At 41.8% G+C, this 1,089,426-nt stretch overlaps 5 protein-coding genes, 2 non-coding genes and 3 pseudogenes across 10 annotated transcripts; 6 read left to right on the top strand and 4 right to left on the bottom strand.

The window, feature by feature from the left end:
• Positions 1–27,403: 27,403 nt before the first annotated feature.
• Positions 27,404–78,320, top strand: KATNBL1 (katanin regulatory subunit B1 like 1). 4 transcript variants are annotated; one of them, XM_066277230.1, is made up of 11 exons: positions 27,404–27,544; positions 40,509–40,673; positions 62,756–62,886; positions 64,596–64,636; positions 68,372–68,651; positions 73,371–73,489; positions 74,395–74,445; positions 74,532–74,621; positions 74,960–75,049; positions 75,858–75,937; positions 77,657–78,320. In XM_066277230.1, the coding sequence occupies exons 3-11, from the start codon at positions 62,770–62,772 to the stop codon at positions 77,704–77,706; spliced, it is 918 nt and encodes a 305-aa protein (XP_066133327.1). In that variant the 5' UTR covers positions 27,404–27,544; positions 40,509–40,673; positions 62,756–62,769; the 3' UTR covers positions 77,707–78,320. The 4 variants fall into 4 exon arrangements, with proteins under 4 accessions (XP_066133327.1, XP_066133326.1, XP_066133329.1 ...); XM_066277229.1 differs by lacking the exon at positions 40,509–40,673; XM_066277232.1 differs by lacking the exon at positions 40,509–40,673 and having other exon boundaries at positions 75,858–75,951.
• On the top strand, positions 54,947–55,127 carry LOC136336823 (U2 spliceosomal RNA; annotated as a pseudogene).
• A 50,911-nt stretch (positions 78,321–129,231) lies between the features above and the next one.
• EMC7 (ER membrane protein complex subunit 7) lies at positions 129,232–141,246 on the top strand. The gene is made up of 5 exons (XM_066277227.1): positions 129,232–129,529; positions 133,400–133,519; positions 136,537–136,675; positions 137,973–138,053; positions 141,037–141,246. Exons 1-5 carry the CDS (start codon positions 129,297–129,299, stop codon positions 141,187–141,189), a joined length of 726 nt encoding a protein of 241 aa, XP_066133324.1. The 5' UTR covers positions 129,232–129,296; the 3' UTR covers positions 141,190–141,246.
• Positions 141,247–163,923: 22,677 nt separating this feature from the next.
• On the bottom strand, positions 163,924–165,522 carry CHRM5 (cholinergic receptor muscarinic 5). The gene has a single exon (XM_066276168.1). It carries the CDS (start codon positions 165,520–165,522, stop codon positions 163,924–163,926), a length of 1,599 nt encoding a protein of 532 aa, XP_066132265.1.
• A 10,382-nt stretch (positions 165,523–175,904) lies between these two features.
• Positions 175,905–388,449, top strand: AVEN (apoptosis and caspase activation inhibitor). Its single transcript, XM_066274187.1, has 6 exons — positions 175,905–176,287; positions 234,754–234,931; positions 379,463–379,533; positions 383,544–383,639; positions 386,811–387,174; positions 387,947–388,449. The coding sequence occupies exons 1-6, from the start codon at positions 176,045–176,047 to the stop codon at positions 388,060–388,062; spliced, it is 1,068 nt and encodes a 355-aa protein (XP_066130284.1). The 5' UTR covers positions 175,905–176,044; the 3' UTR covers positions 388,063–388,449.
• LOC136336937 (U6 spliceosomal RNA) lies at positions 236,956–237,062 on the top strand. Its single transcript, XR_010731671.1, has one exon. It is a non-coding gene; the product is annotated as a U6 spliceosomal RNA (small nuclear RNA).
• On the bottom strand, positions 340,747–340,822 carry TRNAT-UGU (transfer RNA threonine (anticodon UGU)). Its single transcript has one exon. It is a non-coding gene; the product is annotated as a tRNA-Thr (tRNA).
• LOC136333920 (thiosulfate sulfurtransferase pseudogene) lies at positions 348,189–348,751 on the top strand (annotated as a pseudogene).
• A 126-nt stretch (positions 388,450–388,575) lies between the features above and the next one.
• On the bottom strand, positions 388,576–1,014,612 carry RYR3 (ryanodine receptor 3). The gene is made up of 103 exons (XM_066277226.1): positions 1,014,488–1,014,612; positions 815,574–815,693; positions 783,137–783,244; positions 742,442–742,516; positions 739,730–739,808; positions 732,891–733,003; positions 731,328–731,427; positions 728,209–728,302; positions 716,763–716,837; positions 714,305–714,461; positions 708,360–708,533; positions 700,480–700,601; positions 678,793–678,961; positions 677,269–677,404; positions 675,085–675,180; positions 673,440–673,558; positions 667,359–667,492; positions 663,973–664,214; positions 653,612–653,804; positions 642,111–642,327; positions 631,274–631,378; positions 629,911–630,014; positions 628,645–628,728; positions 626,882–627,041; positions 625,125–625,272; positions 624,056–624,261; positions 623,300–623,474; positions 614,924–615,132; positions 612,845–613,020; positions 611,650–611,686; positions 609,986–610,149; positions 607,760–607,925; positions 600,551–600,637; positions 600,008–600,234; positions 597,779–598,574; positions 595,538–595,738; positions 591,862–591,964; positions 590,921–591,058; positions 572,700–572,973; positions 571,011–571,125; positions 569,354–569,483; positions 568,062–568,165; positions 563,322–563,457; positions 542,235–542,415; positions 540,261–540,372; positions 537,043–537,163; positions 517,938–518,107; positions 515,417–515,637; positions 511,844–511,934; positions 509,763–509,903; positions 508,047–508,210; positions 505,775–505,853; positions 500,662–500,751; positions 499,568–499,714; positions 499,324–499,386; positions 498,145–498,220; positions 497,908–498,031; positions 494,548–494,663; positions 493,859–493,926; positions 492,796–492,917; positions 489,429–489,478; positions 488,966–489,026; positions 486,338–486,576; positions 484,748–484,829; positions 464,721–464,851; positions 457,537–457,857; positions 454,774–455,014; positions 447,585–447,672; positions 447,390–447,482; positions 440,154–440,324; positions 439,787–439,846; positions 436,981–437,112; positions 436,412–436,524; positions 433,510–433,606; positions 431,762–431,868; positions 431,292–431,343; positions 430,294–430,350; positions 429,272–429,371; positions 429,039–429,118; positions 426,804–426,880; positions 423,817–423,890; positions 423,543–423,560; positions 423,043–423,123; positions 422,494–422,582; positions 420,850–420,978; positions 418,704–418,808; positions 416,924–417,005; positions 414,937–416,270; positions 413,035–413,093; positions 412,182–412,350; positions 410,917–411,003; positions 408,841–409,041; positions 405,802–405,932; positions 402,515–402,557; positions 401,912–402,039; positions 401,431–401,491; positions 400,996–401,142; positions 397,997–398,131; positions 396,068–396,224; positions 394,624–394,688; positions 393,743–393,843; positions 390,509–390,560; positions 388,576–389,569 (listed from the first exon to the last, which is right to left on the bottom strand). Exons 1-103 carry the CDS (start codon positions 1,014,536–1,014,538, stop codon positions 389,474–389,476), a joined length of 14,601 nt encoding a protein of 4,866 aa, XP_066133323.1. The 5' UTR covers positions 1,014,539–1,014,612; the 3' UTR covers positions 388,576–389,473.
• Positions 618,663–620,835, bottom strand: LOC136333919 (large ribosomal subunit protein eL34 pseudogene; annotated as a pseudogene).
• Positions 1,014,613–1,089,426: the final 74,814 nt, after the last annotated feature.

Raw genomic sequence — 1,089,426 nt, 5'->3', positions numbered from 1 at the left:
GTCACTACTAAAAAAAATGTTGCTGCAAACATCCCTGGTAGCTTGTCAACAGCACAGTTCTCTAGAAGATTTATGCAATTTGGATTGCTGACCACAGAGGTTATACAGTTACAACATCGATAAGTTCAAACAGGCCCTCCAAAATGTGCTCATTTACATTTTTTAGGTTTTGTGGACTAAATTATTTCTTGTAGGAAGTCAAATAGCATCTCCCAAAAATTCATATCTGCTCAGAACCATGAGACCTTATTTGGAAATAGGATCTTTGCAGATGTAATTAGTTAAGATGAAGTGGATCCTAAATCCAATGACTGGTATCCCTTAAGAAGAAGAAGGGGGCCCTGGCCAGTTGGCTCAGTTGTAGAGCGTCGGCCTGGCGTGCAGAAGTCCTGGGTTCGATTCCCGGCCAGGGCACACAGGAGAAACGCCCATCTGCTTCTCCACCCCTCCCCCTCTCCTTCTTCTCTGTCTCTCTCTTCCCCTCCCGCAGCCGAGGCTCCATTGGAGCAAAAGATGGCCCGGGCGCTGGGGATGGCTCCTTGGCCTCTGTCCCAGGCACTAGAGTGGCTCTGGTCTCAACAGAGCGACACCCCCTGGTGGGTGTGCCGGGTGGATCCCGGTCGGGCGCATGCGGGAGTCTGACTGCCTCCCCGTTTCCAGCTTAAGAAAAATACAAAAAAAAAAAAAAGAAGAAGAAGAAGAAGAAGAAAGGATTTGTACACCACAGGGAAGAAGTCCATTTGACAATAAGAGTCAGAGGGATGCAACTATAGGTCAGTGGTGCCAGAGCCACCAGAAGGGAGGAAATGGTAAGGAAGGACTCGTCCCTAGAGCCTACAGAGAGAGTATGGCCCCACCAACATCGTGTAGTAAGAGAGACTATATTCCGTTGTTTTGAGCCACCCAGTTTCAGGTGCAGTACTTCGGTACAGCATCCCTAGTAAAATAATAGAAGTTGGCTCAGCGGTAGAGTGTCGGCCTGGCGTGCGGGGTCCCGGGTTCGATTCCTGGCCAGGGCACATAAGGAGAAGCACCCATTTGCTTCTCCACCCCCCCCCCCTTCCTCTCTGTCGCTCTCTTCCCCTCCCGCAGCCGAGGCTCCATTGGAGCAAAGATGGCCCGGGCGCTGGGGATGGCTCCTTGGCCTCTGCCCCAGGCGCGCAAGAGTGGCTCTGGTCGCAGCAGAGCATCGCCCCTGGTGGGCGTGCCGGGTGGATCCCGGCCGGGCGCATGCGGGAGCCTGTCTGACTGTCTCTCCCCGTTTCCAGCTTCAGAAAAATACAAATAATAATAATAATAATAATAATACAAGTTGCTTAAAGAGGTTCCATACAAATGAATTAAGCTAACCAGGGTTAGCTAAAATGGGAAATAAGTAATAAAAGCTGCCAGATCAAACCCTAAACTTTCAGAAATTTGCACAAGAAGGTTTATTTTCTAACTGCTATGATTGGTTCCTTTAGTAAAGTGATTTTTTGTGTAAAGTGATTTGTTTGTGTTTGTGTGACACAGACAGACAAAGAGAGGGACAGATAGGGACAGACAGGAAGGGAGAGAGATGAGAAGCATCAGTTCTTCATTGCATCACCTTAGTTGTTCATTGATTGATTTTTCATATGTGCCTTGACCAAGGGCTACAGCAGACCGAGTGACCCCTTACTCGAGCCAGTGACCTTGGGCTCAAGCTGGTGAGCCTTGCTCAAACCAGATGAGCTCGCGCTCAAGCTGGTGACCTGGGGGGTCTCGAACCTGGGTCCACCGCATCCCAGTCCAATGCTCTAGCCACTGCACCACCTCCTGATCAGGCTAATAAAGTGATTGTTTAAAAATTAGTTTAATTACAAAACAAGGACATGAATTGTATAAAATGGAAGATATAAGTAAAAAATATAACAAATCCTGCCATGCAAAAAATTCCATAGACTTTTTTTGTGTGTGTATTTTTCCGAAGCCAGAAATGGGGAGGCAGTCAGACTGACTCCCACATGCGCCCGACCGGGATACCCAGCATGCCCACCAAGGGGCGATGCTCTGCCCATCTGGGGCGTCGCTCTGTTACGACCAGAGCCACTCTAGCACCTGAGGCAGAGGCCACAGAGCCATCCTCAGCCCCCGGGCCAACCCTGCTCCAGTGGAGCCTCGGCTGTGGGAGGGGAAGAGAGAGACAGAGAGGAAGGAGAGGGGGAGGGGTGGAGAAGCAGATGGGCGCTTCTCCTGTGTGCCCTGGCCAGGAATCAAACCAGACTTGCACGCCAGGCCGACGCTTTACCACTGAGCCAACCGGCCAGGGCCTCCATAGACATTTTGGTTTCAATTCTTGCAGATGTTTTAGACTTATTTAGCATACTGGGCTTTTTGTTTTTTGTTGTTGTTTTCTTATTAATTTTAATGGGGTGACATTGATAAATCAGGGTACATATGTTCAGAGAAAACAGCTCTAGGTTATTTTGACATTAGATTATGCTGCATTCCCATCACCCAAAGTCCAATTGTCTTTCGTCACCTTCTAATTGGTTTTCTTTGTGTCCCTCCCTCCCCCATCCCCCTCCCTCTCCTCTCCCCCACCCTGTAACCCCCACACTCTCGTCCATGTCTCTGAGTCTCATTTTTTTTTTTTTTGTATTTTTCTGAAGCTGGAAACGGGGAGAGACAGTCAGACAGACTCCCGCATGCACCCGACCGGGATCCACCCAGCACGCCCACCAGGGGCTACGCTCTGCCCACCAGGGGGCGATGCTCTGCCCCTCCGGGGTGTCGCTCTGCCACGACCAGAGCCACTCTAGCGCCTGGGGCAGAGGCCAAGGAGCCATCCCCAGCGCCCGGGCCATCTTTGCTCCAATGGAGCCTTGGCTGCGGGAGGGGAAGAGAGACAGAGAGGAAGGGGGGGGTGGAGAAGCAAATGGGTGCTTCTCCTATGTGCCCTGGCCGGGAATCGAACCCGGGTCCCCCGCACGCCAGGCCGACGCTCTACTGCTGAGCCAACCGGCCAGGGCCTCTGAGTCTCATTTTTATGTCCCATCTATGTATGGAATCATATAGTTCTTAGTTTTTTCTGATTTACTTCTTTCGCTTAGTATAATGTTATCAAGGTTCATCCAATCCATGTTGTTGTAAATGATCCGATGTCATCATTTCTTATGGCTGAGTAGTATTCCGTAGTATATATGTACCAAAGCTTTTTAATCCACTCGTCCTCTGACGGACACTTGGGCTGTTTCCAGATCTTCGCTATTGTGAACAATGCTGCCATAAACATGACGGTGCATTTCTTCTTTTCATACAGTGCTATGGTGTTCTTGGGATATATTCCTAACAGTGGGATAGTTGGGTCAAAAGGCAGTTCGATTTTTAATTTTTTGAGGAATCTCCATACTGTTATCCACAGTGCCTGCACCAGTCTGCATTCCCACCAGCAGTGCAGGAGGGTTCCCTTTTGTCCACATCCTTGCCAGAACTTACTCTGTGTTGTTTTGTTGATGAGCGTCATTCTGACTGGTGTGAGATGATATCTCATTGTGGTTATAATTTGCATTTCTCTAATGATTAGTGATGTTGAGCATTTTTTCATCTGCCTATTGGCCATCTGTATGTCCTCTTTGGAGAAGTGTCTATTCATTTCTTTTGCCCATTTTTGGATTGGATTGTTTGTCTTCCTGGTATTGTTTTACAAGTTCTTTATAAATTTTGGTTATTAACCCCTTATCAGATGTATTGTCGAATATGTTCTCCCATTGTGTAGTTTGTCTTTTTATTCTGTTCTTATTGTCTTTAGCTGTGCAGAAGCTTTTTAGTTTGATATAGTCCCATTTGCTTATCCTGTCTTTTATTTCACTTGCCTGTGGAGACAAATTGGCAAATATATTGCTGTGAGAAATGTCAGAGAGCTTACTGCCTGTTTTCTTGTAAGATGCTTATGGTTTCATGGCTTATATTTAAGTCTTTTATCCATTTGAGTTTATTTTTGTGAATGCTGTAAGTTGGTGGTCTAGTTTCATTTTTTTGCAGGTAGCTTTCCAATTTTCCCAACACCATTTGTTGAAGAGGCTGTCTTTACTCCAAAGTATGCTCTTACCTCCTTTGTCAAATATCAGTTGTCCATAAAGGTGTGGGTTTATTTCTGGGTTCTCTGTCCTATTCCATTAATCTATATGCCTGTTCTTATGCCAGTACCAGGCTGTTTTGAGTACAATGGCCTTATAGTATAACTTGATATCCAGAAGTGTGATACCTCCCACGTTATTCTTCCTTTTCAAGATGCTGAAGCTATTCATATTCTCTTTTGGTTCCATATAAATTTTTGGAATATGTGTTCTATATCTTTGAAGTAAGTCATTGATATTTTAATCAGTATTGCATTGAATTTATAAATTGCTTTGGGTAATATAGACATTTTAATGATGTTTATTCTTCCTAACCATGAGCACGGTATAGGCTTCCACTTGTTTGTATCTTCCCTGATTTCTTTTATCAATGTTTTATAATTTTCCGAGTACAAGTCTTTAATCTCCCTGGTTAAATTTATTCCTAGGTACTTTATTTTTTTGGTTGCAATGGTAAAGGGGACTGATTCTTTAATTTCTCTTTCTGACAGTTCATTGTTAGTGTATAAAAATGCCTCTGATTTCTGAGTATTAATTTTATATCCTGCCACCTTGCTGAATTCATTTCTCAGGTCTAGTAGTTTTTTTACTGCGACTTTAGGGTTGTCTATATACACTATCATATCATCTGCAAATAATGATAGTTTTACTTCTTCTTTTCCAATTTGGATGCCTTTTATTTCTTTTTCTTGTCTGATTGCTGTGGCTAGGACTTCCAGGACTATGCTGAATAAGAGTGGTGAAAGGGGGCACCCCTGCCTTGTTCCTGATCTTAAGGGGATTGCTTTTAATTTTTGCCCATTGAGTATGATGTTGGCTGTGGGTTTGTCATAGATGGCCTTTATCATGTTATGGTATGTTCCCTGTATTCCCACTTTGCTGAAAGTTTTGATCATAAATGGGTGCTGGATTTTATCAAATGCTTTTTCTGCATCTATTGAAATTATCATGTGGTTTTTCTCCTTCCTTTTGTTTATGTGATGAATCACATTGATTAATTTGTGAATATTATACCAGCCTTGCCTCCCAAGAATAAATCCCACTTGATTGTGGTGTATGATTTTTTTCATATATTGCTGGATCCGGTTTGCTAATATTTTGTTGAGGATTTTAGCATATAAATTCATCAGGGATATTGGTGTATAATTTTCTTTCTTTGTGTTGCCTTTGCCTGGTTTTGGAATCAGAGTTATGCTCGCCTCATAAAAGGAGCTTGGAAGTCTTCCTTCCTCTTGAATTTTTTGAAATAGCTTGAGAAGGATAGGAATTAGTTCTTCTTTGAATATTTGGTAGAACTAACTTGTGAAGCCATCAGGCCCAGGACTTTTCTTTTTTGGGAGCTTTTTGATAACTGTTTCAATCTCATTTGTTGTAACTGGTCTGTTTAGGTTTTCTGATTCTTCCAGATTAATTTTTGGAAGATTATATGTTTCAAGGAATTTGTCCATTTCATCTAGGTTGTCTAGTTTTTGTTGTTGTTGTATTTTTAATTTTTTTTTATTTTTTATTTTTTTCTGAAGCTGGAAATGGGGAGAGACAGTCAGACAGACTCCCGCATGCGCCTGACCAGGATCCACCCGGCACGCCCACCAGGGGCGACGCTCTGCCCACCAGGGGGTGATACTCTGCCCCTCCAGGGCGTCACTCTGCCGTGACCAGAGCCACTCCAGCGCCTGGAGCAGAGGCCAAGGAGCCATCCCCAGCGCCTGGGCCATCTTTGCTCCAGTGGAGCCTCAGCTGCGGGAGAGGAAGAGAGAGACAGAGAGGAAGGAGAGGGGGAGGGGTGGAGAAGCAGATGGGCGCTTCTCCTGTGTGCCCTGGCCGGGAATCGAATCCAGGACTTCTGCACACCAGGCTGACGCTCTACCACTGAGCCAACCGGCCAGGGCCTAGGTTGTCTAGTTTTTTTGGCGTACAGTTCTTCATACTATTTTCTTACATATTTTGTATTTCTGTTGTGTCAGTTGTTATTCTCCACTCTTGTTTCTAATTTTATTTATTTGAGTCCTCTCTCTTTTTTTCTTGGTGAGTCTGGTTAAAGGTTCATCTATCTTGTTTACCTTTTCAAAGAACCAGTTCCTGGTTTCATTGATCCTCTGTATTGTTTCTTTAGCCTCTATGTCATTTATTTCTGCTCTGATCTTTATAATTTCCTTTCTTCTACTAGCTCTGAGCTTTACTTGCTGTTCTTTTTCAGTTCTTTTAGATGTAGGGTCAAGTTGTTTATTTGAGCTTTTTCTAGCTTCTTGAGGTATGCCTGTAATGCTATAAACTTCTCTCTCAAGACTGCTTTTGCTGTGTCCCATAAATTTTGAGTTGATGTATGCTCATTATCATTCATTTCTAGGAATTTTTTAATTTCTTCTTTGATCACATTGTTTACCCATTCATTATTTAATAACGTGCTATTTAGTTTCCAAGTGTTTGAGTATTTTTCAGCTTTTCTATAGTGGTTGATTTCTAGTTGAATGCCATTGTGATCAGAGAAAGTGCTCGATATGATTTTAATCTTCTTAAATTTGTTGAAACCGCTTTTGTGCCCTAACATGTGGTCTATTCTAGAGAATGTACCATGAGCACTTGAAAAGAATGTATATTCTGCTGCTTTCGGGTGAAAGGTTCTGAAGGTATCTATTAAATCGAGTTGATCTAGTATGTCCTTTAAGTCTGCTGTTTCTTTGTTAATTTTCTTTCTTGAGGATCTATCTAGTGATGTTAGTGAGGTATTGAAATCCCCTACTATTATAGTATTGCTGTTGATCTCGCCCTTTAAATCCATCAAAGTCTGCTTTATATATTTAGGTGCTCCTATATTAGGTGTGTAGATATTTATAATGGTTATATGTTCCTGTTGGATTGCTCCCTTTATTATTATGTAGTGACGTTCTTTATCTCTTACTATAGTCTTTGTTTTAAAGTCCATTTTGTCTGATATAAGTATTACTATCCCAGCTTTTTTTTTCATTTCCGTTTGCGTGAAATATTTTTTCCATCCATTTATCTTCAGTCTATGTGCATCTTTTCTTTTAAGGTGTATCTCTTATAGACAGCATATGTACGGGTCCTCTTTTCTTTTTTTTTTTTTTTTTTTTTTTTTTTACAGAGGCAGAGATAGACAGGGACAGACAGACAGGAACAGAGAGAGATGAGAAGCATCAATCATCAGTTTCTCGTTGCGCGTTGCGACTTCTTAGTTGTTCATTGATTGCTTTCTCACATGTGCCTTGACCGTGGGCCTTCAGCAGACCGAGTAACCCCTTGCTGGAGCCAGCGACCTTGGGTCCAAGCTGGCGAGCTCTTTGCTCAAGCCAGATGAGCCCGCGCGCGACCTCGGAGTCTCGAACCTGGGTACTTCCGCATCCCAGTCCGACGCTCTATCCACTGCGCCACCGCCTGGTCAGGCCGGGTCCTCTTTTCTTATCCATGCAGCTACCCTATGTCTTTTGATCGGATCATTTAATCCATTTACATTTAAGGTTATTATTGATATGTAATTGTTCTTTAAAATTGTATTCCTCTTTTGCTATATTCTTTTTCTCCTTTGATCTGTATACAACAGGCCCCTTAGCATTTCTTGCAGCCTTGGTTTGGTTGTAGTGAATTCCTTGAGGTCTTTTTTTTTTTTTTTTTTTTTTTTTTGTCTGGAAAGCTTTTTATTTCTCCTTCAATTTTAAACGATAGCCTTGCTGCATAAAATAGTCTTGGTTGTAGGCTTTTGTTCTGCATTACTTTGAATATTTCTTGCCATTCCTTTTTAGCCTCAAGTGTTTCTGTTGAGAAGTCAGAAGTCATCTTTATGGGGGCTCCTTTGTAGGTGATAGTCTTGTTTTCTCTAGCAGCTTTTAATATTTTCTCTTTATCACTTAGCTTTGGTATTTTAATTATGATGTGTCTTCGTGTTGATTTCTTTGGGTTTCTCTTTAATGGAATTCTCTGTGCTTCCTGAACTTGTGAGATGTTTTCCTGCCTTAATTGAGGGAAGTTTTCAGCTATGATATGCTTGAACAATTCTCTATCCCCTGTTCTTTCTCTTCTTCTTCAGGAACCCCTATGATGCGGATGTTATTTCTCTTCATGTCGTCACAGAGCTCTCTTAGAGTTTCCTCAGACTTTTTGAGTCTCTTTTCTTTTTCTGCTCTGCTTCTGTGCCTTTATTTATCATGTCCTCTAACTCGCTGATTTGATTCTCAGTTTCATCCATCCTGCTTTTAATTCCTTCCATTATGTTCTTCATTTCTGATATTATATTCGTCATTTCTGACTGATTCTTTTTTATTATTTCAATGTCCTTTTTTATATCTGCTATCTCTTTATTTAAATGTTCATAATGACCATCTATTGTTGTTCTAATATCTTTGAGCATCCTAACAATTGTTATTTTAAACTCTGCATCTGGTAGTTTGGTTATTTCTGATTCATTCAGGTTCTTTTCTGGGGATTTCTCTTGACTCATTTGTGTTGCATTTCTCTGCCTTCTCGTCTTCTCTGTGTAAAAGAAGGTCTTGGCCACTGAAGTCCACTGGGTGTGTCCTCTGTTCCCTAGGTGTGGTCTGTCTGCACCACCCTCTCTGCTGTTGCTGCCTAGGGCATTTAGGTGTGGGCACTGCCAGTGCCTTCCCACTGGGGCTGTTTCTGTGGTTTCCATCTTCCCTTCACGGGGTGGCTGTGATCACGTGCTTGGGTGTACAAGCCTTGGCAGCCTTGGCCTTCGTCTCGCCCCCATGGATGGCGTTATGCTCGGCCCTGAGGGCATTGGCAAGCACCTTTGTTCAGTTGCGGGTCTGATTCTGGGCTTTCACCCTGCCCCTGCAGGAGGAGCCCACTCGTGGGAAGGCTGTAAGCCTTGGCTCCATAGGCCAGGCTGGACTGCGTGCCCATGCTTAGTAGCAGGACTCCGCTTGTTCTGGGCTTTTGGCTCCACCTCTGCGGGAGGAGCCAGCTCCCAAGTCAGGCCACAAGCCTTGGTCAGCATACTGTTTTATAACACAGTATTTCATGGCAAATCCAATTTTGTTCGTTTTTTTTTTTTAGTTGTTGTTTGTTTGTTTTTAATCTCACTTACAACTTTGCCAGATATTCACGCTCTGCTGCTTTTAGCCAGCCAACTCCCGCCCTCTTCCCCACCCAACCTGCAGCTGGAGCCACGCCCCTTTCCCCAAGACCCGGACTAGTCCCACTACCCTTTTTATTATAGATAAGAGTAACTGTTTAGAATATTTGTGCTGTCCCTTTTTTTTTTCTTTTTTATAGAGACAGAAAGAGAGGGATAGACATGGACAGACATACAGGAACAGAGAAAGATGAGAAGCATTAATCATTAGTTTTTCGTTGCACATTGCGACACCTTAGTTGTTCATTGATTGCTTTCTCATATGTGCCTTGACCGCGGGCCTTCAGCAGACCGAGTAACCCCTTGCTGGAGCCAGCGACCTTGGGTTCAAACTGGTGAGCTTTGCTCAAACCAAGTGAGCCCGTGCTCAAGCTGGCGACCTCGGGGTCTCCAACCTGGGTCCTCTGCATCCCAGTCCAACGCTCTGTCCACTGCGCCGCCTGGTCAGGCTGTGCTGTCCCTTTTAAAAGGTTCAGAGTTCAGGTAAGTTTGAGTAGCGCTAAATAAATCTTTCTTTTAGGCATTCATAATAATGCCAGTATTTTAAAGGCTCTTGTAAAATGCTACAGTAAAGAAATATTTGTTAATCCAATAGTTACCAAACTTTGGCCAAAGAAGCCTTTTTTTTTCCCTTTCCTTTTTATTCAACCTATCGACATCTTGCAGAACTGGTGTTCTGAAAAACACAGTTAATTTGGGGAAGAACTCAAGCCAGTTTAGGTTCAGACTCAATTTTGTTATTGCAAGAGGCGTTTTGCCTTGAAGTGGATCTAGTTGGTAATCTTCTAACTGCTCCCATCACTTGAGGCTGGGGACCTGCTGTGTACCTTTAAGTCCTCTTTCCAAGGACATTATCCTCTCTTACTAATTGTTGTCCTGCCCATTTCATTTCCTTCTTGTCTGACCCCTGCCAGTGGATTCCTCTTCACTAACTATTTTTTAAGAGGCCCCATTTGTATTGAACCCCCTAAACAACTGCATCATTAGACTTATTTTGTGTATGGTCATACCTTTAATATACCCTGTACTGATTTACAGGCCATCAGTGTCTCACTGTATCCATCTCCCCACCATTGGCCCCCCTCCAAGAGCTAGTTCTGAATTTTCCAGGTGAGGATAATTTTTTCCAAGGCAACAGCCAATCATATTGTGTTCTCTCTTGGGAAGGGAGGGAGAGCACTAAACAGGTAAGGTGACAATCGTCTTCCTTTAGGGAGGACAGTTCTTTTAAGTTCCATCCTCCCTTGAAAAATGTCCTCCTACATGTCCTCCTTTTTGATATTGGAAGACTAATCTGTAAATATCTGTATTCGATCAGTGCAGAGTCGATTAATTGAGTGTGATGTGATGTATTTGTATCTAAATGAGCACTTTTTATTACAATTATTAAAAATTAATAGGCATGTAAGCATAATTATAATATAAAATATTACAAATGTTTTTATTATGCATTTATCATATTATAATATTGTTGCAATAAATAAAATGTTTCTTTTACCTATGATATTGTTTTCTTCTATTTATTTTTGTCCTCCTTTGCATTGTAAAAATGTTGGTCACCTTATAAACATGTAAAGTTAGGGTTGGGGGATGTTTTGCAGAGAGAGACACAATCACTGTGCTAGATACTAGTGCAGTGTTTTACGTAGGTTATCTTATTTTCCAACATCCTGCAAGAGAAGAGATTATTAGCCCCATTGTGCAATTAAGAAAAAATGGTGCAGCCTGACCGGGCGGTGGCACAGTGGATAGAGCGTCGGACTGGGATGCAGAGGACTCAGGTTCGAGACCCCGAGGTCACCAGCGTGAGCGTGGGCTCATCTGGTTTGAGCAAAAGCTCACCAGCTTGGAGCTAAGGTCGCTGACTCGAGCAAGGGGTTACTCGGTCTGCTGAAGGCCCGCAGTCAGGGCACATGAAAAAGCAATCAATGAACAACTAAGGTGTCGCACGCGCAATGAAAAACTAACGATTAATGCTTCTCATCTCTCCATTCCTGTCTGTCTGTCCCTGTCTATCCCTCTCTCTGACTCTGTTAAAAAAAATTTTTTTTAATAATAATTAAAAGAAAAAATGGTGCAGAAAGGGCCCAAAGACAGTGACCTAGGCTAGTGTTCTTTCTACTCTAATATGCTTCCCTGTACCATCTTCCACTTGATGAGTACACCCTAATTACAGGTAATCTTAGGGGTGGCGAGAAATGTTCTCTGGGATTCATATTTGAAGATCTATAAATACCAAATATTGCCACCTGCTCAGCTATTGAGATCTAACAGTAGCATCAGAAACAAATTGTCTTAACAGATGGATCCCCTACCACCCCAGACTCCCTACCATTCCTACTTTCCACCCCCAATACCCCCCAAGCAAAACTGCTGCTTCTATTGAAAATGATAGTTGGCATGGAATCTGTCCATGATATAGTATTTGTGAAACAAATAAAACTGTTACATGATAACACGTACACTGTGAGCCCTTTTTATTTATATGTATGTATGTGTATATATACATATACATATATATATACATTTACAAATGCATAGACATATCCACTTGTGAAGAATTATCTCTGGTGCAATGTGAGGGACAGTTGGGAAGAAACTAATTACAAGGATGACTTTACCTTGCATTTACATATGTTTCTGTATCGCTTCATTTTTGTTTTATAACCAGCATATATATATTTATAATTTAAAAAAATATTTATATATTAGATGGAAAAAAAACTGCCTCTGCTGCCAAGGACGGCATCAGTATTGTGGTGTTGTTTTAAAAAATACATCATGAGCCTGACCAGGTGGTGGCGCAGTGGATAGAGCGTCGGACTGGGATGCGGAAGACCCAGGTTCGAGACCCCGAGCTCACCAGCTTGAACGCGGCTGCTGAAGGCCCGTGGTCAAGGCACATATGTGAAAGCAATCAATGAACAACTAAAGTGTTGCAACGCGCAATGAAAAACTAATGATTGATGCTTCTCATCTCTCTCTGTTCCTGTCTGTCTGTCCCTGTCTATCCCTCTCTCTGACTCACTCTCTGTCTCTGTAAAAAAAAAAAAAAAAAAAAAAAAAAAATACATCATGAATCTTGGCTGACCAGTGGTGGTGCAGTGGATAGAGCATTGACCAGGGACACTGAGTTTCCAAGTTAAAAACCCTGAGGTCTCCAGCTCACGTGGCTTGCGTGCAGGCTCATCAGATTGAGCACAGGATCCCTAGCTTGAGTATGGAATCGTTGACAAGATTCTATAATCACTGGATTGAGGCCAAAGGTTGCTGGCTTCAAGCCCAAGGTTGCTGGCTTGAGCAAAGGGTCACTGGCTGTGCCAGAGCTCCCTGATCAAGGCAGTATGAGAAGCAATCAATGAGCAACTGAAGCTCTGGCCAGTTGGCTCAGTGGATAGTGTGGGCCTGGTGTACAGACATCCCAAGTTCAATTCCCACTTAAGGCACACAGGTAAAGAGACCATCTGCTTCTCTCCCCCTTCCTATTCCCCTTTCCTCTTCCGCTCCTGCAGCCAGTGGCTCAATTCATTCAAGCTTCAGCCACCAGGCACTGATGATTACTTGTTGGTCCAAGCATCAGCCTCAGGCATTAAAAATAGCTCTGTTGATTATCAGTGTCAGACAGGGATTGTTGGGTGGATCTTGGGGCACATTCCAGAGCCTGTTTCACTATCTCCCCTCTTCTGACTTAATAAAAAAGAACAACTAAAGTAACACAACTAAGAGTTGATGCTTCTTATCTCTCTCCCTTCCTGTCTTTTTCTCACTAAAAATTAATTAATTAATTAATTAATTGTGATGCTTGTAAACTAGCAGTGAGATTTGCTTATTGCCTTATCTGTAATACTCTCTACTGTCATTACTTCCTTTCACAGTCAGCACAGGAAGGTAGGGAAGGGAGGAGCAGAAAAAAGGCATTAAGTTTTCACTTTGCAAACTCAATTGCCTGGAATTTTCCTGAGGCTCTGATGCTGAGCAATGGATATAGTTACTTATGAATGAATGAGCTATTGCTCTTTTCAGAGAGGAGGAGCAGGAAGCATCAACTCCCATATGTGCCTTGACCAGGTAAGCCCAGAGCTTTGAACCAGCGACCTCAGCCTTCCAGGTCTACTCCCTACCCACTGCGCCACCACAGATCAGGCTCTAATGATTTTTTTTACTTCCTAAATGCCTTTACTTGATCCTTTCAGATCTTTAAAACCTGTCAGGTGACTACATTCCTCTTCAATCTTCACTGCTACTACTCCAGAGCTCTTTTCATTCCAGTAAAATCAGGATCGACAGTGGACTGGAACTAACTTTGCACTTCTCCCACTGTCTATACCAGGGGCCCCCAAACTACGGCCCACGGGCCGCATGCGGCCCCCCAAGGCCACTTATCTGGCCCCCGCTGCACTTCTGGAAGGGGCACCTCTTTCATTGGTGGTCAGTGAGAGGAGCATAGTTCCCATTGAAATACTGGTCAGTTTGTTGATTTAAATTTACTTGTTCTTTATTTTAAATATTGTATTTGTTCCCGTTTTGTTTTTTTACTTTAAAATAAGATATGTGCAGTGTACATAGGGATTTGTTCATAGTCTTTTTTATAGTCTGGCCCTCCAATGGTCTGAGGGACAGTGAACTGGCCCCCTGTATAAAAAGTTTGGGGACCCCTGGTACACCTTGCCTATCAAATCTTGTCTAGCTTGACAGGTCATGCTCAAACCTTCCTCCACGATCCCTCCCCTGACTCGTCAAAATGTATGTATAACTTTGCATAAGGGTTCTTTTCTGATGTGGGTGTTTATTGTTAGAGTTACTTTATACACCATCCCTGAATGATGTCCATAATCCTACGAGACGGGGTGTGGGACTAACTCAACTGCCCTTTGGTCAGATGGAAGGAATGTTTAAGGTAGTGAGAAGGAAGGAATGAGGGACTGGCCCCAGGGGTAAGCTCCCTCAGAGACTGTCCACTCTGAGGACTAGCAGTGAACACCTTTCTGTCCACAAGGACTGGTGCAGGGATAATAAAAATATGTTTCGGATGCACTTTTTCATCTATCAAAAAATAAATAACTTGACTGAGCTCCAAGGAAAAAAAAATTCAACTTGCTTGACTGAAAAGTGTCAATAAAGAAAATAGACCTGGCCTGACTTGTGGTGGCGCAGTGGATAAAGTGTCGACCTGGAAATGCTGAGGTCGCCGGTTCGAAACCCTGGGCTTGCCTGGTCAAGGCACATATGGGAGTTGATGCTTCCTGCTCCTCCCCCCTTCTCTCTCTTTCTCTCTCTCTCCCTCTCTCTCTCTCTCTCTCTCTCTCTATATATATATATATATATATATATATATATCCTCTCTAAAATGAATAAAAAGAAAAAAAGAAAAAAGAAAATAGACCTGGCCCTGGCCAGGTTGCTCAGTTGGTTAGAGCATTGTCCCAACACAACAAGTTTGCAGGTTTTTTGTTTTTGTTTTAAGTGAGAGGAGGGGAGATAAAGAGACAGACTTCCACATGCACCTTGACCTGGACTCACCCAGCAACCACTGTCTGGGGCTGACACTCGAAACAACCAAGCCACTGGCTGTGAGACGAGAAGAAATAAGAAAGAGTGAGAGGGAGGGGAAGACAAGCAGATGGTCTCTTCTCCTGTGTGCCCTGACCGGGGATCAAACCTGGGATGTCCGCATGACAGGCTGACACTCTATCCACTGAGCCAACCAGCCAGGGTCAAGATTGTGGGTTTGATACCCGATCAGGGCACATACAGGGAGCAACCAATGAATGCATAAATAAGTGGAACAACAAAGCTATGTTTCTCTCTCTCTCCCTGCCCCTTCTTCTTTCTCTAAAATCAATACATTTTTTAAAAAAGAAAATTGACCTCCATTTTGATCACTAAAATGGTATATATTTCAAAAGAATCACTATAAAGCCATTTTTAATTTTTTCACCTTAAATTATGTGGACACTTGGCAATCACCTGAGCTCTATGGGCCATGGCTGCTCACCCATTGGTGTAAAACTCAAACCCTAGAGGTGAACCTGCCTGAGACACTGTGCCCAAAGAAGCTCTAGGAATGAGAACATCAGGATTCTCCTCTGACCTTCAGACCACCAGAGGTCTTATTTTAGTGGAGATACTTCTGTGTTAACACAGACTTCCTGAGTCTCAGGACTCCGTTATTTGTCTTACCTCATCATCTAGCATCCCTTGAGGGTAAGTACTGTCTTACACTTTTTTTTCTTACACTGTCTTACCTTCTTCTGATGAGGATCCAGTATAATGCCTTTTGCATAGTGGACCATCAAGAAATTCCTGTTTATGATGGTGGTGATGAAGAAATAGCTTAAGAGAAAGTGACTTCACCCATGTGTATTGAATTTTACTTTCTTTAAAACAGCATAGCTACTTAGTGGAAGTCATACTCAGAAATGTCCTAAGTTGCACACATCTAGAGCCTAGGGTTCCTGCTTCCTTCACTCACCCTGCTGGACTTTCAACAGTCCCACCTGTTAACAGGTGTGGTCCCACACATAAGCATGTGTCCGCTTGTGCTTGGTATAATCCGAGAGTCTCTCAAAATCATTGCTTATGCAAAACATATCCTAAAAATATTTCTTCCACATACCTAAAGTACTGCCTGAAATTTTCACCATTACTTATTTTTTTACAGTAAGAACCCTCTTTCTTTTATGTGTGTGTGTGTGTGTGTGTGTGTGTGTGTGTGACAGAGACAGAGAGAGGGACAGATAGGAACAGACAGGAAGAGAGAGATGAGAGAACCACCTTAGTTGTTCATCAATTGCTTTCCCATATGTGCCTTAACTGATACAGCAGAGTGAGTGACACCCCCCCCCCCCACTCAAGCCAGTGACCTTTGGGCTCAAGCCAGAGACCATGGGCTCATGTCTGTGATCCCATGCTCAAGTCAGTAACCTCAGGGTTTCAAACCTGGGTCCTCTGCATCCCAGTCCAATGCTCTATCCACTGTGCCTTTGCCTGGTCAGACAGAACCCTGTTTCTAGGGAGGAAAAATATACTGTTATTTTTACCTCATGATATCTTAGCTCTGATTAGTTTATCTGCCTGGCCACCGATTGCTCTGAACTCTCATAGCATTTTTTTTTTTTTTTTTTTTTTCCGAAGCTGGAAACGGGGAGGCAGTCAGACAGACTCCCGCATGCGCCCCACCGGGATCCACCTGGCATGCCCACCAGGGGGTGATGCTCTGCCCCTCTGGGGCATCGCTCTGCCTTGTCCAGAGCCATTCTATCGCCTGAGGCAGAGGCCAAGGAGCCATCCCCAGCGCCGGGCCATCTCCGCTCCAATGGAGCCTCGCTGCAGGAGGGGATGAGAGAGTCAGAGAGGAAGGAGAGGAGGAGGGGTGGAGAAGCAAATGGGCGCCTCTCCTGTGTGCCCTGGCTGGGAATCGAACCCGGGACTCCCACACGCGGGGCCGACGCTCTACCGCTGAGCCAACCGGCCAGGGGCTCTCATAGCATTTAGAATATACCCATTTATCACTTCACTCACCACAGTGTATTGCAGGGGTCCCCAAACTTTTTACACAGGGGGCCAATTCACTGTCCCTCAGACCGTTGGAGGGCTGGACTATAAAAAAAACTATGAACTAATCCCTATGCACACTGCACATATCTTATTTTAAAGTAAAAAAAAAACACAAAACGGGAACAAATACAATATTTAAAATAAAGAACAAGTAAATTTAAATCAACAAACTGACCAGTATTTCAATGGGAACTATGCTCCTCTCACTGACCACCAATGAAAGCGGTGCCCATTCCGGAAGTGCAGCGGGGCCGGATAAATGGCCTCAGGGGGCCGCATGCAGCCTGCGGGCCGTAGTTTGGGGACCCCTGGTGTATTGGAATGATCTCTTTCCTGGTTTGCCCAAGCCACAGTGAGCTCCTCCAGGCTATCTCAAGCTGGTACAATGTCAGCCTGGCACATAGTAAATGTTCAGAAATATTGTACCAAACTTAACCGACCCATTTCTTAGGCAACCCTTACAGACTTCTGTAAGGAGTGCCTTAAAAAGGTGAATCAAAGGATGTAGTCTTGTAATGAGGGAAGTTTCCACCAAATACAATACTTGATTAGCTTCTGTGAGGGGTTAGAGTACCACCAAAGACAAACTTGCTCCTGTCACATTTTGGTTAAATTTGACCAGTGGCTTACTTTTAAGGATGGGTAGACTCTGCCTCCATTGAGATAAAGAGAATTATCCTCAGGAATTAAAAGCATGTCAGGGGCAAACCCAAATTAAACCTCATACTGAGTGAACCCCATTCCAAAGTGACTGAGCCTGCTTCCTAGGGACAGGATCTGTATCACATATATTTCTTGTGTTCTTACAAGTCTGACACAGAGTCTGGCACATATTTGAACTAAATAATTATAGCTAACAATTATATAGTCTTTATCATGTACCAGATATATTTCTCTAAGCATTTTATGTGTATTAACTCATTTAATCCTCACAATGATAAGGCAGCTATTACTATCAGTCCCATTTTACAGATGGAAAAACCAGGCCCTAGCCAGCTGGCTCAGCAGTAGAGCATCGGCCTGGTGTGTGGAAGTCCCGGGTTCGATTCCCAGCCAGGGCACACAGGAGAAGCACCCATCTGCTTCTCCCCCCCTCCCCCCCTCCTTCCTCTCTGTCTCTCTTTCTCTCCCACAGCCAAGGCTCCATTGGAGCAAAGTTGGCCTGGGTGCTGAGGATGGCTCCATGGCCTCTGCTTCAGGCACTAGAATGGCTCGGATTGCAGCAGAGCAACGCCCCAGAGGGGTTGAGCATCATCCCCTGGTGGGCATGCTGGGTGTATCCCGGTCAGGCACATGCGGAAGTCTGTCTGTCTGCCCCCCTCCCCGCCCCCTGCTTCTCACTTCAGAAAAATACAAAAAAGAAAAAAAGAAAAGAAAAACCAAACCACAAAGCCATTTATATGATTTATCCAAGGTCACATAGCTCCAGAGTCCATGGTTTTAAATACTTTGCCAAAGTGCATTTATATATATCAAGAAAGACAGAGAGCAGAGACAGAGACAGACAGGGACAGACAAGAAGGCAGAGAGACGAGAAGAATCTTTCTTTGTTGCAACATCTTGGTTGTTCATTGATTGCTTTCTTTTTTTTTTTTTTTTAATTTTTTTATTTATTCATTTTTTTAGAGAGGAGAGGGAGAGACAGAGAGAGAGAAGGGGGGAGGAGCTGGAAGCATCAACTCCCATATGTGCCTTGACCAGGCAAGCCCAGGGTTTCAAACCGGCGACCTCAGCATTTCCAGGTCGATGCTTTATCCACTGCGCCACCACAGGTCAGGCCTGATTGCTTTCTTATATGTGCCTTGACCAGGGGATTTCAGACAAGACAGTGACTCCGTGCTCAAGCCAGGAAAGTTGGGCTCAAGCCAGCAACCATGGGGTCATGTATATGGTCCCACACTCAAGCTGGTGACCCTGTACTCAAGCTGGTGAGCCCATACACAAGCCAGCGACCTCGGGGTTTTAAATCTGGGTCCTCTGCATCCCAGGCCAATGCTCTATCCACTGAGCCACTGAATGATCAGGCCAGGCCATTTTTTATTTTTCAATTATACCCGACATACATTATTACATTAATTTCAGGTGTACACTCCAGTAACTAGACATTGCATAGCTTACTAAGTAATCATCCTAATAAATCTCACACCCACCTGACACCATACATAGTTATTAGAATATTATTGACTATATACCTATGCTGTACTTTACATCCCCAGGACTATTCTGTAAAAACCAAGTTGGACTTCTTTTTTTGTGTTGTGTTTTTTTTTTTGTGTGTGTGTGTGTGTGGGGGGATTTGTTTCATTATTTTTTACAGAGGGAGAGTCAGAGAGAGGGATAAACAGAAGACAGGATCAGAAAGAGATGAGAAGCATCAATCATTAGTTTTTTGTTGCAACACCTTAGTTGTTCATTGATTGCTTTCTCATATGTGCCTTGACCATGGACCTTCAGCAGACCGAGTAACCCCTTGCTCGAGCCAGTGACCTTTGGTCCAAGCTGGTGAGCTTTGCTCAAAACATATGAGCCCGTGCCTGACCTGTGGTGGCGCAGTGGATAAAGCGTTGACCTGGAAATGCTGAGATCACCAGTTCGAAACCCTGGGCTTGCCTGGTCAAGGCACATATGGGAGTTCATGCTTCCAGCTCCTCCCCCCCTTCTCTCTCTGTGTCTCTCCTTTCTCTTTCTCCCTGTCTCTCCCTTTCCTCTCTAAAAAATGAATAAATAAATAAAAAAATTAAAAAATAAAAAAAACATATGAACCTGCGCTCAAGCTGGTAACCTCAGTGTCTCGAACCTGGGTCCTCCGCATCCCAGTCCAATGCTCTATCCACTGCACCACTGCTTGGTCAGGCCAAGTTGGACTTCTTAATCCCTTCACCTTTTCACTCATCCTCCCAACCCCCCCTCCCATCTGGCAATCATCAAAATGTTCTCTGTATCTGTGAGTGTTCCTGTTCTGCTTGTTCATTTATTTTGTTTTTTTAGATTCATAGTTGATACATATGTATTTATTGCCATTTTATTGTTTATATTTTTTATCTTTTTTTTTCCCTCTTAAAGAAAACTCTTTAACATTTCATATAATACTGGTCCAGTAGTGAAGAACTTAGCTTTCTGGAAATCTCTTTATCTGTTCTTTAATTCTAAATAATAGCTTTGCTAAGTAGAATAATCTTGGTTATAGGTCCTTGCTTTTCATCACTTTGAATATTTCTTGCTAATCCCTTCTGGCTTGCAAAATTTCTGTTGAGAAATCAGCTGCAAGTCTTATGGGAGCTCCTTGTAGGTAACTGACTGCTTTTCTCTTGCTGCTTTTTAGATTCTCTCTTTCTTTTTTTTTTTTTTAATTTAATGAGAGGAGGGGTGGCAGAGACAAACTCCCACATGCTCCCCGACCAGGATCCACCCGGCAAATCCATTGGGAGCAACGCTCTGCCCATTTGGGGCCCTTGCTTCTTTGCAACTAAGGTTAGCACCTTAGGTGGAGGCCATGGAGCCATCCTCGGTACCAGGGGCCAACTCGCTCCAATCAAGCCATGGCTGCGGAAAAGGAGGAGAAGAGACAGAGAGAAGCAAGAGAGGGTGGGGTGGAGAAGCAGATGGGTACTTCTCCTATGTGTCCTGGCCAGGAATTGAACCCGGGACATCCACATGCCGGGCCCGTGCTCTACCACTGAGCCGAGGGCCTCCAGGGCCTCTCTCTTTGTCTTTTTTTTTTTTTTTTTGAGAGGGGGGGGGAAGAGAGATGAAAAGCATCAACTCATAGTTGCTTCACTTTAGTTGTCTATTGACTGTTTCTCATAGGTTCCTTGACATGAGGTGGGGGGAGGTCAAGCAAGCCAGTGGCCTCTTGCTCAAGCCAGCAACCTTAGGCTCAAGCCAACAACCTTGGGATCATGTCAAAGGTTTCATAATCAAGCCAGTGACCCCACACTCATGCTAGCAAGCCCACACTCAAGCTAATGAGCCTGCACTGAAGCTGGCAACCTTGGAGTTTCAAACCAGGGCCCTTAGTGTCCATGTCCTGGGCCAACACTCAATTTATTACACCACCACCAATCAGGCGTTTTGTGTTTAACCTTTGGCATTAATTTTTTTTTTTTTTTTTTTTTTTTGTATTTTTCTGAAGCTGGAGACGGGAAGAGACCCGGCACGCCCACCAGAGGGCGATGCTCTGCCCACTAGGGGGCGATGCTCTGCCCCTCCGGGGCCTCGCTCTGTTGCGACTAGAGCTACTCTAGCGCCTGGGGCAGAGGCCAAGGAGCCATCCCCAGCGCCCGGGCCATCTTTGCTCCAATGGAGCCTCACTGTGGGAGGAGAAGAGAGAGACAGAGAGAAAGGAGAGGGGGAGGGGTGGAGAGGCAAATGGGCGCCTCTCCTGTGTGCCCTGGCTGGGAATCGAACCCAGGACTTCTGCACGCCAGGCTGACGCTCTACCACTGAGCCAACCGGCCAGGGCCTTAATTTTTTTTTTAATTTGATCTATTTTTATTTTATTTTTATTATTTATTTATTTTTATTCATTTTTTAGAGAGGAGAGAGAGAGAGACAGGGGGAAGGAGCTGGAAGCATCAACTCCCATATATGCCTTGACCAGGCAAGCACAGGGTTTCGAACCGGCGACCTCAGCATTTCCAGGTTGACGCTTTATCCACTATGCCACCACAGGTCAGGCTATTTTTATTTTATTTTAAAATTCTTTATTTTTTATTTTTCTTTTAGAGAGAGAGAAATATCAATTTGTTGTTCCACTTATTTATGAATTAATTAGTTGATTCTGGAATGTGCCCTGACTAGGGATCAAATCTGTAACCTTGGCATATTGGGATAATGCTCTAACTAACAGAGCTACCCAGCCTGGACTTTAACCAATGGCAGTTCAATTTTTTTTTTAATTTTTATTTATTTTATTTATTTATTTATTTTTTTACAGAGACAGAGAGAGAGTCAGAGAGAGGGATAGACAGGGACAGACAGATAGGAACGGAGAGAGATGAGAAGCATCAATCATTAGTTTTTCATTGCGCATTGCAACACCTTAGTTGTTCATTGATTGCTCTCTCATATGTGCCTTGACCGCGGGCCTTCAGCAGACCGAGTAACCCCTTGCTGGAGCCAGCGACCTTGGGTTCAAACTGGTGGGCTTTTCCTCAAACCAGATGAGCCTGCACTCAAGCTGGTGACCTCGGAGTCTCGAACCCAGGTCTTCTGCATCCCAGTCTGATGCTCTATCCACTGCGCCACTGCCTGGTCAGGCTGGCAGTTCAATTTTAATGTGTCTTGGTGTGAGATTTCTGTTTGGGACTCTCTGTGCTTCCTTCACTGTATTTCTATTTCCTTTACCAGGTTAGGGAAGTTTTCTGTCATTATTTTTTCTAATAGGTTTTCAATTACTCACTTTCTCTTCTCTTTCCAGCATCCCCAGAATGCAAATGTTGGTATGCTTGAAGTTGTCCCAGAAACTTCTTATACAGTCCTCATTTGGGGGAATTTTTTTTCTTTTTGCTGTTCTGATTGGGTGTTTTGTGGGTTTTTTTGCTTCCTTATATTCCAAATCACTGATTTGATTCTTTTTTTATTTTTTTTTAATTTTATTTATTCATTTTAGAAAGGAGAGAGAGAGAGGGGGAGAGAGAGAGAGAAGAGAGAGACAGAGAGAGAGAAGGGGGGAGGAGCAGGAACCATCAACTCCCACATGTGCCTTGACCAGGCAAGCCCAGGGCCTCGAACCAGCGACCTCAGAATTTCCAGGTCGATGCTCCATCCACTGTGCCACCACAGGTCAGGCTGATTTGATTCTTGGCTTCATATACTCTACTGTTGATTTTCTGTAAATTATTTTTCATTTCAATTAGTGAAATTCATTTCTGTCTGGTCCCTTTTTATGCTGCTGATGTTCTCACTAAGTCCATCAAACATCCTTATAACCAGCGTCTTGAACGCCGCAGCTAGTACTTGTCTCCTTTTCTTTTTTAGTTCCTTTTCTGGAGTTTTTTTCTGTTCTTTCATTCGGGACATGTTTCTTGGGCTCTTCATTTTTGCAGCCTCCCTGTGTTAGTTTCTATGTATTAGGTGGAGCTGCCACATCTCCCAGGCTTGGTAGAGTGGCCTAATGTCGTAGGTGTTCTGTAAGGTCCAGTGACATGGCCTCCTCTATCAGCAAACTGGGCACTCAAGGAGCAGCCCTGTGTGGGCTGTGTACACCTGCCTCTTATAGTTAAGCCTCGATTACTGTTGGCACATAATGGGTGGGGGGATTTACCCCTAGGCTGATAACCTGCAAGGACTATCTGCAACTATTGACCACTGACCACCAACTATGGACCCGTGACCACCATGAAAGATCAGCTGCACAAGGGCCCACCCCACAGAGCCTGACTTACTTAAGCAGGTCTCTGGTGACTGACTGCTCAGTCTGCCCCTTGAGTGTGTTGCTTGTGTTGGAATGGTGATGCTTCGTGGTCTGAAGCAGTCCAATGGGTGAGCTGGCTCTAAGGCCCCCAGGGTGGTACAGGACTAGGTCAGCCACTGACTCTGTTCTGCTCAGGGCCATCTAGCAGGAGCTACAAAGCAATATGCAGCAGATGACTGTGACTTGTGCTGGGTTTGAAGGTGCCCTAGGGAGGCCAAGCTGTGAAACAAGGTTGGTTGCTGCTAGGGCTGGGCCTGGGGCCACTTAGGGAGAGGTATGGGTCACAATGGGGCCAGAAGTTGCTTGTTTGAGAGATTTTAGGAAAATCTGAACCTGAGCCAAAACAATCCATTTGTCTGGAAAAGCCACAGGAAACAGCTTGGGTGGATCTGAAAATTGGGTGGGGTGGGGCCTCAGGGAATCACTAGGGTGGGGCAACTAGAGTGAGCCAAGTTGATGAAGCCTCAGATATGGCACTGCTTGCCTGCTTTATGGGGGGAGGGCTCACCAAAGGAACAATGGCCTCTGCCAGCACTTCTCTTTGGGGAGTATTACCTGAATGGGATACCTGGCCCTTAAAGGATCTGCCTAGGGCTGGCCAATGGGTTCTTGATTTTGTGCAGGAAAGATTTCACAACATGAGTCCAGGTGATTTTAAGAGTATGTTTATTAAGCTGGGAATAGTAAAACAAGAAAGGGTTTAGGATAGAAGAAGCAACAAGAGAGCCTAGATGGGGCTGTGTAAAGCCAGGAGCCAGAGCCAGGGCCACCACCATCACAGCAGTCTTCTGGCCCATGCAGGTTCGCATTGGATTCGGACAGTCGGTAAAGAAACAACGGAGCCACAAACTGGTGGGCCATCGTCTTTAATCCTAGCTTGCACCCGGCGGGCAAGTAAAAACATACACTGGGCTCCAAAAGCCACTCACATTCAGTGCTCACAAAGCCACTGACTTATCCGAGTTTCCTAGAATCAAAGGTTTCTAGCTCACCAGCCTTATTCTCCTTAGTTCCCCATCTCCTTCCTTATCCCAGATACAAACTCTACACAAACTGGCATCTCACTCAGCACTCCGCCATCTTGGCTGCTTCTCCTGGCCACATGGCCTCTTTCTGCTCTCCTTTCTGCTCTCTCCTTTAATGATAATCTCAGGAACCAAGAGCCAAGCTCTTGTTTTGCCCCCATTTTATAGTGTAGCTTCACAACCTCTAATCCAATATACAAAGTAGGGAAGTCTCTAATACAAAGTCACTTCTCTGAGGCATGATTGGATTGTACTACCCCACATCAAAAAGGAAAGGCTTAATCCCAAAACCAAGCCCCAGGCTACAAGGATTCTCAACACACATTAATATCACCTGGGCCACGGCCTCACGTGGGCAGCGCTATTTTTAACAAAGTGAGCATAATATATTTTATCCGCCCAACAATCCACCCCTATGCTCACTTTACTACCCACAATTTACATCACCAGCATTCCTGTGCAAGGATATTAGAACATTACACAGATTACAACAGCACAAATCATACAGTTTCAACAATTACAAAGGTACATTTCACCAGTCTCTCAGCACTTAGCCCAAAGCACAAAATGTCCTCGGCCTTCCTTCTAGCCATCAGAAAAGTTTCCCGGGGTGGGGGAGTGCTTTCAGCAAAGCCACCCCCCACCCCCATCAGGGTATTTCACATTGTCCAAAATCTGTAATCCGTAAGTCCATCCAACAATGACAATGCCCACTCCGGTAGTAGTCCAGGAAATCAGTCCACGCATATGGGGCATCAGCCACCCTCCTCATCCCTGCCGTCCTGGCAGGTCTTACACTGTCCCAAAGAGGAGCACGTGGCAATGGCAGTCAGCATTTCCATCTTGGCTCTGGAGAGCATGATAGCGTCCATCCTATGTCCCCAAAATCGCAGACCTACCATTCTGGCTTTACAGGCTGCTTTGTTTTGGCTCACTGAGAAGTCAGAGAAAAGGGGGCCTGGTGACAGGTTCAGGGTTTAGCCCGGGACAAGCTACTGCTGCCATTGCTCCCCTGGTTGCAAGTCTTGTTGGGTTCCTTAGTGTTTCGGAGATGCATGCCTGAAGGCAAAGAAGAGGGGAAAGGGAAAGGCAGGGAATGCTCCTGGAAGGGAGAGTGCTTGCTGAGAGAGCACTCACTGGGTTTTTTTGTTTTGAGGGTTTCTAAAGGCTGGAGTTTAAGGATTGTCTTGTGGGAGGAACTCAGTAGAATATTCACCAGTGTAAAGCCATCTTGGCTGCTTCTCCTCTCCTCCAAGTGCCTTTCTCTGCTCTCCTCCAGCATGGGCTCCTCTGCCCCATTTTATAGTGTAGAAATCAAAACCTTTAATCCAATATACAAATAAGGAAGTCTCTGATACAAAGCCACTTATCTGAGACATAATGGGATTCCTCATGAGAGTGCACCACCCATATCATGTAATCAGTCAAGGGTGTGGGGAAAAGCTTAGTCTTAAAACTAAGCCTCAGGCTATAACGACCCCACCTGCTTACAGCCTGTCCCCCACACCCAATACAAACTATAAGCGAGCAAACATATATATCATATTTACAAACTTATTTGACCAACAACCAGTTTTCCAGGTGTGCCCTTTCAGGGTTCTGGTCTCTATTGTTTGATCAGCACCAGGGCAGCTGGTTCTGGCATTGCACATCTTTTGTTTTTTGTTTTTAATTTTTTAATTATTTTTATTTATTTACTTTTTTAGATTTTATTTATTCATTTTTATTAGAGAGAGAGAGAACAGGGGGAGGAGCAGGAAGCATCAACTCCCATATGTGCCTTGACCAGGCAAGCCCAGGGTTTTGAACCGGCGACTTAGCATTCCAGGTCGACGCTTTATCCACTGCGCCACCACAGGTCAGGCTGCACATCTGTTTTTGCTACTTTTCTGGGCCTGAATCTAAACTACAACTGAGGTCTGGATGTTATCTCTAGGGAGATGACCTTCTGTGTCTGGTTGTAAATTGCTCCACCCATTTGTTCAGCTAACTCTCTGTTTCCCCGTTCTATTTGCTGGAATTTTCCTAGCTTCTTATTATCCTGGCTTAGAAAAAAGCCATCCCCTCAGTTCTTGCTCTGATGCTGGACAATTCAGTTCCTTCCTATATGCCTGTGGTACCTTTCAAGCTGCTGTCCCAGCGCTGTAGCTCAGAGGAAGTGAGTGCAAGTAAATCCATGTGCATGGGCCCTTTAAGAGGAACGGCCTGGGACTCCAACAGCCCTCCATCTCACTCAGCCTCAATCCCCACTGGTTTTTACAGCCAGAAGTTATGGGGACTTCTCTTCCTGGGCTAGAGGGGCCTGGCGTGTAGGCTCCATGGGGCGGGGGGCGGGGGGTTTCTGCATGGAGAGATTCCCCCCATTTTTATCCACCACAGGTGACTGTAGGAACAACCCATTCCAAGTATTCACCCTGCCTATCAGTCTTGATGTGGCTTCTTCCTTAATTTCCTAGTTGTACGACTTTCATTCAGCCAGATTTCAGGCAGTCCTGAAATAATGGTTGTTCTATAGTTTAATTGTAATTTTGATGTGCTTAGTAGATTTTTTACTTTTTTTATTTTTATTTTTTTAGGTAAGAGGAAGGGAAGTAGTGAGGCAGACTCCTACATGCACCCTAACTGGGTTCCACCTGGCAACCAAATCTGGGGCCAATGCTCTAGTACCAAGCTATGTTTAGTGCCTGAGTATGATGTGCTCCAAAGGAGTTATCCTCAGGGCCTGGGGCCACACTTGAACCAATTGAGCCACTGGCTGCAGGAGGGGAAGAGGGAGAAAGGGGGGAGGAGAGAGAAGCAGATGGTCACTTTTCCTGTATGGCCTGAGAGAACGTCCAAACCCAGGAGGTGCATATGCCAGGTGAGGCTCTATCCACTGAGCCACTGTCATGACACGGTCAGTGAATTTAAATGGGAGTGAAGAAATCTCTCCCTGTGCCATATTTTCATAGCAGATTGTAGAAGCTCCTGGTGCAACAGTTAACGTACACTAAATTGTAATTAGCACAGATCATTCTTTGACTTTTATCACCCTTAGTTCCTAAAGCAGTTTGCCCAGTAGTAGCAAGACTATTGTGAGTACCTTTGGCCACAAGGGGGCATTGTGGCCATACGCCCTCTTCCCCCTTCCTCCTGGCGCGGCCTGAGAGGGGCGGGGCCAACGTTGGGCGGAGCTTGCGAGGAGCCCAGCGGGGAGCAATCCCGGCGGGCCGCGCGCGGCCGCGTTTGAATGGCCCTAAGAGGGGTTCGGCTGGGAGCCGCGGGACTCGCTAGCCTTCCGGGCGCTGTTTGTCAGCGCTAGGGCTGGGCAGAGGCACCGCGGTACCATGAGGCGCCGGTAAGTGACGGCCGGGCCTGTGCGAGCCCCGCGCCCGCAGCTGCCCTGCCGGGGCAGGGTTTCTGGGCCTGGCCTCGCCCTGGGCCCACCTGCAGGCCCCGTGGGGGCCTCGGCCGGCCGGCCGGCCGGCGGCGGGGTGCTCGGGGCGGGGCGGGACGGCGAGGCCTCGGTCTCGGGGGTGAAGCCCCGGCCCGGCCGCGACGCGAGGGTGCAGGCTGCCGGCGCGAGGGGTCCGGGCCGGGAGAGGCGTGGACGGAACCCGCTGTCACTTCTCGGGTGGAGCCGACATCTGCACCCCCGGGAGGGGAGGGAGGACGGCGCGTGCGGCGACCTGTTTGAGGACAGGTTTTCCGGAGAGCCGCCGGGGCCCCGCCGTGGTCTTTCCTCATTTTCTGACGGCTTCTTGGTTTCCTAACAGATAAGCTTTTGTGTAGCAGGACAAAAACTTGACATAATTGCAGAAGAATTGCTGATTATAGCGTTTAAAATCTTCTTGTGTTTTCTGAAAATTTGTTTAGTAACTACGTCTCTCGACGTTTACTGCGTTCTTAAATTGGCTTCAATATGGAGATAACAAAGAGTTGGTTTGTTTTCTCGAGGCTTGTAAAGTTCCTTGGAATCGAAGTTGTCTATGTCAGTCTCTTTGCAGATTTTAAAAAGAGAAAAACTGTGACGGAAATTCTGTAATAATCACCAGTTTAGCATCAAAAAACATTCTGAGAAGCTAGTCCACATAATAGCTTAAACTTGTAAATAGTTTATCTTGCTGTTTTGTAAAACCAGCTCCAGACTTGAATCAGAACTTTATATATTGTGGCTTTTTCTTGGCTAATAACTAACATCGTAATAATAACGATGGCTACTATTTATTTTATGGTTCATATAGCAAGCACTGTTTCGAGAGCTTAGCTTTGGGACAGATACTCTTATCCCCATTTGACAAGAAGGAAACTGGACACAGAGAAGTTAAGTAACATGTACAAAGTTTCACAGCTAATAATAGTTGGGACTCAAGCAAGCTGGCGTCAAGGTTGTGACTGTCTATGCTACTCTGTTGCCTTCTTTGTATGTGGCTTTTTTTTTTCAGTTCAAGTACTTTCATTTTATTTACTCCTCTGAGTTGAGATATATATCTGTGTAAGGTGTGTTTGTGTACGCATATATTCACACACTATAAAATTGAGTTGCCTGCTCTTGTTGACCATACTGAAGTATTGTGCACTGAGTAAAAAATCCATTGGTATTTTAAGATAAATGAAGTTCATAAAGTTCATGTTTGTGTTGTAGTTTATAGTTTGAATTCCTTTGTATTATTTCCTGAAAGTGTAGAGAACAGTTCAAAACCTACATGTTCCTGAAAAATATACCATTATATGTTAATGTTTTTATTCTGAAAACTTATTGAGTAGTTACTGTAAGCTTGGAGTGATTATATATACTTATCAGCTCTCTAACAAGAAATATGGTTCAAAAGAAAAATCATTTAATAAGAAAACAACAGTTGACACTGTTAGTAGCAGAACATTAAGTTCATTGATCAGTTATCAACCTTTTGGTTGCCTCTGTGCTGGCACAGTGTTAGCTTAGTGGTTGTCCAACAGAAATGTGCTGGAGCAACAAGCCTGAGGGAGGTTAGTCTAGTTTGGGGCATGAGGTTAACAAACAAACGAACGAACGAATATGTATATATGTGTACATGATACTCTGTATTAGTATAGTGAGGGTATGCTGAACTGACCTGAGCAAATCAGTAAAGCTTCTGCAAAGAGGCCTGACCTGTGGTGGCACAGTGGATAAAGCATCGACCTGGAAATGCTGAGGTCGCCGGTTCAAAACCCTGGGCTTGCCTGGTCAAGGCACATATGGGAGTTGATGCTTCCAGCTCCTCCCCCCTGTCTCTCTCTCCTCTCGCTCTCTGTTCCTCTCTCTCTCCTCTCCAAAATGAATAAATAAAGTAAAATAAAAAAAATTTAAAAAAAAAGCTTCTGCAAAAAACTGACAAAGGATAGATATAGTCCATTGAATAGAAGGTGGAATTTTAGTGAGGAAACTGTTGGAATTGAGAATGAAAGTTATTTTTCTAGAGAACAGTAAATAAGCCTATTTGGAAAGTTCCTATTGAGAAAAATAAGATGTGGCAAGACCATGAGGAATGTTGTATGAGGCATATGTCAAAGAAGTTTAGACTTGATATATACACATATGAACAGAGAGAGATATAATTTGGGAAGTTTTAAAACTTAATTGGATGGTTCTCAATGGGGGCAATTTTGCCGCTCCTCCCGGAGACATTTGGCAACATCACAAGAGGCGGAGATGGGAAGTGCTGCTGGCCCACTGGATAGAGGCCAGGAATGCTACTAAACATCCTACGATAGAACAGCCCCTCCAAAAGAATTATCCCAACCGTCAGTGGTCCTGAAATTGAGAAACACTGTTTTAAGTGTATTGTTTATATGGCCAGCTCTGCTTCCATGTGCTATAAATAAATAAGTGAATGATGAATTGTAAGAGCATGAGTACAAGAAATATTAAAGTTGGGGAGAAGCTGGCTTAGAGACCCCAAGGAGAAAGCTGTTGTTAGAATCCCAGGGAAGGGAGAGACCGGAGGAGATAGGATGAGAGTAATGAGAATGGACAAGTAATAGTAAAATGAAATAATTATTTAAATACCGTTTTTTTCTAAGTTTAAAAGTAATGCATGTTTATTGTAGGAAATGTAGAGAAAGTGTGTGTGTGTATGGGGGGGAATCAGTTATAACCCCACCCCAAACAGAAGGAACAACTGTTAATGTTTTTGTGTAGAGTGGTTCCTTTCAGATCTTTTTTTATACTGATAACTACTTTCCCTATTATAAAACTAGGATTATATATTTTTCTCCCTATGACAGTTGGGTGTTCTTTGTTTTTTTTTTCACTCAGTATATCGTGAGTACTTCTTATTTTTAATTCTTTGAAAAGTGTTCTTAGGCCCTGTCTGGTTGGCTCAGTGGTCGAGGCTCAGCCCAGCGTGTGGATGTCCCAAATTCTATTTCCAGTCAGGGCACACAGGAGAAACAACCATCTGTTTCTCTACGCTTCCCCTCTCACCTCTCTCTCTCTTTCTCCCCTCCCTCTCTCTCTCCCCCTTTTCCCACAGTGATGGCTCAATTGGAACGAATTGGTCCCAGGTGCTAAGGATGGCTCCATTGCCTCTGCCTCAAGCACTAAGAATAGCTTGGTTGCTGAGTAACAGAGCAACACCCCATATAGGCAGAGCATTGCTGGGTGGAACCCAGTTAGGGCTCATGTGGGAGTCCATCTCTGCCTCCTCTCCTTTCATGTAATAAAAAGAAAAAAAAGGAAAATGTTCTTTTTAATGGTCAGTCTTTGTTTTTTTGTATTCTTTTTTTTGGTTTTTTTTTTTTAACAGAGACAGAGAGAGAGTCAGAGAGAGGGATAGACAGGGACAGACAGACAGGAATGAAGAGATGAGGAGCATCAATCATTAGTTTTTCATTGCGCATTACAACACCTTAGTTATTCATTGATTGCTTTCTTATATGCGCCTTGACCGCGGGCCTTCAGAAGACTGAGTAACCCCTTGCTCAAGCCAGCGACCTTGGGTCCAAGCTGGTGAGCTTTTGCTCAAACCAGGTGAGCCCGCGCTCAAGCTGGCGACCTCAGGGTCTCAAACCTGGGTCCTTGGCATCCCAGTCCGATGCTCTATCCACTGCGCCACCACCTGGTCAGGCTGTATTCTTTTAAAATTGGAAATTTTGCTTTGTATTCACAGGAGAGATTTTGAAGAAAGAAATATTAGAATATGATGACTGATTAAAAGGAGGATAAAAATCTACGGTATCTCCAAGTTTGTTTTTTTTTTTCTTTTTTCTTTGTATTTTTCTGAAGCTGGAAATGGGGAGGCAGTCAGACAGACTCCCACATGCGCCCGACTGGGACCCACCTGGTACTCCCACCAGGGGGCAATGCTCTGCCCATCCAGGGCCTCGCTCTGTTGCGACCAGAGCCATTCTAGCACCTGAGGCAGAGGCCACAGAGCCATCCCCAGCGCCTGGGCCATCTTTGCTCCAATGGAGCCTTGGCTGCGGGAGAGGAAGAGAGAGACAGAGAGGAAGGAGAGGGGGAACGGTGGAAAAGCAGATGTGCACTTCTCCTGTGTGCCCTGGCCGGGAATCGAACCTGGTACTCCTGCACGCCAGGCCGACGCTCTACCACTGAGCTAACCAGCCAGGGCTATCTCCAAGTTTTTTAATCTGGGAAGCTAAAAGAATGGTGGAGCTACCGTAATAAACTGGGATTCTCATAATGCTTTTAATTTTTTTTTTTTTTGTATTTTTCTGAAGTTGGAAACAGGGAGGCAGTCAGACAGACTCCCGCATGCGCCCCACCGGGATCCACCCGGCATGCCCACCAGGGGGCGATGCTCTGCCCATCTGGAATGTCGCTCTGTTGTGACCAGAGCCATTCTAGCGCCTGAGGCAGAGGCCACAGAGCCATCCTCAGCGCCCAGGCCAACTTTGCTCCAATGGAGCCTTGGCTGCGGGAGGGGAAGAGAGAGACAGAGAGGAAGGAGAGGGGGAGGGGTGGAGAAGCAGATGTGCACTTCTCCTGTGTGCCCTAGCTGGGAATCGAACCCGGGACTCTTGCATGCCAGGCCGACACTCTACCACTGAGCCAACCGGCCAGGGCAATGCTTTTCATTTTAGATATGTAAACTGCCATAATGAGGCACATAATGAGATTTTTTTTTCTTTTTCCTTTTTTATTTTTTTAATTAATTTTAATGGGGTGATATAATGAGATTTTAATGAGGACCCTTGATGCTTGTCACCTCACATTCTTTCTAAAACTCCTATAACTTTCTTTTTATTTTTTGTACTAAGGTTATTCTTCAGTTCTTTCTAACAAGTCCTCCCCTCTCCCCTTCTTTTTTTCTTTTTTAATTTTTTTTCTTTCCCCTGCCCCTTTTTTACTTATTTATCTATTTTTTATTCTCTCCCTCTCCCCTTCTTGGAAAGGTTTTAGAAATGTATTTGGGCCTGACTGGTGGTGGCACAGTGGATAGAGCATTGGCTGGAATGCTGAGGACCCAGGTTCGAAACCCTGAGGTCACCGGCATTAGCACGGGCTCACCAGCATCAGTGTGGGTGTCACTTGCTTGAGCGGAATCATAGACCTGATCCCATGGTCACTGGCTTGGACTCAAAGGTCGGTGGCTTGAGCAAGGGATCACTGGCTTGGCTGGAGTCCCCCAGCCACGGCATGTATGATGGGATGCAACTATGAGTTGATGCTTCTCATCTCTCTCCCTTCCTGTCTGTGTGTCTGAATCTCTCAAAAAAAAATACATTTTATATTAGAATCCTAAATATGGCTCAGGTTTGTTGGTCTTAAATTTTACTTTGAGAGATTAAAGGCCCTGGCCATTTATTTCAGTGATAGAACGTGGGCCCGGCATGTGGATGTCCTTGGGTTCCATTTCTGGTCAGGGCACACAGGAATAGTACACATCTGCTTCTTTACCCCAACCCCTCTCTCTTTACACACTCACATCTGCTTCTGCACCCCTCCCCCTCTTGCTTCTCTCTCTCTCTCTCTCTCTCTCTCTCTCTCTCTCATATCGCCTCCTGCAGCCATGGCTTGATTGGAGTGAGTTGGCCCTGGGCGCTGACGATGGCTCCATGGCCTAGGCCTCAGGTGCTAAGAAGAGCTTGGTTGCTGAGCAGCAGAGCAATGCCCCAGATGTGCAGAGCATCACCCCCTAGTGGGCTTGCCAGGTGGATATCCCAGTCCAGCTCATGCTGGAGTCTGTCCCTGCCTCCCCTCCTCTCACTGAATTAAAAAAAAACAAAAACAAAAAACGGAGAGAAAGAGATTAAAGGACTAGTTTGACATTAAAAAAATTTTGATTTGAGAGAAACATCAATTTATTGTTTTATTTATTTATGCATTTATTGGTTTATTCTTATATATGCCCTGGTGGGGAATCAGATCTGCAACCTTGGCATATTGGGATGATTGCTCCAATTTAGCTAACCGGCCAAGGCTAGCCTGGGATTTTTAAATACATTGATTGATGCAGTTTATAAACGAGAGATGAGTATAACTCTTAGCATCTTTAAAAATGCTTGCTCTTGGCCTGCCCAGGAGGTGGCGCAGTGGATAGAGCGTTGAACTCGGACATGGAGGACCCAGGTTTACAACCCTGGGGTTGCCAGTTTGAGCGCGGGCTCATCTGGTTTGAGCAAGGCTCATCAGTTTGAGCCCAAGGTTGCTGGCCTGAGCAAGGGGTCACTTGGTCTGCTGTAGCCCCCCGTCAAGACACATATGAGAAAGCAGTCAATGAGCAACTGAGGTGCCACAACTGAAGCTTCTCATCTCTCTCCCTTCCTGCCTGTCTGTTCCTATCTGTCTCTCTCTCTGTCTCTGTCACAAAAAAGAAAAATGCTTGCCTTTGGCCCTGGCTGATTGGTTCAGTGGATAGAGTGTCCACCTGGTGTATGGATGTCCTAGGTTTGATTCCCCCATCAGGGCACACAGGAGAAGTGAACATCTGCTTCTCTCTCCCTTCTTTCCCTCTTCCTCTCCCTCGGCCAGTGATTTGATTGGTTGGAGCATCAGCATGGCAATGAGAATAGCTTGGTTGGTCCAAGCACCTTGGTCTCAGGTGCTAAAAATAGCTTGGTTGATTTGAGCATCAGCCCCCTGGAGGGGGTTACCATGTGAATACTGATTGAGGCACATTTGGGAGCCAGCTTGCCCAGTGATGAGGTGCCTCATAAGATCTCATCAGCTAGTATTATGTTGCTGCTTAATCAATTGTTATACTTGTTAATCTATAATATATCAGATAATTTGGTGCTTTCTGGAAAATCTATTTAGAAAAATAAATTAAAAAAAAAAAAACCCTAAACCTAGTACAAATGATACTTTTACTGGAAGCATATACTTTTCAAGTTGGATAGGATATAATTTTATGTTGTTGGATTCAAATGCTGTGTTTCTACTTCATGCTCATCTCCAACTATCTTCTAATAGCTATTATTACCCATTAACTTTGGGAAAGTTGTATATATTCTTCTTTGTTCTTGGGACACAAGAGAAGAAATAGGAAAGAAGGTAGATATAATATTAAGGGTTCTATTTTTAATATATTAAGTTCAAGAATAAATGATTGTTAGACACTCATGTGGAGCTGACTTGTGGGCATTTGGAGAAATAAGTCCAGAGTTTAGGGGAAACATTGAGATGAACTTTAATTTTTTTTAATAAATATGTTAAATATGGTCACAGTTAAATCTTGGACCTGGGAGTCATTCTACCTCCTTCAAGTAGAGTGTGACTCCTCTGCTGGAGATGAGGGTACTCCCTAAGAGAAGGGAGCATTTGCAATTGCAGTATGTATTCTGATTTCAGCCCAGGAGTTATGGTGATAACAAACCGCTGTAACTGATGGGGATGTGTGGTAATCCTTAATTTAAGCATTGGAGTATAAGAAAGATTAGAACCATTATTATAAAAGAACTGTCTGTCATCTTTTGTTGATTTTTTTAATTCTCAAAGAGCAATCTATCCTTATTTCAAGGTCCTAGGGTATACTTCACATATTGATCAGGTACAGCAAAAATTAGGCATAAGTGTTAATAGATTGGTAATAGATTAGTCACAAATCATGAAGAGTGTTAAAATTAGTTTATATTAAGTTGTCTTTTTGAGAGTTGTATATCTTATTGGTATATCCTTTCATATATAGAGAGTCTGTCTATCTGGAAAGCATCAGAAATACTTTTAGTAGCTAAACAAGGGGTAAAAAGGATTCTTTTTTTAAATTTTATTTATATTTATTTATAGAGTGAGTCAGAGAGAGGGATAGACAGACAAGAAGGGAGAGAGATGAGAAGCATCAATCATTAGTTTTTCATTGCGTGTTGCAACACCTTAGTTGTTCATTGATTGCTTTCTCATATATGCCTTGACCGCGGGCCTTCAGCAGACCAAGTAACCCCTTGCTCGAGCCAGCGACCTTGGGTTCAAGCTGGTGGGCTTTTGCTCAAACCAGATGAGCCCGCGCTCAAGCTGGTGACCTCAGGGTCTCGAACCTGGGTCCTCTGCATCCCAGTCCGACGCTCTATCCACTGCGACACTGCCTGGTCAGGCTTAAAAAGGATTCTTTAGGTGACATTGTGTGTGTGTGTGTGTGTGTGTATTTCATTTTATGAGTTTAAGAAGACAATTAGGAAGGACTAAAGTATTTTTCCTCCCTGTGACTATTTCCAGAAAAATATTGGAATGTTCTAACAGGGAAAGTAAAGAGATATTCACTAAAACATGCTAATAAGATACTCATCTACTTAAGTGACTTAAGAAACTCTGAGTTTTGTAAAGATTCAAATGTCTATATAGTCATTTAAGAGATGTACAGTATGCTATTCATACATTTTAATTTCCTTAAAACATAATACTTACATTTAAATAACAAAATTTTAAGTGTCCACAAAGGAAATAGCTCCCTCTGACCTCACACATAGTCACACATAGCGTCTCTAGAAGTTAGTTGTCTCCATTTTCTTGTGTATCCTTCCAAAGATATTCAGTGAATATATAAGCAATCACTCATGTACACATTTTGTTTTTACCTAAGTGATATCATTCTGTTCTGCACCTGCCTCTCCACCCTGCCCTTGCATTTCCAGTGTAAGGCATAAAGTCACTGAAAAAATTAAAACTATTGGTCCAAAACTACTGATAAAGGTGATGATAAACAATCACCTAGCTCTCAAAAGTTAGCTAACTTCATTTACCATTATTTATTCCAATACCTAATGTAAAGGTGAACCTAGATATTAAAACTGAAGAGGACCACCTGACTAGGTTGTGGCGCAGTGGATAGAGTGTCGGACTGGGACGTGGAGGCCTCAGGTTTGAAACCCGAGGTCGCCAGTTTGAGCGCAGGCTCTCTGTTTTGAGCAAGGCTCACTGTCTTGGGCCCAAGGTCGCTGGCTTGAGCAAGGGGTCACTTGGTCTGCTGTAGTCCTCCCTCCCCCCGTCAAGGCACATATGAGAAAGCAATCAATGAACAACTAAGGTGCTGCAATGAAGAATTGATGCTTCTCATTTCTCTCTATCCTGTCTGTCTGTCCCTATCTGTCCCTCTCTGTCTCTGTCACAAAAAAAAACAAAATACAACTGAGGAGGACCTAGTTATTAAAACTGAGGAGGAGGAGGAGGTGGGAATGGTAATTCCCCATTAGCATCAGTTTTGTAATTTTTATTTTCAGTGAGAGAAGGGGAGGCAAAGACAGACTTCGCATGCATGTTGATTGTCATCCACCTGGTGAGCCCACTACAGGGTGATGTTCTGCCTATCTGGGGTGTTGCTTTATTGCTCAGCAACCAAGCTCTTCTTAGCACTTGAAGCAGGAGGCCATGGAGCCATCCTCAGCACCGGAGCCATCTCACTCCAATTGAGCCATGGCTGCAGGAGGAGAAGAGAGAGAGAGAGAGAGAGAGAGAGAAGCGAGAAGGGGAGGGATAACAGATGTGTTCTTCTCCTGTGTGCCCTGACCAGGACATCCACATGCTATTCTGACGCTTTACCACTGAGCCAACTGTCTAGGGCCCAATTTTGTAATTTTTATTTCAGGGTGATTTACCATAAAAAAGTTGGAATTGACTTTGGTCCCAACTGATTATAATGATGTGTCATCATGTTATACCCACTGAATCTCCAGAAATCTGTCTTTTCATGCTTGACCTGCCTTCCTGAATTTGACATCATTTCTTAGACCACCCTTCCATGGGAAACTGAATTAAGAGAAGGTGGTATAATAATCAATCAATAAAAATATTTTTAGGTTTTATTTCAAGTACTAGGGGTTTTGAATTGTTTTGAACATGGAATCAGATTAAGGGGAGTTTTATGATTTGAATATTTAATGATTATCAGGCTCTGATAACTTGGTAAATTCATTTCCTCAATAGGCATAAACCTAACAAGTGTACGAGACATTCCAGGTGACTTGTGGGGCACCCTCTCCCTGGACAGTGCATGAATAAGCACTGCCTGTATTTATTTTTGTGCTTCTTTTTCTTTTAAGTGTTCACCTCTTTCCCCAAGTACATGCCCTTCTGATGCATTCTTTCAAAATGTTAACTTTCAATCAGAATCTAGAAGGGATTAAAAGGCTCCAGACAAAAGTAAACAAGTCAACTTAGGAATGTATCATTACTCTAGCAGTGTGATAGTGTCTCATATAGTTTATAAAAAGCACAGTTAACATTCACTTTGTCACTTTTAGAGTACAAGTATTTGCTGTCTTTGTAACCCCGCTCCAAATCCCTTGCCCAAATATACTTAGAAAGAAAGTCACAGTTTAGAAATCATGTAATCTTTTGAATCTGGCTTCACATTAAAGGTATTTGAGGTTGGTTTTTGGGAGGAAGGTTTGGTTGGTGTATTTATTTATTTATTTAGGAGGGGAGATAGTGAGACAGATTCCCACATGTGCCCCAACCAGGATTCACCTGGCAACCCCCATCTGGGGCTGATGCTTGAATCAGCTGAGCTATTTTTAACACCTGAGGCCAGTGCACCTCGGACCAACCAAGCCATCCTCAGCACCTAGGGCCATAGTTGAACCAATCAAGCTCTGGCTGCAAGAGGGGAAGAGGGAGAGAAGGGGGGGTGAGAAGCAGATGATTGCTTCTCCTATGTGTCCTGACTGGAACCAAATCCGGAACATCCGTACACCAGCAGATACTCTATCCACTGAGCCACCGGCAAGGGCCTGTTTTATGTATTTTTTAAAAATTTAGTGATTGATTTTAAAGATAGAGGAGGGGGGGTGGGAGAGAGAGAGAGACAGAAACACCTGTCTGATCTGTTCCTGTATATGCCCTGATCAGGGATCATACTGGCAGCCTTTGCTTATCCAGACAACGCTCCAACCAAATGAGCTATCCTCAGCACCAGGGGCTACACTTGAACCAGTTGAGCCACTCTCTGTGGGAGGGAAGAGGTTAATAAGGGGGAGAGGGAAGGGGAGAGAAGCAGATGGTCACTTCTCTTGTGTGCCCTGACTAGGAATCGAACTTGGGACATCCATATGGCAGGTGGACGCTCTTTCCACTGAACCACCAGCCAGGGCCAAAAAGACAATATGTAGGAAAATATCATATTAATGACAAAACATAGGCTATAAAACTAAACTGCATGAAAGGAAAAGCAGCAGGATATTATTGGTGGTTGAATTACTGGTGATTTTTTATTTTATTTATTTTTGAAGTAAGCGATAACTTGTAAGAAATGCAAAATTTGGTGTGAAGTGAATGTAAAGGTTCTTGGCTCTTCCCTAGCTTAGCAGTTTACCTCTGGAAGCATTCAGTGTTTTTAGGGATATTCTAATGTGAGAGAGATAATTTTTATCTATATTTATTTCTGATTTTTTTTTTTTTTTTACAGAGACAGAGTCAGAGAGAGGGACAGACAGACAGGAACAGAGAGATGAGAAGCATCAATCATCAGTTTTTCGTTGCGACACCTTAGTTGTTCATTGATTGCTTTCTCATATGTGCCTTGACCATGGGCCTTCAGCAGACCAAGTAACCCCTTGCTCGAGCCAGCGACCTTGGGTCCAAGCTGGTGAGCTTTGCTCAAACCAGATGAGTCTGTGCTCAAGCTGGCGACCTTGGGGTCTTGAACCTGGGTCCTTCGCATCCCAGTCTGACGCTCTATCTACTGTGCCACCGATTTCTCTTTTTTTTTTAATGCAACACACTCCCTGCTGCTGTCAAATCCAGGAGTATGGAGTGAGAGGAAGACAGAGGACGTAGTCTTCCGGCACACATCTGTTTTTCTCTCTCTTTTCCCACCTCTGCTAGTGGGACAAAGTTGACTACATCTGTAGTCATTAAAGGGAATAGAACCTCTAGCCCAAAGAGCAAGGACATGCCATAGTAACTATCATTGTAGAACATTGCCATATACAGTATAGAGCTCATAATTAAGCTTTGCTCATTAAAGTGGTCTAATAATCTATTTCCTTTAACTTTTAATTGTATAGAAAAACAGAGAGGATGGTATAATGAACATCCCAATTATCGAGCTTCAATAGTTACCAACATTTCTTGTTTCATTGATACTTCAGATAAATATTGCAAATCCTTAAACATTATCTCTTTTCATCTGTATGATGCATATATTTCTGAAAGACTCTTTTTTAAGAAAAGGACATTAACATCATTATTCACTAGGAAAATGAAAATTAAAACCAAAGAGATTTAAAAAAATAAAGCTCACAGAGATGTACTAGATACAATGTATCCACTACTGACTAAATTTATTTGTTTGTTTGTTTATTTATTTATTTATTTAGGGACAGGAAGGAAGGAAGAAGGATGAGAAGCATCAATTCATAGTTGCATCTCTTTATTTGTTCATTGATTTCTTCTCATATGTTCCTTGACAGGGCGGTGGGGGGAGGTATTAAGCCGAGCCAGTGACCCCTTCCTCGAACCAGCAGCCTTGGGCTTCAAGCCAGTGACCTTTGGGCTCAAGCCAGCAACCATGACATCATGTCCAAGAGCCCATGCTCAAGCCAGCAACATCGGGATTTGGAAGTTGGGTCCTCAGTGTCCCAGGTCAACACTCTATGCACTGCACCACCACTGGTCAGGGTAGTGAGACTAAAATTAAAATATCAGTAGCATCTCATGATAACGAGACTGGAGCAATTGGACTTTCATATGTTGCTGATGAAATGTTAAATGATACAATCACTTTGGAAAACAGCTTAAGTTATACATTTAATATCGGTGAACTCTATTATTTATACCTTAATAAAACTGATTAAAAAAAGAAAAAGATATTACCACAATACCATTCAACTAGAAATCATTAACAATAACTAATAGTTTAATTCTTTTTTTTTTTAGATTTTTAAATTTCTTTATTCATTTTTAGAGAGAGAGGAGGAAGTAAGAGAAAGAGAGAGTGAGAGAGAGATAAAGAAGGGGGGAGGAGCAGGAAACATCAACTCCCATATGTGCCTTGACCAGGCAAGCCCGGGATTTTGAACTGGCAACCTCAGCATTTCAGCTCTACGCTTTATCCACTGCACCACCACAGGTCAGTCCACTAACAGTAATTCTTTATGCTCATACACTGTTGATGAGAATGCAAAATGATATAACTTTTAAATTTATTATTTATTTTATTTTATTTATTTATTTTTAGAGAGGAGAGAGAGACAGAGAGGGAGAGAGAGGAGAGACAGAGAGAGAGAAGGGGGGAGGAGCAGGAAGCATCAACTCCCATATGTGCCTTGACCAGGCAAGCCCAGGGTTTCGAACTGGCGACCTCAGCATTTCCAGGTTGAAGCTTTATCCACTGCGCCACCACAGGTCAGGCGCAAAATGATATAACTTTTAAAAGTTAAGTCAATTTTCTTTTTTTTTTTTTTTTTTTTTTCTTTTTTTTTAAATTTATTATAGAGAAGGGGGGGAGGAGCAGGAAGCATCAACTCCCATATGTGCCTTGACCAGGCAAGCCCAGGGTTTTGAACCGGCAACCTCAGTATTTCCAGGTTGACGCTTTATCCACTGCGCCACCACAGGTCAGGCACATAAGTCAATTTTCTTAAAAATTAAACATATACCTACTGTATGGCCCAGCCATTCCACTCCTAGATAGTTGCCAAAGGAAATCGGCTCAGTAATACTAAGATTTGTACATGACTATTCACAGCAGTTTTATTGTCAATAGTCCAAACTGGAAACAACCCAAATGTCCATCAGCAGGTGAATGGATAAACAAATTGTGGTATATCCACACAATAGGATACTGTTCTACAGTAGAAAGGAGTGGACTACTGATACATGTAACAGCATGGATGATTCTCAAACTAATTATGTTGTGTGAAAGAAACTATTACTCTCTCCCTCACCAAAGAGTATATATTACATAATCCTGTTCATATAAAATTCTAGAAAATGCAAACTGTTCTGTAGTGACAGAAAGTAGATCAAATGGTTAGGGAAGGATTGCCTAGTAGCACAGGAAATTTTTGGAGATGACAGATGGGTTCACTATGTTGTTTATGGTAATTGTTTAATGGTTGTATATGAATGGATATATACATATATACTTTATGTACAGTTTAAATATATACAGTTCTTTGGTACCTTGAGATATGAATTTAATTCTTTCTGTAACCAAGCTCATAAGTCAGTCAACTCATATCAAACTGCTGATACTGAACCCGTGCGCCCATGTGCCAACTAGCGGCAGCTTCCCAAATCATGACTCGTATCTCAGAATTTCGCTCGGATCTTGAACAAAAATACGGACCAAGTCGCAGCTCGTATCTTAAAAAAAATTCGTATGTTGGTCTGTTTGAATCTCAAAGTACCACTGTATACTTTAAATATATACACTTTCTTATATGTAATTTTACTCGAGTCATAAATAGCTCCCTAATCACATATCAAGCCAATATTCAAATTTTCCTGATTCTTAGGTTTTTTGTTTGTTTGTTTGTTTTGACAGAGACAGAGATAGAGAGAGGGACAGAGAGACAGGAGGGAGATGAGAAACATCAGTTCTTCATTGCGGTCTCTTAGTTGTTCATTGAGTGCTTGTTCATTGATTGCTTTCTCATATGTGCCTTGATGAGGGGCTAAAGCAGAGCAAGTGACCCCTTGCTCAAGCCAGTGACCCTGCGCTCAAGCTGGTGACCCCTTGCTCAAGCCAGCGACCCTGTGCTCAGGAGCCCATGTTCAAGCTGGCCACATCGGGGCCTCGAACCTGGATCCTCCGTGTCTCAGTCCGACGCTCTATCCACTGAGCCACTGCCTAGTCAGGCTGATTCTTACTTTTTTTTTTTCATTTTTTCATTTTTCTGAAGCTGGAAACGGGGAGAGACAGTCAGACAGACTCCCGCATGCGCCCGACCGGGATCCACCCGGCACGCCCACCAGGGGCAACGCTCTGCCCACCAGGGGGCGATGCTCTGCCCATCCTGGGCGTCGCCATATTGCGACCAGAGCCACTCTAGCGCCTGAGGCAGAGGCCACAGAGCCATCCCCAGCGCCCAGGCCATCTCTGCTCCAATGGAGCCTTGGCTGCGGGAGGGGAAGAGAGAGACAGAGAGGAAAGCACGGCGGAGGGGTGGAGAAGCAAATGGGCGCTTCTCCTGTGTGCCCTGGCCGGGAATCGAACCCGGGTCCTCCGCACGCTAGGCCGACGCTCTACCGCTGAGCCAACCGGCCAGGGCCTGATTCTTACTTTTTTTAGCACGTTTTTTAAAAAAGTAGGATCTAAGTAATTTCTACATATTATATTCAGTTGATACTGTCTTTTTTGATATATAAGTTCCTCATCTTATTTTTTTCTTGCAAAATATTTGTTGAGGAAACTGAGTTTTGTGTCCCAAAGAATTTCTATTTTTCTGGATGTATCCCCATGGTACTGCTTATGAGGTTCCTCTCTGTGTTCTGTATTTTTTTTAAACTGTTAGTTGAGGCTTGATTATGTTCAGGTTATATTTTTTCACAAGAATATTTAATAATAGTGTTGTGTAGTATATTTTATGTGTCACATCAGGAGGCATACAACATCTGGCTTTCTCCTTTTTTGTGGTGCTAAAATGGATTAGCATCCATTAATCTATGATGAAATCTCCCATCTGCTTTTACATCTCTTTTTGCTTTCTATTCATGCTCAAATTGAATAATCATTTCTGGAGAACTGAAAATATGGAATAAGGCTCTAGATTCTGATTTTTTTAGTACATAAGAGTTCAACCGTGGTTGTTTAATTAGAGAACTTTGCTTTATCTCAATTGTATAATTTGCTGTTTTTCTTCAGGACTCAAATCTGGTATTACCTGAGATATTTTTCTGAATGTTTTGGTGCTTCTCAAATTAGATGCTTGCTGCTACCTTTTTAGCAACCTATACTATCTATTCCTCTTTTACAGAACTTTATTTATTGGCTTTTATATTTATTGACTTTTTTTTTTTTCCTGAAGTTGGAAACGGGGAGGCAGTCAGACAGACTCCCGCATATGCCCGACCAGGATCCACCTGGCATGCCCACCAGGGTGCAATGTTCTGCCCATCTGGGGTGTTGCTCTGTTGCAACCAGAGCCATTCTAGCGCCTGAGGCAGAGGCCATGGAGCCATCCTCAGTGCATCCTCAGCACCCGGGCCAACTCTGCTCCAATGGAGCCTTGGCTGCGGGAGGGGAAGAGAGAGACAGAGGGGGAGCGGTGGAGAAGCAGATGGGCGCTTCTCCTATGTGCCCTGGCCGGGAATCAAACCTGGGACTCCTGCACGCCAGGCCAACACTCTACCACTGAGCCAACCAACCGGCCATGGCCTTTATTGACTTTCTTGTCATTCTTCCCCACTTGGCCATGAACTTCTTTTTTTTTTTTTTTTTTTTTTTTGTATTTTTCTGAAGCTGGAAACAGGGAGAGACAGTCAGACAGATTCCCGCATGCGCCCGACCGGGATCCACCCGGCACGCCCACCAGGGAGCGATGCTTTGCCCACCAGGGGCGATGCTCTGCCCCTCTGGGGCGTCGCTCTGTTGCGACCAGAGCCACTCCAGCGCCTGGGGCAGAGGCCAAGGAGCCATCCCCAGCGCCCGGGCCATCTTTGCTCCAATGGAACCTCGCTGCAGGAGGGGAAGAGAGAGACAGAGAGGAAGGAGAGGGGGAGGGGTGGAGAAGCAGATGGGCACTTCTCCTGTGTGCCCTGGCCGGGAATCGAACCCGGGACTCCTGCACACCAGGCCGATGCTCTACAACTGAGCCAACCGGCCAGGGCCGAACTTCTTTTTTTTTTAAAGATTTTATTTATTGATTTTAGAGAGAAGGGGGAGGTAACAGGAAGCATCAACTCATAGTAGTTGCTTCTCATATGTGCCTTGACTGGGTAAGCCTGGGGTTTTTGGTTTTTTTTTTGTTTTTGTTTTATTTTACAGGGACAGAGAGAGAGAATCAGACAGGAACAGAAAGAGATGAGAAGCATCAGTCATCAGTTCTTTGTTGCAACACCCCAGTTGTTCATTGATTGCTTTCTCATATGTACCTCAACCGTGGGCGTTCAGGAGACCAAGTAACCCCTTGCTCGAGCCAGTGACCTTGGGTCCAAGCTGGTGAGCTTTTTGCTCAAGCCAGATGAGCCCGCGCTCAAGCTGGCGACCTCAGGGTCTCAAACCCGGATCCTCCACATCCCAGTTCGATGCTCTGTCCACTGTGCCACTGCCTGGTCAGGCAGCCTGGGGTTTTGAACTAACAACTTCAGCATTCCAGGTCCATGCTCTATGCACTGTGCCATCACAGGTCAGGCAAAAAAAAAAATTTTTTTTTTTTGAGAGAGAGAAAAAGAAGGAGGAGAGAAATGAGAAGCATCAACTCATAGTTGCATCAGTTCAGTTGTTCACTGATCGCTTCTTATAGGTGCCATGATGGGAAGGGGCTCCAACTGAGCCAGTGACCTCTTGCTTAAGCCAGTGACCTTTGGGCTTTAAGCCAGCAACCTTGGGATCAAGCTAGAGACCCCCACGCTTTCGAGCCACACTGAAGCTGGTGACCTCGGGGTTTCGAACCAGGGACCTCAGCATTTCAGGTTGACACTCAATCCACTGTGCCACCACCAGTCAGGGTGCCATGAGCTTCTTGAAAAATAAGGCATATACTTCTTTTTTCATTTACTTTTTATTAAATTTATTGGCGTAACATTGGTTAATAACATTATATAAATTTCAGGTGTACAATTTTATAATTCAACATCTATATATTCTATTGTGTGCTCAGTAGCTAGAGCCTAATTTTCCATCACCAAATATTTGACCCCCTTTACCCCCTTCATCCTTTCCCCACCCCTTTCTCCTCTGACAACCACCAATCGGTTGTCTGTGTTTTTTTAGTTTGTTTTAAGACATGTACTTATTCATTTCTTGCCACGTGATACGTGCTCAGTAGATGCATGTTGAATATATGTGCTTTCTTTAATAATTTATAAAATGAATCAAAATACTGGAGCTTTCATTGCAATGATATTCATTTACTCACTAGAAGATAAACAGTATGTATCTGTTATATATATTATGTATATATATTTAAATTAACTAAGAGTTGTTGAGTGGCCTTTTAGCTTGTGTGTATAAAGTTATGAAATCAGTCCCTGCCCATGAGAAGTTTTCATTTAGTTGGCAAGAGGAAACACAACCTGGATCAGTTTATGCCAAATGTCTTACATGTAGGCCCTCAATTATTTATTAATTGTTAGGTTCTAAGTTAAGTATTATTAACTAAGTGCCATAGAATGGTGGCGAAGGAAAAGATCAGTGAAGTTAGGAATCAAGAAATGCTTCAGAGCCTGACCAGGCTGTGGCGCAATGGATAGAGTGTCAGACTGGGATGTGGAGGACCCATGTATGAGACCCCGAGGTCGCCAGCTTGAGTGCAGGCTCATCTGGTTTGAGCAGAGCTCACCAGCTTGGACCCAAGGTCACTGGCTTAAGCAAGGAGTTACTCGGTCTGCTGTAGCTCCACGGTCAAGGCACATAAGAGAAAGCAATCAATGAACAACTAAGATGTCGCAATGAAAAACTAATGATTGATGCTTCTCATCTCTCTTCGTTCTTGTCTGTTTGTCCCTGTCTATCCCTCTCTCTGACTCTCTCTCTCATTGTTAAAAAAAGGGGAAATGCTTCAGAGAGGAAGATTTTAACCCAGTTATTATATTCACAGGTGTGATGAACTAGAAAGGAGGGAATGGGACTTTGCAGGGAGAAGAAGCATTAAGCCACCAGCCAGGGCCTGCATCTTTCAAATTTTATGCATATCTGACAGAATAAAAAAAATCTAGAATGGTGGCTAAGTTTGGGACTTAGCATTTAGTTATGCAGTCTTCTCAGAGCCTTTTTATTTATTTTTTGAGAGAGAGAGAAAGGAAGAGAGATGAGAAGCATCAGTTCTTCATTATAGCACCTTAGTTGTTCATTAATTGCTTTCTCATATGTGCCTTGATGGGGGGGAGGGGCTCCAGCCAAGTCAGTGACCCTTTGCTCAAGCTAGTGACCTTGGACTCAAGTCAGCGACCTTGGGCTTCAAGCTAACGACCTTTGGGCTCAAGCCAGCGACCATGGGGTTTATGATCTCACACTCAAGCCAGCGACACCATGCTTAAGCTGGATGAGTCCGTGCTCAAGCCAGTAACCTTGGACTTTTGAATCTGGATCCTCTGCATTCCATGCTGATGCTCTATCCATTGTGTCACTGCCTGGTGAGGCCTTGGAGCCTTTTTAATGTATTGAATTAATTTTCAAGAAGTAATTTCACACACAACATATTCAAACATATTTGAACAGAGTAAAACATTCATTATAATCTATGTGTATACTCTAAACATGATTTGGGAAATTCATTAGGAAACTATGGGAGATTTGAGGATTTTGCTATGAACACTATAGGCAGTGGTTGTAAAGGATGATTTATAGGGACCAGGAACAGAATGGTGGCAGGAAAAATCAGATAATTGTTATAGTAATTTAGGCTTGAAGCGATGGGGCTAGAGATCTGACAGTGGAAAATGGAGAGTCAGAATGGAACCATGAAATATTCTGAAAGAAGATTCAAGAAGACTTAGTGATTGGTTGGAAGGAAGGAGAGAGGAATCAAATTAATTCCCTCATGTTTCTAGTCTGAGAGAAATTTGATGCCAGTCATTTAAAATGTGGTAGATAGGAAGGACAGCTAGTTGATTTAACATTTTGGAAAAAATTGAAGAGGTTTCTTTTAGATGTGTTGACTTGGACTTAGTGATGGCAGATTAGGAAGTTAAATACACAGAAGTCAGAGGAGAGAATAGGTCTAGAGAAATAGCTGAAGGCATGAAAGAATATTTTTCCAATTTAAGTTAGAGAGAAAAAGAGTCATTCAAGGTAAAGGAACCAAAACAGATTAAGGAAACAAGGAGAGCCAATGAACAAGGAGAGTCTAGATAGTGCTGTGTCATGTGAACAGAAATATTAGGGTAGGAGGGAAGGCCACTGAAGTGATAAAAATGCTAAATAGTGATGAAGAATGAGTAATCTTTAGAGTTGGCTTGGCCGACCTTGATGAGCATAATTAGTGCTATGAAGGCTCCCTTATAGCTTCAGGTGACCTTGAAGATGCAATTCTTTTAGAAGAGAGGGCAAAATAAAAGCAAGGTTGTAAAGGGTTAAAGATAAAATGGAAAGTAAAAAGCACTCATTGTAGAAATTTGGCAGGAAAAAGAAGTAGAGAAAGAGTATAGGACTTGATAGGGGAAACCTGAGCCTCTTTGAAAGCAGAAGGGGAGGAATCAGTTCAAAGGGAGAAATCGAAGATATAAAAGTGTATATGGGATCTAAGTCCCAGATGCAATGAGAAAGTAAGAACTGAGAAAATTAGATAGAATTGCCCTAATTTTGGAAAAGTTAGAATAGATTTTTTTCCTATGAAATGTTACCTCTGTGTATCAGCATTTACATCTTTTCCACTTTTTGGTTGTAAGGGAGCTATATAATCAAGCTGCTTTTTATAAGACAGTAACTTCATTATGCTAAAATATTTCTCTTTTAAAAATTATTTATTGATTTTAGTGAGAGAAAAAGGGAGAGAGAGAGAGAGTTAGGAACTTTGATCTGTTCCTGTAGGTGCTCTGGCCGTGGATAGAACCAGCAACCTCTGAGCTTCAGGATGATGCTCTAACCTACCGAACTATCCAGCCAGGGCTAAAATATTTAAGATATGAAAATAATTCATGTTTATTATAGAAAATAAACATGTGAATGAAGGGGGAAATCACCTCTAACTCCACCAGCAATAAACAACTTCTGTTAATGTTTTGATAGAGCCCTTTTGAATGGGTTGATTTTATATATATGTATATTTTAAAAAACCAGGATTTACTACATACCAATTTTCTTTCTAGCTTTTTAAAATACCATTATTTTCAAACCTTCTTCACTTCACACAAAAGAATTTTTTTTTGAAAGGGGAAGAGAGATAAACATCAACTTGTAGTTGCAGCACTGTAGTTGTTCATTGACTGCATCTCATACATGCCTTGACTGGGAGGCTTCAGCCAACTGAATGACCCCTTGCTCAAGCCAGCAACCTTGTGCTTCAAACTAGTGACCTTTGAGCTGAAGCAGGCAACCTGCGCTCAAAATGGTGATCCTGCACTCAAGCCGGTGACCTTGGGGTTTCAAACCTGGGACTTCAACATCCCAGGTCAGTGTACTATCCACTGCACCACCACTAGTTAGGCCCCTTTCATTTTTTGTGTGTGGCAGCTGCCTCATAGAGAAACCAATGATTTGTCTTTAAACCCTATAAATTCCCAGAGGGACCTTAGAAGAGAAAAGAGGTTACCCTTATAGGGTGAGTGAAGTATTGGAGATAGGGTTCCTATAGTTTATGTTCATTTATCTTTCCTTTGTCATCTCTTTAAGAAATTAGTACTCTCTAGCCCTGGCCAGATAGCTTGGTTGGTTAGAACATCATCACAAAATGCAGAGGTTGCCAGTTTGATCCCCTGTCAGGACACATACAGGAACAGGTCAGTGTTCCTGTCTCTCTCTCACTAAAATTAATAAATAAAAACTTTAATAAGAAAAATAGTACTCTCATCTTATTTGGGTATTCCAAATTGAAAATGTTGCCTATACTCTAGTAGGAAATGACTTGGATTCAATTAACAACAACAGAAAGATGTGGTAGAATGACATGGATTCATTCCATGCCTTATACTATACCATTAACTAGCTACCTGTCTTTAAGTAATTTACTTGATCTCTCTAGGTTAGAAAAAATTAGGCTGGCCTAACCTGTGATGGTGCAGTGGATGAGGTATGAAACCTGGAATGCTGAGATCACGGTTCAAAGCCCCAGGCTTGCCTGGTCAGTGCACATATGAGAAGCAACTGCGAGTTGATGCTTCCTGCTTCTCCCCCTGCCTTTCTCTTTCCTCTCTCTAAAAATCAATAAATAAAATATTTTTAAAAATTAGGCTGAAGCTTTACATTCTAAAAACTTTTTATGTGTTTTATTATCATATGATTGTAGTTATAAATTTTCAATCTCAAGATTTTTTTTTTTTACAGGGACAGAGAGAGAGTCAGAGAGAGGGATAGATAGGGACAGACAGACAGGAATGGAGAGAAATGAGAAGCAACAATCATCAGTTTTTCCTTGTGACACCTTAGTTGTTCATCAATTGCTTTCTCATATGTGCCTTGACTGTGGGGTTACAACAGACCAAGTAACCTCTTGCTCGAGCCAGCGACCTTGGATCCAAACTGGTGAGCTTTTGCTCAAGCCAGATGAGCCCGCTCTCAAGCTCGTGACCTCAGGGTCTCGAACCTGGGTCCTCTGCATCCCAGTCCGATGCTCTATCCACTGTGCCACCACCTAGTCATGCCAATTGCAAGACTCTTGACAAGGGCCCTGGCCCGTTAGTTCAGTGCTAGTGTCGGCCCAGTGTGTGGAAGTCCCGGGTTCGATACCTGGTCAGGGCACACAGGAGAAGAGCCTATCTGCTTTTCCACCCCTCCCCCTTTTGCTTCTCTCTCTCTCTCTTTCTCTGTCTCTGTCTCTCTCTTTTCCTCCCCTCCTGCAGCCATGGCTCCAGGCACTGAGGGTGGCTCCATGGCCTCTGCCTCAGGCACTAAAGAATGGCTCCAATTCCAACAGAGCAAGGGCCCCAGATGGGCAGAGCAACACCTGCTAGTGGGCTTGCTGGGTGGATCCCGGTCGGGGCGCATGTGGGAGTCTGTATCTGCTTCTCCTCCTCTCGCTAAAATAAATAGATAAATAACTCTTGGCAAGAATACCATAAATGCCCTTTGTACTAGTGAGAGTAACTCTAGTGGTGGTGATTGGAAGAGAATCACTGACACCAGCAATATTAATTATTACAATTCTTTGTACACAGTCATACTTTGTTTTTTTAAGAAGAGGAATGGAATTATCAAGTGCAATAGCAGAGCTAAATAAAATATAAGTAATTGGTATACAGGACTATTGTATGTTAATATAACAAGAAAGCTTAGTTTGATCTTGAGCTGTAGCTTAAGTTATTGTAGACAAAAGTCCAGACATGTTTCATTCCTGTATGATGAGCTTTTCTCATTGGAAGTAGGCAGGGAGTATCTGAACACTTAGAGCTATTTAATCTCTTGATTTGGCAGCCATTGTAGTAAATTATATGAATAGATTCCTTTTCATCTTTCTGGTAGGAGATAATTACTCTATCAAGGGAATTCATCTCTCCAGTTCCTTCTACATGCCATTGTTTTTCTACCTTCTCAAGAAAATACCCATAGCAATTACGATGTAGCCTTTATTTAAGAAAATACACACTATATCCAGTGTTCAGAATAGTTATAAGTAAAGTTAGTATTTTGGTCTCAATCTCTTCTAGCCCTTGCTTTATCTCTCAAGGCCTTAATTTCATTATTTTTTTTATTTAAAGATTATTTCTATATTCTGTAATTAATATCTTCAACCACTCTTGATTCCATTTCTGATTATTCTCATTTTGTATATTATCAAATGGCACTTTGGAAATATCTAGGAGCTTCAACAACTACTTTTAGTCTATTTATTTATTGTGACAGAGACAGAGAGGGGGACAGATAGGGACAGACAGGCAGAAAGAGAGAGATGAGAAGCATCAATTTTTCGTTGTGGCACCTTAGTTTTTCATTGATTGCTTTCTCATATGTGCCTTTACTAGGGAGCTACAGCAGACCAAGTGACCTTTTGCTCGAGCCAGCGACATTGGGCTCAAGCTGGTGAGCTTTGCTCAAACCAGATGAGCCTGCACTCAAGCTGGTGACCTTGGGGTTTTGAACCTGGGTCCTCCACATTCCAATCCGACGCTCTATATACTGTGCCACCGCCTAGTCAGGCACTTTTAATTATTTGAGTAGCACTGTTAAATGCTCTTGGGAAAAAGGATATCCTATGTATATTATTGCTCAGGAAAGGTACTACTAAATATATAAGGCAGAAAGCAAACTGGAATTTGTAGTGTAAAAATCCTTTTTAAAGAGGCTTTATCACTACAGTTTTAATAATTCCCTTTACCTTTTTAAGCTCTATTGAAATACAATTTGCATACCACAAAATATGCAGTTTACTGATTATAATTATATACAGAATTGTGCAGTCATCAACCCAATCAAATTTTAGGACATTATCATCACCCCCCCAAAGAAACCTTGTACCCATTTGTAGTTATTCCTACTTCCACTCCAGTCCTAGTCAACTCTTTACTCTACTTTCGGTATAGATTTTACTATTATGAGTATTTACTTTTATGGGTATATAAATGGAATCATATAATATATGATCTGTTACTCTTAGCATGATATTCATACATATTGTAGCATATATCAGTACTTCCATGTCTTTTTGTTGCTGAATAATATTCCAAATGGATATACCTCATATTGTTTATCCATTTACCAGCTGATAAATATTTGGGTCTGTCACAGTTTTGGCTATTCTGAATAATGTTGTTATAAACATTTGCATACAAGTCTTCTGTGGACATAAACTTCATTTCATATCTTTATTATATGCAGCTTAAGTGTCTGTTGCCGATAGCTTATTGGTTGCTTGCGTAACTGTATTAGCCAATGGGGTGAAGTTGCCACAGCTGAACGCAAATTGAGTGGGTCAGGGGGAAGGTGAACATTTGTTTGCATTGGCAATCATCTGCTTTTGAAACAATTTAAGGCTGAACGCAAATTGAGCGTGTCAGGGGGAAGGTGAACATTTGTTTGCATTGGCAATCATCTGTTTTACATAAAAACTACGTCTTAACGTAATTTCTTTTAAGAATGCCTCCTAGAAAATACAGCACTGAAGAGGAGAGAAAAGGAGCTAAAGCTGCACAAAAACGGCTTTCTCGACAAAAAGAAACCACTGAGCAGAGAAAGACAAGGCTTGCTTCAGTCGCAGAGCAAATGTGTCTTTCTCGGCAAAATGAGACTGATGAGCATAGAGAAACAAGGCTTGCCTCAGATGCAAGACAAAAAAGCCTGTCTCGACAAAATGAGTCCCTTGAACAAAGGCGGGAGAGAAATACAAAAAAAACAACAGAGTAATGCTGACCGAAACACAAAAAGGATTAAAACAGTTTCAAACGGAGAAACTTTAATTTTTGAGCATTCCTCTGGTGACATGAATATTAAATGTGAACACTGTCAGTCCTTAAACTTCAAGTTAGAAACTAATCAATTTGACCGTGGCAAGGAAGGATTTTCTCAATGTTGCAAGTACGGAAACATTGTAGTTCCACTAATTGAGAATTGAGATCTTTGACATGTGAATTAACATTTTATTATTTAAATCACCTTTATTTATTGAGCTAGCAGTGGCTCTTAAGAAATGTACCACCAGTGGTTTCCTTCATTGCACTCTACTTTAAGCAATTAAACAAGTAGAAGGGGGAAACCCCGTGGGGCACTAAGCAAAGGGGCGTCCTCGCCACCTGCCCTGGGTAATTCAGTTTGAATTAGCAGACACCTTTGCACAAATCATTTTAATTACAATTTATAATATCTAGAACAGCGGTCATTTCGTATGACCGCCGGGCTTTCTAGTGAATAAATATGTAGGAGTAGAATTGCTTGATGATATGGTAAATCTGTATTTAACATTTTAAGGAACTGGCAAACTGTTTTCCAAAGCTGCTGTACCATTTTATATTCCCACAGTAACATGTGAGGGTTCTGGTTTCTCCATATCTTTCCCAATACTTCTTATTGTCTGGTTGTTTCTATTACAGCCATTCTGGTGGTTGAAAGTAGTATCTCATTATGGTTTTGACTTGCATTTTTCTAATGATATAAAGTCCTTCACTCTTAAAAAAATACAACATTGTATGTTCTTTTGGAGGGACAGGGAGAGAAGCATCAATTTATAGTTGGTTCACTTTAGTTGTGCATTAATTGCTTTTGATAATTTTCCTTGTCTGGTGGGGATCAGACCTCAGGCTCAAGCTGAACCAGTGTCCTCTTGCTCAAGCCAGTGACCTTTGGGCTCAAGCCAGCAACCCTGGGCTTTTAAGCCAGCAATTTTTGAGCTCAAGCTACAACCTTTGGGATTGTGTTGATAATCCCGTGCTCAAGACAGCGACCGCATTCTCAAGCTGGCCGGCTAAAGTTGACAATGTCAGTGTTCCAGGTTGACACTCTATCCATTCTGCCACCACAGATCAGGCAACATTGTATGTTGTTTAGAAAATTGTTCTAGCCTATAAAGAAATGAATATTTTTTCATATAAAAGAAGACAGACTACCAATAAATGTTATCTTCTAAAGGAAAAATAATCAAATTTTATAGACTTTTAAAAAATACATACACATGTGTGTGTGTGTGTGTGTGTGTGTAATAATCAGGGTTAATTTATGGATAAAAGGATTCTGATGGTCTGTACTAGAAAAGGTTAAACTAAAGACAGAAGGTGAAAGCTGTTTCAAATATCATTTTATATAGTATAGAATGGAAGTTTTACTAATTAATTCAACGTGTACATATAGAGCAGTTTGTATGTTCCAGGTGATATTGTAGACCCAAGGAATATAAGAGTAAACAAGCAAGCAATGTCCTACCTTTTACGGAGTTTATATTTTAGTAGAAAAGACATGATTAAACAGACAAGTATATGTGCGTGTGTGTGTGTGTGTGTGTATAAATATATCTATATATAGCAGTGACAAGTCTTATGAAGAAAACTAGGATAAGGTAGGATAAGGAGATAGGGAAGTGAAGGTAGGTGTTATTTTAGAGTTTGGGTCAGAGAAAGCCACTCTGAGGAAGTGGTATTTGACCAAGAACTTAAAAATGTTATAAGGAAGCAAACCATAAGATTATATGAGGGGAAAGTATTCCTCAGGGAAAGAGTATATACAGCCTTGAGATAAGAAATTTTATCATACATCCTCCACTGATCAGCAAATTTTGGCCTAAATAAACATAAAACATCTTTAGTACATTAGAACAAGAGTTACTTCTTAGCCTGACCAGGCGGTGGCACAGCGGATAGAGCATAGGCCTGGGACACTGAGGTCCCAGATTTGGTATCCTGAGGTTGCCAGCTTGAGCACAGGCTCACCAGCTTGAATGTGGGATTGCTAGCTTGAGCATGGGATCATAGACATGACCCCATGGTCACTGGCTTGAGCCCAAAAGTTACTGTTTGGAGCCCAAGGTCACTAGATTGAACAGGGGTCATGGCTCGGCTGTACCCCCCTTGTCAAGGGACATATGAGAAAGGAATCAATAAACAGCTAAAGTACCGCAACTATGAGTTGATGCTTCTCATCTCTCTCCCTCTCTGTCTGTCCCTGCTTCTCGGCCTTTTGGCTAAGATCAAGTGTAGTATCTATCTGTCCCTGTCTGTCTCTCTCAAAACAAACAAAAAACTTATTAAAATCTGTATGTTTTAGAAATGAGAATTAAAGTTTCTGCAACAGAAATGATAAATGAGATACTGGATATAATGCATCTGTAGTTTCATGTTAAATGATAAAATGGTGGCAGCTATTATTTTATTGGAAATTATTGTTATTGTGACACCACCCATCTTAAACTTTCAATATTAATTTTCCAATTAGTATTTTTTTTTTTCAATTTGAGAGTATATTTATTAAAGCTGGGGACAGTGAAACAAGGTAGGGCCTAAAATAGAAGAAGCAACAGTATGGAGACCAGGCAGGGCTGCTTTAGTTCTTCAGAAACCTTATAGGGAAGAAATGGGCCCACACTGGGAAGTCAGAGAAAAGGGGACCTTGGAGACGGGGATAGGGGCTTAGCCCTGGACATGCTGCTGCTGCCCATTGCTCCCCTAGTTGCAAGTTTCCTGGCGACCCTTAGACTCTAGGACCATGATGGGGAACCTTTTTATAAAAACCGCCCACTTTTGCAGTGCTTGGTCAACCTGGTCCCTCCCGCCCACTAGTGGGCGTTCCAGCTTTCACGGTGGGCCAATCGCAGCGCCATTTGGTTGCTCCGCTACCGCCCACCATGAAAGCTGGAACGCCCACTAGTGGGCGGGAGGGACCAGGTTGACCAAGCACTGCAAAAGTGGGCGGTTTTTATAAAAGGTTCCCCATCCGGCTTTAGGAGATATGGGCCTATGGGGGAAAATAGGGGAGAGGGTTAGGGGTAGAAAAAGGCAAGGGCTTGCTCCTGGGAGGAAAGGCACACCTCCACCTAGTATTCTTTTTTTAAATTATTTTATTTTATTTATTTATTCATTTTAGAGGAGGGGGGGGGGAGGAGCAGGAAGCATCAACTCCCATATGTGCCTTGACCAGGCAAGCCCAGGGTTGTTTTTTTTTCCAAACCCGCGACCTCAGCATTTCCAGGTCGACACTTTATTCACTGCGCCACTACAGGTCAGGCCCCACCTAGTATTCTTAAGTAATCTTTTGGGTTTTTTGTATGTTTTAATATTTGTAAAATCTTAAATCGGATACTAGTGCTTTAGGAATGTCATAATCTTAGGGAAATAGGACCATTACCTCACGTTCAAATTATTATGCCTTTGATTATCATTCTGCTATACGTATTTACTTTAAAAATTTGAATGACATTAGAGACCTTTTCTCTAATTGCGTTTATTTCTCAAGGCTGTTTTGTGATACAGGCAATTTCGCATTGATGAGTTGTATCCAAAACGTGGACTTTTAATAGATTGGTGTTCTGTTTTTTTAAGGTTTTATTTATTCATTCATTTCTGAAAGAGGCAAAACAGAAAGGTGGGGGGTGGGGGAGAGGAGCAAAAAGCATCAACTCATAGCTGCTTTCCATATGTGCCTTGACCAGGCAAGCCCAGGGTTTCAAACCAGCCACCTCAGCATTCCAGGTCAGTGCTCTATCCACTGTGCCACTACAGGTCAGACTAATAGATTGTTTAATAATCAGCATACATCTTTTGACAGAAACAAGGGTCTACTCTAATAGTAATTAATTTCCAGGAGTCATTTGTGTTTCACGGATGCAATTTGTGCTTATCTCTTGAGGGTATTTTTGAAAGTCAAGTTTAATTCACCCTTTAATTGCATAGTTTTGACAGGTAACCACCACTTTTATCAAGGTATAAAACAGTTCTTTGTGGACTTTGACCACCACTGATGTCAATATTTTTAGGTAGGTGTGTGTGTGTGTGTGTGTGTGTGTGTGTGTTTCCCTCTGGGATTGATCTTCTGCACTCTTTCCTGAAGTGTATAAGCCTGACTGCAACGACTATGGGGCAAGTGGTAGAAAAAAGGTTAGAGGTGTCAACATTTAATATATAAACTTTCACTTGATTCCAACCCCACCCCTTCCCTTTTAGAATATGTTCCTTTTACCCTCATTTGTGACTGACGTTTCTCATCCCAAAGACTCTGTTTAAAATTTTTCATACAATAAAATTTGTTTGACCAGGCAGTGGCGCAGTGGATATAGCGTCGGACTGGGATGCAGAGGACCCAGGTTCGAAACCCCGAGGTCACCAGCTTGAGCGTGGGCTCATCTGGTTTGAGCAAAAAGTTCACCAGCTTGGACCCAAGCTCGCTGGCTCGAGCAAGGTGTTACTCGGTCTGCTGAAGGCCCGCGGTCAAGGCACATATGAGAAAGCAATCAATGAACACCTAAGGTCTCGCAATGAAAATGCTTCTCATCTCTCTCCGTTCCTGTGTCTGTCCCTGTCTGTCCCTCTCTCTGACTCACTCTCTGTCTCAAAAAAATAAAATAAAATAAAATAATAAAATAAAAAAATAAAACTTTTTTTCCCCCCCTGGAATAGGGAAGGGGATGTAGGGATCTGTATCTTGAATGGATATTTAATAATTCTACTTGTTCTTAAGCCCACCTTTATCCACACTTCTTGAGGTCCTAACTATTGCTAATTCCTGAATCTTTAGGGGATTCTGCTTTTTACCTTTCCTCACTGTTGATTTAGGATTTGACTTTCTCAGATTAGGCAAGCCTTTTATCACTTCTGCTCTGCCGTTTCCAAGATGTTGTTGCCATCACCTCCTCTTCTTTGTCCTTATGGAGTTTATGTTTTTAAAAACTCTTTATGCCACCAAAAGCTATTTGAAACAAAACAATAAAGTCACAGGATACAAAATCAATATAAAACATGTATTGATTTCCTATATGCCAACAATGAAACTTCAGAAAATGAACTAAAAAAAAATTCTTGTTATAATTGCAACAACAAAAAACAAAATACATAGGAATAAATAAAGAATGTGAAGGACCTATAAACTGAAAACAACAAAGCATTATTGAAAGAAATTGAAAAAAACACAATGAAATGGAAAAATATTTCATGTTCATGGATTGAAAGAATCAACATAGTAAAAATGGCCATATTACCCAAAGCAATATACAACTTTAATGCAAGCCCCATCAAAATCCCAAAATCATTTTTTGAAGAATAGAACAAAATATCACCGGGTTTGCCTGACCAGGTGGTGGTGCAGTAGATAGATCATTGGCCTGAGATGCTGAGGTCCCAGGTTTGAAACCCCAAGATCGCAGGCTTAAGCACGGGCTCATCTGGCTTGAGCACAGGCTCACCAGCTTGAGCGTGGGCTCAACAGCTTGAATGCAGTGTTGCTGGCTTAAGCATAGAATCATGGATATGACCCGATGGTCGTTGGCATGAGCCCAAAGGTCACTGGCTTGAGCCCAAGGTCACTAGCTTGAGCAAGGGGTCACTGGCTCTGTTGGAGCCCCCCAGTCAAGGCACATATGAGAAAGCAATCAATGAACAACTAATTGCTGCAACTGTGAGTTGATGCTTATCTCCCTTCCTATCTGTCCCTGTCTCTGACTCTGTCTCTGTCAAAAAAAAAAAAAAATTACTAGGTTTGTATGGAACCGTAAAAAAACCATGGATAGCCAAAGCAATCCTCAGGAAAAAGACTGAAGCTGGAAGTATCACAATACCTAACTTCAAATTATTCTACAGAGCCAGGATAATCAAAACAGCATGGTTGGTGGAAGAACAGACATACAGACCAATGGAACAAAATCAAAACCCCAGAAATAAAACCACATATATATGGACAAATAGTTTTGACGAAGGAGCTAAAACCACACAATGGAGAAAAGAAAGCATCTTCAATAAATGGTGCTTGGAAAATTGGAAAGCCATGTGCCAAAGAATGAACTTTGACTAGTTTGTTCTCCTCGCAAAATTAATTCAAAATGGATCAAAGATCTAAATATAAGCTCTGAAACAGTAAACTACAGTACATAGAAGAAAACATAGGTACTAAGCTCATGGACCTTGGCCATAGAGAACAATTTATAAATTTGAACCCAAAGGCAAGGCAAGTAAAGGAAAAACTAAATGAATGGGACTATATCAAACTAAAATGTTTCTATACAGCAAAAGAAACCAACAAGAAAACAAAAAGCCAGCCAACCAAATGGGAGATATTTGCAAACAACCACTCCCAGAAGAGGTTAATATCCAAAATATATAAAGACTCACAAAGCTCAAAAACAAACAGTCTAATTAAAAAATAGGGAGAGGACCTAAACAGACACTTCTCCCAAAAAGACTTACAAATGGCCAACAGATATCTGAAAAAATGCTCATTTTCACTGGCTATTAGAGAAATACAAATCAAAACTGCAGTGAGATACCACTTCACACCTGTTAGACTGGCTGTTATCAACAAGACAGGTAATAACAAGTGTTGGAGAGGCTGTGGAGAATAAGGAACCCTCATTCACTGCTGGTGGGATTATAAACTGAAACAGCCATTATGGAATAAAGTTTGATGGTTCCTCAAAAACTAGGACTGGAACTACCATATGACCCAGCCATCCCTGTACAGGGTATCTACCCAAGAAACTCAAAAAACATTCGTATATAAAGACATATCATAGTGCCATTTATGACAACATGGATGGACCTTGAGAACATTATACTGAGTGAAATAAGTAAATCAGAAAAAGTTAAGAATTAATATGATTTCATACATAGGTGGGTTATAAAACTGAGACTCATGGACATAGGTAAAAGTGAAGTGGTTACCTGGGGGAGTTTTTCAGGAAGGGTGTGGGGCAGGGGGTAAAGAGGGGTAAGTATATGGTAACGGAGAGTGATTTGACTTTGGGTGATGGGTACACCACACAATCATCAGTTCAAATGCTATAGAGATGTTTACCTGAAATCTATGTACTCTTATTGATCAATGTCATCCCATTACATTTTCTAAATTAAAAAAATATATTTGGCATAATAAAATTTACAATTAGAAAAATGTAAATAAAGCCTGACCCGGTGGTGGTGCAATGGATAGAGCATTGGACTGGGATGCAGAGGATACAGGTTCGAAACCCTGAGGTCATCAGCTTGAGTGTGGGCTCATCTAGCTTGAGCATGGGGTCACTGACTTGAGCCTGGGATCATAGACATGACCCTGTGGTTGCTAGCTTGAGCCCAAAGGTCGCTGGCTTGAAATCCAAGGTCTCTGGCTTGAGCCCAAGGTTGCTGGCTTGAGCCCAAAGGTCGCTGGCTTGAAATCCAAGGTCTCTGGCTTGAGCCCAAGGTTGCTGGCTTGAGCAAGGGGTCACTTGGTCTTCTGTAGCCCCCCAGTCAAGGCACATATGATAAAGCATTCAAAGAATAACTAAGGTGCCGCAACGAAAAATTGATGCTTCTAATCTCTCTCACTTCCTGTTTGTGTGTCCCTATCTGTCCCTCTCTCTCTCAAAAAAAATGTAAATTAAAAAACCAAAACTTTTTACTGTCATTGTAGCAGGGTCTTAAGGAAGGGTAGAATTGCATGTGTTTAGTCTGCTATCTTTAAATGTCTTTCTTCCTTTAAAAAAATAAACAAAACTTACCTGGTAGACAAGACCCTTTGTGATCTAGCTTCTGCCTTTGTCTCCAGCCCCATTGCTCACTCTGCTGCAACTCACCCCTGGCCTAAGCTCCAGTCACATGCATCTGTTTAAGATTATGCCAAACAAACCATGTTGCATGTTCATGCCTTTCAGTTCTGTACATGCTGTTTGTCCTGTAAGACTCTCCTGTAAGATTCTCTCAGTGAAGCTTTGCTCACTCATGGGTGCCCCTCTGTCAGTGCTTATTGTATTACTGCAATTGTTTATTTACTTTTTTTAAAGAAATTGAATTTAATGGGGTTGACATTGATCAATAAGAGTACATAGGTTTCAGGTAAACATCTCTATAGCATTTGAACTGTTGATTGTGTTGTTTGCCCATCACCCAAAGTCAAATCATTTACCATCACCTTATATTTGTCCCTCTTTACTCCCCTCCCACTGGCAAACACTTTTATCTATGTCCATGAGTCTCAGTTTTATATCCCATCTATGTGTGAAATCATATAGTTCTTAGCTTTTTCTGATTTACTTTTTTCACTCAATATAATATTCTCAAGGTCCATATGTGTTGTAAGCAGCAATATGTCATTCTTATGGCTGAGTATTATTTTCTTTTACTTTTTAAAAATTTTATTGAACTTATTGGGGCAACATTGGTTAATACAATTGTATAGGTTTCCGGTGTACAGTTCTATAATACATCATCTATATCTTGCATTGTGTGTTCACCATGCCAAGTCAAGTCTTCTTTCATCGCCATTTATCCCTGCATTATACTCTTTTACCTTCCCTTTGATAATCACCAACTGTTGTCTGTGTCTATGAGAGTTGTGTTTATTGTTGTTTGCTTAATCCTTTCACCTTTTTCACCCAGAGCCCCAATCCCCATCCCCTCTGAAGTCTCATTCAAGAGGTTTCTTAACCTGGTGATAAGGTGGAAGAGCTGATCAGATATAATTGGAGGAATAGGAGAGTGTGGATTACTTTTTGAAAGGTAGAGGAAAGCTTTGGAGAGCCACCTGCAAAAATAAAAGAAAAATATAAGGATTTGGCATAAAACAAGTCAGATATATATACAGTAGTTTGATTTTGGTTCCTCTGGCTGCATGTGGTGGTATATGTGATTTGGTTCAAAAATTTTAGTCTTCTGTATAGTTGGATGCCATAAATATCACCAATATACACATAGACCTGATTTCATGACCTGTACATTTATTTTTTTATTTAAAAAATTTTTTTATTGATTTTTATTTTTTTGTGACAGGGACAGAGAGAGAGAGTCAGAGAGAGGGACAGGCAGGGACAGGCAGACAGGAAGGAGAGAGATGAGAAGCATCAGTACTTCATTGCGGCATTTTGCTTTCTCAATTGTGCCTTGACCTGGGAGCTACAGCGGAACGAGTGACCCTTCACTCAAGCCAGAGACCTTGGGCTCAAGCCAGTGACCATGGGCTCATGTCTATGATTTCACGCTCAAGCCAACAACCCTGTGCTCAAGCTGGTGAGCCCACTCTCAACCCAATGAGCCCATGCTCAAGCCAGTGACAGGGGTTTCAAACGTGGGTCCTCTGCATCCCAGTCTGACACTTTATCCATTGTGCCACCACCTGATTAGGCATTATTTTTAATTTTTTAGGTTTTGTTTTAGATTTTATTTATTTATTTTTAGAGAGAGAGCAAAGAGAGGAGAAGCAGGAAGCATCAACTTCCATATGTACCTTGACTGGGCAAGACTGGAATTTTGAACCGGTGACCTCAGCATTCCAGGTCAACACTTTATCCACTGCATCACCACTGGTCTTATTGATTGATTTTAAAGAGAGAGAGAGAAACATCAGTTTGTTATTCCATTTATGCATTCATTGGTCAATTCTTTTATGTACTGGGACTCAAACCTGCAATCTTGGCTTTTAGGGATGATGCTCGAACATCATCAGAGCTACCTAGCCAATGACCAGTAAATTTAAATTTAACATATGGCTAGTAATATAGAAAATGGGGAGACTGATATTTTGCATTGGCCCAGAATATATGCCATATTATTGTTACTGGTTGCAACTAAAAGGAATGAGAACAGAAAGATCCTTAATTTCTTGAAATGCCCTGCCTGTGTTTCCTCTGTGTTTAAGGATTTTAAAAATGTTTAGATTAGGACAATGGTCTCTGCTTTACTCATTAAGCCTCTTTTACATAGCTCAGAACTGTTGTTGTATTTTTATATGTGTATTAAGGAATGATCAGCTCTTTGCCTTTTGTATTTTGCATTTATTATTTTTATTTTATTGTCTAGGTACTTCAAAGATTATGGCATCTGAAACACACAATGTTAAAAAACGGAATTTTTGTAATAATATTGAGGATCATTCCATTGATCTTCCTAGAAAAAGGATCTCTAATTTCACTAATAAGAACATGAAGGAGGTAAGTCCGTGGTTTCTAAGCAATAGGTAATACAGTATCTTAGTCTAAGAATTCCATAACAGAATACCATAGACTGGATGGCTTTAAATAACAAAATTAGCCCTGGCCGGTTGGCTCAGTGGTGGAGCATCGGCCTGGTGTGCAGAAGTCCTGGGTTCGATTCCCGGCCAGGGCACACAGGAGAAGCGCCCATCTGCTTCTCCATCCCTCCCCCTCTCCTTCCTCTCTGTCTCTCTCTTCCTCTCCCGCAGCCAAGGCTCCATTGGAGCAAAGATGGCCCGGCGATGGCCCGGGCGCTGGGGATGGCTCCTTGGCCTCTGCCCCAGGCGCTAGAGTGGCTCTGGTCGCAACAGAGTGACGCCCCAGAGGGGCAGAGCATCACCCCCTGGTGGGCAGAGCGTCGCCCCCTGGTGGGCGTGCGGGGTGGATCCCGGTGGGGCGCATGCGGGAGTCTGACTGCCTCTCCCCGTTTCCGGCTTCAGAAAAATACAGAAAAAAGAAAAAAAACAACAAAATTAGCAGATTTGGTATCTGGTGAAGGCCCACTTTTTGGTTCATAGATGGTTGTCCTCTTGCTGTGTCTTCACATAATGGAAGGGGTGAGAGAGCTCTCTGGGGTCTCTTTTGTAAGAGTACCCATCTTATTCATGAAGGTTCTACCCTAATGACTCAGTCACTTCCCAAAAGTTCTACTTCCTAATATCATCACTTTAGGAGGGAGGATTTCAACATACAAATTTTGGAGAGACATAGTCTTTCATTCTATCACAGATAATTTAAACTGTTAGATCTATGGACAGTTCTGGATAAATTATTTAAACAACAACAGATACTAATTCTGCTTAACTCGCCAGAATTAAGTAGAATTAATGAAATATTGAAAACTGTTTGTATTCTGAAAGCTTTAAAAATATTTTAGCCAGCCTGACCGAGCGGTGGCGCAGTGGATAGAGCGTCGGACTGGGATGTGGAAGACCCAGGTTCGAGACCCCGAGGTCGCCAGCTTGAGCGAGGGCTTATCTGGTTTGAGCAAAAGCTCACCAGCTTGGACCTAAGGTCGCTGGCTCGAGCACGGGGTTACTTGGTCTGCTGAAGACCCGCGGTCAAGGCATATATGAGAAGGCAATCAATGAACAACTAAGGTGTTGCAATGAGCAACAAAAAACTAATGATTGATGCTTCTCATCTCTCCGTTCCTGTCAGTCTGTCCCTGTCTATCCCTCTTTCTGACTCTGTCTCTGTAAAAAAAAAAAAAAATATATATATATATATATATATTTATAAATATATATAAAATATATATATATATATATACTGGCTAAATATATATATATTTAGCCAGTATACTGTTTTGATAGGATGTAAGTTTAATATTTTAGTTTAATAATAAAGAAGAATCTTAAAGGTAATTTTTGTTTACCATTGCAAGGCATATCAACACTGATATAATTTCTTTTAAACCATTTTAAAATTCAACTTATTAAGCACCCTGTAAATATAATATGAGTAGTGGCATGGAAAATAAGGAGATGGACATATCAAAAACATTTATATACAATGTTGTTGTAACTATTGATTGAGATAAACATTAGAACAAAAAATCTTTGTTTTACTGTTGAATTTCAGATTTGTTGATATCAATCACACAGTTTACATAGCTTTGTTAAAAAAACTTAAATATGCTGCAACTATCTGTTTTAATTTTTCAGGTTAAGAAATCTCCAAAACAGTTGGCTACTTACATACATAGGTAAGAGCATCTTTCAAGTTTGTGGGAAACAGCAGATATTGAAAGCTGGGTAAGAGTAAAATAGGGAAAAAATAAGTATTCTCTTTCATTATAATAATGATTAACTTATTGTAAAACAGTTCCTTTGTGCTACGCCCTGTGCTAAACTCATCAATATTACCTCCAATCCTTAACAACAGTCCTACTGGATAGGTGGTATTACCTCCAACAGCTGTTGAGGAAAACTAAAGATCAGAGAAGTTAAATGACTTTTTCAGGGTTATACACCCAGAAAGTGATAAAAAGGGCATTCATTCTCAGATCTGCCGAACTTTCTACTAAAGCACTGGTTTTCAAAGTGTGATTTGAGGACCCTGGGAGTCCCTGTAGCCCTTCAGGGAGTTTTTGAGGTCACTATCTATATTCATAGCAATACTGAGACATTATTCAACCTTTTTAAGTTTTATTCTCTTACAAGTGTATAGTAGATTTTTTCAGAGGCTACAATTGGTATCACAATAGGTTGAATGGAAAAGCAGATAATGAGACTCCAGTTGTCTTCTCTTAAACCAAATAATAGAGATTTTGCAAAGATGTGAACCTATGCTATTATTTTCACTATGTGTATATATAGGATTTTTGGGGTAAAATAGTGTGTCAATCTGTAAAGAGTTTATTATTTTTAAATGAATTAACAAATTTTATCAGTTTCTAATACAGTAAATATCAATAAATATTGCCCACATAAAAGAATTCTTTTGAGACCTCAAGAATTTTTAAGTTTTTAAATTAAGTGGATTGGGGTAACATCGGTTAATAAAATTATGTAAGTTTATATAAGTTTCAAGTGTACAACTCTATATAAGTTTCAAGTGTACAACTCTATAATACATCTTCTGTATATTTCTTTATGTGCTCACTACCCGAAATCTAGTCTTCTTCCAACACCATGTAGCTGATTCCCTTTACCCTTTACTACCTTCCCACCCCCCTTTTCCTCTGGTGACCCCCATACTATTATCTGTGCTATAAATTTTTTTTTTTCTGAAGCTGGAAACGGGGAGAGACAGTCAGACAGACTCTCACATGCGCCCGACCGGGATCCACCCGGCACGCCCACCAGGGGCGATGCTCTGCCCACCAGGGGGCGATGCTCTGCCCCTCCGGGGCGTCGCTCTGCCTCGACCAGAGCCACTCTAGTGCCTGGGGCAGAGGCCAAGGAGCCATCCCCAGCGCCCGGGCCATCTTTGCTCCAGTGGAGCCTTGGCTGTGGGAGGGGAAGAGAGAGACAGAGAGGAAGGAGGGGGGGGTGGAGAAGCAAATGGGTGCTTCTCCCCTGGCCGGGAATTGAACCCAGGTCCCCCCTGCACACCAGACCGACGCTCTACCGCTGAGCCAACCGGCCAGGCCTGTGCTATAAATTTTGTTTGTCTTGTTTGTTCATTTGTTGCTTTCAGTTTTACATTCCACATATGAATGAAATCATATGGTTCTTGGCTTTCTCCATCTGACTTATTTTGCATATCATGATATTCTCAGGGTTTATCCATGTTGTCAAAATGGCAATATTTTATCTTTTTCATGGCTGAGTAGAAGTATTCCATTGTATGTATGTACATCTTCTTTATCCAGTCCTCTATCAAAGGACACTTTGGTTGTTTCCATGTCTTGGCTACTGTGAATAATGCTGTAATGAACATGGGGGTACATACATGTTTATGAATAACCAGAAATTTCAGGTAGATACCCAGAAGAGGGGTTGCTGGGTTATATGCTGGGTCATGGTAACTCTATTCTTAATTTTGGGGGGAACCTCCATATTGTTTTCTATAGTGGCTATACCAGTTTATGTTTCCACCAGCAGTGGATGAGGGTTCCTTTTTCTCTACAGCCTCTCTAACATTTGTTATTACTTGTCTTAATTATGTCCATGCTAAGAAGTGCAAGGTGGTAGCACATTGTAGTTTTGATTTGTACTTTCCTAATAGCTAGTGAAATTGAGTACCTTTTCATATATCCATTGGCCATTTGTATGTCTTCTTGGGAGAAGTGTCTGTTCAGGAGACCTCAAGAATTTTTAAGAGTGCAAAGCTTCCTAAGGCCAAAACATTTAAGAACTACTATACTGAACAATGAGATGTGCTCTATTGTGGTTTCTTATTCAAATAAAATTAAATGTACTTCAACTTAATCAAAATAAACTTTAAAATGTTCAAAGATGTATAATTATTTGTCACTTGATTGGGAAAAGTATAGGTAACTAGAAATTGTTGTAATTATCTTATTCCCAGAATGGCCTGTAATAATTATTTTAATAGCATCTGGTTATTATGCCTCTTTTCATTTTTGCTTGCTATAAAGTATCATTCTTGTCATTGCTTTCTTTTTTTTTTTTTGTTTGCATTTTCTTTTGCATTTTTCTGAAGCTGGAAACAGGGAGAGACAGTCAGACAGACTCCCGCATGCGCCCGACCGGGATCCACCCGGCACGCCCACCATGGGGCGATGCTCTGCCCCTCCGGGGCGTCGCCATGTTGCGACCAGAGCCACTCTAGCGCCTGAGGCAGAGGCCACAGAGCCATCCCCAGCGCCCGGGCCATTTTTGCTACAATGGAGCCTTGGCTGCGGGAAGGGAAGAGAGAGACAGAGAGGAAGGCGCGGCGGAGGGGTGGAGAAGCAAATGGGCGCTTCTCCTGTGTGCCCTGGCCAGGAATCGAACCCGGGTCCTCCGCACGCTAGGCCGACGCTCTACCGCTGAGCCAACCGGCCAGGGCCGTCATTGCTTTCTTATGGTTTGTAATTTACCTTTTTAAAAATCTAAAATTTAAGATTTATTATTATTATTATTATTTTAATGAGAGAGAGAGAAAGACAAACAGGGACAGACAGGAAGGGAGAGAGATGGGAAGCATCACCTCATAGTTGCAGCACCTTAGTGATTCATTGATAGCTTCTCATAGGTGCCATGATGGGGGGGGCTCCAGCTGAGCCAGTGACCCCTTGCTCAAGCCAGTGACCTTGGGCTCAAGCCAGTGACCTTGGGCTTCAAGCCAGTGACCTTTAGGTTCAAGCTAGCAACCATGGGATCATGTCTGTGAGCCTGCGCTCAAGCCTGATAAGGCCACACTCAAGCTGGTGACCTCGGGGTTTTGAATGTGGGTCCTCAGCATCCCAGGCCAACACTCTGTCCACTACGCCACTGCCTGGTCAGGCTAAAATTCAAGATTTTAATGTCTGACCTGTGGTGGCTCAGTGGATAGAGCATTGACTTGGAATGCTAAGGTTGCAGGTTTGAGACCCCGGGCTTGCCTGGTCAAGGCACATGTGAGAAGCAACTATGATGTAAAACTTCCCAATCTGCCCCACCCACTGCCTTTCTCTCTCTGTCTAAAAAGCAATAAATAAAATCTTATTTATTTATTTATTCATTTTTAGAGAGGAGAGAGAGATAGAGAGAGGGAGGGGGAGGAGAGAGGAGAGAGAGAAACAGAGAGAAGGGGGGAGGAGCTGGAAGCATCAACTCCCATATGTGCCTTGACCAGACAAGCTCAGGGTTTCGAACCGGCGACCTCAGCATTTCCAGGTCGACGCTTTATCCACTGTGCCACCACAGGTCAGGCTAAATAAAATCTTTTAAAAAATGATTTTAAAATTTTTGTTTACTTTTTACTTTACAGATTTTGATTACAAAATGTGACCAATTAACTGTTTAACAACTTTTCAAGGTTTTTGTGTGGTTCTTTTTTATCTTTACAGAACAGTTGGACAAACTGTGAAAAGCTCAGATAAACTACGTAAGGTGATCTACCACAGAAAGAAAGTTCATCATCCTTTTCCAAATCCTTGTTATAAGAAGAAACAGTCCCCTAGGAGTGGGGGCTGTGACATGGCAAATAAAGAAAACGAACTGGCTTGTGCGGGCCACTTGCCTGAAAAATTACACCGTGAGTGTCGAACATATTTGCTCAACTCCAGTGATTCTGGTTCTTCACAGACAGAAAGCCCATCATCAAAGTACAGTGGGTTTTTCTCTGAGGTAAGTAAGTTTCTAAACTTTATTTTTGTTATACTGTTGAGTTATTTTTCTTTGACATATCCTGCGAGTTATTTTTCTTTGACATATCCTGCTAGAAGAATAAGTTGCCACCCCTTGAATTCAGATTTATTTGAATGATTATAACTCCCTGACCCAGTTTTCCTGATAAACCAAATTTGAATCAATAGTTTATTCCATTTCTCCAAGTTAGTGATAAATGGTTTGAAATTACTATTTTTATTTTATTTTATTTTATTTATTTATTTATTACAGAGACAGAGAGTGAGTCAGAGAAAGGGATAGACAGGGACAGACAGACAGGAACGGAGAGAGATGAGAAGCATCAATCATTAGTTTTTCATTGCGTGTTGGAACACCTTAGTTGTTCATTGATTGCTTTCTCATATGTGTCTTGACCACGGGTCTTCAGCAGACCGAGTAACCCCTTGTTGGACCCAGCGACTTTGGTTTCAAGCTGGTAGGCTTTTGCTCAAACCAGATGATCCCGCGCTCAAGCTGGTGACCTCGGGGTCTCGAACCTGGCTCCTCTGCATCCCAGTCTGACGCTCTATCCACTGCGCCACCGCCTGGTCAGGTTGGTTTGAAATTATTGACAAGCTGCTATAAACATCCAGAATGACAAGTTGGCCAATAAAGATTTAAAAGAAGGGATAAGAAATCTTGCCTAAGAAGTAGACCACCAAAGCTAGTTATCAAAGCACATTTTACTGGGCTTTCAAAATTACCTAGTAGAAACTTTGCTTTTCCAAACCTACTAAGATTTGCTTCTCTTCTGGTTTAGGCAAAATTAGTTATTTGACTAGGCTTAAGGGAATTTAAGAGGGATGATAAAACCATTCTAAAACTGGATTATTATAATGGTTGTACAATGCTATAAATTGGTTTAAAATAATTAGATTACATGCCCCTGGCTGGGTAACAGTTGGATAGAGTGTTGTCCCCATACGCCAATATTTCAGGTTCAATCCCTGGTCAGGCCTTGACCAAGTGGTAGCGCAGTGAATAGAACATAGTTCTGGGATGCTGAGCACCCAGGTTCGAAACCCCAAGGTGACTGGCTTGAGCACGGGCTCGCCAGCTTGAATGTGGGATCATAGGTATGATCGCATAGTTGTTGGCTTGAGCCCAAAGGTCCCTGGCTTTAGCCCAAGGTTGCTGGCTTAAGCAAGGGGTCACTGGCTTGGCTAGAGGACCCCTCGCCCTGGTAAAGACATATGAGAAAGCAATCAATGAACAACTAAGGTGCTGCAACTATGAGTTCGATGCTTCTCATCTCTCTCCTTTCCTATCTTTCTCCCTCTTCCTGTCTTTCTCTCTCCTTCCCCCTTTTTCCACTGCCCCCTCACTAAAAAAATAAAAATAAAATCCCTGGTCAGGGCACCTGCAAGAATCAAGCAAGGAATGCACAAATAAGTGGAACAACAAATCAGTGTTTTCTTCTTTCTCCCTCCCTCTCCCTCCCTCTCTCTCCTTCTCCCTCCCCTTTCCTCCCTCTTCCTTCCTCTTCCCTCTCCTTTCCTCCCTTTTCCCCTTTCATCTCTCTAAAAATAAAAAAAAATTTTAAATAATTGAATTACATACTTTCAATGGATGAGTTTTTATGGTGTGTCAATTGTACCTCAAAAAAAGTAATTTTTTAAATAAAAATGGTCATGTGAAAGAATGGTTTGATAAAATTTGTCACCATGGATTTATAATAATTATATGTTCGTTGTATTTTTTTTTTAAATTTTTCCATTGATTTGAGGAGTGGGGGAAGAAGCATCAACTTGTTGTTCCACTTAGTTGTGTACTCACTGGTTCCTTCTCATATGTGCCCTGACCAGGGATCAAATCCACAACTTTGGCATTCTAGGACAATACTGGATCCACTGAGACCCTGCCAAGGCTGTATATGTATATTATAGAAAAATAAACCCAAAGGAAAAAATTATCCATAATCTCAACATTTAGAAATAAGTATTACTTTTTATTTTTCATTTTAGTGAGAGGAGGCAGGTAGAAACAGACTCCTGCATACACTCCAACCGGGATCCACCCAGCAAGCCCACTAGGGGGTGATGCTCTGCCCATCTACAGCATTGCTCCATTGCAACCAGAGTCATTTTAGCGCTTGAGATGGATGCCATGGACCCATCCTCAGTGTCTGGGGCCAACTCGCTCTAATCGAGTCCTGGCTGCAGAGGGGCAGGAGAAAGAGAGAGAGAGAAGCCCGGTGTGTGGAAGTCCCAGGTTCAATTTCTGGCCAGGGCACACAGGATAAGTGCCCAACTGCTTTTCCACCCTTCCCCCTCTCCGTTATCTCTCTCTTCCCCTCCCACAGCCAAGGCTCCATTGGAGCAAAGTAAGCCCAGGCACTGAGGACGGCTCCATGGCCTCTGCCTCAGGTACTAGAATGGCTCCAGTTGCATCGGGGCAACAGCCCAGATGGGCAGACCATCACCCCCTGGTGGGCATGCCGGGTGGATTCCGGCTGACCACATGCGGGAGTCTATCTGCCTCCCCAGATCTCACTTCAGAAAAATACACACACACAAAATTTGTTTTCTCTGTCATGTAAGCAGAAAAAGTTTTTAAATTAATATGGTCATAAGTGTGTATAGGTGAGTGAGCATCATATTTAGGATAATAATTACAGTGAATAAGGTGAAAGAAAAGTAGAAAATACAATGTTATTAACTAAAACCAAAATGAAGTGATGCAAAAGAGATTATTTTTGCTAGTGAAAATATTTTCTTAATTGGATCCTGGAGCAATAGAAAGTTAGCAATACTAGGAGAAGTGATAGAAGTGTGTATACTGTGTGTGAGAAAAGAGTAAGGATGGAGAATTTGGTTTAATACTGAATTATCATGGGCCCTGGAGAACAGGATGGTAACTGAACCTTAATGTTAAAGAGAGTCACTGTCAAACTCATTCATTCACAAGTAGTTACTGAGGGTTCCCTACTGTGTAATACATTCTGCGGGATCTGAGGAAATAGACAGATGGGTAGAAAACAGACATTTGCATGTAGTAATAGAAGTGATGAGTCCAACACTAACCAGATAATCATAGAAACTACATACAGTACTTGAAGGGAAGGAACATGTAACTCTATAACCCAGAAATCTGGCCTTGATTAGAACCTAGGTTGGTTCTTAAGTTGAACTGAGGGAATAAACATTGAATGCAAATGCCTTTAAAAACAAGTTTTATTGTGCATTTGAATTAGTACCACAGTGCAAGACAGTTTTTCAAGGCCTTCTTTTTACTTTGTGCTCTGATTTTGATTACTTTTCACAAACCTTTCTTAGCCTCACATTTAATAGATTTGATTGCTCTTTTGTTGTTTCAAACCTTTTTCATGCTCTAAAAACCTAAATCTAAAAGTGATACAAATTATTTTGTCAAATTCAAGTGTGCATAACCTTTGATCTAGCTGTTCCAGTTCTAAAATTAGTCCTTTTTGTACAAAAGAATCTGTACAAGTGCCCATATTTACATATATAAGAATGTTCATTGATGCATAGCTTTAATAGGGAAAAGACATAATCAACTTAAACATAAAGACTATAGAGATGATCTCATTGTTTTTTAAAAAACTAGGTTGATCTATGTTTTAACATTGAAAAATATTCATAATATATGTGAAAAATCAAGGTTTTCAAAAATGTATATATTATGCTATTTTATTTTACAAGTACCTAATTTGTGTTGAATATGGTTTGGAAAGATAGTAGTCTGTTAACTGGGATTACTTCTGAGCAGTGATATTAGATATTTTTGTGGATAGGTTAAAGTAGTTATTTTAAATTTTATGAAGTTTTGTATTTAAACTTTTTTTTACAGCAGAAATATATTACTTTTTATATAGAAAACATGAATAAATGAATCAACTTAAATACTTATCACAGACTGAATTTTTATAGTTCTCATGTTGTAATTCAGTAGATGATGGCTAGTTTATATATTTATCTTTTCCTTTAATCCATATTATAAATTGAATCCTAGGTTTATAGATATGCTAAACATAATTTATTTTACAAATTATTGATATTTAAAAGAAAAATGGTAGCAAATAAGAAAAATGTATTGGTAAAAAATAAATAGGTCTTGCCTGACCTGTGGTGGCGCAGTGGGATAAAGCGTCAACCTGGAACACTGAGGTCGCCAGTTCGAAACCTTGGGCTTGCCTGGTCAAGGCACATATGGGAGTTGATGCTTCCTGCTCCTCCCCCTTTCTCTCTCTGTCTCTCTCTCTCTCTCACTCCTCTCTCTCTAAAAAATCAATAAATAAAATATTTTTTAAAAAATAGGTCTTATATTTATTCAGATCATTTATTTGCTATGTTCAACTGCAATATTTTTGTGGGGGGAGTCAAAGGAGTCACCTTTTTTTTTCTTCTTTCTTTTTCTTTATTAATTTTTATCAATTTGGGGGTATGACATCGGTTAATAAAATTATAAGTTTTAAGTAAACAATTCTATAATACATCATCTGTATATTATATTGTTCACCACCCAAAGTCAAATCTCCTTCTTTCAACATTTATTCCCCCTTCATCCTATTCTGTCTTCCCCTAACCTCTTCCCCTTTTGTAATCACCACCTTTGTATAATTTTAAAATATGTCTACCAGAGTAATTTGATTGAAAAAAATGTTTTCATTATCATATCTCAGTGTGCTTTTTAAGAAATTAGATTATTGCCTTTCAGGTTTCTCAGGACCATGAAACAATGGCACAAGTTTTGTTCAGCAGGAATTTGAGATTGAATGTAGCTTTAACTTTCTGGAAAAAAAGAAGTATAAGTGAACTTGTAGCTTATTTGGTGAGGTAAGTGTGATCTTTTATGCTTTTTGTTCAATAAAAGTCATTTCCAGTGACTATCTAGAAGTGCCTCTTCTTTTTGTCCTGGCTAAAAATTTAAACTTCTATGTTTAGTTCCAACAGATACAATATGGCTTAAATTACATTCATCACCAATCTAAAGGTAACCAAAATACAGAAAACTATCTGTTTTATTAAACTGAACAAAGCTATTACTTTCCCTAAGATTTTTTTTTAGGATATTATTTATTGATTTTAGAGAGAGAGGAGAGAGAAAGAGAGAGAGAGAGAGAGAGAGAGAGAGAGAGAGAAAGGCAGGGGGAGGAGCAGGAAGCATCAACTCATAGTTGCTTCTTATATGTGCCTTGACCTTGCAAGCCCAGGCTTTTGAACCAGCAACCTCAGCATTCCATCCAGGTCGACGCTTTACCACTGTGCCACCACAGGCTAGGCACCTTCTCTAAAATTCTTACCCATAAAACTAAGAGATACTATTATAGGAAAATTAAACTTTTAAGAATCTCTTTTGAATGAAAATTTTAAATATTACCTTCTCAAATATTACCTTAGTGAAGCCTTCCTTGACCACTTTATTTAAAAATATACATTTCTTTACTCCCTATCTTTTCTGTTTTATTTTTCTCCATATCACTTACACTGTCTATATAGTCTGTATATTTTACTTGTTTATATATTTATTGTCTGCCTCTACCTTCTCCTCTCCACTCCACCCCCCATACCTACTAGCCAGCCTTATCTCTTTGTTTACTGCTGTACCCCCAGCACCTGGCTAATCATAGACACTCAAATTATTTGTTGAATGAATTTCTCAGAAGCGTGTAAAGGTCATTATATGAGAACAATTGAGAAACTCACCTGTCTCAGCAGTGCTATTCTTTTTGTACCCACAGGATAGAAGACCTTGGAGTGGTGGTAGATTGCCTTCCTGTACTTACCAATAGGTAAAAAGAATATTTTTCAGAAAATAAATTAGTTTTTAAAAAGGACAAATTATGACCTATTTTTATAACTTAGTATTTTATTTTAGTTTACAGGAGGAAAAACAATACATCTCACTCGGCTGCTGTGTAGACTTGTTGCCTCTAGTAAAGTCACTACTTAAAAGCAAATTTGAAGAGTAAGTGTTACTCTGAATCGCAATTCATTTTTCTTTTTCAACATCCTTAATTTTGTGTACTTTGCATTAGGAGTAGATTGAGCTTTATGAGACATTTGTGGTTTCTCTTCTCAAGTTGCTTATAGTCTAATTAGGAAAAGAATATGAAGTGACTAAAGAACAATTACAAAAGCATCTATAAACAAGTTGTACAGTTTGTGAAAGCAGTGAAATAAATTTTTAAAAGGGGGAAAGATCAGTGTCCATATATGCATTTTTTGGAGCAGGTAGAGTGTCATTTTTTTGTAAAAGCTTTTTGGATGAAAACACTTGAATTTTATACCAAAATGTCATTTCAGATATATAATAGTTGGTTTAAACTGGCTTCAAGCAGTCATAAAAAGGTGGTGGTCTGAACTATCATCCAAAACAGAGATTATAAATGATGGGTGAGTATGCCTTTGAAGATAACTTCATGCTTCAAAAAATATTTTCCAGAAAAGTAGCTTAAACTAGGTGATAATTTTATTCCATGATAATCAGTATATAATATTTCTTCTCTTCATTTTCAGAGAAATATTAAATTGGGACAGTGTTCATATATAAAAATTACACATAGAAGTTGAATTCCAGAAACCAGTATCCCCCTGTGTCTCTTCCTCTAGCAGAAACCTACTCTTCATGTTAGAAGGAAAAAGCACACAGTGGCTTAACCCTCGTTCTAATGAATAAAGGAGACAAAAAGAGGTGGCCTCTGGTGGAATAAGTAATGAGGCACAGGAATGGAGGCATCCTGTAGGATCCTTTGGCTTCCTAGACATTAACCTCAGAATCCACTGTGGATGATTGCAGTTCTAAAAACTATATTACAGTCATCATAATTTGAGTATTGCCTTGATGTGAAAATATGTAGATATTTTACCAAATAAGCCAGATTATTATGAAGCTACATAAAATATCTCCCAAAAGTCTCCTTAAAGTTTATAGTTTTCTTTTTGGACTCTCAAAATGTTCCACTTCATACCCAAGAGCAAGTTGTCTAAATACTTTAAATGCCTCCTTTTCTTATGTGCGTTAACAACTAAGTAACCTTTTATTTCTGTGATTGGCATGTACTATTGTAAAGAGTTGCTTGACTTCAAATAGTATAATTTTCTCTGACAAATACTTGAAAATTTTAAAACTATTTTCATTTAATGTATTTAATACCAAAGTTTATATCATATTTGCATTCTCATTTTTCTTTTTTCCTTCTAGAAATATTCAGATTTTAAAACAACAATTAAGTGGACTATGGGAACAAGAAAACCATCTTACTTTGGTTCCAGGATATACTGGTAATATAGCTAAGGTAATCTATATGTAAGCTTAAAAGTGGAAGGTTAAAATCCATATTTAAGCTTAATTAAAATTTAGAAATAATATGTTAGTTTTATGCATTTATAAATGACCTCTTTCAAATCTTTAGGCAAAGTAATTCAGTGCTATTCAGTAAGGCCTAAAGTCAATTTCATATTTGCAAACGCTTTGGGGCTTCTGGATATGAATGTGACTTCAGCAGAGAGCACAAGAATTGGCCATTGCATATGCTCCAGATATAGCCACAGGAATAGTGTGCTAGAGGTTGTTTAATGATCTAGTTTCAATCAAAGAAAAATATTTGAAAGTTAAAAATCCAGGTAAGGAGGACATCCAAAGTTGGGATAAGGAAATCATGAAATGATTTAGGGGCATTATATTTTATGTGACTTTTGCTAATATGCTCTTTGGGAAAGTAAAACTGTTTAAATCACAGTATGAGTTTGATATTGATCTTTATTGATTTGCTTGTCTCTTAAAGGAAAAGGTACATTGAATTTTAATATTTAAACCAGAAAACATTTGTATATAAAATACATATAATTGCAGGAAAAAATTATTGCTAAATGTTTCCACCCTTTTACTGAGCATATTGCTAATCATAAATGGACCAGAAACATAAAAGTGTGTTTTAATTTTAAAAATTATATTCTAAATAATAGGATTTATGTTACATACTTACTTGTAAAAATCTTCTTGGATACTTTTCAAGAAAAGAAACAAAATGATATATTAAGCATACGTATTACCACTGTGTATAATTTTACTTTGTAGAATTCTTAATGATGATAATCTAATAAACAAATCAATTTCCCAGAAGTTTTTTCTGTTGTTCTTTTGATAATGGCGGGAAAATGAAGTGTAAAAGTTGAAAGACAATGGAATAATTGAAGAGCATACATGATACAGCATGTTGTTCTGGAGTGATCTTATATTCTTGGTAATAAATCTGAAAATTATTTTTTCCTTAGAAATTTGCTTTTGAGTGTAATTTTTTATAACGAGAGAAGCTTTATTGTGAACAAAAGATTAAGATAAAGACAATTTGGAGTGATTAAAAGTTCTGTGAAAGCTCCTTAAACTATGATAAGGTCTTTTATAGTATTAAACCCTCAATTATAATCTTGATGGTGGAAATCAGAAAGATAGGCTATCATCCAACTGAAGGAATTGCTGTGAATGACCTAATGATCTTGCCTAGCTATAAAGGCAAGATTGCTTGATCACTGGAACCAAACCATTTACTCAGCACTTAGCAAACATTTATTGAGCCCATGCTGTGTGGTGGGCCCGGTGCTAAACAAATGCAGATTAAAAAGTTGAGTAAGGCCTGACCTGTGGTGGCGCAGTGGATAAAGCCTCGATCTGGAACGCTGAGGTCGCCGGTTCAAAACCCTGCACTTGCCTGGTCAAGGCACATATGGGAGTTGATGCTTCCTGCTCCTCCCCCCTTCTCTCTCTCTCCCACTCTCTCTCTCTCTCTCTCTCTCTCTCTCTCTCTCCCCCCCCCTTTCTAACATGAATAAATAAAAAGAAAAAAATTAAAAAAAAAAAAGTTGAGTAAGACACATCTTTTACCCTCAAAAGTACAAAGGCCAACTAAGGTGAATCAAGTGACAAAAAGGGAAAGAAAAGGGGTTATGTTTATGGATATTTACTACACTAGCTAATGAAATGTTTTTGTTTTATTCTTTAAGGATGTAGATGCTTATTTATTACAGTTGAATTGAAATACTTCATCTACTAAAAAGCATTTGTTATTCAAAGTATCCCTGGACTATGATTTCCGGAAAAGTCTCATCGAAGAACTGGAATGTGGAAGAAATCAAACCCTTTTTTTAAAAGCCGCATGATGAAACCACTAATGAAACTCTAACAATCTACTTCACATTGAAGTGGAAAAATATCTGAAAGGAGCAGCTTCAACTTCAATGAGGTGAAAGTGCACTATGAAGATTGCTCACCTTTGCTGCATTTGGGATTTATATGATTATGTGGTAACACTGTTTAAGAACTACTGGAACTTAATGCAATCCTGAATAAGAATATACTTTATACTATGTGAACAAATAAACAGAACTTATTCCTAGGAACCACAAAGACCAATCATCATTACTTTTGTTAAGATTGTGTTTTATAAGAAAACATTCAAATGTGTGCAGCTATTTTCATATATTGAAAAGACTTTGAAAGTTTAACACATTGTAGCAAATAATCAATACTAAAAGTTTTTTGTTCACACTGAGATACTGTGTATACAAAATGCCTTAATTATTAATAAACCAATGTATATGATACCAATATATGTTTAAAAAAAATTAAAACCAGCCATGCTTCTGGCATGAAAATCATGGAATTAAATCAGGTGTTTCCATTCGTGTAGAATGTTAAAACTTATTCCACACTATCTTTAAAACTTGAGAATATTTTTAATATCTTTTTTTTTTTTTTGCCAGAATCATGTCATGTATGTGTGTGTTATCCCTATATAAAGGAAAAAAAAATGGATATGTATTGTATGAGTGCTTAGCTGCAAATGTTCATAGAGTTGGCTAATTTATATTCACTTTCTATTGTATAGATTTCTGATATTTTCAGTTCTGTGTCATTTAAGCTCCTTTCATTTGAGTAAATTCACAAAATATTCCTTTTTTTTGCTTTTTTAAAAATCTGGTTTTATAAGAATTCTAATTCTTTTTCACTACATTATGATTTAAAGAATTACACACAATGCTTTAGAAATGTTTACAGTTAGTGCTGACCTTGTATTTTAAATTCCAACACTTTATATTACTACCTCCTCCAGTGGTTGGTATGAAATGCCAGCAGACTATGTGAGGCGTTTATTATTAAAATACCATTTTTGGTGTCAATGAACCCACTTGTGGAATGTCTTCACAGCTGTATACCTTAGCCTGTCTTGAAAATGATTGGGATTTAAGTACCACAATTGATTTGTACATTGTCTCATCTTTAATGGGCCCGAGAGGCATATGAGCAAAGATTTTTTTTAGTATCAAAGTTCTATGCAGTAATCCTTCAAGCACTTGAATGTAAGTCTTTAACATTTACCCAATCAGCAACTACTGATGTGGATACTAAACAAGCATTCTCTTGCTTTAAAAATATTTTTTTTTTCATTTTTTTTTTTTCTTTTTTTTTCTGAAGCTGGAAACGGGGAGAGACAGTCAGACAGACTCCCGCATGCGCCCGACCGGGATCCACCCGGCACGCCCACCAGGTGCGACGCTCTGCCCACCAGGGGGCGATGCTCTGCCCCTCCGGGGCATTGCTCTGCTGCGACCAGAGCCACTCTAGCGCCTGGGGCAGAGGCCAAGAAGCCATCCCCAGCGTCCGGGCCATCTTTGCTCCAATGGAGCCTTGGCTGCAGAAGGGGAAGAGAGAGACAGAGAGGAAGGAGGGGGGGCGGGGATGGAGAAGCAAATGGGCGCTTCTCTTATGTGCCCTGGCCGGGAATCGAACCCGGGTCCCCCACACGCCAGGCCGATGCTCTACCGCTGAGCCAACCGGCCAGGGCCTTTAAAAATATTAAAAATGTTATCTTTTACTGAGTTCTCCTTTTGTGTAGCTATATTCATATAGCTATGTATTCTTCATAGTGAACATCAATTGTAGCAATTGGCTCTTTTCTTAAATCTTTCATTTAATTTCAGATTACCACACTTCTGTGATTTGAGAGTTGAGTTACTTAAGAAGTTGTTTTTCAGGAGGTGGGAATTTGAATCGGAAACCTGCGTCATCTCTGTGAAACCTTAAGATGATGAAATATAACCTTTCTTTGTCCCTATTCCTTCAGTTATCACTTTTATCTAACAGTTTGAACCAGTTAACTCAGAGCATGGTGCTAGTGAGGCTAAGGACAGGAGCTTGATCCTTTTATAACTTTATTAACTTTACACACATACACAGAACTATTCATGGCTACACATTGCACCTTTTCTTAGGTATCCATTTCACAAATTCAGCTTTTGGTCACAAGGAAAATGGTGTGTATAGCTTAGCATAAACTGTTCACCTCGAATAGATAACTAAAATAATTGGTATATCTAATGCTATAGACTTACTCTAATATTTAAAATAATATAATATTTAAAAATAGTATATCTAAAATATTGTGTCGCTATAATTTCCTCTGGGTAAGAACACTAAACAGTATCTTCTAAAAATTAAACTTTAATAAATCAAACTTCAATAAAAATTAACTACAAATACAAATGAAACATAGTAAGAAAATGTACTATCCTGTAAACAGCGAGTTCTTGGCCTAACTTTGGGTTTGTTGAAGGAGAGTAGATACTCCGTTTTATGTACTTGGAGTTATATGAAGCAACATCTTTAGCTCACAAAGATTATTTAGTAGCACACACTCCTAATTTCTGTTCTTGGCCTTTGTAGTTTGCCTTAGTACCTGTCTCTCTCAGTGACTGAGTTATGATTAGTATTGGGTGATTTTAAGACTTGGATAAGATAAATTATTGAACAGTTCTGTTGCTATTAAGCTCTTAGCATGCTATTTAATCAGAACAGTGTTGATCTCCAGAAAGAGCCAAAGAAAGTGTTTACAAAGTATTTTGGCTGCTGTATTGACCTAGATTAGGACAATTGCTGTCTGTCATTGCTCATTTGTTGTGCTGCTAAGCAGTATCCAGAACTGAGGGCCTACCTACCCAAGGTCTCTATGCCTTACTACCTCTTCTCCCTTCTTAGATTTTCTGTTCTGAACTTTGCAAGTCTAAGGATGGGTAGGTTATTGAGGTCAGAGGGTTATAATCAAGTAATTTGTTTCTACTAGGAATAAAATAAGTGGATTTTGTAATAAGTGATCATGATCAGAATAAGGGTTAAAAATTAGGAAACGAGCATTATTAGATGGTTTTTAAAGTTAATCTGTTGGCAGTAATTTCAAAGGTAATTGACACAGATTTTTTAAATGAGTCCTAAGATGTGAGAATTTGGATATAAATATCTATATCCACTTTGGGGAATCATTAATGTTAGCGCTGAATTAAAGGCTATTGAGAAATTAAATCCTTATCTATCCTCTAAACATACTAGGTACATGTCATATCCTAACCTTAAAAATTGTTATGTGAGCTCAAGGCTATATTTCTGGCCTTTCAAATAGTAATTTTCCCAGGCTTAGAACATGTCTATGTTTGGCAAGTTATTAATATAATTAACAGTAATGGGTCATTTGAATAATTATTAGCTATTAAATACTGATGATAGAAATCATATTTAAATGTTTAGTTACTTAAATGAGTCAAGGAACCTGAAAAAATTTAAGTTAATATTTTGTTAGTCACTTCCCTTTATCAAAGAACAAGATAGTAATGTCAGTTGTCTTTGTTGATTTCAAGGAAAAAAAATAAATAGAATCACAAGCAGCTAACTCACTGGAGTGACCCATTTGGATGCACTACTTCTCTTTCAGTACAAAGTTTTATTTTCTGGATTATTTCAGATGGAAAAAGTATTACTGGACATTTGTTGGTAGGTATTTATTTCTTTGTGACTTTTTTCCTTTTAATTTCCAGTTCTTCTAGCTGTGAAAATGGTCCTAAAACTTTGTGACACACTCTTCCACCTCAATTTTTATTCTGTAACTGGAGTATAGAATAAATTGTTCCTCCCTAAACACTGTATGCTTCTAATTTGTAGTATAGCTTGATTGAGTCAATGATAACACCAACTATAACAATAAAAATAAATACTGAATATCATATACCCAGTATACTGAGTACATTTTCCAATGCTGTACTTAAAATAATATTTCAAAAAATAATAATACTATTTCAAATATTGTAGTCATTATAATTTTCTTTGGGTCAGATTATTGGCTTAATACTATCTGCTAAAATCAATCTTCAGTAAAAATTAAGCACAAAACATAGTACAGTTGACCCTTGACAGTGCAGGGGTTGGGGGTCCTGGCTCCCCAAGCCCCTGCAGTCAAAATTCACATAAAACTAATGACAACCCCAGAACTTAACTAATAGCCTACTGTTGATTGAAAGCTTTACCAATAACAAAACAGTTGGTTAACATATTTTGTATGTAATATGTATTATATACTGGGTTCTTACAATAAAGTAAACTAGAGAAAGGAAAATGTTAAAATCTTAAGAAAATAAAATGCATTTACAGTACGTATTGAAAAAAGTCTGCATTTTAGTGAACCTGCACAGTTCAAACCCATGGTGTTCTGGGGTCAACTGTAGATACTACGGTATTTTCTTTTATAGACTGTAATTAATCGTATAACAAAGAAATGACAGTTACTGTGTACCAGCAGTTCTGTGAATGGACAGCCCCACAGCTGCCAGTGTTTTCCACAGCAGAGTTTATCATATAGAAGTTTCTGATACACAAACTATCATCTTCCGAACTATGAAGTTTTCAGGAGGGAAATGCCAGGAATCTGAATAAGGATTTAGCCTCTAAATACACTTGAACTGTGTTGATTCTTATGCTTTACAATATTCTGTCTGTTTATTCAGGTTTAAACCAGGATTTTTTTTTTTAATGTCCTGGACCCGGGCAAGTCTGTTGTGACTCTGGATTGTGTTCTCAGCTTCTGTTGTGAAGCTGAGAAGAGTTGATTCAAAGTATTTTGTAGGGTAAGAAGGAGTTGCCTTGGATGTTCTGGATTATACTGATTTGCCAGAATTACCTGCTGCTGCCTACTGCCTTTTTTTTTTTTTAAGATTTTTATGTATTGATTTTGCAGAGAGAGGAGGTTGGGGGAATGAGAAGTATCAACTCATAGTTGCTTCACTTTAGTTTTTCATTGGTTGCTTGTCGTATGTGCCTTGACTGGGCAAGCCCAGGGTTTCAAACTAGTGACCTCAGCATTCCTGGTTGATGCTTTATCTACTGCATCACCACAGGCCAGTCCAGAATTACTTGCTTCTAGAATTGCATTGCATCTATCAACCAAACTTTTAACATGGAGTCTGGACTAGAATTAGACATCACCTTCCAGAAGTCAGGAGCTGAGTTAGCATCCATTTTCTTTTCTACTTCCATTAAAAAAAAAAAAAAAAAAAAAAAAGGTGAAAGAAAACACTTCATGAGTCCTTTGTATAAAATTAGTTGAACAGGTAAATGAGGACCTACTCACCTGTGAATTTGCCCCATGATATACTAACCAGTTCCTCTCTGTACAACTGCAGCTTAGCCTCAACAACCCCAGGAGAAATGAAGGTTGATACCTTTCTTTTAGGTAGGTTCTAAAGCTTAAAAGGCTTAGAAGAGGCTTATCTTTTCCCCTTAGCCATCCAGGATCCTTTCCAGCTACTTAGAATAGAATCTAAAGTCTGTAATCTTCATAGAGCATCAGTGTGGTTAACTCTTTAACGGACCAGCACATAATTTCTGGCACACTGGCAATTGAAAGACACTGGAATAGATGATGAAATCATTAAAGGAGAAAAAGAAGCAAGAAGCATCACCTTATAGTAGTTGCTTCTATGTGCCTTGACCGGGCAAGCCCAGGATTTTGAACCAACAACTTTAGCTTTCCAGGTTAACGCTTTATCTACAGAGCCACTACAGGTCAGGCTTTTTTTTTTTTTTTTTTTTTTTTTTTTTGGTGTGAGAGAGATACAAGAAGGAAGAGAGATGAGAAGCATCAACTCATAGCTGTTCATTGATTGCTTCTCATATGTGCCTTGACCAGGGGGCTCTAGCCAAGCCAGTGACTCTGCTCAAGCCAGTGACCTTGGGCTTCAAGCCAGCGACCTTGGGGTCATATCAATGATCCCAAGCTCAAGCCAGCAACCCCTCACTCAAATTGGTGAACCTGTGCTCAAGCTGGTGACATCAGGGCTTTGGACCCAGGTCAACACTATACTGTGCCACCACCAGTCGGGCAAGTAGACATGGATTTTTTTAAAGGTTGAGGAAACATTGAACATTTACCCTTCTCAAATGCAAATTTTGCCCTAAACCTCTTAGCTCATAAATTATATATGTAATTGCCTACTGCCAACATCTATTGAGATATTTTGTAGACATCCTAAATTCAATATATCTACAATTGACCTCATTCTCCTCCATTTCCCTCCACAAAGCCAACCCAAACCCTCCCCGCCACCCCTACACACAGACAAAAAAATATGTTCTTGCTGGATCCTGAGTTTCAATTTCTACTGCACAGCCTTACTATCAGCAAATTTCAAGCCACAAACATATGAATAATCTCCGAATCAGTTAAATCCTGTTGGTAAACACCCCCGCTAAAATTTATCTTTCTACATCTTTCCATGTTTTCTGCCATCGTCTTATTCTACATTATTACAGCAACCTCCTAACTCTCACATTGGTCCTTCATTCATACAACCTAGTCTCCATACATGCTGCCCCGCAATAGTTGTAAAGCACAAAACTTACTGTGTAGCTCCTTAAAGCCTCTTAAGAGAGAGTCTAAATAGTGTGGTTTACAATCTATCCACACAACACCTACCCTTCCAGTGCTCCAGCTAGAATGAACTTGTTTCAGTTTCCAGAAAGCATTACAGTTTTTCTGCAAATGCTTCCTTTGCCTGAACACTCTTGACCCTCAAGTTCACACAAGTTACTGCTTAACCTTCAGGCCTCAGTGTAAATACAGTTCCTCTGGGAAGCCCTTTCTGAAGCCTCTTCAGCTATTAAAGGTCTCTGGCCACAACTCTCCTCTCTCAACCTTGTTCTCTTAATATTAGCTATCTGTTTTGTAATGCTTACTATCTATCTTCCCAGCTAGATTGATAGTTTCATAGATTAGAGGCTACTCATGTCACAGCCCCATTACCCAGCACAGAGCTTGACAATTAGTAGGCATTTAATTCTTATGAATAAATGCAAAGGTATGTGGAATTGAGCGTATCCCTTTAGTGTTTGTTTCTCTTGTGCTTTTATCTTAAAATTATTAAAAATCATGTGAAATAGCATAAGTTCTTTTTTAAGTTACAAAAGTAGTTCATACCTACTTATGAAAGTAGAATAATGAAGTAAATTAAATACCCATAATTGCATCCACCTAGCAGAACCATTATGTCTCTCCTAGATTTTCTCCTATGTGTATGCATTTTGTAATACAAATGGATTCACAGTCTACATATTGATATTTAGTGCATTGTTTCCTACTTTACATACATTGGAAAAGCTTGAAGATAACTGAACAGTTTTTTGCCTATTAAAACTATATGTTCTTAGCAGTACTGTTGATCTCTTTGGGGATATTGGAAGAGGCCAAAAAAATATATTCTGTGAAAATTACTTTTGAAGCATTCTTAGTATAGGATTTTGTTTTCTTTGACCATTGCTAATCATTACCTTTTTTTTTTAATGTTAGAAGGAGAGCTTATAAGGAAAAACTATAACTTCTATATTTTGAAAGAAAAAACATGTAGATTTTTAAAAATCATCTTTAGTTTTTGGGAACAAAATTTCATCTTTTATACTGTGGTGTATTTCCTCTATCAAATATAACTTTCTAAGCAGTTGTCAGCCCTTATGTATGAAGCTGATATAATAACATTAAGCAATACATCAATATTGAGTCACACTAGAGCTAAGATACGATTTTTAAGATTCAGCTCTAGCCAAATAAATCATTGCCTAATAACCTGACTCTTTCTTAGAACATTTTCTACAAAGAATCTATTTATTGAGGTGCTTCTAAATGAATAATTTTCTCTTCTACCTAAATAATTGTTTTTTAGTTTCTATATTCTTCATTAGGAAGTACTCTACTTTCTGTCCTGGAGGAAATTTAATGCTAGAAATGGAGAAATAGTAATAGAGGTAGGTAAAGCTAATAATTTATATGCACACATATTCATATATATATAAATATGAATGTTATCCTATTCCTAGGATCAGCCTACTATCCTATGCAGAAAGAGAGGAACCCTGGATGGGTTGCTCAGTGGATAAAGCTTCCACCTGGCACACCGAGGTTGTGGGTTCCACCCTTGGTCAGAACATGTAGGAGAAGCAGTCAATGAGTACACAACTAAATGAACAACTAAGTGAAACAATAAATTAATGCTTCTCTCCCTCTCCCTCTCTGTCTCTTTTTCTCTCAGGTCAATGGAAAAATTTTTAAAAATTTTAAATAAAAAAAGATTAGCCCTGGCTGGGTAGCTCAGTTGGTTAGAGTGTAGTCCTGACACCACAAGGTTGCAAGTCAATCCCTGGTCAGGGCATGTACAAGAACCAATCAATGACGGCATGAATGAGTGGAGCAACAGATCAATGTTGCTCTCTCCATCTCTCTTCTTCTCTCTCTAAAAATCAATAAATTTTGCCTTACCAGGCGGTGGCGCAGTGGATAGAGCATCGGACTGGGATGCGGAAGACCCAGGTTCGAGACCTCAAGGTCGCCCGCTTGAGCACGGGCTCATCTGGTTTGAGCAAAAGCTCACCAGCGTGGACCCAAGGTCGCTGGCTCGAGCAAGGAGTTACTTTGTCTGCTGAAGGCTCACGGTCAGGGCACATATGAGAAAGCAATCAATGAACAACTAAGGTGTTGCAACGAAAAACTGATGATTGATGCTTCTCATCTCTCCATTCCTGTCTGTCCCTTTCTTTGTCTCTGTAAAAAAAAAAAAAAAAAAAAATTCTTAAAGACCAGTAATTTTTTTTTATTTAACAGCCTTTTTTTTTTCTTTTTCTCTTTCTTTTTTTTTTAACAGAGACAGAGAGAGAGTCAGAGAGAGGGATGGACAGGGACAGACAGACAGGAATGCAGAGATGAGAAGCATCAATCATTAGTTTTTCGTTGCGCATTGCGACACCTTAGTTGTTCATTGATTGCTTTCTCAAATGTGCCTTGACCACGGGCCTTCAGCAGACCGAGTAACCCCTTGCCCAAGCCAGTGACCTTGGGTTCAAGCTGGTGAGCTTGTGCTCAAACCAGATGAGCCCATGCTCAAGCTGGCGACCTCGGGGTCTCGAACCTGGGTCCTTGGCATCCCAGTCCGACTCTCTATCCACTGCGCCACCGCCTGGTCAGGCAAGATAAATAAATTTTTTAAAAAGATTATTATATTTTTCTACAGAGTAAAGGGAGGATTATTTTTCTTACAATTGAGGTCACTGACTATTATCGAATGATCATTTTCCTGCAGTGTATTAGTGTTTTTGTAACTACTAACTACACAGAATTCCCCAGTCTTTAACTCTAAGATCACACTTTATGTTCATTTGCTTTCACAAAGTACCATATAAATATTTGTTTTAAAGAATAGTAATTAAACTTTGCACATAAATTTTTGGTGATTTAGTCTGGTGTAGTTTTTGTTTTCTTTGATTCACACTTATTCAATCAATTAACAGCAAAACAGATCAACAGAAAATTTTTAGTACCCTTCTAATTAATTATTTTAAATATTCAACTATTACATAAAAGATGACCAGTGATTGAAACAAAATAAATCTGTTAGGGTTTTAAGAATGATAGTATTGTCTGACCAGGAGGTGGCATAGTGCAGTGGTCCCCAACTTTTTGGGCCACAGACCGGTTTAATGTCAGAAAATATTTTCACAGACTGGCCTTTAGGGTGGGACGGATAAATGTATCACATGACTGAGACAAGCGTCAAAAGTGAGTCTTAGATGGATGTAACAGAGGGAATCTGGTCTTTTTTTTTTTTTTTTTGTATTTTTCTGAAGCTGGAAACGGGGAGAGACAGACAGACTCCTGCATGCGCCAACCGGGATCCACCCGGCACGCCCACCAGGGGCGATGCTCTGCCCACCAGGGGGCGATGCTCTGCCCCTCCGGGGCGTTGGGAGCCACTCTAGCGCCTGGGGCAGAGGCCAAGGAGCCATTCCCAGCGCCCGGGCCATCTTTGCTCCAATGGAGCCTTGGCTGCGGGAGGGGAAGAGAGAGACAGAGAGGAAGGAGGGGGGTGGGGGTGGAGAAGCAAAGGGCGCTTCTCCTATGTGCCCTGGCCGGGAATCAAACCCGGGTCCCCCGCACGCCAGGCCGACGCTCTACCTCTGAGCCAACCGGCCAGAGCTCTGGTCATTTTTTAAAAATAAAGCATCGTTCAGACTTAAATATAAATAAAACAGAAATGATGTAAGTTATTTATTCTTTCTCTGCAGAATGGTACCGGTCTGCGGCCCAGGGATTGGGGACCACTGGCCTAGTGGATAGAGAGTTGGACTGGCGAGCAGAGGACCCAGGTTTGAAATCCCACGGTTGCTGGCTTGAGCGTGTGGGCTTATCCAGCTTGAGTGCAGGGTCACTGGCTTGAGCATGGGGTCAATGACCTGACCCCATGGTCGCTGGCTCGAGCTCAAAGGTCTCTGGCTTGAAGCCCAAGGTCACTGGCTTGAGCAAGGGGTCACTCGCTCTGCTATAGCCCTCCCGGCCAAGAACCATGTAAGAAAGCAATCAGTGAACAACTAAGATTCCGCAACGAAGAACTGATGCTTCTCATCTCTCTCCCTTCCTGTCTGTCTGTCCCTATTTGTCCCTCTCTCTGTCTCTCTCTCTCTCTGTCCAAAAAAAAAAGAATAATAGTAATGATTCAGGGCCATTTATTGTTGCCTTAGTCTAATTAATCAATTATTTCTGATTTGGCCTGTGCCACCAGGAAGGTGGTCCTGAGAGATTTCTTTTTGGGGTGATGAAATATTTTGGAAAATTTAGTGGTAACGATTGTACAATTTTGTTATACTAAAAGGCACTGAAGTGGATACTTTATTTTACTTTTGTGAGAGAGACAGGGAAAACACAAGAAGGTAGAGAGATGAGAAGCATCAACTGGTGGTGCGGCGCCTTAGTTGTTCATTGATTGCTTTCTCATATGTGCCTTAATTGGAGGAGGGAAGAGTGGGAGAGACTCCATCTGAGTCAGTGACCTTGGGGTTCAAGCCAGTGACCATGGGATCCTATCTATGATCCCATGCTCAAGCTGGTGACCCTGTGCTCAAACTGGCGAGCCTGCGCTCAGGCTGGCAACCTTGGGGTTTTGAACCTGGGTCCTCAGTATCCCAGGTTGACGCTCTTTCCACTGTGCCACTGCCTGGTCAGGCTGAAGTACACACTTTAAAAGCCACTGCGTTGTATGCAAAAATTCAGATACTGAATTTTATGCTATGTGAATGATATAGCAAATAAACAAATAGTTGAAGACTTCAAAAAATATCATGTCTGCCTTGTCAGAATTTATATAGTTAGATTAATATATGTAATATCTTCATTTGACAAATCTTCAAAATATGAAATAGCTGAAGTTTGCTTTAAAATTTCTGGTGATAACTAGAAATTTTACTTTGGTGCATTATTTATATTAGTTATTTTCTTAATTAAATATTGACATAAATTTGGAATTAAATAATGATAGCTAAAATGATTATATTAATTAACATGTGCTTTGTGTAATCTTCAAGAGAGTAGCTAATGTTTTAAGATTAGTATTACACCATGTATCTTCTTAAGTTTTTCTTGGACAAATGATATAATTTTGTAATTAGAACTAAATGAAAATAACCTGGCTTTTTTTTGTTATCTTTATTAGGTTAGTGGGACCTAATGATTCTTTGAAAATATGGGGTGACTGATATGGGGGGACTCAGTGTAAATTTTGTGTTTAAATAAAATTAATATTTAAAAAATGTTAATTCAGCTGTTGGCTAGTGTGATATTTGAGGAACTGCATTATATCTTTGAAATCAAATACTTTAATTAGAAGGTATTTATAAAATGTACACAGCTTTCATGAAGTGCTTGTAGCAGCTGGCACACCCCCATTTGTCATATCACATGTGGTGTGAGTTTCATGTCTGCTACTTTTATCTCTTGATCCATCTTTTCTTTCAAGAAAAAAGCAACAGCTGACTATATAGAAGAAAAAGCTTCCTCCAGTACATTCTAGTAATCTCTATTAGCAGTAATCCGAGTACACTGTAACACTGACTGTTTAGAAATATACATATACATATACAATCACTATAAGGCAAATTCTTTTTTTAAGTGAGAGGAGGGGAGAGAGTGAAACAGACTCCCCTCATGCACCCTGACTGGGGTCCACCCAGCAATGCCTGTCTGGGGCCAAAGGTGGAATCAACTGAGCTATTTTTTTAGTGCCTGAGGCTGACATGCTGGGGCCAACTGAGCTATCATCTCACTGCTCTGGCTGACACTGGAACCAATGAGCCACTGGCTGTGGTAGGGGAAGAGGGAAAGAAAGGGAAGAGAAGCAGATGGTTGCTTTTCCTATATGCCCTGACCAGGAAATAAACTCGAGATGACCATACAACAGTCCAACACTCTGTCCACCAAGCCAACTGGCCAGGGCCAATAAGACAAATGTTTAAAGATACCAAGGAAATGTATTTGCTTCAACATTCAACAATTAAGTTGTTAACAAGTGTTTATATAAAGAAAGCTTCAGGCCTGACCTGTGGTGGCACAGTGGATAAAGCGTCAACTTGGAAACACTGAGGTTGCTGGTTCAAAACCCTGGGCTTGCCTGGTCAAGGCACATATGGGAGTTGATGCTTCCTGCTCCTCCCCCCTTCTCTCTCTCTCTCTCTCTCTCTCTCACCTCTCTCACTCACTCTCTCTCCCCTCTCTATAATGAATAATTAAAAAAAAAACCAAGAAAAAGAAAGCTTCAAAATTAATGTTGAATGTATGAGATCTTTTTCTTTTTCAAATTTAACAGAAATTTATTTTCTCCTGTTAGTCCAAGTATACAGCACTCTAAAAGTCATATATCAAGAAAGTTTCCCAAAACATTTATTGGAATATTAAGAATGTGGTTTTACATCCCAATGACTGCTAACAGGTATGATTGAGGCTATGTCTAAAGTTCTCTATTTAAGTATGTCATTGTTTCTCAGTAATAAGATGAGAAATGAGAGTCTCAGCAGTGAGACAACAGATTACTTGCTATATGCTTATTGATGTTAAGCACAAAGGGAGAAGCAGTCTCTGTCCTCAAAGAGTTGTTTTTTTCTTAAATTTATTTTTCATTACAGTTGACATACAATGTTAGTTTCAGATGTACAACATAGTGATTAGGCATTTAAATACCTTATGAAATAATCATCCCATAAGTCTAATATCAATCTGACACCAAATATAGATATTACCATGTTATTGATTGTATTCCCTATGCTGTACTTTACATCCCTGTGACTATTTTAATAACCAGCAATTTGTACCTTCCACCTTTTTCACCCATCTCTTCAACTCCCCTTCCACTCACAACCACCAATTTGTTCTGTGTATCTATGAGCTTATATTTTAGTTATTTTGTTTTTTAGATTCCATATATAAGTATAATTATATATTTGTCTTTCTCTGACTTATTTCACTTAGCATAATATCCTCCAGGATAATATCTATCCATGTTTTCAAAACAGTAAGATTTCATTCTTTTTTATGGCTGATTAACACTATATTGTACATATGTACTACTTTTTCTGTATCCATTTGTTTATCAATGGACACTTAGGTTGATATCTTGGCTATTATAAATAACGCTGTAATGAACATAGGGGAGCATATATCTTTTTGAATTAATGTTTGGGATTTCTTCCAGTAAATATCTAGAAGTGGAACTGCTTGGTCATATGATAGTTCTATTCTAATTTTTTTTGAGAAACCTTCATTCTGTTTTACATAGTGGCTACAAACAATTTACTCAATACTGAATGTACTGAGATTCTAAAACCATACTATGGAAAAGATTTTGAAATCTTTAATTTTTATATATGCTTTTAGGAAGGCCCAGAACTTAGCAGTTTTAAACTTAAATGTGTAAGTAGCATACTGAACATTTTAAAATTCTTTTTTTTATGTTGTGCATGTTACTTTTTACTAGATGATTGGCTGCAGAAGAGTAAAGCTATTTTCCCTGGTGTTTATAGGTCCCTAAGACTTTTCATAACCAAAACTCAAGTAATAATTAAGTTCAATAGAGAGTTTTGTATACCATGGTCATCTCTGTTTATTTCTAGATGAGATATGATATTCATATTTATAGGTTAGTTCATTATTCACACTTAGGTCTTTTGAAAATAGTGGCATCAAATGGATTAAGCTACAACTTTCAAGGATATTTTGTCCTGAGTTCTTTCCATCCTTCCCTGCAATTTATGACTGGTAAATGGGTAGCTGCTTGGAAGTTATCCTTATTAGGATTTGACCCAGAAGAATTCTGATTATACCATTTGCAGATTATCTTAAATGTATCTCAATTTTTAATAGCTTTATTGAAGTATAATTAAAATAAAAAAACTGCACCTATTTAATACATACAATCTGATGGGTTTGAACATGTACACAGGTGTGTATACTGTGATACCATCATCATAATCAAAATAATAAACATATCCCTCACTTGCAAAGTTTCCTTGTGTCCTTGTGTGTGTGTGGTAAGAACACTTATCAAGAAATCTACCCTCTTATGAAAATTTTAAGTGCAAAAAAGCTTTATCCATAATAGACAAGATAAGGAAACGACCCACATGTTCTTCAACAGACAAATGGATAATGAAAATGTGTTATATACATACAATGGAATATTATTCAGCTTTAAAAAAAGAAGCAAGTCCTACCATTTGTGACATGGATGTACATGGAAGACATTATTCCAAATGAAATAAGTTCGTTGCAGAAGGACAAACAGAATTCCACTTATGTGAGGTGTCTAAAATAACCAAACTTACAGAGCAGGAAATAGTCAAGGGAGGAGGGGAAAACTGAAGAGCGGTTCAGTGGGCATAAAGTTACAGTTATATAATGTGAATAGTCCTAGAGATCTGCTGCATAATACAGTGCCTAGAATTAGCAATAATGACTATCTTGTTCAGGCATTAATACCTTCAGAAGCTGAAGTTAATGTTCCATCAAATAAACTAATATAATTCAGACTTTTTGCTTAAAAAAATGTTGTTTTTTTATTTTTATTTTTATTTTTTTATATTTCTGAAGCTGGAAACAGGGAGAGACAGTCAGACAGACTCCAGCATGCGCCCTACCGGGATTCACCCGGCACGCCTACCATGGGGCAATGCTCTGCCCACCAGGGGGCGATGCTCTGCCCATCCTGGGCGTCGCCATGTTGCGACCAGAGCCACTCTAGCGCCTGGGGCGGAGGCCACAGAGCCATCCCCAGCGCCCGGGCCATCTTTGCTCCAATGGAGCCTTGGCTGCGGGAGGGGAAGAGAGAGACAGAGAGGGAAAGCGCGGCAGAGGGGTGGAGAAGCAAATGGGCGCTTCTCCTGTGTGCCCTGGCCGGGAATCGAACCCGGGTCCTCCGCACGCTAGGCCGACGCTCTACCGCTGAGCCAACCGGCCAGGGCAAAATGTTGTTTTTTTAAACCTTTCCTTATGATACCTTGCATTTAAAAAAATTTTTTCTACATGCCATGTACATTCTTATTTGTATTTACTTTAGATTATAAATCTGCTAGAATACACATGACCTCAGTGCTTGTGTGGCACCAGGGGAGGTCAATGGAGGCCTGATTCCCCTCCTCTGCCCCATCCTGGGGTCCATGTTCTCATCGCCACACAAGATGAGAACAAACAGAAAGATTGAGAGCGAGACAGCAAGATTTAGCAAAGCACAGTAGATGTAGTAAAGTGAAAGTCAGTACTCAATTGAGGGAGGGCGACCTCAGAGAATGAGATGCCCCAGATGGGGTCTGGGTGGAAGGTTTTTATTAAATGTAGGAAGGAGGGAGGTAGGGTGGTCATCCACTTCTGACGCTGGTGGGGTGACTGCTCACAAGACGTCCTTGTCCCTTTTCTCCAGATAGAGATTTCTTTTTTGGTCCTCCCAGAACTGTCATTGCGATTTGGGAGGTGGAGTGGTCCTTAAGCCACAATGCAAATTTATTATAAAGAAATAATGACCCTGTTGATCACTTTTAGGTCAGTATGGCTGTCATATCTGGTGGAGACCAGTTTTGTTTGTCTCAACTACGTGAAATTGTGGAAAAGGAAAAGGGTAGGGGCAGGTGGTCAGTAAAAGTCACATCCACAGTGTTCCAGGACAGAAAAGGGAAGGGCAGGGCTTGAGGAAATTGTTGCCTGTTCTAACTTTCCTGCCTCACCTCTGTCCTGCATCATACCGCTAATGACTGCTTGGGAAATTCTAAGTACTGTATCTGTTGCAGGAAAGTGACCCAACGGAGGATACACACTCAGATAACTTTATAAGAGGAAAAGAGAATTTATTTAAAAACCAGCAGAGCCCTGGCCGGTTGGCTCAGTGGTAGAGCGTCGGCCTGGCGTGCAAGGGGTCCCGGGTTCGATTTCCGGCCAGGGCACACAAGAGAAGCACCCATCTGCTTCTCCACCCCTCCCCCTCTCCTTCCTCTCTGTCTCTCTCTTCCCCTCCCACAGCCAAGGCTCCATTGGAGCAAAGATGGCCCGGGCGCTGGGGATGGCTCCTTGGCCTCTGCCCCAGGCGCTAGAGTGGCTCTGGTCGCAACAGAGCGACGCCCTGGAGGGGCAGAGCATCGCCCCCTGGTGGGCAGAGCGTCGCCCCCTGGTGGGTGTGCCGGGTGGATCCCGGTGGGGCGCATGCGGGAGTCTGTCTGACTGTCTCCCTCCATTTCCAGCTTCAGAAAAATACAAAAAAAAAACAAAAAAAAACCCAGCAGAGCACACAGAGCTAGTAGCTCCAAAGACACATGCTCCCTGAAATTAGAGTTCTTACGTCTTATATACCCTTTATAGAACACAGGTTCACATACACGGGGCTCATGATCCCTCTGTCTAGAGCAGGGGTAGTCAACCTTTTTATACCTACCGCCCACTTTTTTATCTCTGTTAGTAGTAAAATTTTCTAAACGCCCACCGGTTCCACAGTAATGGTGATTTATAAAGTAGGGAAGTAACTTTACTTTATAAAATTTATAAAGCAGAGTTACAGCAAGTTAAAGCATATAATAATTAAAAGTACTTTTTTTTTTTTAGTACTTTTCTGAAGCTGGAAACTGAGAGAGACAGTCAGACAGACTCCCGCATGCGCCTGACCGGGATCTACCCAGCATGCTCACCAGGGGCGACGCTCTGCCCACCAGGGGGCGATGCTCTGCCCCTCCGGGGCATCGCTCTGTTGCAACCAGAGCCACTCTAGCGCCTGGGGCAGAGGCCAAGGAGCCATCCCCAGCGCCCAGGCCATCTTTGCTCCAATGGAGCCTTGGCTGTGGGAGGGGAAGAGAGAGACAGAGAGGAAGGAGGGGGTGGGGGTAGAGAAGCAAATGGGCGCTTCTCCTATGTGCCCTGGTCGGGAATCGAATTCGGGTCTCCCGCACGCCAGGCCGACGCTCTACCACTGAGCCAACCGGCCAGGGCCTTTTCCCAGTACTTTATGTCGGATTTTTGCTAAGTTTGGCAGAATAAATCTTTATAAAACAACTTACTATAGTTAAATCTATCTTTTTATTTATACTTTGGTTGCTCCACTACCGCCCACCATGAAAGCTGGAACGCCCACTAGTGGGCGGTAGGGACCAGGTTGACTACCACTGCTCTAGAGGTAAATATACACATCAATCACACAACTTCAGGATGGAGGGGTTTAAATGATGTCAGAGAATAAGCATTGGAAATCGCCCATTAAGGTCTCAAAAACTGAAAAGAAAAGGGGAGAGGTGTAAGGTATTTTTCCCCACCGAGTAGGAAGGAAGAGGCCAGAGCCACAAAGTGTGGAATAGCAAACGGCTTTATTGAGTACAGAGCACGCATCCCACCCAGCAAGGTTCCCTGACCCTGAAGAAAGATGGAGGCCAGAGAAGTTGCAAAGATTAAACCGCATGGGAGATATTTAAAGGGTCCTTCTAGGAAAGTGGAGCTAACATGACGTGGTGAAATCCCACTGGCTGGCAGACGATCTCTTTTTTCCAAACAGTTCCTGTGAAGCTTCCTTTTGGCGCGCTTGGTTGTGGGTGGTCCTAGCCAAAGTTCACGGGTCTAAGTTCCCCACGTGACCATCCCCCATTATCCACCGACCTTACATTCTGACCTTTTGTGTTAAATGTGTTAAATAGAAAAAGGGGCGCCATTTATTCATCTGGCTACTTCCTGCTGAATAGGGGCGTCGTGGGGAGGGGGAGATTGGAAGGCGGTGGCTTTGAGGGGTGTCAGGAGGAACATCTGTGTGGCTGTGATTGGAGAAACTTCGCGGATGTGGTCCTGTAAGGATTTAAAAAAAAGAGGAGTAATAGGGGAATTTGCAGGATCCAGCCTTTTGGTGAACTGGAGATGGATGGAGTCCAGTGGTTCCGACTGCCAGTGGTCCTGTAAGGAGGCAAGCTTGAGGCAAAACTGCATGTCAGGAGTGGTGTAAAAGGGGGAAAGGAAGAGGGTCCCATCCATTCCCATAACCGAGACCTGTGAGGGAACTAGAGTTCCAGAGTGTGATGGCAAAACAGAGAAGGCAACCCCCGTGTCCACAGAAATGAGATGGACTTACCCACTTGTTGCAGCATACGCTGGGTTCTCTGAGTCCAGGCCGTGTCCTAGGAGTTCAAGCAATGCACCCACCTGGCTGGATTGGCCTCCCATTCGGGCAGCTTGTCCTCCATGTAGAGGCGCTGAGGAAAAACCTGTTGCCCAAAGGGGCAATCACTCAGCCAGTGACCGGGCTGCTTGGAGTCAGGGCAGGGCTCAGTGGGCAGCCGCCGGCAGGGGCCCTGCTGGGACCAATGATCCTGCTTGCCACACTTAAAGCAAGCTGCTGGTGGCTCTGCTGGTCTCAGGGTTGCCACAAGAGTTTGGGTTTGGAGCGTTACCTTCTGCTGCATGTGGGCCTGGCAAACAGCCTTGGCCTGTTTCTACTAGTTGGGACTGTTAAAAACTTTAAATGCTGTGTTCACAGGTTCCAGATAGGGGTTTGGGGGATTGGGAATAAGAGGAGGGGGGCTCATGGGGAGCCCGGCACCCAGATCCCACAGGAAATGCTGGAGCCAAAGGTAGGACAGGGCCAGAACTTCCTGCAAGAAAATTGGGGTTGGACGTCCTGAAAACCAATGTAAGAGCCAATGCCAGGCTGAGCAAGGCCTGACGGAGGAGGGACTTAAGAACACAGTGAAGGGAGGGGCCCCTGGCCAGCAGGGGAGGAGAAAGAGATGGTAGTGGTGGACAGGAAACAGGTTTTTTGCAAAAGGAGGGGAGGGGGCTCTCAGAGGGAAGAGAACCAAGCACAAAAGAGGTCCACAGAGGAACTAGAGAAAAGTCCCGAGAGAGGGGTGCCCCCGGGGGTCAGACAGGAGGGAGAGAGAGTTGGGAGTCCGCAGAGAAGGAAAGATCAGGAGTGGAGGTTTTAGGTGAGGTTTCTCTGGCCAGAAAAAGACCTGTGCGGTGTGGAACAGGCGGCACAGAGATTAAGGACAGGTGCGCGAATAATTAGAAACCGTGTATGTAAGAGATCACCAGTCAGTACCCAGCTTTTTTGACAATAGTTAAATTGGTGAGGGTGTTAACACCAAAAGTCCCTTTAGGAGGCTAATTGAGTGGGTTCTGTGGCCTGGCCACAGCGGAGAAGAAGAACGAACAGTTTCTTCTTCTTTAGGGAGGGAGATTCCTGTGCCCCAACAGCCGCCCTCAGTCCTCGAAGTGGTCAGATTTGAGTATTAGCGTCCTAAAAACTCAAGATCTGGCCACGGATGGAAAAGGTAAAGTGAATGTGCTCCAGAGGTCTCCGAAGCACATGCTCACTCGACGAAAAAAACTTCCCTGACGTAGCTACAGTTTCGGACAGGGAGTCTCGGAAAGAACTGAGAGGAGCCTGACCTGTGGTGGTGCAGTGGATAAAGCGTCGACCTGGAAATGCTGAGGTCACCGGTTCGAAACCCAGGGCTTGCCTGGTCAAGGCACATATGGGAGTTGATGCTTCCTGCTCCTCCCGCCTGTCTCTCTCTCTCTCTCTCTGTCTCTCTCTCTCCCTCTCTCTCTCCTCTCTTAAAAATAAAATAAAATAAATAGATAAATAAATAAATAAATAAAGAACTGAGAGGAAGGCTGGAGGCAGGGGACTTACCACACCGTGCACCGAAGTGGGTGGAAGGTCGGAGATCCTGGTTCTTTCTCGGAGGGGAGGGGAAAGGAGCGGTCCTTGCAGACTTCTAACTCCTCCCGGGTTTCGGCACCAAAATGTAAGGTATTTTTCCCCACCGAGAAGGAAGGAAGAGGCCAGAGCCACAAAGTGTGGAATAGCAAACGGCTTTATTGAGTACAGAGCACACATCCTGCCTGGCAAGGTTCCCTGGCCCCGAAGAAAGATGGAGGCCAGAGAAGTTGCAAAGATTAAACTGTGTGGGAAATATTTAAAGGGTCCCTCTAGGGAAGCTAACATGACGTGGTGAAATCCCACTGGCTGGCAGATGATCTCTTTTTTCCAAACGGTTCCTGTGAAGCCTCTTTTTGGTGCGTTTGGTTGTGGGTGGTCCTAGCCAAAGTTCGCAGGTCTGAGTTCCCCACGTGACCATCCCCCATTATCCACCGACCTTACAAGAGGAACATCTATTTAGATCTCCCTTCCCCCCCCTGCATTCCTCATTGCTTCTCTTCCTCCTCAGTGAATAGGGGGGGGGGGTATGATTTCTCCTTCCTTCTTTCTTTCAAACTTTCTAGGACGAAAACCTTTAGCTAATTCCATTAGCAAAATAATAACCTTCCCAAGCAAAAAGGCAATCTGTAACCTCACTGTCTGTTTTTGGCTGGTGTTGTCTAGCCCTCATTGTAAATCACACACAAGTATAAAAATCATATTTACAAAATTATTTGGCCAACATTTTACCCCTTCTGCTTGCTTTCCTATCTACACCACAGGCATTCCAATGCAGGGAATGAAGTACATTACAGTAACAAGTCATACAATTACAAAGGTGTCCTTTACAAAATCTCTCTGAATGCTTGGCCTAAAACAAAATGTCCTTGAAGCTTCTTGGTTCAAGGGTGTGTATGTGTGTGGGGGTCCTTCCTTATATCCATTTTTCACCTTTGCTTTTATGAATTGTTACAGCAGCATTCTTTCTAAATTGCTACTTTTGGCTCTTTGTAAAAAAAAGTCACATTTTTGCCTGACGCATGGTGGTACAGTGGATAGAGTATTAATTAACCTGGAACACTGAGGCTGCCAGTTCGAAACCCCGGGCTTGCCCAGTCAAGGCACATTCGGGAAGCAACAACAAGTTGATGCTTTCCACTCCTCCGCCACTTCTCTCTCTCTCTCCTCTCTTCTCTCTAAAATGAATTAAAAAAAATTTTTTAAGAAGTCATGTTTTAATTATCAATGATAAACAAAAGCAAAGCTATAGACCTCCTTTGGATTTGTGATGCCATCATCTTTTATAGGAAAAATATATATATTATATAAAATCATAGCCTTTAAATATACCTATCCCACACCTTCTCCCTGAGATAGCATTTTAGCTGAAGTATCATTGCCCCGGAGGAGTTGGCATTATACAGTGGTTATGCAATGGCTGCAGATTGCATTCTTAAAGCAGAAGAGAAAGCCATATGCCAAATACACTCCCTTTGTAGAGGTGTGGTTAGCCTAGAATAAAGAAGTTCTGTGAGCTATCTCAAATGAAATTGCTGAGTTTTCCATTGCAAAGTTGTTTAAATTCTGGACAAACTGAGTTTTCCCTTTTCAGGATTCAGAAGGAAGCTATTCTTTAGCACAGGCAGAGTCACAAGGTGAATGCCAGGAAAGAGCACTGGATTGCACTCAGGGGACCCTGAATCTTAAGTACTTCAGAAAATTGAGGCTCAGAGAGATTATCAAGTGAAGTAGATGTTATTTACATGGATTAGGAGCAATGAGTCTAACTTCAGCTCAATACCCCCAAATAGTAATTAACGCTGGTTTTTGATAAATCCTCTGTATACTCTACAACAGTAGTTCTCAGTTTTTTTACACTTGGGCCCAGTGAAAATAGGAGAATTATTTCAGGCATGAAGGCAGAAATCACCTTAAGCATGAGCAAATTCCACTAAGATCATTGGGTCTGTAAATCTTTATACAACATTGGGGTGGTTAACTCTTTTGCAGAACTGCACAAAATTTCTGGTGGACTGGTCTGGCAATTGAAAAACACTGCTCTATAACTTCTGCTTTGACACCACAGAGGAAGAGTATAATTTTTTTTTTAAATCATCCCTGGTGCCCTGGCTGGACACCACAAACAGAATGTCATCCCAGAGTACCTGAGGTCTCCAGTTCTATTACAGGGCTGCTGGTTTGAGCCCGGGGTCACTGATCCTGAGGTCACCGGCTGGATCCTGAGGTCCCTGTGCCAGTTTGAGCCCGGGTCAGGATACATATGAGAACTAATCAGTGGCCCAACTAAGTGGAACAATGAATTGATGCTTCTTTCTTATACACACATTCTCTCAAAAAAAAATCAGCCCTGGAGCTGATAGGTTTTTTGTTTTGTTTTGTTTTTAGTTTTTTAGCAGAGAGAGAGAGAGGGAGAGAGAAAGGGAGAGAGATGAGAAGCCTCTACTTATAAATGTGTCACTTTAGTTGTTTATTCATTGCTTCTCATACATGCCTTGATGGGGGTGCGGGGTGTGCTCCAGCTGTACCATTGACCCCTTGTTTAAACCAGCGACCTTGGCTGTCAAGTCTGTGACCTTTGGGCTCAAGCCAGTTACTATGGGATCATGTTGATGATCCCAAGCTCAAGCCAGAGACCCTGTGATCAAGCTGATGAGCCCTCACTCAAGCCAGCAACCTCGGGGTTTCGAACGTGGGACCTCAACATCCCAGGCTGACTCTATCCACTGTACCACCACTGGTCAGATGAGCTGATAGCTTTAAAAAAATTTTTTTTTATTGATTGATTTTAGAGAGACAGAGAGAGGAAGAGAGAGAGAGAGAGAGAGAGAGAGAAGCATTCATTGTTGTTCCACTTAGTTGTGTGTTCATTGGTTGTTTCCTCGATGCGCCCTGTGGGATGGAATCCACAACCCCACCACCTTGGTGGTTCTGATGATACGCTAACCAACTGGGCTAACTGGCCAGGGTCTGAAGAAGAGTATCTGGATAAAACAATGCCTACTTTGAGTTGAAAAGACAGATTTAGACAATATTTTATATCAACTGAAATCTTTTTTATATGAGAGAGAAAACCATTGATTTATTCCACTTATTCATTGGTTGTTTCTTATATGTGCTCTACCAGGGATTGAACCCTCAACCTTGCTTATTGGGATGACATTCTAACCAACTGAGCAGTCAGACTAGGAACTTTTTTTTTTTTGTATTTTTCTGAAGCTGGAAACGAGGAGAGACAGTCAGACAGACTCCCGCATGAGCCCGACCGGGATCCACCCGGCACGCCCACCAGGGGCGACGCTCTGCCCACCACGGGGCAATGCTCTGCCCCTCCGGGGCGTCGCTCTGCCGCTACCAGAGCCACTCTAGTGCCTGGGGCAGAGGCCAAGGAGCCATCCCCAGCGCCCGGGCCATCCTTGCTCCAATGGAGCCTTGGCTGCGGGAGGGGAAGAGAGAGATAGAGAGGAAGGAGCAGGGGTGGAGAGGCAAATGGGCGCTTCTCCTATGTGTCCTGGCCGGGAATCGAACCCTGGTCCCCCACACACCAGGCCGACGCTCTACCGCTGAGCCAACCCGCCAGGGCCCAGGCTAGGAATTTTTATGTATTTCTGAAGCTTGGGCCAGGAGCTGAGCTAAATCCCTAATGCTTAATAAACTTAGTTCCTTCACTATAGCATGACCTGCCCTTTTTTTTTTTTTTTTTTTTTTGTATGCTTTAGATATTAGAATCTCAATAAGTGTACAATAGCTAGTTGATTATAAGCTTTGAGTATCTGCATTTATAGAAACATTGCAACAGCATTTGGAAGAGCACTCAGTAAATGCATTCATTACCTTCTGACAGGATTGGCTGACTCACTTGATGCCATTTGTGATCCTTTAGCACTGTTAGGGAACTTAAACGTTATTTCTGTGAAGCACCACAAAGCTGTAATTGTGTCTCACCAGTACATTTTTCATGCCTACATTCAAATCTTGATTTCCACTCATGCCCAAGTCAGATTTCTGAGAATCAGGTCATTCCTGCGCCTGCTCCTCATCTTTTTATTCCTCCCAAGAGTTGTTAGTGTTTGATTGCAGTTTTACATTGCTAATCATTTTTCTAATCATTTGACTTCTTGTTGATATTGTGCATGTGTTATTGCAGGTCAAAGATAATGCTAAGGAATGCAGATACTCCCCTCCCTTTTAGAAGCCAGAAGCCCTTGCTGTAATTGCCCTCAGAAGAAAAGGTTTCTGGAAATGATAATAGCTAACACTGACTGCTGTGTGTCAGGCAGTATTCTGAGCACTTGACATGTATTCACTCATTTTTGTCCTCACAAAAAAACCATGTGGTACTACTATACTTGTCCTTATGAAGAAATGGGCGTACAGAGAATTTAACTGCCTTGCCCAAGGCGACTCAGCTCATAAGTGGCATAGCAGGCGACCTCACTCTAGAGTCTGTGCTTTTAACCCTTAAACTATATTCCTCCCCCAGAATAGTAAGAGAAAGGCAGTGGGAGAAGGGATGGAGTTGGAGCAATTTTAGCAAAATTTGACCTTAGAAATGGCATTTAATTAAATAGGTATCACTATCATCCTTGACGGTTATGTGAATTTTGAAATTCTTCAAAGAATGTTTTATTTTTTCAGGATATGTGTCTAATATTTTCTTTTGTATTACATAATAAAAATTATGTGGATGTCTTAATCTGTTTCTATGAAATTTCAATTGTTTTTTTGTAAGATTTCCTTTCTTTTAATTTTTAATTTTTTAAATTTTTTATTTTTCTGATTAATTCACACCAGATTTATTGATTTTGGTGATAGAGAGGAAGTGGAACAGAGAGAGAAAAAGAGAGAAAGAGAGAGAAAGAGTCAGGAACAATGAGCTGTTCCTGTGTGTGCCCTGACTGGGAATCAAACCTGCAACTTTGATGCGTGTCCAACACTCTTCACAGAGTTAACCAGCCAGGGCGGGTCCTTCCTTTTTATATATAAAATTTATTTATTTATTTATTTATTTATTTATTTATTTATTTATTTATTTATAGAGAGAGAAGAGAGTGAGAGAGGAATAGGGGGAGAGGAGCAGGAGGCATCAACTCCCATATGCCTTGACCAGGCAAGCCCTGGGGTTTCAAACTGGCGACCTCAGTATTCCAGGTTGGCGCTTTATCTACTGCACCACCACAGACCAGGCTCAATTGTCCTTGATAGCAATCATTTCTCTATAAGATTTTAAATATATTACATATTTATACCTGTTATATATATACTTTTAACAATGCAGCTTTGCTACTGCAGCTCCATATCGAAGTCATTCCCATAGTGCTTGCCTTCCCAGTTATAGGTGGAACAAGAAAATAAAAAGTTTCATTTAAAAGGAATTTTGCAAAAAAAAAATAAAAAAATAAAATAAATAAAAGGAATTTTGCTAAATATAGCAAAAATTCAAAGGTGTTTCTGCTTATATTTTTCCTGAACTGTGGAGATTTTAGTAAATATCAAAGCCTCTTCTGCATCAAAATTGGCAAGATCAGGGTTAATATGGGGCTAAATGGTTATCTACCAATACCCTAATGAAGATAAGCAAAACTAAGAAAATTGATGTTAAAATAAGTCTAATAAGGCCCTTAACTGTGCCTTAAGTTAAAGCAGGGAAAACAAACTATTATGCTGCTGTTATACTAAAGCAGTTTTTTTACTACAGTTTAATCTGTCTCATTGTACATTATTTGTATATGTGAAAGGCATTTATTATTTAAATATAACCATAGGGCAGAAAATCTGTAAGAAAAGTAATATAGAAAGCCCTTTCCTCATTCATTATATTTGTAACTAAAACACCCTATAGTGAGAGTCACAAAATGAAAATAAGACTTCTAATCTGAAGGTAAAGTTAAAGAATGATACTGGCTTCCTTAATTCCTTACATTAGGAGGTTTGCATTCTGCCTACCTCTTCCCCTCTCTCCACAGTGTCCTTAAAATAAAAGGAGGCTAATATTCTTGGGAAATCTATTGCCAAGGATACAGGTTTCATGAGTGAGAGTCAGTTTCACAAAAGGCTACCTCCTTTGATCATGGGAAACTTCAGGATGAGGAATAAATGTTTATGTTTTCTGCCTCTTGCCTCAAAAGCAAGTTTGGAGACTAAATTCTTTTTCTTTCTTTCTTTCTTTCTTTTTTTTTTTTTTTTTTTTTTTTTGAGACTACATTCTTAGTTAAACCAACCCTTTTCAAGCTTCAATTTTTTGCCCTCTCCTCTTCTCTTTGGACACTGTTTACTGGTGTGCTAGGTGTGGGATTACAAAGATCAGTCAGACTTTGCTTTTCCCTCAGTTTCCAACTTTGGCATAGTGTAGTGGAAGGAAATACAGGACTTACTGGGCTCACAGAGGAAGAACATCGAAACAGACTGTGAGAAAGGAGACCACAAAGAAAAGATTCATGAGAGTATCCCAAGTTGAAGGCAGGTGAGTAGAATTTAGTTAGTTGAGAAATGACAGTCCAGGCCAACTAACCAGTGTATCTGAAGGCATTGTGGATGAAGCAACAGCTAGACTGTGGAAGGTGACAGGGGATTTATATGAGGGACCAGATAATAAGATTTTGTGAGCTTTGAGAATAACATTCCAAGTCCTTAAATTTAAGTTAATATTTGGCAATTTGAATCAAGTAAATTTGCATGCAAGTATATGTTTTAGACAACTTATTCTTCCAGTAGTGTGGAAAAGGAATTGCAGGGAGCTCAGTGAAAGGAAGATGCTCTGTTAGAAGGCTATGGGGTGACCCCGGCCAGTAGTGGAGTGGCCTTGATGTAAAGCAGAGGCAATGGAATAAAGAATAGGATGAGAAAGAGGTTAAAGTGGGCATTGTAGGAATAAGTGAAGTTGCTGTTCCAGTTGTCCATTACCCTAAAATTTATAGGGATATCAGCAAGATTGCAAAACACAAGATCAACATAGAAAAATCTATTCTATTTCTATATGGTAGCAATGAGAAAATTGAACATGAAATTTTATTTATTTTAAATAATTAAAAATAATTTTTAGATTTTATTTATTCATTTTTATTATAGAGAGAGGAGAGAAAGGAAAGAGATAGAGAGAACAGAGCGAGGAGCAGAAAGCATCAACTCCCATATGTGCCTTAACCAGGCAAACCCAGGGTTTCAAACTGGTGACCTCAGCATTCCAGGTCAATGCTTCATTCACTGCACCACCACAGGTCAGGCGAAAACGAAATTTTAAAAGCCTCCATTTACAATAGTACCAAAAAAAAATAAAGTACTTAGAAATAAATTTAACAAAAGGAGTTTTATATTCTGAAGACTACCAAACACTGTTGAAAGAAATTAAAGAAGACCTAGATAAAAGAAAAGCCATCCCATGTTAATGGTTTGGAACACAATGTTAAGGCAGAAGTACTTCTGAAATTGATCTACACAGTCAATACAATCACTACCAAAATCTCAGCTGACTTTACAGAAATTGATAATCTGATCCTAAAATTAATATGGAAATGCAAAGGAATTAGAAAAGCCAAAAAATCTTGAGAAAGAAGAGCAAAATTGGAGGACTCACACTTCATGATTTCAAAACTTACTATAAAGCTACAGTAATCAAGACCAGTGAATAGATGTATATAGATCAATGGAATGAAATTGAGATTCAAAGGGGAAACCCCTTAGATTTATGGTCAAAACAAAGGGGAAGAGTTTAATCTTTTCAAGAAAGGATGCTTACCTACATGCAAAAAAAGTGAATTTGTACTGCTCACACCACCCACAAAAATTAACTTAAAATGAATCAAAGACCTAAAGATAAGAGCAAAAACTATGAAACTTTTAGAAGAAAACATAGGTATAAATCATTGGCCTTGGATTCATTGATATTTTCTTACATATGACACAAAAATGTGGTGGAATAACCCATTGCATGGCCTTGGATGGGAACACACCCAACAAGAAAAGAATGTTTTGCTAAGAGAATTGTTTTGTGACTTGAAGGCAGGTCACTGACACAGGTTTATGTGACTGAAGGCGGTTGCTGGGCTTTTTTCTCAGTAAAACATTCTCATAAGATTTCTGTTCCTTTCAAGGTTATCCCTTGAGATAAAGAGAGGAATGTTGTGGGAACCATAGAAGCAATAGCAATTAATGCCTTTTGATATTATGTTGTTATTAAACTATCATGCAGATGTATTCCATGTATCTTTAAGTAAAAATTATGTTTGATGCTATGCCAATTTCTCAGTAAACAAGCTCTTTGAAATCTTGTGAATAAAAATAGGACACAGCGTGAACTCGGCGCCATTTGCCTGAGCCAGCAGTGGTTCTTTGCTAGTCCATGATGATTCCATCTGCTGATCTCTCTCTCTGCGCCCCCGACTCACAACAACAGAAGAAACACAAATAACAAAAGAAAAATACCAGACAAATTGAACCTTATCAAAATAAAAAATTTGTGCTTCATGGGACACCATCAAAAAAGTGAAAAAGCCTGACCAGGCAGTGGCACAGTGGATAGAGTGTTGGTCTGGGATGCCGAGGACCCAGATTCAAGATCCTGAGGTCCCCAGCTTGAGCACAGGCTCATCTGGTTTAAGCAAAAGCTCACCAGCTTGGACCCAAGGTCACTGGATTGAGCAAGGGGTTACTCGGTCTGCTGAAGGCCCGTGGTCAAGGCACATATGAGAAAGCAATCAATGAACAACTAAGGCATTGCAATGCACAACAAAAAACTAATGATTGATGCTTCTCATCTCGCCATTCCTATCTGTCTGTCTCTGTCTATCTCTCTCTCTGACTGTCTCTGTAAAAAAAAGAAAAGAAAAGAAAAAACCCACTGAATGGAGAAAAATTTTTGTAAATGTATTTCTGATAAGAGTCATGTCTAGAATATGTTTATTTATTTATTTATTTATTTATTTATTACAGAAACAGAATGAGTCAAAGAGAGGGATAGACAGGGACAGACAGACAGGAACTGAGAGATGAGAAGCATCAATCATTAGTTTTTCATTGCGCGTTGCAACACCTTAGTTGTTCATTGATTGCTTTCTCATATGTGCCTTGACCGCGAGCCTTCAGCAGACCAAGTAATCCCTTGCTGGAGCCAGCAACCCTGGGTTCAAGCTGGTGAGCTTTTGCTCAAACCAGTTGAGCCTGCGCTCAAGCTGGCGAGCTCGGGGTCTCGAACCTGGGTCCTTTGCATCCCAGTCCGACGCTCTGCGCCACCGCCTGGTCAGGCTCATTTTAAAAATATGTTTTTAAAAAAACATTACAACTCAATAATATAATATGGGCAAAGAATGTAAATAGATATACTTGACTGGTGGTGACACAGTGGGACACTGAGTTCCCAGGTTCGAAACCCCAAGGTCGCCAGCTTGATCTTGGGATCATAAGCATGATCTCATGGTTGCTGGCTTGAGCAAGGAGTCACTGACTTAACTGGAGCCCTCAGGTCAAGACATGTATAAAAAGCAATCAATGAACAACTAAAGTGACTCAACTACAAGTTGATGCTTCTCATTTTTCTGCCTTCATGATCTCTATCTCTTGCTATATTAAAAAAAATGAATCTAAATAAATAGTTCTCTTGCCTGACCAGGCGGTGGCGCAGTGGACAGAACGTCAGACTGGGATGTGGAGGACCCAGGTTCGAGACCCTGAAGTCACCAGCTTGAGTACAGGCTCATCTGGTTTGAGCAAAGCTCACCAGCTTGAGCCCAAGGTTGCTGGCTTAAGCAAGGGGTTACTCGGTCTTCTGTAGGCCCACGTTCAAGGCACATATAAGAAAGCAATCAATGAACAACTAAGGTGTCGCAACGAGAAACTGATGATTGATGCTTCTCATCTCTCTCCATTCCTGTCTGTCTGTCCCTATCTGTCCCTCTCTCTGACTCTCTCTCTGTCCTGTAAAGAAAAAAATAAAATAAATAGATAGTTCTCCAAAGAAGATATACATGACAAAAAAGCACATGAAAAATTACTCAACATTATTCATTATCAGGAAAATGCAAATCAAATTCACAATTAAATACTACTTCAAAATCACCAGATGGCTACAATAAAAAAGGCAGATAATAACAAGTATTGACAAAAATGTAGAGAAACTAGAACCCTCATACATTGTTAGTGGAAATGTAAAATGGTGCAACCACTTTGAAACATAGTGTGGTCATTCCTCAGTTAAACAGAGTTACCATATTGATCTTGAATTCTGCTCCTAGGTATATACCCAAGAGAAATGAAAACATGTCCTCAAAAAAAAAAAGACTGTCTAGAGCAGCATAATTTATAAGAGTAAAAAGTGCCTTATGGACTGAATGTTTGTGTCCTCCCCTCCAATTCATATGTTGATCCTAACCCCCAAAAATGATATTAGGAATTGGAGGCCTTCACAAGTTGATTAGATTATAAGGGTGAAGCCATCATGAATGGGATTAGTGGCCTTATACAAGAGATCCTAGAGAGCTTTTTTGCGCTTTCTGTCATGTGAGGACGTAGCAGAAGACAGTTGTCTATGACCCAGAAAGCAAGCGCTCACCAAATATGTAATCTGCCAGGGTCTTGATTTTGAACATCACAGGCTCCAAAATGGTGAGATACAAAATTTTTTAATTGACTTGAGAGAGAGAGAAACATCAGTTTGTTGTTCCTTTTACTTATGCATTCATTGGTTCATTCTTGTATGTGCCCTGATGGGGGACTGAACCTACAACCTTAGTATATCAGGACAATGCTCTAACCAACTGAAATACCCAAGGGCCAGGTGTTTGTTATTTAAACCACCCTCTGCGGTAATTTTGTTATAGTAGTCTGAATGGCATAAGACAAAGGGTAAACAACCCAAATAACCTATCAACTGATAAATCGATAAGTAATGGTATCATAAATGCAGTATATTCATACAATGGAACTTTATTTGATAACAAAAAAGAATAAAGTATTGATATATGCTACAACATAAGTGGACCTTGAAAACATTGTAAGTGAATGAAGCCAATCACAATGACCACATAGTACAATCCTGTTTATATGAAATGTCAAGAACAGGAAAATCAACAGAGACAGAAAATATACTATTGCTTGCCTAGGGTGGTGGGGATAGGTGGGAAGATTGGGAAAAGGCAATTAAGGAGAATAAAAGGGATAATCTAAATTTGGTTATGGTGATGGACACACAACTCTATAAATATACTAAAAGCTATTGAATTTTACACTAACTGGATAAATTATAGCTCAATGAAGCTGTTTTCTGGCCAGATAGCTCGGCTGGTTAGAGCATCACTTCGAAGCACAGAGGTTGCTGGTTCAATCCCCAGTGAGGGCACATACAGGAGCAGACCAATGTTCCTGTCTCTCTCTCTCTCCCTTCCTCTATCTAAAATAAAAAATTTTTTTTAACTGAGTAGAGTGAAAATTATTAAATTTTGGAGTCAGGAATTTGGGCAGGGCAAAGCAGGAACAGTTCATATCTACTCTACCGTGACTGGATTCTAAGCTGGAGTGACTGGACTGGCTAGAGTTGTTTGGTATGGCTCAACTCTGGTCATAGGCATTGGTATGCTGGAACCAGCTCATACCAACTTCTGGGAAAGCCACCTGGACACATCCCAGCTCCGCCTTCAGTGGCATGACCTGATAGCTATAATTGGTCAGGCTGGAAGCATTTACACCATGTAAATTGGAAAATGCTACAAATCAAGATTTCCTGATTTGGGTGTTAGAGCAAGGTACAAAGAAACACAATGAGCCTTGGTTGATGGCTCAGTGGATAGAGCATTGGCCCCGTGTATGGACACCCGGGTTCAATTCCTGGTTAGGGCACACAGGAGAAGCAACCATCTGCTCCTCCTCTCCCACTTCCTCTCTCTTCTCTCTTGCAGGCAGTGGCTCAACTGGTTTGAGTGTGGCCCTGGGTGCTGAGTATAGCTCCACTGGAGCACATCAACCCCAGGCACTAAAAATAGCTCAGTACTTGAGCATCATCCACAGATGGGGTTGCTGGGTGGATTTCTGTCAGGAGGCATGCAGGCATCTTCCTCACTATTTTCCCTCCTCTCACCTAAAAAAAGAAAAGAAAGAAAGAAAAAAAGAAAGAAAAAAGAAAGGGAGAGAGAGAGAGACAAAGAAAGAAAGAGAGAGAGAGAGAAAGAAAGAAAGAAAGAAAGGAAGGAAGGAAGGAAGGAAGAAAGAAAGAAAGAAAAGAAAAGGAAAGAAAATACTAAGGAACAATGATTTTAGAAGCCTCTCTAAAAAAGCTTGTAGTTGTTTTATGCTTGGTAGTTTTTGTTTGTTTTCAAATGAGATTTTAAGGAATAAGTTGTTAATGTGAATGAGATGTTAATAAGATGGCAGAATGAAAATTAAGCCTAAAACATTCTCATACTAAATCAGGCAGCCCTTTACCAGCCTGTGTGCTAGGTTTTCCATGTGACTCTCACCATATGACCTGCTCTTTCAGGAAAACAAGACAGTAACATAGGTTGGGAGTACCACACAGCTCACTTTGAAAAGCCCAGGAATCTGTCATTTACCTTTCAAGGACAGCACTTATAATTTCAAATATCAAGGTTTTGCAATGGGAGGGGCACATGAAATCAGCACAGTTATGATCCCTTTGACTTTTGTCCATGTTGAGGATGAAATCTTTTGGGTTGATCTTTACAGAAGTTCCTACTACACTTTTCTCCTCTGTTTGATCTTTACAGAAGTTCCTACTATGCTTTTCCCCTCTGTTTCAACACAGAAGTTTGGGAGAATATAAACTGTGAGTTAAATTTTCAAGTATGTTTTTAGTCAACAGATTGTTATGCATGTAAACACAGAGATTTAAAACCATACCTTCATTAGAAAAAGACCCTGCAATATGTTCCCGCTGTGTGGAAGGCGTGATGGGCTTTGTAAGGAGTTACCCACATGAAAATAAGAACTGAAATAAGTGGCATAAAGCCTGTGGAGGGAGGAGTGTGGCTGTGTATGTTGTTTTTATTTATGTTTTTCTTTTTGATGGGTAGTTGATGGGTGTAGGCCGATTATTTTAGTCTAAAGGAATCTGGGAAAGAAATTCTCAACTCAAAGAGCAACTTCAGGTAGTGTATATATATATAGATCAGCGATTTTCAGCCTTTTTCATTTCATGGCACACATAAACTAATTGCTAAAATTCTGTGGCACACCAAAAAATATATTTTTTCAATCTGATGATAAAAATAGGTATAATTTTGATCTATTCATACCAGGTGGCTGTTGTGTAAGCTGCTGTTGTGATTTTTTTTTATTTGATAGTCTAAGGGAAAAGGGGTCAGTACCTGCAACTAAATAGTCAGGTATTGCATGTTTTAAAAATTCTTGTGGCACACCAGCTGAAAATCACTGGTATAAATCAAATACCAAATTTCTTCAGACAAACACTTTATAAGCTTACTGTAGGTAGAATTTCCTTATCTTTGTCTTCTAACTGGAATAGTTTTATTACTGATGTAGACCAGATTGCTGTGTTCTTCCTGTTTTACAGTTGTTTGGGGTTAGATAGGTTTTAGAAAGATAAGGGGTGAGCCTGACCTGTGGTGGTGCAGTAGATAGAGTGTTGACCTGGGATGCTGAGGTCCCAGGTTGGAACCCTGAGATTGTCGGCTTGAACGTGGGCCCACTAGCTTGAGCACAGGGTTGCCGTCTTGAGCATGGGAACATTGACATGATCCTATGGTCGCTGGCTTGAGCCCAAACATCGCTGGTTTGAGCACGGGGTCACTGGCTCAGCCTGAAACCCCTGCTCCTGTCAAGACACGTATGAGGAGCAATCAATGAACAACTTAAGTACTGCAACTCTGAGTTGATGCTTCTCATCTCTCTCCTTCTCTCTCTCTCTCTCTCTCTCTCTCTCTCTCTCTCTCAATTAAAAAAGAAAGATAAGGACTGAAAGTACCTATACCAATAATAGAAACAGAAAAGCCCTCTTCAGTCTGGCTCAGAATTTGTTAGATTTAATCACTTCAACTCAGTGCTGCTAGTGTCCTGATTATACCTTCCTTGCACCTTAATATGGTTTTAATAAATTTAGAAAATACTATAGGCTACTATTTTGGATGCTAAAAATTTCTGAACCTATTTGGCAGGTTGTCTGAAGCAGGAGTTTAACAGAATTATTAAGTTCACTCCCTTATTTTTTGCAACAGATAGCTAGAGGGAGCTTTCCAATTTACAAGAAAATCAAGTCATTTCTTGATTTAAAATACTTCAGTTAGTGGTGTATTGCCTCAGGATAAAAGCATGTTGGCCTAATAGGCCAGTAATGTTCTTGGCTTTACTTTCCTCTCCAGCCTTATCTCTCTCTCTCTCTCTCTCTCTCTCTCTCTCTCTCTCTCGCACACACACACACGCACACACACACGCACCACTGGGTGCCAGTGTACTCTTCAGCCAGTTTGTCTGACACACCCTGCAATTTCAATTCCAAACTTTCAAAACATGCTGTTCCTTCTGCCAGGAACAGTCCTCCCCTCTCACCATTCTCCTCACCTCCTGCTTAAATAACTCTTTCTCAGATCTTTGAGTCTTAGCTTATTCTTCATTTCTAATTTTTGTTTCTGTGAGCCGCCTTTGTGCTCTGAGGGTGCTGTGCACTCCCCCATCACGGTACCCAGGTATAGTCAGCCACACTGCATTTTACCTGTTGGTCAGTGCTTCTTAGGTAAGATCAGTCTGCTTAACTCACCATTGTATCCCTAACTCCTAGCACTGTGCATCCTAAATAAGAAATGTTCAACACAAATTTGTTGAATAAGTGAGTAAACAAAGGAACAAAAGACTACTGAGTGCTTTTACTCAACTAGAATATTCAGATAAGACTCAGGTGCCTGTACTTATCAGTCTCTCATTCTTCTTGGCTGTAGCCACCAACTGGCACCTGTTTTTCTATGAAGGAAGATTCATTCAGTAATAGAGCTCCTGTAACTGGACCCTGCCATACTGTCGATGAGCCATCTGCAAACACTCTGTTACTGCCTTTGGGATTTGCTGCCTTACACATGGATCATTAATTGTAATACTGCATATTTTATTGCAGAATGAATGTAATACATAGACAATCATTGTTACAATAAGACACCGAGCACAGTACCCTCAACAGTTTCATTGTTTGATAGGTGTGTGCTGATAATTATGATAAAAGACAGGGGATCTCCAGCAGCCCATCAGGATCTTTGCTAGTAGATAGATGTGCTGTAAAGGCCAATGCCCCACCATATTGGTTTCTTTCCTCTGACCTGTTCCCAGAGAGGGGTGTGAATAGGGGACTCAGTAACTCTACAGTCAGCACTATCCAGCTCTGTTCAGAGACTTCACTGTCAGTGTCTGAGCCTTCTGCCAGACCTCACCTGTGACCCCCAACCAATGCAAAATCACCGAGTTTGGAAAATGAAAAGTTGTTCTCTTAGAAAAAGAGTAAGGACTTTTGAGAACAGAGCTGGGTAAGTCTGGGATAGGAGAATTCAACTGCTCTATTGGGAATAAAGTTGCTGAAGATTCTTTATCTAAAAACTGTTCACATTCATCTTAATTCAATGGGTCAGAGCAATCTGGCTAAAAGAACAATGGTTATCCTGAGCTGTGGTGGTGCAGTGGTAAAGCATCGATTGACCTGGGGTGCTGAGGTTGCCGGTTTGAAACCCCGGGCTTGCCTGGTCAAGGCACATACAAGAAGCAGCGACTTGATGATCCCCCGCTTCTCTCTCTCCTCTCTCTAAAATCAATAAATAAAATCTTAAAAAACAAAACAAAACAATGATTAATGCTGTTTGCAGATTATTGCTACTACTCTTCTGTCTGTTATCAGGACATATACCTCTCGTCACTATAAGACTCATTTATCGCCTGACCTGTGGTGGTGCAGTGGATAAAGCGTCAACCTGGAAACACTGAGGTTGCCGGTTCGAAACCCTGGGCTTGTCTGGTCAAGGCACATATGGGAGTTGATGCTTCCTGCTCCTCCCCCTTCTCTCTCTCTCTCTCTCTCTCTCTCTCCTCTCTATAATGAATAAATAAAATCTAAAAAAAAAAAAATTAAAAAAAAAAGACTCATTTATCTTTTGTCTTAGAAAAGCATGCTGGTTTTGAGGGAGGAGTTTCATTAGGGATATCAAATTAGTCTCCTAAGCCCTGGCCAGATAGCTTGGTTGGTTAGAGAATCATCCTGAAATGCAAAGGTTGAGGTTTGAGCCCCGCCACGGCACATACAAGAACAGATTGATGTTCCTGTATCTCTCCTTCTCTCATCCTTCCTCTCTCTAAAATCAATAAAATAAACATTTAAAAAATTAGTCTCCCAAATCTTGGATTTCCATAGATGTTTCTGTTGTGTGGCCTTGAATATGACACATGTCCATTTCAGGCCATTTATTTGTTTCTATAAAGTGATCGCACTGTGTAATTATAGGAAAGTTGATTTATTTCTAAGTGATAGAAACAAATGAAGCGTGGAAAGGAATAGATTAAATTACTTTCTTTAAAATAAATAAAACATTTTATTGTAGTGTGTATAATAAAAACACATGTATATTTCACCCTCTCCTGGAAAAAATATATGGTCACAAAAAGCTCATTAAATTGATCCTATTTCATTTTTGGATTTTTTTTTTATTGATTTTAGAGAGGAGGGAGAACGAGAGAGAGAAAGAGAGAGAGAGAGAGAGAGAGAGAGAGAGAGCAAAAACAGCAGGGGGAGGAGCAGGAAGCATCAGCTCCCATATGTGCCTTGACCAGGCAAGCCCGGGGTTTCAAGCTGGTGACCTTAGTGTTCTAAGTCAATGCTTTATCCACTGCGCCACCACAGGCCAGGCCAAATTGATGCTATTTCTAATTCTGTATTAATCATAACAAGCTCACACTGAAATAACCTAGTAGTTAATCACCATAATGATAATACTTCCACTTATTGAGTGCTTTTCACATGCTTGAAGCTGTGCTACATGCCCCATTACATGATCTCATTTAATCTTCCTAGCAACCTTGGGAGGTAAGTACTCTAATTCCTGTTTTTCCATGTGAGGAAACTGAGTGTTGGGAAAACATCTGTGTTAGGCTTGCTCGCTTGTACTTTGCCTGATTAGTGCATGAGCACATGGCAGCACCATGTGTGTATAGTCTGTGTAAGGCTACAAGTGCTTGCCCTGAGGGTGGATGGTGGATTGTAGATTGCCTGCCCGCCACTGTGAGGGGCTATTTTTTGCTGTTCATTTGCCTAAGAAGTTGTTTTTTTCTGCCTGTTTGCTTGTCCACCATTGAGAGACTGTATTAAATGGGAATGGCCCAACGCTTTTTGCTTCCGCAGTTTCTCTACCATCTGCCCGAATCCAGTGTGAACCTGCCTGGCCTCCGCCACCGGCCTTACACTGAGGCTCAGCAGACTGAAGTCACTCAGCCAAGGTCTCACTGTTAGTAGTGGAGTAGTGGACACAGCCAAGATTCAAACTGGTTGTATCTAAAGCCTGTGTGTATATTCTTAACCCCTACCCTGTTGGAGCAGGAGAGAAATTAGTATCCTGGTACATGAGTCTAATAATTTCTGCTTCTGGAAATTTGCTAATAATAGCCACACTGGAAGCATTCTGCTTAAAAATAAAGCTCAGCATTTATATTAATTATACTTGGTTTTCTAAGAGCTTTACTAGGCTATTATGTAAAAACTCTTTCTCCTGTGATAGGTCAGCCGCTCTCAGACTTGGTGCATCAGAATCACCTGGGGAGCATGTAAACACGGGAGTGTCTAGGGCCCGTCCCAGACCCACTGAGTCAGAATTGCTGTGGGTGGGGACCAGGCATCTGGTGTTTAATAAGCTTCCACGTGATTCTGACACACATAGAAGATTGAGGATCACTGAGGTCTGTGAACAGTAGGAGGGGTTTTTGGTTTGTTTTTTGTTTTTTTTAAGGAATGATAATTCTCGGGTTTGTAGGTTTACTTAGGACCTCACAGGAAATTTGAGAGTAACTAAGTTACAACGCGTAGATTCCAAACCATCATCCTATCTCAATTTGCAATTATTATTAATTGGCAACATCTGTGGTATGGCTTAATGTCAAAGAACTGATTATCTCATTTTTATTTTTTTCCTGTTGAAAGATTGTTTATTAATGATAACAGCTAGCACACTGTTTGTATACATGTTGAATCTTTTTCACATGGCATGTGAGAAATGATGGTTGTATTTCTGGTAATCACTATAAGATCTCAAGAAGTTTAAACAGCAACTGTTCAGACTCCAAACAAAGAATCATAAAATCCCAAGATTAAAGTCATCACGCCCAGCCATATGTTACTTGAACTCTCCTTTATGGCATCTCTGCCAAGTGGCTAAGTGGCCTATTTCTGCTAGATAGCTGGCACTTCCTGGCAACAGTCTAGTCTGTCTGACTTAGAAAATTCTCCCTTATAATAAGCTTAAATCAATTTCTCTAGCACTTCCATACACTTCCTGGTTCTAATCCCTCAACAGAACTTCTTACTCAAATCAACCACAACCTTTGCTTAAGAAAGTAACTCCTCAGTTGCTGTTCTCTGACAGTTCACAGGATGCCCCAGTATTTGATGTAAGCTGTGTGTGCTCCATGGCCTGTCATTTGTCAGGATATTTTCTTTTGTAAGTGAGAGGAGGAAGAGGAGAGAGAGAGAGATACTCCTGCATGCGCCTGACTGGGATTGACCTGGCAATCCCCTGTCTGGGGCTGATGTTCAAATCAGCTGAGCTCTCCTCAGCACTTGAGGCTGATGCTTGAACCAACAAAGCTATCCTCAGCACTGGGGCTGACGAACCAATCGAGCCACTGGCTGTCGGAGGAGAAGGGAGAGAAAAGGGGGGAGAGGGAAGGGAAGAGAAGCAGACGGTCACTTCTCATGTGTGCCCTGACTGGGGATCAAACCTGGAACGTCCAGGGCTGGGATATTTTCTGTATAGGTGAACTTAGAATTATATGACTTAGACTAAATTCATTATGCATTGGTTTTTAAAAACTAAATTTTAGTAATTCTATATAGAGAAGTTTATTTAGGGTGTTTAAATATAGAGAGAGGTACAAATAACAAAAAAAAATGAATGTGATCTTACATTTTGTCAAAGCATTCTAAATGTTCCATTTTACATTCATTTTATTAGAATAATGTTTAATATAGCAACCAGATTAAGAGTTTTCTCTTTAAAGACTTTATTTTATTGATTTTAGAGAGGAGTGGGGGAGAGAGAGAATGAGGGGGTGAGGAGCAGGAAGCACCAACTCGCAGCAGATGCTTCTCCTATGTGTCTTGACCAGGCAAGCCCAGGGTTTTGAATCTATGACCTCAGCATCCCAGGTCAATGCTTTATCCACTGCGCCATATTAATAGTTTTTCTTTCTTTCTTTCTTTTTTTTGTATTTTTCTTAAGTTGGAAACGAGGAGGCAGTCAGACTCCCACATGCGCCCGACCGGGATCCACCTGGGATCCACCCGGCATGCCCACCAGGGGGCGATGCTCTGCCCATCTGGGATGTCCTCTGCCGCAATCAGAGCCATTCTAGCACCTGAGGCAGAGGCCACAGAGCCATCCTCAGCGCCTGGGCAAACTTTGCTCCAATGGAGCCTCGGCTGTGGGAGGCGAAGAGAGAGACAGAGAGGAAAGAGAGGGGGGAGGGGTGGAGAAGCAGATGGGTGCTTCTCCTGTGTGCCCTGGGAGGGAATCGAACCCGGGACTCCTGCAAGCCAGGCTGATGCTCTACCACTGAGCCAACCAGCCAGGGCCCATATTAATAGTTTTAAACATTGTCTACTTGCTCTGTGAGTTGTTCAGAATCTTCTAAAACTCTGGTGGTTGTCAATAGGCCTCTTCTAAATGAGAATTATAATGTACCTCAGCTTCCTGGGATTCATTTGCTTTTTTGAGGACCAAAAGAAACAGAACATTTGTGTTCTCACTGCCAAAGAACTTCTGGTTCTAATACTCTCCTTTTGGCATATACATTTCCTTTTCACCATGATTTCTCACAAAGCAGAACTTGATCTGGAGCCCAAGAGAAAAACAGCAAATGATTCACTAACTAGTGGTCCAGTTGCCACCAATGTTACCTTTCAATGATCTGGATACAATGAAAGTCAAATGCAGGCAGAAGCTAAGATAACAAGTTCAGGCTATTGTTGAGAAGAGATAGTTCTTTCCTGGCTGTAGCTACTTTTGGATACAAAGTTCAAATTTTAGAAGATAAGCCAGACAAATATTAGTTATTACTATGACCATTCAAAGAGGCTGGCCAAGGGGGAAAGAAAGTTGAAGACACTAATTTCAGATGAAATGACACTCAATACTAGCATAAAAGAGAATTTGCAGTTCAATTATAATTTATGGCAAAGGTCAGCTATGTATCCAACAGACAATCCTACTCTGATATAATTTCCCTGGGGCCAGAATGAAGGACAAGCATTCTCCTCTGTCTCCCCTGACGCTTCTAGACTTTTGCCCTTCTATCGGGATCATATTTTCTGAATTTAGTGTGGGTTTTTTTGTCACTCTTAGTCTATTCAAGATATTCTGCCACCACCTCTTTAGCATCAGGTTCTACCTACACTCACTAATGATATCTCCAACATAAGCTGATTCTTCAGAGGTAAAACAAAGAACAAATTAACTCCCCATGTATGTCACTTGTATTTTATAAAAGAAGAATATGAATGTACAGACATATTCTGACAACTGAAAAACACTGTGGGAAATTATATATCTACTTTAGTTTGAAGGGACTGAATGACATTTGATCTATAATAGGACATGTCTTAAAATCTGGTTTTTGTAAAATTATAGGCACAAGTATATTGATTTGTATCACTAAACTTTCTAGGGTTAACTCCCACGTAAATTAACAGTAAAGTGCATTAACAGTGATTCATAATTAAGAATAGAAAGAGCAGCAACTGCAAATTATGACCAACTCACAACACTGCTGATACAGTGTTGCAGACAGCATCCTGTCTGAAAATTGTAGGAATTCTAACTATCTGCCTCCGCTCAGTAGCTGTGGGAGCTCAGCAGCTTGCCAAGCTGTATGGCTGCCAGGCCTCCTCGAGGAGTTCTTACTTAGAGTCTTCAGTCAACCAAGGCCAACTTATGTATTAGGCATAGTAGGGACAGTGCCCAGGGCCCAGGACACTTTTAGGAGCCCACAAAGACATCTTAATTTATTTTAAAATAAATAAATAAATAAATTAAATAATGTATGTACAATCATGATCTGCCTGGGTTATATTTGTTTTTATACCAATGCAGTTATAAAATAGAATTAAAAGTCAAAGCCTGACCAGGTGGTGGCGCAGTGAATAGAGCATCGGACTGGGATGCGGACGACCCAGGTTCGAGACCCCAAGGTCGCCAGCTTGAGCGTGGCTCATCTGGTTTGAGCAAAAGCTCACCAGCTTGGACCCAAGGTCGCTGGTTCGAGCAAGGGGTTACTCAGTCTGCTGTAGCCCCACGGTCAAGGCACATATGAGAAAGCAATCAATGAACAACTAAGGTGTTGCAATGTGCAACGAAAAACTAATAATTGATGCTTCTGATCTCTCTCCGTTCCTGTCTGCCTGTCCCTATATGACTCTCTCTCTCTGTCTCGGTAAAAAAAAAAAAAGGCAAAAGTGCCTAGGGCATCCTAAAATTATGTAAGGCCCTGTGGTAAACTCTAATACTTTGCTAATGTAGCTCATAAATACCAATTTTTTTTTTGTATTTTTGTATTTTTCTGAAGCTGGAAACGAGGAGACATTCAGACAGACTCCCACATGCGCCCGACTGGTATCCACCCGGCACGCCCACCAGGGGGCAACACTCTGCCCACCAGGGGGTGATGCTCTGCCCATCCTGGGCGTCGCCATGTTGCGACCAGAGCCACTCCAGCGCCTGAGGCAGAGGCCACAGAGCCATGCCCAGCGCCCGGGCCATCTTTGCTCCAATGGAGCCTTGGCTGTGGAAGAGGAAGAGAGAGACAGAGAGGAAGGAGAGGGGGAGGGGTGGAGAAGCAGATGGGCGCTTCTCCTGTGTGTCCTGGCCGGGAATTGAACCTGGTACTTCTGCACGCCAGGCCAACGCTCTACCACTGAGCCAACCGGCCAGGGCTAAATACCAAATTTTAATGGTTCTTAATATTTTACAAAGTGTAGCATTTAGTGTTATGCAAAATTCTATGGAACTGCTTGCTTGTGATCATAAGAACTAAAGAAAAAACTTTCATTTTAGTATCTGGACTGGAGGGTCCTCATAGTCCCCCCATGAACAGGGGGCCATACTTTGATGATCACAGCTCTCCCCTATACATTCCTACTCGAAGTGTAGTCCATGGCTAGCAGCGTAAATGAATTTGTTAGAAATGCAGAACCTGGCCCTAGCCAGTTGGCTCAGTAGTAGAGCATCAAACCGGTGTGTGGATGTCCTAGGTTTGATTCCTGGTCAGGAGAAGCGACCATCTACTTCTCCACTTCTCTCCTTTCCCCTTCTCTTTTTCTCTTTCTCTTCCCCTTCCACAGCTGTGGCTTGGTTGGTTCCTGCTCATCAGCCCAGATACTGAGGATAGCTTCGTGGAGTCTCCACCACAGGCACTAAAAATAGCTTGGTTTCAAGCATAGCTCCAGATGGGCAGAGCATCGGCCACAGACAGGGATTGCTGGTGAATCCCAGTTAGGGTGCATGCAGGAGTCTCTCTATCTCCAACTCTGCTTACTTGGAAAAGAAGAAGAAGAAGAAGAAAAGCAAAACCTTAGGCTCTACCCAGAACTTCCTAATCAGAATGTACATTTTTATAAAACCCTCAAATGATATGTATGCATTAGAAAATTGAGAAGCACTATCAGTTCTAGAAGAACCTATACAGGTACCTACAAAGTAGTACAAATCACACAAGAAACAGAGGAATCTTCCAACAAATGTGGAAAATGTGCTCATAAAAAGATAGTAAGATGGCCCTGGCCGGCTGGCTCAGGGGTAGAGTGTCGGCCGGGTGTTTGGAAGTCCTGGGTTCAATTCCTGGCCAGGGCACACAGGAGAAGTGCCCATCTGCTTCTCCACCCTTCCCCCTCTCCTTTCTCTCTGTCTCTCCCTTCCCGCAGCCAAGGCTCCACTAGAGCAAAGTTGGCCCGGGCATTGAGGATGGCTCCATGGCCTCTGCCTCAGGCACTAGAATGGCTTCTGTTGCAGCAGAGCAATGCCCCAGATGGGCCGAGTATCGCCCCCTGGTGGGCATGCCGGGTGGATCCTGGTCAGGCACATGCAGGAGTTTGTCTGACTGCCTCCCCACTTCTAACTTCAAAAAAATACAAAAAGAAAAAAAAAGATAGTAAGAGAACTATTAATCTCTTAAAAGAAGATACAGTATAGGGTAAAGCTCCATGACATTGGGTTGGTAATGATTTCTTGGACATGACATCAAAAATAAAATTTGATATATTGAATCATATTAAAATATAAAAACTTTTGTCATCAAAGACACTATCAACAGAGTAAAAGGCAAGGCAGGCAATGGGAGAAAATATTTGGAAGTAATACATGTGATAAGGAGTTAATATTCAGAATATATAAAGAACTCCTATAACTAAATAACAGCCTTAAAATAACTCTAAAAAAATGAGCAAAGGACTTGAATAGACTTTTTTTTCCAAATAAAGTGTGCAAATTGCTAATAAGCACATGAGAAAATATTGAACATCACTAGTTGTCTTTGTCCCTTTGTGCTGCTATAACAAAATAATGCAGGTTGGGAAGCTTATAAACTGTGAGAAATTTATTTCTCGCAGTTCTGGAGACTGGCAAGTCCAAGATCAAGGCACTGGTATGATTTTGTTATGATGCAGCCTGCTTTCTGGTTCACAGATAGCCATCTTCTTTTTGAGTCCTCATCTGATAGAAGGGGCCAGAGATCTCTGTGGAGTCTCTTTTGCAAAAGCACAAATTCCATTCATGATGGTTTTACCTTCATGAACTAATCACCTCTCAAAGGGTCATCTTATACTACCATCATCAGGATTTCAACATAGGAATTTTTAGGGGACACAAACATTCAGACGATAGCACTAATCCTTAGGGAAATACAAGTCAAAACCACGATAAGATCTTGCTTCTCACCCATTAGTATGGCTATTATAAAAACAGACAGATAAACAGAAAATAGCAAGTGTTGTGTGTTGCTAGTGGAAATATCAAATGGTGCTGTTGGCCCTGGCTGGTTGCTCAGTGGTAGAGTGTCGGCCTGGCGTGCGGGAGTCCCGGGTTCAATTCCCGGCAAGAGCACACAGGAGAAGCACCCATCTGCTTCTCCACCCCTCCCCCTCTCCTTCCTCTCTGTCTCTCTCTTCCCCTCCCGCAGCCAAGGCTCCATTGGAGCAAAGTTGGCCCGGGCGCTAAGGATGGCTCCATAGCCTCTACTTCAGGTGCTAGAATGGCTCTGGCTGCGGCAGAACAATGCCCCAGATGGGCATAGCATCGCCCCCTGGTGGGCATGCCGGGTGGATCCCAGTTGGGCACATGTGGGAGTCTGTCTGACTGCCTCCCTGTTTCCAACTTCAGAAAAATACAAAAATAAATAAAATGGTACTGCTGCTGTGGTAAACAGTATGCTGATTGCTCAAAGAATTAAACATAGAATTACCATCTGATCCAGCTATCCCACTTTTGGGTATATTCTCAAAAGAAGTGAAAGTAGAGATTTGAGCAGATATTTGTACGCCCATGTTTACAATAGCCAAAAGGTGGAAGCAACCCAAATGTTCACCTACTAATAAATGGATAAAAAAAGTGGTATATACATACAGTGAAATATTATTCAGTTTTAAAAAGAAAGAAATTTTGACACATGCTACTACAACAGGGATGAACTTTGAGGACATTATACTAAGTGAAATAAATCAGTTTAAAAAGACATATTGTATGATTCCATCTTTATGAACTATCTAGAGTTGTCAAATTAATAGGATCTGAAGGTAGGAATGGTGGTTCCCAGGGGCTGGAGGCAAGGGAACACGGGGAGTGGTTTAATGGGTATAAAGTTTCAGTTTTGCAAGATGAAAATTTCTGGAGACTGGTTGCACAGCAATGTGAATATACTTAACACTACTTAATTATACTCCTACAAATGGTTAAGAGAATCAATTTTATGTGTATTTACCACAAGTTTTATAAGAGGACAGTAAGACTCAAATCGAGGCATGAAGAAGATCCTGCCTTTAGATTTATTTTGTACAAACATAAAGAGAACTAGTACTTTAATAAAGGACAGTGTGAGAGGCAGTTGACCCAGGGATGGCACAAGGAGGGCTTGGAGATGCCTTGTGTGAAGCTGGAATTCAACTATTATTGCACTTCTCAGGTTCTGTGATTGGTTTTAGAGCCAATCCTTTAGCCTCAGTCCCTGTGGTGCATGGAACATTCCTATACTGTCCTCATAGGTCACAGAGAAGCTGGGTCCAAAGAAGAACCCAGAGTACATTGTAGTTAGTTGTTACATAACTGTTTCATTCTAACACTTTGGCTTCTTATTCACTATTGTTTGAATACAATAACAATACTTATATTTTACTGTTTACAAAGCACTTTTGCTATAATATCCTGGGGATGTTTAGAATTCTGTCTCTTATCAAAGATGATTGTTTTCTCATGTTTATAAGTTGTTCAGCATATCTTCACACTTCCCAAATTTATCTTACTTAGGTTTTTCAAGAATTTGGTGGAAGGGAAGAGAATCTCAGAGTAAATTGAAGAAAGTAAAATTTTTTCACTGTAATTCATTTTTTCAGGATATTAAGGCAAATTGCATGCCTGTTTCTTTCAAAAATTGAAGCATTTTAATAGAAAAAAGCTTACACTAATTTATACCACAATTTATACCACATTTAACCTTTTGTCTTCCTCTATGTATTTTTTTAAATTTAGAAATTAAATTTATTGGGATAACATTAGTCAATAAGAGTACATAGGTTTCAGGTAAACATCTCTATAGCATTTGAACAGTTGATTGTGTTGTTTGCCCATCATCCAAAGTCAAATCATTTTCCGTTGCTATATATTTGTCCCTCTTTACTCCCCTCCCTGTTAACCACTTCACTTTTATCTATGTCCCTGAGTCTCAGTTTTATATCCCACCTATGTGTGAAATCACATAGTTCTTAGCTTTTTCTGATTTACTTATTTCACTCAATATAATGTTCTCAAGGTCCATCTATGTTGTCATAAATGGCAATAGGTCATCATTTCTTATGGCTGAGTAGTGTTCCATTGTATATGTGTACCACATCTTCTTTAATCCTCTATCAAGAGACACTTAGGTTGTTTCCATGTCTTGGCCACTGTGAATAATGCTATGATGAACATGGGGGTGCATGTGTCTCTGAATACCAACATTTTTTGTTTTTGTTGTTGTTTGTTTGTTTGTTTTACAGAGACAGAGAGAGAGTCAGAGAGAGGGACAGATAGGGACAGACAGACAGGAACGGAGAGAGATGAGAAGCATCAATCATTAATTTTTCATTGCAACACCTTAGTTGTTCATTTATTGCTTTCTCATATGTGCCTTGACCGTGGGGCTACAGCAGACTGAGTAACCCCTTGCTCGAGCCAGCGACCTTGGGTCCAAGCTGGTGAGCTTTGCTCAAACAAGATGAGCCTGAGCTCAAGCTGGCAACCTTGGGATCTCGAACCTGGGTCTTCTGCATCCCAGTTCGACACTCTATCCACTGCGCCACCACCTGGTCAGGCTCTGAATACCAATGTTTTTAAGTTTTTTGGATAGATACCCAGTAGAGGGATTGCTGGAACATATGATAGTTCTATTCTAAATATTTTGAGGAGCTGCCATACTGTCTTCCATGTGGCTGTACCAGTTTACATTCCCACCAGCAGTGGATGAGGGTTCTTTTTTCTCCACAGCCTCTTCAACACTTATTACCTGTCTTGTTGATATCAGCCAATCTAATAGGTGTGAGGTGGTGTCTCATTGTAGTTTTGATTTGCATTTCTCTAATAGCTTGCAAAGATGAGCATCTTTTCATATATCTATTTGTTGTTTGTATGTCTTCGTGAGAGAAGTGTCTATTCAGGTCCTCTCCCCATTTTTTAATTGGATTGTTTGCTTATTTGTTGTTGAGCTTTGTGAGTTCTTTATATATTTTAGATATTAACCCCTTATCAGAGCTGTTGTTTGTGAATATCAATCCCCATTTGATTGGCTGTTTGGTTTGTTTTGTTGTGCAGAAGCTTTTTAGTTTAATATAGTCCCATTCATTTATTTTTGTTTTTACTTATCTTTCCTTTGGGGTCAAATTCATAAAATGTTTATAGCCAAGGTCTATACGTTTAGCACCTATGTTTTTTTCTATGTAACTTATTGTTTCAAATCTTATATTTAGGTCTTTGATCCATTTTGAATTAATTTTTGTGTATAAAATTAGATGCCACTTGTAGCGTCTTTGAGAAAGGAAGATGACAGCATATTTCAGGAGACTTCCACAGGGAACTTTGGAAAGCCAAACCAGGGATCCTAGTGGGTGAAAGAAGAATTTTAAATATTAAGGGAATTGTCTCCAGTTTACTTGAATGAAAAAGAGTAGCTAATCTACTTGAAGTAAATGAGGTTCAAAAACTTAAAGGGAAAAAAATCACAAGTAAAAAGCAGGATGTTTGAGGAGTAGCACCACTGAGGTTTCCCAAGCACTGTGCTAGCACTTTAGACATACCTCATTTTATTGTGCTCCATAGATGTTGCTTTTTTTAAAATTTTTTTTTTTTTTAACAGAGACAGAGTCAGAGAGAGGGATAGACAGGGACAGACAGACAATAACGGAGAGAAGCATCAATTATTAGTTTTACGTTGTGCATTGCGACACCTTAGTTGTTTTCTTTCTCATATGTGCCTTGACCGTGGGCCTTTAGCAGACCGAGTAACCCCTTGCTCGAGTCAGCAACCTTGGGTCCAAGTTGGTGAGCTTTTGCTCAAACCAGATGAGCCCACGTTCAAGCTTGCAACCTCAGGGTCTCGAACCTGGGTCCTCGGCATCCCAGTCTGACGTTCTATCCACTGCACCACCGCCTGGTCAGGCAGATGATGAATTTTTTTTTTTTTTTTGTATTTTTCTGAAGCTGGAAACGGGGAGAGACAGTCAGACAGACTCCCGCATGCGCCCAACCGGGATTCACCCGGCACGCCCACCAGGGGCGATGCTCTGCCCCTCCAGGGCGTCTCTCTGTTGGGACCAGAGCCACTCCAGCGCCTGGGGCAGAGGCCAAGGAGCCATCCCCAGCGCCAGGACCATCTTGGCTCCAATGGAGCCTCGGCTGTGGGAGGGGAAGAGAGAGACAGAGAGGAAGGAGAGGGGGAGGGGTGGAGAAGCAGATGGGCGCGTCTTCTGTGTGCCCTGGCCGGGAATCGAACTCGGGACTTCTGCACGCCAGGCCAACGCTCTACCACTGAGCCAACCGGCCAGGGCCAGATGTTGCATTTTTAATAAAGATTACAACTCATTTTATCCTGATACTAGTTTTATTTTGGTAATCTGAAACTGAACCTGTTATATTTCCAAGTTATAGCTGTACTCTATTTAAGAAAAAAGCTCATTGATTTAATATAAGAGAAGTAACTAAGGGTATGATCCTCATTACTTTGTAGTCACACCTTATAACCAACTATCTCTTCTGTGATAGCCAATGTATGAAGAATGGCTTGAAAAGTACCATGACACAGAGATGCTGAGAAGCAGAATACAGAGAGGGGGAAAAGAGCAAAACCATAATCAAAGATGCCACTGTAAGTGATCAGCAAAACTCTAAATAAGGATGGCAAGTTGTTTTTGTTGTTATTGGTTTTAGCAAGAGGGAGAACGAGAGAGGGACAGACAGGAAGGGAGAGAGAAGAATCAACTCCTAATTGTGGCACCTTAGTTCATTGATTGCTTTCTCATATGTGCCTTGACCTGGAGGCTCCAGCTGAATTAGTGACCCCCTTGCTCAAGCCAGTGACCTTGGGCTCAAGCCAGTGACCTTTGGGTTCAAGCCAGCAACCATGGGGTCGTGTCTATGATCCCATGCTCAAGCCAAATGCATCTGCACTCAAGCCTGTGACCTCGGGGTTCGAACCTGGGTCCTCAGTGTCCCAGGCCAATGCTCTATCCACTGCACCACCGAGGCAATTGTTTTTTGACTGATTTAAGTTTTAAGAGTTCAAAGTAAATTCTATTATATATTTTAAAATCAATTTTAGTTTCTCCCTTTATTTTTAAAATAGCTTTATATTTTTATATACTTGTATATTTTATATACTTATAAAAACATTGCAAAAAATTTCAAAAATCATAAAAAAATAAGTATTACCTGCAAAACCCGAGTAAACCTCTGTTGGGATAATACAATGTTTATAAAAATTTCTTGTGTTGTTTTTTGTGTTGTCGCTGTTCCTATCCTTGTTCACCCCCTTGTGGCCATGATACAAAGAAGCCAAGACCCAGGCAGCAAAAAAGGAAGAGAAAAGCAAAGGGCCTGGATAATAAATTGGTCACCCCTCACATTATGGTATTTTCCATAATTAAGATAATAGGTCTGCTTGAAATCTATATGGGTCAAGGTCTTGACAGGAAACAGATGGGAGGCTTAAAGGAGTGATTGTAAATTATCCCTTCATTAAATTGTTTTAGAAGTATGGACAGTGGTAAGGGAAACAGAGAGGGAAGTCCTACTAATACTTCCTATTGGCTGAACCCAACTGGAAGCACCCAGAGGGCAAAGGAACCAGTTTTTACAATTCTTCAAAGTCCAATCTTCCAGGGCACAGAGCAGTGAAGCGTAGAAAGTGGATCTGGCAGGGCAAACAGAGCAAGTCCAATACAAAATCTTTCTAACATATTTCATGACAATTATAATTTCTTTTATAAGGCATGAAACAAAGGGCTATATTTTAGAACACCTCTTCTATAATTTGGCACTGAATATCTATGCAATTCCTGTGATCTACCTGAAAAACAACAACAACAGAGATAACAAAACTTCCCACTACCTGCAAACATTGCTTAGGCTTCTCTTCTCCATCTAATGACTGTGGAGGTATAAGTCTGGCTTTTGAGGGGTTCAAAACATTGGATACTTTGGCATTAGAGTGACAATGAGGTAGGGGAAAAAAGAAAGGAAGAAATGGGGATACAGAGAGTTCAGTTGCTGTTTGCGCTTTCCTGTTGTTATACTAATTATTATATTCTCAACCATTTTATTTCCATCCTCTAGCTGATTAATTACAAAGCACCTAGTTGTGAGGTCCTCTTTCACCTGCTGCCCTACCTACATAAACATTAAACTTCTCAGCTCCTACTCGGGCTATTGAGAACCAGCGGTGATTAACAGTCAGCTAAGACAACAACAAAGCAGAGGCACCGAGAATACGGGAAAAAAAATCTGAAAATTTTGGGATGAAGCTATTTTTATTTCAGCATGTTTGTAAATTTTGTATCATTTTAGAAAGGTGAAATTTTATTTCATACTTTAGCACCGTTTTGAGGAAGTCGTGGGGAGGGCTGTAGCACATGATAATCTTTTTTACAGCAGAGCTGCTCTTTCCATAGATCAAATGTGAAGAAATGGCTATCCTCAAAAGACAGGGAATGTACCCCTAAAAGGCAGTTGCTGATGGCCAGGAGGATGAAGTACCTGACCCCTCCCCTCCACCCGGCTGGGGCTCAGAATACTTGGTTCTGGTATCTCTCTCTCGCTTCTATTTTTGTTAGCGTCCCGGGAGAGGCTAACTCTAAGAGTGTACAGGGGAAAATAACTATTTTCTCTGTAGAGACATTATCTCCTTAGAACACCCAAACGGGGGCCTTTTCATCTCATACGTCTTGGGGAATCTCCAGACGTTCTTCTAAACGTTTTCTTCTGGATCTCTGTCTCCCAAGCCTTAGCCTCACTTGTAGACAGGACTGCAGATCCTCCTCCCTCTGTCTTACTATTTTTCACTCCGGTGAGGTCCTCGACCTCGGTGGTTACTACAGCAACATACAACGCTTTCATTTTGTGGGCGGCCCTTTCCACTGGACGTGATTCTCAGACCGCCTTCCAGGTCCACAGCACTGGATACAGCCGCCTGGTTTCCACCTCGCAAATCGATTGGCCAAAGATTGTTTTTCTCCCAATGCTCGCGCCAGAACCCGGCGCGCAGTGATGACATCACTAGAGGCGACGGCGGCGCAGCAGCCGCCTGGGAGGCGGGGAGGGCTTCCGGGCTGCCGGTCCGACCCCTCGGAGTTGCTGTCATGGCGGCCGCTCTGTGGGGCATCTGCTCCGTCCTTCTGCTGCTGCTAGCAAGGAAAGCCCAGGGCTCGGAGGTCCCCGGGGCTTCTGCCGAAGGGTCGGGAGGGGTAGGGGCCGGCCTAGGAGATCGCTTCAAGATTGAGGGCCGTGCGGTTGTTCCCGGAGTGAAGCCTCAAGACTGGATCTCCGCGGCCCGAGTGCTGGTAGACGGAGAAGAGCACGTCGGCTTCCTGAAGTGAGCAGCCTGAGGGCCGCGGGGGAACGGCTAGGATGGAAGGCGGAGGGAGAGTGCCCCCAGCAGAGCCAAGTGACAAGACCTGACGGCGTCGCTGTGGGAGCGTGAGGGCGGGCGCCGCCAGCCGTCTGTGCCGAACGGGCGGGCGGGCGCTTTCCGCTTCCCAGGCCCAAACCTCGGAAATGAGGGCGGCCGGTGCTCGCCCCAAGGGCGGGGCAGTGCGTCAGGTCTCCTCACCTCCATTTTGATGTACGGGGACCACCACTCCGGGGCCCTGCGGACGGATGGATCCCGTACTTGTCCCTTGCCGAATTCTTTCCTTTGCATCTCATCTGGTTTCCCTGGAATCTGGCCGTTTTAAGCATTCATTTCCGTCTTTGTGTAACTTGATGTTGTGTGGAAAGATGCTGAAGGAGTGGGAATTAGGAAAACCCAAAGAGTTTCTAGTGACGACATAGACTGGGAGGCTTATGATGCTGCTAAAATGAATAGGCCCTGAAGTCCCTGATCAACGCACTTTATTTTTCTTTATTATTATTATTTTTGTACTTTTCTGAAGCTGGAAACGGGGAGAGACAGACAGACTCCCGCACGCGCCAGACCAGGATCCTCCCGGCACGCCCACCAGGGGCGACGCTCTGCCCCTTTACGGGCGTCGCTCTATTGCGACCAGAGCCAGTCTAGCGCCTGGGGCAGAGGCCAAGGAGCCATCCCCAGCGCCCGGGCCATCTTTGCTCCAATGGAGCCTCGGCTGCGGGAGGGGAAGAGAGAGACAGAGAGGAAGGAGGGGGTGGGGGTGGAGAAGCAAATGGGCGCTTCCCCTATGTGCCCTGGCTGGGAATCGAACTCGGGTCCCCCGCACGCCAGGCCCATGCTCCACCGCTGAGCCAACCGGCCAGGGCCGCACTTTATTTTTCTACACTTGACTTTATCAAGGGATTTGCAACATCACACTTAGTATTTATGTGAGATGAAGGTTTTGGTGCATTGCTTGCAAGCTTCTGTCTTCTCTAGCTATTAGTAGAAATGAGATTTCAATTTATATTAAAAGACGTGGTGAATTAGTATTCTCGTTTTGTGGCTGACTGCTTTTCGAATGAATGTACAAGTGGGATGTTTTGAATCTTTCAACCCCCGCTTGAAAAGTGAAACTGAACTGAAAAAATATTTTGGAAGGGAAGAGTTTCTCTGGTGGATTAATACACCCGCAAGCGGTATCTGAAAACAAGACCACTTATATGTGGACATCTAATTCTAAATTTGGTTTGCAACTATTCAGAGCCTCCAGATGTATTTGAATGAGAATTTCAACCTCAGATTAATAAATAACGACAAAAAGCTTACAACCATTATTTTAATGCTATTTGTCATTAAAGACCTGGTATTAGGGCATTCTTTAGGTTTACCCCAATTAATGATGTTTTAACGATAAAGCTTTCATTAAGCTTTGCCAGATTAGCCTTATTTCACCATTTGGCCTCTCTTTTCTGCTGTATACATTTCTGCCCCAGCCGCGTAGCTCGGTTATTAAAACATCGTCCTGATAACCAAGGTTGCAGGTTCAGTCCCTCCCTGGTTAGGGCACATGTAAGAATCAACTAAGGAGTGCATCATAAATAAGTGGAACAACAAATCAGTGTTCCTCCCTCCCTCCCTCCCTCCCTCTGTCTTTCTCTCCCTGTCCCCCTTCTCTCTCTCCCTAAAATAAAAATATTAAAAAGCATTTATTTTTATTTTTAAAAATATCTAAGTAATAGTGTATTGAATAAAATATAAGTAATTAAAGTAGACATAACACCCCTTAACATTTTATTGTATCTTTTCCAGCTTTTTGGAATCATATGACCTATATTTTTAATAGTAAAGTATTATACACTTTGTAACCTGCTTTTTTTCCTTTTGGCTTACTATTTTGTGAGCAGCTCCTGATACCATTTGATTAAGGATTAATATAAGGAGTTTATCCTGGCAAAATTGTTGGAAGAGGGATAGATAATTTGCCTTTTACCCATTATATATAACTAGCATGCATTTTTTTTTTTTTTTTTTTACACAGGGACAGAGAGAGAGAGTCAGAGGGACAGACAGACAGGAACAGAGAGAGATGAGAAGCATCAATCATCAGTTTTTCGTTGCGACCCCTTAGTTGTTCATTGATTGCTTTCTCATATGTGCCTTGACCGTGGGCCTTCAGCAGATCGAGTAACCCCTTGCTCGAGCCAGCAGCCTTGGGTCCAAGCTGGTGAGCTTTTTGCTTAAGCCAGATGATCCCGCTCTCAAGCTGGCGACCTCGGGGACGCGAACCTGGGTCCTTCACATCCCAGTCCGACGCTCTATCCACTGCGCCACCGCCTGGTCAGGCTTAGCATGCAATTTTGGTTTCAATTTATGCTTATTGGTAGTTGCTTGGGACTTGGTTAATAGAGATGAAGGGAGTTTGGGCTGAGGCCCATGCTACTTGTTTTTATCACTATATATATGAACCATAATTTAAGCATTTGTCTGCTTTTGGACATTTAGGTAGTTTTCAAGTTTTGACATACGTAAATTATGTACTGCACTTTTTTTTTTTGTGTGTATTTTTCTGAAGCTGGAGACGGGGAGAGACAGTCAGACTCCCGCATGCGCCCCACCGGGATCCACCCCGCTCGCCCACCAGGGGGCGACGCTCTGCCCATCCAGGGCAGCGCTATGTTGCGACCAGAGCCACTCTAGCGCCTGAGGCAGAGGCCAAGGAGCCATCCCCAGCGCCCGGGCCATCTTTGCTCCAATGGAGGGGAAGAGAGAGACAGAGAGGAAGGAGAGGGGGAGGGGTGGAGAAGCAGATGGGCACTTCTCCTGTGTGCCCTGGTGGGGAATCGAACCGGACTTCTGCATGCCAGGTTGACGCTCTACCACTGAGCCAACCAGCCAGGGCCTGTACTGTACTTTTATGAATTTTTTTATTAAGGAGAATTACAGGCATAAACTAAAATAAACAGACTAGCTTAATCCTTAGGTAGCCATCACAATCTGTTTTACTTCATGTCTCTACACCTCAATTATTTTTCTAAACTATTTAAATACGATCCTGAAGATGATATGGTTTTATTCATAAAAACATACAATACCATTATTGATTCAACAAAATTAATAATACTGTAATGTAACATCTAGTAATTACCAGTTCATTTTATGTTCCTCACTTATCTTAAAAATAGTTTTTGCAAACTATTCTTTCAAACCATGATCCATTAAGGCCTATATATTGTAGAGTACAGTTTTAAAGAAGCCAAGTTTTAAAATTTTATTATAAAATTTGTGTTATCTTTGTGTGTGTGTGTGTGTGTGAGAGAGAGACAGACAGACAGACAGGAAGGGGGAGAGATGAGAAGCATCAACTTGAAGTTGTGGCACCTTAGTTGTTCATTGATTACTTCTCATGCGAGCATTGACTTGGGAGCTCCAGTGGCACCAGTGACCCCTTGCTCAAGCCAGCGACCATGGGATCATGTTGATGATGATCCCATGCTCAAGCTGGTGAGCCTGCGCTCAAGCCAGATGAGCCCGTGCTCAAGCCAGTGACCTCAGCGTCTCAAACCTGGGTCCCAGGTCGACGCTCTGTTCACTGTGCTGCCACCAGTCAGGCAAGAAGTACTTTCTGTGTCCAGGTTCCCTGCTACTGTGGAATGTCTGGAGTATTTTCAGAACCCATTCAATATAATTATGGAAGCTGAAATATGGGACAACTCTTCCTAGTTTTTTATTTTTTTCCCCTAATTGCTATGAATGTCATTCTTGGAGGAGTTGATTTGGAGGTGAACAGATGATCTAAAACATAAGAATAAGCTATTGGTCAGAAGTGACTAAATATGACTTTCATTTTTCCAGGACAGATGGGAGTTTTGTGGTTCATGATATACCCTCTGGATCTTATGTAGTGGAAGTTATATCTCCTGCTTACCGGTTTGATCCCATCCGAGTGGATATTACTTCAAAAGGAAAAATGAGGTGGGAGCAACTCATATAATTTTTACTGAAGTTTGTGCTATCAAATACCTTGTTATATATTACTTTTAGAATTTATAGTTAAGATTGAAAATTTTCTTATTTGAACTACAGGTATTTCTTAAAACATTTAAAATGTCCTTATATTTTAATCTGAGGACTGATAATATTGTAAAGTTGAACTTCCTCTGCTCTGGCTTAAAATTTATTTTAAAGCTCCTAATACGATAATATAGAGAAGAGGTAAGATTACTTAATATACAATCAAAAGCACTATGAAAGTTATTGAAATTAATTAAAGTTGGAAATAATTTAACTTTTCTAAGTTGGAAATGTTATTCACCTGTTTTCATCAGGATATTTTGATAATACCTCTTAGTACCTATTTGATAGTATGTTGATCTAGAAATTTCTATAGTTCTTCCTTTTTGGAATATTTAATGTGCAATGGAAATTTAGTATTTTTGGGGAAAATAATAAATTACATTGTAGAGTTTATCTCAAAGTGAAGATGGTGATAAGAAAAAGGAAATCTCAGCAAATCACAGAATTAGAGCCTGGCAGACTAGGAAGACATTGTAGAATTTCCAAGTAGATGGACATGTGATTTGAATCTGAGGTGAAAGATTTTTTGACTAATCCAGGCTGTGAGTATGGAATACCACAAACACATTTCAGTTGGAATCAGTTTTGTAGATGTCCACAGTGTTCAGTTTCAACCTTCTTTTAAAACTCTCAATTTATGTATTTGTTTATTTTATTATTGTCTGCTGCCAGTAGTATTCTTTTAGGTCTAATCTCACCAGGAAATATTGATATATGAAGCAGTTTTGTATATTTATGTTTGTCTAGCTTTATTGAGGTATAATTAACAAGTATGAAATAGTTTTTAAAAGTAATGTCTCTTCTTTGTTTGAACTACCACAAAATTACCCCATGTTGCTGTAATAAAGCACTAGTCATACAATGGCAAAATAACTTTGGGGCTAGAGGAGTTGTGTTTGAATTCTGACATTTTCAGTGTGTGCCAAGCCTATTCAGGTTGGTTTGTAGATACCCCAAATTAAGCTGGCATAACAAGAGATATGTTCACTTAGTACCATAATACTTACAGTTTAGTGTTTACTCCTAAAAGGTTTTTTTTTTAATATGGGAAGTTCTTAAAGTGTATTATGTAAATATGCTATAATTCAAATAAAGTAACACATAGAGCTGTCTTATCCTTTATATCAGCTGCATATTAGTCCAGTGATGGATTTGCCATCATTTTTATAACCAGCTCCTACTGATGGACATGTTAGATTTTCTTTTTCCTCTGTTAACATGTATAGTGAATAGAGGCAGTATTCTGTAGTAATTTAGTTCTTAATGTTGTCATGAAACCAATACCATGATGTTACTAAAAATATATTCCTTAGAAAAAAATTACTTTCCCTTCTTTTTGAAATTTCATTCTTGTCTTATTCTACTTTGTCCAAATTCTTTTTTTTTTTTTTTTAGCAAGAGAGAGAAACAGACAGATAGGAAGGGAGAGAGAAGAGAAGTATTAAATCATAGTTGCGGCTCTTTAGTTGTTCTTTGATTGCTTCTCATACCTGCCTTAATGGGCGACTCCAGCAGAGCCAGAGACCCTTTGCTCAAGCCAGTGACCTTGGGCTCAAGCCAGCAACCATGGGGTTATGTCTGTGATCCTACACTCAAGCTGGTGAACCTGTACTCAAGCCAGATTACTCCACACTCAAGCTGATGACCTTAGGGTTTCAAACCTGGGACCTTAGCATCCCAGGTCAACGCTCTATCCACTGAAACACCACCTGGTCAGGCATGTCCAAATTCCAATCATATATCTTACTATTGACTCTTTAAAGCAAGAGTGAAGCTTGAATTGAAACTAATACTTCACAAATATGTTTATAAGTAATCTTTGATGAAATAAATGGATTGCTTCAAAGTGCATGAACTTCATGAGGTATCAACTTTCTTATGTCTTTTTAGAGCCATATGGATTCTATTTTTAATGTACTGGTAAAATTCTAGTATGTAAATTTAACCTTAGAGGACTTATCATGACTTTTTAAAATCCTTTTTTTAATAAATTATTTTTATTTATTGATTGAGAGAGAGCAAGAGAGAAGGGAGAGAGAGAGGAAGGAGAAAAAAGAGAGAGAGATTGATTGAATGGTTGTTTCACCGAGTCATGCATTCATTGGTTGTTTGTTGTATACGTACTGACCATAAATTGAACCGTGGCGTATTGGGAGGACATGCTAACCAAACAAGCTACCCGGCCAAGGCCTTATCATGACTTTCTATACATTTTGAATTTCAAACTTAGAGTTGGGGTGGGGGCTTATGTAGATTAATATATACATTATATACAGGTTAAAATATTTTAAATTATAAACACAATACTGGAGGGAATGAAAGTTGTTAAAAGGGGATACTTGCCTATTAAAAACTAATTTATTTTATTTTTACTCTGTTTGAATTTTGAATTTGCAAATAGAGGTATTTTTAGTCTAAGCAAATAGAAGTATTTTTCTAAAGAAAAAGTTTCATTTGCTTTTTTAGCTTGGTAAAAAAGCTTTAGTATTTAAGGACTGGTTGCAGCAGTGGGATTCATATTCTCAGATCCATTCCTGATGATTGGATGCCTGAAGCATAGGTAAAAACAACAACAACAAAGACTGTTATCATTTTAATAACGGGGTGGGACCGAGTAGAGAACAAAGTGGAATTCACATAAGAGCCTGATATTCTTGACAAATGTTTTATAAGCATGCTTGGTAAGTTAGTTTCAAATGTATGTGGGACTTTCATTTCTGAGGTTTTGGCAGAATGTAAAACCTTAGAAATGCTGGATAAAATATGTATGGTTATTTCTTTTAAATGTGTAGCTTGATTCTAAGTCTTATGTTTTCTCTCTCTATTTTACTAAATATTTTAGACATACGGGTAAAGCTACTTTAGCAATGTTTTTAGTAGAACTACTGATGCTTTTTTTTATGTTGCTTTATCAGAGCAAGATATGTAAATTATATCAAAACATCAGAAGTGGTCAGACTGCCCTATCCTCTCCAAATGAAATCTTCAGGTCCACCTTCTTACTTTATTAAAAGAGAATCATGGGGTTGGACAGACTTTCTGATGAACCCAATGGTATGTATCAGGCTACAATAAAGTATCTTTACTAATCTCTAATTTTCTTCTACTCAGTTGAAAACTTTTAACCCTGGTGAGATAGAAAGTTGAAGTCAGATTGTTGGGTGAAAGGATAATTGTGAATGATTTGTGGATTTCAGGAAAATAGTGGCCTAGGAATATGTAATGAAAAGAATACAGTGAGAATTGCTTGGTAGATTTGGCGTTGAAATGTGTGACAAAAATTGGATAAATATTTAGTTATTTCTGATCAAATGTTTTAAAATTCAGATGGAGTAAGAATATGTGGTAGGTCACGTTGAGCTGTTTCCTCTTTTGTACTACTGAATGTTAGTCTGTTGGTGGGCGTGCCATCATTTATTAACCAGCTCTTTATTAATGGCAAAAGTAAGGTTTTTTCCCTCCTTTTCTTTGGCATGAGTAGTGAGCAGAGACCTTATTCTGTAGTAATGTGATGCTTTCCACTAATTAAAAAAACACTGATAGAACACATTGTTTAGAAACAAATGGACTTTTTTTTTGCTGCTTTTGAAAGTTCAATTATTATGTTAGAATTGTCTTAAATTTTGAGCATATTCCTTGCTGATAGCTCTTTGGATCACAAATAGGAATGTTTGGGGCTGTGCATCCTAGAGAGGAATAAGTTAGTACCTAGAATCTTTTATCAGTGATAAAGAAGCAGAAGGGTAGAGTGAATGGGAGAAATCAGCAACGAGACTTCAAAACTTACTGAGAAATATCTTCTATGTTCTCATTTCTGAAATTCTATGGAAGCATAGTCAATTCTGTAAGCTACTAGGTCATCTTTTGAATTTACCTGCTGAAATACATAGTTGCCGAGTATTATATTGCAGGCTCTAGAGGATGTACCTTTATGAAAGGTATAATGTACTGTTTTCTCCAAGAACGCAGTCATCTGGAAAGAGCAGTCCAGCTGGCTATCAGGATCACTGATTCCAATGCCAGACTGCAGGTTGAAGAGAGTGAATAGATGTTTGCACACTATTCATGTTAAATAGAAGTGTAAACTGCAAAATAGTGAGTGGCAAAAATATAAAGTGAGGTGTCTATAAAGTCCAAACAGACACAGACAAGGGTTTTATATTCTACAAGTCAGACATTAAGGAGCACCTTGCTATCAACAGGGCTGGTTCAATAGAATTGAGGTGGTTGCTGCTAGTTTTACTCTATTTACAACATTTAAATCCTTAATTTTATCATTGGTTGTTAGGTGCAGATTTTGTTCTACGGTTAAGTGGAAAGAAACATTTTCTAAAATTCTTTTATCCCACAGGTAATGATGATGGTTCTTCCATTGTTGATATTTGTACTTCTTCCCAAAGTGGTCAACACAAGTGATCCTGACATGAGACGGGTAAGATGATTGCCCAGCTGTGGGTTTTTGAATCATGTTCTGATGCTGGTCTATTTATTGTGCATGGATGGCTTGGGTCTTTCAGCTTTATCCTAATTCTCAAGCCAAATTCATCTAGAGGTTGTATTATGTTCCTGGCATTTAGTCTTTTCCATTGGACCAGATAAACTCAGTTCTGCCTGCTAAAAGGCTGGATCTCTTCATGTAGCTAAAATCTTCTTAGTACTAGGCTCTTTGTGCCTCACTTATTAAATAGTTGAAATGCATAATAATGGTACATCTAACCCAAATATTTTGCAAAATATTAGCTTCCTATAATCTATTTTCACTTTTCAGAACTCTTCAGAGTACATATTTAGTTTATGTGTTCAGACACAGGAAAGACATTTGAATTAGACCTAGAGAGAAAAATACAGTAGTGGCTTTCAGACTTTGTACCACAAAACTGTACTGGCTTGGCAAGGGGGAGAGGAGTTGCCAAGTAGGATGCTTCAAATTTAGTGCCACTGTGTCTCTTAAGTATTGACTTCCATATAAAATCTTCAGTGTTTTAAAAACCATTGTCCATTCTTCCATGCAAAACCATCAATAAGTACCTTCTTAGTTCCAAGTTTTTCCATTATAATTAATGTACTGATGTGTTGACATCTTAGACATTGCTGAAAAACATTTACTAATCAATTTCTAGGTTCTGGGTATGGAGGAATATGCCAATGAATTATTATATCCCTGTTGTCAGCAAGCTCATACTCTCAGGAGTGTGTGTGTATGTGTGCGTGTGCGCACATGTTTTAAATAGGAAAATAAGATAAAATAAAATAATGTTTGCAGAGCTAGTAGAAGATTAAGTTCTATAGAAGATGACACATTTTATTTTAAGCTGGAATGGCAGAAAAAGCTTTATGGAAAAAAAGCTTTATGATGTTTCATATTTTATTGCTAAATTTTCGCATGTCTGCTTCAGTGTTGGCCAGAAAGTATATATTCTATGCAATTCTTTTTGTGTGTGTGTGTGTGACAGACAGAGAGAGGAACAGATAGGGCAGACAGATAGGAAGGGAGAGAGATGAGAAGCATCAACTCTTTTTTGTGGCACCTTAGTTGTTTATCGATTGCTTTCTCATATGTGCCCTGACCAGGAGTCTATAGCAGAGCTAGTGACCCCTCGCTCAAGCCAGCGACCTTGGGTTCAAGCTAGTGAGCCTTGCTCAAACCAGATGAGCACATGCTCAAGCCGGCGACCTCAGAGTTTCGAACCTGTGTCCTCCACATCCCAGTCCGATGCTCTATCCACTGTGCCACCGCCTGGTCAGGCTTCTATTCAGTTCTTATATCTATTAAGCCAATTAACTCTCTGTGGCATCAACAAAAGGCAGTATCAGAAGTCATATCAAATTAAAAGTTCATTACTTGCCAAGCGCTTCACATATGGTAAGCAGTACAAGAAGTTATTCATTCAAGAGCTTCAGAACTGAACAGGTTAAAAAAGAGTTGATATATTTTTTCAGGGACTTAAGACCTATTACCATATACATTTAATTCTTTTAAAAATTTTTTTAGTTGACCTGCAACACTGAGGTTGCCAGTTTGAAAGTCTGGGCTTGCTTGGTCAAGGCACATACAGGAAGCAGCCACTACAAGTTGATGCTTCCCACTTCTCCACCCTTTCTTTCCCTCCCTCCTTCCTTCCTTCCCTCCCTCTCTCCCTCCCTCCCTCCCTCCCTCCCTCCCTCCCTCCCTCCCTCCCTCCCTCTCTCCCTCTCCCTCTTCCCTTCCTCCCTCCCTCCTCCAGCTCTCCTTCTCTCCCCTCCCTCTTTCTCCCTCCCTATCTCTCTCCCTCTCCCCCTCTCAAATCAATAAATAAAATCACAAGAAAAAGTTACAAGAAAAAAATTTTTATTTGTTAATTTTAGAGAGAGAGAGGAAGGGGGAGAGAGAAACATTGATTTGTTCTATTTGTTTATGCATTCATTCGTTGATTCTTGCATGTGCCCTAACTGGGTGGTCAAACCCACAACCTTGGTTTATCGGGATAGTGCTCTAAAGAACTGAGCTACCTGGCCAGGGTGTAATTCTTGATTATTAGGGCATGTTAACATATTTGATTTATATTTATAATGTTTCTTTTCCTTATTTGTAAAAGTACTTTCTCCTTGAAAACCCATGTATAAATTCTACCTTTGGGGAGAAAGCCCAAGCTAATACCCAAATAGTCTTCAATTTTTAGTGATAAATAATCTAGTGTTTGATATTTTTTTCATGTCTGAACTAATACAATTTTAAATTGACTTTTGGAATGTCACATAAAATTCAAATGCCACAGATATTGCATTAATATTATTGAAAATGGAGCAGTGCTTAATGGATTCTTTGCCCTATAAAGTGGAGAACAAAATAAAAGTACCAGATCTTACTCTGTCCTGCCAGTAAGTTGTTTGTAACATTTGTGTTGCTGGCTTTGGATGCTGTAATTGAAGTCTCCAAAACTATGCAGCACAGATTTATTACTAAGGGCCTTAGGAATCACATATTAGAAATACTGCTGTTATCTTCCAAATTACTTTGATACCTTGATAATTAAAGATTGATATTGTGGTTATATGCATTAAAGAAAGCATGAGTTTAAAAAACACTCGTCAGAACAATAAGAAAGCATTTTAATCCGAAAACAAAATGAGATGGCAGGAAAATGATCACATATGTCCATTATCAAAGGAAATGCCTTTTATAAAAACATAAGATCAGTCAAACCCTAGGCAAGCATTTATTGGGCATTTACCACGGATCAAAATGCTTAATTATATAAAGGAGGTAAGATACATGGCTTCTGAAGTGGTATTGGGTATGAATTTGCATCACTGCTTAGAACCAGTGCCTTTCACTTGTTCCACTTCTCTCCTTCTTCCTTAATGGAAATATTAGTCATTCAGTGGCCTGAAAGATCTTTGTGCCTTTCATGTCATTATGCTTTGTCTTTCTGCAGGAGATGGAACAGTCAATGAATATGCTGAATTCCAACCATGAATTGCCTGATGTTTCTGAGTTTATGACAAGACTCTTCTCTTCAAAATCATCTGGCAAGTCTAGCAGCAGCAGCAGTAAAACAGGCAAAAGTGGGGCCGGTAAAAGGAGGTAGTTGGGTGGTCCAGAGCTGGCATTTGCACAAACATGGCGACACCGGGTGGCATTCAAGTCTTGAGGAAAAATTGTGTGAAGCAACTACTGTAAACTTGAGTCATCCTTAAAGTTGATCTCTTGTAACTGTTGTATGTGATAACTCTTCAGTACATGCTTTGAACTCGGTACACAAGAAAACCCAGCTTTCATCCTTTGTGTGAGGTCAATATTGATGTCACTGAATTAATAATTACAGTGTACTATAGTAAATGACATGAATAAATTATATGAAGTACTATACATTATGTATATTAAAATGTCTTAACCCAGAGATAAAGTTTCTTGTCATTTTTTTCCACTTAATGTTTCTATTATTCCTGAAAGTTTTCTTCTATCTTTCATTATCTGAGGCTTGAAAATGATCCTTCCTGTTTAAAAAGAAGTGGTTGATATTTTTAGAGCCACATGAACCATGATTTTGCATATAGCCAGGTCATTCAAAATTCTCAGGCCTGCTCTGCCATTTAACAAACCGTGATGACTGAGGTAGAACCACATGTTCCTGATATACTTTCAGTTTTTATTAGAGTTAGTTTCAGAGTATAAATATATGAATTAGAATTGATGGTATCAGTTTTTAAATTCTCATTACCATCTATGGTATTCATTTTTTTTTTTTTTTTTTTTCTTTCCATTTTCCTGAAGCTGGAAACAGGGAGAGACAGTCAGACAGACTCCCGCATGCGCCCGACCGGGATCCACCCGGCACGCCCACCAGGGGCCACGCTCTGCCCACCAGGGGGCGATGCTCTGCCCATCCTGGGCGTCGCCATATTGCGACCAGAGCCACTCTAGCGCCTGAGGCAGAGGCCACAGAGCCATCCCCAGCGCCCGGGCCATCTTTGCTCCAATGGAGCCTTGGCTGCGGGAGGGGAAGAGAGAGACAGAGAGGAAAGCGCGGCGGAGGGGTGGAGAAGCAAATGGGCGCTTCTCCTGTGTGCCCTGGCTGGGAATCGAACCCGGGTCCTCCGCACACTAGGCCGACGCTCTACCGCTGAGCCAACCGGCCAGGGCTATGGTATTCATTATTGAGTATCAGTTATGTGCTGTTATTCAAGGTAGGATACTGAGCTAGATAATGTCCAATGCCTGTCCTCAGTGTAGCTTACCATAAAGAAAGGGGATGAATGGCCAGGGGAAGGAAGTGAAGCAGTAGGAAAGCCTTCTACACTCTGAGGATAGAAAATCAACCTTAGAACTTCATGAAATATTGGAGGTGTAGCACACAGATAGCATTTCAGTCCCCTCATTTCTCCCATTTTTGACTCAGAGTTGTTGGAATATAAATTACTACTTTCCAATAGGGGTGTCTCAAAAACTTACTTAAATAAGTTACAGAAAATTTCATTTTCTTATGGGTTGTTTTAATAATAGAGGAACTTTGGGGCTATCGTATTGCTTTTAGTAGAGGTATCCTATCCTTTCCTATGTTGAAGAACTCCACTATTGCTTTTCTTCAGATTATTAAATCAGGAGAAAACAGCAAAAAAGATTGGTTCTAAATTCTTACTGTCTCTTCCGTAATAGGTACCATTGTTAATTTTTAAGTGAGGTATGTGCCTGACCAGGTGGTGGTGCAGTGGACAGAGCAACGGACTGGGATGTGGAAGACCCATGTTCGAAACCTTGAGGTCGCCAGCTTGAGTGCGGGCTCATGTGGTTTGAGCAAAGCTCACCAGCTTGAGCCCAAGGTTGCTGGCTTGAGCAAGGGGTCACTCTGTCTGCTATTGCCCCCCAGTCAAGGCACATATGAAAAAGCAGTCATTGAACAACTAAGATGCTGCAATGAAGAATTGATGCTTCTCATCTCTCTCCCTTCCTGTCTGTATGTCCCTATCACAAAAAAAAAAAAAAAAATTAAATGAGGTACGTAAGTTCTCTTTTAAATAAGTTCCAATGCAGGACATTTGTATTATGTGGAGGAGGAACTATATCTCTATTATAACAGTAAAGATACCAACTGGTTATGTTATGAATGATTAAGGTGGGTGAAGTGGTTGATATGAGAACTAGGTCTTTTATTTATGGTTTTTTTTATTATTAAGTGACAGGAGGGGAGGCAGACAGACAAACTTTGCATGTGCCCTGACCAGGATCCACCCTGGTAAGCCACCTATGAGGTGATACTCTGCCTACCTGGGGCCGTTGCCTGGCAACCGAGCTATTTTTAGAGCCTGTGGTAGAGGCTTCAGGGAGTCATCCTTAGTGCCAGGGGCCACTGGAACCAATCAAGCCATGGCTTCAGGAGGGATGAGAGAGGAAGAAGGGGGATGGTGTTGAAGCAGATGGTCACTTCTGTGTCCCCTGACTGGGAATCGAATCTGATACATTTACATGCTGGGCTGATGCTCTACCACTGAGCCAGCTGTCTGGGACTGAGAACTAGGTCTTTTAAAGTAGAGCAATTTATTAAAAGTAAAATTAGAACACTAATTAGCTGAAAGTACTAATTTAAAAGAAATGGAATATAGTAAAAATCAGTTGTATGACTTGACGTATTGAAGTTGATGACTTCTTCAGAAGTCATCTTGAAAAACTTCAAAATCTAGATTGTCAAAATTTGTATATGAAATGCCTAATGACAAAGAAATTAGCATTTCCAAGGAAATTACCATGTTAAGTGTTAGGTAAGAACCTATGTATGGTTATTTTCATAGATTCTAACACCATCTGAATATTACATACACATCTCTGAATATTTGAATATTATATATACACACATACATACATAAACATATATGTCATTGAGGAATGTTATTTCATCAAATTCATATGAAAATCTCATTTTTGTAGAGAAACCATCAAATGCTTAGTGTGCTTACAGGTACAGAAATGCTTATATAGTATTGGAAAATTGGAGTTTAGTACAAAGAGCTCCTGTTTACCTGCTAACTTGCTTTGTGACTTTGGGCAAGTCACTTTCCCTCTTTGGACCATGTCTTGTTCATTATACAATATTTCCAGTATTCAATATTGAACCTGTAGACACACAATAAATATTTGTTCTTGAATAAACAAATGGGCCTCAAATTTCCTCATCTATAAATTGAGGATTTGGATTGGACTGTAAATTCCTTGTCAGATCTAAAATTTCACTATACTTTTAACCCAGTCCTATTATTACCTACCCTTAAGATGCATATGATCAGTGGTCAGTGCCAACTTTCTCTCTTTTTACTTCCTTGGGTTCTTGCTGCTGTCCCCCATTTGGAGACAGTATTATTTTGCTCTTCTTTAGGGCCTTTCTTAGATTCAGTTTACATGTAGTATCTCCTTGAAATGTCAGCTTTGTGTTTTAAAATATTTTATCTGCTAAATTAAACCAGAGTAGTGACTTTTGTACAAAACAAATCTTTGTTGCTCCTTCTTGCTAGGAAATCCTGATTCCCAGGATGCATTGTTAGCCCTCAAGTTTTTAAGTCATTTCTTAGAAGTCAAAACCTTAGGACTCACTGCAAATCTGGTTAAATTTGAGATTCAGGATTTTATATAACTTTCCTAGAGCAGTAAGTATCTTCTTTCCAATTATGTTTCCTCTCCCAGGAGGAAAGGAGCAACTTTTTGGTCGTGGAAGAGTTTCAAGGTCCAATGAGGAGTGTCAATAATGATAATGAAAGCTTTTTCATTTAAGTAGTTACTCAGACTTTCAATAAGTTTGTGGGTTTTTTAGTGCTCAACCAAGTAAAAAATGATTACAAATGTTTTCATTAAACATCTATTCATTTGTTTGTTTTTATTCAGTGAGAGGAGGAAGGCAGAGACAGACTCCCACAGGCACCCTGACTGGGATCCACCCAGCAAACCTTCTAGGGGGCGATGATCTGCCCATCTGGGATGTTGCTCCGTTACTCAGCAGTCGAGCTCTTAGCACCTGAGGCAGAGGCCATAGAGCCATCCTCAGAGCCAGGGCCAACTTGCTCCAATGGAGCAATGGCTGCAGGAGAGAAAGAGAGAGAGAGAAGCAAGAGGGGGAGGGATAGAGAAGTCCATGGGTGCTTCTCCTGTGTGTATTGGTCAGGAATCGAATCCAGGACATCCACACACTGGGCCAATGCTCTATCACTGAGCCAACCAGCCAGGGCCAGACATCTTTTAAAAAATTAAGTATTTCCATTTTTGTTTATTGTCTTCTAGGTCATGCATATATATATATGCATATATATATATTTTTAAAGGTGAATCAAAGGATGTAGTCTTTTTTAAAATTTTTTTATTTATTCATTTTAAAGAGGAGAGGGAGAGAGGAGAGACAGAGAGAGAGAAGGGGGGGAGGAGCAGGAAGCATCAACTCGCATATATGCCTTGACCAGGCAAGCCCAGGGTTTCAAACTGGCGACCTCAGCACTTCCAGGTTGACGCTTTATCCCACTGTGCCACCACAGGTCAGGCATAGATATATTTTTATGTGTTTACAATCATGTATGAATGATTTTGTATTTAAACCCAACAAAAATTCTGCTAAGCACTAATCTTAGGGAACACAGTAGATGCCAGTGCCTGAGTCCTTTAGTTCAGTTCAAGGACTATGTTGAGAATGGACCTAGTTGTACTATGTCCTTCTTTTAGTACTCTTAAGTATGATTATTGTCATCATTTTTTTAATTTATAAAGGCTAGGAGAATATGCAATTGGTAAAAGTGTTTGTGTTATTCAGAGGAGGTTGAAGGTAGGTTTTACAAATTTTAGATGTTGCTTATAAACTTTAAGCATCATCTTAATATTCTTGAAAAAAAGTATTGAAAGAGCTACTTGAGAAAAAATTCCCCCCAAAATAGCACCAAATATTAGTGTATCTTTTTTCCCCCTACAGTAACACAACCAACTTTATTATGGGAGCATAGGGGAGCTGAAGCCTTTTGTTTCTTTAAGATTTTATTTATTAATTTTTTTTAGATTTTATTCATTTGAGAGAGAGGAGAGAGAGAGAGAGAAGGGGGGAGGAGCAGGAAGCATCAACTCCCATACGTACCCTGACTAGGCAGGCCAAGGGTTTCAAACTGGCGACCTCAGTGTTTCAGGTTGACATTTGATCCACTATATCACCATAGGTCAAGCTATTTATTGATTTTAGAGAGAGGAGAGAGAGAAAGAAAAGCAGGGAGGAGCAGGAAGCATCCACTCATGATTGCTTTTTTTTTTTTTTTTGTATTTTTCTGAAGCTGGAAATGGGGAGAGACAGTCAGACAGACTCCCGCATGCGCCCGACCGGGATCCACCCGGCACGCCCACCAGGGGCCGATGCTCTGCCCCTCCGGGGCGTCACTCTGTTGTGACCAAGAGCCACTGTAGCGCCTGGGGCAGAGGCCAAGGAGCCATCCCCAGCGCCTGGGCCATCTTTGCTCCAATGGAGTCTCGTTGCGGAAGGGGAAGAGAGAGACAGAGAGGAAGGAGAGGGGGAGGTGTGGAGAAGCAGATGGGCGCTTCTCCTGTGTGCCCTGGCCGGGAATCGAACCCGGGACCCCTGCATGCCAGGCCCACACTCTACCACTGGCCTTTTTTATTATTTTATTTATTCATTTTAGAGAGGAGAGCCAGAGAGGAGAGAGAGACAGAGAGAGAGAAGGGGGGAAGGAGCTGGAAGCATCAACTTGACCAGGCAAGCCCAGGGTTTCGAACCGGCAACCTCAGCATTTCCAGGTCGACACTTTATCCACTGCGCCACCGCAGGTCAGGCTCATGATTGCTTCTTATATGTGCCTTGACTGGGCAACCCTGGAGTTTCGAACCAGTGACCTCAGCATTCCAGGTACATGCTTTATTCACTATGCCACCATGGGTCAGGTAAACTGAAGCTTTTCTCAATGGCTGTGGTTGTAAGATTGAGCCAGGCAGGCAGGCAAACCTTTTGAAGAGGGAGGGATAAATTAAGAAGGTCAAGCAGTAAACAAGAGGAATGGTAGAGCCTGGCCTGTGGTGGTGCAGTGGATAGAGAGTTGACTTGGAATGTTGAGGTTGCTGGTTCTAAACTCTGGGCTTGCTGGTGAAGACACATGGCAACAAGCAAGCAATGAACAACTAAATTGAAGCAACTATGAGTTGATACTTTTTGCTTCTTCCCCTTTCTCCTCTCTCTGTAAAATACGTAAAATCTTAGGAAAGATCTATTTTAAAAAGGTAAATGGCCTGACCAGGCGGTGGCGCAGTGGATAGAGCGTCAGACTGGGATGCGGAAGACCCAGGTTCGAGACGCCAAGGTCGCCAGCTTGAGCACGGGCTCATCTGGTTTGAGCAAAAGCTCACCAGCTTGAGCCCAAGGTCACTGGCTCAAGCAAGGGGTTACTCGGTGTGCTGAAGGCCTGCGGTCAAGGCACATATGAGAAAGCAATCAATGAATAACTAAGGTGTCGCAACAAAAAACTAATGATTGATGCTTCTCATCTCTCTCCGTTCCTATCTGTCTGTCCCTGTCTATCCGTCTTTCTCTCTCTGTCTCTGAAAAAAGAAAAAAAGATTAATGGATAGAGCTATAAAAATTAGCTGTGCAGAACATTTCCAACAGGAAACTTTTTGATGGTATTTAATTTCACTAAAATTTAGTAACTAATAATTACTGAAGATTCATGTCTATATCTTTAGGTAATTTTGAGATCAATTTTCCATAAGTATAAGTCATTTGTTCATTTGTTCTCACTTCCTGTGAGCTCTTATGACATATATTTGGATATTTTATAAACATTTTAAAAAATATTTGTTGATCTTAGAGAAGAAGAGAAAAAGAAACATTGATTTATTGTTCCACTTATTTAGGCATTTATTGGTTGATTATTTTTTTTTTTAGATTTTATTTATTGATTTTAGAGAGAGGAGAGAAAGAAGGTGGGAGGAGGAGCAGGAAGCATCAACTCATAGTAATTGCTTTTCATATGTGCCTTGACTGGGTAAGCCCGGGGTTTTGAATCAGTGACCTTAGCATTCCAGGTAGACACTTTATCCACTGTGCCACCACAGATCAGGCTCATTGGTTGATTTTTTATATGTCCTGATCTGGGATCAAACCTGCAACTTTGGCGTATGAGGACGATACTCTAACCAACTAAGTTACCTATCTGGGCCTACTTGGATATTTTAAAACATTTCTAGGCCCTGATTGCATGGCTCAGTGAATAAAGCATCAGATCCAGTGCACCAGAGATAGTGGGTTCAACCAACAACACCCCCCCACACATTAGGGCACTACCAGAAGCAATCAATGAGTACACAACTAAATGGAACAATTAAGTGTAACAACGGCTTGATGCTTCTCTCTCTCTTTCTCTCCTTCCCAGCCCCTCAAATGAATGGGAATTTTTTTTCTAAGTAACTAGTAAAAAAAAAAAGAAAACATTTAGAATTAAATGATCATGGCTAGTTGGCTCAGTGGTAGAGTGTCAGCCTGGCATGTGGATGTCCCAGGTTCAATTCCTGGTCAGTACATAAAGGAGAAGCGACCATCTGCTTCTTCACCCCCTCTACCCTCCCCCCCCCTTTTCTCTCTCTTTCTTCTCTTCCCACAACCATGGCTGGATTGGTTTGAGCGCATTGACCCCGGGCACTGAAGATGGCTCCATGGCCTCGCCTCAGGGGCTAAAATAACTCAGTTGCTGAGCAGTGGAGCAATGGAGCAATGGCCCCAGATGGGCAGAACATCAGCAACCCCTTGGTGGATCTCAGGGTGCATGCGGGAGTCTGTCTTTCTGCCTCCTTGCCTCTCACTTAATAAAAGTAAATAATGATAGATAGATGATAGGTAAAAGAAAGAAAAAGAGAGAAAGAAAGAAAAAGAAAGGAAGAAAGAGAAAGAAAGGAAAAAAAAGAAGGAAAGAAAAAGATCATGAAAATTTGGCATGAAGATTAAGAAATGGAATCATTCTAGAAGTGCTATGAGATGGTTTATAAGGTGCAGTGAGAAGATGTGTAAGGAAAGCTTCCGTGCTATACCTGCTGTCATGGAATCTTGTCCATTACACCGGAAAGAAAGAAAAGTGCCATTTTGCACTTGTCTCTCCACGGGGCTGGATGGACCAAGGGTGGGACTTGAGCCAGGCAGTTGGGTGGTACTGGATCAGAGAAGGCAGTTTGTTGATGCTGAGTTGCAGGTAAGCAGAATCAACAGTGGAATCTACTGTCTAAAGAATCTGGCCAGCACAAAACTATGGAGATATTAGTATCAGTGGTTTCTGGGCAGAGGAGAGAGATGAAAAAGCAGCGCACAGAAGATGTTTATGGAAGTAAAATTTTCTTGATGTAATTATAATGATAGACATATGTCATTATATATTTGTCCAAACCCATAGAATGAATAACATCAAGAGTGAAAGTAACTAAGGGACTTGGTATGATTATGATGTGTCAGTGTAGGATCATAGTTGGTAAAAAAACACACCAATGTGCCACTCTGCTGAATGATGCTGATAATGAAGCAGGATACGCATATGTTGGGGCAGGGAGTATGTGGGAAATTTCTGTACCTTTTTCTTAATTGTATTGTAAATCTAAAACTTTATTTTAAAAAATAATTATAATAAGCTGCTTTGGTTATTTGGGAAAAAGAAAAACAATACTCTGGCCAGCAAAGAGAGTATAGCAAATGCCCAGGTGGGAGACCATGGTGACTCCGGAGAGGGACAAAGAGAGAAGTTGTCAGATAACACCCAGTTCCATGCAGGCTCAGCTGCTCTTCTTACAGTGGGTTCTGTGAAAGCCCCTTGAATCCCTTTCCCCACCAGCTCCCCCCAACCCCTCACTATCATCTATCCTAACCAGATGAGTACTATGTCCAGTTTTAGTCTCTCTAAGAGGATACACAAGTGATTCTATTGACTTCATGACTATATTAATTAGATATAATTTAGGAAGGATTAAGGGATCTGAGTTTTGCAGTTTGATAAGAAGAATGCTGAGGGAATTTTTAGGTACTTGGTAATCCCTTTAAAGCAAATTCTGATCGGCTGTGTACCAATGAAGTCTGAGAAAGGACATGGACTTAAACTGCAGCAGAAGGAATTGCAGTTGACTAAACACAGGCTTGGACTGTGCGGGTACACTTATACACAGATTCTGAACTGTGCACACACAGTTCAAACTTGTATTCAAGGGTCATTAATGATTGGGAATCTGTGTATGCAGAGGGCTGGCTACAGTTATATGGATCTTTGTGGGGCGGTCAGCGCCCCTAATCCCTAAATTCAGGGGTCAACTGTAGTTCACTATGAAGGAGTTCTTGGCATAGTAAATAAAATTGTGAAAGGCTATTATGAGATGTACTTTTCTTGGAGTTCTTAAAGAATTGAGCAAAAAGTTACCTCTTAGGATGGTTTATACAGTATGTGAACCTACCTGATGTTTTCTCAAATTTCCTCCTATGTGGAAAAGTAAATTATTTTATTCCCAGAGTGTGAAGAATGGTAGGGTGAATAAAATATCAGTGGAGAATGAAATGAGGCATAACAACAAAATTGGACTGTGGGGAAGGGGAGAGGAACATTTAAACTCTGACAGTAAAAGATTTCCTTTAACGTCCATCTGTTGATTGTCATCCAGTTTACCCCTTGTGACTGCTTCTTCCCTGAGGAGCTGGTGCAGCCCAAAGGAGTATTCTACCAGCAGCCATATTTGTTTGGCCCTGCTTTTATAGGCATGGCTGATTGTTCCAGGAGGGGCATCTAACCCAGGCTATGCTAAAGACTGTTTCTGGGGAATTTAAAATGAAAACTGAGGGACTAGAGTAGATTGCAACACGTACATTTACAAGATATTCTTGGCTATATATTTCGTCATGTAAACTTTAATGAGAAAACCGCTTCCAGAGAGAAAATACAGAATGAAGCAGCTGCACAGAGAGGAGCTGAAATGAAAGATGATTTTTGAGAACTCTACCTGTGTTCAAATCCTTTCCTGGGGCGGCTGCGTTCTTGCCCTTGGGTTCCATGGAGCATTGCTACATCCTGTAGCATGGTGTTGATGTGTTTTACCTAAGCTATAGCTCCAGTAGGTTTCTGTCACTTGATCCAAGTGTCCTAAGTTTACACTTTTCTAGAATTAACCAAAATGGTCTCCACAGTTCTGAAAGCCTTCCCCGTTTCCTTAGTCAAACAGAACTGGATCTGTCGCCTCCATATCCATCTTGAATGAATGGGTCAGAAAGGACTTTCTAGCTTAAGGGAGAGATTGGGTGACCACATGTTCTGGCTCCATCATTAATTGTGTGACCTTGGGAACCCTTTCTGAGCCTCATTTCCATCATGTATGAAACGGGGGAAATATCTGCTTCATGAGTAGAACTGTTCAGAACATTTTACATGTTATCTCACATAATAGTCACACTAACCCTATGCATTTAAGTCCTCAACAAAAGTTTGTAATTATTCATTTTCTTTGTGAATGAGGAAATGGGTTAAAATTTTCTCAAGTTCGCATGGTAAACTAGAACAAATCCTGTTCACTACTTCCTACAGTGCTTCTCTCACACTACAGAAACAACATTCATACACCCACAATCAACACATGGCCAAACATCTGCTACAACCTGTTCACCCTTTGCCAATCTCTACTGACATGACCTAGGCACTTTCCTCTCTCTCCTTCCAAGGTCTCCTCAGAGGGAAGCGGTGGCGTCAAGAGAAACTGACTTCCAAAAGAAAGCAATTTTAGTCCCAGTTGGTGGTGCCTGGGGCTTCAGACATTAAACAGCTTCCTAAAAGGCAAATCTGAGGGGCTCATTCCCCTCTTAAAAACCTCTATAAACTCTCTGTAGACTTCAAGATAAACTCCTTGACCACAGTCCCTCCAGACTCACTTTCTTCCCCATATGCATATTGAATTTTTCTCATTTCCTCATTTTAAGTTCTATATGCGCACTCACCTTGGGCCCTGTTGATTATTTCTTCCTCTCAACTCTCTACTCTGTTTTCCCACTATCCTTTTTCCTGTCTACCTCTTACATCTTATTCAGGTCTTGGTATAAAAATCACCTATGACAAAAGTTTTCTAAGTGCCCCCTAGGCTTGGATAAGAGACTCTTCTTTGTGCCCCTTTATGCCTGTACTTGTTACCATTATAGCACTTCATTTTATTGGATCACCTGTTTACTTCTCTGACCTCCCTCTCTGGATACTAAGCTCCCTGGACTGTACGGCATTAGTAATACACGGGACTTGTCCTCAAGAAAGGGTATAAGGAGTATCAATTTCTCCTGTAAAACAATTCTGGAATGTCTGCCTCATATGGCTTCATAATGTATGTTGTTGGGATCCCAAATCAAATTATTTGACAAAGATAGAGATCAGAAACTTAGGGTGAATTAAGCTTCTACTTCTTAGGGAACCAGAAAGATACTAGCCATGCCAGGAGGAAAAAAAGGAACCCCACAAAACCACAAAACTCAGGAATCTTGCCTTGCATCCACCTCAGGTATGTACATAGTTATTTAGTAAAGAGTATATTGTAAAATACACTATTTTATGTGCCAAGGGCTATTAAGTGGAATAACTCAATGATGAGCAAAATAGCATGAACTCTGGCCTTGGAGCTTAGAGCAGGGGTCCCCAAACTACGGCCCGCAGGCCGCATGCGGCCCCCTGAGGCCATTTATCCGGCCCCTGCCGCACTTCCAGAAGGGGCACCTCTTTCATTGGTGGTCAGTGAGAGGAGCAGTTCCCATTGAAATACTGGTCAGTTTGTTAATTTAAATTTACTTGTTCTTTATTTTAAATATTGTATTTGTTCCCGTTTTGTTTTTTTACTTTAAAATAAGATATGTGCAATGTGCATAGGGATTTGTTCATAGTTTTTTTTTATAGTCCGTCCCTCCAACGGTCTGAGGGACAGTGAACTGGCCCCCTGTGTAAAAAGTTTGGGGACCCCTGGCTTAGAGTTTAGTGGGAGAAATAGACCAAACTCATACAGATGTGTAATGAAAACTTGGACAGCTGCCTTGAGGGAATGTCAGTGTTATAAAAGCTCATAACATGGGAAGCTGATGAGAGGGCAAAGGACAGTATAGGCCAGGAATTGGGAACTTATGGCTCGTGAGCCAGATGTAGCTCTTTTGATGGCTGCATCTGGCTCGCAGACAAATCTTTAATAAAAAAATAATGTTAAAAACATAAAACATTCTCATGTATTACAATCCATTCATTTCCTACCACTCATGTTCATGGTTGCGGGTGGCTGGAGCCAATCACAGCGGTCCTCTGGGACAACACCAAATTTTTATTGGATAATGTATAACGTACATGAGTCATTGTATGGCTCTCATGGAATTACATTTTAAAATATGTGACGTTCATGGCTTTCTCAGCCAAAAAGGTTCCTGACACCTGGTATAGGCCTACTTCCCTAAGCAGTGACCTGTGAGGTAAGATGGAGGAGAAAGCAGTTCTGAAAGCAGAGAGCAGCTGGAGCACTCCATAAGAGGAGAGGTCCTGGAGAGGTAGGCAGAGGCTGCCCTCGATGCATAGCAGGCCTGAGTTCACCTTATCCTCCCGAGAACACACCTTGCTTCTCCCAGGACGGACCATAAAGGAAAGCATTGTGGATGGAGTTCCGTGGTCACCTGGCAGTGACTACTGCTATCAGTCTCTAAGCAAACTGTTATGTGAAAGTCATTGCCTAGAATCTTTAGTAGAAAACCCAGGGTCCCAGTTTGAGAAACTTTGAGATCATATATTAACTGGAAGTAAAGCAAGCCTTGCCTTGCTCCCTACTCACGTCTGGTCCAACCTCAGATCTTTAAGTGATGTATCCCGGCAGTGGTCTGTGGCATACAGATGGCTTCTTTTCTCCTTCATCCTTCTTGAAGCCGAAGGGGATCGGTTAGGGAAGAGGTTCCTGCTTTTCATCAAGGCCTCTCAGCGGGCTCTTAGCTCCTGGGAGGCTCTCAGTCCTCTGACTCTGAACTAGCTGTTGAACTTGAGGCTCCTTTCTGTCTTCACTGCTTCAAGTTGTATGTATGTAAATATGTGTGTGATTATATGTTTTTGATTTTCAAAGTGTTCTTGCAGGATCCTCCTGACAACTCCTCTAATTTCTGCATTCCTACCTGACCTCTGCCTTTGAGAAGGGTTTGGATTATGGCATAGGAAGGTTAGGCTATATCCAGACAGGGCAAGACTCCTTTTCTGAAAGGCACAGCATCTTGGCATGTGGCCCAGGGACTTGGAACCAATGGGGTGGGGGGAAGACCAGAAGACTGTACTCCTAAGAGCTTCTAAATGAATGAGATGTTGGATGGAATCCACATTCATTTTGTTACTCCTCACTCACCCTCTCTTCAATCATGTAAGGCTTCTATCTTTGCAGCTCAGACTTTGGTGCTAGTTTACCCTGTGTGCCAAAGAGCATGGTGAGGAGAGGCCTGGAGAAGGGAAACGTTTGTGCTTGGGGCGGAGGGGAGCCTCCAGCCATCACTGCAGTGATTCTCTGTGTGTAGTTCTGTCCCTCATTCTGTTAGTCTCTATTTCTGAAAGGCAGGGACAGTGCCTTATTTTATTTTGCATATCTAAGATTCCCACATAGATCAATAATTATTTGCTGAACAAGTGAGTAACCAAACAAAGGAGTAACCAGTTTGACTGGATGGTGGTTTCTTGGATCTAAGAAGACAGTGAGGGAAAGAGGGTGCAAAGGTTTGGGTCATCTGGAGAAGGCTCCAGTGACTGGTAGAGGGAAGAAAAAACGTCCAATTAAAAGTGAAACAGGCCTGATTGGCAGTGGTGCAGTGGATAGAACGTCGAACTGGGATGCGGAGGACCCAGGTTCGAGACCCCAAGGTTGCCAGTTTGAGCACAGGCTCATCTGGTTTGAGCAAAGTTTACCAGCTTGGACCCAAGGTTGCTGACTTGAGCAAGGGGTTACTTGATCTGCTGAAAGCCCGTGGTCAAGGCACATATGAGAAAGCAGTCAATGAACAACTAAGATGTCGCAACGAAAAACTGATGATTGATGCTTCTTATCTCTCTTTGTTCCCGCCTGTCTGTCTCTATCTGTTCCTATCTTTCACTCTCTGTCTCTGTAAAAAAAAAAAAGGGGGGGGGGACAGGCTGACTGGTGGTAGCGCAGTAGATAGAACACTGACTTGGGACTCTGAGGCCCCGGGTTCAAAACCCGGAGGTCACCAGCTTGAGTGCGGATCATCAACATGATCCCAATGTCACCATCTTGAGCCCAAAAAGACATTGGCTTGAAGCCTAAGGTCACTGGCTTGAACAAGGGGTCACTGGCTCGGCTGGAGCCCCCTCTCCCAACCCCATCAAGGCACACATGAGAAGCAGTCAATGAATAACTAAAGTGCTACAACTATGAGTTGATGATTCTCATTTCTTTCCCTTCCCACCCCCCTCTAAAAAAAAATGAAACAAGTGTACTGATTTTGAATAGAACCTATTCATTGTAGAGATAAAGACCCAAGTGCTTTCATTAACATGTGTTTTTCTAAGAGAGAGACAGGAAGGGAGAGAGTGGGAGGAGAGAGATGAGAGACATCAATTCGTAGTTGCTTCACTTTAGGTGTTCATTGATTGCTTCTTTCATTAACACTTTTAAGAACTTGGTCAGGATCAAGTTAATTGATCCATTCATCCTGTTTATGGATAGTGACAGGTCTAAGGTCTTTATTTTATTCTGTTCTGAGATTTAAACCCTCAGGACTCCTAAAAGGTGATGCGGGAATTTTGGTAGGAAACTCCCCTGAAGAATTTCCGAGTTGCACTCTCTGAGAGTCAGAGAGTTTTAGCTCAAGCTAGGCTCCATATGTGTGGGACTAAAGCCTCCAGGAGTGCTCCTCAAAAACGCAGAAGGAGCTTTAAAAATCTGACTGGTGGTGGCACAGCAGTTAGAGCATCAACCTAGGATGCCGAGGTCCCAGGTTTGAAAGCCTGAGGTCACCGGCTTCACCATAGGCTCACCAGCTTGACATGGTCTCTGGCTTGAGCGAAGGGTCACTGGCTCAGCTGGAGCCCCCTGGTCAAGGCATGTATGAGACACAATCAATGAACAACTAAAGTAAAGCAACCATGAGTTGATGCTTCTTTTTTTTTTTTTTTCTTTTTTTTTCTTTCGTATTTTTCTGAAGCTGGAAATGGGGAGAGACAGTCAGACAGACTCCCGCATGCGCCCGACAGGATCCACCCGGCACGCCCACCAGGGGGCGATGCTCTGCCCCTCCGGGGCGTCGCTCTGTCGTGACCAGAGCCACTCTAGTGCCTGGGGCAGAGGCCAAGGAGCCATCCCCAGCGCCCGGGGCCATCTTTGCTCCAATGGAGCCTTGGCTGCGGGAGGGGAAGAGAGAGACAGAGAGGAAGGCGTGGCGGAGGGGTGGAGAAGCAAATGGGCGCTTCTCCTGTGTGCCCTGGCCGGGAATTGAACCCGGGACTTCTGCACACCAGGCCGACGCTCTACCACTGAGCCAACCGGCCAGGACCGAGTTGATGCTTCTTATCTCTCTCTCTTCTCTCTCTCTCTCTCTCAAAAACAATGACAAAAAATCTAGTTCTATTCCTTTAGTTTCCCATATTTTCTCAGGCCAGGAGGGAAGAGGCAAACATGAGCTTGAGAAGCACTAGATGACTGCTCCATGAGAGTCAAGGCTGCCTTGTTCTGCCATGTCTCTGTGATGGAGCTGATGCTACATAGCTTCTTAGTAGTGGCTCCGAATTCTTTCCCATTTGATACTGTTGGTCTACAGTTTGTTCATCTGTGAAATAGTGTTTTTCTTGCTAGGTTATTGTAGGGGATTGAATTGTATCCCCCAAAATATGTTAGACTGTGCTCCTAAGCACCTCAGAATGTGATCTTATTTGGAAATGGGATGTTTATGGAGGTAATAAAGTTAAAATGAGATCATTAGGGTAACCTAATCCAATAAGCCTGATGTCCTTTAAAAGGGGGAAATTTAGACAGAGACAGACATGCACAGGGGTAAGATAACAAGAGACACAGAGACGATGGCTATCTGCAAACCAACAAACGCCTGTGGCTACCAGGAGCCAGGAGAGAGGCCTGGAACAAGATGCCTTCTTAGTGCCTTCAGAGGAAGCATGGCCCTGCGGACACTTGGATATTGGACTTCTGGCCTCCAGAACTGTGAGATAATAAATTTCTGTTTTTCTAACCCGTCCACTTTGTGATACTGTATTATAGCAGCCCTAGGAAACAAATACAATTACTTTAAAAATCAGACCTTATAATTCTTTTTAAAAAATCCCTCTAGGTAACAATCGGTTCTTTTCAAGTTCAGAATTGAAGAAAGCAGTAATTTCTGTCAACTGAATGGTTATATTTGTATTGTGGTTATGTAAAATAATCTTCTTGTTCTTAAGAAATACCCACTGCAGTATTTAGAGGTCAGTCGACACAATGCCTGCAAATTACTCCAAACAGTTGAGAAAAAATATGTGTGGATACACACACACACACACACAGTGTACAAATGTAGCAAAATGTTAATAATTGGGGAATGTGGGTGAAGGAGATAGGAGTTCTTTGTACCATTCTTGCAGCTTTTCTCTAAATTTAAAATTATTTTTTAAAAAATTGATAGATAAAATGGCTGCCATCCCAAGAACAGGGCAGGCCCAAAGAAAGAGGAAGGGTTCAAAACATCCCCCCACTGTGAGGTTGTAGTTAATTTGCTTGCTATTTTCTCTCTTAATGGCTTCCTGGCCTTCACTTTGAAATATAGCAAAAAGTTTACCTTCTCAGGAATGTCAGGGAAAGCTTACATTGGGAACGTACCTGACCATTAGGGGAGTTTAAATCACAATAGTTGTTTGTGAGAAAGCTTAGCCACAGGCCCAGAGACATCAGGACCTGGTGTTCCCGAGAGGCACCGGCCCTCTCGCTGTCCTGAAGATTTACCAAGGACACCAGATAGGACCACGCTGATTAGGCCTGTGCTACATCAGAAAAAAAAACTTACAAAGGAGGTGTTTCTGCAGCTGAATCCTCCTCCTCCTACTCACGGTCAAGTCAGTGATCAAGGCAACAAACCCAGATGTGCTCATCTGAACGTGTCCAGGCGCACCCAACCCCATGCCAGCAAATGCCCGCAGCAACCCCTCTATCTAATGCTCTCCCACCGCTTAGGGCTGACACCCTTTGCTTGTCTCAGCCCACCTGCAGCCAGGCTTTTTATTTTTTTATTAAAAAAAAACTTTTTTGGCCCTAGCCGGTTGGCTCAGCGGTAGAGTGTCGGCCTGGCGTGCGGGGGACCCGGGTTCGATTCCTGGCCAGGGCACATAGGAGAAGCGCCCATTTGCTTCTCCACCCCCCCCCCCCCCACTCCTTCCTCTCTGTCTCTCTCTTCCCCTCCCGCAGCCAAGGCTCCATTGGAGCAAAGATGGCCCGGGCACTGAGGATGGCTCCTTGGCCTCTGCCCCAGGCGCTAGAGTGGCTCTGGTCGCGGCAGAGCGACACCCTGGAGGGGCAGAGCATCGCCCCCTGGTGGGCAGAGCGTCGCCCCTGGTGGGCGTGCCGGGTGGATCCCGGTCGGGCGCATGCGGGAGTCTGTCTGACTGTCTCTCCCCATTTCCAGCTTCAGAAAAAATACAAAAAAAAAATATTTTTATTTATTTATTCATTTTAGAGAGGAGAGGGAGAGACAGAGAGAGAGAGAGAGAGAGAGACAGAGAGAGAGAGAGGAGAGACAGAGAGAGAGAAGGGGGAGGAGCAGGAAGCATCAACCCCCATATGTGCCTTGACCAGGCAAGCCCAGGGTTTCGAACTGGCGACCTCACCATTTCCAGGTCGACACTTTATCCACTGTGCCACCACAGGTCAGGCAAAATTCTTTTGTTTTTAAATTTCCTTCTAGTTCCTTACTTGATACTTAAAAAACGTATTTCCTTTACCAGTTCCATTCTCAGTGTGAGGTCTTTATTGGTTAAAGTTTGTGTAATTTCAAACTGTACTAGTTAAATGGCAAAGAGGAGATGTAAGTTAGTATCACTTACAGTGGGGATGAAAGGACTAGGGCTCCAGCCTTTTGAGCAAAGAGGCAATGCTGCTGTTTTGTTGTAGGGTCTGTACCAGCTAAAGGACTGTGGTTTGAAGTCCACCCTACCTCCTTTGTCCTGGAGGGAAAGGAAAGCATTTTAGTCACAGGGATCTTGTCATCATTATTTCATCTTAATTTGGTCATTGGTGTAAGGTATTTTTCCTGCCGAGGAAGAAAGGAGGGCGTAGCCACAAAGTGTGGAATAGCAAAAGCTTTATTTAGTAGAGTGCATCCCGGACAAGGTTCTCTGGTCCGCAAAACGGGGCAGAGAAGTCGTGCTGCCTCCCGTTTTGGGGTAATTTATAGCATTGGTAGGGGGGTCGGGTTGATATGACGTGGTGGAATTTTATTGGCTGACAGACAGTCGTTCTTTTTCAAAGGACTCCTGGGAAGTTTCTTTTGGTGCGCATGGGTGTGGGCGGTTCCAGCCAAAGTTCCTGGGCCTGGTTCCTCATGTGGCCTTCCCCCATTGCCAACTGAATTCACAATTGGTAACTGAGAGGAAAGGGGGAAATCACAAAGTAGTGAGAGGGATGTTGTTGGGAAAATAAGTTTGTAAAATATGTGTTGAGTTTGCTCACTTTTATTGTTAAAAATGGTGCTGGGCACCCATATGTGTGCTTGCCCTCTGAGCACGGAAGTTGATTGAGGATTGCATTCTTGTTTGGGAAGGGCCATTGTTACACTAATGTGTGCTGGAGGAGGGATCTTTGTGGGCCCAGGTAGTTTTTTAGAGGGGTAAGAAGGAGGAGAAGAAGCCAAGATGGAAGTGAAGGAGAGAGAAGCCAGTTTTGCAGAGTAAGAAGCCGTGTTGGCCGATGGGGAACCAGAGGTGACTGAGACTCGTGGGGCCTTTGATTATAGGAAAAACTGGATGAGTCAGTGGCTTTGGGAGCTCTGAATGGAAAGGGAAGTGTTTTCCCACTGTGTTTATTTACTCGCCGGCCGGTTGTGAGGCTAGAATAAAGGAACGGCCCACCATATTTTGTTTCTGCTGTTTCCTTACCATCTGCCTGAATCTGATGTGAATCTGCATGTGAATGGCAAGGGCAGCAGTGACTACTGGCTGTACAGATGTATATCTCTATATTGTGTGTCAACCCCTCTGTTCTTAAAAGGCCAGGCTATGCAAATGTCTGTGGGATCTCTAATTATAGATCTCTAATATAACCTGAGATCATCTTCTCATTTAAATGCTTTGCATTGGACTACTGTGTGGTTAAACTTCTCTAATTTCTGGAATAATATAAAAAAGCACCCAATCTCCACATCCTTTGTTGTCATTCCAGTATTTAGAGTAGACAACTGGATGTTTCAATCCAGAGATTAGATACAGATTTCATAACTACAAAGAGCCAAACATCAGCATCTCCATCAAAGCACATTCACCAAAGGATCAAAACAGAGGCTGGGAATATTGACAAAATACTTCAACCAAAAATTGTACTGAAAAGAGATTCTTCAATAAGGCATCAAATTCACAGCCAAGGGGAAACACAATGTTAGGTACATAGCAGCATCCAATAGGTAACTACTCAAACAAAGTTGTACAGAGCTTGGGAGACTGGGAGCATCCAAGGTCTAAGATCTGAAGTTAGCCCATGCTCCACCCACCTGCCGGGTCCTTGCAGTTTACAATTGGATTGGTTTATTCTGAGGACCCCACCATAGGCCCTATGTTAGTCTCCCTAATAGTTTGGGCTTTTATTTTCTTTTCTCTTTCTTTTTTTGGGGTGGTGGTGGTGGTGTATGTCAAAGGGCATAGGTAGTCTGCAACACTGGCTGATTTTGAAAGCCAATGATAAGGAAGCATAGGCCTCTCAATTAATTTTGAACACATATGAACAAAAAGGCTAAGCAACTATGGAGTGTGAAAACTGTACCTTTGTCCTGGCCAGTTTGCTCAGTGGAGAGAGCGTCGGCACAGTGTGCGGACGTCCTGGGTTCAATTCCTGGTCAGGGCACACAGGAGAAGCAACCATCATCTTTTATCCCCCTTCCTCTCCCCTTCTCTCTCTCCTCCCCTCTCGCAGCCAGTGGCTTGACTTATTCAAGCTTCAGCCCCGGGTGGATCCAGGTCGGGGTGCACACGGGAGTCTGTCTCACTATCTCCCCACCTCTCACTTAAAAATAATATATATACCTTCAACAACCTCCTCAAGTTCTGTGTTCTTTTGGTTTAATTCGCTTGTTTTTCTTCTCTCTCTGAGAACAATGTGTGCCCAGGGTGGGCTCAAAGTGCTATTATTCTCTTGGAGGGATTATAATTTTTCTCAGGAACCAAAGCTTTAACCAAAAAACCCAACTGTTTATCTAGACCTGGTGGAGCAGGTTTTTTCATGAAGTCACACCCTGTCAGCACTGTATAGGCCTGAGAGCCTCTGTCCTGGAGACCTGATCCAATGAACTAATCTCTCCCAAATTCTTGGCAGGTGACAACCTGCCCTTCACAAAGGCTCAGCAGCTACAGGGCTTCCAGGCTGTTACCTCTCCACATGAAGTCCCTGCTGAGCTGGGAGAGCAGCCTGGGTTTCTACTGCCCTGAAGTCTTCTCTGGACTCTGTGTAAGAAAAGGTGATTGGCTCTTCAGTGGTAGAGTGAAGCTCTCCTATACTCAAGTACATGCCTAATTCCCAGGTCGATTGAACCAGCTATTTTTACATCTCCTTAGCAAATGAGGCTGAGAAAGAACTGGTCTTGTTCAGTGAATGACATCTGGAGATTTTTAAACACACTACAGATATAATCAACAGGCTGGATAAGGAGTGTCTGTCTGGCAGCAATACTTCATCTTTAAATTCCTCCTTGAGTCGCACACTACCGCTGTCCCTGGGGCTCTGTGAACTTCTATGCATTATTTATTTTTTTTTTGTATTTTTCTGAAGTTGGAAACGGGGAGGCAGTCAGACAGACTCCCGCATGCGCCTGACCGGGATCCACCTGGCACGCCCACCAGGGGGCGATGCTCTGCCCATCTGGGTCGTTGCTCTGTCGCAACCAGAGCCATTCCAGCGCCTGAGGCAGAGGCCACAGAGCCATCCTCAGTGCTGGGGCCAACTTTGCTCCAATGGAGCCTTGGCTGCGGGAGGGGAAGAGAGAGAGAAGAAGGAGAGGGGGAGGGGTGGAGAAGCAGATGGGCGCTTCTCCTGTGTGCCCTGGCCGGAAATTGAACCCGACGCTCTACCACTGAGCCAACCAGCCAGGGCCTTCTATGCACTATTTTTCAGCTTCTTGCATGTTGGTTAATTTTCAGAATTATCCAAGAAACATCCAGATTCAGTTTGTTTATGTACACAGATATTTCAATTAAATCTGGTCTTTAATAATCCTGATACAGGTACTCTAATGTGTGTTATGTTGATATACCTGTTTTATTTTTATACATTACTGTGGCCTACATTTTGGTTTTAAAGACAAGGCTTTCGTTTTTAATCACCATAGAGAGCTTCACTGAACCTCCACTGTACTTTCCTGGACTTCTCATCCTTGACCATGAATTTGGAGAGGAACAAGTAAGTAATTTCTGAGCCATGATCAAAGGACCTATTAGAAATAACAAAGCCTTTCCCCTGCTGTTTCTCCACTTTTGGCTGGAGGCTCTTCAGTGACCTGCTTGTGCCTCGATGTGAACTGGGGTCTGGATGAGGGAAATTGGGGGCCTGCTAAAGAGCCCTGGAAGAAGTTCAAAACCATGGGGTGAAACCAAATTTGTTTTCCACATTTTGGCTCAGGTTTGTTTTGTGAAGGGAATAGAATGTAAGATCTCTGAAAGCAGTTTAAGAGAACCCTGATGAAAAAGCCTGGAGAAGGTCTTTACTCAGGGAAGGGCTGTGTTACAACTAGTCTTCCTAAAAACAGAGCATGAATAAATGGGTTTAAGTAGACACAAAATAGAATGCACAATATTTGTTTAGAAAAAAGAAAAACATTTCCACTGGTAAAACTTAAAACAACTGACTGCGGAGACATGATCATCTTTAATAGCAGAACCAAGGCCCCTCTCTAGGACTAGGCGTGGTCGGGTTTCAGTGTCCTTCCAGACGCAGGGTGCTGAAAGGAAGGGTGGGGACCAGCATGGTTTCAATGGGTACTGGCATTCAGCATCAACTGGAAAAGGGAAGAGCAAGAGTTTCATTCAGGTGTAGGGACAGGAACACATACCACAGTGCAGAACACATAATAGCTGTGTAATAAATACTTTGTAAATAAATACTGATCAGTTTATAAAGAAAGTCTCAGAAGCCACTGAATAACACTCTTGTTAACAAGTAACACTGACTGACACTCTCCTGGTTCAGCTGGTCAGAAGACAACTTCATAGACAAATACATATTGCACAAAAGTCTGTGACAGGGTTCCACAGGGAGAGGTTTCCAACTGCTCCCTGCTGGTTCCCATAGAAGGTTAGACAAAAGTTCCCTCAGTCGTTGTTCGTTGTGACCCAGCATGCCTCCCCTTCTGTGAAGAGCCATAAGTCTGTCTATTTACTACAACGACCAACTCCAGTGGCATCAGGTAACCTTAGGTACAGACAAGAATAATTCAGTGTGGCAGCAACTGTGGCAGGTAGGGCTCCTTCCTTTTGGCAACAGATATCAGGCCTTTACAAAGTCCTCAGAGACTCAAAATGAGATGTCTTTTTTTTTTTTTTTTTTTAAACAAGCCTACCCATCCTCAGAGGAAGTGAATGGTGGTCATTCTTTTAGGGGAGTTTCTAAGTTTTCAGGGGAGCTTGCTGTTCCCCTGCCAGAACAACTTCTCTTCCACTTTTTTCTTTTTCCATCGGCAGAGGAGCAGCATCTTGAAGGTCTTCCTGAAGGTTCTGTTGCAGAGGGCATAGCAAATGGGGTTGACGGTGCTGTTGACGTAGCACAACCAGTAGCCCAAGTGCCACAGGGTGACTGGGACACACTTGTCACAGAAGGTGGAAACCAGGACCATGATGTTGTAAGGGGTCCACGTGATGATGAAGGCCAGGAGAATGGCACTCAGGGTCTGGGCTGCTTTCCTCTCTTTGACAAGGACCATTCTCTTCCGTTTGGTCATCTGATGGCTGAGGCTGGGATCCAGGCCTTTCGTTGCACGGTCCTTGGACACTGGGGAGGAGCATGGCAAGACTTCCACCTTGCGACAGCCATTGTTGGTCTCCTGGGTCCCATCAGCTTTCACCACCAATCGGAACTTATAGGCCACACATTTCTGACTCTTAGGTCTTTGAGCAGCTGTTGGAGACTGGAAGTATTTGGGGGCATTATAGTCATTTTTTTCTGTTTGACTTTTCACCGAAGTGTCCTTGGTCTCTTCAGTACTGAATTCTCCCTTTGGGTCTTCCTTGGCCTGACTCTTGTAGACCACCTGGAAGATAGGGCCAGTGGTGGGCTTGGCCTCATCCTCTGAGGAGGGGTAGCTGCTACACGTAGTGAGCTGCTCAGCTTTGTCCCACTCGGTGCTGGGGCCAGGGGCTTGGGAGGGCTTCCCAGTGGTGGAGGCGCTTCTGCGGGAGGATGACCAGGAGGTTTGGCTCCTTCCCCTCTGGGCCAGTGTGGGCCGAGGGCAGCTAATGCAGGACAAAAGCAGAGCCTTGTGAGCGGGCTTTCTCTTCCCAGTTCCGGCCACAGAGTCGGCGCCCTGGAGGTCAGCAAGGTCCTTGGTCCGCTTCTCTGTCTCCCGGTAGATTCGGCAGTAGAGGATTGTCATGACAGAAACTGGGATGTAGAAGGCAGCAATGGCAGTGCCAAAAGTGATGGTGGGTTCAGAGAGGAACTGGATCTGGCATTCATCCGGAGGTACCGTTCGCTCCCCAACCAAGTACTGCCAGCAGAGGATCGCTGGGGCCCAGAGGATGAAGGAGATCAGCCAGGCCAAGCCAATCATGATGCCAGCCCTCTTTGGGGTACGCTTGGCTCGATATGTCAGGGGTCTTGTGATAGAAAAGTAACGGTCAAAACTGATCACCAGGAGGTTCATGACAGAGGCGTTGCTGGCCACATAGTCCAGCGCAAGCCAAAGGTCACAAGCCAGACTCCCGAGCGCCCAGCGTCCCATGAGGATGTAGGTGGTGTAGAGGTTCATGGAGAAGACCCCGATGATGAGATCCGCACAGGCTAGGCTGAGCAGGTAATAGTTGTTAACTGTCTTCAGCTGACTATTGACTTTGAAGGAGATCATGACTAAGACATTGCCCACGATGGTGATCAGGCTTACTACAGCAGTCACAGCTGCAATGGTGATGACTTCCCACAACCCGTGGCGTTCCAAAGGCTGGTGATTTACTGGGGTGCCATTGACGGTAGTTGCATTGTGGTAAGATTCCGCTTCCATCCTGGTGCAAGAATCTGCATTAGGAGTAAGTCAGATTCTATACTGTTCTCTTTATCGTCTAACACCTCGTCTGGGACAGCATCTGGAAGAGAGGGAAATACATCACCTTCACTTGCCAATGTGAATTACCTCTGCATTTATTCTTTATTATTTCTAGCAAAATATTAAGTGTGGTTCCCTACACATTTGGGGCAAGATGCTGAAATCTCCAAAGTGTCGATAACATTTTTATTTTATAAGGGCATTGCCTCTGCTTTTCATGATTAATGCCTGAACTCCTTTCTTGTATATGAGGCTGCTGCCCTCTTGTGGTTCCTAAAGGTAGTTTTTTAAAAAGGTCTGGGAACATACTTCAAAGATACAGAAAACCAATGACTTACTTCAAAGATATAGGACACATATTCCAAAAATTTATATGGAACCAAAAGAACACGAATAGCCTCAAAACAACCTGGTACTGGCATAAGAACAGGCATATAGATCAATGGAACAGAACAGAGAACTCAGAAATAAACCCACAGCTCTATGGACAACTGATATTTGACAAAAGAGGTAAAGGCATACAGTGGAGTAAAGACAGCCTCTTTAACAAATGGTGTTGGGAAAATTGGACAGCTACCTGCAAAAAAATGAAACTAGACCACCAGCATACACCATTCACAAAAGTAAACTAAAAATGGATAAAAGACTTAAATGTATCTTTGAAGTATGTTGCCAGACCTTATTTTAAAACCATAATGAGATATCACCTCACACCAGTCAGAATGGCACTCATCAACAAAACACAGAATAAGTGCTGGCGAGGATGTGAAGAAATGGGAACCCTCCTGCACTGCTGGTGGGAATGCAGAATGCTGCAGCCACTGTGGAAAACAGTATGGAGATTCCTCAAAAAATTAAAATCGAACTGCCTTTTGACCCAGCTATCCTACTTTTAGAAATATACCCCAAGAACACCATAGCACTGTTTCAAAAGGAGAAATGCACCTCCATGTTTATAACAGCATTGTTCACAATGGCGAAGATCTGGAAACAGCCCAAGTGTCCGTCAGTGGATGAATGGATTAAAAAGCTTTGGTACATATATACTATGGAATACTACTCAGCCATAAGAAATGATGACATCGGATCATTTACAACAACATGGATGGACTTTGATAACATTATACTGAGCGAAATAAGTAAATCAGAAAAAACCTAAGAACTATATGATTCCATACATAGGTGGGACACAAAAATGAGACTCAGAGACATGGACAAGAGTGTGGGGGTTACGGGGTGGGGGGGAGAAGAGGGAGGGGGTTGGGGGAGGGGAGGGGCACAAAGGAAACCAGTTAGAAGGTGATGGAAGACCATTGAACTTTGGGTGATAGGAATGCAGCATAATCAAATGTCAGAATAACCTAGAGATGTTTTCTCTGAACATATTTATCAATGTCACCCCATTAAAATTAATAAAAGAAAAGAGTAAAAAAAATTAAAAACGTCTGGGAAGATGAGAGCAAAGGCAAAGGAAAGAAGGGTTGGATTGTTGCGGAGTGGTGGCGTTGCTGCTGTAGACTGCAATGTTCTTAAGGGCAGTTTTTATTTTTTATTTTTATTTTCCAAGGTTTTATTTATTGACTTTACAGGAGAGGGGAGTAGTTGCTTCTCATATGCGCCTCGACTGCGGTTTTGAACCAGTGACCTCAGCACTCCAGACACTTCTTTAAACCCTTGGTAATAAGTAGCCTGTTGTGAACTGGAGAAAAAGACAAGTTATAGCAACTCTATAGTCCAGTTATTAATATTATCGAGTTTATGCATAAATTCAGTTATTAAATATTATTGAGGCACTGTTGTGAGCCAAGACTGTATTATAAAACTTCACCCTGATTCAATGCACAAACTGCCAGTGGGTTCCTGGTTTTTGTTGAGAGGCTTTGAAATTTACCTCAGCTGCTGAAGATGATGAGCCTCCCTTGGACTACTTATAATGTCATAGAAATATTTTAAAATATCTTTTTTTAAAATTTATGTTTTAAAATATTTAAATTTTTTTCAAATATAGTTGACAAGACAGTATTATATTAGTTTCAGATTACAACAGAGACATTTATAAAACTTACTAAGTAATCACCGATAAATCCAGTACTCATATAACACCGTACATAGTTATTACAATATTATTGACTGTATTCCCTATGCTATACTTCATTTTATTTTTTATATTCATAGGCTTTTTTTTTAAACTTTTTTTTTAAGATTTCTTTTTTTAATTTTAATTTTTTAAATTTATTTTAGAGAGGAGAGAGAAAGGGAGAGAGAGAGACAGAGAGGGAGAGAGAGAGGAGAGAGAGACAGAGAGAGAAGGTAGGGAAGAGCTGGAAGCATCAACTCCCATATGTGCCTTGACCAGGCAAGCCCAGGGTTTTGAACCAGCGACCTCAGCATTTCCAGGTCGACGCTTTATCCACTGCGCTACCACAGGTCAGGCTTTTTTTTTTTTTTGTATTTTTCCAAAGCTGGAAACGGGGAGAGACAGTCAGACAGACTCCCGCATGTGCTGGACCGGGATCCACCCAGCACGCCCACCAGGGGCGACGCTCTGCCCACCAGGGGGCGATGCTCTGCCACGACCAGAGCCACTCTAGCGCCTGGGGCAGAGGCCAAGGAGCCATCCCCAGCGCCCAGGCCATCTTTGCTCCAATGGAGCCTTGGCTGCGGGAGGGGAAGAGAGAGACAGAGAGGAAGGAGAGGGGGAGGGGTGGAGAAGCAGATGGGCGCTTCTCCTGTGTGCCCTGGCCGGGAATCGAACCCAGGACTTCTGCACGCCAGGCCGACGCTCTACCACTGAGCCAACTGGCCAGGGCCTATATTCATAGGCTTTTAAAAACATTTTTATTGAATTCACAGAGGTGACATTGGTTAATAAAATTATACAGGTTTCAGGTGTACAATTCTATAATACATCATCATCTGTATATTGTATCGTGTGTTGCCACCCAAATATCTTTTTTTATTTCATTATAATGTAATATGCTCCTTGTAAAAGTTGAAGCAATGTCAAAATTTATAACTTAGAAAATGGAAGTCCTCTAGTTCCATCTAGCAGAGGTAATCAATGCTAACATAAGAGTGGAGTTTATATTTTGACAGCTTTTCCCTATGGATATACTAATCAATATTTAAATACAGTTATTTTTATTTAATTTATTTTTTAGTACGAGACAGAGAGGGACAGACAGACAGGAAGGAAGAGAGATGAGAGGCATCAACTCATAGTTGCGGCACCTTAGTTGTTCATTGATTGCTTTCTCATACGTGCTCTGGCTTAGGGGGCTCTGGCTGAGCCCAGCGACCTTGGGTTCAAGCCAGTGACTTTGTGCTCAAGCCAGCGACCTTGGGGTTTCAATCCTGGGTCCTTAGCATCTAAGGCCGGTGCTCTGTCCACTATGCCACTGCCTGGTCAGGCTAAATACAGTTATTTTAAAATAGGTGAATTTTTAATGTCCACCCTCTGAATTTGTTTTTTTACTTAACAAATAATTACGGACTTCTTCTGTATCAGAACATCTTTTGGATCAAAACTACTTTCTTTTTTGGGGGCATTTTAATGACTGCCCATTATTTCACTTAATGGGTATACTATAATTTATTTAATCTATTCCCTCCCCATTGACAAAGTCCAACTTTTAAAAATAAAAGTAAAATTTTATTTTCTAGTTTAAAAACTTATGCACATGATAAAACGTTTCAGTAAGTACAAAAGGGAAAATGGTAAAAGATACCCCTTTTGCAGAGGTAACCAGTTACCATTTCTTGTCTTTCTTTCCAGAGATAATATGTGCACATAACATAGATTTGATAATATCTGAAAATATCATTACAAAATTCCAGGCACCATGACATGATGACAGATAGTGAAGAGAGAAGACTCTTTAATGACCCTCAAAGCATGCTACGTGGCAATCCCTGCTCTGCCTACTGGCCAGTTTTTTTGCTCGTTTTTTTTGTTTTTTGTTTTTTTTACAGAGACAGAGAGTCAGAGAGAGGGATAGACAGGGACAGACAGACAAGAACAGAGAAAGATGAGAAGCATGAATCATCAGTTTTTCCTTGCGACACCTTAGTTGTTCATTGATTGCTTTCTCATATGTGCCTTGACCGCGGGCCTTCAGCAGACCGAGGAACCCCTTGCTTGAACCAGTGACCTTGGGTCCAAGCTGGTGAGCTTTTTGCTCAAGCCAGATGAGCCCGCGCTCAAGCTGGCAACCTTGGGGTCTCGAACCTGGGTCCTTCCGCATCCCAGTCCAACACTCTATCCACTGTGCCATCGCCTGGTCAGGCCTACTGGCCAGTTTTTGTTTTTTTTTTTCATTTTTCTGAAGCTGGAAACAGGGAGAGACAGTCAGACAGACTCCCGCATGCGCCCGACCGGGATCCACCTGGCACGCTCTGCCCACCAGGGGGCGATGCTCTGCCCATCCTGGGCGTTGCCATGTTGCGACCAGAGCCACTCTAGCGCCTGAGGCAGAGGCCACAGAGCCATCCCCAGCGCCCGGGCCATCTTTGCTCCAATGGAGCCTTGGCTGCGGGAGGGGAAGAGAGAGACAGAGAGGAAAGCGCGGCGGAGGGGTGGAGAAGCAAATGGGCGCTTCTCCTGTGTGCCCTGTCCGGGAATTGAACCCGGGTCCTCTGCATGCTAGGCCGATGCTCTACCGCTGAGCCAACCGGCCAGGGCCTACTGGCCAGTTTTGACACTTCTTTGATAATAGTAATTGATGTAAGGATGCCAAATTTGTAAAATGCTGTTAATTTTTTTTGTTTAATATTTTATTTTTAAAAATTTTATCTGCAGCCCTGGCCGGTTGGCTCAGCGGTAGAGCGTTGGCCTAGCGTGCAGAGAACCCGGGTTCGATTCCCTGCCAGGGCACACAGGAGAAGCGCCCATTTGCTTCTCCACCCTTCCGCCGCGCCTTCCTCTCTGTCTCTCTCTTCCCCTCCCGCAGCCAAGGCTGCATTGGAGCAAAGATGGCCCCGGCGCTGGGGATGGCTCTGTGGCCTCTGCCTCAGGCGCTAGAGTGGCTCTGGTCGCAACATGGAGACGCCCAGGATGGGCAGAGCATCGCCCCCTGGTGGGCATGCCAGGTGGATCCCGGTCGGGCGCATGCGGGAGTCTATCTCTCTCTGTTTCCAGCTTCAGAAAAATGCAAAAAAAAAAAAAAAAAATTATCTGCAAAGTTAAATTTAATGGGGTGACACTGATCAATAAGAGCGCTTAGATTTCAGGTAAATATTTCTATAGCATGTGAAGTATTGATTGGGGGTTGAGGGGAGAGGAGTAAAGAGGGACAGATATATGGTGATGAAAAATGATTTGACTTTGGGTGATGAACACACAATACAACTAACAGTTGTTTTATATTTTAAACTGTATTTTTAGATTTTTTATAATCTCAAATTCAACCATTGTGACCTGACAGGCGGTTCACTTGCCTTCATGTTTACCAGGTTATATAGGCTGACGATTCTGGCCTGATCAAATAGCTTCTGCCAAAGTTCCTCCCTGAAACCTGTGAGCACCCCTCCATAGTGGATGCAGCCATTCAAAAACATGTAGTGAATAAAAAGACATCTTTTTGAGAAACCATAACAGGGTTTTCTAGTTTGCATTATTCATATTTTAAGTATCAGAAATCAACTAAGCTGTAGGAAATCTGCCTGGCTACAAAGAGAAGAATCAGGAAGATGCATTTGTTCCATGAAAATTATATTTGCAAGAGGGCAGTGCTTTTTTTTTTTTTTTTAATAAAAAGCTCTATCTTAACGTCTACTTTCATTAAATAGTGAGAGCTTATAAGATCTGTGGCCTTGGACTCGGATTATGTTTTCTTGTGATGTTTGAAGGCTCAAAAAATACCTTGAGACAGTGGTTCTCAAACTTGAGCAGCATCAGAATTGCCTGATGGAGGGCCTGCTAAACCACTGATTGCTGGGCCTCATCCCCAGAGTTTCTGAGTCTGGGGTGAGGCCTGAGAATTTGCATTTCTACAAGTTCCCAGGTGCCTTCTTCTTTTTTTTCTTTTTTTTTGTATTTCTCTGAAGCTGGAAACGGGGAGGCAGTCAGACAGACTCCCGCATGCGCCCATCCGGGATCCACATGGCATGCCCACCAGGGGGCGATGCTCTGCCCATCGGGGCGTCGCTCTGTCGCAACCAGAGCTACTCTAGTGCCTGGGACAGAGGCCAAGGAGCCATCCCCAGCGCCCGGGCCATCTTTTGCTCCAATGGAGCCTCGGCTGCAGGAGGGGAAGAGAGAGACAGAGAGGAAGGAGGGGGGGAGGGGTGGAGAAGCAGATGGGCGCCTCTCCTGTGTGCCCTGGCCAGGAATCGAACCCGGGACTTCTGCACGCCAGGCCGACGCTCTACCTCTGAGCCAACCGGCCAGGGCCGGTGCCTTATTTTTTTAAAAAATTAACTAGGTCATATATATTTTAAAATTCAAAAAGTATATAATTTATTTTCTTAAGGAGCTACCTATGTAATTCAGCACTTCGTTTTGCTATCTTGTGAATAGTACCTGAGGGAAAACTGAAAATTTTATTCATGCAATGGTATATGTTTAAAATCAAGATGATCAAATCCTCATTTCCTTTATTATTATTATTATTATTATTTTTTTTTTTTTTTGTATTTTTCTGAAGCTGGAAACAGGGAGAGACAGTCAGACTCCGGCATGCGCCGAACCAGGATCCACCCGGCACGCCCACCAGGGGCGACGCTCTGCCCACCAAGGGGCGATGCTCTGCCCCTCCGGGGCGTCGCTCTGCCGCGACCAGAGCCTCTCCAGCGCCTGGGGCAGAGGCCAAGGAGCCATCCCTAGCGCCCGGGCATCCCTGCTCCAATGGAGCCCCGGCTGCGGGAGGGGAAGAGAGAGACAGAGAGGAAGGAGGGGGGGTGGTGGAGAAGAAATGGGTGCTTCCCCTATGTGCCCTGGCCAGGAATCGAACCCGGGTCCCCCGCACGCCAGGCTGACGCTCTACCGCTGAGCCAACTGGCCAGGGCCTTCCTTTATTATTTACCAACTCAAAATGTCTCTGATTTCTTGCAATGCAGGAGCTACTTGTACGGCATTTTCATTCTTGGTGACAGACATCTTTTCCATGTAGATCAGAATCAAATGAGGAAAGCAAACTCAACATTCTGGTTTAAAAGAACTTTTGCTAGTGGTGTCCTCCAATTAGGCAGTGTTAGCAGGGGACCACAGAATCCTCCTTAACCTGAACACCACTGGTGGAACTGAAAATAAAGAAAAACAAAGAAACCCCCAAACCTTGAATTAATAGGTGGGGGAGGGGAGAACAATTTAGTCCTTGGACTTCTAATGGCATCTGTGGTACAGATTTAAGGACACAGATTCTGAAACAGTGTCTGGGGATGAATCCCAGTTCTGTCACTTATTAGCTTGGGCTGATATTTAACTCCACTGTGACTGTTTTCTTATTTGTAAAATAGGAATAACAATAGGATTTACCTTATAGGAATGTTATAAAGATTAAGTGAGTGAGTATGAATAAAGTGTTTAGAATAGTTCCTGGCACAAAGTAGATGTTAATGGTAGCTCTCACTATCCACAAACAAGGCTATCTGTAAAACAAGCATAATGCCTTTCAAAAGTGTTACTGAGTCTCTAATCAACTTCTAAGTGAAAGTATCAAACAGAGTGAATGTAGCCTAATGGAGTTGGCTTAATCTGAAACCCACGGATTGTTTTAACCTCATAATTTTGGAGGCTTCTTGAGAGTTACAAAATTAAATCCACTTGTGTTAGTGGCTCTCATCCACTGATTTTGCTGCTCATGGGACATTTGGCGATGTCTGGAGCCACTTTTGTCTCAACTGGGGGAGGGAGAGCTGCTGGTGGGTAGCAACTACAGTAGTTCTCTTTATCTGCGGTTTTGCTTTCTATGATTTCAGTTAACCACCATCAACTGCAGTCCAAAATATTAAATAGAAAATTCCACAAATAAACAATTTCTAGTTTTAAATTTGACACCATTCTGAATAGCATGATGAAATCACTCATCATCTAGCTCTTTACCACTCAGGACAGGAATCATCTTTGTTCAGGTATCTTCACTATATAAACTGTCAGCCCCTAGCCATTTAGTAGCTGTCTGAGTTATCAGATTGACTGCTGTGGTATTGCAGTGCTGTGTTCAAGTAACCGTTTATTTACTTCAGAATAGCCCCAAAGCACAATAGTGATGCTGGAAATTTGGATATGCCAAAGAAGTTGTTAAGTGCTTTCTTTATTTCAAAAGGTGAATACAATGCAGTAAGGTATTTTGAGAGACACATTCACATAACTTTTATTACAGCATATGGTCATAATTATTGTCTAATTTATAAACTATGATAGGTATGTATGTACAGGAAAAAAACAGTAAGTTCAGGGTTTAGTACTATCTGCAGTTTCAGGCATTCACTGGGGGTCTGGAGCATCCTCCTGCGGATAAGGGGGGACCACTGAGTGGTAGAGGCTGGAATCCTTTTAAACATTAATACAAAGGACACACTAACACCACACAAAATTACCTAGCTCTAGATGTGCCAAAGTTGAGAAACCTTTGATTTGTGCTAATGTCTGGCACGAGATGAATGTGTGTTCAACTTGGTAAGAACCCAAATCAGTGGCGTGCTGGGAAATCTAACAATCTGTTTCTACCCTCAGCCCCAACAAAGCCTTGCTCTGGAGGAATCAGCAATTTCTGTGGTGTAACAGTTCTGAGGCCCATTTCAAGTTACCAACTCTATGTCACTGCCTATAAAATTAGGAAGAGACAATGTACCAAACTGCTACCATTCCTGGACAGTTAGTAATGGAATGATTGGAACCCAGGGCAGTATGGCTTAAAAGTCTTGATTCTTAATCACTATACTCTCAAAAAAATTATTCTGTGGAGGAGAATTAGAATTCTAGGCAGAGCCATTTGGAAACCATTGGGATAATCTAGCCCACAAGTAGTTAGGGCCTGAATTAAATTGAGAGCCAAGGAAGTAGATAATGAGACAGGAGATGGAATAGTTAACAGGACTTTGTGTCCAATTCTAAGTGGGAAGGTCAGGGGGATGAGAAGGTAAGGGCCAGAAAAGACTAAGAAGAAAACACTCGTTTTCAATGCTGATTGGATAATAGGCGTCTTAAGCCCTGTCTTTGTTGTTTTCATGTGGTTTCTTTAATATGAAGTTAAAAAGGGCTCCCATGTATCAATAACCAATTGCTCTTTCCCCTTGGTTAAAAAGTCTTATTCATAAATTAGACTACTACTTAGGCATTAAAAAAGCATTAAATCATAAAACATGGATGTCTCAAAAACTTTCTACTGAATAAGTGAAACACACAGAATAGACTGCAGTGAGTAGAACCACTACCTAGCTGTGTTACACAAGGTGAGTTAAATTCTCTAGCGTGACTTCCTCATCTGCAAAATAAGGATAACAGGACTGTTAGGAGAATTTAATGCTCATGTGCTCAGTAAGAGTGAGCTGAAGTAGTCACTTCTACCAAAATTCTCTTCATGACCCCAGAGCCCTTTCTATCCATCTACCAGTTCTGGACCGTTCTCTCTACTCCCAGTTGTTGCTGCAGTCCACACCCACCTTCACCTGAGACCCACCCGGCCTTTGCCTCCATACCTCCTCTTGAACTCGAGTTCTGCATAATTTAAGAAATAATATTCATTCTTGATAATTAAAAATAACTTGCCGTCTCACCACAGTTAACCAATTAATATTTTGGCTTATGTTTTTTTAGACATTTTACACAAACACTGTGGGGCAGGTAGCTGTGTTAGGCTTGTTCTGCAAGCACTTTGCTTGATTAGTATGAGCACATGGCAGAGGCACCTGTGCACAGCTAGCCTATGTGAGGCTGTGCTTCTCCCAGATCGCTCTTCCACTCCGGGGAGGTGCGATTTTCCTCGCTCCCTTGCCCTTACTGAGAATAGCAGATTTTCCCTTATGTTGTTTATTTGCTTGCCTGTCTCTGTGAGCCTCCAATAAACGGTATGGCCTGACCCTTCGCAGCTCTGCAGTTTCTCTACCGTCTGCTCAAATCCACTGTGAACCTGCCTGGCCCCAGCCACCAGCATTACACACACCCATATTTGTATTTTCAATTATTATTATTATTATTATTATTATTATTAAACAAAAATGAGTTTATATTACAGAAACCGTTTATAACCTGTCCTTTTGCTTTCCACGATCCCTCCCTCAGACCCACCCTGGTACCCAACTGCCGGCTGCCACCAGTCGGGCCTTCATCGGGCCCTCGCCTTCCCTGGCCGCCCAGCCCCACCTGCCAGCACGGGGCCGCCCCTCCCCCGCGGCGGCTTCCACCCCCGGCCCCGCACCCCGCGCTCGCAGCCACCGGGCCGTCGCTCGCGGCTCCGCCGTGCGGCCCGCTTCCGGTGGGACAAGGGCCTCTGGGCGGCGGCCCGGCTCCCGCTCGCTCAACACCGCCGGCAGCGGCCAGATGCAGGCGGACCGGGGAGCTCGGGGCGGCCACGGACGCCGGTCCGGCCGTGACCGGCCCAGCGGGGATCGCGACCGCGAGAGGGCCGGAGCCGCAGCGGCGCTGGCGAGAAGCGGCAGCGGGGACGGAAGCGGCCGCCGGGGCCGCGGCCGGGGTTTCCGCGGCGGCCGCGGCCGAGGAGGAGGCGCCCCGCGGGGCGGCCGCCGGGAGCCGGGAGGCCGGGGCGCCGGAACCAGGGCGCCGGTAAGAGGCTATGGCTGGTGGGTCGGGAACGCGCGAAACCCCAGCGGGTGGGGTCCGAGCCGCGAGTCGCGCGCGGGCGGTGGCGGTGGCGGCAGCGGCGCCTGCGCGGGGCGGACGGCGGGCGCGCGGGGCGTGCCCGTGGCGGGTCCGGCGTGCTCCGCTCGCCTTCGCGGGGCCGCTGGAGCCGGCGCTCGGGCCGCGGGCTTCCCCGAGCCCAGGGTTCCCGTCCGTGGTGGTTAAGAACCCCAGGCGCGGAAGCTGTGTCAGGGCTGCGAGCGGAGCGGGCCCGCCGAGTTCGGGTGGAGTGTCAGTATCATTAACCTTCGTGGGGTGAGGGGCAAGCTACGGCTTGTCCTCCTGGAACTAAGACGTGGGCAGCCTTACAGACAGAACGGGAGACATTCCTGTTCTTAGGAGAGAAGGCCCCCCCCACCCCCCCTTCACACACACACACGGTCTCTTGTGTTCGCTGTGCAATGCCTGGCACACAGTTGGCGGATAATAAATATTTATTGAATGAAAGAAAGTCCCAGATGGATTGCGCTCATGGTTTTTAGGGGTGGGATCAGATGCATGGTTATTTTTTGTTTGTTTGTTTTTTTTAACTTAACAGAGATCTCAAGGGAGAGAGACATAGAGAAAGAAAGAAACAGAGACTGTTGTTCCCCCTATTTATGCATTAATTGGTTGGTTCTTGAATGTGGCCTGACAGGGATCAAACTCCCAATCGTGGTATATCAGACCTCGCTCTAACCAACCAACTACCCAGCCAAGGCGTACAGTTCTTTCTTAAAAAGTAGTATATGCTTCACTGGTAGCACAGGGGATAGAGCATGGACCTGAGACACTGAGGTCCTGGGTTTGAAACCCCGAGGTTGCCAGCTTGAGCGTGGGCTCATCGACTTGAGTCAGGGTTCACCAGCTTGAGAGTGGGGTTGCAGGCCTGAGTATGGGATCCTGGACATGATCCCATGGTCGCTGGCTTGAGCCCAGCGTCACTGGCTTGATCAAGGGGTCACTGGCTCAGTGTGAGAAGCAATCAGTGAACTAAAGTGCCACAACTCTGAGTTGATTCTCCTCATCTCTCTTCCTGTCTCTCTTTATAAAAAAAAAGTGTAGTGCTTCTCTTTTATTATGCACATGTAGGATTTGGGTCACTGGCCTTCATCCTTTTGAATTTTTTTTTTTTTTTGTATTTTTCTGAAGCTGGAAACGGGGAGAGACAGACAGACTCCCGCATGCGCCCAACCGGATCCACCCGGCACGCCCACCAGGGGGCGACGCTCTGCCCCTCCTGGGCGTCGCTCTGCCGCGAGCAACCAGAGCCACTGTAGCGCCTGGGGCAGAGGCCAAGGAACCATCCCCAGCGCCCGGGCCATCCTTGCTCCAATGGAGCCTCGGCTGCGGGAGGGGAAGAGAGAGACAGAGAGGAAGGAGGGGTTGGGGGTGGAGAAGCAAATGGGCGCCTCTCCCATGTGCCCCGGCCGGGAATAGAACCCGGGTCCCCCACACGCCAGGCCGACGCTCTACCGCTGAGCCAACCAGCCAAGGCCTGAATTTTAATAGCAATAGGATTGATTGGTCTTTGTCACACATTCCTAAGGCAATGTCTTAGAGACAGCAGCAGGGAGTGATAATGGGCAAAGTCTTGCTCCACTAATATATGTTTCAACTAAAGGAGCCACACAGTACTGTCTTTTTATGAGCTGTTCTGTTATTTTAACATTTACAGTATAAAACTGTCTTTATGTTTTAAATTCTCATGTGCATAGGTTAAAACATTTTAATTCTTTTTTTTTTTTTGATGGAGGTAAAATTTCCTATAACTGAAATATTTGCAATATCTTATGGGCACAGTAGGTAAAATATCCCTGAAGATGGTAGTTATATACAGAAATACAGAATTGGAAAAAAAATTACAAAACCTAAGATTTTAAGTGTAACAAACTTAGCTTTGTTAGGATCAAGGTAGGAAATAAGTAAAATTTAAGTGAGGTATGAAGAAATTCTTATGGTCAGCTTATCAGGAAATGAAGGTTGTTTTATAACATTACATATATATATCTATATATCTTTATATATGTATTACAACTTTATTTTTAAAGCAAAATTAACATCTTTAATTTTATAGGTTAACTTACTTGTGTAAGCTGACATAGCTAGTAGCAGAGCTGGGATTTATACCAGCTCTTGTTTACATCCTTCACTCCACAATGTTTTATCTCTTAAGTTTTTGTGAACCAGTCACCGCTTTACTGACAACAGAGCAGACACTCCTTGGCTACAGGGATCTTGTTTTTTTTTTTTGTATTTTTCTGAAGTTGGAAATGAGGAGGCAGTCAGACAGACTCCCACATGCGCCCAACCGGGATCCACCCGGCATGCCCACCAGGGGGCGATGCTCTGCCCATCTGGGGCGTTGCTCTATTGCAACCAGGGCCATTCTAGCGCCTGAGGCAGAGGCCATAGAGCCATCCTCAGTGCCTAGGCCAACCTTTGCTCCAATGGAGCCTTGGCTGCAGGAGGGGAAGAGAGAGACAGAGAGGAAGGAGAGGGGGAGGGGTGGAGAAGCAGATGGGCGCTTCTCCGGTGTGCCCTGGCGGGGAATCGAACCCGGGACTTCTGCACGCCAGGCCGACGCTCTACCACTGAGCCAACCGGCCAGGGCGGGATCTTGTTTTAATAGTAATTGTAGTAATGGTACTTTTTCGTACTTACTAAAGTGGCACACAGGCCTTTATAACAAGTGTCTTTAACTTATTAAAATGAGTGAATGAAAGTGTTTCTGTTTTGTTCATCTCTGTTGAACTAAATTGAGTAAAATGATGGTCTGTCATTTAGAGGATGAGTATTTTTTTGATTTAGACTAATATCATAACCCATTCTATTAAAATTTTAGTCTTTTATCTCTTTTGGAATGTCTTTACAACTCCATCTTATATTTTCTTTTAGGATTTTCTCATTTTGCAGATTGATTCCCTGTGGCAGTGTGTGTGAATGCATGGACAGTGCCTGGGGCACAAACTAGAGCTGCAGCCACGACCCCTTCCACCACTGTTACCAGTGCCATCATATTTTCAGGCAAAGCTGGATGATGAAACGTGGGAAAGATTATTCCTTCATTTGTTTTGGGTTGGTGACCTCTGAGATCCCTTTCACTTTCAGATTCTGAAGTACTGTTCATATTTAGGCTTGCTAATAATAGCATTATTGGTGCCTAAAGAATAAATGGGATAAGATTGATTGCTTGGCCTGATACCTCCTACTTCTCATATCCCATGGTGCATTTGTGCCCCATATGAAGATTAATTGAAATGATCAGAAAGAAAAAAATTAGTAATAGAGTTTTAACCTAACTTTGGAATTTAATTCTGTTTGCTTACAGCCTCTGCTTTCTATACTTCAAAATTAATATGATATTTCAAAATTAATATGAAACGATAACATGTCCCCTAATTTTTGTGAGCAGGTATACTTTAGACCATTTGGTACCGGTCCACAGAGAAAGAATAAATAACTTACATTATTTCCATTTTATTTATATTTAAGTCTGAATGATGTTTTATTTTTAAAAAATGACCAGATTTCCTCTGTTACATCCGTCTAAGACTCACTCTTGACGCTTGTCTCGGTCACGTGATACATTTATCCATCCCACCCTAAAGGCCGATCTGTGAAAATATTTTCTGACATTATACCAGTCTGTGGCCCAAAAAAGGTTGGAGACCACCACTTTAGACCATAACATTTATGTGGCTTATAAATGGAAAATAACAAAATAAGACTAGATAAAATTCTAGATACACAATATTCCAAGGTAATTTAGCTGAGTACATAGCATCTGTGAGTGTCTTGCTCTCTTTTTTTTCTTCCTTTCTTTTCCAAATGAGAGGAGGGGAGATAGAGAGACAGACTCTTGCACGCGCCCTGACCGGGATCCACCTGATGACTCCTGTCTGGGGCGGATGCTCTGCCCTTTTGGGGCCATGCTCCATTTAGCACGGGAGGTGGAGGCTCCATGGAGCCATCCTCAGTGCCCGGGGCTATTTGCACCAATTGAGCCAGGGCTGCAGGAGGAGGAGGAGAGAGGTGGAGGGTGGCGGTGAGGGGAGCAGCAGATGGTCACTTTCCAGTGTACCCTGACCGGGATCGAACTTGGGACATCCACATGTTGGGCCTACGCTCTACCACTGAGCCAACTGGCCAGGGCAGATCTCTTGCTTTTAAATCAATCCTTCTGTAGATTGTATGAACCCCAATCCTACAGTGTGGGTCAGCATATCATAAGGCTAGTTGCTTTTATTGAATACCCACTAGAAGCATGATGCACCTAATGCAATCAGGGACTTAAAAATCTCAAATATTGGTTTTTTGGGTTTTTTTGTGGCAGAGACAGAGAGAGTCAGAGAGAGGGACAGCTAGGGACAGACAGACAGTAAGGGAGAGAGATGAGAAACATCAATTCTTTGTTGCGGTTCCTTAGTTGTCCATTGATTGATTTCTCATATGTGCCTTGACCGCGGGCCTTCAGCAGACTGAGTGACCCCTTGCTTGAGCCAGCGACCTTGGGTCCAAGCTGGTGAGCTTTGCTCAAACCCAATGAGTCCGCGCTCAAGCTGGCAACCTCGGGGTCTCGAACCTGGGTCCTCCACGTCCCAGTCCGACATTATCCACTGCACCACTGCCTGGTCAGGCTAGGGTTTCTTAGAATTATATTCATCTCTTTTTTTTTGGGGTGGGGGTGTGTGTGCTAGAGAGACAGGGAGAGAGATGAGAAGCATCAACTTATAGTGCATCACTTTAGTTGTTCATTGACTGCTTCTCATATGTGCCTTGAGCAGGGGGCTCCAGCCAATCCAGTGACCCTTTGCTCAATCCAGCAACCGTAGGATCATGTTGATGATCCTGCACTCAATCTGGCGACCATGGGGTTCATGTCTATGATCCCACATTCTAGTCAGCAACCCCATGCTCAAGCTGGTGACCCTGCATTCAAGCTGGTGAGCCTGTGCTCAAGCCAAACGAGCCTGCGCCCAAGCCGGAGACCTCGGGGTTTTGAACCTGGGTCCTCAGCATCCCAGGTCAGTGCTCTGTCCTCTGTGTTGCCAACAGTGAGTCATATTCATCTTTTGATGAGCTACTAACAAAGAGAAAGTCAAGGCCTGCTGGCTTTCCTTGGAACTTTCCCCCTTTTTTTCCTCCTTGTAATGATAGTAACACATTTACTGAGCACTTGGTATGAGATAAGAAAACAGGCACAGTTAAGTAACTCACAGTTAGGAGAGGTTAAATAATTTATCCTTTATCATTCAGCCAGCAAATTGCAAAGCCTGGACTCAACCCAGGCATTTTGGCTCCAGGACCTGTTCTTTCAACTACTACCCTAAACTGCCTCTGGGTGACTTTGGGATTTGAAAGGGGATATGTGGAGGACTATTGAATGATGCTTTTCACATACCTGTTTTTTCCTGATGTTTCCATATTGTTATAAGGCTTTAAGGTAACCCTGATACCATGTTCATTTATTGTGGATGTCAGCAGATCTTTGCTTTCTTGTTCCATATTTATATGGTAACTACTTTTAATTGAGTCTTAATAATTTATGTCTAATAAAAGATAAGGTTGCTATTTACAACTGCATTAAAGAGAGTAGAACTTGGAGAAATTTTTTTCCTTACCAAACTTTTGCTTTGCAAACAATAATATATCAATCCTTTGCCTGAGGATTTGACATTTTCATTGCTGCCGTTTCACTCAGTAAAATGGAAATTCTCTGATCTTGATGTTCAAATTTACTGTGAACCTAGAAGAAGAGAGATGTCAAATCCAAATTGCTGGCAGGTCTTTAAGGGACTTGCCCTTCATTATTGCTGAAAGGAGTCACCCTTATCGTGTTAGAACTTAAGAGCCTATTAAAGCTCAAACTAAGTGACAGCCTCTAGACTATTATTTTCCTTTTTTTTTTTTTTAAAAAAAGAAAGACTGAAGCATTTTTGGTTAGAAGCTGAATGTGCTTAAGTGTCCCAAAAGAAAATTGCTTTAAGATTAGCTCTTCACGAGTTGGCCCCAGGTGTTGAGGATGGCTTGGGCACTAAGAAGAACTTGGTTGCTGAGCAATGCAGCAACACCTCAGATGGGCAGAGCATCGCCCCCAGTGGGCTTGCTGTGTGGATCCTGGTGAAGGCGGATATGGGAGTCTGTCTCTGCCTCCCTCCTCTCACTGTATTTAAAAAAAAGAAAAGATTATCTCTTCAAATCCAGAGTTGATGCTTTCCCCTGCTGTTGCAAACCACTGCTCACACACTATCTTTTCTAATGTATACTGTTTTGAGGTTTGCTTTTCTTACCATTATTTCATTTAGATATTTTCTTTCTTTTTTTTTGTATTTTTCTGAAGTGAGATTCTGGGAGGGAGACGGACAGACTCCCGCATGTGCCGGACTGGGATCCACCTGGCAAGCCCACAAGGGGGCAATGCTCTGCCCATCTGGGCCGTTGCTCCAGTGCAACCGGAGCCATTCTAGCACCTGAAGCAGAGGTCATGCAGCCGTCCTTAGCGTCCAGGCCAACTTTGCTCCAGTGGAGCCTTGGCTGCAGGAGGGGAGGAGAGAGACAGAGAAAGGAGAGAGGGAAGGGTTAAGAAACAGATTGGTGCTTCTCCTGTGTGCCCTGGCTGGGAATTGAACCCAGGACTTCCACACGCCAGGCCAGTGCTCTACCACTGAGCTGACTGGCCAGGGACTTGGCCATATTCCCATTATTAATACAGTTAACTGATTCTTAAAACATTGTGCCTGTAGTCTGCCTGAAATATGTATATTATTTTAGCAAGAGAGAGAGAGAAACAGGAAAGGAGAGAGATGACAAGCATCAACTTGTAGTTGTGTCACTTAGTTGTTCATTGATTGCTTCTCATACTTGCTTGACCAGGGAGCTTAAGCTGAGTCAGTGACCCCTGCTCAAACCAATGACCTGGGGCTTCAAGCCAGTGACCTTTGGGCTCAAGCCAGTGACCATGAGATCATGTCTTTTCTTTCTTTTTTTTTCAAGTGAGAGGAAGGGAGATAGTGAGACAGACTCCCATCTGCACCCCAACCAGGATCTCTACCCAGCAGCCCCTGTCTGGGGCTGATGGTCAAATCAACCAAGCTATCCTCAGCACCTAAGGCCAATGCTCAGACCCCAGAGCTATCCTCAGCCCCAGGGCTGACACTCAAACTAATCGAGCCACTGGCTGCGGGAGGGCAAGAAGGAGAAAAGGAGAGAAGGAAGGGGAGAGAAGCAGATGGTCGCTTTTCTTATGTGCCCTGACCAGGAATCGTACCCAGAAACTCCATATGCCAGGCCCACGCTCTGTCTGCTGAGTCAACCAGCCAGGGCCTGAGATAATTTCCATGATCCCACGCTCAAGCTGGTGAGCCCGTGCTCATGCTGGCGACCTTGGAGTTTCAAACCTGGGACCTCTGCATCCCAGGTTCTGCTCTATCCACTGTGCCACTACTGGTCAGGCTGCCTGAAATATTTTTTTTTTTTTTTTTTTAAATTTTTTTTATTTATTCACTTTAGAGGAGAGAGAGAAAGAGAGAGAGAGAGAGAGAAGGGGGGAGGAGCAGGAAGCATCAACTCCCATATGTGCCGTGACCAGGCAAGCCCAGGGTTTCGAACCGGCGACCTCAGCATTTCCAGGTCGACACTTTATCCACTGCACCACCACAGGTCAGGCGCCTGAAATATTTTTTAAAAAATATTTTTTATTTGTTGGTTTCAGAGAGAGAGGAAGGGAAAGAGACAGAAACATTGATCTGTTTCTGTATGTGCCTTTACCCAGGATTTAACCAGCAACCTTTGGGTATCAGGACAATGCTTTAACCAACCAAACTATCCATCCAGGCAGGGCCTGACTGAAATATTTTTGATAAATTATGTATGATATTTTACTTTAACATTTATAGCTTACATTTTAAATCAATGGCTTGGAGAGTTTCAGCATATAAAATTTCCAGTGTATTATCCATATTGACATATTGACTAGAACCATCACATCGTTGTTATACCTGGATAGGTTCTAAATATTCTAGTATTTGATATTTGACCATCATCCATTTAAGAATCACATTAAACTCTTTAGCAGTGAGAGGTTTACATTATTCCTTTTTCTTTTTCACTTGTGTTTTAATTCTACGTCTTTTATAGAACTTAATGTAATATACAGGTGGGGCAAAAGTCGGTTTATAGTTGTGAATACACAAAACAGGGTATTGTTATCTTACATATGAACAACTGTAAACGTACTTTTGCCCCACCTTGTATTTTCAAACTTGAAAATATTTTAGTGATCACCTTTTCTGCTTCGGTAGAAGGTGGTGGTTGGAGTGTCATTATATGTGTCATGCAATTCTTTGACTATCTTTATAATTATATGCCAAAATCATTCTGTAAAAAATTTTAGTGATCTGTCAGCTGACAACTGGATTAGGCCCTCCTTCAATTTTGTTGAAAGAAAGGAATTGGAAATGACCTGATTTGCAAAAGGACTTGTCACATGACCTTTAGGTCTTTAGAATTATACGTTTTCAACATCGGTTTAAAATTACCCCTTTGCTTGAGGACTCAGGGAATGCACCGTAATCAGAGGGAGAAAGACTGAGAAGGGGTTGTCCCGTCCTCAAGTGCATTCTAAGATAAACCAAACTGCTCCTAGGAAAGAGTGTGGACATGGAGTATCTGAAACTTGATTTCCTTAAAAACATGCTTGCTCACACAACTCTTGGAAAATCTTTATGAACCCCCAGGTTTATGCATATTCCATTTTGAGGACTGTTGACTTCACATTACTTGCTTCTTTTTTTTCTTTACACAACATAGTTTATTGCATATGTTCACCCAGAGGTGTGTTTTTGTTTTTGTGGGGTTCTTTTTTCTTTTCTTTTCTTTTCTTTTCTTTTCTTTTCTTTTCTTTTCTTTTCTTTTCTTTTCTTTTCTTTTCTTTTTCTCTTTTCTTTTCTTTTCTTTTCTTTTCTTTACTTTTCCCCTCCCTCCCTCCCTCCCTCCCTCCCTCCCTCCCTTCCTTCCTTCCTTCCTTTCGTCCCTTCCTCCCTCTTTCCCTCCTTCTTTTCTTCCAATTATTTGTCTTTCTTCACAATGTTACCATCATTGCTAGGATGGGAAACAGCAAGCTCTTAATTTGAGACCACCAGGCTGTCTTCCTTGGGGAACTACCAGGGGTCTCCAAACTTTTTACACAGGGGGCCAGTTCACTGTCCCTCAGACCATTGGAGGGCTGCCAAATACAGTGGTCCTCTCACTGACCACCAGTGAAAGAGGTGCCCCTTCCAGAAGTGCAGTGGGGGCTGGATAAATGGCCTCAGGGGGCCGCATTGCGGCCCGCGGGCTGTAGTTTGGGGACGCCTTAATAAATCTTATTAAGCCATTGCTGCTTTTATCTGTGATTATTTTCCACCACACAGGGCAATTGGCCTCTAGTCCTGGTAGGTCATTTGATACTAACCATACCACTGCATGTCTTTCTAGCCTTTCTTACAAATTAAGTGGTTGTAAAGATGTTTTCTATTCAGATGTTTTCTATTCAGAAATATCAAAGGGAAAAATAAAGTTCATATTGACACATAGTTTTATTCGGTAGAAGCTACTGATTGACATGTGGGGCATTAGATTCATTCCTTTTGAAATTTCATTTCCTTTTGTTAGAGTACATTTGCATGGTGTGTGTGTGTGTGTGTGTGTGTGTGTGTGTGTGTGTGTGTAGGTACCAAGAGTAAATGCTTTATACTTTTTTTCTTTTGGATGGAAATAATACTTTTATTGGTCTGAAAAATTTCTATAAAGGTGTCATGGGGCAGTGGATAGATAAAAATGTTACAGATATTTCACTTTTGAGTGGATTTTGTTAGAGGATGTTGAAAAAAATTCAAATTGATATGTGTAATTTTATCCTGATGTTGCTAGGATGCTGTTTTTAGAATTTGACCAACCTGATGTCAGTCAGTCTTAAATTGATTGAAAAACAATTTTTGTTTGTTTTTTTTTAGGTGAGAGGGGATGAGATAGTGAGGCAGACTCCTGCATGTGCCTCAACTGAGATCCACCTGGCAACCCCATCTTGGGCCGATGCTTCAGTATTGAGCTGTTTTTAGCACCTGATGCTGATTTGCTCAGACCAACTGAGCTATCCTCAGAGCGCAGGGAACCAATTGAGCCACTGGCTGAGGGAAGGAAGAGGGCGATAAGGAGGAGAGGGAGGGAGAGAGAAGCAGATGGTCACTTGTCCTGGGTGCCCTGACTGGGAATCCAACCTGGGACGTCTGTACGCCAGGCTGACTCTACCCACAGAGCCACCAACCAGGGCCAAAGATAATTTTTGTAAAGAACAATGCTCCCGGGGTGTTCCTTTCATCTATTGGTGTGTGCACACAGCAGGAAAATTAAAAACTGCGTAGGAGATTGATAGAATTCCATGTTGTACACGCTTAGTCCTGCATTGGTGTCCTTTTCCTACTGAGTACGGATATAAATATATCTGACCCATATTTTTTAAAAAATTGAATTTATTGAGGATCTCTATTTCTTTAGCACCAAGTCAAAGTTATGTTGTGGGATAGTAAACACATTTTTATATAATTAACCTAAACAAAGCATAATTAGGATGACAGGACTACCAAAAGTTCATATGTATTCTTGGATTATCAGTGTCGTGATTCCTCTACTTTTGTATTTACCTGTGAGAAGTTACTAATGCTGAGAGATTTTTGTTAACGAGTGTGTATTATGTGAAATACACTAGTCACCATAGTTAGGTTTCTATCATCTCTGGTATAAAAGGAATAATAACAGCTATGTTTGGGAAAAATAAAAAATATTACTAGTATTCCTTCTCAAAGTCCAATGCAGTGTGAATTTCATTTAAAGAGAGGATTTGGAATCTATAGTTCTATTTATTGTGGACACATGCCAGTTGTTGGAATGATATTGAGGAGAAGGATACCTCATGTTTTCCTTTCACTACAAAGCAGATAATAAGATAACATGTCTTTGTTTAATATTTGAGCTTATTAAAGCCTAGTCTTATATTATTGAAGAAGGCTTAATCCCTGTTGCAGATACACAAAGTGAACTTCCAAAGAAGTTATGAGTTTTCTGGAAGCAAAGTTTGGTGAAAAATGAGTATGTTTCTAAAGACAAAGCTTGGCTTTCCGTTTTTCCTTGCTGTTCTTCGCCTAGCTCCCAGGTTATGCTATGGTTTGCTGCTGCTTTTTCATGTCAGCATGATTGTGTAGAACACTTCCTTTTAAGTTTTAAAAAGAATTTTTCTCTTTTTCACAGCCAAGAGAATCATTGAATTAAGAGGTGACCAGAAAATATTTTATGAAGAGCACATATTTTACGTACATTGGAAGGAGATTTTAAGCAGACAAGTTGATTTGTTTTTCATTTTTACAACGTGGAAGTAGACTGAAAGTAGATAGTGTTTAGATGGAGTTGGGGAGTGGGGCTCATCTGTGTTCCACTTGGCTTCCTGGAGGGCAGCGGGGAGGGGAAGTGCTGTTGAAGTCTGAGGATGAGTGCTCTGGTGGGCGGCACTGTGCTGGTCCCATGCAGAAGGGGATCTTTAAAAGCTTAGGTATTAGAGTTGGCAAGGTAGTAGATCATGTAGGTTTACAGACAAATGAACAACTAGAGTATAACTTCTCAAACCTACTGAGTATTCTTTTTTGCCTGTCTTTCTCCATTTTTTTCCCTTTCATCTAACCCCCTGCCCTGTGTTTTAAAAAATCTTCCTTTCAAGGGGAGATACCATATGATGGTCAATAATGTATATTTTTGAGTCTAACTTCTAACCCCTAAAATGACCACTTTAGTTTGGACAGGCCAACTACCTGTGCCTTCTCCTTTCCACCTACACAGTACTATTTTAAAAAAATAAAAATTTAATAAATCTTTAAGAGGAAATGGTAGATATGATGTCTTTTTTTTTTTTTTTTTTGTATTTTTCTGAAGCTGGAAACGGGGAGAGACAGTCAGACAGACTTCCGCATGCGCGGGACTGGGATCCACCCCGGCACGCCCACCAGGGGGCGACGCTCTGCCCCTCCGGGTCGTTGCTCTGCCACGACCAGAGCCACTCTAGCGCCTGGGGCAGAGGCCAAGTAGCCATCCCCAGCGCCCGGGCCATCTTTGCTCCAATGGAGCCTTGGCTGCAGGAGGGGAAGAGAGAGACAGAGAAAAAGGAGAGGGGGAGGGGTGGAGAAGCAAATGGGTGTTTCTCCTGTGTGCCCTGGCCGGGAATTGAACCCGGGACTTCAGCATGCCAGGCCGATGCTCTACCACTGAGCCAACCGGCCAGGGCCAATATGATGTCTTTTTACCCTTAAATATATATATATTTTTGTATTTTTTTTCTGAAGCTGGAAACGGGGAGAGACAGACTCCTGCATGCGCCCGACCAGGATCCACCCGGCACGCCCACTAGGGGCGACTCTCTGCCCACCAGGGGGCGATGCTCTGCCCACCAGAGGGCGATGCTCTGCTGCGACCAGAGCCACTCCAGCACCTGGGGCAGAGGCCAAGGAGCCATCCGCAGTGCCGGGCCATCCTTGCTCCAATGGAGCCTCGGCTGCGGGAGGGGAAGAGAGAGACAGAGAGGAAGGAGGGGGGGGGTGTGGAGAAGCAAATGGACGCCTCTCCTATGTGCCCTGGCCGGGAATTAAACCCGGGTCCCCCGCACACCAGGCCGATGCTCTACCGCTGAGCCAACCGGCCAGGGCCTTACCCCTAAATATTTAAATGTGTAATTTACAAAATCAAGGAAATCTCTTACATAACCATAGCACAGTGGCCAAAATCAGGAAATCAATATTGACATAATACTGTTGTCTGATCTTACTGAGATTTTTGTCCACTGACCCAGAAACATCTTTTATTAGGCGTTCACTCCTGAGGCAATGACATATAGATGTCATCAGAAATTCATTATGGCAGCTAGTTACCATGGCATCCTAACTACTGTGTTTCTGTTACTGCGGCTGAGTTCTCAAATTCCTGTTTCCTACTTGTTTCACCCGCCAGCCTCTAGACTTCTCATCAGTTTTACGAGCTACCTGACATTTTAAAAGTAAATTCCTTTTCAGCTGAATTAGCAATAATTCCATAGTTTGCAATCTGAACTCTACTGTTATATTTTTTTATACTTTCCTTTTTTCAAAATCTTATTTTCACATGCTGAGCTCACATGCTACCTTCCTCTGTGAAGCTTCTGGTTTTTCTCAGCAATGATGTACTTTATACATATAGCACTCATTTTTATTCCTTTTTGTTACACAGTGGGTCTCTGTGTTATAAACTTCTGACATGCGTACAACTCACATTTATGAGCGGAGCACCATAAGGGTTATTGGTAATCAACTGCAGTTAGACATCAGTGGAAATGGTATCATAGAGTTACTCGACTCCCATAGCAAAGAACTAACCAATGAAAACCTTATGGAACTAGAGCAGCAGATGATAACATTTAGGGAAGACAACAGGGACCTAGAAAGTCCAGAACTGAAAAAGTTTTCTACAAAAGAGTTAGCAGATGCTTTCGTCTCATTGAAGCAGGAATGGTAAAGATCCTGATACAGAGAGGTTCACACAAGTTTACCGTATGGCCTAACTGGTGGTGGCTCAGTGGATAGAGCATCAACCCCGATGTTGAAATCCTAAGGTTGCTGGCTTGAGTGTGGGATCATTGACATGATCCAAAGGTCACTGGCTTAAGCCCAAAGGTCGCTGGCTTGAGCCTGAAGTCACTGGCTTGAACAGGGGGTCACTGGCATGGCTAACACCCCCACCTCACTGCTGTCAAGGCACGTATGAGAAGCAGTCAATGAACAACTAAAGTGAAGCGACTGTGGAGTTGATGCTTCTCTTTTCTCTCCTCCCTCCCTGCCTTCCTGTTTCTCTCTCTCAAATCAATAATAATAAAAAAAGGTTTACGTTACCGAAGGCTTGAGATGCTACAGGACCATTTATGGTGAGAAAAAGAAAAGCTCTGTACAAGCCTCCCTGGATGCCGACTTCAAGAAATTAACCCCAGCAGCAGAATCCAACCCTGACTCTCTAACCCCAGTCCCATCCTTTCCAACAAGTCCATCATCTTCTGCATCATCCAAGATTGTTTAAGGTTGTGTTTGAAAATGTTTAAGTATTTATATGTATAGAAAGGTACAAATAAATACCACGTTAAGACAAACATTTGTCTAAGTTGCATTTAGTAGGTAAATGTACCTGTTCCAACTTATATATACACATTTAATTTAAGAACAAACCTGTAGAACCTATCTTGTTTGTAACCTGAGGACTGCCTGTAGTTGATTATTTACTTCACGTATGTCTATTGAATTAATTGTAAGCTACTTGAAGGCCTGTATATGATACAGCACTGTGATTTTTGAGGAGATTTAATAAATGTTTGTTGACTGAGTGATGGCGTGTAGAAGGTATTGAGAAGGTGGATGAGGCAAGCTAGAGAGTGTGTTTTTAGGCAGTGTCATTGTGGAAGTTCAGGTCAGGACAGCCCTTTGTGTTCCATTTGCCTCTGTATTAGTTGAAGCTCCCTTCTTTTGGTGGTTGTAAGTTCAATAACTAAAAAGTTGTCACTCTCCCAAGGGCCAGATTTATACAAGAGCTTTAATTCACATTGGTTTTATATTGTCCTAGTTCTAAGTCTATTAAAGTTTCTACCTTAATGCAAATAACAGATTTTTTTAAACTGTGAGATTGAAATAGGAATTATAGTATTCAGAGGTCTTATATCTACAGAATCCCTTTACACTATTTTATTCTCTTTATCATTTTAAACTCATTTGTTTCATATATTATTCAAGCTGTTATCTTGTCTTACTTTGGATCCTTTGCCATTTTTTACTTTTGAAAATTTTTTGGTCAGTTATTAAAATTTTTATTTTATTTATTTATTTATTTTTGTATTTTTCTGAAGTTGGAAACGGGGAGGCAGTCAGACAGACTCCCGCATGCAACCGCCCGGGATCCACCTGGCATGCCCACCAGGGGGCGATGCTCTGCCCATCTGGGGTGTTGCTCTGTTGTGACCAGAGCCATTCTAGCACCTGAGGCAGAGGCCACAGAGCCATCCCCAGTGCCCGGGCCAACTTTGCTCCAGTGGAGCTTTGGCTGTGGGAGGGGAAGAGAGAGATAGAGAGGAAGGAGAGGGGGAGGGGTGGAGAAGCAGAGGGACGCTTCTCCTGTGTGCCCTGGCCGGGAATCGAACCCGGGACTCCTGCACACCAGGCCGACGCTCTACCACTGAGCCAACCGGCCAGGGCCTTAAAAAAATTTTTTTTTAAAGTTGATTATATAATTCTGTATTTTTATTATGATATTTGAAATGTTAGATTTGATAGGTAATTTTAGTGTTTATTTTTGCTTTCTTTTCTTAACTATTTCTCAAATTATTATTGATGAATTGGAAAGAGTAGATTTTTGTTAAATTTAAACTAGAATTTATTTATAAAAATAAATGTGTTTGCTGTGTTTGTTCTATATATAGGATAATAGGATTGGAGAATTAGAAAAAATCTAGCAAGAAAAATGAAAGAACATCAGCTTTTTAGTAGTACTCCTTTATGTTGTAAAATTAGGTCAAGACTAACTTAGGACAGAGCATTTCATGTGCCTAATTTTTTTCCTCATGCATATATATATATTTCTTTTCTGAGAGAGAGAAAGAAAGGAAGGGAGGACTTGAGGGAGGAGAGAGTGAGAAACGTCAACTCGTAGTTGTGTTACTTTTAGTTGTTCATTTATTGCTTCTCATATGTGCCTTTACTGGAAGACTGTAGCGGAGCCAGTGACCCCTTGGTCAAGCCAGTGACCTTGGGCTTCAAGCCAGTGACCCTACTATCAAGCCACTCAAGCCAACGAGCCCATGCTCAAGCTGGTGACCTTGAGGTTTCGAACAGGGGACCCAGGTTGATGTTGTATCCACTGTACCATCACTTGGTCAGGCTCTCATGCATAATTTTTTAATTGTTATACACATCATTTTAGGTAAAAGATGTTACTAGCATCATAGGAATACCTTTAAAACCATGGGGAACAATCCTTGGCCTGGTAGCTCAGTTGGTTAGAGCATTGTCCTGACATGCGGGCTCAAACCCTGGTCAGGGCACATACAAGAATCAACCAATGAATGCATAAATAAGTGAAACAACAAATCAGCGTTTCCTTTTTATTCCTCTCTCTTTTTCCCTTCCTTTCTCTCTCTAACAATTAATAAAAACAAATTAAAAATATATCATGGGAACATAGACAAGTATCTAGTAGTTAGAAACATTTAAATTTTTATCATAATGGTAAAATTCGAGGGTAACAGCAAAAATAATATCAGGGCCCTTCATTTTGATGATGGCTGATGTTATTCAGTTTGTAGCAACCAGTACTCTCCTTTCTGGAATGTTTTGTGCCTCAATTTAAAAATTATTAATTTTACTTCTTTTGATAAATGGAAAGTGTAGGTTCTTTATTGCTTCAAAGATATGGTGGAGGCCTGACCTGTGGTGGCGCAGTGGATAAAGCATCGATCTGGAACGCTAAGGTCGCCAGTTCGAAACCCTGGGCTTGCCTGGTCAAGGCACATATGGGAGTTGATGCTTCCAGCTCCTCCCCCCTTCTCTCTCTCTGTCTCTCTCTCTCCCTCTCTCTCCTCTCTAAAAATGAATAAATAAAATAAAATAAAAAGATACGGTGGGAACACAAATTAGGTTGCTTACAAAATTAAAAAATCCATGTTAATTTTCTTGGTGCTAAGTTTCCTAATGAAACCACTGTATTTCCTCATGTATAAGAGGCACCTTAATTTTGGGGCCCGAAATTTGAAAAAAAATGTATTACATAAAGTTATTGAACTCAATTTTTTGTTGTTGTTGTTGTTTTTAACAAAAACAAAAAAAGAGTCAGAGAGAGGGATAGACAGGGACAGACAGACAGAAATGGAGAGATGAGAAGCATCAATCATTAGTTTTTCGTTGCGCGTTGCAACACCTTAGTTGTTCATTGATTGCTTTCTCATATATGCCTTGACTGCGGGCCTTTAGCAGACCGAGTAATCCCTTGCTCGAGTCAGTGACCTTGGGCTCAAGCCGGTGAGCTTTTGCTCAACCCAGATGAGCCCGTGCACAAGCTGGCGACATCGGGGACTTGAACTTGGGTCCTTCTGCATCCCAGTTCGACGCTCTATCCACTGCGCCACCGCGTGGTCAGGCTGAGCTCAAGTTTTATTCATCATAAAATTCATACAACTCCACATCACTGTCAAAACTCCCATCCAGTAGCTTGTCCTCATCTGTGTCTGATGAGGAATAATTTTCTTCAACAATGAGTGCAAAAACAAGTGTAAAAAAGCAGGAAATGCAAGTAAAAAAATCTACAATCACTGTATAAGACACACCCAGTTTTTAGACCCCAAATTTTTCAAAAAATGTGCATCTTATACATGGGGAAATATGGTATATATATATAGAAAAAAGCCTTTAAACCTATGCTCCTCCCCCCTCCCCCCCAAGGGCCGATCAGGTGCTTTCTCCCTTCCAGGCATACTAGGAACACACCTGTGCCTTTCCCTCCTCCCCTCCTCCGCCCCAGTCAAGCTACCTTTACCCCTCTCTCTCCTAAGCTCCAAGGGCCCCCTTTTTGCCTCTGTAACTTGTTTCCTAAAACCCATTTCTTCCACCTCTGTGATTTTCTGAATTTTCTAAATTTAGATTTCTAAATTTTTTCTTATAAAAGAAAAAAGTGTTGGTATTCAGTATTGGCTGACCTTAGTGATACTCTTTTCTTTGTGGGAGTTGGTAAAACCAATAAATGAGGCAATTTGACATCAAAATTTAGCCTGTGGCCCAGCAATTCTATACTTAGCAGTTTATCTTACTGAACAAGTTAGCAGATATGAGTAGATGGTTGGTCCTAGACTATTGTTCCTAACTCTGTTAAGAAGGGAGCAAAATAGAGACACACTCATAGCTAGAGAGCAGGCTAACAGCTATGGGTGGGGGCTGGAAGGGTGGAGCAAAAAAGAAAAAAGAGAAAGAGAAAAACCTCATGGACCCAGGCAACAGTGTGGTGATTGTGAGGGGAGTCAGGTGGGGGGAGGTAGAGGAGAGTATGGGGGAATAGATGGTGATGGACAGAGACTTGGAGTGGTAAAAACAATACAGTGTACAGATGACATGTTGTGGAATTATGTACCTGAAGCCCCCCAAAATTCAATAAAGAGGAAATAAATGGACTTTTAAAATAAATGATGGTTGTCTATTTGGAGGGTACCATGCAGCTCTTAAGGAATGGGGTCAATATGCAAAATGTCCAATATCGAGGGAAACACTTCAGAAAAGTCAGTACAGTATCATTCCATTTGTGTGAAAAGAAGATATTCATCTATATGTATAGAATATTTCTGGAAGGCTATATAGGAAACATGTAGTGGTTAACTTTGGAGATAGGATGAGGAAATTTTTTATATTTTCTGTATTATTTCAAAAAAAATTTTTTTTTGAAAAAAAAATGTCTCTCTCTCTGACAACGACAGAGAGAGAGAGACAGAGAGAGGGACAGATAGTGACAGACAGACAGGAAAGAGAGAGATGAGAAGCATCAATTCTTCTTTGCGGCTCCTTAGTCTTCATTGAGATTGCTCTCATAATGTGCCTTGACTGAGGGACTGCAGCAGAGCAAGTGACCCCTTGCTCAAGCCAGCAACCTTGGGCTCATGCCAGCGGCGTTTGGGCTCAAGCCAGCGACCATGGGGTCATGTCTATGATCTCATGCTCAAGCCAGTAACCCCGTGCTCAAGCTGGTGAGCCCACGCTCATCCCGGATGCTTGCACTCAAACTGGTGACCTTGGGGTTTCAAACCTGGGTCCTTCGTGTCCCAGTCCCATGCTCTATCCACTGTGCCACCGCCTTATCAGGCACTATTTCAACTTTTATTTTGTTACCATGAGCATGCATTACTCATGTTGAGGAAATAAACAATAAAAATTAAAAGAACTAAAACTGCTTCTTCAGGGTAGGACCTGAAAGAAATCCTCACATTTAAATGATTATCAGATTCTCCCTATGAAAGAGGTAGGCAGTATGAAATGTAGTTTTACAGATGAAGAAATAGTAATTGGGTGGATTTAGGCTTTTTAAAGGGTGCAACCAAGTAGTGGGTGATGGGTTTGTTATTTGAACTCAAAGTTTCTGATTTTGAGGATAGACAGAGAGACAGACTCCCACTTGTGCCCTGACTGGCATCCACCCGGCAACCCCTGTCTGGGGTCAGTGCTTGAATCAACTGAGCTATCCTCAGCACCTGAGGCTGATGCTTAGACCAACCAAACTATCCTTAGTGTCCAGGGCTGAAGCTCGAACCAATGAAGCCAGTGGCTGTGAGACGGGAAGAGAGAGAAGGGGAAGAGGGAGGGGGAGAGAAGCAGACAGCTCCTTCAGCAGTGTGCCCTGATGGAGGATCAAACCCGAGAGGTCCATACACTAGGCTGATGCTCTGTTCACTGAGCCAGCTGGCCAGTGCCAGTTTCTGACTTCCAGGATGAGATTTAATTTTTGTTTGTTTGTTTATGAATGAGCAAAACAACTAATTCTGAATTGTTTACCTCCTAGAATAATTATGTACCTTTTATGTTTTCCTATTGCGTATCTTTTTTTCTTTCTAATATGGCAAATGCTTAGGCTGTATTGAATGGTAGTTTATCCTTTAGAGCTGTTGACTTCAACTTTTCTAGTTTATTTAATATGTATCTTATAACTCTGAGATAGCAACAGATGAAGTAGTAAAATATAGAGATGGGAACTTCAAGTTTCTACCAAATGACTTAGGAATGGAGGCTTCTACGCAGGAAACTGAAGTCTAGGATACAGTCACCACACTGTTCCTCCAGCTGTAAAAGTCATATCCCACCCCCCAAATTCTAGTTCCGCAAACAGAAGCTCTGAGTGGGCTGCTGTGATAGGTGACATGGAAAGAACGGGGAAATTTTGGTGTTCCATTTGCCTTCCTTTCTCAATTTCTCTTTTCCCCCCTAAATTTGGGACATTTATAACAAACAAGTATTAATTCATTCTCATTCTATCATTTATAAAACATTTAAATGTGAAAAGCCTTAAAGAGACCTCTCAGTTTTACAATGCTATCATTATAGTTTATAATTCATAATTCATTAACTCACCTTTGTAAATTAAAGAAATTACATGTTGGCTTGAGATATGCTCTCTAAGTACACATTCTGAAAGTGTAAATTGCTTAAAATGACTGCAATGGTGATGCTTCACTCCCCCCTTTTAAAATTTATTGGAGTGAGATTGAATAAAAGTATATAGTTTTAAGAATACAATATGTCATCTGTATATTACGTGTGCTTACCACCCAAACTCAAATCTTCTTCTGTCACCATATATTTGGTCTCTTTTAGCCTTTACTGTCTGCCTACCTCCCCACACCAGCTTCCCTCAGGTGACTACCACGCTGTTGTCTGTGTCCATGAATTTTTGTTTGTTTTCTTGTTTGTTCATTTGTTGCTTTCAGTTTTATATCCCACATATGAACCAGGTGTGTTAACTCCAAAGTTCTTGTTCAGCTCCAAAACCACAATAAAAAGAACATTTCAGGCCACTCCCAGTAACCATCTGTTGCACAGAAGTGTCTCACAGCTGAGGTGAAACCAGCCCCAGAGCACAGTTTTAGCAGTGAACAGCAGGGGGGGTAAGAGGTCCAACATTTTCCCTGATGGAAATAACATTCATTTTGCACTTGAGTCATCGACGGAACAACCAGGAAATGAATGCAAAGCTGAGTATGTTCAAACCTTAGCCCAGTAGGTCAAAACAACAGCAACAGTATCTTGAGAGTGGTTATAATTCTTTACTCCTTAATTTTGACCGCTTCCTAGACTGTTGATATTATTTCAAACCAGATTGGAAAATCTGAGAAACAAGGTACACTCATTCTCTTTTGTGTTTCTCTACCCCTTATGTTTTTAGAACAGTACAGTCTTACTCATTGGGAAAAAAAGAGTAGGAATCAGAGAACCAAGTTACAGAAGAAAATCATCTTTTGTTGATCGGGGATGTGTGGGCGTTATCTCTGACTGATCATCACATGTCATGTGTGTCATGGCCAAAAGTCATTTGGGCAAGGATGATTAGTAATGTGTGGGTTAAATATGCCACTTAATATTTTATCCTTGCCTGACCTGTGGTGGGGCATTGGATGGGGCGTCAGCCTGGGGTGCTGAGGTCTCTAGTTTGAAGCCCCGGGCTTGCCCGGTCAAGGCACAGAAGGGAAGTGGCTATGAGTTGATGCTTCCCAATCCTGCCCCACCTTTCTCTCTGTCTCTTTCATCTCTATCAAATCAGTAGATGAAATCTTTTTTTTTTTTTTTTGTATTTTTCTTAAGTTGGAAAGGGGGAGGCAATCAGACAGACTCTCGCATGCGCCCAACCGGGACCCACCCGGCATGCCCACCAGGGGGCGATGCTCTGCCCATCTGGGGTATCGCTCTGCCGCAATCAGAGCCATTCTAGCACCTGAGGCAGAGGCCACAGAGCCATCCTCAGCACCCTGGCAAACTTTGCTCCAATGGAGCCTCAGCTGAGGGAGGGGAAGAGAAAGACAGAGAGAAAGGAGAGGGGGAGGGGTAGAGAAGCAGATGGGCGCTTCTCCTGTGTGCCCTGGCTGGGAATCGAACCCGGGACTCCTGCACGCCAAGCTGACGCTCTACCACTGAGCCAACCGGCCAGGACCAGTAGATGAAATCTTAAAAAATTATTTTTATCCTTAACATAGGTATTATTAGATGAAAATGTGGCTCAGAGCACACCTGAATCTAACACTTAATTTTTGTAATCTATGAGGATGATTTAATTGATTGTAAATGATAATGATGGCTTTCTAAAACTGAATAGTCTCTTAAAGGTTTTTTACATTTAAATATTTTATAAGTGAGAAAGAGAGAATGAGAATGAATTAATTCTTGTTTGCTATAGGTGCCCCAGATTTAGAGACCGACATGTATAAACTCTACATCTGGTATGTATGATCATATTTGTGAAATTTTAATATAGTTTCGTTTGTTAGTGAGCATTAGTGGCTTAGAGTCAAGGGAGAAGTTACATCTACAGAATAAATTTTGTGGAATAAATCGCAAACTTTGGGAGCTGTTCTTTTCTTTTGGGTTATTAGCCTCTCCTGATATATTTACTTTTGTGTCCACTACTTTTTTCTGGATTGTAGAAACTGAGTTTACAGTTGCAGTTTACATATACAGTGACTTTTTGATACCAAAGCCATCTGGACCTCCCCACTTCCAAAGCTGGTATATCTTGAAGTCCACATATACTGTATTTTAAAAGAACAATTTAAAGAGGCACCTTTCTTTTTTATTGCAGGAGTCGACTGTATATGTTGTATAAACACATACAATTAGCTCGTGTCCTTGTCCATAATTTCACATATACATTAACGTATTAATGAATATATAAGTTGTATGTTAATATTCTACTTGGAAGCTTTTTATATTCCCAGTTGTTTCCTTTTGTTTATGGTAATTTTATGACTTGATAATTTTCCAGGCAAAATAGTGTCTCTTTTTTTCTTTTCTTACATAAATAGTGATTATTAATGATGTTATGAACTGAATATTAGTGTCCTCAGATTCACATGCTGAAGTCCTAAACCCCAGGTGACTGTATTTGGAGATAGGGCCTTAAAGAGGTAATTAAGGTTAAATAAGGTCATAAGGGTGGGGCCTAGCCTGATAAAGCTGGTGCCCTTATGAGAAGAGGAGGAGGGATCAGAGTGCTCTATGTCCTTGACGTTGTGAGGATACAGTGAGAAGGCAGCTGTCTACGAGCCAGGAAGTGGTTATCACTTGACACCAAATCTCCTGGCACCTTGATTTTGGGCTTTGCTGGCTCCAGAACTGTGAGAAATTTATATTGTTTTAGCCACTCAGTTGTGCTCTTTTGTTGTGGCCATTCGAGGTTACTAATACAGATGGCTCACGTTCTAACCAAAAACAAATAGGTATTTCTTTTTAACAGTGGTTTCATGTTAAGACTTTAGATGAAGTAGATTAAGAGACTGAAGGGAATTTTAATTCTAAGGACACCTGACTGTTATGTCACTGAAATGAATAGCCCAGCCTGCTTTTTGCTGTAGCTTGCATATATCAGTTTTGTATTTTTTTGGTATTTTTCTGAAGTGAGAAGCGGGGAAGCAGATAGACAGACTCCTGCATGCGCCCGACCGGGATCCACCAGCAAGCCCACTAGGGGGCAGTGCTCTGCCCATTTGAGGTGTTGTTCCATTGCAACTGGAGCCATTCTAGCACCTGAGACAGAGGCCATGGTGCCATCCTCAGTGCCTGGGGCCAACTTTGCTCCAGTGGAGCCTTGGCTGCAGGAGGGAAGAAAGAGATAGAGAGGAAGGAGAGGGGGAAGGGTGGAGAAGGAGATGGGTGCTTCTCCTGTGTGCCCTGGCCAGGAATTGAACCTGGAACTTCCACACACTGGACTAATGCTCTATCATTGAGTCAGCTGGCCATATATCAGTTCTTTTAGCTCTTGGTTTTTAATTCTCTTCTTATTTGTGATTGTTGACTTCACACATTTGAATAACATTATTTTCCTTTTTTTTTCCTGTATTTTTCCAAAGTTAGAAGTGGGGAGGCAGTCAGACAGACTCCCATATTCACCTGGCATGCCCACCAGGGGGCGACGCTCTGCCCATCTGGGGCATTGCTCTGCTGCAGGCAGAGCCACTCTAGTGCCTGAGGCAGAGTCCATGGACCTATCCTCAGCACCCGGGCCAACTTTGCTCCAATGGAGCCTTGGCTGTGGGAGGGGAAGAAAGAAATAGAGAGGAAGGAGGGGGGAGGGGTGGAGAAGCAGATGGGTGCTTCTCCTGTGTGCCCTGGCCAGGAATCCAACCTGGGACTTCCACATGCTGGGCCGATGCTCTACTGCTGAGCCAACTGGCCAGGGCCAACATTCTTTTCCTTTTTTTTTGAATGACATGTGATTAAAATGCTACCTTATACTGGGTTAACAGGGCTCTTCTGCTTAAAGCAGGAGAGCTCTTTCTCTAGGCAGTGTATCTGTGTTTTGCTGCTGTAACAAATTGTCACAAACTTAGTGGCTTAAAACAACACAAATTTATATTTTATAGCTTTGAAGTCTTTTAAAAATTGATTTTAGAGAGAAAGAGAAACATTGGTTTGCCGTTTCACTTATCCATGTATTCATTGGTTGATTCTTTTTTTTTACAGGGACAAAGAAAGAGTCAGGGAGAGGGCTAGATAGGGACAGACAGACAGGAACAGAGAGAGATGAGAAGCATCAATCATCAGTTTTTCGTTGTGACACCTTAGTTGTTCATTGATTGCTTTCTCATATGTGCCTTGACCGTGGGGCTACAGCAGACTGAGTAACCCTTTGCTCGAGCCAGCACCTTGGGTCTAAGCTGGTAAGCTTTGCTCAAACCAGATGAGCCTGCACTCAAGCTGGCGACCTCGGGGTCTTGAACATGGGTCCTCCAGATCCCAGTCTGACGCTCTGTCCACTGTGCCACTGCCTGGTCAGGCTCATTGGTTGATTCTTAAATGTGCCATGACCGGGAATCAAACCTACAACCTTGGCATATTGGGATAATGCTCTAACCAACTGAGTTACTTGGCCTGGGCTAGCTTTGGAGTTTTAGGGTGGTTCTCATTGGGTTAAAATCAAGATGTTGGCAGGACTTGGCTCCAGAAAGGCTCCAGGGACAATGCGTTTCCTGGCCTTCCTTTGTCTTCAAACACGGCAACGTAATGTTTCTGACTTGACTCCTGTGGCAACATCTCTCCCCTTTGCACTTCTTGCTTTTCTGCCTCTCTCTTCCACTTGTAAGGATTCTTGTAATTACATTGGGCCCACTTGGATAATCCAGGATACACTCCCTATTGTAAGGTCAGCTGATTCTCTGCAGCCTTCATTCTTTTCTGCTTTGTAACCAAACTGATAGCCAGGTTCAGGGATTAGGACATGGACATCTTTGGGATGGGCTGTCAATCTGCCCATCACAGGCAGAAAGTGACATAGTTAATAAGGTAGAAGAAAACTTTGCTTTAAAAAGTCCTGGAGCCTGACCAGGCAGTGGTGCAGTGGATAGAGCATTGGATTGGGATGCAGAGGACCCAGGTTCGAGACCCCAAGGTTGCCAGCTTGAGTGCAGGCTCATCTGGTTTGAGCAAAGCTCACCAGCTTAGACCCAAGGTCGCTGGCTCGAGCAAAGGGTTACTCAGTCTGCTGTAGCCCCATGGTCAAGACACATATGAGAAAGTAGTCAATGAATAACTAAGGCATCGCAATGTGCAATGAAAAACTGATGATTGGTGCTTCTCATCTCTCTCTGTTCCTGTCTGTCTGTCCCTATCTATCCCTCTCTCTGATCCTCTCTCTGTCTCTGTAAAGAACATTAGAAAAAAAAAAAAAGGAAAGTCCTGGAGTTCTTGTCTTTCAGCTTATTTTTTTCTGGTGGAATCATGCTCTGTGAGTGTTTCTCAGCCGTTTTAAACCCATGCCCTCTGTGGAAAAATGAAAATCTTGTCTATGTTATATAATAAACATAATTAGATTTCTTTTCCTTCAAAATATTCACCTCCCCACCCTGCAAAGTCTAAGCTAAATATGATCTGTCACTATTGGGAAAACAGCTGTGTTAGGCTTGCTCACTTGCACTTTGCATGATTAGTGCGTGAGCACCTGTCAGAGCCACACGTGTGTAGCCTACATAAGGATATGGGAACTTTCCCTCAGTGGGGATTGCCTGCCTCTGCAAGGGGCTGTTTTGCTGTTGGTTCACCTGCTGCAGTGAGAAGCAGTTTTCCCTTGCCTGTTTGCTTGTCCATTGTTGGGAGAGTCTAATAAACGGGAGTGGTCCAACGCTTTGCAGCTGCACAGTTTCTCTGCCGTCTACCTCAATCCAATGTGAATCTGCCTGGCCTCAGCCTCTAGCATTACAGTTACATGTCTACTTAGCCTACGTCTGGGCCATTGTTTCAGACTTCTGGATTATTTTAGGCTCTGGGATATAGAGTTCATACTTTTGTTTGGTTTCACTGTAAAAATCTGTGCACTGTTTGCTTTATTCATATCACCAGTTTCCCCAGAATACTAATTATTTGGTATCACTATTGTGAACTTATTTAAACATGCCTAACAAATATTTCATAAACTTGTCCATACACTTAAGAGGTAGGTATTGGCCCTGGCTGGTGGCTCAGTGGATAGAACGTCAGTCTAGCATATGGACATCCCGGGTTTAGTTCTTGGTCAGGGCCCACAGGAGAAGAGATCATCTGCTTCTCTCCCCCTTCAACTCCCTGTTCTCTCTCTTCCTCTCCTGCAGCTAGTGGCTCAGTTGGTTTTAGCATGGCCCTGGCTGCTGGGGATAGCTCAGTTGGTCTCAGCACGTCAGCCACAGGCACTAAATATAACTTGGTACTAGAGCATCCGCTCCAGATGGAGTTGCCCGGTGGATCTGGGTCAGGGAGCATGAGGGAGTCTGCCTCACTATGTCCCCTCCCTCTCCCCCAGAAAAAAGAAAGAAAGAAAGAGAGAGAGAGGGAGGGAGGGAAGGAAGGAAGGAAGGAAGGAAGGAAGGAAGGAAGGAAGGAAGGAAAGAAGGAAAGAAAGAAAGAAAGAAAGAAAGAAAAGAGGTAGGTATTGCTGCCTTAGTAGATTAGAAGTTAATTGTCAGTTGCGTTGTATTAGCTGAAACAATGCACAGCAATAGGATTAGGTGATTGCTTTTGTTGGTACGTGGTCTTAGAATGGGTATGCTGCATATGTAATTTAAAAAATATTTTTTAAGTTTTTAGAACAGTTTTAGATTTGCCGAGAAACTGAGAGAATGGTACGGAGCATTCTCATATTTCCTGTACCCAGTTTCTTCTATTATTAATATTTTATATTAGGGAACATGTGTTACAATTAATGAACCATATTGATCCATTGTTATTAACTATCCTGTTCCATGGTTATTGTTGTCCGATGTTTCTTTCATGATTAGACTGAGGTTATGGGTTTTGGGAGGTAAAATACCACCATTACATCATATCAAGAGTATGTACTATCAACGGGATTTGTTACTGTTGATGCTGACCTTGATCACCTGGCTGAGGTAGTTCGTCAGGTTTCTTCACTATAAAGTGACTCCCACCTCCCTTCCATACTGTACTCTGCACAGCCGTCTCCTTGCGGGTGGAATATCTATGTAAAATATTTGGAATTCTTCTGTATGGGAGAAGAATTTATCTACCCCATTTACTTATTTACTTAATCCTTTATGCTAGAATGGACTCGTGGATAATTATTTTGTACTGTGGGCTATAATCCAATACTACTTCTTCAAGTTTGTTGTTCAAATTGTTCTAGCTTTGGCCTTTGGGAGCTTTTTTAATTGTCTCCTGTGCTCCTTTGACATACCCTAATCTGTGTGTGTGGTGAGAGTAGGGAGAGACAGAGAGACACTGACTGACTTTCTACTGTCCGGACCACTAGATACTAGATGCTCCAGGCGCATCTCCCCCAATCCTAGAATCAGCCATTTTTCTAACGATACAGGGCTATATTTTATACTGGGTCCTTGTTTTGATGAACTGCATCAAAGAAGCAATTTTATAAGTTCATTTTTTCTGCCACTGCAAACACTGAAAATATGATTGACCTGCTGCTAACATATAGTAACATGCTGGGGAAGAGAGAGGGAGAGAGAGAGGACCCAATCCTCATTTTAAAGCTGAGTGATAAATAATTGAAACCAAAACAAAATAACAACAAAAAACCCCAAGTGAGTCTATCAAGTGTGGCTTAGTCAGAGAAGAATTATTTTGAGTGATTCTAAAATATTTTGACTGTGTATTCCTCATTGGATATATCCTGAGAACATAAGTACTTAAGAGAAATTTTAAATTGTATTAGTATTCTTATTGTTAGTAGTGATATTAATATAATTATGTTAACATTTCTATATATACACTGCTCACAAAAATTAGGGGCTATTTTATCGCTTCCTATTCATTTTGAAATGTCCCCTAATCTTTGTGAGCATTGTATATTGCAGGGTACAGAAAATAAGTAGTTATATTAATGTTGTCAGCAACTCAGAGTTTTCAGAGTAAAGAGATACTAGTATAAAAATTGAAGCAATTAAGTAAAAACCCGGTAATCTAATTTGAATCGAAACATCTGTATGGATTTAGATTTATCTTTTCAAGTATCTATTTTCCACTAAGAAGGCATAGAAGCAAGATTATCCAGTCACAGTGAACACTCAGCACACGGATTAGTTTCTAAAGACTATTTCCCACTCAAAGGAACCAGGCATGTTAGAGAAAAGGCTGTTTCTAGGCATAAGGCAGAAAGCAAGAATGCTGCTAAAGGTTACTGGAGCTCCCACTAGATGGGACTATTTGAGCATCAATGAGAATAATAAATACAATGGATTGAAATACATCAGATACGAGTTTTGAATGATACTACCCCCCCCCCCCCCCCGTTGGTTACCTTTAGAGGCTTCTTGGGTAACAATGTTTGATTCTTCTTTTTTTTTTATTTTTTAATTAATTGAGAGGATGAAAGGCAGAGAGAGTCAGAGAGACAGACTCCTGCATGCGCCCGACCGGGATCCACCCGGCACGCCCACCAGGGGCGATGCTCTACCCACCAGGGGGTGATGCTCTGCCCCTCCGGGGCGTTGCTCTGCTGCGACCAGAGCCACTCTAGCTCCTGGGGCAGAGGCCAAGGAGCCATCTCCAGCGCCCGGGGCATCTTTACTCCAATGGAGCCTTGGCTGCGGGAGGGGAAGAGAGAGACAGAGAGGAAGGAGGGAGGGTGGAGAAGCAAATGGGCGCTTCTCCTATGTGCCCTGGCCGGGAATCGAACCCAGGTCCCCCTCATGCCAGGCCAACGCTCTACCACTGAGCCAACCGGCCAGGGCTAAAAACATTTTTGTTATATTTTTTGCATTATGCTTTTTAGAATTTGCAAAAAAGGGGTTAAAAAATTAAAAAAATGACAAAAAAGTTATCTTTTTATATATATAGATACATTCTTAGTAAGATATAGTAAATTCGGCAGGTCCTGGTGTGGATATGTTGTTTTTTCATTCTTGTGTTTATGAGAAACATGAGCCTGTGTCCTAGTGATTTCTTCAGTGTTTGGGCATATATTTGAAAGGCAAACTCTCATTTCCTCATCAATACATTGAAGAATTCCTCTCTTTTTACTCTTAATTGTGCTGAGTGCAGAAAACCCCCACCATACATATCATCTTAACTTTACACCCAACAAAGGATAGAAGAAACTTGCCTCCAGTCTTTCTGGGGAACATGGGGGGTAGTGTAAACAATCTAGCACCACAGCTTAACAGCCTTTTGCAACCTAGTCAGGCAAGTGAGGTGGGGATTGGGCAAACTGTCAGTTTACAGCCAATTCCCCACACCTCTGTCCCCCAAAAATCTAAACTCCAAGAACCCTGTTGGTTTTTTGGTTCCAAAAAGGCACATATTTCTCTGGAATACCATACGGCACACCTGGAAATCTTTAAGGGTGCACACTTTGAGAACCACTGAATTAAGGGAAAGGATTTAGCAATTATCCTTTCCTGAATGAACTGTACTTCAGAATAATCAAGTAGTTGAAGGTTAAAAAAAAAAGACAGATTGTACCTAGTAAATGCAGAAGAAATGATAGAGTTAGAAAACTGCCATTTTCAGCTCCTAATAAACTAAATGATCTGGAATCACCAACAAATGCAAGACTGGACTGTAATCAAGCCACTGGATCCAATGATTGGTATGTGGGAATAGTGGGATAGAAGAACATGCTAGTAAGAAGCAAGAGGTCAGATTCAGAATATGGGAAAATTCTGTAGGACAAATGTAGATGAAAGGAAACTTAGATATACTAACCATGTGCGACATGTTGGCCTTGTTTGGATCCTGGTTCTTGCAAATCAAATGTAAAAGGAAAGATTTGAGATATTTGGAAGATATTTGAACACGGAGTAAGTATTAGATAATATTAGGGGATTATTCTTTTGTTAAAAGTGATAAAGGCGGCCCTGGTCGGTTGGCTCAGTGGTAGAGCGTCGGCCTGGCGTGCAGAAGTCCCGGGTTGGATTCCCGGCCAGGGCACACAGGAGAAGCGCCCATCTGCTTCTCCACCTCCCCCCTCTCCTTCCTCTCTGTCTCTCTCTTCCTCTCCTGCAGTGGAGGCTCCACTGGAGCAAAGATGGCCCGGGCGCTGGGGATGGCTCCTCGGCCTCTGCTCCAGGCGCTAGAGTGGCTCCGGTCGCAACAGAGCGACGCCCCAGATGGGCAGAGCATCGCCCCCTGGTGGGCGTGCCAGGTGGATCCCAGTCGGGTGCATGCGGGAGTCTGTCTGACTGTCTCTCCCCATTTCCGGCTTCAGAAAAATACAGAAAAAAAAAAGTGATAAAGGCATTATGTTTATATTTAAAGAATTTTTTAATATAATAATGAAATATCATGGGTGGAATGATAGATGTGTGAGATTTTAAAAAATACATTGCAAAGTGTATGTGTCTGTTTGAGGAAAGTAAGGGGTGATAGATTAAAAACAAGACTGGCAAATCATTCATCATCGGTGAATCTGGGTTACCTGGGGATTTAGTGTACGGTGTTTGAAAATTTTATAATAAATACAAGTTAAAAAATGTTAAAAAGCTAAATGTAGTCTTTCAGTTTTTTTTTTCTAATAGAAAAGGAATAATTTGGCATTTGAGATGATTATGTATGAAATATATAATGTTCTTTTGGGGATGATGGTGCTTCATTCATCTTTAAATTTGTGATTCGACTCTTGTTTTGACTTCTTGATCTATTAAGTTTGACTTCTTGATCTCTGAGTTTGAAGTGGATTTGAACATTAGATTTGGCTCTGAATTTGAAAGTAATGTTTTGGGTTGTGATGGAGAGTGAGAAAGATGGTGAGACTAAACCTTGCAGTTTTATTTCGCTATAGTTCTGTTTTCCATCATTTATGAAACAGTCCAAATTCTTTACCATGTCCTATGAGGCCCTTTGTAATCTGATGGTTGCTTGCCTCTTTTTTTGTTGTTGTTGTATTTTTCTGAAGCTGGAAACGGGGAGGTAGTCAGATAGACTCCCGCATGCGCCCAACCAGATCCACCTGGCACGCCCACCAGGGGGCGATGCCCTGCCCATCTAGGGTATTGCTCTGTTGCAACCAAAGCCATTCTAGCGCCTGAGGCAGAGGCCATAGAGCCACCCCCAGCGCCCGGGCCAACTTTGCTCCAATGGAGCCTTGGCTGCAGGAGGGGAAGGGAGAGACAGAGAGGAAGGAGAGGGGGAGGGGTGGAGAAGCAGATGGGTGCTTCTCCTGTGTGCCCTGGCCAGGAATCGAATCCGGGACTCCTACAAGCCAGGCTGACTCTACCACCGAGCCAACCAGCCAGAGCGGTTGCTTGCCTCTTAATGCTCATTACTTTGCTCTTTCCTCTGAGTTCGGTGCAGTGTAGCTATACTGTTTGCTTTATTTCTAATTCTTGAATGTGGCAGGATTGTTCTCTCCTGAGGGCTTGTGCATGTGCTACCTGGAACATTCTGCTTTCTACTCCCAGAAACTTGCATAGCTTGGGCTTGCTCCCTTAACCTGTCTGGTTCTTTCCTTTGTGTGTGTGTGTGTGTGTGTGTGTGTGTGTGTGTGTGTGTGTGTGTATGTGAGAAAGAAAGACAGGAACTAAGAGAATGAGAAGCATCAACTCATAATTGCAGTACCTTCATTATTCATTGATTGCCTTCTTATATGTGCCTTGACCAGGGGGCTCCAGTTGAACCAGTGACTTCTTGCTCAAACCTCAAGCCGGTGAGCTCAGGGTGTCTAGCGTGGGCCCTCTGTGTCCTAGGTTGACACTCCATCCACTATGCCACCATCTGGTCAGGCTGTCTGGTTCTCTCCTTAAATGTTATCTTTGAAGGGTTTTCCCTGACTGTTCTATATAAAACATTGTCCTCATTATTCTTCAACCCCTTCCCCTACTCTGTTTTCATAGTATTCACCACTACCTGAAATCACTGTGTTTTATATATTCATACAAACATTATATATCATATTTATTTATTCACTTGCTTGTTGTTTGACTCTTCCAGGGGTATGTAAGCTCCGTGAGAGCAGGGCTGTCCATTGCTGTATCCCACCCACATCACACAGTGCCCCAGGGAATATAGGCCCTCAGTAGCTATTTATAAGATTGAGTAATGGATTCTGTGTTTAAGTCTGGTGTCACTTCCAGGATTCTGGAAACATTCATATTCATTTTCTGTTAGCTTTTTCTATTACAGCTAAAACAGTGAAGGGATGCTAGGTGTAGCTGTATGTCTGGAACTAAACCCACTCCAACGGCTCCTCACTGGATACAGCTCTCTATTTTGTCATCAAGGAAAAGAGCCAGAATGGGTTTAAATGCCTCTGCTAAAGAAAGAGGCATCTTTTAGAATTTCTAATATGGTTTCTTTTTTTTTCCTTTTTATGCCTTTAACAGCCTGGACATGTGTAGTAGATCAGTTTCTTAGCCTCTGTCGCCAAACCTGTTGAGGAGCTGTTTACAATGAATAGTTCGCCTCCCTCCTGGCCTCCTAAGCCTGGTGTGCTTAGGAGGGGAGACACAAGATGGAGACTTGCAGCGGTCGCATAGTTTTGTTTTCCTTTCCTGCTTCGTTTTTTAAGGGTATGAAGTAAGTAGTGACACCTAAGAGGAGGGTAAAACTGTGCACTGAATGTCATGGTTGATAAGAATCAGTGATGGGGTTTTCTCTACCCTGGCAATTATCATCGGGTGGAAGGTGAGATGGGGTCCGCTGTGCAGAAGCCTTCCTGATTGAAGTGGTCAAGAGAGATAGACGCTGCATGTGACAGTGAAATGACAGGCAGGACATGGCCAAGAGGAAGGTAGCCCATTATGGACTATTTCTCCTGTTGATTGCAACTGAAAACTATGGACAGATTGATTTCATGAGGACTCAGAAAAGTAAAGAAAAGCTGGCAAATCAAGAAGAAAGTGAAAACTCAGAGCAGTGACCTGTATGGGGGACCAGTGGGGTGAGTTTCTCCTTGCTTTTGTTTTCCCTCTGGCCTGGAGCCAAGGGCAGGCCTCAGAGTTGCAGCCTTGGTGCAGAGGTAGCTGAAACCCCAGAGAAATCCCATATTTCTGGCCAGGAAACCAGGACAATGCATGCTGGAAAGGATGGGTGTACAATGCCGGTGGTCGAGGCCAGGCAGCTCCACATCAGATTTGGGCAGACGGTAGAGGAACTGCAGAGATGGAAACGGTGGGCCAGTCCCGTTTATGAGAGTCTCCCAATGGCGAAAGACGAGCAAGCAGGCATGGGAAACTGCTTCTGATGGTCACAGGCCAACGAACAGCAGACTGGCCCCTCATGGTGGCGGGCAAGGGAGCCGCAATCCTCCCTGAGGGCAAGCACCTGTAGCCTTACACAGACTATACACACGGGGCGCTGCCACATGCTCACACACTAATCATGCAAGGTGCAAGCGAGCAAGCCTAACACAGCTGTTTTCCCAACAGAGGGTGTCCTTTTTTTATATTTTGAATCACAGCAGGTGAAGGGGAACCTCCGTGGAGAGCCAGAGTAGCTGGCCATGTCAGCAGTGACACAGCTGTAGGGATCTTGTCCCTCAGGCCAGGGGAACTGGGAAAAAGGGGCCCCTGTCGTCCGAACAGTTGACGGCTCCTTTTTATTTCTCGTACTTCTCCCTCTCTGCTTTGCCCGTGATGGGCAACACGGGCAGCCGGAACCCCAAAAGGAACCCTGCCTTTGGGCACGTGGATTGGGAGAGTCCCAGAGAGGAAAGAGCTTAAGGGGATGCCCTCACTTTGTCTGAGTCTTACCCTGAGCTGAGTGTGGGGGACACAGGCTTGAGAGCTGAGGTGACATTGGAGCCATTGCCCACAGGCGATGAAGCAGAACTTGCTGTCTGAGCCTACCCAGATTGATTGCCTGAGAAAGTGGAACAAATAAATTGAAATCATAATATCCACCACAGGATTTTAACAGAGTTAAAACAACTTTTTTTTTTAACAGTCTGAGCAACTTCATATTCAGAATTTTATTTTCACAATATATCAGAAAAATGTGACATTCTTGAAGCAAAAGGCAATCAACAGATCGATGCCAGCCCCAGGATGACCCAAATATTGGAATTATCAGACAGACATTAAAGCAGTTTTTATAACTGCTCCATGAGTAAAACTGTCTTGAAAGGAACGGAAGGCTAGCTTTTCTTTTAGACAAAAACATAGAAGAAAATGTCTGTGACTGTGGGTTTAGCGAAAATGTCTTAGCTATAGAACTAAAAGCATGATCCAAAAGGAAAAAAATAGATGAATTGGACTTCATGAAAATAAAAACTTTTCCTCTGGTGTAATGCCAGTGGCTGAGGCCAGCCAGGTTCACATTGGATTTGGGCAGACGGTAGAGGAACTGTGGAGCCAGAAAGTGTTGGGTCACTCCCGTTTAATAGAGTCTTGCAATGGTGGATGAGCAAACAGGCAGGGGAAACAACTTCTCATGGCAGCGGCAAACAAATAGCAAAACAGCCCCTCACAGTGGTGGTAAGCAATCTGCAATCTGCAGTCTGCCCTGAGTCAAGGCACCTGTTGCTTTACATCGGCTATGCACATGTGGCTCTGCCAATGCTCATGTGTTAATCGTGTAAAGGGAACACGCCTAACACTGCTGTTTTCCCTACTTCTGGGAAAGACACTGTTGATCAAATAAGAGGAGAAGCCACACTGAGGGTATGTGGAAGATTTCTGGATCTTCCACTCAATTTTGCTGTGAACCTAAAACTGCTCTAAAGAATAAATCTATTAAAAATAAAAAGACAAACCACAGACTGGGAGAACATATTTTCTAATCACATATCCAAAACAGATTTGTATTCCAAAAACATATAGAATTCTCAGAACTCAATAATAAGGAACTAAACAATGGACAGATGAAAAAATGTTCAACATCACTAATCATTAGAGAAATGCAAATTAAAACCACAATGAAATACCACCTCACACCAGTCAGAATGGCGCTCATCAACAAAACAACACAGAGTAAGTGCTGGCGAGGATGTGGAGAAAAGGGAACCCTCCTGCACTACTGGTGGGAATACAGAATGCTGCAGCCACTGTGGAAAACAGTATGGAGATTCCTCAAAAAATTAAAAATCAAACTGCCTTCTGATCCAAGCATCCCACTTTTAGGAATATATCCCAAGAACACCATATCACTGATTCAAAAAAAGAAATGCACCCCCATGTTTATGGCAGCATTGTTGACAATAGCGAAGATCTGGAAACAGTCCAAGTGTCCGTCAGTGGACGAGTGGATTAAAAAGCAATGGTACATAAATACCATGGAATACTATGGGACCATGAAAAAGAAGGAAATCCAACCTCTTGCAACAACATGGATGGACGTGGAAACTATTGCATTAGGTGAAATAAGCCAGGCAGAGTAAGAAAAATATCATATGACCTCACTCATTTGAGGAATCCAAGGAACAATGTGAACTGAGGAATGGAATTAAACCTGAAGGGAAGGGGGAAGGGAGCTGTTGGGAGGGGAAAGGGAGATGTTGAGGGGAATATGGGGAGGGGGGTTGCAATTGGGGAGACACTGGAATCTATGTAAATACAATAAATTAAATTAAAAAATAAAACTGGGGAAAAGTTTTAAAGAGACAGTTCAACCAAGAAGATATAACTGATGGTGAATAGCCTAAGATACTGAGCATTTGTAATTAAGGAAATTCAAATTAAAACCACAATAGAAAACCACTGTATGTCTATTAGAATGGCTTAAAAAATCTGATAATACCAAATCTCGGCAGTTTCTTATCAAGTTAAACATGCACTCAGCATGTGGCTCAGGAGTTTTGTTCTTAGGTATGTATTTACCCAAAAGAAATGAAAACTTAAGTGTATGAATGCTGATAGTGGCTTTTTTTTCTTTCATATTTACTAAAAGCCATGAACAACCCAAAGATCCTTTAACTGGTGAATGGATACAAAAACTTAGGTACATCTATACCAGATATTTTCAACCGGTGTGCCTGTGGCACACTGATCGTGCCACAGAATTTTAAAAATGTGCAATACTTGATTATTTAGTCAGGAGCACTGACCTTTTTTCCCCTTAGATTGTCCAAAAAAAAAAAAAAAGAGAGAAGACAACAGCCAACATGACAATAGCTGCCTGGTGTGAATGAATCAAAATAACTTTTTTTTGGTCAGATTGGCAAAAAATAGATTTTTTGGTGTACTGCAGAATTTTACTGATGAGTTTATGTGTGCTATGAGATTAAAAAAAAGTTGAGGCCCTGGCCGGTTGGCTCAGCGGTAGAGCGTTGGCCTGGTGTGCGGGGGACCTGGGTTTGATTCCCGGCTAGGGCACATAGGAGAAGCGCCCATTTGCTTCTCCACCCCCACCCCCTCCTTCCTCTCTGTCTCTCTCTTCCCCTCCCGCAGCGGAAGCTCCATTGGAGCAGGGATGGCCTGGGCGCTGGGGATGGCTCCTTAGCCTCTGCCCCAGGTGCTAGAGTGGCTCTGGTCGCAGCAGAGCAATGCCCCGGAGGGGCAGAGCATCGCCCCCTGGTGGGAAGAGCCTCGTCCCTGGTGGGTGTGCCGGGTGGATCCCGGTAGGGCGCATGCAGGAGTCTGTCTGACTGTCTCTCCCTGTTTCCAGCTTCAGAAAAATACAAAAAAAAAAAAAAAAAAAAAAAAAGTTGAAAATCGGCCCTGGCCGATTGGCTCAGCGGTGGAGCGTCGGCCTGGTGTGCGGGGGACCTGGGTTCAATTCCCAGCCAGGGCACATAGGAGAAGCGCCCATTTGCTTCTCCACCCCCACCCCCTCCTTCCTCTCTGTCTCTCTCTTCCCCTCTCGCAGCCGAGGCTCCATTGGAGCAGGGATGGCCCAGGTGCTGGGGATGGCTCCTTGGCCTCTGCCCCAGGCGCTGGAGTGGCTCTGGTCGCTGCAGAGCGTCGCCCCTTGGTGGGCAGAGCGTCTCCCTTGGTGGGCGTGCTGGGTGGGTCCCAGTCGGGCGCATGCGGGAGTCTGTCTGACTGTCTCTCCCCGTTTCCAGCTTCAGAAAAAGAAAAAAAAATATTAAAAAAAAAAAAAGTTGAAAATTGCTTCTCTTTACCATGGACTGCAACTTCACAATAAAAAGGTGTGATCCACTGTTATTTACAACACCTTGGATGGATCTACTGTGAATGTACCAGGTGAAGTGAAAGAAGTCTAGGAGGGGTGGATAGTTTTCAGGTGATGAGACTGTTCTGTATTGTTTTTTTTTTAAAGCAAGAGTGAGAAAGAGAGAGAGAGATAGGGATGGACAGGAAGGGAGAGAGATGACAAGCATCAACTCAGAGTTGCCGTGCCTAAGTTGTTTATTGACTGCTTTCTCATTTGTGCCTTGACTAGGGAACTCCAGCTGAGCTAGTGACCCCTTGCTCAAGCCAGAGACCTTGGGCTTCAAACCAGCGACCTCTGGGCTCAAGCCAGCGGCTATGGGGTCATGTCTATGATCCCACACTCAAGCATGACTCTGTGCTCAAGCTGGTGAGCCCATGCTCAAGTTGGCAACCTTGGGGTTTTGAACCTGGGTCCTCCGACCTTGGGGTTTTGAACCTGGGTCCTCCGCATCCCAGGCTGATGCTCTATCCACTGCGCCACCACCTGGTTAGGCAGGACTGTTCTGTAATCTTTTTTTTTTTTTACTCTTTTTTTTTTTTTTAACAGAGACAGAGTCAGAGAGAGGGATAGACAGGGACAGACAGACAGGAATGGAGAGATGAGAAGCATTAATCATTAGTTTTTCGTTGCACATTGCGACACCTTAGTTGTTCATTGATTGCTTTCTCATATGTGCCTTGACCGTGGGCCTTCAGCAGACTGCGTAACCCCTTGCTCGAGCCAGCAACCTTGGGTTGAAGCTGGTGAGCTTTTGCTCAAACCAAATGAACTTCGCTCAAGCTGGCGACCTTGAGGTCTCAAACCTGGGTCCTCTGCATCCCAGTCCGACGCTCTATCCACTGCGCCACTGCCTGGTCAGGCTGTTCTGTAATCTTGAATGTGGTGGTGGTGGTTACATGACTCCATTTGTCTAAACTCCTAAAACTTTGTATTTTACTATATGTTATGTGGAAAAAGAAAATAATCATTGAGCAGCCATCTAGTTATGCTTTTTTATCAGATCCTACAAGGGTAATAAGTATTCTGGACTGAGAGGACTATATGAAATACTTTGGCAGTTAGGGAGTGGGTCATCAGCCCTCTTCAGAGGGGAAAGAGAAGAGCCTGTCCGTTTGGCAGACTTGTAAGTCTGTGGTTTCTTTTTTAAAGGGACTTACGTGTTTTAGCTCACAATATCTTCCCCCTGGATCAGGGCTCTGTTCTTGTAGAGTCTCACTCTTACTGCTTTTGAGTGGCTTCAGGGCCATTGGATATAAGAGGAGGAGTTTCCTTGTTTCTTTTTAACTTAGAATGTACTGAATTGCTGTAGAGAAATCCTGAAGACTGGTTTTAGGGATTATGTCAAAGGAAGCAAGGTTTATCTTGCTGGATTGTGACATTTTCTTTAGGATACAGTCTCTGTTTCCTAGGGCCCTCTTCCTGTCGCTTTTATTCTCCAGGGCTGTCTGAGACATCCCATTCAGAATTATTTTGATATATACCACCCTGGGCATTTTCTTCTCTCCTTGTCAAAACTGTGATAATGACAGTGTGTTCCTCTCAGGAAAGGGCTTTACATTTCACATTACTTTCACTAGTCAGTGTTATCTCTAGAAATCCCAGTGGGGGCACTGTTTGGGGGCAGATGAGCCTTTTTGTGCTAAGCATATTAAAGGAAGATACAGTATTTTCATTCTGCCAAAGCTAGAGTTCATGTGCTAACAGGCTTTAGCTTTCCAAGTTTAATCCTCTTGAGAGTTTCGATTATGATTTTAAATTCACAGGCCTTATTGGAGAAAAGCAATACTGGGTTTAATTTGTGCTTCTGCAAAAGAGTATTTGGACACTGTTGGTGGGATCTATAGAAGGTGGAATAAAGTGTTTTGAATTTCTGTTAAGTAGAGAGAGCCTCGCACTTCTAGAAAAGATAAGGTGCTCATAATGTTAGTATTGCCATCTCCCAGGGAATTTGACCAACATGCAGTTATTTAGGCTTGCTGTGCCTGGCTCAGCCTCAGGCCTCAGTTGTGTGCTCTGCATAATCCTGACCCTGGGATTTGCATTTTGTTCTTGTGGATTGGAAGCTTTCAGAAAATCCACCTTTCTCTAATGCAAGGTAAAAAGCCCTCTGCTTTCTCTTATGAGTCTTTGCTGCCCTTTCTTTTAATTAAACTTTTTTTCTTCCCAGTGTTGGAAAAGCTTCCTAAAGGTCACACTTGAAAAGGGCTGTTGAAGGGGCTGTTGAACACTTTAATGCAGGTTAAAGTGTTCTGTCCTTTTATGAGGGAAATTCTCTCTTGTGGCTGTCTGCCTCTGAAAAGTGTATTTTCTTTTTCTTATTTCTCAATTCTGATTAAAATAGTGTGGCTTGGAAGGAAGGCGGCATTTTTGCTACTGTGTAGCCATGATATTGAGCTGATGGCTAAGGAACAAGAGAGTGTGATTCAGCCAGAAATGAAGAGCGTGCCAGCCCAGCCTCTCCCATGTCATACACTGTGCGGCAAAAGTGGGCTTCAGGTTTCATGATGCACTTGTCTTCATTTCTAAATACGAGTTTTTCAGTAGTTATTTGTTTTCTGTGGACTTTCAGGGAGCTGGCTGACAAGAGTGCTCACATTTCTTTCTCTTCCTGTTAATGGTGTTTGGGTAAGCGCTCTTGAAGAGGAAAGATTTTAACACAGAGAACATGCAGCCAGCCCACAAAAGAAATGTTATACGTTTTACATAATTCTGTTCATCAGGGAAGAACTGGAAGGGAGGATACATTCAAAGAGGAGCTTCCAACACTACAAAGCTAGAGAAGGTGGAAGCATACATCACATTATTTCATGGATGTCAGACAAAATATGTGAACAAAGAAAGACTTTTCAGATGATTGATCTAGTGAGTCACTCCTCATCCTTTGGTCAGCGTGTGCCTATGGGCTGCCCCACCTGAGGGAAGTGCTTAAAAGCAAGAGAATTCTGGCCCATTTGTTCTTTAATGCAAAATGGCAAGTTAAGTAGCTATTACTGGCTAGGGCGTGAGTAGGGTGCTTGTGTAAAGACAGAACAACGAAAGAGTTATGTGGAGATATTATCTTGTTTCATCTGAAATTTGGCCTTATTAAACTCGCAGCTTTTTGCCAGGAGAGAAAGACTGTAATGCAGTCGAGGCACTTGAATGATGTAATGTGTGGAGCTTTCATGCGGGCGCACGGATTTCTAGGTGCACAGCTGTGACTTCCTCTAGCCACCCATGAAAGTGCAGTGAGACATGCTGTCCATCTGACCCCACTGCGAGGTGGGAGAGAAGTGTGTTCCATCCGGTGGTGGCATTAGTCCTTAATTAACAAGAATGGATTAAGGTTGTACCTGTTTGGTAGTTTCCTTTTTTCACCTTGTACCAGTTTGTCACTGTATGACATCATCTTCTGTTTTAGTTTGCTCTGAGGTACTTCTGGCAGTTTTTAAATTTTTTTGCAAAAGTGCTCTTGTTTTAATTTCAATTTTCAATTTTTCTTTATTGTCATCAATTATGTGTGTCCCTCTTACCCAATTTCTGATCATATTTAATTCTTCTGTTAGTGACTTCTTGCTCTTAAGTCATTTCTCCATATGGTGAATCTTGCTGTTTTCAATGATTTTTATGAATAGGCTGCCATGGATAAGTTTTTGGGTCAGATTTGTTCTCTTTTTAAAAAGTTTTTTTTAAAAATTTATTCATCTTAGAGAGGCAGGTGGACAGACAGAGAGAGAGAGAGAAGTGCTAGGGCAGGAGCAGGAAGCATCAACTCCCATATGAGCCTTGACCAGGCAAGTCCATGGTTTCGAACCGGCGACCCCAGTGTGCCAGGTTGATGCTTTATCCACTGCGCCACCACAAGTCAGGCAGGTTTGTCCTCTTGTGTAAGTTTTTGGAGTGGGTACATGGCTTACTACAACCACATTTCACCTGTGTATATGGCGTTGATTACGTGTAAGGTAGATATGCCTATCTTGCAGGGCTTCCTCGAAGTTAAATACGATAATTGAACAAGAATAAGTTTTGAGAGATTGCAAGATAGTGTCATTGATGCAGAGACGGTAGTGGACACATCAGAAGATGATTTGTTTTTGTTCGTTTGTTTTTTAGTTGTATAAGAGTTTATTTGAACCAAAGTAACAATTGGCAGGAAGCAAAATCTCAAAGAATTGAGAAAATGCTCTGGAGAATGGCTGTTTTTAAGCCCAGAAGACGGTTCTTGAATCATCATTTTGGCTTGCTACATCTCTTCTGTCCCTTCACAGGGCAGTCTCATTATATTTCTCTACTGGTAGTCAGAAGTTTTGAGTAGAACTTTCTCAAAGAGACTTAAAACAGAAAATGATATGTTTTACTAAGATTTTGTTCAGTGAAGAGACTTATTTGCAAAAAACACTGAATTGCATTTTAGGCAGATTTTCATTCTTCCTCTGCTGTAAAGACCTTGGCCAAGTACTTTTCTGAACCTCATTTCATCTCTAAAGCCTTGGGGTTTAAACCAGATGATCTATAAGGATGCTTGGAGAGAGAGAGGGTACTGTTTCAAGCTAGTTTCCAGTTTGCCTTCTTGGATTAATATTATGGAGCAGATTTGTAAAAGTATTGGTAAAATCTCTTTTAAAAGTAGAAAAGGATGTTATCTATCAGTAAAACCTTTATTTTGAGGCATGGAAAAGAATAGATGACTTTATTAAAAACTAGAATTTATCAAACCTGTTGATTGCATTGGATAAAGTACAATAGCCTACAAAAGAACTGTACTGTGTATGACATTGTAATTCCTCTAAGTGTTGCTAGAATAAACAGTTGCCAGGCAACAGATTTCAATCCTTTTGGGCCCTCTGAATAAGGCTTACTAAACTCACCTTGTCATTGCATCTTATTAGAATTGTTAGTTACATGGCAAAAGAGACATTGCATAAAAAATCTTAAGTGATAAACATTTTAAAATAGCTGATGATAAGGAATGTCCTTACTGTTTAACATTATTGAAACAACGACAAGCTCTCACACTATTTAAAATGGCACCTAGAGGTGGTTGCTTTGCTTTCTCACTTTGTATGGAGAGTTGAGCACTCTGTTCTAGGCTTTCTGATAATTGAGTGGGTGAATCTGGGGTGGATGGGTGGGTGGGCTTATGGCAGGTGAAAAGACACTTGGATGATGATTTAGAAGGTAGTGGTTTAGATCTCGGATGTAAATAAGAAACAGATCTGCTGTCTTTGTCCAAATACCTAGGCTGTTGTAAAATGGAGCAGCTCACCAGAGTAGGGAGTGCTCTGTGTATTTCAAGCATTTCTTCATTCTTCTGTGCAATCACACAGACACATTTGGGTTTAGCTAACAGTGGGGCTCAAAGCTTTGCAGAAAAGTTAGTTGGCTGCATCAAAAATTCCTGTTAGAAAGGTTTCATGAAAGATTCAGGTTATATTTTGCAGGTCAGGAGATAGATATTGCTGCTGAGATACTTTGGGTCAAAGTGTAGTATGGAAGAAAAGGGGTCACTTGTGAGTGCGAAGAGAATGCCACATGCAAAGAATGAATAACAGGAAGGAGACAAGTGACCTTATGAGATAGATAAATAATCAATTGAGTCTATCACAGTGTCTGTCTTTATTATAAGGAGTTTTTTACAGAAGTTTAAAAAGTCTTTTGTGTTGATCTGATAGTATTGTGAACTTTATTCTGATAAGGAAATAGAAAATTTCCTCTAGTTTTGCACCCAACTGTGACTGTCAGATCTGGGGTGTATTGTTAGAAGGAAAGATAAGGAGCCTCTGAGGATCTGAAAGTGAGAGGAGAGTTGTAGGTCCTACATTCTTGATTCTGATAATTACTCTTTTCATGCCTCTGATTTCTTTTAAACAAAGTATTTATTACCCATGAGAAAGAAAGAGAACTTGGAGAAAGAAATAGATGGGGTGAAGAACCCCATGAGTGGAGTCATTGAACAACTGTATTGTTCTCAGATTCTTTCTGTTTCACTTTCTTTTCATGTTATTGATGTCTCTGAGCAAGACTGAAGCTGGACAGTTGTGGGTTTTTTTTTTTTTTTTTTTAATCATTTCCCCCTAAAGGCTGAGGGTGGAATTTCTAGTTACATACTTAGAACGGTGAAATTGTATTCTTCTTCTTTTTTTAAAAAAATTCAGTGAGAGGAGGGAGGCAGAAACAGACTCCCGCATGCGCCCCAATCAGGATCCACCCGGCAGGCCCACAAGGGGGCAATGTTCTGCCCATCTGGGGTGTTGCTCTGTTGCTCATCAGTGAGCTCTTTTTAGTGCCTGAGGCAGAGACCATGGAGCCACCCTCAGTGCCTGAAGCCAACTCACTCCAATCGAGCCATGACTGTGGGAAGGGAAAAGAGAAAGAGAGAGAGAGAGAGAGAGAAGCAAGAGGGGCAGGGGTGGAGAAGCAGATGGTCGCTTCTCCTGTGTGCCCCAACCAGGAATAGAACCTGGGATTTCCACATGCCAGGCTGATGATCTACCAATGAGCCAACTGGCTAGGGCCTGAAATAGTATTCTAATAAAACATTTTTGGATGCTTTATGGAATTTATTATAAAAATGCTCCTATTCTGAAGCTGGGGGCATTACAATACCTGACTTCAAACTATATTATAGGGCCACGACAATCAAAACAGCATGGTATTGGCAGAAAAATAGACACTCAGACCAATGGAACAGAATAGAAAACCCAGAAATAAAACCACATATATATAGTCAAATAATTTTTGATAAAGGGGCCAACAACACACAATGGAGAAAAGAAAGCCTCTTCAATAAATGGTGCTGGGAAAACTGGAAAGCCACATGCAAAAGAATGAAATTGGACTACAGTTTGTCCCCCTGTACTAAAATTAACTCAAAATGGATCAAAGATCTAAACATAAGACCTGAAACAATAAAGTACATAGAAGAAGACATAGGTACTAAACTCATGGACCTGGGTTTTAAAGAGCATTTTATGAATTTGACTCCACAGGCAAGAGAAGTGAAGGCAAAAATTAATGAATGGGACTACATCAGACTAAGAAGTTTTTGCTCAGCAAGAGAAACTGATAACAAAATAAACAGACAGCCAACTAAATGGGAAATGATATTTTCAAACAACAGCTTAGATAAGGGCCTAATATCCCAAATATACAAAGAACTCATAAAACTCAACAACAAACAAACAAACAATCCAATAAAAAAATGGGAAGAGGACATGAACAGACACTTCTCCCAGGAGGAAGTACAAATGGCCAACAGATATATGAAAAGATGCTCATCTTCTTTAGTTATTAGAGAAATGCAAATCAAAACTGCAATGAGATACTACCTCACACCGGTTCGATTAGCTATTATTAATAAGACAGGTAATAACAAATGTTGGAGAGGCTATGGAGAAAAAGGAACCCTCATACACTGTTGGTGGGAATGTAAAGTAGTACAACCATTATGGAAGAAAGTATGGTGGTTCCTCAAAAAACTGAAAATAGAACTACCTTATGACCCAGCAATCCCTCTACTGGGTATATACCCCCAAAACTCAGAAACATTGATATGTAAAGACACATGCAGCCCCATGTTCATTGCAGCATTGTTCACAGTGGCCAGGACATGGAAACAACCAAAAAGCCCGTCAATAGACGACTGGATAAAGAAGATGTGGCACATATACACTATGGAATACTACTCAGCCATAAGAAATGATGACATCGGATCATTTACAGCAAAATGGTGGGATCTTGATAACATTATATGAAGTGAAATAAGTAAATCAGAAAAAACCAGGAACTGCATCTTTATTATATGCGGCTTAAGTGTCTGTTTGTCACTGATAGCTTATTGGTTGCTTGCGTAACTGTACTAGCCAATGGGGTGAAGTTGCCACGGCTGAACACAAATTGAGCGGGTCAGGGGGAAGGTGAACATTTGTTTGCATTGGCAATCATCTGTTTTACATAAAAACTACGTCTTAACATAATTTCTTTTAAGAATGCCTCCTAGAAAATACAGCACTGAAGAGGAGAGAAAAGGAGCTAAAGCTGCACAAAAACGGTTTTTCTTGACAAAAAGAAACCACTGAGCAGAGAAGGACAAGGCTTGCTTCAGTCGCAGAGCAAATGCGTCTTTCTCGGCAAAATGAGACTGATGAGCATAGAGAAACAAGGCTTGCCTCAGATGCAAGACAAAAAAGCCTGTCTCGACAAAATGAGCCCCTTGAACAAAGGCAGCAGAGAAATGCAAAAAAACGACAGAGTAATGCTGACCGAAACGCAAAAAGGATTAAAACAGTTTCAAACGAAGAAACTTTAATTTTTGAGCATTCCTCTGGTGACATGAATATTAAATGTGAACACTGTCAGTCCTTAAACTTCAAGTTAGAAACTAATCGATTTGACCGTGGCAAGAAAGGATTTTCTCAATGTTGCAAGTACGGAAACATTGTAAAAAATGATGGAAAGATCTACACAAGAAATGTTGTGTACAAGAGATCTTTGACATGTGAATTAACATTTTATTATTTAAATCACCTTTATTTATTGAGCTAGTGGTGGCTCTTAAGAAATGTACCGCCAGTGGTTTCATTCATTGCACTCTACTTTAAGCAATTAAGCAAGTAGAAGGGGGAAACCCTGTGGGGCACTAAGCAAAGGGGTGTCCTCGCCGCCTGCCCTGGGTAATTCAGTTTGAATTAGCAAACACCTTTGCACAAATCATTTTAATTACAATTTATAATATCTAGAACAGCGGTCATTTCGTATGACCGCTGGACTTTCTAGTTATTCCATACGTAGATGGGACATAAAAGTGAAACTAAGAGTGTGGTGGTTACGGGGGGGGGGGGGGGGAGGGGGGGAGAGGGAGAGGGAAAGGGGGAGGGGGAAGGGCACAAAGAAAACTAGATAGAAGGTGACAGAGGACAATCTGACTTTGGGTGATGGGTATGCAACATAATTGAACGACAAGATAACCTGGACTTGTTATCTTTGAATATATGTATCCTGATTTATTGATGTCGCCCCATTAAAAAAATAAAATTATAAAAAAAGCTCCTATTCTTATAATATCTTTGTCCTTATAACAACATAGTATGGGCTTTGACTATGATCCTTTGTTCCTGATTTTCATGTGAAGTCAATTATCCCAAACTTTTAACAGAGGGACACTCTTAAGGATAGCTTGTCAGATTTCATGGCTCTGGAGCACCCTCTGCTGTTATGTGGACCGTCTCAAATTTGGTATGTCCCTGTCTCCCTCCAACCTGCCGCTGTTCCTGGCCCTTATTTTCCTTTTTGCCCCTGTTCTACTCAATTTGGATTATATCCCCAGCAGTTTCTCTTTAGAGTGAAGTTTCATCCTGCAAAGCTCTGTGCAGTTACTTTTGGGACTTTATAGGGCCCAGACTTACCAGCTCCTTCAGTCTTTTCTGCGAAATTGTAATCACCAGCTATCAGACAGCCCAAGATCCAACATTTTTAGCTGCTGTTCTCAATAGGCCTTCCAGATTAGATAGTTTCCAGTGAGCACTTGTTTATTTTGGGATGCTCAGGTCTCTTAGGGGCCACAAGTGCTTCCTTCTACTTCCTCTTGAGGTGCTGGTACCATGCAGACCTTGTGACTTTGGTGATTTGTTCCTACCTGCTCATATTTGGGGCATGGTGGAGATACCTTGCCACCCAGGTTTTGCGGATGTTTTCCATGTACTTTGGATTGTGCTACTTACTCGCCCTGCGTGACGTTTGGGGAGGGGCAGGGTTTGGCAAGACTAGAATACTGTGCCACTGTCACACCATCTTCCCAGGACCCTCCCACCTGTTCTTCTTCTTTCTAACTTTCCCATTATTGACCTCCTTTGGTTTTATTTTGAAAGCTGTTATCTCTTGGTTAGAAGCACATTCTTTGCTATTGTCTCTGAGCCTGGGAACCACCTTGCAGCAGGAGGTAGTGACAGTTTCCTTCATGAGACTAATCTCAGGCCATGTGACCATGGCTGGAGCTGAATTGTATTGTTCCCTCATCCTGAGATGCCTTTCTTCACCTTCTCCCTGGCTCTCAAGGCTGGTCCTGAAGGCTGCCTACATCCTTGCTCCTCCATTGCTGGTGCTTTTTCTGTGCACCCATAATATCTTAGAAATGTTTTATCATAGCACCCATCACACTGCTTGAAGTGTATGTTTACTTTTCTGCTTCCCTTACAGGACTGTGGGTGCTGAAGGCCAGGGACCTTGTCTTATTTGGTTTTGTACCCTCACTGCCTGACCTGTTGCCTGGCTTGTTGAAGGAACATTGACAATTGTGTAGTCAAGGAACACAAGCAGTTTTCTTCTGGTGTATTGTAAGATCGACAGGAGGAAAGATAAGCACCACTTAGAATGTATTAAGAAAGTAATGTGTCTTGAGAAGGAACTCTGAAGGTGACAGTGTTCTCAAAATTTGTGGCAGGGAGGAGGTGGCCTTGACCAAGTCGCATCTACCGAGTCAATTTTGATGATAACCACTAGAAAAGGTCATGGGGTATTTAAGAGATTTAGAACAAACAAGATAATAATTAAGGAATTGGAAGTTTGTGCTTGTGAAGGAAGCGATATGGTCAGTTTGGGTAGAGGGCACAATCACAGGTGCAGGTGTAAGGTAGATCGACCTGATGTGATTTCTACATAATTTTGCTTGAGGGCTGAGGGCTGGGCCAGGGCTAACCAGGTTCCTTCTACTTCCATAATTCTTTACTAGTTAACTAAGTTCTCTTCCTCTGGCAACTGAAGGGTTTGGGGAGAGTCTTAAAGTTGGCCAGATAAATAACTAGTCTGTGATTTTTCTGGAAAATGGAAGGTGATGACATTCAAACTTCAGTAACCAATGAAGCCAGTCCTTCTTGTGCTGGTGGATTAGAGAGGTGAATGTTGAACCGAGACAGAATTAAAAGAAAATGTGGCCCTTTCCAGCATTAAGCCCATGCAGTACAATCCTGGGAAGGTGGGACAGGGGAGATGCACCTGAAGTCCCACATGCCCTCTAAGGAAGAAGAGTGAGCTGTCAGTGGCTCTGGTTAGGGAGAACGTTTTGTCCACTAAGCTTACCAGGGAATGCTCCGAGTCCTACATGTGGCCTTCCTATAAAGGCTGATTGTTTTTGTGTATATAAAACCCTTCAATTAAATTATTTAACAGAGGAAAGTTTTTACTTGAATTCCTCTTAGTTGCATCTCTAGTTGTTGTATATGTCTCTGTTCAAAAGCTCAACAAAGCAAAACGCTGTGTTTTCTCTTAGGTCATAAGCATACCAAAAAGCAAATTGTCTTAATTATGGTTGCTTTTTTTCTACAAAAATTGTTGACATTACTCTAATTTTTAGAATTTTACCTGGGAGTTGGGACTCACGAGGTTGATTAATTTGGTAGTTTTTAAAACCCGTTTTAGCCTGAATTCTCACATGAAGTTCAAGGTGTAAAGCAGATATAATAAACTTGTTTCTATTGCCACTCTCCCCCTCCTTCCCACAAGAACTCCATGTAAAAGGATTTCCACAAAGTCAGTTTAAAATCTCCAATTACTCCAATTACTGCAGTTTAATTTCCCCAGCTACCTTTAAATCATGGAAGCATAAAACTCTGAAGGTCTTTACTGTAAGTGTAGCCCTTATGTGGGCTGCCAGCAAATGTTAATTACCTTTCTAGGCCACCGAATTTTAGCCAACTCTCTGCAACAGAATTACCCACCTGAGAAAGATGTAAAGACTTAGAGAAGAAAGATAATAGGGATTCGGGATGAGTGAGGAGGCCTCTGAGGGTTGTCACTGGACAGCTGCCTGGAGGATTGGGACACCATTTTCTCTGTTCTCAGATCCCTTTGCCTCCTCTTCTCTCCCAAATGCTGATCACAAGGGCGGACAAGAAAAGAAGCTGTTCCCAGTCAAATTTGAATATAGTCTGCATCGCTTTCCCCCCTATTCTTAATGGCCACAGTATTTTGGAACTCAAACACTATTGTACATTGTTCAAGTCTCAGTAGATAACTTGGATATATGTCATACATTGCACTTACTATTTGTTCAAGTATGATCATTCTCTAATGTGTATTTTATTTAAACACAATGACAAATGGAAACACCTTTCTTTTTTTTTTTTAATAAATTTTTATTAATGGTAATGGGATGACAATAAATCAGGGTACATATATTCAAAGAAAACATGTCTAGGTTATTTTGTCATTAAATTATGTTGCATACCCCTCGCCCAAAGTCAGATTGTCCTCCGCCACCCTCTATCTAGTTCTCTGTGCCCCTCCCCCTCCCCCTAACTCTCTCCCTCCCTCCCTCCCATGTCCTCCCTCCCCCACCCCTGGTAACCACCACACTCTTGTCCATGTCTCTTAGTTTCGGGAAACACCTTTCTTAATATACCTGTATACTATGTATAGGTATATATTTATACATATATGTGTGTGTGTACATGTATGATATATATGGTATATACTATATATAAATTTATTGAAATTTATCTCCTTGAAATAATATAGGGTGGGGCAAAAGTAGGTTTACAGTTGTCAGTGAAACACAGAATTCTTATATTATTATTAATTATTATATTATTTTCCATATGAACAACTATAAACCTACTTTTGCCACACCCTGTATATAAAGCTATTTTTACTAGATTTCTCTAATACCAAAAAGCTATCATTGAACTCTTTAATTATAATGATTTATGAATATTTCTATTGCTAAAAAGATAATTTTTTAATATTGAAGCAACAGTTACTGCTGTGGTCCAAATGATTATGTGAGATAAAAATGGTTTATAAATGTAAAAGTAATTAGACAATGATATATTTTAAAGCTTGATAACATTTAAAAATTTTAAAATAGGGTGAATTAATATAATTTTCCCAATGTACACATTGTAACATTTTTGGTTCAATATATTTGACATTAACTGAAGTTGGTTTCCAATGGCTTTCTGTTGGAGGGTTTCCTTAGATGTGTTCTCTCCCATATCTTTCTATATTACTTGTTCCCTTCTATGGTTTAATTACATTTTGTGAGGAACAAAGAAAGTTATTAAAAAAATGTGTTGACTGTTTTCTACCTTCTTATTAGGTTCAAAGCAGAAAAGCCTTGTCTACACCCCTTTACTCAAAAGGAACATAGAACCTTCAAAAGCTAGATTCCTGAGTACAAAAGGCTTTATATAGGATCTGCTGTCTCCTTGTTAAGTATATATTATTAGTAGCTTCTAAAATTGAAGGTTTATTGGCTTATATGAGGGCTCTTGATGATAAATATCATCTTTTAAATATTCCCTTGGTAGACTGTTGCCTTTTTGAAAGAAAAGAGGATATTTTAAAAAGAATGTTGCTTGGCCTGACCAGGTGGTGGCGCAGTGGATAGAGCGTTGGACTGGGATGCGGAGGACCCAGGTTCAAGATCCTGAGATCGCCAGCTTGAGCGTGGAATCATCTGGTTTTAGCAAAGCTCACCAGCTTGGACCCAAGGTTGCTGGCTTGAGCAAGGGGTTACTCGGTCTGCTGAAGGCCCACGGTCAAGGCACATATGAGAAAGCAATCAATGAACAACTAAGGTACCAGATGAGGAATTGATGCTTTTCATTTCTCTCTGTTTCTGTCTGTCTTTATCTCTCTCTCTCTCTCTGACTCTCTCTCTCTGTCTCTGTAAAAAAAAAACAACAAATAAAAAAAAGAATGTTGCCCAAACATACTGTTCATAGGCTGGCCAGTTAGATAGATTAAGCAGACTGTAAATTAATGGGAATTATTGTTGTCCCTTAAATAGGACCACAGCCTCAGTGAATACATCTTTTTATTAGTTCTGTTTTGCATATGGCACCTTTTGTCTAGTTGTCCTATTCGTTATTGAAAGTGTGATGTCAAAGCTTCCAACTATTGTGGTTGTATTATTTCTCCCTTCAATTCTGTCAGTTTTTGCTTCATATGTTGTGGGGTTTTATTGTTAGAAGCATATGTTTATATGTTTATAGTTATATCTTTCTGAAATACTGACCCATTTATCCTTGTATAATATATTTCTTTGTATCTTGTAAAAATTTTGCCTTAAAGTCTATTATTTCTGATATTTGTATAGTCACTACAGTTCTCTTTTGCATACTATTGGCAAGAAATTTTTTTCATCTATACTTTATTATAACGATATTTCTGTCTTTGAATTTAATGTGTCTCCTATAGATAGCATAAGTTGGATTTTAAAAAACTTATTCTGTCAGTACCTGCCTTTTGATTGAATTATTCACATTTAATGCTATTGATGTAGTTGAATATTTCCATTTTGCCTTGTATTCCCTCCCTCCCTCCCTCCCTCCCTCCCTCCCTCCCTCCCTCCCTCCCTCCCTCCCTCCCTCCCTCCCTCCCTCGCTTCCTCCTTCCCTCCCTCCCTCGCTTCCTCCTTCCCTCCCTCCCTCCCTCCTTCCTTTCCTTTCTTCCTTTCTTTCTTAGATTTTATTTACTGATTTTTAAACAGAAAAGAGAGACACAAAAAAAGAGGGGTGGGAAGAGCGGGAAGCATCAACTCACAGTAGTGGCTTCCGCAAGTGCCTTGATTGGGCAAGCCCGGGGCTTCAAACAAGCGACCTCAGCATTCCTGGTCAAAGCTTTACTCACTGTGCCACCACAGGTCAGGCTGCCTTGTGTTTTCCATATGTCTTATGTATATTTTGTTTCTTTATTTCTCCTTTACTGCTTTCTTTTGCATGAAGTGAATATTTTTAATGTAACATTTTTATTTATTTTTTTAACTTTTTAGTTATTTCTTTAGTGGTTGTTCTATATAAATGTATGAAATGTACTATATGCATTTTAACTTATCAAAATCTGCTTTAGATTCATACTAATTTAATTCCAATGAGATATAGAATCATTACTTTTTTTTTTTTTTTAGAATTATTATTTTTATATATATTCCTTTCCCCCCTTTTATGGTATTGTTATATACATTACATCTATATATTATAAAACCAACAATACATTGTTATAATTCTTTTTTGTTTTGTTTTGTTTTTGTATTTTTCTGAAGTGAGAAGCAGGGAGGCAGAAAGACTCCCACATTTGTCCGACCAGGATCTACCTGGCATGCCTACCAGGGGGAGATGCTTTGCCCATCTGGGGCATTGCTATGTTGCAACCAGAGTCATTCTAGTGCCTGAGACGGAGGCCACAGAGCCATCCTCAGCACCCGGGCCAACTTTTGCTCCAGTGGAGCCTTGGCTGTGGGAGGGGAAGAGAGAGACAGAGAGGAAGGAGAGGGGAAAGGTTAGAGAAGCAGATGGGTGCTTCTCCTGTGTGCCCTGGCCGGGAATTGAACCCAGGACTTCCAAACACTGGGCCGATGCTGTACCGCTGAGCTAGCTGGCTAGGGCCATTGTTATAATTCTTACCTTACGTAATTTTATATCTTTTAAAGACTATGAGAGAAGAAGAGTAAACATATACTTACAGCTTTTGTTATATTAGCCTTCTTATTTCCTATTTCTAGTTTTGTTCATTTGTTTCTGTGTATTTGAGTTCCCATATAACGTCATTTCCTTAGTCAAATACATTTCGCTTCCACCCACCTACCCTGAGCTGGTATTGGTAAATGTATGGTTTGGCTTATTAACATGTAGAAATATAATATGCATACATTGTTGTATAAAATTTCTTTTAAATTTAGTTAGGGGAGGAGAGGAGAGACCATTATCAGTTATAGATTTGCAAATAGATTTTTTCATTTTTTAGGTTGCCTTTTTATTTTGTTGATAGTTTCACTTGCGCAGCAGCTTTTTAGTTTGATGTAGTCCCATTTGTTTGTACTGCTCACAAAAATTAGGGGATATTTCAAAATGAATATGAAGCGATAAAATATCCCCTAATTTTTATGAGCAGTAGTATATTTTTGCTTTTGTCACCTTTGCTTTTGGTGTCAAATCCAAAACACCATTGCCAATACCAATGTCAAGGAGTTTACAAGCTTTTTTTCTTCCAGGAGTTTTGTGGTTTCAGGTTTTATTTTCAAGTCTTTAATCCATTTTGAGTTGATTTTTGTGTATGGTATGTTGTCCAGTTTTTCTGGCACCATTTACTGAAAGACTATCCTTTCCTCATTATATATTCTTGGTTCCTTTGCCATAAATTGGCCATATATGTATGTGCTTATTTCTGGGCTCTTTATTCTGTTTCATTGATTTATGTGTCTGCTTTTATGTCAATACCATACTGTTTTGATTACTATAGCTTTGTAATATAGTTTGATGTTTTTCTTTCTCAAGATTGCTTTCTCTGTTTGAGATCGTTTGTGATACCATACAGATTTTAAAATTGATTTGTTCTATTTCTGTGAAAAATGCCTTTGGAATTTTGATGGGGATTGCATTGAATCTGTAGGTTGCTTTGGGTAATATGGACATTTTAATAATATTCTATCATTTTATGAGCACAGAATATTTATCCATTAGTGTCTTCTTTAATTTCACCAATATCTTAGAGTTTTTAGTGTATACCAGTCAAATTTTGGAACAATGATGTTAATAGAATAATGGTGTCTGTATATTTAGTTTTCACATTGTTTTCATCAGTATTTTCTTATTTGTTTTGTTCTTTTTCTCCATCTTGGCACTTTGCATATTTTATTTTGTCTTAGATCTTTGCAAAAGGAACCAAACGTAAAATCTTTAGGGTTTTTAAAGATATACCTTTCTTTGAGTTATATCAAGTGTCTTCTAAACTTTATTATTTCTTATCACCCTCTTGTGATGGAAGCTAATGATAACTGTCCTTGCTTCTGCAGTTGGTGTGGGTAATGAGATCCTTGGTCAGTGATTTTTCTAAGTTGGGGATTAGTGAGTCATTCAGGTGTGTGAAGCCCAGCCTATTATAAACACTTTGTAAATGTTAAATGATGATGATGGCAGGGCCATTAATTCTGTCCAGGTCTCCTGCCTCTCATGTCAGTGCTTATTTCATTGAGTTAACAGTTCCTCAGGTGTTTCAGATCATAGCCCTTTTTCACATCAAGCTAATTAGTTTGCCCAGGTTTACATTTTTGCCATGTATTACAGCTATGTTCAGAAGTTTTGTACTAACAGGGGAAGTCTCTCTGAACTCTTGATTACCCAGTTGGCCAACAAAAGAATATTGAATTTTCCCAGATTAAACCTTTCTAGTATTTTCAGTTCTAGTTCTAGCCCCCAGTCTCATTAGTTGCAAAGCTATTATCTTTATAATGTTCCTGGCATTTGTTATTGATATAGCAGGTCTCATTCAGTCTCGTGTGTTTTATCTGCTAGCCTCGTTTCCTTCTGAGAAACTTCTCATAGTGGCAGGAAACCTCTAGGGTTCCGACAGTCTTTGCAATACCTAGATGATAATTCAGATTGCCCTTTTTGCTTTTGTGCTGTCAAGGAGGCTTATGATGATATTTGAGAACTGAAAGTGATCTTGAAAGGTCAATTACTCCAGTGTTTCATGAAAACCTATGAAATTTGATTCAGGTGAGGATTACTGACTAGTGTTAAATCTGTTAGGTGAATGGTTGTTGGGGAACTAGAAATTTGTAGTGGACCAAAATAATGCCACACGAAGGAATTCCTGGATGCAAGGAGGAAAACATATTGTGTGGGTCAGTCTTCATCTCCCAAACCCTTTGGTTAATCTTAGGCTCAGCCTTTTTTCATCTGCCATTTAATAGGATGTAACATAAAATTCAGAGCACCATCTATGATGCATTTTAGCCAAAAATATTTAACTTGACTCCACTGAGCATTTAGATTTTTTAAAATCTGAGGTTTCCTATAAACTAATCTATAAATAAGCAGTACAAGCAAGGAAGCAGACAGAAGATGAGTCCTTCAGCACTCTACCTGTACTGGTCTCTTCACTAAATCAAGGTCATAAAAATAGAGATTGTGTTATATTCAAAGAGATTTAAGGCACTGGCCGGTTAGGTTGGCTGGTAGGAGTGTCATCCCGATATACCAAGGTTGTAGGTTCTATCCCCGGTCTAGGCCCATACAAGAATCAACCAGAGCAACAACAAATTGACTTTTTCTCTCTCTCTCCCTTCCTCTCTTTCTAAAATCAATAAAAAAAATAAAAATTAAAAATCAAAGATATTTAAGGGATAAATACGATACAATGCTTGGTCTTGAATGGGATGCTGGCTTAGAAAACCAGCTGTAAAGGAAATTTTGGGTGTCAGGGAAATATGGAAATAGTCTGGATGTCATATGAAATATAATTTACTGGAATGGAGAGATGGATAATATTTATGAGAAAAATCTGGTTATCAAAAAAAGTATATATAAATATATAGACCAAAAAATAAAATCTGGAAAGATATGCAATAAGTTAGCAGTTTACTATCAGGTGATGAGAAGATGGGATTGTTATGTATTATTATTATTATTATTTATTATTATTTTTTACAGAGACAAAGAGTCAGAGAGAAGGATAGATAGGGACAGACAGACAGGAACAGAGAGAGATGAGAAGCATCAATCATCAGTTTTTCATTGCAACATCTTAGTTGTTCATTGATTGCTTTCTCATATGAGCCTTGACCGCGGACCTTCAGCAGACCGAGTAACTCCTTGCTCAAGCCAAGGACCTTGGGTCCAAGCTGGTGAGCTTTGCTCAAGCCAGATGAGCCCACACTCAAGCTGGAGACCCGGGGGTCTCGAACCTGGGTCCTCGGCATCCCAGTCTGACGCTCTATTCACTGCGCCACCGCCTGGTCAGGCTATGTATTATTTTTTGCTTGTTCTCCCTCCTAATTTTTTGCAATGCACATGTCCTGTTTCTGTGTTAATACAAACTTATTTTAAAAATAAGTCTATACTAACCCATCACGTACATAGGGTTGTTTTAGTATATTTCACAAGTATTTTTCTTTTCTTTTTTTTTTTAAAGGTTTTTTTTTTTTTAAATTGACTTTAGAGAAATGAGAGAGAGAGAGAGAGCGAGAGAGAGAGAGAGAGAGAGAGAGAGAAAGGCAGGGGGGTGGGTGGGAAAGGAGCGGGAAGCATCAATTCATAGTAGCTGCTTCTCATATGTGCCTTACGAGGCAAGCCTAGGGTTTTGAACTGGCGACCTCAGCATTCCAGGTAGACACTTTATCCACAGTGCCACCACAGGTTAGACCATAAGTTTTTTTCTTGACAAGGATTTTATAATTTTTAGGATACTGTTTTGAACCATCTTTAGATTCTACATGTATCTCTTGTTTTTCAAATTTAATTATTATGGAAAATTTAAACACATACAAAAGTAGAGAAAATAATACAATGAATTTTCATGTGCCTATCATCCAGCTTCAGCAATTATCAATTATGCCTAGTTTATTTCATTTCTACCCACCATTCCTCTTCACCCATTATTTTGAAGCAAATCCATATCATACCTTTTCATTCATAAATGGTTTGCTATTTATATCTGAAAGATAAAAATATAAAAAATAAACACAATACTGGTATGATCCCAAACAATAAATAAATAAAATAATACACAATATAATCTATTATGCAGTCATTGCTTACCTTTCTCCAATTGTCTCATAAGTGATTTTCTTTTAATATTGTTCGAATTAGAATATAAATCAGTTCTCAGCATAGCATCTGGTTATGTCTGTTAAGCCCTTTTAATCTATAAGTTTCTTCCTTCTCTTCCACTTTTTTTTCCCTTGCTATTTATTTGTTGAAGAAACGAGGCTGTTTATTTTCTGTCATTTCTCACTGCATTTTCCTGCATGCTCTCCCAACCTTTTAATGCCTAAGACAGGAAACTGTTCTCTAGAATGCTTCTGAGCAGGGTTCTTATTTAATGCTTACATTGTAACATAGGGGTTCCCAAACTACGGCGCATGCGGGCCGCATGCGGCCCCCTGAGGCCATTTATCTGGCCCCCGCCGCACTTCCGGAAGGGGCACCTCTTTCATTGGTGGGCAGTGAGAGGAGCATAGTTCCCATTGAAATACTGGTCAGTTTGTTGATTTAAATTTACTTGTTCTTTATTTTAAATATTGTATTTGTTCCCGTTTTGTTTTTTTACTTTAAAATAAGATATGTGCAGTGTATATAGGGATTTGTTCATAGTTTTTTTTTTATAGTCCGGCCCTCCAATGGTCTGAGGGACAGTGAACTGGCCCCCTGTGTAAAAAGTTTGGGGACCCCTGCTGTAACATATGTATGGAGTGTTTGTAAAATCTGTAAATTGAAAGGGTTTATTTTTATCCTAAAGTCATTGTATACTTGAAACCTATATGATCTTATTAACTAATACTGCTCACAAAAATTAGGGGATATTTCAAAATGAATATGAAGTGATAAAATATCCCCTAATTTTTGTGAGCAGTATAATGTCACTCCAATACATTTAATGAAAATAATAAAAAAAGAAATTTATAGCCTTGATTATTTCAATAGGAGGAAACAACTGTTACAATAGGATACACTGGAGTCGACTTTAGAGATATCAGTAGCACAAATTTTTAAGTAGGGACCGGCCAGATTTCCTTTTCAAAAAGCTCAATGAAGGCCCTGGCCGGTCGGCTTAGTGGTAGAGCGTCGGCCTGGTGTGCAGGAGTCCCAGGTTCGATTCCTAGCCGGGGCACACAGGAGAAGCGCCCATCTGCTTCTCCACCTCTCCCCCTTTCTTTCCTCTCTGTCTCTCTCTTCCCCTCCCACAGCCAAAGCTCCATTAGAGCACAGTTGGCCCAGGCGCTGAGGATGGCTCTGTGGCCTCTGCCCCAGGCACTAGAATGGCTCTGGATGCAACAGAGCAACACCCCAGATGGGCAGAGCATTGCCCCTTGGTGGGCGTGCCGGGTGGATCCCGGTCGGTCACATGCGGGAGTCTGTCTGCCTCCCCATTTCCAACCTTCAGAAAAATACAAAAAAAAAAAAAAAAAAAAAGCTCAATGGAAAATTTTCCCTGAAAGTACACTCTGGTGTAATAGGGTTATCTTGAAATAGTGTTTAATATCCTCAGAGAGCTTGGTCTATAAATGTGCTCTCTAATGTGATAACTGTGTAATATTTATTTATTTATTTGGTTTTATTTTACTGTTAGGGCAACTAAGGTCAAGATTTGCTTTGTTTATTGATTTGTCTCTAATGATTGCAGGTTGAAGATGACAGTGATGCAGAGACCTATGGAGAAGAGAATGATGAACAGGGAAATTATTCTAAAAGAAAGATAGTCTCTAACTGGGATCGATATCAAGATACTGAAAAGGAGGTCGATAATGAAAGTGGAGAATCACAGAGGGGGACAGATTTCAGTGTCCTTCTCAGCTCGGCAGGTAGGAGTTCCAATTGCTTGCGTATTGGTTAGTGCTATTAAAGTTGCATAAGCATTTTTGTTCCTTTTTAAATTGTGTCTTAATAACTAGCAATTCATTGTTTGCCCTTTGGATTTTAAATCCAAGTAAAGGGCAGTGTGTATAATGGTTTGCAAGAAAAAACATGGTGTTTCTTTATGGAAGTCTGGGTTTTCACATGCAGATGTAAATGACTTCAGTTGTGGTTGAAATGGATAAAAGTCTTTATAGAAATGAAAAATGCTGAATGAACTATGCCCCTCTCCAGTGGGCAGTATGAAAAATAGCAGTTTTTGTTGTTGTTGTTGTTGTTTTGTTTTTGTTTTTTAATTTCAGAGGCACGGATACTTCTGTTTATATAAAGCTTTATAGAGTTTCTAGAATTGTGCTGTTAGTGGACATGCACATATTAGAGACATATGCGCCTGAATACTAAAACTTTTCTTTTGTGTTTTGGGCACAAAAGTGCCCTTTCAATAAGGTGAAACCACATGTGTGCTGGGACCAGCTGTGTTTCTGAGATTGACTGCACCTCGAGCCACGTGCAGCAATGTGAAACTGGAGAGTAGTTACAGGAAATAATGGAGCGAGGCTGGTTCTATAGGTGGCTACTCCCTAGTGTGTGTAACATAAGAATTTGAAGGATGAATGGAGGGCAGACCAGTAGTTTTCAGAGGTTAGGGCTGGAAGGGAGGCTGGGAGGTGGATATGGATAGAAAAAGGTAACAGGATGGATCCTTGTGGCACTGGAACTGATCATTATCTTGACTGTGGTGGTGGGTCCACAGACCTATACAAGTGATAAAATTGTGACATACACACACACATACAAACACAAGTAAGTACAAAGAAGCCTGGGCAGGGCTGAGTAAGACTGGATCCTGTCATTGTCAGTATGTCCATAACCTATAGTTGTGATTGTATACTATCATACAAAATGTTATCGTTGGGGGAAATTGGGCCAAGCATATGAAATTTCTCTGTATTATTTCTTACAACTGTATATGAACCTGCAATTACCTCAGTAAAGAAAAATGATTGCCAACCCTGGCTGGTAGCTCAGTGGATAGAGCATTGGCCCAGGGTATGGATGTCCCAGGTTCGATTCCCGGTCAGTGCACACAGGAGAAGCAACCATCTGTTTCCCCCCCCTTCTCCCCCTTCTCTCCCTTTACCATTCCTGCAGCCTGTGGCTCAGTTGGTTCAAGTGTGGCCCTGGGCACTGAGGATGCCTCAGTTGGCCTGAGTGAGTCAGCCTCATGCACCAAAAATAGCTTGGTACTCAAGTGTCAGCCCCAAATGGGGTTGCTGGATGGATCCTGGTCGAGGCACATGTGGCAGTCTGCCTGTCTCCCCTCTCCTCCCCTAAAAAAAATTGCCAGGTTAAAAAAATTTAAAGGATTAAGATGTGGGAAGCAGTGAAATAAAATGAAAATATTTTTTTCACTTTGATTTGAATTTCCTTTGACTCAAACTTTTATGTTGCTTTTGAGTTCTACCATTTTTTTTCTATCTCCCTTTATTTTGGAGTGCCTATATTAGACTAAGAGTCATAAAGTGATGAATTCTCTCCCAGTTTAATAGTTGGGAAGAGATAGGTAAATGGAGTCAATATTAGAATGTGAGTCAGAAGAGCAAATTCAGTCTGGTGTCATTATTTTTATGGGACACACAGTGTAATCACCTTAAGTAGAGGTTTGTTGATGGCATCCAACTCACTGACTGTTCAGAGACTGGTGACTCATCTTTTTACCCATCAGATGAGTATTTTTCTCTTATTACTTGCATTTTGGCCAATTATGGGTTTAAAAGCACTTTTATTCAAGGTTGGAGAAATATAAAATGTGGGCTGGTTAGCTTCAATTTTTTATCAGGTGTTCTGCTAAAAAATTTACGGGGAAAATTGAAGTAGTGCAATAAAATTAATGTGGACTACTTGTGGATTTAATTGAATCAGTTGTGCAGTCAGTTACTACGACAGTATCTGGCAATAAAAGATATGCATAGTGCTCGCTTTGGCAGCACATATACTAAAATTGGAACAATACAGAGAGGTTTAGCATGGCCCCTGTGCGAGGATGACATGCAAATTTGTGAAGTGTTCCATGTTTTTGAAGGTCAACTGTAATTGAAAAAGAAAAGATACTGCATAAATGTTTGAAGGTGATTCAGATTTCCTCTCTAACCCAGCAGTTATGCACATTAGTTTTTGATTTTGGTATTTATTTTAGCATTTATTTATAACTTTAAACTTAGCATAGTTTGGGGCTCATAGGTTGGTTTTCTTTTTCTTTTTGTAGTTTGTTTGCTTATTGATTTCTTTTCTTTCTTTTTTATTTAGTGAGAGGAAGAGAGGCAGGGACAGACTCCCACATGCACCCTGAATGGGATCCACCCAGCAAGCCCACTAGGGAGCATGCTCTGCCCATCTGGGGTGTTGCTCCATTGCTCCTCAACCGAGCTCTTCTTAGCACCTGAGGCAGAGGCCATGGAGCCATCCTTGGCACTCAGGGTCGACTCGCTTCAATTGAGTCATGGCTGCAGGAAGGGGAAAAAGAGAGAGAGAGATAGAGAGAGAGAATGAAAGAGAGAGAGAGAGGGGTGGAGAAGCAGATGGGTGCTTCCCCTGTGTGCCCTGACTGGGAATTGAACCTGGGAGATCCACACACTGGGCTGATGCTCTACCACTAAGCCAACTGGCCAGGGCTGCTTACTGATTTCTTAAGTGGCTTGTTTATCTGTGATTGGTTTCTTGGGAGATCACAATTGTCACATCTTTGGATAGTGCTTACATTTCTTCTCTCTCTGCTACTGACTTATTATTTTCTTTTCACATAGCATAAGCCTGAGAAGAGCTGCCGTGCTTTCTTCATACATGTTAGAGTGGGGCTATATCGGTTTACTTTTGAGAGGTGGAGTTCATTCTGTGGTCATAAAATATTAAGACTATCCTCTAGGTAGGCTGACCTTGGGATGATTCTAATTTTAGTATGCTGCCTTTTGTAAATAAATATACAACCCAGGAAAAAATATCGCTAGTTTGTTAGATGTACACATCCCAAACTTTCTAGATATTGCCAGATTGCTCTCCAAAGTAAAGATGAAATAGAATTTAGAGTTTAAAAAGAAAAAGTCAAATTGTGATGACTAAATACTTGACCTTTGGATTGAAACTTTGTTGCAGAGCTATTTATATTATACTGGGCTGTTCTTGTGTTATTGACTCTTCTATCAATTTTCTTTGAAGAGTGGCATCATTTTTATTAACTGAATGGGTTAATGAGGGTATATTTGTGCAATGGTAAAACATCAATAACTGCCCTGGCCGGTTGGCTCAGTGGTAGAGCGTCGGCCTAGCGTGCGGAGGACCCGGGTTCGATTCCCGGCCAGGGCACATAGGAGAAGCGCCCATTTGCTTCTCCACCCCTCCGCCGCGCTTTCCTCTCTGTCTCTCTCTTCCCCTCCCGCAGCCGAGGCTCCATTGGAGCAAAGATGGCCCGGGCGCTGGGGATGGCTCTGTGGCCTCTGCCTCAGGCACTAGAGTGGCTCTGGTCGCAATATGGCGACGCCCCGGAGGGGCAGAGCATCGCCCCCTGGTGGGCAGAGCATCGCCCCTGGTGGGCGTGCCGGGTGGATCCCGGTCGGGCGCATGCGGGAGTCTGACTGTCTCTCCCTGTTTCCAGCTTCAGAAAAATTAAAAAAAAACAAAAAACAAAAAAACAAAAAAACATCAATAACTGATTTGAATTTCTTCCTCATTAATTAGTTACAAAATACTTATTTTATCTCTTAGCATTTGTGGCTACCAAGTAAGAAGCTGTATGTACAGCATTTAAAACATTTTTAAAAATTAATTTACTGGTGTGACATTGGTTAATCAAATTATATAGGTTTCAGCGGTACAGTTCTATAACACATCATCTGTATATTGTATGTTCACCACCCCAAGTCAAGTCTCCTTCAATCACTATTATCCCTCCTATATACATGAGGTTGGCCAAAGTAAGTTTATAGTTATTTGTATGGAAAAATAATCATAATATAAGAAGCAACTATAAAACTACTTTTGCCCACCCCTCTACACATATACATGTATGTATATGTGTGCATGTATACATATGTATGATTACGCATTCCAAATGACTTATATCACATGTCTAAAATCCACCAATTGATTGAAAATCTTTAATGTTGTGCTTCTTTATGCAAGAGACAGTCATGCTATCCTATGGGATCAGGAAGTGCAGTCTTCTAAAAGTTACCCCAGTAGGAGTTGATAGATGAGGGGGAGGTAGGTTTCAGTGAGCCAGCAGCCATCCCAGCACATACCAACTATTTGGCTGATCTCCCTCAGAAGTTGGGATGACTCTGGTATAGCCATTATTGTCCCAGGGGAGTTGTCCAACAGGGGCTGCTCCAGAGAGAGAATGTGGTTAATGCATTTTTAGATTCCTAAGGGGAAAAGCATCATGACATTTTGATGTGTGGAGAACCATTTTATCCCTTACTGCTATTCTCAGCAGCCTCATAATCTAAATGTATTTTTGTTAAGATATTTCAGTTTAGTAAGGATTTCTAGCACTTAAAAAATTGTAAAAGCTTAAAAATATATGATCAAGACTTGGTAGTGGTGATTTAATAGCAGTCAAATTCAATTTGACTACTGTACTGAGATTTGACCTCTTACCCATATGTTATTGCTTTGTTTCAGAACAGATCTTAGTAATGAGCTATTGTCAGAAATAGTTTCATTTATTTTCTTCTCCTTCCCCTTCTCCTTCCCCTGCCCCTCCCCCGCCTCTCTCCTCCTCCTCCTCCTCCTCCTCCTCCTTCTTTTTTTTTTTTTTTTTTTTTTCCAGAGGACAGCTTTTCTAATTCTTGAAGTATTAAAGTAGGGTTTGGGCTTGGGAGAGGGAGTGGTCTTATAGGAATTTGCAGCGGAGGAGGCAACATTGTTGAGATATGTATTTGGCCAACTTCTTTTTTTTATTTTAATTTTTTTAATTTTTATTTTTTACAGAGACAGAGAGAGAGTCAGAGAGAGGGATAGACAGGGACAGACAGACAGGAACGAAGAGAGACGAGAAGCATCAATCATCAGTTTTTCATTGCGACACCTTAGTTGTTCATTGATTGCTTTCTCATACATGCTTGACTGTGGGGCTACAGCAGACCAAGTAACCCCTTGCTCAAGCCAGTGACCTTGGGTGCAAGCTGGTGAGCCTCACTCGAACCAGATGAGCCCACGCTCAAGCTGGTGACCTCGGGGTCTCGAACCTGGGTCCTCCGCATCCCAGTCCGATGCTCCATCCACTGCGCCACCGCCTGGTCAGGCTCGGCCAACTTCTATATTAGGCTGAATAACAATAACTACCTTAATTTGGGGTGGAGGGTGTAGATGAGATATAGGCATAAATACGTGTGTTAAAATAGTTCTTATTTATAGAACACCTGGCTGTACAATATTTTATTTAATCAAGATAACCCTTCAAAGTCAGTATTGGACCGTTTATAGATGAAGCAAATTAAGCTCAAGGAAGTTATTAATAGATGACTTACCTGCTGTCATATAACTAGTATGTAATGGAATTGTAGTATGAGTTCCTATCTGTCTAATTCCAAAACCTATTACTGTTCTTTATACTGAACTGTTGCCTTTTGCAGAATGCTTACAATTGGCTGTGCAGTGATAGGCTCTTTGAGTATATTCTATAGAAAATAAGTCATTAAATAGTTTGGAATAGTTATGTCTCACCCGCCCCCTGTCTTGTAGTAGAAACAAAACAAAACAAAAAATTATCTTTGTTAAATAGTTTGGTGCCTTTTTATCTGGCCATGACAATGGGAATATTACTCTCCTTACTTGCTACTTGTTTCATTTATACTGAAAAATATGGAAAACAAAATATGGATTTATTTCAACTCCCTGACTTGTATTATTATGACAGTGCCTCAGGAGTTCTAATATGGAAATGCATTTTTCACTGCTGATAATTATTAACTTGAGCAAAAAGATAATTATGTGTTAAACTGTGTGTGCTGTGTATGTGCAAATGAAATTCATCAGCTTCATATTAGGAAAATTGACAAGGCATCCCTATTGTTAATATTTTCTTATTACTTTTAAGATGTCTTATTTAGATAATCTACTTCCCGTAATTTTGGGAGAAAAATAAAAAATGATTTCTGCCAGGGCTTGGAAAAAATTGTAATTGTAATACAGTGGTCCCTTGTCTATCGCAGAGGTTAGGTTCCGGAACCCCCCATGATAGGGGAAAATTCACCAAGTAGTGACCTTATATTTATTTTATTATTTATACATAGTTTAAGGCTTTAAACCCTCCCCACACTCTTATAAACCTTTCCCACACTGTTATTAACCTTTCCCACACTCTTATGAACACTTCCTAAGCTCTTAAACACTTTTCTATACTCTTAAACGTATGTAATTTTAACAACATATGAAATTCTATATGGATACTCACCAGTGAATATACTACAACTTGAATGATGGTGTTTTAATTAATATTTTTAATATTATTTTCAATTTTTTAGGCTAGAAAATGCTTACTTTACTGCAACAATAATTAAAATAATAAATATATAAAAATACCTATATACTGCAAAATCCCATGATATAGTGAAAAATCTGCGATACAAAATTAGATATATACAATTTAAAAGTCTGCGATACAGTGAATCTGCGAAAAGTGAACCATGATATGGAAGGGATGACTGTATTCATATATAAATTCAGGGTTTTGTTTTTGTTTTTGAGAGAGACAGTGGAAAGGAGACAGAGGAGAAGCATCAATTTATAGTGTGTCACTTTAGTTGTTCATTGATTGCTTCTCATACATGCCTTGACTCAAGCTGAGTCAGTGACCCCTTGCTCAAGCCAGTGACCTTGGGTTCAAGCCTGAGACCTTGGGATCATGCTGATGATCTTGTGCTCAAGTTGGCAACCCCACGGTCAAGCCAGATGAGCCTATGCTCAAGCTGGCAACCTTGGGGTTTCAAACCTGGGACTTCAGAGTCCCAGGGCAGTGCTCTATCCACTGCACTACCATTGGTCAGATCATAAATTCAGTTTAATCTCAGTACACCATTGGGTATTTTTGCAACTTGATGATCCCCATTTTAAAGTGAGAGAGTACTTATTTGCAAAGTGTTTCTGAATCCCAGGTTAATCTTTTTAGTTTTGATTGGAGGCTTGAATGAAGCTAGTTTTTAGTGTAGGCTAGTTTTAACTATATAAGAGCTGTATATGGATTTTTCCCTTATATTTTGACATCAGAACGGTATTGCAAGTTAATAATGCTGTGATTTGCCTAAGATGTAAACTGGGTTTCAGAATTAGCTAAGGTACTTGCCTATACCTATACTTAGAGCAGAAAGTAATTGGGGCTCTCTCTGTTTTAAGCTGATAATGACAAATGGACCACGTCGTGGGCCAAGTTTTATCTTTAGACCTCTGCCTCTTTTTTCTCTGTGGCACTCCCTTTTCCTTCCCATTTAGGTATTTGACTACCTGTTTTAGTGCCCAAGGCTTTTATACACTCATTTATGTTTTGCCTGCTCTCCGGCTGTCTTCAAGGAAGCCCATATTTGTACGTTTAATATTCATGCTTACTGCTCATACTGTGGTCAGCAGGCCACAGCTGGAAAAATTGGAGGGAGTGTTGCTTGAGAGGCAGTCCATTTGGAGTGTTCATGTGCAGGACTATACTAGGTAGGAACCATTACATAAGTAAAGAAACAGGTAGAGTGAAATCATTTTAGAGCAGGCTGCTTAGTGAGGTCCTTAGTGAGGTCTTGTCAAGTTAAGACCTTCCCAGTGCACTGGTATTTGAATATTTGAGAGGTATGCTGAGAGATACTATTAAATCTGGTCTGTGTGGGAGTATGCATGTCCGTCAGCTGTATGGTATAATTTCTAAATAAAAATTTGCTGCTTCTGATGGAACTTTAAAATCATGTATCTTCAGCACTACATACTTGAGTTTCTTATACCTAGTCACCACTGTGCCTGGTCGCTAGGAGCTGTACTAGTTTTACAATGGGATCATTTAATAAAACAACACCAATTCAACCAGAATATTTTAAGTCTTCTCCTTGTTATCCTTATCCTTTTTTCTTTCAAACTCAAAATCATAGTGAAAAAGTGAGCTTCTTCTTGTTTTGAAACCCAGAGAACAGAGATTAAGAAATATCATTGCATAATGCATAACTAGACCAAGTTAGTGATCACCTGGATCAGTGGTAGTCAACCTGGCCCCTACTGCCCAGTAGTGGGCGTTCTAGCTTTCATGGTGGGCGGTAGGGGAGCAACCAAAGTATAAATAAAAAGATAGATTTAACTATAGTAAGTTGTTTTATAATGATTTATTCTGCCAAACTTAGCGAAAATCTGACATAAAGTACTTGGTAAGTAATTATTATTATATGCTTTAACTTGCTGTAACTCTGCTTTATAAATTTTATAAAGTAAAGTTACTTCCCTACTTTATAAATCACCATTACTGTGGAACCGGTGGGTGGTTAGAAAATTTTACTACCAACAGAGATATAGAAGTGGGCGGTAGGTATAAAAAGGTTGACTACCCCTGACCTAGATGGTTTCTTTGAATACAAGTCTTAAATCTCTTGCATTGCTCCTGCTCTTCTACAATAATAACCAGCAGTTGACTTAAGAAAAATATAGAGCCACATATAAATTGCTTTTTTCTTGACCACTTGAGGTCTCTGTTGCTTCTCTGAAGTGCCCTTTAAGATTCCCAACAGTGCCAAAGTCACTACTCTTAGCTCAGTGAAGTTGGTATATTTTGAATTTTTGGTGTCTTTTTCTTTATTCTTCAAGGAGCATCATAGAATGTACACCCTGAAACAAAACAATCTCAGATATCATTTGGTTCCCATCTTTCACTTTTTAGATGAGGAAACTAAGACTCATATAGTTGGCTGTATAGATATTTGTTGGAGATGAATTGCTCAGATAATTATCTTTTCTGTAGGTCTATATACAGTGTGGTTTCTAATCATAGCAGTAGACACTCTACTGGATTCTAGTTTTTGTTTTGGAGAGGAATTTTAGTTGATTCCTTTGGAGTAAACTATTATCAGATTGGTATATATGTAGAAAGGAAGTAGAGTTCAGTTTTTTTTCCCCAGAGTTAAAAATTAGAAATATTCTTAAGTGTGTAGACTTTCCTAAACAGATTCACATAGGGTGAGAAAGAAACCTGGAGTATTATGTAAGCCTAAAGGTCCTGTCTATTGTCTACTTTTGATCTGTCTTATTCTAGTATATGTGCTGCCGAAGCGAGCACGATCTGTCTTATTCTGATAACCCCTACTCCCTGTTCTCCCCTGGAATGGACACATATGTATCTCTTTCCTTTGTTCATTTTCCATGTTTGTTTTTGTTAGACTTGGGATTCAAGTTATTATTCATGTTTGTAAGTTATATCCTTCTAATATTTCTTGGATATGGGAACCCCAGAAGGGAAAAAACTGAGACTAATTTCCTTATTTATCAGGCTCTTTAGGGACCAATTTAATTTTTATTTGGTATTTTTGTTTCCAATTTTTTGATTTTTTTTCTTTAATCCCTTGAGAGAACTCCTCTGTCCACATGGATATACAATAGTTTAGTACCCCAGGTAGTCTGGTATCACATGTTCAGAGGGTGCTTGGGAAATAATAATACAAAAGTACCACTTGGCAATGGAATACTATGGGGACATGAAAAAGAAGGAAATCTTACCTTTTGCGACAACATGGATGGACATGGAAACTATTATGTTAAGTGAAATAAGCCAGGCAGAAAAAAAATATGATATGACCTCACTCATTTGAGGAATCCAATGAACAATGTGAACTGAGTAAGGGAATTGAGACAGAGGAGAGATCAAAGGGACCAGAGGAAAAGAGGACAGAGGGAAGGGGGATGATAGGATGGGATAAAGCTGAAGGGAAGGGGGGAGGGCATAATGGGGAGGGGGTCAAGGAAGATGTTGAGGGGAATAGGGGGCGGGGGGATGCATTCGGGGCAATACTATACTAGAATCTATGTAAACACAATAAATTAAAATCAATAAAAAAATATATTAAAGCAAAAAAAAAAAAGTACCACTTGGTTCAGAATGCACTGGTTCTCTGCCTAGAGAGGGCTTTTCTTCTCTCATTTTGATCCCCCCATTTTTCTGGACCAATTAATTTGTAGTTTTATACTGGAGCAGTGAATTTTGAATTAGTCTTTCCAAAATAAGCCTGGCTGCTTTAACAGGGGGGATTAATTTACCCGAAGATTATATTTTTGGAAGATCCTATTTTAGAGTATAATAGAGAAACTGGGATTCTCTCTTTGTAGAAATAGAGTTTCAAGGTTCAAAATTTTACAGACATAACTATAGGGATATAATGAAAAGGAAAATATGCATGGACCACCTTTTCTTTCAAAATGTCCTTGAGAGAGAGAGACCGTGTGAATTGTGCATGGTGAATCCACTGGGTTGGGATACAATAGCCTGACTCTTAAGTATGCTTATTATAGCCTCTTAACGAGAGAGAATATGAATGTATGACATTATTGTGATATGCAGTATTCTATGTGCTTGTGAATAAAGGCAAGGGGAGGAGGCTTGTTTGACTCTGTCCTACCTTCAGCATTTGTTGAAACGTTGATCAGGTGATCTTTTCTTGGTGGCAGTATATGAGAAACAATATCTTTCAAGGCGAGAGTATTGGAGCTCACTCTCAATTGTGATCCTGAAGGCAAGCTTTCCTGTCTCAATGTAAGAAGTCCAGCCTGTGTTAATTGCTGTAGTTTTTGTTTATATTTTGTTTTTTCAAGGGAATGGGTGGGTCTTCTGAACTGTTATTAGAGTGAGGAGATGCACATTACTTTCTTTTTTTTAAAATTCAGTGCAAGGAGGGGAGGCAGAGATAGACTCCCACAAGCACTCTGACAAGGACCCACCCCACAAGCCCACTAGGGGGTGATGCTCTGCCTATCTGGGGTGTATCTCTGTTGCTCAGCAACTGAGCTCTTTTTAGTGCTTGAGGTGGAGGCCATGGAGCCATCCTCAGTGCCTGGGGCCAACTTGCTCCAATTGAGCCATGGCTGCAGGAGGGGAAGAAAGAGAGAGAGAGAGAGAGAGAGAGAGAGAGAGAGAGAATTGCAAGTAGGAAGGGTGGAGAAGCAGATGGGTGCTGTGTGCCGTGACCAGGAATTGAACCCTGGACATACACACACTGGGCCAATGCTCTAACATTGAGCCAACCAGCCAGGGCCTGAGATGCACATTTCAACCTTCTTTGGTACTGACTTGAACCAGGAACACATCTTTTCTTTTTTTAAACAGGATATTAACCTTGCTACATTAGTTAGTGCTTTTGTGACCACAAGTTTAGGTATCTCTTTTCTACATAAGAAATCACTGTTGAGAGTCGGTTTCCTACCCAAGGGACCTTGTAATATTGATTATTTTCCTTCTATCCAGGATGTTACTACACCACAGGAAGCTGACACAGAGGGAAGATAAAATATACTAGCCTGTGGTTCTATTGTCTAGGATATTTGTTTCGTAAGTTCAGTTTCCTATCTCAGGATAGGAAAAGTACAATAAATATATATATTTTTAAACTTTGTCTCTTATCTTGGTATTTACATTTATTTAAAGTATTTGTAATAAAGACAGTTGTGTATTATGGTTACAGAAAAGATCCTTCTCCTGATACTTTAAAACCTTAATAAAGATGTATAAATTATAATTAGCTCCTAAGACACTTATCTCAAGTACTGCCCACTGGAGTTTTTCTTCCCAGACCTATTTATGGAGGGACCATGAAAAATATCCGATACAAAAAATGGCAAAATTGGTATTTGTTAAAGCTGGATGGTAAGTACATGGGTGTTGGTCATGTTTGAAATAATTTATAATAAAATACTTACAAACCAATAGAATCTCAAGAATATATTTCAAAATATTTTAAAGCACTTAAGGGGGAAAAGGGCCTTGCTCAATTGGGAAATTGGGCTCAAAATAGGAATCATTTGAGATTTTGGAATAATAGTTATGAGACTTCTTTAGTATGCACGAAACAGTACTGGAGATGATCAATGAATGGAAATGAATAATTTATTATATAATTATAATAAAGTATTACATAATAAATTATGACATTTTTGACATGTTATCATGTCATATAAATTGTGACATGATATTTTCTTTTGAAAAAAAATGTTGCTTTTCTTCAATATATCCTGCTACATATAAAATTTAGTTATATATGGTTTGTAGTTTAAATACTTACCTCTGTCTCACTCTCAACATCAAATAAATTACAGAGCCCACAAACCTGGAATCAGCTAAAAGCAACTAAAATGTTTGGCCCAATCTTATAGATGAAAAAATATTATAAAGGGGACTTTGTGGTATTTCTAACAATTGAGTTCTGTTGACTTCTTAGACTGAATTCTGACTCCTAGTATGACAAATTTTCACTGTTTTATTCCCATGTCTTACTTTTTGACTGCAAATGATGTAATTTTCTCAGATTTCTTAAATTTTTAGTTACTTTTGGATATTCTAACCCAAATTATAGGTGTTTAGTCTTTGCTTACAAACTTGTAATTTATTCAAGTTGTAGGACTTGGTTGCTTGATCATTGTTGAGAAACAGAATAGCTGAGGAGTTTTCTGCATCTCTAAGCACACTGTTTTGCAACCTGGGCCCACAAGGGCTAGTAAAAACAAGTGCTTCATGTAACTCATCCTAGGAATTTTAAAGTATTGCTTATGTCTATATGGAATCAAATGCAGCTGTCAAAATGCAGAACACCTGTGTGGATCCTCTAGCTGGCAGAACAATTACAATGAATATACCTTAGGAGCCAGTTCAAGAAGTGTCCAGAGGGGAGAGCAAGGAGAGATGGGGTGAGTAAGGGGCCTTCTAGCTAGCAGGGCTATAGGCTTTCCATTTCAACCCAACCATGTTTGATTTACTTTTATGTGCTTTATATATCTTGATGTTTGATCTAAGATCTTGTTTAAAAGAATGTAATACTGCTAACAATGATGGGATATCAAAGGTCCAAATATCTTGAGTTGTGCATACCAGTATCAAACCCCAGGTTTCTGTGGGGACTTAATGCATTGATCCGCATGCCTGAGCATCTCTAGAGATTGTAGTCGGCTCATCCCAAAACATATGTTGATGAATTCTAGGATGACTGCTGGCCTACTTCGATGCTTTTCTTACTTTAATTTCTGAGAGGATGAGGTATGGCGTAAGCTTTACTTTGAAAGAGTTTACCATTGTTGGCATAGATTTAATGAATAAATCTGATTAAGTGGCTCTGACACTCAGAAGATTTGACTTGATACTTGTATAGATTCATTCTTCACTCAGAGGGAGAGAATATAGAATAATTGTAAGATTTTTAAAGTCTGTCACTTTCCCACTCTTATCTTTGAGGAGAAGCTGATTGTAATATTACTTCAGTTTCTCCTGCAAAATTCTTTTTCAAATTCTACTGTAGTCACTTTTTAATAGCAGGACCAATTTAGATCTTTTTGGACCATTGATGAAGTTCTAGATCACAATGTTATGGCAAATGGTGATTTTCATATGTCAAATATAGCAAATAAGGGATAAAATTTGCATCTAAATTTGTACATTTCATATCATATAACGTACTTAACAGATCTGATGTCTTTTTTTTTTTTTTTACTGAGACAGAGAGAGGGACAGAAAGATAGGAATGAAGAGCAATGAGAAGCATCAATCATCAGTTTTTTGTTGTGACATCTTAATTGTTCATTGATTGCTTTCTCATATGTGCCTTGACCGCAGGCCTTCAGCAGACCGAGTGACCCCTTGCTCAAGCCAGTGACCTTGGGTCCAAGCTGGTGAGCTTTGCTCAAACTAGATGAGCCCACGCTCAAGCTGGCGACCTCAGGGTCTTGAACCTGGGTCCTTCCGCATCCCAGTCCGACACTCTATCCACTGTGCCACCGCCTGGTCAGGCCAGATCTGATGTCTTGATAGCCATTATTCCAGTATGACTACCCCAGAAAGTTCCCTACTTTGGAACTTTTCTACACTTGTCCTGTTTGCTCATAACTAGTGAATTGAAGCTGAGGTATATTTTAGGATCACTATTCTGCTTGTTTGATGAGACTGCACTTGAGAATGTATAGGGCATATTTTCACATTTATTTAACACATCTAACAACTAGTTCTGTGCTTACATTGGGAACAGACAAATCAATGAGATGTAGTTCTCATTCTTGAGGCCCTCACCCATGAGGATGCAGAGTTTGGTAGGCAAGATAAGTGCGTGAATAGGTTTCCAATGTAATGTAACAAGGTGTCATAAAAGAGTTGTGACTGAAGTGCTATGGAAGTTCCTAGGCATGAGAAACTCTTCTGTAGGTATGACTTACTGCAGGTTACCCAGAAATTCCTGCATGCAGAGGACTGTGACCTTGCAATACCTATGAAGGAAGACATGTAGCTGATGAAGGATTAAATAGAGTAGCACCATGTTATGTACTAAGCCCGATAGGTTTAGATGACTCACTCCCTAGCACGTTTAGATTATTACACCAAGAAAATTCTGTAACCATTAAAGATATTAGGTTAACTGGACTGGAAACTGTCTTTGACTTCTGCTACCCAAAAAAGCACATTATACATTCATATGATGATAGTAAACAGAAAGGCCACATATAGGCCATGTATACTGATGACAAAGTATGACTTCAAACTATGGGTCTATAAAAGTGGTAGTGTTTTCTGGTTGATCTGCATTCTTGAGTTATTTCACTAATACCTCCAATACCATGTGAAAAATGAAGTTTGGCAGGATCTTCAAACAACTGTTAAAGAATAAACTAGTAGCAATTAATGAGTACATAGGACTGGAAAAATGCTTTAAGAATTTTTGCCTTTCTCATATGCCATTGTTTCAAGCAAACTGTGTAACTATAGATAACAAGGTTTCAGTGTGGTTTGTAGCTATTCATGGAGTTATTATCCTTTAACACATCACCTATAATAGGCTCTGAGTCTAGCAGGTCTAAGACACAAATGACTGATGTTTTGAATCAAGGCTGTTGCCACTAATCAAAGGATAAACTGCACCTGTGCTCCGTGTGGAATGATTGGTGGCTCTGCTTTGTCCTTTGCAGCTAGAGCTGCATAAAAGATGCTAAAAAGGGGAGAGGTGGCATACGTGCGTGCATGTTTATAAGAAGAGCTCTTGTTCTGTCTCCTTTGTTAAGCTCTCAATAGAGTCTCAAAAAAAATTATTATTATTATTATTTATTTAATTTATTGATTTTAGCAAAAGAGAGATAGGAACATCAACCTGTTCCTGTATGTGCCCTGACCAGGGATCGAACTGGCAACCTCCGTGCTTTAGAATGACACTCTAACCAACAGAGCTATCTGGCCAGGGCAATATTACTATTTTTTTTTGCCAATTTTTGTTGAAGACTTTTGTAAAACACAATAGTTTTGCTTATAAAAGAGATGTCTCCTCTTTTATGAATTCATATTTCCTTAAGAGCCTGTTCCCTAGCTTCCTCCCTGCCCCCATTTTATAATAATAATTTATGTGCCACATACTAATTAATCTTTATCATAGGATTATTTTATAAGCTATCTTTAGGAGTCTCTTTCTCATTCAGAGAGATTCTTTCCCATTTCGAGTGTGTTGATAATGTTCTCAATTTCCTGAGTAGCATCAGCATTACTGTGTGAACCAAGGTGAAATTCTGCACCGATTCTTTCCTTCTCTAGGTTCCTTTTCCATTATTGTCTGGTTGCTTGCTGGCATTTTCCTTCTATTTTATCATCATCTGTGAATTTTATTAATGTGATATTTACTGCCACTTTTAACTTATTAACGGAGAAAACTGAAATGGTACTTTTATCTTTAATAGTTGATGCTGTAAAAGTATCAACTGCAGTGAAAGCATCTTTCATTCGGTTGCTGTCATGCGTCTCTTTAGTGCATTTGTAATGTGACTTGAAATGATAGTGCTCACATCTCATTTGCAGCTAGTTCACACTGACAGGATATAATCATCTGTTGATATCACAGCCACTTCTCTAGCTATGGATTGTGATGTCACAAACCAGAGATTATTCTCTCTCAGCAGGGAGAAGCTGGAGAAGAGAGGAATCTCCATAATGAACCATTGTCATTATTCAAATCTGGTCAATTCATGAAGAAAAGTAACCTCGATAAAGAACAAATATACCAGCTAGTTGAAATATATTGTTGGATTAAGCTTGAAAAACCTTTCCATTGTACTGAAATAGAAGAAAGTCTTTCAAATAGTTTAAGGAAAATTTGAAAGCTACAATAATGCAGATAGTAGTAAATTTTTATTTATTGGATTTAAAAGTATTATGTAATGCCAATCCCTTTAAATTAAATGTTAACACTTAAAAGTGAATTTTAGGTATATTTCTAATTTTATATACAAAACTATGTTGCTTGCTATTTCAGACAAAGATGACATGAATCTAAAAAAAGTCAACAAAGACACTTAATGGAGTACTTTATTTTAACCCTGAATACCTACTTTTATTTTCTTATGGTTTAAATAAAAAGTTTATAGCTTTTGGGTGATTTAAAGTGTACAGAATCTAAGGATATCGTAATATCATTGCAAGGATGGGGTAACCAAAATATTTGTTCCATTTCTATGAATAATCTAATGATATACAATCCTATTACTTTTATAATACAATACTTTTATACAACATATTCATAAAATACTTTAAATTATAGAAGCAAGTAGGCAGTCATTGACTACTTCCCAAGAACATTCAAAAAATTTATAATTGTTAAATCTATCAACACAAGAGAAAAACTCTTATAAATCAACTAAGTACTAGTACTAGTATAAAATTTCTTATCCATTTGTACCCATAAGATGTTAAGAAATTTTCACATTTTTAGCACATCATTGATAAAAGTTAGCTAATTGTTAAAATTAGCTAGTATTTTTTATTTTTCACTTTTTTACTAAAATGAAGAGGAAAATGTAGATTATTCCACATAACTTAGTGTTTTAAAGCTATTTTTAAACTTAAGTAACTATTATGCAGGATGGATTATTATAGAGAAAAACCCTGATTTAGATAGGAAAGAAATGAAGACTCATGGGACTGATGCTGACCAGAACTAAAGGGGAGGAGAAGAGTGTTGGTTTGCCCATCCGTTATCATTAGAGATAAGTCATAGAAGCAAAGTCCTCAAACTGGTGGGACATGAGTGTCTGTGTATATTACAATGAATAAATAAAATCCAGAAGACTTCAGATATGTAATTCTATACCCCCTTCCATTCATTGGAAACAAATTGAGCATAATGTTTTTAACCTCATATTTTTGCCAAAGTTAAATTCTTCAATTATGATTTTGAAGTATTGATTAATATTTTTCAATAACAAAATATATACATACTTCCAGAGCATATCAGTTTACATAATATAATAAGGAGGAAAAGGTGAAAAGAATCCTGAAAGGTTCAGGTAAATCTTAATGTAGGTAAAAAAAAAAAAAAAGAAAGAAAGAAAGAAAAAAGCTATACTTTACTTTTAGTTAGGACTGGTAATACAAAGTAACTATTTTGAATTTCTTAATAAAATTTTTCTCTGCAACAGATTGGTGCATTACACTATCACTGCTTGTATTTAAGTTACTGCCTTCCTTTGGTACTGGAAAATGATGGTTGAATTTCTGTAATGAATTCAGATGCAAAAGACATGATATTCAAGGTTATTTATAGATTGTTTTGAAAAGGGTGATGGGATCATGTAATTCTCTCTTAACATTTGAAGAAAGGAAAGAATTCAGTGAAATGGAAGAGAATCATTTCAAATTTTACTTTTTTTTTTTTTTTTTTGACAAGTACTGAATAATTACTTCTGATAAATTTCCTTGTATTTTCAGGTCGCTGTAGTCAGGTGTCATTTGCTTCTGTTTCCCTTACCTCCTGTCTTCGAAAATAACAGAAATATATTATTTGTTGTAGGGCTTCTTTATGAAAAGATTAAGTAGCATTGAACTTTTTCTATTGAAATCATGAAAACTAATATGGTTGAATGTTGGCTAAAAATCTATGTAGGGAATTAAAATTCTGCCAGTCCTGTGTGTGTGTGTGTGTCTAGAAGTCTCTTTATGGGGTGATTTCTAGGAAATTTCTAAAGGGCCCTATATCCTTTGATATTCTTTGATGGCTTCAATAGTTCTTTGCATTTTACAGTTTGGACCATTGATCTGAGTTAAAGCTGTTAAAATACCAGACATATTTTTGTTCTATTGTTAAATCCAAAAAATGTCCTTATTTAGTCTCAGTACCTTCAAGGTAAATTAATGCCATTTTACTTAAGGGTTATACCTAGTTTACTAGAGATTGTTTTTCTTTAGTGTGAATGAGAGTGACATCACAGCCTGCTTTTATTTTTGTCATGATAAAAATCAATCATTGAGCCTTTTTTTTTTTTTTGCATTAATAGAAATAATAAAAACCACATGATTTTTTTTTCTTGTTTTACCAAGTGCCCTGGGGAACAAATTTCATTAGGAGATGTTCCGTTAATAGCATCTGTGAATGGCTCTTGTGCCCCATTCAGGGCTCTCCTCGTGCATTTTTTTCAAAGCTATTAAATAATACAAAATTGGGATTTTATAAATGAAGACAAAGATGGGACAAATCTAGTGAAAATTGAATGGGATTATTGAGGTGCTTTATTATCTACTTATGAATAATCAGTTTATGTAGCATATATAAAAACAAGGCTTTACCTCAGAAGCCTTGAGTCTGCACAAAGCTGAAGGGAGGATTGCATCAAATTTAAATCTCCTGGCTCATTCACAGCATCAGCAGGTTTAGTTTCATAGTCAAGCTATAAATTAATGTTATAAAATTAAATCTTACCTGGTCGTGGTTCATTGGAAGCTCAGTAATTTGAACTCTGGCTGGAAATAGTAAGCATTGATACCTGCAATGCCTTCTTTCCTTTTCTTGTTTTCCCTTGCCACTCTGTTTGATTTCTTGCTGTGTCTCTGTATCTGTGCTCCTGGCAATCCTGTATCATTAGTTAGGGCAGTATGCAACAGATGAAGATTTCATTTGGATAGGTTTACAGACATAGAAGGTGAATTTTGCCTCTATCTGATAACAGCAGTTGATCTGATCATGGACAACTTGAGTGTTCAGAATTTATTAAAAATTCATTTGAGTGTTTCAGCGATGAGAAATCCCGGCTCTTCCTATAGATGGTTTGCTTTCCGGAAAAGTTCTGTCCATATTTCAGAATTACATACAGTCCTGAGTCAAGTTGCTTAAGAAATTATCTGGGCTGGAAGCATGAATATTATCTCTCTTATGTCTTGTTTTTCCCTTTACCAACTTTCAGTCTGTTAAGCTTCTTTTCTGCAGAGGATGAAGGGATTTCTTCTTCTCTCCTCTGAGTGCTTCTATAACACAGTTCTGGCACAGTGTTTTTGAATAGAGAGGGAGAAATCCAAAAGGAAGTATGGCTTTATCATATCTTCGGACAGTGAGCACGCTTGGAATGAATGAAGAGCTGACATGAGCTATTCAAAGCAGAGGCACACTGATGGGATGACGCTTTCATACATAATAAACCCATTAATTACTTCTGATGGACAGCGGTGTGCTCTGAAAGGAAACAAGGAAGGCGCAGATGATCACATTTGGTTTGATAGGTGCTCTCTGAGCAGCTTTGTCATTGAGAAGTGAATCCAGGAAGAGCTGCAGCTTTGGAATGTGATCAGGTGGAATGGGCTGGAGTTGTTTTGGCAGACAGTTAAGTGACGTATCTTGGGAGGAAAAAGAGAGCTGAGCACAGAGGTAGCTGGAATAAGTTTCCAAAATGCTCTCAAAAATGTTCATTTCCCCCATGTTAGTCATTTTGGCCGGAAGAAAGGACTCTGTATTAACCTTTGCATTATTTGCAGAGATTTTGCTGAGCTCTTTTCTCTTTATACAGTTTTCCCTAAAGAAGGAAAATATTTTTTAAACAGTCTTTGAGATAAGAAAAGTCTATTGTGAATTTTAAAAGATTTGTAACAGAGAAAAGGCTGCTTTTTGTGAAAGGGACACCTATTTATACATATTTTTTAGGTGTATGCATTTTAGTATAAAATTTTAGTAGGGTCTTCATTTTTAAATTTTCTTAAATTATGTGTGGGCTTCTGAATAGTTGTATAAAAAGATAGATCTAAATGGGTCAACTTCATAATCTGTGTACTTCAGTTTTTAAATATGAAAAGATGTTTTTTCTACTTGTTCATAGAGTCCTTTAGGAGTGTTTCTGGACAATAGAATGCTTATGATTTTTTTTAAATTATGAGAAATAGCAAACATATATAAAACTATTAAAATATAGTATATGAACTTCTATAAACCCATTACACAGATGTAATAATTACCAAGATTTTGCCACATTTAGCTTCATTTAGTTGTTTTCTTAGCTGAAATATTTTAAAGCAAATCTCATTTCACCCTCTCATTCTTTAGTAATGTATATTTTTAAAGTGTGGACACTTTCCCACATGACCACTGTATTATTAACCACACCTAATATAACAATTAATAGTGGGGTTAATTGTTAATAATTCTTTGGGTTGGTATAATCTCACATCTCTCATGATCTAGAAACTCTCTCTTTATATAGTTTCTTTTCTTATTAGAATCTAGGGCCCTGGCCGGTTGGCTCAGTGGTAGAGCGTCGGCCTGGCGTGCAGAAGTCCTGGGTTCGATTCCCGGCCAGGGCACACAGGAGAAGCGCCCATTTGCTTCTCCACCCCTCCCCCTCTCCTTCCTCTCTGTCTCTCTCTTCCCTCCCACAACCGAGGCTCCATTGGAGCAAAGATGGCCTGGGCGCTGGGGATGGCTCCTTGGCTTCTGCCCCAGGCGCTGGAGTGGCTCTGGGCGACAGAGTGACGCCTGGGGGAGAGGGGAGAGGGGAGAGAGGGGGAGGGGGAGGGGGGAGAGAGGGGGAGGGGGAAGGGGGGAGAGAGGGGGAGGGGGGAGAGAGGGGGAGGGGGGAGAGAGGGGGAGGGGGGAGAGAAGGGGAGGGGGGAGGGCAGAGCATCGCCCCCTGGTGGGCAGAGCGTCACCCCCTGGTGGGGGTGCCGGCTGGATCCCGGTCGGGCGCATGCGGGAGTCTGTCTGACTGTCTCTCCCTGTTTCCAGCTTCAGAAAAATACAAAAAAAAAAAAAAAAAAAAGAATCTAGGCAGAGTCCACACTTTATAATTAGTTATTAGGCCTTAGAATTTTAAATATTAACTTAGATGACCACCTATGAGAAGTAAAATTCAGTTTTAGCCTACCTGTGGTGGCGCAGTGGATAAAGCATCGACCTGGAATGCTGAGGTCGCCAGTTCAAATACCCGGGCTTGCCCGGTCAAGGCACATATGGGAGTTGATGCTTCCTGCTCCTCCCCCTACTTCTCTTACTCATTTTCTCTCTTTTGCTCCTCTCTCAAAATGAATAAATAAATAAAGTTAATAAAAAAAATTAAAAAATTCAGTTTTATAGTGGTCTTCTATGCACACTTATAATATGAATATCTATATAAGAGAACATATCGCTAGCATATTTTCTTGACATTATTTTTTTAAAGATTCATCGTTTTTTGTAAGTTTTTCATGACTTCTTCAGGAGTATGTGGTTTACGATTTTGCCCCAAGCTATTGAGGCTCCTTTTGGCCTGGACACACTTGATCATATCATTCCAGGGCCAATTCTACTCTATTGCTTGAAAAGACCATCTTGCTCACCAAAAACAATAGAGTATCGCTGTAATGAATACTCAAGGTTTAAGCCAATGATTATGAAGCCATTTCCAACATTTGCATGCAACCTAGAGTTCTGTGACTATCTAAGAAGAGAGAAGTAAAAATCAAATGGGGCCATTGTGTTCATGAGGACCAATGGCTGTAATATATAATTATATAATATAAATTTCTTATATATTTATATATATTTCCAATAATATCAGGTTTCTTTCCCCTATGAAATTTCTATTTTCCTTTTAAATTGGAACTCCCAGCTCCTTTCTGAAACAGCAAAGCATTTGGCTCTCTACTTAACTCTTCCAGGAATACATTAACATTAATTAGGTCCTGAAATAATTTGTGTACTGCTCTCTCCCCTGTTGAAATTCATTCTCATGCATATTCTATCTCCCCCACCCCTCCATCTTCCAAGTTGGCTAGATGAATGAGAATGCAAAGGTGAAATACGGGGAGCCCTTGAAGGGGCACGGTGGAAATTATAACTAGGCTCAAAGCACGACGGAGGACCACACTCCCCTTTCTACGGAGGGGTATAGAATCCTGCTCTCCCAAGGGGGTTATGTGGTTCCTGTCATATGTCATCTTATGGCATGATTGATAGCTTTGGATAGCACTTTTTTATGTTCTCACATTATGCCCTGTCCCTTAAATCTTGCTGAATAAGAAGTATAGGATTGTGTTTATTACCTATGTGTGTGCTTTTCTGAGAACTCACTAAATAGCTACTCTGGCCATTGTATACATATATGCTGAATAGAAAAAGGTGAGCTGAAATGCTACTTTTTCCAAGTTTTCTTGGTAATTTTTCTTCTTTGTAATTAAGTGGGTACTTTGCAAGTGTGCAGGTTCTCCCCGAGACCATTGTATGCTAGTGAGAGTGGTTATAGAGGGAACTAGGACAGTAGATTGTGAGAATATTTTGGGTGCAGGTCCCCACTCAATTTCAAGTCATCATCGCCCAGTGCACTAGCTGTAAACTGAATAACAGAAAAACATTGACCGAAGCAGTGACTGCAGAGCTCCAAACCAAAAATAGGTGACCTCTGCCATCATGAAAATCACTTTATCCCAAGGTTTTGTTCTTGGTATTTCTGATATTGATCTTGTTTATAGAAAACTGCATTTATTTCTATTTTCTATAGGATGGACTTTATGCTTTGAAGGAAGGAACGGTGTCTGTGAGTAATACTCTTCAGCGGTCTAGCAGATCTAGTAGCTAGTCGGGTGGCTGGCTTGTCCTCCCCACTCCACACCCCCATGTGAGGAGGAGCAAAGGTCTCAGGAAAATGGGCTTTATGTTCTCTTGGATGCATGTTAATAAAGCATAATCTTCTTGTGCTCAGATGTTTCAACTCCCATTCTTATGTTTAATCTACACTTTCCTGTTCACACCATAAAGTTGACCAAACACCTTTAGAAGTTTCATAGGCATCATAGATTTTTAGAGAACTTTATTGTAACTTAAACGATTTTTCCCCCACAAAGTTCTTTTTTGTAAGAATATTTGGTCCATACCTAGAAGTACGCTCACAGCTGTTTTTGAGTCTGCAAAATTATTACTACTTTTATAAAGAAAATAAAAAAAATATTGTCCTCTTTATGTTTTTCAGTTCTCAGATGAATAGGATTTGTGGTCAAAGATTGCTTTTGTGGCAACTACTATTTTTTAGGGCATTTAAAATATTCATAATCTCAAGTACGATTATTTTTCAGTTAATATGCCAAGAAAAATGTTGCATTTTAAGCAAGTATTTTTTTTTATTTTTTTATTTTTTTTATTTATTTATTTTTTTCCGAAGCTAGAAACAGGGAGGCAGGCAGACAGACAGACTCCCGCATGCGCCCGACCGGGATCCACCCAGCATGCCCACCAGGGGGCGATGCTCTGCCCACCTTGGGGCGTCGCTCTGTTGCAACCAGAGACATTCTAGTGCCTGAGGTAGAGGCCATGGAGCCATCCTCAGCGCCTGGGCAAACTTTGCTCCAGTGGAGCCTTGGCTGCGGGAGGGGAAGAGAGAGACAGAGAGGAAGGAGAGGGGGAGGGGTGGAGAAGCAGATGGGCGCTTCTCCTGTGTGCCTTGGCCGGGAATCGAACCCGGGACTCCTGTACACCAGGCCGACACTCCACCACTGAGCCAACTGGCCAGGGCCATTAAGCAAGTATTGTAGAATCGTAAAAGCTCTTTCTAAAATAAATATGTTTGATGGACTAGAATAGGGGTCGGGAACCTTTTTGGCTGAGAGAGCCATGAACACCACATATTTTAAAACGTAATTCCGTGAGAGCCATACAATATGTTTAACACTAAATACAAGTAAATGTGTGCATTTTATGTAAGATCAACACTTTTAAAGTACAATAAGTCTCTGAATTCTTTTTAATAATGTTGTTATGCTGTTGCTAACCAATGATGAATAAAGTACTTCTTACCATTAATGTGACTTCTGGTACTGCATGGTTTTGCTGATGGCTTTGTAGTCTGGTTGATACATGGTGAGGTTAAGCTTCATGCAGGCGTTGAGACTTCCATCCATTAAACATGATCGTAGGTTGGTCTTAACGTTCTTTAGATGTGAGAAAGACTGCTCACATGCATATGTACAGCCAAACATTGTCAGTACAGCAACACTCACACGCTGCAGTGTGTGGTATGTGTCGGGAAGCGCGTTCCAAGTTTTGACAATCAGCTGGTCCGTGGGTTGAAGTTTTTTCTTTTCTCCCTACTTGTGTTTGCTCGCCAACTCTGCTTGTTGTCGTACAAGTCTTTCCAAATCTTCATTCAGTGACTTGAACTTATTCACCCACATGTCTGAGGCCTTCAGATTAGCAGCTTGTAGCTCAAAATCTCTGACAGAACACCGAGGATGTAACTCAGGTTGGCGCTGTCCACTGCACACTCATGTGGATGGGTGATGAACTTAAAAAGACGAGTGCGCTCACGAAATTCTCCAAAGTGCACTTTGAATGACTGCAGGAAATTAGATGTGAAGCCTGCTAGTTGCTGGAGATCAAGATGTTGAGCAGGGTCACTTGCTGTGCATGCATCTTTAAACTGTCCCAGTTTTTCAAAGTGTAGTAAATGACCTTTTTCAATGTTGGTGATGAAGAGTTCCAGCTTGTTTTCAAATGCAAACACTGCTTGTTGAAGGGATAAGACTGTATTTCCAACACTTTGCATTTTCACATTGAGCTGGTTCAGATGTTCAGTCATGTCCACGAGATAGTAGAACTTCAGGAGCCACTCAGTGTTAGCTAACTCAGGATGCTCGACGTTTTTCATTTCAAGAAAAGTCCGGATTTCGTTCAGAGAAGCCACTAAACGGCTGAGCACCTTCCCTCCTGACAACCAACGCACATTGCTGTGCAGAAGCAGACCAGGATAATTATTACCAACTTCATCTTCAGTGTTTTAACCTGGCGATCATTTAAAGCTCGGGCAACAATAAAGTTGACCACCCGAATGACCAGTGACATCACCTCACCAAGCTGCTCACCACACATCTGAACACAAAGCGCCTCCTGATGTAGGATGCAGTGAAAACATAGGATGGGTCTTTTTCCTTTTTTTTTTTTTTGCATTTTTCTGAAGCTGGAAACAGGGAGAGACAGTCAGACAGACTCCCGCATGCGCCCGACCGGGATCCACCCGGCACGCCCACCAGGGGGCGATGCTCTGCCCATCCTGGGCGTCGCCATGTTGCGACCAGAGCCACTCTAGCGCCTGAGGCAGAGGCCAAGGAGCCATCCCCAGCGCCCGGGCCATCTTTGCTCCAATGGAGCCTTGGCTGCGGGAGGGGAAGAGAGAGACAGAGAGGAAGGCGTGGCGGAGGGGTGGAGAAGCAAATGGGCGCTTCTCCTATGTGCCCTGGCCGGGAATCGAACCCGTGTCCTCCGCACGCTAGGCCGACGCTCTACCGCTGAGCCAACCGGCCAGGGCTCTTTTTTCATATTCACGAAGAAGTGCTATGAATCCTCTGTTTTTCCCCACCATGCACAGAGCACCATCAGTACACATCGAAATAAGTTTAACCATTGGTAGATTTTTTTCTTTAGCGAACTCAGTGAAAGACTTGAATAAATCTTCCCCTCCTGTTGTCTCTTTCATAGGCAAAACAGCAAGGCTTTCCTCACGTAGTGTGTCACCCACAGCATACCTTGCAATCACACTGAACTGGGATAAATAGCTTACGTCTATTGACTCATCCAAAGTGAGAGAAAAGAATGGTGCTGCATTTATGTCCTTCACTTGTGTTGCCTCAATTTGATTTACCATCATGATGGTACGATTGTGAACAGTTCTTGCCAACATAGGCATGTCTTTTATTCATTTGATTATCTTGTCTTTATCCGAAAAGTCGTCAAAAAGCTCATTGGCAACATCAAGCATGAATGTTTTGGCATAATCCCCATCTGTGAATGGCTTTCCGTTTCTCACAATTGCTAAAGCACTAGCAAAGCTAGCCGAATTTCAGTCACCTTGTTGACAGCAATTCCAAACACGGAGTTGCTGCTGACTAGCTTGCACTCTGAACAGTTCTTGACATGCTTTTTTTCTGCTGTCCCCACTGGATATTTCGATGCAAATGTAGTATGGCGTGTGTCGAAGTGCTGCTTTATATTTGACCGTTTCATCGATGCAATATTCTCATTGCATATTAGACACACTGCAGAACCTGCTCTCTCCACAAAGGTGAATTCCTCTGTCCATTCCTGCTGAAAAGTACAATACTCCTCATCTTTTTTTCTTTTAGCCATCTTCTTCATCAAAAGGGTTTCTGCAATTAGCTAGCTGACTACTTGATTAAAAGGAGGGAAGTTTACTTCCTGGCCTCACAACGACCCGTGTACGTTTGGCATTACCCAATAAAAATTTGGTGTTGTCCGGAGGACAGCTGTGATTGGCTCCAACCACCCGCAACCATAAACATGAGTGGTAGGAAATGAATGGATTGTAATACATGAGAATGTTTTATATTTTTAACGTTATTATTTTTTATTAAAGATTTGTCTGCGAGCCAGATGCAGCCATCAAAAGAGCCACATCTGGCTCGCGAGCCATAGCTTCCCGACCCCTGGACTAGAACATGTGATGTCTTGATTTGAATTAATAAAGCTGTTATACCAACAAATTAAGCCTTTGGAATTAAGTTGTAAAAGTAAATAAATTGAATTGCATGAAAAAAATATACTTGTTTGTTGCTCTTGTTAAAGATGTCAAATCTTTGTTGGTTTATATGGGTCATTCTAGATCGTTTGAGCTCATTAATTGTAATAATTGATAAACATTTGATTCCTTACTAGGTAGATGACACTACTTTAGGTTCTTTGAATGTATTATGCACCTACTTGTCATAGCTTTGAGGCAGAGACTGTTATTTCCATTTTCTTTTAAAAAATTTAATTTTCAATTCCAGTTCACATTCAGTATTATTTTTTGTTAGTCTCAGCTGTACAGCATAGTATTAGACAATCATATACTTTACTAAGATTCTCCCCAATATTTCCAGTATCCACCTGACACTGTACACAGTCACTTCTATTTTTTAAAGGAGGAAACTGAGATACAGGGAGGTGAAATAACTGGCTCAAGCTGATGCAGCTAATTAGACCTTAAACTGTGTTACGAATCCAGTAGGATTCCCTTCTGAGGAAAAGATCAGGGAGCTGTGCCTGTTAAGGGTGAGACTCTGAGGATAGTTTTAGGAGTAGTACACTCTACCACGACTAGCTCTGCAGTTCCTGTGAGATCACATATGAGTCTCATAGTTGACTACCTTAGAGAATAAGACAGGGAATTTAATATAGAAGGGCTGTTTCCTTCCCAGCTTCCATGCCTAGAATTTATAAAGGGGTGCTTTTCTTTTCTGTCCACACTTGTTTACTTTCTTCTTTTATAGCCTCTCAAATAGCAATATATTTTAGAATACTAGTCATTTATGTTTAAAGACATTTAAACTTAGCGTGGTGCTATGAGAGAATTACGAACTAGATTTATCGCACGTTATAATAACATGAATTATTAAGAAACAAGTGCTTTCTTCATGTGTCTCGCATTCAGATAAACTAATTGTGTTTTTATCTTCTTTGGACTAGTCTTATTTTTCGTATTTTAACTTCCTTGGTTTATTTTTCTATGACAGCACTCACTTTAGTCACCTCAGGGCCTTAACCTGTGTGCTGGTGTTTGGCCCTTTCCAACCTGTCCTCCTCCAGATTTTGACTTCTCTCAGTGGGGCGCAGACACCACTAGAGGTCTCCAACCCACACGGTAGAAAGCTCTGATATTACAGGCACACCCTACTCAGTGGAATAGATATGTGCCCTGGGAGATTGGTTATTAATATTTCTCATTAAATATTTATTAAGCGCTCCTTATGTTCCAGGTTCTAGATGATGCTATGTTCTGGGGGATAAAAAAAGAAAAAGAAAAAGAAAGATAAGTTCCCTGCCTCCAAGAGCACTATAGTCTAGTGAGGACACTAAAGTGTGAGCAAATTATCACAAAGCCGTTTGGCAGGCACGGCCCCCTCACATACTTTCAGATCCCAATTACTAGGGTCCTTGAGACTTCCAGGTTTATCAGCGCTTCACTCATACCCTTGAACTTTTATGTAGCTCTTCATTGATAGTGAGGTCACTTCTGCTTTTTGGTGAGCGTGATTCTGCATCTTCAGGCCTGCTCTCAGGGGCAAGTAGGATTACTCCGCTAGGCTCTGATTCCTGCTTTCCGATGCCCTTCTCAGCAGCTCTAGGGGCCTGGTGTGTAGGGAAGCAGGGCTCAGCTTCTCCCAGTCCCGGGGAACAAGGCAAGCCCCTCCGTTTGAGACCTTTCATCCCATTTTGCTTTATGTTAGAGACTTCTTTCTTAGAAAGGATCTGTGTCTCATTTGCAGTTCTCGTATGTTAGGGTATTTACGTAGGGAAGCGCCTCATAGTAACATGCTTGTGGACTTGTTCTGAATGATCCTGGCACCTAGAGGGCAAGTGCTCAGTGAGCAGGTGTCATTATTCTGGACCTTAGCTTAATCTTAGTGCTGGAAGGGACTTTACAGATAATTTAGTCTACTTTACACAATAGGTTTTAGTGTTCTTTTCTCTGTTCATACAGGTTGTATAACTATAGTTGTTATCTCTAGTGTGAGGAAGGCCAAAATTTTGACTCAGTCATTATCCACTTAATAATTACATAATTTCATAAGAATTTTTATGTGGATACATATTTTGAAGTAAATGGCAATTTTAAAAGAAGTTAAGGGTGAAAATGGGAAAACATTAAATAAATCATTTCAACATAAACAGTGATGATATTGAAAGCCAGGCAATTTGTTAGTCTTTTATCTGTAACAAAAATTCTAATGAGAATTCTGAAAATAACAGGGTGCCGACGTTCTGGATAGTAGCTCTGTTTTTAAAAGTATACAATTCTTCACTACTTAGGTGAACAATTGCTGAAGAAATGGTATCTCGGTTTTGGAAATAAATAACTATATGGACGAATACAAACTATTGGGTTATATTTTAGATCGAAAATATTTGGACAAAGTTTATACCTTAAAGTTGTCAAAAAATAATTAACAGAGTCACTTTAAAATGGAACTTTGAAAGTGCATGTCTTATGCCTTAAATCTTTGGAATGTTAAAACAAGGCAAAATATCATTCGGACTGGGACTAAAGCAACATTCTGTGACCCAAGGAAGTGTTTGCAAAGATAACAAGAAAGCATTTGTGACTACTGGACTGAAAATTAAAGACATTGTTTAGAATTAACATCACTGTTATGTACCTTCAGCAATAGAAATGCCTTCCTTCTATAGATGTAAATGTTCTTCCCTTTCTCATAAATATACCATTGCCTTCACTATTGGGGCTTCTGCCTGAATCAGTGCGTCTAGACTAGCTATTCTTATTGATCTCAAGTAAACACTTGTTGCCTCTCACTTTGAAAGTCCTTTTAATTTTTAGGTAAGCAAAGTCTACTGAACCAACCTTAATAAATAGCTAAATATATAAATAATCTTGGGGACCTTTCAGTGAAGAGGCAATTGTCTGAGCCAGCAAGAGAACTATAAGAATAGACATTGGCTCTTGGAATTAGAGTTTTGGGGATCATCTAGAAAGAGACAGTTTTCATTTAACATTTTTATAAATTATTTTAAAGGCAGAGATAAGAGGAAAGCCCTAAGATTAGGTAGTAATAGATTAAGCCTTTAGAAATAAATCCTAGGGTAGAGCTCTATGAGTGAGAAATGGTAGATGCATTTAGTGTGGCATAAACAAGTGAAAAAAGCCTTGGCAACAGTGTGATGATATGCAGTAAAATGAGGGGGAAGCTATAGGAAAGTTTTTAGCAGGGGTATGCCTTAAGCATCAGTTTCTGTTTTTAAAAGCTCTCTCTGAGTTCTGTGTGGCAGGGTAAGAAATTAAGAAAGTGGTAGACCAGTAAGGAGATTATTGTGATGATTTAAGTAAAATATTGATGGTTCCTATCTTAGTCCACAGGCTGGGTGACTTAACCAACAGGCATTTGTTTCTCACACTCCTGGTGCCTGGCAAGTCTGAGTTCAGGGCACCAGTGTGGTTGGGTTCTGGTGAGGACCCTCTTCCTGCCTTCAGATGACTCCTTCTTGCTATGTCCTCACATAGCAGAGAGAGGACGCTCCAGTGTCTCTTCCTCTACTTAAGGATCCACTCTCATGACCTCTCTGAACCTAATTATCTGCTTCCCAAAGGCCCCCCTTCCTAAGAGCATCACATTGGAGGTTCGCGATGCAACATATGGATTTGGGGAGCACACATTTAGTCCATAACAGTTCCTTAGACTAAAATAATAACAGAAATGGAAAGAAATAGACAGATTAAAGGAATATTTTGGAGGTATAAAAAAGAGAACTTGCTGATGAATTAGGTGTCTGGGTATGATGAAGAGTTAAGTGTTAGTCTGGGGTAACTGGATGGAGATGCCATTGGCTGAAATTGGCAAAGCTGAATGAGGAGCAGCTTCAGGAAGGGGAAGATCAATAGACTTTTGAGTAAGGTGGGCTGTGGATCTGGTAATTTTTACCATCTCAAGTACTTGAGGCGTGTGAGAGAATACTGCACAGTCATTGCACTGAGAATGAGTACACTCCTGTGTGCTATCCTTGGAAACACGTCTTTTTCTGTGTTTTAAATGATGTTTTATAAGTTCCCTTTGTTTTTTCTTGTCTCTGCTATGTACATGCGATACATATTCATTATAACTTCTCTCCTTGGAGGTATTCCAGAGAGGTAGGAAGGCAATTGATAAATCAGTCTTCCATATTGGGTGTGGCTTGAAAAACCACTTAGGGATAAATATGGTGTACCCATGCCCCCTGTGCCCCAACCTGGTTGAGATAAATTTCTTTAAAATTTTCTATGAATGCTTTTTGACATATCCAAATTCTTTAATGTTATTTTAATTTCTTGGTCACACTGGCTATAGGCTGGAAGGGCTTTCTTCTCAGGTGGTCCAGACACCTCATTTTCTAGGTGAAAATAGTGAGCATCTGAATGGTTTACATTTATCCAAGGATGCAGCTTTTGCAACAGGTTGACAAGTCGATATGTTAGAACAGTAGAAATCCAAGGATTGGAACCCCGCCTATAGTTCTTTCCATAAGACAAACTATTTACTTCTTTTTTTTCTAATATTAAGAAATTCTTATGGATAAGAAAAATAAAATTTTTACAAGAAATGTGATAAGTTAAAAATCGTTATAGTCCGTAGGGAGAGTTCATATGTATAAGTTGATAGGATTGATCTGGTAATCCTCAGTTGAACAGTTTAGCACCTAAAGTATTTGCATTGTTCTAGGCATGGATGTATAAAGGCGACTATGGAGAAACTCTGACCCAGGCAGCTAAGATAGAGAGAGGGAGACAAGCAAAGAAATGAGCAGTGGTGTCCTTAGAGTGACAGTTACTAAAGTAGTTATAGGGTAGGAGATAAAACAAGGCTTGCAGGCAGGTGGAAATAGAGTTTTGCCTGGAGAGACAAGGGAGCTAAGAGGAGGTTTGTTAAGCCGAGTTAGCTAGGTGCTTTTTGTTTTCCTTCAGTAGAATTTTTAGAAACCCATTCGATTTTTTTTTATCTCAAAACACTAACAAGAGGCTTGTTGTGTGCTAAGTGAAGAATGTGGTTTGAGATTATGTATAAAACATGTTAAATATTTCTAATGGGAGTGACAACAACACTGCCACACATACAGATTCTCTCTTCCTGCTTTTAACCATGAATTCTTGTTGCCATAACAACCTGATTATGGTAGTGCATTTGCAACTATGGTTGAGGTTGTGTCAACAGTTCCATTAGGAGCTGCAATTTTCAGGATTTTAAATTCAGTGTCATATTCGTTTATCCATTGATTTTATTTTCCAGTGTTGTTGAATACCCAAAAGTCATTCTCTTTTCCCCTCCTGTTGAAGAAGTTTATATGATATATTCAGTGTCTAGGAGTCTGCTTTTGTTTGTGAATATCTTATTGCTAAAATAAACTTACATATCTGGTCAAGTTTTCTCTTTTATAATGAGAAGACTGAGGCCCTGAAGGGTTAAATGACTTACCTGAGGGCAGATAATTCAGAGTAATGTAGTAATTAGGCACTATCACACTGGTTGTGTTCTTCAGCATCTTATACTTAGTGAACCCTTTGACCTTTGATTAAATCTCATGAAGACATGACTTTAATTTATTTAAATATGCATCTCTTTGTATATTTGATGTCTGTCCTTTCTCATCTAATAGCATTCTTTTATCACAGGCTGGCTTGTAGCAATTTGTTTATACCTGTCCTATCTCCACTAACTTGAGCATCTCAAAGGCAAGATGCCATGCTTTCCCCATTTCTCCACCATTTGCTGGAGAAGAGCAGCTCAGCCTCTTCTTCCTTCTGGCTGTGACTACACTTTATCTGCCTTCTGATCTTTGTAGTTGCCTATTTTTAATTCTTAGACCTAATGACCTGTTCCTGGTGTGTTGTGGTTTGGCTTTTCCATGAGAGGAGGTGGTGGGGAAAGAGGAAGTAAGCAGGAAGGAGTGGGTCCTGGGCAGAGGGGGAAGCACATGGGGAAGTCGGGGAACTCAACAGAGCTGGGTGCTTTGAGGGCTGTCGCTTGCACTATAGTTCAGGGAGTGGTGAGAGACAGGTTAGAGATGTAAGGGGCCTGAAATAGACTTGTACTAAGGAAATTGAATTTTAGCTAGTAGGTAATAGGAACTTATTGAAATGTCATAATTAGGGGAGTGATATGAGATTAGCTAAAACTAGTAGAATTGAAGACTGAAATGTGCATAAAAAGAAGTGAGGCATAGGTTATTATATATTCTTTGAAGCAGAACAATGTAAACACACAGAAGGAGTAATTAATTCTGCCTGGGGTATACTAATGGAGAACTGCTATAAAAGAGGTGATGTTTCAGCTGGATTTTAATGGATAGCTGGGATTCCACTAAGCAGGCAAGTTAGAGAGGTGGCATATGTGACATGAGAAGCAGCTTGGACGAAGGATTGCAGGCAAGAACAAGCTGGGCATACTGGGAAAATCTGGACTACACCTGTATTGGTGCAGTGTAAGGTCTGATGGGGCCAGTGGCTTGAGATGAGGCTGGACATGTTGGGTTGTGACCAGGTCACCAAAGGTTTTTGGTGCCTCGCCAAAAAGTGTGGACTTTATGCTCTAGATACATAGAAAGGAGCCATGGTCTTGAAAAACACAGCACGAAAACATTGAGTTGACATAGGAAAAGAACTCTGGCAATTTAGAGACTGCTTCAGATGAGGAGAAAGGTGGAGGTACGCTAGACCACGGCAAAAGTGAAGGTGTCCATTGAAATAGGGTGCTGGGATTAGAAATGGAGGGTAAGAACTGACAAGCAGAGACATTTCCGAGATAAATTTGCCAGATGTGGTGATTGATAGCAGAGAGCAAAGGAGGGGAAGGCTTGTAAGAGGGAGTTTTTTTCATTCATGCTTCTAGGTGGATTATTCTGCCATTTATCAAGGTAAGAAAAACAAGAGGAGAAGATAAACTTGGATTAAAGATAATATTTAAAGAATTATATTTGGCCCTGGCTGGTGGCTCAGTGGATTGAGTGTCAGCCCGGTGTATGGACATCCTGGGTTTGATTCTCAGCTAGGGCAGACAGGAGAAACGACCATCTGCTTCTCCCCCCATCCCTTTCCCTCTACTCTCTCTCTTCCCCTCCCACAGCCAGTGGCTTGGTTGGTTTAAGCATGGTCCCTGACCCTGAGGATAGCTCTGTTGGAGGGCATCAGCCTCAGGTGCTAAAGATAGCTTGATACTTGAGCAGTGGCCCAAGATGTGGTTGCTGGGTGGATCCTGGTTGGGGCACATGCCAGAGTCTGCCTCACTATCTCCCCTCCTCTCACCCAAAATAATAATAATAATAATTATATCCAAATTTTAAAAAATTTCAGTATGATTTACTTATAAAGTGCTCAGATCCTGAGCAAACATTTTAATAAGCTTTGACAATTGTATACACCTGTTTAACCACCTCTAAAACAAGATGTAGAATAGGGGTTCTCAATTTCTAACACTAAAGATACACCTGGATGGCTTGTTAAAGCACACAGACAATTGTTTCCACCCCCAGGGTTTCAGATTCAGTAGGTCTGGGGTGGGGATTTGAGAGTTTACATTTCTAACAATTCCTCGGTGCTACTGGTTCAGGGACAGCACTTTGAAAATCCCTGAATGTTACCATCGCTTCAGAAAGGCTTTTCGCCTCTCTTTACCCTTCTCAGGGAACCGTGGTTTGATTTCTGTCATCATGATTAGTTTGCCTGTTCTTGGCTGGCATACGAATGAAATTGCACATTATGTATTCTTGTATGTCTGGCTTTTTCCACATGATATAATGTTTTTGAGATTCATCCCTGTTGTTCCATGTAGTTTATTCCTGTTTATTGCTGAAGAGTATTCTATCATATGAATATAGCAGCCATTTGTGTTAGTTTCAATTTTGGGCTATTATGACTAAAACTATGAACATTTATGTACAAGTCTCTTTGTGACCATATATTTATTTTTTATCTTGGGTAAGTATCTAGGAGTAGAAATACTGGGTCATAGAGTTAGTTGATTTATGTTCCATTTTCTAAGAAATTGCCAAATCATTTTCTATAGTGTATATAAATATAACTAATTGAATTATGATTAAATGTTTATTGACTCTAGTGAGGTTGGTAGATATTGACTAGGCCAGTGGTTTTCAACTTTTTTACATTTGGAGACCAGTGACCTAGCTGGCTTGTCTAAGGCCGGGCTGGTTCACATGGGATTCAGGCAGATGGTAGAAGAACTGCAGAGCCAGAAAGTGTTCAGCCAATCCTGTTTACTTGATTCTCGTCATGGTGGGTGAGCAAACAGGCAGAGGAAAACTGCTCCTCATGGTGGCAGGCAAACAATCAGGAAAAAGGCCCCTCACAGGGGCGGACAATCGATCCACACCAAAGAACAGCACTTGTAGCCTTACATAACTATATACATGTAGCTTTGCCATGTGCTCACGCATTAATTATGCCAAGTGCAAGCAAGCCGGCCTAACACAGCTGTTTCCCCAACACTCTACGCCTTTAGGGTTGCTCACCTTACAATCTATGCAACAGCTATCTTCTGCGATGGTCCCTGTGTGAGGATTGAGGTACATTACACATACAGAAACAGTACAGACTACAGCAACCAAATTATAAAGGCACAAGCTATACCAAATATGACAATAATTATAAAGATGCCCTTCACAATGATATACATCTTCCTGAGCACTTTTCCCAGGGAGTTAACTGGAGGTCCACCTCTAGCCCTTTACCCCATGGCAGGTGGGGCACCCTATATCACCCAGGGCTATGTCCAGTGAAGAAAGTGCCCTTGGTGCATCTCTGCAACTGAATGGGAGCAGCTGTCTGGTGACGGAGGGCCTCCACAGGTGCTGCGATTGTGAGGATCTCTGGTAGTACTGTCCACAAGCTGCATGAGCATTCAGCAAGCAGTCCCTGTTTCAGGGGTCCATTATGCCACTCAGTGTTCAGTTCACAATAGACAGCCCTGCTGTCTGTGCAAACCATCCAAGGTGAAGGTCTGAAGGTCCATTACAGGCAACTAGCCATATAGCTCTTTATTTTATTTTTTTATTTTAGTGTAGTGAGAGGCAGGGAGGCACTTGCCAAGCCCCCTACTGGGCGATGCTCTGCCCATCTGGGGCTGTTGTTCAGTTGCTTGGCAACCGAGCCATTTTAGTGTCTGAGGTGAGGCCATGGAACCATCCTCAACCATTTGAGCCATGGCTGCAGAAGGGGAAAAGAGAGAAAGAGAAAGAGAGAGAGAGAGAGAGAGAAGGAAGAGGGGGAAGCATGGAGAAGCAGATGGTCACTTCTCCTGTGTGCCCTGACAGGGAATTGAACCTCGGACTTCCACACAGGTTCCACAATCTGGTGCTCTACCACTGAGCCAACTGGCCAGGGCCCATTTAGCTCTTTAATAACAGACCTCAGCACCTTTCCATAAGGGCTCTGTCCATTGCCACAAGCTCCATCCAGAACCCTAAGCAAGTTCACAAGGCCTGGTGTGGTCAAACACATTCAAGGTTTATGCTGCCTTAACAGTTCTCTTACTTGCTGCAAAGGCACCTATTATCTTCTAAGGCCAACACCTGCTGTGCATTAGAAGGGGACCTGTGGATTCCCAGTTCCACATGGGGCCTCTGGTCCCTGCCCATTCCTGTTAGATAGGTCCTTTGGTTTTCCCACTATTCAAATGGAACAATGGATCTTGGGGATCCTCCTCTCCCTCAGCTGTCTCCAATGAGTAATCTTGCAACTGTGCAACCAGAACACCAGCCATTTTCTTGGCAGCTGCTGGGGCCGCCCACTTTCCCTGCTTTTCCAGTGACTGGAACCTTTATTTTGGTTTAAGCTTCTGCAAAAGCTCTAATAGGACTCCATTAGACCTGCCATCCAAGTTCACTCTATCTGCCCTGGCCTCAATCAAATCTACCCACATCTGTGTTTGGTAACCTTTACAGGCCCGTTTCTTTTGTTAGTCAGGGAGGCAACATGGGCAGCAGCCCACACAGCTTTATGGTACGTGTTGCCTCCACCTCTCCCAAATCTGCCACCATCTGTGTAACAGTGTTGATGGGCTTCCCCACATAGGGGCTCAAGATAACCACTCATGACCCAAAAACGGCTGGCAGGGCACGACAGAGAATGAGGTCCCTCATCCCTGCCATAAATAATTCCTCATCTGGCCCACGGGACCTCAGGTTGAAAGCAACATTCCTCATACCTGGTTCCAGAGGATCTTCTTCTGCAGCTCAGTATACGACTGCCACTGGCAAGTCTCTAGCATTCTGTCAGACCATATGAATGGCAGCCATCACCCATTCCAATATGGTTTCCTGGGTCGTCATGGGAGTTCTGAAGATACTGCCTCAAAGAGGAGTCTGTGGTATTGACAGCTAATCTCTCCATCTCTGTTCAAGAGAGCATGATGCCATCCACGCCCTATGTCCCATAACCACAGCAACCAGGCTACCAGGGGCTTGGTGGGTTTCTGCCTGAATTTTGGCCCTAACTCCACCAACTCTGTCTGGGTATAGGGCCAGACCACAGAGTGTTCCACTACTTGTAGAGAGGGTTGTGCCTGCCCTGAAGCACTTTTGGCTGCTGGGTTTTCACCTTCTGAGTGACCACTGGCCAGGCTCTGAGTTTTCTGACAGCAGTTTCAGCCCAAATCTCCTCCTCCTTCTTCAGAGACTGCTTCAGCTCTTACAGCTGCTGGCTCTCAGCCTGAGGTGAAACTGGAGCTCTTGAACCTGCAGCTGTTTTTCTAACACTGCCACTGCCAGCATTTTGTTTCTAGTGCAAACTAGATCTCTTGATCTTCCAGCTCCTTCTCCAGCTCCTTCCAGTGTCAGTGCTTAGCCTGCAGTGCATCCTGGAGCTTTAGGCCTTGCGCAGCCTCTTGCAGAGAGCTTTCAGTTTCTTGTCGCAGGGGTGTAAAAAAAACACCCAGCCTATGGCTGCCAATAGGGTAGCCACAGGGACCCACATGCTTGAGGATGGCCACCCCTCTATTCTACCCTTCAAGCATATTGGTGGTTCTGAATCAAATCCTGCTCACTATGCCAGATGTAATGCCAATGGCTGAAGCCAGGCAGGTTCACAATGGATTCAGGCAGATGGTAGAGGAACTGCAGAGCTGGAAAGCATTGGACCATTCCCGTTTATTAGAATCTCACAACGGTGGGGAACAAACAGGTGGGGGAAGTCTCTCCTTGCAGTGGCAGGCAGGCAATCAGGAAGATAGCTCCTCGCAGTGGCAGGCAAGAAATATACCAAACAGCCCCTCGCAGTGGCCAGCACGTGATCCACACCAAAGAAAAGCACCTGTAGCCTTACACAGGCAATTCACATGTGGTTCTGTCATGTGCTCATGCACTAAACATGCAAAATGTAAGTGAATAAGCCTAACAAAGCTGTTTTCCTAACATGGCTGGAAATGGAAACACACAACGAATAAAGTTTTATTTATTTATTTTTTTACAGAGACAGAGAGAGAGTCAGAGAGAGGGATAGATAGGGACAGACAGACAGGAATGGAGAGATGAGAAGCATCAATCATCAATTTTTCATTGTGGCACTTTAGTTGTTCATTGATTGCTTTCTCATATGTGCCTTGACCATGGGGCTACAGCAGACCAAGTAACCCCTTGCTTGAGCCAGCGACTTTGGGTCCAAGCTGGTGAGCTTTGCTCAAACCAGATGAGCCTGCACTTAAGCTGGTGAACTTGGGGTCTCGAACCGAGGTCCTCCACATCCCAGTTCGACGCTCTATCCACTCACTGCACCACTGCCTGGTCAGGCTAAAGTTTTATTTTATCACTCATAACAGGGCAACATGGTACAAGCTGGTGCTTGATTTAACTCCACATGTATGATGGATTGAATACTACATAGGTTTGTCTGAATGCTTTTTTTCTATTGGGCATGATTTGTAAACGCTCTGCATGGTACAAATGGTTGTTTGAATGAGTCTACAAGTTCCAAACATATCTCAGACAACCTCAGTATTATTTTTATCAGTGATACAGGCTGATCAGTGGCAAGCACCCTGAACAGAATTCAACTAAGTTCATTGGGTCTATGATCTTTATATAACATCAGGGTGATTAACTCTTTTGTGGGCCAGCATGAAATTTCTGGTGGATTGGCAGTTGAAAACACTGGACTAGAGTGAAGGACTTTTGTCAAAGAAGAAAGGGCTGGTGGACAAGGAGGTTTGGCAGAGGTGAGGCTGGGTAGTGCTGCTGAAGTGTGTTTGGGTTGAAGGAATAGCAGGAATGGAGAAATGGAGGCTGCAAGGTATGGTCAGCAACTGGGACCAGGGCAGGAAAGTTAGGGGCAAGCATGGTGACACTAACAAGGAGCAACAGCAGCAAGCTAGTGTGGTGAGAAGACAGGGAAACCAGACACATCAAAAGCAATAACTAGAAGTGTTCATTACTGTAGAGACAAACAGCCCTGTAGGTATCAGTAGCCCACAAGTGTCACTTTATAATGATTGATCACCACAAAGGCTATATTATGCCCAGCATTTTCCACTTACGAAAGCACTAAAGTAGACTTTTTAAATTAAATTAAACACACTCAATAAATGATAATTTAAAGATAGATTTTTTTTCAATGATCTTAAATTTAACCCTAGGGAAAACTTTGTATTTGAAGATGATGAATAAATGGAGTACATCTCAACTGTCTGAGTTACTTATTGCTGTTCTTTTTTTGTGTGTGACAGAGACAGAGAGAGGGACAGATAGGGACAGACAGGCAGGAAGAGAGATGAGAAACATCAATTCTTCATTGCAGCATCTTAGTTGTTCATTGATTACTTTCTCACATGTGCCTTGATGGGGGGCTACAGCAGACCGAGTGACCCCTTGCTCAAGCCAGTGACGTTGGGCCCAAGCTAGTGAGCCTTGCTTAAACAAGATGAGCCCATGCTCAAGCCAGCGACCTTGGGGTTTTGAACCTGGGTCCTTCATGCCTCAGTCTGATGCTCTATCTACTGTGCCACTGCCTGGTCAGGCCTTATTGTAATTTTTAGCTTCTCTTACAGTGACTTATATTACATCACTGAATGTTTAGGACAATAGTGGCCACCCTTATATCTCTGTCTTTGTTTGTCAAAGAATAGGTGACATAATTTACAGATTGGGAGAGAGATGAACTACAATGTTTGGTTTTGAAAAAGCAAGTAATATGTGTAATTTAACAGAATGGTGCTTTTATTTTTAATTCCCACTCTCTCCCCTATATTTCTTATTCTCCCTTTACTACTTCTGCTTCATTGCTCATTTTACTCTCAGAATTCTAAAATTTATAAAGCTCTTTTAAATGAGATTAGTATCACTTTCCTTGGCTAATTTAGTATTGGAAGCAAAAGGTTAGATCAGATGTCTTGGGCTATAATGTTATCACTCTTTGCGGGACTCCATGGTTTTAAGCCTTGTACACTGTGGATTATGCCTTCAGATTTTTTAAGTATTAGGGGCAAATAAGGTACCAAATATTTAATGAGATTCTTGTCTACTTATATTTCTAACAAAGAATGTAATTATATGCTCAAACCAAAAAGCTAAATTTACAACCTAGTTGCTATTTAGACTTTAAAAACAAATTTGATCTTATTCCCAAGTATATTCAATAGTTCCTTTGAGTTACTAAGGCAAAAGCCTAAGCAAAAAGATAAATCTAATAGAGTACTTTGAATGCTGGTTGGCATAGACCCCCTTCCCCCCCACTTCTCGCCCCATGGATAATCTGATAGGCAAGGCTAAAAAAAAAAAAAAAAAAAGACTGTGCTGTTAAATATAGTACAGTACTTAGTATCTTCTATGGCACCTGAAAAGTAAGGGTATTATTTTGTATTGGATTCTTGGAAGTCACTGGTTTGAGATGTCTTGTATTTTTTCCAGTGTAAAGCTGTAGGAAAGATAACTATCTGATAATTTTCAGTGGTCCTTTCAGAGACTTTTCTAGGTAGAAAATGTAATGACAATGTATGTTGACACTGGTAACTCAGGTTTTATTCACCTTAATTAAGAGTTGAGTTTGTGAGACGAGAAGTAGATGGAAATATCTTGTTTACTAATACTGTGATAAATGTGTATTTTTTTTTCTTTTTTTTTTACAGAGACAGAGTCAGAGAGAGGGATAGATAGGAACAGACAGACAGACAGACAGGAATGGAGAGATGAGAAACATCAATCATCAGTTCTTAGCCGCGACACCTTAGTTGTTCATTGATTGCTTTCTCATATGTACCTTGACCCTTGGGCCACAGCTGACTGAGTAACCCCTTGCTCGAGCCAGCGACCTTGGGCTCAAGCTGGTGAGCTTTTTTGCTCAAACCAGATGAGCGCGTGCTCAAGCTGATGACCTCAGGGTCTCAAACCTGGGTCCTCCGCATCCCAGTCCGACGCTCTATCCACTGTGCCACCGCCTGGTCGGGCTAAACGTGTATTCTTGAAGTGTTTTGTTTTGTTTCTTCTTTAGGTCCTGTGGACAAGGGTCAGGCCAAACTTGGTGTTCCCCTGTATATGTAGCTGTCTTCTTAAAGTGCTCTTAGGCACTCAAATATAGTTATTGGCTGATTGACAAATTTTTGTCCATATTGTTTTCCTCAGTTGGACAGTTTCATTTTCACATTCTGTTCAACCATCTCAGAAAATTAGTTGAAACTGAATTGGCATCCAAAAACCAAATGCATATTTAATCTCTATTTTTCCACTTATGCTGTTTGAGGAGCCATTTTTTTAAGTTAATACTGTTTCATCATTAATACAATTTTGTATCTTTAAAAAGATTCATTGTAATTTTTTGCCATTGCGGGTATTGATGTCTGATGTGGAAAGAGAAAATATCCTGAAATTGCAGTAAATGAGATTTAATTTCTTCTTTCCCTCTAACCCAGTGGTCCCCAACCTTTTTTGGGCCACAGACCAGTTTAATGTCAGAAATATTTTCACAGACCGGCGTTTAGGGTGGGACGGATAAATGTATCACGTGACCGAGACAAGCGTCAAGAGTGAGTCTTAGACGGATGTAACAGAGGGAATCTGGTCATTTTTAAAAAATAAAACATCGTTCAGACTTAAACATAAATAAAACGAAAATAATGTAAGTTATTTATTCTTTTTCTGTGGACCAGTAACAAATGGCCCATGGACCGGTACTGGTCCGCTGCCTGGGGGTTGGGGACCACTGCTCTAACCAACAAATACGACAGGAATCTATGTATACACTCACGCAAGGCGGGATAACTTAAGGAGTTGTCTTCTAATAATTCAGGGAGTCGGTTGTAAGGTATGTTGCTAACCTCTTAGTGCTTTGCCTCCTCCAACTTCCTCCATCTGTACTCCTGAAACTCAGAGTGAATAATTTTCTCTTTTGATGTAGAAAACAGAACTGACTTATTTTTCTAATTGAAGATGGTATTAACCCCCTCCTGCTCTTGTCTGTGAGCGGCTGTTATCTATAGAGCCATCTTGATAACAGATTCTCACTTCTAAAGCTAGGCGAGACAGGCAGAATTTGGTTCTAAAACACATCTTTTGTTAGTGCAGCAGCATAAACCCTGAGTTATCTAGAGATCTTGCAATTGAAACTGAATGGATTTTTGAGCTCTAAGCTGTATTTAGATGGTGAATTGTGTGTGGTAGGTAGTTAGAAAATTAATGTTTGGTATTGGTCTTACCCAGCTTTATAGATGGAGTTGAGAGAGATTTTTCTGAAGAATAGAAGCATCCTTCTCAGTTAAGATACATTTATGTTTTGAAGTCTATGAAATTTTCCTCTTGTGCTATCATGGTTTTTCCTAAACAATTTCTTCTTAACCATAAAGGATGAGATTGAAATGAAAGAAAAAGGGGTATTAATCTGTAAATCAAAGTCTGAAAGGGAGTAGGAGAGGATATATAAATGATTAATACTATAGGTCATTTTTGGTTTGTTTGTATCTCTACTCTTTATTCTCCTGGAACCCTAAAGAGCAATTTTATGCTCACCATAAACTGGAGATATGATAGACATAAAAGCAGTAGCATCATTCTTGACAAGGGTTCATTGTTACATCCCGTACAAACTAGAAGAATTTGGAAAGAGGAGATTAGAAAATGTACATAGTGGTTATAGAGAAAATGTGCTTAAGGAGATGGATGGAGAGCTTTTATTTGAGAATCTGTCTCAGATAGATTGGGAAGGAAATTTGTGTCATATATATCTGGAGCTGTTTGGGCAAAATGTCTTCTGCCTTCAAGGAAACAGGAAGAGTGTAGGCTCAAGAATAGTGAGATGAGAGACCCCACACAGTGGAAAAGGGGAATTAATGCAGGAGTGTGAAGGCTTGTTTAGTCTTTATTTAATTTTTGGCTCAGTGAATAATGGCAATAAGTGTTAAATTGATGTGGTCAAAGTCATAATGATTAAGAAACTGTTTTAGGAATACTGTGAAGCACAGGGAGCCTAGGAGACCAGACAGTGTTTGCCTTCTTCCCACGTGGAGCTCTCCATAAAGCTTTGGTGCTGAATGCCGCCCGAGACTTCTCAAGCCACCTCCTCCCTCCTCACTCACAAATCCACCCTTCTTGTAATGATAGTTTCCTGAACATACTATGTGCTGTACGTTTTACTGTTGTTCTATCTGATTTTCATCCCTAATCCACTTTTCCCTTTTCTTTAAAAACTCTCCCCGATCCTCATTTCTGCCCTGAAACTTTCCGTGGAGCCCTAGTTCAGCCAACCCTTCCTCCCTGTGTCCTGTCTCTACCATGGCTCATGTTCTCACAGTGGTGCAGTGACTGGTTTGGGTGTCTGTCTCCCTCTCCACTTTTGAGCTCTTTGAAGGCAGCACCTAGCCGGATACTTGGCATATAGTAGGACGTCAATAAATGTTTCTTGAAATGAGTTGTCATATTTAAACAACCTTCAGAAACCATGCTTTATTTTCGATGTGTTCTCCGGCTCTCGAGCTCCAGGAGTACAGTGATGGCTTTGTTCTTTCTTACATTTTTAGTACCTCGAGTTATTTATTGAAAGATGCTAAGAGTGTTACTTAAAAGTATTGTTACTCTCTTTATTGTTATGCCTCATGCATCTTTAAAATATTGATGTTCCTTAGACATTTAGGAATTTAAAATTTACTTTTTATATATACAAATAAGTTATTAGTTTAGTGATGCTTGATTCTATTTATTTATTTATTTCAATTTATTGTGTTTACATAGATTCAAGTGTCCCGCTGAGTATATTCCCCCCACCCCCGTGTTCCCCTCAACCTCACCTTTGCCCCCCTTCCCCCTCACCCTCTCCCTTTCCCTCCAGGATTTGCTTTCCTGCTCTCTATAACACTATGTTATGTATATATAATTTCACCAATCTCTTTCCCTTCTCTGATCCCATTCTCTCATCCCCTTTTTCTCTGGTCCCCTTGACTCACCTCTGTCTCTATTCTGCTCCTCAGTTCACATTGTTCATTGGATTCCTCAAATGAGTGAGGTCATATGATATTTTTCTTTTTCTGCCTGGCTTATTTCACTTAGCATAATAGTTTCCAGGTCCATCCATGTTGTTGCTAAAGGTAAGATTTCCTTCTTTTTCATGGCCACATAGTATTCCATTGTATATAAATTATAGCTTTTTAATCCACTCGTTCACTGATGGACAATTAGGCTGTTTACAGATCTTGGTTATTGTAAATAATGCTGCAATAAACATAGGGGTGCATTTCTTCTTTTGAATCAGTGATTTGGTGTTCTTAGGAGATATTCCTAAAAGTGGGATGGCTGAGTCAAAAGGCAGTTCCATTTTTAATATTTTGATGAATCTCCATACTGTTTTCCACAGTGGCTGCACCAGTCTGCATTCCCACCAGTAGTGCAGGAGGGTTCCCTTTTCTCCACATCCTTGCCAGCACTTACTAGGTGTTGTTTTGTTAATGAGCGCCATTCTGACTGGTGTGGAGTGGTATCTCATTGTGGTTTTAATTTGCATTTCTCTAATGATTAGTGATGTTGAACATTTTTTCATCTGCCTATTGGCCATCTGTATGTCCTCTTTGGAGAAGTGTCTATTCATTTCTTCTGTCCATTTTTTGATTGGATTGTTTATCTTCCTGATGTTGAGTTTTACAAGTTCTTTATAAATTTTGGTTATTAACCCCTTATCAGATGTATTGTCGAATAGGTTTTCACATTGTATGGTTTTTCTTTTTATTCTGTTCATATTGTCTTTAGCTGTGCAAAAGCTTTTTAGTTTGATATAGTCCCATTAGTTCATTCTGTCCTTTATTTCAGTTGCCCATGGAGATAAATCAACAAATACATTGCTAAGAGATATGTCAGAGAGCTTGCTGCCTATGTTTTCTTCTAAGATGCTTATGGTTTCCCGACTTACATTTAAGTCTTTTATTTATTTTGAGTTTACTTTTGTAAATGGTGTAAGTTAGTGGTCTAGTTTCATTTTTTTTTGCAGGTAGCTGTCCAGTTTTCCCAATACCATTTGTTAAAGAGACTGTCTTTACTCCATTGTATGCTTTTACCTCCTTTGTCAAATATTAACACTCCATAAAGGTGTGGGTTTATTTATGGGTTCTCTGTTCTATTCCATTGATCTATATGCCTGTTTTTATGCCAGTACCAAGCTGTTTTGAGTACAATGGCCTTGTAGTATAACTTGATATCAGGAAGTGTGATAGCACCCACTTTATTCTTCTTTTTCAAGATTGCTGAGGCTATTCGTGTTTATTTTGGTACCATATAAATTTTTGGAATACGTGTAAGGTATTTTTCCCTGCCGAGAAGGAAGGAAGAGGGCTCAGAGCCACAAAGTGTGGAATAATAAACGGCTTTATTGAGTACAGTGCATCCCGCCCGGCAAGGTTCCCTGGCCCCGAGGTAAGATGGAGGCCAGGGAAGTTGCACGAATTAAACTGCGTGGGAGATATTTAAAGGGGTCCCTCTAGGGAAGTCGAGCTAACATGACGTGGTGAAATCCCACTGGCTGGTAGACAGTCGCTTTTTTCCAAACGGTTCCTGTGAAGCCTCTTTTGGCACGCTTGGTTGTGGGCGGTCCTAGCCAAAGTTCACGGGTCTGAGTTCCCCACATGACCATCCCCCATTATCCACCGACCTTACATTCTGACCTTTTGTGTTAAATAGAAAAGGGGCGCCGTTTATGCATCTGGCTACTTCCTGCTGATTAGGGTCATCGTAGGGAGGGGGAGATCAGAAGGTGGTGGCTTTCAGGGGCTTCAGGAGGAACATTTGTGTGGCCGTGAGTTGAGAAACTTTGCGGATACGGTCCTGTAGGGATTTTTTTTAAAAAAGGAGTAATAGGGGGATTTGTAGGGTCCAGCCTTTTGGTGAGCTGGAGATGGATGGTGTCCAGTGGTTCTGACTGCCAGTGGTCCTGTAAGGAGGCAAGCTTGAGGCAGAACTGCATGTCAGAATTGGCGTAAAAAAGGGAAAGGAAGAGGGTCCCATCCATTCCCATAACCGAGACCTGTGAGGGAACTAGAGTTCCAGAGTGTGATGGCAAAACAGAGAAGGCAGCCCCTGTGTCCACAAGAAATGAGATGGACTTACCCACTCGTTGCAGCATACCCTGGGTTCTCCGAGTCCAGGCCGTGTCCTAGGAGTTTGAGTGATGCACCCACCTGGCTGGATTGGCCTTCCATTTGGGCGGCTTGTCCTCCACGTAGAAGCTCCGAGGAAAAACCTGTTGCCCAAAGGGGTAATCGCTCCGCCAGTGACTGGGCTGCTTGCAATCAGGGCAGGGTTCAGTGGGCAGCCTCCGGCAGGGGCCCTGCCAGGACCAGTGGTCCTGCTTGCCACACTTAAAGTAAGCTGCTGGTGGCTCTGCTGGTCTCAGGGTTGCCACAAGAGCCGGGGTTTGGTGCGTTACCTTCTGCTGCATGCAGGCCTGGCGAACAACCTTGGCCTGTTTCTACTAGTTGGGACCATTAAAAACTTTAAATGCTGTGTTCACAGGTTCCGGATAGGGGTTTGGGGGATTGGGAGTAAGAGGAGGGGGGCTCGTGCGGAGCCCGGCACCCAGATCCCGCAGGAAACACTGGAGCCAAAGGCAGGACAGGGCCAGAACTTCCTGCAAGGAAATTGGGTTGGACGTCCTGAAAACCGGTGTAAGAGCCAATGCCAGGCTGAGAATGGCCTGACGGAGGAGGTACTTAATAACACAGTGAAGGGAGGGGCCCCTAGCCAGCAAGGGAGAAGAAAGAGAGATGGTAGTGGTGGATAAGAAACAGGTTTTTGAGAAGGGAAGGGAGGGGGCTCTCAGAAGGAAGAGACCCAAGCACAAAAGAGGTCCACAGAGGGACCAGAGAAAAGTCCCGAGAGAGGAGTGCCCCTGGGGGTCAGACAAGAGGGAGAGAGAGTTGGGAGTCCATGGAGAAGGAAAGATCAGGAGTGGAGGTTTTAGGTGAGGTTTCTCTGGCCAGAAAAAGACCTGCACAGTGGAACAGGCGGCACAGAGATTAAGGATGGGTGCGCAAATAATTAGAAGCCATGAATGTAAGAGATCTCCAATCAGTTCCCAGCTTTTTTGGCGATAGTTAAATTGGTGAGGGTGTTAACACTGAAAGTCCCTTCAGGAGGCTAATTCAGTGGGTTCTGTGGCCTGGCCACAGCGGAGAAGAAGGACAGTTTCTTCTTCTTTTAAGGAGGGAGATTCCTGTGCCCCCACAGCCACCCTCAGTCCTCGGAGTGGTCAGATTTGAGTATTAGCGTCCTAAAAACTCAATGTCCGGCCACGGACAGAAAAGGTAAAAGTGGATGTGCTTGGGGAGGTCTCCACAGCACACGCACTTGGACAGAAAAGAGTTCTCTGACGTAGCTATGGTTTCGGACAGGGAGTCTCAGAGGAAAGAACTGAGAGGAAGGCTGGAGGCAGGGGACTTACCGCATCGTGTGCCGAAGTGGATGGAAGGTCAGAGATCCTGGTTCTTTCTCAGAGGGGATGAGGAAGAGGAGTGGTCCTTGCAGACTTCAACTCCTTCCCGGGTTTCAGCACCAAAATGTAAGGTATTTTTCCCCGCCAAGAAGGAAGGAAGGGCTGGAGCCGCAAAGTGTGGAATAGTAAAAGGCTTTATTGCGTACAGAGCGCGCATCCAGCCCAGCAAAGTTCCCTGGCCCCGAGGTAAGATGAAGGCCAGGGAAGTTGCAAGGATTAAACCGCGTGGGAGATATTTAAAGGGGTCCCTCTAGGGAAGTCGAGCTAACATGACGTGGTGAAATCCCACTGGCTGGTAGACGGTCGCTTTTTTCCAAACGGTTCCTGTGAAGCCTCTTTTGGCACGCTTGGTTGTAGGCAGTCCTAGCCAAAGTTCGCGGGTCTGAGTTCCCCACGTGACCATCCCCCATTATCCACCGACCTTACAATATGTGTTCTATATCTTTGAAGTATGTCCTTGGTATTTTAATAGCAATTGCATTGAATTTATAAATTGCTTTGGGTAATATAGACATTTTAATGATGTTTATTCTTCCTATCCATGAACACAGTATCCTTCCACTGTTTTGTATCTTCCTTGATTTCATTTATTAATGTTTTATAATTTTCTGAGTACAAGTCTTTAACCTCCTTGGTTAAATTTACTTCTAGGTATTTTGTTGTTGTTGTTGCAGTAGTGAAGGGGATTGTTTTCTTAATTTCTCTTTTAGACAGTTCATTGTTGCTGTATAAAAATGCCTCTGATTTCTGAATATTAATTTTATGTCCTGCCACCTTGCTGAATTTATTTATCAGATCCAGTAGTTTTTAGATTGAGACTTTAGGGTTTTCTATGTACAGTATCCTATCATCAGCAAATAATGGTAGTTTTATTTCTTCTATTCCAGTTTGGATGCCTTTTATTTCTTCTTCTTGTCTGATTGCTGTGGCTAGGACTTCCAGAACTATGTTGCACAAGAGTGGTGTAATGGGGCACCCCTGCCTTGTTCCTGATCTTAAGGGGATTTCTTTTAATTTTTACCCATTGAGTATGATGTTGGCTGTGGGTTTGTCATAGATGGCCTTTATCATGTTTAGGTATGTTCCCTGTATTCCCACTTTGCTGAGAGTTTTGATCATAAATGGGTGTTGGATTTTATCAGATGCTTTTTCTGCATCTACTGATATTATCATGTAATTTTTCTCCTTTCTTTTGTTTATATGATTAATCACATTGATTGATTTGCAAATATTTTACCAGCCTTGCCTCCCCAGAATAAATCCCACTTGATCATGATGTATGATTTATTTCATATATTGCTGGATCCAGTTTGCTAATATTTTGTTGAGAATTTTAGCATCTATATTCATCAGGTATATTTGCATATAGTTTTCTTTCTTTGTATTATCTTTGCCTCCTTTTGGAATCAGAATTATGCTTGTCTCATAAAAGGCATTTGGAAGTCTTCCCTCCTTTTGATTTTTTTGAAATAGCTTGAGGAGGATGGGAGTTAGTTCTTTTTTGAATATTTGGTAGAACTCGCCTGTGAAGCCATCTGGTTCAGGGTTTTTGTTTGTTGGGAGTGTTTTGGTAACTGTTTCAATCTCATTTGTTGTAATCGGTCTGTTTAGGTTTTTTGTTTCTTCCAGATTGATTTTTTTTAATTTTTTTAATTTAATTTTTTATTTTTGTATTTTTCTGAAGCTGGAAACGGGGAGAGACAGTCAGACAGACTCCCGCATGCGCCCGACCGGGATCCACCTGGCACGCCCACCAGGGGTGACGCTCTGCCCATCTGGGGCCAATGCTCTGCCCCTCAGGGGCATTGCTCTGCCACGACTAGAGCCACTCTAGTGCCTGGGGCAGAGGCCAAGGAGCCATCCCCAGTGCCCGGGCCATCTCTGCTCCAATGGAGCCTCGGCTGCAGGAGGGGATGAGAGAGACAGAGAGGAAGGAGGGGGGTGGAGAAGCAAATGGGCGCCTCTCCTATGTGCCCTGGCTGGGAATCGAACCCAGGTCCCCCGCACGCCAGGCCGACGCTCTACCGCTGAGCCAACCGGCCAGGGCCCAGATTGATTTTTGAAAGATCATATGTTTCAAGAAATTTGTCCATTTTACCTAGGTTGTCTAATTTTTTGGCATACAGTTCTTCATAGTATTTTCTTACAGTTCTTTGATTTTCTGCTGTGTCAGTTGTAACTTCACTCTCATTTCTAATTTTATTTATTTGAGTCCTCTCTCTTTTATTCTTGGTGAGTCTGATTAAAGGTTCTTGAATCTTGTTTACCTTTTCAAAGAACCAGCTCTTGGTTTCATAGATGTTCTGTATTTTTTTTTAGCCTTTATGTCATTTATTTCCACTTTGATCTTTATTATTTTCTTCCTTCTACTTCCTCTTGGCTTTACTTGCTTTTCTTTTTCTAGTTCTTTTAGATGCAGGGTTAAGTTGTTTATTTGAGCTTTTTCTTGCTTCTTAAGGTATGCCTGTAATGCTATGAACTTCCCTCTCAGGACTGCTTTTGCTGTGTTCCATAAATTTTGAGTTGTTGTATGTTCATTTTCATTTGTTTCAAGGAAATTGTTGATTTCTTCCTTGATCTCATTGTTAACCCATTTGTTATGTAATAACATGCTATTTAGTTTCCAAGTGTTTTTCAGTTTTTCTATTGTAGGTGATTTCTAGTTTCATGCTATTGTGATCAGAGAAGATACTTGATATGATTTCAATGTTCTAAAATTTATTGAGACTCATTTTGTGTCCTAACGTGGTTTTGTGTCCTAGAGAATGTACCATGAGCACTTGAAAAAATGTGTATTCTGCTGCTTTAGGGTGAAAGGTTCTGAAGATATCTATTAAATCGAGTTGATCTAGTATGTCCTTTAAGGCTGCTGTTTCTTTGTTAATTTTATTTCTTGAGGATCTATCCATTGATGTTAGGGGGTTATTGAAATCCCCTACGATTACAGTATTGCTGTTGATGTCAACCTTTATCTCCATCAAAATCTGCTTTATATATATAGGTGCTCCTATATTAGGCGCATATATATTTATAATGGTTATATCTTCCTATTGTATTACTCCCTTTATTATTATGTAGTGACCTTTTTTATTCCTTACTATAGCTTTTGTTTTAAAGTCTATTTTGTTAGATATAAGTATTGCTACCCCAGCTTTGTTTTCATTTCCATTTGCATAAATTTTTTTTCCATCCCTTTATTTTCAGTCTCTGTGTATCTTTTGTTTTGAGGTGGGTCTATTGTAGACAGCATATGTATGGGTCCTGTTTTCCTATTTATGCAGCTACCCTATGTCTTTTGATAGGAACATTTAATACATTTATATTAAAGGTTATTATTGATATGCAGTTGTTTATTGCCATTGTATTCTTTAAATCTACATTCCTCCTTTACTAGATTTTCCCCCTTTGTTTTGTTTACAACAGGCCCCTTAACATTTCTTGAAGCATTGGTTTGGTTGTAATGAATTCCTTGAGTTTTTTTTTTTTTTTTTTTGTCTGGGAAGCTTTTTATTTCTCCTTCAATTTTAAATGATAGCTTCACTGTATAAAGAAGTCTTGGTTGTAGGCTCTTGTTTTTCATTACTTTGAATATTTCTTGCCATTCCCTTCTGGCCTCAAGTGTTTCTGTTGAAAAGTCGGATGTCACCCTTATGGGGGCTCCTTTGTAGATGGATGATTGACTGCTTTTCTCTTGTAGCTTTTAGTATTCTTTATGTCTTAGCTTTGGTATTTTAATTATGATGTGTCTTGGTGTAGGTCTCTTTGGGTTCATCTTAAATGGGATTCTCTGTGCTTCTTGCACTTGTTTGACTTTTTTCTTCATCAATTTAGGGAAGTTTTCAGCTATAATTTCTTCCGTCAGGTTCTCTATCCCTTGTTCTTTCTCTTCTTCTTCAGGAACCCCTATGATATGGATGTTGTTTTTCTTCATGTTGTCATAGAGCTCTCTTAGAGTTTCCTCAGACTTTTTGATCCACTTTTCTTTTTGCTGTTCTGCTTCCGTGCTTTCGCTTGTCTCATCCTCTAAATTGCTGACTCGATCCTCTGCTTCATCCAGCCTGCTTTTAATTTCTTCTAGTGTAGTCTTCATTTCTGATATTGTGTTTATCATTTCTGTCTGATTCTTTTTGATTTCAGTGTTCTTTTTGATGCTTGTTTTTTTTTGTTTAGTTTCTCATTATGTCCATCTATTGTTGCTATAAGATTCTTGAGTATCCTAACAATCTTTATTCTAAACTCTGTATTTGGTATCTTGGCTATTTCCATCTCATTCAGTTCTTTTTCTGGGGATTTCTCTTGTTGATTCATTTGAATTGCATTTCTCTGTCTTCCCATTTTATCTCTGTATAGACTGCTCTTTAAGATGTGTTGTTTGTCTAGCTAGCTGATAATAGGGTTGGTGTTGTCTGCCTCCAGCTTTTAGTTGTATTGTTTCTAGATCTTTTTGGGTTGGCCTCAACTACTATTTGTAATGCACTGTGGGCTACTTTTCTGCTGCTACTGCTCTTTCTGCTATTTGTGTCAGCATTTTCTGTGTCTTAGCTGCGTCAAGTGTGAAGAGCCTTTTCTTACGATACACCTCTAACTAGGGTTGTTAGGTCCTAAGCTGATGCTCACCATATCTGGCTGCTGAATGTACCAGCCCTGGACCTCCCTGGCTGGAACCTGGCACAGACTAGTGGGGGTCACTGCTTATGACTGGCCCTTAGCAACCTTCTTGGAGCTACAGCTAATCCAGAATTTGTGGTTGCCTCTGCTGGGCCCTGATGCCATTGTAAATATCAGCTGCACTCCTAGGCTGGCTTTTATCTACTCTTGGTCAGTGTGTGTGGCCTCTTTGTTCCTGAGGTGTGTTCCTTCCGCCGGCCCCTCACTGCCACAGCCTCCTCAGGCACTCAGGCACCAACATTGCAGGGTTCGTGGGCTCACAGGCTGCAGCTGCAGTTGCCCTGTGGGGCTGCCCAGTAGGCATGGGGGACTCCTTGCCTCGCTGGGCTCCCACCCCCATGGGAGTGCAGGCTGGCTCTCTGGGCTCTGCCCTGCAGGCTCACTGGGTGCCTCTCTAGGCTCCACCCTCCTGGGAGTGCACGGGACACCTCGCCCCGCTGGGCTCCGCCCCCTGTCACCACTCAGGCTGAGCATCACTGCCGCTGCTGCAGCCAGGCCCTTGCACCCTTATGAGGGTACTCAGCAGTTTTGGGGGGTGGTGTATGCCAGACCTCAGCACTCAAAACCTGTATCCCTGATGTGCCCCCTGCTTCTAAGTGCACTGACTAGAGCAGGAGAGCCTCTGGTGGACAGGGTAATTGCTTCCCTTTGCTGGTTTGGTTCTCACGGAAAAAATAGCTGGTTTAGGTTTGGGGAGTGACACAGTACAGGGTCTGGGTGGCTGTCCCCCACAGTCTCTCCCTGTGCCTCTGAGACTACACTCTCCTCTGGTAACTCCAGTCCTCTTGGTGCTCGCCGCTCCAGGAGCTCCAGGTAAGTGGCTGTGAACGAGGTTATCTGCGCGGTCCCTTTAAGGTGGAGCCTGGGTCTGAGAGTTCTGTCTCTCTCTTGCAAACAGTAACCTGGCTCTTCTTTCAGCTAAATACTGTCCATACGCCTCCTCTAGTCTTTGGGGCTCCAGGCTGGGATTCTGGTTTGGTCCTGAGGCCGAGGACCCACAACTCTCCAGGAAACTGACCCCACCATGAGAGACCTTCCAGACCACCTCTTGCTCCTGGGAGGGGGCAGCCCCTTCTACGTCTCCGCCCTTCCTACCAGTCTCAGTGTGGCTTCTTCAGTGATGCTTGGTTATAGATTCCTCTTAATTTAGTCCAAAGTTGGTTTTTCAAGATGATTGTTCCTAAGTTAAGGTGTAATCTACTTTGGTTCTGGGAGGTGGGAGTTGTAATGTCCACCTACTCCATCGCTGTTTTCCCAGCAGTGCTTGATTCTTTATATCAGTTTGTATAGCAACTGAGCTGATATAACCAATTAAGAGACAGTGTGTGATATTTTTATAAGTATATTGAATTTTTTAAATGTTTACCCTAATTTTTATTTATTGATGTTAGAGAGAGAGGAAGGAAAAGAGAGAGAGAGACTGAAACACAATTTGTTCCCATATATGCCCTGACTGGGGGATTGAACCTGCAACCTTTGCAAATCAAGACATTGCTCTAAACAACTGAGCTATACAGCCAGGGCTTTCTTTTTATTTTTTAAAAATATTATATTTATTGATTTTAGAGATAGGAGGGGGGGAGAGAGAGAGAGAGATAAAGAGAGAAAAGCACATCAGTTTGTTGTTCCACTTATCCATGTATTCATTGGTTGATTCTTATATGTGTCTTGACTGGGGATCAAACCTGGAACTTTGGGGTTATTGGGACAATGCTCTAAGCCAGTACATGCATCTTTTTAGAAGTAGCATGTGGTCTGTTGTTAATATCTGATTATATACAGGGGGTCCTTGGGTTATGACACAGTTCCATTCCTATTACAGTAAAGTAACCCAAACTTTGGTGTAAAACACACCCTAGTCTAAGTCACTTACCTATCCTAACACACTTGTAAAATCATAATCTGGAACATAAAAACACAACTTTAAGTCACAGAAAAAGGAAAAGGACATAAATGTACTGTACTGTACACTGTACTGTGTATTCTTCCACTGCTTGCAACCAAACTAGTTCACCCATGTAGTCTGTAAGTATGATGCTAACGTGTAAGCCAGAACACTCACGTCTCAATTTTTAAAAGTTTTTATGGGGCCCTGGCTGGTTGGCTCAGTGGTAGAGCGTCGGCCCGGCATGCAGAAGTCCCGGGTTCGATTCCTGGCCAGGGAACACAGGAGAAGCACCCATCTGCTTCTCTACCCCCCCTCCTTCCTCTCTGTCTCTCTCTTCCCCTCCCGCAGTGAGGCTCCATTGGAGCAAAGATGGCCCGGGTGCCGGGGATGGCTCCTTGGCCTCTGCCCCAGGCGCTAGAGTGGCTCTGGTCGCAACAGAGCTACACCCCGGAGGGGCAGAGCATTGCCCCCTGGTGGGCAGAGCGTCGCCCCCTGGTGGGCGTGCCGGGTGGATCCCGGTCGGGCGCATGCGGGAGTATGTCTGAGTGTCTATCCCCGTTTCCAGCTTCAGAAAAATACAAAAAAAAAAAAGTTTTTATGGGAGTGAGAGTCGTAAACTTGGAACATTGTTTGTCAAGAATGTCATAACCCAAGGACCCCTGTATGTACTTGAGTATGTCTACATGTATAGTTTCAAAATATTTTCTTGTCATTCTTAGAAATGAAAATCCTTTGAAATGGTTGGAATTGTTCTTGTATTTTCTACCTAGTAGAAACTCATTATTGCAATATTTTCCATCTATGCAGACTTAATATAGCTATTATTGTTCCAAATGATTGTTTCCAAGGGAGTCTACTAAGCGATTATACTATACTTCATCATTAAATTGCTTTTTAAATTTAGTAGTCCCCAAGTGCATCTATTTATTATAGACATTTTTGTTTTTCTTATCTTTTTCTCTCACCCTCTCATGATGTTTTTCAATTTTCCCATTCTGTTACTTTGGGTACAGTGCTCAGTTTTCAAGAGCTTGGAGCACCCAGCTGTTCGGCTTTTTTCTTCCTCACACCAGGAGCAATCATTGTTTTTTGCCCATATCAGTCTCCAAGTGATGCATATGTGTCTGGCCACAAGTATTTTCTGTGGTGGTTTCTTGGAGTCATGTGGGAAAACAGGCTGGATCTTGAGTTTGTCACCTGTAACAGAATCTCCCCAATTTCTGTGAAGGCCCTCCCCCAGCTATGCCTGATGCCCCAGAGGTCAGAGCTCTTAAGCTCTATGGCTCTGACCTCATCTGCACATTAGAACAACCTGAAGAGATTTTGAAACCACAACCAACCTCCTCCCCTCCTCCCCTCTCCCCTTTTTCCCTTCTTCATCTCCTCCTCCCCATACCAATTAAAATGCAGATCAGAAACTCTGGGGTGGGACTCATATAAGTCTTGGAATGTTCTCCGTGGGATTCCAGGGTGCATCAAGGGAGGACCCTTCTGTCGTCTGCCCCTGCACCTTCACCTACCCCAGCATGTCAGCTGCTGTGATGCTGCCCACAGAGTTTGCTTCCACTTCAAGGTTTTGCACTCACCCTCTCTGTCTGGAGTGTTCTTTCTCTGGATACCTGCATGGTTCACTTCTTCCCTTCAGATTCCTGCTCTGTAGCAAAATCGTACCAGATGCCCAGTCCCCACCCTGCTTCTCCTTGCTCCATAGTCACATCACTTCTGTCACAGGTTCACCTGCTTATTTCTCCCTAGTAAGATGGAAGCTCCAGGGGGGACAGGGCTGCAGCTTTGCTCACTCAGAGATTTGGGGGCATCTAGACTGAGCCTGGCACAGAATAGCTGCTCGCTATCAGCTGCCTGAATTTCTCCGGAGAAGTGCTTCAGCTGGTGTTGGAGGGAGGGTCAGTTACGTGATTGTGTTGTGTTGGGCAGGAGATTGGGGAGTCTAACTGCTCTAAGATTTCTCAGCCATCCTTTTGCTTTGCAGCTGTCCCTGCATCCACACATTCAGATACCTGTGCCTCCCTTGTGTGCTTACCTCCTGAGGTTCACATGACGAGGCTGCCAGGTCAGTTACCTCTCATTTTTGGCTGCCATCTCTTCTCTTTGTTCTGGATTTAGGCTTAAAAAATGTCTTCAACAGTTACTTGAGAGTTCAGGAGGGAGTGGAGGTGATGTTTGTATTCTGTCCACTCTGTCTGATCAGAAGTTGGGTCCTTTATTAATTCCTAGTTCATTCACTTGCAGGTTAATTTCTTCCATGAATTTATTGAATATCAACTCTGTGCCAGGCACTGTGACTAAAATATACAGTTCCTGTTCTCACTGAGGTGTGTCCTAGGGTTAGTAAGTGGTGAATCTGAAATGAAAAGGATCAGGAGTTCTTTTTACTATTCTTGCAACATTTCTGTAAGTTTAAAATGATTTAAATTAAACTTTTTTTTTGAACTGTGTGTTGCAGGGACTAAATGGTAGAGAGCTTCCTGTGGCATGCCAGAGACCCTGACGGCTTTGTGAATCATCGGAGGTGGGAGTGCCATGACATGTTTTGAAATTTAGAAAGATCAGTAACTCTGGGTATAAACTAGGGCGGGTTTGAGGCAGGGAGAGCAGGTAGGAAGCTTCCGCAGTAATCCAGAAATGATGTAAGTCTAAGATGAGACACTGAGGATGGACAAACACAGCTTTTCCCATAATGTCCGTCTTCTTGGATTCCCTTGGAGGTAAAGCCGTTTCTGTGGTAATGTAAACCACCGATATTCCATTAGTAAGTAAAGCGAGTGTGTTCTTGTAGACTGAGTGTCTCTGGTGGTTGTACCCAGAGATGCAGTAGTAGGATTTATGACAAATTGACACTGCAGTACACAAGAAGACCTACTGGAAAGTAACAGGGGTGATGACTGTTCAGAGGATATCTCCATGTGCTGTCATTACGAGACATGGCCCGGAACTGAGTTCAGTTGGTCTGATAGATAAAATGTTGGCATTTGTACTAATACAGTTGTTTAAAGTTATCTCAGCCAAGTATTTCCTATCATATTGGATTGCATATTTCTGTATCATTGGACAGCCTTTGCTCGCTCTTGTTGCTATGGAGAGTCTGTCTCTGCTGTGCTAGGCTAATAAGTGCCTTAAGGATATATATCTGCTTTGGTGGAAGAGCCTTCCTGTCATTTTTACTTCAGTGCTTCTCTTTTAACAAAAGAATTTTCGATTGACTTTTAAAATTTATAGTGACTTCCGTCCCATATGTGGGTATTGATCTTTGTGCTTACTGTTATGGGAACTTCGTCTAGAAAAACTACACACCACAGAAATCCCACTTTCCCCACATAGTGTAGCAAGTAATTGAGAATAACTAGAGATTTGGTTAACTCGTTGCACAGGTAATAGGTCCCCAGCACTGAGTAAGGCATGATGGGTTTCTCTGATCTGCTCAGAGGCAGGGTTCATGGCCTAATTAATCTTTATATTTCCTTGCAGTTACCACAGTGCAGTTGCTTAGTAACTGTTGAACTGAGCAGAGGATGTGAGAGCAGTAGAAGGTTGTAGAGTGAGCCACATTCAGGGCTGCATGGGACTTTCAGGAAACTTTATTCAGCAGGTGTTTGTTGTGTTGTTGAGTATATCCAGTAACATCAATTTTACTTAAAGATTTGTGAAAAATAAAGTGATTAAAAACATTTTAAAAATTGTGATAAAAAAAAACACAGCCCTGGCCAGTTGGCTCAGTGGTAGAGCATTGGCCTAGTATGTGGATGTCCTGGGTTCAATTTCCTGTCAGGGCACACAGAAGAAGCGCCCATCTGTTTCTCCATCCCTTCCCTCTTCCTTCTTTCTCTCTCTCTCTTCCCCTCTTGAAGCTATGGCTCAAATGGGGTGATTTGACCCCAGGCGCTAAGAATGGCTCCAAGGCCTCTGCCTCAGGCGCTAAGAAGAGCTCAGTTGCTGAGCAACGGAACAACACCCCCCAGTGGCACTTGCCTGGTGGATCCCTGTCAGGGTGCATGTGGGAGTCTGTCTCTCTATCTCCCTCTCCTCCTCTCACTAAAACAAACAAAAAACCCTCCACAACATAAAATTTACCATCTTAATCATTTTCAGTGTCTAGTTTAGCAGTGTTAAGTATAATCACATTGTTGTGAAACATCTCTAGAACTTTTCTGTTTTGTAGATCTGAAACTTTATACTTGTGAAACAACTATTCCCATTTTTCCTCTTCCTCCAGCCCCTGGTAACCACCATTCTGTTTTCTAGTTCTATGAATTTGACTGCTTTGATACCTCATATAACTGGAATCATGCAGTGTCTGTGTTTTTGTAACTGGCTTATTTTGCTTGGCATAATGTCCTTAGAGGTTCATCCATGTTGTAGCGTGTGACAGGATTTCCTTCCGTATCAAGGCTGAATTATATTTCATTGTATGTATAGATCATATTTTATTTATCTATTCATCTGTCCATAGACATTTGGTTTGTTTCCACCCGTGGCTTTTGTGAACGGTGCCACCGTGAACATGGGGCTGTTAATATCTTTTGGAGTCCTTGATTTCAGTTCTTTTGGACATATACCCAGAAGTGAGATTCCTGGATGATATGGTAGTTCTATTTTTACTTATTTGAGGAACCTTTATGCTGTATTCTATAGTGATCACATCATTTTACAGTCCTACCAACAGTGCACAGGGTTCCAATTTCTCTGAGGAGATTTATATTTTTATGTTAAAACAAATGTATACTATGATGTTGAAACCTACATTTCCAATTAATTTTAAAGGTTAAACAGAAGACTTCAAATAGATTTTTTAAAAAAATTTTATTTATTGACTTTAGTGAGAGAGGAAGGGAGAGAGAGAGAAAGAGAAAGAGAGGAACATTGATCTGTGCCTGTATGTGCCCTGGCTGGGGATTGAACTGGAACCTCTGTGCTTCAGGATGATGCTACAACCAACCGAACTATCCGGCCACAGCTGATTTTGATTTTATGAAAAATACTCTAACAAATGGAGTACTTTGGTGGAAACATTTGAGAAGCCCTGAATTATAAAAGAAATCCTCAGGATAATCTAGTTGAGAAGAATTTATGCACATACCTGAAGATAAAGAACATCTTTCTAAAGCAGTATGTTACAAAGTACAACTTTATCTTTTTTACAACTTCCATCTTTAAACACTTAGTACTTCAAGCATCCAGTAGGGAAGTAAAGACTTCATGAAAGTGATACATTTTCAGTGGGAGCTTGAAGGATAATGGCAAAGGGAATTGACAACAGGGAGGATATGCATTAATGTAAAGAAAAACCTTGATCTTGAAATTTTACAACCATAGAATTTGACATTTAGAGGGAATAGGCAGTGCTTTTTCTTCTCTGTATTTAGTAATAGCTGTAACTGGATATAGTAACTGAGTTTATGTAATGAGGACTGATTCAGTATTTTTATTGTGATTTTCATCAAGATCTGATAGTAAGTCTTCGAGTGCCATAATGATTTGTGTCACAGAATTCCTAGAGTGGATTTAAAGACGTGACAAACACCATTTTGCTAGCTAATCGATTAGGACCAAGTGTTTTTGAGGTTGGTGATTCAGGGTAGGCCGTTCCTTTATTTTCTTCCGCTTTGACATGACTCTAAGAAAGAAAGAACACTTACTATCAAGAGAGCAAATGCTGAGAAACTGAAGTGTTTAGAGACCTAATAGAGTGTTCTACTCTTTGCAAGTATTGCCCCGTTATGAGCGACTCGAAGTCAATTCTAATTCGTGTTTATATTTCAATATGAATGCTGAGTATCAGCGTGCCGTTCCATAAAGTCTTATGTTGTTTTTGTTTTTAAATAAGTTTTCTCCTTTCATAAAAAGTGTCTTAAGACATCCATTTTCAGTTTTTAGATTTCTTTTCTGCTGGTGATTTGTTATTTCACTTTGGCTGTATTTTAATTATCTTTTGCTTGAGAGTTCTGTTTTGTTTTTTTAATATAAACTGTGTAGTTACTGAAACCCAAACTAAAACAACCAGGTGAGAACAGATACCAAGGTTTTATTGCCTATGTTATCTTCTAGGATATTTTTTTATGGTTTTAAGTTCTACATTTAAGTCTTTAATCCATTTTCAGTTTATTGTTGTGTCGGGTGTAACAGGGTGGTTTAGTTTCAGGTTTTGGGTTTTTTTTTGCATGTAACTATCTAATTTTCCCAATACCTTTTATTGAATAGACTCTCTTTACCCCATTGCATGTTCTTGCCTCCTTTTAAAAATATTAATTGACTATAGAGGTGTGGGTTTATTTCTGGGCTCTCTCTTCTGTTCCATTAATCTATATATCTGTTTTTATTGATCTATCATGCTGTTTTGATTATTATAGCTTTGTAGTATAGTTTGATATCAGATAGCATGACTCTTCCAACTTTCTTCTTTATCAAGATGGTTGTGACTATTTGGGGCCTTCTGTGGTTCCATATAAATTTTTAGAATATTTGTTTTAGTTCTGTGAAATACACCATTGGTATCTTCATAGGAATTGTATTGAATCTATGCATTGCTTTGGGTAGTTTGGACATTTTAGTGATGTTAATAATTCCCCTCTGTGCCCAACTGGTGGTAACGCAGGGATAGAGCATCGACCTGGGATGCTGAAGTTCCAGGTTTGAAACCCTGAGGTCACTAACTTGAGCACAGGTTCACCAGCTTGAATGTGGGGTTGCCGGCTTGAGAGGGTGATCACAGACATGATCCCATGGTCGCTGGCTTGAACCCAAAGGTGGCTGGCTTGAAGCCCAAGGTCACTGGCTTGAGCCAAAGGTTGCCTGCTTGAGCAAAGGGTCACTGGCTTGGCTGGAGTCCCCTGCTCAAGGCATGTATGAGCCCCTGCTCAAGGCATGTATGAGAAACAAATCAATGAACAACTAAAGTGACACAACTACAAGTTGATGCTTTTCATCTTTCTCCCCTCCTCATCTTTCTCTCAAAGAAAAAATAAATAAATAAATAAATAAATAAATAATTTCTATCCATGTACACAGTATATGCTTCCTCTTATTTGTAAATTCTTCAGTTTCTTTCTTTAGTGTCTTACCATATTCTGAGCACAGGTCTTCTACATCCTTGGATAAATGTATTTCTAGGTGTGTGTGCATGTTTTCATGCAATCGTAAATGGGATTATTTCCTTGGTTTCCCTTTTTGGTGGTTTATTATTGGTGTATAAGAACTGAACTGATTTCTGGATATTTATTTTGTATCCAGCTACTTTGCTGAGTTCATTTATCAGTTCTAGTAGTATTTTGGTGGAATCTTTAGTATCATGTCATATGTAAATAGTGACAGTTTTATTTCTTTCTATCCTTTTTGGATGCCTTTTATTTCTTCTTCTTGTCTAATTGCCATGGCTAAGATTTCTAGTAATGTGTTGAATAAGAATGGTGAAAGCAGACATCCTTTTCTTGTTTCTAAACTTAAGAGGAACACTTTTAGTTTTGCCCATTGAATATGATGTTGGTGAGGTTTTTTCATAAATGGTCTTTGTTATGTTCAGGTATGTTTTCTCTATTCTCATTTTACTGATAGTTTTAATCATAAATGAGTGCTGGATTTTATCAAATGCTTTTTTGCAGCTATTGATGTCAGCATGTGGTTTTTATCCTTTATTCTGTTTATTTAGTGTATCACATTTATTGATTTGCAGATATTGTACCAACTTAGCATTCCCAGAATAAATTTCTTTTGATTATGGTGTACTGTTTTCTTAATGTATTGCTGGATCAGTTTGCTAATAATTTGTTGAGGATTTTAGCATCTATATTCATCATATTGGCCTATAATTTTATTTCTTTGTAGTGTCTTTATGGTTTTGGAACTAGGATAATGCTGGCCTCATAAAATAAGCTTGGGATTCTTCCTTGCTCTTGAATTCTTTTTGGAATGGTTTGAGAAGGATAGGTAATAGTTCTTCTTTGTATGTTTGGTAGAATTCACCTGGGAAGCCATCTGGTCCAGGACTTTTGTTTTTGTGAGTTTTTAAAAAAATTTTTTTATAATTGCTTCAGTTTACTAGTTGTAATCTGTCTATTTAGATTTGCTGATTCTTCCTGGTTCAGTTTTGGAAGATTGCATCCATGTTGTCCAGATTGTCAAATTTGTTTGTAATATTTTCTTACAATCCTTTGTATTTCTTTTAAGTCAGTTGATACTTCTCCTCTTTCATTCTGATTTTATTTATGTGGGTTCTCTCTATTTTTGTCTTGATGGTTCTGGTTAAATGTTTGTCAATCTTGTTTATCTTTTCAAAGAACCAGCTCTTGGTTTCATTGACCTTTTCTATTGTTTTTTAGACTTACCTTCATTTTTTGCTGCTCTGATTTTTATTATTTTCTTTTTTCTACTCACCATGGGCTTTATTTGTTGTTCTTTTTTAAGTTTCTTTAAGTTTAAAGTTAGATTATTTATTTGAGATTTTTCTTGTTTCTTGAGGTAGGCTTGTAATGCTATGAATTTTTCTCTTAGGACTGCTTTCGTATGTCCCACAGATTTTGGGTTGTGTTCTCATTTTTATTTGTTTTAAAGTGTCTCTTGATTTCTTCCTTGATCTTGCTTTTAACACATTTATTGTTTACTGGCAAATTATTTAGCCTTCATGTCTTTGTGTGTTTTTCAGTTATTTTTTCTTGTGACTGACTTCTAGTTTCATACCATATGGGTCAGAGAAGATGGTTGATATGATTTCAATCTTCTTAAATTTATTGGGACTTGTTTTGTATCTTAACAAGTAGTCTATTCTAGAAAATGTTCCATGGGCACTGGAAAAGAATGTATATTCTGCTGCTTTAGGGTGAAATGCTCTGAAGATATCAATTAAATCCATTATCTAGTGTGTTATCTAAGGCCACTGTTTCCTTCTTGATTTTCTGACTGGAAGATCTATCCACTGATGCCAGTGGATATTAAAATCCCCTACTCTGGCTGTATTACTGTCAGTCTGTCCCTTTATGTTCATCAGGACTTGCTTTATATATTTAGGTGCTCTTGTATTGGGTGCATAAATGTTTACAAGCATTATATCCTTTTGTTGTATTGCTCCTTTGTCATTTTTAATTTTTTTTTTTTTATTTTTTTTTTTATTTATTCATTTTTAGAGAGAGAGAGAGACAGAGGAAGGAGAGAGAGACGGGGGGGGGGGTGCGGGGGGAGGAGCTGGAAGCATCAACTCCCATATGTGCCTTGACCAGGTAAGCCCAGGGTTTCGAACTGGTGACCTCAGCATTTCCAGGTCGACGCTTTATCCACTGCGCCACCACAGGTCAGGCGCTCCTTTGTCATTATGTAGTGTCCTTCTTGTCTCCTACTGTAGCCTTTGTATTAAATCTATTTTGTGTGTTATAAATATTGCCACCCCAGCTTCTTTTTCTCATATCTATCTGCCTGGTAACAAACTCCTTTAGCTTTTTCTTGTTTGGGAAACTCTTTATTTCTTTTTCTATTTTAAATGATAGCCTTGCTGGGTAAAGTAGTCTTGGTTGTAGGTCCTTGCTTTTCATCACTTTGATATTTTATGCCAGTCCCTTCTGGCCTTAAATATTTCTGTTGAGAAATCAGCTGATAGTCTTATAAGAGCTATCTTTTAGGTAACTGTCTTTTACTTATGGCTTTCAAGTTTTTCTGTGTTTAACCTTTGCCATATTAATTAATTAATGTGTGTTGGTGTGGGTGGAGCTCTTTGGGTCCATCTTGTTTGGAACTCTCTGTGCTTCTGGAGTTGAATGTCTTTTTCTTTTACCAGTTTTTGCTCATTATTTCCTCAGCTAGGTTCTCTTTCCCTTTTTCTCTTCTCCTTCTGGTACCCCTATGATGGAGATGTTGTTATGTTTCAGATTGTCCCAAAGGTTTCTTAAAAGTATCTTTGTTTTTCAAAATTCCTTTTTTTTTTTCTTTTTGCCTCTCTGATTGGGTGTTTTTTTTCCTACCTTATCTTCCAAATCACTGATTTGATCCTTTGCTTCATCCAACCTACTGTTTATTCCTTCTAGTGTATCCTTCATTTCAGATATTGTACTCTTCACTTTTTACTGGTCTTTTCTTACGGTTTCTATGTCCTTTTTCCTGCTATTGAGCATCCTTATAACCATTACTTTTAACTCTATATCTGATAAGTTGCTTGCCTCCATTTCATTTAGCTCCTTTTTTTGGAGATTTATCCTGTTCTTTGACTCGAGGCCTGTTTCTTTGCCTCCCCATTGTGACTGTCTCTTTGTATTTGTTTATCTGTGTTAGGTAGATCTGCTAGGTCTCCCAGTCTTGGCAGGGTGGTCTTATGTAGTAGGTGTCCTGTGGGATAAAGTGGTGCACCTGATATGTGTGTTCCAGGAATGTTATTTGTGTGCATATATGAGCCCTCCTGTTGTAATTGAGTCTTGTTATTGACCTGTTCATTGTGGGTTTGATCCTTAGGCTGGGTAACTGAATCTAGAACTTGACCCCAGGATAAAGGCTGCTATGTAGGTTCTAACACACTAACTGGAATTTGCCTTAGTAGTGTCTGCTGCCTACAAGATTGCCCCTTGGATATGCCACTTATGAAGCTAATTGGATCCTGCTCTGATGTTGTCTGAAGCTGGTCACTGGGTGTGTTATTTCTGAGGGTTCTTGGAAGGGACTCTGGTGCAGGTCAATATCAGATGTGGTCTGTGAATGGCACTGGGCAGCCTATTTGGAACTACAGAGTGGTCCACAGTTTGTGCCTGCCTCTGCTTGGCCTAGGTGTGCCAAGCTGTACACTAAGGCCAGCTTCCACCAGCACCGAGTCTGGGGGCAGGTCAGCAAAAGGCCCAAGGCACCCTGAGATCTACCTCTGCCTGCCTCTTCTTGCCTGTGCCTACCAGCCAATTGTTAGGCTCAATCACAGAAAGAGCCTTGGGTGGAACTCGAGTTGCATGAAGAAGGTTCTTAGTGAGTCACCAGGTAGGGGTGAGTGGTGTTCACCAGATTGATGCAAGTTCATTCTTGGTGCCAGTGCTTGGTCTGAGGCCACTCAGCAAAAGCCCCAGGGTATACCAAGTCTAGCCACCTCCTACGGGGTGCTAGCACACCTTTATGTTGAGGTGGTGTCTCAGGAAATCATTGAGGTGAGTCCAGCAAAGTTTATCAGGCCCAAACAGATAAAAATTTTGCTGTGTGAAGGGAGGGCTCTGTACCAATGGGGTGTGCAAATGAAAAATGGTATCTATCCTAGAGCCACCAACTCAGTCTGTTCCAGATTTTTCTGAGAACCAGAGCTCAGTAGGGCAGGGCTGCCAAGAGTAGGGAAGGTAGGGCTAATGACTCTTGCATGAAGAGGAGGTACCAGTCAGGCTTGGGGGAAGGAGGGAAGAGTGGCCCTTTCCCCAGAGTCACACAACTCAGTCACTGACACCCACTGAGTCTGCCTGGACCTCTACACATTTGCCTAGATAGCTGACTCCTCAGCAGGCTGTAAGCTCTACAATGTGGGACAAGAGGGAAACCAGACAGTGGGACTATTGCATTCTCCTAGGCTGATGCCGTAAGGAGGGGAGTACTCCACCCAAGAAAGATGATGTCTGCTGTGTGGGAGAGAGACTTGGCACAGGGACCCTGGCAGCTGTCTTTTCAGCTTTCTCCCCAGAGCCACAAACTCCAGTATCTCCTCATGCAGCTCTGGTTTGCTCTGCCTTCCCTCTGCTGGAGCCCAGGGTGAGTGTCTATGAATGAGATCTTGTGTGTTGGCCTTTTAATAGGACACCTGTGTCTTTAGCAGAATCTGGCTTCTTCCTGGCAGATGGTATCCCCACTGATTTTCACAGCCAGATGTTATGTGGGTGCCTCTTTCTGCTCTGGTGCTCTGGGCCTTACGGTGATTCTTTGCAGTTGAGATATGCCTCTGGGATCTACCCATGAGAACAGAGCTAGCCCTTTTCACATTCCACCCTTTCTACCAGTCTCAATGTGGCTTCTTTTGTGAGTCCTTGGTTATAAGACTTCTTCTGTTCAGCTAGTCTCTGGTTGGTTTTCAGGTTGATTGTTCTATATTTTAGTTGTAATTCCAGTTTGGTCCTGGGAGAGGTTAAGTGTAGCCATCTACATTGCTGCCATCTTGAATCTTGCAGAAATTTATTTCTCATAGTTCTGGAGACTGAGAAGTCTAAGATAAAGGTGCTTGCTACATGGTTGTTCTAGGGACAACCCTCTTCCAAGTTGTAGGCCCCTGATACCTCATTATATCCTCATGGGTTGGAAAGAGAATACTAGAGCCCATGCTCTTTGATTTACTTTCTTTCTGAAAGACTGTGTAATCGGAATCCGATGTAATGTTAAACAAAAGAATCTTCGAAGCCAAAAGCTGACCTAAGAGAAAGGGTTTATTGAGACATTTGCTAGCCAGAAAAAGTACCAGGTCCTGGAACACACACTTGAGAACCGCCAGCAGTCTGGTTAGATGGAGAAGAAGATGCCCATTGTCCTGGAGCTTCCATAGCTCTTTTACACAGTGAATTTTGGGAAAAATGAGTAAGTTGTTTTGAAAGAATTTACATAGTCTGTAGATAAGGGGGGGCAGGCAAAGGTGAATAAGGTGCAGCTACAGTATAAGTGCAGAGTCTGTAAGGAAGGAGTATTTACTTCTTGATTGATTGTTGGCAGTAGTCCAGAAAACTCACCTATAAGGAAGATGCAGTGGCATTTGGTAGTGGGATATTTTATTTTAGATAGTGGCCTGGAACTTGATGCCAATTTTCAACCTACTTTGGAAATGTGAATAGTCTTGTTAGTTTTAGCCCAAAGCCATTAACTGATCAACTTCAGTTGTCTCTCCCACTCTCTACTCAGCTGTAATTTAATTTAGGACATCTCAAAATTTTTCCTTTGTCAATGAAAACATTATATTCAGATTGTTTCTGTGGTGTATTGGTTTCACAGTGCAAAGAGTTAAATATATCCCTCATTTACCAGTTAGTCATCCTCTTTAGCATGGACATTAATATGCTGCTGAGAATCTGCTTAACAAAGAGGTTGCAGTGAGGGGAACCAGTTGCTCCCAATGGTTGGTTATCTAAGGTTATTTTGAGATCTATACAAAAAAATAAAACACAAAAAATCTGAGAATAGATAATGTGATTCTCCTTCCTCCACCCCCTGCAAATTGTTTACTATTCTTTGGGTTTGTAAAAGAATTGCTTGAAATCTAGCTTCTAAAAGATCTTTTTAGTTATATGATTCTAATTTCATTAGATGTTTTTGCTAAGTGGTAAATTGAACCTCAGCAATGTGAAAAGGAGAATTTCTTTAGCAATAGAAGTTATTTTTATAAACCTTTTTTTTTTTTTTTTTTTTTTTGCCATTGTGGGCTTGTTCCCTCTTTTGTTGATGTTGATTTAAAATTTTAAATATACTTGCTAAGTGAAATCTTAGCTGGTTGATCTGTCTTATTAACTGTGATCTAAATCTTCATTGCAATATTAACTGAATTGGTGATTTTTTAAGAAAGTTTTTTGTTTTGTTTTGTTTTTTCTTTCTGAAGCTGGAAACGGGGAGAGACAGTCAGACAGACTCCCGCATGCGCCCGACTGGGATCCACCTGGCACGCCCACCAGGGGCGATGCTCTGCCCACCAGAGGGCGATGCTCTTCCCCTCCGGGGCGTCGCTCTGCCATGACCAGAGCCACTCTAGGGCCTGGGGCAGAGGCCAAGGAGCCATCCCCAGCGCCCGGGCCATCTTTGCTCCAATGGAGCCTTGGCTGCGGGAGGGGAAGAGAGAGACAGAGAGGAAGGAGGGGGCGGGGGTGGAGAAGCAAATGGGTGCTTCTCCTATGTGCCCTGGCCGGGAATCGAACCCGGGTCCCCCACATGCCAGGCCAATGCTCTACCGCTGAGCCAACCGGCCAGGGCCTGAATTGGTGATTTTAAAAAAAATTCAAATAATACTTTGAATGAGGCTTCACTATTTTCTCTTTAAAACACTTTTAGAACCTTTTCTGACCATTTGAGGGAGTTTAAAGTTAAGAGTTACATTTAGAATTATGTATAGTCATGAAAAGTATGTTGGCCATACACACTTAACAGAATCACATATTTATATATTATTATTGTATTTGGTCCATTTTATGATTAATTTTCTTTAGAAAAGAGAAATTATCTCTCATAAGTATCAGCATGTTTGGATCTTTGAGGTTATTTTGAAGGCAGAGCCATTAGAATGTCTTCTAGAACCGTTTAGAATGAAGATTTCCCCTTAGATGCTTTGACTTGACATATTTTGTTGCAGTGATCTTCCTTCTGATTCCTGACTTCTAGCTTTCTAAAGTTTCTCACTGAGTCCTTCATGCAGCCAGTGTTACTGTGCGACACAGTCATGTTAGAAAGGGACTGAGCCCTGGCCGGTTGGCTCAGCGGTAGAGCGTTGGCCTAGCGTGCGGAGAACCCGGGTTTGATTCCTGGCCAGGGCACACAGGAGAAGCGCCCATTTGCTTCTCCACCCCTCCGCCGCACTTTCCTCTCTGTCTCTCTCTTCCCCTCCCGCAGCCAAGGCTCCATTGGAGCAAAGATGGCCCGGGCGCTGGGGATGGCTCTGTGGCCTCTGCCTCAGGCGCTAGAGTGGCTCTGGTCGCAACATGGCGACCCCCCGGATGGGCAGAGCATCGCCCCCTGGTGGGCGTGCCGGGTGGATCCCGGTCGGGCGCATGCGGGAGTCTGACTGTCTCTCCCTGTTTCCAGCTTCAGAAAAATGAAAAAAGAAAAAAAAAAAAAGAAAGGGACTGAATCACAGGCAGCCTCTCATCAGTATTGTAAAGATAACCGGGAAATGGGGTGAAGCAGTAGGGGAAATTTGTCATTTTAGCAGATTGAACCTTCCAGTTGAAAATAATTCACTTTTATTTTGTATTTTGTATTTGCCAGGTTTATAGCCATTTGATAAAGATATAGACAGAATGTTCTTTTGTATTATAGTGATGGCTGGCTTCTGTTGTAGCTCTCCGTCATCTATTGATTATTGAAATACTGAAGGCTTTTGTTATTGGCCACTGTGTACTTGTCCTGTGTTCTGGCTTGGGGTTTCTCTGCATCGCCATGTGAAGGTGGACAGATTACTCAGGTCTAACCCCAGAGCTTCACAACTTTGTTCCTGTTTCTAAAAGACTGTTGTGCTCCAGCAGGGTGTAGAACAGAGAGAGAAACGGGTTCTCTTTGCAGTATGCTCCACTCCTCTCCAAAGACACAGAGTGATTTACAATAAGAAATATATATTTGGTCTTTGTCCCCATTTCTGGCACAAAGCTCCTAAACCCCTTGGAATTTCCTAAGTGATAAGAGCAATAAGGAGTCTTTTGTTATGTTAATAGAGTGGCTTTTGGATGGCATTTAAGGATGGGGTCTGGTTGCCAGGAGAATCAGCCATGTGATTATAGGGCTGGAACTTTGTCTCACCCCTGTGGGTTGAGGAGAGGGGTAGAGGTTGAATCATTTGCCAGTGGCCAATGATTTGACCAGTCATGCCTATATAATGAGGCTCAATATAAACCCAAAAGGATGGGGTTCAAAGCTCCTGACTTGGTGAACACGTGGTGATTCAGGGAGAGAGACATGCTCAGAGAGCATGAAAGCTTTGATCTTTTCCCCGTGCCATGTTCTCTAGACATCTCTTTCATCTGGCAGTTCCTGGTTATATCCTTTGTAATAATCTAGTGTGTAATCTTGTTTCCTGAGCTCTGTGAGCTACTCCAGCGAGTTAATTAAACCCAAGGAGGGGTCGTGGGAACCTCTGATTTATAGTCAGTCGGCCAGAAGCACAGGACTTGTGATTGGCATCTGAAGTGGAGAACAGTCTTGTGGGACTGAGCCCTTACTCTGTGGACTGAGCCCTTACTCTGTGGAGCCTGAGTTGTCTCTAGGTACATAGTGTCACAGGTGAGATGAATTGTACGACACCCAGCGGGTGTCTGAGAAGTGCTTGGTGGTGTGGAAGAAACCCCGCACATGGGAATCCGTGTCAGAACAAAGTTGTGACCTTGGTGATTCTGGAGTGCCCGGCTATGAGAAGAAACACGATTCTTCCAGGTCTCCCTCATCTCAGGCACTCATTCATCAGGTTATGTCCTGTGAAGGGAATGTCTGAGGCAGTGGCTTTCAAAATGTTTGAACAGGATCCAAGTAAGCAATACAGCTCATATTACTATCCTTTCCACACATATACCAGACATAAGAGTCATGAAATCTCACGTTTACTATATACAATGTCTTTAATAGATTCTGTTGTTGATTTCATTTTGAAACTGCTGATGCCCATTAAGTTGATTTTAAAATCACTGATGTGTGAAGACCTGCAATTTAAAAATAATTCTTACGTCAGGATACCTTTCTCATTTTTCTTTATAATTGCATTTTATTCCTGTTATTGTTTAATTTCCTCAAGGACGTAATGTTCCAAAAATGTGTACATTGTAATGTCAATGTACATACAGTTTTCCAGGGAACAATGTTTGTCTTGGGTGTATACACATGTAACTGATTACATGTTACTGAACTGAAGGGATTCAGTTGTCTGCGTGCATCAAAGCTCAATCAAACACAAACATAGTTTGCATCAAAGAAAGCAAAGGTTCATGTAAGGAAAAAGCACCAAGCCTGGAGTCAGAGGTCAGGTGATGCTCCAAGAAGACCTGGCTCCATGATGGCTTCTAGGGGATAGGTTAGACAGAGGAAAAAATCATTAATCATGATGACTAAGGGAGTTAGGGTGATGGTCTCTACTGATTGGTTAGAGTCAGGCAGGGTAGGGAGTAGTTTATCACTGCCTGATGTTAGCCATAGCGTTGCTCTGTCTGGTTTTGCAAAGATGTGGTTAGTGAGGTCATTCTGCTTTTTTGGGTCTGGGGCTGAGACACACTGAGGCCTAGATTTTAACTTTAGTTTGACCATAAACTCCATGGTCAACAGATGGAAGGTTTTGTTCCTAAGACTTTTTTTTTTTTAATAAAATGGATATTTTACTTTATTTTAACAAAATCAGGTTTATTGACTGTAATGCAGGAGGAGGTCCAGACCTAGAAAATTGGTCTGGTGTTGCGGCAGGAGCCCGAAGAAACCACAAGGAGGACCAGGTGGAGCAGACATAGTCTTTATTACTTAAATACTGGGGCAGCACCTACGGCAGCAGGTTGGTGAAAGCTCCGCCCCCTGTTGAGGGGGCCAGAGTTTATACAGCTAAACCCTAGGCAATTGCTCAAGCACACTCTTTGTCTATGAGCAAGCAAGCAGGTGAGCAGGCAGGTAGTGGGTAGGCGAGAAGTCTACGCACCGTTCTGTGCTGTTTCTCCTTAACAACATCTTGTAACTCGGTTCCATTTTTCTAAGTAAAACCTTAGTTACAGTTCTACCCTCAATTTCATAGCCCGTGATCAGGACCCATGACCATGGTACCAGGGACTGGGGAGGGGGAAGGGCCGTGTCCAGCATTGACTTTACATTGACTCATGGAAATGAGGAGATTGTCCCCAGTGGAATCTTGAAGTGTCTCAACAAACAAAGGAAAATATAGACTTATTGTAGTATTTGAGAGAAATGTACAGTTTGTTTTCTTTTTTTCATAAGATTTATTTTTATTTTTTAATTGAATTTATTGGAGTGATATTGCTTAATTAAATTATACAGGTTTCAGGTGTACAATTCTATAACACATCATCTGTGCATTGTAGTGTGTGCTCACCACCCAAGTCAAGTCTCCTTCCGTCACCATTTATCTCCCCATAACCCTCCTCCACCTCCCCCACCTCCTTTCCCTCTGGTGTAACCAAACTGTGTCTGTGTCTGAGTTTTTTACTCTGTGCTTTGCTCCTAAGACTGTTTGATTCTGACCAGAACCAAATTGTCCCAAGGGAATGATTAGGGAATGACATGCAAGAAAGGAGGGAAGTGGGTGAATCAGGGTGAATCACTAGTTTGAATCAGAAGTAAAGAAAGGAGAAAAGATCTTATTAAAAAATGTGAGTATCCACTGGTGGAAATGGAGACATCAAACTATTTTGTTAATTTTGAAATAATGGTTACAAACTTGCCAAATTGAGTATATGTTATTGAGTAGTGCATGTTACAAAAAGGACCAGGTTCTCAGAACTTGTTTTTATTCTTCAGATGTAGCTTGTTTGTAACATCTGATATGCATCTTGACCTAATAAAATGTACTTAACAACCAACTTGATGATTTTCTAATTTTTACATGCTGAGAGCCTGTTCAAACTAACTTTTAGGATGCTGGGTAGTACTTCTCAAGGTAATTTACTTCCCTAGAGATAACACCCTGCTGTTTCAGAGTCAGTCCTCTGCTTGTCAGTGTGAAGACTCTGGATGTTCTGTTTTTTCCACCATCTCTGTCATCTGTCACAGTGATTATTTGGACTATGATGAGCTATTTTCTCTTGAAAATTAGCTATACTTCTAGCTGTGAGAAAGAGATCTTTGTAAACAATTGGGTCTTGTAATTTTGCCTACTACATGAATTCTAATGACCAAGCTCTTTAGTCTGAGAAAAAAAAAGATGAAATAAAATATTTAAAATTAAGTACTCAGTTTTGCTATAATAGTGTTTTAATGGATTTAGTGAAAATATCCAGTTTCCTTCTGGCAAAAAAAAAGAAAAGAAAAAAAAAGGTCCCTTAATTTGATGGTTATGTGCTGATGAAATAACTTAAAAATAAACCTATACAAAAGAGCCTATAAATGATATTTCAGTTTTTCAAAGCTGCCTGGTTTTTAAGTGAAGAGGGATAATGGTTTCTGATTCAGACTATAGATAATACGTACTGACTGTTTACACCATACCTGTCATTGGTACTCATTCCCAAAGAAAAGCACCCACAGGAAACTGTACGTTGCTTTTTTTCTAAGGAGTAGGCAGTGCATGCAAGTAAAATATAGGGTCTAGCCAGAGAAGGAAGGGGGTGTTTAAAAATCATGAAATCATGCTTATCGTGCTTATCATGTCATCAGCTCCCAGTATTTCTTAAATTATAACATTACTTTTCGTTTAGAATTTCATTTTTAATGTGATCATATTAATTTTGGATTCACAGTGACTATTCTTATAGCATTTTAAATTTAGCAAGGAAATATTTACAGGATGTTTCACATGAAAGGAAGAGGGAATATTTTGCTCAAAGTCGGTGAGAAAAGAGTTATGGATTATAATTTATGCCGATTTTATTCATGCTAACATTCTTTTGTAGAAAGTCTCCTTATCTCTAGGACCTGACTTTTACTTGGCTTATAAACTGAACTTGAAATTAGTATTTAGTTAATAAACTGTCTATAGGTATTACTAAAGTGGTTCTTTTTTGCAGATGGATCAAAAATAGTGCTAGTGTCATGCTTTACTTCCTTGTCTTGAGTGGCTGGGTGTCAAGATGCTAGCCTGATCAGATCTTCATTCCCCAGTAAAACACCCTCAACTCAGATACATAGTTCTACTCACTCCAGAAAGATGAGGAAACCACACACACAGGGACGGAGAAAGAAGATTATTTGTAAAATGTTGGAAGGTATTTGTTAATTTTTTCTATTGTCTTGGGGACTTAATATTTTTTATATCAAGATAGTTTTCTAATCTGTTCCTCAAGATGCTGGAGCATCTATAGGACTTCTTTGGTAGGTCTCAGACAGATAGTTACATTTGTAGCACTTAGGAAGAAAGGACTAGATTTTTTATTTTAGCAGCAGTTATGCCAGTCATAACTGAATGTACCTATTGTCCTCAGTCTGTAATCATATACTTTTAATTCAACTCCCTAGTAGTTTAATGCCTTAACTTGTTCTGTGTAAATTTCCCTTCGGTATGTGAAGATTAAACTTGATGTATCTACTTCACTCTGTATTTAGGGACACTGTGTTGCTAATCTTTAGCAGTGAGATAAATGACATTTGTTAGGGGGTGTTTTGATCTATCTTTGAAAAGGGTAGCAGAAAGTAATTAGTCACATTAGTGCCTTTTTATTTTTTCTATTTTGTGTGCAAATTTAGGTTCTTGCTGAAACAGATTCTAATTTTGAAATGGTGGAAGAGAATTCTTGCTTCAGTTTCATTGCTTGTTTAAATAATTAATAACCCGATAAGTCCTTGAAGCACTTGTAAATTTAGCAGCCTTGAAAACTAGCCTTCCTTCCTGTGGTACCTCACGCTTTTCTCTTTTTGCCTCTGACCCAGGATTGGCCCCAGTCCTGTCTGTTGAAAGCCAGTCTACAGCTGTGAGGTGTGGGCCACTCGCTTGAAATCACTCAAATTATCAAGTCAGGACATTGGCAGTATGACTGGGGTTAACATTTCTGAGCCTCAGTGATTAACAGTTCAGATAAAGAGCTGGGTGGAAATAAAATGTGCGTGGGAAGCAGACTGTGTCAAAGCACAATTAAGACTCAGGTGCTAAGGCGATAAAACGTACACTTTATGTGCTCAAGCTAATTGATTATTCTGGCTCAGGCGCTGCATTCTCCAGTTCTCTGGCTCAGCCCCGCTCCTGCTCCCCCCAATCAGTTGCTTCTTGGCCCAGCTTCAAACTCCTGTACTGTTTATTAGTCCTCAAAATGTGTTCTTCAGCCTCAACTTGCTGGCCTCAGTGCTGCCTACCCCAGACTCTTTCAGGGCACCTGCCCTGCCAACTCCACAGCCCTGTCTTGCTGGTGTCTTTCTGTTGTCAAATTTAGAAACATCTCTCTTAAGTTAGAACTGTAAGAGGTCAGAGCTTAAAGATGAGAACAGAATGGTCAATTCAATAATGTTTGAATTGACAACACTCAGTAACCAGTTTCTCATCTTTGTTGTAGTAGCTTATTGTGAAGTTTACAGAGCGGTTTTAATAGTGGTACTGCTGCGTAACTGAACAGCGAGAACTTCCATTCTTTACTAAGTGTGGATGAGAACTGAGTCTGCCTACTGGATCCTGGGCAGTCAGATGTGAAACATTTCCATCATTGCAGAAAGTTGTACTGCACAGCACTGCTCTTGAGGCTTGTGTTAGATCTCATGGCCTCTAACCTTGCCCAGTAGTCTAAGCAGAGCTGGCTATCCAGTCTGAACTCTCACACTTGTGGCACATTCCTCTCAAAATTGGGGATATACTTTCATGGTCACTATAAAACCTTTCTGCATTTTCACTGGGCTATTTTCCTCCACCTGGTAGCACCTTCTGCTTCATCCTTCTTTCCACTTGTCTAAATCCTACATTATTTTAATTTATTTATGCTCAGTATATGCTGCTTTATTATATTGAGCAGGTTTTTATTTACTTTTCAAGTTTACATTCGATATTATTTTGTATTAGTTTCAGGTGTTGAGCAGATTTTTGTTACTTATTTGGAGGACGGGGCCAGACTGTACCCCTGGTCCTCTGGATGCAGAGATGGAGATACTCTACATTTCAATCTACAGATTATCCTCTGAGGGCCGAATATGGCCAACTGCCTGCTCTTATAAATAAACTTTTATTGGGAACATAGCCACATCCATTTATTTACTTGTTGCCTATGAGTGCTTTTGTACTATCACAGTGAGTTGAGTAGTTGCAGCAGTGACTATGTGATCCGCATAGCCTAATAGATTTACTGTTTGGTCTTTTACCAAATAAGTTTCCCAACCTGCTCTACATTTATAACATTGCAGGTTCTCACAATTGCACATCTTAGAATTTGGAAGTCACAGAATAAATCAATTAGTATACCTAGATGAAGTGACTCTGATTAGTGATCATTAATGCATTTGCCTGATTATTATATTGTAAGGTTACATATAATTATCATTAACATTTTGCAAGTTAAACACATGTTTCAGTGTAGAATAAATTCCCAAGTACTCCTTCAATTGCTAAAACAATGTTTGACTAAATCTTACCTTACTGATTTTTTCTATGCCTAATAAGATTGTTTCATTGAAATGAAACAAAGAACAGTAATTACCAAGTTCATTCCCATTATTTTTATCTTATCCCTTTCTAATGTAGTTTGCCTTAACCTTGTAAAAACTTTCTAATTATAAAATGCAATTTACATTCTTAGAATATGTGTTCTTAGGTTAACTCAGAAAGCATTAGGTTTATATTAAATTAATATTTATTAAAATATATATGATACTAGAATACCTACACAGCAGATATAAATTCAACATTAATTTTTGTTTTTAACAAAACTTTGAGCTTTGTTTACAGAACTGAAAAAAGGAGAGAGACATTAAAATATCAGAAGTAAAGCTGAAAATGCAATTCATGAAATAAGCTGTTCAGAAGAGAGGGTCTTCACAAGAATCAGATCTTACCTACATCAGGCTTTATTAATAATTTAATAATAAATTACTAATAATTGGTTATATAATTTTATATGAAAATTTTTAACGGGTTATATTCCATAAATTTAAAGATTTCAGCTTTGTTAACCATAAGTAATCCTAGGCAGATTAGGTACATCCTTTTTTATTGTTTGTTTGTTTTTTATTTCTTAAAGGTAGAGATATAGAAAGAGGAAAGGAGAGAGATGAGAAGCATCAACTCATAGTTGCGGCACCTTAGTTGTTCATTGATTGCTTCTCATACGTGGCTTCACTAGGGGGTTCCAGCTGAGCCAGTGAGCCCTTACTCAAGTCAGCGACCTAAGGTTCAAGCTAGAGACCTTTGAGCTCAAGCCAGTGACTATGGGAGCATATCAGTGATCCTGTGCTCAAGCCAGTGACCCCATGCTCAACCTGGTGAGCATGCTTAAGCTGGTGATCTGGGGGTTTTGAACCTGGGACCTCAGCATCCCAGATCAATGCTCTATCCACTGTGCCACCACTGGTCAGGCAGATTAGGTACATCCTGCTAAAATAATTTCATAGATAAGGATTCCTTCTCATTGTTGTTGAGATACAAAAAGTAAAAGCCAACACTTTTCTTCAAATGTCCTAAAATAAAAGTCAGTCTGAAAGAGGATGAGTTTGTTGGTTGAGGCTAGTTATGCCTTCAAGAGGTGTTGACTGTATTTGAAGATAAGTTTGATGACATAGAAATTCATACATCCTAAATATGAGACATAATCAGGACACACTGATTCCCAAAGCCAAGTTTTCTGTAATGGAGATTCTGTGTAGCTAGGAAAAATTTTCCTTCATTAACCTGTTCTAGACCAGAAGGCTTAAAAAGGTAGCAACAAGAGATAGTGCTAATGCTAGCATAGTTCTTGAATTAATCACTAGCAACTTCAAAGGTAGTATAAATACAAAGTAAGATGCTCTAAACTTTTTTTTTAAAGACCTGGTATAGAGAGTGATAAATAGTGGAAGGAACTAGACATTTGGATAATGGAATCCATGTTCACTTAGATAAGGAAAACTGGTAAGGAGTGGGGACTATCTCAGAGCTCATAGTTATCATTTGGTAAGTTTTATTTAAATTCAATTTTTCAATTACAGTTTGCATTCAATATTATTTTGTATTGGTTTCAAGTGTACAGCATAGAGCTTAGACAATCATATGATGCTTACAAAGTGTTTCCCTCAATATTTCCAGTACCCACCTGGCACCATATAGTTATTACCATACTATTGACTATATTCCCTATGTTGTGCTTTATATCCTGGTGATTGTTTTGTAACTGTCGGGAGCCGATCAACAACTGCTGGCTGACAAGGTCACAGCAGAAGAAGACCCACAACTGCTGGCTGACAAGGTCACAGCAGAAGAAGACCAAAAACTGCTGATTGACAAAGTCACAGCAGAGAAGAACAATGGCTGCTGGGTGACAAAGTCACTGCAGTGAAGACCAATGGCTGCGGGGTGACAAAGTCACCACAAAGGATAGGCACAACGATACTCCCCCCTTTGACTTTTTGAATTAATCTGGCCTTATATCCCCCCTTTTCTGGGTGTGTGCTATTATTTGTGGCACAGGGATAATAGTACCGTGCTTTCCCTGTAGATTCGTAGTGATTTCTTTGGAAATGAGACAGAGGGTGTGAGTTCCACAGAAAAGCCTGTAAGCCCCTTGAACTGGGCTCATAGACATAAGAGGCTGGCTATGATATCCCTCGTAAAGGGTTAAGTTTGTAGGAGAATTCCTTCTTAATCATGTTAAAAAGAATAAATTGTGACTTAGGAGGCAGTGGCTGTGCACAAAGCACCCTTCGGCCTTCACGTAACATTTTTTCCTCCCTAGCCTTTTCATGTGATAAGTAGAGAAACATTCCTTTCTTCCTGTTTATTTGATCTGCAAATAGTGGTATATTCTGAGAAGAATAGAGTCAGAACTTAACTAGTGTTTAAATAAAATGTAGGAAGTAATAACAGTTAATATCTTGTGTTGCTGCTGGGCTATCTTGCAAGTGCACTCTGCATATCTTTGGGTGAAAGCTATTCTTAATGTTATGTTAATTTCTTTAGAGGCAAGCCTTTCAGAATCTTGTAGGACACTGCATAAACTCAAGGCCATTTACCTGAGCAAGTGGTCGTCCATTGTTAGTCGTCTGCTAAATCTCTCTCTGCCCCTTAACTCACAACAGACTAATACTTTAAAAGCTTTTACTGATGTTGTTATTCAAGTTATTTTGAATGATTTGCTACCTGACTTGTGACTCATAGATGTAAATTAACTGTTATCTGGAAACATGCAAACATAGTGAAACAAAAGCAATAATTAACACCATGTGATTGTAACTCGGTGTGTGTATAAAAAGGGAGCTATACTAGCATTGAGCAGAGATGCCTGGCAGTAAATGCTAACCGGAGAATAAAGAGAAAGAAAAGAATTCGGCTCTCTCACTCCATTTTCGCCGACCGGCTCCTCCTGTGGGACCCCTGGATCCCCCCCCCCCCCCCGGGGCTGGACCCCAGCATGTAACTACCAATTTATACTTCTTAATCCCTTCACCATTTCCCCCCCAGTCTCTCTCTCCTCTGTTTGTTTATTTTGTTCTTTAGGTTTCACATATAAGTGAAATTACTGGTATTTGTCTTCCTGTGACTTATTTCACTTAGCATAATATTAGGTCCATTCATGCTGTTACAAATGGTAAGATTTTGTTCTTTTTTGTGGTCAAGTAATATTCCATTGTGTCTATGTACTACCACTTTTTTATTCACTCATCTGTTGATGGGCACTTGAGTTGCCTCCATAGCTTGGCTATTGTAAATAACACTGCAGTGAACACTGGGGTACATACATTGTTTCAAATTAGAGTTTTGGGTTTCTTTGGACTTAGACCCAGAAGAGGTTTTGCTGGGTCATAAAGCAGTTCCAGTTTTAATTTTTTGAGGTAACTTTATACTGCTTTACACAGTGGCTACACGAATCTGCATTCCCACCAACAGTGCACAAGGGTTTCCTTTTCTTCACATCCTTACCAACACTTGTTTATTGAGTTATTGGTGATAACCATTGTGATAGGTGTGAGGTGATATCTCATTATGGTTTTAATTTGTATTTCTTTTATGATTACTGACATTGAGCATCTTTTCATGTGTCTCTTGACCATCTGTATGCCCTTGTTAGATAAGTGTCTATTCAGGTTTTCTGCCTATTTTTTAATTGAATTATTTAAAAGAAAATTTTCGGTGTTAAATTGCATTAGTTCTTTATAAAGTTTGGGTATTGCTCCTTATCAGATATATTATTGGTGAATATCCTCCCCTTTCAGTAGGTTGTCTTTCTGTTTTCCTTTGCTGTGCAAACAGTTTTTAATTTGATGTAGTTCCCTTTGTTTATTTTATTTTTTATTTTTATGTTTATTTTATTTTAATTTTATATTATATTTTATTTATTTTTAAGTGAGAGAAGGGGGGGGATAGTAAGACAGACTCCTGTATGTGCCCCGACTGGGATGCACCCAGCAACCCCCATCTGAGGCCAGTGCTTGAATCAACCAAGCTATCCTCACGCCCATGGCCAATATGCAAACCAGTTGAGCCACTGGCCATGCAAGGGGAAGAGAGAGAGAAGGGGGGAGGGAGGGGAAGAAAAGCAGATGGTCACTTCTTATATGTGCTCTGACCAGGGATCGAATCCAGGAAATCCACACACTGGGCTGATGCTCTGTCCACTGAGCTAACTAACCAGGGCCATTTGTTTATTTTTTTTTATTCTGTTTCCCTTGTCTGAGGAGATATATCAGAAAAAATATTACGAAGAGAGTTGTTTGGAATTTTACTACCTATGGTTTCTTCTAGGAGTTTTATGGTTTTGAGTCTTGCATTTAAATTTTTAATTCATTTTTATTGTTGTACATGGTGTAAGAAGGTGGTCATTTTTATTCTTGTATATGGTATTAGAAGGTGGTCTAGTTTTATGTTTTGCATATATCTGTATTGATTTTTTTTTGGTGTGTGTGTGTGTGTGTGTGTGTGTGTGTGTGTGTGTGACAGAGACAGAGAGAGGCACAGATAGGGACAGACAGGAAGGGAGAAATGAGCAGCATCAATTCTTCATTGTGGCTCTTTGTTGCACTCCTTAGTTGTTCATTGATTGCTTTCTCATTTGTGCTTTGACCGGGGGCTACAGCAGAGCAAGTGACCCCTTGCTCAAGCCAGCAACCTTGGGCTCACACCAGCAACTTTGGGCTTCAAGCCAGCAACCTTTGGGCTCAAGCCAGTGACCATGGAGTCATGTCTATGATCCCATGCTCAAGCCAGTGACCCTGCAATCAAGCTGGATGAGCTTGCGCTCAAGCTGGCGGCCTCGGGGTTTCAAACCTGGGTCCTCTGCATCCTAGTCCGATGCTCTTTCCACTGTGCCCCTGCCTGGTTGGGCTGTTCTATTTTCTTAACACCATTTTTTGACTAGACTGTCTTTATCTCAGTGTATTTTCTTGTCTATTTTATCAAATATTAATTGACCATATAGGTGTGAATTTATTTCTATTTTCTCTATTTTGTTTCATTGATCTATATATTTGTTTTTATGCTACTACCATATTGTGCTGATTACTACAGCCCTGTAGTATAATTTGATATGAGATAGTGTGATTCCTCCAACTTTGTTCTTCTTTATCAACATTGCTGTGGCTATTTGGGGTCTTTTATGGTTCCATATCCATTTTTGAATTATTTGTTCTAGTTCTGAGAAATACATTATTGCTATTTTGATATGAATTGCTTTTAATCTATAGATTGCTTTGGGTAATATGGACATTTTAATGATGTTAATTGTTTCTATCCATGAGCATGGTATATACTTCCATTTATTTGTATCTTCTTCAATTTCTTAAGTGTCTTACAATTTCCTGAGTACAGATCTCTCTTTTTGAGAATGTGAGAGAGAGAGGAAGGGAGAGAGATGAGAAGCATCAACTAATAGTTGCTTTACTTTTGTTTCTTTTTTCTTTTTTTTGACAGAGACAGAGAGAGTCAGAGAGAGGGACAGATAGGGACAGACAGGAAGGGAGAGAGATGAGGAGCATCAATTCTTCATTGTGGCACCTTAGTTGTTCATTGGTTGCTTTCTCATATGTGCCTTGACCAGGGGCTACAGCAGAGTGAGTGACCCCTTGCTCAAACCAGTGACTTTGGGTTCAACCCAGTGATTTTGGGATCATATTGATCCCATGCTCAAGCTGGTGACCTCAGGATTTTGAACCTGGGACCTCAGTGTCCCAGGTTGACATTGTATCCACTGTGCCACCACCAGTCAGGATGAGTACAGATATTTTAACTCTTGTTAAATTTATTCACAGGTATTTTATCTTTTTGATACAGTTGTACTTTGTACATGTTAAGTTATTATCAGTAATAATAACTATAAATGCAGAACATGGTAAAGAGAGTGAGAGGATAGCTTTTATTAGACCAATTAATTCAGTGAGATTCTCTGATTAGTCTTTTAAGAGTCAAATTTAAAAACTATGTCTGTTAGGTGGCTGTTAACTAGTAGGATTGCGTATTTCTATATACTTATCAAAGAAGTACAGATTAAAATGGTTAAAACTAAATTTCCTTTTCCCATCAATTCAATAAATGTAAACTAGAAATAATGTTCGATACTGAAAAAGGTATAGTGTGAGAGGCTCTGTGATTATGTAGTTAATGCAGTGTAAAACTGACAGAACATTTAGGGAACACATTATAGCAATATTTTTCCAGATATATAAAGTTTTTTCTCCCTTCTAATAACTTTAAGATCCTGAATCTCTTATAAGGAAATTGAAGAGCAGATAAAGCTTTATGCATAAAAAGTTAATTCAATCATTATTTTCAATGAAAAATTGGAAACCATCTAATTTGGTTATTTAGGAACCAAACCTATATTGGAACGGTTAAGTTTTGTGATAACACTAACGAAATATTATACACCCATTATGTTGGGATCGTAGGAGAATCTGTGGTAATTTTGGACACATTTGTGATTCAGTATTGATTTTAAATGATGTATTTAAAATGTGTACAATTTGGGTAAATTGCAAACACAGGACATGACTGGATGAAAATAAAATGAGAGGCTAGCTCAGTATGGTAAAATAACAGATAATTTTAGGTTTTGGCAAGTCTTTTATGGACATTTTTTAAAACAAATTTTTTTAGTTTTATAATTAGAAAAAAATGTCATTAAAAAATGAACAACTGTTCTCCCTGTAATCTGTGCACCTCAGCACAGGACTTTCTAATTGCCTGATGGCAGTGAACGCTAACAAAGGCGATGATTTGCCCGAACGGAATCCAGCCTGGCCTGAAATAGATGTTCTGTGCATGTTCCTTGATTTGAAATTAATCTCTAGGGAGGTTAGATTTAATTATTTTGCTCTTTCTGTCAGTAACCTAAAGAGAATAAGAATCTTAATGTAAGGTAAACAAGTCACTTTTTTAAACACTAAAGTTCATTGGGAAGAATTATTTTCACAGTAAATGGACAAAACTAGACTTTGTAGAAAAGCATTAAAAATTATCAAATGCAAAGACATATTTAGCAATTGAAAATTTAAACATGGATAGGTATATTTAGAAAATTAATCAAACACTTATCTTTTATGTACTTGCCACTAGGCTGGAGGTTTAGAGATGAGTCTTAACATGAACCTAACATGTGGCCTTGGTCCTCAAGGTCAGTCTAGTGAGCCACATGGACATGCACACCAGTGAGTCATTAGAAAGCCAGGTGGTAAGTCCAGTAGCAGAGCAGTGACCAGGCTGTGTGGTTCCAGCAGAGGGCCACTAATTCAGGGTGGCTGGACAAACGGAACTCTTCCTGGAAGGGTATGATGAAGGGAGATGATGGTGAATTTTAACATGTATAGGATTGAGGCAGATGAAGAAGAATAGGGACAGTTATTCCAGACAGAAAGAACAACAAGAGCCAGGTGTGGAGAAGAGACATCCCAGTAAATTGGAGGGGGCGGGGGCGTGTCTGTTATTGAGTGCAAAGTGGCAGGTAGGCAGTGGGAGGGGTCAGGCTGATGTGGTAGGCAGCGAGCAGATAACTATGCCTTCTGTGCTACCCTCAAGATCTTAGGCTTTATTTTCTATGTAGTGTCCTGTCAGCGGTTTTAAGCAAAGAGTAACAATGAGATTTGCAAATTAGGAAGATCTGCTGGAATGAATGTATGGCATGTGGCTTAGAAGCACATGTCTAAAGGCAGGAAGAGCAAGCAATTAATGGCCATTGCAGGAGGGACCTAAAACATGTAGGAAACAGGACAGGGAGGGGGATAAATATCATAGTAGGATTGACAACAAGGAAGGAAAGATCAAGTATATATGTTTTAATACCACTTTGTTAAAAAATTTTTTTTTGCATTTTTATGCATACACACAGAGAAAATAATAACTGTAAGAACCTTATTAACATCACTAATGTTAATTTTCTTTGGGTAGTAGGAATTCAGGAACAAATGTCTTTTTTGTGTGTGTTTTTCAAGTATTTGCTTTGCGTATGGATTACTTTTAGCATCAGAAAAGGAGCATGGCCTTTTAGAAATAGTGGGAGAAAGATAAAAGAGAGTACTGGGGTTAAGACATAAATCAGATTTAGGCCTGAGACTGCTCAAAGAAGGAATACCATGAAGTATTGACAAAAAAATAATAATAGGGCCAAGTGAAGTAGCCAGGCACAAGAGACAAATGCTGTGTGATCCCAACTGGATGAGGTTTCTAGAGTAATCCGACTCCAGAAACAGAGTAGAATGGTGGTTGCCTGGGGGGCATATGGGAGTTCAGTGGGGGTGGGGAAACGGGAAGTGTGAATGATATGGTTTCAGTTTTGCAAGATAGAAAAATTCTGGAGAGTGGTTGGATAACAACGTGAATACGCTTAACACTACTGAACTAACTGTACATTTGAAAATGGTTAAGATGGTAAATTTTATGTTGTGTATATTTTACAGTTTAAGATGCTGTAGGACAAATCCACGTCATGATTGTCTCTTAAGTATCTTGTTGCACATAGAAGCAGAAATATCATGGGTCCAGGGTTAGGGTTTTGCTGGGCTTGTGTGGAAAGTAGTGAGAGATGCTGATTAGTGAGAGGAAACTGGTCATTTAGTTCTGCGGTAGAGAAGGTGCAAGGGAGGAATAAGAGGTCACGGAATTCTCTTAAAGAGCAAGTACACTGGAAGGATGCCGAAGAGGCAAGAGGTTGTAATAAGAGACTAGGAAATGAAAGTTGAACTGTATTCTGTGGACGTGACACTGACCTACATTCATTATAAATCCATGTACTGTTAGATGGGAAGCTCCTTAGAGCAGGGGTCCCCACACTTTTTACACAGAGGGCCAGTTCACTGTCCCTCAGACTGTTGGAGGGCCAGACTATTAAAAAAAACTATGAACAAATCCCTATGCACACTGCACATATCTTATTTTAAAGTAAAAAAAAACAAAATGGGAACAAACACAATATTTAAAATAAAGAACAAGTAAATTTAAATCAACAAACTGACCAGTATTTCAATGGGAACTATGCTCCTCTCACTGACCACCAATGAAAATAGTGCTCCTTCCAGAAGAGCGGCGGGGCCGGATAAATGGCCTCAGGGGGCCACATGTGGCCTGCGGGCTGTAGTTTGGGGACCCCTGCCTTAGAGGTTGCTTGGAATTATTTTTTGTACTGTGTAATAGTTAAGGGAATGAGACTAAATACATACATATACTCAATAAAATTCTTTATCAGTTGAAGAAAGCGTGTATTTTGAGTCTCGCATATTTGGAAGTAGCATTGCACACGCTGAAAATGCCTTTTGCTTGCCTGTCTTTTCCTTCTGTGATCTTACTCGGAGCCACATACAGGATTTTAAGGTGTCACCGCATAGGTCTCAGCATTCCTATGGTCCATTCCCATACCCTTCTTGTTTTCTGTCTAAGTGGGATTGATATTTCACTGGGATTTGAGAAAAATATTATAAATGTTGACTCCACTCAGTAGAATCTGATTTAACTGCTTTTCCTGTTTGAGAAATACCAACTTTGTCTTTCTAAGGTTAGAATTACCTTACTATATTTCTTTTTGCTATATAATATTGCTATTACCTAATGTTTTTAGACATTATTGAAGTTTGCAGTAGAGTCTGAAATTTATTTTCCTAAGAAACTTGACGTCAGTCAGATACTAATATGGATCTTTTTCTTAAAAACACAAACAAAAAGCAGACACGAGCTATTTTATGTGTTTGATGATGAGAAATCAACAGCACTGACCTTCATTAAAAAGGTAGATTAACTTTTTCCACACTGAGTTAACTTTTATTCATTTGAAGCCATATAATTTATAAGAAAAAGTTTAATTTTAACAAAGATGCTGTAATTTAAAATACTGAAAAAAGGCCTTTAAAGCACTGAGAAAAAGAAATAAATGAATAAAATACTGATGAGATAGAACATGCTTCATTAAATTTTATAAAATGCTGTGTTCTTTTTTGACACAAATTATAGCAATCTTCAACTTGAATTGTCTAAATTATTTAATAACTAAGATTTATAAAATGGTTGCTAGGTTTATATCATCAGTTTGATATTAAAAGTACATACTAGGACCTAAAAGAACTTAAATGATGCAGTCATTTAAAAGAAGCTTGAAGCAGTTTTTAAAAGTTGATTAATATTTTCCAGGCCTGTTAATAGTATTTACTTTGCTTTTCTTAGACACATTTAAGAACCTGCTTTTATATCAGAAAGCTTACAAGGAAATACCTTATATCTGTTTTTGTTGCATGATTTTATTGTAAAATAAGACGAGGTACAGAGAACCACATAAAACAAATCTATAACGTAACCAAGGCAATACCTCTGCAGTCACCACCTGGGTCAGGAAGTGTAGCCTCACACGGCAGGGCCGCCCCTGTGCTCCAGCCATTCACAGGCAGGCCGTTCCCCCTTTTCATAACCACTGTCCCAAGTCTGTAGTAATCACTTCCTGTGTTTTAAAAAAATAGTTTAATCACCCAAATGTAGCACTAGACACTCTAGTTTAGCCCGTTAAAAAAAAGTTGATGTGTTTTTAAAATTCCCTTTAATTGATAGCAGTACTCTTCTGAGCCATACCATGTAATTTTTAATTTTCTAGTAGCTATATTTTAAAAAGTAGAATGAAACAAGTACAGTTAATATTACTATATTTTATTTAAATAGATCCAAAATATTATCATTTTACCATATAATCAATATAAAATTATTGGTGTATTTTGCATTCTTTTTTGGGGGAGAGTACTAAACATTTGAAATCTGGTGTGTATTTGATACTTACAGCACATCTCAGATTATCCCAGACATGGCCTGTTGGAAGCTCCTTTAGCTATCTGTTCTTCTATATTTGTGACATACCTCATCACTTGTTGGGTACTTTCTTACTTTTTGGCATTTAAGATGTTCCAAACTCACCTCGAACCTGCTCTGTCCTGTTCTGGAACTGGCTGTTTCTCTCAGATGCCCTGGTTTCTTAGTTCTAATGGTTTTAAAGACCAAGATTTGAGCACTAGGTATATGCAGTGTCCCTGGGGTGTCTTTGCTAAGTGATCAGAGCCAGAGAATAGATGTATGTGTGTGCATATGCATATACTGACACATACATACGCATGAGCATACACACATATGCACGTGTGTATCTCTACACGCACATTTTCTTGTGTAATCATGAGTTCACACCAGTACTTCCAATTTCAGTCTATATCCGTGGGTTCTTTCTTGTTCTCTTCTCTTCCATATTTGTATGGTCCTTCTTTCAGAAGGAGAACTGTAACATTTATTTGCACAGGCCTGTAATTCAGCTGGTATAGTTTTCAAACTGCTTCTCACATTCACCACTATAAAAAACAAACCTACTAGAAAGAGTTCAGGATTTATTGGCTGTTTGCTCCTGTAATTCAGAGTGTACAGTCAAATACGGTGTTGGTACATTTCTTGAATTAGTTCTTTCTCCCTCCCTTCTCCTTCAGTGTGGTTATGGTGTTCCCTTGAAACACAAAGGAGTATGTCTGTTTCAGTTTTGGGTGTTTCCTTCTCTACCCACTGTTACTGATTTAATTATCTATCTATCTATCATCTATCTATCTATCTATCTATCTATCTATCTATCTATCGATCTATCTATCATCATTGTTATTTTCAAAGTTAAAAGCATACAAGGCACACCCAGAGAAGTATCATACTCCCTCATATATCTTTCCTACTGCACTTGTAGGCAATTTTCATCACTGCTTTCTGGCTTATCCTTCTTATGTTTCATTTTGTAAGAATAGGCATGTACATGCTTTCTTGTTTCCACCTTCTTTCTCACATACCGTGTCCAGAATACGCAAATCTATAGAGACTGACAATAAGTATATGGTTGTGTGGTTGCCTAGCGTTAGGGAGGCTGGGGCTGATGAGGAACTAACTAGTGGATAGGGTTTCTCTCTAGGATGAAATGTTCTAAAATAGTGGTAATGGTTGTGTGACTAAAGGTACTGACAACCATTGCATTTTGCACTTTAAATGATGAGTTGTTTGGTATGTGAATTGCATCTCCATAAGATTTTTTTTTTAATCTTTTTTTTTTTTTTTTGTATTTTTCTGAAGCTGGAAACAGGGAGAGACAGTCAGACAGACTCCCGCATGTGCCCGACCGGGATCCACCCAGCACACCCACCAGGGGCAACGCTCTGCCCACCAGGGGGCAATGCTCTGCCCTTCCGGGGCGTCGCTCTGCTGCGACCAGAGCCACTCTAGCGTCTGGGGCAGAGGCCAAGGAGCCATCCCCAGCGCCCAGGCCATCTTTGCTCCAATGGAGCCTTGGCTGCGGGAGGGGAAGAGAGAGACAGAGAGGAAGGAGGGGTGGGGGTGGAGAAGCAAATGGGCGCTTCTCCTATGTGCCCTGGCCGGGAATCGAACCCGGGTTCCCCACACTCCAGGCTGATGCTCTACTGCTGAGCCAACCGGCCAGGGCTTCCATAAGATTTTTTTAAAAAGTAGCATATTTTATGTACTTTGCTTATTTTACACTCAACTAACCATATCTCCTGGAAATCACTTCCTATCACTTCATGAAGATCTTTTCTCTTTTTAATAGCTAACTTAGTACTTTGTTATTTTGTTTGGATATAAAATAGTTCATTCAGCTGGTCTCCTATTCATGGACATTTAGGTGGCTTTCAGTCATTTTCAATTATAAATGGTACTATAATGAATGACCGTGTGCACCTGTACTCTCCCACCGTTGGAAGGTTATTTTCAGAGTACATCCCGAGAAGTGGGATTGCTGGGTCAAAGGGGAAACCCATATATAGTTACTAAATAATGCCACTATTTCTCCATAGAGGTTGTCTTATTTTGCATTTCCAGCAATGAATGTCTGTCTCCCCATAACCTTGCCAACAGAGTATTTATCAAACTTTTCAATTTTTGCCAGTATGATGGCTGGAAAATAGTATTTTATTATGGCTTAAATTTGCATTTCTCTTATTATGTGTCAAATTAAATATCTTAATATTTTAAAGGCCATGTTTGTATCTTCTGTGAATTGTCTTTTCATGTTTTTTTGCCTATTTTTTCTGTAGGATTTCTGTTCTTGTCCTTCTGCCATTTAAAAAAAGCTCTTTGCACCTGACCAGGTGGTGGCATCGGACTGGGATGTCGAGGACCCAGGTTCAAGACCCCGAGGTCGCCAGCTTGAGCGCGGGCTTATCTGGTTTGAGCAGAGTTCACCAGCTTGGTTCCAAGGTCGCTGGCTCAAGCAAGGGGTTACTCCATCTGCTGTAGTCCCATGGTCAAGGCACATATGAGAAAGCAATCAATGAACAACTAAGGTGTCGCAATGAAAAACTAATGATTGATACTTCTTACCTCTCTCCGTTCCTGTCTGTCTGTCCCTACCTATCCCTCTCTCTGACTCTCTCTCTGTCTCTGAAAAAAATATAAAAAATGAAATAAAATAAAAAAAGCTCTTTGCATATTAGAGATATTTACCCTTATTCTCTGTAGTATGTTGCAAATATTTTCTCACAGCTTGTCTTTTGACTTTGCTTATGCAAAAGTTTTTATTTTTAGCCAAATTATTTTTTTTCACATCAGATTTTATTTTCTTACAAAAATTTAAAAAAGATTTTATTTATTGATTTTGCTGAGAAAGGAGAGAGGAGGTAGGTAATGAGAAGTATAAACTCATAGTTGCTTCACTTTACTTGTTCATTGCTTGCTTGTTCTTTGTGCCTTGAATGAGCAAACCCCAGGGTTGCAAATCAGCGACCTCAGAATTTCAGGTTGACGCTTTACCCACTGTGCCACCACAGGCCACATCTAGATTTTAAATTATAGCCAGAAAGCTTTTCCTTATAATCATGTTAAAGAGGAATTCACCTATATCTTTTCCTAGTGCTTGTTGAGTTTCGTATATTACATTTAGCTCTCTGATGCATTTGAAGTTTATTCTTCTGTACAGTTAGAAGAATGAGTCTAATATCATATTTTCCCAAATAGCTATGCAGTTGTACCAATCCTATTTATTAAAAAGGCCGTCTTTGTTTCAGTGGTTTGAGATGTGTCTCTAGCATATGATAGATATGGATCTATTTCTGGGCTTTCTATTCCACTGGCATCTCTGTGTGCATGTGTTACACACTGTTTTAATCAGAGGGCCTTTTTATATATACATCTAAATTTTTTTTTTCTTTAGTGAGCAAGAGAGAGACAGACAGACAGGAAGGGAGAAAGACGAGAAGCATCAGCTCATATTCGTGTCACTGGTTGTTCATTGATTGCTTCTTATATGTGCCTTTGAGCCAGTAACCTTGGGCTCCAGCCACTGACCTTTGGGCTCAAGCCAGTGACCATGGGGTCATGCTGATGATGCCAAGCTCAAGCTGGCAACCTCATGCTCAAGCTAGTGAGCCTGCCCTCAAGCCAGATGAGCCTGCACTCAAGCTGGTGACCTCGGGGTTTCGAACCTGGGGTATCAGCGTCCCAGGTCATGCTCTATCTGCTGCATCACCACCTGTCAGGCTTAATATTTCATATAATTCTTTGTTTCAGTGTGTTTCTAGCTGTTTTTGTGTGTTTATTTTTACATTTGAACTTTATAAAGAATGACTGTAACACTGCTTTAAGAGACCTTATTGCTATCTTGGGGGAATTCATTAAATTTTACATTAACTTAGGGAAGACTCACATTTCCTTCCTACTCCTCAAATGTAAGTAAAGCTCCATTCATCTCCTCCCCAGTCTTTGTGCGATTGTGTACTTTCACGTATACTGTGACCCCACCTTACAATGTTGTTATTTTTGCTTTAAACACCAGTTGTCTTTTCAGGAAACTAAGAAGAAAAATAGTCTTTAATATTTACTCACATATTTACCACTTCCAGCGCTCTTCATTGATTTCTGTAGATCTGAGTTTCTGTCTGGCACCCTTGGACGTTAAGATGTCCTTACCAGGAGCAAGGGTTACCTTTTTCATTTGTTCAAGTCTACGTTGTTGTTCTAAAGGTGGTGGGAGAGAACAGAGGCAGGGTCACAGAGGACAGATGGACAGCGGTCAGAGGGAAGTGGGAAGAGTGGGAGGGATCTAAGAAGGTGAAGGGATAAGCCAAAATCATATAAACACAACACATAGACACAGACCACAGGGAGCAATTCCCAGAGGGAAAGGGGGGAGGAGTAGAGGCAGGAGAGGGGGCAAAGATTGGAATTGGGGGTGGAAAGAGACTTTGCATGGGCATGGGGCATGGTGTGAGGTGTGGAGGGTGTTATAGTGAGTGGGACACTTGAAACCATGTCAACACCATAAGTTAAAAACATTTAAAAAATGGGGTAGAAGAGTATATTCTGGCCTTGTTTCTGATTTTATGGGAAAAGCATTCAAAATACTAAGACTAATTATATCCTTGATCATTTTGGTATGCCTCAGTGGGCTGATTTCCAGTTTTACAGGAGATGTATAAACTGATGATGTAAGTAAGCTGTATGTGAGACAGTTACACTGTGTTGCATCCCACATCTGCTGTGTGTCCCACTCAGTGTATGCTGCTCACCCACTGTGACGCTTAGGAAGTACTACAGGGTAATTTTTCTTCTTTTTTTTTATTTTTTTACTGCAAGGTAATTTTAATATTAGGTGAAGCAAAACATAATTAGGAATTTAAATTGGCACAAGTCCTCTGACGTTCTGTAGTGTGCTGTGCAGTCCTAAATTGGTGATGTTTTGGTTTTCTTCGTTGTCTTCATTAACAGAACACTGGTAGTGTTGCTGGCTGTTTGAGAATCAGTGTTACTGGGGACTTGTATGCATGTTTCTACTCTCTTTAAAAACAAATCAGTTTAAAAGTTTCACATTTGGCTTCAGCTTTGTTTAAAACTAGCCGTGGTTCCTGTGTTTGTTAAAGCCTCTTTATAGCTTCTTTCTGTTATGTCTTTTACATGATAACCTTTAAACAATATGTCCCAGTCTATATGTATTTGATTAATTTTCACTAATGAATTTTATAAAGTTCTTGTCAGATACAGAATTTACTTTCTCCCCTGGAGAGACTCAGTTTCCCCCTTTTGCCATCAATGGGAGTGTAGTGCACATGAGTGTCGTATGTCACCAGTCTGGTTGTAATGATTGATTTGTTCAATTTTTCAGTGAAAGACAAGCTTATCCCTTAATAGAGACCACGAGAGAGCTAAGATTAGAACAGCTAAGCATTTCAAATGGGCAGAACATCAACTAAGGTGCCCTTTTTGAGAGGGATTAGGTTACACATCGATAGAGATCTGTACTGGGTGATGTTTTATATTATAGTTTTGCCCTTATACCAAGAATTGTCCTTAAAGCTATAGATAATAAGTTTGTGAGTAATCTCATTTTGATGCTAATATTTAAATATTTTACATTTTTCCATGTTTTTTTCCTTTTTAAAAAAATTTTTTTGTATTTTTCCAAAGCTAGAAGGGGGGAGGCAGACTCCTGCATGTGCCCGACCAGGAGCTGCTCGGCATGCCCACCAGGGGGCGATGCTCGGCCCTTCTGGGGCATTGCTCCCTCACAATTGGAGCCATTCCAGTGCCTGAGGTGGGGACCATGAAGCCACCCCCAGTGCTCGGGCCAACCTTGCTCCAGTGGAGCCTTGGCTGCGAGAGGGGAAGAGAGAGACAGAGAGAAAAGAGGGGAGGAAGGGTGGAGAAGCAGATGGGCTCTTCTCCTGTGTGCCCTGGCTGGGAATCAAACCTGGGACTTCCACAAGCCGGGCCAATGCTCTACCACTGAGCCAACCATACAAGGCCTTTCATGTTTTTTAATAAAAACTTCTCATAAACCTGATTTTAATAATTTTTGTTTCATAAATGATACTTTTTAATATTAAGCAAAAACTACCAAATGATGTAGGGATGCCTCCCAGCTATGATGTTATCTTTTTACGTGGTGAGCAGGGAGACAGGGAGAGCATGTAGGAAGCACTGATATTTATTATGCCTCTTCTAAAACACATGTGTGTGTTTTTTTTACTTAAAGTTTGCTTTTTTTTAACTGAGAGGAGGGGAAATAGTGAGACAGATTCCTGCATGTGACCTGACCAGGATCTATCTGGCAACCCCTGTCTAGGACCAATGCTTAAATCAACTGAGCTATTTTTAGTGCCTGAGGCTGATACTGGGACCAACTGAGCTATCCTTAGCGCCTGGGGACAGTGCTCAAATCAATTGAGCCACTGGCTGCAGGACAGGAAGAGGGAGAGAAAGGGGAGAGGAAGAGGGAGAGAAGCAGATGGTTGCTTCTTCTGTGTGTCCTGACTAGGGATCAAACCTGGGACATCTATATGCTGGGCTGATGCTCTATCCACTGAGCCAACCAGCCAGGGACCTTTCACGTAAACTTAATAATAGCTCTGTGAAGTAGATAATGTTAAATCTTATTTTATATATGGGAAAGTTAAGAGAGATTAAATAACTTTACTAAGGTCACAGCTAATGAATTGTGGAGCTGAGCTTTAAACATCTGTCTCTTTGATTTCTTTTGCCTCATGCCTATTCCAAAAACTCACACATAGTTTACATAATGGAGAAAGTCTATAGGTGAAACAAATCTTTCTTGAAGGCTAAAATTTCTTCCCTTTACCCTCATCAAATTTAGTTATTGAAAGGTCCAATGTAAAAATAGTGAACTGACTTGTATTTCACTCTCTCTCTCTCTGAAAGTTCTGTGTACATTGAGCTAACATCTCTCTCTAGATGTATAACTGAGAAGAAACAAAGGAACCGTGTAAGTCACTAGCTAGTTGTCAGCTTGTAGATTATGAGTAGTTTGCTAAGATATAATAATTCTTAATTGTTATTCCAATGGTGTGTGTAATTTCTAACAAATTAGATTTCCATCTTTTCATATTGCCAATTAGATGAACACTGAGTGACTTGTCACTGTTTACATAATGTATGCTTTCATTTTCAGAGCTCTGTATTATTAACCATGGTGTTTAGCTCTCTAACTGTCTCAGTTTATGGCGCAGAGATTCTTATTTCAAAACTCTTGCCCTGGATTGCCTTAGATTTCAAATGTAATTTATGCTCCTAACAAAAAGTTATTCTCCCATTTGGTCTTGCTCTACTGAATAAAATGTATATATACATCTTTTCCCAGATATTGCATTATTTCATTTTCTTTTTTAAAATTTTAGTAAGAGGAGGGGAGGCAGAGAGATAGACACCCACATGCACCCCTACTGGGATCCACCCAGCCAATCCACTAGGGGGCAATGTGCTACCCACCATTGCTCTATTGCTCAACAATGGAGCCATTTTTTAGCACCTGAAGCAGAGGCCACAGAGCCATTCTCAGCTTCTGGGGCCAACTTGTTTCAATCAAGCCATGGCTGTGGGAGGAGAAAGAGAGAGAAAGAGAGAGGGAGAGGGAGAAGGGGGAGGGGTAAAGCAGATGGTCGCTTCTCCTATGTGCCCTGACCGGGAATCAAACCTGGGACGTCCACACACAAGGGCGATGCTCTACCACTGAGCCCAACTGGCCAGCACTAACATTTCATTATTTCTAAAAGTCACCTTGAATGAAAGGCTCTGTAAACTATTTTATCATTTAAATATATCTCATCAAAATGAAAAAGAGATACATTGAGGCACAGGTGGAAGTGGCCAGGGGTGCTGTTGACTCTGTCCTGCTTGTGGCATGAGGAGGCTGTTCTCTTTGTTGCTCAGCAGGCGTTCAGCTCTGGCTGCCCTCATGGTGACATCCGGTCGGTAGAACAAGTTTTAATCATGTAGTTTGCTTGACCAATGTGGCATTGGCACAAAGTGATTTTTGTACTGGGTGTGATAAGAAAAGGTGGAGGTACTGGAGTGTGTCCCGAAAAGAATAAGGAACATTTATTTAATATCTATAAATATTTTTGAGAAAAGATTTTAATTAGTTGTGTTCTGTGCATTTTAGTTTTTTGGAACTGTTCTCATTGTTTTAGCTTCTCCCTTCAATGTTTCATGACTTCAATGAATTAAATCCCTTCAATGATTCATTGACTTAAAGTTGCTCTTCTTTCAAAGAGATCAAAGTATTTTAATGGGGAATATCTATGATCTTGATATCTGCCCAGAATGGGGCAAATGAGAGTGGAAGTGAGTCAGCAGTGGCAGTGGAACTGGTTTGTCTCTGCCTCTTGGTTAGAGCTGCTCTTTCTGTCGGCTAGACTTTGGAAGACTCCGACTCCTTTTCAGGTGTGTCCCTGCAGGAGTAAAGACCTTCGTCCAGCTGCATAATGTTCCAGTTATTCCAGCCTCACCAGCATGTCCCATCAGACAGATCTGCTGGCACTGTGAGCAGGGCTTCCTTGGGTGAGTTAGGCATTGTATGCTCTACAGCCTCTCTTCCTGTCACTCTTTAGGTCCTAGAGCAGAATTCCACTTGTGCTCTGTGCGAGAGGAAGCCTGTGCCCAACATCACTTTAGCCCTGGGCTAATTGAATGTATGGGATGCTGGTAGAGCTATCATCAGGTCCCAGTGACTTCCACCCACGTTTTGCCTCTGTGGCCAGTGTTCTGATAGCACCAGGAACAATGCCTGGCAGGTATTGGTGCTGTAGTGAATGTGTTGGCTTTGTATTCTTTTCATTTCTCTGTTGTTCTTTCTTGCTGGTGATTTCTAAGTAGATGGCAGAGTTCACGGCCACCACACAACTGCCTACCCTGTCTGTTTTTAACACTCCCTCCAGCTCCCCGCAGACAGATCTCAGGGAAAGGAAAGGAATGTGTGCCTTCCTCAGATACCAAGGGACCCTTCAGAGAGACTCATTCTACCAGGCAGAACCTTGCTCACTGAGCCAGTGTATTTAATGCTTTAAAAAAGGTCCTAGGTAAATGCAAAGTTGTGATGTTTATAATTTTATATACCTGGTGGATTTAGTAATTTTAGTCATTCCAAAATTATTTTGATTTTAAACATTTGAAAAATTAAATACAAAGATGATTTTCCACTGGTGGGGTGGAAATACAGTTTTCACTTTTAGCATCTAAGCAAAATTCTTTTACTTCTAAAACTAAATTGCTAATTCCAAGGAACAGTGTGCTGACAGTGCCTACAATTAAGATCTCACCTTTGTACATGACAATTTTGTATCTTACAGCAAGCATTATTGTTAACAGGAAGAAAAGAGTCCTGCTTTCTTTTTCAAACCTTGAACTAGTAACATATCAGTATTTATCCACATTACCGTTAGAGCATCAATATAGTATAAATCACTTACTAATCACAAATGGTCAAATAGTATATTCACGTGAGAGCTCTCCCCCCTGCACATTTGTCTTATTCTCTGAGTCGCCAGCCTTTTACCTGGCGTTCTTTCTCCCTCCAAGGTAGCAGGCATAACATGTCATCTTTGTTCCTGGTTATGGAAGGACAGGTGTTTCTGCAAATGCTTTCCTGAGATACCTGGGTTTCTGCAAAATGGCACACGAAAATAACAGGGCTTAAGGGACAAATAGGGGTCAGAGCTGGCCACTCAGAACCTCTGTAACTTTGTAACCAGATCACTAACAAACTCAAGCACCAAAACAAAACTAGTACTGAGGGAGATAATTTGAAGGACAATGTAGGCAGGTAGCTCAGAGCAGTAGAAGGCTGCTAGGGGATATGAAAAATGTATAAAAACACTTGACTTTCTGAAGCGCTCTGCAAGAATTATGTGAGGGAAACTGGTCATGCTTCCAGTCTCCAGTTTTGTCACTGAAGACCCACCTGACCGCTGTCATCTTCCATGGTTTCTCCTTTCCCCCATAGCAGTTGCTTGCTTGAACCAAGACTCAGATCTTCTGTAGTTTTATCCATTAATTGGATTATATGTCTTTTAAAAACATTAATTTGTATATAACAGCCAGAAGGTGAAAAGAGCAATGCTCACTCAATGGACAAGTGGATAAATAACACGTAGCATAGACATACAATGAAATATTATTCCACCTTAAAAAGGAAGCACATTTTGATACATACCATAGCCTGGATGAACCTTGAGGACACTGCTAAAGGAAATAAGCCAGTCACAAGAAAGCACATGTACTGTATGATTCCATGTATGTCGGGTGCCTGGGGTAGTCAGATTCCGAGAGACAAGAATTAGAATGGGGGTTGCCAGGGACAGGGGGAACCGGGAATGGGGGGGTTAGTTTAATGGTTCAGAGTTTCAGTGTGGGAAGATGAAAAAGTTCTGGAGATGCATGGTGGTGGTGGTTGTGTAACAATGTGAATGTACTTAATACTATTGAACTGTATACTTAAAATGGTAAATTTTGTTCTATGTATTTTATTTACCACAAATACTTATTAAAATCAACTTGTAAATTGTATGTTGTAGTAGATGTACACTTTCTTCTCTTATCTTTTGGTTGCAAGTATTTTTTTTACCTACATTTGTCTTTTGACATCATAGTTTTTGGCTATACAGACACTTTGTAGGGGAGCCCAAAAGTGAGAAATTTGGCTTCATTAATAGTGCCTTTTTAGTTGTAATGAGTAGGAGATACGTAAGGGTTAGGAAATAGTTAATCTGCTCTCTATTCTGTCTTCATGGTTCCCTGGCCTTTCCCTACATTTATTTTTAATGTAGGGAATGTAGGGAAAAGTTTACCTTTGCAGGAATGTAGGGGAAAGCTTACATTGGGGAGGGACCTGACAATTAGGGGAGTTTAACCCACAATGGTTGTTTGTAAAAGCCTAGCCACAGGATTTACTGTGAAAAGGTAAGGCCTATAAATTAATTAGAAACTTAGTTCACCAATCTTAAATTTTACTTTGTATCCTAACAAAATAGGGAGTCTTTTCAGATAATTCCCAGAGGCAGATGGTCCGAGAGGCGCCAGGGGCCGGCTATTTCTGGGAAACACTTGCCCCCATGTCTTGAAGCTTTACCAAGGACGCCAGATGGACCATGCTGATTAGGCCTGTGCTACATCAGAAGAAATTGCAGAGGAGACCTTTCTGCAGCTGAACTTCCACCTCCTGCACATTGTTACATGACTAACTGCACGAACTTTTTCCTTTTTTTTCTTTTGCCCCTGAACTCTATAAAAACTGCCAGCACCAGGAGAGAGTTAAGGTAGCTTTGTGGACAGAATTGCCCTGCCTTCTCATGCTACCAGTATTTTTGATTAAAGATACTCTTATACCACTCCAGTTCATCTTTGATTGGCTAAATACAACAGGCTGCCCCATACCTGGCTCATTCTGGTAACAAACAGCTTTATAGTTCATGGACTTATATGCATTTTGTATTGTGTTTATAAAGGTTTTCCTTACCCTCAAGGTTATAAAATATAAGATTTACCCCTGTTTTCTTCTAGCACTTTCATCTTTTTTTATGTTTATGTCTTTGTTCCAATCGAGTTCATTTGGGTGTTGGCAATTTGTGGCTTAGGACAGTGCAGCAGGGATATTTCTAGTGCTTGATTACTTTCAGGGTTATTAGGACCTCAGGGAAACAGCCTTCACTCTGTTTGACTCTGTGAGCTGCTGAATTTTAACGTGTGTGTGGTTGTGGGGATAGGGAGGTGAGGGGATGAAATCCGCATGGCCATATGAAGTCTGTACCTCCAGAGCAACCGTTTGCTAAGTTATGAGGACTCTTGTGACCTGCGAGCCTAAACAGGACCACATTGCCTTCCTTCTTGGTGAGCTGACTTAGCAACATTTTTTTTTTTTTTAATGTGTGAAAAACATGGAACCAGAGGGTTGACAATGTCCCTAAGAAACAACGTCTCATTTGAAAAGTGTAATCCACTTTGGAAGCAAAATAGCTGAATTGGTACCTCAGGCTTTTCTCTGAGATAACCCTTAGAATTCCCACAGCATGTCATGAAAGCTGCCCTCACGTGGCTCCCTTGAGACACAGTAGCCTCTGGGTATGGAGGAAGGTGACAGCCTCCAGTGCCCTCATCTGAGGTCTAGGTGTCTGCGAGAACTGGAGATGGGCGCGCAGGGGCACATTCTGGTGTGTCAGCAATATTATAACACTAGACCAGTGGTGGTCCAGGTGCCAAGTTGGGGAGACATTCCAAGTCCATAATCACTTTTCCTTTGATTCATGGTGTGATGGATAAAGCTGTGGACCCTTGGGCCATCATGTAGAAGAACCTGGTCCTTATTCCTGCTCTACCACTAACTTGTTGTTTGACATTGGAAAGTCAGTTACCCCATCTGGGCCCCATATTTTAAATCTGTAAAATGAGACAGTTGAATCCGATAATCTTGAAGCCCCTACCATATCTCTAATATTCTGTGTAATGTGTTGGCACAGAGGCCTTCCACCCCCTTTGGTGCACGTTCCACGCCCTGTCGGTGTGTTTCTTCCCCGGCCTTGCTCAGCCACCATCCGCCCACACAGGGAAACAGATGCACACACGCACTTGACTTCAGTTCTGATCACAAAGGCAAGGGAACTTGGACCTGTTCTTAGGTAGCTGAGTGGCTTTACGCTTGACCTTATTTATTTTATTTTTGTTAGACAGTTACACTAATAAAATCAGATTTAACAACAATATAAATCTATGCCTTCATGGATATGTGGACAGTAATTTATGTATAACAGGTACTTAGAAAATCTAGAAGTATAAGGAAGACAGTGTACTAGAAAAACAGGGCAGAGAGCATGCTGACTAGCATACTACAGAGAAGGGCTGTTGTTCCCTGGAGTCAGTGCATGTGGTTGGGTTGGTGCAGGAATGAATTTTACTTTCCTTTACCCTAGTTGGAAGAATTCCTGGAAGAGAGTAGTTTGGATGTGACATTGAAGGGATAGGCAGATTATGAGGTTAGGACTATGAAAGTTTATTTAGCATCTAATACATGTCAAGTACTGGGCTAGATGCTTTATATACCTATTGTCTCTCATCCTAGAAATAGCCCTATGGAATGAATGTTGTTATCTTCATTTTTTGCCAATGAGGAGATTGAGGCCCAGAGAGTTTAAGTTCCAAGTTTTCACAGCAAGTAAGCTATTTTTGAAAAGCAGTTCTTTCTGACCTTGAAGCCCATGTTCTTGTTATATAAACCATGCAGCTGTTTTTCATTCTTTTAGTGTCAGTGAAGATCTATACAATGCAAAGTGTTAATATTACTTATATATTTTTTCTGATTATTTCTCCTTACATAGGATCCCATCTTTGCTTTGGGAAAACATAGGTAATGAGATTATGTAAAATTAAGCTTGACCAGGTGGTGGCGCAGTGGATAGAGCATTGGACTGGGATGTGGAGGACCCAGGTTTGAAACCTCGAGGTTGCCAGCTTGAGCGCGCGCTCATCTGGTTTGAGCAAGGCTCACCAGCTTGAGCCCATGGTCACTGGCTTGAGCAAAGGGTCACTGATTCTGCTGTAACACCCCCCCCCCCCCCAGTCAAGGCACATATGAGAAAGCAATTAATGAACAACTAAGGTGCTGCAACAAAGAATGATGTTTCTCATCTCTCTCCCTTCCTGTCTGTCTGTCCCTATCTGTCCCTGTCACAAAAACAAATAAAAAATATGTAAAATTAAGTAAACCATGATATGGTATCAGTTAGGGTCTTAATTGTCAGCAACAGAAACTGACCTAAGCTAATTTGAGAAAATAAATTTATTAAAAATGTACTGTACAACTCACAGCCTCCCTGGAAGGGGCTGGGAAGCAGGTTCAGAAGGTAGAGGGCCAGGAACAGAGCCCCAAATTCTGTTGCAGAGCTGATCAAGAGACGGCTCACAGCTGCTGCTGCTGCGCGCAGGTGCATTGCCGCTGTGCGTCCACCCCAGTATCGTCCACATTGGACACCGCTCTGTCCTTGTAGAAACTGGTTATAGTTGCCACCACCCAACACTAATAATGGATCAGCATGACCTCTTTTTGTGTGTGTATATGAAAAGATTTTAAAAGTTATTTTTATTAAATTTATTGGGGTGTTGGGTAAACAAATGCTTTTTTAAGTTTGCTTGCTTGTATTGGGGCAGCGTCTTGTGTGTACAGTCTGTGGAAGGCTGCGGGTGCTTGCCCTCAAGGCAGCAGATTGTAAGTTGTGGATTGCCTTCCTGCTTGGGAGAGGTGATTATTTGCTATTGTTTGCTGGAGAAGTGGTTTCCCCCAAGCCTGTTTTGACTGGAGAGAGAGAGAGAGAGAGAGAGAATCCAGAGTGCGGAGGGGGAGTCTGGAGGGTGAGTCTGGAGAATGAGTCTGGGTTATGGAATCAAACGGGTTGGGACTTGGGATTTGATTTCTGCCCAGCCTGTTTGGCTGGGGAGTTCTGAGACTGGTGGGGCCCTGAGACGGGAGAAAGGGAAGCGGTCTTTCGTGCCTATTCGTTCGTCCGCCCTTACGAGATTAATAAATGGCCCATCATTTTCTGACTCCAGTATTCCTTTACCGTCTGCCCAAATCTAATGGGACCTGCATGGCCATAGTGGTGGCCGCTGGCTTTATATGGGGTAACAATGGTTAATAACATTCTATAAATTTCAGTTGTACAGCATTATAATGCAACATCAGTATACTCAATTGTGTGCTTACCACCCAGTCTTGTTTCCTTCCTTTGCTATGCTCCCTTACTTATCATTAGTTTTTAAAATTTTTTTATTTATTGATTTTAGCAAGAGAGAAAGGAGAGAGAGAAAAAGAGAGGGAGAGAACATAGATTTGTTCCTGTATGTGCCCTGAGCAGGGATCGAACCAGCAACCACTGTGCTTCAGGACAATGCTCTACCAAGCTGTCCGGCCAGGGCACTTGTTATTAATTTTTTTATTTAAATACTAGGGGTGAGTATTTATGATCAACATGGCCTTGTTCATGTGCCTGTGTCCTAGAGCAAAAGAAGTAGAAAGGGAGAGTCTTGCATTTTCTGCTTTGATAATCCGGGAAGGACTCTGTTTCATAAGGAAGGGGATTCAGAATGATAAATGACTCTACTAGGTGACAGTTGCTTTAGCAATTCTGCGAAGTTGATGGGGACACGTTAATCATCAAACTATAGGAGAGACTGCTAAAGATAAACACATACGATTAAGGCAGAAATTAATTATTTTACTTGAAGTATAAAAGCAAGCACAGTCTGGGTTCAAAGAGTGTAAAGCAATATTAACTGATGAATGAATAAATAAAATTTTATATTCATCCAATGGAATATTCAGCAATAAATATGAGAAATACTAATACATATTATAACTTGGATGAACCTTGAAAACATTATGCCAAGTGAAAGAAGCCAGTTACTAAAGGCCACATATTGTTTGATTTTATTTATATGAAACCCCTAGGCTAGACAAATGCCTGGAGACAAATCAGTGGTTGTCAGGGCTTAGGGGGTCAGGAGGAAATGGGGAGTGACTGCTTCACTGCTGATGGGTTCAGGTTTCCTTCTGAGCTAATGAAACGTTCCAAAATTGATTAATGTGTGAACATACAGACAATTATTCAGAAAAATCAATTTACAATTTTTCGACTTTATAATGATGTAAAAGTGATAAGCATAATAAATTATTTATTATAAAATAGGCTTTGTGTTAGATGATTTTGCCCAACTGTAGGCTACTGTACGTGTTCTAAGTACATTTAAGGTAGGGTAGGTGTTGAGCAAATGAGTTTGTAAAATTTGTATTATTTGAGTTTGCTCACTTTTAGTGTTAAAAAATGGCACTGGGCAGCGCCAGGTATGTGATCTGTGAAATTGCAAATTACCTTTCTGCTTGGGCAGAGCCATTGTCTTGCTAATGTTTGCTGGAGGAGAGGTTTTCAAGCCAGAAAGTATTGAAAAGAGAAGGGAGAAAGCCATGTTTTTGCAGAATTTGTGCAGAGAGCAGGGAGAAGATATGCAGATGGGGAACAGAGATGAGGGGCTTTGCGAGCTCCAGCTCCACTGAGACTGGTGAGGCCTTTGATTCTAGGAGAAACCGGAGAAGGTTCTCCTGGTTGTGGAACCGGAGAATGTGTCAGTGGCTTTGGGAGCCCTTTGTGTTTGCTCGTTGGCCGGTTGAGTCTTGAATAAATGAATGGCCACCATTTTGGGGCTCTACTGTTTCTTCACTGTCTGCCTGAATCCAAGGGGAACCTGCATGTGGATGATGGCTACTACTGGCCATACAGTAGGCTAAACTGTGATGTTTGATCAAAGTTAGGTGTATTAAATGCACTTCTGACTTGTGATATTTTCAACTTATTGTGGTGTATCAGGAAGTAACCCTATCATAAGCTGAGGAACATTTATGCTAAAAATGATTGAAATGTACAGTTTAAGTGGGTGGATTATATGGTATATGAATTATAGTTCAGTAAATCTGTTATTAAGAAAAATGTGAAGTAGGAAAATTTAGGAAACAAGGTTCTTAATTGGGGACAGGAAAGGCACCAAAAATCCCTTATAGGATTTATATTTGCTTTTTATGCAGAGTTAGAGGGACAGCACTGCGACTCGTTCATGTCATCACGTCTTCCTTCTTTTCAGCCCTGACCAGGCAGTCTGTGTGGGAAGGGAGGAGAGTTCTCTCATGGTTACTGCTGAGGGGAAACAATGAGCTAGTCATTAATAGTTGACTGGTATTGCCGTGTATGGAATTGAACAGTTAGGAGTTAGATGATTTGATTTAAGCTTGTAATGTATAGCTGAATGTCAAGTTTCAGACCTTAAGGAAATTATATAGTAGTTGAAGAAAAATGTGACACCAAAATGATATTTTAATCGACTTACTGGCTCTGCAATCAGATACTTTGTGTTGAAATTTTTAAAAAACTATTTTTCTGAAATTCTGCCCACTTTTCCACACTGGATTTGTTAACTCAGACAATTGAGAACATTAGACACAATGTACCTTTGAGGGAGAGATGACCTTCTAGATCATAAAAGGTTTCAAGGACTCATTTCCATAGAGCAATTACAATTGCATAGCCCTAGAAAAGGCTTAGAGAAGAGAAAGAGGGGTGGGTGGGGGAAGAAGGTTCTTCAATACAGGCATAGGTGCTGGGAGAACACGTGATAATTGTGGCCTTGGCATTCTCACTGTGAATTTCAGCAGAATTGCGGGCAGTTAGAGTCTCTATTCTGTGTACTTGTTTGTTTAAAAAAAACCCAGTAACTCTAGTTTGAGGATTCTCAGCTTTATAACCTACAATTATAAGTTGGATTGCACTCTGGGAACACTGTTCTAGAGAGAGAGGCATTACTTAAGAAAATAGTTTCTCTACAAGTTAGAAATCTTACTACATTTTGTGTTCTACCTTGTGGTTTAACAATAGAAAAGTCTTTTACTGAAGCAAATAAATATAAACACTTAAATTACTGTTGAATTTTCAAGAGAGAACTATTTCAGCAGATGAGTAACATAGATTCCACCACATAGTAGCAAAGTGTTGGGGGTCCTCCATCTGTTTCTAGTTCTGATACTACATGTTAGCTGGATCAGTAGGGAAATTACAACCTGGTGATGTGAACAGTCCAAAGAAGTACATTTGAAAAGTCCCCTGTCATATTATGTGAACCTCTTCACTGTGTTTTCTGGTAGGGGTGAGACAAGATCACTTTTTACTGCTGTTACCCACTCAGTGGCCTCAAAACATCTACTGACTGAAGTATAGGCCTTTTTTTTTCTTTTCTTTTTTTTTACAGAGACAGAGAGAGTTAGAGAGAGGGATAGACAGGAACAGACAGACAAGAATGGAGAGATGAGAAGCATCAATCATCAGTTTTTCGTTGTGACACCTTAGTTGTTCATTGATTGCCTTCTCATACGTGCCTTGACCGCAGGCCTTCAGCAGACCGAGTAACCCCTTGCTCAAGCCAGTGACCCTGGGCTCAAGCTTTTGCTCAAACCAGATGAGCCCTCGCTCAAGCTGGCGACCTCGGGGACTTGAACCTGGATTCTCTGTATCCCAGTCTGATGCTCTATCCACTGCGCCACCACTCGGTCAGGCTATAGGCTTCTTTATTTAGGCATTTTAGCCACTTGCTACCTGGACCTGTTTCCCACCTACCTTTCTGATATATAGTACTTAGAGCTAATGCTTTCATCAAATTGGACTCTCCTCTTATTATTCTTGCCTGCCTCTGTCTTCTAACATTACAGCATTTCTTTTTTTTAAATTTTATTTATTTATTTATTTATTTATTTGTTTGTTTATTTATTTATTTTTTGTATTTTTCCGAGGCTGGAAACAGGGAGAGACAGTCAGACAGACTCCCCCACGTGCCCGACCGGGATCCACCCGGCACGCCCACCAGGGGCGAAGCTCTGCCCACCAGGGGGCGATGCTCTGCCCCTCCAGGGCTCCGCTCCACCGCGACCAGAGCCACTCTAGCGCCCGGGGCAGAGGCCAAGGAGCCATCCCAGCGCCCGGGCCATCCCTACTCCAATGGAGCCTCGGCTGCGGGAGGGGAAGAGAGAGACGGAGAGGAAGGAGGGGGGGGTGGAGAAGCAAATGGGCGCTTCTCTTATGTGCCCTGGCCGGGAATCGAACCCGGGTCTCCCGCACACAGGGCCGACGCTCCACCACTGAGCCAACCGGCCAGGGCTGCAAGCATTTCTTTCTGTGACTTAGAATACCCTACTCTTCCCCTTTATATCTTCTGGCCCAAATCATACTCCTCTCTCCATGAGCATATCAGATACTAGTTTTTAAATACCATGAAGCTCTTTCTTAGTCCCCCTAGAACTTCTGAACCATAGCACTCTACTTCTTTTAGTGTTGTCATATTTTTGCCTTGTTTCATTGCTCTTTCTGTGTGTTATGGATTGAATTAAGTCACTTCAAAAGATATGTTTAAGCCCTAACCCCTAGTACTTGTGAATATGACTTTACTTGGAAACAAGGTCTTTACCAGTATAATCCAGTTAAAATGAAATCATGCTAGATTATGGTGGGGCCCTAATCTGATGACTGATGTCCTTAAAAAAAGAGGGAAAGTTGGACACAGAGACACAGGAGAGTAAGACCTGGGGGAAGAAGGCTATGTGATGCTATGTTGATGCTGTGTGACCACAGAGGTGGAGAGGGGGCAATGCACAGGCACCAAGGATTGCCAGCAGCACCAGAGGCTGGATGAGGCAGGAGAGTCCGCTCCTGCAGCCTCCTGAGAGCACATGGCCCTGTCTACACCTTAATGTCAAACTTTCAGCCTCCAGGACTGTCAGAGAGTACATTTCTGTTGTAGGCTCCTCCCAGTTTGTGCTACTTGAAGACAACACTGGAAAACCAACATAGTGTGTTTATCTAATCTTTACTGCTGCTCTGCCCCCATTATGCTGTGAATTGATTTAGTTTGGGCTGTAAGTTACTCATCATTATCTTCTCAGCATTGACAGATTCATTCAACTAGTTTTGAAAATAAATTCATGTCTTTGAAGTGCTGTATTTTTCGCTCCATAAGATGCACTTCCCCCCCCCCCCCCAAAAAAAAAGTGGAAGGGAAAGTGCCCATGCATCTTATGGAGTGAAAAATGCAGTATTTTATTAAATATTTTAACATACTATTTGGTTCAGAATATTTTTTTCTTATTTTTCTCCTTAAAACCCTAGGTGTGTCTTATGGAGCGAAAAATACAGTATGTTTTATGTGTAGTAAAATTACCCTTTTTAGGCATACAGTTTTTATAAATGTACAGGGTCCATGGCCACCACCACAGTATCAAGAGAGCACATTTCCATCAACCTAAAAATTTCCTTGTGTCCCATTGCAAGCTGCTCTCTACTCCTAACCCCTGGCAACCACCAATCTGGGGTTTGTCATTGTAGTATGTAACTTTTTCTGTTTGGCTTCTCTCACATTGCATCATGCATTGCTCATCTATTTTGTTGCATGTACCACTATGTTCCTTTTGCTCATTCATCTAATTTTCATTGAGTGTTGTTATGTGCTAGCTGTTGTGCTAATGCTCTGCAGATACAGTAATGAGTATTGTGGGTACCATACTTACCCTCTTGAGACTTATGAATCAGACAGGTACAAAACAAAAGAATAAATAATATCATAAGTACCCTAATGGCAAAAGTGCAGTGTATTATGGGAGCATAGTGCAGGAATATTTGACTTAGATTTGAAGGATCATGGAAGGCTTCCCAGAGGAACTGATGTTGAACTTGGGACCTAAGGATGAGTGATTAAACTCCAAGCCAACGATGGGAGGAATGAATGCAGGCTTGTAGCAGTGCATGAGAGTTGATTGCTAAACATTCAGGAACTTTGCAAGCTGATTGTTAAACCACTGCTACTTTCCTGCATACCATACTGGGTGGACAAGCAGGGGAGATAGTTAACAATGAAAGCAAGAAAGAACATGGTGTTTTTGAAGAACTAAAACAAATTCTGTAGAGTTGAAGCATAGACTCTTGAGGGGAGAATTGAGGGTCAGAGAATCAGCTGGGGGCCAGATTGCATAGGGGATGCAAGCCGTGTAATACACCATAATGTCCTTTTCTGCTAATTTTAATATCTGTCAGTTCTGATTTGTTTTAATTGATTGACTATTCTCCTCACTAGGGAGAATCATTCTCCTGATTTTTTTGCATGCCAGGGAATTTCTGATTACATGTCAGAAATTGTGAATTTTACCTTCTTGGGAATTTTATAATATTGTATTCCTATAAATCTTAGGTAGTTTTATTCTGGGATGCAGTTAAGTTTTACTAGAAAGCAGTTTGATCCTTTTGGGTTTTTTTTTATTTATTCATTTTTAGAGAGGACAGAGAGAGAGAGAGAGAGAGACAGGGAGGGAGAGAGAGGAGAGAGGAGGAGCTGGAAACATCAACTCCCATATGTGCCTTGACCAGGCAAGCCCAGGGTTTCGAACCGGCGACCTCAGCATTTCCAGGTCGATGCCTTATCCACTGCACCACCACAGGTCAGGCTCCTTTTGGGTTTTGCTTTTAAGATTTCCTTGGGCCCTAGTCTGGTGGCTCAATAGATAGAGCATCTTCCCAGTGTGCTGAGATTGTGGGTTTAATCCCTGGTCAAGGCACATAAAGAAGCAATCAGACCTGACCTGTGGTTGGAGTAGTGGATAAAGCATCGACCTGGAATGCTGAGGTCACCGGTTCAAAGCCCAGGGCTTGCCTGGTCAAGGCACCTATGAAAGTTGATGCTTCCTGCTCCTCCTCCCTTCTCTCTCTTTCTCTCTCACTCTTGTTCTGTCTCTCCTTTCTCTCTAAAAATGAATAAATAAAATCTAAAATAAAATTGAAAAGAGTGGGGAAAAAAAGAAGCAATCAGTGAGTGCACAACTAAGTGGAACAAGTTGACCCTTCTCTTTCTCTCTCTCTCAAATCAATGGAAGAAGAAGAAGAAAAAAAAGATTCCTTAGGTGGGACCAGAGCAATATTTAGCATCAAATTAATTACACCTACTACTGCAAGACCCTTTTGAAAAAGCACTGGTCGGTGCCATTCACCAGAAATTTTAGGCCGGGTGCGCACTGGTCCGTGAACCAGCAGTTGAAAACCACTGCTACCTGATGTCCCATGAATTATGAGGTTTTCTAGTCTGACTGGTGCTTCTAGTTTTACAAGCACTATTTCTGGCCCTGCTTTGAATATCTGGTACTGTACTGGATCCTGTCATTCTTTTGGGCTCTTTTCTATAACTGCCTTGGGCAGTTCCTCTTTATGTAATGATCAGAGTCTACTGAATACATGAGGGTGACCCTCTTTGGGTCTCCAGAGTTCTCTCTCTCTGAAACTCCACTTTTCTGGAATTCTCTCCTGAAGACTCTATTTACTGTGAGTCCTCGGATTCTTAGCTCCATCTCCTTCTCATTGGGAGTCTGCTGGACTATGCCTAGGCTCCCCCAGATTTTTCTATTTCAAGTGGGAGGAGAAGTTGGGATTCTGGCACTCCATTTTAGCTGGAAATAGATGTTCGACTTGATCCAAAGTCAGTGCAGGGCAATTGAAGAGAGGTTTAAACAGCAGAGTGATGGGGATCAGATTTGCACTTTTAAAAGATCACTTTTGGGATCTTTTAATAGTTTCCCACTTTGGGAAAAAGGTGGTTTAATTTAAATGTCTTTTTAAAAATTAAACTGCTGCAGTTATTCAGTTAAAAGAGAGGGTGCCCCACACCAGGGAATCATCAATATCATTTGGCAATACTATATCCGCATAAGAAATATCCGTAAGGTGGAAAATAGGAACCAAAAGAGACCAACAATGGAAAATCAGTAGGTTAAGTTTCAAAGATAGCAAATCTATTACAACCCAGGTGTTTTTTTTTTTGTTTTTTTTTTAAATAATGGTATAAATTCAGAGAGGGTGCCTGCCAGAGGTGGGACCCAGAGACTTGAGTACAGGAGTGAAAGAGCTGTGGCACTGAACCCTTGGAAATGTTAATGAAGAAAAAACATGCTTGCTTTATTTTTCAGACCTTGCTATGCTATAGAATTGGGGCACCCAAAATGTGGCCTGAAGTTTTGTTCCCACATACCACCTTTTAATTACACGGATTGGACATAACAATTAGTATCTAAGGAAATATCAGTTAGAAAAATATTATTTGGAAAAATGGGGAGAATTGTAAGCAATTAAATATAAATTAAAGCATCATTATGCTATTTTATTTTAAGATTTTTATTTATTGATTTGAGAGAGAGAGAGAGAGAGAGAGAGAGAGAGAGAGAGAGAGAGAAATGCAGGGAGGAGCCAGAAGCATCAACTCGTAGTTGTTGCTGCTCTGCTGCTCAGTTGTGTCTGGACTGGGCAAGCCTGGGGTTTTGAACCAGTGACCTGAGCATTCTAGGTCAATGCTTTATCCACTGCACCACCACAGGTCAGGCCTCATTATACTACTTTAATAAGCAAGAAATCTTATAGTTAAATACTTAATAAATATTTACTAAATCTACTTAATAAGAAGCCTTATACTTATTAAATTGTGAACTTAAGTACAAAATTATTGAGGGGGCTTTTGGTGAAAAGGTGAATTAATTTAAATGTATTTTTTTAATTCAGTAGACATATAAGTAGTAGAATATATATTTCAAGAGAGCAGAGACATTGTTTAATCTTCTGTATCACCAGCTTCTAGCCTGACACATTGTTGACACTTAGTAAATATAGTGTGTCTGTAAAGTCATGGTGCACTTTTGACTGGTCACAGGAAAGCAACAAAAGACGATAGAAATGTGAAATCTGCACTAAATAAAAGAAACCCTCCCAGTTTCTGTAGGATGATGTGGCAGCATGTGCGCATGCGCAGATGATGACCGTAACACTGTGTATACAGCGGAGCAGCCCACGACCATGCCAGTCGAGATGTGGACGGTACAGAGGAAAGTTCAGTGTGTTCTGTGGCTCACTAAATTCGAATCCGTGACCAAAGTGCAACGTGAATATCAGCGCGTTTATAACGAAGTGCCACCACAGAGGGATAACATTACTCGGGATAAGCAGTTGAAGGAAACCGGCAGTTTGGTGGAGAAACCCTGTTCTGGTAGGCCATCAGTCAGCAACAAGTCTGTAGCGGCTATACGGGATAGCTACCTAAGGAGCCCTAAAAAATCTGTGCATGAGCCCACATTGAACTGCACTGAATAGGTATGAAACTAGGAGAGTTTTCCTTTTATTTGGTGCAGATTTCACATTTCTATCGTCTTTTTCGCTTTCCTGTGACTGGTCAAAAGTGCACCGTGACTTTACGGATACACCGTTATTTGTGTAAAAGTGAGTGAACACATTGCAAGTGACCTTGCAAATTGGATTCAGTAGGTCAATAGAGCAACATACACAAAAAGTACCAACAAAGTATATTTTCTCCTTGGGCCCAATAATTCCAGTTTCCAAAATATAAAGTGGCAACAACCTTAATATTATATTGAAGTGTAAACCTTGAAGAATCAACTATAAGGAAGGAATATACATTTGACAGATTTTTAAAAAGTGTTTATTTATTTTTAATTGAACTTATTGGGGTGACATTTGTTAATAAAATTACACAGGTTTCAGGTGCACCATTCCATAACACATTGTCTGTGCACTGCACTGCATGTTCACCACCTCAAGCCAAGTCTGTCCGTCACCGTCCCCCCTTCCCTGCCCCAGCTCCTCCGTCTTCCTTTCCCACCTATAATTACCATGCTGTTGTCCTTTTGTGAGCTTTTTATTCTTTGTCTAACTCCTTTACCTTTTTCATATCAGTAGATGAATGGATAAAAAAGCTGTGATATGGTTATACAATAGAATATAACTCAGCCATAAAAAAGAAAAGAGAAAGAAATTTTATCTTTTGCAACAGCATGGATGGACCCGGAGAGTATTATGCTAAGTGAAATAAGTCAGGCAGAGAAAGACAAGTACTGTATGATTTCACTTATGTGTGGAATCTAATGAACAAAATAAACTAACAAATAAAGTAGAAACAGACTCATAGATTCTGGGTGAAACAGATTAAAATAATGTTTTTTCCTAAAGGGAAAAAAATCCCCATCATCCAACCATGTGTGTTTTTTACTTTTAGTTAGATGTTTGATGTTAGCTGCCTGTGGAAGGGAAGTCATGCAGTTGTTTGCCTGCAGTTTTTCTTGAGTGGAAGCTCCTCTCAGCAAAGAGCAGTGAGATCCCGAGAAACACCTGCCAGTGCCTTGATGTTCCGCAGTCACGCTCTAGAGAGTGGGCACTTTCTGGAGAGCTGACAGGATTCAGCAGTTTCCTCCCAGTTCTCCATTTTTTTTTTAGGAGCTGGTGAAGAGCTATGTCAAATTCTCCTATTCTTTTGTGTTTGAGAAACCCTGAGAAGGAACTTGGTATCATTGATGGAACACTGTGATCATACTGTCTTCCAATTTCTTAAATTTATTGCACCTTTGGTGTGAGCCACAGGTAGCTGATCAGAGGTGCTGCACAAGCAAAGAAAGGACCCCATGGTGTGCATGCCCCATCCTGCTGTTCCCGTCGTCAGCTCCAAGACATTTCCTGGCATTTTCATTTTCCTTTAGTAGTGACCACGGTTGTTTTTTTTAAGTAGTGAGACAGACTTCCTCATGCAACCAATCAAGCCACTGGCTGCGGGAGGGGAAGAGGGAGAGAAGGGGGAGAGAAAAGGGAAGAGAAGCAGATGGTCACTTCTCCTGTGTTCCCTGACCAGGGATCTAACCTGAGACGTCCATACACCAGGCCAACATTCTATCCACTGAGCCAACTGGCCAGGGCTGTGACCAGAGTTTTAATTCAGGAAAGATGACATGCCGAAAGAACAAAAACATATTCTGCAGAATTTATATTGGGTCATAGTAAAAATTTTAGGGCATTTTCCCTTTTTATTGTTATTTCAACTCTATTAAGACATAATCAACAAATATAATTGTTTGTATTTAAAGTGTACAAAATAATAATTTGGTGTACATATAATTGTGGAATGACCACCAAGATCAAGATAATGAACTCATTCATTATCTTACATAGGTAACTTTTTATTTTTTGGTGATGAGAATGCTTAAGATCCACTTTTGGTGACTTTCAAGCATACAGTATAACACAGTATTAATTAACTATAGTTACCATGCTGTACATTAGATTCTCTGAACTTATTCTTTTTGTAACTGAAAGTTTGTATCCTCCAACCCACATCTCTCCATTTCCCCAGCCCCTGGAAGCCACCATTCTACTCTCTGCTATGTGTTTCCTATTTTTGATTCCACATATACTGAGATAATGCAGTGTTTGTATTTCTCTGTCTGGTTTATTTCACTCAGCATAATGCCCTCCAGTTTCAAATGACAGGATTTCCTTCTTTGATATTCCATTTATGTGTTAAATATACATAGATACAGGGGATTGGCAAAGTAGGTTTCTAGTTATAATAAAAGTAAATAATACAGTAATTAATAAATATTAAAAGAATAAACTGTTTTTCAAAGTCACAATTGTAAACGTGCTTTTGCCAGCCCCTGTATATGTTCAATGTGTTTGGCCAATGCTTGGTGTTGGTGCTCAGTGGTGGCTTCTGGAACTGGCTGAAGGAGGGCTACCCCGTGACATCTGAGCCCTCACACTCAGAGCTGACAGTCTTCAAAGCTGCACTTGACTGCTCTTGCTCAAGACTTATGAGCAGGTGCTGGAGAACCTTGAATCTAAGTGGTTCCACCTGGTGGATTCATGGTCCCAAGGACAGTACCTGGGCACTGACCTGGAGCCAGCTGCTATAGGACTGGTTCATGCCACATCTGAGGTGCGGTCAACATGCTGTTCATGGACTTCCTGACTGAGGATGGCTTCGAGAAGAGCACAGAGATGCTCCAGGCTGTGTTCAAGGCCAAGAAGGTGGACCTTGCAAAGCCCTTCATTTGCTACATGCTGGAAGGGTGTTACTGCTTCCCACATTGCCCTGGCCACCTAGCTCTGAGGCAAGTCCAATGTGGCAATCTACAACGGTTCCTGGTTTGAGTGGTTACACCCCCCTACCCCCACCCCACATACCCGTATGTCCCAGTGGAAGGACAGGAGGCCTGAGCAGTAAACTCCTCTATTCACCGTAACTCAGGCAGTTTAGTGAGTGACATGACCTGCAGCTGATCATACTTCTTTAGCCAAGGGCATCGACAATTATAGCACATCTTCTTTATCCTCTTAAGGACATTCATGTTGTTTTCTCTACCTTGGCTATTGTGAATAAAATTGCATTGTATCATGGGTTGCTGATATCTCTTTGAGATTCTTTTATTTCTTTTGGATATATACTCAGAAGTGAAATTGCTGGGCCATATGGTCATTCTATTAAGTTTTTGAGGAAACACCATACTGTTTTCCATAATGGCTGCACCAATTTACCATCCCACTAACAGTGAATAAGGATTGCCTTCTTTCCACAGCCTCTCCAGCATATTTATCTCTTGCCTTTTTCATAATAGCCATCTAACTGGTGTGAGGTGATTTTATGGTGGTTTTGATTTGCCATTTCCCTGACGATTGGCTATGTTGAGCACTTTTTCATGTACCTGTTGGCCATTTGTATGTCTTCTTTGAAAAAATGTCTGTTCAGGTCTGTTGCCCATTTTTAGTTGAACTATTTGCTTTTTACTATTGAGGTTTATGTGTTCATTATATCTTTTGAATATTAACCCCTTATCAGATATGGTTTACAAAATTTTTCTTCACTTCATAGGTTGTTTCTTTTCAATTATTGATGTTTTCCTTTGCTCTGCAGAAACTCTTTAGTTTAATGTAATCCTACTTATTTATTTTACCTTTTATTGCCTATACTTTTGGTGTTTTATACCAGAAATTATTGCCAAGACCAATGACAAGGAGCTTTTTTCGTATGTTTCCTTCTATGAGTTTTATGATTTCTGGTGTTACTTTAAATCTTTAATTCATTTCAATTTAATTTTTATGAGTGGTATAAGATTGGGGTGCAGTTTCATTTTTTGCACGTAGTTATCTAGTTTTACGACATCATTTATTGAAAAGACTGTCTTTTGCCCATTGTAGGTTTTTGGTGCTCCTGTCAAAACTTAGTTGGCTGAAGGACCTTTTCTCTTTTCAGTGATAATGTTCATAGCTCATTGGCTCATAAATTTTTGCCATTCACTTTTCTTGAATAGATGGGATTGTTAGACTATTTTAATTTTGAGATCCATCATAGTTTCTTTTTATCTTTCTTAGTTTTGAGGGCAATTGAAGATCTTTGTATTATCTCCTTTCCACATCTCCTTTTTTGTTGTTGTTTTTTTTGTATTTTTCTGAAGTGAGAAGCGGGGAGGCAGAGAGATAGACTCCCACATGCGCCTGACCGGTATCTATCCGGCAAGCCCACCAGGGGGCGATGTTCTGCCCATCTGGGCCGCCAGAGCCATTCTTGTGCCTGAGGTGAGGCCATGGAGCCATCCTCAGCACCCAGGCCAACTTTGCTCCAGTGGAGCCTTGGCTGCAGGAGAGGAAGAGAGAGATAAAGAAGAAGGAGAAGGGGAGGGGTGGAGAAGCAGATGGGTGCTTCTTCTGTGTATCCTGACCAGGAATTGAACCTGGGACTTTCACATCCTGGCCAGTGCTCTACCACTGAGCCAACCAGCCAGGGCAACCCCACATCTTCTTAATTGAGGTCCTTGACTTACCACAAAGGTCTGATTGCAAATATAATTCTGTATTTTATGTTTCTGCCGCATGCTTTTTGGCAGGCTTCATGAAAATGACGTTAATATTTTTCTTTATCTCATATCACCTTTATGTCACATGGATCACTTATATTCATTTGCTGATTTGTTCTTTGATTTATACATTACTCATTTGCTTACTTGTTCTTGCATGCATAGGTTTATGTATTATTTATGCAGTAATTTACTAACACATTTACTAATTGCTGACATTGGTCCAGAAACTACACTAGGCCCCAGGAGTATGTGGTAATGAAAAGAATGGGCTCTGACAGTTTAACCTTTTGAGTAGTATGAACGTTCATGTACGTCCTCACTCAAAGGGTTAACAAAAAACTCACTACTCAAAGGGTTAAAAAACCTTGAGATGATTGCTTCAGTGAAGGTGTATGTAAAATATAGAAATGATTGTGGCTCTGTGTGAAGCAGGGTGGCATGGACCCATACAAAGAGCAGATTACTGAGTACCTCAGTTACTGAGTCAAACCACTGAACAATAATTTGCATTACCCTTTTCTCTCAGGGAAATAGAAAAAACTCACAGCACCAAGGAACAAAAGGGTAGGCACTTATCAGTGGTCCATCAACCCAGCGTAAGATCAGGGTGGCATACAGTGCAGGAAACTGGGGCTGATACTCTGTGGCTAATGGTGTATTTATTTAGTTAGTTATTATTTTCTTTTTATTAATTTTAATGGGGTGACATTGATAAATCAGGGTACATATGTTCAGAGAAAACATCTCCAGGTTATTTTGACATTTAATTATGTTGCATACCCCTCACCCAAAGTCAAATTGTCTTCCGTCACCTTCTATTTGCTTTTCTTTGTGCCCCTCCCCTCCCAGTTTTCTTTTTCTTAAGTGAGAAGCAGGAAGGCAGAGAGACAGACTCCTGCATGTGCCCCAACTGTAAGCCAGCTGGCAAGCCCTCTGCTGGGTGATACTCTGACCATCTGGGGCTCTTGCTCTGTTGCTTGGTAACTGAGCTATTTTAGCACCTGAGGCATAGGCCATGGAGCCATCATCAGCGCTCAGGGCCAACTTCCTCCAACTGAGCCATGGCTGTGGGAAGAGAAGAGAGAGAGAGAGAAAGAAAGAGAAGGGAGAGGGGAAGGAATGGAGAAGCAAATGGTCGCTTCTCCTGTGTGCCCTAACTGGGAGTCCAATCTAGGATATCCATATGCCGGGCCGATGCTCTACCACTGAACCAACTAACCAGGCCAAGAAATGGGTTTTGTGAAGTTGGTATTGCAGAGCACTGGGTTTGTAGCCACCCTGCTGTGCCCCCACTCAATTGAAGGAGAGCATATTTGTACATCGTTTTCTCAGTCAGGCTTTGTGACACCTCCTGCTCCCCTTCCCACTCAAATTATATGCCAGATTTTCTACACATGTATGCAGGCAAAAGGGACCATAGCTACTTTTTAAGTCTTAAAGGACATGGACTTGAAGGTTAAAACCAATGTTTGCACATTTGTTACTTAAATATTTCACAGGAGGGCAAAACAGAAATTTTTAAAGTTCATATCACTCTGCATATCATTTGCCCATTTAAACTAAAGTTCAGTAGAATAATATTTTAGTATTTTTCAAAAATAAAAATGAAGAAAATCTAATGGGATGAAAAGGCATGTTGGATGCTGATGTCCCCCCCCCCCCAATGTGGATACATACTTCATACCCACAGGGTGAGGAAGGGGCAGAGAAACAGATCACTTAAGGTTTATATTGGTATGTAAGAGGGTGACTCCAAGGGACAACGTGAACTCCTTATGGAGACCGATATTATTTGAGCCCTTAGATGAGCTTATAGTATGTGCAAAAACAAATGATGAAACCAAAACAGACTTCACTAGCCAGTGATGAAGAGGAAAATAATAGTGGGAAATCTGTTGGATATTAACAGACATGATCTTGGTATTGGTTGGAAAGGTATCATTCTACTGACATAGTGGAGGGCTATCATTATTTGGAAAGTGATGTCTTTAAGTTTCTGAATTTAATCCATTTATCATTTGAAGTATTCATAGTGCATCAGTCAAAAGATGCCCATTTTATAGTTTAGTGAATAGATACTTGATGCTTTAGAAATCTGGAAAATGTTCAAAATGCAAAATACAGTAATATGTTCTGAAAGGTATATTTTCAAGTATATATAAATTGAAGAATAATGTCCTTTTTGAATCTAGGAATATGTTTTAGTTGCATTACCAAAACAAGAAGAAAAGTAGTAATTCAAAAGCATTTTTCCATAGGTAATATATAAAACTCCCCAAGATTAAAGCTATTTGATAAGAACTCCAACTTGGTTTATGAAGTACCTTTACATGTGTTTTTAGGTCCTCCTACAATCCTGTGAAGGAAGATAATGACCCGAAGCTTTAGCTCCTCTGGACTCTGCTTCTCCTCACATATGCTAAGCATTATCTCAAGGCTTAGAAATGGGCATGACCCCTTCCTTGCTTCCTTCAGATCTCTGCAGACTGTTGCCCGTCAGCTGGCCTTCAGTGCCCACACTATAATGCAGTGCCAGTCCTCCCTCTCTTCCCCGGTCCCCGCTGTTTTTACCATGCTGTGTTTTTCTGCAGTGTTTGCCACCAATTGACACATACTACATTTGTCCTACTTAGATAGAATGTAAGCTCCAAGAGGGCACGGGCTTTCTTTTACTCATCCCTGTCTCACCAGCGTCTGGGACAGTGTATATACGGGCTCAGTAAATGTCAAGCAACGAATGAGTTTTACAGATAAATGAGTTTTACAGATGAAAAAATCTAAGACGGAATGATAACTTAGTTCTCCCAACTCTAAACACACCTTTCTATTTATGCTTTGTTTTTAGTCTTCATGGTTATTCAGGAAAGAGTTGCCATAGCAACCCTGAGACTGCTTATCCATAGCAAGTCCTGCTTGCTGAGTTGGCCCTTGGCTGGTGTCTGGGAACTTGGAGTTTGGGAGAGCTTGTACCCTTCCCAGAGCTGAGAAGAGTGGTTTACTCTACCTACATCGTTTGTACAAACAATATAAGGGAGTTCTCGGGTTATGACACAATTCTGTTCCTACAACAATGACGTAACCCTAATTTTGGTGTAAGTCGAAACACACCCTAGCCTAAGTCACTTACTTATACTACCATACTTGTGAAATAATAATCTAGAACATAAAAACACAGTTAAGGCAAAATGGCATAGGTAAGTGTACTGAGGGACGCCAACTCCCTCACTCATATGCTGTTACTGCGTATTCTTCAGCTGCACGCACAAACTAATTTGCCCATATAGTCCTTAAGTATGACACTAATGGCATAAGCCAGAACACTCATGTCTCAGTTGTTTTAAGTTTTTATGGGAGTGAGCATCATAACTTGAAATGTCGTTTGTAGAGACTGTCATAACCTGAGGACCCCCTGTAGTTTATGCTGGACTCCTGTTTTTCTTCTGGGTATCTGGACTTAGGAGACAGGCTAGGGAGAGAGTGCCTATGTGATCAGCCTCCAGTAAGAACCGTGGGTACCAAGTCTCTCATGGGCCTTGCTGGTAGATGACATTTTTCATGTATTGTCATATCTCCATTGCTGGAGGAATTAAGTACATCAAGTGTGACTCCACTGGGAGGGGATTCTTAGGAGCCTGTGACTCTGAACTTCGCCCCATGCACCTTTTCCCTTTCCTGATTTTGTTTTGTGTTATGTAATAAATCAGAGCTCCATATGTTGAGTCTGATGAGCCCTCCGAGCAAATCACTGCACCTTGGGGTGGTCCTAGGAACCCTGACATAATGCTGTTCCTTAGCTTGCTCTTCGAGTTGTCACTGCATCACAAATACTCTCTTGATTATGAAGACATATCTCATTCTTTTTAATAGCTTTGTAGTGTTCTGTTTTAGGAATATACTGTTGTTATTTAACTGCTCTCTTATTAATGAATATTTAGACTATTTCCAGTGTTTCATTTTTATAATCAATGCTTGCATACACAGAGTTCTAAATGTAGATTTGCTTTGGCCAATTTGAGAGCTATTGCCCAATTATATTTCAAAAATGTCTGTGCCGCTATGCTATTCACTTGAAACTAATACAAAATAATACTGAACATAAATTGTAATTGAAAAAATTAAAAAATTAAGAAAGGCTCTTTCAATGTATGTTTTCACTAACAATATATTAATGCTCCATCTCTCTATATTATTACTAACCCTGGATTTATCTTTCTTTAAAATTTTTGTGTCTTATGGACCATAAGTTAAAAAGTGGAGTGATCTTTTACAATTGTTTAAATTTGAGTTTTCTGACACCTAGCAATTTGAACCTATTTTTCTATGTTAGCTTACTTCGTCTATTCTTATCTTTTGTCTTCAATTCTATTCTGTTGAGTGTCTTCTCTGGGTTTTTTGTTAGGTATGTTTGGTGTATTAAGGATATTAGCCCTATGTTTTTTTTATGTTGCTTTTAAAAAATCCAAGCCAGTTTTTTTTCTAACATTTGAAGTGTCTTTTTTCTTCTTCCTTTTTTTTTAAGTGAGAGGAGGGGAGATAATGAGACAGACTCCCGTATGTGTCCTAACCAGTATCTACCCAGCAACCCCTGTCTGGGGCCGATGCTTGAATCAACCAAGCTATTTTTAGCATCTAAGGCTAACACTTGGACCAACTGAACTATCCTCAGTACCCAGGACTGTTGCTCAAACCAGTGGAGCCACTGGCTGCAGGAAGGGAAGAGGGAGAGAAGGGGGAAGGGGTTGAGAGAGAAGCAGATGGTTGCTTCTTCTGTGTGCCTTGAGAATCGAACCTGGGACCTCCATATGCTGGGCCAATGCTCCATCCTCTGAGCCAGCCAGAGCCTGTAGTGTCTTTTGATTAACAAAAGTTTTCAATTAAAAAAATTAATTTAAATGGGGTGACATTGATAAATCAGGGTACATATGTTCAGAGAAAACATCTCTAGGTTATTTTGACATTTGATTATGCTGCATTCCCATCACCCAAAGTCCATTTGTCTTCCTCACCTTCTAACTGGTTTTCTTTATGCCCCTCCCCTCCCCCAACCCCCTTCCTCTCCTCCCCCCACCCTGTAACCCCCACACTCTTGTCCATGTCTCTGAGTCTCATTTTTATGTCCCACCTATGTATGGAATCATATAGTTCTTAGTTTTTTCTGATTTACTTATTTCGCTCAGTATAATGTTATCAAAGTCCATCCATGTTGTTGTAAATGATCCGATGTCATCATTTCTTATGGCTGAGTAGTATTCCGTAGTATTATATGTACCAAAGCTTTTTAATTCACTCGTCCACTGACGGACACTTGGGCTGTTTCCGATCTTCGCTATTGTCAACAATGCTGCGATAAACATGGGGGTGCATTTTTTTTCAAACAGTGCTGTGGTGTTCTTGGGGTATATTCCTAAAAGTGGGATAGCTGGGTCAAAAGGCAGTTCGATTTTTAATTTCTTGAGGAATCTCCATACTGTTTTCCACAGTGGCTGCACCAGTCTGCATTCCCACCAGCAGTGCAGGAGGATTCCCTTTTCTCCACATCCTTGCCAGCACTTATTCTGTGTTGTTTTGTTGATGAGCACTATTCTGACTGGTGTGAGGTGATATCTCATTATGGTTTTAGTTTGCATTTCTCTAATGATTAGTGATGCTGAACATTTTTTCATATGCCTATTGGCCATCTGTACGTCCTCTTTGGAGAAGTGTTTATTCATTTCTTTTTTTTTTTTTTTTTTTTTTTGTATTTTTCTGAAGCTGGAAACGAGGAGAGACAGTCAGACAGACTCCTGCATGCGCCCGACCGGGATCCACCCAGCACACCCACCAGGGGCAATGCCCTGCCCACCAGGGGGCGATGCTCTGCCCCTCCGGGGCGTCGCCCCACCACAACCAGAGCCACTCCAGAGCCTGGGGCAGAGGCCAAGGAGCCATCCTCAGCGCCCGGGCCATCCTTGCTCCAATGGAGCCTCGGCTATGGGAGGGGAAGAGAGAGACAGAGAGGAAGGAGGGGGGATGTGGAGAAGCAAATGGGCGCTTCTCCTATGTGCCCTGGCCGGGAATCGAACCTGGGTCCCCCGCATGCCAGGCCGACGCTCCACCGCTGAGCCAACTGGCTAGGGCCTATTCATTTCTTTTGCCCATTTTTTGATTGGATTGTTTGTCATCCTGGTATTAAGTTTTGCAAGTTCTTTATAAATTTTGGTTATTAACCCCTTATCAGACGTATTGTCAAATATATTCTCCCATTGTGTAGTTTGTCTTTTTATTCTGTTCTTATTGTCTTTAGCTGTGCAAAAGCTTTTTAGTTTGATATAGTCCCATTTGTTTATCCTGTCTTTTATTTCACTTGCCTATGGAGATAAATCAGCAAATATATTGCTGCGAGAGATGTCAGAGAGCTTACTGCCTATGTTTTCTTCTAAGATGCTTATGGTTTCACGGCTTACATTTAAGTCTTTTACTCATTTTGAGTTTATTTTTGTGCATGGTGTAAGTTGGTGGTCTAGTTTCACTTTTTTGCAGGTAGCTGTCCAATTTTCCCAACACCATTTGTTAAAGAGGCTGTCTTTACTCCAATGTATGCTCTTATCTTCTTTGTCAAATATCAGTTGTCCATAAAAGTGTGGGTTTATTTCTGGCTTCTCAGTTCTGTTCCATTGATCTATATGCCTGTTCTTATGCCAGTACCAGGTTGTTTTGAGTACAGTGGCCTTATAGTATAACTTGATATCTGGAAGTGTGAAACCTTCCACTTTATTCTTCCTTTTCAAGATTGCTGAGGCTATTTGTGTTCTCTTTTGGTTCCATATAAATTTTTGGAATATGTGTTCTATATCTTTGAAGTAAATCATTGGTATTTTAATTGGCATAGCATTGAATTTATAAATTGCTTTGGGTAATATAGACTTTTAAATGATGTTTATTCATCCTAACCATGAGCACAGTATATGCTTCCACTTGTTTGTATCTTCCCTGATTTCTTTTATCAATGTTTTATAATTTTCTGAGTACAAGTCTTTAATCTCCCTGGTTAAATTTATTCCTAGGTACTTTATTTTTTTGGTTGCAATAGAGAAGGGTATTGCTTCCTTAATTTCTCTTTCTGACAGTTCATTGTTAGTGTATAAAAATGCCTCTGATTTCTGAGTATTAATTTTATATCCTGCCACCTTGCTGAATTCATTTATCAGGTCCAATAGTTTTTGACTGAGACTTTAGGGTTTTGTATAAACACTATCATATCATCTGCAAATAATGATAGTTTTACTTCTTCTTTTCCAATTTGGATGCCTTTTATTTCTTTTTCTTGTCTGATTGCTGTGGCTAGGACTTCCAGAATTATGTTGAATAAGAATGGTGAAAGGAGGCGCCCCTGCCTTGTTCCTGTTCTTAAGGGAATTGCTTTTAATTTTTGCCCATTGAGTATGATGTTGGCTGTGGGTTTGTCATAGATGGCCTTTATCATGTTGAGGTATGTTCCCTGTATTCCCACTTTGCTGAGAGTTTTGATCATGAACAGGTGCTGGATTATATCAAATGCTTTTTCTGCACCTATTGAAATTATCATGTGGTTTTTCTCCTTCCTTTTGGTTATGTGATGAATCACATTGATTGATTTGTGAATATTGTACCAGTCTTGCCTCCCCAGAATAGATCCCACTTGATCATGGTGTATGATTTTTTTCATATATTGCTGGATCCGGTTTGTTAATATTTTTTTGAGGATATTAGCATCTAAATTCATCAGGGATATTGGCCTATAATTTTCTTTCTTTGTGTTGTCTTTGCCTGGTTTTGGAATCTGAATTATACTTGCCCCATAAAAGGAGCTTGGAAGTCACCCTTCCTCTTGAATTTTTTGAAATAGCTTGAGAAAGATAGGAGTTAGTTCTTTTTTGAATATATGTTGATTTATGAAAATAAATATCCCTAAAACTAAAATCTCCCATTTTGCTCCAGTGACTCACGTCACTCCTTTCCTCTCATTTCCCGCTTTCTTGGAGAATTAGGTCTGAGGATCTGATTTGGTATCCTTCAGGCTGATGTCATGTTTCCCTTGGCAAGCCTGATTATATTTGAGAAAGCTCAGCTTGTCACCTTTCAAAATACCCTTGAGTACTCAGTGATATAGTATAGTATCATTGACTCTGTCAGGTAAACCTTTGTTGATTCTTTAAAACATTATCAATATTGATCTTAAAGTCTAATATGTATACTTTGTAAATTTCCTTTTACATTCAGCTGCTGTATCCCTTGTCAGCAGTGTTAACATTATTTGACATCAGATCTGAAACTCATGATTCAGGAAAGACCTTTACCTGGTCCTAATAACAGTGTCCATGAAAGATCTCTGTAAGGCTGAAAGTTCACTCTGCTCCCTGTGGCTTCTTGCCTGGGACCGCATTGCACGAGCATTTGAGAGTGAGCTCTGGGCTTTGATTAATAGTCTTGAGTCACAGCAAACATGTCATCGTGGATCTTGCTTGTATAAGATCATGTGGTGTTTCGTGACACATAGTTCACAGTCTTTGATGAGTAGAGTGACTCTGAGAACTTCAGAAAGTCTAAATATGAAATGTCTCCCTTGCCACTGATGGCCCTCTGCATAATGCTGATCTCTGACATTTTACTTTGGTGTCCATTTTATGACTTCTTTTTCTTTACATGGATGGCTAGTATATATTTTGTTGAGGTTTATGAGTATTCATTGCTTAAGTGCAGCACTCTGAAGCCAGTCTTCTGTGGTCTTCATGCTATTAACTGACTACAGGCCCAGCAACCAACCCAAGAAAAGGGAAAAGTTAACCATGTTAATTATACAAGCTTTCAAAAAATGAAAAGTTAGAAATAATAAAATATCTGTACACCACATATTCAGTCTTTCTCTAGAGACAGTAAGTTACTCTAAGTACTGGACGTCTCTAAATAGAATTAACTGTTTTTGAATGTCACAAGTGTTAAAAAATTAAAGACTGTACCTCCATTTGGCAGGAGGGCGGACCTTTCCAGAAAGGAAACCAAAAGGAAGCAATGCCAGAATTTATTATTTTTGAACAGATTTGAATGTATATTGGGTTTAGAAACACTGGCATTTCAAATAGCTATTTTTCCTTTATTCTCCACCAGGAAAGAGAAAACCACAGCATCTTCTTCTTAAAAGAAGTGATAAAAATTGAAATTTTATTTTGTAACAAAATACCACTATACAATTCCATGATAATTCTGACTTAAAAGCAATTTTAGCAATATCTCATCTTCACCATGACAACTATAGATAACTAAGTCTGATGCGCACACAAAGGGATGCTGTGTACAGTTCCCTGGAGATAAGTACGAGGAGCAGGAGGGAGTTCAGGTTCCCCTCTCCGTGCTGGAAGGCCTGGATTAGAGCGAGGAGACCGTCACACACCAGACCCAGCAGGAGAAATGAACGGACCCCACTGTAGATGTTGGGTTGTATGTGTCTTGGGACGGGGACCCGCGTGAGGCGGGGCGTGCTCCCTTTCTTTCCTTCAGCATATGAACTCTGCAGGGAGAACAGCCATCCATTCCGTAAGCCCCACACAGCAGCCAGCACAGAGCATGGGCTGAAGAACATTAGACAGATGTCTTATAATTCCTCCTTGAGGAATCTCACTTTAACCCTTGGAGTAGTATGAACGTTCATGTATGTCCTCATGCCTCTTGACCATCCAGAGTACAATCGTACAAAAATTTTCATTTAAAAAATATATAAGCCGCCTGACCTGTGGTGGCGCAGTGGATAAAGCGTCAACCTGGAAATGCTGAGGTCGCCGGTTCGAAACCCTGGGCTTGCCTGGTCAAGGCACATATGGGAGTTGATGCTTCCAGCTCCTCCCCCCGTTTCTCTCTCTCCTCTCTAAAAATGAATAAAGAAAAAAAAAATTCTCTTAAAAAATATATAAGCCAACATTTAAAAAAAAGGCAAATGTATGTTCTTCTTGTTTCCAAAAATTGGTTATCAAACAAACATGATTTTATGTTAATAAAACAGTAACTGGAACTAATTTAATTTTTTGAGAACCTCTCCCCCAAAAAACAACTCACTCCGGAGGGTCAGTGAGCATGAAAAAACCCCCTCACTACTCAAAGGGTTAAGTCTGCACCATTTTTTGAAATTCCCCCAAACAGGATTCTTCTGGATTTACCCTGAATATGTATCTGCTTCTCGTTGTATCCATTTCTGAATCACCAAGATGGGAAAGAGGCTTGGAAAGTGGCTCTCATCTTTTCCACTTGCCTTTTCCTTGGGAAGCAAAGTGGGTTCAGGCCCGGATTTCACATGATGTCCTTACTGATGACCATACAGGTCGTGCATTATTATCACTCACTTCACTTTTTAAAACTCTTTCCTATATTACACTTTAAGCTTATTTTAATTTTACTACTAAATGATATTACTGATGAGCAACTGTAGGATCTACTTACTTCCTAAAAATTTCAGGCAAACAGTGGGTCTGGGATTCTTTCCTCCTGTCCAGATAACTCTCTAAACCAACATTATACCGTTATCTCAAATTAGATTCTGTTCTTATAAATTTTCATTAATTTTCTCTGATTCAAAAAGCATTTGTCCGAAAAATTGTATTTCAATCTGATCAAACCTCTAGTTCTAACTACCAGTTTATAGGAAACATAGGGGGAGAAAGAACAGATTAGACAACAATACAGGTCAGCAAGACCCAGAAAGTGAGAAACCTGATAGGCTGAGTGATCTGATTTCCTCAACAAATAAACCACGAATACTAAAGAGCTTTAGGGACACATCAGCCAAATGCACTGTTGCAAATTTATTTAGGTCTGATTTGAATATACCAACTTTAAAAAACCATCCTTTTCCCCAAGCGAAACCCAGAGCATTATATGGAGCTTTAAAAATATTATTTGCGTATTTGATACTTTAATTTTTTATTTTAATTACTGCCATTTTTACATATAGTATTACTGTTAAGTATTAAAAAGAGACCCGTACTTTAGAGCAGTGGTCCCCAACCTTTTTTAGGCCACGGATCGGTTTAATGTCAGAAAATATTTTCACAGATCAGCCTTTAGCGTGGGACGGATAAATGTATCACGTGACTGAGACAAGCATCAAGAGTGAGTCTTAGATGGATGTAACAGAGGGAATCTGGTCATTTTTTAAAAATAAAACATTGTTCAGACAAATATAAATAAAACAGAAATAATGTAAGTTATTTATTCTTTCTCTGCGGACTGGTACCAAATGGCCTACAGACCAGTACCGGTCCGCGGCCCGGGTGTTGGGGACCACTGCTTTAGAGGTATATACCAAAATTTAAAATAGATATATATATATATATATATATATATATATATATTACTTGGTTAATACTCAGAAGTCCCTAGATGGGTCTAAGTGTATAGAGGTGAGTGATTGAAAAAAAAACTTCTGAGTTCTGCCCAATAGCATCTCCTGGAAACACAGTAAACATGAAACTGAACAAAGCTCTTTAATTGTATCAAAAATGATGGCTAAAACTTGTCAAATGAAATTTGGTAACCAGATTCCACGGCACCTTGCCTAGCCAAAGTTTCTCATATAGTGGCAAAAGATTTAGAAGGAAATTCTTCCTTTTAAGTAGCAAAAGCAAACAGCAGTTTTTACCCTCATCCTACTCCTAAAACATGAGAGATACACAGATGATTTAGAGATACTGCTATGATAATTGACTTGCACAGATTCTATTTGGAGCTTTGAAATCTTGAAAAAATGTGCTTTTGACGATACCCATGGAAAGCAACATGTTTCTTTTGAGAATACAGTAAAACACAAACATGCTCATCCAAGCAGAAATACTTGGGAGTGAGCATCCAAACAACAGATGTTTCTTTATAGATGATCCTCTTTATAGATAATATAAAGGGTTTATTCTGAAAAGTTTTAAGTAAAGCTTTTGGAAACAATCATATTTTAAATATGTCACAAAATCTCAATATCTAAATGAATCAGCCCTGGCCGGTTTGCTCAGCGGTAGAGCATCGGCCTAGCGTGTGGAGGACCTGGGTTCGATTCCCGGCCAGGGCACACAGGAGAAGCGCCCATTTGCTTCTCCACCCCTCCGCCGTGCTTTCCTCTCTGTCTCTCTCTTCCCCTCCCGCAGCCAAGGCTCCATTGGAGCAAAGATGGCCTGGGCGCTGGGGATGGCTCTGTGGCCTCTGCCTCAGGCACTAGAGTGGCTCTGGTCGCAACATAGTGATGCCCAGGATGGGCAGAGCGTTGCCCCTGGTGGGCATGCCGGTGGATCCCGGTCGGCTGCATGCGAGAGTCTGTCTGACTGTCTCTCCCTGTTTCCAGCTTCAGAAAAATGAAAAAAAAAATAAAAAAAATAAATAAAAAAAATAAATGAATCAGCTCATGAGTCCTTTGGTAAAAGCATTAAATTATAAGTTTATCAAGTTACTGTCTTATAATTTTGTGTTTCTGTATTTCAGATTTTCCTAAAACTCACTACTCTTTGTCTTTTAGATTTGGAATGGAAACTTTGGTTAAAAGAAAGCCAAGCATACTCTAAGGCAGCTTTAAATAATGAAAATCAACTCCCTTACTACAGAATTCTCAAACAGATCTACCAAATACAAGGCAACTTGTAACTTTCCAATGAAAGCAGGATGGATCATTCACATGACCAGTGCCAGGACCCAAAAAGTGCCCCTCAAAATGTGTTGAGTTATAACAAGTACTTAGGCTTCTGAGTGTGCTGCTTGTGTTTCTGCTTCGTCGTGCTTAAGCATTGAACGCTGATAAACTATCATCAAAATACATACTAGCCCACCTATGTGAAGAAGAAAATAGCCATGAAATGGAGATCAAAATAAAATGGCAGATCTGGGAAGGCTGCAAGATAAATGTGGTCAAAACATAGGTTGAGGGATTGGAGTAGGAAAGGTGCTGTTCAAAATAGCTCTCCGGTCTTAAGCTAAAGTCTAGGTGGGGTTCCGTAGCCACATCCAGACACCGATGCTTAAATCTGTGGGCAATTCGGAGTAGCAACACAGAACCAGGAGACTGAATGTAACCTCTATGCTAATTTTGAAGTAGGCGACAGGAAATGATCATGTTAGGAGGTGAGGTGTGTATTTCTCCCAATTTCATCTTGTCTTTCACTACATTTCCTCTCCTTTCCATACTGGCTATTTGAAGATATGTTGCATTTCAGATTAGTGATTCTGGATATCAATTAGGGAAGTGGCATGGTCTTAGGCAGAGACTTTTCTATGCCCAAACTTTTCACAGAGGTCTCATGAGATTTTTCCCTGAGGTAATTACCTGTCAGGATAGCTTTCCAAACTCCTTAGCTTCTTGTGATTCCAGGGTCTCAAGAATGGCTTGGGTAAATGGCATATAGCCACAGTAATGTTTTTTTAAAAGACCCAGGACCATTATGCAGACAGAGAACTTTTGAATCTTCCTTCCTCTTGGTTTTTGGAGGTGACAATTTGACAGCCACAGCCCAGTTCATGTTCACTTTTTTTTTTGTATTTTTCCGAAGCCAGAAACAGGGAGGCAGTCAGACAGACTCCCACATGTGCCCGACCGGGATCCACCCAGCACGCCCACCAGGGGCGATGCTCTACCCATCTTGGGGCATCGCTCTGTTGCGACCAGAGCCACTCTAGCGCCTGAGGCAGAGGCCACAGAGCCATCCCCAGCGCCCGGGCCATCTTTGCTCTAATGGAGCCTTGGCTGCGGGAGGGGAAGAGAGAGACAGAGAAGAAGGAGAGGGGGAAGGGTGGAGAAGCAGATGGGCGCTTCTCCTGTGTGCCCTGGCCGGGAATCGAACCTGGGACTCCTGCACGCCAGGCTGACATTCTACCACTGAGCCAACTGGCCAGGGCCCACTTTTTTTTTTTTTTACTGTTTTATGTTCTTTTGTTTAATCTTTAAACAAATTAAAGATAATCATCACTTAGTGTGTATTTGGGGTACTCATGCAACATGTGTTTAACAGATTAAGAAATTGCCCTGAGTTTCACTAAGCCTGGTTATTATTGTGGAATATGGTGTTAATTAATGAGACTTGCTAACTGAATGCAGATTGCTGATTGATGTAATGAATATGACCCAGCCTTCTCATTAATCACATCTTACCCCTTCACCCCTCACTATGCTCGAGCCATACTGGCCTTTCTGCTCTGTGAATGGCCAAACTCTCTTCTCTATCTTGAGGCCTCTGCTCATATGGTTTCTGTGGAGATATGTTGCCCTACCAGACTTACTCCAGGAGGACTCAAAAGATAGAATTAAGAGAGTTTTACAAAGAAAATTGGGGTTCTGGAATAAGAAGAAGTTAATCAAAACTAGCTTCTATTCATTATATGTTGCTTGCATGAGTTGACCTCAGTAAAAGTACAGTGTGTCCGTAAAGTCATGGTGCACTTTTGACCGGTCACAGGAAAGCAACAAAAGACAATAGAAATGTGAAATCTGCACCAAATAAAAGGAAAACCCTCCCAGTTTCTGTAGGATGATGTGGCAGCATGTGCGCATGCACAAATGATGACGTAATACCGTGTATACAGTGGAGCAGCCCACGGCCATGCCAGTCGAGATGTGGACGGTACAGAGGAAAGTTCAATGTGTTCTGTGGCTTGCTAAATTCGAATCTGTGACCAAAGTGCAACGTGAATATCGACGCGTTTATAACGAAGTGCCACCACAGAGGGATAACATTTCTCGGTGGGATAAGCAGTTGAAGGAAACCGGCAGTTTGGTGGAGAAACCCACTCTGGTAGGCAATCAGTCAGTGATGAGTCTGTAGAGGCTATACGGGATAGCTACCTAAGGAGCCCTAAAAAATCTGTGCATGAGCCCACATTGAACTGCACTGAATAGGTATGAAACTGGGAGAGTTTTCCTTTTATTTGGTGCAGATTTCACATTTCTGTAGTCTTTTGTTACTTTCCTATGACCGGTCAAAAGTGCACCATGACTTTATGGACACACTGTATATAGACTCACGGTTTTCTCTCTTCAGCTTGGATATTACTAGTGCTTGCTGGAGCTGCTCAGCTGGAGACTTTATGAAGAATATTAGGGAAATCCTTATTTTGTTTTGATAAAGAGGTTTTATAGAATCTTAGGAATTAGTATAGAAGCTGAAAGAAGGGCTGTTTGAAGCTAAAGGTGTGGATATGAATTTACATTTTATGCTAAGATGATGTGAATTTATATTAGAGAGGTGATTTCAGTGAACAGAGCTAAGGTATAGTAAGAAAATACTTAGACAAATTAAAGATAAGACAGTAGGTAAGACTTCTTAACTCCTTAATTTATGAGAATCTGGCATACATTTAGCCAGTAACAACAAATTGAAAGTATTCTCATATTCCTGATAAAAAGGGGTTCAGACATTTTCTCTAGCAAGCACCACAGTATTGTCCACATTGGAGGGCATGCCTCAAGCCATGCTTTTTTCATCATAGAATTACATACAGAATTTGAGGATTTTAACTATTTAACCTTAACCTTGATGGAGAAATTTTAATTGATAGAAGAAAAATTGGACAGGTTAAGGTAGAAAATACCATGTTTGAGAGACATAAGTAGTAATAGAGATAGATTGACTTTCAAAAAAAATTTTAGTTTAGGAAAGAAAATGAAATAATGAAGAGAAACAGAAGACAGGCTAGAAAATTCAGGCGAGGTTGGACTCTGCTGTGTGATCAAGATAATTGAGTTTCACAGTGATCTTTGAAAAGACAATGTTAGTGTACTGGTGGGACTGTGCTTTTTCTGTCTGACTGCACTGAAATGTGTGTGTGTGTGTGTGTGTGTGTGTGTGTGTGTGTGAGAAAGAGAGAGAGAGAGAGAGAGAGAGAGAGAGAGAGTGTCTGAGCATCATCCTACAGATGTCAGGCTATTTTTCAGATAATGGTTGTTTGGCATTGACCTAACTCTTCTTTCTCATCTCGCTCTGGAAGTGACTTGTAAATCACTGCAAGATTGCCACGGGATTAGAGGGCAGTCTACTGCAGGTATTAGACCTGAAACCTTTGAGTATGTGTATGATGGTTTTCACCAACTGAGATAACCAACAAAGTCAACATTTTTGGTGTCAGATAGGTTAATAAGCTATTAGGTGGACTGAATCTTTTAAAAAGAAATGAATACCATGAGCATCTTATTACGTGTGCATGTATATGTAAAACAAGAAAGGGATAGAGTACAACCCTCCTAAAGCTTTGCAGAAGGAATTCAGTTTTTTCTTTTTAATTTCATAGTTTTCTGTTTCTTATTGTCTCCCTTGTCTTGTTCAACTCTGGATCTGAGAGCAAAGAGAACAAGGAGTGTCTTTTCTCTACTTACATTATTAGCACCCAATAGTGTTTGGTACATAATTTTACTGAAAAATGTATGAAAGAATGAAAAAATAATGAAATAAATGAGTTGTTATTCCGGTAGTCGTTATCATTTAACTTCAAATTATGCCCGTTTTTTCTGAGAAAGGTCATCAACAATATTTATTTTGGTAAAAAAAAGAAAAAAGACTTGCATTATGCTGGAAACTAGACTTTTATCCCACACTCACTTCTTATCAGATTTGGAAAAAAATGTTGAAATTTATGTATTCCCTAAAATGAGTTTTAATTATAATTCAAAAAGTTTGAATGTTGCAAGTATAATATTTCACTGAAATAGAGACAACTCATACTCCAGCGAGCGGTCACTACACTCAAAGTGAACCCTTAGTAACTAACTCCCACTTGAGTAGGACCTTCTGATAATTTGTCACAGAAAGTAGTTGCTTCCCCAACCCATATTTATTCTCTTTTTCTCCTCAAACCTCTGATTCTTATCTGGGCACACAGCCACCTGAGAAGAAATTAATTACAGTATCTTGCATTCCTGTGGCTTGATATAATGATATGAGACAGCTCTGGCCAAGAGAGAAGTGAGTGGAAACGTCGATGGTAGTGTCTGGGAAGACGTAGCGGGCAGGTGCGTGCCTTCTGCCCCCTTTTCTTTGCCTCTTTCTCCATCTTGCTGTCATGTTGGATCATGACGTTATAGGAATGGCAGAGCACTTACCTGGAAGGAGCCTGGGCCTCCAGACCAGCCTTTGACACTGAAGTCTTGACTTTTTTAGTTAATAGAGATACACCCTTTCTCTTGTTTAAGCCATATTTTTCAGGTCTTTGTTTCATGTAACCAGACCTAATTCTAACGCTCCATTTTACTTTAGACCATTTCTAAATCTTATAACTTTATTGCCCATGCAAGGACTGATCTTTATTTTCTCTTATTTATTCATCTGTGTCTAATCATTTACTCACATCGTGGAGTCCTATGCCAGGGTTGGATGTTGGCCTTGTTTCTGGAAATAATTGATCTGAGTAATTGCATTAGGTTGTCTACAGTGGTACAGGGTTAACAATATTCACTGACTGTTTTGAGGAAAACAGCCAGATTCTAAATTCTAGAATGTCAGCATCATCCTTCTATCATAAAGCTTAGAATCCTTTCATGGTACCTGAGTATATTTGGCTTTTCCTTCTACATAATCCTTGCAGATGGGGAAACAACATTTTAGAGACATTGGGAAGATAGGCACATCTATTATGTAGTCCTCAATGTGGATATTTGATGCTCAGGGGCTTTGGGGGCCCCACACCTGGTGAGAAAGCTAATTATAAGTCACTGCTGAGCAAGAGGAGAGATTTTTCTTACTTCTCTTGTTCTTTTGGCTGAATCTTTAAAAAAACTTTTTTAAAATTTTATTTAGAAAATTAAATTTAACCGGGTGACATTGATCAAGACTACATAGGTTTCAGGTAAACATTTCTATAGCATTTGAACTGTTGGTTATGTTGTATTACCATCACTCAGAGTCAGATCATTTTCTGTCACCTTATATTTGTCCTTGTTTACATCCTTCCCATCACCCCATCCCTAACCCCCTCCTCTACATCCCCCTGCCCCCTGGTTATCACTTCACTTTTATCTCTGTCCATGAGTCTCAGTTTTATATCTCACACAGTTCTTAGCTTTTTTCTGATTTACTTATTTCACTTTGTATAATGTTCTCAAGGTCCAGCCATGTTGTCATAAATGGCAATAGGTCATCATTTCTTATGGCTGAGTAGTATTCCATTGTATATATGTACCACATCTTTTTTATCCAATCCTCTATCTAGGGACACGGGTTGTTTCTATGTCTTGGCCACTGTGAACAATGCTTCGATGAACATGGGGCTGCATGTGTCTTTACATATCAATGTTTTTAAGTTTGGGGGGGTAGATACCCAGTAGAGGGATTGCGGGGTCATATGATAGTTCTATTCTTAATATTTTGAGGAACCACCATACTTTCTTCCATAATGGTTGTACTACTTTGCATTCCCACCAACAGTGAATGCACAGCCTCTCCAACACTTGTTATTACCTGTCTTGTTGATAATAGCCAAACTAACAGGTGTGAGGTGGTATCTCATTGTAGTTTTGATTTGCATTTCTCTAATAGCTAATGAAGATGAGCATCTTTTCATATATCTGTTGGTCATTTGTATGTCCTTTTGGGAGAAGTGTTTGTTCAGGTCCTGTTTGCTTGTTTGTTGCTGAGCTTCGTCAGTTCTTTATATATTTTGGATATTAACCCCTTATTGGAGCTGTTGTTTGCAAATATCATCTCCCATTTAGTTGGTTGCCTATTTCTTTTGTCAGTTTGTTTTGCTGTGCAGAAGCTTTTTAGTTTTATATAGTCTCATTCATTTATTTTTCCTTTACTTCCCTTGCCTTTGGGGTCAAATTCATAAATTGTTCTCTACGGCCAAGGTCCATGAATTTAGTACTTATGTTTTCTTCTATGTAGTTTACTGTTTCAGAGCTTATATTTAGGTCTTTGATCCATTTTGAATTAATTTTTGTGTAGTGGGACAAACTGTAATCAAGTTTCATTCTTTTGCACGTGGCTTTCCAGTTTTCCCAGCACCATTTATTCAAGAGACTTTCTTTTCCCTATTGTATGTTCTTTAACTCCTTTGTTGAAGATGATTTGTCTATATACATATATATTTCTGAGCTCTCAATTCTGTTCCATTGGTCTGTATGTCTGTTTTTCTGCCAATACCATGCTGTTTTGATTATCATGGCTCTACTGTATAATTTGAAGTCAGTCAGTGTGATACTTCTAGCTTCATTCTTTTTCCTCAGGATTGCTTTGGCTATTAGGGGTTTCTTATGGTTCCATACAAATCTGGTGATTTTTTGTTCTATTTTTTTTTAAATGACATTGGGATTTTGATGGGGATTGCATTAAATTTGTATATTGCTTTGAGTAATACGGCCATTGTAACTATGTTGATTCTTTCAATCTATGAACGTGGAATATTTTTCCATTTCATTGCATCTTTTTCAATTTCTTTTTTTTTTTTTTCAGGGATTCTTATTTCTTCTTTATATTTTACTTTCCACATTTTCTTCAATAGGCTTGTTTTTTTGTTTGTTTTTTTATACATAAATTTTTATTAATTTTAATGTAGTGACATCAATAAATCAGGGTACATATATTCAAAGAAAACATGTCCAGGTTATCTTGTTATGCAATTATGTTGCATACCCACCACCCAAAGTCAGATTGTCCTCCATCACCTTCTATCTAGTTTTCTTAAATTCCTTTCAATAATGTTTTGTAGTTCTCAGTATATAGGCCCCTCACATTCTTTGTTAAGTTTATTCCTAGGTATTTTATTCCTTTTGTTGCAATTGTAAAAGGAGTTGTTTTTCTTTAGTTTTTCTGAAGTTTCATCGTTGGCATATAGAAAAACAATAGACTTGTGTGTATTGACTTTGTATCCTGTGACTTTACTGTATTGGTTTATTGTTTCAAATAGTTTTTTGGTGCAGTCTTTGGAATTTTCTACAATATATACAGGATCATGTGATCTGAAAAAAGTGATATCTTTATTTCTTCTTTTCTGGTATGGATCCCTTTTGTTTCTTTCTCTTACGTGATCACTCTGGCTAAAACTTACAGAACTATGTTGAATAAGAGTGGAGGAAGTGGGCAGCCTTGTCTTGTTGCTGATTTTAGAAGAAAAATCTTCATTTTTTCACCATGTATTATGATATTAGCTGATGGTATGTCATATATTGCCTTTATTATGTTGAGGTACTTTACTTCTATTCTGATTTTGAGTGTTTTAAACATAAAAGGATGTTGTATCTTATTGAATGCCTTTTCTGCATCTATTGATAAAATCATATGATTTTTGTTCTTTGTTTTGTGGATGGGTGTGTTATGTTGACTGATTTCCATATGTTGAACCATCGTAGTGCTCCTGGTATGAATCCCACTTGGTTGTGATGTATTATGTTTTTGATGTGTTGTTGAATTCAACTTGCTAATATATTGTTTAGGATTTTTGCATCTGTATTCATTAGAGATATTGGTCTATAGTTTTCTTTTTTGTGTTGTCCTTGTCAGGTTTTGTTATGAAGGTTATGCTGGCCTTATAAAATGTGTTAGGGAAGGCCCTGGCTGGTTAGCTCAGTAGTAGAGCATTGGTCCAGTACGTGGAAGGCCCGGATTCAATTCCTGGCCAGGATACACAGGAGAAGCACCTGTCTGCTTCTCCACCCTTCCCCTTCTCCTTTCTCTTTATCTCTCTCTTCCCTTTCCACAGCCAGGGCTCCATTGGAACAAAGTTGGCCTGAGCACTGAGGATGGCTCCATGGTCTCCACCTTACATGCTAGAATGGCCCCAGTTGCAACAGAGGAATGGCCCAGGTAGACAGAGAATTGCCCCTTAGTGGGCATGCCAGGTGGATCCTGGTCAGGTGCATGCAGGAGTCTGTCTCTCTGCCTCCCTGCACTTCTGAAAAATACAAAAAAAAATGTATTAGGGAATACTGCTTCTTATATTTTTTGGAAAACTTTGAAAAGGATAGGTACCAAATTGTCTTTGAATATTTGGTAGAAATCCCTAATGTAGCCATCTGCTCCTGGACTTCTGTTTCTTGGAAGGTTTTTACTTTTTTACTAGTTGTCTTTATTCACTATCCGTTTATAGGTCTATTTAGATTTTCCACTTCTTCATGACTCAGTCTAGGAAGATTGTATAGTTCTAGGAATTTATCCATTTCTTCTATGTTGTTGAATTTGGTGGCATATAATTTCCATAATATTCTACAATAGTCTTTTGTATATCTATGATGTCTGTGGTAATTTCTCCTCTTTCATTTCAGATTTGGTTAATATGAGTCCTTCCTCTTTTTTTCCTTAATGAGTCTAGCCAGTGGTTTATTGATTTTATTTTATTTTTTTCAAAGAACCAGCACTTTGTTATATTAATTTATTCTATAGTTTTTTTGTTCTCTATTTTATTTAGTTCTGCTCCAATTTTTACTATTTCTTTTCATCTGCTAACTTTGGGTTGCTTTTGTTCTTCTTGTTCTAGTTCCTTAAGATGTGATGTTAGGTTGTTTACCTGGGATCCCTCATTTCTTGATATAAACCTGTAATGATATAAACTTCCCTCTTATCACTGCTTTTGCTGCATCCCAGAAATTTTGATATGTCGTGTTGTCATTTTCATTTGTCTGTATATATCTTTTGATCTCTGCTTTTATTACTTCTTTGACCCAGTCATTTTGTAGAAGTATGTCTTTTTTCTTTTTTTTAAGAGACAGAGACAGAGTCAGAGAGAGGGATAGATAGGGACAGACAGACAGGAACGGAGAAAGATGAGAAGCATCAATCATCAATTTTTCATTGCGACACCTTTATTGATTGCTTTCTCATATGTGCCTTGACTGTGGGTCTACAGCAGACCAAGTAACCCCTTGCTCAAGCCAGCAACCTTGGGTCCAAGCTGGTGAGCTTTGCTCAAACCAGATGAGCCCATGCTCAAGCTGGCGACCTCGGGGTCTCAAACCTGGGTTCTCCGCATCCCAGTCTGATGATCTATCCACTGCACCACTGCCTGGTCATGCGAAGTATGTTGTTTAATTTACACATTTTTTGTAGGTTTCTTTACTTTTTTTTGCAGTTGAATTCTAATTTCAAAGCCTTATGATCAGAAAATATGCTTGGTATAATTTTAATCTTCCTAAATTTGTTGATGTTAGTTTTGTGGCCCAACATATGGTCTATTCTTGAGAATATTACTTGCACACCAGAGAAGAATATATAATCTGATGTCCTGGGATGAAATGTCCTATAAATGCCTATTATATCCATTTGGTCCAGTATGTTGTTTAAGGCCGATATTTCTTTATTGATTTTCTGTTTGGATGATCTATCTCGGGTCGAGAACCTATGGCTCGCGAGCCAGATGTGGTTTTTTTTTTTTTTTTTTTTTGTATTTTTTTGTATTTTTCTGAAGCTGGAAACAGGGAGAGACAGTCAGACAGACTCCCGCATGCGCCCGACCGGGATCCACCCGGCACACCCACCAGGGGCGATGCTCTGCCCACCAGGGGGCGATGCTCTTCCCCTCCGGGGTGTCGCTCTGCCGAGACCAGAGCCACTCTAGCACCTGGGGCAGAGGCCAAGGAGCCATCCCCAGCGCCCAGGCCATCCTTGCTCCAATGGAGCCTTGGCTGTGGGAGGGGAAGAGAGAGACAGAGAGGAAGGAGGGGGTGGGGTGAAGAAGCAAATGGGCGCTTCTCCTATGTGCCCTGGCCGGGAATCGAACCTGGGTCCCCCGCATGCCAGGCTGACGCTCTACCACTGAGCCAACCAGCCAGGGCCAGATGTGGCTCTTTTGATGGCTGCATCTGGATCGCAGACAAATCTTTAATAAAAAAATAATAATGTTAAAAATATAAAACATTCTCATGTATTACAATCCATTTATTTTCTACCGCTCATGTTCATGGTTGCAGGTAGCGGAAGCCAATCACAGCTGTCTTCTGGGAAAACACCAAGTTTTTATTGGATAATGCATAATGTACACGGGTCGTTGTATAGCTCTCACAGAATTACATTTTAAAATATGTGGCATTCATGGCTCTCTCAGCCAAAAATGTTCCCAACCCCTGATCTATCTACAGCTGTCAATGGTGTGTTGAGAAATCCAAGTATGATTTTATTTTTGTCTGTGTCTATTTTTAGATGTGTTGGATATATTTTATATTTTGGTGCTCCCTGGTTAGTACATATATATTAAAAAATGATACATCTTTTGGTACAATGTCCCCTTTATCATTCTAAAATGTCTATCTTTGTCTCTGGTTACCTTTGTTGTCTTGAAGTGAATGTTGTCAAGTACAAGTACGGCTATACCTGCTTTCCTTTGGATATTATTTGAAGAATCATTTTCCAACCTTTCTCTTTCAGTCTACTTTTGTCCTTGCAGCTTAGATGTGTCTCTTGAAGGCAGCATATGGTTGAGTTTTGCTTTTTGATCCAATCAGCTGCTCTGTGCTTCTTTATTGGTGAGTTCAGTCTGTTAACATTTAGGGTAATTATTGACACTTGAGAATTTCCTATAACCATTTTATATTTTGTTTTCTGGTAGCTCTGTGTCTTGTTTGGTTCTTTTCTTTTGTGTTTCTGTTAGTTCTTTTTGTTGTATTGTATTCCATGCTTCTTTCTCCTGTTTTGTCTTTTTTTAAGATGTGTATTTCAGTGGCTTTTTTCATGGGTGGTTACCATTAGGTTATAAGAGAAAAATTGTCATTTGTACGAACATCCTTTGTCTTATGAGTGCTTCTGGACTCTGTCCTCCTTTGCTACTGCAGATCTTTATCTTCTCCCCTTTTATGTTGTCACAGATTATCCTTGTTTTTATTGTGACCTTGTTGGAGCTTTTACTTGTAGTTTTGAATTGTTTTGTTCTTTGTGTCTTGTTGGATAACCCCTTTGAGTATTTCCTGCAGTGGGAGTTTTCTGGTGATAAATTTCCTCAGTTTTTGTATATCTGCAAAAGTTTTTATTTCTCCTTCATGTTTGAAGGATAACTTTGATGAATATAGTATTCTTGGCTGGTAATTTCTCTCTTTCAGTACTTTGAATGTTTGGGTTCACTCTCTTCTGACTTGTAGAGTTTCTGTTGGGAAGTCTGATGATAATCTAACGGGCTTTCCTTTATATGTTATGTTCTTCTTTTCCCTAGCTGCCTTGAGGATCCTTTCTTTGTTATTGATTTTTGACAATTTTATTGTAATGTGCTTTGGAGTAGGTCTGTTTGGGTTGCGGTAACTTGGTATTCAGTTTGCTTCTTGGATTTGAGCTTCTTTCCATAAGTTTGGGAAATTCTCATCAATTATTTGTTTGAACAGGCTCTTTATTCCCTTCTCCCTCTCTTCTTCTGATATGCCCATTATTCTTATACTGCTCTTTCTGATGGAGTCAAAGAACTTTTGTAGAACTCTCTCAATTTTTTTTTAAAAATTCATGAGTTTCTCTCTTCCTTCTGTAGCACTTCTAGTTGCCTATCTTCAATGTCACTGCTTGTTTTTTTTTTATCTGGCTTGTTCTATTAACTAAACTTGCTATCTCAGCTTTAAATTCATGTACTGAGTTCTTCATCTCTGTTTTTAAAGTTTCAGTCTCCTTGGTGAGGTATTCATTTTGTTCATTAATTTGTTTTCTAAGCTTATTAAGTTGTTTATTGGTGTTTTCTTGCACCTTGCTGAGTATTTTGAGAACTTCAATTTTGAATTCTCTATCCCTTAATGCCAAGGTTTTCATGTGATTGAGTTTTTTTCCTGGAGATTTTTCATTTTCTTTTTGAACTACATCTCTGTCTTGTGTCCCTGAGATTTAATTTTTTCTTCCTTGATGGCATTTGAAAGTGGTATTGTTAAGAACCCCAACAACAACAACAACAAAAAAACCTGGAAAAATTTAAATGAAAAAATCCATAAAAAAATAAAAATTTAAAAAATGATGACAAAGACAACAACCAAGAAAAGATTGAAAACAAACAAAAATATAAAAACAAAACACCCACAAAAAGTAATAATAAAAAATATAAAAATTAAAGAAAATGAAATTCAATAGAGAAAAAAGAATAAAAAGGAAAAAAGGGAAAAGAATGGAAGAAAAAACAGAAAAATAAATTTTGGTTTTGAGAAGTTTCTTCCAGTAGGTGTTGCTCTATTACACGTTTTAGCTCTTTGAATTCCTGGGCTGTCCTGTGCTGAGATATTTCTGTCACAATGATGTATGCAGGGCATAGCCATCCTGGTGGGTGGGGTGTATTGTGAGTGTTTTACAGCTTCAGCTTTACAACTCTAGCAACAGTGATTTCAGGTCTTTGGGTGTTCCTCTTCACATCTCAACAAACCTGGGGACCAGAAGCAGAGCACCTCCATTCTTCAGAGGAGAGAGTAGCTCTGGAGAGCTAGCTGTGGGGTCTGTGCCACTCTCTGTACTACGAGGTGAGGGAAGTAGGATCTGGAAGGCTGGGGGCCGCACTTCCTTTGTCTCTGCTGAGTGTGGGCTGCAGGCAGACCATGGGAACACTGCCATGACCCTGCACTCTGGCTGCTTTGATTTATTTCCCCCTCTGCACCTCTGTGCCTCTGTCTCACTGCTCCTCCTGGTAGGAGACCCAGTCACTCTGGGTTTCCCTCTCTGTACCCCTCAGACAAAATCCAGAGAGCCTGAGATTTCCTCCTCCCCACAGTCCAGCAGAGAAAAGAAAAACCAAGTCACTCCAGGTTTGTCTCCTCTCCAGAGCCCACTGTGATTGCATTTTGTCTTCTGCCCCCCTTTTCAACCCATCCCAACTTTAGTCCATTTGGTACATGGATTTTTCAGGCATGCATGCAAGCCCAGCTGGGGTTCCTTCACTGCATTATAGTTATTCAATTTATTGAAATTTCAAGCAGAGAGATCAGGAGTATTTCTCATGCTACCATTAGTCTGATGTCATCTCTCTGACTTTTTTATTAATCACTATTGTGGCTTGTATAGTCTTCCTCATAAAGACAAAGTGTTATCAGTTGCTTTATTGTAGGGTAAATATTGGAGTGCTTGATGTCTGCATCTGCAAAGCCTTATCCATGGGAGCTAGAAGTTGGAGGTGGCAAGGATTTTTTATGTCCTATAGGCTGAACTGTGACCATGTCTGAATTGATCTGTGTCATCCTGTGGATTTAGGGTCCACCTTGATCTTACAGCTGTGCCATCTTTCATAGATAAGACTAGAAAAATGCAGAGAGAAGAAAGGGTATGTTTTATTTTCTATTATTGCAATGAAAATAGGGGTGCATATGTCTTTTCAAATTAGTGTTTTGGGTTTCTTTGGACATATACCCAGGAGTGGAATTGTTGAGACATAAGGGAGTTCCATTTTTAATTTTTTGAGGAACCTCCATACTGTTTTAAATAGTAGCTACAGTCTGCATTCCCACCAACACTACATGAGGGTTGTCTTTTCTCCACATCCTTGCCAACACTTGTTTCTTGATGATAGCCATTCTGACAGGTGTGAGGTGATATATCATTATGGTTTTAATTTGCATTATTTTGATGCTTAGTGACAGTATCTTTTCATATATCTACTGACCATCTATATGTTTTCTTTGGGGAAGTGTCTATTCAGAACCTTGCCCATTTTAAATTGGATTGTCTGTTTTATTTGCTGTTGAGTAGTTTCTATTCTTTATAAATTTTTTTTATTAACTCCTTATCAAATGTACCATTGGTGAGTGTCTTCTCCCACTCAGTAGGTGGTATTTTCCTTTTGTTGATGGTTTCCTTCGCTGTGAAAAATCTTTTTAATTTGATATAGTCCAATTTGTCTATTTTTTTTATTTCCCTTGCCTGATATATTAGAAGGAAATATTGCTATGAGAAATGTCAGAGGTTTTACTGCCTGTTTCTTCCAGGAGTTTTATGGTTTTGAGTCTTACATTTAAGTCTATATTTTGAGTTTATTCTAGTATATAGTGTAAGAAGGTGATTTAGTTTCTTTTTTTGTTGTTGTTTTTGCATGTATCTGTCCAATTTTCCCAGCATCATTTATTGAATTGGCTGTCTTTACCTCATTTTATGGTATTAATTGACCATACAGGCATGGGTTTATTTCTGGGCTCCCTGTTTTGTTTCATTGATCTATATGTCTATTTTTATGCCAGTACTATGCTGTTTTGATTACTCTAGTCTTATAGTATAGTTTGATATAAAGTAGTAAGATTTATTTTTTATTTTTTATTTTTAATTTTTTATTAGTGAGAGGAGAGGCAGAGACAGACCCCACATGCGCCCTGACTGGGATCCACCTGGCAAGCCCATGAGGGGGAAATGCTCTGCCCATCTGGGACCCTTGCTCTGTTACAACTGGAGCCATTTTTTTAGTGCCTGAGGCAGAGGCCATGGAGCCATCCTAAGTGCCCAGAGTCAACTCGTGCCAATCGAGCCATGGCTGCAGGAGGGCAGGAGAAGAAAGAGAGAGAGAAGGGGGAGTGGAGAAACAGATGGGCACTTCTCCTGTGTGCCCTGATCAGGAATCGAACCTGGGACATCCACATGCTGGGCCTATGCTCTACCATTTATCATTTGTTTCACATATGTATGTTAGTCACATCTCTTATTCTCACTCCTTTTCTTGATTTTTTAAAAATTAGTTGGTTTTATTTTGATTGATCTGCAATAGCTCTTTGAATGTAGGAGATGTTAACTTTTTGCCAGTATGTGCTACAAATGTTCATCACTCGTGAAAGTGGTTTGTATGACTGTCAATTTTAAATTTATTGATTTTTTGTAGTACTTTTAAAAAATTAACATTGCATGGACACTTATAAAGAAAGCACACACATATACTCACAATACATACATGTACACATGTACAAAAACCAATAAATTATATTTCAGATTCTTTATATCAGAATTTTTGAGAGATCAGATTGATTTGCCAGTGACTAAGAGTAGTGATTTTGTCCTTTTTTATGATAGTGTTGTTCTTGGTCCTTTTTGCTTTGAACTTGATCTTGTCAAATATTAATGTTGTGATCCATGTGTTTTGGAATTGGTGGGGTTGTTGTAGGTTTTATCTTTAAATTTATCCTTGTCTCTTTAATTTTGAGTTCTTCACTGCCCCCCTGACCCGCTTCCCTGTAAATGTAGAAGTCAAGATCGAATATATGGTTAAATCACCTGAGAGGTATCATAGGAGGAGGAAGTGGGCTGTACCTGAATTATTGAAGTATAAATAGAATATAAATGGGTAGAAGTAGGTGGGTCTTCCAGACAAGAGGAAACAATTTAAAAAGAAATGAGGACAGTATAAAATATGAGGTATGTTTGCAATGTGAAAAAAGGCTGACTCTGGAGTAGAAATCTGAAGAAATAGGAAGTAAATGTGGGTTAATGAGGTAGGACCACATTTTGAAGGATCCTGAAAGCTAGAGAGAAATAATTCTTTATTTTTAAAATGAGCTCTTTTTAATGCAATCAGATAAGTGCACATTTACCAAAAAAAAAAAGCATATATCAAAACTGACTGTACAGAATCATCTTTCATGCTTGTTTATGTTGATCTTAACATGCTCATTTTCCTTTATTCCAAGAGCTCAGACCAGTGTGCCATGACTCACATTAAGTAATCTGTAACATATGCTTTGAGTTTTATCTTGCATTTGACATTCTAAGCAGATGATTTTTGGAGTGATGGTTGAGGTTCATATCCTCACCTGAAAGAGATATTTTAAGTCTGTCATAATGTGGATCAGTCTAGCCTCTTTCTTCAGTTCTCGTTTCCTTCCTTTTCTGCTGTACCCATTCCCAAAATCATAAATATGTTTCTTTGTATACCTTAGCAAATGAGATGAAAATATGCTAAATATGGGTAGATGGCCATGTCTGCTGGCCTGAATTGCTTAGTTGTCTCTCAAGGAGTGTGCAGGATGGTGGCTTACTGAGAGTTGAATGGAACAATCATTTCAGTTGCCAACAATATAATTCAGGTGCCCACCCTGCACAGATCACTGTGTAATGATGTGGAAGCCAGGACCTTTTATTGAAGGATATCACTGAATTCAGGATGGTTAGCTCTTTAGAAATGGCACTTTTATTCTGAAAGGGGAGTTTAGAGAACTGAGTATTTTCCTATGGCTTTTGCATAAAGTTGTATGTTTTTTCTATTTCCAGGGGACTCCTTCTCACAGTTCCGGTTTGCTGAAGAGAAAGAGTGGGATACTGATGCTTCATGTCCAAAGCAGGTAAGAAGGCTTGTCCTGAATGTGGGTAGGTTGGTTCTTCTCAAGGCTGAAGACTAACACCTCTGATATTGTTGAGATAGTCTTTACATAGAAAATAGTTTAGTAATTCATGTACAGTTTAACCTCAGTTGCCTAAATATTGCTCATAAAATTTTCAGGGAGCTTAAATTTTGCACATCCTTGAATCTAGAGTTCACTTCCCACTTGCCCATCTGTGTGGCCAGGCTGTGAGTTAGAAAGGTTAGAGTCAGGATTTTGAGTGGATTCCTTTGCCATGTGGGCTTCCTTCTTTTCCATTTCTGTGAAAATCCCTCTAGGGTTGACAGTTTTTTTCTGCCACATTGTTTTTTGGTGTTGAGAAAAATCCTTTACTTGATAGCTTTTTATTATTATTATTATTTTCTTCTTTTCCAAGTGAGAGGAGGGGAGATAAAGAGACAGACTACTGCATGCACCCTGACCAGGATCCGCCTGGCAACCGCCATCTGGGGTTGATACTCTGCCCATCTCAGGCCATGCTCACAACTGAGCTATTCTTAGTGCTTGAGGAGGAGGCCTCACGGAGCCATCCTCAGTGCCTGGGGCTGTTGCACTTGAACCAATCAAACCATGGCTGTGGGAGGGGAAGAGAGAGAAAGAAAGAGAGAAGGGGGAAGGGTGGAGAAGCAGGTGGTCACTTCTGTGTGCCCTGACCGGGAATCAAACCCAACCCGGGACATCCACATGCTGGGCCGATGCTCTACCACTGAACCAATCCGCCAGGGCCTCTTTATAGCTTTTTTTAAAAATTGAATTTATTGGGGTGACATTGGTTAATAAAATTACACAGGTTTCAGGTGTACCATTCCATAACACATCATCTGTACACTGCACCACACATTCACAATCCCAAGTCATTTTTATCCGAGTCAAGGGGAATAAACCTATAAAATAAGAACAGATATCGAGATGTCTTTCAGTGAATATATAAAGCTGAAATCTTTTATTTGCTTTATGTCCCTGCCATCCCCAGTGCAACCAGTGGCACAAGACAATAAAGAGAAAGAGGAAAAAGTAGGAGTTTGATATGGGGACATGTTAGGGCCTCAAAGGACATCCTTATAGGAGAGGGCCCAGCACCATCATGCTGACTTGCCTTCGTTTCTTTGTGGTCCACGTACAGGATAACAGAGATATCACCCAGCAGCTAGGCTCTGTGCTTTAGTCAAGTTGGCTCATGTTACTATGAGAGTTGTCCTTTACGTCCACGAATGGGGTTGTCACATCTTTCCTTTGGACAGTGTGGGGACATGTGTGCAGGGAACGGGTGGGAGGAGAGCTTCTTTAGGTGAAAAAATAGACTTTTTAAATCACCTTTCTTTTTCATCCCATTTTTAATTTTTGTTGACATAGTGACATTTATTCAGCAGAGCTTCCTTGAGCAGCCGATGAGTACAGGGTGAGATGCAGTTGTTCCCAAATGCCTGGCTTCTAAAGGTGTAGACTTCCAGAGACCAGTTCTGAATGAGGCCTGAGAAGCTGTATCTTGAACAAGCCTACCAGCTTTTTAAAAAGTGTTGCCTGATTCGGGCACTTCTGTGAAGTATACTATAGTCCCTGGGTCCCAGATGAATACAGCCAGTACCACAGCTCCGGAGGAGGCGAATGATCTGAGCAAAGGCTATGACGACTGCTCAGAACGGGAGGAGAACAGAACTAAAGGAAAGCAGTTTTAGACTTTTTTAAGCTGCAAGGTGTAGTTTCTCGCAGCTTCTGTCTCACTAAATAGTGTATCTTTACACAGACTCTGAGACTCAGAGCCTAATAAGGTTCCTAGACAGAGAAGAACCTTCAGGGTTACAGATTCTCAGCACCCAGACAGACTTGCGCACACTGCAGAGAGGTGGGGTGGGGGCTTTGTTCCAGCGGTCAAGGCTGGTGCCCTCCGCCGGTCTCAGAGTGTACAGCGGGGAAGGCGTCGGGGGTCCCGACATTGCACAGCAGCCGTGTCCTCCAGCTGTGAGTGACCGTCACAGCTGGCCAAGTGGATATGGGGACTAGTGTCTCCCAGGCAAAAATAATCTATCAATTATTTAAAAATATGTAGCAAACAGCTAATTCATACTTATTTTTCCAATTAAATCTATTTTTAAATTTATGCTTTACTATTAGAAACAATTCATTTCAGCTCACGTTATATCTAAGGCCTTCAGCTTTACCCCTGTAGGGGGCAAATTGGTGATGAAAAAGGAAAAGTCTTACAAAATGGCATTTTATGGCAGGTTCTAGGCTCTGGGACTCCTGCAAAGTGATGAGGAGCAAGCACCATGCTTGCTCAAAGTATCTTGATGGCATCATGGGGGTGGTACAGTGTCAGCTGGGCCTTTGATGATGGGTGGGAATTAGAAATGTGAGGGGAGGAGACATTCCAGTAGCAAATAGCCTGATGTCCATCATTCAGAATGTGGCTCACAGGCACAGCCTTGCCATTCCCCATATGTCTGTGTCGGGCTCACAACCTTTCATTGTTTATGATGTACCTTGTAGCCATGTTGCACATGAGGGCAGAGGAAATTGGATATTTTCAGACAGCCCCCAGCTCTTCTCAACAGTTTTCTTAGAGAACCAAGAGAGCAACAGGTCGCAGAAGGAAAGTTCTTGCTCTTACAGGCTGAACGAAAGCAGTCTACGTGTGGGGCTTTGCAGACACTGTGGCCGTGGGAAGGGTGAGATTTCCAGTTTTTAATTTGGCCAGTTACCCATGTGTTAAGCATTCAGGATCACACTTACTAGTGGGTTGAGAGAGTTTCTCCAAACTTGAAAACAAAGACTTGGCCACAGCACTTAAAGTGCTGAGTGTAGGACTAAGGAAGGGTCTGGACATCGACTGAATTTCTCACTTTAGGGCTTTCTTACCCTCTTTCTGGTTCCCAAAATACTTCTTTTTAAAAGATGTGAATGTAAGTTCCTCTTTTCCAGGACAAGGGGCAGCAGTTGGTGCTGCCAATTTGCTTACCTAAGAGCTAGCTAGCCACCTTCGGAAAATTTCAGCAGGGTGGTTGAAAAGTCACATTGTTCCACTCAATCTCCATGTGCTGCTGTTGGGGGATTAGGGGTTAAGGGGGTCTGGATTTAGTTTTGGGGCTCTTCTTGAGCACACCAGGAATGACTGGCTCTCTGTCCTCAGTCATAAACTCATTTCCCCAAGACATTCCTATAGTGGAATTGAGATGTAACTGGATGAACCAGGATTTCCTCCTAACTTGAAGTGAATGATTATAGAATAAGACAGGGTTCAGGCTGGGCCTCTGGCTGTCCTTGGTAAATGAGGTAGCCAGTGATGTTACCTCTAATGTGAGGTCACTGTACCACCTTTTAGTTTGTTCCTCCTCTTGTATGGCCAGGGCACTGAGCAGCAGCTGTTATGTGATAACCTGGAATGTTTTCTCAAATACTGTCAATTTGGGAGGTCCTATAAATGGGAAAGAAGTCCCATTTATAGTGTTGGCCTTACACAGCGTGCTGCCTGCTAGCGGGTAAGTTTCCACCTGCTTTCTCATTAGCAGGTGTCTCACGGCTCCTTCGGCTGTGCCTCTCAACCCCATCGCACTGTCTAGACAGCTCTTCCCTCCCCTCCCAAAGGTCCGCCGGCTGAATTTGAGGAAGGTGATTTCATTGAATGCTTACTTTTCTTTCAGTTTCCTAGTACGTGCAAGAGCATCCAGTTTCCAGGTTACCGTGCGTTCTTGACAGTGGGTAATCACACCCCTGCTGCTGCTCTGACAGCGTGAGCTGTGGCTCAAGAAGCTGGTTTTTGGTTTTCCTCATCGTATTGTGGAGACAATAGACATAACCATATTGAGTGTGATTTATGATCAGACGTACTCCCAGCTGAAAGTAACTGCAGGGGGTGGGAGATTTATTTAGTTAACTTCATCTTCATCTCTTTTATTTCTAAAAGGTCACATGTACTCATCCTCAGAAATACAGATATGTATATGTATGTATATATGTTATTTATTTATTTATAGAATTCAGCATTTTATGTGGACTGTGAATCACTGGTTCAAGCCCTTCAAGAACTGCCTCTCTCACTCCGACTCAATGTTGCTGCTGAATTGGTCCAGGTAAAAACCCCAATGGCCTGTTCAAGCGGGTATGGATTGGGGCAGGAGAAGAAAAATGAGATGTCTCAGACTCAACTTTTTTCATAAAGCATTTTGTAAAGTTTTAAGGGAGAATGAATTTTTTTTTTTTTTACATTTGTAGTTGAAACATTTCAAAATGTAATGGAGTTGAATGAAATGTACTAGTATAAAGTCTGGCTGGTATTTTCTTAAAATATTTATGTTGGGTACTAAGGATAGTCAGTGGTTGATTAGACAGACATGGTTCCTGCCCTCTGGAGCTTAATCTATTGGGAAAAATGGGTGTTAGTCAAATTATCACACAAATGTACAAATTGTGGTAACTGCTATGAAGGAAAAACACCGTGTGTGATGAGATCATATAATAATGATCTACTTTGGTGTGATTAGGAATGGATTTTCTGAAGAAGTGACGGGTAAGCTGAGATCCAAAGTAGAACACTTGAGTTGGAATTTAGAGAAGAGTGACCCAATCAGATCTGCATTAACAACACTGTTACTAATGGCAGCAGCAAGAGCATGCTGGCTGTGGATGGAGTGAGTGCATTGTGGGGTTAGGGCAGGTGTGTTTATCCGCTAAACTGCACTTACAAGAAGAGAGACGAGGGGAAGCAAAGAGGGGGCTATCGCATGGGTCCAAGTGAGTAATACTGTAGCCTGGACTAGGTGATGATGGTAGAGATGGCGAAGAATTGGACTTTTCTAAGAGGTACTTAAAAAAATTTAAGAGGACTTGGTGACATGGAGAGAGAGCAGGCAAAGAAATATTCTAGGTTTTTAGCTTGTGCAACTCACTGGTACGTGCCTCTGACATATCAAAGTGAAAATGTTAGTCAAGCAGATACAGAAATGTATCTACCATTCAGAATTAAGGGCCAGGAATAGAAGTTTGGGAAATGTCCATGTAAGATGGCACTTGTGAGGAAAAGGTCGAAGACTGTACTATATAAAGAACTTCAAAATTTAATTGTGGCTAGACTGAATTTAAGTGAAACCCTGGACAGTACTAATTTTCAGTAGAATCCCAGCAGCGAAAACCATCAACTTTGCCCTGCAATTGAATGCGATGTCGTTTCTGTTGCACTTACTAGTCTCAGATTTAGGGCAGCGAGTAGAATTCGGGGCTGGAGGATGCTTAGGGGATGGGCAGAGAAGGAGGACGCTTAAGGGAAGGCAGAGAAGGAGGACGCTTAGGGGATGGGCAGAGGAGGAGGACGCTTAAGGGAAGGCAGAGGAGGAGGACGCTTAGGGGAAGGCAGAGGAGGAGGACGCTTAGGGGAAGGCAGAGGAGGAGGACGCTTAGGGGAAGGCAGAGGAGGAGGACGCTTAGGGGAAGGGCAGAGGAGGAGGACGCTTAGGGGAAGGCAGAGGAGGAGGATGCTCAGGGGAAGGCAGAGGAGGAGGACGCTCAGGGGAAGGCAGAGGAGGAGGACGCTCAGGGGAAGGCAGAGGAGGAGGACGCTCAGGGGAAGGCAGAGGAGGAGGACGCTCAGGGGAAGGGCAGAGGAGGAGGACGCTCAGGGGAGGGCAGAGGAGGAGGACGCTCAGGGGAAGGCAGAGGAGGAGGACGCTCAGGGGAAGGCAGAGGAGGAGGACGCTCAGGGGAAGGCAGAGGAGGAGGACGCTCAGGGGAAGGGCAGAGGAGGAGGACGCTCAGGGGAAGGGCAGAGGAGGAGGACGCTCAGGGGAAGGCAGAGGAGGAGGATGCTTAGGGGACCGGCAGAGAAGGAGAGAGGGTGGCGTTTGCTCCTGATGGGGAATCACCCTGAGACATCTGGGTTTGTCTCAGTGACTGGGAAGAGTGCTACTTTTCTTGCTGCGTGTCCGGAGGCTTGGGGTTCTGACGTTTGGTTTGGTCCCACACAATGAGGAATGGTTGACAGACACATGGGAGCCACTGAGATGAAGGTGATGGGGGACCAGGACTCAGGAGAGAGAGGAAATGTTGTGAGCATTTGAGGAAGGGTATGGAATAACTGCAGTAACATTGAAAACCTGGCTAAATTGTTTTAAAATCCCCCTCCTGTCCTCTGTGCCATGATGGACAGCAGTTATTCGCAACTATGTTTGCACATGAGAACCCCCCAGGGAGGTAAATAAAACGATGCCAGACACCCAGTTCCAGACACTTGGAAACTGAATGATTTAGGATTAGAATACAGGGCCTCATCCCGGTTTCGCACCGCACACTGACAGCGACGGAGGAGCAGCTGAGTTTGTGTGTGTAGTCATACTGTCTTACACGCCCTGAAGGGTTATTAGCAAATTGGATCTGCTCCGGATGCTTAACTGTACAAATAGAGGACGGTGCTGCCAGCAGCTGAACTCATGCTCAGCCTGTCCACGCTGAGGCCATGCTGGTCACCCCAGGACTCCTTCCAGAACAGTGGGTCTCAGCCTCAGCTCTGCATCACCATCACCTGGGGCGTTTTTACCTTTTAGTAAATTATAACAGATACAGAAAAGCCCGTGCATGGATAGTATTTACAAGCATGGGCCTAGCATCCAAATAAGAATCAGAACATTGCCAGCACTCCGGAAGCCACTCCCCCCCCCCCCCCCCCCGAGTCACTATTTCCCTAAAACCACTGTCCGGACTTCTAATACTAAAAATCAGTTTGCCTACTTTTAGCTTTTTACAAATGCAATATAAATAGTATGTTTTCTTTCATGTCTGGCATTTTTTACTCAATACTGAAAGTCAGTCAGTCTTTTCTTTTTGATGAATTTGCCCCTAACCTTTATATTAGTGCTTTTAAGAACAGGGGACAGATCTGATCTGGTAATTCTCAGTCCTTTCACAGAAGTCTAAATCTCATCACAGGTTTAAGTATACACTGTAGTAGACCTGTGGTACCGTTCTTTCTCAGGCCTGAGAGAAGCACGGCCCTTTGGCTGTCAACTCTGAGTTAGTGCAGAGCTGAGTGGGCGGAGCGGCAGGGGCAGCGCTCTGAGTTCCAGTGAGGTCTCCCACGTCCACCCCACACAGTGAGGAAAGGTGCTGTGGCAGGCCCGAACCCGGGGCCCCTTTATAATCTTCCTGTCTGAATTGTTTCCTACTCCGCAGAGTTTGATGCCTTGCTTAGCTTTTGTTTCTGCTTACGCAAATGTGGCAGGACCCACATCTTCAACTCACTTATTCTCTTTCAGACCGCCCTTCCTTTAGAGCTTCCTCAAGTGAAACCAAAGAGAAATGGCGAAGGCACGGGATTAGGCATGCAGTTAAGAGGGCCACCAGGGCCTGGAGGAAAGGGATCCACGTCTGAGCTGCAGTCTGCGGCTGTGGGCTGCCCCCTGTACCTGGGTAGAGGTGGCCCAGGACTGGCCCCTTCAAAGGGTCCCCAGAAACCCGCTTCCCCATTGCAGTCAGCAGCAGACCATCTGGAAGAAGAATTAGATCTGCTGCTTAATTTAGATGCGCCTGTAAAAGCGGGAGATGACATCTCACCAGGCCAGACTCCGCGGGACCTGGAATCAGAGAAGGACCGGGAGGTGGTGGCCCAAGAAGAAAAAGGTATGGTTTTCATATTATTCCCTATCTATCTTCTTGATGCTGGTGTTTTTGTGAGAACAGCCTCACCCGCGTCACATCCACACACATCTCCACTGGTGTCTGACATCGACCTGGCCTTGTCCACTGACACCTATTTCTGTGCTCACAGCTGCGCTGCCTGAGCTGACCTTCCTGACAGCATTCCTCTCAGTCTCACAGGCTTCCAGAGCTGCTACCTGCCTGATCGTGACACGCAACCTGAGGCTGCAAATTGAACTTGTGCTTTAAAAAGGCATTAAGATAGATACTCCTAGCCCTCAGCCTTGCAGCCCCAGACCTTTTAATTGACTGTCTCAGCAGGCCAGTTAGCCAGCTCTGCCTGCGTCTCGCTTGCTATTCTGAGCTCAGTTTTCACAAAGGAAGAAGACCTCATCTGTGCGTGTTCTGCGCGATGGCAGCCTGCCTTACATGGAGAGGATGAGTCGGCTGCCCAGCCTTCTACTGCATTTGAGAACCTTTAATGACTTTCCAGGGTTGCTACAATAGTAAAAAGAGAATTGAGCTGTTGGTCCTTTTAAAAAACAAGTGAACTGTGAAATTTAACTTGAGAATAAATAGAGGAGCAAATCTCTACCCTATTTATTAATTTGTTCAGATATTATTATATCTTCTTAGGAAAGAGGAACAATATTAGAACATTTCCCCTTGCTGTAAGCAAAATAACCGCAGGGAAGCTCTCAGCCTCGATCTTGGGACTAATGTGACGTTGTTAACGTGGCTTTTGTTTCCCTAGTTCTCGCAAAACCATCTGTGACGGAAGAAAAGACCGTGCAATCTGAGCAACCAAGCACATCAAAAAATGTTACCGAGGAAGAGCTTGAAGACTGGTTGGACAGCATGATTTCCTAATAAAAGAAGAAAAAGAAGCAGAAAAAGAGAAAGAATATGAAAAAAAGTGCCTGAGGCCAATTCTGGTTGCCTTGTAAGGAAGGGCAGCCCAAGGCCATCCTGGAAGAACCGCTGACTTCTGAGCATGCCCCAAGCCAGGCTTCCCCTTCACTGCTGAGAGCACCTACCTCTGTGTGACAACACCCAAAAGCACCCATTTCAGAGGCCCCTTGCGTCTTTCTCTGGCTTAGTGCCCTAAGAGACTCGATAAGGGCCGGGGACATTCTGGTGCTTGCTTCCTGCTTCCAGCCCCTTCCCTCCCAGTTGACAGCAAAGCGAGCGCTGCTGCTGGAAGAACAGAGCGAGCAAAAGGCACGCATTTGGCCAAAATAAACCAATGCTGGTCCACGGAGTCTTTTTCTTCTTTGTGTGGGGTGTTAGACCTTTGTCTTGCGCCCCGTTTCCCCGCGGTGACAGGGTGGTTGAGGAACGAATCGCCCAGGAGTGGTGCATTACAAGAGGCCAACCACGGACTGGCAGGTATTACTTTATTGCACTGGGACTTCCTCTTAGTGAGGGAGATCCTCCTAAACAGAGCAGCTCCACTACTTACAGGGACCAGAAAGCATTACTCAATTTGACATAAGATTGAGATTTTTCTGAGTTTTCAGTACAGTACTTTTCTTCTAATAACAGCTATTGATAAGCTGTTACTGAAAAAAAAAGATCGTATGAATAACCTTCCAGTGCATTTTCTTAAAGACAGAAGATCAACACAACTATTTAATGGAACTGTTCAACTGGAACATAAACATAAAAAACTTGCATAGCTACATCTAGAGAGGTTTTTAAGGCACTTAATCGATATATCAGTGTTGACAAAGTGTTGGCTGGTTGCTTTGTTTTCTATTTCTTTTAACTGCTTAAAGCTTTTCAAGCTGATTCTGGGTACATTCACTAGCAAGTACCATGGGAAAAATTAGACTGCAGTTAAAATGATTGTTTTAGAGTTCAGACCATGAGTCACCAGTGGGTACTGCCATGTGGCATTTCTTGTATTATGCATTCAAGACCTCATATTTTCAGTCCTTTCTCAAGGATGCCATCCCAACAAACAAGTTATATTAGAACTGAGAAACTTGAAGGTATTCAACTAGCGTCCTTGATTTAACAGTTTGGAAGGTCATCTCCCACAGGGTATGTCCATTAGGCACAGAAAGCCAAATTAATTCCAAAATACCACACAGATTTTTTTTTTTTGGTGGCTTCTTTCTGGGTTTGTTTTTATACAGATTTTTAACAAACGCTTTCTTGTTGTAAGGGAGACATTTAGAAAATGTCACCTTCAAAAATGTTGCAGAAGTGTAAAAGAAAGATTTTAATTTCGCTTTAAGTTGACAGTCCAGAAGCACGGAGTCACTTTCATTCAGACCTATCCAAGCTGATCTTCATACTGTTTCCGAAAGCAGTCCCCAGCTGGGAAGAAATCCCAGCACCTTTCCTGGTACATCTTCCAGACATAAGATTCCTGAAATAACGAGAGAAAAGGCACTTCTTTTTAAACCGCAGTAAACTACAGCTCTGTTTTTGTTCTGTGTGTTTTCCCTGTGGGAATACTGATGTGATTTACATGAGGCTCAGAAGGCACGTTCATTCTTGTTCTAGTCTCAGCCATTTTCAGAGCAAGAAGTTTCTTCCCACTGCCTCTGCCCCCCCCCCCCCCAACACTGAAACCAACTCAGTGATCTCCACTAAAAGCACTTAAAGAGGTAGCAACGGGCTGACTCCATGTCATTTGTGATTGGCAGAAGACTGCGCAATGAGGGAACAGGGAGGGCAGGGCTACCTTAGGCCAGGGGCCTGGAGTGCTGAAGCAAGATCCGAAAACCGACCGCCTCTCTCTCAAAATGTTTGAGCTGTGAAGCACTCCTACAAATCAGTGGTGGTTAAATATGTGACAACCTGCTCTTTCCTCCCGTGTTCTTCTGTCTTTACATTTCTTGTTCATACTAAGACATACCTTCATTCATACTCTCACCCCTCGGCATCCCTGTGTCACTCACACATAAGGTTATCTTTCTCATGACGCCTCTCACAGCATTTTACTCTGATTCTCCTGGTCATTGCCATCCACTCAGCTCTGTTTTTTTTTTCCTCTATAATGCTCCCCCAGCCTCCAGCTATTTTACTCTGAAGCAGTAACCACAAAGGTTTAGAGATATGTCAGGGTTTGTTGGGAAGGATAACCAGGAGGTCTTATGGAATGGATTGGAGTTGCCTTAGGATTTCGGCTTCTGAAGTCACACAGGGATCGGGGAATCGTTCAGAAAGCAGTAGGAAAAGGCATGGAAGAGACTGATGGGGTCATCTGCCCTTTCAAACAGCCGTGCTCCACTGATTCTTGAGACATAGGAAAAGGAAGCTCTAACATGGGGGTATGGTTCCTAATCAGACTTTTTCTTCTCACCTGACCTGTGTGCTCTGTTTCATCTTTGTTAATCAGATACATTAGGAAGAACCTGGAACAAGGAAGAAAGGTAACATAAATAAGAAAAAGACAGTATTAGATACTTCAGTTAGGAAATTAATTTCATTTCATCAAAGGAACCAGAAAGGGGGTTCAAATGTGTTATTTAGTATCATGTGGTCTCCCGGCCTTTCCAAATTGGGGAAATGTGGCATGATGACACACCATCATTTTCTAATACACATTAATCTCAAAATTAGCCTTTCATTAGGAGCGATCCCCTTTTACCATCCTCAAACCTTGAACTAAGCTCAGTTGTGAAGAAGCATTTTTGCTACCATTTTATTGTTTAAAAATAATCTTTGAAACAATAAAATGGTAACCCAAACTCTTCCTGTATAATTGTCTGTAGGCCAATTTATCATCTTATAAAAATGTAGAATTGAAATTATATGTGTGTCTTAAGGATATGGAGTTTTTGGAAAGTATTTAAATCGCTCTGATTCTTCCAGAAGTGCAGTTTTGTTTTTATTGTAGGCAACTGAGAAATGCCAGTGTGGTGTCACTTGCTCCAGCTGTGATGGGTCTGAGTGATTGTCTGGAACACCCAGGATTCCGGGAGGCTGAGCTCTCCGCTCACTTGCCTGACCAGAGAGACAGCTCCCAGGGAGCCGTCTCATGCCCTTCAGGAAAAGGACTGTGAGGCTGTTGGGAAGAAAGAGCAAGTAGAATTAATACTCTTCTGAGGGTGGGGATATCCTGAGCCCCAAATTTTGAATTCTCTGGGGTATCCTTAGGTTTATAGCTTCAGATTGTGGCCCATAATACAAACTATAAATATATGTTTCCTTCCCCCCTTTTCCAAGGCATGGCCAATATCTTACCTTGTTTGAGAATAGGCATGTAGGACATTATTCCTTTCCTAGCATATTTATTTGAGAGAGCACTGTTAGTATGGGGGGAATTTCAAACATGAATAAGATGGGTTCTTTCCCCTCAAGCTCGCTGGTAGAGGGGCACAGAGATAAACAAACAAGACTATTATTATATAGAAGGCTAGAGGAATACGTAGAAGGGGGTCCCATTCCAGATAACCTTTTCACTGTTCTCTATTCACTGGTCCTGACAAATGACCATGTGCTCACCTTTTAGAGGACATCCACTTTGATTACCTCCACCATTAATGCAAACTCTCTTAATGAGAATGAACAGTGATGACTACTCAAGCTTGAGGAAGAGTAGGTCAAAATTATTATTTTAAGCGTTATTTATTTATATTTTTCTGAAGTGAGAATTGGGAAGGCAGAGAGACTCTCACATGCACCCAACTGGGATCCACCCAGCATGCCCACTAGGGGGCGATGCTCTGTTGCAACCAGAGCCATTCTAGTGCCTCAGGTGGAGGCCATGGAGCCGTCCTCCGCGCTTGGGGCAACTTTGCTCCAATGGAGCCTTGGCTGCAGGAGGGGAAAAGAGAGATAGAGAGAAAGGAGAGGGGGAAGGGTGGAGAAGCAGATGGGCGCTTCTCCTGTATGCCCTGACTAGCAATCGAACCCAGGACTTCCACACACTTGGCCGATGCTCTGCCACTGAGCCCAGCCAGCCAGAGCTTGCCAAAGTTATTTATTTATTTATTTATTTATTTTATTTTTCTGAAGTTGGAAACGGGGAGGCAGTCAGACTCCTGCATGCTCCCGACCGGGATCCACCCGGCATGCCCACCAGGGGGCAATGCTCTGCCCATCTGGGGCATTGCTCTGTTGCAACCAGAGCCATTCCAGCGCCTGAGGCAGAGGCCACAGAGCCATCCTCAGCGCCCGGACCAACTTTGCTCCAATGGAGCCCCAGCTGCGGGAGGGGAAGAGAGAGACAGAGAGGAAGGAGAGGGGGACGGGTGGAGAAGCAGATGGGCGCTTCTCCTGTGTGCCCTAGCCGGGAATCGAACCCGGGAGTCCTGCACGCCAGGCTGACGCTCTACCACTGAGCCAACCGGCCAGGGCCCAAAGTTTTTTTTTTAAACACTTTTGTTTTTGTCTTAAGAAATTCTTAAACTAGCAAGATATAGGTTTTGCTCCTTCTCTTTAACAATAACACCTTTCCCAAACATTGTTTGTTCCATCTTAAAAAAATATTGAGATTTTCTAAATACAATGTAGACATGGAAGGGAAGGGCTAAACCAAGGAGCAGAGATGAGCAGTTTTGGGTTTTTTTTCCTAACAAGTGATCACTTAGAGCAGTGATTTTCAACCTTTTTTTTTCATAGTACAAACACACACTAATTACTAAGGTCAGTGCCCCTGACTAAATACAACCATTTTCATCTCATGGCACAAATAAATTAGTTACTAAGGAAGAAGAGGTCAGGGCCCCTTTTTCTTTAGTAATTAGTTTATGACTGCATGAGAAACAAAGGTTGAAAATCACTGACTTAAAGAATCTGAATTGTCAGGTATCTATATTCTCTATAAATTCTGTAAATTACAAGTTTCATAGGCACATAATAGGCTCTGAATTAACTTGTTCTTGAGTGAATGCTTTACCTTAGAGTAAAATATGTATTTTTGCCTACTGGGCGCCAGGCCTTCGGTGCTAGGATAGAACAGTGTGAAAACTCATCCCTAAGCCTCCCACGCTCATGGAGTCTGTACTACTAGGAGAGAACGGACCCTGGGAAGCCTGAAAATTCACCACGGAATCTAGCAACATGTGGGGTCACTGGCACCTTGACAAGAATAGAGGTGAGGTGGTGGGAGGAAGGCTTGCTGGAGAGGGCACACAGGAGAGTGGGACAGGAAAACTGGAGACGGTGAGCACGGGTGCTTTCTAAGCTTTGTGGGGGCGCCGGGGGAAGGAAGAAGCAGTGTAACAGCTGTAAGTAAACGTGGGGCCACAGACTTCTGATTTGTTTTGGATTTTAAAAAGTATCAGGAAATTCCAGTAAAGAAAGAAAAATGGAGCTATGTGACCTTAGGACAGAATGGCCTCCGATCCCAGGGCGAGGGACTGAGCTTTGCTCAGAGAGGAACAGCCCACAACACACATCTGTGAATACGTGGGAGGGGCAGGGTGTGTGGACAAAGATACGGACTCATGGAGACGCCTGGAAGTTCTTTCCTAACTGACTCTAGTTTTCAGAGACATAGGAGAAAACAGCATCAGCAGAGACTGACTTAGATGACTTCATTGTTGACTTTGCCCCTGCCCCTCACCTCCACAGACCAGAGAGTACTCACAAGTAGTTGGCTAAGTTGTGCTCTTGTAATGTATGTGTTTCGAAACCATGAGGGGTCGTGTCAAAGTAGTCATTGCCAATCCCACAGATGAAACATTTAGTCTAGGAAAAGAACAGAAGCAGTACAGGCATTAGTGGGCACGGCCTTACAGGCAGGTGGGAGAAGGGTGATGATATCTGCTTGAATTCAGAGACACTGGAAAATGTCTCTCTCTCAAATGCTTCTTCAAGCTTAGTCATCTACTCCATAGTACCACACCTCCAGCGCCTGTTCGAGCATGGGACATGGTGGAGGCAGGAGGGGTATGGAATAATGCAGAACACAGGGTGGGGTACTAAATGCCCAGAGCTGGTAGAAGGCACCGAGAAGAGATAGGAATGAGAAACAAGTTTTTTTGGGTTTTTTTTGTTTTTGTTTTTTTTTTGAGAGAGAGAGAGAGTCAGAGAGAGGGACAGATAGGGACACACAGACAGGAAGGGAGAGAGATAAGCATGAATTCTTCGTTGTGGCACCTTAGTTTTTCATTGACTGCTTTCTCATATGTGCCTGGACTGGGAGGCTACAGCAGACTGAGCGATCCCTTGCTCAAGCCAGCGATCATGGGGTCATGTCTATGATCCCAGGCTCAAGCCATTGACCCTGCGTTCAAGGTGATGAGCCCACGCTCAAGCCAGTGACCTTGGGGTTTTGAACCTGGGTCCTCCGTGTCCCAGTCTGATGCTCTGTCCACTGCACCACCTCCTGGTCAGGCAGAAACAAGTTCTATTGGTAATTTGGCCTAGGGCTGGTCCAAAGTAATAGCAGAACCTATTGTTTAAAATAGGTTCATTGGCTGTCAGATACAAAAATAGGGTTGGAATGAGTAGTAAGAAGCACCTTACCTCCATATCTTCTCGTACTTGTTCCTGCTGGTCTCTTAGCTCCCCAAAAGCATCAATAATAAGACCTGGAAGTTTAAATATAAAGACAGATAAAGTGTTTTAAATAATCTGTTTGGTGGTTCAGGGTAAAGGAATGATAGAAGAAATGGCAGAGGCTACTCTGTTTCATAAAAACATCAATCATCAAGCGAACTATTCAGTGAAAACAAAACTAAAAAAAAAACACTTGTGTTTTCAAATGCTGCATACTGGCTAACCAGTTCTCATTGTTCCTCTTCACCTTTCTGCATTATGTTCTAACTACTAGCTCCTGGCAACTGCCCCTCTCCTAGTGTCCCGCCCCCTTCTATTTTGTCAGCCATTCATTATCTGTCTTCCTGTTGGGCTGTCCCTCTGCTAGCCCCTTAAGCACTGATGCGTCTCAGAGTTCTTCCTCAGTTTCTTTACTTTTCTTTCTGGGAAATCTCTACACCAACATCTTTAACTACTACCACAATGGGTCTCATTTCTATTTATTTTCTTTTGTATTTGTTTCTATTTATTTTACATGTATTTATTATTTCATTCCTGACTTGTTCCTCGAAAGACCTATACATTTAACTGCCTATTAGCCCTCAACACTTGCACGTATATATTACATGTGCCATTCAGTCGTTTTCAACCATTGGTCCACCAGAAATTTTGTGCCAGTCTTCAAAAGTTAATCATCCTGATACTGTATAATGATTACAGATTATACAGTCTTATAGACATAAAATTTATGATGGACTGGACTGGTCCATCAACTGGTGGTTGAAAACCACTGCCCATGACTCAACTAAATTCATCACATTCCTCTAATTCCTGACAAGCTATTGAATAAATATCAGTACCCCTCTTCCAAACACAAGAGAAAACCTGTCATATGCTCATAGCTCCTCTCTGTGCTCCTTCCCCGCCTCATTGCCTGGGAGGAAAATGAGGAGGATGGGAGTCAGGAGGCTGTAGGCCAGGACTAGACAAAGGAGATGTCCAGGAAGCAGAACAGACAGGTAGCGGTCAGTTCAAAGTGGGAGTGGTGGAAGGGGACTATAAGTCTATAAGGACTCTCATTTCTTATAGAGGCAGACCTCAGAGATATTGTGGGTTTGGTTCCAGACCCCCACAGTACAGTGAGTCTCAATACAGCGCGTCATGATCCCTTTGCTGGTAGAAGGTCTTGACTTCAATTTGGAAAAAATGCAACATTTTTGAAGCACAATAAAATGAGTGAGCTGTCCCAGTGCCTGGATGAATCTTTGGCTTTATATATAGGCAAGGCCTCATATATGGTAAATGCTCAATAACTGTTGAACTAACAAATGAATGAATGCATAAACCTCTTCATATAAAACAGTTAGGCTGTAGATGTAGGAAGAGAACTAGATCAAGCCCTGTTCATACTCAACATAACTGGCAACCATACCTTGAATGATGGCCAGCAAGATGACAATGACAAAGAAGAAAAAGGTGATGTCAAAGACAATGCGGTACATTTCGTAAGGATCGCCGGCAGGGTCTTCGATTTCATCACCGATGCCGCCTCCAGCTCTCACGCCCACATACATGTGGAACAGGTAACACTAGACCAGAAAAATAACGTCAGTTCAGGTAAACGTTGCAGAATTTTGTTTTTAGCAAGATGGTCAGATCATTCATTTAATTAGATCAAAGTATGGCAGCCCTGACCAGGGGAAGGGCTTCAATGACGTCAGTGCTCCTGTTGCTAGCAGCCCTCCACTACACCCTCTGGTCAGTTTGTTAAGGAGAGAAAGACTGTTGTTAAATGTATGTATGTATGTTTGTATTTTCAGTGAGAGTAGGGGAAATAGACTAAACCCTCTGGTCAGTTTGGTGTCCACCAGGAGGGAAAGACTGATGTTACATTTGGGCTTTATTTATTTATTTATTTTTAAAGTGAGGTAGGGGAAATAGACTCCCGCATGCACCGCAACTGGGATCCACCTGGCAACCCCATCTGGGACTATGCTCACAACCGAGCTGTTTTTTAGAACCTGAGTTGGAGGCTCCACAGAGCCATCCTCAGTGCTCAGGGCCAATGTGCTCAAATTAATGAGCCATGGCAGTGGGAGGAGGAGAGAGAGAGAGAAAAGGGGGGGAGGGAGAGGAGAAGCAGATGGTCACCTCTCCTGTGTGCTCTGACCAGGAATCGAACCCAGGACTTCCACTATACACTGGGTTGACACTCTATTGCTGAGCAAACTGGCCAGGGCCTACATTTAGCTTTTAAACGATAATTTTTACTCATTTTTTTTTTAAGTTTTGAACTTTTTGATACATACAAGAAAATCCATTTAAGGTATATTTAAATTAAAAGACCTTCCAACCTTGATGAGTATGGCACATGCCAGATGTTAGTTTTTACTCGTTTAATCTTAAAAGGGTCAGGCCAGGCTGCAGCCTCTGGGGAGGGGCCTCTCCTACTTCTCCTGCATTCTCCTTACACCTGGCAGGTCAGGAATTCCTGCAGCATCTCGGAGACTAGACTTTGTTTCCTTGCATGCCACATGTGTGGCTCAGTACAGACGTCTGGGCACTGGCTCACGGAGCAGCACCCTCCATCTCTCCTCCTGCCTGGATGGGTTAGGCCCAGAGGGAAAAGCAGTCTTACACCTGGTAAATCAAAAACCAGGGGCAGCATGGAGATGGTGCTGGTCCCACTGGTGCTCTGTCAACTGTAGTGTTGCTGTCACATGAGGGTGCTGCCCCAAGAAAGCACTGGAGAGTTTTAGCCAAGAAGTCTTACCCATTTTCTAGAGAAATGATCACAGGCTGGGACAGTCCACTGTCACGCATCTTTGACTCGCGTTCTTTCCCTGACATCTGGTCACCATAGACTACAGGGTTGCCCCTGCAGCTGTGCTCGCTCACCCTAAGCTGTGTCCTTCTCTCCTGCTGGGCCACCCGATCTGATCCTACTGCTGTTACATTGTCCAGACTATGGTGGCTGAAAACCCCTGCTGGCTGGCTGAAGTAAACTGAGAACCGGATTCACAGGACTCTGCGCCAACTCTCAAAGAATCAAAAGCCTGCCTTCCATGAATTTAGGTACAGGTTTATTCACACTTAGAAGTTTTCACATCTTTTCCACAAACAAGTATAGATGAACAATGAATGACCAGTGGCCTACGTTGTGGCCGCTTCTCTTTCCACATAGCCTTAGGTGAGTGCTCATGACACCCTCTGCCCTGACTAGTGTCTCCCTAGGACACTTCCCCTTTGAACGAGACAACTAGACTCTCCTCTGTTCTGCTTTTAGTTCCCCAAACCACCTACATCCCTTCTTTCCCAACAAAGACGGGTCACCAGGTGGCCAGCCTGAGAGGGCTCTTACCGTCATCATGTCATCACACTTCATATCGGGCTCGTCGTCATCCTCGCTCTTGTTGTAGAACTTGCGGAAGAAGTTGAAAGCCACCACGGTGTAGAGATAAACCACCACGGCCAGGAGACCGACCGTCAACACCAGCTGGGAGGGGAGAGAGAGAAGAGGTGGGTCTCAACCAGCTGGGAGTGGAGAGAGAGAGAAGAGGTGGGTCTCAACCAGCTGGGAGGAGAGAGAGAGAGAAGAGGTAGGTCTCAACCAGCTGGGAGGGGAGAGAGAGAGAAGAAGGTGGGTCTCAACCAGCTGGGAGGGGGGAGAGAGAGAGAAGAAGGTGGGTCTCAACCAGCTGGGAGGGGAGAGAGAGAGAAGAGGTGGGTCTCAATCAGCTGGGAGGGGAGAGAGAGAGAAGAAGGTGGGTCTCCTCCACCTTGAAATGTTCACGGGTGATTCCAAGGAAGCCAGGGAGATAAGGCTGAGCTGGGGAGGAAGGGGAAAGAGGAGATCGTAGATAGAAATGGGCTATTGGGAGACAAGACTAATGATGGCGTATCATGGACTATATTGTGTCCCCGCGCCCAATTCCTATGTTGAAGCCTTTACCTCCAGTACCTCAGAATGTGACTTTGGAGACAGGGCCTTTAAAGAAGTAATTACATTAAAATGAGGCTGTTAGAGCAGGCCCTACTCCAACCTAACTAGTTCTCCTATAAGAGGAGAGTCAGACACAGAGAGAGCAGAGAGCTGCAGGTGCAGAGGGAATGATCAAGTGGCAAAGCAACCAGCGGCAGCCAGGGGAGAGTCACAGAGAGGCCTCGGAGAAAGCCGGCCTACCCACCCCTTGAGCTTGGACTTCCAGCCTCCAGAACTGAGAGGGAATGTCTACTGTTTAAGCCACCCAGTCTGTATTTCCTTATGGCTGGAGCAGACTAATCCCTGGGTATCGAACTGGGCTTGTGTAAATTACAAAGGATTTCAGGATTGAATAGTGAAGGTGCCAGGTACCTCAACTTTCATGATGTAGCTTCTATTCTAACGCCACTTCTAAAGAAACCAAAGGTTCTTTGGATTGGTAGGTGTCCCTACATTGCACTATGTCACACATAACCATGAACTGGAAAATTGTCACAGCACTGAAGTTACTCTAAGAATTACTTATGATGGTTGAGTAAAGTGACATTTCTCAGAACCAAGGTATCTGCCCAGGACCTCTGCAGGGGTCACAGGGCATGTTCATTTCCTGGCTTTAGGTGGGACCATAGATAAGGAGCACACAGGACCTGCCCTTCTGGCCTGTATGAGGGGCAGGTGCTGAGCAGGACCTATGAAGATCAATAAGATAAAACCTGTGCCCTCCAGGAACCACACAGAGGGGTGGATCTGGGGCTCAGATAAGTAGCACAAGGCACATACTCAGCGACTTGAACGATGAATGGTAACTTACCTAACCTCAGATAGCAGAGCTCACAGAACCAACTGGTGTTCAAAACACCAGGAAGAACCGGGGCTTCGCATCAAAGGGGAAATAAGCCTGTCCTGACGCCTAGCGGCTGTGTGGTCTTGGTGAGACACAGCCTCTCTGAGTCCCAGCTCTTTTCTTTCAAGTGGGCATAATATCTACCATATAAAAGTAGCTGTGAACCTGTCACAGTACCTGGCACATGGCACAGGCTGGACACATTTTAAAAAAATCTTGCCACTGTTTATTCAGCAAGGCCATATAAAAAATTCATTGTTTAAACTTTCCATTTAAGTTACAGTCTTAATGCAGTTGAGTTAAATCAATAAAAACTGAAGTTTCACTATCTGAGTAAAGGGGAAGAAAATAATTCTAAAAGAACACACAGAATTGCCATTTGACAGATCACACTGGGAAGCATTGCCCTTTATAGGATAAACTTTCCCTAGATGTGCCTGTAAAAATACACAGTGCCCCTTCTCCCAGGCGCCTATAAGGAAGCATTTAACCAGAAGCCAGCATCTACATCACAAGTTCTGTTAGCACCTCCCCAAACTTGAGCTTCTTTATGTGGCAGGAAATTTCTCTCTCCAGCTTTCCTTTGTGCTTTTCTCCACCAACCCAAACAAGAAACATTGACCATTGCTACCACCAGAAGCCTGGAAGAAATACCTAATGACCTAATACAGCCTAACACCTGATGATCTAGCACTTCCATTTTAGAACAAAAATCAACCTGATTTATTTTCTGGTTGAGATCTTTATGTATTTTTTAAGGTACACAACCAGTCGTCCATGTTGTTACAAATGGCAGGATTTCCTTTTTTATGGCTAAACGATATTTCATTATGTGTGTGTGTGTGTGTGTGTGTGTGTGTGTGTGTGTGTATAAATACCCTGCTCACAAAAATTAGGGGGTCAGGGAACGTGCAGACACTCCAGTACTTTCAACCTTTTGTATAGTGCATTTCACCAATGAAATAAAAGTTGGTTTTGCATCTCATTTGTATAATTTAACTTTCTTTGACTTGTCATTTGCTTTTCTGATGTTCTTGTTTAATTAAAAAAATCAAATGTTTCTTTTTTATAATAATAAATACTTCTTTTTTTATCGCTTTATATTCATTTTGAAGTATCCCCTAATTTTTGTGAGCAGTATATCTATTTTCTTTATATGTTTTTCCACTGATGGACACTTAGGCTGTTTCCATATTTTGGCTTTTGTGAATAATGCTGCAAAGAACATGGGGGTGTGGATTTCTCTTCAAGATCCTGATTTCATTTCCTTTGCACATATACCCAGAAGTGTGTTGCTAGACCCTATGACAGATCTATATTTAATTTTGTGAGGAACTTCCATATAATTATTTTTAATTGGCTACAATTTTACAAAAACAATCTCTGTTAAAAGTGTTTTGGCAAGACAGGGGTATTATGCATGGACACATACCTGCCCACCGTGCACTCGCTGTACTACCTGTTTTGGTTCTTTGATTTCCTGTATCTGGTGCATGCTGTTCTGTATCAGTGTGATTCAGTGTGAACCCAATACCTGTTTGCCGTTATGAGTTACAGATGATAGGATGGTCCGCAGGGTCTTGAAGCCCATGGCAATGTCCAGCAGGTGAGCGGCGAAGAAGAAGTTGTTGTAGTGGCCCAGGACTGACATGGTTGTGTACCAGGCAAGGTAGAGAAAGGACTGTGGAAATGGAAGAAAGCAATTTTCAGGCATCCATGCCTCCTGAAATGCTCACTGAACCATTTTTTCTCATCTTTGGGGCAGAGTGAGGCTAGAGGGTGTTCAGATGCTGAGGCGCTGTGAACTAGCCTAAGATTTGCCAAGTGGAACCCCACATGTCTTACACTGTTGCACAAGAGAGGTGTGTCCCTGAGCCTTTCTGGGCATGCTCCCTAACCTCTCTCTGTGACATCTAATGACATCCCTGACCCAGGGCATAGAAATCTTGTTTCCAGATGCCATACTTACGTTGTCAGTAAAAACAACTCCCAGCTTCCAGATGTGGTACTTCATGTCAATGGAACTTAGCCTAAAGGAGGACAAATAAATTAAAAACATACAAATGTCAGGCTTTAGTTAAGTGTTTAATAAAGGCAAAAATTAAGTTCTTTTCCCCTCTAAGGTTTAATAATCTAAATACGGCTCTGAGCGGCATCAAACTGGAGGTGGTCCCCGTGAGACCGAGACTGGTAGAATCACCCAGCCTGGAATTTTAATTAGTCTTTCTCTTTCAGCTCTATCAGGCCTAGAAGCTGATAGGTCTCCCATTTTTCAAAGCGGTACTCTCCCAGTATGTTAGAGTCTAGAGGGGAATCCTAAGCCAGACCAGAGCCTGAGAGAACAAAGATCTGATTGAGATTTTTCCTTTCAGCGCCTGAGAAGGGCTGGAGAAATAAATCAAAGGGTCTACTTTAGCCAGACTGTGGATTTTAACCCCTAAACTCTGTACCATGACAACAGAGAGGCGGCCTCTGCTTTGGTCTCTTCTACTGGGCTAAAGTCAAGGGCGTTTTTGTCCAAACCCAGGAGTTCAGCAATGCGTTCCGCTCCATAGAGATCCCCATACTTGTTTATCACCTAAAGCAAAAAGGATGACAGGGTGAGGTCGGGCCACATGTCACATGTTTCTTCTAGCCCAGTGTCTTTTGGGCCACATGTCACATGTTTTCTCTAGCCCAATGTCTTCTGAGGTCTACTATACTCTGAGGTCTTCCAAGGGGTTGATAAAGACATGATTCAAAATGCAAGAGGAAAATAAGGAGAAAAAAATAACCCCCAGAGAAAACAGAAATGAAAAAGGCAATATCTTTTTGGAGGGGAGAAATATGCTCCTATGCAGGACACAATAACCGTGTTAAGCTGTTTAAGGCAGATGAGTATAGGCGTGAAGCCAAACACCAACATGTGTTCTCTTAAACCCCTCTGTGACTTACTCTTCTGAGAAACCATCATAAAAGTAACGTCAAATGTATTCATATTTGTAAACAGAGAGCTTAAAACCTATTACATTTCCTTGGTGGTTGTAGAACTCACCCCCACTGACAAGGCATACCTTTCTCTTTACAAACTTGTCCCAGTAGTTATTAGGAAAAGATCTGAAAAAAGAAAATGAAAAAGAGGGTTTCTTAACATCAAGGCAAAGCACATCAAGAAACTGCAGTTTGAGTGTCTGGACGTGTGATCCCTGTGGTTTTTGTCCTGTTCATTGAAGAGTCAGGACTTGATTGAAGTTCAGAGTCACCACGGGACTGATTTATGGTCTCACTACTTTGTACTGACTTCTGAAACATTTAGAAAGACACTGCATTTTCTATTTAAAGTTACAGTTAAGAGCCAGGGATTGTGATGACAAGATAAGACAGAAAGAGATATATGTTTATGGATCCCAGTGTTAGGTAGAAACAGAACCTTGCAGGAAACACATGCATTTAACCTTCATCCATTGAGTGCCTAGTTTATGTCAGTAGCTGGGGCATCAGTGGGGCAACGTGTAGACAAGGTCCCTAAATACATAAAGTTTCCAGTTTGGGAATCCCCTTTATTTAATTTCTACAGGGTTTTGCTAAACCAGAGTGCTCTTCTACTCTCTTCTCTGTTCTCACATAGCTCCTGTGGGGTCTGATTTCCTCGGGGAGTTAGATCCCTCTTTCCTGTAGAGGTGGTTTCCTAAAGCATCCCATCCCTAACCCCCCAGAGGGATCTTCTTTCTTCTGCCAGGTAGTAGAGGTGGTTTCCTAAAGCATCCCATCCCTAACCCCCCAGAGGGATCTTCTTTCTTCTGCCTGGTAGCATTTACTAGTTCCACTGCAAGTAGTTTTCTATTGTTAAAGTCAAGAAAGAATTGTCATTTTCAGATATGTTGGCAAAAACAATTTAAAGTATTCTGTTCCTCTGCAGAATGATTGATCCTTCCAGGGAGGGTTCCTTGTGAGGCTAGATTGCAGCCGAGGAACTGCTGGCCCTCGGCATATGCATTCTTACTTCTGTTTTCTCTTACTTGAGTCATTTTTGTTGGATTTGGAACTCATAGTCTCCTATTTTAGAAATCACCCAAGTTGGTGGGGAGGAAGTGAGGGCCTCCCCCTATTCATGGACCCCTCAGAAGAATAACCCTGAGCAAATACCACTTTCCCCATATATGGTGGCAATCTTTAAAAATATTTTTTTAATAATCAAAGCAGTTCCTTTGTCTTAAGCATCCAAATGACAAACATTAAGAACAAATACTGGGTGTATAGTATAAACTAGAATAAACTACTCATTGGGGTGATGGAAATAATTATGTTGACTTTCTTCTTTGTGCATTTTTCTGCTACTTGATTTTTATGTGTTGCATTTAGAATCTAAAATAAACAAAACAAAGGAAAATCAAAACCAAGCCAGCCTTCCTCTGTCCACACTGTTACCTCCTTTCTCTTAAATCCTTTATAAAAGTGGTCCAAGGCAACTCAGCCTTGGTCACATTTTGTTATAAGTGGAAAATTCCACAAATGGTGACTGGCCAATAACTGAAGGCTTTGGCTAAGACCCTTCCACAGATAATCTTATTTGGTCTGAGTATTTTTGTCCCCTGACTACATCTGTAAGCTCCTTGAAGGTAGAAAACATATTTTTACTTGGTAATATTCCTTACAATGTGGGGTAGACAAAAGGAACTTCAGAAGGGAAGTGCATAAATAAATGATATAGCTGTATATGAATGGTCAAGAAAAATAGTATAAGATTCTCAATCTCTTTAGAAATCAGGGAAATCCACCATGAGATTCTATTGCTCACCTATCAGGTTAGCAAAACTATCCGAGGATAAACAGTGCTGACAAGGGGAGAGAGGAGCAGGAACTCTCGTGCAGTGCTGGTTGGAAAGTAATTGGGACAGACATTTGCATGTCCTAGTATTCAGCAAATTTTTCTCCTGGTCTCTACACTGGAGAAACTGACTTGTTCACGAGTCATAAAAATGTTCACTATAGCACTGTTTGTAATAGCCAGAAACTGAGAACACTTGAAATGTTCATTGTCAGGAAAATGGATAAAGATGCAATAATATACTCATATGTGTGTTCTGAAAATGACAAAACTGTGGCTACACACATCAGCATAGGTGAGTTCTCAAATAGCCCTGAACGAATCATTCAAATGGCAGTATGAGACATAGAATATGATTTCATTTATATACAGTTCAAAAATAGTAAAAATGAAACACTATCTAGGGACATACTCCTATGTGGAAAAATTATAAAGCAAAAAATGAATGTCACTGACGTCAGGAGAGTAGAGAGCTGGGGTTGGGGAGAGGACCAAGAAGGACCATAACATCTGGGGCCTGGAAGCTTTCTGCAGTGTTCCATCTTTTAACCTTTGTAGTTCAATTTATTATTATGCTTTAAAACATACATATACATTTAATATCTTCTATCTGTATATTTAACAAGATAAAAATATTAAAAAAGAAAGTGCTCCATGATATATAGTTAACTGACAAGAAGAGATTATAAAGTACTACATGTACTAGGATATGATTATTGTGAGATAATTGAAGGCTAATTGACTGAAAAAAAATTTTTTTTTTAAATTTTAAACATCTATTTATTTATGCATTTTCCTACTTATGGACATTTAAGCTACTCCAAAAACAGTTTTAGCAGATATTCTTGTTGGGCATTTTAGTGTTCTTGTCTCATTATCTCCTTAGGAAACTGTCTTGAAACTGAACTGCCTTTACTGGCCATATCATCTTGTGCCACAGACACAAGCACTACTGATGATCACAGAGAGCTTACCCAAGAATTAAATTATTTAATGGCATCCAAAATTTCTGTACCATAATGAAGTGTCAGAAACAAAGCTTGATCCCTCCTCTTTATTTGAAGAAACTGGTAGGGACTGGCTTTAGATTTGCATGCTAACCCCCCCCCCCCCCCCAAGAGAAGAGTCTTCCCTTTCTAGGGAAGACTTACAAAAGCTCAGTGGTACCTTTGTAGAACTGCCTCTCTCGGTTTGTCTGTCTTCAGATAAGGAGCAAGTTTCTTCTTCTAGAGGGTAACGGCTGTTGCTTTTAGATGTGCATAATTTAATTGTCACAGCTCAGAGTTTCTACACAGTCACCTTTGTTTGCCTATCTAGCCCCATTTCTTTACTTTTCTTTCAGAACGTTCTCTCACAACTCTCACTTTCATGACTGTGAACACACCAGCATGAGAGCATTACCTTCATGCATGCTGATGCACTGCGCCAAGCAGCACTCCCAGACTATAGGAGGTGGTATTCTCATCCCTCTATTACCAAAGAGGAAACCAAGGCTAAGAAGGCTTGGGGACGGGGGGGGGGGGGGATACTTACGGTGTGTTGATTACCAAACGGTCCCATTGTCCCTTGATGTCATCCTCGGATGGCTGTTCCGTGATATACAGGCCATCAAACTCCAGCTTCCTGGCAATTTCTTTTTCTCTTTTGAAGACCACCAAAGGGACCTAGGAGTGGGAAGACACTGTCTATTCAGAAAAGGCTTTCTAATTAAAGCACCTTCTCCCAAGCATCTCTTACAAACTGGCTTTTCACCTTCAGCGCAGCAATCTCTGTTTAGTGGGACATTTAGGGTACCTACTTGTGCTTCCCAAGTCAAACCTCTTATCACTCCTTCAGCTAATACATCTTCCTTTCCAAAAGCTGCTCTGACTTGGGCCACCCTTCAAGGTTTGAGTTAAACAGCTGATTTTACTGGAAACTGGACTCCTTGACCCACCCTAGTTAGAAGGCCACATGTCGATGAGTCCCTGGACTGAATGAGTTAGGTCTCTTAAGTCTCCTAGGCTGGAGTTGAACTAAGAAAGGATGATAAACTATCCTGGAATTGATTGGTCAGCCACAGGGATACTATGGAATGTTCCAACCCCGTTCAGTGGCTGGGGTCATATTCTTCTCATGGCTCCGAATTTTGGTTAATGCAAAAGGGTTTGATAGATAGAATGAGTGGACACACTGGGCTCTGTATGTCATCTTTCTGTATTGAGGTTTTCTTCCTGAGATTTCTTCTCAGAAGAGTTCCTGCCAGGTGGGAGCAGGCTTATTTGTTCTCAGCTATCGTTCTCCATTCTCTTATAGTTCTAAGTCTGATATTAGACCAGATATGGTGGCATGGCTATAATGACCCACCACCAGCGAGGTACCCACCACCAAGAAGGATGGGGAAGTAAGCCACTTGCCCCAACCCTCACTAGACACATGCACCCTTCAAATAAGGGACAGAGTTAGTGAGATTAGAGGATGCTACTGAAATTCCAGAAGATATCAGAATAGCCAGAGCACCTCTCGCCTGAAAAACTTAATTCAGACAGAACCAAGATTTCTCATTCAGCCAGAAGCCACTGGTTACTTAGCAACATCCTTGAGACCTTGGTCTCCAGTTTCTACCAATAACTCTTTTCTCAAAGCTGATGATATCTATATGCCTCACATTGCCCTTTCATTTCCAAGACAAAAAGACAAAATTCAGATCATTATTTGTAAAGAAACACTTCTTGCTCTTTTTTTCTTTAAAACAATGGAACGACACTGAGGAAATAAAAGACTAATGATAGCAATATGGCAAAGGCTAAGAATAGGCCTTGTACACTGTGGGGAATCAGTTATGGCTGTCAGGTAATGGATGATATGGGAGGGGAAACAAAGGCAGAGCTACGCTGACTAATTTCTGCTGTGTTTTAAAGTGACTCTGAGTAACAATAATAATATCACGTTTCAGAGCTATACTGATCTCTGGACTCAGTCTCCCAGGAGTCTGTGCAGCACCGCAGGTAGGACCTGCACATAGTATTCCTTACGCAGTGTTTCTGCTTTGCTTCCTCTCCATCAGCACTGTATCTGCAGCGAGTCCAACAAGATGAGCTCTGGGATGGTGACCTAGGGAATAGCAGCTAACACTCTGGTTTTACTGTGTCCAATGTTCTGAGTACTTTTACAGATATTAATTCATTTACTCCTCCAAGCAACTTTTAGGAGTTGGTGGCATTGTTATCATCCTTGTTTTTACAGATGAGGAAACAGAGGAATGGCAAGGTTAAGTGGCAGAGCCATGAGCCCAACCTAGGCAGCCCAGCTACACACTCTGTGTGCTTTTATGGTTACAATGGTGTCCTCAGGGTGGTTTAGGGTACATGTGCTCTCCAGCAGGGTAACTGAACCTCCTACATGATACCATAGTCACTGGGAAAGTAAGGGCCACAGGGATAGAAATATATTTCCTGGATTCTTCCCCGGAGATGCTGGGGAAGGCTTGGTAAAGAGCCAAGGAGATATTCTACTAAAGAGAAGAAAAGATGTAATGAGAAAAGAAAAGAATGTAGTATAGTAGAAAAAGGACTGGACTTAGCACACAAAAAACAGAATAACCGAAGACTGACGTAACTGTAATAGAGTCTGAAGACAGCCCCAGAGAATTAGGTCTCTTCATATTCATGCCCTTGCATGGCCCTCCTCATGCCCTGTGCAACAATGAATCCAGCCCAGCCCTGGGAATTGCTTTAGCCAACAGAAAGCAGCAGAAATGTGGCAGTCCTGGGCCTTAAGAAGGGCCAGTAGCTTTCACTTGTGTGCTCTCTTTGGAAACTTCAAGGCCCCATATGCAAGAAGTCCAGCTCCCTGGCCAGCGGGAGAATGTGAAGAGGCCACATGGAAAGGGTAAGGCCCAGCAACCCCAGCAGAGCCCAGCCTGCCAGCTGGTCCCTCTCCACTGTGCCAGGCGTGAGCAACTGCCTTCCTGGACAGTCTGGCCCAGCTGACCTGGATGACTGTGGATGCAGCCGCCTCCACACGGAGCAGAGGAACTGCTTGAAGGTGCCAGCCAGTCCCCAGAGTCCGAGAGATAAGATGTTGTCATTTCAGCCACCAAGTTTCGGGGTGATTTGTTAGGCAGCAATAAAGAGTAACTCATGGATAAGTTTTCTTCTGATATCATGAATAATTAAAACCTAATATTTTTTTAAAGGTGAAAAGCATTTTTTATAAAAACTTCAACACAAACTCAAAAATGAGAATGAATGGTCATGTGCTAGCTCCATGTGCGACGTAGCCTAAAGGCTGTAATTTTATGAAATTCAACAAGTGGTACCTGACATGGGACTCACAGGGCAAGACTTCTCAAACTGGAGTGTGGATACAGATCACCTGGGCATCATGTTAAATCATAGACTCTGATTTAAAAGGCCTGGGACGGGCCCAAGATTGTATGGGTCTAACCAGCTCCGAGGTGATACCCGGGCTGCTGCTCCACAAACCTTAGTCTATTCGCAAAGTCTTAGAGAACAAAGGGCCGGCTGGGTTCAAAAACGATGCTTCCTCCCCCAAGCAGTCAGGGTACACTCAGAACCCACAGCAACTCACCTTCAGGCAGTAATAGCCCACCACACAGACTAAGGAGATGATGGTGTGGATTATGGCCAGGGCCCGCAGGGTCGGGGCCATGTACCCAGTGCTCTCCTGCAGGACAAAGAATACCATGGCTTCTTCCTCCTCCTCGTCATTAAAGGAGTGCCACAAGTTCGCCACATCCTCTGTCTCCTCTTCTAAAGGTTCTTCAGTGACCTGGCCCAAGACACACACTCTTATAAACATCAGAAAGAGCCTCTGCTGGTAGGCTCTCCCCACAGACTTTATGATGCAAGCAGGTGCTCTGCGAACAGTGGTGGCTCAGCGTTACTTGCTGATTGCGAAGATTTTGGGTAACTTACTCCTAGAAATCCCCAGTATCTCTAATAATTGTGAACACTTTAAAGAGACAACCCATATCTTTTGCGAAAAAGCAAAAATATTTAAAAATTAGGGAAGTTTTACTATCTATCCTTTAATCCCTGTGCCTCAGGAAGAAACCTCTGAAATGCTGTGGCCTGAGAGGAGGGAGAGACACAAGCACGCCACACACGGCACTCTCCATTCCTTCTCAGATGCCAGGGACACTCAGGGCTCCGTCTGCCAGTCTGACACGACGGCTCCCAAAGCCCCCTCGCAGGCTCTCACCGGGCAGCTCCGACCGCCTGCTGGCTCCTTCCACCTGGCTGCTGTCTGCAGTCACTTCCATCTCAATATATTTAAAACCAACTTTTGCCACACCCCTCTGTAAACTTCCGTTTTTTTTTTCTACAGGCACTAGAAAGCCATTCATTCATGGAGTGGAAGGTTGCTATGAATAAAAGCATGTTTTATAAAAATTAGATTGGTCATTTTAAATTGAAAGGGAGACAGGCAACATAGAATAGCCAATTGAGGACTATGTCAAGAATCCAGGACCCAGCATGCATGCATGCATGCATTCATTCATTCATTCCATGAACATTCATTATGTGCCAACAGCATAAAAGGCCTACTTACTGCCTGACCAGGCAGTGGTGCAGTGGATAGAGCATCGGACTGGGATGCAGAGGACCCAGGTTTGAAACCCCAAGGTCACCAGCTTGAGCGTGGGCTCATCTGCTTTGAGCAAGGCTCACTAGCTTGAGCCCAAGGTCATTGGCTTGAGCAAGGGGTCACTCGCTTTGCTGTAACCCCCCAGACAAGGCGCGCACGCGCACACACACACACACACACACACGCACACACACACACACACACAAAATAAAATACCGGCCCTGGCCGGTTGGCTCAGCGGTAGAGTGTCGGCCTGGCGTGCAGGGGACCCGGGTTCGATTCCCAGCCAGGGCACATAGGAGAAGTGCCCATTTGCTTCTCCACCCCCCCTCCTTCCTCTCTGTCTCTCTCTTCCCCTCCCGCAGCCAAGGCTCCATTGGAGCAAAGATGGCCCGGGCGCTGGGGATGGCTCCTTGGCCTCTGCCCCAGGCGCTAGAGTGGCTCTGGTCGTGGCAGAGTGACGCCCCAGAGGGGCAGAGCATCGCCCCCTGGTGGGCAGAGCATCGCCCCTGGTGGGCGTGCCGGGTGGATCCCGGTCGGGCGCATGCGGGAGTCTGTCTGACTGTCTTTCCCCGTTTCCAGCTTCAGAATTAAAAAAAAAAAACCCACTTACTAATGTTCAAAATCTTCATTTCTTTTGATTAGTCCCCTTTTCCTATATCCAGAAACCAACTACTATTAATTCTTCCTTCATAATGGCTCTAACATATGGCCCAACTCTAATGGCTCTCTGTTATGTTATTCCCCAAGGAAAGAACTGTATTACTCATTTTGAAATGCCTCATAGCTCCTAACATAGGGTTAAGGACATAGTAGACACTCGACAAATATTTGAGGAATGTATTAAGTAATGAGCAGAACCACCCTGAACTACTGAAATAGTGCCCTAATTGGCTTCCCTTGCAAGCTGTCTCTTTATTCTTCCCATTGCTAAAGATAGTATTCTTTTTAGAAGCCAATGTCTTAGAAATTTCATTAGATATTAGAATTATCTTTAATTTCTATTTTTTTTTAAAAAAATAAAGTATATTTAGCAAATAACCTTTGAAGTATCACCTTATAAAAGAGCAGGATAAAGTTGATAGCGAAGGCTACAAACAGAGCAAGGAACCTCAGGTTGTAGAAATTCCTGGCCAGGTAATGCTGAAAAGAAAAGGAGAGGCAGAAGTCACAGAGTGAGCTTGGGAGGGAAAGAGAACGTCCTTCTTTCACAGAAAACGTCTCTTCTGGTTAGGAGTTTACACAGGACTAGTCCTACTCTTTGATAAGCAGTTTTCTAGGACAATTCTGGCCTTTTTAGGACTTACTTGGGGGAGAAATAAAAAATGGGGATTTATAAAAAACTGCTTAGAATAATGCTCAAAAAGAAACTTGATCCAGCTTATCCCTCAAAAAACAAATGCCAAACCTGCCACAAGCAGACTCAAATGCTGCTATAAAGGTGCATGCCTGCGTGTGTGTGTGTGTGTGTGTGTGCATGCGTGTGCATGTGTGGGTATATTGAGCACTTGATGCAGAACAGTACTCTATTTGGACACTGAGTGACCTAAGCTCACAAAAGACCTCTCTCTGCAGCTCCCACCCTGCATGCAGCCAGACTGCGGCCCCGGGTCCTTGTCCCTTTGTAAGTCACAGCCACAGAGCCCCTGCCTGTCCCCCTCAGGGGTCACCATTCCCATTCTCACTGCCATCTTCCTGGAAACATTGGCACTTGAGTTCTAGCCTGGTAGCTGCATGGGAAAGCTCACAATCTCTCTCACTAGTGGTGCTGGGGAAGGTGCTGTCCTGGCCATCCACTACTGTGCCTCAGGGGGCGATTCATCCGAGAAAGAGTATCACAAGCTGTGCTGAGGGCTGCCTGCTTGTGCAATAACAACAGCCTTTGAGGACCCAGGTGTATAGTCTTTCTGCATCCCAAACGATCCAACTACTTCTGAACTCTGGACGAGGAGCAGCTAAGTCCCCACATAACACATATATGGAACCAGCTAGGAGGAGGAGTTCCCTCCCTCTCTGAGAGACACAGGTCAGAGAGGGTGCCCGCTGCTGGGCAGAGGAGCTGGGACACTGGCTTTATTCCAGGTTATCCTCTGTTTCTTTTTAACCAACACAAAAGAAGTAGGCAGATAAATGAGAAGAGGAAGAGGAATGAGAGAGCGAGGAAGAGGAATGAGAGAGCGAGGAAGAGGAATGAGAGCGAGGAAGAGGAAGGAGAGAGCGAAGAAGCATCACTAACCAGAGTGAAACTCTGTGGCTGCTTCCCTGAGGTCTGCCTGAGCCAGCACCTGCACCAGGACTGAGGCCAGGGCGGGAGTGCTTACCAGTAACTTGGTCTGATAGATTTCCAGCCCTTTAAAGAAATTAGCCATGAAGGCTTCAGGCTTCTCCATTTTCTGGCCACGCCGCCGCTTCTTCTTTTTTGTTGCTTCTGCCCAGAGGGCCTTGGCTTGCTCTTCTCTGGCTAGATCCTCCTTCTCCCCATCTTCCACGCTGCAGGAACAAGAAACCCACTCAGCCCAGAGGACGGAGGGAGGCCTGGCCCAGACAGGGAGACTGAATTAAGGAGAAATCTTGTCATTATTTCTCGGGGCTGGGAACCTCAGGTCTCTATCATCCCACAGGGCCTGGATGTCACTTTGCTCTTATTGAAGGTATCTGCTTTGATGAGCCATGGTCAGAGATGTACAATAGTATAAATAAGCATGCGGTCATCTTCTGAAATTTGGCTTAACAACTTTTTCCCTTCAAAAAGTCCTTTATTTTTTAAGATTTCATTTGAATTAGCAATAGTACTATTCTCCAAGTTTGTGGTAGGAATTAATAAGATATTGTGTAAAAGACCTTAGCGCAGGGCCTGGAATGTAATAGGCATTGAATATATTCGGTATCATCATCATCGACCTTATATAAAGTTACAACTTGTCGGTGTTTGATAATTTGTTGGCCAGATGGTGAAATTTGGATCTATTAGTGAAATTATATAGTTAATAAGATTAATAAAATGTATTTATTTGTATAGCTGAAGTAAAAGAAAATGTATGCAGAGCTTGCAAAATATCTATTTCTGAATGACTAGATATCAAGTTTTCTATTTACCATAGCAGTAGAATAGTAGATGCTGTCAAGAACTACGTACTACAGGATTTTGAGTACTCGAAGCCACCAAGAACTTACTCTGCCTTCTCAGGTTCTATTTTTCCTTCTGATTCACGTGCTGCTTTCATCTCTGCTGCCTAGACAAAAATAACAATCAGTCAAGCTGTTCCCAAGACAATACGTTCATGGTGATGAGCCACACGCATCGCCGGCCATTTTCATCTCCTTGATCAGAAGTCTCCAGTGGCTTTCTCTTTTCACATTTCTGCCTTTCTCTGGATTACGAATGTAAATGTCCTGCTGTATATCATCCTGGAGGGATCTCATGACAAAGATTTCAAACCTGAAAATTCCACTGCCCTGTTATTATTCCACTTGCGCTAGGACACTGTCAGAGTCCCACGGCAGCGGTCCTACTGCCCCGCGGCGTCAGGGCAAGACGGGACACAGATCCTGTCAGGTCCAATCCAGAACCTGCTTCTATCAGACAGGATACTTGCCTTGTCTTCAATCCTCTGACCATCACCCTAGTCCCTCTGATTGATCGCTGCGCTTAGAAGAAAATTAAAGCTCCTTACCGAGGCCTACAAGCCAACATGATCAGGGCCTTATCTTGCACCACTTGATTTGTTACTTCCTACACCTAAACACCCACACCTCATTTCCTTTCCTGGGACATCCCTCTCTGCAGAGAGACCTTTACATGAGCCATACATAGCCTCTGCCCGGAGTATGACTGCATTACAAGTACCTTATATCCTTTAGGACCTGGTTCATAGGATGCTTTTCAGAAGCCTCCTGGACCATCCTATTTATAGTAGGACTCACATTCACTCTGTAACACATAACTGTGCTCATTTATTTTAACATGTGTTACAAATAATATTTATCTTATTTATTTGTTGGCTTATTCCATTAGAAGGTGAACTCTATTAAAACAAAAATGTTATCTTTCCTGCCTAGCATGTAGCAGGTCTTGAATGAATCCCTTTCATGTATTAAATTCTGTTGATGCCCCAGGGTTACATCAGGGAGCAAAACAGAGTAAACAGCATTATAAGAATGCACAATTCTGATGCTTTCTTCCCTGACTCTCCAAGCCAGGTAAGTCTCTCCTATACATTTCCTTCGCACCTGGCATTCTTCCTTCCTGACATTCTTCACATCTATACTGACTTGCCCAATATCTCTCTTATCCACTAAATTATAGGGACAGTGTGTTTCTCATTCACCACTGTATTCTCAGAGACAAAACCAGTGACAAGCACATATTAACTAGTTAATAAATATTAATGTAATGAAAGAATACAAGTTGTCTTTTGGGGCTGATCTCTTCACACTTCTCTCCATCCTCTGTTTAGCACTCGAATGATGCTGTGAGTTGGGTGCTGCAACAGAGGGAAGCACCCAAGACCAAGGGTTGACCGAAGGCCAACATCCGTGACCTGGGGGCTCTGAATTACTGTTATCTCATTTTCTTAAATTAGTTGGCTGACTCAAAGTCTAACTTCCCCAAGAATGAAAATGTCCCAATCATGGTAAAACTCACTGGCATGCTGTGCTAAATATGATATCAGCTGGACCTTCAGGGACACTGCAGAATTATTGTCTTTTAAGAAAATCTCCTCTTAATGCCACACCTGGTTTTCTGTGCTTTCTGCTCACTGAATGGACCTGTCCCATGAGGACTAACCTTCTAATAAAAGCATGGGAACAAGGAAAGTGTGACAGATTATCATGTTTGAACTCCACGATGTAACTGGAAAACCACTTAGCAATTAGACACTGAGAGAACCATTTGAGCCTTGCTCTCCCCAGGCATGGCAGAGCTCGAATGATTAGACTGGGGCAACCATGGCAGAGCCGGTGCCTAATAGATTGTTGGCTCCTAGGGAAGTGCTGTCTGTACTGATTGCAAAATACAGTGGCAGGCCTTTTTTGGGGGCATAAAGAAAGGTGATGAAACCAAATTATGCTTACCTGTGCTTTCCTTTTCTTCCGTACAGTACTCTCTAGCGTAGGGCGTTCATCCTTGCCAATGATCTCAGAGAGGTCACCCAAACCCACTTCAGGCCCATGCTTTAAGCCACCTTCTTTTTTTGAGTGGAATCCAAAAAGATCTGACAAAATATCTGCGTCTCCCTTCTCACCCTTTATGAAGTGTACTAGTTCCGTGGTGACCCCCGGCTCAGTCACTTCTGTCCTCTCGGCCTCCATAGCATCATCATGGATACCAAATTGTGTCGGGTCAGGCATGTCCCCCAGGATCTTGGTCACCCTGATGTTCTTTGCCCCTTCTACCAGGCCCCCTCCAAACACTGTGTTCCAGAGGATCTGAAAGATTCCTCCCAAGATGGTGAAGAACAATTGGAACAGCCCCACGAACAACGTCCAGAAGAAAGAGAAGACCACCTTGACCAGCTCCTTCACAGACATCTTCTTCACCTTCCTGTACTGCTTCCTGAGGTTCTTCAGGGTTGCCCGCCTTAGAAAGTTGGCAACATTTCTCTTCATTGAGGCACAGGCCACAGCAAATGCAGAGGCAGACTCAAAAGACTTGTCATCCTCCTCTTCACCCTCAATTTCTAACTTGTAAGAGGAATCTTCTTCTTCTTCCTCCTCCTCGTCTTCTGGCCTGTCAGCTGAATCAGATTCAGAGATCTGAGATGCTAACTGCATTTCAAAGATGGTATCCTCACAGAAGTTCACAAACAGCTCCATCTTTTCCTGCTCTCCACCCTCGTTGACAACATCAAAGATGAACTGTCGCTTAGATTCTTTCACTTGAGGCTTTTCCCATTGAGTTCGACTGGACTCACTGATCTCAAAATAAACACGCTCAATTTTCTTGGCTCCGCCCATAATCTCAATACGTCCTAGGTATGGCTCGAAGTAATTGAGCACACTTTCTGCTGGGTCCAACAGACACTTGAGGCGAGAATCATTTGGCATGTGCTCTGAGAGATTTGTTAATAACACTGCCACATTAAACCCGATGTCCTTGGCCGGCTCATGGAACCGGTCTACAAAATCAATGTAATTAAACATGTCATTCTCATCAGCTTCTGCACATGAAAGGAGAAAGTCAATCTCTGACTGTGTGTACTGTTTTTGCCCTTCCATGGCCTTCTGGAATTCTTTTTTGGAGATAATCCCTTTACCATCTGGGTCATATTCTTTGAAGGCGTCTGAGCTGGTTAAGTCTTTAAGTTTCAAGAACATGTCAAAGAATTTCAAGATCATTTCTACATTGGTAGATGACTCTACCAGTGTGTCAACCATCTGCTTGCCAATAGTTCCATTTACCACATTCCCTGTGAGGCAGGTTCAAAAAGACATACACATATATCAATAAATCCAAGCCATTGTGTAACTGGTCAGGTAACTAGTTTTAGAAGACTTATGTGCCAAATCAGTCAGCTCTTTTCTGACTGTGATGATCTGGGAATGGGCAGGAGGGAGCAGCAAGCCATAAAGACTACACCACTAGGAGCCAAGGGGGATAGAAACAGAGGGCAGAAGGAGACGGCTATCCCAGTGCCTTTTATCTGGCCTGGGGCCTGGGAATTGGTTTTGTTATCAGATTATTGGGGACACATAGGAATAAGTGGTGCCCCTCTTATCCCCTTAGACCTAGGAGGGTGACCAACTAGATGGCTGGCATACACACCGGCAGCCAGATGTACTGAAAGCAGTGGGGAAAGGGAGAGGATAGGGAAGAGCAAAGCTTAGAGGTTTTCCCCAGTTCATTCTGGCTTTCCTACTGACATAAAGTGAGTTGGTTTCAGGCTTTGTCCTTCAGACCACGTGCCCCTCACTCATTTTTCTTGTTGCTGAAAGTTTGGCTTTCTAACCAATGTCATACGGCATGGATGACCTGCCAGAAGGCTACTCTGCACGATTAGTAAGGTTAGTGCTCGGACCAATTACAGTTGTGTGAATGCCTAGTTATACCAAACAGCCCAACCTTCCAGGAGGGACAGAAGCATCACCACCATGTCCTGAAGGAGATCCAAGAGTTCCTTCAGCAGCTCGATCTGACTGGAATCCTAGAACAGAAACAGGAGATACCCCTGAGCTATCTGATCCCTTGGCAAAGGACAGGGCAGTGAGCAAGAAGAGCCTGCTCAGGAAATGTGAGGTGAAGGCTGCGTCAGTCTCGGGAATGAGCTCCCTTTCATTTGAATGCGGACGTCTTACCATCCACTGCTTGTATCATCAGGAAGCTTGCTATAGCAGGGCTCGGCCAATAGCATTCTTTCAGTTTTCCTTTCATTAGCATACTGTGGCAGAGAGACTACTTGTTGTCCAAAGCTACTGAACAACCCAATCCACTAGAGAGCTGTTAGGTATCTCTCATAGTTTATGTTGTTGTTTTTTATACTGAGCTCTTTTTTTATAGTGAGCTCTTTGGGAATGCTACTGCAATCCAGTTAAGGTATTGAGATTAAAATGACTAAATGGGTTCTCCTGATTCTAGTTGGTGGTGATCTGGGTGCCATTGGTCCCTTAAAATGTTATATACTTGAGGCTATACCTCTGGATGGTTTTGATGCTAGTCTGTTTGGTTTTCATTTTAGCATTTCCGACAGGGCACTACCAAGTTAGCACTGTGCTTTGTACCCTATGTCACAGAAGGAAAACAATCCTTGGAAGATCTAAAGTGAGCAAGCTGAGGTGGAGATTAAACAATGCATCTGGGCTACACTTCTCTTACGGACTCTCTCTGTAAAGACAGTCTTTTGTTTGTCTAGTTCTTTAAATTTCACAGGGACCTCACCCACCTTTGGTGTGTGTCATAGCTTTATGCAAGATAGACGTGCAGGATATCAGAGCTGGAGGAGACCTCCGAGACCCTCTATCCTAACTCCTGATATTATACAGATGATGAAGAAAACACTGGAACAGGAAGTGACTTCCTGAAAGTCACTTGTGAGGAGGTGGCAGGACCAGGCACTTGTCTATGGAGCCTCTGCACTGTGCTGCCCCAGCTGAATTGACACAGGAGTCACTGGCTGACATATTACTGCCAAATTAGCAGCCCTCCCAAGAACTCTCCCCTCCCATAAGGCCAGAGTCAAAAGGGGAAAAAATGAAAGGGTTAAATAGCACATTCCAGAAGAGAGGAGGCAGATGTGACAGCCTTGAACATTTTAGGAACACATTATTTAAATTAATGCTGTAAATGTTATTCTAATCAGCCTAAAACATCCTGAACTTCTCCCTCATATGTTGCCATGGAGAGAGATGATCAACTACTACGTATACTACATTTATTTGTTCATAATAAATGCTCTGAGCGAGTCCGACTCATCTTGCCAGAGAGATGGGGAGTGAGAAGGAAAGGCAGAGATGGGAGGGAGGGAAGCAAAGGTGAGAGCGAAGGGGAATGTGGGGTAAAGGACATGCAGACCTCTGACGGCTCAGACGGGGCTGGTGGATGCTATAAAACCGACAGAGCAGTGACAAGAAAGCAAAAGGGATGAGCACTATAGAAAGCAAATGTTGAGGCAACTATGGAAAGGGTAGGTCGGTGGGACTCAAGGAAGGAAGCTGCATCCATGCAAAAGCCTGTCTGGGGCATTCATTCCTGTCTCCCATTTAGACCTGTGGTTATAAAAATGAGACCATCTGCATGACTTTTCCAGCCATGTGATCAAGCAGTCACATCCACAATGGCAATACCAAGGGGTGGGGGCTGACTTAGCATTTCACACTGACAGCTCACTGGGGACAGGCCACAGTACCTGGGAGAGTTTCATCTGCATGTTAGCAAATACGTGGAGGAAGCCGACCACCGCGTCCCACAGCCTGCTGTGAGCCAGGCTCTGCTGGTTCCCGACGCAAGGGCCCTGGGGAGAGGAGGACACCCCGTTTCACTCACACATCACCAGCTGCTCTGACACTTGCCCCAGGAGGGCATGTGACACCAGCTTACAGGAACAGATAGCTCCTTCCCAGGCCCTGGGGAGAGGAGGACACCCCGTTTCACTCACACACCACCAGCTGCTCTGACACTTGCCCCAGGAGGGCACGTGACACCAGCTTACAGGAACAGATAGCTCCTTCCCAAAGTCATACATTTTGTGCTCAATATGTCCTCAAGATAACACCCCCCTGCTCATCATAGGGGCCTATGTGTAGCAAAAGCCATGAGGAATTTCATAGTCCAGCAATTTCCAGAGATTTTCTTTTAGCCTTAGAAGATGTTCTTCAAATAAAACCTTACATTGAAGAACATTATTTAAGAGTTAAATATTCTGATTGGAATAGGAATGAAGGGCTCTCCCACCCCCACCCACTTTCATCTACACTGAGTTTATGAGGGATTCTGAGGAGCCCAGTGGGAAAGTCAGGCCAGAGTGCACCTATTATCTGGCAAAGCTACACTGAGAGTACTATGACCTCATGGCTATCTATGCAAGTGAATAAAAACAAAAACTCCTGAATAATATTGCCAGTATGCAATTACTTCTAGGATTTTCTTATCATTAACCTGAACTTCAGGTATATCTCCATCTCTAGGGATCTTTCTGGAAGCCAAACACAAAGGAATGGCAACTACCAGTTCGCATTTTCCATGTTAATAACCTTACCTATTTTTGTAGATCATTATTGAACCAGCATTTCTTATCCTAACCTCTTCCTTATTGTTTATTTTTTTTCTCCCCTTTAATCAATTCCCAAATCACTCTTCAGTAAGAAATTTCCACAAAGAGCACTGACACTGTCTCATGTTTCAGAAGAGTCCTGGCAGGATTTCTGGGGAAGAGGTGAGCAGGAGAAACGTTGGTGGCTTCGCTAAATCACGTAAGCTTGTTTGAAAATCACCATTGATGTACAGTTGGTGTCTGACCCCTAGAAGCCTCTAGATTCTGTAGAAAGAAACTTACAAAGCTCCCCTTTACTTTTGGGTAAAGGAACTCTGCACAGGGAACTCTGAAGTTCAGGATGGGTTCTGCAGAGAGCAGACCAGACGCTTGTCGAAGCTGCGTGGTGATCTTCACAGGTGTTGAACATTCTGTGACACCCACGAGCCACCTGCTCCCAGGTTTCTCTCTCCATGTTCTTACAATCCTTGGTGACAAAAATCAATCTCTCCCTGACAGTCTTAGCTTTGTGTTCACCTTAGTAAACCAATATGATCCAAGTGTGTCAGCTGGCTTATATCATGGGTCGTTAAAAAAAAATTATGTTACATCACTGAGGACTGTGATATGGCTACTAATTTTATAGCAAATTATGCCCAAGTATGTCCTCTACTCCTTTTCATAGTAGCTAACCCTCTGTAGGCAATGAACAGAGAATGCTGAGAACAGAAAAAGAATGCTGGAAGATCTAGAACGTTCAACTTAAAGTCCATCTGTAGACTTAACTGCCACTGCAGATAGCCAGTGTGCTTCTGAAGTTACCTCTTCCGTAGAGTTAATTTCTGACAAATTCATAGGATATCGTGAATTCTGTTTTTAATCTCAAGACTCAAGGTATCATGATTTATGCCTTTATTCCTTCATTCTAGCAACCCTTTCTCTACTTCACTGTCCACACCTACTGAACACCTATGATGTGCTAGAAATTGCGCTAGAAATGAAGAATTTTAAATATAATAAGGTTTTTGTCTTCAAAAACTGTTCAGTCTAGGATAGAAAGCAAAATGTAACTAGATAAATGTGAGTGTGACAAAGCTATAAACAAGTCACAGTGGGAGCCCATAAACCATAGCTTCTCGCAGAGTGTCGGGAATATTTGTTCCTGTTTACAGATAAGAAGCATTAGAAGCAACAGCACTAGATGTACAGTTCATAGGTGCGTCCAAATATTCTGTAGGGAATACAGAAGACGGGGGTGTTAAAAATGTTCTTTGTTTTTGAGTATGCATTCTGTAGCACATACCTGGATGTATTCTGTAAGAGAATTGAAAATCTGCTTGGTGACGACCAGAGCTTTGGAAAAATTGTGCTGTCCAGATTCATCAATTATATCCTTTCCTGAATAATACCAGTAGAAATCACTGATTGATTCCTAAGAATAAACAAGTAGCATTTAGTATTTCTCAGGTTTTGTCGGTGAGAATATAAGAGAGTCCTACATTGCTATGGCCTCTTCGTTATGACAGGAGCCTGGGGCTCTGTGAAGAAGCACAGAGACTGCTGACCCCTTGCATCTCTAAAGGACAGATATCCCTCTGCAGGAAAGAACAGATAGGAGAGAAGACAGCTGGACCTGGGTGACTATGATATAAGACAATTTATTTTCAAGGAAAAATGTACACTAAAGATAATAATGATTATCATCCAAATAATCACAATAATAGCAACAGCATGATAGCTGACACTGTGTCAGGCATTGTTCTGAGCTTGTTACAGATAGTAGACCTCTCAGTCTTTACTATCACCCTATTTTACAGATGAGAAAACTGGAACACAGGAGGTTAAATAGATTGCTCCAGGTGAAAAATTGTAAAGCGACAGAAGTGGTGGATGAAGAATCAACAAAAAGAATAAAGAGTCTTTTTTAATGTTTGTGTAGGTTTTGTTGACATTATTTGGATTTTCCTTCAAACAACTAAACCAAGCGACTTCATAACAGTAAGAACTTGTAGATTCATTTTTTGCCACCACTTTCTGTAACTTTTTCCTACTGAAAAATTCGTCCTCATTCATAGGTTGTTTTCCAGCTCTGGGGCATTGTGGCTAGGTTTTTACTGGCAAAACTAAATAAACCAACATTTCATAATAGATGATATGGTTTTAAACTATTTCCCCTGGTCAGTCTTCAAACATTCAGATACACATTTTAGACACAGCAAGTCCTTGAATAATGTTGATTTGTTCAAACCATTTAGTTATAATATTGATGAAATGCTATAGGCCTTTAACTCTTTCTTTCTTTCTTTTTTTTTTAGTGAGAGAGAAACACAGACAGACGAATAGAAAGAGAGATGAGAAGCATCAACTCGTAGTGTGGCACTTGAGTTGTTCATTGATTGCTTCTCATGTGTGCCTTGACTAGGGTGGGGGGGGGCTGAAGTCGAACCAGTGACCCCCCTGCTCAGCCCAGTCTCCTTGGGCTCAAGCCAGTGACCTCTGGGCTTCAAGCCAGTGACCTTTGGGCTCAAGCCAGCAACCATGGATCATATCGATGATCCCATGCTCTGTCAGCAACCCTGTGCTCATGCTTGTGAGCCTTCACTCATGCCAGTGACCTCAGGGTTTTGAACCTGGGACCCTGGCATTCCAGGTTGATGATTTATTTATCCACTGCGCCACCACTGGTCAGGCTGGACCTTAACTCATGTTCATATAAGCCTATGGCAAAATTGGTTTAATTATATGTCATTTCACTGAAAGTCACAGGACCTATTAATGACGTTGAGGATTAACTATATTTGACTTCCCGTAAGTGTGTGGATACAGATTATAACACCTTCCTTACTAGGGTTTGACTATTTCTTGGGCCTCCCTGACCCTGTGTAACTAGCTGTCTTTAGCTTTTGGAAGTACATCTGAGACATGCCACCGTCCAAGGCCCACTCACCTGAAGGCGCAGAAGGTAGTCCACAGTGCTGATGATGATGTTCACAGTGGTTGTGTTGCCCATTTGAGTCCGCAGAAAGTTCTGAAAGTCTGACAACACCAGGACTGGGTCAGAGCCCATCCCTGTCATGCCTGGGGAGCTGATCATGCTTTCTTGGCTAAGCTCAGAAGAGGCACACTGTGAGAAAAACCTTACAAGGGCACCCCTTTTGGCTTTTGGTGGATTTCACAGAACAGAGCTCTGACCTGAGCTCCCCCCTCCATGCTGGTGACACCAGAAACGGAACCTAATGAGCCTGAGGGACTTGACAGAATGGGCTGGGTGTTCAGTTTCACCATCTGAAGGTTCTGGAATCTGTTTGACCTGGGTGGCACTCAATAACTTCAGCCATGATTTCAAGGTCGTTTCACATAGGGTTTCTTATTTAGGAATGAATTAACTGTTGTCTTTAAGTAGCAACTGGTTGTATTGAATGTGGCTTCCTGAACTGAATCATAATTTTGCACCTAAATGTTGTTGTGCCTTGACAAATCAGTCTGTTCCACTTACCACTGTTATGTCCCTCACAAAGTAACTGTAGGAATCTAAAGAGATCTCGTGTGAACTCGTCATTCTGGAGTACTTTTTCACCTGGGAAACAGAGAATACTAATGAACCTTTGTTCACTTCTCAACACAGAATACCTTCCAATGCAAATGACTGCAAAAATGCTACAGGAGCTGTGTCACAATGGTTTGGGAAGGGAACTTCGGATGGATGCTGACCAACCTGATTAACCCAGGACTGAGGCTGCACACATAATGGCCACAAAGTTAAAATATTCAACCCCAGGATGCATTTGTAAGGAAGGCAACCAGACTGGTGGCAGTAATGATTCACAGAACATAACCCATGCTTTCTGGATAGAAGACTCTTCTTTAAGCATCAAACTGCTGAGTTAAACTTAACATGCAACCACCAAGCCTAAAATGTGTCAGAGCTGAGGCAATTAAATCAGATCCCCTAGGACTTACACACAGTAGGAACTCAGGCCAGAACCTCAGACTTACCACGCTCACGGACAATGACTGGTGATAAGAGAAAAACAGAATACAAAGTAAGAAAACTCTAAGCACCATGATAAACTGTCTTTAGCTAAGACTGGCTCTATGAATAATCCAGCCTGGCTGATGGCTTTATTAAAGTTACTGATGGACATATTTTTGTTGAAATAGAGCAAGTCCTTGCAAATTAAGAAGCAGTAAATAGGGGCTCTGACCAGAAATAATTACGATTTTTTTTTTGTCAGGAAGAGAGTGGCCTTCATATTCATTAGTTACTTACGTGTTCCTTCCTCAGTAACCATGCCCAGGCCTTCAGCTTTATTCTGCCTCTCAAATGCATTCAAATCAAGGACGCTTGTAACAGACAAAAGAAAACACGGTTCAGGGCTATGCAAACTGGGAAAATGGATTTCTACCGTCAATGCACCTATTAACTAAAAATATCCTGGCCTTGTATTATCATAAATGCACTAAGGCATCACAGTGTGTTCGTGAGTCTAACAGGCTTTGTGCCAAGCCGTGCTGCCCAAGGATGCCTGGAGCTCCCAGGCCTTGTCACATCCACAGAGAAGGTCAGAAACACTTATGATGACTATCATTGTTTGTCCAGTTTGAGTCTTCTCTTATGGATGAAGATTTAGAAAGGCTTTGCAAATAAAGAAGGAATAATTTGATTCTGAGCTTTTTCAATAGAAAGCTTACTTTGAACTGTGCTAATTAATGTTCACCTCCCACATTTCCCTACTTTCTCCGAGAATCACAAGGGATTCCATTTTCAGTGCTTTGAATGAATATGGATGAAGAGAGCTACAAATCTCCAGATTTCAAAGGGCCACAGCCTTTTAGGATTCTGGTATCATTCAGGAGTCAAACAGTAGGTGCGATTAAGCTTTCTAGAGGCAATGGTGCCTGCCCTAGATGTTTCTGAACCTTTCACAAGTCGGCCTTCATTTCTGTCTCCACTTTCCCTAACCTTCCCAGTCACAGCCACCATCAAATGCTGCAATTCAGGGACTTCTAGTAGGACTACAAAGCTTAATAATGAGGACACTGTATGCTCATGTTATTTCCAGCTGGAGCTCATCTGTTTCTCTAACGGACTTCAGTTCCTTCCCCAATTGAAAGGTTTCATAGAACATAAGGCCTCACAAGAAGATAGTTCATCAGAAACTTCATGCTGAATCTGTTAAGATTCTGTAAAATCCCGCTTTCCTTTTACCACTGGGCAAAGGAAATGGCCATCAGCCCAGAAAGACATGAAGGGGAAATCCAGTATTTCTTTCCCTCTTTTAGGGAGTTACAGACATTCTGCAATCTAGATGAATTTAAACGAGAAAATGGTGAAAATTCCTGTTGCCTTCTTGTTGGTTCATCCCAAATCCTGCTGTGAAAGGGATCTGTTCAGTAAGTAACACAAAGCTATCCTTTCATTCTGGTTTTGCTGTCAAGGGAGGACAATAAGGAACAGGACATAGCTACTTTGACGTAGCAGTTCTGATTCAGGGGACAGTTTATGCAACAGGCATTTCTGACCCGTCTCCATCATGAAACACCCACTTCAAATGTTTCAATTTTCCTGAGGCTTAAATGTTTTTACAAATACACATTTTTATAATCAGCATAAGACTACTAAAATCTTAAAACTTCTGTTAGAACTCAGGTGGCCTATAAGGGTATGCCACTTGTTCCTCTAAGCCATCATTACAGAAGAGTTTAGTAATATTAAGTATTACTGACCACCAAGAGAACTCTTAGAAATTTAATTGAGAATTTCATGAGCAACATGGAATGTAACTGCCTTGATTTTTGCCATCTGAGTTCACATATATAGTTGTACCTTCAGTGAGTCAGGTTTGGTAATAATGTAATTTCTTTTTCTAAGTGAGGTAATAAACAAATTGGCCATCAGTTGGGGAGAAATGAGGGAAGAACAAGGGATTGAACTGCAGCTCAAATATGCTCCCTCCAGCCCCAGGGCACAGTACTTAGCCAATCAAAGTTAGTAAAATTAAGAAGTCCACCAAAAGAAAGAATGTCCTTCAAATTTTCAAATGGAAAAAGCAACAACTAATGTTCCATTTTAAACAATATTAATTGGAGGCAAATGAGCTAGATAATTATAACTTGGAATTCTTTTAGAATGAGACGCAACTGTTCAAAATATTCACAAAAATTCACAAATATGACACTTTTCATAGATTTCTGGCTCATTTCTTTTTTTTCTTCTTTTTCTTTTTGTATTTTTCTGAAGTTGGAAACGGGGAGGCAGTCAGATAGACTCCCACATGCGCCCAACCGGGATCCACCCGGCATGTCCACCAGGGGGCAATGCTCTGCCTATCTGGGGCATTGCTCCGTTGTGGCCAGAGTCATTCTAGCACCTGAGGCAGAGGCCATCGTGCCATCCTCAGTGCCTGGGACATCTTTGCTCCAATGGAGCCTTGGCTGCGGGAGGGGAAGAGAGAGACAGAGAGGAAGGAGAGGGGGAGGGGTGGAGAAGCAGATGGGCACTTCTCCTGTGTGCCCTGGCCGGGAATCGAACCTGGGACTCCTGCACACCAGGCCAATGCTCTACCACTGAGCCAACCGGCCAGGGCCTCTGGCTCATTTCTGAAATGAGCAAGTATGGTAATCTGACTTCTGGTTACAAATTATTCATTTGTCAGAGTGTACAGTCATGAGGGAAAGCTTACACAATTTGGAAATATAAATGGAAAGTTTAAGCCTTTGTGTTTTAGGTTATGTCAAATTGTCCCCATGTTTGGATGTACCTCTGTCAAAATATGGACTCAACAACTATCTCTTCAGGCTTATAGACCAGTTAAGGCTAAAGAGTAACAAAGTGCCTAACGAAAACAGCCTTGAGTCATAGTGAGGTATTCTCTTCTGTTCCATTCTTTCTGGTTTGACTCTTGTGAGCATATATGTTTAGGAAAAATACTCAGTTCTGAGGATAACAACATAACAAAAAAGGAGGTGAGGGTGATTTAAAAGCCAAACAGCTGTGTGTGTGTGTGTGTGTGTGTGTGTGTGTGTGTGTGTCTAATGGAGATTACATTTTCCTCTCTGAATACTATTTGAATATTGTCCTGAAAGCTGGAGGAACAGTACCCAACCATCCTCTTCATTTTCTGAAGTAGGTAACTCCTTTCTCAATAATACCGTGATAAGCCAGTATATTTCACAGCCCTCCCTGTATCGTTTCCCTTTCCCTTGAATAGTGAAGAGTTTTAAAAAAAATGCTGTGGGTGGTTTTCCCACATTTACCTGCAAGACTGCATAAGACCAGAAAGGCTTTGAAAGAATCCAGCATCCTTTTTCTCCTTTAGGTAATCTAACATTTTCTGCAAGGGAGACACATTTGAAAAGGAAAAACAATGGAAACTGTGTCACAAAAACAGAACCTTCTAATTTTAATGGAGAAGTGGCAGAGTCCTAGCCAAGCAGGCACACTGAGTCTGACCCAGCATGGCGGGGTGTAACCCTGGGTCGGAATCAGAACCACCTGTGGACTTAAACCAGCCATGTATCTGAGCATCACCCTTCGTGCATGGCCTGAATCATTTAAGGTAGACATTTTATTTTATAAAGGTCCACCAGTATTTCTGCAGGATAGTAGATCTTTCACATTCACAGATTTACTGTTTGTAGTGTCTTCTATTTTCTTCTATTTGGGAACAGGCACCAAGACCATGATTTAGTACTGTTTACAATTACTGAGGTCTAATCTGAATAGATCATGCCATGAGTGTGACACACTGAAGCAAGGAGCTTAACTAGTAATAAGCCTCCTCTTTTTTTAATATGGGGGGGGAGGAAAGGGAAAAAAGAGAGAGAAAAGAAAGAAGCATCAACTTTTTGTTCCACATAGCTGTGCATCCATTAATTGCTTCTCATATGTACCTTGACTGGAGATCGAACCAATGACCTCGGGATCAAGCCAATGACCCCTGGCTCAAGCTGGCAGCCTTGGGTCTCAAACTGACCACTTTGGCACTCCAGGTCGACTCCATCCACAGTACCATCACCAGCCAGGCCGTTATGAGCCTCTTTGAGAGTTCAGTGTCTGTTTCACAGTAAAACTTTGTTTCCTCTGTTCTGTTTCTGGGAAGGCAGAAACTTTGTCTAACATAATAAAAATTTTGTTTCTTTGTTTTAAAAAAACAGCCTTTCAAGAAAATCAACTGTCGAGGCCTGACCAGAGGTGGAGTAGTGCATAGAGAATCGACCTGGGACACTAAGGACCCAGATTCAAAATCCCGAGGTTGCCGGCTTGAGTGCAGGCTCATCCGGCTTGAGCATGGGCTCACCAGCTTGGGCGCGGGATCATCAACATGATTCCATGGTCACTGGCTTGCGTCCAAGGTCACTGGCTTGGCTGGAGCCTCCTGTGTCAAGGCACGTGTGAGAGAGCCATCAATGAACTAAAGTGCTGCAACTACAAGTTGATGCTTCTCGTTTCTCTCCCTTCCTGTCGCTCTCTCAAGAACAATAAAAAATAAAAAAATAAAATCAACTGATGAGTAGTGATGGAAGAGAACAGAAGTGAGGGCATCTTAGAAATGGTAGTTCTTAATGAGAACTCTGGGAAGAATAAAGGCTGGGAAAAATGATATTTACTAATGGTAGTTATAAGTTTGGAGATTCTCAAAAGCGCTGGGATATAAGCCTCACAAATGCCAGGAGTATCTGACATGCTAGTTTACTCTGCACACAGATGCTTTCAGCCAGAGCCTAGAGTGCGCAGGAGACACGGGCATTTCTGTCTTCTGCAGCCAGTTCCAGTTCAGATGATCGAGTGAATTCCATGTGCCAGGCACTCTGGGCTACGCCTCTGTGCTCTCACGTAAGGCATGGCGGCAGGAGTTATGTGCGTTACTGTCACACCCTCCATCCCTAGAACAGAGCCCGGCTTCAGGGCATCGTCAGCAATCACTAAATAGTTGTTGAATGAATGAATGAACAAATGAATGAGCAAACACAGGTATGTGGGATTATGAACCCCACTTAACTGATCAGGTACCTTGATAACAATGAGGCAGCAAATTAAATGAAAAGGCTGACGTACAAATTTAAGGAGTCTAAAATCATTGGGTCTATAATCTTCATACAACATCAGCATGGTTAACTCTTTTGCAGAGTGGCACAAAATTTCTGGTAGACCCGTCTGCAGACTGGTATTCGGAAAACACTGCTCTAGAGCATAATTGTGAAAAAAAAAAAAAGAGAAGCCACCTAATGATGAAGAAACAAAGTGTTTTTCTCTTTGAACCCCCAGTAAACCCTCTTGATGAAGTACATGTTTGTCTGCCAACACCCAGCCTGGTTTTATCTGTGTCCCCAGCTACTCTGATATAATTGGCCATCAAGGACAAACACCAGCTGAGGTGATTCTGGAGGGCCCCCTCTGCAGCAGAGTCAATGCCTCTTCCCCGAAGTGTGACAGCTGCCACATGGGCTTGCCACAGGAAGGCCACATGGCCTCTGGAGAGTCCGCCTTACCTGCTGCACACCTGCGTTGCCTCCGTTCAGAATGGCGATCCCCAGCTTCAGAGTCTCGACTACCATGGGGCTCATCTCACCTGCCGTGGTGAAGATTCGATTGAATCACCAAGGAAACAGAGGGCAAATCACACCTACTGGGCTCTATCAGGACTCCATAGTAATGACTTCACTTCACAGTGTGACTTCTCTGCAGTAGTGAGAGGGGCCCAGCCAGAAACCATGGAAACCACCTTTGCTGGCGCTTATCATCTGCAGGACCATCTCCGCGGCTCCGCGCTCATGCAGCCGCGCTTGTTGATAGAGGGTTTTCTGCTTTTCCATTTCTTTTTCCTGGGGGAAAATCACAGGGAAAAGATTTTTCCTCCTCCACAACCCCCCGAAGAATTCACTGTGGTGAGGTTTAGTGGAGAGAGAGAATCTTTATTTGCCTAAAGCAGACAACACACAAAGCAGACCTCTGAAGTTCATTTTCAGACACTGCTCAGCTTTCTAAAACTGTCCTCCCACAAGTCACTCCTATTTTAATGACTAATTTTGCACTTTTTGTATGAGAGGCAACACAGTCCAGTCCTCTTTTATACTATAACTATAGGAAGTGACCCCAGCTTAAAATGGGTTTGTGTTCAGTGTTCTGTCATACAAGTAGCCCTGCTGAGTGGTCAACTGGAATGTATCTGTGAGACCATAGAAAACTGATCTCGACTGTTGAGACCACAGTTAACAGAGACTCTACCAGACATGGGACACTAGAATGTCAAGGCTTTCCAGAACTGTAATTACATTCACTTATTTTTTACTGTTGTGTACTTTATCTATAAAAGTATACAAGTCACCTAACTTAGGGTTCTGCACTCTCTCTAAATAACAATCGCTATTATTACGTTTACAGATTAGGAGGGCAAATGTCACCCTAGTGTCTTCATTGCTTTGAAGTTTCATTTTTGGATGTTTGAATTTGTCCTTCTATGGCCTCTGTTACTACCATACTTAGGTAGAAGTATAAACTCCCAGAAGAACAAACCTAGTGGGTGGTTTGCTGACTGCCTGCTGTCTGCTACCTTTCAGGAGGCAGACAAACAGACAGACAGCAGAACCACAGCTAATGAGTGTGCTTTATCCAGCTAGACCTGTGTGTTTGCTACCAGATGCATGTGGTGGGAGAGCCACGTGGCTAGTGCCAGCACCCACCTCCGGAGACCCCACTGGTTGGTTTTGGAGGGTGGCCCTGGCTTCCACCTTAGTGAAAACTTACTTCAAATGTTTTTTCCTTGTCTTCCTCCTCATCTTCGTCCTCCCCATTCTGACAGCTCTGGAGGGGAGACAGAAATCCAATGAAAGGTGTACCTCACAAACAAGGCCGTGTCCTGCTGTGCAGCAGAGGGCAGGATGTAATTCACAAGCACCTCAGGACCTCAGCACTTGGTAAAACCAAGAACATTTTGACCACTGCATGGCAACATTTGACTCTAAATGCTATCTTTGCAATTACCAAGAGGTTCAGAAATGAGAAATGGGAATACCAAGATCACACAATTAATGAAGACCTATCTGATTTATACATAGACCGAAACTCCTACTTGGAAAAGTTGTAGTGTAAACAGGGAGACGGGTATGGGAGCTGCCCCTTTCTGAATAAGAACCAGGGGCTTGGCAAAAAGATCAGAGACACCCAGGACGTAAATCTTACACTGTCCCTTCCCATTGTGACCCTTTAGTGTGTCTGGTAAAGGTGCTCTGTACCCCAACATCCCCCTTTCTGCCTGACATGGGGTTTCCCGTTTGAGAAGTTCCCTTAACCGCGCAGCATTCCAGAGGTTACTACACTTCTATGTGACATAGAAATAGCATCTCTGACCACGCTGCCTCCTTTAGATCACTAGGATTTCCCTCTGGTTTCTAAGCCTGTTTCCAAATGTACTGAACTTACTTTGCCTGCAGATGTGTTTGAATGGTTGGACGAGTTCTGAACATTGAGTGAAAACGCAGTCTGTGTGTCTAAGCGCTACTGAGCTGGCTGAGAACTGCCACGTGAACTTTGCCACGAATACCCACTGTTTCTGCAAAGCTTCAGTGTTGTAGGAAGCTGGCAGAGTGGCTTACTAATGTTGCCTGTAGGGCACATGATTGTGCAATGTCTGGAGCTCAGGTCATGTCTGAGTCCCAGGCCTGTTGCCCAACATGACAGTTTCTGTGTGCCTCAGGAGGTCTAAGGGAAGACAGAATGACAAAGTGCAGAACACCCAGGTGTACCTTGGCCATCATGCTGGAATAGGAGGTGTACAATGGGTCATCTTCCAGTTTGCTGGAAAGAATAAAGGAAATATTTAGCAGGTGACCTTCAAGGCCCAGAAGAAAAGACTAAGAACTACATAAATCTTAAATGATATGTACTAGTGAAATCATTAGAAAACCACTCTGCCCCACCCTATTCTGAGAAACCACTCTGAAAATCTGAGTCAGCTATGGCTTGACATGGAATTCAGGGATGCAAGTTACTGTTTCAGGCTGCTTAATCTACAGACGTGTCTGGCATTATGGCCAGAGGGCTGTGGCTTGTGGGTTTTCCAAGATGTCTCTTGACGGCCAACATGAGGACAGCAATGAGGGCTGCTCAAATCTGGCCCCCCCTCTGCAGGCACTGCCATCAGTGAGAGGAAGGTCTGGGGGTGACACGACCATGCCCGGTGCCCGAAGAAGCAGGACGCTCTGAGGGTGCTGACCTCCTCTCCGTGAGAGCATTGCGGCTAAAATGGAGAATGATCTGATGAAGCGGGTCTGGTTGCCTCTCCGTCTCCTCCTCCTCCTCCTCTTCCACCTTGGGAGACTTCTACACAAACCAAAGCACACAGGTTTTAGGCATGGATGTCAGCACGTGTCACACAGCGGCATGCGGACAGGGGGAAGGCGAAGCGCAAGGCACAGAGGGCATCAGACTGAAAGCACAAAGAGGAATCACTACGTCACATATTTATTCCAGGACAGAAGCCCAGCCCTAAGGATGCAAGGTTGGGCATATCAATGTATATATTTTTCAGCCAACCAAGGGAACATTCCAATTTTGGGTTAAAACAAAATGAAAAGAAAAGCCAAAGCCTGACCACAGGGGAGGAGCTCCAGAGCCCAGTCAGCGGGAGTCTCATGCAAGCTCTGGGCACCTGCGGCGAGGAGGGAGCGCCCGGACAGCCTCGCGAGAGGCCGGCTCTCCGCCCACACCTGAAACCTCTCTGGGAGAACTGGACGGGGACAGGGATGGGGCAGGAGTCATGGAGCACTGGCGCCACGTGGGGGCGGGGCTGATGCTGTTCTAGACTCAACCGGGCTAAATGTTTTGTTTTTTTTTCTAACCTCACTCCTGATTCTAAAAATCTTGTTGGTCCTGAGGGATGCCATCCTGGAGCTGCATGCCTTACAGCTTCTCCTCTTATCGAGTCATTTCTCTACTACCCGTGACAGCAGACAGGGATATACCAGCTGAGGCTGGAGGTAAAAGTGTTTTCTAGCAGAGCCAGCGGGGTGGACCGCAGTCATAAATTGGTGAGAACTTCATGGGTTGTGTGAATAGTTCAGAAAGAAGTGGATGGCTGAAATGATGCTCATTGGCAGCTTCACACTAATCAAGAGACTGAGGAAACCAAGGAATTTTCTGGCTGACAGGCACACATGAAACAGTGAGGGCCATAAAGGCGTCAAGGCAAGTAGAAACAAAGCAGGGGAGAAAGGGTTAAAGGTGTGTGTGGGGGGGGGGCAGAGGAGAAGAAAAACAGAGGGAGCGAGGGAAAGATAAAAAGAGAAGGGACTGTGACAAACACTAATGCAGAGAGTAAGGGATAAAGGAAAAAGATAAATGAGAGAAATAAGAAAAGCAAAAAAAAAAAAAAAAAAAAAAAAATCGACCATGGTCTGGCCCAAGTATAAGAGCGTTTATTTTCTTCCTGAAATTCTGTGGTTTGCTATAACCAGCTCTCTCCCCTTGCGTGTAATTGTAAGTAGTTTTACATCATGAAGTCTGTGAGAGATGGGGCATGACAAGTTTTCTTAGGGCCAAATACAGAAAGGTGAAATGCAGGAAGGGGATTTAGAAGTGCCTTTCCCAAAGCTGAGCTACTGATCAGAAATGCAGGACTTGGTGAAGGCAGGGTGGCCTCCTGCAACCACTGGTGCTCAAAACTTCACTTAGTGTAAATTCACGGCATGGCACGGCTGTATATCCAAGACATATTAGTGGTTAATAGTGATGATGAGGATGGTAACAGTTACCATCACCCCCAAGTGAAATTCATCGTCTGGCTCTAACGACCATTAATTAACACTGTCCTTTACATTCACCCCTTGATAATTTACACAGTTAGTCCTTTCAAACTGACACACTCAATTTTTGTGACTTGTTAACTGTTATAATGCACACACATGAATAAAGAAATCAAACTCATTCACATTCATATCTGCTCCCAGTTGAGTCAGTACTTACAGCCAAATCCTGTACTAGTCTCTCTTCAAAGGAATACTCCTCTGTTTCTATCCAAAATCTCTGATAGCCATGGAGGAAGAGGTTAATAGAGCGGTGCCTGAGCAGAAGGGGTGAGAGTGAGGTCAAGAGGAATCCATGGGACACCTGATTTTAGTTTGGGTGGTTAACAGTTAGTAAGCAGAATAGACTTTTGTACAATTCTTATCTTCTGATTGGTCAGGGTAGCCAGTCGCACACCATAAGCATTTATTTCAAAGAAAGCAGAACCCTCTAACATTGTACTTCCTGAATGGGACACCTTCTGAATGAACTAACAATGGTGGGTGGAAGACCTGGAGGTAACCTTATCTATCCTTCACTGGTCTCACAAGGTCTTTATCATGTTTCCCCCAGAATGAGAAATAATTCATTAGGGCAAGGAACAGTCCAGAAGTATTTGTTTAAAACGGCAATTTGGCTATTCCTTTTGGCCAATCACCTCTCCAGGGAATCCAACCTCAGTCATGCTGAGTGGGTTAGTATCAGATGTACTGAAAACAGCAAAGCATGGCTTCTTGACACGGCCTCCGAGGGACTACCACTCCAGATGTTACTGTGGAAGTCAAGGCTTGGGCGAGCTGTGCTCCTCAGTGTAACTCCTGTGCACCGCAGGGGTCCTGGCTATGGCCCTGGTGTCTGCAAACACTGCGGCTGACACAGCCACTCACTCCCTAGAAGCCAGGATTGACTTCTGGGAATATCAGCCACTGAACAGCAGTTAATTGGTTACCAAATATGAGGACAGTGGTGAGGAGGGAAGGAGAAAAAAGAAAGATGAAGGTAAGGACCAGAGTCATTAAGACCTGGTCATGGTTTCTGGTAGAACACAGCCCTTACTAGCTTTCTTTCAAATCTGACCAATCAGAGTTATTTAAAAAATTGCACAAATTTGTTTTTATGGTAATGTTAAGTCATGGTCAAGAAAGGAGGAGTGTGCAGAGAATGAGCAGGTCCCTCCACCAGTTACATTACCATTAAAACGGGTATAAGCCTGTCATACTGAGTTTTTTCATTAACCTTTTCCAGCCAAACCCGTTGAAAGGTGCTCAGGAAGAAATTGTTAATTTTGTGTCTGGAGAAAAGCATACAGGTTTTCTTTTAAAAACTAACATCAGAGAAACAGTTTCCACATAACAAAATCAATTATTTTAGCCCTTTAGTTTGGAAGAGTCCATGCAGTTTACATCATCACAAGAAGGAGAAGAGGCGTGTTCTCCACCATCAGATCCTGAGGTAGTTTTTGTTGTTGGTTATGAAACCTCCTTACAGTCCTGCACGCTAGGGGGAAATCCAGGGCAACCCCCAAAACAGCTGGATTGGGGTGGGGATGGCCACCTCTCATCAAGGACAGGTGAGTTCCCACACTTACTATCACCCACACAGGGTGGAGTTGCTGAAGGATCAACCAAACTAAGAAAGGGTGGTACTAACATTTTCAGTGGATTTAGAAAAAGAAAATGCTTGTTTCTGAGAGATGAAACTTTTGCCTAGCTGGTCCTGGAGACACGTGCTCAGAGCTGAGCCATTCTGGAGGCCAATTAGCACAATAGCACAATACCAGGCACGGATCTCTACCAGAGGGCAGTGTGGATGTTTTCTGGTATCTCACCACTTTGGAAGGCAGACAAAAGCCCAGTGCATTTTTGCTTTTTTTTTTTTTTTACTGGGCTGTGAATTTCACTTCGTTTGTTTGTTTTTGGCCAGGACTTCAGCAGCTCCATGCCCATGACAGCTTGACTTAACTTTTCAGCTTCTTATTAATGAATCCTACTCAATTCTATGGTGCCTGACCTCCTTCCAAAGGCACTGGTCTGTTTTCTCAAGGGACCTGGAGAAGCAGGTGTGTGTCTCAGAGGTCATGTTTCTCCACTGTGTTCAAAGATCCTATTTAGGAAAGCTTATTCGGCCTGCTGGCTCAGGACAGGGTTACAATCTGGAAAAATGATGGCCAAGACGTACAATTTGATGAAAGCAAAATGTCAAGGACAGGAATAGTCCTTTAGCTGATAATCTCAAAAATTAAAATCTACATTTATTTGCATGGAATTCAGAAAGTATTTGTCTAAGTCAACTTATTTTTCCTGACTAGGTGAGGATGTACCTCTTGACTTGAAAGTTGATGAAGCAGAGACTGATAATCAATTACTAGCTTTGCTGATCAATCATAGACCTGACCTCACCAGTTCTGAAATCAGTCTTAGGATGGACCATTGCCACATCAATGACAGTGAGTCTCCATGGTCAGTGCTGGCCAAATCTGTATTGATACCCAGCTCATGTGTTCACACACGTTTCAGAAAAGCCTTCACATGTGTTTGACTTCAGAGTACGGACTAAACATCCAGATAAAGGCATCGTTTCCATGACTAGCCGCTTGGCACAGTGCCCTTCATCTTGAAGGCAAATGCACTGTGCCAAGGATTCTCACATTATATTCGGAGACAGCATAGTAATTTTGGTGTCATCCAAGTGCCTGGGCAGAGAAAAAGTGATCTGTTGATGGAATTTAGAGTAAACTGGTTGAGAATACAGTTCCTTTTTCCAAGAGTGCCTTTGCATCCTCACAAAAAATCCCACGTAGGTAAAACTAGAAAGTTTCCATATGCTGACATGGCTGACTTCACAGTGCAAAACACTGAGCCAAGGCAGGCACGGGGTCCTAGGGAATCGCATCTGATTTCAGTGTGTATGCTTACCTTGATTGCCTTAGTGAGCCATTATACCCCATGGCTCCATGGCTGATGGACTACAAGTTCTACCCGTTGGATCATGAGTGTCGGGGCCAGAAGAGAGCACAGCTGCAGGAAGATACCTTGATCCCCATCCCCTGCTCATATCCAGAAGAGAATGACAGAATACTTGCCTGGGCAGGTTGTAGAGAGGGGCCATCCTGAAACAAGCCACCACTGCCCGTTTCCGCTGCTTGGACAACAGTTTGTGCCAGACTGCCTTCTTGGACCTCAAAGGTTGCTCCACCTGAGAAGAAAAAGCATGTGGGTAGGTGAGCATAGGCTGAGAGGGGGCAGAGGGTGGTCGCCTGCAGCCTAGACTTCGCAACCCTGCAAAAATTTTGATTTCTCAACTGCAGTCAGCAAAAAGTACCCATGTGGAGGTCTTAAGTTTGATTTCTTCTCCTAGTTGTGTTTGGCTGTTTATTCCTTAACAGAAGCATTAAAAATGGGAAAGGAACTTCAAAAGGTCATTTGAGCTAGTGGCAAAAAATTTTTAATACACTGAGAGGGGAAAGAATTGAGGAGTCTTGCTACCATGAAGCTCCAAGACGACACCTGGGTGTGAGCTGGGATGATCCTTGCTTCTTGTTTTCTGTCTGTCTTGAAAGGTCACTCTGAACTAAGAGCTGACAGTAGACAGGAGCTTTGTATTCTCCAAGGAAGTCTAGCTTCCTCAGTACTCAGGGCAGATGCTCCTTACCTGTTCCAGGTGGAAGACAGCTGCTGAAATTCTCTGGACACGCTCCACTGTCTTTTCTGGATTGAAAGGTTCTTCACTCTTCAAAACGTCCTTGTACAGGTTCAGTTGCCACTTTACGGCTGGGTCAGCGGACTGAAAATTGAAGCACATATATGAGATAAGCAATCTTCAATACCTCCTGTATAGAAACAGCTTTTAAGTCCTAGCGTGATTCCATAGTCATCAAGCCTCTGTTCTTTCTATTGTTGCCTCTTATTTTTTAAATGAAAATTTATTTTAAAAATTTTATTGGTTTATTAGAGAGAAGAGAGAGAGAGAAAGGGGGTGGGAGAGGAGCAGGAAGCATCAACTCATAGTAGTTGTTTCTCATATGTGCCTTAGCCAAGGGAAACCCAGGGTTTCGAACCGGTGACTTCAGCATTCCAAGTCATTGCTTTATCCACTGTGCCACTACAGGCCAGGCACCTATCTCTTATTTTGCCTATTATCTTCTTCTGGAATACTGTAGATGCTATGAAGGAACTTCTCATTCCAGCCCGTATGTCTCTTAACTCTTAGGTCATATTTTCTATCCTTTTCTTTCTCTGTGCTATATTCTAATTCCTTAAAGCAGTGGTTCTCAAAGTGTGCGCCAAGGTGCACTGGTGTGCCCTAGAAGATTTCCAGGTGTGCCCTATGGTATTCTAGAGAAATATGTGCCTGTTGGGGACCAAAATACCAACAGGGTTTTTGGAACTTAGATTTTTGGGGGACAGAGGTGAGGGGAATTGGCTATAAACTGACAGTCTGCCCAACCCCCCCACCTCACTTGTCTGATTAGGTTGCCAAAGGCCATTAAGCTGTGGTGCTGGATTGTTTACACTACCCCCCATGTTCCCCGGAAAGACTGGAGGCAAGTTTCTTCTATCCTTTGTTGGGTGTAAAGTTAAGATGATATGTATGGTGGGGGTTTTCTGCACTCAACACAATTAAGAATAAAGAGAGAGGAATTCTTGAATGTATTGACAAGGAAATGAAAGTTTGCCTTTCAAATATATGCCCAAACATTGAAGAAATCGCTAGGACACATCAGGCTCATGTTTCTCATAAACACAAGAATGAAAAAACTTAACACATTTGTACTGGGACCTGCCGAATTTACTAAATCTTACTTAGAATGTACCTATATATATTAAAAGATAACTTTTTTGTAACTCAAAAAATGTAACAAAAATGTTTTTAATGTCAGAATAAATTTAATTTTGTTGTATTTCATTTAATTACCATAAAAGCATGCTTGGACTTTATATTTTTTCTTTAATATTTGACTTAATTATTATAACATATATCTCAGAAATTTGTATATAGCGCGCCTAAAATTATTTGTAGGATTTTAAATGAGCCCCAACTTCAAAAAGTTTGAGAACTACTGCCTTAAAGCAATTTTCCAATTCATAAAGTCTCATTTCAGCTGTGTATAGCCTAATTTTTTAAACATAAATTGGAGTTTTAGCCCTGGCCGGACAGCTCGGCTGGTTGGAGCATCATCCGAAGCACAGAGGTTGCCAGTTCGATCCCCAGTCAGGGCACAGACAGGAACAGCTTGATGTTCCTCTCTCTCTCTCTCTCTCTCTCTCTCTCTCAAGTTGTATCTTTAATGACTACTTTTCATTTTTATTATCACTATGAGGTGTTTTTCAATAACATCTTCCCTCTTTTTAACAAAAATAATGTCTAAGTCTTGATTTATGGATTCTACTGCTACCTTTATCTCTTGAAATATTTTAACCATACTTATTTTAAATTCTCCTTTCTGCAGTTTCTTTGGCTTGGATTCTTCCCTTTGTTATATTTCTGGCTCTCAATTAGTGGTGGATTTCCTTTCACACTTTGTACTTTTTAAATATGAGCTAGTCTTCAGCAGGAGTTCTATGTCCTGGCAGCTCAGCCTGGTGGGCCTTCTAGGGGGTGGAGCTCTCCAAGTGGTTTCACTGTGGTCTTTGCAGGAGATTAATGTGTTTCACTGTTTCAAGGATAATTTTCTTGCTCTGAATTTATGCACAATGGGAATAATTAGGTCCCCTAACTGTCTTCCTTTAAGGTTATGAGAAACCCTAGCCCCTAAAATTCATATCTGGTACAGAGAATGCTACAAATTTTCCCAACTGCATCAACTTTTCCTCAATACTGTGATTTAGTGTCTTTTAAAAAATTTTTTTCTGGCACTTGGGATTTCTTTTTACTGCCTTTTTAAAAAATACATTCCCCACTCCATCATTTCTGTATGTTTGAGGTGAAAAGAAGAGGCTAATTATGTCAGCCTAGTGCTCCGTCTTAGGAAATAATGAGTCTGCGGGAGGAGCTGTTCAGATTCTCAGGCCTGAAAACATATCAAATAGCCTTTAAAATCAGAATTTGCCCTTTTTTTATTATATCATCTCAGATACAAAATTATTTTGTTTTCAAATCTCTAGAGCAGAAGGTGTCAAGACTCCCCCTCAGTGTCCTGTTTCTCTGTTTAGCCAGCATCACAGTCAGTGAATTCTGAGGCCTCGTGTCAGGTCACACAGGGGGGAGGGGGGAGACATGCGTTACTGGATGCCTCTCTGCATCCAATTTGTAACAGCAAAGGAAAGAAGAAAAACCAAGAGAAAACAAACAAAACAAAAAAACAAAAAAACAAAAATTAAGGGCAGAGAGCTAGTCCTACCAATTTAACACAAGTACTCTGAGACTGTTTTGAGAAAAACAAGTAAATTAAGCGGGAGGGTGGCACCCTGCGGCCAGAAGGGGGCGCACGTGAGTTCTTGTCTCCCTGAGGCGTCACCTTTTCCTGCAAGTGCAAGTTATTCCGCAGGTGCTCCTTCACCTCTTCATCTGTGTCCCTCTGTGGAAAGAGACGTTGCATTTTATTCCTAGAGCTCACTATGGAAATGTAAAGTGGGGTGCAGAGACATACAGAAAGCCAAGGGAGGGTTTTGCTGGGATCATTTTTACCGAAACAAAAAGAGAAGACACAGTAAGTATAGAAGCTTGTTCCAAAGGGAACATGCTGCCTCCCAAACCACCTTCAAAGAGGAGGGTGTGCTGCCTCTGTGCACCTCGGTTCCTGTTCATCTGTTCCTACGCTCCACCCCCGGGAAGACTGCGCACCACCTGTCCGCACGCTCAGCCCCAGCACACAGGCGACTCACACAGCCATAGCGGGACTTTGCGAGGGAGATCAGCTCCTGATCGCCGGGGGTGCACATGTTCAAACCAATAGGCAGCATCTTCTTGAGCGCAGCCACGATGAGGGAGGTCTGGACGGAATACAGGTCTCCCCTCCGCTTTGCCTTCTTTCGCTCCTGGTCCTGTCCTCCAGACTAGGAGATGAGGTTGACAGAGACAGAGGGCTCAGTGACTCTGAAAGGAAACGCCTCACCTTGAAGGCAGCCCGCCTCCATGTGGCCCCTCAGAACAGGTCGGGCTTTAACACAATTCAAAGGACAGTAAAAGGATTGTGTGTTAAATAAAGCCAACCAGGTGGCCATGAAGATCCCCGAGCCCTCACCTAGGGCGCATGCTCACAGAACCATGTGACCAGACACACACCACAGACACCGCGGTCTTTGCTCACTCACTTCCAGACCGAACGAACAAGTAAACTGGTGTTTTTCAAAAATAATTTGAGCACTGGCAAAAATGACACCAGGAAGTAACTGCGAACTGCGAACGCTGATGCTGGGGCGACCACAGAACGACCTGTTCCTGGGGCTGAGGGCGGTGTTTTGGAGCAGGGCATAGCACTCCCAGCTTCTACCTTGAAGACACTGCAAATTCCCACAGGAAGAGGCAAATCCCCACGGAGGGCTGCTCTGGGATCGGGCTGGGGAGAAGTCAGGAGGAACCAGACTCCCCAAATCGGCCCCACTTTGCCCCACACTTTGTCATCCCGGACAGGGAGCGGTCGCCCAATAAAGCAGCAGGTGTTAAGGAAGCGTCCAGTGCACTGGGCTGAGGCAACCAGTCAGGAACCCTCAGCGTCTACAGTACGTGGTGGTGGTGGGGGGGGGGGGTGTGTGTTCAAGGAGACAGGCATTGCAGTGACTGAGTTCTCATGTCAGACTCGGGAAAGCTTCCCATGTGGTGCCTGACTTGTAGGACTCTGCATCAGCTCGATGGGTACCTGCTGGGAACGTGGGGGTGGGGGCTGGGGAGCCGGAGGCAGAAAGGGAAACCGGGACCCTGAGGGAGAGTGGACTGGTGCTCACCAAAGCTTCACTCCATGAAGTGTTTGCAGCAAAGAGGTGGCAGCCTGGCCACTGACAGTGAGCCACAGGGCTCTGGGCGCAGGGCGGAGGCCCGCTGCCTCCCCTGGAGCTGGCGTCTGAGACCTGGGACCCTGGGACGCAGTCAGAAATCACTTTATAAAGGACTGCCTTTCCAAGAGAAGAGGAGGGTCAGAATGAACACTGCCTGGGGATGATCTCTTTAAATGACTTCCCGAAGTGTGAAAGGGTTCGTCATTATCATACACGCTCTTACAATGGGTATGACCCAGCTGTGCTGGCTGTCCCTTCTGGTGGTTATGTCACAGAAAACTCAGCAAAGCCCCTACCCAGCAACACCCACTCTGGCCCAACACTGACAGAGAACTGCACTGGCTGCAGGGCCACCTGGTGCTCGGACAGCAGTGGGGGGGGGGGGGCAGTGAGAAATAGGAGCGGGAGGAAGCAATGAGGCTGAGAGTCAGCGGCTTCTTGTGTTCCAGAACACAGCCAAGAGCTGGGTCACACAAAGACCACAGGAGTTCTGTCATTTCCTGAGTGCTCGCAAGGTCCCCTCCATGTCCTCCCTCAGGGGTGGCATGCTAAAGGTTAAGGCTAACGTAATACTCATCGATAGCCTAAATTACCCTTAAAAATGCTTCGTGAGGAATACAATCCTGTTTTATGTATATAAACTATGAGACTCTGTACATCATAATAATGTAAAACCCAACTAGCAACATGCTGTTTACAATCCACTAAATAGGCAAAATGTACATGGACTTGATACACAAGTTAAATAATTTCTTGCTCACTCTCTATTTTATGTTGCCAAACCCAGTAGTTTATGATCAAATGCTGCAGATATGATGTGACTCCAATGGGCCTGCTACTTAAATAAACATTTCTAATCCTTCCAACAATGCTGAGATAGAAAGAAGTCAGTTTTATCAACGAGAACATGATACTCAGAAAAGCTAAGTGATTTTTCCAAGGTCACAAAACAAGGAAGCATGTGAGTCAATGTCTAGACCCTAGGCTTATCTGTCCGTGGCTCCATTTTTCTTTCCTACCTGAGTACGACATGTGACCAGGTTCCTGCACACCCCCTTGCTCTGCCACATACCTTAGGGCACAGTGCTTGGGACAGTGGCAGCAGATACACGTTAACGGAGAGATGGAGAAATAATTTCCAAGTAATAACCTGTATGGGTCCCTGGAAAATTGTCTCCAGGTTTATTTCACCATACGCACATTTCATGCAAAAACTCAGGGTTATCTGCGAATTTCAACTCCTGGAGTGTAAAACTCTCTTTGAATCATGGGAACCTTGCACAAGAGGCAGAAATGTACAGTATGAAGGGCTGGGACCACCGACAGCAAATAGGATTCTGACCCTGCATGGCACAGCAGAGGGGAGTCTCCCAGGTTCCCAGGCCCTGCCAGGGTCCCTATCCCTGTCAGTGTGCTGGCTTCAGTGTGGGCAGTTGGGGAAGGGAGCAGAGACAGCAGGGAGACCTCGGTTAGGGCGAGGCTTGGCTGGCTTCCCCGGCTTCCCCATTCCAAGGGTGGGTGGGCCTACATTCACTCTTTGACAGGCAGTTGTCTTCCCTGGAGCAGGCCTGGGTGACCTCCTGGTGAGAAAATCCATCTGTACCACCCCCATGGTAATCACAGTGCAGAGGGTGGCCAAAGCCTGGCACCTCTAATACTAGAACAGAACAGACACGTCATGCATTTGACCTGTACCTTTACTTGCATGGCCTGTGTGGAAAGACAAAAGAAAAGAAACAAGGAGAAGAGTCAGTCAGTCAAAGCAGGGGACAAGCATAAGGTACCACATGTTAGTCATAGCTTCTCAGCCCCCGTTCTTCAGCCAACACAAAAGAAACTCAACCGTCTGGAAGCCAGTTGCACATGGCATGTAGAGTGAATGGGACATTAGGATGGAGTTAATTTGGTCGTAAGGATTTATACCCAGACCAAGCAATGCACCCCTGGGTCAAGGTTGCCTCAGAAACCAGCCTTCCAAAGTGTGTGACACTCAGTCCCAGGTGGTCTTCAGATGAACTCTTTAGATCTAAAGTCTTTCCCCTCCCCCCTCCCTCCTTTCACCTGGGCAGGCTGCAGACAATCTGTCCTTTAACCAAAGGCCCCAATTGTCTTTCTTCTTTCCACCCGCCACATTATCACCTCTAGCAGATCTGTGGTTACAAAAATATGTAAATGTCTAATTATTATATTGTATACCTGAAACATATAACATCGCACATCAACTACAAATAAAAAATAAATTTAAAAAAGCAAAAGAAGAAAAAGAGAGGGCAGACCTGAGTTAAGTAGTGATAGGTGTGCTTCTGCTAAAACATTTGCTAAAAATAAAAAAGGACTCTAGGAACATCTCAGGTGGTTCAGGGTCACCCCCAGCCTGAGGACGGAGCTCCCTCCTTCTTATGTGACTCTCTCTATACCTCAGGTCAAAGGCTCCTCTGCCCTACAGGCTCTAATTTTGTTATTCTCTTCACATATTGAGATTAGTTAACTCAATCTATTTTGCTAATACTGAAAATACATATTTTTTAAGTTGACTAAAACTTTTTATTTTTTGAACAAACATTTACAAATTCCTGTACCTTCAAAATTGTTTCATTTCCCCCAGTCATTTAAGATCAAACATGGTTTTACATGTTAATTTAAGGAAAAAAAAAACATTGACTTTTAAAGGATGAAGGATGTAAAGAGGGAAAAAGGGTACAGAGAGGGAGAAAAGGAAGGGAGAGAGTGAGAAAGAGAAGGGAGAGAGGGAGAGAAGAGGGAGAGATGAATAGAGGGAGAAAGAGAAAGAGGGAGAAGACAGAGAGGTAGAGAGGGGAGGGAGAGAGAGAGAGAAAAGGGAGGGAGAGAGATTGAGAGAGAATATTCAAGCTACAGAAGTACAAAAGCAAAAGAATGAAAATAAAAATGAAAAAAGGGGGATTGGAGGGAAGGAGAGAGAGAGAGATTGAGACACACACAGAGATTGAGACTGAAACAGAGAGAGAGAGAGAGAGAGAGAGAGAGAAGTGAGCAGTAGGGAATATTAGAGTAAGAACTCGTACATAATTCTGAATACCCTTAAAAAACTAGAAGACATCTTCCAAACCCTTCCCTGTCCTTCCTCAGAGTACTGAAAATCACTCATGGGTGGACCGGCTGTAATCAAGGGCACTCCAGTATTTCCCATATCACAACTCTTTCATAGTTTATACTCTTGGTCAATGAACTGGTATTTCTGGGGCTAAATGTGTTCTAACTTACCATTGCCCTCCGAGGAAGCTGCTGCCATTTTCCAGAAAACAAAACAAGTTTAAAAACAAAACAAAAAATACTTGCTCAGCTTAGTTATGTTTAGCATAACATATATTTGCAACCCCGTGTTATAGAAACAAAACATACAATGAACTCTCCAAAAACAAAAAAAAATCTGCTTTAGCCTCCAGAAAAATCCCTGAACTGACCTTCAGTGAGCCAAGTATGACTAGGGGGGCACACTGTGTATTTTTCTCTGCTTCCTTTCCATTTGCCACGGCAAGTGCAGTGCGTGTGGACGTGCAGACTCCCACACACACATCTCTGCAGCACCTGCTGTACGCACCGTGGCCAATTTCATTTACACAGCCCAGAACTCAATTAAGAATAGAGATAAAAGTAAGCACAGGTGGCAAGTGACCATTCAGATCAGGTAGTAGGGAGACCTCTAATTTCAAGGAGGAAAAAGCAATGAAAAGTCAATCAATAACAAGAAAGAATATCCCCTCCATGCTTCTCAATATATAATTCCACATCCAAAAATATAGCAGAAATGGCTTTGAGTTGCTGTTTTGGAGGCATGGTATTTCTCTGTCTGAGATAATGCACTGAAGTTATGAAATATTTTCTCCTAGTGATGCAATTTGAAACTGACTTTTGAACAGAACATCCTAGCAGAGCTGGGGGGAGTCACGTAGTAAGCTCACCCCCCACCGTTTGGTAGACCGGGGCACAGAGGAGGTGACTGAATGATGCAAGGCCATACCTCTAGTCAACAGTTGGGCCAAGGGTAGGACTTAGCTTCCTTTCAGTCTCTAGTTCCGATTTACTATTACATTTTGTGTCTCAACCGATCCAACAGAAATAATATGGATATTTGTGATCCCAAAAAGCATTAAAAATATTATTTAACATTTAGGGAGTATCCTCACATCCATTACACTATAACTTTGACCTTATCCCATGTGGCTCAGAAAAAACTGGCATACAATGTCAATGGAAGTGAAAGTGTTTTCCCTGTGAAATAACCTCATCAACAGGGGAGAAGCAATATTCTGACTATGACCAGTCTCTGACAAGACAAATACACCCTTTCCCTCAGTGATGTGAATGAACAAGATTTCAAGTTAGTTTGTTAGTTTTAAAATGTCTTTCTTTGTCAGTTCATCTCTTTCTAAGTATGAACTCAAAGACCCTGACTGTCTACTCATCACCAGAGGGTTGAAGTGTCTTTGTCATTTCTGCTCCTCTGGGATCCAAATCCTTGTATCAGAGTCATTTCTACTGCTTTGCTGCCATTGCTGACAATGACAACAAAGTCTAGCTGGTTCAGTCCTGAGCCAATAGATCTAGGCCAAGTTGACGGTTGCATGGAATCTACTCAGGGTTTATTTAGGAGGGCAAGGTCAAAGGAGAGCTTGTGATGGCTGAAGGTCCTTTCAGAGGGAACTTAAGATAAATGTCCAGGAATCAGGAGTCTAAAATATCCTACCTTGTATGTCTGCCATGAGCAGATGTGTGCCAAAAGCTGAACGCAAAATGAATTTTGGAAAATTAAATAAAAGTTCTGTAAACCTCAAAAGGATGCACTGTGAGGAAAGTTCCTTTGCAACTAAGATTCCTTTTGAATATATACTCCTGGTAGCTCCACTTTATATGTGCACAATTTTACTTATCAAACTTTATAGAGATTCTGAATATCAGATTCTAAACTTCAAAAGTCAGTTTTAGGGAGCTGGGAGAAATGTTAGAGTCAACATAGCTGAAGGCTGAAAGGGCTGGAAAGTGGGAGTGATGGAACTGGCCAGAGCTAGCCACATGTGGTGCGGATTTGAGTGCTGATTCTGGTGTCACTGCAGCCCCTGTCTGCAGCTCTACATACACAGGTCTTCCACCCAAAATATTTACTTGGAAAGATGTCTCAAGAGCTTCACTACAAACTCATGCTTGTCATCTTTCCAGAACTGATTTTCACTTTTGAGGGGTCCCCATGCACACCCCACCTTCATGTTCCTCAAAGGCAGCATTGTACCAGCAGTGAGAGAGACACGTATCTCAGGTATCACGTGTCACTCACACTTGGCATATACAGTCAACCCTCATTGAGGCACACCTCTCAAGGGAAGAGAGTCCAGGGTAAGCCATAACAGCACATCACATTTTAAGGGAGCCTTGCTTTTGTCTGCAGACCTGATGGAGTGTGTCAGAATTCTCTCCAATCAAAATAGCAAAGCCTCTCTGTGCAGGGCTGACCTAGCGGAGGTAGGAAGCCAGTTCCCCCTCCTGTATTCCTGCTGCAGTTCTCCCTACAGGTGACTGGTTTGTTTTTCAGACAGATGTCTGTTATGCCCTCGTTAAACCTTTCCTGCAGGGAGATGGACAAATATCTGGGTATCTGAATACAACTTACAGGGAAAATAAACAAAAGGCATCAAGAGGTCAGCACATCTAAAATAAAGCAGCTCTTGGATGTTCCAGATAGGAGGAAAACAAGTGTAGTGTAAGAATATGTGCTAATGAGATCTGCAAACGGCAATTTCCTCATCAGAAGGTGACTCCAGGCACCTGTATTTTTGCAGCTTCACTATGTAGGAAGTAGTTCTATTTTAAAAATCCTGATAGGCTTGCTTTAGAGACCTCTCAAATACCTTATTAGGATAACTTAGGCAAGTCTTGAAACAAACTTTTTGACATACAAGCAGCTATTTCTCCACAAAATGTGATAACCATGCTTATTTGAGAGCAATTTCTTTCAGTTCATTCCCAAAGAGACAACAGTGGAGACGGTTGGTTTGACCTAACTGCAGCACGGAGCTAATCCCCTTATGTAGCAAAGATACAGAGTTTAGGTCAAGGTTGAAGAGTCTTTGGAATTGATTTCTCAGGACTTACTTTTGACATCTTGCTTTTGCTGTCCCCAGTTAAAAATGCCAAATTATTAATTTCATTCTGAATCACAAAATTCTGCTCTTCCCTCTTGAAGTTCTATGTGGAGAGGAAATAAGAAAGCCAACATTACAAGCCAATTCTCCGAGGTCTGTACCTTTCCCGGCCGTCTCTAAATCCAGGGCCCGCGTGCATCCTTACATGAGATTTGCACCACAGGATGAAGACCTCTGCCACCATGCGGAAGAGCTGGTCAGAATCGGCATCGGGGCTCTTGAGCCAGTTAGATCTGAGTTGAAAAGTAAGTGAATACACATATGAAATTCAGTCCTGATCAAAACGGTCACACTTACTGGACACTGAATGCACACATTTATCCAGATAAAACTGCATCCCATAAAAAGGTATCATCATCAGAGACTAAAGAGCAATACACTCCTTCCATGCTTAGATATAGGCATGAATTGTTGCAGATATTTTTGAAGGACCTACAATAATTATTTCCATTTTACCAGAGAAGTCAAGGATTATCTTAGCAAACAGATGTCAGAAATCAACATTTCAAAACTGTCAAAGATAGGCTTTTTTTCCTCTTCTAAACTGATGAAGTGATTAAGATTCCACTCTAACTTTTGAGACAAACGTTCTTTAATACACAAGGCAGGCAAAAGTAAGAAAGTCTTGGTCACTATGACACCTAATCTTGTCATTGACACTTGTTGCCTAGCCTCTGAAATGTTGAGAATTCTTCAAACAGTTCAGGCCTCATCCCTTTTCCTTTCAAAGCCAGTTTAAAGAAAACTGTAAGAGAGTATGTTTTTCACTGTTGATTGAAGTGCATAGACAGAGACCAAACATCTCAGGCCCTCTGAAATGGTTTGGAAAGTCCTTATAAAGTGGCATTATTTATTTCTTTAAAAAAGAAAACAGAATTGGTTAAGAAGTTTCACAGTGGCAGCAAGAAGACTAAATTTCAGTAGGATTCAGTCAATTTCTAAAAGTTCTCTTGCCCCTAAGTATCTTTCACATTTGAGTTAAATTATATCTTTTTTGAAAAGGCTGGGTGAGTTTGCATTTTCAAATATCTGTATAGAGTGACGTAGAAGTTAAACTGTCTATTACCTTTCTTAAGTTAAAAAAGCATTGGCTTTCATGGATGGCCTGAAAAACCCAATGTTCCTAGGAGCACGGAGGGTGATAAGTATCAAAAGTCAGTTCCATAAGCCTGAGGGCATCAGGCTGAACTGCCCTGAGCAGCCTTAGCTCCTGCCCATCCACAGTGAGCTCACACCAGGCGGGCTAAGGGGGAAAGGGGAAGACTCACGGGGCCAAGACCACTTTCGGATCCTTCTCTCATCTCCTGAATCCCTTACTGCCTTGAGTTCCAGCCTCATGAATGTTCTTACTTCATCTTTCCTGTTTTCTTTTTCAGCTAGTCTCTCCTTTATGTGGCAGAGACTACAGGTTGTTTACTCATTCTCTCATCTCCCTTAGGAACAAAACCCCATTTATGCATCCTGCTGAAGATCACACTACCCAGCTTCCTGTGAGGGATCGCCACGTAGCTGGGTTCTCGTCAACGCGATGAAGGTGGAAGTTGTTGTGTGGGCTTTCTGGAAAAGCTTTCTAAACAGGAATCACATAGCTAAAGGTGCTTATTTGCCTTCCTGCTTCCTATTTGGAATGATAATCTGATGGTTCTAACTGTCGTTTTGCACCATAAAGTAATTTTAAAGATGGAAGCCAATGTTAAGGATGGAAAGACCAAGGAGGGAGGGTCACTAATGAGAAGGGACCACACTAATCCTGGATTGAATATCTTTGGATTTCTTTTATGTGTGATATTTGACTTCTAATTTGTTTAAGCCACTGTAATAAAGTATCCATTACTGGAAGCCATCCAAGCTTGAGGCTTGAGATTGGTAATGCCTTTTGATTTCTTTCATATTGATTTTTCAGGAGCACTTTTTCAGGGTCAAGTGTCAAGTTTTATCAGAACTGGCAGCTGTTCATTCTTTAGTGTTTTGGTTTAAATGAGCTTTATGGGTTTGCATTATGCCCGGAGTGGGAAGAGGCAAAGAGTCATAGCCTATCCTCCAAGGAAAAGTACAGCCTCAGGGAGTGTGAGGAGCAGGAGCAGGAGCACTGCGAACAGAACAGCGTTGGTAAGCATTCCTCCTAGGAGAAAGAGGAGGATTTTGATCCCTTTCCTTCATATAGGAAAGCAGTTTCAGCTGAATGAATTTTGTTTTCATCACTCTTCTTCTTAGAGGCAAATCTTTATTTCCAGTGAAGTCCCTTGGTCAGGTTCAGTGTGGTAGGTGTGCATGAAGACCAACTCATTAAATGCTTTTCCCCAGGTACACAAAATCTCTGTGCCTCTCTCAAGCCAGATGAAGATGGAATTTTCAGGAGACTGGAAGATCCTGACCTCACCTCTCCTATTTGCCAGTAGCCTTTCTACCCCACCATGATGTACAGACTTGTCTTTTCTTGCTCTCAGTCTTCCATAGAATTCATGATCTCACTTAATATTCAGACACATGAGCCTTTGGGAGGCACTTAACTGACTCCTCAGTCTCTTATCAGCAGCACTGCATGCTGCCAAAGTGCAGCTGGAAAACGCAGGCTGTTGTTGGGAGGAAGGCTGGGCATAGAGGTAATGATCAGTGGGGGTGATGGTTGAAGCAACCCACGTGGAGAAATTACTGAGCATATTAATGGAGGGAAAAAGCACAATAATAAAATCTTGGATGATGGCAAGAGTAAGGAGAGTTGACTTCTACTGATAAAAAAGATAAGCTGTCAGGTTTTGAAGGACACTATGCTTCTAAGTTCATGGTCAGGTTGTCTGACTTCGAGGTACCGCTTCTCTCAGCCTTGTTCCTAAGCCTCTGGTAGAAGACACAGCCTGCGGCAGTCACTGCACAAAACGCCCTTCCACAGGTTGAGAGATGGGTTTTCTCCAAAATCACACTTTTTAAAGTTGTTTATTTCCATGTTCTGATTGTTTCTGGTTTTGAGGCTGAGAAGCCATTGCCTCTTGTAGAAAGATGTTCTTGAACCTATGCTGACTTACTATCAGCTGGATGAGGACATGGAGAGCTGATTTGCCCTGCTCAGACCACACTACACACACTTGGAATTCCTGTTCATTCTAGGTCAGCTTCAGGCTGAACACGGAATAATGGAAGCATCTCTCCAGGGAGTGTTCCAGATGGTGAAGAAACTTCAAATGCTGCCATGACAGGGCTGACGGAAGTACAAAGGTTCACCATAATGAGAAAAAATAGGGAGGAGGACAGGAGATGGCACCCTTCAATATTAAAAGAGCTGCCCCAAGGGAGATTGGCATAGTTTTGTGTAACTCTAAAGAGTAAAGTCAAAACCAATGGATGGTAGGAGTTACCATTGAGCTCAAAAAGGTTTAAACTCTCTGTGGCTAGAAGGGGAGCTGCACACAAGGCAAAGCTGCACCTGCTGTTTATACCCATGGTGGATAATCAGAGGAAGGAAATGCACTGCTAGGAAAAAGGAAGGGGGTATTTATTCCTCCCATCAGAGGAAAGATGAAGTGACCTCAAATATTCCTGCCAACTCCACAATCTCATCAATACAAGCCAGCTAATTCTTTTGGGTGAAGAAAGAACTTAAAGAAGGTAAGGCACACACAGAGGAAGGAAGCACTTCTGAGCAAGGCTCCGATGGCCATACTGCTCCCTGGGGTTAAAGAAGAATGAGTTGAAAGGTGAGAGTGAATGAACTAACGATGATCTCAAAGACTGACAGTGCCATTTTTAGCACTGTCAAACACTGTGAGGTGGAACACACTCTATCTTGAGTCTTGATCGTCAATAGTGACAAATGACATTAAAGAGCTATTCTCGGAGCAACCTTATTCTACTTTCATTTTTGTTTTCACCTCGAACTCTGACAAATTTCTTCTCTAAACTGTTAACATAATTATGTTAATCAGAAATGACTAAAATGATGACTCTCAAAGCAGGATTTCTTTTGAGAAAGTGAGTCATATTCCCCATAGATAGGTAAGGGATTAATCCCCGCCCCCATGTGCGTGTGCGTGCGTGTGTGTAAGGTGTTTATTTCGAAATGCTAAATTTAAGTAATCTTAAGTGAATTATTTTAAATAGTAAGTACAATTTACCTTATAAAATAAATGCTAAAATGTGCATATTCAGACCTATTTCCTGCCCATGACAGATGGCATACCATTAAAAATGTTAACAATGTTCCCTCAAATATTCCTGGGTGCATTCAATATCTACAGTGAGGTATTTTAAGGTCAAGCTTTCCCAAATTTATATTTTAGGTCTGCATGCTCTAAGAGGGTGTGATATAATAAAAAAAATCTATTGTATTTGGTCTTTGCCTTCCAGGGACCAATAATCCTTTACTCCCTCCCTGTTCACAGTCATTGATCTCCTAGGTCCTCCTTTCCCTCGCCATTCAGCTTAAATTCCGTAGTCAATCTTTATATTACCCTCTGACATACACCCTCAACTCCCTCACTCCATTTTTCTTGGTCAGACTCACTGTGCAAAACCCCAACCCTGGTTAAATACGTCTTTCTTCCCCTTCTGGGCCTAAGCCTGGCGGGAGGACCGGTTGGGGAAAAAGACAACCTGCGGATGGGGTTCACCTCAGGACCATGGTCACAGAGCTCAGCGGGGCCCTGAGTGCTGCCTGGCAACCACACTGCACTTTCCTGCCCATCTACTCTCCCACTGCTTCCTGACCACCACCCTGTGTCTTCTTACTCCTCAGATCTCCAAGTACCTTCTCGCCATGCTCACTCTCAACTGATGATCTTGTTTCCTACTTTACTAAGAATGGAAGCAATCAGAAAAGGACTCCTAAATACTCTGTCTACCCCATATATATGAATATAGGTGTATACTATGTTGCATATATTATGTGTGTGTGTGTGTGTGTGTGTGTGTCTGCCAGCGTCAGCGTACACTCTCTGCCCTCTTGCCTGCTGTTGTGAGTGAACTATCTGAGGCTGATCCTCTGCCTGTTCAAGGACATTACTTTAGAAATCCTCTCTTTTACCTTGATCAATTTCCTGTTCTACTGGATTATTCCTATTAACAAAGAAACAAGCTGACAAGTCTCCCATCTTAAAAGCTCTTCTTTTGACCCTCCTTGCTCCATCTGCCATCCCATTTCTCCGTTCCACCTTATACTAACACTCCTTGAGCAAGATGTCTGTACTGCTGTCTCCAAGTCCTTTTCTTCCATTCTCTTCTAGCCCACTACAAAGTGGCTCTCATCTCCATTGCTCCCCTGAAACTGCTCTGGTCATGATCACCAGTAAACATCATTCACCATTCTTTCCTACTGGAATTACTTTATGAAGTTGGCACCCAGGACACAACATTCCATCGGCTTCTTCCTGTCTTGTTGATTGCTGCCACTCAGTCTGTCACTGGTACCTCCTCCTCTGTTTGACCTCTTAATGTTGGAGAACACAAGGGCTGAGTCCTTGGAACTCCTTTCTCCCCCTCACTGCTTTTTCATTCAGTCTCATAGTTCTTAAAGACTACAGGTCAATGTGTTGATGACTCCTAAATTCCTATACCTACATCAGACCTCTCTCCTGAACCCTGCACTTATATTCAATTGCTCACTCAACATTTTCATTTATTTTATTTTGTTTATTTTTAAGTGAGAGGAGACTCCTGCATGCACTCTGATCAGGACCACTCAGCACCCCCTGTCTGGGGCTGATGCTCGAATCAACTGAGCTATTTTTAGCATCTGAGGCTATTATTGGACCAACTGAGCCAGTGGCTGCAGGAGGGGAAGAGAGAGAGAAGGGCAAGAGGGGGGAGAGAGAAGTAGAAGATTGCTTCTCTTGTGTACCCTGACTGGAAATCGAACCCAGGATGTCCATACATTGGGCCAATGCTCTATCCACTGAGCCAACCGACCAGGGCTACATTTTAATTTCTATATTGATTAGGCTACTCAAATTTAACATGTCCAAAAGTGATATCCTGATGTTCCCTTAAAAATCTTCTGTATTCACAATGTCCCCCAACTCAGTTGATGAAAACCTCATCCTTCCATTTGCCAGAATCATCTTTCACTTGACTCTCCTCTCTCCTCTCATTCGCAGGCTGGAAGTCCCAAGGGCTCAAAATAGACTCAGAATCTGACAGCTTCTGTCAACCTTCATTATTACCATGCTGAGCCCAGCCAACACCAACTTTTTCTTTTTAATTGTGGTAAAATACATGTAACATAAAATTGGCCATTACTGACATTTAGTCCATTCACAATGTTGGGCAACTACTTCTAAAACACTTTCAGGACTCTAAAAGGAACCCCCAGTCCCATTAAGTGCCCCCCTTTCAACGTCCCCCCCAACCCCAGGCCTTGGCGACCTCTAGTAGGCTTTGTCTCATGGATCGCCATCAGCTCTTGACTGGATCATTGTGAGCCTCCCGCTGGTCTCAGCACTGCCTTATTTGCCTCCATCCCTTGCCACAGTGCTCCATGAGCAAATCAGATCACATGGCAAATTAGCTCAAAACCTGCACCAACATCTCACCTCGCTCAGAGTAAAAGCCAGAGTCTCATAGTAGCCTTCTAGGCCCTGACTCATCTGGCCTTCGACATGTACGCTCTCCACACCCTTCGCTCTCTCCCGGCTGCACTTGTGATGCCCTGAACATCCCAAACGCACTCCTCCCCAGGGCGGCCCCAGATGTTCCCTCCTCCTGAGCAGCCTTCCCCAGCCCTGCAGGCATCCTGACTTTGCCTCCTTTGGTCTTTGCTCAAATGTTGCTTTCTCAGTAGTGGTCTGTTTACAACTGCAACTCCACCCTTCCCTGGCACTCTTCATTCCCCTTCCCCTGCTTTGCACAATTTACTTTTTATAAGTAAAGTGTAAAATTAAATATTTAAGTATATAGGTAAGTACTATATATATAATTAAATAACTGTTTTGTTTACTGTCTGCACACCCCACCCCCTGGCCAGAACGAAGGTGCCAGACACCGTGGCTGGTTTCGCTCGTCCTGTGCTCTGATGGCCAGCACCGTCCTGTGCTCTGATGGCCAGCACCGTCAGTAACACCTGTGGAAGGACTGTGTGACGGAACGGCAGGAGGGCGGAAATGGGTCGCCACTGCCCTTATATGACCAATCCCTTTCACCTGCTGTACTTGAGGATGCCAGGAGTGCCCGGGCCACTGTGTATACACAGTCACTGGTCCAGGAAAGCACTGCCCGCAGGTCCCACATTAGGGAATCCTGGGGGAGGGCGGGGGGGGGGGGGCGCTGTGACCTCCCTCTCTTACTTGAAACACGCTCAACACCATCTTCCCTTCCTATAGACATGCTGGCCTGGGCCTCCGCCATACCTGTTGTTGTCCACGTAGCGGATCAGCATGGGGTAGAAGGCGTAGAGGTCCCTGCAGAGGACTGCAAACTCGTCCAGGATGAGGAGCTCCGCCTCCTGGGTGTCCCCTTTGCCGTCGGCCTTCAGCTGCTCCTCCTCCTGCACCGTCTTCACCGCCTTTTTCTTTAGCTTCTCCAGAGTGGGGATGAAGTGGCTTCTTAGCAGGTCAGGCCTGGCTTTGCTGATGATCGGCTGGGCATACACTGTGTTTGCAAACAAAGGGCCTCCCCCTCATTTCACGTATTGTGACAATTGATCAAAGGAAAGAAGTGATTCTGACAGGTGAGGCTGTAAAACTCTGTCAGCTGGGGATGGCACCTGTCCCTGGTTCCCTTCCTTATCTCCCACGTGGCACTTCCTTCTCATGAAGAGGAAGTCAGGGGAGGGGGTGGAGCTGTAGGAGAAGGTCCTGTTCCTGCAGGTCATGGGGAGCCCCCGCCATCCCTGAACTCCTCCTGCGTGCATGGTGTTTGCCGCACTTCCTAATTTTTCGTAATGATGACCTTGTGTCATTTTGCAGAATGTTCATGTTGGTTTTGCTCACTAGCTAGATTATAAACTCCTTGAAGTAAGCCCTTTGTTTATAATAGCCAGCACTGCGCCAAGCCAATAGTAGGCACTGAATACTATGCTTTCTGGTCATTTTACAGAAAAATCTGTTGTTAAAAATACATGATGAACCCAACCACCGTTCTCAGACCTCAACACTTTAGGACTATCATCCTAATGCCTGGAGGCTCCTTTGGGCCCCGAGGAAGGAAGACAGGCTGTTATCAGTTATCACAAACAGAGAGGAGGGGGTGGGCACTGAAAGTCAAAGAGCAGAAATAAGTAATCAGTGGGATTTGGGACTACAATTCTGACCCTCTAAAAGAGAAAAATAAAATCTTTATCTCACCATATTTCTTAAATAATATCCTATTGGTTCAATTTATAATAAAGATCAGAATCAGAGTGATTTTTTTTTAAAGTAAAATAAAATAATAAGAGTCATGAATCACCAACAACATTCACGGTATATTTCAAAGTTTCTTTAGCTTAAGGCCTTTTAACTGAAAAACAGCCTACTTTTACCTGACCTGTGGTGGCACAGTGGATAAAGTATTGACCTGGAATGCTGAGGTCGCTAGTTTGAAACCTGGGCTTTCTCAGTCAAGGCACATATGACAAGCAATCAGTGAACAACTAACGTGAAGCAACTAGGAGTTGATACTCCTCATTCTGCTCCACCTCCTCCCTCTGTAAAAATGATAATAATTTAAAAAACCCAGTCTACTTTCCAACACTTAAAAGAAATCTCATTTTGCTTTATTTTTTAATTTCATAAAGAAGACTCTTTTAGAAAGAGAAGGTGATGGGAGCTCTCGGCTAAGAGACTAGGTCAAAACTTAGTGCCATGACGACTTGACCTTCACACCCCACCCTCACCAAGGTGCACCTCTGCTTTGGACTCGTAATCAGATTTGCTATTCAGATGTGGGTAATTTGGGGTTGTTATTAAAATTAATTTTGTTTAGGTACCAGGAATTAAGTGGCCTGTCTATAGAATTAAGTCACTTGTGGAATAAAAGGCCAAGCTCCGTCCCCATCAGGGCCACTCTTGCTGAAACATTTTTCCTTTCTTCTCTTCTAGGGAGCCAAAGGATCCAATGCTTCCTTCCCTCCTTTCCTTAATCTAGATGGACAGACTAGAGCTCTCAACAAATGGCCTTAGGGTTAACAACATTCTTGGGCTAATGGGTCAGAAAGGAACACCAGCTTTACTTATTCCTGTTCACAGAAACCCGTCTCTACCATCTCGCGGCCATTGGCACCCAAATATTTATCATTTTGATCTCGGCTTGTTTCTGGGAAGAGGAGGTAGGGACTTTCCTTCCTTGGTCTTGCAGAGGAATGTCCACTATTTTGTCCAGGAGGAGAAATACTTAGGGTTGGGCTCATACACCCTGGGACTCAGCCACCGCATGTCATGGTCCAGGAGATGAGATGGGTGAAGCTGTTATGGTGGCGTCCTCTATCGAAACTGTAGGTGCATCAAATGCAATGACTGCGCCTCAGATTCTTTATGTCTCCTCAGACTCTATTTTGACTCAGAGGACACTAAATATTCATGGCTTCTTGACTGTGGAAAGTATGTTTTTTATTCTCCAAGTCTTTCATTTTTTTTGCAGTTGCTCCAGGAACAGAAAAATCAGCTAATAGCATTTACCAAGAGCCTCCTGCATGTAAGGAGTTCCAGAGGAACACAAAACAACCTCCCCCCAAAAACTACCCCAAACAAAGTGATACTACTACGAACCTAAATCAGAGAGTGTCTAAGAAAGTATAACATAAAATACAAATGGAACTTACAGTGCAGCCCAGATGGGGGTGAGTTTTATGCTCGTGGAGAACACAGAAGATCACTTACCAAGAAAATATGGACAATTATTACAGTACGAGCAAATGGGATTCTTATATACCAAAAGCAAATAAAACAATAGTCATCCAAGTCAGGTAGAGTTTATCAAGAAGAGCATTCTGGAGGTTTGAGGGGGCCTGTATTAGTTGGTGAGTGGGACAGGAGCATTTGCTCCAAGAAACTCTACAGGGCAATAGTTCAATTCTTTTTACTGGTAAGTAACTAAGAGGAGTAGGGAGAATAGTTTCAAGATAGATGGAGAGATGAAAAGAGAATCTAGGCACCTTGGTCCCTGAGCCCGGGGTTGGGAGAAAGTGTTGGTACCTGCAATGCGCTTCATCCAGGAGGCCTCGTCGATGCCCAAGTTGTTGTTGATGATTTTCAGAATGTTTCCCAGGATGACACTGAGGTGTTCTGAGGTGACTTTGGTGCACCAGGGCCCTGTGCTGGGGGGCAGGTGCTCAGGCCCCTGCTCCCACCAGTAGGACAGGTAGTTGCAGAGCATGGGCAAGATCACCTCGATGACGTGGGGCATCTCCGTGTACCGGGCGCCTGACTCGGCGAGGTTGTTGATTTCTTTCATTAGGCCTTCCAGCTGGGGGATGTCAGGGCACATTTCTTCCACTGTGTCTGGCATCCCAAGAACTGACCGAGAGGGTACAGGAAGAACAAAGGGACAGTAATTCAAAAGCACAATGGTACAACCTTCTCTCCCTCTGTTCCACCCTTCCTTCAGTCTGTAGACGTGAGTGCCCACCCCAGAGCCTCGCATGAGCACTGGATGTGAAGGAACTTCTGTCCCTGCTGTCTGCAGCTCCCAGGGACTGGGGCATCCTCCCACATGCCACACTCAGGTAGAAACACTTAAATATAAAGGAGCAGAACAGGGACCTGACTGAGGCCAATTCATAAGACCAGTCTGTGACAAAGCCAGTCTCAGGGCTTTTCCCTTTTGTGCTCAGGCGTGCACTGCAGGAAAGGCGGCCCTAGTTAAGGACAAGCAGCTAACAAGTGTTTCATTGCCAGTTTGTGGTCCAACCACCTGGACCATATCTATATTGTGTAGAAAGGGGAAAGCAAACCTGATCACATATTCTTTCAGCTGAACCAGAGACAACAGTACATTTCATCCAGTTGTGTTTTATTTTTATGGGGGGGGGGCATTGCACACGTTGATTTCTGCATTTACAACAGAAGTTAGTGATGACCTGAGGTGACTTGTGCCAAGACTTCTTGTCAATCACTTTAGCTTTTTTGTTGCTGCAGAGTTGTGTGCAAGGAATAGTGAGTGAGCTCTGTCTTTCCCACACACTAAATGACTGAGGTCACTGAACAAGGACAGACAGGATGAAGTGGCAACAGAGTTCAACATTCAACATTAAAGACTGTCAGATACAAGAAGAGCAAACAGAAGCAGCCAGGGGCTAGCAGTCCTGTTCTCCTGTGGCAAAGCGATGGGCCCGAACGGGCTCCTTGCAGCGAAGCAGGTCCCATGAGGTCCTGACAAGCTTGCCCTGGCGATGACTTTCTGTTGTTATCACTATGGCCTTTTGGCGAGTTGAAGGCTAAAGACCTCTCTTCCTTGGAAGTCAAGAGTGGACCAATGTCCTTTAAAATCCAGACCCCTCAAAAGAATTCAAAGCATGAAAGCCAAAGAACACTGGACTCCCATGACTCACAGTGGAAGAGAATTACACGGGTCAGACATGGTCCACTGCCAATGCCAGTCATTTGTACAGAACAAGACTAGCCCATACCTTTTAGCAGAGCAACAAAAATCAGAAGTGACATCAACATAGTGGTCTGGGGAGACCCTCACAAACAAAATAATTTCATACAACGTATTAGAATAAACAAGTAAAGTCAGAGAAGTCAAACTTTCTACCTTTGAGCTCAGCATGCAGAACAATGCTAACCACCACAGATGCAACTAGAGTTTATAACTGTTTGCTGTAAAATTATAAATGAGAAGGCCTGTGTGTGTGTGTGTGTAAATGGTGCAGAGACAATACATCATTGTGAACACTTTTTCTACCTAAGAAAAACACAGTTGTTTGAGGTCTCTGCACTGGAGTCATTATAATAACCTTTAAAACTGGGGAACAAAATTTTTGTTGCATCTACAAAAACACTTGTTCTTACCTAATTCGAGTGTGCTGATCTCAAATCTGACATTAGTTTTTCCTCTGTAAACTACAGTGTTTTTGCAATTCAAGATTTTAGGTTTTCATCTTATTGTAAAATTTTCAACATTTAGTTTAAAATAATGAAGTAGAATGTCTTCTTGGGAATTATCTTTGTGAAAATATAATAATTTATATAATTCAGTAAATACACTAATACACTAAAATATAATTGCAACAGAATTTGTCTACAATTTCAAAATAGAACATATTAAAACACTTAATCATAAAATTTGCACAAAACTTATTTAAATTCTATTCAGGCAAAAATTTGCGTTTGTAGCTTTTGTGTTTGTGTACTTGTTGAGGACAATCTCATTTGATGCTCAAGCAGTAGTCTGCTCATCACTAACAGCTCCAAGATTTTCGGGAAACTTATCAAGGTGACTGTTCAGGAAGTGAATCTTAACGCTCATGTTACATCCAATGTCGCGGAAAGCCAAAAGCATCCTTTGAACCAGAAATTCATAGTTTTCTGCTTTTTTGTTGCCAAGGAAGTTCTTTGTAACTGCCACAAAAGACTGCCATGCTGCTTTCTCCTCCTTATTAATCTTCCTGGCAAATTCTTTGTCATGTATGATGGTTCGAGTTTGAGGTCCATTGAATACACCTGCTTTTATCTTCTTGAAAGACAAGGCAGGAAAAGCAGAAACAATATGTTGAAAGCATTCACTTTCTCTATTCAAAGCCTGAAAAAACTGCTTCATTAAGCCAAGTTTGATGTGAAGTGGGGGAAAAATGATCCTGTCTTGATTAACTACAGGTTCACTCACAATATTTTGCATCCCTACTTCCAGAGCTTCATGTTTCAGCCACTCCTTCTGTGTCCAGTGTTTCTCCTGAGCCAGGCTGTCCCACAAACACAGAAAGTAAGGATACTTCGTGAAACTTCTCTGTTGTTCTAGCAGGAAATTTACCATTTTAAGATCCACACAAATGATCTAGTTATGCTCCTCATACTTCAGAAAGTTGAGGACAATTTTTATGTCATTCTTACTAAGTCATTCAATTTGGGTTGGCTAAACTGCTGAGGGGTTAATGACTGCTTGGCATCAGAAGAAGACCCTTCAGATTCTACAACCATTTCCTCATGCATCTTATCAAAATACATTTGATCACCATGTTCACTTTCTTCATTCTTAGAAGAAATAAAACCATTGAAAACTGGAACTGGGAGTGTCTCAGAGTGTGGGATAGGTCGTATTGCTGAAGGAATATTAGAATATATGATCATATGCCATTTTTTCTTGCCGATGCCCTTTGTACAGATCAGACAGAAATAACAGTCACTGCTGTGGTCCTTAGGTTCACGCCAAACCATGGGAATACCAAAAGGCATTCCTTTGCATTTTCCTTTCGTCCAGTCATGAAGCATTTCCTCACAACTATGACACACAATATGAGGAGCCCAATTCTTGTCTTGATTGCCAAAGGGAACTTGAAAATAGGCAATTTATGCACGTCTCAAATGATGGAATATTGCTCCTTTGATGTTGAAGTGTGTAACAGCCACATATATAACAGAAGGTGTCAGGACTATTCTTACATTTATGCCTACTCGAAGAAGCCATGATTCAATCTTAGCACAAAATAAGAGGTTGTTTTTTTCAGATAATAATTTTTTACATTTAAAAACAACTACAATTATGTAAAAGTGATGTTTGTAAAACATTAATTGCCTTGTGATTATGTTCAATCCAAGAGTTGTTGACCTTTAACTCCAATTTTAATTGCCATTAACTATAACAAAAAGAAATTAAAATTGCATAAAAACTAGAGCATGCACCAAAAAACAGATTTCAGATTTGGAATCAGCGATGCAGAAATACAGTGTGTTCATAAAGTCATGGTGCACTTTTGGCCGGTCACAGGAAAGCAACAAAAAGGCTACAGAAATGTGAAATCTGCATCAAATAAAAGGAAAACTCTCCCAGTTTCATACCTATTCAGTGCAGTTCGATGTGGGCTCACGCACGGATTTTTTAGGGCTCCTTAGGTAGCTATCCCATCTAGCCTCTACAGACTCGTCACTGACTGATGGCCTACCAGAGCGGGTTTCTCCACCAAACTGCCAGTTTCCTTCAACTGCTTATCCCACCGAGGAATGTTATTCCTATGTGGTGGTGCTTTGTTATAAACGTGCAGATATTCACGTTGCACTTTGGTCTGGTCACGGATTCGAATTTAGTGAGCCACAGAACACACTGAACTTTCCTCTGTACCGTCCACATCTCGACTGGCATGGCCGTGGGCTGCTCCACTGTATACATAGTGTACGTCATCATCTGCACATGCGCACATGTTGCCACATCATCCTACAGAAACTGGGAGGGTTTTCCTTTTATTTGGTGCAGATTTCACATTCCTATCGTCTTTTGTTGTTTTCCTGTGACCGGTCAAAAGTACACCATGACTTTATGGACACACTGTATATAGAAACAGTTCGAAAACCTCATGTAACAGAAAATGAAAAAAAAATTGTTTCCCGGTGTTATTTATATGCAATTGGTCCTTGAGTAGAGGAAACATTTGTGATTCACATGGTGTTTTGTACTTCAAATACCAGAAAATAAAATGAGTGCTGCTGAGTTATAACAGCTCAAGCCGGGGCTTATCAGAATCAGACACTGACTGTTGGGGAGAAGCGTTGGAATGCACTGCCCTTTCATCTTCCAGGCAGCAATTTTCAACCTTTTTCATCTCATGGGACACAAACTAATAACTAAAATTCTGCAGCATACCAAAAACTGTATTTTTGCTGGTGTGACAGAAAAAAAAAAGATAGGTATAATTTTGATTCATTCACACCAGATAGCTATAGTGTTGGCTGCTGCCATTTTTTTATTTGACAATCTATAGGAAAATAGGTCAATGCCCCTGACTAGTCAGGTATGGCACATTTTAAAAGTTCTTGTGACATACCGGTTTGAAATCACTGTTTTAGATCAATGGGTCTCGAAGTAAATACCTCCCACCACCACCAGCTGAGTAGTGACAGGACCTCTGAATCAAGACCTACTGAATTAGGAACTCTCAGGGTAGGACTCAGCAGTCTTAATTCTGACGAGTTTTCTGGGTGATTCTGGTGTAGTTGGATTCTTTTTTTTTTTCTTTTCTTTTTTTCTTTATTTTTTTCTGAAGCTGGAAACAGGGAGAGACAGTCAGACAGCCATCCCCAGCGCCCGGGCCATCTTTGCTCCAATGGAGCCTTGGCTGCAGGAGGGGAAGAAAGAGACAGAGAGGAAAGCGCGGCGGAGGGGTGGAGAAGCAAATGGGCGCTTCTCCTGTGTGCCCTGGCCAGGAATCGAACCCGGGTCTTCCGCACGCTAGGCCGATGCTCTACCGCTGAGCCAACCGGCCAGGGCTGGTGTAGTTGGAATGTGAGAACCACTGAGCTAAATTCTAACGTTGTGTTTTCTTCACTGAGCAGCTTTTCCCTCAAGGATAGGGCACCAGGCACCAGAGAGCGCCACCTCTCTGCAGTAGTGGCAGAGCTCACATGGGGAACTGACGTCTTTTTCCGGTTGATCATCCCATTTAAGGCATACAAAGTAAACTGGCTGGTGACTAGGATATTTTGGCCAATCTAATATTCTGATTAATAGACCACTGCCACATAGAACCAAAGATTTTATTTAGTTTTGAATAACTGGCATGTAACAGTATTAATCATATCTTAGTAATTTTTGGATGAGTCAGAAAATGTACCAGGATTGTACAGAAGAGTTACTAATGTGAGTAACTGCTGGAAAAACACTGTCAATTAGTAGAGATGTCCAACTGACTGAAGTCTTGAAAAATCGGTTCATGTTGTATTTCTAAACCAAACACACACATCATGTGTCACTCCATACATTCCTGCCTCTTCTTGATGCCCTCGGGCCATCCACTTAGAGTCTTTAAAGCCATCATTCATCTCTGGCACCAGGCAAATCTGGTTACCCCAGAATACACATTCATGTCCACTCTACTCTTCAAGAGCCATACATATGATCAGCATTCACTCTTTGATTAACTGGATGATGAAAAACATGGGCTCATGTACTGAGTCTCACAGTATTTTACTGATGGATGAAGAACTGTGTTGTCTGTAATCACAACCTTGTTTCTTTTCTTCCTTGTAGAGCATAAAATGATGAGTACTTATTTTTTATTTATGAACACATGTTTATTAAATCTAAGATATTAAAATAAGAAGGAACATTTTTCTTTTTCTTTTTTTTTAAGTGAGAATTGGGGAGATAATGAGACAGACTTCCACATGCGGCCTGACCAGGATCCATCTGACCAGGATCCTGTCTGGGCTGAGCTGAAATCAACTGAACTATTTTTAGCACCTGAGGCTGATGCTGGGACCAATGAACCATCCTCAGTGCCTGGGGCTGATGCTTGAACCAAGCAAGCCCGGTGGGCCAATCGCAGCGCCGTTTGGTTGCTTCACTACCGCCCACCAAGCTGGAACGCCCACTAGTGGGCGGGAGGGACCAGGTTGACCAGCACTGCAAAAGTGGGTGGTTTTTATAAAAAGGTTCGCCATCACGGATATATGTGATTCAAATAGTTTTATTTTTCTCCTGTTAATCTGCTTTTTCTACACGGAGGTTTTAGCCAAGAATAATAAAGGGCAGAGGGAAGATTATATTTCCTCCCCATCACAGGGCTAAAGCAGCCACAGACAACATGTAAACCAGTGGGTCTGACCGTGTTCCAGTAAAACATTTACAGACACAGGCAGTGGGCCAGATTCGGCTCATAGTTTGCTGACTGCTATCCTAGAACTCAGTGCATCAATGCTCTGATCAAATTTTGTTTTGTGTACAATTCCAATTCCCTCTGGTGCTCTCCTACGCCTTCTTTCCCATGCAGATGGAGAACATGTGGTCATCATCCTTGTAAGCACAGCCTGTCCTTGGACTTGAAGAGCATAATTAGGTTATTAGGGCAGATGTACCCCTTCTGTTGAAACTCTGGAGAGAAACTGTGAACCAGTCATCACATCTCCAAGAGCAGGAGGAGAAGTAAGACCCAGGGTAAGCAAGAGAACCTGAGGTTTGGGGATGGAAGGGATTTAGAAATCAACTACGCTGTCTCCTCATTTTATGGAGGAAGAAACCAAAGTCTAATGATAACAAAGGACTTGCCCATGCCCATTTTTCCAGTAAGATGGACACAGGCAGGCAACACACTCCCACCTCTGACCGCGGGCCCCCCAGACCACGAAAACCAGCAGTGCTGCAGGATGCTGCTCCCTGCCCATGCAGCCTTCCTGCCCGGCTGCCCGCCTCTCAGCACTGGGGTCGAGGCCCTCTGTGGGAAGATACTTACTAGCTCTCTCCCTGGGGGTTTTGGTGTTGAAGACCGAGAGCGGATTGTAGCGGTTAAGGGTGGGCTCCAGGAATGCCACTGGGATGGCAGCTGCCAGTGAAGCCAGACATTCTCCAAGGGCGGGGCGTTGTCTGGAAACAAAGAAGTCCATTTAGAAGTGCTGCCAATCACAGGCTGGCCCCTGCGTTGGTGGGCCAGGCTGCTTCCCCATAGATCACTCCACGGGGTATCCCGGAGCCCTGAGCTCAGCAAGGTTGCACATACTTCTTTCTCTGCCATCTTTTTCTGGACACTAATCAATGGTTTACAATGGTCTCACTACTAGGAACCTAGCTATGAACTGGTTAGGTGATATAATCACTATCTAGCTTTGTTCTTATCTCCCAGCATGTCTAAGAGCAAGTTTTGCCGGCATCTACATTGAGGCTGATTTTCCTTGTTCTCAAAATGTTTTGAAATCCTCTGTATCTATTGCTTCTTTAAAGATTATTCATTTAAGAAAGGCGAGGTTGAGGAAGAGAAAAGAGAGAGAGAAAGAGAGAGAGAGAGAGAGGGATAAGGGGGAGGAGGAGCAGGAAGTATCAACTCCCATATGTGCCTTGACTAGGCAAGCCTGGGATTTTGAACCAGCGACCTCAGCATTTCCAGGTCGATACTTGATCCACTGCACCACCACAGGTCTGGCTGTATCTATTCCTTACTATGGACAGAGCTTGTGTACATCAGTGTGAACAGTAGTAATAGGCCCAAAGCACTAATTAGACAGAAAATAAAATGCCTGCCTTGTAATGGAAATAATAGGTACTACAACATGTTGCTTGATATAGAGGAAAGATGCCTGACACCTATCACTTCTAACTTCTCCTTTCACAAACGTTTGAGTGTCCATCATGTATTAAGCTCCTGTTTTTCTGAAACAAGCAAGCAAACAAAAATAAAGTGCTTTGGATTCCTAGTTCAAGTTTCAAGTTCTCCAACTGAGAGTGCTTGCTTGTGGGACAACCAAGTCTGCAAGTGTAACTGATGGGAACCAGCCACTGGCTAGTCAAAGGAGAGCTGGTCCTGAAATGGTGCCTCTCCCTCGCAGACCTGGCTTAGCCTTGGAATTGTACTGTCTAACCCAGCAGGTCTTTCTGCGAGTGAGACAATACAGTGACAGTGCTGATTTTGAGGGCTGCTGTCTGTTGCTTTCCAATGAATGAGAGACCAGAGGCATCTGATTTTCACCCAAAAGTATCATCTCTTTCTGTTCATTGGCATTCAATCATGGACAGACCACACACCTGTCCTATGAGTTACACATGCGAAGTCAGTTCCCATATAAGGGGGAAAGTTTCTTCAAATAAACCAATACTGTGAGTCCTATGTTAGACCACGATACCAAGATAATTAGTGAGATAGTAGGGAATAGTCTATAATTAAGAGCTGGAAGGTCTTAAGCAAGCAAGCCCATCCTGTTTGCTTTGCTCTGTGACTGGTCAACTCAAATTGAGCACTGACGTTGTGTACATGAGGCCCACTTGCAAAATCGTGAGGGCGTCAGGCTGCATCTTTGGGGACGTTACAGAACCACCATGGAGAACACTGTCAGCAACAGAGGGCACACCTGTGGCCAAGAGCAAATGCTGATCTATTACTGCAATCCTGTGGGAACAGAAAGGCGTCCGGCCCTCACATTCCCTTCAGCTCCCACCAAACCCTGCACCCAAGCCCCTCACCTGCCCTTTACTCTGACAACAGCCAACACATCTGGCAGCACCAAGAAGCCAGAATGTCAAAACTGTAGATCAGGGGTCCCCAATCTACGTCCCGCGGGCCACATGCGGCCCCCTGAGGCCATTTATCCGGCCCCCGCCACACTTCCAGAAGGGACACCTCTTTCATTGGTGGTCAGTGAGAGGAGCATCCTGTGCTCCTGGAGTACTGTATGTGGCGGCGGCGCTCACGTACAGTACTACTTCCGGTGACGCGGGACACACAGATCACGGCTCCAGAAGCATGTCATATCACTTGTTACGGCTAGCAGTGACAAATATGGAACCAGACATTGACCATCTCATTAGCCAAAAGCAGGCCCATAGTTCCCATTGAAATACTGGTCAGTTTGTTGATTTAAATTTACTTGTTTTTTATTTTAAATATTGTATTTGTTCCCATTTTGGTTTTTTTACTTTAAAATAAGATATGTGCAGTGTGCATCGGGATTTGTTCATAGTTTTTTTTATAGTCCGGCCCTCCAATGGTCTGAGGGACAGTGAACTGGCCCCCTGTGTAAAAAGTTGGGGGACCCCTGCTGTAGATGCTCTGGACGTAGATAACAAGCATTTACTATGTGGTGGGGTGAGAAGGAGAGCCAATTCTCCCTGTGCAGTAAGCTAGACAGTTTTAGCCTTAGTTTTCTGGTGGTGAAAGTTCTTTCTCACTGAATGAAAAGGAAGGACAGAATGAACCCTGAAGCAATGTGATAAAACAGCATATCTCCATGGTTTGAGTTATCTGCACTCTGAAATTATTAAATGAAAAATTCTGGAAATAATTCACAGAACTGAAATTGCATGCTGTTCTGAGTGGCATGATGAAATCTTGTACCATCCTGCTCCATCCCTCCCGGGACATGAACTGTCCCTTTGCCCAGCACCTCCACGCTGCAGACACTCTGCCTGTTAGTCACGCAGTGGTCATCTGGCTTATCAGATGGACTATCACAGTATGCAGGACTTGTGCTCAAGTAACTCTTATTTATCTTAATGATGCCACTTTCACATAACTCTTATTACAGTATATGGTTATAATTGTTTTATTTTATTATTAGTTGTTCTTAATCTCTTATTGTGCTTAATTTACAAATTAAAATTTATCATAGGTATGTATGTATAGGAAAACACGTAGTATAGATAGGATTTTGTACTGTCCACGGTTGAGGCATATACTGGGGTCTGGGAATGTATCCCTGAGGAAAATTAGGGACTGCTGTGTACAGAACTGCTCTGCTTGAGATGCTAGAGAAATCTGCTGGGCTTAAGAGAGGATGGGGGAAGAGGATGGGGGAAGAGATGGCGGAAGAGAATGGGGAAAGAGATGGCGGAAGAGAATGGGGAAAGAGATGGCGGAAGAGGATGGGGAAAGAGATGGCGGAAGAGGATGGGGGAGGGGATGGGGGAGAGGATGGGGGAGAGGATGGGGGAGATGATGGGGAAGAGATGGCGGAAGAGGATGGGGAGGGGGTGGGGGAGAGGATGGGAGAGAGGATGGGGGAGAGGATGGGGGAGAGGATGGGAGAGAGGATGGGAGAGAGGATGGGGGAGAGGATGGGGCAAAGAGGGGAGAGAGGATCGGGTGGGGGATCAAATGGGAGAGAGGATGAGTGGAGAGAATGGGGTCAGAGGATGGGAGAGTATGGGGGAAAGAAGGGGGAAAAGAGGGGGGAGGAGAGGGGGAGAGCAGGAGGAGAGGAAGGGAGAGAGGAGGAAGAAGAGCAGAGGGGGGAGAGGAAGAGGAGGTAGGAGAGAATGAGGAGAGAGGATAGGGGGAGAGGACAGGGGTGGGAGAGGATGGGGGGAGAGGATGGACGAGGCATAAAGCTGTGTATTCCTTGGAACCACTTCTCCACTACAATTTTCAGTCAAGTTACTAAACTTATAAAAAAGTGATCTTTTAATTACCTTAGAGGACAATTAATATATTTGGATTTATTCTTTATCTTTTATCTTCTTAGGCTTGGCTCTTTGGGGCCTAGCTGACAGCTTATTTGGCCCTGAAGTATTTGAGCAGATAATTTATATAAAATCAGCCTCCAGCAAGCAAAAATGTCCTCAGTTAGGCAATTCACTTCTTAGTTTTTTTTTAAATAAATTTTTATTAATGTTAATGGGATGACATTAATAAATCAGGGTACATATATTCAAAGAAAACATGTCTAGGTTATCTTGTCATTAAATTATGTTGCATACCCCTCACCCATAGTCAGATTGTCCTCCGTCACCCTCTATCTAGTTCTCTGTGCCCCTCCCCCTCCCCCTAACTCTCTCCCTCCCTCCCTCCTATATCCTCCCTCCCCCCACCCCTGGTAACCACCACACTCTTGTCCATGTCTCTTAGTCTCGTTTTTATGTTCCACCAATGTATGGAATCATGTAGTTCTTGTTTTTTTCTGAGTTACTTATTTCACTCCGTATAATGTTATCAAGATCCCACCATTTTGCTGTAAATGATCTGATGTTATCATTTCTTATGGCTGAGTAGTATTCCATAGTGTATATGTGCCACATCTTCTTTATCCAGTCTTCTATTGAAGGGCTTTTTGGTTGTTTCCATGTCTTGGCCACTGTGAACAGTGCTGCAATGAACATGGGGCTGCATGTGACTTTACGTATCAATGTTTCTGAGGTTTTGGGGTATATACCCAGTAGAGGGATTGCTGGGTCATAAGGTAGTTCTATTTGCAGTTTTTTGAGGAACCACCATACTTTCCTCCATAATGGTTGTACTACTTTACAGTCCCACCAACAGTGGATGAGAGTTCCCTTTTCTCCGCAGCCTCTCCAACATTTTCTATTACCCGTCTTGTTAATAATAGCTAATCTAACAGGGGTGAGGTGGTATCTCATTGTAGTTTTGATTTGCATTTCTCTAATAACCAATGAAGCTGAGCATCTTTTCATATATCTGTTGGCCATTTGTATTTCTTCCTGGGAGAAGTGTCTGTTCATGTCCTCTTCCCATTTTTTTATTGGATTGTTTGTTTGTTGTTGAGTTTTATGAGTTCTTTGTAAATTTTGGATATTAGGCCCTTATCTGAGCTGTTGTTTGAAAATATCATTTCCCATTTAGTTGGCTGTCTGTTTAATTTGATATCAGTTTCTCTTGCTGAGCAAAAACTTTTTATTCTAATGTAGTCCCATTCATTTATCTTTGCCTTCACTTCTCTTGCCATTGGAGTCAAGTTCATAAAATGTTCTTTAAAACCCAGGTCCATGATTTTAGTACCTATGTCTTCTTCTATGTACTTTATTGTTTCAGGTCTTATATTTAGGTCTTTGATCCATTTTGAATTAATTTTAGTGCACGGGGACAGGCTGTAGTCGAGTTTCATTCTTTTGCATGTGGCTTTCCAGTTTTCCCAACACCATTTGTTGAAGAGGCTTTCTTTTCTCCATTGTGTGTTGTTGGCCCCTTTATCAAAGATTATTTGACCATATATATGTGGTTTTATTTCTGGGCTTTCTATTCTGTTCCATTGGTCTGAGTGTCTATTTTTCTGCCAATACCATGCTGTTTTGATTATCGTGGCTGTATAATATAGTTTAAAGTAAGGTATTGTAATGCCCCCAGCTTCATTCTTTTTCCTTAGGATTGCTTTGGCTATTTGGGGTTTTTTATAGTTCCATATAAATCTGATGATTTTTTGTTCCATTTCTTCAAAAAATGTCATAGGAATTTTGATGGGAATTGCATTAAATTTATATATTGCTTTGGGTAATATGGCCATTTTAATTATATTTATTCTTCCTATCCAAGAACAAGGAATATTTTTCCATCTCATTGTGTCTTTTTCTATTTCTCTTAATAATGCCTTGTAGTTTTCGTTATATAGTTCCTTTACATTCTTTGTTATGTTTATTCCTAGGTATTTTATTTTTTTTGTTGCAATCGTGAAGGGAATTATTTTTTTGAGTTCGTTTTCTAATATTTCATTGTTGGCATATAGAAAGGCTATGGACTTTTGTATGTTAATTTTGTATCCTGCGACCTTACTGTATTGGTTTATTGTTTCTAATAATCTTTTTGTGGAGTCCTTCGGGTTTTCCATGTATAGGATCATATCATCAGCAAAAAGTGATACCTTTACTTCTTCTTTTCCGATATGGATGCCTTTTATTTCTTTGTCTTGTCTGATTGCTCTGGCCAGAACTTCTAGCACCACATTAAATAAGAGTGGACAACCCTGTCTTGTTCCTGATTTAAGGTGGAAAGTCCTCAGTTTTATGCCATTTAATATGATGTTGGCTGATGGTTTATCATATATGGCCTTTATCATGTTGAGATATTTTCCTTCTATACCCATTTTGTTGAGAGTCTTAAACATAAAATTGTGTTGTATTTTATCAAAAGCCTTTTCTGCATCTATTGATAAGATCATGTGGTTTTTGTTCTTTGTTTTGTTGATATGGTGTATTACGTTAACCGTTTTACGTATGTTGAACCATCCTTGAGATTCTGGGATGAATCCCACTTGATCATGATGTATTATTTTTTTAATATGTTGTTGTATTCGGTTTGCCAGTATTTTGTTTAGTATTTTAGCATCTGTATTCATTAGAGATATTGGTCTGTAGTTTTCTTTCTTTGTGCCATCCTTGCCAGGTTTTGGTATAAGGGTTATGTTGGCCTCATAAAATGTGTTTGGAAGTATTGCTTCTTCTTCAATTTTTTGGAAGACTTTGAGTAGAATAGGAACCAAGTCTTCTTTGAATGTTTGATAGAATTCATTAGTATAACCGTCTGGGCCTGGGCTTTTATTTTTGGGGAGCTTTTTAATAGTTTTTTCTATTTCCTCCCTGCTGATTGGTCTGTTTAGGCTTTCTGCTTCTTTATGATTCAGTCTAGGAAGGTTGTATTGTTCTAGGAATTTATCCATTTCTTCTAGATTGTTGTATTTGGTGGCATATAATTTTTCATAGTATACTACAATAATTCTTTGTATATCTATGATGTCTGTGGTGATCTCTCCTCTTTCATTTTGGATTTTATTTATTTGAGTCCTGTGTCTTTTTTCCTTGGTGAGTCTTGCCAAGGGTTTGTCAATTTTGTAGATCTTTTCAAAGAACCAGCTCTTTGTTTTATTGATTTTTTCTATAGTTTTTCTGTTCTCTATTTCATTTATTTCTGCTCTGATTTTTATTATCTCCTTTCTTCGGCTGGTTTTGGGTTGTCTTTGTTCTTCTTTTTCTAGTTCCTTAAGGTGTGAGGTTAAGTGGTTTACTTCGGCTCTCTCTTGTTTGTTCATATAGGCCTGAAGTGATATGAACTTTCCTCTTATTACTGCTTTTGCTGCATCCCAGAGATTCTGTTTTGTCGTATTTTCATTTTCATTTGTCTGTATATATCTTTTGATCTCTGCGCTTATTTCTTCTTTGACCCATTCATTTTTTAGAAGTGTGTTGTTTAGTTTCCACATTTTTGTGGGTTTTTCCTCCTCTTTTTTGCAGTTGAATTCTAGTTTCAAGGCTTTATGATCAGAGAATATGCTTGGTACAATTTCAATTATTCTAAATTTGCTGATATTGTCTTTGTGGCCCAACATATGGTCAATTCTTGAGAATGTTCCATGTACACTAGAGAAAAATGTATATGTCGCTTTGGGATGAAGTGTCCTGTAGATGTCTATCATATCCAGGTGTTCTAGTATTTCGTTTAAGGCCACTATATCTTTATTGATTCTCTGTTTGGATGACCGATCTAGAGCCGTCAGCGGTGTATTGAGGTCTCCAAGTATGATTGTATTTTTGTTAGTTTTTGTTTTAAGGTCAATAAGTAGCTGTCTTATATATTTTGGTGCTCCTTGGTTTGGTGCATATATATTAAGGATTGTTATGTCTTCTTGATTCAACTTCCCCTTAATCATTATGAAATGACCATTTTTGTCTCTGAGTACTTTTTCTGTCTTGTAGTCAGCATTATTAGATATGAGTATTGCTACGCCTGCTTTTTTTTGGGTGTTGTTTGCTTGGAGTATTGTTTTCCAGCCTTTCACTTTGAATTTGTTTTTATCCTTGTTGCTTAGATGTGTTTCTTGTAGGCAGCATATAGTTGGATTTTCTTTTTTAATCCATTCTGCTACTCTGTGTCTTTTTATTGGTAAGTTTAATCCATTTACATTTAGTGTAATTATTGACACTTGTGGGTTCCCTATTGCCATTTTATAAATTGCTTTCTGTTAGTTTTGTATCTAGTTTGATTCTTCTCTTTTGTTTTTCTATCATTTGTTTTTGTTTGTTTGTTTGTATTCCATTCTTCTTTCCTCTGTTGCTACCTTTTTTAAGTCAAGTGTTTTTGTGGTGGTTTTTTCAAGGGTGGTTACCATTAAGTAATGAAAAGGGTACCTACCATATTCATTGTAGTACCCTATCTTATGAGTATTTCTGCACTTCATCGTCCTTTGCTACTGTTAATCTCCGTCCTCTCCCCCCTTTTTTTCTTTTGTTGTCACAGTTTAAGTTTGGTTTTATTGTGTTCTTGGTGGAGCTGTTACTTGTGGTTTTGTTTCCTTTTGTTCTTTGAATCTGGTTGGAAAACCCCCTTTAGTATTTCCTGGAGTGGGGGCTTTCTGCTGATAAATTCTCTCATCTTTTCTGTATTTGTGAATGTTTTTATATCTCCTTCGTACTTGAAGGATAGCTTTGATGGGTATAGTATTCTTGGCTGAAAGTTCCTCTCTTTCAGGGCTTTAAATATTGGGGTCCACTCTCTTCTAGCTTGTAGAGTTTCTGCTGAGAAATCTGATGATAATCTAATAGGCCTTCCTTTATATGTTGTACACTTCTTTTCCCTGGCTGCCTTGAGAACTTTTTCTTTGTCATTGGTTTGTGTCATCTTCATTATGATGTGCCTTGGAGTGGGTTTGTTGGGGTTAAGAAAACTCGGTGTTCTGTTTGCTTCTTGAATTTGAGGCTTTAGTTCTTTCCACAGGCTTGGGAAGTTCTCGTCTATTATTTGTTTGAGTATATTCTCCATTCCATTTTCTTTCTCTTCTCCCTCTGATATACCTATTATTCTTATGTTATTCTTTCTGATGGAGTCAGACAATTCCTGTAGGGCTTTCTCGTTTTTTATTATTTTTGAGTCTCTTTCTTCTTCTCTCTGTTGTGCCTCAAGTTGCTTGTCTTCTATTTCACTAATCCTATCTTCTATCTGGGCTGTTCTGTTAGCTCAGCTTGTTACCTTGTTTTTCAGCTCGTGAATTGAGTTTTTCATTTCTGTTTGATTTGTTTTTATAGTTTCAATTTCCTTGGTAATATATTCTTTGTGTTCGTTGAGTTGTTTTCTGATCTCCCTAAATTGCCTTTCTGTGTTTTCTTGTATATCTCTGAGTATTTTTAAGATTTCTATTTTAAATTCTCTGTCATTTAGCTCCAAGGCTTCCAATATGTTAAATCTTTTCTCCATAGACTTTTCCACATCTATTTGTGTTACCTCTCTATCTTTTGTATCCATAATATTCGATTTCCTCTTTCTTATTGGCATCTGAGGGTGGTCTTGTTGATAGCACTAATTAGAATTAATAAAGAGTAAAAAAAAAAAAAAAAAAAAGGTAAAACACCCCACAAAAAAAAACAGTAATAATTTATTATTTCCTCCTTTTTTCTTTCTTCTCTTCCCCTCCTCTCCCCTCCTCAGGGAAATATCGTGATGACCTGTAAATTATATTATGCCAAATGGAACAAAAACTGCCTATAACGGAGGGCCTGATTTGGGGTGAAGAGTTCAAGGGGCAAGAAAAGGGAGTAGGGACCTACTAAATGCAAAAAAAAAAAAAAGGAGAAAATCTTAGACAAGCATAAGATAATTTGCTTGTAAGTGATGGTCAACTAAGAGATATATTGAGAGGGATAAGAGGGAACCAGAAAAAAGGGGGGAAAAAAGAATAATAAAGAAGAAAAAAAAATAAGTAAAGATCTGTTGTAATAAGTGGAGCGAAGACTAAATACAATGGAGACCTTGGGTTTGGAGGAATGCTAGTGAGTTAAAAAGCAACGTAAAAAGTACCCAAAATGACACAAAAATAAACAAACAAACAAAAAACAACCCAAAAACAAAAGAGAAAAAAAAAACCCAAAAAACTTGAGTCCCAAATTAAATAATTTGTTTGTGATTGAGGATTAAATGAGAGTAAAAGTAAAAGGAGAAAAGAGAAATGAATAGAAAGGAAAAAATAGGAAAAAGAGGAAAACGAAGGAAGAAAAAAAGGAAGAGAAAAAAACAAAATAAAGCAAAACAAAAAAAACAAAAGGGGAGAGAGTGAGAGTTAAGTGTTTTGGAGTGTAACCTTAAAGGGGAGTGAAGATGAAGAAAAGAAATAAAATGTAACACTCATGGGTAGTGTAGTTCAAGAAAAGGGAAGCATAAGATGGGCAGAGAATAAACAGACTGAGGTGGAGGAAATAGAAATAATAATAATAAAGGCAATAAGGTAGAAGAAACAAACAACAACAATGAAAAATTAGTGGAACAAGTTATAAAGTCTGTGGGTTTTCTTGATTTTGAGAGGTTAACTTCTTCCTTTTTCTTTTCTCTCCCTCTTCCTGGTCGGTGACTCTGTACCCCAGGCTCTGTCCCTGTGTCACACTTAGGTAGGGATTTGCAGTTGATGGGATTCTATGGCAATGTCACATAATTGGCTTTAGTCTTGCTGGTAGTCAAGGCTTGTTGGCGTTTGCAGGGTCCAACAATGAGAGAGTTTGCTTTCCTGGAGTCTCTCTCCTAGTCTCCCCTTCCTGAATTAGCAGCCTGGTGATCCAGCTATAAGGCTGCTACTGCTTCTGCCTGGGGAGTAAGAGGCTCAAAGAGCTAGGAAGTCCCCACTCTATCCTCACTCAGCGCAAGGCTTTGGGAAAGGCTCTGGCAGTCAGAGCCTCCAGCATAATCAGGCGGGGCTGGGAGTCAATTGTTGTCAAGGTGACTGTTCAGCGCCTAGCATTCAGTTGGACCACTCAACCCAGGCTTTCCACACTTTGTAGCCTGTTTTGGCTGGGAAGAAGAGGCACTAGTCGCTGCTTGTGACTAGTGTAGTATAGATCTTATCTGTCAAGTCCCTCTTGTTAGCGTTTATTCCTGAATATGGAGGCTCTGTCAATCAGAAGTTGCCCCCCGCCCCTTTAGCGAGAGGCACTAAAAAATATCACGCCTCTTGTCTTGGATCGCTGCACTGAGAGATATCTTATCAATTAGAGCCCTGTGGGTGTGCAGATTTCGTGGGTTAAGCTAATTTCAGTGATTGGATCCGCAGCTGTGTTCCAGAAAGTATTTCAGGCTGCCTGCGCGCCCCTCCCCCAACGCTTGATTGTTAGCTTGAATGGCTGGGTGAGGTGCCCCACCCACGCATAGAATCTCCCAAGTAGGAAGACCGCCCTGGCGCCTCTCCCGCTCGCCCCGCTGCTGGCGGCTGGGGCTCACCAGGCGCGTGGGATAATGGGGCACCCTGGGTGTGCGGCCCAGTGGGGCGCTCTGGGCTCATGGGACACCTAGGGCACGCACGCGGATGGGGTGCTCCGGGCACCGGTGGCTGGGGACTCTCATTCGCAGTGCGCGGGCCGCTGGGGACCCTGGCAGTGCTTGCTCTGCGACCGGACTGCGTGTGCCAGCGGCTGCTCGCCGTTCCGAGTGTGGGCTGACTCACCACAGGCGCACTCCCTCCGCGGCTTGAATGAACGTCCCTGCGGTAGTTAGCTTCCTCCACACCCTCGTCTCTCAGATTCAAGTGATAACAGTCCTTTCGCTTTCAGTTTGTGTGGAATCCGGAATGCTCCGAGGATAAATTTTTCTGTTTCTAGTTGATAAATTTATTGAGATTTTGGGGAGATCTGTCGGACGCGCTGCTCATGGCGCCATTTCCGTGACGTCACCCCAATTCACTTCTTAGTTAATGTCACAAACAACTTTGTCCTTCCATTGAAGATCTGACGGCTCCCCTCCCCCTCCCACTTTTCCCTCACATCCCAGTCCCAGTATGCCCAAGGGGCAGGGTGGCATCCTTTGGACAAAACTATTCCTGTGGGCCTTGTGCCTTCCTTCTGCCGGCTCCACCGGAGGCTGTGTCAGGGGCAGAAGGGGAGAGTGGCCTGCGGAGAGGGCCAACTCCAGGGCTGCTCTCCGGGAGCTCTGGCCACGGCTGCTTTGCTCTGAGCAGGCCGCAGGCCTGCTTCCCCACAGTGCATTCCTTCCACCACCTTTTCTTCTCAGTTATCTCCCTTCTTTGCTAAGCTTGAGAGGGTGGAAAAGTGCAAGGAGAGGCATCACGTTAACCTCAGACCCTCAGTGACAGCAGAGGTGAGGGCCTGTCTCCATCTAACACAAGGATCTACAAGAGGCTGCTGTTGGTCAAATAAGTTCATAAAAATTATATATATGTTTGCTCGCTTATAGTTTGCATTGGATGTGGGGGACAGGCTATAAGCAGTCAGGGTCCTTATAGCCTAAGGCTTAGTTTTAAGACTAAGTTTTTCCCCACACCCTTGACTGTTGCATGGTGTGGTGGTGCACTCTCATGAGGAATCCCATTATGCCTCAGAAAGTGACTTTGTATCAGAGACTTCCTTGTTTGTATATTGGATTAAAGGTTTTGGTTTCTACACTATAAAATGGGGCAGAGGAGCCCATGCAGGAGGACAGCAGAGAAAGGCCACGTGGAGAAGAAGAGAAGCAGCCAAGATAGTGGAGTGCTGAAGGAGAAGTCAGTTTGTGCAGAGTTTGTGCAGAGAAAGGGAGATGGGGAACAGAGGTGAATAAGGCTGGTGAGGTAGAAACCTTTGATTCTAGGAAACTTGGATAAGTCAGTGGCTTTGGGAGCCCTGAATAGAAAGGGAAGTGTTTTCCCACTATGTGTATTTCTTGCCCACCGGGTGCAAGCTAGGATTAAAGTGAATGGCCCACCAGTTCTTGGATCCATTGTTTGATTACCGTCTGTCTGAATCAAATGCGAACCTACATGGGCCAGGTGGCTGTGGTGGTGGCCGTGGCTACTGGCTTTACAGCTGCTTATTTTATTTTATTTTTTTCAGGCAATAGTCTCACCATTTTTACCAACCACAGTGGCCAATGTGGAGAAATACTGTATTTCCTTTCCTCAGTCTTGCCTTTTGAGGACGAGTAGGATATAAAGAACTAAATTGTGATGGGGAAAGAAATGTCATAGGGAGATCACTGAAGAAAAAAAAAGTCCTGGAGGAAAATCAGGGATGATAAAGAATATCAAATCTGAGAGCAAATTTCAGTTGGCCCAGGGAGGTGAACTTTGGAAACAGCTATTCTTGTGTTGTCTTAGTGCTAAATTGACCCATTATTCCTCTTTCTTTCACCAAAATTAAAGTCACTGTGAACATAAAAGGGGCCACATGCTGAATGTTGGTCACATAAATTTGTAAAATATGATCTTTTATGTTTGCTCACTTATAGTTTGCATTAGGGGCTAGGTAGGGTCTATGAAATTGCAAATTACCTTCCTGCTTGGGCAGGGCCACTGTTTTGCTAATGTCTGCTGGAGGAGATGTTTTCACAGCAGAAAGTTTTGAAGAGAAGGAGTAGAGGCAGGAAGAAGCCATGGTTGCAGAGTGAGAACAGAGAGAGAGAGAAGGTGTGCAGATGGGGAACCAGAGCTGAGGGGCTTTGCAAGCTCCGCTGAGACTGGTGAGGCCTTTGATTTTAGGAAAAACCAGAGAAGGTTCTCCTGGTTGTGGAACCGGGTAATGTGTCAGTAGCTTTGGGAACCCTGTGTGTTTGCTCGCTGGCTAGAGCGAGACTTTAATACAGGAATGGCCCACCATTTTTGGCTCCACTGTTTACTGTCTGCCTGAATCTAATGTGAATCTGCATGTGCGTGGCCCCTGCGGCCGCAACTGCTGGCCGTACACTGAACCTGACACGCTCAGGGAAAGCCTCCATGGTGACCTCACAGACTCGGACCTAAAGTGAACACACAGGTTGGTCTGAAATGGAAACTTTCTAACTAAAAGCAGTTTGTGGTGGGTCATCATGTCCTAGAGAGTTATTCTTTATGTGAATTAGGTCAAGGCTTGCTTTGAAGACTGTTGCCTTTTGCCTCTACAATAATGTACCTGATAACATGACTGAAATGTAGGGGTGATCTTTTTCTGCCCCCTCAGGGCAGGCGTTCTACCAGCGGAGCAACAAACCTCTTCACTGTTATTATTATCATGTTAATCAACTTACCTATCTTGTGCCCACCTGTGTAAGAGAAGTTTCAGCATATACACTTTTACTTTTTACCCTTTCCCAGAGATCTCCTCCCTTTGTCTTCTCCTGCTTCCCTAATCTATCACCAATTTCACATAACCCCCTTCCATCTTCCCCTTTGATTCTGATGTATAAAATAAGTTGTGAAACTGCCATTTTCCAGAGCATTTTCTCAATTCATTGAGACTTTGTTTCCTGGCAATTGTCAACAGATTCACTCAAATAAACTAATAAAAATTCTTATAGGTTTGGAAGGTTTTTTTTATGTTGACATCATGTAAAGCCAGTAGCCACGGCCACCACCACAGCCCCCTGGCCCATGCAGGTTCGCATTTGATTCGGACAGATGGTAATCAAACAATGGATCCAAGAACTGGTGGGCTATTAGCTTTAATTCTAGCTTGTACCTGGTGGGCAAGAAATACACACAGTGGGAAAACACTTCCCTTTCCATTTAGGGCTCCCAAAGCCACTGACTCATCCGAGTTTCCTAGAATCAAAGTTTCTACCTCACCAGCCTTATTCACCTCTGTTCCTCATCTCCTTCTCTCTGCACAAACTGGCTTCTCCTTCTGCATTCTGCCATCTTGGCTGCTTCTCCTCTCCTCCACGTGGCCTTTCTCTGCTCGCCTCTCCCTGCTCTCCTAGAACGTAATTACTCCTCCCCCGAACAATGTGATCTCTCTTCCTTTTAAAACAGTGGTAGGCAACCTGGTCCCTACCGCCCACTAGTGGGTGTTCCAGCTTTCATGGTGGGTGGTAGCGGAGCAACCAAAGTATAAATAAAAAGATAGATTTAACTATAGTAAGTTATTTTATAACGATTTATTCTGCCAAACTTAGCGAAAATCTGACATAAAGTACTTGGTAAGTAATTATTATTATATGCTTTAACTTGCTGTAACTCTGCCTCATAAACTTTATAAAGTAAAGTTACTTCCCTACTTTATAAATCACCATTACTGTGGAACCGGTGGGTGGTTAGAAAATTTTACTACTAACAGAGATACAAAAGTGGGCAGTAGGTATAAAAAGGTTGACTACCCCTGTTTTAAAACCTTTTGGCGTGAAAGCCCTACCTCAACACACATTAATATAATCACGCCCATCTCAAGCAAGAAGGGCAGCTAATATTATCACCTGGGCCACAGGCTTCCACGTGGGCAGCACCATCTTTAACAAAGTGAGCATAAAATATTTTATCTGCCTAACACATCACAATCTCATAAAAGTGGATTCCTAGAAAGTCCCATACAAAGGTAATCCTTGGGACAAAAGCCAGTTTTCAAGTGCTGCACTGACTCGAAGGACACACATGTCCCTGCCCTCCCTGATATTAATTACTAAGAGACCTGAGTCTCTACATGCTGACAACAGGACATTTTCCAATCTGGAGCACACAGTGCTGCGAATTAACCCCTGCGCCAAGTTAGATCAACAACAATTTTCCTGGCTTCTCCAGTAAAGTTCTATGCAAATAAAGCTCAGAAGTCTGCCAATTAATGCTCCTGGCTGTGAAATACCAGGGTGAAGGACCCTGGCCTGTAGGCCCCAGAAGACTGAGCTGGGCCAAGGCCTGCTGCTAGAATGCTTCTCTGGTCATTAGTGTGCCCCAGGGGGCAGTGTGGGTGTGGACCAATCTGAGCAAGGGCTACACAAACAGCTCCATAGCAACCGAAGGATTTCCTTGAAGAGTTCATCACTAGCTATGGAAACTTTTTTTCTCCGATTGTCAGTTCTTATTGTCTACTACGGTATTTTTCATGGATAGTACTTGGTCAGTGCTGACAGACTAAAGAGAGCTCAATTTGTGTTTCAGTTTTTGTTACTTCCTAAGTCAATCTCTTAATTTTATTTCCATAGATCGGTATCTTGTTTCTCAAATGTCTATTGCCAGGGACACAGGAAGAGACAAAGTCATCTTAGCAATAATAATTATGCCTTGCACATATCTGGGGATTTGCAATTTTGAAAGTTCCTTCACAGATACTCCAGAGGATGCTAAGGAGGGAAAGCAACATGTGGCGGCAGGGCAGAAAGTGGGTGTGAAGCCAGTGGCCACGGCCACCATCACAGCCGCCTGGCCTATGCCAGTTCGCATTGGATACGGACAGACGGTAATGAAACAATGGAGCCAAGAACTGGTGGGCCATCACCTTTAATCCTAGCTTGTACCGGTGGGCAAGTAAAAACACACACTGGGTTCCAAAACCCACTCATTCAATGCTCACAAAGCTACTAACTTATCCGAGTTTCCTAGAATCAAAGGTTTCTAGCTTACCAGCCTTATTCACCTCTGTTCCCCATCTCCTTCTCTCTGTGCAAACTCTGCACAAACTGGCTTCTCCTTTAGCATTCCACCATCTTGGCTGCTTCCCCTGGCCTCTTCCACGTGACCTTTCTCTGCTCTCCTTTCTCTGCTCTCTCCTTTAATGCTAATCTCAGGAACTGAGAGAGCAAGCTCCTGGTCTGCCCCACTTTATAGTGTAGAAACCAAAACCTTTTATCCAATATACAAACAAGGAAGTCTCTGATACAAAGTCACTTATCTGAGGCATAATGGGATTCCTCATGAGAGTTGCACTACTCCACATCAAAAAGGGTGGGAAAGGCTTAGTCCCAAAACCAAGCCCCAGGCTACAAGGATCCTGCCTGCCCACAGCCCGCCCCAAACACACATTAATATAATCACGCCCATCCCAAGCAAGAAGCGCAACCAATACCATCACCTGGGCGACGGCTTCCATGTGGGCAGCATCATCTTTAACAAGGTGAGCACAATATATTTTATCTGCCCAACAGTGGGGGTTGGGGTGGGGTGGGGTATGGCACAGGGTACTAGGAAGCAGTCTCAGAAGGTCAGGGAGAGCGTGCAATATTTGATCGGAAACACTTGGTCAAAAGGGGGCAGGGAGAGAAGGGGGAAAGAGATCTCTAAAGTACATCTTAATCTCACAATACAAAAGAAAACAAACAAAAGCCATTAATAGTGGCAGCATCACAACTCTAGGATTTGAAATCATTAACTAACAGATGGACAACAGAAGCAGCCTAGATCTAGGGGCTTCTTCCAGCTTGACTTGTACCAACACGGGAGTGTAAGACACAGGCACTGCTATTCACAATGCAGTGGAGAGCAGACAGTAATAAAACCGGGATGAATATATGAATAAAGTATTAAAAGTCAGATGAAGAGCAATCTTTTTCGGGTCTGACAGTTCAGAGTTGACCTTTCTTTGACCTTTGTTTCCTAAGAGAATAATGCATAAGCTTTTCAAAAAAAATATACAAAGAAACATACACACATAGAAAATATGAGAATAAGCCCTGGTCAGTTTGCTCAGTGGATAGAATGTTGGCCCAGTGTGCAGACGTCCCAGGTTGGATTCCCAGTCAGGGCACACATGAGCAGCAACCATCTGCTTCTGTCTCCCTCCATCTCCCCCTTCCTCTCTCCTCCCTTCTCAGCCAGTGGCTCAATTGGTTCAAGCATTGGCCCCGGGCATTGGGAAAGCTCAGCTGATTTTAGCATTGACACCAGATGGGGGTTGCTGGGTGGATCCTGGTTGGGGTCCATGTGGGAGTCTGTTTTCCTATCTCCCTTCCTCTGACTTAAAAATAAAATAAAATATGAGAATAAGACATTGAAAAAATATTCACAAATGCTTATTGGAAGAAATGAATGAAAGACACTTTCCCTGAGTGACATTTTTAAACAATTCCCATCAAATGAAAAATTTTATTTATTTATTTGCTTATTTATTTATTTTTTTCTTCTTTTCCAAGTGAGAGGAGGGAAGAGAGAGACAGACTCCCGCATGTGCCCTGATTAGGATCCACTCGGCAACACCCATCTGGGGCCGATGCTCTGCCTATCTGGGGCCCATGCTTGCAACCAACCTATTTTTAGCACCTAAGGCAGAGGCTCCACAGGGCCATTCTCAGTGTCCAGGGCCAAATCATGCTCGAATCAATTAAGCCATGGCTCAGGAGAGGAGGAGAGAGAGAGAGAGCGAGAGAGAAGGGGGAAGAGGAGGGGTAGAGAAGCAGATGGGTGCTTCTTCTGTGTGCCTTGACTGGGAATTGAACCCAGGACATCCACGCTGGTCCAATGCTCTACCGTTGAGCCAACTGGCCAGGACTCAAAAGGAAAATTTTAAATGAATTCCTTTCTTGATTTCGGTATAAAATGTGGTTAAAACTTTTGTTTGCCCAGATCCTAATCTGAAATGACAAAAGTATCCCTATTTTATGTAAAACAATAATAAATACTGTGCAGCTATAAGGAATTAAAATCATAATCAAAATAAAGGAGTCATTAGTTTCTTAAACTCTAGAAGTTAGATGGAAGCTGTGATTATGAAGACACAGACATTTGGTTGCTAGTACTTGATTTCAAGTCCTTTAGTTCTTGAAGGAACTAGTCTTTTTTTGCATTTTTGAGAAGTTGCAATTAGAATTTATATTTTGTATGTTTTCATGTGAAATAAGGATTTAGCCTTGTTTTGTTTGAAAAAGGCATAAACTGAGGAGACACATAGAGCACAGATACCAAGGGATGTTTAGATTAAGTAATTTTAAGCACAGATTGAATTACTTTCAGTTTCCTCATTTGAAAAAGCAAAAAAAAAAAAAAAAAAAAAAAGAAGTCTCCCAGGGATAAGACCAAGTCCAGAGCTTGGTTAATTCTATGTTTATACTTCTGATCTTCTCTTTATACTTAAACAGAATAATACAACACATGGCATTTGATGGTGAAAAGCAGGGTCACAAAGGCATCCATGGCTCCAGGCAGATTAGAGAGCAAAGCTAAAACCCAAGCACCTCAGTAAATCAGTTTGTTCAGATTCAAGAATATTGAATAGCATTTCTGCTACCAAAGTGTGGCCTCGTTTAAAACTATATCTAATCTGACAGCCAAGAATGGTCACAGTCCAGGATTGTATCACAGAAAAACTCATTAAACACTAAAGCAACTGCCTCACGTCCCTTGAGCTTCTCAGCAAGCTTTAACCACAGGAACCCTGGAAGCTATTTGGAAGCTGTGACTATGAAGAAACAGGCACTTCTTAGACATTTTTTTGTGACTAGCAAATAATTTTTTAGCTTGGCTATATTGCTCCTCCAGCCACATACATTTACCAGCTATCTCCATGGAAGTCACAAATCTTAATAACATCATTACATTTTTTTTTCCCAAGTGAGAGGAGGAGAGATAGTAAGACAGACTCTTTTTTTTTTTTTTCATTTTTCCGAAGCTGGAAATGGGGAGGCAGTCAGACAGACTCCCGCATGCACCCGACCGGGATCCACCTGGCATGCCCACCAGGGGGCGATGCTCTGCCCATCTGGGGCATTGCTCTGCTGAATCCAGAGCCATTCTAGCACCTGAGGCAGAGGCCACAGAGCATCCTCAGTGCCCGGGCCATCTTTGCTCCAATGGAGCCTCGGCTGCGGGAGGGGAAAAGAGAGACAGAGAGGAAGGAGAGGGGGAAGGGTGGAGAAGCAGATGGGGCCTCTCCTGTGTGCCCTGGCTGGGAATCGAACCCGGGACTCCCGCATGCCAGGCCGACACTCTACCGCTGAGCCAACCAGCCAGGGTAAGACAGACTCTTGCATGCACCCTGACCAGGATCCACCCAGCAACCCCCATCTGGGGCCAATGCTCAGACCAACCGAGCTATCCTCAGCACCTGGGGTTGAAGCTCAGATCAATTGAGCCACTGGCTGTGGGAAGGGAAGAGAGAGAGAAAGAGGAGAGGGAGAGGAAGAGAAAGAGGAGAGCGATGGGGAGAGAAGCAGATGGTCACTTCTCATGTGTGCCCTGACTGGGAATTGAATCGAGGACATCTGCATGCCGGGCTGATGCTCCATCCACTGAGCCATCAGCCAGGGCCTATACTTCTTAATATTGCTGTAAACATGTCATAACCTAGGCTCAAAGTCACCATCCCATGTCAGGGGATGCATTTTGATTTTGCTGGATTGGCAAGATAGTATTATTAAGTAACATTTTTTTCTGAGCCTGAATGTGTTAGCCTCTTCTGTTCACTAATTACCTTTCAACATAGATGTTCTTTCCGGTCCCAAGGGAGTAGAGGCTGCACAGTATGTGGTAACATGAAATCTGCACATCACCCACTGAAAACAACAAAACAAGAGCTGTCATTACTGTGCGTCAATCACAGCTCTCCACCTCCTGCACACAGACAGGGTCTACCAACAGAAAAAATGTGTTGGCATTGCGCAAGAGCCAAAGAGACATTCCTCTCCCTCTCCTCCTTCTCCCCACCCATCTCACATAGACCACTGCTACCCAGGCGCTAGCTGCTGAACTGGGAGAGAAAACATTGACAGAAAAACAACCTCCAGGGAGCCACCCCAGTTTTTTCGTGGGGCTTATGTAGGGGGAATCACAAAGAAGCATTTGACCAATGAATCGTTCCAAATGGGATTGTTTTTCTCACTAGAGGGAGAACTGTAGTCAAATATTATACAGATGAACATTTTCTCGCATTGAAAGGAAGAATGTAAGAAATCTGAAGTTTGAATGAGCCTTTTGTTCATTTCCTAGGAAGATATGTACACTGTCCCTACCTCTTTAGAGATAGAGAAAAATTCCTCATGTTCACCTGTCCCAAGTTCTCCGAGGAAAGCTTTTCAAAAAGCAATTCAATCAGATTGTGAATTTTGCCATGTTTCCTAAGGGAAAGGCATGTTCCATGTAGAAACTCAAAAAGTTTATGTGCAGGCTGCGTGTCACTGTTAATGTCTAGAACTCATAGCAATGCTGGGACTAATTTACCCCAATGAGAGCTAATTTAAATTTTTATTTTTTAAGAAGGAGGTGTGATATTTCCATGATATAAAATAATGAGTTTAGATGTTCTCCCCACTGTTCCCCCAACCCCATGGAAATAACTGATTTCCTGTTGTTCAGGGATATGGAGGATATAGCCTTAGCTATTGACAACCAGTTAAATTAAGTTAAATCATGTGCCAACATTTAAAGCAGCTGTTTTCAACCTGTGGGTCGCGACCCCGACAGGCTTTAGGCGACCCCTGTGTTTTGGTCGTTCGACCCCTGCTGGGGTCGCGACCCACAGGTTGAGAACCGCTGATTTAAAGTGTGAAACTAAAACTTGGTGGCAGAATATCTGCATGAGGGGTCTGTATGTGGTACCAAATGCAAACTGAAATAAAACCAACTGCCTATGGTCTTCTGAAGGCTCAATAAGGAAATATTAGTGGCTTTCCTTTGCTCCTGGTAGTCAATGAATAAAATAGGGATCTTAACAAGAAAATCAGCATTTGAAAAACCCTGGGAGCAATCCTATACCTCCTGCTGGATTACTCAAATAATCTGTTCAAATTAAATAGGAACACAAAGGCTGGGATCTAAACGAGAGGGTGGACAATTCTGGTCCTGAATAATAGTGAAAAAAGATGAAATATTATTTACTCAAACATAGGGATTTCTTCCCTTCCAAGAATCTACTACTTGATTGTTAAATCTAAGAAGAAAAAAAGTGCAGAATGATTCTCTCTCTCCTCCTTCCTCAAGGTCAGCCTCAGCGACTGGACTGATCCACACACGTGCTGCCTGTGGCCATGTGCATGTACATCCACACACTCAGCAGTCGACTCACAGAGTAAATCCACTCCGAACTGGTGCTGTGCGACATGCTCAAAGATGGATGTCAGGATGGGAAGCAGGGCCACAGTGGTGTAGTTGATATTCTGAGAGACGCCTTTAATCTGCGTTCTGGAATGGGTAAACTTCCCGTGCTTCAGGTTTTCCGAAGTCTTCTCTAAGTCTTCCGCAGCGTTTTCAAAGAATGCTCGCAACCCCGCCTTCACCAGCTCTGAGCCCGACTTCATGACAGTCCTGCAAGCAAACAACGTTCAACACCAGAAACGTAATCCGGACCTTTGGCCAACCCCCTTCTTCTTGGGGACTTGCAGTGCAAGCGGGGCAGACATCTGACACTCCAGGCACCTACCAAGGGGAGAAATGAAGAGGGGTGTATGGTGTCCAGGAGAAACCTGGACCTCACAGTCCCCAAGGGGACTGAAGACTGGATGGTGTGCTCAGTTTGAGGGAATTTGCATTCAACTCCTCAGGGAACATAGAGGATGATTTAGAATGAAACTGACACTGCCACCTGCTGTTCAGGTCGCAGCTGGCTACATACTTCTGCAGGTATCTGATTAAAAGGAGGGTGAGGGGAGTTTTTCTTGCAGCTCACCATGTGATAAGCAACTTTTATAAAGCCTAGTGAGAAATATTAGCTCTCCCACGATGCAGGACCTCTTAGAGAGAACAAAGGAACTTACATTTCTATTGGCCTGCAGGGATGTCCTCACTTGGAGAAGGAAAAGGGGAAGGGAAAAGGACAGTCACCCCCTTATAAAACAGACAGCTTGGTCAGCTCACTGACAAAACCATGCAGGCATGAAGATTAGTTATGGATATCTGAGGCTTGCCCTCAAAGCTATTTTATAAAACTTAGAATTGAAACAAAGCCTACAAGTCATCTATATTTTCTGTATTTCTACATCATATTCACAGGAGTATACGGGCTTGCTACAAGGTTAGTTGCTATTTTAACTATAGCATTTTCATGATCACCCAACCAACCAGAAAAATGAAAATTAGGGAGTCAAGCCAGCGAGGGTTTCTCCTGTCCTGTAAGTATTCCTGAGCCATCATCTGTCATCGTCCTCACTTTCTAGTTACGGGTTTTCTCAGGTAGGATGACCAAACACATGGACTTACATGTTTTAAAAAAGGATGGACTTTCTCTCAAGGCATTCCACGTTTCTGGGAGAAAAGTTCCCTTGTCTCAATTTCCAGGAATTTCAGGCCCCTGAGAGGCTTTGTTCTGATCCTGCAAACTTTGAGCTGTGCTAATATTTCTACAATGTGTTTATTTCTCTTGAAAATCTGAAAATCCTCTTTAATTACCCTTAATTTTTTTTCTTTGGGGGGGGGCTGTAAACGTTGTTTGTAGTGGATTTTCATCTTCTGGCCAATCTTTTAGGTTGGTGCCTCTCTTCTGCATTTGGGATGCATGTCCTCCTCTTAACTGTGACATGAGCCCTACATATGTGTGCTAAAGAGAGCTGTCAGTTCCTTTCACTGCCTCTCTCCCTCCCTCTCTCTCTCTCTCTTTTAAATCTCATCAAAGATATAATATTTAGCTTGAGAAGGTGGTGGTGCAGTGGATAGAGCATGGACCTGGGACACTAAGGACCCAGATTCAAAACCCCGAGGTTACTGGCTTGAGCACAGGCTCATCTGGCTTGAGCGTGGGTTTCCAACTGGAACATAGGATTATTGACATGACCCCATGGTTGTTGGCTTAAGCCCAAAGGTCGCTGGCTTGAAGCCCAAGGTCACTAACTTCAGCCCAAAGGTGGCTGGCTTGAAGCCCAAGGTCGCTGGCTTGAGCCCAAGGTCACTGGCTTGAGCAAGGGGATCACTGGCTTGGCCGAAGCCCCCTGGTCAAGGCACATATGAAAAGCAATCAATAAACAACTAAAGTGACATAATTACAAGTTGATGCCTCTCATCTGTCTCCCTTCCTGTCTGTCTATCTCTGTCTCTCTTGCTAAAAAAAAAAAAAAAAAAAAGATAAAATATTTATATTATCAGAATATAGCAATGTGTAGAGGGTATTATATAGAGTGGGACACTTGAAACCATGTCAACACACAATAAATATAAAAAGTATTTATATTACCAGAATATATATCTATTTTAAATCTTCCTTTCCCCTTCATCCATCTTTCCTACCAGATCCTCAGGCCCTGGGCTCCAACCCTGCCTCTGACCCTTTGGTCACCACATTTCCCCGCATTTCCTTCCTGGGCCGTTCTGACTCTGGCTCCCCGCCCCCAGGATGCTCAGGCCCTGCCCCGTCAGGCAGCTCTCGCTTCATTTGTGGAGAACTAGGCACACAGTGGTGCTCTGCCACATCATATATTTTATCTTCTGAAAGATGAACTTCTCAGTAAGAGAAGACAAAAAGGCTCAAGTGCTCAGTGGTCAGTGTTCAGCACACACCAGGTGGTGGCTCATTGTCACATGAACTGAGAGACAAAGAGTGTTAACGCCAGGGCGGGAGCCATCTTTCCCTGCCTCCCCTCTCCCTGCAGCAACTGCAGAGAAGGTGCACAGCTTCTCATCAGGACAAGCCATGTGAGAAGATAGGGCTAGAGAGGGCTAGAGAGGGTGTCTTGAGAAACTACTGGGTAGAACTGGGCAGACTTACCTTGTGTCAAGTGTCTGAGCTAAGATGTGAAGACAGCTCACCATTGTGGTAGAATCACTCCCTAGAATCAAAAAAATATCCAGTGACTCCTCAAACCACTCAGTCCATTTCTCAAACATAATCTTCACAATACACACAAAGCACAGCCCAGCATAATTAACCACTGGCACCAAGTGCTGGGCCTGTGTTCAGGGACAATGCGTTCATCTGTGGCCCCGACATCTGCTTTATGATGTATGATGGAGGCAGAGCTGAAAACATTCATTGGTGTGGAGAATCTGAGCTGTTAAGGGGATAGGGAGGTCATTTATCATACTTCAGACCAATTTTCTATGGCCAATTAAGATGACACCCTAGTCCTCAGGCTCAGGATGTCTGCGGAAGCCACAAATAGAGGCAAAATGCGAGTTCAGGGTAACTAGAGGGAGAGGCGCGGCCTTCAGCAATCCCTCTTTTCACTCACCAAAGAGGGAAATCCTGTGCCGAACAAGAGCAGCGAGTTTGCAGAACAGGCTGAAGCAGAGAAGAGTGTGAGTCAGAGAGGCACAGAGATTCAAGGATTAATCTGTCCCTCCCCTGGCGCCCATGCTGTAAAACAGAGCACTAGAAGGTTGCTCTAGGAAGATACACTGAGTTCTTCTCAGACAGTCCTCTGGACCACACTGGGAAGACATGTGGTTCTCGCAGGCTGGTCAGAGAATCATGAAAGGTACCTTGCTGCTGCTCCAACCTTACAGAAAACAATCCTGCAACAGTTAAGAGTATTTTGCAGCGAGCCGGTTCTTGTAAATGACCCCTTGCTGTATTCAGATGTTCATTCGTATTGACATTCAGGAATAAAAGAGAATTCTGGAAGGGAACATTTTTTTTTTTCTATTGTTACAGCAGCACTTACTGGGGTATGAGACCTTCACTGGGAGACGGGCAAAGCAGACGGGGTTGGGGAGAAAGTTAATGGCTCAGGTTTGGACAATTCTGTGTTGAGCCAAAAAGTACCACATTGCTTTTCTTCGTCATCTCCCATTCATCGATGGGGTTGCTGTCCCGGCTGTGTCCTCGGAGTCCAGGAAAGCCTGTGTGCTATGCTCTTGTGCCTTCTGCCCCTACTCCATGCTTTCTGCCCATATTTTCTGCTGTGGAACCTCTTGGAAGTCCAGCTGTGCCTTACTATTGAACTTTCCGAGGTGCCTAACAGAGGGCCTTATGTAATTAGAAAAGAGCCCATAAATGTTTCTGAACATGCTACTGATGGACCCTGTCTAGGCACGAGGCCATCACAGGACCTTTGTTATCCACGCTCTTGGGAGGGCAGTCCAGAACTCAGACATTACTCGCCCCTAGCACAACTAGACAAGAAGCAGGTGACCCCTTCAGAAAGTAGTGCTTGCTAGTGGACAGGAAGAGGGAAGATTGAATAAAAACACTTGGTTCAGGCCCTGGGACTCCAAGGTCCTTCAGCTGAGCTGAAGTCCTTCCCACTCTCTCACTCATAGCTTGTCATGGGTTATACGACTACACTGGGCAGGACTCTTTCAGAGGACAGCTAAAATGGAGCAAAAAATACATCCCAAGTGTTGGTGGGGATGGAAATTTGCTCGCCTTTCAGTGGTTTTCAGTGAATACCCTGGGCCCTTCCGGGCTGTCTCCCAGAGCTCACAGCCACAGCCCCTCCTGGCCTTTCATCTGTTTTTGCAGTGGAAATATGTTAGAACCCCTGGCCTAGAGCTTAAGAACTCAGAAGAAGTCAATAGAAATTTGGTGGCCAGCAAGTATAAATGAAATATGGACTGCGGCTATTTTCTCTCTATTTTTTTTTTTTTTTTTTTTTGGAGCTATGTATCTGGCGGGAGTTTAGAGCCTAGAGGACTGCGGGTTCTGCGGCTCTGCTCTGACGGCTGGGCTGTCGGGCAGCCACTTAATGGCTCAGTGTGTTGGTTTTCTCATCTGTAAGTACAGAGTAATCATACCACCCTCAGATTTGAGAACGAAGGGCTGATAAACTCACTTGTTTCTGGTGGCATAAACGTATGCTCTGTATAAATACAAAATAACATTTCTCCAACTAAAGCAGATGGTTCCGTTGTTTGATCTTAATACTGAAACATGGCCCCTCTTGCTGTCAGATGTGCTTTCTCAGGCATGCCAAAGCCAGGCCCTGAAATTTCTACAGATTCCTTCGTGTCCTTAGGGGTCCCATGATTTCCATATAAGCACTGTCCTCAGCCTAGAGTCCAAGGGGTAGAGTCCCTGAGGAATCTGAAGGTGATAAATTAAAGAGAGCTCAGGAGAAAAGGTCTGGGAAGCACTGCTGACGAGCACCCATGCAGACCAGGTGGGGCGGGTGAAGGATACACACAATAGGTGCCGGGGTGTGAACATATTCAGGGCAGACACGCTGTGTCCCTGGCGGCAGCGGCATACGGATGGGTCTGAAAGCTATTTGCAAGGCTGAACAGCTCCAGGTTGTGTTCCAGCCATGACAAATGGCGCCTTGCTGAACAAATGTTACATTTCCATGAATTAATAATAAAAAAATATATAAAAAGCCAGACACACCTGCCCTCTGTTGGATTATCTGAATACATATCTCACTTTGCCCCTCAATTCCCTAACTTTGTACAAAATACACTGGCGCATCCTGAAAACATATAGGAAATCATTGGCCAGTAACTGATTCCAAGTGTGCCTCATTTTGATAGCATAAGTTCCTCCTTTCTTAACAAATGAGATTAAGAAATTAGAGTGAGGGAGAATGGTACTCGGTCTGGATAGAGAGGACTAGGCTTTCATTCTTGCCCTAACTTACTCTCTGGGTCACTTTAGGCACATTGGTCAACTTGACCAAACCTCAGTTTCCTCACCCACAAAGTGGAGATCATAATACACAGTCTTCTTAGAATTTAATACATTGTAATAATGACACACGAGTAGGCGATACCTCTTATGTATAAAAAATTAAGCTCACTGCTTAGCCATGTTGTGTTTAATAAATGCTAGCTAAATCCTAATACTGAATATCTTCTCAAAGATGGTGATACCTAATAGCTGGGCCCTCTTTAAGTATTATGTACACTGTTCACCATCAATGGATACCAGGGAAAGAGTGGGTGATCTGCTTTCATTACAGTCCGTCAGTCATTGCCATTTAGAACTCTAGCCCCTGCCTTGTCATTCATAAATCACAGAGAGGCCTAAGGCAGGGTGGAATCCACTTCTTAGCCTGCTCACGGAGCATCCTGTTGCTCTGACCTCTGTGGAGTAGTCCGCTTGCTATGCCCAGTGAAATGTGAAGGTGGGAGGCGGGGGGCGGGGGCAGGGGCTGGGCTTTTGACAAAAGGGTTTTCTCTACTAGGAATTTAACTTGACTTATCTTGCTCTAGATTTCAAATCTCAGATCATCCACACCAGAACTCGTAAGATCTGATTATGGTTTTAAATTTTAATCTTAAAAAGCCCAATAAGAATGGGATTGAAAAGTGTTAATCTGTTTCTTCTCGATGTTGCATGTTTGGTTTTTCTAAGCTTCAAAAATTAACCTTAACCTTTTTCTAAATGTTATTTCAGGATAGAAGTTGATCTGATATATAAAATTTTCCCCAACCCTACTGAACCCCCAAGCAATGCAGTTTTTCTGGCTGCCAAGATAATAAGACATAGATAAGTAGGAATAAAATTACTTTCAAAACCAAGGTGATAGCCCAAACCTCTAAGCTACCAATCATCAGGATATATAATTCATTTCTTCAAAAGACTCATCCAGTCTCCAGGAATGTGGAATTTTATAGAAGTCACGTTAGCACCCAGACTTTTTCTTTCTTTTGTAGACTCACCTGGCCACCATTTCCTTCTCCTTATGGGAGGCGTAGCCACTGCTGCTCAGGGGCTTCAGAGGGGACGACAGGAAGTAGAGGCGGTGATTGGTGAAGTACTGGTCAACCAGTGGGAGGAGAACCTAGGAGACCCAGCAGAAAGTAACTGCAAGGAAGCCAGCGAAAGCTCTCCCTTTGGTTCCTTTGGAAAAGTTCGTTTTCAGTGAGCAAAAAATATCTGCACTTCGGTCGTGGAATTTCTAGGAAACTACCCAGTGACTTTCAGTTTCTAACACATTTTCCTCTCTGTGCCTGAAACCAGAGGTCTTGGGGATATGTGAAAAGATAGGGCCACCAACTAACGGCCCCAAGAAATATGAGTACGGACCTGAGTTAACATATTCGGGAGAGTCCTGGGGGATACCTCCCTGAGATGTGACTTCTTGGGCCTGGCATCCAAGGGGCACATCTGAGGCCTAGTCCAGCAACACCAGCCTTGCACGCTCTGTCACTGTGGCTCAGAGCGTGGCCACCCTGAGGCCACCATGCAGTTAGTCCTCTGAGTAGGACTGTATGGCAGAGGCTGCTCAGTGGCTCCAGATTCATTTTCCCCTTCTCTCTCTTAGCAACTAGAAACCCCTGTGTTTTAGCTGGGCACAAGGTCACCAAACTAGAGATTGCATTATCCAGTGTCCCTTGTAGCTAGATGAGGCTAACGTGTCTAAGTTCTGGCCACTGGGATAGAACTTAAGAAAAGTAGCAGCTTGCCCTCCTCCCCTCTGCTCTCCCCCTTCCCCACAGATGCGGTGCCGGTGAGCCCGTGTGGACCACACTGATCAGACCTTAGGAGATGGTGGAGCACCAGGGAACCTGGGACTCTCGTGACAGCATGGGGCAGAGGAGGCCACCTGCTTCCCTGAATTACCCGCCTGTCTCGGGAACACTCCACAGAAGAGAAACACATGCCTGTCTCACTGAAGCCACTGAAGTTTTGGATATCTTTGTTAAGTCAGCCTAACTTGTACCCTAAACTGTACAGATCCTAAGAAGAAAGTAACCTAGTGAAGTACAGAGAGTCACTTACTTTGGCAAAGAATTTGATCTCCTGGTCATGGGGGGACTTCTCAGTTTTCCCACTGCTGACAAGGGCTTCTACAAAGACACAAGTAAACAAGTAACACCAAGTTGTCCAGAAGTAAAAACAAAACCCAAACAGTCACAGCATTTGAGAAACAGAGTAGCTCTTCTAAGGGCCATGAAAAGGACATTTAATTTTACAAAGTATCTTATATTTCACAAAGCACTTTACAGCTTGGCTGGTTTGTTATTTCTTGTGTCAATTCTAAGCTGTATCACTGCCACTGCCCTTTTCTCCAATTTATTTTTTTAATTAAAGTTTTTTTCTTTCCTTTCCTTCACTTATTGATGAGAAAGGAGCTTCAGAGAGGGTAAGTCATACATCCACGGTCTCAAGGCAATATACGGGGAAAGGTAAAATAGGACAAGTTATACAAAAAATGACAAATGGTTCAATCAAACCCAGTAGAGTAACCAAGAATGAAACTGATATTTTTAAAGTAGGGGTTGGCGGGGTGGGGGTGGGGGGCGGATAACTTCCACTGTTCCCTTCCCAGAACCGTGTGCCTAAATGAATCACGAACAGCCACAGTATGAAGGCCTCATTCCTTGATAATAAAAAAAAATCAAACTCTTTGACATGATGAGATATTATGAGAAGCATACATGTTTGTGATACTTTGCAATGATACTTACCCAAATGGGCTATAAACTCTTGAGCAGAATCAACATATTTCAGGATCTTCTTCAGAAATTTATAGGCAAACCTCTTTTCCATGGAGGAGGCATCCAAGTCCATGTCCTTCATGCCTCTAGGTTGGAGACAGGCAAACCCCAGGAAGCAACAGAGACAGCTCCGTGACTTTGCTGTATCAGCAATCCTACCTGTACTGACTTTATTTTCCGAATGTTAACTGTTGTTCTGGCTCAGCAACCCAACTCTTTTTAGTGCTTTTCCTCCGCACTTGGAACCTGCCTCTCTGAGCATGCAACTACAACCTGTACTGCAATAAAGTCTGAAAAGATTTTTCAGAAAGATCTTTTTCATTTAGTCAACAAATACTGAGCTAGGGATTAATTAAAGAAGCAAGCAAGAGTCTCTGTCCTCATGGCACTTACATGCTAGGTTTAGACAGACACAAACAATATATAACAAGATATGAATTATATGGTATGCTAAAAAAATTAATAAATTTGTGAAAAAAAATTAAAGCAGGATGGAGAGGCCCAAGAGTGTCTGAGATGGGAGAGAAAAGATCATAGTGTTAAACAGAACAATCAATCAGTGCTGCTGTCATTGGGAGGAGGATATCAGAGTAAAGGTTTGAGGGAAGGGAGAGAATGAACTATGAACATCTAGGGAAAGAGTTTTCAGGCATAGTGAAGAGGTTGTCAAGGAGATGCAAAGGTCCTGTGGCAGAAGCATGCATGCTGAGTAGAAGGAGCATGGTAGAGGCCAGTGTGGATGGCAAGGAAGTGAGCAGGCAATCAGGAGGGTTTAGGGTGGGTAGTGGAATAAATCACTGGGGCCCTGTGTGCCATCCTTTGAATGACATAATATGACTTACACTGTAACAGAATTACTCTAGTTGCTAGGTCTAAAGTTGGCTGTGGGGACAAAGTTGAAACAAGGAGCCCAGGTAGGAGGCTCTCTCAGCCATCATGGTGACAGCTTGGAGGTGGTGAGAAGTGATCAGATTCTAGGTATCTTAAAGGTAGAACCATCAGAGTTTCCTGAAGGATTGGATGTGGGTTGGGAGAAAAAGAGAAAAGAAAGGTTTTTGGCTTGAGCACCAGGAAGAATGGGCTGTCACTGAGTGATGGGGATGCTGAGGATAGAGCAGGTCTGAGGTGTGGGCAGCAGGAAATGAGGAGTTCTCCTTGGTGATGGGTCTTGCTTCCCCATCTGTACACCTAAGTGCCTGCCACAGGCTCTGGCGCATGGCAAATGGCCACTTGGACATGTTGGCTAAATTCAAGGATCTTCCTCCTTTTCTCTCTTATTTCCTTGATTTTCTTTTAAGTTACAGCAAAGAGGAACTTTTCATTTCCTTGAGCAAGTCACAGTATGCATTCATCCTGGTGTTAAGAACAGGATTAAAATGATGATGGAAGTCTTTCTCAAAAGCTTTCCAGGATGCTTTCTCCCACTGCCTGACCTTTCCCGCTCGACAATATGGCAAAAACACTTTTGGTATTTTTTTATTTGAGATGCAATAGAAATATTTGTATAGATTTTTATTTGCGTTTCTGCTATTCAGTGGCAAAAATTCTGTAGGAAACTAAAAGAAACAGCAGCTGGTTCAGCAAACATTTCTTTTAGGAGGAATGGCTATTTCACAACAGGAGCACCAGCTTATTTTTCATTCTACAAAGGACTCAGCATGCACGACCTTGTGTGGCACAGCCCACCGCCAGCATTTGACCAGCAAGAAAACTTTTAAGACTTAAGTAGCCAAGATCGTTCTTAGAGAAAACATTCACTTAGAGAATTCTGGCAAATGGAAGTTTGAGATAAAACATCTTAGGAACTCGTGACTCATTCAATGTCCCCAGTGGAGCTACATCTCCATGAGAATAAGTTCCTTTGTTCAGAGACTGTTTATGTCAGTTATGCTGATTATTGCTATAATGTGACATAATTAAATATCATATAAACAACAAAATGAAAGTGTCAAGAGAACTATTGATTCTATGAGAACCAAGGCGTGTATTTTGCAAAGACCTGCCATTGCAAATTTCCAAATATGTAGTTTTTAAAGTAGGCACGGGCGAGAAAACTATAAAAAATACAGGGCAAGAAATTGAACAAAAAAACATGTTGAAGAATACTACACTTACATTGTTTTGTATGTGACTTCTCCTGCTTTCTTAAAAAAGCCATAATTGGCCCTGGCCAGTTGACTCAGAGCATTGGCCCAGTGTGTGAAATCCCAGGTTCGATTCCTGGTCAGGGCACACAGGAGAAGCACCCATCTCCTTCTCTACCCCTCCCTCTCTTGCTTCTCTCTCTCTCTCTCTCTCTCTCTCTCTCCTCCCCACCCACTCCTGCAGCCATGGCTCAATTGGAGTGAGTTGGCCCCAGGCATTGAGGATGGTTCCATGGCCTCTGCCTCAAACACTAGGAAGAGGTCGGTTGCTGAGCAACGGAGCAATGCCCCAGAAGGGCAGACCATTGCCCCCTAGTGGACGTGCCCAGTGGATCCCTGTTGGGGCACATATGGGAGTCTGTTTCTGCCTCCCTTCTTCTCACTGAATAAATATAAATAAATAAATAAATAGATAGATAAATAAATAAATAAATAAAAAAGGCCACAGCTGCAAAGCTCCGAGGATGCATTATGGATGTGGTCTATAACTCCAATCGATGGACACCATACAAAGAAAGGTCTTGGCCTACAGCACAAGATTTGTGAATGAATACAGATTACATGTTTTAAGTTAAAATGAAATGTTCAAGATATGTATGTATAATATGTCATGACTACTTGTTGTAACTGATTTTTTTGCTTTTATTAACATTTTTTTCTATTACAGTTTACATTTAATATTACTTTGTATTAGTTTCTGGTGTACAACACAGTGGTTAGACAGTCATATATTTTATAACGTGCTCTTCACAATTATTCCCAGTACACACCTGGCCCCATACATAGTTATTACAGTATTATTGGCTACAGTTCCAGTGCTGTACTTTACATCCTCATGGCTGTAACCACCGATGTGTACTTCTTACTCTCTTCCCTTCTCACCCAGGCTCACAATCCCCCCCTCTGACTGCCGCTAGTCTGCTCTCTTCAGCTATGAGCCCGTTTCTGTTGTGTTTGTTCATTTCTATTGTGCTATGACCAGTTTTAAAAATTAATATTGACTGGTCCGGTTTATGTCAGGAAAGAGGGTTTTATCTGGCAAAATAAAAATGTTCTTATTTCGAAAGACTCACCTGCTATCCTTGCTCTGATCTGTTTTGTAGGCAGGTGATTAAATACCGGACAGGGAGAGCCCGCACCCAGGAGCCTGCCCAGCCACAGGAACGTCACCGGGAAGATGCCTTACCTGGAAACCACGATGCCATTCACTTGGAGGAATTTAAACAGGTCCTGAGCCTTCTCTCGGTCCCTAAACTTTTCCTTGGCAGTCAAGGTGTCATATGGTACCAAAAGAGGGTGACTGCCACCTCCTGGGGGCAATAAAGTGAGAGAGGACAACATCTTTGGGTCTTTCTTTGCACTTCCGGGAGAAAAACACCTGCCCCCAGTCCCCCCTGCTGGGGACACTGTGAGCCAGGCTTACCTTTGCTCTCCAGCTCCAGCTTCTTCTTCTTGGCCCAGATGTTGTGGTAGTTCTCTGCTATGACCTCCACCATCCCCTGTGTCCCACCGGGGAGAGGGCCGTCAGAGAGGAAATGAGAAAAGTGGGCTCCTGTCCACCAGGCAATTGCAGGTAGCCTGGGCGACGGAGCGCCACCAGATGCTAATGGCAGGCTGCTGAGCGTCTTCCAGCATTAATTAGTCTGTGCTTACACACCTCGTCAGTTTCACACCTGCCCTACACACAGAAAACCATTCCGGGTTCTGCCCTGTCCTTGTCACTTGTTATCCTGGTAGTTTGATGCATTTCAGAGAAACATATACATTCCCAGTGGGAAGTGCCTTCTGGGGACACTTCCTTGGTCACAGGACCTTAGTATCGTACCCCTGGCCTGAGGTTAGGAAGTGGGAAGTGGGGACAAAGGAAAAATCTAGAATCCCTGAAAGCCATTAGCTTACCAAACTAAAGTCGTGTCTTGGGGAATACTACTGCAAATAAGATTTCTCAGATAGAACTTATCTTTATAAGATTCATAAAACAGTGACCTGGGATGGTGTACTTTGAAAAGAAACTTTCTCTACAGTCTACAGGGTTGGTCTGGTGGACTCTGCAAGGGGTAACTGCCCCGGGCCGGGCTGGTCATGACCACCCGTGAGTGCAGGAGGGGAGGAACGGGAGGTTCTTGATGTCATCTCCTGGTTGTATGTCCCTGAATCCTACAAGGACTGCTTGTCTGTATCACTGGGGAACGGAGTGACTCTGCTATAGGATATGAAAGTATCCCTATGGTGGGGGGACCTACCAGGACCAGGGAGGCACCCCTCTTCCAGAGGTCTTTTCACAGATCTGCTCTTAGCTGCTCTTAGTTCTGTTTTGGGTTTTGATACAGCAATCTGGCTGTTCTTCCTTTTATTGGCTGATTACTTGTTACGATGTCCCTGTCAGAAGTACAAAGCCTTCCCTTCTTAGGGGCTTCCTTAATTCTGCTAGGACCTTCCCTGGGGCCCCTGCCCACTACTGCCCTTTTCAGTTTTTATATTTCTAGGCACTCTTTCCCTTTTTCTTACTCTTATTCTAAAAAACTCTCTGGAGGGTGATATATTCTGCACTTGAGGGGTTTTAGAAAGCAAGCCATACTGTTCTGAAAGTGTCCGTACTGACCTGGAGCTCTCTGGAGAGCGCCACGTTGGAGAGGTCCAGGGGGGCGGGGCTGTAGCTGTTGCCCTAGGAAAGCAAAGACCGGAGAACTGGGGTTGCCATTATTTTCCTTCTTCTGGCCGCATCCTGACATCAGCTACCAAGATGTATCCCAAGTGATCCCCAGGTCCTGGTTTCCGAAACCCCCGAGAGCACCTTCCCAGGTTCCCCAAGCCTCCCACTGGCCGCGCGTGGGCCTCCATCGTACCTGGCTGGCCTGGGATGTGCTTCGAAGCTTCTCGTTTTCCCGCTGTTGAACCAGGGTGTCTCCTTCTTTGGCTCTCTCCACCGTCCAGCCCACAGCCAGCATGGTTTTCAGGGACTCTCTGGCTGGCCAGCGATAAATTTCCTTTTCCTGGGAAGAAAGTGTGAGCAGAGGAGCTTTGCAGAGCATGCCCCAGCCCTCAGACTGGCCTGTCTCCCTGCAGAAGTTGGAGCCCACTACGGATGGGGTGCTTATTGGTTCCTGCTTCCTCTACTAGGTCAGAACCCCCTCTGCAGCATCCTACTTGAAACATACAACCAGTCTTTCTGATGCTGTTAAATAGAAGCCCCCACAGTCTCCCGCCTCCAGAGGAGTGAACCAGACATTACCCCCAGTGTGTGGATAAAGAGGAGCAAGAACAGATAGTGACTTCTCTTTTTCTAGTAGCTATTTAAAAGGGGACTCACCAAAATGCTCTCCTTTGAGCTTGGGAAAGAGAACATCTTAGACTTAGAATTCTCTTTAGAGCTATGCACAATTTTATGGATGGTCAATACGCACATCAAGACACACATGTCACCCTTTACACGTGACACGAGGCCTAAAGCTTACAAAGCATTCTTACTGATCGCAAGATAGGGACTCAGAGTGGGGCTGAACCCCATTCCTTAATTAGGAAAACCCAAGAGCCCTGTCCATATTTCCTTGGGGACTCTCTTCTCTTCCCTTTATTTTCCACGATTGGGACTCATTTCTCTTTGAATTTTCTCCAGCAATTGACTCTACTCCCCACCTCAACAATCTAACAAAAGCCCTTCCTAGTCCACTTGCTAGTGAACTACAAATGCACTTGGGCCCAGCCTCTGAGTGCTGACCTGTGCTTCTTAATCTAAAGGGCTTTTAGAGTCCAAGAATGGACCGTGAGGCTGGGCTCTTGGAAATGTCCCATCCTGGGGCTGGTGCCCCACGGTGAGCTCCTGGGGAGTCTACTGAGTTCTTAAAAATCTCTAAGGACCTGGAGGGTGAATGTGCGCTGAACTCCTCTGACAATCTGATATAATTCACAAGGTAGGACAACCAGCAGGGCTGCTCCTTACCTTCTCCGTTAATGTCTTGAAAGGCCTTATCAATGGGTGGGTCTTCACATTTTCGTCCAAGGAAATCCCATATTTCCATCCATTCTGACTCTGTAGAAATGGTCTCAGTTAAAATATCCCTGGCACCCAAAGAGCCCGCTATGTGACCCAGATCCCAGCTTCTGTTTTCACTGAACAAATGGAATAATGGGATGTGACGGAGCTTGGAAACCCCCCTTCAACGTGTCTAACAGACCATTAAGGCTGCCAGGCGCTCTGCCCCTGAATTGTGAACTCTGCTCCTTCATTTCTTCTTGTTTTAGTTGCTGTCCCCTCCATTTACTCACTTGTACATCAGGCTCACTATGGACTGAAGGACGTTTCAAAAGACCTGAGAACAAGGCCTCTCGGTCAGCGTGTCATGTTCCCAGGCAAGGACAGAAGTCAAGGCTAAAGGCACGGGAGGACGGGACCCTGAGCACTGCACTCCTTGCCCATCAACCCCACAGCACAGCTGTAGCAATGCAGATGTCGTAGAGTCACAGGAGTTGAAGAATTTCAGGAGTCACTCAGCAAACATTGCTTGAATGTCTACTACCGCCCTAGGCATTGTGGATAGAGACATAATTAAGAGTCCCTGGTTTCTATAACCTCAGTTTTTTTATTTTATTTTATTTTTTTCTGAAGCTGGAAACGGGGAGAGACAGTCCGACAGACTCCCGCATGCGCCCGACCGGGATCCACCCAGCACGCCCACCAGGGGCGATGCTCTGCCCACCAGGGGGCGATGCTCTGCCCCTCCGGGGCCGTCGCTCTGCCGCGACCAGAGCCACTCTAGCGCCTGGGGCAGAGGCCAAGGAGCCATCCCCAGTGCCTGGGCCATCTTTGCTCCAATGGAGCCTTGGCTGCGGGAGGGGAAGAGAGAGACAGAGAGGAAGGAGGGGGGTGGGGGTGGAGAAGCAAATGGGCGCTTCTCCTGTGTGCCCTGGCCAGGAATCGAACCCGGGTCCCCCGCACGCCAGGCCGACGCTCTACCGCTGAGCCAACCGGCCAGGGCTCTATAACCTCAGTTTAAAGACCCCTGGCTTTGTCTCAGTCTCTGTCACTGCCCACTTGTTGATGTGTATGTTTGTCAAGTTTTTGTCCCATCTCATGAGACACACTCTCCCAGAGTGATCTAATCTAAGCCCACAGTCCAGAAGAGGACCAATCTCAAATCAGTGTGTCTAGCCCCGCTCTCTCTCCTAGTTCCCTAAACCTCTTTAAGTTCCACTTGGCTGTTTCCACAGGTACCTCTTAGCACGTCTGACACAGAATGTGGAATTTACCTCTCTATGCGGCTCCTCCTCTTGGGCTCCCCCTACCTCAATGAACAGCACCAGTTTATCACACTTACTTTCTGAGCCAGAAACGTGGGAATCTTCCTTGACAATCCCTTCTCCTCTGTACCTTCTCACTTGGGGGCCGCCTCCCACTTCCCTGCCAGTTCAGGCACCACCAGCTCTCACCAGGATTATTGTAACAGCTTCCTATTCAGTCTCCTCCTGCCTCCATTCTCGCTACCTCTCTCTGACCCCTGATTCTATACCACTGCCCCATGATATTGATAAAATCACCCTGATTGGGGCATGCTATTGCTTTAAAATCTGACACCCAGCTGCCATCACAGTAAAATGCAAATTCTCGGTGGCCTCTTAAGCTGTACTGAAGACCTCGCTGACCTCTCTGGACTCATCTCACCACTCCACCCAGCCCTACTCCCCAGTGCCCCCAAACTGAACTCTGCTCCCTAACACCATCCACTCTGCCTTGTGTCTCTGGATCTGCACCTGCTGCTACCATGGCTTACATCAGTGGTCCCCAACCTGTTTTGGGCCACGGACCGGTTTAATGTCAGAAAATATTTTCACGGACAGGCCTTTAGGGTGGGACGGATAAATGTATCACGTGACCAAGACAAGCATCAAGAGTGAGTCTTAGACGGATGTAACAGAGGGAATCTGGTCATTTTTAAAAAATAAAACATTGTTCAGACTTGAATATAAATAAAATGGAAATAATGTAAGTTATTTATTCTTTCTCTGCGGACCAGTACCAAATGGCCCATGGACCAGTACTGGTCCATGGCCTGGGGGTTGGGGACCACTGGCTTACATTACACTTGCTTCCCTATGCCTGAACAACTATCATCCTTTACCATGAACTGTAGATGTCACCAGCTCAAAGAAGTGTCCTCAGACTCCCACTATTAGATTAGGAACTCCTATGCGCTCAAACCCTGTGCTGATGCCCATCACAGCAATGAACAGCCTGTATCACTATGGCTGGTTTATTCTGTTTCTACCACAAGATGGTAGGGTTCTTTTGTTTTAAATTATTATTTCTTGAATTTTTCAATTACAGTTTCCTTTCTTTTTTGTGTGTGTGACAGAGACAGAGAGAGTCAGAGAGAGAAACAGATAAGGACAGACAGACAGGAAGGGAGAGAGATGAGAAGCATCAATTATTAGTTTTTTGTTGCGACACCTTAGTTGTTCATTGATTGCTTTCTCATATGTGCCTTGACCGGGGGCTACAGCAGAGTGAGTGACCCCTTGCTTGAGCCAGCAACCTTGGGCTCAAGCTGGTGAGCTTTGGTCAAACCAGATGAGCCCACACTCAAGCTGGTGACCTCAGGGTCTCGAACCTGGGTCCTCTGCATCCCAGTCTGATGCTCTATCCACTGCGCCACCGCCTAGTAAGGCACAGTTTACATTCAATATTATTTTGTATTAGTTTTGGGTATACAGCATAGTGGTTAGACAGTCATATATTTTACAAAGTGTTCCCTCTGATATTTCCAGTACCCAGCTGGCCTCATACATAGATATTGTAGTATTATTGACACTATTTCCTTTGCTGTACTTTACATCCCTGTTACTATTTTGTGAATACCAATTTGTACTACTTAATCCCTTCACCTCTTTCATGTAGTCCCTTAACACCCCTCCTCTCACCTCCCAGCAATCACCAGTCTGGTCTCTGTAAGACTGCAGGGTTCTTGAGGACGGGGAAAATATCCTTTTTCTTGTTAGTTAATTGATGCCCACCTGGCAACGGTGAGCAAACATGTTTTCTTGAAAACATGACTCTTACAGTCTAGTGGAAGTGAGAGAAAGATCAAATATCACCCAGTAAATGTCTGGTTGGTAACTGGTATAATGTATAACTGTTGTAAACATCACTATGTGACACTGCTATAAAAATACTATGATGGAAAAGAGCAAGGTGCTAAGAGGGCCTGTATCTGAGAAACCCGGCAAAGGGGCATCCCAGGAATTCACACTTGGGCGATATTTGAAGGATGAGTTAATGAATGGTGTGTGCACATGTGTGAGTGCCAACAGACACCTGGCTCAGACAGAGGAGGGTTTCAGGCACACGTAGAGTGCGTGCGTGTGCGTGTGCGTGTGCGTGTGTGTGTGTGTGTGTGTGTGAGAGAGAGAGAGAGAGAGAGAGAGAGAGAGAGAGAGATGGGGTGGAGGGAGTGAAAAGAAGGGGATATGGCTGGAGGGCAGAGAGTGAGGAGAGAGATGAGGCTACAGATGGCAGTGGAAGCCAGATTAGGCAGTGTGTGTGTATCAGGCTATATTAAAGATTTTGACCTTTATATTAAACATAGATAGAAGATACTACAGAGTTTTAATAAGGAGAAGGGGCTATAATAGAGAACAGTAGAATATGACCAAATCTGCACACTGAAGCTACGAGGTGCCTGCGGCGTGAAGAACAGACTGGAGGGAATGGCTGCGGCAGACCAGTGAGGAGGTTATCACGACCATCCGGGCAGCAGGTGACGGCAGCTTGGACTAAAGTCATGGGGTGGGCTTAGAGAGAACGATGGAATTCAAGAGAGACTGAGGAGGTAAAATCCACCTGGCTTAGTGATGGACTAGACATTGCTATGGATTAATGGGGTGTTACTTTTCCCTGTTTCAGAGACTGGCCATATGGCATATGTAACAGGTGCTGAGAAACTACAGATGCTCTTGAGCAAGGGTCAGCCAGCTACAGCGCTTGGGCCAAATCTGGCCAACCATCTGTTTTATACATACAGTTTTATTGAACATAGGCATGCAGTTTTGTTTATGCATTGTCTGTGGCTGCTTTTGTTTTATAACGGCAGAGGGGAGTAGTTGCAATGGAGACTGTCTGGCCCCAGAGCCTAACATATCTACGATTTGCGATTTGGTTCTTTACAGAACAGTTCTGTCAACCCCTGCTCTCAAATTGTGAGGTATTAGCCTGTTCCACAGTGACAGTGATTGCTGTGATCATTGGTTCACAATAGGGACCAGGAAAGACTAAGAGCTGAGCACAGACCAATGCAGAGGCTGAGCCGGGGAGCCAGGCATCCCCTCTCCAGGGCGCTCTGCATGGAGGTGGGTTCTGCGGCCTCGCTGTGCACCTGGCTCGCTGTCCCTGCTGCAGCTGCAGCTGAGCGACGTCCCGATCCTTCGCTGGGTGCCCGTGGAAGTCCTGGCTGTCTTTGGCACATTCCTCCCCCTCTGCCTGCCAGCGTGAAAGGGCCGACAGAGCAATTAAACTTATTAAGCAGGCTGACCTCGTGTGGTGAGGAATTTTAAACAGCAGATGGACAGGCTTATTAATAAGGGAGTGTCTGGGACTTATATCGCTGCCTTAGGAAGATGTGTGTCTGCCTTCCCTAGAATAAGTCTAAGTTCACGGCAAAATGCAAGAGTAAGTCTTTCAACTTCATTTCCCCTTTTCCAAAAAGAAAAAAAGAAGAGAAAATGTAATAGAAGCTTTCATCCTGCTTTAAGCATTTATGTCAAACACACGCAAGCAAGTACTTGGTGCGAACTCCAGGAAATGCAATGTTGAGAAAGAAGTGAACACTCACAGAATCAATCATTTTTTTTTGAGAAATACAAAAAGCAGCCCCTCCAGCTGCTGCCATCTATTTCTTCAACCTCCACCAACCCTGGGAATTTTCTGGTCAGAAACAATGAATGCTCTCGGCACGACCAGTCTGTCACTTAGACAAATCAGGCAGATTTCCAGAATTGGATCTTTTAATGTTCTTGGACGGCTCTTTTCCCCTGACAATTGTCAGATGGAGGATAATCCTTACCTTGTCACAGGCCCATTTATCATGTGAATGCTCAGCATATTTGGTGACAATATACTCCAATTTTTCAGGTAAGGAGAAACTGAAATGAGAAGAAAAACAAAGCAAAACAAATTACAACCTCCTCAAGCTCCTTAGCCAGATGTGCTGAAAAGATGGCCAGAACCAACAATCAGCCACCAAGTTGATTGATCTGATCAATCAGCTAACCCAATGCTGAAGCTGGACACCAGACACAGGGAACTTCCTGAGCTGAAGGCGTGACATTTACCTTTGGGTCACAGACACACCCAGGTCTAATCAGAAGACCTCTCAGCAGGAGGCTCTGCTGTATAGGTGACCTCCCTCCAGCTACTGTGGGCTCTCTTGGGTACTGAAGAACCACTCTGACCCCTGGGCCAGACCTGTCTAGGTTACACAGTGAGAATCCCTTCATCCAAATACACTGACCGGTCATCTCGTGGCTGCAATCTGGGAATGGCAGGAATGGTAGAGGACCACGTGTTTAAAAAATAGTGGTTGGCCTGACCTGTGGTGGCGCAGTGGATAAAGTGTCGACCTGGAAATGCTGAGGTCGCCAGTTCGAAACCCTGGGCTTGCCTGGTCAAGGCACATATGGGAGTTGATGCTTCCAGCTCCCCCCCCCCCTCTCTATCTCTGTCTCTCCTCTCTGTCTCTCCCTCTCCTCTCTAAAATGAATAAAAAAAAAATAGTGGTTGTCCACCTTTTGGGTTCAGTAACTCATATTTAAATACTAGAATTTTGGCAGTATAGTGCACACCTGTTGTTCCTGTTAGTGTAGCAGCTTTTGTCCCTTCTGTTGGTTGTAGCACCTCCCTCTTCCTTGAAGGAATATTGCATTGCACACAGTCTTATGTGAACCATCTGAGAATGGGCTTCTGAGCAGACCATTCAGACTCATTTTTCTGGGAATTTGACACTTGACTCAGGTGAGATGAGGGCAGCAAACTCTTCAAGGCGATTCAGTCAATAGGGACACCTGAAGATCGTCCATTTGTCCTAGTTTCTGTCCTGAGTTAGTCAGCCTTCCAATAAGTTTTGATAATGATCCCTTCTCCTTACAATAAGGCCCTGCTCAGGTTAACCAGTTAGTCTCCATTACTCATATCACTTAACCATACTGGTGTCAAGGTACATGGGAAGAAATCAGAACTCTCAAATTAATATGGAATCACTCACCATCAGCATACACTTGCTAGAGTATAGCATTGCCTCATTATTTCACCATTTGTCATCTTTCAGCACACCAATATTTTCATAAGGTGAAGGTGTCCAAAGTCAACCCCTGCCTTCTCTTTGGCACTGCCTTGATGTTTTACTGTGACCTTTACCTCCTTATAGCAGGCTCAATTTTCTTTCCCACCCTATTCAGCTCAAGGCTCTGAGTGATGGGCTGTGTACTTATTTTCACAAAGATGAATTTTATACGTTATCAAAGCTGACAGCCCCAGTGAAGGACTCAGACTACAGCTTATATTGAGAACTATTGCCACAAACAAGTCCGAGAGGTTCATGTAGGGGCTTACTTTCCCTGCTCATTCCAAAGCCATTTTGAAGCACTTTGTTTAAAATGCACCTGGAAATGCCTGACGACACACAGTCATCACTGGGGCAGAATCACTACCAACCAAAAAGGAGCCTGCGTTTCATCCATGGCCCAATCATTGCCAGTGAGAGATGCTGGAGAACCAGAGGCAGAATTCTAGGCTATTCTAAAGCCTCAGCTGCCCCTGGTCTGGCAAGGAGCAGTCCAGTCCCTCAAGTCAGGACCCTGCGCTGTTCTGCCATCACACCCTGAGGCCTGGTCGGGCCTCAGCCGAGTGTTATTTATGGAGTTGTTTTGAAATACGATGCTATTAGAACTTACAGGCCTAATTCACAAAGAGTAAAAATTTTGTCAAAAAACTCATTAATAGATTAATTGCCTCATTTGTCAGGGTGGTTCTTGCAATGCCTCTGATGACATTCATTTATGGAGAGCATCCACCTCTTATAATAAATAAACCAACTCCACCCTCTAAAACAAAAGCCCTGAATATGTGAACACAGCATGTAATCAGATATGGATGGATTAACCCTTCAGGAATTGAGGACAAACTCTAGTACCTGATGTGACTTGCAGGGTCAAGAGAGAGGATGGACAGTGTTGGCAGGAGGGAGGAAGAGACTCTTACATTTCTTACTACCTTCTGAGAGAGAAACACTGGCCACTGGGCAATGTAGGAAACCCGCTCAGAGATGAGTCAGGACTCACTTCATGGTGTTGATAGGCTTGGGATCAAAGTTGCCGTCTGCATCCACTGAGATCTGTTTCTCCAATGTGGTTGAGATTCTGGTATCTAAATAATCTGGTGGCAAGGCGCCTGCGATAGCACTGAGACATGGCAGGGCCATTCGGAAAAGATCTGGGTCATATTTCTGTGAGGAAAACCAAAGACCACGTTAGGACAGAAACCGGAACCATGACCACCCGGCAGAAGCATCCACCGATGAGCCAAGAAAAACACAATGCATTCATTTGTGCAGGTTAACCAATGAAGGGGCCATGTGAGCATTCTGACATGTTCTGGTGGGAACTGGGGGATCCCTGGAGGATGATGTGACAGTCTGTAAAGTCCTCAAGTCACCATCTGCTGTAAATTTAAAAATATTACATCAAGGTTGAAATCAGTATCTTCTAAATAGTTAATTTCAGTAATGTCTAATGGTTAAAGTGGTTCCTGCTAGGCCAGAAATGTCTATCAACTTGCTTGCCATACAGCAGGGGCCAGGAAGCTTTTTGGCCGAGAGAGCCACGAACGCCACATATTTTAAAATGTAATTCTGTGAGAGTCATACAACGACCCATGTATGTTACGCATTATCCAATAAAAATTTGGTGTTGTCCCAGAGGACAGCTGTGATTGGCTCCAGCCTCTCACAACCATGAACATGAGCGGTAGGAAATGAATGGATTGTAATACATGAGAATGTTTTATATTTTTAAACGTTACTATTATTTTTATTAAAGATTTGTCTGCGAGCCAGATGCAGCCATCAAAAGAGCCACATCTGGCTTGCGAGCCATAGATTCCCGACCCCTGCCATAGAGGTTTATAGAAACTGACACAACCTATAACCGGAGAGGGCAGAAGAAACCACGACAGGCTCCTTGGTAGCTGATATGGGTCATACGCTGATAGCATGAACAGACTGCTCAGTAGTATGTCCATGCTTTCTCGAGCCCCGCCAGGAAAGAATTTCAGTCAAATAACATGAAGTTAGGGCCAGCTGTTGATCTGCTCATACAGACCAAAGAAACCCATGATTAAAGGCAATTTAAGTGCCGGTGAATGAGCTCTACATGTGTTCCGGGCTTCTACAAGGAAACCAGACCTACTCATTTTGTACATTTAAAGCTGATGACCTCAAAAAATCTAAATAAACTGGGTCAGGGGAAGCAGAGGCCAGTCTGAGAGTTGGAGCTGCATTTCAGTCAGACGGTATGGACAGGCTGTGGGTCACAGGCCCTTGGCTCCCCTCAACCTCTTCCTCAAACAAGTAGTTGGGAAAAGCCTCTCCTGGAAGTCCCCTGGAAATCTTGCCTCAGAGCAGAAGTCACGACTTCTCTAGGCTTGAACCTGGTGAAGACTAGCTAACGGGCCACACAACGTCAGGGGGGAGGAACGGCGGGGGGTGTCAGCAAGCCTGAAACCAGGGAATGCTTCTGCAATTCACGTTGGCAGTTGCTCCCCGTTTTGGATTTGTGTGTCTGGCAAGTTACTGGATCACTCTGAGACATATCCCCAGTGAAGCGGGGGTTCGAGCGGGTCCTGTTTCAGGGAGTTGGGGTAAGGATGAAGGAAAGACGCTTGTGAAGTACTTGGCGCAGTTCCGAGCAGGCAGCCAAGGCTGAGCAGAGAGCTGCCGTTACTCTCAGTTGCTCGGGCCACCGAGGGCCCCCCTTCTCGTTGGAGGAGCACTGCCATACCTTATGGGAGAGGGAGTCGAAGATCCCCCAGAAGAGTTTCTCCGTCAGGTGCAGCTCTTCCTCCACAGCGAGGCCGCAGCTCCCCCACCCTGAAGGCAGACAGTAGTACTTCCAGCACTGCTCATAGTGACTCGTCAGAAGCTGGGGGATCAGGACAGGTTGGCACCAGTGGGGAGGCGGACAGAAGATCCACAGGCATTGGCAGCACGCGGGGAAGAAGAAAACAGCGAGCAGCCATCAGGATAGTGAAACTGACATTTCAAAACAGCGGGGTTATCTAGAGAGAGGCCCTCGACCACCCTGGGAATGGTCTGCTCTCCTGCCTAATGAACTGCAGCCTGAACTGCATCGGCCTAATTAATCTGTGTGCCTCCTGGGCCCCAGCAGTTCCTAACACATGGATAACGATTTCTACTCCAAATGAGAGAATGCCACTGTGCATTGTTCCAGCCAGTCAGGGGGAGGACAAATTCCTTCTGAGGCCTTTGCTTATGCATCTGTAAGCTGCTGGGTAATGCTGATACGGGGAGGGGGCGGTGGGGAGCACGTGGTGGGTCTGAAGCCCTCTGATGGCCCAGTTTTGTCGCCGTAGTTCCGCATACGGCCAGCAGAGGGGAGACGTGCTCCGTCCATGTTAGCATCTCAGCAGGAGGGATCCACATCCTCCAAGAGAGCAGTGAGGTTGGAGGTCTGGATGAAGAAGGTGAAGGGATTAAAAAAAAAACAACCTCGTAGACACAGACAACAGTATGGTGCCTGCCGGAGGGAAAGGACCGTGAGGGAGATCAAAGAGGGTAGAGGGGGACAGATGGTGATGAAGGAGACCTGAACTGGGGTGGCGAACACACAGTATAGTATGCAGGTGATGTGTTATAGAATTGTATAATCTTATTAACCAATGTCGCCGTGATAAATAATAATAATAAAAAAGAAACAGGAAAAAGAAAGAAGGAAAGAAAAATCTCTGCCCTAGAGGTGAAGGTGAGCTCACTGAGTGCTCTGGGAGCCAGAGCCCAGCTGACAACAGGCCTGCTGAGGAAGTGTCCAGCTGAGCTGTGAGAGCCAGGGTTTCCAGCCAGGGTATCTTTGAGATTAGAACTGGGGCCGTGGGCAGTTAGGGTTAGAGGCGAATGAGCCCTTGGAGGGCGGTGCCATCTCAGACCACATGCCAACGGCTCTCTGCTGGCCGTGGAGAGAGAGGACTGATCTAAAGGACTGAACTGGGAATTCTATTTAACCCCAGTAAAATATATCCTGAAATCATTGCTTGGACTATTTCTGGGAAGATGCTGTTAAAATCACTAGGCAGAGTTTTTGGCCATGGTTGACACTTCTGAATATGCTAATACTGCAGGTGCCACAAAGGTAAGAGACAAAAGAAACTGACCTCTTGTGTGGGGCTAACCTGTTTCTCCCCACCAGGCTCAGATGTGCACAACGCTCGTGATAAAGTGTCATTATGAGAAAGTCAGGTATGAGGAAACAAAAGAAACAGCGGTGGAGGCTCTGTGGCCTTTTTCATTAGTAAAGAAAAAGAAGTAAAAAAAAAAAAAAAAAAAAAAAAAAAAAGGAAATGTTACAAAAAAAAAAGAAAGAGCCCAAAACTGTACGGAAGAGAAAAGGGACATTTTCGTTTCTGTACTTAAATGCACAACCACAGGCCTTCTAAGGTTTTTGAGATGGAAAACATTCTGAAAACCTAATTGGGGCAGGACAGCACAAAACCAAGCCCCCTCACTACCCCCTGCTGAGTCACAAGAGCTGATGGAAAGCCAGCGCAGAAGACTGGAGCAGCTCATAGAGCTGGAGGACTGGAGCAGCTCATGGAGCTGGAGGACTGGAGCAGCTCATGGAGCTGGAGGACTGGAGTAGCTCATGGAGCTGGAGGGTCTGCTCTCTTCCACCCAGACACGCTCAAGGAGGGGTTGATTTTGTGGGTTGCATCTTGTTAACGCCCAACTTAAAGGACAGCTAAGTAAATCTAACATATATTTTGCTTCCCAAATAGTAAAGACATTGTGTCTCACGAGCCAAGTTTCCTGTGCTGTGGACTGTATTTCTGTATCCAGAGAGAGGTTTACCTTCAGGGGCATTTTGCAGTATTCATTCAGCTGGGGCACATCGAAAACGAGGCGTCGCAGGAGCTGCTGTAACATGGAAGGTCTCAGGTGACTGCCGCGCAGAACCAGAAACACAGAAGGAGAGCATGGAAATAAGAAAGAAAGAATAAAAGGAACACTCAGCAATAACCACATGTTAGAACCCAGCCTCAAAACAATTAGCTCCTAAAACACAAGATCTTGGGTAAAGCATGGTTAATGATAAAAACACTTTAAAAACAGAGTAGAGTTGAAAATACAGAATGAGGGATGTGTGGCTAGTAAACTGAGGTAAGTAAGGTTCAATTCCAAACACTATTTGACAAGGTGCTGTAGGGTCTATGTACATTCAAAGGATAGCCATTGATTAAGTGAGAAGAACGAAACAGAAAGACAGGCAAGTGCTTCTATTCTAAGGACCGCGAGTCCCCTTGAACTCTGCAAAGGGAGAAGCCAGAGCCGACCCGCGCACGCAGGTGGCATCTGAGGCCACCTGCTGGTATGATTGGAAGGGAACTTTAAGGCCCCCTGCATTACTATCTGATCCTTGAAATTCTCATTACCGGAATTATTTCTTTGGGTTAAGGCTCCATTCTCAAAAACACTCCTTTAAAAGGCAAATGCACTAATTAGAGAATGATTTATTCAACTATGCAAGAGTTCATGGCCTTGGTACTGGGTGCAGGTAAATTTTGTGATAAAGGAGAGATAAGGAATACTGATTTAGCCTTTATTATTAGATTGCCAAACTTTTAAATATTTTTTTGATTAGAGATTATTTTTTAGTTATATATAGCTGACATGCAATATTATAGTAATTTCAGGTGTGTAACATAGTGATTAGACATTTACATCACTTAAAAAGTGATCCCCTACGTCTAGTGCCCACCTGGCACCCTAATATTGCTGATTGTATCCTCTACGTCGCACTTTACATCCCTGAGACTCTTCTGTAATTCCTGACTTGTACTTCTTACTCCCCTCACTTTTCTACCGGGCCTCCCACCCCCAATTCCTCTCCCCTCTGGCGGCCACCAGTCTGTTCTCTGTATGAGTCTGTTTCTGTTTCCTTTGTTTGTTTATTTCATTTCTTTAGATTTCACGTATAAGTAAAATCCTATGGTATCTGTCTTTCTTTAATTTTACTCAGCAGAATAATGCCCTTGAGGTCCCTCCACATTGTCGCAAGTTAGAGTGCCAAACTGTTAAAAAATCTCCTGGAATCTCAGGAATCTCTCCAGAGGAAAGGACAGGCGCGCAATACACACAGTCTGGTCAGGGTCAGTTGGGCCCCTGGACCCATGGACTCCTCCCGCAGATGCCTGCAGAACCTGGGAGGCGAAGTTAATCACACTGGGTGTTGGAATGCTGAGAAAGAGACCCTTGCAGGCGTCTACAACAAGGACAGACTTTTTTGTAATAAAAAGTCCTGGAGTGAAAAGGGTCAGTCAAAAAATATGGCAAATAAATGGCTTTGCTGCTGACTCCAGGAACCATAATGCAAAATTTCTCAACTTTTCACATTATTTTTTAGCTTATTGGTAATATCCCCCATGAAATAAATCTCCAACTCGATTAATTTCTGACCTATTAAAAATAGATAATGACGTAGCTCGTCAAATACCAGTTCGTCCGCTGTACCTAGAGCTCTACGGCTGAGAGGAGGGCGTGGAAGCTCCTCCAAGTGCAGCAATAGGGCTGTTAGCTACATTTTTAGTTTGATGCAAAGTTCTAATTTCCCCAAGGTCTAATTCTTGAAAAGTATTTTCAGCTAATGTCAGTCTCACCAACATGACTGTGATACCAGGAAATAGCTTATCTGGGAGACACAGCTCCTTGACTGGTCTGGTTCCTAACACACCTGCTGAGCTCAGAGATAGCAAAAGACAGCGCAGGATCTGCAGCTGCTACTGACGCAGTTCCCGGCCAATCAGAGCATCAATGCTGATAGGATTTCTCTGTGTGCCAACTCATTACTTATTCCCTTGCCCCCACTGAGAAGAAAAGTAGAGACTCATCTACACAAGTAATGGGGCCATATTTCTTCCTTCGGAGGTGGGGAGTGGACACTCCAGGACCCTGTCGATTCCCAGAGGCCTGTAAGTGCATCCACCCACGTTTCTCTCTTTCAAGACCAAACATTAAAAAAAAGATTTAAAAAAATTTATTGATTTTAGACAGAGGAGAGGGATGGGGGGGGGTGGGGAGGAGGAAGAAGGAAAGGGGGGGGGGAGAGAGAGAAAGAGAGAGAGAGAGAGAGAGAGAGAGAGAGAGAGAGGGGATGGGTGATTGGGGAGGAGTGGGAAGCATAAATTCATAGTTGCTTCTCTCATGTGCCTGGACCGGGCAAGCTCGGGGCTTCTTCAAACTGGTGACCTCAGCATTCCAGGTCAGTGCTTTATCCACTGTGCTACCACAGGTCAGACCAAAACATTTCTGATAAATTTAAAATTTCTGCAAGTTATAATAATATTGGAATGAATGAAATAGTGTCAGAGTATAGCTCTGGTTTTGCTGGAGGTGCTCAGAGAGATATAATGTAATTTTAATAAACACTTTAAATGTAAGGATCATTATTATATTTGAAATATAAGCGTGAGATTGCCTCTTAGTGTGATGTTCTTAAAGGACCAATCAACTTTTTTTTCTAGGTAGCCCTAGCCCCTCGATACAGAGTCACCTTTCCTGTGACTAGGAAACAGCTGATTCAATAAGAATCAAGATCGTCCCAGCTGGTCTGGTGGTGCTGTCTCCAGGTTCTCAGCCTGGGCTGCATTATGGAATCACCTAGAGGCCTTAAAACCCGGAGGTCTGGGTCTCATCCTGAAAGGTTGGGTTTCCGGGGCAGAAGTGTGAGCCGGGCACTGGGGTATTAACCTAGTATTTCCCCAGGTGATTCTAACATGCAGTTGAGGTGGAAAAACTGGCTTAACGCAGGAGAGCCTGGTCCTGGACCAGCTGCTGAGATCTGCCGTTGGCAAAGCCCTCTTTCTTGGACCCTACCAGACCAGACATAGATTCCTGGCCACCAAAGGCTCTTGGGGTAACTTCACCCTCTGCCTTGGTGGCCCTGAGGCCTATGTGCAGTGGTGAAAACTACTGCCTCTACTTCCTCACTGGGACTGCAGCTTCCTTCTTCCCTTTGCCCCCAGTCTCTGAGGTCTACAGGTGGGTGGCTTCAGTTCACACCCTTAGAGTCTGGCCTCTTTGTAAAGGTTCACTCCCATAGAGGGAAAAAGCCTGCTTCTGGCCCTGAGTTAGGAACTAAACATTAGCTCTCAATCTGAATACTTCAGGCCTGGAAGATGGTCTCACCTCCTGGTCTACCAACTGTAAGGGCTGGAGCTGGACTGTGCCCCACCCCAGGGATCAGAAGGAGCCTGGGGGGGGGGCAGCACATCCTCAGAGGAGATGTTCGAGGGGAGGGCTGGTGTGTGGCTAAGGCCTGGAAGCTTCCTCAGGCGGGATTCACCAGTGTTTAGATGAATCACACAACTAAATGCAGCTGCCACGGATGTAGACACAGAGCTGAAAAACACGGGAGGGGGTACTTACTTGCAAATGGCAAGCAAACATTCTTCTATGGTGTCCCTCTGCGCTTTGGTGAGGGAGCGTCCCTTGGAAAGCCTGTATATGGTCTGTAGTGTGGAATCGATCAAAGAGGGGTAGTGTTCTGTTCCAGCAAAGAGAGGGGCGCATCTTGTGAGGAGCGGGAGCATGGCAGAACATGTGTACCGATTCAGCGCCAGTGCAGCCTCCGTGGTGCTCAGGGAAACCTGCGAGCGGTGGACATTGGGACACTGGTTAGTCTCCCCGGGAAGGAGAGCAAGGCTCACCCCGTGTACTGAGCGCGCGCAGCCTCCGTGGTGCTCAGGGAAACCTGCGAGCGAGGGGGGTGGTGGTGGGCATGGGACACTGGGAAGGAGAGCAAGGCTCACCCCGTGTACTGAGCGCCCATTTAGCAGTGTAGGGATGCTCACACGTACCCATGTTTCACCCGGACAAAGAAAAAAATCCTGTTAAAAGAAAAAATAAATAGAAGAAAAGCAAAGGCTGGCTGCCCCTAACATTCCAAATGATCCGCAAACACCTGTTCCCCTCAAAAAATTCTGAACTATTAAAATCAGGCAACAGCCAGACTAAGCCAACATCCTTGATGCTTGTAAAGTTTAACTACGTTATTATTCTCATTTTAGCTCTTCTTTCCTGTCACCTTAGGTTGTCCTAAGACTTACAGGTTGTCCTCTTGTTATTGTGAGATTAGTGAATGCGTAAAGGCCAAGTTCTCAAACTCACTGGTTTTGCAGAGAAAGTGGAGGAGCTCTGATGCTCATCTCTTAATGTGTGAGCATCATGGACAGTCCACCGTCCGACAGAAGGCACGAGGGCAGACCTCACTCTGCAGGGGAACGCGTGTCCAAGGAAGGGAAATGCAGGACCCTCTCTACAGCTGCTGTACTTCTCACTCACCATGTCCTCTCTGGTTCATTTAGATGGATTCAATGGAGGCCCACTTAGTGTCACAAAATTTAGCCCAAGCATATTTAACTATCTTCTAAGAAAACTAAAAAACTTTTAAAGAAACCTTGAGAGACACAGACATGAAATATTATCATTATTTTCTGTGATCATTGCAGTAATTATGTGTCTTCTAGAAGCTTCAGTAATCATACTGAAAGACATAGCTAATCTCTCATACTTATCACTTTAACACAGTAATTAAAATATGGAAGGTCAGTGCTTTTATTACAGTAGCTTAAAAATTTTCAGAAGATAATGCATAAAATGTGTGCTGAGGAACTGAATGTAAAACTTCTTTTGTAGATGGTGCTTAGACAAGCATGTGATTTGGACACTCAATGCTAGAATAGCATTTACTATTTAATTGATCTATAAAAAAATTGAATGCTTTGATCAGGAACCTTATGGATATTCCACAAGTTGAAAAAACTATATTTTAAACCAAGGAGTTTATAGAAAAGCTGAAAATAAAAGACGCTGTGGGAGCACTGTTTTAATTATTTAAAAGGATCACATGCCCCGAACTCCTTCATGGATATACCATTTCTTAATTCCAAGCCAGAGGCAGAGCTGGAGCTGTCATTCAGATTGGGGATTGTACTGCTTTCCGTTTCCTGATAACCCCATCCATGTCTCAGTAACCCATTCAAACGCAGTCCATTCCAGTTAAGGTATTGGCTGTCTGACATCCATCACAGACTTTAGGCTGCTATCTCTGTTGGACAACAGGTGGAGCCATTGAGAAACCTGATGTCTGATTAGAACAACATATTTCTGACACTTTAAAAACAACCCTAAACTGGCAAAATGTTCTTAAGCTGATTTAATTTCTCTTTTCTCCTCAGACCCTGCGGTGTCTCTGCTTTGTTCTGACTTGGGGCATCAGGGGTCCAAGATCTGATTGTTAAAATTACAGGAATTTTGTGAGCCAGTTGTTAGACATGCTCTTTAACTCCTGGGGCCTCCTGTCTTGATGCCCCTTGATATTGGGTGACTATGCCTTACACTTGACTTGCAAACTTAGATTCACCTGTGGCCCCTTGCCCTAACTCTGTAGCTTCAGACTATCCTGCCTGATGGTCAGGGCATTAAACTTAGGGAGTGAGAGGGGAGAGCATTTCTAGCCTCTAATGCTGCCAGCCAGCCTTTTTCATAAGCAATAGAGCCATACTTCTCACAGGAGGGTGATTTTGTCCTGTAGGACGCATTTGGTGGAATCTAGAACTAGTTTGGGGTGGCAGTGGGTAGAAGCCAGGATGCTGCTAAACATCCTACAATTCATAGGATGCCCCCCTTCCCAAAACAAACAGTGCTCATGTTGAGAGACTTTGGAATAGAGGGAACTAGATTGACTATTTGAGGTCAAATTTACATACATCTAAATCTCTGGGCCAATAAATAAAGATCTTCCATTTCTTGGTGCCACTGTTTTCCTATCCCTCAAAGCAAGCTGCTAGCATATATTGGTGAGTAGATTTTAAAAATCCACTTCTGTATCCAATGTTACTAATTTACAATGATGGGGAAAACATTTTTTCTTATTTTAGTCACTTACTGTATCTAGAGAGGCAGAGGCTCTTAAGTCAGGTAAAAATCCAACTTCCAGCAAGTGAAGCAGAAAAGTTTGATCCTTAATACCATAAACACGGTCCAAGAACAGCACCATGGGCGCTTTGTGGTCAGGGCAGAAGTTGGCTGCCATGTCCGGCTCGCTGACAGACCCATCTGAAAGACACACAGAGAATGCCATTTCCCCTTTTCTATCTCCTCAGCCTTCAAGGCAACACAGAGTTTGTCTGTCTATGGCTTGTCCTCCTAACAAGTGACAGAAATATTGGAAACAATGTAATATTGTGCTGAATCCAGTTTATGCTGGCTTGGAAGATCTGATAAAATTACAGGAATTTTGTGAGCCAGTTGTTAGACATGCTCATTATTAAGAAATAAAATTTACAATAAATTATATTTGAAAAGGTAACAATACTAAAAACTCATTACTTCCTAATTCTTCTCTTCAGGTTATTTCCATCTATTGTATTTGTATGTTGGAAATACAATATAATGGTGTGCTAGTCGCCAACTCCGTGCTCAGTGACATGTTGGTAGCTTGAAACAGACTGTGGTGAGTGTATTTACACCACAGAAATGGGCAAGTGCCAGGAATCAAGACTTGATCTACTGCTTTGTTGATTGAAGACAGAGGAAAGGGCCCTGGCTGGGTAGCTCAGTTTGTAACAACAGTACCCTGATGCACCAAGGCTGTGGGTTCAGGCTTTGGCCAGGGCACATACAACGAGTGCATGAAGGGGTGGAACAACAAATCGATGTTTCTCTCTCTCTTCCTTCCTTGCTCTTTCTAAATATCAATAAGTAAAAATTAAAGAAAAATAAACGGAGGGAGAAAATATAAGGCACAATATGTGTGTCATGTCTATAGCTATTCCATCGTTAATAGCACAAAACTGAAGAAATCTTTCTGTATTTTAAAACTATTAACTGATTTAGATAAAAGTTAGATCAGATCATCCAAGAATTTTAACTTTATCCTAATGAAGAGGTTCAAAGATGAAGTGGGGAATACCATAAAGAAAATAATAATTGCTTGACTTAGAGAATAAAGACAGGATTTTGAAAGAGGATAAAAAGGAAAAATAGTCTTCCTCTTACTATTTTCTTAACATAAAAAACTAGGAAAGACAACCCCTAAATGATCAATCCATAATCAAAGAATATTTAAATACTGTACTTCATAAGGCACCTTGAGAGCACAAAGATTTAGCGCTACCCAGCCAAGAAACTTATTTAGCCCAGTGAGCATTGTAGGGTACTGGGAGACTCAAGAGGGAAAGGACTTTACCGACTGGAAGGTGCCTGCCTCTCCTCTCCTGAGCACTAAGGGAAGTAGATCTGAGCAGCCGAGGCTGAATTAACCTGGTGTGCTGAAGAACTTTATTTTTATGGTGTATCAGTAAGTGTTGGAAAACACTGAGTTCAACACTTATATATTCCTTCCTACCTTCCTTCCTTCCTGTCTTTCCTCCCTCCCTCCTCCCTCCCCCTTCCTCCCTTCCTTCCTTCCTTCCTTCCTTCCTTCCTTCCTTCCTTCCTTCCTTCCTTCCGTCTTCCTTCCTTCTAGGTGAGAGGAGGGGAGATAGTGAGGCAGACTCCCACATGTGCCCCGACCAGGATCCACTTGGCAACCCCATCTAGGGCTGATGCTCAAGTACCAAGCTATTTTTAGCATCTGAGGCTAGTGAACTCCAATGGAGCTATCCTCAGCCCTGGGGCCATGCTCAAACCAATATAACCACTGGCTGTGAGAGGGAAAAAGGGAGAGAAGGGAGGGAGAGAAGGATGGAGAGGAGGGGGGAGAGAAGGGGGGAGAGAAGGATGGAGAGGAGGGAGGAGAGAAGGGGGGAGAGAAGGATGGAGAGGAGGGGGGAAAGAAGGGGGGAGAGAAGGGGGGAGAGAAGGGGGAGAATAAAGGAGAGAAGCAGATGGTCACTTCTGTGTGCCCTGACAAGGAATTGAACCTAGGACAGTCATACGCTTGGTTGATGCTCTAGCCACTGAGCCACTGGCCAGGGACAATACTTATTTTCTTTATTATTCATATTCTCTGAGGAAAGTTTTATAGAAATGTGATATTTTCGAGAGTGATATTACCATGATCAAGGAGTAGGACAGCCCAGTTTCTGTACCTCACAAATATCAACAATTAAACAGCTAGCCAAGAATAGAGATAGTATTTGGTGAGCTCAGGAGTTCACTTAAGAAACGTCAGCAACACAGTGGAACAAAACACCTGAGAAGAACCCTACAAAAAGAGAAGGAAGACAGCTTTATCTTGCCTGCATCATCCATGCCCCAGGCCAGCACTGCTCAGTGTCAGGAGGGCACTGCTCAGCTATAAAGAGTTCCCCTGCTGGAAAAGGGACAGCAGGTGAGCGGTCAGCTCCTCCAGCCTTTGGGGCATTACATCACGGACCCACTCTGCTTTCATCCCATGAGATGCCGGCAAAGCTGAGATGTCTAGAGATGACTGAGAATAAGAAAGAAGGGAAGGGGCTACCTGGATCAACTATACAGTCAATCCAGGTTCCTGGTGACCTGCTCTGCAGAGAACCTCAGCAGCTCTTGCCACCGAAGACACCAACACTAGCAGAGCCACTGCAAAACCCTGGCAGATTTCACAGATTTTTCATGTTCGCAGATGTCCAGATGCCTGAGAATTCTTCACTCCCATCTCCTCACTGCTGTAACCCAGCATCTGCACTGGAAGCCTCTGCAGCAGTGTAAGTTCAGGATGCAGTGGATACCCATCACTAGGTGTACACTCAGGAACAGCATCCCATTGCAGGCTTTCATTGCCATGCTTGTGGATTGAGATCCTGCAGCCATGGGAGTGAATACTGACAGCCAGGGCCCCAACAGCTGCTTGTGGGCCCCGCTCTGGCCCTGTTTCCTATCAGTGGCCTGCACTGCTGGACTCACCTGTAGCTAGCACCTTTAATGGTGAACTTGTACTCCACTGGCCAGCCTTGTCATTGGCCTCCACTGCTGTGCATCTGTGTCAAGACTTTGAAGCCACAGGAATGGATGCTGACAGTCAGGGACCCCAGAGTTGCTAGGCACCTATAGGTGGCACTTGTTCTTGCTGCTGGCCTTGGCCATTGTCACTATGTGTGTATATGCAACTGGCCTGTGCCACTACACAGGCACCTGTAGCTTGTCTCTGCAGCTGATTCTATGCCTACCTGGCTCTGACCACCACCACTGCCTGCTCTAGTTCCTAGTTGCTAGACCTGGAAGTCCAGTAAGTTCTGATAGACACTGAGGATCCTGGAAGCTCTTGGCAAGGACCACACAGTTGTCAATGTTGTGGACCCCAGTAGCCCTGAGCTGACATCACCCCTCCCCGCAGGACCAAAGATGCTATACACTTCTGCCCTTGGCACCTTGCTTCACTAGACCTGGGGTAACAGCATATTCCAATATGTGTTACTCACAGGTGAAGGTCTTTCCTTACCAAAGTCAGTCCATAATGTCTGGAGGAGACTATTGCTTCTCCAATTGTGCAGATACCTATGCAAGGCTATACTTATTTTAAAAAATAAGAAAACATGACACCACAAGGGGGGCACAGTAAACTTCTAGGAACTAACACTAAAGAAATAAAGATACATGAATTGCCTGACAATTCCAAATAATTATTTTTAAAACACTCAAAGAGCTACAAGAGAATACAGAAAAGCAATTTAATGAAATCAGAAAAACAAAGTAAGTTCAACAAGAGATAGAAAATATAAAAATGTAAAAACAAACAAATTTTGGAGAGTTTTTATCATGTACAAGCAACTCTACAGTACAAGCAGCTGTCGGGGCCCTGGCTGTCAGGATTCACTCCCACGGCTGCAGGATCTCAATCCACAAGCCTGGCAAGAAAAGCCTCAATGGAAGTCTGTTCCCGAGTGTACAAAGAAAATAATGGCTGACTGGAACAATCCAGTGGAACATGTGAACAGAACACTGGAATCAGCAGAAAAATCAGCAAAGTCAAAGAAAGATCATTTGAAATTATCCAGTAAGAGGAACAACAATCACAACAACAACAACAAAAAAAAAAAATAAAAAGGAATGAAGAAAGACTAGTGGATTAATGGGACACCATCAAGAGAAACAATCTATACATCATTGGAGTCCCAGAGGGAAAACACATAGAAAGCTTAAAAAAATAACCACTGAGAACTACTCAACCCTGTAGAGATATATGGACATCCAGATTCATGAAGGTAATAGGTTACCTCCAAATTTTAATCCCAAATGATCTTCTCCAAGGTACACTGTAATAAAACTGTCTAAAATCAAAGACAAAAAAATAATTTTAAAATGAGCAAGAGAAAAATAATTTCTCATACAAGGGATCCCCCTATAAGATTCTCAACAGATTTTTCAGCACAAACATGCAGGCCAGGAGGAGTGGGATGATACAATCAAAGTGATGAAAGGAAAAAATTGCCAACCAAGAATACTTGCACCAACAGAGTTGTCTTTCAGACATCAAGGCAAGACAAATATTTTTCCAAACATACAAAAGCTAAGGGAAATCATCATCACTAGACCTCCCTTACAAGAAATGCTGAAAGATGTTCTTTATGCTGAAATGAAAGGATGCTAATTAATAACAAAAACATATGAAAATATACAATAAACTACTGGTAAAGTTAAATGTATAGTCAGGTAAAAAATACTATAAAGAAGGAAGTAAAGACCAGAACAGAAAAAAATAAAATATAGAATATAAAAACAATAAAAATGATCAACAAAAGTAATTACTGATATTTTTGAAAAGATAAACAAAACTGACAGGCCTTAACTAGACTTACTAAAAGAGAGACAACTCAATAAGTAAAATTATAAACGAAAAAAGAGACATTGAACTGATAGCACACAAATACAAAGGATCATAAGAGACTACCTGAACAATTGTTTGCTAACAAATTGGACAACCTAGAAGAAATTGATAAATTCCTAGAAACATACAGCTTACTGAAAATGAATTATGAATAAATAGAAAATCTGAATAGACCAATAATAAGTCAGTCAGGAGATTAAATCAGTAATGAAAAACCTCCAAAAACAAAAAGGCTAGAACCAGACAACTTCATGAGTAAATTCCAACAAATATTTAAAGAATTCATATCAATCTTTCCCAAAGTCTTTCAAAAAATTGAAGAGAAGGGAACACTTCCAATCTCATTTATGAGGCCAACATTACCCTGATACCAGAGCCAGGAAAAGACACTACACAAAAAGAAAACTACAGGCCAACATTCCTGATGAATATACAGTTGATTCTGAATAATGCAGGGAGTAGAAATGTTGATAACTCCAGGCAGTTGAAAATTCACATGTAACTTTTGATTTTCTCAAACCTTAACTAAAGTTGTTTCTCGGTATTTGCAGGAAATTGGTTCCAAGATCCCCCATGGATATAAGGGACGTGAGTATACCAAAATCTGCATAATCTCAAGTCCCTTATATACAGTGCTGTATAACAATGCATACACCATCCATGGATTTCCAATTGTGGATTAAAAAATAGTCTTTGATCTCTGGTTGGTTGAATCTGTGGAGGTGAAACCTATGGATACAGAGAATTAACTACATATTTATTGAAAAAATCCATGTATAACTAGATCTGGGCAGTTCAAATTTGTCTTATTCAAGGGTCAACTGTATATATAAAACTTAACAAAATCCTAGCATACTAAATTCAACAGCACATTAAAAGGATGCTGCATCATGTTCAAGTGGAAATCATCTCTGGGATGTGAAGATGTTTTAATATACACAGTTTAATAAATGTGATATATCAGTTAATAGAAAAAAAAGAGAAAAATCATGATAATTTAAATAGTTACGAAAAAAGCATTGACAAAATTCAACATCTTTTCATGATAAAAACTCTAAACAAATTGCATATAGAAGAAACATACTTCAACACAATACAGGCCATATAGAAAAAACCATAATTAATATTCTCAATGTTGAAAGACTGAAAGCTTCCCTCTAAGATCAGGGTCAAGACAAGGGTGCACACTATTACCATTCTTATTCTACAACAGTACTGGAAATTCTAGTCAGAGGAATTAGGTAAGAAAGAAAAATAAAAGGCACCCAAGTTAAAAGTAAAATGTAAAATTTTCTGTTTGATGATGCCATGATCTTGTATATAGAAAATCCTAAAGTCTCCACCAGAAATTGTTAGAAAAAATAAGCAAATTCAGTCAAGTCTCAGGATCCAAAACCAACATACAAAAATCAGTTGTGTTTCTATACTCTAACATTAAACTATTTGAAAAAGAAAGAAAATCATATTTACAAAAGCATCAAAACCAATAAAATACTTAGAAATAAATTTAACTAAAGAAGTGAAATATTTATGCATCAAAAACTATAAGAAGTTGGTAAAAAAGTTTAAAAAGACATAAATAAGTGGAAAGAAATCCTGGCTCTGGGATCCAAAATGGCAGCAGAGTAGGTGGATGTTACACTCACCTCTCCCTAACACCAAAAGGGAATTACAACTAAATTTAAGAACACTCATATTGAATAACCAATTCAAGACTAACTGAAGAGGAGTCTTATAACCTAGGATTCACAGAAGCCACATTGAGGCTGGTAGAAAGGACAGAGACGTGGAAAGGGCTGGCCCCACTCCTACAAGTGGGGGCTGAGGTTCTGGAGGGAATCTCAGATGCAGGGGAATTCCCCCCAGAAGGTGGGGCCTAAACCCCAAACTGGGATGTTGATTGATCTGTAGATCAATGGAAAAGATTTCAGAGCCCAGAAGTAAATCCATATAGGTACACACACAAGAAATATTTGACAAGGGAGCCAAAAATACTCAATGGAGAAAGGATAGTCTCTTCAATAAATATTGTTGGAAAAACTGATATTCACATACAAAAGAATAAAATTAACACCTATCTTACACTATTCGCAAAAATTAACTCAAAATGTATTAAGAATACTTAAGACCTTAAACATAAAACTTCTAAAAGAAACCTTAGGCTTATGCTTCTTAACATAAATCTTGGCTATGGTTCTTTGGCTATAACACCAAAAGTATGAGCAATAAAAGCAAAAATTGACAGGTGGACTCCATCAAAATAAAAAAAGTCTTCTGCATAGCAAAAGGAACAATGAACAAAATGAAAAGGGAACCTATGTAATAGGAGAAAATATTTGCAGATCACATACCACATATCTGACAAGGAGCAAATATACAAAAAATATAAGGAACTCATACAACACAAAAGCATAAAAGCAAATAATCTAATTTAAAAATGGGCAAAAGACCTGAATGGACAATTTTCCAAGAAGACACAAAAATTACCCACAGGTACACAAAAAGGTATTTGACACTACTAATTGTCAGGGAAATGCACATCATATGGTATCACCTCATGTTGTGGACCGTTAATGGCAAAAAGCCATTATAGATTGGAGGCTTAGCAAAAGGCTAAGTTCTCCCCCGTCCATCTTCATATTTGGCTTTGATGCTGAGTGTTTGCACCCACTCCACTTCCTTCCTTGGGTTGCAGAAAGCAATATACATGCCCTTCCTCTGACTCTTCGTTTCAGATGTTTGTAAATTTCACTAATGTATCCTGTTTTTGCCTTGGGAGAGTTCCTGTCTTAGCCTTTGATGTGCAACTTTGTATCAGGGTTCTTGATTTGCATAGGTCTATATAATAAAGCAAACTGGGGCTGTGAGGCACTCAGATACTGCCAGGCAGTTTGAAGAGTCCTCCCGGTCCCATCGGTTTTGTTTTGACAAGTGTGTTTCCTCAATTCTGCACTGTTATTTGGAGCCGCACTGGTCTGCGGCAACCTCATACTTATTATAATGGCTAACAAGAGATAACAAATGCTGGAGAGGATGTGGAGAAAAGGGTACCCTTGTGCATTGTTGGTAGAAATGTAAACTAAGAAAAACAGTATGGAGATTACTCTAAATATTAAAAATAGGACTTCTATCTGATCCCACTTATGGGTATATATTAAAGGAAATAAAATTATTATCTTGAAAAGATATCTGTACCCTTATATTCACTGTGACATTATTTATCATAGCCAAGACATGGAAACAGTCCAAGTACTCATTAATGAATGACTAAATATAAGGTGATAGATACACAATGGAATATTGAGTCATAAAAAAGAAAATCCTGGCAGCAAGATGACGATGGAGTAGGCAGATGTACCAACTTCCAACTCCCAGAACCAAAGTGGATTACAACTTAATTTTAAAAAAATCATCTGGAAAGACAAAGTATGGATTAAACTAAGAGGACTCTTTAACCAAGGAACACTGAAGAAGCCACACTGAGACTGGTAGGAAAAGTGGAAATGCAGAGAGGGCTGCCCAGCTCCCAGGAGCAAGAGCAGCCTGGAGGGAAGTGAGTTTAGTGGAGAGGGGTGGGTCCTGGACCCCAGGAAAGAAGCCCCATCCTGCAGCCCCACAGCCTAGAAGAGGCGTATGGAGAGTATTTAGCTGCGAAATAAGCCAGAATACTATTTGTCAGAAAGAGACAGATTTCTCAGACCCAGGATTTGTCTTAAAGGATCCATGTAGAAAACTTCTTTCACAACCACTCATCCGGGGCTCCAGGGAACAGGAAGAGGTGAGACAACTGGAGTAGCAGGAAGAGAGTATAATCTAGGAGGCACAGGGAGAAACGCTTTGAGGAACAGCCACTCTAATCCCTGGGCTGAGTCACTCCCCAAATCTAAAGTGAATATTTTTCCTGGAACCAGCAATATCAGCAAAGGGAAGCAGGTCATCAGCCAAACAGAAGCTGTCCTACTGCAGTCAGAGCAAAGAATTGCTTAGAAGCAGGGAGCTATCATAGATATTGAGTGCTGAGGTCTGAGCTGAATCCCCACCCCCACACTGCTGAGTGCTTGCCAGAGGGTGGGCAGTGGTATGGGGAAGCATGGTCCTGTAGGCAGGGGCAGAAGCCAGGGCCAGCCCTGACTGAGGCCTGGTGCGAGCGCAGTCCCACCCAGCGGGGGTGGAGGCCAAGAGCAGCTGCAGGGGCAGAAGGGGCACACAAAAGTGGTTCAACCTCTGGCTGTGGGCCGGGCATGCAAGAGTGGTGATGCCTCCTGTCCCACCTGCAGGAGCAAGGCGAAAGCCAAGGAACCAGCTGAGACTTGTGGCTAGGCGCAGGAGCACAGCCCCACCCATGGGGTTGAAGTTTGTGGCCCCAGTACATGAGCACAGTCCCACCCGCAGGGGTGGGGTGAAGGCCAGCCAAGGCATGGAGCCCAGATGCAGGAGCGCAGCCCCACCCATGAGGGCAGTGTAGAGGCAGGGGCCAGGCCAGGGTTTGAAGCCCAAACCCCTGAACACAGTCCCACCAGCAGGGGCAGGGCAAAGGCAGGGGTGACCAAGGCTTGCAGCCTAGGCACATAAGCGCAGTCCTGCCCTCAGTTGTGGTGCAGAGGTTGAGTGAGCCAAGGCTTGCAGCCCAGGCATGCAAACACAATCCTGCCCACAGAGGCGAGGTAAAAGCCACAGCGACCACTGCAGCGGGCTGGCACAGGCAACACCCGTGCCCGGATGCCCGAGGCCGTGGCAGAGGCAGTGGCAGGCCTGCAGACAGACCACACCTAGGGAACACAGAGGCCACACCAATCGAACTCCTGTGGCCACACCGTATTATACACAGACAAAATGGGAAGGCAAAGAAATGCAACCCAAATGAACCAACAAGAGAAATCCCCAGAAAATAATCTGAATGAGATGAAAATAACCAAATTACCAGATGCAGTTTAAAATAATGATTGTTAGAATGCTCAAAGATTTTAGAGCAACAATGGATGGACACAACAAACAACTAAATAAAGAGATAGCAAGTATAAGAAAGGATATTGAAATTGAAATAATAAAAAAGAATTAGTTAGAAATGACAAATACAATATCAGAAATGAAGACCACACTGGAAGGAATTAAAAGCAGGATGGATGAACCTGAAGATTGAATCAGAGAGCTAGAGGACAAGATAAATGAAAGCATGGAAGCAGAGCAGCAAAAAGAAAAGAGGCTCAAAAAGTCTGAGGAAACTCTAAGAGAGCTCTCTGCCAACATGAAGAGAAATAATATCCGCATCATAGGGGTTCCTAAAGGAGAAGAGAAAGAACAAGGGATAGAGACCTTGTTCAATGAAATCATAGCTGAAAACTTCCCTAACTTGATGAAGGAAAGTCAAACAAGTTCAAGAAGCACAGAGAGTTCCATTAAGGATGAATCCAAAAAAGCCAACACCAAGACACATCATAATTAAAATACAAAAATTAAGAGATAAAGAAAGAATACTAAAAGCTGTAAGAGAAAAGCAGTCTATTACCTACAGAGGAGCCACCATAAGGATGATATCTGACTTCACTTGAGGCCAGAAGGGAATGGCAAGAAATATTCAAAGTGACGCAGAACAAGAGCCTACAACCAAGACTTCTCTCTCCAGCAAGGCTATCATTTAAAATTGAAAGAGAAATAAAAAACTTCCCAGACAAAAAAGAAACTCAGGAATTCATTACAACCAAACCAATGCTACAAGAAATGTTAAGGGGCCTGCTGTAAACAGAACAAAGGGGGGGGGGATATAGTAAAAGAGAAATGTAGATTTAAAGAATAAAATGTCAATAAACACCTACATATCGATAATAACCTTAAATGTAAAAAGATTAAATGCTCCAATCAAAAGACAAAGAGTAGCTGCATGGATAAGAAAACAGGACCTGTACATATGCTGTCTACAAGAGACACATCTCAAAACAAAAGATACACATAGACTGAAAGTAAAGGGATGGAAAAAATATTTCATGCAAATGGGAATGAAAAAAAAGCTAGGGTAGCAATACTCATATCAGACAAAATAGACTTTTTTTTTCCTTTTTGTATTTTTCTGAAGCTGGAAACGGGGAGACAGACTCCTGCATGCGCCCGACTGGGATCCACCCGGCATGCCCACCAGGAGGCAATGCTCTGCCCATCTGGGGCGTCACTCTGCTGCTACCAAAGCCATTCTAGCGCCTGAAGCAGAGGCCACAGAGCCATCCTCAGCACCCAGGCCAACTTTGCTCCAATGGAGCCCCAGCTGCGGGAGGGGAAGAAAGAAACAAAGAGGAAGGAGAGGGGGAGGGGTGGAGAAGCAGATGGGCGCCTCTCCTGTGTGCCCTGGCCAGGAATCAAACCCGGGACTCCCGCACGCCAGGCCGACGTTCCACCACCGAGCCAACTGGCCAGGGCCCAAAATAGACTTTAAAACAAAGGCTATAGTAACGGATAAAGAAGGTCACTATATAATGATAAAGGGAGCAAACCAACAGGAAGATATAACCATTATAAATACCTATGCACCTAATATAGAAGCACCTAAATATATAAAGCAGATTTTGATGGGCATAAAGGGTGAGATCAACAGCAGTACTATAAAAGTAGGGGATTTCAATACCCCACTAACATCACTGGATAGATCCTCAAGAAAGAAAATTAACAAAGAAACTGCAGACTTAAAGGACATACTAGATCAACTGAATTTAATAGATATCATTAGAACCTTTCACCCTAAAGCAGCAGAATATACATTCTTTTCAAGTGCTCATGGTACATTCTCTAGAATAGACCACATGCTATGACACAAAATGAGTCTCAACAAATTTAAGAAGACTGAAATCATATCAAGTATCTTCTCGGATCACAGTGGCATGAAACTAGAAATCAACTACAATAGAAAAACTGAAAAACAATCAAACACCTGGCAACTAAATAGCATATTATTAAATAACAAATGGGTTAACAATGAGATCAAGGAAGAAATAAAAAATTTCCTTGAAACAAATGAAAATGAACATACAACAGCTCAAAATTTATGGGACACAGCAAAAGCAGTCCTGAGAGGGAAGTTCATAGCACTACAGGCATATCTTCAGAAGCTAGAAAAAGCTCAAACAAACAAGTTAACCCTGCATCTAAAAGAACTAGAAAAAGAACAGCAAGTAAAACCCAGAGGAAGTAGAAGGAAGGAAATAATAAAGACCAGAGCGAAAATCAATGACATAGAGGCTAAAAGACAATACAGAGGATCAATGAAACCAAAAGCTGGTTCCTTGAAAAGGTAAACAAGATAGATGAACCTTTAATCAGACTCACGAAAAAAAAAAGAGAGAGGACTCAAATCAATAAAATTAGAAATGAGAGAGAAGTAAGAACTGACACAGCAGAAATACAAAATATTGTATGAACAGCAAATATTTACTTATGGTGTTTCCACTATAAAGACTGCTGTCTTAGGGACAAATGCTGATGAACCATTTCAGCACTTCCTCCTTCTTCAAAGACTTATATGTCAACATAGAGCTCCATGTTTCATAGGACATACTCAAGCTCACTCCATGCTCCCTGGAGCTTTAACACAAGGGAATGCCCCCCCTTTTTTTTGGTTGTATTTTTTCTTTTATTTATTTATTTTTTATATTTTTCTGAGGATGGAAATGGGGAGGCAGTCAGACAGACTCCCGCATGCGCCTGACCAGGATCCACCTGGCATGCCTACCAGGGGGGAATGCTCTGCCCATCTGGGGTGTTGCTCTGTTACAACCAGACCAATTCTAGCGACTGGGGCAGAGGCCATGGGGCCATCCTTAGTGCCCGGGGTGGCTTTGTTCTGGTGGGGCCTTGGCTGCGGGAGGGGAAGTGAGAGACGGAGAGGAGGGAGAGGGGGAGGGGTGGAGAAGTAGATGGGCACTTCTCCTGTGTGCTCTGGCCAGGAATCAAACCCGGGAATCCTGCACACCAGGCCAATGACTCCTACAGGTCTACCATATCATGCTTTTTACTGAAAAAAAAAATTTTTTTTTAAATTTTTACATTTCTTTTGAAGGATGATGAACAGGAGACACCAAATCTTTTTTGCCTGCAAACTACTACCTTCTTTATTAGAACCAGCTAATAACATTGTTTTGTCTTTTTCCAAATAGCTCCAGATATATGGAAAAGATTTATATAGGTGGATGGGGATCCTCAAACCCCTCAGCGAGATCTTCTGAGCATGGCTTTTAAGATACCTAGAGGCAGAAAAAGCCCAATAGAGATCAGGGGAACTACCAGCTTTTAGGATATGCCCTTAAAGGCTCCAATGCCCCAAAGGGGTCTCCTAGGATGCCATCTGGGTCCTGCTTCAATAGTGGAAAGGAAGGTCATTGAGCTAAAGCCTGCCAGGCTTACATGCCTCTGCTATGAGGAAACAGGGACACTGGAAGGTAGGCTTCCCCCTCACTTTGCTAAGGGAGGGTTCAGTCTCTTCCAGCCCTGCTCCAGCCACCTATGACCTAACCTTGCCAGAAAGCTGGGGTTTGCCACTGAAGGCTGAAGGTGCCCAGGGCCATTGGCCCCATCTATGACACTGTGGACGAGCCTAGGGTATTTCTTCCAAGAAGCAGGTAAACTGATCTCATTTGCACAAGGGCCACTTAACTATGTTTTGCCTGAATAGTCAGGTTTTTTACTTTTCCCTCAAAGATCTCTGTTGTGGGTGTTGATAGTCCTATTTTCTGCTGCTTTGCTTCATATATAGTGTTTCCTTTATTCCTCCTACCTCAATGTCCCACTCATATTTCAGGCTGAGACCTACTCCTAATTTAGAGCTCTCTTTCCCCCCTTTGCCAACTTGTTTTATGAATTTACCTTTGCCACCCAACTTAGTGTATCCCAAGGTTCTCTTTACCATGCCACAGTCGCAGAGCTCCAGGGAAAAGCAACCTGGTCTCATCTCTCCAGGCAGAGAAGAACAGAAGCTCCATATCTACACATACTGCAAATGGCTTTTCCAGTCTACCTGAATCATTACCAGCTAGAAGCAGTGGTCATTGGGACTTGGACATGAGCTGCAAAGTATAGAATGGTGACAACAATTCCAGTGCCATGTGGACTTTTCCTGTGTGGACTTTTCCTGGACTCCTGCTCCCTGTGACAGCTCCTAACAGACTGAACTGTGGTTGGGTTGCATTTCTCAGGAATTTGGCATGGTGATGGGGCCAATTTGGGCTTGGTGAACATGTTAAGGACACTACTCTTTTATGGATTCTTGCTGTATTGGCCAAGAGTTTGCTTAAAGGCTTTTAGTCACTGTAAAAAAAATAGAAGACTGGATAAAGAAGATGGGGCACATATACACCATAGTATACTATTCAGCTAGAAGAAATGATGACATCGGATCACTTACAGCAGAATGGTGGAACCTTGATAACATTATGCGGAGTGAAATAAGCGAATCAGAAAAAAACAAGAACTGCAGGATTCCATACATTGGTGGGACATAAAAGCGAGACTAAGAGACATGGACAGGAGTGTGGTTGTTACGGGGGGTGGGGGGAGGGAAGGGGGAAGAGGGGGAAGGGGAGGGGGAGGGGTACAAAGAAAACTGGATAGAGGGTGACAGAGAACGATCTCTCTTTGGGTGATGGGTATGCAACAGAACTAAATGACAAGATAACCTGGAAATGTTTTCTTTGAATATATGTACCCTGATTTATTGATGTTACCCCATTAAAATAAAAATTTATTTATAAAAAAATACTATGAAGAACTTTATGCTATAAAATTAGACAATCTAGGTGAAATGGACAAATTCCTTGAAACATATAATCTTTCAAAAATCAATATAGAAGAATGAGAAAACCTAAACAGATCGATGTCATCAAATGAAATTGAAACAGTTATCAAAAAACTCCCAACAAACAAAAGTCCTGGGCCAGATGGTTTCACAGGCAAATTTTACCAAATATTCAAAGAAGAACTAGCTTCTATCCTTCTCAAGCTATTTCAAAAAATTCAAGAGGAGGAAAGACTTCCAAACTCCTTTTATGAGGTGAGCATAATACTGATTCCAAAACCAGGTAAGGACACTGCAAAGAAAGAAAACTATAGACCAATATCCATGATGAACTTAGATGCTAAAATTCTCAACAAAATATTAGCAAACCAGAACCAGCAATACATGAAAAAAATCATATGTCATGATCAGGTGGATTTATTCTAGGGAGACAAGCCTGGTACAATATCCGCAAATCAATCAATGTGATTCAGCACATAAAAAAAGAAAGGATAAAAATCACACCATAATATCAATAGATGCAGAAAAAGCATTTGATAAGATCCAGCACTCATTTATGATCAAAACTTTCAGCTAAGTGGTGATACAGGGAACATACCTCAACATGATAAAGGCCATCTATGACAAACCCATAGCTTACATCATACTCAATGGGCAAAAATTAAGAGAAATCCCCTTAAGATCAGGAACAAGGCAGGGATACCCCCTTTCACCACTCTTATTCAACATAGTTCTGGATGTTCTGTCCACAGCAATCAGACAAGAAGAAGAAATAAAAGGCATCCAAACTGGAAAAGAAGAAGTAAAACTATCATTATTTGCTGATGATATGATACTGTACATAGAAAACCCCAAAGTCTCAGTCAAAAAACTACTGGACCTAATAAATGAATTCAGCAAAATGGCAGGATATAAAATCAATATTCAGAAATTAGAGACATTTTTATATATCAACAATGAACTGTCTGAAAGAGAAATTAAGAAAGCAATCCACTTCACTATCGCAACAACAACAAAAAAATTAAGTACCTAGGAGCAAATTTAACCAAAGAGGTTAAAGATTTATACTCAGAAAATTATATAATATTGATAAAGGAAATCAAGGAAGATATAAACAAGTGGAAGCATATACTGTGTTCACAGATAGGAAGAATAAACATCATTAAAATGTCTATATTCCCCAAAGCAATCTATAAATTCAATGCAGTTCCTATTAAAATACCAATGACATACTTCAAAGATATAAAACAAATATTCCAAAAATTTATATGGAACCAAAAAAGAACACAAATAATCTCAGCAATCCTGAAAAATAAGAATAAAATGGGAAGTATCTCACTTCCTATATCAAGTTATACTACAAGGCCATTGTACTCAAAACAGCTTGGTACTGGCATAAGAACAGGCATACAGATCAATGGAACAGAATAGAAAACCCAGAAATAAACCCACAGCTTTATGGACAACTGATATTTGACAAAGGAGGTAAGAGCATACAATGGAGTAAAGACAGTCTCTTTAAAAAATGGTATTGGGAAAATTACCCAGGCAATTACAAAAAAATGAACTGGATCACCAACTTACACCATTCACAAAAGTAAACTCAAAAGGGATAAAAGAGTCTGACCTGTGGTGGTGCAGTGGATAAAGCGTACGCTGAGGTCGCCGGTTCAAAACCCTGGGCTTGCCTGGTCAAGGTACATATGGGAGTTGATGCTTCCAGCTCTTCCCCCTTCTCTCTCTCTCTCTCTCTGTCTCTCTCTTCTCTCTCTCCCTCTCTGTCTCTCTCTCTCTCTCTAAAAATGAATAAATAAAATTTTAAAAAAGGGGATAAAAGACTTAAATGTAAGTCGTGAAACCATAAACATCTTGGAAGAAAACATAGGCAGTAAACTCTCTGATATCTTTCATAGCAATATTTTTGCTGATTTGTCTCCATGATCAAGTGAAATAAAGAACGGAATGAACAAATGGGACACTATGAAACTAAAAAGCTTTTGCACAGCTAAAGACACCATGAACAAAATAAAAAGACAAGTCACACAACAGGAGAATATATTCGCCAATACATCTGATAAGGGGTTAATAACCAAAATTTATAAAGAACTTATAAAACTCAACACCAGGAAGATAAACAATCCAATCAAAAAATGGGCAAAAGAAATGAATATATACTTCTCCAGAAAGAACATACAGATGGCCAATAGGCATATGAAAAAATGTTCAACATCACTAATCATTAGAGAAATGCAAATTAAAACCACAATGAGATACCACCTCACAGCTGTCAGAATGGTGCTCATTAACAAAACAACACATAATAAGTGCTGGAGAGGATGTAGAGAAAAGAGAACCCTCCTGCACTGCTGGTGGGAATGCAGACTGGAGCAGCCACTGTGGAAAACAGTATGGAGATTCCTCAAAAAATTAAAAATGGAACTGCCCTTTGACCCAGCTATCCCACTTTTAGGAATATATCCTAAGAACACCAAATCACTGATTCAAAAGAAGAAATGCACCGCATGTTTATGGCAGCATTGTTTACAATAGCCAAGATCTGGAAACAGCCCAAGTGTCCATCAGTGGATGAGTGGATTAAAAAGCGGTGGTACATAGACACAATGGAATACTATGCAGCCGTGAGGAAGAAGGAAATTTTACCTTTCGCAACAACATGGATGGACATGGAAACTATCATGCTAAGTGAAATAAGCTAGGCAGAGAAAGAAAAATATCATATGACCTCACTCATTTGAGGAATCCAATGAACAATGTGAACTGAGCAAGAGAACAGAGGCAGAGGTGGGATCAAAGGGACCAGAGGGAAAGTAGAAGAGAAGATGGGATCAGAGAAGGGAAAGAGATGAATGAAATTATATAAACATAACACAGCATTATAGAGAACAGGACAGCAAATCTGGAGGGAAGGGTGGAAGGCATTGGGGAGAGGGGGTATAGGGGCGGCCGAGGGGAATAAGGGGTGGGTGGAGATATATTTGGTGGGACATTTGAATCTATGTAAACACAAATTAAAATCATAAAAAAAAATCTTAAAAAAAAATTCCAGTCAGGGCACATATGAGAAGATATGAGAAGCAACCAACGAGTGTACAACTAAGTGGAATTATGAGTTGATGCTTCTCTTTCTGTGTGTGTCTCTCTTCTTTCCTCTCTCTCTAAAATCAATGGAAAACTAAATAATAATAATAATAATAATAATAATAATAAAATAAATGCCTTAAAAAGAAAAAAGAAAAGAAAATCTTGCCCTTTGCACAGTATGGATGAACTTTGAGGGCGCTATGCTAAAATGACACAGTCAGACAGAGAAAGACGAGTACTGTGTGATCTCATTTATATGAGAACACTAAAAACATTGAATTTAAAGAAACAGAGAATAGGTTGAAAGTTACCAGGGATTGGGGGAGGAGAGGGAAATGGGGAGATGTTGGTCAAAGAGCTAAAAACTTTCAGTGACAAGATGAGTAAGTTCTGGGATTTAGTGGATAGTGTGGTGACTATAGTTAATGCTGTATTGTATACCTGAAGTTGCTGTGAGAGTAGAACTGAAATGTTCTCACCATAAGAACAATAACAAATGGTAATTATGTGCAGTGAAGGATATGTTAACTAACCTTATTGTGTTAAACATTTTGCAATATTTAAGTGTATCAAATCATCACACTGTATACCTTAAACTTACATGATGTTACATGTCAATTATATCTCAATAAAGCTGGAAAAAATGCATTATATTCCATAGCATCTCCCAAACGTACTTGACTCCAAACCCCTTGTACACCAATTAATATCTTCTACAAAAACGTCCCACAGGATACCAGTTTAGAAACCACTGTAACAGTAAGAGTCATGCTATTCTTTTCAGTTCCTGCATCTGCCTGGTTGGAACTGCCTACATAGCTATGGAATGAGACAGAGAAACGATGCTTCTGGGAGAGTGGCAGTTTTGCAAAGTTAACATTGATTGTTGCCACATGAAATAAGGAACAATGGGGAAAATCTGTTTATGACCCATGGCCGGGAGGTACCTATGGCATGAGGTACCTAGGACTGTGGCAGAGGGAGCCTGTATTAGGTCCTATTGTTGCCAAGGTGGCTGCCCAGTCTGGGGGACACAGAGGCAAACAAAAAAGACCATGACGAGAACTTCCATTGGTCCCAATCTGTCAGCTGCCCTCCAGAGGATTCGAGTGTTTGGAGGACTGTGAGGTCTGGACTGTCCATGTCTGTGGGACATAGGGCACAGGAGTTCTGACATTAGGGAGAAAAGGAGAGAGGAGCCCGCTGGAGCCAGGAGAGAACTCTTCACCAGAAAAAGAGCAAGACCTTCCCTGGTGCTGCCCGCCCTGCAAGTAGGAGCTTGGGAGGACCGCGCTGGCAGACATAGTCCTGACCCTGAGAGAGCGGCCCCCGGAGGGGACTGCAGCACTCAGCCTTAGCTGCTTCTCTTACCTTTGTTCAGGGAGGGCAGTTTCAAGGGGATGCTGATGATCCCGACCAAGTCCTCGGTGGGGACAAGGGAGCGCAGGATTGATCTGATCCGGATGGCTTCCCCTTTTCCTGTCTGGATAAGCTGCAATGCAGGGTTGGAGAATAAGATAAAGGAAGTTCCCACACCCCTGTTCCACCCCACCTCTAAACCTCTGGCAATGAAATGATTCTCTTTAAAAGCTGGGAACACTTTTAAATTTCCATAATTTTGTAACAGACACGTATGACCAATATAGAAGTATTGGTGGGAACACTTATTAAAGTATATGAATGTCTAACTGGGAAAGAAAGGAGCTTTCTCTTGATTCTCTAGAAGAGGTGCTCCTGAGGAAATAACTGACCAAGGATTTCTTTGCTATGATTACAATGGTCATGCAATTATGGTATCAAGTCTCAGCAGTCAATGTGGGGCCGGTTGGTGATTCTTGGTGTGACCGCAGTACAGGAAGCTGTCAGTGGCCATGACAGAAGTGTTGGCAATGTGGCTATAATCCCAGACTCTAGAATGCTGCTAAATGTAGAAAGACTTATGAATTGAAGTTTCCTAAAAGGTTGATTAATTCTGGGATTGGAAGTAGTCAAGAGGGATGTAGAGAATGTTCCAGAGGAATTGAGGGTCTCAGTGGAGTTATTCCAGATGGATGATAGGATGCATATGACCATGAATGGGCCAACCAGCCAGGTGTACAGCCTCCTGTATGTGAGGGCAAAAATCATGCTCAGGGCATAGCACCTCTGCAGAGAACTCAACTGTCATGAGCTCAGGATCCAACTGACCCAAGGTCAGCTGCATGGCATGCTGGGATATGATGCTTGGAAGCCTCAGGGAAAGAACTGATCTGATCAAGATTCTTCCAGGCCTGTGCACTCACCCTAGCTGCCACCTCTCATTCCTGCGGGTAGAGGGACAGCTGTCAGTGATGATGGCATCTCCCCTCACACCACCACTCACAGAGCAGGGGCCCAGGTGAGGGAATCTGAGATGGCTGGGTACGTGTGTAAAGTGTTAGACAAAAGGAGCAGTAAGGAGGAAAAACTCCTTCCCAGATGGGGTTCTGATGGCTTAGCCATCCATGCTGCTGTCTTCCTGAGAATTAGCAAACTGTGTAACTTGTTTTCTGTGACAGCAGGTGAGCAGAGGGACTGACCTCTCCACCCCAAAGACTGTAAAACACCATAATAGTTCCCAGGTTCCCTTTTAAGTTTCCTTTATTTGATTAAGTCACAGAAATAAAAAGACAAACCCATGTGGGTAAAGATGGACTATCATAGTAGGAACTAGAATTCTAAGGATTCTGATCAGCCTCCCTTATCAAGATTTAGATTTTCTTCTAACCAGAGTACTTCTGATCAAGACTCTTCCATGTTGAAACAGTTTTTCCCTAACACTTGTTGATAGATTTGCAAACAGGCTAGACTGTGTATTAGGCAAGACCCATGACATACTGGAAGAAAAGTAAGGATGGCTGCTTTAATGCAGTCTCCTAAGCTACAGGCCACAACCAATTAGTGGATTGTAAAATCAAGTTAGTGGGCTCTGACCAGGATTAAAGAGCATGAAATAGATTACTATAGATAGGAAAAATTAGACTGCAATATCTGTGGTAAGAATAAATTTTGTTTCTGAAATAGATGTATAGTAGGTGACAGGGTAAATTGTATTTCTCACTCTGGTCAAGACAAATTGTTTTGGGCAAATACGTTTGAAAGCCACTGTTTTAATAGGTTATGGTTTTCTTTAGCATTGAAAAACATAACACATCCACTCTTAATTTGGCAGTGACCAAATATGCAATCTCATCAATACCAGATCCAACTGCTTAGATCAACCTAATCTGCATTGCAAGTGCTTTTGGGAAATGCTCTGTCCTAATCCCAATACACTGAGCACTGCAGAGAGGCAGGCAGGCACCAGAGCCCTGCATGAGCAAATCTAGCAATTCTTCAAAGGGTTACCGAGTTACTCTTCTAATTTAAAAGGCTATCTTTTTTGTTGTCCTGTAAAAAGCAGTTATTTCCTCTCTCACTTATGATGTGAGACCATTTATTTCACTTTCTCTCAGCCCCCAACAGATGTAAGAAAGAGAAAAGGAAAAAATGCAACTTTTAAGATCACACCTGGAAAGTCTGAGAAGACATCCCATAAAAATAGAACGATCCTTTTAGGCATGTCTGTAAAGCGTACCCTGAGAAATAACCAGGGCCCGTGGGGAGAGCCTCCTTTCCTGGTGACTCTCACCACAGGCAACAAGAACAAAGGGTTTTCCATGTGGAGCAGCCTGATGGCCACACTTGAGAATCAAGTTGGAAAACAGAAACAGACTCATAGACACAGAGATCAGACAGGCGGTACCAGAGGGGAGAGGCTGGGGGGACTGGGGGTGTAGGGATTGAGAAATATAAATTGGTTATCACAAAAACAGTCACAGGGAAGTAAAGTATAACATAGGAAATATAGTCAGTAATATTGCAATAACTATGTCCAGTGCCAGACAGGTACTAGAAGCATTGGTGGGAACACTTATTAAAGTATATGATTATCTAACCACTATGCTGTATACCTGAAAATATTAATAATATAAAATAATATTGAATATAAAATGCAATTAAAAATAAAAAAGAAAATCACAGAAAAAGAGGCACATAGTACAAAATTTGGGGGAGCTTTTGAAACTGGATATGTGGATGATATGCCCAACTAGTGCCACAGAGAAATCACACAACACAGGGATTTTCCCAGGAGTCATTCCTTAGTCCTACTTTGAGCACAACATGAGAAGGCAGGGTTCTTCGGAAAAGATAATAATGTAGGGAAAATAGGAGGCAAAAGGAAAAGAGGAAGACCACATATGAGATGGATTGACTCCACAAAAGAAACCATATGCATGAGTCTACAGGAGCTAAGCAGGGCTGTTGAGAACAGGGCATTGTGGACAGAACTCATTCATATTGTCATTAAGAGTCAGAGCCGACTCATCAACGCGTAAAGTACACACATTCCTTAGAAAGCTGCAGACCCAAGTATCAGAGATGGAAACTACTGTTCATGTTAGCTAAAAGGAACTGAGAGAAAGGCATGTCTGCAAATGCCAGAGGCAGAAAAAGAAATTACATTCAGGAAATCTACAGTGCTTTGGGGTCAAACCCCTAAGTTGCTCTCTGAAAACTCGATTACTTACGTGCATTTCAGGAGCACAGCGGCCCAGTAGATCTATAAGAGCTGAGTAAAATGACATAATTGCATTGCCCATGTGCACAATCTCTTCTTCCTCTTCATTGTCCTCTGTGCCACTGAGAAAGAACCAACACAAGGAGGTGTGAGGAAGCCTGGAAGGTATGGCTGTGCTGTTAGACACCAGCTGCTTGATACGGAGACACTCATCCTGGGCATCATGCATCCTCTCTTGGACACCTTTGCCCTCTCCAAACTCAACCAGGTAGTCTTAGTCAAGTTCACGGGACCCATATACTTGTCCATGACATTTCTAGGGTCCCATGAACTTTAAGGCATGTTTATTGACATGAGCTGATCACACAGACCATACACTTTCCTGGAGAGGCACCAAAATACTCATAGGTCCTCCCAATCATTAATTCCCCTTTCCTTCCTGAATATACAAGGAAAGTACATCGGACAAGGAGTGAGGCAGGCTAAGTCTATGTTCTGGCTCCATTGCTAACAAGCTATATAACTCTGGACCTCAGTTTTTTCTGTTACATGAGGACGTTGGGACAGCTTGTTATAGATTTTTTCTAGCTTTACTAGGTCACCTGCCAGAACAAATGACAAAAAACCCCCAACAATATACATACAACTCCCCCCGCAAAAGAACCCCAACCAGCTGGAGAGTTATCTCTGCTGAGTTCCATCCCTTGTCTAGATTCTGGTGTCTAATCTAGAGGCTGTGATTAAAGAAAAGGAAATGGTCATAAGACATAATAAAAGGAAAGTCATAAGGCAGTCCACCAGTGCACCGTTTCCTCAATCTTTAAATACCAACATTAGTGATGTTGTGATTTTTTACCTTCTGCAGTTCTCTTTTTTATTTATTTATTTTTTTTATTTTTCTGAAGTTGGAAACGGGGAGGCAGTCAGACAGACTCCTGCATGTGCCCAACCGGGATCCACCCGGCATGCCCACCAGGGGGCGAGGCTCTGCCCATCTGGGGCGTTGCTCTGCCGCAACCAGAGCCATTCTAGCGCCTGAGGCAGAGGCCACAGAGCCATCCTCAGTGCCTGGGCCAACTTTGCTCCAATGGAGCCTTAGCTGCGGGAGGGGAAGAGAGAGACAGAGAGGAAGGAGAGGGGGAGGGGTGGAGAAGCAGATGGGCACTTCCCCTGTGTGCCCTGGCTGGGAATCGAACCCGGGACTCCTGCACGCCAGGCCGACGCTCTACCACTGAGCTAACCGGCCAGGGCTACCACAGTTCTCTTTTTTTAAAGAATCAAATCACAATACTTTCAGAACAGGAAGTATTGAAAGTGAGGTATGAGATGAGACACCAAGGTTTAAAATACTGAAGGGAACAGTCTGGAGTTAGACAACGACTGTGACCTTGCTGGTCCAGGCTTCCTCTGTATCTCTGTATAGCTTCCTCCTGTGCTGATGAAGTAGGGAGGAGTGGTGTTGGCTAAAAGAGCTCGCCAGACTTCTCGGCTTGCTGTTTGGTCTGAGTGGAGCCAGAAAAACGGAAGTGGGTGAAGGTACTGATCCCTGGGCTCACTGGGAGGGTGAAGACGACAACATTCTTGACAAAGTGATTTAAAGAGTTTTCACCACAATTGCAAAGAATCTGTGTTTTCTCTACTGGGGGGAAGTCAGTGACATGACTTTAATAATTCATGTATTGACAGTACAGTGGTACCTTCATATATGAACAGACCAACATACGAGTTTTTTAAGATACGAGCTGCTACTCAGTCTGTATTTTTGTTCAAGATCCCAGTGAAATTCTGAGATACGAGCCATGATTCGGGGAAGCTGCCACTAGTTGGCGCATTGGCGCACGGGTTCAGTATCGGCAGTTTGATATATGAGTTGACTGACTTATGAGCTCGTTTATAGAACAAATTAAATTTGTATCTCAAGGTACCACTGTATTTGGGAACTTATCAACTATATCTGTGCCAGAAGGCCATTTCATTGACTTACACTTCTCTCTTGTATCCCTGAGAGGGGAGGTCGAGGGCTGGGTTCTCAGAGATCTTAATGGCGCCTTGCATGGCAGCCAGCAGACCGTTTCCTCCTTCACCCCGCAGGGCGGGGCCAAAGCACTCTGGGCGTCGGATGAGCAGCTTGACCACGACGCTAGCATTTTCTTCCACACTTTCACCTAGAGACAAAGGGCATTACTTCCTCCTTACTGAAAAGGACAACACCAGAATTTATTTCTAATTGATGAGGTTAACAGAGCAATATTTGACTGATTAGGAGGTAATACTGATGGAAAGAAAGGGGAGCTTTGGTAAATTAGGTCAGAATCTGTTTATTTGAAGCATTATGATTAACCTCTATAGAATAGAATCCTACCTTTAAGTTCAGGATTTTATGCCAGACTATTTCACTATCTTTAGGTCCTCAGAGGGCAAGAAATATACTACAGAGTTTGCCATTGATTACTGATGTATTACAGGTGACTTTGAGAATAAAAGAACTTCATATATATTTTTAAATTTTTATTAATTTTAATTTATTGTGTTAACATGGATTCAAGTGTCCCACTCAATATAACTACCTCACCCCCCACCCGTGTCCCCCATTACTTGCCTCTGCCCCCCTCCCCCATCTCCTGACCCCCTCCCTCTGGGATTTCCTGTCCTGTTATCTGTATCTATGTGTTATGTATATATAGTTTCACTAATCCCTTCACCTTCTCTGATCCCATTCCCTTATACCCCTTCCCTCTGATTGCTGTCCCTCTGGTCCCTGTGACCCTGCTTCTTCCTCTATTCCATTCCTCAGTTTACTTTGTTCATTAGATTTCACATATAAGTGAGATCCTTTGATATTTGTCTTTTTCTGCCTGGCTTATTTCACTTAGCATAATAATCTCTAGGTCCATCCATGCCATTGCAAAAGGTAAGATTTTCTTCTTTTTCATGGCCACATAGTATTTCACTGTGTATATGTATCATAGATTTTTAATCCACTCATTGATTGATGGACACTTGGGCTGTTTTCAGATCTTGGCTATTGTAAACAATGCTGCAATAAACATGGGGGGTGCATATCTCCTTTGAATCAGTGACTTAGTATTCTTTGGATATATTCCTAAAAGTGGGATAGCTGGGTCAAAAGGCAGTTTGATTTTTAATTTTTTGAGGAAACCCCATACTGTTCTCCAAAGTGGCTACACAAGTCTGCATTCCCATCAAAGCGCAAGAGGGTTCCCTTTTCTCTACACCCTCGCCAGCACTTATTGTGCATTGATTTGTTAATGAGTGTCATTCTGACAGGTGTGAGGTGGTATTTCACTGTGGTTTTAATTTGCATTTCTCTGATGATCAGTGACGTTGAACATTTTTTCATATGCCTATTGACCATTTGTATGTTCTCTTTGGAGAAGTGTCTATTCAGTTTCATTGCCCATTTTTAAATTAGATTGTTTACCTTCCTGGTGTTGAGTTTTAGAAGTTCTTATAAATTTTGGTTATTAACCTCTTATCAGACGTATTGGCAGATATGTTCTCCCATTGTGTGGGTTGTCTTTTTATTTTGTTCATGGTGTCTTTTGCTGTGCAAAAGATTTTAGTTTGATATAGTCCCATTTGTTTATTTTGTCCTTCATTTCACTTGCCCATGGAGATAAATCAGCAAAAATATTGTTACGAGAGATATTGAAGAGTTTACTGCTTATGTTTTCTTCCAAGATGTTTATGGTTTTGTGACTTACATTTAAGTCTTTTATCTATTTTGAGTCATTTTTATGAATGGTGTAAGTTGGAGGTCTAGTTTTATGTTTTTGCATGTATCTGTCCAATTTTCCCAACACCATTTATTAAAGGGACTGTTTTTACTGCACTGTATGCTCTTACCTCCTTTGTAAAATATCAATTGACCATAAAGGCGTAGGTTTATTTCTGGGTTCTCTATTCTGTTCCATTGATCTGTAGGCCTGCTTTTATGCTAGTACTAAGCTGCTTTGATAACTATGGCCTTGTAGAATAACTTGATATCAGTAAGTGTGATACCTCTCACTTTAATTTTTATTTTCAAGATTGCTGAGGCTATTCGTGTTATTTTTTGGTTTCATATAAATTTTTGGAATATTTGTTCTATATCTTTGAAGTATACCATTGGTATTTTAATAGGAATTGCATTGAATTTATTGATTGCTTTGGGTAGTATAAACATTTTAACGATGTTTATTCTTCCTATTCATGAACATGGTATATATTTCCATTTGTTTGTATCTTCCTTGATTTCTTTTGTCAATGTCTTATAATTTTCCAAGTACAAGTCTTTAACCTCCTTGGTTAAATTTACTCCTAGGTACTTAATTTTTTTTTGTTTTTGCAATAGTGAAGGGGATTTTTTCCTTAATTTCTTGTTCAGTTTGTTGTTGGTGTATAAAAATGACTCTGATTTCTGAATATTAATTTTATATCCTGCCACCATGCCAAATTAATTTATCAGGTCTAGTAGTTTTTTGACTGAGACTTTAGGGTTTTTTATGTACAGTATCATGTCATCAGCAAATAATAATAGTTTTACTTTTTCTTTTCCAATTTGGATGCCTTTTATTTCTTCTTCTTGTCCGATTGCTGTGGCTAGGACTTCCAGAACTATGTTGCATAAGAGTGGTGAAATGGGCACCCCTGCCTTCTTTCTAATCTTAAGGATTGCCTTTCATTTTTTCCCATTCAGCATGATATTGGCTGTGGGTTTGTCATAGATTGTTTTTACTATGTTGAGGTATATTCCCTGTATTCCCACTTTGCTGAGAGTTTTGATCATAAATGGGTGCTGGATTTTATCAAATGCTTTTTCTGCATCTATTGATATTATCATGTGATTTTTACCCTTTCTTTTTTTTATGTGATGAATCACATTTATTGATTTGCGAATATTGTGCCAGCCTTGCCTCTCCAGAATAAATTCCATTTGATTATGATGTATGTTTTTTTTTATATATTGCTGGATCCAGTTTGCTAATATTTTATTGAAAATTTAAGCATCTGTGTTCTTTAGCGATATTGGTCTATATTTTTCTTTCTTTGCAGTGTCTTTACCTGGTTTTGGAATGAAGATAATGCTTGCCTCAGAGAAAGAGTTTGGAAGTCTTTTCTCCTCTTGAATTTTTTGAAATAGCTTGAAAAGGATATATGTTAGTTCTTCTTTGAATATTTGGAAAAATTTGCCTGTGAAGCCATCAGTTCATGACTTTTGTTTGCTGGGAGTTTTTTTGGTAACTGTTTCAATTTCATTTGTTGTAATCGGTCTGTTTAGGTTTTCTGATTCTTCCAGATTGAGTTTTGGAAGATTATATGTTTTAAGGAATTGATCAATTTCAAACAGGTTGTCCAATTTTTTGGCATATAGATCTTTATAATATTTTCTTACAGTCCTTTGTATTTCTGCAGTGTCAGTTGTTACATCTCTACTTTTCACTCCTAATTTTATTTGAGTCCTCTCTCTTTCTTGATGAGTCTGGCTAAACATTCATCAATCTTGTTTACCTTTTCAAAGAACCAAATCTTGGTTTCACTGATCTTTTGTATTGCTTCTTTAACCTCTAAGTCATTTATTTCTGCTCTAATCTTTATTATTTCCTTCCTCTACTTCCTCTGGGCTTTGTTGTTGTTTTTCTAGTTATTTTAGATGCAAGGTTAAGTTGTTTATTTGGGCTTTTTCTTACTTCTTAATGTATGCCTGTAATGCTATGAAATTCCCTCTTAGGACTGCTTTTTCTGTGTCCCATAAATTATGAGTTGTTGTATGTTCATTTTCATTTGTTTCAAGGAAAAAATTTTTTTTTGTATTTTTCTGAAGTTAGAGAGGCAGTCAGACAGACTCCCACATGCGCCCAACTGGGATTCACACAGCATGTCCACCAGGAGCCAATGCTCTGCCCATCTAGGGCATTATTCTGTTGCAGCTGGAGCCATTTTAGTGCCTGAGGCAGAGGCCATGAAGCCATCCTCAGAGCCAGGGCCAACTTTGCTCCAGTGGAGCCTTGGCTGCGAGAGGGGAAGAGATAGATAGAGAGGAAGGAGAGGAAGAAGGGTGGAGCAGATGGGCACTTCTCCTGTGTGCCCTGACTGAAAATTGAACCTGGGACTTCCACCTGCCAGGCTGATGCTCTACTGCTGAGCCTACTGGCCAGGGCCTCAAGGAAATTTATTTCTTCCTTATCTCATTGTTAGCCCATTTGTTATTTAATAGCATGCTATTTATGCTCCAAATGTTTGAATGTTTTTCAGTTTTACTATTCTAGTTGATTTCTAGTTTCATGCCATTGTGATCAGAGACAATGCTTGATATGATCTGCATCTTCTTAAATTTATTAAGATTTGTTTTGTGTCCTAACATATGGTCTATCCAAGAGAATGTACCATGAGCACTTGAAAAGAGTGTATATTCTGCTGCTTTGGGGTGAAATGATCTGAAGATATCAATTAAATCCAGGTGATCTACTGTGTCATTTAAGGCTGCTGTTTCTTTGTTAATTTTCTGTCTGGAGGATCTATCCATTGATGTTAGTGGAGTATTAAAATTCCCTACTATTATTGTATTCCTGTTGATTTCGCCCTTTATGTCCATCAAAATCTGCTATATATATTTAAGTGCTTCTATATTAGGTGCATAGATATAATATTTACAATGGTTATATCCTCCTGTTGGATTGCTCCGTTTTTCATTATGTAGTGACCTTCTTTATCCCTTAGCCTTTGTTTTAAAGGCTATTTTGTCATATATAAGTATTGCTACCTCAGCTTTTTTTTTCTGTTTCTATTTGCATGAAATACCTTTATCCCTGACCAGGCGGTGGCACAATGGATAGAGCGTTGGACTGGGATGTGGAGGACCCAGGTTCGAGACCTCGAGGTCACCAGTTTGAGCGCGGGCTCATCTGGCTTGAGCAAAAAAAGCTCACCAGCTTGGACCCAAGGTCACTGGCTTGAGCAAGGGGTTACTCGGTCTGCTGAAGGCCCATGGTCAAGGCACATATGAGAAAGCAATCAATGAACAACTAAGGTGTTGCAACAAAAAACTGATGATTGATGCTTCTCATCCCTCTCCATTCCTGCCTGTCTGTCCCTGTCTATCCCTCTCTGTCCCTGTAAAAAAAAACAACACAAAAAAACCCTTTTTCCATGCTTTACTTTCAGTCAATGTGTATCTTTTGTTCTGAGGTGGGTCTCTTGTAGACAGCATATGTATGGGTCCTGTTTTCTTATCAGCACAGCTATCCTATGTCTTTTGATTAGAGCATTTAATCCATTTATATTTAAGGTTATTATTGATAGGTAGTTGTTTACTGCCATTTTATTCTTTAAATCTACCACCTACTTTTCCTTGATTTCCTTTTCTCCTCTGTGATTTTTACAGCAGGCTCCTTAATATTTCTTGAAGTACTGGTTTGGTTGTAATGAATTCCTTGAGTTTTATTTTTTTTTGTCTGGGAAGCTTTTTATTTCTCCTTCAACTTTACAACAGACTTGCTTGATAAAGTAGTCTTGGTTGCAGGTTCTTGTTTTGCATCACTTTAAATATTTCTTGCTAATCCCTTCTGGCCTCAAGTGTTTCTGTTGAGAAGTCAGATGTCATCTTTATGGGGGCTCCTCTGTAGGTAATTAAGTGCTTTTCTCTTGCAGCTTTTAGTATTCTTTGTCTCTTAACTTTGGCAATTTAGTTATGATGTGTCTTGGTGTAGGCCTCTTTGGGTTTCTCTTTAATGGGACTCTCTGTGCTTCTTAAACTTCTGTGACTTTTTCCTTTATCAATTTAGGGAAGTTTTCAGCTATGATTTCTCCAATCAGGTTCTCTATCCCTTGTTATTCTCTTCTCCTTCAGGAACCCCTACAATGTGGATGTTGTTTCTCTTCATATTGTCACAGAGGTCTTTTAGAGTTTCCTCAGTCTTTTTACACCTCTTTTTGTTTTGCTGCTCTGCTTCTGCGCTTTTGTTTATCAGGCCTTCTAAATTCCTGATTCAATCCTCTGCTTCATCCAGCCAGCTGTTGATTCCTTTTAGTGCAGTCTTCATTTTTGATATTGTATTTGTCATTTCTGACTGGTTCTTTTTTTGTGATTTCAATGTCCTTTTTGATGCTTGCTATCTCCTTATTTAGGCTCTCATTATGACATATCCATTGTTGCTCTAAGATCTTTGAGCATCCTAGAAATCATTATTTTAAATTCTGCATCTGACACTTTGGTTACTTCCATTTTATTTAGTTTTTTTCCTTGGGATTTCTTTTGTTGATTCATTTGGATCGCATTTCTTTGTCTGCCTATTTTGTGTATTAGGTTGTGCTGTCTGACTTTGAAATATTTGTGGTGTCTTTATGAGGAAGATGGGCTCAGTGGTACTGCCCTCCAGGCCACCTGTTTTCCTTGCTCTAGGTATGTTTCTTGCGGGTACTATTTTTCCCTCCTGTTGTGTGTGAGTATTGAATGCAGTTGGTCTTTTTGTGGATATGGTTATCCCTTCAGGTTGGCTGGTTTTAAGGATCAACCTGCAATGTCTGTCCTGTTGGGCGTATTTATTCTCCACAGTGTATGGTGCTTGCTAGAATCCTCCTTTGGGAGTGCTGTTTGTGTAGCTAGCTGAGTCTAGGGTTTGTGCTCTCTGCCACCCACTACCAGTTGTGTTGGCTCTAGATCTTCTTGGGTTAGTGTCAGCTATTGTTTTTAACCTGCTGTGGGCTACTTGTTTGCAGCTACTGCTCTTTTTGCTGTTTCTGTCTGTGACTTCTGTGCCTGGGTAGTGTGGGAGGGGCCAACCTGTATATAAGGATCAGCTTCCTCCTGCTTAGAGATGACAGCAGCTCTGTAAAAGCCCCAAGCTCCATAAGATTTGCCTCCACTTTTCAGCTTCTCCACCTCCTCTTAAAGCTGCCTGGCCTTCTCACAGAGTCTTCCTTAGAAACTGTAGTGTGACCTCAGATTGGCCTCACCCAACCTACTTCTATACAGGTTGCAAGCTTGTTGGGTCAGGGCAGCTGAGATTGGAAATAAAATGTTAGTGGTGCCTCCTACTTCAGGGGTCTCTTGGTCAGGAGCTCAGTATGGAGAATGTGGCCCCTACTCCAGAGCCTAATCCCTCAGCTACTGCTGGATACTCAAATTTTATTTCTCCCCAACAAGTTGAGCAGCAGGTTCAGATCAAGTGTGGCCAACAGTCCCCTCTGCAGAAGTTCTTACAGCAGGTGAGACCCCAGTCTCAGGGAGGAAGACTGAGAGAGTCCTCTTCTGGGGCTGACTGTGCCCCCCAAGAAAGTGGCTAAGCCCCTTGACCAGATAGAACAATAGGCTCACAGGTACCCATACTTTGTCCATGCTACAAGCCTCTCTCCCTTTCCACTGTGAAACCTAGCCCAGCATGGCAAGATATCCAGTACCCAGGCTGGCTGACTGTGAATCTCCACTCTATCCAATGCATATAAGCCACTGTGCCAGTGCTGACCACAGAGAGTAGAACTTGCCTCAGCTGGGCCAGGTGTGAAGTGACCTTCATTAGGATACACTCTAGCAAGGGTTGTTAGGTCCTGAACCAATGATCTCTGCAGCTGGACACTGGAGCCTTGGGCCTCCCTGCAGGAACCTAGAATAGATTAGTGGGAGGCACTGCCCGTGACTAGCCCTCAGTAACCTTCTTGGAGTTACAAGCTATCCAGAGTTTGTGGCTGCCTCTGCTGGGCCTGGGTGCACATGGAAATACCAAACTGCACACCTAGGCTGGCTTTTACCCACTCTGGGCCTGGAGGAAGGTCCACTTAAAAGGCCAATGTTCCCTGAGTCCTATCTCCTGCAGCCTCTGTCTGCTAGGTGCTTATTTGGCTCAGCCACTGGAAAAAAACCTCTGGTAGAGTCTAGAACCTGTGGCAATTCAGGTATTAGGAAGGTGATGGGTGTGGCTGCTTGGCCCCAGGTATCAGTCTGTCCAGGCCTTTTCACAGACCTCAGATGTGGCCCCAGGAGTCTGGTGAGTATGGCCTATGAGACCTAGAAGTGTGGTCTGCCTGCTGTCCAGACAATTTCTACTGAGTCTCCTGTGGGGCAGAAGCACCAGTCTTAGACTTGGGAGCATGTGAGGGGAAGCTCTGGCCTTAATCCCAGAAAACTGAGTCACTGACATGTCCCCTGCTTCCTGGCTTCTCAGAATGACCCAGTCTCCATGGGGTGGGTCTGGAGAGATTCCTGAGGGTGAGGCAGTTGCTTTTCCTCAGGCTGATGCTGCTCAGAGGGGACTGCTCCACCCAAGAAAGAGGGAGACTGTGGTATTAGAGAATGACTCAGCACAGGTGTTCTGGTGACTGTCCCCCACAGTGTCTCTCCCTGGGTTTCCAACTTAACACTCTCCTTATGCAACTCTATTCCTCTCAGCTCTGCCCTGCTGGAGCCCTGGGTAAGTGACTGTGAATGATATTTTCTGCACTGGCCCTTTTAGACAGAGCCTGTGTCTCTGAGAGCTCCGTCTCTTTCTCACAGACAGAAACCCTGGCTCTTTTCACCACCAAATACTGTCTGGGCGCCTCTTCTAGGCTCTGGGGCTCTATCTAGGCCCTGCTGGGGCTGAGGAACCTCCCCTCTCAGGGTGACCCTCCCCACAGGGAGAGTCCCTCAGCCTGGCTAGCTCCTGGGAGCAAGGCAGCCCTTTCTGTGACTCTGCCCTACTTACCAGTCTTGATGTTGCTTCTGTGATCCTTGGTTATAAACTTGTGGGGCAGCTGTGTTAGGCTTGCTCACGGGTTTACCAGTTGTAAGCCTTTTACTTGATTACTGTGTGAGCACGTGGCAGAGGCACCTGTGTATAGCCTATATAAGGCTATGGGTGCTTCCCCTGGGCAGCGATTCTCCCAGGTTCCTCTCCCACCACTGTGAGGTGTGATTTTTCTTGATCCCTTGCCCTTACTGTGAGTAACAGATTTTCCTTTGTTTGTTAGCTCTTTCTCTTTTGTTGTTTATTTGCTTGTCTATTTTTATGAACCTCCAATAAACTGGTATGGCTCAACACTTTCCGGCTCCGCAGTTTCTTGACCGTCTGCTCAAATCCAATGTGAACCTGCCTGGCCTCGGCCACCAGCCTTGCAAGACTCCTCTTCATCTAGTCCAAAATTGCTTTTTCAAGATGATTTTTCTTAAGCTATAATCCAGTTTGGTCCTGGGAGGTGGCAGTTGGAATGTCCGCCTACTCTGTCGCCATCTTGGATTCTCTCCATATATTTGTTAACTCCATGAAAGGAACTTAAAATGTATTTCCTTCCTTCTTTGGAAGGAGGTATAATGGTAACTCAAGCTGACGTGCCTCAATCAACCTGTAGTGAAATGATACCAGTCTAATATCTACCCCAGAACAACCAGGTTTGTGTGGATGGACCTCAGAGAATTCTTGGAATTGGTCCTCTATGATAAAAATCTTAGTAACACTGTTGAGATACTCATGCCTCTCCTAGTTTTAGAGTGAGTCTATTAGTCTAACCCATATGTAGAGATTTCTCCCATCATGTCCAGAGGTTCAGAGGGGTGTGCTTGCTGTCCAATTGCTTGAAATTAACTTGTGCTCATCTCCCACACAAACTCATATTTGACAACATTTGATGGGACTCACAGCCCTAGAAAGCCTATGCTATGACCCAGCCGCAGTATTTCCTGGCCCAGAGGTTGGCCTGCTGACTCCCTCCCTCCCTCCCTCCCTCCCTCCCTCCCTCCCTCCCTCCCTCCCTCCCTCCCTCCCTTCTTTCCTTTTTTTTTTTTTAGTCACTTAATCTTTTGCATTTCAGTAAAATTCAAGACTGTAAATATATATATATACCTTTTATACAGTGTGCCTGTAAAGTCATGGTGCACTTTTGACCGGTCACAGGAAAGCAACAAAAGATGATAGAAATGTGAAATCTGCACCAAATAAAAGGAAAACTCTCCCAGTTTCATACCTATTCAGTGCAGTTCAATGTGGGCTCACGCACAGATTTTTTAGGGCTCCTTAGGTAGCTATCCCATATAGCCTCTACAGACTCATCACTGACTGATGGCCTATCAGAGCGGGTTTCTCCACCAAACTACCGGTTTCCTTCAACTGCTTATCCCACCGAGTAATGTTATTCCTATGTGGTGGCACTTCGTTATAAACGTGCCGATATTCACGTTGCACTTTGGTCACGGATTCGAATTTAGTGAGCCACAAAACACACTGAACTTTCCTCTGTACCGTCCACATCTCGACTGGCATGGCCGTGGACTGCTCCGCTGTATACATGGTGTGACATCATCATCTGTGCATGTGCACATGCTTCCACATCATCCTACAGAAACTGGGAGAGTTTTCCTTTTATTTGGTGCAGATTTCACATTTCTATCATCTTTTGTTGCTTTCCTGTGACTGGTCAAAAGTGCATCATGACTTTACGGATACACTGTGTTTTAGAACTGTGTGACTTGATTAAGAAAATTTTTATTAAACTGAATTTAAACAGCCCATTGGTATGCATTCACTGCTTTATAGTTCCATCTTTTAATAAGAGGCTGAAATTTTTGAAAAGAAGTTTTTCTTCAAATTTGATCTAATGTATGACAGTGAAAAAAATTGTTTTTATTAAACTAGAATGCACCTGAGGAAAGTTCTCAGGAAATGCTAAAAGGGTAAAATGATCACAATAAGGGTATGGTAAAAAGAACCCCTAAGAGAGACTGAGTGATGTGCAATTTGTAGAGAAGCTCAGGCAAAGCGATGATACTAAGTCCAAAGGCCACACTTTCTTACTGGTTGAAACTGTACCCGACAGAGTTCAATCACAGGAGGGATACTTAAAAGAAAGGCACTAGGAAATTCAACATATTTGAGAGGAAATATTCTTAATCATAGATAAACTTATAGTTCCACTACTTTCAAATGTTTTTGGCCCCCAAAACTTACCATGGAGCACATATATCTACCCTGCCAGTTGTCATTTTTTCATTTTAAGAATAATGAAGCTAAAATGGAAATTTTCAGTGTCAAAATGAAAAGGAAAATCCTCCCGTTAATCATCTTATTTAAATATTGTACTCTGATTCTTTTAGTTGTTAGGATGGAAACCCTTGTGGGTCAGCTGGAGTCTTTACCGGAGTGTTGAATTCAACTTAGCTCTTCCCACAGTCACCAGCATCATGGAGTTTGATGGGGCATGAACCACAATGTGGAACAGAATGTGAAAAGCCAGACTATGGGTTCTATACTGAATTTGCTATTGAAATTTATTTGCCACATTAGCCTTATTTTATCTGAATCTCAGGTTCAGATCTAAGCTAATTAGGTTGGCTCTACCAACTGACCTAGGAAGCCACTCCTTGATTACTGATTTGTGGGGGGATGCAGAGGGCACCCTGCAAGGGGAAGGAACTAAAGTGTAACCAATGCTGCTAATTAGAGAGGGGACCATGGAAAAGAATTTCCAAAGGATTCCTAAGGTACAGAGAATGGCATGATTAAGAGAGAGAGAGAGAGAAAGAGAGCATTCTCTTCTTAATTATCTGTAGCTCAGCTCTGTAGCTCAGTGGGCTGGGCTGCCAACCCAACCCACTGGAGGAAGCTGAATATTGACCCTGAGTGCCCTTTTTAAAGGAGAGAGAAATCTGAGGCAAATTAGTTTTGCCCAAGGGCTTACAACAATGCATTTGCTTGAGTTCCAAAATGAACAGAGCTTCATAACAGTGTGAATGTTCAGAGTGACTTTCTTCAAAGGCTGTCTTCACATTACTGTCTTTTTTTCCACATTCCTGAGAAGTTGGATTGAAATGGAATCATTGCTCATTTTACCCTGAAGCGATCACTGTCACCAAAGGGATGATGAGTAGGGATGCAATGATTTTACCTTCAGTCCAATGCCTTTCTTTATTTTTTAAAATTGAATATATTGGGGTGACACTGGTTTGCTAAACCATACAGGTTTCAAATGCATAACTTAACAAAACATCACCTGCTTTTATTCTCTATATTCTCACTATGATCCCTGTTTTAAGGTCCTTTTCCTGAAAAACTTATTTTTCTTCTTACTCTCTTGACATAAACCCTTGAACTGGGTAACTCCATTCCATCCTTCAGAACAAGCTAAACTTGGAAGCCTTAGAGGACATGGTCCTCTCAAACATCCTATCCTCTTCCTAGAAGCACTGAACACAAAGATAATTAATTAATTGTATCTGTTTATATCAGGTTTTATTGTTAGACTGCATATTTAATAAGAACAGGGCATTTTGTCTGAATTATCTAACTCTATGTTCAAGTATCTTGTTAATTAATATCTGGCATTTAACAGGTATTAAAAATATTTTTAAATTAAATGAATAGACTCCATTGAGACTCAAGATAGAGGTTTAAAATGATGGAGTGGAAAGCTAAGGGTGACTATGCATCATTGCATTACCAGACCAATTATTAGCCTCTGTTTACAAGAGCCTGATTTCTTAGATTTCAGTTAGTTTTAAGGAAGTGAACATATCCTCAATCAAGACCTAGTGCAGCCTGACCGGGCAGTGATGCAGTGGATAGAGTGTCGGACTGAGATGCGGAGGACCCAGGTTCGAGACCCTAAGGTCGCCAGCTTGAACGCGGCTCATCTAGTTTGGGCAAAGCTCACCAGATTGGACCCAAGGTTGCTGGCTCGAGCAAGGGGTTACATACGGTCAAGGCACATATGAAAAAGCAATCAATGAACAATTAAGGTGTCGCAACAAAACACTGATGATTGATGCTTCTCATCTCTCTTTGTTCCTGTCTGTCTGTCCCTATCTATCCCTCTCTCTGTCTCTGTAAAAAAAATCAGAAACAAAACAAACAAACAAAAAAAACCCCAGTGCAATAAGGGAGAGCACTGGGGCCCAGCATGCATGAGTCTAGAGATACTTTCATTTTGTTAATTTAGAGAATCAGAGGGCAGAGGTGATGGCCAGGGTTCAATAACTTCTTTGCTAATTATGTGACAACTTTAATACAGAAACTTGTATAGGTAAGTTATAGAAGTGGTTAAGACATAAAAGCACCTCCTTACTGCCTGGGAAGGGAGCTGAAGATGTGTTGATAAATTACTGAGACAGAACAGAGAAAACCAAGGGTTGTTTGCATATTCGGTCATTAATACAACCACTCCTTGAGTGTATACTACATGCCAGTCACTGATGGAAGAACAGTGGGCGAGTAGTGAAGAAAACAGGGAAGCTGAATGGTAGAATGAGACGAGTAGAACAGGGCCACCCCAGCAGAGCCACAGGCCTGCAGCAGAGCTTCCAAGCCAACTTGCTGATAGGTGAGCATAAAATACATGCTTAACCTATTAGTGCAATTATGAAGTTATTTGTTATGCACCAGAGGCTGACTGATACAGGGGTGAGAGTAGAAGTGGGGAAACCACTTCCTATGCCACTATAGTGGTCCAGGTAACAGATAATGATAGCTTAGAGGAGGATGTGGCCAGTAGAGATCGAGAAAAGTCAGTGGGTTTCAGATAGTTTTTAGACATTGACTCAACAGAATTTTAGATGAGTTGAATGTGGGGAAAAGGGAAAAGGCTGAATTAAGGATGCCACCTAAGATTTCATTTGAATATCTGTAAAGTTAGTTGTGCTAGTAAAAAAGATAAGATATCTATGAGAAGAACAGGTGTGGGTAGATATAGGCAGTCTCTGGGTTATGAACAATATAAGTTCTGTAGGTTTTTAAGTTGAATTTGTATGTAAGTTGGAACAGGTACATTTATCTATTAAATATAACTTAGATATTTGTCTTAACATAGTGTTTATTTTTACCTTTCTGTACATATAAATACTTAAACATTTTCAAACACAACCTTAAACAGTCTTGGATGATGCAGAAGATGATGGACTTGTTGGAGAGGATGGGACTGGGGTTAGAGAGTCAGGGTTGGATTCTGCTACTGGAGTTTCTTGAAGGTTTGTACAGAGCTTTTCTTTTTCTCATCATAAATGGCCCTGTAGCATCTCAGGATTTCGGTAACTGTACAGTAAACTTTGGCGAGCCTCTTTGTATCAGGGTCTTGCTCCTCTATCTTTGCAATTCCTGCTTCAACAAGATGAAAAGTATCAGCTAACTTATTTGTAGAATACTTTTTCAGTTTTGGAGTGTTCAGGTCCCTGTTTTCTTTCCTAAATGCTACCATCTGCTGTTCTAGTTCCATGAAGTCTTCATTGGTTAGTCCTTTGCCATGGGAGTTGAGGGATTCTATGATACCATTCTCACTGATGTCCAACTGCAGTTGATTACCAATAGCTCTTATGGTGTTCCCTTCATAAGTACAAGTTGTACGTAAGTCAGATGTTTGTAACTTGGGGACATACTGTAATTATAAATTCAGCCATAAGATGTACAAAATTTGAGATGCTTGTTCAACTGCCAAGTGGAAATATCAAGCAGGCCACTGGATACATAAGTCCAGAGCACAGGAAAGAGGAAAAGCATTAAAATGTACATTTAGGGGGTGATCCATATGTATGTAAAATTTGAAGCCAAGGGACGAAATAAAAATCTTGCAGGATGGGCTAGCACAGTAACCCAAGAATTTTGGACACCAGTATTTAATCCCAGAATCATGCCACAATTCTGCCCAGGTGTCTAGAATTTTGGGTCCCTATGGATTTCTCATGAAATATGTGAAGTAAAACTTGGGTGATATTGAAGCCTGGAATTGGAACTGTTAGAAGAAATCTATCTGTTAAATATGGGCTTTCTCATTGAGTTGATTAAATCAGTTGTGATGAGCACCTAGTTCACAATACTGCCATTTTGTGCAAATGGTGTTGATGAAGCAGTTTTTTCCCTAAATTGCTATTTCAGCTAAAACCCACAATTTTATTTAGCTATCAGACTTCATTTACCATTCTTTTCAATCAGATGACTGATAAACAATTCACATACATGTGGGTTTTGGACGTCTGAGCTCACTGCCAGGCTACTCAGCCAGCACTGCGCTGGGATCTGACAGGGAGCTGGGGGAAGAGCTGCTGAACAATCCACTGAGCATGAAAAGACTGGGTCGAGCATCCTTTCCCCCACGTGCAGATGTCCTAGTTTTGGTGCTTTGGGCATTGGTTTGCCATTGGCTTCATTGAGTAATTTGTTTTCTATTACTTGTGTTGTTTTGACTTTATTTCTGGGCTTTGATGTTGTTTCACTTTGAGATTTTACAGGTGGAGTCACAATTCCTTGTCTTTGTCTCTACTAGGCTTTTCCTGATCCCACTGACTGATTTCCGTCATGTTCTCGGGCACAGAGATTCAAGAGGTCCAGTGGGAGAATGAAGAGGTGGGGAAGAAGAGCTTGCATATGCCTTATAATTGGTGAGAAGGTGTAACACAGATGTTAAGTACTCAACCCCCTACTGGCCATATCTCAAATATATCTCACATTCTATCTTCTCCTCTTACCACCATAGCCTGAAGTGTTTCCTGAGTACATAATTCATAATTGTTTTAAACTGTTGTTTAAATCTTTTACCATTGGTTCATTGCTTTGAAAGTGCTCTTTCCAATTGTATTGTAAATTTGAGAACAAGAACAGCATCTCATATTTTAATCCTAACTACCCTCAGTCTTCAGTACCAATCATACTGAAGAATGGTTATTATATCCTTTCTGACTCTAAAAACATGAATAATGAACAGAAATGGTTTAAGCATCTATACCAACTATGCCTGCCCTTCAGAGCTAATGTGGTACTTTGTACTCTTGATCTTAAAATAATTTTTTCAGCTTTATTGAGATATAGTTGACATATCCTAAAAGATTTATGTCTCCCAGCTTAAAGGCCCATCAGTAGGCTCTCCCAACACTAAAATTATGTCCATTTCTTTTTTCAAGATTTTATTCCATATTTTCCTTCTTACCCAGGCATTCCTAGATTCACTCTTCCAGATTCCAATAAGAAGCACAATTAGTTTTTAGCAAGAGAGAGAGAGAGAGATAGAGGGAGAGAGAGAGAGAGAGAGAGAGAGAGAGGAGAGAGAGACAGATACAGGAAGTGAGAGAGATGAGAAGCATCAACTCATAGTTGTAGCACTTTAGTTGTTCATTGATTGCTTTCTCATGTGTGCCTTGACATGAAGGGCTCAAGCTGAGCTAGTGACCATTTGCACAAGCCAGTGACCTTGGGTTCAAGCCAGCAACCTTGAGCTTCAATCCAGCAACCTTGGGCTTCAAACCAGTGACCTTTGGGCTCAAGCCAGTGATCACGGGATCATGTTGATGATCCTATGTTCAAGCAGTGACCCTGTGCTCAAGCTGGTGAGCCTTAACTTAAGCCAGATGAACCTACACTCAAGTTGGTGACCTTGGGGTTTTGAACCTAGGACCTCAGCATCCTAGGTCGATACTCTATCCACTGTGCCACCATTGGTCAAGAACGATCATTTTTGGCATGCCAACAGTCACATATTGGTCACTATGGAGGTAGGTGTGGTTGAGAACAGAAGTTTTAGTAATAATTCCATATATGTTTCTGCTAATTCAACTCATGTTTGCTCTGTTTCCTGCTTTAATTTGTAACTGACATCAGGATAGAACCTCAAGAGCATGTCCCTTGTGACTTCTCACATTCTCACAGATTCTCTGTAATCTTCGTGCATCATATGACGAATGCACAAGTTATGGCCACCGATGATAAATCGGCCTTGAGAAATTCAGCAAAGCTAGTAGAAGCTATGGTTTTCACAACCAGCTTTGTAGCCTGGGGAAGATAACCCTGAAACACTCCAAGGACCCGGTGGAAACACAGACCAACTTTCCCCTACTTCTTATAGACTGGTAAGAAATCTTCAACTTCTTGGAATCTATATTAGGAAGGGATTAAACATTCAGGCATATCTGTGTCTAGACTAATTATAGAATCTGCAACTGCCAAGTAAATAGAAGCTTCTGAACTTTATTCTTTCAGAGTTAAACATACCCAAAACAAGCTAATAAAACTAAAATGGAGAAAAATTATCTACTTTAAGATGTTCATTTAAAGACCAATATTATTTAGGATTTAATACAAACAAGAAAGACTAATAAAATAATGTTAGAAACAAACCTCCAATTCTGTTATTTTGATATAGCAAGACCTTTTATTTATTTTTCTTATTATTTATTTATTTATTTTTAAGATTTAAATTAAATTTAACAGGGTGACATTGATCAACAAGAGCACATAGGTTTCAGGTAAACATCTCTATAGCACTTGAACTGCTGATTATGTTGCGTACCCATCACCCGAAGTCAAATCACTCTCTGTCACCACATACTTGTCCCTCTTTACTCACCCTCCCCCCCAAAGCACCAAGTAAGAGCTTTTATTTAGCTTTTTAAAATGTGGTTAAAATTCATTAACACCAAAGAGTAATGTAAGAGTGTCACAATTTTTGACAAGCTCAAAGGAGAAAATGCTGTTTCTCTTGGGAGACAATGCTCCCAAGACAGTACTGCTTAATGATTTGACCAATATCTGGCCCCTGAAACCAATCTTCTCAGTTCAAATCCTGGCTTTACATGCCACAAGCTGTGTGATTCTGAGCAAGGTATATTTCTCCATAAAATAAGGAAGATGAGTGTACCTACATATTTCATTGGACTTTTGTATTATGTAAGTCAATGCAATTAAAAGTATTTCAAAGATTGCCTAGCATGTGGTTAATCCACAGTAAGTGTAAGCTGTTATCAACAGTACCACCATCCCCACAATCAACGCTATCATCACTCACCATCACCTACCATGGTCACCTTGACAACTCACTCTATCTACCACCCAACCATCATATCCCACCATCACTCACTATGACCACCCCCACCATCATTTATCACTGCCTGCAACCCACTATCATCACACCATCACTAACCACTGCCCGACTCAGTTAACCCTAATACATGCTATGACCACTCCTTAATCATCATATTGCTCCATCGATATCATCACTAACCACCACCCAGTATTACCACCCCCACTAGCACTCACCATTGTCCACCTATCATCACCTGCCATTACCCAACATCGCCATCCACTAACCCACCCCTACTCCTATCAACATCAGCCACCATGACCATCCCCATCATCTACCATAATCAACCATAACATCTTTATTTTTCACTGCTGAGTGGAGGCAGCCAAAGTGGCTAGGAAACCCTTTCAGTCACCTCTTAGACGTAAAGGCTTATAAAGGCTTTGGGAACTCAAGAGATTTATTTATTAGAGCCTTTCCATTTCAAATGCCCTAATACTTTTGTAAGAATTACAAAGAACAATGACAACTAACGCAACTGCAGGCTGCATTTCTGGCACTGTGCTCATTTCAGTTTACCATGATTGTTACATTTAAGCCTCATAACTCTGAGAGATATATACTGTTATTATCTCTATTTTATATAGTGTATAAAACAACTGGGGCTAGGAGAATTTTCATAACTTGCCTAAATTCATGAAGCTAACAAGCAGTAGAGCGTATCTGAACCCGAGATACTCCATTCTCCAGCCCGAGCTCTTCCACATCACTCTGTTGTGCCAGATCCACTCTTTCTCTTGTGTCAGCAAGATCCTAACATTTTTTCCCTCAGACTCTCCATCTTTCTTTTTCATGCTCTTCTCTGTGACAGTCCACTCTACTTCAACTACAGGTAATCTGCATGTTTATTGTCCCAAACTGTTGACCGATTGATCCTTATCCTATAATCCCAATGAAGGGCATCTCCATTTGGGGTCACACACTGCAAAATTGATATGACCTGAACCAAACCAAATTCATTAGTGTCCATTTAAAACAATTTTCTCGTTCTCATGCCCTTATTTCCTTCTCCCGACTCTTCAATTGCTAAGCTTCAATGTGATTTGTGTTTCTTTGTCTCAACATACCCTAGCCCAGACACCATAATCATCACTACCTCCCAGTTCTATGAATTCTGTCACTGTAATTGCTTTCAAATGCATTGTCCACATTCTGTTTCTACCACCACCACCACCACCAGAATTTTGTAATTCGGAAATTTGTAATCCTAACTTTGGCACAGAAGTTCCCAGAGGTTACCATCAGTCTCCCTTGTTAAAAAGATCTCCCAGTTGAATCAAGATTAAATAATCCAGGTTGGCATTTAGGTTTTCCCCATTATAGCTGCCTACCTATGTTTCACTAGAGTCATCCATGTATTTAACTATTCGCCAATAGATCACTGTCCTTTCTGAGAACAGCTTTAGCCTTCTGGCCACTGGTCATGCTGTTTCCCCACTGATCACCATTTCTACATCTTTGTGTCTGGAAATTTAATCCTTAAAGCTCATCTCTAACATCACCTCCTTCATGAGGCATTTTCTGATTTTCTCAACAGGATGTGAGTTACCCCTTATGAAGCCCTCCAGCACTCTGTCTCTGCCTTACCCCACTTATTAGAGTGACCTCTGTCCATGTATATTCCCTTTACCAGATTGTAAATTCTCTGAAAGCAGAAGCTAACATCTTTTGTCCAAACCAAATGTGGTCTTTATATTACAGAGACACAATAAACCTGATATCAAAGTGCGTGTATCTTTCTACTGATTGGTCAACTTGCTACAGCTAGTTGCATTATGAAATGGCACTAGAGATACTATGTTAAAAGGGCATAAAACAAGGTATTAGAAAAGGGGACAGACTAAACATTTTGGTCTAGAGTTTAATTCAGTGTGTTCATATGTAGCTAGTAGAAACAATCTAGATAGGAGCATAACAGTGGGTTCCTTTACCTTCTTAACCCATGCAGACAGCCTACTAAATGACTCCATAAAGCATTTGATCTTGACTGCAAAGGCAACCAAGATGAATAAATTGGTCCTGTCTATTTACATAATTGGGTGAGCTTTATGAATCCTCAAAATCCACTTAAAAATTCTCTTTATTACTACAGTAACTCTGCATTAATTCTGGGCATGTGATCACTTGGATAGGAAGTAGAACAGACTATTAGAGGCTACCCTGACACTGTATCAAAGAAAATGGAGTTTAGCAATGCTGGTGATGAACAGATAGGGACAGTGAAGAATACACAGAGAGAGGCAAAAGACAGGTGATTGAAAACCCAGCTGGATGAGATCCAGGGAGACAAAATACAGTCAGCTCAAAGTCTGTGACCCAAGCAGGGAAAGGGAAAACCCAGAAAAATGGAAATCATTCAAATATGAAGAGGAGAGTATATTACAGTGTAGGAAGATAAGCACATAGAATGAGAGTGAAGAGAGACAACAAGAAAAGCACATGAGAATATAATGACCATATCGTATCGGTACACTTTGAGGTAAATTCTCATACTTAGAATAACTGTCATGGTTGCTTATTAGCTGCAATTCCTTTTTTAAATTAGTTAATCAGCCCAGCTGCATTGGTTAGCCTGGAACACCAAACTGGGAGCAGTAAGAACAATTATAACTATAATGTAAATAACAAGTGAATTCGTATTGTAACAGAATCTTGGGAGACAAGATACATTTTCAAGAAAGCAGTCTACTTATTTTATGCACTATTCAACACATTATACTAGGCAACTACGGAATTTTTGTAGACTTGGAATTCAATGTAATAGGGAGGTGACTTACATTAAGAAGAATAATATTTAGGGTGCTATAGCAATTTGTTTCTCAAAGTTTAGTTATATTTTATAGCTATTCAGTTATTATTGAATAACTATATAAGCTATTTTTATTAATTCATTATCCATCCATCCATTCATCCAATAGTCTAATAATCTGGAGGCATCTCTGTATCTAACTCTGTGAACTAGGTAAGATGAAGACACTAATAAGCCCCCTCTTTTACTGATAGGATGAGAAGTACAGATTGCTGAGAAGCCCAAGCCCACCCAGTGAGTTTCTTGCTGTATCTGGCACTAGAACTCAGTACTCTGTCCATTGGACACTCTCTCGATCCTTGTGTGGCCTGACTCTCCTTGAGATTTTTCTACTAGCTGCCCCCTACTTGTAGAATTGATCATATCTGTGGATAGGGAACAATACAAAAGGTCTTCTTTTCCCTGTACATAGCCACAACTGTGCCCTCTTAGGTCAGAAGGCGTAGAACACTTGGGACTCACTGTTCACGAAGACAGCAAACCTCAGGAAGGACAGGTAACGTTCCCCTTCAATGGGGTTCCAGCCAACGTCAGGGTAGCCTTTGGCCAGAAGCATGGGGCAGCTCTGTAGGCCACAGCCTGCCAAGTAAGTCACCACCTGCCAAGAACAGTACAAAAGTAAGTGCCCAAGGCTTTTTATGAGGTAGCTGAAAAGACTGAGAAATTCTGAAACCTGAAGGGATTTTATTTCTCTAAAAGCTAGAGAAAGCCTAAACTTTTTATTTATTTATTTATATAATTAAATTTAACAGGGTGACATTGGTCAACCAGAGTATACAGATTTAGAGAAAACATCTCTACATCATTTAGACAGTCAATTATGCTGTATATCTATCACCCAAAGTCAAATAATCCTTTGTCATCCTATATTTTGTTTCTCTTTAAGCCCATCCCCCTCTCTCCACCCCTTCCTCTCCTTCCTTCTCCTCTCCCTGGTCACCACTGCACTTTTATCTATGTCCATGAGTCTCAATTTTGTGTCCCACCTATGTATGGAATCATATAGTTCTTAGCTTTCTCTGATTTACTTATTTCACTTAGTATATAATGTTATCAGGTTCCATCCATGTTGTCATAAATGATCCTATGTCATCATTTCTTATGGCTGAGTAGTATTCCATAGTATATATGTACCACATCTTCTTTATCCAATCATCTGTTGAAGGGCATTTTGGCTGTTTCCATGTCTTGGCCACTGTGAACAAGGCTGTGATGAACATGGGGGTGCATTTGTCTTTACGTACCCATGTTTTCAAGTTTTGGGGGTATATACCCAGTAGAGGGATTGCTGGGTCATATGGTAGTTATATTCTTAATTTTCTGAGGAACTACCATACTTTCTTCCATAATGGTTGTACTACTTTACATTACCACCAATGGTGAATGAGGGTTCCTTTTTCTCCACAGCCTCTCCAACACTTGTTATTACCTGTCTTGTTGATAATAGCTAATCTAACAGGTGTAAGGTGGTATCTCATTATTTTGATTTGCATTTCTCTAATAGCTAGTGGAGATGAACATTTTTTTCATATATCTGTTGGCCATATGTATTTCTTCTTGGGAGAAGTGTCTGTTCATGTCCTCTTCCCATTTTTTTATTGGATTGTTTGTTTGTTACTAAGTTTTGTGAGTTCTTTATATATTTTGGATATTAGCTCCTCCTTATCTGAACTGTTGTTTGAAAATATCATCTCCCATTTAGTTGGCTATTTGTTTTGTTGTCAGTTTCTCTTGCTGAGCAAAAGCTTCTTAGTCTGATGTGGTCCCATTCATTTATCTTTGCCTTCACTACCCTTGCCTTTGGGGTCAAATTCATAAAATGTTCTCTACTGCCAAAGTCCATGATTTCAGTACCTATGTTTTCTAATATGTAATTTGTTGTTTCAGATCTTATATTTATAGGTCTTTGATCCACTTTGAATTAATTTTTGTGCAAGGAGACAAAACTGTAGTCAAGTTTTATTCTTTTGCATGTGGCAAAGAAAGCCTAAATTTTTTATAGCAAGTAATTTAGTAAATTTGAAGCCAAGACCTCCAATTCATGTTTGTTTCCAAGTAATCAACCAGACTAATAATCACTGTTATGTACGAATATGCCACATGCTATCAATTCTCTGGTTTTCCCAGTTCTGGCAAGAGGGAGCTGCCATTTTAAAATGGGCCCACCTGGGGTACATTTGTGGAGACTGGCCATGAACATTTGGCCATGGTATTAAAGACCAAATATCCAGTCACTTGTTGACTATCAGCAGGCCCTTGACCAATCAGGGGTCCCTCCTGAAGTTCTACATCAACAACTGTTGTCCAAAGGGAAAAGCCAAGATGTTAAGGTTGTGGTGGCTAGTGAAGAGGCCACAGCCAGTTATGGGCTAGAATTGATAGTGTTCTCTTTGCTTCCAGGTTCCCACACACTGATCACAAGATCTCAGCTCTGCCATCATGGCGAATATTACTGCCTACTTTTCAAAGTTGTCAGGCAAAAGCCTGGCAAATAGACATTTGCTTGAAATGCAGTTGTTACTCTAATTCAGCTCTGGATAGTTTATGTACCAGGGAGGAGAGGGGAACCCACTGTGCTGCCAAGCCCTCAGTCAGGAAGGATGTCTTTCTCATTTTTTATTAATCCCCAGAATCTGGCACATTTTAGGTGCTCGATAAATATTTTTCAATTGAATCATGTGTTTGCTGATGTCAAATTCTTGAAGCCATTTTGTAGGAATAATGAATCTAAGTCAAAACTCAGTAAGAAACTATCATCACACTTCTTCTTCAACAAGTAAGGTTACTATTCTGATTGGAGCTGAGATTTGATCTGGTCTTTAAAATGTCAGGAAAAACATCAGTAAAGGCAGGAATTAGGCAGAGTTTTCAGGATTACAGGTACTGGACATTTTGCTGGCTGCTGAAATAAGTGCCTGTGTGCTGCTGCTGTTGTTGCTGCTGTTGTTGTTATTCAGTCTTAAGGAACCAAATTTCTGTTGTGGATCGATAGAAGGAACGGCAGTATTTATTGGTCCTTTCTCCTTCTCTCCCAGGAACCAAGCTTGGGAATTTCCTGACATGGGTTTAAACAAAGTCTGTGCACTTGAAAGGGGGCAGCAAACCTCATCACTCCCTTTACAGATTTTCCTAAGTCCCTGTTTCTCCTCTCTCCCAGACTCCTGGCCTCTACTCATCATATTTTGCATCTCCCAAGGGATACTTGGGGTCTTTGTTGAGCAGTATCATTTAAAAAGATGAACTGTGGCTGAGCACAGTGTACTGAGCACTAAATTTGTGACTCTGTCTGGTTATAAGGGAATCATTTGCTACATTTTTATACAGGCATCAGTTGTCATCTCACCACCTAAAACAGTTAATTATTGCTATTTAAATGTATGAATGACAGAGTTGACTGAAGTCTGTCCCACTAGCCACAGAGACCATGGATATACATGGCATACTGGCACCACTATTGAGTATGTATGTGTATGGGGTTGGAGGTATCTTATTTCTGTTCTAATCATTTCTTCTTATTGAAACCAGGTCATGGCCCTGGCCGGTTGGCTCAGTGGTAGAGTGTCGGCCTGGCATGTGGATGTCCTGGGTTTGATTCCTAGTTAGAGCACACAGGAGAAGTGAACATCTTCTTCTCAATCCCTCCCCCTTCTTTCTCTCTCTCTCTCGCTTCCCCTCCTGCAGCCATGGCTCGACTGGAACGAGCTGACCCTGAGTGCTGAGGATGGCTCCATGGCCTCTGCCTCAGGCACTAAAAAATGGCTCAGTTGCTGGGCAATGGAGCAAAGCCCTGGACGGACAGAGCATCACCCATAGTGGGTTTGCCAGGTAGATCCCGGTCGGGGCACATGTGGAAGTCTGTCTCTCTGCCTTCCCTCCTCTCACTAAAAAAACCCAAAACAATGCCAGTTGACTTTTCTAAAATGCAGATTGCATTGTATTGCTCCTCTGCTTAAAGGTTTCCATCCCTTGTGGTTTTGCAGTGAGGTCCTATAGTTTAACAAGTGAGAGCACGGCTTCTGGGATTGGACACTTTAAAAAAATATTTTATTGATTTTAGTGAGTGAGGAAGGAAGAAAGGGAGAAAGACAGGGAACATTGATTTCTTCCTGTCTGTGCCCTGACTGAGGATCAAACTGGCAACCTCTGTGCTTCAGGATGATATTCTAATCAACCGAGCTATTCAGCCAGGGCAGGGCTGGCACTTCTGGATCCTGGCTGTGATCCTTACAAACCCCATGACATTGAAGACATTATCTAATCTTCCTATGCCTCAGTTTCCTCTCCCACAGATGAGGGCAATAATAAAAAGGCGTGTGCTGAGGGTCCCGTGAGGTAATTCAGAGTGGGGTCTGGCACTTAGTGATTCTGTAGGGTATGTACTTCTGTTATTAATAGTAATGAGCATACAACCCAACTCCTCACTAGCCCTCCTCACCCCCACACTCCCCAGCATTATAATTCTCAGACACATCACACTGCTCTCTGAACCTCATACATTCCTGGCACGCTCTTCCCAACAATGTGGCTGATCAGCTTCTACGCACCTCTCCGTTCATCACTTTCCGAGTCACCAGGGCATGGTGCTCCCATGCTGTGAGCTCCCAAACTCACTACACAGTGGGTGACCTCTGACTTGTTCCCTTCCCCCTCACTACAGTGCTCTCCCCCACACTCAGAAAGGGCACTGATGCTTGTGTAAGCCATCCAGTCAAGGAAGGAGTCCCCAGGTGGGATGGGGAGCCATCAGATGAGTCAGCCCTGGTTCCCACCACCACAGGGCACAGCTGTACAGTCTCATGTGGGCAGTTCTGTTTGTCTTGTTTGTACATGGGTGGGCACTCTTTTTTTTTTTAAATATAGATTATACAGGTTCCTGTCATGTTTCTTTCCTTAGTATGTAACTATAAATTTGGCGACCCTGAACGTGATTAGGAACTACAGGTGTGAGGCAGTGTTTCACACGGACCAGTGAGGCTGGATGCCTGAACAGCCATGTCTGTGAAGTTGGCTATCTCTGCCCGTGGGAGGTGCTCTGGTCCTAATTATCATGCGGCTGCCAGTTACTCACATTTCTACCCCATTTTCATTGTCTGTGAAAGAGGTTCTGATGGGAGCCCACTGAGCCTGTGGTCTGCACTTGCTTGGCTGGGCTGTTCTACAGGCAGGAAAGAGCAAGCACATTGCCTCCCCAGGCCCAGTTACCTTCTCGAGGTCTGGTTCTTCTAGACCCAGTGCTAACTCGTTGTTGTCCATCACGGAGGATGCCGCCACATCTAGTGGAGTGGATCCCCTCATTGATGGGGAGGCTGAGGAAGGAGGAAAAGAGGAGGGAGAAAGGGACCAAGAAAGCGCCCCTCGCCGAGCTGAGATTGCAGTGCACACAGCTGGCCAGTAGATGGCAGCAAACACAGCAAACCTGGTTCACGTTCCTGTTGTCTGAGGGGACTGCCTGCCCAATTTCAGAACAGCTCTATTTACAATAGCACCCACCCATGACCCCCACTTCCAACCCCCCTCCCAATCATTAGTGCTTGTGAATATGGAAATACGGATTAAGTTAGAAAATCAGTTCATGGGATTAGCTGGGACCATGTATTTTCAAGTGCTTTTCTGACGTGAAACTGTCTGAGGGCCCCCATTGGATGATTACTCCAAAGACTCAGATGTCACTTGAACAAATAAGCTCAAATGACTTGACATTTCTGGGGCTACCAGCCAGAATTTAAAAATATCCTCAAACAGCATCGGCTCATACAGTTACCAGGTGCCAATGTTGCCCTCGGTTTTCCTCCGGTCCTTAGGGTAGGATTAAGAAAACCTTCAGGTGGCACTTGACGAAAAGACTGGGAGCCTGAAGTTGCGCTCCATTTATAGAAAACCTGGGATTTCAGATTCTCCGTGCACGGATGTGTGTATCTGCTCCTTCTGCAGCTTCATTTGGTTTGCATTCAGAACAGTGGGTAAGGCGTGGATGTCGGGCTTTCTAGCGGTGGTGATGGATTTAGTTTATCCACACTGCTCGTGGCCAGCCCACCGAGCAGCCACGGGAGGCACTGGCGGGCTGGCCGACAGGACAGGCATGCAGCCTGCAGCCGGCCTGCTGAGGACGGACTGGCTCCGTGACCTTGGTCTCATTAGCACTGCTCCATGGTCAGCTGAGTGGGCAGGGAGGAGCTGTGTCCCCAGACTATATTTGCAATTTCAGGCAGAATTTTATAAACCTGGTCCCAAGAGAGATGAGGTAAAACTGTGTGCCTATGCCAACACGAATCTGTCACCAGAGCTCACTGGTAGCAACATCCCTACTTAGGTTGGAGAACAGAGATGTGTCATTATTTCACTTGTTTCTAGACCAGGCAGGGGTCCTTTTTGTATTTAAAAGAAAAAAATCCCATAGAATGCATGCGGCTTCTTTCTTTTACCTCCCGAGTGAGTGGTCAGCAGGGGGAGTGTCCCTGCCGAGGCCAGACGCGCAAGTTATAGACACGACCTACCTAGGCCAACACTGCTGTTCTCCAGCAGGTAGCTCAGATGCTCAAACATGGCCTTCTGATTTTGCCGGCTAATTCGACAGAAATAGCAAAGGAAGCGGCAACAGCTAGCAACCATCTTTGGAAAAGCAATCTGTAGGGAGAAGCGGGAAGTGTCAAGGAAAAGAACATACACGAGGTTCCTGGAAAGTCTGACTTCAAAAAGTCTTAGGCTGAAGTCTTGCAAGCTGTGAACAGTTTGGGAAAATAAATTCTCTCCTGACTTCTGGTTTGTTCCAAGACTTATTCGTAAGAGAGATAGAGAGTATACATTTAATAAGAGGCTTCCCAAAACACAGAGCTAGTTATCGTTCCTGAAATACCTTTCTTTCAAAAGAAGTAGACATCAAACTAGAATCCCAGCCATCCCAGATGTCACGTGAACTTGCACGACCATACACCAGACTAGTGTTTCTAACTAGGAAGGGGGTGGACAGAACTCTGATGGGAAACTTCAGAAGGAAGATGGGGGACCATAGACAAAGGAGGCCCAGCACTGGATCAAACCTGAGTCTTCTGGGTGAAGCTGGCCCCTCCAGTTGTGGAAGTCTCCAGAGCATCATCCTCTCAGACTGTGAGCCCACCCCAGTTACTTCTGTTCTCCCCTATGGGCTCCTGTGGCATTTGTAATCTGATTCACACAATTTAGCCCTGAGATGCCATCTCCTATTATTGTTGACTGTGTCTGGCCTCTCTGCTGGTCAAAGTTAGTACCATCTTCAGGGCCCGGCCGTGCCTTATGTTTGACCCAATAATGCTCAGTAAACGGTGCCAGGGTTAACCTTGCTCAGGAGACTAGGAAGCCCTTGACTTCCCCCATTACAATCACAGAGGGTGCTTGAAGAGGTAAGCTTCTGAAACCTTGCAGTCTGCCTGCTTGTTGAGGCCTCCAGATATTTATCAGGGGCCTTCTGGAGACAGTCCACTTTTCCAAGAGCTCAGATGGAAGCAGGTGAGGAGGAGGAGAGCTTGGTGCCATTTCTCCCTCTGCATGCCCCCCCCCAATGGTGGCAAAACTGCTTTCCTAGGACCCTGGCACTCTAAAATTTCCAGCCTATGAAAACAGACCCCATCTACTGCCTTCAGAAGCTATCTGACTCTGAGGAGGACCCAGACAAGCTGGGCCTTATCACCTCCTTTCTCCTGGCCAGCAGGAGCTCCCCCTGACAGCAAACACCTTAAGGGGGCTGACCAGGACGTCAGTGGGATCTGGGCTCACAGAGGAAACCCATACATTCCTGAGGGAACACTGCCAGGCTTGTTGAGAGCTAGTTCTCCTTTAAAACAGCCTTCTCCCGACAGCACAGAACACACAGGCTCCTAAGGAGTTCCATCTGGGAAGGAGCGGGGTGCTGCGTAAGGTGAACGTGGCAGCTGAACAGCCCAGCAGAACGAGCGAGGAAAGCCCCCGAGCTCCCAGAGCTGCAGCCTCGACACTGGCTGGAGGCTTTTCAGCAGCACCAGCCCACCTGCTGGCTCCTTCCCGGCATTGTGCGCACCCCTCCCAGTCCCTGAGGAGAGTGACTGAAGCCATGGACACCTGCCCTGTGGCTGCCAACAAGTCACTTCCTGTGTTCCTGTCCAGGGTCAAGTTCCAGCTAAGTTCACCCTGCAGCGTTACCTGTGATTTCTCTGCCCCCAACACATTCACCATCACCTCCATCACCGTCTCGTGCATGCCGAGGACTCGCATGAGGTTGGGGTGCTGGTAAAACACCTTGTTGTTCATTATGTCTCTAGGGTAAGGATCGGAGAGAGGCGTCAGCTCATGCTCACGTCAACGCCATGGAGACTCAGGCACAAGAACACACAAATGCACACATGCACTGAGGATGAAATAGTGTAAGTGTGACAGGCTGAAAAAATAATACGGCACTAGGTCAGTGGGAACATACATGGAGTGCGTTTTTAGCTGATAGAAGCATTCTGTGCTCTTTTATTTCTACTAAGTACTTGCTTTCTCTCTTTGAAATGCTTCCTTTTAAGGACATGTTAAACACTTGCCCTTGGTCTCTGTAACTAATAGTTTGAAGGCAACCCAAATCAGCCAATTTCTCTTCTTCCAGGTGCTCAGGCTCTTCTATTATTTTTTCTCTTCTTGTCCTTATATCTCTGTCTTTATGTACTTCAGCTTTCTTAATGATAAGACTGTACCCTTTCCTGAAGACAACTGCATATTAGGTAATAATGAGGACAGAGGTATCCAAAACCTAATGAAATGATCAACAATAAAAGGTAAAAGGAATTTAGTCTGACCAGGTGGTGGTGCGGTGGAAAAGGTAAAAGGAATTTATGTTTTAAGTCATTTGATACAGAGATTCCCAAAATAGGGTTGCGGACAGATCTGATGACAGGAGCAGCCCATTACTGGGCTGTGCGATGCCTGGCAGAGTGGCTACCCCCCCCCCCCCCAGTGTTGCAGCTGCTAAGAGGAGACACCACCAGGTTTCATTGCACTCTGTTTACTGCAAGAGCTGTGGGACAGCTGAAAACCACCTAATTTGGTAGTTTTTTATCTCTTCCCATAAAAGCCTCTTCATTTCTACTGTAAGATTCTTTATTGGAAATGAATTAGAAAAATGTGTGCCCTCCCCCTGGCATCCTCAAAGTGCCTGCTCTGTGCCTTGGCGGTAGATGCTCCTGCACACCCAACAGTGGGAAGGCCGCCGTCCCAGGTCTTGACTTCAATCCAGGGAAACAGTGGGCTGGGCAGTGAACTGTTTTGGGCCTTGCCTTTCTCATCTGCAAAATGGAAGTGCTACAGTACCCAACTAAATGAAAGCCTTTGATGTATAAAATGCTATCTTTATGACAATGTGGCTTCTAAGAAAGAGACACAGCTATGATTATGGCAAAAGGTGTCTCAGAACTGATAAAATGACACTCGAGGGTCGTCCTGGGAAAAGAAAGGGAGCCAGGTGGTCATTTTTCAGAGGGAAGTCTCAGAAGTTTCCCAGAAAAAAGCAGATGTGTTCAAAATGTGTCTTTCTTATTGGGTTTAAAGACACTACCCCTTCCTCTAAATTTTTTCATTGCTTCCCTGAGGTTATCTTCATTAGATTCACGCTAAATAACTGTTTTTCTCCAAGACTTTTCCTCACTTTCTCTGGCAATGTCCCTTCACGCTGACTACCAGGCAGTCTGGTCTCTCAGGCTACCAGAGTGACTGACGTGTCACAAAGAGCGCCTGCAGGAGGGGCGCAGAGAGCCTGTACACGGTCGGATTCCGGGGTATCCACCCAGCAAGGGAAACCCGTTTTCCCACATGCCACTCTCCCGACAGACCTGCACTTCACTGTAAATGACCTACCCCAGCCCATTGATCATGAGCAGCTCCTCTTCCTTGCCCATCCTGACACTGAGGAGGCAGCGGATCTGGCCCAGGGCCGCCAGCAGGTTGATGGTGTCATTCACGGAGGCCTGGCTGATGGTATAGGTCTTGCGCAGGGCCTGCAGCAACTCCCCAATGCTGTCATACTGCCTCCGGAGGAGGTTGAACATCATCCGGACTAGGTCTGCATCTTGGATCTGGTCCTCCTGTGCCCAGCGGATCATCGTCTGTGAGATGAGTTCCTTCAGTGTTGCTAGAACAGCAATAGAAGGACCAGTATTGTGGGTGTTCCAGCTCAGGAAGAGCTGTGTACCTCAGCCACTTCATTTAATCACAGCATCAGCAGCTGGTCTAGACTATAAAGTTCTTTTTTTAGAAGAAAATCAGAGGTATCACATTTCCTGACTTCAGATTATTCTACCAAGCAATGATAATCAAAACAACATGGTATTGGCAGAAAAACAGACACACAGACCAATGGAACAGAATTGACAGCCCACAAGTAAACCCACGTGTATAAGGGCAAATCATTTTCAACAAAAGAACCAAAAAAAAAAAAAATACAATGGAGAAAAGAAAGCCTCTTCAATGAATGATGCTGGGAAAATAGGAAAGCTGCATGCAAAAGAATAAAACTAGACTACGGTTTGTCCTCCTGTACAAAACTTAATTCAAAATTAATCAAATACATAAAAATAAGACCTTAAACAATAAATTAGGCCCTGGCTGACTGGCTCAGTGGTAGCACATCAGCCTGGCATGTGGATGCCCCAGGTTTGAGTCCCGGTCAAGGCACACAGGAGAAGCGACCATCTGCTTCTCCATCCCACCCCCTCTCGCTCTCTCTCTCTCTTCCCCTCCTGAAGTCATGGCTCAATTGGAGCAAGTTGGCCCCAGGTGCTGAGGATGGTTCCATGGCCTCTGCCTCAGGTGCTAAGAAGAGCTCAGTTGCTGAGCAACAGAGCAATGCCCCAGATGGGCACAGCATCACCCCTAGTGGGCTTGGTGGGTGGATTCCAGTTGGGACACATGTAGCCGTCTGTCCCTGCCTCCCCTCTTCTCACTGAAAAAAATCCAAATCCAATAATTTACATAGAAGAAAACATAGGTACTAAACTCATGGACCTTGGTCTTAGAGAAGTTTTATGATTTTGACTCCAAAGTCAAGGCAAGTAAAGGCAAAACAAAAAACAAAAAAACCCTCCAAAACGAATGGGACTATATCAAACTAAAGAGCTTCTGCACAGTAAAAGAAACTGCCCACAAAATAAAAAGGCAACCAACCCAATGAGAGAGTATATTTGCAAACAGCTCTGACAAGGGGTTAATATTTGAAATACAAAGATTTACACAACCCAATATTAAACAGATAATCTAATTAAAAATGGGCAATGGACCTGAATAGACACTTCTCCCAAGAAGGACAGGGGGGGGGGAGGGGGTAGTAAAAGGTAACGGGGGTTAAATATATTTGGACGGAAGAAGATTGGTCTTCAGGTCGTGGACACACAATGCAATACACAGATCATGTATCATAGAACTGTACACTTAAAACCTATATAATTCTATTAACCAATGTCATCCCAAAAAATTTAATTAAAAATATTTTTAAGGATGGGTATGGAATGCAGAGAAGTAGAATTTGGCACACATGGGAACCGTACTATGAGAAAAGAATATCTCAGTTTTGAATCGAGGATGCTAAAAAGTCTATTTTGATTAAGTGATATTTGAACAGAATCTGGAAAGAAGAGACTAAATAAGACACTGCTCTTGCCTTCGGGGTGCTCACAATCCAGGGATTTATATTTTCATTTTGATTTTATAAACAATCAAATTTTAGCTTTATTTTATACTGCTGTGTAATAAATACTAAAATGGAGATATGTGCAAATGCCACAGACAGAGTGGGAAGTGGTCAGTTCTGTGTGGGTTAAGGCATGAGAAGCAACTGTTGCTGCCTCTTCACAGAAAAGCACTATCAAGCACTGGAATTTCTCTACCATGGGCACTATCTCCAAGTATTTAAAAGATACCACCTATCATGAACTGCAGTGCTATTGATTCAAGAATTGTAAAAGATATTTTTACATTGTAAAAGATGATATAAACATACAAATACTTTAGGAAACGGAGGGAGGTGGATTACAAATCCTCTACAGGTCTAAAGGCTTTGCAGTTGGATACGCTAATGTCATGTCCTGAACTCTGATGCCTGGATCTCGGCAGGAGTCAGCTGACACCGCATCATGGACTCCTTTCACAAGCACCAAGAGAGAAACATCAGTGTGACTTTGAATTTGGAATTTCTCAGGGCTCATACCGGTGCACAGAAATATCACTGGGTGTATAAGTAAAGGAAAAATTGCTGAAGTGGGACTTGAATCAACTGTGGGACCTTCAGAGCTTGGACTAAATGGTGCTGACAAGGGTTGATCGGCATTGGTGTGAGAGGACTGGAAGGGCAAGAGAGTCCTGAGCAGGAGCACAGAGCAGAAGGGGGCCCGTCTGGGATGGCACTGTTCACCCCTCCCCATGCCACGCACGTGTGTAGAAGGTGGCACAACACAGTTGAGAAATGCTGCTTTTAAACCATGGCTGCATCCACGTCTGGCTCTGCCCGTCACATTCCTGCAAGGTGTGGATGGCATCAACCTCCTTAATTCAGGCCTGGCAATAACGGCAGAGCTCAGGGGACAGTGAAGGTCACACAGTCCATCAGAGCCAGGACTGGGAATGAACTCAGAGGGCAGCGTCAGTAGCCTGTGCCGTCTCTGGTGGTCTAGTTTTCTACTTCCATGTACGATATATGGCAGATGTCTGTTCTACAACCAGTCTTCCAGTCTTGGCTCATCATCAGGTTATAAAAATAGAGCCCCAGAAGAGATCTAGATAAGAAGGATTAATTTAACTTACTACTGTGTCTATCAACCCTGTTGGTATTTTAGGTTCAGATGCGAGACAAGCTGAAAACATAAAAAAGGATACTGAAGTCAGAGAGAAGCACAGCTGATAGATGTTCCAAAGAGATCTCACTAGGCAGGATTGCTGACTAATAGCTGTAAGGTTAAATAATATCTGAACCCTTTGGGGGGAAGTTATTTATGGGCTAAAGTGGGCTCTTCTTAGGAACTTGATTTTCCTCAGTAGCCAAATGCAGAAGTTCCTATATCTCCTATTTCTCGTTCCTATTCACGATAAGGAACAAAAGCAAGGAAAAACATAAATGCTCTTGGACCCAACAGAAGTTTTTCTAGTCCTGTAAATACAGTTCCCTCTTTTAGCCTATATTTTGGGCTGAAAGAATTACAGTTGTCACCACTAACGAGCACATTGTCTGCAGAGATCATACACACCATCACAGTCCCTGCCACACCAAAAAAGAAACAACTGGAATTGTTAATCAGCTCAAGGTCCCTTCTCTTCTCAACCGGGCACTTTACAGAGTATATATAAGGAAGCCAATTAAATATTAACTGTTGCTTAACTTGGCTTTCAGAATAGCTCGGGATTTGGGTGAGCTCTCAGCCTCACAATGATTTAAAAATTCTAATCAACGTAATAGTCCAGAAAACGAGACATTTACAGCAAAACATCTTATTTGAGAGCAAATGGGAAAGGACACAGCCCTAGCCTGGAAGGATGGAGCAGCACTTGCCCACAGGCCCTTTGCCCAGACTGGCCTTCAAGGTGAGAACGAGACAATGAGTACAGAAGTATGACTGGGACCAAGCTACAGCTCGGTTAAAAACAGAACAGAAAACGGGACACTCCTTGTTGTGCTATTGATGGACAGATGTAATTCAGGAGAAGGCATGATATTTAAGGCCACTGTTGTTGATCAGGCTTTCCAGATGCGAGGCAGAGGTCCAGAAAGTGAGAGGAAGAATAAGAAAGAAAGAAATGAGAGAACTGTAGGGAGAAGCAAATAGTCTCAAAGCCCCAAGAAGCCGTATATTTTGTGGCCTGACACACGCTAGAGACCGAGCACCCACCCAGCAAACCGAGGCTGAATCGATACATTTCTAATGGTCTAAACAGTTCTGAGACTGAGCTACTGGAGCTCTACACCCCTGGCAGCCATGCTACTGAAAGCTCCTCAGATTTTAATCAGCTCCCATGAACCAGCAGCAGTGCAGCAGAAACCTACCAGGGTCAAGAGATTAGAAAGAACACATGTTCTAGAACACAGTAGGCTCTCTGTGTCTCTGTACATTTGAGTATTAAAATAATTCATGCATATAACCATGTCTGGGCTTTATAAAGGTTTACTATTATATTATCTATAGAGTAGTTATAAAAAGAGTGGTCCCCTGGGGTAGCCAAGATACTTTTGGCAGCTTGCAAAGCCAAATGTACGTTCATAATTATGAAGACATTCTTTGCCTTTTCATTGTGTGGATAGTTGCTCTACTGGTGCCAAAGTGGTGGTGGGTAAAACTGCTGGTGCCTTAGTGTGAATCTAGTCGGGAGCACTGAACTCTATTATTTACTGCTCTACGCCCAGGAAAATGCCCTGTCTCACATAAGGATGTTCTCAATGAAATATAAACACGATTAATTTTATTAATAATAAACTTTTCAGTATCTCTTAATACCCCGTGTGGCAAAATGGGAAGTACGTATGCCTAAAGCACAGTCACAGGCCAGTGGTTTTCTTGAGGAAAAGCCCTGTGTGATTGAGCTGTGAGCTAAACTAGCTGCTTGCTTCATGAAATAATATTTTTAGTTAAAAGGACCACAGACAAACTCTGGTTAATCAGACTTTGGTAACTGACAGTAATTTTCTTTTTTTTTTTTTTTTTAAAGGTTTTATTTATCCATTTTTATTAGAGAGAGAGAGATTGGAAAGAGACAGAGAGAACAGGGGGAGGAGCAGGAAGCATCAACTCCCATATGTGCCTTGACCAGGCAAGCCCAGGGTTTTGAACCAGCAACCTCAGCATTCCAGGTTGAGGCTTTATCCACTGCGCCACCACAGGTCAGGCAATTTTCTTAAAAATAAAAGAAGCCGAATCAGAAAAACAGGAACTGCAGGATTCCATACATTAGTGGGACATAAAAGCGAGACTGAGAGGCATGAACAGGAGTGTGGTGGCTATGGGGGGTGGGGGGAGGGAAGGAGGGAGAGGGGGAGGGGAGGGGGAGGGATACAGAGAGAACTGGATGGAGGGTGGCAGAGGACGATCTCTCTTTGGGTGATGGGTATGCAACAGAACTAAATGACAAGATAACCTGGAAATGTTTTCTTTGAATGTATGTACCCTGATTTATTGATGTCACCCCATTAAAATAAAAATTTATTTATATATATATATATAAAAAAAAATAAATAAAAGAAGCCTATCACTTCTAGGAAAACCATGGATGGTATCTGTTGCCCTCATATAATTTGAGCTTTCAAGTGAAAACTAGACTTTCGGAAAAAGTTTATTTGCCACTGTGAATTGGATAGCTTCCCAATACTTGAAGACTTTTCTTATTAAATTGTTATTAACTAATGTGATCTTGAAACATTTTATAATTAATATGGCAGCATTTGGGAGCTCTGCATAACTTGGTGAACCAATAATTTCTCAATGATGACTGTGTTACAGAAACATTCATGGGTAAAACATCCATTCAAATGCATTTTTTATGTCACAAAATACAAAAATTTACTTTTGAGAAACTACTACTTGTTTTTATTTTTAAATTGGAGAAAATCAAAGTTTAATACTTGTGCATGGAGACTTCACATAGGCATGATAATTCCATGAAAATTCAAAAGATAGTGAAGCAATATTAGATATACAAGACATTTTTGGAGGAAGGGAAAGAACGAATGTACTTGTTGAGTTTTTATGCAGTATTAAAGGAGAATTTCCACAATTATCTCAATAAAGTTATTAAAATACTACTCTATGTATCTCTTTGAGTCCAATTTTCTTCCTCTTCATTAACCAGGTATAAGAATCCAGCTATCTTCTTTTCTATTAAGTCAGACATATGAGATTTATAAAAATGCAAAAACAGTACTGCTCTTTATATCCCTTTCTTATATTAAAATTTTAGTTGTTTTTTTTAAAATGAAAGTATGTTAATTATGTAAGATGTAATTGGTTTTTATTATTTTTAAATAAACCTACAATTGCTTAAAAATTTCTCAGTTTTAAATTCAAATCAGTAACATTGATAGGTATAATCCACATAAACCACAGCTTTTTGAGGTCTTTGAAAATTTTTAAGTGTGTAAAGGGGTTTTGAGACCAAAAAGTTTGGGAGCCACTGGTCTATATACAGGGGCTATGCTGAGGTGATGACCATGACTGACAGCAAAGCGTGCCTTCAGCTGAGATGAAACCCTGTGCCTTAGACTGTGCGATTCCAGTCAAGAAGCTGAGACCTGAGCCTGGAAAGCAGAAGCTTAGGAAGCTTCCTATGTTTGCTTCGGGAGGGGAGGGTGACTGTGAGTAGAATGAGACATTGCACATGGAAAATAAAGAGAGGAGTAAAGAATCATTATTATTATTTGTTTTGTATTTTTCTGAAGTTGGAAACAGGGAGGGAGTCAGATAGACTCCCGTATGCGCCCAACCAGGATCCAACCGACACGTTCACCAGGGGGCGATGCTCTGCCCATCTGGGGCATCGCTCTGTTGCCATTCCAGCGCCTGAGGCAGAGGCCACAGAGCCATCCTCAGCGCCCGGGCCAACTTTGCTCCAATGGAGCCCCGGCTGCGGGAGGGGAAGAGAGAGACAGAGAGGAAGGAGAGGGGGAGGGGTGGAGAAGCAGATGGACGTTTCTCCTGTGTGCCCTGGCCGGGAATCAAATCAGGGACTCCTGCACACCAGGCTGACACTCTACCACTGAGCTAACCGGCCAGGGCCAAGAATCATTATTTTGAAAACTGAATCCTGGCAGTCAGCAAGGGCCCCAGTCATTATTCATTCATCACTAAGGGGCTCTCCACCAGCCAGAAGGGCCCTAAATGCTTCCCTCTTCTATTTGGGTTAAAGATTAGTCCTCTTCAGAGCAAGGGGCCAGCCTGTTGTCTCCTACCCAGAGACTGTGTGGCCCTCGTGAGCCTGCTCTGTGGCCAGTGCCACGGGCCTCACAGGGGACAGGCATGCTGCAGGTGGAGAGGGCGCTTCCTTCCTTGCCACAGATGTTAGCTGACCCTTCAGGAATGCCTTGACTCTCACTCATACTGGAAACCAGGGTTGTCAGTTACAGAAGGCTTTGCTCTGCAGCCAGTGTATCTAAGCTTCAGGATAGATCTCAGTCACAGGTTTCTGCCTGTCCTCCTCTGAGTAGCTGAGCTTCCTCCAGTTGTGCCCTTTCTAAATTAACTTATGAATCAAAGGGCATTTTCAGTTAAGTGCCCTAGTTAAGTACCCTATCTGAAACTATATCAAGACACAGTTATTACCCACAGCAGCCTATGTGGGGGCAGGAAGTACATACACATGGAACATTTAGTGAGAAATAACGTGTAAAAACATGGGTAAAACTGTGTTTTCTTAGGAAATAAGATAATGCATTAGAAGGTACAACACCTATAGTAATAATTACATTTAAAAGAAATAAGAAAAATGATAAGACCTTCCTCTCTTATTACTTTCCTAATAGGTCCTTTATCTAAAGCTCTTTATATTTCTAGAATAGGCCCACATTACATGGAGATTAAAGAAACAGGAAAGAAAAAGCTCTACCATGAAGCTGAGGAGCCTTTCAAGGGATAAATGAAATGATTACATGGAAAAGACCCTTTTTTTGCTATGATAAATTTGGAATACCATTTTCCTTTATTTATTTATTTATTTATTTATGTATCTATCTATTTATTTATTTATTATTTTTCTGAAGTTAGAAGCGGTGGTGGGCAGACAGACTCCCCCATGCGCCCAACCAGGATCCACCTGGCATGCCCACCAGAAGGTGATGCTCTGCACATCTAAGGTGTTGCTCCATTGTGGCTGGAGCCATTCTAGCTCCTGAGGTGGAGGCCATGGAGCCGTCCTCAGTATCCGGGGCAACTTTGCTCCAATGGAGCCTTGGCTGTGGGAGGGGAAGAGGGAGACAGAGAGGAAGGAGAGGGGGAAGGGTGGAGAAGCAGATTGGCGCTTCTCCTGTGTGTTTGGCCAGGAATTGAACCCAGGACTCCTGCACGCCAGGCTGACACTCTACCACTGAGCCAACTGGCCAGGGCCCCATTTTCCTTTTAGAGATGGCTCATACAATTAGTCCCTTTAGTGAATACTTTATTTTCTTTCTCTGGTATCAGTAGGGAAATACTACAAATTTCGGCAGGAATATCAACAGCAAAGGTAGTCAATTCTGGAGATAAATTTGAACCTCTTTCTTAATCAAAGAGAGACAGATAATATAGTATTAAGAACAGTTACAAATAAAAAATGATTTCATTTCTGTTGCTTTTCTACAATAAGTTCTTTGGTAACGCTGCCCTTTAATGACTTAAAACCCATTTTAGTATTCATAGGAAACACAGCTTGTGAAAGAGGACAGACTCCAGGAGAAAGGTAAGGGTGAGGCAGACAGCTTAAAGCTACTGTTTGCTATAAGGTATGGCTCATATTTCTCTCTCTCACACATATACATGCACATGCACACACATGCCTAAATACTCCTCCTAGAACCTCTACCTCCCATAATGAAGTTGCTTCCACATTTGTTGCAACTGCACGATTTTTACCCACTGATTTACATATGTCAAGAAGGCCTTGCCAAGTGCACTAGTTGGTTTAGCTCATGGGATTTTAAAAAAGCTATTGCATTCTTTTCAAAAAAGACAAAGGAAGAAAGAAATATGTGCAACCACACGCTTGTTTTCTGCTGAGACGTAAAATAAATCCTGCGGAACAGAATGCCTCAGGGCAGCTAGTTATGTGCATGTGGTTTCTCTGACAGTTATAAATGGTGTCATTTATGAAATTATTATTAACATTCTAGCTCGCTCCACTTTTGCAATTAGTGTAATTAGGGAGAGTCACATTTAGGCAATTATATAAAATATATGATCTAGAAACTGCACTTAGAGTCATTGCTCAGTCTAACGCGGAACGGAAGTATTTCTAAGGCATTGTATTGTTTAGGAAGACCTGATGCCTGAAAGATACTTTGGAAGAAAAATAGCTGCTTCACTATATGATTTCTGGGTTAGTCAGCTATGCCACACAAGAAGAAAAGCTTCGAGAGTCTCTAAATTAGAGTTAGCCTTAGCACATCGGTTTCAGAGCCCAGGTGTTACAGTTATTTACTTTCTCTCACTTGCCATTTTGTAACCTGTTATAGGACCTCAGAACCCCAACCTCACCAGTCTGTGAACCTTGTAAGAAATTTCTGTAGTGTCACCCACAATAGTTGGTAAGCTCTTTTTTCAATGGTCCATGATCAGCTTTGCAATGCCGACGACACTAAGAGAAAGGTCATTTATTCTCGTGGTGTAGGTTTACATTTTTAGGCTGCAGCAGTCTGGAAAAAACCTTTTTTTTCATCTCTAAATTTAGTTCAGAGTCCACGTGGCTATCATGCAATGAAGTGTATGCTTATTATCAAAGAGCAGATCTTGGCCTCTGGCAAAGCAAATTCCTATAGCTTACAGATTTCAAACCTATGCGGGTGTTACATTTCCATGAGTGCACTCTTCTATCCGGGTCAGTTTGGAAGGAAAAGACTTCTGGTTACATTGAGGAGAGGGAGCGAATAAAAATGCACTATACTGGTAGTTTAAACTTGGAAAACAATTCATAATGCTCACACATTGGAAAAGAAAAATAACTATGTGCACTTTAATTATGTACATTGACTGTTAAATTCCAGGTATTTAAAAAGTCAGCTTGTGCTATGCTGTAACTGCTGGCAGCATTAACAGGTGGGAAAAGAATTTTTAAGTGAAAAGAACAAGTGTATTTTGACCTCTGCTTTCTTCCTGCCTGTGGTATGCTGAATAATGTCCCCAACCCCCAAAGGTGTTTACCTCCTAATTCTAGGAACCTGTGAATACCAGGAAAACTTATATAGCAAAAGGCATGCGGCATAAGTAATCAAGTTAAGAATCTTTAGTTGGGGAGATTACTCTGGATTATCTGGGTGCACTGCACTAAATGTACTGTATTTTTTGGTTCATAAGATGCACTTTTCCCCAAAAAAAGTGGAGGGGAAAATGCCTGTGTGTCTTATGGAGCAAAAAATATGGTATTTTATTAAATATTCTAACATACCATTTGGTTCAGAATATTTTTTTCTTATTTTCCTCCTTAAAACCCTAGGCGTGTTTTATGGTCAGGTGTGTCTTATGGAGCGAAAAATACGGTAATCACAAGGGGCCTTTTAAGAGGGAGGCAGGAGAGTAAGGGTCAGAGAAGGACATGTGATGACGGAAGCAGAGGTTGGACTGATACCACTGCAGCATGAGCTGCTCGTCAGAGAAATCCAGGAGACCTTGAACAGCCAGGAAAGGCAAGAAACGGATTCTTGAGCCTCAAGAAACAGATTCTTCAGCCTCCAAAAGGAATGCAATGCTGCTGACCAGTTTTAGACGTGTGATCTCCAGAAGTTAGAGGTAATAAGTTTGCATGGTTTTAAAGCCACTAGGTTTGTGGTAATTTGTTACAGCAGCAACAGGAAAGTAAGACACTCCCACTGATGGAAAATGCTGGGTGGAGGATATTTGAGTCCTTTCCCAAAGCTGTGAGTCAGACTGGAGGGTCTCTGTGAACAAGCAAGCTGCTATAAAGGTACCCACAGAAGCTGGCAGAGACCAGGCTTGGCTTTCGTGACAGAGTGCCGACACAATGGAGGTCTGCCTGGGTCTGGCCAGAGCCTCTGTCAAACCAGGACAACATTAAACATAGAAAGCACCTACTGCAAAACTGCTGTGGCCAAAGAGAAGATGTACTTAGGGCACAGATGGCATATGCCCTAGTTTCCTGGACACATTTTGGCCTCTTCTGTCCTGAACATCAAGGGCTAGAACTGCCAACATCTCAACACTAAGCGTGGAGTACATGAAAGATGCTAACAATGATAACCACTCTGACATCATGAATATTTCTGACCACATATCCAGCATTTATTTGTCCCTTCTTCCTTCTTAACAGAACCCAGATTTTGTAGACATATGCGCCTCTCTACCTCAGAGCCCATGTCCCTCAAAGCTGATGCAACTCCATGCCAGAGGTGGGCTCTATTGAGTTCATTTACCATTTTATTCTCTAGTCACACTCACTGGTTCATAGGTGGACCTGTGGCCAAATTCTCCAATCAGTGGTGATCTCAGGATCCTTGTTTCATGAATTCCAGGGCAGGAGAAACTTTCTTGCTTGTCCCTCAGACACTGTTGTGATTAGATATGAGGTCCAAATCTGCAGCCACCATCTCGCACAGAGAGCTGGCGAGCGGGGACTAACTCAGCCTGGGGGCTGGCCCGATCTTGAAACTCCCAGGTATGCCTTGAACTTACCGGCTACTCTCCCTGAATTGGGTGTTTTCTCCCCCCCCCCCCAGAAAGCATCTGATATGATACATGTGCAGATGAAGTTCTTATGACCTATAACTTTGAAGATTCACTTCAGAATTTGAGAGGCATACAAACGTCTAAGTACTAGGACATTAAACTGAGCACTATTTCATAGAATCCTTGTCACATGTCGCGGTTAGAAAATGGTAGAGCTAGCATTCACACCTTGGCTGCTGGAATCTAAAGCAGCGCAGAGCTGCTTACTTTCAACAGCTTCATAAAATTCAGAAAAAATTAGTAATGCTTTAAATTTGTGTTATACTATCTAGATGCTCTCTGATAATAAACTGCGAAATGGATTCAGAAATAAATACTAAAAATCATAAAGCTTTAGCTGTTTTTCTAATTGACTCTGAGCTGAGCAGATCCCTTACTTTCCCAGAGCTGCAATTTTTTCACTAATAAAATGAAGTTAGCAATATAAAATTCATGTTGGAGAAAGTGAATGCAAGTGTGGGTGGTGACGAGGGGGCTGGGTACTTCGTTCCAGCTCTGGCTGTGTGACCATGGCCGAGTTGTTTTACTTCTCCACATCTATCTACTTCTAGGAAGCTGAGTCACTGGGTTAATATTCTAGAAATCTTTGGCTCTCTGACCCACTGAACTCTTGAAAGGGTTGGACTCATTTAATAAAATATCAAATGAATGCCTAAAGCTTCATTGGGTTACATTGATGAGCTCCAAGAATTTTACCACTACATTTTAATGCCAACCAGCAATATCCTGGCATTACCTAGTTTGCTTTTACTAATAGTAAAACCTGAGATTGAGAAAGATCTTACAATGTCAGGGGTTACTGACCACAGTAAGTGGCCATTATCAAAGCATCACTGCATACCACTAATCACTTACGTGGAGGAGATGAGCGGTGACAAGCTGATGGCCTTTCTGATTACTGTCCTGATTAATGTCTGAGGAAGAACCCTTTCCCTGTCAGGGGTCAGATGGCACAACAGCCTGCTGACTTAGTTGGGAAGATTTACTGGGGAAAGTCTTATGGCCTCTGCACTCTGTGACCCAGAGCTTCCCCTGGGCTGAAGGATTGGTCTGCATTAAATAAAGTGGCCAAACACCTACTACTTATTAGCATAGAAGGTCAGGGTAAATTAAATCCACTGACTCCAAGGGGACTTGGAAAATTCATCATGTGAATTTCTTGTTGCTTGCCCGGGGCCTCTCTGGCCCAGGCGGTGCAGCAGGTACCATTTTGTCTCCTTCCACTAGAACAAGGGTGCTGCTGGAACCCCTGAGGACAAGCGCACATGTCTGAGAACCTGAAAGAAAAGGCCCACAAAGCCTACACAGAGCGCTGTTCCCGGGTGACCAGAAAGAACTGCTCCACTTACTACATGTCACTAGAGCCCAAGGATCAGGCACTGGCTGTTAGCTCCCCAGGGGCACGCGATGGCTCAGGGCCCGCCCCAGACTCTGCAGCAAGTACCTCGACCTCTAAGGAAGTGCCCGGCCCTCGCTCATCCCAGTTCTGTATGCAAGTTTTCAATGTGTACACTTGTCTCCTTCTCTACTGGCTTCACTGGCTGGGAAATAGGGGTAAAAGTTCAAGCTGCTGTCTAGAACGTTCTATTTCTAATTACAGTAATAGCCGCCGATGTTTACCACGAGCTTCCTATGCCTCAGACCCCGTGCTAATCACTGCACCCGAGTGATCGTTTAACCCTACCAACCGCTACGTAAGAATAGAAAAAGACGCAACAGAAACAGTTTCCTCAACAATGGTAGTTGTTATTAGACTAATCCTCACTACGTTTTTTTAGTTGGGCAAAGGAACACTTGAACTTGATAAACAAACCGAGGCTCCTGCAGACAGGTGGTCTGCTGAGGCTGCGCGGGGTGAGGGCTGGAGCGGGAGTGCTGCCTCGACCCACAGCTGCGTGGACCCCCCACGTCGCCCAGGCGGCCGGGCCTGGCTGCCTTGACCTTGGCTCTCAGGGCTGGCTGTCTGTAGACAGTTGGATATTTCTCCTGAATTTGTTTCTAACTTTCCCTGCCTCAGTGGTTTTCCACCTTGGCCAGAGTGGTTTTCTACCTGGGACGATGGAGACAAGCACGAAAGCAAAAGGACTGTTTCTCCAGCCACTGGACACCCTCCCCCCCCCCCCCCCCCCCAGCAGCCCTGCAGACAGCTACCTCTGTCGCTCCCTGGGGTCTCATCCATCATGTGGAGATAATTAGCCTGTTGTTTCTGAAATCAGTCAACCAGCCCCATAATCACTTTCTCAAAAACGTTCAGGCAGTTAAATGACCCGAGGTGACAACGGGGAAAGAGCAGAGAGAGAACAGATGACGTTGCCAGCGTGCCAGGGAGGGTGTCCCTGACATGAAGACGGGGGCCGGACTCGGGGCAGAGAACACACAACGCAGTATACGGACGGTGTACTGTAGACGTGCACACCTGACATCTGTGTAATTTTATCAACCAATGTCACCCCAACAGATTTAATAAAAAATTAGAAAAAAAAGATGGAGCAAAGATGGGACAGCAAAGGACTCAGGAGACTGAGGCCTCTGTCTTTATTCTCCTTGGGAAGTAATAAAACTGCTTTTATTTTAGTTTCCATGTCTATTTAGCACAGAGAATAAACTGATTATGAGGCAGCTACAGGCCATGCATGCTCAGTGTCGCCTCCCTGTCCTGTCCCCACACGCCTGCAGCCCCCTCCCAGCCTCTCCTGCACAGTGCTCTGAAAGGGCAGGGGCCCTGGACATGGAGCAGGATTCCAGTCTTGGCCTCTTTCTTACTTATTGCAAGAACCTTGTCCAAATTATTTTGCTTCTTTCAGGCTTAGCTGCCTGGCATGCAAAACAGGAACCTGGCTGTCACTGTCTCTGGTTGTTTGCTGTGAGCATGGAACCAGCTGAGGGAATGTGAAGCACTGAGCGCAGTACCTGGCACAAAGCAGGTGCTCATGAAATGTTAGCTTTCCGTTCCCCTGACAACCGAGTGCTCCTCTCCATCACTAACCCCCAGCTACCAAAGGGCAGGCCTGACTCTGGCTGATGCAGCAGACGCAGGGGCCCTGCTGTGCATCTATTGCTGAGAGGCACGGGACCGGGAGCCAGTGCGTCATCAGAGTGAGTTCTGCTTCCTGCCTTGTCATCCGTGAGGACGAGCTCCTTACAGCCTCAGATTCTCCATTTCCTCATCTGCTCACTAGGACTAGTGGTGCCTGCTTTGTCTGCCATGCAGGGCTCTCCAGAGGAATGAGAGAGGGGTAGAAAATCTTCTTCTTGCAACTTCTAATGAGGTGAAGAAAACTCCGCCCCTCCTCTCTTTGTCTGTTAACTCAATGGCCCATCTCACAGGGATCCTTAGAGTCTATCTGTAACAACCTCTCCTCTTCATGTTTCTAACTGCTTGCCAAGATATACGGACCCTACCTTTGTATCCCTTCTGGCACCTAGAGCTCACGTCTCGATTTTGACACCTGTATCAGTTTTCCGTGCTGCTGTGACAAATCACTACACACTTAGTGACAAAACAGCACAGATTTACTGTCTTACAGTTCTGTGGACCGAAGTCAGACCCAGATCTGGGCTAACCCAGAATGGTTGTCAGGGGGAGAGAAAAAACCTAACGTTTCTTGAGGACCTACTTTGTGCCAGGTCCTGTGACAGATGCCGCTGCCAGAGGAGTAACAGTGGCTACATATTTCTATTTAGGGAAAGCCTGCTTAAACTGTAGCGCGTGAGAAACACAGACGCAGGGGCCTAGAACAGGCAAAACATCTTCCAGGGCATCTGCTGGATTGGGATGCGAGAACAAAGTGTCACCCAGTATGGTGGGCTGCTATGAGCAGCTTTTATCTCTTCACTATCATATGACCTTTTGATAAGATCAGAACAGCTTTCATCCACAGTACGAATTAGAGTTAGTTTAGGCACATTCAGTAACTCTGAGCCAGCAAGCAGGATTCTCATGAGTTTCAGGTCCCATGACCCCAGCTTCTCATAAAGGCGAAATTGTGCTACCTACCCCGAAAACTCCACATACAGATCTTTGGCTTGGTTGACTTTTTGATGTTAAAATTTTGACTTCTGTTGGGTTCAGATTTCCTACATATAACGATGAGTCAAGTAGTGAGTTACCTCACAGGTGTAGTACTAAGACAAGATAAAAAGATGATGGTTTTAAAGAGCCCTTCTGTGTGTAATATTTATGTTGGGGGCTCCTGCTCTATATACTGATACATCCTTTGGCCAGTTTCATGGGCAATGGAAAGAGGGTGGAACCAGAGTCAGAAGACCTGAGTCAAGTCACAGCCTGACTCATCTTGGTTCCCTTGAGCTGAGGACAGACACCTAGAAATTTTTCTGAAATGAGGTAAAGATGGAAAGAATAAATGAAAGTATCCCTTGGTTCTTCTGAGTCCTATTTTCATCAACCGCACAATGGAAGAGTTAAAAAAAAAAAAAAAAGAACAGAAGAAGAAAAAAGTAACAGCAGTGATTAATATAGTCAATCATCCCTTGATGTCTTCAAGGGACTGGTGCTAGGACCCCCTGCTGACACCAAACTCCTTGGATGCTCAAGTCCCTTACAGAAAATGATGCAGCACTTGCAAAGGACCAGTGCACATCCTCCTGTATACTGTAAACCACCTCTAGATGACCTAATACAATGTAGATGTTGTAAGTAGTTGTTAGACTGCATTATTTAGGAAGCAGTACAAGAAAGTTTGTACATGTTCAGTACAAACACCACCCTTTTAGACCAAACTACATAGGACACATCAGCAACAACAGAACTATGCAGAGCCCAAAGATATGGAGAGCTGACTGTGTGAAGTATTTGGTAAACTGTCAATTCACGATTGCATTATTCTCATGATCTATACTTTTAATGTTTTACGAAATGCAAGACTAAGAGAACTCAGATAAGCAATAATATGAACACGGTTGCCAATATAAAGGATTCTGACTCCTCTATCACATCTGGCTACATATTCAGAAACATTGCCTCCATTCGGTCAAATTAAAAATAATTTGGGGGGTATGAATGTTAAGCCATTCCTAAGATTTTCTATGAAAATGGCTGCTCTGAGTGAGGGGCTTTATGTATCTGAAACTTTTGGCAGGGAATCCATATGCTGATAACCAGAAATGCTTGACCACTTTCTCTTTCTACATGTGGGACTCTAGGATAGAAGACTTATGACATGATACTTGTACCCTTCATAGTTCTGTTTGAGGAAGGGAGGTAGTATGGGGTAGAGACATGGAGCTCATACTGGGGCGGCCTCTCAGGTTTGCATGTTCTACCAGAATGGACAGGACACATCTTCCTGTCTGAGGGCTGGGGTAGCAGTGCTAAAGATTAGAGTCCTTGGAGCCTGGGCACCATTCTTAGAGTTCAGAGGACTTCACAGAGCCAGATGATTTCATCTGATTGACTCCATTTCCCTAACATGAAATGGTCACCTTGGAGGACACCTAGTTGTGACGTAATCTATTACAAAGAAGTATCCACTTTCAAAATAGACTCTCAGCAGGTAATACAGGTCAGCTCAGCCTATTTTTATTGCTGCTTTGGCAGGAACCACAAAGGGAGTCTGAACTCACATTTTTGTGCCTTTAGAATCCTGCTGGCACATCCTCACCAAATACCTGCCCCCCTTCCATGGTGACAGATGGGACTGATCCAGGGTTGCCAGGGCAACTGCTGCCAAATACCCCATACACTTTTCCAGAGGCTTCAAAAGCTCTGCTGATAAATGGTGAGGGTTCTTCCCTTTCAGAGATAGTCTGACAAAGATAGCAGGTCAATGCAAAGGGCAGTAAGATCTATGAACCCCAAAGCAGTGTTTCAGACAAACTAATCATATCTTGACAGTCTATTGCTCTAGTCTATGATTTGAAAGCATATTCTAAGATGGATAGGAACAGAGAACAAGAAAAAGGGCAACTATATTAAATGTGGGAAATTCCTTCTTCTTTAGACAAATGAAATATTTGCAGAATTTGATACTAAAGAGTAGACTGATTATATGCAACAGGCAGACAATGTTCCTTTTGAAATGTTAATGGTTTATATAGACAGTAAACTTTCCCATAGAACAAATTATGATCTTGTTTTAAAATAGGTCATATGGTAGGAGTCACCTATACTATAAGAATTAAAGGAATAAAATTGTACAAGGTTTGGCACTGTTGCAAAAATAGAAGGTCAAAGTCCTCTAGGGTGTTACATTATGAAAATCAGAGCCAACAAATAAAAACAACCTCCCTAAAACCCCATGCCCTATTTCCTTTATTCCTCTTTTATTATTATTTTGTTTCTTCACTGAGGCAATTTTCAATGCTAAGGAACCACAACAATGGTTAGAAGAGGAAGATTATGGAAACAAAATAAAGAACAGAAATATATTTCTAGGCATTTTTAACCAGAGATACAACAAGAGCAGACTCACCAAGCAATAGACCCCTTAGGTTTCAAATGACTCCACACGAAAATTCCTTGAAATTCCTTAAGTCCAAAGAAAAGCACAGCCCAGAATACACAGCATAACTACCACTGATGATAACAGACACCCAGATGCTTTCTTTGAAGCTAAGCAGCCCATCTCTATCTTAGGTGTTTGTTAGAAAGCTAATTCTTTAACTCCGTCTCAGAAGAGCACTGTGTTGGTGGTGCTGTGATTGAAGGGCGCTGTCACTTACTAGGGCATTTCTCTTCCTCCGCTGTCGTCTGCTCCTTTTCTGACTTGGAAGGGCCTTTGATTCTCTGCACCAAGGTGCAGAGTTTGCGAGTCCAGGAGGTGTCCTCCTCCTCCTCTTCCTCTTCCTCCAGGGGAACTCCTAGCAAGTCAGACAGAGTGCAAAGTGTGAACACTTTATATAACCATCATATGATTGAGAGAACATAGGAACTCTGCTTCCCACCCTCCTGGTACTTTAAATGTTTATCTATATAAAGTCATTTCACAGGGTTTTTTTTTTTAAGATGATTTCTTGTGTACAAGAACATCACATAATTTCAATCCCAAAATTTAACTCTTCTAATCTATACCCCTCAAAGCGTTTAAGATTATCAGAAGGAAAGAATTAGCATTGAGTTACTTCAAATGAAAAGACCATCTTCTTTCCAATACGTTACTCAATCCACTGATGGATAAGCAGTGCTAACTCTAAGAGCCACTGAAAAGCAGCAGACATGTATCAAAGGCTGGGATTACTGGTTTAGCATACTTAGGGGCAGAAGTGATAATAGTGTATCATTGTAAAACCGACAAAGTGAACGGGATCAGAATCTTGACTCGGTTAGGAGCAGAGTCCCACTCCCAACTGTCTAACCTGAAATGAGTTGAGTGAGATTTACGTAAGGATCAATTATTTTTTTCTCCTTCTTCAGAGATGCAGTCCCTTTTTATATCTCAGCAAAGTCTCTTCCAGGTAAAAGAAATTTCAGTTATGGATTATGCCCGGATTATTTCCTTTATCTTTCTCTGACCCAAGTAGTTTAGATAAAACCATTTCTTAAATAGTTACTCTTGTCATTTTAAATAGAAAAATCCACAACCCCCCCCCCCCCCCCCCCCCAGCGTCTACTGAAGGCATCCGAACAGACTTGTCTTTGATAGAGCGGCATCCTGGCAGCTCACCGCAGTGAGTGAGCAGGTCCTCGTGGAAGTCATACAGCTCCTCCCGGACCTCATCTGGGCAGGGGCAGTTCTCTCCCAGTTGAAAGTTAAGAAGCATGTTGATCTTTGAGGGACAAAGAAGAATGAATAGTTGGTTCTCAATGTTGGTCTGAACTCATATTCTGCCTTAGATACCTAACATTCTTCGCAAATTTTATTTAACTCAATTTTTTTTGTGTGTGTGAAAAAGGTTAACATATAAACATAGCTTGCATTTTTTGATTATAAAAGTAGTTTATTAATTGTACAAAATTTGGATAATACCTAAGGAAGAAAATTTACTGAGATCTCACCACCCAAAGATAACCACTGGTAATATTTTAGTAAATATCTTCCAGTCTTTATGTATGCAGATTGAGATTATACTCTAAATAAACTTCTTTGAATTTTTTTTCTGCTTTAACATTTATCTTGAGAATTTTCTTGTTTCCTTAATCTAATTTATTTTATTTTAATTTTATTTTTTTAAGTGAGAGGAGGGAAGATAGTGAAACAGACTCCCACATGTGCCCTAATGGGGATGCACCCAGCAACTCCTGTGTGGAATTGATGCTCAAATCAACCGAGCTCACCTCAGCTCCCGGGGCAGACACTCAAACCAACAGAGCCACTGGCCAAGGGAGGGGGAAAGGGAGGGAGAGAGAAGCAGATGGTCACTTCCCATGTGTGCCTTGACCAGGGACCAAACCTAGGACATCCACATGCCTGGGCCGATGCTCTAGTGGCTAGAGTCTAGCCACTGAGCCAACCGGCCAAGGCCTAACCTGATTTTTAATACATGCTATGCATTTTTATTATATGGATAAATAGCAATTTATGTAAAATTTATGTAAATTAATGACCTGTTATGATATATTTAAGTTATTTTCATTTTTTATCCTTATAAAGTTGATTTTAATTTCCATTTACATAACTTTTGTTCAAATCTCTGACCATTTTCTTATGATAAAAGCAACATGACGAGATTTAAAGGTTTGCATATTTTAATGGCTTTTGATATGAATTGCCATATTGCTCTCCAGGAAGCTCCAAACAGTTTGTATTATGATTGAATTTATACAGGAGTGTGCATTTCTTTGCCATCTCCATTACAGAAATGAGAGTTAACACATTTTCAAATATTTTCCAATTTAATGGGTGAAAAATACTATACCCATGTTGCTTTAATTTGCATTTAATTGGTGAGGTAGAACTTTGTTTTTCCACACAAAAGGGCCATTTTTATTTCATATTTTATAAATATCCCATGCATGTTTTCTTCCATTCTTCTGTTGGGTAATTATCATTTTAAAAATTAATCGACGAGTAACTTTGCACATCTCTAGACTGGTAACATATACCCCCAATCCTCAATATATTTTTCCGTTTTCAGTGAGCTTTTAATTTTGTTTATGTGATTTTTTTTTGACATGTAGGTTTTATGTTTTGCAGTCAATCTATCTTTTTTTTTTTCATTAATAGTTTTGTCTCAGGGATTTTTAACTGTTTTCTTTGCCATGGACCACTCTGACAGCCTAGGGAAACCCATGAATTCCTTCTCAAATTAATATTTTAAATACCTAAAATAAAATGTCAATGATTACAAAGAGAAATAATTATACTGAAATCTAGTAATCAAGATCATAAAAAGAAAATCTGTGATATAGTAGCGTAGGTACTTGTTTATTAACTCTTAGATAAAGGGTCGCGGGGGCAGGTCCTATGTCCACTGTGATCTTGAGGCATGTAATGGATGCAAGTGATATTTCATGGTACTAGAACCACATATTTCTGGTATATGATATGAAGAAAATATGCAATTTATGTTTGGTAACAAAGTCAGGTCCTTGCTTTGCTGCCTACCTTTATAATTTAAAAAAATACCATCAGCAATTAATGAAAAGTTGGTAAAAAAGCTATCATTCATTTCCCACTCAGATTCCTATCTGTCTGATTTCTTCCTGCAGACCCATGACTCTAGGCTAGTGAACATCTGGAGGGACTGGAGCAGTAAGTATCTGCTCTGCTGCCTCTGGCGGGGCAGCCCAAACTACAGGCAAAAGACTATTTTCTCCTTCTGTTTAGGATTGTAGGTTAAAAACAAAACAAAACAACTTTCAATCTTTTTTTATTAAACTATGAACCTCATTTAATATTGTTAAGAAGATCTTTAATCAAAGCTTCCACTGCAGACACTATAGTTTGTAATAAAATCATATTTATAAAACAAGTTGAAAAAGTAATTTTTGTGGTTGTTCCATAATGTTAATTTATGGTAATTATATCAACAACATATATTGGTGGGTCATTTATTAAATAAAAATAATCTGGTTTCAGAATTAGAATGTTAATTTCTTTACTGACAGCTCTTTCCTTCAGTGGAACACTTAGGAGGCAGCACACCCCAGCTGCAGGGCATAAAACCACAGGGGGGTGAGCCGGACTTTCCACTGGAGGTCATACCCATTAATGAAGCCCTTTTGAAAGCCAGACTTGCTGACTATATTCGACTAATTTGCCAAGGATCATTGAACTACTCTTAGTTTTACCTACTCTTGTATTTAGTCATAACCTCCAAGTATGTTTTTTTGTTTTTTGTTTTTGTCTCTCTAGATACCGTATGGAAGCTGGAAACCTCTATTTTCTCCATAAAGGTAACAGAAGGGTGGGGGAATCATATCATTGTTTTAAAATTCTAATTCTTATGCATCCTGTTTTTCAACTGATCTTTGCATTGCTTTTCCCTAAAATCGATCCAAATCTTCCATATCCTTTGCTGATGTTAAATTCTTATTTAGAGAGCTCTATGGGTAGATAGATACCTTGTGGAAATGAATACTCTGGGAGGAGTGGCAGATGGGATAGCTGGCATTGACAGTGGTTAGTATCCCTTATTTCTTTTCATTTCTAGACCAGCAGTATCAGCATTACCTGGAAACTTGCTAAAAATGCAAATTTTGGGGCCACATGCTAGACTGACTGAACTAAACTGTAGAGGTGGGACCAGCCATCTGTGTTTTATAAAGTCCTTCTGGTGATTCTGATGTCTGCTTAAGAATCACAGGTCTAACACATTGGAGAAGAATTTCTGGAGTTACATACAGGCTTCTTAAATGAGTCTGAAATGACAGTGCAGTGGATGATCTTGTAGGCTAAAGCGATGATCGGCCCTGGGCATGCAGAGGAGAAGGTAAGGAAGCAGAATGGGGAAAGGAAGGGTGGGAGCAGGGTCGTGAGCCATGCCCACGAGGACAGCGCATCCACTCTCAGGTTGGGAAATGTTGACCATATTCTGTTGATCTCTGATAGACAGCAGTGATTTCTGGGAGGACTAGACAGGCACTTTTTAAGTGGTGGCTCCTGCTGGGGTACAAGTTGGACACCGACAGTGATCTGGTCTTTGGTTTAGTGATGGGGACATAGGTTTGAGGGAAGGGAGGGGGCCCTGCCCTCTGTGCAGCGTTGCAAGGGCTGTTTTCCCACCCAGAAGATCACTGGCCGGTGCTCCTCAGCTGTCGGACCAGGCCTGTCCCCTGCTGTTGTGCCTAGTCTTCTAATCTGCGGCAGCTCTTGTGGCTGTCAGGCTGTCAAGTGCCCTGCCCGGAGGGTTCAAGTCCTTCCTTAGGAATGGGATGGAGGCTCAGAAAGGGGTCTTCACCTGCTCCTGTGGGGGTGAGCGGAACTCCTTGGTCTTCCGGGCGGTCAGGGCTGCAGACATGTTCAGGGCCTGCATGAGCTCATTGTAGCGGAACTTCTGATTTGCCTGGAGCTTGGAGACATAAATGTCGCCAAATGCCACAATGGCCTCCACTCGGTGCTGCAGCTCACAGTCACAGAGATAGCTGAGGAGCTCACACATCTGCAATAAAAGGGTGTATATATGCTAATGTAACAAAGCTTTACGTAAACTGAGGAAGCACCTAGCAGCTCCATTTTATCTATGGTAACACTGAGATTTGGACAGTTTAAGTAACCTCTCCCACGTCACCCAGTCAGCACAGAGCTATTACTTGAAGCCAAGTTGGCCTGAATCCAGAGACCAGCTCTTTACCATTGAGGCCAGGAGAACAATGGAAATAAACTCACTACAGACCGAGTAAATCCGTCTGTGGAGAGAGAGAAGAGACATTTTTGAGGGAGTGTTTTCTTCAGGCTCTATGCTTAGTATAGAAACCAGCATTGAATTGCACGGGGAGCAGTGGCTCCTCCCTGACATCTCTGGATCTCTCACTGTTTTCATTTATAAGCACCATGTTTCTGAGCCTAGTTCTTTAGGACTGTTACTGTCACTGCTTTCATCACCATTGGAACTTATACTGTAAGAAGAGAAACAGTAGCCATAACTTATTGAGCACGAACTGTTTGCCGGACATTTGTGCCAGACACTTGCTGTACTTTATCTCCTCTGATCCCTGGGTTCCTGACACTGTTATTAAAGCAGAACTTCCAGTCACCCACCCCCACTGGACCCTTCATGGGGTCGGGGGCACTCTTTGGTTTGTCTGGGAGGTGGAAGCTCTCGCCTCCCTGCAGAGTCTCTAGCATATCTGCATACCTCTGTCAGGTTAACTAGGACCCAAGGCTTATGCCAGTCACTTGTGATGTAATCGCAACATTTAATTAAAAATTACATGAGCCAATAAAATAGGAAAACTAAGCTGAATGATGAAGGGACAGCTGTAAAAAGTAAGTTGTTTTTTTTTTTTTTTTACAGAAATACTAAAAATTGGGTGTGAGTTAGACAACTGCAAGAAATTGGGGGGAATCATGAAAATCTAGAAGCAGTCTGTACTCAGCTTTCCAATTATTCCTAAATCTTCAGTCTATGCAAGCTGGCAATTGTAGATAGTGCATGACAGGTGCCTACTCTGCATAAGAGATGGCTCTGCATGCCAGTCAGAGACACTAAAGGATAGAAGAGGACATGTATACACATGAATACAACATCTGGGGTGTAGATGTAAAGTTTGTCATGACTCTCCTCCATAGCCAACATTTCAGTCAACAGACCATCTATCCAATCCCATCCCACTGGGTAAGAGAGCTTCAGCTACAGATTACTGGACTGTAATTTTATGGTAAAACATATTTCATAATGTATTTAATCCTATGTTTTACTATATTGTCATCCACATTTTACAAATCATAAAGCTAGGCCTCTAATGGGCTATGAACTTGACAAGTTTCTGTCGGCAGTTAAGGGGCAGAGGGGCAGGAATCGAAGCCCAGGAAGGCTGGACCAGGCTCACTCGGTGGGGCAGACTGTCCTACTCTGTTTATTTATCTCTCCTCAGCTTCCAGTAGACAAACGTTATTGTCATCAGTTCATTAGTGACGCTAGCTTACATCTGGTAAGACTACGGTTTAGGAAAGGTTGAGGTTTCCTGGGCGATGCCAACGGGACAGCTGTGAGTTAGCCCACTGTTTTCCGTAGCCCACGTGGCAGTCTCTTGTATATCAGGTGTCACAGGTCCACATTAGCTTGGTGATCAGAGCGTGGATACAAATGAAAGCTGGTGATGAGTGTGATCACCCTATGTCTAATTCCTTTGGTCTACTCCACAGCCCAACGCTCTTCCCCTTCTCTAGACAGGACCTTACGAATACACCGCTTAGGCCCAAAGGGTAAGAGAGAAGAACAGGGCAAACCCATTACTAGAAAATAATTACCAGAGAAACAATTCCTATTCCCATGCCTTGTTGATGAAGGCTGGTATTTTCGTTTAGGCTGGGGAGACTTAGGGAGTGCACTCCATGTCAGAAACAGGCACGATTGGTGGGCGCTCTGAGCATCCCTCAGTTTTAGACCAGTATCCACAGTCCCTGCCTCCCCTCGACTAGGTTGCATTGTCTGGCTCCGCGGCTTTCCCCAGGTGGGATCTTTGATGCCCCGACTTACCTGCAGCTTGACAGACTCTGGTAATCGGGTCTGTAACAAGCCTTTGACTGGAGCCTCCTTGCTGGACTTTTCCCCCGCCTCCACTGCCTTCTCCTCCACCTGAGTCACTTCCTCCTTCTCTGCCCCTTCTTCTGTCTCCCCACTGTGCTCCCCAAACACAGAAGGGTCGATCAGGAGGAGAATCTGCCGGGCGTCATCATCGTCAAACACCCCCATGACCAGCAGGGTTCCAATAAGCTTCAGCACAGGCACAAACTGGAATTCCACAGACCCCCCAACAGGGTCTCGGATGTGAGTGCCACTGCAGCGCACGGCCTCTGTCAGCATGCTCAGCGCCTTGGTCTTGAGAGTATCCAAGGGGATCTCGGGGCTCTGCTTCTGGTGCTCCTCACTGGTCACGACAAAGCAAGGGGTGGAGAACCTGAAGCCTGGCTTGAGGCACGTTCTCAGGCCCACCCCCGGCAGCCCGTGCCTCTTCGACTCGTCTGGGTACAGGCGGATCCTCCTAGTGGTGCTGTTAATGGGGATGATGTACTCATTCTTCATCATCAGCTTCCTCTCCTTCGCGTTGGCCAGGTGGATGCTGATGAGCAGGTCATAGAAGCCAGACCGAAGGAGGCCGGGGAGGTACTTGTTATCGATGGCATAAAAGAGTTGGGAGAGGTCCACGTGGCTACACAGGGCGTAGGCGACTCGGCTGTTTCCCAGGGCACACAAGGCGCTGTAGAGTCTCAGCGTGTGGTAGTGGAACTGTAGCAGGTCCTCCTGCTCACAGAGCTCCAGGACATCCACACACCTGAGAGTAAGACAAGCCATCAACCACTCCATGGGGCGAAAGAGGTGCCAGAATCCAGCAGAGTCCTTGCTCTCTGAACCCTCAGGGATTTCACTCAACCCAACGAAGGCAGAGGGGCAGCAGGATGGAGGCATCTCTGCCACATTTTCTCTTACAGGTTGTCAACCCTCCCCCGGTCTGGTTCACATCCCATTCTTGAAAACCCACCACATCTAACTGCAAGGGTCTCCAAAGTCTGTAAGACTTAGAAGACATCAGCTTACCAAATAGTAAAGACTCCTTATTAGGGAAATACCCAAAATTTCAATACCAAAAAACATTCAGAAAAGAGACTGAGGCGCCATGGTTCTCTTATTTGTAGGCTCAAGGGGATCCTATTTCCTGAGGTCAGAGGCCCTCAGAAGATGTGACAGGCCCTCCGTCAGTCCCCCATCTACACCATCTGTGTAACCGCCTCACTGCCATCCTCCACGGGGCTTCCCCTGTTCACAGAGGAAACTTTGAACTTGAGATGAGCTGGCACGATCAGTCACTTTCTCCTTCCTGACTTTAGAGGTGTCCCTACCTGTGTGTTGTTCCCTCGTGTTGGGGGTCCAGGGGGCGGGCTCAGATCTTCCTTAGGTTTTCCACTTGGTTTTGCCCCTCACCATGGAGCTGACGACCCTTCGCGTTGGCTTACATGGGGGGACTGCTGGTCTTGTCCGCTCCTTCCCTGCGCTAGCCTGCCCTGCTGTGGCCCAGGACCTGACAGAACACCCAACTGGGAGGTAGGCAGGTTACATGCCTCCACCCTCTCTCTCTTACTTTAATTTTTCAGTCCAAGAGATCAAAATAATATCCATAAAGCAGAATTTATTTAATTCTTATTAGGCACCAGCATCTGCACTATAGCTTTACCTACACATTTCATTTTTTCTGCCAGCCATCCTTGGATGGACATTTATCTCACTGTTTCCATGAGGAGACTGAGGCCTGGGGTACATGAGCACCTTACCCAAGGCCACCGAGCCAGAAAGTGCTAGTGCTGGGGTTGATCCCAGGTCGTAATCCAAAAGTGTCTCTTAATAAGGGGAGGCCAGGAGCCTGATTCATCATTCTCTAAGCAGGTGAGGCATAGCTCCTCCTCCTCCTCCTTGCCATCAATAAGCATATATTACAGCGTCACACTACGATTTTTAATTATGCACATGGAAATGTCCCTAAGTGCGGGCACTCGGAGCTATAGTGAAGGTCCTGTGGCAGGCATATCATAGTGAACACCCTGCTGTTCTGAGTGAATAACACAGCTGAGAAGGGAAGGAAGAGAAACCAACAGTCATCCTGGGGCCGCACAGGATCCTCGCTGGAGGAGAACGCTCCTCCTTCCCTTCTGGGCATGCTGGGCACTGCCTCACGGCCTCGCAGGCCTTCTTGTCCCCGGGCCCTGCCACTACCTGTTCTCCTCAGGGATGTGGAGCGCCATCATCTGCAGCGGCTCCAGGCACTGCACCACCCAGCCGTGGCGCTCGCTCACGCGCTCTGTCTCCACCTTCAGGAAGCAGCTGGGCATGCGGCTCCAGAGCACAGGCTGGATGGTCTGGACGTCCAGCCGAGGTGGACACTGCGGGACTGGGTTCTTCTCCTCGCTCTTAAATATGGCTGCCGACAGGGGCATCGCGTTCTGGGGCAAGGTGAAAGGCATCAGAGAGGACACAAGCACAGGGCAGGGGTTCTCAGGGGCTGGCCCAGATAACCAACAGGGTGTAAAGAAATTAAAGAAAACAAATGTATCCAGGGACTGCTAAGGGCTTTACCAGCATGAATTAAGACCTTGCATAATATAAGCATTAATTCTTTCAGCACGCAATAGAAGGGAAGGAGGAGAAAATGAGAAGGGCATACGAGAAGTGAGAGGTGACAGACCCATATTTTCAGAGGCGCAATGGTCAAGGTGCCTTCTCTTGTCTTAGACATTAGATGAGGGGACAGAGAGGTACCTTCAGCTTGCCCAGTTCAAACTGAAACAAGGAAGTGCTTGTAGGCTGCAAGAAGACTGCGGGAAACACTCTGGTATTGGGCTCCACCTGAAAACCAAAGCAAATAGAGAGGTTTATCTGAATGGTAAACTCAGAGGGCTAAGTCACTGGAGTTTTCATCACTTCCCATACTCTAACTTCAGTGGAGAGAGTTTGCTGATGGGTCATTCTGCACTGCTCAGAAACCTTTAGAGGCCTGGCACCTATTGGTAATTGTTGCCTCTACTCCTCACCTTAAACGCCCCCCCCCCTTCTTGGACCAAATAATATCACATCCTTTCATTTTCTCTCTTGGGCAAATGAAGCCAACAGCTTTCTCCAGTGCCCAGGGGAAGATGGTCACAGGTAGGTCACGTTGCCACCAGAGACAACACCTGTTCTTGGTCACTGAACAATGTGATGTTCTGGCTCTTCATAGAGCACAGAGCCACCTGCCCAGAGGAGGTGTTAATTGAGGGCTGTAGGGTAATTTCTGAAGGTGAAGGAACATTGGTCAGGCAAGCCCAGGGGGCTCTTCCAGCACTTTCTACACCTTGGGACTACTGATATTTTGGGCTGGGAGAGTCCTTAGGTCGGGGCTGTCCTGTGCATTGTAGGATATTTTCAGCATCCTCGGCCTCTACCTACTGGATGTCGGTAGTGTCCCCAACCCCACCACAGTCACGATAACCAGAAATGTCTTCAGAGATTGCCAAATGTCCCTTGACAAGGAAAGCACCCCTCACTTAAGAACTGCTGCCTCACAGGCAGGGCTGTGAGGCACTTCCTTGGAGTAAGCGGAAGGGGCTGCCTCCAGGGCCTGTGTCCTCTCTCCAAACCTCTCCACCCCCCTCTCTCTCTGACTGTAGTTCTAAGTCGTGTGAATTCACTGACCATCTTTTAGCTTCCACATCTTAGATGAAGCATGTGGATTTATTTATGACATGAGGTTCCACTTAACATTTGCTCACTTTGATGCCGGAATTTTGATCAGACCATAAAGGAAAGAATGGGACTCCAAGTCCACCAACTGAAGTCCTTTGCCTTTAAAAAAATTCAAACACTAAAGAAATTCTTGCAACTTGTCCAACCAACCAAATTAAAGAATGGTGGGTGCTGTGGACATACCCTGAGGTGCCCCCCAGCAAGCCATCCTCTTGTACAATCCCCCCCATTGGGACCTGTGTGTTGTTTCCAGCAAAAGTGAAAGGACTGTTACCTGCCAGCAGAATTCATCTCAGCAGATGGAGAGAAAGAATCAAACTGCCGTGTTGTGAGGGGGCCCCATGACAAGACACTGAGAATGGCTGGCCCCTGGTTACGGCCATCGCTAAATGGAGCCTCAGTTCTACAAATGCAAGAAACTGAGTTCTGTCAACCACCACATGAGCTTGTAAAAGAACTGAGCTCCAGAAAAGAATGTAGCATTGTGAGAGATCTTGAGCAGAGGACCTCGCTAAGCTGGGCTCTGACTCCCCCCCCACGGAACCTGGGAGACAAAAAATGTTTGCTGTTTGAAGTCACAAAGTTTAAAGTAATTTGTTATGTGGTAATAGAAAGTGAATACAGTGAGTTTTCTTTATGTCAGGGAGTTTGGTCCCTTTACATAATGAATGTCCTCAATACATTTAGACATAAGATTTATAAGAATATATTTTTACAGCTATGACTTAAAAGATTGCGTGCTCTAGTGCTACATTTGCATATGATGAAACAGACTGGACTGGTTAAATCTTGACTTTGTGCCCAATACACGGTGATTCCAGTCTACTGCAGAGGGCTCATAGTTCATGTATAAATATTTGCTTTATATCCACTGATTCAGGTACCCCCAGGAAATACGAGGGGATTAAGGCCTGTAAAACCAAAATGTCAGGACAGGACTGCTAGAGCTACCTTGCTATCTATGTCTGAAAAAAGCTTTGTTAGGGACATTCAACAAATAATTATTTAGTGTCTATCATACACCTGCTTTGTGCCACTGAGTTTACAGTGGTGAGACCTGAATAGGAAATTCTGGTCTGAGGCTGGTATGACCTAGGCCATAAAGCAAGACTCATCCTGGACTGGCCCTAGATTTCTCAAATACCCATCCAGAACAATGTATGTACGATCCTCAAGTTAGGGCCACCTGAAGCAAGCAGAGCAACTTGAGAAAATATCACCTGGACCAGCAATAAGCCCATGATTCTGTGCTCTCTGGAACAGAGAGATGCATTCAGCTAACGGTTCCCTATGCTGAGCACTGTCTACCAGGAAGTACACAGAGCTACAGGCTGAAGAGGGTGGTGTGTTTTGAGGTCACTTGCAAGCAAAAAACTTTGCAAACCACCCAGTCACATGCCTGGGCCCTCCTCACACCTCCTCGCGTGGAAGAGGTGCTCTGAAAGCCTTTAGAATGCCCAGGGATAGATTGATTTCTACTCTGCAGAGTACGCTCTCACAACGAAGAACAATGGACATTTCTCTTCAATTACTGAAACAAGACTATAACACAAGTGTGGGCTCATGATGGACGTACACAAGGATAAGCATGGCAACTGGGGGGTGTGGTAAAGCAGAATCCTAGCTGAATCTCAATGACCCCGGGGTTACTTTTGTGATAGTATGTCACACGGCAGGATGTGACATACATACACCATCACAAAAGTATTAGAGTTAACCTAGAGATGGAGAGATTATCCTTTCACACCCAGGTGTTTTTACCTGCTGGAGGCAGAAGGGAAAGTCAGAGAGATTAGAAACGTGACAAGAACCCGACATGCCCTTAGGGCTTTGAAGACAGAAGAGGCCACATAAGCAGCAACGGGACACCTTGGAAGCAGTGAGTGGCTCCAACTGATGGCCAGCAAGGAAACGGCGACCTCAGAACCCTAGCCTACACCCGCAACTGGACCCCGCCAACAACACGAATGAGCTTGGCATGGCTTCCTCCCAGAACTTCCAGATAGAGGCAGCTTAGCCCAGCTGACCCCTGGATTCTGGCCTTATGAGAATCTGCATAGGGAACCTGATCAAACCTACAGAACTGCGAAATAATAAATGTGTTCTGTTGAAAGCTGCTAATTTGCCTGGCCTGTGGTAGTGCAGTGGATAAAGTGTAGACCTGGAATGCTGAGGTTGCCAGTTTGAAACCCTTGCCCAGTCAAAGCACATACAAGAGGCAACTACTATGAGTTGATGCTTCCCGCTCCTTTCCTCTCTCTCTCCTCTCTCTTAAAAATCAATCAATAAATTAGAAATAATTATATAAAAATAAAGACGCTAATTCTGTGCAATTAATCAACTAACGCAGTGGCTTTCCAGCTGAGGCGGGCAGTCTGACAACAAATACTTAGAGGCGCTCACTAGGTGCCCGGTCCTGTTTCATGTACAGGGGACGCGGCAGGAAACATGAGAGAGGGCCTCCACCCTCCAGGAGCTTAGACTCTGGATGGGGAACTTACATTTCAGTAGAACGTAACAGTGCGCCCAGTTTCGGGTCTGCTGTGGAGCACCACTGACACGACCTCCTTTGTGTTTAAGGTATCTTTTATCACTGGCTGATCTATTTTGTCCTTGCAACAACAGACATTCTATTTCTAATCAGATGTGAAGGTCAGGACATAAGAACTGCCCTGAACGAAAAGCTCTGCTCTGTCCTCAGAGCAGTCTGGCCGGTGTGTCAATAGCCAACAGGTAGTATCTTTTGAACATACATTTTATTTCTCATCTCTCCTATGATGACATCCAGTGGGACAGAAAACAGTTTTCAAATTGCCTAGTGGTCTTTCATGGGGAGCTCTAAAAATACTATTTGAGAGAATCCTTCTCTCTTTATTTTGGTGACTGGTTCTTTCTGAATAGAAAGGCAGTGAATAAATATTGCTACCCTGTTCCTCTTGAGATAATTGAAAAATGAAAATGGCTACAGCTGCAGAATAACAATTATCACCCGCCAGGGGGATACGCTAGTGTCTCGTCTGCACACAAAGAGGGCTGGCTGGGTGTGAGCCTCCCCAGAGCCCCTGCCTGCATGGAGGAGCCTTGGGTCTCTCCCCATTCACAGAAACGTCCCTCTGGGCAGGAGGCAGGACGGGGACCACCGAGAGAGAGATCAGGATTTATACGAGTGAAGGAGAGGCAGACATTGAGAGGGCGGGGTAGGTGCCAAGACACAGCTCAGAGACGACAAGTGTGTAGCCCAATGTCACCCAGGAACTGCTGTGACAGATGGGATTAAACATGGCCAGTGTCCTTCACTTTGTTATAACATCTTCTCAACATCATGGTCTCTTCCTTGAGGAAGGCTAGTCACTGTTGCTTCAAATGCCATGGGTTACTATTTTTTTTTTTTTTTTTGTATTTTTCTGAAGCTGGAAATGGGGAGAGACAGTCGGACAGACTCCCGCATGTGCCCGACTGGGATCCACCCAGCATGCCCACCAGGGGCGATGCTCTGCCCCTCCGGGGCGTCACTCTATTGCAACCAGAGCCACTCTAGTGGGCAGAGGCCTGGGGCAGAGGCCAAGGAGCCATCCCCAGTGCCCGGGCCATCTTTGCTCCAATGGAGCCTTGGCTGTCGGAGGGGAAGAGAGAGACAGAGAGGAAGGAGAGGGGGAGGGGTGGAGAAGCAGATGAGCGCTTCTCCTGTGTGCCCTGGCCGGGAATCGAACCCGGGCCTTCTGCACGCCAGGCCGACACTCTACCACTGAGCCAACTGGCCAGGGCCGCCATGGGTTACTTATTAATTTAGGGATGTCCAAAGCCCAACTAAGCCTTAAAGGTTATTAGAAGCTTTAGAGCTCTCTGCAGCCCAGGGGAAACCCTTCAGTCAAACTCATTTCAAAAGTTAATGGGAAAAAGCTAATGGATTTTGAAGGATGGAGCATTTTTCTCAAAGAACCAGGGGGTGGGGGCTGGGGGGATGGAATCATGAGAAAGTATAGAATAAAGCCTGGTTTCGCAAAGCCATCCTTCTGGGAACGGCTGGTTGGGCCCCAGCTGCTGGACCAAGCCTGCTGCGTGGTGTTTATGATTCCACTTTTCTTCAGCAACAGAAGGGGGTGCACGGTGTCGCATGCTGCAGGAGGTACCAGGGAGGAGGCAACTGCCTCCGTGCAGCAGCCTGTCTCCAGGCCCCCAAAGGCGACCAGCCCATCTGTTCTCAATCACCAAACATTTCAGATTTGGGGAAGCTAATCTACCTCTGCTCTCCAGACGCATCTCTCCAAACACAGCCAGGAAAACCGCTCCAAGAGGCTTGCGGCCCAGATGCTATAACCTGGGGCTGATTCCCCACCTAGGGTTTTAGCCATTTAAGTAGCAATAGGATCTTTTTATCAGCTGTTGCTTGCTAAGCTTCCTTAAACACGGCATGTCTGTGTCCTTATGTCAGCAACCTTCAGGAGGTCCTTATTTCTTATCAATACCTCCTTCCTGTCTAAATGAACTTCTCAACCACTAACCATAAAGCCCCATCCTAGTCTGTCCCTTGTTCCTCAACATGCCCTATGCTTCCCTATCTCCATAAAGCTTCTTGTGCCATTCTTTCAACTCAGTTATCCTCCCTCTCTCCAGGAAAAAAAAAATTTTTTTTTTTTTTTTGCTTCAAAATCGAGGTTTCTCCATAATAAACATTTCCTTGTGTGGCTCTCCACTCCCCACGCACACATGAGACTCCATTCTGCCCTTGGGATGTCAAGAAGGTTTAATATAGAAATGAACTCCTATGTTAGCTCTTTCTAGGCATGCTCTGTAGAAGTCTAGATTTAGAGACTTGCTAACTGTTAAAGTAAAAAAACCAAAAATGTCCTTCTTGGTTTAATAGTGTGAGAAATGCTTGGTTAGACAGGTTTCTTTCTAAAGTATTTCTCGAAGTCAATGTTCATTGCAAAACTTCAAAAGGAGGATATAATATGTGTCATTTCCAAGCTTTCATGGCCACAGGGATGAAATCCTGCTTAAAAGAAATCAGGTTTCTTGGGCTTATGTCCCCTCATTTTTTGTAATTTTATTTTTGTCTATATCTTTTGTCCATTTTTTTTTTTTTTGTATTTTTCTGAAGCTGGAAACAGGGAGGCAGTCAGACAGACTCCCGCATGTGCCTGACTGGGATCCACCCGGCATGCCCACCAGGGGGCGATGCTCTGCCCATCCAGGGTGTCGCTCTGTCACGACCAGAGCCACTCTAGCGCCTGAGGCAGAGGGCAACGAGTCATCTCCAGCGCCTGGGCCATCTTTTTGCTCCAATGGAGCCTCGGCTGCGGGAGGGGAAGAGAGAAACAGAGAGGAAGGAGAGGGGGAGGGGTGGAGAAGCAGATGGGCGCCTCTCCTGTGTGCCCTGGCCGGGAATCAAACCCGGGACTTCCGCATGCCGGGCCGACGCTCTACCACTGAGCCAACCAGCCAGGGCCTCTTTTGTCCATTTTTAAAATTACATTTTTCAATTACAGTTTACGTTCAATATTATTTTGTATTAGTTTCAGGTGTACAGCACAGTGGGTAGACAGTCATATACTTTACAAAGTATTTCCTCTGATGTTTCCAGTACCCAACTGGCACCATACATAGTTATTACAATATAATTGACTACAGTCTTCTTGTGCTTAATGTGTACAACTGATTAATGTGTACAAACCTATATGTGTACAACTGATGGTTTTCCTCAGTTGTTCTATCAGAGTTCCCAGTCACTGTAATAGGAAAACACTATTATATATATATGGATTCTATAAGGAAGGTATAGGAAATGAAACTAACCTTTTGCAAAGGGTATATACTCCCTGGCAAATCAATCAGTTTGTATGTATTTATATTTGATCATAAAAGTTTCTTAAAGAGTATCCCTGTTCACCTTAAACTTTACATTTTGTATGGCACAGATAACATTAAAGTTGTATAAGAAATGTTTATGGAATAAATGATTAACCTTCTAGAGCCCATCTCTATGGGAAATCTTTCTTATTTTCTAGAAAGATGGCCAGCATATCTGATCAACCAATTAATATGATATTCACCCCTACCCCCCAGCTCCCTGTCTCTGGACAAAATGAAGCCACAGCTCTTTTTTGTTTTCCAAGATGGCTAGTGAGCCATGTAGGCTAATCACCTGCACACACTGTGATGGGGATGTTGAGTACAGACTAGAATGAGAAGCAGAGACCTAAGATGGGGGGACACTGCTATCTTCGTCCCAGAAGCCAATCCTACCTGGTAACAGGTACCAAGTTCTCTTCCATTGGCCGAGAAGGACAACATGCCCATTGCCAGATCCAGGAGGCAGCCGATCTCCAGGTCCACGTTGCTGCGACTTGTTCGTTGGGAAGTGGCCACAATGTCCCCACCCCAGATCATGTAGCAGTTGCTGCGTTTCACACTAGGAGCCCAAAAGATGAAAGACACAGAGTAGGGCCTGGGGCAGTTTGCAATCAGGACTCAGGTATGAGCCATCCCAGGCTTCCCAGTCTGCCTCCAATAACTATTCTTACATAAATTCATTCAGCTTCAACCCTGGGTCCTCAGACACAAACCACAAAGTTTAGGGATGTGGCAATCTATCAGGCTACTTCAGTCCATGGAGCACAGTGTCTGGGGAACAGTTTCCTGGCTCCATGTCAGCCCACCTTTCCGAACCAGAGCATGGGGACGGTAGTATCCTCACCCTCGAGATGGGGTAACGGAGGCACAAGGGTGGGGTGAACTCAGTAGCAGACGCATACAGACATTTGGTCTATGAGGCAGGAACATTAATCTCTGTTCAGAGTCCTAGCCTGGTGTTAAGGTCAAGAATCGACCAACACACTTGGAGACTCAGGCTGGTTCCTCAGTAGGAAGACCTTCAGGCAGGGCCAGTGTACGCTGCTCCTTCCAGAGAGTTATAGCCATTTCCAGGTTCCCATAAAGGTTAAACGGCAGCCGTGTTACTCCTGCTTTTGAAGGATTAGAGTACTAAGCACATTGCTGACCACTACATAATTCAATTAGTATTATGACCAGGCCATGTTTTGGTCATATTTTAAAGGGCCCAAATTTGAAATACCTGAAAATATCTGGAAATTGAGCCTGTGTTTATTTCTTTTTATGCGAGACAAAGAAGAATTACTGAGCACCTACTGTATTCTGGGTCTTATTCTAGGTGCTAATGTGTCAGGTAATTCTCAGAATACATGCTGTCATTGAGACTCAGAGAAATCATGTCCAACAAGGCACTGCCAGCACACTGGGGCGATAAACCCAACTGGGATGACCACGTGTGCCTTTTGATTTTCTGGTTGAAGAGGAATGTCTGGATTGTCAACTACTTTTGCATATTTTTCTTTCCAACTTGAACCAGATGTTGCTTATAGCATCTACTCTATGTCTCAAAATATGATAGACATTCACTCACAGTAATAATAGCAGTTCATGTTTATTGAGTGCATGGGCTATGGTGCTGTTCTAGGCATTTTTCTATGTATTATCTCATTGAAGCCCCACAGTACTCTATAAGATTGGAACAATTATTCTAATTTCATAGATGAGGACATGGAACCCAGGAAGGTTAGTGGCTGGTCCAAGGTCACACCCACAGTGAGTACTGGAACCCAGTTTAAAATACAGGCAGTCTGCTTTCATAGGCTATGCTCTTAACCACCTGCCCACATAGGTCCTCCTGACACAGCCATGGTGTCTGGCTCCTGACCATGGGTCTTTGATGAGCCAGTAGCCTCTAAAGAGCACTGACTGCAAAAACACTCCTGACTCTATAGGGATAAAGGTCAGCTTATAAAACAACTTATACCTCTCCACATGTCTGCATGGGGAAAGACTCCACTCAGTCTCAGGTGGAAGCAAGACGTGGTCTCCTGGGTCACCTCTGGGCCATACCTGGCCAAGGACTGTTCCTTTGGTGGCAGTGCCAGTGGACTAGTGGGAGGGTGTGGGTGTGCCTGACGTGTGTTTTCCTTAAAGATCCCTAATTTCCACTCAGTGGTTATTATTCACGATTTGCGACGTCTCCTTTCTGTTCTGAGCTTCCAGCCACGACAAAGTCTTGGGATGAGGAGTTCTGAGTTGATGAGTTGCTGTGTACTGTGGTACTTCATTGTGTTTCTTCTGAAGGGGCTTCTCTCAAGCACCCAGGGGTTTTTCTATGACTTGTTGTTCTGATGTTGTAGAAATTGGGGCTTGCCCAGAAATCATGGAGAAGAGTCTGAAATAGGGCCCAGACCTCCCCACTGTCCACGTGTATCACCTCCCATCCCTGGGCCGTGTTTTATATACATGAGGAAATGACCCACAACTTTCCTGCCACAGTACCCACTTCACCCATTTACTTAAGGATTTTAAGCTTGCGCTTTGTTTTCCCTTTTAATAGAGGGTAGATGTATCCTTCTTTTGGGGTGTGGGGTTAGAGGGAAGAAGACTGCTGGGGGGAGGGAGTGAGGAACCCCTTACCTTTCATGGACCCGGCCTCTTTCGTCCCCCAGAGTAACAGTCACTGTACAGTTTTTACTCAGGTCGAACTTCTCACTGTATAAGTGATAGTCTGGAGTCACCCATCCGACCCAGACGCAGGAGGGGTCCTGCCCAGCGAAGATGCGGATTGTGTAGTAGCACTGCTGGAGAGAGACCACAGACCGGTGAGTGGCCCGTCAGGGGGCGCGCTGCAGAGCAGGCATGACGCTGCAGCCCACTTGGCCCTTTTTTTTTTTTTTTTTTCCAAAAAAGCACACTTATTTCTGAAGGTATGTGGTGCTGGACTCTAGTCGTGGAAGGAGGGCTGACTAGAGAGCCTGACTTCCTCATTTTTCTGTTTTCTGTTCTGCGTTAGCATCTCCAGAATCAAGCATTTCGTCTACTACCTTATGCTCAGAAGATAGTGGCAGCCACTCAGAACGGCCAGCACAGAACTTGAACCTTTTCCTGGACACCGTCTGTCTTTGCCCTGAGAGAGGGAACAGCCCAGGCTCAGAGAACTCCTGCTATACTTTCTACAGGGAAGCCCAAGATACTGTTTTTGAAAATCTTGGAAAAGATGCTGCAAAAGAAAGCCCCAAGAGTGGCCAGACATGCTTTCTGGGGTCATCAGGATCATCGACAGTGGAGAATTACAGCAGTTCTTGGCAGATGCCATAACTTGTGAAGTGTATCTCGGTGCTATAATAATAACTAAAGCTTTAAGGTAAGTGACAGCATCATCATGTTCTTTATGAACCTGAGCACATTTACTCTTAAATTACTTGTATTTGTTGTCTGTTATCTTTTTAACTGGAAGATAAAATGGTCAGCCAATCAAAACTGGACTTGAATTTTGACACTGGGAGCTATTAATTGTGTGACTTCGAACAAGTTATTTGTCCTTTCTGTGTCTTAGGGTGTATCATATCCTCCACTCATGGTGCTGCTGTGGGAATTAAGCGGGAAGGTGCCCAGCACGGTGCCCTGCACATTCTAAGTGTGTGACTGTGGCAGCAAGAATCCGCTCCCTGATGGCCGTTAGCCTGTGAGTGCAGGATGGTAGGACAACAACAGAAGGGATGACATGCATTTCTTCCAAAAACCATGTTTTTGTCAGGTGCTAAAAGAAGACTGAGAGAGAGAGGAAAAGAAAGAAATGAGGACATGTGGCTTTCTGATTACTGTCTAGATATAGAAAAGAGACCAAAATCAGCCTCCATTCTCTGGGCTGGTTCCCTGGCTCCTCCTTTGATAGCTTTCAACATTATTTCTGGCACTGCTCAGAGAGATAGGAGACTTGATTCATAGAGACGGGAGAGTATACAGAAAAGAGCAAACAAAAGGATTAAATTAAGACCCTCCAACTGATGTTCATTTCAGTTAGAAAGGCAGACTGGGCCCCCGGTGGCCAATGGACAAGTACACAATTATGCCCAATTATGCTCCAGGTAGACCCTCTGCTTTGCACAGAGTAACTGTCTTTTCCTCCCCCTCTTGAGAAATGCTGTAGATGTGTTTTGGAAGCATCAAGATGGATATTAAAAGACAGAGTAATTGGCAATTACAGAGGATCTCCAAACAGATCTTTGCTGTAAGGAGCATATTACCAGGCACAGCAAAGACTCAAATAATTAAAACCATAATTGAGCACATTTACTTACTGTTGTTGTTTGAGAGAGGATTTCTTGCATCTGTTTCCTGGAGGGAAGATAATCCATGTTTTAGTTACTCAGCTGCAGAGAGAATCCCACAATTCTGACAGGGCAATTGATCTACCTTTAATGATGAAGCAAGTTTAGGTAACTAGTTCCTACACATGAGTGACCCCGATGGGTCTTGGGACAGGTTCAACTGTAACGGGATACCACCAGCCAGGGCTGTGACTTCCAACCCTTGCCCTTCAGCACAGGGGGTGGGGCATTGGAAAGATTATAATAATGTATGCAGGGACCTCTCCAAATACATTTCCCTGTTCCCTCAAGGAGCTGTGCTTGCTTAAGGCTTGGTAGATGGGAAATCCTAGAGGAGACCTGGGCAGGAAGAGCTCCAAACAGGCAGACACACATCAGCGGTTAAGAACAGACACGAAATGAAAGAAAGAGAGCAAGGAACAGATAGATCACTTATCAGGAAGGAAGAAGCCACATTACCCATGGGTCACACAGCTTCTGGGTTGGACATTGGCCATAATTATGCAAAGAAAGCAGTATTCACTTCCAGAAGCTTCTAATTTCACACAAAGGCAACAGCAACTGCACCTTGTCCTTTTTCTCCAAAACATAGTAATTTAGGCTGTGAGGAGGCCAGGGACTCAGAGGGCTCAAGAAGAGCAGAAACTAAGAGACATTGATAAGAGTGTGGTGGTTACGGGGGGAGGGGGAAAAGGGAGAGGGAAAGGGGGAGGGGGAGGGGCACAAAGAAAACTAGATAGAAGGTGACAGAGGACAATCTGACTTTGGGTGGTGGGTATGCAACATAAATGAACGACAAGATAACCTGGACTTGTTATCTTTGAATATATGTATCCTGATTTATTGATGTCGCCCCATTAAAAAAATAAAATTATTTAAAAAAAAAAAAAGAAGAGCAGAAACTCTTCCATTAGATGTGACCCTGTTTAGTCTGATTGGTCCCCTAATTATGCACTGCACGTGTGTGTGCGCACACACACACACACGTGTGTGCACGCGTATGCATGGACACACAAATTCTCCTTTTTTTACCTGACTGAACGCAGAGAGAACCCTACCCATAGAGTTCTATTGGTGCTGAGATAGAGTCAGAAACAGACAGACGGAAAACTGACCCACGGCAGACAGAGAGAGCGCCTCTGAGAGCGGGAGGCCTCGCCCTCACCTCTTTTGGAAGGCATCACTGTCCAGGCAGGGGCTGTGGCTGAAGGAGGAGTGGCACTCGACGGGCATGCTGAGACGGCAGTAGATCATGCTGGCATTGCTATTCTGTGTGCCAAACGTCTTGTGCATCACCTTGAGGCACGGAGGGCTGTCCATGGTGCTATCAATCCTCACCACCTGGAGACACCAAGAGTCCTTTATCTCAGCGGTCCCCAACCTTTTCTGGGCCATGGGCCGGTTTAATGTCAGAAAATATTTTCACGGACCGCCTTTAGGGTGGGACAGATAAATGTATCATGTGACCGAGACAAGCGTCAAGCGTGAGTCTTAGATGGATATAACAGAGGGAATCTGGTCATTTTTAAAAAATAAAACAGCATTCAGACTTAAATATAAATAAAACAGAAATAATGTAAGTTATTTATTCTTTCTCTGCGGACCGGTACCAAATGGCCCATGGACCGGTACTGGTCTGCAGCCTGGGGGTTGGGGACCACTGCTTTACCTGACACACCCAAGAGCCTGACCTTGATCCCATCCCTCCTTCCCTCATTGACATTGCATATGTCAAAGCTTTCTGTGAACTATAAAGGTTGTCACCAGTGATGACCAAAAATCATTTTCATCATTACTTGGGCCTTGATCTATAGAAACCAGTAGCTCTTTCTCTGGCTGGAGAAATCAAAGATGTACAAAACACTCCCACTGGGTTTTCTGCAAGGCCAAGGGTGAACAGGTGCAAGACGGGGGTGAGGTGCAGTATCTGGAAAATGCAGCAGTGTCCACCCAGGCTGACTTTTCAGGTCAAGGGGCAAGTGGCTATAGAAAATCCTCACAGAAATTTCCACTGTCAGTGAGCATGAAAATATCTCCAGGACAGGGTGCTGGAGAGCGCAAACCTGAGGAAGAAAAACCACAGCTCCCTCGGAGGGTCCTGTCTCCCAGCAGTGCATCCTCCGTCTCTGCCACAGTTGCAGCCTGAGCGCGGAGGAGCCCGAGCCCCTCTCAATACGGGAAATTCCCAACACCGGGGAGCAGGCAGTGCAGCAGAAGGGGTTGGAGGAAGGAAGACCCAAACTGGGTTTTTAAAAATGTGTGTGGGGCGTTGGGGGACAAGGGAAAGTAAAATTGGGCTTATAATAATGTCCTCATGACCCAGGCACTTCTTCCTGCATTGTAGAGACTAGTTTTTATCCTGGGGTGCATGAGTGTGCTCACATATTTTCGTGCAGTTTGTCAGTGTTCCTTCGTGGAGGGTCTCTAGAGTCTGTCAGTTTGGGAATCAGCTTTCTAAGCAATGGCTGGGCAGGAATCGGGAGAAATAAAACCCTCCACTGTGTAAGACGGTAGGGAAAGTGTGGGATTAAGTACTGGTGCCTGTTAAATTTAGACTGGATGCTGAGTTAGGGAAGCGATAGTCAGGGAGAAGCAAGCTGCTGAATCTAATACTCCAGTGTAGCTGATCTGCCTGAATTTCCATCAGTCCCCAACCCCTACCCCCCACATCAGGAGAAGAACCACGGTGGGCATGGGCAAAACGGAGACAAGTAGATGTGAAATCAGAACCCAAATCAGGCTCCTTACAAGGTTTGGCTTTACTCAGCTCCTCCTACAATGTGGTAGCATCATGATCAATTACTGTACCTCAGCTTAAAATGCTGGAAATGGTTCTGCAGAAATTAAACAGGGCCTAAAAGACATCAGTTTATGAGCACAGAAGAATTGTGTCTAGGACATCTTAAATAGAGGTACTGAACCTATGTAGAAAAATGACATTTACGGTCTCGGAGTACTGTATTGCTATCACAATAGCAGTGCTGGAATGTCTGGGAAAACAGTGGCCCAAAGGCTTGGAGACTGATCTGCAAGGCTGTGTCTGCAAGGTGACTGGCATTTGTCAGATGTCACTGAGCTGCCCCAATTAAGATGTCTGTAGCTCTAGTCCTAAGGGCCAGCAGGGAGGTGCAGCCAAGGCATGGACGTAGGTAAGCAGCTGCCCTGTGACAGGAAGGAGCATTAGCAGGAGCTTAGTGCCTTGGCCCACCTGCCCTGCCAGGGCCACCACAACGTGTAACACTACCTCTATATGTGGATGATCCTTGGGCACGTTGACAAATGTTGGGAGGCGCTTGCTGAACCACATCGCAACATCTCGGTTCATGTTGACAGCAAAAGGCTCAAAGCCCTCTTGGAGGCCGCACATGGTATAAAACTTGAAGGTACTGGCATCCATCCCAAGGTTCATACGGCCGATCTGAGACAGTCCCAGAGAGCAGATGGGAACGAAACCTGCAGAATGGTGAGAGAGAGCCCTGCCTTAGCCCACAGAACTGCCCAGGAAGCGGCGAGGAAGCCAGATGTTTGCTTCCTTAACAGCTCTGAGTTCTGGTCAGAAAGATGGGACACCCTCCTTTGTCTCTCCTCCTGGCACATAAACTCAAAACAGGAGGCACATGGACATTATGGCTGCCTTTGTGTATGGGAAACAGAAGTAATTTGGTTCAAAATAATTTGGGGGGGGGGGAAGATCATCCAATCAAGATTATTCTTAAGTTGGAAAAGTAAAACCAATCAGAAAAAAGTAAAATTTTTTACCTATGCCTTAAGTAAAACTGCTTTTGGGCCCTGGGAAATTTTAAATACCGCCCAAAACAGAAGAGCACAAGAAACCTAAAGAATGACTTGGCGCAAACACCTAACTTTTCCAGGTCTCAGCATAGTCCTCAGGGAAATAAGAGCTCTAATGGTTTTTCCCATTTTGATACTATGATTCTGAGAAGTTTTAAATGCTTACACTGACTCTGCTTGCCCACGGTTTACAAAGCCCCACCCACCTAGGCAGGAAGGCAAGATTTTTGAGCAGGAGCTGTAGAAAACTTTTTCCTATACGTCTTGTCTTTCCAAGCTCGAATCATGGTAAAAAACAAAAACAAAAAAACAAAAATCCCCCCAAAACAACAAAACAAAACAAAGCCAACAAAAAACTGCCATGCAGAATAGACCAAAGCAGAAATTTAAACTGCTTGGTGTTCTTCTTCATGGACTATTTATAAATCGTAATTGTGGACCAACAAGTTAGCAGAGCTGGGAAAGCAGTGATTATCCTGGATTTGGGAGAATGTGGGAGGCAGGCAGATGAGAGTGCTGGAAGGGCTGGAAGGGCTCTGAGGGTGGTGGCTAAGTCAGGGGATGAAGCTCTTGTAAAACACACTAGTGTTACTTCTAGGACAGAAATGTTTTTATGAGGGGAAATTTGAAAGCCGATTCTGGTAGAATTTTCATTCAAACGAAGACCAGCACCATTTCAATTGTAGATCCTCCTAGCATGAGCTCTTATACTGTACACTGTCATCTAAGCCACAAAGGTTCTATGTAAATAAGTGAGGTAAGTGGATAGCAAGTCCCTCCAAGCTAAGTTGGTTGCTTTCAGAAACGACAAACTCATTTAGGACACTGTTTAAAGTTTTCTAAATAAAGAAAACTTGAATGCAACTCCAGCAGGAAGAGGGTGATGTCTACACAGAGATTCTCTTCTCCGGGCCACTGAGGACTGAGGATAGACTGGTAGCCATGGCCCTCAGGAAGGCAGACGGCCAGCTCAGGCAGACCAGCTCCATTCACACAGCCTCCTAGTGCTGCTGCGCTTCCCGCGTTTGTACACTAGGTGATCTGATAGATGAAACCCTCTCCTTTCTATGGACAGAGATTTTTATAAGTAAGGAATGTTTGGAAATCTGATTCCAGTGTGCAAAAAGGATTGCTTGTTGGCAATTCCTTGAGTCCCCATTGGGACAGAGGTCTGTGCTAGGCACTAAGAGAGGATGAGAAAGAAGGAGAGGAAGCCGTCCCAATCCCAGGGAGCTTATAGATATGGAAATGGCAATGGACTATAGAAGTCAATATTATGCCACGCATCGTCCCTACTCCCAAAACTAGTTTGATAGGGGGGCAAGGTGGTTATCCAACCAGAAAACTACCACCACAGTAATTTTTTCTTGGGGTATGATCATAAAGTGTTACAGCCTGATGTGAACAGAGATAGGACACCTTCAGAAAACTTCTCTTCTCCTTTCTTCTCTATTAACTTGAATGGGGAAGTAAGTAAATAACAGGGGTTAAAGCCTAAATGAGAAGAAGCATGGATTAGGACTTCTGAATAACCCAGGTCATATGAATAACCTCCTAGTCACAGTCACACTAGGAAGATACATGCAGAAGGGAAAAAAGGTCATATCAGCATGGGACTTTTTTTCTAGGAGCTTGGGCTCCCCATCATACCTAAGCTATCAACAGGAGAGACAGCACTCTAGTGGGGGTAAAACTGAAGACCTGAGGAGCTAAGGGACTCGATCACAGTCATGAGAAGGGCAGGGGACAAGGACAAGATCCCACACCCTGTGAATCACAGCCCAGCTGCCAGTCAGGGTGCAAGAGAGGGAGTGGATGTCCCAGAGGATGACGCCCAGATTTAAACAGCAGTTACACTCAGTACAGAGTGAAGTGTGCTCCCTACACGGCAGACGCCCTCTTCACAGGGTAGAGCTCAACATTACAGGAGAAAAGGTGTGGCAACAGAAGTCAGGGCGTGAAAGCAATGGTGGGGGAAAGGGACGTGGGGGCTAAGTGGGCACAGCTGGGGCAGCTGTGTAAAGCAGCAGCAGAGAAGCTAAATTCAGACCTTAAGACAGAACAGAGAGAACCTAAGAAAGACTGGGAACAAGGTACTTTCTTCTGGGGCAAATGCTTGATAACCGAATATATCCCATCAGCTCCCTCCACCTGGCAGAGAGGCCCCAGATAATAATCTCTTCATATCTACAATTTTTCTACCTCAGGCAGTAGCACCCATGTAATTTTGTAACTCTGCATGCTAGACAGATAGGGGGAAACAATGACATTAAAGCATAATAGCTGATATTTATCAGGAACTTTCTAAGTACTGTTGAGGCCCTGGGCTTAGGGCTCTATAGATTTATCTTATTATCCCCACTTTACAGATGAGAACACCGAGGCTTAGCAGGTTGAATGACTTGCTGCCGGTCTGTCGCCCACAGAGCTGCAGAGCCAGCACATGAACAAGGCAGTCTGGAAAGCAGTGCAGAGCGGGCGATGGGGAGTCAGACGAGGCACCTGCTTTCTAACTCTTATCCACAACGACTTGATTTGTGACTAGCTCATTCTTCCTTCACTTTTCAAGAGATTTTCCTAAGTGTCATGTAGTTGCCCAGTTTGCCTGTAGATCAGGCTGCCTGAGATCCATGACCACAGACCCAGGACCAAAGACTGAATCTGAGATGACCCCAGGTCCTGATGAACTTTGTATCATGGGCTTTATACTGATTATGTGACTAAAAAGGGGGACAGATTGGCCATCTTTTTATTATTCAGGAGCTTGGAAAGAAGCCAGTTCTCTAGAAAACCTAAACCACGGATCCATTTTTAATCCATTCTGAACTCATGAAGAAAGACATGAGAGCAAATCACTACCAGGAATGGAAAAACAGATCTTGGAAAGAAGTGGTTAGACGACTGCCCCGACCGTTCCTGGGGTGTTTCTGCGAGTCTCAACACCAAAGCACGTGTTTTACCCAATCATCTTCATTTCCCACTAAGCCTCCTGAAGATGGAGTTCAGGGACAGCACTGAGTTTGTAACAAGCCTTGCCAAAAAACACAGGAAACAAAAGGCATATTTCCCCAGCCACAGCCACTTTCTGAAGCATAGCGCCCATCAGCAGAAAGCATGACAGGGGAGCTTGGTACCGCTGTGCTTGTGTGCAGGTGGCAGTGATACGTCTGGCAAGTAATTTCATTTGCTGCCTACAGAAGAGCTGTTAGCAGAGCGGGGAGCTGTTCAACTGTGACAGGCTGATGGCAGGAATAGTCCAGGAGGCGGCCCTACAGACACCAACGCCACAGCGGGAGCACCATGTCCCTCAGGGGAGTGCCTGGCAGAGAGGCAGCGCGGAGACGGCACTAAAGCCTCTTCCAGACGTCACATTCTGAGGTCTGGCAGGATGTTCAGGATTTTATCTTCCTTCCCTTTAAATGGAATAAAAGAGAAGACTAATAGCAAAGGTTTCACCATGGAAGCTTCTGAGCTTCCAGATGCCTTTAGGTGACAACATTAAGAGCTGTAAATGGTCTAGGACAGGAATCTGGGTTGGGAACAATGATTAGCAAAGTTCTAATGAGGCAGAGAAGAGTGTATCATCTACCATGTAGAAGAGGATGGAGATAACAATTTATAAGTAACCCAGAGAAGAAAACAGGCATGAATTTTAATGTCTATCCCCATTCCTACTCTCAAAGGACTAAAAACTTCCCGGAGCACAGCTCCCGTTGGGATAATGGCCGAGTCAAGGCTGGGAGGCTGACGACCAGAACACAAACATAGCGGCTACCATGCACCAAATGTTTTGTTTTCAACAGATCCTTTCCCTAACAGCTCAAGGCAAGAACTGCAGCCTCCTTCTACTTCATATAGCAAACAGAGAGATTCTGTATGGTTATTCCAGGACCCTGGGCTATTCTTATCAAAAAACGATGGGCAGACTCCCTTTCAACTGCCCTTTCTGAGCCATCTCAGAACTGAAAGAGCCTCCAATTATCTCATCTCTGTGTTATTAAAGTGCGATATGATAGTACAGTACAATGTGTTAATATAATACAGTACAATTCTATTATAAAACAGCTTCCTAGTAATAGACTTTGCTATTATTCTGAAGGTCAACCCATGTCCCTCCACACAAAACGTCTGTGAGTCATCTTTTTCATTTTAACAAATGATCTCTAAAAGCAGTTATCTTAAAATATCCCTCTATATTATAGTATTCACTGCTCAAATCCTACAATACCCCCCCCCCCATATCTTAGGGAGGAAAGTCCGAGGGTGCTTGGCCCAGATTAGACAATAAAAGTGTGTTGAATGAAAAGACTGAGTCTTGGCATTTGAGGCTGTAATCTGCACCCCATGTGTCTTTTCAGCTTCGTATTCGATAAATCCCACAAACAAATTTTTCAGACCACCAGACCCTTTCCTGCAGTCTCCCAATTCCACAGCAATCCTCCCGTTACACTCCCTGAGGATGGCACCCTTTCCCTGAGAGGCAGCCAGCTCAGACTCCTTATTCAACATTCGATGCCAATCCCATTCTTACAGAAGTTTCATGCTGTATTAGTCATTTGTCATTTCTAATCTATGACTTTGAGTTATCATTTTTTAAATACATTTTCATCTTATCTATTTATTTAGTTGTTATTACTCAAAAAAGCTTCTTTTTTAAAAAAATTTAGATTTCTGGGCCCTGGTTGGTTGGCTCAGTGGTACAGTATGTGAATGTCCTGGGATTGATTCCTGGTCAGGGCACACAGGAGAAGCATCCATATGCTTCTCCACATCCCACCCCTCTTCTGCTCCCAGAGCCTGGCTCAATTGATCTGAGCGTGATGGCCCCAGGTGCTGAGGATGCTTCCGTGGAGCCTCCACCTCAGGAGTTAAAAATAGCTCGGTTGTGAGCATCAGCTTAAGATAGGCAAAGCACTGGCCCCCAACGGGGCTTGCTGGGTGGGTCCTGGTCGAGGACCATGCAGAAATCTATCTCCTTTCCTCTCAATTTGAAAAAGAAGAAAAAAAATTAGATTTCTGACTCAGTGCTTACTTGTGCCTTCAACACTTCCACAAGGATTTTCTGCTCCTCAGTAAGGAAAACAACCTTGATCCTTTTGCAGACCCATTCAGTACACATGGATCCACCAGAGGCCCCATGACATGTGTTTTCATTTCAGACGACCTCATTTAGAACTCTGAGTCTCACAGCACAAACTCCAGAGTCGGCCTGGGCACACGCCATGTGCAGACTTCGGTGCTTTTCCAGCCTTCTTGGTATAAAGGTAAAGAGTTTTATTACCGGGAGTTTGGGACAGCCTAGCTTTGTTGGAGGCTGTATGGTAGGACAGCCCCTGACAGATGGTATGTCAAATGTTGGACCATTCTAAGTGCCTGTAGACACCATCTCAGAAGGGCTGATCTTCATTTACAGCTAGAAATGAACCCTTTAAGACAGGCACTACAGCCTGACCTGTGGTGGTGCAGTGGATAAAGCGTCGACCTGGAACGCTGAGGTCGCCGGTTCAAAACCCTGGGCTTGCCTGGTCAAGGCACATATAGGAGTTGATGCTTCCTGCTCCTCCCTCCCCCTTCTCTCTCTCTCTCTCTCTCTCTCTCATTCTCTCTCTTCTCTAAAAATTAATAAAAGAAAAATAAAAAAAAATTAAAGCAAAGAATTAAGACAGGCACTACTTGCAGTTCTGTAAATGCTTCTCACATTTTAATATGCTTACAAACCAGAATCTCTTGTCTGAATGCAGTTTCTGATTTAGCAGGTCTGGTAGGGCCCAAGAAGCTGCATCTCTAACAAGTGGACCACACGTTGAGTAATGCAGCTTTGGACTTTACAAAGTCCTCCGAACTTTGCACAACAGACCAGACTCTTCTCTATTCCTTATGCTGCGTCAAAGCCTCATAGACAGGCAACCTCCCCTGGTTCATGCATGGGAAAGCCAGGAAAAAGTTCTCCTTCTTTGGACCCCTTCTGTCTCAGGCAGTGCCTTTCCTTGAGGATGAGCTGGAATCTTCTAGTGTTTCATTGTCTCCTAGGCCTCAAGAAGAGGCCTGTGTGGACGCTGGGTGCATATCTGCTCTGAAGGACAGTATCAGAAGCGGTCTCGTCTGCACTGCCCTCGTGTTCACTATGTGTTTTGTCTCCTTTGCCTCTGAACCAGCACACAAGCCTTCCCTTCTGCTGGCCTCTTCCCCATAAGTCTCAAAGAATTGGATTCTTTCTTTAGGACTCTGATTTCAAACCTTTCAGAAGGCATGAAGATATGACCCTGCCTGGCTTTAGCCATCCTGTCTTTCTAGGAAAATACATTGACAGTCTTTCTAGTTTCCCCACATAGGTGGTTCTCAGGAAAATATTTAAAACTCTTTTAGGGTACAGTTGGATATGAATGCTGCAGATAATACGCATCTATAAAAAGTGTGAAAGTGACTAGTAAATCTAAAAATACTCTGTAAATAAGAAATATTTATACTATGATATATATATATTTTTTTATGTGTTTCCACTGCTTTTGACAATGCAGTGTTATCTTTTTTAGCTTTCTTGGTGGGGACTGTTTTTTTTGAGATGTAAACATCTCAAGCGATTTAGAGCTACTGAGGAGCCCTAATATTTTGGAGGGGGTCGGTCATGAGATACAGTGTTGTTAAATCAAGTCGACCCAAGATGTCACAGGCAGGGAGGGGCAGAGGCAGGAGGAGAGCCCAGATCTCCTGCCTAGAGCAGCCTCCTTCCCTCTCAACCACTCTGCCTCTCTTCATCCGCACAGGAGCAGCAGAGGGAGGCACAGCATCAAGCAAGAGGCGTGCCCACAGCGGTATTAGGCCATTGCTATAGAATTTTATATTTGGCAAGGATGTTGGAACTCTGTAGTCTATCCTCTTAGTCTATGGTCTAGATCAGGTGTCCCCAAACTATGGCTCACGGGCAGCATGCGGCCCCCCGCTGCACTTCCAGAAGGGGCACCTCTTTCATTGGTGGTCAGTGAGAGGAGCACTGTATGTGGCAGCCCTCCAACAGTCTGAGGGACAGTGAACTGGCCCCCTGTGTAAAAAGTTTGGGACCCCTGGTAGATGAAGAAAGTGAAGCCCAGAGAGATCAAGCCAACCCTCATTGGTGGCCCCACAGCTTGCTAGGAGAGAGTCAGGTGCCTCGCAGTCTAGTGCTGCTTCTCCTATATGAAACCACACTTTTACACAGCGTAGTTCTGTAGACAGGAAATAAGAAGTGCCAACTGCTTCTTTGTGTATCTAATGCACGGCACTGATTGAGGTGTATTCATGGCCATTGAAAAGTGCCACCGAGCTTTGGTTTCACAGCATGTTTGAATTTCAAAATAAATTGTATTTCATTCAAGGGAACAGCTAAGTCAAACTTTTTGTATTTCAATGGTTCTCATCAAAGCATCAAGTTCAATTATACAAATAGGCAGACTGATAATTCAAATCTGAATAAAAAGTAATTCTTTGATTCACTGACTTTTCTATTCTGCCACGGACGTTAGTCTGCATGCAATTGGCATTTCCTCTGTAATACTAGGAAACCTGGGGAAATTTAAACTGCCAAGGTGGAGACCAGGAAATTAGAGGAAGGGTTCTTAATCAGTCTAGCTGAAGTTCAGAACTTATATTTATATTCTACATACCAACTATCCTCATTATTTATCTTGATTTCTTCAATAATGATAGTGTAAGTGCTAGTTTTTACCACCAGGGTTTCAAATATGCAAAGGACAGTGCACCCTAAATAAAGAGGCTGACAAGCTCACCCAGCTCTCCCTGGGTTTTCCTGCAACTCAAGGAGTTGGAGTGAAGGGACAGGTGGTCGATTTACCATTCTCAGTCTCGTAATCCGCGAAGGCGAGTTCTGAGCCTTTGTTGGTGATCAGCAACTCCCCATTCAGTGTGAAGATCATCGAAGCATCATCTAGGTTAATCATACATCCAACCACATCTCCCGGCTGCCAGGTACGTCCAAAATACCCACTCCCTTGATGCCAACGCTGACCCTACAAAACAAGACTCCACAGCTTAGAGAAATGGAGATCCTTGAAGCAGCCTCATCCAGCTAGAGAAATGACCAACGGAGCAATTTCTTTTAATTGGTAGTGATACCTGGTTTCTACAAGGCACCAAGGACAAGTCACAGGGAGGAGTGATCTATCTTACTGATGAATCAAACTGAGATATATAAATCTCACCAGAAAAGGTGGCCCAAGTCTCCCAATACCTACTCAGCTATGACAATAAGCAGGACTCCCTCTAGGGCAAAGTGCTAAGACTTCCCTAGATATGTTCTGTGAAATTCCTCTGGAATAGAAGCAATGGGCTCAGGGACAAGGGCAGATATGCAGGTGATTACAGAAAGAACTTGTGTATACAGTCCTCCCCTTCACCAGAGCAAAGAAGCAAAGTGATAAACATTATTAGGTAATAATCAGTCAGTGGTTTAAATTAGCTGGTGGTGGCCACTCATTTTGAAGCCAGAGACCCAGACACTCACTACTTCTACACTCATTAACTTCTGGGGAAATGTTTGGAGAAATAAAAAACCGTGGACTGAGGATGTGTAGACACTGTCCAAACTTACCCTGCTGCCTTCAAACACAAAGGCTTGGTCATCAGCCCCCAGCTCAACATCAGGCCGACAGCCTGGCCTGGCCCAGCCAACGCGCATGTCTCCTCCGGTCACCACCTCAAACTCAAAATACCACTTGCCAGATCTCACTGCGTAGGACCGCTCTACCCGGAAAAACCGGATCTTGTCTATGCTGACCTTCTCCACAGCTGGGTCAGCTATCATGAGAAGGACAGGGAGTTGAGGATACAGAAGGGAAAGAGAGAGCACAGAACTTTATTAATTAGGTAGTGTGCCCTAAAAGAATGTGAAAATAACAAAGACTGATGGTAGCCCTCCCACTAGTTAATATAACATTCTGTTCATAATATAATCATCATTTTCATATCATCATAACAATACAAGCTACCATTCACGGAGCATTTACTTTGTAGTTGATCCTTTAGAGATTATATCTCAGTTTTTCCTAACAACAATCCGATGAGGTCATTTTAAGAGGAAGAACTGAGGTTCAGAGAGGTTAATAAATCACTTGTCCAAGATCACAAAGCCAATACATCAAGGCAAGCAAGAACTTGAACACAGGTTTGTCTTGCTCCAAATACATCCCCTCAACCACTTGTGAAACTGCCCCAGTGGTCGGACACATCCTGGGGTATGGGATGACAATGACATGGTCATAAATTATAAGCTAGTGATTTTAATCAGTGTTACAATTTCATTTAGGGATAAAATTACCTGGTCCAAAAACAATTTAGTTTAACAAAGGAACAGTAAGCTGATATTCACATGTTTGGAAAATGAAAGAAATGAAGGTTCTGTGACCAAATAGCCTGAAAGGCTCAACTACCCTGGAGCATAACTATTCCTTGCAGACCCGAGTCATGGACATACTCATCAGAGACTCTCTCAATGGGACAATGTTTTAGTATCAAACATGGTTCTCCCCACCTATCTCGCCTCTTCTTAAATTCACAATTTAATTTAATAATACAAGTTAGACCTACTCAGTGTTAACCTTTCCCCAGAAGAGGACATGTTTAGTAAACTGGAGCCAGAATAAACAATCTCCACACATTACCGAGTTCTTGGTCTGATGGCTCGATGTTATAGCCATAACCAATGAATGTCCGAACAGCTTCACGAAGGCTGTCCCTGTTTGACTTCTTGGTCCTCTCATCCAGTAAGGCATACGGCACCAGACGGGGATTTCTTTTGTTCTTCAAGTCCTATGCAAGGCCAGAGAAAAGAAGTTTGAAGAAAATAGCTTGTCCTACTCACATATTCCCAGCAGTAGTCCTGGCATCCTCCTATGAGTCTTCCCCCAGTGCCGTGGTATTAGCAATGGACATATTTGCTACTTCTCTTTAGGATTAATGAGTATAAAGAGAAAAATTTTACTAATGTTTAAAGCTAGCATTCAAGAAATACATTTTAATAATGCCAGGCTATGAGTAAAATGAAGTGTCATGGAATGGTTAGAAAGCTCCATTCTCAAGGCAAGGCAGGCAGGGATTTATGAACTACCCACTATGGAATGCTTACGCCATGATTTAAACTGAGGATCATCAGAAAAGGTGGCGGAACCATAGTGTGTTCATTTAATTGCAGTAAGTGCACATTTGCATTAGAGCAGTGGTCCCCAACCTTTTTTGGGCCACGGACTGGTTTAATGTCAGAAAATATTTTCACGGATTGGCCTTTAGGGTGGGATGGATAAATGTATCACATGACCGAGACAAGCATCAAGAGTGAGTCTTAGATGTAACAGAGGGAATCTGGTCATTTTTTAAAAAATAAAACATCGTTCAGACTTAAATACAAATAAAACGGAAATAATGTAAGTTATTTATTCTTTCTCTGCGGACCGGTACCAAATGGCCCATGGACCAGTACCGGTTCGTGGCCCAGGGGTTGGGGACCACTGCATTAGAGTCCTTCTCAGTTCCTTTGGGAGGAGGACTAAGATGATGACAATTCCAGTAATAAATCATTATAAATTATGATGCTGCCTAACATGCTGTTTGGACCCCACCGTCTTCTACCTGCCACGGTTTCCTTAGTTGTGGTCCTTTTTGGTTTCTACGCATGTGTAGGTTCAAAGGCTCAGAAGTGAGTGAAAATGTGTGCACACAGCCACCCCGAACTTCCCTGACACTAACCCCGGTATTGAAGAAGGTGAGGAAAGCATTTCAGGAAGAGAGGTGTGCCAGATGGTTATGGGCTGAGCCTGGCCCTAAACCCTATCTAATTCCTTACTGTGCCCTGGCTCTTCGGCTGCCTCCTACTCAAACTAAGAATCTTGGCTGCTCAGCAATCTTGGCCCGATGAACTGATTTAAGGGGGGCACAGGCTTCTTGGAAGGCTGGTTTGCCCCTCTCCTTCTTTTCACTCACTGTGGTAAATATGTGAGACCACCCCAGAAACACTGCTGAGCTGTGATATTGATTTGTGAGCCCCTTACCCTGACCTTGGAGAGTGTATGAAAGCTCAGCTTCCTACTAGGCATGCAGCAAGACAGGGAGGGGAAGAGAGCAGATGCAGCCAGTGGGCACATACATGGGGCCGCACAATCACAAGTGAACCAGACTAACAAAGGAACAGTAACCTATCCATTTCTACATAATTGGAACTGTGCCTGCAGTTAATGTCAATGTGACCATTATGAATGCCGCCCAGTCCCAGGAGTCTATAAATAGTGAATGAGCTGAGGCAGGAGGGGCCGAGTGCAAGGACAACCCTCACCTTCCCATCCAATACCCACCAAAGAAAAATGCCACACTGATGGATGATCACATCTCCTAATTTTTCCAGCAGGACTGACCCAGAACTTATTACCTGTTGAATGCCATAGGTCCATCCTTGTTTTATTCTGTCTTTTGCCCAGACATTATGTGCATTTTCTGCAAGCTTATCCACTAAAATTTCCTGAGGAGGTAATAGCTTCACATCGGACAAATCCAAAGGGGCTGGCTTATAGCCGTTGGACATCATGTAACTATAAGTAAGCGGGAAAAAATTTATGTTTTGAGCAGATCTGTATGACTATTCCATTCCAGATTTTATACCAATAGCACGTGGTAAGACAACTATGAAAATAAGGCTGCAGCCACAGGCTATACCCTGTGGCAGAATGAATAGCTTGGTTCTATTTCAAGCCAATAGATGAAGCCACTCATTTACCATCCTTTTTGCCAACGTGTGTCACAGATTCAAAGGAGACTGTCGGAGGGAGTGGATGGTCAGTGCCAGTCCATTCTTATTTCTAATAAAACACTTATGTGTCCTATAAATAATGGGCACGTTCATCCTATTTTAAGACACAAAAGGTTCCAATGATACTGTCAAGGACAGGACCTTGAGCCAAATGGTTTCTTATAAATCAGCAGAGAATGATCACTCAGCCTTAGAAATTTAAACCTTTATACTTTGGGAATTAAAAATATATCACAGCACTAGGGAATTTATGAGCTTAAAGTGACCTTAGTGGTTAGAGGTTCAGTCTAGGAGTTGCAGCTGCAAGTGTCTTTACTTTGAACAGAATGTGAAGATAGGAAAAAGCTCAGCATATGTCAATGGAGAGGACAAGATGCACTGTGAAGTGACTCTCAGAAGAGCAGCTGGTCACGGCCATGTGGCAATGTGAGTCCAGAGGCACCTATGGCGTCAGGGCCACTGAAGGCCCAGACCAGGGCCAGACCTAAATGTGGTAACTTGTAGACCATGGCTCATGTTACCCAGGAGCCTCTGAGCAGCACGAGATTCGGGACCTGTTGTAGGCAGGAGACACCGCTTCTTGTCTACCTCCTCGGGATGCCTGATCTCGGGCAGAGCCAACATGTCTCGATTGTTGAGCACAGACCCCAGCAGCCTTGGCCAGCAGGCTGCCCCTCCAGCTGCTGCCTCCCAGATGTGCTGCTCTCAGCCTCTGAGAGTGGAGCTTGGGAGTTTAACAGGCATGACGGGGGAAGGAAGCATTTGATTAATGCTGGCACTGCCTTGGCTCATAATTACTTATGACACCTGTGTGAATGCGTGAGTATCCAAGTCTGGCATGTGAGGGAGGGTGTGCCGGCCAGCCAGTGGATGCGCCAGTGAGCACATATCTGAATGTTTGAGCACATGGGACTCTGAATATGCAGGTGAGAGGAAGAGTAGCATTTATGCAGATTTAGGGGCCAAATTAAATCTTGGCAGACACACCCATTTCCACAAAAGATTTACAAGGCTGGCCCAATGCCAGAGGAGTGGATCTTTGCTGTGGCTACCAACCACTTTCAGGCTCCTGTGCCAACTGCTATTTTTACAGACAAAGACAGCACAGCCATCTGACAGCGCCGCACCCCGGGGCTCACAGCTAACAACAGTAGTATAGATTCAGGCAGAAGGAGCAGAAACAGGGGAGGGCTGGAAGCACTCATACTTCAGCAGGCTTCTGCCAGGGGTTTCAGTGCATCCCAGGGCACTGGAGGGTCATCCTGGGCCCGTGCTAGCAACTACCTGGGGCTACCATCAACCTTTGCGCATGGGCCTCCCGTCCTCCCAGTTTAAAAAATCAGACTGAAGCATTAAAGTCTTGAACCATTAAAAAAATCACCTACTTTTTGGACAGTTTGACCTTCTTGAGATCCTCTTCAGCAGCTGGATTAATATGAGCAATGTGGCACCCCAGGGCCAGGAGGGTCCTGTGGTGTAACAAAGGGAAAAGACTAGAGTCCATGGCAAGATAAGGAACAGCAAGAACCCCATCCTGCATCTGAGTTGATATAAGCAGACAACTGTCATTCATTTAGACCAAGGGGTTACCCAAGTGTTTCTGTAAAGGGGTAGGTAGTAAACATTTAGGTTTTTGTAGACCATATGTCTCTGTTACAACTACTCACATCTGCCATTAGAGAGAATGAATGCAGCCATAATTAATATACCAATGAGCTTGGCTTTATTACAATAAAATTTTATTGATAAATAGGTGGCTCATCAGATTAGCCCAAGGACCATAGTTTGCCAACTCCAGATTTAGATAATAGCAAGCATAAGAATATAAAAAAGTTGGTTCACAGCCCCACTTTGAGACATTTTTGAATTTACCAATTTGCACTAGAATTCTATCCTGCTTCTCTGATTCCAAGGAACAGATAGAATCTTAATAACAATTCCATAAGTCAGCAGTATTTACTGTGTGCTCCCTGGACAGTACCTTGAGCTGCACTAGACACTAAGGGTACCAAAGCCACACCCTCAAGAAGCCTCAGGGTGATTTGAAGGCATTACATATGTGAGCCTTGGGCCAAGGCCCCGAGACCGAGCAGTGTGATGCCAACAAAACCACAGTGTTAAAATGTTCCTGCCCTGACAACTAGGGAACAGAAATACGACGCAGAGAGAGAACAGGAAACATGCACAAAAGAAATTTGAAATGGAAGCTACCAACCTGGGTTAAAAAGTTTAAAGTCTGAATTAGGTTTTTAATCATGAGTGGGATCACAGAGGTGCTAAAAGTTGTTTCTAAATTGAATTTTAGTGAATCAAACCATGTTTTCCCATTGGTTTTTAGAAATGCCTTATCGTTTCTTCTTGATTTAACCTGAACTACAAGAAGCAGCTGGTCTCTTTTTCTTTTTTTCTGCCTACATTTTCCCTCTCTCTGGCAAATAGCAAATGGCCTCTAAAGAAATCTATATGTTAAATAACAATGGTGGATGTGTTATCCACTAGGCTGAAGCCTTCCCTGGCGTGAATAATCTCCCTCTGATTTATCAGAGTGCATCATGTTTTCCAGGCACAAGACAGATCTTTGAAGTTTTGTTATAAGGCATGAAAACATCCACTCACTGTTTAGTCCAAATTCAATTTAATCAAACACTCACTTTAACGTTTCAGTTGACATTTGTAGGTTATAATTCTTCTCTGTTTCGGGCAGCTTTGAAAACTCCACAAGGCAGGGGTGTTGTCTTTTATTGTCATCCCGTATCTAGATGACAACATAAAGAATATAATTGAAGTTTGAGAGCAGGCACTGTCTTGGAAAACAGAAAAGGACACAGTGTGAAACATGGCCGAGGCAACCTATATCAGGCAAGACGAAGACAGCTATTTGCTGATAGGCAAACACACGATCTCGCTGGTAAATGATACAGTTTCTGAGCTGCCATGGCTGTGTTCTGTGGGTTAGTTTCTAGTCTTGTGTCTTCATTCAGAACATACGTTTCCAGAGAGGCAACTTTACACACGTAGCCATGCTCCTGCCTGGCCAAATTCATGGAACCATATACTGCTACTGCTATCCAATAGGAATACCAAGTCAGCCACAAAAGGGAATCACACTCATAATTTCAGATTTTCTAGTAGCCATATTAGAAAAGCAAAAAGAAACAGGTAAAATAAATCTGAATAATGTATTTTATGTAGAGTAATATATTTTATTAACCCAGTATACCCAACATATTATCATTTTAATAATTAGTATAAGAAATTATTACATATTTTATATTATTTTTCACAGTAAGGCTTCAAAATTTGGTGTGTATTGATTCTTACAGCAACAACTCAATTCAGAATAGTCACAGTTCAAGTTCTCAGTGGGAGACTACTTCAGGGTAGCTCTATCCACATGGACGTATTAGATAGATAGAGCACAGGAACCTTTGCAGGAACTAAGCTGGACCGCACGTATTTTGAGTGTCAGAACTCACCTTTCCCTCAGCCCTCAGACATGACCTTATACAAATCACAGAACAAAGTCAACTTGCAGCCTCTCTGAAAAATGTTCTCTAGTGAAAGAGCTTCCTTAACCTCCCCCGAGTGCCCATTCATCTTAGTGATACATCCGAAAAGCATATTAAACAAATTCTGATTCAAGACAATGAATCAGCCTCTTTTCACCACCCATGCAGAGAACAGCTTTTCTGAAAGGAAAGGGAGCTGGGAGGGTTCTAGAAGGGGTGCTGAGGGTCGACCACACTCCATATTCCCTGAGTAAAGGAAACCAGCATTTGGGAGGAAAAGGGGAGCAGGTTCTGCGGGTGCAGAGCTGGGGTCCTCAGCCCTCCTGACAGCACCACGCAGAGGGCCGAGTAAGCCCACTGCCAAACACGGCAGGAGCTATGCAGGTGGCAGTCAGGAGCGAGTCTGGCTCAGGGGCTTCCCTACCTCACTCAAGTCTCTGAAGAACCCTTCCAGGTAACCAGGCCATCTAACCTTCTACCTCGGCCTGGCCACTGGAACCCGTACCTTGCCAAAAGTCCAGCCAAGCTCTATTTTGTTCATTCCCCAAAGCTCGTGGATATTCTCAGCCAGTCTGTCCCGGATCTTCTCTAGGTGAGGCGGCAAAACCACCTACAAGGAAAGGAACAGATGTGAAGTCAGAACCACAAGAGCCAATTGTACTAATATCTATCATAAAACCTATATGATCAGGTGCCCTCGTTGAATCCACGCTGTGGCCAGAGTGATGAGTCTGCATAAACAGAACCACATTAAAACACGCTTCTCCTAGCTGTCTCCAGGCGTTCCTCGGCACTCCTAAGATACAGACTAGATGTCTTAACCAAGCACGCAGTGCCTTCCTTCACTTCTCTCATATGCTCTTCCCAAACACGTTCTTCCCAAACTTCTTGAAACCCTTCCAAAGGTCACTCTGTTCTCTAGTTCTGTGCCCTTGCACATGTGTCCTTTAGCTTATTAAGACTCCCCACAATACACATATGTACACACATATACACACACACACACACACACACACACACAGGCAACCTGCTTTTTTTTTTTACTAGGCTTCACCCCTGGCCTTGCCCTCAAGACTCAGTTTTAGCAAGAATCATGCTAAATCAGTTCAATGAGAATCTGCTACCCTTAATATCTGGTCACCTTCCACAACTGATTAAATTTCTTCATTGCCACCAGCTCCCAGGTGATAGCAGGTTACTCTGGCCTCAGCTAAAATCTTTTCTTCAGCTAGAATCCTGTTTGGTTAGTTTAGCAAGAATCCATCCCAATGCCTGATGTTTCTTCTTAGTAACTGTCCATCTCTGACCACCCCACCTGCTCCTTGGCTACAAACCCCCACCTGTTCTCGCATTCAGAATTGAGCCCAGGAGCTCCCGTGGAGCAGTCCGTTAGTGTGCAGTCCTTATACAGAATTGAGCCCAGCTCTGAACTGGAGTTCCTTCCCCTCACTGCTATAGATCCTAAATAAAATTTGTTTTGACCAATTTCACTGTGGTCCAGGTCTAGTTTGAACACAAACACCCTCCATATTTATCCTTCTGAATTTAGCTCAGATGTCACCACCTCGGGGAAGTCCTTCCCCATTTACCTTCAGGGCAGGTTTCTCTGGAACTCGGCTCCTCTCTCCTCGCTGAAGTCACAAACTGGGGGACCAAGTAGTTTCTCTTTTTTTTCCCAATTTTTTGTTAGTTTGTTACTACAATAATAAAACAAATTACTCTATTTGGATTTCGCTAGTTAACTAGGATACTCTGTTCAAATGAAGAGCTCCTTAGTTGATCACAGTCTGAAAGAAGACTTTCACCACATGGTTCAGTGAAAAAGGACAATGTGGAAAAGAGGCCTCTACAAATAACTCGGATTACCGTCTCAATGACTTCAGTTGGTAACTATGTGGGACAGAGTGACACTTGCTTGATAAGGCCTCCTGGGTGTCTAGGGGCTCCCTGCTGCTCAGAGCTGGGCTCCTTTCTCCCTGCACACAAACAGCACTGTTCAAGCACTGGCACTGTTTGTGTGTAACCACAGGGCTCTAGTTAGTGATACTTAAACTGCAAATTGGTTAATGTGCCCTAGGGAGAATGGAGTTGACTCTATGAGTATCTGGTATTTAACTTCTCCTTTGACAACACTTTCACAGAATGGTAGCATCTTAAAAATGACAAGGTCTCATTCAAGATAATAAATTGTACCTTTCCAATGAGATTTTCCTACCATTTCATTTTCCAACCACATTTCCCTAGATCCAGGGTCCATGCAAATTCAGCTTCAGGTCCTGGCAGCACCATTCTTCTGGTTGTGGATTTATCTCTGTTCTTTGATTTCCAAATGTTATATTCTACATGTTTGGAAATTCTTCTCACTTCTTGGACAAGTGCTATTTTCCTTTCACATCAACACTTCCTCTCATTCTTCTGAATTCTTATGGAGCCCCCCCCTTTTGTTTCCAGTAAGCCTTTTCTGAGTAACACACATCGTCCTGACAACTTGGTAAGGAAGGCAGCACAGAGTAGCAGGAATCGCACTGCTGCCCATGTTCTCTCCACGCTTGGGCACTGGTAGCCTCACGTCCATGGAAAAGCTGAGTTGGTTCTTTGGCCCTCAAGTTCCTTGTCTAGAATACACAGGAACCCGATGATGAAGTCCTAGGATCACCCTGGTTCACAGACTCCCCCCCAAGTTTCCCATTAACATCCTCAACTTCAACCACTCTGCAGGTGCGGTACTAGGATCTATGAAGCAGGCAGAGAAATGCTGTAGTTTCTATTCTGTTCTATGGGACTTCACAGTCACTAGCTACAGGATGTAAGAAGGAAACTCACAATCATACTCACACAGTGAACGTAACAGGGCCATGCCAATGTTATGGGACAATATGTGCATGACACCTTCAACACACCAAAAGAGCCATATCCCTACAAACTATTAACCCAAGCACCTCAGAGACAAGGCCTCTTTTCATTTACGTCTTCTAACATCTAGAATAATGATGTGAGTAGCACTGGTATACAGGAAATACTGAAAGCTGTCCGTGCCCCTCATTATAACCATGTGAATGTGTCTCTCAAAATAGAGACCTTGAGCCACCTCCCAGAACCAAAGTGGATTACAACTTAATTTTAAGAACTATCATCTGGAAAAACCAACTTTGGACTAAACTAAGGGGACTCTTCAACCAAGGAACACTGAAGAAGGCACACTGAGACTGGCAGGAAAAGCGGAAATGCGGAGAGGGCTGCCCAGCTCCCCAGAGCGAATGGAAGCCGGGAGAGACTTGCTTGGCAGGAAGTGAGTTTAGCAGAGAGGGGAGGGTCTTGAGCCCCAGGAACAAAGCCCCAGCCTGCAGCTCCAGAGCCTAGAAGAGGTGAATGGACAATATTTAGCTGGAAACAAGTCAAGATACTGTTTGTGAGAAAGAGACTGATTTCTCAGACCCAGGATTCTTCTTAAAGGGACCACGCAGAAAACCTCTCTCACAACCACTCACCCGGGGCTCGGGGGGATGGGGGGAGAGTGGAGAGGACTGGAGCAGCAGGAAGAGAGTGTAATCTAGGAGGCATAGGGAGAAACACTTTGAGAGACAGCCACCTTAACCCCTGGGATAAGTCACTCCCCAAATCTGAAGTGAATATTTCCCCTGGAAACAGCAATACCAGCTAAGGGAAGCAGGACACCAGCCAAACAAACTCCCATGGCACTCAGAGAAGAGTCACTTAGAAGGAGGGAGCTTTCGGGACTACAGTAGTGAGTCTTAGGGTCTGAGCTGCAGTACCTCCACCCACACAGCTGAGGGCTCGCTGGAGGGCAGGTGGCAGTGGGACGTAGAAGCATGGTTCTGTCGGCAAGGGCAGAAGCCGACTGGCCACCACTGAGGCCCAGGTGTGAGCTCAGTCTTGCCTGGCTGGGGAGGAGGGGATGAGTGAAAGTGGTCAAACCCAGCTGTGGGCCAGCTGCAATCCAGCCTACAGGGGAAGGGCAGGAGCCCTGGAAGGGGTGGAGACCTGCCATTGAGCAAGGGCGCAGGAGCACAACCTCGCTTGGCCACACCTGCCTGCAGAACCGAGGCTTGTGGCTTGATGCAGGAGCTGGCTCTGCCCAGGGGGGTGGAGCGAAAGCCCAGAAGAGGTGGAGTCCCGCGACTGAGCCTGGGCATGCAGCCCCGCCTGCCCATGGAGCCAACGCTTACTGCTGTCCCAGGAGCCAGCTCTTCCTGCAGTGGGGGGGTGAAAACCTGGAATCAGGCAGAGACCCACAGCTGAGCAAAGGTGCTCACCCCAGCTCTCAGGGCTGAGGCTTGCAGCACGGGCACAGTGCATAACACCACCCATGGGGGCAGGGTGAAGGCCAAGGCCACCGAGGCTGTACACCCAAGCATGTGATCACAGCCCCTCCCATGAAGGAGAGGCAGAAACCACAGCAACAGCCCCAGTGGGCTGGCACTGACAACGCCCATACACAAATGCCCTAGGCAGCAGCAACAGAGGGGGTGGTGGACCTGCAGACAGACCACACCTAGGGAACACAGAGGCCACACCCAGTGGACTCCAGTGGCCAAAACCTTCTTTTATACAGAGAAAATGAGAAGGCAGAGAAATGCAACACAAATGAATGAAGAGAAATACCCAGAAAAGGACCTGAATGAGTCAGATATAACCAAATTACCAGATGCAGAGTTTAAATAATGATTGTTAGGATGCTCAAAGATCTTAGAACAACAATAGATGGTCATTATGAACACCTAAATAGATAGCAAATATAAAAATGGACATTGAAATAATAAAAAAGAATCAGTCAGAAATGACAAATACAATATCAGAAATGAAGAACACAATGGAAGTAATTAAAAGCAGGATAGATGAAGCTGAGAATCAAATCAGTGAGTTAGAGGACAAGATAAATGAAGGCATGGAAGCAGAGCAGAAAAAAGAAAAGAGACTCAAAAAGTTTGAGGAAACTTTTTTGAGGAAACGAGAGCTCTGTGACAAGATGAAGAGAAATAACATCCACATCATAGGGGTTCCTGAAGAAGAAGAGAAAGAACAAGGGATAGAGACTTTGTTCAAACATATCATAGCTGAAAACTTCCCTAAATTAAGGCAGGAAAACATCTCACAAGTTCAAGAAGCACAGAGAACTCCATTAAAGAGAAACCCAAAGAAATCTACACCAAGACACATCATAATTAAAATACCAAAGCTAAGTGATAAAGAGAAAATATTAAAAGCTGCTAGAGAAAAAAAGACTATCACCTACAAAGGAGCCCCCATAAGGATGACATCCAACTTCTCAACAGAAAAACTTGAGGCCAGAAGGGAATGGCAAGAAATATTCAAAGTAATGCAGAACAAGAGCCTACAACCAAGACTACTTTATCCAGCAAGGCTATCGTTTAAAATTGAAGGAGAAATAAAATGCTTTCCAGACAAAAAGAAACTCAAGGAATTCACTACAACCAAACCAATGCTGCAAGAAATGCTAAGGGGTCTGCTGTGAACAGATCAAAGGAGAAAAAGAATATAGCAAAAAAGGAATATAGCTTTAAAGAATAAAATGGCAATAAACAACCACATATCAATAATAACCTTAAATGTAAATGGATTAAATGATCCAATCAAAAGATATAGGGTAGCTGCATGGATAAGAAAACAGGACCAATACATATACTGTCTACAAGAGACACACCTTAAAACAAAAGATGCACATAGACTGAAGACAAAAGGATGGAAAAAAATATCAGGTCTACCAGAAAGTTCTGTCCATTTCTATCACAACAAGTTTTGACACGTAAGCACATGTTTATTTGGTGCATGTGTGCCTCTCTATTTTTATCACTTAATGTATACATACTGATGTAGCAAATTAACTAAAACAAAGTTAGTTAGATTCACGTTAGTCTTATGTGTGAAGCGATAGTGTACCATGGCTACTGATAAAGTTCATTTACGCCACTGTATTTTATATGAATTTCAACAAGGAAGAAATGCTACAGTAGCATGTAGAAATTTATTGAAAGTGTTTGGTGAAGGTACAGTTTCTGATAGGACATGCAGAAGATGGTTTGAAAAATTCAAAACAGGTGATTTCAACCTTTCTGATAAGCCACGTTCTGGGCGACCATCTTTGATTGATGATGATGTTGTTAAGATCATGTTGGAGCAAGATCCTTTTCTGACAACATTGGAGATCACAGAAAGGCTTAATTCAGCTCAGCAAACCATTTTTGACCATATTCGGAAGATAGGATTGGTGTGGAAATATTCAAGATGGGTGCCACATGAATTAAGTCATAAGAATTTGGATGATTGAGTCATCATATGCACATCTCTGCTTGCTCGGAACAAAATCGAGCCCTTCTTGAACCGGATGATAACTGGGGATGAAAAGTGGATTACCTACGAAAACATTGTAAGGAAAAGGACATATTGTGAACCCGGAAAACCTAGCCCTTCCGCCTCTAAACCAAATTTGACTCTGAATAAGAGAATGTTGTGTATATGGTGGGGCATTCGAGGACCAATACATTATGAGCTTTTAAAACCGAACGAAAAGCTCAATTCAGAGAAGTATTGTCAGCAACTGGATAATTTAAAGACAGCAGTCCAAGAAAAGAGGCCAGTGATGTTCAACAGGAAGAACATCATACTGCATCATGATAATGCCAGGCCACATGCTGCTTTGGAAACTTGTCAATTGCAGAACTAGGTTGGGAAATTCTGTTGCATCCACCATATTCCCCGGACTTAGCAGCCTCAGACTATCACTTGTTTTTGTCCTTACAAAAGTTTTTGAAGGGCAAAATTCAAAAATGAAGAAGATATCAAACAAGCACTGGTTCAATTTTTCACATCAAAAGATAAAACATTTTTCAAAAATGGGATATACAAATTGCCCTCACACTGGCAAGAAATCATTAATAATAATGGCAATTATATTATTTAATAAAGTTTATTGATGGTAAGAAAAATTTATATTTTGTATTATTCCAAAAACGGACAGAACTTTCTGGTAGACTGGATATTTCACGCAAATGGAAATGAAAAAAAAGATGGGGTAGCAATACTTATATCAGAAAAAATGGACTTTAAAACAAAGGCTATATAGTAAGGGATAAAGAAGGCCACTACATAATGATAAAGGGAGCAATCCAACAGGAAGATATAACCATTATAAATATCTACGCACCTAATATAAGAGTACCGAAATATATAAAGCAGACTTTGATGGATTTAAAGAGTGAGATCAACAGCAATACTATAATAGTAGGGGATTTCAATACTCCACTAACATCACTAGATAGATCCTCAAGAAAGAAAATTAACAAAGAAACAGCAGACTTAAAGGACACACTAGGTCAACTCGATTTAAGAGATATCTTCAGAACCTTTCACCCCAAAGCAGCAGATATACATTCTTTTCAAGTACATATGGTACATTCTCTAGGATAGACCATATGTTAGGGCACAAGAGTGGTCTCAACAAATTTAAGAAGATTGAAATCAGATCAAGCACTTTCTCTGATCACAATGGCATGAAACTAGAAATCAACCACAACAGAAAAACTGAAAAATACTCAAACACTTGGAAACTAAATAGCATGTTATTAAATAATGAATGGGTTAACAATAAGATCAAAGAAGAAATAAAAAAATTCCTAGAAACGAACAATAATGAGCATATATCAACTCAAAATTTATGAAACACAGCAAAAGCAGTCCTTAGAGGGAAGTTCATAGCATTACAGGCATACCTTAAGAAGCTAGAAAAAGCTCAAATGAACAACTTGACCCTGCATCTAAAAGAACTAGAAAAAGAACAGCAAGTAAAGCCCACAGGTAGTCGAAGGAAGGAAATAATAAAGATCAGAGTGGAAATAGATGACATAGAGGCTAAAGAAACAATACAGAGGATCAATGAAACCAGGAGCTGGTTCTTTGAAAAGGTAAACAAGATCAATGAAGCTTTAACAAGACTCACCAAGAAAAAAAGAGAGAGGATTCAAATAAATAAAATTAGAAATGAGAGTGGAGAAATAACAACTGATGCAACAGAAATACAAAATATTGTAAGAAAATACTATGAAGAACTGTACACCAAAAAACTAGACAACCTAGATGAAATGGACAAATTCCTTGAAACATATAATCTTCCAAAAATTAATCTGGAAGAATCAGAAAACCTAAACAGACCAATTACAACAAATGAGATCACAACAGTTATCAAAAAACTCCCAACAAAGAAAAGTTCTGGGCCTGATGGCTTCACAAGTGAATTCTACCAAATATTCAAAGAAGAACTAACTCCTATCCTTCTCAAGCTATTTCAAAAAATTCAAAACGAAGGAGGACTTCCAAGCTCCTTTTATGAGGCGAGCATAATTCTGATTCCAAAACCAGGCAAAGACAACTCAAAGAAAAAAAATTATAGGCCAATATCCCTGATAAATTTAGATGCTAAAATACTCAACAAAATATTAGCAAACTGGATCCAGCAATATATGAAAAAAAATCATACATCATGATCAAGTTGGATTTATTCTGGGAAGGCAAGGCTGATACAATATTTGCAAATCAATCAATGTGATTCATCACATAAACAAAAGGAAGGAGAAAAACCATATGATAATTTCAATATATGTAGAAAAAGCATTTGATAAGATCCAGCATCCATTCATGATCAAAACTCTCAGCAAAGTGGGAATACAGGGAACATACCTCAAAATGATAAAGGCCATCTATGACAAACCCACAGCCAACATCATACTTAATGGACAAAAATTAAAAGCAATCCCCTTAAGATCAGGAACAAGGCAGGGGTGCCCCCTTTCACCACTTTTACTCAACATAGTTCTGAAAGTCCTAGCCATCATTAAAATGTCTATATTACCCAAAGCAATTTATAAATTCAATGCAATACTGATTAAAATACCTATGACTTACTTCAAAGATATAGAACACATATTTCAAAAATTTATATGGTACTAAAAGAGAACACGAATAGCCTCAGCAATCTTGAAAAGGAAGAATAAAGTGGGAGGTATCACACTTCTGGATATCAAGTTATACTACAGGGCTATTTTACTCAAAACAGCCTGGTACTGGTATAAGAATAGGTATATAGATGAATGGAACAGAACTGAGAACCAAGAAATAAACCCACACCTTTATGGACAACTGACATTTGACAAAGGAGGTAAGAACATATAATGGAGTAAAGACAGCCTCTTCAACAAATGGTGTTGGGAAAATTGGAAAGCTACCTGCAAAAAAATAAAACTAGACCATCAACTCACACCATTCACAAAAATAAACTCAAAATGGATAAAATACTTAAATGTAAGTGTAAAACCATAAACATCTTAGAAGAAAACATAGGCAGTAAGCTCTCTGACATCTCTCGCAGCAATATATTTGCCGATTTATCTCCACAGGCAAGTGAAATAAAAGACAAGATAAACAAATGGGACTATATCAAACTAAAAAGCTTTTGCACAGCTAAAGACAATAAGAACAGAATAAAAAGACAAACTACACAATGGGAGAAAACATATTTGACAATACGTACTGATAAGGGGTAAATACCAAAATTTATAAAGAACTTGTAAAACTCAACACCAGAAAGACAAACAATGCAATAAAAAAATGGGCGAAAGAAATAAATAGACACTTCTCCAAAGAGGATATAGAGATGGACAATAAGCATATAAAAAATGATCAACATCACTAATCATTAGAGAAATGCAAATTAAAACCACAATGAGATATCACCTCACACCAGTCAGAATGGCACTCATCAACAAAACAACACAGAATAAGTGCTGGCGAGGATGTGGAGTAAAGGGAACCCTCCTGCACTGCTGGTGGGAATGCAGACTGGTGCAGCCACTGTGGAAAACCGTATGGAGATTCCTCAAAAAATTAAAAATTGAACTGCCTTTTGACCCAGCTATCCACTTTTAGTAATATACCCCAAGAACACCATAGCACTGTTTCAAAAGAAAAAATGCACCCCTTATGTTTATGGCAGCATTGTTCACAATAGTGAATGAAGATCTGGAAATAGCCCAAGTGTCTGTCAGTGGATGAGTGGATTAAAAAGATTTGGTACATATATGCTATGGAATACTACTCAGCCATAAGAATTGATGACATCAGATCATTTACAACAACATGGATGAACCTTGATAACATTATACTGAGTGAAATAAGTAAATCAGAAAAAACTAAGAACTATATGATTCCATACATAGATGGGACATAAAAATGAGACTCAGAGACATGGACAAGAGTGTGGGGGTTACAGGGGGGGGGAGGAGGTGAAGAAGGGTGGGGAGGGGAGGGACACAAAGAAAACAAGACAGAAGGTGACGGAAGACAATTGGACTTTGGGTGAGGGGTATGCAACATAATCAAATGTCAAAATAATCTGGAGATGTTTTCTTTAAACATATGTAATATGATTTATCAATGTCATCCCATTAAAATTAATAATAATAAAAAAAAGGAAATGTGAAAAAACAACAAAACCCAGGCTTGCCTGGTCAAGGCACATATGGGAGTTAATGGTTCCTGCTCCTCCCCCCTCTTCTCTGTCTCTCTATCCTTCCCCTCTCCAAAATGAATAAATAAAAAATAAAAATGAAAAAAATATATAGACCTTGAAAAAAATATATGTCACTTGATCAGAGCTTTTAAAGCCCTCCTCTCTAACCCACTTCTTTCAGTTTTATTTCCAACTATTCTTCTACATGTTCCTCTTCCTCCAAGTGCCCAGCCTCATGAGAAGATTCATTACCACCTGTCCCTGCTTTGTGTTTTTACTGCTAGGCCCTTAATTATCCCATTCCTGTTACTTCACCCCTCACTACCCCTCATCACTCTCCCTCATTTAAGCTTATTGAAGGCCCTCACTGAATTCTATCCTCGTTACGCAGACTTCTAGAACCATTCTAACCACAAGGGTGTCTTTAGCATTTACTGCAGCATATTCTTCGTTTTGCTTTTACCACACTTTAGACTTTAAAAAGTGATACATTCACTTTTCACCTCTTATACTTGGTTGTGAATTCCCAGATAATACGGAAATAGTTCTGCCTGTTCTTCACAGAGCCTAATACAGTGCCTTGTATGCACGTAGCTAGTGCTGAACTTGTCCATTGGTTGAGAAATCCTTAAAGAGCTCAATCTACGCATATGGTGGAAACATGAAGACTAACAGTTGTTCATATTATGTGACAAACCTATAGAATGGATGGTAAGAATGGTTCAGAGATAACAGAGAAAGAAGGATGTAGCCCTATTACTTCCTCCACATGGGCTGCTGCCTGTTGGTGACTTGACCTTACCTGACTGGTGTCGATTGGGCACGGGATGAAGGAGGCTTGGGAGAGGAACTGGGTGGTCCCCAACAGGTCTCTAATGCCTTCTGCATCACGTTTATATTCTTTGACTGGCTCCAATCTCATCTTTTCTTTGGGAAGTAAGGCTTCGTAGCAAGGGGCATAGCCAGAGGGAGGCAGAAACTTAAATTCTCCGTGACGTCCACCCATCAGGAAGCGTACTCTGTGTCATTTGGAGAGACCAGGAAGAGAGAGGTTAAAAAATATCCCAGCCCAAATAGGTGAAAGTCAAGATCAGTTTTCCTCCCCCCGAATTACTCTGCTGGGAAGTAACTAATTCAGGCTTAGTGCAGCAAACACCCTGAAGGAGGAGACAAAGCAGTGGCGAGGCGGGAGAACCAAGCGTGAGCCTCAGGCGACCGTGTCAGTCAAGTTCCTAAATGTTCATTTGAATGTTAATATCACTAAATAAAAAAAAAAGATACTTACTCTAGTAGATCATTACTATATATATCATTACTAGAGTATTAAAAAGAATACCAGTGATGATGATGATTTATTCTCTAAAAATAACATGGGAATTAGAGCATGAGAACTTTAAGTCTTTTAATCTGAGGAAGATTACTCATACATCAATTAAAGGAAGCACTATATAACTATCTGAGGAAAATAGGAAATTCTTCTTTTAAGGTGCAAGCAAAAGATTTAGTTAACACCAGAAGCTAACCACAAGTGGTACACATGCCAGGTGATAGTAATAGAAATGATACACGACAGAGACTGCAGTTCTCCAAAGCAGCCATCTGAGGGCGACTGTGAGGCAGCGTCAGCAGGTGGCCACTGGCACAGGGGGTTGAACCGGAACAAGGTGTTTGCTTATTAGGGTCCCAGTGCTTTTCTCAGGGGCACCACCATCCTGCTGGCCTTTAAGCCTAAAACCCTGGCCCATTTCATCAGTGCCTGGAGGGTCCTCCCAAGGAAGGGGAAAGGACACTTGTGGGCGCATAATAATGGCAGGCTATCATCACAATGCCCTGAAGTCTTTCAGTACTTTAACTCTGCATTCTGGCTGAATTTCAGCCTCAGATCTGTAGGTGAGGTTACAATCAGGGTTGGACCCAGGCTCTCCCCTGCAAGGAGGAGAGGGTGAAAGGGAACCACATGTTCCTAGGTTAGTAAATAGAAATACAGCTTTTCCAAATCAACTGCCACCACATTAAATTGACAAGGAAATATGACTGAAGTTTTAAGTAATTAAGTCATAACAAGGTACACAGCCCTGCAGGGTCAACAGTAATTTCACAATGAAAAAATCAGTACATACACATAGCATCTGCACACAAGATTCGCTCCCTCTACTTAACAACCATTTACTAAGCCCATATGACTTACAATGTTTTCTGCACTGAAAAAAAAATATAGTAGGCACCCAAGTAGACACACAGGCCTACTCTATGATTGGGAGATATCTGATGAAGGAATAAAGAGGAAGATGTAAAATAACTCAGGGAAGGGGTCTGCTTCTAGATTGCAGTTAAGGAAGGCCTCTCTGAGGAGGAGACACAAGGGTTAACCCCAAGAGATAGGGGAAGCCAATGAGTTCAAAATCTGGAGGAAGAGCATTCCAGGCAGAGAAACATGTGCAAAGGCCCTGAGGTAGGGCAAGCCTGGGAGGAGGTGGTGTGGTGAGAACAGAGAGAGCCCATGGGGCAGGAGAGGAGGTGGGAGGTGGCACGGCTAGATCAGGCAGGGTCTGTGAGCCAGTGCAAGGAGTTGAGATTTTCTTCCAGGCAGGAAGCTTCTGAGGGACTTTAAGAATATCAGATCTTCATGTTGCTCTATGTAGACAGAGCTGGAGAGCAATTAGGAGGCCAGTGCAGGCACCTGACACCCATCTAGTTCCAGTGAGAGATGAGGGTAGGTTGGACCAAGGTGATGATGGGCAACATGGAAAGCAGCAGCCAGATCCCACTTTGGGGGTGGGATTAGGAAGGTTAGGAATTGATGATGGAGAGGACACGAGCATGAAGCGAGAGGAGGTAAATGGAAGAAGGACTATGATCTGCAAAGCTCTCACAGCAATACTCTCCAGTAGGCATCACTTCCTTTAACTGAAATATTCTGGAGGGCAGATCTGCCAGAGTCTGTGTTAGCTGAGTAACCGTGACGATGGAAATAGACTGATTATGAAAATGGAAAATAAAAATCTCCCCAAGTGAAAGCTATTAAGGTTTTTTTCCTTTCCATACAAACAGAAATTCTTTATCCAAACAGCATTTTATAAAAGTGCTGTTTCAAAATTAATTATAGAAATATGAAACCTCCCACTCTCCCATTTTAAAGTACTCAACAACTGTGATATAGAATTAGAACCACAATTATCCCTTGTGAATGTTCCTACATTAAATGTTATGCAATAGGGCATGATCCACATATATTAAGAATATGAACAATGACATTAAAACAAAATTGAGTCATTAGCCTGCAATGTTACTAATTTAGTGAACCTTCAGGAAATAATGACTAAGCCTTGAAACCATTTGTTGAGAACTTCCCAATTCAACTGCAGCATAACAGATTGTGTTACTGACATGTTGAAACTACGGGATAAAATTGGATCTTTTTTGAGCAAAGAATGAGTGTGGGACATTTTTCTGCATTTCTCTCCTCATCGAGCATACTTCCTGCAGGAAGCTGAACTAGGAGTCTGCACAGCATATGTATTGTGTTCCTCACCGTGAACAGGTCCCAAGAACAAGCTGAGGACATCCTATGAGGACTGCTAGATGGACTTAATTATTCATGAGTTCTCTTTCCAGTTCTGTTTAGTTTTACAATTTCTCTTACATGTTAACATCAGTTGTCTTCTTCTGGACAGATGACAGACCAAGATAGGTTGGAGCTCCATGTAGCACTTAAAGAGAACAATGCTTTCTGTTTGTATGTCCAGTTACTAAAAGGAGAGTGACACTTAAGATAAATCTTATTCTTATGTACTGTAATGGCCACCCAAACTGTAAAATGAAAAAATAACATTGCCAGTAATCAGTGTTTACTGTGTGCTGAAGCCTCGCCTTCAAACGCCATGATGCTGTGCTTCAGTGGGTAGAAAGAACAGTCCTGGGTTGCTTCCAAAGCCCCCGTCAGAAAGGAGCCCTGACTCCCCTGCGGGTGGGGCCAGACAGCAGCTGGTACCAGGCACGTCCAGTGTCAGTGGCTCCTTCCCTCACTGCCCACGAGGAGGGGTTCGGGCTCCCACAAACCGCTGCCACTATCAGTGGTCCTCCTCTTTACTCTCTCAGGGAGATCCAGACTGACCAGGCCAAAGGGAAGAACTACAGATAAAACAAAGGTGTGAAGGGACCGATCAAAGGAAAGAAATGAAATGGCTGAAATCCACTTTATTTGGGAATATAAAAATGGTAACCCCTCTGTCTCAGTTTCAGCAGAGCTCACAAAGGCAGATAATTCAGTGAATGACAGTTCTTTTCACATCCTGAATTTGGTGCTAGATAAATTATGAAGGAGCTCCCAAAATATTGCAAACCCAGTTCTATCAGCTTTAGCCCACTGTGCACCTGCACAGGGATAAGAAAAGTAAAGAATTCATGTGGGGAAAACAGTCAGGGAGGAAGAAAGGGGCCATCTCTCACCCGAAGTGGGAGGATGAGGGCTTCAAGGAAGTACCCAGAAGCTTCATGATTGGCCCCATGAAGATGTATTTGCCTGGTGATGGTGGGGAGGGGCACTTTATAGGAAAGAGGGAGAGAGAAGATGGGCCAAGGACTATGCTTCTGGAAGACTAGATAGAGAATCCACAAATGCGCCTGCTGTCAGCCATCTCCAGAAAGGCAAATGACTGAGTAGAGATGCCCAGAAAAATATAGAGGGAGGTTTGGAGTCAGCTTGAGAGGGAGCCAGCCAGCACAAATGACAAAGCTTATGTCAAAGAATCTACACTCAAGAGGCTCCCTGCCCGAGGGTCTTCAAGAAAACTACAGAAGGGCTCAGAAGAGAAAGAGGCAGCTATTGTACAACTGCCACCCAAAGGTCTGATGCCACATGACAGCTGTGTCAGCTTCATAGAATGTGCCCTTCCCCAAGTCCCCTGCTCCACTGGGCTCAACTCTAGAGGGTTTGAGTCAGGGGCTGGCTAACCGGGAAGGGGCCACACCAACAGGGACAAGAGACTGACCTCAAATAGTTGGCCAGGTGGGGGAGGGTTTAAACATCAACTGGGTACAAATCTGGAGTTTTTATGTTCAAATACATGGAACTTTTAAATAATTGACATGATTGTTCTTGTTCTTAAAAGGTGTTATAGGGCTACAGAACCTGCCCAGGGACTTCTCCAGAAGTCTAGAGCATGGATTTGAAGGGGTCAAAGGAGAAACAACAGTTACACCTGCCTAGTCTACTCCTTTCAATAAATCTGTTGGCTAGCACTTAGTGGTTATCGCTAAAGTCCTTTGCCTCATTCATAAATGAGGAGTTTCCAAGTAGAATGCCTCTCTTCTCTAGGTGTATCTTCCTTGATCCAAGGTTCCATTGAATCTCCCAGCATTACAAAAAAAGGTTAAACTTTCTTTGAAAAAAGATCATTTAAGAATAGAGTTCTTAATTAAAATTAGTTCTTTTTTCTCCTTGGATTTTTCTCTACATTAATAGAATTCATAAATCAATTTAATCTCTTCCACTAAAGCACTTGTATCATCTTCTGGGGTCCTTCCAATCACTCAGACATTCCATCAGCTCTCAAAGAAGGTTTTTTCCTTCCTAAAGTGATTACAGTGAGCAATTGTGTCCTTAGATTCCTCCACCTCAGAATGAGCAATAGCTTCAGTAACAGCCACCTGGGAGTACTGAAGTTTCAGGATGCATGGAGGAATTTTCTATTTACTTGACTGCTTTTGAAAACAGACAAACTGTATTGAAAAATCCTCACTAGCATTTTCATCTTCTGAGAGCTGTACATTTTTGCTTGCCAGTTTGCAGACGACACAAGAATACCTATTGCAAAGTTAGAGATTTGAAAGACTGACCCATGAATAAAAACACACAGTATAAATCAAAGCTTTCCTGTGCTCACAAAGGACTAGGTTCCCTTATCCACAGCTTACTAGCAAACATGTGAAGTCACTTTAATCTTCGTTACTAAATGTTTCATTACTCTTCTCTGCTACTGAGTCCCTCCCAGAGAGTTCGGATGGTGTCCCAAAAAACAAAAGGATAAAGAATTAGCCAGCTTTTACTGACCTGAATTCAATTCATAAGTCATGATTCATAATCGCATTTCTAGTCCGTATCTCTAAGATGAAAGGACTACCTGAGTTATGTACGTTCCCACATTCATATTTCTTTCTGGCCAGTGTTTGCTGAAAGTCCAAGGCAATCCAGCCAGTGCTCATCATGTTCTTCACCAAGTATATTTATCTCAGCAATAATTTCCACAGCATTGAGCACAGCAAGCTGGAAATAGCTAAGCTGCTGGTTACCTGAATTTTAGCCAAGTCTGGTAGACACCAACGGAAAACAAACGGCAACTGCAAACACCAACACCTTTGGATATTGTTGTTTTTATAAATTAGCAAGAGCTGGTAAAGAGTTATATAAGATGATAAAATAACCTATGGGGAGTTTAACGATAGATATAATATATATATTCTACTACAGCAATGATTTTCAACCCTTTTCATCTATCTCACGACACACAAACTAATTACTTTAAAATTCTGCACACACACAAAATAGATTTTTTGCTGATCTGACAAAAGATAGGTATAATTTTAATTCATTCACTCCAGATGGCTATTGTTGTGTTGGCTGTTGTCATTTTTTTAAAATTGAAAATCTAAGGCAAAAGAAGTCAGTGCCCCTGGTTAAGCAGTCAGGTAATGCATGTTTTAAAAATTCGCGCGGCACACCAGTTGAAAATTGCTGTGCTACAGCAACTAACTCATCAATTTTTCTGCAAAACAAAATGTAGCGCCCGAATTTCACTATATACTCAGTTTCTGTGTCATGCTGTCCAGGTGGTTCATCTCATGATGTCATTTTGTAACATGAGACCACCTTTTAATAAGAGCATTCGAGCATCTAAGTAGTACAACCTTTTGGGTGGGCTCCAAGGTATGCATGCTTCATCCCAAATTCTGTTCTATAATTAATGGGGCTGTTACATTGAAGCCCTGCTACAATAATCGTATCAGCCATCAATCACACTGAGAAGAAAACTCAGAAGGCATACTCATAATAGTTCAAAGAGAGTACACATTGATTTGTGGATTTCATTAGTAATTACTCATGCTACTTTTGACTTCACTGTGGGGAAATTTAATTGGAAAAGATTTTTGCTCTTCAATGACTGCCGGCAGGGACATCCTAATCAGGTATTATTAGCAACATAGTTTGTAATTATAAAATAATGTGGGGGTCACCCAGACAAGACTACAACCTCAGTGAAGACCACTAAAGAGGACAAAATGAGACATCTGGTTTAGAAGCTATACAGAAGTTAAAAGTGAAGAAATTTCTAAATAATTCTATGATAAAAGAAAAATCTTTCTCTCAACTGGCATAACCTTGCACCTTATTGGGAGAGACACTATATAGCAGGCAAATATTCTACTATATTGAGCAAAAATAATTTCTTTTTAATTTTATTATTAAATATATTTATTTTCAATAAGATACTTTAGCCTGATCAGGCTGTGGTGCAGTGGACAGAGCATCGGACTGGGACGTGGAGGACCCAGGTTGGAAACCTCAAGGTCGCTGGCTTGACCATGGCATCCTAGACGTGACCCCATAGTTACTAGCTTGACCTCAAAGGTCGCTGGCTTGAAGCCCAAGGTCGCTGGCTTGAGCAGGGGGTCACTCACTCTGCTATAGCCCCCCAGTCAAGGCACATATGAGAAAGCAATCAATGAACAACTAAGGCGCCGTAACAAAGAATTGATGCTTCTCATCTCTCTCCCTTTCTGTCTATCCCTATCTGCCCCTCTCACTGACTCTGTCTCTGTCAAAAAAAAAAAAAAAAAAGATACTTTATCTTGGGATTAAGATCCTGGTTTCTCTTTCTAGCCCTTTTCACAACTAAACTAAAGCAGTAGAGAGGGGAACTGCTGGGTTTCAATACCAAATCATATTTTACTAGTGATGTAAAAATTAGTATTAGTACATCAATCCCTTTTGCTTGTAAGTGAAAATACACCAACAGGACCAGCACTGACCCTGACCAGTGGCCCTGTGTGATGGACTTGACACACTTCAGCACAATGTATTTCCCAAGTATTCAGGCCAACTGATCCCATCTTTCCTCAGATCATATCATATTCTGAGAACCAAAGAGAGGAGTATTGCAGAGGTGATATTTTCTTGACAGAAAGAAGGCTTGGGAGACATCAAGACTCCGGTATTGTTCTTTAGCTTGTTCAGTTGCAATAAGCAAGAAGCTCTCATATCTAAGGTGTTAAATTTTCAGGCCAACACATTTGGGTGTTCAGTTTCTCACAGCCGTTGTGCCTTATCAGTGGGTGAGACGTCTCACTTTTCCTCCTTTGGGGACTTTGCTTCTCTTTCACCTGTGCACTGGGAAGGCCGCATGATCTGCTCTCCGAGAACAAGATGCTAGACAGGCCTTCTACAGTGGATATCCATCAGACACCTATTTCTTCACCTGCTTAGCTGCAGTTCTTTGCCAAGAGAAAAAAATTTTAAAATTCCCACCAAAATAAAGACAAACAAAAAATATCACACACTCAAAATTCCTATATTATCATAGCTCTGAAGGAGATTAGATGGATGAGTTGATGATTAAAAATCATTATGCAACATGCAAGACTGGATGTACTATTCTCCAAACACAGAACACTTGGGAGAGTCCATTTGTCAGTAGACTGGCAAAGACCCCTCTGGAGAGATTTGGCTTATAGCAAAGTACTTCTCTCAGATGAGAAGTAAAGCCCAGTGAGTTGGACATGGTGAAAACAAAGAAGGGAGAGGCACTGGTGCTGGGTGACCAAGACCATTAATGACCCAGACAAATGTGGTCCTGGGAACTCACTGCTCAGAGCGAGCAGTTTCTCCAGAAGAAGGCACTGAGTCAACCGGTGCTGGTAAATTGTATTTAGGTTTCTATTCATTTTCTTCATTCTTGGGGAATGGAGTGTGGGAGGTGTGGGCTTACACTGATTTCCTCCCAACTGCCAGAGGGTCTTTGTCTAATCAGTTTCCTTGTGCTTATAGTGCCCTTGTCTTTCAATAATGTCCCTCTTTGTTTCCTACATGCTCCGAATGGATACCAGTGAGGAATGCTAGGTCACACCACACTTACAGATGGAGAATGGGTAAAATTCTCATGGAAATATGATCCACACAGAGAGACACAGGTAAAGAACTCATCTTTTTAGAATACAGTCTTTGGGGCTAATGTATGATTCTCTGGCTGGAATATGTGACTAAGTTTACAAACCTAGTAGAGTTTTACTATAGTGGTTCTCCACTTCTTAAAAGAATCACCAGCAATGACAATGTTTCACTTCAATATATTATATCCACCCACATGAGTATGCTTATAAATATGCATGTGTGGGTTTGTGGGTGTGTACATATACTGTGTCACTCAGTATGCTTGCAAACATACATTACTGTGTATGTGCATATCTGTGTATCTGTGTCAAATTCTAAAGGTTGAATATCATTTCCAAAGGGTAATTATTTATTCCTAGTTCATTGAATTGAAATAGAACAGAATTTTTATCATTCATGAGAAAATGTGTGAACATGCCTTGGCTCATCAATCTCCAGGAGGCGCTGAGACCTATTACAGTGGTGTCACTTTGGAAATCCCATCACTTGGGTACTTGGAGTTCTGAGATGATATTTTTGTGGCCCCAGCTCTAGCTCTGCTCTCCACAACTCTCCTCCTCACATGGCCCCTTCCAAAGGTTTCCATGAAAACCAGAGTCACCCTCACTGTACTCTCATTTCCCACTTAATTGGTTGTGATCTCCTTACAAGGCTGGGAGAAAGAAAGGCTAAGAAATTTTGGGGAAAAAAGAGTTACAATGGAATCCTGCCTCTCAAATGTTAAAATGTGTTTTTAGACTAAAGTAATTAATATAGTGTCCAAATGGTACAATGGAAGCAGAACCATGAACACAATAGTTAGCAAAAGTATGCAGAAAATCAGAATGCACTATCCAAGAACAATGTAATGTAAAGATATTGAGCTTTACAAATAAAAAGATAATATGATTATCTCTGGGTGGTACAATTAGGGATTCTTGCTATTTTCTTTGATTTACATTACTTTTGTAAAAGGGGTTAAAAATATATAGAAAAATTAAGTGTCTAAAAGTAAATAAAAACTGAGAAAAATATTTGAAAACAATTAGACAATTTAACAGCCTTAATATAAAAAAAACTTGCACAAAAAAATTAATACCAGAAAACAAAGTTAACAAAGATATTGGGTTAAAATAATACATAAAAACAATAAGCATAGCCCTGGCCAGTTGGCTCAGCGGTGGAGCGTCGGCCTGGCGCGCGGGGACCTGGGTGCAATTCCCAGCCAGGACACATAGGAGAAGCGCCCATTTGCTTTTCCACCCCCCCCTCCTTCCTCTCTGTCTCTCTCTTCCCCTCCCACAGCCAAGGCTCCATTGGAGCAAAGATGGCCCGGGCGCTGGGGATGGCTCCTTGGCCTCTGCCCCAGGTGCTAGAGTGGCTCTGGTCACGGCAGAGCGACACCCCGGAGGGGCAGAGCATCGCCCCCTGGTGGGCAAAGCGTCGCCCCTGGTGGGCGTGCTGGGTGGATCCCGGTCAGGCACATGCGGGAGTCTGTCTGACTGTCTCTCCCCGTTTCCAGCTTTGGAAAAAAAAACAAAAAACAATAAGCATAAAAAAGCTTAACCACATCAATAATCAAATAGAAAATTAAGACTTTAAGATACTTTTCTTCAATTAGCAAAGATGAAAAATAACCAACAGGAAAAGTTTAAGAGTATCCAAACATATAGGTATTCCCATATGTTGTTTTAAATGATACTATAGACCTAATTTTTTTATCTGAAATTTTGGTGTAGTGTTTTAGACTTTAGAATCCTTTAATTTTTTTTCAAGAGAAGGCACATATAATATACATAAAAATATCCTCCAGCCAGGTGGGGGGCTATACCCCATAATCAGACATACTAATATTTCTACAGTTAAACATGTAAATATTCACAAGATGTGGAATAAATGAAAGACTAAAAACAACCTCATTTTTGTTGATGGAGTTTTGACACAAAATGAGTTCAGGTCAGATTTTTTGGTGAAACAAATTAAAAAATATATGTTTCTCAGAGCCTTTTAGATTTTGATATTATTGATAATAAATTCTGAACAGTTTAAACAGCCTTTTTTTTTTTTTAAAGAATTTATTCATTTTAGAGAGGAGAGAGAGAGACAGAGAAGGTGGGGGAAGAGCAGGAAGCATCAACTCTCATATGTGCCTTGACCGGGCAAGCCCAGGGTTTTGAACCGGAGACCTCAGCATTCCAGGTCGACACTTTATCCACCGCACCACTACAGGTCAGGCTCAAACAATTTGTCTGAAAATCTATTTGGCCATGTAATTATAGACTTGGACTTCAAAAAGCTCATACCTTTTGATCTATTTGTATGAGGAACTAAACAGAAGTGCAAACAAAGTTATGCTCAAGGATGTGCATAATAATTTAAAACAAATGGAATCAGCATGAAAGTTTAACAACAAAGTAATGGCTGTATTATAGGATAGCCAAATTAAAAAACATTATATGGCCATATAAATAAATCATTTGAAGGAGGATACTTACTAACTCAGGAAAAGGCTCATTAGTTATTCTCTTTTTTTTTAATGTTGATTCATCCACACTAGACTTATTGATTTTAGTGAGAGAGGAAGGGGAGAGAGAGAGAAAGAGAGAGAAAGATAGCAAGAGAAAGAGTCAGGAACAATGAACTGTTGCTGTATGTGCCCTGGCCGGGTCATTAATTATTCTTGAATGAAAAATAATCAAGACATAAAATTTCATATTTAGTGAGATGTTAATTAAAAAACATATACATATATTTGTAGAAGAAAGTACTTAAAGAAAATATAGCAAAATATTAACAGAGATTATAGTTAAATGATAGCATCATGGGTGATATTTATCATCTTATTTATAATTGTGTCTTTCAAATTTTTTATAATGAGCATGTGATGCTTTTTATACTTAGTGAAGCAATTTTCTACACTGTATTTATCTTATTCATCTTACTATTTATCTGAGGACATTCTATAATCCCTGGCAGGAGGTATGTACTCAACAAATATTAATGGAGTGAACGGCTTGGTATCATTGTTCCGCCTTCCCCCGGGGGACTCTGGCTTATGGTGCGGAAGCCTTGAGGGAGATCACCATGCTCCCCAGCTCATAGGAGTGGTGGGAGGTGGGGTAACAGCTACTCTCAATGAGATCAGGGCCAGAACTTACTTGACACCTGCTGAAAAGCTCACCACAGGGAAGAAGAGCCCATCCGTGTTGAAGTTCTCAAACATGCCCTGCACCGGCTGCCCATTGATGCGGAAAGAGATGCTGGGCACTCCAAGATCCAGGCAACAGCTTACCACGTCGTCCGACTTCAGAAGGTGCTGGTTGATGGAGGCCACGGTTCTGGGAATGCGGCCTGGAGAGCAAAGAACAAGAAAAAGGTGTGTGGGACTCTACAGAAAATGCTCCCAGGCCACCTGCAGGAGGTGAGCGGCATGATGGCAACACAGGAGGTCTTGACATGCTATTGCATTTGAGATGCAACCTGGACCTCTGAAACAGTGTGAGATGAGCAAGGAGAAGTGACTTTCTAAACTGGTGAGTGGGCAGCCCGAGACTACACAAGTCTCAGAGGAAATTCTCAAGCTGTCAGAAATGAGAACAAACAAGAACTCAACCTGCTCGGTGTGTGCTCACATTCTGGCCTGGTGTCTGAGATAACGGATATAAACTGCCTTTGCTGTTCTGGCAAGCTTATCCACTGTTTTGTCATCCCAGTAATTCATTTCTGGAGTTGCAGAAACAAAAGGAATGATAATAGCATTTATCATGGGTTATAATGTGTCGGGTACTCTTCTAAACACTCTACATGAAATAATTTATACAAAACTCACAACAACCCCACAACATTATTAGTTTCATCTGACAGACGAGGGAACTTGAGTCTCGGAATATAAGTGACTTGCCCAAGGTCATACAGTTAGTAAGAGATAGAACTAAGACCCAAGCCCAGGGAGTTTGGTTCTAGACATGGCCCTTAACTGCTACACACTACTGCCTCTTGAGTGGTATATGGCACATCAGTCATTCGTTTCACCAGAAGTGTAGAAATTATAATGATACCTTACAAACAATTCCTGACAGCATCACTATGTCCATTTTACAGATGTAGAAGCAGAGTTTCAAGTAAAATCACAGGTCCGGATAGCAGGTAAATACTTGGGCTTTGAACTCATTCCTCTGTGACTTCAAGACCTCTCCTACTCTCACCCCCATGCCATCTTATCAAAGAGCGATCGGAAAGATAAATACCTTAAGTATGGGTGAAGGTCTCTTCCACATCGTCAGGAGCCTTGAAAGCCCTCACAGAGATAGATATGGCCCCTTCAGCACTGGTTGCAGGAGCCGTCAAAGTCAAGACCAGCACAGCCATATAGCCATTACACCGTGCAGCAGAATTTGCTCAATTCTTTTAAAGAATTTTACTACCTCAGATAGTCAGAAAAACATTGTCACTTACAGTCTGTACTGGTGACTTCTTTTGTTGTTGCATATATTTATCATAGGACAATTTGTCATTTCCTGACCTAACCTAGTGAGAAATCACCTCTTGCTTCTGTCACACCATCCCATTCTGAAAGCTCTAATAGTGAATTATCATAACCACTCCCTCCATCTCCCAACAGGTTGATAGTTCTGTTGGGAAGACTACAACGAAGCGGCCGAAGTTAGGTATTAAAATGAGGATTCAGGCAGAAAAATTTATGAAATGTATCTTGTTTCTAGATTATAGCGGTAATATATGCTCATTACAGAGGTTTATCATATATATATATGTATGTGTGTATATATATATATATAAAAGTATAAATGAGGAAAAAATGTTCAATAAAAAAGGCCTCTACTCTTTCACATATGTACTTTTCACCCCAAATGGGATATTGTAGGCTTACTAACTTGTTTTAATTACTTATCAGATTATAAACATTTTATTTATAATGAAACAGTCATTAGAAACTGAATTTTAACAGCTTTATAATATATCATAAAAGCTAATCTTTAAAAATCCCTTTATGATATGTATATTAATTGTTTATAAATGTTATACATATATCTATGCTATGTAATATTTCCATCCTTAGTTTAGAACTATTTAAACTCTTGATTACTGAATGTTTTATTGTGATTCCTGTTTATTAGCGGTTACTGGTCTTCTAGTAATAGATTCTAAATTAAGTAGTGGGTTTAAAAATAGTATAAAAACTACTCTTTCCTTAATAAAAATAAAAATTAGGTGCCCCCTTCTGGTTATTTTGAGTGATTGACAAAGCCATTTTGTATATACATACCCCCTACCTTCCACAAACAGGAAGGAGGCCAAATTCTGTGCTTGGGGTTAGGGATCAAAGACAGAAGACCCAGTTCCTGCCTTTAAGAAACCCATAGTCTAGTGGGAGATAAACATTCAAATAAAGACTTCCAGTTCAGTATAAGTATTGGAATAAAAGAGATGGCTTCTAGAGGTAGAGGGTATCAAGTTGACGTGAAGAATGGAAGGTTCACTAGATAAATGAGAAGGAAAAGAGCATTCTAGACAGAATAGATGACTTTATAAAAGGAGTGTTCTGACATACAGTTAGTCCTTACTTAACATGGTGAATAGGTTCTTGGAAACTGCAACTTGAAGTGAAATGACATATAAGAAAACCAATTTTACTGAATGCGCATGTCTAAATTGTCCCAGTCTGAGTAAATGTGGGTGTGAGTGGCCTTAGATGGAAGGGCGTATGTCCAGGATGGGCCCCATCTGTGCTCTGAGCTGCCAGGATAATCTCTGGCAACCTGTGACTCTGAAATGGCATCAATGGGTTGGAAAAATCATAATCTTACTTGTTTTTATTAATCTTTTTAAAATGTATGTATAGCTCACATTTATTTCAATATTTAATATTTTAGAAGTGTTTATTTAGAAGATTGGTAATGGTTTTGTGGCCAGAAACATGCTATAGGAACTTATCTCTTGTTCACTTACTTATGTAATTAATTAATTTTTAAGTGAGAAGAGGGGAGCTAGACAGACTTCCTGCATGCTCCCCAACTAGGATCTACCCAGCAACCCCTATTTGGGGCTGATGCTCAAATCAGCTGAGCTATCCTCAGTGCCTGAAGCCAACACTTGAACCAGTGGAACCACTAGTTGTGAGAGGAGAAGAGAGAGAGTAGCAAGAGAGGGTGGGGGAGAAGCAGATGGTTGCTTCTCCTGTGAGTCCTGACTGGGGATCAAACCTGGATATCTGCATGCTGGACCAATGCTCTATCCACTGAGTCAAACTGCCAGGGTCTTACTTATTTCTTTTAAAGAGAGAGAAAGAGAGAGAGACAGACAGAGAGGGTGGGAGAGAGCTGAGAAGCATCAACTCATAGTTGCGGCACTTTAGTTGTTCATTGATTGTTTCTCATGTGTGACTTGACTGGGAGGCTCCAGCCCAGCCAGTTAGTTACCTTGGACTTCAAGCCAGCAATAATGGGATCATGTCTATGATCCCATGCTCAGGCTGGTGGCATGCACTCAAGCTGGTGACCTTGAAATTTTGAACCTGGGTCCTCAGCGTCCCAGGTAGATAGATGCTCTATCCACTGCACCACCACTGGTCAGGCTTAACTCTTATTTATTTATATCAATTAGCCTGTGGTGAAATTTACCTCACTTATCCAGTGAATCTTTCATTATTCAAGTGAGTGGTCCCATGCTGCCATGCCTATTTGATATCCACTACCTCTAGAAGTCATCTCCCTTATTCCAGTCTTTGGGATGTGGAGGGAAGCTGGAGGACCTGGAGAAACCCACACAGAGATGAGAACATGCAAACTCCACACAGCCAGTGGCCCTGGCTGAGAATAAATTTTTTCCTTTATCAATATTATGACAAAATGAAGTTGAACAAAATGATGTTATTTGAAGAACTGCTGCATCTGTAGAATGGCTAGAGATTGGTGAGGCTGAGGTATGCGCATCAATGAGGGCTTGATCAGATGTGGTAGGGGGTATAGCTGGGTCGGAACCTAGAGCCTGGTCCCCCTGTCCTGCAACAACACTTAAATTCAGTACATACTGGACAATTAGCCTGGATGACCTCAGACTCTTTCTGTAGTTCTACACCTTGTTTCATGACTGAGAATGAGAAGCTACTTCCTCATTGTAGGTCCTGCAGTAAGAATTATTCAAAACAGAGCAAATCAAAGCCAAACTTGAAGAGTGCTTCCAATTTCTCCGTTTGAAAAGATTGAGTACTCTTCGCTCCTTTTATGGAGTTTAGATATCCCAGATCCCAGAATGCTTTCTTCCTTATCATATTCAAGTCTGTCATGGAAAGAATCTATGAGATTAAATCTTAGCAAACTTTGCTATATTGTCTCATGCTTTTATGACTTCCTACTTTTCCATTAAAAAAATCAATGTTTCTGCTTCAGTTGTTTCTTTGTCAATCAGTTTAACTTCTCAAATATATCACTGTGGTCATCTGAAAAAATCCCAAGAGATTCCTGTAAATTTTGGAAAACAGGAAACTGAAAGAAATGCTAGGTTGGACAACTCCCTTTAAAAGCGTCTCGATCCTTACTGGATAAAAATGCAAATGAGAAGGACCTTTATCTTTTGGAGATCATATCCACTAGGATAAAACTGTGCTAAATTGTGACTCCAGGTCCCTTCTTCCCACACTCTCAGATTACACTCTTGCCTTCTGTGCCACTCTGAGCCTTAGCAGGCAAGATGAAGAATAGCCTTAACGGGGGATCGTCATCTCGGCAGTGCTGTGATGCCTTCAGGGGCCGAGTTCAAGCTTTATTCAGCCTTCAATGTACCACAGTTGCCCGTGACTTCCTGAGGAACAGTGGCTAGGAGAATCTCTCCTGCCTGGCTTACTTTCTTGGTTGAAAACAACAACCAGGATGAGCAATTGTGCCCTTGTTGTAAACTGCCTGCTTCTTACCTCTTTATTCTAAGAGACAGGGTGCCAAGGAGAAGTTGCTGTTGGATCATGCTCTAAGATCATCTACAGGCAAATTGAAGCCATAGTCTAGCCCAGCGGTCAGCAAACTGCAGCTTGCGAGCCACATGCAGCTCTTTTGGCCCCTTGAGTGCGGCTCTTCCACAAAATACCATGTGTGGGCGCTACCTCGATAAGGAATGTACCTATCTATGTGATTGAACTTTTAAAAATTTGGCTCTCAAAAGAAATTTCAATCGTTGTACTGTTGATATTTGCCTGTGTTGACTAATGAGTTTGCTGACCACGGGTCTAGCCTATTTTTAAAACATATAGTCACTGTTTAGATGTTTACCTGAAACCTATGTACTCTTATTGATCAATGTCACCCCATTAAATTAAATTTTCTAAATAAATTAAAAAAAGACATATACAGTAGAGAATACAGAGTTGGGACTAATATTATCTAGAAATTAAGAGAGACTGCTACTATTCACTGGATAGGAAGTATGCATTTAGCAAGTATTTACAACAATGTAATGGGAAGTCTATTTGAATAAAAATGTCCATTTCAGAGAATATTCATGATATAAAAGATCATCTGATAAAGCAGACCTAGTTTTGAAATGTGAGTAGTGTGAAGATTTTGAAACGAGAAAATGATGGAATTATGAAATTGCTTTTGTACACTGTTTTATATATCTGTTCTCATCTAGAGGAAGCAATTGCTACCCTGGTGAGGGCTTTCAAGGCTCCAAATGACTTGAAAGGGTCCTGTATCCCTCATTTAAACAAGATACTTGTCCTTCCAATTGCCCTGCCATGAGGTGGCATGGGGTGGGCTGGGGAGTGCCCTTAGAGACACGCAACCTGGGTCTGAGTTCAAATCTCCAGTCTTACCTGCCACATGAACCTGGAACGATGACTTTTACTAACAAAAATCAGCTTCTACATCTATAAAATGGGTACAGTGATGCCCACATTATGCTGTCAAGAACTGTTTGTAAGGCATGACTATTATTCCTTTGCTTTTGATGAAATGAATGTGCTATACACCACTCGAGTCAGTGGTACGTATCTGTTAAGAACCAGATTCCCTGGGCTTGAGTCTTGGTTCTGTCACTTACTAACTGTGCAACCTTGGACAAGTCACTTACCTTTGCGGACTCAATTTCCTCATCTGTCAAATGAAAATAATAATGTCAAGGGGTTATTGTGAATTTTGAATAAATTATTCCACTCAGCGTGATTAAAAGAGTGCCTGACACATTCTACCCCAAACAGATGCTATTATTATTGTTTTTGTTACTTAAATTACGAGGCTAACAGTGGATAAGCTTGCCAGAACCTTGTAGGAATATCACATCTTTTGTAACAACAGGAAGAAATAACAATCTAGAAAATCGTAGCATGGATGGCTGAGTCCAGAAAGTGATTTGAAAATCGCTGTATTGTGTTGTTAAACTCATTAAGTCACTTTATTGAATCACAGTGCTCAAAAAGAGCCACTTTCAAATATATTTAATGTATTTAACCCATTTTAGAACAATGGGCAGAAAATGCTGCAGCAAGGGAAAGCAGAGTTGTTGCAGACAGTGTTTCCAAGTTGGCGCAACTGCTTTTCAAGATACTAGGAATGCTGAGTAATCCTAGAGACCACCCACTGAGACAGGCTGGGAAGTCCCCTGGCCTCTGCTAGTGTGAAGAAAACCCTGATAGGCTTGGGCCCACTTGAAAGTCCCAGGATACTGGGAAAGGCCATTCCTAACCTAGCATTTTAAGATAAAGGAAAAAAGCCACTTTATCACTGGCTGCGCATCTTCAAATTAACCCGAGGATTTATTACTGCGATTTAGTCTATTTCGATGAGTAATGTAGGTAACTGGAAATACTGATGCTCAGCATTTCTATTGCCCCAGGCACCGCAGAGCTTGGCATTACAACATAAACACAAATACTTAGGCATTTGGAAAGCGAGGGGATACAAATACGTAAAAATGCTGGTGTTCTACATATTTCAGACCCTGTCCACATAACACCGGGGTTGGAAAGTCTGAGTCACAGTGGGGTGTGTTTCAACAGACAAGCACGTATGCTGGGATTCGTCTTAGTAGGGAGACAGGTAAAGACTCTCTTAATATAAATTTGGCTGTAGAGACAAATTATCTTGATGAGTCAGAAGTCATACTAAAACAGGAGGCATAATGCGACTCCATTTATTCACTTTTTGTTAACACTTATCTCTCAGGAATGTAGAGTCCTCTGCTCCTTCTGATTTGTAAGGGAAAAAGTTGTTGGAAGGAAAGGTAAATGTGACTTCCTCCTGCGACACTGCTCCCTAGCCAGGAACATACTCCAGCTTGCTTTGAGCCAAATTTCCCTCCAAATGCAGATCTGAAAGGCTGCACAGAGGCCATGCCAAGGGAGGGAAGTGAGGCCATGACAAGAAAAGAGCCATTCCCCCCAAAGGAAAATCACAGCAGCTGAGCTGGCTCAGGATTCAGGAAAGGGTGAGAAAGGGACAGTGTACAGCTGCTGCTTGCAAGTGAATTCATAGGCTTCCGTGGTGAAACAGACCTACGAAGGCAGCCCTCCTGCTACTCAGAGGCCAAGCTCATTGCTACTCCCAGGCCATCACATCGAAACTTCCTTCCCGTTGGGTTTTTATCCCCTTAGGATGGGGTTACTCTTTTGGTATTAAGTGAGGTGCCCAGGACTGTAGAGTTGGTCTTTGTCAGTACAGGGGCCTTACTGACAATGAGGGAAGGGTAAGTCATATTTACTGGGCATCTAGTGTGTGTCAAGAATTTCATGTCCCTTATCTCACTTGGATTCTCTAAGAGCCATATAGCACATCTTCATTGTAGGTGAGGAACTCAAGTCTCTGGAAGGTTAAGTAATTTGCTCAATGTCAAAAAACCAGTAAGTAGAGGAGCTGGGATTTTAACCCGGGCATAACTCCAACACCATGCTGTTTCTTCTTGACTTTTTCCAATGACAAAGCATTAGAAGCACTGCAATTCTTTCCAATGACTAACATCTCTACTGTGCTTTAATCAGCACATTAAAGGCCGGTCCAAGGCAGTGGCTTAATTTATGCACACATATAAGTATAAAGTTAATGGACCTGGGCATTTTTCTCTTTTTCCTCAAGTAAAAGGAGAAAAAATTGTCACAACCCTATTTCTAATCTCTCTCCCTAGCCGCCCTCCATTCCATTTTATAGCAGATAAGTTGGAGAGTCAGACAATTACCCTATTATCAGATAGTCTGAAATTTACTGCTGTCCTGGTGGGAGTCATTAACAGCTGCATCAGCTGGAGCACACGCTGACATATTTACCTGCAGTGCCTTCTGCAAGATGTACGTTCCCCGTGTGCTGATTGGAGAATTCAAATTATGCCCAGACCCAAGGAAGCTTTGTATTTTAGTGAGCATGAAAATTATAAATTTTATAGACACTAGTTTCCCCACATCTCATCAGGCACTGAAGACTGAGGGGGAAAGTCCCTGAAATGCACCTTTATTACTAAGTATGGGTCATGTTCAGAAAGCTGCCATCAGCTTCTGAAAAGCTGCGTCCCCAGCCTCCTTTCCCTATCGCCACTCATCAGAGGCACTGCTGGTGGTAACTGGAGTGGGCACAGGGACAAGGGGAGCACTGGCCACTTCTGTGCACCGTGCACTCCTGGAACAATACAAATTAGATGATGTTCAGGTCCTGAAAGCACCGAGAGCAGCCCTTTCTGGACAGACAATGAGTGCGTTCTCTGCCCCCTGACAGCTGATGGATTCACGCTGCAGATTTTACACAGGGATATGATACTAAGTGTCCTACGCCGTGCTGTCAAGTCTGGAAAAGACCGAATAATTCTTTTTCTTTGAAGATGGTTAGTTAGCTTCTCTTTGAAACAAGGGTCCAATTTGCTTACTTGAAAGGTGTAGGTGTTTCCTAGCTCCTTAACCAATCCCCATGCAGAGTTCTCTGCAGGCGGAGACTGGGATCCAGAAAGTGCTCTCGAACTGCGGTAATGAGATGTGGGAGGGAAGCAGCCGTCAGCAGGCAGTGGAGTGATCATTTTCTCAAGTCCACCCCTTTCATTCCTTTACAGATTCAATTCTACCAAACTCAGGAGTGGTGGATGTGTGCGAGCACAATGACTTTCCTCTCGAACCACTGCTCTGGAGACAACCTTCTGAGAACTTCGTGACATCTGATGACAAGCCAAACTCTACTGCCGTACAGCCAGTCACGTGGTGGCTCTAGACGGCGCTCTGAGGACAGGAAGGGAAGATGCACTCCTCCCCCCCATGAAGGCGGAACTGGGGAAGGTCAGGTGGGAGGATGAGAGAACAAGATTTCTGCTCGCTCTAACCCATCACCCTGCCGTTCAGCCTCTGCTCCGTCTGTACCACACTGCCCCTCCGACAAACAGAACATGGACAGAGTAGGGACTTTCTCTTTCTTCCCCAAAATAACCCAGGACAAATAAAAATATAAATAAGTTTATACCATTCTTAAAAGTTTAAAAATGTTCACAATTAATTTAAAACAGCAAACACACCCAAACCACATTGGGTGACTGCAAGAAGCAGGTCATCACGACCCGAGCAAGCGGTGTTAGCCTGAGAGCTAAGGGAAGAAGGAAAATGTGATGAGTTCCCAGTTACACACACACACACACACACACACACACACACACACACACACACACAAGACAAGTTTGTTGTTTAAAGACAAACTTGCCCCTCACACTGTATTTAAGGTAGAACGCGTGTCATGTTCCTTACGTAAGAGCACACAGCACAGTGCTATATGTAAAGGCCTTCTGCACGGGACGCAGCTGCAGTTTTGCAAAAGACACAGAGAAGACCCGTGTGGGCACAGCAGAGCAGGCTCCTGTGCCTGGAGGAAAGCATGAGCGTTTTGGCATTTTCACCCCAGCAGAAGCCAACTCCTCACGGAAATGCTTGGGGAAAATAATGTTTATTCTAAAAAAGGAGGCTTTGGATTCTTTTTAAAAGATTAGCATCTACTATGTGTCAGGTACAGATCCAGCCATTTCCTAAAGTGCATCATGAAGCAACATGTTGCCCTGACAGGATCATGGACTTGCACACAGATCTGTGTCTTTCCCAGGGTACCTGTGAAAAATTTAAGTAGTTCTGTGCCTCAGTTTTTACACAGAGTCAGTATTATCTACCTTAAGCGGTCACTGTAAGCATAAAACAAGAGACAAACACGGACAAAAGGTATGTAGCAGCTCACTGCCCTGTAAATAAACGCTGAGTGTTTTCCTGTCCCCATTTGCCCGAATGACTGAAATGCTCTGCAGGCAGGATGCGCAGACCCAGACCCCGAGCGGAGGAAGCGGAGTGAACTGCACAGGTCATGCAGCTGGAAGTGCCAGAGTCATGGCTTAATAGCAGGGTCGTCTCATTTTAGAGCTGATGCACTTTGCACCTAACCGTTGAATTAGTTTACACTCGAATCTGCATCATTTATAGAGGAAGTGTCCATGTCACCTTAAACAATCCAAGCCTCAGTCACCCCCAGTAAGAGATAAAGGGACAAAGCATTGGCAAGGTGCTCACCTGACCACAGGTGAAGTCCATCAAAGCCATAGGAGTACAGGTCATCACCAACGCCGTTGCCTCCCCATCCTTCTCCGCCTCCGGGGTATGGAGCGTAGCCCGAGGACGAGGCCCAGCCCACGCGCAGGTGTGTGGGCTCTGCTGTGAGGAAGGGGTCCACTTGGTCGATAATGAGCTCGAAGTACCACTTCTTGTACTGCGCGGAGCCCTCAGCGACTCCCAGGAAGATGTTTGGTCGAATACTGAAATTAAGCATAGGAAAGGTGGCATTTACTGACTCTTAAAAACAGCAAAATTGAACCAGACTGGAGGAGGCATTGACCCAGACAAACCAAGGGCAAGAGCAATTTTATGTTTTTCTTATTGTTCTAAAGTAGAAAAAGCTTTGAGCCTCCAATACTTGATCAAGTTCTTAGGAAGATGTCGGGACAACATTTATTTCATAAGATCCATACAGAGGATCTCTCTCTTGAAATGTTCCAAGGTAACAAACACTTCCTGAGTATCGGCCACAGGGAGAGATGTTGGAGACGTCATGTGGAGCTACACAATTAGAGACGCTCATTTCTTATTGTAAGGAGAAGACATGACTCGTCCCATCTTCTGGTGATTTGGTTTAATCACCCTTATTTTCATAACAGCAGCTTTGTCACCCAAACATTATTAATAGCAATGGCCTTTTGAAAGTATTAAGAAGTCAGATTAGAAATAAATCAGACAGGCCCTGGCTAGTTGGCTCAGTGGTAGAGTGTCGGCCAGGCATGTGGAAGTCCTGGGTTTGGTTACCAGTCAGGGCACACAGGAGAAGTGCCCACATGCTTCTCCACCCTTCCCTCTCTCCTCCCTCTCTCTCTCTTCCCCTCCTGCAGCCAAGCCTCCATTTGAGCAAAGTTGGCCTGGGTGCTGAGGATGGCTCCACAGCCTCCACCTCAGGCTCTAGAATGGCTCTGGCCACAACGAAGCAACACCTTAGATGGGCAGAGTATTGCCCCTGGTGGGCATACTGGGTGGATCCCAGTTGGGCGCATGTGGGAGTCTGTCTGACTGCCTCCCTTCTTCTAACTTCGAAAAAATAAAAAATAAAAAAAAGATACAAGTCAGACAGAGAAGACAAATACTGCATAGTGTCACTTATATGTGTAATCTAAAAAAAAAAAAGAAAGTTCAACTCAGAAACAGAATAGGAAGTGGTTGCCAGGGCCTGTGGGAATGGCAGGGAAAACAGAGGTTGGTGAAAGGGTATAACTTTCAGTTATAGGAGAAATAAGCTCTGAGGATCTAATGTGTAACACAGTGACTATAGTTGATAACATTGTATTGCATAATTGAAATTTGCTAACAGATTAGAATTTAAGTGTTCTCACACACACAAAAAAGATAAACATGTAAGATGATGGATGTGTTAATTAACACTTTGGGGAGAATCCTTTCACAATGTGTACGTATATCAAATCATCATGGTGTACCATATGTCAGTCAATTATACTCCCAAAAGCTGAACAAAATATAATTCAATCTAGATGACAGGAAAGGGGGTGGGGGAAGAAGTCACTCTGAGGCAACCTTGTTAAGGGGCTAGAGATTTTTTTGTGTGGGTGATAGAGACAGAGACAGACAGAAAGAGGGACAGATAGGGACAGACAGAAAGGGAGAGAGATGAGAAGCATCAATTCTTCATTGTGGCACCTTAGTTGTTCATTGATTGTTTTCCCATATGTGCCTTGTCTGGGGAGCTACAGCAGACCGAGTGACCCCTTGCTCAAGCCAGCGACCTTAGTCTCAAGCTGGTGAGCATTGCTCAAACCAGATGAGCCCATGCTCAAGCCGGTGACCTTGGAGTTTCGAATCTGGGTCCTCTGCATCCCAGTCCGAAGCTCTATCCACTGCGCCACCGCCTGATCAGGCAGGGTTAGACATTTTAATGAATACAGTAAATAGTTAGGAGCTTGGGACCAAACACTTGGAGTTCTTCTGAGCTGCCTACTGCTCTGGGCTGGGGCAATGTTCCATTTTGGGTGGGCAGGAAAATACCAGGCTGGCACCAAGAAGAAAAGGTTTGTACGGCTGGTTTAGGTCTGCTGGTACTCTATACTTCAGAGGGAGGTTGTTTCCTCACCATTGTAGATTAGGAAGTGGGTGTAGGTAGAAAGTTGCTTAAGAACCTTACACCTGCCTAGTCCAGGCCCAGAGAGTTCACATGACTCACATGGCTGCATGTAGGGACCAGCTGCCTAAGGTTCAACAGGGGCCCATGCTTTCTACTCTGACCTTCACAGATATTCCTGAGGTAAACGGCCATGTGCCAGAGGATACAATAAACTGTAGTAGCAGCATGAGACATCTATTCTAAAAGAGTTTTTTAGGAAAAAAAATATATCAAAATAAAAAAATATATGTAATGAAAAAAGTAAAAGATAGATCTGCACTGATATTTTCTTCTGTGTGACAGAGACACAGAGAGTGACAGATACGGACAGATAGGCAGGAAGGGAGAGATGAGAAGCATCAATTCTTCATTGTGGCTCCTTAGCCTCCTTAATTGTTCATTGATTGCTTTCTCATATGTGCCTAGACTGGGAGGGGGTGCTACAGCAGAGCAAGTGACCCCTTGCTCAAGCCAGTGACCATGGGGTCATGTCTATGATCCCACACTCAAACCAGCAACCCCTCACTCAAGCCTGAGACCTCTCGGGGTTTTGAACCTGGGTTCTCCGCATTCCAATCCACTCTATCTACTGCACCACCGCTTGGTCAGGCTGTACTGATGTTTAAAATAAAACCTGGTCGCCTGACTGGTGGTGGTGATACAGTGGATAGTGTATACCTGGGACGCTGAAGACCCAGGTTCGAAACCCCGAGGTCGCTAGTTTGAGCATGGGTTCACCAGCTGGAGCATGGGGTCAACAGCTTGACTGTGAAACCATCAACAGGATCCCATGGTTGTTTATTTAAGCCTAAACCTCACTGGCTTGAAGCCTAAGGTCGCTGACTTGAGGAAAGGGTGTCTGGCTCGGCTGGAGCCGCCCCCCAGTCAAGGCACATATGAAAAGCAATCAATGAACAGCTAAAGTGACACAACCACAAGTTGATACTTCTCATCTCTCTCACTTTCTCTCTTTCTCACTAAAAAGAAAAAACAGTAAATTAATAATACTTGTTAGACCACTTCCAGTCATATTCTTCAGCCCCTGGTGGTACATATGCTTCACCCTTGGGCACCTCGGGAGAAAGGGCTGAGAAATGCTGCCATCAGGGTTGGAGTACAAGGCCCTAAAAGAGTACACAATTGCTTGCTCTTGTTGTATGTGCCAGAATCGTCATGGAAATGACGGCTTTGGAGTTCAGGTCAGCCCTCCTCCTTCCCTATCTAGAGACAAGACACTTACCTTGTCACGTTGTTAATCAGCCGTGTCTGCAGGAGCAGGTTTCTCCGGGGTAGCAAGTTGTCGCAGATCAGATTCTGGTTGGCTCTCACTGCGACCCCATTGCAGAGACAGAGGGAGCACAGCACGTCCAGGACCTGCAGCAAGACACACCTGTCAAGCCTTAGGACCTGACTGCCAGGACACGTGACAGCAGCAGGCTTCCTGCAGGGGGGGCTTGGTGACAGGTGAGAGGACCTGTTCAGAGTCACGGAAGCCCCCCCTCCACCAGCAGGCGTGAGTGAGCAATGGTCAGGGCCTTCCGCCTCTGGGGAAATGAGGCCGGGCTTCCTTCCAGCCCCTCTGCCCTGGTCTTGTGCCCTTTCTGCAAAATTGCACATGTAATTTTTGGTTACTGTTCTGTTAAAGTGGATTGGGCTCTGAGGACAGACTGCTTAGGTTCACATCTCATCCAGAGCCAGAACTAGGGTTAGACATGTAGGCACAGACGTCAGGCACCTCCTGGAGCTGTGCATGAGGAGAGGCATGGGTTGGAAGCCCTTCATCAGCCACAAACTGAAGCCCATGTTCCCTTGTGCACCATGACTCACAGCTCTGCATGAAAGACACTCAGATCCCCATTTGGCTAAAGTCCCTCACATGTAGAGGGCTTGGGACCCTCATGTGGGTCGCAGAGAGGTGATAGCAGGGCAGGTTCTGGTTCGTGGGTCTCTCACTGTGATATTATCAAAACTCCTTAAGATACCCTTATATTTCTAGAAATCCACATTTAAAAGCATTTCACCTGCTCTCATCTCTCCTCTACAATGATGCCAAACATGCAAGAGCACAGGCAGCCCTTGAACCTAGAAGACCAGCTATCAGCTTCTGTTGTTTCTGTTTCCTGGCCGGCCTGGAAGTGGGCACAGCCCCTGGCCGCCTCCATTAGTACTGGCCTCTTTCCCACCCGATTCCTTGTGCAGCATCCTCCCTCATTCATGTGCTGGCCCAGGCACTGCTCCTCCCTCTGTCCCCTACAGGGGGGACTGTGCAAACAGCGGTTGATAAGTAATAGCCAGGACTGTCACCGGCTATACCAACTGGGAGGGGGCGGCTGCATTTCAGTCTTTCAAAGTGGCCACCAAAGACTCAATGCTTCATGGGTTGCTTCGTGGATAGCTTCATGTTGTTGGTGGCATCTGTATCCATAATTCTCACGAACCAATTTTCTATCTGACTTTCTGAACGTCAATTGCCGATAAACACAAAACACACTATGGGACAAACAGAAAAGGATCCCAAAGTGGTTTTATGGACCTTTTACCATCACCTTTCTGTGAAATGTATGGGTGGTGGAACCGGAAGCGCAGAGAACAATTTCTCACTCTAAGGAAAGAGTCATAGATGGCCAGGAAATTACAGACTTATCATCTGGCCTATCACACATTTGTTTTGCCTTGAAGTGACAGCTGGAAACTTGTGTGAAAAGCACACAGCCTAATAGTGTCTCTTCTACAAATAAATGGTGCCCTGAAGAACTGGCTGACATTCTTTAGACTGTCTTTCAGAAGGTATAGCTTTGGGCAAAATCGGGAGTGGGGATACACTTCTTTTCTAGAAAAGTTTAAATAGGTTCTCCTGAAAGTGAAAGGAGTGTAGAGGGGGCCAGTCAACCATGGGAAACACACAGGCACTGTGCCTATAGCTCATCTATACTTTCTGATGGAGAAATAACATCTCGGCCACTGCTGGGATGTGTGGCTTGCTGTGGCAGTTACTGCTAAATGAGTCACATGACCAGGTTTCTTCTCATCCAAAGCATACAAAAGACTACATTTCCCAGCCTTCCTTGCCATTATGTGAGGTCATGTGACTGAGTTCTGGCCAGTGAAAAGTGGGTACTTAACTTATAGTGATGTATTGGCCCCTAAAAACCCACACTGTCCTCTGTTTCTTTTTCCAGCTGGTTGTAGAAATCCAAAGAAGGATTATAAAAGCCAAGGACCTCCTCAATCTAAGTGTGATTCACCTAGGAGCTTGCCAGAAATATAGATGCTTAAACACCATACCTCCTGCCACCAGACTTACCAGATCAGAGACTTCATTTCAATACCACCCCTAGGAGATTTGTGAACACACTTAACTATGTGAAGCCCTGTTCTGGGGAATGGGTAGCTGCTAGATGGATGGAGTCTGTCCTTCTGAATGACCATACATAATGGAGACCTCCCAATGACTGGCCTCAGACTGAGACAAGACCTATACATATAGACGAGCTTCTACCCATTCAAGGTGAGATGGGAGTGGATTCTGGCTCTACTCATTCATTCCTTTTACTCATTTCTTACACCTTCTAAAAACATGTATTAAATGCCTACCACATATGCCATATGAGCTTGGCACTACGGAGATTACAAAAATGATCCCTGCTGTGAAGGAACTAAGCATCTGTGAGAGAAATATGTATATAAACAAAGGCAGGATGGAGCCATCACATAACAGAATGCAAGCTGTATAAGAATTGAGGAGAGGAAACCATGTCTAATTGGAGTAAGAAAAAACAGAGAGAGGAAGTGGCATTTGAACTAAGTTTTGAAGGGAAGATAGAATTTTGATAGAGAGGTAGGAAGGGAGGAGATGCTGATAATTCAAAGGGCAGAATGCATTCAGAAAATGGGGAGTGGGCAGTGCCCTCCACTCCTGCCCTTTCCACTCCAAAGATGGTGTTCCTACCCTGGAACTCAATCGTGTTTCAGATGGGTGGCAATGCTTTCCTTGGCAGGGACAGAGCCAGGAACTGAAAATCTCCAGAAACAAAGCGGAGGTACAATCACCGCCTCTATTGTAGATAATATCCATTCTAAGCATGTGATTGCAGAGGGCATGGCACAGAAGGGGATTTCTCAAACCCACGGGATGTACAAATCTTTTTTTAAAAGAAAAATGTTGTGTCTCTGAAGACCACTGCCAGAGACCCTCAAATTTTAGTCTGATAAACACAAACTTACAAGAAAATGCCTTCTAACTGAATTTTTCGCAGCAAGAGTTTTTTTTAATTTAGATAACTATAAACATAAGAAGACAAAATGAAACACATTCTCACAGAACATGTGGGCCCTGGAGAACAGGGTCATAGACTTCAGCCTGAAAAACCTGGATGGAATATTAAACTTGGAGTCGGGAGATCTATATTCTGGTCCTCATCTGTGGCTTCTGGCAAGTTGTTTAACATCTCAGAGTCCGTGTCCCAACCTTGCTTCTGCCTTTGTCTAGTGGAAATACTAGTGATGAGACTCTGTGGCCTCATAATGAGGACTAGAGGAAAAGCATGTGAACACTGAGGACAGTACCTGGCATTCGTCAAATGCAAAATAGTTACTAGCTATCATCATCCTCACTATTACTGTCACTGTTGTTGGAGGAGTTGGGAGATGCCTGTGGCTCTAAGTTTCTGTATATATTTGGTCTCTGTCTTCATGGAAAACTAAGTGAAGAGGCAGAGACACCAGGGACTGGAGAAAAAAGAGCTGCCTGTACTGGAAAACATCACCTTGGCACTTTCCAAGCTAAGATAAAGTGTTATAATGCAAGTCTGGCCTATGCTCAGCCTATTCTGTGCCAAGCTCCCACAAATACCCCTCCTGATGATTTGAGTCTGGGCTTCCCTTTGAAAATATGTTATCCAGCTGAATAATCTCTAAGAGAGGAACTACATTCATGGCAAGTCAGTCTTCATCCAAATATCTATCAAAAGACAAAAAGGGACATCTTGAGGAGACTGTGTACAAGACCACATTGCCTGAACTTTGACAATATTGCCAGAATTTTCAAACAATGCCTTGGCTCCAGAAGGTTAAAGACTAGTCTGCTAGAGCACTTGGGTGACACATTAGACCAGGTATTAATTCCTAGCGAAGTAATTCAGCTTATTAGGCCTCAGTTTTCTAAACTGTAGAAAGGGCAGAATAGTCATCAACTTGCTGCCAAGTGACATCCACTAAATACTTTGCGGCGTTCGGCTAAAAAATGCTCCAACAAGCTGGTTTTTATTACGTGCTTTAGGTGGCATGATTATAAAGAAGTCCTGGGGACAATGGCATGACCGCAGCTTTCCTGTCACAGGCCCCCTCTTGACATCTGCATGAGCTCATGGCTCAGACCATGTGTTACTCGGTACATGTCTGTTCTTCTCATTACACTTTGTGGGTAGGAAGAAATGTGTTAGAATATCGAGAGGCCGGACTGAAGTGGCATCCCGGTGCCTGCTTTTGATTAACTGCATTTGGGAAAGCAATTCCAGTCCCACACATTTCTTTCTATTCCCTGTCAAGCAATTTCACAGATACTAAGGACCATGGCTTTCTCACTTCCTAAAGATGATACATACCATCTAAGCCAGGGGTCCCCAAACTACGGCCCGCGGGCCACATGTGGCCCCCTGAGGCCATTTATCCAGCCCCCACCGCACTTCTGGAAGGGGCACCTGTTTCATTGGTGGTCAGTGAGAGGAGCATAGTTCCCATTGAAATACTGGTCAGTTTGTTGATTTAAATTTACTTGTTCTTTATTTTAAATATTGTATTTGTTCCCGTTTTGTTTTTTTACTTAAAAATAAGATATGTGCAGTGTGCATCGGGATTTGTTCATAGTTTTTTTTAAACTCTGGCCCTCCAATGGTCTGAGGGACAGAGAACTGACCCCCTATGTAAAAAGTTTGGGGACCCCTGATCTAAGCAATGGTGCAGAGGCTTATTCTCCCAGACCCTCTCTAATATGTGTCTCAAATGAGCAGTACCCCCAAATGATGACTAGTAAAAAGGACTAGTGATCAAGCTGAGTCCCTCCCCTCTGCAAGATCCCAGCTGCTGTACCTCATGGCCAGTCATGCCATCTGCTCTTGAAACCCACTCCCTCAACCTTGGAGTACCTGCCTAATTATTTTTTTATTTTTATTTATTTTTATTTTTTTGTATTATTCTGAAGCTGGAAACGGAGAGGCAGTCAGACAGACTCCCGCATGCACCCGACCGGGATCCACCCAGCACGCCCACCAGGGGGCGATGCTCTGCCCATCTGGGGCGTCGCTCTGTTGGACCTGAGCCAGTCTAGCACCTGAGGCAGAGGCCATGGAGCCATCCCCAGCGTTTGAGCCATCTTTGCTCCAATGGAGCCTCGCTGCAGGAGGGGAAGAGAGAGACAGAGAGGAAGGAGAGGGGGAAGGGTGGAGAAGCAGATGGGCACTTCTCCTGTGTGCCCTGGCCGGGAATCGAACCCGGGACTCCTGCACGCCAGGCCGACGCTCCACCACTGAGCCAACCGGCCAGGGCAAGTAGTCAGTGCAGCAACCTCCATGTATGAGGGGAAGATGCTGAAGGTTCAGGATAAAACATATTTTAACACTCTCCCCAAACATCACTGTATCTTTAGAAATATAATTCCTTAAAAATAAATGTTAGAACTTAAAAAGACCTCAAAACCAAACCAAACCAAACAAACACAAAACAACAAAAACTGATATGGCATTCCACCTAGTGAGTGCTGTGTCTCAGCTGACAGGTGAAATGACAGAGGTCCAAAGTCACACAGCTGTTCTGCAACCAAGGGAGAAGCCCCCGGCTTCAGTCCTCTTGCTGGCTCGTGTAGTTCTGTTTACTTCACTTGCTTTGACTCACAGTCAAGCTAATTTCATTTAGTAACAAGACTTTATACATTATTTTTATCTGAATTTTGTATATCTTTGTTAGACAGCTGGTAGTGGCTATTTCACTGCTAAGCTCCTGGAGTGCGGGGAGGGAGCCCGGCAGCTGGCTTCATGTGGAGCTGAGCCAAGCACCTCGCACTATCTGCTGTGTTTTAAGGGCTAATGACGATAAGCAGGACTTGGGAAGATGGTAGAAATGAAGGGAGACCATCCAAGATCCAGTGTGACTGTCTGGCTTACAGTGTCTCCCAGGCAAGGAAGAGTCTTTCAGAACCTGTTTCCCAAGTTGTTGTTGTTTTCTTTAATTAAAACCAAGAAGGAGAGCAGACAACACACTCTCAGTAACACAACGGTTATTAAGTGGCAGGAAGGGAAACACCAGGTAAAGTCCATCTCCAACTCACCTTGTGATTTCGCCCGTGTTTGTCCAGCAGGGAGATGATGGATTTGATGTGGCCCTCAGCGATCAAATTAAGGGCTTCCGGGCTCTCGATCAGGATGCAGTGCAGAACTTCCAGGATACCTACAGGAATACAGCAGAAGTCATCTGGACATTAAATAACCTGCCGGACTGACCGTAATTTTGAAACTTGAAAATGAAAAAAGACCATCCTGAGGGAACAGAATATCATCAGTTCTCTGAATCTATTACATATATCCAGCCCGAAGAAAGATGCAGTCAGCTCTTGTAGACTTCAGAAACCTCTGAGGGCCAAGCAGTCTGTAATTAGAGGTGAATTTTATTTAGCATTAACCCCATCTCCCCTTTCCTGGGCAAAGACACAATACTTCTGTGTCAAAATATCAAAAAGCAGCCATAAGATGAAATTCTTCATTTGATCAAACCAAGCGAGACTTTATTTAAAAATAGAAAAGCAGACATCCAGGTTACTATAAATTCTAAAGGTCACTCAGGTAATTTAGACAATATTTGAAGTGTTGCTCAAATGAGAGTTTCTCTAGGAATCACCCCAGAAATTGTTTTTTGTTTTAGTTTTAGATATCCTGGAGTATTGAACAAATTATAAGCTCACTAAAAAAGACTATTTGGCTTTGCCTCCCTTTTTTTGGCACACCGAATGGTTTTCTGTATAAAGTGAAGTTTTAAGAAAAACTGCCTGTTGTCCTAACAGCCTGGCATCTATCAGGGTGACACCACAGTGAAAACGCAGGGGTCGAAGTTGGTCAGTATCTCCATCATTGGTTTGATTGAGAAAATTCCTCAAGGTTTCCATAAATAACTCTGAAATATAGTCTGGCCCATGGGAGGAGACACTGTAGAAAACAGAGGCTTTCTGTAGACATGTGTAAGAGGACATGTGCAGGTGGACAGTCCTGGGGGAACATTCCCTTGGCCTGACCTTTCCAAGCTCCTGCCACCTCTAGATAATAAGAAAAGCATCAAAACCTTTTGGCTTCCCAGAGAGGCCCCAAACCTGTCAAGCCCACTCATCTCTGAGGAAGCCAACTGCTGAGCCTATGGCATGGTCACTTGGTCACTCACCAACAATGACTACTCTCTTGGCTCAAATTCTCTGTGAGTCATGAAGGGCTCTAGATATGATGTCAACAGTGACTCAGGAGGTGGGAGGATCATAATTTCCTCTTATTCCACAGTCATTTTTCAGTTCTGCTTCTAACCCACATTGTCACTGTGTAAAGAGGGAATTTAGAAACAGAGAGAGAGAGAGAGAGAGAGAGAGAGAGAGAGAACAAGTAGCAGTCAGAGGAGATGGGGACCCTGGATGGGGGCGGGGGCGATGAAAGGATCATTGCCCCCCATCAAAAATGGGGGGCATGAAGATGAAGGTACAGTGTGAAAATGAAACAGAAAAGGACAGACTGCTGAAGTTGAATCAGAATTGCTAAATAAAGTTTCAGGGATGCCAGGAGGATTTAGCTCTTTTTGTTGTTGAAGTAATTATTTGATTGTTTTCAATCCACTGGAACAAAGAATTGTTCAAAGATTTAACATTGTTCTCTTCTTTTTTTACAGAAAGAATGAAAGAAAAAGTCCACGTTCTCCATTGGCTTCCTGCCAAGTCTTACCTGAGGAAGATTCCAGTCTGTCCAATTTGCTGATTAGCCAATCAAGGTTATTGGAGAATTGAGCACAATTGTTTCTGTTTCCACGGATGAGGGCAGCTGCAAACAAGGAAACATTTGATCATGTACAAGTGAAAGGATACAATGATGGGCATGAGAACTTGGGAAGCCGTTAAATATACTTCAGCTACTGAGCAACTAAAAGGATCTGAATGCCCACTCTCCTCCCCCAGGTCCATCGATACAATCCTGTTTCTATATCCAGCATTTACTCAAATACTCCCAGAGAATCTGCGATGTTTCACGCACCTGTCTAGTTTCTGGGAATAGAGCAGTGAGAACATGTCAGCAGAGTCTCTGCATTCATGAAGTAGGAGAAAGAGGCAATAAATACCCAAATTAATAAAGTTATGCCAAATGGTGACAGGCAAAAAAAAAAAAATACTATCTGCTTGGTTATTTGCTTAAGAACTCAACCCCCCACAATGCTTTCTTAAACCTAGCTAGAGATTTGCAATTTTCTCAGTGCTAAAAGAAGGTACCTAAGTGAACACAGTAGGACATGTTGGTTAAACTACTAGGTAAGCAATAATTAAACAGGAAACTCTAAAATGTATACAACACATTAATACAGGACAGTGGTTCCCAAAGTGCGGTCTCTTGGACTTGGGTGAGTGTCACCTGAGAACTTGTTAGAAATGCAAACTCTATGGCTTTATCCCAGACCTCCTGAATCAGAAACTGCTGGGATGGGGCCCAGCACCTGTGCTTTAACCAGCCCTCCACATGATTTTGATGCTTTCTCATGTTTGAGAAGCAACGGTAGATGGTGTTGCTAAGGGAGGGAGGGAATATGTTGTCATTAGATTTTCACCAAATCTGGATCAAGAAGTAGCCTTCTCTCCATAAGTCAATGGCAGAGGCAACTCTGGAATAAGTGCATATAAACTGATTGGCCCCAAGTAGCTGGCTTTTGGTTCTGTTAATTTTCAAAGACTGGGTTTATAGATGCTTGTAAGGTATTTGGATAAGGAAAGGACGTCTGCTTTGCAGCTCTGCCTTTAGTGGAGGGCGGAATTCCTTCTCAGCTCCACGCCTGCTTTCAGGCCTGCTTGAGCTCAGGGCCTCAGTCGGCCTGGGCTTGAGCCCTGGTTCCCACACTTGCAACATGTGTGGCCTTCAGTGTTTCTGAACATCAGATTCTTCATCAGTCAAGAGAGGACAATAGCAGGACCTACACTTCAAAGTGTTGCTCTGAGGACCAAAGAGTGATATTCTACTGTTTGGCACACAAAGATCAATAAATATTAGCTATTATTGTTGTAATAATTATTACTGAGTTTGAGCTGTTAAGATGACAAAATTTTTAGGTTGGAAGAGGCTTTATAAGGTCACACAGTACCGTGGCAGCCCAAATCAGCCCAATCCTTGACACTGAGAATGGGTCTGGCCTGATTCTCTGGGCTCCCCTCTTGCTCACTCTCAGCCTTTCACGGACTTCCTTTAATGGGACATACATGTCAGAGCAAAGCCCTAAAATGCTGCCCTGTCACCAAGTCTGAGCAACTCCTGGTGGCCACCTCCTTGCAGAGGCCAATGCTGTTTTCCACTGTCTTCCTCCCACAGCCCGAGTCTGGGCCCATGTAGGGGCACCGGATACAGCAGGCCCCAGACCAGCCCTCACACTCTGTTGTGAGAAGAAAGGCTCATGCTGAAATATCCTTACTTACCATCCATTTTTCCCACCAAAATGAAATAAGGACCAGGCTAAAGAAGCAGGAATCATGTCTGAACAATAAGCAGACAGTGAAAGGAAACAGTTAAAGGGAGTAACTGTCCTTAAAGGGCAGGTGTCAGAAGTCGAGAACTGGAGGCACCGTGAACATGTCCTAGGCTTGTTCCCTCGTGTGAAAGATGAGGAACTGAGGTTTAGCAAGTGTTAAGTGACTTCCAAGGGTTTCACAAAACTGACCACCACCGGCTTCCACTTGCCACTGACTTATCGCTTGAAGTTTGGAAAGTTCAATAAGCTACCAGTCAACGGAACGAATGGCTGCGTTAGAATCAGAGTTAACAAAGGGCTTCCAAGGAATGAAGCTAGACGACAATCTTGGTTTGTTGCTGGAAATTCCATAGAGACCATGCTTGGCAGTGTTCCCAGGGAGGGTGCTGTGTGTGTGCACTCACCCAGCAGCTGGTACAGGAGGTTCAGAATTTCTTTCCAGGCCACGCTACTCTCTTCCCTTGCGATCCCTGCAAAGTGCGCGACGCTGTTGTAGACATTCAAGCGATCGATGCAGTTTAACACCAGGGCCAACATCCCCTGTGAAGGCACATAGGGGAAAAGGAAAACTTCCCGATTAAGGAAGTGGACGCCTTTTGTTCTTTCCCCTCCCACGGCATGCAACCTTTAAGGCGAATAATACAAATATGCAAATAGACCATTATGATGCCAGCTTGGGTTGGTTTTTTTTTTCCTACCTAAAAAAACCATGCATTTTTATGCCTCAGAGACCCAAACAGCATTTATTTTGGCAGTCAGCAGCCTCCTCTGACAGGTCTGCCCCATGTGTCGAACCTCAAACCAAGGGCAAACTGAGGAAGAGGGAGAGTGAATGAGCCTCACAGATACCTGCTTGGTGCTTGGTGCGAAGTGACTCTGACTCACCACAAACAGCTGTGGGGATACTATTTTTCTCTTAAATCTCAAACAAATACAAGAAATTCTATTCAGCTACACAAGACAAGCGTGCTAGCTCCCTCTCCCTCAAGTACCCCCATCCCCCCAAAATGTGGGATTTAGAAAAAAATAATACAAAAACAGTATTGTAAACTACTGTTTCATTTCATTACAATACAATGCCACCCTGTTAAAACATCTGTGCCTAGCTGCTTTTAAGGGGATGTAGTTCTTGTAGCCTATTGGGCATAGTGTCCCTAGAGCCAGTCCGCTTAGATCATCAGACTGACTGAGCAGAGATGGTCTATGTCCCACGTCACTGACTTTGGAAATGCCCAAAGACAGGCTTTGTCCCCAGGAACGAGGGGCCTCAGGACACTGCAGGAGTATGACCATGGCCTGTTAGTGCCAAAGCACCATGTCCAATTTCAAGAAGCCATGTGACTTGTCTAAGGTAATTCACAGAAGCCGTGTGACTTGTCTAAGGTAATTCACAGCCAGGGATGGAGCCAGAGTAGGGCCCCCCAGCATCCCAAGTGAGTGTTTCCCTCATGCCCAGGCTCCATCCCTGTGACTCAAATGCTCAAGTTCTACCTGAGCCCCAGCACTATGTATCTTTCAGTCCAGCTCCTCAGTCATTTCTGATGGGCAACCTGGGCATTTGTATTCTTCAAATAGGTTTCCTAGGTAAATTCCGACATCTTCCAAAATTTAGGAATTGCAGCCAATGTCCCAGTCTATTAGCTGAGATTTATTGAAATGAATTTTGGATACACACGTGTCACCGACACTTTAAAACATAATCTGGTTTGACTGTGCCCATGCACATTGCTACCACGCACGCTGCTGGTGTAATTTGGACGGCAGACAGGGAAGGTCAGCTCCCTGGTAATCCTTTTCGTCCCAGCTCCCTCTCTTTCTCGGGCTCTGTGTCTCTTTCATAAGCATGTGCATGCACGGAGACAAAGCAGTCACAGGAGTATTCTAGCTGTGGACACAGAGAATCTCAGGTTTTAGTTCCGTGGACGTACCTCCTCCTTGAAAAGGTTCTGTCTGTTTTTGAGCGAGCGCAGCTTGTTCTGCTTGTCCTCGTGCCGCATCTCTTCCTCTGGGGGCTGGAAGTAGGCGATCAGGTCCCGTAAGGTTTGTAGGACCTCTTCTGTCGGCAGGGTGACAGGGGCCGCTGTGCGATTGTTGCCACTAGAAAACCCAAGACGGGCACGGCTCAGGCATGGGGCCTCCAGTAGGGACCCTGACAGTCAATCACTAGGTTCCCGGTCCCACGTGCTCCCCACTGGGCACAACGCACTGCCTCCTAAGGTAGTCGCTGCATGAACGATGGCAAATTGACATTTGCCAACTAACAGAGCGACAGAAGAGAATGTTCTGATTTAATTTTTAAAACCACATGATAAATAAAGGAAAATAACCTTTGACTGCCTGCCATACTTTTTCTTTTTAAAATAAAAACATCTCTTAAATTAAGAAATGTATTCACCCCTAGTTCTTTTACACTAGTACCTGTTTTTCTTGGAATCGGTTTAACATAAGGCTGGGAGGGTTTCCATCACTGGTCTCCCTCTCCACCTATTTTTGTGTCTTCACTCTGTCTCTCCCATGTATCTTTTTAATAACTGTACATGTGTTTTTCTCTTAAAGCTTCTATGGGTGTGTATATACACACCTGCTTCCCTCATCCATTTGTTGATGACCCCTTCGATCTCTGTGTCTATGTCTTTCTTCTCTTTCTCTGTGTGCACCCCCTTCGCATCTCCCCCTCCTCTCTTTCTCAGCATCCCCCTCTCTCCATATCCTTCCTCTCTGCCTCAGTGTCCCCCACCACCTCCTTCTCTCTCTCTTGTGTTCCTCCTTATCCCGAATGTGTCTCTGTCTGACTCAGATTGTCATAATTTTCAAAAAGTCTTATAATCAATCTTGTCAACACAGAGAGATCACAAACCTCCCCAAATGGTGATGTGAGTCCTCATTTTCCCATCCCCTTGAGGGGTACACTGGTTAGCCTTTCTGATGGTAACAGATGAGAAGAGGTAGGCGAAAACAGCCCTGCCCCACCCCACCCTAGGGAACCGCATCGTTGGCCCCTAGGACAGAGAATTGATTGAAGGTATACATAACGTCAGGCCTTTCCCTTGGGTCAATTTCTAATGAGTTCCCTTTGCATTCACAGGGTATCTGGTTATACATTAAGCTGGACACATGAGAAGAAAAGTATTCTCTATGCCTAAAGCAAAGGCTGAACAAGATTTGGAGCTACTCAGGTTATAAGGTGACGGTCATTCCAAATTTGTGTAAAAAATGCCGCCAGCAGATTGTACAGGCAGAGTTCCTTCTCAACAGTGTGTGCTCTAGCCTAGGGGTCTCAAACTCGTGGCCCACGGGCCACATGCGGCCCGCCAAACAATTTTGTGCAGCCCGCAGACTAATCCACGAAGTTCAAAACATTTTGGATAAAATTAAGTAAGCCTAGGGGCCTACTTGTATTTTTCATTTCTCTAGCATCCTAGCTAGATATTAGCTTAGTTAACAGCAGTTGTGATGTGAACTACAGTTTCTGGTAGTTTTGTGACACTGAGTAAACTGCATGTACGATTGTGCTTGCTGTACTGATTTTTTTTTGTTTTCAACTGCAGTGAGAAAAGTGTTGCATAATAGTTGCCTTTTGTAGACCTAGTGCGGCCCGCCGAATGGCTGTAATCTTGCTCTGCGGCCCACATGCTGAGTTGAGTTTGAGACCCCTGCTCTAGCCCAAGGAAGGCGCTTGGGAAGTGTTTAGTAATGACTGAGATACTATTGGACACAAAGACAGTGGGGACGGGAATGTCATTAAGGACATAAGTGAAGGTTTGAGGTTACAAAACCCAATCAGAAATGATACTCCAATTCTAGATTCAGTGAAGGGATGAATATGTTTTCCTTAAAGTTTTTGGTGCAGTTAAAGAGTTTCTCTCTCATACGTAAAGACACATGTAGCCCCATGTTCACTGCAGCATTGTTCACAGTGGCCAAGACATGGAAACAACCAAAAAGCCCTTCAATAGAAGACTGGATAAAGAAAATGTGGCACATATACACTATGGAATACTACTCAGCCATAAGAAATGATGACATCGGATCATTTACAACAAAATGGGGGGATCTTGATAACAGTATACGAAGTAAAATAAGTAAATCAGAAAAAATCAAGAACTGCATGATTCCATACATTGGTGGGACATAAAAATGAGACTAAGAGACATTGACAAGAGTGTGCTGGTTATGGGGGGGGGAGGAGAGGGAGGGAGGGAAAGGGGCACAAAGAAAACCAGATAGAAGGTGACAGAGGACAATCTGACTTTGGGTGCTGGGTATGCAACATAATTGAATGACAAGATAACCTGGACATATTTTCTTTGAATATATGTACCCTGATTTATTGATGTCACCCCATTAAAATTAATAAAAATTTATTTATATAAAAAAGAAACCAGTACTTAGTAAAACTTATTTGATATATTGATTCTCACTGGTGAACAAACTGGCATAAATACAAGAAAAAAAGTGAAATCCTGATTAGATGAGATGTAAGGGAACAATATGTGGAAGAAATGAAAACTTACTGTTTAAAGTTAAATCTGTTAAAGAGATAAAAAAATAAAGAGTTTCTCTCTCTTTTTTCCAACATTCTGAGTTTATGAGAGACATTGATGCCAATTAATGCACTGCAAATATAAGCAGTTTTTCTTTTAAGTGATAAGAAAAGGTGAACAGGAGAGGCTTGTTGGCATTTCTGTAGCTTTAAAAGGCAACTACACAGAGGGTTCGAAAACCCAGATGATGGTCACTGCCATTAACCATATCATGCTGGAGTGCCTCCTAGCCTCTTGTCCTTCCATTTTATATCTAGAAAATAGGGTAGGTATACTCTGTGACAGCCAGGTTCCTTCTGGGTCTAATTCTTTGTTTTGTGGGTTTTCACTGCTGATCACTTCATCTTGCTCCTTGATAAAACATCAGTATAACAGCCCTCCACGGGACTGAGGCAGATCCCTCCCTTCCTTCAAAATCAAACACATACCACATGCCTGGCACTGGGGATAATATCATCTGAATGGCTTAGTGATGCTCACTGTAGAACCCTGGGGAGGAGACCCAGAGGGACAGGGCCAAGATGACATCTCCACTCAGACTAACTACAACTGACACCTATTTTATCCCAGCCTTTTCGACTCTACAGCCACTGCCTTACTATAATCTCGATCTTTGCCAAGAATTTCTTTTGTTACATTCAAGTAAGGTCTTGTGCGATTCTGAATATCTACCATACCACGATCATAACACATTTATTGTTTAAATTCAGAGGTCAGCTGGCAGTTACTGCCTCTTCAGCAGGACTTCTGAGAGTCCCTCATCTCTGACATTGCTCATCTGCCTGTTGGACAGCTCCCAGCAACTGTACTGAGTATGATGAGACAGCACAAGCAAGCTAACCTTTTCTTCTGCATTGTTCTTTCATGTTCCTTTCCTATTCATTTAATGTTAATATGCTCTCCCACGCGGCTACTCCTTCCCTCCAGTTTCCACTTGTACACAGCAGGTGCTGTTGGTTTCTCAAGAGAGATGGAGGGGAGAGGAGATTATAGTTCCAAATTATGTTTTTATCCCTCACTTGCCAGCTCTTGCAAAACAAGTACAATGGCTTCTGCAGTCCCTACCCCTGCTACACTGGTTTATTTTTCATTCGTCCTCCTTTCTCCTAAAACATCTTGTGGCTGGGAGAATCAAGAATTCCCCCCTTGATGCTGAGAATGACTGAGAACAGCTGAGTGAGGAGTTCAGCAAATTTCTCCCACAAAATAATAACAACATTGGACATAATCGTCCAAAATAACTCTGCAGAACTCCGGAAACGATCAAAGGCATACAGCAAGTTGAGAAGCATATGTTTAAAAAATAAGAACAGGGGGAATCTGTGGTGTTTTAGTCTGAGGCTGTCCCCTTGCCTCCCCCCACCCCTGCTTTATAGAAAAGAAATTCTCACAGAGTAGGCAGATCATGTGCAAGGCCACCCACCTGCTCAGGATGGACCAGAGGTGGACGTAGCTATCTATTTTTCTCTGTGTCTAGGTCTGCCTTCTCTGTGCAAGCAGAAACTAAAATCTTGGACAGACTCAAAATTGCCTGAACTTTAACACGTTATCCCACCCACATGGGTAGCAGGCTTGTCTTATGAGAAATACTAAGGGAAGTCATCCGGGCTGAAAGAAGATGATACCAGACAGCAACTAGAATCAACATGAAGAAATAAAGAGCACTGGTAAAGGTAATTATGCAGGCAAGTACAAAAGACAGTACAAATATATAGATTTCTCTTCTGTTCTTGTAGATTAAAAAACAACAAATACATAAGATAATAATTACAAACTGTGCTGCTGGGCTTATAATACATGAAGATGTGATATAATGACATTATCACAAAGAAGCAGGGGGAGGAGAGAACAATACCGAAGCAAAGGTGCTTTCTTTACTTGTTAAGCTTACATTCATTTGTTTCAACTTGAATACATACCGAGCTCTCTAGAGCACCCACTAGGAAAATAACTTTAAAATATTTAAATCTCAACAAAGGAATTAAAATGATACACTAGAAAATATTCAATACAAAATAAGGCAGTAGAGAAGAATAGAGAAACAAAAAGGACATGAAACAAAAATCACAGAGTGAGTCACAGACATAAATCCAACTATTTGAATAATTACATTGTCCATAAGTAGATTACGCACACCAATAAAAGGAAAAGATTGTCGAACTACATTTTAAAAATCTATTGTATGCTATTTATAAGACACATTGTATAGATTTGACACCAATAGGTTGACAATAAAAGGACTGAAGAAAGTGATACCATACAATCAGCAACCATAATCTGAATCTAAGGCATTTGAAGAGGCTCGGGAAGACATACTTTAAGACAAATAATGTTCATAGAGGAAAAAAGGGAGAATGTTAGTAATTATGAGTCAATTTATCAGGAATATATATCTATTATAAACATAAGCAACCAACAACAAAACTCAAAATATGTGAAGCAAAAATGGACAGAATTAAGGGAGAAAAAGACAATTTGATAATAACAGTAATAGTTAGACTGTTCAACACCCCATTCTCAATCAGTTAATGTACATAATAAACTATAGGAATAAAGGACAAAACCATATGATCATCACAACAGACAATAAAATAATAATTTTATGTAATCTAACACTCATTCAAGATAAAACAAACAAAAAACACAAGAACCCTCAACAAACCAGGGACAGAAAAAAAAACTTCCTGAGCCTGATAAAGGGTGTGTATACAACCCTACAGCTAACATTATACTTAATGGTCAAAGACTTAATATTTCCCCCTAAGATTAGAAACAAGACAAGGATGTCTGTTTTCTTCACTTTCAATCCACATTGTAATGGATGGTCTAGCCAGCACAATTAAAAGAAAGAAGAAAGAAAGAAGAAAGAAAGAAAGAAAGAAAGAAAGAAAGAAAGAAAGAAAGAAAGAAAGAGAAAGAAAGAAAAAAGAAAGAAAGAAAGAAAGAAAGAAAGAAAGAAAGAAAGAAAGAGGGAGAGAGGGAGAAAAGGAGGAAAAGGGAAGGAAGGAAGGAAGGAAGGAAGGAAGGAAGGAAGGAAGGAAGGAAGGAAGGAAGGAAGGAAGGAAAGGGAAGGGAAGAAAGGGAAGAAGAAAAGGAAGGAAGGAAGGAAGGAAGGAAGGAAGGAAGGAAGGAAGGAAGGGAGGGAGGGAGGGAGAGAGGAAGGAAGGAAGGAAATCCATATTAGAAAGGAAAAAATAAAATCTCTATTCACCTATGACATGATCCTTCATGTAGAAAATTCTAAAGTATCCATACCAAACCCCCCCCCCCATTAAAACAAATAAAAAATGTCATTAAGTCATAGGATACATGATTGATATTTAAAAACCTGAATTCCTACATGTTAGTATTATGTAGATCAGCAATAAACAACCTAAAGTGAAATTTATAAAACAATTCTATTTGTATTGGTTTCAAAATACTTAGAAATAAAGTTTTCAAAGAAAGTGTAAGAGTTACATACTGAAAATTATATCTTCCTAAAAGGAATTCAATAAGAATAAATTAAAGAGAGATATTTTATATTTATGGATTGGAAGAGTCATTATTATTAAAATAATAAAAGTCCTCCCCAAACTTAATTTATAGATTAAATGCAATTTCTATCAAAATTTCAGCAGAGTTTTCTGCAGAAATAGACAAATTTACCCTAAATTTTATATGGGAATGTAAAGGACCCAGGAGAGCCAAAATAATTTGAAATGTACAAAATTGGAGGACTCGATCTGATTTTAATATTTACTATTATAAAACTATATTAATCAAGACAGTGCTGATTTGGCATAATAACAGGTACACAGATGGAATAGAACTGAGGGTCCAGAAATAAATGTTTACATTTATGGTCACCTGATTTTTGACAAAGGTGTTTAGGCAAAATGATATAGAAAGGACAAATTTTTAACAGACTGTGCAGGGACAATAAGATGGCCATACAATTCACATTCAAAAGATAAATTTAAATCCTTACCTCACATCACACACAAAATTGATTCAAAATGGATCATAGATCTAAATATACGAGCTAAAATTATAAAACTTTGAGGAAAAAAAAAAGGAGAAAATCTTGGCAACTTTGGGTTAGGCAAAGAGTTTTTAGATATGACGACCAAAAATATGATCCATGAACAAAGATAATGTTAAATTAGAGTTCCTCAAAATTAAAATTTTGATGCTAAAAACCCCCACAAAACACCATTAAGAAAATGAGAAAAGATGACGTCAGAGTAATAGCGGGGTAGGAAGTGATACAGATAAATCTCCCCCAAAACTCAACAAGATCTTCAACCAGAAACAGAAAAACCTATCCTTGGAGCCTCCAGATGTTTTGCAATACACCCAAAGGTATGGTAGAGCGAAAAATTGGCTAAATATATAACCAAACCCCAAAGGAAATAGGGAGTAAGAAATGCTCTGCCTTCCTCACTAACCTAAACAGAGTGGTATTCTCTGGGAACTGTGAATATAGAAACTGAGGCGGGCAAAGGGGGTGAATAGATCCAGGCTGCGGCACAAACGGCTGAACCAGGCTGTGGCACGGAGATCCAAGCCAAGGAAAAACTGTTCCTGTGGCAACCCGGGCAATACAAGCTAACACTCGCGCCAAACCCAGACAAAGAAAGACAAGTGGGGCAGCCATTTTACCCAACCCCCTGGTCGGCGCGCACAGATAGAGGGCGAGAGATTCCTTCCAAAGCCCCGGGAGTGTGCACATGTGTTGTCCCACAGAGAGGCAGAGTCAGAGGCCTTTGTGTGGACCGAAAGCGGAATCTCTGGGCAGCCCCAGCACCCTGGAAAAGCCGTGTACAGGAGGGAGTGAGAACTAATTCCAGTGGTGGAACTTTTCCGTGCTGGTGGGGGTTTCACTCAGAGGGAAACGCGGCCGGCCTGATATCCTGGTCTGCACGTGCAGACAGTGAGCGAGAGATTCCTCCGAGTGCCTCGGCAGTGCGCGCCCGTGTTATCGCACAGAGGGGCAGAGTCAGGGGCCTTTGTGTGGGCCAAAGCGGAATCTCGGGCCGCCCCAGCGCCTTGCAAAAGCCGCGCACGGGGACGGAGCAAGAGCCAATTCCAATGCTGGAGCTTTTCCATGTGGTTGGGGGTTTCACTCAGAGCGTGAGACTGCTGGCCTGATATCCTGGTCTGCGCACGCAGATAGTGAGCGAGAGTTTCCTCCAAGTGCCCCAGGAGTGGGCACCCACCTGTGTTACTGGACAGAGTGGCAGAGCCAGAGGTCTTTGAGTGAGCGGAAAGCCCGCCTGATTATGCTAGCAGCTCTGACTGACTGAGCCTTACCCAGAGCCCTGTGCTGAGTGGAAATACAGTGGGGGGTTGCCAGCTCTTTGAGCCTCTTACTATCCAGGCAGAGGCAGCAGCAACCCCATAGTTGGATTATCAGGCTACTAATTGAGGAAGGAAAGACTAGGAGAAAGGCTCCAGGAACACGGACTCTGTCACTGTCGGAGCCTATAAATGCTAATGAGCCTCGACTGCCAACGAGACTAAAGCACAATACATGACATTGCCATAGAGACTTATTAACTGTAAACCTCTACCTGAGCATGTCAAAGGGGCAGAACCTGGGGTACAGAGTCACCAACCAGGAAGAGGGAGAGAAAAGAAAAAGCAAGAAGATAACCTCTCAAAATCAAGAATAATCCACAGACTTTATAACCTATCCCATTTTATTATATTTGTTCGTTTGTTTCTATTATCTTCATTCTTGATATTTTTTTTTCCTCCTCCAATTTGGCTGATTAACTCTCTGCCGGTCTTACTCTCTCCTCTCCTTGAACTACACTACCCATAAGTGTTACATCTCCCATTATCTTTTCTTTCCTCTTCCTTTCTCTCTATGAGGGTTGCACTCCAAAACCCTTAACTCTCTCTCTCTCTCTCCTCTTTTTTCTTTTTTTAGTGGTTCCCTCTTTTTTTCTCTCTCTCTTTTTCTTTTCTCCCTCTATATTAGTTTCTTCCTTTCTCCTTTACATCTCCTCTCATTCAAACCTCAATAACAAACAAATTATCTTATCTGGGACTCAAACTTATGTTTGTGGCATTTTGGGGGGTTTTTACTTCACCTGTTTAACTCACTAGCAGTGCTCCCATCCCTGGCTCTCCATATTATCTAGTTCTTGTTCCACTAAATACAATAGTAATTTTTTAATTTGTCCCCCCATTTTTCTGTTTCCCTCTTATTCCTCTCATGATAACTCTTAGTCAACCAACACCTAAAAGCAAATCATTTTATTCTTGACCCAAATTTTTTCCTTATCTGCTTTTTGTGGGTCCATATCCCCTTCTTTTTTCTTTCCTTTTTTTTTTTTTTGCCCCTTTATTACTTTTCCCCAATTCAGGCCCTCCATTACAGGCATTGTTTGTTATAATTCACAGATCACCACAAGATTTTATCAAGAAAGAGGGGAGAGGAAAAAAGGAGGGGGGAATAATTTCCTTTCTTTAAAATTTTTATTTTATTTTATTTTACTTTATTTCATTATTAATTTTTTTTAAAAAAACAACTCTTTTCGATTTTTTATATTTTTAACTTATTATTCTTTATTAAATCTCATTAATACTATCAACAAAACCACCCTCAGATGCCATTAAGGAAGAGAAAATTGAATATCATGGATACAAAAGAAAGAGAGGTAACACAGCTAGATGAGGAAAGTTCTATGGAGAAAAAATTTAATATATTGGAAACCTTGGAGCTAAATGACAGAAAATTCAAGATAGAAATCCTGAAAATCCTTCGATATATACAAGAAAACACAGAAAGGCAATTTAGTGAGCTCAGAAAACAACTCAATGAACACAAAGAATATATTTCCAAGGAAATTGAAACTATAAAAACAAATCAAACAGAGATGAAAAACTCAATTCACGAGCTGAAAAACGAAGTAACAAGCTTAGCTAATAGAACAGGTCAGATAGAAGAGAGGATTAGTGAAATAGAAGACAAGCAACTTGAGGCACAACAGAGAGAAGAAGAAAGAGACTCAAAAATTAAAAAAAAAATGAGATAGCCCTACAGGAATTATCAGACTCCATCAAAAAGAATAAAATAAGAATAATAGGTATATCAGAGGGAGAAGAGAGAGAAAATGGAATGGAGAACATACTCAAACAAATAATACATGAAAACTTCCCAAGCCTGTGGAAAGAACTAAAGCCTCAAGTTCAAGAAGCAAACAGAACGCCGAGTTTTCTTAACCCCAACAAACCTACTCCAAGGCATATCATAATGAAATTGGCACAAACCAACAGCAAAGAAAAAATTCTGAAGTCAGCCAGGGAAAAAAAAAGAATACAACATATAAAGGAAGGCCCATTAGATTATCATCAGATTTCTCAGCAGAAACTCTACAAGCTAGAAGAGAGTGGACCCCAATATTTAAAGTCCTGAAAGAGAGCAACTTTCAGCCACGAATACTATACCCATCAAAGCTATCCTTCAAATATGAAGGAGAAATAAAAACATTCACAGATACAGAAAAGATGAGGAAATTTATCATCAGAAAACCCCCACTCCAGGAATTACTAAAGGGGGTTCTCCAATCAGATACAGAGAAAAAAAACAAAAACAGAGCCACAAGTAAAAGCTCCAAGAAGAACACAATAAAACCAAATTTAAACTGTGACAACAACAAAAAGAAAGGGGAGGAGAAGATGGAGATTAACAGTAGCAAAGGACGATGGAGTACAAAAGTACTCACAAAATAGTTTGCTACAATGAACAGGGTAGGAACCCTTTTCATTACTTAAAGGTAACCACCATTGAAAAAACCACCACAGAGCACATGAGATAAAAAAGATAGCAACAGAGGAAAGATGTATGGAATACAACCAAAAAAAACAAAAGATAGACAAACAAAAGAGAAGGATCAAACAAGACACAAAACTAACAGAAAGCAAGATATAAAATGGCAATAGGGAACTCACAAGTGTCAATAATTACACTAAATGTAAACGGATTAAACTCACCAATAAAAAAACACAGAGTAGCAGAATGGATTAAAAAAGAAATCCAACTGTATGCTGCCTACAGGAAACTCATCTAAGTAACAAGGATAAAAACAAATTCGAAGTGAAAGGCTGGAAAACAATACTCCAAGCAAATAACATCCAAAAAAAAGCAGGCGTAGCAATACTCATATCTGATAATGCTGACTACAAGACAGCAAAACTACTCAGAGACAAAAATGGCCATTTCATAATGGCTAAGGGGACACTGAATCAAGAAGACATAACAATTCTTAATATATATGCACCAAACCAAGGAGCACCAAAATATATAAGACAGCTACTTATTGACCTTAAAACAAAAACTGACAAAAATACAATCATACTTGGAGACCTCAATACACTGCTGACGGCTCTAAATCGGTCATCCAAACAGAGAATCAACAAAGACATAGTGGCCTTAAACAAAACACTAGAGTACCTGGATATGATAGACATCTACAGGACATTTCATCCCAAAGTGACTGAGTATACATTTTTCTCCAGTGTACATGGATCACTCTCAAGAATTGACCATATGTTGGGCCACAAAAACAACATCAGCAAATTCAGAAAAAATCGAAGTTGTACCAAGCATATTTTCTGATCATAAAGCCTTGAAACTAGAATTCAACTGCAAAAAAGAGGAAAAAAATCCCACAAAGGTGTGGAAACTACACAACATACTTTTACAAAATGAATGGGTCAAAGAAGAAATAAGTGCAGAGATCAAAAGATATATACAGACTAATGAAAATGACAATACGACATATCAGAATCTATGGGATGCAGCAAAAGCAGTGGTAAGAGGGAAGTTCATATCACTTCAGGCATATATGAACAAACAAGAGAGAGCCCAAGTGAACCACTTAACTTTACACCTTAAGGAACTAGAAAAAGAAGAACAAAGAAAACCCAAAACCAGCCGAAGAAAGGAGATAATAAAAATCAGAGCAGAAATAAATGAAATAGAGAACAGAAAAACTATAGAAAAAATTAATAGAACAAGGAGTTGGTTCTTTGAAAAGATCAACAAAATTGACAAACCCTTGGCAATACTTACCAAGGAAAAAAGAGAAAGAACTCATATAAACAAGATCCAGAATGAAAGAGGAGAAATCACCACGGACACCGTAGATATACAAAGAATTATTGTAGAATACTATGAAAAACTTTATGCCACTAAATTCAACAACCTAGAAGAAATGGATAAATTCCTAGAAAAATACAACCTTCCTAGACTGAGTCAAGAAGAAGCAGAAAGCCTAAACAGACCTATTAGTAGAGAAGAAATAGAAAAAACCATTAAAAACCTCCTCAAAAATAAAAGTCCAGGCCCTGATGGCTATACCAGCGAATTTTATCAAACATTCAAAGAAGACTTGTTTCCTATTCTACTCAAAGTCTTCCAAAAAATTGAAGAAGAAGCAATATTTCCAAACACATTTTATGAGGCTGACATAGCCCTCATACCAAAACCAGGCAAGACTGGCACAAAAAAAGAAAACTACAGACCAATATCTCTAATGAATACAGATGCTAAAATACTAAACAAAATATTAGCAAATCGAATACAACAACATATTAAAAAAATAATACATCATGATCAAGTGAGAATCTCAAGGATGGTTCCACATATGTAAAACGGTTAACATAATACACCATATCAACAAAACAAAGAACAAAAACCACATGATCTTATCAATAGACGCAGAAAAGGCTTTTGATAAAATACAACACAATTTTATGTTTAAGACTCTCAACAAAATGGGTATAGAAGGAAAATATCTCAACATGATAAAGGCCATATATGATAAACCATCAGCTAACATCATATTAAATGGCACTAAACTGAAGGCTTTCCCCCTTAAATCAAGAACAAGACAGGGCTGTCCACTCTCTCCACTCTTATTTAATGTGGTACTAGAGGTTCTAGCCACAGCAATCAGACAAGACAAAGAAATAAAAGGCATCCATAGCGGAAAAGAAGAGGTAAAGATATCACTTTTGGCAGATGATATGATCCTATACATCAAAACCCCCAAAGAATCCACAAAAAGACTACTAGAAACAATAAGCCAATACAGTAAGGTCGCAGGATAAAAAATTAACATACAGAAGTCAATAGCCTTTCTATATGCCAACAATGAAACAATTGAGAACGAACTCAAAAGAATAATCTCCTTCACGATTGCAACAACAAAAAAATAAAATACTTAGGAATAAACATAACAAAGAATGTAAAGGACTTATATAATGAAAACTATAAACCATTGTTAAGGGAAATCAAAAAAGATATAATGAGATGGAAGAATATACCTTGTTCTTGGTTAGGAAGAATAAATATAATCAAGATGGCTATATTACCCAAAGCAATATACAAATTTAATGAAATTCCCATCAAAATTCCAATGACATTTTTTAAAGAAATAGAGCAAAAAATCATCAGATTTATATGGAACTATAAAAAACCCCGAATAGCCAAAGCAATCCTAAAGAAAAAGAATGAAGCTGGGGGCATTACAATACCTGATTTCAAACTCTATTATAGGGCCACGACAATCAAAACAGCATGGTATTGGAAGAAAAATAGACACTCAGACCAATGGAACAGAATAGAAAGTCCAGAAATAAAACCACATATATATAGTCAAATAATTTTTGATAAAGGGGCCAACAACACACAATGGAGAAAAGAAAGCCTCTTCAATAAATGGTGCTGGGAAAACTGGAAAGCCACATGCAAAAAATGAAACTGGACTACAGTCTCTCCCCCTGTACTAAAATCAACTCAAAATGGATCAAAGATCTAAACATAAGACCTGAAACAGGTAAGTACATAGAAGAAGACATAGGTACTCAACTCATGGACCTGGGTTTTAAAGAGCATTTTATGAATTTGACTCCACAGGCAAGAGAAGTGAAGGCAAAAATTAATGAATGGGACTACATCAGACTAAGAAGTTTTTGCTCAGCAAGAGAAACTGATAACAAAATAAACAGAAAGCCAACTAAATGGGAAATGATATTTTCAAACAACAGCTCAGATAAGGGCCTAATATCCAAAATATACAAAGAACTCATAAAACTCAACAACAAACAAACAAACAATCCAATAAAAAAATGGGAAGAGGATATGAACAGACACTTCTCCCAGGAAGAAATACAAATGGCCAACAGATATATGAAAAGATGCTCATCTTCTTTAGTTATTAGAGAAATGCAAATCAAAACTGCAATGAGATACCACCTCACACCTGTTCGATTAGCTATTACTAGCAAGACAGGTAATAGCAAATGTTGGAGAGGCTGTGGAGAAAAAGGAACCCTCATACACTGTTGGTGGGAATGTAAAGTAGTACAACCATTATGGAAGAAAAGTATGGTGGTTCCTCAAAAAACTGAAAATAGAACTACCTTATGACCCAGCAATCCCTCTACTGGGTATATACCCCCAAAACTCAGAAACATTGATATGTAAAGACACATGCAGCCCCATGTTTGTTGCAGCATTGTTCACAGTGGCCAGGACATGGAAACAACCAAAAAGCCCGTCAATAGATGACTGGATAAAGAAGATGTGGCACATATACACTATGGAATACTACTCAGCCATAAGAAATGATGACATCAGATCATTTACAGCAAAATGGTGGGATCTTGATAACATGATATGAAGCGAAATAAGTAAATCAGAAAAAACCAGGAACTGCATTATTCCATACGTAGGTGGGACATAAAAGTGAAACTAAGAGACATTGATAAGAGTGTGGTGGTTAGGGGGGGGGAGGGGGAAAAGGGAGAGGGAAAGGGGGAGGGGGAGGGGCACAAAGAAAACTAGATAGAAGGTGACAGAGGACAATCTGACTTTGGGTGATGGGTATGCAACATAATTGAATGACAAGATAACCTGGACTTGTTATCTTTGAATATATGTATCCTGATTTATTGATGTCGCCCCATTAAAAAAATAAAGTTATTTAAAAAAAAGAATACCATAGAACTGTTCCAAAAGGAGAATTCTATCCCCATGTTTATGGCAGCATTGTTCACAGTGGTGAAGATCTGGAAACAACCCAAGTGTCCGTCAGTAGATGAGTGGATTAAAAAGCTCTGGTACATATATACTATGAAATACTACTCAGCCATAAGAAATGATGACATTGGATCATTTACAATAACATGGATGGACCTTGATAATATTATACAGAGTGAAATAAGTAAATCAGAAAAAACTAAGAACTATATAAATCCATACTTAGATGGGACATAAAAATGAGACTTAGAGACATGGACAAGAATGTGATGGTAATGAGGGTGGGGAGGAGGTGAGGAAGGAGAGAGAGGAGGTAGGGAGAGGGGAGGGGCACAAAGAAAACCAGATAGAAGATGAGGGAAACCAATTTGACTTTGGGTGAGGGGTATGCAACATAATCAAATGTCAAAATAATCTGGAGATGTTTTCTCTGAACATATGTACCCTGATTTATCAATGTCACTGTATTAAAATTAATAATAAAACAAAATGTAATAAAAAATGTAAAACAATGCCAAAAAAAAAAAAAAAAAGAAAAGAAAAAGAAAATGAGAAAAGTGGCCCTGGCCAGTGTGCAGTGGACAGAGCATTTTTCCAAAGCACCAAGGCTGCCAGTCTTAGCCCTGGTCAAAGCATGTATAAGAAGCAATCATTGGCTGCACAACTAAGTGGAGTAATGAGTTGATGCTTCTTTCTCTCTCTCTCCCTTCCTCTCTTTCAAATCAATTGGGAATGAAATGAGAAGAAAAGCCACAATCTAGGAGAAAATATTTGCAAATCATAAATCTATAAAAAAACAAACAGAAGATACAATGAACTCTCAAACCTCAATGTGAAGACAACAACCCAACTAAAAAATAGGCAAAAGACTTAACTGCACTTTACTGGAGAAGATACATCAATGATAGGCACATCAAAAGGTGTCCAAAATTATTAGTTATTTTGGGAATGCAAATTAAAACCACAACGACATACCTCTTCATATCCACTAAAATGACTACTATAAGAAAAGTCAGACTATAACAACAGTAGGCAAGGATGGAACTTCATACGTTTCTGAATGCAATGTAAAATGGTGTAGCTGCTTTGGGAAACAAGTGTTCAGTTTCTTAAAACTAAACACGCCCAAGTGTCCACTGATGGATGAATGGGTAAACAAAGTGTGGTGTTTATATACAATATAATAACATTCAACCTTAAAAAGTAATGAAAGTCTATAGCACATGCTGCAATATAAACCTTAAAGATATTTTTGTTAAGTAAATAAACCGGACCAACAAAAAAAATACTGTATGATTCCACTTACATGAAGTACTTAGAATAGTTAAATTCATAGAAGTAGAAAGTAGAATCATGGTGCTAGAGGGAGGGGAGCTCAGGGAATTTTGTTTAATTGGTATGAAATTTCAGTTTGAGATGATGCAAAAGTTCTGGAGTTGGAGAGTGGTGATGGTTGTACAATAGTTTGAATGCACTTAATGTCACTAAGTTATACACTTAAAAATGGTCCAAAAATATTAAAAAGTTAAACATAAATTAATACATGACTAAGTAATTCTATTCCTAGGTATTTACCCCAAATAAATGAAAACATATCCAAAAACTTTTACCCCAATATCCATAGAAGCATTATTGATAATCACCAAAAATAGAAATAATCCAATTGTTTCTCAATTGATGAATAAAACAGAATGTGAAGTGTGTCTGTCACTGTCTCTTTTTATAGAGATAACATTATATGTGTGTTATATGTACATATATATCTTCTGTATTTATTGTATATATATACAATCATTCAAATGCAAACATATATACATTTATGTATGTATATATATGTCTATATCTCTACCTGGTACATATACAAGAAGACTATTCTTCAGCAGTACAAAGAAACAGATCATTGTGAGCTGTAACAGAACAGGGGCAACCCTAAAAATGTAATGCTAAGTAAAAGGGCCCAGTTCAAAAGGCCATATATTGCATGATTTAATTTACCAATTTAATATATTAAGTTGTGACAGAAAGTAGACCACTGGTTGCCTAAGGCTGGGGGTGGCAACTGGTATAAACAGCAGTGGACGGAAGGAATCATTCTGCGGTGACGGAAATGTTTAAAACTGAATTAGTGATTGTTGTATGGTTCTGTAAGTTTATTAAAATTCACTGCTTTGTACACTCAAAGAGCTGAATTCTATGATATGTAAATTATAACCCAATAAAGCTGTTTAAAAATAATTTCCTCATTGTCAAGCATTTAACTCTCATTTACCCTTTTTTTTTTTTAAAAAAAAAACAGCTTTATTGAGATATAATTCACATATCATACTACACTCTAAAGGGTGCAATTCAATGGTTTAATGCTTTTTTAGTATATTTAAAGAGTTGTGCAATCATGTCAATTTTAGAATTTTTCATCAGCTCTGCTTAAAATCCCACAACTATTAATAGTTGCTCCCCTTGTCCCCTATGACTACCTGTACACAACCACAAATCTACTTTCTATCTCTATAGATTTGTCTATTCTGGACATTTTATATCGAGGAAATCATATCATACATTGTCATTCATGTCTGGCTTCTTTCTCTTAGCATAATGTTTTCAAGGTTCATCTACGTTGTAGGGTACGTCATCACCACATCCTTCTCATAGACAAATCATATTACATTGTAAGGATACAGCATATTTTAATTATCCATTCATCAGTTGAATGTTTGGGTTGTTTTCAGTTTTTGGCTATTATGAATAATGCTGCTTTAAACATTTGTGTACTACCTAGAAGTGAAATTGCTGGATCATATGGTAACTCTATGTGTAACTTTTTGAGGAATTTCCAGACTATACTTCAAAGTGGCTGTGACATTTTACATTCCTATCAGAAGTATATGAAGATTCTGATTTCTCCACAACCTGTCCCACAATTCTTATTAACAGTCTTTTGGATTATAGCCATTCTCCTGGGAATAAAGTATTGTTCTCTCTCTGTAGTTTTGATTTGCATTTTCCTGATGGATAATGATGCCAAACATCCTCTCATATGCTTATTGGCTATTTGTATATCTTAGGAGAAATGGCTATTTAAATCCTTGGCTCATTTTTAAATTGGCCCATTTGTTTTCTTAATGTTTAGTTGTGAGAGTTCTTTATTCTAGATACAAGTCCCTTATCAGATATATGATTTGCAAATATTCCATACTATTATGTGGGTTGTTTTTTTCACTTGCTTGATGGTGCTCTTCACAGCAAAAATATTTTTAATTTTGATAAACTTCAATTTCTTTATTTTTTAATTGTGTTGCTATTATTTTCAGAATAAATTGAAGAAACCACTGACTAAAACAAAGTTATAAAAAATTAAGCTGATGTTTTCTTTTCCACATATTAAAGTTTTAGGTCTTATAATTCAGTCTTTGATTCACTTGGAATTATTATTTTTTGTACATGTGTGACGTAGGGGTCACTAACTTTTAAGCAAGCTATAGGGGCAGAGGTTGAGAGAACTGGGGTCAGATAAATAAACCTGTCTACCTTGAAAGTGATGGCCCTATAATAGTCTAGAGACTACACAAAAAACTCATTTTTATGTGTAGCTATCTTCTTTTTGCTTATACCTAGCCATACATTCTTAAACCCCTTCTCTGAAGAAGGGGAACAAGCCTGGATGTAATTTGGCATAGAAAGAAGGGACTGTTTTGCTTACGGATCACAGAAAATCAGTAGCAGAGCCAAAAGCAGACAAAGGCCTCAGTTCCATCCTCTCGCAGGAATACCTCTATTGCCTGCTTTCCTTTCTCCAGTTTAGTAACAGGACCCCTGAGTTTTGCTGGGCACATAGTCAACCAACCGGAGATTATATTTCTCAACCTCTCTACAGCTAAGTGTGGCAAGATAACTAAGTATTAGCCGACAGACTTCAAAATGAAGTGATCTACTTTTGGTACATGTATTTTAAGAAAAAGATTACTTTCCTTCCACTTCTTCCTTCTTCCTCCTTTTGCAGGAGAGCCCTCAGACATGGTGCTAGTAAGGGATTTTTTTTTTTTTTTGTATTTTTCTGAAGCTAGAAACGGGGAGAGACAGCCAGACAGACTCCCGCATGCACCCAACCGGGATTCACCTGGCATGCCCACCAGGGGGCGACACTCTGCCCACCAGGGGGCGATGCTCTGCCCCTCTGGGGTGTCGCTCTGCTGCAACCAGAGCCTCTCTAGTGCCTGGGGCAGAGGCCAAGGAGCCATCCCCAGCGCCCGGGCCATCTTTGCTCCAATGGAGCCTTGGCTGTGGGAGGGGAAGAGAGAGACAGAGAGGAAGGAGAGGGGGAGGGGTGGAGAAGCAGATGGGCGCTTCTCCTGTGTGCCCTGGCCGGGAATCGAACCCGGGACTTCTGCACGCCAGGCCGATGCTCTACCACTGGCCAACCGGCCAGGGCTTAGTAAGGGACTTTTGATCATGTAATGAAGGAAACATAACAGGAAAGTGGTTGTCAACTGTGGCTGAATGTAAGAATCATCTGGGGATATTTACTTAAAAGCTGGTCTTTGTTAATTTGAAAAGATATAGGCACCCCTATGTTCATTCCAGTATTATTTACAATAGCCAAGAGATGGTAACAACTTAAGTGTCCGTCAATAGATGAATGAGTAAAGAAGATGAGGTACATATATACAATGAATATTCCTCAGCCATAAAAAGTGAAATCTTGCATTTATGACAACATGGAAGGACCTAGAAGGTATTATTCTAAGTGAAATAAGTCGGACAGAGAAAGACAAGTAGCATATAATTTCACTTATATGTAGAATCTAATGAACAAAATAAACCAACAAAATAGAAACAAACAACATAGATACAGAGAACAGACTGACAGCTGTCAGAGGGGAGAGGGTGTCGGGAGCTGGGTGAAATGGGTGAAGGGAACAGAAATAACTCATAGACACAGTCAATAGTATGGTGATTACCAGAGGAAAAGAGCGGTGGGGCAGGTAGAGGAGGGTAAAGGGGTTTAAATGGTGATGGAAGGAGACTTGACTTGGGGTGGTGAACACACAATACAATATACAGATGATGAATTATGAGTTATATACTTGAAAGCTATATAATTTTATTAACCAATGTCACCTCAATAAATTCAATAAAGTCTTTTTTTAAAGAAGAGATGGTACATATATACAATGAAATATTACTCAGCCATAAAGAATGAAATCTGGCCATTTGTGAAAACATGGAAAGACCTAGAGGGTGTTTTGCTAGAGGTTGATTTCACTTATATGTAGAATCTAAAAAATAGACAAAACAGGAACAAACCAATAAATACAGAAGAAAAACAAAACTGATGGTTCCCAGAAGGGAAGGGGTTGGGGAATAAGTGAAAAAGGTAGAAGAGAATAAAAAGTACAACTTGCCTATAATAAAAAATAGTTATACAGGGGTGTCAAATAGAGCTCAAGTAATATAGTCAATAATATTTTATTATGTCAGATGGTTAGTAAACTTACTGGTGTGATCACTTTGTAAGTAAGGCTTATAAATATCTAATCATTATGTTATATACCTGAGACAAATAGAATACTATATGTCAACTCTAACTGAAAAATAAAAATTTTAAAAATCTAATAAAAGAAAAACAAAAGCTCTGGTGTTTGGATCTCACCCCAGAGATTGTGATGCAGCTGGTTTGAAGTGCCTCCGGGAGATCAGGATGTTTAAAGCTCCCTAGATGACTGTAACGCATGACCAAGGTTAAGACCTCGACTCCTGGGAAGTGGTTTGCAATCTTTAGCAGCATAAGCATCAACTGGAGGGCTATTAAAACACCATTTTCTGGAGGACCACTCCCAGGTGTTTCATTTAGTAAGGTAGGGTGAAACCTAAGAATTTGTAAGTTCTCTGGTGATGCGGCTGTGCTGGTGGTCTAGGGACACACAAAACCCGTAGGAGATCTGAAAGCAGCAAGACAGAAGAAACCTGCCCCAGAAGCCAGCCACTTCCCTTGAAGCACTCACCAACCCTATCATATTACCTTAACAAAAGATAAAAGTTTATCCTGAACTATAACAGCAATTTAGCTTATATCCTCACACATATTTCTTGGAACGCATTGTTTTAACAGGATGAAAAGTTAAGGTATACTTTTTTTGTTTCTCTTTTTATGCAATTTCACATGTGAAATCTAAACCCTCTTGGCTTTGGAGATATCTTCCTGCAAGAGGATGGATTGGAACACTGCATGTTTACAACAGAATCCATGCCTCACGGTACTTGGTGAGCACAGTGCACAGAGTTCTATTTTGGCAGCCATTGTTAAGGCTGGGGGGATTATGATCCACGCAGGCGGTTCCTTTTCCCATTTAAGTCCCAGTCACGGTTGGGTAACTCAAGGGTTCCGATGCAAATTTACTTGGATGCAAACCATAGCAATGCCTCTGAATGGTGAGAAAGCCTTTCTAAATAGCAGAGTGGATCTGTGTCTTCCCTCTCCTCACCTCTTCACACACTAATGCAAAAGGGACTCAGAGCACTGCAGCCTCTTGCTTAATGCTCATGACACCAATGCTTGGATAGTTGTTGGGCAGAGAGAAAAGCTGGTAGGTCACCTGCATGGGATATACGTTTCAGTCCCAAGCTCTCCTTGGTAGAACTCTTGGCTAGTGTTAAATTACTTCCTGAACATGCTCACAGTATTAAAAGAAGGTACGCAGCTGGGACTGGAAGGCAGTAGAGTCAGAGGCAGATTTACGGCGAGCACACAGGGCACGTGCCCTGGGCCCCGACTTCTGAAGGGCCCCGCAAAACCCCAACTCTATACTTTTTTCTAATGACACCAAGTTTGGTTTCATATTTGCAATTTTAACATTAATAGCACATAATATTTTTTATTTATTTTAAAATATGGTTAACATGTATTTTTATTTTCCCTTTCTCTCTCTCTTTTTTAAGGGGCTCAATATTTTCATCTGCGCCCGGGGCTTCAACCGACCTTAATCTGCCTCTGTATAGAGTAGAAACAGAGAGAGACAGACAGGGAAGGAACTCACCTTACAAACTGGCTGAATAAGGCTGTCGTGTTGCGGATGATCCGAGCAGCCTGGGACTCCTCCTGCTGGCATCGCTGCAGGGTGAGCCCGTCGTCCATGTGCCCTTCCTGATGGAGTATGACCTGCAGGGCAGAGCGCAGCGCCTGGGTGACACACGCTCCAGCGCGGGGCAGTCAGCACTCTTGCAGTTTCCCTCCACCTCGTACTTTCTCCCCCCCCCAAGCTCCCTTGGGTCCATTTTGAAAATGGGACATTAACACAGTTATTTTGCCCATATGCCCTAGTACTGACATGGGAATCATTCTTGAGACACGATGCTTTTATGAAAATAAAATTTTATGTGCCACCGTGGTATGAATTGTAATAAATTCCTTGGGCCTAGATGGCCAATTTGAAATGGGGAAAATATACCTAGATTTTTCTCTTAAAGTGAACACAAAACCGAACTCTTGGACATGGAAAAAAGTCATTTTGTGAGCGCTTTTCCTTCAGAGATAAATTGAGGAAGAAGAAAGTTACATTAAAGCAAAGCCCTCTACTGAGATGAGGCTTGGCTTCCCTCCTGAAAGACAGCCACACTGGGTTAGCTTTGTGTTGAACTGGGGATCCAGCTCAGGACGGGAGTTTGCCTCGCAGGGAGGCCAGAGGGCAGGCGGGAAAGCAGAGGCTCTGTGGGATCAGAAACCAGAGTTCTAGTCCTGCTGTGCTCTTCCCGGCTGTGGGACCAGAGGCAAGGTACTTAACCTCTCTGCTTCAACTTCACCATCGGCAAATGGACTTAGCTTAAAGGGTCGTTTGGAAGATTAGATGATTTACATGTAAATCATTAGGCATGTTTCCTAGAATATGAGGTACTCAATGAATGTTTGATACAAGGGGCTGTATATTACTGATCTCAGATCTGTTATCTGGAAGCTAAGTGTACCTATTGATCACCAATGACATCATGATACGATTTTAGTGTAGAGCTTGCAGCTTTTGGTAAGGAGGTCAGTAGTTCTTCCTTTAAAAGGGTGTAGTATGACCTGACCTGTGGTGGCGCAGTGGATAAGGCGTTGACCTGGAAATGCTGAGGTTGCCGGTTCGAAACCCTGGGCTTGCCTGGTCAAGGCACATATGGGAGTTGATGCTTCCAGCTCCTCCCCGCTGTCTCTCTCTCCTCTCTCTCTCTCTCTCTCTCTCTCTCCCCCCTTTCTCTCTCTCTCTCTCCTCTCTAAAATGAATAAATAAATAAAAAATTAAAAAAGGGTCTAGTATGTGCAGATATTAATTGGGATGTTTTGACTCTAGTTCAAATCAGGGTCAAATCTTGATTCAAGACCCTAGCATGGTTTCCTTTTGATGTAAATGAAGGGAGGTAGGTACCGGGTGATTGGAGGTGGTGGTGGTCAGTCTATATGTCAAATAAATAAAACATATGGCTTTAGACAATATCTTTAAAGATTTTTTTGGTCTTTCTCATTCTTAGCACAGAGACAACTTATTTCATTTCCAGGTGAAATTTCTCTTTTTTCTTCTTCTGATGGTATGCCCTGATACAGTGCTTTCACACAGGAAGTAAAAAAAATAGCAAAAGTTTCTGTGCTATATCTTCTCCACAGGCAATTTTAGAACATTCTCATCACCCTGAAAAGAAACCTCACACACTTCAGCCTTCACTCTATAGTACTCTCACCCCCCAACGCTCCCCCTTGCCCTACCCCTAAACAACCGCTAATCTATTTTTCTTTCCTTTCTATTGAATTGATTGGGGTGACACTGGTTAATAAAATTATACAGGCGCACAATTCTACAACACATCATCTGTACACTGTACTGTGTGTTCAACACCCTAAGTCAAGTCTCCATCTATTACCATTTACTCTCCAGACCTTCCTCCTCCTCCACCTACCCTCAGCCCCTCTCCCTAGTAATCACCACACTGCTGTGACCATGAGATTTTCTTTTTCCCATTTTTGCTTAATTGGTCCACCTACCTTACCTAGCCTCCAACCCGACAGCTGTCAGCCTGCTCTCTATCTATGAGTCTGTCTTTATTTTGCTTGTTAGTTCATTTATTTTCACTTGATTCCACATATGAGTAAATTCATATGGTACTTGTCTTTCTCTGACTGGCTTATTTCACTCAGCATAATGCTTTCCAGGTCCATCCATACTGTAGCAAAGGGTAAGATTTACTTCATTTTATGGCTGAGTTGTATTTCATTGTATAAATGTACCACAGCTTTTTTATCCACTCATCTACTGATGGGTACTTGGGCTACTTCTACATCTTGGCCACTGTAAATAACACTGCAATGAATATAGGGGTACATACATTCTTTTGAATTAGTGTTTTATTTATTTTTTGGATAAATTCCCAGAAATGGAATCACTGGGTCATAAGGCACAAAGGCTGTTTTATTTTCAAATTTTTTGAGGAAACTCTATACTGCTTTCCACAGTGGCTGCAACAGTCAGCATTCCCATCAACAGTGCACAAGGGTTCCTTTTTCTCCACATCCCTTGTCAACACTTGTGTGTTTGTTGATGACAGCAATTCTAACAGTTTTGTTTGTTTGGTTCTCTTTTTTTGTTTTTTTTTTTGTATTTTTCTGAAGTTGGAAATGGGGAGGCAGTCAGACTCCCGCATGCGCCCAACCGGGATCCACCTGGCATGCCCACCAGGGAGCAATGCTCTGCCATCTGGGGCATTGCTCTGTTGCAACCAGAGCCATTCTAGCGCCTGAGGCAGAGGCCATAGAGCCATGCTCAGCGCCCGGGGCCAACTTTTGCTCCAATGGAGCCTTGGCTGTGGGAGGGGAAGAGAGAGACAGAGAGGAAGGAGAGGGGGAGGGGTGGAGAAGCAGATGGGCGCTTCTTCTGTGTGCCCTGGCTAGGAATCAAATCTGGGACTCCTATATGCCAGGCTGACACTTTACCACTGAGCCAACTGGCCAGGGCGTAATTCTAATAGTTTTAAGGTGGTATCTCACATGGTTTTGATTTGCATTTCTCTGTTGATTAGCAACCTTGAGCATCTTTTCATATGTCTAATGACCATCTGTATGTCCTCTTCGGACAAGTATCCATTCAGGTCTTTTGTCCAATTTTTAACTGGATTGTTTATTTTTTTGGTGTTAAGATTTATAAGTTCTTTATAAATTTTGGATATTAACCACTTATCAGATATATTGGCAAATGTGTTCTCTCATTCAGTGGATTGTCTTTTCATTTTGTTGATGGTTTCCTTTGCTGTGCAAAGCTTTTTTTTTTTTTTTTTTTAAACCTTTTTTTTTTTTTTTTTAAATTTTTTATTTATTTATTTTAGAGAGGAGAGGGAGAGACAGAGAGAGAGAGAGAAAGAGAGGGAGAGAGAGGAGAGACAGAGATGAGGGGAGGAGCTGGAAGCATCAACTCCCATATGTGCCTTGACCAGGCCAGCCCAGGGTTTCGAACCGGCAACCTCAGCATTTCCAGGTGGACGCTTTATCCACTGCGCCACCACAGGTCAGGCTATGTGCAAAGCTTTTTAGTTTGATGTAGTCCCATTTTTTCTTTTGTTTTCCTTTCCTGAGGAAATGTATCAGAAAAAAATATTGCTATGAGAAATGTCCAAGATTTACTGCCTGTGTTTTCTTCTAGAATTTTTGTAGTTTTGAGTCTAATATTTAAGTCTTTAATCTATGTTGAGTTTATGTGTATGGTGTAAGAAGGTGGTCGTTTCATTTTTTTGCACGTATCTGTCCACTTTTCCCAACACCATTTATTGAACAGACTATCTTTACCCCATTTTATGTTTTTGCCTCCTTGTCAAATATTAATTGACTCTAAAGGCATGGGTTTATTTCTGAGCTCTCTATTCTGTTCCACTAGTCAGTATGACTGATTTTATTCTAGTACTATGCTGTTTTGATTACTATAGCCTTTTAGTATAGTTTGATGTTAGGTACCGTGATTCCTCCAACTTTGTTCTTCTTTTTCAAGATTGCTGTGGCTATTCAGGCTCTTTTGTGGTTCCATAAAAATTTTTAGGATACTTATTCTAGTTCTGTGAAATACTCCACTAGTATCTTGATAGGACATGCATTGAATCTATAGATTGCTTTGGGTAGTATGGATATTTTAATTATGTTAATTCTTTCTATACATGAACTTGTTATATGCTTCCACTTATTTGTATCTTCTTTAATTTCTTTATCCAGTCTTATAATTTCCTGACACCAGATCTTTATATCTTTGGTTATATTTATTCCTAGGTAGTTTGTTCTTTTTGAAGTATTGTGAATGGAATTGTTCTCTTAGTTTCCCTGACAGCTTGTTATTGGTCTATAAAAATGCAACTCATTTCTGGATATTTTTTTGTATCCTGCTACTTTACTGAATTCATTTACCAGTTCTAGTACTTTTTTTGAGGAATCTTTAGGGTTCTTAAATACAGTATCATGTCATCTGCAAATAATGACAGTTTTACTTCTTCCTTTCCAATTTGGATGCTGTTTATTTTTTTCTTGTCTGATTGCTGTGGCTAGAACTTCTAATACTGTGTTGAATAAGAGTGGACATTCCTGTCTTGCACTTGATATTTAGGAAATACCACTGAGTATTATGTTGGTTGTCGGTTTGTTATATATGACCTTTATTATGTGAAGGTACATTTCCTCTATTCCCATATTGCTAAGAGTTTTTTTATATAATAAATGGGTGCTGGATTTTACCAAGAACTTTTTCTACATAATTTTTTTTATATTTTATTTATTGATTTTTTAGAGAGAGAGGAGAGAGAGAGAGAGAGAGAGAGAGAGAGAGAGAAGGGGGAGGAGCAGGAAGCATCAACTCCCATATGTGCCTTGACCAGGCAAGCCCAGGGTTTCGAACTGGCAACCTCAGCATTTCCAAGTGGACGCTTTATCCACTGCGCCACCACAAGTCAGGCCTTTCTACATAAATTGATATGACCATGTGGTTTTAAGCCTTCATTTTTTTTATGTGGTGCATCCCGTTTATTGATTTGCAGATACTGTGCCGTCCTTGCATCCCTATTATGAATCCCACTTCAGCGTGGTATGATCTTTTTAATGTGTTGCTGGATCCAATTTGCTAAAATTTTGTTGAGGATTTTAACAACTATATATTCATCAGGGATTGAGGCCTATAATTTTCCTTTGTAGTGTCTTTATCTGATTTTGAAATTAGGATAATGCTGGCCTTGTAGAATGAGCTTGGAAGTCATCCCTCTTGAATTTTTTGGCATTGTTTGAGAAGCATAGGTGTCAGTTCTTCTTTGAATGTTTGCTAAGATTGATCTGGAAGCCATCCAGTGTAGGACTTTTGTTTGTTGGGAGTTTTTTGATTACTGCTTCTATTTCATGAGTTGTAATCTGTCTATTCAGACTCTGATTCTTCCTGATTCAGCTTTTGAAGACCGTATGTTTCTAGGAATTTATCCATTTCATCCAGATTGCCCAATTTGTTGGTAAAACTTCACATGCTATCCACATATTATAACTGAAGCATCAGCAAAGGGTGCTCATATCATTGGAGTCACCATTTCAAAACATTACTTTGCCAGAACTTCCCAGCAACTGGTTAACAATGTTGCATTTAGGTTTGACTAAACATTGCCATTAAGTTTACTTTGGCCTCATTCCAGTTTTCTGGTCCCTGAAAACCAAACAAGCCTTAAATTTTGCTTGTTCACAGGATACATTCAAATTGACCTGTGAAATCAGAAAGCTATGGGAACTGGGGAAAAGCAGCTGTTAGAATACTGTGGTTATATGTGCCACTGATCTCTGCAGCCCAGTGCCTGAGGTCTTTTTTTTTTTTCTTGGAGGAATCCCACAGCCCAATAGCAGAGAGCACAAACCTGAGCTACAAATGGGAAAGAGGGTACTTCCTTTAAGGTGAGTTATCATTCATTAGGTTTTTCACTATGCCTGCTCTCTGTTGTTTTTCCTGGATTCCTGTTTTGTTTGCTTCATAAAATGCTTAACACAGATTTGGACAATCTTTGTATTTTTAGAAGGGAACCTAACCTGCTCCTCACAAAATAGAGCAGGGCAGCCCTGTCAAGGGCTGAGATTTACCACACCATTTAGGGAATTTCAGAAAGCACCTCCCACATTCCTGTGCAGGTGTCAGCAGTTAAGTAGACCCAGGGACTGCAGTGTTAGGAGAGAAAGGCACAATCATTCAATACCACAGGCTGGGCTCTATCTTAGTTGACAGGATCCTTTGAGTATGTCCCCTGCCAGCCGGAGTTACAGCCAAGATCCACAAATTTCACTCTTTAAATGTCAACATTCCCTTAGTAGGTACGAAAAATTGTGCAGGCTCTAGAGAATATTATCATACTGCATAGAGGATTTAATTTTCTTCTGTTAGGCTGGCATCTTCTGTAGATGATGGGTTTTCTGGCATTTATTTTCAATCTGCCCTGATTTCTAGGGTACAGTCCTTACACCTGGGGAAGAGCCCTTTCGAAATTTAATTGAAAGCACTGTATTTTCAAGGGTCATTCCAACTTGAGGGATACTGAACCTCAACTCTGTCTCCCTAGTACTGTCATGCTGTCTACATCTCCACTTTGCTCTTCTCCCTCATAGCTGCTTTCTGGTTGCTCTCTTTGCTTCACACCCCATCCATGGTCAGCTCAAGAGATAGAGGAAATGGCAGATAGAAATTTCAGGTTCACATTTCTATAGCCCCTCCATTCTGAAACCATGGCCCCTCAAGTCATGGAAACCGTGGCTGACCTGATCGCCAATCTGTCTTTCTAGCCCAAGAAAGCTAGCACACAACCTCATCCTTTGGTGCTCCAGCTCAGCAAGTGCGCTGGGGGGAAGTGGAGACAAAGGCGGGACTCACTTCAGTGCATATATATTCTCCTGGGGATCTTTAGCACTCATGTCCTGAGTGCTCTGCTACTTGAAACCTTCCACTAGTAGATTGACTGATTGTGTATATGTATGTGTGTTTTATCCAGCCTCTATAATTATTTGCAGAGGAAGGGTTGGGCTCATATAAGCTAGTCTTTGTGGTCTCCTATTTATTCTATTTTCTATCTCTTCATAATATTATTTTTCCTTTTCTGGATATTTTACTTTACACAAAATAAGCTATTACCTAATGATTTGCTCCCAACTTCTTTTCTTACAATCAGCAGCATACTGGGAAATGTGTTATCACCTCCACATTAGGCTGGGGTACCTGAACTACAGTGTACAATGCCTCCTAGAAATCTACCTGGGACTCCTTGGCTAACCAAACCCATGTTTTGTGAGGGTTTTCCAAGGAAAAAACTGCACGATGCCCTTGGCATCTATTTTCTGGTTCCCATCAAAAGAAACACTCTTATGGCAACTGATTTTCTGTTAAAAAGATGCTGTGTGTATCCAAGCCAGTTTCTCATTACAACAGGCTATGACGGACCACTCTGATCTGGACACATTCTCTGTGAAGACAGCATCCTTCTACAAGGGCTAATCTTTCTGCCTGCTGGTTCCTGTGGGCTTGTAATCATGCAATCTGCTTTTGCTCTATAGAGATTCTATTTAGTCTCTGTATTATAAATACTGCACAGCAACTCAGTTATCCACTTAAAAGGAGGGAGCAATGATGTGGTTAATGCCCAAAAGACATACCATCAAAAGTCTTTTTGTGTAGGTTTTAGAGTCCATTGAACAAATTCTACTCCCTCCTCACACATTTGCTATCTATTTAACTTTACTTTCCCCCCACTGAGTTTGAGGTCAATGTAGTGAAATTAGGCTGGACGATCTGTCACAGACTAGTAACTAAACATACATCACGTCCACCTAATTCTCGCAACCACTTCTCCTAACCACTTGCTTTCATCCTAGTGTAAAACAATTCTGAACAGCTTCTCTGACCCTCACCTTTCTTTTCAGAGGTCCAAGGCGGGATGTCTTGGCATCTTGTGCTTTGTAGGTCACCCACAGACCGCTGGCAATATGCTGGACGAAACAGACGGAGTCTCCGTACTTGATTTCTGGAACTCCCATGCCTTCTATGTCTCTTTTATGGCTGGGATCCAATTTCTCCTTGATTTCCTATTTCACAGAAAATGAAAGGAAACAAACATAGGCATGTCTGGTTAAACAAAAACATGATATATAAAAACAAATCACTCATGCTGAATTTATAAGCCAGGGAGCTGATTACCAAAATAATCATGATGTGTCTGTTCAAGCTGGGATTTCAGAAATGCTTACTTTCTTTATTTGCTGCTAATTGTAAAATCAATGGGTTTCAAATTTTGGCTACCTCAGTGATTATTTAAGTCCATGGGGAAAGGAGACAGCTGGTAGGTCTCTCTTTGGCTCTGAGTTTATATAAGTCTCCATTATATTTTCTGTTTTTCTCATCCTGACTTACGTTAATAATTAACTCTTTATTTTCAATTAACTTATTTTTCAGTAAGTTTTGTAACTTCCATAATTTTCATGGCTACCTTATAGAAATGCTTTAGGGACTTTAACTATATCTTCACGAGGATCTTTTACAGATGTCAGCGAGCGCGCAGCTGCTCTGAGCCGGTAGGGGCTACTGCGCCCTAAGCCTGATGCACAATGGTCACGTTCATCTCATGGCCTCCCCCATTGTGTGACAAAGTCAGGGGTCTCTTTCTTCCATTTACACTGTTTCACAAAACTTCGTCTCCAGGATGAGAAAAGGAGCGACAGTGCATTTGGTGTCCCATTGGTGACAACCTGAGGTGACTGTCAGGGAATCAGTCAGGAAGTAGAGCTGTGGTGTGTGGTAACTCTGTCCTCTCTTCATCAGTCCGGGCCTGAATTCTACCGCATTTCCATTTCTTCTCTGCATCTGTGTTAAACTGCTCATTTGAAAAAGCCACGCGCTAGACGGCATTTTGGTTTTATTTTTACGGAATAAAAATATAGTGTGATGTCCCCTCTGCTTGTGACAACTCTACTCTCATTCTTAATGGCAGAACAAGAGAAGCATGTTTTGAGCTCTTACCATGGGCAAGACAGTGTTTTAAACTCTTTATGTATATTAACTCTTCACAGCAGCCTCTGCTGTGGCTACACATATTATCCCACTTTTACAGAGGAGTAAATAAAGGTAAATAATTTGTCCAAAGTCACTCAATAACTACTGAAAAAAGCAAGATTTAAACCAGAAAGTCCAGCTCCAGAGACTGTGCTCTTCCCTACTGCTCGGAACTCCTGCTCACCCCTCAATGTCCTGCTCAGACGCCACTTCTCTGTGAAGGCAGTTAGTCTCTCCTCCTGTATTTCCCCAACCCAGTCTCATTCTCTTCTGAGCAATTAGCAACTCAAATGGTAACTGTGCTTGTTTATCTCACCCTTTCCATTTGCCAGGCTATAGGACAATCAAGGGCATGCGCTAATTTTAAACTAACTCTGCATTCCTAGTACAGAGAATCCAGCACCTATAACTACTTAATAAAGACACATTGAAAGAAGAACATACGAGATATTTAGTAAATGCTGATTAAATAGGATTTCATGTTGTTATACACTGAGGAAAAATTTCTCTAACGGGGAACAGTGATAGCTCTATGTCTTAATGCAATACAATGGGCAAGATTTGAGATACTATCTTAATCATTTATTCCAGACTTGTGGCATAGTCATTAAATATAGCTATTAAATAAATGGCTACATGTTATAAGCCTTGCCTGAACATTAATTTACCCTTCTCTAAAATGAATTCAGTGTTGTAAACTGATGTTGCTACACAACATCTGAACAGACAGTATTGCCATGCCAGAGCAGCTATAAATCACATTACCTGGCAATCTTGGGGAATGGCCTTGCAGTGTCAAGAGCATGGCAAGATAATGTGAAATCAAATTCATAGAAATGTGACTTAGATGTTCACATTATTAACTCTCTTCCCTGGAATGTTTACAGGGAGAAGGTGATGACCCCAAATGATTACACCATGGTGACAGAATACTTTTATGAAGGTGATGGGGATTAAAATGAAATGGGTTTCACCCTGTATTTTAGTGTGTGATCACATTTACGTGTCCCTTCAGCAATCAATTTTCAAACGTGCTGCATGCGACACACTGTGCTAGGTGCTGAGGTTCGAAGAAGGGGAGGGTAGGCGTGGCCCTTGTCATCCAGGGGCTCTTGGTCGAGCTGGTGATGGCTGTAACGGCATCATGAACAGGACCTACCAGAGGAGAGTGGAAGAGCTTTCCTCCTATAGAAGCATCTGAGATTCATTTGAATGACGAGTTCGCTGATGAAGGTGTGTGGAGGGGTAAAAGGCATCTTAGGTACAGATTTAGTGAAAAGAAAAGAAAAGATAGCATGTTTGAAGACTGCAAATATTCAGCAGGCCAGAGCTCAAGGCAATGTGAATGAGTGAGAAGAGTTGTGATGGAAGAGCAGGCATGGGGTCAGATCTTAGTCTTTTAGAAGAGGCTTCAAATGAAGTGCAACTCAATTAAGATCAAGGTCTCACAGAGAGTAGATGATGGCCAAGGCCAGATCTAGGCAGCCTGGAGGCCACGCTCTGCCTTCTGCCACACCCCCTCCTGCTTACAGGAATAACGTGGGATGCTGCAGGTTGGGGGCAATGATACACCCCAGACCTCTGGTCTGGTTCGGATCGTCCCACTGATGGATGGGGGGAAAACCTTTCACCTGAATCCCATCCTGCTCATTAGTCTATACTATGTGTCACACAGTTTGCTCGAAGACCTCATCTGGACTCCATCTGAGCCAGGCTGTGCCAATGGCTATAGCAGCTGCTTGATCCTGATCACCTTCCATTCTGTCTCCGTCACCCCCCTGTTCAAGATCCACAGGGGCACTTGGCATTGTCCTCGTAAGGGCAGCTTGCTAAGGTGTTAACACACACTCACAGCTGTCCCAAGGTCCCCTGACTAGTCATTGTCGCTGGCACAGGCTAACGCGACCTGGCAGGAAGCATGGAGGGGGAAGCCTATCGCTGCTGAATGACTCACACCCAGCTAAGCCGTGTCCACCCCGAACACATAAGTACAAGTAGTGCTCCCCTAGGAGTCTCTTTTCTGTCTTCTAGATGATCAGAATTCACCCACCCAACCCCACTGAGAAAGGCAGAAATGTACACCGTCTCCCAGTCTGTCTGCGCAGTGCTCTAATATCCTGCATACCTCCACTCAGAAATTGAAACGCTACCTTATTGTCCATCTGCTCTGTCACATAATATCTGGAATAGGCGAGAGCTAGCAGGATGGCCCAGTGCGCTCACATCGTTGAAAACACAGAGCCACACTTTCTATCTGCTGTGGCACATCACTGGTCCCACATGAGGGGGAGCATGAGGGAGAGCCCACCAGGTGCACTGAGGACATCCTGACCAATGAGGAAGCCAGAGGCCCAGAGAAATCCAGGCGTCTCTAAGTTCTTCCCCAAGAGCTCTCTGGATTGTGCACAGCAGAACTGTGTGTTCCCCACGTGTTCCCTCTTTCTGTGTAGCTTCCCAGTTACGATGGCAAGTGCCCTGCTCACAGGAGTCCCAAGGCAGCCTTGATCTCCTGTGGGAACACAGCCATAGCTTGGTCTGCCGCAGAGGCTAGGCCATTTTAATTTCAGTTCCTTTCAAATTAGAATGAGGGTAGCTGGGCTGAACACTGCTATGCTGAAAGGTATTTAAAACCTCTAGCATAGTAACTTCAGTGGAATACAACCACACTGCCAAGTGCACAGGATGCTGTGACCTGCAGGTGACTTTTACACCCAGTTCTGCTAGGCTGGCCACTCCCACGGCACCTGGGTGTCTGTCAGCCATCAGCTGCTGTCTCCATGTGCATGGCAACGGAGGGACATGGGACAATAGGCAATGAGCCTTTTGAGGGTAAAATGCGCTCACAGGCCCGAAGTAGTGCCAAATGGAAAGAGTGTTATGAGGACTCCATGGTGCTTTGAGCTTTTCTGGATTACCTTGGAGAGCAGGGCATAGCACTGAGCCATGCTCCACAACACTGAGCCAAGAAAGGAGTGGAATGGAAGGGTCCCCTTGGAATAGGATCTTGGCAGCTTCCTGGAAAGCCACCTGATTCATCTGCTATCAGAAGAAGTGCCCTATTCTGAAATGGTAAAAACCTCAGTGTCAGCACATCTAGAGTGAGCTGAGGAGACTGGGGTGGAGCAGTCAAATAAGAAAAAAAAGCCAAACTGACAGTGTTAGGAAGGCATTTATTCTGCCATCCGCCATGAGTCATTTCTTGTTTTCCATCTCCTCCCACCCCCGCCCCCCTCACCCCTGACACCACGTGTCCAAGTGCTGTCTTAGGGAAGAACGAGATCTAGTTTGTCTCTGTTCTCAGGGCATTCCCATTGCTTTGTTTCACCGATTCTTTCAGCAAGCTGCACTGCCCCAAACCACTTCCTGGAGGCCACAATGTTTTAATACATAGATATAAATATGACTTTAAAATTCTTGTTGTGCTGGCAATCTTGGGGGGGGGGGTGAGAGTAGCATGAAAGGGATGTGCTCAAAAAGCCAGAATAAAGCTGAGGAACCAACGGGCCATGGACAGTGAGGCAGGAAGTGAAGGTGGCATTTGAAGGAATGTAGGCCAGGAAGCTCACAGGTTTTCATGTTTGCAATAAGGCATGGAAAAGCCTAACTTTGATATAGGGCAATATGGGGAAGAAAAATCTATATGCCAAAGAGATCCACTGCCTAAATGTTTATAGGGCTAAAAAAACAGGGAAAAACTGAGTCTGAGCCCCCTGCTTAAAACGGGCAGTGCTGAAGGCCTGCCCTCTTCTGGTTCATTAAGAAGCAGAGATGCCCCACAGAAAATCAGGCTGTCAGCTTCATGCCAAGTCCTACACGAACAGAATCCTCAATAACCCTTTACTGAAATCATATTGAGAACACGCATCAAGATCTTTCTGGAAAAGAGCAAGGACGAGTGAAACCAGAGATGAAGCTCCCCACGGAGATGCTCAGCTGTCCCCTCACGAGGCGCAGACTCCCTGACAAACAGCATACGTCTGCACAGAGCCTGTCTTATGCTTGGATGATCTTTCCAGAACAATCATAAAGCAATAGAGCATCCAACTATTTGTCAGAAGTCGGCTCAGCCTGCATTTCCGATCATCCAACCAGATCCAGCTCTGAGTGATGAGGAGTCAAAACCTGGCTGAACGTTCAAGACAGAGGTGAAAAAGTACTTGTCTATATACACGCCAAACGGCAAAGCAACACGTGTGGGGTTAACCCGACTAACACAAACTCCAGCCTTCATGAAGGTTGGGGATGCAGGGGCAAGAGCTATGAGATCTGGAGAGAAGAGACGACCCCAGGAAAGGATGAGGAGGGGACAGGTAACTTTGTATAATGAAGATAACTGTAAGACGTCATGTACAGAAATATGCCTTCTCTGAATCCTTCTGAAGGAAAGCATTTCCTTGGTTCAAACACATGTAGTCCTGGGACTCATACCTCCATGTTACCATTGCTTTGTAGGAATGAAGCATATGACTTAAAAGAATTTTTAAAGTACTTAGAATTAAGTATTGAACAATAACATTTTCCATTAGCCTCTGAGCAACAACGTCCATTCCTGTGATCCTTTTGTTTTCTCAGATTTCCCACTCTCCTTTAAAGTCCCTCTCTCTCCTAAGAGGTCAGTTTTCATCTAAGGTACACATTCTACTATGAACTCAATTCAAAACAGACCAGAAGAAAGTGGTTGTCATAGGTTTAATTCCAACGGCATCTTGTTCCAGCCTGCTGTTGTTTCAGTCCCAGTTCTAGCTGGATGGAGGTTTCAGAGCTTTGCTTTTAGAACAAGGTCAAAGTTCACTTCATCAGGCCTTACCTTTGATGCCCTGAAAGAGAAAGCTGTGGACTTGGTGTCTGACTTCTCCCGGTCTTGCAGGACAAGGCCTTGGTCCTCTGTCAAGGCCAGGTAGTGGCCTGTGGTGAGGTGCCGCAGTCGGAAAGCCTGGCCCCATCTGATGTGACTGCCACTCCAGCTGGGCAGATGAAAGGGACAAGAAGTTGCATTTACACAAATGTTAAGTTCTTTTCAATATTTATTCTGTGCTTTCATTCACATGCTAACAGACTTATAACCCTTCCAGGGTTCATCCCATAAGGGACAAAGCACCAGTCTCTTGGTTTGTGCTAGGATTTCCTGTCTGCCTAAAACTAAACATGGCGCGTTCTTGTGACCTCCCTTAAGAACACCAGCAAGGAACATGATCTTGGGGACGGGAAATAGTTTAATGTAAGTTCCAAGCTACCAATTTTTCCTTTGCTCTACTGAGTATCTTAATGCAAAATATACTCTCTCACACACAAAGAATGGGAAACTAGTTTCTGGGAAAGCAAAGCCTTTCCACATGTGCTATCTGAACCTGAACATTTTTCTAGCACAAAGAATCTTATCTTTAAGAGAAAAAGTAAAAATATTTGTACAGATTTCATTTGCTAGAGAGAGGGAAATAAACAAACCATATATATATATTATGGTATATTAGAAGGCAATAAGTTCCACAGGAGAAAAGTAAAGCATGATGAGATGCTTGAGATAAGAAAGTTCCCATGTTGAATGCCAACCTTTTATGGTCCTACAGCAAAAGTTTGGCATTCAACAAAAATTACAGTAAACACCAGGGAGAAATCATCCACTGAATAACCTGTAATACATTTATTCTTTAAATTAGAATAAAATATTTAAGAGAAACATATGCCAAGGTTTAAAGTAACTCTTCTCTTTATCCAACTCTTTGGAGCACCTGCAAATTCAAATTACATTGGGTATTTTTTATTATTATTATTCAGTGAGAGGAGGGGAGACAGAGACAGACGCCCCCATGAGCCTTGACTGGCATCCACCCAGCAAGCCCACTAGGAGGCAATGCTCTGTCCATCTGGGGTATTGTTCTGTTGCTCAGCAACTGAAATCTTCTTAGCACCTGAGGCAGAGGCCATGGAGCCATCCTTAGCACCCAGGGCCAACTGGCTCCAATTGAGCCATGGCTGCTGAAAGGGAAGAGAGAGAGAGAGAGAGAGAGAGAGAGAGAGAGAGAGAAGCAAGAGGGGATGGGGTGGAGAAGCAGATGGGAGCTTCTCCTGTGTGCCCTGACCGGGAATTGGACCTGGGACATCCACACGCCAGGCTGATGCTCTACCACTGAGCCAAACAGCCAGGACCCTAAATTACACTGTTAGAAAGCTTAAATTCTTCTTGATGCTAGAAAAATAAAACACCTTTACTAGAGCTCTCTATATATATACTAATTTTGACCTTTTAAAAGGCAATTAAGAACCACAGGCTAATATCCAGAGAACAAGACTATAACTTCTAACAGGGCTGGAAAAGGAAGGTAAATGCACCAAGCCAGGTAACAAGTAGGTCCTCCTTAAAACCAGTATTCCTTAAGCCAGCAGTCTCTAGAGTTTCTTAGTAAAAATTTGAATGTATCATATATATATGTGTGTGTGTTAGAAGTTGTAATTTTTTTTATGATCTCTAATGGAGTTATTTTATAATGAGAGAGACTTTTACTTTGAACTGCATTCAGGGGGAGAATGAGCAGAGAGCTGGAGAGAAAGTTAGAGAAGAAAAACCAAGATGGCAAAACCTGACCCTCCTCTCTTACCCCAAGCAGTTTAGCTCTAGCCTAATTTGCAGTCTCTCTCAGCAAAATTAAGGTCCAGAGCTTAACTGGATCTCCTTTTAGTAGTTTGACATTTAGAGATCATGTGTTTTTACTCAAGCATATGGCTCCAAAGTCTCTGCCTCCTGTTCCTTCCATCCACATGCAACACAGTTTCTGACCAGTTCTGGTAAATACTGTTTCTTCACAGCTAAGTTTCCAATAATGCTTTATTTTTCCCTCCCTCACTGTATTGCAACCATCACTCCATCATTTAAAGCTAACTTTCCACTGGAGCCAACAAAGCTACTGAGAGGAAGAATACTCACCTGGATTCTAGATAATCTGTTTAAGAAAACAAAATAGAGGGGGAACGCTGATGCTTTCAGGAGTCATGTCTGAGCTTGCCTTTTGCAATCCAGCCACTGCAAGGGCGGCAGGAGCTGTCTGGCGTCATAATAGAAACAGCAGTTTTGGAAATTGTATGTGTGATTGTGTGTGCATGTGTGTGTTGTTCTTTAAAAACAGTTACAGAAATTTCAGATTTAGCTGTGGGCCAAAAACTTTTGAGAGTTTGCCAGGTGATAGAGAACCAATGAAATATTTGAGAGAATGGACTGTACCGGAAAGGGAAATAATCTTAAAAAGAGTATCACCTTGACCCTCCATTACCTTATCCGTAGGGGTTCCACTCTCCACAGAGATCTGGCTCGTGTCCCAGCTCCCCTGGCTTCATAGAATATCCTCCTGTGAGCAGATTTGGAGATTAGTTCCTGTAAAACACCGATCAGCACCGGGCAGGGGACAGCTCCCTACAGAGCCAGCTCAGACACGGCTGTTTTTCTGAGTCAGCAAAACGAACATCAAGAGTCATAGGGAGGCACATTTTCCCATTGTCTATTTTTGTTGTTGGTATAAAATTGTTTAAATTTATTGGGGTGGCATTGGTTAATAAAATTATATAGGTTTCAGGTGTGAAATTCTACAATATATCTGTATACTGTATTGTGTTCATCATCCCAATTCAAGTTCTCTTTCTGTCACCATTTATACCCCTTTTACCCTCTTTTACCTCCAGTAATCCCCTTTTCCTCTTGTAATCACTATATTGTCGTCTGTGTTTATGAAGTTTTTTTTCTTTGCTTAATACCTTCACTTTTTCACCCAACCCCCAAACCCCCTTTCCCTCTTACAGCTGTCAGTCTGTTCTCTGTATCTATGAGTCTGCTTCTACTTTGTCAGTTTATTGTGTTCATTAGATTCCACACATAAGTGAAATCACATGGTATTTGTCTTTCTCTGCCTGGCTTACTTCACTCAGCATCATGCTCTTCAGGTCCGTCCATGCTGTCATAAAGGTAAGATTTCTCTCTCTATGAGGGGAAAAACTGCTAAAGGTGAGTGAACTGTTTGCCATATACTTATCATGGACACTCATGGACTGTCAGGTATGCAATGAAAAGGATCATTTCCATTTGCACATCAGCAGTCAAAACAGCCTGGTCACACGATCAGACCAGATACTGAATACACCAGTTCTTTCAGGCTAACTGCCTTGATGTTTGACAACTTTTAAAATGTATTTGCACTTTTAAAACACACAGTGAATTCATTTCCACTGTTCTAGGAAGCTTGGGACAAAGCTTCATGCTCAGTGGCTGTAGTGTTCATGATTTTCTTACTGAACTGTTTTCTCCTTTCCTGCAATGACTTAAGCTTTCAATGGATTTTAAAATGTTTATTTTTGAATACTTTTAGACTTATAATAAAGTTAGTAAAGTCCCAAAGATAGTAGAGAGAGCTCCCATTTATTCTCCATTTCCCCTAATGGTACCTGAAATTACAATGGTTCCATGTCAAAACTAAGACACCAACATTGGTACATCATTACTAGCTAACCTGAAGATTATTCTGGATTTTACCATCTTTTTTTTTTTTAATATTAATATTTTTTTATTAAATTTAATGCAGTGACATTGATAAATCAGGGTACATATGTTGAGAGAAAATATCTCTAGATTATTTTGACATTTAATTGTGCTGTATACCCCTCCCGCAAAGTTAAATTGTCTTCTGTCACCTTCTATCTGGTTTTCTTTGTGCCCCTCCCCTCCCCTAACCCCTCTCTCCTTCTTCACCCCGTCCCCCCTCCCCCAACCCCCCCGCCCCTGTTGCCATCACATTCTTGTTCATGTCTCTGAGTCTCATTTTTATGTCCCTTCTATGTATGGATTCATCTCAGTTTTTTTTCTGATTTACTTATTTCACTCCGTATAATGTTATCAAGGTCCATCCATGCTATTGTAAATGATCCGATGTCATCATTTCTTATGGCTGAGTAGTATTCCATAGTATATATGTACCAAAGCTTTTTAATCCACTCGTCCTCTGACGGACACTTGGGCTGTTTCCAGATCTTCGCTATTGTGAACAATGCTGCCACAAACATGCGGGTGCATTTCTCCTTTTCGAGCCGTTCTATGGTGTCCTTGGGGTATATTCCTAAAAGTGAGATAGCTGGGTCAAAAGGCGGTTCGATTTTCAGTTTTTTGAGGAATCTCCATACTGTTTTCCACAGTGGCTGCACCAGTCTGCATTCCCACCAGCAGTGCAGGAGGGTCCCCTTTTCTCCACATCCTCGCCAGCACTTATTCTGTGTTGTTTTGTTGATAAGCGCCATTCTGACTGGTGTAAGGTGATATCTCATTGTGGTTCTAATTTGCATTTCTCTAATGATTAGTGATGTTGAGCATTTTTTCATATGCCTATTGACCATCTGTATGTCCTCTTTGGAGAAGTGTCTATTCATCTCTTTTGCCCATTTTTGGATTGGGTTGTTTGTCTTCCTGGTGTTGAGTTTTACAAGTTCTTTATAAATTTTGGTTATTACCCCTTATCAGACGTATTGTCAAATATGTTCTCCCATTGTGTAGTTTGCCTTTTTATTCTGTTCTTGTTGTCTTTAGCTGTGCAAAAGCTTTTTAGTTTGATATAGTCCCATTTGTTTATCCTGTCTTTTATTTCACTTCCCCGTGGAGATAAATCAGCAAATATATTGCTCCAAGAGATGTCGGAGAGCTTACTGCCTATGTTTTCTTCTAAGATGCTTATGGTTTCACGGCCTACATTCAAGTCTTTTATCCATTTTGAGTTTATTTTTGTGAGTGGTGTAAGCTGGTGATCTAGTTTCATTTTTTTGCAGGTAGCTGTCCAATTTTCCCAATTACTCCATTGTATTTCCTTACCTCCTTTGTCAAATATCAGTTGTCCATAGAACTGTGGGTTTATTTCTGGGTTCTCTGTTCTGTTCCATTGATCTATATGCCTGTTCTTATGCCAGTACCAGGCTGTTTTGAGTACAATGGCCTTGTAGTATAACTTGATATCAGGAAGTGTGATACCTCCCACTTTATTCTTCTTTTTTAAGATTGCTGAGGCTATTCGTGTCCTTTTTTGGTTCCATATAAATTTTTGGAATATGTGTTCTATATCTTTGAAGTATGTCATTGGTATTTTAATTGGTATTGCATTGAATTTATAAATTGCTTTGGGTAATATAGACATTTTAATGATGTTTATTCTTCCTATCCATGAGCACGGTATATGCTTCCACTTGTTAGTATCTTCCTTGATTTCTTTTATCAATGCTTTGTAATTTTCCGAGTACAAGTCTTTAGTCTCCTTGGTTAAGTTTACTCCTAGGTACTTTATTTTTTTGGTTGTAATTGTGAAGGGGATTGTTTTCTTAATTTCTCTTTCTGACTGTTCATTGTTGGTGTATAAAAATGCTTCTGATTTCTGAGTATTGATTTTATATCCTGCCACTTTGCTGAATTTATTTATCAGGTCCAGTAGTTTTTTGACTGAGACTTTAGGGTTTCTATATACAATATCATATCATCTGCAAATAATGATAGTTTTACTTCTTCTTTTCCAACTTGAATGCCTTTTATTTCTTCTTCTTGTCTGATTGCTGTGGCTAGGACTTCCAGGACTATGTTAAATAAGAGTGGTGAAAGGGGGCACCCCTGCCTTGTTCCTGATCTTAAGGGTATTGCTTTTAATTTTTGCCCATTGAGTATGATGTTGGCTGTGGGTTTGTCATAGATGGCTTTTATCATGTTGAGGTATGTTCCCTGTATTCCCACTTTGCTGAGAGTTTTGATTATGAATGGGTGCTGGATTTTATCAAATGCTTTTTCTGCATCTATTGAAATTATCATATGGTTTTTCTCCTTCTTTTTGTTTATGTGATGAATCACATTGATTGATTTACGAATATTGTACCAGCCTTGCCTCCCCAGAATAAATCCCACTTGATCATGGTGTATGATTTTTTCCATATATTGTTGGATCCGGTTTGCTAATATTTTGTTGAGGATTTTAGCATCTATATTCATCAGAGATATTGGCCTATAATTTTCTTTCTTTGTGTGGTCTTTGCCTGGTTTTGGAATCAGAATTATGCTCGCCTCATAAAAGGAGTTTGGAAGTCTTCCTTCCTCTTGAATTTTTTGAAATAGTTTGAGGATAGGAGTTAGTTCTTCTTTGAATATTTGGTAGAATTCCGTTGTGAAGCCATCGGGCCCCGGACTTTTCTTTGTTGGGAGTTTTTTGATAACTGTTTCGATCTCCTTTGGTGTAATTGGTCTGTTTAAGTTTTCTGATTCTTCCAGATTGATTTTTGGAAGATTGTACATTTCAAGGAATTTGTCCATTTCATCTAGGTTGTCTAGTTTTTTGGCATACAGTTCTTCATAGTATTTTCTTACAATATTTTGTATTTCTGTTGTGTCAGTTGTTATTTCTCCTCTCTCATTTCTAATTTTATTTATTTGAGTCCTCTCTCTCTTTTTCTTGGTGAGTCTACTTAAAGGTGCATCAATCTTGTTTACCTTTTCAAAGAACCAGCTCCTAGTTTCATTGATCTTCTGTTTTGTTTCTTTAGCCTCTATGTCATTTATTTCTGCTCTGATCTTTATTATTTCCTTCCTTCTACTACATTTGGGCTTTACTTGCTGTTCTTTTTCTAATTCTTTTAGATGCAGGGTTAAGTTGTTTATTTGAGCTTTTTCTAGCTTCTGAAAGTGTGCCTGTAGTGCTATGAACTTCCCTCTCAGCACTGCTTTCGCTGTGTCCCATAAATTTTGAGTTGTTGTATGCTCATTGTCATTCGTTTCTAGGAATTTCTTTATTTCTTCTTTGATCTCATTCTTAATCCATTCATTATTTAACACCCTGCTATTTAGTTTCCATGTGTTTGAGAATTTTTGAGCTTTTCTGCTGTGATTCATTTCTAGTTTCATGCCGTTGTGATCGGAGAAAGTGCTTGATATGATTTCAGTCTTCTTAAATTTGTTGAGAGCACTTTTGTGCCCTAACATGTGGTCTATCCTAGAGAATGTACCATGAGCACTTGAAAAGAATGTATATTCTGGGGCTTTAGGGTGAAAGGTTCTGAAGATATCTATTAAATCGAGTTGATCTAGTGTTTCCAATAAGTCTGCTGTTTCTTTGTTAATTTTCTTTCTTGAGGATCTATCTAGTGATGTTAGTGGGGTATTGAAATCCCCTACTATTATAGTATTGCTGTTGATCTCGCCCTTTAAATCCATCAAAGTCTGTTTTATATATTTGGGTGCTCCTATATTAGGTGCATAGATATTTATAATAGTTATATCTTCCTGTTGGATTACTCCCTTTATCATTATGTAGTGGCCTTCTTTATCTCTTACTATATCCTTTGTTTTAAAGTCCAATTTGTCTGATATAAGTATTGCTACCCCAGCTTTTTTTTCATTTCCGTTTGCATGAAACATTTTTTTCCATCCTTTTACCTTCAATCTGTGTGTGTCTTTTCTTCTAAGGTGTGTCTCTTGTAGACAGCATATGTATGGGTCCTGTTTTCTTATCCACGCAGCTACCCTATGTCTTTTGATTGGATCATTTAATCCATTTACATTTAAGGTTATTATTGATATGTAGTTGTTTATTGCCATTTTCTTCTTTAAAGGTGTATTCCTTTTTCTTTTTTTTTTTCTGTATTCTTTTCCCACTTTATCTGTTTACACCAGGCCCCTTAATATTTCTTGCAGCATTGGTTTGGTTGTAATGAATTCCTTGAGTTGTTTTTTGTCTGGGAAGCTTTTTATTTCTCCTTCAATTTTAAACGATAGCCTTGCTGGATAAAGTAGTCTTGGTTGTAGGTTCTTGTTCTGCATTACTTTGAATATTTCTTGCCATTCCCTTCTGGCCTCAAGTGTTTCTGTTGAGAAGTCAGATGTCATCCTTATGGGGGCTCCTTTGTAGGTGATAACTTTTTTTTTCTCTTGCAGCTTTTAATATTTTCTCTTTATCGCTTAGCTTTGGTATTTTAATTATGATATGTCTTGGTGTAGGTTTCTTTGGGTTTCTCTTTAATGGAGTCCTCTGTGCTTCTTGGATTTGTGAGAGTTTCTCTTGCATTAATTTAGGGAAGTTTTCAGCTATGATATGATTGAACAAAGTCTCTATCCCTTGTTCTTTTTCTTCTTCTTCAGGAACCCCTATGATGCGGATGTTATTTCTCTTCATGTTGTCACAGAGCTCTCTAAGAGTTTCCTCTGACTTTTTGAGTCTTTTTTCTCTTTTCTTCTCTGCTTTCATGCCTTCATTCCAGTTGTCTTCTAACTCGCTGATTCGGTCCTCTGCTCTATCTATCCTGTTTTTAATTCCTTCCATTGTGGTCTTTATTTCTGATATTGTATTTGTCGTCTCCAACTGATTCTTTTTTATACTTGCTATTTCTTTATTTAGGTTTTCAAACTCCCCCTCCATTGTTGTTCTAAGATCCCTAAGCATCCTTGCAATCATTATTTTGAACTCCGCATCTGGAAGTTTGATTATTTCCATATCACTCAGTTCATCTCTCGAAAGTGTCTCTTGTGGTTTCATTTGGATTGCACTCCTTTGTTTTCTCATCTTCTTTTTTTTTTTATTTGTAGAGTTGATTGAGTCTAGGCTTGGTGTTGTCTGCCTCCAGTTTTCAGTTGTGTTATTTTTAGATCTTCGTGGGTTGGTATCAGCTATTATTTGTAATCCACTTTCGGATTTGGGCAGCTTTGAAGTCTTGATTTGTTTGTTTTCTTAACAGGTGATAGTCTTGTTAACTGATCTCAGCAGGGGGCTTCCTTGAAACTGTATCCAGGAATGCTGTGGGTGTAACCTGAGACGCTGAAGGTCTCTTCTTCCAACTAATCTCACTGGGGGCAGGGTTTTTTCTCTCAGCTTCAGTAGGGGGAGGTGTATCTCAGATCTCCATGGAGACCTGAGTTACTGCCCCTCCTCCCCACTTCTTGTTTTCAGCTGTGTCTTGTTGTGCTGATTGGAGCTGGATAGATGTCCGGAGATCTCTGATCCGGAAGCACTTCAGCTCTGTTTTGTGAAAGGTTCAGTCCCTCCCCCAGCTATGGCCGCCTCCAGCATGAATGAGTCAGCTTTTTTATTTCGTTTCTTGCATACCTTAGCCCTTCACAGTCTGTCCCTCTCCCTGTCTTTTCCACTTGGGAGATAAGCTGGTCTTTTCAACCCACCTTGCTCCCTGGTCGCCAGGTAAGTGGCTGTGAGCAGTAGTTTCTGCTCTTTTTCCTCTGTGGAATCCTCTCTGGGCTCTCAGCCTCACCCCCCTCCTTCCCTTCCTGTAAGCAGAGGAGATTCAGGCACTCCTTACCAGGATTATTGTGGCTTCCTCTTTGCTCCTTGGTTTTTGAGAGCTGTTCTTGCAGTTCAGTGTTGGTTTTTCATGCTGATTTTTTCTAAATTGATTTGTATTCCAGTTTGGTGTTGAGAGCTGGGTGTCTGTGCATCCGCCTACTCTGCTGCCATCTTCTCTCTCCCCTTTTTTTTTTCTTAAGTGAGAAGCAGGGAGGCATAAAGACAGACTCCTGCATGTGTCCCAAAGGGGATCCAACAGACAAGCCTCCTATGGGGTGATGCTTTGCCCATCTGGGGCCTTTGCTCCATTGCTTGGCAACTGAGCTATTTTAGCACCTGATGTGAGACCATGGAGCCATCCTAAGCACCCAGGCCAAGTTGCTCCAACTGAGCCATGGCTGTGTGAGGAGGGGGGGCAGAGAGAGAGAGAGAGAGAGAGAGAGAGAAGGGGAGGGGGATGGGGAAGCAGATGATCACTTCTCTTGTGTGCCCTAATTGGGAATTGAACCCTGGACTTCCACACACCATGCTGATGCTCTACCACTGAGCCAACCAGACAGGGCCTGTGTTTCACCATCTTTTCCATTACATTTTCCATTACATTCAACCCAGAACACCATAATGCTCTTAGTGGTCATGTCTCCCCTGTTTCCTCTGGTCTGCTACAATTAGTCTTTCCTTATTTTCCATGATTTTGACAGTTTTGAGGAGTTCTGGTATACTGCAAAATGTCTCTCAATTTGGGTTTGCCTGATGTTTATGTGATGATTAGCAAAGTCTGCTCTTTAATCTGTATGACAGGGACCAACGTAACTATACCACAGATTATGAGACATTAAATGAACTATTCTAGTTGCCTGTGGATTACCTGGTATTATAAACCCAGATACTTTTTGAGAATTTCATGACCTCGGGTTAAGGCTGATCATTTAACTTCATTTAAATTCACTAGGTTAAATCCCTTCTGTACTGCAGAGGATTTGTTTATATCACAACTGAATCACTCAGGTCCCTAAAGAAGCTTGATTTAGGTTTTTGAGACAATAGGTAATAAATAGAGGTAAAGAGAAAACATGTAATTATTATTTTTTCTTTAAAGTAGTAGTATAATTGTGCAGTAGTTAAAATATGGGGCTTGGGAGGAGGGCAGACCTGAGTCTGAATGCTGGCTGTGTGACCCTAACCAAGTCCCTTCAATTCCCGGTGCATCAGTTTTCTCATCTGTAAAGTCCAATAAGGGCACTTAGTCACAGAATGGTTGTGGGAATTTAATGTGGTTTTTGTTTGTTTGTTTTTAGTAATTAAGGTGCCCCAAAATGTTTCCTCCTGAAAGGCAGCCCCATTACCATGGAATCACTAACATGGTCTTTTAATGTGTTCGCTTTTCGCTATTCCTCTGTGCTCTCCCAGATTTCAGTATTTCTGGCCATCACGGCCAGTCCTGAGAACTTATCTGATGACATAAGACATAAAAAATACTATGTTTTTGGATTAATCCAAATTTTATTTAAATATAGATGTTTATAAACATGTATAAAGAAATTTAATTGTACAGAGATACAATGAAACTATATTAACAACAGTTACCTCTGGTGGTGGGATGATAGAAGACATTCTAAGTCTTTTTTAAGTGTATACATGATCAGAAAATATGCAGTAAATATTAGGAAAGAAATCCTACATTATTTTATTGCTTTCTATCTGATGCCTAGAATAGTGATGACACTGCACTAACCTCCTAGCCACACAAAAAGTGTGCTGAGATTTTCACCAACGCCTCTCCCTCCTCAGTGAGGGCTGGAAGGATCTCTGAGGATGAGAGGACGAAAAGGCTCATCCTAGGTTGCAGGATTAGAGAGTGCTCTTCCTGACATCTAAAGTATTCTGGAAAGTTAGTCTTTCCCACCTGGGCAATGCAGGCGGATTTTCCATTTATTCTCTCAAGGTTAGGGGTTGAAACAACCTGTTCACTTTTCTCTAAAACAATTATCCAAGGAGAGTAGAGTGGGTGGTAAGCTGAGGTGCTTTTGAAAGCCTGGCTGACAGCTTAGCCTTGACTTCAATAGCTTAAGTGACTTGACAAGCCAGAGGTGAGCAAAGGATCAGAGCTGAGAGAGCTAGATGGATTTGGGGTTTGCACCCTGAGATAGCTGGCCTCTCTATCCAGCCTCACTGCTCTTAGGCTTTAGAGGGAATGGAAATTATTTCCTCCTAAAAGTCAGCTTCATTACCATGGAATCTAACATGATCTTTTAATGTGTTCTCTATTCCCTATTTCTCCGTGCTCTCCCAGATCTCAGTATTCCTGGCCATCATGGTCAGTCCTGAGAACTTACCTGATGACATAAGACAACCATGAGGTTTATCACTCACCTCACCTGGACATCAAATAATGCCAAGGCACCCTGCTTTGATTAAGAGACCAGTTAACACAAGAATTCAGGTTCCAGTATAATGAAGAGCTACTTACTCACCCCAGTCTCAACTCTTCCATATTCCTTACAGAGGAATGGAGTAAGCATTCTTATTTTCATCTGTGAATTTTCCTTTCTCATTCAAAATAGGAATTACCCTCAGCCACGGGAAGGCCACCTTGGCTCTCGTTTCAATGACGGTGTACGTGCCTGTTTCAGGGTGCCTGTTTTGGGACTTCCTTTCCATCTGTTTCACTTTCCTCAGCACTTCCTTTCAAATACCGATTCAGCCTTATCTTTTAGTCAGGATCTTATTAAACTACCTGACTGGGCTACCCACCAAATGACAAGCCTCTTCAAACAGCATAGTTTGGGCAGTGGTGTGTAAGGAGGGCAGTAAAAGAGCCATGTAAATGGTTAGTATTGACTCCTCCCAAATCCTATCCTTAAAAGAACAGGAATGAGAAGAAAGAACGAGTGTGTGCTGATATATACTCCATCTTAGATGTAACTTTGTAAAACTCACCCACAGAACTTCAGTTCTTTATCATCCTACAAACTTTCCTCTGATGCAGCAGAATAAAACACTAAAGAGACAGTTATGTGGGCTATTGTATAATTTTACTGCTTAAAGAAAAGGGAAAGAAAGTTGCAACTGTATAGAATCACATGACATTATTTAGAGCATGAAATCCTCAATTCTAAGGTAAGGCAAGTTTGCCTGACCATTGGACTAGTGCCAGGGAGGCAGTGAGTGAAATAATCAGGAACTTGTCATAGGTCTGTGCTTTGTGTGTCCTAGACACTGCTCTGGTTCCCATGTCATATCTGGTTCCCATGAAGGGATATTCAGAGGACAGAATGAGTAGGAAGAGACTTAAACAATAAGGGATACATATTGCCAATGGATGGCTTCTAAGATGTACAATAATATGTTCAAACTCATTGCTTTTTCGGGGTCCTTTTAGTACACGAAATAAGAGGCAAGCCCTGGATGGAGAGTCAGCAACTCTGGCTTCTGGGCTCCCATCTAACGTCAGCCAGTGTGTGACCTTTGGGTAGGAGCCTGACCTATATGATTTCTAAGTTGTGTGGATGTGGTCCAATGTTTCTACTAAAGTAAATGAGACAGTTAAAAGGTTACCAAAGGCATAATGCAAAAACAAAGAATGTATTACCACCAGAATGTTGGACTCAATGCTGTCCCAAATTCAGTCTAATTTAGATCCAAGATTTGATTTTTTAAAAATATATGTATATAAGATGTCTATAGCTGTAGGGGCTAAGCTTCTCATGCTCTGTTCCTTTGATGATAAAGGGAATACTAGAACACCCTTCAGTATGAAGTTAAGACCTGTGTTAATACCTTCCATCTTTGGGTTTTGAATTTCTGAAAGACATTCATTGAGGGGCAAACTAGAGGACCAAAGAGAGCAGCCCCCTCTAAATGGTGCTTAAGCCCAGCTCCTGCTAGATACTGACATTTGGTTCCTCCAGTCCTATTTGGTAATAAGCAAAAGGAAATAATCAAACTCCACCTTAATTACTTAGCTCATGAAAGGGGAATGATAGTGATGATCTGCTCATGAATAGCCTGATGGATAATTTGTGTAAATGCACAGACCCACCAGAATGACTGGTTTCATTTCCACAGCACCAATATCGGTGCTGTGCTTCCATCTACAATTTATACTACCAGAAACTCCTTAGAGACAGGAGCAACCAAAGAAAACAAAATGGTTGGGAAGCATTATAGAACTGCTTGATGAAGAAGCAGTGTATGTATATAGCTGTGAGTCAACTCTAGTGTCCTGTCTGCTTACAAACTGCAACTCATGGCTAAATGGGGTTTGCTTTTGATTACCACTTACAAAATTCATCTGTGGCCATGTCCAAGTGTGAGTTATCTGAGACTGAAGACAGGGAGGAAGAGGTGGTGGTGGTGGAGGAGGAGAAGGAAGAGGAGGAGGAGGAGGAGGAGGAGGAGGAAGAGGAGGGAGCTATTGACTTACCTGTGCTGGGAATCATTCTGTTCTGTAGACAGTATCGTCAAGCACTCATCATGACCATGGAAAAGACGTATTACATGCCCACCAAGTAGATATCCTATAAGAGAATTATATTCTGCCATGAACTGATGGCAAGTTTAATAAAAAAAAAATACCATGTTTAAAAGGGTAAATTTGTGCAATTTGAGTTAGTTATGAAAAACACCAAGAGAGAAGCATTTGGAAAATGGCAGATTCCATGAATTCAGGCCTCAGGCAGAAAAGACATGAATGCCAATGCAATTCTAACATTGAAAGTTAAGCAGGATTTCAGATGAACAAGTCCAACATCAAAAGGTAAGGTAAAAATAGTGTCAATTCATATCATTAAAAACCAAAAGGAAAATTAAGTTGCTACTGTTAAGAAGATACAGATTTTGTAACTGCTTGTGATATAAACACATTTGACAGCAAATTCCTGGATGAGCTCTTACCACCTCACTGTACATGCTTTGTGGCAAAATCCAAATCAGATTACAGTCATGGGAAAGATAAAGGAGCTGGGGAGGGGGGCAGCGAACTGTTATTAAAAAGCTGTCTTAGGAGCAGCTAGCTTTCAAATGCATTTAACAAACAGAGATCAAGCAAACCTAAACATTAATCCTGCCACACCTAGGTGACGGCAGAATGATATTCCTGAATTCCTGAGTTGAGGAGCATAGGTGCCACTATCAGTAAGCTCTTAGCTTTGGCGATATAAAAGGAATCTGAATAGCCATGGAGTCCAGAGATGGATAGGAAACAAGGAGATTCCAGGGCATGATGGCCAATTAGTCTTCAAATAAATTCTGAGCCTTAACTCAAATCACAAACTTGACCTTGCACAAAAAAATAAACATTTTTTTTTATTCCCATTAAATTAAAAAAATTGTCCAGGCTATTCCGTTTTCAGGAGACATATGGACATATGGACATATTAATGATGTCGGTATTAGGATTCTTTTTTAATTGTATAATCAGATCACTTTCAGCGTTGTCAAACTATTTTGTGTGTTAAATGAAAACACAGGAATGAATTGTTCCAGAGGAGAAAAGTGCAATCAGTGTATGTTGTGTGGGGACAGTCTGATATCCCTTTCATTTATTTCCATCCAGGCAAGGCAAGTTTTTCTTAAACTTCCCCCAAACATTCAGAATCTTTTCCCAATTTTCCTCTATCTATTTCCAGTTGCATTTTTTTTTGCAATAAGATAATTCATGATACACTGTAGGGAATTCTTAATAGCCAATTTACCATATTTCCCATGCGTAAGATGCATATTTTTCTGAAAAATTTTGGGTGTAAAAACTGGGTATGACAGTAGTAGTAGATTTTTTGACTTGCATTTCCCATTTTTTCGCACCTGTTTTTGTGTTCATTGTTGAAGACAGTGATTTGTCATCAGACACAGATGAGGACAAACTAATGGATGGGAGTTTTGACAGTGATGAGGAGATGTATAAATTTTATGATGAACAAAACTTGAGTTCAATAACTTTATGTAATACATTTTTTTTCCAAATTTCGGGCCCCAAAATTAAGCCGAGTCTTATACATGGAGCATCTTATACATGGAGAAATATGGTATTTAGAAAATTGAAATCATCCACGATCATGCTCTTGATTAAACTCTCCATCGTCTCATGATGGTGAGGCTAGGCCCCGTTTGAGTGGAGCTCATCATTTACAGTACTCAGGCTCCAACAATCACTACTCTATTCACACGGAGAAAACTGCGAAGTGCTGTCACAGCGCAGCATTTCTTAATTGAAATATGCACAGCAACAGTCAGGAAAGAAGGGTCACGATGAGGGTGACTTACACTCTCAAGTGCTGGAGTGGGGTTCTCACCAGTGGATGCTGAGAGGCGGTGTCTGCAGGGCCAGACACCACAGGGATGAGCTTCCCAGGTTATATGACAAGGGCACTCAACACTTCTATAAGGATCTTTCTGGCACGATTTGCAAATACTTCTTAATTAATCTCCACAAGCCCTCTGTTGGGACTTGAAAATAATTTTATTTCCATAGCGACAATGAAAAACTTTAACATGAAGAAGATTCAATCAAAAACTTCTTTGGGGAAGATTTAAATCCAGCATTTCATAGATAGGGAATGAGGGAATGGGTTAATTTTGGCACAAAACAAGATGACTAAACAGACCCTGCTTTTTAAAAGCCTTCCACAAATAACTAAAAAGAGTTAGAAGTCTGTTGTTTCCTGGTTACTCAGTTTGGCTCTGATGCCTTCTGAACCTGAGGTACCACCTGGCCATTCTCCGTTGGCCATTTTCAAACATTTTATCATAGGAGGGAAATCCCTGTTTGAAACTGCTAGGCTCAGGATTAAAAATAGGGTTAAAGTCCATAGTACGAGTATTTTTTTTTAAGAATTTGCTATTGCTCTCAAGTGCTAGAATACAATGTGATGATCTACAGGTCACTGACAACTGATTATTTTGCTCAGCCTGATATTACCCCTGAGTAAGGCAAGGCCAGTATATTTGTGATATAACTTGAAAGGTGCGTTGACTTTGCTGGCTCCAAGAAATAGGATATGTCGAACCAACTTTGATGACCTTATTTCCAAGGGAAAAATAAAATACTGGGGATATTTTATAAGGCCTTTCATATACACAAGTAGAAACAAATGGCCAAATGTACTTCTATTCTAGAGAAAGTTTTTCTCCCACCTGTAAGGAGAGCTGCTGGGAAGAAATATTAACATCGCCACCTTCTTGGCAAATAATCTCCTCTAATATTGAAGTTGTTGCTGAAGTCTGTACACTTATAACTAGAACCACAAATAAAAGTAAAAAGTCATGGGTGAGGGTAGGTGCATATCCAAGCCCTAGATGCATGTAGTGCTAAAATAATAGTGGACTCCGAAAGATTAAAAATTCCAGGAATGCTCATGAAAGTAGAAATCAGGACAGAACATTATCCATAGCAACATCAGAGAAAGGAATTCAGGTGAACTAAAATCATGCTAAGGGTGTATCAAGACATATTCACGTGGGAGTTGGGAAGCAGCCGAAAATGTCAATATATACAGCACAAGACAGCCTGGCAGACGGAGGGCTGTATGCATATAAAAAGCACACCTTCTTCGATGCTGCTTCCTGAGCATGTGGGATGCACGTTCCAGAGTGTTTGCATAAAGGAGGCGTCCACTTGTATGTTAGCATTTGATATGGAGAGGTGCTATGGCAGAAACAGAAATGAGACATCCATTAAGTCACTTGGCTAGTTCTGACAACAGCAGCTCAACTAGACTTTCAAGGATTGAATTAAACAGCTTCAGCATAGTCTGGCTCTTTCTACACATCTGTGAAAGATTTCTTCATCTGTTCTACAAGCAGCTTCAAAGTGGGACACCTTATTCAGGGAAGAGGAAGTGCTTAGCTACAGAGGTGACAGACAAGTGTTGACTTCATCCTTTCTGCTGGAGCCCTGATTTCAGGGGAATTTAGAAAATGTTTATTCTTGTTAGGATACAGAAACTCACAAATGGGGAAAATGACCTGTCTTTCGTCTAGGCCAGGGGTCCCCAAACTTTTTTACACAGGGGGCCAGTTCACTGTCCCTCAGACTATAAAAACAACAACAACTATGAACAAATCCCTATGCACACTGCACATATCTTATTTTAAAGTAAAAAAAACAAAACAAGAATAAATACAATATTTAAAATAAAGAACAAGTAAATTTAAATCAATAAACTGACCAGTATTTCAATGGGAACTATGGGCCTGCTTTTGGCTAATGAGATGGTCAATGTCTGGTTCCATATTTGTCACTGCTAGCCGTAACAAGTGATATGACGCGCTTCCAGGGCGTGAGGCGTGCGTCCTGCGTCACCAGAAGTAGTACTGTACGTGAGCAACGCCGCGCTTTGCCGCATCACCACATACAGTACTCCAGGAGCACAGGATGCAGATCTCCCCTTCTCTCACTGACCACCAATGAAGGAGGTGCTCCTTCTGGAAGTGCGGTGGAGGCCAAATAAACGGCCTCAGGGGGCCTCAAGTGGCCCGTGGGCCGTAGTTTTGGGACCCCTGGTCTAGGCAATGCAAAATCTGCCAACAGGATTTGCACTAAGAAGCTTAGAAACTTATCCCTGATATTTCTCTATCTCCAGGGATTCCATATACATGCACACGTTCTCCTATCAGCCAAGTGCTTGAGGTCAGTGATGCTCGCCTAATACCTGTCCCCAGGTGAAAAAATCTCACCTGTATCTTCCAATCACTATGACACCTCACATGCTGAAACATTTAAAATTCTTTTTCTTTCTTCAACATAAGCTTATTTTCCTGTATTCTATTCTTTCAGGCTTGTTATTCACTGGACAAGAGCTAAACCATGTGATAAATTCACAGTCACGGCAGCTAATGTGCAAACAGTTGCCTTTCTCTGGAAGTGCCTGGGGCATTTTAGGAGAGTTTGCTGGGCACAGCACCTTACTTTGGAAGGATAACTCACAGTTAAATTCCAGGCCCCAGGGCAACCAGCAGGAGAGAGGATTTAATTACCTCTCAAGCATACCATATAGAGGCATCTATCTCATCCTATACAACCTGCTGTGGCTCTGTTCTCCCTGACCAAACCATTCCTAAAGGAACACATTTGGAAAACGAAAGATGTCTGTGTTAGGAGGTACTTACAAGGTATCTTTCAGAGGACACGCTGACAAGGATGAGGTCATCTCCAATTCGAACCTTTTCTCCCTCAGACCTCTGTTTGGAAGCGGGATGTATGGTCCACCAACAGGCTTCTCCTACATCAAGACTCCTCGAGTTAGTCATGCTTCAGAGCCCAAGTCTCTAATTCTGTCACTCATTCTGTTTGCTCCTGATAATAATCCCCCCACCCCAGACCACAATTCCTATTTATCTATAAACATGCCAGTTAGCCCTGCATCTGCATTGGTCTACATTTATCATTTTCATTTTCTCTGGAGACAGAAAGACAGTGTTGGGAGAGAATAGGGGAGGTTAGAAACTATAAAAGTCTGAGTATTTTTAATAACAAAATAATATTTTCTCCATAGGTCCTTACAAAGCTTTGTTTTAAGAACTAATTTCATTGGACTACTTACTGACCACTTTGATATTTCCTCTACCCTTCCATGAATTCTACAAAAATATCAGTATTTCTACTGAAAACAAGATTTTCAAAACACCCAAATCTGCAAGAACTAAGATAGCAGGTGTGAAGTTGACAGCAATTTTAAAAAGCTGACATTTTGAAAAAAGGAAAAACAATAGATGGTTCTAGCCAAGAGAGAGCTAACCCTCATGTCCTTGGGTAAGGAAATGGATGACAAGTCAATGTCAAGAAATAAGGCCATTCCTGTTGCATATTTCTCAGGAAAATCTTTGGAATTGGAGGTAACAGTTACTTGTGAAGGCAACGGTATAAGATGGGGTTGAAAACAGGAGAATTGAGCCTTGGCCGGTTGGTTCAGCAGTAGAGTGTCGGCCTATCGGCCCTGCGTGTAGAAGTCCCAGGTTCAATTCCTGGTCAGGGTACACTGGAGAAGCGACCATATCTGCTTCACCACCCCTCCCCCTTCTCTCTCTCTCCTCCTCTCTCTCTCTTCCTCACAGCCATCACCTGGAATGGTTCAAGCAATTTGGCCCCGGGTGCTGAGAATGGCTCTGTGGCTTCACCTCAGGTGTTGAAATAGCTCAGTTTGGAGCAACAGAGCAGCAGCACCAGATGGGCAGAGCATTGCCCCTTAGTGGGATTGCCGGGTGGATCCTGGTCCAGATGCATGCAGGAGTCTGTCTCTCTGCCTCCCTGCCTCTCACTTAATGAAAATAATAATAAAAACCAAAAAAAAAATATAGGAGAATTGGCTGAAAGTAGGAACATTTAACCCCCTGCATTCTTTCTTCTGTCCTGCACAGCCAGAGACAACTTTCTCCCCACCCTACAAATACTAGAACTTTAGTCCTTGGAATGACAAACACTCAGAGGTCTGACTTTGGAAATACCAGGCACAAACAAACAAAAAAGTAAATACTATTGAAGACAGAGAATAACTATAAAATTCTATGTCCTGATGAGTAACTCCTAGCTCCCTTCTCTAGGCCTCCGTCTCTCGGCTTCCAGAATGCCAGCTGTGATGCTGAAACTCCCCCAACCTCAACCTCACACATTTGTGGATTACTCTTCAGGGAAGCCAACATTATTATCAAGATAAAAACACTGCTATTTGGGTGCCTACAGTGAAATGCCTAGGTCTCATCGGGACTACCTAAAACTAAGGTCCTGAAGCTGGAAAGCCACAGCCGTATACTGAGAACTTCCAGTCAGTATTTCCTGCCCTGGCCTAAAGTTGAATGCAGACATAGGAGCATCTTGCATCTGAGGAAAGTCTAATGTGAACAACAGGAACAAATAAAGGGGGGGGGGCTGACCGGGTAGTGGTTCAGTGGATAGAGCATCGGTTTGGGACTCTGAGGATCCAGATATGAAACCCCAAGGTCACCAGCTTAAGTGCACAATCGCTGGCTTGAGCGTGGGATCATAGACATGACCCCTGGTCGCTGGCTTGAGCCCAAAGGTCGCTGGCTTGAACAAAGGGTCACCGGCTCAGCTGGAGCCCCACTAGTCAAGGCACATATGAGAAAGCAATCAATGAACAACTAAGGCGCCACAACTGTGAGTTGATGCTTCTCATCTGTCTTCTTTTCTGTCTGTCTGTCTCTGTCTGTCCCTTTCTCTTGAAAAACAAAAAAACAAACAAACAAACAAAATAAAAAGGGGAGAAGGGTTGTAGAGTAAGCAAAAATCACACAGAGAGCCAAAAAAATATTTTAAAAAATTTTATAATTAATAGTCTCAGAAAGAAAAGAGAAAGTGCACTACTGAAGCAGCAATGAGCCAAGGAATGTATTGTGAAGGATCCCTTCAGAGAAGGAGAAACACTCTCTGATCCTGAAAAAGAGAGAAACAAAGATTATAAAATTAAGTTGAAAAATTCTCCCCCCAAAAAAGAATGGAGAAAAATAGAAATGAACTAGAAAGAAAATTAGAAAACCAATCTAGATAATTTCCAGGAAGCAAGAACTGAGAAAAGGAAGGAAATTAACAAAGAAATGATATTAAAATGTTCCCAAAGCTGAAAGACAAGTGTTTTCAGATTGAAAAAGCCTACCAAGTGCCTAGCACAGTGGAGAAGAGAGACCATTCCTGTGAGACACAGAATGGAAAGGATCCTTGTGCAGACTTATCACTGTGGAATTTCAGACATCAGGGTGGAAGAGAAGGTCTAAGTAGCTCTCAGAAAAATATAAGCAGTTCACTCACAAAAAAGATCTGAAATCAACAGCCAGACCATAAACTAGGAGAAAATGGATGAAAACTTTTGAGATGCTGAGAAAATGAAAATTTCCAATGCAGTATACCATGAATGGCTTGTGAAGCTGGAATTAACAGTTTTTTCAGATGACAATCTACCTACCATGAATCTTTTCTGTAAAAGCTACTGGGTAATGTTCTCCTCGAAAGTGAGGTAGCAAACCAAGAAGAGAGAGAAACACAAGATCCAGGAAACAAGGAATCTAGGAGAGGAGCAGAGGGGATTTCCTGATGATAGTCGGTGTTTCTAAGAAGATGGAGCTGAGAGAACAGCTAATGTGGTTGAGTCTAGTCATGGGAGAGTTTCCATTCTATGGGATAGTTTAGAGATGAATGAATGACTGAGCCACAGAAAATAACAAGCAAATAAGGCAATTATTAATTGCTGCAAAGAAAAGATAATACAATAAAGTGAACTGAGCATAGTATATTTGCAGCTCTCACTTGCAAATAAAAGTCATAGTTATATCAATATAAGTAGATAATATTGACTTGGTAGTTACAGGTAAATATGTAAAGGTGGTGGGAAGAAGATGGAAAAGTGGAACATACGAGTCACTTTTCATTATTCATTTGGAATCATCAATAGATAATACATAATCTGGAAAGAATAACAAAATAGTATACTCTATTATTCATGAAAAAAATGGTAAACAATACTAGAGGAACTGGAAGGAGATGCCCCAGAGCAAAGCAAGGATCTGGAGCAGGAAGGGGTAGGGCAGGAGACTGATGGCTGCCATAAGCATAGGAGGACCCTTTATTTCTTTAAACGATGTACAGGGATTACTTCGATTAAATGTCATTATTTTAAATTTAAATTTTCATGACAAAAGCAGTTGACCTCTATATTTGCAGGGAAAATGATATTTATATGTATCATATACTTTGGACTCTAAGGGCATTTGGGATAATGTGGGTCATTTTGTGGGGAATAAAGTGGGTCTTAAACAGGTAAATGGGGGAAGAGTCTACTTGTTCTTCTGACCTCTACTGGGAACAGCTCAGGGTCAGGGCCATTCCCAGAATCAACAGGATATGGGCCAGTTGATGACCCTAAAATATATGAAAGAAAAACACTAAAAGCTTGTTTTTTTATATATTTATTTCCTCCTAAGTCTAAACCTAAAGCTATCTCTAAATGCTAAAAACAGAACAAGAATCACAAAAACCCTTAAAAGGATAACAGAAAGAAACCAAGGGCAAATGATCACCAGTTTTTTTTAAGTAAGTCAAATTAATATCGTCTATGTAAGGGGAATTTCATATTGTTCAAGAAACTACCTCCATACTTCTCCTCTCATTCTTGTAGAGATTCAACTCAGCTATTGAGCATTTACTTGTTTTCAACTTAGAACTGGTTTCTGAGTCAAAAGTGCACTCATAGAATGACCTGGTAGGACACTACGGCACTCTGTCCTACCAGGACGGTACTCTGTTGGATTCTGAATGAACCTCCTGAAGTGGGAAGATTCTCCCCAGGCAACACTGAAACTTATCTGAGTTGTACCCTCATTCCCCTTATCCCTCACAAATACCAAGCTGGCCTTCTTCAAGGAGAGTATAAAATGGGTTCAGGTGAGGGAGGTAATATAAATTATTTTAAAAGGCTCTAGGTTTTTAGAAACAATTGGTCAACTTTTTCACCTGTCTTCTGCCAAAGACAGCTTCTGATCAGCCAACTTGAACTTGGGTTGGTTCAGGTCTTCATCTGTTGGCATACTTCATACCATGTCTGATTTTAGAAATTTAGAAAAAAGCACTGGAAAGAGTAATATCTGATGCAATTTTCATGTTTTTATTAGAGGCTCTATTACTTAAAATAAATTTCCTGAACACGTGACTAGAAAGTGATATTTCTTGACTTCTTCTCAACTCTCAAAATGTCTAAGGTAATTTTATCAATTGCAGGGGTAGTCAACCTTTTTATACCTACTGCCCACTTTTGTATCTCTGTTAGTAGTAAAATTTTCTAACTGCCCACTGGTTCCATAGTAATGGTGATTTATAAAGTAGGGAAGTAACTTTACTTTATAAAATTTATGAGGCAGAGTTACAGCAAGTTAAAGCATATAATATTAATTACTTACCAAGTACTTTATGTCGGATTTTCGCTAAGTTTGGCAGAATAAATCTTTATAAAACAACTTACTATAGTTAAATCTATCTTTTTATTTATAGTTTAGTTGCTCCGCTACCGCCCACCATGAAAGCTGGAATGCCCACTAGTGGGCGGTAGGGACCAGGTTGACTACCACTGATGTAAATAGAATGACTTCATATAACTTTCTGATGATGTGCTTCAAGACAGCTAGTTTATACTTAGAGGCCAACTTACATTCAGAGAGTGTGGTACTTCACTCATTTCATAATTTTCAGAAAATGTTGACAACACCTTATAGGGAAGTATATTTTAAAAATAACACTAGCTAAAAGTGAAGCAACCTCAAACAAATTCAAATAAAATCTTATTTTAGGAAAAAAAAATACCCATAATAAACAGAGGCAGATTCACTTTTATGCTTTGTGCAGAAGGAGGAGGGGAAGAGAAACGGCCTCTCCTCAGGCATTCATTCTTAGACGCCACTGACTGTGATGCAGAACCAGCAGGTGCACATGGTTTTACACTTTGGATTGTTCCCCACTTCCTCTGTAAAATCAGACAATCTGGATCATTCTCTTATAGAACATCCACATGGACTTTGGCTACTACCCAACAATAAAATCTCCTCCTCCTATTTTGGGGGAAATGTTATGATGTTAAAGACTGCATCAAAAAGACTTTCTGCACTGTGACCTAGGCTGTTTTCTCCTCCCTGGTCTCCCTCTGTCCCTGTACCTTTTCCAAGCCTGGGACTTCAGCTTTAGAGCAGATCCTACCTCACGCTTTTCCAGTAAATTCTCATTCTGCTTGAGTCAACCTGAATCAGTTTCTTCTGCTCTCAACCAAGAATATACTGATTGTTACACAGCTCACCCTCTAAAATGAGCAGAAATTCCATATGCCATGCCCTTGGCAGATGGTCAGATTGCCCATGATTATTTGCAGACACAGGGAGCACCCTGCATCTGAAGGCCAGCTGTTCCTCTGCTGGGGAATTGTAAGCCTTACAAAGTGGTTTCCCTCATTGAGAAAAAAGGCACCTCCTCTCCATTTCAATCCACTACTCCACTGGTTTTTGTAACAAGTCAGACCCTTCTTTAATACTATAAATATAATTATGATATAAATAACTAGAGTTATCTTGACTGTCAATATTTTTGACTAACTAAAGAAAACTAAGAGACATTAAATCATATAGTGAGATCTTTATTTTCTTTTTATTAGTGCTTTAAACCTTCTAATTCAATCAGAAAAAGTTTTAAATTTGGAGAGAGTTTATGGCATTAATACTTTGCTAATATTTGACACCATCACTTCAATTATTTAATGACATAAGTTTCTTATTATATTTACTTTTATGGCAAGCAATACCAGTTTTCTTTTTCTTTTTTTTTCTGAAGTTAGAAACGGAGAGGCAGTCAGATAGACTCCCACATGCGCCCGACCAGGATCCACCCAGCATGCCCACCAGGGGGCAATGCTCTGCCCATCTGGGGCATCACTCTGTTGCAACCAGAGCCATTCTAGCGCCTGAGGCAGAGGTCACCGAGCCATCCTCAGCACAGGGCCAACTTTGCTCCAATAGAGCTTTGGTTGTGGGAGGGGAAGAGAGAGATGGAGAGAAAGAAGAGGGTGGAGGGTGGAGAAGCAGATGAGCACTTCTCCTGTGTGTCCTGACTGGGAATTGAACCCGGGACTTCCACACGCTGGGTTGATGCTCTACCACTGAGCCAACTGGCCAGGGCCACCAATGGTTTTTATCAAGAATAACTTCACTACTTATTTTCAGTAATTGACCCTAAAAAATTGTTTATATTTGAGACTGACAGGCTGTGCTTAAAGCATTATGTTCTCTTATTCTTAGTTCCTATTATACATTCTTTATCATTCTCCAAAATTTTGTCAGACCTCTATCTTGACCCGACCAGTTAGTTGGTTTGGAATCCCAAATGAATAACGTATACAGTATCCTTTTCAAGAGTCCATAGACGAAGACCCCACTAAGCAAGAGATCTGGGAATGTGGACTTACCTGTGGCATGTTCCTGTAGACCCACATCAAAGGCGAGTTTATCTGTCTGGGATCTTGATGTGGTCAAACATGTGAGATACTGTGAAACAAGAGTAGATGCTGGTGAGGTGCTACTCTTCCCTCTGGTCCGGCATCTTGCTTCTAGTTGGCTTCCAGTGGTCAATGTCAACATTGTGCTACTGTGAAAAGGACTTATCTTGTGCATTATTATAATGCTATTTGAATATACTTTTATAATATATTTATACCCTCAAAGATGTTCTTAATGATGACCTAGTGACAAGTTATGGAACTGTATGTAATAGAAATAAGTTTGAGGCATCAAATATGCTTTATTTCCAAGATATTCTGAGAAACTTTTAAATTGGGGACAAAAAAAAAGGAACATAAATGACTGACAGTAATAGAAGGATTGATAAACTTTGGTAATTCATTTTATGAAATATTCTGTTACCATAATTTACCATTAATTGTTTATCAAGATTGTGTAAGAGCATAGAATAAATACAAAATAGTATTTGTATATGTAATGTGTATGCAAAATTTAAATGCCTAGCAATGAGGCTGAAAGAAATGACACTGAATGGATTGCAGAAGTTATTTCTGGACAGTGGCAGAGAGCAGGGTGATTCCTCTACTTCTCTTTATTACCCATTTTTAAAATTTTCTGTGAGCATTAAAACTCCTTAAATAGTGTCTATATTTTTCCAATTATAAAAATACATGTGCATGCAGAAGTTAACAATGATTTGTAAAATAACTAAAAAGGGGGGAATACCCTGGCCTGTTCCCTGTCTCCTGTATTGACAGGCACAGCAGTTGACCTTCACATGAGACTGGGAGGCAGATGTGCACTTGGAACGTGCTTTCTGGCTTATACTCCTGGTTCTCTGCCACTTGCATTGTACAGAGTCATAGCTATGGGCTTTATTCTCAGAGCTGTTCCTAAAAGGAGCAGTATAGAGTCTGCGTTAACTGTGGGTGGGATTTGGGGGGGGGAGGGCAGTAAATCTAATGATAAATAACAGAAGCCTTCATATCTCTCCCATGATGTTAGCCTGAGTTTCCAAGGCCAGGAGAGTGGGCTGCTTGAGGTTTTATTCATTGTATTTATGTAGAAAAAGAAGTATTCAGATTTCCTTTTTATGGATAAGCACCAGATTCTGAAAGATAAGTGGTCACTTCTCTGTTCTAAAGATTGTCCTGGTACAAAGTTCCCTACTCTCTAAATGTCCCCATCTCCTCCTCGGATAACCTTCTGTCTGGTCGTTTTTGCTCTCAGGCCTTTATCATGAAGGACTACAACAGATAAATGTTCAAGCTGAAAAGGTCAACTTCTTACCAATGCTCCGAAAAAGAAATGCTGCAATAGATAAATTATTTAAGAGGCAGCTGCTGCTCCTGCTGCCAATTTGGTAGTTCAGGCCTTGAGCTGAACTTTGCAGTGTGCTGCAGGTGTGCAGGTGTGAAAATGAGGCCTTGAAAGCATGTACAGTTTCCCATCACAGAAAGAAGACAAATCTTTCTTACACTGATAATAAGCGAGGATGATACAAGTAGGGACTGGAAGTTAATGTTATTAGAGTTGGCACGTATTATAGTTGATTGAGATCACAATATTCTTAATAACTCCTACCAAAGATCTGCCATATAGCTATTCTACAAATTTATTTAAAACTTGAAAAAAAAATTGAAGTTACATAACAATTTGCCATTTGAGTTAATTCTAGTTCTAGATCCTTATTAGTTATAGCCTGATTAGCTTTCTCCTGCCCCTGGATTAATATAATACTCTCAAATTCCTCCAGGACAGAAGGCAATGCTTATCATCCCATTTCCTTTCACTAGTAAAAGAGGAGAAATTGAACAAAAAGTCCCATTTGGTTGATTTTTCTCCTATGCTGGTTATCCTTCTGTACTTAGGAAGTCGGTTACTCCCTCCCCCACCCCCAGTTTACTTGATCAAGTCAGGAAATCTTTTTTTTTTTTTTTTTCTGTATTTTTCTGAAGCCGGAAACGGGGAGAGACAGTCAGACAGACTCCCGCATGCGCCCGACCTGGATCCACCCGGCACGCCCACCAGGGGGCGACGCTCTGCCCACCAGGGGGCGATGCTCTGCCCCTCTGGGGCGTTGCTTTGTTGCGACCAGAGCCACTCTATCGCCTGGGGCAGAGGCCAAGGAGCCATCCCCAGTGCCCGGGCCATCTCTGCTCCAGTGGAGCCTCGGCTGCAGGAGGGGAAGAGAGAGACAGAGAGGAAGGAGAGGGGGAGGGGTGGAGAAGCAGATGGGCGCTTCTCCTGTGTGCCCTGGCCGGGAATTGAACCCGGGACTTCTGCACGCCAGGCCGACGCTCTACCACTGAGCCAACCGGCCAGGGCCAAGTCAGGAAATCTTTACTGAACATCTAGTATGTCAAGGTACTGTACTTGGTAGGATTAGGTGTAGTTAAATAAACAAAACATGGTCCTTTCCTCATGGAGTGGGGAAGAGGACAATTGCTGGACATTATGCAAATACAAATATATACCTGCAAATTGAGGTAGGTTCTAAGAAGAAAATGCCAAGACAATGATGTGCTATAATTATCTACATTCCATATTACTCTCACTGCTAACTCGATCTAGACACTGACTGGTTTCCTGTACTTTATCCTTTCTTTACCCTTCCCCTCCTCCTTGAAGGGTGAAAGTGGACACCCAGATGTGCTTACCATTCCGCTGAAAGAGTGCCGCAGGAGAATCGCGTGGCCATACAGCAGGGTCCTGTGGCCACCCCCTTGTGCTGCCTGTGGGGAAGGGGGAGGGAGAGTGTCAGCACGGGCCAGTGTGTGCCTTCTCTTAAAGCAAAGCGGCACCAGAATTCTATAAGACAAACTACAAAGAAAAGACACATTGCCAAGCTCGAAGGAATTCATTCTAGAAGAAGAGCCAGGTGACAGGCAGGGGAAAGACTCGTGATCACTGTCATGCAACATCCTTGGGGAGAGGGATTGTGGGGACAAACCTCTCCTCCAAACAGCCCCTGCCTGGGATCAGCAGAAACTCAGAGCTATTCTACCAGAGCAACAAGGAAATGGAACAGGTACTGCTTACCTTCCTTTGAAACTTCTCAGAAGCATTCGGAGTGAGAGAGAAACAAATGTGATGTAACTGCAGCCTAGCAACAGAGAGGCAGCTTGGGGGCAGGCATGCGGTCACATCCTGTGCCTTGTGCTCTTTGCCCTTCAAGGCTCTGTGCCTTCTGCCACTCACTTCAATGGGTCCTATTTCCCCAGTCTCATCAATGAGAGCTAGTTTGGGCATCGAGACTTTAAAAAGGCAACTTCAGTCGAGGGCCCATCTAGACGGCTTCACTGCCTGACCAGGCAGCTCCACTGTGGCTGCTCACGCAGGGGGCCCGACCAGGAGCAGAGGGAGCACAGGCACGAGCAGCCCACCATAGAGCCCTGGCCTCTGCTTCCCACGTCTCCCCCCAGTCTCATTCCCATGTAACCATCTCAACTGAATAGCATGATATAAGAAAAAATGATTATTCCAGTTGAGTAGGAAAACAGAAATCCACAGAAAACTCAAGAAACTTTTGGCATCAATATTTTCAACCTTTTACCCAATCTCTCCCTGTCATGTTAATCTGCCTTCAGAGATAGTCAAATTATTTTGATCACACAGCCCTTTTAGGAAAAAATATTTACATACAAGCCACCTATTCCCAAACACACACAAGAAGAGAATCCAAGATCTGTGATTAAAATAATTTATAAAGAGAAAAGATAGCATTTCCCTTCTATATGCATTTCCCTTCTATATGCCAAGGACATCTCTTATGCATCACAATTTATTCAGAGCTATGGACTCCCAGCCCAGCGGCTGGGCTGGGGTTCTGCTCCTTTCCCGGGTCCGCCCTCCGTCAGAGCCATGAGCGATGGAGGGAGAGCCAGTGGGGTGGAGGAAGGGCAGAGGTTTAGATAATAAAGCCTGGAGTAATTTTATTTCAACTGCATTTGGATTATGAGAATCACTCTGTCAAAGATGATTTTTCATGTCATACAATGAGCCTAAAGAAAAGAGAAAGGATAAATGTGTCATTTTAGAAAAAGCAAATAAATACGTGTGTGTGTGTGTGTGTGTGTGTGTGTGTGTAGTTATATAATTACACATAACTGTAGCTATGGAGATATTTAAGTGCTCTCCAGACTTTAACACTATGGAGAAATTAAATGTTTTTCACAATATTTCTAATTGCTTGGAATCATTTAAACTTTAGTTGCAGTAGTTATGTGTTAAGAACTTAGTTAAAATTAGTCATACTAAATAATGTTCATACTTTGTCAGTCCAACTGATAGTTTCACTGTACATTTGATTAGCACAAGTTAACTGATAGCTTATGATGGCTTATGTTGTGGGTGTATGTTCCCAAGTTCACAAGCTAGTCCCACGTCTCAGACTGAACTACAGACTAAATTATATTTCCTAGTGTTGACCCTGGGTCACACCTGCCTCTAATTCATCTTCATTTCTATCAGGTCTGGCAGTAGTCATAAGAGTCAAGAGCTGCTGACCCCAAAATGTGGCACTAAAGAGCTTTTGCTCCTCCCTTCTCTGACACTGCTGCAAACACTCCTGGACCTCATGTCCTTTATTCTGGTGACAACAGAAAAGCAGGGACACTTAACTATCCCACTGGGTTGAATGGGACATCACAGCCCTGGCAGTTCCTTCACACCCCAACTCCTCCTTCCGTAAGGCAGTGTTTCTTGGATGCTGGTGCAATCAGCTGGTTAAAACATAGGCTGCTGACTCCATTCCACAGTGTTTGTCCCACCCGGCCTGGGGTGCAGCCTGACAAGTTGCATTCCTAACAAGTTACAGGGGACGTGACACTGATGCTGCTGGTCCCGTGACCACAGTTTGAAAACTACCACTTTAAGGCATAACCAAGCTTCCGTGCTAGAAGGGTAGAGTTTTCTCTGCAGAAGCTTTGATCATCATCACCCTCTGAGAGCTACCGGTGGGCACACGTTCTACATCAGATGCTTTACGTACCGTCATAGCTCATTCTCATAGCCCTTCAAGTTAGAAATGGTTTCCCCGTTTCAAACGTGAAGAATTTGAAGCTCCAAGAGGGTGCCTTGTCATGTATCACACAGTTAGATGTGGCAGTGGGAACTGAACTCAGAGCTAACTCCAGACTTGAGCTCATTTTGCTCTACTTTTCATAACTTATTCATTAGCCTATTGTGTACAAAACTAGTTTATGAAGCACCAGGAAAATAGGATAAACAGTATTTCCTTAGCTCCTCAATGAAGGTGAATTCTTAGAGCTGGAATTGAATGGGCTTTAATTACATGGCAGGCACAGAATGACACTAAGTGTTGAATATGAATCAACTCATTCTATCTTCTTAATTAGTGCTGGGAAGTAACTATGGTAATTATCTCCATTTTACAGCAACACAAACTGAGGCTTAGAGAGAGGAAGTGATTTACTTAAAGTTGTCTAGGTTCCAAGTGCGGGGTTGGGATTTAACAAAGACAAGGAACTTCACCGTATGTTATATTGTCTCCTTCTGTATTGTCTGGTAGGGGAGATAAGACTTGCATATAAAAAATCACATTACAAATAGAAACAATATGTCTGTTAAAAGAACTGAAGACATAGAGCACTGGAACAGACCAGGAGGGAAAATAGGGTGTTAAGGAATAGCTTTATCAACAGGGTAGACCAGTGGTCCCCAACCTTTTTTGGGCCACAGACTGGTTTAATGTTAGAAAATATTTTCACGGACCGGTCTTTAGGGTGGGACAGATAAATTATCATGTGACTGAGACAAGCGTCAAGAGTGAGTCTTAGACAAATGTAACAGAGGGAATCTGGTCATTTTTAAAAAATAAAACATTGTTCAGACTTAAATATAAATAAAACGGAAATAATGTAAGTTATTTATTCTTTCTCTGCAGACCAGTACCAAATGGCCCATGGACTGGTATCAGTCCACGGCCCAGGGGTTGGGGACCACTGGGGTAGACTATATGTTCTGATAGGACTGTTGATATGTAACAATGGTAAGAAAGAGGAATCCCTGTGGGCAAAGACCTGGAGATGAAAAGTATGAAGTGTACATGGGGACTAGCAGACTATTTCACTGAGCAGTGTTGGGGTCAATGAAAGGAAACAGCTAGAAACAAGTCAGGACACAAATGTGGTGGGTGGTCAGGTTATAGAGGGCTCTGACTGCCTGTTCTATAGCTAAGGAGACACTGGTGTAGGTTTTTGGCAGAAGAGTGTCACAATCAAACTGTACTTTAGGGAGATAATCCTGACTGCAAAATGGAGGAAAAACTGGAGGTGTTAAACCCCAGGGGCAGAAAAGATCACTCTCATTCAATTTCCATGACAACAAAAGTGGAAGCATAGGGACTGAAAATTTTGGAGTCATTCTTTACTCCTTTCTCCCTCTCCTCACACTCCACAGTCAATCCAAAGCCCCTTTGCTTCCACCTTCAAATATATTCTGCATCCACTACTCAGCACCTGACTGTAACCAGTCTAGTCCAACCCACTGCCCTTCTCACCTGGACCTTAGTCACAGTTCCCAGCTCTGCTTCCTGCTGCCCCCCCATTTATATTCTGAGTTAATATGGCAGCCACAGCATCCTTTAAAGACCATTGATCACATTGCATTACTTTCTTGCTCAACCCTCCAACCTTCCATGGCTTCCTTTCACATTTGGAAGTATAACATCCTCATCATAGCATCTCAGGCCCTGCATCAGGATTTTCTCTATAAAAGACCAGATAGTGTCAGGTCTTAAATTTAGGTCTATATCCAGTTTGAGTTAATTTTTATATATAGGGACAAATAGTAGTTGAAATTCATTCTTTTCCATGTGGTTTTCCAATTTTCTCAGCACCATCTCTTAAAGAGGCTTTCTTTACTCCATTATATGTTTTTAGATCCCAAGAATAAATAGAAATGGCCAACAGAAATATGAGAAGATGCTCAATCTCACTAGTTATTAGAGAAATGCAAATCAAAACAACAATGAGATACCACCTCACACCTGTTAAACTAGCTGTTATTGACAAGTAACAATTGTTGGAGAGGTTATGGAAGAAAAGGAACCCTCACTCTCTGCTGGTGGAGATGTAAACTGGGACAGCCACTATGGAAAATAGTACAGCAGTTCCTCAAGAAATGAAGAACAGCCTGACCTGTGGTGGCGCAGTGGATAAAGTGTCGACCTGGAAATGCTGAGGTCACCGGTTCGAAACCCTGGGCTTGCCTGGTCAAGGCACATATGAGAGTTGATGCTTCCAGCTCCTCCCCCTTCTCTCTCTCTCTCTCTCTCTCTCTCTCTCTCTCCTCTCTAAAAATGAATAAATAAAATAAAATAAATGTTAAAAAAAAAAGAAATGAAGAACAGAGTTACCATATAACCCAGTAATCCCTCTTCTATGTATCTACCCCCCAAATTTGCATAGGGGGTAGATTTATTTGCAAAGATATATGCACCCCTATGTTTACTGCAACATTATTCATGGTGACAAAGACATGGAAACAACCAAAGTGTCCTTCAGTAGAAGACTGGATAAAGAAGATGCGGTACATGTATACAAAGGAACACTATTCAGCCATAAGCAAAGATGAAACACTGCCACTTGTGACAAAATGGATAACCTTGAGAATATCATGCTAAGTCAGACAGAGAAAGTTAAGAACCTTATGATTTCACTCATATGTGGAATATAAAACTGAAAGCAACAAATTAACAAACAAGAGAAGTAAAACATGCCTGACCAGGCGGTGGCGCAGTGGATAGAGCATCAGACTGGGATGCAGAGGACCCAGGTTCGAGACCCCGAGGTCGCCAGCTTGAGCGCAGGCTTCTGGTTTGAGCAAAGCTCACCAGCTTGAACCCAGGGTTGCTGGCTCGAGCAAGGGGTTACTCGGTCTGCTGAAGGTCCACTGTCAAGGCACATGTGAGAGAGCAATCAATGAACAACTAAGGTGTTGCAACGAAAAACTAGTGATTGATGCTTCTCATCTCTCTCCGTTCCTGTCTGTCTGTCCCTATCTGTCCCTCTCTCTGACTCTCTCTTTGTCTCTGTAGGGAAAAAAAAGAGAAACAAAACAAAAACTCATAGACACAGGTAACAGTATGATGGTCACCAGAGGGAAGGGGAGAAGTAAAGGGTAGAGGGGGTTAAATATATGGCGACAGAAGATTGTTTGACTTTGGGTGCTGGGTACACAATGCAACATACAGATCATGTATCACAGAATTGTACACTTGAAACTATAAAATTTTATTAACCAATGTCACCCCAATAAATGTCATTTAAAATATAGGATGGGAAAGATGAATAACAACAACAAAAAAGTAAATAAAACCCCAGATAATAAATATTTTAGGCTTGGCAGGATGTATATGGTCTCTGTTATAGTCATTGTCTTTATTTTAAATAACTTTTCCAAAATGTAAAAGACATTTTTATCTAGAGGTTGTAGACATAAACAGGCCTTAGGCTGGGTCTGGCCTCCTGGCTGTTCTTGCAACCACAGTGGATCTGGTTCTTTCCTCTTCTCTGACTTCACCACCTACCAGGCGCCCTCCCATCATCTCCTCTGCTCCCGTCACGGGGGCCCTCCTCTCTCCATCACACAAGCATGCTCCGCTGCAGGGCCTTGCTCACGTGTTACTCCTGTCCTGTGCCTTGCACCTGTGTATTCTCACGGTACATTCCCACTTTTTCAGTTCTGTGCTCAGGTAACTCATTAGAGACATCTTCTCTTGTCACTCCTTCTAAACGAACAGTCACCCTTACACGACCACATTTTTCTGTTCTGCTCTTTCTCACGGCATTCATTATTAGCTGGAGTGAATTCCCATGGTATTTATGATGTATACCTGCCCTCCCTATGGACATAGGCACTGTGAATCTCTGCTGTGTTCCCAACTTCACTGACACTACTTTTATCACACCCAGCACATAGGAGGCACTCACTCGTATTTCATATTCATTTTTCCTGAATGAATACAGTATGTCCATAAAGTCATGGTGCACTTTTGACCGGTCACAGGAAAGCAACAAAAGACGATAGAAATGTGAAATCTGCACCAAGTAAAAGGAAAGCCCTCCTAGCTTCTGTAGGATGATGTGGCAGCATGTGCGCATGTGCAGATGATGATGTAACACCGTGTATACAGCGGAGCAGCCCACGGCCATGCCAGTCGAGATGCGGATGGTACAGAGGAAAGTTCAGTGTGTTCTGTGGCTCACTAAATTTGAATCCGTGACGAAGTGCAATGTGAATATCGGCGTGTTTATAACGAAGCACCACCACATAGGAATAACATTACTCGGTGGGATGAGCTGTTGAAGGAAACCGGCAGTTTGGTGGAGAAACCCCGTGCTGGTAGGCCATCAGTCGGTGACGAGTCTGTAGAGGCTATACGGGATAGCTACCTAAGGAGCCCTAAAAAATCTGTGCATGAGTCCACATTGAACTGCACTGAATAGGTATGAAACTGGGAGAGTTTTCTTTTTATTTGGTGCAGATTTCACATTTCTGTTGTCTTTTGTTGCTTTCCTGTGACCGGTCAAAAGTGCACCATGACTTTACGGACACACTGTAGTAATGGGAGGGGGGTGGTCCTTTTGTTTCTCTTTTACACATGGGAACAGAGAAACTTTCCCATGGTCATCTTATGAGCTTGGATTTGAATTTGGGTCTAAGTACAAATTTTACTCCTCTTACTATTTGATGCTATTTCTGGAATAACATCCAGGAAAGAGGACTGCATCAATATATTCACAAGGAGGACCCAGACATCAAGACTATGAGACTTTATCGGGATGGCAGCCCTGTCTCTGCCACCAGTGCCCTCGGCTGTGGTCACTGGCAGTGGGAGAATATTTAGTACCACCTTATAGGATGGAGTGGGGTGGGAGGTGGGGCAGGGCTAAGCTGGTAAAGTGCCCTGATGTCATCATGTCCAGAGGAAAACTGTTCCACTAGATCATTAACTCAATCATCTCGCCAGTAATTTCAACATTAACTCCATCGCTGACATTTCTTTTGGTGGTCCCCAGAGGCTCTGCCTCCTAGTAAGACAAGCCTGATACAGCAACGAAGAGGGAGAATCTGCTTCCCTCCATGCACACATACATCTTTCAAGACTCTTAGATCTCTGAACTGCCTCCTCCTTTCATCTGAAGGGCAAAGTTCTGCTTTGGGGGTCCCAGGCTGTAGGAAGGCTCCTTGCTGAGTTTAGCGTAACCCCGGAGAGCCTCAGGGGCCACCCCCTTGGGAGGGCTTGTGAGCATGACATCATATTCTGGGTGTGCACGTGTGCATTCATTTCCCTTCCTTCCCAGCCCCACTTCCACTCCAGGCTTTTCGGTTATCAGAGAAAAAGAAAAGCTTCCCAGGAAGTCCCAGAATACCATCTCCTGAACGTGCTAGAGGCCCTTTATATTGTCCAGGAGGTTTACTTTGACAACTAAATAATAATGATACTATATAAGTGAAAAAAAAATCTGAAACCAAAAACCAAAACAAAAACACCCCAGTAACACTGAACAGTAGGAACAAATGCAATTCACTCAGCATTTTCAGTTCGAAACGGAATGAAAGATTCTATTCATAATTGCTACAAGATATTACAGTTGTAGGAATTTACTCAGATGATGAGCTACACCTTTAAAATGAACCTGAGCTACCTCTCTAAAATGAAACCATAAACCTTTATTCTATAAAATGAAATTTGATTTGGTGATATTCTCATTGTTATAGAATGAGAATACTAGTAATACTTGTAGAGGCTTGTCCTTCTAAATTTAACTTATACAGATTTAATGCAATTTTAATAAAAATTCCAATAGGGTATTTTGGAATTGAACAAAATTTCTATAAAATTAATCTGGAAATATAAACAGTAAGAAGCAAAATTAATTCATTTTGGTAGTGGCTCAAAAAGAAGAATGTAGCACAATCTAGGCAGTCCATAAACAAATCTAAAATGCAGCTACAATAAGCAGATTTTCAGTACAGTGGGGGGAAGGCAAGGTTATTAAGCAAACCCCTCTATGAGATGTGGATAGCTAGTCAGAAAAGCATTCAGTAAGATCCACAGGAAATATAAAAGAGTCTTGATGGGTAATAGAGTTAAATATTTCATTTAAAAATTAAATATTTCATTTAAAAATTAAATTCTAAAACAACTAGCATGTAATAAATAGTCCAAATTTCTTTACAGATCTAATGCTTATCCATGCTTTCAAGTACAGAGGAATTTGAAGAAAACAAAAGACAGCTTGTACCAAGATCAGGAAACTTCAGAACAATGGAAACATCAACATTTAATAGACTACTAAAATTCTTTGTATCATTTTGACAAAAGGGGTAACATCTCATTGAAATGTAGACAAAAAAACAAGCATCAAATAAAGAAAGCGGCAAAGACTTATGAATAAGTGATTCATATCAGGGATAAAAATAAAACATATGGAAGACATTTCATCTCCTCTAGTAATGAAAAGAATGACAATTACAGAAACTCTGATGTATCATTTTACATCAACTGAATTTGCAAAAATGGGGGGAGGGGCCTAATGCTGCCAGAGTTCGCATTTGGCAAGTGTGATCCAATAGGAGGTGGCACTGAGTAAACGCTTTTGCAAAGCAATACCTAGGTATATAAAAGAGCTGTAAGAAGTTCATAATCTTTGCTGTAATAATTCTACTAATGGGAATAATTCAAGAGAAGAAAAAAAACTGTGTGCATACTGTTTGATAAGAACCTCTTAATGAGGACAAACAAACATAAAACCTGGAAAAAACCTAAATATCCAAAAGAAAAATATTATCTAGTAAATCACAGGCTTCTTCAGGATGTTCTATTTTGCAACCATTAAAAACAACAATTACAGAGGCTAATGGAAACACAGAAACTGTCCATGATATACCAACTGTGAAAAAGGCAGAATGCAAACTGTCTTTAACAAATTTATTTTGGTAAGAATAAGAAAACCTATAAAAATGAATATAGCCATGTGGTTGATTGCAGAACCACTGGACCTTTTCCAAATTTTTCTTTAACACTATTTCCACAGGATTGTTTTAACAAAAAGTATGTGTGTATGGAGGGGAACAACGTTCTGTATGTATCTAAGCAAATGCAGTGCTATCAAAGTGTTTTGTCTATTGGTTAAGACTTTAGTTGCTCATGCTGTGATTAATTTGTTAGAATCCTTAGTAAACGGCTTTACCTGCCTGAAAGATAACTCACAATGCATATTTAGCAAGCCTGCTTTTAGGCACTGACCTAATTTAGCCCTATCCTGGTGTTGAATGGAAAGCCCACAGGGGTAACTTTTATCCAAGATACCTCTGACACCCTCCTAGTTCTCTCACACTCTGCTCCAGGCTCCATGGGAAAAAATAATCGCTTGCCACAGGGAGTCACTTCTGCGTGGATCCCAAATGCCCTTGCTCTTCTGACCACCCTATGTGGATCCTTCACCTGAGATTTCATCTTTGCTCCTGGAAACTTGGTTTCTGCACTATTCCGTGTGTCCCGAGGCTGCCTCCCCAGCAGTCATATGGCAGGTCCACCTTTCCCTGCTACTATAGGCCGTCACCCCCCCCCCCCCCCGGCCAAACTCCCAAGACCCCACACTCAGCCACACCACTTCTCTTGTAGGGGTAAATAGACAGGACTCTTTAGCTCAAATGGCACCAAAGAAACTGATGGGACCACTTTCCAAACAGGTCTTGGATTGTAAACTCATGGTAACAGGAATAATTTTGCGTCTTTAATAATAAAGTAGAACAGCAAAATTTAGAAAGTGTACTGAAGAGATGAAAGTACACATGCACAGATTAGTTTGGTGATTTGCAGTCAGAACCAGAGACTATGGTCATAGAAATTCATAAGCCCACTCTAGCCATCCTAATTTCCTTACTATGTGTGGAATCCGGAAAACCCAATGCAGGACACTAAACCCTTGTCATCACCACCTTTTCTGGATCAAATACCCTGCCCTTCAGCTAGTAATTACCAAGTCCAGCTATTCCTGGGCTCCTCCAGAACAGGAAAATGCCCATATGGCTTCTCTTTCACACAGACGTGGCCTGTGGTTAAAGTAAAATCTGAGACATGGTTCAGTTGAATTAGGGATAGCGCAGGTGACTCTCAGTTCATTATTTTTAGTGAGCCTTTAAAATCATGAGGAGGAAGAATTCCTGGTGATGAAGACTTAAACCCTGAATGCATGACTAAAGATTCCTGAAAAACTTCCTGCCTTTCAAGTCTTTAAAAATAAGAGTTTTTGGCCCTGGCTGGTTGGCTCAGCAGTAGAGTGCTGGCCTGGCATGTGGATGTCCCGGGTTTGATTCCGGGTCAGGGCACACAGGAGAAATAACCATATGCTTCTTCACCCCTCCCCCTCTTGCTTCTCTCTCTCTCTCTCTCTTTTTCTTTCTCTCTTCTCCTCCTGCAGCCATGGCTCGATTGAAGCAAGTTGGCCTCGGGCACTGAAGATGGCTCCCTGGCCTCTACCTCAGCTGCTAAGAATAGCTTGGTGGCTGAGTAATGGGGCAACGAAGCAATGCCCCAGATGGGCAGAGCATCGCCCTGTAGGGGGCTTGCCAGGTAGATCCTGGACAGGGTGTATGCAGGAGTCTGTCTTTGCCTCCCCTTCTCTCACTTAATAAAAAATAAAATAAAATAAGATAAAAATAAGAGTATTTGATCTATGAAAGCAGTAGACATTTACAACCATTTTCCTTCCCCTCTTTCCCAGTCCATGGTGTTTGGGGAATGAGTAAGTGGTTTTTGGAAATTTCCATTTGGCCTGGCATTTTACAAACACTGACTCTGAAACAGGAGGGTAAACATTTTTAATTGAAGGAACAAAGGTGGCTGCCGGGACACTTCCAGATTGAACACAAGGTCATTCTAGGTGCACCTGAGCTTTTCTTTGAACATAGATGGCACAGGGAAACCACATAGCAGGAATGGCAGCTCTAACATATTTTTTATTATGGTCTTTCTGAAAAGAACAAATTGGCAGGAGATATATTGTCAGGGTATTAATGACATTTAGCTTGATGACAGGTATATTTTGGAAAGAGGTAAAGCAAGTATTTTCTCCTCTCTTAATATCCACTCTTCTCCCAGATTTCTAAAAAACTGACATTGCCTAGTTCATTCTTTCCATAAAAGGACCCTGTCAGCCAAATTTGTTTTCCAGTCACTGCTCTAGCTTTTATTTGAACCACTCATAGTCATCAGGCCGATGAGGAAATGGTGAACCAGCAGTCACCTAGGGTCAAGACTAAGAACATTGCCAGATCATTTCCTTTCACCCAAGGTAAAAAATATAATAAGTATTTCCTACAAAGTGTTTAACATCTGAAAGTTCAGAGTACCTTGACCTGAAAAAATCAGACATTACCTCTTATCTATTCTCTCTCTAGAAAAAGAATGCACTGTTCTTTCCAGGGATAATGAACTAGGAGTACTTTTTCTTTTTTTAATCATAAGATCACTGTTGAGTCCCACTGTGTACAAACAAGTCTACCCACATGGGCTACAAGGAAGAAGATGAACTCGAGTATATTTTTTGTTTGACCCTTCTCCATTTCTCCTGCATTCCTTAGGCATTTTTTTCCTCTCCTTTATGGCCTTTGCAACATAACTTCTATTTATTTCAACCCTCTAGCCCCCTTTGCACTGTTTCCAATTATGATCTTGCTGGATAGTAATTCATCCTGTTCTCTCTACATCGACATAATAAGCTCAGGGTCAAGTTTTTATTTCCAAGAAAAAAAAAAAACAGACAAAAAATTTGTCTGATCTTTCCTTGAAGTAAACGGCATGGCCTCAGGTGGAAACACTGATTTTCAGAGTTCCGTGGATAGAGAAGAGAACAGTTACTCCTCCTACTTTCTACCTGTTCATGGACCGTGTGCTTCTTAGAGGGCAACAACATGATTCTTCTGAACACCTCATGGATTGATTTGAGAGCAGTGGTTTTCAATACCAGCTATCCATTAGAATCACTGGTGCCACTTTAAAAATGAAAACAAAGCAAGAAAAACAAACCATAGTCCAAAGTCTGGACCATTTCCCTACAGTTCTCACTTGGTAGGTCTGTGGTGGGGCCTGGGCTCCCGGACAATTAAAATGCACAGCCAGGCTTGGGAGCCACCTCTCTAGGACTTCTCTAGCCACACTAGACCCTTTATCCAAGTCATTGGTATGATGTTTACAGCCAATAACTTCTTCTCTGTTCTCAGAACCATGTCTGTTCTGAACCAGTGACTGGTTTTTCCTTTCAGCATTTCTCCAGAACCCCAATGAAGCAAAGAACTAACATAGTTGCTTCCCCTGGTCCTTGGTAGCTCTAGGACTAACATCCAACCCTGTCTCTCTTTTAGCTCTGCTGCCATAGATGTGACAGGTTTCTGTGAAATCTGTATGGTAAGGGCTCTAGACAATTCAAACTCAATGGGGGAAGAGTTCCAGGTCCACTGCAATCACCACTAGATGCACCCATCTTTATAGCACCCGAGGTCAGTTAGGCTGCCTCCTGAGCTGCCTCAGCTGTAATCTGGACTTCCACTCCCATGAGTCTGAACTCTACAGGGCATGGAAAGAGGTGGAGTTGAGGACATAAAACAACAGGTTAGGGTGAAGGGACTTACTTTTCTTCTCTTACCAGTTGGCTACCCCTTCCCCAACCAGTCACTTCTAATCTGTTCTCACTCTGGTTTCTGAGTCCCCAACTCTTAATGCTATACTTCAGTGTTCTGCATTCTTACTTACAACATTTGACTTTTCTCTCTGTCTGCAACAGTAGTGTCCCTTAGAGTTGTTTTGCATCATCTAACATTTGGGAAGAGCTGTTTTCAAAAGCCTACTGTTCAAAGGCCTCACTGAGGTCTCAGTGTTCCTGAAACCAACTAGCTCTTCTGTCAAAGAGAAAAAAAAAGCGTGTTTTTTCCCCTTTGGAAATATCTCCTCTTCTGATCGGGGAATGGAAACCGAGACCTGGACAGAATAAACACCATCTGATCTATTTTCTCCCCATTGTGCAGGAAGTAAATTCATTACACTGACATCGGGAGGATAACCTACTGGACTGACAGTAAAATCCAGCCTCCCTTGAGCTACAAGAAGCCAGATCAAGCTTTATGGACAAGGGGGAGAAAGGGAGGAGGAGAGGAGCTCAGAAATACTTAGTTCACAATTTTAAAACAATAACAAAAAAGTAAACAAAACTAAACCTCAGTTGTGCTAATGTTTACATCCTTCAATGGTGAAAAAAAAATAAATCATTTCTCAGTGGGGTTGGTAGTTACTATTAATATAATGTGATGACTTGATACTAAAAAAAATCACAAATAATGAACTATCTGAAAAATAAGTAAACAAAACAATCCCTTTTACAATAGCATCAAAAACAATAAAATACTAAGGAATAAATTGAGTCAGGTAGGTGAAAGTTCTTTACACTGAAAAATATAAGACATTCATAAAAGAAGTTGAACAAGAAACAAATAAATTGATAGATATCCTATGTTGATAGATTGGAACAATACTGTTAAAACATTCATACAACCCAAAGCAATCTACAGATTCAATGCAATCCCTATCAAGATTCCAATGGCACTGTTTACAGAAGAAGAAAAACCTTTTCTAAAATGTGTGTGGAACTACAAAATACCCCAAATAGCCAAAGCAATCCTGAGGAAAAAAAAAATAAAGCTGAAGGCATTATACTTCCTGATTTCAAGCTATATTATAAAGCTATAGTAATCAAAACAGTATGATATTGGCATAAAACCAGACAGATCAATGGAACACCATTGAAAGCCTATAAATAAACCCATGGATATGTAGTCAACTAAATTTTAACAAGAGAGCCAAGAATACCCAATTGAGAAAAGACAGTCTCTTCAACAAATGGTGCTGGAAAAATTAAATATGCATATGTAAAAGAATGAAATTAGACTCCTATCTCATACCACTCAAAAAAAAAAACAACTCAAAATGAATTAAAGACTTGAATGTAAGACCTTAAGTTATAAAACAGTTAATGAAACATAAGAAAAAAGTGCCTACATAGAAGCAAGATGGTGATGGAGTAGGCTGATGTTCCAACTGTCACCTCCAAGGACCAAATTGGATTACAACTTAATTTAAGAACAATCATCTTGAAAAACCAACTTTGGACTAAACTAAGAGGAATCTATAACCAAGGATCATGGAAGAAGCCACACCAAGACTGGTAGAAAGGGCAGAGACACAGAAAGTTCTGCCCAGCTCCCAGGAGTGAGCAGCGGCCTGGAGGGACTTTCATGGCAGGGTGGGTTGCCTTGAGAGGTGTGGGCTCTCAGCTCCAGGACTGCAGCCCCAGCCTAGAGCCCCAGAGCCTAGAAGAGGCACCCAGATAGCATTTAGCTGTGAAAAGAGCTGGGTTTTCTGTCCACAAGAAAGAGACACACTTCTTGGATGCAGATTTTTTTTTTTTTTTTGCATTTTTCCGAAGTTGGAAATGGGGAGGCAGTCAGACAGACTCCTGAATGTGCCCGACCGGGATCCACCTGGCATGCCCACCAGGGGGCGATGCTCTGCCCATCTGGGGTGTCACTCTTTTGTAACCAGAGCCATTCTAGTGCCTGAGGCAGAGGCCACAGAGCCATCCTCAGTGCCCAGGCCAACTTTGTTCCAATGAAGCCTTGGCTGTGTGGAGGGGAAGAGAGAGACAGAGAGGAAGGAGAGAGGGAGGGGTGGAGAAGCAGATGGGCACTTCTCCTGTGTGCCCTGGCCGGGAATCGAACCTGGGACTCCTGCACGCCAGGTCGATGCTCTACCACTGAGCCAACCGGCTAGGGCCCAGATTCCATTTTAAAGGGCCTGTGCAGAAAACCTCGTTCACAGCTACTTACTGGGGGCTCTGGTGGGGAAAGTGGAGAGGACTGGAGTTGCAGGAGGAGAGTGTAAAGTTGGAGGCCCAGGGAGAGGCACTATGAGGGACAGAAGCCCGAACCCCTGTGCTGAGTCATTCTCCAGTACTGCAGTCATCATCTTTATTGGGTGGCACATCCCCTTGGTGTGGCATCAGCCTGGGGAAAAGCAGCTGCTCCACTCCTAGGAATCTCTCCTACCCCAGAGATGGTGACGGGTTGTTCTGAGAGGCCAGGAAGCAGGGGGCATGTCAGTGACTCAGTTTTCTGGTGTTGAGACTAGAGCTCCCCCCCACACTCTCCCGAGTCTATGACTGATGCTTCCACTTCACCAGAGATTCAGTTTAATCTGTTCAGAGAGTAGCAGACCATACCTCTGAGTCTCAGAAGCCACACCCACCAGACTCCTAGGGCCACACCCTACTGAAGTCTGTGAAAAAAGTAAACAGACAACACCTGGGCAGAGGGGAGGACCCATACCCAACACCCTTCCTAATCCCTGAATTGCCAAAGGTTCTAGACTTTAGCAGAGGCTTTGTCAGTGGCTGAACCTAACAATCAGCCAACAGACAGAAGCTGCAAGAGATAGGACTCAGGGAAACTTGACTATTTGAGCAGACTTTCCCCCAGGACCAGAGTGGGTAAAAGCTAGCCTAGGAATGCAGCTTGGCATTTCCATGTACATCTGGGCCTAGCAGAGGCAGTCACAAACTCTGAATTGCTGTAGCTCCAAGAAGGTTGCTGATAGCCAGTCACGGGCAGTGTCTCCCACTGGTCTACACTGGGCTCCTGCTAGGGAAGCCCAGGGATGGCACATCCAGAGGTCAGCTGCGGAAAGCATTTGTTTATGACCTAACACTTGCTAGTGTGGTATCCTGAGGAAAATCACCTCACACCACACCCAGCTGAGGCGATCAGCACTGGCACCATGGCTCATGTGCATTGGACAGGGTGGAGCTTCACAGTCAGCCAGCCTGGGCACTGGATATTCTGTCCTGCTAGGCTAGATTCCACAGGGGGTAAGGGAGAGAGGCTTGGAGCATGGACATTTAAAGTGTGGGTCCCTGTGAGCCTATAGTTCTATCGGGTCGAGAGGCTTAGCCACCTTCGGGAAGAATATAGTCAGCCCTAGGAGAGGACTCTCTCAGTCTTCCTCCCTGAGACCGGAGTCTCAACAGCTGAAAGAACTTCTTCAGAGGGGACTGTCAGCCACACTCGGTTTGAACCTACTGCTCATCTTGTTGGAGAGAAATAAAATTTGAGTATCCAGCAGTGGCTAAGGGATTAAGCTCTGGAGTAGGGGCCACATTCCCATACTGAGCTCCTGATCAAGAGACTCCTGAAGTAGGGATCCCCACAAACATTGTTTTCACAACCTCAGCTGCCCTAAGCCACCAAGTGTGCAACCTGTAGAGGGGTTCGTTGGGTGAGGCCAATCTGAGCCCTCACTACAGTCTTAATACAGAAGAGTCTGTGGGAAGACCAAGCAGCTGCAAGAGGAGGAGGAGAGCTGAAAAGAGGAGACAAATCTTACAGAGCTTGGGGCTTTTAAGGAGCTGCTGTCATCTCTAAGCAGGAGGAAGCTGAGCCTTATACAAAAGTTAGCCCTCCTCACAGTACCCAGACACGGAAAATGCAGACACAAACAGCGTAAAGTGCAGTAGCTTCAGACTGGTAGACCACAGCAGGTTACAAACAAGAGCTGATGCTAACCCAAGAAGAACCAGAGCCAACACTACTGGTGGTGGGTGGCAGACAGCAATAACCCTAGACTCAGCTAGCTACATAAGCAGCAAATCCAAAGGTGAAGTCTAGCAGGCACCAGACACTGTGGAGAATAAATACGCCCAACAGGACAGACATAGCACAGTGTGTAATACATATAATCAAGGTTGACCCTTAGAGCCAGCCACCTAAAGGGATAAATGCACCCATGAAAAGACCAACTGCATCTAATACTCACATACAACAAGAGGGAAAATTGTACCCTCAAGAAGCATTCCCAGAATAAGGAAAACAAGTGGCCTGGAGGACAGTACCACTGAGCCCATCTTCTTCATAAAGACCACACAAAAATTTCAAAGTCAGACTGCATTACTTAATACACAGACAAAATGGGCCTACAGAGAAATGTGACGCAAATAAATCAACAAGAGAAATCCCCAGAAAAAGAACTGAATGAGATGGAAGTAACCAAAATACCAGATTCAGAGTTTAAAACAATGATTTTTAGGATGCTCAAGGACAGGGGTCCCCAAACTTTTTACACAGGGGGCCAGTTCACTGTCCCTCAGACCACTGGAGGGCTGGACTATAAAAAAAAAAAACTATGAACAAATCCCTATGCAAACTGCACATATCTTATTTTAAAGTAAAAAAACAAAATGGGAACAAATATAACATTTAAAATAAAGAACAAGTAAATTTAAATCAACAAACTGACCAGTATTTCAATGGGAACTATACTCCTCTCACTGACCACCAATGAAAGAGGTGCCCCTTCCGGAAGTGCAGTGGGGGCCGGATAAATGGCCTCAGGGGGCCACATGTGGCCCGCGGGCCGTAGTTTGGGGACCCCTGCTCAAGGATCTTAGAGCAAAAATGGATGGACATAATGAGCACCTAAATAAAGAGATAGCAAGCATCAAAAAGGACATTGAAATCATAAAAAAGAACCAGTCAGAAATAACAAATACAATATCAGAAATGAAGACTGCACTAGAAGGAATTAATAGCAGGCTGGATGAAGCAAATGATCCAATCAGTGATTTAGAGGACAAGATAAATGAAAGCATGGAAGCAGAGCAGCAAAAAGAAAAGAGGCTCAAAAAGTCTGAGGAAACTCTAAGAGAGCTTTATGATACCATGAAGCAAAACAAATTACGCATCATAGAGGTTCCTGAAGGAGAAGAGAACAACAACAAAAAAAAATAGAGAACCTGTTTGAAGAAATCATAGCTGAAAATTTCCCTAATCTGATGAAGGAAAAAGTCACACAAGTTCAAGAAGCACTAGGAGTTCCATTAAAGAGGAACCTAAGGAGGCCTACAGCAAGACATATCATAATTAAAGTGTCAAAGTTAAGAGACAAAAAAAGAATACTAAAATCTGCAAGAGAAAAGCAGTCAATCACTTACAAAGCAGCCCCCATAAAGATGACATCTGACTTTTCAACAGAAACACTTGAGGCCAGAAGGAATTGGCAAGAAATATTCGAAGTGATGCAAAGCAAGAAACTACAACTAAGACTTCTTTATCCAGCAAGGCTATCATTTAAAATTGAAGGAGAAATAAAAAGCTTCCCAGAAAAAAAACTCAAGGAATTCATTACAACTAAACCAGTACTGCAAGAAATGTTAAGGAGCCTGCTGTAAAAAAGAGCAAAGGAAAAAAAATTGAGAAAAAGAGGATTGTAGACTTAAATAATAAAATTGCAATAAATAAATAAATGTCAATAATAACTTTAAATGTAAATAGATTAAATGGTCCAATCAAAAGATATAGGCTAGCTATGTGGATAAGAAAACAGGACCCATACATATGCTGTCTACAAGAGACTCACCTCAGAACAAAAGATACATACACATAGACTAAAAGTGAAGGGATGGAAAAAAGTATTTCATGCAAATGGAAATGAAAAAAAAGCTGAGGTAGAAATACTTATATCTGACAAAATAGACTTTAAAACAAAGGCTATAGTAAGAGATAAAGAAGGCCACTACATAATGATAAAGGGAGCAACCCAAAAGGAGGATATAGCCATTGTAAATATCTAGGCACCTAATGTAGGAGCACCTAAATTTATAAAGCAGATTTTGATGGACATAAAGGGTGTGATCAGCAGGAATACTATAATAGTAGGGGATTTTAATATCCCACTAACATCAGTGGATAGATCCTCCAGACAAAAAATTAACAAGAAACAGCAGCCTTAAATGACACACTAGATCAACTGGATTTAATAGATATCCTCAGAACCTTTCACCCCAAAGCAGCAGAATATACATTCTTTTCAAATGCTCATGGTACATTCTCTAGGATAGAACACATGTTAGGACACAAAACAAGTCTTAAAAAATTTAAGAAGATTGAAATCATATCAAGCATCTTCTCTGATCACAATGGCATGAAACTGGAAATCAACTACAATAGAAAAACTAAAAAAACATTCAAACACTTGGAGGCTAAATAGCTGTTATCAAATAATGAGTGGGTTAATAACAAGATCAAGGAAGAAATAAAAAATTTCTTTGAAACAAATAAAAATGGACATACAACTCAAAATTTATGGAACACTGCAAAAGCAATCCTGAGAGAGAAGTTCATAGCATTACAGACATACATTAAGAAGCAAGAAAAAGCTCAAATAAACAACTTAACTCTGCATCTAAAAGAACTAGAAAAAGAACAACAAATAAAGCCCAGAGGAAGTAGAAGGAAGGAAATAATAAAGATCAGAGCAGAAATAAATGATATAGAGGCTAAAAAAAAATACAGAATATCAATGAAACCAAGGGCTGTTTTTTTGAAAAGGTAAACAAGATTGATGGACCTTTAACCAGACTCACCAAGAAAAAAAGAGAGAGGACTCAAATAAATAAAATTAGAAATGAAAGTGGAGAAGTTACAACTGACACCACAGAAATACAAAGGATTGTAAGAAAAAATGCTATGAAGATTTGTATGACAAAAAATTGGACAACCTAGGACAAGTGGTTGGCAAACTCATTAGTCAACAGAGCCAAATAACAACAGTACAATAATTGAAATTTCTTTTGAGAGCCAAATTTTTTAAACTTAAACTATATAGGTAGGTACATTCCTTATTGAGGTAGTACCCACATGTGGTATTTTGTGGAAGATCCACACTCAAGGGGTTAGAGAACCACATGTGGCTCATGAGTCACAGTTTGCCGACCAGGGACCTAGGAGAAATGGTTAAATTCCTAGAAACATATAATCTTCCAAAACACAATCTGGAAGAATCAGAAAACCTAAACAGACCGTTTACAACAAATGGAATTGAAACAGTTAACAAAGAACTCCCAGCAAACAAAAGTACTGAACCAGGTGGCTTCACAGGCAAATTTTATTAAATATTCAAAGAAGAACTAACACCTATACATCTCAAGCTATTTCAAAAACTTTAAGAGGAGGTAAGGCTTCCAAGCTCTTTTTATGAGGCAACTATAATCCTCATTCCAAAATCAGGAAAGACACTACAAAGAGAGAAAAGTATAGGCCAATAACCTGATGAATTTAGATGCTAAAATTCTCAACAAAATATTAGCAAACCAGATCCAGCAATACATGAAAAAATCATACACAATAATCAAGTGGGATTTATTATAGGAGGTAAGGTTGGTACAATATTTGCAAATCAATAAATGTGATTCATCACATAAACAAAATAAAGGATAAAAATCACATGATAATATCAATAGATGCAGAAAAAGCATTTGGTAAAATCCAACACCCATTTATAATCAAAACTCTCAGCAAAGTGGGGATACAGGGAACATACTTCAACATGATAAAAGCCATCTATGACAAACCCATGGTCAACATCATACTCAATGGGCAAAAATTAAAAGAAATCCCCTTAAAATCAGGAACAAGACAGAGGTGTCCCCTTTTACCACTCTGATTCAACATAGTTCTGGAAGTCCTAGCCACAGCAATCAGACAAGAAGAAGAAATAAAAGGCATCCAAATTGGAAAAGAAGAAGTAAAGCTATCATTATTTGCAGATGACATGATACAGTACATAGAAAACCCTAAAGTCTCAGTCAAAAAACTATTAGACCTGATAAATGAATTCGGCAAGGTGGCAGGATATAAAATTAATTTTCATAAATCGGTGGCATTTTTATACACCAACAATAAACTGTGTGAAAGAGAAATTAAGGAAATAATTCCCTTCACTATTGGGACAACAAAAAATAAAGTACCTAGGAGTAAATTTAACCAAGGAGGTAAAGGAACTGTACTCAAAAAATTATAAAACATTGATAAAAGAAATCAAGGAAGATACAAACAAGTGGAAGCATATACTGTGTTCATAGTTAGGAATAATAAACATCATTAAAATGTCTATATTACCCAAAGCAATCTATAAATTCAATGCAATTCTTATTAAAATACCAATGGCATACTTCAGAGATATAGAATAAATATTCCAAAAATTTATATGGAACCAAAAAAGAACATGAATAGCCTAAGCAATCTTGAAAATGAAGAATAAAGTGGGAGGTATCACACTTCCTGATATCAAGTTATACTGCAAGGCCATTGTACTCAAAACAGCCTGGTACTGGCATAAGAACAGGCATACAGATCAATAGAACAGAACAGAGAACCCAAAAATATACCCACGCCTTTATGGTCAATTGATATTTGACAAAAGAGGTAAGAGCATACAAAGGAGTAAAGACAGTCTCTTTAATAAATGGTTTTGGGAAAACTGGACAGGTACATACAAAAAAAATGAAACTAGACCACCAACTTACAACATTCAGAAAAATAAACTCAAAAGGGATAAAAGACTTAAATGTAAGTTGTGAAACCATAAACATCTTGGAAGAAAACATAGGCAGTAAACTCTCCAATATCTCTCATAGCAATATTTTTGCTGATTTATTTCCACGTGCAAGTGAAATAAAGGACAGGATGAACAAATGGGACTATATCAAACTAAAAAGCTTTTACACGGCAAAAAACATCATGAACAAAATAAAAAGACAACCCACACAATACGAGAACATATTTGTCAATACATCTAATAAGGGGTTAATAACCAAAATTTATAAAGAACTTCTAAAACTCAACACTAGAAAGGTAAACAATCCAATTAAAAAATGGGCAAGAGAAATGAATAGACACTTCTCCAAAGAGGACATACAGATGGCCAATAGGTATATGAAAAAATGTTCAACGTCACTAATTATCAGAGAAATGCAAATTAAAACCACAATGAGATACCACCTCACACCAGTCAGAATGGCACTCATTAACAAAACAACTCATAATTAGTGCTGGCGAGGGTGTGGAGAAAAGGGAACCACCCTCCTGCACTGCTGGTGGAAAAGCAGACTTGTGCAGCCGCTGTGGAGAACGTATGGGATTTCCTCAAAAAATTAAAGATGGAACTGCCTTCTGACTCAGCCATCCCACTTTTAGGAATATATCTCAAGAATACCAAATCACTGATTCAAAAGGAGATATGCACTCCCATGTTTATTGCAGCATTGTTTACAATAGCCAAGATCTGGAAACAACCCAAGTGTCCATCTATGGACAAGTGAATTAAAAAGCAGTGGTACATATACATAATGGAATACTATGTGTCCGTGAAAAAGAAAGAAATCTTACCTGTTGTGACAGCATGGATGGACCTGGAGATTATTATGCTAAGTGAATTAAGCCAGGCAGAGAAAGAAAAATATCATATGCTTTCACATATATGTGAAATGTAATGAACAAAGTGAACTTAGGAACAGAATAGAGGCAGAGGCGGGGTCACAGGGACCAGAGGGACAGCAGTCGAGGAAAGAGGGATGAAGGGATGGGATCAGAGAAGGTAAAGGGATTAGTGAAACTTTATGTACATAACACAGAGATATAGATAACAGGACAGCAAATCCCAGAGGAAAGGGGGGGAGGGAGTTAGGGGTAAGAGATAAAGGGGTATAAAAAGGGACACAGGGGTTGGGGTGAGGGAGTTATATTCAGTGGGACACTTAAATCCATGTAAACACAATAAATTAAAAATTAATAATAATTTAAAAAGAATAAGAAAAATGTGCCTTGACATGGGTCTTGGCAATGATTTTTTGGATGTGACACCTAAAGCAAAAGCAACTAAAAAAGAAATAAACAAGTGGGACCACATCAAACACAAAAGCTTCTACATAGCAAAAGAAACAGTCAACAAAATAGAAGGATAACCTACAGAATGGGAAAAAAATATTTGGAACTCATATATATCATGAGGGGTTAAATATAAAAAAGTATACAAAGAACTCAGATAACTTTTATTATAGCATTGTACACCTGAAACCTATATAATTTTATTAACCAATGTCAATCCAATAAATCCAATTAATTTTTTCTTTTTAGATGAGAGGAGTGGAGATAGTGGGGCAGACTCCTGCATTCACCTCAACTGGGATCCACCTGGCAACCCCATCTGGGGCCTGATGCTCCAGTACCTAGCTATTTCTAGTGCCTGAGGCAGATGTGCTGCAATGGAGTTAACCTTAGTGCCTGAGGCCATACTTGAACCAAATGAGCCACTGGCTGAGGGAGGGGAAGAGAGAGAGAAGTGGGGGGTGGGTGCTTCTCCTATGTGCCCTGACCAGGATCAAACCCTGGACGAGGCTGATGCTCTACCCACTGAGCCACTGGACAGGGCCAAAATATTTTAAAAAGCAAAATTAGCAAAGAAAAGAAAGAGAAGGAACTCAGAAAACTCAATAGCAAAAGAACCCCAAGTAATAATTTTAAAAGGCAAAAGGCTGAATAAACATTTTTTCAAGGAAGACACATCCCCAAGAAGTATATGAAAAGATGCTCAGCATCACTAATTATCAGAGAAATACAAATCAAATGACAAAGAGATATTACCTCAGGCCCATTAGAACGCTTACTATATATAAAAGATGAGAGGTAAGTGTTGATCCTCATCACTTATCACTGTGGATAAAAGGGTACCCTCGTGCACTGTTGATGGGAATGTAAACTGGAAGAGCCACCACGGAAAATGGTATGGAGATTCCTCAAAAAATTAAAAATAGAATCAATATACAAGCCATTCTACTTCTTGGTGTTCAATCAAAGAAAATAAAAATACTATGTCAAGGAGATATCTGCACCCCAAGTTCACTGCAGCATCATTTATAATAGCCAAGACATGGAAACAATCTGTCAACAAATGAACAGATAAACAAAAGATGGCATAGCTATACAATGGAATAGTCTTCAGCCATAAAAAAGAAGGAAATTCTGTCATTTGCAACAAGACTAATGTACCTTAAGAGCATTATGCTAAGTGAAATAAGTCAAAGACAAACATTGTATATTACTATATGTGAAATTTAAATAAAAACCAAACTTATAGAAAAAGAGATATTTGTGGTTACCAAAGGAGAGATGGGGAGTGGAGGAATTGGGTGAAGGAGGAAAAGGTACAAACTTCTAGTTATATGATACATAAATACAGGAATGAATGTACAATATGATGACTACAGGTAACACTGCTGTATGGTATATTAGAAAGTTGCTAAGACAGTAAATTCCAAAAGTTCTCATCACAAGAAAAATTTTTGTAACTGTGTGAGGTAGTAGATATTAACTAAACCTATTGTAGAAATCGTTTCACAATATATGTACATCGAGTTATGCTGCACACCCTATATATTTTGAATGTCAATTTTATCTCAGTAAAACTGAAAAAGAAAAATACATTGCATTTGATCTCTGCTCTACACCAGGAGATACTGCTGCTGACTGTCTATGATCCTTACAAACCAGAAGCAGCAAATATGCTATCTAAGGAAGTCCACAGCATGATGGAGAGCAGAGGAACAGGCAGCCTTGGGCCAAGGCAGCTACAAAAATTCCTAGTAACTTATCATTGTAAGTAATCAATATGCATCTATCTATAGCTGTTTATGCAGCTTGAAGAATCAGGGAAGAAGATCTTCCTGAACACATCAGGAAAGTGTGCCATGAAACCAGGGGATGGATGTGACACACTCCATGAGTGCTTTTTAAATAAATAAAAGGCAGCACGGCACAACATAGCTGTTGACCAAAAGAGATCTGTTAACTTAAAGGGACACAGACTCCTTTTGCACAGGGGGATATGTTTGGAAAGACAAGTGTAAACGTGGGGAAATGGTGAGTAATAATTGTTATTCACAAGAAGGAAAAATGCCAAGGTTTATAATAAGGTTAAAATGAAGTTAATGTGTTGTTGTTTTTTTTAAGTGCACAATGAGTCGTTAGACTGATGGAAGGACAGACAGACAGATGTGTGGGCAGGGATATGGCAGAGTTGAGGCACATTTTGCATTCCTGCCAGCACAGAAAAGTCAGGTAAAACAAAAAGTCAGTTGGAATTGAACCTATTAGCACCAGAAAATCGGCCTGTTAACTTATCATTCCTCGTTGCCTTGGGACCAACTCAACCTAGTAAAAACCAATAAAAGGTTGCAAATGCAGTGAATAGTGTTAGAGGTGAAGCAACCATAGCCCAGGTAGTCCACATCGGGGAGAGACACTGAAGTTTAAACGGGATTTGTACCATAGGAAAAGGCAGGCTGTGAGACCAGGAATTGGAATTCCATATATACAGGCTAACTGGAGACCGAATTCTTCAGAGAGCCCGGGAATACTACAGTCCTATTGTGTCTCCAACAGACTTTGACTGAAACCAGTGTAGCTAACAATTCATGGATGCACATATGCCCTGCACATCCAAGTGGCTGCCCCGAAGGAACTATGAACTGGAAAATGGCAGTTCCTCATTCTTCCGGTGACCAGGGCCAGTGAGTGGTCTGGGTTCAGGGAATTGTGGCTCCGGTTGCTCAGTGCCCCAGGTGAGGCCCACCGGGGTGGGTTTTGGGAATAGAACAAGGAGTCCATACCACCACAAAATTGACAAACCTGAGCAAAGCAGAGGTTCTGAAACGCTAACATCTTGTTAAATAGTCACCCTCCATTTTTCCTATTATCGGAATCTCTAGAATAGGTGTAGAAGCATGTTATCGGACCCATTTCAAGGCTGACAGAAAGAATATGAATTTGAGATATTATTATATTACATCAGGTGATTATTCCCAAAAGTTGGGTAAACTCTAAAACTGGAACAGGGTTTGCAAACAGTTCTTTACCAAGCAGGCATGAGAACAGCCCCGTGCAGTCAGGACGCAAGGTAAAGCAGCCAGGGCTGTATCAGGGGAGACGGTCCTACAGACTTTGGGGCATAGAAGCTGATTCTCTCTCCTCCGTCTCTGTGTCCCGATCTACAAGTGCAACATGATGTGTTAGAGAAGGTAGAGAATCAAATTCTTCGCTCTCTCTGCTTGGACTGAAGGTGCCGCAGTAATTACGATTCAGTTACCTGTTTGTCCTGATAAGATAAAATCTGGAGATTTCTGTACCCCAGCAGCAATTCTGAAAATTTCCAATACCAAGTCATAAACTTTAGAAAGTAAACAACTATTTGAAAGACATACACATAGTTTTTTTTTTTTTTTTTAACATAATGCATTCAATTTACTTTTCTAATCTCTTGCCAGAGACATGGAAACAGGTATTTTCAGGAATGATTATGTCCTGTGTCTCCAACACTAGCCGCACCCCCACCCGGAGAACAGGGCTGGGGAGTCGGGGCAGGAAGTACCTTCTCAAGCAAATTCCTAGAGACCGTTCTTCCGCAGAAGCCTGCGTGGTGGTGGCTGCACTGACGCTGGAACTACTCTTAACTGCTTTAGAGCAGCATTCCGGCTCTCTGGCCCACTCCTCTCCTGCCCCCCCCCCCCCATAACAGATGAAAAGCAACAGAGAAGCTGGAGCGGGGAACCTAGCTTCACATCAGTTATGCGGTGGCCACAGGTGGTTCCTATTAATTGCTGGCTCTGCTTTTCTCTCCAGGACAGAACCAGGAGGCACAACTGGTGCCTATAATTTCAGTATGCCTCTCCCTTCCATCACCAAGAAAGGTGTGAATAATTACAACCAACTGGGGCATCATGAGTTTCATTAAAACAACCATGTAAGCAACCATGTGTCTAGTGTTTGGGTAAATGACCAGAATGGGATCCACTAGCCAAACACAAGAATAGGCCCCACTGTGACAAGCTCATGAACGCATGCAACTTCAACAACAGGAGCGAAACTGCTCATCAACACAGTTGCTAATTTTATATTTTGCCCAAAAAGGGCACTTTAAAAAAGAAAGAAAGCTGTCACCTACACTATCACTATATTTAAAAAACAAAAAATTCCCCAATTTTATGAGGATTATACTATACTATGAAAAAAACCATCACAGAGAATAAAAAAGGCAGACCTTCCGATTTATAAAGTTAGCTTAATGAAACAAGTCCTACACTGTCTTTATTTTCCTCATTTCTCTGACTTTTGAATGCTTCCTCAAGGACAGACACTGGTCTCAGGACAGTGTGCAGAGATGTTGAGGAGCTTCTAATGTAGTTCAGAACCCACAGTTTGTATATGGGCAGAACAAGGCCCAGAGAGGGGCAGTGCCCGGGCCAGGATGCCCAGCTCCCACGAATTCAGCACTGTCTTCCCTCCCACTAGAGCAACATCTCAGGACTGGACAACAGGCTGAGCACCTTCCCTTCTCCTGCCTCAGTCAGGCCTAAGAATCAAGTCAGTACTAGACTTATTGGGCGGGAGGATCATCTTATAAGTTATATAAATGTCTAACCACTATGCTATACACTTGAAACATATTATATGGCAGTAATTTTCAACCGCTGTACTGCAAAAATTTTTTAAAATATGCAATACCTGACATATTTAATCAGAAGCACTGACCTCTCTTCTCTTAGATTGCCAAATAAAGAAAGGACAATAGCCAACATGATAATGGTGATGGACAAAGACTTGACTTCAGGAAGTGAACACATTAAGACAATGTACAGAGATGTGTTATAGAATTGGACACCTGAAACCTGCATAATTATGTTAACCAGTGTTGTCCCAATAAATTCAATTTAAAAAATAGTAGCTGTCTAGTGTGAATGAATCAAAATATTACCTCTTTTTCTTGTTGTTGCCGAATGGGTAAAAAATATACTTGTTGGTGTGCCATAGAATTATATCAATAGTAATTAGTTTATGTGTGCCATGAGATGAATACGGTTGAAAGTCACTGTTATATGGGATGCCGACTGTAACTGAAGACAGCTCAACCACAGGGGATGCCAGGTAAAAAGAGAAGCAACCTCCAACCTCCTCCTCCAGGGTGGGCGGCTGCTCTAGCCCTCTGCAGAGCAGGAGGCCTTTAACCCAGACCCCCTAATATCCTTGTTTTGATTCTTGCTCTCTTTCCACTGATGCCACTTGGACATTTCAGGTCCTTCCATTCTAAAACCAGACAGTAGTTATTACAGGTTAGGGTGCTGGCCACAGGGTTTTACTCCAGGGAGGAGTAAAATGCTGGCTGAGGTCAGGGTTTCTTTGGCACCAGCTTAATTTTTCTTGACCAGAAAAGCCAAATAGGTCCTTTCAGTAGGCTTCTATGAGGTGGATGAAAGCTGTAGTTTGTTCTAGTTCATTCTATATTCTTTACAAATATGTACTATAAACTTTGGTACCTATTAAAATTAAATTATACAAAGGAAAAGTCTAATAAATAAACTGAAAGGTTTCTATTCTCCCAGAATTTCTTGAATGGCTTCATTTGTAAAAGGTAAGCAGGTCTATGAAAATAAAAGATTTTCCCCAAGGTCAAATATCTTACAATTTAGGATTAAAAGATATTCCTAGCCTGACCTGTGGTGGCACAGTGGACAAAGTGTTGACCTGGAACACCGAGGTTGGCAGTTCAAAACCCAGGGCTTTCCTGGTCAAGGCACATATGAGAGGTGATGCTTCCTGCTCCTCCCTTCTCTCTCTCTCTGTCTCTCCCCTCTCTAAAATGCATAAATGAAATCTTAAAAAAAAGAAAAGATATTACTAAAAATGCACCCAAGATCCATTTTTATGTCTCTCTGCCCCTACTCCCCAGATAGATTTACTTTCCTCAAAAATTTCAGCAAATCTTTCATCAACACATCCCTCCCCCAAGAATAGAACTATTTGCCTACTTCATATGCTGGAGGAAGCCTAGACACCCAATCCCTTCTCACTACTGTAAGAAACTTTAATGAAAATGTTTAATTTTTTTTTGCAATTAAAATGTAGAAAAACAAAGCATAAAAACAGGAAACCACCTTCAGTCCAGCCATGGGGAAGAAGGTCAAGCTTTCCAAGGTGACTAACATCAGTATGATATGACTATACCAACAGAGCACCCGAATAGCCACCACTAGCATGCAGAGAACTCCAGGGCTTGGGTAACATCAGCAAAGCTCTACGTTATCACATTTGCCAAACAACACCAGGATCACACAGGCAGGTTAATTTGGAATATGAGGCACTGACTTCAGAATGGAAAAAAATTTCACCAGTGAAAAGGCAATCCCACTACAGCTGAAGCACTCTATTCAGAAAGGGGGAGGGGATATTTGATAGAGCCTAGAGCTTGAAAAAAATAACTTCTGCAGGTTCTTTTACTTGGAAATGCTTCTACCCAGAATATCAAGAAATGTAAAAAGCTAGTTAAACTTAATGGTGATTCTTAACTGTTGAAATTAGCATTTAATTCTTTTGTTGGTTCACTGGGGGGATGTCGCATGAGAAAGGGAGAATATGAACAAGCTTTTTCCATTTTTATTATGAATTCCAGCCTTACAGAAGAGCAGAGCTGGAGTTGCATAATAGCTCTGGGAAAGGTCGGAAGCACCGAGCAGCTTGGACTAGGGCAAGGCTGCACATTTATCATCTTTCCAAGTCGAAACCTATGGCCATGGGCCATCTAGACTGCACTCAGAGAAAGAAAGAGAGACTCTTAAAAACAATTTTCAATGTCTTGAAGGAAAAAAATAAATCCACAGGCAAGCCATTCTCCTAATTGCAGAGTAGTGGTTTAATGTAAGCTTCTCCGCAACAAATTTTGAAGCGCGCAGCCACCTCTAATTCCACAGGATTGAAGTGTTGGTGTTTTCTCAAGTTGCAGAGGCACAAAAAATGGAAATTGCTCTGAACAGTCAACAAACGAAAGGCCTGGTTCATTACAAATACAGCTGAAGCCAGTTATCCATGCAAAGTACATGTATATTAAAGGAGTGAATAACATACCCATTCCGAGAGGTCACTGAGCTAGTAAAATCAAAAACAAATCAGTCAATGGATATTGTAGTGAGCGCAGGTCTTGCTGAAAACTTTTCAGTAATTGAGGAATCTACTGATACTAGAAAAAACCCAATGAAACTTAAGAGAGTGAATTTCCGACAGGGCAAGTATTTTATTTTAGCTAGAAGCTAGCAGTAGCGTTAGATGCAAAAGTTTGGGTTTTACTCCCATCCCCCACCCCTGTACACTGCTGATGTCATCAAGAAACTAGCGAGCAAGCAATATGCTGTAGTCTAAATTTGTCTGTAGCACTTTTTTATAATGACATTTATGCAAGAAAATCCACCCAAAGGAAATGGTCAGTACCTACATCAGGCAATTTGGGATTTCTTTTTCTTAGCAATACTGTAAACAATCAATTGTATTTTTCTTATACCAAAGAGGGGATTCTTTACCACACAGTGAGGTCTTTCTGATGGCGTTTTAGATATTAATTAGCTATCATGTTATCAAGATGTCAGTGCAATAAAATGAGTTATTTGCATATATTTTCATAAATATCAGCTCATCAGAGAAACCTTAAAATCCATGACATCAGCATAAAATCCTAAAAGCATAGCATAACATGAGAAAGAAATGTAAGGAGGGGAAGGGGGGAAGGGGAGGTACAAATGTTTAATAAGATAATTTGGTCTATGTAAAAGTATGTTAAAAACCTTAGTTTGGAGGCCTCTCATTATTATTGAATTTTTGAAAATAACACCTGGCTCTTTGAGAAAGAAATTCTGTCAACAGTACAGAATGCATCCCATATTCTTCCACAAGTACATTTACAGGAAATTCATGTCTCAAAAAAAATTTAAGGTATATAGTCATCACTTAGTGCTTTAGGGTTGCTCTTCTAGATGAAATTTGGGACATTCTCTTACAGCAAGGCAGAATAAAAATTAACACATTGATTCATTCTGCCTAAAATTTTGAGAACCTCGATATCAAGAATAATGGCTAATATAAGCAGGCCAGTGGTGGGATTCAGCTGGTTTGCACTCGTTCGGCAGAACCAATACCTAACTTTTTGTTGAATTTTGCAAACCAGTTGTTAAAATGGCCCTTGTAATCAGAGTTCTCTCTAAGGTGGGCACCTGGGCAGCCGCCCAATGTGGAAATCACAAATTTACATTCCTTAACTCTTTTTTAACGTTCATCTGTGCAACAGCTTATTCTAAGCACCTGTAGAAATGCTTGTTCCATCCATAGGTGAAAAAATTGCAGGTGAGTATGCCAATCAAAAAGCAATATGGACATATCTTAAATAACAATTTTATTGTTTTTTTTGTCAGGTATTATTTAATATTTTTTCATTAATATTTTAAACTCATAACATAATCTAGTTTTGTGTACCTCTTTTATTGTTCTTAAGCATTAAATACATGAAATAATAAACTACCTTTTGGTATATCGTTTTTTAAAACTTAAAATGGTCATTAGGCCAGAGAACTAGTTGTGAAATTATTTGAATCCCACCCTGAAGCAAGCTAACATTTCCACAACTACGTAACTGGTGATAGGCTATCGTCGTGGGACACTCCAGAGGACATGAGGTGGTGACACTTTTCCATTTGAACTTGGTGCTTCACAACCTTCACAGAGAGCAGAAAGAATTTTTGCATCTAAGTGATGTCGTCATTTAGAGATGATGAAATCAAAGCCCACAGTCAGACTTCCAGTTGTTGGCAGTGTGAGGACTAAACCTAGACCTCCTGACTCTAAGCTTTGTCCCCAGAACAGGCTGCCTCCCATCAGAAAATGTGTAAGGTGACCTCAAGCACAGGACAGATTTTAAAGAGTAGTTTTCGGCATATAACCCCCTAAGCCTTTACATATAAGAGCAACTACACCAGGCAGATTTGGTTATCTTATTGTAAATACAAAGTATTATTTTTGTTGCAGGTATGAATTACCAGCCATTGGTGAAGAAAAAGAAGTGAAAACATCCAAAATCAGAATGCTATTTTTCTTTCTTTTCAAAGAAAAACAGGGCCAAATGAAGCAAGTTGAGAATTTAATACCATGCTCTACAGCTCTCACAGACCAGGCAGTAGGCCGAGGTAGCACCCAGGCTGAACAAACCCTGCTGGGTGATGGCACTCAGGTGGGGAAGTCCTCACTGGGACACCAAGAAGGTACTTGGAGAGCTTGATGCAGTGGCTTTTTTTACCAACTACTGCAAAGAAAGCTCAGACTCAAGCACCTAATGGAGCTACCACGGTGGTAGGGCACATACTGGCAGGGCTGGGGTTTTACATCATAATACAAGTAGAAGCGAGTGTACTTTTTCTCCAAGGGGAATTCTATATCTTATTCTAAAGGTGTAATTGATGCCTACTTTTAGATTTGAGTCATTCAATGATTTCTTTTTTTTAAATGCAGTCTTTAGGACCTGACAAGTTGGCTCAGTGGATAGATCATCAGCCCAGTATGTAGATAACCTGGGTTGATCCCCAGTTAGGGCACACATGAAAGTGACCATCTGCTTCTCTCCCCCTCCCTCTTCCCCTGCTCTCTCTCTTCCCCTTCCAAAGGCAGTGGATCAGTTAAGCATCAGCCTTAGGCACTGAGGAGAGCTTGGTTGATTCAAGAGTTGGACCCAGATGAGGGTTGATTCTGGTCAGGGTGCATGTGAGAGACTTTCTCACTATCTTCTCTCCTCTCACAAAAAAAAAGGAAGGAAGGAAGGAAGGAAGGAAGGAAGGAAGGAAGGAAGGAAGGAAGGAAAGGAGGGAGGGAGGGAGGGTGGGAGGGAAAGAAGAAGGAAGGAAGGAAGAAAGAAAGGAAGGAAGGAAGGAAGGAAGGAAGGAAGGAAGGAAGGAAGGAAGGAAGGAAGGAAGGGGAAAAAAGAAGAAAAGAAATAAATAAAAAAATGTCAATGAGGTTTATTTAGAATTATGAACATGTTTTCTTCATCAGTATTGTTTCCTCCCCACAAACATACCAAAGTTAATTCTTATTCTAGTTCTTTTATGACAATTATGAAGGGAAGGAGGAAACCTCAGATTAAGAGGCTAAGTGTGGAAGATGGCGTATCCTTTCTCTTCCATAATACAGAAGTGACAGTGGGAGCTCAGGGCTCCAGGAATAAAGAGGTAGGATCCTGTTAGCCATCTTCGTTCTGGATGAGTTTACCACAAGATCTCTCAATGTGGGCACAGCTGGGCTTCAAACTTCAGACAATGCTTCAAATTCTTCTCATCAGCATCTATTTTGACTAATTCATTACATAACAATGTCAGGAGAGATGAATCTTCAGCACATTTTTTTAATGATGTCATATTTTTATGACTATAATCTGTGACTTGATAAGTTGGGTGAATGTCCTGAACTTGGCTGCTGAATAAGTATCTCATGACATGTCCTTTAAGGACCTTTACATGAATATAGCATAATGAAAGGTTATGCCACATTGGGTGCTTACAAGGTCACATGATACTGGGAGACAACCACCTAGTTTCTCAGAAGGCATGGGCACATCATTCTTGGCCATGAGCAACGTGCTATTCCATACCTGTACATTTCTCTAGCAACTGTGCTGTGTGTAGTGCTCCTACTCTACGGACAGGGGCAAATCAAAGGAGCCTAAAAGACCTTTTAGGGTTTATGGAACTTTCACATAAATAATACAGGGAATTAAAGACCCACCTCTCAGTGAGTATATCTGTGAGAAGATACTTGCAGAAATAATATCTTCCCAGGTCACATTTCCTAATCAAAGTGTATTAACATTCCAGATATTTTAGCATCTAAAGTCCAGCAAGATTTTTTGTGTTCTTGATGTTGTGTGCTTTTGATGTGCTATAGAAAGTGTAACATAAATGTGGTAGCCATAACATCAAAATTATTTTTATAGGTATATTTCATGTCTTTTTTTTTTTTTTTTTTTGTATTTTTCTGAAGCTGGAAACAGGGTGAGACAGTCAGACAGACTCCCGCATGCGCCCGACCGGGATCCACCCGGCACACCCACCAGGGGGCGATGCTCTGCCCCTCCGGGGCGTCGCTCTGTTGCAACCAGAGCCACTCTAGCGCCTGGGGCAGAGGCCAAGGAGCCATCTCCAGTGCCCAGGCCATCTTTGCTCCAATGGAGCCTCAGCTGCGGGAGGGGAAGAGAGAGACAAAGAGGAAGGAGGGGGGGGTGGAGAAGCAGATGGGCGCTTCTCCTGTGTGCCCTGTCCAGGAATCGAACCCGGGACTCCCACACGCCAGGCCGACGCTCTACCACAGAGCCAACCAGCCAGGGCCTCATGTCTTTTTTTTTTAATGGTAAAAGTCTGCTAGTGATTAAGTCAACTTTTAGGGAAAACTAGAGCCCTTATCAGAAGGAGTACAGCTGGTAATTTTGTTAATTAAGGCCTTTCTTTTTAAAAAGCACTATGCCCATTAATGTCAAAACCCATTTGTAGTTATATAGCCTGAGATGTAGCATGCGCCTGGTCATATACCATGGAACTCTCCTTCCTTTGAATGTGAATATGTCTGAAGGATCTGTGTAGATAGAAGTGGACCAGAGAAGAAAAAAAACCCCACAATACTCATTTCCACACACTCCCAGGCACTTCTAGGCACTTACTTCTTACCCAACCCTCTGAAGTAGATTGCATTTTAACAATATGTAAAGTAAGTTACAAAAAGGAAAAATAATTTGCCTCAGAGGTCACCTGGTCCTGTATAGGGTGCACTGAAGATACATCTGCCTGACTCCAGAGAATGATCTTTGCTTGCTACAAATGCTGCTTGCTCTATATTCAAAGTCATTCCTAACCTGACCTGTGGTAGCGCAGTGGATAAAGCATCGACCTGGAAATGCTGAGGTCGCTGGTTCGAAACCCTGGGCTTACCTAGTCAAGGCACATATGGGAGTTGATGCTTCCAGCTCCTCTCTCCTCTCTCTCTGTCTCTCTCTGTCCCTCTCTGTCTCCTCTCTAAAATGAATAAATAAAAAAAATGAAAAAATAAAAAACAAAGTCATTCCTAGAGGATGATGGTGAATGACTCAGAGGGAGATGGTGACATCTTCTTTAGCCCCATCTCCTGCTGAAGGTGGCCGAGTATTTGACATCCTGTAGGTCCAATCAGTCAAAAATATGAAAGTAATGTTTACAAGCAGAAATTGTACTTCAAACTCCAGCCATTTAATTGGCCACCGTGCCAAGTATCCCTCTGTTGGCAATTTCCCCCAGAATTAAATCAGATAAAATTTAATTAGAGAAAAAAATGACTCGAGGACGAGTTTTACTAGGGTGCATTCTGCAGGCCACCAAGTGTTCTCTGCCCCCAGAGCTGCATCGTCATTTATTCTCCTTTTCAGCATAAAGCTGGGGGCCCCTGTGCTAGTGGCTGTAGCTAAGGATGTTTCAATAATAAACTCCTGTTGCTAAATGGAGCAGGACATCTTTGTTAGCAAGAGGAATTCCTGCATAATTGCCAATCCTTACAAAAGGACTTTTGCATACTCCTCATGTGAATAAGCAAACAACTGAAGTCATTTTTTAAAATGTTCAGTTGCTGCACAGCAGAGAATAGACACACCACACAAGGACCAGTTTATGGCTAGAAGGAAAAATCACTCTTCAAAGCATCCTGTTTGCTGGCAGTCGTGATCATTAGTGAACCTAATATCTATTTAAATGCAGTCTGTACCTATTTCCAAACAGAGTGGACTGGCATGACAAGAAGCTTTCATCCCGTTCGAACACCCACAGGCTCCCCAGAGGTTCATTATGGCCTGTCATGTTAACTCATTTCCCTTCTCTATTTTTCCTCTTTTTCTTTTCCTTCCCTGCTGAATATTATCATCTAAATTCAAATTAATTTCTAACAGTAAATGTGCATAGCAATCACTTCAGGAAACAATCAGACTCAAGAGATGCTATAAAAATATTATTTCTTATAATAAAGATAGAGAACCCGGATGAGATTGTGAGAGAGTCCCAAGAGGGTTAGAGTTCCTGCAGCTCCTGTTTAGGTAACTAATTAGCGCAGCTGCCAATGAATAATGAAAGATTAATCATTTAAAAAGTGTACCCTGTTCCATCTTCCCCCAGCTCTCTTCTCAAGTCCCTTCTCTCTCGCTCTAAGATCTTACTACTACTACTAATAGTGTCAGATAGATCTCTCTCTCCTTTTGTTTGGTGAAACAGCACAAAGAGACAACGAGACACAAGGTAAATTTCAGTCTAACCCACCATGGTGATTATTGTTATCCAAGAATATTTAATAATAAAAATGTCATGGATCATTTATTCTGGACTTGAGTATTCAAAGAGAATAAAGCCCCATGTTGATTTATCATATTGGTTTTTATATATTATAAATTAAAGATGGCTCCTTAAATATATAGCTTTATTGAATAAACTTCTGCTATAATATAGCTGGTAATTAAGGGAGGCCTTACTTATATGTTCTAAAACTAAGTATTCAATCTTATTAAGTTAGTCTTCGCCTTCTATTTGGAAATAAATTATTGTGTATTCATTTTTTTAAAGACAAACCAAGTTAAGGCTATTATTTAAATTCTTGGCAACAAACAAGAGAAAGGATTATAACCAGAACTTTTGAATTTACTTTGTTATCTACAGGACTCCTGGGAACCATTCAAACTTAATGATAAAGAAAAAGAATTCCTTTGAAATGCAGTTTTTGAAGAAAAAAAAACCAAACTAGAATGCTCAAGAGATATTCTCCAGTTAATATAGCTTCTATCTTTTCCATTTCTATCCTCGGGCCATAAGTAACAGGGTCTGGCTGATCTTGGTTGGCAGTGAAATGGTGATATTCCCTATCAACCAGGTCTCCCTCAACAAAGACATCTATCTGTACATGATGAGTTATTTGTCTTAGAAAAAGAGCAAAAAATTAAAAATAAATTTGTTCCACTAAACTGGAAATTTTTTTTTTCATTTTTCCGAAGCTGGAAACGGGGAGGCAGTCAGACAGACTCCCGCATGCGCCCAACCGGGATCCACCCGGCATGCCCACCAGGGGGCAATGCTCTGTTGCAACCAGAGCCATTCTAGAGCCTGAGGCAGAGGTCACAGAGCCATCCTCAGCGCCCGGGCCATCTTTGCTCCAATGGAGCCTTGGCTGAGGGAGGGGAAGAGAGAGACAGAGAGGAAGGAGAGGGGGAGGGGTGGAGAAGCAGATGGACACTCCTCCTGTGTGCCCTGGCCAGGAATCGAACCTGGGACCCCTGCACGCCAGGCCGACGCTCTACCACTGAGCCAACCCGCCAGGGCCTAAACTGGAAATGTTTGAGGGTGTGTAGCTCCAGAGGAAAGAGTGGGGTACTGAGGTCAGCACAAGGGGGAAGTGAACATCAGAAGAACATTCTGCCAGGAGGGAAAGGATGCATGTTTTATGTGTAAGATAAATAAGCTGGTTGTTATTTGCTCTCATCTGCAATAAAAATTACTGTGTATTCTTTTAATTAAGTAATATGATCATACTTTCTCAGTCACAATAAGTGTCTTCCTTCCTTTCCTAAGAAGGGCTTGGCCTCTGTATTTTATTTCTTCAGATGATTTATGACCATGGCTTCTGCTGGCTTTTGTGTTAGTCATCTATCGCTGCATAACAAATTATACCCCCTCCCCCAATTTAGCAGCTTAAGACAAACATTTATTATCTCATGCAGTTTCTGAGAGTCAGGAATATGAGAGTGGTTTAGTTGGGTGGTTCTTGCTAAACATCTCTTCTGAGGTTGCAGCCAACCTCTCAACAGAGGCTGTGCTCATCAGTAATCTGACAGCTGGACTAGGGCTGTGGGCATCATCAGGAAGCCTCAGTTCCCTGTGGGCTTTTGGTAAAAGGTCTCAATCCTTGCCCTGTGGGCCTCTTCATTGGGCTGCTCACAACATGGCAGCTGGCTTCCCCCAGAGTAAATGGACCAAGAGAGAGAAACACTGCAAGACAACAACCAAAATGGAAGTCACATCATCCTTAATAAGCTATTGTTGAGAAGTGACAAACCATTGTGTATAGCATATTCTTCTGGTTACACAGATTAATTCCTATAAAATGTGTATGGGAACCTCATGAGCATGAATGTGAAAGGGCGAAACTCGCTGAGGGTCATGCAGGATGCTGCCTACCACAGCTGTTAAACAGAGGGTGAGCTGTTGGTTTATCCAAGGATTTCCTCTTGTCTCAGTGGCAGCAGGTCTTTCACATTCTTCTACATCTTAACCAGCAGCACAGTGACATCCAAGGAAATACATTTAAAGTACAATCGTCCAAAATGACTCCCTTAAGGTAAGAATTTTTTAAATTCAAATAAACTTTTGATCCTTCATAGCTCTACTGGCCCTAAGACAGTGAATCTGTCATGCTGACATCATTAGAATTTTAGGTATACACTTTTTGAACTTGCATTTCCAAGAAAAAAGTAACGTGGCTCTAATAATAAAAGCCATCTGAAAGAGGCTAGAATGGCAATGAAATACAGCAATTAAGACTCAGATCCTGAGTCACACTGGCCTGTGTGCAAATCCTAACTCTGGCCCTCGTAGCTGTTTGAGTGTGGACAAATTGAGCACCACAGTGTGTTTCCTCATCTCTAAAATGGACACAAAAATAATGGCAACGTCTGAGCTCTGCTGCATGAAAATCAGGAAAGTGCTTAGCCAATGGTGATCAGTCATTAATGACATTTTGTGTTTCTGCATTGTACCCACATGGGGCAAAGTGTCTTTAGAAACAAACAAAAAATTCACATATGTTAATGCTCTGAGGAAGAAAACAAAGCTATTTCAGGTGGCTAACAAAGCGTTTTATTCTAAATCAAAGAAGTAAAGAATGACAAACATTAGTATTAAGGACCCTAGAAAACAAATTAAATATTCTAATTTGATAGATAAGAACACACTGGCTTCAAAAGATAAGACTTCTGTGAGATCACATTAGGAGCTAGAAGACGACCTAAATGTAAACATTGGTTTTCTTGAGCCTCTGATCATTGTCTCTTCTACCATAAATGAGATACTTCTTTATTATGTAGGAGTTTGTCAGAGTCCAGAAAGAACAATCTGTGCTATGTACAAATAGTTCTTAACTACATGATTCACTCTCCAGTACAGGATGCAAAAATTAGACTTGCAATTACAGTCTAGTATGATAAGAACTATTTACTGACTTTTGCTTAAGCAAGGGCATCTATCCCAGACTTGCAGGGTCAGCAAAGGATTCTCAGTACATCTAATATCTAGACTTTCTCCTTGAAGGAGAAGTAGAGATTACTAACAAGAAGAGGTGTGTGAGAGGCTGTTCTAACCGGAGAGACCTGCTGACAGACATGATCACAGGCAAAGGAGAATTTTTATGCTTGAGGAAGGGAAAGGAAGTCAATGTGGTTGGAGCATTGAGTGCGTGGTAGCGGGGTCTTTGGGATGAGAGATGGGGTGGGAGAAGTGAGCAGGGCTTACCAAATTCTGAAGGGCTTTATGTCTGGTTAAGGAATTTGGGATTTTTCTCAAGGTAATGAATGGCAAAGGATTTTAAAATAGGGAAGTATAATGATTAGATCTGCATTTTAGAAAGAACACTATGAACAGCCAAGTGGGAAAAAAAATGGTGGTGGTGGTGAGGGGTAAGTACAGAAAGTACCAAAGCAGGTAGTAAGCTACTGCAGGGACCCAGAAGACAGAGGGTGGTCATTTAACGCAGTATTTAAAGGGGATGGGAAGGGGTGTTTGTATTTAAGATACTCAGGCCATATAATGATAATACATGAAAATACTTGATGATAAATGGATATAAATACACATGGGTCATTAAGGAAAAAAAGGGTAAAAAATTATTCTGAAATCTCTGGCCAGAGACCTTCTTACATGGGAGATAAGACACATCATCCCTCAGTTTAACACTTAGGGAACACTTTACTGACTCAAGGAAGACAAACTGAAGTCAGCTCTGTGTTTGCTCATCATGAGTGAAACTGTGGAGTTCTGAACATGTGTCAGAGACTCTGAATTCTACAGGACATCTCCCAACTGCCGTAACCTGGCTGTGCTCCACTAGGGCAGTCATAAACCTCTGAGGAGGTTTTGCCAAGAAAAAATAAGCTGCTTCACAGACACCTCCATCTCAAGGTCCTGTCAGCCTCCCCACATTTCCTGATGGGTTATGGAATAGGGGAGTGTGCCATGCTCAGGCAGCATGACTGGTGGGCTCTTCTATTTTCTGGTGGAAGTTGGTTAATTCAAAGGAAGGGGCATTAGGGTTGCTAAAAAAGAGGAATTAAACTCAGAGAGAAAGATTTACTATCTTTATGTGGATCATGTCAAGGACCCTAAGGCTTTCCAGTTCTAAGCTCAAGGAAGAAAATGAAGTACAGTTTGTACTTTTGGGCTATAGTGTGTCCTAATCCCCATCTTGCTACAATTTTAGTATCTGCGCTGCCGTAGCGAGCACTCAATCCGCATCTCAGACACAGTTCAGGTACTCACCCCTTCGCCGCCATTGTCCCCGGTGTTGGCAAGCATTTCCTGCAAGGCTCTCACTGAGAGGGACTGCTCCAGCACAAAATTGCAGACGCAGAGATCTGGAGGAACAAGCTGCAGAAATAAAACCAGAATGAGGATACCTACTCATATCGGCTAGGCATCAGTCACGCAGTAATGGCTCAAGGACAAAGAGCCTATAAATCAAAGCGACAACTGGATGGATGGGTGAACAGGAATATAGAAGTTGAATTTCTCTTATTCAAGTTAAGATCAGCATCGACCTGGACTCTAAAGGATGAGAGAAAGAAAACCCCCAAATTGCCAGGGAAGAGTGAACAAGATGTCAGAATCAATTTGGCTGAGGACTGGTGGCACACCTGGGGGAAGAACACACATGTGGCCTTCCAGAAGAAAGGACAGGCAGGATAGGCTGATCTATACCCACATCTGGAGGGTATCAAAGGAAGAGAGCCAGTGGGATCTCATCACCAAATCTGTAAGAGGCCAGTAGAAATACTAGAATGTTGCTGTAGACAACGAGTGACCAGACTAGGAAATCAATTTACTTGTTAAAAAATCTTGATAACTGCAGCATAAAAATAGGCAAGAGAGGGTATTAAGAGCTATATAAATATATTTCTGAACAAAGAAATGTCCAGATATTATAATAATTGATGACCCCTCTAGCAATCATTCTAATTTATTATGTGCTCGGGTAATGTTATGGTATTCACATCTGTTCTGGAACATTTATCAACAATAGTTACAGAGAGCCTTCTTTGCATACTGACTGGTAGTAGTGAATGCTTACTGGGTACTTCCTATGCCAGGAACTAGGTCCTTTGCATATGTTACCTCATGTAATCCTCACAACCGCCTTATAAGGTAGCATGGCCAAAGACCTTCTTTGAGATTCCAGTGTCCAGCCAAAGAAACTAAGGCATAGAGAAGTCAGGTCATCTTCCCTAGACAACGGCTCATACATGGCTGACTTGGATGCAAATACAGGCAGACTGTCTCCAAAGTCCCTGCACCTAACTTTACGTCATTCTTGCCACTGATGAAGATATTTCTCACAACTAGACTATTTTCAATCATCAAATCTTCAAGTATGATAGTTATGTGAAACACAGAAGTTGGTACTGAGAAAGATAAAAAGACACATGAAACAACATCATCGCTCTTCAGGAGTTTACAATCCAGTTTCATACATTTTCTCTGGAAATACAGCTTATCATCATCTTGCCTACCAAGCCTTTTCTCCTATGTGATGTCGGCAGAACATTGACACTGTTAGAATAACAGGAACGAGGACCAGAAGTCACCAACAGCTATGCCCAAAACTCTGAAACAAGTGAAGCTGTTTCTATAGAACTCCATTTAAAAGTTAAAGCAAGCCTGCTGCTAAGACACAGACAACCTCTCTGATGTCAACATTTTCATTTTTAAAATACAGAAATGGAATTGGCAATCGTTAAGTTCCCTTTAATTTCCAAGTATTTGTACATTCTTCATCTCCCTCCCCAACCTCAATGCCCTCAAAAATAAAATAATGCCTCACTTGCTGGACCTGCCTAGTAGCTCTCACTATTAATGTTTTAGGTCCCCATAAAACAAGAATGGGTAATCCTATTCCAAAGGCTACCAGCCCAGGGCCGACTTACATTTTAAGTACTTTTCTATTTACATAACTTTTCCACTCAGGGTCCCGACAGTCAGAAATTCTATAAATTTAATCCTCCTAAAGTTTTAGTATTAAAGGAAATAGCCAGAAAAAAAATTAAATTTTTTTAATTTTTATTTTAAAGGAAATAGCCCAGATCTCTTTAGGAAAGTGATGTAACCGAGGAGAAACCATAACACAAGCAGACAACAGCCTTTATTTTCCACGTTTCTTGCTCTGTTTTCCAAGTCTGCTCTTGCTACAGGTAATTAACTCATTTGCATGGGACTTGCACAAGCAGACAGCTGGGAACCTAGGGCAGAGGTCCATGGTGGGAAGTGTTTTCAGAGAACATAGAACATCATTACAAGTAGCATAAAACATGATAAAGCATTTCTGTAAAGACCTTATGCCATAAACATGTAACTTCTCACTCAGCCTCCCAAAATATGCCAGAAGATGTTACAGAGGTGTTTTCCACTATTTCTTACTCTTTCTGGACCTCATGTCACAACAGGCAGCCAGAAAAGCCCAGGTGGAGTGTCTCCTCTTTCATTTCAGTAGCACAGGTGATTTGGAGATTTTTCTATTCAGGAATGCCTGCAGTTATGTTTAGTAACAGGGTGTTTTGGGGCTAATGGAGCTCAATATTCATGCTCACTTTTACAAGCACCCTGTTTAGTCCATTCTCTTTAAGACAGAAACTTTGACAGTTCCAAGTGTTCAAGATTCAGCCTTTACACAAGACTGTGATCCTAAGTTGGGTTTCTCTCCTCCTGTACCTAGTTTTCTTGGACAGAAGACAGGAGCTATTCCCCTGATGTTGCCCTCATCCATCCTAATGGAGGACTACTAATGACATAGATGGTAGGCATGCTCCAATTACAGTTTTCTGTTCTTTTCAGATAATAAAAGGCCCAAGGTGGCTGTGATTTAATTACTGGCATGAAAGGGTACATTTAAATAGGAGAGACAGTGAGCATGGGGAGAAAGCATCTTATATGAAAGCATTGTTATCTGCCACTGGTTTACACAGTTTCCTTCCAGTTTAGTTTCTTTGCCTCTAGGGTGTGCTCCCTGCCTGGACTCTACATTCAAGACTAAGGTCACATTGCTCCAATGGCATGCAGAACAATATGTGGGCAGTAGCAAGGGAAGAAACAGAGCAACAGTAATATCTGGAGAAAAACAAAATGCAACTAGCAACTTGTTACATAAAGGGAGTGTGGAGCACGGAACCATCTGACCTGCCACTCCAGCTGCCATCCTTAATTAAACTCCACACCTACCTGAGTTCCCCACTCCACATTCCCCAAGAATGAGCAGAGGCCACTGGTCCAGCAGAGCTAAGTTGTCTGCAGTGTGAGAGTCCCCAGGGGGCAGCTCATTATCTCTGTGCTCTGGGGCCTGTGCCTCAGTCACTCTGCCTGGCAGGCATGGGGCATGTGCTTGCAGATTCTTAGCATGGAGAGACAGGCTCTGCTGACATCCATTTTTGAAATAGCTCATCACTCTCCTCAGCCTTGTCCTTAGCCTAGAGAAGCAGTTTCCAAATGTCCTACAGATGACCTTGAAAAGCCAGAGCCCTGGGTAAGCCAGGAACTAGGTATTCATTTAGCCTCACTATATAAAAAATAGTGGAAAAGAAGGCCTATGGACCCTTCATGGTCCATAAATTTATGTAACATCTTTCTCCGTGCAATATAAGTACTTTTCTGGGACTTACTAGGTCCAACATGGCGGGACTCTGTTATTCCTATGATTGAATTCATTTAACATTTTTCTATCTCGCATCCCACAACAAGTACTTGGCACTATCCTAGTCAGGCCTTCAGGGAAATGAAGAAGTAATTACAGGAAGAGGGATTGACCTTTCTTTATTACACCGTTAACCACAGTCTGTTCTGACTTATACAGTCCTTTATGCAGTGTAGTCTGTTTCACTAGATGTGGGTAGTCTACTCTTGGTATCTTCAATACATAGAAGAGTAAGTAGTCAACTAGAATCTTCTTGAACTGATTCTCTGTGTCCCAGAAGACAATCTAAGAATACATGGCTGGTAGTGGCTGTGGTTGCAGAAAAATAGCACTGAACACTCACCTGCCTAGCTGAGTGTCTTCCTCAAGTCTTCTGCTTATTGTTCAAGAGACCCATTTCTCTCATTATCCTGGGTCTTATCCCACTTCTCAGTTAATCTGTCTGGCTCTTACCCAAACATGCCTCATAATATACCCTGTAAGTGCATCAGTGGCTTTGAATAAAAAGCAATACAGAGCATCTTGGTTAAGAGGGAACACTCTGTAGTACTACCTGAGGTCCTGTCTCTGTTCAACTGCTTATTAGCTGAATGATGTTGGGCTGGTAACTTACTCTCTCTGTACCTTACTTTCCTTCTGTGTAAAATAAAGATGTAATGGTATCTACTTCTCAAAATGAACTACATTTTTATGTTTAAAGAGCTTAAAACAGAGTCTGGTGCATAATAAGTACTCATAAATGTCAGATTTTATCCCATAGAGAGCAGTAACATCAAAACATCAATAACTCACTTAAATGTTCATTTATATAACTAGTATTTTTGAAGTTCTTAATTTTGAGCAAGGATAAGGCAAAGCCTGTGCCCATGAAGGCTGTGTGGTCTAGTGGAGTCTCAGGTAGGCAAACGGACAATTTCCAAAGTATGATTCAAAATGTCCAGAGGTGAGTAAGAGCACATGTGAAGAAGCATGCAGATTTAAACATGGCTGGGGTAGAGAAGGGATAATGGAGGGAAAGAGGGAGGGATGCAAAAAGCAAGCAAAGGAAGGTGAGAGGTGAGGCTGAGGAAAAAGCAAGTCTTAGACTGAGAAGGGTCTTGAGTCCCCTTGTCAGGAGGTTTGGACTTTATCTTCAGAGCAGTGGAGCACCACTGAAGGAAGTTATGCAGGAAGTGATGTAACCAAATTTTCATCTTTGAAAGATCATTCCAAGTCCATTGTGAAGGGCGCTAGACCAAAGCAGAGAAACAAGTTAGGAGGTTGTTGTTGTAATAAACTAGGTACAAGGTGACAATGGCATGAATTAAGGTAATAGTGGTAGAGATGAAGATAAGAAAATGAATTTGAAATATCTTGAGAAGTTAGGCAAGGTAAGACCTGGTAATTAACTGGATGTGGGAAATGATGAGGAAGGAGTGAAAAAAGGTCATTGTTTTGACTGAAGAGTAAAGAGTGCAAAGAGATAGGATTTAGGAAGAATAAGCATCTGAAAGAACGCCAAGCATCTGAAAGAACCCAGAGACAGTAATTATTCTGGCAAACTGTCCACTGGAATTTCCCATTTGGGCCAACAGAATGATAATGGGAAGGGAGAAGTCACTGTGACTATGTGTGGGTGTCCCTGCAGATGTCAGCAAGGTAGGCTTATCTAGAAGAGGAAGAATTTGAGAAAATGACACATCTTCTCTACAATAGGAGAATTCCTAGAGACCTAGCAACCCAAGTCAGCCCAATTAACCTCTCTTGCCTTTCCCATGTCCATCAAGCAGTCAGCCCATATTTATACAGCATACCAACATGCATTCAGTACGCACTAGCTGTGATGGGGAAAGGAAGAGAAAAGTAAGACACGTTTCCTATCCTTTAAAGAACTTTTAACCTTAAAGAGACAGATCTACTGTACCTGAGACTTTATGAAACAATGAAAGGAAGAATATTCAATTCTAATTTGAGGGGCATGAATTATACATCCTGTAGGACCCAGAACCCTCTAGCAATGTTGCGATTAGAAAAGGCCAGCCCAGGCCAGAGCTTGGCCTGAACAGGGTTTATGTAAGCGAAGAGTTCCTGGCACAGAGCAAGAACTCAAATTTTTGTTTAATAAAAGAACAAGATGGAAGAGTTGTTCTCTCCATTTTTGTGTGTGTAGATTCTTCCCTTTTGTTTAAAATTCCATGAGATGAAGCAGCATTATTAAGTAATGAGCTTTACAGAATCTCTTTCCCTACTTTGCTTTTTCACCCAACTCCTAAAGGAAAAGGTCAAGTACTGGAAGTACATATTATGAGTCAGTAAAGGGAGCGAGCAAAGGAAGAAGTTGTGCATAACGCCTGCTTATTGAGTTTTCTTCCTATACCTCCCACACCAGTCCCAGGACTGAGCAGGGGGTAGAATGCCATTGAAATTGTATCATAGTTATGGGCTGGTAGGTTTACATGGACTCAGCCCCACTGCCATGGTGGGCTGCATAGTCTTAACCACAGAGTGAAGTAACTTCTAATATCAATCACATGGGGAGAAGGAGTGACTATGAGAACAGAAACCAGAACTAAGGAAGCAGAGCTGGTGTAGCTGGGGGAAATGAACCGCACATTCTTGGAATCACATTATGGAGAGTCAACATGGCTCAGGGGGAGTTCTTGGGCAGGTGTGACAGAAGCATCCAACCAGCAACAAGTCTGAGGGCAGAAAGTATGGGACTTGGAAAAGTCATTCTTTCCTCTGGGGTTCGATGTGAACAGGGGATAGGACATAGAAACAATCAGAGTGTCACTTGATAGAAGATTGGGTAGAGAAGATATGGTACATATATACAATGGAATTCTACTCAGCCATAAGAAATGATAATATATGCCATTTACAAAATGGATGGACCTTGAGAAGATTATAGTGAGTGAAATAAGTAAATTAGAAAAAGTTAAGAACTGTATGATTTTACACATAGGTGGGATATAAAACTGAGACTCATGGACATAGACAAAAGTAAAGTGGTTACCAGGGGGAGGGGGATTAGGAGGATAATGTGGGGGAGGATATAAAGAGGGACAAATATAAGGTGACAGAAAACGATTTGATTTTGGATGATGGATATACAACATAATCAACCATTCAAATGCTATAGAAATGTTTACCTGAAACTTATGTAGTCTTATGGATCAATGTCACCCTGTTAAATTTAATTTTCTAAAGTAAATAAAAATAGGAGCAGTGAGTATACTAGCTGTTTAATAAATCAGAAAATTTAAACCACAATGTTGGACTACATGGGCCCTTCCATGTTCACTTTTCATGTGTTCTGTTTTGGTTGGATTATGTAAAGTAAGAAAAAAAATTTTGGTCTATAGTGAGCCAGAACATTAGAGAGAACAAAGGGCTGCCCTGTGGCCAACAAGATGGTAGTAGGGGTTGAACAGGAGAGCCACAGACAGCAGCCAAACTCAGGGGCAAAGCTAAGAGTCCTTGACTAGCCAGACCTCACCAACAGGACACCCCTTTTCAGGAATCAGCTTTGAAACTTCGAAATTTTGTTAAGGAAGACCAAATCTCAATTGTCCACCTTTCATGCTCTATCCATGGTCATTGAGACTGTCTAATCTGGGAATAAATATGGCTGGTGTTCATTGTCATGGCTTTAGATTTCAATTTGGATGTATAAAGGGGGTCTGTTTCTTCAAGGGCACTATGTCTGCTGGTAACAGGTAGAGCTGGACTCAGTCTCTAGTTGCCTGGCTTTTACAAGCTTTGTGCTTGTTCCATTTCACTACAATGCCTCCAACAGGATGGACAACCATCTCCCTTTGATGGCTCGATGTAGTCCTACTCAAACACCATGGATGAAAAGACTTCCCAAGGCCTCAAGGGCATAAAATCACTCTCTCCTCCAGAAAATGTTCCAGGTCACCCAGGCCACCTTGGGTACAGTGTGGCATTAGCTAGGACACCCACTTCCCATGGAATAGCCTCAGGATAGCTAGAGATGGCACATGCAATTTGTATTTCAAGAGCTTTAAGCACTTTAGACATTATCTCATCTACCTCCAGCAGACATGAGCTCATTTCCAGACTTCCTATCTATTATTGATAATACATAATTATTTGTATTGTGTTTATACTTCAAAGCTAGAGCAAGTTATTAACCAAACTAATGATACCCAGATACCAACCAGTCTTTATTTATGCATTTATGCATTTAAGTGCTTTTTAAACCTACCTTTGCCACCTCTGCTAATTTGTTGATATATTATAATAGAGTTATAAAGTGAATGTTTAAATCTGAAGCTATGGCCAAGTTTCTGAATTCCCACAAAAATGAACAGCTTAACAACCATTTTAGAGGTGGGTCAGCTGAGGCACAAGGGAATTAGTAAAACTTCTATGGGCAGGTGGAGAAATAAGAATAGAATCTATACACACATTCTTAATGTCTCTATTTACCATATAAGTGTACCAAGTATCATGCTAAATGCTTTATCAATATCATCTCATTTAACCCTTATCTCCACCCTTGCAGAGAAAATTGTTGTCACGTTACAGATGAGAGAACTGAGACTCAGATAGGTTGAAATACTTCTTTATAATCAGGTGCTATGAATAGCATTTAAATCCTGAATTTTAAATTCAACTCTGACTCAGGCTGTGTCAACATTTCTGCAGAGAAGGTTCCCATCCCTACACCAAAAATACAGAATTCTAATCCTATTAGGCTACCCCCTCTCTCAACTCTTATCCTTGAATAAAAACTTGAAGAATTTATATCAGGCTCTTCACTATTTCAGAAAGAGTTCTCTATTTCGGAATGACCATTGGGAATGCAAAGGCTACGGAATGAAGTTAATGGGACTATCAGGGTTCCAGAGCTTTAGAAAATCAAGATTTTTGGCAGGTGAGATCATTTGCATCTTTTTATGTACTTCTAAAATCTGAGACTGACTTACCTTTGTATGCTTTTTCTTCCAAAAGGCAAGTTTCCTCCCAGGACAAACAAGTGTAAATTTTAAATATGTATATATTCATGTTGAGGGAAGAGATTCTGCCTCTCTTTGTTAAGAGTTGATACCGAGGAATAAGGTTACAATATATAAAACCTTGCCTAAGTTTTCTATTTTTTAAAATATTTTGCTATGGTAAAGAATAGAGGGTCTTTCTGAAAATACATACAGAAACTATTCAAAACAGTCGAGTTCTAAATTTAGCTTGGACTTTGTTAACTAAAGCCATTATATGTAAAGGGTAAGGTACACAAAAAATTGAAACTTAGAGTTGAAAGACATTCTTTTGGGGGGAGGAGAGAAGGAAGATGTCAATATCGTTTTTTTTAAATGAAAAAGGTCCTGATGCCCAAGGAATCAACCACAGGAATGCGAAGCTCTCAGCATGGAGCAGTCTATAGGCAGTTCCTCATTCTAGGGAAGGGCGAGCTGCCTGGCGAGAGCCTACAGCGGTGGAAAATCGCTACGGCAATGCAGGTCGACTTACGGAGCAGACACATTCACAGTCATGCACAGAGCGATTATAGCATCTGATGCCATGCTAGCCCGAGGTCTACTCCAAGCAAGACAAGAGCCAGTGCTCAGAAGGAAAAGGGTGAAGGAAACTGGCCACATACAAGGAAAAGGGAAGTGGTTATCAGGTTGAAAAAAGGTGCTGATATTTAAAAAAAATAAAATAAAGGGTTTCTTTTAGGAAATTTACTTAAGATCTCTTGCTAACAATCTTTCTACGTATGGGAGGTACCACTGCCACCTAGAAGCAGGAAATCCAAATTGCAGGCCAAATTTTCCTTGATAAAAGTTTTGCTGAGAAACGCCAACCCAAACGGTAAAGAACTAGAACCACCCAAAATCACTGCTTCTTTATCCCACAACTCAAACGCCCAGAAACTGACTGTTTAACTGACACCGATTGATGGGACCATTGCAGCCTAGCCTCTTTTAGGGAACATGTGTATTAATTCAAGTGAGAGCAACATGTGTAACATCAATTACCCTCTTAATGACGCTTAGAGGTTTCTCACAAGAGCACATATAAATATAAGCTTGTTCTGGAAGCATTCATGCAGAAACACGGTGTGTTCGAGAATCTCCTGGGCAGGGCTGCTAACGTTTCAGAGTCTGAGATCCCTCCCCAGCAGGGCCTTCGAAAGAGTATTCCAGGTACTCTCCAGGAGGCCTGAGACCACTCTCTGAGAGTCACTGCAGACCAACTGGACCAAACAAGAAAAATCAAGTCCCTGGGGAGTAACTGATTCTTCCTCTAGCTCTTTCGTTAAAGAGTTCGTCACAATATTAGAACTTCTCTTAAATGAGTAAAGCCAGTCATTTGTAATGCACATGATTGTTGTTTTTTACAATCTTGCCTAATATGGCTCGAACCAAAAATAACACCAAGGTGCCCTTGACACCTATATTCTGCCACGCCTCAGTTATTTCTGGCAAGTTAAGAAAAATGTTGCCAAGAGCCTGGCACAAATTAGTGCTGCAAAGATGGTGTTCTTTAAAGTAAGGAAGAAGGGGCAGCCAGAAAGCAGAGACAAAGCGCTGGGCTGCCGGCTTGTCAAACTGCCTGTTAGGGAAAAGCACAACTGACAGGCTGGACGGTCGCTTTGGTTCTTGACTGAGCCAAGCTTTTCTCCCTGCCTGGCGTGGCCGGCTTATTAAATGACAAGGTGCCAAAAGGTGGAAACTCGGAACACTTGCACCTGAAGAAACATGCTATGCAAACTGACAGCTGTCAGAGGGGATGGGGTGAGGGGCTGGGGGAAAAGGGTGAAGGGATTAAGTAAAGCAAAAATTAAAGAAAAACTTAGACACAGACAAGAGTATGAGGATTATAAGAAGGAATGTGGTCCGTTGGAAGGAGGTAGAAGATGGTAAAGTGGGGACAAATGGTGACAGAAGGGGACCTGACTTGGGTGGTAAACACACAGTACAACATACAAGTGATTTATTACAGAATTGTACACCTGAAACCTATATAATTTTATTATGTCACCCCCAAAAATTCAATAGAAAATTTTAAGAAAAAAAAAAAAAGGATCAATGCCAAGTAACCACACTCGCCAACCCTACAGCCATCAGAAAGTGGTCTGATGGAAACTTCCTTGCCCTGGGAGGTTGTATTTATAAAACAGGTTGTGAACCAGAAAGGTGAACCTGGAAATGTACCTTTCTGACCCAATATCCAAGGGAAAAAACAATGCTTTTATTTTTCAAAGGAAAAGTTTTATTATGAAAAAACATGATGATGATGATGATAAATGTACTCTATCTAACACATTGCATTAAAAAAAGAGAAAGAAAAGCAAGCTGTTCAGAGGGGAAGCAAATAACACCTGCTGTGTATGAGAAGAGAACACTGAAACAACGACTCTTTATATGATGCTAAAAACATGACCAGAAATAAAACTCTAGCTTAATGAGCAGCACAGGTGATACAACAAACTTTATGGATAAGCAATGGCACCCTAAAATCTCCAGTGTTCAAAGGAATAGCCATGAGAAGAACTGTCATTCTGAAGAGCTTGTGTATCAGAAAAAATAGCCAAGATCAGGAAAAAACAAAGGCAGCATATCGAATAAAATGAAACCAGCATGCACATTTCATGTTCCATGAATTAGGTAGGGGTGCAGAGTCAGCTGGGAAGAGCACAGGCCCAGCACGGTGGAGGCAAGACGGGGTGTGATGGGTGGAAATACCAAGCAACAAGGTAAAAGCTGAGTGGGGAGGGCTGGTGGGAAAACCTCATCTCAGCTTATTGTTCATGTTTCTGTCTCAAACTTGGTATACGTTAGTTCTGGTGGAGAGAACACTGCCCGGCATGCACCTCCCACGTGTTTCTTTCTATTTTGCTTACACTCTCCTCCCTCTGGACTGATGATGTGCTTGGTAAGGAATTTAAAAACCATGGTGAGGCTCTTCTCTATTACCAGGCGTTGGTAGCCAGCAACAGCAGGACGGAAGGGAGAACGTGTCTCTTGGCCTTTTCATTGCACAACAGGAAGGGGAAGACTGAGGAGAGCATTCTGAGGCACCCACGAGAGTTGAGAAAATGCCAAGCTAGAACTGAAGGCTCACATAGAGAACGGAGACACTGGCTGCCCAAAGGCAGAGCTCTCCCCTGAGGTGCAACTGTTATCAGCATCCCTCATGGACAGGGTCCTCCTTGACTACAGCACCAGCTCCATGATGCTCATGGACCCAGGATCTGAAGTGGGCACAAGCTTCAAACAACCACAGGCAAGGACAACAGCTTGGCTTCCAAATGGTTAGAATTTTCCCCCCAACACTTACATCCCACTCTTGGTCTGAATCCAAATTCTACTGTGGAAATGCAGTTTTTATTTTTTTTGCCCCCTACATGGAATTTTTGCCTTAGTAGAAATAAGCATATCATTATAAACTAAGTTCTGGATTAAAAATGTTTGGCAGGACTATATGAATAGATGTTCATTAAATTTGAAGTTTTAAGAGTCTTTGTGTTAAAACAGCTATAAATATTTTTCTCTGATATAGAAAAAGACATCCTACAGCTCTTGGGAAACTAGACTCCATTCCCTCCAACTGCCTCATAGTATCTGAGCTTAACTCCTACCGCTAGAAATTTACATTCACAAGAATTAGTACTACTGAGGAGCCACTGAGCCACCTCACCCGCAGGTGTTGTAAAGTACCAAAAGCTACAGAATTAATATTAATATTTTGGGAGGCTTGAAGAACATTTTATTAATTTGGGTTAAGGTGTGCAGAGAAATTGTGAGAAATAGTCCCTGTACTGTGTGATTGGCATGACCAGGATGGCCCTTGGCATTGTATTGTAAATGCAAAGGGGAGGAAAACATGGATTCCCTGATATTCCACCATGCCTGTGGGGAAAGGGGTGAATGGCTAGCCAGGTGCAGGGAGAGAAAAGCCAAAATAAACCTTTTCTTATAGCAATGAACCATTTGCAGGCATTTGTCCCCACAGAAACTACCTCTCCTATATAAATGCGTGTGATTAACACGTGTGACTCTGGACAGAGAGATGGCAGATAAACACTAGATAATATAGAAATGCCTTTTAATATGTAAAAAGACATCTTTCTACCATTGTGTTGACTTGTAAATTTTGTTTTCTCCAAAATAATGTATGGCTTGCAAATTGAACGTGGTCCTATCATGTTAAAGGACATATGACTATAACCAATAGTGGTAAGGGGCTCCTAATTACAATTTTTGCTTCTGTACTTCCCACTTACAAAACTATAAAAACTAAGTAGAACAAAGGGCCGGCATGCGCTCTCCCTCAGACCTCTGTCGGAGTTGCCGCTGCTTGGCCAAGCTAGACAATAGAGCTTTGATGTATAATCGATGGACTTTGTTCATGTCTTCAATGTTTCGGGTCCCTCTGGATTAGGCTTAACACTACATGCCTCATTTACAAGGGGCATGCACAGATATTTTAAAACATGTGCATAGAGCAGGGATTTAGCACTGCCAGTCAGGAGCTACATGAGTTAAAAAAGTTCACTTAACAGTAAGCATGGCCTCAGTGGAGTGGTAATAGAGAGACCAATTACCTCATTAGGCCATATCTTCTTCAACAGTGTCACCCTTACCAGGTAGCATTCTAAGAATGGAGGATGGACAATCATCAAAATGCTCACTGACCTATTAAGATCTTTTGGATCTCATTCTCTCCAAACCCTCCCCCATCAAAGTCACTGATACCTTTCACTCAGGGCCCAAGCCAGCTCTGATCAACACAAGAAAAACATTAGGAGACTCAGTCCCTTCCTATTTGAACCCAACCCATCACTCAGCATCTGGTGAAACTGGCCAGGAAATAAATACCATGTCAAATATTTCCTCTGTCATCCAAGTTCACAAGACTGGGCCTTGACTCCCAGTCTTTCCCTCAGCTCTGCTGAGGAACCTACGCTACTGAGAGTCCTCATCCAGTGAGGACAGATGATGGCCTTCCCTCTCTCTTCCTCTCCTTGATAACCAAGAGTTACCTCCAGTACATAATGGTTAATGTGGTATCACGAAAGAGAATGAACATATTGATAGAAACTGCGGGGGCAATGTCACAACTTAAAAAGGTAAGTCCTTGCTCATGGTGACTTTGGCAAAGTCTGTCAGACCCTATGAAGATTAATGCTTCAAATTAGCCTTATCTCCAGTGGCATCTGTCCTTATAGTCTCAGTGAACAGGATGGGGATGAAAGTCATGTCTGGCTTCCTATTAAATGTCCACATGTTGGGAAAGAAGCAAGTTCATTCATTAGTATAGCAATTGATAACTTTCCATGGTAGGCTGCAGGTATGTGAACATGATGCTAATGACATCAAGGTCCTAGCTTTGCTTCATTTTGTGAAGACTTCTGCACACCTAAATTGGCCAGCTTAGTCAGACAAGTAAACACTTAGTCAGACAAGTGCAACTTACTTAGTCAGACAAGTAAACAGGGGTGTAAGGCCAATGCCTACAGAATTAGCCCTGCCACAAATCTGAGAGGGTGGTCTAAGGACCACCTGTATAAAAGTTTGTTTCAAAAACACTGATTTTTGGCCCCACCCAAGACAAGGATGGGGATGAAAGAATGTGGTCGCTCAAGTTTGAGAACCGCTGCCCTTCTGTGTGAATTCTGTGCCAACCCCACCGCTGCTGGCCAGGCTTATGATCTTCAAGGATAAAGCATTCTTGATATAATTTACCTAAGAAATTGGGCAGTGAACAAAACCACAGCACTACGATTTCAACTTGACAGGTGATCAGGGTAGAGTGTGGACACTTTCTCATGAACATCAAAAAAGTTTCATCTTTCTTGGTTTTGTTTTTTCACCAAAAAGGAATGTCCTTGAGCTGTTTACTAGAGTTTTGCTGAATGATCATATTTGGCCTTCTGCATTCACTCAGGCTCAGAGCTTGCATTATAGTCTAAAAGCTCTCCTCGTAATTTAGGTAAAAGAAGTGAAACTGTTTGAACCTAGATTCCACAGCTAATTAGGGTAATAATTCACATTTCAAATCTCACGTGACTGCACTTGGGATGGAAGAAGTTGGGGTGGAGATCAATTACTCCCTGCTCCTTGCTCTGAGGCAGCAGAGCTGCTGAATCCACCCCGAAGATATGCTAATCCACTGTTTAGAAGTAGAGACATCTTGGGATGCACAGGGAAGCGCTAAAGTAGGGTTTGAGGCAAAAATCATTGATGAAAGAGCTCCAATAAGAAATGGATCATTAGGTCAAGGTTTGTTGTTTTTTTTTAATATAATTTTGTCACTCCATAGCTGAAGAACAGCTGTTTGAGAGAGGCTTACAAACAACTCTCTTGTACCACTTGTCCTCTAAAGCTGAATATAAGTGAAATGGAAGAAAAATGATTTGAAAACCTTCTAACAGAGAAAGCAGCTAAATCCTAGAATGACTGCACTAGGAATACTTTGCAATCATTCTCTGAAGTAATTTATGAAGAAAAACAAATTAATTCTCCACTGTGTTTTAAATTATTTAAAATCACCTATTTGCTGTGTGTCAGGAAATTAAGAACAAATAAGTGATCATTTGCAAGTGAAAAATGTTTCAGTTCATATAGTTTATTAAAGTCACTATTTAAAAAGAATACAATGATTGAATAAATTACTGAAAAGGATACATAAAGTTGTCAACTTAAATGTCTAAAAATTTTAGTATATTTTATTGATTGATTTTTTCAGAGACAGAAAAAGAGAGAAACATTGACTTGTGTTCTATTTAGTTATGCATTTATTGGTTGATTCTTGTATATTCCCTAACCAGGGATTGAACTTTGGCATACTGGGATGATGCTCTAACCCAGTTGTCGGCAAACTCACTAGTCAACAGAGCCAAATATCAACAGTACAACAATTGAAATTTTTTTAAACTTAAACTATCTAGGTAGGTACATTTCTTACCAAGGTGGCGCCCACGCGTGGTATTTTGTGGAAGAGCCGCACTCAAGGGGCCAAAGAGCTGCATGTGGCTCGTGAGCCGCAGTTTGCTGACCAGGGCTCTAACCAACTGAGCTGCCCAGCCAGGTGAAATTTTAATTTCTAAAATAGGGGCGGGGTAGGGGAGGGGAGGGAGATAGCCGTTCCCCTTCTTGGCACCCGCCCCCCAAAAATAAATAAATAAAAAATAAAATAGTTTTAAACGTTTCCTTTATAAAACTCTCCTTACATGGCAGACAGGCAGTCAGACCTCAGGTGTTATTTAGCATATTTTATAGCAAGTTGGAGGGTGAGCAAAACCAGATCTCTTGAATCACTACCCAGTGTTCCTTATAAATAATAGTTTGATCTAAGAATTATGACAATTAACATAATTTCAAAAGATAACATGAAAAGTCAGAAATATGACTTAAGCTTCAAGTTTAAAATACTCACGAAGAAAAAAAAAAAGATCCATGTGACATGGCTCGGGTTCTTAAGACTCAAGTTCTAACCCAAAGGCAATGCAGAGCTTTTCCTCCATGGGAGAGGTGACAGCTGGAAAAGAGACATTCTCCTAATCACAGGGGGAAAGAAAAGCAAGTCTTTGTGATCTGATTAGTAAGTTCAGAAGTTGGTGGAGGAAGAAAAAATACTGTTAATCAAGACCAAAATAGCAGCTATTAGGTTTAAAGAGCAAAGCACTAAGCGTGGCAGAGGAGCAGGGGCATGAATAACAACACCTGCTCATAATTCACCTGGAGTCATTCGCTCGCTGTGAGAAAGGGAATGACAAATGGACAGTGGCGCGACGATGCCACTTTACACACTGAATAAATTCTTTGTGAAGATTCCCATCACACTGAGGTACAGATTGCCTTTAAATAAAAAAGAGGACTGGTATTGCCTCAAGCAGGTAAGTTATCATGCCAGTATTAATAACTCAAGTAGGAAAGAGGACAGCACAGATGAGGAGAGATCTCAGGGTTAAAAGGTTGGAATTTGCTTTTTCTTTTTAACAAGGTCCTCAGATCCAGCAAGTCACAAATGCACTAATAAACTTGACATGTGTTGCACTTGACTTTTATACTCTTTGTTTGGATATGTTTTCTTTCTCATTCCTGGACTGTAAGAAATAATGGAGCCCAGGCTCTGTTATTTTATTCTTAGAAATAGGAATAAAACTTTCCAGAATAAAAACAAAACAAAACAACTGTTCAGCTGCTATTTGGGCAGAATTGGACAATGAAACCATGTGTTTCAGAATCTGAGTGCAGTTAGGATTGTAATCCAACCATTCAGCCTGATGAATTCACATACAGATCAACATGAAATGAGTCTTTTTTGTCCTGTTGGCACAAAACAATAAATAGTCCCTGGCCCAAGTTGAATAGTAACTCAATATAGAGTAGCTGTCCAATACAGAGAGCCTACCCTGGTCCCCAAGGACACCACCAGAAGGCCAACCCACCATTCATGCAGGACAGTACAGAACACTATCAGCTACCCCTGTTTACCCCAACATGTTGGACAACAGGGCTTGAACTTGTGAACAAGTACTCTGACAGCTAAGAGAAAAAGAATGCCTAATCTAACAGAATGACTGCCCAGCCTCCACTTCCTGGGTGTCTCTGCACGGCATCCATTCTCCAGAAGACTGCAGGACTAACCCCATGGAAACTACTACCTGTGTTTTCTTTAGACAACTGACAGTGTATACCTTCTCTGCTGTGTTATCTCTTCTCTTTCATATTCTCGTTTCCTAATGCTTTCACCCTCCAATCTCCTGAACCAACTCCCTCCCCTTCTTTCAAATCTGCTGGAACAACTACTCCATGATGAACACACTGCATCTTCTACCTCCTGCCTTCTCCCTGAAAACTGCCTGATCAGACAAAGTCTGACTCGTCCCAAAGGACCCTACTTCCCTTGGGGATCTCCCGTTTACAGGATGCTCACTCTCTCGTACCTCAGGTAACTTGTGGTTAGGAGATAGGGTCTGTGTCCTTTTCCCACCCAGGACTATTTCTCGATCGTTACTCCCACAAATTAACTCCCTTTTCTTTAAATTTTCTATATTTGGCAACATTGCCTTCCACTTCCTCTCATTTTTTCCTGTTTATTTCTGTGACTGTCCCATATTCATTGAAATTTCTGGCTTCTTTTAATTCCTGCCCTTGGTGATTGAACATTTATATTGTTACTTCTTGAGAATCGTGCCACCCAAAAACATATGTTGAGGTCCTGGCTAGGTAACTCTGTTGAATAGAGCCATGGTTTTTAACCTTTCTACACTTGGTGACTGCTAAGGCAGTAATCACCCTGAACATAAGTGAATTCGACTAAGATCACTGGGTGTATAATCTTCATACAACATCAGGGTGGTTAACTCTTTTTCAGACTGGCATGAAATTTCTGGTGGACCAATCCATGAACCAGCAGTTGAAAAACACTGGATTTGATTGTCATCCCAACATACTTAGGTGGTGGGTTTGATTCTTGCACAGAGCACATGCAAGAATCAATCAGTGAATGCATAAATAAGTGGAACAACAAATCAGTGCTTTCTTCTCTCTCTGTCTATAACTTTCTCCCTTTCTCTCTCTCTAAAAATCAGTTATATATATATAATATATATATTATATATATATATTATAAACTATATATAATGTTGAAGTCCTAACCCTGGTAACTTTGAATATGACCTTATTTGGAAATAGAGTCTTTACAGATGTAATGAAGTTAAAATGAGGTGACTAGGGTGGGGCCTAACCTAATATGATTGATGTCCTTATAAGAAAGGAAACTGCCAGGTGACAGTCACACACACAGAAAAGGGCCATGTGAAAATGAAGGCAGAGACTAGGATTATGCTGCCAACAAACCACAGAACTGCTGGGGCAGCCAGCAACTGGACTGAACGGACAAGGCCAGATCCTCCCGTGGGGACTCCAGAAGGAGCATGGCTCTGCCGCACCTTTATTTCGGGTTCTATTCTGAAGAACTGGAAGAGGATCATTTCTGTTGTGTTAGGCCACCTAGTTAGTGGGAATTTATTACAGGAGCCCTAGGAGAGTATTGTCCTATGTGAATGATCTATCTCATATTATGGCCTCTCAGTTATTTTGCTTCCTTTTTATCAACTATATTCTACTCTCTGGTTCAGACACCCTCTATCAGGGCCTGTTTTCAGCCAAAAGTCTCCGCTCTGAAACCTCTGAATGACACACTCCACAGACTATCCATCCCTCCAGCTTGCTTGCTTGCTCACTCAATTACTCTCATCACTATTTATGTTCCTTATACCTTTGTACTACCGGTCCCCTCCCATCTTTAGTTCTCTCCTATTCAGCTTCAATTCCAACATTTCATGGTCCAGTCTCCTAAACTCTCTCGCTCCTTTGTTATTTATTACATTCACCTGGCAACACACTGACCCTGGCTGACTTTGTCCACTTCCTTCATGGCTATGTTGGACTGCCGAGTACTGCTGCAGAAACCTGGGAGAACTAAAAATTCATGGTTACCAACCACAGCTGGTCCTCAATGCTGGGCCCTCACACTGCTCAGAAATTCTGTTACTCTTCTTTAGACTGCTTGCCAGAGGCAGATCTAACTGTGAGTGCACTGGGCATGCACCCTGGGCCCGACTTCTGAAGAGCCCCACAAAACCCCAACTTTACATTTTTTCTAATGACACCAAGTTTGGTTTCATATGTGCAATTTTAACATTAATAGTTCAAGTACATAGTATTTTTTATTTATTTTAAAATATGGTTAACATGTATTTTTATCCCCCCCTCTTTTTTTAAGGGGCCCAATATTTTTCTTCTGCACCCGGAGCCTCAACCGACCTTAATCCATCTCTGCTGCTTGCCCTCCAAAGCTTTCTGCATAAAACTTACAGATGTGCCCTGGCCGGTTGGCTCAGCGGTAGAGCGTCGGCCTAGTGTGCAGAGGACCCGGGTTCGATTCCCGGCCAGGGCACACAGGAGAAGCGCCCATTTGCTTCTCCACCCCTCCGCCGCGCTTTCCTCTCTGTCTCTCTCTTCCCCTCCTGCAGCCAAGGCTCCATCGGAGCAAAGATGGCCCGGGCGCTGGGGATGGCTCTGTGGCCTCTGCCCCAGGCGCTAGAGTGGCTCTGGTCGCAACATGGTGACGCCCAGGATGGGCAGAGCATCGCCCCCTGGTGGGCAGAGCGTCGCCCCATGGTGGGCGTGCCGGGTGGATCCTGGTCGGGCGCATGTGGGAGTCTGTCTGACTATCTCTCCCTGTTTCCAGCTTTAGAAAAATGCAAAAAACAAACAAACAAACAAACAAAAACTTACAGATGTACTCCCATCCTTCCCTTCTCCTTTCCTATTAAACAGAATATGAGTTCTTCCTTTTCCCTATCTCTGTTTTTGATACAAATCCTTCCCCTTATGTCAGCCATTTTCACATGAAACCATCCCATCCCTCACCTGTGTTTCCTTCTCCTTCTTCCCTTTATTTTCTCATCATTTAAGCATGCATAAGTCTTTCCTATTACAAAAATTATTCCATCCTCAAAACCTCTCCAGCTACCCCTCTCTTTCAAAGATGTCTGAAATGGTTGTCTTTATTCTCTTAATTTCCTCTTACTGTTCACTTCTACTAAATTGACTTCTGCCCTCATCACCTCATTGAAAGGGCCATCACCAACGTTGCCACTGGCCTCCATGTCACTACATCTAAAAGACACATTCCATTCTATTACTTGACCCCCAAGTGGCATTTTACCCTATAGACTCTGCTCCTTTGATACTCTTCTTTGGTTTCTGTGGCTCCTATGACATTACACATGTCTATTTTCCCTCTTATCTCCCAGGATTCTCCTTCTCATTCTCAGTGATGTTTTTCTCTTTCTCCTTTCATTTTAAAATACCAATATCTTCCAGACCATCCTCTCTTCTTAGTCCACATTATTTTTCCACTTACTCTTATAGCTTGATTTACTACCCATAAGCCAATATCTCCTCCATCTCAACCTCTCTTCTAAACTTCTTATTCATATATTTAAATGCCTATCAAAATTTCCTCTTTTAAATGTCTTCCAGGTATTTTGAATTTAGAATATCTAAAATTCAGTTTTTAAGCATTATCAGCACCCTCTGTTCAAACTTATTCCTTCTTCAATATACTGTATGTTACTAAATACTACACCATCATAGGCAGCGAAAGCCCATAACTCTAGAGTCAAACTTGACTCCTCTTACCTTAATCCCTTTGCCATCCTATGAATTCCATTAACCATATCTAAATTAAATTTATTCCCAGTCTATTCATCATCTTCTTCCATATAAGGAACCTATACATCTTCCTCAAGTTCATGTTTTCCTCTGATAACAAGGTCTTGCTCTTATTCAGCTCCCATACTTGTTGCTTCAAAATCTATGCCTTTTCCTCCTCTCTTTTCTCTTGCATATGCCGAAGCTGTACTCAGAAAAGTAGCTTTTCTGGTTCCGATGGAGCAGCTCACAATAGAAAAACTCCCCTGATGATAACTTATCAATTCCAGACAAAATTTGAAAAATAACTGTTTGAAGGCACTGGAGAGCTACATAAAGCAGAAGGGTCTTGAAAGATGGGAAGCTAACTAGGTGATAGTCACATTTAATTGAATTTTCTCTTGAGGGCACTCCTCTATTCATGGAGCCCCTGGAGATAGATACAATAAGAAAACACCTTGCTCTGCAGAAAGAGGTCTGAGTTTGGGGCTGTCAAAGCAGCTGGAAATTAAAGAGAAGAATGCCTGAAAGAAGGGACTCACCACAGAAAATAAAACATCAAAACCAGCATTCAAATTCCCCTTAAGTTTTTGGCCAACTCATCAACTATACAGGCAACATTCAAAGTATCTGATGGAAAAAACATCTGCAATGGTAAAAATGAGTCAAAGTTTCATCAGCTACCAGTTCTGAAATGTCAGAGTTTGGTGTTCAAGTCTCACTATCTAGAGGGTGTTAGGACACACTTCAGGATTTTCATTAAAACCCACGAAGGCTACGTTTCCAGACCAATGATGATACCTTAAAATTAAAAACAAATTAAAATAGACCAAACTTCTACAAGATCAAGGAGATCTCACCAATAATTTAACTGACAGTCAGGACAGAATACAATACTATTCAAGGAAATATAAAAGAAACCAGAATAACCATAAAATATTAGCTAAAAGATTCAGTACACTAGATATTCAAGTTAATAGTAAAATGTGATTTATAATCAAGAGAAAAAATGGTCATTAAAAGTAGTCTCATAAGCAACCCAAGAACTATTATAAATATGTTAATAAATTTATCAGAAAAAATCCTGACCTGTGGTGGCGCAGTGGATAAAGCGTCAACCTGGAAACACTGAGGTTGCCGGTTCAAAACCCTGGGCTTGCCTGGTCAAGGCACATATGGGAGTTGATGCTTCCAGCTCCCCCCCTTCTCTCTCTCTCTCTCTCTCTCTCTCTCTCTCTCTCTCTCTCTCCTCTCTATAATGAATAAATAAAATCTTAAAAAAAATTATCAGATAAAAGAATGAAACTGGACTACAGTCTCTCCCCCTGTACAAAAATTAACTCAAAATGGATCAAAGATCTAAACATAAGACCTGAAACAATTAAGTACATAGAAGAAGACATAGGTACTCAACTCATGGACCTGGGTTTTAAAGAGCATTTTATGAATTTGACTCCAATGGCAAGAGAAGTGAAGGCAAAAATTAATGAATGGGACTACATCAGACTAAGAAGTTTTTGCTCAGCAAGGGAAACTGATAACAAAATAAACAGAAAGCCAACTAAATGGGAAATGATATTTTCAAACAACAGCTCAGATAAGGGCCTAATATCCAAAATATACAAAGAACTCATAAAACTCAACAACAAACAAACAAACAATCCAATAAAAAAATGGGAAGAGGATATGAATAGACACTTCTCCCAGGAAGAAATACAAATGGCCAACAGATATATGAAAAGATGCTCATCTTCTTTAGCTATTAGAGAAATGCAAATCAAAACGGCAATGAGATACCACCTCACACCTGTTCGATTAGCTGTTATTAGCAAGTCAGGTAATAGCAAATGTTGGAGAGGCTGTGGAGAAAAAGGAACCCTCATACACTGTTGGTGGGAATGTAAAGTAGTACAACCATTATGGAAGAAAGTATGGTGGTTCCTCAAAAAACTGCAAATAGAACTACCTTATGACCCAGCAATCCCTCTACTGGGTATATATCCCCAAAACTCAGAAACATTGATACGTAAAGACACATGCAGCCCCATGTTTATTGCAGCATTGTTCACAGTGGCCAGGACATGGAAACAACCAAAAAGCCCATCAATAGATGACTGGATAAAGAAGATGTGGCACATATACACTATGGAATACTACTCAGCCATAAGAAATGATGACTTCGGAACATTTACAGCAAAATGGTGGGATCTTGATAACATGATACGAAGCGAAATAAGTAAATCAGAAAAAAACAGGAACTGTATTATTCCATACGTAGGTGGGACATAATAGTGAAACTAAGAGACATTGATAAGAGTGTGGTGGTTACGGGGGGGAGGGGGGAATGGGAGAGGGATAGGGGGTGGGAGGGGCACAAAGAAAACAAGATAGAAGGTGACAGAGAATAATCTGACTTTGGGTGGTGGGTATGCAACATAATTGAATGACAAGATAACCTGGACTTGTTATCTTTGAATATATGTATCCTGATTTATTGATGTCACCCCATTAAAAAAATAAAATTATAAAAAAAAAAAAAAAAAAAATTATCAGAAAAAAATGAGATTAATGGAGAAGAGAGTTAGAATTTGAGGAGAATATGTGAAACCTTAGAAATAAAGTACTAGAAATTTTATTAGTTAAAAATATAACATTTGATTCATTGGAGGGAGTTATAGCAAATTTACATTAAAAAGAATCAGTAAACTAAAAAATAAATCAATAGGAATTATTCAAACTGAAGAACACAGAGAAAAATAATTTAGGAAAATTTGAACAGTTTTAGTCACCTATGGAACAATAGAAAACAATTTAATACATAAATAATTGGGGTTACAGAAGGAGAGCATGAATATGACAAAATATTTTAAGAAATAATGGCCCCCAAAGTTCCTAACTTGATTTAAAAACCAAGATATCCAAAAGTTCAGCAAGATCCTGCCAGGATAAATACAAAGAAAATTACTCTCAAACACATCATTCCAACTGAAAACCAAAGATAGCAAAATACCACCTGTACAGTGTTGAAGGAAAAAAAAAAAGTCAAATCAGGATTTATATAAAGAGAAAAAAATCCTTCAAAAATAGGTACAAAAATAAAGACATTCTCAATGAAAAAAAAGCTGGGCAAGTTTGTCTCTAGCACACACCTGCACTACAAGAAATACTAAAAGATATTGTTCAGACTAAAGAAAAATGCTATCAGATGGAAACCTGGATCTAGAGGAAAAAATGAAGGCACTAAAAATGGTAACAATTTGAATATTATAAAAAACTTTTTGGGCCTGGCCAGTTGGCTCAGTGGTAGTGTTGCTGGCATGTGGATATCCCAGGTTCAAATCCTAGTCAGGGCACATAGGAGAAGCAACCATTTGCTTCTTCACCCCTTTTCCTCCCTCTTCTCTCTTTCTTTCCCTCCCGCAGCCATGGCTCATTTGGTTCAAGCACATCAGCCCAGGTGCTGAGGATGGCTCCCTGGAGCCTATGCCTCAGGTGCTAAAATAAATAGCTCAGTTGCAAGCATGGCCCTAGATGGGCAGAGCATTGGCCCCAGCAGGGAAATGCTGGATATATCCTGGTCAGGGTGCATGTGGGAGTTTGTCTATCTCCCCTCTTCTCACTTGGAAAACAAGAAGAAAAAATAAACAACAAAAAACCCCATTTTTTTTCTTTTCTTAATTTTTTAAAAAACACAAGTCTTCAAAACAAAAACAATAAAGTACTGCATATCACATAACATACATGATGATAATAATAGCACAAAGGATATCAGGAAAGTGATATAATATTAATTCAAGGGAGATTGTGATGAGTTAAAAATTCATATTTTAATCCCTAAAGGAATTACTAAAAAATAATACAAAGAGGTAGAACTAAAAAGCCAATAAAAGAGATAAAATGAGATAAAAATACTTGATTTATCCTGAAGAAGACAGTAAGGGAGGAACAGAGGAACAAAATCCAGAGGAACAAAAGAAAACAAATACAAATATTGATCGACTTACGACCTATGCAATTTACGACCACAATCGCTAGCCACGACTGCTCCGCGTCTGGCAGCGCAAGCATTGCCCAACTGGGCTTACAACAGTGCAGACCAGCTTCTGGCAGCACTACCATCTCTGCATGCACCATTTCAACTGTTATCCCAGACTTGGTACAGCTATTTGTGTTTTGTGTCTTGGATATTTTTCATCAAACCCCTCCCAAGATGTCTACCAAGAGGAAAATGTCTTTGCAAATATTAAACCAGTTGTACTGGTAATGCAGTGTTTTACTTAAACCTGATGAATGTAAAAATAAGAAACAAAATGATATAGAGATGATACAAATGGCATAAAATGAACAAAGAAAATTATGATATATAACAATAATGAAAGAAAATTATGATAAAATATGACTTAAAGATTTTTTTTTAATTTTTCTGAAGTTGGAAATGGGGAGGCAGTCAGACAGACTCCCACATGTGCCCGACCGGGATCCACCCGGCATGCCCACCAGGGGGCGATGCTCTGCCCATCTGGGGCGTCGCTCTGTTGCAACCAGGACCATTCTAGCGCCTGAGGCAGAGGCCATAGAGCCATCCCTAGCGCCTGGGCCAACTTTGCTCCAGTGGAGCCTTGGCTGTGGGAGGGGAAGAGAGAGACAGAGAGGAAAGAGAGGGGAAGGGGTGGAGAAGCAGATGGGTGTTTCTCCTGTGTGCCCTGTCCAGGAATCGAACCCGGGGCTCCTGCACGCCAGGCCAATGCCGGTTGGCTCAGTGGTAGGGGTAGGACTTAAAGATTTTTATAACATCATTTCACAGTACTGTACATATAGCCTACTCAACTTATGACCCAATCGTGTTACAACCAGTCAGTCAGAACCTATCGTGGTCGTAAGTCAAGTGCTAGCTGTAGCAAAGATGCAGACTAAACCCAACAGTGTGACTTATTATATAATAAATGTAAATGAATGGCCCTGGCCAGTTGGCTCAGTGGTAGAGTGTAGGCCTGGCATGTGGAAGTCTTGGGTTTGATTCCCAGTCAAGGCACACAGGAGAAGTGACCATCTGTTTCTCTACCCCTTTCCCTTTTCTCTCTCTCTTTCTCTCTCTCTTCTCTCTCACTCTTTCTCTCTCTCTTTTCCCCTCCTGCAGCCAACCTTTTGAGAAAATTGGCCCTGGGCACTGAGGGTGGTTCTATGGCCTCGTTTCAGGTGCTAAAAATATCTTGGTTGCTGAGCAATGGAGCAGTGGCTCCAGATGAGCAAAGCATCACCCTATAGCGGGTTTACTGGATGGGTTCCAGTTAGGGCACATGCAGGAGTCTGTCTGTCTGCCTCCCAGCCTCTCACTTAATAAAAAGTTACATGCGGACTTACGGCTGTGCAAAAGTGGAGGTGCCAGTGCCCTTAATCCTCACGTTGTTCAAGGGTCAACTGTACAATTATGAACAGTTGTAACTTGTAACTGAATCTTCATAATGATCCTATGTGATGAATGCAATTTTAAAGATGATTAAACTAAGGTAAAGAAAGGGAGGTCAAGCCCTGGCTGGTTGGCTCAGTGGTAGAGCATCGGCCTGGCGTGCAGGAGTCCTGGGTTCGTTTCCTGGCCAGGGCACACAGGAGAAGTGCCCATCTGCTTCTCCACCCCTCCCCCTCTCCTTCCTCTCTGTCTCTCTCTTCCCCTCCTGCAGCCGAGGCTCCATTGGAGCAAAGTTGGCCCAGGTGCTGAGGATGGCTCTATAGCCTCTGCCTCAGGCACTAGAATGGCTCTGGTTGCAATAGAGCATCGCCCCCTGGTGGGCATGCCGGGTGGATCCCGATCGGGCGCATGTGGGAGTCTGTCTGACTGCCTCCCCTGTTTCCAACTTCAGAAAAATACAAAAAAAAAAAAAAAAAAAAAAAAGAAAAAGAAAAAGAAAGGGAGGTAATTTGCCCACATCAAAAAGCTGCTAAGCAGGGGAGTTAGAATTCCAGCCCTTGCAGTCTAGCTCCATGGTTACATTTTTTTTTTTGAGAGGAGGGGAGATATTGAAACAGACTCCTGCATGTTCCCTGGGCAGGAACTACCTGGCAACCCCCTTCTGGGGCCAATGCTAGAATCAACAGTGCTATCCTCAGTGCCTGGGGCCATGCTCCAACCAATCAAGCCACTGGCTGTGGAAGAAAAAGGAGGGAGTGGGGAAGAGAAGCAGATGGTCACTTCTGGACGTTTATAGCCCAGGCTGATGCTCCATCCACTGAGCCAATTGGCCAGGGCCAGATCATGTTTCTTAACTGCTGTCCTGCACAGTGTTCCGACTTTAGTGTATGTGCTGGCGAAGTGCACCTGCACAGTATTTTACTTCCGTGCTCCCAGGTTGTGGAAGGCAGGAGAAAAGACAGGTAAACCGTCATAATTCAATGAAGTAGATGTTCTGACTTCCCCACTTACAGTATTTCTCTGCTTTCTATCCCAAATACAGGGGATAGTAATCTACCTCTCCCCTTTTATAACCTGATTTTCTAGAAGATACATGGTTATTTCACTTATACTATAAAACAATGCTATAAAATTTTAACACTGCTTTATGTGCTGTCTCAGAACACTTGCATTTTAGAGGTTTGATTTAAGCAAAATACATATTTCTGACATTAGAATGTCAGGCATTTGGAGCACAGATGCAGGAAGATTGTGGGAGAGGGTACAAAGATCTGCCCAGGTATTCCTAAAGTCTCACCACATGGAGCAATATGTCTTCTTTATCCTTAAGCTGGTGCATGACTTTTATTGCTGGGTATTATAGAAATTAGAAAGAGATTCGAGTTTGGAATGAATAATCTTCAGGAAATCACTTCTCATGTAAATTCTAGTACCTTTCCTCTGTAAATGAGAACAGCGTTTGCTCGGTAGGCTATAAAGATTACATGAGAACATGTAAGCACTCACTGAGATATATAGCACACAGCACATGATGCCTGAAAGATGTAAAAAAAAAAAAAAGGTACAAAATTTCAACATGTAAGTCTCTTTATATTACATAGCAAGGAAGATTTTTTGGAAAAAAGTCTAGTTTGGCCTTTCATACGATCTCTAGTCCATAGAAAATAATACCCACTAAAATGTCAATTAGAACTTCAAAGAGTGTACAACCTTGGGCCGAGCCTCTGTCACTGCAAATTTGCACAGGCTTAGTGTTTTAGGAGTAAACAATAAATCTATTTCTGGGCAAAAGATCAAAATAATAGAAAATGCTATTTCTAGCCTGGAATTCTACTTTAATTTATGCCATCTACATAATGGTGTTAGCACAAGCACAGATGTTTAATCCTGGATCTTGAGAGCCTATCCGACTTTGCAGAAGCCATGGCAGACTCGTTTTCATCTTCAAAAGGAGTGAAAACAACAGGGATGAAATTTCTACTTGAAATTTTCAGTAGGAAAATTGGATTTGAAATTGAGATTTTATTTTGAATGAACCATAATCTAGAAGACTAAATGTTCCTCAGCAGAGCGGTGGAACTTCATTCTGAGACACCTGGAGCCCGGAGACTTAAGCTTGCCACTGGCTTTGCAGGGACACCAAGGTAAATTGCTTCACGCATCAATTTCAGTTTCATCATCATTAAAATCAGTGAAATAGACAAATAAATCTTGGTTTTTTGAAAATTATTTTAAATAAAATGTTTCCATACTCATCCTACTTTTTGATGATGACTTTTTGATTAAAGAGAGTGGGAGTAAGGATTTGGAAAGGTGTTGGTGTTCCCCAAACATCTGACAAGGCCACACAGTAGTTAAATAGTTATCATCAATGAAGATTACTGTGGAGTATGGCTTATGAAATTCTTTTCTCCTTCTGCCTGAGCATTTGACCTTCAGTTAGCTGTCCAGCTTTGTTCTTGGGACAACCTGAAAAAATTGATACGCTAATTAAGTTGCTTACAGTGAAAATGATCCCTGATTGGTATCTTGTATCTGGACTGGGAAGACTACCAACACCTTATAGAAAGCCACATCTTTGTGATTCCTCAAGCATGAAGACTCATAGCTGGTGTGGCCGTTTGTGGGGAGCCCCAAAGCTATGACTATGGAGTTGTTACAAGATACATTGGCTCCTGTGGTACATGAAGCTTTTAAGCCACGGTGATTATTATACCTGCCTGATTTAGACCCCGTGTCTTTGCACTTGAACTGTCATCTAGGGTGGGGGATTCAGGAGCCAACCCCTGTACACTGCAAGGGTTCCTACAAGAGTGCCTGACACTTCCTGTCCTACTGAGCAGACCAGTACTGAGTGACCTATGAGAGTCTTTTGAATCTGGATGTTAAGTTGAACCGAACAAGACCCTTTGGTAGACATACTGCAGATACAAAAAAGCGCTCTCTCTCTCTCTCTCTCTCTCTCTTTCTCTCTCTCTCTCTCTCTCTGTTATACATACACATGAGACCAGAAGAAAAATAGTAAATTCTGGATCCTGGGAACAAACTGTTCTACTTAAAAATGATGGTAACTAAGTATTTGCTGCTATGATAAATGAAAGAAAGAAGCAATGTTTCTTCTCCACGTTTCCTAGTCTCTGATTATAATTCTGAGTTTTTGCTACAAAATAAGATGCCTTTTAATTCCTGGGGCTGTGCTTAGTTAAAAGGAATGCTGAATGATTGTGCTTACACCAATTAATATTTGCAGTTTCAGGACACCTTTAAAGAAGGGTAGGCATAACATACAGGAATCAACATCACAAGAGCTCTTCAATGTGCTAAATAGTCTCCACGTCTACAGCAAGTGTTGATATTCTTACACTTTTGCTTTTTATTCTTCTACTCTCTCTCTCATTCCTTGCTTCAACAGGACCTCCTTTTCTCAGGGCTCATATATTAAAAATATACTCAAGGACCCTATCTCATCTCTTCTTTCTCTGAGGTCCGTCTTCTCCTTAAGAGTGTATCTCAATTTTATCTCTCTGTTTCAATATGTTTTAAATACTCTTGACTAGGAAAGCCCAAGGTCACTCACTGGTGGCTCTGATAAGAGTGGTGTTTCATGTCTGTGCCTCATGCCTAGTGCCAGGCTTTACTGAGCTTACATTAGCTTCCAAGTACCTGACTGGATGGTAGACAATTAAGTGAAATGTTTAGTGGAAAGGGAGGGACATGCCCAAAGGGACATATGCATAGCTTCAGCAGTCTACAGAAAAGACTGAAGCCACAGAACATGGGTTCATCTAGAAGCACTCCCAGGAATGGTGACAGGAATTTCTCCAAACCTACTGGAGCCTCTCTATGCACTTGACCCTGTGTCTTCGTGAGAAGCTCTCATAGTGCACTTTCTTCATTACTGTGTACAAGAGGGTGTACTTATGAAATGATAGTGGGCATGCCAACTGTAACAATTGGTATATCCTTTTAGGAAAGCAGTTTTAATACTGTTCATGCTCCCGACACCATTACATCTAGCCCTGGACGTTTACCTCAGGAAGCAAAAGTCCACCAACATCCACATACATGCAATATTTTAATAACCATGGATCACTACTTTTATACCCAGGGGATGCAAAGAATTTTTAGGTTATAAAATGATTGTTTTTAATATGTTTTATGTTATTTTGTTTAAGATTAAATCATAATATCCAATGGTTACATAGAGTTTACAATGTACAAGGCAACTTAAATATGCTATGTATTTCACGTGTATTAACTCATTTAACCCTAATAACAACCTTATTAGGTAATTACTATTAAGTTCCCACTAAGCAGAAGAGGAAACTGAGCTCAGAAAGGTGAGGTACCTTGCTCAAGGAGCTGGCTTAGCTGCTGTGTGAGGGAGACAGGCTGTGTGAAGGAGACAGGATTCAAACTCTGACAGTCTGGCTTTAGAACCGGTGGCCAAAACCTCTGTCTCATGCTCCACCCAATGAATGACTAGAAAATGGTGCCTCTGGTTTCTAATTCAGGCCAACACTGTTTCCACTGCACCAGACTGCACCTCCCTTGCAGATGAGAAAACTGAAAACAAGGCTGAGTGACTTGCCCAGGGTCACATGACCAGCTAATGGTTGAGAATTAACTTTTTGACTTCTAATCTAATGATCTTTCTATTATTCCAGACTGTTGGGAATGAAAAGAAAAATATCTAGTGAAGAAAAAAAAAAGCCAATGAGAAAAGGCCTCAGGGAAATCAAGTCTAAGACCTTTAAAAAGATAAAAATCTTCCTTGTTGTTTTGCTCTGCCATTTATTTTAATGTGACTCTGTCCTACTGGCACTGGCCCTATGTGCCGCTGACAGATAACTGTATGTGTGGGTCAGGGACCTGCATGAGAGTGACAGTGATGAAGAGGAGAGGGCCTTCTGGGAGATGTGGCCATCACAGGGCACGTCTGGTGTGCCAGGACTGGGTCAAACTCTACATGTGTGTTTACGTTCAGTATGTTCATGTGGAAACATGACATGCCAATCAGCTGATCCTATAAGAAAATGTAATCGTTTCCTGATTGATTATAAAATAAGGTTCTGTGAGAAAACTGAGCTTGAAGGGTATGGCAGTTAGCTATGTGTCAACCTGACTAGGCTACAGTCCTCAGCTGTTTAATCAAACAGCCATCTGGGTTTTGATGTGATGATATTTTGTAGATGTGGCTAACATCCACAATCAGCTGATTGTAAAGGTGAGTATCCTTGATAACAGGGGTGGGCCTCATCAAATCAGAAGGCTTTAATAATAAAGATGAAGGGGAGAAAATTCTGCCTCAAGACAGCATTAACTCTCTCCTAAGCTTCCAGCCGATCCAAGATTTCAGACGTGCCAGTCCCATAATTGCATGAAACAGTTCCTTAGAATAAAATTTTATCTATCTCCATCTGTCTGTCCGTCCATCCATCCATCCATCCATCCATCCATCCATCCATCCATCATCTACCACCCACTCACTCACCCACCATCTATCTAGAAAGAGGGAGAGTTTCTATTGGTTCTGTTTCTCTGGAGAACCCTGATGAATATCCACATCTTTCCAGGACAGCAAAATACTTTGGGAGTGCTAAGCACACAGACCCACTTGATATACAGATCATAAAAAGCAGAAACAGTCCAAAAATGAAGGAAGTTTGGCCGAAGGGACATGATATTCCACGCCATCATTCAGGCAGGGACCAGAGCAGAAGTTCCTCTCCACCCCCAGGTTACACCAGGCAGACAATCACAGCCATCTCAGCAGAGTCAAAACTCAAAGTGGTGTGCTTGCTGCGGAACACAGGCCCAAGCACCCACAGTCCCTGTAGCAATAAATGACAGCTGGCAGTTTAGAACATTCACACAGATTTCTAGGAATTAGCATGAAAAGGCACTCTGGGAGTATTAAAAGGACCTCCTTCCTCTGTGCAGCCTTTACAGTGACCCCCAGGCTTCCCCTGTGTCCTAGAGAGCACTCACAAACAAGGCCCCTCTAATTCTTCACAATGCTCTAGGTTTCTACTGGATCATTTCCTGGGCAGGGGAGAGTTATGTTTTAAATCTGATACGTTTCCCATTTAAACAATAAATTGTCTTTTTAAGAAGAAATAAACAAAACGAAAACAAACTCCTCTGGATCAGAGGTTGCGGGAGGGAGAGGGGGCTGGGGGTGTGAGGGGGAGGCGAAGGGGTCGGCTGCACGGTGACGGTGATGGATAGTAGCTACAGTTTACTTTGTAGCACAGACGGGTGGTGAATTGCAATGTTGTGTACCTGGAACTTTACAAAATTAAAATAAATAAATGTGTCCTTTCAAAATCCTTCACCATCTGCATCACCATCTCCCAGCGGTACCATCATCTAAATGATGGCTTGGGAGGCCGAGGGGGAAGGTGCCAGGCAGGTAATCAATCTCACCTTGGCTTCTGACGTGGGTTCCAAGAAGCATAGGCGATTCCCAAGTCCCTCGGCTGCCAGGCAGAACTTCCTCTGCTCCTTGTGGATGTTCGCGATGCACTGGAGGACCACTTCATCTTCCTGCCAGAGAACAGACACACATGTGAGTGGGAGCGGGGCGGGGCTCTCCGTGCGGAACCAGGCCCCTAAGCTGCCTGTATCTTTACCAGGCCCACTGAGAAGCACATGCTTTTGAATATTAACTAAATAAAGGAGACTTTTACAATTAGGCTTTTTAAAAAAAGACTTTATTTATTCAATTCTTTTTCAGAGAGGAGAGAGAAAGGGGGAAAAAGGGAGAGAGAGAGAGAGAGAGAGAGAGAGAGAGAGAGAGAAGGGGAGGAGCAGGAAGCATCAACTCCCATATGTGCCTTGACCAGGCAAACCCAGGTTTTCGAACCAGCGACCTCAGTGTTCCAGGTCAAAGCTATCCACTGCACCACCACAGGTCAGGCAATAAAGGAGACTTTTATTCACACACCTGTATTCACACAGCATAACTGAGATCTCCCCTGATGTAGATTCTTGGATGGACTCACTGGGAGTAAATACATGGAGTGGACATACTGTATCCACACACAGCATAGCATGGGCCTCACTTCTGCCATGTATACACTGCACACACCCCAGGTGAGGGGATCTTTTTAACACCTGAGTGAGCATAAAAGCAAATTGAAGCAATCTTTCCAAATATAAAATAAAATGATAAAGTGTGATTGAGGGAACACAGAACACAGCAGAGATTAGAGAGAAGTGGGATTCATGGAGGGAAAGTCAGTTTTCTGTCAGGGGCTGTGGGGGAGGCAAGATTATGTTTTGTCAGGGGAGGGGGTGGGTGACACATTTGCCAGATATGACAGAGGGAGTCTGGAGGGTAAAGAGAGATGTTTTAGCTACATGGGAAAGGAAGATTGAAAGACTCCTTAAAGGTTCAGATCAAAAGAAGGAACTGAAGGTCAAGTAGAGGAGTCATTCTGAATTCCCACGGCGGGACCTCCCTCCTGTGCATCCTTCTCAGAACTAGCCTCTCAAAATTCCAGAGACCTTGTTGAATGGCATTCCTCTAGTTGATGGCCAGAAACAAGGTTGTCCTCCATGGACACTAACATGCTTTCCTCTTGCACAACCCTACCTAAGGCTCTGAGGAAAACATTTTCCTTACCAATTTCTCCATTCTTGTTCCTTCAAACTATTTGTCCATGCCCTGTAGCCACCAGCACTTGACTCTAGACTTCAAACCTCAGAAAGATCTCAGGGGTGGTTAACTTAAATGAGTAAACAGAGAAGAGCCAGTTGAAGTTTCCTCCTTAGCTATCACTTTCCTGTTCCCATCTCACCCCTATGCCCCTGATGTTAATGTTTGTTCAGGCAGATTAAATAGAAGTAGGGTTTTTTTAAATGGAGCCTGCACTGTACCTAGTCATAAGAAAAAAATAAAATCCTTCCACCTTGTGGGAAGATGAAGAGACTCAATAGCACAAAAGTGTCTGCTGGTGCCCAGAGATGGGTCAGGGGCTACAGAGATATGAGAGAAGCCACAAATCACACATCTATGAAAAGAACATTGAAAGGAAGAAAAAAGTTCCACAGTTTTAATTGCACTGAAATGTTACTGTTTATCATTAAATTGAGTCAGTAATAAATTCAAGATCTTCTGCTTAAAGTCAAGTCAGATTTCATGGTCTTCATTTGAATTGACACAGACAAAAACCCCAGAACATCACTGTTTTTCAAAACATGGGCTCAGTGAAATCTCTGAAAGGAATGAAATTTCTCCCCAGGTGGTGTCTCCCCCAGATCCTACGGCAATCAGTGCCTAAACCATCCTTCTAAGGGGACGGGCAATGGGGAGTACTCTCAGTTGTCAAAATGATTGAGGGCTGCTTCATGCAGGGACTGGGTGAGTTAAATGGTCTGTATTAAAAGTGGCAATCTTCAAAACATAATTTTTCTGCCCCAAATGTCAAGAGGACCCCCTATTGAGAAATATTAAATATCTGCCACCTACACACAATTCTCCAGTAAAAAACAGGCATTTGGAAATCACGGGAGCATGATTATGAATCAGGCTTTTCATGACCTACTGAAAGTCGAAAAAGCTTTCTCTTCAGTATTTGTCTTAGAGAATCTCTTTCCAAGACCTCATTTCCCATGCTCTTTCCACCCAAAGGAGCCCCAAATACCTTGGTTTGACTTTGCACTAGCTACCTGGAGTCTCTATTTGTCATCTGAAAGTGACCTGTCCTATAATTCACATCCTCTTAAACGAGGCTGCTGATCAGCTAATGCCACACACAGCCTGTCCTGGCTCAATGACCATGTGCTGAAGAGCAGTCCAGCACAAGTGCTCTCCTAGGTTGTCACTCAGGGTGGCACACAGATGCGTGTGGGACCTGGAGCCAGATGCACCCTCTCCAAACACTTTCCCTCTTCCCCACCTGCTGTCTGGAACTGTCTGCTCAGTGCTGACCTGGCTACAGACGCCACCTGGAGTGGCAGCCCGGACCTGCCTCTGCTCCAGACAGCAGCTATTAGCTCCACACATCTTCGGTAGACAGACATCTGGAGCTTTCAAGTGCATGACACAGAAATCTTTGCACCAAGTCCATTTGGAATCATGAGATGAATTAAATCAACTCATCTGATTACTTTTCTCAGTTCCTCGTAAAGCACAGAACACAAGTCTATCCAGTTGCCCACCCTAGTTTACTCAGCCTTGCACTGATGTATGCTTTCTCTTTTCCCGTTAGCTAGCTTCCTTTCTCCCTTTGCTTTAAACCCAACCTGGGAATTCCAGAGAATACCATTTCCAAGGAAGCCCCTCTAGTTGGAGGTTGCAAATTCCAGAAGCTTGTGTTCATTCTCCCCACATCTCCCAGTGCCAAACTCAGATTATTACTCTTCTACTCAAGTGAAAAATGCTTTATAAATTGAGGTAGGTGATAGCCAATCTCCACATCATTTTTTGGCAATTTACCAACAGCCGAGTTACCACTTATCTGCCACTTAATGACAATCAGAAAATCTGATAAAATTTGTGGTATGTATTTAAAATACATTTATTGACCACCTTCCAATAACAAAACATTCTACCAGGATGCTGCAGAGTACCCTGGGTTGTATAAGACAAGATCTGTAAACAATGTAACAATGGGGCTGATGGCCAAAAGGCCAGCGGATGGCCTTTCGCATTCCTCTTTAGCCATCATTTCGAGTAACTGCAGGGTTTATGTGGACAATCTATTCGAAACAAACACCTTGACCCAATTACTTCTACTAATAACATACTATTGTGAACGTTCCTTTCATTGTACAAAATAATTCTAATTCTAAAATCCAAAGCCAGATTATTTTACTCTCTGAACCCAATTTTATCTTTCTCGCTTTCTCATTCTCTTACTTTGGCTATTCTTGCCCTCCTTCATCAAGACTAGCAGTTCCTACAGGGTGTTGCTATCTCCATTCTTTCCCATACCTCAGGAAGGAGAACGATAGATTTAAAAATGATTAAACTCACTGAGGAGACATTGGTTGATAAGATTATATAGGTTTCTTGTGTATAAGTCTATATCAGGGGTCCCCAAACTTTTTACACAGGGGGCCAGTTCACTGTCCCTCAGATCATTGGAGGGCCGGACTATATAAAAAAACTATGAACAAATCCCTATGCACACTGCACATATCTTATTTTAAAGTAAAAAAACAAAACAGGAACAAATCCAATATTTAAAATAAAGAACAAGTAAATTTAAATCAACAAACTAACCAGTATTTCAATGAGAACTATGCTCCTCTCACTGACCACCAATGAAAGAGGTGCCCCTTCCGGAAGTGCGGTGGGGGCCGGATAAATGGCCTCAGGGGGCCGCATGCGGCCCGCGGGCCGTAGTTTGGGGACCCCTGGTCTATATAATACATGATCTGTATATTGCATTGTGTGTTCACCCAAAGTCAAGTCTTCTTCTGTCACCATATTTGATTCCTTTTACCCTCTTCTACCATCTTCCAACCTCCGTTCCCTCTGGTCACCACCAATCTGTTGTCTGTGTCTATGGATTTTTGTTTGTTTTCTTGTTTGGTCATTCATTGCTTTCTGTTTTATATCCCACATATGAATGAAATCACTGGTTCTAGACTTTTTCTGTTGGTAGATTTTTTGATAGAGAAAATAGCGCAAAACTCTGGAGTTTTGTTGCACTATTTGTGGGGTTTTTTGTAATACATTTTTTAGCTTGTTTGAACTTTGATTTTACTGGAACAAGACCATAAAAATCTTCCCTTTTTGTAGGACTCACATTAGATTCAACTCATCAATATTCATCTATAAGAGAAAGAGAAACAAACTAAAGTGAAGGTAGTGCTAGTTCAGAGGCACAATAATCAGTAATGGTAAGACCTTTCAGACCTAGCCCCCATCTTTTAGGGTGAGGGGTACAATTCTCTTAAGTCCCCAGGAATCAGTATGAGTAAGATCGCAAAGGTTCTTTCTGCTTTCTATCAAGTAATTCAGAAGGGCCCTGGCTGAATTTTAAAGTGACTTCCACCCAAATGAATCCTCCCAACCACCTAGAGCCTTATTTCACCCTCATTCCTATTACTTGACTGTCTCCCAGGTAAGCCTCCACAAAACACTCCTTGTTGAAACCCCTCCATTCCTTTATTCAACTTTGTAGTTTCCTGATTTTCCTACCTATCTGATGGAGCCTTCCCATGTTCTTCTCCTCCCATCTGTAAATACAGGGATCACCTAAGAGTAGGTCCTTGTCATTTTTCCTTAACAATCTCATCTATTCTTCAGGTTTCCAGGTTGATTCTCAGGAGTTGTTATGTCTTCTTCACCTCCAACCTGGTGGCATTCTAAAGTTCCAAACCTTCACACCTATTCCTAACTATATCTGTGGGCTTACGAACACCTCAATATGTCCCAATGCACCAAAAGACTCCCTTTTTTGGCCTGCTTTTATGCTCCCTGTGTTTGTTAATGACACATCCATACTTCCAGCAGCCCAGGCTCAAACCTCATCTCTTGTCTCTGGGTCTTCCCCGCTTCATCCAACAGCAGATGGGACAGGGCAAAGAGAGACTGGAGGTCTCGTGACCAAGACAAGGCTGTGAAAACACCAGAGCATTCTTCCTCTGATGTGTTACCAGAAGCAAAGCTCTGACCTTATCACTTTCCTGCTGAAAATTCATAACGATGCTTTCTCTACTATCCACAGAACAAATACAAATTTCTTTAACTAGCATCTGAGGACTTTCATTTTCCAACCTATTTTTCCAACTTCTTCCCTTTAGAACTCCTTGCTTATCTCTACCTCCCTGTCCTTACATTGTTTCTGATTCTAAAACTGCCCTGATTTGCCCTATTTTGTCATGTTCATACATTACCTATCCTCCCAAGCTTAGCTCAAATTCCACATTCTTTCGTGAAGCCCACATGATCTCTCTTCTCTCTGAACTTTTACAGCAATATCACCTGACTCTTGCTCTATGGTTATTTACATGCATGCCTCATACCCACTGTATTATATAATTTGAAACGGCTAATATTCACTGATCTCTGAATAGCTGACAGGCACTGTACTTTATGCACAATAACCCATTTAAACTTCAAATCAGTATTCTTAGGTAGGTACTATTGTAATCTTCATTTGGCAAATGAGGAGTCCTTGTACAGAGCAGATAAGTAACTTGTCTAAGATTATGGTGGCAAAGGGTAGAGCCTTCTATCTAGACTAGGCAGTCAGTATCTACTTTCTCTCTCCTACTCTTCTCAGCTGCCTTTGTAACCCTTAAAGGGCAGGTCCACATCTGGTTCAAGTTTACACCTATAAGGATACTCACTGGCATGGTGCCTTATGCACATTTCATACTCGATGGTAATTTTTGAATGGGTGTATTTTTACCCTGTAATCCCAGTTAATTACAAACTCTGGTAGAGCAGAAAACTGCTTCCTCATCCAAGCTGGGAACATAATATTTTTGACAAATACATGTTGACTGATTGGGACATGGAATCAGATTAAAAGAAGAGATTTCTTCACTCTCAGCCATAAAACAATAGTTATTGTAGAAAGGGTCACTGGTTCATTGATGAGTCAAAACTGAATATATAAAAAAAGAGAATAGCTGTTGATAAAAAAAGTAATGAGGAATAAGCAATAATGAGCCTTTGGGGTTTATTTCAAACATTATTAGTCTGTTGCTTAATTATTATCGATAATAATACCAACTATTCATTTCATACCAGACGCTCTGCTGAGATTTCCCCCTAAATTATTTAATAGTTCAACAACACAACCAATTTAAGAATGAGGAAACCAAAACTCAGAGGAATGAGGCAATTTTAATGAATGATTATTTAATGAAGTCATTATATGCTACCATATTATAGCACTTCAGTATAATCCTTATAATCACCTTATAAGGTAGGTACTAATGTATATACTCTCTATATGGAGATAAAGAGGTTGAGGCACAGAGAGGTTCATTAGCTTGCCTAGCACCACACAACATGTGACTAATAGATCCTGACCTTGAACCAAGGATTATCTTAATCAGAAGCCAGTCCTGTTTCCCATGGTGCCAAACTGGCTCTCTTAACCCAAGATACTGACCTTCACAATAAGTCTCAGTTCATGTCTTTCTGACTCTAAGTCATGGTGATGGTGCTGATAAAAATAGATATCACCCAGCTCTCTCACATGGCCACACTACACCGAAATGTAACCAAATCACAGAATATAGTGCCAGAGAAAATAGTCAGGGAGCTAAACATCCCATAAAACAACATTTTTTTCTGTGCCCAATGATTATAACACTGGAAGGAGTGAACATCATTCCAAAACTTGTAGCAAAGAGGGGAAAATGATTAAAATCCAAGGTAGTATATCATATGTCAGCATCCCTCCAAGCTACTCAGCACACAAGCTCCAGCTATTCCTGTTATAGATTCAGCTTGCAATGGTGTTGAGTGATTGTTCTTGAACAAGAATACACAGCCTTCAGCTCTCCTTGCTTAGATCTCATATTATCATCACAGGTCATCTCTGACAAAGAAAAGCTTTTCTATGGTCCTCCTCTAGCTATAGAACTTTTAACTTGAGAAGGAATGCACCTTGCCTATTCCATCCCTGTTGCTTCTATCTTACACCCTGGCTCACAGGCCAAGGCTCAGAACGACCATGTTTGCCATCTGAGTTGATGGGTGGGGTCACCTTGGTTCTCCCTCTCCTCTCTGGGTCATTTGCAAAGAACCTGTTGGAACAAAACAAAATGGGGTGACAGCCCTATTTAAGGTAGGTCATTAGGCAGCTGATGACAGCCCTATAGTTAGATCTGCACATCACTGGCACCAAGAAGCTCGTGAGCAGAGAGCACGTGGGACAGAGTGCTGGTCAGCAGATTTCATGGTCCACAATAAAGTGCAGATATTACTGCAGAGGAAAATTCATAGCCGTTCATTGCTTTCAAAAACGATGTGTCTTCACCACTCACCTGAGCAGCAGGCATGATTTTAGGGAACTGATAGTAAAATATACTTAGCAGAGAGCAAAGACACAGGTGAGAGAGTGCCCTCTGAGGCTCTATCCACAAGTATCTCTTAAAAAAATAAATGGGGCCCTGGCCGGTTGGCTCAGTGGTAGAGTGTTGGCCTGCGTGCAGGTTCCCAGCCAGGGCACACAGGAGAGGCGCCCATCTGCTTCTCCACCCCTCCCCCTCTCCTTCCTCTTTGCCTCTCTCTTCCCCTCCGGCAGCCAAGGCTCCATTGGAGCAAAGATGGCCCAGGCACTGAGGATGGCTCCATGGCCTCTGCCCCAGGCACTAGAGTGGCTCTGGTTGCAACAGAGCGACGCCCTGGATGGGCAGAGTATCGCTCCCTGGTGGGCATGCCGGGTGGATCCCGGTCAGGCGCATGCGAGAGTCTGTCTGACTGCTTCCCCGTTTCTGGCTTCGGAAAAATACAAAAAAATAAAAATAAAATAAAATAAAATAAAATAAATGGGCTTTTGGGATGGTGAAACCACTCACAATTTTTCACAAGGATTTCATACCGGTGATCTGCGTGTATGTTCTAAATATCAATCTTTTTGAGTCTTTGTTTCTTTAGATTCTGAGCTCCTCAGGGTCAGGAGCCTCTTGTTTTCTGGGAGTCCTCAGCGCCCAGCACAGTGCCTGGGACTGAGTAGGGAAACACAAATATCTGTGATTTTAATGGCAGAACTGTGTATTTTGAAAACAACTGACAAAATGAACATAAATGCTTATACATCAAATTGCACAATAAAGATCCTTTTTTATATTTTCTTATAGTGTCTGGAATGACAACATGTTAATAGTCAGGGTTACATAAAAGGATCAATGATACCTTGTTTGCTTCCACAACGGTCCATGAGACATACAAATATTCTTAATCTAAGTTTTTAAGTTACAAAGCCAAAGGTTAGAGACTGAAGGAAAAGGCTAAGTAGTCTAAGGTCCAGTTCTCAGAAACTGATATTATATTGCATCCCTGGGACACCTCGAGGGGTTGGCTGCTGCCGTCGTCTGATTTGTTCTAGTAGGAAGAAACCTTTAGAAATCCGTATTGTTTTTGAATGTCAAAAATTAGGGATGGGTCCCATTTCTGGTTCTTCACTATTCACTGACTGTTGCAAAATTCAGTAAAATAAAAATTTCAGAATACCAAGAGACAAATTTGATATAGTTTATCATTCCTTTTTTCTTTAAATACTTTCTTCCTGTGGCTTGTGAGGTACAATGTTTTTTGCTTTTACCTCCCTCCTTTTTTTTTTTTTAATTATTATTAAGTGAGAGCCAGGGAGGCAGAAAGACAGACTTCCATATGTGCCTGGACGAGGATCCACCTGGCAATCCCCCTATGGGGTGTTGCTCTGCTCATCTGGGGCTGCTGCTCCGTTGCAAGGCAACTGAGCCATTTAAGCACCCTAGGCTAGGCAACGGTGCCATCCTCAGCATCTGGGGCCAACTGGCTGGAATGAACCATGGCTGTGGGAGGGGAAGGGAGAAAGAGAGAGAGAGGAGGAGGAGTGGTGGGAAAGCAGATGGTCGCTTCTCTTATGTGTCCTGACCGGGAATTGAACCCAGGATTTCCACATGCCCAGCTGATGCCACTGAGCCAACCAGCCAGGGCCTGCTTCTTCCTCCTATATAGTAGCAGCTGCTTCTCAGAGTCCTCAGCTGGCTTATCCTTCCCTTCCCTTCTCTAATGATGGACTAGTGCTCCACAACTATTCCTTATGTTTCTCCTTTACCTGCCTGCCTTCCTGGTGATCTCATTTGATTTCATGGCTTTGAAAACCAACATGAACACTGATTTACTCCCCAATTTGTATATTTTTCATAATTTTCAAATTTAGACAACCTTCTATGAATTCCAGACTCTATCTCCAATTGCTTATTTAACATCTCTATGTGGATGTCTACTAGATATCTCAAATTTAATGTCCCACATCTTATTCCCATCATCTTTCCCAAGTATGTTTCCCCTGTAGTCTTCACTGTCTTAAAACACAGCAACTCTGTTCTTCAGGCTTCTCAGGAAAAAAATTTGCTTTTTGATTTAAAACATCTTAAAATCATATTGATAGCCCCTTCTTTTTTCTCACCTCAAATCTGCAACAAATTCTATCCCCTTTACCTTCAAAATACATCCAACAGGATCACCTGCATCCTCGTCACCGCACCTGGCTCATCCCATCATCTCCGTCCTGATTACTACAATCCCCTATGAACTTGCTTCCCACTCACATCTCCTCTCTACACGGGACCCAGAGGGAGACTTTAAAAATCTCACTGAAATTATGTCTCTCCACTACTCAAAACTCTCCAGAGCCTTCCATCTTTCTTGGGGAAAAGGGAGAATTCTTACTGTGGCCTATGAGGTCCTGAAACTATGCCCCACTTCCTACAATCTGTTCTGTCATTCTTTTGCTTGCTTAGTTTTGACTGCACTGGCCTCCTTTCAGGAGCTCAAATCTTTGAAATGTGATCCTTCCTCAAATCTTGTGCCCAGAATCCTCTTCTCCCAGACACCTGCAGGGCTCCCTCTCCCTTTCTATTGGGGTCCTCTCAGTGTCCCTTATTAAAGAGTCCTCCTCTGACTATCCTCGTAAAGCTACAACTCCATTCCCACTCTATAATCTTCTCTTGCCTCTTTTCCCAACTACCACTTGCCACCTAAGCTCATATACTTGTCTCTTATGTCTCTCCTCCTTCATTAGAATGTAACCCACACAAGTGCTGCTTTGCTCACCACTACATCCACATGCTAAAACAATGCCAAAGCCATGGCAGGCACTCAAATAGTCACAAAGTAACACAGTAGTCATTTTCTTTTCTATTAAATACAATGCCCACAAATACTTACGAATTCATTATACTCTTTTCTTTCTTTATGGGAAGTGACCAGACAGTCTTCATCTCGGCTAGAATTGTTTGCTTATGTTGGGGGCTGACAAACAAAAGAGGCAGCCCGCCTCCAGGACCATTTCCGCCCCAGCAACTAGAACACTGGAGTGCTGTGTTCCCTCTTGATAACTTTTCCCATTGCCAAGAAGGCACAGTCTGGTGCTTGATTGTAAAATCTACTCAGCCTCTCCCATGGCTGGGTCACTTTGGAAAGTGCATGAAAGGGGGATAAGGAAAAAGCCATTCCCTAAATTGATTAGAGGGACAAGCAGGCACTAGTATTTATGTATGCAATTAATTCCCTACCTATAGAACATGCCACTACCCAACATGTAAAGTGCCATGGTCTGTGACATGTTCTCCTAGAAGTCATGGTCAATTTGTTAAAATTTTCTTTTTGCATAGGATGGCAAAATAGTGATTTTGTTGGTACCAAGAGAATTTCAGGTCCAATAAAATTTTTTCTTTAAAAAATAATCCAGCCTGACCAGGCGGTGGCACAGTGGATAGAGTGTCGGACTGGGATGCCGAGGACCCAGGTTCGAGACCCCGAGGTCGCCAGCTTGAGCGTGGGCTCATCTGGTTTGAGCAAAAGCTCACCAGCTTGGACCCAAGGTCGCTGGCTCGAGCAAGGGGTTACTCAGTTTGCTGAAGGCCCGCGGTCAAGACACATATGAGAAAGCATTCAATGAACAACTAAGGTGTCACAATGCGCAATGAAAAACTAATGATTGATGCTTCTCATTTCTCCGTTCCTGTCTGTCTGTCCTTGTCTATCCCTCTCTCTATCTCTGTAAAAAACAAAACAAAACAAAAACCCATTTCTTCCAGCTCCTAAAAAGGGTTTCCCGAAAAATGGTAACATTAGTATTTTGAATACTTCTCTTCACCCAATGAGAACACACTAGGTGAGTGACTATGCCTACATGCATGTACATACCCCTTTGGTTTCTTCTGCTTTAGACAAATAAGCCAGAGTGAGAAATGAATGGGAAAAAACCCAGAATACTAAAGCAAACCACACTGTTCCATGTCTAACCTCAGAAGCAGCAAGGGTTGATAATAAACTTAGCCAGGAAAATTAAACTTACACAGGATAATAAACTTACACAGGAAAATGTCTCTGGATCTAACATTGCTCTGAACCTAATTATGTGTGTGTGTGTGTGACAGAGACAAAGAGATGGACAGACAAAGGAATAGATAGGGACAGACAGAAGGAAGGGAGAGAGATGAGAAGCATCAATTCTTTGTTGTGGCTCCTTAGTTGTTCATGGTTGCTTTCTCATATGTGCCTTGATGGGGGGGGGGGGCTACAGCAGAGCTAATGACCCCTTGCTCAAACCAGCAACCTTGAGCTCAAGCCAGTGACCTTGGGCTCAAGCCAGCGACTATGGGGTCATGTCTATGACCCTACGCTCAAGATGGTGAGCCTATGCTTAAGCCAGCAACCACGAGTTTTCGAACCTGGGTTCTCTACATCCCAGTCCAATGCTCCAGCCACTGCACCATCGCCTGATCAGGCTGAACCTAATTTTATAAAAGAGATTTGACCAGGACACTTCAGCTTTCCACTTTGACTTTATAAACGCTGATGAGTTTGCACTGTCTCCATCCTGATGCAATCTAAGTACCAGGACTCCAGAAAGACACGCGAGTATCCAAAGCTGACTCCGCCGTGGCACTGGTGAGAGACCTTGACAAATTATGCAGTGGCACCGGTATTTTCCTGTTATTAGAGCTATTCTTTATTTTAAGACAATTTTCTTTACTTTTATCAATGGTTCTGGAACCTCTGGCTCTAAGTTGAGGCACGACTCCTTCCGTAGGCAGCAAGCAGTTCCCCTGAGGCAGCCCACCCACTCTCAGCCTGATCTCCTGGCAGTACCTGTGCACAGGGGAGTGAGCCACGGTACTGCCTGCTTTTCTTTCTGCAGAATAAAGTCAGTTTTGAGATTCTTTTTACTTAATTTAGGCAGTGCCTCAGACAGGGTTTATTTCTGGAATTCTCTCCTTTTAAGATTTGTAGAAAAGGTAAACAAAACTAAAATACTCAATGTGTAGGACACATTCAAATACTCTGTATAAGCATAATCACTCCAATTTACTGACAGATGTAAAATCTGAAAGCAAGAATGAAGCATCATACAAAATCTAATAGCCGCCTGACTAGGTGATGGTGCAGTGGATAGAGTATCAGACTGGGATGCAGAAGACCCAGGTTCGAAACCGTAAGGCCGCCGGCTTGAGCATGGGCTCACCAGCTCAAGCTTGGGGTCACTGGCTTGATTATGGGATCATCGACATGACTCCATGTCCTCTGGCTTGACTCCCAAGGTCACTGGCTTGAGCCCAAGGTTGCTAGCCTGAGCACGGGGTCACTTGCTTTGCTGTACCCCCCCCCAATCTGGCTAAGGCACATATGAGAAAGCAATCAATGAACAACAAAGGAGATGCAACGAAGAATTGATGCTTCTCATCTCCCTTCCTGTCTGTCTGTCCCTATCTGTCCCTCTCTCTGTCTCTCTCTCTCTGTCTCGGTCACTATAAATAAATAAAATTTAAATCTAATAGCTATGCATGGAATGCTGTGCCTCTTTCAAAAAAGATGCTTGATGAAGTTAATAGATCATAATGAATTTTATGGACTGACATTTGATGGGTAAGTCTTTGAAAACAGGTGACTTATAGGCAAAAGAAGTGTTTTTATGATTTAATGGAACATAAAGCCATCTGAACTGCCCAGGACTAGTTCCTTTAAAAAATCATCCATTTATTCCAGCTCCATTTGGTACTTAGTCACACATTCTTTTAAGAAATACTTGCATGCCTACTGATACGCCAGCTTCTGTCTCATGGCCTTGGGCACAGTGGTGAACAAGACAGGCTAGGGACCTGCCCTCCTGGACGTCCCATTCTAAGGGAATGTCTATCTTGTTGAATACATGGACTCAAACTGGCTTGTGGTTTGCAGAGATGATGATATAATTGAGGGCCAGGAAATCTAAGACAGAGACAAAAATGCAGAGAAAAGTTTGAGCTACTTCTCTTTTCTCCCTGACACTGTTTCTGTCCCAGGAAGGGCTCCCCTGTATATGTTTCTATTAGAGAACTTCCCCCTCTATATTGTAACTCTTGGATTTCTTGTCTCAATCCCCTCTAACCAGAATTCTTTTGCTTAGAAGGCAAGGATTTGTCTCTTACCATAATGTCTACACATGGCAAACATGTCACAAATGCCTGTCGAATGAAAAGAATAAGGTTCAGAGAAATAGAGGATCAGAATGGTGGGTCAAATCTAAGTGAAAAGCGATAAACCAAGAAAGAGTACCCAAAAGTCAGGAATCAAAACCAGACACTGCCAGGGATCATAAAGCACGCCTCATGAAGAGACAGAGGACCCCTGGAAGCCACGCCAGCCAGTTTCTAACAGCAATACTCCTCAACACAGCCTCCTGCGCCGGGGCTCAGGCTTAGTTCTCCGAGTCTCACACTGGGGGAGAGGCTGGCAACTGTGTGCAGCAACTTCCTGCACTTAAGGATTTCAATTCAGCAGGGCTCTTCCTATCAGAACACATGAATAAACAGTAAAGGGAAGTCGTCTGCCAGCAGGCAGCTCAAATATAAAGAGGTTGCACCAGGCACCCGTTTGAGCACTTTATTTTCATAAGTTAGTTATCAGGATGCCCACTGTTGGTGCCCAGAGCGGGCTGCCCCATGATCTCCCACAAGGACATAATGATTATTTGAAATTAAAATCACTCGAGAAGCAGCAGGAGCAGGGGGAGCTCTCCGACACCCTGTCTCTCTAAATGCAGGAAACCTCTCTCCTATATGATAGGTGTCCGCCCGTTCCTGATGGCTGACAGACAACCCGATCAGCAGAGTTAAAAAAATCCAGAGTCAAAAGTCCATAAAACAAACCTTGTAGTGCCTTGACTAATTTAGATCCCAAGTCCAAAACTTACTTAGATTCATTTCTAATGAGTCCTAACCCTTTTTAAAATCATGTCAATTTCTTACAAATGTATTGTTTGTTTGTTTAAAAATAGTAAAGGGTGCCTGGTTCCATCATTTCTTTGAGACTCATTTTATGATGTCAGCATCTTACTATGGTTCTCCCATATGCATGTATTAAGTTAGTTTCTCTCCTGTTTATCTGGTCTTGTGCTAATTTTATCATTTTACTGTTAGTCTATATGTAGGACTAATCATACAATTAATTTCCCCCTCCCTGACAGTTCTGGTGAGCCAGCCAGAAGAACTTCCCAGCTGCAAAACTGTCTTCCCGAGACACCTGCAGCTAAGATTAGCAGGAGAAAATATTGGTGAAACCAGTTTCTCAGGCAAATGTAACTCCAGCAAAGAGTTGGTTTGATATTATCAAGAGCCATCCATGTTGTTGCAAATGGCAATAATTCATCTTTGATTCCCTGTGTATTGAAACAGCTGTTTAAAAAACAGTCCCCTCATCTTTCTTGGGCTAACTCTGGGAATGAACTTTCTGGATCTTACTGTGAGGGCTACATCCTTTCCCTTCCCTGGGATGCCTCTTCTATCTTTGGTTAAGCCATAAAGGTTTATTGGTTTGAGTTGCTATTAAGATTAATAGATCATACTCCTCAATGACCAGAATATGGATCTTTTGAATTGGAAAAACATTTAAAAAAAGAAGAAAAAATATTTTAGAGAGGTCTTATATTGATATAATGTCTGATCATTAAGACTCCCTTAATAAAATGGAAAGACAGAAATTAAAACAAAAATCAAGTTCACTCAGATCAGGACATTAGAAGTATAATTGTCCTGTATTTAAAAAGAAACAAGGAAAAAATGATATAACAACTTGACTTAAAAACTCCCTATCAAGAAAAAAGAACAGAAATGAGATTTAAAACAAAAATCCTACAGATATTCCTTCAAACAACGTACACACAAAGCAAAAACAAAAAACGTGTCCAAATACTATTCCACAGTAAAGACACGTAGGCTAGGCTCAGATATGTTAAGTGACTACAAGGAGTCAGATGGCTAGTTTCTCAGTTCATTCATTTCTCATTAATTTATTATGTATTCATTAAGTGCCTATTATACACTATGCACTGCTAGGTCCTGGGAATACAAAAACACATCAAAGCTAGTAACTGGCGATTCAAATCCAGTTTGGTGTGATTCCAAAACCTAAGTTCTTCCCACTATACTAACACTCCTTTTGTGAAAAAGTGTTTCAGTAGCTTGTGTAACTGACACTCACCACTACCACTCAGCGATGCTGCCTTTCAAAATTTCTCACCTTAGTGGTAGGGATGGTGGAGCTCTAGTTGGAAGGCTTTCATTGAAGGGGCAGCTTCCTTTTTCTTAAATAAAAGAAAAATATCCCATTGTTTCTCAATGTTATATCAAGTGAGAACACAACTTCAAGCCCCTGGGCCATTCTCTCTGCCACCCCCCCCCCCCAATCACAACCACACTCCTACCCCTGAGCCCTGCCATGAAAAATTACTGAGCATCCACCGCATCTAATGAACAGACTAAGAAAATGCAAGTGTCCACCTGCAAAAAAAGTCCTCAGAGCTCTTAGCTGAACAAAAACTGAATAAAAACCCAATAAAATAAAAAGCATATGAGATGGGGTTATTCAATTCATTAAACCCAAGTGTTTGATTCCTTTTGTTACAGAGACTAGAATTGACTCCATATCCTTCAGATGAAAACAAACAAAAAACACTTTCATACAGTGATGTCTGGCTTTGAATTCTTACTTGAAATAATCATCTCAGTCATGTTTGGGGAAGCTTTACCCTCCCTGTGGCTACATAAGAATTCAAGGAGATTTATATATTCCATGAAAGTTGGAGCAAAGCAGCTGGTCTATAGTCCATCGAGATTGCTGTCAAGACGCGCAGCGTCCAGGTCTGTGTACTCCATCTGATGGCAAGTACAGTTCTTTCACATTCTTAGCCACAGAGACTATGGATCCCAAGGTCCTCGGGCTCCAGGTCCAGCACCCAGGTCTCCAGCATCTTGGTGCTCACAGGTCTGCCATCAGCCAGGCAGGGCATATGGGCAGGGTTGTTGATCTCTGCTAGCTGTGCAGCCCCACCCTGCCCACCCCTCCATCCTCTGAACCAAGTCTTTCCCCGATTTGGCCACTTAGCCTCACCCTGTCCAAGCCTCATGGCCCATTCCCCACAAGGACCAGCCAAATGTTCATCTCCAGGAGACACTGGGTAAAAAAAGGCTCTGTTCTACCCTAGGATAAAAAAAGCCCCAGATCTCTAGGACACAAAGTCCTGCTTGTCGTGGTGATAAAACAAAGGAAGAACAAATTTATTTTTATTCTGTATTTTTCCCTAAAATTCTCACTTTGATGAGTTTACAGAAAAAAGACAAAAAACAAAAAAATAAAACCAAAAACCTGGCTCTGCTATAAAGCAGTGAGGCTCAGCCCATGTGAACATGAGACTCCTCTGGAGCTCTTTAATAATATTCTGATGCCTGGGCCCTACCCCAGTCCGATGAATGGGAATCTCTGGGGAGGGGGTGCAGGCAATTCAGATCTCGCCAGGTGACTGGTGCACCCTGCTGATGGAGCTCCTCCATGCACTCAGGTCAGCGGACACAGCTGGGGAAATCAGAGAAGGCTGGCAGGTACTCTGATACAGGTATGGAATCACAAAAAATAAATGACTTTTAGATGTGATAACAGGAAACTAGTGGGGAAAAGATCAGGTATGGCCCTCATTTTCTTTTACTCAAGAATCCAAAAGCTAGGCCACTGTTGACCTAAGACCTGCCAAACACCAAAGGCAATCACCATGTGCAGATAGATGCCTTGTTAGATGTATTCCCTCAGAACACAGCCTGATTCCTTTCTACTCTTCTCCTTTAGGGCTTTACAATGTTGTCTCACAAGACTTTTTTCTCTGAGTACAGGGAATAAATAGGTTGATGATCTGTCAGCTATCAGTGACTAAGCAGAAGAAAAACTAATACTTCAGACTTCTCCAAGAGTAGGGAATCATAAAAACTGGACTGAGAAGTTTAAAACAGAAACTAGTCAACCAATGAGCAAGTACTTCTGGGGTGTTCTCAATGTACCTGGCACTGGCTGTGCTGTGATCCTCCAGGAGCCTTCCTTTCCCTCCCCAACCCACTCCCCAACCCCATCCCTGACAGTGTGAATGGCTTTCTGGTAGTTTTAAAAGAGGTCAAGTAAAACTATTTTGAATGAATAACACTCTTGATATTCCCTAAAGAAATGGAAGTGCTTGATAGCTGAGGTTAATTGAGCCTCAAAACGTACAAGGGAACTAACTGTTCACAGTGGTAGGATTTGGAAGAGAATCAAAGTTTCCTGATCTGTCCTTAGTAACACATTTTCTTCTCTGTAGCTAAAGTCAGAAAAACTAAACAATGTTCCTAAGCTAATCTGTCTTAGTTTTTCTTTTTATTTATTTTTAATTTTTATTATTATTATTATTATTATTATTATTATTTTGTATTTTTCTGAAGCTGGAAATGGGGAGAGACAGTCAGACAGACTCCCGCATGTGCCCAACTGGGATCCACCCGGCACGCCCACCAGGGGGCGATGCTCTGCCCCTCCGGGGCGTCACTCTGCCACTACCAGAGCCACTCTAGTGCCTGGGGCAGAGGCCAAGGAGCCATCCCCAGTGCCCGGGCCATCTTTGCTCCAATGGAGCCTTGGCTGCGGGAGGGGAAGAGAGAGACAGGGAGGAGGGAGGGGAGGTGGAGAAGCAAATGGGCGTTTCTCCTATGTGCCCTGGCCGGGAATCGAACCCAGGTCCCCCTCACGCCAGGCTGATGCTCTACCGCTGAGCCAACCTGCCAGGGCCTGTCTTAGTTTTTCTGAAGCACATATTTTACACCTGACATCAGGAGCCATGTTTTTCCATAGTATTTTGTAGAAAACTACATTTTAGTTTTCTTTCAAAAAATGTGGGGAATACAATATATATGGTTAGTATCATACTTATTAAGAATTTGCCTGATTTAGAATATAGTTCAAACTTTCAAAATCATAGCTCAGTGATAGGTAGCTATCCAAATGTTGAACACAAGCAAAATTCTGATCACTATGCAATATTTATGGTCCCAGGGATTGAAAAAGGCCTTTCCTTGAATAATTTGTGGTTGTAAATCCCTGAGTCAATTTAGAATTAAGCATCAATATTCACTCCTTTCCTATAAAGCAGATCAATGGTACAGAAAGGCCCCTTGTATATTCTGGAAGGCACTAATTTTAGCTCTCATGATTTCTGATTCAGCCGTGACCCACTAAACCAGCACAGAGAAGACCACACCAGCAATAGCCAAATACAGTACCTATCTCTACCAGCAAAATCCTGAGAAGCTGCTTATGACCTCATTCCTCCCCTGTCACCATTATTAGGGTTTCCTGGTGCAAATAAACTGTCAAACAAAGATAAGGGAAAGAGAAATGGCCCATATGGAATCAGAATGTTTAGGGGAGAAGCACTTCAGGAGTCATTGAATCCAAACCTCTTGAGAGTCCATCCTTAAAAATATCAAGGGATTCACATGTGAAGCACCTCAAGATACCTAAAAACCAACTGAAAGATGTAATACTATTTGGCACACTTCTCTGATTAAAAACTTACTGTCATTTGCTTGATGGTTCTGCCCATGGTCAGTGTCCGTGAACTAGTTAATCTTCTTAGCATTCTGCAAGATCAATTCTTTAGGCTTTATAATAGTTATTCAGCCTGTGGAATTCCAAGCAGAATGAAAATTTATTATTTACATGCAAGTCTGGAAAGGGTTGATGTATGAAAGATGGTGGCCATCTGTTATCCACTGAGGTCAGAACAAAACAGGATAGACCTAAAATATATATCTGAAGAGATTAAAATGAGATAGGAGAAAGAATTTACTGAAAGTGAAAGTAAAACACTAATTTATCAAGATTGGATTACAGTTATTTATAAACAGAATACAGAACCATCTTCTCTGGGATTTTAAAAGTACTTTATGATTGGAATTCCAAGACTATACTTTCAGGGATCATTTCTATAGTTCATATGATCGGAATTCCATGAGAACACATTCTATGAAAATAGCCATTAAAAAAGGTTATTTTTGGCCAATTTATTCAACTTTAGAGTAGTCTTGAGACTCACGATCCATGAATCAATAAACTGTTTAATTCTCCCTCTACTCTGTTTAGCATGGCATTATGTGTAAATAAATAGGTAATAAAGTATATTCTTGCTGCTCTTTGTTATAACGAGGTAGACCGCTTTGCCTAATACATTTTTCTAGAACCAATATCCAGAGATCAGGATCCTGGGGTCTGTTCCTTGTGACAATGTGCCAAATCCTTGTCCATTTTTTCAATGACATTATCCCTGCTCCTACAGTCAATTGCTTTCACTGCAGGTCACCAGCAATCTCCAATTTGTCGTATCTGGGGACATTTTCTGACCCTCTTTCTTGACCTCTCTGTGTGGCAATGGGTACTATAGATCCCTTTATTTTTCTAGCAATAGCCTTCCCTTCTGTTTTAAGGTGGGGCATTGGTCTCCCAGTCGTCCTCTCACCTTCCCACCCAGCCTCACTCAGCCCCGAGGGTTGGGGGTCCTCACACTCTTCCTCAGGTCCCTGGTCTGTTCAAACTATTACCTAGTGACTCCACCCAAGTCACTGGTTTCAACTCACACCTCCTTCACTGATGACTCTTCCCTCTTGGTCTTCTCCCTTTGGATGTCCCTCACACACTGAGTCAATTCATCCCAAAGTCACCTCATTCTCTTCCCTTCCCCAGACTTGTCTCTTCTCTACTTCCTGTAGGAGTGGCAGGTGTCCCCACTCATCCACATACCCATGGCAGAAGCCTGGAAAGTCACCCATAACCCTTTTCTCCCACATAACAAATTAGAATTTCCTTCACTTTCCCCCTCCTCCTCATCCCATTGCCCTTGCCTTAGGTTGGGGCCCTAGACTTACTGCCATAGCTTCCCCTACCGAGCTTGGCCTTCTGTTTCATTCCTCTCCATCAGCCCCCATGCTCATGACAGAGTGATATCATACATATTTCCAGACGACAAATTTGAGCATCTCATTCTGGTGCTTTAAACTCTCCAGTGGTTTGCCCATAACTCAGATTCTGTGGGGAGAGTTCCAGTTCTTCCTTCCAATCTGGCTCCCGCCCTCACCTCCATCCCTCAGCTCCTACCCTCCTCCCACTAGCTCTTACCCTAACGCTAATCTTCAGCTCTCTGGAGCTACTAGCTGAAGTGCCATGCTTTCCGGTCATGTCTGAGCCTTTGCACATGCTGTTCTAGCCTAGATTGCCTGTGTCGACCACACTTTTCACTTCTTTAGACCCCGTACACTTCACTAATTTGGAGAGGTCCATCCTGTGCTCCTATAGAATGCCCTGCATGACTTGTCTGCCTCCCTCCGCTGGCTGCAAGATCACTGAAGACGGGACCACGTTTGATTTCCCTGTGTCCCTAGAACAAGGCCTTGCACAGAGGAGGAGCCCAGTAAATGCCCAATAGATGATTGAGCTTGCTTGACACAGGGGTCTCAATATAGTCACAGTTTAATACCTAGTTTTAGTTTTTAGGCCAGGCCACTGGAGGGCAAAGTAGGGGAAAAGAAAAGGCCCACATGACATAACAAAGTCTTAGAAGCAAGTGCCTTAACTGCTGGGGCCCGCTGCAATAGTGCCTCATTCTATGGCACTATGCTTTACTGCGCCTCATGGATGTGGAGGATTTTACAAATTGAAGGCAAGACCCTCCACCAGCAAAAGGATTACAACTTGCTTCATTGTGATGCCCACTTTACTGTGGTAACCTGGAACTGAATGCACAGTGTCTCTGAGGCCTGCCTGTACTCTCAGTGGAGAGTGCTGGGCAGCAGTGGAACGCCCTGTTTCTCAGCCTTCAGTCTTCTCTTTGCTGCAAACTCCTTGACAGCAGGAGCCATGTTTTTCCATAGTTCAGTATCTTCACTTTGTCAAACGAACCCCACCCTCAGAAAGAACAGAAGGAACAGACCAGGGGATGTCCTCCAGCCTTGAATCAAACTCCCACTATACCTGTTCAATCTTCCCAACCATATCCCGACAAGAACCCAGAAACAACTAATTTGAAATGAGTCACTCATTTACCTGTGGACCCTCAGAAAGGATCCACTAAGAAGAAGAGGCTCTGACTCACTGTTCTTCTCCACCTGAGTCAAAGAGTTAATCATTTACTGCGTTCCTTTGGAAGTTTGCAGCTTGGAAGCTAATACAGGGGATCCTTGGGTTACGACAGTCTCAACATATGACATTTCAAGTTTACGACCCTCACTTCTATAAAAACTTAAAAAAAATGAGATGTGAGTGTTCCAGCTTACTCATTTTTTGTCATTTTCTTCCGTTACTAGAGTAACATGTACAGTACTGTATATTTATGTTCTTTTTCTGTGGCTTAGTTGTGCTTTTATGGTCTAGATTATGATTTTACAACTGTGTTAGGATAGGTAAGTGACTTAGGCTAGGGTGTGTTTTGACTTACACCAAAATTCAGGTTACGTCACTGTCATAGGAATGGAACTATGTTGTAAACTGAGGACTCCCTGTACTTTCTTTGGTAACATCATCCTCATTTATTTTTCTTTTTATAAAATGTCATGAACTGAAGCCTGCATTGACTATTACAGAAACACAAGGACAATGCACCACCACCTGCTCATCTTCCAAATATAACAGGGTCTGTGATATAAAGGCAGTAAACATTTGCACACAGATACAAATTTTTAGGCTAAATTGTCACTCTTTATACTACAGCATTTGGTCCTTTTTGCATTACACCTACAGAACTGTCACATGTCCTACTTTAGGTTTCTGCTTTTTTATGAACAAGCAGTGAACAGGCAGGACTTTCTCATGCAGGCAATCATGGAAGCAGATGCTGTCTCTCTCTACCACATGCACTGCCAGACATTTCATGGAGAGATCGCTCCAGAGAAGGAAGTTAGAAAAAGTCCCAAGCAGCTAAAGGTAACTGTTAGCACAGCTGGCAGGAGCTTGTGGAGTCAGCTGCATCTGTGCCAACATCACAGATAAGTGGATGCAGAATGCTGAAAGCCATCTAAATAGCAGTTCAGGTTTTTCCCCCCTTACAAATCTTGCTTTAAGATGGCACTAAACCTTCCCAACTTCCTTCGATTTCAGTTGACAAATAGATGTTTTAATAAAGGTCTGAGTATATTTAGGGCTTAGAGATAGAACTTGTTGCTTCACTGTATTCCCCTTTGAAGCTATACCCTACCATTCAAATCGCTGACCCTAAGAAGAAAATTCTAGTTTCGAAAACAGCAAACCTCACTGGAGCCTTTGAAGAGAGGAGAGGAGACAGAGCCAGAGTTCTCTCGGCTTTGTAACTCCGGAGAGCTTCTCTGAGAAGTTACATGTGCAGGGAGATAAACTCTCCGTCGGCACTAAAGTAGTCCTGCAGGTTTTTATGTTGTCATGGTTAAAGCCTGTCTAGTGCATGGATTGATTTTGCTACTGCAGTTTTCATATGAAGTCCATTACAGCAGGGTGGTGGAGAGAACCAGGCTCTCAAATCAGACTGGCTGGGTTGGAATCTTATCTCTAAATCTAGCCATGTGGCCTTTGGGAAATATTAATTTTTTGCATCAATCTTTTTTTTTTTCAGTTGTGAAGTGGAAATAGCAATTTCTCTATGCACTGTTTGAGATGAAATGAATTGCTAAATATAAAATCAACCTCTGAAACAGTACTTGCACATAATAAGTACTAAATTGATCATGGTATTTTGTTCATATTCCTATTATTTTATTGAAGAGGCCCTTTATGAATACACAACATTCAATGGCTGATGTCTCCTTATAACAATAGAATACGCTGATCTTTACAGACATTTCACTGATGTCTCCAAAGTTACAACCATGATTTAGAAGAAAAAACTGGGCTACTGCTTCTTGTTTTCAGTTCCTTTCTCACAACTGAGATACTACTTGAAACCTAAACAATATATATGAACCCCCCAATAGATCACTGACCTAAACCAGTCATATCAGTCCTGGAGTTGGAAGTTAAAGGAAAAAGGTCTTGTTTCTGTCCGACAGCAAACTGTCGCCACCCTAGGTGTTGACACCCACCAAGACTAATCCAAACATCCAGAAACAAGTGTTCCACTTACTTTCAGACCCTGCCTGTATCCCACAACCAAGCTTGCCCATTTACTCCAAATAAGGGTAAATTCTTTTTCATTCTTTGAAGCCAACTCTAATTCTGGGGAAGAGGCAAATAAACATGCTCTGACCTGTAAGGTTTCATCCCACTCTCCAGTTCTAGTTGTGGCTGGAGTACAAAGGTCCAGTCTTTCCCTTCAACCATACTTCCGTCACTCTAGACAATTTTATTAAGTCTGTGATCATGATTTAATAGAAAAAAAAGAACCAAATTGCAGTTCCCAAGTCCTTGTTTTGAGTGCTGATTGGCTTACTTGCTGGCTGCCTGGCTTTGGATAAGTCCTTACTGCAAGGAGGCTTATTTACAAAGTAAAGTTAATAATGCCCAAGTCAAAGTGAGAGGAATATAATTGTGCATGGAGATGCATTCTATAAACTGTGAAATAGTACAAGCATAATAAATATTAATAAGCCATGTTCTTGGCCTTTAAAACTTTATTTTTCAGTCTCTCGACTTGCCTGGGGCCCTACTGTCCTTGCTCTGTAACCCCTAGCCCTGTTTGGACTTGATCTCTGGCCTCTACATCTTCTGGGCTGTCTTCCACCCAGCCAAATCCTGTCGGGCCACTGAGATGCCAAACATTTATGAATAACCCTGGAGTCCACGTAACCTGCTTGTCTGCCTCATAATGATGTGAAGTTTTGTTTTGTTTTTAAGTTTGTCTCCTCTTTCCTGACAATCCTGACAACTTCTAACACAGCTCTGCAGCCAGTGGGCACTCTCTCCCATTCAATTTCTGTATCTGAGCCTCTACTAGGAAAATGGGAACTGTTACTGTCCTGAGGGCGTGGGGAAGGGATGGAGAAGAGCGGAATGGGTGCAGGTTTGAATAGAGGTCATGACTGCCAGCCATTGCCCTCTGCTGAGGGAAATTTGAAGGAAGCCACCATTTACTGAGTGCCTGTTATATGCTAGTTCTGTGTAAGGCACTATAGAAACAGAACGTTATGAAATACTAGCAATGACCTCAGGCAGTCTGCAGGTAAGAAAACTAATAAGGCTCAGCGTATATGCCACTGACCCCAACCCGCACAGTGGTGACCTAGGTAATGGATCAAGAGGAAAGCACCTCATCCTTCCTTCTCCTCGGCCACCTGCGACTTGCTTCAGCCACCTCAACAAGCCACTTGGAAGGGACACATGGCATCTTTTTCCTGGTTCTTTCACAGGTCACTGCAAACCTTGAAGGGGATGGGAACAGGCATGTGAATTTGTGAGCTGGAGAGTCACTATATATGCTTCCTCCCTCAAGAGTAGTGAGACACAGCCAGAGAGGAAGATACAGTGCCATTCTGTCTCCTGCAATTCAGAGTATGTGTTCCGGAAGACTTCTCTTTTCTGGCATCTACATGTGCACATGGACTGACCAGGACTGAGTGTTTCTGCAAAGATCAGGATCCTGTAGGTACTGCTGTCTGAATAAAGGCTTCAGACTAATCCATAAACTGGCACTGAATTCAAACAGATAAACTAAAAGACCAGGCATTGCTAGAGCTCCATTTAGTAATAAACAACACCACTGTGCTCCAAATAGTTTCCTCTCAGCGCTCTGGGCTCTGTAAACTATTTTGGGGAAGCATCTGACTTGGGGCAACCTGAGATGGGGGACAGGAGATGGACAGCCTCTGCTTGGGGCTTGGTGGCATCCAGTCCCTCTCCTCTTTGGCTCTCAGCCTTAGGAATCAATTATGTGTTATAAACTCACCATTCGACTCTTAGCCAATAGACTCAACATCTAATTGTTTAGCTGGATGTTTTATTTGTGCAGAAGGGCATCGGCGACTCTCAGATTCTTGGTCAGGCTGAGCCAACAGACTCCTGCTTGGGTGAGTCCATGCGGGGTGAGTGATGCCCTGGCAGTCTTCGGTTTGAAATGTTGCTGCTACATTGTCAACAGAAGTAGTCCTCTGCTGCCTCATCTTCTCTCTAGGTCTCAATGCTTCAGCCGCAGTGAGGGTCGGGATGAGTGGACTGAGATGAGAGAAAGAACTTGCAGATACTTTTCTTGCTAGTAGGGAAGGGTAGGACTGCCTCGAAGTCCACATTCAAAATAGGTTTGAATTTTCTTTTGGTTATTTCTGCACCTAATCCAGAACCTATTTCACTTCCCTAATTGCCCTCTGTCCGCCTCCTCCAAAATTTCAGTGTTTTTATGTTTCCTTCTGGCTCAGGATAGGCACCCCGACTTTGGAGCACAGAGATCCATGCTCCAAAGTTGCTGACCTACTCCCACACATCTTGTCAAACCATCCATGCCTTGATAATAGCCACTCTGACAGGTGTGAGGTGGTATCTCATTGTGGTTCTAATTTGCATTTCTCTGATGATTAGTGACATTGAGCATCTTTCCTTTTCTTTTTCTCTTTTTTTTCCAAGTGAGGGGAGGGGAGACAGAGAGACAGACTCCTGCATGCACCCTGACCAGGATCCACCCAGCAACCCTAATGCTCTGCCCATCTGGGGCCATGCTCACAGCTGAGCCATTTTTATCACCTGAGGTGGAGGCTCCATGGAACCATATTCATTGTCTGGGGACGATGCTCTCAAAGCAATCGAGCCATGGCTATAGGAGGGGAAGAGAGAGAAAGAGAAAGGTAGAGGTGGAGGGTTGGAGAAGCAGAGAGTTGCTTCTCCTGTGTGCTCAGACTTGAAATCAAACCACAGACATCTGCATGCCAGGCCAATGCTCTACCACTGAACCAACCAGCCAGGGCATTGAGTATCTTTTCATTTGTTTATTGGCCATCTGTATGTCTTCCCTGGAGAAGTGTCTATTCAGATCTTTTGCCCATTTTTTAATTGTTTTTTCTTTTTTTGAATTTTAAGTTGTCTGATTTCTTTACAAATTTTGGTTATTAAGCCCTTATCAGATGTATCATTGGCAAATATCTTCTCCCATTCCGTTGCTTGTCTTTTTTTTTTTTTTTTTGATGTCTTCCTTTACTGTGTAAAACCTTTTTAGTTTGATCTAGTCCCATTTGTTTATTTTTTCTTTTATTTCACTTGCTTGAGGAGGTATATCAGAAAAAAATATTGTTAAAAGAAATATCCAAGATTTTACTGCCTGTTTTCTTCCAGGAGTTTTAAGGTTTTCAGTTTTACATTTAAGTCTTTAATTCATATTGAGTATATGTTGTATTTGAATATATGTTTAATTCATTTTTATATAGTTTGTAAGAAGGTGGTCTAGTTTCACTTTTTTACATGTATCTGTTCAATTTTCCCAACAAACAGCAAGTGTTGGTGAGGATACAGATAAAAGGGAACCCTAGAATACTGTTAGTGGGAATGCTGATTAGTGCAACAACTATGGAAAGCAGCGTGGGATTTCCTCAAAAAAATTAGAAAGGAAATTGCCTTATTGACCTAGCTATTCTACTTCTGAGAAAATATCCAAAAAACCCAAAACATTATTTTGAATGGATATATGTATCCCTCTGTTCATTCCAGTGTTATTTACAAGAGCCAATATATGGAAGCAGCCCAAGCGCCCATCAATGGACAAGTGAATAAAAAAGCTGTGGTGCAAATGCACAGTGGAGTTCTTCTCTGCCATAAAAAATGAAATCTTATCTTTTGTGACAGCATGGATGGATCTAGAGGGCATAATGCTAAGTAAAATAGGTGAAACAGAAAGACAAATACCATATGACTTTACTTACGTGTAGAATCTAAAGAATAAAATAAGTAAAATAGAAACATAGATACAGAGAACACATTGTGAGTTGTCAAGAGGGGAGGGGTTTGAGGGTTGGGTGAAAAAGGGGAAAGGATTAAGCAGTAAAAAATAGTAGTTTCAGAATATTCACAGAGATGTAGATTATAGCATAGGAAATACAGTCAATAATATTGTGATAAATGTGCATTGGGCTAGGTGGGTACTTGAAGCATCAGGGGGGACCACTCTATAAAGTATATGATTTTGTGGCCACTTTGCTGTACATATGAAATTATACATATAATACAGAATAGTATATAAACTGAAATTGAAAAATAAAAAAGAAAAGAAATTTTTAAAAAATCCATGCTCTTAATATTATATCACAAAAAGCAATCTGATTAAACTTCAGGAAACTATCAGAATTCTTCCACCTTTATTATAGCATTTGTGTTCTTTTTATATTAAATATGGGACTTACATATATCACTGTTACATTGTAAAATACATGACCAAGAAAACAACTGTATTTCTTTAACGTACTCAACAACCTGCATCAGAAACAACCTCTCAGATGACCTCCAGTGATTCTTGCCTCCTGGGGTTCACATCCTCATGTAACCCCTGCTCCTTGTGTTTTGCTAGACATAGTGACTTTCTTTGAATGAAAAGAATAAAGAAAAATAATGGTGTGATATCACTTCCAAGACCAGGTTACAAAGAGACTGTGGCTTCCACGTTGCATGCCCTCTCATGGTCTCAGGTGCCCCATGGAGAGGTCCATGTGGTCAGAAACTGCTGACTCTGGCCAACAGCCAGCAAGAACCAGAGGCTGCGAACAGCCAGGTGAATCTATTTAGAAGTGGATCCTTCCCCAGTCAAACTGAGATGAACATTGAGAGGACTGTGGCCCCCGGCAACATCTTGATTCAGCCTATCAGTGGCCTTGGATCAGAGGACCCAGAAAACCCACGCTGAGATTTCTGATGCACAGAAACTGAGAGATCATAAATGTTTGTTGTATATGCCCCTAAGTTTGGGGGATTTTGTTGTGCAGCAATAGGTAAACAAATTACCCTGTATAGCAAATATTCTGAGCACTGGAAACTCACCCCAGAACATCCTTCTGAGACCACTGCGTCACAAACACCTGGCATCTATACCAGCCCTCCCTTTTTTGAACCACTGGAAGGTGCAGATAGTCCATCACTGCTTTTTCTCTCCACACTCCAAAGAGCCACTTCCAGTCAACCAGAATGCCATCAAGAAAAAGGCATTTGTCCTCAGGAGCTGACTACATAAAAAAAATACTATCACCTTTCATCATCTGTCACCTAATGAGGCCCACGGTCAGACTACTGCGGCCTCAGTTCTCTTGTTGTGTGATTTTCTTCAGGAGCCCGACTACAGAAAGAGTCAGACTACAGAAAGAATTGATATCTGAATAAACCTCACCTTTGCTCCGTCAGCAAAAGTTCCCTCATTACTTTGTCACTATCTTCAGAAACTCCTGCCCATGATTGATATCTTATGTACATTTCCTTATTTCAAATCTCACTTTCAAAGCTTTTTCTTTGTTCCCTTCTTTAGAAATACTTACTCATTTTTCTATGAAATCTGACAGCCTCTGCTGGTCAAGGTATTTTATAGCTAACATAGAAACATGAATAAAAGTTGGCCTCCTGAAGTCTGTCAGAGTTCTCTTTTTATTTATTTATTTATTTATTTATTTATTTATTTATTTATTTATTTATTTTGTATTTTTCTGAAGTGAGAAGCAGGGAGGCAGTTAGACAGACTCCCGCATGCGCCTGATCAGAAGCCACCCAGCATGCCCACCAGAAGGTGATGCCCTGCCCATCTGGGGTGTTGCTCCGTTACAACCAGAGCCATTCTAGTGCCTGAGGCAGAGGCCATGGAGTCATACTCAGTGTCCAGGCCAGCTTTGCTTCAATGGAGTCATGGCTATGGGAGGAGAAGACAGACATACAGAAGAAGGAGAGGGGGAGGGGTGAAGAAGCAGATGGGTGCTTCTCCTGTGTGCCCTGGCCGGGAATCAAATCTGGGATATCCACATGCCAGGCCGACGCTCTACCCTGAGCCAACCAGCCAGGGCCCAGAGTCTCTTCTTGTTCAACCAGCACATCTTTTCCATGGTGGATTGGGTAGCCTCAGAGTAGAGGCTTCTGCAGAGTCTTACCCTATTCTCCGTTCCAGCTAAACATGACTTGGACTTATGAGATATCAGAATGGGAAATGCCTCCACATTCTCTTGTGGTGAGTAGCTAAGCACACTTCTGCTTTCCTGAGATGAGTGACCTACAGTCTGGGAGCCCCTCAGTGGAGGACTCAGCCTCTACATGGCATTGGGAGACAAGATAAAGTGGGCAGCAGGAGCCTGACACCAGCTTAGTAGGAGACACAACCGCCTCACAGGTCTAGTTTTGCACTATCCAACTTCACTGTCAAAGATGTGCAAATTGAAATGATAATGCAGGACCATTTTATATCTATTAAATTAGTCATTTAAAGTAATATATTTTCTCTTATTAACCTAGCTTTGCTACTTTTTGATTTGGGGACTTGGGGCAAATTACTGAAGTTACTGAGCCTCCATTTTTACATGCTCAAATTGAGGTGTAATAGATTCTAACACAAGGTCAGTGCATATTAAATGAGACTTATAATATTATGATTATCATCTACTGAAGTAAGTGACCAACTAAAAGCTATGATGTAAGCTTTAGAGTCATGTGGAATAACAAAACATTCTGTGATGATAAAAATGTCCTATACACTGTGCTATTTAATATATAGTATTTGATGAATATCATATCCATAAATAAGCCTGGAACTCTCACATCTAACCTACAGGGAACACAAGTAGATCGCTTGCATTGGACAGAGAGCACAGCAAAATACAACCTTGATCTCTTAAGGAGTCTAAGAGCCCATTATTTCTCAGGAGAAAGTACTTTGCAAATAGGCATGGGATGGAGAGGCAAGTTCTTTCGGGCCAACACTGTGTATCTGACCTACTATTAACAGGACATTTAGTTCTAGTTGTTCTAAAGAATACAGGTCATTTTTCACCAATTATCATATTATCATCTGGTCACCCTAATGGCCAATGGCTGGCTGAAGTCAGGGGGCTCCCTGATTGAAGCTAAGAGAATATGGGAATTTAAAGTAATTATAACTAATTTCAAAGCAATGAACAATGGATTACCTTTATTGACACTATCTGAAATGTAAGCGATCTTCAATTCTCTAGTATTAATGCATTATTTATTCTTATTTATTAAGGATTTATTATTATGTCAGTCTACACACTAGAATACAAAGTTGAACACAGTTCTTGACCTCATTTCTCTCATTCTAATCAAAGTTAGAAATGCAAGTAAAGAATTGTGGTACAGAGTAAGAAGTACAATATGGTTGCATAAAAGAGTCTGTAATCTACTGCAATTATTAAAGTCAGTACAGGAGGCAGCTGGAGATGTGAAGGCATTGTAGAACTTGCCTTCCCCAGAGTGGGCAAGAATGGGAGAGTGCTCCTGGCAGAGAAGAGGCATGTGCAGAGGCCAACACCTCTGAGCAGCATCAATAGGCCATGATTGCCTTTGAGGGAGCAGATCTGGGCAGAACAATGAAAGAAAGTGGTGGGTTGGAAGACCATCATAAGGAGTTCAGATTTTTCTCTCTTAGAAAATGGGAAACCACTGAAGCATGTCAAATAAGATAGTCACATTGAGATCTGTGTTTTAGACTACTCTGAATGCCGTGTGGGAGATGGACTGCAGGGAGAGCAGCACTGGAAACATGAGGATCAGTTAGGAGACACCTTCACTAGTACCAGAGAAAGGTCAGGGTGTGGGTGGAGGGGAAGGACAGATATGGGGAATCAGCAATGGTTAACAATGAAGAGGTACTAAAAATAAAGGCTGGAGGTTTCTATATTAAAATGAGTTTTATGGGAGGAGGGGTTTAAATAATATTGAAATACTGTTATAGGCTAACTGTGTTCTCCCAAATTCATGTCTATTGAAGTCCTTACCCCAGTACTTCTGCATGTGATTTGCATTTGGAGATAGGGCTTTTCAGAGGAGATTAGAGTTAAATGTGTCCTTAGGCTGACCCCCAACCCAATATGACTGGTCTCCCTATAAGAAGAAGAGACTGGGATACAGACAAGCACAGAGGAAAAGCCCATGTGACAACAGTGGGTGAAGACAACTATCTATAAGCCAAGGAGAGATGCCTCAGAAGAAACCAAACCTGCTGACACCTTGATCTCAGACTTCTAGCCTCCAGGACTGTGAGAAAATATGCTTCTTTCTTTAAGCTACTTGGTCTGTGGTATTTTATATATTTATATTAAGTCTATTTATATCTTGATTTTCACCCATATAAAGAGATGTTGGTCTTTATCCTAAGGTGTACGTATCTGGGAGAGAAAAGCTCAGCTTTCTTATGTGTTCAATTTTAAAAGAAAGTCCTTTACCCCAATCACTTTTGCCTGGTCTTCATGGGAACACTCATTTGAGCAAGAGAATCAGGAAAACAGAAGTTAGTGAGACAATGGTAATTAAGAGTACTTCCTATAGGTTCTTCATTCCCATCCTAGAATTCTCTCATGCAGAAAATATTATACATACTACAGATGGGAGATGGGAGTGTTCTTTTTTTTTTTTTTTTTTTTTCTTTTCATTTTTCTGAAGCTGGAAACAGGGAGAGACAGTCAGACAGACTCCCGCATGCGCCCGACCGGGATCCACCCGGCACGCCCACCAGGGGCGACACTCTGCCCACCAGGGGGTGATGCTCTGCCCATCCTGGGCGTTGCCATGTTGCGACCAGAGCCACTCTAGCGCCTGAGGCAGAGGCCACAGAGCCATCCCCAGCACCCAGGCCATCTTTGCTCCAATGGAGCCTTGGCTGCGGGAGGGGAAGAGAGAGACAGAGAGGAAAGTGCGGCGGAGGGGTGGAGAAGCAAATGGGCGCTTCTCCTATGTGCCCTGGCCGGGAATCGAACCCGGGTCCTCCGCCCGCTAGGCCAACGCTCTACCGCTGAGCCAACCGGCCAGGGCCGGGAGTGTTCTTAAGAACACACCCCCACTATCCTTAGGACTCTACTCTTTTTAGTGGTGCCAAAGCTACTAAGACTTCAAGTAAAGGCTTATGGGAAGCAAGACTAACATCTAGTAAGATGCCTCAGTGGCCTAGGACTTTCAGGATCTTAAATCTCATCTTCATTACCTAATTTAAAACACTTTTTATTATTATTTATGACAGTACAAAAAATTACATCAATTTTCCTCTATAAGATATACAAAGTATCCCAATAAAAAATAAGGATTGATTGAGTTGACTTTTAACTTTCATCAAAAACAATGCTCGGGCGCCCTGCTGGCCCACACACCCAGGGGGCTCCATTATCCTGCGCCTGGTGCGGTCCAGCCGCCAGCGGCGGGGCGAGCGGGAGAGGCTTGGGAGATTCTCTCCGTGGGCGGGGCACCTCACCCAGCCATTCAAGCTAACAATCAAGCGTTGGGGGAGGGGCGCGCGCAGGCAGCCTAAAATACCTTCGGAAGCACAGCTGCGACCCAATCACTGAAATTAGCTTAACCCATGAAATCTGCGCACCCTCGGTTCTAATTGATAAGATCTCTCTCAATTCAGCGTTCCAAGACAAGAGGCGTGATATTTTTTAGTGCCTCTCACTAAAGGGGCGGGGGCAACTTCTGATTAATAGAGCCTCCATATTTAGGGATAAACGCTAACAAGAAGGACTTGGCAGATAATAAGGTCTATACTACACTAGTCGTAAGCAGAGACTAGTGCCTCTTCTTCCCTGCAAAAACAGGCTACAAAGTGTGGAAAGCCTGGGTTGAGAGGTCCAACTAAATGATAGGCGCTGAACAGTCACCTTGACAACAATTGACTCCCACCCCCGCCTGATTACACTGGAGGCCCTGACTGTCAGAGCCTTTCCCAAAGCCTTGCACTGAGTGGGGATAGAGTGGGGATTTCCCAGCTCTTTGAGCCTCTTACTCCCCAGGCAGAAGCAGTTGCAGCCTTATAGCTGGATCACCAGGCTGCTAATTCAGAAAGGGGGGACTAGGAGAGAGAATCCAGGAAAGCAAACTCTCTCATCGTTGGACCCTGCAAACGCCAACAAGCCTTTACTTCCAGCAAGACTAAAGCCAATTATATGACATTGCCATAAAATCCCATCAACTGCAAATCCCTACCTAAGAGTGACACAGGGTCAGAGCCTGGGGTACAGAGTCACCAACCAGGAAGAGGGAGAGAAAAGAAAAAGGAAGAAGTTAACCTCTCAAAATCAAGAAAAACCCACAGACTTTACAACTTGATCCACTATTTTTTTGTTGTTGTTGTTGTTGTTTGTTTCTTCTATCTTTTTGCCTTTATTTCCTCCACCTCGGTCCTTCTGTTCTCTGCCCATCTTATGCTTCCCCTTTCTTGAACTACACTACGCATGAGCGTTGCATTTTATTTTTCTTCTTCATCCTCACCCTCCTTTAAGGTTATACTCCAAAACACTTAACTCTCACTCTCTCCTCTTTTGTTTTGTTTTTTTTTGTCTTGCTTTATTTTGTTTTTTTCTCTTCCTATTTTATTTCTTCCTTCGTTTTTCTCTTTTTCTTATTTTTTCCTTTCTATTCGTTTTTTCTTTTCTCATTTTACTTTCCTCCCATATAATCCTCAATCACGAACAAATTAGTTAATTTGGGACTCAAGGCTTTTTTTTGGCTTTATTTCTCTTTTTTGCTTTTGTTTTTATTTTTTTTTCTTGTTTGTTTATTTTTGTGGCATTTTGGGTCCTCCCAACCCAAGGTCTCCATTGTATTTAGTCTTCGCTCCACTTAATACAACAGATTTTTACTTATTATTTTTATTTTTTCTTCTTTATTATTCTTTTTTGGTCCTTTTTTCTGGTTCCCACTTATCCCTCTCATTATATCTCTTAGTTGACCATCACATACCAGCAAATCATCTTATGCTTGTCTAAGATTTTCTTCCTTTTTTTTTTTTTTTTTTTTTTGCATTTAGTAGGTCCCTACTCCCTTTTTTTTGCCCCTTGAACTCTTCACCCCAAATCAGGCCCTCCATTATAGGCACGATATTTCCCTGAGGAGGGGAGAGGAGGGAAAGAGAAGAGAGAAAAAAGGGGGGAAATAATAAATTATTACTGTTTTTTTTTGTGGGGTGTTTTACCTTTTTTTTTTTTTTTACTTTTTACTCTTTATTAATTCTAATTAGTGCTATCAATAAGACCACCCTCAGATGCCGATAAGAAAGAGGAAATCGAATATTATGGATACAAAAGAAAGAGAGGTAACACAAATAGATGTGGAAAAATCTATGGAGAAAAGACTTAACATATTGGAAGCCTTGGAGCTAAATGACAGAGAATTTAAAATAGAAATCTTAAAAATACTCAGAGATATACAAGAAAACACAGAAAGGCAATATAGGGAGATCAGAAAACAACTCAATGAACACAAAGAATATATTACCAAGGAAATTGAAACTATAAAAACAAATCAAACAAAAATGAAAAACTCAATTCACGAGCTGAAAAACGAGGTAACAAGCTTAGCTAACAGAACAGCCCAGATTGAAGATAGGATTAGTGAAATAGAAGACAAACAACTTGAGGCACAACAGAGAGAAGAAGAAAGAGACTCAAAAATAATAAAAAATGAGACAGCCCTACAGGAATTGTCTGACTCCATCAGAAAGAATAACATAAGAATAATAGGTATATCAGAGGGAGAAGAGAAAGAAAATGGAATGGAGAATATACTCAAACAAATAATAGATGAGAACTTCCCAAGCCTGTGGAAGGAACTAAAGCCTCAAATTCAAGAAGCAAACAGAACACCAAGTTTTCTTAACCCCAACAAACCCACTCCAAGGCACATCATAATAAAGATGACACAAACCAATGACAAAGAAAAAATTCTCAAGGCAGCCAGGGAAAAGAAGAGTACAACATATAAAGGAAGGCCTATTAGATTATCATCAGATTTCTCAGCAGAAACTCTACAAGCTAGAAGAGAGTGGACCCCAATATTTAAAGCCCTGAAAGAGAGGAACTTTCAGCCAAGAATACTATACCCATCAAAGCTATCCTTCAAGTATGAAGGAGATATAAAAACATTCACAAATACAGAAAAGATGAGAGAATTTATCAACAGAAAGCCCCACTCCAGGAAATACTAAAGGGGGTTTTCCAACCAGATTCAAAGAACAAAAGAAAACAACACCACAAGTAACAGCTCCACCAAGAACACAATAAAGCCAAACTTAAACTGTGACAACAAAGGAAAAAAAGGGGGGAGAGGATGGAGATTAACAGTAGCAAAGGATGATGAAGTGCAGAAATACTTATAAGATAGGGTACTACAATGAATATGGTAGGTACCCTTTTCATTACTTAATGGTAACCACCCTTAAAAAAACCACCACAAAAACACTTGACTTAAAAAAGGTAGCAACAGAGGAAAGAAGTATGGAACACAAACAAACAAAAACAAATGATAGAAAAACAAAAGAGAAGAATCAAACTAGATACAAAACTAACAGAAAGCAATTTATAAAATGGCAGTAGGGAACCCACAAGTGTCAATAATTACACGAAATGTAAATGGATTAAACTTACCAATAAAAAGACACAGAGTAGCAGAATGGATTAAAAAAGAAAATCCAACTATATGCTGCCTACAAGAAACACATCTAAGCAACAAGGATAAAAACAAATTCAAAGTGAAAGGCTGGAAAACAATACTCCAAGCAAACAACACCCAAAAAAAAGCAGGCGTAGCAATACTCATATCTAATAATGCTGACTACAAGACAGAAAAAGTACTCAGAGACAAAAATGGTCATTTCATAATGATTAAGGGGAAGTTGAATCAAGAAGACATAACAATCCTTAATATATATGCACCAAACCAAGGAGCACCAAAATATATTAGACAGCTACTTATTGACCTTAAAACAAAAACTAACAAAAATACAATCATACTTGGAGACCTCAATACACCGCTGACAGCTCTAGATCGGTCATCCAAACAGAGAATCAATAAAGATATAGTGGCCTTAAACGAAATACTAGAACACCTGGATATGATAGACATCTACAGGACACTTCATCCCAAAGCGACAGAGTATACATTTTTCTCTAGTGTACATGGAACATTCTCAAGAATTGACCATATGTTGGGCCACAAAGACAATATCAGCAAATTTAGAAAAATTGAAATTGTACCAAGCATATTTTCTGATCATAAAGCCTTGAAACTAGAATTCAACTGCAAAAAAGAGGGGGAAAAACCCACAAAAATGTGGAAACTAAACAACATACTTCTAAAAAATGAATGGGTCAAAGAAGAAATAAGCGCAGAAATCAAAAGATATATACAGACAAATGAAAATGAAAATACGACATATCAGAATCTCTGGGATGCAGCAAAAGCAGTAATAAGAGAAAAGTTCATATCACTTCAGGCCTATATGAACAAACAAGAGAGAGCCGAAGTAAACCACTTAACTTCACACCTTAAGGAACTAGAAAAAGAAGAACAAAGACAACCCAAAACCAGCCGAAGAAAGGAGATAATAAAAATCAGAGCAGAAATAAATGAAATAGAGAACAGAAATACTATAGAAAAAATCAATAAAACAAGGAGCTGGTTCTTTGAAAAGATCAACAAAATTGACAAACCCTTGGCAAGACTCACCAAGGAAAAAAGACACAGGACTCAAATAAATAAAATCCAAAATGAAAGAGGAGAGGTCACCACAGACATCATAGAAATACAAAGAATTATTGTAGAATACTATGAAAAATTATATGCCACCAAATACAACAATCTAGAAGAAATGGATAAATTCCTAGAACAATACAACCTTCCTAGACTGAGTCATGAAGAAGCAGAAAGCCTAAACAGACCAATCAGCAGGGAGGAAATAGAAAAAACTATTAAAAATCTCCCCAAAAATAAAAGTCCAGGCCCAGACGGTTATACTAGTGAATTCTATCAAACATTCAAAGAAGACTTGGTTCCTATTCTACTCAAAGTCTTCCAAAAAATTGAAGAAGAAGCAATACTTCCAAACACATTTTATGAGGCCAACATAACCCTCATACCAAAACCTGGCAAGGATGGCACAAAGAAAGAAAACTACAGACCAATATCTCTAATGAATACAGATGCTAAAATACTAAACAAAATACTGGCAAACCGAATACAACAACATATTAAAAAAATAATACATCATGATCAAGTGGGATTCATCCCAGAATCTCAAGGATGGTTCAACATACGCAAAACAGTTAACGTAATACACCATATCAACAAAACAAAGAACAAAAACCACATGATCTTATCAATAGATGCAGAAAAGGCTTTTGATAAAATACAACACAATTTTATGTTTAAGACTCTCAACAAAATGGGAATAGAAGGAAAATATCTCAACATGATAAAGGCCATATATGATAAACCATCAGCCAACATCCTATTAAACGGCATAAAACTGAGGACTTTCTACCTTAAATCAGGAACAAGACAGGGTTGTCCACTCTCTCCACTCTTATTCAACGTGGTGCTAGAAGTTCTGGCCAGAGCAATCAGACAAGACAAAGAAATAAAAGGCATCCATATCGGAAAAGAAGAAGTAAAGCTATCACTTTTTGCTGATGATATGATCCTATACATCGAAAACCCAAAGGACTCCACAAAAAGATTATTAGAAACAATAAACCAATACAGTAAGGTCGCAGGATACAAAATTAACATACAAAAGTCCATAGCCTTTCTATATGCCAACAATGAAATATTAGAAAACGAACTCAAAAAAATAATCCCCTTCACGATTGCAACAAAAAAAATAAAATACCTAGGAATAAACATAACAAAGAACATAAAGGACCTATATAATGAAAATTACAAAGCATTGTTAAGGGAAATCGAAAAAGATACAATGAGATGGAAAAATATTCCTTGTTCTTGGATAGGAAGAATAAATATAATCAAAATGGCCATATTACCCAAAGCAATATACAAATTTAATGCAATTCCCATCAAAATCCTTATGAGATTTTTTAAAGAAATGGAACAAAAAATCATCAGATTTATATGGAACTATAAAAAACCCCGAATAGCCAAAACAATCCTAAGGAAAAAGAATGAAGCTGGGGGCATTACAATACCTTACTTTAAACTATATTATAGGGCCACGATAATCAAAACAGCATGGTATTGGCAAAAAAATAGACACTCAGACCAATGGAACAGAATAGAAAGCCCAGAAATAAAACCACATATATATGGTCAAATAATCTTTGATAAAGGGGCCAACAACACACAATGGAGAAAAGAAAGCCTCTTCAACAAATGGTGTTGGGAAAACTGGAAAGCCACATGCAAAAGAATGAAACTCGACTACAGCCTGTCCCTGTGTACTAAAATTAATTCAAAATGGATCAAAGACCTAAATATAAGACCTGAAACAATAAAGTACATAGAAGAAGACATAGGTACTAAAATCATGGACCTGGGTTTTAAAGAACATTTTATGAACTTGACTCCAATGGCAAGAGAAGTGAAGGCAAAGATAAATGAATGGGACTACATCAGAATTAAAAGTTTTTGCTCAGCAAGAGAAACTGATATCAAAATAAACAGACAGCCAACTATATGGGAACTGGTATTTTCAAACGACAGCTCAGATAAGGGCCTAATATCCAAAATTTACAAAGAACTCATAAAACTCAACAACAAACAAACAAGCAATCCAATAAAAAAATGGGAAGAGGACATGAACAGACACTTCTCCCAGGAAGAGATACAAATGGCCAACAGATATATGAAAAGATGCTCAGCTTCATTAGTTATTAGAGAAATGCAAATCAAAACTACAATGAGATACCACCTCACTCCTGTTAGATTAGCTATTATCAACAAGACGGGTAATAGCAAATGTTGGAGAGGCTGTGGAGAAAAAGGAACCCTCATTCACTGTTGGTGGGACTGTAAAGTAGTACAACCATTATGGAGGAAAGTATGGTGGTTCCTCAAAAAACTGCAAATAGAACTACCTTATGACCCAGCAATCCCTCTACTGGGTATATACCCCAAAACCTCAGAAACATTGATACGTGAAGACACATGTAGCCCCATGTTCATTGCAGCACTGTTCACAGTGGCCAAGACATGGAAACAACCAAAAAGCCCTTCAATAGAAGACTGGATAAAGAAGATGTGGCACATATACACTATGGAATACTACTCAGCCATAAGAAATGATGACATCAGATCATTTACAGCAAAATGGTGGGATCTTGATAACATTATAAGGAGTGAAATAAGTAAATCAGAAAAAAACAAGAACTACATGATTCCATACATTGGTGGAACATAAAAATGAGACTAAGAGACATGGACAAGAGTGTGGTGGTTACCAAGGGTGGGGGGGGAGGGAGGACATGGGAGGGAGGGAGGGAGAGAGTTAGGGGGAGGGGGAGGGGCACAGAACTAGATGGAGGGTGACGGAGGACAATCTGACTTTGGGCGAGGGGTTTGCAACATAATTTGATGACAAAATAACCTAGACATGTTTTCTTTGAATATATGTACCCTGATTTATTAATGTCATCCCATTACCATTAATAAAAATTTATTAAAAAAAAAAATACTCATTGGGCCTTGGCCAATTGGCTCAGTGGTAGAGTGTAGGCCCGGCATGTGGAAGTCCCGGGTTTGACTCCCAGCCAGGGCACACAGGAGAAGTGCCCATCTGCTTCTCCACCCTTTCCCCTCTCCTTTCTCTCTATATCTCTCTTCCCCTCCCACAGCCAAGGCTCCATTGGAGCAAAGTTGGCCCAGGTGCTGAGGACGGCTCCATGGCCTCCACCTCAGGTGCTAGAATGGTTCCAGTTGCAATGAAGCAAGGGCTCCAGATGGGCAGAGCATCATCCCCTGGTGGGCTTGCCAGGTGGATCCCAGTCGGACGCATGTGAGAGTCTGTCTCTCTGTCTCCCTGCTTCTCATTTCAGAAAAATAAAAAACAAACAAACAAACAACAAAAAAAAAACAATACTCACTGAATTTTCTCCCTGACTTTCTTCTTAGAGTCTCAAAAGGGCTTTCTTCATGCAAAAGTGTGAGTTTATTTTTGTGGCAAATAAAATAAGGAGAGACAGGAATTGACATTCACTGCTTGAGACTGAAAAACTGAGAGACAGGTTCTCCATGACATAATGATGTTACTAAACCTGAGGCCTACCCTATGTCCGTCACATTCCCTCAAGGGTACCTCAATCAGGGAAAATAAGGCATATTTCTTTACTTTAGATGGTAAAGAAGCATTTCAATGTGAATATGCCCAAACCAGGTCTTTTAACTTCCTCTTGTCTTCCTCAATACTGACGATACCAGCATTCACCCAGTTGTTCAAACCTCAAGATTTATGCTCGATTCCACCTCTCTGTTATCCCTCCCATTCCCAACCCTGCAGCCGCTCCCCTCACTGCCACCTTTAACACATGTGCCATCTTTCCAGCTCATGGCACCCTGGCTGCGCGGACCACTGCTCCAGCTTAGCGCACCCTCCCCCCCCCCCCCCCCCCCCCCGCTTTCTTCTTCTCTCGAGCCTGGTTGATTATCTTAGTAGTCAAATGGCATCTTTCCACAATACCCCACTCTTCTGCTAAAAACCCTTCAACAGTGTCTTGTTTTTCTTTAGATAAATCCAAACACCTTATTGTGTCCTACCAAGTCTCCATGAGCCATTCACTGCCTTCATCATTACCTCAGCTGCCATCATTCTCCCTCTGATTCACTGGGACTGGACCCAACCACAGCTGGGTTTTTTTGTTGTTTGTTTGTTTTTTGGGTATTTTTCTGAAGTGAGAAGTGGGGAGAGGCAGACAGACAGACTCCCGTATGCGCCCAACCGGGATCCACCAGCAAGCCCACCAGGGGGCGATGCTTGGCCCATCTGGGGTGTTGCTCCGGTACAACTTGAGCCACTCTAGCACCTGACGCAGAGGCCGTGGAGCCATCCTCAGCACCCGGGCCAACTTTGCTCCAATGGAGCCTTGAGAAAGGAAAGGGAAAGGGTGGAGAAGCAGATGGTGCCTCTTCTGTGTGCACTGGCTGGAAATCAAATCCAGGACTTCCACATGCCGGGCCGATTCTCTACTGTTGAAAAAACCGGCCAGGGTTCCAACCACAGTTTTTTGAATGTGGCAAGCCCTTTCCAGCTCTTCGCTTTAACTTTCTCTCATACCACGGTTCATATACATATCAGAGCACCTGCCACAATCCCAGTTTGTATTTATTCACATGCTTTCTTGTTAGTCTTTTCTCCTCTAGAAAAGAGGAGGGTGCTCCACGAGGTGCTCCATGAGGTGCTCCACGAGGGTGGGAAGGTTCTGTCTTCTCTGTCTCTCTGCCTCTACTACTGTGCCATATACATGGCCAGTGCTCATTAAACAGCCACTGAACAAACGTGAGCATGGAATAGTGCTCATGTCTATTTCACATCAACCCCAGCATAATGAGGCACTTTTTGCCTATTGCTCTAAAATCAAAATTAGCAAAATAAATACTTTTAAGCCTTCTGTTTTTCACAAAGCAAATTAAAATGCAAATTGGCTTAAGTTGAGGAGCTACTGCTAAGAAAACTTCCTGTTATAACAAGTTTCTCTCTCAGGGAACCAAATAATTATTTCACTTAGCTGTCAGTACCGAGTCTGTGACAGCCTCCCGGGGTTGAACACAGACATCTTAGCAACCCATGACGTCGAACAGACTCTCACCAAAATCGAATTATGGTGGAACCCAACTTGGTGTTCCTGACTAAAATTTTAATTAGAAAAAAAAAGCTATCCACAGAGCCCTCAAATTCATTTCAGGCACACGGGGCTCCTAATAACAATCGCTCCAATCCAACCTGCAGGGTGCAAGATGCCAGTCTCAGGCCCCGGGTACCCCCTCCAGAACTGTGCTAAGTCGGAACAGAACAGATCTTACATGGACCCCCAGGAGAACTAACAGGTAGGCTGAAATCACCAAAGAGAGCAGGAGTAAGATGAAGGCAGAAAACAAGAGTGACTCCTGAGGCACATGTGGCTGTGGGTGGCCAGTGAATTCCTGCCTGGTGAGCAAGGTGGAGAGCAAGGTGAGCATGTTCATTCTGTGTCTGCTCCATCACTTCTAGACTCTGAGGTCCCTGTTCTTTGTAATACAATACAGCAGGGGTCCCCAAACTATGGCCCTGCGGGCCACATGCGGCCCCCTGAGGCCATTTATCCCGCCCCACCGCACTTCCGGAAGGGGCACCTCTTTCATTGGTGGTCAGTGAGAGGAGCATAGTTCCCATTGAAATACTGGTCAGTTTGTTGATTCAAATTTACTTGTTCTTTATTTTAGATATTGTATTTGTTCCTGTTTTGTTTTATTACTTTAAAATAAGATATGTGCAGTGTGCATAGGGATTTGTTCATTTTTTTTTTTTATAGTCTGGCCCTCCAATGGTCTGAGGGACAGTGAACTGGCCCCCTGTGTAAAAAGTTTGGGGACCCCTGCAATACAGGATCTGACAATATGACAACTCCTACTCTGGACAACATCAAGACCTTTACCATTTTAAGTAAACAGCACTTTTGATATGATATTGTCATGCTATCAGGGGCTGTTTGCAAATTTCTGAAAAAATATGGGTTAATCTCTTTTTCAGAGGATTTTAAACTTTGGCTTTATTAAACAGCCCATATTAAACATAATTAAGGCCACTGTTAATAACATAGGCCCACTGTAATCAAGTCAATTAACTATGTCTAGTAGCCTATCTGAACAACCCCAGAACACTGATTGCTCTGTGACTTTTTCTGACTTCTAGGGTTTGCTTCATTTTTCTAGGTGTCAACTAGAAATGCTTTGCTTTTGTTCGTGCAGTTTATAATTCCCTTCTTTCTCCCACCTTCTAACACGCTTTGCTCTGGAAATCCCAATCCTAAAACGACTATTCTAACTTAAGAACAAATACACTTTAGTTACAGACCTTTTCAAAGAATAAATACCTGCGCTCAGTTTTTTGGCTTTATGAAATATATTTTGTCTGTTCAGAGGTTAGTATTAGATTATCAATTATATTTTAAATGCTCACAGACACTGAATAAGTGACCTCCAGGTAAATGAAGTACTGCTGTGGTGGAGTTTTCTGTCTGAGGAAAGGAAGTAAACAAAGTGTGACATTTCCAAGCCAGGGGCAAGTTGCCGAAACAGTCAGGTAGTTATAATCATTAGTGCTAATTGTCTTTGTTATCAGCATCATTGTTACTGAATGTCACTTCTTTACAAACTTATTTTCCTATTTGGTTCTGCCAGAAGCCTCACAGAAAGCCATTTCACACTGAAATCCTCAAGTATAATTCTTCTTTAAAACTTTAATCAATTTAGAGCCCTGGCCAGTTGGCTCAGTGGTAGTGTCAGCCTGGCGTGTGGATGTCCTGGGTTCAATTCCTGGTCAGGGCACACAGGCGAAGCACCTATCTGCTTCTCCACCTCTCCCCCTCTTGCTTCTCTCTTTCTCTCTCTCTCTCTCTCTCTCTCTTTCTCTCTACCCCTCCTGTAGTCAAGGCTCCTGTTAGAACGAGTTGCCTGGGGCACTGAGGATGACTCCATGGCCTCCACCTCAGGTGCTAAAAATATGGCTCCAGGTTACAAACGAAACAAGGGTCCCGGATGGGAAGAATATCACCCCCTAGGGCAGGGGTCCCCAAACTTTTTACACAGGGGGCCAGTTCCCTGTCCCTCAGACCGTTGGAGGGCCGGACTATAAAAAAAACTATGAACAAATCCCTATGCACACTGCACATATCTTATTTTAAAGTAAAAAAAAACAAAATGGGAACAAATACAATATTTAAAATAAAAAACGAGTAAATTTAAATCAAGAAACTGACCAGTATTTCAATGGGAACTATGGGCCTGCTTTTGGCTAATGAGATGGTCAATGTGCTCCTTTCATTGACCACCAATGAAAGAGGTGCCCCTTCCGGAAGTGCAGTGGGGGCCGGATAAGTGGCCTCAGGGGGCCGCATGTGGCCCGCAGGCCGTAGTTTGGGGACCCCTGCCCTAGGGCTTGCGAGGTGGATCCCTGTCTGGGTGCATGCAGAAGTCTGTCTCTGCATCCCCTCCTCTCACTAAAATTAAAAAAAAAGAGAGAGAAACAAAAACGGCATTAAATACATTAAAAATTTTTAAATACGTAATATTAAGCAAAATAAACAAAAAATGAACACAAATGTGCAAAGGTCAGTTGTATGAAAACTGCTATATTCTGAGAAACTATAAATAACATGACATAAAACAATGTAACTAATTCACAATGGAAATGTCAACTGCTTGGCTGAATATTGTTTTCAGGACCATCTCTTAACTATGTTTCTACTTTAGAAGGAAAAAATAAAGGTAATGTATTACTATACTGATTACTATATATTTATAGTCAACTTTTAAATACAAATGTAGGGAACAGATGATACCAAGGTGAGACATCAAAATTTTTCTATTTGGTAGGGATTCACTCAGAGGCTACTGACTGACACTAACTCATCTCTGGCTTTGACCTCTCTCTGGTTTAATCCTGCAGTCAATAGCCTATGACCCAGCTGAGTGGTAGAGAAAATGAAATTTGGAACTTTCTATGGATAATGCAAAAAGCCGTAACTGAGAATTTCCTGAATTATTATTCCAATGATATGTTCAAAAACTACATTTTTAACTGTGCAATTAATTTCTCTTCTCTCTCCTACTCTCACGGAAATAATGATTCAGTGCCCGGCAAGAGGCTCTCTGTGGAATCCAATGTGGTGACCAATCAAGGATCTAGAACAGGTATTTCATAGTTAATAACAGTAAGATCCTTAGGACATTTGCAGAAATAAAGCAGAATTAAAAATCCCAATGTATAAAGCAGAACAGTCACTTAAAAGCAGAGGTATTTTAAACAATGAACTTCCAGGGCATGAGCATTTTGTAAATTTAATTCTATGATCACAGAAAATATTTGGGAAACCTGTTTTGGTCAAGTGGCTGAGAGTATGGGCGTAGCAATGAGAATGTCTGGGTTGAGTCCCCACTGTACTAAGTGTGTGACAAAGTGAACATTGCTTATCCCCCTCTGCTCAGTTTCTTCACTTAAAAAATGCAGATAGTAATACCACCTATTCATCAGCTTATGAAATTTAAATCACCTAATATATTGGAAATACTTGGAACAATTCCTGGAAAATTGTAAGCACTATCTAAGTATTGCCTAAAAAAGCACCCTTTGTAGAAAGATGACCTCTACAAATGGGTTTTTGGTCAAAGTAACCTTAGTTAATGCTGTTGCTGAAATGGATGGTCAGATAGCCAGAACAACTTGGCAAGTAGAAAATAAAACTTTATATGAAATTTCCTCTAAGTATTCTTAACCCTAAATGCAACCAGGGTTGCAGTACATGAATTTCTGTGAACAGTACTACAATTTAAATCCATAGCTTTCAGCCGTGTTTGCAGCCTGCCTAGAATGATGGCAGATCCTCACCACTGAAGTGACCCTCAGGATGTGGCTGGCTGAGCACCGAGTGCTTGATAATGATGAAACCGTTCAGCTGTGCTGTGCACTTGACCGAGGTAAGAAACCACGGCTACACAAGGCCAAGCAACTTGAGAAATTACTGTTACCACGACAAGAACAAACCAATGAGTCTGGCTGCTCCTCAATACAATGTTCCCAGCACTCTTGTTGCTGACCCTTTATCATTCCCCTTTTGCCCTCCAGGTGCTTGGTAGATGCGCTAATTAAAATGCTTTCACTGTGTCTATTTCAGTATTGCTTCGGGTGAACTTCCAGGGCCACCCACACCAGACTCATCTGCATAGTTAAAATTCCAGGTTTTAGGGCTCTACCAAGTTGAAAGATTCTTTAGGGGTGGAACCTGGAATTTTAGAAGTTTCAAGAGACCTGAAAGATACATAGAGATGCTGTGTGGGAGAGGCACTTCAATAGGTACAAGGTTTGGAGGTAGAACTGTGAACATTTGGGGCAGGATAAGTCTTAGTTATCAGGGCTGCCTTGTGCATTGGATGCTGCTCAGCTGTACCCCTTGCTTCTTCCTACCAGATGACTGTGGTACCACAAATACTCCTGTCCTAACAACCCCAAGCATCCCTAGACATTGCCAAAAGTCCCCCGGGGGTGGGGGAGGCAAAACTGCCACTGGAATAAAACCGCTGAGTTGGTCTATTTTTAAGTACACGTGGGGCCAAGGCTCAGACGACTGCCCCAGTGAAGCTGTGAGCCTCAGGAGTTCACAGACATGCCTCTTTGTTCAAATGGGTTTGAGGAAGCTGGAACCACTGAATGCAAATCAACTGAGTCTCATACTTATCTGTATTTCCTGTAATGGCTTGAATGAGGTTGGACTGAATTTGTTAAGAAAAGTTATAATTTGAGAATTTAAAGGGATTTTGTTTTGAGCTGCCTATGTTAGTCACACTGACATCAAACCAGACCACAAGAGTTTCAAGCCAAAGAGCAAGCTCCCACATATCTGTTTTCTGATGCGTGGCTTTTCTAACTATGGTATAAGGGAATTAATCCTAGTGTGCTAGTGGTTTCCAGTAGCCTCACTTATGTCATTACGACACACAAAAGGCAGCTGTTTACAGTAAGAAAGGAGCAAGCACATATGTTCACGAATGAAAAGAGACTAATGATAGTGTAGCCCTAGCTGTCATTGTTCATGAGCTTGCTTTCTGTATGTCAGCCAATGAGCTACATGCTTCATGGGGATTTTCTCAATTAATCCTCCCAATAATCCCATGGCCCTGGTACTATTATCATCCCCACTTCATTTATAAGAAAAGTAAAGGCTTAATGAGATTAACTGGTCCATGATCACACAACCCTTTTATAATTATAGTTGATGTACTGTTAAGACATTTTGAATAAAGATTATCAATAGGCACTATTCCCTAATTCATTTTATGAGGTTAAAACACTGAAGGAGAATAGGAGAAAATCAAAGACTATTCGCACTCATGAGTACAAATTTAAAAAATAACAAAATAATGACAAACTGAATTCAATAAAGAAAAAGATATTTCATGATCTAATTGAGCACATTCCAGGGATTTTTAAGATTGAGTACATAAATATACTTTTTGATACTGCCCCAACCACATGAAGGGAATAAAGTGGAAAAAAATATGATGATCTATATGGGTACAAAAAAAGCACAGGCATATCTACTCTCTCACACAAACAGGAAAAATGCTAGCAAGCCAGGAAGTAAAGGGAACTTGGTTAAGTCATATACAACAATAAAACATTGGAAGCAATCCTTTCAAAAGTAAAATTGTCAAGTATATCCACTATCATTAGTACTATACAAAATTGCTCTGTGCAATATGCCAAAAGAAAAAATCTGTAATTACTTGCAATCTATATAATTTCCTGCATAGAAATCCCAAATGAATCCAAAGACAAATAAAAATATTAAGAATTGTAAAAGATGTCTGGTTCTAAGATCAACATCCAAAAAAGAAAAAGCATTTCTATATCCTTGCAGTAAGGGATTATAAATCAAAGTTTTAAAAACATGACCAGATATAAATAATAGCAGCTATAAGAAATAAATCAGGAAACTATAGTAACAAGAGATCACAGGGCTAATTTAATTTTTTAACATTTTGAATTTTAAGCTAATAGTATTCCTCACCTCTTGGGCCATAAACCAGTACTAGTCAATCCCCTTTCCTTCCTACTTCAATTCTACAAAACCCATAGAAGAACGTCCTAATGTTTGATGTGTATCCTTTTGTTTGTATGAGTTCTCATAATGTGTAGCTTATAGTTTTATGTGCACGTATATTTACCAGACATAAATGGTACTGTGCTATTGATTTTATTCCTTTAGTTATCATGTTTAAAATCTCTCAATGTCAGAAGAAAATCCTAACCTTTATTGAAATTAAAGAAGATCTGAATGAATGAACCATGACCAAAAAGAAAAGATATTTAGGATGCCAATTATCTAAAATTAATTTTAACAGTTTAGCATAAAGCAACAAAAATACCCAGTATGTGTATTTAACTTGACAAGTTAATTCTAAAAATTATATGGAAGATAAAATAATAGTAAAGACACCTGAAAGAGTCTAATCAGGTGGTGGTATAGTGACTAGAGCATCAGCCTCAGATGCTGAGGACCCAGGTTCAAAAGCTCAAGGTCACTGGCTTGAGCCCAAAGGTCGCTGGCTTGAATAAGGGGTCACTGGCTCGGCTGGAGCCCCCCAGTCAAGGCACATAATGAGAAAGCAATCAGTGAACAACTAAGGTGCCAACAATGAAGAATTGATCCCTCTCATCTCTCTACCTTCCGGTCTATCTGTCCCTATCTCTCTCTCTCTCTCTCTCTCTCTCTCTTTCTCTTGCCCTCTCTCTCTCTCACTTAAAATAAAAAAACACACTTGAAAGAATAATAATAGGAAATAAGGAAAGAAGATTTGCCCTATACTCAGTGGTGAGATTCAAATAATTTAACAACTGGTTCTCTGACCTAATGACCATTCTAAGTATAAAAAAACGATATACTAAAAGGTAGTTTACTATTTCATGCATTTAATACTTAAATAAGAACAATAAAAGAGTCAGACAAAACTAGATTATGTTATAAGAAAGAGTTTTAAAACATTAATGAAAAAATATTAAATAGTACCTGACAAAAAACAATAAAACTGTTATTTAAGCTATTTCCATATTGCTTTTTGATTGGTGTCCTCACTTGCAATTTTTTTTCACCTATGACAGAATAAATATTACTACAGGCACTTAGGATATACTGTTGCACAGATAAAAGTTAAAAAAGAATAAGGAATGTAAATTTGTAATTTCCACATTGGGCAGCTGCCCAGGTGCCCACCTTAGAGAGAACCCAGATTATAAGTGCCATTTTTACAACTGGTTCACCAAACTCAACAAAAAATTAGTTATCAGTTCTCCTGAACTGGTGCAAACTGGCTGAATCCCACCACTGCCTATACCAGTGATGGGCAATCTTTTGAGCTTGGTGTGTCAAAATTTGCCAAAAAACCGAGCATAATTCGGGTGGTGTGTCACTTCGAGAAAAAAGCCATAATTTTGCAATATTTATAGTTTAAATAACAAAAATGTATAATTGTAATATATAACTGTATTTAATAAATCAAAAACTAATTATTTAACTTACCTGCTTAGTGACTTCTTTGTTCATCTGTCAGTTGGTTTCTTTTGTTGATCTTGATGTTATTTAACTTGTGTGGGTGCCGTGAAATAAGATAAGTGATGGGGAGGGGAAATTCTTTAACTAACCTGCCTATTAGTCACTTTTTTGTTGCTGAATTTCATTGGCTAAATCTTCAATTGAAGGTTGGTATTTTGTACACTTCAAGCCCAAGCAAGTGCTACTAATTTCATCTGTCAATCTGTTTCTTTTGTTGGTTTTGATATTATTTACCACTGAGAATAAGGTCTCATAAAAGTATGTAGAGGAAAAAATTGTGAGTAAAGCCACTGCTATATTTTTCAGGGTGCTAAAATGGTAATCGGTTCCAGGCCCTCCAAATTTCCTGTTCGTAGTGGCACTCCTCTTGATTCTCCAAGCGGCACCTTTCCAGATTCTCAAGCTTTGACCTCAAGTAGACAAACACCTGAGCCCAGATGCTGTCTTGAAATTCTGCAAGTTGCATCTTATGTAAATTTAGATGGCTGCCGCTATTTCTAATGGCGGGAAACGGCACCCATAGCACAGGCCCTCACCTCTCCCAGCCTCCCCCTCACTTATCTCAGTAATTATGGTCAATTAGAAATCCATGACACCCCAGAACAGTCTGTCCCTGTCTCTCTCTCTCTCACTCTCTCTGTTGCCCCCTGATTGGATGATGGTTGCTGTGGTTATGTGATTGCTAGTAATGGTGATCACAGGGCCCCCAGAGATGTGTCCCCCACAGCATTCCGCTGCTCCCTGCTCCGCTGGCAGGAAGTGAGGTCAAAGATCCCCTAACGGCCAAACCGGAAGTCCCAGAACTAGACGCTCTGTGCCAGAGTTCTGTTGTTTTGGCCTACAGACCTCCAGCACAGAGTGTCTACACTATATAGCAAATGTTTTATCCTCGGCTACTGCACCTGGCCATGCAGGAGCTGAGAATGAAACGTCCCTCTCAGCATGTGGCCACATACTTCTCTGTTATGCAGCCACATACGGCTGTGTGTCATCGAAAATGGCTACGCGGGTCAGTGCTGACACTCATGTCATAGGTTCGCTATCACAGGCCTATACTCTTTCAAAGTTATAGTAAGTAAGATAATGCAGCATTGGGGTCGACTAAGTATACAGACCAATGAAAAAGTACAGCTCAGAAATAAGCCATTAAGGCTGATACTTTATGTTGACTCCTCAATACCTGGTATTGTTGATTAGTGTTTAGAGAAATACCTACATGTAGCAAACCCTAAACAGAAGCAAGAGAATAACAAATGCAAGTTTTGGTCAGAGGTTACCTCTGAGGAAGAAAGAGAGATGCAATTAGAGAGACATACAGTTACTGATAGCATCTTGTTGCTTTAGCTGAATAGTAAGTACATGAGTGTTCATTATCTTTATTCTTTACACCTTACATGTCAATATGATATGTTTTTATATGAACAAAACAGTTCATAAATTGCCAAGGTTCCACACAAACTCTATTTCCAAAAAGGTTGCCATTAAATTGGTTGATATTGTTCTGTACTAGAGAAGAGACAGATTTAGAGACACGGAAATATAGGGAGGAATAAATGCATTCAACTAAGTTCTAAAACCTTCTGGAGGGAGTAAGTATACATTCAAATCTTTAAATGTGCAAGTGGCACAAAGCTCTTGCAGCTGATAACTAACTATAAGTGCCACACCACCAAGACTTTGGAGATGATTTGCAAAGCAAACATCTAAAGCTGTGACTGGCAAACAATCAACAAACAAACAACTGGTGTATCTCACCATGGGTAAGCAAGCACAAGACAATATTTTTACTCAAAATATAATCCATATTCTACTATTTGCCTGATGATCTTTCTCTCTGGCACAAGTTAGAAAAGATGTATTGATGACCTTACAAACTATTTTTAAAAACAGTGATCTCCTAGGCTAGTGCCTTAAAAGAGTGGCCAACAAAATTCAACTACTATCAGAAAATATACAAAATATTATCCTAGGATTTTGCACATGACACCTCATGTGCAGCTGTTGAACTTAAAGAAAATGTAACAGGTCTGGTACAGTGATCAAGGGGCTGAGGTTGTGTCCAACAGGGGACAATAAAATTCAGAAGTTCGCTGATCTATAAGATGAAATTTAAAAAGAAATGTAACTGAAATGTATCAACTTACCCAAAGGTATGGACAAGCACCACACATTTTGAGCAATTATATGTACTTATTAAATGAAATAATGAATGACCAAAATAGCTTCAGATAAATTCAAAAGTTATGCAAATAGTCTAACAATGGAATAAAGAGTTTTGGAGTCATACCTAACCTCTGATACTAATGTAAAAAAAAGCACACAAGGATGTTCTTCTGTAACAATGAAGAGACAGCAAGTTGAGCAGTGTGGGGCACTCAGGTCCAACCCAAGTAGGAGTTTTATGCTTGCACATACTAACAGAAAGCACATAGTTGACCATATACAACAAAGTACATCTCTATACCACAGATAGCAATAATTTAGAAGGCCCATTTTATCTTCCTCCAGAATATTTGTATGACTCAAAGACTAATGAAGGAAAAAGTCAATATAGGTTTTGGGCAATGGACAAACTAGGTTAAAGTGTTGGTCAATAAACTAATTTAATGCAGCAAACACACTGGGCATTATTTCCAGACTATAAGACTAGATGAATCAAGGCCAATAAGTGGGAGTCTACTGATTTTTCTATCTTCACTTCATTTAAGCCAGACATTGGAAAATCAATTAATTCAATGTGGAATGATTGTCACTGAAGACAGCTTCACATCTGGTGGAATACAAGTGGTTTTCATGATTAAAATTTGATGGAAAAGATGGTGGACTCTATCTCAAGACTAGTCCCTTAGTCACCTGAAAACCCGACTTAAATGCAGCACTGTTGCAAAGCTCAGGAGTGGGAATTGGAGGTGACAAGAACTTCCATAGCCCAGAGGAAAGACAAAGCATCAGAACAGCAATTTTTCTTAAACTAATGATGCAGCTACAGGATTAAGGCTGGCAGGTTAAACGTCAATGTACTGTTTTCAAAACTACGTAGCTTTGAAAAAAAAACAACTACGTAGTTTTGTAATTTATGTAGTTTAATAATATCCTTTGTGTTCCCTAGAGATCAAGCTATTCTTCCATTCAACTTAAAGCAGACACCTGGCTTTCTTCCTGCTGTACTAGCCATCTTTTTACATCGGCACCTCTGATTTTTATGATCCTCCCAAGCTCCTACTCATGACTCTTGGCTTTCTCTAAAAACTCATTCAGCCATGAGAGAACATGAACTTAGTCTCATCTGACAGTTCACAATTAATATTTGAGAGGCACCTATAAGTTAAACAAGAGTCAGCTAATACACATTAGCATTTTACAAGTAGCCAAATCTGAAGTAAGGCTGGAGAAGCACCATAAGTGAGGGCAACCCGGAGATTTAGCAGTCAAAATAATCTCTACTTCCAGTAAGTCAGGTTGTTAGCTGAAACATGTTGACAAATCACTTAATGATGCAAAAACCTGCCCACACCCCACAAACTACCCAGTCCATTCACAAAATGCTCTCTTTTTGTTTTAAGCTCAAATTAAAAAAATAATCACGAACATGCACTTATTTCAGTCTTCTTGGCTAAATCCTCTATAATCATCCTCCAGTCCTTTCTCTTCCTTTCTTCCCAGAGATAAAAATTAGGTTTGACTCCTTCCAAACACACTTGTGTACACACATACATCTACTCATATCTGTGTATGATTGTACATAAATGCAGCAACAGAAACTAGATGGTATCTCATAAAACACATTGTAATGCTGGTGGCTGAGGCCAGGCGGGTTCACAGTGGATTCAGGCAGACAGTAGAGGAACTGCAGAGCTGGAAAGCACTAGGCCATTCCCATTTATTAGATTCTTGAATCAGCCAGCCAGCAAACAGGCAGGGAAAAACCTCTTGTTAGAGTGGCAGGTGAGCAATCAAGAAAATAGCCCCTTGCAGTGGTGGGCAAGCAATTCACACCAAGGGAAAATACCTGTAGCCTTATATAGGCTACACACACACACACACACACACACACACACACACACACACACACGGCTCTCTGCCACGTTCTCATGCACTAACCATGCCAAGTGCCAGCGAGCAAGCTTAATACAGCTATTTTCCACACACACACACACACACACACACATCAACTTTTCTTCCCTCGCTCAATGATCTTTGTTGAGCTGGGACAGATCCAGCTCATTCTTTTTAACAGCTTCATAGTCAGTTTCCCCTAATATGGAAATACCTCTGTTATTTGTCAATGGACACTCTATGCTTACTTCCCACTAGATACACAGAAATAGAAATGCTGGGTTGAAGAGCAACTTCTAACTCATCTTCTAACGCGGTGGTACCAATTTACAGTCCCACCAGCAAGGTGTGAGTACCAGTGACCCCACATCCTCACCTATTCTTGATATTGTCAACCCTTTTATTTAGGGCACTGCATTATGACCCAATCTTTTTTTGAGTTTAGTCATTTTTCTGGACAGGGATAGGGAAGGTGGCTCTACAAAAACGGAAAGGTATGAAAGCAATTAGACTCTCTTCTGAGGCTGCCAGCAATTGATGAGCTTACTAGCAGTCTCATCTTGCAAAACAAACAATATACACTCCTCTTCCCTAGTTTTTCCTGATGTTGGCTGGAAATCTCACTAATTCACACATGTTCCTCTCATTTTAGACCAACCCCAGGAATACCCAGCCAGAAGGCCCATGTGCTTCAGAGAACCTCTGGCTAAAGGTATCCTAAAAAATCAAACACCTTTAACCCATTGATGCTATTTCTTTTTCCCAAAGAAACACTAATAATGACCTATCTTCTGAAAAGAAATCTTGTTTATGTCATACAATATTAAACAGAGCTCTGCCTTTCCCAAAGCCTATTGTCAGAGCTACCCTGTCACTTCAAGTAGCTTCCTAAATTATTCATTTGATTTTTGTGATTATTTTTCTTTATACATGTTCAAGAAGGCCTCGATAAATTTAAGTAAAATGTACAAAGAAGTCCCTAAAATAGTATTTTGAGAAGGGAGGCAAGGGATTGTTGGAAACTATTCAGACAGTTCTGAGGAGTTTTTCTTCTTTTCAAAGAGCTTCATTAAAAGCACAATGAAAACATCAGCAACCAGAATAGCACAGTTTAACCAGTAAATTAGAGCACCATTAAGCGCTCAGTTCGGATAATGGGGTCAGCCTCCCAGAAGCCAAGAGGAGGAAAGAGGTATCTTGCAGCACTACCTACCTACTTGCAACTTATTATCTGACTTTTAAAACGTTTCTCAGAAGAGGATAACTTTATTGTTGCAAGGAAGGAAGTTTATCGGAACAAAATTAAATCTCTGAGTGACACAATAACCTTTAGTGACAGCTACTCTTACTACACTACTATTTACTAATGTAGGATAAGCATTGGGCTGAAACAAATGTTTCCTAGCTTCCTCACAAATTTCCACATAAACCCATAATAACAGAGCAGAAATAAAATTCTATCTTCTCTGGGGACCATGGTGGCATAACTCTTAAAAACACTTAAAATACATTGAAAGATTAGCCTCCTAGGTCCCCTTTATCATCTGTTTCAACAACTGTCCTAAGGGGGTTTTAGAGAAGGCAAAGAGTTAGGGAGAGAAAAAGGAGAAACAAATTCCTGCAGTGTCCCATCCCTAAATACAAAATACTGTTTCTTTCCTAAGATGTCAAACTGGCCATTTTGATGGCTAGAAAACAATGTTCTTGTGGAGGTGCTGCTTTTAAAATAGTAAAGAATGCCAACAGCTTAAAGGAACAGAAGTCACCAGATATTCAAATCATACTCAAGCATAGGGCTGCATTTTCTCATATATTTGTAAAACTTTAGTCCAGGACCAGATGGCTTCACCGAAGAATTCTACCAAATATTTTAAAGAAGAATTAATATCAATACTTCTTAAACTCTTCCAAATTATTGAAGAGGACAAAATACTTCCGAATTCATTTTTACAGTAAGGCCAGTATTGCCCTGATATCAACACCAGACAAGAATATTGCAAGAAAAGAAAATAACAGGCTAGTATCTGTGATGAATATTGATGTAAAAATTCTCAACAAAATTTTATCTAATCAAATACAATAATACATTAAAGGATCATACATCATGATTAAGAGTGATGCAAGGATGGTTCAACATCCACAATTCAATCCATATGATATATACCACATTAAGAAAATGAAGGATAAAAATCATGATTATCTCAATTGAGTGGGAAAAGCACTTGACAAAATTCAACATCCATTTATGTTAAAAACACTCAACAATGTGAATAGAGTTAATGCACCTCAGCATAATAAAAATCCCACAACTAACATCACACAATGGTGAAAAGTTGAAAGCTTTTCCTCCATGATCAGCATCAAGACAAGAATGCTCACTCTCACTAGTTTTATTAAACATAGTATTAGAAGTCCTAGCTAGGCCCTGGCTGGTTTGCTCAGTTGATAGAGTGCTGGTGTGGTATATGTACATCCTGGGTTTGATTCCCAGTCAGGGCACACAAAAGAAGTGACCATCTGCTTAACTCCCCCCCTCCCTTCTCCCCCCTTCCCCTCCTGTAGCCAGTGGCTTGATTGGCTCGAACATGACCCTGGGGGCTCAGGATAGCTTGGTTGGTTCCCCAGCACATCAGCCTCAGGTGCTAAAAGTAGCTTGGTTGATTTGAGCATTAACTCCAGACAGGGGTTGTTGGGTGGATCCCAGACAGGGTGCATGTAGGAGTCTGTCTCACTATCTCCGCTCCTCTCACTTTAAAAAATAAAAATAAAAAAGAGTCATAGCCAGAAAAATTAGGCTAAATAAATAAATCAAACACATATGAAGCAGAAAGAAAGAAATAAAATTGTCTTTGTTTGCAGATGACATTATCTTATGTTGAGAATCCTGAAGACTCCAAGATACTAGTATAACAAACAAATTCAGTCAAGTTGCAGCACACAAAGTCAATATATAAAAATCTGTTGTGTTTCTATACACCAATAACAAACTGCCAAAAAGAGAAATTAAGAAAAAAATACTTATTTACAACTGCATCAAAAAAGAATAAAATACCTAGAAACAATTTTATCAGATCCTCTTATTTTTTATTTTTTAAATTAAAAACAGGTATTTTTCAGTCAGTTAACATACAATATTATATTAGTTTCAGGTGTACAACATAGTGATTAGAAACTTATATAACTTATGAACTGATCACCCCAATAAGTGTAGTACCCACCTGACACCATACATAATTATTAAAATGTTATTGACTATATTCCTTATGCTCTACTTTACATTCCTATGACTTACTTTTTTTTAAACCTGGAAATAAATTTAACCAAGGAGGTAAAAGACCTTTACACTAAAAAATGTAATATATTGCTCTGGCTGGTTGGCTCAGTGGTGGAGTGTCGGACTGGCGTGCAGAGGTCCCGGGTTCAATTCCCGGCCAAGGCACACAGGAGAGGCACCCATCTGCTTCTCCACCCCTCCACCTCTCATTCCTCTCTGTCTCTCTCTTCCCCTCCCGCAGCGAGGCTCCATTGGAGCAAGGATGGCCCGGGCACTGGGGATGGCTCCTTGGCCTCTGCCCCAGGCGCTGGAGTGGCTCTGGTCGCAACAGAGCGACGCCCCGGATGGGCAGAGCATCGCCCCCTGGTGGGCGTACCAGGTGGATCCCGGTCAGGCGCATGTGGGAGTCTGTCTGACTGTCTCTCCCTGTTTCCAGCTTCAGAAAAATACAAAAAAAAATGTAATATATTGATCAAAGAAATTGAAGACAACACAAGTAAATGTAAAGATATTCCATGCTCAGAGAAAGAAAAAATAAATATAGTTAAAATGTCCATATTACCCAAAGCAATCTATTGACTCAATGCAAGGCTATTGTAATCACAACAGTGCATGTGGTCAGTTAAAAAAAGCAAACACAAAGATCAATGGAACATAATAGAAACCCCAGAAATATATGGTCAATTAATTTACAACAAAGACACCAAGAATAACTTGTTATTGAAAAAAACTGAACAGTCACATGCAAAAGAATGAAACTGGACCACTATCTTACACCTTACAGAAACATTAACTCAAAATGGATTAAAGACCTAAACACATGACTCAAAAACGTAAAACTCCTAGGAGAAAACATAGGCAAATAAGCTCTTTGACATGGCCCTTGGCAATAATTGTCTTGGATTTGACATCAAAACTAAGGGCAACAAAAACAAAAATAAACAAGTAAAACTATGTTATACTAAAAAGCTTCTGCACAGCAAAGGTAACATTCAACAAAATAAAAAGGCAATCTACTCAATGAGAGAAAATATTTGCAAATCATGTATCTGACAAGGGGTTAATATCCAAAATATATAAAGAACTTATATGCAAAATAGATATCACCTTATCCTGTTAAAATGGCTATTTTCGAAAGAAATAAGTGTTGGTGAGGATGTGCAGAAAAGGGAATCCTTGTACTCTGTTGGTGGAAATGTAAATTGGTGCAGCAACTGCAGTAAACAGTATGGTGCTTTCAAAAATATTAAAAATAAAACTATAATATTATCCAGCAATTTCATTTCTGGAGATTTATCCAAATGAAATAAAAATACTAACTCACAAAGATATCTGCACCTTGAATTTATTGCTGCATTATTTATAATAGACAAGACATGAAAACAATCTAAGTGGCTATTGATATATAAATGGATTTTAAAAATGTGATAACGTGCTCACACACACAGGAATACTCAGCGATTAAAAGAAATGAAATACAGTGGTACCTTGAGATACAAGTTTAATTCGTTCTGTAGCCGAGCTCATAAGTCAGTCAACTCATATATCAAACAAATTTCTCCCATTTAAAATAACTGAAATAGATTTAATCTGTTCCAGCCCTGTGAAACATCCCCAAACCATCCTAAATTATGAAAAAAGACATTTTCAATTAAGAAACACACATGTATACTTTACCAATGCATAACAAAGTATATAAAATAAAAGAAAAAAGTGTTAATTAGCACCGTATTCTTACCTTGGATACAGACGAGTGCGGCTAACGGAGGAGAACGGCGGAGGAGGAGGGAGGGAGGAAGGGATGCAGGCACTGTAGACACATAAACTAAAACTGCACTTTCTTAACACTCAGTGTAAACTAAAACTGCATTTTCTTTACTTTAAACAAAACTAAAACTGCACTTTCTTTACTTAAAATGAAACCACAAAAACTTAATTGTAAAAAAATGCACTTTCTTAACTTTATACTTAACCTAAACTGAACATTACATATTTTTCATTTAATCATCATCTGTTTTTGCGTTTTTGGCTGCACTTTCTGCACTTTCACTTGCAGGACTTTTGAATAAAAATCTATTCAAAGAGGTTTACTTTTGCCTGCCTTTTAAAATGTTATGGAAATGTGACAAACAAGTGTCATTAAAAAGTGTTGAAGCACGACCTGTTGAAACTTTTTCTGGGTGTTTCTTTTCAATGAAACTTGAAAGCTTCTCCCACATTGCCAGCATGTCTTTAATTTCACTTGTGGAAATCACTTCCTCTGACTCTTCCTCCTCCTCACTGCTAATCTCTTGCAGAAGCTCGGTATGTTGCATCATCTGTAGCTCCTTCAACTCCTCAGTTGAGAGTTCCTCCTCATGTTCCTCGATGAGTTCACTTACATCACCCTCATCTACCTCCAGACCCATCGACTTTCCGAGCGACACAATCTCCTCCAATGCTTCTACCTCGGTCTCGGTCTCTGGTTCAAATTCTTTGAAGTCCCTGTCTACAACGACATCAGGCTGAGTTCAAGGTTCTTGTAACCTCTTGCCATGCCAAGTCAATAATGCGTAAACGTATCACAATGTAGTAGTGATCTTTCCAAAACTCTTGAAGGGTTAGAATTGTATTCTCAGTCACCTCAAAGCAGCAGTGGAACAAGTGCTTTGTGTAAAGCTTTTTAAAGTTGGAAATGACTTGCTGATCCATAGATTGCAATATCGAATTCATGTTTGGTGGGAGGTAGAGGACTTTCACGAATTTGAACTCATCGAGAATGTCATCTTCAAGAATAGGTGGGTGGGCTGGAGCATTTTCAAGGAATAGTAATGCTTTCATTGGGAGTTTATTTTCTTGAAGATATTTCTTCACTGCAGGACCAAAGACGAGATTTACCCATTCAATAAAAAACTGCCGCATAACTCATGCCCTAGCTGTGGCGCGCCACATAACCTGCAGTTTTTCTTTGAGAATTTTGTGAGTCTTAAAGGCTCGAGGATTTTCGGAATGATACACTAGCAGTGGTTTTACTTTATAGTCGGTCAGACGGTCCTTCATGGGTTTATGGCCTGACAGCTTCTTCTTCTCTGCGGTGATGAAAGTCTTCTGGGGCATTTTTTTCCAAAACAGTCCTGTTTCATCACATTTCAACACTTGTTGGGGGATGTAGCCTTCCTTTGTGATAAGCACAATAAAACGTGTGATGTACTCCTCAGCTGCCATAACATCAGCACTCGCAGCTTCACCATGCCTCACCACTGAGTGGATGCCAGATCTCTTCTTGAAATTTTCAAACCAGCTGTGACTTGCCTTAAATGTATCTCCTGCTGCCTCTTTTGAGGTTGATGGTTCTTTCTTCCTCAAGTTGCCAAAAATAATATGTGCCTTTTTGCATATTACAGTCTTCATCAGTGTATCTCCTGCCAGCTCTTTCTCTTTCATCCACACCAGCAGAAACTTCTCCATTTCTTCATGGATATTTGTCCTTAATTGGGACAGAACTGTAGTTCCTTTTTCTGGATTTGCACTTTTGATGGCATCCTTTTGTTTAAGGATGGTACAAATTGTAGATATATTGCAGTCGTATAGCCTTGCCAGTTCAATCACTCGTACACCACACTCATGTTTTTCTATTATTTCTTGCTTTACTTCTATTGACATCATTCTCTTCTTCTTCTCACCACTGTCCTTTACACTCACTTTCTTCGGCCCCATGATAGCACACCAAAAAAGTTAGTAAAATATGCAAAAATGATGCAAGAACGAGTGCAGTGCACAAGATTCGACTTGATTCTGCAGGTAACACGTGAGAAAGAACGAGGTACTGGTGTTGTGCTGTTGATACTGGACCCGTGCGCCAATGCGCCAACTAGCGGCAGCTTCCCAAATCACGACTCGTATCTCGGAATTTCACTTGGATCTTGAACAAAAATACGGACCGAGTCGCAGCTCATATCTTAAAAATTAGTATGTTGGTCTGCTTGTATCTCAAGGTACCACTGTATTGCCATTTGCAACAAGATAAGGGTATTATACTAAGTGAAATAAGTCAGACAGAGGTAGACAAATATCAAAGACACAAAATCAGATACAGAGAACATGTTAGCGGTCACCAGAGTTGAAGGTAGGTGGTGGGCAAAACAGGAGAAGCTGGTCAAAGGATACAACCTTCAAGTTATACAATAAATGTCATGGGATGTAATGATAGCATGGTGACTATAATTAATAATACTGTGTTGAATATCTGAAAATTGCTAAGACAGTAAATCTTAAAATTTCTGATCACAAGAGATAAAAAATTTATAAATTTATAATTGTGTGGTAATGAATATTAATTAGACTTATTGTGGTGATCCTTTTGTAATATATGTGTACATCAAATCATTATGTTGTATACATGAACAAATATAATGTTATATAGGTAAATTATATCTCAATTAAAAAATACTTTAGTCAAAATCTTAACATAGCACCCCAGAGAATCATGTTAACAATGTCAACATTTTTTTTATTAAATTATTTCCTCTAAACTATAATTCATTATTTATTATTCATAGTTAAAAATCAAGTCACAGAAAAAATTGTCTGAATTAATTGGGTCTGACTATGTGATTACAAAAAAAAATAAGGAACTGAATTATCTTAGAATTAGAATGGCTCTAAGAATTTTAGCCATTGATCCTCCTCTTTAAAGAGAGGAAGAGAAAACCCCTGAAGAACTTAGGTTAAGGTCTGGCTTCCACATGGGCATCTGATTTTGTGTTAAATGGACATAGAGAAGACAAAGAACCATGGGTCTGAGGTATTTTGTTTTTGTTGTTTGTTCAACAACATAGAGGATTTTGTTTACCCAAAATAATTTGAGTGAGGATTATTAAAATCTTTAAATTACATATCTTAACAGCTGCACACACAAAGAAAAATTTCATAAATGAAATAAAGGGAGAGAAAGTGAAAGCCTTCCCAGAGCAGAGCTTGTTAAACCAGAGATAGTGCCTATCCTTATGCATTACCAAGTGCCCGCACTGTCACTGTGGCATCTGATATGTAATAAGCTTATTCACTCTAACGCAACGCAAGAGATGGAGACAGATGTAGAGAAAGAAGGAAATGTACCATAGTTCTACCTATATGACCAGCTATAGGTTTTACCTAAAAAGTCCAGATTGCTCAGGAGTATCAGGGTGGCCTTCTGCTGCTACAAGCTAAGGACAGAAACCTGAACCTTTTCCTGCCCTCAAGGAGCTTACTCTCTAAAAATAATGGACAATATGTGGCAGCTTCTTATACCCAATAGTTGGGACAGACAAGGTGGAGAAGATAGGACAGATAAGGGTGAGAAGGTGGAAGGCGAGTAGATTTCTAAAGGCTTCCTTTAGACACGTTTCTAGTCTGCTTGAGACCTGCCCCTTTGCTGTTTTCTTTGAATCAGAGTTCCTATGCGGAATAAGACTCCTTAGCAGGAATAGGGAAGGGCTACACTTCTGTAACGTAAGACTCTAGTTTCATGTTTTATAGTAATGAGTCTGGACCTACTCCTTTCCAACTCCAGCTTTCATTGTCATGTCCTTGATTGTGACTGGTCCTGCTTAAAGAAGGAAGAAGGGTTTTGCACAGATGGATAAATACTCCTTTTAGGGAGAACCATGAATAAGTTTTTACCAATGCACTATCATACAATAACAAGTTTCATAAAATAAAACCCAGGGTGTTTTTTTATCATCTAAAAATATATTTTTTAAGAATACTAGTCAAAAACATGAACTGAAGAAAACATTCATAAACACAAAATTGTAGCTACGAGCTGAGTTCTCTCTTACTAATTACCAGTCATCACAGTTTGAATCTTTTTTGATCCTTAATCAAAAATATGACACAGGTTCTGTAAAATCAGACAGAGGCTAAATTCAAGAAAGAAAAAAAACATTAAAATCAGCTGCTGATCTACTTAACCTCTATGAGTCTCAGTTTTATCCTTGTTAAATGTGGGTGATAATAAAACATTAGAGGGTTTTCAAGAGGGTTGAATAAAATTAGAGGCATGAAAAAGTGTTTAATAGACTGTGTAATTTGTGTAGTTTTTGTGCCTACTAAACTGCCTTTAGTACAAAAATATTATACCCTTACCATTAAACAGATGGCAAGGTACCACTACCAGGGGCAACATTTTTTAGTGACTAGATAAAAAATATGGACTCGTGAATGCCTGTAGCCAGTTGTCTTTCAAACGCAGGTACAAAGACCCAGCCTCACTTCCAAGACTGGATCCAACCTCATCTCGAATCTGGAAGCAAGGCCAAAGACCATTAGGACCACAGTGGATGCCTACAATCGCCATATTTTTAAAAAACAGAGAAAACTTTTAACTAAGCGATTTCAAGGTTTTGAAATCACAATATTTAAAGTGTTAATTCAGTTCTTGATATTTACTTTATTATTTTCTTTTGCCTTAATGATCAAGAAGCACAGAACTAAAATTTATGTCTAGTTTTGAAAAGAATGCTTAGCCTCTGCTTTTTGCTTGAACTTCTTTCCTGACTCACACATCCTACCTTTATTGATGTCTTTTCAAAAGAATGCTACTGAATTTGTAGCTTTTATTATAATGCCAGAGAGTCATGAAGAGAGGTTATCAAGAATCAAGAAACATATCCACACATTTTTTGTTAAATATAAGAAGTGACAAAATTATGAGTCTCAACCTAGCAGAACTCCAGACTAAACAGCTTGCATTAGAGAACTCATTGGAGATTGTAGATATATTTCTGAATTGCTACCTACTGTGCTCTCTCTCTTGACTTATTGAAAACAGCAGATTTTTCCTGTCTTTCTAGTTTCAGATTTTACCAGAGATTGAAGAGCTAAGTCAGGACTACACATGACCCCATCTGCCCTCCAAGAAGAATGAACTATTTTGGAAGAACAGTGATGTCGTGAGGAGTCCGAATTTCCTAAGACCTCTCAAGAAAATGGTAGAGACTAAAATTTCTCCTAGGTTTTACATTATTCAAAGTCACAGGGTGCACAAGAACATTTCTCTTGAGAAAGCTCATTAACAGAAACATCTTATACAATTCTATGCCTCCGTTCGGGGGACTATTACATGACTTACACAAACTGCGTGTTTAATAAAGTTGTTGAATAAATAAAACACAGTCAAGAGCAACTGCAGCAAGTAGGATTTTTCCATGGTTCACCTTGAAGGAGTCTGTCCTGATGACTATATGGCCACATGAAACAAGTAAATTTAAAGACACAGAAACCCTACCTACAAGTCTGCCCAACCATGTCAAGCTAGAAGACACAGAAAGGGAATAAGGTAGGTTTCTGTACATTACTAGGTAATTTCCATATTCTCATCTTAATCAAACCCCTACAGTGGGCATGATATAAATAGGATATGATAAATGAGAGAAATCGAACAGAGGAGTCCAATGAAAAAGCACCCACAGACAATAATCACTCTAACAGAGATAAGTGAGCCATGATCCAACCAGCATGCCAGGTAGGGCTTCACAGAGAAGAGGTCTTTCTACAGGCTTGAGAGCCAAGGATACACTATTTACATGAGTTTCAATCAGGTGAGGGAAGAGCATGTACTAAGCTCTGGTCACATGAATGTGCTGGTCTATACTTGAAAGTGGCTCAGAGGGCTGAGGTAGCAACCTAGGCTGGGAAGGGTCTATTATGGACTGCCATAAAGTGTGAACTTCATCTGGAGAAAGTAGAAGTCCAAAATAGTCCAAGCAGAAGAGTTCAGTAATCAGTTTTTCAGAAAGGTAAGAGTGCAGCTGCATAACAGGCCCCAGATCAACAATTACTCACGGGCTGTATGTGCCAAGCAAAGTAACAAGAGCTCATCATGCATTGTCCTTACAACAGGCCTGGTTCTCCCACTCTATAGGCAAGGACAGAGTTTAATGAGATTAAATGACTTGTCCAAGGTATCATAACTAGGAGTGGCAGAGCTAGGACTCAGACCAAGCTCTGATTCTGATGCTTGTGCTCAAAGGAGTAGAAGAAGAGGGATCATAGATAGGAAGAGCAGCAGGCAGGCCGCTGGCCTGGCCCAGCCAAGACGAGGGAGTCTGAACCAGGGCAAGGAAAGTCACTTGTATAGCCAGGCATATTGCAACAGCCAGGAGCTTCAGTTTTAGCAAATTGATCCTGAATGCATTAAAGGATATTTCAGAGCAAGGATTCTCTAAAAACTTGACAGAATGCTCCAACTATGCATTAACTTAGAAACACAAGTCTACAGCCTGACCAGGAGGTGGTACAGTGGATAGAACATCAGACTGGGACGCAGAGGACCCAGGTTCGAAACCCCAAGGTTGCCAGCTTGAGCGTGAGATCATATACATGACCCCATGGTTACTGGCTTGAGCCCAAAGATCACTGGCTTGAACCAAGGTAGCTGGCTTGAGCAAGGGGTCACTTGCTCTGCTGTAGCCCCCTGGTCAAGGCACATATGAGAAAACAAAAAATGAACAAATAAGGAGCTGCAACAAAAAATTGATGCTTCTCATCTTTCTCCCTTCCTGTCTGTCTCTATCTGTCCCTCTCTCTGACTCTGTCTCTACCAAAAAACAAAAAAAAACAACAACAAAAAACCACACAAGTCTATAATCAAACATTTTTTATGGCAAAAACTGTAACACGTATCTTAAGAAGCCTCATGAACAAAAATGTCTTCAAAGCTTGGTATAACTGAGTAGAAAACATCTTTGCATATCCCAAACCAGTGGGCACACAACCATGCTAGGATGACTTAATAGTAAAACAAAACTACAACAGAAAGGGAAAAGAAGTGTTGGCAAGGATGTGAAGAAATCAGAACTCTCATACGTCGCCAGTGGGAATGTAAGTGGGGCAGCCGCTGTGAAAAATATTTTGGCGGTTACTTGAAACGTTAAACATAGGATTATCATATGACCCAGAAGTTCCACTTCTAGGTACATATGCAAAAGAACTGAAAGCAGAGATTCAAACAGACTGTGCAGGCCCATGTTCATTGCAGCATTATTCACAACAGCAAAAGGTAGAAATAACCCAGCACCTATCAACAGATTATTGGGTAAACATATATATTTTATACATAGAATGGAATGTTATGCTGTTATAAAAACAAAATTCTGATACATGATGAACCTTGGAAAAATTCTGCTAAGTGAAATAATCTAGATACAAAAGGAGAAAGGAGAAATACTATGTGATTCCACTTGTATGAGCTATCTAGAATAGGCAAATTCATAGACACAGAAAGTGGCTTGGAGGTTACCAGGGCGTGGGGTGAGGGTACAGTGAGTTATTGCTTAATGGTTAGAATCTCTATTTGGAAGGATAGAACGTTTTGGAAATTGACAGAGCCGATGGTTACACAATGCTGTGAAAGTACTTATATCACTGAATTGTACATTTAAAAATAGTTAAAATGGCAAATTCTGTGTTATACCTATGTTACTATGATTAACATTATTCTCTCCCATCCCAAGGAGAAACAAAAACAAAAACAAAACAAATAATTAATGTGCAGAATTGCTTCAAACACTGCCAGAAAGAATACATGCAACCTTTCCTGTCTCCTGATCTAAGTCAGACTTGGCCTTGTGCTAAGTAAGAATGACAACATATGCAAATGAACCTACAACTAGATACCTTCCAAATATGTCATTTAACATACTTCAATGACTTCTTACGACTACAGACTAATATTTAAACTATCTTAGAGGAGAAACAGGCCTTTTATGATCTGGTTTCTCCTTACCTGTCAAGTCCAACCTCATCTCCTCCATTGCCTCTGCTTTCTATACCGTCATGCTTCAGGGGTAGCGAAGAGTCCCAGGACATGCCAGGCGCGCTCACACCTGTGTCTTTGCCCATGCTCTACTATGTGCTCGTGAAGCGCTCACGCCCATCCTTACCCCATCTCCAACTTTTATCATCTAGCAAATCAATCTAACATCAGGTTTCAGTTCCATGAAGCCTTCCCCAGACTTCTGAAGCTCTTTACCCACAGCCCACTGCCTGTATTGATACTTTTGTAACAGCAATTACAATATTCTGTTTATTTGCATGTATATATTCTCCTAGATTCTTATTTTGTTGAAAACAATAATATGCCACTTCATTTCTCTCTGAAGGGACTATGTTCCATAAGTGGTTCTTTAATAAGCAGGCAAGAACTAAGTCTAGCACTCAGAAGGGGAGTGAAGACTCATCCTCCAAACTCTAAAGACACAGCCACTCCTTGGTGCTTCCTCGGTGTCCTTCAGCGGACACCAAATTCCAGTATGAATATCAGGTAATAAGTAAAATGTAAAGAAGTCAAAGTCAGAGGGGCGATGGTGAAAAAAGTGAAGGAATCAAGAAGTACAAATGGACAGTTACAGAATAGTCACGGGGATGTAAAGCACAGCAGAGGGAATATAGTGAATTATATTGTAATAACCATGTGTGGGCCCAGGTGGCTTCTTGAATATCAAGTGGGACCACGCTAAAGCGCATGCTTATCTAAACACTATGTTGTACATCTGAAAATAATACAGAATATTAAATGTAAACTATAACTGAGCAATAAAAAATAAAAAAGGAAGTCTGAGCAGACAAGCTGAGTACAGAGACTTGGCAGACAGAGGGTGCCCAAGAAGGCCAGGGCACTGACGACCCCAGGGCAGCCGGCTGCCGCCTCTGGGTGGAGGCTGGACCCAGATCCAGGAAAAAGAAAGAAACATTACGTTTATCAATAAAAAATCAAATAGTCAAAGTCAGAAGAGCTGTAAAGAATTACCCACACCTGTGGGGCTATCAACACTCCACACAATCTGAAACCCAAGGAGGTTTTCTGAGAAGGCAAATAAGAAGCAGTGTATTGAACATGTGCTCCCTGTGGGATAGGACTGTCCGATTACAAAGATGCACCGCGGCTGCCCTGCCATGAAGGGAAACAAAATCCGAAGGTGAAGAACAAAAATGCTAGGAAGCATCCACTACTCCCCACTTCACGTAGGTAATTTCATCACATTTGTTACAAAATATGTCTGTTTCCAAACAGAAGAGCTTCCACCTCTGCGACTAAATCAAACCTCCTTTAAAATCCACCCATTTTCTTTGTTCTGCTTCTAAATATAAATACATCTGCTAATTGGGTTACTATGAAATTCTACCTTAGGAGTGGAACTGATACAAATAAGGGGTTCCCCAGTCATCAGAAAGATATATTTTTACATAAATAAATGAACAAACTGATACTCTGACAAACTCCCATGTATTTTGGTCAGCAGGCTTCGAACCTAATCAGCCCTACATGAATATAATTAAGAACGAGCATTTAGTTCTTCAGGTTTAAGAATTTCGACATCAGGAATGACCCTGTCCCAGGTTTATAATGCTCTTTGTGGCTGGAGAGGTGGTTAGATTAAGCAAGACTTCTTTCCAGTGACCTGCTTGCCTCCTCCCCTTCCAGGGACTGCCCTTTCCATCGTTTATCTAACTCTAGCTCTGCTCAATTTTTGTTTACCTACAACTCTCATTTATGCCATTATTTCACTTGGGAAATTCAATCCACATCCCTAATAGCTAGTTTGAAAGTAAATGTTTGACCACTTACAAGTTAAAGTCTACTAAGTACCCTTGGTCTGATCAGACAGGGACAACTACTCAAGACGCGTTAACTGAATTTCTATCTCCCCTGTGCTACTATTCAATACTACTTGGGCCTGCCCATGAGATCCTATTGCCAGAACCTCTGCAGAATTGAGAACTAAACACATGTATAAGAATATCAATCTTGTGCTTCTTCAGAGCTTCTTGTTATCATTAATCTGAGGGGAAGGCTGACCACTGCTACAGCATGGTGGACTGGGTCTCTACCCAGCACTTGGAAATGACAGGTGTCCTGATCTTGTCTTATGGAAGTGCCACCTGACACCACAGCAGGTGCCTTGCCGGTCTTCAGAGGCATCCCAAAAAGAAACACTGTCATCTGTCGTGACTGAGTCCCCAGTGGACTTTCTGAGAAGTTGACCTAAAGGTCATGCCACATTTCATCCGAACCTCAGAGGCTTTCAAGATGCTCATTTTAATGTGAGGACGCGGCTTGGCTGAGACCGAAGGCTCACACATCCAGGGCCAGAGAAGGCTCACCTCTGTCCTTCAGCAAGTCTACTTCATCAGTCCTCACTCAGATGCTCCCCATCTCTCCCACTGCAAGGCTGGACCCATGTTGCCACTGATGCCACAGCAAGGAAAGATAGCAAGGTCCCCAGGAGGGCTAAAGTCCTAGGTTTCAACTCTGGTTCCCTGACTTAATCCCAGGTGTGACCCTGAGACTTGTTATTTACTCCTCTGAACCTCTGCAGGCCCAGTTTGAACACATGCATATAGATACTTGAAAAGTTGGCCTAAAAAAGAGCACTAATAAGAACTGATTATTACAGCTATAAAGGCCAGAAACTTGAACTTGCCTAATTACTAAGGTGGATTCATAAGCCTGACTCTCCCCCCTCTGCTGCCCTGTGCCTGCTCTCACTACTGCCGGGCTGGGTTCTCCGAGTCGCTTCCACGTTAATTTACCCATTCTGACGGCTGGGGGAGCTCTGGAGACCAAGCAACAAGGAGACGCCGCTCAGCAGGGGCCCCTGGAAACAGGTCGGGGCTGAGCCCACAGAAGCAATCTCAGAAAACACACTCTTGACTTAAGTCAAAAGACTTTAAATTGCCATTTTTGCAAGAATGGGTTCTGTTTATTCTGTAGTTAAATAAAAAATAAAAAAGGTAACACTGTTCACTCAGGAGTGATGTGAAATATGACGGCAATTCAAAGCCTTGGATAACTCTGAGTCCTTTTACACTGTGGCTGTTTTGTGCTTATTGTACCAAGGAAAACACTTTTCACAGTCTTGTGGTTTTGAAATGAGATGTCCTTCTCATGTTGTTCCGTTGTTTTTAATTTAATTTATTGAATTGTAAGCATAAACTTCTAGACACCAGCAATTCTGTGAGATGTAATGGGCTCAGCCTGATTAGAGGAACTTAGACAAGCAGGTGAAAGTTGACCCAATTCACAATATCCCTGTGCCCCGAGCCCCAATTAACCCTTCCCTCCCATAGTTCAAGTGCTTGATTTACTGAAGCTTCTTTTTTTATGGGACAGCTTTATCAACATGTCATTCACATGCCATAAAGCCATCCTTTTAAAGTGTACAATTTAGTGGTTTCAGTAAGTTCACGCAAAGTGTGCAATTGTCACCACCATCTAGTCTTAAAATATTTGCATCACCTCCAAGAGAAATGCCAGGCCCATGGGCAGGCAGCCCCCATTCTACCCTCTCCCCCACCTCTGGCAACCACTAATCTACTTTCTGTCTCTCTGAATTTTCCTACTGTAGACATTTCTTTCTACAAGGGAAACATATTTGTCCTTTGTGACTGCTACCGAGGCTGCTGTCCAATCTCTGCTGCATGCCCCTCTCCCACTGCTCTTCCCTCACAAAGCGCAGGCGCATGCCTTAGGGCTCCCCAGGCCCTCACGCACCCCCCTCTCTCGCTGCTGTCTGGGTAACCCAGCCCCTCCAAAGGCTTTGATTCTGCTGCCAAAGACTCAGATCTTTACCTCTGGCCTCATCGCTCAAACGGCCTTCGGGTCTATATATCCACTTCCTCCTGAGAAGCTCTTCTTGAATTTCTCAAAGATAATGTAAAGTTAAAGGTGTCTAAGAGTGAGCCATTATCTCCTGTCATCCCTCACAACCACCACCTCCTCCTCCAGGGTTCCTCACCTCCCCATTTAGCGGGGTTTTGGAATCAGAAGCCCTACATCCTCCTTGAAGCCTCTTTTGCCTTTTTCTCCACATCCAGTTATCACCAAGCCCCATTAAATCTTTCCCAAATCATCCAGTTTACATTCATTCTCAATGCCATCATCCTGGTCCAGGCCCGGACTTTAGATAAGGAGTGTGAACAAACTCCAGATTGATCTCTGCCTTTATCAATAGCCCCGGAGTGACTAATTAGAAACAGCCCTGATGGATAAATTCCTGTACTTAAGCCCTTCCCATACCTGACGCAGCCAGCAAAGTCTTACAGCTGCTCTCTGCCTCTCTCTCCAGTCTCGACACCACTCCCAACTCTAAAATTCAGCTTTAAGTTTCTCCTCTTACTCACTAGCTGTCTTACCTCCGGACCTCTGCTCTGGACAGAAGAATAACAGTGAATCCCTCCAGTCAATCTCTCCCAACGCTTTTCCCTTTTTGACCTAGCTAACCTCGTCAGGTCTCACTTAGTCATCTTCTCAAGGCTGTTCTTCCTAACTGAGCGCCACTCCCAAGGGAAGGTTAGCCCTGAATGGGTTTGATAGAGCATCATCCTCATGCGCCAAGATTGTGGGTTCTATCCTCAGTCACGGCATATGGAAGAATCAACCAATAAATGCATAAAGAAGTGGAACAACTAACTGATGTTTCTCTTTCTCTCTTTCTCTCCAAATCAATAAATAATTTTAAAAAAGGTTAGAGCCTCTTCTTTTTTGTTCCCATGACACCTTGTATTGCTGCCATCATAGTATTTTTCATATAATTTGATTCACCTGTCTACTTGCTCCTGTCTGCCACTACTGTGAGCTCTGCGATGGCAGGGTCATGTCTGCCATTCCCCAGCAACCCCAGTCTCAGCACACTGCCTGGCACAGCACAGGTGCTCGGGACACTCCTAGAATGGCAGCGGGCCATTCGCCACATACAGGCAATGAATGGGCCTGGTGGGATTCCATTTTGCCAATGGTGGGTGCTAATTCGGAATATTTTTGCTTTTCTCCCTTTTCCTACCCAGGCATATATTATTCTGGACCTTATGAGAAGCAGACAGAGTCCTTTCTCAGAAGGCAGGCAAGGCAGTAGCCAAACAATGCAAACATTGGTTCAATTTTTAAGATTTAATTTATTTTTTTCCTCCCAAAGGAAAGGGTAAGAACATGCTGCATATTTAGAGACCTGATTCTCCTGGTCCACCTGTCCCTGACCTGCTTTGCTGAAACTGTTTTGTGTTTTAACTTCCTCTTGTACAAAATGAGGACAATAACTCCTACTTTAACAGTATATTACAAGAACAAATAAGAAGAAATGGGATGGTATCTCAAGTCTGAAAAGAACGGCTTACAAGAAATCCAACTGGAGGCCCTGGCCATTTGGCTCAGTGGTAGAGTGTTGGCCTGGCATGCAGGAGTCCCGGGTTCAAATCCCAGCCAGGGCACACAGGAGAAGCGCCCATCTGCTTCTCCACCCCTCCCCCTCTCCTTCCTCTCTGTCTCTCTCTTCCCCTCCCGCAGCCAAGGCTCCATTGAAGCAAAGATGGCCCGGGCACTGAGGATGGGTCCTTGGTCTCTGCCTCAGGCACTAGAATGGCCCTGGTTGCAACAAAGTGACACCCCAGAGGGGCAGAGCATCGCCCCCTGGTGGGCGTGCGGGGTGGATCCTGGTTGGGCGCATGCGGGAGTCTGTCTGACTGCCTCCCCATTTCCAACTTCAGGAAAAAAACAAAGAATAAAAAAAAAAAAAGAAATCCAACCAGTTTGCTTTACTCTTATATGCCATTAAAAATATTAGCTAACCTTAAACACCTACACAAGTAACATTACACATAAGAATGGATTTAGTTTTGTGGGGGCATATACACAGGGCCCTGGGAGTGAGACCCCTGGGTCACCTCAATACCCAGCCTCCTGCACTGTGATTCTTCTATCTCTGGGTTGCTTGGCTGCCGGTAGGAAAGAACTACCCAATTTTTTCTCTCTAGTTGGATAAATAACATCCATTTTCCCTACCCACCCTATATGCAACTCAAATTCTTGAGAACCAGGCTGGATTCTCCAAGGGAGCAAGTGTCATTAGGGTAACACATTAAGGATGGCTGTGGAAAGTCACCTATTGTCTGATAAATCCATAATTATAGGCTGCATCTCCATCCTTTAGAGGCACCACAACAATCTCTTAGTTTTTAATTCTGCTCGTGGAGAGGAAGACTTTAAATCATTTAGGAGGCCAGCTGTGTTGTACTTCAGCTGCAAAACATGAAAGTTCTCAAGTGTGCTTGGCATATATTCTGAGCTGAAGCACACACTGCTTATGTAGGCAAAACGTCTCTGCACTGCAGATGCCTGGGAAAGCGACCGGGGACTGGAGGCGCACACGTCCAGCGACATCGGCTCCCTCTCTGACGAGGGACCCGGTGTGTCACTCTCTCCTTCTGCCTCACGGCTTGTAAATAGGTACTGATTCAACTTAGAATGGTTCCACCACAAGATTATGAATTAAAAGAAGTCTTAGCAACAACCAGATCTAATGCCAAAGTTTTGTAGGTTAAAAAAAAAAAAAAAAAGCCCAGAAAGTGTGAGCATTCTACATGGTCATATTGTCTGTCAGGTTAAAGTAGTATTTCCATTAGGTTTGATAGAGCCCTTCACCAGAAAGACACTTTATGTCTGTATATCTTTTCAAACTAAAGTCCAAAGAAAAGCACATTGATTGAAAAAAAGAGGGAGGGAGGACAGGAGCTCAGAGTTTATGCTTAGACAGTAGAACTAATGTCCAAGAGGGCTTGGTGGCACCAAGCCAACCTCCAATAACCAGTGCTAACTCTCCTACATGCTGGGGCTTCCCAGCCCCTGCCCCAGGGGAAGTCCACAGCAAGCAGAAATAGGACTGACGTCTCTACAATGCTTGTTGCAAGTTAGAGAATTGAAAGTCTGTGTGCCCTGTTACCAAAAGTGATAAAACAGAGGGTTTCTAAAATAGGTCATCACAGTAGTTTTTTTCAAATTTGACTTCTTTCTTTTACCTAATTCTTGATTCCTACTCTGTGCCTATGTCTCCTCAGGAAACTTCCTCCACTCTTTCTCCTTGCTCTTATATCTGTACTCTCTTCCTCCATAGGGTCCTATCCATCTGTGTTCCTCATCATGGAGCAGACATAACAGGACAGCTGTGCAACCACGCTCTCCCACCACAGGCTGCTCACCTTTCTGCCTCTTTCTGAGCCTTCCAGCTTTTAGAAATGAAGAGTCATCCATCCTCATAGCTTCTGTTTCCTTACCTCCATTCACTCCCCATTCACTGCATTCTGGCTTCTGCCCTCACCACGCTAACAGACTGCCCCATTTCCTCAAAGCACCTCAACTTCCAAATCCTGTTTTCTTCATCGCCTAAATATTCTGGAATGTATCACTTCATCTTCATGCCTAGTCAGTATCTGAAATTAAGGTTCTCATGTCTCTTGACAATGGCCTCATACCTGCGGGCTTCTGTCCTTGCCTTTCCCAGTGACACAATTATACTGCTTTCCGAGTTAATTGTCTTAAAATACAAATCTGATGCCACCTCCAGCTTGAAGACCTGCAATGCCATATCACTGTAGCCTATTTTATAGGATATGTTCTATAGGATAAAGTCCAGTTTCCCCAATCCATCCATCTCGCTAGAATCCACTTTATCTAGCTCTTTCATGCCTTGCTGTCTTCCTGTATGCCTTTCTTGCTACCTAAAATATGCCCTTCCTATTTTCTCCACCCATTCTATTTCTACTTTTCCTTTAAAGTCCAGTTCAAGTGTCAGTTCCTCCCTGAAGGCCTCCTCGCTCCCCGGCTTTGCAGTGTCCATTCCCTGTCTCACAGTCCTTGCAGCTCCCACGCAACAGAACACTTCTCTATGACCACACCTAACACACTGCACTGTAGTCCCTACTTTGAAAAGAACACTATTCCACCTACCAAACAGCAGGGCTCTTCACTGATGAGTTAACAGTTCCCTACTTGGTTTTCAAAGTTTTTTCATGTTGGTTTGGAAACCACACTTGTCATAGCATAGATAGTATCTCTTTCTAATGTTCATCCTTGGAGAAGGTCGCTAAAATATGATCATCACTTGCTTGAGACATAAATCTTTGGGGAATAATCATCTAAATTAGTGAGAAGAGTTTTGGGAGAATACAGATGTGGTTTTACCAAGTTTCCTGTTTCCTTTCTTGTCTTGCAGGGCATCACACTCTCTCCCTCGACACCACCACAGAAACAAATGGTGACATAAACACCGCATTTTTTTTTCTTCAAAAGAAGAGAGTCATTTGATCTATGAAAAATGTTCTTTGTATTAAAGATCGTAATTATAAAAATGGTATGCTTGCCTTTCTTTCTTTTTTCTTTTTTAAGTGAGAGGAGGGGAGATAGTGAGACAGATTCTTGCATGTGCCCTGACCAGGAATAATCCATCAACCTCTGTCCGAGGCTGATGCTCAAATCAACTGAGCTATTTTTAGAGCTTCAGACTGAGGTGCTCAGACCATCCGAGCTATCCTAAGCGCCTGGAGCCAACACTCAAACCAGTACCAGTTGAGCCACTGACTGAGAGGGGAAGAGAGAAAAGGGGAAGAGAAGCAGATGATCACTTTTCTTGTGTGCTCTGACCAGGAATCAAACCCAGGATGTCCATAAGCCAGGCCAACGCTCTATCCACTGAGCATACTGGCCAGGGCCACACTTGCCTCTCAGGCCAAGGGACAGGCAGACCATTCCTAGTCCCCTAAAGAGTACAACAATAAAAAGACGGAAACACCAGCCCAGGAAATCTTATTTTCTTGAACAGAATCTTTTTTTCTTGATCAAGACTCAACCCCAGCTGCCTCCCTCCAGGGAGCCTGGCTTTCCTCCTTCTTTCCCTGAGACAAATGCCTGCAAACTTGGTTTTCTCCATTTAACAAGCAAATTTGTTTGCAAACAGGACGCTGCTGAAGTGGGAGGGTGTGAAACATGCAAACCGGAGGACAGTTTTGAAAATGCAACAGTGGAGTAGGAGCTTGATTTAGCCACACTGCTCAGCTTCAGGGTTACAACCAAACCCATGCACCCCAGGGGTGCGGAAACAGGCTCCACTCCATCCTCCTGAGCCCTGGCGACAAACTCTAGGGCCTGAAGGAAAACCATGGGGCTTTCCTCTCCTTTTGCCAGAGGGCAGGGAGCCTTCTGCCAACAAACACAGACGGTGGTTAGGGTGGCCACAATGTGATCCTCCTGGTGACAACCATGCTATCTGATGGAAGCTCACACACCACCACCTGCTGCCTTAAAGAGAGCCAGAGTTTCCGCTGTCAGCTTGCTCTCTGGGGAGGGTGGCATCAGAGGCCAGATCCAGCTCGGGAACATAACTCTGGCACTTGGAAGGGGTCACCAGCAAGTCAGTGCCCAGAACAACCCGTGGCTTTCCCGGTCTCAGGCCAAAAGGGGTTATTAAATGAAAAAGCTGCAGGCCTTCACCAGAAACTACTGAGTCCAGGAGCCCATAACTGTGTCTAAAAGGGAACGGGCCTATTTCATTTCAATGGCTGTTTAATAATCTTTATGCATAAGTAACTATTCTCAGCAATTTAGAAACTATCCACTAAGGAGCCTGGAGAATGGCAGCAACAGGTGTAACTGACACACTAGACACATAAATTTGCTATTACATTCACAGTAATAGGAGATCTCTTGACAGACAACTGTGACAAATTCTTTCTTGGGGATTAATTTGGTCCTAAATGTCTTCATGGAGCTAATTACTACTGAAAACATCCAAAAGGTAGGAAAGACAGACCAGATGTTCGCAGTGTCAGACAGTTTTCCCGTTTCTAAATGTGTATTGCCAAGGCAATGCCATGACACAGTGCATGCAGAAGATCTGCTCAGAAACACAGTTTTCTAACAGAGATACCGCCGCTCAGAAAGCATGATCTTTTGTGAATGGGCAGTAAAAAAAATTAACCCTCAAGGTAAAGTTGATGCTGTGGTAAGTTTTATGATTCAGATTTTGGCAGCTATTCCAAACCAGTAAATAACTGGAAAAAAGAAAAGGAAATTATTTTGAAGACAGAGCACACCCAGGGAGGAGGTGGTGCTGCTTAATCCCCTGCATGAATTCTTTCTAACCCAGCCTTGTGTCTTATTCTTTCACATGTCCACATGTGGCCACATAAACCCGTCACTATGTACATTTCAGTAGAATGTATAGATCCATTCGCTTCGATCCTTGCAATAACAAATGCTTGTCTTCATAACCCTTAAAGGCAGGACGCACATTTGCCTGCATCACTTAATACCCCGAAAATGCCAAGGTGAAGGCCACGTGCTGTATGGAGACAACAATACATTCTTTAAATTAAATCAGGACACCTCACAGCTTTTCTCTAGGACTCAGCAAGACACCTTCAGCACTAGGGAAGCAGACTTTCAAACAGCCAGAGCAAGAAAAACCTGGGCACGGAGGCTAAGGGGTAGGATGCCAGGAGATCAGCTTCTGGACGAGGGCTGGGTGGTGGCAATGGGACCCCGCGGGGTCCCCCACCCCCTGCTGTGCTGTGGACGGGGCAGGGAGGACAGCACTCCTCTCACTCCAAAGCTGAAAGAAGCAACTTCTCTGAGAGATCCTTACATCTCAATTCCACTCTCTCCGGCAATTAGATGAACATAAGGCAACCAGGAACACAGACTGTTCACTGCTTTCTGAGTAGTTGGCTCGCTTTGCCTCATAAGCGTTTCTTCTTGAATCTATTATGGATGGCTGGTCCTGTGTTTGAATAATGAGGATAAACTTCAGTGATAAAATGTTTGTCTATACTTCTAACAAATCATTTTCAATATCCTGACATGGAGTGAATAATTAATTTCCACGACGGAGGCTACCTGCCTGTTCATTTCAATGCATCTCGACGATTCCAAATTAGGGAGTCCAGGCCCTGTCAAGTCAAGTGTTCCAAAGGAGCAAAGCATCGTGTTCGGTTATTTAAAAATACATGAGGAGCAATAACACCACCAAGTCTGATGAGCTAGCAGATCAGGCCAAATATCTGCTTAATCAGTGCTGTGACGTGCATTCCCCGGGCACTGCGGTCCCTGAGCCTCTTGCCACTAACAGTTCCTCTGGACATCAGTTATCTCCATCCTCAGACTGTGTTCCTGCAGGGAGCTGGACAAGTGCTCTGTGCACAACATCAAACAATGAAAGAAAGGAAACAGGCTCTTTTAACTTGACCTCCACATTTTGGGGGTTTATACCTGCTTTGGGCTGTTCTGAGCTAGGAACATAATCCCAGGATCACTGGACCCTGGCTCTTTCTACAGTCACTCAGGTAACAGGTCACAATCCTTCCCCTGTCCAGACCCTCTTAGTCTACAAGATAAATTCTTGATTCCCTCCAAGGGGTGGGTCTTTCTTCTTTCTTTACACCTCTGGCCACCATGGAATAAAAGGACCAGATTTACTCCCAATTGAAACAATAACAGAAAAAAAAAGGGAGGGGGGAAGATACTGTATATGAAATGAAGGTTTTCAAGACACTAGACATCAGGCATTAAAGGCTGGTGAGCCTACAACTCTCCCAGCTTCCTGCCTGGGTGGCTAGGATCTGGGCTGGGAAGTGGGAAGCGGATGCCCAGGGGAAGCATGAGTGAAGGAGACAGAGCTAGGAATCCGGACTGGCCCAAAGCGGCTCGAGTTAACAGGACAGAGTGCCCGAGAGGCGAGAGCAGCGCATAGAGGGGACTCTGAATGCTGTCCCGGGACAAGAAAGCCCATCCTGTATTGCTAAGCAGAATGCAGTCACCTAGGGCATAGGCCCAGCAAACCAGATAACTGGATGTTCTCTGCTTGTTTCTGCTGACAGAAAGGTCAGCAGTCAAAAAGTAAGCCTGCTGCATTATGAAAAGTGATGTTCAGGTTGCTTTCTTATTCCCAACTAGGGACACATGCACAGAGGTAGATTTCCGTCGAGTTTGTGAGGAGCCCGTTTCTAAGGCATAGAGAACACTAAGTAGAGGACTATAAATTTGAAAGATCCATTTTTCCATTCTACAGAAGCAGCAACTAAGTTCAGACCAGAAATATGGTAACTTTCAGTTCTGCCCAGTAGGGCTGCCAGATAAATACAAAATGGTATGTAGCATTTGGGACATGCTTACACTGAAAAGTTAGTATTAATCTAAAATGCTGGGAGTGCCTTTTTTTCTGAATCTGGAAACCCTACTCCAAGCCGCTAAATCCATACAAAATGCTGAACAGAATACCACTGCTAGATTGGACTCTTCTGAGGGAACAGAGGACGAGAGTACACATGCCGCAGGAAATGCTTGCGTGGTAACCAGACACACAACACGTGGTTTCTCTGGAATCCAAGGGCCACACTGGGAGAAAATGCCTTTGTCTGGATTTTATGCTGCTGTTTTCTATAGACCCCACAATTTTTTTAAGTGAGAGGATGACAGATAGACTCCCGCATGCACTCCAACCAGGATCCACCCAATAAGCCCTGTTTGGGGCCAACAGACCAACCGAGCTATCCTCAGGGCCAGGGGCCGACACAAAGCAGATGGTTGCTTCTAATGTATGCCCTGACGTCGGATGGAACCTAGGATGTCCGGATTCCGAGCCAAGGCTCTATCTACTAAGCCAAGAGGCCTGGGCTTGGCCCCACCTTGTTCTCTTTGCTCACCTCTTCCGCCACCATGGATCAAGGGTTCTACTTAGCTAGCACGAAGCTATGTGATTCCCATCCAACCTCAATTAGTGGCACAACATCAAAGTTATCCTCCTCAGGTCCTGGTGTCAGGGTACAATGACATGTCACCTCTCCTGTGCTTTCCTATATCCCTCAGAGTACAAGCCAGCAGCCTCACAGTGGCCTCCAACCCGGCTCCCACGATTCCCCTGCTGTTCCTCTGTGACGCTGAGCACAACCCATCTCAGGGCCGTGCACGTCTTGCTCTTTCTGCCTGAAACTCTCTCTGCAGAGACCTCTAAGGCTCACTCTCTCTCCTCCACCAGGCTATAATCCAGTGAGGCTCCTCCCCCCCCCCCAGCCTATCCCTGCTGCCCTGTTTAATTCTCTTCTGACACATACATTTACTTGCTTAGTTACCGTCACTCTCTTGCCTGTCCTCAAATAGTCCATTAGGGCAGGAGCTTTGCTTTGTTAACTGATGTACCCTCAAAACCTGGCTTCAAACCTGGCACATATTTGAAATTCAAGAAACACTTGTTGAAGGGATCAATGAATTGGCTGAGATGGTTCTCTCCTCTTAGCTTTCAGCTGTGTCCAAACTGGTTCTTAGAACCCAGGGCTGGAGGCTGTAGCCTGAAACAGACTAGGTGGCCGCCTGTACTGTATTATTTGAGAATTTGCAGGGCAGGGCTACCTGATCCCCAGAGACCTTCTGCCCATTGTTTCATGGCAATCCCTGTTTTTAAATTTGAATTTATTGGTTGACATTGGTTAATAAAATGATATAGGTTTCAGGTGTACCATTCCATAACAAACTATCTGTACACTGCACTGTGTGTTCACCACCCCCAAGTGAAGTCTCCTTCCATCAGCCTCTATTCCGCTCCGCCTTCTTCTACCCCCCTTTCCTCTGGTGATCACCACAGTGCTGTCTGTGACTTTTTTCTCTTTGCTTGATCCCATCACCTTTTTTCACAGCAGCCCCCCCATACACACCCACACACACAGCTCATGGTAACTCTTTATTTATTTGCTCCTAAAAGCTTATCTTTGGGAAAAAAATTCCAATGGAAATGTTCTTAGAGGCAAATAAATCTCACTTGGTCAACATGTTCACTGTCAGGATAATGTGACCAGATCACAGACAGAGGTTTGCTGGACGCGGGTATGGGCAGAGGGGGAGGAAGAAGAGTTGGAGGGTTCCTGAGAGCAGACCTGGGACACCCACAGGCCCCGCTGTCTGACCAAAGGGAGCCGGCCTATCTGTTACCAGTTGATGCACTCCTGAGACCCCTTCCTCCCCAGGCACATATCTCATCAGAGAAAGTGCTAATGAGAAGAAAGCATTTCTTTGGCATCCAGTGGGACTCCTATTTCCACATATCCACGCCAAGGCACAGAGAGTGCTCCAGTGAACCACTCTGATATCTTTCCAGCCCAACACCCTTGCCAGACACAGAGGTGAGCTGGCAACTCAGATTGAATCGCCAGAATAACACATCCTTCTGGGTCCTCTGCTTAGTTCAGGGGTAGCCACGTGACCTGGGCTAATAGGGTCCAAGAAGGGTCCTTTTCAGAATGAATATAGATGATGAAGAGAGGAATACATTCTTTTCTTCAGGTAAGTATAGTATTGTCATTGCTATCATCTCAGTGGGACAACCAGGGCTTCTCAAGGTTGCCATTTCCCTAAGTCACACAGCTAGTCAGTTACAGAACCAGGACACGTTCTCAACAGTGGTGAGGATGCTATGGGCCAGGGGCTATTGTGGGTCTCTTTGCCCTGATAGAGAGAACCTGCCTGAAAATGGAGCAGAAGGCAGCAGAGCCAACCAAAGGAAGCACAGCAAAGTCCTGGTGACATCATTTAAATCTTCATATCAACTCAGTCTGAAGCCAGCTCCACTGCTGTGATTATCCAGTTACATTAGCAAATACGTCTCTCTTTACAAGCTCATTTGAGTTGGGTTTCTGGCACTTACAACTGAAAGCACCATTAATGTACATCATTACTACCTACAGGCTTGAACTGCTTATATCAGAGAGGCATCAGTCTATCAAATGAGCTTACCACTATGCTTTCTACTGTAGGAACTATTTATTGAACACATAATATATACAGGCTGAAAGAATACATCAGCACACCAGAAAGATTTCATGGTTCTCCAGATTTTTTTCAACCATATTTTTTTTCTACTATGAAAGCCAAGAGAAACCTCCCATGGTCCCAGAATCACATATATGGCCTGGCATCTTAGCCAAATAACTCAGTTGAAAGGCCTCAGGAACATCCCTAGAGAGTGAACACAAGACAGTTTATAAGGTCATATTGTACCTGGGTAAGCTCCAAGCCACATACTCAATGAAGAGAGTCAGGAGAGTGGTTTAGAGCCGATCTCTGATGCCAGGACCATAGCCTTAAAGAATGAAAACCAGCATGGCTGCTCATTCCCACCGCTAAGACACCTCCTGTTCTGAAAAGGCCCACCCAAGAAGACCAAAGTTTCCTTTTGTGTGTTTGATCCTACCCACACACATACACACACAAAATTAAAACCTTTGATTCAGAGAATCCATTATATATTTACAATATTTCCATGAACATTATCTCACTGGGGCAACCGGGAGGTGTTAGCACTCCTATCTCCCAACGGAGACTACCAAGACTAACAAGGTTGCCCAAGGTCACACAGCTAGTTAGTTACAGAACCAGGACTTCACGTAGGTCACTTGACTTAAGAATTCATGCTCTTTTTGTTCTGCTTCCGAGTTTCCCCAGGACACTGGAAGTCTGATACTGAAAACAAACAAACAAATAGATTTGTATAGATTAAAACAAATCTTATTTTAATCTATACAAATAAGATTATATGTATAGATTAAAGATGTATGTTTTATCTGCAAGAACAAAAATTAGTCTACAGCTTTCAAAAATCAATTAGTGTCAGTCTGTTTATACTTTTATTGTGAACTTTTAACTATTTTTCATTTGCCTTAAGTCTTTGCAATAATGGGTAATACTGTTCAGGGGTTTTGTTTGTTTTGTTTTGTTTTTTGATAATTTGCCTGGTTTTTACACAATTAACAGTGACTCAAGTCTAGTGTTTTCTGATTTTGACAGTTAAAAGTAATGACCAATAGTAAATAGTCATTCTTCATTTAAAATCATAAACAGGAACCGATTTTGTTGACACATTGTGTTAAATGAATTAAGTATTTTAATGATAGCTGTTCCATGAACAACCAAGTAGCTGGCTAAAGAGAAGGGTCACCCAAGGAATCAGAGTTCTGAAATCAGATCAACTTAATTTTCTATCACAGCCCCACTCCCACCTGTGTGACTTTGGCCAAGTTCCTTAGCACAGTGGTCCCCAACCTTTTTTGGGCCACAGACCGGTTTAATGTCAGAAAGTATTTTCACGGACTGGCCTTTAGGATGGGATGGATAAATGTATCACGTTACTGAGACAAGCATCAAGAGTGAATCTTAGACAGATGTAACAGAGGGAATCTGGTCATTTTTAAAAAATAAAACATCGTTCAGACTTAAATATAAATAAAATGGAAATAATATGTTATTTATATTCTTTCTCTGTGGACTGGTACTAAATGGCCCACAGACCAGTACCCATCCGCGGCTCGGGGGTTAGGGCCCACTGCCTTAGCAGGTTTAAGGCCCATTGTTTTAATTGGTTAGGAAGGGATGACTATTTACCATGTCGAATTATTGTGAAGAATAAATGAGCACATGAAGGTGTAAGTTCAATTAAAGTGAGTCCTTTCCCTTTAAAGATCATCTATGTTTCATCATTTATAGTCAACAGCATAAGCTGAGAAACAACAATGCAAGCAATATTTTGATTTTACATCCTGTCATCATCTCTACTAATGAAAGGCACCACTCTGCATGCAAGCGAACTGCCAATTTTACCTCCCATCGCCCCTGAAAGGGAGAGGCAACATGTGGCCTGCTGTTATATGCGGGAGGGATCCATACAAAACAACTGTTCATCTCGGAGTTGATAAGATATTCCACGTGCTTTCTGGCAGTTGCATTTAGTTTTTACAACTTCTCTGAAATTATGGCTGGCAGAGTATCTCTCTTCTGCCTGTAATTTGGAAACCACCCAAGATTTACTTTAAGGATAACACAGCCAAATCCAACTAACAGTAAAGATCTTTTGAAGAAATTGGGGAAAACAGTGGACTGGGTTATGCACTTATTACCATTTAAGTTTAGTGTTGTATGTCATGGACACAGCAATATCAGAATATCATTATTAGTTATGAAGCTGATAGTAGACAAAACTATGACTATTCACTTCACTGAAAAAAAGAGAAAATGATTCATTTTATGTTTTCTAAAATTAAATTAATTTTCTTTTTCTTTTTTTCTTTTTTTTTTTTTTTTTTTTTTTTTTTTTTGTATTTTTCTGAAGCTGGAAACAGGGAGAGACAGTCAGACAGACTCCCGCATGCGCCCGACCGGGATCCAACCGGCACGCCCACCAGGGGCGATGCTCTGCCCACCAGGGGGCGATGCTTTGCCCCTCCAGGGGGTCACTCTGCCGCGACCAGAGCCACTCTAGCGCCTGGGGCAGAGGCCAAGAAGCCATCCCCAGCGCCCGGGCCATCTCTGCTCCAATGGAGCCTCAGCTGCGGGAGGGGAAGAGAGAGACAGAGAGGAAGGAGGGGGTGGGGTGTGGAGAAGCAAATGGGCGCTTCTCCCATGTGCCCTGGCCGGGAATCAAACCCTGGTCCCCCGCACGCCAGGCCGACGCTCTACCGCTGAGCCAACCGGCCAGGGCCTAAATTAATTTTCTAAATTAAAATTTTCTAAATTAAATTTAGGTCAGTACATCATACATATTTACTGAGAAGTCTTCCAGATTTCTCATGTCTAAATCAGCTGTTGCAGCCACTCATTCACTTCTATACTGCTTCAGAATAAAGATGCAATGGAAAATAAAATACCAAAGCAAAATGCCATTAAATAATTCTGTTTCAAGTCATTTGATGGTGGACTTGGTCCCTCACGGCAGGGTCATGACTGGGTCAGAACTGTCCACCCATATCCCTCTGTGTTAAGCTCCACTGCCCACATCTCTGCAACTGACACCCTGGTCAACTTCATCGGTCTCGGCCCTATCAGAGATATGATTTCATAGCAACAAATAGCACCACGTCCTACTGAGACCTGAACAAAACACAAACCCGATATCCTAGCAGTGAATCTTCTGAGTCCCTGAAGCCCCTGCCTAAGGGCTGTTCATGCTCTCAGTCTGCGCAGGATTTACACTGAATGGATCATCGTGCAGCTGCTGGCCTAAGTCTAGCAGAGCTGTTTAATATTCAGCCTAGTATTAACAAAAACAACAGCCTGTCTGTATTTCCAGCATAAATCAGGCTCTACAGTAGAGGTCTGGGTTAAGCTGAAATATAAAGGATATTTATCTGGGCAGACTGTGACTCTATAATTCTGATCAAGCGCTAACCAGAATCACCAAGCACTTGGTTAAATGCTTCTCACATATTTGATGCAACTGGTTTACGAAAGCTTCCTTTGTACCTTCAGCATTTGGGGAGTAAAAAATCAAATTAGGAAATCTAAATTTTATTGTCATTTACTAGTCAGACCACTCTCTGGTCTATAAAATGGAAACTGTTATAATCTCCCTGTTCTATTAGGAAGGCAATTGTGAACAAATCAACCACAGATGCAAATATAAATTCATTAGTCTTATTACTTCTTGTCTTAGTCTTATTATTTCTTTCCTATTTGATATTATTACAGAAATATCCTATTAGATATTGAACAGAAATATTTATGGCTGTTAGGCAGATAAAATATATTATGCTCACTTTGTTAAAGATGGCGCTGCCCATGTGGAAGCCTGTCACCCAGGTGATGGTATTGGTTGCCCTTCTTGCTTGGGATGGGAGTTATTATATTAATGTGTGCTGGGGGTGGGCTGTGGGCAGGCAGGATCCTTGTAGCCTGGGGCTTGGTTTTGGGACTAAGCCTTTCCCACCCTTTTTGATGTGGGGTGGACTTTGTATCAGAGACTTCCCTATTTTGTATATTGGATTAAAGATTTTGATTTCTACTCTATAAAGTGGGGCAGACCAGGAGTTTGCTCTCTCTCGGTTCATGAGATTAGTATTAGAGGAGAGAGCAGAGAAAGAAGAGCAGAGAGAGGCCACATGGAAGAGGCCAGGAGAAGCAGCCAAGATGGTGGAATGCTGAGTGAGAAGCCAGTTTGTGCAGAGAGAAGGAGATGGGAAAAAGAGGTAAATGAGTCTAGTGAGCTAGAAACCTTTGATTCTAGGAAACTCGGATAAGTCAGTAGCTTTGTGAGCACTGAATGACTGGGTTTTGGAGCCCAGTGTGTGTTTTACTTGCCTGCTGGGTGCAAGCTAGGTTTAAAGATGATGGCCCACCAGTTCTTGGCTCCATTGTTTCATTACTGTCTGTCCGAATCTAATGCAAACCTGCATGTGAATGGCCACAATGGCAGCTCCTGGCCGTACAATGGCCAAGAAAATGTTCTTTAAATTGATTTCCATTTCCTTTCACCAATTGAAACCAATCTTTCCCTAAATACCTTTGACCATCTCTGCAGAAGGTCCGTGTCAATGCCTCTCTTCTCCATCCACAGCTTTTTAATAATCATGAGGAAGAACCTCACCTTTCACTAGTAGTGTACTGCCCTAAGTAAGTAGTCCTTGGGCCTTGTATATCATCTTTTTTTTTTTTTTTTTTTTTTTTTTTTTTTTGTATTTTTCCGAAGCTGGAAACGGGGAGAGACAGTCAGACAGACTCCCGCATGCGCCCGACTGGGATCCACCCGGCACGCCCACCAGGGGGCGACGCTCTGCCCCTCTGGGGCGTCGCTCTGTTGCGACCAGAGCCACTCCAGTGCCTGGGGCAGAGGCCAAGGAGCCATCCCCAGCGCCCGGGCTATCTTTGCTCCAATGGAGCCTTGGCTGTGGGAGGGGAAGAGAGAGACAGAGAGGAAGGAGAGGGAGAGGGGTGGAGAAGCAGATGGGCGCTTCTCCTGTGTGCCCTGGCCGGGAATCGAACCCAGGACTTCTGCACGCCAGGCCGACGCTCTACCTCTGAGCCAACCGGCCAGGGCCGTATATCATGTTTTTAAAAAGTGTTTGTTGAAATTAATATGCATTCACTTAGAAAATTTGAAAAATGAAAAGTATACAGATAAAAAGACAAAATTAAATCACCAAAGTCCCCTACCTGGACATAAGCTTTGTTAACATTTTGGTGGGTATCATTCAAATTATTTAGATACAGATTTTAAAAAGAGGGACAGAGCTATCAGAATAATTAATTCCAAGATGCTAATCAAATATAAGATTTACTGTTCACATAAGAACCTTGTCAGGTGGGGCACATATTGTGAGATGTATCCTTATTTCAAAAATGTTAAACGATGAGAAAAGATTTGTAGTAGTCTTAAGGAAAAATATTTCTTAGTCTTCAAGAAATATGATACTTTTTTTCCACATGGCATCACACTAAGCATTCTGTTTGATAACCCATTTCCTCAAGTAAAATATTGTGAACATTTTACCATCTAAAATATTATTCTACAGATCAGAAATTCTACCATACCCACATAATCATTTTAATGGCTATATATTATTCAGCTGGGGATACAGACAGATGTGTTGCAGTTTACCAGGTGGCTTAAATTCATGTACTATATAATAGTGTATTTGTAAAATCAGATACCTGAGACAACAAGAAAGTTACACCTACCCTAACCAAAGCTATTATTGCAAGGATAAAAGTAATAACTTTTTGAATAATCTTTGAAAAGTTAAGAGTGTTCCACTGATGAATGGATAAAGTATATATTTTTAAATTTATTTTTATTTTTTACTTTTCTATTACTGTTGATGTTTAATATTATTTTATATTAGTTTCAGGTGTACAGCATAGTGGTGAGATAATTATATAACTTACAGAGTGATCCCCCCAATAATTCAAGTACCCACCGGACACCATACATAAATTACATATCTATACACACACAATGGAATATTATTCAACCATAAAAAATAAAATCTTGCCATTTGTGACAACATAGATAAACCTTGAGGGCATTATGCTAAAAGAAATAACTTATACAGAGAAAGACAAATACCATATGATCATTCTTATAGGTGGAATTAAAAAAATAATAGAGGAAGAATTGGTAGTTACCAGAGGTGTAGGGTAGAAGAAATGGGTGAACTGCTTTGTTTGTTTGTTTGGTTTTTAGTTTAAATAAGTTAAATAATTTTTTTTTAAATGCTGCATAAATGTTAATGATGCCATCATCTAAAGAGAGGCATCCAGTGGTTTCTTAACTCTATTACCCTTCAGGATGGGTGTCCCAACAAAGCAGTACTGTTTCCAAGACCTCATGATAACTGGGCAGAGGATATTACTAAATAAGACGCTCTGGGGCACAGCTCTCCCACAGCCCAGGAAGAGCCCAGGGTTGCTAATGCTTTTATGTCCTGGGAAACAGAAAAATCTCTCACAGAACCAATGGTTGTGTCAGAGTGACTGGATCACAAGGGTGGCGAAGGCACACAGCTGGCTTTGCAAATTGTTTTTGTACCTGCCCTGGGTGCCTTGTCTTCAGGTAGGTATGACTGACTCAAATAGGAGTTCAGAAAACAGAGGTTAAAAAAGGGGGGAGGGATTACTGCCTGACCAGGTGGTGGCAACAGTGGATAGAGGGTCAACCTGGGACACTGAGGACCCAAGTTCAAAACTACAAGGTCACAGGCTTGAGCATGGGTTCATCTGGCTTGAGTGCAGGCTCATCAGCTTGAGCGCAGGGTTGATGGCTTGAGCATAGGATCACAGACATGACCCCACGGTCGCTGGCTTGAGCCCAAGGTCGCTGGCTTGAGCAAGGGTTCACTGGCTCAGCTTCAAGTCCCCTGGTCAAGACATATATGAGGAAGCAATTAATAAGCAGATAAAGTGCTGCAGCTAAGAGTTGATGCTTCTTATCTCTCTCCCTTTGTGTCTGTCTGTCCCTGTCTATCTCTCCATCTCTCTATAAAAAAAGAAGTACTAAAAATTTACAAGAGAAGGGGTACTAAAAATTTACAAGAGTAGTTTTCCTGTTCAGGTCATAGCTTTAACGTGTTGAATTAAGAGCTGGAGGGAAGAAAGGGAAGAGCAATGATAACATTAGCAATACGACTCCCTAATGGGAGCCAATTTTGTTTTAAGACTGAAAAATCAAGCACTTTTACTCTACCTACCTTACAAAATCACCCCTTTCCCTTATCTGGTTCTGCACAGTTGCCCATGAGGGAAAATGGCTTCTATGGAGGAAGTATGAATTAGTGACAGAACTCAGCCTTCTGCAGCTTTTACAGACCTCTAAGCTGGAAATCACTCAGGGCTCCACCTGCTCTTCCCTAGAATGTGAATACTTGAGGTCCAATCAGTTATCGCCATCATTGTGGGGTGGGCTCTAAAGAAAAGGAAGTTACAAAGGGCAGCCTATAGGGTGAGCGGGAAAAAGGTGGTAGGTAGGTAGTGTTGGTCATTCAGTTTATTATCCAAATTAGGATGCCTTCAAGAGTGAAAAGGTATGCTAGCAGTAGATACAAGACAATAACATAAACTGGGACGGTTCCAAGTTATGACTGGTTTCCTTAGTGTTAGGACATGCAGACATGCACTGATGTGCTTGGGTCTCACAAATATCTCTTGAGTGAAAGAATTCAGACACAAAATAATACAAACACAATTCCACTTAAATAAAGTTCAAAACATTGAAAATTTATCCATGGGATTACAAGTCAGGTCCTTGCGTGGCAGAGGTGAGGAGAGGAGGAGAGGAGAGAGGCATGGGAGGTGCGTTGTTGATTCTTAATAATATTCCGTTTCTTGTGCTGTGTAGGGGATGGACTTCATCGTAATTCATTGTACTGTTATGAGATGTGCACTTTTCTGTTTGTCCTTCAATATTAGAAGTTTATTAAAAAGGAAGAGTTAGGGTTTGGTTGTACATATATATGTATGTGTGTATATGTATCTCTATAGCTACAACTATAACTGTAATGATATAGATAATACCTTTCTTTCAGGTTTCCTTTACTTTCAGCTGCTGTTACTTTCTCCCTGCTTGTGAGGTCGAGCAGGCACAGCAGCTGTGGCTCACCAACAGCTCAGGAGGCCTTTTTGAATGCAGGGAAAGAGGGCTTGGTTCTGGATCCATTAATTTATTTGATTGTAACAATGTGGTCCTTAATAGCGCTATAAATGTTGACCTGAAATTGACTAACAAGCAAATACAAATTATGTCGTGTAAGTCTCACCACATGTAGCTCTATTTCTCAGGTGAAGAAATAAAGACTTAGAAAAGGGAGGCCACTTATCAAAGGCGATGCCAGGACTTGGCCCCAGGTGTGATGGGTCCTGAGGCCTGTGCTCTTTCTCATGACGTCTCATGAATCTGGATTACATCTGATGCTACAGTTGGGAGAAACGAAACGTTCTGCCTCGAGAACTGTCAGCACACTCTGCGAGGTCCATTCTCGGCATGCTATGGCAGGTGACAATTCCCATGGCACCCAGGTACCCTGGCCACCAGAGACACTCTCCCATGTATGTGGGCGGCTCCATGGCAGGGCCTCACTCTTATCAGAGACAGGTGACCGGGTCAAGTCTGCCCTTGTGGGTCGCACCAGGCATCACCCCCTCAGCGTGCAATCCTGCTCAGTGCCCTGCGGTTCTGTGGCTTTACAGTGCTCCTAATGCCACCACATCACTCTCACAGGAGGCAACCAAAGCCCCACTTGCCTGGGCGAGAACAGCAGGGGACAAGTCCCTCTCCCCAAAGCCACATGCACAGGGAAATCTCTTGTTTTACATACAGTGAAACTACTATGGATACACTCAGTTAACACCACCCACATTTCCAGTGACCTAATTACTGTTAACCCCTTTGACCCTGATCCCCATTTTTCTGACCACCATGCTGCTAAACATCATTTACAGAGTTTATGACTTATGTTCTTGAGAATGAAGATATAACAAAGTCCCAAATTGCTCTCGCTGCTGCTATGCTGAGGTATGTCTGATGCCCCAGACACTGCGGATGAATGGCCACCGCGACAGTTCCTAAGAACAAAACCTACCAACTTTGCTTTGGCCACTGACATTACATGATCGATACATCTCTGAAAAAAAAAACACCACAAAACAATCTTTTCAACAAAGGGAGTTCCCGCAATAGTTTCTGTAAACATTATGTTTGTCATACATTTTATTTAAAGCTACTTTAAATTTATGAACGATCATTCTTTAAGTAGCCCTGGATTGACTATTTATCTTGATGGAATACTAGAGAAAGAGTTGAAATTGATTATACCATTACATAGATATTGTATTTGACATAACCAGGCCTTTGCTGTATCATAAAAATCGCATGTACTATGTTCCCTTCTTCGGGAGATATAAACTCTAATTTTGCTGCAGATATTTACTCCTTGCCTTATTATAATAGTATTAATAAAAATATCTGGCTTAGTTTCTTGACCAAGGAAATAAAGAGGTTGGTTTGTGTTATCTGGCCCTGTAAGCAGTCCTCTGCTGGGTTTCGACGTCTATAAAAGGGGTTGAAAGGGGAAGCTGACTCTCCGACTGTTCTTTCCTGTGGAATGAGAGATCTGCGGGCAGAAGGCAGACTTCTCCTTAGGGCTCTAAACGCAGGTCATCTGTTATCTCACTGGTACCAGTGAGCGCTCACATCTGGGCCAGGTCCCTCATACATGCTAATGTAGAGTACTGAGAGGCAGGGGGGGTGCAGGGGTGGGGTTGGGAGCTACAGAGACCCACAGGCATAGAAAGAGGTTGTTTCTGAGAAAGACCAGAAATGGAGGTCCAGAGTCTCTCTGGCTAATAGAAGTTTTGGTCTGTGTCAAACTGGGTTTTACAAATATGACTGTTGTCAACACAGAAAATCAGGAGATTTTTATGTAATATTTTGTATTTACAGTTTCTCTTGAAATTTTGGTCTCGAGTTCCTTCTTGGTAACAGCTGGCTGTAGAGAAGTAGCAGGTGTTCCCTGTAGATGAGACACCTGTTCTCCAGTTTGCCTTCCACTGGCCTGTCTCACTCCTGTGTGATCTGTCTGGCCATGTGATCATACAGGCTTGAGAGATCTGATCTAAAGGAGTTGAGGAAAAGATGAGGAGTTGGAGCATTTGTGGCCAAGTCCCACTCCTTTACCAAGAAGCAGGTCAAGTGGCCTTCAGATGCAGGGGGTAAGAGGTGGGGGACAGAAGAAGACCCTTGAGGTGAAACCGATGACTGTCCCCATGGGACATGGGTCAATGTGCCGTTTAAAGTGTCAGTCAGCCACAGAACATGGAAGGGGTTGGATGGTGCTCCTTTCCACCCACACAGACTGGATATGTTTCCAACTTTTCATCTAAATGAGTGCAGTCCCCAAAAGACATGGGCAGGGCTCTTTTAGTGAGACGGGCCATTCTGGGCCAGAGTGAGTCCTGCTTTTAGAGTTACTCAAATGAGCCAACAACTGAATCTGAAGTCATTTCAGACAACATCTATCCCCTTTTAGGTGCTGAAGAAAAGTCATAAATCCCAAAGGTCTGTGTCCCTGAATGACAACAGAGGTGGACGCAGTCCCTCATCCACTCACTCAGAACCAGACATCCACAGGGGGCAGGCATGGCAGCACAGATAAGAACTCAGTTTCAAGGTGAAAGTTCCTCCAGATAAATCACTTAGCTAACCAGACAAGACTTAACAAGCAGGATCCTCAGACTGAGCCACGTCCATGTTCATCCCTGCACGCAGCAGCCAGCTATGTTTTCTAGGCTGTCTGATAAACATGCGGCTCAGCTACAGGGGAAGGACTTAGCAGAACTCCTGTTTATGTCACTGGCAGCCTGTAAGTCACAGGGCTGGCCCGGATTCTATCACCAACTCAGGTTTTATGCTCTGCCTGTCTCTCTGCCTGCCAGTCTCCTGAGGGCCTCTCCTGACAGGCAGAAATGCCCGGGGCTGTGCGCTGCTGGTCAGTAGTCCTGGAGATAAAAGGGCCCTGGGTGGACTCCATTTTTAAGTGCAATTTTTAAAGAAATTCTCAAAAACATAACAGTGCTCCGGGAGCTACTGGTAAGAAAGAATAATGCATAAAAATGTATCTCTGCTTTAGAAGCACTCTCCATAATCTCATAATCTGTCTACTGCTGGAAGTACCAGCTCCAGCGCAAGCCCCATGTTTGTGATCCATATGAAAAGCCACACCTTGGTGTGTGCACAGCTATGGTGAGGACACTAGTTTCTCTCAACGGGACCTGATAGCTGCCTTTATTGTGTGTTCGAGAAAAATTTCTTGTATTTCCTCTCAACATTACTTGATGTGACAATCCTCAGAGGACGCATTTTATTTTATAGTTCAGTGTTTCTCAAACTTTGGGAGCTTGCAACACCTCAATGCCAAGGCTGGACCCCATATTGTACCAATTGAACCAGCCCTGTGAGACCCAGGCATCCGTATTTTTTAAAATTCCTCGTGACTAGTGGTGTACTCTATACAAACTGGGCTCTCCCTCCCTCTCAAATTCCAAATTCATTGCTATTTCTCTCTCAGAATTGGCTTTCCAATTTAATTTCCCTCCTTCTTGTTATTGCCCTAACTGGCTGCTACATTATTTGGGAATTAGCTTGACTTATAAGAACCAGAATCAGCACACCTTCAGTGGGTGGACGCCCCAGAGAGTCGGAGATGTGTCTCTACAGCATCAGTTCAGAATCAGTTGTGTTTGTGGCTTCAGCCAAGAACCTCATGCAGGGAAGGAAAGGGTGCTTCCCCTGAAATTACAGTTCTCATCACAAAATTAACACCCCAAAGAGATACTGAGGGGAAAATCAGCACAGCAGCCAAAGTGACAACTTGTGACTCAACAAGATGGAAAAAAAACTCAACAAGATGTTAAAAAAGAAAAAATATGAGTGTCTCATATCCCGCTTCCTACCCTCAGGCCTAAAAACAAAGCTCTGTAATCTGGGCCAATTTAAACCACATGGAAAATCAGAAGGTAAAATGTGAATCGTTTTTCTCTCTCTGACCATTGGACCCAGATTAGTACATGTTCTGATATTCTGATTCCCTGCAGAAGACATTTTAAGCAATGTTCATTTTAAGCGACAAGCATGTGTATCCTGTAATGCCTTGCTTCTTTGCCTGCTGTCTCAGCCCATTGGAGGGTTGTCACCATGCTAATACAAACGGCTGTTCTGCTCCAGAAAGGAGATGCTGCCATTCAGGTTTAAATGTGTAGCACTTCCCATTTGCCCGTGTGGAAAGTGAGGATAATAATACACTTCACCTAATTTCCTAAAGGTTGTGGGAGAATGGAGAGGTAACCTGTACAGCATGGCGTTGGCTACTAACAGGTTGGCTAACTTTGGAAAAATGCTGAATTTCATTGTGTCTTCAGTTCCTCACCTAGAAAAGGGACTGCAGCATCTATCTCATGGGGCCGCTAGATGCATTATGAGATCCCACCCCTGTAGAATACCCAACATTGCATCTGGCGTCAAGCCTTGCTCAGGAGCTGGGGTAGGTTGGGAAAGCCAATAGGAAAAGCCATGCTGTGACCCAAAGATTCAAGATTGAGAGTTCTCTTGGTTTGGAATTGAAGTTTATCATCCTACATCAGTGTCCAACTTTGAGAACTTCCCAAGCTAGCCATGTGCCAAGCCTAAATCCATAGTGGATAGTTCCTAATCCTACCAAACAATCAACCCATGTTTGTAAATTTTTCTCATCTTGTTCTTCAACCATAATGGGTTCAGGGGGGCTCATTATGAAAGTTCACAGAGGCCCTGGCCGGTTGGCTCAGCGGTAGAGCATCGGCCTGGCGTGCAGGGGACCCGGGTTCGATTCCCGGCCAGGGCACATAGGAGAAGCGCCCATTTGCTTCTTCACCCCCTCCCCTCCTTCCTCTCTGTCTCTCTCTTCCCCTCCCGCAGCCAAGGCTCCATTGGAGCAAAGATGGCCCGGGTGCAGGGGATGGCTCCTTGGCCTCTGCCCCAGGCGCTAGAGTGGCTCTGGTTGCGGCAGAGTGATGCCCCGGAGGGGCAGAGCATCGCCCCCTGGTGGGCAGAGCTTCGCCCCTGGTGGGCATGCCGGGTGGATCCCGGTCGGGCACATGCGGGAGTCTGTCTGACTGTCTCTCCCTGTTTCCAGCTTAAAAAAAAAAATAGATTAAAAAAAAAAAAGTTCACAGAATATATAACTGTTTTCCTCACTATAAACAATAACCTTTTTATTTTCCCCACCCCCATTTTTAATATGTGGTTCCTTCTCCCCGTTTCCCCAGAAATGGCTTAAGGAATATTGAATTTTCACAAGTGCTATGTAGGTTCTCATATTATGGTTTCCATGGTCTTTATAACAACCTTGCTGTATAAGTAAAACCACCCACTAGTTCCAGATGTAGGAGAAAGTTCGCTGAAGTTCTGAAAATGAAGAATAACTATGGGACAGTACTCCAGTTTTCTTTCAGTTCTGACATATTTCAGTACCTCTGTTTAAATCAGGTAAGCTATTAGATTCTATCTGTTCCTATCCACTTAACAGAATTGTTTCCTAAAGTTGTTTAAGCAATTACAAAAAAACACACTCAAACATAAATGCAGTCAACAACATCCCTCTTGCAGAGATGGCCCCTATGTGAAGAGGTGAGGTGATACCTGTCACTCACTCAGGGCCATTAGAAGAGCCTGTTTTCAGAGTTTCCAACTCCATACCTAACATGAGCTTTGCTGTTTCCACAACTATTTATCTGCAGTTGGGCCAGCAGCTCATACAACTTACCAACTCACTGCCCCTGCACATTCCTAAAATGTACTTGAGCAATCATAACTGCAAACATACATACAAACTTTTTTCCCTTTCATTTTAAACATATAACGCAATTACAAATCCTCCTTCCTTCAATTTCATCCACTTGTGTTTCTGGACTATTGCAGATGCTGATGGTGATCCACTTGTACCCCTCACGCCATTCCAGGAGAAGCTGAGGTCTTGCTGTTGCAAACATTTTCTACTCTTTACCTGTGGGGCTTCACTGGCCACAAGAGCCCACTAGCTTTCAAGTGGAGCAGGCTGGAAGTATGAGGGAGTTAATGATCCAGGGAGTAGCCTTCAAACAAGATAGAAGGGAACTAGTGAAATATATACCCAATTCCTCACACCTCAGTTAAAACAGCTCTGAGGCATGTTCTGCATAGTCTCTGAGGCCCTAGCAGGGCTGAGTCCCAGTTTCACAGGGGTGACAGGCTCCTACCCCTGGGTTGGCTTCCTTCCCTTCCTTGCCTCACTCTCCCCCTCACCTCCTAATGCTTTCTGGAATCACTCTCTAAAGAAACTATTTATATTCCAATCTTATCTCAAGATATGCCATGGGTCAGTCCAACCTAAGACACTGAATCATGAAATGAGACCAAAAAGATAAGAGTCTCTTCATTCCTTTATTCAACAGAAATCTTGTTTTTGAGGGTTCACCATTTGCCTGTCCCTGTGCTAGGTTCTAAGGGTGTAAGAGTTAACAAAACACCATCTTTTTCTCATTAAGTGTATACCTGAATGGGAGAGACAGACATCAAGTAAGGACTGAATTGATGGATGCTATGAAGACAAAGTGCAGAACACAACCAGAGGCAAAACAAGACCTATCTACATCTTGGGAGGAGAGTTGTTTAGGAAACAGCCTTTAGCCAAAGGCTGGGTAGGAATGAGCAAGGTGGAGAGTGGTGGAGTAGGACTCCACACTGAGGAAACGAGGAAACGGCATGTTTAAAAGCCCTGAGGCCTAAGGAGCCGATCACAGTGTGGAGACAAGTGGGACAGGAGCCTGTGGAAGAGCCGACACTCTCTTCTAATCACTTGTGAATTATCTGATTGGGCAAAACACCCCCAAAAAACTGACAGCACTATTTAATTTTATTTGGGAGTTAAAATAAAAACTCCACACACTGTTATATTACTCATATAATGATTAGTCAATTCTGTTTGGTCCAGCCCCCCAAAATCTGATTGCTTTTAAACTGCACCTAAAAACATGAAATCTTAAATTATTCAAAAGTATAATGAGTTGGCGTCGTGGAGAATGAAACCTCAGTGGAGGCACACCAGTTCAGAATGGTTGCAATTCCAGAAAATTATTTCTACATTTAAGAACTACTCTAATGCTTGCTCTGGTTGACTGGGGGCAGGGTCGCACTGGTGGTTTGGAAGGATGAGGAAAAGGCACGTGCTTAATCTGTGTCATGAGTTCCAAAGATCACTACCCCATCCCCCATATTTGGAGATTGACTAGAGGGATTGACAAGACTCAGCCTATTATAGGAGTCCTGGCTATGATTTATCACAGCCGCGTAGTAAGGATACACAGCTGGATCATAACGAAAAAAACACATGCAGAGAAATCAATACCAGACTTCCTCATAGCCTCTCCCTCCTCTGAGCGTAGTCCTTTCTCTAGAAACTAAAAATGCAATAACGTGTAATGCTGCTGCCCAGAGATCCCATTAGAGAGTCAGCAGCCAGGGCCTTACTGGGGTAGGGTCACACAGGCGCCCTCTGCCTAGCACGTACCACTGTTATAGATTCCCAGAAGTAAGCCAGTGTTTACTATAGTCGCCTTGTTTGTGCAAACAGTCTAGCCAGAGTGGACCGCCCTTTCATCTCAGAGAACAAGTGAAGAACCAAATTCCCAAATGCCAGCCGAAAGCCAGCTTCCAAGCAGATGCTTCTAAAGACGGCGGCTGGTCTGCTGTGTTAACTCTCTTCTGCACAGCTACCACCCCTGTGAATGAGAAACTGTGAAATAAGGGGGCCAACTTTCCCCCTACTTTCAATACAATAAGATCAACAGATAAAAATAGCCTAACAGAACATTTTATAGGAGTTCTCTTCTGCAGCAGCTTAGTTCGGGTGGTTTGGAAAAGTCAGTGTTAAGCAGCTCAGGTGAAATGTAGGTCCCCAGGTATACAAGTATTGAAGCCAAGACAGAATAACACACCAACACAAAACCCTTAATTTGCAAGTCTTAAACAGACAATTCAAATAAGTTATACTTAATGATTGCTTTCATTCGAAAAGGACATTAAAAACTGAGACCATCTCTTCTCCTGTCTCCTAACAGCAAGATTGTGCTTGGAATAAAAGTGCAGATTTACAGTAATGAAGCAAAGTCATCTGGTGACATAAAATCCATTTACCACAAACATAAACAACATTTTCAGCAATAATTTACATATCTGACATGAGAGACATTGGAAACTGATCAGCATAATGCCCTAAATAACAGCCCTCTTTATTGTAACTCTTTTATAGCCAAAATGACCTTTCTTAGTGTTAAGGCAGCATATTTATAGGATGCTATTTTCTCACGGAATTCACTGTCACATTACATTTTCATAAATATTCCTGAAAGGTAAAACAGCTGCATAAAATAGTAACCCATAAATTATAAGCTGTATCCTTGAAAAAGCAATATAAAAACATTAAATACAATTTTACAAAGAATCATTCAAAATTTCACTCAAAATATCTATTTTATCTGCTTATTACTTTTGGTCTTTGTCCATATGCATGTATTCTTTTTTTTTTTTTTTTAATTTTATTTATTTATTTATTCATTTTAGAAAGGAGAAGGAGAGACAGAGGGAGAGAGAGAGAGGAGAGACAGAGAGAGAGAAGGGGGGGGGGAGGAGCTGGAAGCATCAACTCCCATATGTGCCTTGACCAGGCAAGCCCAGGGTTTCAAACCGGCGACCTCAGCATTTCCAGGTCGATACTTTATCCACTGCGCCACCACAGGTCAGGCTGTATTCTTTATAAACTTATGATTATATTGTACATCTATACTCACAGATTTTTCAACATAGAAAAACATTTTCCACATTTCCCTAACAATGTCATAGTATTTCATTCCATTATTTGCTATATTAGAATAATTTTACTTTTAATATATGTTTATTTTAAAAATCCCTTGTCTGTACATATTGTTTAAAATCAAATATTCAAGAAATGAGTTAGGCCCTGGCTGATGACTCAGTTTCATAGGGCATCATCTGAAGTGCAGAGGTTGCTGGTTCGATCCCTGATCAGGACACATACAGCAACAGATAAATGTTCCTGTCTCTCTCTCTCTTTCTCAAATCAATAAAATAAACATTAAAGAGAATGAGTTATAATGAAATTTACAGTCCCTTTGCCACATCCCAGATGCTGTCATTCTTCAAAAGCAACCACTTTTAAATGTTCCTGATTTAAATTTTTCTACTGATTATCTCCATTTCACATTTATGTGATTTCTTAGTTTATTAACCTTAGATATTATCTCTTAACTATTACTTTTAGTTTTTTTATTTAATATTCTTTATTCTTTTTTGTGTGTGTGTGACAGAGACAGAGACAGAGAAAGGGACAGATAGGGACAGACAGGAAGGGAGAGAGATGAGAAGCATTAACTCATAGTTGTGGCACCTTAGTTTTTCACTGATTGCTTTCTCATTTGTGCCTTGATGAGGGTGGGGGGGTGGGCTACAGCAGACCGAGTGACCCCTTGCTCAAGCCAGCAACCTTGGGTTCAAGCTGGTGAGCTGTGCTCAAACCAGATGAGCTGGCAACCTTAGGGTTTCGAACCTGGGTCTTCTGCATCCCAGTTCAACGCTCTGTCCACTGCGCCACCTCCTCCTGGTCAGGCCAGGCAATATTTTCTTAATTTCTCATTCCGTGAATAAATAAATAAAGAATGCCCTTATCCTCCATTTCATTTCTCCTTGCCAATATCTAATTCAGAATTTGTTGTGTTCATATTTATATGTAAGATTGATATCTTTTATATGGATACTATAGCCATGACTGTCTCCCATGCTTTATCTATAATTTAATTCTTAAAGTTGAAATCAGTAAACAATATCTATAAAATGATGACTCCATAAATATAGTGTTCACTTTAGAGCTAAATTGTACAGTATGATCATATCTCCTTTCTGGACATCTTTTTATTTTTCCTGGAGTTTCTTTTCTTTTCTTTTTCTTTTTCTTTTTTTTTTTTTTTTTTTTTTTTTTGACAAGAGAAAGAGAATCAGAGAGAAGGACAGATAGGGACAGACAGACAAGAAGGGAAAGAGATGAGAAGCATCAATTCTTCATTGTGACATCTTAGCTGTTCGTTGATTGCTTGTTATTGATTGCTTTCTCATATGTGTCTTGACCAAGGGGTACAGCAAAGCGAGTGACCCCTTGCTCAAGCCAGTGACCTTGGGCTTCAAGCCAGTGACCATGCAGTCATGTCTATGATCTCATGCTCAAGCCAGCAACCCTGCGCTCAAGCTGGTGAGCTCGCGCTCAAGCCAGCAATCTCAGGGTTTTGAACCGTGTGTCCTCCACATCCCAGTCCAATGCTCTATCCAATGTGCCACCGCCTGGTCAGGCTTTTTCCTGGAGTTTCTAATTGCCTTTTTTTCCCCCTCTGGCAATGTTTCTCTGTATTTCTTACGTATATTATCTAAAGAATCAAAGTCATTAATGTATCTGTAGAATCCTTTTCCTACTATCCCTAGTCTCTGATGCCTCCTTCATAACGTGTTTTATTTTTCTCCTGCTCTAATTGAGACTAATTGCTACCCAACAGTCAGTACAAATCAGGTGCATCCTGGAATTCTCCTTTATTACAGTCCTGGGTTGAAATTATTATTTCCAGGATTCCACCTTCCCTTTTTCTTGCCCCCCACTTAGGATATATTTGAAAATATCTGTATTCTACCCTTACACTTGAGTATTAGTTGTTCTAGACAGAGAAATCTAAACAGAAAGTATTTTCCACTCAAAACTTGGAAGTTTAAATACTATTAAAATAGTCGTCCCTTGTTGCTATGATTCTTGTTCGTTTGTGGGTGGCCTGCTTTTATGATTGTTTTCTTCCTTAAGAAACTCGTAAACGCTTACCTCTATTTTAGTTATTCAGAACTTTCGGAAGCAGTGTTTTCTCTGTGGGTCATGTTTTATTTATTTGTGCTGGACATTCAGTGAATCCTTTCACTTTGGTTCTTCAATTTTAGAAAATTTTCTTAAATATTTCTTTGATAATTTCCTTTTTTCTCTTTGATTTGTTCTCTTTTTCTGGCCCTCCTGGATTTATCCTCTTACCACCCTTCTCTCATATTCTTCATCACTGTATCTCAATCCTATTTTGTAAGAGATTGTTTCAATATTATCTTCCACACTTTCAATGTTTTTAAAATTTCAATAATCATATTTTAAATGTTTTGTTTTTCATTTCTCTATTTAGAGCATATTGTTTTATGGATGCAGTATCTATTTACATTTTCATTTGACTTATTTCTGTTTTCTTTTTTTTTTCCTTTTACAGAGAGAGGATGGGTGGGGGAGTGAGAAATACTGACTCATAGTTGTTTCGCTTTGGTTATTCATTGCTTGCTTGTTGCTTGTCGAATGTGCCTTGACCTGTCAAGCCTGGGGTTTTGAACTGGCGACCTCAGCATTCCAAGTCGACACCAATCCACTGCGCCACCACAGGCCAGGCACTTATTTCTGTTTTCTATGAGGCTATTTTTCCTGTCTGTTCATCTATTTTTCTTTCTTCATGTTTAAGACTAACAACTATCAGGTGATCCTTAGTTACTCCTATATAAGAATGAATCAATAAAAAGCTTATAGGTACTTCATCTCATCAAGATGGCTATTACATTAAAAAAAAAAAAAAAAAAACAACTGTTAACACGGATGTGAAGAAATTGGAACCCTTGCACTGTTGATGGAAATGTCAAATGGTAGAGCTGCTGTGGAAAACAATATATGGTTCCTCAAAAAAACTAAAAATAGAATTATCATATGATCCAACTATTCCACCTCTGGATATATACTCAAAAGAATTGAAAGCAGAATCTCAAAGAGTTATCTGTACATTTCTGTTCATAGAAGCTTTATTCACAATAGCCACAAGGTAGGAACAACTCAAGTGTCATCAGTGGATGAACAGATTAACAAAATATGGTACATACAAGCGATAGAATATTCAACCTTAAAAAAGAAAAAAAATTCTGACACATACTACAACATGAATATTGTTTGAGGTTTTATAATTAGCCAATAACAAAGATAATACAGTATAATTCCACTTATACAAGATATATAGAAGAATCAAATTCACAGAAACAGAAAGTAAAATAGGGGTGGCCAGAGGCTGAGGGGAGGGGGAAATGATGTTTGTTGTTTAATGGATACAGATTCAGTTTTGCAAGATAAAAAAGTTCTGAAAATAGTTGCACAACAGTGTGAATATATTTAATAACACTGAATATACATCTAAGAATAGTTAAGATGGTTTTAAAAAACTGACAGAGAGCCATAGCATTGGGATCCTGCCCATAATTTCTCAGTAATTACCATTTCAGCCTCTGCTGGCATGATTTCAATTAGATTTGAATGTATTATTTCATGGCAATTTTATCAATTTGGGATGTGATCATGCTCAATATTAACATTATATACTCATATAAACATTCATCTCCAAGAGACCGAGCTGTCTGACACCTTTAAAGTTGTCTGGCAATGGAAATGGTCATAATTTTGATAAAATTAGGGCATCAAGGAATGAAAGGACAGTTAGTTGAAGAAACTGTTCACAACTCTGCAGTTCTGATTTTTAATTCATGTCTTCTAGGAAGATATAAAGCAAGCAAGGGGGTAATGTTGGAAGGGGAAGAATTTCAGACTCAATGAATAAAATTAAATGCTACCAGTTTCAGAAAAACTGACGTAGAAGGTAAAAAGAGTTTCCTAAGGATTCAGCCTTTTAAATTCATAAGTTTTCTTTTCTTGGAGAGTTGGAATCATGCTACATGATATCAAACTATATTACAAGGCCATAGTAATTGAAAGAGCATAGGACTGGCATTAAAAACAAACAGATCAGGCCCTGGCCGGTTGGCTCAGCGGTAGAGCGTCGGCCTAGCGTGCGGAGGACCCGGGTTCGATTCCCGGCCAGGGCACACAGGAGAAGCACTCATTTGCTTCTCCACCCCTCCACCGCGCTTTCCTCTCTGTCTCTCTCTTCCCCTCCCACAGCCAAGGCTCCATTGGAGCAAAGATGGCCCGGGCGCTGGGCATGGCTCTGTGGCCTCTGCCTCAGGCGCTAGAGTGGCTCTGGTCGCAACATGGCGACGCCCAGGATGGGCAGAGCATCGCCCCCTGGTGGGCAGAGCGTCGCCCCTGGTGGGCATGCCGGGTGGATCCCGGTCGGGCGCATGTGGGAGTCTGTCTGACTGTCTCTCCCTGTTTCCAGCTTCAGAAAAATGAAAAAGAAAAAAAAAAACAAAAAAACAAAAAAACAAACAAACAAAAAAAACAGATCAATGAAACAGAACAGAGAACCCAGAAATGAACCCACATCTTTATGGTCAATTAATATTTGACAAAAGAGACAAAAATATACAATGAGGTAAAGACAATCTAATAAATGATATTGAGAAAATTGGACAGATATGTGCAAAAAGAATGAAACTAAACCATCTTCTTATACCATGCACAAGAATAAACCCAAAATGGATTAAAGGCTGAAATGTAAGACATGAAACCATAAAAATCCTAGAAGAAAACAGGCAGTAAAATCTCAGACATCTCTTATAGCAATATTTTTTCTGATATATCTCTTTGGGCAAAAAAAAAAAAAAAGAAGAAGAAGAAGAAGAAGAAGAAGAAGAAGAAGAAGAAGAAGAAGAAGAAGAAGAAGAAGAAGAAATAAATGGGGTTAGATCAAACTAAAAAGTTTTTGCACAGCAAAGGAAACCATCAACAAAGTGTAAAGACAATCCACCGAATGGGAGAACATATTCACCAAGGAAACATCTGATAAGGGGTTAATATCCAAAATTTATAAACAACTCAACACCAAAAAAAAATAATTCAATTAAAAAATGGATAAAGGACCTGAATAGACACTTCTCTAAGGAGGACATACAGAAGACATATGAAAAGATGCTCAAGGTTTCTAATCATCAGAGAAATGCAAATTAAAACCACAATGAGATATCACCTCACACCTTTCAGAATGTCGCTCATTAACAAAGAAGTGCTGGTGAGGATGTGGAGAAAAGGGAACCCTCCTGCACTGCTGGTGGGAATGCAGACTGGTGCAGCCACAGTGGAAAATAGTATGGAGATTCCTCAAAAAATTAAAAATGGAACTGCCTTTTGACCCAGCTATCCTACTTTTAGGAATATATCCTACGAATAACAAATCACTGATTCAAAAGAACAAATACACCCCCATGTTTATTGCAGCATTGTTTACAATAGCCAAGATCTTGAAATAGTCCAAGTGTCCATCAGTGGAAGTGCACTGTTGGTGGGAATGCAGACTCTTGCAGCCTCTGTGGAAAACAACATGGAGTTACCTCAAAGAATAAAAATGAACTGCCTTATGACCCAACAGTTCCTCTCTTGGGAATATATCCAAAGAAACCTGAAATGCTACTTTGAAAAATATATGCACCCTTATGTTCATTGCAGTGTTATTTACAATAGCCAAGATTTGGAAGCAGCCCAAGTGCCCATCAGTAGAGCAGTGGATAAAAAAAAAGCTGCAGTACATTCCCACAATGGAATACTACTTGTCCGTATAAAAAGGAGGAGGCCCTGGCTGGGTTGCTCAGTAGATAGAGCACTGCCAGGCACGCTGAGGTTGTTTGTGGGTTCAATATCCGGTTAGGGCACCTACAAGAAGCAACCAATTAGTGCACAACTAAGTGGAACAATAAGCTGATGCTTTTTTTCTTTCTTTTAAATCAATGAAAAAATATATATATGATATATTTTTTTAAAGGAGGAAATCTAAACTTTTGCAACAGCATGGGCAGACCTGAAGGGTATTATGCTAATTGAAATAAGCCAGTCAGAGAAAGCCAAGTACTATTGATTTCACTGATATATGGAATCTAATGAACAAAATAAACAAAACAGAAATGGACTCATAGATACAGAGAACAGACTGACAGGTGTCAGAGCAAATGGGGGTTAGGGGGTTGGGTGAAAAAGCTGGAGGGATTAAGCAAAAAACAAAACAGACAACAGTACGATGTTTACCAGAGGGAATGGGAGGAGGGGGAGGTAGTTGAGGCTAAGTGGGTAAATGGTGATGGAAGGAGACTTGACTTGGGGTGGTGAACACACAGTACAATCTACAGATAAAATATTACAGAATTGTACACCTGAAACTTATATAATTATATTATCAATGTCACCCCAATAAATTCAATAAAAATTTTAAAAAATATTGTTTCTATAATATAAAAATAGACATTTTTAGAGGAAACAGGGCACATCTCTTGAAAATTCTTGATGAAGAAGCAAGTCAAATCAGTAAAACCCAGAACATAAGTGTTTGGCTTTGCCATTCAGATTTTAAATACACTGTGAGGTTTTTTGTTTTTTGGAATGTAGGGAGATAACAAGGCTCTTGTTAATTTCAAGGCCTCCTCACCACACATATAAACAGCACAGGGAAGACAGCCACAGAACAAAAGGACTTGCATCATACTGCTCATCACTCAGCGAAAAATAATCAGTCAAGCTTAAGTATCCTGGCATTTACAGAGATAAAAAAGAAAATTTCCATCGTCCCTGTTGTTAGCTGCAGGAACTACTTCCCTATATTCTTTCCACAAGGAAACAAACAAACAAAAAAATTTACCATTTGAACACAAAAGGATAACACCTGGCTCTAATTCAATTCTGCCAAGAGGCCCAGAAATAATCAATAAACACTTATTAACTAATCAGGTGGCATCTCACTTCTCTAAATGAAATAAGTGTTGTACAAATCCAATAAATAAACAACTCTTGATATAGATGAAAAAGTTGGGGAATAAAAAAACATCAGAGCACTGGTCTTACATAGAAATTCCCAGGGAATGGTTTTGCTTTCTTCTTTCTATATCTCGTGGGGACCTTCCAAGTGTGGAGAAAGAAAAAATCAAGGCTGATGTATTAAGTCATATTTTACTATTTCTTCAATAGTTACTCTTCACCTTTAAATGCATATGATATAAGCCCTTAGAACAGTGGTCCCCAACCCCTGGGCCGTGGACCGGTATCGGTCCGTGGGCCATTTGGTACCGGTCTGCTGAGAAAGAATAAATAACTTACATTATTTCCGTTTTATTTATATTTAAGTCTGAACAATGTTTTATTTTTAAAAAATGACCAGATTCTCTCTGTTACATCCGTCTAAGACTCACTCCTGACGCTTGTCTCGGTCACGTGATACGTTGCCACTAAAATTAAACCCATAAACTAGCAAAATGAGTGAAAAACAAGATTCCATCGAAAGTTTTTTTGCGAAGTGGAAAAGGGCCAGTGAGGAGACAGAAGAAGAACCTATGACCTCGAAGAAAAAGAAGGCTTCATTTAACAGACAATACCAGGGGTCCTACTTGAAGTATGGATTTATCGCAACTGGTGATTCTCGCGCACCAAGGCCGATCTGCATAATATGTGGTGACAGGCTAAGTAATGAGGCAATGAAGCCTTCAAAACTGCTTCGCCACTTGGAGACCAAGCACCCTACTTTAAAAGACAAGCCTTCTAAGTATTTCAAAAGAAAAAAGCATGAACAAGAAGGACAGAAACAATTACTGGTGGCCACTACATCAATAAATGCGAGTGCACTGAGAGCATCATACTTGGTGGCTAATCGTATTGCTAAGGCTAAGAAGCCATTCACCATTGGTGAAGAATTGATCCTTCCAACCACTAAAGACATTTGTCATGAACTTCTAGGAGAGGCTGTGGTTAAAAAGATAGCACAGATGCCTCTTTCAGTTACCACCATCACACGGCGCATTGAGGAAATAGCAGAGGACACTGAATCACAATTGTTGGAAAGGATTAATAAATCACTGTGGTACGCTCTCCAGGTTGACGAATCTACAGATATTGACAACAAGGCAATGCTACTTGTTTACGTGCGTTATCTTTATCAAGAGGATGTGCATGAGAATATGGTATGTGCACTATCATTGCCAACCAAAACCACAGCCGCAGAACTATTTAAATCGCTGGATGACTATATATCAGGAAAACTGAAATGGTCTTTTTGTGTCGGCATATGCATAGATGGAACTGCTGCCATGACCGGAAGGATGTCTGGTTTAACTCGGATTAAGGAGGTTGCACCTGAATGCAAGTCTACGCATTGTGTCATTCACAGGGAAATGCTGGCTAGCTGAAATATACCACCGGAACTTAACAGCGTACTGAATGATGTCGTTAAAGTTATTAACCACATCAAAGCACACGCCCTTCACTGGTGGCTGTTCAAGCAGCTTTGTGAGGAAATGAATGTGGAGCATAGACATCTTCTCTTATACACAGAAATAAGATGGTTATCCTGAGGGAGGTCCCTGGCCAGAGTGCTTGAATTACGAGAGCCGCTGCAGAGATTTCTCTCAGAAAAAAAGTCACCGCTAGCAGCACATTTCAGTGACAAGGAATGGGTCGCAAAACTCGCTTACTTGTGCGACATATTTAACCTCCTCAATGAACTCAATCGGTCACTTCAGGGGAAAATAACAACTGTCTTCAAGTTGGCAGATAAAGTAGCTGCATTTAAAGCCAAACTGGATTTGTGGGGACGACGTGTGAACAGGGGTATATTTGAGATGTTTCAAATATTCGTGGGAATTTTGGAAGAGACTGAGCCCAAGCCTTCATTGTCTCAGCTGGTGCACAATCACCTGTATTTGCTTTTAAAAGAGTTTGAACGCTACTTCCCAATCACAAAAGACCCAGGAGTTGCCAAGGAATGGATCCGCAACTCATTTGTCAACAAACCAGGTGAATCCAGCGTGTCTATGCAAGAAGAGGATCAACTACTGGAGATCGCAAATGATGGTGGCCTTAAAAAATATGTTTGAGACTACAACTCTGCCGGTGTTCTGGATTAAAGTCATGGCAGAATACCCCGAGATCGCCACAAAAGCACTAAAAACCCTGTTGCCATTTCTGACATCCTATTTGTGTGAAGCAGGATTTTCTGCAGTGACAGCAACCAAAACAAAATTACGGAATAGATTGGACATAAGCAACACACTTCGGGTGTCATTGTCTCCCATTACTCCTAGATGAGACCGTCTTGTTGCCGAGAAACAAGCTCAGGGTTCCCACTGATTTAGCATTATGGTTGTTGAGAGGTAGGCTACTATCTCTCATTCTATATAAACATTATAATAAATAACCCTTAACTTACAATATTCATAACAATGGTGAGTTGTATTTTTCATGCACTTTATATTTGTTTTTCTGTTGTATCTTATTTTTAAGGCATGTTTAAACGTTACCATAGCGACTGGAAAGTGTTTGGAGGCAGAGGATGTTACTCGTGTTATGTTGTTGGTGCGATGTTAAGAGGACGCTTCTAATAAAGTTGCATACGAGTACACAGTGGATTCATGTTTATTTTTATTGTCGTAGGTTCATGATTGGTAGCGAGCCTGAACCTGTCATATTACATATTGATGTCAGACATGAAATGTTGTCAGCATAACAAATTTAAATACAGCCTGAATAATGAGGACATGCTCGTTCCTCCTTTAACTTAGCCCAATAAATATCGTAAGTTCGACAATTATATTTAAAAATATCACAGTTTTTACGCCGGTCGAATAATTTTATTTTGTGCATTTATCCATCCCACCCTACAGGCCAGTACGTGAAAATATTTTCTGACATTAAACCGGTCTGTGATCCAAAAACAGTTGGGGACCACTGCCTTAGAAGTTCCACACTACCCCAATCAACCTTTAAAAAATATAATTAGTCAAAACAAATGCAAAGTAGTGAATTTGTGTCCATAAACTAAATTACAATCAGAGGAGCAAATGAATTATCCAGATAATTCAGGCAAAACCCATCCTGCTGCCCATGGCCTGCACTATTTTGTGAACTAATTATGCTCCCCTTTACATTATCTTTTCAAGTGCCTAGAAAGAGGCAGGTGATCTAGGTTGCTGAGTTCTCTGAAGGTTTTAAAAGAACATAAGCAGTCAAGCCATATTTCTTCTGTCTGGGTTCAAAAACTGTATCTTGTGCATCCACAGTGGTAAGATTTCCAAAGGAAGACCTAGGTTGAAGAGCTAGGAGACAGAACTAACTCCCTATCAAACAGGGGCAAAGTCCACAGGGCTAATGCTGCTTTGGTTTTTGACCGCCGTGGTCCCACTAACTGGAGATGAACTGGACCCTTGTACTGTAGTTGGAAAGGTAAGACTTAGGTGCTATGAAGTCCACACAGTGCTGGAATTTAATCAATGCAATAGTGTGTGAAATCCAGAAGGGAATTTTTGGAAGACACTAACAAGAGAGGACCACTAATCTTCTCAGTCAAAGAATACTAATTGCCTACAAGAGGCATCTCAAATGTGATGTAGCCCCAAATTGTGACATATCTCAGAAGTGCAGCCATTTTGTGTGTGGGGGGAGGGGTTTTCTTTCTATGTTCCCTCTAATGGCAACACTACCAGATCGCCAGTTGCTACAACAATACAAACCTGGCAGTCATACTACACTCTCCCTTGCTCCTCCGATGTGTGTCCTGGAGCTCTGACATTCTCATATTTCAGTTTCTGATCCCCCTTGACCTTGACCCCCTGGCTGCACCCCTATCACTTCTCTCTGAAATTCCTGCAATAGTCTCCAACCACCACCTGGCTCCCCTACCCATTGGGCACTTTTTCCATTTCCTTCCCCTCTGGCCCATAATCTTTTTTTTTATTATTTTAGTTTTTAATGATTTTATTTATTCATTTTTGAGAGGGAAGATAGATGATAGATAGATATAGATAGATAGATAGATAGATAGATAGATAGATAGATAGATAGATATGCAGGGGAGGAGCAGGAAGCATCAACTCCCATATGTGCCTTGACGAGGCAAGCCCAGGGCTTTGAACCGGCCACCTCAGTGTTCCAGTTCAATGCGTTATCCACTGTGCCACCACAGGTCAGGCTCTGTCCCATAATCTTTTAAAAAACCTTTTTTTTTCAATTACAGTTTACATTCAATATTATTTTGTATTAGTCTCAGGTAAACAGCATAGTGGTTAGAATCATATACTTTACAAAGTGTTCCCTGATATTTCCAACACCACCTGACACCATATATAGTTATTACAATATTACTGACTATATTTTCTATGCTGTCCTTTGCATCACCATGAGTATTTTGTAACTAGCAAACTGTACTTCACCTTTTCACCAGCTCTCCCTCCCCCACTCCTCTGGCAACTATCAGTCTGTTTTTCATATTTATGAGTCTGTTTCAATTTTGTTTATACATTTATTTTGTTATTTAGATGCCACATATAAGTGAAATCATATGGTATTTGTCCTGTGATCATTTCAAGTTGTGATTGCATCACTTCCTTATTTAAAACGTTGTTTAAAAACCTCAGGGCCAAGTGGTCCCAGTGGTTCTAGGTGTAAAGATCTGCTCATCTTTTAATTAAGATTTTAGTCAAGTTTAACTTTTTAAATATTACCAAAGGATATAAAATATGTTAAACTTTCACTCAATCCAGACCCTGAGAGCTCCTACTATTAAGTTTTACATATCACAAAATTTTTCTGTGTGTATGTGTATATAAATATATATATACATATGTATAATTTTTCATTTTTTACCTAATTTTTTTAGACTTTATTCATTTTAGAGAGGGGAGAAAGATAGAGGAAGATAGAGAGAAGCGGGGAGGAGCAGGAAGCATCAACTCCCATTTGTGCCTTGACCAGGCAAGCCCAGGGTTTCAAACCAGCGACCTTAGTGTTCCAGGTCAATGCTTTATCCACTGCACCACTACAGTTCAGGACTTTTTACCTAATTTATTTTGACAATCATTTAAATACATATAGACCTACTTCATTCTTTTTTTTAAATTTTTATTTAGAAAATTAAATTTAACAGGATGACATTGATCAATATGAGTACATTTGAATAGTATGCAATTGAAATTTGTTACTGCACCCCAGATTCTGAAAGGCAAAGGAGGAGATTTATTAATATGCCGGCCACATATGGCTGACTGGCTGACATGGGGCATCTGCAAGCCCAAATTGTGCAGTCCCAAAAATAGTTCAGGGGCTGTTTATATACCCTTGATCACACATGGGCAGGGGAGAGCATGACATCACGGTATGAGCTGGCAACATTTGTTTAGGTGATACACAGAAACATTAAGGCTTTCTTTTTTTTTGGTAGGAATATACGTCTTTTATTTCTTTTTTTTATAAATAAATTTTTATTAATGTTAATGGGGTGACATCAATAAATCAGGGTACATATATTCAAAGAAAACATGTCCAGGTTTTCTTGTCATTCAATTATGTTGCATACCCATCACCCAAAGTCAGATTGTCCTCCATCACCCTCTATCTAGTTTTCTTTGTGCCCCTCCCGCTCCCCCTTCCCCTCTCCCTCCTTCCCTCCCGCGCCCCCCCTCCCCCTCACCCCTGGTAACCACCACACTCTTGTCCATGTCTCTTAGTCTCGTTTTTATGTCCCACCAATGTATGGAATCATGTAGTTCTTGTTTTTTTTCTGATTTACTTATTTCACTCTGTATAATGTTATCAAGATCCCACCATTTTGTTGTAAATGATCCAATGTCATCATTTCTTATGGCTGAGTAGTATTCCATAGTGTATATGTGCCACATCTTCTTTATCCAGTCTTCTATTGAAGGGCTTTTTGGTTGTTTCCATGTCTTGGCCACTGTGAACAATGCTGCAATGAACATGGGGCTACATATGTCTTTACATATCAATGTTTGTGAGTTTTTGGGGTATATACCCAATAGAGGGATTGCTGGGTCATAAGGTAGTTCTATTTTCAGTATTTTGAGGAACCACCATACTTTCTCCCATAATGCTTATACTACTTTACAGTCCCATCAACAATGAATGAGGGTTCCTTTTTCTCCACAGCCTCTCCAGCACTTGTTATTACCTGTCTTGTTGATAATAGCTAATCTAACAGGTGTGAGGTGGTATCTCATTGTAGTTTTGACAGATATATGAAAAGATGCTCATCTTCATTAGTTATTAGAGAAATGCAAATCAAAACATTAAGACTTTCAAGGTAACACAATCAAAGATGTTTACAAATCTTTCAGGGTTCATCTTCCCTCACTAGCCTAGAAGTATTTTACCCTCAAGATTCCAGGAAGGGGGAGGAACTACAATCAATGTAGGGTGGTATGTAAATTCTGCCTCCTATTGAAAGAGAAGAAATTTCTAGGTTAACCTTCATTTTAGATTTGAAACTGAATGACCCATTGTTCTTGCTGCCAGAAACTTCTACATTCTTCTCCCTCCCCTCCCTAAAGGAGGGACAGAATGGGAAAGCCTGATAGGAAAGAGTGACCTTTCCTCCCAGAATATCAATATCAATTTTCAGCTTTTTGTTACCTTATAACAATATAAACTATAATATACTTAATTATCACCTTTCTGTTGAAATTTTTTGTTTTCTTGTTTCCAAGAGTAAAGGACTACATTGCGATGAATGCACAATCAAGTTCAAATACTTCAGCAGACAAGTCCTCTAAGATCTGGCCGCTGCCTACGCATTTGCTTCCTCCCCTCCACTTCCCTAGTACTGTCTTCCCTCTAGCCACACCAAGCTCTTGCAGCTCCCTAAAACACTGTTCTTCTAGGATACACCTACCTGAATTGTTCTCTTCAACTTTTCTTTGCCTGGCTAACTTTCAGTCATCTTTTAAAAGTATTCAAATTTTATTCTAATGTTGATGTCCCTCCTCACTGTTCTGAACTTGATTCCTGTACAACAGTATACCCCATGCATTCTGGGAATAATTGTCATACTTACCACTGCCCAGATCTCAAAACATAAAATCAATGAAGGCAGGCATGTAGGTGAGGTCACAGGAATATACAGGACTAAAAAGAAGATGGGAAAAGGCCTATAGCTGCCCAAATGAAAGTTGACATCATGCTCTCTGACAGTGACATGCTCACCACCAACAGACAGAGCCCCTGCAGGTCAGAGGGGGCCGTAGGGGCCAGAGGAGAATGCTCACAGGAGGCAAGCATCACATGGCTGGCGGAAGTGAGTGAGCTGTAAATACTGCAGCTACCACAGGAAGCCAACTGAGTGAGTTGGCTTCCATCTGGGGTGGTCAGGGATGATTTCAAGGTGTGGTAAGACTGGATCAAACTCTGAAGGAAGAATTCAACTGAGAGAAACCCTCTGGATAAGAAGGATGCTATGAGCAAAAAGCTGGAGGACAATTAGCTTAGGGTAGCCAGGTTTGCCAGGGGCAGCAGTGAGGTGGATAGAGGCCTAACTAAGATTGTATAACTGGTGGTCTAGGCCCTGTTCCTTCATAATTAACTCAATAAATATTTATTGAATTTCCAAATGTTCCGGGCACTGGTGACACAACCGTAAAAAAAAAAAAAAAAAAAAAAAATGTTTGCCTCTTTATCTGTAACACGTGAGCCTCAGCATTTCTGAGATCCCTTTTCTGTCTAATATTCTAAGATTGACAGGAAGAGGTTGGAAATGTTTGTGGAACCACATGATGGTGGGCTGAGGAAGGTATACTCCTTCATCAGGGCAGAAGGGAGCCTTTGTTGATTTGTGAATGGAGAATACTTTCAAGGGTTAGGAGGGTTACGAAGATTGATCTGATGAAAGGAAGACAGAAAAGAAAATTTGAGGTTGCAAACAATTTAGAAGATAATCGATTCTTACAAGGGGATGAAGCTTGAGACATACATTCTAAGATTCAAAATCATGAGTGGTTTGATAAACTATGGGTAAGCCACTTCTTCCTAAAAGTACTGGCTCTAAGAAGTAATGAATTATAAAGTCTTCATTGCCATAATACTAACCAAGATTGGAAGAACTGGGAGAGCTTTGTGGCCTAAAGACAATTTTGGATCTCTGTATAAGACTGGGCTTAGGTGGACAGGTGTTGCTCATACATCCATAGGACTGTCATGCATGCCAAAGGAAGACCATACAGACCCCAGCAGTTGTGAACCATTTTGCAGGGTGTAACTTAACATCATGTATAACTATGACTGGCTACATTGTGCAAGGTGAATGAAGCCCAAGTAACGTGAATTATCTCCCCTTGTATTCTTTTTTTTTTTTTAAATAAAAAAAACACTGCCATTTTTAAAAATTTTTATTTATTTATTCATTTTAGAGAGGAGAGGGAGAGACAAAGAGAGAGAGAAAGGAGAGACAGAGAGAGAGAAGGGGGGAGGAGCTGGAAGCATCAACTCCCATATGTGCCTTGACCAGGCAAGCCCAGGGTTTCAAACCAGTGACCTCAGCATTTCCAGGTCAACGCTTTATCCACTGCACCACCACAGGTCAGGCCTCCCCTAGTATTCTAATAAGTATAGCACATGGAATTTACTATCTTTAGCCCTCTCCCTAGAAAATTCTAGAGTAATTATCTCCCTGGTAGTTAATGGCTAAGCTATCTCTAGTTCAACCTTCCCATGGCTAAAAGAACTTCAGAAGTCACTCAAAGATAAATGTTCCCTGTCAGAAAATGCCTTGTAAGAGAATGTTGTAAGGATATCTCTGGTGTGAGTAATAGGCACTGACTTAGGACCCCTATCTTGAATTCTACCTCCTGCCTCCAAGAGCAGGCTTTCTGGTCAGTTCCTTTGCCAAGACTGGGTCACTCGGAGCTTCTTATAGAAGCTCGTCAGGGAGAGAAGTCACCAATATTTCTATAAACCTGAACAGAATTCAACGATAATCTCAGTCCCACTGTCCCTGACTTATGAAGTCCATTGATCACTTTCAATTGGGTAAAAAACAATCAAACAGATTGAAGGGTGACAGGACAATTCAAGTCAAGGTCAAATGGTCTTTGCTGACAGAATGACAAAATGTATATTTTCCCAGACATCAAACCAGGCCAAATTCTCCTTTTCAGTGTCTCTTCTGTCCCAATCCCTTCAACATGACCCTTTCTCTTCACTCCTTCTGAACTGTAACAAGCGGTAGCCACATGACTAGTCATCATCCAGGTATCCCTCCCATCCTTATTTTAGAATATTATGTCAGTAACCTTTCAAATTCTTACACACCAGTGTTGTACAATGTTATGGGCAAACATTTTTTCACTTTTAGGTGATTACCAAGCAGTAGCAGAACTGGTACTCAGTTTTTCCTGACCAGAAGACTACTAGAATTTGCTGTTACCATCTCCATTTTATATAGGTATGAAGATCGGCACCCAAAGGGGTAATTTATTCATTGTCACCCATAAGGAAGTAAAAAGAACATTTTTAGTAACCCAGACAAGGTTTTTGATTAGATTAAATGTAACATTAAAGCATATTTTCCATCAATTTCCTGTGCTAATATTACCTTTTGAAAACCCAAACAAATACTCAGAGTACAGACACCTTTCTGGTTTATTCCATAAAGAAACACTAGGTCCTCTCTCATTTGCTTCTCCTTTAAACAACTTGGGTCTTATTGGCTGTCACTGCAAACCAGCTTATCATCAACCACTATAGTAGCCTCTGTCAAAGATGAAGAGAAAGCCTCAAAATACCTACAATCCAAGATGCTTAGGACCAGAAAGCCTTTAAAAATTCTGCTATGGATGGCCGCTGACCGCTTAATATTTCTCCTAGAAAACAACTCATACATTTAAAGTGGCATAAGGCTCACAGCTATTTCAGTTCTGATGTTGTGATCACTCCAAGAGTTCCCAGGACCTGTGGAAGAAAGTATTGACTAGAGGGGAAGAAGCAGAGCTGGGCAGGGCTGGCTCCTCAGGACCTCAGCTCTTTCCAGCAATGCCTACTGGCCCCCGGGATTGTATATATGATAATAACAACTACTACTAACTAAATGCTTGTTCTATGCCAAGCACCATGCTAAGGGCTATATGAATGATAATTCTTGAAATTCTCACCACAACCCCTTAAGATAAGTATTATTAATCATTGCATTTTACAAATAAAGAATCAGAGATATCAGAAAATCGACATGACATGGTCAGGGCCACCCATATAGATAGCCAGGGGCAGAAGGAAATTTAAGCCTGGAGAAATTGAGCTCCAGAGCTCATGTATTTAACAGCTCTGCTATACAATCTCCCATATAAAAGTCATCAAACTCTACCTTGCCCCCAGCCCCGAGCCCCACTTGCTCTCAGGCTCACCTGCAGCATGAACAATGCTCATGTTTAACACAGACTGCATTTCCCAGGCTCCCCTGCAGTCAGGTTGGGTCATGTGACTGAGTACAGGCCAGCTCGATATGGGTGGAAGTGAGGTGAGCACTTCTAAGACAAACACTTGCAGTCCTTCAGCTCCCTCTCCCCATGGAGAGGGAGCATAAAGTCTTGGAAGGCACAAGTTCCAGAAGGAACAGTTACAGTATGGAAGCAGCTGGGTGGCCCAGTCATTGTTCGGAGAAGAGTTGTTCCAGAGAGCCCGTCAGCTCGCACCGGATGGTGCTCTGAGGAAGAAAGAAACTTCTATGGAGTTCCGTCACTAAGATTTCAAAATTAGTTCATAACTACGGCCTAGCCTAGCCAATTCTTAGCCCATGCCATGCAGTCCACCTCAGGCCGTAATTATTGGGGCCCAGTACTGTCCGCACCTTCCCAAATGAACCTGCATGATCATGCTACCTTCCCTGCTTCCCTAAGCCACCAAATTACCTTCCTGTTTGAAAAGGTTATGCCGTTTCTGCTGGATTTCTTTAAAAACATTGCTTTATGTAAGGATAGAGAAATAGATCAATGAAATGGAATAGAAGATCAAAAATAAGACCCGTACATACATGGTCAAATGATTTTCAACAATAGCACCAATAATCAGTAAGGAAAGGAAAGTATTTTCAACAAATGATGCCAGAACAACTGGATGACTGCAAAAAACAAACAAACAAACAAAAGCAAACCTCAACTCCTAACCCACTCCGTACACAGAACACAATTTTGAGATGGATTATAGACATAAATGTAAAAGAACCACAAAACTTCATGAAGAAAACATAGGAGAAAATGATATGAGTCAAAAAACATTTTTTAGACAGGTGTAGCAGATGCTGTGAGGCACCAGCCAAGTTCCTCACTCAGACCAAGACCCTCATTCCCCCCGTGGCAGGGGCTGGCTATCATGACTCATAGCTGAGTCTCTCTCTAGACATTGCCCCAGCAGAATGGATCTGCCTCACGGGGTTACACTCCTTCCAGAGGAGCAGACCTCACCCAGTGCCTGCTCAAACTGGGGATACAAAGGCATGCCCCCTTGCATTGATTTGACAAAACTTTGAAGGGTTATCTCATGAGAAATAAAATATGTGTACAAAGAAAGACTTACTTATGAATTAGCCATATTTGTAACAGTTCTACGCTGGAGACCCAAATGCTCACCAGAGAATGAACCAACTGCGGGATATTCACACAGGGAATACTACTCAGCAATAAAAAGGAACAAACTTCTAATACATCCATGTCACAGATGATCTTAAAAACATTAGGTTGCGCTAAAGGAGCCAGACACAAAAAAGTATACATGGTAGGTATAATGCAGGTGGTCAAGGCCAGGCAGGTTCACACCGAATTCGGGCGTATGGTAGAGGAACTATGGAGCCAGAAAGCATCAGACCATTACCTGTTTAATAGTCTCACAGTGGTAGATGAGCAAACAGGCAGGGGAAAACCGCTTCTCCAGGCAGCAGGTGAACAAATAACAAAACAGTCCCTTGCAGCAGGGGTCAAGCCATCCTCAGTCCACCCTGAGATAAGCACTTGTAGCCTTACATAGACTATACTAGTGCAGCTCTGCCATGTGCTCATGCACTGATCATGCAAAGCGCAAGCCTAACACGGCTGTTTTTCCTAACAATCCACCCACCCCTTTAGGGTTGCTTTCCTCACAATCTCTGCAACAGGTATTTTCTGCAATGGTCCCTGTACATTACCATTAAGGAGTGAGGGACATTATACAAACAGAAATAATCAGAGTACAGCAACAGAATTACAAAGGCACAAGATACACCAAAAATGACAGTAATTACAAAGGTGCCCTTGACAATGTCTCCCTGAGCACTCTTCCCAGGGGTTAACTTCCCAGGGAGTTAACCCACCTCTAGCCTCTTACCCCACAGTGCCAACAAGGTCACCCATAATAGATTGGGAACCTGTACAGTTCAGGGCCATGTCCATTGAAGAAAGTGTCCTTTGTGTGTCTCTGCAACTCGGTGAGAACAGCTTCCTGGTACACAAGGGCCTTTACAGGTGCTGTATACTGCCCCCCCATCAGGGTCTCTCATTATTGTCCACAAGCAGCATGTCCATCCAGCAAGGGAGCCAATACCCCCTCTTGTCGCAGTCCCTGCTTCAAGAGTCCATTATACTGTAGTCCACAATAGACAGCCCAGCTGTCTGTGCAAATCACCCAAGGTGAAATCTATTACAGGCAACTAGTCATATAGATAACAGACCTCAGTGCCTTTCCATAAGTGCGCTGCCCATTGCCACAAGTCCCATTGAAACCCTTCAGCAAGCTTACAGGGCCTTGGCAGGGTCAAACACATTTAAGGCCTGTGCTGCCTTGACAGTTCTTTTAGTTGTTGTTGCTGCTGTTGTTAGTGCTGTTGCTGCTGCTGCAAAAAAGCACCTATTATCTTCTAAGGCCAGCACTTGCTGCACATTAAAAGGGGACCAGTGGATTCCCAGTTTCACATGGGGCCTCTGGTCCCTGCCATCCCTGTTAGACAGATCCCTAAGCCTTCCCCCTACTCAAACTGAAATAATGGGTCTTGGGGGCTCTGTTCTCCTCTCCCTCAGCTGTCTCCTTCATTGAATCTTGCGGCCATGCCACTCATACATCAACTGTTTTGTTGGCAGCTGCTGGGCTGTTCATTACAATGGCTGGAACCTCTGTCCTGGTTTAAGCTGCTGCCAAATCTCCAAAAGAACATTACTAGTTTTGCCATTTAATTTCTCCCTATCTTCCCTGGCCAATCACATCTGTGTTCGGGAAACCTTTATAGGTCCATTTCTCTTGTTAGTTGGGGGGTGGGGGGTAGCACGGGCAGCAGCCCACACAGCCTTATGGTTCTGTGCTGCCTTAACCTCATCCAAATCTGCTACTGTCTGTGTAACCATGTTGATGGGCTGCCCCACATAGGTGCTCAAGGTAGCCACTAATGACTCAGAAAGGGCTGATGGGCACTACAGAGAATAAGGTCCCACATCCCTGCTATACTTTCTCATCTGGCCCACAGGACCTCAGGTTGAAAGCAGCATTCCTTATACCTAGTTCCCAGAGGAACTGCTGCAGCTCAGTATACAACTGCCACCAACTCACTGCCCCTGACAAGTCTCCAGCACTCTGCCAGACTGTACAAATGGCAGACATTACCCATTCTAATAGGGTATGGTTTCCTGGACGGTCATGGCAGTTCTGAAGATGCTGCCTCAAGGAGAAGTACATGGTAATAGCAGCTACTTCTTCCATCTCTGTTCTGGAGACCATGATGCCATCCACCCCTATATCCCACAACCACAGCAACCAGGCCACCACAGACTGAACGGGTTTCTGCCTGACTTTTGCCCCTAACTCCATCAACTCTGCCTGTGTGTAGGACTGGACTACAGAGTGCTCCACTATGTGTGGAGGGGGTTGGGCCTATCTCTGAGGCATTCTTGGCTGCTGGGTTTTCACCTCCTAGGTGACCACCAGCCAGGCTCTGAAGTCTGCAAACAGCAGTTTTAGCCCAAACCTCCTCTTCCTCAAAAGAGGAGAAATTGGAAACACCTGCTACTGCTGACTCAGAGTCACTCCGCCAGCACAAATGTAGCTTCTTCTTCGGTGACTACTTCAGTTCTTGTGGCTGCCAGTTCTTGGCCTGAAGCTCAAGTTTGAGCTCTTGAACCTGAAGTTGGTTATGTAACAACTGTCACTGCTAGCATTTGGCTTCTAGGGAAGACTGCAATTCTCAGACTCATATTTCCTTCCCAAGCCACTGTTTCAATTCCGAGCACCATTCGTGTTCAGCCTGCATTTCACATTGGAGCTCTCAAAAGTGGTCGGCTTCCTCTAGCACTCACTCCAGTTCACGCCATCATTGATTCTAGTCAGTAGCCTGAACTTTAGTTCTCAAATCTGCAACTCTTTCTCCAGTGACCATTCCAGCTCATGCTGTTATTGGTGCTCAGTCTGCAACTTATTCTAGAACTTTTGACCTCAGGTAGCTTCTCACACAGAGCTTTCTGTTTTTTTCACAGGGCTATAAAAAAACACCCAGTCTACCCCCTCAAAAGGAAAGCCACAGGGAACCACATGCTGCAGAACAACAGCCACTTCTCTATTCCAGACTTCAAGGGTGTTGGCGGCTCCATACTGATCTGATCGGAATCCTGCCGACTACTCTAAATGTAATGCCAGTTGTGGAGGCTAGATGGGTTCACATTGAATTTGGGTAGATGGTAGAGGAACTGAAGGGCCAGAAAGTGTCAGGCCATTAACCTTTTAATAAAGTCTCGCAATAGCTGACAGGCAAAAAAGCAGGGGAAAGCTGCTTCTCACTGCAGCACGTGAACAAACAGAAAAACAGAGCCACTCACAGTGGCAAGCAGGCAATCTGCAATCCACGCTGAGGGCAACCACCCATACATAGCCTTACATACACTATACACACGTGGCTCTGCCATGTATTCACATACTAATTATGCAAAGTGAAAGCAAGCCAGCATAACATAGCTGTTTTCCCAACAATATTTACAATTCCATTTATATAAAATACCAGATCAGTAAAACTATGATACTAAAAATTAAGATGTGGTTGTGTCTAGGGTGGTGAGGGGGATATAGCTTGAAAAATGGCAAAAAAACAAACTCTCAGGGTTGATAGAAATGTTCTCTATTCTAATCAGAATAATGATTACAAAGGTGTCAAAACTCATCAAACTCTACACTCAAAATCTGTGCATTTTCCTGTATGAAGATTAAAACAATGAAAAATGTTTGCCTGGCATCTGGGTTTGCTCTCTCATCCTCACACATGAGCAGGGTTCTCTATCATTGTTAATCCCACTGCAGTGGATTTCAAGACTGTTTTGTAACATGCCTCCCACGTTGGAAGTCCAAAGCCTTGAAACTTCCCTATCTGGCTTTACCCAGGACTCTGCACTTTTCCTTTTGGTCTTTCCTGCATTTTATCTGGCTGAATTTCCCTTTTTAAAAGAGTTATAAGGTTATTAGAGGACTGTAACAACTTCCTTCCCCATATACTCTCTGTCTCTGTTCAGATGGCCAGACTCAGTATTTTTCCAGTTATACAACCAACCTTTACTCCATCCCAGACCAGTGAGAACTTAACAAATCACAGCAGCAGTAACAATAATTGCCATTTCTTAAATACTTATCATGGGTCAAGCAGTGTTCTAAATGCTTTCTTTCCCTCTGCTATAATGATACCATGGACTGGGTGGCTTATAAACAAAAGAAATTTATTTCTCACCATTCTGGAGGCTGGTATTCAAAAATCAATGTGGCAGATTTGGCATCTGATGAGAGCCTGACTCATAGAAGATTTTTTTTTTTTTTTTTGCTATAACCTCACAGGGAAGAAGTAGGCAAGAAAGAGCACTGGGATCTCTTTTATAAGGGCACTAATCCCATTTATGATGGCTCCCTCCTGAACAAATCACCTCTCAAAGGCCCCACCCACTAATACTATCACATTAGGAGTTAGGTTTCAACATATGAATTTTGGAAGAACTCAAAAAGCATATACATGATCTCACTTAAAAACAAGATAACCTCTGCCCTGGCCAGTTGACTCAGTAGTAGAGCTTTGGCCTGGCGTGTGGGAGTCCTTGGTTCAATTCCTGATCAGGGCACACAGGAGAAGCACCCATCTGCTTCTATACCTTTCTCCCTCTCCTTTCTCTTTTAATAAAGTCTTCATTGGAGCAAAGTTGGCCCCAGAAGCTGAAGATGGCTCCATAGCCTCCACTTCAGGTGCTAGAATAGCTCTGGCTGCAACGAAGCAAGGCCCCAGTTGGGCAGAACATTGTCCCTGGTGGGCATGCCGGGTGGATCCTGGTCGGGCTCAAGAAGGACCAGGAGTCTGTCTGACTGCCTCTCTGATTCTAACTTTAGAAAAATACAAAGAAAAAATCCAAAAAAAAACCCACAAAACAAAACAAGACAATTTCTATGATTCTATTTTGCAGATGAAAAAACTGATGTCTAAAAAAATTCTGCAACTTGTCCATATTTATTGAGCCAATAGTAAAAACCCCAGGATTCAAACCCAACTCTGATTCAAAGGCTGGATCTTCTCCACTACACATTACTTGCTTTCAACATATGTTTAATAACATACCTCTTCATTTTTTTTAACAAAGGGGTTCAAATTACAGCTCTTCTTTAGACTGAGTAAAGCTCACCTGGGTTCATGGCCATGGAGCAGGTGAATGCAGTTGAGAGACTTCCAAAATGTCCCAACACATGTGATCACAATGAAATTACATTCCTGTTCACTAAAGGTTTAGTGCAGTATACTTTACCTGCTCTCAGTAGAATACTACCATTAGAAGAAAGGTAATAAACCTCTCAGAGCACAAAGTTGCTATAGATTTAAAAAAACAACCCCCCCCAAAAAAAAACAATGAAATTCAATTCAGACAACCAGACACAATTTTAAACTGTCCCAAAGGAGCAGGTTTGATCTGGAGAGTTAAGAAATCTTTCCTGATGTCATTGAGTGTGGACATTTCCACTTCCCTTTGTTAGGCCACTAGCTAAATGAGAGATGAGTTTATAACTAGTTACATGTCAGTCAGCTGGGGAGGCAGCCACAGTTAATACATTATTCAGATGCTGAAGACCCGGCATCTGAAATTAACATTTTTTTTCCTTTGGATTTCTTTTTTCTGTGTTACTCATCTTCTTCTCTCTCTAGACACCTGTCTTACCAGCATTTCACTAATGACTAGCTGCTCCACTGGACATCTGTCAGGGTAAATAAAGATACCAAATGAAAGTAGCCAAGAATGTTTTCTGAAAGAAAACAATTCAATTTCCTTAGTCAAGGCATTGTGAAGAAGGTGGTTTAAACCATAGGGTAAATTAAAATTTCTTCTCTTTAATTATCTGTAAATTTCTATTCCTTCTTAGAGTTTTGGTCTCTTATTTTCTATTCTTACTGCAACATATAAAAACTGGTTTGAACTTCCATTTTGTGTCTTGTACTGTTACAAATATAAATATCAGCACCTCTTGGAGGAAAGGCATGAGTCACATCTTAGACACTTTGTATTCGGAGTTAGAAACAGATACCAGGTAGGACTAAGTCCCTTTCTGTGATTTAAATAGCTGTTTACTTAATCCCCCTGAGATGTATATTGTATTTTAAAGGTTATAGTGTCAGAAGTCTTGGCTATTTTGAAAGGAAACATTATGTTTTCAGTCCCAGATACAGTGCAAGGTGCTTACAGACGAAGCCATCAGGACAGTCGGGGATGTCCTCCTCTCTGAAAGTGACAGTCATCGCTGTTGTAGTGCCCCATAGCTTACAGGGGTGAGTTACACTGTCCTGAAGAACACGGTTCCCTTTTTCAGTCTGTGCCAACCCAGGGGACCAACTGTATCTTCACGTAACCACGGTAACTATGAGAAAATTAGGCAGTGTACTGCTTTTTTCTCATCCGTGCTTGCTACTTCTGACAGCCCTCAGTTTAATCATTTTGGAATTATTCAAGGGCATTGAATTTAATTGTTGTGGGTCCACAGCAGAACTAAGCACAATGGTGCCATTTTCTAAGACTCTATGCAATTCAAAACACATCAGAATATAAAAAAAGCAAGTCACCTCCTGAAAACTTATGCTGGTCTAAAAGCAAAAACAAACAAAACATCAAGGGGCTGTTGCAGCAATATCTGACACATGCTTAGAAACACATATATTGAAATTCTACTCGGCAGTGTACCACCAACATGGTTACACTTTAAAAACCAGGTAGATCATCTACTGTACCAGACTCCCTACATGAATTATTTCAGTTAGACCTTGCAGCACCCTTATGAAATAGGTATTACTCAGCCCAATTTACAGGTACAGAAATAACGATCAAAGAACTTAAATAACTTGTTGAAAGTCTGTCATCTGGTAGGTGAACTAGGAATAAACGCCTCACAGAGTTCCTCTGGCATTTCTGTACAGATGGTAGAAAAAGAAGGCAAAAACAAGTAAGGACTCTAAGAATACCATATGGAGAAGTATTCATAAGACAAGTTGATGAACAAGGACTCTCCAGGTCAGCCATTTGCACATACTTATTGGTGAATTTAAGAAAGACCAAAAAGGAGAAGGCTTTGTTCAGAATAAACCCACCATCCCTAGAAAACTAACTCAAAATGAAAAAGGTCACTTAGTAAATTTACTGATAGGAAGGAGCAATGGCAGACAGATATGTGGGAAGGATGAGATGTTCTCTGCTATTCCCAATATGTCTTCCCAGAAATAATGTTGAAGCCCTAACCCCCTAGTCTAGAATTAACCTTCTAGTACTAATACTAGGGGGCAGGGCTTTTGGGAGGTAAGTAGGTTTAGACAAGTTCATGAGGGTGCGGCTATCATGACGGGAGTAGTGCCCTTAGTGGGAGGGGCATCAGAGTGCCCTCTGTCCTCATATCCCCCTCTCTTTCTCTGTCTTGTCCCTCCTCCACATCATGTGAGGACACACTGAGAAGATGGCTTTCTGCAAGTCATAAAGAGAGCTTTCACCAGAAACTAACCGTGCTGCACCCTGATCTTGAACCTCCAGCCTCCAGAACTGTGAGAAAAAATTATCTTTTTTTAAGCCACCCAGTTTCTGGTATTTTGTTATGGCAGCCGAGCAGACTGAGACCGTGTTCCTGCCTGCAAAGGCTGGGTAATCCAGACCAGGTGCCAAAGTAAACATGGAGACAGTGAGCGATGCACGGGTGTCTGCTGTCATGGGCTAAGTTAGAAGTCTTACAATTATGGAGAAGGCAAACTTTACCACAGATTGGAGGTGTCAGGAAGGCTGCTAAAGTGTTAAAACTTGAACAGAGCTTCAAATTGTGGGAGGAGAGGGCCTTGCAGGTGAGAAGCCAGCAAAGGCCTACCGACAGGAGCAGGAGAGAGGGAAAGGGCACACTCAGGGTATCGCCTAAGTCAGCAGTGGATGAGGTGAAGGAGCAGACACACAGCCAGGCTCTTCATAATAAGGACAGGACCTTCAGGTTCTCTAAACCTTGCATCCAGGGCACAGCTGACGAAGATCTGTGAGGTGGGCTGTGACATACTCTGAGCCTGAGTCTGTGTTTACCTGAGAAAGCGGTGATACCTGCATCCCAGTACTGCTGTGAGCTCTGACCGCAATCACCCCTGTGGAGCAGTTCGTACAGCACCTGGAACCGCTGAGCGTCAGGGTCAGCTATCATTGCAGAGCAGTTTCAGGAAGGCAAATGCCTCACTGGCTGGGATGAGTAAGCTTCTGTTGAAGCCCTCCAGGCCTTAGCTTCCTGCAGAAATGCTCAGTAAACTGGCTGATGCTCCCGAGGGCTGCAGCAGAGACCACCACCACTGCTGGCCCAGCTACCCGGCCCTTGCAGACTTCCTGCCTCCCAGCCAGCCGTACACTCATGGGCAGCAGTCTAGAATCCGGGTTGTGCTAGTCAGAGCTTTCAAGGTGCCAAGAGTTACTGCACTTCCAAGCCTTACGCCATCCCACCTGGAGAGTCAGTGGTTCCCGGGAGAGGAATCCTCCTGCCAGACGTCAGCCTGGCCCTAGCTCCCAGCTCTCTGGGTTCCTGGTGTCTTGTCTGTCAAGAGGCAACTGACTCCGTGTGGCAGAAGGAGCTCCGGACGGAGGCCAAGGCCCTGCTATACTGTTTCCCAGCTAAGCAACCTCCATCCTGCAGCCCCTTTAAGCCCCTGCCTGGTCCCTCACTCATAAAACAGGAGAATATGACTCCTCAAAAAGCTGCTGCAGGATCTCACAAGGTAACTGTGTGTGAGTACTTTTATTAACTGTAAGTTCCAATATAGATGTTAAATAAAATAGAGCTGGCCTCGGCTCACTTATTCATTGGTCAAATACTTACTGAGTACCCTCTATGTGCCAGGAACTGTTTGTTCTTGGAGCTGCGGGTCAAGTAGGAGACAAAACAGACCTATATCTCTGCTTTGTGGTGCTCATGGTCTAGGATCTAATCTTCCCAGAAGGCAGATAGTGGATGGTGTGCCTGCACCCGTCATTACCAGCCACTGTCTGATTATGACATATTCATTTCCAGTGTCTGACATCTGCCTTCTTCATCTGTCTTAAACTTCCTTAAATCTGACTTTGCCTTGGTCCTGGCTCTCCCTGAGGCTCCTCTGGATGCTTTACTCGACTCCCTCCATCCTGGCTCATGGCCTTGCTTGTCTTGCCCCAACACTGCCAGCATCCTGGCATGACAATTACCATAAAATGCCCAGCTGGAAAAAAAAATGGTATACCACAAAGCCAGAAAGTTTATTTGGCATCAGTACCACAGTAGTGATTACCTACGTAAAAGATGAGAACCACAGCCAAGAGCTGAAATTTAGCCCTTCTGATGGCCAGCTGTGTCCAGTCCATAAGCAGCACAGCTTGTCAGTTGATTTTCTAGCACATCTGGCATGAGAGTTCTGGACTTTAGAGTGCTGAGCCCATGAGAGCACCTAGGGAATGATCACTGCTGATTTTTTGACATCATGATTATAGGCTTCGAAATAACTCAATAGTAAGAGGGTGATAAAGGGAGGTAGTGCCGACCAGGTAGAAACCATGTCAGAGGGTGCAGAGTACAGGGCTCTACCTACTCCAATCTTCTCAGATGGAAACAATATCCTCGTTAAAAAGGATCTCAGTGCATGGTTTTTATCGCAGAAGGTAGGAAAAGCCTACAGCAACTTGAACATACTTCCAAGTCAAACTAATTTAGTTGCCATGGTACCAAGGATCCTACAGGGGGAAAAATGATGCATTTTCAAACAATTGTTAAAATAATTTTTTAAAAATAGCAGTATCGTGGCTGAAAGGGTCATGAAGTTCCTTCCATTCAAGTAAACAAACACAAATCGACGAGCACTGCCTGTATCCTAGGCACACTATAGGAGGTGTGGGAAGGATGTCAAGAGGAGTAAGATTCTGTCCAGGCTCTAAGCCCTAAAGACCAAGGGGTTTATCATTAAGTTTGGAGAAATAAAATGTAACAGAATGTGATACGTAGTAAAGGAAAGGTACAAAATCTATCATTTATTTACTTATTCATTCAAAGAACATTTGCATCCAAGCTCTCTTCTAGGTACTGGGTATTATCCAGTGATAAGAAAAACAAACTGGATTTCTTTCTTTACAGTTTAGGGCAGGGGTCCCCAAACTTTTTACACAGGGGGCCAGTTCATTGTCCCTCAGACCATTGGAGGGCCAGACTATAAAAAAAAACTATGAACAAATCCCTATGCATGCTGCATATATCTTATTTTAAAGTAAAAAAACAAAACAGGAACAAATCCAATATTTAAAATAAAGAACAAGTAAATTTAAATCAACAAACTGACCAGTATTTCAATGAGAACTATGCTCCTCTCACTGACCACCAATGAAAGAGGTGCCCCTTCCGGAAGTGCGGCGGGGGCCGGATAAATGGCCTCAGGGGGCCGCATGTGGCCCGTGGGCCGTAGTTTGGGGACCCCTGGTCTAGGGCATGGAGAGACCTAAGCAGTAAATGACAGAATAGATAGATATATTTTGATGAAGGTGATAAATGGCTGACTGATAGACAAATGGATAGATAGATGGGTGGATGAATAGATAGATGGATGGATGGATGGATGGATGGGTGGATGGATGGATGGATGGATGGGTATAGAGACAGATAGATAGAGTGAAACTTGCCATGAAGGTAGCAGACAGGATCCTATGATAAAAGTGTCCCTTGGACATAGAGGTAGGGAAGTTACAGCTGGAAGGAGCTAAGTAGGCTTCATGGAGGAGGCAGGTAGTAGGTGAGCTCAGTCATGGGTGATGATGAGGTTTTAACAAAGAGGAAGGAAACCAACAGAATCCAAAGACAAGACACTGGACAAAAGCACGGAGCTGGAAAAGTGCCAGTGGTCCTTGTGGACAAGAGAAGGTCGGGTGTGGCTACAACGTGAGGAGAGTGCTTGAAGAAGGAAGGAGGGAGGTGACAAGGTCTATGCCAGGACAGCAGGGCACACGAGATAAGACTTGATTTTGAAGCTGGCTTGCCTGGTCTGGGAACTTTCCAGGTGTCTGACCTTCAGCAAATGACTTAACTTTTTGGTGATTCAGTTTCCTTCTCCACACACTGGGGGTTATAAAGTTGTTTTAAGGATTAAGTGATTGTATACAATTCAAATGTGTAAAGAACATAGTATCTGGCACCCAGCAACACAAGTGACAACTGAGCAGAGAATGCTGGCTCCAGGCAGAGCCTGCCGCCACGGCTGGTATGTGACAACAGCTCACTCAGCCCTCCCCTGCCCAAGCGTTGGAGAACAAATGACCCTGATGATGACTAAAATGCCATTGTTTTAAGGTGGATTGAGGAAGACAAAGCTTCAGGATACAGCATTTTTTCAGATTTTTATCTTCTGTTCCGGACCTTGCCATAAGTTTGGACCTTAGAGCTTGCTCCACAAACCTCAACGCACTTGGCCCACCCCCAAGAGAGGCTTTCTCCATTGCTCTCCCTGTGGAAGGAACTGGTCCACCATGGGGGTGAAATGCTGAGGAGAGTGCTGGTGATGAGACTGCACTCCAATGAGGTGGAGCAGCGGACGGCTCACTGCACCCTCTGGGAAGCGATGTGTCTCATTGGGATGGTGCAACCATTTTACATGGAACTCAGTCACCTAATTGAACACCACTAACAAGGACCAGGCGGTGCAGTTATTCATCTCAGCACTCCCTATGGTCGCAGTTTAAACAGCCTCAGCAAGGCCCCAAAGGCTGAGCCAGGAGGAGATGTTATACAGACCACGTGGGGCTGCTGAAAGCTGAACCTGCTGCCCCTGTAAGACACAGCTCTGCTGACTCGGAACGGAGAGCTGGAAACTGGTTCGCCAGCCTCATGACAGGGAACCAGCATGGGAAAAGAGAGGAGAACAATGACCACAGCAACGAGGTGAGACTCCCGTTCTCAGGCTGCAAAACCAGGCTATGACCCAGAATCTGGTCCAACTTACATATTTGGAGGAGCTGAGGTAATTCAAACTCGGCAGGGGTTTGTTGGTGCCTTACACCGGGCCCTGACATCTTTCTGTAATTTACTTTTGTGAATTGGTAGCTAGGCTGGTTTTTCCAAAGGGGATGATTAGACAGAGAAAAGTTAAAAGATTTTTGCAATTTATTGGCAAAATAATGAGATATAAATAAAACTAGACTTCAGTTTAAACCTCTATTGCCTCTTTGTACTGACATGGCTAATAATACCTGTATTCTTTCTTTGTGGAAAATATGTGTCACATAAGTGAGGTGAAGGACAACTTTGATAGAAAAGATCTTTTCTAGCGGAGAAGCCGCACAATTTTATATGAATCAGTTTTGTTAATGGGCCTTGATTTTCACATCGGCAAAATGGTGAGGCCAAACTGGGGGGGTCCCCTGATTTCTTGCAACATACAGTGTCTTGGAACTTAGGGGGATTTGTTTTCACCAGAACAACTAACTCCGCTACTGGGGTAGTTTTAAGAATACAGGAAGCAGTTCAGAAATTTATAATACTGTATTTACGTATGAAGAAAGAGCTTAGTTGTTTTGTTTTTAAACCATAGTGTACACAAGCATTGCTTAACTTCTTAAGAACAAACCCCTTTCCTGGCAACCTTAGTACCAACCAACAATTGCGCTCATTAGAAATGGTCCTTGCCTGACCAGGTGGTGGCGCAGTGGATAGAGTGTCAGACTGGGATGCGGAAGACCCAGGTTTGAGACCCCAAGGTTGCCAGCTTGAGCACAGGCTCATCTGGTTTGAGCAAGGTTCACCAGCCCAAGGTTGCTGGCTCGAGCAAGGGGTCACTCAGTCTGCAGTAGCCCTCTGGTCAAGGCACAAATGAAAAAGCAATCAATGAACAACTAAGGTGCCGCAATGAAGAATTGATGCTTCTCATCTCTCTCCCTTCCTGTCTGTCTGTCCTGTCTCTCTCTATGACTCTCTCTGTCTCTGTAAAAATTAAACAAAAAATCAAAAGAAAAGAAGGAAATGGTCTTTATCCGGACAAGGTCTGGGGGAATTCTAGGTCCTGGTTGATCTTTTTTCTCGGCACAGGATTACCTTGTGTACATGGTCTTATGGCTGAAAAAGCTCTGGTTATGATGATTGAATGTACTATCATTCAGATTTTCTTTCATTAATTCTATCAGACTTCCCTACCACTTAAGTAAAATCAATGGAGATAATGTCATAAAAATGGCAGAATAGAAACTTCTAGCACCTGTCACTTCCCAGAAACATCAATTTAAAATATTAAAAAAAAAATTGAACCAAGAAGGTAGAAGATCTGTATACTGAAAACTATATGATATTGATGAAAGAAAGTGAAGGAGACACAAATAAATGTAAAGATATCCATGTTCTTGGATCAGAAGAATTAATATTGTTAAAAATGTTCATAGTACCCAAAGCCATCTATAGATTCCTTATCAAAATTACAAGGGAATTTGTCACAGAAATAGAAAAAAACTGCCCTATAATTTGTATGGAAGCACAATAGACCCCAAATAGCCAAAGCAATCCTGAGAAAAAAGAACGAAGTTGGAAGAATCTCAATTCCTGATTTCAAACTATCCTGCAAAGCTACAGTAATCCAAATAGTGTGGTTCTGGCATAAAAATCAATGGAAAGAATAGAGACCCAGAGGAAAAATTCATGCATATAAGATCAACTAGTATTTGACAAGTGAGCCAGGAACATTCAATAGGAAAAGGGTCATCTTGTTGATACATGGTGTTAGAAAAACTGGATATTGGCCCTGGCCGGTTGGCTCACTGGATAGAGCGTCAGCCTGGCATACGGACATCCTGAGTTCAATTCCCAGTCAGGGCACATATGAGAAGCGACCATCTGCTTCTCTACTCCTCCCTTTCCCTTTTCTCTCTCTCTGTTGATGCGAGTATTGGCCCCAGACAGGGGTTGCCTGGTGGATCCCGGTTGGGGTACATGTGGGAGTTTATCTGCCCTCTTCTCACTTAAAAAAAAAAACACGGCCTGACCTGTGGTGGCGCAGTGGATAAAGCGTCGACCTGGAAATGGTGAGGTCGCCGGTTCGAAACCCTGGGCTTGCCTGGTCAAGGCACATATGGGAGTTGATGCTTCCAGCTCCTCCCCCCTTCTCTCTCTCTCTCTCTCCCTCTCTCTCTCCTCTCTAAAAATGAATAAATAAATTAAAAAAAAAACACTGGATATTTACATGCAAAAGGATGACATTAGATCCCTACCTAATACCACTTACAAAAATTAACTAGCAACACATTGAAGACTTAAATACCAGTTCTGAAACCATAAAACTCCTAGAAGAAAACATAGGGAAAAGCTCCTTGACAAGCCTTGGCAATGATTTTTTGGATATGACATCAAAGCACAATCAAGCAAAGCAAAAATCAATAAAGAGGATTACACCAAACTAAAAAACTTCTACACAGCAAAAGAAACAATCAATGAAATAAAAAGACTATGGGGTGGGGGAAAATATTTCAAACCATCTACCTGATAAGAGGTTAATATTTAAAATATATAAAGAACTCATACAACTCAATAGCAAAAAAATGAAAATCCAATTAAATTATGGAAAAAGGACTTGAATGGACAGTTTTCCTAAGAAGACATGCAAATGGTCAACGGCTACATGAAAAGAGGATCAACATCACTAATCATCTGTGAAACGCAAATCAAAACCATAATGAGGTATAACCTCACACCTATGAGAATGACTATTATAAGAAAGGCAAGGAATAACATATTCTTGTAAGGTTATAGAGAAAGAAAACCCTTATTCTCTGCTGGTGGGAATATAAATTGGTGCAGCCACTATGGAAACAGTGTGGAGGTTTCTCAAAAAATTAAGAATGGAACTACCATGTGATCCAGCAATCCTACTTCTGGTATTTATTTGAAGGAAATAAAGTCTCTCTTGAAGAGCTATCTTCATGCCCATTTCAGCATTATTTACAATAGCAAAGACATATAAACCATCTAAATGTCTGCTGGTGGATCAATGGATAAAAATATGAGACTTTTATAATATTTATGACATAACATATGTGCTTTGACATCATATAATATAATATTATTTAGCCATAAAAAAGAAGAAAATCCTGTGTCAAAGAGACAACAGGATGGACCTTGAGGGCCTTATGCTAAATTAAATAAATCAGACAAAGAAAGAAAAACCGTATTCTATCTTTTATCTTTGGAATAAAAAAATCCAAGCTCACAGAAACAGAGAGTAGAATGGTGGTTCCCAGGGGGTAGGGGGTGGGAATAAAGGGAAGATATTGGTGAGATGAGAAGATGTTGGTCAAAGGACACAAACAGCCAGCTATAACATGAATAAGTTCTGGGGATTTAATACTGTATAAGGCATGGTGACTACAGTGGACAATACTGTATTTATACTTGATAGTCGATACAAGAGTAGCTCTTAAACATTATCACCACACACACATAGACACACACACACAAATATTAATTATATAAGAAAATGGAGGTGTTCACCATATTTTGGTAATTATTTCACAATACATACATGTATTAAATCATCAGGTTGTACGCCTTAAACTTAAAAAATTGTTTTAATCACTGAGGCCTAAATAAATACATTAACTAATAAAAATGAATTAAGTAAACTGTATCTAAACAGTCTGAAGATGACAACAGAGACAGGAAGAGTAGAGAGGTAGACGGGAAAAGGAAGAGTGTGAGGAAAAGCAGAATTCAGAGGAGTAGAAGGCAAGGTCTCTATAGTGATTTCTTGGTTATTTTCTTTATGCTTTCTCAACATTTTTCAGAAATGCAATGTAGTAGAATTTAACATCTGGTAATAAACTGCTTATTTTCTAATTTGATGACATAACCAGTAGGAGTTATCAGAGCCTCTGGCTATTGAAAATAATTTACTTACAAAAATAAAAGTAATGTTTTGTTATTTATTTTTCACAGTTCTTAAATCAACTGCAATGTTTGGTAGCATTGTTTTATTTTATTTTATTTATTTTTATTTTTTTAAGTGAGAGGAGGGGAGATAGAGAGACAGACTCCCGCATGTGCCCCAACTGGAATCTACCCAGCACACACACACACACACACACACACCCCCCCCCCGGTCTGGGCCAATGCTCGAATCAGACAAATCAACCAAGCTATCCTCAGCATCCAGGACTGACACTCAAACCAATCAAGCCACTGGCTGCGAGAGGGGAAGAGAGCAAGAAGGGGGAGAATGAGGAAAAGAGAAGCAGATGGTCACTTCCCATGTGTGCCTTCTATCCACTGAACCAACTGGCCAGGGCTTGGTAGCATTTAAATGAATGAATGAGTACAATGTTATACTGTACTCCCAGTACTAGAATGGCCTCTCTGATATCAGATACACCTAATACTATCCAGAGACATCCTTGCATTCCTTTAGAGACACAGTAGTTTGTTTCCCTAAGTGATACTCCATTCCATCTGAGTTGCTAGAAAGTACTTCCTTCTGAAGGGCTAAAATTCATCTCCCTTATTTTCTACAGATTGGTCCAATTATTCCCCATTTGAGCCATGGATAGCAAGCATAGTCTTCCAGCCTGCTGGGAACTACTAGTGTCACGTGGAAAAATTGCTCAAGACACAAATTATTGTCAAGAGAAGAGGTAGTGGCAGTCAAGAGACACTAATCTCCTCAATCTCCTTTTCATTGTATGGCTCTCACGGAATTACATTTTAAAATATGTGGCGTTCGTGGCTCTCTCAGCCAAAAAGGTTCCCAACCCCTGCTCTAAACTAATTTCCTAAAGCCCGTTAACATGCATTTCTTTGTGTGTGCACAAAGGTCAGTCACACAGTTTCTTGGTGTTTGCATCCAAGAAACCTATATCCCTGTGTTTGCAGCAGGAGAGCATATTTACATCACCACTCACACTTGGGGCTTCTTAACTAAAGTTTCCCAATCCAAGTTATAGAGGGTCCAAGACAAGATGGGTGATTCACTACAAGCCAGTCTCTCACATACAGCAAAACTCTCTCATATTTTGAGTAAAGCCACTTACTGTGTTTCCAGTCTCCAAACTCCCATAGGTCCAGTGCTTCCTTCTAGCTCTTAGTGCTCAAGCACCTCAACATCCCACCCATTTTCCTGGCAACTCTTCCCTAAAATTGATCTTTGTCTATCTCAATGTAGCCCAAGTACAATTTAGTTCTTCATCAGGCACACCACACTGTTGGACTCACCTTATACCTACTGTCACTTTGAAACCCCTCAGTCCTATTCACGTGTACAGTTGCTGCTCATCCTCTTACCTTTCTGAAACTAAGTGCAGAGCCCACATTAATTCCTTCCTATTAAAATCCATCTCCTTACACGAGGCCCATCATCCCTAACTGTCAAGACCAGTTTTTCATTCCGCCATCCAATATATATTCCTGAAATTTTCATGGCATCTGCAAATTGGGAAGCACATCCTTTTTAAATTTACCTAATTCATGGATAAAACAGTTTGTATTTTAGCAAGTAATAAGTGGGTCAGTGTCTTTAATTGTGGGCATTAGATTACCAAGCACAATTCCAGCATCGTTTGGTTTACATTTCTCAAATTAGTTCACAACATTTTCACAAAAGACCTATTTAAGCATCTTATAAACTGCAGATACATATTTAAAACACTATCTCACTTTTAAAAAATTAAGATCAATTACTCTGAAATGACTTATTTTTAGTGACCCTAAACTGGCTCCTATTGACCACTGATAGCTTTTCTAATTTTCACAAACTATCCTCATCTTAATCTATACTGGAGTATTGCCTGGATTGACACAACTCACTCTACTAGAGTCTTTACTACTTCCTTTCTTAAATCTGGTCTCTCACACCTTCTTCCCAGTCCTGAGCACCTTTATTAGCTTTTTTAGTATCCAAAGATTCTGTCAGAAATTCAATAATATTACTGACTGCTTCTAGGTCCCATGCAGTATAATTCACCCAGTCCAGAAGCCATGAGCTCTCCATTACCTATTACTAATTAATGTTCATTCTCCCATTCTTAGGACAAAAATAAGCACCATGGCTCTAAGGACGAGGTCTACCCAGACAGTCCCTTCTAATTCCCCTTTCTGCACCAACCTAACAAAAAATGGCCCTCACTGGTACTTCTAGTTTTCACCAGCATCGGCCAATCCGAACCCTCAGCCTTCTGGGCACTGTTCTTACATGTTGCTGCTGCTTTGTCACACTCCTCCGGCTTACATGTCCTTCTGTCCATCTTTGCTGCATATTCTCTTTGCCTCTGAGCTTGTGAGGAAGCTTCCTGGGCATTCGTAATGTAACTACAAATGATTTCAGCAATGAAAGAAAACACATTCATGTATGTGTTCTTAAATATCTTCCTTTTCTTCCTTGCTGAGATCATTTGCAAGTTGCTAAGTTACTTCTTGAGAACTTCTTAACATTACTGACTCCTCTTTCCTGTGAGAATTAGATGCCATCAAATCACACCTACTGCTTTTTATGACATTTCTGAAGTCTGCCTTGCTCAAGACTAGGGTTTTTTGTCTAGTTGTCTTTAATCTTATTCTGATGAACTCCATGGACAGAATCACTGTCTTCTAGAACCCCCTACTTCTCCAGCTCATCAATCTGGGTCTTCCTTGATGGACAGAACTCTGTCCGTCTTGTCACTTCTACATCCTAGGAGATGGCTTTTGCAGCAATGCATGTTGATGCACTACCTGACACTGCTTTTCCGCTTAACGGGTCTGCCTTTACAGGCCCAAATGTTTGAAGTCTCCTGCCGTTATTCTGTCTTGCTTTTCTTCCATTCTTGTTTCTGTATTTTTACAAGCTGCTAAGAAAAATCATGATGTGGCAAAACTATGAATTTAGAGAAAAGGTATAGATGGGGAACAGAGGGGTCCTGCAAAGGGGTGGTCACAAGTGTGCATAGAAGGCAGTGATTGTGCTTCATCACTTGTTTCAAGATAATCATAGGACCTCTTTGCTCCACATGAAACAGAGACTAAGGAGAGGAAACAGATTTGTGCTGGAAAGAATCAGTCAATCACAGAGAGACATAGTTTAGTGCTGTATTGCCCGAAAGAAATATAATGTGAACCCACATGCAATATAAACTTTCTAGTGGTCATATATTAAAAAAAATAGAAAGAGACAGGTGAAATTGATTTTAATAACATTTTATTTAACACAGTATATCCACAATATTATCATTTCAGCATGTAATCAATATAAAAAGTTACTATAGCTATTATATATTTTATACATCTTTGAAATCTGTTGTATTGTTACTATTTACCACACAATTCAATTCATATCCTATATTTTCATCAGAAATAATTCATATCAGCCTGACCAGGTGGTGGTGCACTGGATAGAGCATTGGCTAGGGATGCTGAGGTCCCAGGCTCAAAACCCTGATGTCACTGGCTTGAGTGGGAGCTCATTCGGCTTGAGCATGGGCTCACCAGCTTGAGCATGGGATCGCTAGTTTAAGCATAGGATCATAGACATGACCCCATGGTCACTGGCTTAAGCCCAAGGTCACTGGCTTGAGCAAGGGATCACTGGCTTGGCTGGAGCTCCCTGGTCAAGGCACATATGAGAAAGCAATCAATGAACAACTAAGAAGTGTCACAACTATGAGTTGATGCTTCTCATCTCTCTCCCTTTCTGTCTGTCTGTCCCTATCTGTCTCCTTCTCTCTTACTCTTTCCCTAAAAAAAAAAAGAAAAAAAATATTTCATCTCTATTTAGATTTTATAACATTTACATTTGGAAAGGAGATTCTTACATCCAAGTTGTTCCAAACCTACTTTAAAAGTTTTCCAATAGCCGGATCCAGTATTAGTTATTAATTTTAAATTAATTAAAATTAAATAAAATTTTAAATTCCATTCCTCAGTTGCACCAGCCACATTTCAAGTGCTCAGTAGCCATGTGTGGGTATTGGCTTATTACAATGGACAACACCTCCAGACACACAGCAAGCTTTAAGTGGGTGATAACCACTCGTAACAAAAATTTGTTGGCCTCAACTCCTAATAGTCATTTTTAAGCTAACACTCTGTGGTTGAGAAAATGCAAATTGACAAAAAAGATCTATTGCATTTGCTAATCCCTTCAAATATATAATTTCATTTTACTCATCACAGCAATACCAACATATATTTGAAAAAATTCCAATACAAATATCTCAAAAATTTATTATTTTAGCTAGCACATACTTCTTAATGCACATGTAAATTTGAAAACCTACTGTAGTAACTCTTGCCATATCCCAGGAGAACTCATGCCACAAGGTAGCATCCACCGGCCAAAGGACACCCTGCACCTTCACTAAGCATTAGAAATGTGTTATCAGTTAAAATGCAAGAGAAACCTCTTTATTTTTAATTTTTTAATTGATTGGATTAACAAGGTCACCAAACTATACAAGTATCAAGTGTACAGCTCAATATAACACCATCTACATACTGCATCATGCCCCACCCCTCCCCAAGCAAAGCCTCTTTCCGCCTTCACTTCCTCCCCGCTCTGCCCTCCTGCCCTGCCCACACTCCCCTATCCTTGGCTGCTGTCACCCTGTTTTCTGTATCTCTGTGTTATATATATTCGTTTTTTGGCTAATCCCTTCACCATCTTTGATCCAGTCCCTTCTTCCCGCTTCTTGCTGACAGCTGTCCATCTGTTCCCTGTGACCCTGCCTCTTTTTCTATTTTGTTCCTTGGTTTAAGCCATTATCAACCTTTATTATATATACTCACAAAAATCAGTTATCAAATGCAAGCAAGCCAACAATAATACAGAACCAAGACGTTTTCATTGGAATGAGGAAGGGAGGATGAGAGAATTTGGAGCCAAGACCACATTGTCTGAGTAAACCTCTCTACAAAAGAGAAAGAGAGGTGAAAGAGGGGGACAGGAGCTGCATAAGCTGCTTGCTGCGTCTCTGCCGCCTGAGGCTGACTGGTACACCCGGCACCTTGCCATGTTCACTATATATTTTTTTATGTATTCAACCAAATGGGTATGAAGATGCCAGCATATGCGGGTCACTATGTTGGGGAAGGAACAGTTAGGACAGGTGAGTATGCAAAAAAGTATATAATTCACTAAATAGATCCTAGAGCCACTATTCTTATTCTGTAATAGGGAAGAAGAGACCCACGCTCAACTGATTGTATCATGAGGTAGAAAGTGCAGGTGGTATAAGGGAAGTCTGATAAATTATACAGGTAACCCCTGAGGTTCTACAGGAGGGAATGATTGATACTGTCCGGGAAGGCTGGGGAAACTGGGGGAGAGGTGACTTTGGTACTTATCTTGGGCACTGATGATAGTCATGGTGTCTGATGTTTCAGGAAAACATTTCCCTAAACATAAAGTTGAGTGTGAGAATACACATGGCAAAGCCTGGGAGGAGCACAGCAATTCAGGTCACCATGGGGTGAAAGATAAAGCCAAGATCAACAAGGAAGGCAGGTCGGCCTTGGCTGCCAGGAGTTGGGCCCTGTTAAGTAGAACACTGGGATCCATAAAGGCCTTTGAACAGAAGGTTGAAGCAAATGTATGTATTTTTACAGATGTGCAAGCTTATATTCACGAAGTGATGATGATAATGGTGACAACTAATATTTATTGAGTGCTTTTGTGCTCCAGGCCCTGTTCTCAATGGTTTACATGCATTACCTAATTTAATTCTCCCAGTAACCCTATGAGGTGGAGGAGAGGGAGCAACATCAAGCTGTTCATTTTGGAACACAGCAAGGCAAGAGAGAATAGAAGACAAAAATACCAAACAATAAATGCAATAACAAAAGCCAACAGGGAGTTCTTATTCACCAGAGCTGCAGAGCATTTCATACAAAAAATAATCAGAGGTGACACACTGCAGGAGGCAGAAGTGACATGTTATAAATAACACGGCGTTAACCTGTCATATTCACCGCTCAGGGAATACCATCAAGATGTTCCGAAGAGTGTCAGGCCTGGCTATGGAGGGATGGTCAGTGGCCAGGCAGCTCATCCCTGTTGCTGTTCTGTCTCCAAGAGAAGAGCTAGCCTCCAGTTTGTTCCTTTCAAGGGGCTCCACCTGAACTCCGCTCACAGAGGAAGACACAGGGCTTACGTCACTCTTGTCTAGGTATGCTTTTTTGACAGTCAGCATTCAAATCATCTGGGAATTGCTAAAATTCAGATTCCTGGGGCCCATCCAGGCTGATTAGCTCCAGGTCACTAGAATAGATTCTGGGAATCTGTGTTTTTCATAAGCCAGAAGGGAGAGGGGAGTAAAGAGTGACAAATATAGATCCCACTTAGGTGGAATATGAAACTGAGACTCATGGACATAGATAAAAGTGAAGCGGTTACCAGGGGAGTGGGGAGGGGGGAGTAAGGAAGGACAAGTGTATGGTGACAGAAAATGATCTGACTTTGGGTGACGGGCACACAACGCAATCAACAGTTTAAATGCCATAGAGATGTTCACCTGAAACCTATGTACTCTTAATGATCAATGTCACCCCATTGAATTTAATTTCAAAATAAAAACAAATAAAAAATATGCCCCCAGGTTATTCCTCACACACTAGGAACTGGGTGCCAGTGGCTCTTACATTGGCCAGGCGAAGTCTGCCCCAGAGGCGAACACCACAAAGTAAAGGTGCTCCTCAAGGCTGGAGAGCTGGTGCCTTCACAGTAAGGCAAGTCTGCTGCGGCTTATTTGGCCAATATTTTACATTTGTGATGCTGCCTGAAAACTGGGCACCTGCAAAGCTGGCAGTCTATTTTACTTTTCTCTGCTCTGGCTACGCCTTACAAGCTGTAATACAGACACCCTTGAAATTCATTCTGCCTCATCCTCTTAGCAAGTTGCACCTATTGATACCACTGCTATTCCCACACTGCTAGCCTGGAGAAAGCCAGGCAAGGCCAGGCAGTTTTACTCCTAGAGTGTACATCTGCTCACCATTCTTCCAACTCAGCTGCAGATGGCCAAGAGGGTCTATCCTTGGTAGTAATTCTGTTCCACATGTTCAGCAAGTGGAGATGCCCGGTGAGGAAGACAAAGGCATCTTTACCAAATTGGAGAACTCAAATGTAGCATCTATTTCTCACTGTGTACTCGGAAGGCACAGGAGCAGTAAAGCCAGAGCAGCCCAGCTGCTGGCCCCTAGGCTCATGTGCAATGCAGCACCGCTGTGCACAGCAAGACGTCTCCAGCTAGTGGGGAACATGCCACGTGCCTCAAATAGAACCAAAGCTGCTGCTGCTGCTTCCCCTCCATACGACTGCTCTGTGCTCAGAGGATAAGCTAAGGAAGAAGAGCAGGAAGGGAAATAGAGAGAGAAGGAAATCACGGAGGAAAGCAAACTCCAGTCTATTGTTCTGTCCAAGTGCAGAGAGCCACTCTGAGGCACGTGTGAGACTCTTTAGCTGCCTTGGGCTATAGAAGCCTTCAAAGGAACCTTTAAATCTCCGGCATTTTGGAATCCAGCCAGCCAGGTACAAACCCCAAACCCACCACTTGCTAGCTGTGTGTACTTGGGAAGATCATTTATCCTCTCTAAGGCTCCAATTCCCCATTTGCAAAATTTGTTCAAATCTATGTTAAGCTATTCCTTGATATTTTCTAGAGAGAAATGAAAATAAATGTCCTCAAGAAAACTGGTACATAAATGTTCATAATAGATCTATTTATCATAGCCAAAGACTGTAAACAACCCAGATATCTATTAGCCGGTGAACTGATAAATCGGGCCGTATCCGTGTAATGCAATTCTACTCGGTAATAAAAAGGAACAAAGTACTGCAATAACACAGGTGACTCTATCTAGAAACCTATGTATCAAATATACATCTGTAATGCTTGGAAAAGAGGCCAGACACAAAAGAGTAAATACTGTAAGATTCTGTTTATAGAAAACTCTAAAAAAGACAAATCTCATCTAACAATAGAAAGCAGGTCAGTGACGCAGAGACTAGGAGCAGGCAGGGGGCAGGGAGTCACTGTAAGGAAGAAACCCCTTGGGGAACTGTTCTATCTCATGATTGTAGTAGTGGTTACACGGGTTTAGGCATTTGGCAAAACTCATCAAACTGTTCATTTAAATGGTTTACTGTATTGTATTTAAATAACATCTTGAAGTTTATTTACCTGTATTAATTATGTGATACAATCTGACTACCATGTGCTAGATACTGTTTTAAGTATTGGGATGCAATAAGGAACAAAACAATGTCCCTGGCCTCCTGAAGTTTACTTTCTAAAGAGGGGAGACAGATAAGCAATGCATAAAAATAGATCAATTCATAGTGATAAGTGCCATAAATTTAAAAAGCAGGGTAAGGGGCTAGGGAAAGACAGAGATGAAGTTTTCAATAGAAGCTGAGAGAAAGCCTCTCTGAAGAGACTATATTTGAGTAGAGCCTTCAATGAAGAGCAAAAGAGACAGAGAGAAAGAAGAAGAAGAAGAAGAAGAAGAAGAGGAGGAGGAGGAGGAGGAGGAAGAGGAGGAGGAGGAGGAGGAGGAGGGGAGGAGGAGGAGGAGGAGGAGGAAGAGGAAGAAGAAGAAGAAGAAGGAGGAGGAGGAGGAAGAGGAAGTAGGAGTAGGAGGAGGAGGAGGAGGAAAAGAAAGAGAAGAAAGAGAAGGAAGAAGAGGAAGAGGGAGAATAGGAAGCAGTGGGGGAGAACATCACATCCCAAGCCCTGGGAACAGGAAGTAGAAAGCCCCCTCCCCAGCCCCGTGTCTGGAGGGTTGAGAAACCACTATGACTGAAGCCAAGTGAGCAAAGTTGTGAGTGGGGCAGTAAAGACCTGATCCTGCAGAGGCTTTGAAGATGGTTCAAGGAATTTGAAATAAAGTATGTTAGAAAATAAGCGGAGGCATTTGTCAGTTTGTTATTTGTGCCTTTTTTTTAAGAGAAGGAAAATTATGTGATACAATCTGACTTATGTTTTAAAAGCATCATATTGGTTGCTAAGTGTAGAAAAATCAAAAGTGGGTAAAGATGGAAGCAGTAGTTACGAGACTACTGTAGCACCCAAGCCAGAGGTGACAGTGACCAGGACTAGAGTGTAACTGTGGAGGTGGTAAAGGCAGTCAGGCTAAATTTGGGAAGTAAAGAGTACCTACCCTCTAGAGTGGCTCTGAGAAAAAATGGAAAAGTACTTCATACCCTCTAAGCACCTGAAATAGTGCTTAAAATATCCTAAAGCATGCTTAGACTATTCTAAAGCCCTGCAAAGTGCTTAGAATAGCACCTGGCACATAGTTCAGCACTCAGCCATGGGAGCTAGGATTATCACTTCCTTTGGCAGAAGAACAGTCATCATTCCTCAGGAGAAGGCGGTTCTTAATTTTTTGGTCAAAGGGTTGTGAGTGGGCCTCATCTGTACACGTTTAATTATTGCTAAGGATACAGACTGTGAGAGAAGCAAAATTTAGCAAAGTGTTAAAACAATTCCTATTTTGTCACAATTTCTTTTTTTCTTTTCTTTTTTGTTTTTACTGTTACCCTTGTGTCAATAGTTATTACAAGGAGACTAGGTCAAATCTCTTGTGACTATTAGTTTCAGGCAGGAATTAAGGACCTCAGCTCCTTTGTGGTCCTGGGCTGAGCCACGGCAAGCCGCCATGTTTCTGCAGACCTTTTCCACATTAGCACAATAGAGACCTTTGTGGAGACAGGACTGAATTTGATGCATTTTGGCCTAGTCTAAATCCTTGTCTTTATGGGTCCACTAGACACACTGTTAAACAAATCCCACGTAAGCCAAATAGAGGCCAAGAGACTTTGCCAAGGGACAAACCCGGGACACATTTCCTGTATTACTGCTAGAGACTGAGGCCACAGGGGGGCCATAATTTGTCTGGAACAAGGGCTGCACCTGCACCCCACCTAGTACTTTCTGGGGGCCTAGCAGCTTGATCTACCAAAGTTCATCTGAAAAAGTCCATCAAGTTGGTATTATTATCCTGGTTTGACCAACGAGGAAAGCATGGCTCAGAGTAGGCTATGGTCATTCAGCAAGGACTTAGATCCAACCTGACTCCATAATTTCCATTACTTGAATCTGCCAGCCTGGAAGAAAATAATCAGAGGGAAAGACAGGCCCCCCGATGCTGTTGCTAATAAGCAGCAATGATGAGTCTTTTGCCCCTGGCAATTTCAAACATCACTTTCTAGCTATATTAGTGTAAAAGGAGGTTGAACATAGTCTTCCTTCTAGTGAAGTTTTCCCATCTGGTGCACTACCATTTTGCCATTCATGTAAAGTTCTTCTTATCTAAAAGACTCAAAACATGATCAGGTTCAGTGGTGATGACAAGAGGGCGGGGGGAAACTCTGTGTATTATTTTAAATAGTAGTTAAAAATTAGTAAAAAGAGAGAGTATTTAATAAAATATTCATAAATTAAATCTAAAATATCCAGCATATTTATAAAGATTGTTGTTCATTTTAAATAGCATTATAAAATAGCATAAAAAATAAAATGCTGCCTGACCTGTGGTGGTGCAGTGGATAAAGCATTGACCTGGAACACTGAGTTTGCTGATTCGAAACCCTGCACTTGTCTGGTCAAAGCACATATGGGAGTTGATACTTCCTGCTCCTCCCCCCTTTCTCTCTCTCTCTCTCTCTCTCTCCTCTCTTAAATAAATAAATTTAAAAAAAAATTTTTAAAAACCCACAAAAATGCTGTAAATTGGAATGGCTGGATGGTTTAGCCTGGAGAACCAAATTCTGATTTTAAAACCTGAAGGTTTATAAACATCAGAGAAGTTCTGAAATACAGGAGAGTCTTGGGGTCCTGACAGATGCGGGTGATATGACGTGAATGAGCTGTGCGTCACGAGGTGATGAAAGACATACGTGGGCCCTGTTCTAATCTACAAAGCCATGCCTTTCTTCCAGTCCAAAATGGTGATTAAATTTTCCAAAAACAATTAAGTCCCTTAAGGGAAAGGATTTTTGTTTGTTCATTTTGAAGAACTCTTTCTCAAATCATTCAAGAACAGAGCTGAAGTCATTTCAGAGGAGTCCAGTGGGCCTAAGTAATCTGGGTCCGATAAGTGGCAACAAGGAAGACCAGGCCCTCTTTCGCATGTTCAGACTTCCGTTGTCTGCAAACACCAGCCAGGTCCAGAACCACGGCACCGAGTAAGAAAGCAAAGAGCGAGGCAGGTAACAGACAGGACCCAGCAGGCAGAACAGAGAAGGGGAGGATGGCACACCACATTTCCACTTACTACACACACTTCTAGGAGTCGGAGAATGAGGCATTTTTTTTTTTCCAAAGAAGCAGCCAGACTAGATGAGGAAAGTTATTGCTGCATTGGTCCCTGGAGAGCAAGCCTCCATTAAGTCCTGCTGAACAACTTCTTTAAGACTTAGAAAAAACTTTTGCTTTCCAGATGTCAGAGCTTGAGTGGAGGCCTGTGAGTGTCACCTAATGTATCTGATACTTCACCCCAGCAACTCTGGGAACCTCTTCCCACTCCGTTTCCTCTCCAGGTTTATATACTCTCTTGATATGAGCCTATGAGCCTGGCCTCCATCCTGTCTCTTTTCTTCTCCTGGGAGCCTCCTCAGAAGGGCTGTCTGGCTTCTCATTTCCACCTCACTCCCAGGATCCTTTGAGGTTACCTTGATCCATGTACTGGGGTCAGCCCTGCCTGACCTCTGCCCTCAGCCCAGGACCTCAGGAGCTTAGTCTAGGCTTAGAACCCTTGGCCCTGGTTATGTAGAATGGGAGCTTTGCCAGGGTTGAGGACAGAATCACAGCCATCACAGCCATGGGCATATGGTATTACAAAGGAAACAAATGTTGCTATTATTAAATTTATTTCCAAAGTGAATTTGACTCCCTCAGTCAAAGCTGAGCTAAAACTGATAATCTAATCCAAGATGACACCTCTTAAATGCAGACTGATTTCATAGAGTGTTAATATTTTTATCATTGATTCAATCAATTCCAGTGGCCTTCTGCATAGAATTAAATTTCAGAAATACCAAATCTCCAGATTTTAACAAAAACATTCTCAGATTTGCTAATAGTAAGCCAGCAAAAAGTTCCTAGTACTTCTTATATAATAAATACAACTAAGAACTCCTTACATAAACTTGTAAGAATAGCTCTTGTCAATTATTTTTGATGAACTGGGACTTACCATACAATCCATTATTCTAATGATTGTTTTGGAGTTAACAGCTTTTGTTGTTTGGCAGCCTGTGATGCTTACTGAAGTTAATGAATTCATTAGCCCATAAAGCTAATATTTTATTTGGTTATATTCTTTTAAGTAAGTAAAAGAAGCTGATTTCTTCTTTTTCACACATAATTTTGAGCAAAAAAATCCAGCAGACTTTTGCTCCTACCTGTGCTTCTCACCTTCACCCATAAATAATTCCCCTGTAGCAACTCCATGTCCACTGTCTCCTCTCGGCCCTTTGTCTCCATCTCTGTTGAATATCAGAATGGTGAGAAGCAGGCCCTAACATCCTACCAGTCTCAACAACCTGTCCGGACTAATGGAAAAGCTATATGGGAAATTCCCCTTTGGTCTCATCTGTCTAAATATTTAGCTTTCATGTGTTTAAACTCTATTGCTAACTCATTATATAAACTTTTTGTGAAAAAATACATACCATTTATTGGATGCTTACTCTGTGCCAGTCACTGTCACAATAAACTATAGACAGATGAGGAGACAGAAGGAAGAAAACTTGAATAACTGGGCATAGCAAATGGCGGCCTCAATAACCACAACACTACACTGCTTCTCCGTAGTCACTGAGCCAACTTCTTGCCTCGTTATGCTGTGCTAAGGATTATGCTAAGGAGTTTTGTCTGCACATTTTAATCTAATTTAATCCTCAAAATAAACATCTGAGCCCTGGCCAGTTGGCTCAGTGGTAGAGCATCGGACTGGCGTACAGGAGTCCCGGGTTTGATTCCTGGCCAGGGCACACAGGAGAAGCGCCCATCTGCTTCTCCACCCCTCCCCCTCTCCTTCCTCTCTATCTCTCTCTTCCCCTTCCGCAGCCGAGGCTCCATTGGAGCAAAGTTGGCCTGGGCGCTGGGGATGGCTCTGTGGCCTCTGCCTCGGGCGCTAGAATGGCTCTGATTGCAGCAGAGCAATGTCCCAGATGGGCAGAGCATCGCCCCATGGTGGGCGTGCCGGGTGGATCCCGGTCGGGCGCATGCAGGAGTCTGTCTGACTGCCTCTCTGTTTCCAACTTCAGAAAAATACAAAAAATAAAAATAAAAAAATAAACATCTGATGTGTATATAATCATTTCTATTTTATTGAGGAAGAAACCAAGATTCAGAGAGATTAAGCCCCTTAACCTTTCCTATATATAATTTTATTTATGCTGATGTATTTTTAATTATCAGGGTTTTTTTTCCCATCTGTGACATTGCATCTGTCCAAAGAAAAAGGTCCACAAATTCAAAATCGAACTTCTAAACCTACCTCCAAAGTGGCAGCCAGTCACCAGGGCTCAGTTCTATGTAGGTCTAGCCTCACCGACTTTGTTTTCCTCATCTGTTCATAACAGTAACAATAACAATAAAAATAAGAACTAAAATTTTTATAACAAATTGCAAGGCACATCAAAACGCTTTATTGCTGTCTTTATGACAATGTGGAGAATTAGGATTGGTAATTATTTTGCTTTAGAGATAAAGGATTTGGGTTTAGTTGATGTTACATAGCTTACCAAAGGTCAAACATCTAGTAAGAGGTAGAAATGAGGCTGTAACACAGACCTTCACACTTTAAATTCTGGGCTCTTTCCAGTAAACTGTGCTGCTTTATTTAGATGCATTGACCCTCACTGTATACATGACTCACAAAGCTACACTCACAGCCTTTATCTCCTAAATACAATGAGGGCTCTGCTGTCCATCTGCTGGGCATCTCTATCTGAATGTCCTATCTGAAGGTCTTATTCTTTTGTTTCTCTCACAGTATTTAAAATAGGGTCCTGTATGAAGTGAGTGTTTAACAACTTTTTAATAAATAAATGAAGAATTTTAAGAATAAAAGGAATAAAGTCGTATAACTGACTTAAGCGTTGTGGTGGGGACCTGGACAGTAGAGGGACTTGAGGGTAACAAAGCTCTCTCCCTCTGCACCCCTGCTAAGCACCACTGACATTAGTGCTGCCCTGCCCAGATGACCAAGGGTGAGAGGCAGCCATTTCCTCTGGAAGTTCAAGAGCCTCCATGGAGCCAGTGCTGGAAGCAACACCAGCTGGGAGACCCAGACACTTTGGATGTCTTATGACAGGATTAAAGGTTGGTTCTTTAGTAGTCCCTGAGAAAGATCAGCCTAAAGATAAACATCATGTCTTTGATTGTCTTATGGTATCCACAGTAGTAGCATACCTGTCTCTAATGCTTACCAGCAATGTGAACCTGCATGAACACCTTAACATTTCCAAACCTCAGTTTCCTCATCTAGTCAATGAGGATAATAATATACATCTCAAAGGGCTGGTAGTAGACTGTTAAATGAGGTATTGTACGATGCTCAATAAAGATTAGCTATTATAAGAAGTCTTTATCTCTTTGCCATTAAATGACTACAAGTAAGAAACCTTCAGAATTAAATATTGAAAACACTATCTTCCCTAATCATATGCTTCATTTGGAAGATACAAGGAAGACAAGCCTACCCAAAGCAACTAATGACATGGTCTCCGCTGTCAGGCTACACGATGAATGCTCCCACACGTGGTTCTATCACAGACTAGACAAAGAAGTCTGACTACTTGTGAATTGCTAAGGAAACTGAGGATCACAGGAAAGGATATGCTTGAGGACCAGCCTTGGTAAACTATTCTCTGAAAGAAAGACCTCCTTATTTTATAGAGCCCACGTGAGAGTTAGTGAAAACTACTCCCTACCCCCACTCCTATACTGTAACTTCCTACCGTGCTCAGAAAGCACATTAAATCAAGTTCAGAGCAGGTTTCTAAAGCACCTGAAAGGCCTAGCATGCTTGAAAAATAAAAAGTCAAGAGCTGCATTATGAAGTGATACTTGACACTTAGCAGTTTTGTTTTATTTTGGAAAGATGATCTCATTTACAAGTTTGAAAAGACTTGATATTTCCCCAGGGGGTACATTCGAGGCTTTCACACGTGGCATCCGTCAAAATGTTTACAATTAAAGTGTGCAGTTTGCAGAAAGAAAAGCAAATAGACAAAATTATTGCATAAGTGGGGGATGGGCAGACCAGATTCTAAGAAGAAACAGAACTATGTGGATGGAACACTAACAAACGGGCATCTTACTACATGGTTCCTTTACAAGAGGTTTCTTGGCAGGTGCTTCTAACCAGCTGAGTCTAACAGCTGCAAGGTTGGATGCATCTCTAAGGATTCTCATAGAGGCCACCTGCATCTGAGAAAACAGGAGGTTAAACATTTATCTTGGATCATGACAGTAAAGACTCATTAAATTTTGTATTCACCGACTTCTTTCACTACAGAACTCAAACGATTTGCCAGAGTCACAAAAATGACCTCTGCTGTCATGTCAACCTTTTCTTTGATTCTGGGCAGCCTTCAAATAAATGGCTATTCATCCCGCTCCTCAAAGACCTGGCAAAAGGGAGGACTCACCGGTTCCCATTTCCCAGTGCCATAAAGTTAGCAAATCCTTTCTTTTCTAAAAGCTAGTTCTGGGAAAGAACTCTCTTTTACATACATGTTATAAGGATGGGATGTGTTATTCTTACAGAGATGTGTTCTTCTGAAGTTTCTGCCCTGGCTCTGGCAGAAAATAATACTGAGATTGCCATTAGACCTTCCATGGGGGAGAAAGTAGTTTTGCAGGAGTAATTCAGGGAATCACAGAAATTGTGATTCTAGATATGATTTAGAGCTAAAATGAACCATCATGATTTGTGGCTAATTCCTGATTTTTAAAGAGTGGGTGATTCCTCACGAGCGTGACCAGTGCTAAAACCGGGACCAGTCTTGAGCAAAAAAATTGTAGAGTAGTTGCCTTATTTCCCAATCAAGTTCAATCTATCAGCAAGTCTAGTTAGCCCTACCTCCCAAACACACTTCAATTCTGATGCCTTCTCTCCCACTCCACTGCTGTCACCCAATCCAAACTGTTTTCTAGCACTGCCTGTCATAACCACTCTTTCAGGTGACCCCCTGTTTCCACCTTTGTCCCCCTAAAGTGTCTTCCATACACATCAAGAGTAATCTCTTCAAAAAAGAGATCAAATCATATCAATACCCTCCTCAAAATCTTTCACTCACTTTTCCTGTCAAATAGAATAATTTAGAAATATCTTATCAAGGCAAAAATCAGACAGGGCTGTACATAACTATTTTCTTCACAGTTGCTTTAGGCTGTTCTTATTGAAATTCAAACTAAATAAGAAATACATTCATATACCTTAGAGAAAAGAGATGAAACAATACTGGGTTTCTGCTCTAAACCTTTCTACTTGGCATAACAAATGTCAGAATAATAACTCACAGGGTAGGTTTTCTGTCTTGGGAAGCACTTTCCAAGGAAGACCTTATGTTAGGTCTGGAAAAGGTATCAAAGCCTACAGTAAATGTCATACACTAAGAGAAGAGCAAACCCGTCCACATAGTCCTAATATGTTAAGTGAGGCATTTGGAATTGCTTATTTTCTAGAAATGGTCTAGTTACAGCTTTAACATTGACTTTCTAAATGATCACCATGAATAAACAGAAGTAGGTTTAAGCTTCTGTTTTAAAAGCTAATTGTAGGCCCTGGCTGGTTGGCTCAGTGGTAGAGCATCAGCCTGGCATGTAAACAAATCGGGTTCCATCCCCAGTCAGGGCAGGGCACACATGAGAAGCGACCATCTGCTTTTCTTCCCCTCTCTTTCACCCTCTTCCTCTCTCTATTCTCCTCTCACAACCAGTGGCTTGACTGGTTCAAACGTTAGCCTCAGGCACTGAGGGAAGCTCCATTGATTCGAGCATCAGCCCCAGAATGGGGTTTCCAGGTGGATCCTGATCAGGGCGCATATGGGAGTCTGTCTCTCTATCTCTCCTCCTCTCACTTAAAAAAATAAAAAAATAAAATAAAAATAAAAGCTAATTGTAGTAGCCAGCTTTGAACCTCAGTGAAAATAATCAAATATTTTAATACTAAAGCTTTTGCTTGTGAATAAACATCTCATAAACTATTAACTTAGTATCAGACCCAAAGTAACTGAGGCACAGAGAACTACCACTCTACATTTTTAAAGCCACGTAGCTAATAATGAGCGGAGCCAGAGCTAAGCACCAGATCTTACAGGTTTCCATGCACTTACCTACCACTGTTTCTAATCTAATAAAGTTAACAAGGGAAGGCTCCAAAGTGCAGTGGGCTTGGCAAAGCAGTGAAAATCCAGATGAGCAACTATCAAGACAGGAAGGAGAGGAAGAAAGCACTGGCTACATCAGAACAGCTGATCTTGCCTACCACTAGAAGGCTTCAATCCTAAAGATACTTTCCTTTTCAATTACAGTTTACATTCAATATTATTTTATATTAGTTTCAGGTACACATCATAGTGGTCAGACAATCATATAGATTACAAAGTGTTTCCCCTGATATTCCCAGTACCCACCTGGCATCATACATGGTAATTACAATATTATTGACTATATTTCCTATGCTGTAGTTTACATCCCCATGACTTTTTTTTTTTTAACTACCAATCTGTACTTCTCAAGCTCTTCAACTTTCTCAGGCAATCTCCCAATCCACCACCCTCTGGCACCCCTCAGTGTGTCCTCTGTATCTATGAGTCTGTTTCTGTTTTGTTTGATCATTTATATTCTTCTTTAGATTCCACATATAAGTGAAATCACATGGTACTTACCTTTCTCTATCTGACTTATTTCATTTAGTATAATTCTCTGTAGGTCCATCCATGCTGTCACAAATGGTAAGATTTTTTTCTTTTTTATCACCAAGTAATATTCCACTGTATATATGTACCACTGCTTTTATTATCCACTTATCTATTGGGGGGCACTTGAGTTTCTTGTATAGCTTGGCTATTGTAAATAGTGCTGCAATGGACACAAGGGTGTATATATTCTTTAAAATAGGGGTTTTGGATTTCTGCAGATATATACCCAGAAGTAAAATCACTGGGTCATGAGGCAGTTCCATTTTGAAATTTTTGAGAAACCAGACTGTTTTCCTCAGTGGCTGCACCAATCTGCATTCTCACCTTGTGCTGTACACGAGGGTTCCCTTTTCTCCACACCCTCACCAACACCTGTTGTTTGTTGAATTATTGATGGTAGCCATTTTGACAAGTGTGAGGGGATATCTCATTGTGGTTTTAATTTACATATCTCTGATGATTGGTGACATTCAGCATCTTTCCACATGTCTATTGGCCATCTGTATGTCCTCTTCAGAGAAGTGTCTATTCAGATCTTTTGCTCATTTTTTAATTAGAATGGTGTGTTGGGGTTTTTTTGGGGGGGGTTGGTGTTGAGTTGTATATGTTCTTTATAAATTTTTATTCTTTATATATATTAACCTCCATCAGATGCATCATTGGCAAATATATTTTCCCATTCAGTGGCTTGTCTCTTCTTTTGGCTGCTGGTTTTCTTTGTTGTACAAAACATTTTAGTTTGTTGTAGTCCCCTTTGTTTATTTTTTATTTTGTTTCCCTAGCCCCCTGGTTAGCAAACTGTGGCTCGTGAACCACATGCAGCTCTTTGGCCCCTTGAGTGTGGCTCTTCCACAAAATGTCACGAGCGGGTGCTACCTCAATAAGGAATGTACCTACCTATATTGTTTAAGTTGTAAAAATTTGGCTCTCAAAAGAAATTTCAATTTTTGTACTGTTGATATTTGGCTCTGCTGACTAATGAGTTTGTTGACCACTGCCCTAGCCCAAGGAGATATATCAGAAAAAGTATTACCAATAGAAATGTCCAAGATGTTATTGGCTATGTTTTCTTCTAGCATTTATTTTTTTGGTTTTGAGTCTTACATATAAGTCTTTCATCTATTTTTAGTTTATTCTTGTGTATAGTGTAAAAAGGTGGTCTAGCTTCATTTTCTTGCATAGTATCTGTCCATTTTTTCCCAAACCATTTATTAAATAGACTGTCTTTACCCCATTGTATGTTCTCACTTATTTGTCAAATATTAATTGACTGTATAGGCATAAGTTTATTTCTGGGCTCTCTATTTTGTTCCAGTGATCTACATGTCTGCTTTTTATGCCAGTGCCATGCTGATTTGATTACTATGGATTTATAGCATAGTTTGATATCAGGTAGCATTATTCTTCCAATTTTGTTTGTCTTTATCAAGATTACTTTGGCTATTCGGGGTATTTTGTGGTTCCATACAAATTTTTAAATTATTTGTTCTAGTTCTGTGAAATACGCCATTGGTATTTTGATAGGAATTATGTTGAATCTATAGATTACTAAAGCTACTCCTTGAAAGAAAAGAAAATGGTAATATCATCAACAATACATGAAAGACGCTGTTAAGAGGATGAAAAGACAAGGCATAAAATAGGAAACAATATTCACAAAACATATGTCTGGTAAAGAACCTTATCTAAAATATCAAAACTCAACAATAAGAAAAGAAACAACTAGCAATAAAAAATGGATAAAGGATCTGAGTAGTCACCTAAGGAAGATATACAGATGGCAAAAGGCATCTAAAAAGATACTCAACACCACTTGTCATTAGAATAGTTAGAATAGTTAAATACTGACATATCAAATGCTGGCAAGGATGCTGTGCAACATGAAATCTCATTCACTGCTGCCATAAATTTAAAATTTGGAGGACAGTTTGATTGTTTCTCACCAATTAACATAGTCTTACCATACATTGCAGCGTTCATGCTCCTTGGTATTTATCCAACTGAGTTGAAACCGTATGTCTACACAAAAACCTATACATGAGTATTATTTATAGCAGCTGTAGGCATAATTGCCAAAATTTGAAACAACCAAGATGTCCTTCAGTAGGTGAATGGATAAATTGTGATACATTCATCAAATGGAATATTATTCAGTAAGAAAGAAATGAGATATCAAGCCACAAAAAAAAAAAAATAGAAGAATCTTAAGTGCATATTGCTAAGCAGTGTGAAAAGGCTACCTACTGTATGATTCTAACTATCTGGCCTCTGGAAAAGGCAAAACAATAGAGAAAGAGAAACGATCAGTGAATGCCAGGGTCTCAGGGGAAGGAAGAGAGGGATAAAGCATTGAGGACTTTCTGGGTGATGAAACTATTCTGTTTGGCACAATAAAGCTTGATACAGGGGTATTTGTCAAAACTGATCAAGCTTTATAGCAGAAAAACCTTAATTCAGACAAATTTTTAAAAATCATTTAGGAGATCAGAAAAACTCAGGAAAGAATGAAGATAATGAAAGAACAATCCAATTGTATTACAAATACATGAGACAATTTCATGGGGCGGGGAGGGGGGACAGACGCAAACTCAAGAAACTCTGGAAATAAAGGCAATCTACGAGACTAAAGGCAAAACGAGCTGCACAGAGCACTGCACTCCAGCGGGTTCAGTTGTTTCCCACAGGGTATGGATGAACAATTCTGATGCTGCTCCATATGTGGACGGGAACTGAACAATTAAGTTAATGAATGGTAGATGATGGGAAACAGGTTTCTCACTGTGGGAATGGAAATCATAGATAATCAAAAGAGAAGCTTAAAATGATCCACGTGGTAATATCTTAGATTGGGAGACATTAATATGCACTCAAGTTGAACTTAATGGAGATATAGATGATTACAAACAGAATATTTATACATATGTGCATATAAAGGTTAGTATAGATGCATACATTTCTTTGTCAGTTGAAAGAACCTAATGAGCAAAACACCAGTGGCAACAAGCACATTTAGCACCTGAAACTTGGTTTCTAAAACCATTCTTCAATATAAAGAGAAATGGCTGACTCAAGGGGCAGGAAATATGCAAGTTGAGTCTAGAGCATGTTCAAGTGTCAGAAATTAGGGAAGTGCTCAAAAATAAAAATAAAAAGATGGAGATGCATTACAGTGATACAGGAGTCAACAACTGAAAGAAATCCCATTGGCCAGAGCTGGAACAACCTGAGAAACAAATAAAGTGACACTGGATTGTAGCTCAAAGTGTACTGATATAAATAGGTGACTGAGTAAATTAATAAAGGAGGAGAAGAGACAAATCTCCCTTGCAAAATATTTCCAAATAATTTATGTAGCTATTCCACTTTCAAGGAAGTGGAGAATAACTCCTCACTCCTCGGCATAGTGACTTCCCTCCAAACAGGACAGTGTGGAAAGGGGGGTAAAAAGTAACTTTACTGTGGGGAAACCTGACAAACACACCAGCCAGGTGATCCAGGTGAGCACCAAGAGTCATAAATCATGTTGATAGTTTGTACCTTAGGTATAGTGAGATGAAAATGGCAGTTGACCTCTGTGATTTTCCTCCCCAAACCCCAGAACTCCAGCCTAATCATGAGAAAAAAATCAGACAAATTCCAGTAGAGAGACATTCTACAGTATGTCTGATGAGAATGACTCAAAACGGTCAAGGTCATCAAAACCAAGGAAAGTCTGAGAAACTGTCACAGCCCAGAGGAGCTTAAGAGGACCTGACAGCTAAATGTAATGTGCTGTCCTGGATGGGTCCCGGAACAGGGGGACATGAATTAAAAACTGAGCAAACTTGAATAAACTTTGGCTATTAATTAATATCAGTGTATCCATAGTAGTTCATTGATTACAGAAAGTGGACCACACTAATGTGAGATGATAGGGGAACTGGGGCAGGCAAGGGAGTAGTAATATGGGAACTCTGTATATCTGCTCAATTTTCTTATAAATGGAAAATTATTCTAAAAAATAAAGCCTATTTATTAACAAAATCAACAACACTAATTTGTGCTTTGAGGTGCTATTTTTCAGGACCTGTACAAAGAAAGCAACACAATTATGCTGGTTGACTGTGGCTCTGTCTGGTGTCTCACAAAAGGGTCACAGGGGATTCTTGCCTACCAGTTAGTTTGATTTCAACAAGAATTCTGTCCCCAAAATAGGGCATTTTAAACTTTTAAAGCAACTAAATACATGTCAATTCTTACATCTGCATAACAATATTCAAAATATTTCCATGGATCCAAGTTAGTAGGTAAAGCCATATATAAACAACCCCTGAACTGCCTCTCAAGTACCGTATTTTTTCACTCCATAAGATGTACCTGACCATAAGACACACCTAGGTTTTTAAGGAGGAAAATAAGAAAAAAAATATTCTGAATCAAATGGTGTGTTAAAATATTTAATAAAATACCGTATTTTTTGGCCCTGGCCGGTTGGCTCAGTGGTAGAGCGTCGGCCTGGTGTGCGGGGGACCCGGGTTTGATTCCTGGCCAGGGCACATAGGAGAAGCACCCATTTGCTTCTCCACCCCCTCCCCCTCCTTCCTCTCTGTCTCTCTCTTCCCCTCCTGCAGCCAAGGCTCCATTGGAGCAAAGATGGCCCGGGCGCTGGGGATGGCTCCTTGGCCTCTGCCCCAGGCGCTAGAGTGGCTCTGGTCACGGCAGAGCGACGCCCTGGAGGGGCAGAGCATCACCCCCTGGTGGGCAGAGCGTCGCCCCTGGTGGGCGTGCCGGGTGGATCCCGGTCGGGCGCATGCGGGAGTCTGTCTGACTGTCTCTCCCCATTTCCAGCTTCAGAAAGAAAGAAAGAAAAAAAAACGTATTTTTTGCTCCATAAGATGCATGGGCATCTTCTCCACTTTGGGGGGAAAAAAGTGCATCTTATGGAGTGAAAAATACGGTAGTTCTGGGGTTCCTGGTCTTGTGGGTCCATGGGTTGCTGTCACACTTTGGTGCAAGCTTTATTTAAGATCGAGGCACACATCAAGAGAAGTAGATGTCCCACATTCATTCAGTAGCACTGAATGAATTATTTTGAAGCCACTGAAGACAGTATTATGAACAACAGGATGACATAGTGTTGTCTGTAGAGAAATTACAATTCCCTTTTTTTAAATAAACTTTATGACCAATTCCCTATCAGCTATGTGTGTCTCACCCCAACAAACACATACACACACAAAACCAGTTTTGTATCTCTCTTATAGTATAAGACTCATCTATCACCTTTATCTAAAAAAAAGAAAGATCAATATCCTTTAAAAGTTGGTGTGGTATTGTTTTAGAAATAGAAAAAACATAAATAATAGCTTGAAAGTATGATTTACTCATTCAATGAAATGCTACATAGCCTTTTAAAAATAAATACATTGGTCTTAGCTGGTTGGCTCAGTGGATAGTGTTCATCTGGCATATAAACATCCCAAGTTTGACTCCCAATCAGGACACACAAGAAATGTGAGCATCTGCTTTTTTCCCCTTCCCTCTCCTCCTTCTCTCCCTCTTTCCATCCCACAGCCAGTGGCTTGACTGGTTCAGGCATTGGCCCCAGGCACTGAGGCTAGGTCGGTTGATTTGAGCATCAACCTTAGACAGGTATTGTCAGGTGGATCCTGGTTGGGGCACATGCGGAAGTCTGTCTATCTCCCCTCCTCTCATTTAAAAATAAATATACTAACATGAAAAAATATCTAAAATAATTAAGTAAAAAAAGTTGTAAACTAAGTAAACATAATTTGATTTTTATAAAACATGGTATGTTAACATATCCAGAACACTCCAAACTGCTTTATAGAGGGGTGGGTAGTATGATAAAGAATTTTCACATTTATGTATGGATTTCTATAATGTTGAAACTTTTATAAACCAGAACATATTAATTTTATAATTTGAAAATTTTTCAATATTAAAAAATGTCTATGTATTTCTTCTTGAATATCATGTAGCCTGATACATTGAGGAGCTGGTATTGCTGGGGAGAGTTGTGCTCTCTCTCTTTCATTTCAAGTTCTTCCAGGACCCAGGTTACACCTGTGAATGACCGAGAATGAAGTCTGAGACCTTCTCCTCGGTCCTAGGCTACACATTACCTTCTCCTGTACTTGATTCTCATCTAACACTCTATTATAAAAGCATTTATATAGATGATGTCAGTAGTGGCAGCATGAGATATACTCCTGATCTCTCCCTCTTGAAATTTCAACAAATTGAACAACTAAAATGCAGTGAAGGAACCACAGCTGGGCTCGAAGGCACACCAGAAAGATCCTTGCACCAAATGGATTAAGGTGGGATGGAGTGAAAAGGGGGGCGGAAGATAAAACACAATTGCGGTGGGCTTGGAGTGGAGAGGAAATGAACTTGGAGTGATTGGATTTTTTTTCTCTGCTGGACTATGGAGAGGAGGGAAGCTCAGGCTGTCTGGATTTTGTCTGAGGGGTACAGAGAGGGAAACTCAGAGTGACTGGGTCTCCTTCTGCTGGGAGGAGTGGTGAGACAGAGGGACAGTGAGGGAGAGAAACTGAAGTGGCCAGAGCATGGGGTCATGGATAGTGTTCCCGTGGTCTGCCTGAAGCCCACACTCAGCAGAGACAGAGAAAACTAAAGTGCGGTCCTCAGTCTCCCAGATCCTGCCTCCTTCACCTTGTGGTATAGAGAGTGGCAAATACAAAACCCCACAGCCAGCTTTCCAAGCTGCTCTCTCCCCTGAAGAACAGAGGTGCTCCATATCCAGTCCCCAAGTCTGTTGAGACATGAGAAGGAATGTCTGGAAGCCTTAAATCGCCATTGCTAGAGCCATAAAGCCAGAAAGCTGAAGCCACGAAGCTATAAAGCCAAAGCAGTTAGGCCCTCACAACACAAACCACCCACCAACACTACTGTGGCCCCACCTACATCACTGCGACAGCAACACCTCAGTGGACAGCATAGTAACTTCACAGTTAAAACATGTAATACAGCAACACCTACTGGAAGAAACCTCTCAAAACCAAAATTTATTTTTCCTTTTTTTCCCCCTTTTTTATTTTCTTTTTTTATTCTTACTCTTTTTTTCTCTTCTTCATTTTTGAATTTTACTTTTTAACTTTTATATTTTTATTCTTATTTTTTGTGGATGTTTTGTTTTTGATATTTTTGTTTGCTTTTGATCTTTTTTCCTGTGGTTTTTCTTCTTGTCATAATTTTTAAATTTTTAGATTTGCTATTATATATTTTTTTAATTTTTCAATATTTTGGTTTGTTTTTTTTGTTAGGGACTTGACAGTACCACTTTCAAATGCCATCAAGGAAGAAGAAATCTAATACCATGACTACACAAGACAAAGACGTATTTCAGAAAGAAAATAAAAATCCCCAGAAAAAAACATGTTAATCACATGGAAGCCTTGGAATTAAATGATAGAGAATTCAAAATTGAAGTTCTAAAAATACTCAATGAGATGTAAGAAGACACCAGTAGGCTACTTAATTAGTTCAGAAAACAAATTCATGAACAAAACAGATATCTCACCAAGGAGATTGAAACTTTAAAAATAGAGATGAAGAACTCAATACATGAATTGAAGACTGAGGCAGCAAGGTTAGCTAATAGAACAAGCCTAATAGAGGAAAGAATCAGTGCCATTGAAGACAGGCAACTAGAGATGCTACAGAGAAAAAAAGAGAGACTCACGAACTTAAAAAACTGAGAGAGCTCAACAAAAATTTTCAGAATCCATAAAAAAGAGCAATATAAGAGTAATGAGTATATCAGAAAAAGAAGAGAGGGGAAGGGAATGGAGAGCCTACTCAAACAAATAATTAATGAGAATTTCCCAAACCTATGGAAGAGTTAGAGCTACGAATCCAAGAAGCAAACAGAACATCAAGTTACTGCGACCCAAACTGACCTACTCCAAGGCACATCATAATAAAATTGTCAAAAATCAATGACAAAGAAAGAATCTTCAAGGCAGCTAGGGAAAAGAACATAACATATAAAGGAAATCCCATTAGGTTATCATCAGACTTCTCAGCAGACACTCTACAAGCCAGAATAGGAGTGGACCCAAACATTCAAAGTACTGAAAGAGAGGAATTACCAGCCAAGAATACTATAGCCATTAAAGTTATCCTTCAAATATGAAAAAGAAATAAAAAGTTTTACAGACATGCAAGCTGAGAAAATTTATCACCACAAAACCCCCACTGTAGGCAATACTCAGGGGGGCTATTCAACCAGACACAAAGAACAAAACAAATAAAAACCGCAAGTAAAAGCTCCAACAAGATCACAATAAAAACAAGGATAATCTGTGACAACAATAACATAAACGGGACAGATTAAAGATCTACAGTAGCAAATGAGGATAGAGTGCTGAAGCACTCATACAACAAAGAACTCTGTACATATATGAACATTTTTTCTTAACCTACTGGTAGTCACCCATGAAAAATCCACTACTGAAACACTTTAAAACAGAAGAAGTAGGGGAAATAAGTATGGAATACCACTAAACAAAAACAACTCTCAGAAACAAAAAAGAGAAGAACCAAACTAGACACAGAGCTACCAGAAAACAAAACATAAAAATGACTATAGAAAATGCTATACCCTAGCATTACCCTAACGTAAATGGACTGAACTCACCAATAAAGAGACACAGAGTAACAGATCAGATCAAAAAGCAAAACCCAACCATATGCTGCCTTCAAGAGACACATCTAAACTGCAAGACAAAAGTAGATTCAAAGTGAAAGGTTGGAAAATAATTCTCCAGGAAAATAATATCCAGAGAAAAGCAGGGGAGTAGCCACACTCCTATCTGACAATGCTGACTTCAAGACAACAAAGGTAACCAGAGAAAAAGATGTACATTTCATAATGATAAAGAGGACATTGTATCAAGAAAATATAACACTTCTTAATACATATGCACTGAACTAGGGAGCACCAAAATATACATATGTATATATATGGTATCTACTAACTGATCTAAAAACAGAAGCAGATGAAATCACCATCATACTTAGAGATTTCAACACACCATTGACAGCTTTAGATAGATCATCCAAACAGAAAATCAATAAAGAAATATCGGCCTTAAACAGCACTCTAGACCAAATAGACATAATAGATATTTATAGGACATTTTATCCCAAAACGTCAGATTATACATTCTTCTCCAGTGCGCATGAAACATTCTCAAGGATAGACCATATGTTGGGCCACAAAACTAACATCAACAAATTCAGGAACATTGAAATTATACCAAGCATATTTTCTGATCATAAGGTTTTGAAATTAGAATTCAACTGTAAAAAAGGAAGTAAAGAAACACACAAAAATGTAAAAATTAAGCAATATACTTCTAAAAAATGACTGGGTCAAAGAAGAAATAAAAGCAGAAGTGAAAAGATATATACAGACAAATGAAGATGACAACACAATATATCAAAATTTCTGGGATGCAATGAGAACAGTAATGAGAGTGAAGTTTATATCATCACAAGCATATATCAAGAAACAAGAGAGATCCCAAGTAAACAACCTAATATCACATCTTAAGGAACTAGAAAAAGAAAAATAAAGGCAACCCAAAGTCAGCAGAAGAAAGAAAATAGTAAAAATTAGAGCAGAACTAAATGAAATAAAGAATTAAAAAAACTACTGAAAAAATTAATATAACAAAGAGCTGGTTCTTTGAAAAGATCAATAAAATTGACAAACCACTGGCTAGACTCACTAAGGAAAAAAGAGAAAAGACTCATATAAACAAAATCCAAAATGAAAGAGGAGAAATTACCACATACATCATAGTTATACAAAAGATCATAATAGAATATTATGAAAGATTATATACCACCAAATTCAACAACCTAGTGGACATGGATAAATTCCTAGAACTATGCAATCTTTCTAGACTGAGCCAGGAAGAAGTAGAAAACCTAAATAGACCTATAAGCAAGGAGGAAATAGAAACAACTATTAAAAACCTCCCCCAAAACAAAAAAGTTCAGGATCAGATAGTTACACTAGTCAATTCTACCAAACATTCAAAGGAGATTTGGTACCTATCCTTCTCAAAGTCTTCCAAAAAATAGAAGAAGCAATACTCCCTAACATATTTGATGAGGCCAACAAAACTCTCATACCAAAATCTGGCAAGGACAACACAAAAAAGAAACACTACAGACTGATATCACTAATGAATAAAGATACAAAAATCCTAAACAAAATACTAGCAAATCAAATACAACAACACATTAAAAAAATAAGACATCATGATCGAGTGGGATTCATTCCAGGAGCACAGGGATAGTTCAACATATGGAAATCAATCAATGTAATTCACCATATCAACAAAACAAAGAACAAAAACCATATGATCCTATCAATAGATGCAGAAAAGGCATTCAATAATATACAACATCCCTTTATGTTTAAAACACTCATTAAAATTGGAATAGAAGGAAAGTACCTCAACATAATAAAGGCCATGTATGACAAACCATCAGATAATATATTAAATGGTGGGAAAAAAAGGTTTTTCCTCTAAAATCAGGAACTAGACAAGGTTGCCCACTCTCTCCACTCTTACTCAACATAGTTCTGGAAGTTTTAGCCAAAACAATCAGGCAAGAGAAAGAAATAAACAGCATTTATATTGGGAAAGAAAAAGTAAAGGTATCACTTTTTGCAGATGACATGATCCTGTATATAGAAAACCCCAAAGACTCCTCCAAAAAACTATTAGAAATAATAAACCCATACAGTAAAGTTGCAGGATACAAAATCAATATACAAAAGTCTACTGCTTTTCTATATGCCAATGATGAATATTTGGGAAATTAACTAAAAAAAGAAAAGCAATCCCTTTTGTAATTGCAACAACAACAAAAAATAAAGCACCTAGGAATAAGCTTAACAAAGGATATAAAGGACTTATATACTGAAAACTACAAAACATTATTGAAAGAAATTGGAAAAGACACAATGAAATGAAAAAATACTCCATATTCATGGATTGGAAGAATCAACATAGTTAAAATGGCCAAATTACCCAAAGCAATATACAAATTTAATGCAATCCTCATCAAAATCCCAATGTTGTTTTTTCAAGAAATAGCACAAAAAATTACCAGGTTTGTATGGAACCATAAAAAACCTCAAGTAGTCAAAGCAATCCAGAGGAAAAAGAATGAATCCAGAGGTATCACACTACCTGACTGAAAATTATACTATAGAGCCACGATAACCAAAACAGCATTGTATTGGCAAAAAACAGACATACAGACTAATGGAACAGAACCAAGAGCCCAGAAATAAAGCCACATATATATGAACAAATCATCTTCAACAAAGGAGCCAAAAACACATAGTAAATAAAAGAAAACCTCTTCAATAAGTGGTGCTGGAGAAATTGGAAAACCACATGCCAAAGAATGAAACTTGACTACAGTTTGTCGCCCTGCACAAAAATTAATTCAAAATGGATTGAAGGCCTAAATATAACATTCAAAACATAAATTCTATAGAAGAAAACATAGGTACTAAGCTCGTGGATGTTGGTCATAGAGAACAATTTATGAATTTGACCCCAAAGGCAAGGGGAATAAAGGCAAAAATAAATGAATGGGACTATATCAAACCAAAAATCTTCTGCACAGCAAAAGAAACTGACAACAAAACAAATAAGCAGCCTAAATGGGAAATGATATTTGCAAACAACAGCTCCAAAAAGGGATTAATATCCAAAATATAAAAAACTCACAAAGCTCAGCAACTAACAGGCAAAAAATCCCATTAAAAAATGAGAAGAGGACCTGAACAAACACTTCTCCCAAGAAGACATACAAATGACCAACAGGAATGTGAAAAGATGCTCATCTTCAATCACTATTTGAGGAATGCAAATCCAAACTACAATAAGATACCACCTCACACCTGTTAGATTGGCTGTTATCAACAAGACAGGTAATAACAAGTATTGGAGAGGCTGTAGAGAAAAAAGAACCCTCATTCACTGCTGATGGGAATGCAAATTAGTGCAACCACTATGGAAGAAAGTATGGTGGTTCCTCAAAAAATTAAGAATAGAACTACCATATGACCCAGCAATCCCTCTACTGGGTATCTACCCCAAAAACTCAAAAACATTGGTATGTAAAGACACATGCACTCCCATGTTCATCACAGCATTATTCACAGTGGCCAAGACATGGAAACAACCAAATTACCCTTAGATAGAGGATTGGATGAAGAAGATGTGGTACATATATACTATGGAATACTACTCAGCCATGAGAAATGATGATATAGCAACATTTATGACAACATGGATGGACCTTGATAACATTATACTGAGTGAAATTAGTAAATCAGAAAAAGCTAAGAACTATATGATTTCACACATAGGTAGGATATAAAATTGAAACTCACGGACATAGATAAAAGTGAAGTGGTTACCAGGGGGCAGGGAACGTGGGGGAAGGGAATCTGGGGAGAGGGTGGGGGTGAGAGGAAGGGTATAAAGAGGGACAAATATAAGGTGACAGAAAATGATTTGAGTTTGGGGATGGGTATTCAACATTCAAATGCTATAGAAAGGCCCTGGTCGGTTGGCTCAGTGGTAAAGCATCAGCCTGGCGTGCAGAAGTCCCGGGTTTGATTCCTGGCCAGAGCACACAGGAGAAGCGCCCATCTGCTTCTCCACCCCTCCCCCTCTCCTTCCTCTCTGTCTCTCTCTTCCCCTCCCACAGCAAGGCTCCATTGGAGCAAAGATGGCCCGGGCACTGGGGATGGCTCCTTGGCCTCTGCCCCAGGCGCTAGAGCGGCTCTGGTCACAACAGAGCGACACCCCGGAGGGGCAGAGCATCGCCCCCTGGTGGGCGTGCCGGGTGGATCCCGGTCGGCACATGCGGGAGTCTGTCTGACTGTCTCTCCCCGTTTCCAGCTTCAGAAAAATACAAAAAAAAAAAAAATGCTATAGACATGTTCACCTGAAACTTATGTACTCTTATTGATCAATGTCACCCTGTTAAAGTTAATTTTCTAAATAAAATTTAAAACTTAAAAAAACAAACAAAAAAGCATTTATAGAAGCTTTTCCAGGGACAACACTGTTGAACTGTAAAGAACCTTTGAAGCCATCTCACTCAACCTCCATTCATTGCAAAAATGTGCTGTTGAATCCATGTCTGGTGGTGATCCAGAGGCTGGCCAGACACAGGGACTACAGAACCTCATTACAATCTTCATATTCACAGTTTTATGATATCTCCTCCCCAATTCTAAATGAGGCTTAAAATTGTAGATGTTCAATGACATCCCAAATAACCATTTTACTGCCTCGCACAATGCCTGGCATCTAGTAGCTACTCAATATTTATTGACTGCATCATTTAGAGTTGGTAGACTTACACTGTTCTTCTTTCACCAGCGCTCGCTTCATATATTTTGGCTCCTATATCACACAGTTACTTCATACCAAACTTACAAAAAAGCAATGAATTAAAAACCAAGAAAGGTGTTCTGTTTCTAGTTGTGCTATTTATCAGCTGTGCAAATGTAAAGAAGTCATTTTATACCTTCGAACACCTTTTTTCTACCAGTAAAATAAGGGGAGGACTGGGAAGGTGGATTTTAGCAAAAAAAAAAAAAGATTCTGAAAATAAACTATAGTATCAGGACTTCTGCCATCCAATTAACCAGGCCTAAGCTCAGCACTTTTCCATTATACTTATTAAATATGACCTTTATGTTTTGCTCTTTTATTTTGTGTCATCTCCTCTCCCCACCACTTTCTCACAATTGAATCCCCAAAGCCTAACACAGGTTGTGACACCAAGTAGGCACTTGAAATACTTTATTGAAATTGTAAATGAACAGTGATCTGCATTGGTACCGTGAGGATTCATGGGCCAACAGTGCTTTGACTATCATTAAACATTTTAAATTTGAAGAAAAAAAAAAAGTAGAATGAACTGAATGTAGATTTGGTTGCCTAAAGAAACCATCTTCAAAATGTTTACATTATTATGCTCATGAAGAGTCTTTTACTCAGAACCAGTCTTTGAAGTTCTCTGAGTGGAAACATTTGAAAAACATCTTGAAGGCAGTGGTTTTAAGAACCACTCAGAAAACAAAACAAAACAAAACAAAATTGGCCTGAAAGGATAAACACATTTTTCCTATATGAACTAGCTGTTTCCAAATCTTCTTTTGGCAAAAAAAAAAAAAAAAAAAATTCGTCCAATCCACTAAGAATTAAGACATAGAACAAGCAAATAGAGATCCAAAAGCTTTATTAGGAAACATTTGCAGATGGACACAGCCGTGGTGGGACCTAATTTTCCTGTTCAGCCTTAAATTGTCGAGCAGTCAGTCCTGGGGAATATTTTCTAGAGAGAAGTGCCTTATCATTGCCCAACTCAGTGTTACCAAAACACATTTGTTCAACCATTTGGCAGATTTGGGTACGAGGTACAAGCTGTTTAATGAAGTCAACGGGGTCATTTCCTTTCCCAGTGCAGGTTTACAGGCTGGATTAGAACTTCAATGAGGGAAAAGAGTTTTCACTCTCTGGCTGATGCAGACAGGTAGCCTCTCATTACTCTGCAGTCAAACTGCTTTGTGAAAAGTGACAACAAAAATCCCAGCAAGTGAATGTACATTTTTGAATTTCCGCTTGCTACAGCATTTCAGTTCTCTTCCTCTGGCAGGGTATTGTCTGAATCTTAAAATAAGCTTGCTAGAAGCTGCCGTCTTTGGAAATCTTAACCTTTCTCCATTACACTAATCACTGCTATGAAGCCAGAAGATATTAAGAATTACAACCGGAGAGAGAGAGAAAATGCAAATGCCTCAGACATCTTTCTGAATCACTAGCAGTCCAGCTACGTTCAACTGGGCCAGATAATAAGAAACTGAAGCGAAAAAAAAAATCTGCTTCCATTCCTGGGATGAGACAGCTCCCGCTTGGCTCTTAACTTTCTTCTTTTGAAAAATGGAATCAAAATGAGGACTGAGTGTGATAATATACGGCAAAGTATTCTGAAAATATCAAGATGTGTAGACAGGAAATAATCTAAAGGAAACCAAGTGTTATTCCACTGATAGGAACAATCTATCTCTTTTCCCGAGACAGTGAAAAATAGGCAAGGGTGATCACAAATCACTCTCAAGATGAAAGGGCCGGAATCTCCATAAGACAGTGAAGTGAGAGCATCTGGGAAGTCAAATGGGGGCTGAGGAGGAGCACAAAATCATGACCAAAACACCCAAAATAAATTCTCCTGTGTGATTCAGCAGGAAGGACCACAAAGGACAGAGTACAAAGCCAGGTCCCAAGGGTGGTGTTTGTTAGACTGCAAAGAGAAAGTGAATAAAAGATGAAGGGGGTTTTTTTGGTGTTTTTTTTTTAATTTTGCATTTGATATAGAAGGACAGGTTAGGGAAACTGGGAGCTTGGCGGGGGAGAACTGCCCCAGTGCTTTTAAGGAATGCAGAACTTTCAGGGACCGGTGGAAACAGTCTCTACTTACACCATGATGACATTGTCAAATATCCCCGATGAAGATAGACCATGCATTAGCTCCTGGGCTGTTTCTTTTTGTTTGTTTGTTTATGGTGAGGAAATAAAAAGATAATAAAATCATGCTCCTTGATTCCAATTTCTCATTTCCATTATCAAAAAGAGCTTTGCTATGCATGTTCCTTTCTGTCTTAATTAATTGAAACAATGCAGAACATTAAAAACAGTCAACTGGTTTTTTCAAAGCCTTCTACTTCTGCCCATGAAAGGAGGGATTGTCTGTGGATACCTCATCACAGATCTCTATTTGCCCTCCAACATTACCTAGGGAACAAGAGTTAGAACAGAACTTCTGAGCTGTGAGTTAACATCAATAAGAAATGTCTTTTTCCTTTGGAAATGGTTGTGACATTAAGTCTCAGAGTATGTCTGGGAAATTTCTAGTTTGATTAGAATAGCAATGTGAACCAGAAATCTGAGGCGTAGATTCAGGTAGCTGGAGCATTTTTTTTTTTTTAAGTAAAAATTTATGCTATTCTGAAGAGAGGCATCTTGTTTATGATTTTGAATTTAGAGGCAGGAAGAGGGATTCTGAAAGTGAACACAGACCAATACAAATTGACTTTAAGCCCTGGCCAGATAGTTCATTTGGTTAGAACATCATCCCGAAGCACAGAGGTTGCCGGTTCGATCCCTAGTTGGGGCACATACAGGAACAGAGTGATGTTTCTCTCTCTCTCTCTCTTGCTCTCTCTCTCCTCCTTCTATTCTTACCAAAATCAATAAATAAATTTAAATAAAAAAACAAACTGATTTTAAATACAGTAGACAAGATCATTGGTACAATGTGTACATGAAAGTAGAGACCAGCTTTCCTTGAAAATAATTTTTATACTATTTCAAGTTATGGAAATTCCACCTATTACTATATTTTAGATCCTTAATCAGTGGATATCAACTCATCGAGCAGATGTGTACAGGAAAATACATCAAAGGCTAGCTTAGTATAAGAAATTAATGTCAAACCCAATTCAGCTGAAAAGAACGAACATGTCTGAACTTTTAATGGGCAAAAATAAAAAATTTTATGAGTTTAACTTTCACATCTTGTATTTTATTCCTAATTTGTAAAAAAAAAAAAAAAAATGAGTTTTGAGGCCATGCAACAAATTGTCCATTTTCTAAACCTCAAACTATGGAAATTTGCAGATGGCAGGGGCCAGAAGTCAGGGGAGGCTCCCAGCATGGGGCACTTACATAACATATGCCACCTTCCTAAGTGCTGAAGTAATCCACCCTACCACAGCTGCTGGGGCAGGACCTGCTGTTCACAGAAAGCAGCAATCCTGTCCATCTATTCCCATGTGGAGTCTCCTCCTTCTCCTGTTGAGTCATTTGTTTAGCGTGCTCAGTAGGTATGAGCACCTGGGTTGGCCAGATGAATCATTAGACCTGAATTCTGGTTCCGGCCCTGCCACTAATTTGCCATGTGGCTTTGGATAGGTCAACTTTGAACCTTAGTCACCTCCTCTGAAAAAGTATAATTTTGGTCTAGACATGACTTAAAATCTCTTTGAATTCTAACATCTTTTGATTTTTTAGAAAATCTTTTTTGGACAGAAGGCAATGACAGGTTCAATAGGGCTTCCGCTCTCCTGTAGGTGGAGACACCACCTTGAGGGAAGTCATGCTCATCACAGCAGTCCTCTCTGCATTCTTGGGCCTCTCACATCAGCCTTTTCCCACAGGGGCTCCACAAGAGACCTAAACTTTAATACCTTAAGTCATCGTTCTTTGTAATGAAAGATCTTCCTTCTATGCATCTAGATTGGTACAAACTAGTTATGTACCATCCTTAGGACAACTGAGCTAACAGCCACTCAGATCAATTTCCAGATGATATGATTCAGATAAGGAACTCCAGTTGAGAAGGCTGCAAGCTATTACCCTCCCATAGCATTATTATAGAATATTAAAACAAAAAGGACTGTATAGATCATTCTGTTTCAATGGTTCTCAAAGTGTGATCCCTAGACCAGCAGCAGCAGTGATTAGAAACTTGTTCAAATGCAAATTCTCACTCACTCCAGTACACCAACTCAGAAACTCTGAGAAAGGGGCTCAGCAATCTGGTTCAACAAACCATTCAGGCATATGCTCATGTTTGAGAATCACTGCTCTAGTCCTGACACCTTATTTTCAGATGAGGAGAACAGGAGAGCAGGAAAAGTCACTTGCCCAAGATCACATACCTCTAGTGCCTTGATTACAGCTCAAGTATTATAAACTGAATATTTCCTCTCTCTAGGTTTACATCTTGAAGCCCTAATCCCAAATGTAACTGTATTTGCAGATAGGGTCGGCCTTAAAGATGTAATTAAGATTAAATGAGGTCATAAAGGTAGGGACTCATCCAATAAGACTAGTGCCCTTATAAGAAGAGGAAGAGACTCCAGGAATGTGTGCACACAAAATAAAGGCCATGTGAGGACAGGACACAGAGACAAAGCAACCATCTGCAAGCCAAGGAAAGAGGCCTCAAGAAAAACCAATCCTATGGACACCTCAATCTCAGCCTTGTAGCCTTCAGAACTGTGAGAAACCATCTGTTGTTTAAGCCATTCAGGCTGTGGAGCTTTATTATGGTAGCTCTAGCAAGCAAATACACCAGGTCTTCTGATTCTCTGGACAGGGATATTTTATTTTAATTAAGTGATTTTAGAATTCTGGAACAAGTCTCCAAAACTAAAGAAACGAACCTCTAGGGCAGCTGTCTGTCAGCATGTAGACAGTAAGAACAGGGCTTTCTGGAGCCCCTAACCACAGACGTGCACAGTTCAGACCCTGCTAGACACTGTTTGGAAGCTAAGTTCTCCGAACCTGCGACATGTGTTATGGTTTCGCCACAGTCATGTGAAAGCTGTGGTCCATCATAGAAGGATGAAAAGAGGCCCTTAAATCAGGAGAAGCTAAGGAAGACTGAGTAACACAGGGTAAGACTGTCCTTCCGGAAGTAGCATGCAGTAGCATTGGGACAGGTCTCCAGGGAGGGCAAGAACGAAGAGCCCTCCACATTCCTGGAGTCTCTTCCTCTTCTTATAAGGGCACTAGATAGGCAACCCAGAGAAAGTGTCTTGTGTACACCGGATGCTCAGTCTGTCACGTTCCTTTCCTCTTCTCTATTGGGCCACAAAATGCCCCTGCTCTGGTGTCCCACTGCTCAGCTAATGGCAGTTTTACTTCTGACTACACTGCCTGAAAGCCCTGAGTCACCTGTGCCTTTTTGGATCCCTCATCCCCCAGACCCCCCGGCAGCCCCAATCCTGTCCACTGCCTCACAGAGATCCTCCAAACCCCTTCACCTCTTCTCTGCTCTGGTTGCCACTACTTTGGATGACACCTTTGTCCTCTTTTGCCTGAACTAAACCTGAAGGCTTGTAACTGGTCTTACTGTTTCATATCCTCTCCAAAATACGGTCAGAAGTCTTCCCTCCAAAATGCAAATCCCATACAAGGCTCTTCAGAACCCAACCGGCCCTCCCAGCCCGCCCTTTGGCCACGCCCCCATCACCTCCGCAAGCTGAGCACAGCTCACTGCCCTCCTATGAACCCATCACTCCTCTGGGTCTGCGTGGACCAGTCCCAACTCCTGGAAAATGACTATTTTTCTGTGGTATGTATGTGTAATGTCATATAGAACAACAATCTTTCTGTTTCACTATCAATCTAAGAATAAGAAACAGAATATTACCAAACTTAGAAAGACTTCTCCGGCCCTGGCCGGTTGGCTCAGCGGTAGAGCCTCGGCCTGGCGTGCGGGGGACCCGGGTTCGATTCCCGGCCAGGGCACATAGAAGCGCCCATTTGCTTCTCCACCCCCCCCCTCCTTCCTCTCTGTCTCTCTCTTCCCCTCCCGCAGCCAAGGCTCCATTGGAGCAAAGATGGCCCGGGCGCTGGGGATGGCTCCTTGGCCTCTGCCCCAGGCGCTAGAGTGGCTCTGGTCGCGGCAGAGCGACGCCCCGGAGGGGCAGAGCATCGCCCCCTGGTGGGCAGAGCGTCGCCCCTGGTGGGCATGCCGGGTGGATCCCGGTCGGGCGCATGCGGGGAGTCTGTCTGACTGTCTCTCCCCGTTTCCAGCTTAAGAAAAATACAAAAAAAAAAAAAAAAGGCTTCTCCACCTACCTCCCTGCCTCCATCTGCCAGAAGTAGCCCATACCCTGCATCCGCAGGTTTTTCAGTCTCTTAGTTTCCTTTATAATTTTACTACATGCATATGTATCCATAAATGATCCAAAAGTGAACTTGGTAATTTTCCTTTCTTAAATAATTATTGGCTGATTTTGGTTTAAAGAATCCACTGCCAAAAAAAAAAAAAAAAAGGATTTACTAGCCTTTTACATTAATTTAGAAGTGTTTCTTTTTTTTTTTTTTAAACTATTTTAAAAGATTTTGTCATCTTTTAAAACTTAGGTGTTGGATCAAATCCCCAAAAGTGTATAAATTATTAAAACTGAGTTCACTTTTGAACATAGATACAAAATCTCAAACAAAACACTATCAGACAGTTTATCAATAGGTGAAAAAGCTAATACATCATGACTGACAGTTGGTGCAGCCACTGTGAACAACAACATGGTGTTTCCTGATAATATAGTCAAGTTGAACATACAATACCCTGGGGCCCAGCAATTTTCTTAGATACAGTCTCTAAATTCATGCACATGTGCATGATTATGTGTTTAAGCATGTTTACAGTGTTTAGGCTTGTCATCTTTTTGTTTTGTTTTGTTTTGTTTGTATTTTTCTGAAGCTGGAAACGGGGATAGACAGTCAGACTCCCGCATGCGCCCGACCGGGATCCACCCGGCACGCCCACCAGGGGGAGATACTCTGCCCCTCCGGGGCGTCGCTCTGTCGAGACCAGAGCCACTCCAACGCCTGGGGCAGAGGCCAAGGAGCCATCCCCAGCACCCAGGCCGTCTTTTGCTCCAATGGAGCCTCGCTGCGGGAGGGGAAGAGAGAGACAGAGAGGAAGGAGAGGGAGAGGGGTGGAGAAGCAAATGGGCGCCTCTCCTGTGTGCCCTGGCCGGGAATCGAACCCGGGACTTCTACACACCAGGCCGACGCTCTACCACTGAGCCAACTGGCCAGGGCCTAGGCTTGTCATCTTACAAGCCTTCAGGTTCAGTTCAGGCAAAAGAGGACAAAAGTGTCATCCAAAGTAGTTGCAACCAGAGCAGAGAAGAGGTGACGGGTTTGGAGGATCTCTGTGAGGCAGTGGACAGGATTGGGGCTGCCGGGGGGTCTGGGGATGAGGGATCCAGAAAGGCACAGGTGACTCAGGGCTTTCAGGCAGTGTAGTCAGAAGTAAAGCTGCCATTAGCTGAGCAGTGGGACACCAGAGCAGGGACATTTTGCGGCCCAATAGAGAAGAGGAAAGGAACATGACAGAATATTTTATAAGATAATTGCCTACCCTAAACCTTTTGCTGTTGTTGTAGAATTTGCCTATAAAATGATCTAACCCTGTGTTTTCAGAGGAACAATTTTAATATGTTGATTCATTTTATTAGTTTATAGAAGCATTCCAATTTTCTGTTTCTTCTTGACTCAGTTTTAATAATTTATACACTTTTGGGAATTTGATCTATCACCTAAGTTTTCAAAATTATATAAGGCATAAAGTGGCTCATAATATTTCCTTATCTTTTAAATCCCTGCTACACCATAAATTTAATAATATTCCTAACCTTGTTTCCTCATGCCTTTTCTTATTTATATTAGTCTTTTCAAACTTTGGGAAGCATTGTTAGTCTCGGCATTGCAACAGAAACCTTAAGTCGTATGTCACTCTTCTTTTCCTCTCCTTCACGGAGCCCACCTATTCTGGATCGCCCCTCCGCTGTCAACCTGACGAGAGTTCACACTGCTGTGAATGCGCTGAGCAATGTGCCCTAACTGCTGAGAGCTCACTGTGCTTCTTGCTCCTCTTCCTACCAGTTCTCACAGCCCTGGGCTTGTACCTCCCAGAATATAGTAGTCCCTGCTTGTCCATGGGGGGCAGGGGGGGGTATGTTCCAAGACCACAGTGAATGCCTGAAATGATGGATAGTACCAAATCCTAGATATACTATGTTTTTTCCTATACTTATATACTTATTATAAAGTTCAATTTATAAATTAGGCAGAGTAAGAGATTAACAACAATACTCAATCTTAAAATAGAAGAAAGATAAACATATACTATAATAAAAGTTATATGAATGTGGTCTTTCTCCCTCCCTCTCTCTCTCTCTCTCTCTCTCTCTCTCTCTCTCTCTGATAACCAGTCTGATAACCAAGATGGCTACTCAGTGACTATCAGATGGGTAGCAGAAACAGCATAGATATGCTAGACAAAGGGATGACTCACACTGTGTCCCAGGAGGGATGCACAGGAATAGCAAGAGATTTCATCTTGCTACTTAGAATGGCATAAAAGTTAAAACTTATGGATTGTTTGTTTTCAAAATTTTCCATTTAATACACTCAGGCTGTGATTGCAAGTACCTAAAACTGTAGAAAGCAAAACCTCAGATTAAGGGGGGAACTGCTGTATTAGAAACCATAGTCTTTATCTTAAGTCCTGGTTCCTGGAGCATCCGGGCTAAAGCAGTCTTAAAATAAGCCGATTTTGGCTATATTTTGGGGGTCTTTATTTTTATTTATTTCTGTCTTTATCATTTTATTCCTCTTCTTTTCTCTGGGTTTATTCTATTTTGGGTTTTTTTCCCTTAAATTTTAAAATTAGATGATGAGTTAGTTTATTCCAGCCATTCTGTTTTGTTTTAATAGTGCCTTAAAGACACATGTCTGCAACGAAGAACTGTGGCCAAACTGTCCCCTGAATATATTTATAAATAAAGTTTTATTGGAATACAACCATTCATTTTCATATTGTCCATGGCTGCTTTTGTGCTGCAATGGAAAAGATGAGTAGCTGCGAGAGAACTATGAAGGTAAAAAGTGATATTTATTACCCATTCCATTATAGAAAAGTTTGCCAAATCTCTGCTGTTTTTTATAGACTAATTCAGAAATTTTAACTCAAAGTAAAAAATTAATGTCTTTACCTTTGTACAGCAATAAAAAGGCCTAAGAATTCTTTATCATCAATCATTTCTTACCTGACTTACATGCTCTTATTTTCCAGTATTTTGAATATATATTGTTTTTAACCCCAAAATTTACATATTGTTACTATTTCATATAAAGTTGTTTACTATTTTTGTTTTAGTTTTGCTCTCCTTACTATTGGCTATTTCCTCTCAGACCTTCTTTCAGGGATCATTTTTATTCCTCATAAAATATATCATTTAGTGAAGTACTATTGGTAGCAAACTCTCAGATTTGTTTTGTATGTAAATGTTTTTGTTTAGTCTTAACTCTTAAAGGATCATTTCCCTGGATATCTTATTTTCAGCACTTAATGTATTACTATATATATTGTATGTATATGTTATTGTCACAACAGAATTATTTAATTATACATTTATTAAAAGAATTATATAATTATATTGAATTATATAATTATATACACATGATATGTGTATAGTTTTTGTCACAATAGCTAGAAGCATTCTCATCATTAATTGAATCAAGAAAACAGTCTATTTCTAGTTAAACTATTAAGAGCCTATTTTATTTTCTAGCTAAAAGTCTATTTCTAATTTGCTACCAAAAATTACTTAATTAAACTGGACTATGCTTCAGTACATCTTCCTAAAATGTGGAATTATCTAGTGATTTACTTTATAAAAACATCCGCAAATTAAACAGCTCTAGAAGAACAGGTGGAATAAATTTAAGGACGGGTTATTTTGCCCTTTAACTATGTGCATGTACCCTAAAGTGCTAGGCTTCGAGAACATTTTTACGTTGATACTTGAAAGAGAATGAATTAATTTTAAAAAAGGTTATTCTTTCCAAAGGTCCCAACTATATTTGTCTTGAAAGACTTGTTAACTCTAATGTATTTAAAAATATACAGTAGGATAAAGAGGCAGGAAACCTTGAACATCAGTCTTTAAAATAGGTTCTTTGAACTCTGCTCATAAAACAGCAGAAAAGGCTTCGTTGCCTGGGAGCTTGGCCCCTGAAAAGGCAGCTACCTGGAAATGGGGTGAGGTCCTCTGCATTTATAGAGCACTGGTGAATCAGTATGCATGAATTCATCAAATGTATCTTCTTCCTCCACCCAAAATTAAGCACAAAGATGCAGAAGCACATGATCACATGAACTAGTTTTTGACATGGCTCAGTGTTCCAGCAAAGCTTGGCCTAAGCCACCACTACCTAACCTGGACCACTGCTGTCACCTTCCCACGAGGCTCCAGCTTCCTCTCCTTCCCTGCTGCATGGAAGTCAGAGTTCTTACTATCTCACCCCCTTCTTCAAACCTCCAATGGCTTCTCGTCAGAACAACATCCCACCTCCCTACTAGTTAAAGAGAGTAAAACACAGCAGTCAAGAATGAAATCGCTGCAATGAACATAGGGGTGCAAATTTTTTTTTTTTTTTTTTTGCTGAGTACACTTTAAGAATACCTTAACTTTAAAGACTGTAAGCATGACAAAATACAGTAAATGCTTTTGCTCCATATGCAGGAGCATTTTCAGTTAAGCCAGTTTAGGAAATCCAATAATAGAACAATGCATACAGACCATGAGCTATAGCATGCTTAGCAGCCTCTCCTGTTCTGACAGAGGTTACTATAGATCCGGAATATGAAGCCACTGTAATGTGGACATACGACTGTTTGCCAAATGAAGGTATATGAGTAACATCCATCTGCCAAAGTTGTCCTGGTAGGGGTCCTTGAGGGTTAACTCCAAATGAGGGGGCAGTATAGGACCCCTTGGACAGGATTCCCAATCTGCCGTGCTGCTTCCTGAGAAAGTTGAAACTGTTTACACCTGGCTGCAGTGTTCTGGTGACAAATAGTATGAGACTGACTTGCTCGGTCTGTCATGGTTGCTCCATATAATTTTCTTTTGGGTAGCTTGATCAACAAGGGCATTCCTAGGCCCTGGCCGGTTGGCTCAGTGGTAGAGCATTGGCCTGGTGTGCAGGATTCCTGGGCCAGAGCACACAGGAGAAGCGCCCATCTACTTCTCCACCCCTCCCCCTCTCCCTCCTCTCCGTCTCTCTCCTCCCCTCCCAAAGCCAAGGCTCCACTGGAGCAAAGCCACCCCGGGCACTAAGGATGGCCCCATGGCCTCTGCCTCAGTTGTTAGAATGGCTCTGGTTGCAATAGAGCAACACCCCAGATGGGCAGAGCATTCCCCCCTGGTAGGCATGACAGGTGGATCCCGGTCGGGCGCATGCGGGAGTCTGTCTGACTGCCTCCTCATTTCCATCTTCAGAAAAATACAAAAAATAAATAATTAAAAGAAAAAATACAACAAAAAACAAACAAAAAAAGAAAAGAGTAAAAAAAAAAGGCATTCCTTTGTGTTTTAAATTAGTGTTTCAGGATTCTTAGGATAAATTCCCAGAAATAGCACTTCCATTTTTAATTTTTAAAAATAATACCATATGCAGTAAAAATCTGCATTCCCACCAACAGTGCAGGAGGGTTCCCTTTTCTCTACATCCTCACCAACATTGTTGTTTGTTTATTTATTGATGTGCGCCATTCTGACAGGTGTGAGGTGATATCTCACCGTGGTTTTAATTTGCATTTCTCTAATGATTAGTGATGTTGAGCATATTTTCATATGTCTACTGGCCATCTGTATGTCCTTTTTTAGAAAAGTGTCTATTCAGGTCTTTTGCCCATTTTTTAATTGGATTGTTTGTTTGTTTTCGGTGTGAGTTTTATTAGTTCTTTACAATAGACAAGATTTGGAAGCAGCCCAAGTGCCCGTCAGTAGATGAGTGGGTAAAAAAAGCTGTGCTACATTCACACAATGGAATACTACACAGCCATAAAACAAAGGAAGTCCTACCTTTTGCGACAGCATGGGTGGACCTGGAGATCATTATGATAAGTGAAATAAGCCAGTCAGAGAAAAACAAACGCCATATGATTTCACTCATATGTGGAATCTAATGAACAAAATGAACTAACAAGCAAAAGAGAAACAGACTCATATGTAGAGAACAGGCTGACAGCGGTGGGGGAGGGGTGTTGGGTGAGGGAGGTGGAAGGATAGAGTGAAACAAGATAAAAAAAGAGCCTGACCTGTGGTGGCGCAGTGGATAATGCATCGACCTGGGAATGCTGAGGTCGCCGGTTCGAAACCCTGGGCTTGCCTGGTCAAGGCACCTATGGGAGTTGATGCTTCCAGCTCCTCCCCCCTTCTCTCTCTCTCTGTCTCTCTATCTCTCTCCCTCTCTCTCTCCTCTCTAAAAATGAATAAAGAAAAAAAGAAAAAAAAAGAGAGAAGAAAATAAAAAAAAGACAAAGCAAAAACTTATGGACACGAACAACAGTGTGGTGATTGCAGGGGCAGGAGGAGATGGCAGAAGGTATGGGGGGATAAATGGTGATGGAAAAAGACTTGACTGGAGGGGTTGAACACACAATATGCTCTACAGGGTTGTGTTATAAAATTGGGCACCTGAAATCTGTATAATTATGTTAAACGGTGTCACCAAAATAAAAATTCAATTAAAAAATAAAAAGAATGGAGTCCCAGGAGTCACACCCCCTGGCTCTGGCTTGTTCAGACTGTGTGGACTTGGACCAGTTGCTTAACCCCTCGGAACCTTAGTTTTCTTATTAGTGAAATGGAGATAACTGCCTACCTGCATTATACGGTTGATACGAGCGTTAAATGAGTGAACACTGAAAGCATTTAGAACAACCCCCCCACCTGATATACACACCTGGCTTACGAGGCCCTGTTAGGTCTGACCCTGTTTACCTCTGACTTCACCTCCCCTGCTCGTTCCACACCAGCCTCTCCGGCATAAGGCCTCCAACTGCTCTCTCTCTTTTCTTTCATTTCTCTGTGACTTCCCTCTCGTACCATTCAGAACTTGACTAAAATGTTATCTTATCATTTTGCCTTAAATAACCACCAGATCTCCACAAACTGTCATTTGCTATCTCCTAATTCTATATATTTTTTCTTAGCCCTTAGCAGTATGTAAAATTATGTTTACTCATTGTTTATATTCTCGTTGCCTGTCTCCCTACTGTAGTGTGAGCTTGGTGGGAGCGGGAACTCCACCTATCATGGTTACTATCAAATCCCCCGTGCCCACTGCAGTCCCTGAAACATGTAGTAGTAAGAACTCAAAAATTATTTGTTGTATACTGGAATAAATAAAATGCTTACCAGAATATATAGTTCTTCATAAGTAAAATGTCAGTTACTATTATTGTGTGATAATATAAGACCTGGAACTGAACTTAAAAATATCTAGCCCCATTCATTTTAGAGACAAATAAGCAATAGCCCAAGTCAGCCAACCTAGTGGCAGAGCTCAGACTACGACCCAAATGCTAAATGGGTAGGGATATTTTTTTAAGAGAGAATGCTATGAAAACTAATTTCACTGGCTTTTATTCCAACTGTATTTTTTTTAATTTTTTTTTATTCATTTTTATTAGAGAGAGAGAGAAGAAAGACAGAGAACAGAGGAGGAGCAGGAAGCATCAACTCCCATATGTGCTTTGATCAGGCAAGCCCAGGGTTTCGAACCGGCAACCTCAGGATTTCAGGTTGATGCTTTATCCACTGTGCCACCACAGGTCAGACTATTCCAACTTTAATTCCTTGCAACTATGTCCATCGGACAGACTGATGAAGGGGACTGCCGACCTGGGGCTGGGCGGCTGGAAGCAGCTGTTCCTGCTGCAGCGGCAGTCTGTGCCAACCCGCTGCCCGCATGCCCGCGTGCCCGCAGCTCCAGTTATCAATGCACTTCCATGACTCAAAGCAGTGGAGTCTGATTTCAAAGTAAAACTATCTAAGTACTGTAATTGTCAATTTTTAATACCCTCACTCATATTAATTCACAGAAACAGTCACAAGATGGCAAACGGAAACACGATGTGAAGGAAGGTAGGCTCCGGAAGGACAAGCAGGAAAGGTTAGAGCACTGGACAGCCAGACTGTGAGCGGCACCTCCCAGTATGTGTGCAGGAAGGGACGGTCGGTCCACGGCAGGCAGGCTGCGTGGCAACCATGCGCTGTGGCAGCTGTTCCTGTGAGACTGCTTCATCCAGGGAGGCACCAGGGCAGAGAAAACGAAAACAGAAAAACTCCTCTTTTCCCTTTATTCCATAACAGTTTATTTGTGGGAATGAACAGAAGGCATGAGAAAGAGGTATAGGGATGTTGGTTGGTGAATGGAAGATAACAGCCCCTAAATGGTGCACCCCAATAGTTTTGGGACAGAGAATTGTTACCCTGAAATGAAGTCAACAGGAATCACAAGATGTTACTCACGAGATTAATTGGTTAGGATGGAGCCCCGAAGAGTGTAACACAGATAGAAACTGACCGCCTTGACTTAGGCCCAGAATGCCTCAGGTCTGCATAAGAAGGTGGCCCTGGAGGACCCTCCGGCTCTTTGTATTCAGATCCAGGCTCACTCACTTCCTTTAGCCCATTTGCACTGACATCTCTGTTTAGCAACTGTTGCGTTCCTAACTCCCAACTTTTGGCTCCATTTCCGGAATTCAGCTAAGTAGCTCCTTCTTGGTGTTACATAACCTCAAACATCTCTCTGTGCAAAAGAACTCTGGAGTCTTCTGCAATTGGGTACTATCTTGTGGGCTGCTTCTCCTGGGGAGAGACCAATCCTGTGAGCAGGCATAGAATAAAAAGTAGACTAACATATGTCAAATCATAAGAAACAGATAATGTAATAGCAAAAGCTTTTTGCTAAAAAAAAAAGGTGTTGATAATTTTGAGACCTGGAAATTAAGCATTTACTAGGGTGGTGCCAGCTTCTCATACAGAATATGTGCTCTCCTTCTGACCAAAATGCAGCAATCTCTCTCCACACACTGAAACCAGTGACCATGATACAAGTATCCTTTCAGAAACATTAGTTTCCTTTCATCAACATCAATTTTTCACTCACTAAACAGTTTAATGAACTTTAAAATGCTCTAAGTCATTTCTCCTGGTAAACCTGAAGCCTGACTTTCTAGTTTTTATATGACTCTTTTGGAACTTCTATTAGCATCACTCATGTCCCCTGGGAAGTCGCTTCCTAAGGGACATAAAATTTTTCATTTCTTAGGAAACAAAGTTAAATATTTGAATCTGACCCACTGTGGAAACCCAGCTTAGAACTCCACACCAGCTCTTACCTACCTATAAGGTAGAGGGAAAAACAATTCACCCGCCCATGTGCTTGACACACTGTCCACAAACCTGCTCTAAGTCAAGGGAGAGGAAAATAGCCTTGGAAAGGGGAGAGAGCAAAAGACAGTCCCCAGGCTGCAGACCAGAACTGGTGGACAATCCAGAAGTCAGTAAGCAGGGAACAGCTGCTGTCGCTCTGGCCTCACACCTCCTTTCATTGGCGCCTTGCTGGCCTACATTACTGTACAGTCCTTATTTCTACTTAAGTTTATTTTCAGAGAAAAACTGGAAAAGAAAGCTAGAAATGAGGAAAGTAGCTGATCACAAGGAAAAAAAGAGAGAGAAAATAACAATGTAAAAACAAGTGAGCAAGGGATAAAGGAAGAGGGAACACATTCACATGAGAAGGAGGAGGAAAAAGAAAGGAGTTTTAGAGGTTTAGATGTATCTGAATGAATACTTGTCCCGGTTTATTCTAACTCTGCCAAGTGACTCAGGCATTTGAGTGGCAACATTAGATCCACCACCCAAAGTCTAAGTAAGACAATAATTGCATCCGTTGTAACTTCTGGAAAAGGAAGGCGACAGACCAATCTTAACTAAAACATGGGAAATATGTGCACTCATTACTACGTGGATGTAATGTCCCCCAAACTATAATAAGGCTCTGGATGCAAGCAAAGAGAGTATTGTCTGAGGCAGGGGTCGGGAACCTGTTTGGCTGAGAGAGCCATGAACGCCACATATTTTAAAATGTAATTCCGTGAGAGCCATACAACAACCCGTGTACTTTACACATTATCCAATAAAAATTTGGTGTTCTCCCGGAGGACAGCTGTGATTGGCTCCAGCCACCCGCAACCATGAACATGAGTGGTAGGAAATGAATGGATTGTAATACATGAGAATGTTTTATATTTTTAACGTTATTATTTTTTTTTATTAAAGATTTGTCTGCGAGCCACATGCAGCCATCAAAAGAGCCACATCTGGCTCGTGAGCCATAGGTTCCCCACCCCTGGTCTGAGGCATTCACTGTAGTGAACCCCGTGCAGGTTTATAATAGAGGAGGGGCTCATCAGCAGAGGTAGCACAGGACCTTAGACCTGAAGAATGAGATCTGAGAAGGGATAACTGAAGATCAGGTGAAAGAAAGATACTGTGATGAATAGCCCTCTGAATTAAGCACTTCAGTAAGGGAACAATGGCTAGCTTGAAAAACACTCCAGAAAGAGAATGATGTTTATGGGCAGAGCTGTGATAACACCCCACACAAGGGAATCAACATTTCTCATTGAGGACCTAGGGGCAGAGTTTAGTTGGAACATGAGCTATCAGATTTCAAATAAACTGACGTTTTCTCCACTTTGTTTTATTAGGTTGTTCTATAAATGTTTATTCAGCACATGCCATAGGCTGTGTTGTACTGGCTATTGAGGATAAATCAGAAATAACAAGAACAAAAATTCAAAGTCCCTGACTTAATCTCAGATTTTTGTGCAAGTGCACGTGTGTGCGTGTGCGCACACACACACACAAACACCTGTTTTAAACTTCATGGAAAAAGAGTCATTTTCATTAGTTTACATTGTCTAACTCAGAATGCAACCTGCAATTTCTGAATATGAAGCCTCTTTTTATAAGCAACTAGGAAAGAATACATATTTGGTTGTTCCAAAGCAATACTTGCTAAATATCTAGTCTAAGCAATGAGATCTGGTAGAAACACTGAATAGAAAGAATCATTCAAGAAATCACTGAGCCACTGAGTATGCACCAGTAAGAACTCTAAGGAATCAAACTGACTAAACAAAGATGACCTTGCCCCCAGGAGGCTACTCAGTCTTGTGAAGAAATTGTTTATCTACCATGAAACAAAGTTCACACAATATAATCAAGCACCAGATTATTTAGTCCAGAAAACAATTATTAACAATTACTTTCCGGTCATATTCCTCACTAATTTTATGCAGACAATCTGAATGCATTTTGAATTCTGAACTCCTATTATTCCTCACTATTAGATGTGACCAAACATAGGTCACTAAAGGGCAAGAGCCAGAGCACAGTCTCCTCAAGAAAGGTTGCTCCATACCACCCCTAGTGGCCTTAGAGGGCTCACATGCTCCATGGACTAAGGGTGGCCTCTGGCAGGAATGCAGGAGCCACAGTTTAAGAGTCTGAGGAATGAGGGACAATGCTGGTACTTAACTTTTAACAGCCAGAGTCCTCAATAAGGCCTTTAATCGGGCTCCAGCCCTTCAGTACTAATCAGTTTCTATTTTCTAGATGTGCATGAAGCACCCACTTCTTTTTCTGTCATCTTAAACCCCTTGGCCTGGGCTGAGGCAAATCATCTTCTATAGCTATAGAGTAGCTCTCACTCCAGGAGGAAGTAGTTTCAGTGCAATGCGAGACTCTTCTTTTATTTCCATTCCAGGGGCAAGGCCAGTTCCCTGTCAGTGGAGGTTCTCTCTTGCGAATAGTCTCAGACCTCTCAAGTCCAGTCTTTACAGATGCACTTGCTCAAGTGATCTATATTTGTCCTTAAAGGCCCAACCAGATTCTCAGAGAGCATCAGATATCCAACTGTGAACTGAAGAAAACAATTTTGAAAATTCACCCTTACATAATCTCTATATATTCTACTTTACCAAAACCATGCATACTGAAGTAACATAAGCATATCTTTTGAAATATTTAGGATTAATTGTACTTATGTAACCAAGGTATACATTATCTAAAGAATAAAGCCCATTTTATTTCTATTTTAAATTTTATTTATTGATTGATTTTAGAAAAAGAGGAAAGAAGAGAAGGGAAAAAACACCAAAATGTTGTTTCACTTAGCCATGCATTCATTCATTGGTTGATTCTTGTATGCAACCTGACCAGGGATCACACCCAGAGCCTTGGCGTATTGGGACAACACTCTAACCAACTGAGCTACCAGGCCAGGGCTCAGATACAATATAACTCCTGACAGAAACTGTAAGGAAGCCAGCTGAATGTTTGATCTGATGATTGATGTTATCTGGCTTATGTTAAGTGTATATTCTTTTAATCAATAAATAAAGCATTAAAAAGTAAAAATAAATAAAATAAAGGCCAGATAATCTTGATTTGCTCCCCAAATCGCTTTCTGATCTCATCTCTCAATAGTCTTCCATGTACCCCCTAATTCAAATCTTTATAGTTCTCTGAACATGTACTTTATAATGATCCTTCTCCTGAAATATATTTTTAAGCCCATTTTTCATTGACTGACACGTTATAGAATTCACCCAGTTCAAATGTTCCCTCCCTTCAAATTTTCCCTGACTCCCTTAGTCAAACTTAACTATTCTTTCTAGAAAGCATAAGTTTAACCTTTGTTTATTACACACTCTTTGTCCTACTTTCCTGTTAGTTCTTTAGCTCTTTTAATCTCCTACTGCACTTTGATATCCATGAAAATAGAATTATGTATTTTGCTTACCTTTAAATTTCCAGTTCTTCGCACATGCTTTACACACACTAAGCATTAACAAAGGCTGGCTGGCTGGGTAGCTGGCTGAATGAATAGCACATAGCATCTCAGCTTCCCTGCACAAAAATTAGCAGAGGGTTGCCCAGGTCTTTACCTAGCTCCATAATGTAATAATAAATCACAAATATAATAACAATCATAAATGTCTTATGATCCTTTTATAAAGGTATTAGTTCTTACTGAGGCCAGTGGATATTGAAAAAAAACACCTCAAATGACTCCTATGAAAGAGATAAAAATTCAACCTAGTCCTACCCAGGACAATACAGGAGAAAATCTCAGAGGAAGGCTCAGGAGAACCCGCAGGCCTCAAAGGAGGATTAGGACTAGGAAGGAACAGGGATAATATGAAAGTAGAAACAAGCTAAGCAACATGAAGGTAGTAAGGTACATTCCAAAGCCAAACAAAAATCAATCCTGAATTATTTAATAACAAACTATTAATAAAATGGCTTCCTGTCATCTGTGGCTATGAATGATGGCCAAGTCTTCCTCCAAACCTCATGTTCACACGCCCGTGGGTGATGCTGCCCAGGGTACTAAAGAATCCCATGGAAATAAAGGGCCCATACAAAGTGGTTTCTGGCTTGTGTATGGTACAGATTAGAGATTTGAAAAGCACACAGAAATGTTTATCAAAGTAAACTGATATCAGAATAACCATTTCTCAAATAAGCATCAGTTTGCAAACACCTTGAAACACAAACGCTACAAAAATATCAACAATCATCTGATATCGATGTATGCAGCAGACATTTGCTTCATATATAAAGAATTGTCCTATGTCCATTTTATATTTCATAAGGACTTAAAATGTCCATAAATGTGGTTAGCCCTTAGAGTACGGCACACATACATGTGATGGCAAAGCCATCCCCACTTACAATTTTCACAAGGTGACTTCATGTGAGTCACTGAGGTAAAAAACTGAGACATTAGTCTCCAAAACCCAAGTCTGAATAAGACCATGATACAGCTGGGTTATTATGTCCATGGCAAAACATATTTCACTTATATCAGCCTCACCAACCATAAGAGCACAGAGAAGGGAACTTAGGCAGAAATAACTCAGTGAGTAGGGATGTGAGCTGGAAGGCCAACATGTGAGGATTTATTCATTCATTCATTCATTCAATTATTTATGGGGACCTCCTACGTGCCAACCACCATTCTTAGTACTGAGAATACAGCAAAGAAAAAAGACAAAATTCTGTTCCTTGAGTTATAGGAGAGACACAAACAGGATAAGTACATAAAATATATAGGATGTTAGATGTTGATAAGTGCCAAAGGCAAAGAAAGGTAGGCAGTGCCAAAAGGAGACATGTAACACTAGAATCACTCTTTTTTTTTTTTTTTTTTGTATTTCTCTGAAGCTGGAAACGGGGAGAGACAGTCAGACAGACTCCCGCATGCGTCCGACCGGGATCCACCCGGCACGCCCACCAGGGGCGAAGTTCTGCCCACCAGGGGGCGATGCTCTGCCCCTCCAGGGCGTCACTCTGCCGCGACCAGAGCCACTCCAGCGCCTGGGGCAGAGGCCAAGGAGCCATCCCCAGTGCCCGGGCCATCTTTGCTCCAATGGAGCCTTGGCTGCGGGAGGGGAAGAGACAGAGAGGAAGGAGGGGGTGGGGGTGGAGAATCAAATGGGCACTTCTCCTATGTGCCCTGGCCGGGAATCGAACCCGGGTCCCCTGCACGCCAGGCCGACATAGAATCACTCTTCTATTAACAGAAAACTTTATTAACTGAGTTTGATCTAAGATAGAAATTGGCATCTACAAAATAATAATGAGGAAATAATTATGAAATCAGTGATACTTGGCCTCTCTGCTCCTTATCCTTTAGGTGTCTTCTCTCTCTCTTTTTTCTTTCTTAATGTAGCCTCTCTTGCTCCAATTTCTCTAGAAGGCTCAGGAGAGCTACTATATAAATGAAACCACCCAGGGTAAGCTACTATAGAAATGAAACCACCAGTGCCCTAGTGACCATTCCTTACCTTTCAACTCCAAATGGCATATTACAAGGTTTTAATCCTAAATAATCTAACAATCAAAAAGGGGGGACAACAACATGTAAATCTACTCCCTCACCCCCAGACAATACATTTGCCTTGGAGATAATGCCTTAATCCAAAGGAATATCTTGAATGTCAGGAATTCTATGCACCTTGTCATACGATGAGAGAAAGTCTAGGGCAAAGGGGTGACATCTTCCTCAAGGACATATTATACCTAACATGGGACCAGAGAGCAGTTAACCCTAAATCTCTTACTCTTAAATCCCAATAAACCTACCTTTTAATTTTCACTTGATTTCAGGAGTTTAGACTAGTTCTGGGAGCCTCTTCCAGCTTTATGAGATGTTTGCCTTCTGTTGTGTTCTCTGGAAGCCTCACCAGGACATAACATGAGGGACATGCACTTAGTGTAGCCAGAGACCAGAGCAAAGCCCCAGGATCAGCAGACATACTTGTCATCACTGACCAAATGGCTGGTGTTGGGCACAGGTTCCTGTTGTTCATTAAGAGCATGACTCGGGACCACAACCTTTGCGGGTTCAGAAAATCAAGCACAAATATATGCATCCCACAAGTTTTCATTTGGCTAAGCCTTCTAGGGAGCAGGTGGGATGGCTACTTAGATTTTTTTTTCCCAATTAATTGAGTTAGGAATTATAGTAAATAAACACTTTCAGTACATCTTCCACTATCCTGCCATCAAACAGTTCCCCTATCACTGAAGAGCAGCTGCTTCAGTGTCTCAGGCGGCTCGTAGAACTCAGGCTGGGCGTGGGTGCTCGGGGCCTGGCAAAGGGAGTCCCTGCCTATTGGGGAGTGGGTTCTACCATCAACATGTGGATCACATTACCTCACATACTGTGGCACAGAAGAGGAAATCACATAGTATGAGTCAGATTCATTATAGTTCTACAAACATCACCACATTTAATTATCTCAACAGTCACATAAAACATTATTAATATCTCTGTTTTAGAGATGAGAAAACTGTCAGGGTCCACAGCTTGTGAATAATGTAAAAATGATAAAACCAGAATTCACACCCAGGTCTGTCTGACCTGAAGCTGTTAACTACTCAATGGAGACACTGGTGGCAATAATAATGGTGTCATCAATTTTAAGGTTGACAATAGGGAAGAACTAGGACATTCAATAGAAAAAAAAAATTGGTCTGGCTAGGGACAATTTATACTAATTATAGTAATTTATGTAAATTATATACTATTATGACTTGTTATGAGTCAATTAGATAATATTTATATACAAAAAGTGTCAGAATAACTTTGATCTAAATTTTATTTGATTAGGATAGTGAACTCTATACATATGTAATCAGACTTCACTGTTGCCCAGGTTCTGATATGCATGTATGACACCTCTATTCCATTTTATACTTTATAAAGCATGCTTTTGGAGGACATCCTTAGTGCCAGACATTATCAGATGTCGGGGGGAAGGAGGCAGTTAATAGTCAGAAAACAGGGCCATGCTCTAAGAATCTTAGGATTTGATTATTTCATCCGGCCCCCTCCCTAAGAATTAGTTACGTTTTTCACTATTCTGTAGATTAGGAAACAGGCTAGAATAGGTGAAATAGCTCAACCACATAGTTTCATTCTCTACCCACAACTAAAAAAGCGACTTGTATTGCTAATTAGTGAAATACCAAGTTTTTTGTTTGTTTGTTTTTGTTTTTACAGAGACAGAGAGAGTCAGAGAGAGGGATAGACAGGCAGAAACAGAGAGAGATGAGAAGCATCAATCATCAGTTTTTCATTGCGACACGGTAGTTGTTCATTGATTGCTTTCTCATATGTACCTTGACCATGGGCCTTCAGCAAATTGAGTGATCCCTTGCTCAAGCCAGAGACCTTGGGTCCAAGCTGGTGGGCTTTTTTGCTTAAACCAGATGAGCCCGCGCTCAAACTGACGATCTCGGGGTCTCGAACCTGGGTCCTCCACATCCCAGTCTGACGCTCTATCCACTGCACCACCGCCTGGTCAGGCTGAAATACCAAGATTTACTACCAAAAGAAACCTCTCTCGCTTTTAAAGGAATCAAAAGCCCATCTACTCTTTACAATTTAGGGAATTCTCGCTTTAATTTTTTAAACGAAATTTCCCATCTACTTAGCTCAATTAAGCTTTCAGTGATTGAGACCAGCTTTATGAGTAAAAATCAAGAGCCATTTAGATGTGACTTTAATCAAAAGCAAGACACCATTAGATGGCTCATGTGCCTAGATTCCTTATATACTTGTTACTCTTCAAGGAGCAGAGTATTTTAAGTAGGTAAACATTTACTCTCATCCAACCAACATTATCCAACTTAATTCAATGGTAATCAGGAAGAAAAAAATGAGAATAATGTTTGATGAAAACAAGGGGTAAGAATCAGAGGCTGAAGCCCCTGCCCACAGCAGGACCCTCAGAGGACAGGGCACTAAAGTATGTACCGAGGATCAGGCTTTACTTTAGGTTCATGCTTCATATCCGCAGGCACGAGAACAGAGCAGAGAAGGAACAGAGCCAGACCTCTATAGGGGATAAGCTTGTGTTGCTGAAAACATAGTGAATTCCCAGTAAGGCAAATTTCCATATTAAAACACCGGTTGAAAAAAAAAAAGTCTCCCAAACCAAGGACCATGAGTGGCTTGCATTTAGGATTCTCCCAATCACATTGCCCATTCGTTGATGTGGGTCATCAAAAACTGCTGGAGGAAAAGTCAATCAGCATTTGCATTTAGAGGCTTGCAAAGTAGGCCCCCTGAGACCTGACCTGCTGGTCTGTGCTTTTGAGGTCATGTCCATCCTAGACTCATTTCCATCCACAAAGCCTGGTTTCATTGTAGTTAAGCAGAATGTCGGGAATCAAGGCCATGGAATAATCAGAGGGTATTGTCCCTTTGTACTTTTCAACTATAAAATGAATGAGCAATGACATTTGGAGTATCTAGTGTGACTAATGTCAATGTTTACACTGTTTATTGAGAGAATATTAATAGCTAATACATATTTATTGAGGATTTATTATATGTTGGGCACTCATCCAAGCCCTGTCAATGGATTAACTCATTTAATCCTCACAACAACCCTTTAAGACAGGCAATATTATTACTCTCTTTTAACACATCAAGAAATAGGCACAGAAATTAAGAAATGTCCCCAAGTTCACACATTTTAATAAGAAAACTTTTGTACCACAGAACTCTGAAAATTTTAAATTAATTGTTAGAAATTCATCTGAAGTTATTGATGTCATAGCTACCTCAAATCAAGACTGAGCACCCTCGATGGACAAAGATTTGACTTGGGAAGGGGGTGTGTGAACACACAATACAGTGTATAGAGATGTGTTACAGAATTGGGTATCTGAAACCTGTATTATTTCATTAACCAGTGTCACTCCAACAAATTAAATTGAAAAATAAATAAATAAAACAGTAAAAATACCATGCTTCAAAACAATAAATTTATAAATGGGGGAAAAACTAAAAAAAGACTAAGCATCCTCTTGATCCTCAGCCAGCAGAGGCATCAAATATTAAGAAGTCTTATTTACCTATATAATACTCCTGGTAACTTGGTCAGGGCCAGGCAGAGAGAGCTTGTCAATAAATGTTGGATACCCTGCTAACTATGCCCATCTGACAATTATAAAGGGTGTTGAATAGCTAGCACAATCTGAATTCCTTCTGATGATCAAGTCTATCATTTATTAAACTTTATTCATCTGTCTGTCTGCCCATCTCTCTCTTATACATGGTGATAAATGACACACTGTCATTTATGTTGACATTTTCATCTATGGACCTTGATGTGCTCTGTGAGCCTGATCCTACTTCTAAAAATATTCACACATTCTAAGGAGCATGTTCACTGAAACAGAAGTGGAGGCTTCATCCAAGGCTGGCAGACAATGGGCAGACAAGCTCAGCATCCTGCTACAGAGGTGTTTGGCTTGGCTGGCAGCATTTAAGAATTTTGTTATTTGAATGTGTAGCCCAAGCACATCTCTTTAAAAATGGGGGGGGGGCTATCACACATTTACTTACCTATCTGGCCCCAAAAGTGTTAAGTTTGTGAGCTCTCTGATCTACAGGTACCCAGTGATTTGGCATCCACCCCTACGTCCCTGGAGTTTATCACCTATGGCTCATGCTTCAGGTTGACAGGAACCTTTTCAGGCAATCGGGAAACTAAATAACTTTTATTCCAAGCTACTCCCTTCATAATACACACCTGGTTGTTCTAAAAGAGATTTGGAGTCCCCTCACTCCTATTTTCAAGGTATCGCTGAGACATAATGATCATTACATGATTTACAAATGAGTGAACGAAAACCCAGGGAAGACAGACAATCATACACGTATCTGGAAATAGAAATGCCTCCAAATAGAGCCAAAGCTTTAGCTCTGAGTTTTACCTGCTTGACTGGTATGTTCCCTGTTGTGTTTTTCATCCTAAAATGCCTCTTGCAAAGAAATGAGATTTGTTCAAGACACCACTATGACTTATTCTTGGGCTCGTTTCTAGCCTAGATGGAAGAGAGAATGAGTTGGAGGTAAACCACTGCTGAAGTTGAGAAGCACAGCTGTATGTCCTGAATGATGGAGATGAAGGGGTTTGTTTATGAGGGGCTCACACTCCTCCAGCAGTAGCTGCCCAATTTTACTTGACCTCTTGGTTCAACTTTTGGTTCAATGTGGAGTGGTGGTCAACTGGATCTCTCTGACTATCCGAGTATTATTTATAGTCTGGATCTGCTTCGTGGCTTAGAGTGCAGCAGTTCCAATCAATACTTCTTACACTGTGGACATTTATGTGCCATTGATGGAGAACCTTCCATTTCTTCCTGTGGTTCCACTGACTAGCTCTCTCTGCTCCGGCCCACTGGAGGGCTCAACTGTGAAATTGTCAGAGAGTAAATGTCAGGCCCTGTCACTGGTCTGTTGAGAAGCCTTGTACCTTCCAGTAAGATCTTTTCCTATTTGCTGTGTTGGGAGATATGCAGCTCTTCTTATTATTCTCTCTCTCTCTCTCTCTCTCTCTCTCTCTCTCTTTCTGTAGGAATAGTGCTAAGTTGGTTTCAGAGACTCTGGATCATTTTCTTGGGATATGATGAGTAACACATCAACAAATATGATAAATGACAGTGGAGTTTTGTTGCTCAAACACTTTTCTACTTCAGGAATGCTGCACCATAGTTCTCATTTTGACGTAGAATCAACTCATCTTATGAAAATCAAAGACTTTCTTTTTCTATTTGTCTCTGATTCTGAAGTATCTAAAATGAAGCATGAGTGAGCACCAGTCCTGGCTGCAAATAGTGCTTTACCCAGTGCCTGCAAGACTAAAGGTCATAAGAAGATGAAGATGGAGTCTCTGTGGAACGACCCCTTGAACCCAGACTTCTCTGCCCTGATGCTTTTCTGCCCACTCAGCATTCTCCAAGAACTAGTGTAAAGCTCACTGAGGTGTGCCCCCCTCAGTAGTACTCTCAAGTGCACTATCTTTCACCAACTCTATTCCTATTGCCCCAGGAACTGGTTCTGCTCAGCTGTTAATGATGCTGATCATTAATAGCACCTGCGAGGTAACAAGTTTGCATTTCAGTATTTTGATAGAAGGAGTGCCTTGAGTCAGTACCTTATCCTAAAAGAAGACCAAGGAGAAAGATAGACTCTATACATGGGTCACGTTGACATCGATACCATCCCAGATTTTTATTTTTTCACTTTCCTTAAAGCTCTGCTGCATTCCTCATCCCCTGGTTGGTTCCATAGCATAAAATAACATATAAACTGAACTTGGTAGAGAAACTGTTGATGGCCAGCAAGATTCTGCACAGGCGGCAGCAGCTCCGTCTCCAGAGCGCTCGCCTGACTCCTTTAAGGTAGGCAGCAGCAAGCAGCTGTCACCCCAAAGGGGTAGCTCATGGGATGGCCTCTTTGGGGTCACTGAGTCCAATGAAAATGAGATCCCCTCAAGTAGACAAGACCCGAAATTAATGAGGAGTTCACTATCTAAGGAGGTGGAAGGTGAATGAAAAAGAAAGACAGAGAAAACTGGGCTCTGGTACCTCGGTGTCTCCTGCCTATAGGCTGTGTCCCCCCTAACAGGACAAGAGCCCAAAGTATTCCTGCAGAGTCAGCGATGTACTCTGAGCTAGAGACAGGAGGACGTGCCAGTGAGGAGAAGAGGCACAGCTCTTTTATTTTTGAAGACTGCATCCTCAGTCTCAGAGCTGGTCTGAACTTTGTTTTCTAACAATCAGGAATCAGAAATGACATATAGAGGAAAAAATAATCTTGGCACCTCCCGAGGCCCCTCCCTGTCACAGGACCAGGGCTAAGGTGCCAGCACTTTTCCTTCCCTTGCTCTGAATGGAAGAGGCGCTATGATGGCAAAACTCACTGAAGCAAAGGAAACTGCAGTGGCTAGAAATGTCTTTGTCCCTAAAATACCCCACGGACTCCCAAACAAGAGGAGGGCCGAAAGGATACCAGTTCGAAGTCCTGAAGACGGGACTTGGCTCCCAGGGGAGAAGTGGTGCCCTGCAGCCTCAGCATTGGCTGGGCTCCCACCAGAGAAGCATCTGCCTCCTCCAGGTGCAGCAGACAGGAACTTCTGAAAAGGCCTTGTATCCCTAAACGGACGTGACTAACACTGCAAAATCCCTGGGAGGAAAAGCAGGGTTGGTTTACAGTAAAGCTGTTCCCAGTTCTCTAGGGGGCTAAGAAGAATGAGTTATGAAAGAAACGGGAGGGAGGCATTGAGAGGGATACCCCTGAAAGGAAGAGATACGGGACTCAATAAGAAAACGTGGTCCTACGGGAAATAATTGCTTTGGTTATTCTCTAAGAAGACAAGGCCCCTGGCCGGTTGGCTCAGCGGTAGAGCATCGGCCTGGAGTGTGGGGGACCTGGGTTCGATTCCCGGCCAGGGCACACAGGAGAAGCGCCCATCTGCTTCTCCACCCCCCCCCTTCCTCTCTGTTTCTCTCTTCCCCTCCCGCAGCCAAGGCTTCATCGGAGCAACGATGGCCCGGGCGCTGGGGATGGCTCTTTGGCCTCTGCCCCAGGTGCTACAGTGGCTCTGGTCGCGGCAGAGCGACTCCCCGGAGGGGCAGAGCATCGCCCCCTGGTGGGCAGAGCGTCGCCCCTGGTGGGCGTGCCGGGTGGATCCCGGTTGGGCGCATGCGGGAGTCTGTCTGACTGTCTCTCCCCGTTTCCAGCTTCAGAAAAATACAAAAAAAAAAAAAAAAAAAAAAGACAAAAAAGTGAATGAATGTTCTGTTTGGTTCCTGGAATCCTGGTGGCCTCCCTGGCCTCTTGAAGGCTTTCCACACATGGATGTGCCTTCTCAATCAAGTCTTTTAGTCAAATTACTTGATAAAAGTTGGGAATTGCGTTAGTCAAGTAATTTCCCGGATAGATATACTAAGGCTGATCGAACAACGCTGAGATGAAGGGAGGTCCTGTAGCAGAGAACATATGAAAGGAGAAATGTAGTACTTTTTCAACAAGACCCAGTCACAAGTAGGGTTACTTTCCAGTGCAAGAGAAACACAAAGATAATAGGGAAACATAGCCTTTTCTCTCATTTGGGGGTATTATCAAAATTACCATTGCCTCTTACCACACTTTTATGAAGCTGTCAAAGCAGGTCCTATCTTCATATAAGAAAAGGTAGGAAGAAATGAAACTTCAATTTTCTTAAGTAACTTGTTCAAGGTGATAGTGAACTAGGGTTAGAAATAAGAATTCCTTCCTCTAAGTTCAATGTTTTAAATTACAACATTTCACTCGTACTGGATACATCGTGCATTATGGATACCTTAAAGACAGAGCAAATTTAGAAGAATTTATACGGATGTAGAATTATGGGAAATGAGCTAAAAAGTATGGGGGTTTTTTTGTTTGTTTGTTTTTGTATTTTTCTGAAGCTGGAAACGGGGAGAGACAGTCAGACAGACTCCCGCATGTGCCCGACCGGGATCCACCCGGAACGCCCACCAGGGGGTGATGCTCTGCCCCTCCGGGCGTCGCTCTGCCGCGACCAGAGCCACTCTAGCACCTGGGGCAGAGGCCAAGGAGCCATCCCCAGCGCCCGGGCCATCTTTGCTCCAATGGAGCCTTGGCTGCGGGAGGGGAAGAGAGAGACAGAGAGGAAGGAGGGGGGGTGGAGAAGCAAATGGGTGCTTCTCCTATTTGCCCTGGCCGGGAATCGAACCCAGGTCCCCCGCACGCCAGGCCAATGCTCCACCGCTGACCCAACCGGCCAGGGCCAAAAGTATGGGTTTTTGAAGACACGGGACCTCCTGGGCCTACACAAGAGATTGGTACAAATTGTTCAGGAGGGTGCCAAGTCAACTAGAAATGAGGAAACCAATGGCTTCTAAATTAAAATCTCTTTAAATATTAAGGTAAAAAAATAAATTAAATTATGAAATAAAATATCATTTCCAGGAATAAGTGAAAGCAAATGATCACAAAACAAGCAAAAGAGGCAAATAAACACTGGCATAATAAGAGCCATTTAAATACAAGTCTTTCAAAAATAATCACCAAAGCATTTTGCTTTCCAGATAAAATCTTCTCGCTCCCTCTTCTTCAATATTTTTCATCTTCAGATCAACCCTAAGAAACCTGAGCCTTGGCCAGTTGGCTCAGTGGGTGGAGTGTTGGCCTGGTGTATGGACATCCCGGATTCAGTTCTTGATCAGGGCATACAAGAGAAGCGACCATCTGCTTCTCTATCCTTCCCTCTCCCCTTTCTCTCCCCCTTGGCTCAACTGGTTCAAGCATTGCTCCAGGGCTGAGGATAGCTCCGTTGGTCCCAGTGTGTCAGGTTCAGGCACTAAAAATAGCTCAGATGAATTGAGCATCAGCCTTAGATGGGGCTGCCAGGTGGATCCAGGTTGGGGTACGTGTGGGAGTCTGTCTCACTATCTCTCCTCTCATTAAAAAAAACAAACAAAAAAAAAAACAAAAAAAAACCTGAGAAGCATTTTTTTTTCTTCTAAATCAACATTGGAAAAGTAATAAAGAATTGTGGGGTTTTTTGAATGGATTTCCCTGAAGTGCCTCCTCCTGCTTAACAATCATATTAGTATAAAAAAGGATGCACAGGTATCAGACTTACCAACTTCAACTGCAGATTTGTTCATGGTCTCACTCCTCTTACATTGGGCTACAGCATATTCCAAATATTTCCAAGTTCATAGTCACCATCACCTCCTTCCTGGGAGCTCAGCAGCTTTAAATCCTTTCAGACAACACTGGCCATGGGCAGTCAGTGCCTTAGAGGTATGAACCACCATCCCCCCCTATTGCTGATGTGGCCTTTCTGACACAAGTTCATTTCTCTGTGAGGGGGTTCTGGCTTCCTTCTCTCACCTGGCAGGGCATCTCCCTGGAAAGGAGGGGATATTGAGTGCCCAGGTACTCTGATATAGCCCTTTAATAACATGAACTCTCCGAAGGCAATGGAAAATGGTGGGAAGGGTGGGAAGTGATGTTGGGAGGCTTAGAGTGTGGAAATAGTGAGTTTTCTCATTGTAAACATCAAATCTAATTCAGCAGGACAGCTCTCCCAAATCATACGTTTGGGTATATGTGGCCTGCCTTCTAGCATTCCCCCCATTACTACACAGTGTCACCCTGAGCCCCTGTGCCTGAAGGAAGAAGTCACCCATGTCCACCTCCTCCCCTGCCTCCTTGAGGAAAAGCTGCCAAAAGCATGACACTGGCGTCACGCAGCTGTTACGTAAACGGACTCTGCTGAGGGAAGAAGCAAGCCGTTATCTAGAACCACGAAGTGAAAGTTCCGTGTCATCCCAACCTGGGACAACGTGCTCTGAAAGGACATGAACTCACATTAGTGCTGCAGCTCGAATGCGGGGATTTGACCTGTCACCGTGGAAGGAAGAACCCAAGACTATAAGAGAGGTCTTGATTCTCAGCCCAAGTGCTTTCTTTTGTCCCTTGAGAGCGGCAAGTTTAGATGGGGGACAACTTTCTACAAGGAGGGCTAAATTAGGCATCTATGACTGACCTTTAATAGGAAATTCATAGAAACAAATGTCTACCTCACTTTGAGTTCTGTTTCAATTAACTTTGTGGTGGAGGGGGGAGTTGCAAGGAGAAGGCTGTGGTATTGTAAAAACAATAAGCTGAGGTTTGAAGGCTTTTCTCCCTTTCTTTTTAAATGAATACTACAGTCTAAGGGAAAAACTGGGGGAGGAGGAAACATCTTCTGCCTGGCACGCTGGAAGTGTGGTGCTGTGCCAGCTCCACCAACTGTCTGGGGTAGAGTGATTGGCACTCTTCTCACCATAACTTCTTGCTTTCAGATCAGCAGCTGGCCAGTTGATCTGCTTCTGAGCTGCTTCAAAGCCACGTCAGTGACACTGGCTACGTCAGCAAGAGCAATTGGAGGGAGGTTGGTGCCACTGCCAGCAGTAGTGGGAGGGAAAATTTTAGCCTTAAAGAAAATTCTTGGGTCTATGTGTCTGGCTGATTCTCTCTCATCAACTTAAATGACTGATGGCCAGGATTTCAGAAGACCAGAAGAAGATGTGTAGTTTCACACAGCCACTTGAAGGTTTGGGATACAGGAGCCTTTAATTAACACAATCTGCTTCCCCTCCCAAACCTCTTGTGTAGACCCTGCCACCTACCTAGGAGAGGGTGGGCTTCAAATGTAGCAATTAGTGGGGGCAACCAAGATGAACATCACCAACTAGCAAGTGTCTAAAACCCCACTGTACACACTGTATAGGATTATTGCAATAATTCTGGCCCATCTCATGCCATCGACAGTTCTAGCTGCTTTCATTTTTGTTGCTATCATAATAAACAGAACACCATAACTCGTTTGATGAGGATCTTCAACACAATGCTGTTCTATGGTCTATTTATTTTAAGAATCAGTTTAAAAGCCTTTCCTCTCTGGAATAACAGTCCCATAAAGTTCATGGTTGCAAAGACAGGATTCTATCACACCGTCATATCAACCACCTACTGGTCCAGAACAATGTTAAGGTGAGGAGGCATTACATGACAAACATATAACCAAAATGCTTTAAAAGATATTGTTTGGGGAAAGAAAGAAACTCTGAGGTAAAGGTGGAGGGGGGGCAGGGCTCAAACTGAAATACCTTCTCAAACCCTGGCTTATTCCACAGGGAGAAAATCCCTCTGCAAATACAGCCCTGTCATTTCTGAATCCCCTAAAATAGCAAAATAAATTCAAAATTTTGTGCAGATAAAAACTTCCAGTGATTGGCTTCAAAGAAATAATTTTTGTTGTTGCTCATGGATACTGAAGGAGAGTGTCAGAATTCAGGAAGCAGCAGTTTTCATTTCAGTGTATTTTTAATACCATAACCTCTGGAATGATACTCAAGGCCAGCTCTGCTGAGAATTTAATCTAATGCTATGTAATGACAATTATCAGCAACTTGCTGGGCAACCACAGCCAAGCCACTTGATTTCCTGTCCCACAGTTCCATCACCAATTTTCTCCCAATAAGCCTATTTTCCTGCCATAAGCCAAACATGAAGCAGTTAAGCTGCGTCACAGGGTTGCTGAGGAACACACCTAAAAAATACTTAAGGTGATTATTAGGATAAAAAGAATCAAGAATGTCACATTTGGAGTCACTCACCCCATGGTGACTGCCAGCTCTCCCTGGAAGCCAGAATTGATCTGCAGTATCTGCCACAGGGGTTCTTAACATTGGTCCCTGAACCCCACAGTAAGCCATAGATAGGCTTTGAAAGGAGCTCACCCACTCAGACCTCTGGAGCAGGGTGCCCAAGACGCAAAAAGTTTAAAAACCACTGCGCTACAGTAAGCCTTAGATACAGGTGTACTTCAAAACAGTTACACGGCCCCATGGAGAAGGAAGGTCAGGGAGGTGGCCACGGAAGCCAACAGAGGTGAGACTCAATAAAATCACCAGGATTTACCTTGACCATCTGGGTCATCTATTCAATGCTGACCCTATCTGTCAGAAGGGAATTTTTTTCAATCAGTGATGCCTGGAAGATCATTAATAATAAGCAGATAATCAATCATCAGCAGAATAAACATGTGATTGAGGAGGATAGAAGGCAGGAAGTACCTGAGCTGCCTCCCATTCAATACACCTGTTAGGAAGAAAGCCTAGGAATTCTACAGGACTTGGAGGGAAACAGGCAGCTGGCTGCACACAGAGGCAACTGAAGGGCAGTCGAGGGGAGGATAGGGTTTGGTTCTGCAGATCAGATGGCTAATACAGTAGTATCAGAAGGGCAGTGGGTCCTTCTATATCTCCCAAATGAGACCGAAGTCCCAGCCTGACAAAGGAATCATGTTTAGAAGAGAAACTAAAGGGAATTGTAAGGAAGCAGTTCAAGAAAAAGAAGGAATGGTCCAAAAGACAGACAAGAGCTTAGTCAGGCTCTTCAGAGACAGGGTCAGAAGAGTACACAAAAAGAAGAGAGGGAGAGAAAGTGAAAGAATTTCATTCTAATTTCGGAGAGCTAGACAGCTCATATAAAAGGATCTAACACTTACAGAACAATTTACAGTTTACAAAACATTATGACATTCACTATCTCATTTAATCCTTATTGCCCTGAAACGCTGGTTATATATTCTCCATTTTACACGAGGAAATTGAGGCTGAGAGGATTATGTGATTTGCTCAAGGTCACCTGGCTAAAATCAGAGTTGAGGTGCACCCCAATACCGCCCACTCATCCTGGTTGCCGTCCACTTTGAAAGGCTTTTAGTTAACTCCTAAGGGGCAAGGTTGCTGTGGCTACAACAGACACCCCCCAGTCCTCTCCACCACCACTTTCCTTAAAATCTGGGACAGAGAAGCGCCCTCCGGTGCTAGGGAGGGGACCTGAGTGACGCGGAGCCACAGACCCGGGTTTCCCTGTCCTGCAGGGCTTGAAGGAACCGGCAGTAAAAGCCAGGGCTCTTAAACTCGGGCAGCCAAGTAACGTTCCAACAGCAGTTACCGGCTTGGGGCTTAACTGGGTGAATTTACCTTCCGACTGATTCCAGGACTGGGACCCAGTGCCTGCGCCCGCTTTTCACGCTCGGCAACCCAGGCTCGCCCCTGCCCCTCAGCTTCCTCTGGCGGTTCCCCAGTGCGCGGGGGCGCCTCCGAGGGAGGGGACAGGGGTGCACTGGTGGGAGTGACAGAGAGGGTCGACTCTGGGGCGAGATCTTCCACTTCTGATCATCCGGCTCAGGAAAACCACGAGCAAGCCCTGGCTGGAAGTTTGGGCATCATAGGTTTCAGATCAAGTACCAAGTTGCCAGGAAAGCGGTGGAGTGTAAGTGGAGGTGGAGGTGGGGGTGAAGTCGAGGTCTGGGGTAGGAACGGCGGTAGGGGAAGAAGGGACATGCAGAAGAGGGAGCCCTTTCCCACGCAGCCCCTCGCAGCCCGCAGGTGGGTGTCTGTCTGGTCTGCCTCTGCAGCCCACGGCTGCGGAGAACGCGCCGGGCACCGCGGCGCAGCGCAGTCCCTCCTCGCCCGGCTCCGCGCTCCTCCCCACCTGCCCGCCGTCTTGCCCCGCCGCGGAGACTCACAGTCCGCAGGAACTGGATCTCGTCCTCGCCGCTTTCTCCCCCTTCGGCCATGGCTCCCGAGGCGTCAGCGCTGCCCCAGCCTCCGACGCCTCTGCTTCCCACGGCAGCCGCTCGGTGTGCGCTGGCTGCTGCTGCGCTCTTCTGTCCTCCTCCTCCTCCTCCTCTCCTCCTCCTCCTCTTCCTCCTCCTCCTCCTCGGGTTCCTGGCTCAGCTCAGCAGCGCCGAGCTAAACTGCGACCATATAGGGAGCTGGGATAACACTTCACTGCACTGCAGAGCGCCAGCGCCAACCAAGCAGCCCGCCTACCCCTCTCACCTCTCTTCCCAGCCAAGAGCGCGGCGGCCGCGGCCCCGCGGAGAGCGCAGCGCAGGACGCGAGGGGCGGGCCGGGCTGCGCGGGGAACCCGGGCGGGGGCCGGTGAACCTCCCTTCTCCGCACCGCGCCGCACACTCAGCTGAGACGCACACCCCGCGGCGACGACAGGGTGCCTCCTACCCTGCTCTGATCCACAAACAAAAGGCCAGTTACTTAGCTCCAGCGCACAAAGACTGAGCACCAACCCCCTCGCTCTCTCTTTGCCCATTTTGCGTGTGTGTGTGTGTGTGTGTGTGTGTGTGTGTGTGTGTGTGTGTGTTTTAGAAGACTATGAGGGGTGTGCCTGTGGTTTTCCGAGAAGCAAGGAGAAAACGGTGTGGTGAGGGTGTCTGTCCATTCATAACAAAGTTTGCTTCTTCCTGGATAGCCCTCTCTGCACCTTAAGAGAGCCCCTTTTCTGTCAGTATTCAATCACTACATTTCACCAAACCCCTTGATTATCCATTGTTGCTGGACAGAGTAACTTTTCTCTGTACCTTGGGAAGTTTCCGGGGGCTCCGCATTCCACCCGCAATTCGGAGGTCAGGTGGCATCAGAATCCTTTCTTTCCGCCTATCCCTCACCTCCTAAACTTAGTCAGCATTTTAGGGTACTAGCTCTGTGCACAGTAGAAGGGTTAGAGGAGAGTATATGCAGTGGGACCCCTTCCGTGTCCTTGGGCTACCAGCCGTAGGTCATGTTCCTGGGTTTGAAGGCTGCCAGATGGGTCCTTGCTAAAGCTAAGGGTACAGGGTGCCCCCTTCTGTCTGCTGGCCAGGAAGCTCCAGGGCCACTGGAGGAGAAATGGAGACCTCTGATGAAAAGAAACCCAGAAGATATATGGGTGACAATTTTGGGTTGTTTGTGGGAGAGGACTCTGGAAACCCCAACCAATTTCTCAGTTTCCTTGTGAAAGATCTCTCTCCATTCTGCATTGAGCACCAGACCCACATTTTTTTACTGGACATTAGAAATGTGAAGAAAAACAATGTCCCTTTTTATTTCTTACATTGTACCTAAACTGCTTCCTTCTACAGTCTGCACTTTGGTCCTAATTTCTCTTCTGAAGCCTGCTTAGAATACATCAAACATTCTGCACATTGTGGCTCTCCACATATTGAAGGGCACCTGTTATGCTCACCTCTGTGACCCATCATCCTAGCCTTCTCTTCTTTTGGCTGAAGTTTCCTCTTCCCCTCACCATCCCCTGTAGCACACTTTTCAGTGCCTACATCCTCTTTGATGGCCTTATTATAAGCATTCCAGTTTGTCGCTTTCCTCCTAAATTGTAGTGTTCTCCTTGTTTCAGACAGTCTATACATGCACCTGAGATTAGACTGGCTGTGGAGCAGCACCGATGGCATCTATTATGTTTGTCTTTAACTATAATTTTTACGGTTGGATTTTTCTTTCCCATGTGAAGCATGAAAGTCAAGTCTTCCCAAATTGGGTCATAGTCAAGTACTTAAGTACAAGCTTTAAAAAATGTTTCTAGGCTCTGGCCAGTTGGCTCACTGGTAGAGCATCTGCCTGGTGTATGGATGTCCTGGGTTTGATTCCCAGCCAGGGCACACAGCAGAAGTGCCCATCTGCTTCTCTCCCCCTCTTGCTTCTCTGTCTCTTTCTCTCTTCTCCTCCCCTCTTACAGCAGCCATGGATTGATTGGCTCAAGTTGGCCCTGGGCTCTGAGGATAGCTCCATGGCCTCTGCCTCAGGCGCTAAAAAAAATGGTCCTGGTTGCAAAAGACCGAGGACCCCAGATGGTCAGAGCAGAGCATCGCCCCCTATTGGGCTTGCAGGGTGGATCCCGGTCCCAGCATATGCAGGAGTCTGTCTCTGTATCCTGTCCCCTCGCTAAAATAAAAAAAAAATTTTAATAAATTTTAAAAACATTTCTTCCTATTAGAATTTATTGTTTTATATATATATATATATATATATATATTCCTTTAAGTTATTTTTGGAATCTAGATTGTCGCATACAAAGTGCTAATTATAACTAAACTATGATATGATATACCTTTGGCATACTACTAGACACCTTTGGATAACTTTCATGATTTTATTTATGGTCATTTAATAGGTAAATAAACAACCTAAATGTATTACTTTGCAATCCAAATTTTTTCTTGTTCATGAGTATGTACACATACTACAAATAACTTTTTTAAATTCTTTACTGAAATCAAGGTCCACGAGGTGAGATACCACCTGCTTTATCAGTCAAATAACCCATCACAGAAGGAAGCAGAAAGGAGGGCTGTAACACCACTAGTGCCCCCACCTGGCTTCTTGGTGATCCTTCATTCCTTTAGTGTACTCAGAAGTGTGCTGTTTAATTACCTGCTATAGGGTTTATTCAGTGGTGGGCTTCAGCCAGTTTGCACCAGTTTGGCAGAACTGATACCTAATTTTTTGTTGAGTTTGGCAAACTGGTTGTTAAAATGGCACTTGTAATCAGGGTTTTCTCTAAGGTGGGCACCTGGGCAGCCGCCCAATGTGGAAATCACAAATTTACCTTCCTTACTCTTTTTTAATGTTCATCTGCACAACAGTGTATTCTAAGCACCTGTAGTAATGTCCATTCTGTCCATAGGTAAAAAAAAATTGCAAGTGAGGATGCCAATCAAGAAGCAATATGGAAACATCTTAAATAACAGTTTTATTGTTGTCAGGTATGATTTAATATTTTTTCACTAATATTTTAAAATTCTTATAACATAATCTAGTTTTGTGTACCTCTTTTATTGTTATTATTTAAGTATTAAATACATGAAATAATAAACTACCTTTTAGAATATCTTTTTTTTTTTTACAGAGACAGAGTAAGAGAGAGGGACAGACAGACAGGAATGGAGAGATGAGAAGCATCAGTCATTAGTTTTTCATTGCACATTGAACACCTTAGTTGTTCATTGATTGCTTTCTCATATGTGTTTTGACCACGGGCCCTCAGCAGACTGAGTAACCCCTTGCTTGAGCCAGCGACCTTGGGTTGAAGCTGGTGAGCTTTTGCTCACACCAGATGAGTCCATGCTCAAGCTGGCGACCTCGGGGTCTCGAACCTGGGTCCTCAGCATCCCAGTCCAACACTCTATCCACTGCACCACCGCCTTGTCAGGCTAGAATATCTTTTTTTTATATGCTTAAAATGGTCATTAGGGCAGAGAACAGGTTGTTAAATTATTTGAATCCCACCAATGGATCTATTCTGGTGCTCAGCCTACAGTTTCTTAGCCTACAGTTTTACCCTATAATTGAGGAAAGTAGTATATTTACATGTGTGTGCAATCCTCTTTTGTTTTCTAAGATTTCTAAAAAACTCACCAATAATGACGCAGTTGCAGCTGCTCAAATTACTTCACCTCTTTTGATTTAATTCACCCAGATCTGCAGCTATAACATTGGGTGTGAGAGCTAAAGCCCTTGTCCTCAGGAATAATTGAAAGAAAAAGTGGGAAGAAAGGAAACTCGGGTAAGATAGATAAGTAAATAGGTAGATAGCTAGCTAGCTAGGTAGAGAGAGTTATTTCAGACATTGGGTTCTGATATATGATTTTAGTTATTAGTCCTCTCATCAAATCTGGGAGAGAATCAACCAGGGTTAAGTGACTTGTCTAAATGTATACATCTGGTAGTTGGGAGAGCTGGCATTCAGACTTAGATTGTCTGACTCCAAGTCTAGTACTTTTCAGTACTTTTTACACTACACCATCCTGCTTCTAAGACAGCAAACTGGAAAATGTCAGATTCAAAACTGAGTATCTCCCAAAACCAGCTATTCTTTGTTGAGAGCCAGAATACTTGGACCTTAGGTCTTAGAGAATTTACCAGCTACTGTAGTCTCATCGGAAAACCCCAAGCCTCCCAGGTTTTAAACCACTGGAGAAAGCCATCAGCCATGACTAATGAAGTGCCCACAGAGCAATCGAGTACCTCTGGGATTGTTGAGCTGTTCAAAGCTATCCCTGAAAATCAGCAGCATGTGGAGGTGGCGGCAGCAGCTGGAGAGCACGTGGGAAGCACATAACAGTCCTGGGCTTGTGGGGCCAAAGTAGATTGTTTTCCTTTTCATCTTTTCAGCTCTGCTGTACCTGTTACATATATAATATTTAAAGGCCTGACAAAATCTGAAGCCTGATAATTGAAATAAAATTTATCTCTTAGTTTTCCCCTATGACAGATTCTTAATCTTGAGGATTTTCTCACATACCTGGGCCTCTCTCATGTGTTTTACCAGCAGAACTGATATAGCTTTAAAACACTGAAAAAAATGTCTGCAGTCATATAATTCAGTATCTCATTTGCTATGCTTTGCTATTCATGGTGGCCGATGGTCCAAGTGGTGTTAATGAGGCCAGGGTTGTGGGTTCAATTCCAGGAGGGCCCATTAGCTTCACTTTTTATGCGTGCCAAAGATGCTGGCTCCTTTACTCTGGACAAAGACCTCATGAATCTTTGTTGGTTTAACCATAGGGAAGGTAGGCCGAGGTCTGGTGGCTAACTAAGAACTACACAGAAGCTAGGAGGACACATTTGATAAAGATAGCCTTCACTAGATTATTGAAATTATATTAAACCCTATACAACATTGAATCTATCTTCAAGATTCATTTCAGAGTCATTCCTTTGCTGAAAGTAGGCTTCTCCAGTCTATTGTGCTCGTGGCTTTGGTCCCCCTTGATTCAGGTTCTGTGTGGGGAAAGTAAAAAGGCAATGACTGAGTAACTGTAGAGATGAGGCAACTGGCTCTGCTAGTTGCCATCTTTTTTGATATATCACCAGATCTATAAATCCTATCCATATAGTTACTGAAGATTTATTTGTTTTTCTATTTGCAAAGAGAAGAAAAACACCTTTCTGTGCTTTTTCTTCAAGTGTTTAAATTGTGAATTTCTTTTACTGGTGATAAGGCAAGAAAGGTATTACCGCTAAGTTAGCCCATGAATAGTAATTATTCCTGAAAGAGTACCTTGGCTTTGAATTGGTGCCAATGGGAAGGATGGCATACACACATACAGAAGTCATTTTTGCTGATGTTAAAACATGTTTAGCATTAGTTTCTGAGATCTTTGCAATAAGCTACTAAGTTGATGTATTCCTTTGGTCCAAAGAATTGAAAACCATACCAGGCCCTGGCCGGTTGGCTCAGTGGTAGAGCGTCGGGCTGGCGTGCGGAAGTCCTGGGTTCGATTCCCGGCCAGGGCACACAGGAGAGGCACCCATCTGCTTCTCCACCCCTCCCCTTCTCCTTCCTCTCTGTCTCTCTTTTCCCCTCCCGCAGCCGAGGCTCCATTGGAGCAAAAGATGGCCCAGGCGCTGGGGATGGCTGATAGGCAGAGCATCGCCCCCTGGTGGCGTGCCGGGTGGATCCCAGTTGGGCACATGCGGGAGTCTGTCTGACTGCCTCCCCGTTTCCAGCTTCAGAAAAATGCAAAAAGAAAACCATACCAAAGAGTCTTGACTTAAATTTCTTTCTTCATTAGGGAGAGGACAGGTGCAAAAAAATATTTTTTGTTTTCTAATATCTTTTTTATTTTTCTAATAAAAGCCACAGACATTGAAACCACTAACACAGCCAAGCATCCACAGTTAAGGATGCCTCTTGCATGGAAATGTTGCGTTTTTTAAATTTTCTTCTGACACCTTAAAATTGGAAGATTACATAACAAGGTCCAAGTTAATATGCCATTTGGTGAAAGGCTCCTGAAACTAAGCCACTCAAGATCTGGAAACAGCCTAAGTGTTCATCAGTAGATGAGTGGATAAAAAAGCTGTGGTACATTTACACAATGGAATTCTACACAGCCATAAAAAAGAAGAAAATCTTACCTTCTACACCAACATGGATGGAGAGCATTATGCTAAGTAAAGTAAGCCAGTCAGAGAAAGGCAAATACCATATGATTCACATATATGTGGAATCTAATGAACAAAATAAACTGATGAACAAAATAGAAACAGAGGCATGGACTCAGAGAACAGACTGACAACTATCAGAGGAACGGGTTTGGGGGATTGGATGAAAGAAGGTGAAGGGATTAACAAACAAACATATATACATACCAAATGACATAGACAACAATGTGTTGATAGCCAGAGGGAAATGAGAGTGAAGGTTGGTGGAAGGGGCAAAGGAAGAGAAATGGGGATGGAAAGAGACTTTGCTTGGGTTGATGGCATGCAGACGACGTTTTATTGGGTTTATACTTGAAATCTGTATGGTTTTGCAAACCAATGTTACCTCAATAAATTCAATTTAAAAAGTAGATACCAACATAGTTAAAATGGCCATATTATTCAAAGCAATATACAAATTTAGTGCAATTCCCATAAAAAGTCCAATGTCATTTTTTAAAAATGTGAAACAAAATATCACCAGGTTTGTATGGAATCATAAAAAAACCCGAATAGCCAAAGCACTCCAGAGAAAAAAGAACAAAGCCGGATATGTTACAATACCTGACTTCAAATTATACTACAGAGCCACGATCATCATAACAGCATGATAATGGCAGAAAAATAGACACACAGACCAATGGAACAGAATTGAGAGCCCAGAAATAAAACCACTTATATATGGACAAATAGTCTTCAACAAAGGAGCCAAAAATACACAATGGAGAAAAGAAAGCCTCTTCAATAAATGGTGCTGGGAAAATTGGAAAGCCACATGCAAAAGAATGAAACCTGACTATAGTGTGTCCTCCTGCACAAAAATTAATTCAAAATGAATTAAAGGCCTAAATATAACATTCAAAACAAAAATTACATAGGAGAAAACATAGGTACTAAACTTATGGACCTTGACCATAGAAAACAATTTATGAATTTGACCCCAAATACAAGGGAAATAAAGCAAAGATAAATGAATGTGTCTTCTGCACAGTAAAAAATAAAATAAAATAACTGACAACAAAACAAATAGGCAGTTGTGGGGCAGCTGTGTTAGGCTGGCTTGCAGATTTACTGGATGCAACCACTTTGCTTGATTAGTGCTTGAGCACATGGCAGAGGCCGTGTGCATAGCCCATATAAGGCTATGGGTGCTTCCCCTGGGCAGCGATTCTCCCAGGCCCCTCTTCCTCCACTGTGAGTTGTGGTTTTCCTTGCTCTCTTGCTCTTACTGAAAATGGCAGATTTTCCTGTTTATTAGCTCTTTCCCTTTTGTTGTTTATTTGCTTGCCTGTCCTTGTGAGCCTCCAATAAATGGTATGGCCCAATCCTTTCTGGCTCCACAGTTCCTCTACCATCTGCACGAATTCAGTGGGAACCTGCCTGGCCTTGGTCACCAGCATTACATCTGGCGCAGTGAGTAGGGTTCCGATCAGATGGGTATGGAGCCACTGACACCCTTGAAGGGTGGGATAGAGGAGTGGTTGCTGTTCTCCAGCATATGGATCCCCATGGTTTTCCTTTTGGGAGCCATAGGCTGTGTGTTTTTTAAAGCCCTGCAAGAGGAAACTGAGAGCTCTGTGCAAGAAAGAGGTGGCCTGAGGTAGAAAGCTCCAAGATGAACTGCAGACTGGAGCGGCAACAATGGCACGAGCTGGAACAGTCACCAGAGAAAGAGCTGCAGATCCAAGAATTGTAAGTCAGACTGCAAGCTGAAAACCAGCAACTATGTGAACTGGAGTGAGCACTGGAGAGAGGCCAGCCAGGTTCGAGAGCTGCATTTTGAGGTGCAGGCTGAACACCAACAGCACCTAGAACTGGAGCAATCTCTGAAGAAGGAATTTCAGGTTCGCAAGTTGCAGTTTGCCTTGGAAGCTGAACATCGGCAGTGACGACAGCTGTCAGAGAAACAACTGTGGGTTCAGGAGCTCAAGAGTCAGCTTCAGGCCAAGAGCTGGCAGCTGCAGGAGCCAAAGCGCACGTGGAAAACGGAGCTGCATTCCTGCTGGAGAAGTGGCTCTGAGTCGGTGGGAGCAGATGTTTCTGACTCCTCGTCTTCTGAAGGGGAGACTTGGGCTGCAACTGCCATCTGCAGGCTCAGAGCCCAGCCAGTGGTAGTAAAGAAGATAAAATCCCAGCAGCAAAGAGTCCCTCAGGGGCAGCCACAGCCTTCTCCCCAGGTAGTGGAGCATTCTGTGGTCCAGCCCTATACTGAGGCAGAGCTGATAGAGTTGGGGGTGCAATTCAAGCAGAAACTCATGGAGCCACTGGCAGCCTGGTTACTGAGGTTGTGGGAAATAGGGGAGGATGGTATTATGCTCTCCAGAACAGAGACAGAGAAATTGACCACCATTACCACATACTCTCCTTGAGGCAGCATCTTCAGAACTGTCATGACAACCCAGGAAATCATACCCCATTAGAATGGGTGATGGCTGCCATTTGTACTGTCTGGCAGAATGCTGGGGACTTGCCAGGGGCAGTGAGTCAGTTGTGGTGCTATAGTGAGCTAGTAAGGTACAAAGAATGCTGTTTTCAAACTGGGGTCCTGTGGACCAGAGAAGGAAGTGTTTACAGCTGGGATGAGGGATTTTATCCTCTGCAGTGCCCCAATAAGTACTTTTTAGGTTTCTAGTGGCTATCCTGGGCCCCTAGGTGGGACAGTCTATCAGTGCGATTACACAAATGGTGGCAGATTTGGGGGAGCTGGAGGCAGCACAGAATCATACAGCTGTGAGGGCTGCTGCCTGTGTTGCCCCTTCGATTAGCAAGAGAAACGGGCCTGAGAAAGTTAGCCGAACACAGATGTGGGTAGATTTAATTGTGGCCAGGGAAGATAGGGAGAAATTGGATGGCAAGCTTAATAAGGTTCTTTTGGAGCTTTGGCAGAAGCTTTAACCAGGACAGAGATTCCAGCCACTGAGACGAATGGCCTCAGCAGCTACCAATAAAATGGTTGGCATGTGGATGGCATGGTTACAAGATTATATGATAGAGACCACTGAAGGAGAGGAGGACCCCCAAGATCTGCTGTTCCAGTTTGAATAGGGTGAGGGACCCGTCTAACAAGAACAGGTGGGGACCAGAGGCCACATGTGGAACTGGCTATCCACTGGTCCCCTTGTAATGTGCATCAGGTTTTGGTCTTGGTGGATATAGATGCAAAATGTTCCCTTCTTTATGGGAACCCAGAATGGTTTTCTGGGACCCCAGTGACCCCATCAATGGGTATGGGGGTCAAACTGTTCAAGTGAAGCCAATAACTATAAGTATAAGTATCTCCCATTCCTGAATATATTTTGGGGGTAGATGTCTTACAAAGACTGTGGTTGGAAACTACAACCGAGGAGTTCTGCCTGTGAGTCCAGGTGGTAAAGGCAGTGTTGCAGGGACATGCAGCACATTTCCCCTTGCAATTACCCGTTCCCCAGTGTGTGACTAGCATGAAGCAGTACCGCCTGCCAGGCGGTTATGAAGAAATCACTGGGACAGTCCTTGAACTAGAAAAGGTGGGGATCATCCAACCGGCACACAGCCCTTACAACTCCCCAGTGTGGCTGTGCGCAAACCAGGTGGAATCTGGAGAATGGCAGAGGATTACAGGGAACTTAGTAAAGCTGTTCCCACTTTGCATGCTGCTATACCCTGAATAGCTAACCTGAGGGATCAGTTTAGCCATGAGTTGGGGACATACCACTTTGGCAGATTTGGCTAATACCTTTTTTCTCTATTGATATAGCTGCAGAGAGTCAAGACCTATTTGCCTTCAGTTGGAAAAGAAGACAATGGACCTTTACAGTATTACCACAGGACTATTTGCATAGCCCCACCTTGTGCCATGGTTTGGTGGCTGCTGACCTGGCTAAAAGGAAACAGCCAGAGGCAGTTTGTATGTATCATCATATTGATGACATTATGCTAACTAGTGACTCTCTTCCAAAATTGGGGCAAGCAGTCCCTATCCTGCTATCTCATATGAAAGCATGTGATTGGGTGGTCAACAAGGGCAAATTACAAGGACCTGGGTTATCTGTTAAGTTCTTGGGAGTTGTCTGGTCGGGTAAGACAAAGGTTATCCCTAACACAGTTATAAATAAGATCCAAGCATATCCCGTGCCCATTACAGTAAAGCAGTTACAGGAATTCTTAGGTCTGTTGGGATATTGGCGAGCATTCATACCCCATTTAGCTCAGTCACTGCATCCCTTATATCACCTTACTTGGAAGGGGGTTCACTGGGATTAGACTGAGCAGGCACAGGTACATTTGCAGCAGCTAAGAGAGCTGTCAAATTGGCACAGGCCTTGAATGTGTTTGATCCTGCCAGGCCTGTGAGCTTGATGTCCATATAACCCCTGATGGGTTTGGGTGAGGCTTATGGCAATAAACAGGGTATGCACCTGCGGCAACCTATTGGGTTTTGGTCCCAATTGTAGAAAAGCACTGAAGTCCATTAGTCATCAGTGGAGAAACAGTTGGCAGCTGTGTATACTGCCCTCCCAGCCACTGAGAGTACTATGACCACAACTCCAGTTATGGTCAAGACCACATACCCTATTGCAGGATGGGTGATGGATTGGGCAACCAAACCTCATAGTGGTATGGCCCAAACCTCCACCCTGGCCAAGTGTAGTGCATATTTGCAATTATGCTGTGCTCTTAGCACCAACCCACTGAGAGCAGAACTATAGGAAGTCTTGGGTCCAGTCACCTGAGTAACCTTAGAGTCAGGTGCAGCTGGGGCTCGGGAGGCAGAACCTGAAGTCAGTTCCTACCAGGAGGGGCAAATGCCCATCTCCGAGGATGCCTGATATATTGATGGTTCTAGCAGGGGCCAACCTGCCAAGTGGATGGCCATAGCGTTCCATCTGGCAACTGAGACTATTTGGATGGACACAGGTATGGGCCAAAGCAGCCAATAGACAGAATTAAGAGCCATATGGCTAGTTGCCCATACTAAACCTCTGATGATTTGCACCGACAGCTGGGCTGTCTATTGTGGACTGACCCTTTGGATTGCTACTTGGCACACTAACCAGTGGGTGGTAATGCACCGTCCACTATGGGGTCAGGCCATGTGGCAGGACTTATGGGAAATAGGACACCAGAAGCAGGTGACAGTATACCATGTCACAGGGCATGCCCTTCTAGCCCATCCTGGAAATGATGAGGCAGACAGTTTGGCAAGGGTGCGATGGTTGGAGACTGCACCTGCAGGTGATGTGGCACAGTGGCTCCACCAGCGCCTGCTCCATGTGGGACAAAAACCTATGTGGGTTAAGGCATGGAACTTGCCTGTGTCCTATGCAGAGGTACTTGCTGTCTGTGATCAATGTGCAGTGTGTTCGAAGGAGCACTCTCGGTGACAACTGGCATTACCTGGACAGATTCAGAGAGGTCATGTTCCACTGACAGGGTGGCAAATAAACATCATTGAACCCTTACCAAAGTTGGACCAGTATGCCATCACATGTGTAGGTACTGCCAAAGGTCTGATTGCTGTTTAACCTGCTCGTACCCCAGACCAAAGGGCAGCCAAACAGGTTCTGAATCACCTGAGTGCTGCGTACAGGCAGCTGCTGGCCCTTGAAAGTGACAGTGGTACTCATTTTATGGGTTCTATGGTGAGGCAATGGGCTCAAGACCTAGGGGTAGACTGGAAGTACCATGTTCCACCACCCACAGGCTCTTGTATCATTGAATAGTATAATGAATTCTTTTTTTTTCTTTTCTTTATTTCCCCGAAGTTAGAAGCAGGGAGGCAGTCAGACAGACTCCTGCATGCGCCCGACTGGGATCCACCCAGCATGCCCACCAGGGGGCTATGCTCGGCCCCTCCAGGGCATTGCTCCACTGCAATCAGAGCCATTCTAGTGCCTGAGGCGGAGGCCATGGAGCCATCCTCAGTGCCCGGGCCAACTTTGCTCCCATGGAGCCTTGACTGCAGGAGAGGAAGAGAGAGACAGAGAAAAAGGAGAGGGGAAAGAGTGGAGAAGCAGATGTGCATTTTTCCTGTTTGCCCTGGCCAGGAATTGAACCTGGGACCTCCACATGCCAGGCTGATGCTCTACCTCTGAGCCAACCGGCCAGGGCCTATAATGGACTCTTAAAGTAGGGATTGTGACAGGAGGCAGGCTCTGGCTCCCTTACTGGATGAACATGCCGCCTCTGGACAGTACTCCGGATTTTGAATGAGGGACCTCAATGGGGTGGAGGGGGCAGCTCCAGTGGAGGCCCTTCTGCACCAGGCAGCTGCTCCCATCCAGTTGCAGATTCACACCAAGGACCTTTGGCTCAAGCCAGGTTTTGATGGCAGGGCAATGTGCTCCTGCCTGCCCCAACAGCCCTCTTTAAAGGCCAATGGCTTCGATGGACTTGGCCTTGGACTGTACAGCCCCTCCCCCTACGGTGGGTGGCCTTGTTGGCACTGTGGGGTCGGGGGCTAGAGGTGGACCTCAAGTTTACTCCCTGGGCAACCAGCACTTGGCCGCCTAAGGTAGAAGTGTATTATACCTTGAGTGCTCAAGGAGACAGCATTATGAAGGGCACCTTTGAAATTTCTTTATGGTCCATAATGAGTTCTCCCATTTTGTTACACATTGAACCAGCAGATCATGATGTGCAGGCCAATAAGATTTGGCATGCCCGCCTGAGGTGGCCTTTGGTACCTGCTACTGTGCTGTCTACAGACAAAACTCTGGTCTGTATTCTACCAGAAGGGAAAAATTTGCCTTTCTTGGTGCCACTGACCACTCTATCATTTTGCCCATAGCTTTGTTGCTGTCATCTGTACTGTTTTTGTTTTTGTTATATACCTCTCTTCTTGCACAAGTACTATCATGGAAGAAACCTGTTGTGTAGATTGTGAAGCGAGCAACCCTAAAGGGGTGAAATGTGGGACAGCTGTGTTAGGCTCACTTGCAGGTTTACTGGCTGCAAACACATTGCTTGATTAGTGCATAAGCATGTGGCAGAGGCACCTGTGCATAGCCTAAGGCTATGGGTGCTTCCTCTGGGTGGCGATGCTCCCAGATTGCTCTCCCGTCGCCACTGTGAGGTGTGGTTTTTTCTCGCTCCCTCACTCTTACTGCAAATAGAAGATCTTCCTTTGTTTATTAGTTCTTTCCCTTTAGTTATTTATTTGCTTACCTGTCCTTGCAAGACTCTAATAAACGGTATGGCCCGACCCTTTCTGGCTCCACAATTCCTCTACCATCAGCACGAATTCAGTGGGAACCTGCCCGGCCTTGGCTAGCAGCATTACAGCAGTCAAATAATGGGAGATGATAATTGCAAACAACAGCTTTGATAAGGGGTTAATATCCAAAATATATAAAGAACTCACAAAGCTCAGCATCAGACAAGCAAACAATCCAATTAAAAAGTAAGGAGAGGGCATGAACAAAAACTCCTCCCAAGAGGACATACAAATGGCCAACAGATATATGAAAAGATGTTCATCTTCACTAGCTATTCGAGAAATGCAAATTTCTCGAAATCAAAACTACAATGAGATACCACCTCACACCTGTTAGATTGGCTATTATCAACAAGACAGGAATAGCAAGTGTTGGAGAGGCTGTGGAGAAAAAGGAATCCTCATTCACTGTTGGTGGGAATGCAAATTAGTACAACCATTATGGAAGAAAGTATGGTGGTTCCTCAAAAAACTAAGACTAGAACTATCATATGACCCAGCAATCCCTCTACTGGGTATCTACCCCCCAAACTCAAAAACACTGGTATGTAAAGACACATACACCCTCATGTTCATTAGCATTATTCACAGATTTACAGTGGCCAAGACATGAAAAAAACCAGTATCCTCGATAGAGGATTGGATAAAGAAGATGCGGTATATATATATGAAATGCTGGTGGCCGAGGCCAGGCAGGTTCACGTTGGATTTGGGCAGTCAGTAGAAAAACTGCAGAGCCAGAAAGGGTTGGGCCATTTCATTTATTGGATTCTCACAATGTCGGACAAGCACACAGGCAGGGGAAACTGCCTCTCAGGCAAACAAACAGCAAAATGGCCACTCACAGTGATGGGCAGCAATCTGCACATCCGCGATCCCCCTGAGCACAAGCTCCCATAGCTGTATATAGGCCATGCACAAGTGGTGCTGCCACGTACTCACACACTAATCAGGCAAAGGGCTTGCAGCCGGTAAACCAGCGAGCAAGCCTAACACAGCTGCCCCACAATATACAATGGAATACTACTCAGCCATAAGAAATGATGACATAGTATCATTTATGACAACATGGATGGACCTTTAGAACATTATACCAAGTGAAATAAGTAAATTAGAAAAAGCTAAAAACTGTGTGATTTCACACATAGGTGGGTACAAAACTGAGATAAAAGTACAGTGGTTAATGGGGGGGTGGGAGAGGAGGCTTGAGGAAGGGTGTAAAGAGGGACACATATAAAGAGATGGAAAATGATTTGACTTGAGGTGATGGGTACACAACATAATCGACTGTTTAAATGCTATGGAGATGTTTACCTGAAGTCTATATACTCTTATTGATCAATGTCACCCTGTTAAATTTAATTTTCTACATAAAAAGAAAAGAAAAAAATACCTGGGACTGTCCCAGAGGGTCTTTGTCCCTGAGGCTCAGCAGAGGTGGAAGCAGCCGGGCACACCTGCCTCTGCAGGTGATGCTGATCCTCCCACCAGGTGTCAGCCAGGGAGCTGATTCATTCTCAGGACATCTCCAGCGGGAACAGGTTGTTAATGCACTGGATTAAGCCACCAACAGCATCATAGCTCCTTTGTATTTGCCTCTGTTTAACCTCCAACGTGTACTGTGGCTATTGTGTAGCATAAACCTTGACATTTGGCAGATGAGGGTTTGAGTCCTAGATAAGAGTGTAATTTGAAGATTTTGAGAAGTGATTAACACTCTCAGAACCTGTTTCATCTTCTGGAAAATGGGGATGACTTACCTTCTCAAGGTAATGATAAATGACTTAGTAGTTGGTAAATACTTAGCAAAGTGTCTTGTAAAGGTGCTCGGTGTAAGATCCTGAGATATCTCTCGCAGCTCTGACCCCTTCCTCCTCTTCTGTATTGGTTTCCAATGTCTGCCCTTAGGGTTTGTTTTAAAGTTCCGTTCTCCTTTGACTTTTCATGAGGCCTTTACACACACACACACACACACACACACACACACACACACACACAACATAATATCTTTGATTTCAGAAAACGATTTACTGCCCCCATAGGCAAAACCACTCTGGGGAGATTTCATACGTGGTAAGTTGATGGTGAACACCAACGCTGCTTTCAGTGTGGGTTTCCTAGGTGTTGCAGTCTGAGCTGTATTGTGTCTGCATCCCTGATGAGAAATGTATTCTGTTGCTATGGCATATTAAAATCCCTGGCTTCTTTTGGAAGGTGGATCCAGCATCACCCACTCCCCTCGGGTTTTCCCTAGGGCTTTATAAGATTGAGATGTAATAATAGTTTATGAACTGCACTTAATCAGATAAATCTCACACTAAACTCAATGCCTTTGATTTCTAATTTCTGCATTTTAATTCTTCCCGCAGTTTGGTGGCACAGATTTATTAAAGCTGCTGCCAGCAATGCGATTTGCTCTGGCCTGTTACAGTTGTAACAGTTCCTGTCGAAATAAGCGGGCACACAGCAGGAAAGAAACAAATGGAGTTTTGTGTCATTTATTTCAGGTTGCCAGGATAAGACCTCCATTTCAGTAAGTAAAAAGTATAGGTAAATAAATTTATTCTGCCTCTACAGTAATGTTTCTATGGTCAACGCCTGGGTTAAATTTGATTCTACAGACTCCATTTCCAGTATCTTGGAGCTGGTGAAATATCCTCTAAAATGATTCAAACAGAGTTCATTATTCATATATAAAAATGTGACCGATTTTTAGGTATTTATTTTATTCCCTGCTACTTTACTGAATGCATTTATCAGTTCCAGTAGTTTTCGATGGAGTCAGTAGGGTTCTCTACATAAGGTATCATGTCATCTGGAGATGAGTTTTATTTCTTCCTTTTCGGTTTGGATGCCTTTTATTTCCTTCCGTTATCTGATTGCTGTGGTGAGGACTTCTAGTACCATGTGAAATATGAGTGGTGAAAGTGGAAACCTCTGTCTTGTTCCTGACCTTAGGGGAAACACTTGTAATTTCTGCCCTTTGAATATGATGTTGGCTTTTGGTTTGTCATAATATCGCCTTTATTACATTGAGGTATGTTCCCTCTATTACCAGTTTGCTGGGGGTTTTATCATAAATGGGTGCTGGATTTTATTAAATGCTTTTTCTGCATCTATTGATATGACTATGTGGTTTTTATTCCTCAGAGACACAGACAATTCAATAGTCTGGTATGGTGGTTGTCAGACAGAACGGGAGGTAAGGGAGGTAGAAGAGGGGAAAGGGAAGATTATGGTGATGGAAGGGGATTTGACTTGGGGTGGTGAACATGAAATACGATATACAGATGAGGTATTATAAAACTCTACACCTGAAATGTATATAATTTTATTAACCAATGTCACCCCAATAAATTCAATAAATAAGATTAAATAAAATGATTCAAGAAATTTAACAAAGTGAATCCTTTCTGTCTCTACAAGGATGCACATTTTTCTGTTGATACCCAGAGCTGCAGCTCTGCTTTTGAAATGCCTTCCCACTATGTCAGTGTTGCTGACAAGTATGACACGACGCTCCCAGACTCTAATAAGTGTTCGGGAGACAGGCAGTGCTGCTGGCTGGCTCCTGTTGCTCTCATCTAAGATCAACTCAGACTCTTTAAATTCTATTCACCACAATCTAGAATTGAAGAGAAAACAAGCATTGTAGTCCAGTGGGTCCATAGAAGAGAAGATGGCAGTCCCACGATGTTGCCAGCTAATTATGTTGCTGTTTAAGCACATGAGAAATCCAACTGCTAATGCTTATGATAACTGCTTTATAAAAGAAAGAACATTTTGGTATAAAATAAAAAGAACAAATCTTAGAAGTTAAAATAAATGTCTGACATTATAAATATTCACTAATTTCTCTCTCTCTCTCTCTCTCTCTCTCTCTCTCTTTTCTTCCTTTGCTGCCAAAAAGGAAAAAAAGAAAGAAAAGAAAACTTCATCCAAACCAGCACCGGTTTAGGAATCACCAGTAAAGCCACACTCCCTGCTCTGAGCTGAGGAAACTGAGGCTCCCTATGATTAACTGAATTGATGAATGCTGGGACTAGAGCCCAGATCTCTTGGCTTCTTGTCTACAATTCATTTTCTCTGCTTTCTTTGTAATGGAATTCAGGGTAATGGCCCAGAGGTACAGAAAGATCCTAGAGTGTCTTCTTAATCATCAAATACAATTATTTTGTCTTCTATAAAGTCATGATATTAAGTGAATTTGCTGTGGTCTAATTCTTTTAAAACAAACAATACATTTGTGGTGATTACCTGGTAGCTAGCTAGAGTGCTGACTCCCTAAGGGATTATTTACTATTTGTTTAAACCAATAACAACAAACAAACAAAACAAATCCTTAAAGTTAAAACTGAGGTCAAGCTTAATAAATGGTTTTTCACTTAAATGCTCATACCTTAAAAGAGTGTGTTGAGGAGGTTTAAATTTGGTGAAGCTCATACTCTGAAGCAGGTCTAGAATACCCTTCACAAAAGCAAAGGATTGATTTGCTAAATTACATGACTTACTTATCACTTTTCACATTTTACATATCCTCCTTTTCTTAGTTTCTATCTTTAACAGTCTAGTCGCTGGGCACGAAGTTTAAGAGAGATATCCTAAGCACTACGTTTTAATTTTGCTACTCATTCTCCAACTTAACTCTTGCAGTATTTGGCCCTGTTGATTAGGTACTATTTCTTAAAATACTCCCCATTCTTGGGGTCTATATTATGGCACTATTCTGGCTCTCTTTCCACCTCTATGCCTCCTCTGATGGCTCCTAGTCTTCATCCTGACATCGGAAATTTGCATCACCCCAGATTCAATCCTTGAACCTTCTTTGTTCTCTGTTAATGCGTGTTCCTCTCCTCTATGACTTCAGCCACAACCATCTCCAGGCCCAGATCTTTATTACCAGCTCTTGCAAGTTCCAAACTCACTTTTTTCTAACTGCATGCTGAGCATCTCCAGCAGCGTGTCACCATTTCTTCAAACATGACATGACCAAACAAAAGTCATCCCATAAGTAAGGGCCCTCCCTTTTCCACACCAGCGGGCTTCTGTTTCCTCCCAACATCTCTGTCTCCATCATTGGTCCCACCTTCCTTGGAGGAACAGTGACCAGAATGAAGGCCTTCTTCATTCAGTGACACTGGCAAGGGAACCAGCAGAAGTAATGAGTCAAGATACAAGGACACGCTGCTTCTCCATGTTGTACTATCCTGCTTTGGTTTCCAGTACAGAGTTTGGTATATAAGAAACAAAAGTAATGCCTCCAATAGAGAGTCACCTTCAAACAGGTACACATCTCCATAAGGAGATCTCCTCTTCAAACAGGTTAAATCTCCATAGCATTTAAACAGTCAATTATGTTGTGTACCCATCACCCAAAGTCAAATCATTTTCTGTCACCTTATATTTGTCCCTCTTTACACCCTTCCTCAAACCCCCTCCTCTATATCACCCTCCCCCTGGTAACCACTGCACTCTTATCAATTTCTATAAGTCTCAGTTTTGTATCCCACTTATGTGTGAAATCATATAGACTAAGATCATCTATATTTTAAAAAAATTAAAGATAAGAATAAGAAATTAATGAGAGGAAATGAGCTTTGCCCAGGACTTATGGAGGAATTTGTGTTTGTTGTCCAGTGGGCAAGGTATATCTACTTGGATCAGCAAATTTCAAAGTCTTTTCATTATGGAAACTTATGCTTTGAATGCTGGCATCAACACATACTGGCTTTGTGACACTTAACCTTGCCTTGCCTTTCCTCAATTTCTTTATTTGCAAAATACAACTTTTTAAATAGGGTAGTTGAAGAATACATGTAGTCAATATCTATAAATCTTTCAGAACAGACACTAAGTTAATATCTAGTTTTCTAGGAGCAAACCCTGAGTCAAATATTTAGGAGCTGATCCCAGGAAATGCCTGTAAGTGAGGAAATAAGGCAGGGCAGGGAAGGAATTCAGTAAGCGGTAAATTATCAAGCCAGTTACCACTGTGAGAACAGTGGCCTAATCTGATTGGGAAACTCTGAGAGTTAGTGAGGAACTGTCCACTTCATGGGCACCCCCTGGGTGGGTGGAAAAAGCTAGAGTCTTTATGTACTCTCTCTGCTCAGTCAGCTGCTCCCAAGGTTGTGAATTCTTTGGCACTACCACCTGTTGTGGCTGCCAGAGAAGGCCCTCCAGCATTTGAAAATGGAGCTGGCTTGTACCTTACAATGGTAGGGTTCAAGGAAATACATTGAGGACATTGTCTACCAGCGTGTTCAATAAATATGCTACTGTCATCATCGCCACTAAAGTTCAAAGGCAAATCAGATGTAAACCAGCTCTTCTGGCTGAAGTTGATAGGCAGCATGGGGGTGAAGGGCCCAAGATCTGGCTGGGAGCCCGGTTCTCTCATCCCAGGTGACATGCCCGAGTCACCTCTGTAGACTAGAGATACACAGAGCAGTTTGTGGAGCACTGTTCATAGTGTCTACTACTGGCAGTGATTCAAAATAGGTAAGCATCACTTCCTATCCTCAAGGCACTTTGAAACTTAGTTTCAAAGACAAGCTATAAACATAAGGCAGTAAGGTGTGTGACAATGGAAGTTAGGGACTTTCTAGGTGTCCGCTGAGTGGAGCAGGAGTTGTTCAGAGAGGGTGAGATTGCTACCAGCTGTGGCAGTCAGAATGGGTTTGTCACCACAGAACCAACTCAAAACGATCCTCTCCTGCTAACGAGATACTGAGTTATATTCCAGAGACAACAGACAAAAGTACAAGTTATGCAGCGGAATTATGTGGCAGAGGAAAGGACTTTGACCCCCAGCTACATCCAGAATCAAAGTCCCCCTAGTCCACATAGAAACAAAGGACCAGGACATAACCAGTACTGAAACAATGGAACCCTTTCAGAAGTTAAGGATCCATTGTCCAGGAAGATCTGGTGTTGATACCCCTTTACCATAAATGGCTGACTTCAAGGTGCTTTAGTTAAAACTTGCCCACCAACACTTCTGCATATCTGTTCTCCCCTAACCCCTTAAAAACCCTGAACCTAGTCCCACAAGTAAGATGGCTCTGAGGCACTATTAGGTTTCCCATCTTTTTGGTCGTCACCTTCTCTATCAATAAATTATTCCTTACTCCACAAACTCCAAACGTTTTGAATTTTGGCCTTTTGACGTGTTGCACACACAAACTTTGGATCAGTAACAAGCTCTACGGAGTCAATAGGAATAAATTTCACCGCACAGGATTATTGGAGTTTGGTTAGAAGAGAGCCGGGGTACAATTTCTAGGGGGTAGCAATACACTGATTGGGCCCAAGAGTTTCCCTGATCCAGATGCTGTCAATGTTGAAGGCCTAGCCGCTGGGACTGCTGCTTAACACAACCCCTCAGCTCTCTCAGAATATGCAAAGTGTTTATACTGGTGCCCCGCCCCCTTCTCCTCAAATCACCTGCCCCCCTCCCCCGGAGGTAGAGCCAGCTTTCAGTCTTTCTCTCTACTGTTGCACTGACCTTCCATCTTAAACATTATCGCTCACATCATAATAATAACTATCAACAACCCGGTGATGCAGGCATTTTTTTAATCACCATTTTATAGATGAGATTGAGAATAAGGGTTGAGGAATTCCCCTGAAGTTTCACAGCTAAACTTGGATTTGCACTCTCATGTGTCTAATTTCAAAGCCAGACCTAATCACTATGCTTTAATATTTCCAGTTCAAGCAAAGAGGAGAACAAGAACTCCCAGTTACTTTACATTTGGGATAGTCAAATTAGATCCTGTGGCTTGATCCAAAATACTTGTGTTTATAGGTTAGCTCAGTCTCCCTCAGTATCAACACAGCTACAGGGACTTCTTCTAAGGCTACCTCAATCCCAGCAGCTGCTGCAAGATTATGAAAAGCACACTGAGAAGGGACAAAAGAGATTAGATTTAAATCCATTTGAGTGACAGCCTCTAGTCTTGCTCAACAGATGGGGCATTTATGACATTCTTGGATCTGGGGGTGGGGGTGGGGAAGATTTCTTGAGATCAGAGTTCAATCTCGTTTCTACAAAAATTACCAAGCTTATTCACCTAGTACTTAACACTCCATCTGTTACCTTTTGACATTTTTTTTTCTTTAACCAAAGGTACTCCTTACCCAAAGCTTCCTTTTGTTATAACAGATGTGTTAAAGATTCATTCAGGCCCTGGCCAGTTGGCTCAGTGGTAGAGCGTCGGCCTGGCGTGCGGGGGACCCGGGTTCGATTCCCGGCCAGGGCACACAGGAGAAGCGCCCATCTGCTTCTCCACCCCTCCCCCTCTCCTTTCTCTCTGTCTCTCTCTTCCCCTCCCGCAGCTAGGGCTCCATTAGAGCAAAGATGGCCCGGGCACTGGGGATGGCTCCTTGGCCTCTGCCCCAGGCGCTAGAGTGGCTCTGGTCGCAACAGAGTGATGCCCGGAGGGGCAGAGCATCGCCCCCTGGTGGGCAGAGTGTCACCCCCTGGTGGGCAGAGTGTCACCCCCTGGTGGGCGTGCCGGATGGATCCTGGTCGGGCACATGCAGGAGTCTGTCTGACTGTCTTTCCCCGTTTCCAGCTTCAGAAAAATACCAAAAAAAAAAAAAAAAAGATTCATTCAGTCAGTCCTAACAAGGCAGATTAGAAAAGTAAAGAGGGTAAAATATTATCCTTCATTTACAAGTAAGGAAAAGGAGATGACCAATAATGACCCTTCTAGGTGGTCTTTTATTTATTTATTTATATTTTTTGAAGACCTCCCTCTCCTCCTGCCCCACTCAATATCCCCAGAGGAAAAGGTTGTGCAAGGTTCTGGAGTAAATCCCAGGCAGGGCAGATGCACGTTCTGCTCAGCTTTAAGTGATGGTTTGCTAATCCCTAAGGCCAGAAGTCTTCTCCATTTTTTTCAGAAGACAACTCCATGACTGGGCACTGAAAATCCCTGGGTAAAATTGCACCACAATGAAAGAGCTCAAATATGAAAAAATAGCAGTGGAGGACATTTCCCAAATATCTCGTAAATGTTTTAGGATATTCTGGGCTCAGCGAAGCCCTGAGCTCTTGGAGACCACCAGTGTGTGTGGACATGCTATTTCAAATGTGGAATTGCATGAAGCTAGCAGGAGCTTGAAAAGCTTTTGTTGAAAATTTGAGGCTAGCTTCCTAAGGAGCAGTCAGTGATTAGTCTTGATTGGCTGGCGGTGACATTGTGTTTTTCTAGGAAATACACAGTGATCCTTCCCTAAACTTTTAATGATGGTGATGGTAATAATTAGTAGTAGTAGCAGTAGCAAGCTAACATTTCCTGTGCATTTACTGTGTGCCAGGTGCTATCCATCTTTTAAATCAGTGGTCCCCAACCCCTGGGCCGCAGACTGGTACCGGTCCATGGGCCATTTGGTACCGGTCCACAGAGAAAGAATAAATAACTTACATTATTTCTGTTTTATTTATATTTAAGTCTGAGAGATGTTTTATTTTTAAAATATGACCAGATTCCCTCTGTTAAATCCATCTAAGACTCACTCTTGATACTTGTCTTGGTCACGTGATACATTTATCCGTCCCACCCTAAAGGCCGGTCCGTGATAATATTTTCTGACATTAAACCAGTCCATGGCCCAAAAAAGGTTGGGAACAACTGCATTAAATCATTTAGTTCTACAATAGCCCTATGCAGACAGTTATGATTATCTACATTTTTTTTTATTTATTCATTTTTTAGAGAGGAGAAAGAGTGAGCCAGAGAGAGAGAGAGAGAAGGGGGAGGAGCAGGAAGCACCAATTCCCATATGTGCCTTGACCAGACAAGCCCAGGGTTTTGAACCAGAGACCTCAGTGTTCCAGGTCGACACTTTATCCACTGTGCCACCACAGGTCAGGCGATTGTCTACATTTTAAGATGAGGCAAAGAATTCAAGTTACTTACCTGGGATCACATAGCTAGTAAATGGTGGGATTTAAATTCAGGCATTCTTGACCTGGGCTTGCCTGGTCAAGGCACATATGGGAGTTGATGCTTCCAGCTCCTCTCCCCCCCTTCTCTCTCTCTGTCTCTCCTCTCTCTCTCTCCCTCTCTTTCTCTCTCTCTCTGTCTCTCCCTCTCCTCTCTTAAAAAATGAATAAATAAATTTAAAAAATTAATTCAGGCATTCTGTATTAATTATCCATTGTTGTGATTTAAAACAATATTCATTATCTCGTTGTTTCTGTGGGTCAGGAATCTGACTGTAGCTTAGCTGGGTCTTCTCACTCAGAGTGTCTCACAGCCTATATTCAAGGTATCAGTAAGGGCTGGGCATGTCCAGGGCAGATTGGAGATAGACCCACTTTCAATATCTCTCACATGTTCATTGACAGGATCCAGTTTGTTGGACAGATAAAATGTATTATGCTCACTTTGTTAAAGAGGCCGTTGCCCAGGTGATATTAATGTGTGTTGGGGTGGGCTAAAGGCAGGGAAAATCCTTGTAGCCTGGGGCTTGGTTTGGGGATTAAGCCTTTCCTACCCTTTTTGATGTAAGGTGGTACAATCCTATCATGCCTCAGAGAAGTGACTTTGTATTGGAGACTTCCCTATTATGTATATTGGATTAAAGGTTTGGATTTCTACACTATAAAATGGAGGCAGAACGGGACTCGGCTCTTGGTTCCTGAGATTATCATTAGAAGAGAGAGCAGAGGAGAGCAGAGAAGGAGGACACATGGAGTAGGCCAGGAGAAGCAGCCAAGATGGTGGAATGCTGAGTGAGATGCGATGGGGAACTGAGGAGAATAAGGCTGGTGAGCTAGAAACCTTTGATTCTAGGAAACTCAGATAAGTCAGTGGCTTTGTGAGCACTGAGTGTGACTGGGTTTTGGAGCCCAGTGTGTATTTTTACTTGCCCGCCGGGTGCAAGCTAGGATTAAAGGCTATGGCCCACCAGTTTTTGGCTCCATGGTTTCTTTACCGACTGTCCGAATCCAATGCGAACCTGCATTGGCCAGGCTGCTGTGATGGTGGCTCCGGCCTTGGCTCCTGGCTTTACACAGTTCTTTGTGAATTGTTGCACGGAAGGCCTCAGCGTCTGTTGGCTAAAGGCTGCCTTCAGTTCCTCACCTCTCCAGCTTCTCCATGGGGAAGCTTACAGCATGACAGTCAGTTTTATTAGAACAAGTAAGCAAGAGACTGAGAGAGAGAAGTGGAAGTCACAGTCTTTTGAAACCTAATCTCAGAGTCTATCACTGTCATGTTGTATTTATTAAAAGTGATTTGCTAGGTCCAACCCAGACTCAAAGAGAGCAGACAATACAAAAGTCATGAACACCAGAGGACAGGATCAGTGGCAGCCACCTCAAAAGATGCCTCCCACACAGACTGACTGTAGAGCCAAAGGCTAAACCAAGAGAGGAGAGAGCTCACATTTTCCCTATATTTAAATTCAGAAGGACCAAACTTACTCCAATGAAGAGTGTAGAGATGGGGAGGCCAGCTGTAAAGCCAGTAGCCACAGCCACCATCACTGCTGCCTGGCCCATGCAGGTTCGCATTGGATTCAGACAGATGGTAATGAAACAACAAAGCCAAAAACTGGTGGGCCATCATCTTTAATCCTAGCTTGCACCCAGCGGGCAAGTAAAACACACACTGGGCTCCAAAACCCACTCATTCAGTGCTCACAAAGCTACTGACTTATCCGAGTTTCCTAGAATCAAAGGTTTCTATCTCACCAGACTTACTCAACTCTGTTCCCCATCTCCTTCTCTCTGCACAAACTGGCTTCTCACTCAGCACTCCGTCATCTTGGCTACTTCTCCTGGTCTCCTCCATGTGGCCTTTCTCTGCTCTCCTCTCTAATGCTAATCTCAGGAACCGAGTGAGCAAAACCTTTAATCCAATATATTGTACAAACAAGGAAGTCTCTGATACAAAGTCACTTATCTGAGGCATAATGGGATTCCTCATGAGCGTGCACCACCCCACATCGTTGACATCAGCAACAGTTAGTAAGTTTCAGGTCACTTGAGCCTCCAGAACTATTGTTCCAAATCTGGCAAACTCTGATCTATGCCATTTAGCTCAGAGTAAAGAAAATGAAGAGTTATGAAGAATGATCACTTTCCTAATTCCTAGTTTAAAGTTAGTGATGGGAGCAGCGAAATTCAGGAACAGTCATTCTTCCCTCTTCTCTCTCTTCCAGTTCTTTGTCCTTCCATCATTTTGTATGGATATCTGTACACCTCTGCGACAATTTCTCTGCTTTTATTCTGTGTCTCTCCTCCACTGCTCTCCCACCTGATCAGCTTTCTCTTCCCATCTTTTTGCTCTGGATTTTTCTTTAGTCCTTTGTTGTTTTTAAATTTTCATTTCTAACACATTTTTAAGCATGAAGAAGTTGATCAAATCAATTCAAGAAAAAGGTGATAAGGATGGTTGGTTTTACATTTCAACTTGACTAGTGGATTATACTCAGTTTTTTCATCAAACACTAATCCAAGTGTTGTGAAGGTATTTCATAGATGTGATTAATATCTACAGTCAGTTACTTTAGGTACAGGAGATTATCCTGGATAATCTGAGTGGCCTTGATCCAATCAGTTGAAACTAAGATTTCCTTGTGGAAGAAGAAATTGTGCCTGTGGGCTGTGACATCAGTGCCTGCTCCAGCGTTTCCTGCTTTCTTGTCCTGACAGCTGGCCATATGAATTTAGGACTTGCCTAGTCCTGCAATCTTAAAAGTCCAGTTCTTTCAGTAAATGTGTGTGTTTATAATGCATATATGTGGATATATATCTAAATCTAGATTTAGCAGGAGCTTGGGAAGTTAATGTAGAAAATTTAGGTCTAACTCCCTGAGGGGCAGTAATTAGTCTTAATTGCCTAGTGCTGACATGATTTAAATCTAGTTCTAGATCTAGATATATAAATAAATATGGAACCTAGAAACCCTGCTTCTCTGGTGGAACCCTGTATGACAGATAGAAATGCGCAACAGTTCTGACAGTAGTTGGGGGAAGAGAGGCATACTTTCATTTTTTTAGAAAACAAGTTGAATAATTCTAAAAAATGAGTTTTCAGAGGTACTGTTTTTTTCCAGATGAGACTTCTGTATGTCCCTCAAATGATGCCACGCTGGCCACCTCCACCATATTGAACAAATCTTTGATAATATCCTCTTCAGCTACTCTTCTTTCCCATCAAAACTTCCTTGTCATGTTTTTCATTCTCTTGGGGAATTGCTTGCTAATATAATTTGCTATTATTCTATTTTATTCACATTTATGTTTATAGCTCTAAGTCTTGCCCATTTATGCCATTTAATAAAGGCTTATGTAAAACATGACTGATAAATGTGCATGTAAGTAGGATTTCATGTCTTACCCTGAAAATAAGACTCATGATCAGGTTCACGGCACCACGAGGGGCATGAAAGGGAGATGCCTTGGGACAGGAGGACCTTCTCATGCTTCTCAAATTCTATCACTTGGATAACTGCCTAACTGGACACTCATGGCATATGACACTTGAATCTGTGCCAATATGTCGTCATAGGCTTATATGTAGTTCCCTGCGCCCAAACTTCACCTAAAGATCACTGGTCTCTAACTGTGGTTTGAGGGCCCCTAGAGGTCCCTAAAACACATTTTCGAGGTCCTCCTTTTCTAGCTCCATGTCTGTGCAATGCTGTTTTCTTTATTTGCTTCAATCAGACAATATCCCAACACATTATAAATAAGAAAGCAGTTACGAGAATTGCGCTCTCTTTTATTAAATCATTCATTATAAAGATGTTCTAAATTTAAAACAATGCCATTTTTCTCATTAACATTTTGGGAAAATTGAGTTATTTTTCATAAACTATATTATAGGCAATAAATTTGTTATTATTATTTTAAAATAAACTAAAAGTAACTATTTTTAAATTTTGATCTGCTTTAATTTTGAATATGATAAATATCATTAGCTGTAACACACATAAACAAAAGCTCTTCCTGTCCTCAATAACTTTGAAGTTTGAACAACTGCTTCTATAAAACATTGATTATATTTCTGCCGAACCAGGAAGCACTGTGTACCCCCGCGGGTGACTGGCTAGACTCAGAAACTAGGAGCAACTTGGAGCCCCAAGCTGTCCTTTTTGTTAATGTCCACATTAGAGGCCATGTTTAATATCCCTTCTTTATCTTCTACAGAGCCCAGCAGGGCTATGTGCACACAATATACACTTTATAAAATATACTGATTGATTTTTGCTAATCTTCAATTGTGCAAAATGTATTAATTTAGAATAAAGAGATACCTGCCATATAGCTCAAGAAGCTTAATGCTGACGTCAAGGCTAAAACCTGAGCAGCTGGGGAGACCTCCCTTCTGTCAGCTTCTTGCAGCTGCTTTGTGAGTCCAGTGGGTGGGGAAAGAGATATTGTAGGAGGAAGACCCAGTAACTATTCAAGAAGCTACCACTGGCCTCTCCAGCCTGGAGGTTTTCCATGGAGTCACTAAGTCCAGGAGGTTCTGAAGTTTTCTTTTGGCTAGAGAAACTGGTCGGACATGACAACTACTTTTACAGCACAGTAACTAGAGAGGAGTGATGGGTGATATAAAATCCAAGGTGTGCTGCTTGTAGACATGTCCCATTTTAGTACAGGTTTCAAGTCCAGACCAGAGTATGGTTACAGGTGCTGAGTCAAAGCTCATCTTACTGGCCATGAGATCTTGAGCAAATATGTTACACTTGAGCAGCCTCAGTTTCTCTCTGTGTAAAATAGGAATAATAGTAACACTACCCAAAAAGGTTGTAGTGAAAATTAAATAACCAATGTATACCAAGTGCTTAGCACAGGTGCCTGGCCCAGCAAAAGACCTGAAAAAAAAAATGTGAACCACAGCAGCTATTATATATCTAATATTTCTTTTGTTAGGCAGAATAGAGGGGCTGGAAATGGACTTTCTGTCCTTATTTGATAGTTAATATTTAGTATGCTAAGCACTAGAGAGGAATTGTTTCCCACAGTGCTTACTGAGAATGGGAAAGGAAAAAACCAGGTCTTGCCTTGCTTGTTTCTGTTTTGTTTTTTTTCATTCTAATCAAAAGCTCAAAGGTTGAGGGGAACAGAAGGAAAAGGAGGAGGGAGAAGAACAGTCACTCATTCTCTGAAGAAAAAGTGCTTCCACTTTGACCTTCTGCTGTGTGTGAGTTTGTGACAGTCCCCTTCGATCCAACAGGATCCTGCTTCTGTTCGAACAGCAGCTTCTGCTGGAGCAGAAAGGACATGATGCTGCTGACCAGGCGGCGTGTTTGTTTGGGTCCTGAGGCTACTGGTTAAGTCTCGGGCAGAGTTGGTTTTCAGGTCTGGAGCAGAAAGGACATGATGCTGCTGACCAGGCAGCGTGTTTGTTTGGGTCCTGAGGCTACTGGTTAAGTCTCGGGCAGAGTTGGTTTTCAGGTCTGGAGCAGAAAAATATACTTCTTCAATGCCCACATATTTGAAGTATGACATAGGGTCTGGAAGCACGTCACACAGATTGCAGCAATCATCTGAGTTGTTTCCCAGGAAAGATTGTCTTCCCAAGATGTTATTAGGGATGAAAGCTCTGAGCGGTGTGCACCAAGGACAACAGCCACCTGACTTCAAAGGCTCCTCCCCCCACAGGCCCCTGAAGCTGGGCTTAAAAACAGACGCTATTCCAGGACGCCTTAATCAAACAACCCTACTATCCACACAACCCGGCTTATATTATGGACAATGTTCCGAAATCTGCGGATCCAACCATAGCTTCATACCAATTGTACTTGAAATAGTCCCATTAAAACATTTTGAAAAATGATCATCATCCGTCCACCGGCTGCCCCAAAAAGATCTTTCAGCGGGGTGGAGTCTGTGACTCGCCACGTAGCTACATTTGAGAATCAAAGGAAGATTTCAGACAACGAGAGGCTGTTTGTCTGGAGACTGCTTTCACATCCTGCCTAAGGAATAGTAAGCAGCATGAATTCTGACTGAATGGCTGGTTCTGGTGTGTGTTTGAATTAAAACCAAAATAAACAAGAAAACACCCACCACTTCACCAATGATGGCCTCAGCTCCACAGGAGGCACACTAAGGCAGGAGGTTGGAACAAGAGGGTGCAGAAAACAAAATCAATCTTCTGGTTTCAGAAGGGGACACCGAAGTAATAGGAAAGTTGGGAAGCAGCAATGCCCAGTAATGTCTGAAGAGATGCTAAAAAGAAGGCGTGTTATTTCAAAGGGAAAGACCTAGGAAAGGATATAGCAAAGCTTTCTGTATGTTTAACGAACTGTTTCCATTACTACTGGGCAAAGGAGGTAGAAGTGGGTTTCTACCCCACTGTTAGGAAGTTGGGTTAGACCCTGAGGACTCTGTTGCTGTGGAAACAGTGGGGCAGGGAGCGGGGAGGCAATGAAACAAATGCCTATACGGATCTTTAAAGTAGCAGGGGTCCCTTTGGGCGAGGAACGGCTCAGGACCACCTTTCCATTTTAGGCAGTGCTGCAAGCAGTAGTGCATTATTTTCTACATAATCTTTTGACCTAAAGGAATAAACCCACCCTACTTCAAACAGCAAGGAGGCAATAGCAGGGCTTAAAAAGAACCAAAGCAAGAAACAAAAATTACAAGTTGCAAACAGTCCATATTAAGGAATGAAACTGTATTTTTTATTTTTTTATTTTTGGAAACAAGGAAGAATGAATAGGAAAAAGCGGAAGTCTGTAATCATATGTACCCTTATTTTACTTTTCCAAGCATTTGTTCTTGTTTGTGATCCTCTCTCAGCAATTTGGGGCTCACTCCACATTCCAAGTCACCGTTCCTGAGTCACACATCCACCAAATTAGGTTAGGTCGCCCTCTAGTGGCCTGAAGCTAATCTAGCTTCTGATGAAGCTTGTGTAGCTTCTATTGCGCTGATTTGAGTTCACTATTCTGGTAAATTGTGTTTTCATGTGAAGCAAATACAAACTTCACCATTTTTACAAAATGAAGAAACAATGAACATCTAATCATAGTTTTTGTTTAATTCCTTGTAAAGAATTTGGAAAGCAACTTGGGAACTTTAAAAACCTAAGTGATAGTCATTGCAATATGCTATCAAAAGAGATGTCATTCATAAGAATTCTGTGGCACCGAGATTGATAGAATGCCCGATAAACGTGTTCACTATTGATAGCAAATAAAACACTCTGGTTTGAAAAAAAGATGTTCTTAGCCAGTTCAACCTTCCTAAACCTACTGGTAAGGAAACTAAAAAGAAAAAGGGCCAATAATTATTGAAAATAGCCAGAAGATAAGAAAAAACTTTAATGATTAGCTTTCAATAATTGTCCAAGCAACACATTGAATTAAATTCTAAACAAGATTCTAGTTCTGAGACCATTGCTTATCTATCTCTGTTCTTGGATTTGATTAGACACTCTTAACAGTCTTAAAATAAATTTCTCATTTTTTTTCTTAAAATACTTCCAATATGGGCCCTGGCCAGTTGGCTCAGTGGTAGAGCATTGGCCTGGTGTGCAGGAATCCTGGGTTCGATTTCCGACCAGGGCACACAGGAGAAGCGCCCATCTGCTTCTCCACCCTTCCCCCTCTCCTTCCTCTCTATCTCTCTCTTCCCCTCCCGCAGCCAAGGCTCCATTGGAGCAAAAGTTTGCCCGGGTGCTGAGGATGGCTGTGTGGCCTCTGCCTCAGGTGCTCGAGTGGCTCTGATTGTGGCAGAGCGACACCCCAGAAGGGCAGAGCATTGCCCCCTGGTGGGCATGCCGGGTGGATCCCGGTCGGGCGTATGCGGGAGTCTGTCTGACTGCCTCCCCGTTTCGAACTTCAGAAAAAAAAAATACTTCCAATATGATTTGCAACCCAAATGTTAGCCAAATTAATATTAACATAATATTGATACTCTCCAGGAGACTGCAGTCATCATAGACCTAATCATACGTGCACACACATTGCAAAGGCAATTAGAAATGATGAGTGCACTAGGAAGGTTTTCTGTGATTTGGAAGACAGCGGGAAATATGACAGGAGTGAGATCAAAGCTGACATGTAATGGACACAGGTACAAGGAGAGAACCTGATATTTAGTCTCTAGTTCAGATTTTGGAGGAAGAGGCTGTGGTGATTCCAGCTTTGGTCATGGGCCAACCGAGGTCAATATGACTGTAGCTGTGAGTCGGGTGACTAGGATAGGACTAGGGGCTGGGGCAGATAATTCAATAGATGTCCATTGTATGGGCAAACTCATATAATTCTAAAAATAAAAGTGAATAATCTCTTGCTTTGACCATTCACGAGTATGTGTCTATGCTGCTGTTGTTTCTGATAATTAATATGGAGGTGAATATTCCTTTATTTATTTCATTGAATCTTGTAGTAAAACTTAAGTTATATGACTCAGTTAATGTTTTCTAACTCATGCCACAAAAAAGGTTTTACAGTTCTGTGAAGATTTATTACAAAGAATATGGCACAATAAAAAAATTAATCTCATACAAAAATGCACCTGAGCTTGAAATGTCTACTATAAAACTTCCATGATTTTTTTTTCCAGAAAGTCAGTTTTTTAATAGAAGGACTTGAGGCAGGAGCAAAGATCTTTGATGAAGTATTCTTTTCCTGGTTTTGCCTGACATATGTTTATATTTATGTTTCTAGTGTTTTACATTAGCTATTTTCTCTAACACTGCAGAAGAATTGTCAACTTATATATCAATTTTATTAATTAGGAAAAAAATTGAGGGTTTTCTCAAGGTAAAACCCTCAATTTTTCTCTTTCAGAACTCCTGAAAGAGTCCACATGTTTCTCGTTTGATCCACCCATCCATCATTGATTCATCTTCTGAGTAAATCTGTATATTTTTTGTGTACCTTTATAAGGGTAGCAAAGGTAAATAAGATAAAATATCCCAGTATTCAAGGAACTTTGAGATCAATCAGACAGCTATATGTATAAAATATAGAAAATAAGCAGAAATGGGTGCTTTAAAAGTTCATAGGATTAAAATTTTTGAAGATGGGGACCTTGGAGATTATGCAGTCCAAGTCCTCTCGTGCACATTCCATAGGTATTTGGTATCCAGGGTGCTTTTCAACCTGGAATTATATATTTTCTCTTAAAATATATAATATATGAAGACTATTAAGAAATGACTTTGTAAACATATATATGTATATGTTCCATTAAAACTTCCCATATTGCATTTGAAAAGTTTTCGTTGAAAATACATTCCTCCTAACATACATATTAAGCAAACAAAAAACTACACTTAATTTAATCTTTACTTAAAGAACTATGCTAACAATTTCTAAAAAGTTTTCCTCCTGAGAGATATTCTAACATGAAACTCCTCTCCGCCTTGGTAGTCTGGTTGCCAGGAGAGGGCCATTCTGGTTTGCCTCCTCTGGAAGAACTAATGTTGTGTGGTCCTTAACGTGATGCCGAAATGAATCTGACCTATCTGAGGCATAATAGGGCCACTTCATTTCATGGTGTTTGTCATGCTCCTACGCACAAATTACACAGAAGTATGTGCTTCTGTAACATCTGTAGCACATGGGTGACTTGTACTATACTTGAAATCAACTAACACCCCAGAGCTTGCTGCTGCAGCCATCATCCTCACAGAGAGGAGCAGGTGTACCATGGGAGGGAGAAGGGTCCAGGGAAGTCTAGTTCAAGAAATGACTCCTCGTCGGCCTGGCGTGCAGGAGTCCCGGGTTCGATTCCCAGCCAGGGTACACAGGAGAGGCACCCATTTGCTTCTCCACCCCTCCCCCTCTCCTTCCTCTCTGTCTCTCTCTTCCCCTCCCACAGCGAGGCTCCATTGGAGCAAAGATGGCCCGGGCACTGGGGATGGCTCTGTGGCCTCTGCCTCAGGGGCTAGAATGGCTCTGGACGCAACAGAGTGACGCCCCAGATGGGCAGAGCATTGCCCCCTGGTGGGCATGCCGGGTGGATCCCGGTCGGGCGCATGCGGGAGTCTGTCTGACTGCCTCCCCATTTCCAGCTTCGGAAAAATGAAAAAAGAAATGACTCCTTCTCTAGGTCCTAAGAACAGAGAATCTGGGGAGATGGACAGAGAAGTGAACAAGGCTGGCACTTGTGCTGAGTTTGAATGCTCAGAAGCAAGGGAAAGTTAGACATTTAATATTTAAGGTACAAGTTGAGATAACAATAAAGATACTGAGTGAATATAGTTTCTATAAGGCATAGGCAAGGAGAAAAAGCAGATTTCAGAGGCAGAATTCAAATTGAAGCAATTTTATGTCCACTGGAGCAGGGGGGTGGTGCGCAGAGAGGAAGAGAAGCTCTTAAGAGCACCATGCCTGTTCCAGCACCTTCATGTCATCAACACTTACTATGTACCCTGTCCTGGGCTAAGTGCCACTTCTATATGTGTTAGAAGACCTAAGCCCAGGTCTCAGAGTTCTCACAGGCTCCTTTGGGAGAGGAACACAGGCTGTCTACCTTCCTCATTAGGTGGTCAGTACAATGGCACAGCAACAACAGGCTGCAGACGACCTCCCAGGGAGGCGCCTGTCTGAGTCTCATAAGGTGTGGAGCACTTGGATGGATGAGAGGAACAGGATAGGACTTTCTCAATGGAGGAGAATAGTCACGTGGAGGCCCAGAGAATGAGAAGCAGCTGATGTGGAAAGGAGCCACTGAAGTTCTGTACCGTTAGACTGTCAAGTAGAAATCACTGTGAGTCAGATCTTCCTTTCCTGTACCTGAGACACTACAGTTAGAATTTAACTAAAGGTCTTTACATTTATTAATCTTAACATTTATATTATTTGTTTTGACCTTTCATACTCTTAGAATATTCTCAAAATATCAAAGGTATTATGTTCACTATTTCTGGGCTACAGATTATCTGAAAACTTGATGAATGTTCTTTTTCTAGCTTCCTTCTAGTCCTTGATTTAAAAAAAAAGGTTGAACAATGCTGTGTCAAATCCAGAGCCTTTCAGTGGTTGCCAGAGATATCCTTCCAAATTGACAAAGATCCAGCAGTCAACAGCCTACACAATGTGGTTGTTAAATTAGCTAACACTCCACAGTAATGAGAGATAATACGATGACCGATGGCCAGGAAAGACAGGTTAGGATAACTTAGAAAGGATCCAGATATAAAAGTGCACCTGTCAAATGGGAAGTCAGGCATCAGAAGATAGATCTACATGTCAATTCTGGAGGGAATCCAGTCCAACAGGCACATCATCCCGTATCTGGAAATTGTGGTAACAGACAACAAGCAAGTAGTCAACTGGGGAGACCGAGAATGAGCATTATATGACTTACTAGACATTCCAAAATGGAAGTAGGGCAGAGAGACAGGGCATATATTTGGAAATGTTGAGATATTTGGACATTTAACATCAAGAAAATAGTCTATGATCTAGAAGAACCCTGGCTACTACTTAAGTTCATGGGCAGGACTCCAATTCCCAAGGGAAGATAGAGTAAGATCAAAGCACGGCCCTGGAAGTAAAAGCAGACCGAGAGTGTAAGAAAAGATCAGAAATAAGGCATAGAAAGTCAATGAGTACTGGACATAGTTAGAAGAAAGCAGACTAGAAATGCAACACAGAGTCAGAGCTAGACTGGCCACACGTATGAAAACCTCTTGCCTGGAGATGGAGAAAGGCTGCATGTGTGGGGGGATGAGTGGCCCCATGTTTAGGGAGAGAGGGCACTAGAGTCCAGGAATCTGTCTGTCAATGGTAATAATCAGCTCATATTTCTATACCTGATCTACATTGCAAGACTTGGTCACATCTCTTGGTCAGTTGCAGATGCCGCTATCATTTCCCCGAGCTTTCAGTCTTACAGCCTATTGCAAAAAGGAATGAGATTCTGTTGGGGTAGTTTGCCTTCACTTTGGGAAGCTGGCTTCTAGTCATTACTGCTTGCTTAATTTAAGTGTTCATGGATTTGGGTTTTATACCCTAATTTTTCTGGGAATCAACATAAAACTCTAAACAATGCTAGGAGTTCAATAAATGATGAGGATGATTCCATGACTGTGGAGAAAATATGGTAGTTTCAGGAGGTATTTGCATTTTTTCTTACAAGATGAAGGGGAGTAGGTATCCATTGGTGGGATGGGAGTGGAGAAAATGACGCAGTATAAAGGAACATCTTAAGAACAGTCAGTTATGAGGCGTGGGGAGGACCCCTTTTTAAGGTATGTAAGTGTCTAGCTTCTATGCTCTACACCTGAAATAATAAAATATTCGATGTCAAATATAATTCAAAAATAAAAATAATAATAAAAAAATAGTCAGAGATGATAGTTGACTATTTAGTCCAATCTGGCTGGGTTATAAAAAGTTAAACAAGAAAGAGGAATCGAGTCAGGTTCTTGAGAGCAGAGAATAGGGCTTTGCTGGGGATGTAATGAGCAGTAATTGAAGGTATTTTCCTGGCCAGAGTAGAGCTTTAAAATGAGTGTGGTATATAGGTGAGAAAGCATCAAACCAACTCCAAGTCAGGGGCACTCTATAGAATTACTGGCCTGTACTTTTTAAAGTATTAATGCTGTGAAAGATAAAGACTGAGAAACTATTCCTAGTAAAGAAAACTCAGTAAACATGACAACCAAATGCAACATGTGTTGTGTTTATTTGTTTTTTTGTGTGTGGGGTTTTTTGAGCTGTAATACCATTATTGAGTTAATTGGCAAAATCTGAATAAGGATTGTCAATTATCAAATACTACTATGTCAGTGAAATTCCAGGTTTTGATCATTGCATTGTGGCTATGTATTCCAAGATCATTCTTTTTCAAAAATGTACATATACTATATCATGTGGGAGGCAAAGGCTATACATCGGCAATTGTCAAACGGTTCAGAAATATGTATATATACATATGTATACACATGTGTATGCAAATGTATATAATGTGCATTCTAACTACACATGTATGATGTGTGTGTATCTATCTATCAATTTAGAAAATTGAAAAGCAAACGTGATAAAATCTTAATATTTGGAGAATCTGGGTACTTTTCTTGAAACTTCTCTGTAGATCTAAAATTAAAGTTAAAATGTCAAAATTAAAGTTGGAAGAAAAAATAAAATACATAATGTAGTGGTGGAGTGGAGTGTAATACTGATTAGGTGGCTCCCACAAGGCTAGTGCACTTGCCCATGTGCGAGGTGATAAGTGCCAGGTGGTGGCAAGAATGGACAGGAGGAGAAAGTGAGGCATCCCACAGGAGAGGTGGCCGTACTCAGCACCTCTGTAGATATGATACAGGAGCTCAGATGACTTGGGGTTTTCAAGTTAAGGTGATTTCACAGCTAGGATCATTTCCTTAGTGATCATGGTAGTGAGTTACTGATGAGATTTCAAAATAAAAAATATATAATTCCAGGAAAGAGGTGTGAATGGAATAATATGGACAAAAGACTAGAATCACTGAACAACTTAACAGGCAAGTTAAATTTGTGTGTGTATGTGTGAGTGTTAAAGTATTCAATTAAATTTAATTGCGGCCTGACCTGTGGTGGCACAGTGAATAAAACATCCACCTGGGATGCTGAGGTCACCAATTCAAAACCCTGGGCTTGCCTGGTCAAGGCACATATGGGAGTTGATGCTTCCTGCTCCTCCCCCCTGTTCTCTCTCTCTCTCTCTCTCTCTCTCTCCTCTCTCTCTCTCTAAGTGAATAAATAAAATCTAAATATATATAATTGCGGTCCAGCTGGTAAATTTTTATTCACGCAACCAACCAGAAAAAAATCGTATTGATCCCCAGTGAAGATCAAGAGAACTGAATGCTGAAAGGCAAGGAAGCAAGCCCCACGGTTGTGAGACAAGCTTTCCAAACAAGGCAGGAGCGGGCTGAGCTGGCTACCCCTTTCTACTCACAGCTCTCTCCTAGAGCCTTGCATCCTGCCCACTGTGACTTTACCAGGTCACTTGGCTCAGTAACAGAGGCCCCTGATGACTGGAGCTGGCTGGTACCTTCTGGACTCCACTGTCATATCCTGAAGTGCTAAGTCTCCATCCTCTTTGCTTTTCTTCTCTTCTCACCTACCATGGTACAATGTATCCTTTGCTCACAACTCTTCCTGCCTGTGCTTGGTCACCAAGAGGACTTTCTCACAAGTTGACTCTGGATTGGGCCCAGTGGATGAAATGACAGGTGTAAATTTGGATCAGAAGTGTCACGTGTTTCTGCTCCCGCTCTTGTCCTCCTGTCCTCTGCCAGAACCACATCCCTAACTAATGGCCGCTCATCAGCCTGCTCCACATGGACCCAAACCCTGGACCCAAGTCTAGACAAGTTGATGTCATCTTTATAATTCCATCCCCTTCCCAGCATTTGACTAGGAATAGGCTGGCAACAAAATTCTGCTAATGAGAGAAGTCTGCAGGAGGCTTTGAGGAAACACGGGAAGAAATGGTCTCACTTCCTCTGGACATTGTTACGACTACATGTGACTCTTGGAGGTGCCTCAGCCTTCTTCTATAGTCTGAGAGTGAAAATGACACTATGATCACAGGCCAGAGCAATGGAACAAAACCAGAGCCTTTGCAGCATTGCTGAGCCACTGAAGCTTCTGAACTTCAGTTATGAAAGTTTATACATTTCCTTATCGCGTGGTCACTAGAGGTTGGGGAAGAGATAGAAGACCGGGGGAATGATTTGCTGTGGGGTGAGAGGAACATCCACAGGGCATAAACTTAATGGTGGGCAGTGACTCCTGAGGTCAAAGACAGGGCGTGGGGTGACTTAGGTATACGGGGGCCACCAGCCCTTTGCCTCCCAGGCTAAGCACAGTTTTCAAGCAAAGCAAAACTGAATTTTCCTTGGGGTTTCATATGCAATTTTCTCAGCCAGTGTATCAGGGTTACAAATAATACAGCCTAAATACTCATATGTGCCAAGAAGATGTAGTTAATTTTCTTTAAGCCTCCATCCTTGCTAGGTACCAGAGAAACTTATTAATTAACTTGCTAATTAAAGTTACTGTCTCTTAGGGTTTAAACAATCTTCTTTAGTTAAGCAATCTGATCATTCAAAGTTCACTTTCCTAGTGGGGCTGGTACAAATTGTGCATTTGGGATGACTCAGTCTCTTGGGTAGATTCACAGCCTTCCAGGGCGCCGCTTGAACCCTCCTCTCCTTCCTAAGAGGTGCACCAGGCACCCTCCCAGGTCCCAGCAGGGGGTGTGCTCTGGGGGCTTGTTGGTCTCTACTACAGTATGGCTTGTCTGATCCACACCCTTAACTGCTAATTATTGTGATGTGGCTGGTTCCATGTGGCCCTCTTAGGTCATGTCCTTGTACCTATCCCTGGAGTCTGTGGTCCCAGGCACTTGTTCCTTCATGAAGACTCCTCTAACAGGAGCCTCTGATCCTACTGATGCCCTGACTGCCCCAGGCCTTTCCATCCCTTCAGCAGGGCACATGGGCATCTCTACTGGCGAGATGAGGCCAGTGAGGAGCCAGAAGCGTGACCCCAGGCTCACCTGTCCAGTCAGTGGTCTCTCCTCCCATCACTCGGATGCCCTGTTGCACATGGAGTCCAGCAGCAAACAGGGGCTCCCTAAGAAGCCTGCAGCCTCCTCTGGGCTTCTTCCAGGGAAGCAGTCCTGAGCCGCAAGATTATGGATGCCTCGGTACCTACCTTAATGTTCCCACACTTTCACTCACTCAAGGCTTGGCTCCAGGAGGGGAGACAAATCCCACTGGACTTGCCTTTGAATTTTTTCTTTTCTTCACACACCTGAAGATGTAGGAAAGTTCAGGCTTATCATTTCTCCATCGTATCTCACAGGCCTCCCCTCACTTAAGGCTCTAAGATCAAGACCACCAGGCATCTTTGAACAAAAAAGGGGCCATAAGATAAACCTGACAAGCTCAGTGATCAAAAGTGACCACTCAGGATGGTCTGGTCACAAATTCCTAACTTGGCAGATCGTGGCGGGTAATCACACCCCGGGCCTTTGGCTTCCTTAGCAAAGGTCTGTCCTGACGTAAGGGAGCTCTGTCCATTGTTCTTACGCATCTAGGGTAACACACCTTTGAAATGTCAGAGTAGTTTTCTCTTCCAGACCCCTCGAGGTATAACCACCAGCACCAGAGCACAGGACTGCTCTCACAGTTAACCTGTTGCCTGCACACCTGCATCTCTGTCTGCTACACATGTTCACTGCTAGCTGTCCTGTAGCCCCAGTGTTAAAGATGATGTGTTTCTCCATTCGCTTTTTATCCAATCCTCGACATTTCTCCACTTGGCTTTCTCCCGCCTCTCCAATCTACCACCTATAGAGATCATGCACCTTCTTTACATTTTCTCCTTTGACTCTAAATGCATAAAATAAGCTGAAAATTTACCATTCTCTGGAGCATTTCCTTAATTTATTGAGATTTTGGCTCAAAAAACTCATGAATTTTTTTATAGGTTTTGACACTTTTTCCTCTTTTTTATTGAGTTTATTGGGGTGACATTGGTTAATAAATGGCTTTGACACTTTTATCAACAGATTGATCTGTGAAAGAAGAGAGATTTGATATATAGCAATCCCTTGCTTGACCTGAGGTGGTGCAGTAGATAAAGTTTCGACCTAGAATGCTTAGGTCACCAGTTAGAAACCCTGGGCTTGCCAGGCCAAGGCACATATAGGGGTTGATGCTCCCTACTCCTCCCCTCTTCTCTCTCTCTCTCCCTTTCTTTCTCTTCTCCCTCTAAAATGAATAAATAAAAATCTTAAAAAGAAAAATCCCTCTTCTAGCTCCATAAAACTTTGCTTTTAAGACTTTTGAATTTACTTACTAACTTAAGCAAAAAAACAAAAACAAAAGAAAACCTTTAGATTTGAAATTAAAATGCCCTTTTTTCTGTGTAGTATTAACTTTTTACTCTTGTGGAACAATGAGCCTCAAGGTTGCTTAAAGGTAGGAGGCCACAGAATATTGGACTTAAAGAAAAAAAATAACAATGAATCAATTTGTATGTATCTGGTTAGAAAAAGTTATGTATCTAGTAAATATTAATATATTACAGTATATTATATTATATTAATTATATTATATTGCCACATGCAATAGTAGGAAATGAATGCCCCCAGCTACCCAATTAAACAGCGTGCACTGCCCATTTCCTTCTCCCTCTGTAGCCCCATTGCCAAGATCAGAAATGCAGGCTACCTGGGCTTTGTGATCACTGATAAATCCTTTGGGAATGATTTGATGAACAGTTCAAATTAGTCCTGCAGGAGTCTGTTTCTTTCCACTGTTACATTAAGAAGTTAAATTGAAAATACTACAAGATTATCTTTGAAAAATACTATGATATTTAAATGAAGAGGGGTCTACAAACTTATCTAATTAAATCTCAAGTTAAGGAAGGTGTTGGACAAATGAGTTTGTATAACGTGTATTTTTTTTTGGTTTGCTCACTTTTATGTTTGCCCTCAGAGCAGGGCAGTTGATTGCAAATTGCAGATTGCATTCTTTCATGAGAGAGAAGCCATGTTTTCAGAGTGAGAGAGGAGAGAATGCAGAGTGCTGAAGAAGAAGCCATGTTGGCAGGGAAAGAGAAGGTGTGCAGATGGGGAAACAGAGGCAAGGGGCTTTGTGAACTCCGCTGAGACTGGCGAGGCCTTTGACTCTAGGAGAAACTGGAGAAAATTCTCTTGGATGTGGAACCAGAGAATGTGTCAGGGCTTTGGGAGCTCTGAGTGAGTGAAAAGGAAGCGTTTTCCTTGCCTGTTTGTTCATCCACCAGCGCGAGACTTTAATAAAGGAATGGCCCACCATTTTTTGGCTCCACTGTTTCTTTACTGTCTGTCCGAATTCAGTGAGAACCTGTATGGCCACGACGGTGGTGTGCATTGGCCCTACAGAAGGCCATACCTTTTGGGGAATTACAATGGGAAAGATCCACTATCAAAATCACCATAGCAATAACAAACCACACACTGAACTAAAAGATAGGGAAAAATCACCTACTTTTTCAGTACAGAAAGCAAATCGGCATTCAGTGATGAATGTTTATGCTGATTTCTGAGCACTTAACCAAAGGTTTTTCCTTTCTTTTCATTTTAACTGCAACCCATAATAAGAAATACTTTTTTTCCTGTGATGTACTAGATCTCTCGATCGAGTTTGTTTGCTTTTTAAATGCTGATTCTAGTAGATGATGATCTATAGCTTAAAAAATGCATGCTGTCTTTAAAAATGTTTCTCAAAATGTGGTCCTAAGACACCCCCAAGGCCACATGCACACTCTACTATAACCTCCTGGAGTTCTTCTTATTTAAAAATATAGATTTTTATAGGCCTTCATTTGTTCCTGCACTCTGAAAGTGAATACCTTTTCCAGTGGCAATGGTTTCCAATCACTATCCTCATTCTGGCATGGACCAAAGATCAGGTCTGGGATGGCTGCAAACCAAGGAGTAAGGCTGGACCAAAGAGAGAAGCCTGGGCTCAGAGCTAAAGGGGCAAAGGGAAAGCTGCAGGACAGCCAGCCCAGAGAGGAGCCAGCGAGAAAAGCAGGACGAGCAGAGCTAGGGGAAGGGCTGAGTCTTGCTGGATTACAACTGAAGACCAGAGCACCCAAACGAGGCCCAGGAAGGGCTGCTCCCCTCTCTGTGGGAGCTGACCTAAAGCAGAGTCTGAGAGTGGGTCCTGGGATTTCTATTTAAATAAACTTCCCAGGAGACTTTGATGCAAATAAAGTTGTAGAGACATTGCTGGGCATAAATCATGCCATTCACTCTCCGAAGATTAAAACATGCAGCTGCAGGCATGAAATAAATGTTTAACATGCAGCCAGCCGACGTGAGATTTAGTTACTTCACGATCATGACAGGATGTGCCTGTGTCTTTCAGTGGAGTCTCCCTTCTAGTCCCTGCCACAGTTTCAACAAAATATTTGTTCTTCTGTAAGAGCCCCAGTAATTGGTCACAGTTGTTAACTGAAACTCAGACCCACATCTCACTACCAGATGACTCAGGGCCCGAGTCCACACAAGGACACGGGAGGGCAAACGTGAGACTAAAATAGAATTTCTGAATGAGAGAGCTTTGAGGGTAGGTTATCCTCAGCTAGCATCTGCAAAAAAAATTCCATCATCTAAAAAACCAAATCCAGAAAGCTAATATATTCTTTTTTAATGAAGAAAATATAACGATCAGGACAATGGATGTTTGTGTTTGTGGAATACACCCTCTCCCCGTAGGCAAATTTCCAGGGATACTAAATTATCAGAACATTGCTTAGGGACTGTGGCATTATAACATGTGGAACTCGTCAAATGAACCTAATGCCCATTGATGTTGGAATAAATGCATCTCCCCCTGTGCCCTGGGGATACAGTTGCTCCCCAGGTCAGGAGGTCCCACTCCTGAGATGAGGTACTTCCTGTCTTAGACATTTTTGAGACACATAGCTGGCATAAGAATATCTCAATCTGGCCCTTGCCGGTTGGCTCAGTGGATAGAGCATCAGTCCAGCATATGGATGTTCCGTATTTGATTCCTGGTCAGGGCACACAAGAGAAGTGACTATCTGCTTCTTTCCCCCTCTTTCTCCACTTTCTCTCCCTCTTCTCCTTCTGCAGCCAGTGGCTTGATTGGTTTAAGCATTGACCTTGGGCACTGAGGATAGCTCATTTGGTCTGAGCATGTTAGTCTCAAGCATTAAAAATAGCTCAGTTGATTTGAGTATTGGCCCTAGTTGGGGTGCATGTGGGAGTTTGTCTCATTATCTTCCCTACTCTCACTTAAAAAAAAAATTTCTCAATCTATTTTTTCTTTCTCATGTTTACAAAACAAACTTTTTAAAATTTTTTTCTTTTATTTATTTATTAAAGAAACCTTAGATCAGGGGTAGTCAACCTTTTTATACCTACCACCCATTTTTGTATCTCTGTTAGTAGTAAAATTTCCTAACTGCCCACAGGTTCCACAGTAATGGTGATTTATAAAGTAGGGAAGTAACTTTACTTTATAAAATTTATAAAGCAGAGTTATAGCAAGTTAAAGCATATAATAATAATTACTTACTAAGTACTTTATGTCGGATTTTCGCTAAGTTTGGCAGAATAAATTTTTATAAAACAACTTACTATAATTAAATCTTTTTATTTATACTTTGGTTGCTCCGCTACCGCTCACCATGAAAGCTGAAACGCCCACTAGTGGATGGTAGGGACCAGGTTGACTACCACTGCCTTATATTATATAATCAAAATACACAAAATAAATAAAAGTACTTTCCCAGACAAAAGTACTATCAACAAACTGGTGATTCTTCCAGACTCTTCTGCTATGCTCAATTATCATTCTCATATTTTCTGAGCATAGTAACCTTGTCTCTCACTCCCATCCCCAGCCAGGGGTACATCCCAGCCCTGGGTGAGGAACTGGGGACAGGGCAGGGGCGGCAGGCAGAGCACACAATTTTGCACCTCCCGGAGGGTGGAATTCAGATGTGCTAAGTATACTGGCAGCCACCTGAGCAGGCAGCGGTGTGTGCCACACACGCAGAGGCATTCCCTCTGAGTCTGCTTAGTCCATGTTCTCTGGTAACTAACATTTCCCCATGAACTGCCCCAGCACAGGGAAGCAGAAGTGGCCAGGTGAGACAAGGTGATAATTACTATGAACATTTATGGACTGTTTATCTTGTGCTAATCATGATTTGAGGATTTCTTGAGGGCTTACTTGGTTCCAAGCCTTTTCCATATACTGTACACAGAAATAAACAAAACAAAATAAAACCCTGCTTCATGAAACTTTCATTCTCTTGCAGAGGTTAACAATTTCTTAAACAAATAAAGTAAAAATGGTGAAAAATGCCATGAAAGATAACAAGGCAGGAAAGAGGGTGGGCTGGAGGAGAGGAGGATTTTAAATACAGTAGCCAGGAAGGTCTCTTGGAGAAACTGTCATTTGAATACGCACAGGAAGGAGGACAGGGAATGAGCCCTGTGGACACCTGGGCGCAAAGCCATCCTCGGCAGAGGAAACAGCAAGTGCCAGGCCCTGAGCAGCCCAAGGGGCTGGATTGGAGTCCAGAAACATTGAGGACGGAGGAGACAGGGTTGCAGAAGGCCAGTTTCTGTTGGGCCTTGTTTGCAGGCCACTATAATGACTTTAACTTTTACTCTAATGTGAAACTGGGAAGCCAGAGGGTGTGGGACATAGGAGAGTGACATACTCTGATTTCCCATTAACAAGAGCCCCCTGGCTGCTGTGTTGAGAGTGGACTGTAGGGGCCCAGAGTGGGTGGAACTTGTGATAATTGGCCAGGGGAAAGTGATGGTGGCTTAGACTGAGGCAGGACTAATGGAAATTGCAAGAAGTGAGTGGCAAGGTTTGGATATGTTTTAAAGATAGAATTGTCAGGATCTGCTGTCAGATTGGGAATGGGGTTCAGAGAAAGAGAAGAATCAAGGCTGACAGGGTAACTGGAAGGATAAAGTTGCCATTTCTTAGGACAAGGAAAACTACGGGAGAAGCAGTTCAGTTTAGATGTGTTAAATCTGAGGTGCCCATAAGACATAAAAGTCGAGATAACTGTCCTTGAAGCATACATTTGAAGGTCAGCATATAAGGTGGAAGGAAGTCACCTAGGAATAAAGTAGGTAGAGAAGAAATAAGGTCAAAGGTCATTGCTGGGTCACACCACTACTTACAGATCAGGGAGATGGAGAAAAACCGGGATATGAAACCGAGAATGAGAGAACTCAGGGAGATGGGAGAAAAACTAGGAATCGGAAGCCAGAGTGGAGGAGGAAGGAGGCTCATCTGTGCCAAACACTGCAGACAGCAAAGGGAGACCAGTGCGCTGGCACTGTGGACATTAACAGTGCCTTCCACAGCAGCACTTTCAGTGGAGTGATGGGGGGGGGGGGACTTAATGGGAGTGGTTTCAAGACAGAATCTGAGAAGAGGAATTGGAAAGAGTGGACAGTTCTTTGTTAGTTTTTCTCTACAGGGAAAAGAAGAATGAATAGGTTAATTGTACTTTAGCTCTAACTGTTTTTTATTAATTAATTCATTAATCTTTAGAACAGACCTATAAAACAAAAACTAGTCTCACTTATAAATTTAAAAACAAGCTGATGAACTAGATATGCTCAGCAAAGCAAGACTCAAGAGAATCAGCTTCTCTAGCCAAGAGTGAAAGCAAGGAGCATGTGGTCAATAGACCTGTCTCAGATCCCAGATCCTACAGGTTGGTTCTTGTGTATCTTGATGACTTGCCTTATTTTTCTTTCTTTCTTCTTCTTTTTTTTTTTTTTTCTGTGAGAGAGACAGAGAGAGGGACAGACAAGGACAGAGAGATGGGGTGGAAGAGAGATGAAAAGCATCAATTCCTTGTCTGGCACCTTAATAATTCATTGATTGCTTTCTCATATGTGCCTTGACTGGGGGCTACAGCAGACTGAGTGACCCCTTGCTGGAGCCAGCGACCTTGGGCTTCAAGCCAGCGACCTTTGGGCTCAAGCCAGTGACCATGGGGTCATGTCTATGATCCCATGCTCAAGCTAGCGACCCCGTGCTCAAGCAGGCGAGCTTGTGCTCAAGCTGGCCACCTCAGGTTTCGAACCTAGGTCCTCTGTGTCCCAGGCTGAAGTTCTATCCGCTGTGCCACCACCTCGTCAGGCTTGCCTTATTTTTCTTAATTCAATGACTCCATTTCATACAATGAAGGGTCCACACAGTATTATACTTAAAATCTCTCTCCCTGATGGTCAGACTGTATGTCAGGAGGCAGGTATCCCACTTACATCTAACAGGTCATTTCTGAGCCTTCCTGCCTCTGGTTCAAATTCAATTAAATTTCCCACACACTAGCATACTGCTGTCTCTAGCTTAGGAGCTTTTGTATTGTGTAGGGTCACTGCACAAAGCATTATGTAACAATGACAAGTAAGGTCTTTCAAGGACTTCCTAAGTAATAAGAGAATTTATTTTAATCAAATTAAAGGAAAATAGAAATATTTAGCATTTCAGTCCTTCACGCTGATCATGTTTGCATGAATCACCTCTTTTACTCTAATTTCAGAAAAGGTTTCTGTGTATAATTCAACTTACCAATTAATAAAAGTATTTTCTTTACTATCACTATTCATTACTTTTCCTTGATCCCTGAGTCACCATTTTACCTTGATGTGTCGAACAAGTGAGGACAGCTGCTTGTGTTGACATTTGGTGTAGTTCCAAATACTTTACTCAAAACTATGTGTAACCATGCATATCTGCCACATCTTTTTTTTTAATAATTTTATTTTTAATGGGGCGACATCAATAAATCAGGATATTCAAAGATAACATATATTCAAAGATACATATATTCAAAGATAACAACTCCAGGTTATATTGTCATTCACTTATGTTGCATACCCATCACCCAAAGTCAGATTGTCCTCTGTCACCTTCTATCTAATTTTCTTTGTGCCCCTCCCCCTCCCCCTTTCCCTCTCCCTCTCCCCCCTCCCCCCGTAACCACTACACTCTTATCAATGTCTCTTAGTTTCACTTTTATGTTCCACTTACGTATGGAATAATGCAGTTCCTGGTTTTTTCTGATTTACTTATTTCACTTTGTATCATGTTATCAAGATCCCACCATTTTGTTGTAAATGATCCAATGTCATCATTTCTTATGGCTGAGTAGTATTCCATAGTGTATATGTGCCACATCTTCTTTATCCAGTCGTCTATTGACGGGCTTTTTGGTTGTTTCCATGTCCTGGCCACTGTGAACAATGCTGCAATGAACATGGGGCTGCATGTTTCTTTACGTATCAATGTTTCTGAGTTTTCGGGGTATATACCCAGTAGAGGGATTGCTGGGTCATAAGGTAGTTCTATTTTCAGTTTTTTGAGGAACCACCATACTTTCTTCCATAATGGTTGTACTACTTTACATTCCCACCAACAGTGTATGAGGGTTCCTTTTTCTCCACAGCCTCTCCAACATTTGTTATTACCTGTCTTGTTAATAGTAGCTAATCTAACAGGTGTGAGGTGGTATCTCATTGCAGTTTTGATTTGCATTTCTCTAATAACTAAAGAAGATGAGCATCTTTTCATATATCTGTTGGCCATTTTTATTTCTTCCTGGGAGAAGTGTCTGTTCATGTCCTCTTCCCATTTTTTTATTGGATTGTTTGTTTGTTGGTTGTTGAGTTTTATGAGTTCTTTGTATATTTTGGATATTAGGCCCTTATCTGAGCTGTTGTTTGAAAATATCATTTCCCATTTAGTTGGCTGTCTGTTTATTTTGTTATCAGTTTCTCTTGCTGAGCAAAAACTTCTTAGTCTGATGTAGTCCCATTCATTAATTTTTGCCTTCACTTCTCTTGCCATTGGAGTCAAATTCATAAAATGCTCTTTAAAACCCAGGTCCATGAGTTTAGTACCTATGTCTTCTTCTATGTACTTTATTGTTTCAGGTCTTATGTTTAGATCTTTGATCCATTTTGAGTTAATTTTAGTACAGGGGAGAGACTGTAGTCCAGTTTCATTCTTTTGCATGTGGCTTTCCAGTTTTCCCAGCACCATTTATTGAAGAGGCTTTCTTTTCTCCATTGTGTGTTGTTGGCCCCTTTATCAAAAATTATTTGACTATATATATGTGGTTTTATTTCTGGGTTTTCTATTCTGTTCCATTGGTCTGAGTGTCTATTTTTCTGCCAATACCATGCTGTTTTGATTGTCGTGCCACATCTTAATTAAAGCAATTTTTCTAATGTCTTCCCAAATTCAAGTGGCAATCATAACTTTGGCACATCTCCATCAGAAAAGGAAATATCTACTTCTCTGTTTTTGGAGGAATATGAGGAAAGGTGGTACTTTATGAAGCAGCCTAAGTAAAATCTGACACCAGGAGCCCCCATTCGGATGCTAGTTTTGAGATGTCTACCCAAATCGATCTGATCTAGATTTGCACAAGTTTTTCTGCTCTAAAAAAACACTCGAAAAAAAATTATGGAAGCTACGTTTATTGTTGTTTTTTTTTTTAAAAAAAAGACAGCATTCCCATCAGTTGTTCAATAGAATAATGTGAAGACCCAAGCAAAATACAGTTTTATTTAATTGAAGCCACTGCTCTACCAATAGCTTTACTGTATAACATTTATCATCAACAGCAAGATACACTGTGAACCCACTGACCAAACTTTCAACTAATTTGCATTGGGGATTTAGCTGAAAGGAGAAAGTGAAGGTAAAGATCTTTTTTTTTTTACTTGTTTATACAACAAATATTTATTGAATGTCTGCTATGTGTCAGTCACTGTACTAGTAATTAAGAATATAAAACTAGGGAGAATGGGTACTGGGAGATAATATAACACACTCAGACAGAAATATGCTTTATTAAGGGAAAATTCTATAAGGAAAAATGCTTATCTGGTGGACTCATTTTGAGCACCAGAATATTGATTACCTTTGTAATTTGGGGGGAAGTTGAATTGATTCAGGTGACTATCCATGATAATACTTAAGATATTATGTATTTCTAATTATTGTAAAGTTAATGAAAGGATTAGAATGCTTGAGTTTACACTGATGAACAAGAACAATAATTTACCATTCAGGTAACTTAAGCATAGCTAAAAGACAGGTCAATAAAGAGATAAATAGAAATAGAATAAATAAAAAATGATGTATCTTGGTGTTTGCAAATTAACCTCCAACCCATCCTTCCTACAAATTAATGAAGTATTTCTCTTTGGCTTCAGACTCTTTTTCCCTATTAACTACTGAGAGTGAGTCCTGCTCCATGCTGGTCTGGCCTTAATGATTGCTACCTTGTATCAAAGTACTTGTTGCAAATTTCAGAAAATACATTTTGATTTGAAAATGTACAGATTCAAATGTTACCTTAATAGGGTCCCCACTAGCTTTATTTCTTAGGAGATTTGCTTTGTTAAATGAGCTTGGCAAATAGTTTCTCCATTTGCATCTGCTGCTGCTTTCTATCTGTCTCTGTCTCTATTCTGAATGTTCCTGAAGACTTTGCAGGAAAAACAACATATGTCACATTGGAGTTGGAAGAGAAAGCTCCTGTTGCACAGACATTCCAGGTACCACAATTCCTCTTTCATCTCCTAAACTGTACACACCTTTCCGGTTAGGCAGCATTAAACTTCTAGGAGCTCATGTTCTAGCTTTGGTTATGCATTCATAATGGAGGTATATACATAATTTTTTTAGATTAGAGAAGATGAGGTAATTAATTTCTCTAGGGGTTGAGGATTTTCAGAGGCTTTACAGAGATGCTAAATAAACCTTGAGAAAAGACTTGAGTGTTTGCCAGGGAAAGAAGTGCAGAGACTTTCAGATAAAGAGGAAAGACATGAAAAGGGTAACCGTCCATTCCCTTTAACTCAGTAAGTGTTTTTAAGAAGTCATAATCTAATTTACTCTGGTTCTACTACCAAAGACAAGGGCCTACCCTGAAAAAAGATGAGACTGATCTTCAACTTGACATATTTATTTCACCTCACAAAAGCCAGCTCTCATGAAAAGCTCAACTTCTTTTCATCAAAATGTATCTGTTTGGAGTTCCAAGATGGCCACAGAGTAGGCAGACACCCCAACTCCCACTTCCCAGAACCAAGGTGGATTACAACTCAAATCTGAGAACACCCATCGTGAAAGACAAACCTTGGACTAAACTAAGAGGGTTCTACAGCCAAGGACCACCAAAGAATCCACACTGAGACTGGTAGGAAAGGCAGAGATATGGAAAGGGCTGCCCCACTCCCGGGAGCGAGTAGAGGCCAGGAAGAACTTTCACTACAAAGAGGGCTGTCCAGTGAGTTGAAGGTCCCCAAAACTGGAATCCTATCCCAGAGCCCTGGAGCCTGGAAGGGGTTTATGAACTATATTTGGCTGAGAAAAAAGTCTAGACACGGTTTGGGAAAAGGAGGCAGGACTCTCAGACCCAGGCTCCATATTAAAGGAACTGCACGAAGAACCTCGCTCACAGCCACTTTCCTGGAGCTCCAGGAGGACACTCTAACCCCTGGGTTGAGTCACTCCCCAAATTTAAAGTGAACATTTTTCCTTGGAACAGCATCACCAGAAAAGGAAAGAAAGTGCCCCATCCACTGGAGGCTCCCCTACCCTGGCTAGAATAAAGGTGCTTAGAGCCAGGCGCCATGATAGGGACACAAATAGGAAGTGCAGAGGTCTAAGCTACACCATCCCGAGCTCTGCTGAGTGCTCGCATGGGGCGGGGGGGGGGGTGCAGGCAGGCTGGAGGCAGCAGGGCACGGCTGCAGAAGTTTGAGCCAGCACGTGCAAGCTGGCCCTTGGAGCATGGAACCGCCACTGCAGAAGTCCGGGCTCACACACACTCTTGCTTGCTGAGTGGGTCTGCCCTTGGCAGGGGTGAAGGCCCAGGCGTCAGCAGAGGGAATACGTGTGGAGCGGGGAAAGCCCACCAGCAAGGGCAGAAGTCACACCAGCTGCTGTGGGGATCCGGACCAGCATGCAAACCTGCTCAGGGTGTGGGTGCACCCTCAGTGGCAACAAAAGCAGGGGCGACCTCAGAGGTGATTCGAGCAAGCAGGTGGGTGCGGCCCCCTAAGGCAGCTGCTGAGGTCTGAATCCACTGAGGCAGCCCCAGAAATGGTCCAAGTAGAAATACATAGCCCCACCCACAGGGTTGAAAGCCAAGGTAGATGCCCAAGCCCATGAGCAAAAGTGCCCATGGCACAGACCAGCTCTCAGAGGCAGCGGAGGCTGGGGTGGCCACGGAAGCAGTCCAAATGAGCATAAGGGCATGTGTGAGTTGGACCAGGGCAGCGGCAGTCACAAAGGTGGCCTGGAGCCAGTAACACCTGAGCCCAAAGTCCTGGGCAGCAACAGTGGTGGTGGCTTATAGACAGACCATACAATGGGAGCACAAGGGCCACACCAACTGGACCCCTGTGACTACACTCTACTGAGTGCTAAAAAAGAACAAAGAAAAGAAAAGAAGTAAATAAAATTTCTGGATAGAATGACACCCAAGGCTAAGGAGTAGGCCACATAAATACCACACCTAATCACTGAATTACAGTATTGAGCCCAACTAGTAGCCAGCAATAAGAGGCAACAGAAAGCGGATTTTAGGGGAACTTGAACTTTTAAAGGAACTTCTCCCAGGCCAAGAGTAGATAAAAGCAAGCCTAGGAGTGCAGCTGATATTTACAATGGCACCTGGAATCAGAAGAGGCAGCCACAAGATCTGGATAACTTGTAGCTCCCAAAAGGTGGTTAAGAACCAGTCATAGGCAGTGACCCCCCACTGATCTGTGCCAGGCCCTGGCCAGGGAGGTCCAGGGTAACACAGACAAAAGGGGAAGACAGACAAGTGCAATCCAAATAAATCAACAAGAGAAACCCCCAGAAAATGAACTAAGTGAGATAGAAATAAGTAAACTACCAGATGCTGAGTTTAAAATAATGATTATTAGAATGCTGAAAGATCTTAGAACAACAATGGATGGACACAATGAGCACATAAATAAAGAGATAACAAGCATCAAAAAGGACATTGAAATAATAAAGAAGAACCAGTCAAAAATGACAAATACAATATCAGAAATGAAGAATACACTAAAAGCAATTAAAAACAGGCTGGATGAAACAGAGGATCAAATCAGCAATTTACAAGAAAAGATAAACAAAAACATGGAAACAGAGCAGCAAAACAAAAGAGGCTGAAAAAATCTAGGAAACTCTAAGAGAGCTCTGTGACAACCTAAAGAGAAACGTTTGCATCATAGGGGTTCCTGAAGAAGAAGAAGAGAAAGAACAAGGGATAGAAACCTTGTTCAATCAAATCATAGCTAAACACTTCCCTAAATTGATGCAGGAAAAAGTCAGACAGTTTCAGAAGCACAGAGAATTTCATTAAAGAGAAACCCAAAGAAATCCACACCAAGACACATCATAATTAAAATACCAAAGCTAAGAGATAAAGAGAAAATATTAAAAGCTGCTGGAGAAAAAAAGGCTAACACCTACAAAGGAGCCCCCATGAAGATGGCATCCAACTTCTCAACAGAAATACTTGAAACCAGAAGGGAATGGCAAGAAATATTCAAAGTAATGCAGAACAAGAGCCTACAACCAAGAATACTTTATCCAGCAAGGCTATCATTTAAAATTGGAGGAGAAATTAAAAGCTTCCCAGACAAAAAACAAACAAACAAACAAAACCCCCCCCCCAAAACTCAAGGAATCCATTACAACCATACCAGTGCTGCAAGAAATGCTATGAGGCCTGTTGTAAACAGAACAAAGGGAGAAAAGAATATAGTAAAAGAGAAATACAGCTTTAAATAATAAAATGGCAATAAACAACTACATATCAATAATAACCTTAAATGTAAATGGATTAAATGATCCAATCAAAAGACATAGGGTAGCTGCATGGATAAGAAAACAGGACCCATACATATGCTGTCTACAAGAGACACACCTTAAAACAAAATATACATATAAACTGAAGATAAAAGGATGAAAAAGAATATTTCATGGAAATGAAAAAAAGCTGGGGTAGCAATACTTATATCAGACAAAGCGAACTTTAAATCAAAGGCTATAGTAAGAGATAGAGAAGGTCACTACATAATGATAAAGGGAGCAATCCAACAGGAAGATATAACCATTATAAATATCTACACACCTAATATAGGAGCACCTAAATATATAAAGCAGAATTTGATGGATATAAAGTGCGAGATCAACAGCAATACTATAATAGTAGGGGATTTCAATACCCCACTGACATCACTAGATAGATCCTAAAGAAAGAAAATTAATAAAGAAACAGCAGACTTAAAGGACACAGTAGATCAACTGGATTTAATAGATATCTTCAGAACCTTTCACCCTAAAGCAGCAGAATATACATTCTTTTCAAGTGCTCATGATACATTCTCTAGGATAGACAACATGTTAGGGCACAAAAGCGGTCTCAACAAATTTAAGAAGATTGAAATTATATCAAGCATTTTCTCTGATCACAATGGCATGAAACTAGATATCAACCATAACAGAAAAACTGAAAAATACTCAAACACATGGAAACTAAAGATTATATTATTAAATAATAAATGGGTTAACATTGAGATAAAAGAAGAAATAAAAAAATTCCTAGAAACAAATAATAATGAGCATACATCAACTCAAAATTTATGGGACACAGCAAAAGCACTACTGAGAGAGAAGTTCATAGCACTACAGGCATACCTTAAGAAGCTAGAAAATGCTCCGATAAACAACCTAACCCTGCATCTAAAAGAACTAGGAAAAAAACCAGCAAATAAAGCCCAGAGGTAGTAGAAGAAAGGAAATAATAAAGATCAGAGCAGAAATAAATGACATAGAGGCTAAAGAAACAATACAGAAGATTAATGAAACCAAGAGCTGGTTCTTTAAAAGAGTAAACAAGATCAATGAACCCTTAACCAGCCCCACCAAGAAAAAAAGAGAGAGGACTCAAATAAATAAATTAGAAATGAGAGTGGAAAATAACAACTGACACAACAGAAATACAAAATAATGTAAGAAAATACTATGAAGAACTGTATGCCAAAAAATTAAACAACCTAAATGAAATGGACAAATTCCTTGAAACATATAATCTTTCAAAAATCAATCTGGAAGAATCACAAAACCTAAACAGACCAATTACAACAAATTAGATCAAAGCAGTTATCAAAAAACTCCCAACAAACAAAAGCCCTGGGCCAGATGACTTCACTGGTAAGTTCTACCAGATATTCAAAGAAGAACTAACTCCTATCCTTCTCAAGCTATTTCAAAAAATTCAAGAGGAAGAAAGATTTCCAAGCTCCTTTTATGAGGCAAGCATAATTCTGATTCCAAAACCAGGCAAAGACAACACAAAGAAAGAAAATTATAGGCCAATATCCCTGATGAATTTAGATGCTAAAATCCTCAACAAAATATTAGCAAACCAGATCCAGCAATACATGAAAATATCATACATCATCATCAAGTGGGATTTATTCTGGTAAGGCAAGGATGGTACAATATTCATAAATCAATCAATGTGATTCATCACATAAACAAAAGGAAGGAGAAAAACCACATGATAATTTTAATAGATGCAGAAAAAGCATTTGGATAAAATCCAGAACCCATTTATGGTCAAAACTCTCAGCAAAGTGGGAATACAGGGAACATACCTCAACATGATAAAGGCCATCTATGACAAACCCACAGCCAACATCATAATCAATGGGCAAAAATTAAAGCAATACCCTTAAGATCAGGAACAAGGCAGGGGTGCCCCCTTTCACCACTCTTCTTCAACATTGTGCTGGAAGTCCTCGCTACAGCAATCAGACAACAAGAAGAAATAAAAGGCATCCAAATTGGAAAAAAAGAAGTAAAACTATCCTTATTTGCAGATGATATGATATTGTATATAGAAACCCTAAAGTCTCAGTCAAAAAACTACTGGACCTGATAAATAAATTCAGCAAGGTGGCAGGATATAAAGAAATCAGATGCACTTTTATATATCAACAATGAACTGTCAGAAAGAGAATTTAAGGAAACAATCCCCTTTACTTCTGCAACCCAAAAAAATAAAGTACCTAGGAGTAAATATAACCAAGGAGATTGAAACTTATACCTGGAAAATTATAAAACATTGATAAAAGAAATCAAGAAAGATACAAACGAATGGAAGCAATACCATGTTCATGGATAGGAAGAATAAATATCATTAAAATGTCTATATTACCCAAAGCAATTTATAAATTCAATGCAATACCAATTAAAATACCAATGATATACTTCAAAGATATAGAACACATATTCCAAAAATTTATATGGAAACAAAAAAAGAACACGAATCACCTCAGGAATCTTGAAAAAGAATTATAAAGTGGGAGGTATCATATTTTCTGATATCAAGTTATACTACAAGGCCATTGTACTCAAAACAGCTTGGTACTGCCATAAGAACAGGCATACAGATAAATGGAATAGAACAGAGAACCCAGAAATAAACCCACACCTTTATGGACAATTGATATTTGACAAAGGAGGTAAGAGCATACAATGGAGTAAAGACAGTCTCTTTAACAAATGATTTTAAGAAAATTGGACAGCTACTTACAAAAAATGAAACTAGACCACCAACTTACATCATTCACAAAAATAAACTCAAAATGAATAAAAGACTTAAATGTAAGTCATGAAACCATAAGCATCTTGGAAGAAAAAATAGGCAGTAAGCTCACTGACATCTCTCGCAGCAATATATTTCTGATTTATCTCCACGGGCACGTGAAATAAAAGACAGGATAAACAAATGAGACTATATCAAACTAAAAAGCTTTATTTTTTTATTTTTATATATATATTTTTTTTACAGATACAGAGAGTCAGAGAGAGGGATAGATAGGGACAGACAGAGAGGAATGGAGAGAGATGAGAAGCATCAATCATTAGTTTTTCATTGCGACACCTTAGTTGTTCATTGATTGCTTTCTCATATGTGCCTTGACTGTGGGGCTACAGCAGACCGAGTAACCCATTGCTCGAGCCAGCGACCTGGGGTCCAAGCTGGTGAGCTTCGCTCAAAGCAGATAAGCCTGTGCTCAAGCTGGTGAACCTTGGGGTTTGAACCTGGGTCCTCCGCATCCCAGTTTGATGCTCTATCCACTGCGCTACTGCCTAGTCAGGCTAAAGAGCTTTTGTACAGGTAAGACAATATGAACAGAATAAAAAGACAAACCACCAAATGGGAGAACATATTTGACCATACATCTGATAAGGGGTTAATAACCAAAATTTATAAAGAACTTATAAAACTCAACATCAGGAAGAAAAACAATCCAATCAAAAAATGGGCAAAAGAGCTTGACCAGGTGGTGGCACAGTGGATAGAGCATCGGAATGGGATGTGGAGGACCCAGGTTTGAGACTCTGAGGTCTCCTGCTTGAGTATGGGCTCATCTGGTTTGAGCAAGGCTCACTAGCTTGAAAACAAGGTCTCTGGCTTGAGCAAGGGGTCACTTGGTCTACTGTAGTCCCCCGGTCAAGGCAGATATGAGAAATCAATCAATGAACAAGTACGGAACCGCACGAAGAACTGATGTTTCTCATCTCTCTCCCTTCCTGTCTGTCTGTCCCTATCTGTCCCTCTCTCTGATTCTATCACACACAAAAAAAAAAATGGGCAAAAGAAATGAATAGATACTTCTCCAAACAGGACATACAGATGGCCAATAGGCATATGAAAAAATGTTCAACATCACTAATCATTAGAGAAATGCAAATTAAAACCACAATGAGATACCACCTCACACCAGTCAGAATGGCGCTCATTAGCAAAACAACACAAGATAGGTGCTGGTGAGGATGTGGAGAAAGCGGAACCCTCCTGCACTGCTGGTGGGAATGCAGACTGGTGCAGCCACTGTGGAAAACAGTATGGAAATTCCTCAAAAAATTAAAAACGGAACTACCTTTTGACCCAGCCATCCCACTTTTAGGAATATATCCCAAGAACACCATATCACTGATTCAAAAAAAGAAATGCACCTCCATGTTTATGGCAGCATTGTTCACAATAGCGAAGATCTGGAAACAGCCCAAGAGTCTGTCAGTGGACAAGTGGATTAAAAAATGGTGGTACATCTATACAATGGAATACAATGGGGCCATGAAAAAGAAGGAAATATTACCTTTCGCGACAACATGGATGGACCTGGAAACTATTATGTTAAGTGAAATAAGCCAGGCAGAGAAAGAAAAATATCATATGACCTCACTCATTTGAGGAATCCAAGGAACAATGAGAACTGAGGAATGGAATTAAACCTGAAGGGAAGGGGGGAGGGAGCTGTTGGGAGGGGGAAACGGAGATGTTGAGGGGAATACGGGGGAGGGGGGATACATTCTGGGCGACACTAGAATCTATGTAAACACAGTAAATTAAATAAAGAAAAATGTATCTGTCCTACAACCTTCTTCACTAAGGACATTTACTTTAGCTTTCTAAGGCCATGGCTTTTCATTTCAAAGGTCCAAGATAAAACCTTAATAACTGATCATTACTGATGTAGCACTCTTTCTGGAAACAATAATATTTTTATTGGTTGATCCTAAGTGCAAAAAAAGGTTTACTGAACACTAATAAATCCTTACTGGTGGAAGTGGTGGAATTTTGGTAGATTGAGGGGGGATGTATTTTAGTACAGTAATGTCTGTTATAACTGTGGATAGTGCTATGTGAAATATGATCCTTTCTTTCAGTAATCAGATGTTACTACTGTCGATTAGCCATGGTAACATTTGTTTCATTTGTTCTTTAAAATCAAGATAATATTTGTCGGGAGCCAATCAACAACTGCTGGCTGACAAGGTCACAGCAGGAGAAGATCCACAACTGCTGGTTGACAAGGTCACAGCAGAAGAAGATCAAAAACTGCTAATTGCCCTGTCCGGTTGGCTCAGCGGTAGAGCATCAGCCTGGCGTGCAGGGGACCCGGGTTCGATTCCTGGCCAGGGCACATAGGAGAAGCGCCCATTTGTTTCTCCATCCCCACCCCCTCCTTCCTCTCTGTCTCTCTTTTCCCCTCCTGCAGCCAAGGCTCCATTGGAGGAAAGATGGCCCGGGTGCTGGGGATGGCTCCTTGGCCTCTGCCCCAGGCACTAGAGTGGCTCTGGTTGTGGCAGAGCTACGCCCCGGAGGGGCAGAGCATCGCCCCCTGGTGGGCAGAGCATCGCCCCTGGTGGGCGTGTCGGGTGGATCCCGGTCGGGCACATGCGGGAGTCTGTCTGACTGTCTCTCCCCGTTTCTAGCTTCAGAAAAATACAAAAAAAAAACCCCTGCTAATTGACAAAGTCACAGCAGAGAAGACCAATGGCTGCTGGTTGACAAAGTCACCACAGTGAAGACCAATAGCTGTGGGGTGACAAAGTCACCGCAAAGGAAAGGCACAACGATACTTCCCCCTTTGACCTTTTGAATTAATCTGGCCTTATATCCCCCCTTTTCTGGGTGTGTGCTATTATTTATGGCACAGGGATAATAGTACCGTGCTTTCCCTGTAGATTTGTAGTAATTTCTTTGGAAGTAAGACAGAGGGAGTGAGTTCCACAGAAAAGCCCGTAAGCCCCTTGGACTAGGCTCATAGACATAAAAGGCTGGCTATGATATCCCTCGTAAAGGGTTAAGTTTGTAGGAGAATTTCTTCTTATTAATCATGTTAGAAAAAATAGATTGTGACTTATGAATAGGTAGGAAACAGTAACTATACACAGAGCACCTTTCAACCTTCACTTAATCCATCACTTTACCTCCCTAGCCTTTTCATGTGGTAGAGTAAAGAAACTTTCCTTTCTTCTTGCATACCTGACTGGCAGATGGTGGAACACTCTGAGAAAAATAAAGTTAGAACTTAACTAATATATGAATATAGTAAATAAATAAAATTTGACTAGACAATAGAATCTTAGACAAGGTAGAGTTATTAATCAGTACTGACCTTTTGGAAGTTTGTACCAATATTGTTATTGCTGTTCAAGTTATTGTATAATTGTACTTTGAATGACTTACCACCTGATTTATAGTTTATAGAAATGAATTAACTGTTACCTAGGAAATGTAACCACGGTGAAACAAAAACAATGATTAATCAATGTATTCTGAATACCATGTGATTGTAACTTAGTGTGTGTGTATAAAAGTAAAGTTAGACCAGCCATTGGCAGAGATGCCTGGCAGTAAATGCTAACGAGAAAATAAAGAATTCGGCTCTCTCGCTCGATTTGCCAACGCCATCTCTCCCTGTGGGACCCCTGGATTCCCCCCGGGGCTGGACCCTGGCAAATATTTTTTCCCAATCCATGAGAAACTGGTTTCATTGGAAGCTAGAAAGTGGTTTTGAGTCTTAATTTGTTCTAAAACTAGGATGAGGAATAGCAATTTAAAAAAAAAAATGCCAAGAAGCATTTTTACTCATTTAGCTGAACAAAATTGTATTAAAAGTATTTTTCTTTTCTAATGAAGCTTTTTAAAATGGTAATTTATCTAACTTTTTAAGAATTTCTAAGAAATCTGGCCAGGTGGTGGCACAGTGGATAGAATGTCAGCCTGGGACACTGAGGACCCAGTTTTGAAACTCCAAGGTCACCAGCTTGAGTGCAGGCTCACCAGCTTGAATGTGGGGTCACTGGCTTGAGATCATAGACATGACTCCATGGTCACTGGCATGAACCCAAAGGTCACTACCTTGAAACCCAAGTTCACTGGTTTGAGCAAGGAGTCACTAGCTCAGCTGGAGCCCCACAGTCAAGCACATATGAGAAAGCAATCAATGAACAACTAAGGTGCTGCAACTATGAGTTGATGCTTCTCATTTCTCTCCCTTCCTGTCTGTGCCTGTTTGTCTCTCTCACTCACTAAAAAATAAAAATAAAAATTTCTATGAAAAGCATTTCATCACTGTTTGCTACTCTCCCCACACCCACTAAGTGAAAGTGTAGTGAAAATACATTAATTAAATGTTCTAATGAGATGCTGCAGCTATTGTCTCTAAACTCTGGGGAAACCACAGATCCCTAATTAGAGCTTATTAATTACAAGTAAGTAGTCCAACTATTCCATAGTGTACTTGAGAAAAGAAAAAAGAGTTGCTAATAAATTTTAGAAAAGATTGAAAGCTCTCTTTATGGCTGTCAAGGGGCCTCTATTGACCTATGGGAGAAAATTCTAGCCCAAATTTGGGAAGTCTTTATTATAAAATAGCTCTTCTCTTCCTGAGACAGTCTCCAGATTTGGGTTCTTTGTACAGGGACTCTTGTGGAGCTGGGTTGGTCTTGGGCATGATAACTATTACCGCCTTTGTTGACTTTAGGACTACTGCCGAAGGTTCACATTTTCAAGTGTCCCAGCTTCAACAACCTGGAGTTTAGCCCTCAGGATGAGGCAGGGAGTGCATGGAAGATAGTCGCTATAAATCAGAGAAATGGGACAAAGATGAGATGGGGGCTTTAGTGTGAAGGACCAGGATGGAGTGAAGGAGGTTGAAGGGTTAATCCAGCAAAGCTCCTTGGAGCCATGCGGTGAGCCTGGGACCAGTCAGACTTTTGAAGCTGCAGCCTTTCAGGTGTGACTGCTGTTTTTCACTTATGAGGTCCAGTAAATGCAAAAAGCCCTCCATTTAACTTCTTCTCATCAGGTCCCTTCAGTTGTAGTGTCCTTGAATTGGAACATTGTTGTTGTTTTTGTATCTGAAGGGATTCTAAACTCCGCACTCGTAGTTTCTTGCCCCCCCCCCATGTGACCTGAAGATTAGACAGCATTAAAACCTACAACTGTTATCCATAGCTAACAACAAACCACACCAAGCCTAGGTGGTAAAAGTTACAATATTTTCTTTTTTTTTTTTAACAATTATTATTTTTTTATTTTATTTATTCATTTTTAGAGAGGAGAGAGAGAGGGAGAGAGACAGAGAGAGAGAGAGGAGCTGGAAGCATCAACTCCCATATGTGCCTTGACCAGGCAAGCCCAGGGTTTCATATCGGCGACCTCAGCATTTCTAGGTTGATGCTTTATCCACTGCGCCATCACAGGTCAGGCCACAATATTTTCTTTTATTCCTCAAAAATGTATAACTTGGGCAGGGCCCAGAAGAAATAGCTACTGTCTTCTCTAGAATGTTATCTGGGGCTGTTTGACTGAAGGGCCAATCTTCTAGATTTCTTGCTCACATGGCTGGAAAGTTGGCATTGACTGTTGCCAAAGAGTTCAACCGGCCCTACAGACCCAATGTTTTGATGCTTTCTATGGGCATCTTGGGCTTCCTCAAAACATGGCGGCTGAATTCTAAGGGAACAAGGTGTGCTGGCATGCCAGCCCATGCTAAGGACCCCTGACCCAATTTGGCTCAATGCTTAAAAGGATCTAGTTTATAGCTACAGCTGCAAGTAGAAAATTCTTACAAGCCTCAGCAGTTAGGCTCAGATCTAATCTTGCTAACAGAGGCAGGCTGCATTCTTTGTGCTTCAGCCTTGCAGATATTGCAGGAAGGCAGTTTATTATCTTTAGAACAGTGTGTACTTTTGCAAAGATATTGTACAAACGTGCTGAAATAACTGTAACCTTGTAGTTTTTGCCTTTAAATACCTCTCTGCCCCAAAGCTGTTGGCTGTTCTTCGATTCCTGGTCAGGAAACTGGAGGACAGACCCAGCCGGATAATAAAGGCTCTTCAAATTCCTAATCAATTTGGGCTTTGGTTCCATTCCTCGCGGGTTGCCCTGCAACACCAGGGAAAGCTGCATGGCCTTTTCTAACATAGCTTCAGAAGCCACTCTGTGTCACTTCCACTGCATTATATTTATGGAAATAGTCAGAAGTTCAGCCAAATTCAAGGAAGAAGGACTTGGCCTTGATAAGGGCCTAGAAGGAACTTTTACTATGGTCTTCTTTAGAAAATGTACTCTGCCCCTGAGCCGGACCCTGTTCATCAGGCACCTGATGTGCTGTGCTCTCTATCCAAGTCCACCCAGCCTTCAGTTTCTCGATTCCTTCACGGAACCTTCTGCATATACTACAGCCTCCAGCCAGCCTTCCTTTACATGCCAACTGCTTAATGAAAACTCAATTTCTGAATTACTCTTTAAAATTTTAAATCAGCTTGTAGACTAGTTATCTCATCTTTAAAATTAAGCATTGTGGAGTAATTTCACAGGACCCTTGGGCACTAAATTCTGTCTGTATCTTTCTTAATATTAAAAAGATTATATATAGCATCTATATTATGTACTATGAAGAACTCTCTATGCAACGACTGTCTTATACTTTTCAAATATTAATGTTATGAAAGACAAAAGAAGGCAAAGGAAAGGGTATTCCAGAGACATGACAACTAAACACAATATGTAATCTTAGGTGCAATCCTTGGTACATTTTGATTTGAAAATGTACAGATTCAGATGTTACCTTAATAGTTTTATTTCTTAGGAGATTTGCTTTGTTAAGTGAGCTTGGCAGATAGTTTCTCCATTTGCATCTGCTGCTGTTTCTATCTGTCTCTGTCTCTATTCTGAATGTTCCTGAAGTCTCTGCAGCTCTTTCCCTGGCAAACACTCAGGTCTTTCTTTCCTCAAGGTTTATTTAGATCCTTTGTGAAAAATGCTATAAAGAACACTGTTGGCACAATTGACAAAATTAAAATATTATATAAGTAATAGGCATTGTGCAAATATGTATTGAATTTAAATGAGTTTAATTTTAATATAGTTGAATTCCAATACTTAGAGTGGCATGACTAACATTACAGCAATCATAAAAATCAACACATTTATATTCCAAACAAATAGCCCCACCAATCACCAGCAAGACAAGGTCAGCTTAGGCCAAAAAGAAAAAAAAAGGGAAATATTTAAGCCAGGGGTCTCAAACTCAACTCAGCATGTGGGCCACAGAGCAAGATCACAGCCGTTAGGCGGGCCGCACTAGGTCTACAAAAGGCAACTGTTATGCAACACTTTTCTCACTGCAGCTGAAAACAAAAAAAAAAATCAGTACAACAAGCACAATCGTACATGCAGTTTACTCAGTGTCACAAAACGACCAGAAACTGTAATTCGCATCACAACTGCTGTTAACTAAGCTAATATCTAGCTAGGATGCTAGAGAAATAAAAAATACAAGTAAGCCCCTAGGCTTACTTAATTTTATCCAAAATATTTTGAACTTCGTGGATTAGTCTGTGGGCCGCACAAAATTGTTCGGCGGGCCGCATGCGGCCCAGAGGCCGCGAGTTTGAGACCCCTGATTTAAGCTAATATTCTCCTTCAAATGGTGAGTTCCTTTTAGTGACCCCAGCAGCTACTAAACTCAGCGTTTCTCTTGAGCTTCTTCCCCTTGCGAACAGTACAGAATGAAGAGAGCCCTCGGCCTCTGCGGTGGCCCCGACTGCTCGTGCTACTGCCTGCACCGTCCTTTTGACTCAGGACTTTGCCCACATCTTGTCTGTTCCATTGGGATCTGCTCTGTCGTCCAACCCGTTCTAAAGCTGCACAGGTCCTTCCCTCTTAATTAAACGTCCTCTCCTTTACTCTGGAAAGTCTGAGTCTATTGGATTACACACTGTGGGGTACCTCACAAGTCCTAGACCCTCATTTTCCTGTTTCTTTAGGTATTGTCATCAGATTCAAAAAAGACTTCAGATTCCTGCCCTTGCCTACTGCCAAATAGAAAGCAACTCCAATCTTTAGCATGTGTTTGGCATAAATATTAAGTATAATTTAAATAATAAGGAGGTCCTCCTTATTTCACGATTTCCATTGGAAACTTTCCATTCTGTCCTCTACAACAGTGGTCCCCAACCCCCGGGCCACAGATCGGTACCACTCCGTGGGCCATTTGGTACCAGTCCGCAGAGAAAGAATAAATAACTTACATTATTTCCTTTTTATTTATATTTAAGTCTGAACAATGTTTTATTTTTAAAAAATGACCAGATTCCCTCTGTTACATCCGTCTAAGACTCATCTTGACGCTTGTCTCGGTCACGTGATACATTTATCCGTCCCATCCTAAAGGCCAGTCCATGAAAATATTTTCTGACATTAAACCGGTCCATGGCCCAAAAAAGGTTGGGGACCACTGCTCTACAATGCCCCTGCTCTCCACCTGGCCCTCAGACGGATCCTCGTCGCGCCACCTCCCAGCCTCCTCCCACCCAGTCCACTTGTTTTCTCCCTCCCTCTGTCCCTGCTCTTTATTATGAAGCTCAGTTTGGCTTCTTTCCTTCATTTCACTCCTCCTCCTCCTCCTCCTCCTGTCGCCTGGAACTGTTCTTAGGGCGATAAACGGAGAGTGAGGAAAAGCGAAAAGATAAACTAGCAAACACAAGAGTCACTTTTCTGAATGGAAAACTGAAAACATTTATATGCTAATCTTTTTATTCCTTTATTTACTATTAAAATAATTTTTTTTTTCTTAAGTGAGAGCAGATAGGCAGAGAGACAGACTCCTGCATGTGTCCTGACCTGGATCCATGTGGCAAGCCCACTATGGGGCTAACCTTTTTTTTTTTTTAATTCCCACAGAAAAAGGTAATTATAAAATACCTCATAAAAGTCATGAACGAATGTTTCCACCATATTCAAGGTGCAAAAAAGATCATATATCTTTTTTCCTTCATAAAGTAGAATCTGTTTCTGAGCCAATTTATTTTTCTAATCAATGAGATGCCCAATATCATTACATTTCTATGGTTTCCTCCTCTACCACCCACACCTCCTCGTGTTCTACCAGGATCCTGAGCTTTCATCACTTAAGAGAAATGGAAGAGGGAGGAGCTGGAAAACAAAAAAGACGGAAAGAAAAATGAGAGAGATAAATTTGAAATTTAAGATTTACACATGAAATATCCTATTTCAGAGTTGATGACAACTAGCTAAAAACTTATAACTATGTGTGGGTCAAGCCTGACATGTCTGTGATCACTATAAGCCACACCCCCTACTGGCAGTTTGCAAACTCTGAGCCCCAGGACCAAGTACCCCTTTCTGGAAATGAGCCTCTTCCTACTTATGCTTAAAAACATGACTGCCATTACTTTCCCATCTTGGCAGATTCACGGTGATGGTTTCAACAGGTCCAGACTATAGTTGGACTAAACAAAAACGTCTGTTTGGGGGGTTGCCTTTTCTGGAAGGCCATTTCTCTGTCTTTTAGTTGTTAACTGCGAGCGCCTCTCCTTCACCGCCCCCACACTTCCGAAGGGGATAAGAAACTCAGATATCAGAAACCCAAAACCCAGGTGCCTTTCTTCTATATATCTTATTGTGAAGTAAAGAATAAATGTAGTATAAAAACACATGTATAGTGTTTAGAAAATACTAATTAGTCAACACTCATGTACTCCTGAAGTCTCCTGTCTCCTATACTGATCTTTCCTTCCCTCTTTCAGAACACCATTATGGATTTTGTGATAATATTCCTTTGCTTCTCTTAATAGATTTTATTATCTATACATGTACTTGAAAATACATTGTTTAGTTTTATCTTTTTTTTTTTTTTTTTTTTTTTTTTACAGGGACAGAGAGAGTCAGAGAGAAGGATAGACAGGGACAGAGAGAGATGAGAAGCATCAATCATCAGTTTTTTGTCTCGACACCTTAGTTGTTCATTGATTGCTTTCTCATATGTGCCTTGACCATGGCCCTTCAGCAGACCAAGTAATCCCTTGTTCAAACCAGGGACCTTGGGTCCAAGCTGCTGAGCTTTGCTCAAACCAGATGAGCCCGCACTCAAGCTGGTGACTTTGGAGTCTCAAGCCTGGGTTCTTCCACATCCCAGTTCGACACTCTATCCACTGCACCACCTGGTCAGGCAGTTTTATCTGCTTTGAACTCTGTATATCTCAAATTAGATGTGTACATTCTTCTGTGATCTGCCTCCTTGGTCAACATTTTCTTAGGGAATTCATCCATATTCTTGAGTATAATTGAAAATTATTCTGCTGCATTTCACAACTTATTGTACCATTCTACTCTTTGAAATGCGAGTTTTTTTCAGGGAGTTTTACTGTTATCAATAATGCTGTGTAAAAATTATTATCATTCTCTACTGGGGTACCTGTACAAGAGTTTTGGTTTTTTTAGAGTATTTTGGGTAATGAAGTTACTGGCTTTTAGGATGGGTGCGTATTCCATTTTACCACTTATAGCTTTCCAAAAGCGGTTTAGCCAAAGTGCTTATTTTCTTTAATGTGTTTTGCAAGGTAATGCCAATTTAATTCCCAGATAAGATTCTTGTTGCTGTGTGTAAATTATTAGGACATACCTAACATTGCCTAATGAAACATTGCCTAAATGAAATTGCCTAAATGAAATTTTTATTTTTCCAGTGAATCCAGCTAATGTCAAAGGTAAGACACCAGCAAAGTTTTCAACAACACAGTCTAGTATAGGTGGCTTTACAGAGGAGAAATTAGATATTAGTGCTTGCAAGAATATAATGTTGTTGTAATTTTTATCATAAATGATCCCAGTGTTCTAAAAATAATCCAGAGATTCTTACAGTATAGATCTCTCCCAGATATTAAGAATATCATGAGAAAAAATTTTATCATGATAGGTTAGAAGGAATATTTTCTCTTTTTTGGTGATGAAGCCATTTATTATCAACTAATTACAAATTGTGCAATGCCATCATTACCTTGTGAACAATTCTCTCTCATATAGGAATTTTCTTTTTCTTTTATTAATTTTGATTGACATCTTAGTCATAATGTTATAAAAAGTTATAAAAAATGAAAAATAACTGAATCTCTTCTAAATCTCAAAAGACTTATTTCTTTGCATATTTGCATGTCAAACAAGAAATGCAAGGTCTTTAAAACATATAAAATTTACATTGTTGATCTTCTTGGTATACTTAACTACTGACCAAAAGCTAATTTTGGGGGTTTTTTAGAGTTATTTTTATTTATTTATTCATTTTAGAGACGAAAGACAGAGAGAGAGAGAGAAAGAGAAAAGAGAGGGGAGGAGCAGGAAGCATCAACTCCCATATGTGCCTTGACCAGACAAGCTCAGGGTTTTGAACCGGCAACCTCAGCATTCCAGGTCGACACCTGACCCACTGCACCACCACAGGTCAGGCAAAGCTAATTTTTCTTACTCAGAAAAGAAAGTTAATTCCTGACACTGTAAAAATTTGTCTTGCCAGGATGTGATCTTTGGAGAGAACGAAAATAGCATGATGACACAAAGCCTTTTGACTTGTGGAATTCCTAACAAAAAGGTGAAAACCTTGTTTTGCAGCCATGCAAATTAGCACTGCCCTCCTCCGCAGCCTCAGGTACTAGAATAAAACAGGAGCAGTTCTCCATAACACTAAACTATTGAGAATAAGAAGTCAGAGCTCAAAACAGTAAAGAGGAGCTTTCCATTCTCTTTCCCTAAGCTGCTGAAGCTTAAGGCCCCTTGACGCATCATTACAGGTGTACTGCTGGGTTCAAGGCAGGCCATAGGAAGTCCAAAGGGCTGATCAATGTTAGACTCCTTTTTAAAAATGGAGGTCTTAAAATGCCTTTGTCATATATGTATTATGTAATATATTTTATATATTTATATATTATAAATACATAATCATTTATATTAATGTAATATATATTTATATATGTTATTTTATTTACTAGGATGACATGAATGAAACTATAGCAAGAAGGAGAGTGTTTGGGTATGAATTCACAGCAAATGGTTCATATTCATGGACTATACACTGTGCCGAGATAATCCAAGGAAATAAAACACATGATTGTACTTTTGAAAGTTTGTATCTATGGGGACCCGTAACTTCAAAATATATTATGCACCATAGAAATATCCAAATATACTTTACTAATTAGTCATACATATGTACTAGCTAAGGGCTAACAGATTTACTTGAGAAGTCAAAAAAACAAACAAACAAATTTAATTGTATATTTTCACTCTGGCTGTGCCACTGACAAAGAAAAATACCCCCCTTCCAGTCTCAGGAACTCCAGGAGCCATGGGCTTCAGCATAGACACACCTCATAAGAGCAGTCCAAAAATGGCACGGAAATGGCACCAAGAACTGTCAGGCAGAAATATATGAATTTCTTAAGGGGGTAGACCCCAAGTTCCTGAGGAACATGTGTAGTAAGCAATTAGGCATGAGCAAAGTGGAATGATAGGCCAGGCATGGAATGCCACCAGAGTGGAAAGCCCTGGGTACCTAGTAATGGGTAAAATTGGGAAAACAAGGCTCTTGTCCCGGGGTGACCTTTCCTCCCTGAAATATCACTGGTCATGTGTTCAGACCTTTTCACCCCTTGGCACGTCACTAGTCATAGGGTAGCCCTCCTTAGAAGAGGAATAGGAGCAGAATAGGCTCAGATGACTGCTGCAAGCCCCCACACGAACACTGCCTTAAGCGATAAGCCTTCAGGACAAAGGAGAATTGCACCCCCATGTTTATGGCAGCATTGTTCACAATAGCGAAGATCTGGAAACAGCCCAAGTGTCTGTCAGAGGATGAGTGGATTAAAAAGCTTTGGTACATATATACTATGGAATACTACTCAGCCATAAGAAATGATGACATCGGATCATTTACAATAACATGGATGGACCTTGACAACATTATACGGAGTGAAATAAGTAAATCAGAAAAAAAAACTAAGATGAATCCATACATAGAAGGGACATAAAAATGAGACTCAGAGACATGAACAAGAATGTGATGGCAACAGGGGTGGGGGTTGGGGGGAGAGGGGAGGGGGCGAAGAAGGAGATAGGGGTTGGAGGAGGGGAAGGACACAAAGAAAACCAGATAGAAGGTGACAGAAGACAATTTAACTTTGGGGGAGGGGTATACAGCACAATCAAATGTCAAAATAATCTAGAGATGTTTTCTCTCAACATATGTACCCTGATTTATCAATTTCACTGCATTAAATTTAATAAATAAATTTTAAAAAAAAAGGTTCTCGCCCACATCAAACAATGTGCAGTGCTGGCAGAGGCCGTTTTTCCTTTTCTGAGAATCCCCCCCCCCACACACACACACACAGAGCTGACGGGTTGGTGCCATATCTGATCACCAGCCTGGCTCACACAGTTTGCCCATTCTGGTAATTCCCTGAGGCTCCACACCACCCAGCTTGCGTGCCCACTCAGCCATTTCCAGTGGCTTTTCCATACAAAGGCCCCTTGTCTCACGCTTTGAACTTTTCTAAAATCTCTCAAATAGGCCCACCGGTCTCTGTGTACCCTGTATCACCTCCTAAGTGGCAGTCAGCCTTGGTTCACAGCCTGGCCTCTCATGGGCACCTCCAGCCCCAGAACAAGTAGCAGCCATCTGCACGTTGCCTTGTTGCTCATGCCAGGTGGCCCCAGCAGGGTGGACCTGATGAGCACAAAAGCCCCAGTGAAGCAAGCCCTGCTCCATAGTGTAAACTTCTGCATAGCAGCTCCTCCACTCTAGTAGCACCTGGTCTTCCCAGCTGATTGGACTGTGGTTCAGTACCTGCTAGTGACACCAACAGCAAACAAGGCTCAACTACAGCAGGACAGTGCACATAGTCCACACAGGGTACACTTGCAGCACAAACTCGAGTGACTGGGGAGGCTGTGTCACTGGCTCCTCCAGGTAACCTACTATACAAAGCTGCTCTACCAAGTTTGGGGAAGGTAGCCTCTCTACCTAATACATTGGGGAAAATATACAGGGAAGCAGCCAAAATGCAGAGACAGAGAAACATGTCCCAGATGAAAGAACAGGAGGAATCTCCAGAAAAAGAACAACAAAACGGAGGCAAGCAAACTGCCAAATGCAGACTTCAAAATAATGGTTCTAAGAATGCTCAAGGAAGCATAAAAAAGAACCAGTTAGAAATGAAGGATATACTAACTGAATGAAGAATAACTTACAGGGAATCAACAGCAAAGTTAGATGAAGCTGAGAATCAAATCAGTGATTTGAAATAGAAGAAAGCAAAAAACACCCAATCAGAACAGCAAAAAGGAAAAAGAATTTTAAAAAATGAAGATAGTGTAAGGAGCCTCTGGGACAACTTCAAGGGTACCAACATTCACACCATAGGGGCGCCAGAAGGAGAAAATAGATATCAAGAAATTGAAAACCTTTTTGAAAAAATAATGACAGCAAATTTCCCTAACCTGATGAAGGAAAAAGATGACGAGCCTAGGATGCATGGTTTGGATTTGGGTGCAGCCATTGCACACATACCACACAGAGATCATGGAAGCAGAATGAGTGATCTCAACTACAACCAGGCCCAGAGATTTAGGGAAGTGAGAAAATATGTTCCAAAGGATTGATTGACATTTCAGAAGAGATTTAAACTATGTCCAGAAATTTGTTCCATAGATCTTATTGTTGTTTAGGAAGGAATTTCAACAATCCTAAAGTTCTGAATTCTGCCTCTACTCTGCCTACAGGGGTGATGTTGAGTTGTTGGTAACCTACCCACCCCTACCCATTATGACACGCTGCTCCACCTGGCTAGAGATAACAGGACCTGCTATATGTGGAGAACTCAGTCAGTATGGAGACACTTTTTTAAAATGTCTGACATTTACTTGGAAATCTTGGTAGGAACAGAAGAAATCTGGGTTGGGAGAAAAAAGGCAAGCTCAGAGGACAGCATTGTAGTCTGAAAAGTTTTGTGTGTAAAGGCAGTAAGAAGAAAAGGAAAATGGGGGGGAATGAAAGAAAGAGGTGGTAAAAAGAATTAAAAAGAGAATTAAAACAAGCAAACCAAAAAAGCTTCAAAGGAAATAGAAGAGAAGAAAAGCATATGAAAAGAGAAGGGAGTTTTGGTATTCTACTTTGCTCAGATTGGTTTTGGTCCTGAACTTTAACTTTGGTGCAATGATTAGGAGATGCCATTCTTAAAAGACTGATGTCTGTTGATTTCTTCCAGTAATTGTATCCTCTGTCCACACCGCTATTCTTGCTGCTATTTCAATATCAACTCAACCTGTAACATCTAGAGCTTGTTAGAAAGTAGGATGGAAAATAGACTAATAGAGATCAGGCAGCCAAGTATTTGGTGCCCTCTGACTCTTTTCTTATTATTTTTTCTTAAGTTTCCCAGAAGATCTGGCCTAGAAATAAATTCTCAGTGTATTCACCAATAGACACAAACTTGAGTACCCCTACCACTTGCCCTGTGTCTGAATAAACGCAGATCATGAAGGAGAAAATGAATCAACATATGAAAATTTGTGAAAACAAACAAAAACATTTCCATATTCCAGTGGAATTTATTTATAAGATTTTAAGTTAAAATACAATCTGACTTACTGAAATTTGGCAAAATATTGCAAATGATCCTGGACAGTGAGAGAGTCAGTCTAGGGGCATGGATTTTTCTTCTTGACTCTCTCTTGCCTGGTCAAACCTTTTGCCTGCTTCTTCCTGGAAAAATTACTATGTTGGAGATGAGGGGTTTTGTTTCTATAACAAGTGTTTATATAGGGAACCAACAATAGAAGGAGTTGGAGAAGACCCATTGGATGATATATAAATAATAAGAACGATCAAAGAGCTCAATAGAGGAGCTACATGGGAAAAGTCTATAGCAATCTGGTAAGAAAGAAAACCTCAATTGTGCAAGACATTATCTCTTCAAGTTTCTGGAGCCTTCTTAGGAAGAAAAAACTTTTTGTCTCAATTTTTGGACTTCATCATACAAAAGCAAATCAGTCGCATTTGAAGAAAAGATCCATTTCCATCCCTCCCCCTACCCAGTGATGTACCTACTTGGCTAGGATAGAAAAATAGTAAACAAAAGCTCCTTAGGAGACTGTAACAATAGGGGACAGAAGAAATTCCTCTCATAGGAAGATCTTTAAATGCTTTATAGGTATATGGCTTTATGCTATATGGCTTGGATTCTGCATACTTAATACAAAAATTTTAAAACATGTTAAAATAAGATTATTCATATGAAAAATGTTTTCTTTGTTTCATAAAATATTTGTAATTTAATGGCTCTCATTACAATGCTTACAATTAAAATGTGATTTGACTCTGAGAATTTAACTTTATGCAAAGCACTGCAGAGCTTGCACCCTGCTGAGGAGTCTGCTGCCTGGCTGGGGTGTAGTAGTCCAGGCAGACTCGGGTATGTCAGTGACTGAGTTGTGTGGTTTGGACTGGAGACCATTCCCCCACTTCCCCATGAATTTCACTGTGCCTCCTGCTCATAGAAGATGTGCTAGCCCCACTCCTGGCTCCTGGTGGCTTTGCCCTGCTGATGGCTAGATGGAATCAAGAACAGACTGATTTGTGTGACTCTGAAGCAGGGGCCACTCACCCCCTAATTTCCCCAAGCCTGACTGGAATCTCCCCCTCACAGTAGACTCACTAGCCCACACTCCCATGTCCCAACAGTCCAGCCCTGCTGCTGTCAGGCTCTGGGAAGAATCTGGGACAGACTGACTGATGTGGCTCTAGGCTGGAGACATTTTTCTCTCCCATACATGACTGGTGCAGAGCACTCTCTTCACACAGCCAAATCTTTGTCCTTTTGGGCTTAATAAACTGCTGGCCTTGCCCTGACAACTCCTTGAGACCTTTCCCTACCACAGAGGTGTGCAAAAACCCAGCAGTTGGAAGCTAGATTTGATATATCCTGGGACATTTGTTGAGTGGCCTTACACCCAACACTGTAACCAAGATTGAACCTGTTTGGAACTGGTAAATATTGCTCCCCCCTACCTGGTAATTCACTCAGGCAACTTGAGTACTGCTAGAGGCTCTTTCAGTGACAAAGCCTAACAAGCAGCTGGCAGGTGGAGACAGGAAGTATTGGATCCTGAGGCACCTTGGGAATTTTGCTGATCTGCTCCCAGGCTCAATGTTGATAGAAGTCAGCCTTGATGCATAGCTTGGTTGTTCTCACTCACACCCAAACCCAGAAGAGGCAGCCACAGACTATGGAGCACTTTGTAGCTCCAAACAGGTTACCTAAGACCAATCACAGGCAGCAGCTGACATTGATCTGCAGAAGAGTCTCTCCAAGAGGTCCCAGAACAAACACACCCGACAGCCAGCCTTAGACAACATCAGAAAAAGATCCAATTAGCTTCACAAACCTCATATATAAAGGGAGGTCTTGCTAGGCAGCACCACACACACACTGAATGAATTTCACTTCACGTGGTCAGCACCTGCACAGCAGCTTCATATGGTTAGGGTTGATCTTCAGAGTCAGCCACCCTAATGGTTGACATCACACACAAATGAGCCAATAGTGATCTAGGCTCAATTACAACAGGAGGGACCACATAATACACATAAGCATTATTCGGACAGTACCCACCTCAGGTGAGCAAGGAGATAGTGCCAATGGGTCCTTCAGGACACCTACCTACATAAGGCCACCATTCCAAGACTGGCAGTCATAGCAGATCTATCTAATACATAGAAACAAACACAAAGAGGCAGCCAAAATGAGGAGACAAAGAAACATTTCCAAAATAAAGGAGCAAAACAAATCTCCAGAAAAAGAGTTAAATAAAATAGAAGTGAGCTATTTATCAGACCTAGAGTTCAATAAAATGGTTATAAGGATATTAAAATAACTTAGTGAGGGCCCTGACTGGTTGGCTCAGTGGTAGAGCATCAGACCAACATGTGGACATCCTGGGTTTGATTCCCAGTCAGAGCACACAGGAGAAGTGGCCATCAGCTTCTCCACTCTTCCTGACCCCTTCTTTCTCTCTTTCTCTCTCTCTCCCCCTCCTGCAACTATAGTTCAATTGGTTTGAGCACATCAGCCCTGGGTGTTGAGGATGGCTCCATGGAGCCTCTGCCTCAGAGGCTAAAAATAGCTTGGTTACAAGCATGGCCCCAGATGGGCAGAGCATCTGCCCCAGTTAGGGGTTTCCAGATGGGTCCCAGTCAAGGTATATGCAAAATTCTGTCTCTCTGCCTCCCCTGCTCTCACTTAATTAAAAAAATAAAAAAGAAAATAAAAATTTAGTGAGAACTACAACTATATGAGAAATGACATAAAAACCATAAAAAAGGACCAGTCAGAAATAAATAATACAATATTTGACATTAGGAATACACTGGAAGGAATAAACAGTAGGATGGATGAAGCAAAGGATTAAATCAGCTATTTGGAAGACAAGTAGAAGAGAACACCCAACCAGAGATGCAAAAAGAAAAAAGAATTTAAAAGAATAAGGATAATTTAAGGAACCTTTGGCACAACATGAAAAGTAACAATATCCATATCATAGGGGTACCAGAAAGAGGAGAGAGCAAGCAATCAAGAACCTATTTGAAGAAATAATGATCAAAATCTTTCCTAATCTGGTGAAAGAAAAAGACAAACAAGCTTATGAAGTGCAGAGAGTTCCAAAACAAGATGAACCAAAGGAGGGCCACACCAAGACACAACATAATTGAAATGGCAAAAGTTAAAGGCAAAGAGAAAATCTTAAAAGCTGTAAGAGAAAGACCATTAGTTACCTACAAGAGAGCTCCCATAAAACATCAGCTGATTTCTCAACAGAAACATTTCAGGCCAGAAGGGATTGGTATGAAATATTCAAAGTGATAAAAAGCAAGGACCTACAACTAAGACTACTTTACCCAGCAAAGCTAGCATTTAAAATTGAAGGTGAAATAAAGAACCTCTTAGATTAAAAAAAAAATGCTAAAGGAGTTTATTATCACAAAACCAATATTACAAGAAATGTTAAAGGGCCTGGTTTAAGAAGAAGAAGAAGAAAACAAAACAGGAACATAGTTAAAAGAATAAAATGGCAATAAATACATGCCTATCAATAATCACTTAAAATGTAAATGGTTTAAATGTGCCAATCAAAAGATATATGGTAGCTGAATGGATAAGAAAGCAAGACCCGTATACATGCTGTCTACAAGACACCCACCTCAAAACAACAGATACTGACTAAAAC

Source organism: Saccopteryx bilineata, chromosome 4 (assembly GCF_036850765.1).
Source record: "Saccopteryx bilineata isolate mSacBil1 chromosome 4, mSacBil1_pri_phased_curated, whole genome shotgun sequence".
In the NCBI taxonomy this organism is placed as follows: Eukaryota; Metazoa; Chordata; class Mammalia; order Chiroptera; family Emballonuridae; genus Saccopteryx; species Saccopteryx bilineata.
The sequence above is the reverse complement of the archived record's forward strand: the minus strand, read 5'-3'. Positions and strand labels throughout refer to the sequence as shown.

What these genes read in the sequence shown, in the direction of transcription:
- KATNBL1 (XM_066277229.1), top strand. Translation starts at nt 62,770, where the DNA reads ATGGCATCTGAAACACACAATGTTAAAAAACGGAATTTTTGTAATAAT. An exon ending in CTAATAAGAACATGAAGGAG is followed by an intron (nt 62,887 to 64,595) that starts GTAAGTCCGTGG and finishes TTAATTTTTCAG; the next exon opens with GTTAAGAAATCTCCAAAACA. An exon ending in CTTCCTGTACTTACCAATAG is followed by an intron (nt 74,446 to 74,531) that starts GTAAAAAGAATA and finishes ATTTTATTTTAG; the next exon opens with TTTACAGGAGGAAAAACAAT.
- EMC7 (XM_066277227.1), top strand. Translation starts at nt 129,297, where the DNA reads ATGGCGGCCGCTCTGTGGGGCATCTGCTCCGTCCTTCTGCTGCTGCTA. An exon ending in GAGCACGTCGGCTTCCTGAA is followed by an intron (nt 129,530 to 133,399) that starts GTGAGCAGCCTG and finishes TCATTTTTCCAG; the next exon opens with GACAGATGGGAGTTTTGTGG. An exon ending in GTGATCCTGACATGAGACGG is followed by an intron (nt 138,054 to 141,036) that starts GTAAGATGATTG and finishes GTCTTTCTGCAG; the next exon opens with GAGATGGAACAGTCAATGAA.
- CHRM5 (XM_066276168.1), bottom strand. Translation starts at nt 165,522, where the DNA reads ATGGAAGCGGAATCTTACCACAATGCAACTACCGTCAATGGCACCCCA.
- AVEN (XM_066274187.1), top strand. Translation starts at nt 176,045, where the DNA reads ATGCAGGCGGACCGGGGAGCTCGGGGCGGCCACGGACGCCGGTCCGGC. An exon ending in TTGCTGCTGAATTGGTCCAG is followed by an intron (nt 383,640 to 386,810) that starts GTAAAAACCCCA and finishes ATTCTCTTTCAG; the next exon opens with ACCGCCCTTCCTTTAGAGCT. An exon ending in GGTGGCCCAAGAAGAAAAAG is followed by an intron (nt 387,175 to 387,946) that starts GTATGGTTTTCA and finishes TTGTTTCCCTAG; the next exon opens with TTCTCGCAAAACCATCTGTG.
- RYR3 (XM_066277226.1), bottom strand. Translation starts at nt 1,014,538, where the DNA reads ATGGCCGAAGGGGGAGAAAGCGGCGAGGACGAGATCCAGTTCCTGCGG. An exon ending in TTGAACTGGGCAAGCTGAAG is followed by an intron (nt 600,235 to 600,550) that starts GTACCTCTCTGT and finishes ACCTTGCCCCAG; the next exon opens with AACGCGATGCCCCTGTCGGC. An exon ending in GCTCAGACACTTGACACAAG is followed by an intron (nt 486,577 to 488,965) that starts GTAAGTCTGCCC and finishes GTTTGCTTGCAG; the next exon opens with GACTGTCATGAAGTCGGGCT.